Source organism: Delphinapterus leucas, chromosome 13 (assembly GCF_059928025.1).
Source record: "Delphinapterus leucas isolate spDelLeu-1000000601 "Yukka" chromosome 13, BTC_Dleu_Yukka2, whole genome shotgun sequence".
In the NCBI taxonomy this organism is placed as follows: Eukaryota; Metazoa; Chordata; class Mammalia; order Artiodactyla; family Monodontidae; genus Delphinapterus; species Delphinapterus leucas.
Window position 1 is genome coordinate 52,799,058 of NC_143141.1, and position 1,153,433 is coordinate 53,952,490.

General features: G+C 37.8%; 2 protein-coding genes and 2 pseudogenes across 5 annotated transcripts; 3 read left to right on the forward strand and 1 right to left on the reverse strand.

Annotated features, from left to right (window-relative positions):
• The first annotated feature begins 18,983 nt into the window (after positions 1-18,983).
• LOC111174770 (neurexin-1) lies at positions 18,984-104,432 on the forward strand. The gene is made up of 12 exons (XM_089922492.1): positions 18,984-19,115; positions 19,816-20,254; positions 21,698-21,847; positions 33,234-33,617; positions 40,554-40,757; positions 61,459-61,581; positions 70,798-70,923; positions 71,883-72,264; positions 73,490-73,680; positions 77,033-77,356; positions 102,275-102,448; positions 104,401-104,432. Exons 1-12 carry the CDS (start codon positions 18,984-18,986, stop codon positions 104,430-104,432), a joined length of 2,661 nt encoding a protein of 886 aa, XP_089778618.1.
• A 3,834-nt stretch (positions 104,433-108,266) lies between these two features.
• On the forward strand, positions 108,267-654,879 carry LOC149747754 (neurexin-1-beta). Of its 4 annotated transcripts, none has more exons than XM_022573880.3 (7): positions 108,267-216,834; positions 323,090-323,271; positions 470,847-471,018; positions 506,641-506,730; positions 508,105-508,424; positions 622,698-622,776; positions 645,234-654,879. In XM_022573880.3, the coding sequence occupies exons 1-7, from the start codon at positions 216,573-216,575 to the stop codon at positions 645,539-645,541; spliced, it is 1,413 nt and encodes a 470-aa protein (XP_022429588.1). In that variant the 5' UTR covers positions 108,267-216,572; the 3' UTR covers positions 645,542-654,879. The 4 variants fall into 4 exon arrangements, with proteins under 4 accessions (XP_022429588.1, XP_022429587.1, XP_089779319.1 ...); XM_022573879.3 differs by having other exon boundaries at positions 108,316-216,834; positions 622,698-622,785; XM_089923193.1 differs by having other exon boundaries at positions 108,331-108,801; positions 645,234-654,878.
• On the reverse strand, positions 366,964-368,143 carry LOC115803427 (inositol monophosphatase 1 pseudogene; annotated as a pseudogene).
• On the forward strand, positions 553,035-566,308 carry LOC149747755 (cell cycle regulator of non-homologous end joining pseudogene; annotated as a pseudogene).
• Positions 654,880-1,153,433: the final 498,554 nt, after the last annotated feature.

Genomic DNA, 1,153,433 nt, shown 5'->3' on the forward strand with positions numbered 1-1,153,433 from the left:
AATGGGTATACAAAATACCTACCTTGGAGAATTGATGCAGTCGTACTCCTAATGGCTACAATGCATACTGGTTGGCACACACTGGGCATTAATCAGTGGTGGTTATTAATATTATCGTTAACTATGAGATTACCAGTATCACCCTCATAAGAGATGAGCTAAATAAGCCTCTTTTTATGAAAGAACACACTAAAAGGTGTGTTTGAACAAGCAGAAGAGGCCAGACCAAACAAGAAAGATCCTTAAAAGAAAAGAGTACACAGTAAGTATGTTCTTTTGCCCAGAGTGCATTGAAAACAGGCTCTGGCAGCAGAATTTGCCACAGCGTCATATATATCACCTGTCTGGTATTGACCACGCATTGTAGGCATCACAAAGCCCTCACTGTACAGAAAGCCTTGCTGTTTCAGTAAGTTGGGTGTAGAAAGGATATAAAAGTTTATGCAATTTAAAGAAGATATGCAGAGAAAAATTATTTATTTTCCTGGTACTAATCTTGTTCTTAATTTCCCATTCCTGGTGATAGTGGTTTGAGGGCAGGTGGTAGAGAAACTTTCCAATTTTAGATCACTCATTTTCTTCTTGTTTAAAAGTATTTCTTTCAAGTAAATGTTCAGTCAACTCAGATTTTAAATTCTCTATCAGAGTTTTTTTCTCCCTGTTAAGTAAGGGGAAATTTCTCTTTCCATCCCCAGGATCTTGGGGAGGGATTTCTGCTCTGAAGGCTGTACTTGGAATCATCCCTGGACTCCCTGAGGTGTCCCTCCTCAGCCTGGTCTCTAGCCATCCTTTGTGGACTGAGACATGAGTGGCCCTGGCTAGTGGTTAGGGCACTCTGTGGACATACACCCTTCTGGACTTGGGATTTTGTGTTGCCTTTATATCCAAGATTCTCTGCAACCTGCCGGAGTCTTTGAGGTTTCCCTCAGATACCCTCCTCTGCAGTTACCATCTCTACTCTCAGGCCTTGATGGACAGGGCACCTTAACAAAATCAAGGTTTCTCCGAGAGGTCTTCATTTCCCCCAGGGAAGTGTGACACCAGCACTAGTTGTTTCTGAATTCTCCAGTCTTATGTATCTGGGTGTTCGATCTTCTTTAGGTTCGGTTCTGGTGGGGGAGGAGGGTCACTCCATCTGCCTTCTTTTCCCTTTATTTTTTTCTCTTTCTGAGCTCTTCCTGCAAGCATCTAAATGTTTTTTTTCCTTCCTATGTGGTGGGAACTTCCCCTGTAATTTGCTGCTCTGTGGTGGTTCCTGGACACCTCCCCCGCTGTACCGAAATGTTAAAGTGTGCAAATCCTTTTAGACAGGGGTCCCAACCCCGCCGGCCGCGGCCCTGTTAGGAACTGCGCCGCACAGCAGGAGGTGAGTGGCAGGCTAGTGAGTGAAGCTTCATGTGCTGCACCCCGTCGCTCCCCATCGCTCACATTACTGCCTGAACTATCCTCCCGCCCCACCCCCACCCCCTCCCTACCCCCTCCTCCACTCCATAGAAAAATTGTCTTCCATGAAACTGGTCCCTGGTGCCAAACATGTTGGGGACCGCTGCTTTTAGATGTTTACTTTTCCTCTCAAAAATTGTAGCTTTGGGCTTCCCTGCTGGCGCAGTAGTTGAGAGTCCACCTGCCGATGCAGGGGACACGGGTTCGTGCCCCGGTCCGGGAAGATCCCACATGCCCCAGAGCGGCTAGGCCCGTGAGCCATGGCCGCTGAGCCTGCGCGTGCGGAGCCTGTGCTCTGCAACGGGGGAGGCCACAACAGTGAGAGGCCCGCGTACCGCAGGAAAAAAAAAAAAAAGTAGCTTTTACAAACAAAAAATAAATACTTACTTTATGATTTCAGTATGGAATTTAGCAAAACTTAGACTCAAAACTGAGCAGAACTACAGGTTTCTCAGATGTATTCAGCCATAGTTTTAGTGGGTGGGGGAATCAGGAGACAACAAGAAAAGAGAAATTACTTGAAACAAAAATACCCTGGGACAATTAGGAATGAAGATTATGAAGGATAAAATCGCACAGGCTTACCCTCTAACAAATTTTTTCTCCATTGTATCTAAGAATGTAAAAGCCACTTCTTTGTTGGCCTTCTCAAGACTTAATACAATATTCTTCAAACTTACTGACTGAATTTCCTTCCCTGTGTAAACCTAGCCTTCTAAATGGGCATTTATAATTTTACCTTTTTGAAGCAATCAGCTGTTACAGTTGTGCTTCTAATCCTCTAATCATCACTGCGGGAAACATTTTATATTGTGATAATTTAAAACAATATCTCCTTTAGAGGCTTCCTGGTGTCAACTAGATTCTTTAAGAAATAGATCCTTGGATTTATAACTAAAGTTAAAATCAGTAAACATGTAATTTTGCTCCAGTGTAGACATCCTGATTTCAGGTTTAAACTTAGGGCTGCTTCTTGAAGAGAGTCTTCATTTGCAACTGATTTCTTGTAACCTGGTCAAAACCAGTTGAACATTGTAATTCATGAGTGAAGGTCCCAACCACTTCTTTCATCCTCAACTCCCTTACTCCCCATTCCCTTGCTGATGTGTATTAGAATTAAAAGAGTTATCATTACTGCCCTCATTTAGAAGAGTTGCCAGGAAAAGCACTTGCATTATTTTCATGAGATACCCAATAGTTCTTTCCATCGATATTTATTCAACACGTACAGGGAGATTTACAACTGCCTAACACGAAGTATGGTGCTAGAGTACACACCTCTCTCTGATCCAATCACAAAGGTGACCAAGCTACAGGAAACACTTTGATTTTAAAATAAATATGTATCTATGGCCCTTACCATCACTTTGAGTCTTTAATAAGCTTCAGCATCAGATGAACATTGTGAAGGGCATCATATTATAAATTTACCATAAAATAGATGTACAATAATAACAATATAAAGAAAGAATACTTTGAAGCCTCCCACCACTGATCAAGCATGCCTGTTTAGTTGTTCTGTTTCTCCTCCAGTCTGGATGTGTTTTTTTCCTAATCTATCCATATTTTGTGTCTAATTTTTTTATGACCTATGGGTCACACGTACAACACAGCTGCCCAAGCCTCAGGTTGCTTTCTGCAAGTCAATCAGGGACCAGAGCAGAGACTCATGTGAAAAGCTCATTGTGAGAGCTCTTGAATAAATCATATATGAATGAACACACTCACGAATCCACTAAAAGTAAAGTTTTTCCTCAGTGATACATTGGCACGAGGAAGAAGGAGCAGAAGATGATTTGATTTATCGCATTTATAAGAAATTAATTTTAAATGGGATTATAAATCTCAATTAAATGACATATTATTAATAGCCCCGACCTACTTACCAGTGCTATGGAAATGCCCGAGTTTTTTGTGGAATAAAGGCATTTATATTCTACTTCGGTATTTTTCTGCCTCAGTACTCTACTGCCAGCCCACCTCCTAACCCTTCTTCCTCTCTGGAGTAACATTTTCCCAAGAGCCAAGCTTGTTCTGTTTTGCTCTTCAAAGATATTCCTACTTTGATACTGGCTCATTACAGGCCTAAAAAAACATCAATAGGGAATATTCTAATAGGGCCATTAACTTTTGGTTGTTTGTTATTTAATTTAGTAGTAAACTAGATAATCAGAAATCCACATGTATGGACAGCATGAATTGTGACAGTAATTACTTTAGATATGGTCTAAAGGCTTTACTCTGAATCCTTTATTCTTTTGTTTATAATCCTTCACAGTGCTCTAATTTCATCATATAATTATAGTGCTGCTGAGCACAAAGAGATGAAGTTTATGTACTTATTATTTTCCATTTTGATCACACTGGCTGATTAATACAAGAATACTGGCTATACACCTGTAGAAGTCAGTTTACAGTTTACCAGCAGTGACAGAAGCTGGGAGGCTGGATTCTGTTGGCCTTTCAGTGCCTGTGAGCTGTTGAATTAATTTTTATTTATTCATCACTATTTAAAAAAAATCTTGAGTGAGCAATCTAGTTTACACATTTGAACTGTAGATTGATTGCTGAATGTCAGAGATCTATTGTATTCAGTTCTCAAGTCAATATGATTGACTGTCAAGGTGATTTCAATGACAAGTCACTGAAAAGAAATATATATGCCTTAAAATATTGACTAGTTTCTATGAAAGTTCATGCCAGGATCTTTATTTTGTGGGTAATTATTATTATTAAAGTTAATTGCATCGTAGGGTTGAGTGGAGCCCGGAGCTAGATTATTCGGTCTTTGTGAGGCTTGGTTTGTTTCTATAATATTGTTAAGAGCAAGGGCCTTGGACAGACCACTTGGGTTTCAAACTTGTTTCTTTCAGTTTCGAACTGTGTGAGCTCAGTTTCTTCGTCTGTAAAAGGAGGACTCCAATTCTACCAGAGTCACCGTGTTGCGCAGCTCCTCAGACATTGTATTCTAATGAATGTGCCACCTGGAATTCTGGGGCAGGGAGCCTGTTCCTCTATCTCAGCAGGTTGTCCTGAGGATTAAATGAGTAAAGTGCTTAAAATATTGTCTAACTAAGCACTCTATAAGTGTTTGCTATTATTATCCTTTGGGTAAAGGTGGTTTTACTAATGACTTGGACACCTTAAAAATTAATAGTGCATTCTAGTTCTAATTTTAATGATGTCCAATAACTTTTCCCCAAAACTACTTCTAGGTACTGGCACTTGTTCTAATAAATAAGTTTCCAACAGGCTAAATTAGGCTCTTCAATCCTAGAAAAATACTGTATTGCAGTGCTGTACTAGGCTATATTGGAGCCTGAGACAAAAAGAACAGAGTAATACTGATCCCATCCTTATTTTAAAAATTAATATTTTGTTTATCATAGACTTTTTTGCATTAAAAAAATATATATTGCATTGGGACTTCCCTGGTGGCACAGTGGTTGAGAGTCCGCCTGCCGATGCAGGGGACATGGGTTCGTGCCCCAGTCCAGGAGGATCCCACATGCCACGGAGCGGCTGGGCCCGTGAGCCATGGCCGCTGAGCCTGCACGTCCGGATCCTGTGCTCTGCAATGGGAGAGGCCACAGCAGTGAGAGGCCCACGTACTGCAAAAAGAAAACAAAAACAAAAAATATTGCATTGAAATATTATTTGTCTTAATTACTGAATTTTTAGCATTCTGCGTGCCCCCCACCCCTCACTGCCTTATATTTTGCGTCCAAGATGAGTGCCTCACTCACTTCACCCATTTCACCCCAGTTCTGGCCCTGCTATTCTGACTTCATCTGCTGTAATGAAAACAGTGTTCCCAATTTACATGTGGTTGGCGCATCACCATTCTCTTCCTGACTCAAGGAGCAGGCTGTAGTAGCCAAATCTAAATCTAGATCCTGGAAACTGACCCTTAGAATGTCGTTGCTACTAATGCTAAATCTCATTTTTTATTTTCTACTTACAAGGTAACTTAGATAATCTTAGTTTATGGAACCTTTAAATTTCAAAACAAGTTTTATACTCACTTGAAAACATGGTCAGGCAATTTGGTCTTAAGAGCGAAATGAACACAAAATAAGTGTGACACCAAATCAGAGTACCATAGGGCAGCCACGTGAATGGTAATTATCCTAAAATCAAGGGAGAAAGAGAGTGGGGTGGAACCCAAGGGGAATTTTTTTTTTTTTTTTTTTTTTTTTTGCAGTACGCGGACCTCTCACTGCTGTGGCCTCTCCCGTTGCGGAGCACAGGCTCCGGACGCGCAGGCTCAGCGGCCATGGCTCACGGGCCCAGCCGCTCCGCGGCATGTGGGATCTTCCCGGACGGGGCCACGAACCCACGTCCCCTGCATCGGCAGGCGGACTCTCAACCACTGCGCCACCAGGGAAGCCCTCAAGGGGAATTTTTTACCAGTAGTATTAAGAGAACCACAGTTAGTCAAATGAGCCACTTGGTGGAAGAAAAGGCGTAAGGTGTCTCTTTATTTACTGATGATGAGGTTCACCATGCTGGCGAAGTACACAGGGACTTAGCCATTACCCCATGTGTTGATGAGGAGCATGAACTAAAAACCACACACAAGTTTGGAATCAGATAAATGTTGAGTTGGACTCCTGCTTGATCATCTATTAGCTGTGCAATTTGGGCAAGATACTTAAATTCTCTGAGCCTTAATATGCCTACGACACCAGACTGTCATGAGAAATAAGAGTCTATGTAAGTAGCTAAAAACGCATGGGGCCCATAGCAGGGTCTTCATGGGTGATTACTCGTGCTATTATGATTCACATTAATATTATATCAAGCAACATACTAGCTAATCAAGGGATAAGGAGACAGCCAAATGATTAGGCGTGAAGAGGAGTATACATATCCATATAGCCACCTGAGAGCTGGACAGCCTAGCGTCAGATCAGCATCTATGTGCTGATGTGCCCAGCCCTCTTAATTTCTAAATAAAGCAAGAAAATGGTGCCAAACAGGTAAGAATACATGGATCCAGCCAGGCTTCTGGTTGCCCAGGAGTGCCCGGAGCCTTCAGCAAACCAGTAGAGAAAGAGAGAGCCAAGCTGACTCAGAAAATTGCTCTTCCAGAGAGGGAAAGGGGTTGGGACGTGGGCTGGTGCAGTGCAGAAAATAGAGGGAAGGAGCTGATGACAGTATTACTTGGGAGAAGATGACTGCAACAGGCCTCTATTACACACAAGCCTCAGCACATTCTTATAGTAATGATTTGTAGGCTGGTGCTGTTCATCTTAAGTTGCTGAAAGATACTTACGTTCTCATCTTTATTTTCTCAAACTAATGTTTATTTTTAAAAATCCCTTCTTCCATCCTCATTCTGTAGTACAGGTGAGTAAAAAAATTATCTTGTAGTGGATTTGGGACTTTTCAGAGCCCAGATAACATTTCAGGGCATTTTCCTTTTCCGAGTCCTTAGAGAAAACATACCTGGTAACCAGTGCTTATACAATGTCTAGGAACCTGACCGAATCATTTAAAAAATGTAACCGTCTGGATATTTGGTCTAGGATGCTCAGTAAAACAAAAAAATTCAACTATTGGTTATTCCTTCATTGAAATGCATAAACTGAGTATGTCTTTCAGTAACTTATAAACATAGGCTTAGACTGATCTCCATAAGGAAGAAACATGAGAAATTACATGACTTCATTTGCTTTTTCTTATCAACTAATTGAATTTTCCAAGCAACCAAGAAATTTAAGCATATTGTCATCCTCCAAAGCAAGGAGATCCCATTCTCATTTCTCTCCCAGAATTGTGAAGCATTTCCCCCCTTCCATTCATGGGCTAGCTGAGATACCTAGATGCAATATTCATTGAATCCTAGACACCAAAGTCAGTTTTCCTTGGGTTATATGTGAGTTAGGTCTTTGTATTTTTTATTTTAGTGAATTTTTCTTGGCAAAGACCCTGCTCTTCCTGGGAGCTGATTGAGCTTCCGCAGAGCCAATGTGTTTCTCAGTTCTCCAATTTAAATGCTGCCAAAAATTTCCTAATGTGTGCCATGAGAAATTCAGCAGCACATAAAATGCCATTCATTAAATAAACAGTTAACTAAGCAACCCTTGGCAAAAGACACAACCCATCTGACATTTGAAGCACTTGGGACCTTCCAAAGGAAATAATTAAAGAATGCTTTAAGAAGAAATACCCCCTGCTTAGCAGTCATAATTGAAAAATCACAGTTCCCAACCTGGAGTCTGTATACTTTTTAGGGCCTTTAAAATTAGAAATGAAGAACAGTTACGTATGCCTATTATTTCAACAAACCCGGAAAAGGCTACGTATTTACCCACGCTTAGCACAAGCTAAATAAAACAACTATTTGCATAGGCTATAATTCGATCAGCTCCGTGGGATTACAGAAGCTATCTCATTTTTTCATATAGATGGCGTTGATAAATTTAAGAAAATCAAACAATTCCTTAATAAATACTATTTGTTTAGTAGAGGAAATCTCTCAAAGTGTATAGTTCATGGGAGATAAATAGAGTTATGAAATTTGGGAAGTAGTCATGTAAACAAGATTTGAGGGTGATTATTTCACAGAATGCTTCTTTGCTTTTTAGAGAAGTAGTCACTTATTTACTTAGATGACGACAAGTGCTCCCCTCTAATAGTTTAAGATCTTACACATTGAAGACAGTACTAGTAACAATAATGGCTACTCTTTATTTACTCAGTGCCCAAGACCAAGCACATAGTACTGTATGTGCTTAAATAACACTACAAAATGAGTATTAACCTCATTTGATAGAGAGGGAAACTACTTCAGAGAGACTAAGGAACTTGCCCAAGGCAGTGTAACTAATTAAGTAGCAGATCAGAGCTGTTTGAATCTATATCCATATGAATCTATAGCCATATCCATATCCATATCTGTATATCATACAGTGCATTGCCTTCATCAGATAATATTAAAATTACGGAGAGATTTACACAAAATTTATCAGGAACAAGTCTACTTTGCAAAATCTTTTCATCTCAGGTGCTAAAAACAACAGCTTTGGCTGCCTTAAATGTCAGCTTCCTCTGTTTTCTTTGAGGTTTCTCAGGTAGAGGCATGACTGAGAAGTAAAGGCTGGCATCCGTAGCAAGAAAGGGGACTCATACAGCTTGAGTGCTCACCAATTAGATAAGCAGCCCTTGAAATCTCAGGTCCAGGAGGCTTAATTGAGTTCCACAGTTTTTATTGCTGAAGGGAATTTAACTACCATAAAAACAGTCCCATGGAAAGAAAACCAAAAAAATTATATATTCCTGGCTGTGGAGACAGGCATTCAGATTCTGCCTTGTCCACTACTTACTGGCTCCATACTTACTAGTTGTGTGTCTTTGGACAAGTGGCCTTTCTTCTTGAAGGGAGGCACATTAAAGTGGAGCCAGAGGGCACTTTGCTTTCTCCTGCACTGATAGTCATTCACCTGGTCCTCCAAATATCTCTGATGGACTGGTGACCCACTCCTGGTATTTTACTGCAAGAAGTTCTACCAGGACCTTGTAATTATTGGGAAAGAATTGGTGTGCTTAAAACTGCATTCACTGTTTCTTTTTTTTTTCTGATTTTCTCTCTATAGTTGTGTATCTACCCTCCAGCTAACAAATAATGTAATTTTCTGGCATGAGGCCAGATTCACTGATACGTTAAACTCAAAATTATTATAATCACTTATGAATAATAACTTTACAAATAATTATAATAACAGGTATGTAATTCTAAGCAAGGTATAACTTCCTTTTGCTATTCAAGTCTCTTTAAGTGAGTTTGAATAAATAATTTTGCCACCAGCTTTGACTTAGTACATTTTAGAAAGCTAGATCAGAACAACCTCAATAGTTCTGTTGTATATATTTATCTTATCCATGCATAAAACAAGAACCTCTGTATGATACAATGTGTAAACATTATTAGAATAATTAATGTAAATGGTTTGGTAGGAGGGGCATAAGATATATTAGAACATATTATAAAGCTATGATAATTAAATGAAGTAGAACTGGATCAAGAAAAAAAGAAACATCAATAAAACAGAATGGGGGACTGCTCTGGTGGCACAGTGGTTAAGAATCTGCCTGTTAATGCAGGGGACGTGGGTTCGAGCCCTGGTCCAGGCAGATCCCAGGTGCCGCGGAGCAACTAAGCCCCTAAGCCACAACTACTGAGCCTGCGCTCCTAGAGCCTGTGCTCTGCAATAAGAGAAACCACCACAATGAGAAACCATCGCACTGCAACGAAGAGTAGCCCCCTCTCGCCGCAACTAGAGAAAGCCTGTGCACAGCAACGAAGACCCAATGCAGCCAAAAATAAATAAATTAGTTAAAAAAACAAACAAAAAAACAGAATAAGATGCTCAGGAACAGAACCTTGTATAGGTAAGAATTTACCCTCCTACACTGTTGGTGGGAATGTAAATTGGTATGACCATTATGGAGAACAGTATGGAAGTTCCTTAAAAAACTAAAAATAGACTCCCATATGATCCAGCAATCCCACTCTTGGGCATATATCTGGAGAAAACCATAATTCAAAAAGATACATGCACCCCAATGTTCATTGCAGCACTACTTACAATAGCCAAGAGATGAAAGCAACCTAGATGTCCATGAACAGAGGAATGGGTAAAGAAGATGTGGTAGATATATACAATGGAATATTAGTCAGCCATAAAAAGAAGGAAATAATGCCATTTGCAGCGACATGGATGGACCTAGAGATTGTCATGCTGAGTGCAGAAAGTCAGACAAAGAAAGACAAATATATGATATTGCTTATATGTGGAATCTAAAAACGGGGTACAAATGAACTTATCTACAAAATAGAATTACAGATGTAGAAAACAAATGTATAGTTACCAGGGATAAGCAGGGGGAGGGATAAATTGGAAGATTGGGATTGACATATACACAGTACTATATATAAAATAGATAACTAATAAAGACCTACTGTATAGCACAGGGAACTCTCCTCAGTACTCTGTAATGGCCTATATGGGAAAATAATCTAAAAAACAGTGAATATGTGTATATGTATAACTGATTCACTTTGCTGTACACCTGAAACTAACACAACATTGCACATCAACTATACTCCAATAAAAATTTTTTTTAAAAAAGTGATAGTAGATTCAGATGTTGAAACTTTGGCATATCCAAAAGAACATACGCTGGTATACCATGTCATTGTGAATCAGTGGGGAAAGGACAGAGTCTATACAGTAAATGGTATTCATGCATATAGTGAAAATATACTAAATGGTACATTATACATATGGCCACCCCGTCAGAAAAATGTAAAATTAAATGATGGAGGGAGCTTCACTGAGCTCATGAGGCTAGAGATGTAGAAGAACATGAGTTGGTTAATCTAGACATAACATTCAGTGCCATCATTTTGTTACTGTCAGTCAGTTTGAAGATACCATTTTTGGTTGATAGGAAGATAGTTTCCCTTGGGAAAAAAATAGTGGCTACTTTCCCCTCATTGAGACTAACAGATGATTTAAAAGTTTCTGGATAAAGCAGACATGCATTGCCCCTATTAGCAGCATCTGCTGGCTTGGAATAGAAGCTTTAAACCCTAATTTATGGTGTGTTACATTCTGCAAGATCATGAAAGACTGTTGCTGAAAATATCTTCATCATTTAGTTGCAAAATAACAGTAAACATTGCAAGTTTATTGTTTCTAGTTAACTTTTTCAGTGTCTTTCTAAATTCCATTAGTGGGGGAAATAACAGCAGGATGTTTTCCCCTCAGGACTTTTATTTTTATATTTGAGCAGCAGCTTATTGTGAAGCTAACACAGTTTTAAAGTTAGAATTGCCTTTAAATCAGTTACAGCTCCCTTTCCGCCATGTTGCAGAAAAGACAGCTGCTCTTCATTTGTAATTGCTTAAGGGCCTCTGATGATCCTGTGCCTGAGGTAGAGATAGTTCATTGTTCTGTTTATTTAATTTTTTTAGCAGAGGTTTTTGAAAAGAGTCCTGAACAGTGAAGTCCCCAATACTTGTTCATGATCAGAGCTTGATGCCCACTAGCACAGTTCCTTAGCTTATCTCAGCTTCATTTTACTCATGTGCAAAAGAGAATTGACCTAGTTTTCAACCTTTTTTTTTTGAGTCAGCATCTCAAATCTCACATTACTGACAATCATTGTTCATTTTTGCTATATACATATATTTTTTTCCCAAAAGGCATTACTGATTTATTGCGTATTTAACGTGAGAAAAAGAGACATTCTTGTTTAATGGAACTCGAGTTCTTTTGCCACACACCCATATGCCACTGAAAGCTTCATTAAATAGAGCTGTTACCCCAGGGACAATGCAGTCTTTTAGCTCCTACGGTTAACTTGTACAGATGGTACCCAGTGTTGTCTGCCGACTTGAGGCAGTTCACTGATGGTGGAATGAGGGAAGGACAAGCAAGAGGGTTTTTCTTTTCCTTTTTCTTCTTCTTTTTATGAATAAGATGTATTTGGTCATGCTTAATTGGAACTAAGCAAAAAAAAATGTATTTCCCTATATTGCTTAAATGAAATATTTTTTCTCTTTAAATTTCAACTAATTTTTGGTGTCAAATTAAATGTCATATGCCTTTATTGAGAAATGATGTTATTGGTGTCTGTTTTCATGTTCCATAATTAGTTTATTATTATATTATAAAAAATGTATTTTGGTATGGGGAAATTTTCAATTTAGTTGAACATTTTATCTGCACATAATCTCTAAATAGAATTAGATAATGAGACAAAAACCACCAAATCTTCCCCCCCCCAAAAAAAACCCTTCTTATCTTTCAAAATGCCTTATGTAAATCTCCTTAAGATTGAGTTTCCTCAGTGCTATCTTCTTTTTAAAGAGGTATTGAGCTACTTTGTACAGGGCTTGTACATCTCCTACACTTTCCTTCCCATTTCTACCCTTTCTCTGATCCACTCCGAATACATAAGTCCCTGCACCTGGATGCATATCTGCCTCGATGGACATATTCAAATTACATATGAAAACTTCTGTGGTGTGACATTCTCAGAAATTCTAAAATCCTATTAGTCCCTTGATGAGTTAAGTTCAACAAACTTTTTTTTTTTTAACCTTTTTATTATAAGCAAGTTCTGTGCTAGGCTTTCAGTGTAAGAAAGTAACTAGCATAAGAAACTTGATCTTGGGTAGATGATAGGACAATAATGAGTACAACGATTAAAACAATGTGATCATCACGCCCCTTGCCTCTACCCTGCTTTTATAATTATCTCTTCATGGTGGCAGGAACACTAAGGAAAGTCTGTTTAATTTTTTTAAATCTTAATTGTAAAAGACTCTTTTTTTGGTTTTTTCTTTGGCTACTAGCCCTTCCTTTGGAATGTGCGAAGCTTATAAGGGCTAAAATTTGTTTTTAGCCAATACTTTTTTTTTTTTTTTTTTTGCGGTGCGCAGGCCTCTCACTGTTGTGGCCTCTCCCGTTGCGGAGCACAGGCTCCGAACGCGCAGGCTCAGCGGCCATGGCTCACGGGCCTAGCCGCTCCGCGGCATGTGGGATCTTCCCGGACCGGGGCACGAACCCGTGTCCCCTGCATCGGCAGGCGGACTCTCAACCACTGCGCCACCAGGGAAGCCCTAGCCAAGACATTTTTGACCCTAGACATTGAGTAAGACCATTTATATATTTTAGCCAAGAACTTTCTAATTTTTGAAATTATTAAATATTTGTATTTAATATATAAATATATTGTGTTTAATATACATGTGTTTAACGTATATAAATATATACCTGTTTATATTTTGGTGTGTATATGGTATATATACATATGTATTGTCTACTTATCTATCTAGAGATGTACAATCTATTCTAATTTACGTGTATATTTTTTTCTGAACATTAGTGATAGCAGGTTTGACATGTATTACATTTAAACACATTTACATTGGGAAATGTGTAAACTCTGTGTGTGTATGTGTCTGTGTCCACATATAGTTTACACATACATATATAGCAAATATTCAAGAGAAATTAAACTGGTGTATTCTCAGTGGTCCATATTTTATTGGACTGAGCATGTGCACAGGGAAGTGATTAAAATTGCATTTTCTTCAGTACCTTACCTAACAAGTACTTACCTGATTAAATTGAAAGTGTGGGGTTTGAAAAATCATTTCAAAATAATAAATAAGTTAATGTTAGGGATGAAAGTTGTGATGCAGTTTATGTCCTTTTCCCAGCTGCTTCTTATCTAGGTCATGGCAAAACAAATGCCATTACTTCCTACTTGCCTGAGTGGTCCTTATACTGTTCACTTACTGGCTAACTCTTGGTTGTACTTTGAAATGAGCACACTGCTTTAAGTAGATGGTACATGGACAGATCACAGATAGGAAAAAAGAAGAATTAAATTTGGATATTTGAAATATTCTGACTTTTTCTTAATAGAAGAAAAGCATTAAGTGCATTTAAAACAAATAAAAAGTAAAACTAAAACAGTCTCCTTAAATTAATTCTTAAACCTCCTGGACTTTTAGAATATAGTCTGTCCCCCTATCTGTGGGTTCTGCATCCACAGATTCAACCAACCAAGAATGGAAAATACTCAGGGAAAAAAAATACCAGAAAGTTCCAAAAAGCAAAACTTGAATTTGCCATGCACTGGCAACTTTTTGCATAGCATTTACATTGTATCAGGTATTACAAGTAATCTAGAGATGATTTAAAGTATATGGGAGGATGTATGTAAGTTATATGCAAATACTATGCCATTTTATATGAGACTTGAGCACCTGTGGATTTTGATATGGGGTAAAGTGGGAGTGTCCTGCCACAGATACCGAGGAAGGACGGTGCGTCTACATATGTATACATATTTGTATATATAATATCCTAAATGACCTACCTGTTTAAAACGACATTATAGTCCTAGAAACAGAGAAATAAGCCCCTCTGTCTAAACTGGGCTTGAAAAGACGTTTTAATCAATAGTCACATGAAAAAATTCCTCTGCTTAATTGTGATATTTGATTCATTTAGAGAGATTTTAATCAGGACAAATGGAAAGAAAATACTGTTGTTTTTTTTTGAGAACAGTCCATGTAATTTATAACAGGGTCATTCTTTTTGCATGGTGGCAAATAGCTGTTTGATTGTGAATCTCCTACTTAGCAACTGCTATCAAAAACTCAGTGAAATTTCGTGCTGAGACAAAGACAAAGTTTGAAGTTAACGTCATTAGATATTCAAAAGGAGTATTAGACACGGTCATGATGAAAGACATTCAGTGATCTCTGTACACATGTACTGATAAAATAGGATAATGTTACCTATTTCCTAGGTTGCTCGTGAGGAATAAACATATAATACGTTTAAGTATCTTGTAACATAACCTGGCAGAAAGTAAACCCTCCATACATCGGAATTGATTTCTTCTTGAAGTGTTGGGGTGGGTAGTTGTTGTTCGATGACATAAAACCCCTCTCACGAGTGAAAGCGAAACTCGCGGGATCACCAGCTTCCTGTATATATTTTCTGGCTGAGAAACCTCATCTGCAAAGAAAGCCTTCACTGTACTTCAAACTACAATAGGGCTATCAGAATAAAAAAGAAACTTCTAATCCGCTTTGATCTCTTTGATCCTACTGTTTGCAGCTCTATTAATTACTTTAATACACTGACCAATCATCTACCATGTGCCTTGTTAGCTGTTACCCTTGTTACAACATTTAGATTGTACAACTCCATTAAGTCACTGTAAGAATGATAATATTGTTATTCATAATGATAACAGCCACATTAATAAGAGCAACTACTATTTACTTGAGTGCTTACTCTGTGCCAGGTCCTGTTCTTAGCACTTTAACTGAACTATTATTCATTTTTTACAATAACCCTAATGTGGTAGATATTATTATCCCAATTTACAGATAATACTGAGCCTTTTGCAAGGTTGAAGGACTTCCACAAAGTCACAGGATGGCAAGAGGGTGAGCTGGAGTTCTCTCTGAAAGCTGACTTGAGAACCAGATTCTTAGGCCTCACTTGTGATTGCTTCCAAGAATGAAAGAGAAAACCAAGACTCAGATTAAAAGGAGTCATTCATGTTCTCTCAGGGAGGGTCATGTCAGAGTCAAGATCTCTGCAGAGAACTCTGACTCTGACTTCAGTGATTATTTTACCACCCCTCCTACTCTCATAGTTAACATATGAAAAGTCTGATCAATGCCTGTTAATTAATTAAATTAATTCAAGAGCCCCATTAAGGCTTCTAAGCTAAAACATATTGATAACAACAACAACAAAGGTCATGATCTGAGTGGCAGATATCTTCCTACTGAACTGCTTATTTCACACATACCTCCTGTGGAAAGAGATTTATCTATCAGCCACCAGTTCTTCAATACCATCTGTACAAACCTTAGATAGATATAATCCTTGAGGCATGTCTGTGTACCTGATGAGGTGAACATTCTCTTTGCTAATGGAATACGGGTTTCAATACATCTCAGAATAGGGAGCGATATCCTGGCATCAAAACCACAACTGTGAAAAGCCAGATAAAGAGAAGGAACAATAGGCCATCTTTTACCTCTTCCCCAAATCACAGAGATTGAGGGGAAAAAAGCTCAAGGATTTATGGATTTTACATGCCTTTCCTTTTTAGATGTCTGTTTTAGAAATTAAGAAACCGAGACAGAGAGAGGTTAGACAGCCTGACTTAGGTAAAAGCTTTGTGATTAAACTAAGTCTGTATCCAGACTACCAAGCTTCTGTTCTTTAGCCTACTTACTCCCCCTGCCTTTTTAGGACTATTATCAAGATCAAATAAAATACTCAGTGACTGTTTACCTCAGATTTCCAGCCTGGGCATATAAAAACACAAACATACTACTCCTTTTCTTGCCCATTTAAGTGTGAGTGACATTTTGAAAATTCTAACAAATGTTGGAAGAAAGGGAAAAGATCATCATGGCAATGTGTGGAAATTGTATGGCAGCTAAAAGACAACAAACAAAACCCAGCAAATAAATAACAAAAAACCCAAGATGCCTTTTATGATTCTATTCCTTTGGGATTTATGATATAATTTCATGAAGCAGGGAAGTGAAATTCAACATTTTGAATTACTCTTCAAAGAAACGGAAAATCAGTATCCACAAAGAAATATTGATTCCATAAAAAGATCCAAATAGGTGTGCAATAATATCATCAATTGTTAAGATGATAAAGTGTAAGGAGGTTTGTTGAAAGTTGAAACTATTAAATAAATTACAATTTTTAACATAAATAAGAAAAAAGATATATGAATAATTATATATGATTGAAAACCATAGTATCTCAGAAAGAGGCAAAAAAAAAAAGATTTGGAGTGCTTACTGGCTACTCCTTGTTATTATAATTGAACTATATTCAGGTCATATTAAGAGTAAGTCTGACTTTAGAAAAGTAGAGTGATTATGAAATCTGGGTCAGCTGAAGTAGTTGTGTAGCTCTGAGCGCTATCAGCCTGCCTATCCAATATTGCCTTTCTGTCTTCTAGAGTTGCCTTTCAAAGAACAAAATAAGGAAAACAAACACACTGTGCTTCTCCTCAAGATAGTTCTTCTATGAAAATTATTCTACCCCTGGAGAATTTTAAATCAGGTGTTTTTACTCTAAAAGTAGTTTACACCCCATAAAATGAGTTTGAAGGTGATAGGTCAACTTGCCATTTGTACGTAAGTTTCCACACTTTCCTAGAGAAATTAACTAAAAATTATAGCTAGATTATGAGATGGGTCCACAATATTGCATTCTGTTATATTTTAACTATATTTGTAAATATTGTTATTAATAATAGTCTATAATCTGGGAACTAGGTTAAAAAAAAAGTGAAGAAAGAATGTTATTCAACTCTCAGCAAGTATTTATTGGGTGTCCGCTCTGTGCCAGGTACTGATCTTGTTGTAAGGTTTTTGCCTGCATAAAGCACAAATTCTAGTGGAGATTCATACTCCCTTTTTGGGGTGAGGGGGTGGTGCATGGCTCACCCTAAGTATTGTGATCTAGGGAATCCTTACGTTTCTTCTCCATCTCCCTGAACCTCACTGAATCACCAGGGAACCCAATTCACTCATGAGATTATAAATCCCTCACTGAAATTCTCACCTACAATTGCCCTAGCCCTACATGTTTTCAACTTTTTGGTAGCTGATGTGGGACTCATGAGGCAATATATCCTGCCTTATATCTACTTGCTCATGTCAGAAACATCCAATTCCATTGCTGTGGTTCTATTTCATGGTGATGTGTTAGCATTGATCAGCATTACCATCTGCATCATTTGGGTTAGAAAATACTCATTCCTGATCAATATCTATGTCAAAGGAATATCCATATATTAAAATGTAAATCACCAGGAAAAAATGAAAACAAATATGCAGGTTTAGGTAGCTCGAAAATCATGGTGAGAGGTTATAAAACTTGGAAAATCATCCATGAAAAGCATTTTATCCACTACTGAAGATTCCCAAAGAAAGACAATCCTAAATCAACTTTCCCAAGGCTTAATAGCTCTTTCTCTTTTCTAGGAAGTATGTTTAAGAATTAATCTAATTCCTTTTTGTTATTGCTTGAGTTCATTTTCCCTTCTTTTGTTGTCAATAGATGCTTGTTAAATCTTTATACATATTTGTTCAAAGAATAAGGGATATGGTATTCTTTATAATAATCCTTCTTCAAGATAAAGGTAAACTGAAACACCAGGACTAGCATTGAAAAGATGTGATTTATTTAGTTGGCATAAATCATGTAAAAAAACACCAATTAAATGAATGTGCTTAATTTCTAAACATTTTCTCATAATGAATTAATTTAGAACTAATATATCTGTGTCTCCTAGATGATAATAAAGAGATGATGATATTTATTATCATGCAGTTTGATGTAGTTGATGTTTATTAAAATCTTACAATGTGCTTGGCATTGGATTGTTTGCCATGTAGATTTTCTCACATGCATTTTCTTCTGTAATCATTATAACCATCCTGTAAAGTATTATGTCTCTATAAACAAAGCTCAGAGATCATACAGTTATGTAGTGCTAGAGATGGAATTTGAGCTCAGGGAGTCTGATACTGGAGCTTGCACTCTTAATCACTCTAAAAAATAAAGTATCCATTAACAAATCCTATCAGGAAATTAATCAGCCACACTATTGGCTCAATTGGTCATGGGTTTGGAAGAAATAACAGCTGTCTTGACCTGGTTAACTTGATAGCACTAATCAGACACAGGCTTATTTTTTCTGTTATGCAAGTATATTTTTATACATGGATAAACGAATTCAGAAACTGACAGGGTTGGCTGCTGTGAAATTTCGAGTGCCTTCGTAAAAGAATTTAGATAGTTATCTGGACATAGATAACTAATTTATCTTTAAGTCTGTATGACATATCTTTTGGAAATGTGATTATCCATGGTATGGATTTTGTAGAGAAAGGGTATGAATCTCTATGTTGAAATAGCTATGGATTTATTAAGGTGATGTGATAGCAGATGCATGATATTATGAGCCCTGCCAGTGGATTTGTCCAAAGTGCTATTTGGAGTCCCCCAGAAGCCCTAGGACTATTAACAAGCAATGAGAACTACCCAGCCACTTTAGATGAAGTGCCTTTGGAAATGAGGGTACAGGACAAACTTTGTTCCACATTTGTATACATTAAAAGTGAAATGGAACATTAGTAATATAGATTGAATGGATTTAGGATAAACACCAAGTTCCAGAGTTAGCTAACATTATTCAAACAGTTACTAATGCAGGGCAGGGCAAGAGACAGCTTCTGTATCTTAGTCATATTTTATGATTTTTCTGAGAAAATTCAGGATGTTTTTTACCTCAACTTGTGATTATTTTACAAAGTTAATATGCACCATAGATATATAGACCATAGAAGAGATCCTGTATTTTAGGTTACTGGTATACAAAAGTATCTAATTTCAAATATTTTAGTGATGGCAAAACTGAAAAACCTCAGTACTTATATTTAATAAACAAAGCATAATAGCCAACTAACAAAAGCAAATGGTTCTATACATGCTTGGAATAATGAAAGTTCTGTGCAGATTTATTCAAGTTATTTGAGTTAACTACAGGTACTTGTGTGTGTGTGTGTGTACACATTATTTGAATGAAATTAGATTAGAATAGTTATGTTCAATAAATTGATACCTGGATTTTATTTGGCTGAAAAAGCTGTCTTATACATCAAAAGGCACTAAACATTGTATGTCTTTTCATAATCTACTTGGAAATTACATGAACTGATGACAAGTTCGAAACATTAAAATATGGGCCCAGTTTCTCACTGCTGTCCTCTGCCTACAGGTTGTGTATAAAAATAATGATGTAAGGCTGGAATTATCTCGACTTGCCAAGCAAGGAGACCCGAAGATGAAGATTCATGGAGTGGTGGCCTTTAAATGTGAGAATGTTGCAACTTTGGACCCAATCACCTTTGAAACCCCAGAATCTTTCGTCTCTTTGCCTAAATGGAATGCAAAGAAAACAGGCTCCATATCATTTGATTTCCGCACAACAGAGCCAAATGGCCTCATCTTATTTAGTCATGGCAAACCACGGCACCAAAAAGATGCCAAGCACCCACAGATGATAAAGGTTGACTTCTTTGCTATTGAGATGCTGGATGGCCACCTCTACCTCCTCCTAGACATGGGGTCAGGTACAATCAAAATCAAAGCCCTGCAGAAGAAGGTGAATGATGGAGAATGGTATCACGTGGACTTCCAAAGAGACGGACGGTCAGGTAATTTATCATTTTTTATGCTGTTTATCTGCTGGAACACCACTCCTAAGGAATTAAAACCAAGACATATTAAAGAGTTCTTGCATTTCTGTCTTTAGGGTAAAGGAAATTGTTATTATTTCTGTTTCACATCATAAAAGAATCCAAAGGAGCTAATTAATCATCATAGTTGGGCATCAAACCCCAAATGGCTTCTAGAATAGCTTCTTAAATGAACATTAAATGGATAATCAGGTGCCAAATCTTGCAAGAAATTTTATCTTGAATTTGCAAATGACAAAATTCAGTGTTCTTGTGTTTCCAATTATCTCTTGTCTCATTGGATGTTTGGAGGTGCTTGAAGTGGCAAATATAAAATATGAAAAAAATTTCAATGATTCATATATAAAATTCTTAGTTTAATACAGTACATTTTTTTATCCAAGGTGGGTCTATGGTATCAAAAACACTTTAATCAATACAGTACGATTTCAAGGATGCAGGCAAAACCCCGCTGCCTTCCAAATAGCTTCCCTTTCTGGTGAAAGAGGTTTGGAATTCCACCAACAGGAATTCATTTCCCTGGCTTCCTTTCGCTGCACGTTTCTTTTTTCTGGAGTCGTGCATGTGAGGTGGGGGAAGGAGAGGATGTTTGTAGTGAAGGCCTGAAGAAATAACGTTTACTTGCTCTGAAATGTGGAAGTAGATTAGGGGGCTTAGCGAGTTCCCCCAGCCTGTTTCTGCCAGAGTTAGCAGTTAATTTCCTACTTAAGAACCTTCAGACAGAAGACTTTAAAGGAGGATGGGAACATGGACTAATCTTGTGTTTTGAAATATTAACTTATGGATGTTATCACTTGACTTGAAATACATCTAGCATTAGGTCTGTGGGGGCAAAAGTCATCCAGGCAAAGGAAATAGCATTTGTGGAAACCCAGAGAGCGAGAGAGGGAGAGAGAGAGAAGCCATTTGTTTCAGGTCTGTAACTATATATTATGTCTTTTACTTTCTTCACCCTGTGCTTTCATGCTGATTGTCCTTCTCACTTACAAATCAAGTTATCTTCTTATAATTGAAGACGGCTGAATATAAACCTGGCCACTCTCCTCCCCTCACTCCCTTATTTGCTTTTGTACTATACCATTCACTCTGGATTTTCCACTAAATACCAGGGTAAGCTTGGCCTAGGCATTTTTTTTTTTTTTTTTTTGCGGTACGCGGGCCTCTCACTGTTGCGGCCTCTCACTGTTGCGGCCTCTCCCGTTGCGGAGCACAGGCTAGGGACGTGCAGGCTCAGCGGCCATGGCTCATAGGCCCAGCTCCTCTGCAGCATGTGGGATCTTCCCGGACTGGGGCATGAACCTGTGTCCCCTGCATCGGCAGGCAGACTCTCAACCACTGCGCCACCAGGGAAGCCCTGGCCTAGGCATTTTTTAATGGGCCTGGCTTTCTTTCTTTGTAAAGCATGTTGGGAAGGACCCAGTATTCAGTGGATCCTAGACCCAGTGACAGGGGATCAACAGCGATGGGGGCTAGCAGACTATATTTTTGCAAAACTTTCTGGGGGACTTGACGATCAGCCAAATTTGGGAACCACAGATCAGATGACGCCTAGTACTTCTTTCAGATCCAGGAATCTGTAATTGCCATCCTAGTTTAGAAGGGCCATGCTGAAGCCCTGGGGTGAGCTCTCCTCGTACTCCTTTCACAGATTGCTGTGTCACTTGTTTATTTCTGGCTTCTCTGCAGCAGAGCAGTTTCCTATTTTACAATTATTCATGCCTTCTTTTCCTGTTTATTGATCAAGAAGATCGTGTTTGCCTTCCTAAAGATATCTTTTTTGCCCACTAAAATAGAAATGAAATGCATGAAAATTGGGAGGGAGCTAGGGGTGAGGGTGGAGAGTTGAAGGACAGTCAGAACCTATTACTCTGATCCCCAAGATATCTTGGAGATTCTGTTTCTGCCTCATCCCTCTCTGGAAACTTGGTCTCCCTACATTCTTTCATTCCCCTAAAGATGTTCAAAAGGAAGATTAGTTACCGTTCTGTGCAATCTGTGCTATGTCGTCATTTTTCTCCAGTATCTTAGATAACTGACAGTAGACTTAAAGACTTTTTTTTTTTTTTTTTGTCTGTTGTACTATACTGATTCCATTAGGAATTGGATTCCTCTTTGTTTTCCTGATTTAAGCTGAGAAGAGTTCATTGATAGGAATACAGAAATATGGCAGTAGAGGGCCTCCCTTTGGCTTCCCCCAGCCTGTTTCTGCCAGAGTTAGCAGTTAATTTACTACTTAAGAACCTTCAGACAGAAGACTTAAAAGGAGGATGGGAACATGGACTAATCTTGTGTTTTGAAATATTAACTTATGGATGTTATCACTTGACTTGAAATACATCTAGAATAAAATTTTGAAAATGACTTTTAAGAATATATATAATTTTAGTCAGACTATAGCAATTTAATTAAGTGGATATCTTTTGGAAGTTCAGAGGGGCAAAAAATACTACACTTAAGATCAATGAGGTATTTTCTAACTATATGAAGAAATACATGGTTAATGTCAAAATTTTAGCAAATGCAAAATGATATAAAAAGGAAAATAAAACCGTTCATTATTCATTTGATAATGATGATTTATACCTGGATATTTCTTGCCAGTCTTAAGTGGTGGTGCAATTAATTAGTTTCCTAAGTTCCTTGGATGACCTATTACAGTAAGGATCAGATAAATACCTTAATCCTCAAGCCGAGGAAAATCTACTTTTGCTGTTTGAACTCTTTAATTCATCCAAATAACCAACAATTTATTAACTGCCCTGTTTATTCCCTCATTGGAAAAGGCCAGAGCAGAAAATACCAACTTTAATTTACAAAGTTCAATGCTGGATGGGAAGAAGAAAGAGATGCCTTAAAAAAGTGTTATTTGCAGTAAGAAAGGAGATAAACAAAATGTGGGATTTTTGTCAGACTCCAATGGAAAGATTTAGTATGCTTGGTTGTGTTTTGATGGTAAAGTACTTTTATTCGATTATGATTTCAGATTAGTGAATTGGAACAAACAGTATAAAAACCAATGCTCATTCATTAAACCAAGTTCTGCCTTTACTAAATTGAAAAAAAAAGAGCTCCTTATGTTGGCCTAGCTCAAGGGAGCTTAATGTAATTTTAATAACTGCAGCTGTTAATATTTTATATATAGTATTTTAATTAAGTTCTGTATTTGCACACTGCATTGGTTTGGTATAAAGTAGCTTTTTAAAGATTGAATGAATAGCTATACTAGCTTTTATTTTACTTAAAGGATATTTCTGAGTTAGGCTTGGTGAAATGCTAAGATTTATAGCTCAGTTAAAACTAAGAAACATAGAATTTCAAGAACTAGTTTCATCCATTTTTCACATCGGTTATATTCAGAGGCTATATGAACATTACTCTTACTATAATGTGGGAAACAATGTTTATATGACAAGAGGGCAATGTGGGCTGATTTCTGACTCATAGACAATGAAGGTCATTATCTGTTGATTTGCCTGGGATCCCCCTTAGCTGAATATTTAAAAACATTTAATGAGCCGTGTTATCTCCATTATTAAAGTAGAGGGAGCCCAGACGTAAGAGTTATTCCTTCTCTTATTGACCATACTAAAGTAAGTAGGACTAAAAGCCATGGTCATTAATTTGATGCTAATAAATTTTGGCTGTCTTATCAGAGACAGTGTTAAAACTGTATTTGGTAGACAGACTGAATTTTTGATATTCCCCAGTTTATAAGGGGAACCCCTGTATGACAGGGACTATATTCTTTATGTTTATATCCCAGTGCTTTCTTAGGCAATAACAGTTGCTCAATACATATTTGGTGTGAGAAAAAATAAAGAATAAAAACATGTGAATGGCTCAGTGCCAACCCACCCCAATATTCTAAAAATAGTAACATCATCATTACTCTTGAAGAATAATAGCACTCTTTTAGTTGTAAATACAACTTTTTGAAGAACTACATCACTTCCTGAAAGCAGTTTAAACAATAAAGGATAATAGGTGCTGTCCTTCTTTTATGAATACAGTTCCATCCTCCAAACCCAGATGTCCAAAAAAAAAAAAATGCGGTGAGGAAGTTAAACAATTGTTAGAGAACTGTGAGAAACCTCGTACAAAAATGACAACCTTTCATGAGAACAGGACTGCTATTCCTGCTTGTTCCTGAGCTCCCTGTATCACTTAGCAAACACGTAGGTAGAAGGAGCATTAATCCTGAGGGAAAGCATTCACTTCTTTCTGAGGGCTGGGATAGGCATGCTACTGAGGAGGATAGTCCCCCAGGATGTCCACCTTTCTGGTTACCTGCCCTTCTGTCCTTTGTTCACTAAAAGGTGGGTACCTGAGCCCTTTGTTTGATAAGAAATATTGTCTTCATCTGAATACTTTTCCAGAGCTTCATTTTCAGCACAATTAATTGTATTGGGTTATATGTCCCTTCTTCCATCCTGTGACTTGGGGAAAGAAAGAAGCACTTTCCCAAACTTCGACTAAGAGTGTTTGGTCTCAGTCTTTACGTGCAGTGTAGTTTCTTCCGTGGCCGGCTTAGTCGATGACTGGGGCCGTGGGAGGCTAAGTGGACTAAGCCACAAGTGGCATTTTCAGATCCTGCACTAAATTGGCAAAGGAGGAACCATACCAAGTGCCAGCCTGATTTTGTGGATCAGAGTGTATGGTTTGAGTGCCACAAAAAGTGGATATGCTCCATAGATGGTATAGCTACTTAACAGAGCCAAACCCCTAAGTTACTGAGTTAATAAATATGATTGAAGGGGCTCATTACTCTGCAAACTTTGCAGGACGTGCAGCTGAACATTTTCTTACCAGCCCCTCCTCCCTTTCCAGGGTTCCCCTTTGCCTCTCTTTTGCTCCCAAACTCAACACAAGACAGCTTACCAGGTATTTAACTAAAGCATGAATTGTGCTAAAATTAGGAGGAGGTTAATGACTGTTTTCTTGGGGCATGGATATTGTTTAAATTTGTGTTAAGCTATTTGGCTGAGTCAAGGGTATCGTCTCAAGTATTTTTACAGCAAACTTACCAGTCTTTTTTTTTTTTTTTTTTGCAAACCATCATTACACATTTAAATCAAAGAGAAAACTCATTATTCTTGTCAAATTCTACTTGTGTACAGCAGGGTATAGCAGATTGTATCAGCAGTTATTCATGGGTAAGCCCACATTTAACAGCTAAGAAGCCGTTGAGATTTGAATTGAAGTCATAGAGTTCCAGTTTAAGAACTAGAAATTACAGAGGGAAAAGCAAAAGGCTCTCTCCCGAGTACATAATTAGAGGTTTATAGTAATCACTGTTTGATGTGAACAGCACTTTCTAGCTATCTATTACCAGCACTGATTTCTGTGTATACCATTCATGAATCTCCACTCTTACGCATTTCTACTTGAATGACCATTAGACGATTTTTCCATTTAGGCCTTGATTTGAATTGGCCCTCTTGATTATAAACATTCCTCCCATGCTTCTACCTAGTAGCCTGTTGCAGACATTTGAAATAACATTAAGTAAATGTATAATGCTTTATTTTGTACCCATGTCCATAAACCATTACCCATCCACGGTAAGACTAAAATACCTTATCAATAATTTATCAATTATTTGACTATGCTAATGACTAGATGGAGTCAATTTTGCATAAAGTTATTTTACATTTTATTAAATTGATTCTTATATTTATTTATTTATTCTGAATGTGTTTTAAAGGAAGATAGTCATCTGTTTCCTTCCCCTCCCGTTTAAAACATTTTCAGTTTTACATATTTTCCTCTAGTTTTTTAACATGTAAGTATATTTTATATAGTCACAATTGAAGTACAAACTTACTTTTTCAGACTATTTGGTTAATATGATGTCATAAACTCTTTTTTACTCAAAAGTACCCAAGTAACAAAAATTATTCTCTGTGAGTTGTGAAAAGAGCATCTAAGAATCAGAGCAGAGCTTTGCACAGGCACCTTAACCAGGCTTGCAGGGTTGTAGGACTCAAATGTATTACCATATACAGTGTCTGTGGAAAAGAAAGTCACAGAGACAAACATTGGCAGTACCCATCTAAGCACTGCCCAAGGGACTTGACTACTTCACCCCTGCTACAGAGATAGAGGCAGGTCATCTTAATTGAGATGGGGGCGGGGGGTGTCAGAACATCCTAGGCTAATATTATTAAAGCTCCCATCATAAATGAATAAATACACATTTGGATTATAAATTGACCTCCCTAAAGAAACATTCCATATCCTGTGACAGTTAATTTCTCATGGAGAATTAATAACTTGGCCTTCTTATTTTATACATTGGTCTTATGGGCTTGGTAAATATCAAACTCTGAGAGGTGGAACCTCTCTCTCTAAATTCACTAAATCTCCTTTCCATGCCCACCCAGCCAAGGGGCAGACCCTGGACTAGGGTGTCAGGTGCATCCTCAAGAAATAGGCATTTAGCTGACCACACCAGCCGCAGTGGCTGGTACTGTGGAGTGCGGCGTGGAAATCTGGGGAATTTCTGCAAAATAGTAGTTTAACTGCTGCAAAACACATCACTTGATTGATATTTACAACTTCCCAGCATTGTCTATGATCATTTTTAAAACTCATAGGTATACATGTATTGCTACGAGTATGTGTGTTTGTACATGTACCTGTGTTTAATTCATGGCGTGTCTGTAACGTATAAATATGTGCTGTTGGTGAAGATGTTCAGGCAGTTCAAAAAGTACACAAGTGAAAAGTTTTCCTTTGCCACACACTCCCCTAACCAATTCACTCCCACCTCCGTAGGTAAAATAATTTGGTGTTGAAAATTTCCCAGATATTTTCCTATGCACCAGCATATCTGTAAATATAATTACACATATAAAATAAATGTAGAGCTTCTTTTTTACATAAACAAGATCACTCTTCACCAATTATTGGGTGACTTAAAAAAATACTGAGAACTTTTTCTATGCCATTCTTTGTAGTGACATCAGATATCCCTAGTTTGAATATATCAATATTAACTTAATCATTCCTCTATTGATGGACATTTAACTTTTTACTTTTGAAAAAATTTCACTGTTCTAAGCTAATTTATAATGAAAGTCTTCATATTATATCTTTATGCATATTGGTCAGAGTTTCTGTAGGATAGATTCTGGGAATTGGAATTGCTGGATTAATTGCATTTTTGATTTTAAAGATAATGACAGGTTATTTTACTAACAGACTGTTTCAGTCTACACTTTTATCTGCAGTATATGAGTTGCCCTTTTCTCCTCTCTCATGGCCTTTATTAAATAATATCAAACTTTTAAATTTTGCTCCAAGATTTATTTTGTCATATATCTGTTTAATTTCTGAAATTCCCAGCTCACAGTAATCCAAGTAAGCAAGAAACACATAGTAATAAGCAGAAAACAGAATATTAAGATTGTTTTTTGTTTTGTTTTCAAGCAAAGTTTATTCAGTCCATGTTATAAACCTAGTGCATGAAATTGTTTTTAAAAAGACCGAGAAAACTTAAAAGAAAGAAAGAGTAAAGAAAAAGAAAGAGTAAGGAAGGAAGAAAACTATCCATTCATAATCTCACTACTCCAAAACTCCCATTATTAATATTTTGTCTTTTTTTTTTTACTATCTATTTATGGGACTTATGTATTTTGCATTTTGCATCATACCCTGCAATCAGTGCTTCATTCTGCTTTTATCACTTATATTATGCCTTTTTACTGAGTTTGGGTTTGTTAATAGAATACTAAATTTGACAAGTAAATTTATAAGTTTGTGGAATCTGATTCTCTTCTGCAATGAGAGGTGAAGCAGAATTGTTTAACTAAAATTATTCTAAGCAGTAATTTCAAAAATTTTTACTCACTGAAGAACTTTAGTGACCATCCAGTCAAGTACTTTATTTTGCATAAGAGCCACATTGAGGCCTAATGAATCTATTATCTGGCTAAGCTCCTCAGCTAGTTAGTTGCAAAGCTAGAACATGAAAATTGGTTTCCTTTGACCAGGCAAAATCATTTCCTATTACAGCACACTATCTTCTACCCCCTCATTTCCCAATCACTTAAACTTTTGCAGTAATTTAAAACTTGAAACCAAATTAACTTATTTTAAATCTCACCTTTTGCTTCACGTTTCTTTTCACTCCATAAACTAATCTTCTGGAAATGGAATAGCCAAGAAAAACTGGATGAGAAAAAGCGTAGAGGCTAACACTTTATAAATACCAGATCAAATCATGAAGCTGATTTCTATTTTTATAACTAAGAACTGTTTTCAACAGTTTTCCCCCTTTTATGTATACTTTTACATAAAATGTGAATTTATATTATTTACGCTTATGAATATTCTTAAATAAATATTACCTTATCTATTTATCACTTTTGTTTTATCTTTTGCACATGCCATGAAAACAACTAGGTTTAAACGTTAAGTTAATGTGATTTCTACATTAAGATGATAAAAGTCCTATGTACACAAATGTATTTGTTTTTAGCTGAAATTTCATTTCTTTAAAAGCAAAATAGCACAGCAAGGTGCTTCAGATTCTTCAATACTGAAGCATGAAACACTGATCCAAGTAAGTTCCCAAATATGACTACCATCTACAAGTTATAATAGCTCAGATATAGCAATGTTTTACATAAAATATTTGTTTAATTTGCCAGAAACTTCACATGTAATTATAGTGGAAGAAGGTAAAATGTGTGAAATAATCAAGCTATTCCAAAGAGAACACATCAATATTTGCAGTTCCTGGAAAAAAGATAGAGGGATAAACCAATAATATACTCAGATTTTTGTTTTCTCTTAAATATTTATTTACATGTAGTCATACCCCAAACTTTGGAAAATGCTTATTTTCTATTGATATATACAGCTGTGGCAACTACTCGTCTTTAATGATCAATGAATAAGGTTTAAATAGTCATTTCATGTTTTCTTGGTAACCACTGCCTTTATAACTCGATTATAATGAAATAGGCACTTGAGAACCTTAATATTGAAATTTCAGTGTCCTATGTAAGTGTTAAATCGATTTAAATGGATTCGGTGATTCTATGATGAGTCCTTTGCTTAGGTGAAAATGTCCTTTGATTTCACGTCAAGAATAAAATCATTAAGGAATTAGGGATTCAAATCCCTTACCAGAAATATTAGTATTTCAGGATATTTGCACATGTGTAGGCTAACATATCAATCTCTATTTGAGTTTGACTAAGTAATAAAATATAAATATTATTTCAAATAAATTTTTACTCTTTGAATCTTCAAAATATAAAAATAATCATTTCTGTTCCCACTCAAGTTCTGCCCTTTCCCTTTCTTGCCATCCCTTTTATAAAGATTTTCTAACATATAAGTGAATTGGCAAAGCATCTAGAGCATATGTGTAGCTGATTTTTGGTCATGGTTGTTCCATTCTATTATGTTCGTTTGCAGAATATTACAGTGAATAATATCTAATACATGCGTTTGCTCGTTGAGACTCCATACCTTGAATCTGGGGCCAAATTAATGAGCTAATTCCTCTTGAAGTTGAAGTTAGGATTATATTTCTTTTGCTTCCTCTCCCACCTTTCATGGCTTCTTCTTCCCATGAGAGCTGTAAAACTGTCTCTCAAAGGGATGAAAAGGAGCTATGAGAAAAACAACCTTATCCTTTATGATAGTACCCTCTCAGTGTTTTTTGAACTATAGGTTACAGCCTGCTAGTTGGTTCTGAAATCAGTTTGGTGGGTCATGTCTAGCATTTGTATTAATAAACTTATCTAATAAGAAAACATTATTGGAGTGCCTCAGAGGTAGTAGAGGTAAATACTTTCCTGTTAAATGGTTATTTCAGTGTGTGTGTGTATGTGTGTGCATGTGTGTGTGTATGTGTGTGTGTGTGCACTGGGCTACATGTAAACCGCATGAAACCTGTGGATTAACTTCAGGTGTTGTGATCAGAAAGCTCTAATCTAATCACAAAGTTATAGTGAATATCTTACCCTGGACACAATGAGCACATTCATAGAGACATATCTGAACTTAGATACTTCGTTCAGAGCAGGCACTAACGCACCATAAATAAAAATTACAAGACCTAGTCACCCCATTCTGTCAGACAAACTCTTAATAGATGAGTATCTGAAACACTTGGCAGCAGATTTGCCCCGAGAGTATAGGCACACTGAATATGGAAACTCCAGAGTGTATTGAGCTCTGCAAACTATGCAGAGGACACAGAGTTGAGTGTTATGCAAGCCACCGGATGCCCTCATCTCAGGAATCCTCCAAGTATCCTTAGTGTCAGAATTATAACACCACAAATAAGGACAAGACAGTTTTTCCAAGTGTTTTCCCCTCCCTGAGCTAAATCAAGCTTGTTCCATGAATAAAAAGGCATATGGGAAAAATTGCATATTTTAAAGATATATCCCCACTCTTGTAAAACTTTGTCATTGTTCACTTGCTCTGTGTCTCCTAGCTGTTGTCTCTGAATATGACGTATTCATTTCTAGGAAGTCTTCTTGAACTAATTGGAAAACAGGAGCTGGCATCTCTCTCTCTTTTATCTTAAAATCCTAAAAGTCGCTGTGTTCATTGCATACAACACTTTGCTTTCCACATTTTTTTTTTTAATGTCCACCTTACCTTTTGTCATTAACACTTAACTCTTTCTCATCATTTTCTAACTTACATTAGCTGCTGCAGAGGTTAGGGATCATCTCAACTCACTTCTTAGGGCATTTTGAACAGTTAAAAATGCGTGTAATGAAATTCTATTTAGAAAAGTGTCATCATTCTCTCTCAAAATTATATATTTAATTTCCCCTAAATGATTTTTAAAATATTTTTCTAAGTGGGATTTTCCGGTTCCTGTATGTTCCTAAATGAATTTTCTTCTAGACACTTGCACAAATGTGAACAGTAAAAACAAGCACTTTGTCATTTTCCCCTTTTGCTGCCTCCTTCCAAAATCCTTATTATACCCCCCTCGTTGGAAGGCCAAAATAGCAATGCCTTTGAGTGTTTCTCCCCTAGGAGCTTTTTCCATTTCTTTCTGTGGAAGTCTAGAGAGACAAATGTCTTCTTAATGACTTGGCCGGCGCAAGGTCTTCGTCAGCGGCTTCCATGCCCTTCTCCCTCACGAAGACAGATCCCATTACACTGCCCATATCGAGGAGCACCCCTCTGCTGGGATTTGGGAGTCTCCTGGGAACAATGCAGGGCCTGGCAGCCCTGTGTGCTTAGATGCACGTTTCACGTTCACCACAGGCCATAGTTCCATTTGGAGTGGGCCTTCGCTAGTTGGCGAAAGAACTAATTTCCTACCCACCCTCTACACACACTACCCTTTCCCTTCCCTTTCTGTCTCTACCTCTGTACCCCATCTTCTGTCTTCAGGCCTCTCCCATTTTGTCTGCACTCTAAATCCCTGAGGCTTCTAATCCACTTTCTCTTGTTAGACTCTGGGTCCCTAGTCTGCTTTATGGTCTAGACCTGAGAAAGAAATCTGGAATAATCTGGAAATGGGTCAATGTGGTGTCCTTTTCGGGTATCATATTTGCATCTTTACAAAGATCTTTCTGAAGATAGAATATTAGTGGAATTTTGAGTAATCTGGTGGTACAGGATGAAAGTTTTGATCAGGAAAATGCCTGCTGTCTTTCTTTTTTTCTTCTGTTAATGGATTCCATAAATATATAATTTTTTCTGTGATCCTCAGATAATCCCATGTGAATGTCTACCTCTTCATCCTATGCTTAAGGCTAGGATTTCCATGTGTTTATAAACTAATAGAGTTATTTTCCCCTCACATTGGAGTGAGGAAGAAAAAACAACTTGTCAATAAGTAACTAGTTTGTTTTTTTAGATAAGTAAGTAACTAGTAACTAGTTTGTTTTTTTAAAAAAATAGTAAACACCCAATTTGACTTGGTTCTTGTGATGAATCATGATAGACAGCATTTATGTAGTGCTTACTACAAACCAGACACTTTACCTGTATTATTTTATTTAACACTCATATGAGGTAGGTCATATTACTATGCCCATATTATGAATGAGTAAACTGAGACCATAGAGGCTAAGCAATAGATTCACACAGCTGAGTGTGATGAAGTCAGGTTTTGACATAGATAATCTGTCAATGTGTTGTGTACAATAAAAACAATGAAGCCAGTTAAGGATGGGGGCACAACACCTTTCATTGGTTTGCAGATGCATACCTGCTTTGAAAATGAACACTAACCAAAGAGAGTCTGACTTTATTCCAGAGAGTGATGTAGAATGCCAATTTCTCCTTCTTTCTTTCTCTTTCCCTCTCCTTCTCCTTCTCCCTCCTGCCTCCCACCCCTCGCTCCCCTCCCACCCTCCCCTCCCTCCCCTCCCCCTCCCCTCCCTCCCCTCCACCCTTCCTTTCTTTCCATCTTAGCTGAACTGTTAGAGTGGTAAGAATGCCATTTTCTCTTCCCTCCCTTACTCCCTCCCTCCCTCCTTTTCCCTTCTCCCTTCCTTCCTTCCTTCCTCCCTTCCTTCCTTCCTTCCTTCCTTCCTTCCTCCCTCCCTCCCTCCCTCCCTCCCTCCCTCCCTCCCTCCCTCCCTCCCTCCCTCCCTCCCTCCTTCCTTCCTTCCTTCCTTCCTTCCTTCCTTCCTTCCTTCCTTCCTTCCTTTTTCCTCTGAACTCTTAGGGGCTGACAAACACTCTTTCTTGTCTGTACACTTTGGTTTTCATTCCCAAAGTGAGATAGAACCATTTAAACGACAGTTTGCCTTATTCTTAAAGTTATTTAATTCCACATATTTCTGTTCATTTCCCTAGGAAGTACACCAAGAATAGAAAGAAAAATAAGAAATGTCTGCCCTCAAGGAGTTCACCCTCAGGCAGATGAAGGAGAGAAGTGTGATATTCAGAACAGGTTGCACGCTGTAAAGACCTGTGTGCTCTCTTGTCTTTGCAACAGGTACCATTTCTGTCAACACTCTGCGCACGCCCTACACTGCTCCTGGAGAGAGTGAGATTCTGGACCTGGATGACGAGTTGTACCTGGGGGGCTTGCCAGAAAATAAGGCCGGCCTCGTCTTCCCCACTGAGGTGTGGACTGCGCTGCTCAACTATGGCTACGTGGGCTGCGTAAGAGATTTGTTCATTGATGGCCAGAGCAAAGATATCCGGCAAATGGCTGAAGTTCAAAGCACTGCTGGAGTGAAGCCGTCCTGCTCCAGGGAGACAGCAAAACCGTGCCTTAGCAACCCTTGCAAAAACAGCGGCATGTGCAGGGATGGGTGGAACAGATATGTCTGCGATTGTTCCGGAACAGGCTATCTTGGCAGGTCCTGCGAGAGAGGTAAGGTTCCAAAATCCAAGCTGCTGACTCCCCTGAGCTGAAAAGCGTATTCAGCGTGGACCTCAAACTTTAAATGACCATTGAAACATAACGTATGCTCTGCGGAAGTAAACTCTCTGCAAGCTGTGCAGCCACACCTGACGTGTGTTACTGATGAGTCCTTAATGATTTTCAAAGGGCCTGATCCTGGGAAGGCACAGCTTTTTAAGTGTATTGCAAGGATAAATAAATAGTTGGGTCTTTTGGATCCTCTAGGGTATGAGCCTAAGATGTATCAAAGACAATCACTGTCTCTCTTGCCCAGTTTTTAATTTCAAGACACTAGAAAGTAAAAAAAGGAATGAATTAGACATCCTTTTGTCATCTAGTGCTAATATCTATGTCAAAAATAGCATTCGAAGCAAGCTAAGCTGTGAGTTGCAGCTTCCCTGACACTATTGCCTGAGCCTGTCATTTCACTTTAGTGGACCTTCTCAAGTTTGAAATTTGAAGAGTAAGGTGACTTTAAACCATCTAAGTTATACCAGCATTTTCAGAAGTGCACCCTAATTTCAAAGGCACTTACCTTTGCCTAAGACCTAACTGACCCAATTGGTAGAGGTTCCTTTACCAATTTGATGTTAAGGCTTAGCATGTCTGTGGAAGCTCTGAACGGGTGCCTCTTTTTCCTTCTCTTGCAGGAGGCAAAGCTACATTTTTTTTTTTTTTTCTTCTCCCATTAGAAGGAGAATAGGGTTAAAGGAAGAGTAAAGTGTGATAGCTGTCACCGCTCATTTGCAGACCAGACAAAAGGAAGAAATAGCAGAACACATATGTCTAAGTATGTTCTTTCATCGACCCAAGAGTTTCAGATAAATGCTTTAGTCGCTATACCCATTGTCACTCATTTTCAACAATGGAACAAAATATCAATATGAAAAAATATTGACGAGTTGTTGCATGTCCTCCCATGCTCCAAATAACATTGCTATCTTAGACATTTAGCCTAAAAGTACCTGCCATTTACTTTTTTTATTCTTTTTAAAGAAGATGTTGGGGGTAGGAGTTTATTAATTTTATTTTTATTTATTTTTGCTGTGTTGGGTCTTCGTTTCTGTGTGAGGGCTTTCTCTAGTTGTGGCAAGCGGGAGCCACTGTTCATCGCGGTGCTCGGGCCTCTCACTATCGCGGCCTCTCTTGTTGTGGAGCACAGGCTCCAGATGCACAGGCTCAGTAGTTGTGGCTCACAGGCCTAGTTGCTCCGCGGCATGTGGGATCCTCCCAGACCAGGGCTTGAACCCGTGTCCCCTGCATTAGCAGGCAGATTCTCAACCACTGTGCCACCAGGGAAGCCCTGCCATTTATTTTTTAAGCCATACACAGTCTTTTTGACCCTGCATTCCTGAAATAGTTTAATTTACTTAAGCTAACACTTACTAGACAAGTATTTCTTTTCCAGAATCTAAAGTTGAAATGTGATTTTGATTCTTTATCTCAATAAGGAGGTTCATCAGCTTAATCAATATAAAAATCAATAATAATGACCTAATAATCTAATAATGATCTTAAATTACCTACCAAAATACTATCACTGTTCTGGGTTGTACAATGAGATAGGTCCATAGATAGATAAATATTTTAATTGCCTAGATTCATTCATTCTCCTAGCACTTAATTGAAATTCCTGTTAATAATCATTAGAGCTTAATTATTTCTGCATAGTTTTGTTTGTAAGGTATATATTCTCTGCACATTTTCTGTTCTAATTTCAGTTTATTTGTTTGTATCGTATAGTTTTTAGAAATTTCCCAAAGGAGGCAACAACAAGAAAGTGACAAAGCTTGCGAGATATATTACAGTTAGGTATAATGTGAGATTAGCAGACCTGTGTGATTTAAGATTGTGTTTTCACTTTTTTTTTTTTTTTTTTTTTTTTTTTGCGGTACGCGGGCCTCTCACTGCTGTGGCCTCTCCCATTGCAGAGCACAGGCTCTGGACGCGCAGGCCCAGCAGCCATGGCTCACGGGCCCAGCCGCCCCGCGGCATGTGGGATCTTCCCGGACCGGGGCACGAACCCGTGTCCCCTACATCGGCAGGGTGTTTTCATTTTAATCACTCAGAGAGCTGTCACTTACTCTGATGCCTCCTGCTTAAGTGAAGCTAGAAAAGGGTATAACTGAACTGTCACACAAATTACAAAGGCCTTCAGTTAAATATGCATGGTGTACCACCCTGTGGCAATATTCTGCTACTACATATGGCAGAAATAAGAATGGAAATTGTAGAGCTTCCTAAACCAGAATGAGGGAGCGAAACTATTTATATATTGCAGTAATTAGAAGGAGGGGTGGCAAGCATATGCAGCTTTGCAAATGAGAATTTAGTAGCAAACTTCATCACTGGGATTCAACATACATTTTTATCTGATAGGTGGCTGGAAATTTCTGCAGATTTCTTTGAATACAGGTTGGTTGTGTACTGAGGAGAGAAAATAGTCATTTTTGTGAGGTTTTTGTTTCTGGACTACCCAGTGTACTGTGAGAAGTCTTTGCTTTTCAGAATTAATTTTCTTGCTCACATGTGGCATCTCCCAAGAACAAGGGTTATGTGGGAAGCTTGTCATGCTCAATACCACAAAATCTGGCTTCTGTCCAGTTCCCAGCTCTGCCCTAGTTCAGTCAACACAAGATCATGTCCAACCTCAGGGTTTCCAATTCAAAAGAGAGAGCTTTGACTGTGGTTCTTCTTCACATATACTCTGATCACATAAGGCTGTTGATCACATAAGAGTTGACTGACAACTCTTGAAATTTAAAAAAAAAAAGAAAAAGGCATTTATAAAGTTTCTATTTTGCTATTATTGAGCAATAAATGTTAATTTATAAAGAAGCATGTTCAAGTCCTTGGACATTGCAGCATGGGGAACGATGTTGCAATCACATAGAAAATCTTCACTCTTCATTAAGTAAGCAGAAGAGTTTATTAAAAAGATCAGAGTGTATGCTGACTTAGGCAGATAAGAAAATAGTATTTTGTTTTATGTGCACTGATCCCATAAAGAAGAGTAGTATAGAAGTCATGTACAATTGAATATAAATTGAATTCAGCACCTTCCCTCCTGCTTTATTTTTTTAAACTGAGAATTTGTGGAGACTTGGTCATATAGAAATACTTCTTGGTTGTATGTATATGGTATCATTGGAGGTCTACTTTATACTTGTTTGTTAAAACTCCAGCAGATGGAGGGACAGATGTCAGAGCAATATAATTTGGCTCCCTGTCTGATTTTCATCGCTGACCACAATATGTGACTGCCTTTCGGCAAAACTGAGCACAGGTGTACACTTTAAACCACAAGAAGGAATAACACAGAAAAGCAAATTTATCAAACTTAACGACAAGGGGGAAGGAGATGGGGGGGACGAAGTTGAAACTTTTTCTCTCCTGCTGGGAAGTACTGTATTAGAATTAGCCTTTTAAAGCACTCTTTTGTGCTCTAAGCGATGTTTACTAATGTTTAAAGGATGCTGCCAAATAGCATAACCTTCAAATGTCAGAATGTTGTTTACCATTTATTTGGCAACTCTAGACTACAACCTTTGCATTTTCCATTTCTTGTCTAATTAAACATTAACTCAGAGGCACTCGAGTTTTATGACTTTACTGTTATTTCATTCCTGCAGTTTTTCAGAGAATGTTAAAGGCCAATGATACTGATTTTTTTTTTTTTTTACTTTGGATTGTATTTCATACAATATTTATGATCCATTGTCAGTCATCTATGTTTCTAAAAGGATGTTCCCTCTACTTAATTTTCAGTCAAATTAAGCTACATTTCATAGAAGAATATGAGATCATTTAAAAAAATGATTGTTGAATAATAGAGACTAGATTTACAGATTAAATAAATAAGAGAAAACTAAAAATATTTTCCCCCTTTTCTCTGTATAACACCAAAGTAACTGAACAATTGATAATGGCTTTTAAATTTTTATTCAAATATTTGTTGCTTTATAGATATGGACAATAATTGGCTATAAATTAGGAAGAGAAATGGTAGAGATCGAATTTCTTTAAGATTATACTAGAAGCATTTTTTTTCTAGTATTCACTACAGCTTTACAATCATGTTTTAATTATTTTTTGAGCAACTCCTACTAGATTTTCTTTAGGGAAACCTTATTGGAAAAATATGATGTAGATATGTGATATGACGTAGAAGCACCATATTTTAAGGGGATCATATTTTATTTTCTCAGTACTTAGGTCAATGCTTAGCCATGAGACCCCTGTTTTGGTAAACAGACCCCTCTCCTAGTCTGTCTTTTGTGGCACAGTTATGGCTTTCAACGTAGACTTTAAGGGATGTTCATCTACCTTACCAAAATTAGATTCACTTACAATAGACAGAATAAATAATCTCATTAGTGAGTATTTATGTATGCGTGATATTCAAATTGAAATATGCTCTTTCATATATCCTCAGTATCAAGTGCAATTGTCAATTCAGTCAATTTTATCGAGGCTCTACTGTTTGCCTGGCGCTTTTTGGTGCACTTGGCTGATGATAGAGCAATGAATAGCAGAGCTCAGCTTCTGCTGTAATGACTGTCACATACTAAAAGGCAAAGACAGATTATACTATACAAACAAATCAGAAATGGTAATTTAAAAAAAGAAATGGTAAGTAGATATAGAATAACTGGAGGGGGAATTAGAAGCAGGATTTGAAGCAGGCGTCTCTGGAGTAACATTTGACCAGAGACCTGAATGCTGAAGGAACAAGCCATATAAAGATCTAGGGGTGAGACCTTTTAAGACAGAAGGTTCCACAAATGCAGATGCTTGAATGAGAGATGAAATCAGTGTGGCTGGAGTTTACTAAACAAGGGAGGACATGCTAAAAGCTGAGGCCAGAGAGATGGGCAGGGGCCGAATCACACACAACCTTATAGGTTAATAAAAGGAATACAGATTTTATTCTAACTGCAGTGGTGGGAATCTGTTGGCGAGGGGTGGGGAGGTGAAGGATGGAGGTGGGGGGGTTGGGTGTGCACAGTTGAATCAATGAAGTGCTATTGAATCTGATCGACTTATTTAAAAGTTTAGCCTGGCTGCTGTGTATAGGGAGAAAGAGTAGAAGTAGGGAGACCATTGAGGGAGCTATCATAGTGGTCTAGGTGAGACAGGAGAGCAGAGTCTAAGGTACTATAGCGGCAAGAACTGACTGATTCAGGAAATGGATTGGAATCAGAGGCTGCAAGACTTGCAGATTTGCGAATAGATTGGATGTGGCAGAGAGGGTAAGAGAGAACGCAGAAAGGTTAAGGTCTGAATAATGGTGTTAAGCCATTTACTGAGATGGAGAACACTGGGGCAGGAACATGTTGAATTTGTTCATTTTTGGTGTGTGTATCTTATTCAGATTGGAGATGTCAAATAGGCAATGGCTGATGGATGTTTGATGGGGCTCAGGAGAGAAGTCAGGACTGTTAATAAGTATTAGGGGGAGTGAGCATGTGAGTTGACCAAGATCCCTTAAGAGGTAGAGAGAAAAGAGAAGGGCCCTAAGGAGGGAGTTCTGGAGCCCTGGGCACTTATCTGTTCTGGATGTGCATTCAGTCCCACGAAGATAACTAATGATTAAAGTCTGTTACAAGCAATACTTGATTTTCCTGACTTTTTGGAAGATAATCTTTCAAAACCACAACTCCAAAATATAGTCTTCATAATAAGCATTGTTTCATCAGTAAAGTTAATTGCTGTAAATAGGCAAGATAATGAGAATTTCCTAGTTTATTTTAATTTCAGGTAGGTTTTCTTTTATTAAATGGTATTCTGCGTTATCAGAACCCATGGGAAAGCAAAATGACTCATACTTGTTTTGCAGGGTTCCACAACCATATGGTGTTTAACATTAAGGGGTGCTATTTCTTAAAACAGTCAGTTTGAGATCAACAGTTTTGCTATTCGCTTCTCTATGTGTTTAATGCAGCATTAAGCAACTTCCCCATTAAAGCAATCCATTTTCCTTTAGTAGCACACACCCACACAAGCTTCTCAGCCCCACCCCCATCCTTACTCACTGTTACCCAGGTACATAGTTATTGACTTTTTGGTGATAGCTTAATTTTTTCGGAACACCGTGGTGGTGCTTACAGATAATGCTTTAAGTTACCCCTTATCTGCAAATGAACTTTCAAATGAAGTTACAGTTTGTGTCTTTGTAAAAATGAATTACCTTGTTAACCATAATGACTCAGAAGAAGCATTACCTGTTGTTTGGTAATATCATTCTTTCTTCCGTTTTCTTCTGTTTTTGAACATCACCTCTGGAAAAGTGTTGGCCTGAATCCTATATTTAAGTCATATTTTTAATGTTTCTTTTTTGATTGTATTAGGGCAGAAATTATGAAAAAGATGATGATAATTTTTCTTAGAATCATGGGCTTTTTGGGTAAGCAAAGGCCTTAGAGATGCTCTAGTAGCACCCTCTCATTTTGCAGGTGAACGATGCAGAGCCAAGTTTAATTTCACGGAGCTGATCAGTGGCCTGACCATATATAAACGTGCATATACAGTTGCTGGTGCTTCAAGCCAGGCTCACGCTATGGCTATACAAAAAAAGACGATGTCTGCTGTTGAGAAGGGATATGCATACATGAACATGGATAATCTGACAGGATGAATGCTATACGTAGAAAGTGCTCTGGGTACAGAAAGGGAAGTGCAGCCACCTCTGCTTCTGGAGTTTAGCATATACTTCACAGAGGAAGTTCTCTTTCCTGTGACTCCTCTTTCTAGTTTAAAAAAAAAATTTGCTCATTTTGGAAGAAGATGAGCTGAGTTTGTGTCTTGTGTTCTATATGGAAACCTTTAATAGGTCATGCTTTTCCTTTTCAAAGTATAAATGCACTAAACTGACCAAGAGCTTTTATATTCATTTCCCATCTATAGAAGCAACGGTTCTGAGCTATGATGGGAGTATGTTTATGAAAATCCAGCTCCCGCTGGTGATGCACACAGAGGCTGAGGATGTATCCTTACGGTTTCGGTCCCAACGCGCATATGGCATTCTCATGGCAACCACCTCCAGAGACTCAGCAGACACCCTCCGCCTGGAGCTGGACGCAGGACGTGTGAAACTGACGGTCAATCTAGGTAACAACTCGCCTTCCCCCATTGAACTAACACTTTTCACTTTTTGTTCAGTTTTGCCTGCAAACATTTATCAAGTAGCCTGTTTGCCATGGAAAGTAAAAACACTTAATGGTCTCATCTCCATTATTTAAATTCATTTAGGTTTGGGGGACATCGTTTTATTGTTCCTATTTCGTTAACATAATTTACTGTTTTGTGATTCCTACCACTGAGGGTTCTTAAAAGGGAAGCCATATGTATTAATGAGGTTAATTGAAAGTATAAATGTTCAGGCCTAACGATGCCTCAAACTGAATTTCCTACTTTTATATTGACTGACACTCTGATTGGTTATAGGTGAAATCCTTTCAGATAAGACAAAAATACACCAACTTTTACTTGGATAACATATGCTATAAAATGTCAAATTTCTACTTAGTGATCTAGATCAACAGTTGCTCTTTCTCTACTCCTTGGGCTTCTCCTTTGAATAATTACCTTTGTGGTATTCCATCTTTTCTGTTTGGAAATACTGTGTGGTGATATTTTGCTATCAAACAGCAATACACAACCCTTCAATGCCCAAAGTCTGCGGCCCTCAGCAAACAGCCATGAGAACACTAAAGACACAGACTCTTCTACAGAAAAATAATGCTTTCCTGCTTAATTGTAGCATTCAGAAAGAGTCACTACAGTAAAACCTCACCAAACTGGATGAAATCTGGGGGAAGACCAGGCTGAATTAAGAAAAAGTCTAAATTGTAAGGAAAAAAAAATTGTAAGCAGTTTTGTTTTCAGTTACATTCAAAAACACAAATTAATAGCTGGAAAAATCTTAAGGAAAGGTCTTACTAGGCTGATGTTAATGGGTGGTTAATAATTATCCATAATTAGCACATTATTTCATGTTAGTTGTGCCATCATTGTATAGTAAATTACTTGAAATCAGTTTTCTTCCCAAACTTGGCCTTTCATAATTTGTTTAATTTTTCTCAGGCGATCTCCACTCGTATCGAAGGAAGGATTACAAATATTCTGCCCAGTACATTTCAGTATTATCATTAACTCCAAATAATAGGAGTATAAATTAATGAGGTTTTACTGTATTTCCTGGAAGTGCTGAGTACACACAATAATGAATAAACAGAGAGAAAAATAAAATTCAAGACTACATAGATTTACAAAAAGAGTAGTAAAATGTGATGAGGTAAGGCATTTGTGAAAACCCCACATACATCTTCAAATTATGTTGGGCAGAGTAGTAGCTCATAAAATATAAAGGTACTTCATTGGTAGTTTATTGCATACAATTGCATCAATTAATATTAGTTAAATTAAGTTCAATAATAAGACTTTTTTTTAAGATTACTAAAGAACACATAGTACTCTTTTACAGTTCTGTTAGAGTTCCCTCTAGTGACAATGATAGGTTACTACAAGTCAATCAAAATTGCCTCATTGCAGTAAAGGGGCTGTTAGCCCTGGGAGGTGGACACGCTCGCTCATGGGAATTTTCCAACAGCAAAGCATTCTGTGGAAAGAGTTGTGTAGGTGCTGATCCTTGGCTGTTTGCAACCACTTTTCTGATGCGGTTGACGACACATGACAAACTCAGCTATATGGAAACAGAATCTAGGTTTGTATTTTTCATGTTCCCCAAAGGCATTAAATACTACAAACAAAACCAACAAATATTTATCTATATATAAAATAAACATAAAACATGCCACATGATCCTTTAAAGATAACCCTTATAATCACAGTCTGTGTTATCCAGATTAGACATTCTGTTAGGGAATCTGATTTTATATAAGGAGAAAGTATAGGAAAAGGAAAATCAATAGCAGTAGTTACCATGACACTTACTACGCAGAGATAACGTTGTTAGCTCCTAACAGAGGGATAGGTGTGTGTGCTCTGAAGAATGACACTACTCCTTAGCCACTAGAGTTTCTAAAGCGAACAGTTGTTTCTTTCTTCCTCCAGTTAATACAAGGCACGGAATCCAGCTAACACCTGGCTCTTACCTTTTTTGCCCAAGCAAATAATAATAATAATAAATATATTAGGGTGAAATGAGAATAATTTCAACTAGCTCTCCATTTGACCATGACAATTCTATAGGATTCTGTTGGCCTTTGTGGGATAATAGATTTTGGAGGTTCAAGATGTCTGAGCCTAGCTGAGCTTGCACTGTACCCCATTGTGACGGAGCACTTTTTAATTATATTGAAAACAATGATTTGTTCTTTCACAGATGGGGAGAAAGCTGCAGCCAGTCTAAGCCAAGCATCTTTGACAGTTAACAATTCTTTATTTCACTTAGATTTGTCACCATGTAGCTTTGTTTGAATTGGCCATTTTTTTAAAAACCTTCTAATTGTTGTTTCCAATGGTGCAGTTTTATAACAATGAATCTGGGTTCTAGATGTAAAGAATAAACAATATGGAGTGGCCATATTTGCATGTGTCTGTCCCCGGAAGGGTGGACTGTGTTTTATTGGATGTCTGCAGCTATTACCTTGAAGGATAAATTTTCATTTTTCATCTATTCTTCCCCATCTAGATTGTATCAGGATTAACTGTAATTCCAGTAAGTGCCTATTCAAAATTTTTAAAATGTTATTCCTCCATTATGATGTAGCTAGTCAAGAAAAAAAAGAGAGCAAGAGAAAGGCGTTTATAAAACTCATGAATTCACTTTTGAAGTATACCAGTCCATCATCTGGATTGTAAAAATTCATTTTGAAATCTGTCCAGCTGAAGACTTTCCTGCTTCAGTTCCTACCTCTAAGTGGGAAAAGAGGTGACAAATATCTTGTAACAGAAGGTGCAAACGTCTCTGTAGACCTTTGGATAAAGCAAATAGCATTTGTATTTTGGCAGATCTTGGACTCCAGTAGTTCTCTTCACAACCAAATTAGGAGAAAATACTGTGGGGTCTTATTTCCTTCACTTTCTGTTTTTATCTCTTAACTCAAATATAGAAAAAAAAAATCTTTTCATATGAAAGTTACTATTAAACCCTTCTAAATTCAACCAAAATTTTACATTGGAAAATGTGTGTTTTTCCAAGTTTTATGTATATACAGAAAATTACTTATCTAAAGAGTTTTTTCTTGTACATTATGACTATTTACATAATGAATTTTTACATCCTAATCATATATCTGCAAAAATAACCCAAACCCTTCAAATCTGTGATATGCATGCCAAATGATGAGTTAGAAAAGATGCATGGACTGAGTTTTTTGATTTGGACTAGAGAACTTGAAAGGATGTAAGGACTGTGATTTTATTTTGAGTTGTAGCATTATCTGAAGTGTAAACTTATTTCTTTACGTAAATATTTAGGTTTTTCTTTTCCAGGTTGTGCTGACCACATTGAGGAATCTCATCTAATATATCAAAGTTGTTAGTTATTTAACTAAAATGGTTCTAACAAGCTTCTAATCTTTCACTGTCATAGTCAGTAAAACATTTTTTTTATACCCTTGGAAAATGCTGAATGTGAGTTGATGGAGTCTACTCCCAAAACCTTTGGCTGCGTTTCCAAATGTCAGTAAGTCATCCTCTGAGGAATAAAGTGACGGTCTCCAACTTACAAAAACAAGAAGCTTTATCTAATTAAATGCATGCTATTTCAAATACCCGTGCTTCTTACAACTCAGATTTGTCTTAAAATATTTTAATATTCATATTAAAGCAGAATAAAAGCCAGTCTTTCCAAACATAGCAATAAAAAGGTAACTGAATCATGATTTATGAAAAAATAAATTATTATACTATCATACAGGCATAAAAATCATCTCAAACAGAATACAGTTCCTGAACTAATCTCTCAGAGCTCTAATACAGGTAGCATTTTTCAAGTATACATCACCTCTTCTCAAACCCCATCTTTACTACACTCTCTGAAAAGGAGCACAGGTTTAGAAGTCCGATACCATGGTCCAGTTTGCTTTCAGCTCTGGAGCATAGATGCAGACAAAGTAGCAACTCACAAAATCTTTTCCCAAAGCCAGATTTGTGACTCAGTGCAGCCGTAGATGTTCTTGATTCTCCCTGGATCTTAGAAAGTCCATGTGAGGAAACTATTTTTCTAGACTTCTGCTATAATTTTATTTATATTAGGCATACAATAAAGCATGGGTTTTTATTTACAAAATATAACTACATAAGCTCTAGTATTTAATGGAAATTAACCCCATCAAATGTGCTTCTGTGTTCTCAGCTCTATCAATGGTTTTTTAAAATACTTGTTTATAGTCTAATTACCCTTGTTAGCTCCTTCTCTCCATTTGGCTTATTATTATAAGACTGATATCAAGCATAGTGTTTTCTCTGGATATTTCACAGAATAATACCTTTGAGGACAAAGGTTTTTGCTGGTTAGTGGATTTTTTCCCTTTTTAAGGAGTGTGTGTTACACTTAAATTACTTGGATTAAACCAATGGTTGTGAGCTTTCAGTGCACACCTCGGACAGGACTGCAAATGCCTTAACTTGACAGCAGTCACTGGAAAGCACATTCAGTGATCAGGTAATGTTTTCATTCCCTTTGCCTTTGTTTTATTTGGGGAATAGTGGGCAGATGTAGCCAGAACTCCAAGTTCCATCTAGAATTCATGTCATTACTCAACTTTGAGGAGAGGGAGGAATTTACATTTCAAATAATGCAAATCTAACTCACAGTGATAAATAAGCAGAGCTGTCCACCTGGACTGCATTTTGTACCCAATAAAAAATATAAATAAAATACTTGTATCTCAGTATAACTTGTAGTTTAGTGAAAGATTGACTTACTCCATTTATCCTCTGTAAGCCATAAGTCTGTCTGAAACTGAAATGTACATTTACTAAATCACAACTTTCAGCCACCACCGTCTAAAAATTATACCATACCTAAGACATCAACTGTGTTTTGAGCTTAATAAAGAATACCTCAATTGATGTCTTTAAGAGAATTTCCACAGGAAGTATACAAACTGTAACATAAAAATTATCTTACATTGAGAATGAATATTAAATTCTAAATTATTTTGAATGGAAATCTTCTCCAGTTTCTCTACACTTACTCAGAATTGCTCAGCTGTTTCCTGTAGTCACTCCATCCTTTCTCATCACCCCTCCACCCTCCCTTCCTCAGTTTACAAGGAGATATTACTTGATACGGAGAAGAAAATATATAAAGCGTCAGACTCTCCAATCTTTGCTGCTGAAGAATAGGTAGTAAGTGAGGAGGGTGGAAGGTCTAGCTGCATTGCATGTATTCAGACCTCTGGGACTAGGAGATGGCAGATACGTTTCTTTTTCAGCCCTTCTTGTGTCAGTAGTTTAGGTGCAGCAATGGAATCTTCCATGCACAGGCCAGGGGGAAGCCTTTTGTTAAGGTCCTTTTGAGAAAGGGCTGATTTGAATTCCAGGGACCATCTCTGTCAGATTGTTTGTTGCCACCTTTCCCCCCCTGCCCCATAGGAAAAGCTGTCAAGAATCTTTAAATGGAAGGAGAGAGGCTGTTTTTATTTAAAAATCAAAAGCTTATTTTTATGTGTGGAAAGGGTACTTTTTAAAAAGAACCGTCTCTGTGAATAGCGGTCATGTCAGTGTCAAAATGTATGCTTTGATCTCTCCGATTACAAATGGAATGTCTCTGCACACAATCCCAGACCAATCTCAGTTCATTGATGTCCATTAGCTTATTTCATTGCTAAAATATGTTTGTTATCTGCGGCTTGGTATTAGATTAGGTCAGTATTTGCAGATTCACAGATGGGAAGGTGAACACAGAGGTGTTATTATATGGCCCTCCATCCTCCTCTGTCCAGGGCAATCAGATTATTCTTGCCTCCCCAGTCAACTCCAATATGGAGAACCATAGTCTACCATCATAAAATCATTTTATATAGGAGTTGCTAAAAGAACCAGCATCTTTTAATGCAGATAAATGTCTTCCCTGGACAGTGAAGGGTATTTCAATAAAGGTAGATGAAAAAGGACTGTCTAGTCACGTCCTTTTGACATAAAGATCAATTATTTGAATTAATGAAAAAAAGACAAATTACAGATGATTCTACAAAAAATAATTATTATAGAAATGTGTACAAATACCAACTAATCATTACCAAGTTATTACCAAAAGAGGCCAAGTCAGACTGAATAGTACTATGTGACTGAGACATGAATTGTTTGCATCAGAAAGTAAGTGTATGAGAGTCTCTTGCCTAGTCCATAGTATTGATTGACTTAAGACTTTTAAAAACTATGAAGAACACAAAAGAAATTTTCTACCCCTTGTGAAATTTTCTCAAATGCATTATTAGTAGGGCCTGTAGTAAGCACTATTAGAAAGGCCATTGGTCTTATTCTGCATTCTCTTTGCCAAAGTATGTAGCCTGAGATAGGGTGACCAAGACAGTCTCAATTTCAAATTTGCTGCCCGGTAATTCCCAGCAGTACATCCAAAGTCATTAGGCTATATATTTCCTTTTTCTTTTTTTTTTAGGCTATATATTTCTATATAATTTTTTTCTGATAATCTGGCATCGTGGTAGTGTATTGCTTGCTTCAATAGTCCCATTTGTTTTTTCTTTCTCTCTTGTTCTAGTAACCTTACAAATTGTTAGTATTATAATCTGAAGGTTTAAATACATTGAAAATTTGAAAACTAAACTTGCTCCTATCAACTATAGGTGAGTCCTAATTGTCATATAAGTAACTACTTTAAAGATGTAGTGGATGCAAGGAGGCTTTTGTGATTTTGTTTTTGTTAGTGTTTTCTTTCCTTTTTTTTTTTTTTTTTTTTTTTGTCTTTTCAAGTCAATGACATAATTATGGAATATCCTGCCTGCCCACAGGAAAGTTTGGGGCCGCCTCTGCATTCATAAAAAGTGGCTTTTAATAAATCCATGTTCTCTGATGTTTACTTTGCTTGTTTATTTGATTATTTGTGTTTCTTTAATCCTTACACATGTCTCTTCTCCTGCCCACCTGCTCTTCCTTCCTACCAAGATTTACTCTTCTTACTTCTCCATTTCCAATGTTGTTTACTCCTGTTCTCATTCCTCTTGTTTTCTTACAAGAATAAAAACTCTCTGGGTTGAAAAAATACATTTTAGTAGGCAGAGCTTCCAACTATTTTTGGCTTCTTACAGAAAATGGTTTATTTAAGACACAGAGACAACAAAATCGGAGATGACATTAATGTGGACAAAGTGTCAAGGGTTGAAGTTCAGCTCCTTTTATTTGTAGTTCATTGTCTAAGGATTGGAGAGAAAGGGAATCTAAGGCCAAGTACTTAACCTCACTTTTGATTTGGAGATAGTGAAGAAATGCTCTCAGTAATATGTTATCGGAAAATGTACTATGATGGATGTCTGGAGTGGATAATAAGATCTTTGTATTATCATTTTATTACCAGAATGAAAAGATCAACTGGATATTAGTTATCACCAATTTTTTTTATGTAGATAAAAATGGAAAGCAATAAAAGATTGCAAAATGTCAACCAGTGGCACTTAAGCCATATTAGATTGCTTTGATCAGGCTGCCACTTGGCAGGCTACTTAAAAAGATATGAGGAAATTGCTGGAGGCTGGCTGTTGTTAACATGGAACAAATATTCAGGTCAGAGCAGCTGCCTGGTGCCTGAAGAGCAGAGAACTGCAAAAAGGAGCCTCTGACTCTGCCTCCACATAACCATCCCTTGATTTGTAGAGTTCTGTCAATCATTGCCTCTCAGTGACTGGTGCTGTCCATCCACCTAGGATAGGAACTGCTCAAGGAATAAAGGAAGATGAATATATACATGCAGAAAAGAGGAGTTTTGTTTGTTTTCTGCTGTTGTCATTTTTTAAAGTTTAAAGTATATATGAAAGAAAGGAAAAAGAGACAGTTTATGAATGAATATTTTTAACAGAAATCTAAAAGAAATTACATATAAAATATAGAGACCATAGACTTCTGATGAAAAGCAAATAGCCAAAACAGGCAAAGGGAACTGGCACATGACGGTGAGTCTTTAAAAAAATATCAAAATTGCAATAAAATTTAAGGAGAGCCCATTTGAATTTTCCATATCTAAAATCTATGAGAATTATAAAGAAGAGTACACATTTAATGACTACATAGATTCTGCAAAATTGTAGTGTGTAGGCTTGATAAGTAGAGGAGTTGGGTCTATTTTAGTGAACAATTAATTGGTTTATTGCTTATATGCAAATATAAAATGCTGAAGTGTTTTAAAAGATTGCTCTTTTGTGTAGGTTAAGAATTCATCTTGAAATCACGCTCAATTATTAATTTATTCAGTGAAGCATTTTCTTATTACTAGTGCAAAAGGGTGTGCTCAAAGTAATACAAAATTCCAGATTGGCATTGGCCAAATTCATCAAATTCTCTTTCATTGTTGAAAGTTAGTATTACAACAATGGCCAAGGTAGAAATTGTCAGAAAAACCTATAAAGTTTCAGAAGAAACATTCTGAATTTGATATCCCCTTGGCTTCTGTGAAAAGGAAATTTTCTTTTATACCACAAAATGTCACAAATTGTGAGACCGCAACCTGTTGGTTGGAGGTTTTCATTGTGTTATTAGAGAGAGCTGGTTTCTAAACATTTGCCATTTCCTTCATAGCTTAGAGTTTCTTTTTGGTTTTGTTTTTTTCTTTGGTAGGGAGGTAGCATTTTAGCATGCTATCATTGATCCAGAAAATCGAAGGTAAAAATATGAATTAGACATTAGACATTCCTAGCCATTATTAAGATTTTTTATTTTTACATTTAGTCAATCTCATTGTAAGATGTATGATTAGAATTTCACTCATTTTAAAGAAAACAATAATTTCTTTTTTGTATTTGGAGCATTTTGTCTTTTTACTGATGTGACTTTAATGATTCAGGTTCATACAGAGTTAATCCTAAAGGATCAGAAAGACTAAAATGTACTCAAGAACTTCTGTTTAAAATAGCCTCTGATCCTTTGGACAGCCTTAATGTTCAATGATGATCTAAGGTGCCATGTCAAATAACTGGTTTTACTAGTGTAGACAAATACAGATTAGAATTTTTTCAAGAATGTTTGCATTCCTAATTTTCCTCAACAGAAAGCCACTAACAATTTACACTTTGTCAATTGCTTACCTGTCAGAGGATATGAAAACAAATGCTATGATTGTGGATCTCAATTCCTCATGTAGTTGCTAGACAGGAATTATGCATCTGCTACCTTCTAAAGTGGATGCATAATTTAAAAGATGCTTTGTCCATTTAACCACAGGTCAGACATGATTAATATAAGCCTTCTAGCTGAGCTTCCATTTAGCTTCCTCTCTTCTCTACTGACTTGGTTCTGCTTGATTATAGCTTCTACATTTTCGTGTCTTCTGTTTACTCATGGTGTCTCCTACCTCATGGTTACTGTTCACTGCCTCTTCCTGTGCATGTCTTTTGACTTTTTGCTGCCCCTTCAGCTGTTGACTCAATGTATGCTATGTATTCAAACTCCCCTAGAAAGAGAATCGGTATATTCATTACATATACCGGTCCCGTTGAGCAGAGATTTCAAATCATGTCACCTCACAAGACACTGACCAGATTTTAGCTTTGGGGGCAGATGCCCACTGATGATCCAGTCAGCTGTCCTCAGAGCAGGACAGTATACTCGCCTCCAAGGCGATGTAGGAGCAGCAGGCTTTCTCCACAAACATCTTTTTTCCAGGCTGTCTGATTTAAAATGTTTTGACTTTAACTGTGAAATACCCTTGAGGATTACAATTTCTTCAACACGTTACTGGCAAACATATGGTACGTAAGTCAAGTGGGCAGGGCTCTTTAAATCAGGAGGGAAATGCATGGGACCATCAAAAAACTTGGAGATTGAAATATTCAGTGTGCTCAGAGCTCTTATCCATTTCTTTCACTTGTTACCAATGGGAGCAAAGAGCAAGATGGATAAGAAGTGTATTATGAAAACAGTTTCCCCAAAGGTAAAGTAAGAAATTCTAAGAGTATTTCAGTTACTATTACTTTTATTGTACTTAATATTGGATTGTTTGTTGTCATTTGTTCTTTGAATGCATCTTTCATACAGTTGTGAGAATTCTTCACCCTCCCACCTTCCCAGGAGATCAGACTAAATATAGGCTTGAAATATTTTATGCATAGTGCTAATGAAATAAATGTGTAACCCGTGTATCTTTAAAAATATAGGGTCATGGTGTGCAAATGTTTTGCAACAGGTTCTTTTACTTCAGCAACATACTGTAAACATTAGGTCCAGTATGTGACTATAACATGCAGTATTTTAAAATCTGATCTATTGCTTATTTCAGATTTTATACTGAAGTGATATAAAGCAGGTCCAGGTCACTGAGCCAGTTGAAGAAAGATAAAATAGGGAGAAAACATTTATGTACAAAAATAAGTTCTATGATGATTCATCAGTGACCTCAGAGCAATCAGATGAAAACTGGTTGGAAGCATCTGTGAGCAACATCTTGAGAAACAAACCAGATTGGAATAACCGTAAATGAAGAGATACTTCTAGATGTGTTGGTATAAGTTATCATCATTGACACTAACCCACTAAAGTGAAAGCCTAACTAACATAATCTCACCATAGCAAGACTGACCAGGAACAAGCACACAGATATAACATTACTTCTAGCAGTTGGTTGACCAACTCCAGGGACCCTCCAAACACTCTCTCCTGAGATTAACCAAATTAATCTTGTGTAAGATTTAATTGCTGAGAGCCATTGCTATAGTTGGGCAAGCACCGTCTTAGAATACCTCCTGTTTAGTAAGGCAAGTCATTCATTTCAGAAGACTTTGATCCAAAAACAACTTTAAACAAAGGAGTAATCCCAATATTTTTCCAGTTACTAAAATAAACAGTCAAATAGAATCATAGCCCTCAAGTTAGTGACTATAAGTAAGCCTGATAAATAAGCTAATTATGATAAAGGAAAAAATTAAGTTAGCACTATTTTTTATTGCCATAATAAAATCCAAAATAAAGAATTTAGTAATCATTATATCAATGCTATGAAAAAAAATTTTATATTATCATTCTAATTTTTACATGATGAATGAATGAATTATCATGTATTATTTGTCCATAGCCTCCTTTGGGCAATCACTGAGGAAAAAAAAGAAAAAAGATCAAAACAAATGAGATGCTACAGTTCAAAAATTCTAAAGACAAACTATCCCTTATCATATGCCTTAGAATGCATTTTCTTAAAAAAAAAAAAAAGTTGGTCGTAATGTTTACAACAAATACTGAAAGCTAGATTTTCAAACACTGATATGACTTACTTGTGAAATGAAAAGAAGGGGACAAATAAACTTAACAAAGCCAGAAACTTACTTTTTTTTTTCTAATATGCTTCTTATTTGGGGAGAAGGTTTTTACAAGAATACCCCCCAAAATATTGAAGGACTCTCATTTAATGATATTCTAATGCCCTTATAGTAACACAAGGGTAAAGCCATTGTTCCTTGAATTTTACAGAACTGTACAGTCTTCTTGATCTTCTCATTAAAATGAATTCTGTAACTATTACAATGTGTTTGGATGAGAAATCATATATTTAATTTAAAAATCTTTGCATTTGTGACTATAATCCATGGCTTTGTTTATGGAATGTCAAATTGAATATTTGTAAATTTCCAAATGCTCAGTATCTGTATACTTTTTCACTTTTTTCATTCAGATAGCTTGGCATTGTGTAGGTATTACATAAGACATGTTTAAGTAAGTGTCAATATAATACTTTTCATGTTACGCCAACGTTGAGTACACTTTCAGTTTAAAATGCTTTATTAAAATCACATTAAGTATTTAGTACTTAATTTTATACTTGCAAGCTATCCTATTATGTGATAAGCATTTCTTGGAAATGACCTTTTTTCCTTAAAATAAAGTCACAGTCCACATTTTTCCTTTCATTATAATAGGTTTGTTTTATTATGCTTCTTCCCAAACCAGTCATTTGAGCTAGATTAGATTTAAAGAAACCTCTTTTGAAACATTCTTTTAGCAATGTTTATATAATTTGTGTTCATTTTTACTGTGTTGTAAATATAATTATATTCTTAAAAGGTAATTATATTTCTTAAAATGTACATTTTTTACATCAAAATGAATTGCATCAGAGATATTTATCCTGATCTGTCATAAATGGGTACAATCAATATCAAAGCTGTATGTAAAGGCTAAATGTTTCTTAGTAGATCATTTGAACCTTGTTTATTCACTTGCCTAGAGCTATGATATGTAGCCAGAAATGAAACAGGAGGTGAGGCAGTTATATATAGTGAATTTTATTTTGTAGATGATGGAAAAGGGTTAGTTTGAGTTAGGAAAATGGCAGAGGAATCTTTGTAGGGTATTTCCAGCAGCTCTCCAAGGTCAGAGCCTCTTTCAGATAAGATCCCTGTTTTCTTATAATTAAATACCCATTAAGCCTTGAATCCTCCAATTCCTAAGCCAACTATTCTCTTTGCATTTGGAAATTACTGACTGCAGGCCTTGGGTAATTTTGCTCTCCTAGGCTCTACACATCATTAAATTAATTTTCAATGGAAGTAAACAATGAAGCTGTCTAAATAATTAGCCAGATAACTGAGATACCCAAGTTCTCCAGTTATTTGACTTATCAGATTTCATGCTGCCAAATATGAAAACAGAGGGATGAAACTTCATTATTGACACTTCTTAGTGAAGATAGGCATTAAAAGTTAATGGAGTTACTTTTCATTAACTATTTGACTTAATTCAATATCAAGAGGTATTTCATCTACCATAAAAAAAAAATCTCACAAAATCTAAACAGATACACCCATTCAATAAGTAATTAGTGAATGGCTTTTAGGTTCAAGGCACTGAACGATAGGACGTAAGGAACGATAGGACATAAGATATTCTCTCTGAGGTTTTAAACCCATTTAGGGGAAGATAACAATAATAATGGCCGTATAATACTGATAATAATATTACCGTTACTATAATTGAGGGTGAACCATGTACCAGGCATTGTTTTAAATAATTAAAATGCCTTAAATTTATATTGTAAAATGTTTCTATTATTAGCTTATTTTACAGATAGGAATACTGAGACACAGAGACCTTATATATTTTACCCAAGGTCACACAGCTAGTAACTCATGGAACTAGGATAAAAACTCAGATAATCTGTGAATCCAGAACATATGCACCAGACCAAGATATACACATTCTAGAAAGATTTAAGTAGCAATCCTATCAAAGCAAATACAATGTAATTAACTAGCATGTGACTATTTCATTTCTCCAGTGGTTTTTAAAAGTTTACAAAATGTCTTTCTTCTGTTACTGTTCATTTTTGAAAAACCCTCATCTCCAAGCTTAATGTCTAACTTTATATTATTTGCTCAAAGTACTTTTTAATTAGGGAGGGATAGTTCTTTTTTTTTTTTTTTTGTCCAGGCCTTGCTGCATGTGGGATCTTAGTTCCCCGACCAGGGATCGAACCCGTGCCCCCTGTAGTGGAAGCGCAGAGTCTTAACCATTGAACCACCAGGGAAGTTCCAGGGAGGGATATTTCTAATATTTTTAGTATAAAAAAATTTGTTTGTTCTTAGGACTCTATACATGTCTCTTTGCCTATACAGTAAAGGCAAATAGCTATTTATAAAAACACTGAATAGTTCCCAAGGGTGTCTCCGTAGCTAAATTGAGGAGAGCTTAAGGAGGGTTAAAGAGGGAGGAGTTAGGTGGCTGGGCTAGTACCTCAATTTCATGGCTGTTAGGGTGATTAGTCAGTCCAAGGTCATGACTGGCACCAGGCCTGGCCAGCAAGACAGCTCTGAGACAGACAGCTTAGCTTCTCTGATACCCCAGAGGCCTTGTCATTAAGGACAGACAGTATGGGGAAGGTGATCCAACCGTTTATCTTACATTGATAAATGAAGTCTTGTCTGCACATTCCTGAATATAGAGCTAACTAAAGGAAACTTTAAAAATAAATAAGCACAAAACTTAGACTCTTAATTAGGGGTGGCTCAAACAGCGTGCAATTTGTGCAGTCACCCAGCAGGGCTCTGTGCTTTGAAGGGCCTGTGCTTGCATTAATGCTCTGCTACCACTGTCCTGAAATGCTTCATTTTGAACAAGGGTCCCATGTCTTCATTTTGCACTGGGCTCACAAACTCTTTAATTGGTCCTTCCCCTAGTAAGGTTAGTGAATATCAAAGAAGAATCTGGAAGTGCCCTTTATATGTTTCTAATTTTAATTGGTAATTAACTCTCTAGCTGATTCATGTGAGAAATAAAAACAAAAGAATTCTGCTCCCAGCCCAGTATCTAAAAATTGAGAAAGATAAAACAGAAACATTTAATGAGGAATTACTCTCCTTAGGTTTTAGTTTGTTTGTTTGTTTGCTTGTTTTTCAAGCAGAGGTCTGGCTGTTTTTTAAAGTAATTATTTTAAAATCAGAAACTAATGGCAAAGTCAAATAGCAGGCTGAAGGTATCATAATTACAACCTGAGGAACACATCCTCCTGTCATTTACGGGCATAAGTGCTCTTGCCGAGAGCCATGGCTCAGGCAAGCAGCAGTGGTGGCTCTTGCTTCTGTTTCTCCTGGCTTTTCTCTCTTCCTATGATTGTCACAATGACAAGGCTTGTTTCCAGCTTCCCACCAGGTCCTGCCTCCCACTGGAGGCTGTAGTCCTCAAAGTCAATTGCCAAATAAAACTTCGTAGTACTCGGAAAAGTTGATATAGATAAGACACCTAATTTTATATATACACACAAATGCCATGCATTTTAATGAAGGCTGCCATTCTAAATTTGTAGAACAGGAAAGGTGATTACATTTTAGAAGTAGAGGAACTTTGCGATTGGTTTATGCCATTTACAGCCTTTTAAAATTGTTTTTAGTTTTTGTTGTTGTTGTTTTACGGTTAAGAAAACTCAGACCAAGAGCAGGAGAAGAATTAGACTAAGTTAGCATAATTAAGCTTATGTTGGATTTAATGGTAACAGTGAATCTAAAACTCAGCTCTCCTGACTCTTAAGCTCTTGATTATTTTTCCATTACTTATTTCTTTAATATTCAACGTAAAGATTCAGGAGAAAAGGGAATTTAAATTGTGTATTTATTTATGTGTATCTTACAGAGACCTGAAAAGTACAAGCTGGCAGCCTGTTTTTAAAAAGTTTTATTGAAACAAAGCCACACACGTTTGTTTACATATAGTCTATGGCTGCTTTTGCACTACAATAGCAATGTTGAGTAATTGCCATGACAACCACGTTCTGCAAAGCCAAATATATTTACTATTGGGTCCATTGCAGAAGTGTTTTGACCCCTATTAGATCTATTAGAATTAGATCTATTACATCTTTTTTTCGAGAAAGCTCCTCGAAAACCTAAGTTGGGGCATTCCCAGTGCTTGTGCGATCAGTGTTTGGTACAAAATAATTTTTAAACTACATTAGTAGGATATGGGTGCCACATAACCCAGAATGAATAAGACTAGTTAAATGGGACAAACAACAGATATAGTATGGACAATTCGATTTCAAAATTTCATAATTCTAAGATGTATGGTGCTGTAATTTCTAATTCAATTGCTGGGTGCTATAGGGAGTTTAATGATCAAAAAACATTGAACAGTTATGTATAAAGGTAGAACCAATTTATATGCATAAGACAATGCCAATCTTTTCTTTTTTAATTTATAGAAGAACTTTGGAAACTTTAGGATCCACTTTCATATGATGCCCATCTTTAGCCCACATAGCTGTGGTTGAAAAGACACAACCTGTTCTTAATAAAATGGAGATAGATCATTTCTAGAAGGCAAACTAAATGGATTCCTACCTGCCTATTATCTATGCAGTTTGCTGGGTTGTGGCTTTGCAGAAGTACCCATTCGAATCCCTATGCTTAAATGGCTTAACTGAGTAAACAGATTAGCTACTCAAATCACTAGATAGTTATAAAATAGAAATTACTTACATCTGATGTTTAAGGCAACGAAAAGGAAGCTAGAACCAACTAGTTTGAACTGTAGTGAGAGATAGGGTACCTGATACAGATGGTTCATTTATGTAGTTAGCATCTTTAAAATATACCAGTAGAGGGAGATAGCTACCTAAAGGGTGCGTAATGAGTCTCAGCTTTGTGGCACTCAAGTCTAAAAGTTTTAAAAATAAAAATATAATTGGTTTGGGTTTGATTTTCCCAAGCTACATCCATCTTTCAACTCTAGGGACAGCTGTCATTTTAGTCTGTTAGACATCTTTGATCACATTGCTTCTTAGATTTCTTAGCTTTGTTTTATTCTGCTCTATTGCTCTTTAATGTTTCTTTCCTCACTTTCAAAAAAAACAATATAAGTACTTCACAGGACATTTGCACACAAGGCTTTCTTCCCAAAAGGATCCAAAGTTACTATTATATACATCTTGAATATGAAATAAATTTGAAATATTCGTGAAATAATAAGAAACAAACAACTATTAAAATAGATTAAAAATACGCTTGCAAACAAACCTGAAATCCATCAACGATGTTATATACATATATATCAACTAACCTCCCATGAAGCTGTCTGTAAAATGGGGGAGTTGGGTTAATTATCACTTCATCCCTTGGAAGCTATTCTTTTCTTCATTAAATAAATTCATTTATTAACTTATGCCCAAATACTTTCAAATAGAATTTAAAGTGATTAGCAAAAATAATTTAAAATAATTAGGGAGAAGAGTCAATATGCAGGGGGTATTTTTAGAGGAAAGAAAAGAATCAAGTTGCTGAAATTAAGCACAAATCCTAAATCTTGGTTTCCTGATGGACAGAAATAAGGAAAGGCAATCTGTTCTGTAACTCACTTGACGTAAGAGGATATGGCCTATAAAATCTTCAAGAGAGAGCTTATAAACTTGGACTTTGTAATAAAGGAGTGTTGAAAATGCATGCTAAAGGGCTGATAATGCAGATAGACTAAAAAGGGTAGCTTTGAATAACTCTGGACCTTTATATGTATAATAAATGATGTCCTAGAAAAACAGTTTTTTTAATTTGTAAGTGAAGAAAATCTGTATTTTTAGATCTGACTTTAAAGAGCAAAGGGTTACTTGGAAATGTTTTTTAAAAGCCCTTGCTGGAGTTTTCTGATAAAGAAACTCATCAGTTTCCTAAAGGGAGAAATGAGCCCCCTAGAGGGTTCTGCAGAATCCAGAGGTTCTGGGTGATGCCTTGGGGGACAAGCTAGCCTGCTTCTTTAACAGCAGAGCAACTTCCCCTTTATGTGATTTTTATATTCTTTATGCGTGATTACAGGTAGAAAAAAATAATTCCAACGTTTTAAAATAATAATAAAACCACTGCCCCAGTTTTGTAGATATTCACTCTATAACACTCACATTAATGCTGGGAGTAAGGTGTTAGTACCAATGAGACATGTTTTGATATCCCAGAAGGAAAAAGAAATCTTAAAAGGAATTCAGATCATTAATGCTTTGAAAGACTATAATTTTGCCATGGGGACAAATGACTCTGAACTCCAAAATTTCAACTGTTAAGCCATCTTCCTTTACCAAATACATATGTTTAAAATGTTTGTGAGAATGTGAGATCTCAAAGGCATTGCAGACATCCTCTAGACCATCTCCTCACTTTGTAAGTCTGACTTCTTGAGACTACAAGAAGCTGCACGTTTTAGCAAATTGCTGATTGTGGGTGGATCTAGTACCAAACTGATCTATATCATGTCTTTAGTACCAGCCATTTCAGTATCTCTGAGTAGAGGTGCAGTGTATTTTTTAGAGGTTTCCTTCCACCATGACTTATGCAGAAGGTGTGTAAGATTTCGTAACATTGTGATTGTGCTGTAGAGCAAGCTGGAAGTCATGACAAAGAGCAACTTTCCTATCCTCTTCATTTAGATGTGAGGAAACTAGGAAGTCACGTTGCTATCTAAAGGCCACATTAGCTGGGAGGCAGTATAATGCAGGGGAAGGTATGCAGGCTTTGAGTAGGTCAGACCTAGGATGGAACACTTTTCTATCACATTTTAGCTGTGTGACCTCGGGACAAGTCGTTTTAGATTTCTAGGCCTTTGGTTTCACATATGCAAAATGATAATGTAAAGGTGAAATAAGTTAATAAATAAAGTGCCTGGTACATAACAAGCATTTACTAGCCTCTAACTTCTTTCTTAGTAGCAAATTAAGGACTAGCAACCACAATTCTTAACTCCCTGTCCAGTGCACTCTCCACGACACTTCATGTTGCATAGATAACATTGTTTTGAACTGAGAATGTTAAGTGCATTAAAAAAAAAAAACAAACCCTGTCTTCCTAAATTAATCTCTTCACATTTTTAGTAATGCAAGGAAGGAGCTTGAAGTTGGCCCACAGAGATTTTCATGAACCAAAGGGTTATTTTTAATTGGGTTTTGTGCCTTTTGTTGTGGGAATTGTTGTTTCATAGATGAAGCATTATGATTTTACTGCAAGATCAAGCCCAGAATGGGGTATAATGATGATATCATCCTTATGCTTCTTCTTCTTGACAAAACAATTTTAAATTAAGAGAATGGGAGTGAAGCTGCTTCAAAAGCACACATTTCTAAGAAAAAAAAGATCTTCCCTATAAAAATAGCTTTAAAATGATATGTTCTCTTTTCAAAGATCAAAACTCAGAATGGCCCTTGCTGCTGGTAGGATGATAAGATTCTGCAGAGTTACTAAACACTTCTTTCTTCACTGTTGAAACTAGAAAGAGTTCCTTTGATCCTGGAACTTGCTTTCAGCAATTGGTCTCAAAGCATTTTTGCAGTTGTTGAACTAACAGGCTTCCTCTAGATATTTAGTGATCAATCTCTCAAAACGGTTCTGTCTAGACTAGTTTTTATTCATGTATCCAGATGCAATTTAACTTCTCTAAAGAAACAAAAAGAGATGATTACTAATTTTAATGATGGTTCTGTTTAAAGATAAGAGGCAGTTCATCCTGCAAAATTTAGCTTATGTTACTGGCTCATTTTAAGCCTCAGAGAAACCCCAACCAAGGAAGACAGAACTTGTATCATCAGTAATATCCTAAGAGAGAAATCAGTGGGCTTGCTGGTTAGCCTGTGGTATTAAAAGCAAACAGTGATCTCCTGTTGGATGGACTACTGAGGTTTCTTCTAGTACTTGGTTCCCTAATTTATTTACTTTTCTCTCTTCTTCTCTTTGGCCTTTTCATACATCCTCCTATGGTCCTTGGACATTGGCTGGTTTGGCTGATAGAATTTGGTGGAAGAAATTATGAACTCCATCCTGATCCTGAGTTAGTTGAAAGTCATATAACTCAACTCAGTGTCATGTCTTTAGTTATTTTAGTATAAATATAGAAATGTCAGTACCTAAAAAACAGGGCAAAGTCTATCACCAAAAAATGTATCATTAAAAATTTTCATGATTTTTTAAATGAATCATAACATCAGATTATTGACAATGCTTATTTTTTAATAAAAAATTTCCAGTTCTTGGGCTTCCCTGGTGGCGCAGTGGTTGAGAGTCTGCCTGCTGATGCAGGGGACACGGGTTCGTGCCCCGGTCTGGGAACATCCCACATGCTGCGGAGCGGCTGGGCCTGTGAGCCATGGCTGCTGGGCCTGCACGTCCGGAGCCTGTGCTCTGCAACAGGAGAGGCCACGGCAGTGGGAGGCCCGCGTACCGAAAAAAAAAAAAAAAATTCCAGTTCTATTGAAAGCTCTTTTTTCCCTTCGTTTTTATGTGGAAGAGAGACATTTGTCTAACTTCGTCATTTCAATAATTTCAAAATACCTCCTGAAATAACCTCTCTGTCCTAAGCCAATTTAAATTCAACTTGCACAGGTTTACATGGGTTCACTTGCGGTTGCTTTCCCAGTAGGTTACACTTCTTGTCCTCTTTCCTTTGGTCCTTAGCTGGGCATCACTTCCCTGTACTGCTACTTAATCTCATTTGTTTTTTCTTCCCTCCCACTCAACACTCGGCCCTTTATTGGCAGTGTTTTTTTCACTTTCTTCACCTCCTAAGAGTCCATTCTTTTTACCTGTACCCACTGTCTGTGCCTCCACCAGACTTAGTTCTCAGACACAACATTCCATACATTTAAGAAGCCGGTAAACATTGGAGGTACATGATGTAAGAGTGAAGAGCAGCCATCACATAGTCTCGTACCCAGAGCTGCCTCCTTGCCAGTCTAATCAGCCAGGTGCCATTGACTGAAAATGGTGAGCTAATGACCTCCCCAAGGTCAGAGGTTTCATGACTGCTAGCCACTTCATTAGCAAGAAAGTGATAAGGCAAAATCAGAGAATTCCTGAGGGAGGGAAAAGTGTGTGCAGATTTAGGAGGCTTCCCAATGCTGTATTGACTGTGCCTATTTATAACAACAGGTGAATTTGTTTGTCTTTGATCAATGTGTAATGTTAAAAGATCCTTCTTAAAGTGTTACAGCTGAATGTCTGTTAACGTGATTTTCCTTGCTTGCTATGACTCTAATGGGCTTGAGAATTGATCCAGCCAGTCTCTCCTCTCTCTGTCTCCTTTTTCTCTCCTCTTTCTCTCTTCTCTCTCCTCCCTCTCCCTCACTTCCCCCTTTCCTCTGTCTCTTTCTCTCACTCTCTGTGAGGTTCGTTTGCTTGACTGATTCTGAGTGTCCATAATGACTGTTTGGCATATTCTACAGGCAAAGGTCCCGAGACCCTTTTTGCCGGCTATAACCTCAATGATAACGAATGGCACACAGTGCGTGTGGTTCGTCGAGGAAAAAGTTTAAAGTTAACGGTGGATGATCAACAGGCCATGACAGGTAAAGCCCCATCACCTTTGCCTTGTTGAAGCTTTAGACTTTCCTGTTTCTTGCAGTTGACTTTGAAAACCAAGTGAACAACTTGAAGCTGATACACACAGTTCATTTCTTATTCCAGTTCTTCCAGCAACAAGTAAATTTAATAAGCAGCATGTTAAGTGTTTTTTATCTCAAATGAGCAACAATTTTTGTCATGTTCTTTTCCATTTAATAATGCAAAAAGAAGTTATATTTTAATTTTATGGCTTGATAAATATCTTAGGGCTTTATAAAATATTGAAATTATTGTTTGGATGCCAATTTCTGTTCAATTTCTTTGTTTCTTATATAGGCAATGAACAGCAGCAAGTTATACTTTTTAGCTTCTGGGTATATTGATAGATATGCTGGCATTCTGTCAGGTGATCTGCTTTTTATTTTAAGCTATAATAGATCATTTTGGGCCATTTAGCTCCGTTGGTTAAATTCTAATGTTGAGAATGTCAAGTTCAATCCCTGATTTGTAGATTCCTGACTGAGGTGAGCCACATAAAGGTGCATCCCGGAGACATAGGCAAACCGAATGAAAGAGGAATTGGTGCACCTTTATTCTCTCTGCTGAAAATAACTTCAAGCACATGACCCGCTGGGATATTAGCTCCTTTTTCTTTTTTAGAGAATATCTCCCTGTTAATTATTTTAGTACAAGGCACAAGACAGTCCTTGTGCAGCAGAGAAGTGTCTGTTCTACATTCAGTCTCAAGGGGGTTTCCATACTCAGAGATCAGGTGATCGTATCAATGTAGAAATACCATGTATGGGATTTTAACTTTTAAGAGAATCATTCCTGAGTTCAAATGAAGCAAACTACCAACTCACAGATCTCTTACCAGCTTGTATTTCATTAGCCCTTTATGGCTTTCCAAAACTTTTTTCTACACGTGGGGGCAACCTTGCTTTGTTTCAGAATTATCTGAAGAGCTTTAAAAGGATCAATTCCTGACCAGACACCACAGAAAGTGTGGGAGGAGCTCATCATTATTATTATTTTTTCTTAAAATCTCTCAGAAGAACTCTAATGCAGCTTTTCCATGGATTGGCATTTAAAAACCACTGCTATGTTATGTCATTTTATTCTCCCAGGAAGGAAATCAACCAGGGAGCCATTAGCATAAGCCTTTATTCAACATCGCCAAACAGGAGAAGTCTCTAAAGAAACTGTGAACTTAGGGAAGGAAGGCAGAATATTTATAGGGCTTTGGCAGGAGTGTTAGTTGAAGTTCAGCTAGTTTTGGTTAAAGGCAGTTCTTGGAAGAAGAATGAATTGTTTCTGTAGATTAGCATCCGCTCTTTGGACAATCTAGGTTTTATCAAAAGGGGTAGAAATTAACAGGGTCTAAGGTCATGTGCAAGAGGTTGGGAAGAAATAAGGACATGTGAGAATCGCAGTAGAACATTCTTCAGTCCCTTAAGTTTGTCTCAAATCTCACACAGCCCTATGAAGTAGATAGGGTATATACATTCTCACTTTATAGATGAGGCAGCTGAGGTTCAAAGAGGTTAAGCGACGTATGTTTCTTTGAAATGCCATTGTTACCAGAACTGAGAGAGCACCTATTAATTTTGTTTATTAACTTTTAAAAATTTGTTTGCTTTTTGACTCATGGTTCATTTATTTATATTTATTAATATCCTAATATATGTATGACTCTATGATGAGTACTTTTCCGGATATAACATGATTTTATGAGGATAATACATACACATATCAAAATCACATGATGACCGATCATGTAGGGTAGCATGTAATGTACTAAACGGTTGAGTAAACAATTCATGTTCTTGGGGTTCAGAAGAGCTTAAAGGTTTCAGGAATAGCTTAAAGCAATAGATAATATCTGAACTAGGCTGTAAAGAAAGGATAATACAGAAGATAAAAGTATCTGGGACAGCATTCCACACAGGGAAGTATGGCTTAGATAGGGCTAGACAGACTTATGTTCAGGGAACAGAGAAGGTTTGTTTTGTTTCATGTAACCATAGGACGGTTGACATGGCTAGAATGGCCTTTGGGGGCCAATAGATCAGTGCTCCGAATGAAGGAATTCATATTACATGGGTTTTCAGGCAGTTGGAAGTTGCTGCATTTAAGCTGGAAAGTAAGCTAAGAGAATAGTTTTTGAGCAGAATGAATCCTGTGCCATGTACTAACTACTTCAGGATGTAAAGTAGTAAAGTCCTGTACTACAGTGAATGAAGAAGGTATAGAAACAAAAGACTGGTGCAACACATTTTTTTAAAGTTTTGTTTAGAAATAATTTCAAATTTACAAAAAATTTCAAAAGTAAAAAAGTACAAAGAACACTGATATACTTTTACTATGGTGAGCGTGTTGTCCTATTTGCTTTGACATTTTCACTCTCTCATTGTTTTCTTAACCAACTGAGGATAAGTTATATACTTAATAGCCCGTCATTCTAAATACTTCAGTGTGCATTTTCTAAAAATAGGGATATCCCTTTACAGAACAGAGAGTCACCAACTTCAGTAAATTTGGCATTGATACAATATTTTTTTAACATCTTTATTGGAATATAATTGCTTTACAGTGGTGTGTTAGTTTCTGCTTTATAGTTTTATCTGTTCTCTCATCCATATTCCCCGTTTGTCAGTTGACCCAATGTTGTCTTTTGTAGCATTTTTGCTTCCATCAGAGCATTCAGTCTAGGGCCAGACATTGCATTTTGTTTTCACGTCTCTTTAGCCCCCTTTAATGGAAAACATTACCTTAGACTTCCTTTGTCTTTGATGACATTGATAAATTAAAAAGATATATAGTCCTCCGACCTTTTATCAATGTAAAGTCACTTTTTGGGCTTATCTGATGTTTCGCCATGATTATATTCACGTTTTGCATTCTTGGATGAAATACATTGTTGATTGTGTGGTCTTCTTACAGTATCCCATCTGGAGGGAAATGATGTCCATGTCCTTGACTCATGATTTTAATGCTTGGTCAGCATGTTGCCCAGTTTCTCCACTGAACAGTATGTTTTTCTCCCTTACAACTAATAAACTGTGGAGAGACATGTTAAGACAATGAAAATATCTGTACTTCATCAAAAACTTGCCCTAGATGTATCATCCACTGAAGATTTTACCTGATCCAGTCTTTAACACAGTAGTTACAAGTGATTATTTTCAAACTCCATCTCTCTTCCCACATTTAGAGTCAGCACTTAGTATTCTACTATATACAAGAGCTATCCCTTCATTCTTTCTTTTTCTTTCTTTCCCTTTCTTCTTTTCTTTTTCTCTTCCTCCTTCTCTCACCATCTTCCTCTTTCCTTCCTTCCTTCCTTCCTTCCTTATTGGTATAGACCCACAAGTTTCTGTATTTTCAAGTAGTTTATAATTACTTCACTTAATTATTTTGGTGCTTAAAATGTCCCTGTTTGGGCCACTATGAATCCCATGAAGTTGGCCTCTAGGATCTTGTGACATGCCTCCACTCCAACATTTTTTTTTAGCACTTCTTCACTTTCTGGATGTACATACATACATATCAATTACACGTTCACATAAAATGCATATACACGTATTTTAGAAAACATGAGTTCACACTAGCACCTCCATATCTACAGCATTGTTTCTTGACTCCCCCGTTCCATGTTTTCATATCCCTTCTTCCAAGGTGGAATCTTGGCTCCCAGTGATGTCATTTTCTCATTTGCCCGATCCAGTTATACATCTACAATAGTTTCAGAATTGCTTTAAATTGCCCACACTACCACGACTACTACGGACTGAAAACAATTCACGAATAGTTTGTGATTCTTCTCAGTCCTTACTGCCTAAGATTTAATGTGTATGGTCAAGTGCTAAGTTGATAAATAACTCTGATTAGTTCCTTTCTTCGTTTTTTCCTTTCCTTTTCCTTCCTTCCTTTCCCTTTACTGTAGTTATAGTAGTCATTTGAAATACAATTAGTTTTATTTCAGCTTCGTTTTTTCCCTCCCATTCTCATGTATTTAATTACAGTCGTGTGTAGAACGTTAGCATGCTTTTAAAATCAGTGCAACACATTGTGAATTAGCAAGTGATGAATAGAGTATGAAAATGATCATTGTAACAGAAATGTTCCCTAAGTGAATTGCCATCTAATTTTCATTAAAATTTAAGATGTATCTTTTCAATCGCATAGATTCCTACCAGACTTCTAAATGAATAGTTATATCCTATATTAGTCAGTTGCTTTCTTCAACCTCCAGTGAATACATCATTCCTTTGTTACTTAAATGGTTGTGCATTTATCTCTCACCAGCAATCATGTTAGGAAGCAGAGTTAACAGATACTTATATGGATGTAGTTGGCTTATCGATATAGGAACAAATAAGTGGTGGATTCAAAGGAGAACTCAGAGAGAATTGATTCTGTTGTGGGATCGTTCCTAAGTTAATGTCACATGTTTCCACTCTTCTGCTCCTGAGCATGCACTGTTTCTTCACGGTGAAGTCACCCATGTCTCCTTGGCTAGTTAATACTGGGGAACTCTGGCACCTAAGACTTCATTAGGAATCCATAGGCCATTGGTAAGGTTTCGCTTATGATCTGAAAGAAAAGGAATTCCCTTTCAAAATTGCCAAATTTGGATGACAAACACATTTGTTTAACAGATTTTTTTTTCCAGGAGGTATTATTAAAATTAGGAGTCTCAGCCCACCAACTCAGGGGTGCAAGAGATGGCACATTTATTAACTGACCTTACATCAATTTAAATCATACCTTAGGCCTTTCTTCTGGGGTTACAGGATATTTAATCAGTCATGTGCCATCACCCCCACTCCCACCCACACCCTGGATCATGCAGAAACTCCTGTTGGCTTCTGTCTTCACTGGTTCTCACCAAAAAAGACAGTTCTCCAAGTTTGTCCTTTAAGCGATAAGAAGCCTGTTGCTCCTGTCCTAGGGGAGGCAAAGGGTCTTTGCTGACTCCTGTCGCTGAAGAGCTGTGGTTCAGTCCACCGAGGTTTACCTCATCAGTTCTCTCTGAAACCCTGAACCTGACCAGAGAGCAGGATGCTGGCACTCAGTACTGCTAAATCCCACCGATGTTCATCTCTGTCTCCTAGTCAGTGGTAACTGCCTCATCTAGTTCAGCCCTCGAATGCATTCTGCTCATTACTTTTTCCTTTCTTGAACACCTTGCAAACTAGGCCTTCAGAAAAGATTAGAAAAGGTGTTGTTTTTCAGAAAGTTGCCTTCCACTTTCTGCCAAGTAAAAGCTTTTGAGGCAAAGTGCTACAAGGGACTTGGCTAGCTTCTTAGAACTGAAGGGAGAACAAAATATAAACCAGCATTTCAGTAAATTAGCCTGCCATTTACTCGTTCTCAAAACTGCCAAGGCCTTAGAGCAGAAATTATATTCTATCCCCTCTCCGTTGTGTAGGAGTTGAAAGTTTTTTCAGTTGTGGAAACCAACTTGCTGTTTCTCAGAGTTCAAAGATGAATGGACATATAAACTGAGTAAACATTGATGATTCACACAAATTATGCATATTCTCCCCCCCACTCCTCCACCACACCTCTTCTGTTCCCCCAGCTCCCAGCATCTTGCTTCTCAGAACTAAAGACAGTGTTTTGTTTTTCACAGTAATTGTCATCAGGGTGATTCATATTTGGGAAATTATGTTTTGCCAAAGATCTCATGAAAGCCAAGAATTCATAAGAATAAAAAGTCAGCCTTGAGTTACATAGCATAAAAAAGGTTTCCAAAGATGCAGTGGAACCTTGCCATTGAGGCTTCCCGTTGGAATGAGACTTTTTCAAACACGCTAGTGGCCACATGAAGCCAGCCATGAATCAGGAAAGCAATAGACATTTCTTATTAAATTTTACAGCAAGTTCAGAAATCACTGAACAAGAAAAAATTGTAAAGGAAAGCGCTGGAAACTCTTCATGCAAAGTCCTACATTTGACTACATCTTTAAATCAGAGTTATATATACTGTTAAGTCAAGTATTTGTTGAATACAGGACAGTACATACTCAGGTCATTCCTGGGAATGTCTGAACCTCACCGAGGCTCATGAGGGTAAGCAGTTGCCAGCAAAGAAGCCCAAGAAGAGAGAGATTCCCCAGAACTCAGATGAGAAAATGTTCTACACACTGTATGGGATCCCTAAGTAGGGAGTCTTTGGGTTTCAACATATCACCTAGTCTGTCTAAAATATCTGGAGTTGTGTGTTCTGTATGTGTGTGTGTATGTTAGTGTGTGTGGCCTTTGTTGAACACTATTCACTGCATATCCAATTACCCAAGCCTGGAAGCTGGGACCAGCATTATTTCCCCCTTCTCCATCATTCTGTACATTATTAATAAATCCTGCAATTATATTGGCGAGACTATCTTATTTTGTCCATTTTTTCTGTTTCTTCTATAAACACCCTACTTCGTATTGTCTGCAATCTGTTATATCCATAACAGAGAGATCAAATACACACACACACACACACACACTCATGTCTTATGTCTGCCTAAAAGCCTTCAGTAGCTCCTAATAGAGTCAGGAGGCACTGTGACATCTGACCCCTGACTCGTCTTCCCATCTCATCTGAGCACTAACCTCACTTACTCATGACTCTCCAGCCACACTCTCTGGGTTTTTCTCACCTGAGAGCCTCTGTTCATCTGTCTCTCCTTCCTGGAATCCACCTCCCCCTTCCTTTTCTCCAGTTCTTAGCATGGCTTTCTCCTTTTAGTTCTTCAAATTTAAATTAAATATCCACTCAGGTACTTGCCCGCATTCCATATTTACCAACCCAGCATGCTGTTCATCAAATTCATGGCATTTTCTGAGTTTTATCATCATATAGTTAATTATTTTCTTATCTGGTTTTGTCTGCCTTACCCCAGTAGGCCATGAATTTTGTGAAAACAGGAGCTAAGTCTGCTTCTGTCAACATTATTTCTTAATTGCCTAATACAGCACCTGCCTTATAGGTATACTACACACTCGGTAACTTTCAATAGCTTTCAGTGAATTAACAAGTGGATCTAAGGCTGGGGAGGGGTGGTCATTTTCTTCTGCAGCAGAAATTTAACCCAACTCAGAGCAAGGCTCAGCATAAAACCTTGCTATCTGTTTTGGTAGAAAGATTTGATTTAGAAATTGAGATTTCTGTGCAAACACACCACCCAGGTGGTTGTTTCTTATTGGAGATTATCATCAATCTGGATGCCCCAGACACTGAGCAGAGGCATTCTGTTAATCTCAAATTCTCCTTTTCCAGTAAATCTCTAGGAAAGATGCTGCATTTTTTTAACGAGTGGAGCCTTAAAAATATTTCTCCTTCATTGTCCTTTATTTTTTCTTAGTCGATATATGTGTTCAATAGTAGAGGTGGCTACATTGCCAACTGAGGATTAAACATGGGAATAAATTATGAGGAAAAAAGGATTTTTGAAAGGCAGCAGTAAATGTTTTATTAGGCAGTGGATGATGGCTTTTAGGTGCTCATTCTCCTTCATGAGCAAACATATGTGCCATTACTGTCAATGCAATTTATATATGCTTATTAAGGAAGGAATAGGCTCTTGAACATGGGCCATAATGATTTTTCTTGTAATTGGGCCATGGTTGCTCCAAAGCTTTTTTACTACTTTTTTATTATGTATGCTCTGCATACATATTCTATTCCTTTGAGAAAAGAAAACAGACAATACGTGTTATTTTTATCACTGAACTTCTTTCTCAGTTCTGCTGAACAAAATGTGCTTCCCTATTTCAGAGCTGCCAAGAACTGGACAATTTGGTGTCATATTTAATTTCAAGTATTAGAAATTTTTTTTCTGGATATTCTCTTACTGTCAGTTGGTTCATTAATGTAGCTTTTAAGAAGAAAACATGACCGTTTCAGGAGCAGGGTGGGTTCACCAAGTTAAGACTCAGATTTTAATATAATGAAAAAGATAAAATAACACAAGGAGATAGAAAAGCCCAAGTAATTCTTTTCAGCTTTGCATAGTCTTCATTTTATTTAGCTTGTTAATTCAGTGTTACTGGTGTCTCTAGTGATTTATATTTGAAAATTATTAAAGGCTAATTTTATTTGCTACCCAAGAGGTAGTTCCACACAGACTAGTATTGAGGTCACTGAACAAAAGAACTGAAGAAGGGGAGAAAAGTGATGTCATATGAGAAACCAGAATTGCTAAGGATTTAACAGTATTTTTGCTTGGGATAGACAAGAAGGAAGTATAGTGGGGAGGAGGGAGGAGAGACAACTGTTTACAGTGCTATTTTCTGTATTAAAGAAAACACACATTTGCAGAGAAGGAATCAGAACAAACTAATAACTGAAAAGAGAACATGCCAAGGGATGACAGGACTGCTGTTGTCAGGATCAAGGACTAGTAAAGAGGTATGGAGATTAAGGAGCATTAAGTACAGCTCAGGGGAGAGTTTTTTATACCAATGAGTTTGTTAACATCAAAATCAAGTATGTGGGCAATTTTTCTTGTGCAACAAAAAGTATGCCTTTTATGATTTAATTACAGGCATTTCCTTTAAAATGCCACCTAGTGTTTTATTGTTTTTTTCTAAAGAAATGGAAATCTGTCAGACTGGTTGAAGGAGGCCCACAAAGGGGGGTGTTCAGTCTTTATCACACCTGGGAAGAAGGTTCAGTGCATCTTCCCAGGGCTGAGACTGGGATTGGCTCTAATTCATATTTTCATTAATATCAGGGATGATGGGATAGGGTAAGCTCAATAAAATTTCCAATTACGCCAAACTGAGTAGTGAAGCTAACACCTGGAAGAACTTGACTGCAATTTAAATGACCTTTTTGAGTTTCTGAAGAAAGTGAATGAGTTTAATTAGACAAGAACAAGATGCAAGGAGCGAATCACTAGCAATAAGAGTACTTTACCGCTGTGCTTTAGAAAGCAAGTTCACATCTTTTTTAATTTTGACTTCAACCTTGCAGGTAGGTACAATGATCACTCTGGAGGTAGGGACGGGACTAAGTAGGCTTTTAATGGGATTGGCAGAGAAATATGGCAGGATGAACAGGGATGGGGTTGAGTTGAAGAGTGAATCACTAAATAAATTGGCAACCAAGCTTCACACTAGGGTGTTTAATAGAAGATTATACTTTGTGGTAATGTGGAATAATTTTACTGGTATTCTTAAAATTGGACATGCCTTGAACTGGTATGTCGTGCTCAATTTAGGTATCCGAATCCTAAGTGCAAGGAAAATGGCAGAGGGCCAGAAGAGATCAACAGGAATTCTTCGTGATTGGGAGACTAGGTCTAGGAAAGATGGAATTATTCAGTATAGAAAAGGGAAGGTGAAAAGTACATATTTAACCTCAAACACATTTTCATGGCTCGTAATTGGAAGGATAGTCAGCAGCTCTTCATTATTTCTGTTGATATAGGAAAATATACAGTTACTTTTTGTTTTTCTTGAAGAACATTCTTTTTTTTTTTTTTAAAGGGCATATGTGTTTGGTTTTTTTTGTGTTTTTTTTTTAAAGAAGATGTTGGGGATAGGAGTTTATTAATTTATTTATTTATTTATTTTTGCTGTGTTGGGTCTTCGTTTCTGTGTGGGGGCTTTCTCTAGTTGTGGCAAGCGGGGGCCTCTCACTATCGCGGCCTCTCTTGTTGTGGAGCCCAGGCTCCAGACGCACAGGGTCAGTAGTTGTGGCTCACGGGCCCAGTTGCTCCGCGGCATGTGGGATCCTCCCAGACCAGGGCTCAAACCCGTGTCCCCTGCATTGGCAGGCAGATTCTCAACCACTGCGCCACCAGAGAAGCCCAAAGAACATTCTTTATAAAGACAGACATCACATCACCATGGAGCTGGGATGTATCACTTTCTACTGGGATGATTTAGGATAGCCATTGCCCCTCGTCCTCCTCCATTCCATCCCTCCCTCCCTCCCTCCCTCCCTTCCTTCCTTTTCCTTTCTCTCTCTTCTTCCTCTTACCCTTTCTCTCTTCCTTTCTTCATTTTTTCCTTCCTTTATTCTTTCTTCTAGTTTTAAAAAATTCTGCAACTTTAGTTAATGAGGATCATTTTTGTTAAGACTAAAATTTGGACAGAGATTAAAACTTGACCTAAGAAAGTTTTATTAAGTAATTCAGCCTCACCATGTAAGGTCATTTCTCATTTTTACTATACATACATAACTGAATATCAAGGAGGTCTGTAGATCCTTGCATTTTAAAATGTGATTTTGCTATGGAAGTCTAAAGTTGAAAGTGCCCTTCAGATGCAGAAAATAATAATACACCATCTTCTCTTTTAGGTCAAATGGCGGGGGATCATACAAGGCTGGAGTTTCATAACATAGAGACTGGCATCATCACGGAACGCCGGTATCTGTCTTCTGTTCCCTCCAACTTCATTGGACACCTGCAGAGCCTGACATTTAATGGAATGGCATACATTGACTTGTGTAAAAATGGCGACATAGATTATTGTGAGCTCAATGCCAGGTTTGGCTTCAGGAACATCATAGCAGACCCTGTCACCTTCAAGACCAAATCGAGCTATGTTGCCTTAGCTACATTGCAAGCCTACACTTCTATGCATCTTTTTTTCCAGTTCAAGACAACATCCCTAGATGGACTAATTCTGTATAACAGTGGGGATGGAAACGACTTTATTGTGGTTGAATTAGTTAAAGGGTAAGTACAGGTCCGTTCAATTACAAACAAGAGCTTTATGAAAATGAACCTCAAGTTCCACAATTATACATTAAACAGAAGGTGGTGGGCAGGGAGGGTGGTTTGCAAATAATGCATTTGTTTAAACCGCTTTTTAGGTATCTTATAAAGTTAATAGGGATTCAGTACAGTTTTTTATATCTACATTTCCATACATAAGGTGCAAATAGCGTCGAGTTCTAATTTATTGTAGGCATTCCATAAGTCTTACTCTTCAAATGTGGATATCTTTACTACGCACATGGTAATTCCACAAAAGAATTTCTACATTTGTTGGCTAAGTTAAATAGCTAAGTTAAATAGCTAATTCATGCAAGCAGATTACTTCAACTCCACAAAATCCCATTTAATCGAGGCTTAATTCTATGTCAGAGTTTCTTGAAGAATTTAGAAAGATTTTTATGACATTTCCTTGAAACTGTGATGAACATTTGGTATCTTTTAATTGATTTAGGTATTTATTCATTCAGTTGGTGAATATCATTGCACATTTACAGTTGGCTAGATAATATGCCACACACTAGTTTACATATATATATATATATATATATATATATATATATATTCCTTGCCACTCCTGTGCACACTTCAGATTCCACCAACCCCAAGGCACACAGATGCACACAACCCGAGGGGATACAGGTGAACACATAAATTTAGCAGAAAAGCACCAAGAAGTTTCCTAATACGATCTTGGGCAAAGGTTCAAGAGATTATTTAGCAAAATTAGGAAAACCTATGAGTCCGGGAGTGGCTACCTGAGCTGGTCTTGAAGGATGAGTGCACATTTCCCATAGAGAAATAGGCATTCAAGATGGCAGGAAACAAGTGCAGGAAGCTGAGAATCGCCAGTTCTGTGTGGTTGGCAGAGGATGGAGAGAGTGGTGGAAATAGGGAATGAGTAGTCACAGATATTTATCTTCCACAGCTATGAAGTGGAGTGTGGACCACAATTTTAAAAATATTTTCACTATTTCCTGTATTGAAGACAATGAATAATCCTCCTTGCTGAAACAGAGCAGTGTTTCTTACCCTCTTGTTAGTTGAGCTTCTACACAACTCACTCTCATGACTTCTAGCAAGGATGCAACCACCTGCAAAAGAGATCTCTGTTTGTAATAAGCAGTTTGACTCCATCAGAAATTCAAAAAGTGATGGCGGTTTTCCACCTTCCCTTTTTTCCCAGGTACTTACATTACGTGTTTGATTTGGGAAATGGTGCTAACCTCATCAAAGGGAGCTCAAATAAACCTCTCAATGACAATCAGTGGCACAACGTGATGATATCAAGGGACACCAGCAACCTCCACACTGTAAAGATTGACACGAAAATCACAACGCAAATCACAGCGGGAGCCAGGAACTTGGACCTTAAGAGTAAGTGCACGGAGTCAGAGCAGCAGGCAGGAACCCACATGGTTTGTGCTCCTGTGGCACAAACTTTGCTTTGGCGGTGGGGGGAGGGGGGCGCGGGGTGTGGGTACCTTTTGCAAAGACTGACCAGAATTTCATCTCCAACATGTAATTAATAATACAACACACAAGCCTCTGCTCCCCCTTTAATGTGGCAGAAACACGTATTTTTAATAGCAGCTCAAAAATGCAATACCTAAGAATGCATGCATGATTAAAATTTAAGGAGTGAGAAGAATATATCTTAGTCTTGATATTATAAAGAAAAGTAGGCGTTTGCAAGTTTCTTTAGTCCCAACAGCTTTTAGTTGATTTGGAGTCAAGGTAACCATATACCTACTGAGTTTCTTCTAGAGCTTATTAGTTTTCTCTTCTTGGTGAGGTTTCCTAGATACTTACAGAGCCTCTCACCAACAGGGGTCTGAGGCTGGCTTATACCCTGTGTCTCCAATGGTGAATCCCTCCCAACACCCACAAACACCAATGGGAATGTTCTTTCACCAGCTTCTAAGGAAGTCTTAACAGACTTTTTCCTTCCTTTTTTTTTTAACATCTTTATTGGAGTATAATTGCTTTACATTTCCTTCCTTATTGATACTTGATTTCTCAAGTGAGCAAGACAAAATACTTAGAAAATCTGTCAATAATGGAAAATAACAGAAGTTTCTATTTGAATGGGTCTTTGTGATTCGCTAAGAGCATGTCCATATATCCATCTCACTTAACACAACAACAAGCATTGGACAAGATGTTATTAGCACTTCTTTGTGAATGTAGGAAATCTGAGCTTTGAATGGCTTGCCCAGGGTTAAAACAACTACTTCAGCAGAGCAAATCATAACCCCAGTTCTGACACATGGCCCCTCCATTGCTCCTTCTGCACTGACTGGGTGCATTCCAAAGCCCTGCAGGGATCATCATGGTCATCATTTTTGCTTGGCAAGAGCTATTCATTTGTACTGATGGGATCTTGCCCTTTGATTTAAATGATAAGTACGTAGGGGAGTTAGGGAACTGGAAAGAGAAAACCCAACAGAATTCTTTCTAGAGAAAAAAAGCTGTGAGTAAGGTGAAAGAAGACAGAAAAGGGTTTCATTTTCTGTAATTGCAGAATATATTTACAATCCCAGTACTATATTTGTCTAACACATAAAATGTGTGGTGATGGCTGTCTCCCTTCTCAGAGTGGCCTCTTGTTAACTTCAAAGAGATCCTGTTTGTACCTACAAATCTAATAGCTTAGTTCACAAAGTAAAATGAAATTCAAAGGAAATGCTGTTTTACAGTCTACACCTCTTTCTTCTCTCTGACTGAAGTGAATGGAGGGCATTTTCTGTCCCTATTTCGTGGGTGCCCCTGTTTTGCACAGCGGACTCAGGTGGTAATTGTCAAGGAAAGGGAGAGATTGTGACAGTCGTGTGCTGGCCATGCCAACCACCAAAGCTAAAGCAAAATGTCCTGTTTGTGTAGGGAGAGACCTCAGTAAGCATAAATGAGCTTCCCTAGAAACCCTGAACACTAGGTGGACCACTAAAATGTCTAGAAAAGAAGCAGTTCCTGCTTGATTGAAGTATGTGACATGCACAGACCTACTCATTGAGGGAACAGAGAAGCAGTGCCAGGCAGTGGGTATCTCATTGGGCAATTAGGGCGCTGTCTCCTGAGAAGTAAATATTTGCCTATTGTTCCTTAAAAAATTGAAGTGAGGGTAATTGGAGGACATGGTATGGGATTCTTTATGGTGGTGGAGGGGACCTTTACAAACCTAAGAAACCCTCAGAGCTGATTTTTGTTAAAACGTTGAGTGTTTCAGGATTTTGAATATAAGAAAGGCTTTATCCATGATAAAAAGCTAAAACTATGAATTGAAAATAGCGTTTTATATAATATTAAGATGCTAAGTATTGAATTCTGACTGAGTGCATTTGTGTTTAAAAAAATAGCACAATTTAAATTTGAGGTACATTTCCAGATGTATAAAGAGATTCTATACTAATGACTATCCCCCTCTACCTTGTGAAGTTCCTTCCTGTTTACAGACTTAACCAGACCATGCCATAAAGTGAGAGCAAGTTCCTAAAATCAAAACTCGGGACTTCCCTGGTGGTCCAGTGGTTAAGACTTCACCTTCCAATGCAGGGGGTGCGTATTTGACCCCTGGTTGGGGAGCTAAGATCCCACATGCCTCACGGCCAAAAAAACCAAAAAACATAAAACAGAAGCAACATTGTAACAAATTCAGTAAGGACTTTAAAAATGGTCCACATCAAAAACAATTTTTTTTAAACTTAAACATTAAAAGTCAAAGCTGTGAACTCATCAATTGGATGTGTGATCCAATGACAACAATAACCCCAAGAAGCCCCCTTGCCATGTGTGTCCCCAACTCGAGGGAGCCTGAGAAGAGAGCATGGTCCTGGGGTGGACATCTCTCAGCTTCCACAAGCACCACCTTTTGGTGTGTGGGTCCAGGGGCCTTGGTCAGATAAGGAGTGTTTACTGAGCGCTGACGCTGTGCTCAGAGTGGAGAGCACAGGTGCGAAGAGGGCGGCAGGCTTCCTGTAACAAGAAGCTTTCTGTCCCAAGGAGAAAACCGACACCGAGGGAACATTGACAGGACAGAGAACAGGATTCCCTGGAGACACATCAGGACATTGAAAAGAATGTGGCGTCACCAGGTAGAATATTAGAGGAAGGATTGTTTCAGAGATACCTGAAGGATGAGTAAGCGCGATGAGGCATTGTTTCTCCTTCCCACCTGGATGCCGGCCCCTGGAATTAGGGGAGCTTAATGAGACAGGAGACCACAGACAGGAACTCTTCACTCTGAATTTAACAGCAGTCTCCTTTGTATGCTAGTCATGTAGGATTCAGCCACTCTCAATGCAGAAACAATGAGAGGTGACCGAATTTGGACAATGGTTTTATTTTATGTATTTTTTGGCCCTTATTGAATTAAAATTACCAGATTTATTCTACACTCTGTGTAAGGTCACTGCCATAATCTTTAGTTCTTCTCAGAGTGAGGTCAATCTATTTAACTACATCAGAGTCCTATGATGGGGTTCTTGAGGTGCAAATTTCCGCAACCGCCTCAGACAGACTGAGGCAGGGATCATTTGAGAATGACTACAGGGAAGGCCAGGTCGTCTGCATTTTTAAAGGGCACTCACTAATCTAGATGCTGAGTTTCAGAGCCCTGAATGAATGCAATGTCTATGTCGAGGCCAAATTTAACTCACTTTCGAATTTCAGTACAAAATTTGGTTTTGCTTTTATGTTAGAACTTTACTTTTGTTTTGTTTTGTTTTACTAGTCCTGGGCCAAAGTGACATTGGTTGCTTCAGGATCCTTGCTTGTATTTCTCATGTTACCATACCGGAAAAAGACGCTAGAGGGCAGCATAAGGCCGCAAAACCTGGCGTATGGGAGGCGGGAGCGGGGGGGAAAAAGCCTCAACAGGCTCCACTGGCGCTGGGAAGTGGACCCTGTTTTCGCCCAACTAAAATTCCACAGTTAGCCTTTAGGATAACGCATGCCTTTGTTTGTGGCTCTGTTTCATTATATAGACAGGAGTTTAGTGTGAAAGTGTGCAAGCTAGGGGCCGCTTATCCCATTCCCCAGCTTGACTCGGAAGAAGGTAGTCAGAAATAGGTAAGAACCTAATCTCTCTGAAACGAGGAATTCCACGCGGGTGACCTTGTTCAAATTGCCTTTCGTGACACTGCCGCGTTCTCAGGGGGTTGTGTGTCTCTTCCCGCTGATACAGTTTTGCTTTCATCTTTATTTCCCAGCTGTTTGCGCTGCATCCCCTCTGGCTTTTATGTACAAGCTGCAGCACGCAGTGGAAAGAGCAGCAGAAATTTGCTCTCTGCAATGATTGCCTAGCACAGTTGTACTTACTTTCATTGTGGGACTTCTGAGTCCTGGCCCCTTTAGAGAGAGAAAGGGTTGGTGTAACTCTTCCTGCTGTTCTTTCTCTTGTTCCTGTATTTGACAAAAGTGTATGTTTGTATGTGTATGTATATGGGAAGGAGCTCATATGCATTGATTCCCTACTAAACACTAAATAGATTTAAATGAGCTTATTTTACTTAATCCTTGAAACTACCCAGGGACTTGAATTGAGGTCAGTCTTGCTAATTCGTTAATCTAGCTCAAGAGCAAAGATGGGGGGAAGGATTGTCTTTGGCCCCCATCTTCCATGGGTCCCCTTCCTTAAGACATTATTAAGTTTATCCTTCAGCAAATTGAGGAAAATTTACTTTGCGAGGGAAAAGTGAAAGATTCCTAGGCGCAGAGAATACAGTGCCCTCAGGTGGCCACTTAGCAAAATTACTTAAAAGTGAATAATTCCTTCATAGGCCACATCTAGGTCAGCCCAGGCAGAGCTTTGACCTTTGTTTTCTCTCTCATACCCCAATTCCTTGGCCCTACGGGTTTTGAGTGAGCTCTCCCTCTGTCCTACCATCTTGTCTCTTCCCTTCTTACCACCATGACTAGTGTGTGCTTGTTAACCTTCCTTGTATCCCTCCTTAAATCTTACCTTGAAAGCAAACACCTGCTGTTGTTTATCCTGCTTCCAAGCCACTAAGAGCTCCCCTAAGCAGAGACAACTGGACTAGGGCTGTCATTTCAAATAGACTCAATCTCTAAGCAGAGATTTGAGGATGAATAGCATTCTTGCTCTTTTCATCTTGATCTCACATCAGCCTCTGTCACTCAGCTACCTACCCTCTCCAGTCCTGAATAGACCACACATCCCACGTTTTTCTACCCTTCAGTGTTTTAGACAAATCATTGCTGCAATAAATCAGCGATCCAGATTCTATTCCAAAACCCTGGTCATGTTTAAATATACCCAAGCTTTATGTACTCAGCCATGTAACATCTGGTAGCCTGCTTGCCTTGCCCAGATAATTTACTCAAATACGAAACTTTCAGAGAAGAGTCTGACTTTGAGCTTAGCCCTAAAGCAGGAGATGGCATTGAACATGTTGTCTGTCCTGTTGGTTAGGCTATCTTTGTTAGATTTTTTTTTCTTTCTTTTTTTTTTTTTCGGTGTGTAAGGGAAAGAGATTTACTCACATTACTTCAGTTAATGGGAGATTATTTTAAGGATCCATTAGGAAGTAAGAGAGACAAGACATCCTTTCAGCTGCTGAACAATGAGACCACACAGAGAGTAAAAACTTTGTTCTAATAGTCATACTGGGATCTCAAGAGCAGCCCTTCTACATGTTCCCTTGGATACAAATGCCCACTGCTCCCTAATTCAGGGCTGCACCACCGACCTCTCTCTGCTCTGTCTACTCCCACTTAGATCATTCTTTCTCTCCTCTCAGAGACCGCTTCCTGGTCTCTCCTACTCTTGGCTTCTGCCTCATGGCTTCTACCTATTGCTTTTGCTCCTGTGTGCGTTTCCACTTCTGTCCACTCTCCTCTTCCTCTCACTTTCAGATTCCCCCAAAAACATGCTCTAACATGGTGAGTGGACTTGTCTAGAACACAACTGCATGGGCTTTTGCCCTGCTACTTGTGGTCAGGCTCACTTCCTCGGACCGAGTAGCTGTAAACCCAGAGGTAGATTTGCACGGCATGAAACAGGAACTTAAAAGATGGTCTCTGGGATGGAGGCTGTGGGCTTGGAAGGCTCTCGTAGCTTCCCAGAAGGAAGCAAGGTGATTTGCTTATTCAGAAGGGCCCTAAGGATCATGGCAGAAGGTGAAGAGAAGGGAATTAAGGGTTTTTTAAGCAGGAGAGTGGAGTTTATGGTGCGCTTGAGAATCATTCCTTTGGCTTCGGTGCAGAGGACGGGCTGAGGAAAGAGACTGCTCTGGAGGCAATTGTCATGGTACAGAACAGAGACAATCGGGCTCTGAGTACATAAAAGTAAGACTTGACATTTTTGTTACTCCGTTTCCCACGTAAGAATTGAAAGACAATTAGAGATACGAAACTATTGTTTTTCTCCTGACGTCTCCATTGAATTCCCAGGCTTTGCAGAAATAAGCCTCAGTCTACTTTGTTTACTATAATGCCTTTGTCACTTTGTTTTAATACTACTCCCTTCTGCCCCCCGCCGTTGGGACATCCTTTCCCTCCCAGGCCCAGCCGCCTCAGACCTGCTGTCTAATGTTTGGCTTGGAAGTTCTTCCTTCTCCTTTCGTATAACCCTTGGACCAGCTTCCACGGCTGCCACAGAGTTCTTCTTTATCCCCTACCAGTGAACTCTGTTTTCTTTCTTTTTTTTTAAATTCCTTCACTCATTGTACTTGTTCTGGAATCTCTTCTACATTGGGTATAGTTTTACTATGCACAGTTTTTTTCAACTCCCACCAATTCTATTATTTAAAATTTCTCTTCCCGCTCTTAGGATCCTGGGAACTTAGAGCTTGGAGGGATCTTGGAGACACTTTGATCTGAGCCTTTCCTTATATACATGAGAGACATGTGCTCAGGAGACTGTGCACAGCCAGCCAGATAGTCAGTGTTCTAGATCTGGCTGGTCTTCTGATGCCCAGTTTAACACTTTTCACAATAGACCAGGGATAGCAAGTTGCATTGCTCAGATTCACCTCAGTTTTCTGCTAGTGACAGCCTGGAACACATGCTGAAAAGAAATGAGGCCTTCTGTGGACTCACTGAAGAAGCCAGTTCGTATGGTCCACCATGAGCTCAAGATGGAACATGGTAGCACATGGGTCACCCGTTAGCTTTCTTTTTTTTTTTTCTGAGGGCCTCTCACTGTCGTGGCCTCTCCCGTTGCGGAGCACAGGCTCCGGACGCGCAGGCTCAGTGGCCATGGTCCACGGGCCCAGCCGCTCCGCGGCATGTGGGATCCTCCCGGACCGGGGCACGAACCCGCGTCCCCTGCATCGGCAGGCGGACTCTCAACCACTGCGCCACCAGGGAAGCCCCCGTTAGCTTTTTATTCTGGTGCAACTTTAAGGACCTCAATCCTTCCCCTTTGCAGTTGCTCTGGGGAAGGTGTTATAGGGACTTAAGTGCTGATGCTTGTTCCTTCTCACCCTCTACCCTGGCTGAGCTCTGACAGCCACAGGGCTTGGCTTGTGTGCTTGGAATATCTGCAAGGATGTCCTCTTCCAGGAGAAATAGCTTCCCTCTCCTCCCACAGGAAAGTGTGGCCTCCTAGAAATCCGAATCCAGCGCTCACATGCCTTTTGGACAAGGTGCCCGTTTCCCATGTCCCAGTGGGACGGTGATGAGATGAGATGAGCTCTTAAAGCTGGTGCCATGTGTGCTGTGGAGAACAGAGTGCCCGCATGTGCTCAGAGCGGGGTCCTTAAGGGCCAGGTGACTGCTCACAAGACCTCAGCCTCATCACCGCTTGTCCCTCTTCAGGGAACGCCAGGAGTGCAGCTGAGCTGTCTTCTTAGAGGCTGAGCTTCTCGGCCAAGAGCTCCCTATGTCAGGGCCATCTGGGAAGGAAAGCTCGGTATCATCTCTCTCACTGAGGAAGGCCTTAAGTCTTCAGTTTTCATGGCTCTCAGACCTCCCTCTTTTTTTCTGAAGGGAGAAAAATACAAAGGTCTTTGGAGTACAAGAAGCATAAACCCATATAGGCTAACTTAAATGAAAAAGGGGGGAGTGGGGCAGAGTAGAGCATTCAAGAAACCCAAGGGCAAGAAAGAGAAAATTTACAGCTGGAGCTCATGAGAGCCGTATCAGGAAAGCTGTCAGCAACAAGCCAGCATCTCGTCCCCTCCTGGTCTCCATGGGGGCTCTGAGCTGCCTTCTCCTGGCTTCCCGGGGAGCCTTCCTTCTCCTCCCTCTCTGCACACTGGCTTTCTCTGCTTTCACCAGTGTTGGCAAACTTGGCCTCCCCAGACCTGGCCTACCACCCCTGACCAATTCAAATACTCAGGAGAGACTGACTTGACTTTAGGAGGCCTAGGGCCAAATTCTTGGGGGAGTAAATTTGATTGGAACACACGTCCTACCTGTGACCAGGGCTGGGGGATAGGAGGCAGGGTCACACTGTAAAAATACGACTGCTCTGGATTTGTTTGAAGAGATATTTGGACGGTCTACTTGGGGTATAAGTGGAGCCATCAAGGGCTCCAAAAGGTGATCTTGAAGCTGCTATGCAAAAATCAAGGGGATGGGTTTGGCTTGCTCTGGAGCAGGGGCTTGGGATTGAGGCTACGGTCATCTAGGTGGCGGGAAACCGGGCATTGCATGGCCCCGATTTGTTCAGATGGCTCAAATCATAAATGCTTGGGTGAACAAAATCATTCTGTGGGTGGAGACAGAGACTGTGTCCATCGGGGGTCAGAGGCGGCACATGGGATTCAAAAGCCAGAAGCAGAAGTCGGAGTCTCACTGGAATTCACAGGGACACAGGAGGAAGGAAACCAGATTTTCATCCTCTGTGGAACTGGAAAGATTCAAACCAGGCCCCTCTAGATCTACAAAGGACAGAGAGGCCCCAGCTGGCATCTGGATAATACTACAATTGATCGTTATAAATCTCAAAAGTAAGTATCACTAGTATATTCAGGCAGTTGTTTCATTGAGTTAGGGTTTCGTAATAATGCAGCTCCAGCCCTCTTACACCGTGACTCAGAGGACAGCTAGCTTCTCCCGCTGACCCTGAACAATTCGTCTAGAGCCATGGGTCAAAATCGGAATAGACTGGAAAATTGGGTAGCCCTAGTACAAAGTCACCCCTACTATTGTAGAGATGCTTCAAAGCCAGTTCTGCTAACTTTACTCATGTAGGAAAGCACATTTTTAATGCCACTGTGCTGCTGCTGGACCATGATTTTCATATACTGGAGGGTACTTCCGATGCTACTTCAGAACCCCATGAGGTCAATCAGGGTTTCTTGTTAATGCCACATTAATGGGGTTTTCTGTGTCTGCTCTTAAAAGGGCCCTTTCTTGGCCTTTGCAATTAATTATTCAGGTTTTTCTTAAGGATTATGCAAGAAGCCATATAGCATTATAATTAAGTTTCAGGCTTGGGGTCAGCCAGACTTGGGTGAAATAGCGTCTCTACCGTTTATTTCTGGGTGTCCTTAGGCAAGGTGCCTCGTATCGTCTTCATCATCCTCTTTTCACGAAGCATTCGCTAGGACACTTACATATATTATCCCCTTGTTTTTCGTGGCTAACTGATGAGGTTGCTGTACTTAGCCCCACGTTACAGATGACGAAGCTAAGGTGAGGCTTAGGAAGGTTAGACATGTCACCTAAACAGTAATGCTAATAAAATCAAACGGTAAGAATAATTACTTTAACCATTTCTGAGGGCTGATCACATCCCATGCACTCTTATAAATATTTTACTCATAAGGTCTCATTTAATTCTCACAACTGTGCACAAGCTCAACCAGTGTATTCTTTAAAGCTCAGGTGTTTATAAGGAGGGTGGACCTGTAAGGCCCACCTGAGTATGACAGGGTTTGGCAATATTTAGGCCACTTTCCCATAACTGCCCTGGCACAGGACAGCCCAGCTGGCATTCCCAGGTTTTTAGAGGTTGGTTATTAGCATTCCTAGCCACGCTGTACTAGGTTCTGTCCCCACCTCCACCCCCCCAACTCCCCGCCCTGCTCCCCCTCAACACAAACACTGTTTGGATCTCCCACCACTGGTTTCACCTTGCAGTTCAGGGACTGTAAAAAGACTTCTTTAAGGTCCTGTACTAATGTACTGTATCTATAACCCAGCAATTCTGTATCCCTCAACCTCAAGAAACAAAGAACAAGTTCTGCAGGAGACCTGAGAGCCTTCCCACCAGGCTTGGGGCTAGAATGTAGTCCTCCTTTATCGGGCAGTAGTGCAAATTTATCCCACCGTAGGACTTACCTCAGAAAATATTCTTGGGCATCTTTCTTTCCAGTTTTGGACCCCTTTGATGATGATGATGTTCTTGATATAACTGAGGGTTTCAAGGACTGAGAACCAGTATTTTATCATCTCCTTTGTAAATTTTGCATCTCAGTATCTGCCTCAGACTCACATTATCATATATCTATTATGTTGGCACTTCAGTCAGAACCTCAATTTTGATGCTGTATTTTACAAGTGTGATCTCTTAATCTTTACAACAATTAGATGAGTGAGACATTAGTGCTTCCATATTACAGATGAGAAAATGGAGACTTAGACTAAGTGAATTGCCCAGAAGTAGAATTTGAACCCAGGTCCATAGAAATATTTCAATACTACTATATATATTTCCCAACGTATTAGAAGGGATTCCTTCTGGATATCTAGAGTGAAAGGTAGTACTTATATTAATTTTAGGGAAAAATGTCATGTAATAAAAGAAATTATTTCCTCCTTTGTATAAAACATAGTTCTTCAAACTTCTGCATTCCTACCTGTGTAATGCTGCAAATGGCACCTCTGGTAATTACAAAATAACTGGGTATTTCTCCTTTCGCTTTCCACTTGCTCTCCCCATCCATATGCCTTGTATGGAACCTATATATTGGTTCTGTTTCCTTAGCCCCTAAAGTCTTCGTCAAACACAACAGCCAACAATTTTAATTGCTGTGTGTCCTTAACATGTATTCTGTAGAACATTTGCATTTATTGATGCTTAAAGCAGGCCCAGGCAAATATAGTCCTTGGTTGGAAGATTGGAGATTGGCCTGTCAATCCATCATCAGCTTGTTCCAGTAGGTTACTTGCTAGTCCATTCAACTGCTAAGCCCTCCATTTTCCTAGCCTTTAGGGAAAGTTCCCCACACCTTCTCGACCCACTTTTTGATTACTGCTGTTAACTATTTGCGTTTCTCCTTAAGAATAATTTAAGTATTGGAAGAACAAAGTATTTGGAGACATGCCCTAGGGAATTTTATATACTATTCCAGTGGGATTTGATGACCTGATTGAGACTCTTCCATCCTTTAAGCACAGAAGCAATTTGTTCTTTGAAAAAAATACAGAAGAGTTCAGGTACTTAAGAAAAATGTGAGTTTTATTTGACTCTCTCAAGCTCATCATATTTTAAGAAGCTTTTTGGCAATGTCTGTAAAGCTTTTTTTGTGCACTTTGTATCACTTTGTCCTTTCAGGCTCTCCAGAAAACCCTGGTGGCTTTCCCCTCTTTTCTTCTGTACATCTAAGTGGAGAGCAGGTGACATTTTTGACCTGCATTAAACAGGCCATTATGATGGAGAAGAGCTGTTCTTTTATACTTACTCTGTACACCACTAGATCTTCCCCACCCAAAATAAATGTACATTTATTTTGAAATAGGAAAAGAAAATTTCTTTGAAATAAGAAAAGTAATTTTGAAAAAGAAAGCCAAGTTGTTATACTGAGCTCCTCAAAATTTCAGGGAAGATAACAGGTTTGAATAGGTCCTCTTACAGGTCCCCTAGTTATAAGTCTCTATTAATTTACAGAACAGTCATTTCTAAACGCCTCTACCCATTCTATTCCTGTCACTGAGAAGGTTTTTAGTAAAACTAGGAGGCAGTGTAGCACAGTGGGAAAAGAGGTCACCTGGAACTGGAGGCTGGGGTGCCAGTGGTATTCTCCTGGGACTGGTTGCATTACCTTGGGCAGGTCACTTACCTTTCCAGAAGGGTAATTTGCTCACCTGTCAGGTAGGGATAATAACAACTTCCTGCCTATTGTGAAGAGTTGGTATGAGAATCAAATGGTACGAGAGATGGCAAATCACCATGCAAACTGAGGTGCTGTGCACGTGTCCGGTGGAACAGTATTTGTGAGATAGGGAAGCTCTGCAGACCGTATGCAATCCCAGAGAACAACACCCAGAGAGTGGAAAACAAAACGTGAAATGGTGACAGGATGGATGCTGCTAAAGTATGTCTACAGTATCTAAACTGGCTGTCACTTGGGTGGGGAAAATGGAAAAGTAATGAAAATATTTGAACCCTGTTTTTACCAAAAGGTAAATTTACCAAGCATGAGACAAAGTTAGCTTGGCATGAACTGATATGCCCGAACTCGCACCCCAACTGCCACAGTGTCACTGACCTAGTGTGGTTAGAAAGAAGATGGATTACCACACACCCCTCCATAGCAATTTCACTTTATTATTTCCCACCAGCTTTGCCTTACAGTCTGTTGGCCAAACACACAACATCTGTCTTCATACTAAGTTTTACAGTCATACTTTTCAAATATTCTCCTTCTTTGGGCAATTTTATTTCAAAAATATCAGCTAGAAACAGAAATTTCAGAATGTTGAAAGCATTTTCTGTCCTGTCCGTAACTATAATGTCAATATCAACTCTTAAAGCCTTACTACAGGGAAACATTAAAGTCTGAACTCCAGTTTTCTTGGTGCCCGCCCACCTGTTCACACACAGGTATTAGGCTGGGTTACAGATGAATGCAGGTGTCTTACTTATCTCTCTGTGGGAGGCAACTGAAAAGTGGCTTCCATATCTAAAAATCAAATTTGGAAGTCATGAGAGTTCTACCGACTCATTGGAATTTAGATACCTAACTTTTATGACTATAGAAGCAAATTGGCTTTATTTTCATGAGATTACTCAGTGAGCATGCAGATACGTCCCGCATCATCCTGGGAATCTGTGTTATTTGGCTTGGACTCTGTGAACATTTATTACCATTACTTTTCTCCGCTGGCCAAGTTACTCCAAAACATTCCTGTATTTTGTAGCAGTGGAGCTGTACAAATTGGCCACTCACCACCTGGATTATACAGTGTGTAAACTAGTGCAGATTAAGTGAAAATTATCATGGATTCAGGAGACCTGGGCTTGGAATCGGACCCTGCCATTTTTCTGGTGTTGTAGCACTGAACCATAGTGTCTTTGTCTGGGACACGTGTCCATGATAACCTTTATTCTTTCTGTAGCTCATCGGGTGAAAACCAAGTGACAATACCTATGTGCAAGTGCTCAGTAAAGTTTAGGGCACTACACCAATGTCAGTTATTGGTATAATGATAAAGTCAGAGCTGTCTTTTCTGGTTTTGACCATGGCAAAGCTTGCACTGATCATGAAGGACTCAAAGCAGTGATGAGGCTCTCTCTCACTCGGTCCGGGCTCTGTACATTTAAATTCAGTTGTCTCAGTGATTTTTGTGAAATTCAATGCCTTTGTAGTGAAAACAATATACAAACTGTTGGATATGGGAGCCTGCTGTGGAATCAGGGATACCTGTGGCTGGCAAGGACCTGAGAGCTAGAAGCAGGAGACCAGAGGGAATCTAATCCAGGAATCCTGGAGTGGCAGTCCACAGGCTAGATGGAGAGAGACATCTGCAAACCCACAGGAAGTGCACATAGGGATTAACAGATGTACCAGGGCAAAGCATCAGGGGTCCACGCAGTTAGCTTGGCTCTGTTCTATGACCACAAACAATAAATCCCCACCTCTCTGTAATGATAACAGTGTAACAAAGTAGGAGCATCTGGAGAAATAGTGTAAAGTGTCCATAGTGGGGAGTGTGCCTAGGGAGGCCACATGAGTTAGGTCATACTTGTATATGGGGCAACACACAGAATGACAGAGTGGCCAGAGATAGAATGAGGTAGAGGTACAGGATAGGCTGAAATGTGATTTCCCACAAAGATTTTGGCATTTATTTTAACTGCTGAAGAGACTCATGAATAGGTTCTCATCACCACACGTTGATACCCTAAACTATTTCTGTACCTCTATCTTTATCTGTCTCTCTCTGCAAATGAATTCAACGCATGTTGGTTAAAATTGTTCCTGAATTACACTGTCGGAATGGAAAAAAATGTCACTGCATTGAACCCTCTTAATGAGCTGGGTGGCTTCAAGAAAGCGGTCAGTAGAAGAAAAATTCCCCACAGTTAACTTCATTCATTATTTCTCAGGTATAGGGAACCAGGGAACCTTCACTATGTCCTTATTGTTCGAATGATTATTTATTGAATGAAAACTGCTAATTCATCCATTCATTCAATGAGTCAACAAATAATTAGTGAGTACTAAGTAAAAATGAGACTAAAAAGGTGCTTCGCTTATGATACTTTCTTCAAGGAATTTATAAAATAGTGGGAAGGCAAGATATCCACACAGAGAACTGGGAAGGAAATGCTAATTGTCAGAAAAGAGGTTCAAAATATTACGGGGATTCAAAGATCATACTTGCATATGACTGAGAAAACACATTAACAAGGTGGAATTTGAGTTGAGACCCCGAAATTGCATCAGTCTTTGAAATGGAACATTGGAAGGGGAAAGACACTCATGATGGAAGTAATGTACTGTGAAGAGTGATGGAACAGTAACCGTGCAGTATTGGAGAAATGGTGAAAAATACAGTTTGACTAAAGATTAAAATATAGGTAGAGGATTGATGTTAGCCTAATTCTCTCCCTGGCAAAAACTGTTGGGGAGACATTGTTCAAAGTTTAGAAAAAGTTACTGAGGGAGGATATCTCAAAATCTTGACCACCCTGAGCCTCACACGTTATTTAGAAACCAGCGGGATGTATTAAAGAAATCAAAACACAGTATGGGGACGATGGATATGGTATTAATGAGGAGGTTGGATAGAGGCAGGGACACCAGGTAATGGGTTACTGCATAAAAGGTGTACGTGGGGAAGGGAAGATAACTGGAAAAGGAAAGGAAAATGGAGGCATAGACATCAGAAGTATTGGCCAAGTTGAGTCATCCACATCAAAGTTCTCAGCAATAATTTGAATGTAAGGTATAAGAAATAGAATGGAGTTAAAAAATGATATTGAAATTAATTTCAGTTTGGGTAATAGGGAGACTAGAAATGTGATTGCTATAAAACAGGGAAGTCTAGAAGTAATTTCCCAGTGCGGAGAGGCGGGAAAGATGATGGTTTGTTTTTAGGCTGAACTTAGAAAACCAGGATGGGACTAAAGATAAGGATTTGCAGGTATTTCCTAGAAGTAAGAACAGGTTATTCTAGGATTAAACCCTTTAGGCACCAAGGAAGACTGAGGTGTAGAGAATTTAAACAATATCTAATAAATCAAACTGATGACCACTGAATTTCTAAAATTAACCTGATTTTTCATAGAGATCTATGGAGGGCACAGGTCTAGCGTTTCAGAGCAAAACATCCGCCTGAATTGCCAACTTTGACTTCAATAATGACTACTTGGTGTGCCCTGAACTTAGATGTGGTTTTGGATAGTGTTTGTTGTTCAATCCAAACTGTTCATTGTTATGAATGTATTCATTTATCTACTCTTAGGTTCAAATGTGTTAGAGAAATATTAACAATTTCCCATGCTTTTGCTTCTAGTAATTTAACATCACTTATTTAAGCAATCACAGGAAATAGTAACGTTGGCTTTCTACCCAGAAAAAACATGAAGTAAATAAGTTTGTGCTTGTTCTCCAGGGACTAGAGATGATTTTTTTTCTTCTATCTAACAGGGCACACCTGTTATAAAAAGAGGATTACATTTAATTTGCCTCCCAAAGAAAGCTTGCATTAACTTATATGGTCAAGATCCAACCTGCCGATGTTCATTTGTGGATGTGTGACAAAAGATTAAAATTAAAGATAAAGATACAAATCGAGGCGGAGGCAGAGTTTGATTGTTCTCTGATGTAAGGAAGGGCATCTTTCCTGCAGAATAACTCTGAGAAACTAGCCCAGCCTGATTGTACTTTTTCTACCAGCCAGTCACAACAAGAATTGAGAGGAGTGTTAGCGAAGTCTCCCAATTTGCTGTCCAAAGTCAAATCCTCTGAGCAGAGCCTCCAGAATTGTACTTTCTCCAGTCTGGCCAGTAGGAAAGTCAGACAGTGTGTATTGCTCCAGCTTTTTTTTTTTTTTTTTTTTTTCAAATGCCACTTATAAGAGACTGTGGGAGCCTCCTTAAGTTTCCCTAGAGTTTTAGCTATCCAAATCTACAAAGCAGTTGTCCTTTTTATGTATGCTCTTTTTAATTAAAATGAAACTGAGATGTTTAAGAGGCACTAAAAATTACATATGGATAAACAGGAAAGCTGAGTCAAAGAACTAATTATACCTTGATGCTGGCATTCTGCTGCTGTAGAGTTCAGAGTCCTTGCTCTAACTGCCTCATGCTCCCTGTTTTAAGAGGAGAGAAAACCTCCTACACCACTTCATTTTTCTGCTTTTGGTTGATGGCTCCCAAGCCAGGCCTTCCAGCCCCAGCATCCCTAAGCCCCCAGTTCATATCATCCCTGCAGGACACTCCTACTCAAATTACATGTTAAATGCAGTTTCATCTCTTCTCTCCAAATTATTACTGTTTCAAATTCCCTCATCTCCTAGCCTGCATGGCTTTTATTTTTGGACTTCTCATTGCCTTTAAAAAAAAAACCAAAAAACAGTAGTCACAAATTCTATCATGTTACTCAAGGCTTTCCTTTGACTTTTTTTATCCAACATTATTTACCATGGCCCCTTTGATAATTCTTCTTTTCCAGCCCATTCTGGCCTTTCGTGCTCTTTTTTGAATGCTGTATTAATTTTGTCTTCTTGGTACATTTGTGCTGTTCCCCATGTTTGGCACCTTCATTTATGTCATTACAAAGTAATGTATCCTATACCTTCTTTTGGTCTAAACTCGTTCATGATACTTCAGCTTACAACTGATGTCCATAAAATCCTTTTATTTCTCTGATTTTATAAGGCGCATTTAGCCTGAACCTTACAACCTGTCCCTCGGGCTTCACAGAATTCTTGTGTCAGTCTGTTTATATCAAAATAGAGGATACGTATCAAGCGATTGTTCCATTTATGTTACCAGATTCAATGCTGCTGGGATTCAAACTGAGTATGTCAAAGAAAGCTCTCGAGCTGCTTATTGTATAGTGCAGGGCACACTTCAAGTACACAAATGCGTCTAAAGTAAGTCAAAGAAAATAAGACTTGTATGTTTGACATCTTGTCGCTCTAATTATACTAGAAACACGGGGACAACCTGTACTTCTCATTCTTTTGTAGCCAATTATAACTAAGAAGCTTGTGTGCTGTTCCCTACTCATTACTGCCCAACTACTGGGAAATGGATACTTGTGATATCATCTCAGATCATTCCACAGATGACATTCTTGAGAGGGGGGCCGTTACACACACACACACACACACACACACATTCCACACTAGTGACAAAGATAAGGGTTTCTTGATTTTTTTTTTAAAAGCCCACTCCCCAAATGTTTGAGATTATCTGGCTCTGTACATGTTCTTTGCACCTTCTTCTGCCACAGCTCCATCATTTCCTTGTCAGTTGCATACATGGCTTACTTAAATAATATGAATAAAAATCAACCACTCATAGCTTGAAGGAAGGGTACCAGCATGGCTTCAAGTCCATAGGAAACTGACTATTACTGGATGTCCATCCTGGCTCTCGTTCATACACTGGGTCATTAAAAAGCCTAGCTTCCTTGCCATGCACAGGATTTTGCCTGCAAGATCCCATTAGTGCTAATGGGTCATTTTCCTTCCATCACCCCACGGATGAAAAGGAGAAGGTGCATCTTTGATGAAGTGCTAATGTTACACAGGGCTCAGGCCACTTAAAGGTTTCCTTTGTTCTCTTCCTATGGCAATCCTGTGGGAGACTTAAGACCACTCTCTGCTATATGAAGAGTTTATAAAGACGGTATTAAGTTGTGGTGCTAAGTGCAGCTTCAGTAATGAAAATAAGAATGAGTCCCCTGCTTATAAAGCCAAACTCATCCACCTTGGTACGTCTGAGGCTTATATCCTGCATGGCTTGAATCAATATTTTCTGCTCTTTAACAACACAAGGGAAAGATTACTACTTTTCCTCAATAAGCTTTAAAAACTTATTTGGGCAAGTAAGTGTGCTGATAGGAAAAAAAGTAGGAAGGAGCAGGAAATGGGGAAAGGAAGTAAGTGCATTTTAGGATTAGCTCTCTCCCTATGTGCTGCCTTACCATTCTTCTTTCTTTTCTGATTCTTATCTACTGTGACTTCAATCCGTCAGTTGACTGACAATATTTATTGATTGCCCACTGTGCTTGTAGTCCAGTACTAGGCACTGTGGGAGAATCTAAGACAAAGACACAATCTCTATCCTCCAGGAGGTTACAGTCAGAAAGAGGAAGATTGGTTGTCAAATATATAGCATCCCATACATAACTTTGAGTACTAAGTTCTACATCTGAAAAACCCGAATCAGTGACAAGAATTCTTAATTCAACTCCCACTGTTCTCTAATACTACATTCATTAGGCCCAGAGGAAAGCTGAAATTTCCTAACAAATTTAGTTCAGCAAATGAATGCAGGGAGCACTTCCTTGCATTGATATTTGATATGTAATAGCATAAAGTTCAGCCCACAATCTCAGATGAGCAAGAAAGGTCACTTTCTCTACTTTTCTATAACTCACCTTGGTTTCTGTTTTGAGCTCTGATTCTTTGAGTTAGTGAAACTGTAATCTCAGGCAATTTCAGTTCCCTTATTTCCTTGGGATTATGTCTAGATGATTTGGAGGTGGGGGGCTTCCATTGTACCAGTGTCTGGGGAGGTAGAGAGATTGCACAGGAGTTGGTCTCAAATATTCTATATTAATTGCTTAGGTGCCCACTGAATTGCTACCCAGCATCTTCTTTCTTGTGTGCATGACCTCCTCAGGCCAGGCTTTTTCTGCTTGCTCCTGTTCTGCTCTGGGAATTGTTCCATTGCTGCCACACCACAAGGGGATATGAAAAGTTCTGTCAGGCTAAGAAAGCTCCCAGCATGTCTGAATCTACTATGCATCTATTTCGTCTCAAGGATATCACTGCTGCCTCTGGGTTCTCTTGAGGAAATGCACACAGATCAATATTACTTTCCTCAACCTACATGAGGTTTTGGCATCCACCAGGGCTCAGACCTCAAGTCAGATCACTATGTCCTCTATTGGGCAACGACTATATTCAAACTTCTTCTCCTCCAACTTTCTCTCCTGCTTGCCCACATGAGGGGCAGGAAAGCTTTACTATTCTCATGTAATTGCCTGTATATTCTGTCTGTTTCACTCCTCTAAGAGTCTTGAATTTTAAGGATCAAATACATAAAGATAACTTTATATCTTTGGTCTCTGAGGCAAATAAAACACAATCACTTGAAATTTAAGTGAGAGAAAAGACAGGAGAGAAAGGAAATATGGAAGGGAAAAATCAAATGTTTCAAAAATAGTATCCTATTTCAGATCAAAAACATGCTTTCCTTTAATATTAAGAATGATGGTTAATAGTCAATAGATGTTTCCTTTTATTTAAAAGGTGAGGGAAGTAAGCATATCCAGTACCTTCAATACAAACTATGCAGGATCAGTGGCATCCTAGTGTAATACTTAGAGCTTTAGTTAGTAGGTCAGGGACCTAAGTTCTCAGTTTTGTTTTTTGTTGTTTTGTTTTGTTTCTTTTTTTGCGGTATGCGGGCCTCTCACTGTTGTGGCCTCTCCCGTTGCGGAGCACAGGCTCTGGATGCGCAGGCTCAGCGGCCGTGGCTCACGGGCCCAGCCGCTCCGCAGCGTGTGGGATCTTCCCGGACCGGGGCACAAACCCGTGTCCCCTGCATCGGCAGGTGGACTCTCAACCACTGCGCCACCAGGAAGCCCAGTTCTCAGTTTTTATGGCTAAATGACTTTAAGCAAGCTTAGTTTTCTCATCAGTACAATCAGGGGTGTTCTGTGTGTTGCTTGATTTTTACCCTACTTACCAGGTTAGCCTATTACTGTTTTATGGATGGTGGCAGAAGACACAAGCTTTCTGGGTCAGACACCTAGCACTTTATTACTCATGACTTAACAAACAGTGTGAGCATCAGCATGTGTATCAGTTCTCCTTCCTCCCAAGTCCCATGAAAACAATACAAAGGGGCCCAGAGAACATTAGGAATATAGGAGTTTTGTGTTACAGTGGGAGAAGGTATCAGGTAACATGAAAGTTAAATAAAATGGTTAACGTGAGAGAGAAAATCCAAATGACAATGCAAAGTCAGAGAAGTAAGTAGCTAAATAGAATATGTTACCAGGACTTGTAAACAGGAGTAGTATATTATGGAAATTTGGGGTCACCCTCCTTACGTTCTGCGTTGATTGTTTACTAGAGTCAGTTAATTACATCTACTCAGTGCTATACAGATATGATGAATAATCTTTAATAGAAAAGAAACAGAATCAAACTTGGATTGCAGTCTCTTTTTTTAAGTAGTTGTCCATAAAGTTGGGAAATCTTAAACGTAGAGACATGAAGATGACAAGCAGAGCAAAGTGTCCCACTAGAAACTGTAATAAAATTGGGAAAAATTAATTGATAACTTGTCAATAGATCCCAGAACAGCATAAAGAATTCAGAGTGGTATGCCTTTACCTAAAAGATGAAATACTTGAAAAGGAATGGAATATTCAGGTATATATAGTCTACTATGGGAGTGAGTTAGTGAATAAGTTAGGTGCAAGCAAGGATAATAGGTTTAAGCATACTAGAAAAGGCAATTTTAGACATTAGACATTTAGAATTCGTTGAGCTTCTAGTTAACAGAAAGGCCTAGAACTCTCTAAGCAGAATGTAGATTTGATAATAACACCTGCTAACATCTACTACATATTTTTATTCTGATAGATTCTTTCCATTACTTTATCTCATTTAATCCTCACACAACCCTATGGAGTAGGTTTTATTGCTCCCATTTTAGAAATGAGATTACTAATGATCAGAGAAACTAAAAAAAAAAAAAAAGCTCAAAGCCATAGAATCGGTAAATAACTGGACTTGGATTTTATTGGGTTGGCCAAAAAATTCTTTTGGGTTCTTCCATAACATCTTATGGAAAAACGTGAACGAACTTTTTGGCCAACCCAATAATTCAGGGACCACTTCATGGTACATGTTCCTTCCATTTGGCCACACTGTATCGAACTCACTTAAGTTCTCTGTGGAAATAGCTTCTAGAAATTTCTTCTAGTGCTGATGTATTATTCAAACACCTCTATTGTTTTGTACTTTTTTTTTTACACCTTTATTGGAGTATAATTGCTTTACAATGGTGTGTTAGTTTCTGCTTTCTAACAAAGTTAATCAGTTATACATATACATATGTTCCCATATCTCTTCCCTCTCGTGTCTCCCTCCCTCCCACCCTCCCTATCCCACCCCTCCAGGCGGTCACAAAGCACCGAGCTGATATCCCTTTGCTATGCGGCTGCTTCCCACTAGCTATCTGCCTTACGTTTGTTAGTGTATATATGTCCATGCCTCTCTCTCGCTTTGTCACAGCTTACCCTTCCCCCTCCCCATATCCTCAAGTCCATTCTCCAGTAGGTCTGTGTCTTTATTCCTGTCTTACCCCTAGGTTCTTCATGACATTTTTTTTTCTTAAATTCCACATATATGTGTTAGCATATGGTATTTGTCTTTCTCTTTCTGACTTACTTCACTCTGTATGACAGACTCTAGGTCTATCCACCTCATTACAAATAGCTCAATATCCTTTCTTTTTATGGCTGAGTAATATTCCATTGCACATCTTCTTTATCCATTCATCCGATGATGGGCACTTATGTTGTTTCCATCTCCGGGCTATTGTAAATAGAGCTGCAATGAACATTTTGGTACATGACTCTTTTTGAATTTTGGTTTTCTCAGGGTATATGCCCAGTAGTGGGATTGCTGGGTCATATGGTAGTTCTATTTGTAGTTTTTTAAGGAACCTCCATACTGTTCTCCATAGTGGCTGAACCAATTCACATTCCCACCAGCAGTGCAAGAGTGTTCCCTTTTCTCCACACCCTCTCCAGCATTTACTGTTTCTAGATTTTTTGATGATGGCCATTCTGACTGGTGTGAGATGATATCTCATTGTAGTTTTGATTTGCATTTCTCTAATGATTAATGATGTTGAGCATTCTTTCATGTGTTTGTTGGCAGTCTGTATATCTTTTTTGGAGAAATGTCTATTTAGGTTTTCTGCCCGTTTTTGGATTGGGTTGTTTGTTTTTTTGTTATTGAGCTGCATGAGCTGCTTGTAAATTTTGGAAATTAATCCTTTGTCAGTTGCTTCATTTGCAAATATTTTCTCCCATTCTGAGGGTTGTCTTTTGGTCTTGTTTATGGTTTCCTTTGTTGTGCAAAAGCTTTGAAGTTTCATTAGGTCCCATTTGTTTATTTTTGTTTTTATTTCCATTTCTCTAGGAGGTGGGTCAGAAAGGATCTTGCTGTGATTTATGTCATAGAGTGTTCTGCCTATGTTTTCCTCTAAGAGTTTGATAGTTTCTGGCCTTACATTTAGGTCTTTAATCCATTTTGAGCTTATTTTTGTGTATGGTGTTAGGGAGTGATCTAATCTCATACTGTTACATGTACCTGTCCAGTTTTCCCAGCACCACTTATTGAAGAGGCTGTCCTTTCTCCACTGTACATTCCTGCCTCCTTTATCAAAGATAAGGTGACCATATGTGCATGGGTTTATCTCTGGGCTTTCTATCCTGTTCCACTGATCTTTCTGTTTTTGTGCCAGTACCATACTATCTTGATTACTGTAGCTTTGTAGTATAGTCTGAAGTCAGGGAGCCTGATCCCTCCAGCCTCGTTTTTCGTTCTCAAGATTGCTTTGGCTATTCGGGGTCTTTTGTGCTTCCATACTAATTGTGAAAGTTTTTGTTCTAGTTCTGTGAAAAATGCCAGTGGTAGTTTGATAGGGATTGCATTGAATCTGTAGATTGCTTTAGGTAGTAGAGTCATTTTCACAATGTTGATTCTTCCAATCCAAGAACATGGTATATCTCTCCATCTATTTGTATCATCTTTAATTTCTTTATCAGTGTCTTATAATTTTCTGCATACAGGTCTTTTGTCTCCTTAGGTAGGTTTATTCCTAGATATTTTATTCATTTTGTTGCAATGGTAAATGGGAGTGTTTTCTTGATTTCACTTTCAGATTTTTCATCATTAGTGTAGAGGAATGCCAGAGATTTCTGTGCATTAATTTTGTATCCTGCTACTTTACCACATTCATTGATTAGCTCTAGTAGTTTCCTGGTAGCATCTTTAGGATTCTCTATGTATAGTATCATATCATCTGCAAACAGTGACAGCTTTACTTCTTCTTTTCCGATTTGGATTCCTTTTATTTCCTTTTCTTCTCTGATTGCTGTGGCTAAAACTTCCAAAACTATGATGAATAAGAGTGGTGAGAGTGGGCAACCTTGTCTTGTTCCTGATCTTAGTGGAAATGCTTTCAGTTTTTCACCATTGAGGATGATGTTGGCTGTAGGTTTGTCATATATGGCCTTTATTATGTTGAGGAAAGTTCCCTCTATGCCTACTTTCTGCAGGGTTTTTTTCATAAATGGGTGTTGAATTTTGTTGAAAGCTTTCTCTGCATCTATTGAGATGATCATATGGTTTTTCTCCTTCAATTCATGAATATGGTGTATCACGTTGATAGATTTGCGTATATTGAAGAATCCTTGCATTCCGGGAAGAAACCCCACTTGATTATGGTGTATCATCCTTTTAATGTGCTGTTGGATTCTGTTTGCTAGTATTTTGTGGAGGATTTTTGCATCTATGTTCATCAGTGATATTGGCCTGTAGTTTTCTTTCTTTGTGACATCCTTGTCTGGTTTTGGTATCAGGGTGATGGTGGCCTCGTAGAATGAGTTTGGGAGTGTTCCTCCCTCTGCTATATTTTGGAAGAGTTTGAGAAGGATAGGTGTTAGCTCTTCTCTAAATGTTTCATAGAATTTGCCTGTGAAGCCATCTGGTCCTGGGCTTTTGTTTTTTGGAAGATTTTTAATCACAGTTTCAATTTCAGTGCTTGTGATTTGTCTGTTCATATTTTCTATTTCTTCCTGATTCAGTCTTGGCAGGTTGTGCATTTCTAAGAATTTGTCCATTTCTTCCAGGTTGTCTATTTTATTGGCATAGAGTTGCTTGTAGTAATCTCTCATGATCTTTTGTATTTCTGCAGTGTCAGTTGTTACTTCTCCTTTTTTCATTTCTAATTCTATTGATTTGAGTCTTCTCCCTTTTTTTCTTGATGAGTCTGGCTAATGGTTTATCAATTTTCTTTATCTTCTCAAAGAACCAGCTTTTAGTTTTACTGATCTTTGTTATCGTTTCCTTCATTTCTTTTTCATTTATTTCTGATCTGATTTTTATGATTTCTTTCCTTCTGCTAGCTTTGGGGTTTTTTTGTTCTTCTTTCTCTAATTGCTTTAGGTGCAAGGTTAGGTTGTTTATTCGAGATGTTTCCTGTTTCTTAAGGTAGGCCTGTAAAGCTATAAACTTCCCTCTTAGAACTGCTTTTGCTGCATCCCATAGATTTTGGGTCGTCGTGTCTCCATTGTCATTTGTTTCTAGGTATTTTTTTATTTCCTTTTTGATTTCTTCAGTGATCACTTCGTTATTAAGTAGTGTATTGTTTAGCCTCCATGTGTTTGTATTTTTTACAGATCTTTCCTGTAATTGATATCTAGTCTCATAGCGTTGTGGTCGGAAAAGATACTTGATACAATTTCAATTTTCTTAAATTTACCAAGGCTTGATATGTGACCCAAGATATGATCTATCCTGGAGAATGTTCCATGAGCACTTGAGAAAAATATGTATTCTGTGTTTTTGGATGGAATGTCCTATAAATATCAATTAAGTCCATCTTGTTTAATGTATCATTTAAAGCTTGTGTTTCCTTATTTATTTTCATTTTGGATGATCTGTCCATTGGTGAAAGTGGGGTGTTAAAGTCCCCTACTATGAATGTGTTACTGTCGATTTCCCCTTTTATGGCTGTTAGTATTTGCCTTATGTATTGAGGTGCTCCTATGTTGGGTGCATAAATGTTTACAATTGTTATACCTTCTTCTTGGATCGATCCATTGATCATTATGTAGTGTCCTTCTTTGTCTCTTCTAATAGTCTTTATTTTAAAGTCTATTTTGTCTGATATGAGAATTGCTACTCCAGCTTTCTTTTGGTTTCCATTTGCATGAAATAACTTTTTCCATCTCCTCACTTTCAGTCTGTATGTGTCTCTAGGTCTGAAGTGGGTCTCTTGTAGACAGCAAATATATGGGTCTTGTTTTTGTATCCATTCAGCCAATCTGTGTCTTTTGGTGGGAGCATTTAGTCCATTTACATTTAAGGTAATTATCGATATGTATGTTCATATTCCCATTTTCTTAATTGTTTTGGGTTCGTTATTGTAGGTCTTTTACTTCTCTTGTGTTTCTTGCCTAGAGAAGTTCCTTTAGCAGTTGTTGTAAAGCTGGTTTGGTGGTGCTGAACTCTCTCAGCTTTTGCTTGTCTAAAGGTTTTAATTTCTCCATCAAATCTGAATGAGATCCTTGCTGGGTAGAGTAATTTTGGTTGCAGGTTTTTCTCCTTCATCACTTCAAATATGTCCTGCCAGTCCCTTCTGGCTAGCAGAGTTTCTGCTGAAAGTTCCGCTGTTAACCTTATGGGGATTCCCTTGTGTGTTATTTTCCCCTTGCTGCTTTTAATATGTTTTCTTTGTATTTAATTTTTGACAGTTTGATTAATATGTGTCTTGGCGTGTTTCTCCTTGGATTTATCCTGTATGGGACTCTCTGTGCTTCCTGGACTTGATTAACTATTTCCTTTCCCATATTAGGGAAGTTTTCAACTATAATCTCTTCAAATATTTTCTCAGTCCCTTTCTTTTTCTCTTCTTCTTCTGGAACCCCTATAATTCAAATGTTGGTGCGTTTGATGTTGTCCCAGAGGTCTCTGAGACTGTCCTCAGTTCTTTTCATTCTTTTTTCTTTATTCTGCTCTGCAGTAGTTATTTCCACTATTTTATCTTCCAGGTCACTTATCTGTTCTTCTGCCTCAGTTATTCTGCTATTGATCCCATCTAGAGTATTTTTAATTTCATTTATTGTGTTGTTCATCGTTGTTTGTTTCATCTTTCGTTCTTCTAGGTCCTTGTTAAATGTTTCTTGCATTTTGTCTATTATATTTCCAAGATTTTGGATCATTTTTACTATCATTATTCTGAATTCTTTTTCAGGTAGACTGCCTATTTCCTCTTCATTTGTTAGGTCTGGTGGGTTTTTATCTTGCTCCTTCATCTGCTGTGTGTTTTTCTGTCTTCTCATTTTGCTTATCTTACTGTGTTTGGGGTCTCCTTTTTGCAGGCTGCAGGTTCGTAGTTCCCGTTGTTTTTGGCGTCTCTCCCCAGTGGCTAAGGTTGGTTCAGTGGGTTGTGTAGGCTTCCTGGTAGAGGGGACTAGTGCCTGTGTTCTGGTGGATGAGGCTGGATCTTGTCTTTCTGGTGGGCAGGTCCACGTCTGGTGGTGTGTTTTGGGGTGTCTGTGGACTTATTATGATTTTAGGCAGCCTCTCTGCTAATGGGTGGGGTTGTGTTCCTGTCTTGCTAGTTGTTTGGCATAGGATGTCCAGCACTGTAGCTTGCTGGTCGTTGAGTGAAGCTGGGTGCTGGTGTTGAGATGGAGATCTCTGGGAGATTTTCGCTGTTTGATAGTATGTGGAGCTGGGAGGTCTCTTGTGGACCAGTGTCCTGAAGTTGGCTCTCCCTCCTCAGAGGCACAGCACTGACTCCTGGCTGCAGCACCAAGAGCCTTTCATCCACACGGCTCAGAATAAAAGGGAGAAAAAGTAGAAAGAAAGAATTAGTAGAAGTAGAAAGAAAGAAAAGAAAGAAAGAAAGAAAGGAGGGAGGGAGGGAGGAAGGAAGGAAGGAGGGAAGGAAGGAAAAAAGAGATAAAGTAAAATAAAATAAAGTTAAAATATAATAAAGTTATTAGAATAAAAAATAATTATTAAGAGAAAAAAAGAAAAAAAAATTTAAAACAACAAATAAATGGATGGATAGAACCCTAGGACAAATGGTGGAAGCAAAGCTGTACAGACAAAATCTCACACAGAAGCATACACATACACACTCACAGAAAGAGGAAAAGGGGAAAAAAAATCATAAATCTTGCTCTCAAAGTCCACCTCCTCAATTTGGGATGATTCGTTGTCCAAAGGAGGGAAGGAAGGAAAGAAAGAAAGAAAGAAAGAAAGAAAGAAAGAAAGAAAGAAAGAAAGAAAGAAAGAAGATAAAGTAAAATAAAGTTATTAAAATAAAAAATAATTATTAAGAAAAATTTAAAAAAAAAAACCGTACGGATAGAACCCTAGGACAAATGGCGGAAGCAAAGCTATACAGACAAAATCTCACACAGAGGCATACACATACACACTCACAAAAAGAGGAAAAGGGGAAAAACTCATAAATCTTGCTCTCAAAGTCCACCTCCTTAATTTGGGATGATTCGTTGTCCATTCATGTATTCCACAGATGCAGGGTACATCAAGTTGATTGTGGAGCTTTAATCCGCTGCTTCTGAGGCTGCTGAGAGAGATTTCCGTTTCTCTTCTTTGTTCTCACAGCTCCCAGGGGCTCAGCTTTGGATTTGGCCCCGCCTCTGCGTGTAGGTCGCCGGAGGGCATCTGTTCTTAGCTCAGACAAGACGGCGTTAAAGGAGCCGCTGATTCGGGCTCTCTGGCTCACTCAGGCCGGGGGAGAGAAGGGCATGGAGTGCGGGGGGAGCCTGCGGCGGCAGAGGCCAGCGTGACGTTGCACCAGCCTGAGGCGCACCGTGCGTTCTCCCGGGGAAGTTGTCCCTGGATCACGGGACCCAGGCAGTGGCAGACCACACAGGCTCCCCGGAAGGGGGGTGTGGATAGTGACCTGTGCTCGCACACAGGCTTCTTGGTGGCGGCAGCAGCAGCCTTAGCGTCTCATGCCCGTCTTTGGGGTCCGCGCTTTTAGCCGCGGCTCGCGCCCGTCTCTGGAGCTCCTTTAAGCAGTGCTCTTAATCCCCTCTCCTCACGCACCAGGAAACAAAGAGGGAATAAAAAGTCTCTTGCCTCTTCGGCAGGTCCAGACTTTTCCCCGGACTCCCTCCCGGCTAGCCGTGGCGCACTAGCCCCCTGCAGGCTGTGTTCACGCCGCCAGCCCCAGTCCTCTCCCGGCGCTCCGACCGAGGCCCGAGCCTTAGCTCCCAGCCACGCCCGCCCCGGCGGGTGAGCAGACAAGCCTCTCGGGCTGGTGAGTGCCGGTCAGCACCGATCCTCTGTGTGGAAATCTCTCCGCTTTGCCCTCCGCACCCCTGTTGCTACGCTATTCTCCGCGGCACCGAAGCTTTCCCCCTCCGCCACCCGCTGTCTCCGCCCGCGAAGGAACTTCCTAGTGTGTGGAAAGCTTTCCTCCTTCACAGCGCCCTCCCAGTGGTGTAGTTCCCGTCCCTATTCTTTTGTCTCTGTTTTTTCTTTTGCCCTACCCAGGTACGTGGGGGGTTTCTTGCCTTTTGGAAGGTTTGAGGTCTTCTGCCACAGTTTAGTAGGTGTTCTGTAGGAGTTGTTCCACGTGTAGATGTATTTCTGGTGTATCTGTGGGGAGGAAGGTGATCTCCGCGTCTTACTCTTCCGCCATCTTCCCCTGTTTTGTACTTTTAAGAAAATCTATAGTTATAAATTTACTTTTTAAAATTAATTTAATGAAAAATAAACCTATTTTTTTGTGTGTTCTACTGTTGTTTAAAGTCAATGTTAAGTTACTTTTGTGACCAAAATTTTTGTCTTCCCACAGGTGACTTGTATATAGGAGGAGTGGCCAAGGAAACGTATAAATCCTTGCCGAAACTCGTCCATGCCAAGGAGGGCTTTCAAGGCTGCCTGGCATCAGTTGATCTAAATGGACGGCTTCCAGACCTCATCTCAGATGCTCTTTTCTGCAATGGACAGATTGAGAGAGGCTGTGAAGGTACTAGATCTTTGTTATCACACTCAAAATAATTCTAATTCCACCTATAAATGAGAGCAGCAAAATTCTCTGGCAGGCAAAATTTTCATTTCTGACAATTGACCAAACCCCCAGTTACGGCTTAAAAGTCCTTATTCATGTTTTAAACTTTTCATCCCATAAATCTTAAATTTTCTGGACTGTTGGCAAACCTAGACTAATGCCTGATATAAAATGGGAGCTATGGATCTCGTTATTTTCTGCTTCTTTGCATTCTTTAGTTCACCTAATTAGTGTGCTAATCACTTCTGCAGTGCTTTCGTTATAGCATTAAATAGATACTCCACTTGGACTAGAGAAACATATTTACTCCAGCAAACGTTAATCAATTTGAGCCTGCCTTTTGACATCTACATTCAATAGGATACAACAAGAGAATAACATTCAGATACCCATTCTCAAGTCACGGTTTGGTTTGTTTCTACCTGGCAGCAAGAGTGTCTCCCACATATTATCCGTTTGTTTTAGCAAAAATTGGTTTCTTCTGTTACCCAAAGCTAATATTCCATACTTCAGAAATGTGCTCAAGTATCTTTCTGTACTTTCGTGTTCTCTATCAGACTAAGATCTGTAGGAGTACTTTTTGATTGCTACTTTCATTTTAGATAATTTTCACTTCAACACCTCAGGTTATTTGAGCCAATTCTCCCTCCATAAATGCAATTTAATCACATTATCCTGAATTTTGTAGCTGTGAATGTGTTGCTGCTTCTCTTTTCATGTTGAATACAGTTTGGGCCATTTTGAAAATTTTAGATTCATAAGGAAATTTCATATGGGGGAAGCAAAGAAAGATGTGAATTCCTGTCTCCCAGGAGATTATGAATCATGTCTTCTCAGCCAAAATAATGCTATTAGATTTAGCAATTACCTAAGTACATATAAATTTTTTATTTGGAAATACATTTTTTTCTCTCTATAACATATGTTTCCCTGAAAAGTCAGGTGAAATTCAAATTGTGTTTTAATCACGCCAGAGGATAAGATTATTTAATGGAAATCTTTGTTGAGTTCATTTTTAATGTTTTGCTGTATTTATTTACTTTGTTTCAAATTTTGGTATAAATGCCCTTTTGTGAAACAAAGGGAAACTATGTGTTTTCTCCTTTTACCAATTTAGCAAAGGAAACAAAATTGTTAAGTGAATAAATTCTCTCTAGTGGATGGAGACAAAAATGTGGGACATAACTTTGATTCTTGGAGGTGATCTAATAAGTGAGAATATATGGGGTTTTTTTTAAAGGTACTACAAAATCTTCCGAAAACATTTTTCAAACATAGGCCTTTCGGGCTTCCCTGGTGGCACAGTGGTTGAGAGTCCGCCTGCCAATGCAGGGGACGCGGGTTCGTGCCCCGGACCGGGAGGATCCCACATGCCGCGGAGCGGCTGGGCCCGTGAGCCATGGCCGCTGAGCCTGCGCGTCCCGAGCCTGTGCTCCGCAACGGGAGAGGCCACAACAGTGAGAGGCCCGCGTATCGCAAAAAAAAAAAAAAAAAAAAAATAGGCCTTTCTACAAGTTGCTCGGTAAATTCTCACCTACAAGAAATGGTGGGAGCAGACAGACACATTCACAGCTAAACGCTCGCAAGATAGAAAACCAAACCCACACACATGACCTCCCACCACTGGCACATAATGTGAGTGGGTGAGTGGAAGGGAAAACTAATAAGAAATGTACTGAGAAAGTGTATTTACAGAAATAAAATTTGGTGTTATTTTCCATCATAACCTAATAAGCAATTTGGTTGAGGTGATTGTACATCTTCTTGGGTAATTTTAAACTATGGTTTGAACATCTGAAATCATTCAGTAGATTATGACATTAGCTCCTTCCTTACCTTATCTAGTTTGCTTTAATATCTGAGCTTTAATAATTCTCACCCTCTTTTACTCCCTTTTCCTTTATTTTTAGAATGTTGCCATGCTCCTGCCTTTCTGCCTTGACACTTCCCTGATTTTTTTCATTCCAATGTCAAGGTTAACAATTTTTAATGTATGATTATTTCTGTCCTCTGTGGTTCCTAGGAATAATCTCAGATGTACCTGTCAGAGGTGTAATTGATGAGATACACGTATTTTTAGGATTGGTGGTAAACTTCTAGATACTCAATACATTATTTCTCTAAAGATTGTTCTCATGGGATTTTGAGCTCAAACCACATTGGAGTCACTTAACTTCCATATTAATAGAAATAGTTTAAATTTGACATCACTAAATGATATCTTGTCAAGATTTTCCACCATTTCTACCCAAGACCCACAAATCTCTAAAGTTCTTTCATGTAAAAAGTCATTGGCCTTCTCTCAATAATCACTTGCTGCCTTTCATTTCTGACTTATTTCAGTGAGTAATAGCTGATTTTATTTACACACCACGTTAGCTAGCAGAGGGAACTTACCTTGTCCTTTTCCCTTTACATTAATGTTTCTCAACTTGAGCAAGTATTGGAATCACCTGGAAAATTGTTAAAACCCATGTTACTTGACACCAACCCAAGGTTTCTGATTCAGTAGGTCTAGGATGGGGCTCTAGAATTTACATTTCTAGCAAGTTCCTAAATGATGCTGCTGCTTTTGGTCTGACACCAGACTTTGAAAATTCCTACCTGGAAAGGCATTGACCTGCTTACTTAAGAGAAAATAGAGACTGGCAATCCACCAATAATCAGGCTCAGTTAAGCTCAATACTGAGTCAAGATAACTTCCATACATGAAGTCAGTGAAACAGTTTTTAATTTAGGCACTTGCATAGACTCATAACATTCAACACTGGAATTGCACTATAAGCTACAGAAATACTTCACTATTAAAGCTACCATCGATTAAGCACTGGTAGCAGTAAGTTTACATATGCAATTTCATTTCCCAAAACTCTATCAATTAGGTATTACTGTTTTGTTTTTTTTTTTTAGAAGAGTAAATTGAGCCTTAGAGGTGTAAGGTGACCTTCCTAAGGTCACACAGCACGTAAGTGGATGATGGAAGCTTTGAACCCAATTTTGCCTTACTTGAAATCCCAGGCATCTAAGCACTTTCCTATATTGTTTCTTTGGTTTCCAGACATTGTAGTTTTACCTTCACTTTCCTTTCCTTTGCAAACATCCTTATTATTATTTTTTTATTTTTCGGTACGCGGGCCTCTCACTGTTGTGGCCTCTCCCGTTGCGGAGCACAGGCTCCGGACGCACAGGCTCAGCGGCCATGGCTCACGGGCCCAGCCACTCCGCAGCATGTGGGATCTTCCTGGACCGGGGCACGAACCCGTGTTCCCTGCATCGGCAGGCGGACTCTCAACCACTGCGCCACCAGGGAAGCTCCCATATCCTTATTTTTAACCACTTAATACAAATATCCTTGTGGCTTGCTCCCAGTTTTATTCACTGATAAAATAAAAAGGACATTATATAACTAAAAAGGAAGTATAAATTCAGGGTTTTGTCTTGTGAAAATGACTGTCAATGTTTAAATATTTTTCAAGAAGGTGAGTACTTTAAAAAATGTGACTTGTCAGGCATAGGCATGCATTCACTTGTAATACCTGAATATATAAAGACTGTTGTGATAATGGAAAACATAATAAAGCATGTCTTTATGCTCACATAAAGGCTTGGCAGCTACTCTGAGTGGCTGCTCTACAATATGGGCAGGCAGGTTATTTTTTAGAATTGCAATTTTACCATTTTTAGAGTTAAGCATTATTTTGCAATTGTATTTCTGATAATTTTTGCAAAAAGAAAAACAAAAACATGGCTCTTCATCAGTTCTTGCTCCTGCTCTTTCCTTCTGCTGGGCAAGTCAGGAGAATAGTATCCTTTGATAACACAGCCCGTGACCCAGGCTGGGCTTGTACCAGAGGAAGGACTGTGCTAAGGAATATTGCTTTGAGTTTTTTTTTTAAAACAAATATTAATTATTTTCAGTCTTTAATGCCATGGAATAAAGATCATTGGACCACTTACCTCTCACAGATTGGAAGAAAAACAAAAACTGAGCAATTTAGTGTCTCTTAGCTCTTTGATGCAATAGGTGAGAAAAACTATTATATCCATTCAGGTCTCCCAGGCCTGGGAGATTTTTATTATTATTAAAAACGACTATTATTTTTGTTATTATTACTACACTGATTATTATTATTACTATTATTATTATTATTATATAATTAGTAGTTACAGTATTATGATTTCTGAATTTGTAAAAATTCATATTGAATGTTTAGGCTATATTCAATAACTTCTTATGAAGAATACCGTGACTAAGAAATTTATAATAAAATTATGGTTGTAAGGAGGATGTTTATAATTGATGTTTATAGGAACATCAATTTGTACAAAATCTAATCACAGATAATTCTCATGTATTCACTAGAGCAGTTACCTCAAAGGCTCTCAGTGTTAATAGCATCTAATTAGCCTGGTGTCTATTTTTGTATTTTCATAAAACCTAAGATTGTGTTTACTAGAAAATATCTTCAGTTTATACTCTAAAGGTATTGAGGAGATGGTGTTCCCTTCCCACCTAAGATAACCCTTATTAGTGAGGTTCTACTGTAATAAATATTCGCAGGGCAGTATTTAAGAGTTGAAGACAGTTATAGAGGAAGAGAAAATATAGATGTAACTCTGAGATCTGTAAGAAATCTGTACCCAGTCTGGTAAAAGCAAAGATAAATACTCCACGTTGCAATCTTGTAAAGGAATTTTCTTTATGGGGAATTATACTGCAATTTGTTTCTTCCATCCTTTACTTTTTCTTTCATCTACCAAATGGTGTATACATTTTGATAGTTTGGTGTCACTGTAAGGTCCAACTGTTGACAGAGAGTGGCTGGCATTACAGTTTTAAGCCTTAACTACAATAGCAAGATAAAAGACCTAGAGGGAAAAAAATAGAAAGGGATAATTGGTCTTCTAATGACCATCGTCTACACTGTATCTGCATGTGACAAATCTTCAACTAAGCAATGCAGTCACTTTGTGTCATCGGCTCAGTTAACCATAATATAAATACATATATAGTGAAATTCTAATCAATTATTGCTTTCTTGGTTTTGGCTTCTCTTAAGATTTATGGCTGTTAATTATTAATTTGTTTGCTCTACATAGCATTTCTCTCCCCCTTTACAGCAGCATGCTTTTTTGAATCTGAATGTTCTTCTATGTTTGCCCCATTTCAGTATTGCTTACTAACATTTAATATATTTTGCTTTTTTTTTTTTAATTTTGCTGACAAAGTTGCATTGATGAAAGCTGACTTGCAAGGTAGATAGCCCTGTGTGTATAAAACAAGACTGAAACCCCGTAATACACAGTGGAAACCTCAAAATAACATTTTTACATTTTTGCAGTAACTGTTATTTGAAGTTTTCATTTTTCCCCTTCTTGAATGTTGTGCAAGAAACTTCATTTTGTAGCATAGTTTGCATAAAGGCTTTCAGTCTTGAATGTTTGTATAGTGATTACCTTTAGTGCTTTGATCATCCTTTTTTAGTTCTTTGTTTTTCAGTGTTCTAGTTATGATTCTTTAGAAATAGACTAGCATTCTTTTTACTTGTATGTTACATGGGGGCATGTCATTTATACAGAGTTTTTAGTTTTATGTTTAATTGCATGAAATTGTTAAAGCATGTGGATTGATACTTGCCAACATACCTATCCAAAACACCCAGCAATCATAACTTTATTCATAGTTTGTGCAGGAAAACTTCTAGAAACTTATAGGACATTTTTGTATAACTCTCTTCAGTGGTTCCTTTTTTTTTTTTTTTTTTTTTTTTTTGCTAATCTGTATCTCAGTTTCATGAAGTTATAATCTCCATCTCTCATGGTGTCTCTACCCATTGGTCAGAAGTTAAGGAGATCCATGCGTTTTTCTAAAGTCCAAACAGTGAGAGAGAATTATTGATGAAGGAATGAGATCACCTGCTACCATGATCATACGAGAAGCTATGTGCTTGCTTTTACTATTTGCTGGTCTAGTTTACTATTATAATGTATTTTGTCCTGTATTTGAAACTTGAGAAACCTTTATATTACAGCTTCTCTGTTCCTAATTCAGGTGTGTGAACTAGAACTTTCCAAACTAGTTTGGTCATGTACTTTGAGGTGTTGGCAACTACTAAATGTGACCTAGCTCATGTGTGAAACACTTTTAGATTTTTTTTAAAGAACCCAAATTGCTTTTGGATTGTTTTCAGGGCCCAGCACAACCTGCCAGGAGGACTCATGTTCCAACCAAGGCGTGTGCTTGCAGCAGTGGGACGGCTTCAGCTGTGACTGTAGCATGACTTCCTTCAGCGGACCACTCTGCAATGACCGTAAGTCCCCCTCTGAGTGTAGACTGATGCTCGTCGTTGCTTCCAGTTACTGTTTGATATCCCGGGTCTAAAGCTGGGAGTCTTTATATTATCCATGAATAAGTTGAACTGTCATAACCAGGAGGAGCATTTGGTTCCACAGAAAGGTCATGTTTGAAATACTAAAGTATCAATCAAGGATGCCATTAGCCAAAATCTGTGATGATGGTGATTCTTTGGTCTTCAACTCTTTGTTGGAATTTTTTAAATTGCTAACGGTCACCTTGTCGAAAATAATTTTTTCATTTCCTATATGTGACACCCCTCCCCTAGTTTTTGAAAGAGGCTCCATGTTGCTTTTTATTAAGTAATATTTCATTTCATAAGATTATATCTTGAGGGCTGGAATTTTAGTGAATTGACAGGTTCATTATGTTTCTCTCTCTACATCTTTTCAAGCCCATACTGCCTTTTACATTAAAAAACAGTATGTTTAAACTTTGTCCTTCAACTACTCTCCCTTATGTTTGTGTTTGTGTTTTTTCCCCTTTAGTCTCACAGTATAAGCATGACAAGGGACATCCCTGGCAATGCCGTGGTTAAGACTTCACCGTCCAGTGCAGGGGGTGTAGGTCAGGGAGCTAAGATCCCACATGCCTTGTGGCCAAAAACAAACAAACAAACAAACAAACATAAAACAGAAGCAATATTGAACAAATTCAATAAAGACTTTAAAAGTGGTCCACATCAAAAAAATAAAAAAATTACATTAAAAAAATAAGCATGACAAAGAAACACGACATTCACATTATATTATGGAATATTTGTGAGTGCCTAATTTATGTGATAGCAGTGTGGATTTTGAGACCATATTAACTGGTATGTGGGATGAAGTTCTGTTTCTTAACTTTCAAATAGATACTGCTTTACAACACTTCATCAAAATGATAATACAAGGGTTTCCTACAAAACTTTGCATTCCACTCTCTTGAGAAAATATATCTGACAGAGCCTTCTGTTTGTAAAATATAGTCCATGCTTATGTTGTAAATGCTACAACATTGAAGAAAAAGCTCTCGGATGGTGGGATAGCAGATGAGATGATTGAAGGTTTGGGCTTCCAGGCAAAGGCTGAGCTTGAGTGTGGATTTAAAGAAAGACTAGAGCTTGTTCATTTTGACCTTTATCTATTTGAGACTCTGTTCATGTCAGTAGATATGTGTATCATAAGGTTGAAGATGGGGTCAAACCAGAACGTGTTATTGAACTGAGTTGTTGCAGCCTAGCAATATAGTACAATTTCCTAGCTATCTTCAGGTTTCCTCTCCAAAATATTGAATATAGGAAGAACAAGCAACTAATACAAAGTAAATAGTACTTGGAAGAGACATGTAAAGATCATACCACCACAGAAGAAGAAATATTTAGTCTTCATCCTACCAGTGAGCTCTTCCATTACAAGAATTACAAGAAACTTGAAGCCACAAACACATATTCAAACCATCACACATTTGCAAACACTGTATTTCTGCAAATCAAATCATTCTTACAAACATTAAACCACATTTAGAGTTATGTAAGTAACCTTATGTAAAGAGTCAATAAATACTTATATGTACATAAAGAAAAGCAAATCAAAGAAACTATATATCCTTTTAATAAAGATATGTAAATAGAATAGTAACGTCCTGCAGTTGCTCCTGCCCCAGAGAAAATAACATCAACTTATTTTCAAGGACAAACAGAAGACTGATAATTTGTTATGATTTTATTATGACAATTTTAAAATCCTGAGTATGATCCTGACAGATGTAGCTGAGAGAGCTTTTGTTTTGCATGAAACTGGTTTTCATTTTGCTAAACAACTTTCTCTGCCAAACTTTGTGCTTAGTCTAGTTTCCATGTTTTACAAAACAGTTGTCATTTGGTTGTGTCAGATTGTGTATCCTCTTATAGCAGTTAAGTACAAAGAATATAATTTTCTCTAGACAGTTCCTAAAGGAACATCAAGGTCCTGCCTTAAGTATCATGCTGTCTTCAAATCATTTTTACAGAAAATTATTTGAATGCTGCTCTTGGGTGATAGTAGTGGTGATGACAATGATAAGGCTATTTGTTATTTTCTTGTAAATAAGGTAACTGTCATTCAATAAATATGTCTCCTGATATGCCTCTAGCACAGATCAGCATTAAAATTACTTTGGAGGGCTCTCAGAATACATGCATTTTGATTAAGTCATTATCTCTTTGTGGGTTTTCTGGAAATGTGAAATAGTTTTCTTGGCTTGTACACTGGTGTTTTGGTGGTGAGGATATGTACGTACAAATCAGTATTTAAAAGCAAATCTTATTTTCATATCAACTCTAATTTGTAGAAGGTACAATAGTGACAGTTACCTTGAAGACATGCAATTGATATGGCAATAAAAGTAGCATGCCACATTTTCTTCACTTTTTAAATTGATCAAAACAAACCTTATCTCTACATCTCACTGTTCTTCTGTAAGTTGCGCAAATAAAATTAGTGTGATTCCTGGGATTTTAACAAGATCCTTTTCTGTATAGAGGTTGACTTTTTTTTTAATGAAGCCATTTAGGACATTTTGTTTCTTAATGAAATTTTCTTCTCCACGCTTAGATATTTATCCATAAATTCTGTGGCTGCAGCTGTCAACTGCATAGAAAACGAAAAAAGGAAGATAGAAACAAAGCTTTTTTTAAAGAAAGGGAAAGAACACACCACATTGTAAATGAGATCTTCCCACCCCCACCCCTGCCCCCTACAGACCTTCTAAAAGTCATCTCTCTGATAATTTTCACAGAGTTAGAGTAACTAGAAAATTTTATTTATATTAGCCTGGAGACATAATTAATGGGAAGATAGGGATAAGTTTTCTCCTGTAAGTGTAATCCTGGATAAATCATACTAATTAATGAAGTTAAAGGAATCTTTCAAAAAGAAGAGGTACTTAGGCAAAGTGATGCCAAAGGCTACTTTTAAAGAAAAGTGTTTGTGAAACCCTTTCTTCCCTGGCAAGTTGCCATCTAAATGACCTACTCATTGACAAAAATAATTGCTCTGTGTGTGTGTGTGCGCGCGCGTGCGTGCGTGTGTGTGTAACTCCTTAATTCTTCCATATCTGTACCATATTTTAGGTCCCCAATATAATTTTTCTGGCTCATTGTAGCAATATCTTGGTTGAGTTTCCCCCCTCTTATCCCTCTCTCATCCAATCCATCCTATGCCTCCTTACCAGTTTTGTTCTTTCTTCCTGTTCTCCCTAGTTTAAATATCACAAGCTCTTGTGGTATTCTCCTAATGGGAGACAATGCTTTCTCTCCTCTGACCTCTGTAGAACTTTGTTTATGCTATTTTATCAGCCATCACTTTCTACCTTATAGTTACTTGTGTTTGGTCTTATCTCCCAGGAACAATAATCCTTTTTGCGGGGGGAGGGGTTCATAAGCCCAATGTTTTGTACCTTATGTTGCATATAACTGTTGATAATACTAACCCATTAAATCAGTGTTGACTAGATGCATGAATCTTGCATAAGGATTTCTAGGACATGCTCAGTGGTCAACAATACTCTCCAAATTCATCAGTTTGGAGTTCATGAACCTCCATGGTCTGACCCTAGCTTTTGTTTTCATTCTTATCTATTGTAGAACTTTGTCAATATGGCATGCTACCGCCAGTTAACTTATGGTGTCTGAGCAACATTACACTTTCCCAATTTCCTCACCATTGCTTATGCTAATTTCTCCTCCTGGGGAATGCACTCCTTCCACCTAGAATGCATTCCTTTCACTATATCTGCTTGAAGAAATGTAATTTCATTTTTCAGTCATTACCTAAACTGCTTCATCCCATGGAAACTTCCCTGGCCCTCTGAGCTGGGCCTACTTTCCCTCTTCTGGAATCTTAGAGCAACTGTTTTTGCACTTAGCAGTTAGAGTTGTGAACTTTCTCTTGGATGTAACTACTTACTGAGTGCATGCTGTGTGCCAGGTCTGTGTTAAGAGTTGATATTCATTGCATTAAATCTACATATCACCTGTTCATGCTTGTGCACGCACACCATCATCAGACCATTGTGCTACAATAATCCTTTTTTGCATCTACCCTGTGGTCCAGAATAGAATGTAACCATACTAGCTAATTTAATGTCAGGTTGGGGAAGATGAATATGGCTATGATCGTATGGAAAATAGTGAACATAATAACACTGTCACATTACATTAGTGTGGAAACGTTGGGTGCCAAATTACAGTTCAGCTTCAATGGTGTCTGTTACCATAAGGGATTAATACATCAGAGTGCTGTTATTTTGGTGCTAGGAGGGTGAGGGCATTGCCATTAAAAGACTATTTTCAGAATTCTAAACTTTGCCGAAAGAAAATCTTTGTGATAAGAATTCATCATATCTTTTGTATGAGAATTAGTATTGTTCATTGAAACAAGGATGAAATACATTTGACTGTGACTTGTTACCATGGCATTTTAAAGTATCTTCAGCTTTTTTTGTCACCTTCTTTTGTTGTTTGAAAAGAGAATCCAATACCCAGTGTTTGAGCATCAATATCAGAACTACTGGAAATGAATCATAACGTACATAAAAATAACTTGAATCAAAGTAACATTGTTTCTCTCCGATGTAGATCTGCCAGTAGTATTAAGCTGTGAGCTGATTTGCTACTGATGCCATTTATGGCTGGATAAAATTTAGCAATTAGCTATGTCCACAACCAGATCCTCATTGTGAGTATGATGAATCTTATCAACCTTAAATCATTCAAGCATTTCTAAATGGCGGCCCTGAAGTTGTTGAAAGCAGTTCATAAGTAATATTTACTAATAATGCTTTAGAAAAACCAATGCATAAAAAGAAGCATTAGTCTCTTTTCATATTGCAGTTGGGCAAATGACAGTTTTAAGCTGTATCTATATAAGAAAATTTAAGTGGGAAGGAAAGTCCCCGAACAGTGGAGTGTAGAGTATTGCTGTATTTGAATTACTCAGATTAGTCCCGTATATTTTTCAGCAGCTGAATGATCCATGATTCTAAGTAGCCTTTTGCTCTGTGTAACTGGTATCAATTTGGCCCCAGAAGTCAAGAAAGAAGGCCCAATCGATTTTTTTTTTTTTTTTACCCCTGCTAGTACTCTCTAGTTTTTCTGGCTTGCTGAAAAATCTGACTTTGTGGACCTTGATTTTGCTCTTACATCGGTGCTCTTCACTGTAGGCCTTATAAATGTAAATACGAAAGTAGCCTTTGATGTGGTAATACTGTCACATCCCACAAGAACGCAGCTAGACCAGGGCTCCCTGGAGAGAAGTTTTCACCAGTCACCTTTGTTAACTGTCCTTAAGGGGTTACAGTGGTTCACAAGGTGCTATTTCAGAGAGCTTTAGGACCCTAGTCTCTGTCTGAATAATTTTTTTTCACGTGAGTGCATTTTGCTTAGGCTTCTGACTTTGCTGTTCAGCGGCGCGACACAGCGGGTGCAGAATCCAGGCTGCGGTGGGAGACTGCCTGAATCTGAGGTGCTCATTTTTGAAACTTGAGGCCTTTGGGTTTACTCTTACGTTTTAAATGGATTTTACTTCCCCAGAAATGATGCACTGAAAGCCCTTGTAAACAAACTGAAGATTTATCATGGTGAATTCTCAGAATCCTGCATATACTAAATAAGTATAAATAATAAATAGTTTAATCAAGAAGATAATATGAAGAGTAAAATGTTAGGTAATTGTCCAACTTTATGGAATCTGATTATCCTGGGTAATTTTTAAAAGAAGGAGTGTAAGATTAAAAAGAATAAGTTTAGTTTTTGTGAGATAGATATTTGATTTTTAAAAAAGAATAAAATTGCAGTTGAATTTGGAAGGAAGTGGCTGGATCAGGCATAAGTTGTTTATACAGTTTGTTGCTGTGCATATACCTAACTAGTGCATAAGAAGGACTACAGAATAATTTTACGTAGATCACACCAACATATTTTAATGTGAATCCCATACTTAATAGGTGTTATATGCATGTTGTTTATATATTATAAACCTTATCTTTTCAGTCTTCACAAATATTATTTTCAATTTTCAAGTGAGGATATTGAGGCAGGAGCAGTTTAATAACTTCTTTGGGCTGAAATGACTGGTAATTGGCACAGAAAGAATTTGAATGTAAGTTAGACGAACTTCAAGCCCGTATTCTTACTTGCACCCACAGTTCTTCCCAGAAAGGGATAGAACAGAGAGGTTAGTAATGACTGATGTTTAACATTGTGGACTTCTTTTCCATCCTCATCTGACCCTTGATTCTTATATTTAATTGTAGGCATTGTGTTGCATGAAACATGCTCTTCCCCTTAACTGCTCAGTTCTGCTTCCAAAGATGAGTTAACAATTCATAGCTGTTTAAAGCGTACTGTCATTAACTTTCAGTTCTTTCATAAAAAGTCACTGATTATGAAAATAGAGATGGGAATTTTCTGTGTTGTTTCTATGACAGCCTGGGTTTCTCAAAAATAATAATTTAATATTTGATAATGAAGTCAGGCAAAATACTTCCCAAGATTCTTTTACTTGAATCAGATGCACAATGTATATTACGGGAAATGAGGAACAAAGATTCAGAATTGTGCTGACCACCGAATCGGCGCCAAGTGTTTGATTATGTTGATTACATCCCAGTTTTCTCTTTATGCAGTGTTGAGGCAGAAAGGGAAAAAAAAATGAAGTCAGAGGTTAGCAGTGTGGCCTTTAAAGGGTTTTGGAAGATTCACAGGGATAACACAAGAGAATACATGAAGCCCAAGTCATGAAAAGTGCCTACAGGATTAGTAGTAAAGACCAACTGTCCCTTGTATTTGTAGGGAAGGGAAAGAAAGCTCAGGGGAAATGTGCAGAGCCCAGAAAAAAAGGTCATGATAAAAATAATGCTTTGCTTGCATTAACGAATAATTCTAGTAGTAAGGAAAAAAGTATTACTGTGAAGAAAATGCACCTTGCCCAGCAATCCTTTTTCCTTCCCTGAACAAAGCATTCTGTGTCTTTAATGAGATTTACTGTAGCAATTAAAACGTTTAGGAATCTTTTATGGGGAGGAATTATGGTATCCTCTGTAGCTCAGTGCTATTATACATTGTTACTTCTCTGGTAGCACTCTACAGCAGCATAAAGTACAAGGATGCTTGTTAGCTCTGGGTATTGTGGAGTGTATGATTTTAATGACCCTAATGATCTAAATTCACATCTCTCAGAAATGGCCTGTGGAGCCTGAGGCTTAATCTCCCCAGGATTTGGTGAGACAGGAAGGTACAAAGGCGTTTCTTAACTTGAAATGATTTCAGAATGAAACAAGTCATAAAAGGATGAGCTGATATAGAAGGATGTTAAAAAAAAAATGGGTCGTGAACAAGGAGGCGGCTGTGTTTGACGGAGACTGGAAACTGTGTTTGTGTAGGTGTGAATGCTTCTTATAAATATATAACATATGACCCTTTAGGGAGAGAAACAGATGGAATACGTAGCGGGAAATAAAGAATACATTTTGCTTGGTTTCTTCGCTCAGATGGAACAGGATGTATTTTAATATTTGGCATCTCCTGTTGGGAAGCTTTCAGGGCCTCATCTGGATTCCAGCAGCTCAGGACAATGCTGACATTGGGAATAGTGCTGGGTAAAAGCAGGCCTTTGAATATGATTGCAAAACTTCTCCGGGTCGTGACTTGATGCATAAATATTTCAGCCACGTTTCATGTCGAATCCTTGATGGTCACTTGAACGCCCAACATGAGGGAACCCAGAACCAAGGATCCGGATTCATGCAATCATCACACCCTCAGAGTAAGGCTGTGTTCTGAAACTGTGGGGTTCATCTTCCATGACATCAATCACAAATCTGCTCTCCTAGGTCCTATGCAAGGCAAGTGCTCCATTTTACTAAACTACAAACAGAAAAGTGTCAGAGAAATATCATTTCCTCTCAGCTGCAGGAGACATCACAGAAGTAATTAAACTGGATTTTGGTTATGTCAGGTACATTCCTTTCATTGACAGTGACAATAATTCTGTAAATCAGAGCTTGGAAGCATTTTTAGTGCTGTTGAAGTGTGAAAGATAAAAACCTAAGGTTCTTAAAATTAAATCTCATGAAACTAAAATTGACGTATGGAGTACAGTGTAAGAGGCTGCTTCCTGGGTTGAGAAGGCAGCCTCCCTTCTGGAGTTCAGTGCCTACAAGGTATGTAATGATGATGATGACGACACTTTTTTTTTTTTTCTTTAAACACTGAGTCCCTGAAAGCTATATTGGTGCAAAATCAAATGGAGTACGTGTTCAGTACAAGCTATCGTTTATGGTTTTAAGGTCACTTGGAAAATCCTCTCCCCGTAACCCCGATATCTCCTTTTCTAACGTTGCCAGTAGGTTTTGTTGGCATTCATTTCCCTAGCATTCCTGTATTCTTTCACTCAACATTTAAGGTTGTCCACAACCTTGCTCGACAAACACAACTGTACACTGTGCCTCATATGCTCAGGCATCAACTCTTTGATGCTGACATGTATAGAGAGACATGGGTGTGGTCACTGAATGCTCTCTACATGTTCACCTCTGCTGAACAAGCCCCTCATTCGATTGTCTTCCTCCTCCCTGACTTCCACTCTTCCTAAGAAAATTCATCCCGTAGAGGTGACCCAGCTCAGATCAAGTTCATCCAGAGTAGGACAGTCTTCAGTTAGTGATTTATCAGCTTCTGAGTCTCCAGTTACTGTCTAACCTGTGTCTTTTTATGTGTGTATGGCTTTAATTCCCAGCTGTATTTTACATCCCATTCTTCTATTTTCGGTATTATTTCTCACAGTAAATGTTCTGCAATACTTGAAGATCGATGTCTTGAAGCCTCCACTAGTTACCTAATTTTTTAAACACTTTATTTTTTAGAGAAGTTTTAGGTTCACAGCAAATTAAGAGGAAAGTACAGAGATTTCCCGTATGCCCCCCATCCCCACACATGCGTTGCTTTCCTCATTACCAACAGCCCTCAGCAGAGTGGTACATTGGTTACAATTAATGGACCTACACTGACACATCATAACCACCTAAAGTCCATAATTTACAAGGTAACTGATGTGTGTGCCCATCCCTAAAGTTCTCTAACATATATGTATATGCATATTATATGATATCTGACAGGGATAGTGTATTATGTTTTATCATATTACTGTAAATACATTTTTCATGATCTTTATTCCTAATAGTAAAGACCCATGTGGAAGTAGAGTCTTACATAGCTAGAAAGAAAGTGCTTTGAGTAAAGATGTGTGTGTTTCTCTGGGGGTGTGTGGTTAAGTTTGTGTGTCTGTGCAAGTGCACATACCATGGGAGATGGATTTAAAAACATCACTTTCTATTTTCTTCAAATTCCGCTGATGTCCTGCTTTGTATATTATCACATTAAATCTAACAAATTCTGAGACCTTTAGTTGTTTCAAAGTAACTATTTTTTGTTCAGTTTTCTTTTTTCTCATTAATTGGCTGATACCTGTAGGAATAATGACATTATTATGAAATGCTACACTGCTTGTTTGATCTTTTCTAGCTAAGCTTTACAATTTTGCAATGTTGGGATGTTTTTCTAGCAATAACATAAGTCTCTGGGGGGAAAATGATACTATTTCTCCTATAATAGCATAGCACTGATTTAGTTAGCTCACCAGTGTCCTTGAAGAATCCTCTAAATGTTGCCTTTGCAACAGCTCTGGAAGAGCCAAGTGCCATATGATGTTATATAGGTGGAATTCAAAATATTCTTGTTTTTTTCCTTTCCATATTAAATATGATGAAGATATCATTTGTGTATACAAGTGTACCAAGTGCAAGAGGCACACTTGGCCTTATTGCTCTGGTTCAGTATTTTAGGAGAATTTGCCTAATGTCAGCTTAATAGGATCATGAACATTTTCTACCTCTCAGTCAGGACGTAGAACCACAATCAGTGTGCCAGGTCCATAATGACAGCCTCAGAAATAGAACTTGCTTGGTTGTTGGAGAGGTTGAGAAAGGGTATAAAAAAGAAATTCCAAGTATACTAGAATTTGTCTACCTAAATCAAAGAGAAGGTTGTAAAATGAACAGGCTGGGCTAAATCAGTGGTTCCCAAAATGTGGTTCTTGGACCAACATTGTCAACGTGACCTGTGAATTTGTTAGAAATGAATATTCCTACATTCCAGACCTCCTGAATTAGACACTGTTAGGTGGGACCATATGAAATCTGTATTTTAAGAGCCTCCAGATAATTCTGATAGACCCCAAAATTTGAGAACTGTCAGACCAGATGACCTCTAGACTCATCTTGTTAGTTCTATGCTTTCCATATAACAAAAACTTTATTTAATGGAACAAAGGAAGTTTGCCTGAAGAATTCTTACAAGTAAAACACCATGACTAGAGGTGGCTTAAGTACAGTCTTGGCTATTTCCTTCATGGTAATTGAAAACAACTAACAAATTTTCATTTTGATAATTAGCCTCTTCAGTAGGCTGGCAGTCTTAAAAATGTTTGAAAAGTTCCCACTCACACTACTCGTGCTGTGAAAAATCTAGTTCAAGGCAAAATTTTCCCTGCAGTATAAGGAAATTGGCTAAATCCAACTACACATCCTTGTGTTCATATTTTTTGGGATTCTTCAGAAGAATACTCTGATAATTGGTTTGGCTGGACCATAAAATATTATTCTTACATGCAAACACATTTTAACCTAAAAGGAAGTTGAGTCAATAAACCACTGTCAAAAATGCCATTCGTATGAGATAGCGTGCTCTTCACATGGCATCTTTTTCCACTGCCTAAAATGTTCCACATCTATACCTACCCTTTCCACTTTCTAAATAAATGTGATCCCATTTCAATTCCCTAGATAGGATTTCCCTTCTCATAAAGAAATATCGCATATCTAGTAAGATCTTCATTTTTCCTTATTTATCTTTACTCACAAAGAATGATTCATGTGTGGATCATTTAGTCAGGATCCCAGTATATGACCCTGAACAAGTCACTTGAGTTTGTGAGCCTCAATTTCCCCATTAGAAAATTAGAGATTTGGTTTGCCTGGTCTTTAAGGTCCCTAGAGCTGCAAGGGTTTGTGATTCATTCTTACTATATTCTTTCTTTTCTTTTCCCCAACCCTCAGACCTATTTTTACTCATGTTTAAGGATCTTCTAGGATGCAGCCTATAGCTCAGTCACACAACACTAATCTTAAGCTGTATTTTAGCCAAAGACCTTTCCTGCCAAGTCCTGTAAAAAAAGGAAGAACTTGGGAAAAGAAATCCAATTAATGGTATGTCTTCCTCTTTGAGAAAGGAAACTTTGAATTAATCCTGAAACACAAGGCAAAGACATCCGCTCTTTGTTTCGTTCATGTTTGTGTAGCTGTTTATTTATAGCTCCTTTTAGATACCTATTTACATCAAATTTGTTTTAAGTTGAAAGTTTTACTGATGCAGGAATCATGCCTGTGTACTTGCTTAGCTAAATGCTGTATGTAATTATTACTAGTACTTAAATACTTTTTAGTGATTAAAAAAACTATAATTAAGGGTGTATAGTTGTTGATATGATCAGGATACAGCTACTAATTGAACATTTACTATGTGCTGGGTTTTTCATATTAAATTTTTTTACTCTCCTACCATTCTCTCATAATAAGAATTATGACATCTATGTTACAAAAGTTGTATCTAAGGTAAAGAAGTATTCCCCTGTTCACATGTTAATAAGAATAAGAATTCAGGCTTATCTCGCTTAAAATTCTATGGTCTGCCATCGAGAGATGGTATCATGTAATCTCTTAGTATTGAATAAAGTAGTCAAATTGAGAAGATTCACATGCTTTCTTTACTTCCATTTCAAATGTTTCAGAACACACACAAAATGAATAAATGTATGCAAATCTCCTCAATGTAAGAAATTGTAAAAATGAGGAAGAACTGATGCAGAGCAAGTTTAATCCTATTTTCTCAGCTAAATCACTCATCTTCAGGCCTGTATCCTATACTGATACATATTAATGCATGTGACCAGCACACCTAATGAGACTTTACAAGGACTTGCAGCTTCAAAGAGAAAATCTTTGTATACCTTCAGTGAATGAGCAGATTTTAAAAATGATGCTTATGGGGGCTTCCCTGGTAGCGCAGTGGTTGGGAGTCCACCTGCTGATGTGGGGGACACAGGTTCGTGCCCCGGTCTGGGAGGATCCCACATGCCGCGGAGCGGCTGGGCCCGTGAGCCATGGCCGCTGGGCCTGCGCGTCCGGAGCCTGTGCTCCGCAACGGGAGAGGCCACAGCAGTGAGAGGCCCGCGTACCGCAAAAAAAAAAAAAAAAAATGATGCTTATGAAGTAGGATATAGAACATCCTGAATAACCCAGGAAATTATGTTTTCTCTATTTAAGATAGAGAAAACATTTGGGATGTTGTTAAAAGCATTCATGAAAATGATAAGCATGTGGTTTTTCCTAGTTAGCAGGTTTCTGGTCTATAGTTTTAGTGTGTGAGGAGGAAAAGGATCATATTCAACAGTGGAGCTAACCTTTCATGAAGTTGCCTCTTCCACTTGCAATTTCTATACTTCTGAACAGATCATTTCCTTTTGCTGGAAACTACTATGATTTAGTTTTAGTGAATTCCATCTCTCCAGCTGATACTTGAACTGTGTAGGAGACTTTAATACCTCTGCTTCTGGCCTGAAACACTGCCCGTGGGAAATGAGAAACAGTGTGAAAGCATCGTTCCACCTTCCAAGGGTCACTTGTACAGAAACAGAGGGCCTTGGGCTTAGAGAGTCTGTAGGTTAGGAACATATTTGCATGGTAAATTATCTGAATCTGAGACTATTATTAATTATGCACTTACTATGTACAAAACACTGTGAGATATATGGAAAGTGAACTGATTGGAGCCATACCCCCAAAGGAGTTTTCATCTTGGAAGAATGACTCCCAAGACCCAGGGCAATAGGGAATATTGTCCGTTTTGTTTCATGACCTATCGTAAGTACTTACAACAATGCTTGGTGCTTAGTACCTACTCAATAAATATTTATGCAATAAATAAAATACATTGTTAATAAGATAACTAGTAATTTAAGTACTCATTGTATGGTGCAAACAATTGCCATTTGTGAACTCAGAGGAGAGGGCAAGCATAGTAGTGGGCTGGCTGAGTAGAAGTGAGGTGGACCTCAATTGGGTAGAGAGAAACAGGGAAGGCATTCCATACAAGGGACATAATATGAGGAAAGGAGAATCTATAGATAAAATATTCAGAGATCCAAACACATCTTTGGAGTATCACTATAACATCAAGTACACTGCTAGGCTCTGTGTATACAGAAATGAACAAAAGGAGGCTGTGGGTACAGTGGAAAGATTACAGACTTTGGAGACAAATAGACCCAGAATTGCATTCTGACTGCACATGGTACCTGTGTGGCCATCATCATTGATTAGTGTATCTGAGACTTGGCTTCTTCATCTGTAAAATGAGGCCATGATAACAGATATGCAGGGTTGTGTTGAGAGTTACAGGTAATACATAGTAAGATACTTACTGTACCCCAAACTGGTCAGAATTGGTATCTGTTGCAATGCTGCCCTTACCTTTGCTTTCAAGGAGCTCATAGACAAGAGGAAATGACTGGCATGTATACAGATCATTACTACTTTGCTCCTTCTAGTGACCCCTGTAATGTGAATGTTGGTGTGTTTAATGTTGTCCCAGAGCTTCTCTTAGACTGTCCTCGTTTCTTTTCATTCTTTTTTACTTATTCTGTTCCACAGCAATGATTTCCATCAAGCTGTCTTCCAGCTCATGTATTTGTGCTTCTACATCATTTATTCCGCTATTGATTTCTTCTAGTGTATTTTTCATTTCAGTTATTGTATTTTTCATCTCTGTTTGTTCTTTAAATCTTCTAGCTCTTCATTAAACATTTCTTGTATCTTCCAGTCTGTACCTCCATTCGTTTTCTGAGATCTTGGATCATCTTTACTGTCATTATTCTGAATTCTTTTTCAGGCAGATTGCCTATCTCCACTTCACTTAGTTGTTCTTCTGGGGTTTTATGTTGTTCCTTCTTCTGGAACATATTTCTCTGCTGTCTCATTTTGTCTAACTTTCTGTGTTTGTAGGCTCCATGCTGCAAGACTGTAGTTCTTCTTGCTTCTGGTGTCTGCTCCCTGCTGGGTGAGGTTGGTCCAGGGGCTTGTGCTGGCTTCCTGGCAGGAGGGACTGGTGCCTGCCCACTGGTGGGTGGAGTTGGGTCTTGTCCCTCTGGTGGGCAGGGCCATGTCAAGGTGCATGTCTAGAGGTGACTTTGGGCCCAGGACCACTTTAGGCAGCCTATCAGTTGATGGGTGGGGCTGTGGTCCCACCCTGTTAGTTGTTTGGCCTGAGGTGTCCCAGCACTGGAGCCTGCAGGCTGTTGGGTGGGGCCAGATCTTGGTGCCAAAATGTCAACCTCCAGGAGAGCTCACACTGAGGAATATTCCCTGGGAATACTCCTTGCCCTCATAGTGGGCCACAGCCAACCCCCACTTCCCCAGGAGACCCTTCTAAGACCCGCAGGTAGGTCTGGCCCAGGCTCTTATAGAGTCATTGCTTTGCCCTGGGTCCCAGCACGTGAAACCTTGTGTGCACCCTCCAAGAGTAGAGTCTCTTTTTCACCCAGTCCTGTGGAGCTCCTGCACTCAAGCCCCACTGGCCTTCAAACCAAATGCTCTGGGTGTGCCTCCTCCCAATGCCAGACCCCTAGGCTGGGGAGCCCAATGTGGGGCTCAGAGCTCTCACTCCTGTGGGAGAACCTTTGTGATATAATCATTTTCCAGTTTGTGGGTCACCCACCTTGCGGGTATGAGATCTGATTATTTCACAGATGTGTTCCTCCTGTCATCTCATTGTGGCTTCTTCTTTGTCTTTGAATATAGAATATCTTTTTTGATACATTCCAGTCTTTTTTGTCAATGGTTGTTCAGCAGTTAGTTGTGATTTTGGTGTTTTTGTGAGAGGAGGGGAGCTCAAGTTCTACTCTGCCATCTTGTCTCCCTTCAATACTTTGCTTTTCAAAGTGTGGTCTGAGGACCAAAAGCCCCTGCAAGATGCATACTCCACCTACTGAATCAGAATCTGCATTTAACAAGATCCCAGGTGATTCATGTGTACATTAAAGTGTGAAAAGCACTGCTCTAATAGAGGTATGTAACTAGGGCAGAGCAAGGAATGACTAAGTAGACTTAAGAAAATGAGGAGAGACTTCTCTTAGAAAATGAAATCTAGAGGAATTCAGACAGAAATATTATAAATGCGTGGAGTAACTTGTTTAGTAAATCAATTCCTGATTTGAAAAATTTGGTATAGATTCACCTTCTTGACACCACTATTTTTACATCACCTTGACTTTTGGTAACCTCCAGTGCTTTTCGCAAGTGAAATGTGTGCCATGGCAACAGTTTTATCCAAGTGAGGCTAATCCTTGCTTCTTGCTTCAATGCATTAGAAGGAATAAACTCTAAAATCTAGGATTTACTGTGAACCTGTCCATAAGAGGTCTGAGTCCACAAGCCGTCTCCCAAGAAACTCAGAATGCAGACATTTCATTGGATAGTCTAGTTTAATCACAAAGGTCTTAGCAGACATTACTTCTTTCTGGGCCAGTAAATGGGATAATGTAAGAGTTAGTCATCTGATGCTCAGGAAAAAATGAATAGCCAACTTCCCCTAGGCTGTCCCTGAAGGCCCCTCTGGTTTAACACTCATTTTCTTTTTACTGTTAGAATTGCTTCCATTTTATGTGGAGCCACGTGGTTCTGTTCGTTGAGTTGGCAGGTGGCTCCAATCCTATAATTATGATCTTGATTGTCGGCTGCCAAAGCGCAAAAAACTGTAGTAATCCACTGAGGTGGTCTTTAGTGAATTGTTGCATATGCTTTTTAGTATATCACTGCACATTAATCTCACAGTAGCAATAAAACTATTAGGGTAGTAAAAGATAATACGTTTTCATTTTCATAAAGTGTCATAAAATTCAATTAACTACACTTTCCCAAATTGCAGTTCATTCTGGGAAGCCCTGGGTTTCCTAATCTGAAATTACATGTTCCGTTCACTTTTTCTAGTGACCTCCATTAATGCTTTAATCATTACACCTACTGCAACATTATCATCTCTGGCATCCCTTTGTCTCCTTATCTTTCTATAAATTTTCTCCTGCTTTTCTACTTACAGCCTTGTAGAGGCACTTCCAATACAGTTTTATTTATTTATTTTCCTATTGCCTTAATTGGAGGGAGAATGGGAGAATGAACAGCATAAGTAATCCCCACAAATTTAGGCATTATAATTACACAGAATGGAGGATGTTCTTTGGTGCTATCCCCACAAGTAATGAAGAAAAAGCAGAGGGGTTTTATTTATTAGACTGCAAGAGAGTCTGACCAACCACCACTTTGCTAATCTATAAAAGTGAACATTCCTCCCATATTTTTAGATTGTTCACCTTCTTCTCAAAAGTAGTTTAATAGCACAGACTAGAGAAAGGTCTCCTGGTATTCAGATTTTATCACTTTCACTGACTAAAGTGCAGTACATTTGCTAGTATAATTACACCCTAGTTGTCACAATAAATGAACACGATATATTTTATGATACACTTTACTTGCTTATTATCATGTTTGTTCACACACCTCTCAGACTTAATAACCCATGGGGGGCTTCTACCAACATTGGTGAATGGAAATTAGTGAAGTTCTCTCTTTCATTTGTGGCGAGATTTTTATTTCAGTTGTACAAAAGCCATACACAGGATAGATAGTAGATTTAGAGAATTTGTGAAATATCTGTAACTCTGCAATATTCCCTGCTCACTGTGTGACTTTTCTAAATTTCACTACTAATCTCCCAGAACCCACAAAAGTGAATATTAGTTAAATGCATTTTTAATGGAGACCAACTGATGTTCCTTATTATTTTATAAAACAAAATCAAAGAAAATCCTGAATGTCAATAGAACTCTCTTTTGAGATATATATTTATATATGAGTTCAGATTGACCTTTCGCAGGGCAAGGTTGCTCTCTACATTTATGGTAGGATCATAAAAAATATCAAAATATCCATTTGGTTTAAATAATTTGGAGTCAAAATATACGAACCCAGCCCTATTAGCATGGATATTTGAAAGATTGTCCATCCTGCTTGTTGCAGGACCATTACAGATCTTATCATAGACATCTAAAACGTAGTCTAACAGTAATGAGATCTTTTTCTTTAAGGAGAGGATAAAGGAATCGCATGCCCTGAATCATGTGGTACTGCATTAACTTTTATAAATGTGCAGGGCATTTTTCCTCAAATCAGACAGGGCACCGTCATGTAGGCTTGGCCATAAAGTGAGTAATTAGGTTCCAGCTTTTGGGCAAGTTTAAAACATTGCTGAATGGTTATAAAGACAACACATACTTGTAGAACCATTGAAAATATAGAACAAATAAAAGGCAAAACAAAACCACCTGTATTTCTACAATTAGGCTTCTTCCCTTTTAAAGGAAGCTTTCAATTCAACATCCAGGAAGTGTTTACTTAGTATTTTCTATGGATTTAGCATTGTGTTAACTATTGAAAGATAAAACAAAAGGAAAGAAAGAAGTTAAATTTACTCTGTAGAGATCAGACAGAATTGTGACATAACAATGACATAGCATTGGGACAGTAGCCACTATGTAGTATTGTATAGTTTCTATATTGCAGGATCTAGGAGGCACCGTCCACCTCATAGTCATTGATCACTGAATATTTGAACCATTATTTCAACGGATAGTTTGGCAGCTCTATGTCTTGGTGAAGCTGTGCCTTCTTTTTTTCAGTTCACACAAAGTTACCATATGTGCTGCAGTGAGAAATGCAAGATGGTGTCTAATCAAGAGCAAAATGATCTGATACAATATCAATCCCAGTGGCCTTACAAATGAGAAATAACTTAAACTAGGCCTTGAAATTCATCTAAGATTTTCTTACATCAATTTAAAAGAATTAGGAAGTCGAGGATGTCAGTGCCGGCTTCCCAGATCTATCTTCTGGGGAACCAATGGGGAGGAGTGGTGGGCAAAGAGTAAAGACTTTCCCTACTTCTGGGTGGCCTTCTCTTGAGGAAATCTCCTCTTGCCAATCTCAAGGTAGAAGAATTGCCACAGGTGTCCTCACCCTGGTATAAGCCCATTTTCCCTGCCACACCATTGGCTTATTTGGTATGAAAGTCCTTTCATATGTCATTGCTTGGGGTTGACAGTTGTCCCCATCCACCTACACTGAAGTGATTCTCTCCCATTTTTACAAAGATAAGTGAACAGAAGTCATGGTTCTTCCCCTCATGGAGCTTAAAATCTAGTTGGAATATCAGACACTGATCAAATACCGCCCTCCCCAAAATTATAAAATTTTAACTCAAATAAGTGCTGAAAAGGAGAATGGTTCACACATTGAGAGGATAACAGAGGTAGGCCTCAGATATCAGAGTTTAGAATTTTGTTTACTTGCCTTTTGAGATTGGACACAGCCTCATTATAAGCTGTTTTCCTTTGACTGCAATCATTCATTCTTTCCGTGCTCCAAGAGTGAAATGGACAGAAGCTATCAGTACATTTGTTAGGTATATCCACAGAGATTCACTGACTTCCTCCAGTTGAAAAACTGTATATCTTTGCAACTGCCTTCCTTTCAACTCTTGCCTGATTTTGAGCAAAAAATACGGAATTTATTTTCCCTGGAAATACTCTTTATCTCCCCTGGTATAGTAGATTGTTTTGGTTATTTGAAGTACTAAAGGCCGCCCAGGATTTTTCTAGAGCAGTATATGAATGAATCCCTTTACAGAAACTAAAAGGAAGAGAACTTCGTGGGGTAAATAGTAGTTGATGTCCACAAAGAACTGTGTTTCTGTCGTGGTAGCAGAAACAAGTTATGGGTATAATGTGTACTACATGCCAGCTGTTTTGGTGGTATATTTAAAAGTGTGAGACTAGGGTGAGGCAAGTGAGGCATTCACTAGGGTGTAACATTTAAGGGGGCACTAAACACTCAGTAATTAGTGCAATATTTGAAACAATCAAAATTAATGCAAAAAATCCGTGATGAACAAAATATCAAAATTTTAAATCAAGAAAGCATCAGGGGCTTCCCTGGTGGCGCAGTGGTTGAGAGTCCGCCTGCCGATGCAGGGGACACGGGTTCGTGCCCCGGTCCGGGAAGATCCCACGTGCCGCGGAGCGGCTGGGCCCGTGAGCCACGGCCGCTGAGCCTGCGCCTCCGGAGCCTGTGCTCCACAACGGGAGAGGCCACAACAGTGAGATTTCCTTTTGTCTCAGACTCTACTATAGCTCAGCACACCAGTGTTACTGATCCTGTCTTTTTTTAAAATGTTGACATTTTGTCCATCATGGACATATTTTGATGTTTAAAATATTAATTTTGATTTTTAAATATTGCTTGGTCACCGAGGTTTTGGTCCCGCCCCTTAAATATTGCTCCTGAGGCAAGTGCTTTCACTCCAGTCCTGGCAAATATCCACTTTGAAATAAAGGGCAATTGGCGGCACATAATCAGAGCAGAGACAGAGTTGCAACTTCAACTTGGCTCTGTTCGTTATTAATCCACAAGTCCCAGGACTTCTTCCGCAGGGCTGTAAATCAAAAACAAATAAATAATACTGAGTATATGACATCATTATGGGTGCTGTGGGTGCCGTAATTTGCTGAGGAGACCCAGCTTCTAACAGGCTAATCACAACCGAGGAGTTAATTGCATCCCCTTGCATTTCAGGAAATTAAAGTCAGGCAACTGTGTTCCACACTGTTTTCTATGAGAGCTTGTTCCTTTTATGTATACTTATTTTTCATGTGACAGAAAATGGATACCCCACGGCTAAAATTAAATGCCATTTACTACACTCTAAGTTGGCTAAGGCCAAAGATTTTTGTCAGAGAAAAAGAAAAGATTAATTGCCCATCTTTGATTGTGTTGTCATTGGATAGAAATTTATAAACACAATTAAAATCACAAAAGCAGTGGAGAAGGAGGTGGTGAAAAACCCTTGCTGAGCATGTCGTGGATAGTGGTGTAGTTTTCTCCTCAAATGCAGTCCATCCATAGTACCAAAACTTCAAGTTGACTTCTGTATTTAATTCTGTATTTTATGCCCCAGGCACATTTTTGTACTTAAACACTTAAGTAATAAAATTGTTTTAAAATTTCTACATGACAAACTTAAGAAATTGAAAACATCGCACAGATAACTGAGGACAGATTTTATAAAGGGCATATGGAAAATCCAGAGGATTTGTACAAGTTTAGTCTATGAACATAAAATAAGTCTATGTGTAACTATTTTGACAGTGAAGTAGTCGCAATTTTGAAGACTTTCTTTAAATTCTATAATAAAACAAAGAGTGACATCAATCATTCATTGGTCATTCTCAATGATCTGTATCAGCCTCCTTCTACAGAAGAAAAAGTTGAGGTTGAGATTTTTCAAATGCTTAACCCAAGATCACATAGTGATTTAGAGACACATCTCAAACTAGGGCCCCTGGAATTCTCTTTCTCAGGCCAGTTCCCTTTTCACTCTGTAACGTGACATCATTTAGTCACGAAACAATGTTCCACCGCTTGTGCTAACGAACAAACTATAAATAAACAATGGCTGTGAATTTTCCTCACACAAATCCACAAATGACATAGTCCTTGCCCCACACTTTCTATACCACTGAAGGCCATACTTGAAAACAAAGCTAGAAGCCAGTAGAAGAAGACTCTCATATTTCCACCATCTCCACTTTCTTCTTCGTCTTATACTTCATGATTATTTTTTACTGTCTTACCTTGCCTATCTACTCAAGGACTCAGTCTTTCAGTTTATTTCCCTCTCTTGCCTTGAACCTTCAACATTATATATTAAATTATACTAATCCTAAAAACAAATAAGCCCCTAACCCTTCCTCTTGACCTGACATCTATTCTGTGCCCCTTTTCTTGGCTCTCCTTCATGGCCAAGCTCTGTGAAAGTTTTTAATGATAAATGCAACATGACATTCACTATTCAGCCCACTCCATTCTGGCTTCCCCGGCAGAACTCAGCCAAAACTGTTCATTCTAAGAGCACCAATAGCCTTCCCATTGTTAAATACATTAAATGTTTTTTCAGTTATCATCTTACTCAATCTCTCTTTGGCATTTTATGACTCCTTCCTCCTAGAAGCATTGTGTACCCATGACGCTACACATACCTGGTTGTCCTTCTCCCTCTATGACTCCTCCTATCCAGGTATCTTCTAGTTCTGCTGCTCTACCTACCTCCTAATTGCTGAAGATACTCAATTCTTGATTTCAGGGTTCTTCTCATTTAATATCCCACTATCACTATCTAAGTAATCTCATCTATTCCCATGTCCTTAAATACTATCTTTATGCCCATGACTCTCAGATTTCTACCTTCAGCCCAGACCCCTTATATTGAGATGTTGGCATAAAAAATTGTATTTAACATTACTGTTTGGATATCTCACAGGTGTCTCTAACTTCACATCTTAAATTTAACTCTTGGTACTTCCCTCCCATTTTAGTAAATAATGCCTCAATTTGTCTGGTGAGATAATCCATATAACTTGAAACTTCAACCATAGGTATATATTTGAGAAAAAGTTTCAAACAATGAAAAATTTAAGTATATTTGTGGCATCACATTTGTCTTTTATTACAAGTACTTATTTAACCCATGGGTCTCATAATATTTCTGGTTTATAGACCTTAGAAATAATAGAAATGAAAGGCAACACATAGGTCCTACTATGTGCTAGGCACTGTACTAATATTTGACAGGTAGCAGTGTCATTTTCATTTTACAGATGATAAAACTGAGGCACAGAAAGATCAAGTAACTTTCCCAGGATCATAGAGTTATTAAGTAGCAGAGATGAGATTTGAACTCATGCAGTCTGGTTCTAGTGTCCTTGCTCATAAAAACTATGCTGTACTGCCTTAAAATGGTGGCAGTGATGGATATATGTAACTTTAAGCCAGTGTGTTGAAGACTGAGAAGAGAGACTCAACTAGAAGAAATTAGCAGTGGATTCTGATCCAGCTTTGTAAACATTGAACAATGCTTAGAAAGAGCTGATGTTTTATTATATCCTCTTATGATTCTTCCCAAGTTTTTTGACAACACAGACTTGAGTAGTAGGTATAATTGTCTTATGGGCAGGAAACCACCAAATCAGATGCTGATGGATGATTATTTTCCACGTAAGTTTTCAGAAATTCACAGTAAAATTTTCATTATTTTGACATTCTAAGACCAAAATAATATGGAACTGTTTTGTCTTTATATGAGGTCTTTCCCGTTTCTTCCACATTACAACTACATTTACAATAATTGATTTTTGAAATACAAAAGCCCAGAACAGGTTGTGCAGACAGTTTGTTGTTTCCGTGGAGTGGGAGTCTTGGACAAAATACACAACCCCATTCCTTTCCCATTAGACTCTTGGGAAACACCTAATGTTTTTCTGTCTTTCCCACTGACTGCTGGAAAGAACAAATGCCAGTTATCCCAATTAAACTGAGAATGGTGAATTTCATGTTACACTAAAATAAACTACATTGAATGTTTCATATGATTGGAGAGCTTATAAATTGTTCTTTTTTTTTTTTTTTTTTTGCGGTACGTGGGCCTCTCACTGTTGTGGCCTCTCCCGTTGCGGAGCACAGGCTCCGGACGCGCAGGCTCAGCGGCCATGGCTCACGGGCCCAGCCGCTCCGCGGCATGTGGGATCTTCCCGAACCGGGGCACGAACCCGTGTCCCCTGCATCGGCAGGCGGACTGTCAACCACTACGCCACCAAGGAAGCCCAAATTGTTCATTTTTAAGGGATATAAGAAATACAACTCTATCCATTTATTCTAAGTCCTTTTAAAATAAGCTAATTAGGGGAAAGAAGGAAGAATAAATGGAAACAGAAGTGAAAAGAGGGCTAATATTCCATTTACCACAAAGTAGATAATTAAGTAGCTAACCTATAAATTAAGGACCATTGAGACAGATGGCAACATTTTTATGAAACTATATTTTCTGAATTATGAGGATTGTCATGCTTTAAATTTCTTGGGTTTCTTAAGTGATATATAATCTTCCATGATGTTCTGATGAAAAACCAAATTCAAGAATTATGTAGAAGTAAAGGTACACATCTAGAAAAATCAGAAGATCTAGAAATTCAATGATCTCTGTTTGGATTGTGTAGAAACTAAGTGAATATGCCTTTAAAAATAATTTAGTAAACAAGAGAGCGTACCCTTGATGAAGAGTCGGGGTGAAATGGAATTATGTTATGTCTGCTGTAGATTAATTTTTCCCTCTATACCATAATGGATGGACTTTAAATTTCTTACATCAGTCAAAAACAAATGAAAAATTGTGTTTGAACAGTTATAAAAGCATTATACAAGCTTATATGTAAAGACCATGGTAGGTTGAAAGTTATGTACATGTGCTTTCTTAAATCAAAAATATCAGTCCAAAGCAAAAAATAACTATTTTTAAAGGAAATATGAAATTTGTGTGTGTGATAATCCCAAACCACATTGGAGGGAGGGGGCATTACTGAAAAAGGAGAACTGAAGGGCAATGAGTCTTTTTGTTCAAATGTCACCTTCTCAGTTAAGCCTTTTTCCTGGCTATCCTGTATCAAATTGCACACAACTCACCAGACACTCCTTAACCCTGTTTCCAGCCTTAATTTCCCCTTTAAACGTAATCAACATCTATCAAGCTACCTATTTTAGTATTTATCTTATTTATTGACTCTCTTCACTCCATGAGGGCAGTAACATAATGCTTTGTTTGCATTTGTATTTCTAAACAGACAAACAAAAAAGCAAACTATAGTCAGATGAGTCATCAGGTTTGAAACCTTCAGTGGTTACACATGCCCTCAGCATCCCATCTCCAATCTTAAGTGCAGCTCTGAGAATCTCTTTGGATATTCTGCCCTGTGTCATCTGGAGCCTTGACTCTGCTTCCACCACTCTCGCCTTCCCCTTTCTAGTCACTATATCCTCATGCTCATCATATGTCATCCTCATCTCTGCCTTGTTGCCATTGCTTATATGAACATCCTTGCCTGAAATGCTCTGCTATTTCCCTTCCAACCAATAAAATTATGATCATGCTTGAAGATGAATTGAAATTTTGCTTCCTCCATAAATCTTTCCTCAACTTCTGTAGTTAATAATCCAGAGAGAGCTTTGAAATCTCTAGACACAGATTCAAATCTAAGCTCTGCTAATTTACTAGCTATGAGACCTTTCATAAGGTGCCTAATCTTAGAGTTTTAATCTTCAAATTTATGGTAATGATTTTCATCTATAATATTATGGTGAATCTATTATGGAAAAGATCTAGCACATGATGAGCTTTCAGTAATAATATTATTATATTTATAATATTCTGTAATCTGTAAATAGGTACTATACAATGATATAAGATGATTATAATTACGATTATGATTATAGCCGTAGTTATATAGAATTTACTGAGAGTCAGGCTTTCCCAACTGCTTTATATATCAGGTTCTCTGCCTCTGTAAGAGCTGTTGTATCACTTATAACTCCATATTTAACATGCACTCTTGTGTTCATATATTCTTCCATTTTGTTGAGTGTAGTTTTCCCCAAGTGTATCTTGGAGCTCCTTAAAGCAATGACCATGTCTTATATTTCTTTATGTTCCAGAACTTAGCACATTGCTGGCTACCCAATGCTTACTATCTGTGACACCCTCTAAAGGATATGGCTCTGTATTCCTTGCATATTTAGGTTGTATCATTAAATACAGAGACAGCCCGAAAGATTCAGAGACGTACATCTACCCATCATACTGCCCAGCAGTCTACCTAGAACTACAGTCTGTTGCTTATTTCCAAGCTGCAACTCCTGATGCTGGAGTTATTTTCTTCAACATGCCTGATCTTAGTCTTTTAGCAGGGCAACAGAGCCACCAATCTTACCAACATAATTATGTTTTTTAAAGCTAGCCATCAGAACCCAGAGTGACCCCTGCAGACTGTGAGGTACTATTTTATGTTTAGGTGTAGCCCTTCAATAACAGCCTACTTTGAGTACCTCTGGTAGTTTTCCATAATGACAAGGGAAGTCAAGGTCTGTAGCCAAATGGTCAATATGCAAATGACAACAAAATGCATCGTGGCCATAGCAGAGGCCGTTGGGATATCTATTTCAGAAAATATTTTCTATATTTGTCCTTAAAGCTGTCTTTCCTTCTTCTGAATTTAGTGGAAGTTTAGAGCATATGAAGCATCAACACCCCCAGGGATAGGAATTACCCATGTTCTAATTATTGATAAAATATTTAGTAACTTTTTTATTCCCTACTGAATCTTAGCACCAGTTGTTTTTGAATATGCATTAGTGAATCTTTTTTCCTCCTGTGGTGTGAGTAACAAAGTATGTATACATAGAGCTGATTCACTTTGTTGTATAACAGCAGCTAACACAATATTGTAAAGCAATTATACTTCAATAAAGATGTTAAAACAAAAATGCATCTGTTAAAACAATGTACAGCCTCAGTGAAGTATAGCACCTGCCCAGATACACTCATCATGTGAGAAAAATTGTACTTGCCAGACTGTGCTGATCATTTCCGAGTTGACACAGTGAAGTGACATCTGTGCTTAAGCAGTAACCTGCCATTTACTGTCAGCATTTTTGAGTCAACTCAGAAAAAGTCCACTCTCCCCAATTCCAGCAGACTCAGAAGGTCTTCCCTGGGCCTATTCCTGGACAAGCTGGAAGCAAAGATTCATTTTTTGACATTTTGCTGTGGCTGTCCCTAGTGAATTAAGTAAATCTGACTTCTAGCTTTCTTCATTCAGGACTGTATATCCACAAGCAAATCAAGCAAAGTGAGGTACAAAATGCCAGGGCTCTTCTATACTCAGTTAACTTCTAGCCACGCCCTGGGAAGAAGGAAAGAGAATCCATGTTCTTGTATAGTAGGATATTAGAGAGCCAGGTGGAAGGACAAGGAGGTTATTTTTGGTGTTTCCGTCTGTAGATCTTAGAAGATGCCACTGTCCGTCTGGTTTGCTATAATGACTGACATTCTGGGATCCTCCTGCTTGATTGCATTGTTGATACCTAGAAAGACTCTTCTTCTCTTTAATTGTAGTAACTTTTTATTTGATGATTGCTATGGTATGAACATCCCCAAATGAATTTTAATGGGTTTTGGCAGCTTCCATTCCAGGGGTTGCAAAGCATTTCACTCAAGCTTTATCCATTGCTTTTTGGTGACCAAAATTTTATTAGTAGACAAGATACCAGTGAATTAGAAAATTTCTCTTTTCATTTTTTCAGAAGGAAAATAGGCATCTAAGCTGCCTTTATCATTAAGTAAAGTAATTAGGAATCTACTAGCATATTTTCAAGATCAAAGAAGATTTTGCCTTCAGTTTTTCTTTTTTTACCCCCTTCCCCACAGTTCCACCCCGCCAAACACATAGTCTAGATCCACAGACACGCTGTATGCAGAACCAAATGCTACAGCTACCATGTGTTTACTGACATAAAAACTATTCTCACAGAGGGCAAGGCCATTTTATTAAACGTAAGAGATAAGACTTCAAATAAGAATAACCCTGAGACTTGCATTAGAAGCATCCTCATGGGAGAAAGGTAGTTCTAGGTTGCTGATGGTAGGGGCAGGTAGAGGGGAGACAGGATTGGTGCAGAGAGGACCATTGGGCACAAAAGGTTGCTTGGGACCTTTTAGATGCATCCAGTACATTAAAATCCTGATTTAAGCCCATCTAGTATGTATTTATATGTTTTTTCCATGTCTTTAACAAAGAATAGTTCACTTAACTAGGCTTTTCTGTAATAATTAGTTTTGTGGAAGTGAAACAGGGCTTAAATATTCATAGAAGAGCCTGGAAGTTGGCACCCATGTGTGGTTTTCCCAGAATGGCTTTGGAGAATGAAAGTCTGCTTCTAGCCATACAGTGTTGAGAAGTTTTTTACCATGGAGATCCTAACTTCAGTGAATAGTTTGTCTGGTAGAGAGGGTAGGGACTGGATACTGTAGAAGGTAATTATGATTGTTATTAAGAGACAGATTACTTTGGGAGATAGAATAATCTGGTATAGGTATTCTTCATCCTAGTTTTGAGATACCCTTGGGTGTCTCCAGACATCGCAAAGGAGATCACAAGACTCCCCAAGCAAAATTAATTTTACTCTGTCCTACTTTTAAAAATATATAATGTGCAGCACTATTAAAAGAAACAGAATCCCTTGTAATCAAAATATGATGGAGATAGCTGAAAGGTGGAAAGAACACCAGGCTATGTAGAAAACATTGATTCCATGCTTGGCTCTGCTACCCATCTCTCTGTTCAGAAAATTTTCACTTTCAAATGAAGCTACTATCTGCCTTGAAACCCATCTAGGATATAATAAAAATAAAATGAGATTTTAGTTTGAAAATGTCTTAGAACTGAAAGATTTCACATCACTGTAAAATTATTTTTAAATCAGTAAATTCTGGTAAACACTTCTACATTTAACAGACAGTGGAGTTTTTCAGTAGGGAAAAACAACGAACTAAGAGGAAAAAAACAGGTTCTAATCTAAACTTCTTTCTCAAATATTTATTTCGTTTATTTTTAATCTTGGATAAGTCAGTAGTGTTTTCTGGGTTTATGTTCTTTATCTGTAAAATGAGGGAGCTTGACTACATGAGTTTTAGGTTTACTTATACTTCTAAAATTCTGTAATTCTAGCAATAAAAACTGATCCTTAGAGCAGAAATTAAAGTCCTTGGTGAATTGAAAAATGCCAGCTTTCAACATTCCTTCCATTTATTTATATACCTTCAGAGTTTAGATAATGTTTTCACCTACATACACGCTTTCATTTGTTCATCATAAATGAGGCAGACAGAGCAGGAATTATCCCCATTTTACAGGTGACTTGTTAAGTGGCTTGTATTAATGCACAGCTGGTGAGTGGCAGATGTGGCACTTGAGCCCACTTCTATATCTAATATCCAAAACTCTTTCTCAAACAGCAACTATGGTCTTTGCTGTCCATGAAATGCCTAGTATTTCAGACTGTTTCCATTTTGTACAATATATCCCTGTAAACACAAGTATCTTACTATGTGATTTGCATTTTGAAATAGATGCTTACATCTCTAAAGTATGGTTTGGTACACCATGATTTTCATTGAGTTTTGACAGCAGATAATTTAATCTTGGTAAATACAATACTGTACCCTGACAGTGATATAAATATGTGGGCAAGCTGGGTTAGCAAATTTCTCAGCACTTTATATGCTGTTTCTGTTTCTGGAAAAACAAGTCTGAACTGCAGGGGGGGAAAAATATGGTCTTATGGAAATGGCTATGAGAAAGTTCTATTTAGAACTATTCAGTGCAGTCTAAGATAGACAGTAGAATTGCTGTTAGTAACATTAATTCTGTTTCACAGTTCCGAGATTCATGAATTGAACAAAGAAACTAAAAACTTCTCTGATTGACTCTAAATATATCCCATTTTATAGTTAAGAATAGACTCTTAAAGATGACCTGCCCATTTCACTTTGTTTCTTTCTCTCAAGCCTGGAATTATACATTTGTTCATCTTCATGAAGTCTTGTGAAGAAAGAAGCAGGACTGTGGGAAAGCAGGAACTGGCTTAGATGCCAGAAACAAGGAGTAAGCAGGAGGTGTAGTTATGTTTCATATGAAATGCAGAACCTAAGTGAAACATAAATATTGCTGGCAAAATGAAAGAGCAGCTTGTTCAGTTGCTACTTCAATTAGCAGGGGTTTCGTGGCCAAGAAGAAAAAGGAAAAGCTGTACCATCTGCTTTTATTTCTGAAGTTGCCTCAGTATTGGGTGACTGACCTCTGCAACCTGTTCATCATTTGCATACAAAATGTTCTTTACATTTACCACCCTCCCTCCCTCTTATCTCTCCCTCCCTCCCCTCCCTCCCTTCTCTCTCTCTCCCTTCCTTCCTTCATTTCTTTCTTTCTTTCTTTTTCTTTCTTTCTTTCTTCTTTTCTTTCTTTCTTATGCTGATTTCTGGGTCATTGGAGTGATAACTTTCAATACATTTTTGCTGCATATGACACCCTTGGAAGAAATCAGAACAGAATTCATCCTCCCCTCCTGCTAGCTACCTATCTTTACCCCTCATCCAACATGTATTAGTGTATTCAGTCAGCAAGCAGATATTAGGTATCTGTAATGGGTTCAATGCTGAGAAAATATATAGAATAATATATAGAATAATATTTCTTCCACCAAACCTTCAAGGACATGTTATGTCTTTGTTAAGTAATAATTCTAATGAAATGTTAGGTAATCAAAGTAATAAAAACACATGGCATAGCTGAATACAGAATAAAGGTGCAATATAAATGTATATGTATATATTAAAGGCACACTCAGACATTTAAAGTTCAGTAAATATTTGTTGACGATTGACTCAGATTCGGCAGGTAATAGAAGATGAAAATAAAGGTAGCCTAAGCAGTAATGGATTTTTTTATCCCTTAATAAAAAGTCTAGAAATAAGACTATAGTAGGACTGGTTAATTCAACAGTTAAAATAAGTCATCAGAGACCAGGAGGCTTTCAATCCTTCCATCTGATGGCTTGAGTGTGATAACTGTATGTGCTTTCATTGTTGCAAGTTGGTTAAACCTGTTCTAGGCAAAGAAGGGTGTTCCCTCCCACATATCAATTTTTATTAAAAAGGAAATCCTTTCTCTGAAGGTCCTCTTTATCTTTCAGCTCACTGGTGTTTTGGACTGAATATTTGTGTTGCCTCCCCCACCCCTCCGCCCAACTCATATGTTGAAGCCCTAACCCCCAATGTGATGATATTTGGAGATGGGGCCTTTTGGAGGTAATTAGGGTTAGATGAGGTATGTGGGTGGGGCCCTCAGGATAGGATTAGTTCCTTATAAAAAGAGGAAGAGACCAGAGCCCTTTCTCTATCATGTGAGGATACTGCAAGAAGACAGCCAATTGCAAGCCAGGAAGGTCCTCACCAAGAACTGAACCACGCTATTACCCTGATGTTAGACTTCCAAACCTTCAGAACTGTGAGAAATTAGTGTCCATTATTTAAGCCACCCAGTGTATGATATTTTGTTATAGCAGCCTGAGCAGACTAAGCCACTTCTCTTGACTAATTTAGACCAATCATGACTAAGCTATTGGTAGAGGTGGGTGTATCTTGCCTGAGTACATGGATAAAATGGAGGTTCTACGGGTCAGAAACAAAGGGACCGTATAGCTGTTGGAGAGACAACTATCAAAACCTGCTTCAGACAGCTTTGCAGGTATTATGGCCTCTGTTGCAACTATTCAACTTTGTTATTGTAGCATGAAAGCAGTCATACATAATATGTAAATGAATGAGTTTAGGTGTGTTTCAATAACACTTTATTATGGACAATGAAATTTGAATTTCATAATATTTTCACATGCCATGAGTTATTAATCTTATTTTGATTTCAATATAAAATATCCTGAAATGTAATAAACATTCTCAGCTCTTATGCCACATAAAAACAGTCAGCAGGCTAGACATGGCCGGTGGGTTGTAGACTGATGATCCCTCATCTTAAGTAATGCTCAATTTCAGGGAATGGAGTGATGGAAAATATCAAATAAGAATGATCAATTAAAGAGCTAGAAGAAGAACCAAGGGAGTATACAGAAAAAGGTTGGATTGAGTGATTGTCAAGTCACTGGTCAGAGAAGTGATTGAGGTAGAACCTAGAATGTCAGGGGAAATGAGGAAACAAAGCATAATAATTATGACAGCTTAAGTATGATTAGTGGAGGAGAAAGAATTACCTGTTTATTAAGTGGAATAATCAGTAGATAGACAAAGATTGAAGTTACAAAAAGATAAAGGAGATAATTAAAGAAAAATAGACCAGAGGAGGTAAGAGGGGATATTATTTATGTCACAGCTACAGGGTATGATCCTTGGAAGAATGCAGGCATCGTTGTTGACAGGAAGCGTGGAGGATGGAAAAATAGAGAGAAATTGATGTGTGGTGGTAGTGATGTGTGCATCGGCAGTGCTATCATCACGTGTACTTGGGTTCCTTTGTGAATGAGGCATAGAGTATTTTCTGAGCATATAGGAGAAGGAGTAGGAGTAAGAGCCTTGAATATGGAGATAACTTAGGATAGGGGCTGTCGTTAATGCATGAGTTTTAAATAAGAAGAATCAAAGGGTGTCTGAATGACGACAAGGTCCTATTAGGAATTAGACACCCTGACTTGTGGTAGTTGATACAGTCTCAGAGATTTTGAGATGTTCTTAGCTATGTTAAGAAAACAAACTGGGAAGCAGAGAAAGTAAGATTAGGAATAAACATACCTGATATGGAGAAATAGACAGGTTCCTTCTTCAGCATTTTCCCTTTCACAGTCACCTAGAAATTGTTTGGGCATGGTATAGAGCTGTGTTGTTTAATATTGTAACTTCTAACCACATGTAGCTATTTATTTGTTTGTTTAAATTTACTTAAATTAAATTTTAATTTTTAAAAAACAGTTAGTTGTACTAGCTGCATTTCAAGTGCTTAGGAGTCATCTGTGGCTCCTGACTATTGTGTTAGACTGTTCAGATAAAGAACATTTCTATCATTTTCAGCAGAAAATTCCATTGGACAGTGCTGGTATAGGGAATGGTTTTCTGTCTTTTTTTTTTTTTTCACCTGTCCAGAGATCACTGAGATTACAAACAGATAATCAAAATTTGCATGTAGGTCCCCAGCCCAGGAACCTGAGAACATTGGAAAAAAAATGGTTGCAAGACAATCCCATGGCTCACCCTAGGTTAAGCTCTCCATCATGACTGATAGGCAAACTGACAAAAATAGAATTCAACTGAGTGACAATAAAGGATTTAAAATCCAAGGCACTGAAGAGAACAATGGGGGCAACTGTATTCATTCTGTTTCTTTTTTCTCCCACTCTCAAATTTTCACTTAATGGCTGAGTCACGTAGGTTAAATGTGTGTGACAAGAGGGTATTCTGTTGTGTGTGAACATAAAGGGCACATGCTGAAATGCAGAACATTAATATGTAAATCAATGCAATTTTCCATAATAGGTATATAATGGAAGTGCTTAAGAGATAACAAATGCAGGAGGTATTCAGATCAGTTTTTAGTTTTATAGCCCTTCACCTGATCACCGTGCCCTCTTGTCTTATTCCATTATGACCACCGCATGGATGGGACATGTATGAGGCCATGATCTCAGAAACTGGGTTGGCTCCTTTGGGAGAACCAGTAGTCGATTGCCTCAGTCATTCATTATGTAGTGCTTACACACAAAATTTTGGATATTGCACTAACTGCTCTTCAGTAGAAAATTTTTTTTTAATTATTACTATTTTTAGAAAGGTACTGTGAGTTATTCTTGATCTATTTCTCCTGGATCTATTTTTATTTTCTTCAAAAATTTTTTTCAAGAGTATTAACATTTTTCTCCTGAATAAAAATGATTTCTGTAATTTGGAGAAACTGTGTACATGCACACCTCGTTTTACTGCACTTTGCTTTATTGCACTTTACAGATACTGCATTTTTTGCAAATTGAATGTTTGTGGCAATCCTGCATTAAGCAAGTCCATTGGCACCATTTTTCCAACAGCATTTGCTTACTTCATGTCTCTATGTCACATTTTGGTAATTTTCTCAATATTTCAAACTTCTTTGTTATTATTACATTTGTTACGGTGACCTGTGGTCAGTGACCTTTGGTGTCACTATTGTAATTGGTTGGGGAAACCAAAAACCACACCCATATAAAAGGGTCAACTTAACCCATGAATGTGGTGTTCGGACTGCTCCACCAACCGGTCTTTTTCCCATCTCTCTCCCTCTCCTTGGGCCACCCTATTCTCTGAGACAAAACAGTATCAAAATTAGACGAGTTAATAATCCTACAATGACCTCTAAATGTTTCAGGGAAGGGAAGAGCCACACATCTCTCACTTTAAATCAAAAGTTAGAAATGATTAAGCTTAGTGAGAAAGGCATGTCAAAAGCTCAGATAGGCCAGAATCCAGGCCTCTTGCACCAAACAATTAGCCAAGTTGCGAATGAAAAGAAACATTCATGAAAGAAATTAAAAATCCTACTCCAGTGAAAACACAAATGACAAGAAAGCAAAACAGCCTTATTGCTGATATGGAGAAAGTTTTAGTGGTCTGGATAGAAGATCAAATCATCCACCTGGTCACCCAAGCACTCTGATGGAGATGTACAATGAGATTCATGTTGTTTTCATGCCTCCTAACACAACATGCATTCTGCAGCCCATGGATTAAGGAATGATTTTGACTTTCAAGTCTTATTACATAAGAAATACATATCATAAGGCTATAGTTGCCACAGATAGTGATTCCTCTGATGCATCTGGGCAAAGTCAATTGAAAACCTTCTGGAAAGGATTCACCATTCTAGATGCCATTAAGAATATTTGTGATTCATGGGAAGAGGTCAAAATATCGACATTAACAAGAATTTGGGAGAAGTTGATTCCGATTCCAATCCTCATGGATGACTTTGAGGGGTTCAGGACTTCAGTGGAAGAAGCAGATGTGGCAGAAATAGCACAAGAACTAGAAGTGGAGCCTGAAGATGTGACTGAATTGCTTCAATCCCCTGATAAAACTCTAATGGATGAGAAGTTTCTTCTATGTATGATCAAAGGAAGTGGTTTCTTGAGATGGAGTCTACCCTGGAAGATGCTGTGAAGATTGTTGAAATGGTGACAAAGGATTTAGAATATAAGATAGACTTAGATGATAAAGCAGTGGCAAAGTTTGAGAGGATTGACTCCGATTTTGAAAAAAGTTCTACTGTGGGTGAAATGTTGTCAAACAGCATTGCCTGCTACAGAGAAATCATCGGTGAAAGAGAGTCAGTCAATGCTGCAAACTTCATTATTGTCTTATTTTAAGAAATTGTCACAGCCACCCCGGCCTTCAGCAGCCATCACCCTGATCGGTCAGTAGCCACGAACATCGAGGCAAGACCCTACACCAGCAAAAAGACTAGGACTCAGTGAAGGCTCAGCTTATGGTTAGCATTTTTTAGCAATAAAGTATTTTTAAATTAAGGTATGTACATTTTTTTAGACATAATGCTGTTGCACTTGCACACTTGATAGACTACAGTATAGTAAACTTATATACACTGGGAAACAAACAAAAAAATTGTGTAACTTGCTTTGTTGTGATATTTGCTTTATTTTAGTGATCTGGAATGAAACCCCCAATATCTCCAAGGTGTGCCTGTATACACTGACAAGCTCTCAGGTGACTAACTGTCAAAGAGTTGTGAAAAATGATCCTATTATTATTTTACATTCTAAATATAACATTAAATAAGGAACTTTAAACTTATTTCTGAAAAAAGATGCATGGCAGAAATATTGTTCTTCCATGGAAAAATTACATAAAATAAGTAAAGACAAAGGTCTTAGAATGCAGACATAGATTTTATTTAATACATATAGATTTATTTACTTACCCAGAGCTACATATTGTTTAGACAAGCAATATACTCTGTTTATGAACATAAATATATAAATTAGGTACTTACAAGCTCTGTGATGTTGGACAAATTGCTAAATTTCCCAGAACCTCTTTTTTCTCTTCTTTTCAAATGGATTTAATAACACTATCTTTCTCACTGGATTTTTCTTCACATTAAATGAGACCATGACTGTCAGCCTCTCAGCATAGGGATAAATGTGCTAAAGCAAGGTTTACCATTGTTTTCTTGTTTTTTAAAGCCCCAGAGCTAATAAATGTTCAGCGATTCAAATCTGTATCAAACTGTCAGCAAAGCCAATCTTCTTCCCCACTCCACGGTTAGAAAACTGCCCTTCTAATCATGTGCCAAGACACCACTCAGCTCAGGGATCTGGGCAGTGTACATGCAGCAGTCTTACAGAAACATCTAATTGTATATCAAAGTAGTTCACAAAATAGAGCCATTTAAATGTGTTTACAAAAATTCTTAAAACCTCAGTTTTGGGCTTCCCTGGTGGCGCAGTGGTTGAGAGTTCGCCTGCCGATTCAGGGGACACGGGTTCGTACCCCGGTCTGGGAAGATTCCCACATGCCGCGGAGCGGCTGGGCCCATGAGCCATGGCCGCTGAGCCTGCACGTCCGGAGCCTGTGCTCCACAACGGGAGAGGCCACAGCAGTGAGAGGCCCACGAACCGCAAAAAACAAACAAACAAAAAAAAACCCCTCAGTTTTAAAAGTTCTTCTCAATGAAAATGTATCCCTTATTTTACTCTTAGTTCTAATTTGCCTCTGCCTTCGTTGTTCCTCTTACTAGAGCTTCTCTTGAATGACAATGATCTAAAGAGTTTGGGACTGAGTTTTTAGGGAAAGGAAGCAGCAGAATTTTGCCTGTAAAGAAGAGGGAAGTGAAACAGTGAGTCTGGCCTTAGAGTATCCATTTCAGATTCTTTTGTCCTGCAAAGAGACTACTTGTCCTTCTATCCATTTTTCAAACTTAATATTCTGAATTTCAAATTCTAAACCTAAGACCTCTCTCTGAAGACAGGTATTTTTCTCATGACAAAAAATATCAAGAAAATGGGAATTAATAGGACATGAAGTTTTTCTTATATATTTGAAGATCCTACTCTTAGCCCTTGAGATTATGTCAACAGAACCAAAGGAAATACAGTTACTGACGGAAGCAAGGGCAGGGAGCAGTTTGAGTTCTGCCAGATTGATCTGTATCGAAGAGTTATCATTCTGAATTTGCTATAGAACATTATGACCTCCCATTTGGTTTTTATAACATCAGCACAACTTGTTAAGGAAAAATTTCTAAAGGTAGTGATTAACCCACCAATGTCATACCTCTGTTGACATCTCCCTAAAAGATAACCTGCAGTTATAGAAATCTACAATGAAAACTAGCCTAATGGTTCATATGTGCTCTAACTATATGATCAGAACAAAAAAAATCTCGGCATCTCTGCTATTTCCAGATATGACAAGAAAGGTGAGAGGTATTAATCAGTTGTCAAATGTTTTTTGGGTTTTTTTTTTTCCAAAATATCTATTGCATGGCTTCCCTCCCCAAATTAGACTATAACATAATTGCATACCAATAATTTATCCTAAAGAAACATTCACTAACTTCATTTTAGTTATTATTGTGCAGCTTTATATATTTATAAAATGATGGCCTCTAATTTGGACGTTGGCCTATAAATTCCTGAGAGCACTAGTTTATTATTAAAGTTATTTTACTGTTATTATAAATAATGAATTTGGATGATGTCTTTAATTTAGTTTATTAGGCAAGAGGGCTTGTAATTTGGATTCCCCCTCTTAGTTTGTGAGACTTCCCTGTAAAATTAATATCCCTCCTATAGTAAAGGATGGGGGAACCAAGACATAGCAAATTTGGCAGTAAACATACTGTCTTCATATGTTAAGACCAAAACATCCAAATGTCCCTTTCCCCCTTACCTGTACATTAAATGCTATCACTGTACAACACAATTTTAAACTTTCAAATCTTGAAGGAAAGGCTGTGAATTTAGAGAAAGACTGCATGAGGCAAAGAGAATGTATATTTTGTCAGTTATGGTGGTGGTATGGGAAATAGACTCCATTTGAAATGTATCATACCATAAAAACACCTTGAGGTTTGGGTGAATGCTGTTCTTTGGCATGGGTCAGGGACTGAATTTGCAGTAGAATTTTTCAGGGCTGAATGCAACAAAAATAACTGCTTCCCTCAGGGAAAATGAGAGGGAAAATTTTACAAGACTGACCTCTAAAGAATTGGTACATTAGATGTGGAAATTGTCCTGGTGGAACTCACTTATGCTTCTGAGATTTCTCTCCATTCTCAAATAAATATCATTGTGCACTGGGAGGTGTGAATATGGAAAACAAGATGACACAACATGTTGCTGTAGAATTGTGCAAAGTATGTGGTGTGCTTCTTAAAATTCGTTTATGAAATAAATCAAGAATTAGATTAACTGTAAGGAGGATTTTTGATACATTAAGTGAATTTTTAAAAAGTTTGTCTTCCTGTGAAAATGAATAGTAGGACACTAATGTTTTTAATTGATAAAAGCCATCTATGCCATTTGGCTTTATTAGCAGAACTAGATCATTCACCTAGACAGTCTCTTGTAGTTGCAGTAACTAAAAAACCCTATTGGTGAGGCTTCCCTGGTGGCGTAGTGGTTGAGAGTCCGCCTGCCGATGCAGGGGACACGAGTTTGTGCCCCAGTCCGGGAAGATCCCACATGCCACGGAGCGGCTGGGCCCGTGAGCCATGGCCGCTGAGCCTGTGCGTCCGGAACCTGTGCTCCGCAACAGGAGAGGCCACAACAGTGAGAGGCCCGCGTACCGCAAAAAAATAAAAACACTATTGGTGGCATCCGCAGCCCTTTAAGCTTTAGCAGTTGGAGTTCTATCCCAGAAAGTTAGCCTCATAAACTTCTCTAATGAGAAAAGTAAAACTTGGAATTTCCACAAAACAGTTTAGAAAATCATAAAAGACAGGATGGGTTTACCAGGAAGCGCATGACTCATATCCTTCCAGTAATATCATTTTATTTCAGGCACCACAAAAGCTGTAAGTACAAATAGTTACCTACTGAAAGGATTTTAAAATGTCTCTGCAACCAGTATCACTGAGAGATGCGGAAGGTGGGATGTGATAAGGATGTCCACAATTTTGCATGCCCAGTGAGCCTCCTTTATTGTAGTCTACATTTTCTGTTTTTGAAAAATAGGACTAAAGTCGTGTTCACGGGACTCTAGGAAAGAATGGCGCTTCTTGGAAAAGTGAGCGGGTTTGTCAGTGGTGCCCCTGTCAGGGGTGACCTGTGACAAGCACATCTCTTCATCTCAGAGGCATCATGCTTCTTTGGAAATCCTTAGATCAAACTCACAAGAAGAAAGAGGTGTTAAATGTATCACAGGGAGCCAGCCAAAGCATTTTAACAAAGAAAAACAAGGCTAGAACAGAAAGTGTTTAGGATTCAACATCACACTCTTAATCTTAATTTTACAAAGATGAAGCCGTACACGTCCATGGCCTCATTCTGGCCTTTAATACCAAAAGTGTTTTCTACCTCTCCCATACCTAACTTTACCTGCCTCCAAAGCCTTCCAAAGAAAGGGGGTGGACGTTAAGTAATAACTTACAGATTATAAAGCCCACAGCTAGACAGTAGCTGTTAAGACAGGAAGTTTGGTGGGTAGAATGGATGTTAATAATTTAAACAAGCCATAAGATGAAACTTCTCAGATATCCAGACATGTAGGTTAAACGAAGGCAAGACATTGATTGGAATGTAACAGAAAGGAGTTTGTTCCAGTATAAAGTCTTAGCTTCCCAGTTGTTATGAGCAACTACTGGCATATAATAGAAGCAATTGTGTTTTACTGTTGCATCTTAAGATCTTGACAGAATATTTTAAAACTAATTATTTCTATCACAAAAGAGCTCAGGAGACAGTGGCATGCTCATTGAAGTTTGGCATTTTTTATTTTTCTAGCAAAATGCATGATATGGCCTGAAGTGGTGGTATAAATTACAGCCTGTTTCTCAGCAAGACTTTTCTTATTACTGAGACCTGGTATCTTGTTTCTAAATAGTTAGGAAACTTTAAATCAAAGTGGGAAGATTTCCCACTTGTTACTAAAAAGACTGAAGAGCGTTAGTGAATTAATAGAAGAGATTCTTCTTTTTTTTAAATATAAATACATTATACAGTAGGAAAAAACTTGCCTTTACTGGTATTAATCTGTCAGCAACCAGTTCATACAAGGGCAGAAAATTAGAATCAGAGCAAAGAAGTAGCCTCTGATACAAGCCAATGAGGCAGGTTTTCAGTACAAATATGAATCCAGGTCTTAAATCCATTAGAAATGGGTACAGTATTCTTGTATTCTCCACAAAGCTTAGCCTGGAATTGGGCATTATAAAAAGTGCTAATAGAAGCCATCTGATTAATTAAATCAAGTAGTGCTTATGCTGTTGTGTATGAAGAAAACTTTCTTTAGTATCACAGATGATGCCAGCTGGCCTAGCTGGGGCTTTGTCATCGACTGTTGGGGGGCTACTGTTGGAAAGACCCTTGCCCTCGCTTGTTATACTCTTTCTCTAAACCCCTGTGCTCAGGCAGCCTAACTCCTCCACTGGAATGGGGCAAACTGGATCTCACCCCAGGGCCTTTGCACCTGCTTTTCCCTATGCCAGACACCAGAGTGATCACCCAGCTCCCAGAATGACTGGCTTGCTCTCATCTTCAGATCTCTGCCTAGATGTCACCTCTTCAGAGAGTTCTTTCCTCACTCTTGGCTATCTTTCTTTAAATGATGCTTTCTTTTCCTTAATAACATTGACTCTGTTGCCACTATCTGATGCCTTACTATGTGTCTCCCTATCACCACTAACCACCTCCAACACAAGAATGTAAGCTCTCAAGGGCAGGGACTCTGCCTTGTTCATTACTATAGCTTCAGCTCCTAATAGACATACTAGGTGCTCAATAAAGATTTTTGATTAATGAATTCATGATGAGAAAATTTTCCATATTCTATTTCTGATTTCATTTCCAGAACAATGGAGCAGGTACCATGTTCTCTCTCTCTTCATTTCTAGTAGTTGAGCTTGTTAAGGTGACTTGCCTTCCAGTTGCTAAAGGTAGAGGAAGGTAGTCCATTGAGGACACAAAGCCAGACGGCACTGATGGGTAATCTGACAGAGTAGCACTAGCACTTATTGCTGAGGGAGAGTCAGTGAGGTGGAGCATGTTCAACCAAAAGAAATGAGAGTTGATAGGAGAAGATTTGATCAACCCCAATTATTTGAGAACTCCCAATATGTTCGGAAATACATTTTTCATGCTGGGGAATATATCCACATCGCTGCTTTCAAGGGCTTACTTCTGGATATAAGAGTAAGATAAGTCACGTGAAAGAACACAGATTCAATGACAAAAGTGAAGACAGAATTCCAGGAAGGAGAGAGAGCTTGAGCAAATATAGGAAGGCGGGAGAGGAATATGTTTCACTGAGGAGTGGATAAGTAATTCTGAGTTGTCGAGGATTCAAAGCAGAAAACTGTGGGATGATGGACTGTAAATATTAGTTTATGCCAGATTGTGGTGAAATTTGAAGGCGAGGCTTTAGATTTTGTAGTTTGACTAGTGAGGCCCATGTTTTCAATAGGAATATGCTAGGTTTAAAGTGACATTTAAGGACGATCAGTATAACATCAGTGTTCAGGCTAAAGCAAACTTGCATATAGAACTGAGAGTGGTCAGGAAGTCTGGGGAAATTTTTGCACATATTTCATGTCTAAAGATAGCTCTGTGTAACCACCTGGTGTATGTCTTCTATTAGCTGATCTGCCTCTCAGCTTTTGCTGTGTTACTTAACTATATTTATGGTCCTGGTTTGCTGTGGTCAAACCGACAATTCTGAGAAACAGCACATCACTAATCAAACCTTCATCTGCACTTAGATAAGTAATTGTGTTAGACTGATTAGCAGTTGTGAAATATCCTGCAGTGCTTGTGTGTTTTGAATACAAAATCTAGACTAGACCAACGTTACAGCCAACGCTGCAAACAAAATTGGATTAGCCAGACTAAAATGGTAACTTCAATTGAGAAATGAGTCATTGTGAGATTTCTTGCTTGAACTTGCCAGTTCAAAGTCCAGATATGATACTTGCTTCCATATGTACTAAAATATTTCTAATAATGCCAGTTCTAAAGAAGACCAGTTTTATTTTTGTTTAACTTCATGGTTTGTCTTTCTCTGGAAAAATATTCAGCTCATCGGCAATACATGTTCCCTTATTAAATGGTTTACCTTTGTTTTAACTCTAGGCTATAGTTTGAATTCATGGCGATACAAATTGGTATTTTGGGAAGAAATTATGTCAATTATCATGTTACACTTTGTGCAGTTAGCATCTCTAACATTCCAGAACCACATATTTGAACTGTACAATTTTTTAAAAGTTGGATATCACTAAATAATGTATTGTCGTATAAATTACACGTTTTCTTTTATAGCTGACAAGTTAAATGTGATGTCTCTCACTATCATTCATTTAAAGTCAAACATCCTAGCCCAGGTAAGCTCCTTGAGAATGTGGGTCAGAGATAGTTCATTATGTGAGGAATTTGTAACTTTGAGAGCATACATGAAGGAGAGTTAAATGAGGAGCTCAAATTGGAGAAGTACAGAGAATATAGCCATATAGTGACTCTAAAGAGTTTGATTACTTATTTTTTTTAATCAATGGTCACAGACTAATAAGCTGGCCGCACCAAATCATTTGTGGTTTGCTTGAATTGCCTATTTCATTAAAGGAAAAAAATGGGAAAATAGGATAAAGCTACAGTGCTGATCTCTTCATGATGAATTATGCATCTTGTATGGCTGACGAGTTTGTCACTTTTTAACTTGCAACATTCACTTGTTTAGCTACAAAATCCACTGAATCACTCTGTTTAGGAGTCCAAATATGCTAGTGCACACGGGTGATGTCATCCTGGAAATAATCAACATAGTTCAGTGGTTTTGAAGATAAATTGAAACTTGCTAATTATATTCATTTTGTGAAAACTCAGATTAAAAAGACAGCCATATGCAAATTAGATACATGCAGCCCAACTGAATTATATTGTTTCATGTCTGCTTTCTAAATAATAGACAAGGTAACTATTCAGAATGATTTTTTTGAATCTTCTGACAAGCATGATGTATGGTGTTCCTAAGATATGTTCTTTGCTTAATAGGCAAAAGAAAGGCTTTACTTTCTCACTGATCTAATATTGCATGAATTTATATTACAGTGTAGCTCCACTTAGAATGTGAAGGGGGAGGGGAAAATAGATGAAAATTATATCTTACCGAAATGTACAACAGGTTTGAAAATTGCTATGTTAGCATGCAAAATAGAAAACCACAATTAATTGCTTTTCTTACTACAGACACCATAATGAACTTTGTAGAAATGTGACATAGTACAACCTCACTGTAAAAGCCCTTTGACATTATGAACACCCAGGGGATGGGGGAGGGGGACAGACTTTTCTGCATTTGACATAAATCAGACTCTTGCCCCATCTAGCAATAAGAGATCAGTTGCAATATTTCTAAATAAGGATGTGTTAGACTAGAAGGATAGAGCTATGCAGAAAAAAAAAAAAAACACCTCATCTGTTTTGGCTAGGGTGACCAGACACATCTGCTTGCTTGGAAAAGTCCAAATTTATTCCTGCTGTACTAGTGCTAATTATGAATCCTTCTACCTTTAACCATCATAAGAGTTCCTTTTTGTGTGATAAATTATGATTACAACTAATAATGATTCACCATAGCAAACAGGGAACAAACTTACATGGTTGAGCCTTCTTACTACTCCTTTACCTTGATTCATTAGTGCAGGCACAAGGAAATTATGGGTGACCAGAAAGGTATGTGGGTTGCATAGGATTTTCTTTATCACACAGTGTTAAATCATATGATCCTTGGGGTACTCTTAAGTGAGATATTTCAAATGGTCAGCTTAATACTGAAAATAAATGAAGTAAGGTATCATGAGTACAGGTGGCTCATCTACATTTGTTTCTCCATTCACCAAAGTCAGAGAAATGCAAACACTCCAGCAATAGTCCACAAAATCCAAAATAACTTTTGCTTGCAACAGAAACCACTCATGATTTTTGTTTTTGTCTTTGTTGTACTTTTCATGGATACCTTCTATACTCTTTGCAATGTTAATTTTCTTTATCTGTTTCCGTTCCCTCCTCTAGCTCTGTTATTTTTGTAGAAGGATGAGAATTCTCTGTGTTATGTTTGGTCTCTTTTATTCCTTCCCCAAATCCTCTCTATCTCTGCTCTCTTGCTTTCTCTAATATGGTTCCCATTACACACGTAAGGCGGGCCTGATCACTTGTTCTGTCTCACCAGTGTGTTCAGATTTATTTGGTGCAATGTAGGAGTGTTAACTGAGATATAGAGGAGAGCTATTTCAGTGTTATTTGCACCAAATAAATTTGTGGCTTCAAAAAGTGCATTACCTTAACTACGAAATTTATAAAGTGTTCTCATAAGAGCATGTATTAGGAGGAGATACAAATAGATGCTTCCTGTAGTTTTTGTGGCTGAGCGTTATTTTCTTAACTTTTGTATTTTATAAGGAATAAGATTTAAGTATTTTCCAATTTATTCCAACTATTGTATCTATGCAAAGTTGTTTCATTTTCAATGTCTCCTCCCTCCCTCCCTCCCTCCTTCCTTCCTTCCTTATTTTCCCTGAAAACACATTGAGAAATAAAGAAAATTGGATAAAAATGTAATGGAATACCCAGAATAATAGTAGGATACTACGAGTCAATAGCAGTTACTTGGATAATAATGGCACTTGTACTATTAGCATAAAACACTTTTAATACTGAGCCAAGATGAATCCGATGAGATTTCAGGTTAGTGTCCAACTGATGCAGAGATGAGTTACTGGGTGTGAAAGTTTAGCTAAGCAGCCAAACTATCACATATTATGTCTGTGAATAGATATTCCAGGCCCCAAACCCATTACTGAGTATGCCTTCTGAAAGATGTATCTGTGTTCCTGCATCTCTTTCATATATACTATTTGTTCAAGCCTGGGATTCACTACCTTGATACTGGGATGATTTATACCTCTATTTCAAAACTGGAAGGAATTTCTTGATCAAGTGGTGACATCTGATTTCTAGGTCAGACTCAGATCATTGGGTTCATTCATTTGATGACAGCCTTGCAAATCATGGCCCCCTCATTAATTGTATATTTTACCTTTACTTATAGACTTGACTTGGAAATTTTCAAAGGAGAATCAAAAGACTTTTGCAACAAAAATGATGAAAATATGATTAAAGTTATAAAAATAAAAATATTAAAATATAACAAAATATTTGTCAGTTGATTATGATAAAAATATGATAAACTATTCATGTCTTTATACATGTTCATAGGTGTATTCACAGCAGATTAATGGACGTGCTGCATACATTGTAACTCCTTTGTGATTATAGCATCCTAGATATTAAAAATATATATATGAATCTTGGCCTGTATTTGAGAATAATTTCTCTATCACAGTGTAAAAGTTGATAATGGAGTAAAAATATTATTGATTGCCCTTGACCATTTGGATAAATTTGTTCTATGGGGTGAATTACAAAGAGAGTTTACCTGTACAAAGATATAACTTCCTTAAAATTCACTTTTTAGTGACAGTTATAAAGTCAAGGAGAAAAGAACTAAAAGATGATCAAGCTAATCAGAATGCACTGGGCTTCCTGGGAAGGCCCTAATCAAACTATCAGCTTTTTACCAACTACCTGTCAAATGCAAAGAACAGCTCCCTTTCTCAGGTGTCTTATTAATGTCAGTCAATCAATGAACATCTTTCTTCGGAGGTCTGACGACCGATAAATGTGCAATACCATTACACATAAAATAGAACATCTGCGTATTGAGAAAGGCAACAGAGGGGGGAGAATACGCGTTGAGGAATGAGTCTGAACCAAATTCATTCTGGATGATCCTTCATGGGCAGGTATACTTCAGAGTTGCCCATTCAAGGCTCAATGGTGACCCCTGTTTACTTTAAAGGTATAAGAAGAGGCTTTCCTTCAGTGGTGCAAACAGAGACCCTCTCCCTTCTTCACATTCCATCAACTACTGGTTTCATCTCCTAAATAACTCTAGAATACAAGAGGAAAAATCCATTTTTTTCCCTTCTCCAGATTTTATGGTGCTTCAGGTCATCATCAAGATGACCTCTCAAGTAGACTCCTGGAACCAGTAATCTTTCTAAAATGTCACTTCATTTTCCTGCTTACAACTGCCCAGTCCCCAGTCCCCATGTAGCCTTCAGGATGGTCCTTCTCTACTTGACCCTCAAGGCCATCATCTAACATTTTTCCCTCACCAGCCCTATCTGTGCCTCATCCCCTCTTCATACTTCACACTTGTCTTTACAGCTCTGAACTCCTTGTAGTTCTTGGATAAGCACTCTTTGGACTTTGCACATGTTATTTCCTCAACATGTTTCTTCATTTCTTTAATCTTTACTCTCTTTCCAGGCCTAAATTCAGAAGCTGCTGCTTTAAGAAAGCCTTGCCTGCCTGCTCCCTGCCATGCAAGTTATGTGCCCCTCCCATATGCTTCCAAAGTATTTTTACACTTATTTAGATTATGATTGCTAGGTTGCGTTCTGATCCATCAGCCTCTGTGTAAGCATGGAGTTTGTCTTCTGAACTAAGTATGGTCCCTATTACCAAGCAGAATGCCAGTTCTTGGGAGAAAGCAGAATGGCAGTCCTTAGGACCAAGCTGAACACGAGGGTTCTAGACATTGTCAAAAATCATGGGTGGCTACTTTCTCTAGACCAGGACAATTTTGCCGTCTATCAATATTAACAGAGAAGCAGAAGTTTTAGTTTAACGATAAACACAGTGATGAGTCGAAAAGGTTTTCTACTGCCCCTTTTATCCTCTACTCAATAGAATATTATGCAGTATTCAGATATTTCCACATCTAGTTCAGTATTCTGTTTGTGAAATCTCTTTTGTTTCAAATGTCCAAGCAGATCAAAAGCATATGGCCCTTATTTTTTGTTTTTTTTAAGTTCTTCTTTTTGGAGGTGGGGAGGAAGACAGATACAGAGGGAACAGCCCACAGCTGGGCATCTGCTTGTAGGGAAGAATGGTTCTGGCCCTTGTTGTAACGTTACTAGAGGCAGAAATGAAATTCAATCACCATCTCTTTCCTCATTTTATTTTATTTATTTATTTATTTTTGGCTGCATTGGGTCTTCATTGCTGCGCACGGACTTTCTCTAGTTGCAGCGAGCGGGGACTACTCTTTGTTGCTGTGCATAGACTTCTCATTGCGGTGGCTTCTCTTGTTGCAGAGCACAGGCTCTAGGCATGCGGGCTCAGTAGTTGTGGCACTTGGGCTCAGTAGTTGTGGCTCACGGGCTCTAGAGCACAGGCTCAGTAGTCGTGGTGCAAGGGCTTGGTTGCTCCGTGGCATGTGGGATCTTCCCAAACCCGTGTCCCCTGCATTGGCAGGCGGATTCTCAACCACTGTGCCACCAGGGAAGTCCCTCTTTCCTCATTTAAGGTGGGTTCAGTGGGCAGGTCCCTCTCTGAATTTTAAACATAATAGTAAAAAGCAAGCCGTTGCTTTTTTTTTTTATTAAGATTGTGAAATGAAACTGCTTAAGCATTACAGATTCAATTCATTACAAAAATGCCAATTGTAGCTTTCTGAGAAAGATGCACACATATCTTAATAATGAAAGGTTATAATGTTTATTTCCATTTTTCTCATAAAAGAGAAGGAAGATAAAAATCATTAACTCTATAGTGAATGAAAGAGGGCATGAATCTGAAAAGGGATCTTTGGGGAGGGCACCTGGGAGAAATAGTGGGAACTCAATTAATCTAAACAGGTGTGGAGGCCAGCTTCACATTAGTGCTCTCCAGCCTTCTTCTTCTTGCAACCTGTTCTTCCCAACTTTTCCCTCCCCTGTCTTCCCTCTGTCTCCCTCCCTGTTAAATTTCATTTTCTCAGTGAGGCCTGCTCTGATGACTCTATTAAAACTTAAAGTCACTTCCACAACTTCCAAGTCTCCCACTATCTTTACTGGTTTATTTTTTTTCCATAGGACAGAAGGCCATCTGTTTTACCACATAGCTTATTTATTCTGTTTATTGCTTATCTCCCTTCCTTAGAATATAAGGACAGGCAGTGTTGCCCATATTGTTTACTATGGCATCCCTAGTGCCTAGGACACGGCTGCCATAGAGTAGACACTAAACAGATTCTTGTTGAATGAATAAATAAACCTTACTTGTAGTTGGTCTACAGTTTTCTGGTTTGTATCTGTCCCATCTGAAGCCTTTCAGTTCTCTATCTATTCTATTTTTCTTTTATTCTCATCTCAGAAATAAATATTTCAGCCAATATTTCTATATTACTTCTCCCCCTGCTTTTCAATTTCTCAATTTTTCGAGTATCCCTGATCTGTGAAAGAAATAAAAGGAGGAAAAGACATACACAGATAAATATAGAGATAGAGATAAAGAAATTAAGATACCTTCAATCTTCAACTTAAAAGTTTTACATTAATCACAGCTCTGAATGTGTTGTTTGCACGTCATTTTGGATTTTGAAGTATCCCTATAGTAGTTTAACGCACACGCATGTACATGATTGTACACACACCACAGACACACAGACCGATAGACATACACATGGTTACACAGTAGGCTCCACTTTCCCCAAAAATCTGAGCTCAGAGAAATCAGAAGCAGCTTTTGGTATTAAGCAACCTGATAAGCTCCCTAAGGAAGATTGTTTAAAACATGTCCATATTCTTCACATTGAATAGATTTGGTTATTTCTAATCAATAACATTGACACTGAATAGATTTGGTTATTTCTAATTAGCATTCATTCTAAGTTTAATTTTTTTCATACTGTTGGATAACTACTAACAATTGCTCATAAAAGTAGGAATAGGGAATTTGAAAGTCATTCACAGTGACAAAACTAACAAACTCCTACAGATTTTGTCCATTTTCCTTTACGTTTTTGGGTAATTAGACATATCACATTGTGAGGGACCATGTCCTGAGACCTTCTTGAATTAATGCCAAATGTACAGTCTAACTATAAGTGATAAAACATTGGTCCTGCATCAATATTTATGATTATTTATGATGTTATTTAGCTAATTACAGTTAGAGAGACCTTTATGTTTTTTACCCAGTAGCTTATTTCATGTTTGCATTTTTTCAATCTTGTGATTAAAACAGATATAAATGGCAGATGAGACATCCCTCTGTTTAACACGCCACATGCCTCTAGTGAGACTGTAGCCTAACACGCTATAGATCTGAAGATTCAGTTCACATCATTATCCACGCTTCATCAGAACATCCACAGAACCTGTGCAGTGCACGCTAGGCATGTTGGAACAAATGGTATCTTCATCACAGCTTCTGGTAGTCACATTATGCAACAGCTTGTTTCAACCAATCCATAATGTACTTTGTCAAACAAGTGAGGTGAGAATGCAGTGACTAAATTCCATGTAAGCCATGAAAAAACATACCTTCTACTGTAACCTCTGGGTTCTTGTTGCTAAAGTTCAAAGAACAAAGAAATGAGTTCTGTGAATGGGAAAATGGATTAATCTGTGGAGTTAAAAATAACTCTTAATTGATTTAATGTGAACTTTGTATTCTGATTTTATACAAAGACCTCCAGTTAATAATAATTGTTTTCTCTTTCATTCTTAAGAAATAAGAAAATCCATCACATACCCTGCTTCTAGGAAGCTGTCGCTTTCTGTCATTCCGTGTTTTGTGTCATTGTCTTTTACTTCTTCATGGAGAACCATATTTCATGCATCTGCTCCACTTTTAGTTATAAAGTGTCAAGGGAGTGGTGGGAAAGGTTAATGGTATCTGTGAGATTTAATAACATTTTTTATTGTAAATCATTTCTGGTATGTATAAGAATGGTTTCCAGAGTTAATAGGCTTCACATGAACTTTGCTGAAGTCCAGCATCAGCTGTCTTCACAATCTTTACATTGTATTGATATACCTGGTGTTATTACACTCACATTATATGTGAATTTTATGTATATTACATATGCACTTTAAAAATAATATTTATGGAAATTCAAAGCACAATTATTCATTTATTTATTCATTTGTTTTGCTGAATACATACTGTGCTGGCCTTTGTGAGCGAAAAATGAGTGTGTGAATAGTCCCTGCCTCCAGATGTTTACTTGGGAATATACAACATATGACAAGAGTTTGTTGATATATATACATGCATCATACCTGTGCAGTTGACATCCTGCACACTTCTGAGGGGCAAATAGGTACAAAATTAACTCATAATAGATGGTAGGTACGGCAGGTGTCACATGTGTGTTTTATAAAATAAGAACAATAGGGATTCAGAAAAGTAGGAGAGTACACAGGCCAGAGAGCAGAGAAAGCTTTGAGGAGGAAGTGAATTTCAGCCAGACCTTCAAGTTCTATTAGCTGTTGTCAGGAAAGAAAGTAATTTGGAGAGAAACCCTAGCTTTTCCTTTGTTCCATCCTCAGTGTCTAGCAGAGGCCTTAAAAATTGCTTAGTAAATCAGAGAATAGGATTGTGGAACTTCTGTATCCTTGCCTGAATGCAGGGCAGGAGGAGGGATAGAGAGAAGGGAGGTAGCAGGTCAGGGACTGAGGGGAAGGGCATAGAACAAAGAGAGCAGTGTGGCAAGAGTAGAGGGTTCCTGTAGGGAATGTCAAGATGAGGTTGGACAGGTGTTTGAAGGCAGAATGGAGGGAGACTTGGAGACTCTGGACTCTGTCCTGTTCCTAATGAAGGAGCAATGAATATTAAAAATACCCTTAACCGAAGAGTAACATGATAAAACTTTGAAAAAAGATATGTCCACTTATAAGTAATTGCCTGATTATATCTGTCAGATAACATATAATTTCATCTCATAGCAAATTTAATCATTTGCATATGTTGACAAAGCACTCTACATTCTCTTGCTTGAAACTATTGCAGTGAACTTAACATTGTGTCATCTGGGAAGCTAAAATCTGGAAAATCAAATATGTTGGTGGTAGCAGAGCTAAAATCAAAAAGGAGGTTTCTTATTCTAAGTCTTTAACAACTGTACAATTATCTACTATTTAGAAGGTTTAAACTGGTCCAGATGATGCTGTCACAATGAAAGAAGAGGATGCTTAAGTTTATCTCTTTAGTCTTGTAGTTTTGGGAATGGAAAGCCTACTTATAATCAAGAGCTGCAAATGGCCACTTTCTCTTACCCTACAGCACCACCCAAGAACACAGCTAGAGAAGCAGGCTTTGTTTGCAGGAAAGGCTTAGCCATCAGGAGCCAAACAGAAACAGAGAATCTATTTTATTTTATTTTTGTTATCATTGGCTTATGAAGTCATATGAGTAAAGGAGGATGAACAGGTTTGGTCAGAAAATCTATAAGGCCTTGAAACTCTAAGGAGAATGGTGTTTGGTGAGTTGCTTCTCTCCCGAGGGGCGCAAGCTCCATCTGTGAGATCAAAAGACAGATTTTTACAACATTTGGTGGGGAGGGTTAAGCATTTGGAGACCACATGGAGATTATATAGGAGAAAAATCAAGGGGAAAGCTGCGTTTTGGGCTTTGGCATGCACCAGACTCGAGCAGGTCCATAAAGAACGCCCCGCCAAAGATAAACCAGAATGCCACTCCAAAAACTCCATATGTCAAAATTGTCTTTAGTGTTCTCAGTTTTTGTGTCAGCAGTTTCAATTTAGTCTTCTCATTCTATTTATATCGTTCTGAAAAGGTACAATCAGATTAAGAATATGTAAATTATATACATAGAGAGAGAGAGATGGGGGGTGAGACACTTGAATTGGCATAAAGCATTCCCACCCATTAGCTCTAGCTATTGGGAAGGGAGGGCGCAAAAGAAAGTGCAATATGAACTGTAACTTATTTTCCAACACACATATGCACGTGCATGCACATACACACGCACGCACAAAATCTATGTTAGTCCAAAATGTTTGGGGGCCTTGGGCTTTGGAGTCTGTTGAAGAATATATTTTTCACGGCTGTTGCATACTCTCTAATCTCAACAAACACTTAAAGAGCGCCAACTAAGCAAGGGGAAGTAGCCCAGAGTAATTAAAGCCAGCTGAGAGCCAGACTGTTCTGCAGAGCCCCAGCTGTCTGGTGGAGGCTGTGCGACCTTTGGGCAAACACCTGCTTCCTCAGCTGCATTTCCATCACTGGTAAAATGAAGATGGAAACAGTGCCTATAGTTGTGGTGAGCACTAAATGAGATAACACATCTTGTGCACATGGTAAATGCTCAATAAATATTCTTTATTACTGTGATTATGTGCCAGGCATAACCTCAACCAGACTCTCATTGCTGCTTGGAAATTCTTGTATTAATCTGTTGTGGACTCTAATTTGTATTCCTCACAGCGGCCCCTAAAACTATTTCACCCAATTTATCGCCTTATTCTCACCAGACTTTCTCACTCTAGATAGTGAGATCTTGGAGGGCTGGGATTACAGCTTATTTATTCTTATATTTCCCAGATTGACATATAGATGGTACACACTGAAAACACTTACTGAATGAATATGTGAAGGACAGCAAGTCTTTACTGAGTCCACTGTCTTTATTTAGCATATAATCTAATTGGCTCGGAAAGACAAACATAAAAAGAATAATATCATGCAAATAAGAATACAATGAAGCACAAGCTTTGTACAGAGAATAAAGACTATGGTGTTGAAGAGAGGAATGATAGCAGAGAGGCTGAAAACAGTGAGTTGAGCCAGAAGTTTATTTGTGTCTTGAAGGTTGTGTAGTTTACATATGCAGAGGGGATAATGCTATCATTTCCTGTGAGAAGTCATTGTACATTTCTGAGCAGAAAAGTGGCGGGTTGATGACAGAAATGTTCAGAGGGGACTAGTCTATAAAACCTTTAAAGATATCTTGGGACAAAGAAAAAATGTTACACATGTTTTTAAAAGTAAATCTTTTAACTTTACAGAGACGAGGAAGATTATAGAAACAATATAGGTTTTCCCATCATTTGTCAGATTAGAAGACTGAGACCATAGGAATTTAAAAAATGGGGAATTTACTAATTCTTAAAAGATGTGTAATGAATAACATCCATAGGCTTATCATAGTGTCTGCAGGAAATAGCCTCCCTTTTCATTCCCTGTGACCCAGAGGTGGTGGGTAAAGCTGTAGGCACCGGAGTCAGTGTTCTAAGTTCTCAAGCCTGTGAGTTGAGGTCTTCCTGTTTTCCAGAATGATCAATCAACGTACAAATTGAACTTCATAAATTCACCGTGAAAAAGGAATACTGCATGGGTTAAAGTTGTATTTGAAGGTTGGACTTATAGCCTGGTTGGTAGACTAGCCCCCAAATAGATCACTCCTTTTAGCCAATGGTTTCAGAGGTACATGGAACAGAATTAGTCATCAGATAAGAAGAACCAGAGGAAAAATATTGTGCAATCACTCTCTCTGCATTAAACAGAAATGCTGAACTCAGAGTCATTAATTATGCATGTGGACCTACCTGATCCCTGTATGTCATTAGTTTATAATGAATGTAAGTCTCCTTTCCTGGCTCTTCACTCAGATCCTACTGACATCTGGCTAGACATGGCCATGAAGATCCCTCTTGACTGCAGAGTCAAACAGTAAAATATATGCAAAGATAGAGTTTCTCACTGAAAAGTGGATGTCATTAAAGCAGGGTGGGATTTGGGTGCTGTCAACAAAATGCCCAAGAGATAAGGAACAATATTTTGGAAAAGACAATCAAAACCATTTTTGTTTAACATTGCCTTTGAATTTTCACAAAAGATCCATATAGGCTTTAAAAGTATGTCTTTTTTCCTAAGGGTTAACTTTTTCGTCTTTGTTTCTTCCTTTTTAATAGATCGAATTTACGACTGTGTCTTCTCCTGAAAGTTCCATCATGTTTTATGGTGGTTTTCCCATCCTCTCTCCTCCCAATAGATGTGAAACCATTATTTAAAGACTTACTGCCAGAGGTGTCAAGAGTTTATAGAAAGCAGAAAAGATTGGGAAAACATGATGTGAAATCAAAATTAGGGATTGAAAAGGTATCAGAGGAGGAGAACTAACATGAAAAATTATACGCTCTGGAGCAAGACTCCAGAACTCACATTCTGATTCCACTAAATACCAGCTGCATAATCCTGGGCAAGTGATTTACCAATCTGTGCCTCAGTTTCCTCATCTGTGAAATAGTGATAATTACATTACCTGCCATGAAGGGTTTTGTGAGGATTAAATTAACAATACAGCTAATACAGCTAGGGCACCTTGAAAAATGACTGACAAATGGGAAGTATGTATTAAGAGTTAGCTATTACTGTTTTTCCTATAATTAGTATTTATTTAGAGTACAATATTTTTATCATGCAAATCTGATAATTCCTCAGGAAATTTAAGCACTGAGTTCGAGTCATGTGAGTCAGGAGTCAACCTGAGCCCAACCAAACCTAGGTCTTCTGGTTTCCAATTCTATTTGCAGATAGGGAATAGAAAATTTGCTCTGGTGAAAACCAGATTTGTTTCAGTTCCCAAACTGAGTTCTGACCAACACGTAGATTACTTTCACACAATGGAAAGGAACTTTTGTTTATTTTCTTTGCAACCTTTTCTCTATGCTCAGGAAATCCCAGTGTCCCTAGAAGTTTGTGTTGCCTTTAAGGCATTTTTTTTTTTTTTTTTTTTTTTTTTGCGGTACGGGGCCTCTCACTGTTGTGGCCTCTCACTGTTGTGGCCTCTCCCGTTGGGGAGCACAGGCTCTGGACGCGCAGGCTCAGCGGCCATGGCTCACGGGCCCAGCCACTCCGCGGCATGTGGGATCCTCCCGGACCGGGGCACGAACCCGCGTCCCCTGCATCGGCAGGCGGACTCTCAACCACTGCGCCACCAGGGAAGCCCGCCTTTAAGGCATTTTCGTTTTCTTTCCAATTCTTGGAGTTTGTCAGTGTGTAAGCCAAATATAGCATTTGAGCTGAAGGGAGAGCATTGTTTGCAATAGCATTGTCTTTTCTATATTGTCCCTAATTCCCTCCTCTAAAAGGTCTTTGCTTCCTGTGTTCAGCAAGCACACACATTGAGCCTGCATCTCCATTCAACATCGACAAAGAAACTTTTCTGTGTCGAGGGATATCTATCTGGAAATGTACAAGTGGAAAGATCCCTAAGATCTTACTTTAAATGGAAGCTAGAAGAAACTGTGTATCTTGTAGTTCAGGCCTGATACAGTGTCTATGTAAAAGATTTGTGAAGGGTGGAAGGAAAGAAAATATCACATACATCCTGTCCTCTTTTTAAAGTTTCCCTTCTTAGTGTAGTAAGCTGGGGAAGAGGTAGTTTTTCTGGACCAGAACATTTGTCCAGAGTATCTGGAAACAAAGCTTTTGGCAAGAGAAAAGAGTGCCAATATGAAGAGCCTAACAGAGAAGCTCCCCTGTGCCTGTGTGCTTGTGTTGGGTTCTGTTCAGTGAAGTGAACAGATTGGAACCCCCGGTACTCTCTTAGCTCAAGGTCTTCGTCCTCTACTCAGAAGCTTCCCTCCAGTTGAACAGGCAGTCAAAATTCCTACACTTCTAAGGTCCCCTCCTCAGACCCTCTCAGATCTTCAATATCCAACTTTAGTGCCTGGGAACATATTATTTTTTTTCGTGTTTCCGATGGAGAGCTCAGAAAAGAAATTATACAAATTCTGAAATCCACACTTTTAGGGATTTTTACTGTTCTACAAGGAAGTAACCCGTGGACACTACTTGTGTAGCTAGAGCCTACATTTTAGGTAGAAAATAAGCTAAAGAAGATTGGACAGCCTCAAGAGGATACCTGAATCCTGAAATCTCTCCCACATCAAACCTAAAACTCTTCACTCCTTAAAGTACATGAAGTTCCACTCATGAGCCTTTCACTTAGGTATATGAATTCTCCTGAAAATTCGGAGGATCCCCACAAGGAGGTTACAAAAGACTGTTAGAGTCCACACCGCTTACTGTGCACTGGTTTAGTCAGATGGCTTCACTCACCTGCCATTAGGGTACTCAATAATAGGAGAGGTAAGAGTAGTTTTATAGCAAAAGCTGGTTATACAGGGACTATCCTGGCTGAACTACTGGTATTAAAGTCATTTAACCTGTTGTACAGAGCACAGCTATGGTATAAAACAGCTAAAGGAAGAAGGCAGAGCGAATGTGCGCATGTTAAGGGCTGGGGGGACATGTGGGACATGGGAGGATGTAAAAAGGGAATGGATTCCTTTCTCCCACCTGCCCACTCATCTTCCAAGTTTGGTTCACTTTAAAATTGTGCCTAGATAATTCTGGCCCCGTTTGTTGCCAGTACAATGGTCTAGTTCCGACAACTAAGAGCATCTTATGGATTGGGGAGATTATATCTTTAGTGAAAGCTAAAGCTTATTAGCTTTTTCAAAAATCTGATTGGACTGGAGTTGACTTTCTAAACTCTCTTCTAATTATATAATTGGCATTTTAAAGTTCTATCAACACAGGTAATAAGAGCAAATATAAAGTATGCATGTATCATTGCCAATATAAGAAGTATCTTAAAATTTGTACTAAAAAGCTATAAAAAATTTGAAGTAATGTTATACAATATTATGTTTAGAAAAGTCATTTTATTCTAGTCTCTTTTAAGGCTCATGAAAATGAATTATCCGTTGCCACAGTTTTCTTTCCAATTTCATTTTTACAAGTAGTTGTCAATAGACAGTTAAAATAAGGCCAAGCCAAAAATACTCTTCTATAAATGCTTACTAGATATCAACTGGTGTATATAACCAGAGAGAATTTATAGCCTAAACAGACCAGAGTGGAAGTTTCTTAAACTTGAGTGTGTATAACAATTACCTGGGGAGATTGTTAAAATGCAGATTCTGATTCAGTAGTCTGGGGTGAAATCCCAGGTTCTGTATCTCTGACAAGCTCCCAGGTGACCAGATGCTGCTGGTCTGCAGGCACAGGGCTAGAAAGCCAGGCAGCAGTGATTACAAAGTTAACAAGAAATCATCTTAATCTCCTTTACCCCTGTATCCATCTCTCTGTTCATCAACCTGGAGTGACCTCTTTAAGCATATACGATATTCTTTGAAATAAGAAGAATTTGAGCAATAGACATGGGTATCAAAGATAACTGCAGTGAGTCCTTGGAAACCAGATGATGTTACAGGAATTTGAACGTCTGCTTGCCTTAGCAACAGTGCCTGGGAGGTCCAGCCTGGAGCACCTTCTGATGACTCTAAGGGAAGTTAGTTTAACTGTTAATGGCAGTGTCCTTCCCACCCTCATCCTTACATTCATACTCATATATTGCTTAGTGCTGTAGCATTTAAAGTGCTTTTTCTCCTGTGTAATCTCATTTTTGCAACAGCCCTCTGCAATAAATGGATGAATAATAGTAATAATAATTTGCATTATTATTATTATTTGCATTTTACAGATGAGGATCTGAGCAACATCACATAATGATATAGAGGAGCCAGGGCTGTAGGCCTAGTTCTCCTAATGGGCTCTCGGATTCTTTATACGTAACCCAATCCTACCCCCCACTCTCACTCCCGATCTTATGTAAAATATATGTAAAAAGAAAATAGATAACAATTATGTATGTAAAAAGAAATAGATAACAATAACACACACATTCCTTTCACTAAAGTGACTTGCTTGTTAAAAAACGCAAAGCCCTCCTTTCTGTGGCTGGTCGGAGACCGATGTGCTCTCTGGAAGATACCACTTCCAAGATATCCCAGCAGGGGGCACTGTGGCATCGGAATTCAGCTTTGCTTGCTGTCAATGGTTCCAAGGTGGTTTTTTGTTTTTTTGTGGGTTTTTTCCCCATTCTATTCATTCCCCCCCCCACCGCCCCTTGCGTTTTCACTAGATCCTTATTCACACTTATTAGACTGGCAGCTGATATTCATCCCTGGAAAGAGTTTATCATACTTTATCATTTAAGCACAGGGGGTATGGTTGTGTGTGTGTGTGTGTGTGTGTGTGTGTGTGTGTGTGTATGAAAACTATGGAATAATTTATGGCTGATACAGCAAATATCAACTCTCTCACAAAAATAGTTTCTCTTGTATCTTTCCTTTTTTAAATTTAATGGGGGTAGTGAATTTGTGAGATAAATGAAGGCTCTGTAACTTTGATCCCTTGGTGCCTATAGCAGATGCAGGTTGTGCTTACTTTTCTTCTGCTACAGATTAATTTTATTTTCCAAACAGGCCAATAGATAAAAGAAGATAAGCAATGCTTGTCTGAGTTCCTCAGGGTTATTATTTTCCTCAGATCCAATCAGAATAAAAGGCTGCTGTCCTAGGCAGGTCCAAAGATGAGCAGCTAGCTTCTCGTGTCAAACCTTCAGTTCGCTCCATGGGGATGCTTCCAACTCCCTCATCCCCAGGCCAGAAGGGAAAGAGAAGTCCCCTTTGGAAGCACAGAAGCTGAGCTGAGGCCTCCCAGAAGGAAAAAGGCTGTGGCAGCTTTTCATAGCTTTCCCCAGCTTTGAATGTAGCAACAAGATGTTGAAATATCAGGGAGGGATTTTGGAAAAAATCACCCTGGTTGTGTTCTGAGTCACTTTTAAATGAGATTTTTTCTTTTGTTTATTTGTAAGGAAATAAAATGCCCCTTATAGGCTCTCCTGAGAACTTGCCCACCTCACAATGGTATCAGTATGGAATTGCCCCATCATCCTCTGTGCCTTGGCCTTTTGTCTGCCAATAGATACAACCAATTAAAGATTTGTCAGGTCAGGGCTCAGCTGCCTTCGGTCTAGTCTAGTATCTGGTGTCTCATTGGGATACCACAAGTCACGCTATGGAAGGAGTGGAATAATCAAACTTTGTGAACTGGAAGGAATCATAGAGATTTTTGTTTTCTAAGGCAGTCAGCTCCTCCCACCCCCGCCGCCCCCATGAGGAAGCCACGTCCCCAGTTGTCACATCATTTGCCAAAGGGCAAATATCTAGTTTCCAGGCAGAGGCCAGAACCTCCTTTTCTGACTCTCCTGCAATCGATTTTACTCTTCAGCAGTGATTTTTCAAACCACTGTCAATATAAATATTTGATTCAAACATATACATTAAGAATACTTTTACTAGCAGGACTTTCCATCTAAAAAAATAGATTTAAAAAATGAGTCCCGGGCTTCCCTGGTGGCACAGTGGTTGAGAGTCCGCCTGCCGATGCAGGGGACACGGGTTCATGTCCCGGTCCAGGAGGATCCCGCATGCCGCGGGGCGGCTGGGCCTGTGAGCCATGGCCGCTGAGCCTGCGCGTCCGGAGCCTGTGCTCCGCAACGGGAGAGGCCACAACAGTGAGAGGCCCGCGTACCGCAAAAAAAAAAAAAAAAAAAAAAAGAGTCCCATTTTAACAGCATAAAACTCATCAATGTAAGCATCTTACCAAAGTTAAGTTGAAAGACGAACTTCAAAGGCTAAGCAAAATGCTTGGTATCACATGTGAGGACAGTCTAGTAACAAGGCCAGAGATACTCAAATTTGGGAAAAAACTCAAGTTTGAGATATTACATTGGTTAGTTCACTTTTCTCGGGATTGGGAAAGGACTGCAGTATTTCAGTATTTCAGTCTTGGAGGAAGCATCTCTCAGCGCAATTCACGAGACTTACTGTCCTGAAATTTTGTTTTGAAGTGATTATGCAGTACTACAACTGAATAATCAATTCTGGACCTATCATCTACATACTACTGAAGTATATTCATATCTTCAGTTTCTACCCAATCTTATAAAATATACTCTCCTTCCCTTCGTAAAACAGTCTCCTTTGTTTGCCCAAAACACACTTTTTATAAGTTTCAGCATTCAGAATTCTAGCATTTTAAAAAACTTAATTGATTTTAATTTATTAAGTTTTTAAAAAACTTAATTTAATTTAAAATTAGGACAGAACCTTATTTGTCCACACTAATATGGGGGGGAATATATTTTTCCTTTACCGTTTTTTTTTTTTTATATTTATTTATTTTTTAAATTTTGCTGTGTTGGGTCTTCGTTTCTGTGCGAGGGCTTTCTCTAGTTGCGGCGAGCAGGGGCCACTCTTCGTCGCGGTGCGCAGGTCTCTCACTATTGCGGCCTCCAGACGCGCAGGCTCAGTAGTAGTGGCTCACAGGCCCAGTTGCTCCGCGGCATGTGGGATCTCCCCAGACCAGGGCTCAAAGCCGTGTCCCCTGCATTGGCAGGCAGATTCTCAACCACTGCGCCACCAGGGAAGCCCCCTTTACCCTTTTAAGGTCTCAACTGGGACCCCTGTAACTAAAGTGATTAACAAGTGAAAAGCATGCAAATTTATTTAATACAGGTTTTATATGACGTGGGAGCCTTCATAAGGAAATGAAGACCTGAAGAAATGGTTAAACCTTAGTGTTTTTAAGTTAGGTCTGGTGAACAGTGGAAAGTCATGGGAAGGTACGATAGGATAAAGAGCGTGAGCTAAGTGTAGTAAACCAGGGAAATTTAGCAAGGTCTGTTCCTTCAGATTCCTCTGTGTCCCTGGTCTTTGGAAAATAGGATGCTCCTTTCCTCTGGGTTTAGGGAGGGTGCCTCTCACATAAGGGTTTTATGACCTACTTCAGAAGAAGTCAGAAAGTCCTTCCTACACATGTCACTTCTCAAATTCCTTCAGCTTAAGCTATTCAGTATGCCAAGTGTATATTCAGTGTCATATTTTGGGGTTATTGTGTTTTGAACTCCATCATTGACAAGGTTGTTCATTTATACCAACGAAGTCCAATGGAAGCTTCTTAATGCAACTTTACCTGGAAACTCTCTGGTCTAGCTAGGGTGTTCTTGTGGTTTTGCTAATGAGAATCTTATCTTGTTCTCCAGGCATTGATGCCTTTTGGTCTTAGTTATTTATTTAAGTTTTATCAGTTTTGCTTCTCACATGTCCATTATAACAAGAAATCTAAGGATTTCAAAAATACTTTATTATGTTTATTTATTATGTATTACCAATTATTAATTATATATTATTAATTGTGTATTATTTATTATGTCCCCACTTTATTATGTTTATATAAGTAATTGGGTTTCTGAGCACCCGCCAACATACAGCACCCGCCAACGTACAGCACCCTTTTACCTTCCAAGGTTCTTAACGAGTTGACAGTTTAAAGGGGGTGGGGAAGGGTGGGTGAAAAACAAATAGCCTGCTATGTATCTCGTTTCTGTAACATGGAAAAGCTCATACATGCTGGGAATATAGGAAATATGTCAATGTAGAGGAAAGTCACACTGCAGCCTTCATTTGTGAGTCTCCTGTCATGTTGATGTTCTACACCAGCAAGTAACAGTAGCTGCATGCAAAGTATTCAGACAGGCCAAGACATCAAGCGCTGGGGGAGCCAAGTACAGTTGCCCATTCAACTCATGTTCTTTCTTGAGGTGCAGTTGGGCCACAAGCTGTGTTCTACAAGTGTGGATCATACTGTTCTCCTCACATTTGGCACTTTGCTCATGTCTCCATGACCTAGCATCTGCAATTCTTTCTCTGTCCGTCAGGCAACACTCACCTTTTAATTTCAACTGACCTATTCTTTACTATATGTATTTATTAAAAATGAAATGTTTTCCAATGATAGTATTTTTATTAGGATTATTACTACTTTTACAAGTGTTCTGGTTACACAGTTGTGTAGATTTGGGGTAGTATAATTTTTTGCCGAATACAGCATTTTGCAAGAACACATACACTGATGAAGACCAATCTGAAGAACGTCACTAAGTTGTGAGAGCCACCTGAACCTGCTATCTGAGCCCTGGTTAGGCAAACCTAGCTGCCTGGCATGCAAGTGAGGGACCATGGGCAAGATGCACCCGTGGAGCAGAGCCCTCGAAGGAATAGAGGGACCTGAGGTCCCACTAGAAGTCCTCTCAAGAGGAATAAGCATGGGACTGAGTGGAGCTTGCCTAATTATTTTTGCCAAATTTCCCAGTCAAAGGCAGAGAGACAAACTAAGAAGAAAAAATTAAAATCCTTCACCATGGACTAGAGAAGATGTATTCCCCTGTAACATAGTGGAAAACATTACTAGAAAATTGTGAAAATGTTGAGCAAGTCATGGAAAAATAAAATAAAAGGCAAATAACCCATTCTTCCTTGAGAGGCAGTTATGCTCAATAATTGAAAATATTTCTTTCCAGACCTTTTCCTATGTCAACCTGGTTTTATGGAACATGTAGGAGTAGGCTTTCTGTCTGTCTCTCCTTGAATTCACATATACTAGTCATTTAAAAAAATGACTCAGGTCCTCTAAGAATGCGACCCTTTAAAATCTGGTGAAAAACATAAAAACAGAAAGAGAGAGAGAGTAGAATAATCAACCTTATTCTCTGTTTGAGTTGTGCTTTTTTAAAATCCATTATGGCCTCCAATCAGTCCTGCAAATACTCATGCACATATTCACCCAGGCACGTTATAATTTATTCCAGCTGGGTAGAAAAGAAAGTTTATTTTGTGTATGTGCTTGTACACCTGCTCTCCCACCCCTACCATCAGTAAGAGAAAAGGCTGGCTGAAGGGCAGGGCGTCTCTCTGCCCCACCATTAGGCTGATAATTGAACAGCGTATCCCCTTTACACTTCTAAGCCTGATATAGTGGAAGTCTAGAAATGAGAATAGAAAACACATGGGGAAGCCACCTATTTAGGAAACAAGTACATTTCCAAACCAGTTGAACATAAGTAAATCCTGCCCAAAGGCAGTTCCCATTATTCCCAGTGACCACAGTCTTGCAAATGGAAATGTCTCTTGGATTTCTCTATACAGGGAGACAACTGTAGGCATGTTAATTGTCCTTCCCAGTTTAATCCACTATAATAAATTGTTTACATTTTCACAGGCATATGTATGTGTGAGGTCTTGTATGCATCCTATATGAGATGCATGCACATATGTTTTCCATGGTTTATTTTTTTTCTCATTGACTAACATAATAAGTCCCTTGGCTGTATTTTCATTTTTCTCCTTTTTTTAAAAATTTAAATAGAACTCCAATGCTCGCATAACATTGCATTCAAATTGTACATACTCTTTAGTTACCTGACTTTACCAGTTGTACTTTCTCAAGAGAAAATAATAAGAATGCTAAGATAATAAGTACAATAGCCAGTAAGCTTTAGCACAGGCTGAAATTTTAAAATTCTGTGGTGCATGAATCTATGAAAACAGTGATCTTAGTGGAGACAAAATAATGCAGGTTTGCTGAACAGTTCTATGTGTGCTGAGAGTTATTGGGAAAACTAGCCAAGAAATCAATCCCATTTAATAGGAGAAAAACACCCAAAGAGTCTATAGAACTGAGAAATTCCAGAGCCTCTTAATTCATAGTCACCTTTGCTTGTGTGTAAAGCAGTGTTTAAATTAAGATGATGATCATGATTTTTTCAGCATTCTTCTCTTTCTGTGTTAAACAATTCAGAATATCCTCCCCTTACTTGCAGAGTTATGATCTCTTGTTTTGAACATTGCAGGGTTTTATTTTGTTTTGCAATTTTATTCTATTTGTTGATCGATTAATTGATTGCAATTAGAATGAGACTTTTTTTGGCACCATTTTATACATAAACATTTCTGTTACTATAGAGGAATATGAAACTGAGTCAATGACACCAGTAAAACTCCTAAAGGAGTTTTAAAAGCTAAAAAATAAATTTATTCTGCCTTCGCCACTCTAAATACAGTTGGTTTTCTTTTGAGTCTACCCTACCCTTTTTACTGACAATAGCCAGAAAGCAACTGTGAATGAAGGGTTCTCTAGATCAATTTTTTTTTTTAATTTTGGCTGCACTGGGTCTTCATTGCTGTGCGCAGGCTTTCTCTAGTTGCGGCGAGTGGGGGCTACTCTTCATTGCTGTGCGCAGGCTTCTCACTGTGGTGGCTTCTCTTGTTGCGGAGCACGGGCTCTAGGCATGTGGGGTTCAGTAGTTGTGGCTCACGGGCTCTAGAGTGCAGGCTCTGTAGTTGTGGCACACGGCCTTAGTTGCTCCATGGCATGTGGGATCTTCCCGGACCAGGGCTCAAACCTGTGTCCCCTGCACTGGCAGGCGGATTCCCAACCACTGCGCCACCAGGGAAGTCCCTAGATCAATTCTTAAATCAAAAATCATTGAAAAGCTCAGATTAGGAGCATTAGGAGCTTGTGTCTTGGTCAGGAAATGGCCAGTGAACCTCTCTGTAAGCTTTAGTGTCCTCATCTGTACCGTGGATGCAATAACAGGACCTACTGCTCAGGGTCGCTGCTGGTATTTGGTCAGGGTATGCAAGCCACTTGCCAGAGTCCATGGCCCATAGGAAGAAGGCAATAAATCTCATTGTCCTTGTCGTTCTTTGCTTACACTTCATCACGGCGACCAGAGAACCTTAGAAGACTGGTCTCTTCACTGTCGTGAAGGTTGGTACATCAGCGTTACATGTTTCTGTCCTAAAGCATACAAGACAGATGGCAGAGGGGCGGTGTCACTGATTGTCACTCTGATAGTTTATCCCCTCTGGCTCATTTTCTCATGTCATTTGAGGTGTTGGCTACAAAATACAGCAACCAAAGCTTCCCCATGGTTGCTGTCACAGGGCCACAATAATACAAAAAGTAGAGAGAGCCAGACCAGTCATCAGGGTTTGCGGTGGGGCCCTGGCACAGCATCTCCTGAAGTCCTGTGTCTGCTTCCAGGAGGAGATCAGCACTGGAACTTGCTATTCCTCAAAGAGAATCAAGGTAGTAAGTTCAGTGTCTTCCCTTTTCCCCTCCAGAACATGCCTCAAGCTCACAAGAAGGCACAACACCCAACAACTTTGACCTGAAGTTTTAAGGAGCCTAAAATACACCTTTTCCATGTAAAATTGTTCAGAAACCTGTCCTGGAAAATATGAAGAATAATTAAACATAGGCTCATTGCTGTTTTGCTTGATAGAGTACCTTACGGTTTCTGAGTTTTAATACTTGTGGCTCTGGAGTGTTTGAGTCCATGGACGCCATGTGGACTGAGAGCTCTGTGTCCCTCTCTGGTTGCACGTATCTCCCCCAGCCCTGCCCTGTGATCATGCCTCTCTCCCTTTTTTTTTTTTTCCCCTGTACGCGGGCCTCTCACTGCTGTGGCCCCTCCCGCCGCGGAGCACAGGCTCCGGACGCGCAGGCTAAGCGGCCATGGCTCACGGACCCAGCCGCTCCGCGGCATGTGGGATCCTCCCAGACCGGGGCACGAACCCACGTCCCCTGCATCGGCAGGCGGACTCTCAACCACTGCGCCACCAGGGAAGCCCGATCATGCCTCTCTTGCACACTACATTAGGAAGCACTAGAGCAACACAAGCAGAGTTGTTAACGTTGAACAGAAGTTCTCAGTCATTTTTTAACCACAGTCCTCATGACCCATTCCATTCTAAACACACAGAACTCTTGACAACAATGAAACATCACTATACAGAAAATTCAAACAGGATGGGGTGTGCGTATCATTTGCTTTGTAAACAGGAGTGTAGATGATTCATATTTGTCTGCTATGGGTAGATGTTCTAAAGTCTAGCCTTAAAGCAATTATGGGTCACCAATAGCTTTGATTCAAATACGCATCATTACACAGAGTAGGATAAGAATCGTTAATGAGTTAAATTGACAAAAATGAAGTTTAAATAAACAGAAATTTGTAATTTAAAGCAAGAATAATGGTACTTGAAAACCTCCTCCTCTGCTCTCAGTGCCCAAGATGCTTTGATAAAAGAGTATCTCCCTCCTCAATTTTGGCAGTTCTGGCTGTCTGCATGTGTTCACGTCCCAGGTGCTCTTTGCATTACTCCCAGGTGTTGTGCAGCAGCCAGATTTCTCATTAGGATATTGAATTAGAATTCTCAGTAAACTCTATTAAGTACTAATTTTAGTTTATGAAGACTAAGTTTTAGTAATTCAGTAACTAATAGGTTACTAGTAAGGACACCATAGACACAGGTAAATGGCCACCTGCATTCTTAATCCCTAAGGACCTCACATATTTGGATTAATTTAGCCTTTAGGGTCAGCAGGGGTGTCCTTGAGGCTTGCTAGTGGCAAGTGAGCTCTACACTGAAAATTACCAATGTAGACTAGACCTAGCGATCAGAAAGACAAGGGTTCAAGGTCCTCTTTAACAGCTGTCTGATGTAGGACAAGTTACCTAATTACTCTCAGTTTCTTATCTCTAAAATAGGAATTCTTAGATCTCATGGAGCTGTCACAAGGAATTTAAATAATATAATACCTCTACAGCGTTTATCACATTGCCTGGTATAAGTTGTTCTATAAACATTAGCTATTGTGATTCACTTTGTTGTCTTCCAGAGGTTTCAATGGAGTAGGATAGGAGTACCTTGGAAGTGAGAGTTGCATATTCAATTGAAGTGAATGAAATCAGACTGTATTTTAAGACTAGCATATAAAGACCCTGTTTTGTTTTTGTCTAGAGCTGATATATATGTTGGGAGCCACTGCCATATAAGAAGTGGCTAGATGCCTTGTCATACATTTCAGGTTATTGAAAAGGATTTGAATTTCGTCTTAAGTGTGAGGGGAAGCCATTGATCATTTTTCGATCATGGGAATGGCTATTATTTTTCAGTACAGAACTCTGGCTTCAGTGTAGACAATAGATTTTAGAGTAGCATGGGAAAAAGGAAACCTGTTAGGATGCCCTACTGGATGTCCACACAGGAGATAGTGGTGTAATATTCGTCTGAACACAAGAAGTGGTCAAATTCCAGATTCATTTTGAAGGCTGAGCAGACAGCACTTGCTGACAGATAAGATGTGGGGAGAGAAAGCAGGAATAAATATATTCTTTAATTTTGACCTGCTAAACTGTGAAAATGGTGGTGTCACTAGGGGAAACCCAGGTTGAGAATGGAAAAATGAAAAAGAGCTTTTTCTTTTGTGGGGGAGGAGTGGGGTAGAGAAGAGGTTTTTGTTATTATTGTTGCTGTTGTTTGGTGGTTTTTTTAGGCTTTGGTTTTGAGACATAAAATCAGAAATGTGGTTTTGACATGCATAGTAGACATCCAAGTAGAGAAATCAATCAGGATTTCCAGAAAGAGTTGGGGCTGGAGACTCAAATGTGTGATACTCACATCTAGATTGATTAAAGTCCCAGGACCAGATGAAATTACTCAGAAAAGGAGTTTAGATGGAGAAGAGGTTTGAAAGCTGAGCCTTCTGATACTTGGAGGTCATAAAGAACAGAATCTAGCGAAGGAGACAGAACAAGTGGCCAGCAAGGTGGGAAAAGCAGAACTAGCGTGTGACATCTGGGAAGCCAAGAAAATAAAGTGTTTCGAGGGAGAAAATAATCTACTATGTCAAATACTTTATTTGTGGAGGTAGAGAAACAGTTCTCAAAATACAAATCCTAGGAAATGGCAACACAGACGACAAAATGGCTTCTCTCTTGAGGTGACACCTGTTGATTTGAAAATGTCTTAGGGCTGTTTGCTACCTGTGCTTTGTGTAGCATAATTTTCTTCCTTCTTTTCTTCTTTCCCTGGGAATTGCATGGGTCAGCGGCAAGTGAGCAGTAATTTTGTCAGATTCCCATGTATAAAGTCAGGAAGAAGTAGATTAAGCCTATTTTTCAAATCCTCTTATTCCTACTTAAAAAAAATGTCTTCATATAACAAACCACAGAGAATAAACTACTAGGAAGAATGAAGTTTCTATGAAAAAATTGAGGAATAATATTTTTTTATCCCAGATTTTCACAAAATCCAAAAGAAGAAATGATTTACTTTGGAATAGCTTAATTTTACTCATCATTTTTTTGGTAAATCCCTTCTACACATTTTTCAAAGCCAAGGTATCTTTACTCCCTTAAATGAACAGGCAAATTTCTGTTTTGCCTGTTTTGAAAATGACACACTATCCTCTAATCCATCTTCCTGGAATATTTCGTGGAACTGCTACCTGAAATGCCACAAAGCTCCAATTCTAACAAGAAGATAAATTAAATGACTGAAAGGCTAGGTATCGTTAGGAATGCAACTTTGTCTAAAGAGGTTGCTCAGTTCCAAGACTAAATGGCAGTAAGGAGGAAAGATGGAAGTAATATGTAGTCTTGGAAACTAAGGATTTTAAGGGTTTTAAAGGAGGAAACAATCCAGTATGTAGATACTTTATCTTGTTAGAGAAACAGCCTACAAATTATAAACCCTGGAAAATGATAACATCCAGACAACAAAATGGCTTCTCTCTTGAGATGACACCTGTTGAATGGAAAATATCTTGAGTTTATTTGTGCCCTGTGGTTTGTCTATCATAGTTCTCTCCTTATTTCTTCTTTCCCAGGAATGTTGCCATGTCTTTCAGCTTTTAAAGAAATAAGATTTTAAGTAACATTTGCTGATTTTTAAATATTGATCACTTTGCTTTTAATACATTGCTTGGGCCAAACCACTAAATTTGTAGTCCTGATCTAACTATAGGGGCTACCTATTTGAAATCTCTTCTCTACTCTTTGTTTTCACATGCTTATTCATTTACAGAACACAGATTTATCAAGCAACAACTAGACCGATGTAAAGAATATGACTCTTATTATTAACTTTTACTTTATCTTCCATTACTTTATCTCAGTTCTCTCTTTTTCTCTAATGATCACATTATTCTGGTCTAAGCATATATCTCAAAAAATTAGTACTGTCTTATAATATTTACTATTTAGGTGTCTTTTTTTAAAAAAAAAATCTTTTTACCTTGTTGCAATCTAGCTGACCTTCTTATGATTTAGATGAATTGACATTTCCATTTCTCTTCCGTGATCCTATTACCTAGCAATTTTTTAGAGGCAGTGTTGGCAAAACACTAGTAGAGTGAAAAGCATCCTGTGATGGAATTCTGTAATCTAATCTCAGTCCGCCCTCTCTTTATCAGGTAATGATGATGGGGGTGGCTGTGGGGATTGGAAAGAGAGCAGAGCAGTCATATAAAAAGCTTATTTAAGGGCTTCCCTGGTGGCACAGTGGTTGAGAGTCCGCCTGCCGATGCAGGGGACACGGGTTCGTGCCCCGGTCCAGTAGGATCCCACATGCCGCAGAGCGGCTGCTCCCGTGAGCCATGGCTGCTGAGCCTGTGCGTCCGGAGCCTGTGCTCCGCAACGGGAGAGGCCACAACAGTGAGAGGCCCGCATACTGCAAAAAAAAAAAAAAAAGCTTACTTAAGAATGTATTTGCATTTAAATTTCTCCTTTAGGGTACTTTTGTTAGTTCTAGTATTATTAAATAGGTTTGGTTTGATAATTTATCACTAGTTATTGTATAAATAATATGTGTGATCAAGTCATCTTAGAAATGCATGATTGGCTCTGTCAGTGATGAGCAGATAATCATTCAAAAAAGAGACACCTCAGTGATTAGCATAGATGACAACTATTTGATAAATTGATAGCCAGGTTTCATAACCTGCCTCATTAAGTAGCAGCAAAAATTAATCTGCAGAGATGTTTACAAGTGAAAAGAAGTTAATTGCTCATAAGACTTTTTAAAATTATCAGAAATATATGTTATTAAATGAGACAGTCCCCTTGTATATCCCTCTCTGAATTGTACAGAAGCATGAAACAAAGAAAAGAAAAGTTGCAATCGAGGAAATTACTTTCAATTGTTTCTCATTCCTCCCTAAGCCATTTGTTGCTGCCTGGGCATCTTACTTCTCATTCTTCTGTGTAAATTAGAAGCTTAGTAACCAGCAGAGAGTTTCAGATCTGGGATTAAGATTCATTGATCCATTTGGTAAAAGCCAGCCTGTGTTATTAGTTCACTGGAACTTAAACTAGAATAGGAACCCTTGCCAGAAAGTCCCATTCTAACGAAGACCAACGTTGCCCCTGTATTTCTAAACCTTTAATGTCATGTATTGGATTTTTTTTAAATAAATGATGGAATTGCTAATAAGTGTATTTAAAGGAGGTTGTTATTATATTTTAAATGAAATATAAATTTGAAACAGTAGGATTCTCTTCTCAAGTGAATTGTTTTTAAAGCAGCATAATTAGATTTAGTCATAACTAAACTCACTAAGATGATAGTCCTATCCCAATAAGGTTTCGTTCTGTAAGCTTTATTGTTGTCTTCCTTCCCACTCCGTATTAATGCTTAGTCAACCCAAGGACCTTCTCCTGCGTTCCAGCTTTTACCTGTCTCATAAATTACTTTTATCTTTCTGTTAACTCTTCCTACTCTTTTCTTTCTGCACACTTGTGAGCCTCTCTAAATACATTTAAGTCAGTTTTCCCGGTATTGACTCATCCTGCCACACACCAAAAGCCTTTTTTTTTTTTAAATTGGAGTATAATTGCTTTACAATGTTGTGTTAGTTTCTGCTGTACAACAAAGTGAATCAGCTATATGTATACATATATCCCCTCCCTCTTGAGCCTCTGTCTCACTGCCCCCCCCATCCCACCCCTCTGGGTTATCACAGAGCACCAAGCTGAGCTCCCTCTGCTATACGGCAGCTTCCCACTAGCTGTCTGTTTTACACGTGGTTGTGTGTATATGTCAGTGCTACTCTCTCAATTCATTCCACCCTCCCCTTCCGCCCTTGTGTCCACAAGTCCATTCTCAATGACTGCATCTCTTTTCCTGCCCTGCATATAGGTTCATCAATACCATTTTTCTAGATTCCAAACATATGTGTTAGTAATACGGTATTTGTCTTTCTCTGTCTGACTTACTTCACTTTGTATGACAGTCTCTAGGTCCATCAGCATCTCCACCAATGACCTAATTCTGCTCCTCTGGCTCTCTGAGCTCTACAGGAAGGCCAAAATTCACCAAGTTATTCTGGAAGTTAAAGGTGACATGTTTTCAAAGACTGTGAAAATCAGCCCAGAGTGTGTTAGGGTAAATGACATCAACTCTGTGCTTCATCAGCTTATTCTTAAAACTGCTGGTCCTCTGGGTAGTTAAATACTAATGTGGCTTATCAAGGACACTTGTCACCAACCTTTGAGTTCTAATACAGTAAGCACAGCATTTCATTTTTTATTAAATCAGCATATGAGCTGAACCATGCTGTGTAAACCAGTCACTCTCAAGAGTAAGAAAAAATGTTTCTAAATTCACAAAGAGGTCTTCTCTCAAATCTGCTGAGTAGATTTAAAAAGTTAAAAGAAGAATGAACAAAGAAACCTTTTTTGTTAATGAAATTAAACAAAGAGTAGGAAGAAAGTCTGAGAGGACTTAATTATCCTTATGACAATTCCCCATATTTCCTGTGTACCCCATTTTCCTCTAGGTGAAATCCTTTTAAATAACCAAACCCAAAACTTATTAACTTACAAGGGATTTTTATAATAAATACAGGAAAACCCATGCTCCTTATCTCTGCCTTGGTTTGGCCATTTTTAAGGAAAGATGCATACTCACAACATAATTTGATAGTCTAAGAGATTGCTTCAAGATGGCGGCGTAGAAGGACGTGCTCTCACTCCCTCTTGTGAGAGCACCGGAATCACAACTAATTGCTGAACAGTCATTGACAGGAAGACACTGGAACTCACCAAAAAAGATACTCCACATCCAAAGACAAAGGAGAAGCCACAATGAGATGGTAGGAGGGACACAATCACAATAAAATCAATTCCCATAACTGCTGGGTGGTGACTCACAAACTGGAGAACAGTTATACCACAGAAGTCCATCCATTGTAGTGAAGGTTCTGAGCCCCACGTCAGGCTTCCCAACCTGGGGGTCCAGCAATGGAAGGAGGATTCCTAGAGAATCAGACTTTGAAGGCTAGTGGGATTTGATTGCAGGACTTCGACAGGTCTGGGGGAAACAGAGACTCCACTCCTGGAGGGCACACACAAAGTAGGGTGCACATGAAGACCCAGGGGGGAGGAGCAGTGACCCCATAGGAGACTGAACCAGACCTATCTGCTAGTGTTGGAGGGTCTCCTATAGAGGTGGAGGGTGGCTGGGTCTCACCGTGAGGACAAGGACACTGGCAGCATAAGTTCTAGGAAGTACTCCTTGGCATGAGCCCTCCCAGAGTCCACCATTAGCCCCACCAAAGAGTCGGGGAGGCTCCAGTGTTGGGTAACCACAGGCCAAACAACAAACAGGGAGGGAACCCAGCCCCACCCATCAGCAGACAAGCAGATTAAAGTTTTGCTGAACTCTGCACACCAGAGCAACAGCCAGCTCTACTCACCACCATTCCCTCCCATCAGAAAACTTGCACAAGTCTCTTAGATAGCCTCATCCACCAGAGGGCAGACAGCAGAAGCAAGAAGAACTACAGTCCTGCAGCCTCTGGAACAAAAACCACATTCACAGAAAGATAGACAAGATGAAAAGGCAGAGGGCTATGTACCAGATGAATGAACAAGATAAAACCCCAGAAAAACAACTAAATGAAGTGGAGATAGAAAACCTTCCAGAAAAAGAATTCAGAATAATGATAGGGAAGATGATCCAGGACCTTGGGAAAAAAATGCAGGCAAAGATTGAGAAGATGCAAGAAATGTTTAACAAAGACCTAGAAGAATTAAAGAACCAAACAGAGATGAACAATACAATAACTGAAATGAAAACTACACTAGAAGGAATCAATAGCAGAATAACTGAGGCAGAAGAACAGATAAGTGACCTGGAAGACAGAATGGTGGAATTCACTGCCATGGAACAGAATAAAGAAAAAAGAATGAAAAGAAATGAAGACAGCCTAAGAGACCTCTGGGACAACATTAAATGCAACAACATTCGCATTACAGGGGTCACAGAAGGAGAAGAGAGAGAGAAAGGACCCGAGAAAATATTTGAAGAGATTATAGTCGAAAACTTCCCTAACATGGGAAAGGAAATAGCCACCCAAGTCCAGGACGTGCAGAGAGTCCCATACTCTGCTTTAATTTTTGCCAGTTTGATTCCTATGTGTCTCGGCATGTTTCTCCTTGGGTCTCCTTGGGTTTATATTCCATGGAGACACAAAAGACCCCAAATAGCCAAAGCAGTCTTGAGGGAAAAAAAAGGAACTGGAGGAATCAGACTCCCTGTCTTCAGACTATACTACAAAGCTACAGTAATCAAGAAAATATGGTAGTGGCACAAAAACAGAAATATAGATCAATGGAACAGGATAGAAAGCCCAGAGATAAACCCACACACCTATGGTCAACTAATCTATGACAAAGGAAGCAAGGATATACAGTGGAGAAAAGACAGTCTCTTCAATAAGTGGTGATGGGAAAACTGGACAGCTACATGTAAAAGAATGAATTTAGAACACTCCCTAACACCATACACAAAAATAAACTCAAAATGGATTAGAGACCTAAATGTAAGACCAGACACTATAAAACTCTTAGAGGAAAACATAGGAGGAACACTCTTCGACATAAATCACAGCAAGATCTTTTTTGATGCACCTCCTAGAGAAATGGAAATAAAAACAAAAATAAACAAATGGGAACTAATGAAACTTCAAAGCTTTTGCACAGCAAAGGAAACTATAAACAAGTCGAAAAGACAACCCTCAGAATGGGAGAAAATATTTACAAACAAATCCAATGGGCGAAGGATTAATCTCCAAAATATATAAACAGCTCATGCAGCTCAATATTAAAAAAACAAACAACCCAATCCAAAATTGGGCAGAAGACCTAAATAGACATTTCTCCAAAGAAGACATACAGATGGCCAAGAATCACATGAAAAGCTGCCCAACATCACTAATTGTCAGAGAAATACAAATCAGAACTACAATGAGGTATCACCTCACACCTGTTAGAATGGGCATCATCAGAAAATCTACAAACAACAAATGCTGGAGAGGGTGTGGAGAAAAGGGAACCATCTTGCACTGTTGGTGGGAATGTAAATTGATACAGCCACTATGGAGAACAGTATGGAGGTTGCTTAAAAAACTAAAAATAGAATTACCTTATGACCCAGCAATCCCACTACTGGGCATATACCCAGAGAAAACCGTAATTCAAAAAGACACATGCACCCCAGTGTTCATTGCAGCACTATTTACAATAGCCAGATCATGGAAGCAACCTAAATGCCCATCAACAGACGACTGGATAAAGAAGAAGTGGTACATATATACAATGGAATATTACTCAGCCATAAAAAGGAACGAAATGGGGTCATTTGTAGAGACATAGATGAATCTAGAGACTGTCATACAGACTGAAGTAAGTCAGAAAGAGAAAAATAAATATTGTATATCAATGCATATATGTGGAACCTAGAAATATGGTACAGTTAAACCAGTTTGCGGGGTAGAAATTGAGACACAGAAGTAGAGAACAAATGTGTGGACACCAAGGGGGGAAAGTGGCAGGGCATGGTGGTGGTGGTGGGATAAATTGGGACATTGGGATTGACATATATACACTAACGTGTATAAAATGGATAACTAATAAGAACCTGCTGTATAAAAGAATAAATAAAATTAAAAAAAATAATTTGGTAGTCTATACATCAAACTGCCATTTAGGAACAAAAAAGTTCAAAGATGTCAACTAGTTAGTTGTAAGTGGTAGACATTTGATTGACAAACATGGTATAAATGATTCTAAAGATGAGTTTAACTTAGCAATCTAGAATTTTAACTTGTCAATTTAACCTTTTCAAGAAAAGAAACGAGATACCATAATATCACCAACTATAATCAGAAATTCAGTATTTAAAATTCCATTTGAATATGAGGTCCTGCCTTGGGGTTTGGGTTATTTCAACAATTTTTTCAACAATATTCATGGAGCATCTGCTAAGTGCCAGTTATTCTCCTAAGCACAGGAATATGTTGGCAAAGAAGGTAGAGAAGTCATCTACTTAGTGAAATTTAAGGAGGGAGTTGGATGTTGACAACAAATTAGCAGTTTATTAGTTTGAAATTGTGAAAGATGCTTTAAAAGAAAGTGAAGGGAATTATAGGGGAGCCCAACTTAGTAAAGTTAAGCCATGAATCTCTGAGAAGGTTATATTGAATCTGAAATTTGAATAACAATTGGAAATAGCTAAGAGAAGAAGGGGAAGAGAAAGGGTCAGTATTACAAATTTGTACCCTTGGGTGCAATCAAGAGGTTTACTTAATGGATCAGTGATGTGTTCAGATATTACTGATACCAGGAAATCCAACTTTATTGGTTATGTGAATAAATAGTTTGTACTCTGGTGGACCTTGTCTCAGAACTTGTTTCCCAACTCACTCTCTCTAACTGTAACCATCTAGGAATTATCATTGGACTAAATGGTGTTCATATTTTATTCAATATTTTAGGAATACAGTTAATGAAGAGCGCTGTCACTAGATGTAAATCTATTCATGCATATGCCTAAATCTGTCTGTGTATCACCAGGATGTCTGGTCACTTCATTCAAAGCTTTGATAGTCCTTATTTTTTGCCTTATGACACGGAATCACTGATTTGAAGCATGTCTCTCTCATTAAGTTGGTTAGATACTGTGCTGCTTTTAGACAGACTCTTAAAGTTGCCATGATGTGTTTTCTTTGTTTAATGTGGTGACCACATAAGCAACTAGACTATCTATAAACTTCTCAGGAGTAGCAACCATTCTTTTCTTGCTGTTGTAACTGGAAAGTCTGTCATAGACTCTTCAGTGAGTGGGAGACATTCCATAAAAGGGTGTCAGATAAATATGTGAATAAAAGAGGGATTGCAAGGCGTCTGAAAAATGGTAAGAGAACAATGTCCTGCTGTTTCCAGACTATCAGGATTAGTTTCAATGAATATCCTGAATTTCGATGTAATTGAATGGAATTGAAGGAGCATAAAATTATAATTCCAAAGCAATGGCACTCCTCAGAGAATGCCCTTCTGTCAGAAGCCAGATATCAGAGTTGCTGCCAACTCCCTAATGGGGAGCATTTCTGGAAGATGTTTTCCCTGTCAGGATACAGAAAAACCAAACCCTGGTTTGTATATAGGGCAATAAAGTACAGCATTTGGATGTGCTCCAAGTGGCTATGACAGAACCAATATACACATACACCAGGTTCTGAGCGTTGACAGAGCTGAGGCAGGTCCTCCACAGAATGATGACCTCTAGAAGGTCATCAAAGAGATTGAAGATAAGGCCATGTTTGATGGTGATTGTAAGCAAATCACAAATACAGATACATTATATTTAACATATGGGTAGGTTGATACCAGTCCTGTGCAACTTAAAGGCAATTCTAGTACATTTTTTCTTCATAATCAGTCTATTTTACTTCACTGTGTTATGAATGGTCTAATTGAAAATCATGTCCAAAAAAAAGTAGTCTTCCCATCTGTCACGGCTGGTTCTTCTCCAAAATGGTTTACTCAGCATGGACCTTTAAATCTGTAGGGGGTGAAAGCAAAAGGCTGCAAGAAGACAAAACTACAGACTGTTCTTATATTTAGCTCCTTTAAGATCAACTGAAAATTTTCATTGTGGTTAATTATCTAATCACATTAGGTTTCACTTTTTCAGGACTTGTGCTGCATTACCCAGGCCCCTAGTGGATTTGATATTTATTGTCCACAGTGAGTGTTTTGCAAAATGTTATAAAATAAAGGTATTCATTTCTTAATTCAGAGCCTCCTGGGAGTTCATAATGGCACTGATCATTTTAAAAGTAATCGAGTGTTTAAAAATATCTTGAAAATTAACAGGACCTGTTTTGTTTTTTTTTAATGCCATTAAGAGCAATCACAGATTCCCTGAAGAGAGGCTTCATAGGACCATGCACTTCAGCTGTCAACTATTTCTTCATGCTGTTCCTGTAATTTTAGCCTTTAGCACAAGTAACTGAATTGAGCTGAACTTGGCATTCATTTCTCCTACCTTAACAGAAGTTTTCTATTTAGGTATGAGTAAATAGAAAATGCAAAGGTTAAAAAAAGTACATATTTTTAAAGGGCAGCATGTTCCTACATTGTTAAGGAGACACAATGAAACTGACTGCCATTAGGTCTCTTCACCTTCTTTCTAAATGGCTGGGGCCTGAGGACACTGGGAATACTGCCCCTGTGAGAGAAAAAGTTCAATTGATACCAATTAATTAGAAGTGAATTTTCTTTTTTCACATAAAATTGTTTTACTATCTCTTTTAAGGTTACTTTTTTTTCCTCCCTGAAATCCACTCTAAATGTTACAAATAGGATATATTTTAAAATATATGAGGAATATCAAGCAGATTGCCTTAGCTCCGAATAAAGGAATCTTTCCCCCATTCCTGCACTGTCTCATTTTCCTTCCTTACATAAAGTCTATTGCTTTATTAACAATACTGGAAAAGTTATTCATGGATAAAGGGAGTATTACCTGGTAAATGTGAAGAATCTTTGGATGAATCAGACCCTGTCTGATTGGGTTGGCAACTTGAGGCACCTGTAACTGTCCCCTTTACAAGGAGTCAAGGAATCTTAACTCTAGAAGGGACTTCAGGCATTTTCTCTACCAGATCATTGAGGCTCAGTTTTTTCAACTATAAATTAAAGGTCATGATATCTCTCACAAGAGGAATAGACTAATTGTGCATGTAAAGCATTCAGTTCGTGCCCAGCCCCTGGGAGGCATAACACTAAGTGGAAGCAGATGGAGAAACTAGAGTTAAGAGGTAGACACCGTGTTCAAGGCCGCCACTAGATCCCATAGTTCTCCTGCCTTGCCCAGGATTCCTCCCTCTACCTGAGCCCACCCCTGCTTGGGGATACATGCCTGACTCAGTGGGAAAGAGTAATTGTCATCCCATTTCCACTGCAACTTGGAATCATAAATACTTGAAGTTACAAGAGCGTTACTAAAACCCCCTCTAGTAGCCATCCAGTGCAGGGGTAGCTCCCTGACAGTTTGTCACTACCTTCTGCTTGAATGCCTCAGCTTGGGGGCTTTTAAAAAACTGTTTGATATACTAGCTATCTTAATCTTATTCAGCTGTAATCTTACCATGACTTTTGCCCTTTCATCCTAGGTTTGCTGAAAAGAGAGAATAGCTCACTCTCTCTTCTATAAAACTCATTATTTGAAAAAATAAATAAATATATGTATGTGTCTAACGTACTATGATCCATCAGCTTTCTTGGCAGCCGGATTCCATGACTGGCTTGCACTGAGATCACCATTAATTGACATTTCTAAGGTCTTTTGCAGCTGTATTACCATTAAGCCAAAGCTTCAATATTTTTCATTTATATAGTTTATGTTTTAAACCTTCAGTGCAGAAATTTCTAAATTTATCTCTGACAAATGATATTTTGTTTACAATGATCAGTCTGGTCGGTATTTTTAATTTTTTTAAGTGAATTTTGATGATGAGGGATTTTTTAAAATGACATTTTCATTAAAGGAGTCATGATTAAATAGAAATTGGGAAGAACTGAAAGATTTTATGTAGAGATGTATCTATCTCTAGGAATTAGTATAATTATAGATATATACATTTATATATCTATAAAGATATATATGTATATTTAGATACAAATTTTAGTGATGAAATATAACCACTATTGTTATTTGATATATTTTACACCACCTTTTCTTAATGCATGTTTTGAGAAAGTTTTGTTTACATAATTTTAATAATAAATAATTTCACTTTTTGCTTGGCAGCTGTCTGAAATTTAATTATCTTAAAATTACTTTTCACTTTGGGGGTCATTTTGTAAATTTATGAGGCATGCCTTCTGTTAATTTTATCAAAGCCATCGATAAAACTGTTGAACAGTATAGTATGGGAGATGTATGATAATACTGGTTATGGGTATTCTGAGTGAGGCAGGGGAAAAACGGCAAATCTTATGCAGTGTGAGAAAGAGCTTGGAAAGTTTCCTAGAAAGGGAATAAGCTGTGGTAGAAATCAAAGTCGTAATGTACAGCTCAGAAAAGGAAATACGAAAATGGCATCTTGCCACTGCTGGTTTACCCACTGACAGCGCTGGTTTGAGGTGTAAGCCACACGCCACCAACATTCCTGGGTAGCATGAATGCCTGAGTTTCATTAGCTTAATGTAGAAATCACTAAGACGTCTGAAATCTGTTGCTTTCAAATGCTTTCTGGCAGTGCTAAATTAAGGAAGTCGTTTGAGTACGTTAACTATGCTGTAGTCTACAGAATATTTGATTTATTAGGCTCTGACATGAGAAGATTGAATACTGCCGAAGAGAAGTAAATTGTTAACTGTGTGTACAAGTATAGTGTGCATGCTCTAAACTGCCCAAAACAATGCAAATGTTGCTTTACTCGTGCATGCAGTGATGTGCACTTTCCTTCTTATCTTCAAAATCTGACAAAGGTCAGTTGTCTAGGCAAGTGCAACATGCAGAAGTAGGCTCAAGTTGAATTGGCTTTTACAACAAAACTCTCAGAAGGATAGACTAACTGCCATTTCTCAGTCAGTCTTTTTGTGGTACTTTCCCAGTAGTGGAAAACTGTGTCAGAAGATATAATCAGCTAGAATCATAGTGACATGAACTATTGGAGGTGAAAGGATCCGTAAGAGATCATTCTGCCCAAGACTTTTAATTCTACAGTTTAGGAAAGAAGCACTGTAAGAGATTTATCCAATGTGTAAAATAGGTTATTTTCAAGTAGTACCAGAACCCGTTTTCTTCCCTCTCTTAACCCAGTTTTCTTTTGTCAGGATTATTTCCTCTGATAGAGGAACATAACATTATTATGGAAGGTGTGGCCAATGTACAATGGAAAGTGATGCTTAAAATCTCATTTGTTTGGGGTCTAAGGGATCTCAGCCCATTTGGATGATAATGGATTCCTTTTTCAGTGTTAGCAGCTGTTCTCTTTCTTGTTTCTTCTGCTGTTATAATTATTATTATTATTACTCACCTTGTGCTAGCTGGTGGTGGTGAATTTGGATGGGAAACAGGCAGGTGATCCCTGGGTTCCAAGTGCCTTCCTGAGTATCTTCTAGTACAGTTCAAGACTGAATGATCAGAGCATACCACATTCCGTCCTGGTTATTTCGTCCCTGCTGAAATTCTTGCAATATTGTACTAAAGAGACTTAACAATAAGTCTCTTTGACTTATTGTAAGTCTCTTTGAATCTTTGTGATTCAAAGTTTTAGGCAAATCCAAATTCATACTGTTAAATGATAAACTGAGGCATATTAAAATTTTTAAGAGTTTCTTTGAGCAAAAATATATTCAAATTTTGCAGTGCCAAACCAGAAGTGGTTAGGAGCCATGGAAAAGGTTTGTGTACAGAAAGTGCAGAAGCACAAAAAGGAAATAATTTGATTGGCTATAGCTTAAAGCCTAGTCGACTGTGATTGGCTGTCCTTAGGTTTCAACTTCTTAACCTTGAGGCATTTACAGATGTAGGTTTGGGTTTGCTTAAGGAGGCTGCTATAGCGTTAGAGCCACCTGAGTATAATGACCTCCTTGTTTAATTAATTTAAAAATATTCATTCCACAACTTGATTGACCCTGAACGAATCACATGAAAAGGAAAATGAATAGTACCTACCCTCAGGTTGCTTATGACCAAGAACATACAAGACAATGGAAATAATTCTAAGGAAAAGTAAGCAAATGCAAATGAGTAAGTTAAATACTGTGGGGTTAAATCTGGAAAGATCCTGAGTAAGATGAAAAGTATACTGAGACTAAGGCAACTTCAGACCTCTTCCTAAGGGAAGGTTAACCCTAAGTTAGCCTTTGGGGCATTACCAAGGAAAGCCATGACCTTCCATTAGAATAAAGATCCAGAGTCATCTGACTTCCACAGTAAGTCCACCCTCCCACTGCCTAGTCCCTTCCCAATCCAGACTTGGATCAGAGTGTCTGCCTGTGGGGAGTTGGAGATGGATGCCTGTGTAGCTGATCTTTTGCTTCCGTGTTAGACTTTGATGATAAATCATTACCTTGGGAGAAATGATGCCCGTCCAGGAGGAAAAGCTTCCTGGCCATCGGCTATTTCAGATCTGGCATGCTGCATGCACTTAATAAACATCAAAGAAAAATAAGTGATAAAGCCCAAGAGAAAAGTTTTCTTCTTGTTTCCCTGTCCTTTTGGAGAAGGGCAGTCTAGTTTTGGCCTTATCATTTTTCCAGTATATACTGGTGTACCTTTCCCCTCACATGTCCCAGGGTAATTCACAGCTAAATGGAATCTATAAAATTCTTGATAGATTTTCAAAGACTGTCGATACTTAACTGCTATTTGCTATTTTTCACTTGATAATATCGTAAGAAAATGAATCTCCTTTCAAAATTAAAATCATGATTAATTTTTAAAGGCAAATCAACACAATGGAAGTAACAGAGTAATGAGAAATTAATTTAGCAAGAAGATATTGCGTGCCTACTCTGTACCAGGCTTTGTGTACTAGTGATAAAGGTTCCTGATCTTCATTGAAATATGAGTTATAGGACTTTCTTTTATAACCCTCTTCTTAACTAATTCTCTTAGTTCTGGTCAGAGATTGAACCACTCTCTACTCTGCCCGTACTGAAAGTCAAGCCAATCTTCCCAGACATTAACCTCAAATAAATCCCAACTGTCCTCTTTTGTAAGTGTGAGAATCAGCTCCCTATGTCACCTTCCCAGACTCTAACGTTTACCATATAGAAATATATGCAATTCTGGGCTCTGCAGAATCTGCTTTTCAGAATCTACCTCAGATCCAGTGGTCAGAAGACTAAATAACTTCTCTGTCTTGCCTTTAATAGTCCTTGCTGTGATACATAGGATCCTGCACTAGCTCAAAGGCCCATCTAAAGTCATTCCTACAGAACACATCTATGGCTCCAGACCTTGGAATCTCTGCACCTCCTCCTGGCAAAGGTCCCTTTGATCAATTGGCTGACACTGGAACATATTTACTAGTTGACTGGTAAGGCCAAGGAGGTTGGTTCTACCATTAGGTTAAGCTTGTCTCTTTCACCTTGCATTTAAAATTAGTATCTCGAGCTAGTTTCTCTTGATGGGCATTACTCTCTTGGATGCCATTCTATATTATTCTACCTCGTTTCCACAGCCAAAAGCAGATTTTCCTCCTGTTTAAAAGCTTGAGTCCCCTTTAGACCTCTCACTAAATTCCAATTTCTACTTTCAGTTTCCTTGCAAAACTAACAAGACTGGCATGCTCTCAGCCCAGTGAATGATCCCATTCTTCCCCCAGGTACTCTTTGGTAATTTATTCTTCAAGAGTTCCCTCCTCCCTCTCATCTTGCAACCCATTCCTTCAAACACAGCATAGAAGGTAACCACCGAGAATATTGTCACAATGATAGAACACAACTACCCTAGTAAATTAACCATATCAGTCCACCAGTGCAAAGAGGACAAATTTCTTCTCATGTAAATAAATGAGACCTTGTCTTATTCTGTAGGGTTTTTTTTTTTAATATTCATATTGTCTCTCCTCAACTTGAACTTTTTGAAGCTAGAAATGTTCTATTAATTCTTTCAACTTTGGATGGACATGTCTGATGTTCCAGACATTATACTAGATGCTGGTAATACAGAGTAAAAACCTATCCATGAAGAGTTCTCTATCCGATAGCTTAAATAAGATACAAATAAATAATCAAAACGTAGAATATTACTGCCATAAGAGAGGAAGTACAAGATCTGATTGTGGCCCCCATGAGAGAATGGTTGATTCTGGCTGTATTCTTTAGAGGACCTAATGTAATACCTTATGCTTATTAGGCTTGCAAGAAATAGTTATTGGTGATGATAATATGTCATAAGTAGAAATTCACAGAAGAGAGGAGGTAGTAAATAGTCTTTCTTAGAATTGAGATAGATGTCAAGCTTTGTAATGGTGAGAATGCTACTCGGTAATGGGTGGCTTTTATTATTAATACTAGCAATCACTTATTATAGTTATAAATTGCTACCATTTACTGAGTGCACATTATATACTGGGTACCATGCTATGTATTTTGCACATGGCACATTATTTAATCTTGACACAATCCCTAGTGCTTGGGTGTTTTTCCCTCCTTATGGATGAGAAAACAGAGGCTTATTAGTCAGACAGTAAATGGCTGAGCCAGAAATAAAACACTCTCTGTCTTCCAAATTTCTCCATTTAACCACTCTATATTTTTATCAATATAAAGATTGCAGCCAAATATGTGGAAACGTTTCCAAAACAACTACTTATTTGAAACAATTTTACCAATGCCTTAGGACTATTCTGACAGCTGGGATAGTCATGATGTGTTATTCAGTATTAGCAAAATTAAAATAGAATCTCTTAGGGGGGAAAACATATATCTATATATCTATCTATGTAGATAGATATATATCTATCTAGATAGATAGATAGATAGAGATATATTTAGAATCATTTCCCAGCAATGTGTAATATTGAATACTTGAGTAAATTTGCATCCAGTATCCAAACTTCTCCAGGCCTTACCAATTGTATAATGGTAAAGTGACAAACTGTAAAACCAGTGTTTAAATTCAAAACAGTACTTTAGTTCTTCATGAAGAGTTTAAAAAACATTTCTTGGAAGTACTTTCAGGGGCATTTCATCAGTCATTTTAAATAAAGATCTTCTTCCTATTGGATATTATCCTAGTCATTTACATTTTTTTCATTTATTATTTTTGTAAATCTGTGATCAGGGCTGTTATAATAAAACCTGTAACTACTTATAACTGTTCACTGGGAACATAAGCTTACTCTCAAAGAATTAGGCTATAAACAAGGATTAGTGTCACTAAACACAATATGGTAGAATTGAGTGTTTAAAATGAGTTACAGATGTTTTAGAGACTTACAATAAAGCATGTATTTAATAAAGAATTAAGCAAATCCGGTATCCTGTTATTATTTAGTTACACTGTGAAGATTCCTTCCTTTTCTACACTCGCCTAATTTTTTTCCAAATTGCACATTAATATTAGATTGCTTTGGTATGTACTGCCTTAATCAGAAAAGCATATGAACTAAAGCCAGCTGTGGGACTGCAGAGCATCTCAAAGATGCTATAAAGGGGACATAAACAAGACATTAAACCTCTCATTCTCTCTCTGTTTTTTATTGCCTAGCTCAGTGGTCTGTTTTATAGCCATGGTGCTCTGCCTTGCAGTCAATATTCTACCTGCAAGCTAGTCTGATTCTCGGGGAGGTAGAAAATCTTTGACTGTGGAGTTATACACAATAGAGTCTGTTTCTTTGTTATTTTCCCCTGTCAGTCTCTCTGACATTCATTTTCCATCCTCTTTTGTCCAGCCCTTCTCTGCAAACATTCCTAAGGAAGTATATGTGTGTCAGAGATAGAAAAATATATGTGGGTCAGGGAGAGAAAGTGAGTACATTGACTCCTTAGGGGTTTGCCCTGGGGTTTCCCCCAATGTGTGAAACAAAGGGTCACTTTTGAAAGTCATCCTGACAATCTGATGCCTGTCCATCTCTCTTCTCCCCTTCCTCTAAACTATGCCTTTCTCTCTCTTTCTTCTCAATAGTCATTTTTCTTCTTTTCATTTCTCTCCTCTCTTCAAACACATTACAGTGTGGACATTTCTTCTTTTAACAAACACTTACTGAATGTCTGCTGTGTGCCAGATACTCTGTTGGAACTACACCAATAAATAAGGCAGAGTCATGTCTGGAAAATATAGGAAAATGTACATTAAGCAAATGATCCCACAAATTTTTGTAAAGTCACATGAGAAGAAAGTCCTGGAAGCAATATGTGTGTGAAGTAAGGGAGCCTTATCAGAACACAATAGTCTAACTGGGTCAGGAAAGGTTTTCCTCCTAAGGTTACCTGATCTGATCTTGAATTCCCTTCACAAATTTCAAGTTCACAATCACTTTTCAGAATAAACAGCTTTATTTTGTTCACAAAATTAGGAATCAGCCATCTACTTTTATTGCTATATCTTTCTCCCTCTTTCTGTTCCTATATTATTAATAGCCCTAAATTATTATGTTCAATGGTTACCAGCATCTACCTCCAGCAGACTCTTTCTCTTGGAATTACTAGGTGCCCACATGTGAAAATCACCCCAAAAGAAGAAAAGCCAGTTCCTAGGCCAGGCCTCCGTTCTTTAGATTCTTTAGGTAGCAGCTGTATTGACAAGTGAATATTTACATGGCCAATCTAGCTTACCAATACTGAAGACCTATATTTCATGCTTCTCTTTTCCTTTGTGCCTACATCGTCTAGCCTGTTTTAGTTGACTCTTGAGATCAAGATTCCACGACTCTTGGCAGCTGCCTAGAGTCATAGAGCTAAATGATAGTCATTGAACTTGAACAATTAAAAAGAAAAGTCCTGATTACTGCTGACTCTTTCTTCTCCCTATACCCTACAGAGCTGCGATCTCCTTCTTTCCCACTTTCCATCACCTTTGTCTGGAATTAACACAAATGTTCAGTTTCAACCACTTTATTCGTTCCTCATGAATTGACCCTTCTAAAACGTGTGTGACTTCTCTGGGATATTTTTCACATCATTTCTTCACTTACACATCTCATAAATGTGTAATGATGGTCAAATATGTGAGCAAGTGTCAGAACGCAAACTGGACTGGTCAGACCAGGCAGTTTGGGGGTGGGGATTGAGATCTCAATTTAATGTCTGCCGTTACCTCATTCTATCTTTTGATGGATTAGGAAACTGTCTTGTGTGTCACATGATGGTACTTTGGAGATGAACAAGTCCCAACTTTTCATTTTAAGGATGTTAAAACTGAAGCCCAGAGAGGTTGTGTGACTTGTTGAGAGTCACATAGAGAACCAGTTCATCTTTCTCAGACTTATGCACCTTATTGGTAAGTTGAGAAGATTGAAATTGTTATTGGGTCATCCTTCAACTCTAAAAATCTATGATTCTGAATTCTACAGCAAACTCTCCAGATCCCAAGGGAACAAAGTACTGCCGAATGGCATGCTCAGTCATCAGCCATGTAGAATTATTTCTATGTCTACTATTCGTCTTTTAGTGAATGTTTCCCTTGCAAAGGACTGCATTACTTTTATTAATTGAATTAATTGAATTTTTATGAGCTAAATCTCTTAGCTCATCCCTTCCTGAACAACAAAGAATAGAAAAAGTTCCTTGTCTCCAAAATCAAGTTGTTCTAAAAACCACAGCATCAGAACTCAGTAAACCTGCACTTCACCAATGTTTGTATAAATCCACCAGCAGAACCTGAGTAGCTTAAGTATATTGTAAAGTTGAAGGGATCTTTGTTGGGAGGTTTGTTGTAATTTCCCTACATTTTTTTCCCAATCCTACTTCAAATTTTGGTGGAGCAACTCTTAGAACTGCTGCCAGTAGAGCACGAAGGAGACAATTCTGCTCACAATCTAAACCATTAAAGTAACAAGTTTTCATCAAAACTGATTCCCTCTCTTTCAGACTTACATAGTAGGAAATATTCTTATACTCTCTATATGCCTTTTAGAAGCCTCAGATAGAGTTTGTAAAATGTATTTTCTCCACCTATTAAAAAAATAATAAAAATGATCATCTTCTTCACCATTTACTTTATATTCTTCCCCTCAGCAATATAGAGGAGTTATATATATCCAAATATTTAATTAATATTGAATTGCAGAGTGTAGTTTTTTCCTAATATAACACCATCTCTAAAAATTTAATCTTTTTCTTTTTTTTGCTTTTTGCATCTTATTTTGTTAACCTTAGATAATGTCTAATATTATTGTACTTAGATTGTCTTTTAAACTAAATTTTTCTTTAGTCATTTGGTTTTTCCCACAGGACTTTGAAGGTAAAGGCTTGCTACAGCCAGAACCTCTGGTCTTTACATAATAGAAGAAGTTCTGATTGAGTCAGAGGCTACCTGGAGGAATTTTTGTCCTCTAGAACTAAGTCTGTGTAATTCTACTTTCAGAGCTTGTTGGTTAGTTTGTTTATTATTATCTGTAAAGTGTTTGTATTTATTTTTTACTTCAAGCCTGAAATGGTTTCCTTTTTTTTTTTTAAACATCTTTATTGGAGTATAATTGCTTTACAATGGTGTGTTAGTTTCTGTTTTATAACAAAGTGAATCAGCTATACATATACATATATCCCCATATCTCCTCCCTCTTGTGTCTCCCTCCCACCCCAGCTACATGTAAAAGAATGAAGTTAGAACACTCCCTAACACCATACACAAAAATAAACTCAAAATGGATTAAAGACCTATATGTAAGGCCAGACACTGTTAAACTCTTAGAGGAAAACATAGGCAGAACACTCCATGACATAAATCACAGCAAGATCCTTTTTGACCCACCTCCTAGAGAAATGGAAATAAAAACAAAAATAAACAAATGGGACCTAATGAAACTTAAAAGCTTTTGCACAGCAAAGGAAACGATAAACAAGACGAAAAGACAGCCCTCAGAATGGGAGAAAATATTTGCAAATGAAGCAACTGACAAAGGATTAATCTCCAAAATTTACAAGCAGTTCATGCAGCTCAATATCTGAAGTCATTTCCTTTTAAAAAACTATTTAAGGGCTTCCCTGGTGGCACAGTGGTTGCGAGTCCGCCTGCCGATGCAGGGGACGCGGGTTCGTGCCCCGGTCTGGGAAGATCCCACATGCCGCGGAGCGGCTAGGCCGGTGAGCCATGGCTGCTGGGCCTGCGCGTCCGGAGCCTGTGCTCCGCGGTGGGAGAGGCCACAGCGGTGAGAGGCCCGCGTACCGCAAAAGAAAAAGAAACTATTTAAATTTTTTTCATTTGCACTCCTAGATCAACCATCCCTCTTATACCCTGTTTTATTTTTTTCTGACTTTTTATTGTGATGAAAAATTTTATTATGTGACATTATAATTTATCTGTCTTGGCTCTTCCTTACACTTAAGCTCTGTAGTTTTCAGCATCCCTTGTTTATTGCTATAGTTGTTCAATTTACAAAATTTTCAGTAAACAAGCTTACTTTCACATTCAGTGAGATTTAAAAAGATACTCTTGTTTCTTAACATTTTTTCCTATACTCTAGAATCAGTTGATGTGCTATCTAACCTAAAAGGATAGCATATAATTTAGTGATTAAGAGCTTTGGAATTAGACTAGCATTCAAATTCCAACTCAGAGACATACTAGCTGTATAACCTTTGGCAAGTTACACTTTAAACTCTCTCAAAGAGTCAGTTTTGCATCTATAAAATCGTGGTAATAATAGCTAGTTATTAAAATCAAATTTAATTCAAAGATAAAATAAAATAATATTGGAAAGTATTTAGCTGGTATTTGGCACAGAGTAAGAGTTGGGTAATGATTTTGGTTGTTTTTATTATTAACCAGTAAGCTAAGCCTAGTAGGAATAATTGTCATTAACTATGCCAATTATTCACGAACTAGCATGCAGTTTCCACTTAATAGCAGTGATGTTAAACTGATGTATATTAAAATATGTTCAGAGTGGCATCTGATATATATTGGGTGCAAGTGTATATATGGAAACTTATCTATAGTTACTTCCACTGAAGTATAAACAAGTTTTCGTACCCACAAAATTGCACTTATTTTTAGGGCACTGGTGTCAACAGCCACCTCTTCAAAGAAATTATTTCTTTTGATCCATTTAGTAGCTTGATCCCAGCTGCATAAAAATAGACTTGCAGTATTTCATTTTTCTACAGACTGCTGATGGCTGCATTCCATAACTTAAGAAATCTGTCAAGAGGAAGCCTCTGAAACTCAAAAGCTTTTACAGAAACTTGTTGCATTCGCTAGCATTCAAGCTGGAATTATTTGCAATTCACAAAATATGGATTTTAAAAACATTGCGTCAATATATTGAATATGACTCTTGACTCTACATTAGATATTGACTGTTACAATTTTCATATCATAAAGGTTACCATGCAATCAGTAATTACATAGTTTTAGGATGATTTTACTATTTTCTCTTTGGTCAAATGGGGTCAATCACTCAAATAAAGAGAATATGCCCAGGAATACTATGTGTATGTGGGTGTTGCAGTGGATAATAGCAGCCTCAGCAAAAACTCTTAGTTACAATAGTGAATGCCTTGACCATTTCGCAAAAATTCTTCAACTCTCACACTCATGTCTATGAGTTTATTTATACGAGTTGGAAGTTCTGTGTGAGATTTTGGTGCGTTATTATTACTATTTAACTTTAATCACAGGACATATCAATCACAATAAAGAGAACAGGTAGGTAAAGATAATCCAAATGAATCTACCACCCAGTTCTAACATTTATCTAAGAGATTAATACTGTTTTATCTGTAACTTCAACCCCTTCCATTTCTATCCTCTGACTGGATTGTTTTGAAACAAATCCAGGACATTGCCTCATTCACCTGCAGATACTTTAATATGAATTTTTAAAACATATGGAAAAAAACCAAGCAGAAAAACTATGACCACAGTAACTTTGGTGCTATTTTGATAAGGACATTATAGCCATGACCTAGAAATGTCTTGAGTACTGTTCTTCTGGGACTCCCTACTCTCCCAGGATTCTCAGAGAACGACACAAAATGTGTGCCTAAATTCCTTCCATGCAGAACTCTCTAGAAAATGTAATTAAAGCACCCAACATGAACTTGAAGCCAAAGTGAAATCTCCCTCACAAATCTGAATCTTTATCACTGTCATTCTCAGATCTTTCTGAAAGTGAGAATATGGGGGCTGGGGAAGGAATGAGTTTACTTAGCCATCTACTGCTAGGAGTAGAAGAGGAATATCAACAATGTCCAGCCTGATCTTAGAGCCTTCCTCTACCTAAATCTGAGGCCAAAAAACAAAAACCAAAAAAACACCTGTGGCCTAAGCTAACTCCTCCATAGGGTCTGCTGTGACTCACCAGGACCCAGGTACAGGAGTGTCGATCATAAAGGAGAATGTATATTCACAAGTCTCACTACCCAAGAGTATACACTCATGCTTGTTAAGGTATTAAAACATAAAGTAGAGAATCGATAGAAATTCGGTTAATTGGATCAGTGTGGTACAGTCATTCCCCAAATGTGTTTTAGGCAACATTGGTGTTGTGGGATGCTAAAAGGTGTCTTTAAAAGGGGTGGGTCTTGGAGCCTGAAATGTGTTAATTTGCAGTGGGGATCACGAAGAAGCAGATGTGGTAGGGGATGTTTTTGAAATGTATTTAGCTGTCGGTCTTTTATCTTCACTGAGCATCTGTTAGGATTAGTGTCCCTCTTAACAGTCTTTGGGGAATGTTGATGTAGAAAATCAATATCGGAATGGGGAAAGAGACTGAATTTTTCATTTTGTCCCTTTACTAGGTTTAAATTATTTGTGTGATTGTTGCTACATTGTTGAAGTTTGGGCTGTGAGTATACATTGCAAGGAAGTGGTTTTGGAACTTTTAAATCAAATAAATCTGACAATAATTTTTCTGACACTTGAAATGGAAAAACTTTATATTCTAAGTCATCCTTCCTCTACTCATTTTATAAATCTGAGGGTAGTCCATTCTTTGTTTCTGACTTAACCTGTGGAAAAAATGCCAGATTTTTCATATAAAATAAGAATGTATAATGTTTCTCTTTTGGAAATTTCAGGTGCTTTATTTATGTGAGCCCCATTACTATGAAATTTGGAAATATAACTATCTAGAGTTGGGTGTAAATGGCCAAGTTCATGCCCTTTGCTCTGTTGCATTTCAGATGGGAAACTTCTGGAAAAGTCATTAACCCCTGATCTTCCCAGTTAGACAGTAAAATACTATGATCCTCCCAGCAAAAAAAAAAAAGAAGAAAAGAAAAGAAGAAAAAGGCAGAATATGCGCCAGAGATAGTCTAGTCATAGATTAATCAGGTCACAAGTGGGGCATTGTTTTCAGTTTTTGGTTACATATTTATTAAAGAATATTGACACACTGAAATGTGTTTCTTCCAGCTCTAAATGTCTGTGAGTCTAGAATAGCAACTTTGAGGCTGTTCTGATCAGAGAAGCATAGATTCTAGGGAATATAACTGTTATTTTCAAATATTTGAAAGGCATTCTGAGTAAGCAAAAAATGGCTTTTTTTTGTGGCTGTGAAAGGCAGTACTTGGACCTTTGTGAGAAAATATAGAAAGGAAAGTGTACAGAGATATGAATCCCTTTCTAATAATTAGAGCTTTGAACACTGCTAACATGAGAGGTGGTAAGTTGTTAGCTCTCTGAAGATCCCAGGTAGAGGTTGCATGCTCTCCACCAGAAATGTTACCTAAGAGTAGTATTGACTGGAAGTTTGGGTTTCATGACCTTCAACTCTATTCTTCTTCAGTTTCTACAAACATTTTATAAATTACAGTTCTAGCAGTAACTATCCCAAATACATTGAGGAACATTTTGAGAGTCTGATAAAATTATGGATCCTGTCTCCACAAAAATGCACAGATGCACACAAAAAATGTGCACATAATTTTGAAGATTCTTGGTCCCCTTGAGGCTTATTTATACATCCCAGGAAAAGAATCTGATCTTTAATTTAATTAACTTTGCAATTCTGAGTAATCACTTAACCCATGCAGGCCACAGAATCCTCATAATTAATGTGTAGTGATGAGAGATCTTTAACGTAGATAGATCTTTCCATTCTTATACACACACGCACACACACACACACACACTTATGTATATTTGATGTTCTGTTCGAAGGCAGTTGTTGAGTATAAGACCCATCCTCAGGTAGGACAAAATGGAAATGGAAAGCAGGGGTCTTCTCACAATTTGAAAAATTGAATCCTAGCGAATAGAGGCAATAAAGCCTCATTTCCCTGTTGGTTTAGACATAAACATGTTCTCAAGTTTTGATTTCCAGTTTTAATTTTTGTCTATTTGTAACAATAAAACAAGAGCACAGAAGGTCTGTGTGGGAGTTAGACCTGAGTGAAAGATGAGGAATGCCTTTTGCAGTACAAGACAATTGGAAGGCATCAGTGACTGGGTGAGTCCATCTTACAGCTCATTAGCACTGCCCTTAATTGGCAGAGATCATTGCTGAGTTTATCCATATGAAGTAATTATACATACATACATACATATGCAAACATACATGTGCATATAGAAATGGAAATGATTTCCTTTAAATCGATTTTAGGAGGAGAAATAGAGACCAGCATTTCCTTACTATTATAATATAGGTTTGTTTTATGCTAGCCCTTCAAAATGTGGTCTATCTTCAATTCACACAAGACTGTCTTTTTTTTTTATTTTTTTATTAAAGTGTAGTTGAATTACAGTGTTCTGTTAATTCCTGCTGTACAGCAAAGTGATTCAGTTATACATATATATACATTCTTTTTCATATTCTTTTCCATTATAGTTTATCACAGGAAGACTGTCTTTAGTAATTTCAAAAATACCATAGGGGATAATTCTCAGTGTAGAGCAAAGGAATTAAGTAGAAAAAATTAAGTAGAAACTTCATTAGCTCTTTCGAATTCCAGTCCATCAAAGTAAAGAAGTTTTTTGAATAACCTCCTGTTCTGTCCCTCCCAACCATAAACTCGTCCCCCCCACCCCACCCCCGCCCCCGTCCCTCCTCCTTCACCTTTCTCTTTTTCCTTCTTATCATATCTTATTTATGGTGCATTGTAGGAAGTGCCTAGTGCTATAGAAAAAAATTTAAAAGGAGATACAAAGAACCATCTGGGCAAGACATCAACCCTTAGGGCATTTACTATCTAGTGGCTGACAGAGGACACACTGAGCAAATCAGCATTTCTTTGTTTCTCATAAACACATATGGACATGTCAGAAAGCATTATCTTAACAGCAGTACCAGACATTTACAAGCACCTGCTCTGTGCAAGACCTTAGGCTAGCAAATATTTGTGACACTAGTGTTGTCCAGTCTTTTGTTACGAATGCAGATTCCTGAGCACATCCTCAGAAATTCAGTAAGTCCAGGGTGAAGTACAACTTTAAATCGTGGTTTCACACGAAAGTGCTGTGAGTTATTGGCAGACTGCATTTTGAAAGGAACACCTGCTAATGAAATGCAGAACCAGAAAATCATGAGACATTGGCCCTACCCTCATGCGGCTGCAGTCTAGCTGTAGAGATAGTCTGTACACACAGAGAGGAAAAACTTTATGGTGGCTAAGCTCATGATAAAATCATGGCTGAAATCGTGGAAGAGGTAGAAATTGAGGAGAGTCTTCAATAACTAGAATAAATAAATACCTTTTATCAAGAGATATGTTTATCTTTGCCTGTTAACCATGGCTATTATTCATTTTATACCTTTCTTTTGGTCTTTTATCTGCATTCTCTAATTTGCTCAGTTCGTATGACCTCCTCTGTGTTGTGATTTTATGATCCTCCCCTACCTCTCCTCCTCTCTGACACTGGGAGACTAAGACCATGATTGGTCTGTGTACTTTTAGGAAACATCAGAGCTCACAGAGATGAGTAGGAAGGAATGCTGGTCACCACTTCTAATAGCAACCCGTGGGAGTTGTGGTTCAGTGGTTGTTTCAGTATCACCTCCTATAGAAATGCCAGTTTGCTTCAGATATGTGAATGTTTGAGACCATAGGGAATGTTGTGGAGGGGAATTATAGTCAGAAATCATACAGAACTTCAAAAACTGGCTACTGTTTCAGATGAAGAGTACCTAAGGTAGCTGTGCATCAATTCTACCAGAATACAGAAGACAGGTAACATCATGCTATTTAAATTTATTTAAGCCTATGTATTTGGAATTGTAGAATTTGTTTAACCTCCTGTAACATCTGCCCAGGTGATTTCTAATTGAGCACAGATAAAACCCTTTATGCTTATTATCAAATAGAGTGCACATAATAAACTTAGCCAGAAGTGGATAATTTGGTTGGTACAGTCTAATTGCAACAGAGTCCAATGGAAAATACATAGAATATACATAATATACAGTAAGTTATTGTATGCATTTGTTTGGTTTATTTCACATCTGCCCTTTTACTCTGTGTCTGCTGTTGCTATGATTAGTTCACCACCCACCTTTTTCTCAGATCATTTTGACCTTGCCCTTCTATACTCTCCAAAGAGGTCTCTCCTCTTCCCTTGTTTTAGACTATTTATTTTTAGGCTTCCAAACTGGTGGCCATACATTCTCAGTTTCTTAGTGTTAGAATTATTTTATTTGCCTTACATGTGTTATGGTACTTCTCTCCTGCACCCCTTCCTGAAGAGCATGGAATACATTTCCCTGGTGCTAAGGACATATGATTGAAGATATATAAAATAATAAATATGTCTACTTTCCTGTGGATAGTTGCTTAGCTCCTCAAGAAGGTACTTGGGGATGAGTTACTTTCCCAGCCAGGGTAACAGCCATATACATCAGAGGGTAGCCTTTGTGCTTCTCCTCGACAGCTCTTGCATAAGAACCTACTTTCAGTTTCCTTGGCTGACAATTAGACCTAAAGCTCTCTTTATTATTTCTCACAAGTGCCATTATTTTTTTATCTGACGACATGTCCACAGGCAAGATCCCAGGACAGGAGAATAAATCAGAAATTACTTTGTGGAAATGCACATTAGTTCCAAATCCCCTTCTAGTTTCTAGAAGGTTCTTTCTGGAACCTTCAGTTCACATACGTTAGTGCTCAAATCTGCTTCTTTATTAATACATTTCCACCTATCGGCTCTTCCTCTAGCTGCAAAGCCAATAAAGCATACCTATGGCTTTTCTGAGCATCTGGTCATTCTTCTTTTTGTCAATGTATCTTTTAAAACAGGGAAGCCAGCATGTCAAGCAATACTCTGTATGTGTCTTACGTAAAGTGCAGAAAAATGAACTGCATACTACAATTCAATTCAGGCAATTTTTCTAACAGTTGCATCAAACTGTTGTCTATGATTACATTTTTGTCCAGTGAAAATCTCGTGGTACTTTTTTACACTAAAAACTACAGAATCCGTTCTCCCTCATCCTGTGCTTATGCTATTGATTTTCTCAAACCTACATGCAAGACCTTACATTTATGCATGTTAATTTTTCCTACTTTGAAGCATATGGTAGTCTGATGAAGAGGATGCCCTGCCAGTTGAAAATGTGTGTTATGAGCTCTACAATAACTTAAACAATCTTCACTCCTCTGTGGACCTTCTGGATTCTTCCTAGATAAGTTTTATTTGCATTTGCATAAATAACATGTACACAGAAGTAAGAACAAAATCCAGCTTTAAATTCTTATCTGGGACTTTGAGGACTGTAGGAAGAACGACAAAGACATTGTTTGGTAGGCGATATAACTGTCAATCTTATGCCACAGTGGTTTTCTGGCTGCCCAAGTCAACAACTTGTTGCTTCCATGCATTTAATCATGGTGTGGTGACCAAGAGTTAGGGCAATTGAAACTCTTTAGTCAGACAGGTAATTGCACGTGTACATCAAAGTTAATAGTGGCCTTCCAGAATGATAGAATATTAAATGCAAGGGATTGTTTGGATCAATATTTGTTTCTTAAAAACTTTATAAACGGCATCTGCCCAATAGGTGGTAAGCACCTGGTCGATAAGCGTGTCTGAATTGTGCACAGTGCTGCTTTGAAACCCTTTGAGTATGAAACTATATTAACTGACGTAAGAATACTTATTCAGCTCCAATTCAGTCCCATTGACAGGGCAGTTTCTAAAAGTCACAAGGGACATATCATCCTTTCATGGACTTCAGGAGAGGATTGGGATCAGCCCAGTTCAAGATAAGGAGGCAATAACCTCAAAGACTCCTTTCCTCAACTAGAACCAAGTCCCCAAATGTTTATTTCCGGATGAGCTCTGGGCCTGGTACACATCCTGCTGTAGAGTAGGTACTCAATGAATGTTTGTTAGATAAATAAATTATTTGATACTTTAATGAATAACTGGACAAATAAGTGTCTATCAGCTGTGCCTACTCACACTTAGGTATATATCCCAGGAAGATGAGTTTATTATAATAAGCCCACTTCAGAGATCCACCTGATTGAGAGTGTGTCTTTGGCAGGTTCTAATTCCTTATCTCTAGAAAATAGAATGTTCTCTTCCTTTTCCCTGGCATGCTTAGGGAGGACAAAGAGAGAACACTTCCCTTCAGTGCCATAACATTCTTTACTCAAAGGCATTTTCTTCCTGTTCAAGGGCCTTGGATAGCTTTATTTCCCAATTATTATCTTTAATAGGCACCTGTATTAAAGCAACTGCCTTAACTTTCTAAAATGCATGTGGTTCTGGAGGAGCCCAAAGCATATCCTGACTCATTAAAATCACAGTTCTGGACAATATGTTTGTTACTGACTGTCCTTAAGGATAAATGTCTCCCCCAGAGCCCAAGATTGCTAACTTCCTCACCTAAGTAATCATCCTTCCCAGAAATTAGTTATATATTAGGTATGTATTTACCTTCCCCAAACTGATAGCCTGACTTACATTGATTAAACAGAAGATTGTTTACGTTTCAAATTTAATAAGAAGCTCAGAGGTAGGTGATGCAAGTCTAGTGTAACTCCAGTAGGAAAATGTCAAATATTTAGACTCCTTCTATCCTCTTGCTTCTCCATCCTTAGAGTATGATTTTGACCTCATGGTCTCAGAGTGGGCATCTTCCATACACAGTGATTCTGCATTTTGGACAAGAGGAACAAGGTTTTGTGGCAGAAAGCCTGAAGGGCTTTGTAGAAAACCTTTTCCAAGGACTTCCATTTACATTTCCTCAAAATTAACTGGGTCGCAAGGGTACTCTGACTGTAGGGGAGTTTGGGAAGGCAAGTATTTTTAGTGGGGCATATTGCCCTTCTATGTACTTCATCCCTCCCTACCCCAAAAAACAATTTGTTCAATTTGCCGGGAAGAAGGCAAAGTAGATATCGAGTACAAATTAGAAGTATCCGCTACAACTGCCTTTCTAGGTTGATAGCTTGATCCATTATCTAAGGACTGGGCTGCCCCTAAAAAACTACAGTGACTAAAGTCACCGATTTTTAACATGAATATTGGTATTCCTATATAGTTACCACCCAGTAAGTCATGGGAAACTATTGGATTCTTTAGAGCCAGATCTGTGTCTCATTACAAATCATATAATTTTTATGCTATTTTTTTTTTTTAATCTGGGGAATTGTAACCTATTTTCCATTCTTGACCTGTTAGCAATCCAAGTCTTGATTTTTTTTCTTTAATTCCCAGTTCTGGAAACCCAGTGGATTCAAACTTCATTTACCCAGCTAACCTGTTTTTAATCGTTCTATTACTGGATTGAGGAATTTAAACTGGATGAAAATAATATCATTCATTGCTCCAAATTCTACTTATCTCAGCCATACTGAACAACTTCACACTTCTTCCAAAACTGTTTGATTTTAACAGTCAAATTTTATTCTGCTGGGTTATAGATCTGTACTCTTCTAATTTGGTTTCTGTGTATAGTTCCTTATTCCCTTTAATTTTCACAATACAGTAGATTATTCCACCAAAATTAGAAAACACTACTCCAGTTTTATATAAAACAAGAAATATGTATATTTGCTCTTAATGTCTCTGTAGGCTATTGAGTTCAAAAATGCCTTAGCATCACTATTTTGACAAAGTCGAAAAAAAAAGGACAATTAAAACAAAAGCTAGAGCTAACCACTAACCAACCACTATACCTCAGGTGTCTGTTAACAGTATGAGGTATAGGATTCTAGGCAAACCGGATAACTGAGGAATAAGTTGAAATAAATTATAAGGTTTTGTCACAACGCTTCTATTTAGCTATGGGGGCTTTTTGTTCTTAATTATCTGACATAACAGTCTTCTGCATAGAAAATGTGCAACTTCCTTAAACGTGACTCATATCAGCAGTAAACCTTTAAAAAAAAATGGGCTGTGAAAACAGGCTCATGATTTTCCTTCCCCCTATTTTATACATATAACTATTATTTGCCTTTATTATTTAAGAGTATGCTTTACTCCTTCTTGAATGTAAATACATTTTAAATTGATCAAGATTTTCACATGATATTCCAGAGCACAGTTTTATGCTACAGATTTTCTCAAATCTGAATGTAATACTGACTGATGGCAGTGGTTAATATTGTTGTGAACCTAAAAAGGAAAGCAAACATTTCAGCAAAGCTGAAATTTACATAGTTGTCAATTTTCTAATACTAGCAAATGTGAGCTGCTTCAAAATAAAAATCACCTATATTTTGCCTAAAGAAAGAAAAGAAAAAAGCCTCACATTTCAGTTCGAAGTCATCCTTGTTAAGCTAATTATCTTTAGCTGTGTAGCCGTTTAGTTTATTTATTTTTTATTTTTTTTATGCTGTGTGAAGGGTTGCTCAAGGCTGTAAACATAAATGAGGGCTTTTTTATACCTCTTCTATTGATTGGTTGAGAGGGTTTGTGTTTGGGGGTTCTCTTGCAGTTCCTCTAGAGACTATATTTATGTAAATTGAAAAAAATTACTATTACTTGAAAAAATAACCAAAACTGTGATTTAACAGTACAAAAGAGGGTACTGTCTAATCCCTCAAGTAGGAAATTGCTTTTCTTCATGATCCATTGCTTTCATACTGTTTCTGGCTCCTACTGCTGAAGGAGAAAAGACCCACCTTTACTCTCCTTTTACTGTGTCTGTTTTCTGGCCTCTGAAGTAAATAATATGCTTATGTGGCAGTAAGTAATCATTGAAATGAGTAAATTTCAATAATAATAGTAAAATGCATGACTGATAAGATCTTCAAGTCTCAGTTGGACAACCGTGATTATACCAAAGCAGGAGATAATTTATATGGGAACCTGAAATGAGAAATTAAGAATGTGACATAGTGTAGCAATGAGGATGTGACTTCTTTGTGGCTCGTCTACATGCTACCGTAAATGTTAGATGGAACGAGATATCACATGATCCCAAACTGATGATTTTCTGAAGTAGGTAGGTGTTTCTGCATGATGCTTTGAATTTTTTCTTTGCCAAATGACAAATCAAAATGTTGCCAATAAGAAAGGATACTGATTGTGTTTGTAGCTGCTCTTCCATTGGCCAGTAAAGTATTCAGTTCTCATCAGAATTTAAGTTGCTGTTTGCTATGCTAGGAGGTAGCATTATTTTAAAGCAAACCACTGTGAATTGGACTAACACACTTCCATTGTCAATATTTGGCTAAATTTCATTAATGAGTGACATTTTACATAGCACAGAAAATTGCACACTATTATATATCTCCATTCTTAAAGATTAGAACAGCAAATCTGGTTTTAATTATTTAAGGATAATGGTAGATGAGACCATTTGGGTATAAAACATTCCCTTAAGTCTAGAAATGTTTCTTGTATCTCTTTGATTAGGTGCTTAAAGCAATCTGAGGGTAAACTATTTCATTTGAAAATAATATAAAGGCAATTATCAGGTATGCATTTAAAAAATCATCAGATGTGCTTTGTTTTAATACCTATCACATGTTAAATATTGACGACCACACCATTTTCATTATGCCTAATGAAAACTTCATTAGGAAGACATTAGTAGATTAATTCCACTTGCTGGGTGGTTTATTTTATTTAGAATGCAATAAGGTAAGTTCATTAGTTTGCAGACATAATGTTTTCTCCTGTACCTCAACGCAACTAGGAACAATTCCACAGAGGTCTACAGATCTTCTAACACCTGTCAAGATAAACATACAGGTCTCTGGGGGAATCATCACAGCAATAGGACAGAGAAAACCTGAGGAAAGTAATTCTTTCATGAGAGAAAAAGACAGTTGAAAAAAAACTGATTGATAATTTTTGGAAATGCCTCTCAGAGGTCATATCTTTTTATACGAGTATCAAAAAATATATTCTATCTTTTAAACAAATGTTTTGGAGCATATACTACACATTTTGAAATAAAGATAAATACTCTAAGAGATTTGAACTATATGGAATGATTCAATTTGCATTGAGCCACTGGAAGTTTTTCCAAAACCTATAGCTAAGTCTCTCATCCATCCCAGAACAGGTATATTAGATTATAAGTTCTGCTACAGTTATATTATTTGAATGGTTATAGTTAAAATGGTGCCAGTATTTCCATTATAAAACCCTATTTTCAAGGATTTATAAGTTGGCTATAAATGTTTGCTCTGCAGTTCAACTTGGCAGCAAGCATCTTTGCTTGGTGGTGTTTTATTTTCCTTTTACATAGTATGGGAAAGAAAGACATCTGTTTATAACATGAGTAGGAAAATATGACAATGAATTCCCTTATTCTTCATAACCAGTTGTTTAGCATTCGAATCAAAGTTCAGCTTAAATTTGTTATATATTTTAGGCAATGAAAGAGCTAACCAAAAGCCTGCAAGGATAAATTGAGAGGGGAGGGTGGTTTTCTTTTGTTTGTTGGTTTGGGTTATTTTAAATTCCTAAACATGGATATAGATTTAACCATTTATCCTGACACTTCATTCATACAGCACAAAAATAATATAAATATACTATTACATACCCCGGGCATTTTTTTTTTTTTTTTTTTAGGTATTTGTGATAGTCTATACTTGAGAAACTGGAGGAGTTCAGAAATTTTTCCAGCAATTTGGTAGAGGAATGAATGGGATAGTAAGAGACCTAGGTAGCAGAAAAGATCATTTTTACAGAGGGAATTGCATGGGCAGTGGCAAAAGAAGTGAAAAAATGCAGTGTATTTAGGGAAGAGAAGTTCATGTTGCTGGAGCCTAGGATGTTTGTGGGGTAAGTGGCAGAAGTTGAGGTAAAGATAAGACGGGAGAGGCAGGATCGAGACAAATTTCGAACGGCTTAGTATGCCATGGTAAAGAAATGGTTAATATGCCTTTTACTTACCTGGAAAAGGGATCTTTGTAGTGGGATAGTCACACTAACTTTACTACAGTACTAACTTCAAAATATCACTCTGACAAAATGTGTAACCTAATATATTTGTCCTGAATTGGATGGGGATTAAATTATAGATCCCAGATAAACCTATTTAGAGATTCAGTTCAAATTGCATGATTAAATTCCTTTCAGTGAATTCAAATGGCAACATATGCTACAGAACATATATCCATAAAGATAGATTGAATTGGTTTATATGCTGTAAGTGCTCCGGCATTCAGGAAATTGAACTCATGGTATGGGCGTGACGTCTGGTTCTGGATTTGAATATCTGTATTTACTAGGGAATTTGCAAATTATATCTCAGTTTTTATATCACCCTAACTTGCCTTATAGCTGTCCTTCCAACTCTAGTTCCACTTTCAATGATTCCCATTTTGCTTTCTTCTTCAGTGGCGTGTGTATATGATAGACTGTGCTGGTGAATGCAGGTGACAGATCCCAGGTTGTCAGTTTTTGTCACTGATCTTTCCTGTGCCTGATGCTGGTCAGACTGAAGACCTGATATGCCAGGACCTGAAAGGGACTTTTTTTTTCTTTTTTTAAATGGTTCCTGGCTATTTGGATGGCCAGTATTAGGTTTTATATGGAAACAAGCATCCTCACCTGCATAAGGCCACGTGGCTGATACGTTAGTAAAGTCAGATTTGAACCCTAATGCGGTGCCTTCAGTCCTGTAGGAGCTCAGTCCTGCCTCTAGCCACTGGCCAGGCTAACTGAAGAAGAGCACACATTCAAAAGATGAGAAGGAAAAGAAAATAGCTTTTTCTAAGTAGAATAAAAGGAATTTATAGTTTCATGTTGTGAAATGAGAACATATAGGTTTATATGCTGGACATCTTGAAGTCTTTAAAGAATGCTTTAAAGAAGAGATCTGAGAACAGCACTGCTGTCTATGTTTAGAATACACAGCCAAAGAGGCGAGGTCATTGGTAAGGAGTTTAATTAGAAAGCCCTCCCTGTGTTGGTTAATAAAACCCGTGTTAAAGACGTTGACATTCAGGCAGAGCGGTGGTTCTGAAAATCTAGTTCCTCTAGGCCAGCAGTATGAGCATTACCTGGGAACTTGTTAAAAAAAAAGCAAATTATCAGGCCCCTCTACAAACCATGGGAATCAAAAGCAAAGCAGTCTATGATTTAAGAAGCTGTTCTAGTGATTCTCGGGCACGGTAAAGTTTGAGGATTTAGAGTAACAGAGAATTGGAGAGGTGGCCGAACTTGACTGAGTGGGAAGAGTCTGAAATAGGGCTAAATTAAAAATCACATTACAGCTCATTATCTGTATGTCTTTAGCAGCTATCTAAAATATGTACCTGTGAGTAAATGACAATAACTTATATTTAGTGCTTAATATATTTTACACAGTGTTATAATCATTTTACAGATGAGAAAATGGGGGCAAGGGTCACATGAATAATAACTATGGCCTCAGATTCAAACTCACAGTCCGACACTCGAACTGCATGTTTTCCCTCTACACTATGAACTCATTCACATCAAATGGCATGAACCTAGGAAAGAGTTTGTCAGCAACACAAGTACGTCTAAATAACTATACAAACAATATAAGATGCTAGTGACCAAAAGATAGCATATGATTGGGTGGTACCAAAGCAATGCCCACAACACTTCAAGATGCAGTTAATAATGAAATTTCTATGACCCAGCCTTGGTGCTTAGGCAACAAATTTTATGTAGGATGTCATAAATGAACTTTTTATTAAAAGGGGCAAGAGAAGAGATAGAATAAAACAGGGGTTCGCTGTTAGGAACCGGGCCGCACAGCAGGAGGTGAGTGGCAGGCGAGCTAGTGAAGCTTCACCTGTATTTACAGCCGCCCCCATCGCTCACATTACCGCCTGAGCTCCGCCTCCTGTCAGATCAGCAGCAGCATTAGATTCTCATAGGAGCGCGAACCCTGCTGTGAACTGCGCATGCGAGGGATCTAGGTTGCGTTCTCCTTATGAGAATCTAATGCCTGATGATCTGAGGTGGAGCTGAGGCAATGATGCTAGCGATGGGGAGCGGCTGCAAATACAGATAATCATTAGCAGAGAGGTTTGACTGCACAGAGACCGTAATAAGTCAGTTGCTTGCAAACTCATATCAAAACCCTATCAGTGAGTGGCAACTGACAATTGAGCTGCATCTTACAGAATAGACTGGACATATGCAACACACTTTGGGTGTCACTGTCTCACGTCACCCCCAGATGGGACTATCGAGTTGCAGGAAAACAACCTCAGGGCTCCCACTGGTTCTGCACTGTGGTGAGTTGTATAATTATTTCATTATATGTTACAATGTAATAATAATAGAAATAAAGTGCACAATAAATGTAATGCACTTGAATCATCCCAAAACCATCCCTCCACCCCACCGTCCGTGGAGAAATTGTCTTCCATAAAACCGGTCCCTGGTGCCAAAAAGGTTGGGGACCACTGGCATAAAATACTTCAGTCCTAAACACAACTAACTGTGACTGAATAAATCTATTCGTATTTCGGAAATCAAACTGCAAGCTTTAATTTCTTTTGAGTGAATTGGGCATCATGTTGGCTCATGTTGGGTTCCCGCTACTCTCTCTCAGTGTGGAGGTTCTAGGTAATAGGTACATTGACTGAATTTCCCAGTCTACATCTGTGACTGGACTATGGGTGGTAGGAGATAAAAGTTCACTTCCAGTTAAGTAAACACTTCATAAATAAATCTGACTTTTTGGTAACATTATTACTTCTGTGGGCCTCAAGTTTATCACCTGAAGAGATTGTACTACAAAATCTCCAGGAATGCTTTTAGCCCTGGCATCTTTTCTTTCTTTTCTTTTCTTTCTTTTCCTCCCTCCCCCCCTCCTCCATTTCTTCCTCCCCACTCCTTTCCTTCCTCCCTTTCTTTCTTTCTTTCCTTCTTTCTTTTTCTTTTTCTTTCTTTCTCTCTCTTCCTTCCTTCCTTCCTTTCCTTCTTTCTCTTTTTCTTCCTTCCTTTTTCCTTTCTTTCTTTTTCTTCCTTTCTTCCTTCTTTCCTTCCTTTCTTTCTTTTCTTTATCTTTCTTTCTTTCTCTTCCTTCATTCCTTTCTTTCCTTCTTTCTTTTTCTTCCTTCCTTCTTTCCTTCCTTTCTTTCCTTTCTTTTTCTTTCTTTCTTTCTTTCTTTCTCCTTCCTTCCTTCCTTCCTCCCCTCCCTTCTTCCCTCACTTCCTTCCTTCCTTTCTTTCAGTGTCCTTACTCTTCTGATCTATTCTGATCTTTTCTCAGAACACCTTTAGGGACCTGCAGTAACCCAGAAAGTTAACAGGATCAGAGGTTTGTCTTTGCAACTTCACAGACAGCATCCTCTCCTGAGCCTCTCTGTCTTTACTCTCTCTCAATCCCAACTCAGAAATGCAGGTAGATGGATATGTGGGGTCTCTTTGCCTTTTCTTGTGCTGACATCAGTAGAAATGCAAAATGCATGACTGACACTCTGCTCGTTTTTAATTTTTAAAAGATTGGTACTGCCTGTAGGTTTTAATATACTTCCTCTCTGCCATTTTATTGTCTACTTTTCTATTTTAAAAGCTTAATACTGAGCTGTAACAATTTCCAATTAAGTTTTAAGAAAAACACGAAAAGGTTGAAAGTGTCTGCCTGACAACCATTTTGTTTCTTGAGACAGAAGGGTGATTTTAGGAATACGAAAAAATAGTTTGAAATAACCTGTGCTTTTCCATTTCTGTGTACACTCCCCCTTCTACACACTCTTTTTCTCTTTCTCTTTCCATTCCCTTGCTTTTGTCCCCTCAGCTTTCAAGCCCATCTCCCATTTCTTGCATGGTTGTCTGATGCAGGCTGCCTGCCTTCTCGTTCATTATTAATCACCAGCTATGAATGCATCTAGAATAACTCCCTGTGCGCAGCTGTTAGATTCTCTTGGTGGAGCTCGGTACCCACAGTGGTCAGAGGCAGGGGAGGGTCAACCACTCTTGCAAGTGTTTCCACAGCTCCTAGTGGGTTTAAGATGCAGACCAACTTCTGCTACAGAAACAGACACTTATTAATAAGTAGGAACAAAATCTTACAGCATGTTCTGGAAGCTTGATGAAGTTCCAGCTCTTGGTTCTTTTAGGTACCCCAAAATGTCTTGCAAATAGGTTTTCTTAAAGCAAATATGGCAATATTTCAGTGGCAGCATCCAGATCATCATCTGTCAGAATTAGGTGATTAAGGTTTGTTAGGGATCCATGGTAGCACCCACTTCATATGGTTTTGTGATGATTAAATGAGCTCTCAGAGCTGTGCCAGGTATGAATGTATTAGTTCTTATTATTACTAATATTATGACACCATTCCCTGTAGTAAAGGGTGAAAGGCCTTATAGATTCATATACTCTATCCAAATAGAAGCAAAGCATGTTTACAAAAAGTTTGGCCAGTCCACATACCTTGAACGTTAACGATTTCACCAAAGAGAACCCACCCCTAACCTCCATTAACCAACTGACAAGCCATTTATGTCACCGATGATAATCTGTTTCCAACATACATTATAATTAATGAACAAAGCCACATCATGATTGGAGATGATGGTAACTCAGGACTTCCAAAAGTCACCTCTGACTTCTGTAATTCTGGCTGAGCTGTTGGAGCATACATTCCTGATGAAAGCAACCAACCTCCTGAGACACAGAACCGTACTAACACACATTTATATCGCATTGTCCATGCTGCAGTATTTAAGAGTAAATTACAAGCAGCCGAGCACCATGTCTCCTCCAGCCAGTTTTTTACTCACCTGAGAACAATTTGTCCGTGCTGCCCCAGTTTCCTTTATTTTATTTTATTGTTAATAAATTTATTTATTTATTTATTTCTGGCTGCATTGGGTCTTCGTTGCTACGCCTGGGCCTTTCTCAAGTTGCAGCTAGTGGGTGCTACTCTTTGTTGCGGTGCGGGGTCTCATTGCGGTGGCTTCTCTTGTTGCGGAGCACAGGCTCTCGGTGCACGGGCTTCAGGAGTTGTGGCTCACGGGCTCTAGAGCGCAGGCTCAGTAGTGGTGGTGCATGGGCTTCGTTGCTCCGCGACATGTGGGATCTACCGGGACTAGGGATCGAACCCGTGTCCCCTGAATTGGCAGGCGGATTCTTAACCATGTGCCACCAGGGAAGTCCCCTCAGTTTCCTTAGATAATACACTTCCAGCCAAAGAACTGACCAGCTGAAGAGACATGAAGAGTAAGTGCAAGCTTTATTTGCTTCATACAGATTAGGCATGAGTCTGCTCACAGGACTTTTCTCCACTCTCTAGACAGAGAATTTGCTCCTTGTTCCACCATAATAGCCATTTATAACAAATATTGCAGCATCCGTATCACAGAATCCACCCAAGAAACTCCTAGGTACTGCAAAGGTGCCTTAGACATCTGCCTGAAAACACGACAGCTAGGGCTTCCCTAGCTGTCTAATGAATTAAAATCTACTAATGAATTAAAATCCACATGCTAGAAAATAACAAAATGAGGAGGAAGTGGCCTGGGGATAAGGACGGGAACAGACCACAGTGGAAAGTGCAGGATTTGCGTTCTGTTGGTCTTTGAGCAGTTGTGGGAGGGAGACAAGGTGTATTTAAGTAGATAAAAGCGCCTTCTCTAGCATGCCTAAGCTGTCTCAATTAGGGAACTACTGAAGTATTAAATTTTTAGTAGAATAACATAAACTTTTGCCAAGGATGTGAGGTGTTGGATTGCTACAAATTTGGTTTGGTGGCCCTTGGTCACTGGTAACATAGTGACCATCAGAGTCCCAGGGTTGACTCTCTGAATGAACTAGGAAGCAATATGTAAGTCTAAATGACCACGTTGGTGAGTGGCTGATTTGTATCAAATCCTTCTAGAACTACTTTTTCAGGACATGACTTTGTATTTGTTGATATAAAGGATTTTATAGACAGGAGCCTGTGAGAAGTAGTACCTAGTCAGAGTTGTTTTCCTTTGTCTTTAAGTAGGAATAAAAACAAAAAATGTCCAGCCACTAGTCACGTCATAGTTTTTATCATCTTTTAGAAACCAGGGAACTGTTTTAATCACAGTTCCAAATCCCGTGTGCTAGCCTCCAGTGACTGTGGTCCTCCTTGCTAAGTCCACTTGCCGTGCTAGACTTTTACTCTTAGTTGTGTGTTGGCTTTGCTGGTCTTTTTCCAGGACACGTGGCTTTCAGTTAAATATTCTTCATTTCGGGGCTTCCCTGGTGGCGCAGTGGTTGAGGGTCCGCCTGCCGATGCAGGGGATGTGGGTTCGCGCCCCGGTCCGGGAAAATCCCACATGCCGCGGAGCGGCTGGGCCCCTGAGCCATGGCCACTGAGCCTGCTCATCCGGAGCCTGTGCTCCGCAACGGGAGAGGCCACAACAGTGAGAGGCCAGCGTACCGCAAAAAAAAAATATATATATATATATATATATATATATTCTTCATTTCACCGGTAGAATATAATGTCCCCTCTTCTTTGGGGGCACTAGATTTAAATTTCCTGATGTTATTTTCCTTATGAAACATGGTAAGAGAAAGGCAGAACTCCACCCTTATAAGACATCATCATAGCTGGGCTTCTATAGAGATCTTGGGGGTTCTTAAAGATTCCTAAAATGTTTGACCAAAACACAAGCAATCTCATTCATCTTGTTTCTCTCTTCTGCTGTCCTCTTTCTCACCTGTCTCATTTTTTCCTTTTTTTTCACTTTCTGTCTTTTCCTCAGCTGCCAAATTCACTCATTCTTTTTCTTCCTTGTGTATTTTGATTCCCTGCACTTCTACTGCCTTATGTGAGATATGATACTGTAGTGGGAACGAGGGCTCTTTGTTATGAGTAATCTGTGTAATTAACAGATCATCAAAACTGATGCTTGAGTAGATGGTGTCAAGCCATATTTAGCAGATTGGGTTTGAACACCTGGCAGAACAAGTTTGGTCCAATAAAAAGAGCGGAACTCTTTCCCTTTTAAGAGCTCTCAAGACACTGGTTACATCTGAACCATAGGGGTAGGGGAAGGGTGCCGTTTGCCGTTGTAATTCCGACGGAGGGATCACCTGGCAGAGGAGGGAGCGTTGCTTTTTTAGGTGTTCCCCGCATCGCCGTACACGTGTCCCTTTGACGTGCGGAGAATGCTTGAGAGAGGCAAAGCAGGGCGATTTCTGTGGGAAGCTAGACCAGCCTCCCTCGTTACATAGGCTCGTCCTCTGCATTGCATCCGAGCTTCAGTGATTTGCTGTTTGGAGACTGCAGATTTGCATAGAGCCCCTCGCTTCGCCAGCGTGTGTGGTTCTTCTTTTCTTTTCTTTTCTTTTTTTCTTTTTCCTTTTCTTCCCCCCCCCTCCTTTGTGTGCTTCTGCTTTTCCCCAGCTCTCTTTCCCCCGTTCGATCCCCGCTTCCTTCATAAGGGTGGCACTCTTCCCTCTGAACCCCTCGCCGGGCCTAAGTGTCAGGAGGCGGCAGACGCGGAGATTGCCTCGGGAGCAGGCGATGCGCGCCGCTGCTCCGCGCGCTGCCCGGGGGAGGCTGGCGCGAGCGGGCGAGCCGGCCCGGGCTGAATGGAGGGACGGGGCGCCTCGAGTCCATGGGGTCTGCTTCTCCGTTGAAAGGAGGTTGGGCCGGCGAAGTGGCCTCCCCAGTCCCCCCACACAATGCTAAATGGATTTACCTAGTGGATTCGCGGTGGATGGCTGTCATGTAGAAGTGAGGACCCTCCGGGAGGAGCTTTAAACCATTTCCCCGCTCCCCACCCCCCCGGCACGCACTCTCGCCCGAAACTCTTTGGGAGTATCTCTCGAGAACCTGGAGCCCCGGAAATCTGGGAGCAGCCGCCCGCTCCGTGCTTGCTCTTCCCCGGGGCTGCCTTTTCGGACAAGCCCCCATCAGCTGCATTCACCTCGGCTATGTTTCGGATTCTTTGGGGTGCAAGGCACGGCGGACTCCAGGACCCCGAGAAGACTGTCCGAACGAGGGAGAGGATGGGTGCCCTGACGCGGTGAGGCGGCCAGCCCCGCAGCCCACCCTGAGCCGCCCGCTGCTCCCCGGCGCCCTCTCCCCTCACCGCGCCCCAAACTTTGCCTCCCGCGGCGGCTGCCCCTCGGCGGGAGCCCAGCCATGTACCAGAGGATGCTCCGGTGCGGCGCCGAGCTGGGCTCGCCCGGGGGCGGCGGCGGCGGCGGCAGTGGCGGCGGCGGCGCAGGGGGGCGCCTCGCCCTGCTCTGGATAGTCCCGCTCACCCTCAGCGGCCTCCTAGGAATGGCATGGGGGGCGTCCAGTTTGGGAGCGCACCACATCCACCATTTCCATGGCAGCAGCAAGCATCATTCAGTGCCTATTGCAATCTACAGGTCACCGGCATCCTTGCGAGGTGGACACGGTGGGTCTGCGATGCCAAGTTCTCGCGGGTTTTACTCCCTCGCGCCCCCCTTTCGACCCTGCGCTCGCTTCACGGCCCTTAGGGCTCGGAGAAATGGGAGCGCGAGAAAGGGATGTGCATTTGGGTGTGTTGGGTGGGAGCCACTTATCTCTTTGAAGACAATAGAAAGGGGCTGGAGGAAGGCGTCGCGGGTGTTTGCGGTGAGGGGTGGGAGGGGCGTTCCTTGTCAGGGTGCTGGGAGTGAGACGTGGGCACCTATTAAAAGACCATCCTGGGCCCCGCGGGAAGGGGGCGTTTCTAGCGAGAAGGTCACTCGGCGTGGCCGAATGGGGAGCCGGGCTCAGCCCAGGGACCTGAGCTCCTGAGAGAGGAGGGCTCTGCTGAACCTTTTGTCTGTGCTCTGTGTGCTGCCCCACCTCCTGCCCATTTTCCCTGGTCTGGGGGAGGGAGAGGTTCCAGCCCGCACGTTCCTCCAAGGCAGTGCTCAGACTGCAGTGACGGTGAAGTGGCAGGTCCCGGGACTCACGAAACTGGAGGCTAATTCCATTTTCCCCCACCTCTTCCCTTAATTGGAGAAAGTAGGAGGGTGCTGGAGGCACCCTCTCTAGTGCCTGCCAACTCCTACCCAGTTTAGAGGGGACCTCTGAACACCATCCCCTTTCCCTCATCCCACCCACTTACTTCTTTTTGGATCATATCTGAAGGCTGCTGGGATAAGGGAAGTCCTGCTTCCTCCTTCCTCAGAGTATAGTGCTCCCCAAGGAGGGCAGGTGGGGCAATGCTGGCTGGTCTAAGCCAGGAGGTCTGCCTGAAGGAGAAGTTAAAGCAGAGAGAAGCTGTTCTCCTCACCGGGAATTCCTTTGTAAAGAGCAGAGTGTGGAGACAAGCCTTGGTTGGCAGGTTTCTTCTCCAGAATGACCAGCAGTGTAAGGCCAGGTTCCTGGCATCTTCAGATAAATGCCTATTTCAGATTCCCTGAATTGCCAATAAATAAAACATCAACTGTTTTTTGTGAGTCTTCCCCCACTCCCAATTCTTCTTCTTCCCCAGTGTAAAATCTGCTTTAAAAAGCAGGGTGAAAGTTACGGACACTCTGTTTTTTACATCTCTTTCCCCCTCTTTTGCTTGTAGGGCCCCTTTCCCTTTCAGACTTGGTTCCTCTCCGGATCCGTCGCCCGTCTCCCTAGGAAATTCCTCTCCCCCGCCCAGCAGCTGCTAGTTATACGGGGATGGCCCCCTTCCCCAGGGACTGGCTTCCTACCTGGGGACAGTTCTGGTTAAATGTGAGAGGTTAGAACCTGACCCAACTGAAGAGAACAGATCCCCTGGGCACCTCCTTTGGGAGTGGCCCAGGCACACCTCACAGTGGGCCCAGGAATCCCTTCCTTTCCTTCTCCCAGTTCCCTCTCAAGGACCGTCTCCAGTTAAGCGTGCCTAGGCTGGAGACATGAGTGAAGCCTCCAAAGGGGGCTTTTATGGAAAAAGTGACAGAAAGGATAGATCCCTCAGAAACAGCAAGGAGTTGCTGTTGCTCTCCCCACTCGCTCACAGTATTCTGGGAGCTTATTGCTCCCTTTCCCGGGTGCAGTTCTCACCCCACTGCCTGGCCTTTTTGCAAATTATGTGAGTTCTGGGGGAGGGAGGCGAGCCCGGACACATGAGGGGCAGACAGAGCGTGGGTGCGGTGAGCCAGATGGGGGTATGCAAGGGGGTTGGGCGCTTAATTATACCAGTGGGAAGCACTTGGCTAATCTCATATGCATATTAACTTCTCCTTTTCTGTGGCTCTGCCTATCTCCCGAGGGATATGGCTGAAAAGGGAGAGTGCCTGGGGGACGTGGGGAGAGGAGAAGACCAAGGGAACCCTGCCGCAGAGAGGACACCTGTCCTCTCACCTCTGTAGCTTCTACCCCAGTCAGGCCCTCGTCTGCTGGTCTCTACAAACATTTCCTTCCCTCCAGAATATAGTGATTGTCTCCGTACATGAATGAAGAAGCAGGCATATCTGTCGCTGGGAAAGAGAAAGGATAGATGGATAGTGGAGGAAAGGGTATGTGAGCAGCGGTTGTGATTATTCTTTTGGGTCAGAAAACTTTCTCTTCCCTTTGAAGGTTCCATAGTATGGTCGTGTTTGTTACTTTTTGAAACTCTCCCCACCCTGCTCACACACACTTTTGGAGGAAGCTTTCTGATTCTTTCTCCCTGCTTTTTTTTTTTTTTTTTTTTTTTAATCAGAGTAGCAAACTTACCTGTCAGTAGCCAGCCTCCGCCGAATAAAAGCCGGTGTGAATTTTTCACACTTCATCTCTTGCCTCCCTTGAAAATAGGGAAAAAACTCTGGCTAGAGAACAACCCAAGAACATTAAAGATGAAATAAGCCTCTGAGGGTGGGGGATGGAGAGATGGGAGTGAGGTGGGGATGCAGAGAGGCTGAGAGCGGGACAGGCAGGGTGATGGCTTAAAAGAAACCTAATAAGAAAGGTGACGGTGAATTTGTTGGGTCAATAAACTCCTTGAATATTCAGCTAATTAGACAAAGGGCCCACAAGGAAATAGTCTTTGAGCCTAATAGATGAGGGTGAAGGGAAAACACAAAGGTGAGTGACAACATGATAAATTCCTGGCTGAAAATCAAGGCAGGTGTAAATGAGGTTTGGTTAAAAATGTGAGACTATGGCAAATATACATATGTAGATGAACACACGAGCTACCCTGTTTGCTTATAGTAGGATTCCTTGGAGTCATAAGACATTTTTCTCATAATAGGGAAAGAATATATGTGCTTGAATGTGTAAAAGAAAAATCATGTGTGGTGTATTTTATGGAACAAAATTTAGCTTATCCTCTATGTTTTGAAAACTGCTGGGTTGACTATCCAGGTCCATTCTTCTTCATTTTCTCATCATGCCATGCTTCATTTGCACTATTATGAGGTGTCACTTACAAGGATTGCAGGGTGCTGAAAGCACTCATGGCTACCCTGAGCATCTTTGTGCAAGCTGACCCAGTTGCAGAGATTATGATGAGGATTTTTTTTTAAATGCATATGAGAAGCAGGTTTTGAGATCACTGCAGGATCCCATTTTATTTTGCATGTACTTAAAAATCTAAAGGTTGAAAATACCTCTATAGAAAAATTGAATTTTCCTAGTCAAGTAAATGGAGAACTGTGTGACTGTAAATGATAAAAAGCAAGCCTGCTTGTAATTAAGACTGCTACTTAAAGCCAGCAAGAGTTCAGAATAAAGCAGTGTGTTCAGTTGGTATTGCTTTAGAGATGTGCCATATGTGCCAAACATAGAATGATGTCAGTGCAATGCTCAGGTTTCCATCTCTGCTCCTGGCTTTCCTAAGTACCTCTGCATACTTTCAAGAATTAGCTTAGAGCCTCTCAATAATTTCAGGACATAGAGGAAGGAGAAAACCATCATAGGAATGAGCACACCAGTGCCAGCCGTTCTCCTCCCACAAATTTGAGCTCCAGAAATTATACTGCCTTGATTAGCTTTTACTATTAAAGGGCAAAGGGGCTTTCCCAGAAGGAAATGTTAACAGATTTTAAAAGTGTGGTTTATAATTGAGGTAGCCCAATGCCGTTCTATGAGGAGAATAATTGTATCTTAAATTTATAATGTTTCTCTTTCTGAGGCACTTTCACACACATACTAAACTTCTAAAAGGAGTGGGGGCTTTTGGAGGGAATTTGAATATCCTTTTTCTTGTAGGGTGAGGCACACCTCAGAGGCACCAAACAATGGAACCAAATCTCTGGTCGGAGTCAAAGAGGAATTACTTATGGAATCAACTCTGCATGGCCCTTAGCCCAGAGCAATTCCATGAGCTCAGAGGTTTTGAAACATGAACTGAGAGGGTCCTCCATGTGCTTTAATGGTTGATCCCTTGGAGTAGAAATCATTACAAGGACCAGGGCCTCACATTTTGCTTGCAGTGTGTATTAACAATAGTGAATCCTGTGAGAGAGGCTGATGGCATCTGCCTGGTGTCCCATGGATCACTTCATTGATTCTGAGGAGGTTTTTGTTTTTCTTTTGTTTTTCTCACAAGCAGGAGGTTGCTGTTTGATAGAGTGATCCCTTTGCTCTTTTGTCTAGCATCCAAGAGAGTTAGCAACACCTTTCAAAATATACTTGACTTTACTGTGTTGAAGAAAAATTTAGCTTTTCTGGTAATTAATTTATATGTGTTACCCAGAACATTTTTGGCTATGAATATTCTGCTGAAGTAGATATTCCTACCACACACTTCTTCCTTACTTCGGCTTATTGGACAAAAATGTGCATCACTGCAATGATTTTTTTTTTAATTAATTAATTTATTTTTATTTTTGGCTGTGTTGGGTCTTCGTTGCTGCGCACAGGCTTTCCCTAGTTGCGGTGAGCGGGGGCTACTCTTCCTTGCGGTGTGCGGGCTTCTCAGTGTTGTGGCTTCTCTTGTTGCGGAGCATGGGCTCTAGGCATGCGGGCTCAGTAGTTGTGGCTCGCAGGCTGTAGAGCACAGGCTCAGCAGTTGTGGCGCACGGGCTTTGTTGCTCCGTGGCATGTGACATCTTCCAGGGCCAGGGATCAAACCCGTGTCCCCTGCATTGGCCGGCGGATTCTTAACCACTGCGCCACCAGGGAAGTCTCAGAAAGAGTTAATCTTTAAACAAACAAACAGACAAAACCTGCCCTTTGAAAAAAAGTTATTCTGTAGTATGTGATATACATGGATGAACTCTGAGGACATCATGCTGAGTGAAATGAGCCAGTCACAGAAAGACAGATACTGCATGATTCCACTTATATGAGGTACCTAGAGTCATCAAATTCATAGAATTAGAGGGTGGAATGGTGGTTGCCAGGGACTGGAGAAAAGAAGAAATGGGGAGTTGCTAATCAACAGGCATAAAGTGTCAATGATACCAGATGAGTAAGTTCTACAGACCTGCTGTACAACATTGTGACTAAAATCAACAATACTGTATTGTACACTTAAAATTTTGCTAAGAGGGTAGATCTCATGTTAGGTGTTCTGACCATGATAAAATACAATTTTAAAAAATGAGAAGAGATTTCAGAGAGAGGACACATCTAGTGGGAAAAAAACAGATCTTGAAATCAGGAGACCTGAGTTCTAGTTCTGATTCAACCAGCAATTAACTGTGTGACGTCTGGAATTCAGTTACAGCTTTGAACATCAGTTCTCTCCTAGCTCTAAGGTGTGAGGAGCACAGTCCTCTCATTTTAGAGATTTGAAAGCAGAGCACTAAGTAATGTGAGTGAACTGGACTCCTAGAGTCACAGCAAATTAGTAGCAGAGTTGGAAGTAGAGCTCATATCTTCTAACCCATCTTCCTCCTTGTTTAGAATACTCTTCCTGGAAGCCTGTGCTCCAGCAGTGAGGAGGGGCTACACTAGTTTATCCACAGTTTTTTCTGAACTCTGTATAACCCAAGGCAGTTCTTTTTAGGTGATTAACTAGGATTAGAACCTTGGTCTTTGAGAAGAGAATATAGCAAGACTAAGTTCCTGTAGAGAAAACCGTCTTTGCACAGTCAGGCAGTGCCTCATTTACACTCCATTGTGTGCCTCTTTTTAATAAAAAACACAATTATTTTTTGAGGGGTTAAGGACCTTAATAGTAATGTTGAGCATGACTTTTTATATTGTTTTGTCATTCATATGCTTGTTTTTTTTTTTTTAATTGGACAAGATCCTTTCCAACTTTGAGTTCTAAGATTCCTTTGGCAATAAGGATCTCTTAAAATCCTTATACTCTTGTCTTTTCCCAGAGCTTTATTGATTCTAAACATACTGTAATTGGAGATGTTTTTGCAAAGATTTTATATAGGTCCCTTAAGCCATCCATTTGTCCTCATCGTTAGGTAGAGGTGGCTTTCTTAGGTGCACAGGAACCATGGTATGGGGGTCAGGCTCAGGGTACTTGCCTGGTATTTGCTTTTCAGCTGAGGTCCTAAGGAATGTCTCTTTGAAAAGCACCTGCTTCCTGTAACTTGTTCTTTTTGCCTAGTCCTTTTTGGGCTGTGTAGGGTGAAGAGTATTTCTCCACACAGAAATTGGTAATACCTTTTAAAATATTCCATTCTCTCACAAAATGCAAGAGTGTTTTCAGTGTTGATCATATAACAATGAATCCCCTCAAGCTTTTGACAGAGCTTAGCAAAAACAGCTATATTTTGAGAATATATTTCCACAGAGCCCTCGTGTAGAGTGTCTCACTTAATCATCATCGTAACTCTGGCCGGGCTTATGATCACCATTTTGCTGACAAGGGAACAGATTTAGAGAGGCGATGATTCTGCCAGGGTCACTTAATTAATAAGTAGCTGCAGTACTTTTGCTTTCTCACTCCAGTATGTTAAGAGGCAGGGTTTTGAAAGGAATACTCCATTCGAATTCAGAAAACCTAAATTCTCTCCCACTGTCATCACTTTCCAATTCACTACTCCAAAAAAAACAACAAAAAAATTGTTTGTTCGTTAAGAATAAGATTAGCCAAAAAAAGGTAGCTAACCCATATATTTATTAAGAATTTCAGGTGAACATGGATATGAAATGTACGTCTCCATTCTAGTGGAAGAAATTTGAGTTAATATTGCATTATGATATTTAACTGAAAAGTAGCAGTAAGGTGGGGATGGATTAAAAAATGAGGGTCATTATCAAATTCAACTTAAAGCATCAAACTCAGGCAGTGGTAAATAATGTAATTAGTCAAAAATAATTATAATAAAGTACTTTATGACTAAAAAATGATGATTCCTGGACAGACTTCCTCTCAATCACCAAGTGTACAAGCCACTAAGAAGAACCTGCTGTGTCTATTGTATGAACTTAATATCTATGGGGTCTGTGAATTGGAACTGAGGTAGAAAGGTGTTTCTCCAGTTTGCAGTCAGAATACTTGGTTATGTACATATTAGGTTTTACATGAAGCTTCTATGAATCTCGTAGACATTTTCATTGTGAAATTCAAAATATTAGACTCTTTTGGCTATAGGATCTCCAGTTTAAATGTATTATGTAATGTGACCCACAGCTTTTAAAAGCAAGGTTACGCTCTTTATTCTATATTCATGTACATATTTGGTGATTTTTTTTTCCCGTGTAACTAAATTGATGAAAAAACATGATATATCTATGAAAATGATCAGTGAGAAAGAAACAGAACTTTCAAGTAAATGGTAAGGGAGTGATTTTTAATGTGCAGTGGAATACAAGGCAGAGACATTTATTGACTTGGACATCACTTCTGCACAGTTGTTTTGATTATCTGAGTTGCCATTGGACTAACATTGGTACATGTAATTATTTATATGGTTCAGCCTGTCTTGGCTATTAGTTACCATCTGGTCATCATGACTGCAGGACTCAAAGCTGCTAAAGAAAGAGAAGTGGTATTTTTGATGCTTCTTAAAGCTGAGATGATTTCGGATTCTGAAATCTCTAATTTTACATTAAGATTGAATTATCTAGGGCTTCCCTGGTGGTGCAGTGGTTGAGACCCTGCCTGCCAATGCAGGGTACACGGGTTCATGCCCCGGTCCGGGAAGATCCCACATGCCGTGGAGCGGCTGGGCCCGTGAGCCATGGCCGCTGAGCCTGCGCGTCCGGAGCTTGTGCTCCGCAACGGGAGAGGCCACAACAGTGAGAGGCCCGCGTACCGCCAAAAAAAAAAAAAAAAAAAGATTGAATTATCTAAAGTGTGGATAGTTCCACAGCATAAAGCACATTGCTATGAGTGACTGTGATGCTGTTCTAAAAAAAATACATTTAGGGCAAATATGGAAGCTCACTGTTGTGGTACTCATATACTATGCAATTAACACTTTGGGCAAAGCAGCAGGACGTTTTAAAGAGGTGGTTTTCCTGATGAGCTTCTCTTTCAAATTTTTCAAGATAAATGCTCTAGTTCATATCTACGTCATTTTATATGTAGTTATACTTTTCAATTATCAGTTATATAACACGCTAGTACAGAGAAATAATACTGAAGCATGATTAGTTTAAATACCTCTGGGAATTGTTGCCTGGAAGGTATGTTATAGAAATTAAACTTTATTTTGCAGAATATTATTTAGTAGTCTACTTATTTTATATTTCATATTGGTTTCTGAAAATCTTGCCGTTTTAGACTATTTGAGCCTATATTCTCATTGTAAATTGATTATTCTCTACATTACGTCTTTCCAAAGTTGAAATAACAAAACAGTTCTCAACACCCTAAGCTACACTTCCTTGAAGACCTCACTTAATATTTCCGAAATTGCAGTGTGCTGTATCAGTCACTTTTCATGTCTACCGTCAAAGTGTTAACATATGCTGGAATAAGATTAATAATAAATGAGTCTCTGTCAGCAAAGTGGTTAATTGGACATGTTGTTGTATATGCAAATAATATATTTGGTTTCCCCACTCATTCTTTTCCTTGGGACTTGTCCTAAATGAGATAATAGAGTTGCTGATGCTTCTATTGACAATTTTTCATACAGTTATCAAAAGTAGAACACTGCTGATGAGTTTCTGATAAATATCTTTATACAAAAGCCTTGTGCTTTAGTAGATAAACAAGGTATTGATTATCTGGGTGCCTTTTTTTTTTTTTTTTTTTTTGCGGTACGCGGGCCTCTCACTGTTGTGGCCTCTCCCGTTGCGGAGCCCAGGCTCCGGACACGCAGGCTCAGCAGCTATGGCTCATGGGCCTAGCCGCTCCGCGGCATGTGGGATCTTCCCGGACCAGGGCACGAACCCGCATCCCCTGCATCGGCAGGTGGACTCTCAACCATTGCGCCACCAGAGAAACGCTCTGGGTGCCTTTTTAATGACTAAAATATATAACAACAGTCTATTTGTACTTGCCAGTAATAAAATGTTTGCCTCAGTAATCTTATTTTTAAACGTAACACTTCTTGTCTTTTTCTTTTTAATACAATAAATAAAAGTTTTAATTATCGTTACCCAAGAAATTAGTTTAACTCTTGGCTTATAGCAAGGAAGTGACTTAAATATTGCAGGGGTATTTCACTATCTCAATTCTCCCCAGTGAAAAGGCTGTGCAGAGAAAGAACTAGGGCTGTGTAAAGTGGTAGCAAATGGCCAATTACATCACTTATTTATTCAAAAATCACTCAGTGCTTATTATACATCAGGTGCTATTTTAAGCCCTTAACAAAATATCAGCTCATTTAATTCTCACAACTCTGTGAGATAGGTAATATTACTTTCCCTTCTACACTTAAGGAGAGTAGGGCACAGCAAGGTTAAGAGATGACAAAGTTACAAAACTAAAGTTGTGGGGCCTGGATTTAAACTGGAGCAGGCTCGCTCTGCAGTCCATGCTCTTAACGCCTACAGTGTGCTGCCAACAGACATAATTTATCCTGACTGAGCATTGTGTTTTCTCCTCTAGCTTTTATCACCAGTGGTACATAAGGGACCAACCGTGGATGACTGTCTGAATTTACTTTAATTTACAAGTCATTTCGCTGAAGGTTTAGTGCCTCATCCTCATCTTCCAATTTGTTTTTAAGCATCCTGCTTCTTTTTTTTTTTTAATATTTATTTATTTGTCTGCGCAGGGTCTTAGTTGGCGCATGCAGGATCTTTGTTGCAGGGTGAGGGACCTTTGTTGTGGCATGCAGGATCTAGTTTCCTGACCAGGGATCAAACCCGGGCCCCCTGCATTGGGAGCGCAGTCTTAACCACTGGACCACCGGGGAAGTCCCAGCAGGGGGATGTATTCTATTTTATTTATTTATTTTTGGCTGCATTGGGTCTTCGTTGCTGTGCGCAGGCTTTCTCTAATTGCGGTGAGCGGGGGCTACTCTTCGTTGCGGTGCGTGGGCTTCTCATTGCTGCAGAGCACAAAGCGGGCTTCAGTAGTTGTGGCTCATGGGTCCCAGAGTGCAGGCTCAGTAGTTGTGGGCCATGGGCTTAGTTGCTCCGCGGCATGTGGGATCTTCCTGGACCAGGGCTCGAACCCGTGTCCCCTGCATTGGCAGGCGAATTCTTAACCACTGTGCCACCAGGGAAGTCCCTAAGCATCCTGCTTCTTAACTACACAGGGCATCAAGTGGCCTCTCTATGCCTCCCTTCCTTGTTACTTTATTTGGTTTGATGGATTTATTAATCTCGATATCCACCACCACATCGAGAGTAAAGGAATGATTGATTTAAGATCCTTATTAATGTTTATTAACTTTTTTCACTCTAGTTGGCAGATACATTCCCCACCAAACTGATAGATCTGCTGTGATAATAGACTAATTTGCAAGTGCAGCCCTGATTTACAATTAAAAGGAAACAATTGTAGTGTATCTGATTATGTGATTATATTCTCATGAGATGAAAGGAGTCCCTCTGTAAATAGTTAAATAAAATTGTATAGTTCCAGAGGCAGGGTATAGAGAAAATACTTACAGAAAACTACTTTAAGTATTTATCCTCATTTTAATTATGGTTTCTTAATATGAAACCTTTAAAATTTAAAAAGTCAAACTGTGTTGGTTGCGTGGTATTATATATGAGTACATAAAGAATTTAAGCATTTTTTCCACTCATTTCTATTCAGACTGTAAGGTAAAGCATCATTCAAAAAGGATGGTAAATGCTTTGGAGTTTGAATCTCTTAGCTACATTTTTCTTAAACATTCTTTTGTTTCTCCAATTTAATATCAGAATTTTCATTCCAGTTTATTTACTGGCATTACATTCATTCCACTTATACTAACACCACAGGGATTCTAGGAATTCCCGAGTGAGGTAAAGGATTACTCTTTTAGATGCCTTTGTATACACCAACTAACTGACTTTGGGCAAGTTTCTAAACTTCTCTGATCCTCCGTTTCTTCAAGAGTAAAATAGGACCTGTGATATCTACTCTGTAGGGTTGTTGAAAGGTCCAGATACTTTATGTAATCATCTGGCACAGGACCTGATGAATGGCTGCTACTCTTCAAGTAATGGATTAACCTCCCTCCAACAGTGGGTCCTCTCTGCTCCGGACTCAATTAAGGAAAAAATCCAGGAAGGACTGAGGTTGGTTATGAAAGCAACTATCCTCAGAATCTTTAAAACAGATTGTCCTCTTATCTTGCTAGATTGATTTGGTGGATTCTTTAAGTGAAGGCAAGGGGTTGAAGTTGAGATCCTTTCCTGGTGTTTGGGTAATCCAAAAACAGATGACACAGATATTAACAAGAGGATATAATGCAGAAAACCAATAATTTTTATGCCCCTTGTCCATGTGGGAGTTAAACCAGGAAACCTGCATCAGGGCTTTACTGCCAAGGCTATTGATGCAGCTCAGTGTTGGACTTTGTTCCGTACTGTTATCATTTAGAAAATTCTTTTAAAATTTAGATTAGGGCTCATTAAGATAGGATAGGGAGAACAGGGCTTTGATGAGGAGGAGAGACTTAGGAAAAAATGATTCCAGCTTTTTTTTGGCCCAATCAGCCTCTGAAAATGTCAGCAAACACAAAGCCATCTTTACCTGGCTGTACAGCAAAAAGAGGTTTAGGTAAGAGAAACAGTATTTCCTGGCCCAGGATCAGTATGTCAGTTCTTTTACTGTGGCCACTCTGATGCTTATGCTGTAGCCAAATGCTAAGAGTCTAGCATTTAAACAGAACATAAGCATCTCAGAATACTAAATCAAATAAAATTGGTCAGCAACTGTGATTTAATCACCTGCTTTTAAAATATAGCTAGCCTATTTCTTAAAATAAGTGTTTAACAGGAACTTACTATCCATGCTTGATTTTTCCCCCCTCTTTCTAAAAAGTAGGAAAGCATTCTTAACAAGAGCAAAAAACACCGCCTTCACTCCACTTGTGCTATTTTTTTAAACAATGAAATGACTGCAAATTTAGTTTTTCTTAGTCATCCCAGACAATTGGGTCTGACCACCAAATGAATGGCTCTGTGTGTGTGTGTGTGTGTGTGTGTGTGTTCTTAGACGTGCACCTATCAAACAATATCAATATTATATTTTTTTCCAGCCTTGGGGAAAAACAGTATAGAAGAGACCTGAATCTTAGTTTAGCTGTAAAACACAATGCTGTGCTCACTGGACACCGGTTTGGAGCTGCCAGAGAGGAGCATGTTCTTGAGTAACGGACAGACACACATAGAGACCAAAAGCCCCCCAAGAGCAGGGCAGTGCTCCATCCTTTGTTTGCCTTTAAGATGCCCTGATATCCTCGCTGTTAAAAGTCTTGCTTCTGCCAAGAGAAAATGATAAAGGAGGGAGATGTAGGGAGCTTTCTGTTTTGACGTAATTTCTTTCATTCAGCCTCTTCATTCACCATATGCAGATATTTAGGTTATTACCAAAATGTGGGTGTTTACACACCCTCTGCTGGCAAGTCACTCTTCCAGTGAGTGCCAGGACTGCAGAGACCAATCACTCAACAAGTGCTTATCGAGTGCCTGCTACTTGATAAGGGTACAGGGTCTGCAAGAGGCGTCAAAGCTATTCTGCTGTCTCAGCGTTTAAAACTCAACCTGCTTGCCTGTGTTCTTACAACACTTCAAGGAGGTCTTCCAAGTGTCTTAGAGTAGCCAGCAGGAGAGGTGAGAGCCATCTCTTCTTCATTCCACCACTGCTTTACAAACATACCAGAGGCTCCATCGACCCGTCAGATGGACTAGACCAGTACAGATCTTCCTTTATTGCAGATTTCTATAGGAAACCGACCTATTGGTATTTGGGGAGATGTTTGATTGCATTTCCACTTCCACATTTGTAGAGCTCTTAATGTTAAAAAATTGTTTCTCGTGGCTTAATCTCACATGATATCCACAATATGCCTGTAAATTAGGCATGGCAGGTTTTGCCCCATTTTGCAGGTGGGGAAACAGAGTGGCTTGCTCACTTCAAGTTACCTGACTTAGTCACATGTTTATAAATGGCAGAACTGGGACTTAAATACAGCACACCGGTTCTCAGAGTCCGGTACTGTTTCTGCCACGCAAATAGGTGAGCACAAGTAAGGAGATGAGTAGCCTAAGGATTCTGCAGGGATTCTGGGAAAGAGCCACTAAAAGGACCCAGTCTCTGCAGACCTATTGGAATCATACGAAAAGATAAAAGAGACCAAGGCCCTATAAGATAGAATAAAATAAAAGCAGAGGTTGTTCGGTGAGATGGTCGTGATTAGATATCGACTATTAAATACATTTTGTTAGTGTGATGGTTTAATTTTCTTGTTGCTTATTAGGGTTTGTCTTTAGAAAAGAAATGAGGATTCCAGGTTGGAGGACAAACTCATTGGCTTTGATCATTGCTGAGATAACTCAAAACATATCCTGCAAAAACATTCAGGCTTAATACATCTTTTTTAAACTAATGCTGTAATGTTTTTTAGATGAACAGTGACAAGAGGCTGTATATAATTAAAATACCCAATTACTTGTAGGAAATTATTTAAGGGCACTTGGAAAGTTGAGATATTCTGTCAAGAACTTAATAATTACAGCATTTGATTCTTCACAAGGTTGACAAAGAAACTTACAAAGAGTCTCACTTTGGAAATATATTTTGCTTATAATAGTATGAAAAATGATGCCCAGCTGGCAAGATGGTCAGTATTCCCCCTGAAGCAGAGACCCCTCCAACAAGGTGAAAGGGAATGCTTCCAGGTGTTATCAATTAATTTAGAGATTATGCTGAGATATATTTGAAGTATGTGTTTGTAGTGCACAACAGTAAATACTCACAGATACGGAAATGTTTCTAGAATGATGCATAGAAGGCCTCCTTTATGCAGAAGCAATGATATGTTCACACTGTTAGTTGGAACTGACTTTATAGCTAGCTACAGTCAGCAGGGCATGATTTTTGAGCTATATAAATAGCCCTAAATATCTAAATGATTCTCCTATTGCCTGTGATTTCCACCATAAGAGATTCATTCTGCAGTGTCTTGATAACTTTTATTAACATTTGTTGTATGTTGAAAGAGCATGAAATTTAGAGCCATGGTCCACCAGTTGCTGGCTGAGTGATCCCTCTAAAACGGGATAAAAATGACAATCCCTGTCCTTATTGAACCATATTATGTGAGGAATAAATGACATAATGCTTGTGAAGTGCTATATAAATTATATTTAGGAAGAATAAAAACATTTTAATAATAAATGTAACCCAGTTACTTAGGAAATAGTCATACACAAAGCTGATGTAAGCTGATGGTTCTTAAAATTCAAACTGATCACTGGACTTCCCTTGTGGCCCAGTGGTTAAGAATCCGCCTGCCAATGCAGGGGACACGGGTTCGAGCCCTGGTCTGGGAAGATCCCACATGCCATGGAGCAACTAAGCCCATGCACCACAACTACTGAACCTGTGCTCTAGAGCCTGCAAGCCACAACTACTGAGCCCACGGGCCACAACTACTGAAGCCCGCGTGCCTAGAGCCCATGCTCTGCAACAAGAGAAGCCACTGCGATGAGAAACCTGCACACCGCAACGAAGAGTAGCCCCAGCTCGCCATAACTAGAGAAAGCCCGCGTGTAGCAGCGAAGACCCAATGCAGCCCCCCCCCCAAAAAAAAGTAACGATGAAGTAAAGACTGTATGGAATAAGTTTAAAAATATTCTAAAAAATAAAAGATTTAAACTGATCAGAATCACCTAGGGAGCTTATTGAAACTACAGATGCCTGGGTTGTACTCCTAGAGATTCTGTTCTGTAAATTTGGGGTAAGACTCAAGATTTGCATTTCTAAATACTAACTTTAAGAGACTGTAATGTAAATGGTTCTTGGCCAACTCTTTGGGGAATAAAACTTTGTACCATTATCAAGCAATATCTTCAATTGCTGGCTTTTACCTACCTCTTTCTAAGCCCCCAACACATATTGTCTGATGAACAAGTAGAAAATGATGGCTTTACATCCAGAGGATGCAGGAAATCACTAGAATGCAGGGAGAAAGATGTGGAAAGGTATCTCAAACCTGGCATCATCATGTTAGTGATCAATTGCTCTGATAAAATAATAGCAACGACACCAAGTTGTTAAGTCTATTGTCTTTCTTCTAGGAAAGACTGTTACACATATAAATATTCATATAGGAAGAAGACTGCAAGCAGACTCCCATTAAAGGCTCACAGCTATTGTTTCAGTGGAATGGGGTGTACCTACATTCAGCCATCTCTGTTTTTGCAGCGGAGTTATACTTTTGAGGGTTATCTGCATGTCTATATAAGTAGAGACATGCACACACACACACACACAATTTAAAAATCTGTCTGCAACCTCCTTTTGTCCTTCCATTTACACATTCTTTCATCCTCTATTCCCAGTATCCTTAGAAAGGATTTAGTCTATAATGCAAACTAAGGTGTCATTTCTTTTTTTTTCCCCTCTAGTAAAAAGAAGTCTTTTAATGGTTAACAGTTTTTTTCCTTTGACCAAGAAAGCTTTGATGCAGGTGTTATTTCAGCACACATTTCATCATATCCTATGATAATGTTTTAGATTTTGTAATGTCTTTTCCAAGTTTCATGTCCTTTAAGGGTTGTGATGTTTTAATGTTAAATCTTTTATGAACTTACTCTTTCTTGGTCTTCTTCCTAAATCATCTATATCTTTCTGAAAAATGACATTATTATTGGGTTATAATTCTTCATTCTTTTTGACTTCATGTGGATGACAAGTATATTTCTAGAACCAGACACTTGGAGTAGGAAGAGGGATTTTAGGATTAACTAATTCCTATCCCTGATTTTACAAATGTAGACTCTGAGATTAAATACTCAGCTGTACGTTTCTTCCCCTGTTCTGTACTACTTTTCTCTCAGCTTCTTCCCCTGTTCTGTACTACTTTTCTCTCAGCTTTATTCATGACTTACCCAAACTCAGAGTAATCTAACCATATCCAAGCCATTCTTTGTGAAGAATTTTAAATAGAGCAACTCCCATGGCAGAAAACAAGCTCTGAGAAACTGAACAAGTTTTCCATTTATTGTTTGAGAATACCTTTTATTTTTGAGCCACTTTATTTATTAAAATTTACTTGAACTGAGAGTAACCATAACTTCTGTGTGCACCATTAAACTGACAGTTTAAAACTCTTTCTCGCTTAATTTATATTACTATGGAGATTTTTTTAATGGAGAGAAAATACATTGGGGGTTGGGTGAGGTAGGAAAAAGGAGGTATTGGGAGGAAGGACTTTCTACTGTGAATATCCTTGGGGATGCAAGGTTAAAGCAAGAGGACATGGCCTTGTTTTAATATTCCATCGTTGTTAATGAAAGAAGGAAAAGAAGAGGCTACCTGTGACTTTAAATTCTTTCTGTTAAACTCTTAAGACATTTAGAGATAATTCATATTTTAAATAACATTTTATTACTGATTATCAGTATTACTGTACAAGAGTTGGAAAACACAAAGAATAAAATTACAGCATTCATAATCATAATATCTAGAGATAAGCACTATTTAAACGTCGTGGTTGGGGGCTTCCCTGGTGGCGCAGTGGTTGAGAGTCCGCCTGCCGATGCAGGGGACACGGGTTCGTGCCCCGGTCCGGGAAGATCCCACATGCCGCGGAGCAGCTGGGCCCGTGAGCCATGGCCGCTCAGCCTGTGCTCCACAACGGGAGAGGCCACAACAGTGAGAGGCCCGCATACCGCAAAAAAAAAAAAAAAAAACTTCATTTTTTTTTTAGTACTTATCTTTATATATTTAAACATTAAAAAAATGAAGGCTACTGCACTTACTGTTTTGCAGCCCCTTTTAAAATATAAAAATATATGGAGAACATCTTTTCTTGAAATGAATTTTCTTCTAAATACAACTTTTTAGTCACTGCATTGTTTTCTAACTGGACCATACTTATTTCACTAATCCTTTTTGTTGTTGGACATTTAAGATTATTTCCATTCAAAATTTTTATAAACACTGGTTTTATAAATGATACTTGAATATAAATATTTGTGTACAAAGTGTGGAAATTCTAAGTTGGAAGGTATAGTTATTTTGGGGGTTTTGGTGTTCATTGCCAAAATGAATTCTACCCCCAATCTCCCATTGTATCCCTTTACATTACCTCCTGTGCTGTCCCCACTTCCTGGCACACTGGCCAGCCCAAGCTATAATTACCACTTTCAGTTTTGGTCATTTTATAGGCAAAAATATTTACTTCATTGTTTTAACTGTTTTATACTTTTCGATTTCTACTGTGTCTGAACATCTTCACATGTGAATTTGCCAATTATACTTCACCAAATTGCCTATTCATTATCTATTCTAGTCTGTCTAGTGAGGTGTTCCTTTTCTTCACATTGATTTGTAAGATTTCTTTATAAATGTTGTTAATCCTCTACTGTATTTATTGTACATGTGGCTAACTTTTTCCTCAAGTTAATTACTTGCCTTTTAATTTTGTTTATGGTGCTGTTAATGTATAGGGTTCTATTATTTTCCTGTAGTCAAATCTATTGGCATTTTTCTCTATTGTTAATTCCATTTTTAGTCTCCTTTTAATCCTCCACTCCCTTGGAGATGATTCTGCATGTTGGGACATTTTTTTATATTTCCACAGGCAGGAGATATTGAGCCAGCATCTATTCAGATAACTGTGAAAGAAATGACAAGAGACAAGGTGTGTTAGAAGGTTGACCAAGCAAGCAGTTAGGGGTCAAGAGTGAAGTGTAGGAAGCTATTAACAGCATAGTGAGGTCTTGGAGTTTAAGAGTGCGATGGGGGTACCAGAATTAGTAGAAACAGATTAGAGTGTTTCCAATTCTTAAAAACACTGCAGCCAAGAGAGAGAACTAAATATTATTAAGTCTTTCATCTCCTCTGTTGCTAGCCATGGTGCTGAGCTCTTTATATGTATTTGCTTCACAATGACCTCTCCTTCAAGATGTTCTCTGTTGTATGAATTTTGTTGACGGCTTCATTTTTATAAGCAAGAACCCTAAGAGGAAAATCAGAACACACATGTACTAATTCTGCTTTGTAAGATTAAGAAGCATGCTGAAGTTCTTTTTTTGAATTTTTGTTATAGAGTTTTTCCTTTAAAATTTTTTTTAGGAATAACTTAAATACAATAAAATGTATGCATTTTCAGTGCACACCTCGATGGAGGAATTTTTTTTTACCTATTTATATTCCTCATCCAGGTCAAGAGACAGAACATTTCTATCAGCATAGGATGTGGTTCTCAGTGGAGAACTTACCCACCCCACCCCACCCCAAGCCACTATTCTGACTCCTGTCATAGAGGATTTTGTTTGTCCTGAACTTTATATAAATGGAATCATAAAGAAGGTTCTCTTCTGTGTCTGGTTTCTTTGTGTCAGCACAGTATTTTTGAAATTTACCCATGTTGTTATATGTATCACTAGTTGTTCTCTTTTATTTCTGTAGAGTATTCCATTGTATGGATATACTGCAGTTTGTTTATTGGTTCTCGCAGAGATGAACATTATGGTTTGTTTCCAGTTTGGGACTGCTTTGACTATGATTGTTCTTATATCAGTGTGGACACAGGCATTTATTTCTGTTTGCGTGTATACTGAAACTGGGAAGCCTGGGACATACGGTAGACATTTTTTTGTTAGACACTGTACCAGTTTTCCAAGGTAGTCATATGATTTTACCATCCCACTAACAGTATATGAAAGTTCCAGTTGTTTCCACATCCTTATGTATGCTTAGTAGTGTTAACCTTTCTAATTTTATACATACTGTTTGGTGTGGTCAGAATTTTATTATGGATGTTGTGGCTGGTCCCAACAAAATGAAAAGCAGTATAAATGGTTACAGGCTGAAAAGTTCCTTAACAAAGACAAGCCTAAGAATTCTAGGCAATATGCTTTTAAAGCATTTTTAAAGATAGGATCAACTTTATATAATTAGAGAAGGTAACAAACTAAAGAGTTAATGGACACAAAACAACAAGTTAAATAATTCTAAGTAGTATTTGAAGATGAAATTCCATGTGAAAACTTCAGTTTTAGTAATGTCTCAGGTCCTCTCTCATAACCTCCTGGCCTCCTTTGGTTATTCTCTTTCTCTTCCATTTTGTGCCCGAGTCTGCAGCTGCCAGCCTGCAATTTCATTTAATAGTGAAGTGTTATTTTAAGAAGTTAAAATACTTATAAAAAATTGCTTTCTAATTTTATATGTGCTAAGTCTCTTGCTGTCTTTAGATACAGCAAGTACCATATAATAATCTCAATAAACATCTGAGGAGGAAAATTATTTTTAAAGTTGAGGGAAACTCTACCCTTTAAGGTAATTACTGCTAAAATTGTTTCATAGTTTTAGTTGAAATTGCTTGTTAATAATTGCTGGAATTTATTCAATACATCTTTTAGCACAGTATACACAATACATTAATTGATGTGTTAAACATTAAAATTGGAGTGTGAACATAAAAACATATTTCTAAAATATGAAAAATCAGTCCACCAAATGAAAAAAAATTTACATGTGAGTTTGCGTTGATGAAAACTGATAAACATTATACAAATGTAATGAGAAGTGTAGAGTACTCACTGTGCATTTCTTTTTGAAAATACATTCAAACAATAGAACATCGTTAGAAACTTTCTCTGGTAAATATATCTCTTCCACATTTTTTTAAATTTTATTTTGAAATTATTTTATGTATTGGAATCTATAGATTAGAAAACTGTAAAGAAGGAAAAGTAATGTATTGAAATCATAATCTTTTAACATGTTCACAAGTCATCAGATTAATTTTAAAATAAAGATAAACACATAAAATATTAGTGTAGCAATGGTGTGCATTTTATAATGTTAATTTTTTTTTTTATTTTAAAGAAGATGTTGGGGGTAGGAGTTTATTAATTTATTTGTTTTTGGCTGTGTTGGGTCTTCGTTTCTGTGCGAGGGCTTTCTCTAGTTGTGGCGAGCGGGGGCCTCTCTTCATCGCGGTGTGCGGACCTCTCACTGTCGCGGCCTCTTGTTGCGGAGCACAGGCTCCAGACGCGCAGGCTCAGTAGTTGTGGCTCATGGGCCTAGCTGCTCCGCGGCATGTGGGATCCTCCCAGACCAGGTCTCGAACCCGTGTCCCCTGCATCGGCAGGCGGACTCTCAACCACTGCCCCACCAGGGAAGCCCCTATACTGTTAATTTGTATGTGATTTTTATCTCTGCATTGAAGAGGAATCTCAAAAATATTTTTAAAATCAAAACCAAGCTTCTTCTGATTCTAAATTCCAGATAATTATTTGAATAATACTGTTAATAATAGTGCAAGCAGATCGATACACTGCTATTAAGATGTGCTTGTAAGGGCTTCCCTGGTGGCGCAGTGGTTGAGAGTCTGCCTGCCGATGCAGGGGATACGGGTTCGTGCCCCGGTCCAGGAAGATCCCACATGCCGCAGAGCGGCTGGGCCCGTGAGCCATGGCCGCTGAGCCTATGCGTCCGGAGCCTGTGCTCCGCAACAGGAGAGGCCACAGCAGTCAGAGGCCCGCGTACTGCAAAAAAAAAAAAAAACGAAAACAAAAACGATGTGCTTGTAAGCTTAAGGCAGTGGACTTGGAGTTAGGCAAACCCAGAATTGGAATCCCAGCTCTGCTTGGTGGTGTGACTTTGGACGTTTCCTCATCCATAGAATGGGAGTCATATTAACTCATCCTCTTAAGATATTTGAATGATCCTGTAAAGTTCTTATCACTAGAGCATCAGCAAATTTTAGTTCCAGTCCTCTTTAGAGAGGTTAGGAAAACTGCTTTTCTTTATTCTTCAGTGGGACCTGGCGAAGGACATTGCAAACTTCTTCCCTGTCTCTATTCACATTCTTCTTTCCAGTGATCACCAATCCATAGGACCTCTCCTCTAAAAACCACAGGTTTGGTGGCTTCATATCAGCACCATCTCTGTCTTTTCAGCACAGGGTACAGTCTACATCCTTACTTTGTTATGAGTCATTCTTCCCTTGGCATCTGTTTCACTCAACTACACTATTTTCTTTTCATTCTGATTGTTCCATCCTCTCCTTCTCTCTCAGTTTCTTCCTCTCTGTGCTACCAAGGTACAGAAATTCTATTGTAAGTCCTCTCCCCTCTGTCTACCTTCTCTTTTTTTGGTGATCTCATCAACCATTCTCCTTTGTTTCCCCAGGCCCAACTGTTCTGTTGGATTTTTAAACCCATTCTGGACTTTTTCCACCTGAATTTCTGGGCAGCACATCAAAGTCCAAAAATAAAAGTGAACACACCACCACTAGAAACTTTTCCTGCAGAGTCAAATGGAGGTTTTTCAGGGTCTAAAGCTAATATAATTCAAGGAGTGCCCGTTAAGGAGAAGCATGCCAACTGTTAAATAAAAATGACCACAGCCCCTCCATTGCCACCTGGTGTGAGGGGGAGCATGACCAAGGAAAAGCTGGAGCAGAAAGATACAGAAGCTTAAGCAATCAAGATAGAAATGACTTTTGCAAATTTTACAAAAAGTTATGGCTGTGTGAACACACTACTAGGGTTCTGAAAGAAGTCCTACAGATAAGTGATCCAGAAGCTTAAGATTCATTAGCTTGAAGTAAATTGAGTCCATCTTCCTGGCCTTTCTAAATCTTAAACGGCACCCCCAATTTTTTCGGCCACTAAGGTGCAAAACCTTTCATTTAAATTAATTTCTCCTTCTCTTTGGCTCTGCTTGTTATCAGTTGCCTGATTGCCCATTTTGCTTTCTTAGTATTCCACTCCGACTGCTACCAGTAGGTCAGGGCCCAAAACCTTTTGTGGGGACCATTTCAATAGCTTTCTCACTAGTCTTCCTACTTCTAGTATTGTCAGGCATACACCCTGCTTGAAGTTTAATCTCACTAAAGTATTGCTTTCACCCCACCCCTACCAAAGTAAGTTCAAGTACTTCAGAGTCCCAAGTCTTCCATTCAAAACCTCTCCCTCCTTGGCCCCAGCCTCCTATTTTCCCATAGTTTTTCAACTCTTTCCGTAACTATCCATCTGATATGTACCTTATAAGCTACACCGAATTACTTTGAGTTTCTAGAACATCTCGTTATTTCTGGCAGTATGTACTCACCGTACTTGGAGTTGGATGATACTACTTGTTAGATCCCCTTTTATTATGAGGAAGGAGTGTTCTCTACAACTTGTTATTTCCCAATTGACTTGCTTGTAGTATATGTTCACTAAATGTTTGCTTAATGAACAAGTACAGACAGGCATATTTTACAAAAGGATTTAGAGGGAGCTGGATCAAATATTGATTTTAAAAGCTGAATTTTTTTAAAACCATGATGCTTTTTATCGAACCACTAATAAGGTCAGAATATTGACAGTGGTGTAAATAAAATATGAGACATGAGGCTGTGAAGAAAGTTTTTCATAGATGGTACATCTCTTCATTTCCTGAAACTCACATTATTCAGTCCTCATCTTCCATTTGGTTCTCCCTCAAACATTACAGGGACCTGTTTGCATTCTTTTATTCAGAAATATGTATTGCGTGCCTGGTAGGTGGCAGGCACCATCTCTGTTCTTTAGTGGCTCTAGTTTCATAGGGAGAGGTAGACTTTGAAATTGAAACACTATAAAAGCAGTTGTTCTCAAAGTGTGGTCCTCAGACCAGCAGCATCAGCATCACCGGGGGACTTGTTAGATGCAGATTCTTGTGTCCCACCCAGACCTAATAAATCAGGAACTCTGAGGTTGGAGCCCAGCAACCTCTAGTTAATAAGCCTTCCAGGAGATTCTGCTGTTTGATAAAGTTTGGGAACTACTGTTACAGTGTATTTCTTGAGCAATAGCAGGTATTGGACAACTGTAGAGGGTACAGTGACCCTACAGGGATTTGTTAATCGGGTGGAAGAAGATTTCTGATGAAGTTTTATGGAGGATAAGACCTATGAGCTGAATCTTGGAAGAATATTGTTTAATAGTTTGTTTTATGCTTGCATTTTACTAAATTCTAATAGAGCCTATCATATTACTAAATCATTTTGACTTTCCAAAATCACAGTTAATAATGAAAAATAAAACCAAAGTTAGTTTATAGTCGGGAGAGAAATCATCATTTTAGAATGTGCTTTAAAATGTTAGTGGGCTGATTAATACAGAATGGCTTACAGATAAAATACTGGTGTCAAGGAATAGACTGTCCTCAGGGTTAATATTATCCTTTGGCTCCATGAGGTTAGTTTTTAAATTGTAGCTTTAGAATCCCATTTTTCAAGAATTACTATTTTTTTATAATTTGGGATGAATGACTTTAAATAAAAATAAAAGTGAGAAAAATAAAATAGCATTGACTTACAAGTAAATCTTTGGCAAAGGCAAGGAATGAATCTATATCTAAATTCATATCCTGCCTCTACTCATCCTTATTAGTTGTCAAATCTAGTGATAGATTAGAGAGCTTTGCATACTTACAGGGTAGCATAATTCTAAAAGAATTATCACCTGAAAAACTCCTTGTCTAAGAAATCGCTGTTGTCAATTCCTTGCTTAGGAAGTGTGTGCATACTGAAAAGGGTATCTCCTAGTGTTCAAATACATTAAAACCACATTACCATAAAAACTTAATGCGTAAATGAACAGAATTGTTCTTGATGGACCAAGTTATTAAATCCAACTCCCTTGTTTATACCCTGTCCCAGAATACCACCAATTAAGGAGTATTTGGAGTGTTTGGTTTTTTTTTTCTTTTTAAGTAATTGTTTTGAGACTCTTCTCCTTCTGCTGAGTTGAGCTGATAAAGGGGCAGTGACGCTTAGTGTTCCTTGGGTAAGCTTCTTGTTAGACCTTGTCTTCAGGTACCCCTTCTTGATGTAATGCCTGGGCAAGAAGTCAGTGCTCAGCCTCTAGAACGAACCCAATTCTGCCTTGAAGAGCATGTCAATCAATCAAAAAGTATGTAGAGGAATAAAATAACTTATAATTTAATACATAACTTAGACCTGGCTCTTTTTGACTGTACCATTGTTTTAGCTCTGTGGCCATGAGTGGGTCACTTTACCAAGCTAAGCACCTGTTGTAATTTGGCTAATTTTCATATGTAAAATGGAGATGATAATACTTACATATTATAGTTGATGTAAAATTTAAATGAGGTAATGCTTTAAAATAATTTAATGTAATACCTGGCATGTGTTTTCATAGATACTATCCACTTTTAGTTAATTATTATTTATTACTATTCAATTGTGGAGTAGAATAATATATTATTCTTATTGTGGAATGGAAGGCAGTATTAGAGTTACTGAAAAGTTTTCAGTAAAAAAGTTTTTTTAAAAAAAAATTATTTATTATTTATTTATTTATTTTTGGCTGCCTTTGGTCTACGTTGCTGCATGAGCTTTCTCTAGTTGTGGCGAGAGGGGGCTACTCTTCCTTGCAGTGCTCAGGCTTCTCATTGCAGTGGCTTCTCCTGTTGCGGTGCACAGGCTTCAGTAGTTGCAGCACGCGGGCTCAGTAGTTGTGGCTCACGGGCTCTAGAGTGCAGGCTCAGTAGTTGTGGCGCATGGGCTTAGTTGCTCCGCGGCATGTGGGATCTGCCCAGACCAGGGCTCAAACCTGTGTCCCCTGCATTGGCAGGTGGATTCTTAACCACTGTGCCACCAGGGAAGCCCTGAAAAGTAAGGTTAATTACTGCTAATCTCTGATTTTCCCCAGTTTAAAGCAAAGTCAAACAAGAAGCCCCACGCCTCTCCCATTTGCTGTCTTTTAAAAGATAGCCAGTGTTCAATCCCTCCCATTTCTTGAAAAGTAATAGTACTTGAAAAACAAAATAGTTTTGATTTTGTAACTTTATGTCTCCCTTTTTCTCACCCTCAATTTATAAATCTATGCACTGTATAAACTGTTTAAATTTCAAAGGTTTAAGCTGTGTCACTGGTCTGTAGGATGGAAAAGGTGAATCTTCTATATCTTAGAATATGAACTTCAGTTTATTTCTCTCAGTGAACGAATCTCAGTTCACTTCTTTTCTTAATGGGAAGTACTGAATTCAGTAACGTAATCCCTGTTAGTTTTGTGGTTTCTTCGATTTAGGAATACTGACAGGAAATCACTAAGTGTTGAACTAGTGACAGTGTGATCTTAGGTGTCACTGGATACTTTGAGTGTCTCTTTGATGTAGAGACATGCATTTCAGCTACATATTTTCTTTCGTGTTCTGGTTTGCCTGCCTACTACACGCTCTCTGTCTCTGAACTGTACGTGGCTGGAGGCCAAAGAATGCGCTTGTTCCAGTGATACTGCCTAATGTTAATGTTTACATGGTTACTGGCTTTTGGACTTTGCTTTAGAGGGTGATGATTTTCTCCTTGCTTCCCCGGCTTTCCAGTTGTTAATAATCAACCCTGAATGCCTGATTCTTTCAGGATGGCAAGGACTTAATTTGCCACCGCAGGTTTTCCTATACAACTTGAGGGCTGCAGTAATTTGGCATGACAGAAGGTGTGGACTGCCAGCAAATTATCGGAGGATAGAAGAATACAAACCGTTGCTATTTGAGTCAGGTGGCATGCAATGCACATTCCTTTAGTTCAATGAATAAAACAGACAGACTTCTGGGTGTTTGTAGTTCATTTCATATCATCATCCGAGCAGTTACTGGGATCAGCCGTTAAACTCCCCTTCATGTCGTACAGCCATAGCCCTTGCTTATCTTCACGTGCTCGAGCCTGATTCCATATTCTGTGTCTACAGCCAGGAATGGAATACCTTCCTTCCTCCTCTCTGACTTTTTAGCTCCTGTCCATTCATCCATTCCCTTAATCCTAGCTCTTTCCTTACTTCCTCTTAGAAGCCTTCCCTTGATACTCCTGATCATGCTTATTTGTTTCTCATTTGAACTTCTGTTACTTAATGTCATTGCCAAGTCATTTGGCATTTTATTTTACTGTTTTCCATATTTTGTCTAATCTCTCCAAATGCAGACCTTTTAAAGTATAACATCCTTATTGTAATGTGCCATGTTTCTTTTCTATTCCTTTACCCAGCAAATCCATCCCTACCTCCAGGCTAACCTAATGCTAATCACATACTAGACGTTATTCTCAGGTATAAGACTCAATGAATACTTTTTTAAATTGTTGATTTTTTCATATGACTAAATAAGAGTAAATTATTTTAAATGTCATCATGCAAGACCTTCCCGTTAGAACCGTTAGTCACTTGAAGACTTTAGAATGCTGTGGAAGTTTTTTGCTTGTAAATCTTTAAGTCATCCATCAATTTGGGATGGTCGTGGTTACAGGAGAAGCTTACAAGGGGTGAGGTTGGGGATGTGGTAGAGGAGGTTGGAAAGCTCAATCTTCCCAGGAAAGTGTTAGATTTTGATTATACTGTCTGTTATCTGAATACCTCCTGTTTCTATAGTGCTTTGTGCTCTGCATAGGAGAGGGCTGGGTCTTGCCAAAGTGACTGTGTTGTATTTCTAACAGGAAAGATTGCAACTTGTGTTAAAACTGGAAGAGGCAAGGAGAGAGAGGTTACTGGGTAGTGAATTTAGTGCTTGGGGGACAGAGGGAGTAAGTATGAGGGGAGGTTAGTGGTTGACCCAGGAGGCATCAATAGGAATGGCTAGAAGCAGCTTCTCTGACTGCATCTAAGTTTCTAGGCCTGGGCTGGGGATGGAGGTGTTCTTGCATTTCTAAGGTGCTATTCTCTTCTCACACTCGGCCCTGATACTGGATCCTTCATGCAGGTGCTTCCATACACGCTAATGAATGCCTGGAAATGGGGTGAACGATATTGATACACTTCATTTTGTAAATAAGTATTATTGTTCGTGTTACCTTCTCATAAAATAGTTCAGTAAGCTTGATAAAAGTAGTTGGGGTGGAGACAAGGGTAAGTAACAGAGAGGAGGGCCTTCCTTTTGCATCGGAACAAATGATTTTGCTGCTGGTTGAGTCTTTCAAGGGATTCCTCTCTTTACGGTAACAGAATTCAGACATCTTAGAGATAAAGGAGTTTGAGATCCGTGTATCTCAGTGCAGCCACTGAACAATATTGGACACTCAAAAATGAATGTCGTCTAAGCCACTGTAACTTTCGGCTGCATTTTATGAAACATAGTATTTCTGATTTTGTTTTCATTTTGCATAATGCAACTGCAATATATAATTAATGATGAAGAAATGCTATAAAACTGAACCACAAACTAAAATAATTAAACAAACAGACATTTTCAACTCTCAGTTGGTGTTAACTAGAGTCGTTATTATTCCCCTGACACTGTGAAAGTGTATGACTCAGAGAACATCCCCAATTGAACCTACAGTTTTGCCATGTTTCTTTAAAATGTGATTTTTGAAAAAAAAAAAAAAGGACACATTTGAAGCATTTTCTAATGTATACGAATGCATGTGTTAACTTCCCCAGTGAACGCTTACTGTTCACACTCCCCACATTGGGGTCTAGAGACCCCCATTGCTACATGCACTTATCAAAACTTATTAATTTTTTCCAATCTGGTGAATGAGCAATGTTTCCCATTGTGATTTAATTTGAATTTCCCTCCTTAGTAATGAAGTTGTTCATGTTTCTTGGCTATTTGTGGTTCTTCTTCTGTGAAGTATCTGTTCAAATTTTTGGTGCATTTTCTTTCCGTTAGATTGTTTGTCATATCCTCATTGATTCTTAGGAATTCATTATATTCTCTAGGTATATTCTCCTAGTCTGTGGTTTGAGTTTTCACTCATTTTCTTATTTTCTTTTTTTTTTGGTGGGGGGAAGGGATTGTTTATTTTAATGTAGTCAAAATAATCACTATTTCCCTTTATAGTTTGCAGCTTGATGTCTTGTTTAGGAAATACTTTTCTACCCTGAAGTCATTAAATGTAAAACATGCATATTTAAGGTTACAATATCCAGAATTAATGAATATCCTCCTCCCAAATAATAAAAACTTTTAGATGCTTTAATTTCCATCATGATCTCCTTGATCATGGTGGCTTTGAGTTTTTGTTTTATTAGCTCTATAAATTAGATACTGTTTATATTTTTATAGAGTATTTCTTTAGATTTGCCCAGATGTTTACCATTTTCTTTCCTTTTCCATTTCCATTTTAGACCTTTCTTCTGGGATCATTTTCCTTTTTTTCTGATGTACATTCTTTAGAAGTTTCTTTAGTGAGGATCTTTTGGAAATTACGTCTCTCATTTTTATTTCTTTGAAAATGTCTTATTTTCACCTCATTCTGAAAGGTTATTTCATTGGGCATAACAATTGTGATAGAACAGCTGTTGTCTCATACTTTGAGGATGTTATCCCATTGGATAACTCCATGGCTCTGGCTTCCATTGTAAGTTTTGAGAAATCAGTTGTAAATCTACCATTTATTTCTAGCTACTCTTTCATTTCTCCTGACTGTTTTAAAGATCTTCTCTTTTCTTGCGTGTTCTGTTCTTTCACAACCATGTGTCTCTCTAGGTAAGGGTGATATTTTTGTTCTTTATTTTGGGGGTTTGGGGGGGTTTTTTTTGTTTTTTTTTTTTCCGGTACGCGGGCCTCTCACTGGCCTCTCCCGTTGCGGAGCACAGGCTCCAGACGCGCAGGCTCAGTGGCCATGGCTCACGGGCCCAGCCTCTCCGCGGCATGTGGGATCCTCCTGGACCGGGGCACGAACCTGTGTCCCCTGCCTTGGCAGGCAGACTCTCAACCACTGCGCCACCAGGGAAGCCCATATCCATAATTTTAAAATGTACACCTGGAAGGGTTTCTATGAAAATTGAGTTCACTGTATGGGTAGGAAATGGAATTCCAATATACTATTTTAAAATGTTATTTTATCTCCTGAAGACAGTTATTTTTCTTTTTTATGTTTTTTTCTAATCACATTTTGGGGGAAATGGATTAATTGAGGTTTGATGATATATAAGAATAAAACTTACTTGGAATAACTCCTATAGTAGATGTAGGACTCCACAGAACTCCCTTCAATTCACCTAAGCCTTTCTAATTGATATTTCAGCATTTGTTGCTCTATTTTATTGTCTATATCGGGATATGTATCTGTTACATATTAATCTTATTTACTACATCATTTATCTCCAGCATATTTGTTCTTACCTGTACCTGTGGAATGATAACTTTTAGGAGTGGGTTTCATATTTTATCATGTGACATCAATTGTAAAATTTGCTGTTTTTATTCCTTAGATTATGGAAAATGTTATCCTAAGGAGATCCTCACAGATTGCTTAATCCAACTTAATGTGTTATTTTTCGGCTGTACCAATTAAATTTGGCAAGATCTTCCTCGCCTGTCTTCCACACTCCTGTTCATTCTCATTGTTTGGTGTTTGGGCTACCCTGTTAAGCCCTTGAGATTCTCATTTTCAATTCCCCTGCATTTTCTTGGCTTCCCACCAATTCCCAAAGCTCAAGTCAGTGGGTAGGATTTTTAGTGGAGCAGCAGGTGATAGATAACAAGATTTCTGTTGGAGTAGAAATGTCCTACGACTTCACCAGATCCCCACTGCATTTTCTCTCTTCATTTAACCTCACCGAATCCTCTTCCTCAAGTATTTCTAGTGAGTGTAGAAAATAACCTCATTCCTGACTGTATAACCCTAAAGCCTCTAACTAAATAAGAGCTCAAGACCATGATGTTCAGAAGGAAACCCTAGAAAAAGGCCCTGTTCTTCCATTCTAAGCAGTATCTCTTCCCTTATGCTTTCCAAATTATTACCAATTCCTCCACCTCATATCATTTCCTGCTTTCACATTTGTAATGTCAGTGTTTTTCCTGGATCTCTGGCCTCTCATCCTCCTGATCGAATGCCTGAAATTCTTTAAACTTTGTCCTTTTACTCTACTGTTTGTCTTCCTGTACTTCCAAGATTGAACTCTGAATACAAGTTCCAAAGAAGCATTCCTTTGGTGGTTAGTCTCCGTAGTACGCTTGATATTATCTTTTAAAAATGCCTCTTTTAGTAAACTGGCCTTTGTGGTCTAGCCTAGGAACCTAAACACCATTTTTAACATAATTTTATGGGAGACGTAATACAGAGCTTGGCACAACTGGCTTATAAATGGAATCTTGACATATGACCCATCAGTAAGCTGGGCACTGGCTGTACAGGAGAGAATTTTGATCACCGTGTGGGCTGGGAGGGAAATGCCTTCTGTTAACCAGCAGCGCCCAGATTTGAACACTGCACATTTGTTTTGTGTAATCTTCCATCTAACTGTGAGCAAAGAGCATGATTGAAGTGCTGCTAATTATGTCTCATGTTTATAGATTCCATTTTAGTAGAGCAGACTGCTGTGTTCCATCGTTCTATCTTAATTCTAAATATGATTTCCATTGTCTCCTCTCTTTAGTGACCCAGCAGCAGAGCAGTGAAGTAATTTTACCTTGCAGTTCAGTAACTTTTAATTGCGCGTTCAGTTTCACTTGATTCTGAGAAAAATGGAGTTGCTGCCTGTGCAGTTTTAGTTGCCAGGACCTCAGTTGTTATGCACTAAAACGCTAAAACGGGAAAGGAGCTCATGTATTCTTTAGAGAGAGAAAGCACAAAGGAGACACCACTGTGTTTTATTGTGGTTGTTATGGCTTTGTGGTTGTGTGTGTGTTTAAAGGAATCAGAGCATTATCTATAAAACTATACACCAAATATATATTATTATATAATGTTATTTATATTCTTTTTTTCAAGCAGATTCCAAGCATAGAAGTTACTGCATAATCTGAATTTTTAAAGTGTTTCCAAATGGGGATAAACATGGCATTTTAGGTTGGGAAAGAACTTTGAGATCACCTAGTCCAACACCCTTATTTTAAATATGAGAAAAATGAGGCTCAGAGGGATTCTGGAATTGCTTCAAGCCTCCCAGGACTCTGGCTAGGACCCATGTGAGCATTCTTGTCAGTATTGGTTTGTTTTCTCTAATTCTTGGCATTAGTCTTCATGACCCTTGTGGAGAAAATACAGTCTTCAGAACCTTTTATTCTAACTCTCTTATGGTTATAGAGAAACTATCCTATGTTTTCACTGGCACTTCAACACTCCTAAACCACTCTTTTTCTCTGAACACAATGGCATGCTGAAACAATAGATTCAGAACATCATTGATTTCAATGCACATATAACTATATGGAATGAATTTTTTTCTCTGACTGAGGAACTAGAACTCTTCTGACCTTATGAGGGATGAAAAATGAGAAGGCGGCACCTGCTCACTGTAGTTGTGGTGAATTGCTTTTGATTGAACTGAGGAGGAAAGGGAAAGGAGGGGTGAAGTATTTTCTAGAAGTTTTTCAGAGAGTTATTTTTTGTTTTGTTTTCATTTTTAAAGTGACAGGACCCTCTCCTTTTATTTATTTATTTTCTTCCTAACAAAACTGTGCTGAGCCCGTACAGGAAATAGATGAAAGTGAAGTTTATCTTTCTGAAACAGGAAAAATGTCTGCAGAAACTAGTGTTTCTTAGCATTCTTTAGTATTCAGGTGAAGACTAGTTTCTACCATCAAAGACTGAAGTCTCTGGATAAGAACTCTTCTATATCCAGAATGTACCTATTCTGAAACTTTCATCTTGAGCATGAAAATGCACATTTTTTTTTCTCTTCAGGGCTTCCAGATACGCAAGTTATCCACGTAAACAACTGTGTAGGAATTATTTTGGTCAATAATTATATTGATTAAACTACCTTATATACCGTTGGATTGACAAAGCCCCTATGTTCTGTGCTTATGTGCTCGTGTATAAAACATTCAGAATAGAGCTCCACATGACAGCTGCCAGGCAAAGTCTCTTTGCTGTGCTTTCACCTGCCAAGTGGAAGGTGAAAATCACTGAAGTGTGAGACATATCTCTTCAGTATCCTCAGTTACCTTTTCTTCATCCTTTCTCTCCCCTGAAGACATTACATATCCCTGCAGACATGATGTCTTCCACAAAAGGAAGGATCTGATACCAGTCATTTGCACTTTAGTTTAATTGGCCTGGCTACTCTTATACTGAGATGCTGTTCATGACCTCAACTAAGTAGTGGCATACATCTGTGTGAGAGCTTTGTGTCTGCTTAAGTGTATAATTCCTGCAGTGCATTTTGATGCCTGCTTAGATTTCCTCTGCTCAGACCTAACCCATCGCCACATGAAGGGACTAAAGCTTGCTGGCACCCACAGAGCAGATTATCAAGCAAATGCCCTCAGGACCCACAGCTTCCAAGGTAAGAGGACTGTTTGAAGGCGTATTTGGCCTGGCTTTCCTCCTATTTTTGTGGTTCCTGATTGCCAAAAAAATCATGAGCATCCTAACGGTATAAATAAATACTCATCCCAGGAGTATCAGTGGCATTGAGGAACCAAGTTATAATGGTATAGTTGTTAGAGCTTAGGGTGGGAACTAGGGAAGTGGGAGTGAGCGGAATAGAGGGCAAAAAGAGCCAAATATGGTTATTCACCATCCTGGCCTTGATTAAAGACACTGATGCAATAATTCTTGGTATGTTGGAATTTATACTACATTCTCATAGCTCAGCCCAAGCTCACTTTGTCAGAAAAAAATATCATTCACTAGAAATCCCACTTTCTTCCGAACTTATTTTTTGTAACATTTATTACTTTATATAATGTTATCTTATACTTTTATTTATCTCTTGATATATATGACCAGTGTCCTCGGCTATCAATGTTTAAATCTTTTCTGCCTAAGGCATTGTCTTAGTCAGTTAGGGCTTCTGTAATACAAATTCTATAGACCTGGTGGCTTAAATCACAAACATTTGTTTCTCACAGTTCTGGAGGCTGGGAAGTCCACAATCAAGGTGCCAGCAAATTTGATGTCTGGTGAGAACCATCTTACGGGTTGCAGGGTGCTGACCTCTCATTGTGCTCTCACATGGTAGAAAGAGGGAAGGGGAGCTCTCTGATGTCCCTTTCATGAGGGACTAATCTCATTCACGAGGGCTCCACCCTCACAACCTAATTATCTCCTAAAGGCCCCACCTCCTAATACCATCACTTTGGGGGTTAGAATTTCAACTTATGAATTTAGGGCGAACACAAACATTCAGTCCATTGCAGGCAGTGACTCTCAGGGGAGCCCGGAGAACTCCATCAGACTTCTCTGGCATGCTTTCACTGCACAATAAAGTTTGAGAATCACTGTCAAAATCTAAAAATGCTTTAGCCAAGTGGTAGAGGGTGGTTTATTTTTTCATCATTTTGTTTGTTTATTTGTTTTTAGTTCATGATGAACAAGGTAGCTGAAACTGTAATAGATTTATTTGGCTCACCTTATGGGTGAATATGATACAGTCATTTTCTAGTGACTGTATGAGAGGAAGTGAAAGGAGGTCAGTGTTCTAAGTTCTCTTCTGAGAAAATTCAGAAGATATCTCCTACGCCATACCTCAGTTTCATCTTGTGTGCAGGGTGGGAGCCAGTTATGGGAATTTTGGTTGTATACACATAAGAATAACCTGCATTGTCAGAGGGGAAAATATCAAATGCATTGGAAATGTAAAAGCACTGTCAAGATCACTGTCAGAAATAGCTAGATTCAGAATTTAGATCATGCTTCTGTGTCCATGCATAAAAACTGCAAAATTTTCCAAGATTAAAAAAACAAAAACAGAGGCTTCCCTGGTGGCGCAGTGGTTGAGAGTCCGCCTGCCAATGCAGGGGACACGGGTTTGTGCCCCGGTCCGGGAAGATCCCACATGACACGGAGTGGCTGGGCCCGTGAGCCATGGCCACTGAGCCTGCGCGTCCGGAGCCTGTGCTCCGCAACGGGAGAGGCCACAACAGTGAGAGGCCCGCGTACCGCAAAAAAACAAAAACAAAACAGAGAACAAAGAGCCATCTCGTAGACATACCACTATTTTGCCCATGTCAGCTGTGCCTGCACCATCCTCTTTTCCATTTTTTCCCCCTCTATACTGTGACTGCCCTCCAACCCTGCATATCTTTGTTCAGCTTCTAATAGCACACCCCCTTGCTCGAGGTAAAATCTGAGATCATGCATCTGTGAATATCCATGGTCCTCCTGTGATCTAGGAATAAAGGAGAAATCTCAGAATTTGGTTGGACTGGCACAGGGTAAACTTATTAAGAGCCTTGTCCAGGGAAAAATTGCCAAGCAAATGAAATTGCATCAGTGGATGAATTGGGTCAAACTCAGATAAAAGTGAATTTATGTAGTGATTAATACTAATAAAGAATTAATGCATCAGCATCTATTAATTAAGGCCATGATGACATTTAACTATATTCTGTTCTTTTTGCCTTCCCTTCTGCTCACTCCCATTCCCTAACTACCCCCAGCCTCTCACAGTTAAACCAATGTGACTTGATTCCTCAATAGTTTTCCTTCTCCAAGTGCCTAAGTATTTATTATTATTTATATTTGTGTTTATTTATGTTTATTTATATATTTAGGATGCTCCTGAGTTTTTTGGCAATAAGGAGCCATAGATATAGGTGGAAGGCCAATTCAAATACACCAAGCAGTTTCCCTGCCCTGGAATTCAAATAATAGTGAAAGAAATATAAATTTTTTAAAAGAATGCAGCTGTCGTCCACTTTTTATATAACGTAATTGTTTATTATTTGTTGTAATTCAAGTTACAAAGAACAGTGGTTGCACATCATTTAAAGACCATAATGACATAGCAGTAAAGATAACTCTAGGGTCCTCTTGAGTTGATGGATTCCACAGGACAATGTGGGTTGTTATGTGCAAATAATGGGTAACAGTCCCATGTGAGTCATCTTTGTCACCAGAAGGTGTTTAGGTATCAGTCTGTATAGACAATGATTTTGGTTACTATAGCATTTTAGATATTCTGCTTTCTATTTGGCTTCTTTACTATGTGAAATATAACCAAACATACATAAAAATGAACTGAACATAAATGTATGAAGTAAATCATCACAAAATAAACACCTGTGCGAACATCACATGTGTGGATCAAGCCAGACCCCAGAAGCTGTCCTCCGGCCCCAGATCAGTCATTTCCCACCTCCTCATCATGAAGTTAACCACTCTTTTCACTGCTCTCCCTAAAGTTTATAGTTTTACAGATAATTAAAACTTACATAAATGGATCATACAGTATATATTCTTTCTGCCTCTCCTCTTTTATGCTATTTTGCATTTGCGAGATTCATACATATTCTTGTATATAAGTAGAGTTCATTTTTTAAAATTACTGTATAGTATTTTCTTTTCTAAATATGAGAAAATGTATTTATCTAATTTCTTATGGATGGACATTTGTGTTTTCTCCGGTTTGGTCTCTGAAGATCCATGCTCGTTTCTCTTGGTGCACATTTGCACACATTTCTATTTAGTATAAGGCAGGAGTGGAATGTGGAATATTGAACCACAGGGTATGTATTTCTGCAACTTTAGTAGATGATGTCAAACTATCTCCCACAGTGGCTATACAGATTTACATTCCCACAATATTTTGTCTACACTCGGCATTGTCAGTCTTTTCAATGTTGAGTTCGTTTGGTGGTTGTTTATAGATTTTCTGCATTTCCATTTGACTTTTGTAGTATGACTCTCCTTTTCCAAAAGAGTTTCCATTTGTATCTTGGGGCACAGATATAAACACACTTATTCACTGCTTCAGGGCCTGGGAATAAATAACATTGGAGATATATGTTTTTATATTTCAAGACATAGAGGCAAATGTTCCTCTGGCAACTACTCTTTATTTCTATAGATTCGAAGACACGACACTGTAATCCATATCGTGTAAGCATTTGGATGTTTTTGCATTGCAAATGTTTTCACATTCCAAATTATAATTTGTTTGGCACTTCTTTCTATAATGAAAAATATTTTCGAAAATTCAAAAGTAAATTTTGTGCACTGAGAAGAAATTTCCTCTTATTTTATTTTCTTCACCATCGCTGTCTTTTTCTCTCAAATTTTTAATTCTTCATAAGCGACACTGTGAATGACATCATAAACTCTGGCTACCTCCAGTGTGGTGATGAGGGGAGGGCACACCTGGTCAGTTGGTATGATCCATCCAGGCTCAGATTGTCAGTGGAGGACTTCTTCATTCTTGGCCTCATGGGGGTTGAAGAGCCCTCCGGGAACTAAAACTTACACTCCATAAATAGATTCCTGTCTGCTACAGTGCCTATATCTAAATATTCAAATCAACATTCTTAGCTTGTAAATAGAGACTCTCCAAAATTACCTTTTGGTAAGTCCTTATGTGGAAGCGTTTGATCTTCCATAATGCATGTGGGGTCTTTTTTAGATAACTTGTTAAATGGAGCATGATGGAACTACACTGTGATTTGATTAAGCCATCTTTGAAATTAGTTTTGTTTTAAAGAATAGATGAGATAACCCTGACACTTTTGTAAGCATGTGTTATATAAATGTCCTGTTTAATAGAGGGGTAAACAGCATTACTCTCCTTAGCTTATTTTTCCCATGAAAGGCACCATGACATCCAAATGTAGTTTATAGATTAAATTTGGATGTGTTTTCTAATAATTCGAAAAGTATCACATTGATTAATCTTTGTTGCAGGTTTAATTTTTGAAGTAATATTCAAATTGATGGATCATTCTGTAGGGAGAGTCACTTGAGGACAGAGTATGCTGTATTCTTGTACAGTTGCCTGAGGAGGACTCTATTTTAGCGGCCTGGAATCCAAATAGAAACGAAATATCATTTCAGGGAATACAGGATGCAGCGCTCAAATTGGGCAGCCTTGGACACAAAGGATCATTGCTTCTTTCAGAGCCTCATTCTGAGTGCAATATATTGAGTGGCAGTTGGTTATTTTTTCTCCTTTTCCAGCATTGCAATTTTAGTTTTCTCTGAATATGTGCTGGGAGTTAAAGAGCCTAGAAATCCGTTCTCCCCACTGCAGGGCAAACCGTTCCAAGTGGGCAGTTAGGTTATCCAAGAAGTGAAGGCAGGGGGCAGTAACAGTCTTGGTCAAGATCATCCATGGGCAGGCTGGTGAGCTGGACTGTTGCCTCGACGCAGCCCAGCACTAACAGGAAAGGCCCTGTCTCCTTTCTCCAGCACTGCATCTCCTCCCTGCCCCTGAGACCCTAGCATGGAGCCAGAGGCATCGAAACTATATTTCAGCTACAGTTAGCATGGAATAAATACTTGTGGGCTGACCTTGAAATCTAATATATCATTTCGATTAAATAATAAATATTTATTAAAACATTATTCTGCTTAAGGCTGAGAGCACTAGGCAGTTTTCTGTGCACTAGGAGTTTTCACGGTACTTAGGAGGTACGACAGTTTTGAAAATAACTATAGTAGATGGCAAGAAAAATGCCATGAAAGAGGCTTGATGAGCCATGACTCAGGTGGCCTGGAATGTGGACAGCACCTTATCAATCATTCACCACCACAGTCAAAATTTCACAACCAGTTGAAGAAATTCTTAATTCCTTGTTGGATTTAGCCAGACCATGGGTGAGGAGGAGGGAAAAATAACCCTCACCATTGAGACCGGCTGATTTTTAGGCCCTCAGACGTCAAAGCACGTGGAGACATCAGCACATCGGGACATCTTGTTAAAATGCAGAATCTCTCTGTCGGTCTGGAGTGGGGCCTGAGATTCTGCATTCCTCCAAGCTCCCAGGCGATGCTGATGCTGCTACCAGTCCTGGAACCACACTTTGAATAGCAAGGAACTAGATCATATGAGAAGCAAAGCAACAACAACCAAAAAACAAAGCAAACACTGTCCCCAAACAACTAAATAACTAGCAACCAGAAACTCTTTAGCCTCCCTGACGAAAGGTGACAAAAGAGGTTGAGTCCTGATCCTGTATGGTAGTAAATCAATCTGCTGCCTTTTGACTTGACTGATATCTTATTCCAAGCTTTTAATACTTGAAGGCAACTGAGGAAGGCTTAGTTTCGTGCTTTGCTAAAACAGGGTATCGGAAGAGAAGGTAAAATTCCTTTCCAGAGCTATATCTAAGACTGGAGGTTAAGGGTAAATCTTAAGCTATTTTCAGAACATTCAGGAGTAATAATCTAAAGACAAACCAGGATTTCTTCTCAGGTTTGAAAAACAGGAGGCTTCAGTGAGAGTAAAAAATTTATTTCTCCATCAAATTTAATAGCATGATGGCTAGATACGGAATTGCCATTTATATCCTAAGTACATCAGAGGACATGTTATGCAGAGTTTGCGGGCCTGAGAAAAATGTACCATTATCATTACAGTTAAATTTGATAAATATTTATAAATAAAACTAAGGGAGAGATTATTTTTCTCTCTTTTACCTTCCATGTTTCTACCTCCATTAATTCTTATGGCCTAAAACACAAGGCTATGGACATGGAAACTGCAGTATATAAAAACAGTGTATTTAGTAAATCTCTCATTATCGCAGACTGCACTAAATGAGAGATGATTCCCACTGCTCTGTAAATAGGATTCTTTAAACTATGATCTGAGAACATATCAACAGGAACTGCAGCCAGAGAGGTCATGGTAAGTGGGAGCTGACATCTGTAGAGCGATGTTATTTCTGTGAGGGTGAAGGTCTGTGCTTCACACTGCCTTTCAAAAAATAGAAGAATCCATTTCAATATAAAGCCTTCTTCTACATAATAATAACAATAATAGTTGTAATAACTACAAAGTTTCATTGAATACTTTCTACCTTCTTGCTGCTATGCTCAATATTTTACATGTCACTGAATTTAAGCCTCATGATAACTCTGTGAATTTACATGTATTTCACATAAGCCTCACAATAACTATGAGTGAGGTACCTACATTTTCTCCACTTTATAGATGAGGGAACTGGGGCCTAGAGAGGTTAAATAACTTGTTCTAGGACATAGCTGATCAGATGCACCCTTATTGATCCTTAATCCTGCTCTGCCAAGGAGTGAAATCTACTCACAGAGCTCAGGCCTGACTTTATCCGCAGCTGTAGCCAGTAGATCTCGAAAATTAGGAACTTTGCATTAAAGGGCCAAAGAGAGCTCTTAAGTGTACGCACAGGCTTCAGGGTTCTAATCTGTTCTTTTCTCGGAGAAGCAGTAGACAGGGTTATATCCTGCAGGGTAGACCCACCCATACGTTAATGACAGATGGATTAAACCTAAAAAAACAGGGACTGTAGTTGGGATAGATGCTAGCTTAAGTAAAAACCCTTCTTCTTAAAGATGGTGAATCTTTTGCCAAATTATTATTCAGCAAGCACAAGTATTTATTAAGTTCTTGCTATAGGCCTAGTGTTGTGCTAGAACTCACAAAATGCTATCTTGCAAAGGCAAATGGTTTGGGGATTTCTTCCTCTATTAGTGCACATATGTCATCCAGCACTGACAACATGACAAACTTTATTTTATTTAGATGGAGCCCTCAGGCTCTTAGCCCTGAAAAGAAGCTCATTCCAAGAATCAGACGTGGTTTTACCCATGAGTCTCTTTGCAGGAACCTGTTTGGAAGGGGAAAGATAGGGAAGGCTTTGAGTTACTCTCCCCAGGATATCAGGTCAGCAGTGTAGTGTGATCTTGGAGGGGACTTTTGAGGAAGGGCTAATTTGAGCAAGTGCAATTAGTAATTGTTTTCAGAGAGGCAGCTGGCAAGGCTCCCATAGTGGCGTCAAAGGGAACAAGAAAAATTAGGCTAGACGATGCAGGCTGGGAGTGTGTCGCCTCTCTGCCTTTCCTGGGTGACAATTTGGCCTGATTTTGTGCGTAACTAAAAAAGTGTCACCGTGGGGTCTGCCAGAGGAAATGAGGCCAGAATTTCATATATGCGAAGATGAATTTGTCACAGATGGAGATTTATCACATGTAGGAGGAAAGACTTTTTTTCCCCCTCACAAATTGCATTGGGGTTACATTCTAAAACATCTCCCAGACACACTGAAGGGACGAAGGATGTCCAAACGCTGATGTTACAGATGAAGAAGACTGCGGCCTTCACAGTTTAGTGGCAGAGTTGGCCCTGGGAGCCAGAACTGCTGACTGTCCACCGATTTAGAGAGAAAAGTCTGTGGCTCAGTAAAAAGCTGTATCGTACAGTTTCAAAGATGTTGATGTTTGAGTAGTTTTCAATATGGACTCATAAGAATATCTTGTTTTACATGCTGTTTTTTTGTTTGTTTGTTTTTTTGTACACGGGCCTCTTACTGTTGTGGCCTCTCCCGTTGCGGAGCACAGGCTCCAGACGCGCAGGCTCAGTGACCATGGCTCAGGGGCCCAGCCTCTCCGTGGCATGTGGGATCTTCCCGGACCGGGGCACGAACCCGTGTCCCCTGCATTGGCAGGCGGACTCTCAACCACTGCGCCACCAGGGAAGCCCTGTATTTTTATTGAGTTCCGAATAATAACTGATTGTAATTAGTACAACCAAATTGTAGTCAACAGTCTTCATTTTAAAAAAAAGCATCAAATAATAAATCTGTAGATGGGAAAGAACCTTGGATCATCTGATTAAGCTAATGATTTTCTTATCAGAGAGATCCCTTTATATATTCAGAGAAAGGATATGAAGAAGCATTGGAAGTCATCAGTCATTTCAATGGATCATGGTTTAAAGTCATAATGGAGGCATTTGTAAGTAAAACAGGAATCATGAAATTAGTTGTATGGTGGCGTCTTTACATAAACACATTTTCAGTATATTGAGCCTGATCACCAATTATAAAGAAAAATGAAATTGTTTAGAGTCTAAACTGGGTTTGAGACAAAGACTCAGACTTTTACGAATATTCAGAATGAGCAATTAAATCTATTGCCGGTTCATGTGCAACCTTTCTATGTTCTACTCAGGTGACCAGGAGTAATGCCAATTAGGGCCTGTTGTTAAATAGGCTCTCTCCACTTAGTCACTAATTAAGTTGCCTTTCAGGCTTTAGAGATGTTCACAACTAGAGGATGCCCCCAATCAAAAAGGTTCTTCTTGATCTTTGCCTGATCTGACATCTTTAAGCTTTCAAAACATATAAGAATGAGAAACTAGAAACCAAATAAAAGTAAGAAAATAAATGCACCAATTAGAGTAGACAGTACCTCAGTTTTTTTCATATATATATTTCTAATATATGGCATCAGTATTGTTATGTATTTTTCAGGAAGCTAAAGAACTGATTATTAAAAAGACATACAATAACACGTGTAACAACAAAAAGCCACTTCAGCCCTTAATTCTTTCTTCAGTTTAGTACTCCATCTAAGCCAGCGCTTCTGCATTTTGATTGTACTAAAAAATCTCAGTATTAAAAGTTAGAAACCCAGTCTCTTTCCATTTTAACTGAAGTGTAGGAGGAGGGGCACAAAGAGTGCATCAGTTTTGAACTTGAGCTAATATAATCATTGGCTTCATTTGTATTAAAAAATGTAAATATTTCTTTGAAATCTGACTTGGCCTTTGAAAGAGAAAAGTACTTACTTAGAAATCTGCATTGACAGAACAAATCCTTCTTGCAAAGTAGAAACCAATGTTGTTGGCTTGAGTAGATCTCAAGTCAGCTGTGAAATTCATAATCTTTTATCCATAAAATAACTTCTCCTCTGAATGACAAAATTATTTTTGAGCTGGGTGTTTGCCAAGTCTAAAGACAAAAGGCTCTGTGTGCACACCTGAGCGCCAGCTTCAGGCTGGCTTTTAAAGAGACAGTTGTTTTCTTAGGGGTCACAGGTGCTACCATTCTGAAATAATCAGTGTGAATATTGCTTTAATCAGTCAGATGTCATCTGTTTTATTAGCAAAAGTTCAATAGCATAGCAATTTAAAGAACAGCCTCAGACTATGAATTCAGTCATGTTTGGCTCTTAATTTGTACCAAGGAATTTTTTTTAAAGGTGTCCCACTTTCAGTCCTTTACAGTCTCAATAGATGAATCTAGTTATTCAGTGATTAATTTAATTATCTTGTAAGACAAGTCTAGAGGCTTCTTTTTGTTTGGTATTAGGTTTGAGGATTAAAATACCAATCATTCTTAACTAGTCAACAAGTCTTAGGTTGTCAGCGCTTTTCTCCTGTCTCATTTTAAATAAACAACCATGAGGCAACAGGTGGGGGCCAATTCATCCAAGAAAAATCAAGGTAGGGCCAATTTGACCATGAAAGAAGGAAAAGTTATTTCTAAAAGCCCATTCTTGCACAGAGGGACAGGAAATTGGTAGATAGTCTCTCCCTTCTTTGCAACTCACAAGGAAAGGATCACTGGGGACTCCAGTTTGGGGGAAAACTCTTTGTCTCTTGTTTCTTGTAACAAAACAGTTCAGATTTTGCAAAGCATGAACTTTGGTAATAGTATTGAGAAAAACAAGCCGCAAGTAGAACTTTTCATAAATGTGTGACCCATGCTTATTGGCCGTATGGTCAGGCCACTCAAGATGGCTCTTCCCTTGCTCTCCGTACATCCCCTGCCAGACCAGTGCCTGCTTCACCGGCACTCTACTCACATGACTGACCTTCCTACATACTTGCCCCAGGCCCCAGCTGGTGATTGTTCTTATCAAAGGGGCAGTGAGGGGCGTGCCTCTCAACTGGTTTCCCTGGTAACTAATGAGCCTACCTGACATCAGTTCGCCTATAACTGGTAACCTTCCCTTCCCCCCGGGAGCCAGAGCGAAGACTGCCGCACTGTGCGGCACGCTGTCCGCTGCACGCTGTCCGCTGCACGCACACAATGGGGTGTCGCTTCAGGACCTTGCTTCAGACGTGTAAGCTCCCCCCATCCATGAAACCACTGATGTTTCTGTTACTGACTCCGGGCTCTTTCTTCCGTCTTAAAGCTGGGCAAGTGCAGGCCTTGTAGGCCTGTGGGGTGCAGCCCAACTTTGGCATATCAACTTGTTATTTGAAATGAATCTGTCTGGTAACAAAGGAGGTTTTTGGCATTGGTTACTTGATATTAAGATTTAAAATATTATGAATCAGTTGGTCTGAAATTGTGACTTGAATCCTAAGTTTAACAAATAACATTTTTCTTACCTCTGGTATGTGTTCATTGTTGAATTTTAAATCTAGCTATTGGATTATCGCTGGAATTACAGGAACAGGATAAAATTAGGGTTACAAAATTTGGTTGCTATTTGATTTTTAGGGCCTTGGATATTTGATAGACATTTATACATTGAGTTTTTAAAGATTTGCCAATCATATCTGTTTTAACTTTCCTTCTGGGTTAAACCTTACTGGAAGAACATTATTTAAAAGTTGATGTCTCTGTGACTTACTTCAGTTTGTTAAAAAGAATCAATCCTTTGAGTCTTTAAAATCATAATTAAAACAGTTTTGTTTTGGCTGGTGGTAATGTGGATAAAATTTAATTGTACTGAGTTAAACTCTAAATACAATTGGATCAACAAATAGCTTTATATTAATGGGGGATGAATATGTATTTAGCATGCACTGAACATTCGTAAGTACTTCACATTTCATAAAGCTCACTTAGAACCCATTCTTCAGAACACAACACATTGATAATAAAGGGAGAGAAATTTAGAGAGGTACAGAAAACAGACTTTAATAAGATCTGCTTCTATGGCTCTGTAAAATTGCTTTCCTCTGGGGTTCAAGTAGAAAGGAGGGGCATTTTTGTTTCTATCTTAACCAGCTGCAAAGAGCGGAGAAGTCCCTGAACACCAATGCTGAAAGTGGCTTTGGTTGGCTCCTGGGGACTTTTGACTCATTGCATAAAGAGGAGTATCTACTACATAGATCTATAGTTTATTGCTACTACTACTTTATGTTTTCCTAGATCTTTGGAATATTTTACTTAAAGCTGAAAATCTTTTTAAAATTTTTACTAGAAAATCTTTAGCCCTTTCAGCCTTTGTAGTTTATTTAATAAATGACATTGTCCTTGATCCCTATTTTATTCTATTGGAAATTTACTTACTATGCAGAGTTCTGGGTACATTTTGGGTTTGTCTTTCCAGGGTTTGGTTGACAATTTATTTCAGTGTAACACCAGGTCAGAAAAAGGATTCTGTGTAAGACAGACAACAGGGGAACACATTTTTTTCAGTTTCCGTGATCCTGATGAAGGTAACCAGCCTTCTCAATATGCGTATCATTTCTGCTGCATCCTAGTAGATCTATGCCTGTAATCTTGCATGTCAAGACTTTCGGCTAATTGGGATGAGTTATGTATGTTTACATTACTGTTAGGATCCATAAAATGCTGTTTTATCTGACTCTGTATAGACAAAGACTTCCTATTATTACAATTCCTAATGAATTTGTTTGCAACACAGAACTCTGCTGAGGTTTGCATGGGAGTATCCCATTTTGCAGTTACAGAGAGAAGGTCGAAAACTTCCAATTAATAATTATGCTGGATATACTTCACTAGTATATTTCATAGGATAGTAAGTATTGCAATGTAAGCGGTATTATTTTTTACCTAAATATATAAAAAAAGAATCTAGAGGTGAGTAGATCTTGGTTTCGTGAGTTTAAATAACGAAGTCAAGGTGTGTTCCAGTAAACTTCGGCTTAGTCACAAAAACGCTAATTTTTGTGGCACAGTCTACTTATCAAAAGCTTTCATTACTTATGCTGAAATACACATGAGAAGTTTACAGAGAACAGTTACAAGCAAGAGTGTTTAAGGCTTGATATTAAAGTGCTGTTGTTCAGAGGGATAACCAGTTGTGGAAGTACATAGGTATGATAGACACGTCATCATTAATGCATGATAATGACTTAAGAATATAGAAATTATAAATAGAATGCTGAAGAAGAGAAATGTGGCCACCCTGAAATGTGACTAGTAAACCTTTCATGAGTTTCAATTAATGGGTCAATTCAATACCAGCCAAACTCTCTTGGTATTGAGAAAACTAATAGGCATAGTTTTGCAAGAAACTCATTATTCTAAGTAACAATCTTCCTTCCGCAAGTTATACACTGTAATGTACATATGCAGTTCATGGGTGGGTATGTGAAAATTTAAGTGTGGAATGAACATAAAGACTGCTGATTAATGATGCAGATGGCTGTGAACAAATTGGACATGCTTTGGGTGATATATGCTTAGAGGGAAAAATGTGGACTCCACATTTTAAAATGTGTTTACTCCAGTGAGATCCAAAGCAGATCAGTTTATAGCAATGCACTTCCAGACTTTTTGACCCATTAGGCAGTATTCTAGACAAGCTGAATCCAGAAATTGGGCTCTAGTTCAGTAAAATTTATTTTTCAACTATTAAATGAATATGATGTATGTATGTATTTTTGTATAGATGGATAGATAGGTGATAGGTAGATAGATGAATGATCTGGCAGACTGTAACAAGTAAGCAAATTCAGATTTATTTCTCTGATTTGCAACAAATATTCTGAACTATTACATCTCCCCCTCCTTCCCTTTTAAAATGAAATTTAAAACAATGTAGGGATACTTCTAAACATCTTAAGGACTATAATCTTCACTAAAAGATAGTGTTCTCTTTGAAAGTGGCATAATGAAAGACACATTTAGCCATGTGCTGGGTGCTCATGTGAGAAACAAAGTATTCCATTAATCTGGGAGACTATTTATTAAAACACACCACATTTCTATAAGAGCTTCAAGTTGATGTTGGCACAACTTCCAGGTTTACAAATGACAACTGCAATGCATTTTCCAAATTGGAAAATGGAGAATAGAAGTCACCTTAATAGAATTGGTCTTAGTAAGTGTCAGTCAAGACATTTGACTTTTGGCCTGGTGGATTCTATAATCTATAACTGTCAAGAAAGATGATTGACAAAATTGTGTCTTGACTCTACAATTATCATTTGCTCCCTTTATGTATTAATTGGTTAAATTCTTCGTTATTTCAGGAATATAGAGAGTCCTATAGCTTTTGGTTCATTTCTGAAACTTTATCTATGGCAAAGTAGCTATTCATTATTGAAACATTGAAAAACCTGAATCTCTGCAAAAAGAATCCTTACGGGTTCATTTCTTGATATTTGGGAGACAGAAGAAAAATATCTCAAAGAGCTGGGCTCTGTTCTTTGTCACGTAAATGTCAGATACCATTTTGGGGGGCAAAGAAAAATTTTAAAATCTCATTACGTTTGTTAGTATTCCCTTTTCTCCTTTCCACTGAAAACAGTTTTCTGGCATTAATCATACTCAAAAGGCCTATTAAGGGAAAGACACAAAAGAGACCTTTGGAAAATCTTGTACTTGAAGGAGGCTGGATTTTGAATTCCTTGAAGGGGGAAGAGTGTCTCCTTCATGTTTATAACTCTTCCACTATCACCAATCACTTTGTCCCTGGCACTTGATAAGCACAATGCTAACAGAATACAAAATAAACAGGTAATGTACATGCCTCACGTTGATTCTTTGCGCTGTATATCTGCGCCTTTTTTCAAGTCTCTGGTGCTTCTATAATGATGGATCAGGTCTTACTCAGCAATAGCTGATATGCCAGGGTCACTGCAGAGGTACTAGGGACTGGCTACGTGAAAGGCAGCAGAGTGCAGAATGTTCTAGAGAAACCTCCTGACCATATAAAGCAGGGGTCCCCATCCCCCAGGCTGCGGGCCGCTACCCATCTGCTACCGGTCTGCGGCCTGTTAGGAACCGGTCCCTGCTGCTCCCCATTGCTTGCATTACCGCCTGAACCACCACCCCTCCCCTCACCCCACCCACCACCCTCCCTGTTCTGTGGAAAAAGTGTCTTCCACAAAACCGGTCCCTGGTGCCGAAAAGGTTGGGGACCGCTGATACAAAGTGATCATTTCTCCCTTGGAGAAGAGGAAAATCAGCGATTGCATTAACAAATCCATCCATGTTGAGATTTCTAAATATAATTAAACAGTTTTAAACAAATGGATCACTTCTTAATTTATTAAACAGATATGAATTTAATATTTGGTAAATGTATATAGTATTATGCTAAATGGAGTGAGCAAGCATATGGAATCCAAACTACCTGGAATTAGACCCTGGATCTACCACTTACTTGACCTCTCTGTCTGAATTCTACACCTGTAAATAATGATAGGTTACTTTTTAGATTATTGCATTATTTAGTGAGTTACTATATTAAAAGCACCTGGAGTACTGCCTGGTCCATAGTAAGTGCTACAGTGTGCTTACGATTTTTGTTTGGGTTCTGCTGCAGGAGAAAGAGGCCTACATTAAAAATGGCTTAAACAAAATCAAAGTTTATTTACCTCTCATATAAGAGTCAGAGCAATAAATCTGAGTACGGTGGCTCTTCTCTGCAGAATTTTCAGGGTTTTGTCTTTTGGTTCCAGTAACTTTAAGGGGTTGTCCTCTTCTGCTTGGTCCAGGGTGGATATTCTTATAGGAAGGGAAGGAGAAGGCCAGATTTACCTTTACAGGCAGAACTTGGAAGTTACCCTCGTCACTCTACTCAATTATTGGCCAGAACTTAGCCACACTAACTAAAACTAAGTGGCTGCACTTAGTTTCAGGGGAGACTGGAAAATCCCTTCTTTATATTGCATGATAATGTGCCCAGCTCCAGGTTCTATTACCTGTACGAGGGAAGCAGAGGAGAAAGTTTATTAGAAGGACAATTCCCAGTCTCTGACACAGATAAACTCACATAGAGTCAGCACAGAGATGGTTTTTCTACCCAGAGCTGGTGGATTGTAGTGTTGATTTTCCATAGTACACTCAAATACATGGGAGAAAAGTACTTCTGCTTTTTTTTCAGACATATGAACGAAGTACAACTCATTGTTTATAGCTAAGTTATTTCTGGCATCATTCAGATCAGAATGATCTTACCCAGTTTATTTAAGCCAGGCTTCAATCTTAAAATGACATTTTTTAAACTCTAAAACCAGCAGTTTCTTTGTTAATATTGTTAACTTTCCTGATTTCTCTTTAGCTTAAAATATCCATTAAAGCTCTTCATTCTTTAAAGAATAATTACTCTGATTTTCATTTTTTTCTGTTGTTCTATCCCCAATGCTTTCTGAATTAATTTTGTTTCTTGCCTTCTTCCCTGGTATCGTCTTTCATATTCCGGGTTAGATAATATGTAAACTTCCCAAATGGCCATTTGGAAGGCTCTAACAGTCATTACGGTGATGGGAGTTGGATCCTGGGTCTTCTTTAATCACCTTCGTATTTCTTCAAATCCATTATTCGACTCTGTCTTCCCTAAGTACAATTTTGGAAGCCTTAGATTTGTTCATAAAGGCTTAATGGATTATAGATTGTTTATTAGCCTAAGGAAATAGGTTTTATTTAAAACATAGCCATTTCAAAAGGATTGGAGCGAAGATCAGCAAGTTGTTTGGACTCTTTTTTATTGCTTTATATCGATGTACAGGTTAATCACATTTCTTCCTTCAATATTTTAAAAATAGAGAACAAGTTCAAATAATAACTTGTTTTTTAAAATGGAGCTTTTTATTCATACTAGCTAATCAGTGATTTATTTATTAAAATTGTGATAGAATAATGATGGGCTACTAAGTGGCGACTAAGTGGTGGAAAAAACACATGCAGACTTACTTATTATTATCCAAGAGGATGAACTATTCCAGTTCTTCAGGAAAAACAAGTATTTTTCAAATAATAAATTTAGAAGCCAGATTTATTTTAAACATTGGGCAATGACCAGGGTTTGAAACCATCTTTAGTATTACTTTATTAGGTAAATGAGAACTGTAAAAATCTGCTAGAGAGGACTGGGTGCAGAAAAGGAATAAATGTACTCCTAATACATCATCATTAGAGCCAGTGTTTAGCAGATAACAGATTTCTAGCTGATGTAGAAATTCAACCCTCCTGCCATATATAGCTTTCCTACTTTAGAAACATATTGGAAAGGAAGAGAGGATGTAATTGTATAAAGCCAGAAGTGTGAAATCTTTCATACATGAAAAGAAATCCATAAATAAGCCATTTCCTGAAAGTGTCTACATGATTACCTAGCCCAGTTCCCCAAAGTGCTAGCTCGGGGTCAGATCAATTTTGATCATAATAAAAGGATGGTGTTTTCTCCTGAATTATGCCAATATCTTTTGAAAATTTTATATCCACAGAAGACAGGATCATTACATTTGAAAAGTGGACAGGCTACCCATAGTGAGCATGTATTATCTGAAATAAATGTTATTTCAAAAGGGAAGTTTGAGTGTCCTGGGGTTAGCAGCAGAGAAACCACTTAATCATAAACATCAGTTTTTTGTTTGTTTTATTTATTTTTTTACCTTCACATATATTTTATTCAACAAGAATAGCAATATAGTGGGAGGCATATATAACTTTTGGTTTAATTTATAAACTTGTCTTATAAAAAAAATTTTTTTTTAATTTTTTATTTTTTTAACATCTGTATTGGAGTATTAATTGCTTTACATTGTTCTGTTAGTTTCTGTTGTGTAACAAAGTAAATCAGCTATACATATACATATATCCCCATATCTCCTCCCTCTTGCATCTCCGTCTCACCCTCCCTGTCCCACCCCTCTAGATGGTCACAAAGCACCGAGCTGATCTCCCTGTGCTATGGCGGCTGCTTCCCACTAGCTATCTGTTTTACATTTGGTAGTGTATGTGTGTCCATGCCGCTCTCTCACTTCGTCCCATCTTACCCTTCCCCCTCCCCGTGTCCTCAAGTCCATTCTCTACGTCTGTGTCTTTATTCCTGTCCTGCCCTTAGGTTCTTCAGAACCATTTTATTTTATTTTATTTTATTTTTTTTTGCGGTACGCGGGCCTCTCACTGTTGTGGCCTCTCCCGTTGCGGAGCACAGGCTCTGGACGCGCAGGCTCAGCGGCCATGGCTCACGGGCCCAGCCGCTCCACAGCATGTGGGATCTTCCCGGACCAGGGCACGAACCTGTGTCCGCTGCATCGGGAGGCGGACTCTCAACCACTGTGCCACCAGGGAAGCCCAGAACCATTTTTTTTTTAGATTCCATATATATGTGTTAGCATACGGTATTTGTTTTTCTCTTTCTGACTTACTTCACTCTGTATGACAGACTCTAGGTCCATCCACCTCACTACAGATAACTCAGTTTCATTTCTTTTTATGGCTGAGTAATATTCCATTGTATATATGTGCCACATCTTCTTTATCCATTCATCTGTCGATGGACACTTAGGTTGCTTCCATGTCCTGGCTATTGGAAATAGAGCTGCAGTGAACATTGTGGTACATGACTCTTTTTGAATTATGGTTTTCTCAGGGTATATGCCCAGTAGTGGGATTGCTGGGTCATATGGTAGTTCTATTTGTAGTTTTTTAAGGAACCTCCATACTGTTCTCCATAGTGGCTGTATCAATTTACATTCCCACCAACAAAAAAATCAGTTTTAAGAGTCTTTTAAGAGGCAAGGAGTATATCAACAGACAACTAAGCTACATGTATTTTCCAAAGATTACTTGTAGCATAAGGCATTGTAAATAGATTATGTAAAAATTATTAAAATGCTATACTTAGCAAAAATTTAGAAGCCAAGGTCTGAGGAGCCCTTCAAGGTACTTGCTTGTTGAGAGTAGAACCTCTGTCTTAGGGAGAAAAGAAGTGGTGGATGAAATACCTTTTTTAGGTTCTGTGGACATTTTACCTTGGTGGTTTAGCTTGGTCTGAAAAGAACTCCATAAATTTAGAAAGGTACTGCAAAAATCTATCAGGAATATTGATTACTAGCCTGGGTTTCCACATAATTTTTAGGTTTTCATACTGGTGATTTCCCTGGGATTCCCTAAGAAATGTTCAAGGAAAAGGCATCAAACTGAAGCATTAGTAGGGTAGTGTTAGCCTGTAGATAATGTTGCTTAGAATAAGAAAGTCAAGAAGAGAGTATGATAAGTGTCCAGATATTTAATTATATTCATATTCCATTCTTTCCTCCTTGAAAAATCTGTGCCTTAAAAAATTAATTTTCAGTGGTAAAGACATTGGGCTCCAGAAGGAAAAAGATCAAAGAAGACCTTGATACAGTCTTCATTTTAGTTCCTTGGCACTTTAGCACATATGGCAACTTCACCATTGAATTGTCATTTTAAAATCACCTCTTTCTATTAATTCTAATAATAGTATAAAATTAGGCTTATTAGGAAAGGCTAAAGAACTGAGATGTGCTAATCAAGAAGAGGGGAGAGTATGGAGGAAATTACCTTTTAGCCACATTGAACTATTGAATCCCTGAATGTGCCAAGTGTCTAGTTTTGGTTTCCTCTAACCTTTTGCCCAGGTCACCAATTTTGCATTGAACTCCTACTCATCCTTCAAGACCCACTTGCAATTGTTTTCTTTTGGGGAGGTTTTCCTCAATACAGAACGTAAAAATTAACCCACACCCCCTTGCCTGATTCAATAGTTTATCCCTTTAGAGTTTATCCCTTTAGAGTTTAAGTTATTCTATTATAGTATGTCTAGCTATCCCAGGAATTAATCATATCTTAGTTAAATTACCACCAGGTGTTTCTCTTGATTTTTGACATTTGAGGCACCTATTGTGAGGTGTCACGGTAGAGTGGAAAGAAAATGCAAAGTTTGAAATAAGACACACCTAGGTGTAAACTTGGATCCTTCACATATTTACATTGTACAAATTACTTATAATTTTGGTGAGCTTTAGTTCTCATGCCTGTAAAATAGAGACAATGAAATATATTTTATAGAGTAATTCTGTGAATTAAAAGATAAAATTGTAGGTATCCAGTGAACACTAGTTCTAATCTGTATTCATAGCCAAACTGACAACTCAGATCTTTTCCATGGGCCTTCAGCATCAAAGACCTTAAGCACAACCTTTGTGGCAATTGCATGAAGTCAGTAACTTTTAAAGCACTTTCTTCCTTCGCTTACTCTCACAAGCTTCCCTTGTGTAGAAAGCTAGATGGATGACTGACAAAGGCTTGGAATACTTTATGAATATGGTAGTTCTATAATTAAATGTAATCAATCTATAATTCATTTAAAATGATTGCATATCAAATAAGCATTCCATTCATCTTTATAGAGTCACAGTGAGTCTTTCCTACATAGTCTGCCTAGAAATGCTGTGCCCACTGAGGACATTCACCTAGTCGCAGCATCTAGACTGATGGCTTTTCTAAAGCAATCATTCTGTGTTTTGCATGTGCTGGTAATTAAGACAGATTTAAGGTGCTGCTCTATTCAAGAGACTTCCAGGGAAATTATTTTGATAAACTAGTGAAGCTATTTACAAGTAAGTGGTGGTTTGTCCTCTCTCCCAGTTGTCTTTCAGTGCAATAAAAATTTAGGATTTGCTCAGGTATTTGTGAAGTGGTCTGCATTGCGGTTATGTGAGGAATTCCCTTATGCCTGCTGACTTGCACACTCTTTACAGAGTATTTCTTCATACATATTGAAATTTCAAGTTATTTTTGTCCGTTTGCCTTTTGAAGTAAGTCAGTCTGCAAATCTCCCAAAAGATTGTTTGGAATTTAGTAAATTAAGCAATGACAAAATAAAACAAAATTCAGAACCTACATTTGTGAAAGATTGGACAGGATTGAATTCAACAATATTGGAGTGCAAGTTCAAATTTATTTTATTGCTCATTTTTTTCTGTTCAATGCATTTGCATTAGTAAGCAGATTTTTTTTCCCAAAATGGTAATATTAGACAACCATTTACTATTCCTCATTATTTTGTGATTTGTTCCACTTAATATTAGGTACAGAAAATATAGAAGCAATATTGACTAATATTCTCTGTTATGAAAACACTTAGAGTCACTTTCGTAGGAGTAGGGATGGATTTTTACTGGCCTATCCAAACTCTGTTGCTCCTTATAATCAAAGCATGAATTTAGAAGATGACCATGTGAGTTAATGGTGTGATTTGTCATGTTGATCCAAAGTTTAGCAGAAATCATGAGATTCAAACTTAACATTAATTCACACCATATGCTGTCGTACCCAGTGGAGGGTAGGGTGAAGTTTAGGGCCGGGGAAGCAGGAACAGGAGCACAGAATGTGGAATGTGAGAAATATGCATGATTTACCTTTTCTAGGCATATGCACAGGCAGAGTAATTTTAATAGTTAATATATTTTGTCCAGTATAAATTCTTACAAGTCCAAAGTCAGGGCTGGACCAAGCAGTAACTCCTAGGAAACCATTCTTCTTCCCTCTTTCTTTGGAGTTCCTTTATCCTCTCCTCCATCAATTGCTAGGGATAACGTTTTACCTGCAAAAACTTGAGGTCTAAACCTCCCCGGGAGAATTTGTATATTAGTACAGGGACTCTTTGAAAATGAAAGAGATTCACTATCCCATTGTCTTCCTTTCACTGATCAGTGCTGTTGCTCCTTTGGTCAAGAGGTCCTAATGTATGTTACTCGTCAAACCACAGAGATCAGACTGCCCAGACATGGCAGGAAATGCCTCACCCTTTTGGTTTAGCTCAAGCACTTTTCCTGTAGGAAGTTCCCCTGAACTCAGCCTCCTTCCCACCCCGGGCTGCAGCAGGTGTCCCTCCTGGATGCTTTGTTGTGTTTTCCGTTTAGTTATCTTTCTCCTTCACCATGAGCTTCATGAAGACAAGGACAGTATCTTATCCAACTTACCTTCGGTTCTTAGTACATAGTGAATCTTATTTAATTTACATATGAATGAATGACTATTTGCTATCTCTTAGTTTCTTTTATTTTTTTATAACAGAATATGTAACATTGCAAGAGAAATCTGTAAAATGCTTCAGTTGTAACTCCTTTCAGATATTGTAAATACATACACTTGTTATTGTTGTTTACCTAAATGTAGTGGAAACACTGAGCATTTCCTAGAAAATAAGGATTAGAGATAAGTCACATTTGCTCTACAGATATCTAGCTGGTAATTTAGACTGTCTTATCGCTCTCTAAGGTGTTGTAAATGAATCCTTTTGCTCTTATGTTACTCCATAAAATGACACATTCAATGGAAGAAGCAAAAAAGTCATGAAACTCATTTTGGAAAACCTTTTCAGAGGGTCCAAAGAAATGTTATCTTTTAGGAAGTTACCTGGGACAATACACTTACTACAAAGGTACTGATGGTACTCAAAGCAGTTTTAGAATTTTCTGCTCTAGCCATCAGAGCCTAGTTATTAAATGCATAGGAAATAAATCACATTTCTATGGACACAGATTTTTTTTCAGATTACTAAGAAGAGATCCACTTAGGTTACTGTGAGAAGTGGGAATGTCAGAAAATACAGGAAGCCTTCCTAGTAGCTACATAGCCAGACATTATAAAGAACTAGAACATGGTCATACTACTTGAAATATCATAGCGAATCTAGTGAACTGGTCATTTTACCATCTCCCTCTACCCCTGAGAGGGCACTTTTCCAATGGTTCATCTTCCTGTCCCTCTGATTTTTGAGGGTATATTTCTCTTTCGAATGATCCTACTTATTCCTGGTGACTTCTCATTTCCTGTGTCTCCTTCCTCCGTTTTTCCTTTACTTATACCATTGCCTCCTGTTTCCCCAAGAGAAATTCTACTTGGATTCAGCACAGAGATTTCAAACAGGTGGGATTCCTCCATGGAGAGCTCCATGCTGCTTCATAGATCCCTGCCTCCCTTGTTTCTTCCCTCTGGAGGGCTGGCTGCCTTGGCCTGTGGTATGGTGTGTGTGTGCCTCTCATGGACAGGGTTGCCATCTTATCAGCAAGGAATCTTTATGGCCACTTCCCTCAGGAAAGTCTGTGAACATGGAAGGCACTTTGGGTTGAGGACTATTTCCAGTATGATTTTGTTTACAGCTGCGGAAGCATATTGATCAGAACTGGTCAGAGTAGTGGAGAAGAGATATGACTCCAGAAGTCCAGAGTAAGCAGCCAGATGTCAAGTAGAAGCGGAGACAAAGTTGGACCATGAGGCAGGCTTAAGGATGGGAGGAGTTGGGTAGAAAAGGGAGAAAATCTTTCAGAAGCCCAGAAAGCCAGAAATATTTGGGACCTAATGAGTGTAGCAGAAAGATTTAGGATATGCACACGTGGGGGCGCAGATAATGGATGTACATGTATGTCTTCAGCTGGTTTTCATTCCTTTAAGTTGCATTAGGCTCACTTTATATTGAACCAGCTCAATTCCTTCCACAGATGTTTATCAAGGCCCCCTTCTATTCCAGGCGATGTGCTTCTCTTTTTTATTCGCTGGCTCTAGTTCTGGATGATTTAAGGTTAAAAATACGAATCAAATCCAAGTTTAATGGATCAAAATTTGGCATCATTGAGACTATTTAAAAAGTAATCATAGGGAGGGTGGGAGGGAGGGAGACGCAAGAGGGAAGAGATATGGGAACATATGTATATGTATAACTGATTCACTTTGTTATAAAGCAGAAACTAACACACTGTTGTAAAGCAATTATACCCCAATAAAGATGTTAGAAAAAAAGGAGTCAGGAAAACAAAAAAGTAATCAAAAGAGAGGTTCTGAAGGCCACTTCGAAGGTGCACTCCAAATACGTTCTGAGCCCTGGCAGCCTCTTTGCAACAAATTTCAAAGCGTTTCCTTGGAAGCGAACAACACTCACTTTGATCTGTAAGCTCTGGTACTGTTTGTGGAGAAAAAAGATCTGTCATATTACTTTTAAAGCTTCACATTGCTTAAGTCAGTCCTGAACTTTTTAAAGGTACCATTCTGAGACCTTGATCCTTGGTTAGCCCACCCAGAATTCTTGGGTGCTTTCCTCAAGTGGGGGCAGCAGGCATGCCTGTGAGGCAGTGATCAGTTCTGACCTCAGGTAAAGAGGCTGACATGGAACCCTCCTTTAAATTGCTAATAATACATTTCAGAACCTGTTAAAGGATGAAAATGACTGATAATGCTGTAAGTTAGGGGTTGGCAAACTTTTTCTGTAAAGGGCACAGGTAGTAAAGGTTTTCAGCTTGTGGGCCATGGGTCTCTAACAACTACTCTGCAATTGTAGTGCAAAGACAGCCTTAGACAATGTATAAGTGAATGGGTGTGGCTGTGTTCCAATATAACTTTATTTATGGACACTGAAATTTCACTTTTATATAGTTTTCATGTCTCACAAAATATTCTTCTTTGGCTTCTTTTCAATCATTTTCAAATGTAAAAAACATTCTTCATTCACTGATAATACAAAAAAGGAGATGGGGGTGGGGTGGGATTTGGCCCATGACCTTAGTTAGCTGATCCTTGATTGAAATGAGGAAACCGGTATTTAGGTATTTCAGGTTGAAAGGTGGTATGCCATAGGGTAGCTGCAGAGTTGGGGTAGCTTCCAGGAGCCATGCTGTGGGTGAGTTATCTGCAGCCCTGGTGTAAAGCATTTAAAAGAGTACCGTTAAGGTTTAATAAGCTGGCTATGTAGCAGTAATGCTGTGCATTAGAACCTTCCATGGCTGCTGGGAAAATGCTTACTCAAGGCTCTGCAGTCCTTGTAAATACCAACTGTTTTCGGAGGCCCCTTTGTTTAGATGAAACAGGGTGCTAGAATTTATTGCTTCTGTGACTTAAAGTTCCTGGACACACCAAGTATACTTGCTTTTTTCAAATAAAAGTCAGGATTTATTTAGAGACTTTGCCCTTATGGAAGAAATATCAAAACAATATGTCTGAGAGAGCAGGATACTCATCTCTTGGAAATCCGCCAGGCCTCCGGCATGGTAAAATTACCTCTGGCTGGTAGTGGGGACATTCCCATGTGACTCATAGGAGGATGGCCTTTCTGGGGGTTCCTGACTTCCAGAGATGAATGCTTCTCTAGAAGTGGGTTTATGGGTTGCAAAGGCAGTGTTGAACATCTGTCCACCTTGGTTTTTCTCCTCGGCAAAGTATGGCCTATTTAATAAATAGTTCCCAGGAGTGGGAAAGCACATGAGGCAATGTTTCCTAACATCAGATTTTCCCCCCTTAATTCGGAGCCTTATCTTTTTCTTTAAACTTTGGTGGTTCAGCTCCAGGAACAAAAAATGAAAAATCCCTTTCCCTCCTACGGTAAGCATACACTGGCATGATTACACTGGAGGGTTTCTGTCTGCTATCTTTCTAGAAATAGAAATATGCTGGTATCACGTGGCTATATCACATCCACATTCGACTGGTAATAGTACCTCAGCTGCAGGCAAATGGGCCCTGAGATAAAATGCAGTCCTGGAAAGGGCACCTGTGCCAGTCTCATCTGAAGAAAGCGCTCATTATTCCGACTGTCAACCGCACACAGCAGAGTGCCTTCTAAACCGCTGCATTCATTTCTTGGCCCCCGCTCTTTGTACAGAGGAGATCTGACTTTGCCAGTGTTATTTCTTTCAAACCTCCTTCCATTCCACTGTTGGTCTAAACCAGCCCTCCTAGCTCCAAACAGTCCAAAGCAGTAGATTATCAGGCAGCCACAGCCTCCTTCGTTCCTTGCTCCTGCACAGTCCCTTCAGCAAGATCCCCTTGCCCGGCTGGCTAGAGGACCCAGGAAACTAGGGCTATCTTCTTAGCTGCCCGCCGACATTGTTTTCTCAGCTTATTAATCAGAAAGGAGGCTCAAATAGGACAATTTTAATGACTACAATAAAACACAGGCCTGGTGTTATGCCTGTCTCTTATATCAAGGAACCACCTATATCTTTGATAGAGGATATTTGGAGGGAAGTGTGACACTTAAAAATCCTTATTTTCTTGCTCTCTTGTTACACACAAAACAACTCCTGCAAAGCAAACGCAACTGAATAAATTGCATTTATTTAGCAGTTGGTGAAAAAGAGCTTCTTCTAATTGGGATAAAGTACTGGGTAAATGAAATAATAAATGCCACATGAACTTTTTCCTTTGAGGCGAAAGAAGTACTAATTTGTCATGAATTACCTTGCACAAGTAAGTTTCACCTGTTGATTTTTCCTTTCTTGTTTCTAAATGTGAACTTTGAAAGTTTGTGCTTTTCAATATGTGTTTAGTAGAGAAAATGCCTGGTACTGTTTATTCAGAACACATCTGAAAGCCATTTTCTCACTATTGTACTTAATTATCTTCCTTAATTGTCTTCCAAAACTATCTTCCAGTTTCATTTAAAAGATTAATTTCTAATTGTTTCTTAGCATGTAAGTGCTAACAATAACTGGGTTGGCTCAGGAAGCATCACTACCATTTGAGGTTTAGAATTCTGAATATTGTCTTTTTTCTTGTAAAAAATTAATGAGTTTGCCAAAATTTAGCTGATTATGGAATGTACAGGTATCACATATTTCCTTCCTCTGCCCTGAATTCATGTGTCTTGATCCTATTTGAAATTAACAGCAGTGAAATGCTGTATGTTTTATAGATAAGTAATTTATATACACAGCTATTTATAAATTATATAAATGTGTTTGTAATGCATATATTTGCAACATGTATTTTAATTTAATGTCTTGATTAATTAAGCCTACCCTGAAAATTCATAGCTAATATTAAATTGCATTTAGAATTATAGTGAAATGACACTTTAAGTAGCAGGAAAGAAGCCAAATTATATAGAGTTTTGGCAAACACATCAAACAGTTCCTGGTTTCTAATGAGACATCTCTTCTCTCACTCTTCACTTACATCACACATTCATATAAAAGGACAGTGAATAAGTGTGGAGAATAATATTGGAGGGGGAGAGGGAAACATCACTAGCACAAAATGCATATTTGCCCTAGAGGAGAACGTCTCCATTATGGGGGAAATTAAGTTTCCCAGCTTCAAACATCATGGTTGCTTTGTGAAAAGGCATTTCTAACAATCATCTCTTTTAATAAATAATAATCTAATGTGTAAAACTTCAACTTATTTGATGATTAATCCTTGGTTTTTTAATCTCAACCTTAGGGCTCCGCTGAGTTATACATTCATCTGTATAATTACCACTTAGCAGTTGGTTCCATTTAAGTGTTAGTCTCCTCCAATTCAGCATTTCCAAAGCCAAACGTGCTTTCTGTCCAGACCTGTTTTACCTTCTGCATTCCCTGTTCCACTGTATTGACAGTCACTACTGGATCACCAAAGTCAGAAATCTCATCTTTCTTACTTCTTTCCCTCATAGCTCTCAATTGCTGTATCTTGTCCGTGGTCTTTCCCTAGTATTTCTTCATCTGACTCTTCCTTTCCATTCCAACGTTAACTGTTTTAGTTCAGGGATCTGTCTCTTCTCACTAGGATTCGTACAATCACCTCCCTAAAAGGTATTCTTTCTCCAGTTTTGTGCCCCGGTAAATCATCCTTATGTACTTATTCCAGAGTTTCTTCCCTTGGCATTATTGATCTTTGGGGCTGGGTAATTCTTTGTTCTAGAGGACTGATTTGTGCATTGTATGATGTTTAACAGCATTGCTGGCCTCTACCCTCTAGATGCCAGTAGCACTTCTCTCCCAGGTGTGACAACCAAAAGTGTTTCCAGACATTGTCAAATGTTCCCTGGGAGCAAATTCACCCCCCACTTGGCAACCACTGCTTTAGCCCCATTATTAAATACAACTCCTAGTAAAGAGGTATTTAGTAAATGTTTGACGAAGAGTTATTCATATGATGCAAAATAATTACATACTATTCAAACATCCAGGAAAAAGATTTCTTTGAGTTTTTGTTTGGATTAGACATTAAGTAAAGCGTTAAAGATGTATTCAAGTTGTGCACCAGTAATATACTTTCATTTCAGTTACCTCCTTCTTTGTTGTGTCTATACCTGCTCTCTACCAGTTTAAGGTCCTTTCCGCAACAGTAGAGTACCTTACCTCCCAAATTCAAATTATAAGATTCTTATAAATTGACGTGTCAGGAAATGACAGTCTAGAAATCTTCCTAGGTTATCAAAGGAAAAAATTTAATACATTTCAAAAATATTTGTGAATACCATTTCTTAAATGAAGAAAGCAAGCTGTAACATATGGGAACTTGAATCTTCTTATCAGCAACTAACCCTTGTTTTCATTTGTTTAAGATGTTGTTTTATCTAACATGTGGTAGACTGTGAGAATGATAAAATATGGAAATAGAAACCAGACCATTCCATTATAATCCATTTGTACCCTAATAAAGACTACATCCTACAGTCAGATGGTAGAAAACAAACTTATCTTGAGAGACATGCTATATTAGTCATCTTCCCTCTGTTGCTGTTCCCATCTTAGGGAAATAAGACTTACTAATATTCAGACAGTATGAGCTCTGGGCAGTGTTAAGAAGAAAACAGTCCTTCAATACTGGTTAACATCTTTAAAAAAGTTATATAAACACCCTTTTGGAAGATAAAAAATCTCTACCCATTTGTAGTTACCTTCCCCCCTAGAATTTTTCATGCTTTCCAATGCTAAGGGCATATTAAAAATCATAGTGAAAGATTAAAAGTTTATCATTTGGGGCTGAAGAAAGAGAAGACATGGATTAATTTTCAAATCAGGAAATTATAGGAAGAGATATTAAATTTGAGACATAAGTGCACAAAACATGTAGGTGCTGAATTTGAACAGTTTAGCACAGTCACCTGGATTTTTTTTGTTTGTTTTATTGTTCTTTTTTTTTTTTTTTTTTTTTTGCGGTACGCGGGCCTCTCACTGTTGTGGCCTCTCCCGTTGCGGAGCACAGGCTCCGGACGCGCAGGCTCAGCGGCCATGGCTCACGGGCTCCGCAGCATGTGGGATCCTCTTGGACCGGGGCACGAACCCATGTCCCCTGCATCAGCAGGCGGACTCTCAACTACTGCGCCACCAGGGAAGCCCTTATTACTTGTTCTTTAAAAAGTACTGAGCCTCAAGCTCAATGAAATGATGCAGTTAAGTAACTTACAAATCTGTATCTATTGCTGATCATGACGTTTAGATTATTATAACTTGAAAAGTACTTTCAATAAAACAGGGAGTTCTATTTATCAGTCCTGAGCACTTGAATGCCAAAATCAACATGTCTGTATTGGATGGGGAGGAGGAGGAGGATGATAAATGAAGAAGAAGTAGAAGCAGTAGTAGCAACAGCAGTGGGATTATTACAAAATGCCATGCTGTTTCTTAGAGGCTAAAAATAATTTCCCGATTATCAAGAAAATAAATTTCAAATTAATTTTATGACAATACTTCATATGTATTTATAGGAGCCCTTTGAAGTATTTTTCAATTATACAGCAATCACTTTTCCTCACAATTTTTTAATGTTCTTACCCGGAAAACAATGAGATGTAAGAGATTTGTCTAGTTTTTTTGGTTTGGTTGTTTGATATTTTTATCAGTTTGTCTCCTACTCCATTGAGTAACATTCATGGCAAGTCCATTTACTAGGTTTCTTCTTTTTTTTTTTTTTTCTTTGCGGTACGCGGGCCTCTAACTGCTGTGGCCTCTCCCGTTGCGGAGCCCAGGCTCCGGACGCGCAGGCTCAGTGGCCATGGCTCACCGGCCCAGCCGCTCCACGGCATGTGGGATCTTCCCGGACCAGGGCACGAACCTGTGTCCCCTGCATCGGCAGGCAGACTCTCAACCACTGCGCCACCAGGGAAGCCCTACTAGGTTTCTTAACTAGCTCACTGGTTAACTGCCTTACCTAAATCTGCTTCTTGAGATATATCTTTTCTTAGGAATCTTTTGGTTAAATTTTTCTCTGTTGCTTTCCATAACAGTTGCAAGTTGAGAATATTTCGTTCTCTCATGCTGTTTTTCAAGTTTTGTTGTCAATTTTATAGGATATCAAATTGACTATGTGTTGAAAAGTGAGCTGTGGGGGTAATTTGAAACTCTTTTTATATGGGTCTTAGTGTAAGTGAAGGACTTAAACATATATAATGCTCTAGCAAGTGGCATGTGAGTAAAACAAACTCCAAATTTATAGAAACATTTCATAAGGTGGAATTTCATGAAATTATTTCTGAAAGATTTTTTTTTTGCCTTCTGAAACATATTACTACCTGCTTTCTTTTTAAGCAAAATTAAAATATACAGGTTTCACTTGGTTTGAAAATATCAACTAGTACATAACAACAATCTCCTGCCTCACCCCACAGATTTTCCTATTTTAAGTAGATAAGGGCAGCTGGAGGCTAGAATTGGGTTGGTGAGTTAAAATGGAGTGAAGAGAAAGCATTTACTAACTACAATGTATTCTCCTAGGTGCTAGGGATATGATGGAGAAAAAGTAAATGTAGTCTTTGCTCTTATGGAGTTTAGAGCCATTGTGGGAGACAGCCATTATTAAAAGAACCCAAAATATGTAGTAGTTTTGAAGCCATTATAAGTGTCGTAGGAGAAGAACGCATAAGCAGCTGCTGTAAAATCACATAGTAGGAGACTCGTCTAGTGTGGGAGGCCAGCAAAGGCTTCCATAGAGGAGCATCATTTGAAGTGCGATCTGCTGGGTGAGTGGGAGTTCGTCAGCCGAAGAGGGGAGAAGTGCCAGGTAAAAGATTTCCAGCTGATGGTACAGCACAGGCACAAGCCTTGAGGCATGGGGAGAAATGACGCGTTTAAGGAACTGAAATGTTAGCCTTCATCCATGACTGTTGACTTGAGAAGCCTCAAAGGCAACACTCTCTCGATTTTGCGTATGCAGTGAAAACTAGGCACCATAGCAACCCATAGCATTTTGTTTGTATGGAGAGGAGTGAATGAAGGAAACTCTTCTCTCAAAAAACTTTGCTCTGGTTAGGAGAAGTAGAACAAAGAGACAGAAATAGAGACAGAGAGACAGAGAGAGAGTTTAAGACATTTGCCTAGAGTTCTCTAAATCTAGCCTTGAGAATAATAAGCCTGGAGTTTCTAATGAGAATGACCTGGTTAATAGTGACCACTGGTGATGTCTGTTGAGATGCAGAAGGTATTGAGACAGAAAATATAGATATTACAAGGGACAGCATATATTAAATCAAACACTCTGATTCCAGATTCAAATATGTGGCGTTATGTGTAGTAGAAAAGGAAAAACTTAGATAAGCTAAGAAAAATAATCTCAGACGTACAGGACACCTGATATCCTTCCATTTAAAGAGTAACTAACAAATCATCAAGTAAAGAGATGTCAGTGCATTCTTCAGTCTTTACAAAAGGCATCCAATGTTAAGCTTCTTTGTTCAAATTGGACCCTTAAAATTCTGCACCAGAAAAGGAAGTTATTGGGCTTCCCTGGTGGTGCAGTGGTTAAGAATCCACCTGCTAGTTCAGGGGACACGGGTTCAAGCCCTGGTCCAGGATGATCCCACATGCCACAGAGCACCTAAGCCCGTGAGCCACAACTACTGAAGCCCGTGCGCCTAGAGCCCATGCTCCGCAACAAGAGAAGCCACCGCAATGAGAAGCCCGCGCACCGCAATGGAAGCGTAGCCCCTGCTCACCGCAACTAGTGAAAAGCCCATGCACAGCAACGAAGACCCAACGCAATCGAAAATAAATAAATAAATAAATTTATTTTTAAAAAAAAGTTATTGATTCCTTTTTGGCATGGCATTTTGTATTTTAAACAAGACCAATATTTAAGATTACCAGCAGAGTAACTCTTAAGGGCTCTTGTTCATTCCTTAAGCATTTCTGGAAAAATAATTGACTTAAATGCATCTTGAGGGATGGTAGCTTTTTATTCTGTTGAAGGAAAAGTATTTTCAGAGCATCCTCTCATAACTAATAACTTTAAAAGAAGCTAAGACTGCTTATGGAATAGGCAAAACAAAAACAACAGTAATAACTAACATTACGGTCTGTGGAGCAATTTCACGTTTATTATCTCATCTGACAATTCTTTCCTCTTTTTCATCCATTCCATCCTTACTGTGTGCCAGGCAGCCCTGGAGCCTGTGACTCTTTTTTGGACAACATATAATATGTGAAGGTGGCATACACTGCTTGTCTTTTCCTTCACAGAGCTTACAGTCTCAAAAATATAAGGAAGTATGTGAGTTTTATCTTATTACCCCCATGTTACAGATAAGTTATCCATGACTCAAAGAGTTTAAACAAGCATTTGTAGTAAAAGAGGTCTATTTGGCTTAAGTTAAGCCAAAGAAGATGTTGATTTGGTTACTCTTTGACTTCAAAGTGAGATTAGGGTTGATAATGTTGTTAACTGGTAAATTCCCCTGATACTCAAAACATGTGTCTCTCTGCCTCACTTTACTCAAAATTATTTTATTGCTCCAATTAGTCATCAAACTGTGGAAGAAATGTTAAGTTGGATTTTGTTTGGAACTGATTCATGTTTTCAAAGAATCCATCTGATTTCACGTTATGAAAGGAGATAATGTAAAAATAGAAAGTCAACAATATGACCAAAATTATATCATTTATGCCACACTTCAAATTATGTCTTAGTTTGAGGCTGTGATGCATGCCTTAAAAATACTCTATGTTGCTGTCTGAGTGATCTGCCTAAAATTAAATATAAGTGTTTCTCTCCTTGGCTTAAAAATGTTTAGTGGATCCCCGTCACTCAAATGCTAAATTTCACAATCCTTAACATGGCATATAAAGCGCTTTATGCTACAGGACCTGCCTATCTTTCCAGTCACATCTTCTGTTTCCCGCTTCTCACTTAATGCTCTAAAACTGTTGGTATATAACACAGATGCAGAAGACCATAAAAGTAAAAAAAGTAATAACTGTAAAACATTTTGATTAAATATATCAATGCCTCATACCTCAGGATGAAATAGAGCTCTGCTTTAGGTAAATCATTCTATGATAGGAATCAATTTCTCAATAGTCATAAATATTTTTCTTTAGGCCAAACAGTTTAAAGCTCTGTCTTTTTTGATATGTTTATTTTAAAGATGTTTGGGAAAAAATTGGGGTATTCTTCTGCTAATAGAAATTACTTTTGCTTTATGTTTTTGGGCCCTGAAACTTGTAGATCATGGTGTAAGTTTAGTTTCTAAAAGAGTTTATACCACCTAATTAATTTAAGATTGGATCTCATTTTTTGAGCCTTATTTACCTGAATTCCTGGGTTAATTGGAAACAGTTTGTCTTCAAGCTTTTGGTTTGTGGAAGGGGACCTCTTCACTTTCTTCCTTAGGGCAGGGACCAGGAGCGCATTTCTGTCATTAATAGTAACGGTAACTAATATTTACACGATGTTTATCAATTCATTAGATACTTTCCTAGGTATTTTTTCATTTGGTCCTCAACAGCCCCACAAAAATATTAAATGACTTCACTAACTATGGTTATAAAAATATAGGGCTTAAATCTGAATAGAGGGTCACCAAGGCTCTCAGCACATTCATGTTACCGCAAGGGACAGAACAAGATTTTAATGTTGTTTTTGTTTTACAATTATGGATTTTTAATACAAAATAATAAAAATGCAATTTGCTTGCGTCCCCACTCAACATGGCCCCCCAAATAAACATTTTTAACCCTTAACTTATGCTTGTTCAAAATGGGTTCCAAGCCTCCAGTACTTAAAAACAGACAAAACCAAAAAACAACCAAAACAAACAATAGAACACTGTCTTGCATCAATCATATTCTTCCCTGAGGAAAAGCTCTGTAAAAGCATCCTATGTCCACTTCAGACTTGGAAGAATATTGAGTTAGAAATCCCCAGCTACTAATTAATGGGCCTCAGAGAGTTTGAATTATAGTCTGTGATTTAATATTAACAAGGTAGTCTCCACTTATTAACTACCTACTGTATTTGTCTTAGATTATCCTTAGAGTGTTCTTCAGAGGAGGTATTTGTTATCCCTGTTTTACAGATGAGGAAACTGAGGTTCCAACAGGTTAAATGCAGCTTGAGGTTACGGGGCTCATAAATGGCAGAGCTGGGATTTCAGTTAGAGCCTGCTGGACTCCAAAGGCTGACGTTTGTCATGATCCATACCACATGGCCATGTGGTTGTGTGCTCCTGACAAATGGTAGCATCAGAAAATCTCAGGAGATTTACACCTTGAAAGCTTATTGATTTAAAGTAATCTCATTAATAATTTTGCAAAGTAATAATGTATTTTGTAATGTGAATAATTGACTTCTGACATATCTGCTTTGTAAGCTTAGCTTTTTCGTAGAGTACTTTTTCTTAATGGGAAGGAAACCTGAATTAAAATTCCGAGATAAATTAACATTTAAAGTTAAAAGTAAGTGGCTTAGTGTACTGCCATATTATTTTAAAATTAATCTCTTTTGAGATAATGTTTTCAAGCTATCTTCACTCTAACTTTTCTGTTTTATATTCTGATTTATGAATCACTTAATATTGTATTATCTTTACTAATTTGAAAATGGTTCTTGGTACTTTGTCAACAATGACAGCTACAAAGCAAATATTTTATCTTTCAAAGTAGTCTATAAACAAGTACTATTTAGGGCTTTGTGACAGCCTTTAATAAAACAGCAGGACACATTTTCAGTTTCATTTACTTAAAAAGCTTCATCAGGGTTGTTTCATTTGTCATTCATGTAAATATTTTAATTAATGAATCATCTTATTAATAACTTACCCAACCAAGGATAATTAATTCTTTATGGTCACCATGATCCTGGGAGATCATGGGAGAGAACAAGAAGAGTTAACTGAGTGGAAAAGAAGGTCACGTGGATGTAACACTTGTGGTACTTTATTCTCCAGTTTTGTATATTCCTTTACTCCTATAAAAAATATCTTGCTAGGGACTTCCCTGGTGGTACAGTGGTTAGGAATCCGCCTGCCAATGCAGGTGACACTGGTTCGAACCCTGGTCTTGGAAGATCCCACAGGCCGTGGAGCAACTAAGCCCGTGTGCCAGAGCTGCTGAGCCTGCGCTCTAGAGCCTGTGAGCCACAACTACTGAGCCCGTGTGCCACAACTACTGACGCCCGCACACCTAGAGCCCGTGCTCCTCAACAAGAGAAGCCACCGCAATGAGAAGCCCACACATCACACCAAAGACCCAACACAGCCAAAAATAAATAAGCAAAATAAATTTATAAACAAAAAACTATATCTTGCTAGCATATTCTGCTGAGGGCTCATTATTATCAAGGTATATATTATATTAATACATTTTATAACTTTTAAACTATTAGTGTTTAGATTGGATCTATTTTCCTATTAAATGTAAAATGTTGACACCCATATTATTATAACTTTGATAACCATTATCTTAGTGTAGTTTCATAGATCATTGTGTAATTTGACAAGCAACTGATGGGTAATTTGATGGCTAAGGTACAAGCAGTCACACCAACACCATTATTTCTATTTTGGACAGGTCAGCAATTTGAAGGGTGGTCCCCAGGGAATAGGAACACGTTAGCTGATAGCCTCTGACAAATGATTCTGCAGATATCAGGCTGTTCCTTTGAACACATATTCTTTTAAATCTTGAAGTGCAAAATAAGGGTAGAGAAACTTGAACTTGGTAAGAAGGATGAGTGAATGGTTTGTGGCATAACTGGATATGCATGACATTTTTAATCTTAGGAATTATTATTTCTAGTGTATCTTGTTTGTAGCTAAAACAGTACTTCTGTGTTCTTTGAATGATTGGTCAGGTGAGCCATCATTAAGTTCTTCTGTATTTTAAATAATTTCTTACTAGAATTATCCCCAGAAGGCTTGGTACTGTTGCTGTCTCAACCGGTATGCAGTATTTCACTGCACTCTCATTGGATGTCACCCTATATTGTACTATTTTGAGCACAGAATGGCCTTTTGCTCAATAAGGTCACATTTTCATCTTTCAGTTTTGATGCTTTTGTAGAATTTTTCTGACGTGGTAAAATAAATGCCATCATACTTCAGTAAGATGCTTACTCTTCAATGTAAATATAAACCCCTGTAAAGAGCTTTTATTCAAAACATGTAATGGTCCTGAGTGACCCTTTGTGCCCAATTTAAGTTGTTTCTCTCAGATTATAAGTGCCACACTGAGGCTTTTTTTTAACGGGAGATGCAGTACTTGGTCTATATGGGGACAAAATGGGAGATTAGGTTTGACCTAAATACACTACCATGTGTAAAATTGATAGCTAGTGGGAACCTGCTGTATAGCACAGGGAGCTCAGTTTGGTGCTCTGTGACGATCTAGATGGGTGGGATGGGGGGTTGGGTGGGAGGGAGGCTCAAGAGGTAGGGGATATAGTTATACATATAGCCGATTCACTTCATTGTACAGCAGAAACTACCACAACATTGTAAAGCAATTTTACTCCAATAAAAAAAAAAAGATTTCAATACTATTTGAGCACATGGCAGATTCCTTAGAATAACCAGTGCCCTAAGAATAGTGGTAATTTAATTGCCACCCAGAACACTGGTAATTTAACTGCCACCCAGAACCATTGTTTCTCTTTTTTCCCTAACACTGTGCTAAGCACATATTTCTGATAATGGTTGATTGTATAGAAGGATGTGAAGTAAGTTGAAGGTTGCATTAAGACATAAAGAAAAATAAGGTTGGAGGCCTTCCTTGTAGTCCCCACCGCAGAATCCATATTTGGGAGCTGTGTAAGTAGACACAATGACACAGTGGTCTTAACGGCACTTCGTGCTTTACTGGGTGTGCTACAAAATCAGTTCAGCTCTGATCTGTCCTGAGGACATCCTTCTAAACTAAAGTATATTTATTAATTTCTCCTTGGAGTTTAGTGCTCAAAACAAATATGACCTAGACACTACATTTTATAAGTTCCTGGCTTAAAAAAAAAAAGAAAAGAAAACAATAAAGATAGATCAGACCCTTTGTGGGCTTCTGTTAGCTAAACAATATGGGCTTCCCACATTCTTAAGAAAACCAGCAAGCAGCAGAGTACTAGTCTTTCACTCGAGACTTTTTTTCCAGTCAAGGAAAAGTAAAAATTCTTAATAGCAGGCCCTGTTCTCACGTTACTCCTTGGCTCTATGTATCTTTGAATACAGTGTTAGTTTATTTGTTTTTAACAGTTGTGTGGTCTTCATAAGGTGGAGGGTTGTCTATGAGGGTATGGAAACTAACTTGCAAATACATACCACCTCCTTAAAATCAAAGGAGACATCAAGGAGCCTTTTACTTCCTGCTTCTTTTGAGTGTCTTCCCTTCTGTTGTTGAGGAAGCACTGCTTGAATACATAGGGCATTTTCCTTTAAATATTTCCTTTTTTCAGTTTAGCCTTCTGATTTTAAACTGGCTGAATTTAAATTGCAGAATTGTGCTTTCTTGCAAGGTAGTAATGGCTATAATATGATTATTACTGCCATCATGAAACAGTGATTGAGGGTTTCAGTTCATTTTGCAGTACACAGGACACGTTAAACAAACCTGGCCTTTGACACTACTGTTATACAGCAAATTAATTTCTAATATTTAATACTTTCCTTAGATAACTGGGCACCCAAAATCCAGGAAGGTAGGATTAGCCAGTTTTCTTTTAAATTTGAAGGAGGTATATTTGGAGCAAACAAGGGTTCCATAATTTACCTAAAATGCAAGGGTGAATTTTACCATGATGGGGAAGTGATCAGACATGTAAATGAATCACAAGGGACTCAATGAATAAATAATTAATTGGCATAATAAAGGGTTAATATGTTATGGAATGACAAAGTTTGGGTGAGGAACCCAATCCTTTGAATAAAGGTCAAGGTGGGGGACGATTATGTTCTCCATGATGTTGTAAGGGGACCACTAGCCATATTGCATAGATTTCTTTTTCTGCCTGACACTTTGGATATTGAAAAAGAAAAGGTTTTTAAAAATACTGCATTTGGATTTCAATGTGAATATCTGTCTTTAATATTTTTAGAAATCTAATGCATGTGCTGAATAAAGCAAGTTACATTAATATTTGACAAATCAAATCTTTGTAGAAGTTAGTCTGTAAATCTTTACTGATTTTCATAGAATTTTTATAAGCTATAGCTTCTTGCTGCAGTAATCATCCTTCTAGTTAATAACACAAGGCTTAGGCAAGTAGACTGGGCTTACTTCGTGGCTGTTCATTTATTTTCCACTCAAGCATTTTTCTTCAACCGTCACTTTGACATCTAAATTTGGTAGTTCATCCTTAATAGACAACGTTGTTGTCCGGCAACTCCGCTTCCAATTATTTAGGACCTCTAAAGGAATAGAACAAATGGAGTGATGATATTCTTGGTGTTTAAAGAATCAGTTTTTATTCAGCCTGTTTAGCGGAAGCCATGGTCAATACCTTGTCATTCAAAACATAACGGAAAGCTTCTAAGCTATTTGGCATCAATTTTGTGACACAGGGCTTCCCTGGTGGCACAGTGGTTGAGAGTCTGCCTGCCGATGCAGGGGACACGGGTTCGTGCCCTGGTCTGGGAAGAGCCCACATGCCGCGGAGCGGCTGGGCCCGTGAGCCATGGCCGCTGAGCCTGCGCGTCCGGAGCCTGTGCTCCGCAACGGGAGAGGCCACAACAGTGAGGGGCCCGAGTACAGCAAAAAAAAAAAAAAAAAAAAAATTTTGTAACACATGTTGTACTTCTATCCTGAGTTAAGCATACAAAGAGACAATCTGTTGGACTGAAGCCTGTTTTAAAATTTTGACTTCGTTCACTTTTAAGGAGTTAGATTTTTCTTCAACCCTCACTCTTGACATCTAAATTTGGTTGTTCATCATAAAAGATAACATTGTTCTCTGGTAGCTTCACTCCAGTCGGGTAGGACCTCTAAAGGAACAGAGCAAATGAGTTGTTACTCTTGGTGTTTAAGGAATCAGTGTTTATTTTGTTCAGTCTCTTTTTCAAAAACTATGATCAATCCCTTTATTGGAGAAATATCACCTTTAGGCTCTGTCTATTGATTTCCTCTTTTGGAGAGAGGAAGAATTAACTGTTAAAGGGGATTTATTTGATTTCTATCTTAGTTTCATTTGGTCTTTTTTTTTTCCCCCATTTTCTTCTAGCCCATTTTTATTCTCTTTGTCTCTTCTTCTAGCTCTTGTTTCAGAGAATCCATATTTTCTTGTGATGTCATAGAGACTTGAGTGCCATCGTTTTTATGTAAATTGTGGAGGTGTTTTTTCTTCATTTACCATTTTTTTTGGTCACATCAATTTACTGCTTTTTTTTACCTCTGATTTTCCAAAGGGGGTTTCTCTTTTCAAGGTCAAGTTTTATTGAATGATAGCATGGGGGAGATACAGGGGTGGTAAACTAGGGGAGCAGTTAGCTTCATTTTCATGTATTGTCTCTTTATCCTTAGTCTTCACTCCCAGTCACAGGTATTAAACAGGCTGATGTCACATGCCTTATCATGGTCCATATCATTTACTTCTCCTCAGCCCACCAAAGTGAACAGCTAGAGTTTTTTCTTAACTTTCTTTTCCCCTACCACATAACTAAATCTGTAATCTGTTTGATGCAAAAGAACATGCCTGTATGTTTCCTGATTCAGATATGTCTAGTGGCCCAGTAACTCTCCTGCATCGTGTCCTCACAGTCAGCTCTATTCCCTTCCAAGCACTTTGGCCCCTGAGGTTGTGCAATTTACCTTTGAGGGACTCAGACCACACTGTCCATTACCTACACAACTGCTCTACTCCAGTGGCTTTGTCCTTTACCTAGGGCCAATTTTCAGTGCAGTTGGAAGCACTTCTTTATAGGTTTGCTGTTTCCTAGTTTTATTGAGACATAATTTTCATCCTTCTTGTCTTAAAAAAAAATTTATTGAGAGGAAAAAAATGGGGGAAAAGTACAACTATTCTACCATCTTTCACCAGAACATCCAACTTTTAAATTATTTTTTGCAATGCCAAATATTCATTTAAATAGTTGCAAAAAATTAAAATAAATACAACACATATGAATGGGTCTCTCCATTGATCTATAAATTTGTTGAGACCTCACTGTGCCAAAAAATATAGCTTGAGTTGTATGTTTACAAGACAGGGACCTAAAAAACCTTGTTAAAATGTATCACTTGCTCTCGTTGTGTTTCAGCTTGTCCTAAAATATTTAACACCTTGATGGTTTAGACATAAAGCATCATTTAGAGTAAGATTGAAGAAAGCAGAGTAGAATTTTATGGAAATTGCCACCCCTAAAATATCCTCTAGTTACACTGCACCAATAAACATAGTAGCCATTTTGAGTGCCCATTTGAATATTAAGGGTGAAAGAGAGGAATAAGATGATTATCACCAGCTTTTGCCTCCACTAAATCTTGTTTATGTCCTCAGTGGTGAGGCAGATTTCCTTATAAACAGAGTATATGGTAGTCTGTCATCCTTAAGTTTAATTGTGATACTTTTCATTATTGACAACTGGATATAATTACTAGATTTCACAGGCGTTTTAAAAGGCAATTTAAATCAGGTAGCCAAACAGTTAATTGCAAAATATTGGTATTATTTGTGTTTTGTTTAATTGTTTTCCAGTAGTTTTCATACTGCTTTCTTATATTACTTATGTGTAACCCTTTTTGCTATTCAGAATTGTTTCCATGTGCACTATCTCACTGTAAGTATGCAATTATATATATATATGTGTGTGTGTGCATATATATATATATAAAATTCACATGCATATACACAAATGACCTGAGTGTTTGAAAGAATTATTTTAAAATCTATATACATATTTATATATAAATATATAATTTGCTTGTCTGTTACAATTTTATGGTGTCAATAAACTGTCTATAACGAGAAAATCTATTTTAGAGTTCAGAGTTTTAATAATTCTGAATTATGGTGAACTGAGGTATACCTTTTACTTTTGCTGGGAAAAGGATTAATCAGGAATTTACTTGGTAAAGATCTCAGATTTTAAATATTTTTGAATAGTTCAGAAGAATCCAAATATAAACAGTAATACTACTAAGTGTAAGCAAATTCTCATACCAGTCAAAGAGTATTTTCTAGAAATAGACTCTTCTAGAAATACTTAGTATTTCTAAGTCTAGTTAGTGATTGTATGTACCTAGAATTATTGAAGTTTCATATGCTTACAAATTTAATAGTCTGTAATTCACAGTTGCTTTCCCCCCACTTGTGCTGCAATTACTGGTAGGTTAGTCCAATCAATGCAAAATAAGGAGCTGATGGTGACCACCAAACATTTATTCCCTAGTCTCTTTTCACCACACCCACCTGAAATCTGTGTGACACCTGGGATTCTCCCACGTGGTTCCTGAGCATCTTATTTGTATCTTGAAATGCAAGCTTGCTTTGATGTTGTAGGGGAGGAAAAAGTTTTCCTCAGTCCTTTTAGGGTGCCTGGTAGGATCTGAAAATTAAACTGACAACGACAGATTAACAAGAGAAAAACATCAAATTTTACTGAATTTTTACATGAATATGGGAGCATTCACAAAAGAATGAAGACCCAAAGAAGTGACCTGAGAAGGAAGCTCTTATGACTTTTAGACAAAGAAACAATAAATTTGGGAAGAATTGACAAGACAATGGAGTTTGGTTTGGAGGTAGTGAATGGTGAAAAATTGACTAGGAAGTTAAGGGTAAGTTTCAGAAGGTTTGTTCGTAAGATTTCTCAGCCCCAAATTCCCCTTCTCTGGCGATGAGAATATCTTCCTTCCCCCTGGTACAGGGAGGGTACCTTTCACGTGGGAGTTTTATAACTTGTTTCAGGGAAGAAGGACAAAGAGGGGAGGCCACAGTGACCTTTCTGTCACTTCTGCCATTTTCTCAAACTCCTTCAGTTTAAGATATTCAATATACCAAGGTGCCATATTTGGGGTACGGCGTCCTGAACCCCATCAACATAAATGGGGGAAGTTCTATACAAGACTTGAGTAAGAAACAGGAGATCATCATGCAGGCTGGACTTTTTTTTTTTCAAGTTTCACATCTTGTATGTCCAAAGAACAAAATTTGCAATCTGCGTCTGTAGGGAAAAAAAAAAAACAGTGGGAGTGAGATTTAAGGGACAATAGAATTTTTCCCAAATTGGACCTTTCCCACTGCTTAAGGTTTAATGTTAAACTCTACTTTGGCTCTGGTTCCCATCTGCTAGAGTTATTTTTCAAAACATATTAATTCAAATTTACCATTTTAAAAGTGCTGTAATTCAGATCTCATTAGAAAACTTAAGAATTGTTTGGCAAAACATCAGGCATTTGGCAGGTGGAGAAGTAGTGCCTTTCTTTATAAAAAAAAATATGTGCAGGATTTTCCCTTGTTATAAAATTAATGTAAGTCTGTATATTTATAACATACATATATATAGGAAATAGAGCAAAGTTAAAAGAAAATTAAAATCACCAATAATTCCATTGGCTAGACATAATTATTATTATTAGTTTGGTGTATGCCTTTTTAGTGTTTTTAAAATGATTATATGTGAACATACAGACATAATGACATAATTAATACAAAGTTGGGAGATAGAGTACATACCACTTTACCTGCTTTTATACTTAATGTGAGTGGGCATTTTTTTTGGTTTAATATTTTTTAAAGGGATTTCAAAATAAAAAACTACAACTTGAATTAAACGGCTAGACAGAATTTTACACTGAAATATACTCTGGTAGCTCCTGCCAGGCTAGTGTTAAGAACACTGACCTCTGGAGAAGTCACCCTCTGCCCCATGAAGAGCTCTCAAGGATGTCTTCATTGCCTTCATTCACTAAAACACTCTGGGTTGAAAACAGTCCAACTTCCTGGAACCAACAACTGAATCAAATGAATGATGGTCAGGAAAGGGCATTTATACAAGGACTTTCAAACATTTGTATTGTAATAAATCTAAAGTCCTTGTTAAGGTTTAAATCTTAACCTCCTCCTCCCTGGTATAATCACTAAATGTTGTATTTTGCCTCTGTAGTCAGGCAAATAGATTTACTTCAAAGGAAAAGTCTATGGTAATTTGTCATCCTTATTTCAGTTTAATTGTAATCTCTTCCATTATTGGCAGCTGGATATAATTACCATATTCCATATCTCTTTTAAAAATAGAAGTAAATATTGTTGATGGAAACTAAGTGAAAACAATAATATATTACTGTTAAAACAAAAAGTAAACAACTGATTTGCATATCTGTATTGCTAGACACAGGGAGTGAGCTATGGCAGCCATGACTTTATTCTTGGTCAAGCATCGTGTTCATTAGATGGTGCTGACAAGGAAAACAGTGAAAGTTTCATTGGAAAAATAAGTGCTGGACACAGTGAAAGATGAGAAAAGAAGGAACATGATCCTGCTAACGATAAAGAAGTGAAAATATGAGTTAATTTAGAGAGATTGAGAAAGAAAGATGACAGTGAGTAGAACAGAGGAAGCATGGAGGATAGCGCGAGTGAATATTCAATGACTTCTTGAAAGGAGAGGAGAAAATTCAGAATACTAAATCGAGTTAGAGGGCGAGGTGATGTAGAACTTCCTTCTTTACAGCATTTTAGGAGCAATTAAAACTAACAGAAGGTTTATTTAGAGTATGTATGGTGAATAGCAGATTCAAACAACTCATCATACTAAGTTATCCAGAGCCGGCCCTGTGACCCAGCACATGTTTTCCTTTTTGTACAGAAAAATACAAATATTTTGCTGGATATCTGGCAGAAATAGTACAGCAAAAGGAAAACAAAGGAGTATATAGTATTCCACACCTTCCATGACTCTTACAGAAATAACAAGTTGCCTTTTCAACCAAGAGGTCATGTGACCCACATCTGGTAGCCTCTTCGTTCATTGAAATAAAATTGCCTACTATATGCTAACTCCAAAACAAATGTTAGTTTCTTTCCTTATTGCACAACGTTACTTATGATCTTAGGCAAGGCCCTTCCCCTCTTAGCCTGGTTCCTTATGTGTAAACTGAGGAGTCCAGAATAGATGATCTTTACTAGCTTCTCCAAATCTAGAATGCCACAATACCAAATTAAGCGACTTTTACCTGATAATCAGAAACTGTAAGAACTTAAATAGCCTGCTCGATGTTATTCACCTGCTCCAGTGTCACAGTTTAAAATCCAGGCACGAAGCATCATTTCCTTAACATAAATATGCAACAGCGTTTACAACTTGAAGGCACAAAGCAAGCATTGATTATGCATCTATGCTATGTCAGGTATTTTGCCAGATGCTAGGTAGCCTAGATAAAGAATCCTGATGACATAGTTCCTATCCCCAAGGAGCTCTGGGGCTTAATTGGGAGGTAAGGAAAAGATAACACGAACCAACTGGAAGATGAAGAGCTCACAGACAATATTTCATTAGAAGTGCTAAAGGTGTGCAGCAGACATTGTCTGGGTGTTGTGGACTATGCGGATTCAGAGTAGGAAGGAATCACCTCCTGGGATCCTTGGAACTTAGGCTAATGATCCTTAAGTGAAGGGATTGACTCCTTGAGTCTGTGAGCTCAATTATATTCCACTGCCATGGGCTATATATACCCTGAACTCCCCAGCTGTTTTGTAAAGTATCGTGTTAATGTTGAAGACAGATACAGAAGGACCAATCCTCCCCATTGGTAAATTCAACAGTGCTCTTCAGGTCACTGTAAGGTAGACGACTAAGCCGAAGGAAGATAATAAGAAAGCTTATATTTGTGTCCTTAAGGAATTAGTGAGGTTTTTGCTTGTGAAAATTAAGACCAATGCAGTTTTCAGCTGTAGTTGTCTGATTCTTTCCTATTCAAACTCAACTCATCTTTCAAAATGCCAGTTCTGGTGGTAGTTTTTATCACTTTGACCTCTGGATCTCTGTCTCTTTAGAATTCACATTATTCAGTGTCTATTACATGAAGAGGCTATTGCTAAACAGATTTTGAGAGTCATAAAATGCTTTTAAAATTTAAGTATTATGTATATGACTGTTAACTCCTAATTTGGCTCACCCTGGATATGGCCCTTATATATCCAGTGTGTAAGCTTTTCTTGTATTCCCCTGTAATGCCTCATATGCTTTGGGTATTAGATAAATATTTCTTGATTAGTTGTTATTAATCAAGCAGCAGATTGTATCAGTGCTCTAGCAATTCAGATAGGAAAACAAACGGACACCTGTTAGTGTCCCCAGAAAACATAAGGACCTTCATTCTTCCGAAGAAATTAAAGGGTAGATATATTCTTATTGCTTTTTACTTTCATTTTTGGTATTATTCAATTGAATTACAGTTCATTTGAAAATTGAGGCATTATTGTAATGAATGCTTCCTTTTTACTTTGAAGATATAGGTACACTGCAAATATTCTTCTGAGTATTATAGTTTCTTTCTCAAGGACACATACTAGTGTATTTAACACTTAGAGTATCTCTGAAAAAGAATATGAATACAGTGTACTTTTCTTCAAAATTCAGAAACAGAAAAGGAAATTGGTTTGCAGTGGGCCAAAGACAGACACAGAGTCAGAGACAGGACTAACTTGTACTTAAACCTCTTCTCCTTGTACCTTTCCGGTCTGTTTTATTCATTTGCTTCTCTATTTAAACAAATAAACAACTTTTTTTTTTTTGCTTTTTTCAGACAACCTCATAGAGTACATTAGCCTCTGAAAAACAGAATAGCAATGGACCTGTATAAAGGATTGCTCTGGGAGTTCTTTTAAGAGAGCGATCATAAGGTGTGCACAAAGCAAATAATTAATCCCCTAGGTAGCTATGCTATCTGTATGCAGAGATTAACATGAGTGTTGCATCAGTATTCTAAAATGAGGAAGGAAAGGGGGGCTTCCCTGGTGACGTAGTGGTTGAGAGTCCGCCTGCCAATGCAGGGGACACGGGTTCGTGCCCCGGTCCGGGAGGATCCCGCATGCCACGGAGCGGGCTGGGCCCGTATGTCCAGAGCCTGTGCTCTGCAACGGGAGAGGCCGCAACAGTGAGAGGCCCACGTACCGCAAAAATAAATAAATAAATAAAATGAGGAAGAAAAGTAATTTTTCTGTGCTCATTTATCCAAGTAATTTTGACACAGGCAAATGGAACTATGCATTCCTCATGTTTTTTTCTTAAATTCCAAGCATAGCTTTTCATGTCTATCAACTGTAAACCATCCATCCTCTATCACAATGGATTCACTAATGACAGGGAAGAGTCTATTAGGTAAAGCAGTAATGAGGAAAGACAAAACGATGGGAAAGTAGGCAGGGTCAGAGGTCACCTTGACCAATATTATTCGCAACTAACTTGCTTTCCACCTTTACTGCCACCCTACTCTTACTACGCTTCTCAAACCAAACACCACCTTGGGTCTTCCAAAAATTTTTTTCTTTTATTCTCGGTGATCTCAGTCTCATAGCCTCAAATTTGATTTTGTTTCTTTTCCACTTAATTTTGTGGTAATTTTAGGAGTTTATTTCTATCTCATTTAGTTATATTGAACTAACACTGTCCACTCCAGGAGGGTTCTTTGAAAACATGTGGAGTCATTGAGTTCAAAATTGGTCCTCAGAATTCTATGTGACCATTTTCATAGCTTGCCTGTCTTGAGCATTTGAAGAAAGTAAGAGTAAGCAATCTAAAGCAAAGAAATTATTTCTAAATGTGGAAATAATGTTAGCTGCCAAGACCCCTGGGGAAAATGTTTTTTTTTTTAAGTGTGAATGAGTGTGGTGAGAAGTTATCTGATGGAAATATGACTTTATCTGGCCTTGTGTCCTACTACCACCTCTGTTTATAAGATGAAAACTTGAACCTTTTATGGGAAAATAATATTCCACATTTCATTAGAAAATTTCAATAGCACCTTGATATTTGGATGCACTGCTGTGAAATCACCTTTGAATGTTTTCTAGCTATTTTGACTGTGGCAGTGGCCCTTCCTTTTAGAATAATGGGTGCCTGGAGAATTGTGCTATTTCTTATTTTGGGTTTTTATGTTTCTTCTTCTTTGCTTATTGCTATTGGAAGGAGTTTCCCACAATGAATCAGAAACAGGGAGTTTTGTGCGTTCTGTCTAGGAACTAATAACTTGTGATATGATAGAACTACCCACAACTTTCTAGTGCTGTGATTTAATCATAGTAGTGCTTTTGATTGAGGAGATTGGCAAGTGTAGTCACTGAGTCTCCTCTTCATGGTAAGCCTTTAGACTAGTTTCTTCCAATGTTGTTCCTATAATATACATAGAGAGGTTTAATCTCACAAGGAAGCTATCTACTGTTTTCTGATTTTCTGAACTTACTAGGATGAGTTAGCAACAAGTTACTTGTTTCTAGTAATTTTAAATCAGATCAGAGAACACTTTATTTTTCAGTATTTGTTTTCGTTCCCCAAGTCTTTTCTACAAGGAGCAAATATACTCCCAATATAAGAGGACCTAGAATTGGTGAGTTGGTCTTTCCCTAGCATAAATTCCCTAGGGATGAAGGAGAAGTTTCTATACTTCTTTATATGACAGCATTAAACCCATACATATTGAATGCATTACAAAAAAAAAAAAAACTGAGTTGAAAGTTTCACTGTTTTGTAGGAGCTTTATTCCATGGATAGTTGAATTTTCTTTTCAGGCAATTTTTGGTATACCATCGGTCTGGAAATTTAGTTTTCTCTAAAAACATTTATAAATATAATAAATGCTCTGGTTAGTATATCTCATCAGTTGCCATAATTCTTTTTTTCTTGTTTTCTTGAGAAGGCCTGGGACCCTGACTTAATTTCACAAATAGTTGGACAGACTTTTGCTGGTCCTGGTGATGGTATTATTGCAAAGAAAATAGATGTGTGCTCTTAGATGAGAGTGGTGCATGGATTTGTTCGCGCTTCTTGTCTCCAAAAGACAAAAAGCAAAAGACAAATGCCTAAGAGGATAACTCCGCTGAAATGCATCCTCAGTGTTCATCTAGTCATGTGCACAGACCATTCAAAAATCTGTTTAGAAAATTGAAATATATCTATTCTCTAATATTCTGGGTTAGTTTCTCCATTTCACTGTACCACTCGGAAATCATCCTTTTGCTGGAGAACGTGACAGTCTCCTTCTCATTGACCTGCTTGCATTGACTTATTGATGGGTTTTTCCTCTCTCTCTTGTTTACCTCTTACTACTAATGGGAATGCCTTATATTTCTTTTTTGTTTCTCCCCCTGTCTGACCGTAATTTACCTTTTTTTTTTTTTTTCCCAAAATGATTGCCTTGTTATTTACCTGTTTGGGGATCTGGCTTTGAAAATACTTTATATCTTAGGAGCGAGTGGCTAGTTTCCTTGGACATGAAATGTTAATGAACCTCTAGAGAGATTGCTCTAGTGACTGCTCTACAATGTTATCTATTCTCTTTGTCTTTGCGTATATATGTGCACATTCTATCGTGGCTGATTTTCGTTTCTCCCTTCTTGTTTTTTTTAATCACTAGGGATTTTATCATCCCTTTTTTAAAAAAATGCACGCACACACATACGTATAAACTCAAATCTTGTTGATGAAAAACTGGATTAAATATACACCTTCCTCTTCCATACTGTCCTTATGTCACAAATCTGTTATTTGCTACAGTTGTCCCACTGCATAAGGTTGTAGTACTCATTTCCCATACCAGCCATTTTAGTGCATTAGAAGAAATACAGCAGATTGAAAGCTTCACTCAACAGACTAGGTTCATTAAATTTTAAGGACCCTAATAATACTGAACCTGAGAAAGATGAAAGCAGTAACAGTCCATTGATTTCACAGGATGTCACTTGCTGAATGGTCTTCAAACCAAGAGAGCAACCTTTAGACCAATCCAGGTCTTTGCTGGTCCTGAGTCAAATATCTAATCAATAGAGTGATGCAAAGTTAAGTCTGAGGTTGTAGTCCTCATCGTAAACAAGCTGTGCTGTTGAACTAGGTAGGAAGACTGGTGGCAGGGACAGCTTGGAGAACTCTGGAAGGATGCATTCTCTGACTTAATTCAATGTTACTGCTGTGATTTTTCTCTTCATTTCTTTTCCTGCTTTCTCAATAGCCAAATCATTTAAAATTTCCCTCACCTGTTTTGTCTCCTTTGTCTTCATTTCTGTACTTTTCACAATTTCTGCAGTATACAAATATTAATCACAAACTATAATTAAACCTTTTGCACATAAGCTATGAATGTTACTGATCAGAATTGTCCATATGTGTTGAAGAATTAACAGTTATCTGTATATAGTGATTTGTTTCATTTGGAGCCCTTGAATAGGTGAATAGTGGAGGTTGCCCCAGATTCACTCATTCAACATTTGTTCAGTGTACACATGGTGCCACATTACAGTAAGTGTAATATTTTTATCGCTTTAATGTGGGACAGTTGTGTGAAGGTCAGATTTTTCAAATCTGAGAAATAAATTACTAAAGGTATCCCTCTGTGTTCTTCCTGCTTACTGATTTTATGACCTAGGTCAGGTTATTTGTTGTGTTTTTCTTTTCCCTTGGTAAAAGTGAGCATCACCTTGCCTCTTAGCCTCCAACAGGTGCTTGAAAAAATAAGGCAACATGGTAGATGAAATTCAGCATATGTGTAGGGTACTGTCATATAACTCAGAAGAAAACATGGTTTTCTACCCTCTGGTGTAAAAGCTTTAATGGCATTTCAAGTGGTACTGTTAATTTACCAGGGAATGAACACTGTGATGATTTAACTGGCTATCTATAAAGGACTTTAAATTCTTTACCAAAACGCATGAACACAGACAAACAGACAAACAACTGGCTATGGTCTTGTTGAACATGGGCAGGATTACCTAGTGTAAGAATTAGTAAGATTTTGACTAGTGAGTTGATGCCTGGTCTTTCTCAACTAGAAACGTGGGGGAAAAATGATACCAGTGCAGTTACACTTGTAGAGAATATGCTTTCACTTTTCCTTGTATTTTCACAACTTAAATTGACTGTTGGAATAAGATAATGAATCCCTTTCTGTATCTGAGTCATATTTATGACAGTCGAACCCACCAAGGCTCATAATCATTCCTGCTTGGAATGATTCTGCTCTTGTAAGTAGGAATTATCTTAACATGTATTCACAAAACAAATCTGCCAGGGTGGTTTTTGCTTAATAACATTTAACCCAACCTTTTTAGTAGTAACTGTGGTAATTATAGATTTTAGACTGAGAAGACCTCAGTAATTACATAACTAGGTTTTAATAAATCTGGGGCTCATTTTAGACTGTCATTTCTGTAGGTTTTATATTGTATTGATTTTGGATGAAATTGCTAGACCAGTCATGTGGAGAATGATTTCAGGAAATAAAAACGTTAACGGCTAATAAGGCTTAGCCAGTACTCTGTTTATTTATTTATTTTTTGGGCAGTATTTATGTCTTAATTTTCTAAAATCATAGGATTACTACATGAAATAAAATATTCTCTACTGTATCATTTCACAATAATAAAATATAGCAAACATTCTGTACAATTATTGTTTAAAGTCAAAATAAAAAAGGAGCGGGGACACATAGTTTTTGAGGGCAGGAGCTCTCTGTGTCCCCCTTTGCCTGGCAAAGCAATAAAGCTATTCTTCTTCAAAAAAATAAATAAATAAGGAGCAGAGTATCCACCCAAAGAAATCATTGCATGCTATCTGCTACAGGGCCTCACTGGTAACGTGCCTTTTTATGTCATGCTTATGTTAGGTGGGCAATTCAGTGTATGCTGGGTTCAAGTTTAAGGATAGTGCCAGCTTTAGTGGAGTGATATTTTAAACCCAGAGAATAGAGTTGGAAATGACCATAGAGGTTACCTGGAACAACCCCCTTATCTTCAGAAGAGGAAAATGAGGATTATTGAATAGTTTCAATAACTTTGACAAAGTCACAGAGCAACAAGTTTGTCATTTTCCTGATTCAAGGTTGAGTGCTTCCCAATTACATGATGGCTTTTTAGATATGTTCATTTACAATCTTATTTTCACTCATTTTAATACAGAACAGCTAGAATTTACTAATGAATTCATAGTGCAGACATTCCTCTGGTGAGAGAAATGAAGGATCCAGTTTATATAAAGATATCATATTTTACATGTATTTATATCGTTAACATCTTTTCAGAATTAATGAAATCTGTTTGAGACTGAACTTGCTGCATCGCTTTTTGTTTGTTTTAAAATTGAACACATGCATCCCTTTTAGACAGCAATGTAAGGAGCATTACTATTCTGTGAGTTTATGTATGTCTTTCAACTTGAGTCTGTGGGGGTGTCTGGACTTAAGCAGGTTTCCTCCATTTTCAGCCGGCACTTATTGTGTGTTAATTTCACATTCCATTCACATTCCAAGCAAGCTTGCTGCTTTCACAGCCGTCATAGAGGGGATTTCATTTTTGCCTCTTTCAGTTTAACTCCAGGAAGAATTAACCTCTCTGGGCTTACCTTGGAGGCTTTCCTTGTTACGTAAATTTGTTAAGCAAAGTCTGGGGAAATCATTAAATATTTTGATCTTGTGCGTATGACTTCATTTGCAGGGCCAGATTTGGTCTAGAGTAATATATATGTAACTCCCCTGGATATGTGTGGAAAGTCTGTGGAAAGAGCTTCAGAATGGGGGTGGATTCTAAACTATAAATGCTTACAGTTTTGCGAATTAGAAGAAAGAGTTTATAGTTTAATTAGCTGTCTGGTTGTCTCCACCATGGCTTGAAATCAATCTGGGGTCGGTGGGGTGGGGGTGGGGGGAATTGGGAAGACTCAGTAAAACACCATCAAATCTTTTCTGAGCCTTTTTCTTTTTTTTTAATTGGAAAGAAGGAAGGTTGTATAAAATTCATTAACCACATATTCCCACTTGGATCCCCAATTTAACCTGCCTGAATTGAATCTGTACCTTGGAGCAGCCATAGAGGAAAATAGGAAGAGACTGGTCTCCCGAGGATCCTCAACGTCTAAGTTTTATAAGTCACAGTTTTGTCTGGCTGAAATCTGTGCTTCAAATATAAGGGATTAGCTGCTGCAGTTTAGTTCTTTGTGCATCTTAGACTAGCACTGCTCTGATATTGCCTTTCTTTTCAGGAATTTCATTTCCACAAGTTAGGTCTGTGACTGATCTTATTTCAACTGTGCAGAACTTCTTTCCCAGAAAAAGCTTGAACTTCTTTTGCCACTGGTGTTTGCTCTGCATGAAATTGGTTGACTAGGAATTTTTTTTTTTCCCCCTGTGTCCCTTGCATTCCTCTCCCCCAGGGAGCATAATTGTATTCCACAGAACATTAGGATCCAATATGAGTTGAATCTTCCTCTTGAACCAAACACTAATGTTTCCTCTGTCTCACTAAAGGGATGCCATGTACACTTGTTCAAGACGTAGACTTGTGAAGGTGTTCTCATTTACACTGTTACCTCCGTGGAGTTGCATATTTAATATGATAATGTTCTAGGAAAGAGCAAGCAAATGGCTTGTTCTGACAAAATCGGTATGCTATAACAATTTTCCAGCCGTTGAAAGTAAGGGGTTTCGAGGAAGATTGCTTTTTTCTGATTTGCCTAAGGACGTCATAAGGACTAAAAGTAACCATGCCCACTGTGTTCTAGGAGACAGAGGGTCACTAGGTCAAAGAGTACCGAATGTCTAACTAGAATTGTTCTTTAGGGAAAGGCTTTTACGTGTTTTGTCCTGAGGGTCAACAGAGTTAATGGTACAGAGCATACTTTCTGATAGTAGTGGATTCCATCACTGCTTCTCTTCTTCCACTATTTAAAGGTGAAAAAAGATGCAGAAAACTCAGCTTCATCTATAGATGCAGGAATTTGAGCCTAAGTGTAGCCAATATTGTCACACTTGACCCTATTATTGCTCATCTATATGGTATAACTCGTAAACCAACACATCCTAACTTAGTAAAGTGCTCTGCATGCAGGAAACAGTTAATGAAACTTTGATGAGCAGAGGAAGCAAATCAACGAGGCACAAGAAGTTAACCAAGCAATTATATGCAGAGAACCAAGCAGCAATCAAGCAAAAGACATGCTGGGACAATATTGTATAGCTAAACCTTTTCCATAAAAACAATTTCTTAAAATTATTGGAAGAAAGGGAACACTGCAAATGTTTAGATGATAAATATAATCAATTCTGGTGGGTTCCATGGAAAGGTCTTGTTGAGAGCTAAGTATTACTACATCTGGAGACTGTTTTAAAGATGATGAAGAGATACAGGTTAGCTGTGTCTTGCAAAACTTGTTTTAAGAAAGAACAGTGGTTTTCATTAGAATATCCTTTTTAACTTATTTGCTTGATGCATTAGCAGGATACTGAAAAATGTCATCCATGTATACTTCAGTGGGCTAAGTGTTACAGGGCTGTAAAGATGATATAATATTCTCCTATGGAAGAAGATGACTAAATTCAAACATATAAAATTTATTATATTCTCCACTTATCCTATTCCTTCTTTGATGCTTCCTGTCTCAGTGAATAAATGGCACAGCATCTGTACCCTTTGCAGGTCAGAAACCTAGAAGAGAACTTTAATTTCTTCCCCCTCCCCTCTCCACATCCAGTTAATCATCAAAAGTCCTTACAACATTACCTCCTTTATGCTTCTCACATCTGTCTACTTCTTTTCAAGGTCCTTACATTTTATTCTTCTTTTTGTGAGATAACTTTCTGCTGGGCCTCCTTACCTCACCTCCTTCCCATCCATCCCATTTTCCACATAGAAGCCTCAATAATCTTGCTAAGATTCAAACCTGTTCATGTCATCTCCCCAGTGAAAATCTTCCAGGTGAATTCCCTTTTGCTCTACTGTAAGCCCCATCCTCTTCGGCATGAGTCTCTTTGGCATGGTGAAGATTATCTTGGGAGAGAGTGATCAGAAGATAGTAAAAAGATGATAACTGATTCCCCTAGGCTGAGTGACCAGGCTACTTGTGGAAGGGACATTGCTGTTTAATGCATCTCCCTACACACTTATTCCAGCAGGCTCTCACCTCTTCATGGGCACAGCTTATTTGATCAGCTTACCCTAGGAAGTTAGAGTGGAAGTTGTCATTTCTGATTCTGAATCCATTTCAGACATCTCACTCATGGGTGAGACAGTGTGAGTTTTATGATTTCATGTCATTAGTGGGATTGAAAGGGAAATTGGCTATGCTATTTTGGGAATCTACACCTCAAAATGTGTTATATAGTACGTGGAGGATAAATGCTATTTGCCAGATAGATAAGAACATGGTAAATGAACATGGAAATGTGTTGGTTACAAATATCAAAATGGAGGATAATAGTAAATGATTGAGCCTTTCTTGATATAAGAATTTTCACATTGCTTGAAAAACCATCTTGTGGGGAAAAAAAAGTTTTACTTTTCTATTCTTTAAAATGCCCCTTTATATTTATTTTAGATGTTTATTTTCATAAAAATAAATGAAATCCCAGCTTGAGAAATTTTATTTAGAGTCTGCTTATTTTAGTTTTGAAAGAGTACAAATTTGAGTAGCACCAAGAGATTTATTTTAGGCCATTCTTGATGGGGGAAGGGTTATTCTTTGGTCTTTCACTTGTTCTGCTTTGTTATTTTAATTAATCTGTCCCCAGTATGTTATTGGTTAATCTAAAAGTTCACCTTCTCTGATCAGTGAACATGGCATTTTATTTTCTTTATATATATATATATATATATATATATACAGACACACACGTATATACACACACGTGTGTGTGTCTGTATATATATATGTATAATATACACAGTCTTTATTTAAGTTTTAAGTATATGCTCATTAAAGTTGAGAAAAAAGAAGTGTGTAAATGTATATGATTACATGAAACATACAAATGTATACTCCAAAATAGCATATGATAAATGTATGTCAACAGAAAACTAAGACTTCTTCTTTTATTTCAAAGTTAACATTTGAAGAGAAAATAAATCAGCTACTAGATTTTTTAATAATATTTTTTCTCAGTACTCTCAATTTATAGCCTTTTGATGGTATTTTCTAAATTATAGTTCTTTTCAAGACACTGAGAAAAGTTGCTGATATTAGATTTTGATACATTATGCTTCTCTGTGTTTCCAACTTCCTATTAATAAGTCCTTTGTTATACACGTAATGCAAACATATTTGATTCTAAAACATCAAATGAAAATAAAGCTATCATCAAAATAGTTTTGGATGTTATGTGTTTGGTTTACCACATCAAATGTAGCTATATATCTGTGAAGTATCTAGTGGTATTCTAGGCTCTGAGGTAAATACAAGGAATCATGAAAACTAGTTCTTACCCTCAAGATAGAATATTAGAAACAAACAATATAAAACTAATTCAAAACGAAAGAAGTAGAATTTGCTCTGTATTTATAATTACATATATATATATATATATTTTGCTGTGACTCTTAAGAAACGGAGATAGAATGATCATTGCTTTGCTATAGAAATCTCTTATAATTCACTCTAGGTAAATGTTCCTCAGAATGTTGCTGTAAAATATTATTTAGCATTTGAATTAATGTATAAAAATACCTCGAAAGAACATTTCTCCAAATTTCTTTATTACTAAGCTTCCCTGATAATACTTTGTTTACTTCCTGTGGAGAAGCAGAGATTTTTCTCTGAGAGCGAGGAAGTGAAATTCAGATGAAGAAACAATTTTCTATTTTTATTTTGACTGGGTTACTATTGCTTTTTCTGAGGTTGGCTAGCTTAGATGGCGGAATAATATGATAAATACGAATAATGGGTCATGGATATCAAAGAAGAATTGCACCAGAGAAGTTAAACTGGCAAGGAAGAATTTATTGAAGACTTTTGTAATAAGGGAGAGAGAGTGAAGTCAACTCCAGTGAAACAAAAGGCTGGAGACTCTTTAAGCTCTGGAGTGAGCTAGTGGGAAACTACTGGAGGACATTGGGGGCGGGAGAGGGAGGTTATTCACAGTGATTAGGTCCTGGTGTTTGGTAATTGGTGCTTATCCAAGTTTGGATTCTACCCTCCCACAGAGACTGGGACAGAGGGACACTGTCTTTCCTGATGATTACATTTCAAAGAGATGGCTCCCAGGCTCTTGAGAAAGACATTCCTGAGTTATAAAACTATCAAGAAGCTGGAAGAAGTTTAACATCTAAAAGGGGCAGAGAAAAAATTCACAATTACAAATTTCCTAAAGTAAATGCTCTATAGTCAAGCAGAGGGGTCAGTGTGGGTCAATTAATTTCACTTTGTTTCAGGGTCACAGACAACATTCTTTATCATGTTTTGCAAATATGTGCCATTTTAATTTTGTAAGGGAGAAAAGAATTTGGGAATTGGGTAGATCCAGGAAAACATATGACCCCCCCACCCCCCACCCCCCCACCCCCCCCCCCCCCGCCAAAGAATCTGCCAGGGTGAGTAATATTGGCTGACTGTTAAAAGGGTAGTGGGTATTACTAGCCTTCTATGGAAGGTTTTGATAAGAAAAGATTCACATTGCTTTGTGTGACCATAGACAAATCACTTTACATCTGTGAACACCACTTTCTTTTAAATTTGTAAAATAGAGTTAATTATAGTTTCCCTATCAAATGTACTTGACTCATGGGTATAAAAAAATACTTGGAAATGTTTTGTCATTTTGTCTTAAAGGCTATATAAATACTCTTTGCTCTAAAAATGAGACCACCATAATACACAGGTATGAGCAAAATGTAAGGTGTGGGTTTTTTTCCTTTCTTTCTTTCTTCCCCCTCCTCACATAGTATTTACAGTTCACTGGTACAGTTCTCAACCCGCAGCTTCCGTCTCTAGGTCTAAGACAGCTGGCTCAGCTTTTGGTCATCACTCAGCAAAAAGAGAGAGAGACATAAACGGTAAAGTGCAGGTGCATTTCAGGGCTGGAACTGGAGGAATCACACATCATTTTTGCCCATGTATCATTGGCCAGAATTTAGTCATATGGCCCTATCAAACTGCAAAGGAGAAACGGAAATGCCTAGTTTATACACAGCTTAGCTGTATGCCCAGCTTCGAGTTCTCTTAGTACTAAAGAAGTCGAAATGAATAGTGGTGAACATGAGCAGTCTTCGCCACAGAGATAAATGGAGAGAATGATCAAGACAACAGAAACTTCTTAAAGGAGAAAATTAAGTAGTCCCAAATAACTCAAGACAATGTAATGGGTTATTAGAATAACAGAATTTAGTCAAATTGACAGCTAGTTCCTTCTCAGAAAACAAAACCTTCCCTTTTTCTTCGGGCTTTTTTTTTTAAATGCCTCCTAGGATCTGATATGCATAATTGCATTGATAGCATCTAAACAATAGTTACAAAATTATCTTGCATTAAAAGCCCATGTAGTCAACCAACTATTATTTTAATGCTAAATATGTTTAATGGGTAACCTTGTTTGGTACATGGGCTGTGAACCTAGTAGCATCATTTGTCTCAGTAGATCATTGAATTTTCAGAAAGCTCTCTCTATTATGTTTAATTCTTGCAAATTGCTTGCCAATTTAATATGAGCTGCATCTAAACAGTAAGTAATTGCTTATGATAATGAGTGCAAACTAATTTGCTAGAATATGTTAATATTCACAAAGCACTTTTATACTGCTTGTTCCAAAAATACTGCTCTCTTGGTTAAATGCAGCTTTTAGATGGCATTATTGTTACACATCTGACTAAAATCATCACTTCAGTAGCATCTACCCAAAAGTCATATGACAGTCACTTCAATATACCAAAGAAGGAACAGAAAGTCATGTCATCCTTTGATTAATGATTTAGAATATTCGAGGAAAAAATAATCGCACTGTTAATAATTAATTCTAATTAGTGATTAATAGTAGTAAGCAGACTATACTGAATTAGAAATGGCCTCTTTTCCCCACAAGAGTCATTAAATTTAATTTAAAGGACTTTAAAGACAGATGGCATGGCAGTCTTCATTTGAATACAATAATCAATTGAAAATAAATTAAAATTTTAAGGATTTTATGGGTTATAAACATCCTTATGTTTAAGGATGAATATGGGTGTTTTTGAGTTTGAAGCCTACTTTATCCCTTAATAGTGCCCTACCCTCTTTGTCTTATAGGTCTTTCTCAACCTTTTTCAGGGATGCTGTTTGAAGACTCTAGAGCTCAAAGACTTATATTTCAAACCTGAGGGTCTTTTGAGCTTGGGGACCTGAGCATTCAAGGATCTGAGGTGCAGATTGGAACCACCTTGTAATTTTAGTCTAGGAAGACTAATATAAAAGAAGAAAAATTTGGCACTTCCCTGCCCTGGGGCTGATTTGGCACTTTAATCCACCCTCTAATGTTTCAGTCATTTCAACTTCAAAAATTACTCTCACACATAGTTGTATCATGAGTGGTGAAATAGAAGGATCTCTGTAGAGAACCTTTTTTTTTTTTTGCTTCTCCATCACTTTCAAATTTTATTTACTTTGTTGAATTCCATTGGCTAAATATCTTCATGAGTTATAAAACTTCCATCTTTGGATTTTAAATCGTTCAAATACCAAAAATTGCTTATCAAAGTAAGTTGTCTAATTTCCCAATTTTTTGCTTCTTGTCACTTTTATTTTGAAAATAGGTGGATTGATACCTCTCAGAACTGGCTGATATTTATTCTTGTCATCTTCATAAGCTGTTTCAAAGATTCTGAGATGAAGAATGAATAAACAAACCAAATTTTATATGCGTTATTTTAATTTAGGTCGCTGTAACTTAGTTTTTCTACTAAGCATAGACTAATACTTAAGAAATGAGAAATAGTTTCATTCTTGATAAAGATGGAATGAAAAGATTCATGATAAATAGCAGATAACACCAAGATACTTCTTACTAAATATAATTTATCTCTTATGACAGTAATATCACATTTTTATACATTTGTGAAGTTATGTGACTCTTTGTTAAAGGAAATTTGCATTTCATAGAATTATGAGTATTCCAAACTACTAGAACTGATCTAATCTCTTTTAACACTGACCTTGAACAGTCCTAATTTCCACTATATTATTTGTACTCTGTATTTATCTAGAGATTTAGTTCAGGAGACAAAGAGATAGGAAATAATAGTGCCTAAAAATGCATCTTTTTAAAAAAAGGTAATGTCATTAATATAAGTGGATCTGCTCCTCTTTCTGGAACCTGTTTTGTGCTTCTGTGACTTTTCTCATGAAAATCCAGCCCACAGAAATACATTTGCTCTTATTTTTCCAGAACCATATTAAATTTTATCTTCTCTGAAAATAATTTGGGGGTATTTCAGGAGACCAAATGAATTCTCCAGTTTGGCTGTTATAGAGGGTTGGTTTGTATGGAGGATGTCCAAAGTTAGTTTGGTTTTAGTTTGTAAAATAAATTTAAATTAGGGAGGGGCAGGAAGGTATGGAATCAGTAAGGATGAGTATTTATTACATTTAAGATTGAAGGTGATGCAATCTGAACAATGACTGTAAGAATGGAAATACAAAAGAAAAATTCAAGAAATCACACCTGATTGAATGGGTAGTTGTAGCTGGATTCTAGAGCTATAACGTATACCTTTGTGTCATTTCCAGCGTCTAGCATGGTGCTTTCTACATAGCAAATGCTTAATTATTTTTTGTATGGATGTTTTTATTCTTGAATTATACTGTTCTATTGCTTTTGCATTCTCTTTCTCCACAGCATCCTTCTGCTATTGCCTCAGCATTGTGTTTTGTTTGTTTTTGTCAAAAATTCCAACTCCTTATTTTGAGCTAGAGTCTTTCCCTACCACCTCACTAAACCATCTGGCTAAGCAACTCCTAAAATAATCTCACATAGGTTTTTTTTCATGTTACATACATTAAAAGAGATATGAATTTTTCCTCCATAATGCCCACTATTCCCTCTCTTTTGACTTATCTTTTTCATCACAACTACAGTGTATACTAATTACTACACATGCAAACATCACATTGCATCTAGCTGTCATGTCTCCTTAGTCCCCTCCAGTTTGGGACTATTCCTCAGTCTTTTTCTGTTTTTATTAACCTTGACTTTTTAAAAGAACGCTGCCAGTTATTTTGTAGAATGTCCCTCAGTTGGAGTTCCTTAGATGTTTTCTTATGATTCAGGCTATGCATTTTTGGCAAAATAATATAGAAATGATGCTGTGCCCTTCTCAGTACATCATATTTGGAGGACCCGAATTCCATGTCTCCTTACTGGTGGTATTAATCTTGATCACTTGGTTACGATGCTATCTCTTGGGTTTTTCTGATGATTAATAAATTCTTAAAGCCTAAGGACTAGCAGGTTATATCCATGTCTTCCCTGTAAAATATGGAGAACTTTGGGCTATGTTATTCGAGAAAATTGTGGGATTTGATACTGACTCAAAAACAGTTATCAGTACCTGGTTGAAGAGTCTCATGACTGTTCATCACAGTTGTGCCTTACACAGACATATAATGAAATTGGAGAATGGTAATTTAGGCAAACTATCCTCTTATCTGAGTTTCTGTATTTGACTAGTAAAATTATTCGGATTACGTAGAAATGGATATAGGCATGGAATTTGTTGTACTCATCTGAGAATCAGGAACCTTTAGTTATTTATCATTGTATCACTAGTCCTGACTTAGTTCAAGCATAAACCAATGCTCTTATTAATGATTAATAAATTAATAAATTAATAAAAGCACCTAAGTCTGATGAGGATAATAAGAATTAAAGCAAAACCCCTTTCTTCAGGAAACATACTTCTAAAGATGGAAATTTCAATAAAAGACAACTCTGACAGTTTATATAATATTTTGCAAGTTAAAAACAAGTTCTGTAGATGATAAAGGGAGGGAATTCACCTTGGCTGGAATGATAGTGGGAAGCAGGACTGAAAAGAAAACCAGGTGCAGCAGAGAAGCATAAATTGGCAAAAGTAAAGTCACTTCCGGACAAGAATGTGTATTCCACCACGTGTGCAGGCCTAGGTGATAGAGTTAGAGCTTAGTTTGAAATGACTTCTGAATCAGAAACTTGTATTCTATCCAGTTTTGGTCCAAAATTTACAAGTAAATAGTTCTAATTGGGGCCTAGTCAGTTGGAAAATGACTTAAATATAGCAGATAGACAGGGAGATGGTAAATGAGAGGAACTAAGATTAGAAAACAAACAAAGGCAAAACTTCTAGTTTTAGCCTAAAATTAATTTGAATTTTATTGTTTATCTGGTGGCCTCAGAATAGTTCAAAATAACCACGTGCAGTTTTTTTAAACAAATTTTTTTATTTAATTAATTTTTGGCTGTGCTGGGTCTTCGTTGCTACGCGCGGGCTTTCTCTAGTTGCAGCAAGCGGGGGCTACTCTTCATTGCGGTGCGCTGGCTTCTCATCGTGGAGGCTTCTCTTGTTGCAGAGCACTGGCTCTAGGCGCGCCAGCTTCAGTAGTTGTGGCACGCAGGCTCAGTAGTTGTGGCTCGGGGGCTCTAGAGCACAGGCTCAGTCGTTGTGGCGCATGGGCTTAGTAGCTCTGCAGCATGTGGGATCTTCCCAGACCAGGGCTCGAACCCATGTCCCCTGCATTGGCAGGCGGATTCTTAACCACTGCACCACCAGGGAAGCCCCCACATGCAGTTTTGTGTTCAGGATTGAATTCCACTACTAAAGGCAGGAAATGGTGTCACTGCCAAAAAGTTATAAGGCCTTTGTGATGTGGAATAAAAGTGATTATGGTATTAATAATCAAAATTTGGCTTCTGCATCTCTGTTCAGCAATTTGGAAGCCTCTGAACAAGCTGAAGACTGAGATGGCTTCTGAGGCAGGGTGCTTGCAGAAAAGCTTTGCAAAAGCCCCACCCCTCTGAAAGATTCAGGCTAGACTCTGAAAATGTCAGAATGTGAACGAATCATTTCTGCTAAGTGCCATTTCAGAAACTTTGAGTCTCCCGAAACCAGACCAAGGAAACATCATTAGAAAAACCACTAGAGATGATTGAAATGAGACCTTGATTTGTGAATTTTAGCTTATTTTTCTAAACAAGAAGCAGTCATTTGATCTTAGCTCTTCATTGTACAGTGGAAAATCACTAGGAATAGGGTTGGGTGCAGCCCCCAACCATCTGTGTGACATTGAGGAACCACTTGATTCTTCTGGGCCTCCATTTTGTCATTTTTAAAAGGAAAGTTTCCCTTAGTGTTCTCCAAGAGCATTTCAGCATTAAGTCTATGTTTATGTCAGTTGTTTTTAACTTGAGAACTTTTTTTTTTTCTTTTGCGGTACGCGGGCCTCTCAGTGTTGTGGCCTCTCCTGCATCGGCAGGCGGACTTTCAACCACTGTGCCACCAGGGAAGCCCTTAAGAACTTTTTTACACCATAATTCTAGTAAATTCTCGACAAAAACCGTTTTAACAATTAAGTTATGAAAAAAGTAAATTAAAGGCCATCACTAGGCAATTGCAACCCTTACTTACTAGATACTAATTTAAAGAATTTATTAGGAACTTACACAGCTTATATGTTCTTTAAAATAAGATTTTTCATAAAGTACCAGAAGGTATGATTTCTTATCTCTCCATCCCTGCTGCCTATAGCCCTAATGCAAATTGATTACTGAATTACTTGCCGGAGACTTTTTAATAAAATTCACTTACTGCTTGAGGGAGTCTAGTTTCAGAAGGGAAGACATAAGCATTTGATGTTCTTGGGGTTATTGGTTGTGGGATTGCTTTGCTTGGTTTTATTTTTAACTCTAGATCATTTGGCTATATTGATGAATTATTTTCTAATCTGATTGGCAGAAGGTCTACCATTTACTTGTTTTTCTTCTCAGCCAGATAACTTAGATTCCAAGAGCTTTTTTAAAGGTTCCAAGACTTTGAATTTGATCTTGGAACAAGCTTGTCTCACTGGGCAGCTCAAACTATTGAACTCAATTCTTCCTGGAGGGAGTATTTTCTAACTAACATGTTTAGAGAGGGAAATAATGAGTAGTTTTTCAAAGAAAGTATATTGCAAAGAAACCACTAAGTGAAGTATTACTTCTTGCATAGATTTACTAAGATATTATTCACTGAAAATTATCTCAAAATATTTAAACACTTATATGACTTTGATCTGAAAAGATAACATAGATATAATTGTTCTTGCTTATCATTTTTTCTGTTCTTTTTTTTTTTTTTTTTTGCGGTACGCGGGCCTCTCACCGCTGTGGCCTCTCCCGTTGTGGAGCACAGGCTCCGGACGCGCAGGCTCAGCGGCCATGGCTCACGGGCCCAGCCGCTCCGCGGCATGTGGGATCTTCCCGGACCGGGGCACGAACCCGTGTCCCCTGCATCGGCAGGCGGACTCTCAACCACTGCGCCCCCAGGGAAGCCCTCTGTTCTTTTTATGTTACCATTAATCAGTGCCTTTAAAATCGTCATCTTTTCAAAGATTTTTTTAAAAAATCCAAAATAGATGGTGACACGGCTGAATACCATTTATCTGATGCCTCTCATAAACCCATCTTGCCATGGTATTTATCATCTTTAATCCACAGATCCTACCTGTTTGGGAAAAAGGGTTGTGTGTTTCCAGTTTTATATTCCTAGTTCCTTTCACATATTAGACAACCAGGAGATAGGTCAACTTAGGAATGTTTCTTATTTCAATTAATTTCCTTATAAGACAGAAAAAGAGAATGACTTATCCAAATGACTACAATTGACATCAGTGATTAATTACATAAAATCTCAACTTTGTACAATACCAGTGGACATCATTCTTTTCTCATTTATGTGAATACTGCCTTTTTGACAGTCTGTGCAGCTATTTGTGACATCCCTGAACAAATGTCTAGAGTATGGAAACAGTAGGTCAGCCATGAATCTACTTGAGAATTACTTTGTTTATTAAAGAAGAGCACACTTGTTTCCCGAAGATTGAATACTTTTTTCCATGTAGCATATTCTTTCCATAAATGTCAAAATATGGAAATGTCAAATACCAAAATGAAAAATATACATGATACATTTATACATATATTATTCCTGCCAAGATCTCTGGAATATAGAATTTTTATTACAGAAAATATAGAGTATAGAAAAATTCATAATATTTATTTAAAAAGGCTTTTATTAGAGAAAAGTTTTGGGCCAATAGGCAAAGGGAAAATTTCCCTACTTTGTCATTGAAGTGCACGGTTACTATTGAAATTATCTTTAAGAGAAATGATTGCTAATTTTATAGGAATCATGATAGTTTTTTTGCTATTCCATTTTCTTGAGTTTTATCTTGATTAGCATTTCTTGGTGAATAAGCACACACCATTTTTCCTTTTAAAATGCTATATTGACTGGACCAGAGGTAAATCTCATATGGGCTGGCTTAGTGGAGATGACTCCTCTGCTTTCATGATTCCCAGGTCTACTGTGGAGTCTGAGTGGTTCAGACTTGTTTGATCCCATTGAAAGTTTTGGAGATATTAGTTTTTAATGCCTAGTGAGTCCTCATGGACCCTGAGAGTCTTACTTCTGATTCACACAGGGTTCAAGAATCTGTGAAAAAACTTGAACCAAGTCATGATGAGGTGTTTTGTTTTTTTTTTTTTGCGGTACGCGGGCCTCTCATTGTTGCGGCCTCTCCCGTTGCGGAGCACAGGCTCCGGACGCGCAGGCCCAGTGGCCATGGCTCACGGGCCCAGCCGTTCTGCGGCATGTGGGATCTTCCCGGACCGGGGCACGAACCCGTGTCCCCTGCATCGGCAGGCGGACTCTCAACCACTGCGCCACCAGGGAAGCCTGCTCCTTCTATCTTGAATGTCATCATGAGCTACTTACTTTCTTAAGGCTTTCATTCTTTGGGAATTACCTAAACTCTTCTTGACTTTCTTTTCTTTGGTCTGATCCAGTCTGTGGAGCCAGTATCTAATCCATTTCAGTGACAGGCCATGTTTCTTTTATTTCTCAAAGATGTATGGGTAAAAACTCTCTTTCTCCAAGATGTATGGGTAAAAACCTTGTCTTATTTTCTAGTCTCTTTAGCTAGGTGTAATGCTCTTGTCATTTCTACCAAGTTTGCATCGTCCATCAGGAGTCGCAAGTTGTGATATACAGTCTTTATTTTCCTTTCTTTCCTAGCATTTTTTCACCCTTAGATCTGTAGCATCGAGGGCTCTCTTATCCTCAATATAAGTAATTGGTGTTATTACTTTTAGATTTCGAGTTGATTACATATTATAGGTAGGAACTCCTATTACTCTGATTCCATTGATCTCTCCTAATATAATGCCACCTTTCCTGAATTTTTATTGCTCTTATATGAAATTTTAGGAATTAAGAATCTATAGCGCTCACGAAATAATTCTTTGTGATCTTACAAAGAATTTACAGCAACGTAGATAGACAATGAACTCTTAGTGCTTTAGAATACAAGTAAGAGTGTTCAGATTTATTAGTTTATTTGTTTTACTAGTTTTAGACCTAAAACTTTTTTTCATACAGGGTGGCCTTCTTATTGTTTTTGCTTTTTGTGAACTTTACTAAGAAGAATGCCTCCATATAGGTAGAAATTATTCAGGAAATTGAAATTTAGCAACTGCCTCTTGACAAGGTTGTAGGAGAAATAAAAGTTCCCCTTGTTTATAAATATTTTACTTTAAATTTCCATCTGACTGCCTGGCACAGTTTCAGTGGAAAAAAGTGTTATATCCCTGTTGCATTTAATAGAATCATAATGGCCTAAATATTTCATGTTGGCTACATGATGACACTGGAAGAATTATAGGCTTTCAGAAAAGGACCTTTTATTCATATACTTATGTTGTGAGTTAGAAGCTAATCTGTTTGGAAGTGAATTATATTATTGTTTCATGTACCAAGGATTCGGAGCAACCAATAATCAAGCAGACCTGTACATGCTGATTGTTTTTTGTTTTCAAAAAGGTTCAACCCATTTGAGGGAATAGATTAGCTTTTGCAGAAACAAGTATGGCTTAAGTAGACAGCTTTAGGGAAAAGATGGTAGGCAAGAAAAAGAATGAGGGGAGCGAGCCCTTTATGTAAATAGATATTAAGTAAAAATCTAAAAATACGTTTATTATAACATCACAGGCAGTTCAAACATTAGAAGTAAGAGCCCATGTATAATATTTACGGACATTTACTGCAGTGTAAAGAATGTTGACACTGCTAAATTTGCATCTGATGAAGCCAGCTTTGTTAATGAGTTTGGAGGAAGTAATATAGACTTGATGCACAACTTAAATGTAAAGACTGCTGAAAACCACTTTAAGTTTGAGTCATCCATACATTTAGTGATATGTTGGATGTCAAGATTAATTTGCAATAAATCCATTAATAGTCATGTCACTGATGTGTTAGTGCTTGCCATATAGAAACATGCATAAATAATAAAGCTGCCACATTCCTCCACATTCCTTTCCATGCTGATAAAATGCTTGGACCTGTGATTAAGATGTACTGTTGCTGCACATTGAATTCACTTATATAATAAAGTAAAACATGTTTCCATAAAAATAAAATTTAAAGAATGAAGCTAGATGACAGATCATCTTGTGTAGACTTACCCCTTTATTTAACAAAGTGAATTTTTTGTATCATGTTATAAATCTTACCATACTAGATGTTTTATGGCAACAAACTAATAATCTTTTTCTCATGAAAGCTCCCACGTGATGCAATTTAATATCCTTCCCGGGCTTCCCTGGTGGCGCAGTTAAGAATCCGCCTGCCAGTGCAGGGCACAAGGGTTCCAGCCCTGGTCCGGGAAGTTCCCACACGCCGCGGAGCAATGAAGCTCATGTGCCACAACTACTGAGCCTGCGCTCTAGAACCCACGAGCCACAACTACGGACGCCCGCGTGCCTAGAGCCCATACTCCGCAGCAAGAGAAGCCACCGCAATGAGAAGCCCATGCACCGCAAAGAAGAGTAGCCACCGCTCGCCGCAACAGGAGAAAGCACGCACACAGCAAGGAAGAGCCAAGGCAGCCAAAAATAAATTAATTAAAAAAAAATCCTTCCCAATGTCAACTATTAGTGAATGTAAATAATAATAGAATGGGTTTATGTGACAAAAGTGCTAATCCAAGGAATGAAATACTGAAAAGATTAATAAAAATCGGGATGTAGGAAAGCCATTTCTTAAAAGGCATTTGGTTTGAACACAACTTTGAAATGAATCAAAATTTTCTAAAGGCTCTTATATTAAAACAACAATGTTGCAATGTTATTTTATGTTGTTAACACACACATACACACATCATCCATTCTCTTTAAAATGTTTTAGGTTGGCCAAAAAGTTCGTTTTTCCGTAGTATAGCTCCAAATTTATGTATGTGTACTTAGATATAACATACATGCAAAAAGTATATAAATTATAAGAATACAGCTAGATAAATTTTCACAACATGAGCACAGCCATATAACTCCCACCCAGATTAAAAAGAGTGTGTTACCAGTATCCAGAAGCCCCCCACTATGTTCCCTCCCAGGCATTATTCCTTCCTCTTGGAAAATAACTTGAGGGTGGGAGGGAGGAATGGGGAGTGACTGCCTAACAGGTACTGCTTGAAGTTCTGGAACTAGAGAGAGGTAGTGGTTACCCAAATTTGTGAACGTATTGCATGCCACTGAATTGTACACTTTAAAATGGTTAAAATGATAATTTTTATGTTATGGGTATTTTCCCACAATTAAAAAAATAATGACCAAAATAAACACTATGCTGACTTCTAACAGCACAGATCAACTTTGCCTGCTGAATTTTATATAAGTGGAATCATAATCTTTGTTTTTAAATTTATTTTATTGAAGTGTAGTTGATTTACAATGTTGTGTTAATTTCTTCTGTACAGCAAAGTGACTCAGTTATATATACATGTGCATTCTTTTCCATATTTTCCATTATGGTTTATCACACAATATTGAATATAGTTACTGTGCTATATAGTAGGACCCTGTTGCTAATTGTAATGACACATTTGAAGAAAGAATAACAAATTATAGTTTCCCCTTGTTAAAAAAATTTTTTATTTATTTATTTTTTAACATCTTTATTGGAGTATAATTGCTTTACATTGTTGTGTTAGTTTCTGCTGTAAAACAAAGTGAATCAGCTATACATATACATATATCCCTGTATCTCCTCCCTCTTGCGTCTCCCTCCCACCCTCCCTATCCCACCCCTCTAGGTGGTCACAAAGCACCGAGCTGATCTCCCTGCGCTATGCAGCAGCTTCCCACTAGCTATCTGTTTACATTTGGTAGTGTATATATGTCCATGCCACTCTGTCACTTCTTCCCACCTTACCCTTCCCCCTCCCCATGTCCTCAAGTCCATTCTCCACGTCTGTGTCTTTATTCCTGTCCTGCCCCTAGGTTCTTCAGAACCATTTTTATTTTTTTTAGATTCCATATATATGTGTTAGCATACAGTATTTGTTTTTCTCTTTCTGACTTACTTCACTCTGTATGACAGACTCCAGGTCCATCCACCTCACTACAAATAACTCAGTTTCATTTCTTTCTATGGCTGAGTAATATTCCATTGTATATATGTGCCACATCTTCTTTATCCATTCATCTGTCGATGGACACTTACATTGCTTCCATGTCCTGGCTATTGTAAACAGTGCTGCAGTAAACATTGTGGTACATGTCTCTTTTTGAATTATGGTTTTCTCAGGGTATATGCCCAGTAGTGGGATTGCTGGGTCATATAGTAGTTCTATTTTTAGTTTTTTAAGCAACCTCCAAACTGTTCTCCATAGTGGCTGTATTAATTTACATTCCCACCAACAGTGCAACAGGGTTCCCTTTTCTCCCCAGCATTTATTGTTTGTAGATTTTTTGATGATGGCCTTTCTGACCTGTGTGAGGTGATACCTCACTGTAGTTTTGATTTGCATTTCTCTAATGATTAGTGATGTTGAGCATCCTTTCATGTGTTTGTTGGCAATCTGTATATCTTCTTTGGAGAAATGCCTCTTTAGGTCTTCTGCCCATTTTTGGATTGGGTTGTTTGTTTTTTGGTTATTGAGCTACATGAGCTGCTTGTATATTTTGGAGATTAATCCTTTGTCCGTTGCTTCCTTTGCAAATATTTTCCCCCATTCTGAGGGTTGTCTTTTCATTTTGTTTATGGTTTCCTTTGCTGTGCAAAAGCTTTTAAGATTCATTAGGTCCCATTTGTTTATTTTTGTTTTTATTTCCATTTCCCTAGGAGGTGGGTCAAAAAGGATCTTGCTGTGATTTATGTCATGGAGTGTTCTGCCTATGCTTTCCTCTAAGAGTTTTACAGTGTCTGGCCTTACATTTAGGTCTTTAATCCATTTTGAGTTTATTTTTGTGTATGGTGTTAGGGAGTGTTCTAATTTCATTCTTTTACATGTAGCTGTCCAGTTTTCCCAGCACCACTTACTGAAGAGGCTGTCTTTTCTCTATTGTATATTTTTGGCTCCTTTATCAAAGATTAGATGACCCTGTGTGTGTGGGTTCATCTCTGGGCTCTCTATCCTGTTCCATAGATCTATATTTCTGTTTCTGTGCCAGTACCATATTGTCTTGATTACTGTAGCTTTGTAGTATAGTCTGAAGTCAGGGAGCCTGATTCCTCCAGTTCTGTTTTTCTTTCTCAAGATAGCTTTGGGTATTTGGTTTCTTTTGTGTTTCCATACAGATTGTGAAATTTTTTGTTCTAGTTCTGTGAAAAGTACCATTGGTGGTTTGATAGGGATTGCATTGAACCTGTAGATTGCTTTGGGTAGTATAGTCATTTTCCCAATGTTGATTCTTCCAATCCAGGAACACGGTATATCTCTCCATCTATTTGTATCATCTTTAATTTCTTTCATCAGTGTCTTAAACTTTTCTGCATACAGGTCTTTTGTCTCCTTAGGTAGGTTTACTCCTAGATAGTTTATTCTTTTTGTTGCAGTGGTAAATGGGAGTGTTTCCTTAATTTCTCTTTCAGAGTTTTCATCATTAATGTATAGGAATGCAAGAGATTTCTGTGCATTAATTTTGTGTCCTGCTACTTTACCAGATTCATTGATTAGCTCTAGTAGTTTTCTGGTAGCATCTTTAGGATTCTCTATGTATAGTATCATGTCATCTGCAAACAGTGACAGTTTTACTTGTTCTTTTCCAATTTGGATTCCTTTTATTTCTTTTTCTTCTCTGATTGCTGTGGCTAAAACTTTCAAAACTATGTTGAATAGTAGTGATGAGAGTGGGCAACCTTGTCTTGTCCCTGATCTTAGTGGAAATGGTTTCTGTTTTTCACCATTGAGAATGATGTTGGCTGTGGGTGTGTCGTATATGGCCTTTATTATGTTGAGGAAAGTTCCCTCCATGCCTACTTTCTGGAGAGTTTTTATCATAAATGGGTGTTAAATTTTGTTGAAAGCTTTTTCTGCATCTATTGAGATGATCATATGTTTTTTCTTCTTCACTTTGTTAAAATGGTGTATCATATCGATTGATTTGCATATACTGAAGAATCCCTGCCTTTCTGGGATAAACCCCACTTGATCATGGTGTATGATCCTTTTAATGTGCTGTTGGATTCTGTTTGCTAGTATTTTGTTGAGGATTTTTGCATCTATGTTCATCAGTGATATTGGCCTGTAGTTTTCTTTCTTTGTGACATCTTTATCTGGTTTTGGTATCAGGGTGATGGTGGCCTCGTAGAATGAGTTTGGGAGTGTTCCTCCCTCTGCTATATTTTGGAAGAGTTTGAGGAGAATAGGTGTTAGCTCTTCTCTAAATGTTTGATAGAATTTTCCTCTGAAGCCATCTGGTCTTGGCCTTTTGTTTGTTGTAAGATTTTTAATCACAGTTTCAATTTCAGTTCTTGTGATTGGTCTGTTTATATTTTCTGTTTCTTCCTGGTTCAGTCTCAGAAGGTTGTGGAAATCACAATCTTTTTTTTTTTTTTCCAACATCATGTTAGTGAGAATCAAGGGCATTGTTGAATGTAGTTGTAGTTCATTCATCTTCATTGCTATAGAGTATTCCATTGTATAAATATACCATTGTTTATCCATTCTACCACTGATAGATATTTGGGTTGTTTTCTATTTTGGACTATTAAAAATAATACCGCTATGAAAAAAAATGAAAAATAAAATGTATTGGGCACTTACCATATGCCAGGAATTAGTCTGAGGTGTTACTGTGTATGTTTCATTTAATCCTGACAGTATTAATATCCCCAAGGATATGAAACCCAAGGGTTAGAATAAATAGCACAATAGTCAGTGTCATGTAACTACAAAATGATACAGTTGGAATTTGAACCCTGGTCTGTCTGAGTCCAGAGCTCACATTCTTAATTATTTAGCTATTCTGCTGCAGTAAGTACATCATGTTCTTTTTTCAGAATGATGCACGTTAAATGAAGTAGATTTTGACACTTTAGTCATCTGATCTACTACATTTTATTGTGGGAGTATTCTCATATTGTTAAGGTCACCAAAATAGAGTATATTGTAATTTTCTATCTCGATGGAAGGAGGGCTTTAAGAACATAGATTTTTAGAGTTTGATGCAAAATGATTTTTTTTTTAAAGCCAAGATGCTTACAGAGGTAGGTTAAGAGAGCTGTGTTGAGAGCTGGACATCTGATTCTCTCGCTTATTACAGAATTTTGCTGATGTGTACAATACAATGCTCTATTGTGCACACAACAAAAAAAGAAGACAGATTGATTTTCAGATATATCTGAAGAAAAAGGACACTAGGAATAATTGCATTGTTTGGCACATGGTGTTATGCTTGTTTTTGCCTGGTTTTGGCAAAACCTGCAGAATAAAGTCATTGTAAGGCAGACAGAGTAGGTACTGGCATGCTAGTTGCCAAGTCTTAACACTTATTGGAAAGGTTGAAATAGAGGTGAAATCAAATCTCGAGTAACAGTATTTGTATTGTGACATTTATCTTACTGAAAATATAAACCTCTAAATTATTATCCTCAGCAACAGGAAACTTGCATAGTTCCACAAGTTTGGGAAGTGTACCCTAAACTAAATGTTAATCAACATATATTAAATGTTCTGTCATTTCACATTTACATGTTATTTTTTTTTAATTTTTTTAAAAGCATTGTGAGGTGAAAGGACAGTATATGATCATGAGGTGCAAATGTCACTTTATGGTTATGAGACATTCGAATATAACAGTTGGCCTTGATAAATTCAGACTGACATACCCAATTAACTTTTTCTTGACTGTCTTGTTATGATAACAGAGACATTTATGTAATAAAAAAAAATACAGGAGTTGAATCTGGATACTGGATTTCCTATCAGCTCTTCCAAGTTTGCAACTTTAGTTAACACGTTAATCCTTCTGACTAAGTTTCCTGAAATGTGATGTGGGAGTAATGCTTGCCCTACTTTCCATACAGAAGGAAATGTTAAAAATTATCATGTAATGTATGATATTGTTGCCTTACAACAACTACCTTACTCTGGTGATTCTGGAAAACATCTGAGTTCTTAGATTTGTTTTATATTGTTAAGGAGCATCTCTACTTGAATATTTTTCTTAATTCACATGAAATATATAGTCATTAGAGGACAAAGTTAATTAAAAGGAGAAAAATAAAATCAATCAAATACTAACACTCAGAGGTCACCACCACAACCTCCTTTTAAAGAAATCTTTACTTTTATATGTTCTTGTCCTATTTTTTATCAATGTAGGCTTTTCTGAAACATTCTATACTTAATTATTTGCAAAAATTACCAAGAGGAAGATTTACCAAATAGTGCTTGCTTGTTAATATTGTGGTGAACAAGCTTCTGATATTGTAGAACATAAATGGTTGTAGAAGGCTCTGGCATTTCTGATACACAAATATGTATATTCTGAATTTTCTTGCACACTGATTAGTACCTTTCAAATATAACTTACCTATTCTCTCATGAGAGAGAGAAACTGCTTTCATGCATTAGTATTCAAGAAAATGACTAACCTCTCTACCACTGCATTTTTAAGAAGATTCTGTTTTATCACTTTTATATCAATATTATCTTGACATGTTTCTTTGATCAAGTCTACAAACCAAGGCCTATTTAACCAGTCAGGCACATTAAGCATATTGCAGAGTTCTTTGGAGTTTCTCAAGGGCCTATGGAAATGTCTCAGAGAGAATAAAAAAAATGCTTGGCCCCAAAATATAGAAAGAGAGAAGAAATTATATCATCAGCTATTTAACTAAATGTACATGAATGTGACATTGCCAACATCATTTACTTGGTAAATTTGGTTCATAGAAATTTAATGTGTAAATATCTTGAAAACATACTGCTGTACACTCAACTTTTACTTATAACCCTTACTCTTGGTAGAAGCTATATTTCTGTACACACAAGATGCTTTGTGGCCTAAATTTTAATATTTCGTTTTATTGCTTTCCTTACCATGTTGGCACATAGTAGGTACACAATAAATATGTATTGGCATCCTTTGTTATTGGAAGGCTACACTCCTATGAATTGTACCTTAAGGCCTGTTCCTGAGATAACTAAATAAATATTTCTCTGGTCCCCGTTTATGGAGGAAGATTCATTCTCCTTTATATATATCTTTGCACGTCTCTTCCAAATATTCTTACTCAAAGAATTAATCTTATTGCATTAAATCAGGTAGATGCCAGTGGTGCAATGAAATAGGACTTTAACACATTGGATGCTTAGGAAATTTGTTTGAAACAAAACTCTTTTTAGAGCAAGATAGATAATTTACTGACATCACCATCATAAAGTAAAATTTGAACATTTACCAAATGAGGCTATGATGTTATTCTTATTGCTGTAAGACTAGCATTTGCTTTGGGAAAAAAATGGGTCTTTTTATGGAGCTGGATAGTTTGACAACTAGTAGATGTTGCCTGTTAAACAAGACCTGACTTCTATAGATGGGATCTATTATCTGTATTTTCTTGACATGACTGTTGGGTCTTATGGCTGTTCATCCATTAGTTACGATCTGTCATATGTGAATGGGCCCTGTCCCCATAAAAGTTGATTCATAGCATACTTCTTGCACTTTCCTTCCCTGTGCTGTATGACCCTGTCACATCTACATGCAGCTCTCGTTTCAAAAACAAGTTGATATATGTTTCTGCTCCTTTTGAAGCATCCAAAGTCAATGTTTCCTACTAAACATTTTTTTTTTTGGGGGGGTACGCGGGCCTCTCACTGTTGTGGCCTCTCCCGTTGCGGAGCACAGGCTCCAGACGGCGCAGGCTCAGCGGCCATGGCTCACGGGGCCAGCGCTCCGCGGCATGTGGGATCTTCCCGGACCGGGGCACGAACCTGTGTCCCCTGCATCGGCAGGCGGACTCTCAACCACTGTGCCACCACGGAAGTCCTAAACTATTTTTTTAAACTGGAAGAAATAAATAAAGCCCCATTACATTGCATGCTTGTCCAACTCAGTGGAAAAAGCAGTAATCTCCCGTTTGTTCTGAAACACCTGCTGGTTGATTTAATGAGTGTATTAAAAATGGAGCTGCCTTGATATTTCTTTTTTAAAAAAACTCTGTTCTCTTTCTTGAGCATGTTTGATTAAAATCTTTTATTTGCTTCGCCATAGGTTTTTGTTTTTGTTCTTGTTATTTTATTTATTTATGACTCCCATGGTGTAACTTTAATACTTTACTGATATGTCAACATAACAAACATAGGAAAGTGTGCCCTTGATGTATTTGGACTAATTGGTTTTGGTTTTTGTTTTCCAGCTGGGACAACGTATATCTTTAGCAAAGGTGGTGGACAAATCACGTATAAGTGGCCTCCTAATGACCGGCCAAGTACACGAGCAGACAGACTGGCCATAGGGTTTAGCACTGTTCAGAAAGAAGCTGTATTGGTGCGAGTGGACAGTTCTTCTGGCCTGGGAGACTACCTAGAGCTGCATATAGTAAGTACTTCTAAAATAAGATTCAGCTTTTAGCTTTTACTGTTAGCTTTTTGTAAATAATGTATAATTCTGCTTTTTGAACGTTTCCCCCAGCAAAAAATATACAGAAAATATAAATATACTCTAGAGGTAATAAGACCTTATAGCTATTACTATTGTTAAAAATGTTCTTGACAATAGATTTTTTTTCTTTTTAAGTGTGAATTCCTCTCAATTCTCTGTTCACAAACAATTATTCTTGGTGTGTTTTTAGTGACTTTAGGCAGTCTTGCCAAATTAATAAAAAACATTGTGGTCCAGTAGATACTATTCCATCTGGCTGGAAGCAGTAGGTTGTAATAGCAGATCTGACAGCAGATCTGGATCCATTGTCCTTATTTCTTTTCTCACCTGAGAAAAGAATTGTCTAAAGTCACATGCAATGAACAGGAGAAAAGGAATCTTTAAAGGTATTTGGGGATATGAAAGAAAGAGACAAAAAGATTACTTCTATGCCATCTTATACTCATTTTGTAACATACACGTCAAGAAAATACAATGGACTCTTGCCATTTATATCCTGGGACCATGCCTTTTTCTCTAAGTTCTAAGCCTCCCACAAGAATTTAGTTAGCTTTTAGTGAATGTCAAATAATAATTCATGAATGAAAAGCTTTCTTTACCTTTTAAAGTTGTCATAACTGACTATAGCTTGGGGACTCTTCCTTATATCTCTGCTTTCAAAGAGTTACTAATTTGTGTGGTTGCAATTCTTTAACTTCTCATTTACTCACAATATTTGCAAAGAATCATACAGTCTTTCATTGTCAAGAGATATTAATATTTTATTGATATATCAAAATAACAACCATAGGAAAGTGTCATATATTCAAAAAACTCTAAAGGGTTCTTATCATCATAGTTCTTGGTCTAAGCTCCCTGTCTTCTGGAGGGTCCAGAAGCGTATCAACCTCTTCATCTGCCTTTCTATTCTTGAGGTATAGTTTATCTCTTCTGCCTTATGTGATCGTATAAGTTTGTTTTGTTTTGCTTTTGTTTATCCTTGCAAGTTCTCCCTTTACCTGCACCCATGCCTCAGAAGACCTTTGATTAGGTCAACATGTTCTTTCCTGTTAGGAACTGGCCTTCAGGCTGTCATTGTAAAATGTAGGAAAACCACCAAACACCAAAATACATTATCACAAACTTGCAGGGTCTTAATTCTCAAAGTTTTATTCATTTATTTTCTTAATCTTAGTTTTCTGTTAGGTTTCTAGAATTTCCAATAAACTCAGTAAGGTTACAACTGACCACAAGAGCTGAATTCATTGCTAATCTTGGAAAACAAAAACAAAACATATGGTCACCTTATCTTTGATAAAGGAGGCAGGAATGTACAGTGGAGAAAGGACAGCCTCTTCAATAAGTGGTGCTGGGAAAACTGGACAGCTACATGTAAAAGTATGAGATTAGATCACTCCCTAACACCATACACAAAAATAAGCTCAAAATGGATTAAAGACCTAAATGTAAGGCCAGAAACTATCAAACTCTTAGAGGAAAACATAGGCAGACACTCTATGACATAAATCACAGCAAGATCCTTTTTGACCCACCTCCTAGAGAAATGGAAATAAAAACAAAAATAAACAAATGGGACCTAATGAAACTTAAAAGCTTTTGCACAGCAAAGGAAACAATAAACAAGACCAAAAGACAACCCTCAGAATGGGAGAAAATATTTGCAAATGAAGCAACTGACAAAGGATTCATCTCCAAAATTTATAAGCAGCTTATGCAGCTGAATAACAAAGAAACAAACAACCCAATCCAAAAATGGGCAGAAGACCTAAATAGACATTTCTCCAAAGAAGATATACAGACTGCCAACAAACACATGAAAGAGTGCTCAACATCATTAATCATTAGAGTAATGCAAATCAAAACTACAATGAGATATCATCTCATACCAGTCAGAATGGCCATCATCAAAAAACCTAGAAACAATAAATGCTGGAGAGGGTGTGGAGAAAAGGGAACCCTGTTGCACTGTTGGTGGGAATGTAAATTGATACACAGCTACTATGGAGAACAGTATGGAGGTTCCTTAAAAAACTAACAATAGAACTACCATATGACCCAGCAATCCCACTACTGGGCATATACCCTGAGAAAACCATAATTCAAAAAGAGTCATGTGCCAAAATGTTCATTGCAGCTCTATTTACAGTAGCCCGGAGATGGAAACAACCTAAGTGCCCATCATCAGATGAATGGATGAAGAAGATGTGGCACATATATATATACAATGGGATATTACTCAGCCACAAAAAGAAACAAAATTGAGCTATTTGTAATGAGGTGGATAGACCTAGAGTCTGTCATACAGAGTGAAGTAAGTCAGAAAGAGAAAGACAAATACCGTATGCTAACACATATATATGGAATTTAAGAAAAAAAAATGTCATGAAGAACCTAGGGGTAAGACAGGAATAAAGACACAGACCTACTAGAGAATGGACTTGAGGATATGGGGAGGGGGAAGGGTAAGCTGTGACAAAGCGAGAGAGAGGCATGGACATATATACACTACCAAATGTAAGGTAGATAGCTAGTTGGAAGCAGCCACATAGCACAGGGAGATCAGCTCTGTGCCTTGTGACCGCCTGGAGGGGTGGGATAGGGAGGGTGGGAGGGAGGGAGACGCAAGAGGGAAGAGATATGGGAACATATGTATATGTATAACTGATTCACTGTGTTATAAAGCAGAAACTAACACACCATTGTAAAGCAATTATACTCCAATAATAATAAAAAAAAACCCCAAAATACCTCAGCACAGCCATTACTGAACCATCATAAATTTTCCATTCAAAATGCAGTTTTAAAAATGGGAAACATTGAAAAGTAATTTTAGCTGCCTTTTGGCAAATATCTAACCATCAGAATTGAAGGCATCTGGATTTTTATGGCATCATAAATAAGTGATCAGCTGAGATAACTAATGCAGTAAGGAATCTTGCTGTTTGGAGTAATATCAACTTTCCATTCTGATTTAGGAGCCTTGGTACTTCAAAAAATAAATAAATAAGAAAACAAGAGCTTTTCCTCCTGAAAGAAATTACTTATTGATCCATAACCAATTACACATTTACTCTGAGAAAAGGTTCTATAATGATCACTTGCAAATCATAAGGGTCCATGTTACTGAATTACTCAAACCACTGTTTGTTTTATGGTCAAAGTGTTTTAGTCTACAGGAATGGGTATTTCCTTCCAATTCTGATCAACTGTGCCTTAGAGTCCTTGTATGTTTAAAGGAACTTGTCCCTAAAATCCCAGCCCAGTACCTTCCAAAGCTTCTTTACTGGCCAGAGATTCTGATAGATGCCCTGTGAGGCCCTCCTTCTTTCTGATTCTCCTCTTGGTCTTGGCTGGCCATTCACTTTGGATTCAGTTTTTGTTTCTAACACCCTTCCTCTTGGATTGGCTGACTTCAAACTCTTCCTTAATCCTAGCCTGTCCTTGACTAGGAAATTGAAGATGGGTGTTGGTTCCCTGGGCTTACCAAACACCATTTGTAGTCAGCCCTACTAACTCCTATATCAACTACTAGGACCCAAATCTGGCCAACTAAAACTTTCCATTTCCCCCCTTTTTCTTTCATTGCCCACAAGCAGTGATCAGCCATTACTGACTCAGCAAATTGCTTACATGAAGGTAAGCCACTTTTTTCCATGTTTCCACATTGCAAACAAAAGTAAGCCAGTGGTTTTCTTTTTACTTCTAAAGTTGACCTTTAACTCTTTCCCATAATGCTGGGTACATGGAAGAGGAAGAGGAGGAGGAGTTAGATATTAAAAAAGGGAAGAGAGAGAGCTTGAGAAAGAGAGAGAGAGAGAGGGAGAGAGAAAGGGATGGAGGGAGGGAATAAGGAAGTAAAGGGACGGAAAATGAAGTGGGTGGGGACCCAAGCTGATACCGTGGCTGAAGTGGCAGAAGTATTCTTAATAATGATTCTTAGATTTGGGACTGTTCAAAGGCTATTTTATCAAATGGTTTACATACCTTTGAGTATATCCTGGTTTTCCCCAAATCATTTCTTCTGCTTCTTTCAGAATTGGAAATATAAGAGGAAAACAACAATTGTAGAAGGATTAGTACTACTGTCTGATTTTAGTTTTTAAATATAACTGACTTAAAAATTAACCTGATGATATCAGAGATATGTTTAATCTGTAAAAGTTAGAAATTTTGGTTATCTATTAAACTTCCAAGAAAATTTCTATAAACCTTCAAGGTCAGCCAAGTATAAACTATGCTCTGATCTTATTTAAAAGCTATATTTATATCCTTAATTAATGGAATTAACCAATAAGCTGGAAAGTCAGTTGCACACATTAAAAGGTGCTCCAGTCTTGCTGAATTGTGTAATGCCACTTTAGTTTGATAACTTTCTGATTGGCATATAATTTCAGTGAGGATGTGAATATTTGACATTATTATCCTATTTTTTCAAATGATCATGTTTGATTTTACTTAAAAATATAATCGTATTTAAATTTTGATTAGCTATACTCTTAAAAATATAATAACTTGGAATAAAATGATTTTTTACTTAAGTGGCCTAGTCTTTACAGATGGATTTTTTGCTATGTTAATATTAATGCTACCACTATTAACCTCAAAGCCATATGATATTGCTATTGAAATGTACAAGGTTTTAGAAGGGGCTGAAGGGAAGATTAAGACATGAAGTGAGGGGCAATTAATTAACGCAGTGCCTAGAATACAAGTGCTCAGAAATGTTTTCTGAAATAATAAAAGAATTCATGAATTATATATTGAAAATATTGTGGCTTGGGTTGAGTATAGACTCTCAGATTTTCAGTAGTCAAAGTGAAGTCATAAATGCAGTTTAGTTTCTACATAACTCCGAAGAAAGTCATCCAACTTCTTGTTTACGATATAGAAAAAGTGTAGCACTCTGTACGTACTGGCTGTATTATTGAAAAGTTACGTATTTTTGTTGATGTTGTTTTCTGAATCTTTAGCTAAGAATTGATTATGGTAGTTGGTTGTTTAAAGAAAGTCTATGGTGAGAACTTTTGCTGGATGAGTGATTATCTCTCCTTAGTAATTGCTTCATTTATTGTAACTCACTTTTATCTTGAATTGTTCTCTAGTCATTTCAGACCTGTCCATTTTTTCAAATAGTGGTAAACTTTCTGATGGCATAGAACAAAATTTATAATAATGATGACTAATGAGAAAAATAATATAATGTAGAAATGTGGCTTTTCATCATTTATGTCAGTACATGCTGGAAGCCTGTCCAGAAATATTTTCTGAGCAACTAATATGGCCCAAGCCTATGTTCAAGTTTCCGTGGATACAAAAATAAATGAGCTCACCACTTAGTACTTATCTCAATAAATATTAGTTAGATAAAAGAATGAAAGAGCCAGCTGGGACCCTGGTTACCAGGTAGGTTAGATTATTTATAGTAAACATACTTTGTCCCAACTTGACTAGTGTTTCTTGGTTATTTCTCCATCTTCATTATTTCTCCGTTTCTTCCCTTTGCAGTTTTAACTTTCTTATCTGCATAGTATTTGTGAGAATGTAGACAAATGATAGGTTTTTAAGATAGAGAATTTAAAAAGTGCTTCCCTGGTGGCACAGTGGTTAAGAATCCGCCTGCCAATGCAGGGGACGTGGGTTCAAGCCATGGTCCTGGAAGATCCCACATGCTGCGGAGCAACTAAGCCCGTGCACAATAGCTACTGAGCCTGTGCTCTAGAGCCCATGAGCCACAACTGCTGAAGCTCGCGCACCTAGAGCCCATGCTCCACAACAAGAAAGGCCACTGCAGTGAGAAGCCCGTGCCCCACAACGAAGAGCAGCACCCACTCGCCTCAACTAGAGAAAGCCTGCGTGCAGCAACGAAGACCCAACGCCGCCAAAAAAAAAAAAAAAAGAATATAAAAAAGAGACTTGTGAACTGTAAAGGGGTCTATTATACACATTTAAATTAGTAACGATTATTTAATCAATATTGAATAAAGTAATCTCTTAGAGGCAATAAGCAAAAAAATTAAATTCAAGTGTTTCATAATTCATGAGATACATCTAGAAATTTTACCAGTGTCGTCACTCTAGAGGAAACATCATCTCTCATAAATCAGTCTGGTAACATTAATTGGAGATTACTTAACTCTTCTGACTTAGAAGAAAGCGCTGCAAATGTGTGCCCACTCACTGCCATGAATATTAACATGTGCATTGGTTCTGACCAGAGGAAATGTGTGGAGCATGGAGGAGAGGATGAGTGGAGACTGTTCTTTGAAATTCTTTCATCTTCAGAGCATGAAAGAGCATTGCAAATTCGATTAGTGAATTGTTGTATATATTTGCCCTAAGTGTTTCTTCTTTGTAATTTCCTGGGCCGGAAGCCTTATTTTTGAAACCAAGCTCTTAATTGATTTTGATTTAGAAATACACCTTTTGATCACCGATTTTAGTGTAGACTAGAAGCATAGTGTATTTATAGTAAATATTACATGTCTCAAAATAGCTTATCGGTATTTTTGACATGTCAGATCTTTCTCATCATCTTATCTTATGCTTTATGAAGATTAAGTTTAAAAAATCTTTTAAAAGTCAATACTTATATATTGGTGCATGTCTATATCAACAAGATAAAACCCAATTATTCCCTCACAGGTTTTTCTAGAATTTCAGCTGCTTCATCTGAAACATTCTTTTTAACCAACAGATTCACCTATTTTAAGAATTTAACTTTGCCATGTAGTATTTAAATTAAAGCCTGTAAATCATACACAGTAGATACTTTATTTGGTTTTGTTTTCCTGGTTCTTATGTGAGTTAGAGTTAGAGAACATCTGGCCTATTTGACTAGAATTTTAAAAGAAAGACTAAAATAAAGTCTTTTTACCATGTGCTGTAAAATTTTTGCCCAAGCTTCTAAGGTATGAAAGATGAATGTTATCTTTGAAGAAAATGGGAGAAATGATGGTCATATTTCAGTATGCTTAAGTGCTGTCCAGATATCTTGAAACAGTCCTATTTTGGGATGGATGGGGTCAAGTGAATTAAAATAAATTCCTCCCTTCATCCTTTCCCCTTAGAAGTTAATTCTGTATCTCATTTTCTAATGAAAATTAGTATCTCATTTTCTAAGCTGGTTGTCACCTTTGAGCATAAGTAAATCTCTCTGAATTTGGTTTTAGATTTCTAGGATTATTTCCTCCTCTGAAATTCTACTGCTGTGAAATTTAATAAAAAGAACCAAAACAGCTGTTTCTACCTGCACCTCCTTATTTCATGTACTTATGACTTAGATGCTTAAACAGCTGCCACACCTTCTCAGTTATCTTCCTGTCTCTATTCTGAATACTTTCCGATCCATTTTATGTACTTATGTCAGGTTAATTTGCTAAAATGCCTCTTTGATTATTCCTCTATTATTCCTCTTTTAAAACACACTGATAGTACCAAATAGTCTAACCTCAGTAGTGTGTCTTTGCTTTAGGCTATGTTTTGTCAATTTTGTTTAGCTAATCCATTAAAGAGGACTGAGAAATTTTATTTCAATTCTGAATGTTAATGGTCAGATACAAAATATTGCCTTCTCATTTGTGAAATTATATTGTGTTAACAGATAATAATCAAACCCATATAGAAGTAATAACAATAAAACCAAAACAAAATTTTAAAATAAAAACACACTTATGCTTCCCAAGTATGTACAGGTAAAGGCACATTCTGTGACTAAGAGTTAATGTCCTGAACATTCTAATCTTAATTTCCCTTTTCAGTCCATATTTCCACAATTCTATTCTTATCTTTCCATGCCAGTGAAATTTATTACTCCATTTTTTAAAAAAATGAACTTCTTATTGTCATTTCTCTGTTTCTGAATCTGTGCAGAAGGTTTCTTCTCATTCTCTCTCACTCTCTAGATTCTGCTCAGCCATCATCTTCTCTATTCAAATGTTGGGTGTTTTCAGGGTTGGGCCTGGGATCTTGTAGCGCTCTGAGCTAGCAGAAAGAAGTCTAGAGCTCAGGAATCTCTTTGGAAAAGCTGCTAAAACAATGGCCAGGACATTATCTAGGTAGAGAAAATCTTGGACATAGATTCTCCTCCAATCTATGATCACTGCTCTTCTTGACCTACCGTTTTGTGTTGGAACCCAAGCTATATTAACAGAATGGTTTCAAATCCATTCTAAGTTAGCCAGTGATGAGTTGCCCTTTTCTTATGACAAGATGCCAAAACAGGAAAATTGGTGAATCCTTTCTGGCTACTGAGCACACCTCCATTTCTTCTGTAGCTACTATTTTTCAAAAGCATACCTTCAAGAAATATTCCTTTGGCCCATTCAACACATCATTATTGATCACCTATAATGCAGTTTGTAATGTATTAGCTACCTATTTCTGTGTAACAAATTTCCCCACAATTTAGCAACTTAAAACAGCCAACATTTATTATCTTATATAGGCTCAGAAATCCAGGAGCAGCTGAGCTAGGGTATTAAGAGATTCCCAGGAGCAGTCATGGTTAAGATCTCCCATGCTCAGAATATATCTGATACCTGATACGTTCATTCTTATGATCAAGACGTCTACATGTCTTAGGAAGAAATGATGAGCAGCAATGAAAGCATACAGTGGCTTTAAGGTTAAGGATGCTGGCTTTTGCAGAAGTCTAAACACAATATAGATGGATGGAAAAAGAGTAATGACATTGCTTGAGGGTTAAGAACTAGTTTGGGGGATGCATACTGAATAAGGAGTCATTTTTACGCTCCTTTTATTGAACCAGATAAACCCCACTGAAAGCCATAAACAAAATGCATGAGAGTAGTAGTTAAAAAATGCAAACAGCATAGAGAATATGTCAGTCAAAGACCAGGAAACGAGATGGAAGTGACACTGTGGCATTGCAGTCCTATGAAAGCTGGTGTTGCGCGACTTCAGACACAGGCAGTTCGTTTCAACAAAAGGAAGGAAATGACCTAGGTGAATATACTCAGGGACACTCAAGTTAACCCTAGGCATAAATAAGCCACATTTTAAATCAGGAGCAAAGAAGTAGAGATGATTTTTACTGGGCCTGAGAAAATTCTTCTGAAGAAAACAAGCATTTTCAGAGCTGTGAAATGCACAGGTGTTATTTTTAGGAGGTTACTTTAGGAGGTAGTACGCTAGACCTGGGGACGCTTAGGTCACAAGACAGGAAACTGTTTAACCTCTCTGTCAACAAAGCACAGCCCTGGAAGAACCTACTTCTCAGGTTTCTGAGGAGACACTTTAATGGTGGTGTTCACCTATCAAGAGAAACACTTCCTCCTGAAACTACCCCTTAGGGCCTTGCTGCCCAACAAAGAGTGGAAATACAAGACTGACAGGCCAAGAAACTCTTTGGTGAAAGATCAAAATTTAATTGATTATTCAGGCTTTTTGGTCTATGAAAAAAAAGTTAATATTCCTGAAATTCTCTTCTGCATTTTAGCCAGCAAATGCAGACTGCTTACTCCCAGACACTCCCCGACTTCCCCTCTCATCACCGACCAGCATTGCCAAAGGCATCTCCACCTGGATGTCTCACAGGCAAAACTGAATTCGTTGTCTTCCAGCTACCTGCCCATCTACACAATTACAGATGAAAACTTTGACATCTTTCCCATACTTGCTCTTATGAAGTAATCTGTTTCTCACTAAATTCCAGAAATGTCTTTCAATCAGTACTGCCCAATAGACATATAATATGAGCCATGTATGTAACTTTAAGTTCTCTAGTAGTCACATTAAAAAGGAAAAAAACCCTCAGATGAAACTAACTTTTAATATATTTTATGTAACTCACTATATCCAAAGTATTATGTTAACATATAATCAATATACATTTTACTATGTTTTATATTATTATTTCATGCTAAATTTTGATACCTAATGTGTGTTTTACACTTACAGTGCCTCTCAATTCAGAATCTAAATTTGCATCAGAAATACTGTATATTTCATAAAACTTCCCACTGGAAGCATAGATTCACATAGCTGAATTATCGTAAACATACTTAAAAGTTTTCCATAATTGAATCAACTATCAGTTTTAAATTTATATCTAAATTACAATTAAATACATTTTGAAATTCAGTTCTTCAGTTCCATTAGCCACATTTCAAGTGCTTAACAGAGCTTTAGAATTTATCTGCTTTAGACGGCTTCCCTGGTGGCGCAGTGGTTGGGGGTGCGCCTGCCAATGCAGGGGACACGGGTTTGTGCCCCGGTCCGGGAGGATCTCACATGCCGCGGAGTGGCCGGGCCCGTGAGCCATGGCCACTGAGCCTGCGCGTCCGGAGCCTGTGCTCCGCAACGGGAGAGGCCACAACAGTGAGAGGCCCGCGTACCTCAAAAAGAGAAAAGAAAAACAAAAACAAAAAAAACCACATAGAATTTATCTGCTTTCTTTGACTCCCATTATTCTTGCCTTAAGTGAATGTCCTTTTCTTGAACTGTTGCACAGACTTCAAACTGATCTCTCTGCTCACAAGGTTCTTCTCCTTTCTCATTCAACCCTGCACTGCCACCAGAACGATTGTTGTAAAGTAAGAACTTGGTTATTTCAACCTCTGGTTCTAAATGTTTCATGGCAGTGGGTCTCTCAACCTCTTTTAGTTCAGGACATATCTGACTGATAATATTCAGCCAGCTCTATCAGTAATTGTGCTCACTTAGAGGCAAAAACAACTCCTAAGTGAACAAAAGCAGGGAGAGTGCGGCACAGAGCCTGAGACTCAACCCATCACTCCTCCCCTTCCCTCTCTGCTCTGCAAGACTGTGTCTCAACTCCTCACTTGCCCCCAAGACTGTTCAGGGATGGGCATGAACTCCCCGTTCAGACTATCAATTTGAAGTCCCTCCATAATATTCATTAGCCATTTTTTCCCAAAGTTTATTTACAGTATGGGGAGAAACTGACTTTCAGTTTTTCAAAATTGTATGCATAGACACTTAGTAATTTACTTCTCCTGGATAAAGCAAAGTCAATTGTCTGGAAAAGAATCGGCCCCAAAACCCTGTATCACTTTCTCATAGTCCTTGTACTTTCTTCTGTTTTTGGTGGCAATTTTGTGAACCAGGCAAAATTTGGGGTTCAGATTAAAGTGTTTAAGTTACGATGGCAGATCCTTTATTTAAGATGAAAAATGTGATGCTGAGCTGCAGTGTCAGGGCGGCGACTTCCATCTATTTTGTGCACCTTTGTATTCCCGGAGTCCAGCTAGAGCCTGGAATTTAGCAAATGAGCAATAAATATTTGTTGAAATAATCTTTTGGTTCTAGAAGCTCTGCCAATTTAAACTGCCTGTGTGCATTCTGAAAATGTTCAGGAGCAATAAATAGCTCAGTGCTGCTCCGATCAAGGGCATGGTCTCCTTTAGGAGAAGTTGGTTTATATTTAACTTGTTAAGTGTGAGTTAGAGATGCAAATCTGAGCTAACTGCTAGCATGTCTCAAATTCATTATGTTGCCTCTTTATAGTTTGGTATCTCGAGGCAAGATTCTGGTGCACCATGTCTTCATTCTTTTGGAGAACCACTAGCCTACGGTGCAAATAGTTCAAAAGCCAAGAACTCCTTAGCTGGACCTGCAATTAATGCAAAATCTGGGCTTCATTTCCGGCTCTATCTCCAGCTGTTCCCCACTCCAACTCAGACATAATCTCATTTTAATATACGTATTTAACAAACCTTTTTTTTAACATCTTTATTGGAGTATAATTGCTTTACAATGGTGTGTTAGTTTCTGCTGTATAACAAAGTGAATCAGCTATACATATACATATATCCCCATATCTCCTCCCTCTTGCGTCTCCCTCCCACCCTCCCTATCCCACCCCTCTAGGTGGTCACAAAGCACTGAACTGATCTCCCTGTGCTATGTGGCTGCTTCCCACTATCTATTTTACATTTGGCAGTATATGTATGTCCATGCCACTCTCTCACTTCGTCCCAGCTTCCCCTTCCCCGTGTCCTCAAGTCCATTCTCTATGTCTGCGTCTTTATTCCTGCCCTGCCCCCAAGGTTCTTCAGAACGACTTTTTTTTTTTTTTTTTTAGATTCCATATATATGTGTTAGCATACAGTATTTGTTTTTCTCTTTCTGACTTAACTTCACTCTGTATGATAGACTTTTTTAAAGCACATTTCAAGGCACTTGCAATACAGTCAACTGAGGCGTGGCTTTTGACCTCAAGTATCTTAGAATTTAATGGATAACTTTTATTCTTATGACATATTAGTCACAGAATGTAGGCATAGGCTGATATTCCAAACCTTCCTGCTGTAGAAACACAAAGGTTTTAAGTGTGACATTTATAAAAGCAATCAATAATCTCATGACTGTTCTAATTTTACATTTGTTATCCATTTAATACTCATAAAAACCCTACAGTAAAAAATATTATCCTTATTTAGTTAATGAGGAAAGGAGGCACAGGTCACACAGCTAGTAAGCAAAACCAGGATTTGAACTCAGGCAGTCTGACTCCTAAGTCGATGTGCTTAACCTCTGGGCCTTATGTGTGTGGTGCAGGTAAAGGTATAGGGGGCAATCCCTCTTCTGGTTACACCCCACAACTCTGCCTGTGGTCTGTTTAATGCAGCTCTGAAAAGTCAAACAACCTCAGCTTTTAGCATAGCATACATCACTTGAATTACTGAACTTTCCAGACACCAGCTATGTAAACTATTTTCTCTAGTTAAATAAGCACATAGAAAGTTATCTGGTTGACTAGTTGCCGCAAACACATTTGTATTTAGCTAGTTAGCTTTTGTAATTAGTTTGATTTGTAAATTGGGGGTGTACATAATTTTAAAGGCAGAGAACGATTTTCAAAAAATATTTGTACCAATAATGAAATGACAGTCAGCAAAGATAGACCTCCAAAGTGCCTCTGTTCATGCTCATTTCTTTCTTTGAAATATTCCTATTTCCTCTCACTCCTGCTTGCCTTCCTCTCTTTTCTAGTCTGGTGAGTTTCTATTCATCTTTAACGCCTGGATCATATATTTCATAAATTTGTGAAGCCTTCCTTGGCCCCCTAGGGAATAACTAATCATGTGCTTCTTGGTACCAACATAGCACTTTGTTCTATTTATTTATGGCTGAGTTGGGTCTTCGTCACTCTGCACGGGCTTTCTCTAGTTGCGGCAAGCCGGGGGAGGGTGTGTGGCGGGGGCTACTCTTTGTTGTGGTGCGCGAGCTTCTCGTTGTGGTGCCTTCTCTTGTTGCTCAACACAGGCTCTAGATGCGTGGGCTTCAGTAGTTGCAGCATGTGGGCTCAGTAGTTGTGCCTCGTGGGCTCTAGAGGGCAGCCTCAGTAGTTGTGGCACATGGGCTTAGTTGCTCTGCGGGATCTTCATGGACCAGGGCTCGAACCCGTATCCCCTGCATTGGCAGGCGGATTCTTAACCGCTGCGCCACCAGGGAAATCTTAGCACTTTGTTCTTAATTGTATTATATTACTTACCATAGTCATGGTTATTTCCTTAAGTGTCCTTTCAGCACATTAAATTGTGAACTCATCAAGGTCAGTTACCATGTACTATGTATCTTTACATCTCTGTATTTTCAGACAGTAGCACAGTGCTCATGAATACCTAGTAATAATATTTATTGATGAAGGAATGCAGGCATGAGTGACAGCCTTCCTTTTTGGCTTGTGGCCTCCCTTCCCCTCTTGCTGGTAAATTTCCACTGTGGTACAGGAACTCACATGAGGAGTGCTCTCCTTGGAGACCAGTATGAGGTAGACTCCCAAAGGTATTGGTGAAAGCATGTGACACTCTCCTGGGCTCCCCTTTTACAACCTACAGAGGCTTGCACACCCAAGGCAGAGGCCAGAGTGCTGGGGCCTATCATGAAATGGACTCATTATCCACATGGTATACTTCTCAGGGAAGGAAGACTTCTCTCATATTAGACCATTGATCAGCCCCACTTCCAGGCTCAAATATTCCAAACAAGTAGTCAGTTCTCTGAGATTCAGTATGCTTCTTATCTGCTGTCTGTATAATTTTGGGTACTTATATAAAAACATCTGTGATATATTTCCCTGCATTCTGACTTGATGAGAGATGATTAATCCAATTGGAGAGTGAATAAAAAAACAAACAAAAACCTCCTGTGGTAATCAATCCTAATTGATTAGGGTTGTGGAAGGTAATTAACCTCTACTACCCTGGCAATTTGACCACCTTTTTTTTTTTCCTTCTTCTTCTCCTACTGTGACACTTGTTAAAATGATGGAGGTGAAATTGATTCTCCATTTATTAAAATAGTTTTTAAAAATATTTTAATTAATATATATTAAATGTTCAAAGTTCTAACAGTTAATTATCTTAAGCAGGGTTAAACTCTCCCTTTGAAATCAGGCTTCCTCTGTTTGTTGGCTTAGTAAGAATAATAGCTAAACAATTTTATTTAGCATGTACTGAATGCTTACTGTGGACCAAACACTAAACGCTTTGCATAAAAATTATATTTCATTTAATATTCACAATAACCCATTGAGGTTTGAATTATTATCTCAATTTTACAGATGAGCAAATTGCATTTTTAAATAGTTGACCCAAATCACATAGCTAGGAAGTAACTGTTCTGAGTGCAAAGCCCCATTTTTCTGTTGTGCAAAGGAAAATTTCCGGCTAGCCCAGCTACTTTTTCAAATGATCATACAATCCAAATTACCAATTCTAAATTAGTGAGTCTTTACTCTGTATTACACTATGACATTCCTTAAGCTTGGGCACAAGCTAGAACTTCTCTGTCCCTCAACGCAATGCACTAAATAATAATAGAGTGCCATGACATAGCACATGATATTTGTTTTAAAATTCTTTTAATGGGTGGAATTATAGGTATAATTGTTATTTTTTGAGTTGTGCCTAAATGTGGGACTAAACTAATGTCACAGGAGTATCAGTGGTATGTGTAGATGAATATAAAAATAACCTGCGATGCTCTGGAAACTGGCTGGAGAGAAAACTTTCATCCTTTCCTCAGGTTCTAAAGCCAATGCATAAAACCTAGACAGCTCGACCTACTTTTTTTTTTTTTTTTAACCAAAAGGCAGGATAGAGTCTCATGTAAATGCCGGGGGGGGGTGGGGAGGCGGGGAGGGAATTCGTCTATTGCTTGTGTCTCTTGCCAATTGGATATCTTCCCGACAGAAGTGTTCAAAGGAAAAGTATGTCATCCTGTTCATTATTGTTAATTAGTAGTAAAGGCAAGGCTTTGGGAGCTCCGTATCCCACAGGGCATCAGCAGAGAAATGGGGTTGAAATTTTAGCAGTTATATGTGAAGTAAGGTCAGACAGCCTGCCATGTAGGCTTCAGAACCGAGTTCATTTGATCTTTAAAAGAGAGGCATTGCAGAGAAATTTCACATGCAGAAAGAAAAAATTGTAAATTCTAGCTCTCCCACCAATGCCTAATTCACAGCCAGTGGTTAGTTGGTTATTTGTAACTGGCTATTGTGAAGGGTGTTGGATAAATGAAGTGGTTAGGGGTGCTTTTTGGTATTTGAAATTGCAACAGATATTGTTCATTATTATGTGAGGAACATACTGCAGCCATCAGCTTCATGATTAACTAGCTTTTCAATGAACTTTCTCTTCAGTAAACTGTATTTGTTATTTAACTGCTCTCTTTACTGGCTTTTTTTTGTTTTTTGTTTTTGGTTCTTCTAACTGTCTAGACATAAACTGGATTCAATAGATTAGTGATGCATAGAACTGGGTCTGCAAGGCCGATAATATTTTATGACAGGCTGTTCAGAGGGAGTTGAATTTTATCTGTTGTTCTATCTCTATTTACTTTCCGGAAAAAGACCATATTTTTAATAAATTTTATTTTCTTAGATCATAAAAGTACTTATTGAAAAATTTAAATGCAATGATGAGAATAAAAAGTAAAAGCTGCCTATAATATGACCAACCTTTTTACTGTGGTGCCTAAATTCTAATCTTTACTTTTATGCATATACATATATATTTCTTTTCCTTTATATATATGTGTAAATAGTTGTATATGCTGACACACTTGAACATTCTTTAAAAAGACAAAATGTTTTTATGTTTTTATATGATACATACTATTCTGCAACTTGATTATTCTTATTTAATATATTTTGGGCATCCTGCCACTTTAGAGCATATAATCTCATATTTGCCTCATAGGATCCTACTGCATATATGTACTAAAATTTAGCAAACCATTCCCTAAAGACAGATATTTTGTTTAATTGTTTCAGAATCTTTAGTATTACAAACCAGTAAAAAAATTTTAATCTTATAAAAATAATGTTTCACATATATTAATATATATTTTTAGGAAGATACATTCCTACAAGCAGAACAATTATATTTATTGCAGTAGTTGTCCTTCAGGAAAATTGTACTGTTGAACACTCCCACCGTCAAATATATATGGATGTCACAAACTGGGGCATTTTAATGTAAAGACAAACTGGCCTCATTATTTCTTAAGACATTGAGCTCTGTAGAATGATTTTCCTTTCTGGCCTCTTTGATTTGAGTGTGTTTACATTTTAATAATAACACTGGTTTAAAGGTGGTACCAAACCCCCATTAGCTTCGGTCACAGGTTTTCTCATATTCTTACAGCATTCATAGAATAACAATAGGCTGAGGAAGTGGGATAAGGAGTTCATGAATCATGTGACTCATTTTAGGAAAGAAACAGCTATACAGTTTTCTGGGATGAGCCAGGCAGGCAAGAGGTTAATGTCCCAGTGGAAGGCACTACTCGTTTCAGAGTCTGCCTTGTATTGTTCACCTTCTACACATTCCATAATTCTTAACTTTGCCCCCAGTCACTACTTATTTTGATCATGCAGTCCCCAGGAATTGTGCAACCGCAGTGGAACGTGACAGGCTTTTCAATGTATTAATATTGTCAACATTATTGTGGTTAATCTTAATATAACAAACAGAGTAACAACAGATGTGTTCTGCTATTAAGCATTTAGTAAGACATAGATGTCTTAGCTCTTGATAGCCCATTTCAGCGACAGAGTTCTCCAGCCCAGAGAGCAGATCCATCAAGGGACTGGCTCACATGTTGTGTGGCATTTGATAACAGCTTAGATTGAATTGAAAGGAAGTAAGATGTTCAGAAGGGAAAAAAGATGTAGCTATTTAAGTTTTTCACATTCTACATGTGATTTTTGTTTTCTACTTTAGTCTTATTGCATCCATTGTGAGCGAAATCACAGCTGCTAGAACCACATGTAAAATTTGAGAACCTTTTGGTTAGCTTGCCAGTTTTTTCTTAGTAATGCATGCATATAATTTAAACATGTGAAATATAACCAAAACAATAGTTTGTCTTTGAACTTTTTAAATTGCTTCCAAAGTGCTACCGCCTTGAGTTTTACTAATGAAAGGTAAAATTAAAATATGTAACTATGGAGTTTAATAGGCACTAAGAATATTTGATAATGCCGTGGCTGTCTATATCATATTCACTAACATATTTAATAGCGGAACAGATGCATCTTGCTGTGGTAACACATGGTACCAAGCAGCAGGGAGTCCCACTTGACAAGTCAGTTTTTATTTTATTTATTTATCCCCAAACCTTCTCTAATAAGCTGAGATTTCAGTGTGTTTTGATTTGTTAGGCAGCAAGCAGACAGGAGGGGTTCTTTTCTCTGCTGTTTGTTTCCAACAGGTTGTTTGGCTTCAAGATACAAAGCCTGTGAGACTCTAAAATCAAGTAACTGGGCAAGATTTGGATAAGACACTCAACACACATAACTACATAATAAAATACATGTACCCAATACAAAATGGGTAGGGTATCATCTTCAAGGAAGCTCTGTAATGTTTCATGTTATAGCTTCAAATTAATAAGAAAATTCTAGCAACCAGCCTCTCAGTAAGTATTAGTTATGTGGGGAGCAGGTTATTTAAGTGTGATGGTTTGTGTGTATGTCTTCTAGCTGCCTTACTTAACTAGCAATAACACTGTCAGCTGAGATGCCCAAGGGAAATTGGGGTTGTTTGGTGTTCCAAGATTTGCTCTCTGAGGATCAATTCTTTGGAGCTTTCTGTGAGCTATTTTACAATCCTTTAATTGCTGTGTCTGGAAAAAAACACCTGATATACATTCTAAAGCTAAAATAAGATGGCGGTCTAGCTAATGTATTTTGAGATTCACAGAAAGATGTGAAATTCATAATGGTCCATTTGAAATGGTCTTTACCAAAGATCCTATCCAGCTGTATTGAAAATTGAAAAAGTGTTGAAATTGAATACATCTTATTGAACTTTAAGGATTTCTGTTGTGTTTTGTGTGGTGACGGAATTATACTAACCTGGATCTGAATTGTGAAAAAGCTTGGTTCAGATCATATGGAATGTTCTAATACAGTCATCAATTATCTGGACAAGACAAAGCAATTGTAGTTTGAGCTGTTCTGCACTTTTTTCTGACCATCTCCTTTAACAGCGTTTGCATAATTGTCAACTAGGATCTGTTGAAGCATTCACAGTGTTAGTCTTTTCTTGGCTCCGTGGCTATTATGCACAATCTATCTTTGCCTTGACAGTCCACACTAATTCAGTGAATTCGGAGAAGTCCTTTAGGTTTACACAACTGGAAGTACTAATTTCTTCCCACTGCAGGAGTGAAGTGCTTCCCCCACTTCAAATTTCACTCTGTTGTTATGGTGAACCTCAAGAAGCCATGGCTGGGGAGTTGGGAAAGCTGATTATGCTTTTTGTTACTGTGACTTGTAATTCACTGTAAGCCTGTCTGTAACAAAATATTCCTAAATAGGTAGTCGCTTCAACATCTGTTTTCTGGCCAATAGGACTGAAGAGCTATATCTTTAAGGTAGGATAATAGGATAAGAGATTTGCGAACTCTTAATATAACCTTGTTTTTCTATTTCACATATACTAAGGATATAGGTGCCTCAATAATTATTTTACACTTGATTTGGTTGTTGAGAATAAGGAGTTAATGTACACCTAAACTCATAGGGCTTTTTCATCAGCTAGACTTGATGACAAATTATTTTTGGTAAGATGCTCGTATTCTGACTATCTAAGAGTTCTTATTTCCAAACCCAGAGGGACAGTCTTATGTACTAGTCAGAATGTTATTCCTCCCTCAATTGGTACATAGGAAGATGATATTTGAAATAGTGAAAACTGTGTGGATAGCATACAGCTATAGCATAGTCACAAAACAAATCATCATCTTTAAGAAGTTCTAGAGTTATTTAGATGGCAAGAGAGCTAGATGTAGCTATCTGTTTTCTGCTATATCTGATGGAGAGACGGATCTAAGCCTGTTTGAATATAAGGAAAACAGGTCACCCTTATTTAAAATCCAAATGAATCTTTGATATATGATAACTATTCACTTGGAGAAATAAAACCTGTAGTTACTGGAGTTTAGTGTATTTAGAACATCACAATGAAGCTGATACCTAAATTCATTGGCAATGGGGAAGAAAAAAGTTAAAGCCTGTTGGTATGTCCTTTTTTTTTTAAATTGAAGTATAGTTAATTACAATGTTGTGTTAGTTTTGAGTGTACAGCAAAATGATTCAGTTGCATATATATACATATATATATGTACACACACGTATATATTCTTTTTCAGATTCTTTTGCATTATAGGTTATTGCAAGATATCAGGCATAGTTCCCTGTGCTATACAGTGGGTACTTGTTGTTTACCTATTTTATATATAGTAGTGTGTGTATGTTAACCCCAAACTCCTAATTTATCTCCACTCCCATCTCCTTTGGTAACCATAGTTTTTTTTTTTTCTTCTATGTCTTGGTATGTCCCTCCTTAAAGCTATTTCAAAAACATGCAATAAAATTGAATATTTTTGGAAAGGGTACCTTTACCTTCCTTGTTTTGCATATAGAAAACAGGAATCTCTAGGCTTTTAAATCAAGGCTAAAATGTTACTAGATATAAAATTGACATTTTCAGACCCCTGATAAGTTTCAGGACCTGGAAAGGTAGTTCACTTGTATTCTAACCCCTAGTCAACAACTAAAGATACCCTAAGTTTTAGAAAGTAAATGGATCATACTGTTTATAAGCTATGGCTTGCTGAGGGTTTAGATTCTGTCTCAGTCTCCAAGGTAAACAAACGCCCTTCTATCCAAAACTTTGGGAGTGGAGGAGGCTATAAATTGTAGTTGGATATGAAGCATGCTGAAGGACTTTGGGATCTGAGAGAAAAAGAGAACCTAAGGAGAATGCAATCAAGTCTCTAGAGTAATGTGATGGGTATTATTCTATTCTGAGAGAATCATCACGTTTTATAGAGATGATGGGGTTCATACCAGGAACAGGTAGATCTCTCCAGATGGATGTTTAGAGCTAATAGACATCCAATCCCCACTGGAGATAGGAAGTTTTCATTTGTTCATGAATCATACATTGAGAACCTTAAAGTGCACAGAACCTTGTTAGTTTCCTGGAATATAATGTGGTTAAGATATTGCACGTGCTTCAGTAAAATTGAGGAATAGTAAAGACAGACATTTAAAGAAATAATTTTAAAATAATGTAATAAAGACCATAATAGAAGCACATAAACTTACAATAGTAGTGTGAAAGAAAGAATCGTGAATTTTGCTTTGGCACCTTAGGGACATCTTTGCAGAGGAGGTACTGTCAGGCATGTGTGAGTGAGGAGTTGGCCAAACATACAAGAGTAAACAAAGGGACCATCAGAAATAACGTAAACTAAGGTTAAATATGGCATAGGATGTCTTATTAATTGTATGCCCTAGAAAGTAGCCCAGAGTAGGCCTCACAAAGTGTTTTCTGAGTGAATGGTTAAATGGGAGGCATCTTATCTGGTTTTTCAATAACAATAACTTAGACTGAAAGAAAAGGATCCGAAAGATTTGAACAGGTGTGCAACTGATGGTATATTACAAAGAGACTTAAGGTAACATCCTAAAGCTTTACTATAAGTGACTTTCAGGACCACCCTCTGCATTGTAAAAATTACTTTCAACCAGGCATTCTGGTGACAAACGTGTTGCACAGACCCACACAGTATGTGGTGTTCCATGCCATCCCAGAACACGTTCTTTGGGTCCCTGTTATTATTAGTTCTGTCCTTCTCTTTAGGCATTTCTGAAAGATGATCCAAATTGAGAGTTGAGCCCCTATTTACAGAAGGTTTTTGTATAATTACATACTTAGAGTTTTAAAGTAAGTAATTACAGATCCAGCCAGATAAATGAAGTTCCTGTGATGTTAGGGATTTTTCCAGGCTTTGTTTTTTTCCAGTCACTTGGCTGCTCAGCTAATTCAGTGGGCACTGATACAGCAATAACAATGGTATGGGATCATGCTTAATATTTTCCCAATGTGATATGCACATTGAACATACTCTTCAAAGGTGATTTTTAAACATGTGATTGAGAATAAATTTACTATTTTTTAAACAGTCTTTGCTATTCTTAACATTACCCCAAATTTTCCTGAAAAGTATATTTACTGTGGTACTCATAATCGAGGATTGGGAGAAAAATTATGGAGAATATCAATAGTATTAGGAGGCCCTGCTTATTATGCTATATCTGTTTCGCTACAATAGCCCTTCTGATCCCTTTCTATTACCATATTAATCTTCACTAGTATCTGACCTAGGTATTTTATCAGGATTGTCAAGAACATGACAAGGTCATTGCTTTTGACCCTTCAAGACATTACTAAGAAGCTGTTTTTAGCTACATCTTTTGGAGGCTGCCAACACATAAAATAGATTCTGTCATAGATATTTCTTTACTTTCTAAAAATAATAATGATATTTCACAATACATTCTGTGTAATTAAGACCTCGTGATTATTCTGGACCTGAATTCTTGGCTTTGAGGACAGCAGGTGCATGTTTGGCACCCCTCAAATCTGAAATTCACTTTCTGAAATGAAGTTAACATGATGCCACTGATCATTAAAACCTGACTTGACCTTGCCACTCTACAACATATGCAGAAAATTAATGTGGTAGTTCTGCTGTTCCCAGAGCCTGTGGCTTCCTGAGCTCAGTAAAGCACTCTGAATTTTTAAAATTTTTAATGGCTTGGAAACAGAGAGCTAAAAACAAGAAAATGTCTTTTGGCATGTCTTAGTGTCTGTGCATTTACATTTTTTAAAATGTGGATCTATATGTTCATTTGGTATCATGAGGATAAAAAGTGACTCAAAGAGATGAATAATTCTGTTTTCTAATTCTAGTTTGTAAATAGTTAAGATATAGGGCTTGAAACCTGTGACTACAACCTCCTCATACAAATTCAAAATCAAAATTTTTAAATTGGACCAGTCTTCCCATACCATGTTGCTATTTCAAAGTAGGGCATCCAGTTCAGATATATTATAATGTTCATAAGCATCAAAACAGTAAAAGTCTAGGCACAAGTTATGAACTTATTTTGCTGTAAAATATTTTTTAAAGACTTTTCTGACATCATCTCTCTGTTTCTACTCCCTCTGTTTTTTTGTACTTAGAAGCATAGTTTCTTTAAACATCTAACCAATTTAATCTGAGGTTTAGCCACACACATTTGTGCAATTGACTTCTATTTTCAGTAACTTATTGATAAATGTTTTATTCTCTAAAGAGTTACCTAATATGATTAAAATGCTCAAATTACAAATTTGGACAGATTTCCTGTCTAATGTACCTGATATTGTAACTTCTTTTAACCGTCCTACTTCTAGAACTCCTGTTCCCAATAAAGAATTGTTTGTTGCGCTTGCTTTTAGCACCTAAACCACCTGAGTATTAACTGGGGAACCCGAAGAACTATGCTAATTATGTGCTTGCTAAAATTTTCATTGGAGAATTCACTTTGCATAAGGCCTTATGGTTGGCCAAGCTATAGGATACATGCGGTTGCACTGAAGAATAGGCAAAAATAATTGCCTGTTAAATTAAACTATTAATAATAATCCCTTAATTCAGGTGGTCTTGATTTTCCACTATTATTATTAATATGATGATCTCATATTTTATATATTGTTTTATAGTTCAAAGCATTTTACGCATAATGTTTAAAACAACGCCAGAAGATAACAGAAAGCAGTTTTTGTGTCTATTTCATGAATAGGAAAGTGGACCTAGAGCGTATAAATGACGTGATTAGTAAGAGGATGAACAATGGTGAAAATTCAGGTCTTCTGATTTCAGTTCAATTAATTTTCTACCATACTTTAATTTGTAAATGTTTTTCCCCAGTACTCTTTGATTGAGATCATCTTAGGTACAGGGAACTGTAATATTCGCACTTGATAGGGGTCATGTTAATATGAATGGAATTCATTTGTTGATCTTGAAGAAGCACATTGACCCCATAGCATATGATCTGTATTTATAACTAGTCTCTATTTTAAAATGTACCTCAAGGGTATAATAAAGGCATAGTATTCTTTGCTTTCAGAAATCCTTATAATAACCTTTTCCTTTTAATACAAGACTAGAAAGAAGCCAGCATATTCAATCAGATAGGGAAATGGGAGTAGGACTGGGTGGGAGGTAGAATATAAAGGAACAATAATGCCATTGTAAGAAAAAGTAAAGGAAATGCTCATCAGAAAAAAATAATTCCAACAGTTGGGAGAATATAGAAAGGTAATTGCATAAATGAAGTATTATCTGAAATGAATTTTGTGAGGGTTACAGCCACCTATCTCATTTCTGTGATAGGTAGAATTCAGGTAATGCTCTGGTTGCAAATCAGTGACCTGGGTATATTAAAGTGAGCTGAGTCCTAGCTATGCAGCATATTTCATTTCACCTTGCATCAGTTTATAAAATCAGGTTAATAATACTTCCCTATCTACCTCACAGAATTATTCTGCAGATCAAATGAAATAGAGGATGTGGATGTACTTTGGAACATTACAAGCATCACAGTGCAACATAAAGCTATATGGCTCCCCCAAATCATGCAAGAAAGCAGTTTCATTATCTTAGAGCCAGACTTTGTATGAAATCTGGGGAGATATGCTTAAGAAAGTCTTAAGAACAATCAGAAGAGTTAAGCTTCTATATTTAAAAGCTGGAAGTGCCTAGAATAAAGACTGAATTCAAATTACCTTAAAAATACTATTTTATAAGTAGGTAATGGAGTTTTTTTCTACACCTGCCATGATTCCTACTGATATTAGTCATGTTAATGATGACATCAGTCTTTTCCTAGGCAAATATGATCCAAATTATTTGATAAGCTACCCTTTGAATACTGAAAGTATGGAAAATAAAGTTGCCGTTTGGATTAGAAAAAGCTGAAAAGATTTAGTCTTAGCAATTTGCTGATGTATCTCTTATGCAAGCCACTTGAGAAAGATAGGCATGTGTGCTAATGTCCCATTTAGGGGCAATAATGCTATGTTCAAGAATGGTCATACTCATAGTGAGAGATTCCCTAGTTCTTCCTAAAGGGTCTTATCCTTGCCCTGGCATGATGAAAATTATCCAGTACCCTTAATGAAAATACAGAACATGTCATTATGCAGTTTGTAAGTGAGATGAGTATTGGAGTCATGGCTAATATGTGAGTATCCCAAGCTGGGATGAAGTGTCAAATCCAAAACATCACGTTGACAGCTATAAAAATGAAGGCCTGCATTTGAGTATAACACAAAGTAAGCAGCAAACAAATAAACTTACACCTTAGTAATCAGCATAAAGTTAATATAGGTCAGTAGTGTTATGAGCCTATCAAGTAAACTAATCAATTTCAGGATGCATTAAATTTTTAAAAGGTGAATTCCCCTTATCTATACTGATCATTCTGCTGGAGTTTTGTGCACTGTTCTGTTTGTCACATTTTCCAAATGGAATATCTTCAGAGGCTAACAGGAGAAAATAAAAAACCGTGAAGCCAGGTTAAATTGTAGAATCTTCAAAGAACTTAGAAGCAATCAGGATTCTTGGTTATAAGCCCCAAAGGAGAGAACTTGAACAAGTAGGTGACAGCTCGAGGAGACATTATAATTAATTTACTTGGAGAAATATCTAACGGTTGCAGGGGTTTAGAGGTGGAATTGAGTGCCTCAAGAGGTAGTGAGTACCACAAGTCCCCCTGGAGGGGAGTCTGGACAGAAGTAAAGCATTAGCTAGCTACTGGACAGAAGAACCTCTAAATCCTATTATATTTTCTCAGTATTCTATTGAATAGATATATTGATTATAGCAGAAATGAACAAGCTAAAGGTGATATACAAATTTAGAAATATGGAGAATGAGATGTGCCATTGTTGTTCTACAAATTGTATATTCACCATAATTTTTCTTCCCTGTCCTTTCTTATATTCTTCAAGTCATATAGCTTTTACTCATTCATTCAAGACATTCATTTAACAAGATGTAAATGTTGCTTAACAGAATGTTGAGTGAATGCAATGTGTAAAGTATTAATCATGTGCAAGCTCCACAAAGGAGAGAGAGACAGACAGAGAGAGACAGACAGACAGACAGAATGAAAAAACATATAATCTGACAATTAATTTTACAGTTACAGTTAATTTTAAAGTTAAGCATTTTTTCCCACCACAGTATTGGAGAGTGTCCTGTTACAGACCAGGTCAAAAGTCAGGCACCTTTCCTAGTATACTTGGCCTCTGTTACTCAAACTAAGGTTCTTGGTCTCTCAAGAGTGTGCAACACTGTCCTCATGTCAAATGACAACAATCAGCGCCTGTCAGCCATTGTATTGATGTTGATTTCTATTAACCATCATAAAGACAAAACATCTCTTAGGGGAATTAGCAACTGGGAAATCATTTCAAAGACAGTATCTTTATTATAACTTTAATCGATGTTTCTCAAACTAGAGTCAGCAGGAACATTCTTGGAGTTTGCACCTTCTCACTATTGAGAGCTACTATTACCATAAAGACTTGCAGCTGGTCCCTACGTGACCCTTGCAGAGATAGCAATTCACATTTGGCTTCTGTTTGCCCCTGGAAATTTATATCATGCAAGCAGACTGAAAGGTTAAAGGGTGGTGTCAACAAAGGCATTTCATTCTGCCCCCACTTCTTTTCCAGATTATCTATTTCCAGATTATCTAGCTTATTTTTGTTTCCTAAGAATACTCGTCTTCCTTTGCTTCTTCCTTTTAAATAAGAGAATTATAGATACCCAGCATCACCATCAACTTTTTTCCAATTTTGATACTAGAAATGTATATTTGCCATTTATTCAAGTAATAGTTACTTTTTGAGAACCTTTAAGTTTGGCACCTTCTTAGGGGTATAAAACAGAGAACACAATAGACCAAAAATCCATGCCTTCACAAGAATCATGTTGTCGGCTCACACCCAGGCCTTCAAAATAAGCCATTTAGCTAAAGGGGAATAGTAATGCAATGAGTGAAATAATCTTTGGGATAAAAGTTCTGATATGATCTTTTCTAGGCAAACTCATTTATTTCTTTGCAAATTCAAAATATATTTTGATCGCTAGTTTGAAACTGCTGTTCTATTGATTTTCTACTTCTGAGAGTTTCTGTGACATTTATAATGAAGTTAATAGTATGAGTTAAAACTTTAAAAAGTATAGATTACTCATAAACTTTAGTTTTTTTTAAATCACATTTTTTTGGTTCTGGGAAAATGTGCTCAGTGCTCAGTGAATCCCAAGCTTGTAAATTAGATCCAAGGGGACAGTTTCAGGGACAGGAATATAGAGTAGATTCAGTTTACTAATAAGCAGAATTTTTAGTGTAGCTCCTAAGGCCTTCATACTGCTTTGCTTCCATGAATGAGCAAAAAGGATATGTAGGATTTAGAAGCAGTGCAATTACAGCATTTTCTTGAAATTGTCAAACATCACGTTTATTAAATCTGCAGAAAACAAGTTACCTGTGCTTCTTTTCTCTTTCCTTCTTCTTGATGAGGTAAAATTATTATGCATCAAAATAAGTCTGGTTGACTAACTAAGAGATAGTTGGTATTTAGAACTCAAAGTGATAAATGCTAGGTATATAATTGATAGTTCAGAAATTTGCCAATAGATAAATATACTGTACTGATGTTTTGAGTTATTTCTAGACTTGAATATTTATTATGCTGTCATTTTTCAAGTGATAATATTTACCCAAGCAATTATAATTTTCTGTTTGGTTAGAAGAAGGATATTAGAGAGCTGAAGGGTGATATTAACAGCATCATTAATACAGCATTATAATTATTAGTAAACAGAGCATTAATAAAGCTATAATACAGTACTGTAATTATGCATTAATACATCATTAATAAATGCACACAGTGGTCGCACAGTTCATTGTTACAGAGTTAAGTACAACTAATATTGAAATCTATGATATTTCTCATCTTACTCTTTTTTTTTTTTTTGTGGTACACGGGCCTCTCACTGTTGTGGCCTCTCCCGTTGTGGAGCACAGGCTCCGGACACGCAGGCTCAGCGGCCATGGCTCACGGACCCAGCCGCTCCGCGGCATGTGGGATCCTCCCGGACCAGGGCACGAACCCGTGTCCCCTGCATCGGCAGGCGGACTCCCAACCACTGCGCCACCAGGGAAGCCCCTTACTCATTTTTATTGGAACAGGCATAAACAATTTGAAAACACTAAATCACATCTGTTATTTGGTTAATAATAAGACTAAATCAAATCCCTGTTAAATTTTCCATGTTTTTACTGAGTAACATACATACTTCAGTGGTTAAGAATGTAGACACTGGGTTCTGATAGAACTGAATAGAAATCCCCAAAAACAATGACTTTGATTTATTTAAGTACCTAAGTCTTGGTCCTGACAGACAGATACTGGCTGAAGGCAGACCCAGCCCTGGTTCCTCATATGTTTCCTGTCTCCTGGTGGATACTGTCTGCCTGGAACAGCTGCTTCACTAGGGCTGTGGCTCCTCTCTGCTTTCAGAATTGGGCTGACAGAGCACTGAGGTTTTCTCAGAAAATCTCAGCAGAGAGGCCCTGCTTTGAAGATGAGAGATGAGACGAGTGTTTCCCTGTCCTGCCAGACCTACAGGAAAGCACAGTCTCTGAATGTCAAGACTCATGGATCTTCTTATGTTAGGTGTCACTGACCTACAAGGCACTCTGACACACTGCCTTAATTTTTTGGCCCACAAAATGGGTCACAGGGATCTTGGAGGATAGAATGTGTCTGGTTGGGGTTTGGGAATAAACAGGACCTACAGGAGAACCTCAATATTTCTATACATCAGATTCTCCTGCCACCCCTTTTTTTTGAGAGTTGAACTGGAAACAGGCAAGCACCAGGCACAGAAATACACCTTTCATCCTGCTTTCTCAGTGGGGTTTGATCTCATGGGATACTGTCTTGCTAGACTGGCCCTGGTGGCTGGTCATGGCACCAGTCAGCACTGGGTGGAACTTATAGATACCAGTATACTAGATCTAGATGGCCAAAACTGTTATGAATATCATTACATAACGTTAAAGAATAAATTTGAATTATGGTCCTGATAGTTTCTCTCTTTTTAATCTTGGGTTACTTAGTTTCTAAACCTCAGTCTTCTCATTTGTAAAGCGAGGACTCTAATAATGGGTCTGCCTCACTGGGTTAGACTGAAATGAAATGAAATGAAATAAGGCCTGTGAAGGGCCTAGCATAATGCTCGATGCACCATAAGTACTGAATAAATGGTAGCTATTATCATTTTACATTAATGACTATTGAATTAGACTCTTTGGCATTTGTTGGTATGTCAGATTCTTAGTGCTCATAGAAACCACTAAGGTCCAGGTCAACTCCCTTCCTCAACCTGAAATAAAAGAAACACTAACTTTGCTAGATTTTTTTGCTGAAAATACATAGCTTTGTGAGAGAGCTTGAGAATTCCAGTGGTGAAGGCTATAAAGATACTTATTGGTTGCTCTTTTAATACTTCACAATATTGTAATCTTGTTTCTGTTTGGGTTGTGGGCATGAATTGTCATATTTTTGACTTAAAGCTTGGGCCAGAATAATTTAGGATGAAGAAATAAGTGGTGTGCAATAAAGTAAAATGTCACGTTTGCTGCAAATCTGAAATGGACATTATACGTATTTAGTCTTTATGTTAAATGGGGTTGGTGTGAGAAACCTAACGCCTTTTTATAGCTTATTAAAATAGACAAAAATGCCCAAATGTTTTAACGTCAAACGTATTAACACAGGAATGTTAACCATATTTTGAGAGATCTCTTAGCTCGATATTTTAAAAATATGGGTTAAAGCCACAAAAATTTGTGTTGCCATCAAGTGCAGTTGAATGTGTGATGAGCTTATTCTTGTTGTCCTTCAACTTATCTCAGGCCAAAGCTGAGGACGGTAGGTGTTCAGGACCTCCACATGCTAAGTTAGAGGGCTTCTGGGAGGTGAGGTGGGCCACAAGCCCTCCATACTTTTGAGAGGAGCCAGAACATTTTATTAGATTGGAACACATATTGGAAGAAATTAAACCATTAAGATGTGTTTCTTGAGTTTAGATCTTTAATAATCAGGATACGTTTGTGGAGACAACTGGTATGCTTGAAAGAACATAGATAGCCTTTGAAGTAATACTTTATTCAAATTCAAGTTACCTCATATACTAGCTATGGCACCTTAAGCAAGTCATCTAATCTGCAACCCTCTGTTTCCTTATTGCTAAAATTGCAACAATAATGCCAAATTCCTTTAAGAATATTAAGGGAAATAATATAAATTAAGCTACCGTAATGGAGTATAATACATATCTGCAAATAGAAGATTTTTTTCCCCAGTGTGCGTAAGGGATTATTCAAAAGGTGAGCTGGAGAGAGATTATTTTAAAAAGTTCATTTGGTGACAAAGTAGGGAAATATGAAAAGTATTTCAACAGCGATCTAATGGTACTTTTCTTCTTATACTCTTAATAGATTCTTATATCTCTTCTAACCTGAGAAGATTTTTTTATTTTTTATGTTAGGCAGATAAAACGTGGCGATTAGTTTTAGTGAACACAATCTTACTGCTCCTAAAATTTAGCGCTCTACATTGATGAATCTTGTTTACTTTATGTCATTAAATTCATGGTGAATTTCATCATCTAAAATACTTTTCTGAATTTATTCTGAGTTTGTATTTTCTCTGGGAAAAGGGTGCTAGGAGAGAAGCTATTTTTAACCTAATGTATACTTAGGATATAGGTTTCAATATTGCCAAATGGCTCTAAAGTGGGCAGTACCCAGGTTCACGGAGATAGATATAGATACCAAGTTCATTGGATTCATAATATATAAAACATTATATATTAAATACACATATATAAATTATGTATTATATATGTTACAGATATTATACATTAATTCATGTTGTTAACATTTTAACAAGTGACAAGTTTTTAAACATGATGTGAAAATTAGATCAAGGCTAAACAAATACAACCTTGCAGACGTTATTTCAGATGCTTAGCCTAAGAGCGCATAATGTCTAGGCTTATTGGGAGACCCAGGTAATTTTATACCTGCTGTGTGAGGTGTGATTATTTTAGAGGATGTTGTATACTGGTACTCAGGTTTAAGTAGATGATATGGCCACCAAGGAGGGAAAAGAACTAGGCTGTCGAAAGGAATATAATAAGGAGAAATGGATTGAAATTAAATCAGGATGATTTCAGCTGACTAGAAAGAAAAAATGTCCTCTGAGATCTTATTATCTTCTGACATACTCTCACGTGGGAAATAGTGAAAATGCCAAAAGTGGATAATTTTAAATTGGCCTGACCACCTAATGAAGACTTTTAACTGCGAGGACCTGCCCTAAAACTGGTTTTCAAAGTCCTAGCTAGAAAAAATTAATGTGTATGTGTCTGTGTGTGTAAATTTATTATTTTGTATATATACTTACATGAATTCACACGTATAATTTTTGCAGAGGAAAATTTTGCAAATAAGGAAGTTTTCTAGAAATTCCTTTGGGTGATAGGGGTTGACATTTTGTTTGCTTTTAAAAAGCTTTATTGAAATATAATTCACGTATCATGTAGTTCACTCATTCAAAGTATGTAGTTCAGTGTTTTTTAGTACACTCACAGAGCTGTGCAACTATCACCGACATTGAATTTAAAACATTTTTCTACTCCTCAGAAGAAACCCCTCTCCCTCCCTCTCCCAAGCCCTAAGCTACCACTACTTTCTGACCCCATTCCTTTGCATATGCTGACATTTCCTATAAATAGAATCACACAATATGTGGTCCTTTAGGAATGGCTTCTTTCATTTAGCATAATGTTTACAGGGTTCATCCATGTAAAAATGTAGCATGGATAACTTCATTCTTTTCAACACTAAGTAATATTACATTGTATGGATATACCACATTTTGTCTATCAGTTAAATGGACATGTGGATTGATTTATTTTTTGGCTATCATGAATAATGCTCCTATGAACATTTACATACAAGTTTTTGTATGGATAGTGATTAGCTTATGTGTGTGTGTGTGTGTGTGTAATTTTACAGTATATATTCTCTACATTGTGATTTGGGGATCTCTGAAAGAATTGAAATGAACTACAATGTATATTTAAAATTAAAAAATACTTAATATCAGAGCCAGTGTTTTTGTGTAGTTTTCTACTGATCATTAATATCTAACAGTTGATGTAAGAGTGAATTATCTGTTGGGGTTACAGGAAAGGGGAAGATATTTTAATATCAAACCTTTATGCATTACATCACTTTCCATTTTTATGGCACTTTCACCCATATTCTAGGGCACATATGATCATCTCCATTTTTCAGATAATAAAAGTAATATGCAAAGCTGCTCACAAGTGTCCAAAGTCACATGATGTATTAAGGACAGAATTTCCATGAAATACAGTTATTTGATGTTTAGTTCGATATATCTGGGTTTTGTCTCTTACATGTGTGCAACTTGGCTGAGATACTTAATCTTTCCAAGCATCATTTTCCTTGTCTTTCCATGGTATTGATAATAATTACCTCACATATAAGATTATTATTGGGTGAAAATGGAACAGTTCATGTACAACTTTGTAAATTTTACATGCATAATAAGTGTACAATAGAGATTCGTGGTTGCAGTAACAGTAGCACCAGAAGTAATAGTAGTAATAATAATAACTGAGATTAAAACTCTGATTTTATGATAACTAATTCAGAATTTTTTGGTACACAAGACTACATTTATGTAATTGGCTTGCCATTTGGCTATTTTTGGCCACCTTGTGTGTATAATTTCACACGTTCTCTTTGCCCAAATATAGCCCAAATGCCAAGATTTATTCACATACATGAAATCACACACATCCATATACAAATTGAGTGGCCCAAAATAAGTACCCAACCAAATGGTAAGTCATATCCAGAAAGGTTTATACACACACACACACACACACAACTGAAATACCAATTCATGTAACACTTCTCATTTTTAAGGCACCTTTTAAAGGTTGATGTTCTCACTGCACCCAGGGAGCAGCACATTAGTCAGTGGCCTAATGTCTCTGAGCTCATGGAAATAAACAACTTGGAAAGCTTGAAGGACCAACAGAGCCAAAATCTACACTTGAATTAGAAGGTCGTCTTTTGTATCTGTTAGCCCTTTTCTTATATTTCTTACACACACACACACACACACACACACAAATACATGTATACATATATATTTCTTATATTTTTAAATTTTAAATGAATGCTTTCTTTGTTAAAGGAAATTTGAAAAAAAAATTAAAAGGAGAAGATAGCCATGGACAACAACATCACTCAAAACCAGGCTATTTATTTTCTTTCAAACTTTAATTGCAGATAATTGGCTTATACCAACTCTACAATTTTGAATGCTGCTTTTAAAAATTAACTTGATAGTAGCAGCATTTTATGTTATTTTGGTCCTTATTAGCATAAGATTAAAGGCTGGTTGTTGGGAGTTGTTCTCCCATGGTGGATTTCTCATATGTAGGTTTAGGTTCTCTTTAGTGACCTTTGGGTTGAAAGCTTCATAACCCATGATTAGAAATTTGAAAAGTTGTGAAAAGAATATTTTGTGAAACATTTCACATAGTATTATGTTGAAATTTCTTAGATTCAGGATGTATTTTTTCCTAAGCACCGTGGAGTTAAGAATTATTTTTCTCCAGGAAAACTGATCCAATCACTGCTGCTAGGAGTAAGAAAGCCTAATTTCATGTGCTGAAGCTATTGAATTGAACAACTTTCAGCTCTAAGGGGAAAAAAAAAGAAGAAAAAGAAAAGAACTATAGATTTTTGTAGGTATTTCTTTGAAATACTATTTTGAAAGTATAACGTACATAGTTACACAAATAATAGAACATATATCTACACTTGTCCTCCATCCACATGGCTGAGACGTATAAAGTTAATCTTCTCATCCTAAGAATACAGACTTCCACAACATTTTGATATCTTTTGTGGATTAAAAACAGGATCTCCATGATGTCTAGGGTAGAATTATATGCATGATTACACCTCTGTGCCAATAGATAGTATCCAAAGAGCAGGGCAAAAATTAACCTACTGTCTAGAATAACCCCTGGAAAAATCCATATATAGCAATTCAAAAGGTAAGAGGGTTCAAGGGGAAAAGGAAAAGATAAATGGCAAAGTTAAGATTTGAACTCCCTACTGTCTTTACTCAAACTTGTTGCTCTTAATCACTATAGTAGACTATAACTACAGCTCATTCCTCAAAACTATGCATACCATAAATTATATGTAAAAAAATGTGCAAAAACAAACACGAATATGTTCTCATACTTCCTTGTCTATCCTGGAATGACATGTGTGCTTAATAGGAACTGCATACAATCCAATTTGAAAATCCATATGATACCTTTCTGATAAAGGAGAATGAAAAGTAATTTATAATAGTAGTTATAAAATAATACATATATTTTAGTACGTTAATACTCGGGGATAACACAAGAGAAAACTCATTTAATTAGTCATTTGCTTGCACCTATACACAGAATCACTGTGAATGTGACAGCCACAAATACAGTCTAATAAGATATGTTAAATAATCAACTCAGTTACCATGTGTGGCGTTGCAGTCAATGCTCTGATTTTCTGATATAACGAACAAATCTCGTTAAGTTCAGAAAAACATAAAACAATAATAACAACCAAAGTTTGTTTTTCTTGATTAATACCATAGATGAATTCCTGGAAAATTCATTTTATATAAAACCCATGCAAAAAACCGTTTATATGTGAAACAGACTTAAGTTCTAGACTCAGATCATTATAAATCAATTTTTTTTTTACCTACATGAATATCCAGAGAAACAGTCAAAATTTATATAGGGTGTAGGACACTTTTTTTGTGGGGCAGGACCTTAATAGGCATTGGCGTAGGTCTACTAGGGTACCTGATTCTACCTATTGAATTTGAATATAACCCCCTCATAATGTAACTTTACAAACGCAGTCTAACATTTTCAACAATGCCTTCTAGGGACTGATACCACCTTCAGTGAAGTCCACTTATATATCCTGTACCATAAAGTTTTTGTTCACTATTGTAACCTAGCACCTGGCCCTGTGTCTGGCACATAGTAGCAGTTTAATAAATAGTTCTTTAGTGAATGAACACAAGGGTGTTCATTTTACTTACACGCCTTTTTTCATCTTCTCTTAGATAATGACCACAAATTTGCATTTTCAACCCTGACCTCTCTTCTGAGCTCCACAAAACAAAAAAAACAAAAAAAGAAATAGTTAAAAACGCAATTTCAACATTAGACTTATACTATAAAGAGGAAAATTTATTTGTCTACAAGTACCTTAACCCTTCAAACATAGACCTTGGTACAAAAATAGCGTTTAGTAATAATAGAAGACATGTTCAAGAACATGAAGATCCATGTCAAAAACTGTAGAACTGATTTGATTGTTGGTTTTTCAGAGTTGGTGTTTCCTACACTAAATTGTTAAGAAAAAGTTAGGCCACTTTAACTTGCTGTTGTTACCTTTGTAAAACTCAAGGAAAGTAGCTATTCCTCTTTGACTTGAGTCTAAGAATACCGAGTGTTCAATCTTTGACCCTAAGAACTCAATTATTACTTTAATTCAGTTATCAGAAGCCCTGACAATAGGTTTGTTAGCTCCTCACCTGCACTGCGACCTTGTTTCTTCAGGCTCGTCATCGTTTTTCCGTCCATCGTGCCCTCTCAGGCTACGGGAGATCTTTCTGCCATTTCCTGGGCTGCCCTCTCTGGGACCTTCAATTCCTTCTCCCAGTGACATCCAGCAATTCTTAATCTCCAGGCCTGCATTCTGTTTACTCTACCAACCCCATCCCAGATTGTTGACTGTTGCCATAGGATTAAAAAAAGGGAAAGAAACAAAAAACACGGTAATTGGTTCCACTTAAAATTCATACTTTTCCACATTCTAATGTCACTTGCTACCAAAGACTTTGCATTTAGTTTTACTATCGAGGTTGAAGCTATTTCGTCTGTCTTCCCTAATCTTTTCCCATATCTACCTGTTAATACATGCACTTGGAGTATTTTAAAAATATTCTTTACATTCATCCATAAGCTCCTCTTAAGACTGTTTTTTATCCTAGAAACATATTAATGAAGCCAAACATGTGAGACAGGATAACAAAGGCACCAGTGGTCCCAGAAAAGAGACTCAAGTGAAATAGCCTACTTTCCCTTCCTACCTGTCACTTGTATTTCTCATCAGTGTGTTCAATGCTAAATTATTTTGTAATTCTTCCTGTAGTCATTCATTTGTAATGAATCTTCCCTTCCTTTCATTTACCATAACCCTTTGTTTATTTTGTGTGTACCATCTACCATAGTACACCAAGTGCAGTGCCTGTGTGTGAGCAACTCTCTTTTCCCCTTTAACTTATGCCGTCTTCGAGACTGAAAAATAAGAGGCATGGTGCCTTGCACAGAGGAACTATTCAATGATTATTTATTGAATAAGAGTAGACTTGTTGGTCTTAGAAATCATGGGTGGGAGAAAATACAATTTAAAAAAATTAAATATAGGTAGCAAAGAAGAAAACTACAAAGCAATGAACTGAAAACAGTGTGATGTCATGCCTGTGAGTCAGCCACCCTGGAGCAGATCCTCCAGCTGCATTCAAGCTGACTCCGGCCACAGTCCAACTCTCCACTGCACTCTGCTGAGACTCTGAGCCAGAACTGCTCAGTTAAGCTCTTCTTGAATTACTGGCCAACAGAAACAGTGTGGATTATACGTTTTATTATAGGTTTAAGCCACTTAGTTTTCTGTTTATTTTACAACAATAGATAACTAATATACCCGTTTTTCCTAATGAATCTGGTTCAGTGAGATGTGGAGTATCTTCTGTAAATGCAGAAGAAATAACTTGTGAGAGAAAGCACTCAGTGAATAATTTTAGATTAGTAGTACCTAATGCATTATGGTCCCTAGAGCTACATGGATTTAAAGCTTCACTGGAGCCTTGACCTTTAGGGACACTTGAGGTGATAGTTACACGTAAGCACTCATGTATGACATCTTTCACTGAATCCTAACAATATTATTGCCCCTATTATTTGTTTGCAGACATTGTCATTAACCACCTTAGATACCAGTTTAATGGATTGACGTAGAGCCCTAGTGTCACCATTGTTTAGTGCTTCTCAGGGGATGCTATTGTGTAGCCCAGGTGGAGAATCACTGAACTACTTTCTGATGATTATATTTTATGCTTCCCATTATATTCTTGCCTAGCAGTGAGCATGCTGTTCACCTCTTTGCATAGCACTTGGCACAGTGCCTTGGGTGGAGTAGGAAGCCAATAGCTATTTGTTTACTGATCTTCTGCCGCAAAATACACCTTGAAAACAATACTTGAGAGGACATTAAATATCAGTCTCAGAAATTAGTCAGTGAGCGTTAGCAATAGGAAAAAACCAGAGAAGACCTAGTTAAAAAGGAGGACCAGGGGAAAGAAGGGAGGTCTTTTCAAAGGTAAATACTATACCTTCACTTTTTAGGTGATGCATTCTTATTTAGTGTAGACTGATAGAAAGAAAAAAAGGAAAAAGAAAAAAAAAGAAAACAGCAAGGATGACGAGAAAGAAGAGAGGAGGGGGGCAAGACACTGCTAACCTAATACAAGTTTCATGGTCTCCAGAAAGTTCTTCGGAATGGTTTAAATTTTGTTCTTACTTTTGAAAACCATAGTTCAGTGCACCAAGATTCTATTTCATTCATTGTGTCTGGGTTGTATTTACTTCTTATAGAAATGGTCTAGAGGAAACCAAATGATAGTGTTCCAGATTGCTATAAAACCTTTGATATATTGGACGTTTTCGACATTAATGTTAGCTAGTGGGAGAAAAAAGCTCTGAGATTTTTAGAAGGGTTATACCGATGAGAGCCTGTTCAGCTTTCTCTCAGTAAATTGTGTGTAGCTATCTCCAGGCTTGTCACAATGCTTGCCAAAACATTGCTCACTTTATGTTATAGTTAGAAAAATTCAGATTCACAATTATGGTGTTCTCTTCCATGTTTTAGGTCAAGACTAGTCTCTCTGAAAAAATATTAATAGCTTCGAAGACTTTATTTCATTGTAGAAATATTAATGAGGCATATTCATTGTGATCCCAGACAGTAGATAAAACAGTTAAAGCAGCAGAAATGACGCTGGGTTTACAAGCAATTATTATAGCTAAGATTAAGAGTTCATCTAGATTTCCAAGAAATAAGTCGAGTAGGCAGCAAATGATATGATATACATTTATGGGCTGTTAAGTATTGCAGAGAGCTGCCAGTAGGTATTGTTTATTGATGTGTATTTCGATTGCTAAATCAAAATATTTATAACAATAGGTAATGAGTAGATTTTCATTTATAAACTATAGAGTAATAAAAAATGAAAAATAAAGGGATTATTAGCTGAGTCCAGCGGTATTGTATAACTGCCTCTTAATGGGTTCTCCCCTCATCTACTTTCTCATTGCAGACATTGTGAATCATAATAGAAGGCTGTGGGCATGTTAGAAAAATTTGTCCAGAAACAGTAATAAAATTACAGTATTCTAATGACTGATTTTCTGGGATGAATTTTCCACTTTTGTTTTATGAGATTGCCCAGACAAAGAGAATAAATTGCATTTAGTGCAGCCTCTCAGGGAGAAATATGTCTCTTTTTTAGGAAAAGAGAAGTGGACCGTCTTGTATCATTCGGTTGGTTAATGTACTTGTTCCTATACCTCAAAGTGATATCATAAATTATAAAAATGTGATTGCATGCTCTTTTGCCACTCTTGGAAAGAATTCATGGACAAATCCTTCATTGAAATAGCATTAAGACTTTGGCTTGCAGTAAAATATTTAAATAAAGACACGAATATACTCATCATTCACTTGTTAATGTCAGAGAGATAATGATTGTAAGAGAGAGAGAGAAAGACAGAGAGAGAGATCTCACTTAGGCACACGTGTACTTCCTTATATTTGTTTTATTTCCTTATGTAAACCATAAGCCTTTAACATTCTTAAATGCAAATTTCTTTTTCTTTTTGGTTTTCAAAAAGAATATATTTCTCTGAGAGGCGGTGACTAAATTGAAGCAAGCCTGATTTCAAAATATGATTTCTAAAATACTAGTTTTTTAAAAAGTCTTTACAGAAATCTTGGGACTGAAGTCATTCTAATGAAATCTGGAGCCAGTGATAGATATGTGAACCTTTGGATTTAATCTCTCCAAACATATTTCTGACTAGAAGCAATTTTGTTTCATCCAACTAATGTGAAATCAAATTGTCCTATAAATATATATTTTGGTGAGAAATGGTATACCTCAACGACAGGTGCTAATTGGAGGCTGTATGAACCATTTCCAAAGTTGCACAGAAAAGAGTGATCGTTCCATCCAGTCAGGTCCTCAGCTCTGCGCCTTCATGATGCTTCATTGTGACAACACAGCAGTCATTCCATCCGTGGGCAACCACTGGGGAGTACTGGCCAGTTTGTGTACCACTGTGGCTCTGGAGACAAAGGCAAGTCTTTTGTCTTTGGAGATATACCTATACTCTAAAATTCACGGAATGTATATATTGATAAGCAATCACCTACCCAAGAGGGTTCTTCAGAAGAAAGGAATCATGCAGTGTAGCTAGGTAAAATTTTCAAAACACGTGAGACCATGTAAAATTTGAACCTTGAGATCTCACATGAAGCAAATATTTTAGCATGATTTATACTAAGGGATAATCCAGAGTGGGTTTGTTTGTTTGTTGGTTTGTTTTTTGGAAAGTACAAAGGAGTCTTTGGGAAGATGTGTGATGCAGTAGGGAGAGCACTGGAATGAGACATTACAGCAGTGTTTCTCTCCTGTGTGTGATCCTGGCAAGCTTTATGACCTTGGACAAGTCACTTTACCCCTGGGGCCTCATCCTATAGAATGTGTGGACTGGATTAAATGGTCTCAGTGATCCATTCTTTTCCTAACAATCTAAGGCTTCATGTGAATGAGCATGCCAGCTACTAGATTCTTTATTCCTTTGAGCCTTCATAATAACCTCAGGAAACCTAAAGCTACAGTATTTCTATTTGGTGATGCAATACCCCATGGATGATCTGAGGGCTTGGTGTTTATGTAAACCATGTTCCATGATGATGCAGGTGAATAGTGGCATAGGGAGAGTAGAAAATTTGCCATAAAATGAAGAAGAAATTGTTGTAAAACTTGTAGTGCAGCTGGATAAAAACTATGAAAAGACAAGCAGTTTAGCTTAATAACCAATCAAGATTTCTTTTTCTATTGAAAAGATTACAAATATATATGTGGAAAGGTCAACTTTTTGCATTTTTTATTGTTTCTATAAAATGGATATAAATAACAAAGGATCTATGAATCTGTGTTCTTTCCTTGATACATTTTTTTAAAATGAAGTTGAGTTTTAGATACTTTAACTTGAAATGCTAAAAAGCAAAGTGTAGTTTTGTGACTAGACTTTCAAGAAGGCATTTAAAATACCTTCATTTTCTTATGTTGTAGCCCACAAGCTAATGAGGGGTTTGGTAGGTGTTGAGCAGCTGTGATAGCAGCATGTCTCTTTATTTATTGATGAAAATCCCACTGGAGAATTGTCTGGAATAGAAAAATAGCTCAAACCATGTCTGTGCTGAATGGGAGAAAATATACAAAGGGGGAAAAAAGCTTACAAGAGAGAATAGGAGACTGCTGATCACTGGTATCATCTTTAGAAAGAAGTCATCAAGGATGAAAATGTGAGATTTGGAGATTAATGAAAAAGTAAAACTTTTTAAAACAAAATATAAGAAAAAAATAATAATCCAATGAGAGGGGAAATGTTGCATTAATTCAGTGTCTTTAACATAGACATAAAAAATATCATTACGTTCTAAGTGAATTAAAAGATGACTCTGATTCATCCATTTTTTTGTGCTGGAAGCTGCCCTACAGAATATCTATGCCAACTTCTTCATTTTTGGATGTGGTAACCAAGTCCCTAAGAAACTGCTTGATTAAGAGTCCACGATCAATTGCTAAATTAATGTGCAGATAAGAATATGTCCCCAGACGCCCAGACAGAACTCCAGGTTCCCAGTCAAGTGTCTAGCCCCTTTCCTAGATGACAAAATAGGATGGAAAGGGTTTACACTCAGACAGCAAGCATTGGTTATTTGATCTCAAGGACTTTTTCTCTTTGAAATCATGTTCATTAAGTGCAGTAAAATTTTCTGAGAGAAAGTCTACCAGGAAAATTCTGTGCATGTTACTCCACCTCTTGATAAAGCATTTTAAAGTATAAAAGTTGGACATTAAAGAACAGTATTAAATTTATTAGTTGAGGGAATGTAGATACACTTTTTGTATATATGGAATATGTTTATGTACATTTAACTGTATATCTGCCTGTACACTGTGTATTTTCTTGTCTTACCTCTACGTTGATTGCGCCAATATTAACTGTTGATTGATTATGAGGGTGGTGCATGGTAGAAATAAACCATAGAAAATTATTTGATATGGAGCATCTCAAAGTGTGACTAACATTAGATGATCATGCAAACTTTACTAAAATTTAAAAGATGTAAACATACGTTCTTTGCCGTACCACTTTTGGTGGTGTTAGGAAATCTCTCTGAAATTCTAAGAAGTAACAATGTCTTACCACTATAGAACAATGGCATCTTAAGGCATTTCTCAGCTGTAGAAATTGGGACGCTTTTCGACTTCAGGGAGTGATTCTACCACAAACACAGATACGGTAAGAAATGGCACCCAAGGAGTTGATGCCATCAGTAGCACTGATGCTATATCCTGCCTTTACATTCCTTTCTACTGGCTCTAGAATAAGAATAGAAACTATATTAATATTATATTTTAAATCATTAATATTATAAGTTGCTTTAACAGTAATAGAAAGTTGGATTATTGTACAATTCCATTATCAGGTAATATTTCTGTCCTTTAAAACAGTCACTCAGGCACAGTTATTGCCGGTTTCTCAGTCTACACAACAAAATAAGAAGCAATCATGGAAATGCCTGGCAGGGAGGGGAGAGGGGAGTAAGAATCAAAAATAATGGGGCTTCCCTGGTGGCGCAGTGGTTGGGAGTCCGCCTGCCAATGCAGGGGACGCGGGTTCGTGCCCTGGTCTGGGAGGATCCCACATGCCGCGAAGCGGCTGGGCCGGTGGGCCATGGCCACTGGGCCTGCGCGTCCAGAGCCTGTGCTCCGCAGCGGGAGAGGCCACAGCAGTGAGAGGCCCGCGTATCGCAAAAAATAATAATAATAATAATAAAATAAATAAATAATGCCAGGGCAAAAATCTGTCTTTGTAAGATTACCTTTTACTTGTTATGTATAAAATGGTAAATATTTTAAAGAGCCTATTTCTCCTCACTGTCTAAACAGAGCTGTAGTATTAAGAGGAAATTTAAAAAGTGATATTACAAATATGCAGTGTAATAGACCATTAGTTTATAAAATGGAAGTGGCTGTTGCAGTTTAGCACAGAATGCAAATCACTATTGAAACACTGCAGTTTGTTATATTATGAGCAGTCAGAGATCATGCATAATGCAGTGGGAAAAAAGAGAGCAGCCTGATCACACACCATCATTTTAACCTGATTCTGTGCCCATGAAGAATTGATATTTGAAATGATCTCTGGTGAGGTTTGGCCGGATGCAAGTAGCTTCTGCAGGGGAATATGTTTGGTTCTCATTTTGCATCTTCTGCATATTTATAGAATACGGAATAAGAATGATTTTAATTATGCATGGGTTGAACTTCAGTCCAGGATATGTTTGAGGTCTTAACTGTTCAGGTGACAGTAGACTTCCACAGATTATCCAGTTGCTCTGTCAATGGACACAAAAAATGGTTCTGTGTAAACTCTTCATCTGCAGGGCCAATATTAACTTGACACTTTTTTTTTTTTACGTTTTAGTTAAAATTTTATTCATGATCATATTCTTAATCACAACATATTTAATTGCAAAACAACCTGTCTTAGAATAATACAGTATGAGATGCATTTGACCAACCGTACAAATACAGTAATTATAATACTCAAATCTTAGGTTCATAGATATTTAATGTATTACATGTGCATGACAATTAAAAAAAAAATCCTGTCTTGAAAACTTTATAGAAGCGCTTCTCCTTTCATCAAATATAAGGCTCACATGAGCCTATAACAAAACTTAATACTGTTCATGTGTCAAAGGACAAGGCTAAGCAATAAGTTATTCTTTTAAAAATATCTATGAACCAGAACAATTTTCTGTTTGAGTTTGAGAAGCCAAAGACTATTAAGGAATATTTTAAGGCTGAATAGAATCAACAAAGGTAAATAAGGAGACTGGGAAGAAAGAAATAGTTCAGTATTAACAATGCACTATATCTGCCAGGTTCCTGTGCTCAGCCAGATCATCTTGAAAACATGAATTCTGAGTTTAGTAAAGTGTCATACAGTATCTAGTTACATCAGATACCTGATGAAAGTGCTTTTCTGAAACTGTTTCTTCTCTTTTATATATGGACTTTAAAGAAATCCAAACAAATACTGCAATGCAGTGTTTTGAAAAACATATAAACTGCAGAAATGCCCACAATAACAAATGATATCAGGAGGTACAGTAATTGAAATGTATCAGGACATATAGGTACAGTTAATTGAAATGGCATGGTAATGTGAAATGTTAAAAGGAATGGTAATGTGAAATATAAAAAGGATGACTACATAATTTCTACTTCCAAACCTGAAGTAAAATTACAGAATGATGAACTCATTACTTTATGTAGCAACTAGGAATTGCTACCTTTAAAATATTAATTCTTTCAATGCTTATTTTTGGATTGCCTACTATTTAACAGGTACCATGTGTGGTGCTACACTGATTAATAAAACAAGGTTCTCTGCAAAGAAAGAAACCTTTGTCTAGGAAGTACTCATTATATACTTCTTACAAATTTAGTTAAGTATGGCTTTTGGAACTAAAGAAAAAAATTTTCCAAAAAGTTAACTTTCTAATTAAGAATGCATACGCACATAAATAGTTAAGTCAAGATTTCAGAGGCTCATAAATACTTAGAAACTCTAAATTGCTAATTGACTATTTCAGTTGATGTGATACCTGTCTCATCAACTGGCCTGCATATTTTTCCCAAAGTACATTCTTAACACGCAAAAATTTTTAAAACAATGAAACAAACATTTCAGCCATTCTTGCATACCTACTCTTAGTAAAATACAGAACAAGTTGCAATTTTTAATCGGGACATCGAAGACAATTTAAACCAATCATATGATTCAAGTGAAACAGATGTCCTGAATTTTGTAACACCATCAGTAAACCTGGAGAGATGCAACTGTGATTGAATGTGTGAAGCTGTTAGAATTAATCCTCATCATCTCTTTGAAGAGGTATTATCTGAATTTCTTTGGCTATCCTTTCCCCTAATGTCTTATTGTTTGAAGCAATTATTCTTCGTGACATTAAATCAAATGGTCCACCTGTTACATCCAAGAGTACTCCACCAGCTTCAGTCACAATAACACCAGCACCTGCTACATCCCAGCAGTGAATTCCCATTTCATAATATGCATCTGCAACTCCAGCTGCCACAAGGCACATATTAAGAGCTGCTGTTCCAACACCTCGGATCCCATGGATGGGAAGGCAAAGAAGCCTTTCCATATTAGAAAGAATAGTTCTCACAGTCTCTGGTGTTCTGGAAGAGCCCAACTCTGTCACCAAGAGTGATTTGGTAACATCTTCTTGGCGTGAAACCTGTAGTTTTTGACCATTACAAAAGGCACCTTTTCCTTTCCGGCCAGCATACATCTTATCCTCCATGCAACTGTATACAATTCCAAATTCCATCTTTTTATTAACAACAAAGCCAATTGAAACAGCTACAAAAGGAAATCCATGTACAAAGTTAGTTGTTCCATCAATAGGGTCAATGATCCACGTAGGGCTGTCAGTTAAAATACTTTTTTCCCCAGCTGCCACAGATTCCTCACCAATGAAACTGTGAGATGGATACTTTTCCTTTATGGAAGAGATAAACATTTTTTCAACTTTTTGGTCAGTAGCAGTTACCAAATCAACTGGAGAACTTTTGATCATAATATTCATTTCATTTTTTAGGGCTTCACGAGCCATCTCTCCAGCTTGTCTTGCTAGAGTTACTGCATAATCCATGCATTCCTGCCAAGGATCAGCCATCTTCTCGGGGCGAAGGGCTTGAGGCTCGCTAGGATACCAGCCGCATCCAACGCTGGCCTCTTCCGGAGAGCTTAACTTGACACTTGTATGCTTTCTAAAGATGGCCTCAAATTGATCATAAAGTCAAGTTTTGTAGCTTTCATTCTGTCATTTAAAGTTGTTTTCAGGAAGTGTAAAAACGGGTAAAGTTAGTTGTTGTTCCTTAATGAACAGAGAGGCGAAAATAGATCATAATCAAACCTCTCTAAATTGCACTAGGTCATGGGTGTCCCTTTGGATCGCCATCACTAAATGAACCTCTAATTCATCTTGAATTCTTGTAGACATTTCTTAGAAAAGCCCATTGCCATGGAAATCACATAATTAAATTGTCCAAATCGAGTAAAGTACAACTCAGAGAGGTTAAGGAACTTATCTAATGTCGTAGGGCAGCGATGATACTCAGATTCAAGTCTTCTAACTTCCAAATATTCTCTTTCAAAGGAAAATGTCACATCTTTAGAATGCTAGTCCACGTATAAACTGTGGCACTTAATGTTATTTGTAAATTTGAAAGATGGAAGAGTAGAGATGTTGAAATAAGTTCTTGAATTTTTAATAAAATTTAGGGAAAATTTGTAGACCACCTTTGGCATAAGGGTAGCTAGAAATTATATATCTGTATTCCCTTGTTTGTATATGACATTTAGCCCTTAGGGTAAGCTCATAATATGGTAAAGTGATGCTTAAAGCCTCAAGAAAATGTCCATACATGATACCTGGACTCTTTTCATCAGTTGCAGGAAAACTAGTGAACTACTGCAGCTTTCGAGCTAAGCTATGGCTGATTAACGCAGACATGGACAAGTTTGAAAATGGGAACCTTGAGACCAAAAAATTCAGGTGTGGACTAGCTTAAATTAGTTCACATTTTGATGAATTTCTGTAACATCCACTCTAGCACTGCATAATTGGAGCCAGACTGCCTGGGTCCAAGTGCAGTTCCCCCATATTCCGATGGTGTGACCAGGATAGCCAGTTAAATAGGTGAAGTCACTTATCTCATAGGGTTGTTGTTAGGACAAAAGGAATTAAAGTACATAACAGATAGTAATCACTGGGTAAGTATTAGCTGTTACTAATAGTAGTAGTGGTGGTACTATCACTATGAATAGTGCAGGATCCACATTTGTTTTCTTGAAGTAGTTGATACAATCACTTTCAAATTGCCCAACTTTTTTTTCCAAATTAGAAGGTAATATGTCCTTTTTTAAAAAATAAATTTATTTATTTATTTATTTTTGGCTTTCTCTCGTTGCGGCGAGTGGGGGCTACTCTTCATTGCAGTGCACGGGCTTCTCATTGCAGAGGCTTCTCTTGTTGCAGCGCACGGGCTCTAGGCGTGCGGGCTTCAGTAGTTGTGTCTCGTGGGCTCTAGAGCGCAGGCTCAGAAGTTATGGCACACAGGCTTCGTTGCTCCGTGGCATGTGGGATCTTCCCGGACCGGGGCACGAACCCATGTCCCCTGCATTGGCAGGCGGATTCTTAACCACTGCGCCACCAGGGAAGCCCCGATAATATGTCCTTGAGATACATTTGTGGTCACAAAATGATAATGGATATAAAATATTAAAAGAAAATTATGTCAGTAATTGATCCCATTATTCTATGAGTACCTTATTATTAATTGAAAAATTTTATAATAGATACCTTTGAAGTACTAATCCTAGTGCTTAATATATGAAAGGTAAGTTTCCAGTTTAAAAGAAAATTAGATATTAGTGACACCATAAATTGCAAGCTTTATTCAGGGCAATAGAAGCAGATGCACTGATTGAACACTTTTTAAAAAATTTTTTTCTTATTTATTTATTTTTAATTTATTTATTTTTGGCTGCGTTGGGTCCTTGTTTCTGCACGCAGGCTTTCTCCAGTTGCAACGAGCTGGGGCTACTCTTCGCTGCAGTGTGTGGGCCTCTCATTGCAGTGGCCTCTCTTGTCGCGGAGCATGGGCTCTAGGCGTGTGGGCTTCAGTAGTTGTGGCCCTTCGGCTCTAGAGTGCAGGCCCAGCAGCCATGGCGCGCTGGGCCCAGCTGCTCTGTGGCGTGTGGGATCCTCCCAGACCGGGGCTCGAACCCATGCCCCCCATCTTGGCAGGCAGATTCCCAACCACTACGCCACCAGGGAAGCCCTGAACAGTTTTTATATGTTGCCAGTGGTGGCAGAAGAGGGAAAAGTCTACCCGAGGCTATATATAATATTGATCAGTAATATGCTACAGTTTATGATATCACTAAAAATTGCTAAGAATCAAGATGTAGGAAGAAATGGTAAATAGCTGAGCAGTTGTACAGCAGCTTTAATAAGTAAAGGAAAAAGAAATCATAAGATATGAGTTGAGCAATACTGGAGCATGCACAAACTCTAAATACTTTATTAAAAGCTGAATTTGATATATTTAGAGAAACTAAGAAGTCTTTTATTTTTGTGGTTTTTGTTTTGAAGTAATTTGTTTAATCAGTGTTATGTAGCCACTATTCTGTTGCTGGTGAAGATAGGAAGAAACTTCAAAAATTGAATTATGTTTATGAAAATGAATAAAGCAAACATGTTAACTAATTAAATTAAGTACAACTGGATAAAAAGAAGAAAATAATATTACTGTACAAGAACATTGACTCTGTAGCAAAAGGAAAATTCTGTCCTTTATATAAGAATAGTGATCTTGTAAGTCAGACTGTGTTCAAGTTCCTTTTAAAAGCATTTCAAAAGTAATGTTCCAAACAATAGCTCAGAATGCCCCTTTTTAAATACTTATTTTTACTACACAATATGTATATACTATTCCAAATGTTTTTTATGTATGTGTGCATTTATATGCATCGTTTTATAAAATAATATTATATAAACTATTTTTTAACCTTCTATGACGATTACTAATGGCTCACGAATATATTCCCACACCATTAAATTGTGTACTATTATCATCATTCTAAATTGCTATATAGTATTTTATTGAATGGATATTCACTAATTTACTTAATCAAAATATTTTCAGAATGTATCTGAAAGACAAATGTTGTAATCACAGCAACGTTACATTAAAATCTATAGTCAGCCTTTAAAAAAATACATTTCCTGTTTCAAAGACAATGAACCATAAAATGCTAACTATTATCTATACCATATTTCTTATTACACTGAATAATCTAACCTAGTCTAATGTGTAAATGAATTAAATTAAGTGCTGAAACTGAGTAAAATATTTATAACTCTTTCTAGGTTATAGATACAAATTTTGCAGCTACAAATTGAGCCACTAAATAGAACGTATGACAGTTTTATATCTTAGAAACCAAGTTCTATTTTGGATAAAATTCTATATCAGAATGTTATTTTTTCAAACTTTATGGAAGTACGTTCTTTCTTTCTATACATCTTTGTACAGCATATAAAGAAACTGTTCTTTATATTTTAGGTAGATATTTTTAGCCTATGTTTTAATTTTAACGATATTATATATTTGAAAAAAGTAAACATCAATTTGTTTAAAAAGTTAATACACTGTGGTACAACCATATCATTGACTTCTATGCAAAAAAAAAGGAACAAACTATTGATACATGCAACAACTTAGACTGATTTCAAAGGAACTATGCTGAGTGAAAAAAGTCCATCTCAAATATTTACAGACTGGATGATTCCATTTATATGACATTCTTGAAATGACACCAATATAAAGAAGAGATCAGTGGTTTGGCAGGGGTTAGGGCTGGAATGGGGCAAGAGGGTCATGTGGCTATAAGGAGGTAGCAAGAAGGAGCCTTATGGTGATAGAGTAGTTCTGATCTTGATTGCATCATAGTTACATGTATCTACACATGTCAGAATTGCATAGAGCTATACACACACACACATACATACAAGCACAAGTCTTTTAAACCTGGTGACATTGGAATAAACCCTGTGGATTGTACTAATGCCAGTTTTCTCATTTTGATATTGTACTGTTGTTATGCAGGATATTGTCACTGGAAGAAACTGGGGTCCTCCTGGTACATTTTTGCAACTTTCTGTGAATTTATACATGAATAGAAAAATTAAAGTGAGTTACGGAAACATTTAAAAAAATTTTTTTGAATTGTTAAGAGAGTTTAATGTTAGGGCCTAGCGTGGTTTGAAAGAAGAGAGACTAAATCAATAGAAAATGACATTGTTCTTTTTTAAGTCATATTCTGCTACCAATAGTGCCTTAGTTAATATGGGAACTGCCTGTTAGTCCAACTTTGAGCTTTTTTTTCAGATAATTGCCTATACACTTGAGCCTTGAAATAGCCATACATATTTTAGGCAAAATTATCTTTTAAATTAGAATGTATCCATAAAGAAATTTTTATGCGTCCCTGAGAAAAGTATATAAACTATTCAGTGTAGCATTCTTAATTCATTTACGTATTATAATTGCATCTCTGCCTTAAGAAAAAAAGGTCTAGAAAAAAGCTATTAGTAGTCTATTAATCTCTTTTAAGGATAAGTGATATTTAATTACAAAACTTTCTATAATAATTGGAAATAACTTGCAATATTCACCATTTTTATTATCTTACTTTGGTCTCTCCGTAGTCCTATGGGTTGAACAAAATGAGGATTTATTCTTTCCATTTAAAAAAATTAGTAACCTGAAGTTACTATGGCATTGGATTAGAACTCACTTCTAATTTTTACAAGACCCTTTTTCTACTAATCTGTTCCTACTTCATTTAAGATTATTGTACTTTGTATCCCTTCATTTTGTGAAGTTTAGAGAGGTCAGTCAGTACACATCATCTAGGCATCTTTCATGTATAGTGTGAAGAGAATGTTGAGACTCAACCAAATTCTTGTCCAAAATCTACTGACAAATTAATTCTTTAACTTTGAATGATTTCAGTACTCTGTGAGTTCAGTTCCCTCATATATAAAATGAACACAGGAGTATGCTTAAACTTCTGTGCTGGTCTAATACTTTGTCAAATATATGTTCCCTTCCTACTATGCTGAGTTATAATCCTCTTAAAAGTTTTGAGATGGCTCATTCTAGATGGCTTCTCCAATTGATCGTTTGCCACCAAGCTGTACTTAATTCTATGCTGGGTAAAAAACTTTCATTTTAATTTGATTTCACCACTGCTTCTTAAGAAAAAAGGTATTTGCATTTGGATGTCAAAAACAAAATAAAAAGTGCTATTAATTTAGTAGCAGTCTTTTAACTTTTTCTCTACTAATCCTTAAGAAAAGAAATGAGCTCTCCGTGGAGATGCTGGCCATTTTATTTTAAGTGCTAATTAGAATATATCTACATATTGACCTTGGTGTGCCAAGACTTCAGCCTTTTTCCTTTTATCCAAATTGAGTTTGTGAACATATGGTCAAGACTTCCATGCTGACAGCTATTTTTCAGAATGTGTAATGTTTATGGTCCCTGGGTTTTAGGTGCAGTGTTTATTGCTTTTGTCGTCTCATTTTAAAACAGACTCAGCAGATGATTTTATGATTTTATTGCCTATGACTTTATGTTGTAGGGTGTGTAAGACGTTACTTACCTTTAGAAATATCTCTTTCCATTTTGTTCATTATTTTGCAACATTTTAACATTGAAGTACAGTTGATTTACAATGTTGTGTTAGTTTCAGGTAGACAGCGGTGATTTAGATTCTTTTCCATTTTATGTTATTACAAGATACTGAATATAATCCCCTCTGCTATACAGTAGGTCCTTGTTGTTTATTTATTTTATATATAGTAATGTGTATCTGTTAGTCCCAAACTCCTAATTTGTCCTCCCCTTTCCCCTTTTCTAACCATAAGTTTTGTCTCTGTCTGAGTCTATTTCTGTTTTGTAAGTAAGTTTATTTCTATCATTTTTTCAGATTTCAAATATAAGTGATATCATATGGTATTTGTGTTTCTCTGTCTGACTTAGTATTTTGCAAATTTTTTTAAGGTCAAGGACCACACCTGATTTGTCTTTATACACGCAGCACTAATCAAAATAACTGGTAATTTAGTAGACAAACAGTTGCAGAAGACATACATTTTAAATATGTTCTTGATATAAATAATATTTTTAAAAATTTGATTTGAATCATTCTGTAATTTTCTAGAGATTTTGTTTATTCACAGGCAGAAAATACAGATTGAGATATTGCTTATATCTTCTTAATAAAATATATGGATATTATATATCTATTAACTCTAGTGGCTCAGTCAAAGTTCAGAAGAAATACTCTCTGTCCTTTCAGCCTTTGAGCAACGTATGCATGATGGAGGCAAAGGAAATTTTTCTGAGCTTCTTAGTGAGATTACAAGGAATATAGCCAAATCAATCAATAATCCCTTAGTTTTTAAACTGTTTGAGACATTTGGAGATGAAAACGTTATAGGAGAATCTACGCATCTGCCAAGGCGGAGTAATACACAAATTGTCCCTGTCCTCCTTGGGACTGAACCATCACAAACAGAAGACCCTGAAGGCATAACTTCTAAAAGAGCACAATGAATTCATATTTGAAATCCTGAACATAATATTTCTTCCAAGTACTTGTTAAGAGGTCATATCCTTTAGAATTACATCTCTTTGGCAATTTACAAGCATTAGGGAGCCCTTCTTGAAATATTGGCATTAAGACTTAGATTTAGTCACTAATTTGCTAAGGGGGTAGCAAAGTGAAAGATTTCCTTGTTTGTTTTGAATAGAATAATATCTGTAGGAAGAGGTAATATTAGTATTAGACATAATTTTCTTTATGAGAGTTATGACCGTATGAGCCATATTTTTTGTTTTGTTCATTCAGGTAGCACAATCAGACAGTGAAAAAGTCAGATTTTATAGCAGAGAGTTTCAATATATTTTACTTGGATAATAGGTATTTCCATCAATTGTACTGGTATTCCTTAGGTTTACAAATGAACATTTAACTGCTGTAAATATTTGTGTCTGAACTAAGTTATTTTAACATTTGAAATTTGAATCTATACAGAAGTGCTGAAGTGATTGGATAGTAGGACAGGGCAGTTAACGGCAGAAAAGTGATACATAGGTAATGGGACTGTCAAAGCTCTTCTGGAAAGGAACACAGATTGAGTAAAGCAATTCCAAGTCAAAGTACTTTGGAGTTTGAGTGATCATTTTGGTCACATGGTGATATGAATTCATGTTAGCATAATAAAAGCTAGCTGTTGTAAGAAACAACTCAAAATTTCAATGGCTTTACATAATAAAGATTTATTTTTGACTCACATCATAATCAACCATAGTTCAATGTCAGGGGTGGAAGCTTTACTCTATGTAGTAATTAAAGGACCCAGGCTTCTTCTATGTTGTGGCTCCACTATCCTTTAAGGCCTCTGAATCCTCCACTGCATCCTGATCTTCTGCATCCAGATGTTAGATAAGGCAAGAAAGAGAACTCAGACAAGGTACACTTGCTCTTAGGCATCTTGGGCTGGAATTGTCACACATTATTTCCACTCATATTATTGGAGAGGAATAGCGATATGGCCCCACTTACATACAAAGGGAAATGTGATCTGACAGTGTTCCCATGAAGAAGAAAACATAGCATTGTCTCTGCCCAGCATTCAAGAAATGCAATAGAAACATAATTATAGCAGTTCTAGTAACTAAACCGAGGAGGTAGAGCTCCAGAGTCCATGCCCTTAAATACCATTCTATTCTGGCTCTCCTTATGGAGAAGAAATGAGTTGTTAGTGACATAAAATATATGCCATAAACAGCTGACAGTAAGAGAACAGATGCTTTTAATTTATATCTTACTATTTTTCTGCATGTATTTCTAAGAGATTTCTGGACAAAGCAACTCCATGGATGGACCAGCTGATAAGGCCACTCCCCTCCAATACATTTCCTTTTGACTTGACCTGCAACCTTTCACAACATTCTTTCTCCTCCAAGGCCACACTATCTGGGCAGGCCTGAGATAAACACGAGGAATAGTAGCATGTGATAAAGGGGAGAGGCAACCTGCAAAGGGATAAAGTTCATGGCTTTTAGGACCAGCCTGCTTTGATACAAGTCCTGGCTCAGCCGCTTACTAGGTACAAGACCTTGGCTAATTACTTGATCTCTGTATGCCTTAGTTCCGTTGTTTATAAAATGTAGGAGATATATATAAATACACAACACAGTCACACACACACACATATATGATGGTTAGGAGAATTAAATGAGTTAATATAATACTTGTAAAAAATTAAGACAAATATCAGGCATATTTTAAGTGCTGTATAAGTGTTAAATTGAAGGAAGGAAGGGAGGGAGGAAGGAAGGAAGAGAGGGAAGGAGGGAGGGAGAGACACTGAATGTTCTGGGGATCCAAATGGAAGGAGAAAGTTTTTAAGATGCTGAATTTTGAAATGTTTTCTGATTTAAATGGAAGTCACCATGCTGATAGTAGAGTGGGTCCCCCTTAAATTTCTTAGTGATATTATTTGCCGAAGATCAATTTTATTGGATATATATGTGGGGACGGGGGAGAGAGAGAAACATACATATATATGTTTCATTTGCCCCTGCTTTATTCTCTGTTCTTTTATTTTTCACGGGGTAAATAATCGTTCTTCTGAAAATATTTTTACGTGTTAGATGACATTTTTTAAAGTAAATCAGTATTAGATATATAAATTTTTGTCAGTGATTAATAGAGAGTAGACCCAATGAACTATGGATCCTTAGTGCTTTTTTTTTTTTTTTGGCCTGAAAGTAGCTGTTTCTATTACGTAGAGTCCTTAAAATTATTATTTTAAAAATGAGTAATCTAATTATAATATTTTATATATGCTTTTTGGAAATAACTTTAATTTGAGAAAGTGATGAGATAAAGATTGGGATAAAACTATATTTAAGTTTTTAACATTTGTTTGATGATGAATTAAAGAGCCTGTGTGGAATATTAGCTAAGGTACATTTAAAAGGTAATTATTATCCAAAGAAGCTTCCTGTACCATTTTAGTTAAGAATTAATTCTTATGACCCAGTTATAAAATGTTGTACATAGAAACATATCGAGTATAAGTGCGGACGCAAACTTAATTACATCAGTGTGAATGTACTTGCTATAATTTTTATCTAAAGAGTTAGACTCTGTTGTTCCAATAGCACTTGCTTAAAGCACAGCCAGTGTCTGCCTACAGCAGCTCTCCACCATGACACTTCTGATGGAAACCATGGTTTGGAAAGTTTGTAAATGCAAACCCACCTTTAGTCTAAATCCATCAAGCCAATTCCTTTAAACAAAAGTTTCTCAACCTGGGCTCTGTTGCCGCGTTGGGCCAAACACTGTCATAGGGGTAGCCTTATATATTATAAGATGCTTAGCAGCATCTCTGGTATTTATGCACTAGATGCCAATAGCAGCCCCTAGTGTGACAAAAATGTTTCTAGATATCACCAAATATCCCCTTGGGGGTCAAAATTACCTCAGGTTATAAAACACTGCCTAAAAATATTGGAACAACAAAAAAATCCCACACGTTTTCATATACTAATTTTTTCAAAATGTAGAAAAATAGTTTCAGTCGTCTTTTTCTCAAATGAAATTTTTCAGTAAATACATTGTTTCAATGAAATAGACATCTACTTTTTCAAGAAACAACATCACAAAAAACCTCCAACACTCACAAATGACTGTCTCTTTGGCAGGAGAAGAGTTCAGGTTTTGCTGATTTTTATTATGGTTATTGGTAGCGAATTGACAGCTGCTAAATATGAACCCTCTGTAGAATAAACCTTTGAAATTAACTTCTAAGCCTCAGTTGCCAATTTTTATTCTATTGTGTTATTTTAGGAGCAGATGCTCCTGACACATTTTCATTGTTGCTCTAACAGAAAAAAATGTTGGATAGTTTTATCCCTTTTCTTTTTTTCCCTGCTCACATCTGAAGTCACATTTCAGGAGATCCTTAGTTCTAAATATCTTCTAGGGTTGGTTGAAAAATAAGTCACAGCACATTGCTGGTGATCTGAATCTTTAAAGCCTATACTTACCTGTGGATTTAGACTGAGTATCATTCTCTCTGTGGTATGTATACGTTGTTAGAACCACATTTTAATGCCCCTTGCCATAACAGCCTTATAATAAGATTATCTAGATGTTGTACATCTAATGGCTCTTGCATGGGTTCTAATTAATAGATTTCTTTAATGAATTTTAATCCAAAGTGAATTATGTGATGGCACTACTCCTGGGATCTACTCCCAAAACCAATCTACTACCAATAACTATGAAATGTAGAGTGTTATACTTCTTACTTGGAAGAACTTTCTTTTTGTACCTACTGATTCTATATAATAAAGATACAGATTTTTATGAGGTATCTCTGTGATAACATTCATGGTTGTGACTTTCCACAATGAACGGAGGATGCTAACAGTCAGCTAGAAAATGGGGTGAGCAGACTTCGAGAGGATGGGAGCCGCTCAAAACGGGAACAACACAAATCCAAGAGCAGTGGATACCAATATAAGGGCAAATTTACCTGGATGAATTGGGATTTATGGCTCCAGAGAATAGGGAGTAAAACTTAAGAGAGAATCCCAATACACAAAGAGCAATGGGCTATGAAAGACAGAGAGAAAAAGACAAATTCCAGGAGAACTACGAGAAAGGAAATGGAACCAGAACATGAAAAGTAACAAAATGTGGAAGCCAGTCATCTTTACTGATACTCAGACACTAATCCAGGATTTTTTTTTTTTTTTTTTTGGCGGTACGCGGGCCTCTCACTGTTGCGGCCTCTCCCATTGCGGAGGACAGGCTCCGGACGCGCAGGCTCAGCGGCCATGGCTCACGGGCCCAGGCGCTCCGCGGCATGTGGGATCTTCCCGGACCGGGGCGCGAACCCACGTCCCCTGCATCGGCAGGCGGACTCTCAACCACTGTGCCACCAGGGAAGCCCTAATCTAGGATTTTAAACTTCATTCTTTTCCAATCAATGATATCTTTTTTGAATCTAGACGATCAAGGAAAAAGTCTTAGAAAATAAAACTTAGCTCATAGAAATAGGAAAGACTGGAGGAGAGGAAAAAGACCTAACATTTGTTGAGAGTCTGCCATGTTCTAGGTCCTGTGCTAAACTCTTAAGAGTGACTTTTTTTTAGTCAAAGAATAGCTATGTGGTTTTTAAAACTCTTTAAAAAAAAAGGGGGGGGGGAGGGGGGTGTTAATTTTTAGGAAATAGTAATCCATGGAGAATATTTCAAAGTAATTGGGAATGAGAAAGCATGTTTTCTTTTTGTTTTTCCTTTCCTTTGCAGCTCTCAAAAGATGAAAATCTTGCCATTTTTATTTTTTAAAACTTGCCTTTTTAAATTTAGAAAATTAATAATACACTCACTCCTGGGATTATGAAGAATTTGGAGAATTTTTGATACTGTCTTTCTCTGAGGTTACCAAATCAGACCTGTCCTTGACCTTTCCTGTAGTTGAAAATGAAGTTCTCACCACAATTTATTTTTTCATTTTCCATCATAACCTAGTGGAGTCATCAAGTTCATGGGGTGGCCGTTCCTAGTACTGTGGGCTGAGGACAATAGGGAAATAGATATATTGATGAAATTACCTTACTGAGGAATTTTTCCTATTTTTTGTTCTTCAGATAAGCAAAGGTGTAAAACTCATCAGCAGAGTAATGCCAGGAAATAAATATTTATGTATCCATGTGAGAAGGTAAAAAAGTTTAGGCCTCACTTATGGATGGTCACTATTTCTCTGATCCAGCTTTCTGCTACTGAAAAGGCAAGCCATTGAATTATTTTACCAGTGGGGCAAATGAGGCCTAGAGAGGGTAAGTATTTGCCTATGTAATGAGACCAATATGAAGCTGAATGAGCTTCGGCAACTATACATCTGTTCCCTCTTAAGAGAATGCATGTTCTATTTTTAAAAAAAAAAAAAAAAAAAGAGCTGATTCGCTATCCATGGTTCTGAACCAGTGGAAAGACCGTGTTCATATATTCGCAAGAGTTTATTGAGTACCTGTAGTATTCCAGGCAAGGAGTAAGGGACAAAACAATATTTTTTCTTTGCCTCAGAGGAACTGAAAGCCTAGTGTTTCAAAATTTGATTTGTTAGTCAACTGCAATACAGAGCACTTAAAAACAAACAAACGAAAAAAGCAAACTTAGGTCCATGTTTTCTCTTTCTTTTCTTTAGTAGTTAGTATCATGCGTTTATGTTATATACATGTAGAAAGGAAGAGAAATTTGTTTCTTCTCCTCAGCTCTTTGAGTACTTAGAGCTCTTTTCACTGTTAAAGGAGAAAGCTTTTTTAAAGTAAATTATTTTAATTATAAATACTAAATACTCCTTAAAGAAAATTTGGAATATATACAAGAATGAAAGAAAGCCCCTAATGAGTTTACCCACAAACACAAATATTATAAATAATACTACTTTGAACATCTGTGAGTAGAAAACATTTTTCTGTTTAAGATAATTGCTCTAGGACATATTCTTCCATATGATTACAATGACTGGATCAATGATTACTGGTAGTTACAAGACTTTTTAAAAGGGAGTATATGCATTTGCAGGAATCCCAGCAAGATGTGGGTATCTGCTTCGAAGGCTCTCACCAGAATTTGGCTATTATCATATAAAAATTGAACTTTGATAATAATTGCTTGAAAATGAAAATAATAAAAACTGTTGATTACACACAAATAATGGGATACAGTACTTAATTTTAGAATCATGGTGTTGAAAAGCAAAATGATCATCCGTAGGTAGTGTAAGAAAGGGGAAGGGGGAAGCAATAGGTTGCTTGGGTCTGCCTAGATGTCTACCTCTAGGTTAAGTGCCCTTAAGCAGGAGCTGCTTTTTATTTTTCATTATCCATTCTTTTCTTCCTTAAGAGTTCTTGTGGAAACTGTAAAGAGTGTTCCAATATACAGCATGTAAAAGGGACAACCATTTAAAAATGTAATCTATAGTTAAGGGACTGCTGTTATTGGGGTCGTAGATTGGTAATGTGTTATAATGAGGTACTCTGTAATAAGCTTTACTGAATTCACAGAAGCTCCTGTTCTCCTGATTAATACCTTTGTGCGTGTTACCATAGAATCAATATCACATTCAGAAAATAGCAGCTAACCCTAGAGGAAGGAAGGGGAAGAAATGATCTCCCAAGTTCAGTGAGTCTAATTTGCTTGTTTGCATGTAATAGTCATAAAATCATCCCCCATTTTTGATGAAAAACTCACCTCAGGGCATAAGGACAAAAGGATAACAGGTAATTAAAATTAATGAAACAAAAGCAGTAATTATGTACGCAGTTGATCAACAAATCACTTCAGGTGGTTCCCGAATTTATTTATCTTCTTTCTCTGTGGCTAGTGCGCTGATGTGACTAGACAGGTTAGGAATCTTTACCTACTCACATCTACTGCCTTCTCCCTGGGAGATGTGTTGAATTAGAGAATGGTTCCACCTTTTTGTGAAGAATGCAGTTTGATATTACTGAAATATTTTCTGAGGTATTTCCTATTAATTCCTAAAGCCACTGTTCTCCAGTGAATGACTTTTCTGGCTAGGCTAACAATAAGGTTGGTTCCTTTGAACTGAGAGGCCTGGGAATACAGTCTTCAGTATTTTCTTTGTTTTCATTATGAACATAAAATGTTCTCAAATATTCTTCCTTATTTCTCTACAAAGAGCACATTCTCTGAAATGAAATCAGGGAGAAATTTATACATGGCTTCCTCCTTGGATCTTCCATAATTCCAAGAACTACTGCCTGATCCCAGCTACTGATGTTACCTCTGTCTTCTGAAGCTACAAGCTAACATGGTTCTTAAAGCCATTTTCATGGAAGACCTCCAAAGTAAATCATTGCTGAATCTTGCAGTAATACTTTATGGCATACTTTTTATAGCAAGGATACAATGAGATGTTTTACCTTATAGAAATCTACAGATAGCTTTTTTTCCTTTTGTCCCACTTCTAGCCAGTGAACCAGCAAAAGGGTTTACTGTTGCAGTGGGCCATTTATAATCCAAATTCCATAGCAGACTTCGGATGTATTTCCTTTGATCCCTATTTGGTGTTATATAAGTTCCCAAAAGAGAGTAGAATGTTCTTTCCAACCTCATGTAACTTCTGTTTTGTGGGCAACATGTCTCAAATTATATGCAGTATTGTAGAACAAAAGTAGCATGAAATCATTGGCAAGGAGTTACTTTTAATGAAGATGGCATTTATCATGGACTGTCCTCCCTACAGCCTGTGAGACACCAAGGAAAAATTCTAAGCCTACCCAAATTTAAAGTTATCCTAGGCAGAACATCGGATAGGCCAGATTGAACAGGCTGTGTTGAAGAGGTTTTTTCATTCAGTGCCATCCAGCCAATCTGTTCCTGGCATCATCAAAGATACTCAAGATAGCTGGCCAAGTTGTTCTTAGAATTGAAGCTCATATAGTTGATATTAGAATGTAACTTAGCTCACTTAATTTTTCTCAGAACTTTAAACTCAAAATATTCCTTCTCTTACCCTCATCTGAAATACATTAGGGATCAGAGATTGTTTAAATTGAAGGGACTATATGTATCTTCTAGCCAAGCCCCCAATTTTACGTACGTAAAAGGTGAGCCGTGGAGAGATTATGAGACTTTTCTAAAATTCAAGGTAGGCTAGGAACAAATCAGTGAAGACTTTCTCTTGAGGCTTGTACTCTGTTTCTCTGCTCCATGCTGTCTCATTTCCTTCCTTTCTTTTTTCCAACAGGCATTTATTTAATGCTGGTGTGGGTGTGTGGGGAGGTGTGGGTATGTGTGAGAGAGAGATAGAGAGAGGTGGAGAGAGAGAGAGATTCTTATTATCTTATGTTTAAGGTCATTATATTTCCAGGCCATTATATGCTATCATTACAGGATATCTCTATAACATAAAATACATGTGTTCAGTTAAGTTTTGGGCTAGATAGGGGTTTTTGATGGAGATGATTTTGCTCCCAGGGGATGTTCGGCAATGTCTGGAAATATTTTTAGTTGTCACAGTTGGGTTGGGGGATGCTGCTGGCACATCAAGCATAGAGGCCAGGCATGCTGCTTAACAACCTAAAATTCATACGACAGCCCCCACACCAGAGAATTATCTATATCAAAATGTCAGTAGTGGGCTTCCCTGGTGGCGCAGTGGTTGAGAGTCCGCCTGCCGATGCAGGGGACACGGGTTCGTGCCCCGGTCCGGGAAGATCCCACATGCCGCGGAGTGGCTGGGCTCCGTGAGCCATGGCCGCTGAGCCTGTGCCGCTGAGCCTGTGCGTCTGGAGCCTGTGCTCTGCAACAGGAAAGGCCACAGAAGTGAGAGGCCCGTGTACCGCTAAAAAAAAAAAAAAAAAAAAATTGTCAGTAGTGAAGAGGTTGAGAAGCTCTGATCCAAAATACAGAACTGTTGGAAATCTTTCTAATTTGCCTAATAGGTGGTACACTTGTAAATTTTTGAATTTTCTTGACCACAGAAGCATTTGGTCTGTAAATTTGGTCCAGAGCCAAAACATATATGTCACCACAATGCATTTGGCCCAAGAAGATATATCAAAGATTTTGTTTGTTTGTTTTAACAACTTATGATGTGGAAGAAGAAAACCTTTTTATCTTTTATTCATGGCCTGAGGAGGTCAGTGATTATCTTAGTTCTGGCTGCCATAACAAAATACCATAGACTAGGTGGCTTAAACAATTGTTATTTTCTCACAGTTCTTGAAGCTACAAGTCTTAAGATCAAGGTGTTTGTATGGTCAGTTTCTGGTGAGAGCTCTTTTCCTTACAGGTGACCACCTTCTTACTCATTCCTCACATGGCAGGGAAAGAGATAGAGACAGAGACTGAGAGACAGAGTGGGAGCATGTGAGTGTCAAGCTCTCTGGTCTTTTCTTGTAAGGACACTAATCCCATCATGAAAGCCCTGATCTCAGGTGGCCTCGGCCTGTGGCAGCTTGAAGTAGATTTCAGTTCCCTGGTCAGAGATTGAAGTCAGGCCGCGGCAGTGAGAGCGCTGAATCCTAGCCACTAGATGACCAGTGGCCAGTGACAAGGCCCTGGCCTGTCGGCTTTGTATTGTAGAAATGAATTTCCACAAAGAGACGGAAAGTAGTGAAACAAGTAAAGTGTTTATTAGGAAAAAGAGTATGTGTGAATAGACACACATGGGCGGACTCAGAGAGAGAGTCGCACCTTTGTGGTAGTTTGAATCACTTATATGGGGTGTTTCTTCCGTGTTTCCTTTGATCAGTCATCTTGCTTTGCCTGGTTCTGAGTCCATATTTGGTTTATCTCAAGGTCCTCCCATGTGTGTGCGCGCATCTCTCAGCCAAGATGGATTCTAGCAAAGAGGCCTATGGGTAGGTTGACATCACCTACTATGGGGCGGCACCCCCTCCCTTTTTGACTCCCAAGGAACCTTTCTCCGCATGTGTAGTCAGGAAGGTCTCTTTGACCTTGAGAATGAGAAATATGTGGTCTCTTTATCTCTTATCTGGACAGGACTCAACTCCTCTCTGCCCCTGCCATTACTGTTATCTTAAAGTGTCCACCAGAGGCAAAGTCCAGCTATTTACCCTGTTCCTGTTGTTATTTCTATCTGGAAGTGTAAACAGGAGGCTGGCCGTAAATGTCTAACCTGGAGCCCATCTATCTCCTGCCTCAGCCCCACCCTACTGACCTCATCTAAACCTAATTATCCCCCAAATGGCCCCACCTCCAAATACCATTACGTTGGAGGTTAGGGATTCAACATATGAATCTGGGGGAGGGACAAGTCAGCCCATAGCATTCATACCAGTAATGATGCTAAAAGTTACAGCTTTCACCTCCTTGTTTCCCCTGAGGAAAGACTCAGTTCTAAGTACCTAGTACAGTGCTCAGTGGACCAGGGATTCAGTAAATGCTTATTGACTGACTCCCTGCCTAAGAATATTCATGAGCAACTTGAATGACCTCTCTCTAGGAGGAAAAAATGTGCAGAATTGTCTGAAGCCCGTAATTTGAGAAGAAAATCAGAGGTAAAGTGAAGGGAAGCTGAGAAAGGACACCTTGTCAATGGAAAGATTTGTGTGTTTTCTGCCTTCAGTTTTTTTTTTTTTTCCTCTCTCCTTAGTACTGTGTAAATTCTGAGTTGAGTGCTAAATGGTCTTGTTCTCAAATATATGAAATTAAGCCATTTTCTTGTTATAAATGAAGACATATATATGTTTATATATGTATTTTTGGCATGGGTGTGTATCCACATATATTCTTTCATCTATAATGACTAACTAAAACAAACTAAAAGTGGCAAAGTCCTAATGCTTGGATATTTGCATAATGCATCCTTCTTATGGCCGTGAATTTTATCGAAAGCATAGGGGAGAATTTCCATGGGGTGATGGTTTTCTTCTGTTAAACAGATTCCACCTGTTATTCGCAAAGCTAGGAGCACTAGAGGTATACTAACTGTACCTTACGTGGTGTGTAATTAGGAATATCCTCAATTATCGAAGCTACGGGGGGAAACAGCAATTAAAAACAAAATGAAAATATGTACTTTTCCATGGAAGAGGCTGAAAAATTGGAAATCAAAAGGATATTTTCAAAAGTAACCTGTTGATGGGAATTCCCTGACAGTCCAGTGGTTAGGCCTCTGGGCTTTCACTGTCAAGCGCCCAGGTTCAATCCCTGGTCGAGGGGAACTAAGATCCTGCAAGCCGTGCAGTACGGCCAAAAAAAAAAAAAAAAAAAAAGTAACCTGTTCCTGCAGTGTCCTATCCAGCTGCAAATAATTAATCACTAGCGTACTTGAGAGACAAAGGGAATATGAAGTGTCACAAGCAAAGGAAAACCACGTCTCTTCTTCACGCAAATATAATCTACCAGCACTGGTAGTTCTAGAGTGCGTGTTTGTAGTAATGACCTTATGGTTTGTAGAGATTTAATGGTTGTTACCTATAATTCCTGTAGAATTATTGAGTCAGGAAGCATTGTGCTTTTGATTTGGAGCATCATGGTGTCTTGTTTCAGGAGGGTTCTGTATCAGGATGGGTGATGGACAGTCTTGCTGTGGATTTTGGGTTTTGGCTGCTGAGAAGCAGTGTAGTAGAACAGACACTGGAGCAGGAAGCCCACCCCGAGATGTTAGCCCTGGGCTCTGTCATTCATTGTTATGTAGCTCAGTGAGTCACTGATCTTTGAGCTTCAATTTCATGAAATATAATCTGAGGATAATAATCCATAGCCTACCTACATCACAGGCTTGTTGAGAAGTCCATGTTGGATAGTATATGTGAAAAAACAGGCAAACGATAGCATGTTACATCTGAGCTAACTATAGCATTATTATTTTAATGGTTATTATTATGATTTTTAAATGATTATTATTTTAATGACTACTAAATTAGTAGTTCTGTTTTTCTTCTCGATTTTTAAATATTTGGGCATTTTCTCTTCAGAGTTAAACTGGATAATCACAACAGCAAATATCTGTCATGTGCTTAAAAGTACCAGAGGTTTGTTTTTTCTTTCCCTAAGAGTTTGACATATATTAACTTATTTAACCCTCCCAACAACACTATAAAGGAGGTAAAACTGTTCTTATCCATATTATAGAGATGTTAAGACGATAATGAATGAAACACAGATAATAAGTCATAGAGCTAGGATTTAAAGCTGAATTCTTTTTCTTAAGCACTGTGCTCTGTGATGACAATAAGATATGAATGTCATATGTATAGTGGCAGGTGAATCAGAATTTAAAGCACAGCATGCCACCCATGTCCTTACTTGGTTTTTAATAGCAATTCTGAAGTCATCTCTGTAGTAGTAATAATAATAATAATAATAATAAACATGTTGAATAAGATGCCAATGCTTTACATGGATCTTTTATCCTTTGCAATAGATCTTGTGTAAGTACTCATTGTTATTGTTCTTATTTTAAATTGAGGAAACTGGGGCTCAAAGAGGGAAATAACTAGACCAGACTCACATAGTAGTTAATGGTTGAACTGGGTCTGATAGAGACTGTCTGGCTCTAGAACCTTTATTCCTAATCGCTACATTATGTTGCCTCTTTAAAAAAGTTTTTTAACACCTTGTCACATTCCTTCTGCTTGTATAATACTAAACAGGTTTTCTGAGGCAACAAAGTTGTATTCTAATCACAATGGCCAATTTAGGGCAAAACTCTATCTTATGTATGAATTGTTGATATAAATCAATTGTGGTTTTTGTTTATTTTCACGTAAGAGGATTGATCTGTTCTTCTAGGGAGGACTTGTGGTAGTATCCATCACCTGAAGAAAGACAGTGAGTGCGTATGCACGTTAATCTGACAGATGGTCAGAGTTTAGAGCTCAGATCTAACTTTTGCATTGCCCATAATAAATAAACCATATTGGAAGGTTTGAGTGTGCAGAGGGAACACAGGGAATTGATTTAGGACAACCTGCTAAATGACCTTATTTTACATTAATATATTGACCAAATTTTAAAAGTCATGCCCTTCATAAAATGGCCTAAGGATGTGTATATGAAAATTAAAGTATTAATGCAGACACATAAAACATAAGGCAGCAGCAGTGTAAAACACACAGCAGGGAAGTCCTTCGGGGTATGCTAACATAAAAATGGACTCGTTATGCGTGTAGGTACACACTAAGTCCTAATGACTTTCCAATAATTTGCATGCTAAATGATTATCACAAAAATACTCATTATGTCATTGGTTCAGGGTTTTAAACTGGGTCTTTGTGGGCTCAAGGTCATTGCCTTATTCTAAAGCCAGTTTCGGCTACTGTATTCAATCTGCAACGGCCTGGTCGGAATCTTAGATACAATTATGTCCCCATTATTTGGCTGATTGACTGAAAAGCTACACTTTCCTCATTCCAGCTATGCATTACCATGGAAAAGGCCTAGTATGTTTTGAACTAAAAGCAATGACAGTTAATTGGAATGAAATCTTTCCATTATCAGGCTTGGTGAAAGTTTCTTAGTGACTTGCCCATTGTGTTTATTTGTATTTATTTGTTTATACTCCATCTTGTCTGAGATGAGTTTGATATGTTCCCTTATGAGTTGTTGCTGCTGAATTCTGAATTCAGAATCAATATTCTGAGGTAGTGATGATCAAGGTAGCACAGGTACATTCCCAAGTGTCTGTCTTGATTAGTTCTCTCATGGACTAGGAAATAAAATTCTACTGACAAGGACATGACTGTCGGGTAATGGGGAATTGTAGATTGTTGTGTGTGTGTTTTTGCAAACCCTGCCTGTGAAGAAGGTAAGTAATTCCTTTAGAATTGAAGGCTAAAATGAATGAGTTATGGGGAAATGGGGTTTTCTGAGAGCCAGATGTCCACAGACAACCCAGTCCAGAACCGACAGTTTTAGTGGCTATGTTTCTACTTTAGTTTTGTTTTCGTGTTTGTTTGTATGTCTGTGTTTTTGGTTTTGGAGGTGGATCAGGCCAGATAGGGCAAAGGAGTAAATATCTCTGTTCTAGAAACTGGTTCATCTCCATCTTTCACACACTGACTTCAGGACTTTTGCCCAGTCCCAGACTCCAAGAAGAAAATCAGGCTGGGGAGTCCTTCAAGAACCTCTGTGTATCTTTGTTGGGCTCACCCATTTGTTTGCATGTAACTTCCTTTGTTTTTGCTTTTATTTTCTACTTAAAATCAGTACTAAAAATTAGACTAGGAGAATAATGAGAGTCCAAATATACCTGGATATTTTAAAATTAGGGAATTACAGTAACCCAATATCACCAAACTATTACTAATAATTATTCTTAATAAGATTTTTATAAATTTATTTATTTTATTTATTCTTGGCTGCATTGGGTCTTCGTTGCTGCACATGGGCTTTCTCTAGTTGTGGCGAGTGGGGGCTACTCTTTGTTGCGGTGCGCAGGCTTCTCATTGCGGTGGTTTCTCTTGTTGTGGAGCACAGGCTCTAGGCGTGTGGGCTTCAGTAGTTGTGGCACTTGGGCTCATTAATTGTGGTTTGCAGGCTCTAGAGCACAGGCTCAGTAGTTTTGGCGCATGGGCTTAGTTGCTCCGCGGCATGTGGGATCTTCCTGGACCAGGGCTCGAACCCGTGTCCCCTGCAGTGGCAGGCGGATTCTTAACCACTGCACCACCAAGGAAGCCCTGTTTTTAATAAGTTTAAAATATTTCATAAGGCATTATTGCCTCGTCTATAATAAGCTCAAGAAAAATTCTTTCAGTCCTGTGGGAGCAATCTCATCCTCTAGTATTGATAAAGAAATACTGAGCTCTTTTCTGGTAGTTGCATAGACATTTGTATGAGAGTGGATTGAGCAGAGAAAGCCATGCCTATTCATCTGCTTTTAATAACTTTCTGCGGGCTCCTCTTCGGAACAACCCTGTGTGCCTTTAAGGTTTTATTCTCAGACAAGCAAAATGGGTTTTCAGGCAGTCAGAGCCCAGAAAGATAAATCTAGAGTCAGAAGGGTATATCACTTATTTATTTCCTGTCTCTCAGGTGGGTGTGTCAGAAACCTGACCAAGATAACTACCAAGATAACCAGTAAACCCAAGAATGAGGGTGCTATGACTATTCATTTGATCATGCTTCCAATATGGAATCATCCCTTATTGGAGACTCTAAGTTATTGAATTTATTCTTCGTGCTGTCTATCTAGACTTGATTTTTGCATTCCCTGTTCTTTTTTGCCTGATCTTGGAAAATTATCTCCTTGCTTCCAGTCTGTTTTTCAGAATCACCCTCAAACACCTAATGAATGGTATCAAAGTGACCCAGCTGAGTGATAATTTAACCTCTCTCTAACCATGATCAGAAACCTTTGCTGATCACCATGTTTCCATATATTTATAATACCTACAATATATAATACCTATAAATATATAATATATTTATATTATAATATAACAGTTTTTTTTTCAAGCTGTGGGTTGTATCCCATTAAACATGTATTTAGAGGGTCCTACTAGTTTCCTAAACAAACACGCAAATGAAGTAGACTACAATAAATATAAAATAGAATAGAAAAATATGAGTACATAGTGAGGTTAGTTATTTTTTCTTGAAACTTTTCATCCAATTTTAATATCATTCATATACATATAAATGTTTAGTGTGTATATATATGTATAATATATATACATGTGAAGAATGTGCATGTATATAAACATATACATATAAATGTACTAGATTATCAAGTAAAATGTATTTCTTTCTATGGGTCATGTTAAAAACACTTGGGCTTCTTTATTGTAGGATAAAGTCCAAGTACTCCGTCTGATCCTAAGACTATCATGATCCACTCCTTTACCTCTCCAACACCACTTACCTAGTTTAGATCCTATCTCCCAGCCGTATCAAACTGTTCAACACACAATATGAAGGGTTTTTTTTTTTTTACCTCTTTGATTTTACTTACGCTGTCCCCTCTGCTATGAATTTCATTCTCTTCCTTCATATAGTTCATCCATGTAATTTCTATTTAACATTTTTTTGCTTAGCTCAGATACAAACCCCCTCAAGAAGCTTCCCTGAAATTCCCATTTCCCAGTGTGGAGCAATGTGCCCCTTTCTTGATTTCATGAGCCCCTTGTCACAACTAAAATATAGCACAGTGATTAAGAGAGTGGGCTCCTTGGAGCCAAATTGCCTTGTTTCTTGAATTCTGACTCTTTTACTGCTATCTGTGTGACTTTCAGCAAGGTACTTACATTTTATGTGTGTCTCAGTTTCCTAATTTGTAAAATTAAAATAATAATAGTATCAACCCCACAGAATGGTTGATTAAATGAATTAATGTATGATAGGTACACAGCCTAGAGAACTTGATCAACAAATATAAACTAGTATTATAGTGGTATGTTTGCTTCTGCCTCTAATGAACATTCTCCATGTGAAAATTCTTTTTCTGTTTAAAGGTACCTCTGGCAAGCAGTATTTCTGTCTCCTCTTATCTGGATGCCTTAAGGTCGTGAACTTTTTATGTTGAGGTGGAAAGGAAAGGGCACAAAATTCTTTTTAATCATCAGTCACCAATGAGATGAAGTTGTGGAAAGAGAAGAAAATCACCCCCAAGTGCCTTAAATTACAGGGCAAGAGTCTTGGATGAATCCAGCTGCTGAAGAAGCACCTTCTGGGGCTGCATTTACGTAATTTCAGGTCTTGTCTACCACCCAATCCAGAGGCACTTTGTAAAGTGTAAGTTTGGCCTCTAGCCTTCCAATTTCTACTATACATTGATAAACCTTCCAGCAAACAATCTTATTTAGGGCCCAGGGTCAGAAAACTCTGGCAATCATAAAAATGTTCCAATTGATTCACCATCGATATGTACATGAGGGTGAAAACAAAAGACAATGTAAGTTGGAAAAAAAAAATCAAAGTTCCATTAATTCGATCCCCTCCCCAATAAATGCACTTTCTAATAGCTTCTCTCACTCAAGTTTCTACTCTCCTCTACATCGATGCAACCTTAAATGTACCCTAATTGTTTTTTTAAAGGCCAAATTGTGTTGCTATCTAATTTTCAGGCGAGATAAAGTGTAAAGCTGCCTTTAGTTGGGTATATTCCCAGCCTGGGGGTTTTAATTCCCCATAAGTAGTGTAGTAGGTAGATAATTGATTGCTAAGATTTGCTACTGTGCCAATTGAGGTGGGTTTTAAAGCTATAATTATTAATTTTCCAGTTTTCAGGATTTGTGATGCATGGTTTTAATGTTGTCCTTGTCCCTCTCAACCCATCATGAACATCCCTGGGCCACTGCCTGCCATCACTAGACTGTACATGGTCTGGAGGCAGAGACACATCCTTCTTATTAAAAGGAAGATTCAATTTGCACCCAAGACATTGCCCCAATACAATCAGATGAATTGAAAAAAACTTTGGAAAAACAAAAACACTAAGATAAAAGCAGTGTTCTCTGGCATGTTCATTTCAGGGGAATTACTCATGGATTTTGGTATTTGAGAGATTTCTAGAATACAGTCCTCCAGTGGAGAAGATAAACTGGATTCATACTTACCTTTCCCTGAGAGTGGATCAGGTGTATAATCCTGGCCATGGCCCAGAGGCAGATGTGCCAAGACTAGTCAATAAATAAATGTAACCCACTTGGCCATATATTAGTATCACCTGGGGAGTTTTTATAAACTCATAGTGCCCAAACTGCGCTCCAGACCAACTAACTCAATCTTTGAAGGAGTGAAACCCAGGCATCAGAATTTGTTAAAAATCCCTAGTTAATTCCAGTATGTAGTAAAGTTTGAGAACCATTATTCTAAGAAAACTTTAATAGATAAGCGTTATGAATCCAATGATTTATAAATTAGTTCTCTGATAATACTTTCATTTTTCTTTATGAATTAGGGAAAAGTGACAATCAGAAGATCATTTTTATCCCCATTCCTTCCTAGGAAAAGGCATTTTTCAGTTCCCATTGGTTATCAATCTAGTGCTGGCTGCCAGTAGTACCAGATGTCAATATTTTAAAAATATTCTAGGGCTTCCCTGGTGGCGCAGTGGTTGAGGGTCCGCCTGCCGATGCAGGGGACACGGGTTCGTGCCCCAGTCCAGGAAGATCCCACATGCCACGGAGCGGCTGGGCCCGTGAGCCATGGCCGCTGAGCCTGCGCGTCCGGAGCCTGTGCTCCGCAACGGGAGAGGCCACAACAGTGAGAGGCCCACGTACCACCAAAAAAAACCTTATAATATCAAAACGTGTTGTAAAATTAACAGGCATGGATGGAAGCAGGACAAGATGAAATGGCCTTCACTTTTCGCCTTCATGCTGAAAGAGACGATTTCCTCCAAGGAAGGATAATTAAGTCCCTGAGAAAGTGTTCTTTGATCTTTTTCCCTAGAGATATACTAAAATAAGAGGGATGCTCTTTTTGTCAGACAATAATATTATAATACATGGTGGGGAGAGGCAGGGGATGATGCAGTTTTGTTTTAGTTCATCATCAGTGTTCTTATACTTCTTAGTCATTAGTACTCAATGTTGAGATTTCCAGGAATTGGGCCACCACCCACTTTTTGATCTTTGATGGTCAGCCTCAGAACTGTCATGGTGCTGGGGGGGTATGTCATTTAGCTTGCTGATGTGTTACAATGAGTGTATACTGAGGCACAAGGTCTAGTGGAAGTCAACTTGTCCACCATCTTGGACCTATTTGGTTCTAATCAGTTTATGTCGTGTCCTTGGGCTATGTCATTCTTTTAAAGGTTGTGCCCTGCCCTCTTCCCTCCTGTTTCAATTTGACTGTAGCTTTTACAAAACTTCACTGCACTGCCACCAACAAATATTTTCTACATCACCAGGAATGCTTAGACATGTCATCCTAGTTGTAGTTAGCCTCTGAAAATATATTTTTTTTAGATTCTAACAATCTACGATTCAAAATTCTTGAGGAGAATTTTCAGCCCAGACCGCATCCAAAATGTTTCCTGATATTATGTATCAGTTGCTTCATGGGCATTCAATAAATGGCTATCATTTAATAAATAGCATCTATTCAATAAACAGGTTGTAGCTCTGTATTAGTTTTCTATTGCTGCTACATAATAGGTTACCACAAAGTTGCAGCCTAAAATAACATCCATTTATTAGTTCACTTTTCTGTAGGTCAGAAGTCTTGCTTCTCTGCTTAGCATCTCATAAGGCTAAAATTAAGGTGTCAACTGGACTAGGCTCTTACCTGGAGATTCTGGGGATGAAACTGCTTCAAAGTTCCTTCTGATTGTTAGCAGAATTCAATTCCTTGTGGCTGTAGGACTAAGGTCCAAATTTCCTTACTGGTCATCAGCTAGGGGGTCATTCTTAGCTCTTAGAGGCAGCTTTGCCATCCTTGCAGTTGGCACCCTGTCTTCAGTGCATGCCGCATTTTCCTCATGCTTTGCATCTCTCTGACTTCTCCTCCTGCCTGATTCCAAAGCCACCCCTATATTTTAGGTATTTGTTAGAGTAGCACCCCAATTCTGGTACCAAAATCTGTGTGCTTTTTCTATTGCTACATAATTGATTACTGCAAATGTACTGGCTTAAAATGATACCTCTTTATTATTTCACAGTTGTGTGAGTTAGAAGTCGAGGCAGGCTTACCTGGGTTCTCTGCTCAGAGCCTCACAAGGCTGAACTCAAACCGTCAGCTAGGCTGCGCTCTTACCTAGAGGCTCTGGGGGAAAAACCCTTTTCCAAATTCATTCAGGTTGTTGGTAGAACAGAGTTCCTTGAATCTGTAGTTCTGAAGTCCCTGTTTCCTTATTGGTTGTCAGCAGGGGGCTGCTCTTTCCTTCTAGAGGTCATCCACATTCCTTCTCACGGGGCCCCCTCCATTTCCAAAGCAGTAAAGGTGTGCTGAGACCTTTCCATGCTTGCATCTTTCTGACTTTTACTTCTGTTTTTATATCCGAAAAAAATCCTTACTTTTAAAGGGTTAGATTGGGCCCACCCAGCTAAAACCTTTTTGCATATGTATATATATCATAGATGTGATATATCAGCACGTTCAAAGGTTCCACCCACACCCAAAGGGAATAGGATTGTACAAAGGCAAGGGTCATTGCAAGTCATGCTTAGAATCTGCGGAACTACAGCACCTCTAGGAAATATGCAAGGCATAAAGTTGTGTGTGACTCTAGCTGACCTAAGAATGTGTGTAATATGGTAAGATGATATGGGCAAAGTGTGAAGGTGGCTGTAACGTATGGGTTAAGTAGTAATAACAGTGTCTACTTAGTGAAATCCTTTAAAATCACTTCTAAAAGCATTGCCCAATTTGTCCTTCACAGAAGCCCCGTGAGGTAGAGTTCATTAGTCTCATTTTACAGAGGAGGAAACAGGCTCAGAGACCTTAAGTGAATTGATGAAGGTCTCCAAAATACTGTCAGAACTGAGGCTTGAATCCAGATATATTTGATTTCAAAATGCTTAAACACTGCATGCTGTTACTTCTGGTACCTTCTGTACACAGTTTGTGCCCCTCATGAGGACCACTATGTGGACCACCCCATACTTTTTCCATCTTCAACTCCATGTTCCTCCACGTGAAGCCCAGTTAGCCACTGAGGTCTTCAGCATCCTCAGGGAGACAAGGAGAACCAGCGGGGTCCTTTCTTCTTCACTTCTTAGGTTCTCTCACCCCTAGCGTAGACTGCCCCAGCAGGCCTCCTGTCTCCAGAGACCTTCATCTGAGGAACAGGCATCTCTCTCTCTCTGTGTGTGTATCCCTAAGCCACAGAGGTGTGTATACAGCTCAGTGACAAGTTCTGCTTCACTCCTATGACAGTAAGGACAGCAACTGGCCATGACGTGGCAGTGTCCCCACAGGCAGCTGCTATGAGAGTTTCCTTTGAAGTCTCTTTTATTTAACTTGGCTATTTGGTGGGGAACACAGAACAAGACCTCTGTGTTCCCTGTCAGGAATACTGTCTCCTTCACGACTCTCAAATCATCTTATATGGATTAGAAAGTATATTGGGGAGGGGAGGTTGGAGTGGGTGGAGAGGCTCCCTGACAGGGAATCTGACCCCATCTTATTTAGAATATAAAGTATTTATTTGTTCTTGGTCCTCATAGTTATTCTCAAGCTGCCAAGGCAAAGGCAGCAAGAGAAGAACCATTTGATAAGGTGATACTTCCGTTCAGTGCTGGTTTCATAGTATTTTCTCAATAAATGAACATTGAAGATGGTTGTCAAGGACTGCAGTGTCATTTTAAGTAACTATTGAAAAAAGTACAGCTTCTCACTTTTCTGCTGGTCTTGTTTGCCTTCTTATCACCACCAACTTTCATTCCAAATTTCTTTCATCTTATGCAAAAGAAAAAATATCCTGACCACAGAAGGAATTCCTCCAAGTTCTGTCAGTCAAGCTAAATCATTTTAACCCGGAGAACAGAACGTGCCTTTGCCGCTCCTGTACAGTTTCGTTCTGTCATTGTGCCAGCTGGCTCTCATTTATTTAAATTCTTAACTAGAATCTATTTAAATATGTCTAATTTATTATAAGTAATTCAATACATGTCGAGGTAATTAAGTGATATGACAATATTGGTCATAATGGAATTAATCTTAACACAGTATAAATAAAAAATTAATAAACATGTGAAGTTGGTCTGTTGTGGATTTCAAAACTGAAATACAATGTAAATCAGTATGCATTAACAGAGGGCAAGGAAAACCATGAGACTGGAGAGGACAGATTTGCTTTCAGAAAGCAAACTTTCAGACTCTATGAACTTGGCTCCAAGTGGTAGTGACAGTCGGACTAAGTGTGTATGTTGTCTCCACGTTGTCATCTTGCTTATGAACTTCGTTCAGCCCTGAAAATCTAGATGTTGTCCTGTATTTGTGTAGTGTTAGTGATTCCTAAGTTAATAACATCAATAGTAGACTGAAAAGTGTATATGGTTGGCTCACGTTAAGGGGGAGCAAATACTTACTGGACTTCTTTACATTTAGAAAATGACCAATTGCTATTTATATATATATATATTTTGTGTGTGTGTGTGTGTTTGTGTGTGTGGTACGCGGGCCTCTCACTGTTGTGGCCTCTCCCATTGCGGAGCACAGGCTCCTGACGCGCAGGCTCAGCGGCCATGGCTCACGGGCCCAGCTGCTCCGCGGCACGTGGGATCCTCCCGGACCGGGGCACGAACCCGTGTCCCCTGCATCAGCAGGCAGACTCTCAACCACTGCGCCACCAGGGAAGCCCTATATATGGTTTTGATCAGACCTGTTATATATGGGAGAACTTTGGAGGAATGTTTACCAAAAAAAGCAAAAGGCAAGTGTCAATTATCAACTGCAAAGGAATGTATACGATATTTCTTTAGCTAAGACTTAAAGCAGATTGTGACACTAAGGCAGATGCAAGTTGGCTGACCAGGCTCAAAAATTAAAACATGTTACCAAAAACAAGCGTAGAGCCCAGATAACTTCAGATTATCAGGTCGCTCTATCTGTTTCTCCCCTTGACTTGCTGCTTGTAGAAGCCACTTGGTTTGAGTGGGGGGACTCACTTGTTACTCATGGGTAATTTAATAGAAGGAAGGTTATGTGGTTCAAGTCTTGATCAGACCTGATTGTTAACACTAGGTGACTAAGGGGAAGTTGTTTTCAACTGTGTAGTTTTGAAGACCTGCTATGCTAAAAAGAAATATACGGAAATTATGCAAACTCCCAAAGTACTTGGGGTACTAAATTCTGTATGATTGAATATATATATGGTTGAAGTCATTTTTGTTGCTCAGTATTTGAAATAAAAATGTCTAATTTTTAACTCAAATTAATATTTAAGCTAATTGACAAAGGTTTTAGATTTCAGTCTTAGAATTATATCCCCAGAGCTGCTGAGGAAATAAAAAAGAAATACAAATATGAAGAAGGATGTTGCCTACAAATAGTAAATGCAGCTATAATTTCTTATGTAATTGGCAGGTTGGCATTTTTAAAGAAAGGAAAGAGATTATGTATTTTTTTAAAGTCTTTATTTAAAACAAGAATACTGTTTTACAAAAGAATTTATGTTGAAAGTGAGAAATTTGTAATAATGCTGTAAAGTGTATTTTTCCAAATGCCTGATTAAGGCTCACAGATACCACAGGGTTAAGCAGAATAGTATTAATTACTACTTGAAAATGACTTTGTGAAATAGCAAAATGTCTATGTTCCATTGTGTGTATATGAAATATACATATGAAATCAGCTTTAGTAGTTCTTATGGGGTTGATATTGGTGCCCTTTTCATTATTTCATACTTTTATGGTCTTATCTTAATCTTCTGGTTCTATTTAAGCCACAAAGTTTATTTCATAGAGCAATGTTGCTATTGATTTTCTTTTCTATTTCTTTCTTAGAGTAATTCTGCCGAAGTTGCTGTGTAAACATCACAGGAACTAGAAGCAATCACTCTGTTTTAAGATGAAGTTTTACCCTGACAGTGTTTATAAGCAGAGTTTTACATTCAGAAGATTGCAAACTTTATACAAGATTTTTGAAGATCTTCAACAAATTTATTTTCCTGGTTTGAGATAGCTTGCCAAAGAAAGCAGTTTTACTTGATGCAAGTGCCAGTAATGTTTTCTCCTTAACACCATATGAAACACTGCGTAGTTCTTAAGTAGTTTATTGCCATGAGTGATAGGTCCGTTCCATGAAACCAAAACGTAAAAAACAGTTTGAATGGATGAGGAGCAGTTTACATACAATTCTGGTCAAGTTACCCACTTGTTACTAAGTTGTATTAAAAAGTTGATATCAGGCTTCCCTGGTGGCGCAGTGGTTGAGAGTCCGCCTGCCGATGCAGGGGACGCGGGTTCGTGCCCCGGTCCCGGAGGATCCCACATGCCATGGAGCGGCTGGGCCCGTGAGCCATGGCCGCTGTGCCTGCGCGTCCGGAGCCTGTGCTCCGCAGTGGGAGAGGCCACAGTGGTTAGAGGCCCGCGTACCGCAAAAAAAAAAAAAAAAGTTGACCTCTTTAATACTGGCTAACAGCTGGTAACTTTCAAATCAAGTGGCCAAAGTCAATGTTTCACTTGTTTTCAAGACAATCCTTTATTGCACTGACTTCAAACTTTTTTTTTTCCTTCTAAACTCTTGTGCATCATGGACTCAATCAGCAGAGTGATTTGCATAAGGAAGTTCCCAAAACCTTTCCTTCCTTCCTTCATTCATTCAACACATTTTACTGAGCAACTTCTATGTGCCTGACACTAAACAAAGGCAAAAAATAAGCAAGGTTCCTCTTTTGAGGAGCTCACTGTCTAGTAGGAAGATAAACAGACATTATAGTGATTATTCTCGAACACATTGCTGACTGTCAAGGCAGATAAATCAAAAATTTACTGGATATTCCAGATGCTATAACACTTTACTTACCATAGAAGCAGGCTTCACCAAGAAGGAACTGGTCTGGGTCTGAAAGGAAAAGTAGTTTTTCTGTCAAAACCCTCTATTCTGCCTTTGTTGTTAAGGAATCATCTTAAACAAGAGCATGGATGCACCTCACCTCAGGGGACTATGCAGCAATAGTCAGCCGGACATTCTCAGCGTTTTTAACCCATGGCTTGAATCTGTCCATCGAATCCAGTCCCTGAAAATACCAGGCTCCTCCTAGGAGACGCATCCATTAGTTTGGAGCCAAATGATTTTAATTCTAGTCCAAATTTTGCCACTAATTTATTGTTACCTCAGTTTCCTTATAAGCTCATAACTGGAATTTAGTTCATAATTCTTGCTCTACGCAATTTATAGGACCATTTTAAAGATGAAATAAGATAATAGGTGCAAATATTTTTTTGTAAAGTAACATGCATTTTACAGATGGGCGGTGGGCGGTGGTGACATTCTCTGTAAAGTACCACTGAAGTACTACAGAAAGTCCTGGCAGTTATGACAGATTATGACAGATTATGTTTCTAGAATAGGTATATGTATTGAAATGAGGCATGTCAAATCTAGTTGTTCCCCAGAAATGCTATTAATAGGGATTACATTTCCAACCAGTAGCCTAATGCTCAAAATTATAGACATCATAACACATGCCATCTGTAATCAAATATTACGTCAATTTTTCATGTTACACTAGGCCACTATTCAATGAAAAGCTTTCTCCAAAAAATAGTGTATATAATTTTAATTTTTAAAAGTCCAGGAAATAATCTCACACTGTTAAGTGGACTCTATAAAATCCTTATCTTCTCAGAAATGCCTGATTTAATTTGTTGCAACAAATGAACAACACCAAAAAGATCACAAATCTGAACTAGAGTTCTTTGGATACTGTTTGGCAGGCATCACTGAGAGCAGTTTGGGAAGTCCTTTTGCCCACTTGAGTGTTTTTAAGCAATTCTGAAGGATATATTTAGGGTGTATTTACCTGCTCACCTATTCTCTCTCTCACTTTTTTTTTTTTTTTGATAATTTTATTTATTTATTTTTTGGCTGCGTTGAGTCTTCGTTGCCGCACATGGACTTTCTCTAGCTGTGGCTAGCGGGTGCTACTCTTCGTTGTGGTGTGCAGGCCTCTCATTGCGGCGGCTTCTCTTGTTGCAGAGCACAGGCTGTAGGTGCGCGGGCTTCAGTAGTTGTGGCTCACGGGCTCTAGAGCGCAGGCTCAGTAGTTGTGTTGCACGGGCTTAGTTGCTCCGCAGCATGTGGGATCTTCCCGGAACAGGGCTCGAACCCGTGTCCCCTGCAGTGGCAGATGGACTCTCAACCACTGTGCAACCAGGGAAGTCCTGCTCACCTATTCTTAATGTAAAATTTTGTGTAACAAATTGCTGATCTTTCTTTCTGTAATGAAGTTTCTTGGTTTTTTCTTTAGTTGTCATCTTAACAGTACTAGCAGCTGTATCTAACCTGATACAAGAAAAAGCACAAACCCTTGATCACACTCAATTTTGTATTCTTTGATCCCTCATGATACCAAAAAGCCATAAAGGTTTGGCTTGAATTGTAGACAGATCCACAGGTTATTTATTGTTGAGCTTGATGCAGAATTTCACAAGTCACAAATCCTGCATGTTATCTTACCTATCAGATTATCATGATTGTGGAAACAATGCTTTGTAAACATTTAGAATATTTGGCTATAAAGTAATGAGGACACACTTTTCACAAGCACACCAAGTCTTAGACATTGAGGATATTTCTCTTACACAGCATAATCATGTCATGCAAAGTAATTTTGGAGCTATCTCCAGTATCAGTGACCAGCCACAAAGTTAAAAGTCCTCATTATTTTATAACTACGGATCACCCTTTTTCCTCCCAAGATGAGTTCCCTAGTTTTTTGTCTCTTTTGCATCTCCCCTTTGTAGGCTTTCTCACACAGGCAGAGAGGACCCCAGTGAAGGACGGGGCTGCATCTTTGAATGGCTTCTTCCAGCATTAATTGCTTAAAGCTGCTTACTACTCAGCATACATTTTACGCATTTGACTTAAAATATCCGTACTAGCAGTTTATGCCTTAATAACATAAATCAATTTTGAACCATTAGCTGTATTTTTTACTGTACCCATTGTTTATTGTACTGAGAGACAATAAACAAAAGTTGAACTTTTGAAACAGGTCCCTATTTTGAGAAGAGTTTTGGGTTTTTTTGGAGGGGGGCAACAAATACTTTGAAATTTTCCAATGATAGAATGGCAATTTGGCACAGTTTATAATCCTCCAAATAGTCAAGATCTGAAGATTGTTATCTGGGTGAAATTCCATTCTAAGCAATATGCTCTGGAACTTCAAAATTATTTACCAAAGATTGAAAACAGAATGTTTGTCTTTGTTGGTTTTGAGGCTACTTTTGAGCATCTGTCGGTTATATCATTGTGAAATTCTGTAAACACATCAAGAAGCCACTGATCAGTTCCTTGACTGTGATCTTATCAAGGCTGGCCCTCTTGCTGTTTCAGCAGAAGTATATAGCATATTGTTTTAACTTCTAAAAATTGAAAAAGAGACTTTCATTTCTGGAACCAGCATTTTCTATCTCTCTGATCAACATTGTCTGCTGTTCATTTTCTGCTTGAGTGAACTTAAAGGAAGGCGGTTACCTTGCATGTGATGAATGGTAGGTGATCTTTGGCTATCCCCATCTTGGACAGTTTTTGTCTTATGCTGACAAGAAATCTTCTCTATCTCTATGGACTCCTAATAATACTTCATAGAATCATTTGTTTCCTTACAAAATGCCAAAAAAGTCTATCCTTTAATAAACAGTGTAACCAATAAGTGATGGAGAAGGAATTATTAACCTTTTCCACTGTAAGGAAACGTGGATCTCCAGCAATTAGTTTTGCCCTTATTACAAACTGTATTCCACCGGTGATGCCATAAATACCTTCATGTAACAAAACATAGCTGTGTCAGAAACAAATCAGTGGCTTAACTGTCAGCTTCTTGGTTTCTCAAGAGAAGGTCTTTGTTCCCTTCACAAGGAACTTCAATTTTTAATTACATTCATCAGTTTAGACACTTCAAAGTAAACCATTTGCTTTTTCGGAAAAATCAGACTCAGGACATTTAACATTGGAATAATAATGTCGAGAACCCTTTCTTTTCTCTTCCAATTGCACTAGGTATCGCCCTGTTCCAACATAATTTAATTTCTTCTGGTGTTTTCTGAAGTAAATGCATGTAAGAAAATGCACTGTCTGTGAATGTCAGCAAATGGTGATGAATGGCTTAACTAGGAAATGTGTTACGCTTAAATGGATTAAATCTGGGAAATATTTAGCTGTGCACTTTGTACTGCATTCACATCCTGCTGGGCTGAAGAATGGTGCCCAGAAATGTACAAAGACAAATGTACCAGTGATGCAGATGCTCGTTAGGTTTTCTGTTTCTGAAGGCTCTCTCTCCAGCAGCTTCATTTCTTTTCCTGTAATTCCCCTCCCCGGTTATCTCACCCCGTACTAGCAAGGGTTTATCTATCCACTCTCTGCAGATTACTCCAAAGCTTATATTTCCAGCTCTAACTCAACCAGGAAAAGATCCCCACAACATCTCACACTTAGCATGTCAGGAAGATCTTCCCACCGTACAATTCCTTCTCTACACCTGTTGGCAAGAGAGCGTTTTCCCCAGGAATTCAAGGTGACACTGTAAAACATACCTTGGAGTTTTTCTCACCGCAGCCTTACCAAGGTTGGCTGACTCTTTGCATTGTCTCCTCCAGCATCTGTTCTTTCCTTTCCATTCTTACTGCCTTCATTTCAGCTGCTGAGTTCACTCTTCTGCCATGCTACTGACAGGTTCCCTGCTTCTCCCTCCCCATGTCCAAATCCATCCTGTACACACCTTGAAACAAATGTTTTTTAAAACACAGCTCTAAGCATTAATTCAATAACTATTTGAGTGCTTATTATGTAAAAGTTCAATAATGTTGAATTGATTACATTCTACCCTCAAGGATCATATTGTCTTTACTATTATATATCAGATATATATATATATAATATATATAGCATATCATATATAGTATATTATGTATCATATATAATATGTATAATACATATGTAATTCTATATGTAAATATTATGAAAACCTTTGCTTATCTGTTTTTCTGTTATGTCTTTACCATGCTATTTTCTCTGCCTGAATGACTGGTTCAAAGCTTAACTTCAAGACACAGATACAATGCCAACTCCTCTTGGAGGAAAATCCATGTGGAGATTTTCTCAACTTGATTTTATTTAGGAATGCTTGCATGTTTCATCACCACTGCTAAATGTCAGTATTCTCTGAGTCAGAACCTATATCATATCCACCCCCATGACCATCCACACTGCCTGACAGAAGGCATTGTAATGCACTGGTCAAGCAACCAGGCTTTAATCCCTACCCTGCTCTGAACAGCTATGTGTCCTTGACTGGGCTACTTAATACCTACTGGTTAAGATTGTTATGAGGCTTAGCAGAGATAATACACATGAAGTACTTAGTACAGCCCCTGGAACATAATAGCACTCAATGTAAGTGTTAGTTGTTACTCTTCTCTTAGTACATGCGTGACACTTAAGAGACAACCAAAAAGATATTTTCCTGCAGCAGTTTTGTGGCTTGTGAATTGCACGTGCTCTGACATGTGAGAAGGAGTTTAAACCAGTAGCAGTACTATGTGCCCTCAGGGCTCACTTCTGACTGGCTTGGCAGAGACCTTTTAGGAAATAGGTGAGATTTGATATTTATCTTATATATTCTTATACTTTCTTGTCAAAGAAGGAACTAGAGAAGAATTAGAAAATGTGACTTAAAGCTTTACATTTTATTGATTTATTTTTATTTTGCTAGATTTTATTTGGTTTTCTGATTTCCTCCTTGTTTTTGTAACAGCTATTTTATCATAAACTTATATTAATGCTCTATAGTTACAAAACATATCCACATTCATGCACATATTGCAGTGACACATAGGGATAGAAGGGTAGGAGGCATTGGTTTTTTTTTTACAGGTGAAAAAAATAAAATAAGAGACGTCAAGATCAATGATTACCCAAAGTCATTCAACCATTAAATGGCAAAACCTGAGCTAAAACCCAGGCACTTTGGTGCTGACCCCTTTGCCATTTCTCATATACTACATTACCTGCCACCCTGTTTATTTAACAAGGACCTCTAGGAAGAAATATCCCTTGGAGTGACTACCCAGCAAGAGATCCCTTTATCTGGTGTTCCCAAGGTATATTCACACCCAATTTGACTTCATTACATGACTTTTCATTTTTTAATTTTAACTTTAAAAATCACATCTAATATTTTTTTGTGTTTCCAAAAGCAGTATGTGTTTATTGCAGGAATTTTATGGAACACAAATAAATACAAAGAACAAAATGAAAATCAGCCCTAATCTCACTATCCAGAAAGAGATAAATGATAAAACATTTTCATATATAATTCCAGATATATTTACTTGCGTACGTATTAATTTGAAAATGTTCTCTTTAAAACAATAGAGGTATGTTACACACACCGTCTCATGGCACATGCTTCTCGGTCTTCTGTGAAAACTTTTGTCCTCATTTTTATTAGTTGCATATACTTCCAGTATATGAATATGCCATACTTATTTAATCCATCCCATATCTGTAAACAGAGGGGTTTCAGCTTTTCCGTTGTAAGGAAAGAAGATGGCTAACGTCTTTTTAGGTAAAATATTCTACGTACGCATTATTTTTTTATTAAGATAAATTCCAGGAGGTAAAAAACAAACAAACGTGAATAGAGAGACTGTCAGATCTTAAGGTTTTAGATGTGAAGTGTTCATTGTTCTGCAAAAGAGTCATTTCATTTTATACCTACCAATCTGTACTCCTAGAAGCAGTATATGAGAGAAACCCTTTGAATGTCAACATGTATAAATTTATCAACATTTTAATTAAGAGACTAAAGCCCATCCTTCCTTCCTTCTTTCTTTTTTTCTTTTCTTACTAGTCCATAGATAGTAGGTTCTTTTATTGGAGGTGAGGGAGCTGTATATGTGTGTATGAGGGCCTCAAACAAACAGTAAATGAGTACATTCCCCAGTAATTTCTTGTTGGACATTGCCCACACTATTTTGCAGACCTGGGAATGCTGAAGGGATTTTCCTTGAAAATTTCATTTACTACCAAAATAACCATGGAATATATTTTTTAAATTACATTTTCAATTGGATAGTACTTAATTTCTTGTTCCCATAAGAAACTTCTGTCACTTTCATTGAATTGTTTGCGGGGAAGGGTCTGAAACGTTACTGTCTTTTTGACTGTACATTTTAGTGTGCACTAACTGTTAATGAATATGAGGACTTTTGGGCTGTAATTGTCAGAAAGGCAGCCCGTACCATTCAAACGAAGAGGAAGGTTTACTGGCTCCCAGAATGGAAGGAAGTCTTGAATAACCAAGCTGGGATAAGAAGAGTGTTAAGGTCCAGCTCCAGGGATTCAGGCACTGTCAGGAATCAATCTGGTTTTCCTCTCTGCCTCTCTTAGGCTGTCAGTTTCATTCTATCTCACTGCTGACTGCATTTTTCCTTGTGGTAGAAAATGTGGATTTTGATAGCTCTCTAGCTTTGTTGCCTTAATCTTTAGCCCTTGTGGGGCATTTACCTGAGGATTTTGGAGAGATACCTGAAGGTCAAATATCTCTGGATAGGTTGTGGGCATAGATATTTGGCTCCAGATTCAAAAAGCTAATGGAGTACCTACCCCTGGACCAATCAGATGTGTTTAGGCAGCTACAGTACTATGATTGGCCCAATTTGGGTCCATTTTGGATCTATCAACTCTGGCCAGGGAGGTATGATCACAGAAGAATGTGGCAGTCCCTAAAGGATCCATATTGGTGAAATATAGGCCCCACTGGAAATGAGAGGTAGTTTTAGTAATCCCAGAACCTAGAGGTGGTGCTGAGTAGAAATAAAAGAACAAAAATAGATCTCTGACACACGATGCCTGAATGACTTTTTTCCCCCTACAATACCTAGTATCTCTCTGTGCTTCAGCAATTTTACAGACGTACGAAAGGACATATAAATCCAGGTAGGAGCATTTTGCAGTAGCATATTTTTGCTTCTTCGGGAAAACGTTGAAACTAACATAATATGGGATTATCAATAAGTAAGAGCTTTGCACAAACTAGTGAGCTTTCTTTCATATAGAAAATGGATAGAATTAAATATCCAAGATAGAAATTTTAGCACCTTATAGCTGCGTCCTTCACTAGTTCTAATGATGTCTAAACGTAGACCGAACAGCAAGAATGTGCACTATTTTTTCCTAGAATGTGGGCTGTGTTTTTCTTTATAAAATTCAGTGTCCATTGCAAGTGCTGTTTAAACCTTCTTAATAGGAATTAATTAATACAGCTTATGCTTGAAGACTGTGTGTCACTACCCACGCATTGCTATGCTTGTCCGATTGACTCTAGGTCAACTCACTGAATTGTAGTTTGAGCAAAGCTCAGATCTTCTCAAAGTGATCAAGCATGATTCCTTTAAAGGTAATTTAATCGACTTAGAGGAGAATTATCAATGTTCTCCAGGAATAGTGGAATAATTCATCAACAGAAGAAAATATTAATAAAAAGAGCATTAGTTTTAGAACCAATTTAGACCTAATGGATGGTTTGAGTTGGAAATTCTACTTCCATTTGGCATCAGTATTTCTACAGATAAGCACATGGCTTGGTGAAAGTGGAAATTTGAATGGTGTGGCTAATAGACTGGGAGACCTTGCAAGAAACAATAAAAAGAACTGGGTCCAGGGACCTAAGTCTTTTCTTGAGGCAAGACTACTGATTTTTTCAAGCAAACTTGTCACCAAAGATATATGCTCAGAATCAAATTAATGTTCAACATTTTGGAATGTTTACTGTGTGCTTTTCACTAAGCTAAGATAGGTAAAAATGAAGAAGTCTCTATGTGCAAATACCTAGTGGTTTAGTGCAAAAGCTAGCTGGGTAAGGAGAAAGTTAGAGTGCAATACAGTAAGCTTTATCAAAGAGGTATAAACAGTGTGCTGTGGGATCCAAGGAGTACTAGGATGAATTCTGCAGAGGGTACCGGGTATGGCTTTCCTCATGTGGTCCCATTGACACTGCATCACGACAATCAGAAAATAATTCTGTGTGAGGAAGGGCAGGCAGAATAAAGGTTGTAACATATGCAAGGGTGGGAGTCCTTGAATGGTTTTCTATCCAAAACTATTCAGGAAGTATAAATTTTAGTGTGACCAGAGTAATGTCTAAATAGGTCAGTGCCATCCAGGAGAACTTTGTGAAATATTCTGTCTCTGTACTTTTCAACATGGCAGCCACTAATCAGAATGGCTGTTGAACACTGGAAATGTGGACTAGCATGACTGGGGAACCGAATTTTTAATTTAATCTAGCTTAATTTAAATATATGGGACTAGTGGCTAACACATTGGACAGAGCAGATACAGACCAAGTCTTCAGGCCTAGGTAATTATGGAAGATAGGGAAGAAGGCTTGGGGTCATGGTGAGAAGTCTGTGTTTTGTTTTGTTTTGTTTTGTTTTGTTAATTTATTTATTTTCAGCTGCATTGGGTCTTCATTGCTGCGCGTGGGCTTTTCTTTAGTTGTGGCGAGCAGGGGCCACAGTTTGTTGCAGTGCGCATGCTTCTTATTGCGGTGGCTTCTGTTGCGGAGCACGGGTGCAAGGGCTTCAGTAGTTGTGGCACACGGGCTCAGTAGTTGTGGCTCGTGGGCTCTAGAGTGCAGGCTCAGTAATTGTGGCGCGTGGGCTTAGTTGCTCCACGGCATGTGGCATCTTCCCGGACCAGGGATCCAACCCATGTCTCCTGCATTAGCAGGTGGATTCTTAACCACTGCGCCACCACAGAAGTCCTGAGAAGTCTGTGATTGAATAATGTGGTGCCTGACTCATTTATTTGGATGACAGCTCTGGCACCAGTGTGAAGAAAATGGATTATAGGGAGAAAGGATGGTGGCAAGCTGAGAGATAAGATGGGCCTGACAAGGGCATTGGCAGTGAGTCTGAAAGACGATGGGGACACATTTCTTAAGTATAATCAGTTAAAATTAGGTTACCAGCATCTATGGTAAATGAAGAGAATTTGTTGTAAAGGACTCGTGTGTCTTTAAGTTGAGAAACTTAATTAATGCCAATACTTAATAGAAAAAGATATGAAAGAGGAAGAGTTGCTTTTGTGGAAGAAAGAGTGAATTCAGTGTTTCAAATATTTAGTTAGGAGTGATAGATATTAGATCCTTGGAGTCTGTTAAATTTTAGAAAAAGAAAGATGAAAATTCAAAGAAGTTGAATCATTTAAAATAAGATGAAAATGTCTTTGGACCAAGACATACATAACCATCCTAAAGCCTTTGTTAAATTGCTTTCTTTCTCTTTTCCTTCTGATTAAGATATTATTTTATACCCAAGGAATCTTTAATGAATGAAACAAGTTTATGCATAGATTAGTGAGATGAAGAGAGGCCTGGGGAGTACAAGAACCATCTAGTACTGCCGTTTTTTTGGTTTGTTTGTTTTGTTTTTTTTCTGGAAGCCTTGACAAAGTGAGAAAATTTGACTATTTTCTTAAATCTGTACAACCATTGTAGATAAGGATCTTCTGTATCATTTGCTCCTCTATATATACAAACATCCATTTTAATTTTCCACCTATATAAGCTGATTCTCTGAGTTATTTCCCCAAGTAGAGACGACTAGTTCTGTGGATTACATCTCTCCTTCTTCACCAGCAGTTTCTTGGTGGTAACCATTAAACAAAATGTCCACCCTTCATCTTTGTGGATCAGTTAGCCCCTGAACTCTCACTTCATTCCTTTTCCAAGCAGGTGGCTCCAGTGGATGTAAAATGGGTTTCATAAAATGAGTGACGCCTATTGATGTTCATGACATCAATTTCTCTAGCAATCGCTCGTTAAAGTTACATTTTACAAACAATAAACCACTTCTTCTGTGGCAGTGACTTTCCTCCTTTCTGCTCTGCTATTTCAGGCAAAAGCTGTGCATTGCTTAAAGACTTCTATTTTCACTACTTAACGTGGTGCCCTTAAGGAAAACATACTGTTAACATGAGCTTGGAAAACAGGCTTTCAACCCAGAGATGATTGTACACACTGTATATTAACCCTCCTTTGGCATGTTCATACAGAAAGAAAGATAGATGTTGTCAGTATGAACTTTCTGTGGGTCAGTGATCTCTGTGGACCTAGGTTCTGTCATATTCCTCAGGACTGGGGTGAATTAACAGATAACAGTTAGAGAGCAGGCTTTAAAATGGCAGATATTCGATCATACCAAATGACAAACTTTGCTACTGAGAATCTTATTGAACTTTGTGTCTTTCTGTCCTTTGACAGTGTGTACATTAGCATCAGGGACATTTTATGATTGCAATTCCACATCAGGTGAGAAAGAGAAAGAGAGGAACGTACCAAGTTTGGAACCTTTCCAGAAAGCCGACTGGCCCTTTGGATAAGCAGATGCATACCTAGTACTGGACATGTGTGCAGGAAAAGAGAAACAACTAAACTCAACCAAATGGTGATGAGAGCAATTTATGTATAGGAGAAGCTGGACTTTACTTTCTCATCCTTCATGCATTTGTGTAATAGTACTAAGAAGAGCTAACATTCTTTGAGCAATGTAGCAAGGGCTGTGCTTGAATAAAAAAACTGCCTCCTTAAATCAACTGCATGAAGTAGATGCCAGTATTAACCTTGGCTTTTTTAATGAGGAAACTGACACACATGAGGTTGTGACTTACTAGGTCACATAGTCAATAAATGGTGGCGCTGTCTCTGGGGCACAGGTCGCTATTACCTTAACAATCTAAGTGTCTAGTTTCCAAATTACTTTTACAGCTTTTTAAAAAAATATTAGTTTAGTATGCACAGGTATCAGATTCTCATCCATATTACTTTTGTTCTTTAAGCATGCATCTGCTTCTATAAATATATTAGTAAAATGAATGTGAGAATGGAGGCATCTGAAATTCAGCAAGCACCATTCTCCCAAATTCTGAGATGGGAGAATCTGTAGAAAGAACACTACAGTTGGAAATAGTTTTAACTTTCAAATGTCCCACTTCAACCCAGTATCCATTTCATCCAGACTCAGTTTGTAAGTGAGGATTTCTTTTATAGAAGGTAAGCAGCACATGTACATCCGCCTAACGATAAAGCCTGAAATCTTTCAGTGCTTTCAAACACACCATGGGATCTCCAGCTAAAGCTTTTATACTTGCTTTATCTAAAAGAAGAAATCCTGTGGTTAAAGATTCTTTGATGGTAGAAACTTGTTTTAACAATGGTAAAGCCAAGACTAATTGAATGACTTTTCCCTTATTTTGTAAGTGGGTTAGAGAATGAATGCAGTCATATAGGAAGTTTTCGACAGTAAGAATAACAAGTAGAGTGGATGAATCCTGAATTTTGTATGACTAGGATGGTGTTGATAACGTAGGTTAGAATTTTATTTTGCCATATGTAATTTCATAATACAACCACATCATTGACCATATTAACAGCTCAAAAAATCACCTCTTTGCCACATATATCATCTGTTGTTCAGTTGCCCTGTTTAGCTCTCTTTTACACCAGGTTTGCAGGTATCCAGAAATAGGCCCTATATATAGAGTTAACTAAAATGTTTTATTTTCAAGTATTGTTATTTGGATTTTCAGTTATCCAGAAATCTTAAGAAATGTTATCTGATGCTTCTACTTTGCCAGTTCTGTACCTGGTGGAAGAGGGGATCAACTATTCATAAAAGGATTTGATTAATCCTTTTGTATTCAGTGTTTAATTATTCATTTATTTGTTCAACAAACATTCATTTATAATATTGTTTGCAAAGCCATGTGGGTAGGTGCTATAGATACAAATAAGGCATGTGGCTTGTCCACTATGTGTTTGCAGTCAACTTTTCCTGGGAGTCTGTTAAGGCACTTCCTTGAAAGAATGCATCATCACTCTAGTTTCCTCTTAGCTTTGTGCAATTATTGCAATCTTGATAAATCGAAATTTGGATAACTGCAGTGCTTGCTGAAACTCTGACCTCCTCAAGATCCCAGATGTGAGAGGGTTTTTTTTTATCATTCATGTGAAATATCTAGTAAGTATTTATAGAGTACCCACTCACAGTACCCAGAGCATCTGTGCTGAATGTCATAGGGGAAACAAAATGAGATAGAACTAACAAAATTTTGCCTAGCACATTCTTTATGTAGGAACTAAACATATTTTAAAAGTTCACATTATAAAGTAGTATAAGTGAAATGAATGGTAGAGTATATAAGTGCTAAATACATTCAAATGAGAAATAAATTCAAAGGTTAGGAAAGGGCTGTCCAGAAGACTGACTTAAGTACAGAGATAGAGTTTCAATGGATGAAAAGCACAAGGAGAAGAATTTCAGGTGAGGTAAGGTTTTGGAACACGCATCAGCAAAAGAGGGTTATTCAAAGAGAACTTGGTTTGTATATAGTGGCATTTATATATATATACACACACACACACACACACACATATATACATGTATATACTTATATGTATGTGTATAATATATATATCTTTTATCTAAAAGTTTTGTTTATTTAAACTATTTTTAACCTAAATATAAAAGCAATAGAAGTAAAAATCAAGATATAATCAGCTACTTTTGTTTGACACCCTGTTACTCTTGGGATTTAGGCCCATATAAATAGCAAAATTAGATGTTTTTTCCTCACATCCTTTCATTCACTGATATATTCATTCACTCATTCTAAAATGTGTCCAGCCCTGTGCTGTGTGTTTGACATTAGGATAGCCCTGAATAGTAAAATACCTCACCAAAGGAAAACATTGGCATGCCAGGTGGTATTTGTCTGTAGGGTGATGGGAAAGCCACATGGTTAAGCTGAGGGATTTATTGACTGATTTGTACAAATGTTGTTTTAGCTCTTGGAGCTACTGCCCCCTCCACTCCATGCATTCAAACCAATTTAAAATTTGCATGAGTCTTTCTACAATGGTGATTTGAGTTCAGTGTATCTCTATTTTTTTTCAATATATTCTAGTTTACACTTCCACACACTTTTTCCAAGAGACATTAGAGATAAATTTGCCTTTTACCACTAACTCATTCTGTTTGTTTAAGTTAAATATATATTACTCTCTGGATAAAGATATATTACTAAAGAGATCCTAAAGATATATTACTCTAAATATCCTTAGGAAAAATCAAATGAAATTACTTTGTCTAAATCTGATACGCTAAGTAATTCTAAAGTGTAACTTTAGAAGGAAACCATTCTATGTTTAATCTTCAAATGTCTGCACATCTTGACAACTCAGAGAAAATAAAATTGTATTTTTGCCGATTATGACATTTTTGGAGAAAGGTTCTCGTGATAAGATATTGGCAGAAAAATGTGGCTCCTATGGAGTATTAGATGAGATCTCAGTGGAGAAAAGAAAGGCAAGGAAAGGAAGGGTGAGGAGTATAAGGGATGACAAAGAATCTCTTATCAGGGATTCATGATGCAGAGAAATGAGATAAGGCAAAGTACACATGAGAAAAATAATTAATGATGAAAAAGACATTGAATACACAATGAGGAATCGGAAAGCTTTATTACAATACCAATCAGAAAAGGAATAATACTTCTCTCCCACAAGTAGGCATTGGCCTGCTCAATATTTTAAGCTTTAATTGAGAGTCTCATTGTTCATTGACCACATCTCTTCTCATTTATTTTCACAGCAATCTTGGGTAGCAGAAAAATAATCATTTAGAAAACTATAATGGGACAAGTGACTTACTGTCTTAAGTATTTAGCATACTGTATATAACTCAATAAATGTAAGTGTTCCCAATTAATTTTTATTTTACAAGAAGATACTCCCTGCGTTAACTTGATTGTGTAAACTGTTCCCTACCTTTTTTTTTCCCCTTTATTTCTTGTCCTGCCACACATCTCTGCTGTCTGCAACACTTCTTTTTTTTTTTTTTCAAGCGACATCAGGACATAACGCTGTTACAGAATTTGAAAGCTGAACCTCTGGCTAGTTGAAAGGACCTCTGATTTAAACCAGATTTCTGACTTGTAATATTAAATTAAAAACTGTCAGAAAGGAAGATTTTTTTAAAATGGTAATGGGACCAGAGCCAGCTCTGTATTTCAAAGTTCTTTCAGTAAACAGTAGGACACTTTTCTCTCTTTGATTTTATTTCCTGAATCGAATTCTTTCCTCCAAATGACTGAAAAGCCTTTTATATGTTTATTGGTAGGAACACAGTATTTACTCCTTCCCCCCGCTTTCCAATGTAATATTGCTGCATTTTGTAACTGGAAAATTGTTCCTTTTGTTACTGAAAGCTTATTCAGAGTAATTAAAATCAAGGTTCTCTCCAGTCCCCCAAATGTTTACTTAAAAATAAGGTCAGGGGCTTCCCTGGTGGCACAGTGGTTGAGAGTCCGCTTGCCGATGCAGGGGACATGGGTTCGTGCCCCGGTCTGGGAAGATCCCACATGACACGGAGCGGCTAGGCCCGTGAGCCATGGCCGCTGAGCCTGTGCCTCCGGAGCCTGTGCTCCGCAACGGGAGAGGCCACAACAGTGAGAGGCCCGCGTACCACACACACATACACACGCACACAAAAAAGGCAGATTTCAGACACCTTGATAATAGAGAGAATTCAGTAGAGGTGGCGGCAGGGTCTCATCAAAATTATGCGATCAAAAATATGTTTTGATCAACTACAGTTCCCTTCTTGATGGATGAATACAACCTGATTCAAAAAGAATATCATTCAGTGTTTTGTTTTTTTTAAACTCTAGTGTGGGTTTAAGACATTGTGCCTCTTTCCCTTTGGTATTTGCATTTTAAGACTGAAATCCAAAAGGTGAAAAAACAAAATACTAAGTTTCAGAAGAGTGTGTGGGAAGCATTTTGCAGTGTGGGAGGTCAGTGAAGTCTTACCAAAAGAGGAAGGTGTTGTATGGCTAACTCTACTGGTAGAAGCTATCAAACTCTATGTATAACCGTAAAATAATATACAACTTCAATTGTATAATAATGATATCACTATGTATACCATCAATATACTATATACATATTAGATATATAATAATAGGAGCTATACATGCATAGCTGATGAATTTTCCATATCAAAAACTATTCCATTTAGCAAGCTCTCTGTCTTTTGCAGGCTAGTTATCTTTCTGACATGAATTTTAACTGCAAATTGAGTAAGGGAATTTTTTTTTAAATTGTAGGCACCCCTTTTTATCTTCAAATTTTAGTTAAATTTGAAGGGTTTTTTTAATAGATTAATTTATTTATTTGTTTTTGTCTGCGTTGGCTCTTCGTTGCTGTGCGCGGGCTTTCTCTAGTTGCAGTGAGCGGGAGCTACTCTGTTGCGGGGCGCGGGCTTCTCATTATGGTGGCTTCTCTTTGTTGCTGAGCACGGGGTCTAGGTGCGTGGGCTTCAGTAGTTGTCGTTCAGGGGCCCTAGAGTGCAGGCTCAGTAGTTGTGGCGCACGGTCTTAGTTGCTCCGTGGCACGTGGGATCTTCCCGGACCAGGGATCAAACCTGTGTCCCCTGCACTGGCAGGCAGACTCTCAACCACTGCGCCACCAGGGAAGCCCCATTAAATTGAGTTTTAATGTAAGAATTCAAAAGCTAGAATAATGTGGAAGAATGCTAACATAGTAAGGCTTTTATAAATTCAGTGAATCTCATCTTGGTGCCTATCCTTTCTAGCATCTCCCTAGGCACCTCCTTCGTGGTTCCTACCTAGAATTCTATTAATGACATCAGTAATGACATTGTAAAGGATTAGAATCCAGGTGTTATTAGTGTATATAGTTATTTGGGGAAGGGGAATAACCAACCTTTATGTTAGATCAGCTGTCTCTAACTGTCATCCAGAAAACACTAGCTTGGGTAAATGTAATCTACTTTCTAAGAACAAGTGTTCTTTGATAAAATGAGCTCTGGGAAAAAAAGTCCCACTTGTGGAGGGCAGTAATGTACTTGGCCATATAGAATTCTGAGAAATACCGTTAAAAACCATACTGGCTAAACTTTGATTAGCAGATATGCCATCTAATTTACTTGCCCAGAGAAATACTTTATTTCTCTGTTAACCTGACCTAGAACACGTTTTCCTGTTATAATAATCTAGGATCTGTTTCACCTCAACGGCATATTCCATTTGGTATTTGCATTAAGAAATCTCATCCAAAAGATTATGGTACAGTGGAATCTAATTTAACTAAAATGCTTGGGGAAAGATGCTATTTTATTTAATTAAAGATTGGAAGGAACCACTTAAAAATATTTGCATTGTTGGAAATTATATACAATTAAATCTTTCTGTTTGGTACTTATTGTTCTAGCAAATATTGTCACATTGTTTTTGAGGATTTAGGGCACTGTAAAACTTTGGAATTCCGTTCTGCACTGATAACTATTGCATAGATGTTAAGCTGTAAGAAAATAGAATATATGTTTAATATATAAATATGTTGGAATATATTCCTAATGAACTTTTCATTTTATTTTTTAATACAAGTAAAAGTTAGGAAAAAATCAATTAATGAAGTTTTGGTCATTTGTGTTTTGGCCAATTGAAGTTTTCTTTATTGTCCTTGCATAGGCTTTCTGATTTAATCCTAAGGCACTGTTGAATGCACTAAGTTACCTTTGAAAATCTCATTTTTGCGATAGACTGACCAAGCATTGGATGAGTATAGAAAAAAAAAAAAAAACCTGATTGGAAAATTTTCTTTACTTAAGGAAATTGACATAATGTAGTGATGTACTTCACAGTACAAGAGATAATATGTCTGAAACCTTGTCTCAAACTGTCTTACAATATTTTTTTTCCTAAGTTGTTTTAGCAGTTTGAAATATCAGCATAGGAATGTATAGTTACTATTGTGATTAGTACTTTTGGGGTTAATTATGATGTTTATAGTTGCCATTTTAATATTCTTCCCTCTCCTCTTACACACACATAAAGAAATAGCTTTTCAGTTACCTAATGCTTATTGACTATCAATTTCACCAATTGTTTTTCCATGACACTATTTTATCATTCCTCCAACTTTCCAAAAAGTGTTTACCAATTCTGGGAAGGTGTTACATTTAGTTCCGTGAAGCTATTTTGTAGTCCCCTAGACTATTGACAGAATTCCATTATGAGCATGTTAAGTAAGACCTCACCTATCCTTAGCACCATAGATAACGTACCAGGGGTTAAACAGAAATTCCCCTGAGCTGTCAAATACATACAAAAAATTCACCTGCTCTCTAGTCATAGAAAAAGCCTTCAATCCCTCATATATTGGGTATTTAATTTTAGCCCATCCATAACTCCAAAGTATTTTATTATCCTGTTTCTTATCCAATATATGTTAGAGGAAATAGCAAATGAAAGAGGTGAATGGGAGCAGCCCACATTCAGGCTTTTTGGCTGCAATAGTAAGTAATAGCTAAGAGCCTAAGTAGCTAAAGGGAAAGAAACTGTTCTTTCTTTTCTCCCAAGAAAGCAGATTCAAGGACTTTAAAAAATTATGGCTCTCCTAGAGTAGATCTTGTCCTGGAGGGGGAAAAATGGTATGAAAGACATTTCTGGATCAATTGACAAAATGGAGATATAGATGGTAGATTAGATCAAATAATGTATTGCATTGTCTTGATTACTGTGATTGTGAGAGAGAATATCCTTATTAGGAAATACACTGAATGATTTAGAGGGAAAGTGCCATGATATATATAATTTATTATCAATGGTTAAGAGAAACTAATTGTGTGTGTGTGGAGAGAGAGAGAGGGAGAGAGAGAAAGAGATAGAAAGATAGAGCAGAATAGAGAAAAAGAGAGACCAAGTAAACAAATAAGGGGAAATGTTAATAATATATGAATCTGGGTGAAGTAGATAACGGGGATTCCTTGCGATGTTTTTTTTGTTTGTTTTTGCATCTTTTCAATAAGTTTGAAATTATTTCCAGATAAATTTTCTTTTTAATCATGATTTATTGCACAGCACATACTCAAAGTATGTTCTTTTATACTTTTTTATTCCCTTACCGAATATCATATATTCGTAATGACAGTATTAAATTATCAAGTAAATATTCCGCATCCCATACTTAAGAAAGCAATGTCTATGTAATTAATTTCAATGATATTTCTTTAACGAATAGTTAAAATATCATTCGAGGAGAAAACCTTCAACCCCCAGACATCTTGGCTATAGATATATGTCCTATCACACTGTATACAGTGTTACATGAACTTTTCAGTTGCAGAGTTGAACCAAAAGTAAGTACAGTCAGCCCTCCATTATCCATAGCTTCTGCATGTGTGGATTCAACCAACTATGAATAGAAAATATTTCCAAAAAAATTCCAGAAATTTCCAAAAAAAAACAAAACTTGAGTTTGCCATGAGCTTAGGGCTACTTACATAGCATTTACATTGTATTTAGTATTATACGTAACCTAGAGATGATGTAAAGTATATGGAGGATGTGCATAGATTTTATGCAAGCACTATGCCATTTTATATAAGGAAATGGAGCATCCTCAGATTTTCGTACCTTGGGATGGGGGTGGTTCTGGAACCAATCCCCTGCAGACACTGAGGGACAACTGTATACAAGTCTTCTAACATTTTTAAAAACTATTTTTCTAAGGACAGAAGTCATCAATGGTACAATCGGATATTCTGTCTTTTTATTTTCTATCTTACAGCCCTATTAATTTTTACTGCCCCAGTTTAATGAGTAATTTGCATGTTTTACATAAGTATGTATATATTGTGTATGTATACACACTCACACACACATACATACATATATAATTATTCCATACTCTAAATCAAAGGTTATAATTTGATGGAGTTGGCTTCTTCCTTATCCATATAGTTCAAATGTGCCTGATTTCCTCCTCTTTGTGAAACATGAGATGGAATGAAATGGGGATGATCTTAAAGACGGTGCTCATATACTCCCTGTAGGTGGCAGTGTCTACCAGAGCTTTTGTGTGGGACTCTTCCCCCTGGCTTTCTGGCTTCTCTTTCAGACTGCTGTCTGGGGCAGTCAGGAAAACTCACATGGGCCATGAATATTGACATTCATGATGAAATGAAGGAGCAAAGATAGAGAGACAGCAGAGAGCAAAGATAGAGAGACAGCAGAGAGGGGCAAGACTTAGGTAGGGCTTGAAACTAAAGGGAAAAGAACAACAAATGTGAAGAGAGTTTACTGGTTGATTAAGTGTCCCCTCATTGCTACTAAGTTAAAAAGAGCAGAAAGGAAGAGTATTTTGCAGATCCCAAAACTCTCTCTTCATCAACCTCCAAAATCCATATGGCTATAATTAGAAAAATAATTCTGCTACAATTGCCCTGAAGGGGAAATGATAGGGAATAATTGATTTCTCACTGAAGGAATGAAGATTATATCAGTAGCTTTCAGAGGCCAAAGTTTTGCTTTGGAAATCTCTCCTAAGGATGAAAATGGAAGATGAGAAAAAAAGTATAGCCATAGTTTTAAAGAACGTTAAAATATTTTTGTAGGATTCTATTGCAGTCTTGTTAGAATTAGTATGGATTCTGTAGAGCTTTGAAATGATTTGAAGGTTATCAGTAAATCCATTAAAAAATCACTAAGCATGTACTCTGAGCAAAACACCGTGGACCCTAAAGTGTAAGCATTGATGGTCATCAATAAAGACACTGTAGTCTAGATAAGAAGCTGAGACATGATAACTCAATCATTATTTGATAATAAAATAGAATGATGTAAGAGAAATCACATGTGAGTGCTATATGAAGAAGGTGGACAGCAGTTGCTGTTCAAGTCCTGAGAAGAAGAAACTACTAGTCTGGAATCTAGGGTTCTAGGAGGAACTTGGCCCTGAAGGATGAAAAGCATTGAGATTGACAAAGAGAAGGGTTTAAGGTATTTGAGCTTGGGTGGACATGGGGTTGGAGCCTGGCAACCGTCCTGAAAGCTTTAGAAAACAGGAAGTAGATCAGTCTAATGAGAGCTGGTGGCCTGTGTCTAGGAGGAGTGGGAAAATGGTTGAAACAGCAGGATAGAGCCAAACTGTTACATATCTGACTTACAACTTTGGATGGATTGTGTAGAGTCATTTAAAGTTATTTTTGCAATAGAGTGAGATGATGAGTGGGAGCTTTTTAAAGGAAGACTAATCTAGCTGCAGAGCATTTGCACATTTGCTGCTGTCTCTGTCCTTAGGTAATAAATGGATTTCTAAAAGTTACATAGCCTCTCCCTTGTTTGGTATCTGGGTTGATTTTAATTATACTTAAATCAACCCATAATAAATTAGTGTCTTTCAGCCAAGAGTGTCTCTGAATTCCCTTGAGAGCATGATCCATTGCTCATGGAGTGTCCTCATATAGCTAAAGAGTTCTTTCATATTATTTAAACTAAATTCTCCCCACTGTGCTTAAGTACATTGCATTCTGAACTGTACCCACTAATGAGATGAATTGGTCAATGTTGCTTTTACCCATGACCCTTTACATGTTCGTAGATAATTCTCCTCTTACTTCTTCCCATGATGGATTAATATTTTCACTCTTTCCTTCCTCCCTCCGTCCCTCCCACCCCCCGCCTTGCTATCTGTCTGCCTATCTAGCTAGCTAGCTACCTATCTATATTTATCTCTTTTTCTTAGTTTCTTCTCTTCCCTGCTCATATTCTTTGGTTTAGTCCTCAACCTAACATTGGATGATATTAATCATTATCAGGCCTATGAAGAAGAAAACAAAATACACTTGTCATATTTCTTTTTCTTATTTTCTTCATGGACTCTATCACAAGGATGGGATGATAGTTGAGAGCAGCAAACAGTCTTAGTTAACATTTCCAGTGACCTGCTACTTTATTCTTGTGCTTGGGCTTAATTTTATGTTCATTCTCACCTTCTTGATTTTGTTCAGTCATCCCTGGTCATACCTTAATGCCTTAATGCCTTTTAAATCCAATCCATCCTGAGTTTTTTCTGAAGTTTTCAGTATTTCTAAGTTTTTTAAAATGCTTGTGTCACTAAAAGGTATGTATTAACTGGCCTGATAAGATTTCTAACAGAAAGGAGTTTTACAGTCTTAATAAAGTTACTTAAAATTCTTTTTTTCTTAAGCACAATCACCTTTCATGGTCTACTTTAAATACTCCCTTCTCTAGGAAACCCGCTATAATCTTCCTATCCCATGCTGACCATGCTCTTCTCTGAAACTTATAGTTAATTTGGTCACTGTCATAGAGTGTAATCTTACTTGTTGTTTAGACCATAATTCATTTTAGATAGGTCCAGTGCTGTATGTTTAACTCTTCCAAAGTACCTATATACTGCACTGTTAGTGTAGAGAAAGGACTGTTCTATCTGTGCTTTATATATGTAAACCATAGACGGAGGTGAAATTATATATTTGGCAGAGAAGACCATTCTATAATATTTTTCAGATAGTTAACCAGAATCAGATGTTGCAAATGTTTTGCCTGCTTATATAGTGGCTGATTGCACATTTAAAGCATTTTAAATTAGTTGTCAACATTTAAAAATCAGAATGTTTCACATAAACATCAGGATCTCTACCATGTAAAAGACAAGAAAAAAATTCAGAATATCTTGACAAAGTGGTCTACATTCTTGTGGGAGAATAATCAAGTGAAAGTGAGTAGCTGCTACTGCTTTTAGACAGGGAAGACTGTCTTCTGTCTGCAATAGCCCCGTTTCTCCCCATTTCTATTTTAAAATGCTGCCTGGCCCCTCTGGTGCTTGACTTTACGAATGCTGTCCTAAATGCTTGGATGAATATGGAATTCCTTGGACCATCTCAGAATCCCTTTAAGATGTTCAAGAACCCCTACTAACATCCTGAACTTGGTACTTCCCTGATGATCAGATTTTAAAGAATGGCATGGTCAGCTTCTGGAAAATGCAGATTTCTTGATCACATGCTGAGGTTTCTGATTCAGCAGTTCTGGGGAATCTGCCTTTTTCAAAAACACAAGTGATGGTGATGCGTACGTTATTTGGATCACATTTAGTGAAAACTTCTTGTACCTTTTGGTCTCTGAAGTCAGACATACCTGTTCCTTCACTGATAGAAATCATTTCCATTTTAGTAATAATGATTCTAAAGTACACAGCCCTAGGGGTGGACGGATAATCTCTTGTGCTATATTTTTTATCTACATCCTTATTATTAGACATTTACTTCGTGTCTGATATTTTGCCATGATAAATAATGCTTGCATGGATATCCTTGGAGTTCATTTAGAAAGAAAACTAAAAACTCTGCACTAACCAGTTTTATTTAGGAGAGTATCAGTAATGTATCAGTTTTCATTTTTTTCAAATGTAATTTTGACTTAAACTAAATATACTTATATATCTTAACACTTTCAGCTACTGCTCCCATTCTCTATCATTAAAAAAAATGTTAAACTGGGAAAATATTATATTTTCTCCATGATGATTCTTTTCTGTTGATTTGGGAAAGGGTCTTTCAAAATGTTTCCTTAGTCTATATAAAATAATCTATCACTGGTCAAATAAGGTGAAATTTAAAATTTCCAATTGCATCTGCAATTCCACAACTGTCACCACTTGCTATTTTCAGTAGGTCATTACTAGTGATTTCTTCTCTTTCTATTATTAGTAAGCTATTAATTTATCTGCTTGGAAATATGAAAAAACTAGAACTGTTCAACTGTCTGCCATACCTTTGCCTTACCTTTACCTAGCGAAAATAACTTGATTCTGTCTACTTAATCTCCTTGTGGGAAAGTCCTGAATATTTTGGATTAATGATATGACTGTCATTGTCCTACAGTGAATAACATTATTTCAGGTTCACGTGATGACCTATGAGTAACGCTATTTCTCCTCCCCTGACTTTGAGGATTGTATACATTTGCAAAATGGACTCTGTACCTTTTATCTTCAGTTCTCAACTCTCATCTGATTTCTTTGGCCTGCATTTCCAAGAATCATCCCAAATGAGAAGTCAGACTTTTATGGATCACATTCTGTGTTATTAAGCACATGTATCATTTTGTTTTTATGACAAACTAATGGGACCATTGTTCTTATTCTTCGGAAGGTGGTTCTTTGGGGACCTTTTGAGTATGGAGAAGAATGGAACAAGAAAATAAGACGGCTTCAAGCCTAATAATGAGAAGGCAGCACAGTTCACGAGATGATCATTGTTAAATATTTCATTACACTTGAAGAAACAGTTTGAGGAACTGCCAACCTTATTTTAATTCTGACCCACAATTAAATTCTATTCAAAGTTAAAACCAATTTAGAAAGAGGAATAAGTAAAAGGTGTGAGGAGGGGAATGAAACAAGGGGGTTTCAGCTTTAGATAGCAAACAGAGGGCAGTGAGAGGTGAAATTAACCTTCTAATTCTATTGTCATAGATTTTCCTGAATTCTTTGTGTTATTTCATCTCTTTCTAACCACAACACCATGAAGGAATTAGTATTAACGTGTTACAAATGGTTCACTGAATTACTTTTCCTTTCCTGCCCTCACCACCAAAGGTTCCTCTAAAGAGGTGGAGAAGCTCTCTTTTTGGTTTGCGTTGTTTCACTATAGAGAGAAATTTTAAATCTTGGAAACCAGAGTGACTGAGTTGTATCCTCATCCACCCCCCACCCCAACTCATCAAAAATTGAGAGATTCCTTAATGTAGTACTGTTTCCAAAGCCTGTATACTTATTTAAATTGTTTAAAAATTTAACTAATTTGCATGAAAATGAGTGGGTTTTTCTTTGTTTTCAAAGCTGCATCGATATTTTTTATGACAACTTTTTGTTGAAAGAGATGGTTTAGTTTGGTTTAGAATTTTACAAGTTCAACCAAGTAATTCAAAATAGCATGAAAAAGGAAAATATCTCATTCTTTCTCAGAGGAGAAATTATTTTGTTTTAGAAAATAACTGTAAACAGAGGACAATAAAACAGAGTTTTTCCTTTTTTTAAAGTCGCTTGGCAAGTGTTCTTTTATAAACAGCCTACCATCTCTTCTACTCTCAATCAAAATCAAATCTACTTTTCTCCTCAGCTAATGACTTTATGAGTGGCAGGCAGGCTGTTTTGACACAGGGAATGATTAAGAAGAGATAAATTGACTAATTGAGGTCTGTCTGTGTTCTTGGTAGAGTACTAGTTAATAATGACGTGGAATTTTATCCTGGCTCTAGATTTAGAAAGAAATTAAAGTTATTATATATCTTCTTAATTTTGATTGACAGACGCAGTTTGGGAAATCTAGTCACAGTCAAGTGGAACAATTCCTGACTAAATCGAGAAGGGTTTGTTTGTAATTTCAGTGCAAGTCCATGACAGCCCAATGACTTGGTCTGTCTATTAGTAAACTTTCTGGAGATCGGTCATCAATACTGGCCTTAATTTCCAAATAATAGTAGCTCAAGTTTGAAAACTAACATGTTCACAAATATTCACCAATCACCCACTGAAAATATGTGCTTGGTGAGCACCATAAAATTCATTGGTTTGCATGAGTTTAGGTTTGGTTGGGTTTGATAAACACATTCTGGCCCAAGTGAAGAAAATTCACTTGGTTTGTCTCCTACCTTTCAAAGTTATCAAAGCAAAACCTTCAAGTGACAGTGTAGTAAGTACTTTCTGTTTGGTTCTTTGGTGTATATCATTGTTAGCACAAATTAGAAATGTCTTGATATTTGAAATTCCGATAAGCAAAGTTAAAAGAGATTATTTATTTTAGTTTTGAAAGGTTATTCTTCATTTTTCTTCAAACTTAAGATGGGGTCATTTATCCATTCCCAAATGTGTATAAATGGGTAGCTACATATTTATTCTATTAGATTTCTCCTTTCGGTAGCTGGAACCATAACAAATAAAATATTATTTTGTATTTATTCAATCTTCCAGATAATGCATTTTGGGCAGTAAAAATAATATCAGCTTGATGTTCACTTTGCACACAGAATTTCATGGCTGTCGTGCCTGATTAGGACAAAAGCATTTCTTTCCATTTGCCTCAAATCTCCAGCAAAATGCTGTAAGCAACCTGTGGTACATCAAGGGTTCCTTTGCACCCTTTTCTAAGGAAGAGGCTGGGCATCAAATGTCTGTTAGAGTGTGGTGCCTTACCAAGCAATAAATAAATAATTGGGGCCTTTTGAGTTATTGTAAGCTATGATATTAGAAACAAAAGTATTTTAACAATAGTAAATGAAGTAAGAAGTTAAGATGTATCATAAGAACCCATCATGTTCTATTCCTAAGCTAGGTCTCCTGTCAAGACAAAATGAAATGTGAATTTAGATCACCTTCAGGATTTCTTGAAAAACCACTTTGAATCAACTTGTTCCTTGACTTGGGAACTTCACCTACCTCGTTCTGAACAATTTGTTCTTCTCAGGAAATTTTATTTCTTCTCTTCATGCAATCCAGCCCTTCTCAACTTAATTTCTGGAGAAAAATGTGGTGTCTTTATTATAGCTGCATAACACCTTCCATAATTAAATAAGTGATTTTATGAGGGAAGAACTTAATTAAGAGATGAACTTTCTGTTTTTTCCTTTGACTCTTCCTAACAGGGAGATATTGTTAGAGAAAATTGTTCAGTGTTTTGGAGATGAGAAGAGAAGAAAAATCTATTATTTTGAAAACTGGCAAGTAGAAAAAGTAGGGCAATTCCCTGGGTGGCATTTGTGAACCTTTTTCTTCTCATTGATATTTTTGACATCTACATAAAATACAAGACAATGGAATTGGCCAAGATTAAATGTAGGTTTTGCATTATCCATATTATGTCTCAATGTTCTTACAAGAATACTTTTTTTTTCCCTCAGTAGAATTATTTGACTGCAAACCAATTAGTGAGTACATAAATATCCTTCTCTCCTACATGAAAGTTTAAAACACTACAACCAAGATAATCATAGCCTTCACTTTGATCAGACATCAGTAGGCAGCTTGTTTATACTCTATAGTTTGTAAGAAAAGAATCAATACTTGTTTTTCTGCTGCAGTGTTTGGATATGGGTTTCCTCCTAAAATGTTTCTTCTTTCCTCCTCTACCTTATTACTATGGCTGAAAGCTCTTATAATGACCTGTAAAAAACTGTTTCTTACTAGCTGTTTCTTTTTTATTTTATCACTTTACCTGGTATTTAGTAGAGTACTTCAATAAATATTTATTCAACAAATGAATCAGTACATCCACTTCTCACCAAGATTTCAGCCTAATCTTAAATAATAGTAAGCATGTTGCCTTGAAGCTGCTAATGACAGCTCTGGGATTGCAGAGAGAAGCTGTGTAAGAAAGGGCACATTATATTACCGCATGTAATCCTTTTTGCTTTCTTGTCTGAAACGCTCCAGTGAACTAACAGGAATTGTTGGGCAGGTTGGGGGAGCGGCGGGGAGGAGAAAGAAGTAGCATATGGGTGAAGTGCCGTCTGCTCAGATTTTTAAAAATAGATTAGATATCCACCTCTTCCAGTAATTAGGGCAATTACCTGCCAGGTATATATCAGCTGTGTTATTTCAGGGTTTTCTAATGCCATTGGGGTCTTTCATCAATGATGATAATCACAAAATGGGCAACCCAAGACTGAGTTTGTGGGTATGAAAAGGGTAAAATTGACTTCACTGACTAACATTTGCAGCTAGGAGATTTAAGAGGAAAATGTGTGTGTGATGGGAGGAGGAGGACACGAAAAAGCAGTGACTTCCGAGGCTTTGCTGTCAGTGCCTTGCTTTGGGGATGAGGCTGGGAATCTACCTAAATCTGCTGTTTGGCTTCTGTCATCTGCTCTTTAGATGCCCAGATTGGTAATGAACACTTATCTTGTATTTTATCAAATTGCTTCTTGAGGCATAGGGAGGGTTTTCTTAATAGAGCTTTGCTGGTGGTTTTCACTCCAAGCCATGGAACCCATTCCATGACAAGGAACTGACTTTATAAGGAAATTTCAGTTTTTAACCACCTGGGGTCTTTCTTGAATCGGTTCTGCAGAGTATCTTTAATGATGGCCATGTATTTCTGTTAGAAATGTGGTGAGGGAAGATCTCTTATCTTCCCTTGATAGTCTGGTTCTTCTGATTACTTTTGATTAGTATTGGTAACTATATCTCAAAACTCTTTATTGCTTTTCAAAAAATTCATAGTTCGAAATTAACATCAGAATGAGCAAGTGATTTTCTTTAGTTATATTCCTTGATTGGTTGACTTAATAGTCTTGGACTACCTTGAAGTTCTTTGCCTTGAGGGTGTGAGGTTTCCATATCTAGAGGTTCATCTTCTCAGGACATACAAGAATATGTTTGTCCCTTTGAATCAGACTGTATGTTTAGTTACCTTTAACTAACCAGGCACGAGGAGGCCTCAGCTGTACCTGTTCCTAATTAACTTTTATTAAGTGTTCTGCTTCATTGGAGGTTTCCAAATTAAAGAGAAGTTCAAGACATAAGCAAAGAAATGTAGTCTAGTCTTCGCTTTGCCAGGTAGAGGTGTGATTTGGGAAAATAATTCCTCAAGACTTCAATTTCCTTATCTGTAATAAGAATAAAAGCAAATGTTAGTTCAGTCAATAACTAAGACCCTTCCTGCTCTAGGAGTCTGTGACTTCTTAAGCATTTATATGTTTATAAGAGCCTTTCTCCCGCCTGGCCACGAACAGAGGTTTTCCTTCTCCCTTGTCCATGGCTTTAATATAGCTTTCTTTTCCAGGGCACCAACTAGTTTATTAACTTTTTTCTGGAATTGTCACTCTGGATCAGAATTAAAAAATGGTTAGGAATTCAACATATCCTTGTGTAGCTAGAGAAGAGTCCATCTGGCACCATGCTGGGTGGTGATTGTGGGTGTGGTGTTGCTGTGGCGTATCTATTCCACCGAAGTTATTAACACAGTTATTGCCCCTGGAGAATTTCAGTTGTTCCGATCTGACAAACTTTCTCACTTTAATGTCTCTTTAGACTTCCTCTGCAATCCAGATTGCACACTTGTCAGTGGCTTCCATACAGTAGATGGTACTGAGGCCATTTCCCAGCCCGTGTGTAGCCCAGGAAGAAAGGCTTCCTGTGAACCCAGCCCTGCCCTGATCCAGCATCTTGCCTCAGACACTTCCCCCACATCTTCAAGGACTGCATTCCATGTACCTGCCAATGCAAGCCCAAGCCAGCTACGTGGGGATTTATCTCCAGCTTCTCAAAACCACATTCTCTACTGCCTGCATCTGACACCTGACCACTGGGTGCTGGTCTTAGATCAGTGCTTACATTCTTTGTCCTAATTGGCAATATCCTCACTACCTCCCTTGTAATTCCTCCTCCCGGCTCCTTAAGATATCAACTTCCAAATGAAGTACAGTGTTACACACACAACAGATGTCATCAGCTAGATAGGAATGGGCTCCTTTTTATCCCATCAAGTGTTGCTTTGGGAATAAAAGGCAGACATCTTTTATGGCTTAATTACACAGATTTCAGCAGGGTAGAGAGAAGGAGGAGACAAGGTAAAAGAGCCCACAAAGCTAGATGTTTCGAACTTACATGGAGCACTTTTCTGACTGTATCTCTGTCTCGCTGGATCTGTAAACACTAGGCCTTTTCATCACTTTTTACTTCTAGGAAGCTATTCTGAGAAAGTCAAGGTCTCCAAGGAATACAAACACAGCTGAGAGCTGAAGCAGTATATGACCAAGGAGTCTTTTTTTGTTTCTGCAGTTCACAGCAAAATAAGAGATAAGAGTTTGGGACGTGAGCTAGCTCATAAAGAATTATATGAAGTGGCATAACTGTACACACCTGACACTCTTCATGGGTGCTTTAATTTACAGTAGGGTTCCATAGTTTTTTTTAATTGCTGTAATGTGTATTTTGAAATTATGATGTTCCTACTGCCTTTGGCTCTATACAATTAGCACACTTTTTCGAGAGCAAAATAAGGTTTTGGTCAAATGTATTTCAATTCCCGTGTAAACAGCATGTGGCACCTGGAAGCCGTTTTGGAATTACAAATGGGAACAGGTACTTCTGTATCACCGTGTATATCACAATTCTACACAGACACACACACACACACAAACACACATGCCCAAAGCCACAACACAAAGAACTTTTTTTTTTTTTTTGCGGTAGGCGGGCCTCTCACTGTTTTGGCCTCTCCCGTTGCGGAGCACAGGTTCCGGACGCGCAGGCTCAGCGGCCATGGCTCACGGGCCCAGCTGCTCCGCGGCATGTGGGATCCTCCCGGACCGGGGCACGAACCCGTGTCCCCTGCATCGGCAGGCGGACTCTCAACCACTGCGCCACCAGGGAAACCCACAAAGAACTTTTTGTTCATACCTGTTCAGTAGACCTGTTGGGACCATCTAGTGTATTTATGTCTTTAACCACTATTGACTTGTCCTGACAATAGAACAACCAATATCTACCTGCCCTTTGTTAGATGTCTGTCCTTTTTTTTCCCTTTTCTCCTGGATATAGCCAAGGACATATGACTGGAAATCAGTAAGTGCAGGTTTCTGATTCCTGACAGGAAAGGCTTTACTCTTTTTGGCCTTTAACAGCCCATTTAGCCTCTCCAGCCTTTACCCATCAGCAAAATGTAAATAGCTGAATTAATGCGAATAAAGGCCTTTGAAGATGAAAACTGTTTTGCACTATAAGTGGCAACACAGCCTTTCTTCCATTATTGAAGAAACATTTATTGAGCTTAGTGTCAGAGCACTTTAGAGATCTACAGGGCAAGGTCCTTATCCTCAAAGGGAGATGCTCCCATCTTGCTGACCCCCAGACCTAAATCAGGAGGTTGTAACTAGTTCAACATTGGGTTTAGTTAGTGATTATATGACTGAGCTTTGTTATATATTGAAGATATAAACTTAGCAAAGAAAACCCTCATTATCCACGATAATAAACTCAAACAATAAAGTTTGTCTGTCACTGGTATTCAAACGGACACCTTGAATCCTTGAAACATTAGCCTCTCAGGATGCTCCACGACAAAGGTGTTAATGATTAATTAAGTTGGGAAAGGGCTGCCTAAATACTGTACCATTCTCTTGAAGGTGAATAGTGGACCTGTTTACAGCTTTACAACCCAAGCAGAGAAACACATTTTTGAAAATCTTAGATCTAAGTCTATCCCACTGAACATTTGCTTCCAAATAATCTGAGAATTCTGCCAGATTAAAATGGGTTTCAGAGATGCCCAACTGATGCCTGAAGATGATTTCAAGAAGGAATAAGCTTCTCTTACTATGGTATCAATTAGAGACATATTTAAGTTAAATAAATTGGGTAATGTTTTTGCAGAAATATTTCTGATCACTGTGGTGTTAAATACTGTTAGGGATTCTATCTGGAAAAGAATTAGCCAGGATCCCAAGTCCCTGAATTTTCAACTGACTACCTTCAGCTGCCGCCACTCCTTCTCCGTCACCACGTGCAGGATACTTAAGGCAGGGCATCCAAAGACTTCAGCAGATTATCAGTGGACTTAATACTTTTTGAGGTTCATAATGCTGATTAGCATATAAATGGTTCATCATGAAAATAATAAAGAAAGCTGAAATTTATTCCACCTAGTACTTCCCAGACTTGTTCAACTCCAAAGTACTCTATTGTTTCTGTTTTTGTTTGCTTTGGTATATTTTTCTTTTGCATTGAGGCAGCCTACAGAGCATATGATTATCTCACAGCATTCCTTGCAGCACAGTTTGGGAACTACTTAAGTAAAGGCTATTCCCCTAGTCAAGGTTTTAACCCAAATCTTTTGCTCTTCTCTGACTTGAGGAGCTGGATCAGTTCTCCGAGCTCTGAAAAACAGTCATGGGGACTGCAGGTTCTGTTTTTATGGGCTGCTTGTTGGTTCTTGCTTGGCCATGTGAGGAGCAGAAGCCTCAGGAAGAACATTTTTGCTTCTCCTAGAAGCTCCACACCTTGCTGTTTGTCTTTTTTTTTTTTAATTATTGTTTTGCATTACTTTTGTTTATTGAAGTATTGTTGCAGTACAATATTATATAAGTTACAGGTGTACAATATAGTGATTCACAATTTTTAAAGGTTATACTCCATTTATGGTTATTATAAAATATTGGTTATATTCCCTGTGTTGTACAATATATCCTTATAGCTTATTTTATACCTAGTAGTTTGTACCTCTTACTCCCCTACCCCTAAATTGCCCCTGCCCCCTTCCCTTTCCCCACTGGTGATGCTAGTTTGTTCTCTGTATCTGTAAGTCTGCTTTTTTGTTATATTCCCTAGTTTGTTGTGTTTCCTGCTGTTTTCCTTTGACCATCTCCAGAGCATCTCCTTTTGTGGATGGAGCAAAAGAATTTTGGAAAGTTTTGAGCTCTCTTCATAGGTAACAATGACTGAGTCATTAAGAATATCTTCCAGATGGGAAAGAAAGAAATCTTTATTCTGGGCATGTCAGAGCAAGCCTGGGAGGACATCAGTGGGAAGAATGGACAGGACTGTGTGTGACCTCAGGAAAACTTAATTAATATTGCTAAATCTCAGTTTCCTAATCTTTAGAATGGGAATAGTAACCTGCTTAGAGAGTTGGTATGAAAAAATAAATGAGACAACCTTCATGCTTATCATAGTGTCTGGCATTTGTTGCTCGGAATATTAACTTTATATGGAAAATATAAATCATATCTAGTTTCACTTAACTTTCAAGTATAAGTCACTTTGTGTCTTGAGGTCATTTCAGGTGAAAAATCTAAAACTTAGCATGTAGACTTTCTCTCTAGCATTAAAATGAATATTTTTATTATTTCTTATTTGAACCATTTATGGAGTGTCCAAAGTGACTAAACACCCAGGTAACTATAGCATATAATCCAAACATGGCCCCAAATAGACCCTGTATTCTTTTTCTGCATGGCAAGCTTATAAATACTGTCTTTTATTTTTTAAACAACTAGATTGGCCCATCAACTTGGCTTTCATGTTCCATTCCATGTCTCTGTACTTCAGAATTGCTAATTTTGTTTCTACATTACAATACATGGAATGTGGTTTAGCACACTGCTCAAGCAAAGTGAAATTTTTCTTTAACTTGTTAGTCCTCCACCCTTTCTGGGTGTCTGACAATTATTTTATTTTAATACAAAATTCCTATATAAATTTGAATTTGATTTTCTACAGTTCTATTTTCTATGTGGGAGAAAAACTACCGTTTCAATTATATTCCAGTGGCCATTTGCCAAGGCAGTAGACTTCTCAGCACCCTGCTTCACTAAATTATGCCCAATTTTAGTGAGAGAACGTATGTGAAATAGAACTGTATCCAATTATTCAATTTAAGCAGAGGTAATGGCAGCTTTGAACAAAGAGAGCTGATTTCCCTTCCCTCTAGTTTTGCCTCAGTTTAATTCAAGGAAAAAATGCTTTATTGTTCAAATAAATGTTGTAAAACTGAGGTATTCAAATAGATTGATTTCCCTTTTTTGTTTGACTTTCTGTAGCATCAGCTAAGAGATCAGCAAAATCATGGGATTTCCTTTGAGTTTTACCACCTTGAGGATTAATTTGCTTCAGTTTAGTTTGCTGCTCATGATAAGTTAATTTATATACTGTGTTTATTAAGAGTGTTTGGATTTAAGCAATCCATGTTAACCTGGGGCACTCTTTTTGAGCATCAGATATGTATTCAGAGAGCAGAATGAGATTAATTTTACTCTGTGGCATCCATTTTATTTTCCTAACAGGCAAATCATCCATGCCTTCTGGGAACTCCATCAATGTAAATATTTATTTTTTAAACCCTGCCTACCATTGCGAAAGGTAGTGAGATGGTCAAGCTTCTTCTCACATTTCCTGATGTTATTGTATTAGTTAGGATACTTTTTTTTAATATAAATTTATTTTATTTTTTATTTATTTTTGGCTGCGTTGGGTCTTTGTTGCTGTGCGTGGGCTTTCTCTAGTTGCGGTGAGTGGGGGCTACTCGTCATTGCAGTGCACGGGCTTCTCATTGCGGTGGCTTCTCTTGTTGCAAAGCACAGGCTCTAGGCACGTGGGCTTCAGTAGTTGAGGCACGGGGGCTCAGTAGTTGTGGCTCGTGGGCTGTAGAGCACAGGCTCAGTAGTTGTGGCTGGCGGGCTTAGTTGCTCTGCGGCATGTGGGATCTTCCCGGAGCAGGGCTCGAACCTGTGTCCCCTGCATTGGCAGGCAGATTCTTAACCACTGTGCCACCAGGGAAGTCCCAAGTTAGGATACTTTTGAATTCAACAGGAGAAAGTTTAATTCTATCTGGCTAAAGCACTGGAGCATATTGTTGTATTGGCTAATGGACTCAAGAAAAGGTGAATCTGGAGATGAATGATGTCATCAGGAATCATTGTCTTTCTCCTTCTCTTTTTTCTGTATTTTCATGACCTGCCCTAGTATCACCAAGCTCACATTTTCTCAGATACTCAATTATAGTTCCTACCATGTATGTGCCAGGCGATGTTGAGCAACACAGTCATCCCAGTCTTTCAGCAGTTGTACATATGGAATAGTGATGAAGGAAGATATCTGTGATGAAAGTATCGGAGAAGTCACAGAAAAGAATGAAAGTAACGGGGGAGTACAGTTAAGAGAAGTTCTTTTTACTAAGCTCATTTCTGCTCGATGCTCCTTGGCAAGTGTTTAAAAGCCCCTCGCCATCAGGCCAAACTTAAAATGGCTCTTTTCTCCGATGACCCTTTTTCTTTTGCTTCTTATTGTATCTGACCTTTATCACACCTAGAAGAAAATGTGAGAGAGTATTTTGCTATTATTTAAGACTTAGGGGCTATTTCTGATAGGTTCAAAAATAAGAGTAGCACAAAGACTTTCATATTTTATTTCCTTCATCATCAGACTACAGCATAGTTATAAGAGTTCCTGGTCTTTGCTATCTTCCAGTTCTTGTATTCCCTATATTGAGAGATAAGTGATAAGAAGTACAGTATGGTATCTAGAAACAAAGACATATTAAAACAATAACCTATTGCCAGTTGTCTGCAGAACCCTGATAATGATATGAAAGAAGCTGAGAAGATACTGGTAAATCTTAGAAAATCCAACTCTGAGTAATTCCAATAGCTGGGCAGAATTATATCTGAAATCAAAATATTTTTCACAATCCTGTTCCAAGTGACAAAAATATCCCATACCTTTTCAAGCAGGATTTTAAAAAATTTGAGGTCATTTATGACTTAGTAATTCTTTGAGCTTTATTCTTTTTTTAAAAAAATGAGAGCAGTGTTTGGTACAAAGGTGAAATGACTATTAAACAATTTTTTTTTTTTTTTTTTACTTTACCTTGCCCTTTTAAGATTCCCCCATGCCTTAGTTCAGATTTAGTTATTGTCATATGTTCAGTTAATAGGCTGTAATTCACATTATCTTCCCAGTGGATGGAGGAACCGAGAGTGACTGGGGAACTGCAAAGCAGAGCTATTAAATTTATATTTACTGCTAATCATTTCAACTCCTGGAAGACAGCCTAATTGCAAACACAAAGAGAATGCTCATGAGAATCATGGTCATATAACTTGCCCAGTGACTTTCAGTAAGACACATGGTTTTCGAAAGCTCTTGGCTTATTGAGAGAGTAAATATTATTGCAGCTTGAGTTTCCCTGTGCTGTTTCCAACTCAGGATTTATTAAATATAATTTAATGAAATATATAATTTAAAGAGATGAGGCAAACTGTGATTAGCAGCTTCGCATCCTGTCTTTTTGGGATGGGCAGCAATGCATAAGTTCCTTAAAAGACCAAAAACTAATCTAGGGCTTTTTCTATGCATAGTTTCCATTAATGTTAATGGCTTTTTCTGGGCATAGTTTCTATTAATGATAATGAGATGCCCTCTTGAAGAAAAGAGAAGGAAAAAAGAAAAGAAAACTGATCTCCATTTGCTTCAAGTATTTTCTGATGTAGGCTGAGAATGAATGTTTAGTAATAAAATATACTGACGACAAAGACAGGGAGTTTTTCACCTCCTATTTTTGTTTTCATTATGTCTTAGCCTTTTAAAAGTCATATTTTCTGGAAATCTACAGAAAATACAACTGTATCGGGTGGATTAGCAGTTCCAATTGTTTATTCAACCAAAGATCTCCCACATTTAGTGTATTACAAAACCATGTTTCTTTTATCTGCAGAATTGCACCTGTAGTTACTACTTAAACAGAACATATTTTAAAGTGATGGAGCAATATTTAACTATGAAGGAAGGTGAATTAAAGTCAGGGGAAGAAAAGACAGGAAAGGTGTTTTTCTTGACATTTAGTCAAGGTCAATCAAACATCTGCAGAGCAAGAGCAATGTTGTAATATGTGCTGTATGCTCAATATGTCAATTTTTGTATGAAAATTGTGTGCTGAAAAGGGCATGTGTTTAAAATCCTGCCTGGTGGCACCCTTTTAATAGTCAGTCTAGGGGCTGAAATGGATGGGATACATTCTTATTCCTAAGACTGTAATTTTCCTTTCTTATCTATTGTTCTTTTTCTTTGTTCTGTTCCTATGGTCTCTAGAATAAAACAGCATATTTCCTAATGCAGTAAACAGGCCACTCATAAGCCCCTCATAAAGCTACCTTTTGTTCAAAAGTCTTAGGCTATACCACAGAAAAGTACAGCAAAATGATAAATCGTTTGAACTTCTTCAAATGGTCACTTCTAACAAATATCCAGGTTCTCTCATATTCCCCTGGTATGAGTGTGGACATATGTGTATGTGTGTTAAACTCCGTGGGCATTTTTCATCTTCTTTAATTTTCTTTATCGCTAATTTCCATCCCATCTGCAACTTGGTATTCATGTCCCTAGATCAGCGTACAAATGAGAATTTCATTAACCTTAAAGCTTAACTGTAACCAAAAATATTAATATTAAAGCCAGAATTGTAGTTAATATGTTTTCTGGAAAAAGACATGATTTTTCCTTGCTCTCTTGTCCCTGGGTTGTCCCAGTTTCATCTGTCTTTTCAGTTTCTAGCTCAGAAAAAATTTCTTGAAAGAGCACTAGCTAGATCCCTGTTATCCTCCAGGATTTCATATCCTGTCAGCCCCTCTTTCTGGTGCAAGGCCAAAAGTCTAATCTTATATGCTTAAAGACACACAGGAGAGAAAACTCTGAAAATATACATCTGTTCTACTAAGAGATTTTGAGTGAAAAAAGAAGATAATGTAGATTTTATTCAAGTGTGCTAATTCTACATTCGAATACTACTACTGAAATTTAGGACTGCTGAGACTCAACACCATGATTTGATGGTTAATGTTGCTGCCACGTTTTCAATAAATCAACCATTGATTATAGGACTATTTCAGTCACTGGTACTGTGCTGAGTGTTCAGAAGAGTACAAAGGGATAGAGACAGTTCCAAAATAGGAATGTGTGTATTTATACACACACACTCATACACATAGCAACAGTGAAGGAGTTCTAAATATTGCTAAAGACAATAAATGCTTGATTAATAAATATATGAGGTTACGAATCAACGATTGCATAAACTCAAAGGGGCTAAAGAACTTCTGGATGGTTAGGTCACAGCAAGAGATTATGAAGGGGTCTTTGAGGAGGTTCTTAAAGACCAAAATTGTGGTAGTGGGAGGGAAAGATATATTTTAAACATTTTAAGTTAAATTTGGTATGTATTTACCCAGGAAACAATTTTAAATAATAATGTGTATGATTCCACTTGTAAGACATTCTAGAAAAGGCAAAACTGCAGGGAGAAAAATCTGATGAATGATTATCAGGGTGTTGGAGGAGGGGGTTCACCACAACAGGGCACAATGGAACTTTTGGGCTGGTGGGTTTGTTTCCTATCTAGGTTGCCACGGTGGTTATGTAACTGTATACATTTGTCACAACTCACCATAAGGTACACTTTACAAAAGGCAAATCTTCCTGTATGGAAATTATATCTGAATAATCCTGATTTTTAAAGACAGTAACGTTCTGAAATTCATTCTTTGTTGTGCTAGGCAGTATGGACCTGAGAAAGAATGCCTGCCTTAAAGGAACCTGTAAGCTAATTTGTGAAGTTAATTAAAATTAATGTGCACGGACATTGGAGTAAAGGGAAAGAGCAATAAATTGAGATTTAGGCAGGCCGGATTCTGTTGCTCCTCTGTTGGGTAAATCATTTAACCTGTGGTCACTTGTCTTTTCATCCAGTTAGGTAATAAGATTGACCAGTAGATGGATTCTGAGATCACTTTCAGTTCTAAAGATTTATGGTCTATTATTTTGGTCTGGTTCCACGTGTTAACAATGAGAAGAAGTGGGCTTTCTTGAGAAGTCACCTATAATCTATATTGAAATATCATAAGTTGTATGAAAAATGATACTCAGAGTTCCAGACAATAGAAGCACAAAGTAACTTTGAAATTCAACCCTTATGTTTCAGTTGCCTAAGACAAGTTCTGACCACCAGGAGTGTAGAATTTAGCTGGGGAAATAGCACATCCAGTAGTTCTGTTAAGGTCAACAGTGGCCATCAGTGTCAATCCTTAGTCCATCCTCGTGGTCTATCAGCAGCATTTTACATGTTTGACAGTTTCCTCCTCTGCAAAACACTTGTTCTCGTGGTTTCTAGAACCACACACTTTTCTGTGATTGCTTCTTCACAGTCTCTCTGCTGCCTCCTCATCGCCCTGATCTTTAATTAGTGGAGACAGACCCCTGAGGCTCAGTCATGGGCCTCTTCTCTTTTCTATTTATACTCACTTCCCTGAAAACCCCATTCTCTCCCATGACTTTAAACAACATCTCTATGTGATACTTCCAGATTTTATCTCCAGATTCTACCCTCACACCCCCCATTTACTATCCAAACTTATACAGACTTCAGTTGTCCAAAATAAATTTGATATTCCTCTCAAAAATGTACCCCTTCTGGAATATTATTCATCTTGAAGGATGGCAATCCATACTTCCTGTTGCTTTTTCCAAAAACCTTGAAGTCATCCTGAGTTCTTCCTTTATCCCACACATCACATCCAATCAGCAAATCTTGTTGGCCCTACCTTACTATGATTTGATTGTAATTAAAATGTAGTCAGGATTTAACCACTGCTCACTATTTCAGTAGCCTGGTAGTTGTTCTCTGTACTTCAGTTTATTCCCAAAGAAACTGAGAATGATCTTTTAAAACTTTAAATCAGATTATGTGAATTGCCTGCTTAAAATCCCCCGTATCACCACTACCCATATCACCCGGAGTAAAATCCAAAATTACTCCACTGACCTATAGGTTCCTATATAATCTTGTGATTCCTTCCCAACACCCACCCACATACACACAGATGCATACTTATTTCTTTTTTTTTTTTTTGCGGTACGTGGGCCTCTCACTGTTGTGGCCTCTCCCGTTGCGGAGCGCAGGCTCCGGACGCGGAGGCTCAGCAGCCATGGCTCACGGTCCCAGCCGCTCAGCGGCATGTGGGATCTTCCCGGACTGGGGCACGAACCCGTGTCCCCTGCATTGGCAGGCGGACTCTCAACCACTGCACCACCAGGGAAACCCCATGCTTATTTCTTAATTATTTATTCCACCCACACTGGCCTCCTCAAACATATCATGCTTGCTTTCCCCTGGGAGCCTTTGTACGTGGTGTTTCCTTTGCCCAGAACGCTTTTCTCACAGACATTCACATGGTTCTTTATCTAACCCCCTTTGATCGTTATAAGGTCACCTTTTTAGTTGCAGTCTTCTTTTGCCACTATGTTTTTCAGTGCCACCCACTCGCACGCCCTCTTCTCACCATATCACATACTATATATGTCATGCATTTATCTAAGTTACTTTTTGTTTTCCCATTCTAGAACACAAGCAGAGGTTTTTGTCTGTTTTTTTCTGGGGTTTTTTTTGTCTGTTTTTTTTTTTTTTTTTTTTGTCTGTTTTTTCTTAGAAAAAAAAGCCTGATTTCTCAAGAACATGTGTTAATGGAGGCTATCTCTGGGAACTAGAAATGAATCTTTGCCCTAACAAGTACAGTGGAACACCCTCAGAACAAGCAGTCTTCTGCTAGTGGTTTTTATGTATACTCCCTCCATTTGAGCAGATCTTGTCAGATGACATTAAAATGTCTTCACAACAGCTAAACACGGGGAACAAAACCCCATGTTATGTGAAAATAGCAAGTGAGGAAGGAATTACAGTTCACAAGGGTGATAGCTTTAGCGTAGGACACTGGAAAGAGAACTTCTTGCCAGTCGGCTTGAGATAATTAGCATAGTCAAGTATCAAGCATTGCTTCAGACCTCATTAATATAACTCCTCAGGGAGGGATTTACTTGGAAAAATTAACTTTTCCTCTCTGAGAGCACTGAAAAGACCTCCTCCAGCCTCTGGTGAGGATCTGAGCTTCTCCATTATCACATCAGGTAACAGAAGAGAAAGTCCTTTGATTCATCATCACATTCAGATAAGTGAAGAAGGAAGCTTCTCAACAAGTGCGAATAGATTTTGGTAAACAAATGGGATTTTTGTTTTTTGAAGGGAGATTGACACAGCAAGTGTATCTGCTCTATCTACTGAAGCTTGGCTGTCCAGACTTGAAGGGCTGCCTTCAGTTGTGTTCAGCATATATTATCACCAAGCAGAGTATTCATGAAAATTCAATGACTATACTATTTCCTCTCCAAAGATTTTTGAGGAGATTCTCCCAAAGAAAATTGCCTTTGTGGACTTTATCGAATAGGCATTTCTGCATTCCTGTTGCATGTTGTTTCATATTGCACTATAAGTAACACATAGCTTTATTGACCTTTGGCAATCTTTAGGAAAGCCCTAGTATTTGTGGTTTACTTTAGATTTACTTTAAGTACATCAGTGGCTCAGTCTCACCTAGCCTCAATAATAAAACACTAGGACGTTTCCTTCCTTCCCAATCAAAAGAACCGTAGTCTATGTGCCTCCATTTTGCACCTTACTTTATACTCTCCTGGATAAGAAGCTTTATTGTGAGAAGCTCAATGTAGTGTTTAAGATAATTTGAAACAAAACAGAGAAGATTTAATTCCAAGTTCTTCCACTGGCTAGCCATATGATCTTTGCTAAATTCTCTGTGACTTAGTTTCCTCATCTGTAAAATGGGGATTATTATACTACCTATTTAGAGTTATTGGGAGAATTAAATACGTATAGGGTTTCAAACAGTGTCTGTCATACTGTAAGTGCTTAATAAATGTTAACTCCTATTATTATTAACACACTCTAAGTTCAAGTATCAGCAATCAATCAAAGTCACACTTAGTCAGTGGATCTTATGAAATGATCAGTAGCTTACCCGAAACTCTCATAAAGGGCTTCCATGGTGGCGCAGTGGTTGAGAGTCCACCTGCCGATGCAGGGGACACGGGTTTGTGCCCCAGTCCGGGAGGATCCCACATGCCGCGGAGCGGCTGGGCCCGTGAGGCATGGCCGCTGAGCCTGCGCGTCCGGAGCCTGTGCTCCACAACGGGAGAGGCCACAACAGTGAGAGGCCCGCGTACCGCAAAAACAAACAAACAAACAAACAAAACTCTCATAAAGTGTTTTAATGGAAATAAAGGTTTTGTAGCATCAGTAATTACTACAGTGAGGATAGAATAAGTAAAAGGTTTTGTTTAGCAATATGTAGAAGGACTGGTTTTTCATAACTTACACCTGTGTTATAACAAATTCCAGAGGACGATATTTAAGGAAAATAGAGAATATGTATTATTATCCAATCAATAAATTCAATGATTTTATTAATTTACCTACCTTTAAGGAAATAGACTTTCATGTTTTAAACAGCAACCAAAGACCATGGAATTGGATATCTGTACTTCCATGTCGTGTTGTGGATAGCATGTACCTCCGTTACATAGCCTGTTTAAAAAAGTAATTATTTTTTTAAGGTTATGAGGATGAATTTAAATTAATATGTTTATCCCCTAAAACTAAACTATAAACACCACTGTGATTAAAGTTTGCTAATATCTGGTTCCTAGGCCTATTTTCTACCTTTAGCCATAGGTGTGTGCATATCTACTGGATGTGTGTGTGTGTGTGTGTGTGTGTGTGTGTGTATGTATTTGAGTCCTTGACCATTTTCCAGAGTGTCTTATTCATATTTTATGAAGATGTATATAGAAATGCATATATTTTAACCTTGAGATTTTATTGATATTTTTCTCTACCTCATATGTATTTTGTTTGAAAGCACTCTACAAATCAGAACACACTGAGGTTACATTTAAGTGAGAAACAGAGAAAGTGAGAAACATTTTAAATATAATATTAAATTGTCTTTTTGTATATTCTTTATTATTGGTTTCTTTTTTTTTTTTTTTTTTTGCGGTACGCGGGCCTCTCACTGTTGTGGCCTCTCCCGCTGCGGAGCACAGGCTCCGGACGCGCAGGCTCAGCGGCCATGCCTCACGGGCCCAGCCGCTCCGCGGCATGTGAGATCTCCCCGGACCGGGGCACGAACCCGTGTCCCCTGCATCGGCAGGCGGACTCTCAACCACTGCGCCACCAGGGAACCCCCCTATTATTGGCTTCTTGATCAATAGTAGAGCAGGACTCTGTTAACAGATGCTCCAAGGAGAACATATGATGCAGACCAGAAGAACTAATTGGGTGCTTGTGTTAAAAGTATAACAGGTTCCTTCTTTCACTGAACCCAAAATATTTTTCTAAAAAGCTCATGAAAGTGCCTTTTTGTAATATTTATAAGAATTGTATATTTTTAATCATTCTTGAATGCCAGTGGAAATGCTCAAAAGAGCAAAACAAATATAAAAATGACTCCAGTAAATATAGGAAAATGACACTGAAACAGATTGGTTTGGTGGCAGTTGCAAGGACTGATATGTAAAAAGAAGGCTTTCTATATACATCCTTATATATTAGTTTCTTTTTTCTTATTAGCTGAATTAGGATTTTGAGACAAAATCTCTTGAGCTAGGATTACACTCTTTTACTACATTTTGCACTCAACCTGGAAGAGACACTTTCTCCATTTTACATTCAAATGATAGATTTTTTTAAAAATGAAGCTACTCTTTCAACCTTTCTCTGTTTATGGTAAGGTTTTGCATCTCCCTAATCCCTGCCACATGACAAAGAAAGCTCAGATAAAAGACAAGGGGAAACTTGCAATTTCTTTGGGGATTTTTCAGGAGGATTTACATCCACACTTAATTGTCACTTCTGCTAAAGTTCTCAAATAAAAGAAGGCCCTAAGGTGTTTACCTTAGGGAATACATTTAGCAGGGAAAGTACCCCATAAAAAATCAATGGATTTTGAGTTTTTATTCTTTTATTTAGAAAAAAAGATTTTTAACAGACCCAGTCTTCCAAAAATTAAAAACAAAAAGAAGCAGGTAGTGTTTAGAATTCTGACAAAGCATAACCTAGAGATAAAATCATGCAGTGGTTACTTCTGGCTAAAGTTCTCATATGCTAATTTTCAAATTAATATGTGGGAAAATTCTAACTTGGATCAGGTGAGCAGCGTGAAGCTCTTAGTGTCACAGAGACATAAGGTATGTCTTCTAAGCCTACTGGCAAATATAAATCTAAAGCTTATCAGAAGGTCTGCAAGACCAGCTAAAAAATGACAGGTTGGCATACAGGTATTATGCTTATTAAAATGCACAATCTTTTACCAGACAAGAATGAACCTGGCTTTAAATAGGGTAATGCAGACTCATGTGCAAAGAAATCCTTCCTACTGGTGAATTAAGATGTATTCCAGACTGATGTTCAAATAAAGACTTGACTGATGTCTGTGTTAGATTACATCATGGTCCATTTTACAGCCAATGGAAGCAAAATGTGACTGTCTGACTGATTCAGTAACCACTCACACCATAGGGATCCCAGATTTCTTGAGACCAGTAGCTCAGCAGTTCACTACTATGGTTTCTAAAAAGAGTTATGGAGTCTGCTTTTGAATTTAAAGAAAACAAAATCAAACACAGAACCGCATTCTATTTTTGTTGAGCTACTTTTAAAAGCTAGAGAAAAGAAAAGTTTAATTTAGGAGAGATACCCTGTTATTACAGTTTTTCTCCAGCTGAAAAATTCACCAATTAGAGTGGAATAGTCAAATTGCTATTCCAATTTTTGTTTAAAAAATACTTAATATGCCCAGTCTATTTCTCTCCTACAAGGGAGAAAAGAAATCCTCCATCTAATTTACATTCATATTATTAAAAGATTTCTTTAACAGATTAATCCTAGGCATCAAGCTTCTCTATACATTATATTTTTCTACTCAAGATGTGGTCTGCAGACTGGCAGTATCAGCATAACCTGGGAGATTTTGAGAAATTTACAGTCCCAGGACCCACCCCACATCTACTGAATCACAATCTCCTATTTAACAAGATCCCATATGACTCACAAGCACATTAAAGTCTGAGAATTCCTCCCCTACAATCTTCTTTTTCAGGTTCTCATTTAAGGACACGTTCTGTTCAAATAACATAAAGACCTTGCTTTTGCATTTTCTTGTAAATACCTTTACCTTCAGTTTCATTTGCTAAACGACAGTCACTCTTTTGGAAGGTGGCTGGTCCAATGCAGTTTCTACAATAGAAGAAAGAACACCTAGGTCTTTATTTAATTTCTTTCCAGCATAGACTTATAACAAATATCTTGCCAATACCGTAGAGTCTAGACAATACCGTAAAAAAGTAATTACATTAAATTTTGTAGCAACAGAGGCCATAGACCAATTCTAATATTTTTCACAATGGGACTACTGGCAAGGGTATCTTACATTTTTGTCAAGTTCTTGTCAAAATTTACAGGTGAGAAAAAAATTTTTTTTTCCTGACAGCCTGGGGCTTTACGATTTGGCTCAGTGTATCAGTGAGAAGTACTCATTGAAACTCTTCTGGTGGCTGTGTGAAGACAATCACACTAGCCTATTGCTTATAATACTATCTAAAGCATATTGTCCTTTTTTGAGTCACATAGCAAGAAATAATTTTTGGAGGAAGGTATAATCATTTAATACTTGCTCCTCTAATCCATCTTCACTTTGGTATTTGTTTATTCTGTAGTATATGCTTTATTAAAAGTGTATTTTCAAACACTGCCTCCTATCATTCAGACCCAAATGTATGCTGCACACAAATGCCTGTTTTACTTATTCACAGTTTATGCCTGTATTAAAATTATGGATTGCAGGGCTTCCCTGGTGGCGCAATGGTTGAGAGTCCGCTTGCCGATGCAGGGGACACGGGTTCGTGCCCCGTTCCGGGAAGATCCCACATGCCGTGGAGCGGCTGGGCCCGTGACCCATGGCTGCTGAGCCTGCGCGTCCGGAGCCTGTGCTCCGCAACGGGAGAGGCCATAACAGTGAGAGGCCCGCGTACCGCAAAAAATAAATTAAAAAAAAAAATTATGGATTGCAGAACAGGATGGAAAATATTCCTCTTGGCTCTTTATTGTCCACTGCCCTTATCTCGGGGTTAAAGGATTTTCATGGTGACCCCTAATAATTTTATAATTCAAAAGTTGCTGTCATTTTGCACAACACTTTAGGGATTTTGCTGACGGAAAGGAACTACATAAATCTAACAGGTGTTTATTATTTTCTCGTCTTCAATTTTCAGTGTGAAGGCAGCAGGATATGGGCTGAAAATGTTTCAAGGTATATCTGCTTTCAGTTCTTATTTTCTTGTCCAAACAGATTCTGATAAAAACAATCACAACCGAATGTTTTGAAAATGTCTACTTCTGCCTTTATTTCCAAGGCTTTTCATGCACACATACATTAAATACACATACACACACATGCACAAGCAATTTTCTTTTGTTTTTGTGACTTTCATATTTTTTCAGAAAATATGAAAATGGTTAACTTCTGTTGGCATCCCAGCCCCTTCTCTCCTTCCCATTAGATACCAGAAAGATGCAGGAATTTTTAAGTTCTTTTTAGTCTGGAGAGAACAGCACCAAGTTAGACATATTGAATAAAAACTAACTTTAATCAATGGCACTAGGTACAGCCCTGTATTTGAGAACAGGCTGTCACGCTCATCCCACGAAATGATTTAAATTGTTTTTAACTCGATTTGCCTGAAAATATTTAGAAATGTCAGTGTCAAGGTTGGTTGGAGGAGGAGGATTTTGCCTGTTCCTCAGAAGAGGAGGTATAGGGAATAAGCAGAGGTTTTCCTTGCTTTATTGCACCCCACATCTGTAGATATTCAAGTGCCCCACTTTGAGATATGCAAAGCAATTTTGGTAACTTACTGTGAGAATCCCTTTGAATGTCCTTTTTCAGTAGTGATCTGACCCCATCCCCATCTCCAGATAGCTTGGGAAATGCTTTCCAGGTCTAATCTTTGACTTTCCTATTTGAATCTGTGATTTCTTTTCATTACACGTCTTTTCATTTTCCACCTTCTTCCCCAAATACAGACAGAGGTTTTAATTGATAATTTCTTGTGTTTTTCACTGCTGACTCAACATTTTAGGTTGTATCTCTAATTACCCCTGTGAGGTTCAGATAATAACTTCAACTTCAGTGAGTTTTCCCAGCTTCCCAAAGTCATCTGTTAGAGCCTGAAATAACATGTCATAAATCTTTCTGATAAACTCCAATTGCTATAGTCAAGCCAGTGGAAGATCAACAAAAATTGTGTAGCTTTTTGCAGTACCCCAGCAAGAGGTGCAAGCAATTATTCCTTCAGCCTGTAATGTGTTTGCCTTGTATTAAACATTGTTAGTCCCAGTAGAAAAGAGAGATTGAACCTTAGAGGAATTTCAAGTTATGCCTTCAGGCACATTTGAAAAGGTTCAAAAATCAATTAGGCAAGAAATCTAACTACTAGTATTAAAAAGATAGCAAATATAATTACTTAGACCCAAGATTGACCGTGTGAAAATTATTTCTTCTTAATAAGCCTTCTTAATAAGACTGCTTATAAATTGAATATAAATATGCATATGTATATAATTCTGATGTAACAAAGACTGTTGCCTCCATTCGTACTGGACATATGCTAGTAGTTCTGAAGAAATATTCAATAAAAACAAATGAGGCATAAAACTGTCATAGATGCAAAATTTTCAGGAGCATGTCTGATTTCTCCCGCCTGGTTTGCTCTTCCTGTTGCATTTGCCTACCTAATTTCTCCTTTTTCTTCAAGGCAGGTCGTGTAGGTTAACCTAGGCTGTGCAGTCAGACAGGCTTGGATTCGTATCTTACTTATACCCCACATTAGTTGTGAGAGTTTGAGAAAGTTATTGGCCATCGTGAGTCTCAGGTCATAAACACAATGGAGATAATAACGGTACTTCCTTTTCTGGGTAGTTGTGGGGATTAAAGGAGAAAGTGCACATAAACTGCTTCAAGTATGACAGGATGAGAGTTAGTGCTCGAGGAATATTGATTCCTGTTGGTGTTATCTCAGCTTAGGTAAACTACTGGGCATCCTCAGAAATGTGCCGCCCCCCCCCGCCCCCCGCCCGTGGTCCTACTGTGTTGTTGTTTTTTTTTAGTAGACTTTATTTTTTAGATCGGTTTTAGGTTCACAGCAGAATTAAATGGAAGGTACAGAGACTTCCCATATACCCTGTGCCCCTCACATGTGTAACCTCCCTCATCATCAACATCGCCCACTATCGTGGTACGTTTTTTACAATCAATGAACCTATATTGACAATTGTTATCACTCAAACTCCATACTTTACATTGGATTGACTCTTGGTGTTGTACATTCTATGGGTTTTGACAAATGTATAATGCCATATATCCACTGTTATTGTATCACACAGAATAGTCTCACTGCCTTAAAAATCCTCTGTGCTCTTCCTGTTTATCCTCCCCTACCCCCGGCTTCTGGCAATGACCAGTCCTTTTACTGTCTCCATAGATTTGTCTTCTCCAGAATGTCATAGAGTTGGAATCATCCAGTATGCAGTCTTTTCAGGTTGGCTTCCATCACTCAGTAATATGCATTTAAATTTCCTTCGTGTCCTTTCAGAGCTTGATAGCTCCATTCTTTTTAGCGTTAAATAATATTCCATTGTCTGGATGTACCACGGTTTATCCATTCACCTAATGAAGAACATCTTGGTTTCTTCCAAGTTTTGGCAACTGTGAATAAAGCGGCTGTAAATATCCATGTGCAGGTTTTTGTGTGGACATAAATTTTCAGCCTTTTTGTTTAAATACCAAGGAGTGCAGTTCCTGGATTGTGTGGTAAGAATAGGTTTAGTTTTGTGATAAGCTGCCAAACTGTCTACCAAAATAGCTGTACCATTTTGCATTCCCACCAGTAATGAATGAGAGTTCCTGTTGCTCCACATCCTTGCCAGGTTTTGATGTTGTCAGTGTTTTGAGTTTTGGCCATTCTAACAGAGGTATGGTGGTATCTCATTGTTTCAATTTGCAGTACCTTAATGACACATGGTTGGAAGCTCCTTTTTATGTGCGTATTCACCAGCTGTAAATCTAGTTTGGTGAGGTGTGTATTCGGCTCTTTGGCCTACTTTTCAATTTGGTAGTTTGTTTTCATATTGATGGGTTTTAAGAGTTTATTTTAGATAAAAATCAGATAGGTCTTTTGCAAACATTTTCTCTTAAGTCTGTTATGTGTTTTGTTTTTTTTTTACATCCCTAGAGTTCAGTTTGCGTATGCCTCACATTGATATATCAATATGTATGTATATGGACCTTATCTTCAAAAATGGGAAACAGATTCTGAATTTGCTTTGTATCCTTGATAGACTTGTATAGTCCCCTGCATGGATCGAGATACTCAATGATTAATTGACCAAGGGAATAATTAATGTCCAATGGAAGTCATTTCAGTGTAATAACACCCCAAATTAAGGAGTTCTGTAGAGGGACCCAAGACCAGTGGTATCAGGCAGGGCCTGATACAAATTATATGATCTTCCTGCTTCATTTTCCAACATATTAAGATGGATTGTCAATGAGCATTAAGGACCAAGAGAGTCACAAAAAGATTCTCCTACAATTGGACTTCAACTTTCCAAAGGCTTTTCAGAGGTAAGGCACTTACAGTTAGATCACTTGTATAGGGAGAGGTGGGGTCATTGGATTGTAGAACAGATGCCTTAGAACGAGGCAGGTTATAGCTAATCCTTTTTTGGTACAGATTTCAAAACTTTCATGAACAGAAAATACTGTAGCAATAGTGAAAAGCAGACAGTAATTCATTCAAAAATATTTTTAGTGTATCCCATGTGCTGAGGCATTGTGTGGCAGCCAAAGATCAATTTGACATATATGTACTCAAAAACTTTAAAGTCCTGTAGAGCAGAGTTATATGTACAAATAATTATCGTGCATGGTAAATAGTTATGTGCAGTGAGGATGTGTAAAGTCAGGAGAGGAAGCAATTAATTATGGCTGGAGCAGAGAGTGGGCCATTGACTCATCTAACAGATATTTGTTAAGCACCTACCGGAGTTCAAGTTTCATGCAGGATAATGAGCTGCAAGGATGAGTTGTAAAGATTCAGTACCTTCAAGATCCTCACAGTGCAAGAATCAGGTCCAAGGGTAGTGAAGGCTTCAGGAAAGTATATAAGGAAAAACCTTCTGGAAGAGGTAATATTTGGACTTGACATCAAAGGGTGGTAGGATTTAGACTTTTGGAGACGTAAGAGATGTGAGGGGAAGCACATTCCAGATATTGGCAACAGAAATAGGAAAGGCACCTGACTGTCTCACATTTCAAAAGACAAAGAATCTAATTTCTGATTTCTTTTGATGATTATTTTATATCCAGGAATGTATTGTTAACATACTAATTGATTATATTTATTGAGAACTTACTTTGACCTAGACATTATTTTAAACATTTTACTTTTATAAAAAGATCTCATGTAATCCTTATTAAATCTCTGAGGCAGATATGATTTTTATTCCCAATTTTACTAAAGGAAGCAATGGCTTGTCTCACATGGGATTGGGACACACCTGCAGGCACATTTGACACTTGAGTTCTACACTGCGTGTCAAAGCCACGACAAAGCTCTCAGGATCCTGTCTCCACAAAAGGGTTCAAAACTCAAAATATTTTAAAAAGGTATTTCAACATATGTCTGTAAAACCAAATATGATGAGAGAGAGAGATTGCTCTGAGCCAGTAAATATAGACTCATTAAGATTAAAGTCTAAATAAGCAGTCTTGTGAAATGTGGGGTTTTTATTTTCTGGAGAATGGTGGACCAGGAAGGCATCTGCTTAGGTGAGAGGATATAATGACAGGGGAAGAGAGAAAACTGGGAGTTTTTTACTCCTATTTAGAGTTTATCTTCTCTATCAAGCAGAATGATACACTAGAAAGGGTAATATGGATCTGAGGAAGTTTAAGCCCAAGATAAATAAGAGAGTTTGTGTTTTCAGACAGCAGAGCTGGAAGGGAGTATTCTGGATGAAGAAAAAGGTTTGAGTAAAACCAACACAGCTGGAAGATCTGGAGGGGTGGTTAAAACCCTATAATTGCATTTTCAAATCCACAAGAATTAAATACAGAGATCTTGCTAATGAACAGTGTGTGGAGGCCTGAGAATTTTCGTTTACTGAAAGCAACTAGTGAGCGTGACTATTAAAAAACCCGGACAGTGCTGATGGGAGAATAATGCCTTAATTAAGGAAGATAGCACACTGTTTAGTACCCATCTTATGTGTTGCATTTAAGCTAATGTGTTGTATTAAGGTCCTTTAGAACCTAAGTTTATTGACAAGCTGGGTATCTGAAGGATGAATGGTTAGAAAAATTTCTCTTAATGATTGATAGTTAAAGAATGGAAAATGACTCTCCAGGAGAAGACTTGAGCTGAGGGTGGAAGGAAAAGGACTGGATAACTGTTTGCAAAAAGGCGAAGGGTTGTCATATGGGAAAAGTGTACAGGTTACCCTATATTGATCCATACTGCAGACACATTAAAGAGAAGTAACTTTCGGTTCAAAAGGATTTTCAAAAACGAATAGGCTGCCTTGAGAAGTAGTAACATTACTGGCAGGTTTCAAATGCCTTTTGTCAGAGATATTTTAGAACAGTTTCCTGCATCGGGAGAGAGTTTGGGCCTAAGACCTCTTTCCTATTCTAAGATTTTTGTTATTTTCTTTTTCAGTATTTTAAGAATCTTTGGCAAAAGTCCTCATTTCTTTCACCAGTTGTATCCTGGTGCATCATGGTGTAATCTAAAATAATGGACCAGGAGAAATCCTATGAATTTCCTGTGTTTATGGTCTCCAAAATAAATAGCTGTTTGTGACTTAAAGTTTTAAATAACCTGAGAAAATAAATGGAAATAAAGCATTATACCTAACGGGAGTCAATTCAGAGGTCTAAGTTTTGGGAAGGAAATGAGAGGCAGACAGTGCTGACAATTTTATCTTTTAGAGTCCTGATATTTTAAAAGAAAACTCAGTTTACAGGCATTCTCTTAAACTACCAATAGGAGAACAATAGACCATTTTTATGACTAGTAAAGTGAATGAGTCAATACATAGATGTTATCAATTTTCTCTTTTTGTGTTCATTTATTGGGAGAACTTGAATGTTGCCTACTTTTTAATCGATATATATGGTGCATGTTCACCATATATCATCCATAATCAGTGCATTTTGGTGGTCTGTGCTAATGTCTATACAGTTATTTGTTAGGAAAATGTGTTGACATAGTTCAGCTCTTATAGCATAGATTGGACATTCTGATGTTTTAAGCTAAATGATGAGTCAACAATGCAGTAAAAATAAAATGAAATGCTAAGATAGAATTTTAATTTAGAAAATAAATTTATAAATCTGTCTTGAAAATATTTTCATAATTTCTTTTTACAGCATTCTTTGGGTATAAAATAAATTGTAAGAGCAAAGTTTGAGATAACTGAGAGCGCTAATTAAAACAGGAAATCATATTATCATTATTTCAAAGGACTATGGAATCATTTAATTTTGACTAGGAAAGCTAATCAGAAGCTTCGTGTCACCAAACCAATTGTGCTGGGTTCACATTTGTTGCATCTTGGTCCAAACTTAAATGCTTCCCACATCTCTTACTTATCTATCATTACGTTTCATTGTTGAATCTGTGAGTTAATTATAGATCGTTACTGGTTAGTTAATTGGAGTGCAACCCAGAGCCAATATCAAATATTCTTCTTTCTTTCTTTCTTTCTTTTTTGTTTTTGACATCAAAATATGCTCTTTGCTTAAAGAAAAAGTGTTTTTGTTATTTTTCTGTTCATTTTTCAGCGCAGCACGGGTCCTATCTTTATGACTTCTTGAATGAAGCATTATCTTAGATCTGGCATTCTTGGGCAGCATCTTGCATAAAATTAGCTCAGATTAAAAATGCTATCATTAAAAACTAGATCCACACAGGCTTAGGGAGAAAGAGAAGATGGCAATGATTGAGAGGGCTTTTTCAAACAACTAAGATAAAAATTTAACAATTTGAAGAATTTTGATTTATAAGTGAAACTTTGAAATATTTATGGAAGGAGAGGATTAAAAGGGTCTGTGACATGGTCATTATGTTTTTAAGAGAGACATTAAATGAATTAGAAAAAGAAACAAGATGAATATTAACATTTTCTAATCATGACCTCAAAACTTAACTAAGAAAGTTGAAAAATTATAATTAAAAATATTTCTAATGGGTCAATTCATATTTCAAATTTCAGCAACTCTACCTGTTAAATTATGTTTATTATTGTGATATAAGAAATAGCTAATGATGTTTTATTTCATTTCTTATGAAACCATTTAAAGGCTTCTTATAATGGTACTATACATTGTTTTTTTGATACAGTAAACCTGGTTACAGAATTTAGATCCATATTTGCTTGATTACTGATTGTGACACACAGACTTGATCTGCTGGAAAGTTATTAATATTTCTTTTTAAATATTAGGCTTATCACTACTGGGAAACTACAGTGAAATCTCTCATTTCCTTTCCAATGGAGTCACAAATTTTATTTAGCAAAAAACTCCATGACTGTCTCTGTTAGGATGATGATACATTCTATTGGGTTTGATTGGAAGTTTGAGCACATCTTTCCAAAATGACAGCTAATACTAAAAATGATTTAAATAAATCTGCTAGTTGGGAAGAAAAACAGATACTAGGTAAAATCAGGGATACAGACAAGGAGGGAGAGAGGAAAGACACTGGCCATTTCTCTAGTTGCTCCTCCATTACAGAGTCTCTGAGCATCTGGTGATACCCAGAAGTATAATAAAACCTAAAGGGTATTGTGCATCCATTTCTGTTCCCAGAGCTCCTGAAGTATGAGAAAAGCTGCTCTGACCCTAGTGCAGGTGAAGATTTAGCCTACTAGTAATTCTGAACACCTGGATTCTTTTAATACCCATGAAAGAAAAGTTGCTGGGTTCTGCCTACCTTCATCTTGGCAGGTTTGTCCGTGCTCAAAGCCTCATAAGATGATAAGGATTTTGAGGCCCCAGGGCACTCTCATGTGGCCTTTTCTACTTCCAGGGGATCTTGAAAGGTGTGCAGAGGGAAGCAGCATGCTGTGACTAAAAAGCATTAGTCTGGAATGAAATAGGCTGGTTTGAATGTGACTAGATGATGTTTTAGCTCTGTGATTTCAGAGAAGTCACACACTTGCTTTGAGTTTCAAATATCCTCTACATGATGATTATAAGGTTGACAAATAGAGTTACTGTGAGGATTAAAGGAGTGAAGGTTTCAAAAGTAATTGCTGTATTGCTTGGTATATACAATAGTAAGGATGCTAGCATCTCTCTGATTCCAGGAGGCTTACTAATATCACATCTAAGCTGCAATCTCCTTTGAGCACCTTGGACCCCTTCTGAAGAAGCATGGTAGTTAAATATGGTTAAGCACACAAAATCTGAAACCAGATTGCTTGAGACCAAATCACAGCTCTGATGCTTATTAGGCATCTATTTCGGGGCAAGTTATTAAACCTTTTGAGGCTCAGCTTCCTCATCAAATAAATGGAAATAACAACATATATTCTAATATAGTATTTCTTATAAACTGCTTAAGAGTTCCTGCAACATAGCAAGTATCCAGGAAGGGTAGCTTTTAACATCATCAGTATCACCATCGTCATCAATTCATCATCGTGCATCCACTGCCAAATACAGCCTTTCTTAAGTTTCCACTCATTTGGAAAGCTTGGGCACTAATATTACAAAAGAGTGAATAAGTTGGATATGGTATCCATTTGGCCTTAGAAGATATTTGTGATTAATTTCTCAAGGGATTTTTATCTTCTCAATGAGTTTTGATTTATGTTCATTTTGAAGGAGGGGACCTGTTTGGCAAGGGAAGTATATAAGTTGGGTATGAGATCATAGCATATGAATCTCGCAGTGATTTTTAATAATGAAAGATTTATCACAGATAACCCCAAGTCCACTGGAGAATACTGTTAATCAAATGAGACATGCCTTCCTATATGGCACTGGCTTTTCAACTATTGTCAGGGCAGACCTTTAAGTGGGTGTGTTTTGTACTTCAGTGGGTATCCACTCTTCAGTTCTTGCTTCATAAAAGGGCATTTTTCACAGACAAGCATTGTCCTTTTGCTCATCAGAGTCCATGACCAGCTCCACCCTAAAGTTCTCAAGGTTCTTTTTCACCCCCAATATAGGGGATCAGTTATTTGAGGATGGGGGAAACAAGGAAAGAGATAACTAGACAGAAGGAACAACAAAGGTCCTGAGATGGGACAGAATGTGCTACATTCATGGAAATGGAAGTCCAGTGTGACAGAGCAGTGAGAAAAAGAGAGAGAGAGAACATGTGTTCTTTTGATAAGTGGCTAATAACTTGACTTTGCTCCCAATACTTATCTCTCACTCTGGCTTTACTTTGTCATCAGAATCCACAAGTCTCTTCAAAATACCCTCTGGCTCTTCCAGGGGAACCATGAAAAGAGATGATCTCAAGGAACCCCCAGTGATTACTGCTCTGGAGAAGTTAGCAATGAATATTTACCTCAAGTTCAAAATGCTCATAAATTATTTGGATTTAAACACTTAGTGTGTTTTTGGCTTCAAATTTCTGGGGCAAATTGCAGGAAAAATTTATCTTCTGACTTCATTTATTCAAAAATTTTCCAGAAAAATAATGAGATGAAAATTTCTCTTCTTATTTAAAGTGACTTGTTTATTACCTGGAAACCTGCATTTTAGGGACTCAAACATTGAACTTTGTTGATTTTTCTCTTCCAGAGCAGGGAAGGTAAAAGGGTCAAAGGTGAAAACTTTTCTTTCTTCAACTAATTTGTAGAGGGTACTTGAAAAACAAGTCAAATGATTTCAAACAGTATTTTTAAGGGGAAAAGTGTACAGAAAACTCTTGCTACATCTTGAGATAAAAGAGCTCTCTAGAGAAATGAGTTAACAAGACATTCTACCCCACAAAGAAACTAAACATGTTACATTAGCTTTGAAATATAAGCACAGAATGATGAATCATTTTTTGACATTGTAGAAGCAAATGACTCTTAGAAAATGTAGCGTGTCCCTGTTGCTTCAGAAAGTCTTTATATATTACATTTCATAAAGCACATTGTTGAATGAAACTTAGGAACAAACAATTAGATGAATGTCAAGATATATACTGTTAGGTTCTACATATATATACATCAACAATTTTCCATTCTTAGATTGCAAGATTTTTAAAATGTGATTAGCTATCTATTTTCCAATTGCTTTATGTCTGCAAATGATATATTTTACTTTTTTATGTCTAATTCAATAATCTAGTTTTATCTCCTAGATAAATTTTCTGGATAATCCCTACATATGTTCGTACATAATTTACATATCTCTGTCACTTCAAAGAGTCCATATATTTATACCTGAATCTGCATTTCTACATAAAAGTATCTGTCTTTATACATACATATTTTCCCTCCTCAGGGCCTGTGTACATACTGTGTCCTTTGCCTGGAAAACTCTTACTCTCATTGTTGACTTCTTCACATCTTCAGCTCCTCAAAGAGGCTTTCCTGAATCATTCAATGCCTCTCATAACACCCTGCCCTTTTACTTCTTGACACTTAGCATACTTTATATGCTAATATAAATTTTAATGTATAAAGAAATAATGAGACTTAGAGCTTCATAATGGCAGTGGCGCTGTTTTGTTAACCACTATCTATCCAGAATTTGACAGAATGTCAGGAATATAGTATGAAATCCATCTGTATTTGATGAGTGAATGAGTGGATAAATAAATAAATGTGAAGATTAAACTCGTGTTATGATATTTCCAAAATCTGAGTATCATTTATGCAAGAAAATCATATAATTTAGGAAAATGAATGTATGTAAACACAACCTACATACATTTTAAAAGTTCTAAGTCCTGGAAAGAGTGGTAGTGTTTTCATGAAATGGACTGTACCTAATAAATACTTGCTAGATGTTTCTTGACCATTACTTTATTTTCGTGGCAGTATTATTATTTTATTAAGACGAAGAAAGATCATAATCATCAGGAGCTTCAACCTTAAAGAGTCTGTATTCTCTTCTGAAAACTCTTTTGTGCCAAAGTTACACACATAAACATAGATTTATTTTTGATGGCTTCAGAAATCATTACTTACCACACTGGGGATAATAGAGCCTTGCTGATTCTATAGAAAATAGTCTTTGGTGAATGCATTTCTCTGCCCATATGCACCCATTTGCTTTTTCTAAGGATGTAAACAGGTCGTCCTGGACTAGCAGTCAATAAAAACAAAAAGGAGAAAGGTAGCACTGTCAGCTTTTCTCTTGGAATGCGTTTCAAGTTAGGGCTCCGCTTGAGGCTTGTGAAACCCAAGATAGCATTTTTTAGAAGTCAGTTCATCAAACACACCTGAAAATATTACCTATTATTTTTCACAATTTACAAACACAACTTTAAAAAATGATATCCCGGGCTTCCCTGGTGGCGCAGTGGTTGAGAGTCCACCTGCCGATGCAGGGGACACAGGTTCGTGCCCCGGTCCGGGAAGATCCCACATGCCGCGGAGCGGCTGGGCCCGTGAGCCACGGCCACTGAGCCTGCATGTCTGGAGCCTGTGCTCTGCAACGGGAGAGGCCACAACAGTGAGAGGCCTGCGTACAGCAAAAAAAAAAAAAAAAAAAAATCCCTTCCAAACTAACCTTTTCATTTCACGTATAGCTTATAAGCATTCACCGAGTCATTAGAAATAACTGCACTTATCTCTTAATATATTTTTGTTTCTTAAAGGTGTGTTTAATACAAAGGCTAATTTTGTTTTACTTACAACCTAGCTACTAAGGTAACATTTACCATGTAGAGGACTAAATTCACCATCCAAAGATGTTTTGTCTCTTGTCTGAAAAATGGTGTGCTCCGTGCTATAGAATAGAGTCAGACTGCAATTACATAGTCAGCTCCCCTTGAAAATGATGGTTCTGTGATACAACAGGTAAATGAAATATACAAATAATCCCAAACCTCTTTTATAGGGAAACCATTTTACATAGAAATGCCAACAGCTACTGGAATTGATAGAGCTGAATATCCTATCCCTGTCGGGTCCCTGGTGGAGGTAATAATAAACAGTGTAACTGGCCCAAAGATAAGGAATCAGAGAAAAGCAGGGAAGCAAATGTTATGGTTTTAATCAGCACCGGAAACCCAGTGTTTATTGCACATAGTTTTCTGAATGACCAAGAAATCTGATCAAAGCTAGTTTAATACCCACAAGGATTTTAAAGGCAGTAATAATAAAACAAATCAAAAAACATTAAAAAAAAAAAAAAGCCATATGTGACCAGCCCTCTGAACTTTTGACACGGCTTAACTTAAGCCAGTGTCGCCTTAGATCTCCATACAGCAACCCCAGGGGTTTGTCATGATGCCAGACCACTGGGCTAAATATTCAACCAGAGGTCTTACCTGTGAAAAATTAAGAACCTGAGATAGGTCACCAGCCAAATCAAAATCTGTTTGATTTTTGCTTTTTGATTATTCAGAGGAAAAAAAGCTTAATGATAGGACACATTCTTCATATATAAGGACACATTTAAAGATGAGTATTTCTGTTTTATGATGGTTGCTATTTCAGTGAATGGAAATGCAGAATTAATGATCTTAATGAGCTGACTCTGATTCCCAAAAGGATAAATTAGTTTCATTTTGTTCTACAGTTGTATGGCTTCATGCAGAGATATGCTATTTGAACCATGGGAAAGTACTGTGAAAAAGGCTTGATTACATTTCTGAACCCACAACCACATTGGAAAACTTCATAATGGTTCAAGACTGTCTTTTAAAATACAACAGATAATCCAGTATTGGCTCAACTGGTAAAACAAACAAAATAGAGATAGTCTCAAAATAGCAACATTAGGGTGATTGCCCCTTTCAAAGACACACCCGCCAGTCATTTAGTGGGCTAGTTTCATTCCAACATTACTCTGATTCTTGATTTAATTTCATCTAAGGATAGAGAATGTGAGGAAATGGAGGCATTTAAGAGTCGGTGTTATCACCAGAACTCAGGGTCTATCTGTCCTCAAGAGAAGAACTCATTGACCCTTATTCTCACCACCACCATCAAGTCCTACAAATGTAGCAAGACAAGGGTTCTTTCCCATAAAGCCAAGTCTCTCCATCCCCCCAGAGAGGAGGGTTATAATTTCTCTGGGGAAAAACACGTATGGTTTACAAAAGGCCTCCTAGGTTACTCTGAATCATCGACCTAGTGGGATATCCCCTTTCCCCTCATAAACTGAAGAATTTCTGATTTAAATATATAATACAATCCTAGATCTCAGCTACTGTATAAATTTTGAAAAAAAAATCTAAGACTCAAATTCAAACTTAGGTGCTTTTGATTTATTTGAAAAAAACTAGTCCTTCCCTCCTCCCTCCCTCCATCCCTCCCTCTCTCTCTCTCTTTCTTTGTTCTTCTGTACTAACTGCTTAACCATCCATTTAACTTTTTGTAGAACCATAGTATCATTGGCATGGCAGGGGTCGTAGAGGGTTGTCTAATCAAGCAGACTCTGCTTCAGTACAAACAGTGGCTGGACAGTTTATCCCATAGGTGAGCATGAGTAGATTTTAGAACGTTCCCTCTTAAGTCAAACGGTAGACCGATGCTCTGACTTTGGTCAATTTTCAGCTCTTCTGACCTTTAGCTTCTTTATTTGCAAAATAGATATGCTACTTCATAAATTGTTGTGAAGATCAATGAGGTATTATGTGTTCTAACTAAAGTGTAATGGCTATATAATTCAAGCATTATTTTAATTAACTTCCGTCAAACTACTATGAAGTAAAACATTGTTTTCCAAATGTAAGAATAACAGTAATAGGAGTAAGAGCCCGGCCCTGGCCTTGTCGCCGACGCAATCGTGGACTGCGAGTCAGAGGATGAAGAGGACTTGGACAATGACACAGTAGAAGGACGTGCTCTCACTCCCTCTTGCAAGAGCACCAGAATCACAACTAACTGCTGAACAAGCATTGACAGGAAGACACTGGAACTCACCAAAAGCGATACCCCACATCCAAAGACAAAGGAGAAGCCACAATGAGATGGTAGGAGGGGCGCAATCACAATAAAATCAAATCCCATAACTGCTGGGTGGGTGACTCACAAACTGGAGAACACTTATACCACAGAAGTCCACCCACTAGAGTGAAGATTCTGAGCCCTGTGTCAGACTTCCCAATCTGGGGGTCCGGCAATGGGAGGAGGAATTCCTATATTATCAGACTTTGAAGGCTAGCGGGATTTGATTGCAGGACTTCAACAGGACTAGGGGAGGCAGAGACTCCATTCTTGGAGGGCACACACAAAGTAGTGTGCACATCGGGACCAAGGGGAAGGAGCAGTGACCCCATAGGAGACTGAACCAGACCTACCTGCTAGTGTTGGAGGGTCTCCTGCGGGGGTTGGGGGGGGTGGCTGTGTCTCACCGTGGGAAAAAGGACACTGACAGCAGAAGTTCTGGGAAGTACTCCTTGGCGTGAGCCCTCCCAGAGTCCACCATTAGCCCCAGCAAAGAGCCTGGGTAGGCTCCAGTGTTGGGTTGCCTCAGGGCAAACAACCAACAGGGAAGGAACCCATCCCCACCCATCAGCAGACAAGTGGATTAAAGTTTTACTGAGCTTTGCCCACAAGAGCAACAGCCAGCTCTACCCACCATGAGTCCCTCCCATAGAGAAACTTGCACAAGCCTCTTAGACAGCCTCATCCACCAGAGGGCAGATAGCAGAAGCAAGAACTACAACCTGCAGCCTCTGGAACAAACACCACATTCACAGAAAGGTAGACAAGATGAAAAGGCAGAGGGCTATGTACCAGATGAAGGAACAAGATAAAACCCCAGGAAAACAACTAAATAAAGTGGAGATAGTTAACTTTCTACAAAAAGAATTCAGAATAAGGATGGTGAAGATGATCCAGGGTCTCAGAAAAAGAATGGAGGCAAAGATCGAGAAGATGTAAGAAATGTTTAACAAAGACCTAGAAGAACTAAAGAACAAACAAACAGAGGTGAACAATACAATAACTGAAATTTAAACTACACTAGAAGGAATCAACAGCAGAATAACTGAGGCAGAAGGACAGATAAGTGACCTGGAAGACAGAATGGTGGAATTCACTGCTGTGGAACAGAATAAAGAAAAAAGAATGAAAAGAAATGAAGACAGCCTAAGAGACCTCTGGGATGACATTAAATGCAACAACATTCCCATTATAGGGGTCCCAGAAGGAGAAGAGAGAGAAAGGACCTGAGAAAATATTTAAAGAGATTATAGTTAAAAACTGCCTTAACATGGGAAAGGAAATAGCCACCCAAGTCCAGGAAGCGCAGAGAGTCCCGTACAGGATAAACCCTAGGAGAAACATGCTGAGACACATAGTAATCAAATTGGCAAAAATTAAAGACAAAGAAAAATTATTGAAAGCAGCAAGGGAAAAATGACAAATAATATACAAGGGAACTCCCATAAGGTTAACAGCTGATTTCTCAGCAGAAACTCTACAAGCCAGAGGGAGTGGCATGATATACTTAAAGTGATGAAAGGGAGGAACCTACAACCAGGATTATCCTACCTGTCAAGGATCTCATTCAGATTCTATGGAGAAATCAAAAGCTTTACAGACAAGCAAAAGCTAAGAGAATTCAGCACCACCAAACCAGCTCTACAACAAATGCTAAAGGAACTTCTCTAAGTGGGAAACACAAGAGAGGAAAAGGACCTACGAAAACAAACCCAAAACAATTAAGAAAATGGTCATAGGAGCATACATATCGATAATTACCTTAAACGTGAATAGATTAAATGCTCCAACCAAAAGACACAGGCTTGCTGAATGGATACAAAAACAAAACTCATATATATTGCTGTCTACAAGAGACCCACTTCAGACCTAGGGACACATACAGACTGAAGGTGAGGGGGTGGAAAAAGATATTCCATGCAAATGGAAATCAAAAGAAAGCTGGAGTAGCAATACTCATATCAGATAAAATAGACTTTAAAATAAAGAATGTTACAAGAGACAAGGAAGAACACTGCATAATAATCAAGGGATCAATCCAAGAAGAAGATATAACAATTCTAAATATACATGCACCCAACATAGGAGCACCTCAATACATAAGGCAACTGCTACAGCTATAAAAGAGGAAATCGACAATAACACAATAATAGTGGGGAGTTTAACACCTCACTTACACCAATGGACGGATTATCCAAACAGCAAATTAATAGGGAAACACAAGCTTTAAATGATGTAATAGACCAGGTAGTTTTAATTGATATTTATACGACATTCCATCCAAAAACAGCAGATTACCCTTTCTTCTCAAGGGTGCACGGAACATTCTCCAGGATAGATCGTATCTTGGGTCACAAATCAAGCCTCAGTAAATTTAAGAAAATTGAAATCATATCAAGCATCTTTTCTGACCACAACGCTATGAGATTAGAAACCAATTACAGGGAAAGAAACGTAAAAAACACAAACACATGGAAGCTAAACAATTCATTGCTATATACCAACAGATCACTGAAGAAATCAAAGAGGAAATCAAAAAATGCCTAGAGACAACTGACAATGAAAACAGGAGGATCCAAAACCTATGGGATGCAGCAAAAGCAGTTCTAAGAGGGAAGTTAATAGCAATACAACCCTACCTCAAGAAACAAGAAAAATCTCAAATAAACAATCTAGTCTTACACCTAAAGGAACTAGCGAAAGAAAAACAAACAAAACCCAAAGTTAGTAGAAGGAAAGAAATAAACATCAGAGCAGAAATAAATAGAAACAAAGAAAACAATAGTAAAGATCAATAAAACTAAAAGCTGGTTCTTTGAGAAGATAAACAAAATTGATAAACCATTAGCCAGAATCATCAAGAGAAAGTAGGAGAGGACTCAAATCAATAAAATTAGAAATGACAAAGGAGAAGTTACAACAGACACCACAGAAATACAGAGCATCCTAAGAGACTTCCACAAGCAACTCTATGCCAATAAAATGGACAAGCTGGAAGAAATGGACAAATTCTTAGAAAGGTATAACCTTCCAAGACTGAACCAGGAAGAAATAGAAAATATAAACAGACAAATCACAAGTAATAACATTGAACCTGTGATTAAAAATCTTTCAACAAACAAAAGTCCATGACCAGATGGCTTCACAGATGAATTCTATCAAACATTTAGAGAAGAGCTAACACCCATCCTCCTCAAACTCTTCCAAAAAATTGCAGAGGAATGAACACTCCCAAACTTATTCTACGAGGCCACCATCACCCTGATACCAAAACCAGACAAAGATACTACAAAAAAGGAAAATTACAGACCAATATCACTGGTGAATATAGATGCAAAAATCCTCAACAGGGCTTCCCTGGTGGCGCAGTGGTTGAGGGTCCGCCTGCCGATACAGGGGATGCGGGTTCATGCCCCAGTCTGGGAGGATCCCACATGCCGCGGAGCGGCTGGGCCCGTGATCCATGGCTGCTGGGCCTGTGCGTCCAGAGCCTGTGCTCCACAACAGTGAGAGGCCCGTGTACCCAAAAAAAAAAAAAAAAAAAAAAAAATCCTCAACAAAATACTAGCAAACAGAATCCAACAAATTAAAAGGATCATACACTGTGATCAAGTGGGATTTATCCCAGGGATGCAAGGATTCTTCAGTATATGCAAATCAATCAATGTGATACACCATATTAACAAATTGAAGAATAAAAACCATATGATAATCTCAATAGATGCAGAAAAAGCTTTTGACTAAATTCAACACCAATTTATGACAAAAGCTCTCCAGAAAGTGGGTATAGAGGGAACCTACCTCAACTTAATAAAGGACATATAGTACAAACCCACAGCAGACATCATTCTCAATGGTGAAAAACTGAAAACATTTCCTCTAAGATCAAGAACAAGACAAGGATGTCCACTCTCACCACGATCATTCAAAATCGTTTTGGAAGTCCTAGCTACGGCAATCAGAGAAGAAAAGGAAATAAAAGGAATACAAATTGGAAAAGAAGAAGTAAAACTGTCACTGTTTGCAGATGACATGATACTATACATAGAGAACCCTAAAGATGCCACCAGAAAACTACTAGAGCTAATCAATGAATTTGGTAAAGTAGCAGGATATAAAATTAGTGCACAGAAATCTCTTGCATTCCTATACACTAATGATGAAAAATCTGAAAGAGAAATTAAGGAAACACTCATATTTACCATTGCAACAAAAAGAATAAAGTACCTAGGAATAAACCTACCTAGGGAGACAAAAGACCTGTATGCAGAAAACAATAAGACACTGATGAAAGAAATTAAAGATGATACCAACAGATGGAGAGATATACCATGTTCTTGGATTGGAAGAATCAATATTGTGAAAATGACTATACTACCCAAAGCAAGCTACAGATTCAGAGCAATCCCTATCAAATTACCAATGGCATTTTTTACCGAAGTAGAACAAAAAAGCTTAAAATTTGTATGGAGACACAAAAGACCCCGAATAGCCAAAGAAGTCTTGAGGGAAAAAAACGGAGCTGGAGGAATCAGACTCCCTGTCCTCAGACTATACTACAAACCTACAGTAATGGTACTGACCCAAAAACAGAAATATAGATCAATGGAACAGTATAGAAAGCCCAGAGATAAACCCACACACCTATGGTCAACTAATCTATGACAGAGGAGGCAAGGATATACAATGGAGAAAAGACAGTCTTTTCAATAAGTGGTGCTGGGAGAACTGGACAGCTACGTGTAAAAGAATGAAATTAGAACACCCCCTAACACTATACACAAAAATAAACTCAAAATGGATTAGAGACCTAAGTGTAAGAGCGGACACTGTAAAACTCTTAGAGGAAAATCTAGGCGAACACTCTTTGACATAAATCACAGCAAGATCTTTTTTTGATCCACCCCCAAAGTAATGGACATAAAAACAAAAATAAACAAATGGGTCCTAATGAAACTTCAAAGCTTTTGCACAGCAAAGGAAACCATAAACAAGACAACCCTCAGAATGGGAGAAAATATTTCCATACGAATCAACAGACAAAGGATTAATCTCCAAAACATATAAAGAGCTCATGCAGCTGAATATTAAAAAAACAAACAACCCTGTCCAAAAATGGGCAGAAGACCTAAATAGCCATTTCTCTAAAGAAGACATACAGATGGCCAAGAAGCGCATGAAAAGGTGCTCAACATCACTAATTATTAGAGAAATGCAAATCAAAACTTCAAGGAGGTATCACCTCACGCCAGTTAGAATGGGCATCATCAGAAAATCTACAAACAACAAATGCTGGAGAGAGTGTGGAGAAAGGGAACCCTCTTGCATTGTTGGTGGGAATGTAAATTGATACAGCCACTATGGAGAACAGTTTGGAAGTTCCTTGAAAAACTAAAACTAGAATTACCTTATGACCCAGCAATCCCACTACTGGGCATATACCCAGAGAAAACCATAATTCAAAAAGACACATGTACCCCAATGTTCATTGCAGCACTATTTACAATAGCCAGGTCACGGAAGCAACCTAAATGCCTATCGAGAGATGAATGGATAAAGAAGAAGTGGTACATATATACAATGGAATATTACTCAGCCATAAAAAGGAATGAAATGGGGTCATTTGTAGAGACGTAGATGAATCTAGAGACTGTCATACAGAGTGAAGTAAGTCAGAAAGAGAAAAACAAATATCGTATATTTACACATATATGTGGAACCTAGAAAAATGGTACAGATGAACCGGTTTGCAGGGCAGAAATCGAGACACAGATGTAGAGAACAAATGTATGGACACCAAGGGGGGAAAGCAGCAGGGGTGGTGGTAGTGTTGTGATGAATTGGGAGATTGGGATTGACATATATATACTAATATGTATTAAATGGATAACTAATAAGAACCTGCTGTATTAAAAATAAATAAAATAAAATTCAAAAAAACAATAATAGAGCTCACAGGTGCTGAGTGGCCATTAAGTGTGCTAAGAACTTTATATGCATTATCTCATCAAAAGAAAATTGCAGCATGATGAAAACATTCTGGATTTAAATAGTGGTGATGGGGGCTTCCCTGGTTGAGAATCTGCCTGCCAATGGAGGGGACACGGGTTCGAGCCCTGGTCTGGGAAGATCCGACATGCCACGGAGCAACTGGCCCCGTGAGCCATAACTACTGAGCCTGTGCGTCTGGAGCCCCCGCTCGCCGCAAGTAGAGAAAGCCGTCGCACAGAAACAAAGACCCAACACAGCCAAAAATAAATAAACAAACAAACAAATAAATTTATATAAATAAATAAATAGTGGTGATGGTTGCAGAACCTCATGAATGTTCTAAAACCACTGAAGTGTATACTTTAAAAGGGCAAATTTTATGATAGGTGAATTAGATTTCAACTAAAAAAAGAATGTGTATGTGAAACAGTTTTGGAAAATTACAAATGTAGAGGTAGTCCACAAAGTGCTGTGAAGGATATAATATGGAATAAGTCAGTCTTGTTTCTTACTCTCAAGCTCTTTATAATATGGTTGAGGAGTTAAAACAGGTACATAAGAACTAACACCTAAAACCAGGTGTGAGGGAGGACCGTTGTGAGCTTACAAAGTTTTATTAGACAGTCTGAGGACCAAGAGATGAGTGATGTACCCAGCCTCCAGGAGAGTGATGTCATTGTCAGGATATAGTTTCATGGAATCAAAGGAGCTATATAGCATTCCCAAGAATGGGGATATAATAAAAAAGGTATACTATCCTTAATGAAGATTTGATGAGAAAATGAAAATACTATTTTCTTAGAATGTATGACCCTAGACAAGATGTTTCTAAGGTGGTATCGCCCTAGATCTCAGCCACTTCTAGTTCCTTATTGTGTGGTGCTATGAAATGTAATCAGTTAAAAAGAAAGGTGTACTTTTCAGTAGCTCTACTCTTAACTCCATTCTCTGAGCATGCCTTGGTTTCAAGATCTTCTGGAACATGGACACAGTTGAAGACATTCTTTTTTACAAAGTCCCTCCAACTTGGTGAGGTTCCAGTACTGATATTTATCAGCTATATGAGTCGGGGCACATTATTTAAACTCTCTGAGCAGTTGGGAAAAGTAGCACTTAACTTTTAGGTCAGCTGGGAGTTTCAGGTAGATACTTGGTATGTTTTTCAGTTCCTGGTACCTGGTGAGCCCTCTGGTATGTAGGGCCTAGAAAGAGAGACGGGGGACAGAGAGAACATATCTTCTATGTCCCTGGCTATCTTTGGGATCCACTGGCTGTATTACAGCCGTCCAAACGCTAGCCACACAGTCGGAGGCTCCCTGAGAACTTTTGGAACCCTCCCCAACAGTGCTGCTGCCAATCCCTTAACTCTTTTGTGGGCGTGAATATTTGCATGCATGATTTATCTTCTCAATTTGACTGAAAACTTCCTGAAGGGCAGAGAACACACTTTACATGTTTGTATTGTCTACACACTTAGCAAATGCAGAATTCATATTATTCAACTTTTATTTATTAGCTGAATGAATAAAAAGGTATAAATCGGTAGGGAAAGTGGAAGACGGGAGCGGTAACCTCTTGTTTTTGAAATGGTGTGAGGTTTCTTTTGGGGGGAAAGGTTGCGTTTCCAGCTCAGTGCTTAAAATAACTGGACCCAAACTACTTCTTGACATTATGGCCCATCTAGATTGGTAAACACAATCTCTACCAGCCAGTAGGACCCCTAAGTCATTCATTTGGAAATGTTTTGGGGTTAAATTCACAATGATCTGAATCAGTGTGTTCTGAGGTGAGAGAACAGGCGGCTCTCTGACTCTGGTGCTCTGCAGTGTCACTTACTCCCGGCAATAGTGACTATAGGCCCCAGAGTCCCCTTCAGCCTTAAAACCTCTGTTTCTTGGTGAGGGTTAGTCTCTGGAAGGGCAAAACATAACACTCAGCCTGACTCCGACTTCAGCTGACAATGTAGACTTGGACCATGAGAGTTGTTCTGTACTCGGCAATGAGCGCGAGCATTGAGTGCATTTGAAGACATCGTCAAGTTTTCTCTAAAGGGGGGCCCTGGAGTATAGAACTGTATCATGTTGCACAAAAGAAGCTTATAGACCATAAACAAGCCTCCTTGCTAATCTACATGCCATCCTGGGTGGCACACTTGTTCACTTGCTTAGTGATACTCTAAGAGTATGATAAATAAATGAACAACAAAAAAAGAAGACAATTTTTCACTTTTTACTGTTTTCCTGGACATAGTTGAGCCAAACGCTTCTTCATAACAACCCCAGAGTAGGGGAAAAGAAGCAGTGGACATATGTGCATGCCGTACACAAGCTAAAGCTTTATATATGTGTATTCTGTTTTATCTGTTTCGAATGCATATAGATTGAAATATATCCGCATCTATAACACACAAACATCCTACTTGAAGTATGCCCAAGATACTGAGTATACCATTAAATCTTGATCTTTGTTAAAAGAAATATTTTTCCAATGAATATGTGATTGCAGGTGGAATTAAGAGATGCATTAACTATGGTGTCACTTGCTAAAACTTTCAAGTTCCTTTCCGGTGTCGTCTTTCATTTTTCCTTTTAACTTGGTCTAATAATATAATCCTTATTCTGAAATGAGCTTTTGTGAAAAAATCAGTAATTACCTTTGTCACTATTTATTTAATGAATCCATGGAAAGACTTCATTAAATTATAAATGCCTCGTTACTGATATTCTCATAATAGATTTTTGAAATTATGGTGTGAGCCAGTTATCTATTTCAAGGAAGACACAAAGTTGAAAAATCAGTACATGTCCAGTGAAATTACTGCTGGTTTTGCTAATGCAATGTCATGAGAATTTGCCAGGGACAGTCACATTTAATCCCAGAGAATAAGAATTTGAAATGAATTCTTTTAAATTGTAATTATCTATTGGCAAGAAAGTTTAGCAGGTTTTGTTTATATAATTGAAATGACTTGCTATCCTGTCAATATGGGAGGGATGTGTTTTGAGAATATTTACAGTTTCTGAATGGATTTATAAATATTGGTCCTTTAAACATGCTTGATATTAATATTTTATAGTTTATATGCCTTTTTTAATTTATTTGTTTTTAGGGAAAAAAATTGGCCCATTGGCTATTATTTATGCTTAAGTTGTTTTTCAAGGACTTGATGCAGCCTGGGGTGGGGTAAATAATGTCTGAGTTAGGGTACAGTCTATTGTCTGAGCCTACTTTGGTGGTATTCAGTTCTGGTCTAGCTGACTCTGGAGTTTGAATCCATGAGATGTTAAAGATGTTGGAAGTTGAAGAATCAACATATGCAGGGAAAGATGGGCATCATTTAAAAGTCAGAAGCTTTCCAAGTATCAGCAATTCTCACTGTTTCTTAATAGTTTGTTTTACTGTGTTGCAAGAAATGAAGCCCTGAGAAATCTGGGCATTTCTTTACCCTAGAAAATAAGCATTTTACATTTCATATTGCAGAAACATTTCCGGATAAGGTAAAAGACTCTTTTTCAGAGTTTGGTGCATTTTGTATCTTTAGCATTGTAATGCGTCTATTCACAGAACTTGAATCTCCTTACTGATTAGAACTCTGCTGAAAATAGCCTACTATAGCCTTCCTATCAGAACAAGTAGGAAACTTGAAGAATTTCTTTCCATCTGTCCTGGGATAAGATGCATGACTGTAATAGAAGAGACAGTGAAACAATCAGCTCTAGAGTAACAAATATCTCCATGTACTTGTTACGGCGAAAGAGCTGATTCCTAGGTTGCAACAGGAATTTAAACCTGTTCTGTCAAATATTTCTTCCTGACCCCAGTAAAGTCTAGGAAATGTCTCAACACTACCTTGGTCATTTTTAGATAATAAAAAAAATCATCTGTTCGTGTTTAGACATAAGTAATTTCAGCTTACTCCTTTGTAATAATAAATACAACTTCAGTTACCCCTGCTTGGGCTGCCTTAGAGCTGCCACTTGCACTGGGTGAGGGAGCAGCGTTGTTTATCCTCTTGTTTACACGATGTTTACTCTTCTTCTCCTTGACTCCTCCAGGGATGAAGCAGGAGAAGAGGAGATAAGGGGCAGAAATGATCTTACTTGGCTAATACAATAGTAACTGTCTAGCTGTGCTTAGCCCATGCTTAAGATTGACACTGAGGGGCACTCTTGGGGGGCATTTTGGTGGGCTTTTTTTGGTTCTCTTAACCACATCCTTCAGATGGTCATTTAGGATTTCCGCCTCAGTCCCTGGGCACCCATCACTGCAACTCCAGGTTCTTTCTCTTGAGTTGTCTTAACTACTCACCACCTCCCTCCCCAGGGGACCTCTTGGGTAGAATACAACATAATTCAGTGCTGGCTCTCTAACCCACGGCCCATGTATAATGCTCACATGTTCCTTCTAACAAACTAATGTACAGGTGAGCCCTGGTGCAGTAATAACCTCTTGCTCTGCCATCAGAGCATCAGCCAGTCTCAGTCTCTCCCCTTGAAGGTTTGTCAGGCAAGCGTCAAATCCCAGGCAAGGGCAACTGGGGTTGCTGAGTACCCCAACAACTGCCCCAAGTTCCAGGAGACAAGTATCAAACTTTCTGAGATGTTCCATTAAAGTCCCTTTCCTGTGCACCCCTAAGATAAGGGAAAAGTAACCTTCTACCTTGGCGGTACGTGCAAATCACATCACATTCAAAAATCCTCTTCTAATTATCAATCGCTTCTTGGTCTTTCTTGCCTCTTTAATAAGGGCTGCAAATAGGTTATTAATTCAGGGTCTCAAAGCAGTTTTCAGTGCTCTTCTTTGCAAGTCTGGCTTAGGCAATCTTGTACCTCATTTTGTAAAATGGAAGTAGAAATCTGTGTTTGTTTGTTTGTTTGCTTTTTACTTATTGGTATCTCAGGATTGCAGCTGAAACTGAGACAAAAAGAGTCCATTTTAGCATCCTATTATGTCCACATATCAGTTGCTTACTATCCTCTATAAAATTATTTTAAGCACGCATTGATTGATACAATCTGCAAAGCATAATAAGAGGCTCCGTGGTGCTAACCAGAAAGATGAAACAGGTAACAAAGAACAACCAGATTTACCAAATCTGCTAACTGCAGCTAGAGGATGACCCAATATTACTAAAATTCAGCCTAGTGTAATGAGTGGGAACTCAACCTCTGGAGCCCGACTGGCTGGGTTTGAATCACAGCTTTTCTGTTTCTAGCTGCATGACCTTAGCCAAGTTACTTAGTCACTCTGCTTCAGTTTCCTCATATGTCAAATGCAGATAAAATAGTACCTCTTCCCTGGGGCTGTTAGGAGAAATACCAGAGTTAGTATTTGTAAAGTGCTTAGAACGCTATAGAAGTGTTGTTTAAATAAAGATAATAAACCTCTTAAATAAGATTCTTAAAAAATTTCCTGTGGAGTTATATCACATATGTGTTAAAATATAAATATGCCATGTTAAATATTTTACTGAAAATGAGCAAATTGGAATTCTACCAAAGTGAAAAAATAATGAGTGCTTGCACCAAAGACCTGTGCTAAAAAGATGTCTAAAAATGTCTTTATAGGCCCTTGGATAAGAGGTTAGTGTTTATTGGAATCCTGTTGTTTAGTTGTCATCTGAATCAATCTACCAAAAACCGAAATGCCTTACAATGGCATATATTTAAAAATAAGGATCTTGAGAAATATGGTAGAAAATAAAAATAAGCCCAGGGGAAAACAGTATAGCAGGGGTCTATGCAGCTTGTAAAATTTCCCTACTCACTTTGACTCTGAGTTTCCTAATAACCAGTCAGAAAGGAAATGTGATTTCAAGTCATATTGTTCATCAAGCCCAAAACAAATCAAAACACAAAAAAATAAAAACCATACTAACCTGTTATAAGAAAGAGATCTTTTATGGGCACTAAGAACCAGGAAGAAGAAATATAGAAGGGGACAGTGACAAGATCAGTGTCCCAAACAACATCTTCAAATACTTCCCTTCAATTAATGCAGTGTTATACAAGATTTCTTTCTTTTACAATAACCCTCAGTGTAAACTCATGCCATGCTCTTGCTGCTTAGTTCAATGATGAGAATCCAGCAAGAGGTCAAGAGGATGTGGTCCAAATCTTCTGGTTTCTGAGATTCTGATTTTAAATTTCTGCAGGAATGGATGGACTATATGTCCTTTATATCCCTCTTCCCCCCATGTCGTTCCTCTCAACTGAGGTTTGATAAAAGGTGAGCTGCAGACAGTTTGAGGTTATGTACTCTGACAAGGGCCCACAGTGCAAGTATTCTGTGCTACTGATTAAGGGCAAAGCCACATGCTTTAAACACCAGCTGAACTTATGGTAGAGTTGGCAGCCCTGCTGTTAGAGAAGGCTTCTCAAAGCCAGAGGGCATAAGCACATGTTTCTCTTTGCTGCCTTGTATTATGAAATTATAACGTTAACAGCCACAAGCTTTGCACTTAGAATGTTGCTTTGCATAATTCAGAGAGGTAGTTACTTTTAGATACCCGTATCTTAACTCCGTCTTAGCTTAGGTGTAAACGAAGAATGAGGGAACTGAATTCTAACTCTAGCACGCCTCTATTTAGTTATATGACCTTGAACAACTCATTGCACCTTCCTGTGTCGTAGTTTCATTATCTGCAAAATGAGGAAAGTTCCGTGAATTTCAGATTCTTAGCATCTGATGTTTTCGTGTGTGAATAATGATTGTGCTCATTAAATGCCTGTCTGTGTGCCCATACCCTGTAGAGGGATTTTCTATATTGTGAGCTTCTGTCCACTTTGTATTTAGAAATAGACTTCATTGCTCCGATTTCACCAGTTATTAAAAGGGAGAATTTCAAGCCTCATTTTTCTTGTGAAACGGAAGGCGTGGATTAAAGGAGCTATGTTAAAGAACATGAAAGTATGTCCTTTAGCACAGGCAGCTGTGTGCCTTGTCTGTGGCAGCCTCTGGGAAGAAGGCAGCTCAATTCTCTTGAAAGCGTGTCTTTTGGAATATCAATTATCCATGAAAGAGAAGCTTCGTATTTATCCAAATGTCAAGAACCTTGCCGGAGCTTTTCAGCAGTAAAATCGGAGGAAAGCAGCTGTTGTTCTGAAGCGTGTTTTTGAGCAATACCCTGTATGTAGTTCTTATTAAATGATGATGAATCAGCACAACTTCATATAACTCTTTTTACTCCCCTCCTCCCTTCCAGCATCAAGGAAAAATCGGAGTTAAATTTAATGTTGGGACAGATGACATCGCCATCGAAGAGTCCAATGCAATCATTAACGATGGGAAATACCATGTAGTCCGTTTCACGAGGAGTGGTGGCAATGCCACGTTACAGGTGGACAGCTGGCCAGTGATTGAGCGCTACCCTGCAGGTAAGCCAGTGAATGTGTATCGGGGGAAGATTTTATGAAAAACAAACTGGAAAACGAAGCATTGTTTTCGTCCGTTTCACCCAATTTTGGGTTTTCGGAGAAACCGTCAAGTATTTATCAGATTTTAGAGTCATGTGAATGTAATGCTGTCCTAAACTGTTCTTGATACAGTGTACAAATGGCATTTTATAGGAGAACTCGAAGGCACACGTTATCGTTTGCAAAATTCGGGACATCAGTGAAACCAGAAAAATGCACACATAAAAGGCACAACATGTCAAAGCTCTTTGTTAACTGGATTCTTGCATTTGAACAAAGGAAAGGCTTTGTCAAAAGTAACAAAGTTAAAATTTAAACCTGAGAGAGGGAATATCACACCATTTTTCTCTGAAAGAAAATAGGAGGACAGTTCCTTTGATGGTGGTACATAGCTGAAACTCATGAAAGCTGCAGGAGGACCATGGGACAAACAGAGAAATAGTAAAGGAACTATATATAGTACCATAAAACAGCAGTTATAAGAACATGTAAGTAAATGAAATTTGTTTTCACTGTCATATAACCATGGGGTTTCGCAAAGGTTCTGTGACACTAGTAGTATTAGTCATTTCAAGTCTATAAAATGTATGCCAAGCTATTATTGATAAAATAAAAATTATCCTGTTCATCATTAATGAGTTCTGTCAGTACTGTTATTGAAACAAAGGCAGTAGATTAGAAACTTAAACCAGTGTTACTTGTGATTGCATATATTCTCAATTTTTAAAATCCTATTTTAAAGTAAAATCCAAATTAAAAGTCCAAAGGTATTTTACTGAAATTATTATCCTTTCCATATTTTAGTACAAAAGAGGTTACTAAAAACATCAGTCTCATTTATCTGTGTATAGAAAGATAAAGAAAAATTAGTATAAAGAAAGATTATAAAAAGAAATTTTTATTTTGCACAATAAAAATGATTACCAAAATTTATATATAAATTTCTCTATTACAGTATTTGTTTCTTGAAAGAAATATTTCAAGGAAGTAACTAGCTTACTAAATAAAGATCAATTTTTTTAGTACTACTTATGCACAATTATGGAATGAAATGTCTGTGATACCCTTTTGGACCTTTTATAATTCACAGCATCTACATCTTCAAGCCACATTTCAAACCTCTTCTATAAATCTGGTGCTTTACAAGTATTTGCTGAATTAAATGTAATAAAAAAAATACCCTGCTCTATGACAAAATTCAGAAGCAAGCACGTTGATAATATGCCCAGTGCCTTTTATAATACTGGCAAATGGTAGACACTCAATAAATATTTGCTGAATTGATGTCCTTGGAATTATCCCGGTTTTAAACTACAATTACAAGAATGCACACCTTCTGTTACCAACTTTAATAAGACTAAGGAATGGAAGATCTGGAAAGAAAGTAACTTAAATATGTATACAGTGCTGCATAGCCCCTGCTAATCCCTTATTGCATGTACTGAATCCTAGTAGAAATGTAATTTTTATGATAAATGCAGCCTTAGTGAAACAACAGAAACGTAAACTGGTGAATTTCCTAAAATCCAAATTAATCAATACCTATTTACTGAGAGGAAGTCATTGCACTGGACACCACTGAAGATATAAAGTAGGATGAGATCTAGACTCTGCTCCTGGGGTGTCGTCATCCGTGAACGGTGAACCCGACCATGTAAAGTGATAAATCCTGTTACTATTACAGTGTGGCAGTTGCCTCTTGAAGCCTAGCTTTGTTTCACCAGTTAATTCTTTAAAATTATCTTAGTTGAGTAACTTTTCACTCTTATACTTCCAAACTAGTATCTTTAAGTGCCCTATTCTAGAGAATGTTAATGGTGACTTATGAGAGGAGAGAGGAAGTCCCACTCTCAAGTTAGTTTGGGAAATTCTGGGTTAACTAAGTTAAAAATATCTATCCTTGTATTTTGTTATATTAATACCATAATGAATCTCTAGAAGAGAAATATAGTATGCATTTCCCAAGCATAGATAATCAGAACCTCGTTTTCTAATGCAGTAATGCGCTTGGATAAATATTTTGTTTTTAAAATTTTCTATACTTCACTATTTTAATATATTTTATCTGACTAACAACCCTTTACCTGTGCACATACCAGATACTATATTCTAGGCATACTCCAAAAAAGACATGATCCCTGTCTTTTTGTGGTATGCTAATGTCCAATTTGAACGTCAGTAGCTGAGATTGGAGCAGTGTTAATTAACTAAGTCAACACACATTTCTATATTTTTTTCTAGACTAATAGTTGTTTAACACATATGATGTCTTATGTACCAATTAAATGGATGCTCAGTATACGAAACAATATAAAATATATTTAAAAATCAGAAGCTGGCAAAATCATGATAATTAAGGAACGACTCTTCAGCAATACTCAATTTAGATGCCACCTTTTATATTTAGTCAGAGATTCTAAGTGTCCTTTCACCAAAAAGTATTTTCAATGTTATTAATAAATCAAAAGTGAGCAAAGTTGCAGTTATTCTGAAGGATACAAGCAAGGGTAAAACACAGAATCTGCCCTTGAGAAAATTAGAACAGCTGTGAGGGATTTTGATATATACATATAAAACGTTAACGATCAATGTGTAAAGAACTCAGGGGAGTCACCATGGTTGTCATCAAGCATTTTATTATTCATCTGCTCTGTGAGCATTTCAGCATGATGTTGAGGTAGGAAATAAGCCATGAAAATTTCAAATACCTTTTTCTCTCAGAGCTTCATCTGCTACGATGCCATGAAGACTGAATACAAATTTACAAGTATGCGTCATCTAGATTAAAGTTTTTAGAACAAAGTGATCTTATGTATGAGCTCAATAGAAATGTCTAGCATATCTCTTTTATATTGGTTTGTGGTATGACTATTTTTATTTTAAAAGTTTTTTGTTTTTTTTTTGGTTATTATTCATTAGAAAAACAGATGGACTAATGCTTTTACCACTAAATCCTGTAATCAGGAAAGTGGAAACCAACAGACTATATTTGGTTCCTTTTTAAGTGCCTGCACTGCAAAATATAGGTAATAGGGATGGAAATTAGTAATTAAGTATAGCACTTAACCTTCCATTGTAGGACTTTGTGGTAAGTGCTTTTATATGAAGCAATTCATCTGGTAGCAACACTATACCTTTAATGAAAATTACCTAAACCATTGACCAGTGGTATTAGCCTGTAATTGTCTGGAAGGCTTTCATAGAGAAACTAATTAGTAGAGGTAGATTTTATGCTCTTCTGGAGTGTATGAAATATTCTCATAACTCAACAGTTCACATGTTAGAATAAATATTGAATTTTCTGAATAGCAGACCCAGTTTTCATTATTTTCTGTGCATGGAGCAAAGTATAGAAATAATATTTCGCAAACCATTTAAAGTCGAGAAAGCCATTTCTTGGTGCTTATCAGTTAAAGCTCTAGAATATAATGCATCATGAATCCCTGATTTGCTCCTAATTACAGTTACAGAAAATTACAAAATTTTCTTTCTCAACAAACATAGACTTCGTCTTCTCATGATGTTAATCCACAAAACCTAACATTATTTTACTAGCCCAGACTAAAGATTTCTCCAGATAAACCACAGTTACCTTCGAAGATAAACCATTGACTTCATTTGTCTACCACAGAATGCCAAAAAGATGTTATTTATTCTGTACAGGGTCAAATATTCATTTTATTCCTGTCAAGTTAATACATCAAATCAACAAATATATACTATATTAAGGGAACTTCCTAGGCTTACCATCTTGTTACAGAGATACGTAAAAAATGTTCAAGATTAAAAATATACTATGTGGGAAAATACAAGTGTTATCATATCATATTCAGCTAATTTCTGAATAAGAAAAATAAAAAGGGAAAATTGGTTCCAAGGAAGACAAGCCATTTTGGAGTGAGTAGTCTAGCAAGACTACAAAAAATATAGGAAATTTGATTTGGGTCTTGAAAGGCTAGATTACATTTTAATGGGATTAGCAGGAAGAGGTAGAGACAGAAAATAATTAGGAAGCTTTAAAAAGCCCAGGTATCAAAAGATAAAGGCCTAAGATAAGGTGTGAGGGTGTGAGAAAATAAAGAGGTTGAATACAGAATACATTAGAAGACCTAGTGAACAACTGAGTAAAAGGAGAGTCATTTCTACTTTTTAGTTCCCCTCTCTCTCTCTCTCAATGTAACCATTGATTATTCAATGCTTTGATGCTGCAGTGGGGCCACTAGACTGCATTAAGTAACAATGAAATGGAAACCTGTGATAGGAATAAGTAGGGAAGTCAGAGATATAGTTGCTGTTTACTAAGAGTTTAGTCTATCTGGGAGGCAAAGAAGGATTTTGAAAACCTACCAATGTCACATAAAACGGATTAGCTTCAAAGTTAGTAGTACAGGGTTTAGTTGCTATTAGAGTTTAAAGAAAAGAGAAAATGGCGATCTGGAGTGTTGTAACGAAGCAGATAGCTTAGGGATGGAAGATTTGAAAGAAAGAGGAATAACTCAAGGAAAAACTTCATGGAGAGGGTGTAAATGCTTTTTGCATGACCATTCAATTTGGCTCAAAGATCTTATGGGTATTATCTGTAAATCTTGACTTTGTTTTCACCTTCAAAGGCTTCAAATATTTCAGGGCTCAGGGAAAGTCATATTGATGATTTCCCTTTAAATTCTACACACTTAGTTTAGATTAATTGATTGATTTTTAGTTCAAGTCATTAATTATGTTCAAGTCATTAATTATTATGTATTTAAGCCACTCCATCATTGAAAGTTTCCTATATGGTACTAAAGTATCCATTGGTTTGAGGATTTTTATATTTTTATTTCTTTTTAACTGAATTTTTACTATGTGGATGGTATAATTGAGAAAATCTACCTCATTTATAATCATAGAATTTGAAGGAGGGAAGGAACTTCAAAGATCGTCTCTACCAGCTTCTTCATTTTTCAGACAATAAAATGGAATCTTGGGGCTTCCCTGGTGGCACAGTGGTTGAGAGTCCGCCTGCCGATGCAGGGGACACGGGCTCATGCCCCGGTCTGGGAAGATCCCACATGCCGCGGAGCGGCTGGGCCCGTGAGCCATGGCCACTGAGCCTGTGCGTCCGGAGGCTGTGCTCCGCAATGGGAGAGGCCACGATGGTGAGAGGCCCGTGTACCACGAAAAAAAAAAAAAAAAAAAGGGATCTTGGAGAGGCTAATGGATTTGATCAGGATCACTATGCTAGTTAGTGGCAGTGCCAAAACTACACTTGGAAACTCCTATCTACTGGCTCTGTGTGCTTTTCTTTATACTGTCTAGGAGACAAAAAACAAACAGAAGAGAGATCATTAGATGTATCCTTCAACATAGCAAGGTATATTCTTCATAACTAAACATTATGATTTACATGGTCAGGCGTAACTGTCTATATTAGTCCATGTCACAGCCTACTGCTTCTACTGACCCACACAGACACACATACACACGAAACTATCGTATGAGTGTTAAAAAATAGTAACACGTGGAATAAAAATAAGTTTCTTACAAAAACCATAGTTTTTGTTATCACTAAATTTTTGAATAGTATTACTTATTAGTAGGCACTGATTATTTTTTAACCTCACTTTAAAAACTTTATTAGCAAATTAAGGAAACCATTATGAATCATACTGTTTTACTGTTCCTGCAGCAGTCAAACTTTAGGTTGACATGATTTCAAACTTTATATATTTACTAATTTATATTTATTTCTCAGTGACATCACTTGAAACTTAGTTGATTTCAGTAGCTAGAAGAGGAATGGTTGGTTCTTTAGACAATTCAAGTATAAGAATTCTTAAGTATTATTCGGGAGAAAAACTGTATCTTAATAGAAGACTTGCCCCTGTCTTGGTTAAATGTAGAGATATGGGAAGAGTGTGACTGAATTTTGTTTCCCTCCTACAGAGTAAGGCAGTGAAAATCTAACTCACTTATGGAAACTGATAAACCATATAGAAGATGTGAGTCATTCTTTAAATACACTATAAGTTTGGGGTAGGCTCCAACAGAAGACATGATTATCAGGACTTGGCACATAATAAATAATTAAGAAATAATTGTTGAATAAATCCCATTTCCTCATTTAACTTCAATGTCAAAGCATTGTCTTTTGCTCTTTTTTTTTTTTTTCTTTTTGCGGTACGCGGGCCTCTCACTGTTGTGGCCTCTCCTGTTGCGGAGCACAGGTTCCAGACGCGCAGGCTCGGCGGCCACGGCTCACGGGCCCAGCCGCTCCGCGGCATGTGGGATCCTCCCGGACCGGGGCACGAACCCGTGTCCCCTGCATCGGCAGGCGGACTCTCAACCACTGCGCCACCAGGGAAGCCCTTGCTCATGTTTTTTAGCCAAAACATACATAGGTGCATGGATAAATATTTATGTGAATATATAAATGTTTGGCTTTCTATTTGATATAGTTAACTGTTTACTAATCCAAATTATCCAAAGTAAAGCTTCATACTGTGAGAAATCTGAAACTTCAAATGCTATAGCTTTATTAGAATTAGTGACTAAAACTCTGACTTTTTCCGTTTTAATTATCTTCTTTCACAGTGTTCAGTTTTTCTGAGACTTTGGGGGCTTTTCTTAATGATGAAGCATAGTGAACTTTTTATTGAGCAGTATATTAAATACATCTACCTAAAATGCTTAGCTTCAGAGAAATTGTATCCAAGGAGATGGAAAGAAATGATATATTCTCAGACTTCTCACTTGTTCTAATATACTCTCAGTGACCTGCATTTTTTTCTTTTTTAATATCAAAGCGTGCTTACAGTTATTGTGACACAACCATATTAGGATTTTTAATTTTCTGATAAAAGAAAGAGAAAGGTTCTCTCATGGTTTGATGGGCGTCATTTAGACTACACAGTCTGGCAAACATAGATAATACAAACATATATAAATGGCAGCCCTTCTTCATGGTTTCCAGAAGATTCCCCCTTTATCTTGTTCCCCGTCATTGTTTCCAAATTACAATTTGTTTAGAGATTTAAATTTGTATCATAATAAAGGGAGGTGTTGATTTCACTCCAGAAAAATACTTGGGTTAAACAGAGAATGGCATCATCATAAATTTTAAGTGAGGGTAACCGAAAACGTTGACTGAGGAATTGGGTTCAAGGACTCTTCTTCAAAAGTACTGATCATCAGGATAATGAATCTACCTACTAGTTAAAAACAATGAATCACTTATGTCAGATACAAAAAAAAAATAGTTGCCACTATTAGTGAAAATTTAGTTTTTAGGAGTTGAGATAGAAATAGGTTTTCAGAAATAGGTAAAGGCTAAAAGTCAGAGAAATTACATTTTTAAGGATATTAGGCTTTCAGGAAACTTGCAGGTGTTTGGTTGATTTTGTAGAGATTTATAGTTTTGTGACAGTGCTTTTATAATTTGATTATTATCCGAAAGTATCTTTATGGTAACATAGTTTATAATTACCTGAGTTCAATGGGAGATCAGCCATGTTCCCAACTTAATGATGGGCCCTTCTTTTAATTTTTTCTCAAACACTCTGATTCCTATTTTATCAAGAGGTTTTATTAAATTGCCCAGGAATATTTATATATTTTTATGATAAATACTGATAATAACTAGTATTTTTATGTGTGATTAAACAGTTTTTTAAAAATTCTACTATTTGCTTTTTTTCCTCTCAACTGTTACTGTGAGCATTTGAGTACCACCTATGAGTAAGGCTCGTACTTTTCATACTATTTCCCTTTGTCTGCTGTCTACCCACTTTTCTTATCTTGTTAGCTCAGGAATTAGTTGGTAATAAATGTCATTTTTTTCCTAGTAAACAATGACAGTTTGTTCAAGAGGTAGCAGAATAGCAAAAAGGTAAAAATTTCATACACTAATGTTGAAGTTCTATATGAAGTACAAAAATTAGGTAACTATCTGTAGTTTTAGATTAATCTAGATCAATTTTTCTTAACTTCCTTTGAATCTCTGCCTCTATAAGAATCTGATAAATAGGGCATCTTATCTTTAGAAAAATACACAGATATCTGCATGCATACTCAGTGATGCATATGATTTTTAGGGGTTGTGCCTCAACATCCTTATGGACCATTAACCTCTGAATTAGAATGCAGAACCTTTGCTCTGAGTGATCTTAAGGAGGTCTAGAATTCAGAGGAAAAAATAAAGTCTATTTAATGAACATATGAGGAGGAACTTCCTCCTACCCAAATGAAGCAAGCTTCCAATGAAATGTAACTGCCCTTTATTAACCTTCTAATAATAATAACCTTCTAACCACTGGTGTTGCCCTGGATGTAGCCTCTGCTAGTTCAGATAAAATTCTTTTTCTTTAACAGAACAAGCCCAACTTTTGTACTTCCAATTTAGAAAAATTGTTCTCTCAAATATGATTACAAGAATGTCATAATCCTTCCAATAAATGGATTTTGACCACTGATACTGTGCTTGCTATAATTCTAACGTTGGTGCATTGCATAATAAATATCCTTAAAGTCAAAGTGCGTGATTTGAGGGGTCTCATTTGGATAGATCTATTGGTAAGTCATCTGAGGATTATGAAGTGTGATGGTGAAATAACAGTGTCCAATGCAGTCAAGACAAAAATGACTATTAATCTGACACCTTTGGAAAGGATTACTTTTTATTATTATGAGGGCAAGGTAATAAAGCCCTTTGCATGTATAGAGGAAACTTTAGAACTCATGGAGAAGGATAGTTTATCTCTTTTTCTCTCTGTACTAGATAATTTTTCACCTTTTTTGCCCCATCACATTCTTAATCTTAGTAATAGTTTATTCTCTTATATATGTACTTAATTCATTCCAAGAGAACACTGACAAGCCACTCCTTCCTTTCCATGAAAATTAGATCCTTAACATAAAAAATGTTACAACTAATTAAGTTAGGAAAATATATATTCACGGTTCTGTATTATGAATGAACTACCTCAAATGTGACAAACAAAGGCATTTTTGGCACTATCCAAAGTTGTCAATTTAAAAAAATAAAAATCCATCTAGGGCAAGGATTGGCAAACTTTTACTGTAAAAAGCCAGGTAGTAAATATCTGGCTTTTGCGGGCCACATGATCTTTGTCACAATTACTCAGCTTCACCACTATAGGTCAAAAGCAGCAATAGATAATAAGTAAATGAATGGGTGTGGTTATGTTCCAATAAATCTTTATAAAAGTAGATAGAGGGACACATTTGACCTGTCGGCCACAGTTTATTGACCCCTGATATAAAGGCATGACAGAAGGACACAGAAACCAATCTGAAAGAGCTCCTACTAGCCAGAAGGAGCTATTTGAGCAACAAAATATAGTATTGGATTATAACCCAAATAGTGAAATAACTATCTGTGAGCACATACTGATATTAAGTGATTGAATAGACAGATAGATAGATATGTGCGGGAGTGGGCACCGCTCTTTCTTACAGAAGAACTCCAGTACCAAATGTAGAAGGGTGATGGAAGTCGAAATTCAACATTAGAACTTCAAAGTAATAATCGTTGAAGGCAAGATTCACCAATAGATGCTAAAATTTATGGGTAGAAGTTTGAGTAGAGGCTAGTAATTTATGTAATCTAAAAGTGTCTCCTGCAAGGGGAAAATAGAAACTTTCCACAGAGAAACTCAGCAGATCACCTTAGCTACGTGGTTGAGTTAAACATCATGAGTAATAAGAAATATGGACCTCATGCACCTCCTGATATGATGTGCTGAGAGAGGCACTTTATTTCTCTGGTATTCTTTGTATTCTCAATTAAAATTCGTGACCTCAGTCTAATCATGACAAATACGATGTGGGAATCTGGACTGGATCCTGGAACACAAAAAGGACATTAGTTAAAAACTGGTAAAACCTAATAAAGTCTTTACATTAGTTAATAGTGTACTAACAACATCAATTTCTTAGTTTTGGTAATTGTCCAGTGGTTATTTAAGATGTTAACAGTAGGTTAGGCTAGATGTAAGTTATGTAGAACTCTCATTACTATCTTTTACAACTTTTCTTTAACTTAATATTTTTTAATAAAAAATTTTTTAATGATTTTCATTTAAAAATACCTTTTCTTCAATTCTGTGTATTATAACATTACTCCAGAAAAAAAGATTTTAAACCACAAAACTTCATGTCTTTGTAAAACTAAGTTAGATATAATTGTTGTGACTAAATTGTATATTAACATGTTCATGTGGTTATTAGGAAAGTACATTTATTCCTAAGGGATATTAACCTAATTTCTGTAATAATCCAAAGTTGTAACCTAATCTAATATTTTAGTTTTTAATTAAGACAGAATGATATAATAAATGTGAAAACCTTTTGAAGTATGAAGCTTTTAAATAGGCCATATATTAAAATTTAAATTATGATGAATATTTTGTGTCAGATTTAGCCCCATGGGTTGACTATTTCTCAAAGAAAGACTTTCATCTTAAACATTTAAAAGTCTGTTTTGGTTTTAGCCTTATGAGTTTTACTGCATTAGAAAGCATCTAAGGTTCCAACCCCCATCCTGGAAATTTGAGACTAACTTTCCTCATGTTAAGTATTATTGAAGAAATTTGTCATCTTGAGCATATTATCTATACTGGTGGCCTGAACATTTAAAATGACTGTTTAGAACCCAAAAAAGAAGATACCTAACATAAGTCTGTCTAGATATTACCATATGTATTTCCAATGAAGCAATGAAGTATTTTAGCTAGATACGTGAGATATAAAACTGGACAGAGTAGAAGGACATTTAGCTTCATTTTTCTACGCAGTGTCAACTAATTGGTAGCACGCCATAATAGTTTTTCAGGGTCACATTTGCTGGAGCATTTTAGAAGTCCACGTGGAGTCTTCAGTTCTCTCATTTATTATTTTTATTGCTCAGTTCGGCAGAGGAGTTGGATGAGTGTGTATTTTCTGGTTAGAGGAGAAACAAATAGAAACGTTTTAAAATGCAAAGGTTTGCTTTGCAGAAAAGAGGGGCGGGATGGTGGCGATCACAGTAAGAAACAGACCTGAGGATAATTAGATGAGACTTGTGCTTTATGGAAGTGAAGTTCAAATAGAAGATTAAATCCATCACATTGACTCAATAAGGAAAATGGTGTCGCTCAAGGATTGGGGTGAAGAGGTAAAGAGAACTCACCCCAAATCCCAGGTGTTCACAGAGCTTATTTCGATTCCTGGCTTTGGTAGGATCTAGAATCAGCAACAGTGAGTTAGGCATTCTATGCTGGGCACTCCATACTGGCACTGTGGTGGTTTTTCTACATACATTTTCTCATTAACACTCACAAAATCTTATAAGGCAGCTTGTAGTATCTCCTTGGGATAGATGACTAAACACAGAGAAATTAGGTTACTTGCCAAGGTCACACACCCCAAAGCTCACTCCAGTGCTCTGAAGTATTATGCAATGCTGTCTACACTATTTATTCTCAGTCTCGGAAAGAAAAAAAAAATCAGAAAAATTTCTTCCTGGTTCCCACCAGATTGCTGCTTTGTTGTGCTGAGGTCCTGATACCAATGGTTATTCTTTCTTCTGCTCAGAACTTGAAAGAACATTCAAGTGTCCCTTGGGAATTTTCCCTTGGGATTCTGTCCTCCTCCTCTTCTGGTTATTCTTTTTTTTCCTGGGTATTGTTTACCTAAATACAGAAGGGAGTGCCAAATCCAACTTGTATACCCCTCTTAAACACTAAAATTGTGATAGGAAATATAGGCTACACATCAAATGACCAAACTTTAGACTTAGGCTATAGACTTACCACAAGATTAAAGGTGGGATAGTGTGGAGGTTAAGAGAGAAAATTCAGGAGTCAGACTCTCTGGGTTCAAATCTTAGTTACAATACTTCATAGATAATGTGACCTCTGGCTCAGTTCTCTAACCTCTTTTTGTACTTCAGTTTCCTGATCTGTAAAATGGGTTAATGTTAGTACTTACTTCTTAGGGTAGTTTGCACTTTCAATGAGTTATTAGTTTCAAAATACTTAGTAGTTAATAAAAACGTGGTAAGTAGTGAGTACTCAGTAAGTGTTAGCCTCACTCTAATGATCAAAGTAGTTTAGTTTTGAAATTCTGTAATTACAATAGGTACTAATATCCCCATATTAATGTGCATTTCCTTCTGAGAACAAATTTATCCTGTCTTGGCTACCAGACTTGGCTTCACACACATGGAGGTAAGTCTTTCCGGAAACCTCAGACGTGTAATTGCCCCATCCCCTCGTGCCCTCCAAACCCACCCTGAGCCAAAACACTACAGAGACATCACTGAGGAAGGGCTGGGTTCAATGTAAATGAGTGGCACAGAAAATCTTTTCTGGTTAAATTTAGAGAAATGAGTACTGTGTGGTAGTCAGGGAAGATTTCACAGAGGTTGGGAATGTGGATCAGGTATTGGAGATCCTTTGAATTTTAATACGTGAGAATTAGGGAATCCACGCTAGCTGATGGGCAGGCCACTGCATATAGTCACACAGTTACTACTGGTGAGTTAACTATAGGCACTCACCAATATCCCATCAGAGGGGATGAGTGGAAGCTGGAATCCAATCTGTGCATGGGTCGGCAAGCCATGTGTCCTGACACAGAGGATGTCCCCTAAAGAATGAGCTCTCTTTTCCTTCATACCAAGCACCTTACCTTTTGTCTGGGCTCTAACCATCAGGGAAGTCTCCATCTTCAGTTCCCCACAATGGTGCCCTATAATTAGGAGACCGTGAACACTATTCATACGGGCGCAGTTCTGAGAGAGAAAAGAAACACTATTAATAGTTACTTCTGCATAACAGACACATACCAACACTGCCCTAGGCAATCCAGAACATTCGTCACTTTACCTATGAGACTGCCAGATAGATTTGAGACTATTGCTTGTCTCTTACCAGGAGAAACTAGAATCAATCTGTTAGTCATTATGCTAGCTGGCTGGGTTTATTCCTGTTCAGGTGGCGAAGCTGAAGATATTAAGTAAATTAATAAAATTAAATATTATTATATAAATAATAATTCTGAAATAAATAATTCTGGTTAAAAATAACTTTAACCAGATATGAAATTATTACCTTTCTTCCTACTGAAAATACCTTAAAATATCAACACATTCTCAGTCATTCATAAATCTATGCTTAATATCTTCTTTTGCTTAATCAAGTTTCACGTATCATAAATTATGTTTATTTTGGGTTCAAAATAGTTTTTTTTCACTTTTTGCCTAAAGATATTTTTCTCAAATATTTATTTCATGCTGAATTAGAAAGCATTGAAAAAAGGTAAGTGACTAGAAATTTTTTTAAAAGCATCAGAAATGGATAAAATTCTTTAAAGTGCTAACAGTAGACGAAGTCTTAGACCTATCCATTTCTTTAACACATTTTACATTAAGGAGCTAATGGAGGCCAAAAGCCTCCGTTACTCCTGTGATCCATCAATGAGCATGTGTTAAGACACACTTTATGGTTGTCCCATGGTGGGCTAAACCGGTGGGGAACAGAGAAGCAAAAAATATTGTCTTTACCCTACAAGAATTTGAAGTATAATTTGGGAGGAAAGATAAATCATTAGAGAAGCATGAATTGTATGGGAAATGCAAGATTATATAGCATAAAAGGTAAATATGAGAGCTGGAAGAGATATGAAGTAGATAGGAGAATACACACGTTTAGTGCTTAAAAGAAGTAACATCTGAGTCTGGTCTAGAATGGACATATGTTGGTGATAGGGCCATTCCATACAGGAGAGAGAATGGACCCAAGAACATAGGTGGTTAAAGATTCCAAAATAGCACAAAAATTGGTCTTGCTCTTTGTGATGGGGTATTTATGATAACTTCATAACGATCCTACTAACTAAAGCTGAGGGAGTAATTAAGGAAGGGCAATCAGAACCACTTCCTTCCAGAATTTGTGGGTTTCTAAGGGATATCTATACTATGACAAAAGAATGCTTTTGGGGGCAGTTTCAACATGGACCTAGGGTTAGGGACATCCCATAGGTTTCCAGCTTGAGTTCCCCTGGGTTCTCAGGAGAATTTGAGCACGTTTCTGAATCTATGATGATAAAGTGAAATTAGTAGTGTCCACCTGGACAAGACTGGTAACTGGTGCTAATGGTATATTCCTGTTAAATTTTAATATATTCTGAGCAAATAGGTAGTGATGAGCACAACTGTTTCATTTTTACAAAGATTTATATTCCTGATTGCAATTGAATTCTTACTCTATAACTGAATCATATCTCCCCAAACCATCTTACTCTCTGACATTCCTAGCATGTTATTAATAACGTAATTCACCTTATTACCCCATATATCAAAATCTTTCTAGTTATCCCATCAAAGCACTAAATCCAATGGTAGCCACTAGTTTCCAGTAATTCCTCCTTCGATGATTCCCCAGGTTCCGTCATTTTCTATCTGCACTTGCATTGTTTTAGTTATGTAAGACCTTTATCACAATTTTCCTATTATCAGCTATAGACTATCTATGTTCTTCATTATGTTAACCCATTAGGTGTACAGCCTAGATGCTTATCTCCCTAAAATTGCTTTTATTATATATCTTCCTGCTTCTCAATTCTTCAGTGGCTCCCCAAAATGGACTATAGAAGGAGTGGAATTTGTGAGGATGGAGAGAGCTGTATAGTAGAATCAAATGCCTTTCTCTCAGGTCTGATATTTTTCATTTTGGAATCTTATTTTTTATATTTTTGTTTCTACACATATAGACATTTTTTGGAAATCTGATTTTCCTGATTTACATTTTTCTAAGTAGCTTTCATAATGTTACCAATTTCTTGCCCTTGCAATAGGAATCCAAGGATTATAGGTATTTGTTTATTTTCTTTTGCTGTATTTGTAATTTCAGTTTCATACTTTGAACTTTCCTGTTATTTGTGTTGAATACACCTAAAAGCCATTTACTAGAAAAACTAAGTTTAATGATTGAATGCAATTAGAGTATTTCAATGTATAGCCAAACCAAAACAAGAAGGTCTGTTGTATTTTCCCATAATGTGTGATGATGTTCTCTCTTTACTTTTTCATTTCCTTTTAAAAGGAAACAACATGAACAATAGTAGTTTTATGAGATAATTTACTTAAACTCTTAATAAGCCATGGTACCTTTCCTACTCTCTTCTAATTCTGTGGCGCTCAAGAGGCCAACATGTCAAGGTTATCAAAACCATCCTTAATAGGTTGGGAATTAGACCAGACTCTAGCTATAAAGTCTTTTTCATTTCTACAGGTCTGTGATTCTGTGTAATCTATAAAAACAAAAGTAGCCATCATAGAGTTAACACCAACTATGTACCAGAACCTGGGGGCTTAACACAAATTACATCTCATTCTTTTTTTTTTTTTTTTTTTTTTTTTTGCGGTACGCGGGCCTCTCACCACTGTGGCCGCTCCCATTGCGGAGCACAGGCTCCGGACGCACAGGCTCAGTGGCCATGGTTCACGGGCTTAGCCGCTCCACGGCACATGGGATCTTCCCAGACTGGGGCACGAACCCGTGTCCCCTGCATCAGCAGACGGACTCTCAGCCACTGTGCCACCAGGGAAGCCCTACATCTCATTCTTAAAAATAATCTCATAATTTATCCCCATTTGACAGATGTGATGACGCTTGGAAAGTTTAAGTAATATGTCTTTGAGTTGAGTGTATTACTGAGAGTTGAACCTGGGGTTTTTCTAACTTCCATAAACTCAGACAGACTTGATCATATCTTTCCATAAATGTTAATAGCCTTATAGATTAAATATTTAGAAAATCAAGATTTCACAAATTTCAAACTGGAAACTTCTTCTCTTGGGGCTATTAAAAGGAAACTTTTCTTTTTTGGTGAGAAATATGTCAGCTACATGTGCTATAATTTTCACCCAAGTTATCGTGACAATGTAAAGTGTTTAAAAAGCTGTGTATTCTTGATAGTATTCTATGTTGTGACCCTTACTTTGTCGTAAGATAAAATGTCTTAGTCATCAAATGCAAAAATATGGCAACCTAAAATCTTTTTTGTTTTAAGACTAGTCAAATAAAGTATCTCTGTTTGTACGTGTCATTAGTGACAGGCCTGGGACCCTCTACCCACGCTTTTTCAGCTCAGAGGTTTGTTTAGTGTGCTACACTGCCAGCTAAAAGAAAAGAAAAGCATGGCTTGCATATACCTCTTTCGGCATAAACTTTATTAAATACCAAGTTATTATAGCATAGGCCTTCTTTTCCTTCATGTTTGTCTATTTTTTGATTGAAATATTAAGCATATAATGTATTTACATATGTCTAAGAGCTTATATGTGATGTTTCTCCTCAGAATGCCCAAGGACTTCCTAAAAAAGATTAGCAGTCCTATGACTTTTTTGACTCCCCATTTTCCTCTCCAAACGAAAATCGTTGTATGTCCCTACACACAGTTAGCAGACAATCATTGTGTCACATTTCATGAAGAGAATTGACTTCTTATATAAACTTATTATGGAATTTCTTCTGTTTTCCTAATGTATTGATTAGAAAAACAATCACTGTTGTGGGTACCTATTTTCACCTGCAAGAAGCAGCATTAGAAGGAAATGTAGGATGGAATCAGTGAGTCTGGATCATGGAGGAGAGGCTGGGAGCATGAGATAGGACTGATAAGGAGTCCAGGGTGGAGAGATTCGGTATGGTAATGTGAAGGACAAGGGATAGTGGAAGAAACAAGTGTCTTAGAGGGTACAGTTCCTTAATTGATTTAGTAATTCATTCAAAAACATTCCTTTAAGATCTCCCATGTGCCTGGCCCTCTGCAGGGAATACAGTGGTGATCAGAAACAGACACAATCCTTGTTCTCATGAGCTTACAGTCTATCGGCAGAAACACATTATTTCAAATAACCCCTCCACTTAAAAGTGTGGAAAATAAACTAGAGGGAGCCAGAATGAGTGTCTGGAGCTAAAGTAGGAGATGATACAGCAGTCCAGACGGTGCTTGGACTATATTATAGCATGGAGAGTGGAGATGGAAAGACACTGGCGTTGAGGTTGAAGGCTTGGCTCCTCTTAAGGATGCAGGTCCCAGGAACGTTAGAAGAGAGCAGAAGTCGAGGACACTGACAAAGCTTCTCCACTCCCTTCTACCAAGCATCTTCCCAAGTAAAAAGCAGGCCGAAAGGTATACTGAAGTCTGGCTCTACAGGTAGGAGTGGTAAAGCTGTGTCCAATTTCTCAGGAAATAGAAGGGACCTTGAGATGACTGCATGCATATAGAGGTCAAGCCTTTCTGTTTTAGCACAGAAAGGTTGGTACAGTTATCCACTTGCCAGGCCTTTCACTGTCCCTGGGCACTTTCAGTGGAGGATGTCACGCTATGGCAGGACTGTTTCACAGAGGCTTGGAATTGGCATCATTCTTCAGCGATAAGCCCCAAAAGAGAATGAGAACAGAACAAGACACCCATCCAGCTCTGAGCAGATGATAAATATTTCAAGTTAACAGCGAAAATTGCTCTTCTTCGTTGTTGTTGGCATGACTATTTAGCAAGTCCCAAAAAACTAATTAACGTCTTGCAGAATAATTTTTGTGTTTATTTTAAAAGACTCCTCAGGCAGTTTCTAAGAATAGAAATTTGTATGAATAATATGGGCTCTGTCCTCTGGGACTTAAGATTTGTTTTTAGAGTTTTGGAAGTGGGCACAATAAACATTTTGTGATCTCACAATACTTGGTAAATTGAAGAAAACCAGTATATTTCAATAAAAGAATCTCACCTAGTTTAACCATTAACATTAGTAGAGATTTACCTTATGTAGTTTTTTTTTTTTGGCACGGGAACTTTTAAAATAAATTAGAACTCTAACACGAACACGAAATTTTTTTTAAATGGATTAAAATAATTTAAATTGGTTTTATGTATTTACTGACATCGAAAGATCCCCACACTCTGTCAAGTTGTTTTTCTTTTTGAACATCTTTATTGGAGTATAATTGCTTTACAATGTGTGTTAGTTTCTGCTTTATAATAAAGTGAATCAGCTATACATATACATATATCCCCATATCTCCTCCCTCTTGCAAAATTTTTAATAGTACTGCAATGATCTGTGTTAATGAAGCTATAGGGGGCCACAAACTAAAGAAAATGATAATATCACATAATTTTTATTAATTTGAGAAATTTCATTTAATGATATGAAAGGTTAAATAGCTCCTTTTGTAAAAATTGTTCTATAGACATAATGGAAGAATGCCTAAATATATATATTTCATACTAAAATCAGTTTTATCGTTATCTTTTAACTTAAATAGTACAAAATCTAAATTGGTAGAGTTCATTTTGTAACCGGGCTTAACTATCAGAACTGTGGTGCAGGTGATTTGCAGCAAATCCAGAAAAGGACAAAATATATTATTTAACCAAAATTAAAATGGATATGAGTTTGACACTAATGTAGTACTTTATTAAAATGCAAATCCAAAGTACTCATTTCTAGACTTTTTGGCAATTAGTGGCAAAATACAATCACATCTGCTTAACATCAAAAGTCTGTGAATAAGCCAGCAATATATGATTTTAAATAGTTTTAAATTATCTCTATATCAATTTGCCAGGGCCACCATAACAAAATACCACAGACTAGGGGGCTTACACAGCAGAAATTTATTTTCTCACAGTTCTGGAGAAGAGAAGTCCGAAGTCACCGTGTCAGCAGGGTTAATTTCTTCTGAAGCCTGCCTCCTCGGGCTGCAGATAGCTGCCTTCTCTCTGAGTTTTCCCATGGTCTTTTCTCTCTGTGTGCATGCCCCTGGTGCCTTTTTGTGTGTCTTCTTCTTATAAGGACACCAGCTAGATTGAATTATGGCCTATTATAAAGGAGTCATTTTAACTTAATCATAACTTTAAAAGCCCTATCTCTGAATACAGGCATATTCTGAGGCACTGGGGGTTAGGGCTTCAACATATGAATTTGGGGGGGGGGACACAAGTCAGCTCATAACAGTCTGGAAGTGTTTGAAGGGTTCTTGTGTGGAGGATGCCAACAAACCGTTTATTTTCACTGAAGTCACTGCAAGTTGCCAGTTGGATTTCAAAGACTTCAGGAAAAAATTTAAATGAAGTGTTAATTAGGCCAGAGTTGTGTGGCCCAATTTGTTTAGCCCTGTCCTTGAAAATGACACTATCTAACTATAGATGTGCTGGATTATAAAATGACAGAGAAGAACATGTGAGGGGATCAATTCCAAATGTCCTAACTAATGGCGCATCAGCTTAAACTTTGTTGGACATTTTTATACTTTGCTCTTCTCTCCGTTCTGTTCGGTATTTAGGGATCCACTAGAAATCACAGATGGCTGAAGTTTAAAGGGAAGTACTGCTGGCAGTGGAGAAATTCATGGTCTTATTCTGAGTGATACAATGAAACTACTGTACCTACTGCATCCTGTAGGGTGTCTGGATTTCAATTGGTGATCTCCACTCAGGCTCAGAGTTACACTTGGGCCACTACCTGGCAGGTTTTCAAGTTTGTTCTTGTCAGATTTTACTGGATGGGAAGTCTCATGAGGATGTTTCCTGAACCAGAAATATCTCCCAAAGTACAGTTCCCCAGATCACAGGTGCTTGAGATACCCGAGAAGAGATTTTACTTAGATAAATATTGGACAACACGGTTTGCAAAGAGCAGCCATTGATTTGAAGAAGTCCTTTAGATTCCCTCTTAAAATTGTCCTCTCATCTCTTTAGAGCTAAGCATTTAAAATGAAGAGGAGACAAACCTCTACTCTTTTCAAACGTCATAATGTACTCCCTCCCTCCCTCCCATCCTCTTACCTACTTTTTATAAAATTGAAATCTCCTAAAATCTAACCTCTGCCTGCCTTTCTCCTCTTGAAATGGCTGTCAGAGCAGTGACATGCTTCAGTGGGTGGATAGAAAGAAGCCAGAGGAATGTCTACATGGTGAGAGGGGTGTGTGTCTGTACAGCTGAAAGAAGAAAGAAGACAAGCTTAGAACATTAAACATATCAGAAAAATGTAATGGCTTAATTATAAAGGTCTCTGTAGATGACGACCAAAAATCTTCATAAATTTCCCAAACTATGAGATAGTTTAAAAAAAGAACAGGAAAAAAAAATCCCTACCAAGTCAAAGATTTCATACTCTTTAAAGATATTTTCAGTGTTAGAAACATTGATGATATTTTGTTTTTAATGGCTCTAAAATTAAATCCATCATAAAAACCCACAGACAGAATGTTTTAACAAGATGGCCTAATGCATGTCTTCTTGATCCTACCTTAAACTTGGGGCCGTCAGTCCTTAGCACTGGAGGTCGTCTTGCGGGCCTTACAGTCCACTGACCTCGTTTTACAGGTAATAGGACTGACTTGCTTTAGGCCACACGGCGTCGGCTTCTGTTTACAGTTTCTGTGGCCCTTCCTTGTCACAAGCATTATGGGGGGAAAAGAAGAGTTTAAGACATTCTAGTTGAAGTGCATCTCTTAGAATCATTAAAATACAGATTAAAATATCATTTTGAAAATAAAGTTTTCTTATTCCAGGAGCGGCTTTGTCACCATGCTGCTGCACTGAACAGATAGTGGTCCCCTAAATTCTATTTTCCCTCTGGGCAGGTGCCTTTGGCTTTTTCTTTTTGTGTGCCCACCTCAAGTTAATGACCTCCTTTCAGTTGTTCCCACTGGTTTATGCGTAGCCATGCATAAACCTCTGAGAATGAAGCTGACATTGCTTAGGAGAAAATGCAGTGATTTTGACAAAGCACCTATAGGGTTCAGGACATCACTTATAATAAATCAGCTCCCTGGCTATATTTTGTCCTAGGAAAGAAAAATAGATTTATTTTCTACTCTTTTTCACACCACCTCAACTACTTTCCTATGCTCATATGGTTGAGAAACAATTTCTGTGATCTCTGTATTTCTAAATATATCATATTAGGCACATTTTACCAGATAACAGATAATGACACAATCATAATATAATGGCTTATATTTACTGGATGCTTACTCTGTGCCAGGCACTGTGCTAAGAGACTTACGTATATGATGTCACTTATTCTTACAAATACTCATCTCACAGATGAGAAAACTGATGCTCAGAGGTGTTATGCTCCTGGCCCAATGTTACCCAGCTAGTTAATAGTAAACCCAGGATTTGAACCCAGGAATTAAAGCCCAGTATCTTAACCACCAAGGGTTCTCGTTCCACAATGAATCTGACCACATGAGTACTTTCTTCTAAGAAATAATTGCTGACAGCCAAAACAAAATTTTACTGGAAGAAAGTTATTTTAGGATTTCTAGTTCAAATCCATAGTGTTTCATTTGTCTACAAAAGAAAAAGCTGGTGGTTTTATGTAAGAGGTTTTACATTTTATGAAACTGAAGAGGCTGGCCTTGACTCAACAGCTGTATCTCAGCCTATCCTTTGCACTTCCAGGGTATTTAATCATAAATAATTTGTGTGCAGTTGACAAACCCTATCTTTCTAATTGAAAAAAACCTTCCTGCCTTCCAATTACAAGTAGAGGAGAGAGATTGAAGTCCACTGAAAATGAGGTTAGAATGCAGTAGTAATCAGACTTACTTTTCTTCACTGGAGGATAAGGAACTTTCTCAGTACCATTTACGGGCTATATCAGACCATGTAGGAGACATTTACTTATTTCCTCTTTCATAGACCAGTCTAAATGTTAAGAGGAATACACTGAAAGTCAAAGTTGGTATGAGGAGGTAGAAAATCCAGCTGTACCACATATTTCTCTGACTTTCAGAAATCAAGAACTGGGAAAAGAAGCCTTAGAATATGTATAAGTTCCTATTACGGAGAATAAGCCTAAATGTTGACTTAGAAAGGGCTTAAGATTCTCATATCTGGGAAAATGGCAAAATGCCATTTGTAAGGTACTGTGGGTCTGTTCTTACATTTCATTTTTCTTAGTCTCACAACTGAGTGATATCCATCAGTGGCCCTGTCTGTTTTTGTAGCTGTTAAACCATTCTTCTGTGTTAAATGCTACACGGCTACCACAAAAGAACTCTTTAGTATGCGTGATAACAGAATATGACCTCTAATTTATCAGAGTACGTTCTGTATTTTCTTATCTGCTTGTCCCTGTTCCTTTTCATTTCTCGCTGCTGGTTTTTGATATGATACTTCAGTGTTCTTTGCATTAGGAACCCAACAGCCTAGAAGGCTTAGGGAAGAACCTGTAAATATTACCTACAGGCAGTGACACCCAAAGTTCACAAGATTACCTTTATTTCTAATTCTTCTGATGGAACAATATCCAAAATAAAATTTTTGAATGTAAGTAGCTAATAGGAGCACATGCTCTTAGAAATCTTTGTATAAAGGCACACTAGATCTCTTAATGTAGTTCCACATAACAGAGGGACATGAAGGGAGAAATTTCTTAAGCCAGTTAGAAATGCACTTAGCTTCTAATTTCTTCCCCAAAGCGCTGTTGAACTCTGCAGTAGACGTGGCTTTCCATGCCCAGCATCACAGCAGTCTCATGTGAAGATATTGTTTAACTGGATACAAAGGCCTGCTGTTTCACAGAAGGAGCTGGGGTGGCTTCTGAAGCATAAGTCACGAATATAGCATTACCCTACTTGAGTCCTCTTTCTAGCTGTATAAGTGGGCTGACTGACAGGGCACTTGGGTGTGCCACCCTCTCTTGCTATAACATTCAATTAAGACACTACATTTAATTTGTAGAAAATGGCTTCTTTTTTTGTTTAAGAAATGGTGGGAGCAAAATTGGAATACCTATAAATACAGTATCAATAATATTAAATTAAAATTTGAAAAAGATCACTCATGACCCCTCCATCCTAACACAAATATTTTCATTTTAGCATATTGCCCTCAAATTCTTGCCAACGAGCATAGTATTTTTTTTAATAATTTTTGAATTTTATTTTATTTATTTTTTTATACAGCAGGCTCTTATTAGTCATCAATTTTATACACATCAGCGTATACATGTCAATCCCAATCACCCAATTCATCCCACCACAAACCCCACACCCCGCGGCATTACCCCCTTGGTGTCCATACGTTTGTCCTCTATATCTGTGTCTCAACTTCTGCCCTGTAAACTGGTTCATGTGTACCATTTTTCTAGGTTCCACATACATGTGTTAATATACGATATTTGTTTTTATCTTTCTGACTTACTTCACTCTGTATGACAGTTTCTAGATCCACCCACGTCTCAACAAAAGAATCAATTTTGTCCCTTTTTCTGGCTGAGTAATATTCCATTGTATATATGTACCACAACTTCTTTATCTGTTCATCTGTCGTTGGGCATTTAGGTTGCTTCCATGACCTGGCTATTGTAAATAGTGCTGCAGTGAACATTGGGGTGCATGTGTCTTTTGGAATTATGGTTTTCTCTGGGTATATGCCCAGTAGTGGGATTGCTGGGTCATATCGTAATTCTATTTTTAGTTTTTTAAGGAACCTCCAAACTGTTCTCCATAGTGGCTGTATCAATTTACATTCCCACCAACAGTGCAAGAGGGTTCCCTTTTCTCCACACCCTCTCCAGCATTTGTTGTTTGTAGATTTGTAGAATGATGCCCATTCTAATTGGTGTGAGATGATACGTCATTGTAGTTTTGATTTGCATTTCTCTAATGATTAGTGATGTTGAGCAGCTTTTCATGTGCTTCTTGGCCATCTGTATGTCTTCATTGGAGAAATGGCTATTTAGGTCTTCTGCCTATTTTTGGATTGGGTTGTTTGTTTCTTTAGTATTGAGCTGCATGAGCTGTTTATATATTTTGGAGATTAATCCTTTGTCCGTTGATTCGTTTGCAAATATTTTCTCCCATTCAGAGGGTTGTCTATTCGTCTTGTTTATGGTTTCCTTTGCTGTGCAAACGCTTTGAAGTTTCATTAGGTCCCATTTGTTTATTTTTGTTTTTATTTCCATTACTCTAGGAGGTGGATCAAAAAAGATCTTGCTGTGATTTGTGTCAAAGAGTGTTCTTCCTATGTTTTCCTCTAACAGTTTTATAGTGTCTGGTCTTACATTAAGGTCTCAAATCCATTTTGAGTTTATTTTTGTGTTTGGTGTTAGGGAGTGTTCTAACTTCATTCTTTTACATGTAGCTGTCCAGTTTTCCCATCACCACTTATTGAAGAGGCTGTCTTTCTCCATTGTATATTCTTGCCTCCTTATCAAAGATAAGGTGATCATATGTGCATGGGTTTATCTCTAGGCTTTCTATCTTGTTCCATTGATCTCTGTTTCTGTTGTTGTGCCAGTACCATATTGTCTTGATTACTGTAGCTTTGTAGTATAGTCTGAAGTCAGGGAGTCTGATTCCTCCAGCTCCGTTTTTTTCCCTCAAGACTGCTTTGGCTATTCGGGGTTTTTTGTGTCTCCATACAAATTTTAAGGTTTTTTTGTTCTACTTCTGTAAAAAACGCCATTGGTAATTTGATAGGGATTGCATTGAATCTGTAGCTTGCTTTGGGTAGTATAGTCATTTTCACAATATTGATTCTTCCAATCCAAGAACATGGTATATCTCTCCATCTGTTGGTATCATCTTTAATTTCTTTCATCAGTGTCTTATTGTTTTCTGCATACAGGTCTTTTGTCTCCCTATGTAGGTTTATTCCTAGGTATTTTATTCTTTTTGTTGCAATGGTAAATATGAGTGTTTCCTTAATTTCTCTTTCAGATGTTTCATCATTCGTGTATAGGAATGCAAGAGATTTCTGTGCCTTTATTGTGTATCCTGCAACTTCACCAAATTCACTGATTAGCTCCAGTATTCTGGTGGCATTTTTTGGATTCTCTATGTATAGTATCATGTCATCTGCAAACAGTGACAGTTTTACTTCTTCTTTTCAAATTTGTATTCCTTTTATTTATTTTTCTTCTCTGATTGCCGTGGCTAGGACTTACAAAACTATGTTGAATAGCAGTGGTGAGAGTAGACATCCTTGTCTTGTTCCTTATCTTAGAGGAAATGCTTTCAGTTTTTCACCATTGAGAATGATGTTTGCTGTGGGGTTGTCGTATATGGCATTTATTAGGTTGAGGTAGGTTCCCTGTATGCCCACTTTCTGGAGAGTTTTTATCATAATTGGGTGTTGAATTTTGTCAGAACTTTTTTCTGCATCTATTAAGATGATCATATGTTTTTTATTCTTCAGTTTGTTAATATGGTGTATCACATTGTTTGATTTGCTTATATTGAAGAATCCTTGCATCCCTGGGATAAATCCCTTCATCATAGTGTATGATCGTTTTAATGTGTTGTTGAATTCTGTTTGCTAGTATTTTGTTGAGGATTTTTGCATCTATATTCATCAGTCATATTGGTCGGTAATTTTTTTTTTTTTTTGTAGTATCTTTGTCTGGTTTTGGTATCAGGGTGATGGTGGTCTCATAGAATGAGTTTGGGAGTGTTCCTTCCTCTGCAACTTTTTGGAAGAGTTTGAGGAGGATGGGTGTTAGCTCTTCTCTAAATGTTTGATAGAATTCACCTGTGAAGCCATCTTGTCTTGGAGTTCTGTTTGTTGGAAGATTTTGAATCACAGTTTCAATTTCATTACTTTTGATTGGTCTGTTCATATTTTCTATTTCTTCCTGGTTCAGTCTTGGAAGGTTATACCTTTCTAAGAATTTGTCCATTTCTTCCAGGTTGTCCATTTATTGGCATACAGTTGATTGTAGTAGTCTCATAGGATGTTTTGTATTTCTGCGGTGTCTGTTGTAACTACTCCTTTTTTATTTCTAAATTTAGGGATTTGAGTCCTCTTCCTCCTTTTCTTGATGAGTCTGTCTAATGGTTTATTAATTTTGTTTATCTTCTCAAAGAATCAGCTTTTAGTTTTATTGATCTTTGCTATTGTTTTCTTTGTGTCTATTTCATTTATTTCTTCTCTGATCTTTATGATTTCTTTCCTTCTGCTAACTTTGGGTTTTGTTTGTTCTTCTTTCTCTAGTTCCTCTAGGTGTAAAGTTAGATTGTTTATTTGAGATTTTTCTTGTTTCTTGAGATAGGCTTGTATAGCTATAAACGTCCCTCTTAGAACTGCTTTTGCTGCATCCCATAGGTTTTGGATCGTTGTGTTTTCATTGTCATTTTTCTCTAGGTATTTTGTGATTTCCTCTTTGATTTCTTCAGTGATCTCCTGGTTATTTAGTAACGTATCGTTTAGCCTCAATGTGTTTGTGTTTTTTACGTTTTTTTCCCTGTAATTGATTTCTAATCTCATAGCGTTGTGGTCAGAAAAGATGCTTGATATGATTTCAGTTTTCTTAAATTTACTGAGGCTTGATTTGTGACCCAAGATGTGATCTATCCTGGGGAATGTTCCATGCACCTTTGAGAAGAAAGTGTAATCTGCTGTTTTGGGGTGGAATTTCCTATAAATATCAATGAAATCTATCTGGTCTATTGTGTCATTTAAAGCCTCTGTCTCCGTATTTATTTTCATTTTGGATGATCTGTCCATTGGTGTAACTGAGGTGTTAAAGCCCCCCAATATTATTTTGTTACTGTCGATTTCCTCTTTTATAGCTGTTAGCAGTTGCCTTATGTATTGAGTTTCTCCTATATTGGGTGCATATATATTTAGAATTGTTATATCTTCTTGGATTGATCCCTTGATCATTATGTACTCCCCTTCCTTGTCTGTTGTAACATTCTTTATTTTAATGTCTATTTTATCTGATATGAGTATTGCTACTCCAGCTTTCTTTTGATTTCCATTTGCATGGGATATCTTTTTCCATCCCCTCATTTTCAATCTGTATGTGTCCCTAGGTCTGAAGTGGGCCTCTTGTAGACAGCAATATATATGAGTTTTGTTTTTGTATCCATTCAGCAAGCCTGTGTCTTTTGGTTGGAGCATTTAATCCATTCACGTTTAAGGTAATTATTGATATGTATGTTCCTATGACCATTTTCTTAATTGTTTTGGGTTTGTTTTTGTAGGTCCTTTTCTTCTCTTGTGTTTCCCACTTAGAGAAGTTCCTTTAGCATTTGTTGTAGAGCTGGTTTGGTGGTGCTGAATTCTCTTAGCTTTTGTTTGTCTGTAAAGCTTTTGATTTCTCCATCGACTCTGAATGAGATCCTTGCTGGGTAGAGTAATCTTAGTTGTAGGTTCTTCTCTTTCATCACTTTAAGTATATCATGCCACTCCCTTCTGCCTTGTAGAGCTTCTGCTGAGAAATCAGCTGTTAACCTTATGGGAGCTCCCTTGTATGTTATTTGTCATTTTTCTCTTGCTGCTTTCAATAATTTCTCTTTGTCTTTAATTTTTGCCAATTTGATTAGTATGTGTCTTGGCATGTTTCTCCTAGGGTTTATCCTGTATGGGACTCTCTGCGCTTCCTTGACTTGGGTGGCTATTTTCTTTCCCATGTTAAGGCAGTTTTTAACTATAATCTCTTCAAATATTTTCTCTGGTCCTTTCTCTCTCTCTTCTCCCTCTGAGACCCCTATAATGCGAATGTTGTTGCGTTTAATGTTGTCCCAGAGGTCTCTTAGGCTGTCTTCATTTCTTTTCATTCTTTTTTCTTCTTTCTGTTCCACGGCAGTGAATTCCACCATTCTGTCTTCCAGGTCACTTATCCGTTCTTCTGCCTCAGCTATTCTGCTATTGATTCCTTCTCGTGTAGTTTTCATTGCAGTTATTGTGTTGTTCATCTCTGTTTGTTTGTTCTTTAATTCTTCTAGGTCTTTCTTAAGCATTTCTTGCATCTTCTCCATCTTTGCCTCCATTCTTTTTCCAAGGTCCTAGATCATCTTCACTATCATTATTCTGAATCCTTTTTCTGGAAGATTGCCTATCTCCACTTCATTAGTTGTTTTTCTGGGGTTTTATCTTGTTCCTTCATCTGGTACGTAGCCCTCTGCCTTTTCATCTTGTCTATCTTTCTGTGAATATGGTTTTTATTCCAGAGGCTGCGGGATTGTAGTTCTTCTTGCCTCTGCTGTCTGCCCTCTGGTTGACAACTCTCTTCTGAGTGCCAAAGTTCCAACCCACAGTGGCCAGCAGTTTCTTCAGCTTGGGAATCCCCACTGGATCGTCAGCAGAACCATCAAACTTGACAGTCCAGTGGTTAAGACTCCACGCTTCCACTAAAGGGGGTGCAGGTTCGATACCTGGTGTGGGAACTAAGATCCCACTTGTTTTTCGTTGGAGGGTCTCCTGCAGAGGTGGGGGGTGGCCTTGGCTCACCGTGGGGACAAGCACATTGGCAGCAGAGTTCTGGGAAGTACTCCTTGGCGTGAGCCCTCCCAGAGTCTGCCATTAGCCCCACCAAAGAGATAGCATAGTATTTTATTCAATAGTTTTAACATTGTGTGTATTACAAGTTTCACTTTGCATGGCATATGTATTTTAACCATTTTTATTTGTATTTGCAATTAGTTTGAGTCAAAATATATTCTTTTAGAGAATATATTTACTTAAAAAATAGAGGTAGGAGTGTAGAGCTTTATGAAATTAAAGAGAATAATCAATTATCAACTTTTGGGGTGTTAATATCCACATTACAACACATTTTTATCTGGTTTTTATTTCAATAAAACTTAGACTGCTTGTGATCTAGGTAAAATTCTTTGGGTTCTATCATACCTTCTTTGTCTGTTCTAATCCAATGCCCTGTCTGAACTTCTGTGGCAGCTACAATTCAAGCAGTGGTTAATTGTATACGTATGCATAGTTATCTATTATCTTGAGCTTCCATTTAACTTTCCTCATTTTGGCCCTTGACTCCCCAGCCAAAATCTAAGCCCTTTAATAATAGCCTCTATGTGATGTATTGATGTATACCTGAAACAGTACTTTGAGTACACAGTGCTTATGTGTTGACTTCATTGAGTCAGATTGCTTTCCTAATGTATAGCTAAGCTGTACTAAAGAAACAAAGGATTTGACTATTGGAACTAGAGAAGGAAGGTGAAGTCTTTTGGGTACATGAGATATGTCTAGGAAGAGTAGACATGGATGCATGCCTTGGGCTATCAATGAGTGGCATGAGAGCAGAGATAAGAGGTGGGCAAGGAAGAATAAAAGGCAATATGAAGTCCAAGCAAAATTCACTTTGTGTATTTTCAAATATATATATAGGTATGTATATAAAACAGTGAACAGATGGACCACATATAGTCCTTACTTGCAAGGAACCCATAATCTAGAATCAGTTACATGAAACCATTTCACCACAATTACAGTTACTGCTACTAAGTGTTACAAGGATGCATAATGGAAGGCTCTAGGTTAATTTGGTGGAGGGATCCAGAAAATGCTTTCCTGAGAATCATATAAGCTAGTATCAAAAGAAGAAATAAGTTGGCCAGACTCAGATGTCTGTGTCTGTGTGCATGTTGGGATGGGTGGGAGTGTTGAGGTGTACACAGAAATGCAGGAAATTTGCAAAGCAAGGTGAATGGCACCTTCGAAGAGGATTAGCTTGGTTGTAGAATTTGAAAGAAGTCCACAGCAACTAGAATTTAAAGAGTTAGAAACAAATGGTTCAAGATGAAACTGGCGAAGTAGGTAGGAGCCAAATGTTTGTTATGTACATATCTTAATGATACAGCAAATCATGTAATACATAGAACAAATATTTTCATTAGAGCAGCTATATTTTTTTCACAACTTTGCCCCTTGAGGAGTGTCAGTAGTGTTCAAAATCTTATTTGGAGCCTTGCCATCTAAATTAGATATTACTGTATTGTATGGTTTGTACAACAACTACTCGTACAGCATGTAGTTGGAAATAATGTGATAATGCTGCTTTTAAAACTAGAGTCATTTTGCAAAACTTTGTTAAACTTTTACTTTGCTTCATGGGCCTAGGCATATCCAAATGCCATGTTCTCATTTAAAAACAAAAAGTCTAAAAACAGACTCCTAATCTTCTCTGGAAGTATGTACAGCATTTAAGAACCTTTTGTGTTTCCTTTCCCAGCCTTAAAAAAGAGGAAACAGGAAACCTTCAGAAGAAGCGAGTATCTTTGTTTTCACTTTCAGATTATTCTGAACAAATGTTGGGTTCATAAAGTTGCTTTTCCTTATTGTTTTCCAAGTATATTACTATGTCTTATCAAAACTGCCACTTTTATTTCTGAAGAGAAATTACACATCAGGGGAGATCTGTGAAAATGAGAGGAGAAAAATGTGTGTTAGCGAAGTTCATATAGCTTGTCTCTACTGACCAATAGTCATAAAAATATGATTACAATTTTATTTCCCTTTGTATTCTGAGTACCACCATGAAATTTAACTCCAATTCAAGGATTTGAGTTTTATTACTCCTTGCTGCTTACCTTGATTCTTTGAAATTACTCTTGTTTCCTTGAAGTCTACTGATTTATAAAAAATTAATATACTGTAGTGTGACCAAATATTATCGGTTAGGTGGGAAAGTAAAACTATCCTGAATTCAATCAAAATTGAGGGTGCTACACTTTTAAGTATGAATTATCAGATTTTCCATCTTATTCTCCACCTGTGGAACCTTGTTCGAAATATCCATTATGTACAGTACCTTATACCCAAATGGCCACACCAATTAGAGGTAGAACCTATCAATTGGTAGTAGTGTTACTAGATGGTGCCTGCTTCTTGTCAAAAATACTGAATCTTGAAACTGATATAATGTTATATATCAATTATATTTAATTTTTTAAAAATTTATTAATTAAAAAAATTACTGAATCCTTCAACAATTCAAAGAAAAGTAAACCAAATTTTACATACCGTTTTATTGTTTGAAAATTACTTCAGCAGAGACGTGTATGTTGCTGGTGACACTTTCAGTGGCGGTAACAACAATTTTAACCCACGTAAAATTAACTGGAGGGAAAAGAAAGTAAATCAAAAGAAAAACCTCATTCCACTTTTATTGGGGTAAAGGAAGTATGCAACTAAATTATTATCCTTTATTCAGTGAGAAGCTCTGGCTTTATAAACCTAATTCATGTATTCAGTAGATTATTGTAGTTGATTTGCATGCTTTTTAAAAAGTTGAAACTCTACTTGGACACTTTTTATAATTCCAAAATGAGTTGGTCTTTGACAAGTGGGTCATTACTGCTTTATCCTTACCTCTGATTTAGGATACTTGAAGTTGAAAATAGTTTCTCGCCTTTCATTTGCTTTCAATTTTCAGGTACACTTCCCTTGTTTTTAACCTCTTCTATCTGTATAAGCCTGCAACATTTGACTGTCCAAAGAAAATCCATGTAGTGTTTCTACATCCCAGCATGCTTGGTATCAGATCCCAACACTTTCCAAAGAAAAGCAAGGGTCATCAGAAATTATATTTATCTTTGACCTTTCCGGATCAAATGGGTTGTTTTATGTCCTTTATATTGCATGTAAAGTTTTAGAAGCGTATCAAAGTAAGGACAGGATTATATAGAATGAATACAATCATGCTGAGTTACTGGATATGTTATAAATAACATATCACCATGAATTTGTAAAGGAATGAAATGCTTTTAGGGCATTTTCTTAAAATAATGTACTTCATTTATGCCCTTCCATGTGCAGCTTGTTAATGAAAATCATGAAGTAGAGGCAAAATGTGGGCTTATTCCTGGTGAACTTAAACAATCGGAGCTATTTTGTACCCAATACTAAGAGGGGTTTGGGAATCATCTGTTTGGAAGACATTGTCACTCTATTTAGGTGTGCCTTTGTTTGTTGATAATGTACTTATATACAATTTTTTTTTTAATTAATTTATTTATTTTTGGTTGTGTTGGGTCTTCGTTGCTGTGTGCAGGCTTCCTCTAGTTGTGGCGAGCAGGGGCTATTCTTCGTTGCAGTGTGTGGGCTTCTCATTGTGGTGGCTCCTCTTGTTGCAGAGCACAGGCTCTAGGCACTTGGGCTTCAGTAGTTGTGGCACGCAGGGTCAGTAGTTGTGGCTCGTGGTCTCTAGAGCTCAGGTTCAGTAGTTGTGGCGCCCGGCCTTAGTTGCTCCGTGGCGTGTGCGATCTTCCCGGACCAGGGCTCGAGCCCATGTCACCTGCATTGGCAGGCGGATTCTTAACCACTGCGCCACCAGGGAAGCCCCTATATACAATTTTGTCACAAGAAAAGTCATTAGTTTTATATTCTAGTAGAAAAACAAAGGATTTGGAGAATAAAGTCAACATATAGTGAAGTAAGCGCCATCTGATTTCCTATCCATTATGCCAACTAAGAATAAAGTCTGTCCTTGGATTTCAAAATCAAATATTTCAATTAAAAAAATACTCTCAACTAGAAGACGTCTGAAATCTATGGGTTATGGGATTGTATGAGCCCATTTGTGTGGGTACCTGTCTTAAAAATTAGTGTGTCTTTTTATACCTATCTCTGCTGCCCACTCTATTTTTTTCTTCTTGTTGTTGTTAGATCACCTCTTTGTTATTCATTGGGAATGCAGTGTAGGTTCTCTTTTTAGCTGAGTCTCATCAAGAATCTTCAGAAACTATTGTTGATTTAAATCGTACCATATCGATCATGTTAATTGTTCTGTGAGTGCCAGTTAAAGGTATGAGGGCAAATCGTATGTCTGTATGCATGTGGGTGTATATGTATTCTTGCGTTTTTATGTACTCTTCTCAAAATCATTCAAAAGGCTTCCATTTCCTCCAGCTGTATTATTTAAGACTTTTCTCTCTACTTTCCCTACTAATAATAACTATGTTTATCTACTTTGTGGCACAGGGCAGTTATTATAAAAACAATAATGAACTGATTGTACGGATGTTCAAATCAGTGATAATCATTAAAGACATAAAATTATAATTGAAATATTTGATGTTTCCTTTGGAAAGTACAAAGGGAGGCTTAGCTACATGTGATCTATCCTCTGGCACAAGTATTTGCTTTCCTGTGAATGTTGTTAGCCTGTGGAGATGAGATAATGGTGCCACAGAAGCTATCAGAATTTCAAACAAGATTTCCTTTGCTACTTCATTCTACAGATATTTCATAGGAGGTTCTATGACAGATATTGTGCAAACGCTGGAATACAACAATAAACACTACACATAATACCTGACCTCATGGAATTTCAGAGTTCAGAGAGAAAATATTAATTGAACATGCAATTACAGGGTCAGTGCTTGTTTCAAAAGAGCATGTATCAGGTGTCAGGAAAGCATATATTCAGGTGTCCTAATTTAACTTGGGGACATCAGGGAACACCTCCTGAGGAAATAATGTTCCTGCCAAGAAGACTCCATTAATGAGTCATGTTTGGCTAAGGAAAGGTGAGGATGGGATGGGATGGGAGTGAGGAAAATCTTGCAAGTAGAGGAGAGAACAAGTGCAAAAGTCCAGAGGTAAAAGGAGGGCTTTAGAAGAATTGAAAGAATTCTCATGAGGATGGAAAGAGGAGAGCAAGACAGTGACAGCCATGAGATGGGGCAGGGGAGGTGGGAAGAGACCAGATCATGGAAGTCATCGTAAGCCTCATCAGGTGGTCGAGATTTTATCCTGAAGGCAATGGGAGGGTTATAATAGACAAGCGGCCTGATAGGGTGTTGGCTGACCTGTGGAGAATGGGTGGGATTGCTGTGGAGAGGATGCAGAGATGTCTGTTATTATATTGTAGTAGTAATTGGGCAAGAGGTGATTTGCAGCCTAGATTTGGGCGGTGTCTGAGGATATAGATCATTTCTGACGATGGGAACACTCTAGCATGAAAAACAGCACAAGGAGCCACATAATTATAAAGTTGTCAGGAAAGGTATAATAGTGTAAATTGGTATGAGTGTTGCTCTACAAACAAGTCCATAGAGCAAAGGGTATGTGTTTTTGAAAGTATTTAATTTGCTTATCAAATTATGTACATAAACATGTTCATTACATAAATCACATATAAGCCAAAATACATATTCATCAAGAATCATGCTGCCATAAGACAAGTAATATTAAATTTTAGTATATTTTTCCAAATATATTGATATATGTATACAAGCACACAAAAGAGAACGTAAAATGTACACACTTCTTGAAAACAAAGATAGGCTTGGAATTTATGCTATTTTATCCTTTTAAAAAAAGTATCAATATACCAAAAGTATGTTCCCATAGGATAAAATACTATAACATTTTAATAATTTCATAATACAGAGAGATAGATATCAATGTTTTTATTAAACTATATATTTGGCTCCACTTTGGTATTTACATTTTCAATTAAATACTAATGTATGGAATATTTTCAGTCATAAAAAACTTCAAAGGACAAATTGATAAGGTCTAAATGATAGTTCTTTTCTCTTTCTCTAAAAGTGTGTGACTAATATGGTGGATTTATTGTGGTAAGTATAGTGTATAAATAAAACTAGCCTAAGAAAACATTTATTAATTATTCTAAATCTGAGAAAAATGTATCTTTTATCTTCCCTAGTAAAATGCTCCAGTCTTTTCTTGTGGGCAGAACTACCTACCATTCACCATTTCTTTCACCATTTCTTTCACCTCTGAGTCCTCACGTGAGCTATTACCAAAATGTCTTAGTTCAAAATTCCACATTAGTTAATTTTCGTAGAATAGAAAAGCTTCTGGCAATATACACGATTGAGTGCTGAGATGGCAGTCTAGATTCTTCCTAAGTGCTTCATAGATCAAGAAAACAGTCATCTATTTGCAAGCATTATTCAAGGTCAATGTAAACTATGTTTTTATCAGATAATTTTTTTATTCAAAGAATCAAGGCTCCCACTTAGTTTAGAGCTATGAATAGGGACCACTGTTGTGGCTTGTATTTGTTCCTGAAGTTATCATGCCTTCTTTAGAATAGTTTAATAAAAAGCAAATATTTGAGCACATAATTTTTTTCAAATGTCATACGCCTCAATCTGTCAAGTTTTAAATGAAACTGAAGGACACTCAAAGTCACTTTTGTCAAAGCCTTTTCCTATCATAACATATTTGATGATGCAAGATGTATTCCCTTGTGATGTCCAAGTGGTTGATAAACCAATTTGTGTGGAATATACAAGAACTATTCAGACTTTGTGGTTTCCTTAAATGAGATGAATAAGAATTTCTCTTTTCTGAATAGGACATAAAGTATGCTAGGCCTATTTTAGATGCTTCAGTGTGCCGAAGATGGTATTAAGTTTGGTGTTCATAAATTACTAATCTGGAATAAGAAGAGATTGAATGTATTTTGAAAACTTAAACCTGTTTCACCTGAACATGTTTAACTAGTTAATAAGAAACATCAAAAAGACAAAACCCTGAGATCAATGTTCATTTTTTTGTAAAGCTATTATTTGCTGTTTAAATTGGTTGTTCGGGTCTGTCTATAACATAAGTTTTAATAACCTAGCTCAAATGCAGATTTCTAATTTTCAATTAACATAGGAATAATTTTGTTTGCTAAAATAAAATAAATGAATGAATGACAAGTCTGAAACATGAAATGTTCTAGGTAGAACTTTTTAAAATTCCAAATTTCAAAAAAATCATGGGGCAACTGTATAGCTCAAGCTTTAAGTATTAACTTTTAACCTTTGACCTTACAGATTTTAACCAATGAAATGTCTCTTTAAACTTTAAAGGAAACAATGATAACGAGCGCCTGGCGATTGCTAGACAGCGAATTCCATATCGACTTGGTCGAGTAGTTGATGAATGGCTACTCGACAAAGGTAAAAAACATTGATTAAAACTTCAAATAAAAAAATAATTTGAACATAACCAAGTAGTACTTCATTGTAACACTAATAAACATAAAAAATAAATTTTCCGTAAAACTAAATTAAAAACAAATTTAAAACAGTAAAATGTAGATAGTAATATTTGCATTCCTTGTATAATAATTTCTATACATTTTTAGACGTACCAGCTGTTTAATAATCTTACCCTGTTAACTTAAGGTTAAAGGGACTGTTAAATATAATCCACTAACTCAATCTATGAAGGTACTCACAGCAAGCATTAACCCAAAATGATAAATCATTTATAGATTATATTACATGTTCCAGCCTCTAAATTATTAACTAAAATATATGTAGTTCTGATATCTTCATTATGGTCCTGAAAAAAACAACAACAAAAAAACTCTTGGTTTAAACTCTAGGCATCTTAAATAGTGGGCAATATGGATTGCCAGTCAAAATGAAGTCCCTTTAACGTTTGCAAACTTCTAAGAGCATTTGGGAACAAGCCCTAATTAAAACTGAACTTAAAGTTGTGTGCATGCTTTTTATGAACAGAGAGCAATCTGCTAAAACTGGATACTCAATTTGATGATATTGGTACTGTTGTGCTGAGGATTGCTGTTTGATGGAAATGTGCCATAATTTCTCCATTGGTTTGTGTATCATTGCTGAAGCTGCTTTTTACATCTGAAGCTATATTTTTTTTCATTTTGTTTTGTTTTAATAGACTTGCTGAAAGCCAATCAGAAAAATCTTTTTGGATTTTTTTTGTCTCTGACACGCTCAGTGTAAACTATGTGTTTCTTTTCAGTGTATTTGCCGGAAAACAGAATAATTCAAATAACAATGGACTATTGCCTTCAAAAAATACACATTTCTAAAGAAGAGCATATAGATACCTGTGGCCATTATGTGAATTACGAAATTTTTACCATAAATTTAAATTCAGATTTCAGCTGCTATAGATGAGTTTCTACCAGTGGTAATTTTAGAATGACAAATACTTGAAATATTAAATATCTCATTTTTAATTAAACAATTTAGACTTAAGAGACCAACAGCATAAGGTCTTGAGGTAAAAGGGGAAAGGAATCCCCTAAAAATTAATTTGTAATACATATCTTTGATTGGTCTTTTAGCAAAAGCACTACATTTATAATAATTTGAGAATTTACAAGTATTTGCCAATGATTATGCATCTCATGGACACCTCATTTATAAGCAATGAATTATGAGTCAAATGCCTCTCTTATAGTTTATTGCTCTCATTATCCACCCCATGAAAGATCTGTTTTATCATCCTTTGTAGAATGTAGAGTTCACAATCAACATTTTTGCATGTATGTAATATTATTTTTACAGGGCGTCAGCTCACAATCTTCAATAGCCAAGCAACCATAATAATTGGCGGGAAAGAGCAGGGCCAGCCCTTCCAGGGTCAGCTCTCTGGGCTTTACTACAATGGCTTGAAAGTTCTGAATATGGCAGCCGAAAATGATGCCAACATCGCCATAGTGGGAAATGTGAGACTGGTTGGTGAAGTGCCTTCCTCTATGACAACTGAGTCGACAGCCACTGCCATGCAGTCAGAGATGTCCACGTCAATTATGGAGACCACCACGACCCTGGCTACTAGCACAGCCAGAAGAGGAAAGCCCCCTACAAAAGAACCCATTAGCCAGGTGAGTACACAGATTTCATTTCTTCATTCTGGATCTGTGATTATGAAAGTGGACTTTTCTGCATATGTGTCTTTTCTAGAATGGGATTATTTCTGATCTCAAGCATTATGGCTTTTTTAAGACTTGCTTAATATAATGAATTCAGTTTGAGGATGAAATGTGTATATGCTGTTGGTTTGTGGTTTGTGAACTTTTATTGATATATACTGCTTTGTGAAGGTTTGTGTGTGGTTAGTTGATGGTCTTGATTCAGTAACCTTGGTCTAGCCCAAGCTGAGGGGATTGTCTACTAATTACACAGGTCTTTCACTTTTTAAGTTAAATGAACGAGTCAAATAGTGAGGTATCTGAAAGGCCTTGTTCAAGCTCAGCACTTCATCAAAATAAAATAAAAGCAAATTTGAACATCTTAAAAAAGAAATTGCCTATAGCACTTCTATTGTATTTTGAAGTCTGAAAATTTTGAATTGGTAGGCATGTGGCTCTCACCATGAACGATAAGTCCACTATTTTACTGTTTATGGGAAAAACACACTGTTAGTTTATCTGAGGACAAAGACCCAAAATATGGTACTTAAAAACTGTCTTGGGGGCTTCCCTGGTGGCGCAGTGGTTGAGAGTCCGCCTGTCGACGCAGGGGACACGGGTTCATGCCCCGGTCCGGGAAGATCCCACATATACTGCGGAGCGGCTGGGCCCGTGAGCCATGGCCGCTGAGCCTGTGCATCTGGAGCCTGTGCATCTGGAGCCTGTGTTCCGCAACGGGAGAGGCCACAACAGTGAGAGGCCCGCCTACTGCAAAAAAAAAAAACAAAAAAAAAACTGTCTTGGGCCAACATATTTCATACGTTATATAGCTAAGTGCCCTCACCCATATTTCACTTCAATGAGCTTATTTTTCAATCTTATGTCTAAAATTTTTGAAAAACAATTTTTAAATGTCACACTTGTACAAGTAGGAAGTATATTTATTCCATCAAGATATACTTACTGATTGCCTACTATGTGTCAGGCACTGGCTTAAGTATTGGCATTACATCAATGAAGAAGAGAAAAAAAAAACACCTGCCTCAGAGCTTACATTTCATAAAGGCTTTTAGAATGCTGTTGAAATTCTATTAAATTCTATTAGATCTCTGTTGACATTTATAGCCTTTGTACATATTCTGTTGTTAATGCTTTCAGAATTGTGTGTTCTTCTTGGCCCAGACTTGATTGTTTGCTTTTGTTTTGTTTTTGGTAGTTAGTGAACGTCTCTAGTAGGTGCCATATAAAGCTTTCCAAAGATAAGATTCTTACTTTTCTAGAAAACCACGTACTAAAGAAGCAAGAATGACACCAATTATTTTTTAAATTGCTTTTATTTCAAATGTTTGAAATAGATCATGTGTCACATTTAGAAAGAGAGTAAAAGAAGATGAATTCTGTTCAGATCAGCACCCTATCTACTAATTAACATATGTTTACCAGAGAAAGAAGAAAATAGATTCTGATTTTTACTTTGAGTAGGAAGGAGTGGGAGGAACAGAATAGAGAAAGAGAAAATGTCCTAGAAGAAGAGAGATGACCAAAAAGTTGTAAAGTCTGTAAATTTATAAATGTAGTATTTCATATTATACACCTATATGCATCACTTTTTTCTTTCTTCTCTCTCCTTTTTTAAAATTTGCATTTGGCCACAAAGTAAAATGGGCTGTCTCACAGGGTGTTCATCAATATGTATTTACCGATCACACTACATGTGCCATACACTGTTCTAGGCACTGGGGATACATTAGGAACACCAAACAAAAAGCCCCTCCCTTATGAAATAGACATTTTAGTAAGAATGTGTGCTTAGAGTAAAATCATTTTGTTGATTTTCTGTGTCTTGTTTGGGTTTATAAGATTGTTAATAATTGCACTTAGCCTCTTGGATAAAGATTGTGTCTTTAGACAGATTTATGCATGCCCAACAGCTCTGTTTGATATTCTTTTCTGATACTTCACTAATGATTTGTTATTGTGTTTATTGGTTTACGGTTTATTTAACGATAAGCAGGTTATTAAGGCAAATCTGATATAGGAAAATGAAACACAGAGCTATGATAGACTATTTCCTTTATGTAAAATAATTCATAAGAGGACATTCTAGGACATTCGGAAATAGAAATGTTCTTGTGAATAAAATTTGAAATGATCAGATTTTTTTCTTAGTAGTCTTGTTTCATCGTTAATGAAATCACAGCTGCTTAAGTTACTAGGTAAACCAGATGTATCCCAAAATAAGGAAAGAATTATCAGCCTTACTTTTATGTTTTTTATCAATTAGTACTCGCTATGTATTAAGAACTTGTTTTTTAAGTAAACATTTGTAAAATAGCTATTTCGTTTGCAAGTTAAACACCTAGAAATGAAGAAATTAAAAATTTATGCATTTTATAATATTAACTAATGTGAAAGGAAAACAGTTAACTGCCCATTAATTGCCAATGAAAAGAGTCTCTTTTATTGTAAGCTATAACATGTTTAAAGATAGCAGTGGTTTATGGAAGTAAATGATCTAATTAATTAATAATTACTTGGTTCACTTGAGGAAGTATTGACTTAAATAAAAGATTACTAGGTCCATTAAAAAATACATATTTTAAATCTTTAGATTTTTAACAGACCAATAACAGCAATTAAATAGTTTGGATTAATATACTACAAATATTCAACAACAGTGTTTTAAAGTTGTACTAAAAGTTTTTAAAATTCTCTCTTGGGGCTTCCCTGGTGGCGTAGTGGTTGAGAGTCTGCCTGCCGATGCAGGGGACACGGGTTCGTGCCCCGGTCCGGGAAGATCCCACATGCGGCAGAGTGGCTAGGCCCGTGAGCCATGGCTGCTGAGCCTGCGCGTCCGGAGCCTGTGCTCAGCAACGGGAGAGGCCATAACAGTGAGAGGCCTGCGTACAGCAAAAAAAAAAAAATTCTCTCTTAAAAGGATATGTTTGTGATTACAGGTAATAAGATGTGAATGTATGGGGGAAAAACTACTAGGGAAGAAAGCAAATTATTTATTTTTGAGTAACAGAATAATTTGTTGTAAATTTACTTCACAGTTGATTTTTATCTTGCCCTCCAGCTACAAAGAGATTACTGATATATGTAGAATTTAAATGTTTGTTAGAATTGTCAAAGTCTTGACATTTAAATATGCAAGTGATTTGTAATGCTAATTCTAAGACTGTAACCTTTGACCTGCCTACTTTCATCAACCGCCTTACCAAATTGTGTACCAGGGAGGGTCATTTTATTTTTCAAAAGCCACACTGGACTGTTTTCTCAATCAAGGTATATTTTCCTCAGCAATAGCTACAATGGCAATGTACTTTAGGGTGATTGCATGTTTTCGAACTATGGAAACAGATTTTTGGTCAAGCAGAATTAAATTGGATTCATTTCAGACAGATGAGATGAGGTTTGTTCAGCCATCCTGCAGGGCAAGTAGTAGGGGAGAATTTTCAGTTTTCACAGAGTCAGAGAATATAAAAGAGTATTCACAAAATGTCATCCCATAAGATCCTGTTTACATTCCTACTTAGAAGTAAATATGCTTTAAAAAGAAAAAAAAAGGTTTTCTTCTCTGAATGATGATCAATTTTAAGACTGATGTTTACTTTAGGAAGATATGATCTATGTCATGAAATAATGAGTACATTTACCAACCTTTCTGATTAAATGACTTTAAAAAATGTGAATATAAAAATATTAATAGTACTTTTTATATGGATTATATAAAGTTGGTAAAAATTTGTTTTACTTATGATATCTACTATCTAAATGTTTCCATAAGACCCACTCATCCTAAAAAAGAGAAACTTTCTATAAGGCTAATCTCAGAAAGTGAATATTTGCAGATAATTAACAGTATTAAGTTCTTCAGGATGCTGAGAGCTTCTTGGGATTTTTGATGGCTGAGTGTTCCCTCCTCTTCTGAATAATCTGCCAATGTCTTACAATGTATTTGTAGATTTACTTAAATGAGTAAAAGTACGCCAACATGCAAAGGGCAATATTCATTCCCTTTGGTTGCCAGTTTGTAAAGAAAGGAAATTATTCCTTTTCAGATCAAGATTGTGAAATTTCTTTTGGTCTATGCTTTGTATCACATTTTGTGATATTGTGGTTCTTTCCTTCAAGAATATTTTACAAGTTATTTACATACCGTAGACAATATGGATCCATAGTAATGCCTTTTGCCTAGAGGAGGTATGGTAGAATAGAAAGATCACAGCGAATCAGGAGACCCGTTTCCAATTTCAACACAACCACCTACCTTTTTTGTGTAACTTGGACAGGTGGGTTAACCTCGCTGCACTTTGGCCTTGCGCTCTCTCTAAAATAAGTGGGTTTAGGAATCTCTTGAATTGTACTCAGCTCTAAAATTTCACTGACTCTAGTGATGATACTCTTAATTAGGTCTTCTGATGCTTATTTAATAAAGCATAGATTTCACCCTTGACTTTTACACAGTGTGGCATGCATCTCAGTTGGCCTGTATAGTCCTCTTGTGCACCTGGTGTACCGATGTAATTATTAATAGTATCCTTTTCTGACTCTCAAAAGCATCCCATTTTCGTCTGTAAATTATATTCCATTCTACTTTTACAGCATATATAAAATCTATCTTTGCAAGAAAATCATACTTCATAAGAATAATAAATAGAGAAGCCCTGTCCTTTCATTCAGAGCAGAAGCTGATTCTGGTATCCTTACTTGGTTTCAAGAATCCATAGCCTTTTTCATCTTCTTTTCATCTCATTTCAAAAATCTTTTCATCTCATTTCAAAAGTCTTGAGAAGGGTGCTTCCCTGGTGGACGCAGTGGTTGAGAGTCCGCCTGCCGATGCAGGGGACACGGGTTCGTGCCGCGGTCCGGGAAGATCCCACATGCCGCGGAGCGGCTGGGCCCGTGAGCCATGGCCGCTGAGCCTGCACGTCCGGAGCCTGTGCTCCGCAACAGGAGAGGCCACAACAGTGAGAGACCCGCGTACCAAAAAAAAAAAAAAAAAATCTTGAGAAGGGAGACAGAATAAGGCTTTGAGAGATTTTGACTGGAGGGACTATAGTTTGCAACTCTTAGTAAGAAATTAAATTGTAGACTGGAGCAGAATCAGTAAATATAAATGAAATGTATTGGAACAATCTAGTTAGGCTTTTTTCAGAGTGGAGGTAGCAAACCTACTCAAGAAAAGGAACTATTGAGGACTTAAAACATTGGTAGGTGGTCAGGACCTGTATCTTCATTTCCTACTGAAGTCATTGGCATTTGATTCCTATGGAATGTTCCAAAAAGAATCCCAATTAGGATTCAAGCAAAAAAAGAGTGTTTGAATGTGTCACACACTGCTGTTGCTTCCTGGTGGCTTTGGAGATACTCATAAAAAATTAATACTATTTGTTTGAAAAATGTAAGCAGAGTGCACACATATTTCCATGAAAAATATCTAAAACTAACAAATAACATATTGTAACTTCAAAGAACAAAATTTTATTTTTTTATTAAAAGTATTAATTAACCTTAGCTGTGGCTTCATTATTAAAAAATAACTGCATTACTTATAATTATGTGTGTTCCTGATAACTACTCTGCATTTTAAAGTACTAGTGACATGAGTAATTAGTTTTATTTTCCCTAGTCCAATCATTCTGCTCAATTCACTTAAACTAATGTACATTTCTACTGCAAATTTTAGTGCATACTGAAAAGAAAAACACTTGGGTGTAGATTTGAAAATATATACAAAGGCATATTCTTATGAAACTAAGAAGAATGGTGCTGGCTAAGAAAAGTGCAGCTCATTGTAATTTTAAATGTAGGTAAGCACTTCAGTTTAGAAGGTGTTTTTCCCCTCGTTGTGGGTAAGCAAAAGTTCTAGGATATATACATTTTAGAGTTTATTTTAAGAATTATTGTGTTCAGTGCATATTCTTTAGGGTCTGGAGGTTTCACTGGATGAAAAGGTGCTCTCTTGGTGGATGCAACCTTGGTTTTGAGACATCTTTGGACAAGGCTAGTTCTAGACAAAAATAGCCATCCATCCACCCATCCATCCATTTATTCACTTAACATATGTTTGCTGAGCACTTACTATATACCAGGCAATGTTCTAGTCACCGGAAATACAGCATTGAATAAAATTAGATTTTTCTGTACAAAGCTCACATTCTAGTTAGGGGAGATGGACAATAAACCTTAAAACAGCATACATGGGATGTCAAGTGCTATAGGAATAAAGCAGAGAGGAGAGGGGATGCTTGTGCGTTGGGGCTGCGGGGGAAACATAAGACGGGAATCTTTTCTGAATAGATATGGAAAGGTTATTAGTGATATGGCATCAATTATAAAAGAACATTGGGGGGGGGAACTCTGCATGCCCTGCCCTGTGTGGTCCTAAGGACACAAGACACTAACTAATAAGTCTTGTTAATTAAATCAGAAGAGTAATCAAATTCTAGGGATGTATGTGAATGAGGAAGAAATGAAGACTCAGAAAGTACAGCTTGGTATTATTCTTGTTATTTTACACATGAGAAAAATTGAGGCAGAGAGAAACTAAATAACTTCCCCAAGGCTATGCAGCCAGCTTCTTTTCAGAGTACGTTGGGGTGATCTGGTCCTCTGCCCTTAAATCGACATAGAATCTCATCACTTCCTGCCTTCTCATATTCTGAACTAGCTCAAACTTCTCATATTCTAAACTAGCTCAAATGATCTCCACCCAGGTGTCAGGCTGCTCTTTCAAAAATGCAAATATGGGCCTTAATACATCCAGGTATTTAGGACAAAGAGCAGATTCCTTGGATGATTGTCAGGGTCCATTCTTCACAGCTGGCCTCCTATCTGCTTCACTAGAAGTTTTATCTCCACTCCTCCACACTCTTTTCTCCTGATCCTGTTGAACTACTAACAGAAACCTCTAGAGGTCATGCTGTTTCACACCTCTCTGTCCTCTGCCTGGAAAGCCCTTTCCTTTTTTACACCTACCTATTTCCCTCCTTCATACTCCTGCCAATCTCTCTCAGTCTGATTCTGCCTTCTGAGAGCTGACAGTCTGAAGAAGCACCACTGGCAAGGGCTGTTCGGAGGCAGTATTGCACAGGGGTCAAGGGCAAGACTCCAGGGGCCTGAATGCCTACTTAAATCTCAGCCTTGGGCTTCCCTGGTGGCGCACTGGTTGAGAGTCCGCCTGCTGATGCAAGGGATGCGGGTTCGTGCCCTGGTCCGGGAAGATCCCACATGCCGCGGAGCGGCTGGGTCCGTTAGCCATGGCCACTGAGCCTGCGCGTCCGGAGCCTGTGCTCTGCAACGGGAGAGGCCACAACAGTGAGAGGCCTGCGTACCGCAAAAAAAAAAAAAAAAAAAAATCTCAGCCTTACTTTCCCTACATACTGGCTATGTGCCCTAGGCAAGTTAGCCTCTCAATACCTCTGTTTCCCATCTATAAAATGGGGATGCTGATTTCATAAGCTTATTGTGAGGATTAAATGAGTCAGTATAGTATGTGAACTATATACAATTACTGCTATTTGACAATTTGTATTACCAAAAAAAAAGAAAATTTCTTATGGTTCACCCTAAAATACAGAGAAGTAAAAAAAAGTCTGACCCATGTAACCATTATACAAATGATAGTTACGTTTGAAAAGTTACATTCCTCAAGTACACTGTATAAATTAAAGCATCTTTCTTACCTTTAAAGATATTTTCTCTGCCCTTGAAAACAGCTCTGAATTGATGTTTCTAAATCAGAACTCAAATGGTGTGGTATGTACTGTGCTGAATTCTCTGTTGAATGTGTTTTCCACAAGGAGGCAGCACCGTTCCCCTAGAACAAGGATGTGGGAAGGGGTGGGAGGCAGGAAATGATTCAGGGGGAGAGTTGTCACTGGCATTTAGTGGGAGAGGACCGTGGACCCTAAATATACTGCATAATGAAGAACTCTCTGCTATCCACTGTTAGTGGGTAGTGAAGAACTCTCCGCTATTTTACTCACCTCCACCCACCATCACCACCATCATCACCACCAACAACACAATCTCAAAACACTGTTGACGGAGCAGCCCAGAAATTTCGCATACCTGTTTCCCAGCTGTTCTCAGACAGAAGCTCATTCATAGTATGACACTGAATAGTGCAAATATGACTTCTATCACTATCCTCAATAACGTGTCTTGATTAAGGAGCTTAAAAGTCACGATATACTCCTTTTTCAACTTGGAAATGAAAAACTTCAGGTACTTCCAGCTGTGAGTTAGACCAAGTTGGGTTTATGATTCTTGATACAATTTCTTTTGATATCATTTTTATTACCATGGGGGAAATAGAATGACTGAAAACTCTGTATCTAATTAATATGTGGCAGTAATTTCAGTGAGCATTTTCTCAGAAAGAACTGGTGAGGTTGGCTCCCTTTCTGATATTTCAAGTCTCAGTTGTAGGACAAAGGAATATCTTTTTATTATTAACAATGCTTTTTCTTCTTTCATGATATATATTAAACAGTAAGTATTGTTCAATAAACTAGTATCAAGATTAAATTTAGATCTCTATGATTTTTTTTTATTGAAGTAGAGTTGATTTACAATGTTGTGTTAGTTTCATGTGTACAGAAAAGTGACTACATATATGTATATATATGTATGTAGGTAGGTATATATATATATGCTTTTTCAGATTTTTTTCCATTATAGGTTATTACAAGATATTGAATATAGTTCCCTGTGCTATACAGTAGGTCCTTGTTGTTTATTTGTTTATCTATTTTATATATAGTGTGTGTATCTGTTAATTCTCAACTTCTAATTTATGCTTCCCCCTCCGTTTCCCCTTTGGTAACCATAATTTTGTTTTCTATGTCTGTGAGGCTATTTCTGTTTTGTATATAAGTCCATTTGTATCCTTTTTTAAATAGATTCCACACATAAGTGATATCATATGATATTTGTCTTTCTCTGTCTGACTTACATCACTTAGTATGATAATCCCTAGGTCCACCCATGTTGTTGCAGATGGCATTATTTCATTCTTTTTCATGACTGAGTCATATTCCATTGTATATATGTATACCACATTTTCTTTGTCCATTCATCTGTCAGTGGACATTTAGGTTGCTTCCATGTCTTGGCTATTATAAATAGTGCCACTATGAACATTGGGGTGCATGTGTCTTTTCAAATTAGAGTTTTCATGTTTTCCTGATAGAAGTGGGATTGCTGGATCATATGGTAACTCTACTTTTAGTTTTTAAAGGAACCTCCATACTGTTTTCCGTAGTAGCTGCACCAATTTACATTCCCACCAACAGTATAAGAGGGTTCCCTTTTCTCCACACCCGCTCCAGGATTTGTTATTTGTAGATTTTTTAATGATGTACTTTCTGACCAGTGTGAGGTGATACCTCATTGTAGTTTTGATTTGCATTTCTCTAATAATTAGCCATGTTGAGCATCTTTTCATGTGCCTGTTGGCCATCTGTATGTCTTCTTTGGAGAAATGTTTATTTAGGCCTTCTGCCTGGTTTTTGATTGTTTTTTTAATATGGAGCTGTATGAGCTGTTTGTATATTTCGGAAATTAATCCCTTGTTGGTCACATCATTTGCAAATGTCTTCTCCCATTCTGTAGGTTGTCTTTTCCTTTTGTTTATGGTTTCCTTTGCTGTGCAAAAGCTCTTAAGTTTAATTAGGTCCCATTTGTTTTCTTTTGCTTTTATTTCCATTACTCTAGGATATGGATCCCAAAACGTATTGATGTGATTTATGTCATAGAGTGTTCTGCCTATGTTTTCCTCTAAGAGTTTTAAGTCTGGCCTTACATTTAGGTCTCTAATCCATTTTGAGTTTATTTTTGTGTATGGTGTTAGGAAGTGTTCTAATTTCATTCTTTTACCTGTAGCTGTCCAGTTTTCCCAGCACCACTTATTGAAGAGATTCTCCTTCCTCCATTGAATATTCTTGCCTCCTTTGTCGTAGATTACTTGACCATAAGTGCATGGGTTAATTTCTGGGCTTTCTATCCTGTTCCATTGATCTATGTGTCTCTTTTTCTGCCAGTACCATACTGTTTTGATGACTCTAGCATTGTAATACAGTCTGAAGTCAGGGTGTGTGATTCCTCCAGCTCCATTCTTCTTTCTCAAGATTGTTTTGGCTATTTGAGGTCTTTTGTGTTTCCATACAAATTTAAATTTTTTTGCTCTAGTTCTGTGAAAAAATGCCATGGGTGATTTGGTAGGGACAGCACTGAATCTGTAGATTGCCTTCGGTAGTAGATGATTTCTTAAATTTTTATTATTTAGTGCCTATATTAGGTTTTCTTATCAGTTAGCATCACTGAAAAGTTCCCCAACAAGAAAAATATATTAACATCGTTAGGCTGGAACCTCAAGAGGAGATCTAGTTAATTCATCTGCCCCTGTACAGCACTAACCAAACAGTTTTCACTGTCTTCTCATCATCACTGTTCTCTTTATGTAGGCTCTCAAGCAGACAAATAACACCAGTGTTAACCAATAGTTTCTCCGTTAGCATAGTAAATGATAATTAAAACAAATGAAAACATAGCAGTGTATATTTGTTTTTATTAACTTACTTATTTTCAGCCATGATGTATGTTACCTATAAATCTGCAATACTTTTATTTAAAATTATGAATTAGCAAATATCTTTTGTGTACCTAACATATAAAATGCACTTTGCAAGGTATTAAATTCCTGAGGATGAGTGTGAGGTACCTAGAGATACAGAGTTGTACGACAAGAACCAACCATTTCTCAGATATGTAGAGACTCCATACATGAAATATAAAGTGCCCTAAATCAACAATAGTAAAGCTTTTGTACATCACAGATGTGCAGTCTGTTATTAACAGCATCACTGGCACAATGGAAACTCTGAAACAAATTGAAAGGACGGAAGATATTTTAGTCTTTTTTTAATAGCAAGTGATTTGAAGCAACACCCTTTTATTACTTAACATGTCCTGAGTGTTGGCAATGTGCTAGACACTACTCTGAGTCTGAAATTACCCACATTCTGTGGAAAACTTTTTCTAAAATAAATGTTATCATCTGTCTATAGGTTTGATAGGGTAGCTGGTGGTGCAGGCCCCTTTTGTCCTCTTTTAAGATTTTCCTAGTCAAGAGGGATGTGGAGGCTCCCCTGAAAGGCATGTGGGGGAGCCGAATCACCTCTGTCCCTCCATGGAATAAATACTGTGCTATTGAGGAAGCCTGGATACTGTTGGTTATGTGTGTGAACTCAGTGTTGGACTATTGTATGGAGTAAAACATGAGCCAGTAATAAAGGGAACTTTAAAATCATGTTTATCGTGCTGACAGATTCTTTATATCAGCTAAATTTACATGAGCAAACATCTTAGTATAGCATCTGGCACAAAGTAGGTGGTCATTGTTTCCTTCCTTAGCATCCTCGTTTCCATTCTGCTACCACTCTTCTTCCTTCTCTCTGTTTGCTCCTTTTTTCCTTTCTTCCTTCCGTGTGTGCCAGACCCTGTTCTAGGCATTACAGATTCAAAGAAGATGACGCAAGTCTCAAATAAGAGAAATGGGCCTGAATTTGATCAACACCATCCAAGGACTATGTAACAAATATATTCAACTATAGATTCCCTGAGATACTGGCAGGTAACCACATGAGGAATCTCTATCTGCTGTACCATGTTAAGCCAGCTCTTACGAGATCTTCACTAAATGTAACCCAGCATGAAAAATTCAGCAGCAAAACTTTGGACGTGGAACTCTTGAGGGAAGCTTATTTTCATATATTCTATACCTCTTAGCTTACCTCTACGGTAACTATCCCTGAATGTGTATCAAAAGATTGTGTGTACAGCTAGATTACAGTGTAAGTGCTTGTGTCCACAGGTCCAAAGAGAGTATCAGTTTCTTTCAAAAGAAACTAGAAAATATTCACATTCCACTGAAGGGAGTTTCTCTTGTTCTAATGCCCATATTTCAGAAGTAAAAAGGATTCGTCAAGATTCTTTCACATTTTGTGGTGAATTTCCTGTATCTGACCTTTCCCTGCACAGCATCAACTGGCCATTAGTAATAATTCTAGACAGAGTCAACATGGTAATCCATAACAACAGATGGAAAATAAGACATCACAAGGCAGCCAAATGACCCACTTATTCTGTTATGAACTGATGGCTTTCTACTATCCAAAGTAAGCATTTTCATTATAGTTTTAGATAGAGGTTTAATTATATTTATGACTGAAGTTGTCTGTGGTTTATTTAATTGCCTCATTGTCTTATATACTCTTGTCATTGTGACTTTGCATTCCACATTATTTGGAAACTTGATTCAGAAAAGGGAAAAAAAAAAAAGAGCATGTTACTTAAAGTACCCAATCTGAAATTTACCATTGGTACGCTAGCAGTAGTAAACAAAATACAACCTCCCATTTTCAGTCTTTGCAGTGTTACTCCCTCTGCCAGCAATGTTCCTGTTTCCTCCTTTTTTCCTGTGCTGCAACTGTACCTGTGATCTTACTCACAGTAATTGACTCTACCTTTGTAAAGTTCTAAAGCTTTGCTAATGTTAATGGTATGAGATGATTTTAGACCTTGCATTTCACTTGAAGCTTTCCGGAACAACCCTAAGCAGGATGCATTTCTTGTTTTCATAGCACTTTGGAAAAATAGATAAATATATATTCAGATAAGTAGACGTACAGATAGTTATTTATCTATCAGAGCCTTTAACTTTTATTTCATTTTCCTTTTTGACAAGCACCTGAAAGTCAAAACCTATGCCCTATTCACCTGTGCAGGCTCAGCACCTAAGGTGCTTGGTGCAAAATGGACACTTAGTAAATAGTTTTTGCATAAATAAATTATGAACACCCAAAGTGCATATCCCAACGCTGAGATAAATACGGAGTGCTGCCTAGTGGTGAATTTTCCTGGACTGATCAATAGTTGCAGAGAATAAAGATGGTGCATGTAAGAAGGGAACAACAGAATTATTCCTTCATATGCAGGGTAAATACACAGTTTTAAAACAAAGGGTGATGTCGTTTTTAAGTATATGCAGTCTCACTTAATAGAAAGGCATGAATAGGATATACAGGAAGCAAATTCTCATTTCAGTTTGTGTTACCAACATTCACTTAAGTTCAGGAAGGATATTCCAGTAGTTGTCCCTAAGGTGGAAAAGACAAGGGTACAAAGCAGTATAATTTTGACTGACAGGTTACAGATTAGTGGGTGTAACATGCTTTTCCAGAGGTTGAATACCGTCTCATCAGTTTGGGGTTATGGTGGTTTACCTAGGTGGGGAAGGGGCAGTGTTGATGGTCCCCCCTTTGGAGGAATATTTTATCCCTGGCATAGTTTAGAATTGCTGATGCACTGTAAAACAAAAAAAGCAGGCTGACTTGTAGTAAGATTTAGTATTGCTTTTAAACTGTCTACAGCAAAGCACCCCCTGTTGTCTGCCCCAGAAGCTGACCTCCCCACAGTCAGATTGTTAACAGTCACTTCAGAATTGCGTGTAGTATTTGGACCATTTTGAAGAGGCAGGAACTCACATTTTCAAACCATTTTTCCGATTTTTTTGTATCTCCAGCTAATTTTGACAAGCTGAATAAACAGGTAAAAATAGGAAACCAACGAGGAAGCCTCGTACTGTGAGACCCATTGCAGACCCACTTTTGCACCAGAGACTCGACAAGGCTTCAAGAAAAGCTGGGCATAGGCTTGATATTTAGACATTGACTATTGCTGGAAAACAGAACTGGGGAAAGTGTATAATGTTCTGGAAAGATAGTCACTGCTGAATTTAAGCGTGTAAAAACTGATATTTTCACTGGCAATTTCAAACGAGAACTGAGTACGAAGAACTAGAGAATTAAACGAAGAGATTAGAGGGACATGCTGGCATAACACTAATTGGACACAAAGACTTAAATGAAGTTTGGGGAGTGGAGTGAATTCCTGATGATAGACAAATCTAGACAAAGCCTAGGAAATTTCAAAGGAATTTATTCTTGCTGTGTGGGTTATTTGAAAAATACAATATATTTAAATGGGTGGTACCTCAAATTGCAAGTAATAACATTAATTATAACCTGCTCTTTTACCCTAGTTCTGAGGCTAATAACAGGATGCTGGCAAAATTTACTTTTATGCTTTGCTGAATGTATGCAAAACAAGTGGGAATCATTGTTAAATTATTTTCATTAAGATATCTCATGCACATGAAAACAAATCAATATGATTTAGAAGATGATATATGTGTAAAGAGTAGCAACCCCCATCCAACCCCTCACCACCCCTAGTCTTACTTCCCCGAGATGATATCTTTTCACAATTCTTTTGGTAATTATTTCCATATCTCTAAATAATATGCTTACACTTCCAACTTTTTATCCCTTTTATATAATATTTATGAAATCTCCAGAAAGAAAACTGAAGATTAGTTCCTGGCCTTAATCCCTTCATTTTCCTTTTCTTCTTTTCCTCTGAATTTTGTTCATATATTAGTTATTTTTGTCACTTTAAATAGTATATTTATATCTCTATTTCTCATTCCATTAATATACAACAGTATCTCTTGAGTATCCGCATTAGTAAGGTAAATATATTGTACACCTACCTGTTCCTCTAGCTTCCCTACATCTCACCATCTCATTATATTTCCAGAGATTTTAACATACTGTTTGGCAACCACAACTACACCTTCCATATTTTATCTATGAGGGCTATAAAGTGGAAAAGCAATAAAGCAAATTGAGATTATCATTACTATGTAAATATTGTCCAATGCCCATTTCACTTATGTGTTAAGATTACGTTCATTTTCTTATGGGTCCAATATTATATTACCTGGACTGCTCAAAGGAGAATTTCCTCAGGGTCAGGTTCAAATGGATTCCTTTCCATCCTATCAGTTGCTTATAATCAGGACATTCTGTTTTGCTTCATATTTCAATTATACCTGTCTTCCATAATTTTTTTTCCAGAAGTTCCTCAACATCTTTTTTCCTTACATTTCTTCCTTTACTTTTATTGGATCATCACTTTAAATTCCCAATCACTCTTTGAGTTCTATCAAATCTTTCCTTTCGCCCCCCAGAGATCTCCTATCTGTGCTTTCCGTTCTTCAGCACCAGTGTTACTGCTTGCTCTTGAGTGTGACAGGAGACCCTATTCATGTTGAGAGTGGTCAGAGCTTGTAGGGTGGTCGACTTTTCCTTGGAAATGGCAGACATGGAGCAGACATCCTAATGCCAGAATGAAGAGAAATTCATAGTAAGAGCCTTGCCTTTCCTTGGACAATTTCTTGGTTTTAAGAGAAAAATGACCTGGATTTTCATTTGTTGGTTTGTTTTTGCTTTGGGGTTAAAAAGCTACTGTTATATTTTAGGTGGTTATATTAATTATCTATCTCTGTGTAACAAGTTATCTCAAAATTTAGTAGCTTAAACTAACAGACATTTATTCTCTCACAGGGTTTTTGGTTAGGTGAATCTGGGTGAAGCTTACCTGGGGGCCTTGGGCTCACAGTCTCTCATGAAGCTGGAGTGAAGGCTGTTGACCTAAGCCTGCAGTCTCATTTAAAGGTTTGACTGGAGGGTGGGAATTCACTTTCCAGTTCACTTACATGGCTGTGGGCAGGCCTTATTCTCTCACATGTGGGCAGAGGGCTGCTTCATGAATGCTGGCAGCTCACTTCCCCCAGGGCAAGTGATCTTAGAGAGGAAGGAGGGTTGGAGGTAGAGTCTGGGGCTTACTTAGGATGGGAGCCACAGACTTTTCATAACCTAATCTTAGAAGTGACATTCCATCATGACTGCGGTTAGTCTAGCCCCTCCATACCCAAGGGGCGGAAATAACACAAGGGCGTCAATGCTAGGAGCTGAGCGTCTCTGGAGACCTAGAGCCTCTCACAATGTCAAAGAGTAGGGGATGCCAACTGATATGACTTTTGTGTATATTTTCTGCTGGTCTCCTTCCAGATCATCTCCAGATTGGCTGTCACTGACTTTATCCCCTGTACCTCAACGCATTGTATTGCAAGCTGTGCATTTTTCTGCTTATCTCACTCATCAACTCTTTTTCAGCCACTTCTAGTCTTCTACTCATGTTTGGAAATCTCTTTATTTTGTTGACTGCATACTTTTTCTCTTCACTGGTAGGCTTTACATACTGTATTTGTTCTTCTAGCTTTTGTTTTAGTGGGGCCTCAGGAGGGAGAGACACAAAAGCATCAGTATTCTCCCCCATCTTGAACTGGGCATTGAGATTGCTACTGTGATGAGAGGAAATTAAATGTGTTGGTACTGCGTTTAGTCCCTATGCAGAAAAGAATGCCCTTTGCTTTTCACATTCAAAACACAGATTAGAAGTCTTCTCTATATCCACAATTAACTGAGTTTTCAAATTTTAACAAAACCTGAAATATGAAGAGAACAACATAACGTTCTTTATAATTTCTGAGTTCTGAGCTTCCTACTCTTTCCCCTTACTAACTTAACCTTCTGAAGCAGTTCCTGCTTGCTTGAGTATTTATGGTATTGCATTTCTACAACCTTTTAATCTTCCCAGTTTGACAAAATTTAGCAATAATCATTTGGACTCAGAGCAATTGCAAAACTTCTAAATGGCTCTGTGGTTGACAAGGCCTGAGTTCTTCGGCATTATTTTATTGTCATTCATTTTTGATGGTTGGAAGGAGATGATGTGGTAAGCCAGCAAAATAGCCTTCATTCTCTCTAATATCTTATCTTCAGTGGAATCTTAGAAATGGTCTTATATTTCTGACCTCATAATGCACTGTTCATCAATGAAGAAAAGCCAGAATGATAAGCCAGGTGTAGTTTTGTCTTGGTGTCCAATTTCAATTTGTTCCAGAGAGTCAGGAACAGAAATATTAGAGAGAGATTAGAGGGGTGTTAGAAAGAAAGAGAGGAGGATTTTTGTTATTCCTACATTCCAGGTTTTTTTTTACTTTGACTTCAAAAGACATTTTCCAGTTAATTCCAATGGCAATTAGAGCAAAATTACTGCTTGCTTTGCTAAAAAGAAACTCAGAAACTAACACAAATACAAAGCAAAGGAGAGAAATATTTTACATTCAAACCTAACCATACATGACATTTAATAGCCGTGTGTAGTTATCACCTATTTTTTATCATTTCAAAGTTAACTGTTCCTCACTACTTAAAGAAAAGTATTCTATTTATTTAATTAAATTGATTAAAATAAATTTTGTTTTACCCTTCTTTTAAAGTCCCCCACTTACTTTGTGTATCAATTAGTTTTTGCTATGTTGCAAACTGCCCCAAAACTTTGTCACTAGAAACATTTATTTAGCTCAAGATTCTGTGATTCTGCAATTTGGACTGAGCTCAGCTAGGTGGTTTTTCTAACCTTAGCCAGGCTTGGCTGATCTCAACGGGTCTATTCATATGTTGATGATCCACACTACCGGGTTGGCTAGGGACTGGTTGATCTAAGATGGATCACTTGGGACAGTTTATCTATATTCCACATGTGTCTTACGCTCCAGAAAGCCAGCTCAATCATATAGTTCCATGAGTGAGAGTGGAACTGTGCAAAATCTCTTGAGCCCAGGCTCAGAACTTGCATAACACTGCTTCTGCTTCATTGATAAAGCAAATCAAGAGGTCAGCCCAGATTCAAGGAGAGGAATTATAAGAAATGTGGCCATGTTTGTAATTGATCACAACTTAAGAAATGTGACCTGTATTAATGTTTATGTTCCAGCCCACCAAATGATAAAATCATGTTGTCACATACATTTTTTAATAGCTAAAAAGTCAAATGAAGACAAATATGTATACAGAGTTGTCAAAATCTGAAAAATTTGGATTAACATTTCTAGTACTGTATATTTCAGTTCTACCCACTCTCCTGTGAAGACGGTCTCCTAGTGTGTTAGGTGCTGTTATCCATTCCTTCCTGGGCACATGCAGTATTGGAACAGTTCATTTGTTCAGCTGACAGCAGGTGCTATTTAAGTCCTGTAGTTAGCCTTCTCCCCTTTCCTCCTTAGAGGTATTCATCAGCAAACTTTGATGGTCAAAAATCACATTATTCAAAGATCACTCTAGTACAAAGTACATGAATGTATTTTGAGATACAGAGTATAGATATGGATATAGGTATAAATATAAAGATATAGGTATAGATATGCTTTTCATGTTCTTGATTAAATAAGCATGCCATTGTCACTGTTTCTATATCTCCTTTACACATAAACCCACATACCTCCATATTTTCCTCAATTTTATATATTACATTATTTTTCTCTAAGCATATGCTTTGTGGTTGTCATAATTTTCCTTTTTTTACTAATTTTTTTCTTTCAAGCCATTAGGCTAAAAAGATGTCAAAACTTAAACTAAGGTCATTGTTTTTCCCCTCTTAGGATAAGCATATTATCTGAATTGCAATATGTCTCCAGAATTTTGCTTTTAATTCACCTTGACATTCCTATAAAATCTTAAACGTCTGACAGAAATTAATAGCATGTTTTGTTTCTCAGTCTAAACCCGTTTTTAAAGAAATGGAACACTCCCTTTCTAGTAAATAGGTAGAGAGAGTGAAACTCTATGTGGGAAGGAAAAGCCAGATAGTTGGAATTAGAAAATATGCATTATGGACTGAATGTTTATGTTCCCTCAAACTTCGTATGTTGAAACCCTATCCCCAAAGTGATGGCATTAGAAAATGGGGCCTTTGAGAGGTAATTAGGATTAGATGAAGTCATGAGGGTAGAGCTCCCATGAGTGAGATTAGTGCCCATATAGGAGAGAGTTTGCTCCCTCTCTGCTCTCCTCTGTGTGAGGACACTCTAAGAAGTCAGCAATCTGAAACACAGAAGGAGGTTCTCACCAGAACTCAACCTTGCTGGCACTCTGATCTCAGACTTCTAGCCTCCAGAACTCTAAGGAACAAATGTCTGTTGTTTATAAGCCACCCAAGGTATGGTATCAATACTTTGTTATAGCAGCCTGAACTGAATAAAACAATATGGTACCTTGATTCAAGTGGTATAACTCTTAGAAGAGCAGAAACACCGATACTCAAATGCAGATACCAGGGGAAAATCTCACAAAGCTAAAAAAAGATGTGCTTTGGAAATTATCCAAACTTCTGATTTAACTTCCCCATATGTAGCCTCTCTTATGGCAAATAATCAAGTTATGTTGGCTTTTCTTTCTTCCTGAGATGTGCAGTCAATAAAATTTTCTCATTTTTGTATCACATACCCTCATTGTTGTGTGATGAAATGGAGAATGAAATATAAAAAAGGGATATGACTTCAACTCTATTTAAGACAAATAGAACCAAGCTTTTATTTTCAACTTAAAATAGTAAATTGAAATTTTGAATTACATTCTAATGCAGGCCAGTTGTTTCTACTAAAATCTACTTATTAGTTAGACTATGTATAAATTATCCATGTAGACTTTAGGAACAGTACTCAAATCAACACAGAAAATGCATTTTCAGAAAGGAAAGGGAATGTGATAGAAATAATTAAGGCATAGTTCTATATTAGTATGAGCAATACACATAACCACATTCAAACATCAGCATTATTTCATCCATTTACTAAATAAATATGTGTGAAACATGTAGTATAGGAAAGGCACTATTCTAGGTAGTGTGGAAACAGAAATAAAAACAATGGGTTAAAAACTCTGCCCACATGATCCTTGAATTTTAGTGAGTGGAGAAAAATATGAGGAAATTGCATAAGCAAAGTATATCATCTATTAGAGAATGGTAAATGCTGCAGAGAAGAATATTAGGAAAGGAAACTAGGTAGTAACTTCATAAAAAACAACCATGTGAAAGGCCTTCTTTGACAGGCTTAATTACCATCAAATATTCATTTAAAATGCCAATATTATATGATATTACCACTGAATCACTCATTTCCAATTGTGAATGCCTCAACCATGACTTCATAAAACCTTCCTTGTAGCTCCACACAGTGTCTATGCCACCTTGAATTCATTTTTTGGCCCACACTCCTTTGTTAATAGGAATAAAAACACAAACTATTTCCCCAGGAAACAGTATGTGCACAGCACAGTCTGCATGCAATTTGATTATTTTAGAGCTCTTCCAAACTTTATCCACAGAATCCAGTTAAAAAAGTCTGAAGTCACTTTAAAGTTAAATTTGCTAAAGTTGTGCACTACTATAGTAACAGATGCCTTTACATGAAAGCAAAAATATGTCAGATTGGAAAGAACTCAGCCTTTCTGTAAAGATGATTATAAGAAGATTTCAGTAAAAATTTGTGATTTCCATTTTATATTAGTCTGCTGTAGCTGCTATAACAAAACAACACAGACTGAGTTGCTTAAACAACAGACATTTATTTTCCCATGTTTTTGGATGTTGGGAAGTCCAAAATCAAGGTGCCAGCTGATTTGGTTTCTGGTGAGAGGTCTCTTCCTGGCTTATAGATGGCTGCCTTTTCACTGTCTTCGCATGGTCTTTCCTAGGGGCATGCATCTGGAGAAAGAGAGAGATCTCTTTGTCTTCCCCTTCTTATAAAGCCACTAATCTTGTTGGATTAGGGTTCCACCCTTATGACTTCATTTAATCTTAATTACCTTCTAAAGGCTCTATCACCAAATGCAGCCACATTGGGGGTTAGGGTTTTAACATATGGAGTTTGAGTGGACACAATTCAGACCATAGCATACCCTGAACTTGAAACAGACTTGAGCTCTCAAGTTGGAATTGTAGTGTACATCACCAAAAATCTACAAATCCAATCTCAATGACCTAACCATACTTCTTTTGTAAAATTCTCTAAAATTGAATGTCCTTTCCTTTCCTCCCACCATCAGACTATTACTCTACTTTGAATGTTGACAAGACAGTAGCCCAACAAGTCTTGTCTCCAGTCCTAAGCACTGCCACCTAATTAATTCTAGCAGTATCACAGTAAAGTTTCAGGTCAAATTTCCCATCCTCCAGGACAGCCAAAGAAAATCTTAACTGTTCTAATTTATGTAGGGAATGGGCAAGAGCATATTTATTACTAACGAGCAAAGGTGTTTTTTCTCTCTGGCACATATCATCAAGACTTTCAGCATATGTAGAAATTCATACTCTTCCTAACAGTAATGGCTGGATAGCTGCAATGAAACGGTATATGTATCATATTGTATTACTCTCCAAGAGGAATCTTCAAATTGAATGGTAGATATTGTCTCTTACTGTCTCTTTTTTAAGCCCCATATTGAATTCTTTTTAACACACTTCATCTGTTACAATGGATGATATATTCACTCTTTTTATGATTGGGTAGGGGGCAATTGTGTCTTTCATTTTATTAGAATTAGTACATTCCTAAGGCAGGCCAGAGACATTCATTAGGAACTAGCAAGATCAGAAGACATGTTCTGCAATCAAAATGCCTCTTCTGTAAGTGGTGAGTTAAGGGCTGGGAATTAGATTTATCTTTCAATACTTCTCACTAAAAGGGTTGAACTTCTAAACAACCCCAAAGTGATGTAGACATGGAGAGTATTTTGAGACACATTTCTAGCACTTAACAGCACTTGATCATTTTATATGATGCATTTGGATGAGACAAATTGCATTGCTCTTCCTTGTGCATTAATATTTTCTAAGTACACAATTTGGTATATGGAGAGCAAGCAATTAGCCTCAGACAACAGGAGAATTGGCAAAATGATACTTGTTCACTCTTTCCATCCTCATTGAGTTAAAAGATTTCTAAATTCTGTATTTTCTGGGTGCCTAGGTGACTGTACTTTAAACTGAAAAAATAACTAAAAATCTGGCTAAGGAAATTAAGTTTTACTAATTTATTCTGATAAATTCTGAATTATAATTGAGATGGATATGGGTAAGAGAAAGGAAAACATTCTACTAGGAATAATCAGAGTAATTTAGATAAATAGTCATTTGAGAGATCCTTTTGGATTCCTTTTGTAACTTATTGTGCTTGATTTAAAAATATACTAAATTCTTTTAAAATACATCAAGATTAACAGTGTAATAACATAACCTGAGTTTGAGCAAAAGATTTCATCCTAGCATATTGGTTTTCTTACACAGATTAATTAAACTTTCCACATTAGTCATACAGATGAGTGTTAATACCTGCCTAAGAGTCACTCAGATATTAGATTTATGTAACTTTACATTTGTTTAGTAAAAAAGATATGCTTTACACATTGGTCTGTAAGCGACATCCTAAAGAGTTCTTTAGAAAACAGTCTCACTGTAGGTAATATTTTAAAATTATGAGCCAGAAACTCCTTTCTCTCCTTCCCCACCACTCATGTGTAAAGTATTAAATGTGTGATCAGTTTCCTAGAAACATATACAAGACTTCAGGTCCATAGAGTTTCTAATGTTAGTACAGGGTTTTGAGATTTAAAATCTCAAAAGACCCTTAGTAGGTGGTCTCTAAGTAACTGTTGAAATATCAATACTTGATAAAAATTCTCAATGATAATCCTTAATAAAGCATTGAGACATGGCATAACTAGTTACTGCTAACTAATAAAATATATGCAACTTCTTATTCTAAGCTATCTATATACACGGCCAAACCAATATCTAAGCTACACTTTACAGCATATCTCAAGTTTTTTGTTATCTGTGAATGTTTCCCATCAAAGTAAAAAAAAAAAAAAAATTGTACCAAAGTTTAAAAACCAGGCATGAAGACTTTATTCATGACTATTGCAATGTGGGAGAAAGACTGCATTCAGCTCCACTGGGTCAAAGAGCTGGAGGATTTTTAAGGGCTGAGGTGGAGGATTATAGGTCACCTGTGTTTGCTACTTGGCCTTACTCAAAGGGAAAGTAAACTTTCTTCTTCTTCATGACAGGAGACAATTTTATAACTTGGAGGAGGATGCCCACCTAAGCTAGGTCCTATCCTCCCACAGAGACTGGGAGGTGGGGATGCTATCTTTCTTGATAATTACCTTTCAAAGGGATGGATCCCAGGTCCTTGAGAAAGATATTCCCTAGGTCGTAAAACTGGCAAGAGGCTTTTAAGGAGATTTATATACCTTTAAAAAAGGGCAGGGCTTCCCTGGTGGCGCAGTGGTTGAGAGTCCGCCTGCCGATGCATGGGACACGGGTTCGTGCCCTGGTCTGGGAAGATCCCACATGCCGCGGAGCGGCTTGGCCCTTGAGCCACGGCTGCTGAGCCTGCGTGTCCGGAGCCTGTGCTCCGCAATGGGAGAGGCCACAACAGTGAGAGGCCTGCATACCAGAAAAAAGGGCAGAGAAAGAATTTGTAATTATGTTTTTCAAAAGTAAATGCTTTAAGAAAAGGGAAGTTGGGGCCTATAGTACTCAAGCTGAGGGAAACTTTAAGAGTGTCTTGGTCATTCTTTAAGTATTCCAAGAAAAGAGACCCTCTTTCTCCTACAGCCCTTTTTGTCTTTCCCACTCACTCGACACAGTTACCCAGACTTGTTAAATGCTAGGTTGCATGTGTGTCTTTGGAGTATTTGTGGCATGGTGCCAAGTACTTTATATGCATTTTCTCATTTAAATCCTCAGTAATATTTTGAAGGAGATATTTGTATAGGCTCCATTCAGAAGAAGACTGTCTGACTTATTAAGGGTAAGGCTAAGAAATTCCCTCAAGTCACATAGGTAATGAGTGGCGGATCCTGTATTGAATCTCTGCAAACTACATGCAGAACTCAGAGTGCTCTACTGCTATCTTAGTCAGCTCAGACTGCTGTAACAAAGTACCATAGTCTAGGTGGCTGAAACAATGGGAGTTTATTTCTCATAGTTCTGGAGGTTAAGAAGTCCAAGATCAAGGTGCTGGAAAATGGGTTTCACTCTGATGCCTCTTTGCTTGACTTACGCAGCCATCTTTTCACTGTGTGCTCTCAATCTCTTTCCTTTGTGTGTATGTATGGAGACAAAGAGCTCTCTTCATTGTCCTCTTATTACAAAGTCGCCAATCCTAATGCATTAGGGCCCACCCTCCTTTAACCTTAATTAACCCCTGAAGAGCCTGTCTTCACATACAGTCATGTTGGGGTTAGGGCTTTGAAAGGAAAAACTCTGTTCTTTTTGCTTGCAGTACTCGTGGCCACCAAACGTGTGGATTTTTCCCCCCACACCAAACAATTATCTGACACCAGCTGGATGTCCTACAATTCAGTTCAGTTCTTACATTATCTACCTAGATTTAAGGTCAGATCCCACAAATTAAGGACTCAGAACAAGACTGTTCCTACTTCAGACATCAGTCACAAATTCCGGATTGTCATCTGTACTTCTGACCAACCAGCTATAAATTGCGGTTCCTACAACCTCTTCCTTGAATTCAATAATTTGCTAGAATGGCTCATAGAACTCACGGAAACACTTAAATTTGCCAGTTTACTGTATAGTAAAGGAAATAATAAAGGATACCAAAGAATAAGCAGATGAAGAGATACCTAGATTGAGGTCCAGAAGAGATCACAAGGATCTGTCCTTGTGATCCAAAGAGCTTTTAACTCCCTGTGAACAACTGGTAAACTTTTTTTTTTAACATCTTTATTGGAGTATAATTGCTTGGTAAACATTTTATATGATTATGATCAAGGACAGAGTAAGAGAAATTAGAGATAGAAAGGCAAAGGAACTTGTATACTTGCCAACAGTTTTCTTTTCTCCACAGCCTCCCTTAACTTTTGCATTCACCTTATGGTCTCAGTACTTACTGTTCTCAGGGCAATGTACAAATCACTATGGTTATAAACACAAAGATCTTGAAAACAGAGTCTCAGCCCACAGAAAACCAATACAACATAATAGGAAGGAGAAGTTATTTACCACTGCAGCAATCAGGGAAAGCTCCATGGAGGAGGTGGGTTTCGTGATAGTTCTTAATGTAGAGGAGGATTCTGATAGGTATGCACATGGCAAGATACCTTGGGAGGTAAGTATAGTTTGAGTAAGGGTGTTAAATTAAGGTAGAAATGTCCCTTATTTAGGGGACAGAGATTAGAATACACAGAGACAGTAGGATAGGGTAGGGACTCAGCCTTTATTCCTAGAACAGGGAGAATCGATGAAGGGAGTAAGTAGAGGAATGCCACGATCTGATTTATAATTTAAGATGACTTTGGATGCTATGTGGAAAATAGATTTAAGTGAGGCAAGAATGGGAGAGAGAATGTCAAAGTCTGTTGAGTAGCACCTGAAAATCATGAAATCAGCTACTTACTGTGAGTTGTTCTCAAACTGTCTTGTTTTTCATGCTCCATCATTTGGGTGATATGTTGCCAGGGCCATAATCTTAAAAGGAAGTGAAAGAATTCACTTCCCAGGGTAAAAATAATAACACATTTAATGAGTCACAAGGAGAAGGAGTGTGTCCCTTGTTAAGCTTCAGCTTTTCAATTTTTTATTCCAAGTATTCAGTTTTAATGTTTTCAACAAAAGAGTGTTCTTTGTAATTCTCCTAACAGTTCAGAACTTATTTAGGGTGTCATTAAACCCTTTGAGAGACAGAAGCATGCTCTGTGTTTTGTAATTGATGAAATGTTCCCCCTAAATAGATCTCACATTGCTGAATCTGATGACATGAATAATAAAAATAACCATGGGAAGGAAGTGACCATTTTAAGCAGGATGCAGGGAAGAGATATTTATTTGGTGTCGAAAAGTAGAGCACATTTTCATGATTAACTAGGCTCTCCAGACCACTGCAGTAAGCCTCCTGACATTAAAATTGGAGGACATTTCAGGGTCAAATTTGAGAAAGAAAAAGTCTCTGTTTTAAACACAGAAAGTCTGGTGTTTCAGATAGCATGTGCCTCAAAAATTGAAGAGACGTTGAAGTTCAAATTGAGTGGATTTCGTCTATTGTAGGCAGACAGTGGACTTGAGGTGGTGGAGAGGCGAGTTTACTGCATTAATAAATGGCAGTCATTAATTCCCGCTGCTTGCCCCATGTATTTTTAAGTATTTTATGCACTCAGTATGCCATGTCTGCAAGTCATAGGCCTGGATGCTGAAAGCAAAGAAATTGACACCTGCCACAGAACCAGGGAGAAGACGCCAGTAGTAATTTCTACGAATTCCTTATAAAATGTTCACAGTTGGGTTTAGCCTAAAGTCGCTCACTTGCATATTTGCAAAATTAGTTTGGGACTGAGAGTTCACATGGTGTTACCTGCAGAACAGACGTATATTCTCCTCCTAGCTTATCCATTAACTAGCTGGTAGGTAACCTTTACCAAGCTGCTTAACCTGATAAAGCACCCATAAAATAGGAAAATTATTACCTAGTTTGTAAGATGATTATAAAAAGTACAATGGATGATGCATGTGACATTCCTGGCATTTACAGATGCTTAAGAAGCTAACATTATTTTCAGAAAAATGTTTTAAATACATAATGTTTTGAAACATAGACAAATCTCCCTCCTACTTGACATTGTCTTGTATCCCATTTTTACACACTCTGCTCCTTGCTTACTCTCCCCGTCCCAACTTCATTATCTTTAGCCACTTTCCAGAAGCCCATGGCTTCCATTGTCTGTGTCAGCTTTGTTCCATATGACGTTGCACGTCTAATTTCCCCACCCACCTAAATTTAAGCTCCTCTCCATTTCAACTCCTCTGACTCCTTATCCCCACTTCCAGGTCTCTGTATCAGCCAGTCTTCTTACCTTAAGACCTCGTATCTCTACCCACTCATGTTTGCACTGCTCCCCGCACCTTGTTCACAAACCATCTGCTTATGAGACTGTGGTAAGATACTGCCTGTATGTGTCTGTTGTAAAACTAGTTAAAACGAACATCCTAGTTATAGTGTGTCAGTAAGGTCATCTTGGAGAAAGAACATATTTCTTTTGTGCCTTGTCCACTCCTCCCTACGTCACTCATTGCCCCCAACTCCCCAAATTATAAACCTCTTCAAGACCTGACCTGTCTGTTCTCAGCCACTGTGAACCTCTTCTTGGTGTCCAGTGCAATGTTTGCAAATTTATAGTCTGAGTGAATGTTATTATCATACCATCTTAAAACTACTGTGAATCTATGTCAGCGAGTCTAAAATCCTCATTTTATAGTTGAGAAACCTAAAGAATTAAACAACTTACCATGGTGACAAAACTGGTTGCAGAAATGGGACTAGAACTGGTTCTCTGCATTCAGTGTTTAATTCTTTAGCTAGAACTGTAATTGATAAGAAGCCTTATCTTACCCACTTTAAAGGAAACTGTTAGTATTATTCTATAGGTTAGACTATGTATTGTAATTTTCTTGCAAAAGTAAGGTGTTAAGAAATATATTTAGGCAAAGTAGGGCATGAGGCTAACGGAAATTCTTATTTCTCTTTAGTTTAACCTTAGGTTACTTCTGAATGTAAGATATTTTAGCAAAACACACAAGACAAAACCCAGTGTTTTGCGTTGACAGTGTTTTGATATTGTCCTTAATATTTCTAGATGGCATCTATAAACTTATATATGCCATATAAAGTTTGTTATTTTAAAAATTATGTATGAGAGGACAACTTTACTTTTCTAAAAATTATATGTGACACTCACTGAACAATATGCAAGATAGTCGTTCATCCCATCTGCCCCACCATGATTTGGTACTTGATTACTTAAATTTCCTTGGATAAGATCCAAGGGAGACTGCCCATTTAAACAAGTTTTTCCCTTAAGTGAGTGGTGCTACAGCAGTTATCCCACTGAACTACTTTTTAAAAGGTTAATCCATTAGCTTTGCCTCTGCCTCCCTCATTTTTTTTTTAATGTGATGCTGGTTAAACATCCATGAAGCCTGTATTGTTAACCTTTTATTCAAAGTAAGTAAAAACCAGTCCCAGATTTTTATTGCAAACTTGTCATTGATCACCAGGTTGAACACATTTATAGGAGAAAACATGTTGAGTTTTCACAGAAAAAAATTGACACTAGCCCCTTTAATGTTCTTGGGTTCATTTTTAGTTGGATTTAGTGCCAAGGCAACTATAAGCTCATCAATGTCCCTTTATAACTTATATCACATGTTTTGAAATGGTATCAAAAAATATAAGTGATGAAGGCATTAAGACTTTCAGATATAATAATTCTTAATCAAAATCTCATTTGGAGAAGCAACACCCAAACTTACTAAGCCAGGTTAAGTCTGTGACTTCTTTTCAAAAAGGACAAGAGAAACTCTTGGCAGTGATTTGTGCTCTTATGGATTCTAGTATATTACGTAGACTGACATGCATATGTACCTATATCAAGCAAGCCCTAGCACCTGCTACAAATCACTATCTTCAGTGTATCCTTGTTTCTTCCCTGGCTATCATTGTAGAAGGACACAGTCCCTTGGAAGACAATATAGTTATGTAGTGCTACTTGATTTCAACAAGATTTGGGACTATTCATAGAAACTGAACCCCAGCATTAGCTAAGGATAGAATTTGGTTGCCATAGAAGCTTTATTTCTACCTACTGTATAAGAGATTCTGACAACCAATAAATTTACAGGTCACTGAATAAAAATCTAATGTTTTCATTCCTTGACATTTCAGCAACTATTCATCATAGATTTCAGAAAAACAGTAAAATGAAAATGTGTAGGGTACAGCTAAATATAACACATCTCTTGTTTTTAAAAATAAAGAATTCAAAATTATTTTGTACTATCTTGATTATGTTCCAAAGTTCTGGGCAAGGAACCATACATTTTATTCTGTTATCTGTAATTGTTCGGCAGTGATCCTATTACATTTCAGATTTGTATCCCAGTTCTAAAATCTTGTACACATCCTTTAACTTTTTTTCACAAGAACTTTGAATTGGTGCTAAGTGTAAACCTCTGTTTTTCTAAATGATTTATACCTTTTATTTATATTATGTTGGGAAGGGCAAGATTCTTGTGTTAATTGTGATAGAAAATCTAGTAGCATGCTATGTATCAAATCATTAACTGCAAGAATTAATATGCTTTCTGAATTAGAAAGCAATAAGAGGCCACTTTTTTTCATTTTCTAAGAGTCAGTACCCAGGATTGGAATAATTAGAAAAGTTATTTATCATTTTTTATTACCTGCCAACATTTGTTTTGTAGCCATGGTGTCTGAATTATCTCTTATGTAGGGTCATAAAGTAGAAGACTCTTAAATAGATGATTTAGCAAAATACATGTTCAAGATGACTGCATATTATATTTTTAAAAGTCTTTCAAAATGTTTTGATTATTTAACACATTTTAGGAATTCTAAAGTCTAGGAAGACAGCAGTAAAGAATTCTCTTGGTTTTAACTAACATCCTTGGCTCCTTTAATTATATTTCTTTTAGTGAAATAAAGGCTAACATTTGAGTCTTTAATAATTTGTTTCTTAAAAAATTACTTCTTACAATATTTCTAAACTAGAAGCATTTAGGAACTATGTGATATATTAGAGATATAAAAAAAACAAAAAACAAACAAAAAGATTCTTTCCTTGTCTAAGAGAATCGCAATATGCTTACTGCCTGCTTTGCTTACCCTAGATTTTGTGACTTGAGTCTGTGCATATTTCAAAGCAAAATACCTTTCCATCCTGCTATACTGGCCATATCCAGCTTGCCCAGATCTTACACAGAAAACATAATCAAGTTTCATAGATATACTCCATAGACATCTTAGAGAATGAACACTCCAAAGCAGCTTGGTCCTTAAATTAGAAAAAACAACCTATGCTTCAAAACTCCAGAAGATATCTCAGATTAGCACTAGTTGTGCAGTGTTAAGACCTAAGTAGGGCTTCCCTGGTGACACAGTGGTTAAGAATCCGCCTGCCAACGCAGGGGACACGGGTTGATCCCTGGTCTGGGAAGATCCCACATGCCCCGAAGCAACTAAGCCCGTGCACCGCAACTACTGAGCCTTCACTCTAGAACCTGCATGCCACAACTGCTGAGCCCACGTACCACAACTACTGAAGCCCGCGCACCTAGAGCCCACGCTCCGCAACAAGAGAAGCCACCGCAATGAGAAGTCCATGCACAGCAACAAAGAGTAGCCCCGCTCGCTGCAACTAGAGAAAGCCTGTGCACAGCAATGAAGACCCAACACAGCCAAAAATAAATAAATAAAATAAGTAAATTTATTAAAAAAAAAAAAAAAGACTTAAGTAGATGACAGTGTATTTCTTATGCGTGTTCAGCCCTTTGCAAAAGTTTGGTAGAGCTACCAGGCATCATCAGTTGAAGTCAGTATCTCCTAATAGTTAGGAAAAGGCTTACATTGGTAAAGTGCTACGTACTTTAACCTCCTACCTAATGATTAAATGAAAATTTTAATTTAGTATATTTTAAAATTGCTGACTTAACGTGGCAGCGTAAGAAAAATGCTTTCTTGAGATCAAGTTGAATGTATTTTTTTTTTTTCCTTCTGGAAGAACTGAGAAATGTTATTTATAGTTATTCAAGTGGAAACAGGAAGGATTGGGGCAGGCAGGAGAGATTTGGGTAGATATTTAATGATCTTTCTATTGTAGTTGTGTATCTATATGTATACATATATTTAAATATATTTTATACATATATATGTAATATAACATAAATAGAGGAAAAAAGAGAACTTTATTTATTTATTTTAAATTTGGAAGGCTAAAGCAGGAATTAAATGCTCTCCTCCCATCCATGACTGGTTCATCCTGAATTTGTTAAAATCCGTTAGAACTACCACTGACGAGTAAAATAGGGCATTCTGACTGTTTCAAATTTATATGGAATTATCAAGTAAATAATATGATTGCATATAAATTTCCATTACTGGCTCATATATGAATTAATTCCTTAGAGTATTAACCTGCAAAAGCATACTCTGAGAATAACCCTTGCTGGGAAAAATGTCCAGGTGGGTGCAGTGTTTACAAATGGATAATTATGTTTGGAAACATTTGCATTTTCACATCAAGAATGTGCCGTAAGTACACTTCCAGTCTGCAGTTATGAATTTTAGGATTAAAAAAATGAAACTGCAGAAGACACTTGAGCATTATGGTGTTAAAACAGTTTAATTAGGATGAATATAACAGTAAACAATAAAACCATTTAAGAAAAGGACAAACATGTATTTATAAATGCTTCTTATAAGGAATGATACACAGTCATTCTCTGATTATAAAATATATATGACACATTGTTTATCTTTTGTTTATAAATCAAAATTGTAATTTGGTGCCCCAGCTACTTGAGTTTTGAGTACGAAATGCCCATTTTGCAGCGCACAGTTAACAAATATACACACATATGCTGAAAATGATAAACGTGGCCTTCAATAATCTACCACGTGCTCTGAAACTACCTTGTTATAATCAATCAAGACCTATCTCTTAAGGACTAAGGATTCAAAAGAGGATTCAAGAGAAGCACAGAAAAGATGTATACCTGTCCTCAAACAGCTTCCAAACTTGTTAGCGAGGTCAGTCTAAAATCAAAATAAGAAAATCAAAATAAGTGCTCAACTGAGGAAATGACTATAAAGACAGCTAGGGATGAATAAAGGTAAATCTCTCCGTTGCACAGAGGGATAGGGTGAGTAATTGAATCTTACACACTGGGGATGATGAAAGCACAGATGAGGTAATGTTTTGGAAGGGTTTTGCAAAGCAGAGGGAGTGATTAGGAAATATGAAGCTAAGTGTGCTTGCTGCCTGACCTTGTGCCTATTCCCTCATCTATATTTACCTACTGAGTATTTTCCAGTAATATTTTCCCTATATTCTCAATCCTGCCAACTCATTCTTTTCCTGATTTTTAAAAAAGTTCTCTTCATCTCCACTGAGGCTCAGGATGCTGTGATCAATATAAATGACTATTTCCTGTGCCCGTCCCTCTTGTTAGATTGCCTTAACATCTTCAGCCTATTCCACATAGATAGGAAGTAAAATGTTGGTGAAGCAGTCAACTTCAGTCTACTACGGTAGAATAGGACATGGTAGAATAGGATATACCAGAATTGTTCAAGAAAGAAATTGTTCCTCCAAGATGCTTGTAAATAACCAGCAGCCTTGAGCTATAAAAACATACTTTTTATATCAAATCAGCAGTCTGAATTTTAGGATCAGATACCTTACAACCTTAAAAAAAGTTTACATATATCTTTATCTTCTTTTTCCCCAAAAATGTAAGACTCAGAAGGAAAAAAAAAAAAAGGTATGACAATAACGCAAAACAGGAAGATATGGCAAGTAATAAAATGTTGGAAGTCATAGCATTTTGTCATGAAGTCATAGTTGGAACAGGTCCATTACTGCCTTCACATTTATTTTCATGACCCCTTTCAATGAATCGTCTGGTTTCCCCCCATTTTACCAGAGGTTCCTGCTTGCTCTTGGAGCAGCAGAAAAGCATCTGGTTAGTAATCCGACAGGCATTGAAATCTATTTCCCTGAATACATATCTCATTAATGTCAAGACAAAGAAAAATAAACCATCCCCATAAAAGATCATCTGGAAAAAGGCCAGCCTTTTATGCCAGAGTCACTTTATGGGAATGACATTGTGACTAGTATGTTAATGAGGAAATGTTATTTTATTGTTTTAGGTTCTCCAGGACTCAAAACCTTTAGAGAAGTGCATTCACTTTTTCAGCCCACAGGGGGCCCTTTGATGCATTCCTACTGCAGAGAAAGCATCCAAGTTACAATCTTTTAAAATTGTATTAAACTGTAGAGAGTCAATTATCTATCACATTTAAATTGACATCTTCCTGTATTAAAATACCATAGCATCCTGATTTGGAATCTAAAAGAGTCACACTAATTAAACAACATTCTGGAAAGAGTTCCTGAGAATTAATGTGACCTGTCCCTAAATGGAAACTCAATGATATAAGGAGTAAACCCGCTGCTCTTAGAAAATCTTTGATGTTTTAGAAGAATTTTACCCACCAAAAAACTAGCGTCTTTCGTTTGTCACTTGTTCACTATATATTTAAATATGTGCGTCCTGACCATACAGGTCTTTATGAATTGATGAGTCATCAGAAGATATCTGGGTTTGGGTAATGTAAAGAGGAAAAAAAATCCTGTGTCTTTGTTGCTCAAATCTTTACCCAGGAAAGGGCTCTACTGAAAAGTTTCCTTCTTATCGAGTAAAGCAAAATTCATTGAGCTATTCTTGAGGATGCTCTGGGCGATGATTTGCTCTTTTGCTATTACACTTTAATTGGAAAGCAAAATCACCATTGTTGAGATTTGCAAAAGCATACTTCTCCCAAACACAGGGCTCATTCCCATCTTTTAGGTTTTTATTTGGTTGTAGCTTTTATTATTTAACATTGATTTTCCCTGGTTATGTCGCAGTGCTATTTTCATGGAGACAACGGGGCAGTTTGTGGTTAATTTTGCTTTTTCATTTCAAAAATATTTTGACAATGCATCACTTGGGGGCTTTTACTGCACATTCAAAAGAAGTCTCTGTTGTGGCAGAGGACATGGAGTGGACATATTATAAAACATAAGTAATAATAACGCTTCCCGTTCACATCACATCTATCATCCAGAGGGGCCCAAAGTGCTCCACACACGGCAGGGAAGGATTGTTATACAGCAGGCCTGAAAGTTCACACAATTGTACTGCATAAAATGCCAATCAAATGTCAGTTTCCAGTATTATGCCTAAAATTCTGGGAGCTGAGACATATCCTCTATCTCTAAAGCTGGAAGAAAAAAAAAAAATGTCGACACTTGGTGAGGTGGAAGGTTAGACAGGCCTTGTTAATCTCATTCATTCATTCCAGGCAACCCTCTCTTCATTGCAAAGTGGTTTGGAATGATCAAACTTTGCTTCTGTGCCTGGAGATAAACTTCCTTGATTTAGTCTATATATATAGCCTCACCTCATTACCCTACTTCACCCCTAGCGCTGGCAATGAAATGTAAGCCAACCACTCTACTTGACCTTCTTCTGTCACTTCAAGATTAGTTGACTGGAACTCCAAGGCCCCTCAGGTGGTAGGAAAAGGCATCTGGCCTTCTTTTTTTTTTTGCGGTACGCGGGCCTCTCACTGTTGTGGCCTCTCCCGTTGCGGAGCACAGGCTCCAGATGCGCAGGCTCAGCGGCCATGGCTCACGGGCCCAGCCGCTCCGCGGCATGTGGGATCTTCCCGGACCGGGACACGAACCCGTGTCCCCTGCATCAGCGGGCAGGCTCTCAACCACTGCGCCACCAGGGAAGCCCTGGCCTTCTTTGAGTAATATTGGACCCCTTGGCCTTTACTTAAGGCTCATATTTTTCCACCTGATCCCTGTGATTGGTGTCCCATCTTTCTGAGCTTTGCCTCCCTGGTTGCCTTGGTCTCTTGAGTTGCATTAGTCTCCACATTCGTGTTAGGCCATGAGTCTCCTGAAAATAGATATAAGCCTCACGTTTTCTCCATGCTCAGTGAAACTCCAAGAAGGGAAAGGGAACTAAATTTCATTGCACAATTACATTTTCACTTGAAAACTTTCAACTTCCATTTAGCCAATGTGTATTTACTGTTTGCCTGTATTGTGCCAAATACTGTTTGAAATATTGTCTGCTTGGAGATTTCAGTCTAAGTCTTAGAAAATCCTGCCAGAGAGGTAGTGTTATTCCATCTCACAGAAGAGGAAGCAGAGTCTCAGATTAAGTCTGCGGTTTCATAGATAGAACTTCCTGGGATCAAAAGACATGCTTTGGACAAGCAGTGTGCTTTTGGCCATATGAATCTGTGATTCTCTTTTTGTGTCTCTCACTTGCTGCCTTCTCTATGATTTTTAATAGATTAAAATAATAAATGAAGCCTACAAATCCTTCCTTATCTTTCGTTAATTGTTACTGATGCATGGAACCTTATCATTAAGAAGAACCTTTCATAAATATTATATAGATTGGAGAATAGAGGCCACACACACAGAGTCAGGCATGCTCCTATCTAGCTGAGGTCTTTTTCCTTTAGCAGCAATCCCTGTTTACCTTTCCAGAAGAGGGGAGGCTTTGACCATTTATTATTTCTTAAGTTATTGACCATTTTTTCCTCCTTACTCTGTCCACAGTCTCCTGCCTGCCTACCTAAAGTGAGATGAGGTCAGAGGAGTTCTCACTACGTGATTGCAAAACTCCCACATGGAAGATAACGCAGACCTTTTTCCCTTCTAGCATTCTTTCCTCACTTTCCATATATCATTAAAGGAAAAGGGAGCAACTCTGATCAGAAAATGTGCAGGTGGATCCTCCCCTTTTGCTAGGACAGTTACACACATTGTACAATCTAGGTACACTTGGAAGCTACAAGGTATACTCAAATAATTGCATTTTTTAAATAGTTGTGGACAAGCAAGAACCTTTTATTCTCCCTACACAGCCAAAGCCCAGAAGAAATAAACAGAGAAGCGCTGATAATTGTTTCTCTGATGTCAATTTAAGGTCAGATACAACAAAATCTCTTTAACATGATGTAGAACATATCACTGAAAAAGCATTAGATGAGAAAGACAGTCACTGGATAAATTGCAAAACAAGAGACAGGAGTCTTGACTGCACTGGCTGTGATATCGTTACTAAAATAAAGAAGTCTGGCCAATTTTTAATATTTCAGTTAAGATGAGGGCTATTACGTTGGGTTATTTCTTGTTTTTTAATAGGACTTTATGCTAGATTCTTGCCTAGAAAGATTATGAGGAAGCAATAGACAATAGTGGTTAAGAATCCAGTCCCTAGAATCAAGTGGCTGAAGTTCACAGACAAGCTTCACTGGTGCTTATTAAGCATGTGGCATTGGGCAAGTTACTTAACAACTGTGCTTCGAACGCCATACTTTTGAGATTTTTAAGAAGGCTTCATCATGTAAGCATGATCGATCATTAACTCCATTTCTAGCCCCTCTCCTTCTCTTGGAATGGGCTGAAAATTCCAACCTTCTCATATCGACTTAGTCTTCGTGGTGACCGAATCCCATCCAGGAGTCCACTAAGATTCATCAAAGCAAAAGACACTGCTGTCACCCAGGAAATTCCAAGGGATATAGGAGGTCTGTGCCAGGAACCAGGAGCAAAGACCAGCAGGCTTTACTGCTTATTAACCGTGTGACATTGAGCAAGTAATTTAACATCCCTGCCCTTCATCTGTGAACGGATAGTAAGTGAAAATAAAGTTGATGAGATTTAACTCGTAGCTTCTTGTTAAGAAAAAGTCCGAAGTTCTCAACTAGAGAGGTGTTGCCTCAGAGGACATTTGGCAATGACTGGAGATATTTTTGATTGTCACGACTTGTGCGTATGTTGGGAGGTGTGGGGTGTGGGTGTTGTTACTGACATCTAATAGGTAGAGGTCAAGGATTCAGCTAAACATCCTACAGTACACAGGACAGCCTTCCACAGCAAATAATCACTCAACCCAAAATGTCAATTGTGCCAAGGTTGAGAAATCCTGGATTAAATGATGTGACATACATAAAGTCCTCAGAACTCATAGAAAACACCTAGTAAGTGTTAGCCATTGTCATTATTCATTATAAAGCTCAGTTGCCTTGGAGACTATTATTCCTCAAAAAGAATTTTTGGGTTTTTACTTTGATAAATAAACGGCATCTTCGTATTAAATCTGATTGCCCCCACCAACACTTCAACTCCATCTATGTTCTGCTGTAACCCCCATCTCACCATTTTCATGTCTTGTTGTTTTGGTTTTTTTTCTGCACACACACTCTTTAAACTAGACACATGTTTATGCTGCCCTAATTACTAGAATTTCAGTACTTTACTTCTGCCATACCTGGATCAGTCTCCTGCTAGCTTATCCACATAGCTTCTCCTCTTTAAATTCCTGCTCAAGACTTAGTTCCACATTCAGTTTATCTACCTGGTTTTAGCATTCCACCATTCTACCACTCTCCATCTCCTTCACTGTCAGGCATTCATTGAAACTAGCACACAAGTGATGTAATTTCTGCTTCATGTGGGTTTGCTTTATCTCACAATTAAGGAAGGAAGAAATATCTTTCATTTATTCTGTGCCTGCGTGTATATAAATTTTCATGTATATAAAATTAGAATAGAAACAAGTTAAAAAACAAAATTAGGACATACTAAATATCCACCTACCTCCAATTTCTTATGATTCTTTGCCTGCTTCTTTGACTATATTTCTCTATCTTTCGAATAAAGGTTGCTACCCTATTTAAAGGAAAGAAATCTTGAAACTGTCGTTGTTTTGAATTCACACACCTTCCAAATAAGGCTGAGCCTACATCTAGAGCTCCCCATGCTTTCTAGAGGCTGGTAATGTATCAATAATAGAGGCTGGCTCTCAGTAATGAGGCAAGAATTTATTTTTATAAAATTATGTAAATACAAGTCAAGTTACCTGCTGGCTCCATTTTTTCCTAGGTAGGCATTACCTGTGATTATAAACATACAGTTGAGTACACACTTAAGTAATACTGTAATTCCACGGCTGACTTAATGTTTGTTCTCAGTTTATCTCAATTTCTCTTCCAAAGTCAATACATAATCCTTTGGGTATCCATGTGACCCTCGCTGTTACTCACTGAACATATTTACTCCTGTGTGTCTGCCAATCTGAATTAATTGGTCATTAAAACAGTTCCTTGTGCAATTTTCAGCAAAGCTCCTAACCTTCCAAAATAAAAAAAGTTTGAAAGACTGAGTTAGGTTTACCATCTTTTCACGTGGAAATGATTTTGAAATCCTTTGCTAGAGAAAGGCTTTAGGGTTTCTTTCGGTAGTGACTTCATACAGTGACTCTCAGGAAATATATATTGTGTGTGCTTTTGAGAATTTATTGTGTGCTGGCCTGGTCCATGGAGACATCATTCCCTTGAGTAGCTGGGCCTGGTAACCAAAAACACTGTGTAGCAGGACCAGAGACAAACTGGATTTTAGAGTACCTCATGCTCTGGTCTGCTACTGCGCCTCAGTCTCTGCCCTCCGGAGACAAGAACCATGCAGATAGGGTCTGTGGGATTCTGACACTGTCAGCAGACTGGTCAGAAAAAGGAGCTAGCAGGAAGTTCTCATAGAGCTAGCCTCCCGGTCCATGGCTCTAGAAGGCTGGTTGCAGATTTTTGTCTGCTTATCATTTTCATCAGATCTGACTTGGATTTTAAAAATAGATATAGCTGTAATATCAGGTCCCATGGAAGCCTGTTGAATTCATCAGGAATAAAGAGAAACATTCAAAAGAAATCTTTGGTTTATGGTAGCCAGTATTTCCAAGATGGGACAGAATTTAGCTCGGCCATCCCAGCTAACCTCAGTAAGTACAGGACACCTGAATGTACAGATGAATGTTTGTCTTGCCTATGGAAGTCCACTTCATCCAAATATCGTTTGGTGTTCTCCTTTTGTAAATGTAAATAATTGTTTTTGCTAATGGTTTATTTTGTTTTGGACAAAATCGATTTGGGAAATTAAGCCTGTTTTTCAATTAGAAATAAACAAATTGCACAAAGTAGTTGTATTGCCTAGTGTATCCCTAGAATGACTGATTCACGTAAAGAAGGTGCAAAAATACACTTAATCCCATTACAAATTAGAATAATGATCCACAAACCCAGATTATGCCTCAGAGCTCCTGATGTCTTAGAAAGAATAATGATTTGGAGAATAAAAATTTGAGCCATTGGGCTTCCCTGGTGGCGCAGTGGTTGAGAGTCTGCCTGCTGATGCAGGGGACACGGTGTTCGTGCCCCGGCCCTGGAAGATCCCACATGCCGCAGAGCGGCTAGGCCCGTGAGCCATGGCCGCTGAGCCCGCACGTCTGGAGCCTGTGTTGCGCAACTGGAGAGGCCACAACAGTGAGAGGCCCGTGTACCGCAAAAGAAAAAAACAAAACAATTTGAGCCATAATTCTAGATTGATTACAGTAGTTATGCAAATGTAATTATAATTTTCTGCGCAGAAAAACATATTTAAATAGAAAGCACAGCAATGATCTTATTCAGAAGCTACTCTAGTGAATACTTTTACTGTAAAGAAGAGTTTGGTATATTTTAATAATTGTCGGGCAACCATTATGATTGTATTACTGTACTGTGTAATTTTCTTGAATTGGATATGTCTCTCTCTTTGTACGATTTTAATTACCAAAAGTAATGACAAACCTTAGTAAATATGCTAATTGTACACAATAGCAGTTTTCTCCATGCAGGCATAAAATTCTTGAAAGAGTTTTTGCATCTCTAAAGGAAGAATGTGCAGGGAACTCAACTCATACCAAAGCCACTGAGGACAGCTTATATCTGCTCTGAGGTTCATTAAAACGTGGGGTGTCCTCCTCACAGCAAATAAATTTCAAACAAGTTATTTTTTATGCTTTGAGGCTCTAGTTACCTTGACTCTAGCTCTTGTATGATTTACTGAATGAGAGAGTTGGAGAATTTGAACTTGAGCCTAGTCTGATAATGACTTTAAATTAACAATCTGAAGACTTCTCCATTATGTTAGTAATAAAAACTGACTTCCTTTTGGAACTGGTTGGATGACTCTGAGATCTGTGTATGAAAAAAGGTTGTTCAATATGGAGATAGATGTGGCAGGGGATCTGGAGGGCCAGGGGTCAGAGAGCCTTGCTACAAACTAACTCTATATTTGATACGAGTCTTCTCGTTTAAAAAGAAGAGAGAGAGGGATTGTTCAATGATTTCTGTAATGCCCTCCATCTCTAATGTTCTTTGAATCCAATCCTAGAGATTCTTCTTGATTTGGTGTCTTTAGTGTGAACCTTCTGTGCTCACTGACAATAGAGATTCTGTCAAAGCCACCAAAGTTCCACTAATGACAAGAGGTCATCAAGAACTATAGTAGCTCTCCTGGCCATGGTGACTTTCCTGAGCTCGTGAAAAGTCTGCACATGAGGTAGAGCCAAAGCTGAACATATTTGGCTATTTCCATAAATATTACTTAAATATTGCAATAATCTAAGGAGACTTTCAGCTAAACTCTTAGTGAATAATTGAACTTTTTGGAAAAAGTAGTAGCATAGGATTATTGATTAAGGCCATGTTGAGCTTTCTGACTCACAGTGATTTGCTAGCTTGCACAGGGGTTTTACATCATTAATTTATTATGAAAAAAATCATCTGGCAATAAACCAGTGGACACAGTTTGCGTATTATTAGACCAATGACAGTTTGCTTCATCAACCAACTAGCTATAGATATGTGAAGATTGGGGAAAGAGCCGTAACATTGAACCCAAAGACACTCTGCAAGGACTTAAAGTTTAGGTTTGAGTGAGTGAGATGGTCCCCACCTGACTTAAGGTCACGGCTTACACAGCAGCACATAGTTGAACAGAGGAGAGACAGCTGTAAAAGAGTCTTCTCTTTCTGATGTGCTGAAATGGTGAGACATCAGCAGTACAATTTGTTTTCTTTTAATATTTTCAAAAAATGAAAGATATGGGTGTTAAAAAAATAACAGGATATTAAAAAACTTCTCTAATGACAAAAATAAACACAGATCTACAGAAAAAAAATAGAAACTCTTCTACTCACTTGAAAACTTTATAATTAAAATTGATAACACCCTCCCCCAACCAAACACATACACCCTCAGTGACATTATGCTCTGATAATGTAGAGTAATCTGGTTGTTTCAGATAGGAAAAGTGTTGAGTAATCTTATATTTTTTATATAATTAGCAGACCAGAAAGGTAAACTCTAATCCTGAAGTTACCTTTCCCCTCCAATGACTGTTGCCTAACAGATATGTCATCCTATTCCAAGTCACTTAGAAAACCTCGTGATTGGTCAATGCTATTTTTTTTTTAATTGGGGTATAGTTGCTTTATAATGTGTTACTTCCGGCTGTACAGCAAAGTGAATCAGCTACATGTATACATATATCCCCTCTTTTTTGGATTTCTTTCCTGTTTAGGTAACCACAGAGCATTGAGTAGAGTTCCCTGTGCTATACAGCAGGTTCTCATTAGTTATCTATTTTATACATAGCAATGTATATATGTCAATCCCACCCTGCCAATTCATCCCACTCACCCTTTATCCCCTTGGTGTCCATACGTTTGTTCTCTACGTCTCTGTTTCTATTTCTGCTTTGCAAATAGGTTCATCTGAACCATTTTTCTAAATTCCACATATATGCATTAATATACAATATTTATTTTTCTCTTTCTGACTTACTTCACTCTGTATGACAGTCTCTAGGTCCATCCAACATCTCTATAAATGACCCAGTTTTGTTCCTTTTTGTGGCTGAGTAATATTCCATTGTATATATGTGCCACATCTTCTTTATCCATTTATCTGTCAGTGGACGTTTAGGTTGCTTCCATGCCCTGGCTACTGTAAATACTGCTGCAATGAACATTGGGGTGCATGTGTCTTTTTGAATTATGGTTTTCTCTGGGTATATGCCCAGTAGTGGGATTGCTGGGTCATACAGTAGTTCTATTTTTAGTTTTTTAAGGAAACTTCATACTGTTCTCCATGGTGGCTGTATTAAGTTACATTCCCACTAACAGTGCAAGAGGGTTCCCTTTTCTCCACATCCTCTCCAGCATTTATTGTTTGTAGACTTTTTGATGATGGCCATTGAGGTGACACTTCATTGTAGTTTTGATTTGCATTTCTCTGATACTTAGTGATGTTGAGCATCTTTTCATGTGCCTCTTGGCTATCTGTATGTCTTCTCTGGAGAAATGTCTTTTTAGATCTTCTGCCCAGTTTTTTGATTGTATTGTTTGTTTCTTTGATATTCAGTTGCATGAGCTGTTTATATATTTGGGAGATTAATCCCTTGTCAGTGGCTTCGTTTGCAAATATTTTCTCCCATTCTGAGGGTTGTCTTTTCATCTTGTTTATGGTTTCCTTTGCTGTGCAAAAGCTTATAAGTTTAATTACGTCCCATTTGTTTATTTTTGTTCTTATTTCCATTACTCAAGGAGGTGGATCAAAAAAGATCTTGCTGTGATTTATGTCAAAGAGTGTCCTTCCTATGTTTTCCTCTAAGAGTTTGATAGTGTCTGGCCTTACATTTAGGTCTTCAATCCATTTTAAGTTTATTTTTGTGTATGGTGTTAGGGAATGTTCTAATTTCATTCTTTTACATGTAGCTGTCCAGTTTTCCCAGCACCACTTATTGAAAAGACTGTCTTTTTTCCATTGTATATTCTTGCCTCCTCTGTCGTAGATTAGGTGACCACAGATGCATGGGTTTATCTCTGGACTTTCTATCCTGTTCCATTGATCTATATTTCTGTTTTTGTGCCAGTACCATATTGTCTTGATTACTGTGGCTTTGTAGTGTAGTCTGAAGTCAGGGTGCCTGATTCCTCCAGCTCCATATACCCATTTATGATAAAAACTCTCCAGAAAGTGGGCATAGAGGGAACCTACCTCAACATAATAAAGGCCATATATGACAGATCCACAGCAAACATCATTCTCAATGGTGAAGACTGAAAGCGTTTCCTCTAAATCACGAGCAAGACAAGGATGTCCACTCTTGCCACTATTATTCAACACAGTTTTGGAAATTCTAGCCACAACAATCAGAGAAGAAAAAGAAATAAAAGGAAAACAAATTGGAAAAGAAGACATAAAACTGTCACTGTCTGCATATGACATGATACTATACATAGAGAATCCTAAAGGTGCCACCAGAAAAGTACTAGAGCTAATCAATGAATTTGGTGAAGTTGCAGGTTACAAAATTAATGCACAGAAATCCCTTGCATTCCTATACACTAATGATGAAATATCTGAAAGAGAAATTAAGGAAACACTCCCATTTACCACTGCAACAAAAAGAATAAAATACCTACGAATAAACCTACCTAGGGAGACAAAAGACCTGTATGCAGAAAACTATAAGACACTGATGAAAGAAATTAAAGATGATACCAACCGCTGGAGAGATATACCATGTTCTTGGATTGGAAGAATCAGTATTGTGAAAATGACTCTGCTACCCAAAGCAATCTACAGATTCAATGCAATCCCTGTCAAATTACCAATAGCATTTTGTACAGAACTAGAACAAAAAATCTTAAAATTTGTATGGAGGCACAAAAGACCCCCAATAGCCAAAGCAGTCTTGAGGGGGATAAACGGAGCTGGAGGAATCAGACTCCCTGACTTCAGACTATACTACAAAGCTACAGTAATCAAGACAATATGGTACTGGCACAAAAACAGAAACATAGATCAATGGAACAAGATAGAAAGCCCAGAGATAAACCCACGCACCTATGGTCAACTAATCTATGACAAAGGAGGCAAGGATATACAATGGAGAAAAGACAGTCTCTGCAATAAATGGTGCTGGGAAAACTGGACAGCTACATGTAAAAGAATGAAATTAGAACATTCCCTAACACTATACACAAAAATAATCTTAAAATGGATTGAAGACCTAAATGTAAGGCCAGACACTATCAAACTCTTAGAGGAAAACATAGGAAGGCCACTCTTTGACATAAATCACAGCAAGATCTTTTTTGACCCACCTCCTTGAGTAATGGAAATAAAAACAAAAATAAACAAATGGGACGTAATTAAACTTATAAGCTTTTGCACAGCAAAGGAAACCATAAACAAGACGAAAAGACAACCCTCAGAATGGGAGAAAATATTTCCATACGAAGCTACTGACAAGGGATTAACCTCCCAAATATTTAAACAGCTCATGCAGCTCAGTATTAAAAAAAAAAAAACCCAATCCAAAAATGGGCAGAAGACCTAAATAGACATTACTCCAAAGAAGACATACAGATGGCCAAGAGGCACATGAAATGCTGCTCAACATCACTAATTATCAGAGAAATACAAATCAAAACTACAATGAGGTACCACCTCACACCCGTTAGAATGGGCGTCATCAGAAAATCTACAAACAACAAATGCTGGAGAGGGTGTTGCATTGTTGGTGGGAATGTAAATTGATAGAGCCACTATGGAGAACAGTATGGAGGTTCCTTAAAAAACTAAAAATAAAATTACCATATGGTCCAGCAATCCCACTACTGGGCATATACCCAGAGAAAACCATAATTCAAAAAGACACATGCACCCCAATGTTCATTGCAGCACTATTTACAATAGCCACGTCATGGAAGCTACCAAAATGCCCATCGACAGATGAATGGATAAAGAAGATGTGTTACATCTATACAATGCAGTATTACTCAGCCATAAAAAGGAATGAAATTGGGTCATTTGTTGAGACGTGGATAGATCTAGAGACTGTCATACAGAGTGAAGTAAGTCAGAAAGAGAAAAACAAATATCGTATGTTAACACATATATGTGGAACCTAGAAAAATGGTACAGATGAACCAGTTTGCACGGCAGAAATTGAGACGCAGATGTAGAGAACAAACGTATGGACCCCAAGGGGGGAAAGTGGCGGGGGGGGTGAGGGTGGACGTGTGATGAATTGGGCGATTGGGATTGACATGTATACACTGATGTGTATAAAATTGATGACTAATAAGAACCTGCTGTATAAGAAAATAAAATAATTAAAAAATAGAGTAGAGTTTTATGTACAAATAACATTGAAATGAGATTACTAGATTACATTTGTACATTTTTAGTAATGCAACGAATATGCTCTATGAGCAAAAAATGTCTGAGATTAGGTACTTGAAGTACCTAATTATGGAACAGGGCATTTTATCCATTGCTTGAAAGGTGGGCATACCAACAAGTTGAGATGAGGGAAAGAGCAACTAGGAGGTCAAGGGAGAGAATTCATACAAAGGTTCAGGGAATGACAAAGAATAGGGTTAGGGTGGTGTGTGGAGTGTGTACAGGGAGATATATAACAAAATCTGGGAAAGCACATGGTGGGCAGATGATAGAGAACCTGCTAAGGGGTTTAGACTTGTTCTGCAGGCATTAGAGAGCCATTGATTTTTTTTCAAGACAGGGAATGGAATTATTACAAGCTGCGCTTCAGGAAAACAACTCAACCAGCTGGTTGTAAAATGATCTAAGGGAGGGACTGGAAGCCAAGCAACCACTGAAGAGACAATTGCAGTAATTCAAGAAAGAAGTAATGAGAATCAGAACTAGTGGCAGTGGGAATGGGTTGTAGGCAAGGGGGACGTTGCTGAATCAGCAGGACTTGTCCACTGATTGAAAGAGGGTTGAGGAGGGGGCCGGTGTGGCCACAGTGAGCGCGGGGCGGGGCGCTCCGACCTCCCTACAAGCGCCCAGAATCAGACTCCTGGACCTGACCCGGAAGCCAAGAAGGGGGCGCGGGCCCGGAAGCAGGAAACCGTGCTGGGTGAGCGCCGGGCACGCGGGCGGCGCTGTCGCCGGAATTAAAGCTGGACTCCCATTCAGGACAAACAGACCTGTAATTCCTGGTGTGATGAGAGAGTGGGATTTGCTGTCCTGAAGTCATTAAGCTTGGGCCCTGGTTCCTCTTCATGAGAGACTAGGGAGGTGGAAGACTTAGAATCTGAGAATAAAAGAAGGGTGCCTTCCGCATGGATGACATCCCAGGTGGCTGAAAAGAGGACGGTGCAGGTGAAGACCCCCAAAAGGAGGAGAAGAGCCACGGCGCCAGTGGCTGCAGCAAGACTTCCTGCCGTGAGGACTGTGTACTGCATGAATGAAGCTGAAATCCTGGACGTTGCTCTGGGGATCCTGATTGAGGGCGGAAAACAGGAAAAGCCATTGGAACAGCTGCCTCTGGCAGGCGCTGATAAGCCAGAGCACTTCCCAGCCAGCTCAGCGCCACCGTCCCGGAGGCCCGCCCGGAGCAGAAGTGGGGACAGCGAGGACAGCGAGGACGAGGACTGTGGGGAAGACGGCCCTCCTCCGGGGCCTGCGGCTTCTGACGCGGCCTGCAGCAGAGGCCTCGGGGGAGGACCAGGATGCGCTCAAATCTGTCAGAGAGATTTTTCAGCTAAGGGACAAACTTCCAGGACTTTCTGCCCAGAGTGGCTGAAGGAAGCTGGGTTTCCCTCTTGGCCTGAACGCTGCCCTCAGACTGTCACGGCTTCTGCTCCCAGCTTTGCGCCTCTCTGGTCTGCGCAGATTCACCTTGGGAAGTGAGGAATCAGAATGAGCTCCCGTTAGAGATCCTCCCTGCACTGTGCTCCCTCCTCGCTCAGAGGGTCTGGGATCCCCACAGTCTGTTGTGTTCTGTTACCTGGTTCCAGGGAGATGAGGTTGTGGTGGTCAACTTACTGGAACCAAAGAGTCAACTTAATAATTTTTAAAGAAAAACAAGTACGGCTGCTAAAAACACTGTAATTCCTACTGTTTGGCCTCCCTAAGGAGGACGCCTATTTTAAAAATAGCTTCCATCACGAGGCAGTCAATCAGTCTGTGAGCCCTTGCTCGTCCAGCGCTGAACCAGACATCGTGCCACAGTGCTGGGCTCTGTCTAGGAGCCTGAGGCTCAGTGTACAGATTGGGAAGCCTCCTGACCAATCAGACAGGCCTCCTCCCCCCGAGCTGCCACCTTTCTTCCACTTGGTGGCCTCGGCCTTGGTCCCTGGACAGTCGGAAAGCAAGAGTGGGACAGGAACCCAAAGGAGACACCAAGGACAAGGCATCACACTAGAGTCTGTGTTTCTGCTTCTGTATTCAGTGTGGCTTTTGACAGGCATAGGATGAGGCAATCACGTGCTGTACAGGTTTTCAATATATAGGTGCTGAAAAATACACAAAATTCCCCAGTGGGGGAAAAAAAAAAAGAAAGTGAGGGTTGAGAATGAAGAGGGTGGCTATCCAAGTGAAAGGGTGCAGACAGAGGAAGTTCCACAGGCTTAAGTACTTATTGAAGATCCGTTACATATAAGAACAATGTTAGTCATCGATGACGAAAGAGACAACTAAGGTATGATTTCAGCTTTACTTAACATGTATTTATTGTGTTATTTCAATAGCACAAGGTTAGTGGTTAGCTAATACTTTCAAGAAGTTCTCTGCAGTGCAAAACAGATTCCAATAAAACCAACAAGTCAAAGTGTGATGAAAATAATAGCCTTGGCAGTAAGTTTTTCTCAGGTGACGAATTAGAGGAAAAGCATTCGAAGCAGGGGCTTCAGCATGAGCAAAGGTCTATAGTTGTGAACATGCACAGTGTTTTAGAGAATTTGGTGCAGACACAGGGTAATTAGAATGCAGGGAATAGTAGAAGACGAGGATGGGAGTAATTTAGAGTAGATGTTTAGAGAATATTGGATACGCCACAAAAGAGGTTAGACTATAATTCTCTGGGTCATGGGATGCTCTGGAAGAGTGTGGTTTTGTTGTTTGTTTTGTTTTTAGCAGTAACGTGAAATTGTTTGCATTTTTGAAAGATAATACTGGTGAAGAGTGGACGGTCGATTCAACAGTATGAAATCTGAAGCCATTGGATACCAGTGAGTAGATTCTCACAATTATCCAGGTAGACAATGCTGTTCATGGCCTGAAGAAAAACAGTGGGCTGGTAAAAAGGGGGAAAAAATTTAGAGCTATTTCAGAGGTGAAGCACGTTTGCATCCTCTCAAGTATTAGGAATCAAAATCTAACACTTGTATAAAAGTCTATCTCTTCTTTAAAGATAATCGCTTTTTCTGCTCCCCACAGTATATCATATTTTTGTTCTGCATAGCATTCGGTTATATTAACATTATGGTTCCTTCCGGCCAGTTTCCTACTATCTTTTCACAGTGGGTATTTACATTATGAGGATTATTTTGTCTGGCACTTGATAAGAACATGATCTATCGATTGATAATTCCTTTATTGTATTCTTTGCAGCAGGAATACTAAATAAATTTAAAATATTCAATAATGAACTAAGAAAAAAGATAGTTTTATGAAGCATTTATCATTCCGTTGGTTACTGTGGATTATTACTGGCTGCAGGGTGACAGCCTGCCCCACTGTTTTCTACACTGTGGTGCCCTCATGATGCCATGTTTAAACAATGAGCTTTTCAAGCTGTGGATCTGTGGAATGCTGAAAATGTTTCCAGCGCTTTAGCAATGAGATGGGCAATAAGCTTTTACCTCCCTCTGTCTTTCCTGCAGAATTCTAAATTATTTTAATTTGCACTTTAGATGCATATAGTAAGAAATGAATATGAATAATCTGTGATGATGTTTGGGAGACAGAATGTACCTAATATTCTCTGCCCGGACCATAATTCAGAGTGTCAAATTACCTACATTATTATTACAAACTAGTGTGTGTTAATTCACCTATCTTCAAGTTGTTGATTTGAGAGGCAAAGGAAGCGGGGAAGAGAGAGTAAAGAGATGGCTTTGAAAAACTGTGCATTTTCAGAGGAAGAATATAAATAAGCAATTCAAGATTGAATACAGAAACCCCACTTTTGTGAGCCATAAAATTTTGATATGCCAAGTAGCCTAAATTGGGAATACTGAAAAGACTCAAGAAAACTACAGCAACCACTAAACACAAAAATAATTTGCCTCCCCCCAAAAATGTCTCATACAAATTGACACCAGAGAGTGCCACATTTTTTAAAATATATGTCCTTGTGAGTTTTGAAAGACTAAGAAATGGATTGCAGAATGACAGACGCTTATTATGGAGTACAATAAATATTTTATTATAACTGAAAGAGTCATGAAACACAAGTCTTTCCTCAGGTTCAAGGGTTTATATAAAATGCCTATCTGACCCTGTCACTGCCCTGCTTCAAAGGTTTAAGGTGCCTGAGTTCCTTAAAATGAACTACAAGGTTCTTTCTGATCTAACCCCTGCCTATCTCTTCATCTTCTTTTATCTCTACCGTCTCACCAGTGTAAACTTTGTACTCCAGCAATAATCTACTTGCCCTTCCTTCATCCAATTCACCATGCCTTTTCCTGGCCCTCTAGATTTCTTCTCATAGTGCAAATCAATCCTTATTGCATTGTGTTTAAATTGTACATTTCTAGCTCTCCAACTAGATTTCGTCAAGAAATATTTCTGGGCTTCCCTGGTGGCACAGTGGTTGAGAGTCCGCCTGCCGATGCGGGGGACACGGGTTCGTGCCCCGGTCTGGGGAGATCCCACATGCCGCGGAGCGGCTGGGCCCGTGAGCCATGGCCGCTGAGCCTGCGCGTCCGGACCCTGTGCTCCGCAACGGGAGAGGCCACAGCAGTGAGAGGCCCGCGTACCGCAAAAAAAAAAAAAAAAAAAGAAAGAAATATTTCTAAATGAGAGGGGGCATCTGTTAAGCCAAGGGGAACCAAAATGTTCCATCCTTGATATTCTATCTGAAATAACATAAAAGTGTATACTGTTCGTTATGTCTAGAAATACCTTGTGGAATTGCTCATCATTTCTGACCCATAGCCCCCCGGGGATTATTGGAAATATTATCTGTTTCAGATGTAATCCTCAAAGATCACTATGTTATGGTTTGTAAGTTTTAAAACAAGGTTGTAAAAAATTAATAAACAATTTTAAAGTTTACAATAGACTTCAGGAAAATTGAGTTAAACATGTGAATCAAAAAGACACATCAGTGTTCAAGGATGGCCTATGTGCCCATTTATATTGAACATTTTGCAAATTATTTTTTTGGATAACTGCTTTGCAGCTTCAAGGAGGTTGCCAACAGATTTTATCAACTTTCAAATAAGGATGAATGGATATTACAGGGATTGAGAATAAATATTACATCGACAAGATTAGACACTCATTTCCTCACACTGGCAAAATGTAATAGAGACATCACAAATTTAAGAAATAAAATGGCTTTCTGAAGTAGCAGAAATTCGTGGTTGGCATTATGAATATAGATGCTTAACAGGAGTAAGGAAATGTACAAATTGCCTTTTGTGATGTTGTTCCAAAGTTGAAAGCAAACGAGCTGCATGATCTTAACAAGCTATATCTTCCCCCCATGCATCTGTGCTCTCAGGCATAGCTTAAAACAGTCGCACTAGAATTAGGGTCAGAAGATATGTAGCCTGCATGCCACCTCTGCCACTATCCCCTCTTGTGCCCATAGCAGACAGTGATGGATAATTAATTGGAATACTCTCTTCCACTGAGCCTCAGAACCCTACTCAACAATTTAGAAAACCACTGCTCTTATACAGGAGTTGACTATGAGAAAAACTAACTTGTTTTCCAGTTCTCAAATTCCGTGAATCCCTCAGTCTAAACTCTAAATCATAAGCAAGCTCCTCCTTTGGAATGGGCAATATGAGATAGCTTCTGATATGATAAAGAACTTGAGGCTTTTTTAATGTTTACCTAGATTCCTTTGAGCTTTCCAGACTTTCTGCAATATCACTGTCTGGTATTTGTTCTGCCTTTGTAACTTTTCCCCGGAACTTCATTTTCATTTATTATTCATCTCTTCCCTGACCCCAAGCCTGTGAGGTCAGTAGAGCACAGAGTTAAGCTAACTCATCTGTGTCATCTTTAGTCCTACAACCAGCAATAAGCCAAGCCCAAACCAGTACACGAATACCTCGACTCCCAGTCTGTTTCTCTGGAATGGCAAAGCGGAGCAAACAGATGAGGGAAGGAGGATGGAAACTCCTCAGAAAACCAGTACCATTCAGGGTAAGCCTTGTCAGCAAAGCCCACTAAACTTTCACATTACACAACAAATGTTTCAGTCTCCCATTCCCACTCTCAAAAAGGCTGTTGAGTTCATACTCTTTTGCTAAAAATTCTGAACTGGGAAGCGAAGCTAGGAAAACGAACATCACTGACATCCTAATACTCTTGCCATTCACGAAGGCCAAAAGCTAAAGTCAGGCCAGGAGGACAAGTGTAGACCAGAGTTAGAGCGTTCTCAGTGTAATTAACAAAGACAGACTTAGCAATGTCTTCGACCAGACAAACCTGTCCAGCCTGGAACTAACACTGGACTCACGATGCTCTCTCAAGTATCAGAAAAATATACCAGGACACTGAAAAAATTGAAACTTTTCCACATCTTACTGTTCTTTTCTCTGAATTTTACATGGAGGTGTATGTATTGGTTTTCTATTAATGCATAACAAATGCAAAAAAACTTACAGGCTTAAAACAGTACGCATTTATTATCTCATGGGTTCTGTGGGTCAGGAGTCAAGGCATGGCTAACTGGGCTCTCTGCTCAGGCTATCAGAAGATTGCAGTCACAGTGTTTGGCTTGCCTGTATTCCTTTCTAGAATCTTAGCAGCATCTTCCCAGCTTAAACAGTTGCGAGAACTCAGTTCTGTGTGGTTGTAAGACTGAGGCTCTCAGCTCCTAGAGGCCACCTGCAGTTCCCTGCCATGTGACCCTTCCATAAGCAGTTCACATCATAGGAGCTTGCTTCTTCAAGGCCAGTCCCCTAAGACTCCAGTCCTCTAAGACTCAGTCTTTATAACCTAATCTGGGGTGTGACACATTTGCTGTTTTATATTAGCTAGAAACCGGTCATGGGACCTGCCTACATTCAAGGGGAGGGGATTACAAAAAGCCTTGGATACCAGGAGGCAGAAATTGTCAGAGATCTCTCTCAGGCCTGTCTGCAACAGTATGTGTGTACTAAAAAGGAAAAAAAAAAGTTATATGTTAGTACTTAAGAACTTAGTTTGTGCCAATTTCTTATTTTCATCTAGTAGCTTACTTAATTTTCACCACTATCTAATGAGTGAATATTACTATTATTGTCTTCATTTTATAGAAGAAGAAACTGAGGCAGAGTTCAAGTGACTTGTCCAAAGCACACAATTGGTCAGAGGTAAAATAGGAACGTGAATGCAGATAATCTGGCTGCAGAGCCCATCTATTTTTTTTTCTCTCAAATAGCATTTTTATTTTTTTCTCCATTTTATAATTTTTTCTAACATTTTTATTGGAGTAAAATTGCTTTACAATGGTGTGTTAGTTTCTGCTGTATAACAAAGTGAATCAGCTATATGTATACATATATCCCCATATCCCCTCCCACTTGCGTCTCCCTCCCACCCTCCCTATCCCACCCCTCTAGCTGGTCACGAAGCACCGAGCTGATCTCCCCGTGCTATGTGGCTGCTTCCCACTAGCTATCTATTTTACATTTGGTAGTGCATATATGTCCATGCCACTCTCTCACTTCGTCCCAGCTTACCTCTCCCCCTCCCTGTGACCTCAAGTCAATTCTCTACGTCTGCATCTTTATTCCTGTCCTGCCCCTAGGTTCTTCAGAACCTTTTTTTTTTAGATTCCATATATATGTGTTAGCATATGATATTTGTTTTTCTCTTTCTGACTTACTTCACTCTGTATGACAGAATCCAGGTCCATCCACCTCACTGCAAATAACTCAATTTCATTTCTTTTTATGGTTGAGTGATATTCCATTGTATATATGCATCACATCTTCTTTATCTATTCATCTGTCGATGGACACTTAGGGTGCTTCCATGTCCTGGCTATTGTAAATAGAGCTGCAATGAACATTGTGGTACATGTCTCTTTTTGAATTACGATTTTCTCAGGGTGTATGCCCAGTAGTGGGATTGCTGGGTCATATGGTAGTTCTATTTGTAGTTTTTTAAGGAACCTCCATACTGTTCTCCATAGTGGCTGTATCAATTTACATTCCCACCAGCAGTGCAATAGGGTTCCCTTTTCTCCACACCGTCTCCAGCATTTATTGTTTGTAGATATTTTTATGACGGCCATTCTGACGAGTGTGAGGTGATAACTCATTGTAGTTTTCATTTGCATTTCTCTAACGATTAGTGATGTTGAGCATCCTTTCATGTGTTTGTTGGCAATCTGTTTATCTTCTTTGGAGGAATGTCTGTTTAGGTCTTCTGCCCATTTTTGGATTGGGTTTTTTTTTTTTTTTTAATATTGAGGTGCGTGAGCTGCTTGTAAATTTAGCAGATTAATCCTTTGTCAGATGCTTCATTTGAAAATATTTTCTCCCACTCTGAGGGTTGTCTTTTCATCTTGCTTATGGTTTCCTTTGCTGTGCAAAAGCTTTGAAGTTTCATTAGGTCCCATTTGTTTATTTTTGTTTTTATTTCCATTTCTCTAGGAGGTGGGTCAAAAAGGATCTTGCTGTGATTTATGGCATAGAGTGTACTGCCTAGGTGCTCCTCTAGGAGTTTTATAGTGTCTGGCCTTATATTTAGGTCTTTAATCCATTTTGAGTTTATTTTTGTGTATAGTCTTAGGGAGTGTTCTAATTTCATTCTTTTACATGTAGCTGTGCATTTCTCCCAGTATCGCTTATTGAAGAGGCTGTCTTCCTCCATTGTATACTCTTGCCTCCTTTGTCAAAGATAAGGTGACCATATGTGCATGGGTTTGTCTCTGGGCTTTCTATCCTGTTCTGTTGATCTATATTTCTGTTTTTGTGCCAGTACCATACTGTCTTGATTCAGACTTGTAGTATAGTCTGAAGTCAGGGAGCCTGCTTCCTCCAGCTCTGTTTTTCTTTCTCAAGATTGCTTTGGCTATTCGGGGTCTTTTGTGTTTCCATACAAATTGTGAAATTTTTTGTTCTAGTTCTACGGAAAATGCCATTGATAGTTTGATAGGGATTGCATTGAATCTGTAGATTGCTTTGGGTAGTATAGTCATTTTCACAATGTTGATTCCTCCAATGCAAGAATATGGTATATCTGTCCATCTGTTTGTATCGTCTTTAATTTCTTTCATCACTGCCTTATAGTTTTCTGCATACAGGTCTTTTGTCTCCTTAGGTAGTTTTATTCCTAGGTATTTTATTCTCTTTGTTGCAGTGGTAAATGGGAGTGTTTCCTTAATTTATCTTTCACATTTTTCATCATTAGTGTATAGGAATGCAAGAGATTTCTGTGCATTAATTTTGTATCCTGCTACTTTACCAACTTCATTGATTAGCTCTAGTAGTTTTCTGGAAGCATCTTTAGGATTCTCTATGTATAGTATCATGTCATCTGCAAACAGTGACAGCTTTACTTCTTCTTTTCTGATTTGGATTCCTTTTATTTCTTTTTCTTCTCTGGTTGCTGGGGCTAAAACTTCAAAAACTATGTTGAATAATAGTGGTGAGAGTGGACAACCTTGTCTTGTTCCTGATCTTAGAGGAAATGGTTTCAGTTTTTCACCATTGAGAACGATGTTGGCTGTGGGTTTGTCATATATGGCCTTTATTATGTTGAGATAAGTTCCCTCTATACCTACTTTCTGGAGGGTTTTTATCGTAAATGGGTGGTGAACTTTGTCGAAAGCTTTTTCTGCATCTATTGAGATGATCATTTGTTTTTTCTCCTTCAATTTGTTAATATGGTGTATCATATTGATTGATTTGTGTATATTGAAGAATTCTTGCATCCCTGGGATAAACCCCACTTGATCATGGTGTATGATCCTTTTAATGTGTTGTTGGATTCTGTTTGCTGGTATTTTGTTGAGGATTTTTGCATCTATATTCATCCGTGATATTGGCCTGTAGTTTTCTTTTTTTGTGACATCTTTGTCTGGTTTTGGTATCAGGGTGATGCTGGCCTCGTAGAATGAGTTTCGGAGTGTCCCTCCCTCTTTTGTATTTTGGAAGAGTTTGAGAAGGATAGGTGTTAGCTCTTCTTTAAATGTCTGATAGAATTCGCCTGTGAAGCCATCTTGTCCTGGGCTTTTGTTTGTTGGAAGATTTTTAATCACAGTTTCAATTTCAGTGCTTGCGATAGGTCTGTTTATATTTTCTGTTTCTTCCTGGTTCAGTCTCAGAAGGTTGTGCTTTTCTAAGAAGTTGTCCATTTCTTCCAGGTTGTCCATTTTATTGGCATATAGTTGCTTGTAGTAATCTCTCATGATCCTTTGTATTTCTTCAGTGTCAGTTGATACTTTGCCTTTTTTCATTTTTAATTCTGTTGACTTGAGTCTTCTCCCTTTTTTTCTTGATGAGCCTGGCTAATGATTTATCAATTTTGTTTATCTTCTCAAAGAACCAGCTTTTAGATTTATTAATCTTTGCTATTGTTTCCTTCATTTCTTTTTCATTTATTTCTGATCTGATGTTTATGATTTCTTTCTTTCTGCTACCTTTGGGGTTTTTTTTCTTCTTCTTTCTCTGATTGCTTTAGGTGTAAGGTTAGATTGTTTATTTGAGATGTTTCTTGTTTCTTGAGTTAGGATTGTATTGCTATAAACTTCCGTCTTAGAACTGCTTTTGCTGCATCCCATAGGTTTTGGGTCATCGTGTTTTCATTGTCATTTGTTTCTAGGTATTTTTTTGTTTCCTCTTTGATTTCTTCAGTGATCTCTTGGTTATTTCATAGTGTATTGTTTAGCCTCCATGTGTTTGTGTTTTTTACAGCCTTTTTCCTGTAATTCATATCTAGTCTCATAGCATTGTGGTCAGAAAAGATACTTTATACGAGTTCAATTTTTTTAAATTTACCAAGGTTTGATTTTTGACCCAAGATATGATTTATCCTGGAGAATATTTCATGAGCACTTGAGAAGAAAGTGTATTCTGTTGTTTTTGGATGGAATGTCCTATAAATATCAATTAAGTCCATCTTGTTTAATGTGTCATTTGAAGCTGTGTTTCCTTATTTATTTTCATTTTGGATGATATGTCTATTGGTGAAAGTGGGGTGTTAATGTCCCCTACTATGATTGTGTTACTCTCGATTTCCCCTTTTATGGCTGTTAGCATTTGCCTTATTTATTGAGGTGCTCCTATGTTGGGTGCATAAATATTTACAATTGTTATATATCTTCTTCTTGCCTTGATCCTTTGATCATTATGTAGTGACCTTTTTTGCCTATTATAATAGTCTTTATTTTAAAGTCTATTTTGTCTGATATAAGAATTGCTACTCCTGCATTGTTTTGATTTCCATTTTCATGGAATATCTTTTTCTATTCCCTCACTTTCAGTCTGTATGTGTCCCTAGGACTGAAGTGGGTCTCTTGTAGACAGCATATATACGGGTCTTGTTTTTGTATCCATTCAGCCAGTCTATGTCTTTTGGTTGTAGCATTTAATCCATTTACATTTAAGGTAATTATCAATATGTATGTTCCTGTTACCATTCTCTTAATTGTTTTGGGTTTGTTATTGTAGGTCTTTTACTTCTCTTGTGTTTCCTGCCTAGAGAAGTTCCTTTAGCATTTGTTGTAAAGCTGGTGTGGTGGTGCTGAATTCTCTTAGCTTTTGCTTGTCTGTTAAGGTTTTAATTTCTCCGTCGAATCTGAATGAGATCCTTGCTGGGTAGAGTAATCTTGGTTGTAGGTTTTTCCCTTTCATCACTTTAAATATGTCCTGCCACTCTCTTCTGGCTTGCAGTTTCTGCTGAAAGATCAGCTGTTAACCTTATGGGGATTCCCTTGTATGTTATTTGTTGTTTTTCCCTTGGTGCTTTTAATATTTTTTCTTTGTATTTAATTTTTGATAGTTTGATTACTATGTGTCTTGGCATGTTTCTCCTTGGATTTATCTTGTATGGGACTGTCTGCACTTCCTGGACTTGATTAACTATTTCCTTTCCCTTATTAGGGAAGTTTTCCACTGTAATCTCTTCAGATATTTTCTCAGAACTTTTCTTTTTCTCTTCTTCTGGGACCCGTATAATTCGAACGTTGGTGCGTTTAACGTTTCCCCAGAAGGCTCTGAGACTGTCCTCAATTCTTTTCATTCTTTTTTCTTTATTCTACTCTGCAGTAGTTATTTCCACTATTTTATCTTCCAGGTCACTTTTCCGTTCTTCTGCCTCAGTTATTCTGCTATTGATTCCTTCTAGAGAATTTTTAATTTCATTTATTGCATTGTTCATCATTGTTTGCTCTTTAGTTCTTCTAGGTCCTTGTTAAACGTTTCTTGTATTTTCTCCATTCTATTTCTAAGGTTTTGGATATCTTTACTATCATAACTCTGAATTATTTTTCAGGTAGACTGCCTATTTCCTCTTCATTTGTTTGTTCTGGTGGGTTTTTACCTTGCTCCTTAATGTGCTGCATATTTCTCTGTCTTCTCATTTTGCTTAACTTACTGAGATTAGGGTCTCCTTTTTGCAGGCTGCAGGTTCATAGTTCCCGTTGTTTTTGGTGTCTGCCCACAGTGGGTATGGTTGGTTCAGTGGGTTGTGTAGGCTTCCTGGTGGAGGGGACTGGTGCCTGTGTTCTGGTGGGTGGGGCTGGATCTTATCTTTCTGGTGGGCAGGGCTGCATCCAGTGGTTTGTTTTGGAGTGTCTTTGAATTTAGTATGATTTTAGGCAGCCTCTCTGCTAATGGATGGGGTTTTGTTCCTGTCTTGCTAGTTGTTTGGAATGGGGCATCTATCCCTGAAGCTTGCTGGCCGTTGGGTGGAGCTGGGTCTTAGCGTTGAGATGGAGATCTTTGGGAGAGCTCTCGCCGATTGTATTATGTGGGGCCGGGAGGTCTCTGGTGGTCCAGTGTCCTGAACTTTGCTCTCCCCCCTCAGTGGCTCAGGCCTGACACCCGGCCAGAGCACCAAGACCCTGTCAGCCACACGCTTCAGAAGAAAAGGGAGAAATAAAGAAGGAAAATAATTAAAATTAAATAATTAAAATTTAAAAATTTAAAAAATTATTAAAATTAAATAGTAATTTTAAAAAAGAGAACAACCAAACCAATAAAGAAATCTACCAATGATTACAAGAGCTAAAAGCTATTCTAAGATAAACATAAAAATCAGAAACAAGTCAATCGCAGACAGTAAACCCCAAGTCTACAGTTGCTCCCAAATTCCACCCCCTCAATTTTGGTTGATTCATTGTCTTTTCAGGTATTCCACGGATGCTGGGTATCTCAAGTTGATTGTGGGGATTTAATCCTCTGCTCCTAAGGCTGCTGGGAGATATTTCCCTTTCTCTTCTTTGTTTGCACAGCTCCTGGGGTCCAGCTTTGGTGTTGCCCCCACCTCTGTGTGTAGGTCACCTGAGGGCATCTGTTCCGCCCAGACCAGATGGGTTTAAAGCAGCACTGATTAGGGGGCTCTGGCTCACTCATGCCAGAGGGAGGGAGGGGTACAGTAGTTATAATTGGAATGCCGGGTGAGCCTGTGATGGCAGAGGCCAGAATGACTTTGCAACAGCCTGAGGCGTGCCGTGTTTTCTCCCAGGGAAGTTGTCCCTGGATCACGCGACCCTGCCAGTGGCGGGCTGCAAAGGCTCCCGGGAGGGGAGGTGTGGATGGTGACCTGTGTTTGCACACAGGCTTCTTGGTGGCTGCAGCAGCAGCGTTAGCATTTCATGCCCATCTCTGGTGTCCAAGCTGATAGCCACGGCTCACGCCCGTCTCTGGAGCTCTTTTAGGCGGTGCTCTGCCTTCTCTGGGCAGACAGGGAAGGAATCCCCTCTCCACGCGCACCCCACAACAGTGGTCTCTTGCCTCTGAGGCAGGTCCATACTTTTCCCCAGACTCCCTGCTGGCTAACTGTGGCACACTAACCCCCTTCAGGCTGTGTTCACGCAGCCAACCCCAGTCCTCTCCCTGGGATCTGACCTCATCCAATGGCCCAAGCCTCAGCTCCCAGCCCCCGCCCGCCCCGGCAGGTGAGCAGACAAGCCTCTCAAGCTGGTGAGTGCTGGTTGGCACCAGTCCTCTGTGCGGGAATCTCTCCACTTTGCTCTCTGCACCCTTGTTGCTGTGCTCTCCTCCGTGGCTCTGAAGCTTCCCCCTCCTCCCGCCCACCCCCCATCTCCACCAGTGAAGGGGCTTCCTAGTGTGTGGAAACTTTTCCTCCTTCACAGCTCCCTCCCAGAGGTGCAGGTCCCATCCCTGTTCTTTTGTCTCTATTTTTCCTTTTGTCTTTTGCCCTACCCAGGTACATGGGGAGTTTCCCGCCTTTTGGGAAGTCTGAGGTCTTCTGCCAGCGTTCAGTAAGTGTTCTGTAGGAGCTGTTCCACATGTAGATGTACTTCTGATGTATTTGTGGGGAGGAAGTTGATGTCCACGTCTTATTCCTCCGCCATCTTGAAATTCCCCCCCCCCGTCTTCTTAACACATTATACATCGCTCTGTGATGATAGCTAACTCTTTTATAGCACCCTCTAAGTGCTTTAGGTATTTTAATTCATTTCAGCCTCCAGTGATTGCACAGGTTTAATATGCATCCTATTTATCCCCTTTAATTTTGACAAGCTGAAAGAGACCATAAAATTTAAACTTGAATATGATTGCTTTCCATGGAAGTCGTAATACATACTATTTATTGACTGGTCGTTTTGCTAAACAATCCATAAATATTATTTCATTTATCCTATAACCTCTCTGGGAGGTAGATATTATGATCCACATTTTGTGATGCGGACACTGAAATTAGAGACATTAAATAGCCATGATTTCTTGGGCTGGGGCTCAAAACCAGTTCTCTTCGAGTCGGAAGCCCAGCTTACCATAACTGTGGTCTGCGATTTATAAGGCACTGCCAAGCTTGTACATCTTCTCTTTCAGCAAAATGTGCTGACTTGTTGGATTTGTTTTGTTGTGGGAAGAAAATAAAAATTTTATATCTTTTTTTATCTTATCTGAAATCGAGCTTCTGTTGTCTGACTTTCACTATTGAACAACTCCTGGTTGACCAAGAAAGCAAATGTGGGAACTTCATTCTGTGGCTGTCTGTCACACATTCTGCCAGAGCTCGTCTGTAACTCCAGAATGTCTTCCTTGCCCATGTTGTGCTCAGACTTCTGAGCTGATTTCCAGTCATTTTTACAGTGAACAGTCTGTAGGGTCAGGAAAGGCAGATCCTTCCCCCCTAAGTGTGCCTTTCATCACATTGATATCCTGTGATTGGGAGAAATGCTTCTAGACTGTAGAATATCATCTAGAGCTATTTTCTTATTCTCTGTTATTTAGGAATATGGTGGTACAGAGTGGCTTCATAGAAATCTCTCTAAATTATGTTGACTGCCTTATTTTATCCCTTACCTTTCCTCCTGAACACCTGTCATTGATTCCATTCAGAATTCCACAGAGGTAGACACTGATTTAATTAAAGCTGTGGAGTAAGTAGCAGATTGTTTGCTAGGTTAAATTAGTAAAATGGTATTGCGTCAAAAGCTAGCATGATGTTTGCTTTCATTGATACTATTACTTAGATATTTGAATCATCTCTAGTTAGACAATTTTCATTACACAGATGTTTAATGGAGACTGAGACTTTGTTTTATTCTTTCCCAACTAGATTATAAATCCTGTCTTCCCTTGGAAAGAAACACAGTATAGATTCAAATGAGCTGCCAAATTGATTTTTGTGTTTGTCCTGCTTTAGCCCTGACCGGTTCTGTAGCTTGTATTTTTAGTGGGGATTTTCTGTGCACATTGGTTCCTCATATCAGGCTAGAAGCAGCTTATCACTATGGAGAAACCTTACAGCCCAGGTACGGGAAAGCTGTTAGCAATTATTCAGGAGAAGTTCACTGCTAGCATAACATGATGTAGAGGTACTCAGAGGGCCTCTATTTAAATCTGTCGCTTGCTTTGTCATTAAAAGCCAAAAAGTCTTCTTTAATGGCTTCATTGCATTACATATAGAGTTGGATTTCTGTTAAAAATTCAAACTCGCCTTAGGGTGGAGGTAAGAAATAGCTCTTTAAGCCATAGTCAGTCATTTACATTTTAGTGTAAATTAATCTCAGACTCTTTCTCCAGAGGAGGTTTTGGAAGTTAAAGAATGTGTAGATGGTATATGTTCAAATTTGTGCCTGTGTGTGTGTGCATGTGTGTTCTATTAGGTATGTGTGTGTGGGTAGGGAAACTAGGAAGGGCTGTGTATAGCACACGGAGGCAGGAACTCTGAGACCAAACTTTACTTTCTTAGCAGTTTATTAGAACTTGACATGGATATATTTGATTATGGTATTGCTTCACTTCCTGATCAATTATCTGAGTCCTTATCTAGTATAGGAAGTATTACTTCCTGATTCATTTCCTCATTATTTATCACACAATAAAGAATCTGATATTATATAGAAACTACCTTATAGTTTTTAATTCTCCAATCTTTACATTTATTCAAAAATCATTTTTTGAGCAAAGCATAGTATTAAGGAATACACAGATACATAAGACTTGGTTCTTCTTCCAGTTTAGTACCTGACATGTCTAAATAACAACAATTTGTAAAGACACATGTTCCACAGAGAGGCAGAAATTAAGTTCTATGCCAGTGTAAAGAAGAGAGATGCGGTTTGTATGGTCAGGTCAGGGGATGGGCATATTGATAAGGGAAGTCATTTTGGAGATATTAAATTTAATGTCCATATTCTAAATTGTTAGGACTTATTTGTAGGAGAGTAGTCTTTAATCCCTCCCTCCGAACTAGTTTACCTTTAGTTTAGACATAATTCTAAAATAACATGATTATCTAATATCTTGCCACTCAAAATGTGTTTCAAGGATTGGCAGCATGGGTATTACCTGGGAGCTGGTGAGAAATGCAGAATTTTAGTTTCTGTTTCAGAACTACTGAACCAGAATCTGCATTTTAAGAAGACCCCGGAGTGAACTGTAGCACATTAAAGTTCCATAAGCACTGGCCTAATACCCCAGCACAGAGTAGTTTCCCAGAGCTTTGGCACGTTGGGAGTGTCTTGCTTTATTGGTTAGGAGTTGATGGAAACAGGTAGGCTGACTACAATGAGAGTAGTAAATAAAAGCCAACTAATGTATACATCATGCCAATGAGAAAGGCCCAAGAAAATTTATAAACAGCTGACTCAAAATGGGAAAAAAAAAAAAAAAAAAGGCAGCTAGGTCACTTCATGTGTAGGTAAGAATCCCTAAGAGTCTCACTGTGTCACAGCACCATAGAATAATTACTATTCATAATAGTGAAACCCATGTCATTATAAAAAAGGTTAAATTACATTCAGCGTCCTTTGATTAAGAAGGCAGGGGAGTGAATAATGTGTTTTAGAATGGTGTTCAGCACAGGTTTGTTCATTTTACTTTTTAATTGTTACTTAAAGAGGTATGCTTCAATTCACCCATGCTTTGGGTATCAAAAAACTGGGTTTCCAAAAAAAATGTTTTTGGGAAAAAAAGTTTGATATTGCAAAAAAAAAGCAACCCAGTACACATTGTGGGAAATGATTTGCAGAGAATCCATTACACATATTTTACAATTTAAAAAACGTGGGTGTGTATATAAAAATTGCATGTGGTAAAGTTCTTCCTCCTTTTACACAGTGTCGGGTTCACTGATCATAAAATATTTGGTTAAACTCAGAGCCACCATTTATAAAACAGCATGTGAATATAGTTTTCTGGAGTTGTATTGGACCCTGGCTTGGGGAGGGACATACCATCATCTTTTCAGAGTTAAGGGCAGCTAAAGGTTTTAGTCCTTCCCTGCTTTTACTTATTTGCTTGACCTGTGTGGTTTGCACTTTGGGCAGAAGCATGCAGACTGCAGTGTCCTGTTGCCCCTGAAATTTCTGCTTGATGGCTAAACATCACAGCATTTCTGTTTATAGAGGTCATCCCACTCTGCTGACCAGGCGGTCTTTTTTGCAAAAGCAATGCAGCAGCAGTTTATAAAATCCCTGAAGTGGTGGTAATTTGGGCCAGCCCAAGATTTGAAATAGGCAAAGGTTGTTTTCACTGTCCTTACTTTAGGCTTCCTTTACCTGTTTTCCCTCCCTAAGTGACGTTTCCTCTGCAAGCCCATGACCCAGCTTCCTAAGATTCCCAGGCACACAGTGTCCTCAGGCTCTCCCCAGTCTACAGAGATGAACCCTAGGAACAGACTGCAAAATAAGGATGGGCCATGTACACTTTTGAGAGACTTGAAAATCATATACCCTTGGGAATAAAAGTAATTTGGGACAATTCTGTCTAATTATGTGGTACTTTGGGGAAGCATAGAGCTTTATGTTAAAAGGAAATAATAAGCTTCTCAAAAGCAAAGACTGTGTTAGGTAAAAGATGAATAAAGAGCCCTGCCTTGCACTAGTAGGTACTCAGAAATATTTGTGTAGCTGAAGAATTAATGTCCTGTTAAAGATATTTTAGAAATCAGGCAACTTATGGGTGAGGTACTTCTCTTTAGAAGGTCTTTTTCTCCATCTGTGAATTCATCTATAGTCGGTTGCCTTATGCTTTGCTTATACACAATCACAAGCTAGTTGAATGATGGCATTTTAGCTAATAATACTATAAAATCACTTCTTCCAACAACCTATGTCAAAATATTCTGATTAAATAATTCCCTTCTTATGAATACATACCGCTTAAATTTTCTCAGTGGTCAATAGCCACACGTCAGCGAGTCTGTTTTATGAGCTATAATAATAAATTTTAGTAATTGCTTCCGAGAGTTATACACCTTCATCTCTAAGTAGAAGGCATGAATTTCCATTTCCAACTGTCCACCCACCATGTTGACCCACTGACATTTCAAATGTACTGTGTTCATAAAAGAATTCAGCATCTTGCTCTCAAATCTTTTTCTCTTTATGGGTTTTCTCTATTTTGTTAAAACACTTTTATCCTCTTGGTAACGCAAGCAAGATAGACAGGTAAATATATATTTAAAAAAATAAAAATACAACGTAAGTGTCGTAATCAAAGAGTGAGTAAAACTTGCAGGACCACCATGAATCATCATTGATACCATGAATTCAAAGTATTCCATTCTGTATTAGTTTCCTGTTGCTGCTGTAACGAATTACCACATGGTGGCTTAAGACAACATAGATTTATTATCTTACCATTCTAGAAGTGAGATGTCTAAAATGGGTTGCATTTAGGCTGCATTTCCTTCTGGAGGCTCTAGCAGAGAAGCTGTTGCCTTGCTTTCTGCAGTTTCTGGAAGCCACCTGCATTCCTTGTTTCACAGCCCCTTCTTTGCATCACTCTGACCTCTGCTTTCCTCATCACATCACCTCCGACCTCGACTATCCTTCTTTCACTTATTAAGACATTTATGATTACCTTGAGCCCACCCAAATAATCCAGGATAATCTCTTCAACTCAAGATTCTTAATTTAATCACATCTGCAAAGTCTTTTTTGCCAAGTAATGTAACATATTTACAAATTCCAGGGATTAAGAAGTGGACATCTTTAGGTGGCCATTGTTTAGTTTACCATTTACTATAAATCCCCAGTCTGTCTTTCCACTTAATCTTCCCCTCAGTTCAGGTGAAGAGAACAATTTATTGGTCCACCATGCTTTCTTTCTCCATGTCTTTACTCATGCTGTTCTTGCTTACAGGAAAATATCCTTTCACTTTCTGTACATGTCCAAACACTTCCCATTTTTCCAAGCAAAGGAAGTTATATCTACTTCTAAGATTCCTCCCTGATCCCCCTTTGTAAGAAGTAATTTCTTCCTCCTCTGAAATTCCATAATACTTACCTCTACTTTTTATGACTCATACACAAATGATTTTAGTACAAGGTGAAAAACAATATGTCTTCTTTCCTTCTAGACTGTGAGGTCCTTAAGGTCATATTCTGCATCTCGTTTATCCTTGTACATCATGCTCACCTCCGTCCCACCTCCAGCTCCCTGCACAGGTCATTGCCCACTGTGGATGCCCAGTAAATATTTTTTGAAAGGTTTAATGAGTTTCTAGAAATCAGTCCATAATTTTGGCAGAGTCATGAGACCCGAGGGGCATGCACTCAGGCTCCCTAAATATTTTTTTTACTCTCCAGCATGGTGCTGTCCATACTTGAAATATAGGTTGTTTTCTTTCTTTTTTTTTTCAGGTATATTGATTGTTGAAAATATTACAAAAAGTACTAGGCTTTTCTGCTTTTTAAGATATATGATTACATTTAAAAGATTTTATTTTCTCTCAGAAGACAAACTTAGGACTCAGAAAAGGGGAAATAAAGTTTCAACACTCTTATAATTACAAATGACAGTGTTATTGAAATGCAGTAATTCAATTTTTAAAAAGTCAAGGAAAGTGGTTTTCTTTTATTTAAGCTCTCATTTCCCTTAGTTATTCCTGCATATCTAATTGGCAGAAATTAAAAGTTATCTTTCTCTCATTTTTATCCTCTACTGAGATCTTAAAAATGAGTTTCACGTCTTGACTTTACTGATTTGACAGATGTTACCCCCCTCTTCAATCACTGTAAGAAATGTGTATCCTTAGCTATAAGAAATCCAAAGGTACGAAGGAGATTGGAAAGAAAGATCATTTTCTCTCCTTTCTCCAGGTGTTTTCACGTTACCCAGGAGTGTTCAGTCATTGCTTTGAGTTGGGTGAAATTATGAGAACTACACTTAAATATGTCAATACTTCATTCTCTTGCAGCATTGGATGTGAGGCATTGGTGTGACAGAATCCTGTTTTTCAAACTTCGGTGATTTTTCCTTGGTGCTATGGGCAGAGTGAAAGAAAACTGCTAACCGGTTTATTAACGTCTAGGAATTCGCTCTCCTCTTTTGCCGTACACGAAGCAGAGTACTTGGTAGTTTGCCATATCATCAAATAATTGTTTCGAATGAGAGTGAGTGAGCATGGCTGACCCAGGGAGTCATGTTAATGGTTGTGAGGTTGCCTCTGGGCCATAGGATGACTACATTCTATCTTTGGTTTCTTGAAGCAGTTCCCTTAGCTATGATGATTTTACATGGTGTCCCCGTAGTAGGTTGTGACCACATGACCTCTGAGGTGTTTGTGTTTTCCCCCCAACTCTCACCATTGTAGTTTCAGTAACCTTCAAAAGTAAAGTGTCAAATTATAGGTAACTCAGTGGTAACAAAGTACAAAATAACCCCATCTGGACAGAACAACTCAGTCAAGGTAGTATTGTCCAAAATGAGTACTAAGTAAATGTCTCCTACCTACTTAGTAAAAACATGCCGAAAATGGATTCTAAAATAGATTTTGTGCAGTACATTTTGCATAATCTGGTAGTATGCTAGGTGCCATGTTGTCTGTGGGTTGAAGCTCTTCCTCTGGTGCTTTACAAGAACATTCCCAGACTTAAGCAGACTGTTTTTGTCTTTTTATTGGTCATACTGCTTTAAACATACCAGTAGACAAGGCAGAAACTTCCTGCTTATACTCCACACCCTATTCTGCTTAATAAAATTAAATAAAATAAAATTTTGAACTGTCGGATTCCAAAATAAGAAAACATGCCATAGAGGCACCGGCTCCTCTGCTGGAGTCATCATCACACTGGAAAGAAAGTCTGGGCTCCAACCGTGTGCCTCCATAGGCAATAATGAGGAGAACTCCCATACTCTCCTTCCTTACTGCTTCCTGAGGGACTCCTCTTGTGAGAGGAAGGGAAGGCGCCCCAGTGTGATTCTGGAGAAGCAGTGGTTTACTGCACATACTTCATTACCCAGCTTCTGTGTGTCCCTGACGATAGTTCTCTCTGGGTTCAGGGCAGGAAAATTAGATAAGGCCATCTGATGGGCCTGTGACTTTCAAAGGTTGACACGAGGCAGCAAATATCACAGCCAGTTCTTCTAAGACTCCTTCAAGATAAGCCAATGTATCATTCACTTGAGTTAAGGAGGTAAAGTTAGATATCAAAGACGTTTAGGGACAAAATTCAGAATCTTTGGGATTTTTATCTGCTACAAGTCATCACCCATTTTTTTCCTCTTTATTTTTTTTTGTGGTACGCGGGCCTCTCACTGTTGTGGACTCTCCTGTTGTGGAGCACAGGCTCCGGATGCGCAGGCTCAGCGGCCATGGCTCACGGGCCCAGCCGCTCCGCGGCATGTGGGATCTTCCCGGACCGGGGCACGAACCCGTGTCCCCTGCATCGGCAGGCAGACTCTCAACCACTGCGCCACCAGGGAAGCCCTCCTGCTTATTTTTTTAAAAGTTCTCCAAATCTATTTATTTTAGACTTTTTTCCTGCATGTTTTTACTAAGTAGATAGGAGACCTTTACTTAGTACTTATTTATGACAACACTACCTTGATTGAGTTGTTCTGTCCAGACTGGGGTTTATTTTGTACTTTGTTACCACTGAGTTATCTACAAGCCAATAGAGAGAATTAGGAACCAAATCTCAACTGTTAAGTTAATAAATGTGTACAGTTTTGAAGCTTGCTACTTGTGCTAACATTCCTGACAACATGGATTCTTTCATTCAATATCCAGTGCCTTCTGTGAATCAGGAATTAGGAATGATATGGTGAATAAGATTATCACTGACAGCAAGAACCCAATAGCTAGTAAAATCATCCTCCATTTATTCCTCCCTCCTCCTTACCCCCCAAATTAACCCACCAGTAAGCCCCACAACACTGACTTCAAAATAGTCCCTTCTACTCATCTCTACCACCACCACCCTGGGGCAAATCTCTGTCATCTCCTGCCTACACGGCAAAACCTCTTAACTCATTTCTCTGCTTCTCATCTGCTCTTCAACCCCCAACATTCTTCATTGATCATACAGGAGGATCTTTTAAATATGTATGTAAACCTATGTCATTATTCAGACTTCCGGTGGTTTCCCATCACGCTTAGAATAAAGTCTCAGTTCCCCACCTAGACTGCAAAGCTCCCATGACTCTCTCCTGCCTTCTTTCTTCCTCACTGACCATTCTTGGGTCAAACTATCTGTCTTTCATCCCTCAAACACTTTTCAACCTTAGGGCCTTGGCATAGTTGTTCCCTAGAACGTTTACACTCTCCCCAAAGATAGTCACAAATTGGCTTCTTTTGGTTGTTCAAGTCCAAGAGCCTTTCCACAAACACCCAATATAAAGGGCCCTCCCTTTTACTCTCTTGTATCACCCTTTCAAGTTTGTGTTGTTGTTTATTTATTGCTTCTTTGGTTGCATGCTTGGAAGAGAAGAGCAGTCCCTGAAATCTGGGAACTGGCTTAATCCACACAGTGAGGCCTGAATATCATTAGAAGCTGTCCTGGAGCTCACAGAAAGATCATGGTTTTTGCCTGTTGGACAGAAAGTATCTCACAGAATACCACCATGAGGCAGGTCACTCTGAGACCATAAGCAAGCAGAGCAAAACAAAGCCACATTATTATTTTATTTAAAAACAGTTAAAATCAAGGTCACTGTACAACCTACAAAATGTCAAACCATCTTTTGGTTAAAATGAGTGACTACCGCTTATCTACCAATCACAGGTCTATCCTGACTCTAGTCTGCTCTTGCTATAGATAAGATTTATTGAGATACCTAGTCAATTGTAGAATTACCTCTACTTCCTGATAGCATCCAATCCAGAACAAAGCCATGCTTTCTTAACCTTGCCCCAAGTTGACTAATACAAGCCCAAACTCTTAATAAGTATTTTCTAACACCCTCTTACTGAGATGCTTCATGGTTCCCTATGATGTGTGTTCTGTCTTGCTATAAAAATTAATAAACCCAGCTTGTTCAACTGAAGGCATGTTCCTAGTGATCTCTGGCTGGAGGGCATTGACAGTGGTGCATTGGTTGGCTATTGGTTTTCTGACTTTCTGACTAGAAGATGGACTAGAGCAGGGCCTTGTCTTGTTCACTGCTGTATCCAGAGTCTTAAATAGGTTTGCAATTTAGTAGACCCAGCACATATTTGTTGAATGAATTGATCTTTTTTATATGGAGATTTAATAAGCCTTAGAGCATTGATTTTCACATACAGATCCTTGGCCCAAAGACCCCAAGGTTCCACTTGGTGGACTGCAACCTGAACCAGAAATGTACATCCTTTATTTGCTTTTCATAGGCTGATGGCACACAAGCCATTGAACTTAGATTCTCACAATACAATTAAGGGCTACCTATGAGATTATTAAGAATTAAACAACCTTAGCATTTATAAGCTAAAAATAGCTTACAATTACACTTACTCAAAATTCAAACTGAATAATCTAGAGTCGGGCTGCCACATTTTGCTGGGCAATGTTTCCAAGCTCCCGCTGCACACGCATGTGAATGGGTAGTAGGAGTTCCTACCTGACTTGTGTTGTGTGTTGTTTTCATCTGGTAACAGTTTTGCTTTTTAAATTAATCTGTTATGAGTTTAGTTTCAACATTTACAATTTAGTTTATTTGAGTTTCTTGGTTAACTCTGTTGAATGACACATAATTGCATCAACTAACATTTGTCAGTAAGAATTTCAGACATTTGTTTTACAGTTCAAATATTAATCATCAGGGCTTCCCTGGTGGCACAGTGGTTGGGAGTCTGCCTGCCGATGCAGGGGACACGGGTTCGTGCCCCGGTGCGGGAAGATCCCACATGCTGCGGAGCCGCTGGGCCCGTGAGCCACGGCCGCTGAGCCTGCGCGTCCGGAGGCTGTGCTCCGCAACGGGAGAGGCTGCAGCGGTGAGAGGCCCGCGTACCACAAAAAAAAAAATAAAAAATTTAAAAAAATTTTTAAAAAATATTAATCATCCATAAACCTCCCCCCATCCCTGGCTTCCCAAATTTACTTGTACAGTGACACTTCAGTCCATTGTAAGTGTTCACAGGTAGGATAGGCAGGATTTGGGGCTCCTTTTCTACCTATGTGGGTCACAAGCAAAATCAGTTTAAGACGAAATACCTAAGAGAACTGTGTTTACTGAGCCACTGAGCCTTGAGGCCTTATGCTTTGTGATTCAGCCATGAGTTTACAAAATGTAGACTTCCTCTGAAAGCAGAAGACAACTAGACTAGCATACCTGCTGTCCTATGAATCATGACAATCGAAAACCCAATTCAGATAAGTGACCTCACTTTTCACTTCCCAATCTAGCAGCTATTTTGTTTATCTACCCAGATTTTAGCAGGGAAGAGCCTTTTTTTTAGTATATACTCCCTTTATGACAGAATAGTCAAAACAGTTATCTGCTTACCAATGCAAAGGCAGGCACTAAGTCTCTTTCTGTGGGTTTTCACAGATTAGAAGATAAAAGAACCATTTTGTAAGAGTCAAAGAAATTATTTATTATGTAATAAAGCCTTTAATTTAGGAGGACTGTTTCATTCTTTAATATATATTTTGCCAACCATCCCACTCTGCAAGGATTCAGCAGGGATAATTGTAGAAATGTTTCATTTCTGAGTACTATGTGGGTGTCTCTCAAAGGATCTGATTTTGAAGTAGAATAAATAAAAATACTAATGATATTTGTTGCTTTTTTTCCCATTCATAGAGGTATGAAACTAGCTTTTAATTAATTCAAACTGCCATTTCCTTCCATGTTATTAGCTTTCAAATGTTTTATAATTATGAAACTACAACTAAATACACAAATTAATTGGACCTTGAAATATTGTCTATCTGATGCACCAGGGCAATTTTTATGGGGAAAAAGTGTAATAATGACATCCCTAGAATTGGAGAATTCTAGCTTCTCATCTCATATTTCTCTTCCAAAATTCACAGGTGCTTCCTAAGGGGGGAAAAAGAACCCTTTGTCTCATCTGTAATAATTTCAGATACAATTAGCTTCTCCTTCTACTTAAGTAGAATGTTGACATAATGGGCTCAAAATTTGATGAACTGTACAAATGCTACTACAGTAAATAGTTTAAAGGCCATTAAAGGAACCATAAGACATCATGAATTTTAATCAATCAGTAGGTCATTTAATCACATATTATATATCGATGCTATACTATGGTTCTAGGCAGGCCTACCATGCTGTAAATGATGCCTAAGATTTGTGAGACATGGTCTTCTCCATCAGGAAGCTTTCAATTAGAGAAACAAGGATAGCACATAGGTGTACTGAAGATAATAATAACATACCAAAAAATAATAATGAATGTAGTTTCTAAATATTATAGAAACTTTACAGCAGTGATTCTCAAAACCTTGGGGCATGAGTGGAGGAGGGGAGATCTCTGAGACCTTTTCAGTGAAGTCAAAACTATTTTCATAATAATACTAAGATTTTATTTGCCTTTTTATTCTCATTTTTTCCACAAGAGTACAGGGGAGTTTTTCAGAGACTAAATGACATGTAATTTTGCAACAGATTGAATGCAGAAACAGATATTAGCACCAAAATGTCTTGTATTAAACTGAATATTTAAAATATTTGCAAAAATGTAAAGCAATGCTGTGCTCTTTCTTCAAAAATTTTTGTTTTTAAAAATAGCTATTTTGGGCTTCCCTGGTGGCTCGGTGGTTGAGAGTCCGCCTGCTGATGCAGGGGACGTGGGTTCGTGCCCCGGTCCGGGAAGATCCCACATGCCGCGGAGCGGCTGGGCCCATGAGCCATGGCCGCTGAGCCTGCGTGTCCGGAGCCTGTGCTCCACAACGGGAGAGGCCACAACAGTGAGAGGCCCGCGTACCACAAAAACAAAAACAAAAACAAAAAAAGCTATTTTTTAAATGTATGTTTTATGTTAACATATAATAGATTTACTCTTGTTATTTTTAAATGAATTAATAAATATTTAACAGTTTTTAAATTTCTAATAGAGTATATATCCATAGATACAATCTCTATAAACAAAAGATGTTTGGAGTCTTTAGTCATTTTTAAGAGTGAAACGTTCCTTGAAACTAAAAAATTTAAGAGTTGCTGTTTTAGAGAAATGAAAGATTACTAATGATACACATATATGTCCTGCCTCTTCTGAGGTTCTAGACAATTTATCACCACACTAAAATCCAAGTAGCAGGTTATTAAGTAAACATCTTTTCAAACTTCACATAGTTTGTGATACTAGATCTTTTTCTTCTTTCATAATGCATTTTCTTCAGTGACTGGGCTTTTGATTTTCCCACACATCAAGCACATATCCTTGGGTCATGCCATGGGGTGATTCTGTACCATAATTTCTTACATACTGATATGTCCCAATCAGATGTGAAGTATGTTTTAAGTAACGTTAATAATTATGGTTTAACTTCCAAAATGAGTGAATAATTAAGTTTTTTGTTTGTCTTAAATAATCAGCAGAGTAGATTCAAGATTGTCTATGATAACATCTCTCTAACGCACTCACATCCCCATATGCCTTCTTAGGTGAAAGAGAAAGGATGAGTTTGTAGCCAGCTTGCTGGGAATGTGCCTGGGAGTGTGTCATGCTTGTGAACTCCATTCATCATGCTTGTCACAGTTGAAATGAAGTTGAGAATCTCTAAGGCAACTAATGTAGCATTTATGGAAATGACTAAACTCAGAGCACACTAATGACTTAATTGTTTTTGATTGATTGAACTGGAGGTCACATACAAATGACAACTGAAAAAAAGCCTAGCCTTTTCCAAAGAGTACCGCAAAATCTAGCACATTGCAAAATGAAACGTAGCATCTTGCCAAGGCTTTGCATGAATCTATACCTAATTTGAAAATTTCTAAGTATGCATTTACATGGCCAAAGTTTTTGACCTTTATTTAATATAGAACACTAATTGCTTCCACAGTGAGTGAGCCTGTGTCAAAAATAAATTATGTAGAACCGTAGAACTGAAACATTGTGTGCACTTAGCAGCAACTTTTTCATGTTAATAGTTCGTGATTATTACTATTTATTGACCATTGAATATGTGCCAGTTTTTCTGCTAAGTGTTATATATTATCTCATTTATACCTTATGGGAAATTTCAAAAGGTATGTGTTGCCATTATTCTCATTTTATGGATGAAGAAGCTGGGATTTAGAAAGTTTATGCTAACCAGCTGAACTAAGCCCCAAGCTTAGGTCATGAAACCAGATCTGTCTGATCTCACTGCCTGTGCTCTTACCACTGAATTACCCTCTCCCCTGTGGTCACATAGTACATGCATTTGATTAGCAAAAGTGATTCAGTTCCTTTATTTCACAGACAAGGACACATCAGCATAGGCAGATTAAATGTTTATACAAAGTCACAAAATAAGAAACAAAATCTGTATCCCTTCATTTTGTTCCTTTCATGGACATCTGGAACTCAGTACAGGGTATGCACGTAGAAGTTATCTTTTGTCCCTGAAGTTTCAGAATGTTTACTATGTAATGTAATTTCTGTGGCATTTAAATTTTTTTTAATTAATTAATTTATTTATTTTTGGCTGTGTTGGGTCTTCGTTTCTGTGTGTGGGCTTTCTCTAGTTGCGACGAGCAGGGGCCACTCTTCATCGCGGTGCATGGGCCTCTCACTGTCGTGGCCTCTCTTGTTGCGGAGCACAGGCTCCAGATGTGCAGGCTCAGTAGTTGTGGCTCACGGGCCTAGTTGCTCCGCAGCATGTGGGATCTTCCCAGACCAGGGCTCGAACCCGTGTCCCCTGCATTGGCAGGCAGATTCTCAACCACTGTGCCACCAGGGAAGCCTTGTGGCATTTATAATATACTGTGTTAGAGAGAGAGAAAGGGAGAGGAAGAAAGAGAGAGAGATAGAATGTAGGTGTGTATATGTGTGGTCTTGGAGAAGGATCCTGCCATATATATATATATATATATTTTTTTTTTTTTTTTGTATTACCCATAGTTCTTCATACCTAGTTAGGCCATAATATGTATTAGTTGAGTGACTGAGTGAGTGAATGGTCCACTATGATACTTTCCTGAGTGTAAATTATAGAAAGTACACCACCAGGTAGGAGGGAAAGCAGCCCCCTCCATCTGCCACCAATTTCAATAAGAATCCTCTGATATTATTTGTTTTGCATATGGAATTATTTTTAAGTATTCTTTTGGAACAAATGTTTCTGTTGCCAGCAGTTTTTGCTTGTTTGTTTGCCTGTTTGTTTTTTAATCACCAGTCTAGTTTATACTGTTTAAAAGCTCATTTTCTCAATTTGGTTAATTAACAAAATTCAGCAGGCTCTCATGAGTTTATTAGAATGAGGGTAAAATGTGATTCAAAATATGTGAGTACTGGCCCTGCTTTTTCCACTTCCTAACCATGATTCTGTGCTTTAGATTCCTTATCTTCCAAATTTTAAATGTGATATACTTGTTCTGTCTGCATTTCTTACCAGGTTTTGGTAAGGATAAAATGAGAGTGTGTATGTCAAAGTGTGTCAAAATGCATAAAGTGATATATAATATAAGAATAATTATTGATTATATATTATTAAATAATTCAGTGTCAGTGATTATTTTTAAATTTTCATTCTCTCTACAGTGGGGCTATGTACATGCTATAGTCTCCACAGGTAGACTTATAATCCTGTTCACTAGTCCTAACATTTTACTCATAAAAGGTGCTTCTTTTTGAACTGGAAAGACACATTTTCTGACTCTGGTGTACCCAGAAGTTGTTATCTAAAAATTCAAAAAATTAATTCCCAACAAGTCACAGAACTGTGCCACCAAGACCTGAAAGTAGATCAGTAAAAATATAAAAATATAGAACTACAGGGCTTCCCTGGTGGCGCAGTGGTTGAGAGTCCACCTGCCGCTGCAGGGGACACGGGTTTGTGCCCCGGTCTGGGAGGATCCCACATGCCATGAAGCGGCTGGGCCCGTGAGCCATGGCCGCTGAGCCTGGGCGTCCGGAGCCTGTGCTCCGCAATGGGAGAGGCCACAACAGTGAGAGGCCCGCTTACCGTTAAAAAAAAAAAAATATATATATATATATAGAGAGAGAGAGAGAGAGAGAGAGAGCTACAAAATATACAAATGTAAAAAAATACATAAATATTACAAAACAGACCTACAAAAATACAAATGTTCCTAGGACTAGGTGGCCTATAATAGAGTTGATGAAAGAAGGCATTTTACCCAGAGATACAGCAAGAGGCTTGGGTGTGCAGCACGTTGACACATTCATTTATTCATTCGTTCATTCCTCATTCACTTAACAAACATTTATTGAATGTCTACTATATGCCAGGCCCTGTGCCGGAGGCTCTAAGGATGAAGTGGACAGGGGTCCAACTTTACAGTTCCTAATAATCCAGGAAGAAGAAAAAGAAAGATACAAACAACTACAACAAACAGAATTTTTTAAGTGCTAAAAATGGTATTATTACAAATTACTATGGGAACATGATGGAAATCATGACTAACTCTGCCTAGGGACTTTGAGAAGCCTGCAAGGAAGGGTAGCACTTGAGCTTGATATAAAACAATGTGTAGGAGTTTACCAGAGTTTTTTTTTAAATGCAAAAAGGGCATCTCCAGATAGAAAAGACAACATGTTCACACCAGTGAAGATGTAATAGAACATAGCATGCTGGAGACAATGTGAAAATTAGAACAAGTCTTTGAAAAGTGCTTTGGCAGATTGTTTCAAGATCTATAAAAACACTTATGTTGTTAGACCAGTAATCCCACTTTGGGGAATTTATCTTATGAAAAAAAAAAAATTCAGAGGAAGAAAAGTGTTATTTACAATAGCATAAATACAAAATAGAAATGAATGCATTATCCAAAAAAATTCAAAATAATTATGTGAATTATAGCACACCAGTTTGTCTATTGTATTGCCATTAGAATGATAATAATGATGTTCTAGGTCAAGATGGAAAATGTATATGCTATTTTATTAAATTATAAAACTATATCTTTATTATTGTAGCTATTTTTTAATTAATTGTTATTGGAGTATAGTTGATTTACAGTGTTGTGTTAGTTTCTGCCGTACAGCAAAATGAATCAGTTGTGCATATATCTACTCTTTTTTACATTCTTTTCCCATATAGGTCATTACAGAGTATTGAGTAGAGTTCCCTGTGCTATACAGTAGGTTCTTATTAGTTATCTCTTTTACATATAGTAACGTGTATATGTCAATGCCAATCTCCCAATTTATCTGGCATCTCCCCCTTGGTAACCATAAGTTTGTTTTCTACATTTGTGACTCTGTTTCTGTTTTATAGATAAGTTTATTTGTACCAATTTTTTAGATTCCACATACAAGCAATATCATATGACATTTGTCTTTCTGTGTCTGACTTACTTCACTCAGTATGACAATCTCTAGGTCCATCCCTGTCACTGTAAATGGCATTATTTCGATCTTTTTTATGGCTAATATTCCATTGTATATATGTACCACATCTTCTTTTCCATTCATCTGTCAGTGGACATTTAGGTTGCTTCCATGTCCTGGCTATCGTAAAGGGTGCTGCAGTAAACATTGGGGTGCATGTATCTTTTCAAATTATGGTTTTCTCTGGATGTATGCCCAGGAGTGGGAGTGCTGGGCCATATGTTAGCTCTATGTTTAGTTTTTTAAGGAAATTCCATACTGTTCTCCATAGTGGCTGTATAAGTTTACATTCCCACCAACAGTACAAGAGGGTTCCCTTTTCTCCACACCCTCTCCAGCATTTATTGTGTGTAGATGTTTTTGATGATGGCCATTCTGACTGGTGTGAGGTGATACCTCATTGTAGTTTTGATTTGCATTTCTCTAATAATTAGTGATGTTGAGCATCTTTTCATGTGCCTCTTGGCCATCTGTATGTCTTCTTTGGAGAAATGTCTATTTAGATCTTCTGCCCATTTTTTTGATTTGGTTGTTTTTTGGATATTGAGCTTCATGAACTGTTTGTATATTTTGGAGATTAGTCCCTTGTCGGTCTCTTCATTTGCAAATATTTTCTCCCATTCTGTGAGTTGTCTTTTTGTTTTGTTTATGGTTTTCTTTGCTGTATTATTGCAACTATTTAAAATTATGTGTGTGTACAGATAAGAAATAGAAAAGAATGTGAAATGAAAATCAAAACACTAACAACAGCATCAACAGCAACAGAAAGGTTTCTGAAGGTAGTGGGATTGTGACTGAATTTTTTTCATAGATATACTTTGTTGTGGTGATCATATTTACTAATTCAACTAATGCGTATTGACCATTTCTTATGTGCTATAAGCATTGCTTGGTCCTCCAGTTGAAAAAGTAAAGGAGCTTATCATTTATATAATAAATTCTAAATTTTTAAAGAAAAGCACTTTTACACTTTCAGGCCTTTCCTAAAATAACTCTACCATCTTTCTAGATCCAAATTGAATGCAATCTGTTGCAGGAAATCTATTCATAATCTATTCATCCCATCATTTCTAAGCTCTCTCTAGATTTTCCAGCCTTCTATCCCCCACAATGAAAGGTATCATGCTGTAGGAGTTCAGTTGGGTAACCCAATTGAATTGGATTATCCAGTCCAAGGCTGGTGTCACGGTGGGAAGTGGCTGGATGCAGGAAGGGGGCATCCATAGATGTGTCTCTCACACTGAGGCCCATAACAACCTGCATCAGAATCCCCAGGAGTAGAGGTTAAGTATGCGGTTTTTCACCGTCATCCCTAGAAATTATAATTAAGTCCACCAGGGTGGGGTCATAAAATTGCATTTTTAACAAACACTCAGATTCTTTGGCATCTTAAGTTTGGGAAAGAATTGCTATAAATATTAAGTCTACATGAAATAAGTGCTTCTGCCAGCTGCAGTTTGCTCGTGGGACTTTACAGTATATTTGTATGAGTGAAAACTTGCAACTCCTTTTCACGGATTTTCCTATAATGTTATATTTAGTCCACGATGAGCTTTGTTTCCAACTTAGGTTTCACGATTTTGTTAATGGAAAACATTTACTCCTGATAAGTAAAAATGTGGATTCTTTCTGTGCGCATGCTTGTGTGCGTGCATAGGATTGTGAAGTCATGTGTAACTGTCAGTGTAGGTATCTTTTCAAAGTCATTCTTCTTGCTTAAAATATTGTGTGGTCCATTATCAGTCCGGGAGGTGGGGAAGTGGAGCGGAAGGGGACTCACATTTTATAATGTCTGACAAACTGTACTCAGTGAAAAACAAGTTTCTCACAAGGTCTATTAATGCACCTCAGCTACATGTAATGTTTTGCACTGTTTTTTTCCTTTTGTTCTTTTCTTTCTTGCCTCTCTCTCTCCTTTCCCTCTTTCCTTCTAACAGACTGGACCATGGACTATGGCTTTTGTTGATTAATGCTTTTCATTAATCAGCCACCAAAACTATTTTTGATCACTGGTGTCTGGTAAAAGGCATTGTCCTACTCACAACATCCTGAAAGAATCGGTTCCTTATTAAACTTGTCCCTTGAGTCTTGAGTTTGGATCAGTGTGAAGAGTTAGTCATCCTTATGTTGAAATAAAATAAATGTATAGTATGCCAAAAAGCTCAGAATTTTTTTAAAAATGAGTTAAGGACTGGCAGTAGACATCCTTTCAGCACCATTTTTACCCTTTGGTCTTAAACTGCCCAACCTAGAAGCCAGCTGGGAGAAAACAGTGACCGGAGGATTTCTGTACACTGCACTGTCCCTTCATCTTCATGTGTCATTGTTGTGCATGAAATAGATTTGGTATGTCTTTCTGGGTGGTTTTATTCTCTTAAACCATTAAAGAAGCTTTGATGTGATGTTAGTGGGTTCTGATCTCACTAACCTAAAGGAAAGCTTGCCTTCTCTAGACTTCTAGAGAGCTATCCTAAGAAAACCCTTCTTAGTACAAATGAATTCTTAGGACATGCAAAAAGGACCCTGCCTGGATATCTGCATATTCATGGTTTCTAATGGCAGCAGTGAGATAGGGACCAATTCAGCCAAGTGTCATTTCTATCTGTGGCTATAAAAGGGTCACCCCTTTTATAGTAGCAAATACTACTATTTGCACATTTCTTCTATGCACATTAATTTTCCTTGCTCAAAAATATTTTCAACTAAAATATCCTTTATGTTGTAAAATCCAGTTTGGGAATCTATCCCTTCATGGATGACTCTAAAGCACCTGCATTTTTCTTTTTTACTGTGCCACTGGTCTCTGTTCCAATTCTCTCTTGGTGAACACTATTCCTACCACTCTTTAAATTTTATTCCCTAAAAAACAAGCTTCCCATTTCCATTCATGAGAAATCCTGTTGACATGACTCTTCATGAAAAGGAATTCTGAACTTGAAACTCTACGGTGATCTTGAGGTTCTTATATTATGGAGAGGGGATGCCTATCAACAATGTAGATTTTGGGGATCTATCCAAGTAAGGGAATCAGTCTCCAGGGAAGGGCCCAGGAATCTGAATATTTAACTTGTTCCTTCTTGGTTCTTATGCATACTAAACTTTGAGCACAGAGAGTCTAGAGCAAGCACTAGGAGTGGTATTGATTTGGAAAGAACATTTGATATGTAGTCAATAGACTTTTAATTGCTAACTTCATGGATATAGGTGATATTTAATCCCTCTGAGTATCAATTTCTTTTATTTTCAACATTAGTTTAATACATTTTAGAATACAATGTTATGGAAAAGATTATATAAGGCAGTGGGGTTTTTGCTTGTGTTTTCACTTTGCAAAAAGCATGCATAACTAGAGAAAAAATCGGTGTAAAAAAACAAAACCCCGGGCTTCCCTGGTGACGCAGTGGTTGAGAGTCCGCCTGCCGATGCAGGGGACACGGGTTCGTGCCCTGGTCCGGGAAGATCCCACATATCGTGGAGCGGCAGGGCCCGTGAGCCATGGCCGCTGAGCCTGCGCGTCAGGAGCCATGGCCGCTGAGCCTGCGCGTCCGGAGCCTGTGCTCCGCAACGGGAGAGGCCACAACACTGAGAGGCCCACGTACCGAAAAAAAATAAATAAACCCACAAGAATAAGGTTGCAGAAAACCGACACCATAAGATTTAGAATATGAGAAATTCTACTCATTTAGACATTAATTCACTTCCTGCCTCTAACCTGTACTTGCAAATATTAAATTAGTAGTTAACAGGAGTGTAGTGGCACTCCATGGTGTCAAACTAGGGCTGCCATTGTAGGGGGAAAAAAATAAAATAAAATTTAAAACTAAGGTAATCCACTATGATTTTCTACCATTTCTGTTTGTTCTCTTAAAAAAGGAAAATTGTCCAGAATATTTCCTATTCTATATTCTCTCACAACTAGAGCTTACTTCCTGACATATGTCTTTTAAAAGTCACTCATGCATCCTACTTCGCATTCATCATCACTGTGGTGAAAGTACAGACAAGAGAATTTGCATTTAAAACAGTTTTCAGCCACCACTCATATTCTTGTGAAAGGAGGAGACTCAAAGCTGCTTCTTTTGTGTTTCATAGCCTATCAATGCCCAGTGGAGGATCATACTCTCTTTCCTGGGTAGCAAAAGCTTTCCATGCCTTAATCCAGCATCAGTGTGGGAGGGAGGAGGCTTTGGAGCCATCTACTGTCTCTTATTTGACATCAACGTTTCCCCTTCCTCTAAGTTTTACTCTGGTTGATAATTATGGTGATTTTTAAAATCTTGAAACTTGCCAATATCATGTTGATCCATTGACTGGAATGGGACAGAATCACACTGTAACTTAATTTAAGCCAAGTTATTTAACCTCTCTGCCTCAAAATCCTTCATCCATAAAATGAAGGAGTTGGTCTATGCAAGCCATACGAGCTCTCGGAGTTGTAAAAACCCTTCTGGTTTTAAGAGAACTGTGACATGGAATATGCTCCCACACCACAGAGTACGTGGTAATATCTAGATCTGTGGCTCTTTTCTCTGATCTCTCTCTCTCTCTCTCTGTCTCTCTCTCTCTCTCTTTCTCTCTTTCTCTTTCTCTGTCTCTCTCCTGCTTTCCTGCAATATTTCCCTGTTACAGAGAGCATTAATGTGGCTTGAAGCTGCTCCAATGTCACAGTGTTCCAGGTGGCTCTGTATCTCAGCCCTGTTGCACTGACGCACAGGCTTGGCCAAGTGTGGAAATTGGCATGACAGGAGTCACAGAGGGAAAGTGCCTGAAGCTGGTTCTGAGAACTCTGTTCCTAAAAACTTAATATATGGATAGAAAGACAGGGTGGGGTCCTGGAGACAAGAATCACTAACCTCCTTGCTAGTGGGATATGGTGACACTCTGCAAGCTGTGGTGGGGTGTGGGGAGGGGTCCAAAATGGGATTTATTCACTTGCTTGTTTACAAGTCTAACTTTGTGGACTCTAAAGTAGCCTAAGAAGTATAATTTGAGGGTCACAAAAGCCTCATGTAGTCCCTCAAAGAGCCCTCCTGTGATCCCTGTAAATATTACTTTTTCTGGCCACATCTTCAAAAATTCAAATATGAAAAGGAATAAGAACCTCAAGCCTTTTATATTGTTAATTTCAATGAGATTCATTTCTCAGACCCTTTGTTTAAATATAAACCTCCATGGAGAATGGATTACTTGACCTATTAACAGCATTCGAGCAAGTTGATGCCAATGTGTTTTCTGACACACTTTTTACCACAGGCTTCCAGATCACCACACTTTGCTTTTCCTCCTAGCCTCATCCTCATTTGCTGTTTCTTCCTCTTCTCCATGACTTCTTAACTTTGGAGTGACCCACAGCCTTGGGCCTTGGCTATCCTCTTCTCTCCGTCTAAACTTCCTTCCCTGCCACATCACAATACATACAGAATACTTTTTCTTTTTTAACCTGTTAAGGTAGAAAAGCCCAGTGTTTAGAGCGTGGTTTCTCAGTCTCAGTACTATGGACATCTAGGGCCAGATAACTCGTTGATGTAGGAGCTGTCCTGTACATTTTAAGATGATTAGCAGCGTCCTTGGCTACTACCCACTAGATGCTAGGAACACTTCCCCCAGTTGTGACAACGATAAATGTTCCCATACATTGTCAAATGTTCCCTTGGGGACAAAATCACCCCCCCCATAAACCATGATTTAGAATAATTGGGGGTAAAACAAAAAATTCTTTAATAATGCATATTATAAGCCTTTCACTAAATTTGGCCAATTCTTTTTTTAAAGTTTATATCTCTTAAAGTTATAAGAATCTGAATAACAACAACAAAATAGTTAAAAATAGAATCTCTAAGCCAGGTTCTGGTTTGGGGATAAAATAAGCTTGTGCCAGGTAGGAACCAGAAGAAAATGGAGTTCATCTTGTCCTTAACCCTATACCATTATTGGTTAAAAAAAAAAAAAAAAATGCACATCATCTTGCTTTTAAAGCAGCAGTAAACAATATCCTAAATTAAGATTCGAGTTTAGCTCTGCCATTTCTTGCCAGTTGCATCCTTCTGAGAAAACTAAGTTTTGAAAGAGTTAATTCACCCAAGTTCAGGTAACTAGTCAAATCCTTTATTTCTCAGTCCTCCACATTCCTACCTCTAAGAATCAGAGATGGTTCAGGTGAATTGTCGCTAGAAGTTGTAAAGCTCTTTAACACACGTAAGTTTGCACTGTTATCTGCATTCAGAGATGACAGAACCGAAAGTTAATATGGGATGTGGAGGTCTTCAGCTAAGACTGCCAGAGCCTATACTGAGCAGCTCTCTTCTTGCCCACATGTACTCAGTGTTCTTTGCATGAAAAAAAACAGGCCACCCTTCCCTCTGTCTGTCCTCCTTTCCCCTCAACAGTTTTGCTTAAAGCATCTACCAATCACGTCCTTTTAACCATAAATGAACATTTACATTTACATTATTTAATAATTTTAAATTAGAAGAGGAATACATAGACTTGATTTGAAAAATGTCCAAAATGGTACCTATTAAAACTAGGCTATGGTCCCACCTTTGAACTCAGCTCCCCTCCTCAGATTTAACCACTATTAACTGATACTTTATGTCCTTACAGAAATTTCCTTTGCATATGCAGCTATGTATTTGTGTGTGTAAATGCGTGTGTGTGTATAGCCTTTAAACAATATTAAATTTGTACCTTTAATTTTTGTTTACATAACAATATATCTTAGAGACCTCTTCATATACGCATGTTTGAATTTACCACATTCTATATTACAGCTACAAAGTATCCGGACTGTAAAACTGTAATTTATCTCATCAGTTCATTATTGATGAGTAGGTGGTTTCCAGTTTTTGGCTATTACAATAGTTCAATACATAGGTTTAATGTCAATGTTTCATGATTGTTGTTTTCTTTTTGATAAATGCTCTGAGCCTTAATCTTTTCTTTTAAAAGAATAAAGTTTGGTTGTTGAGGGTCATATTATTGAATAAATAGGCCAAATGGAGAGAATGGGCACAAAACAATATATATTGTAAAGAACTTAAGAAATGCTTTATTATTTCCTTAGAGTCAACATTGAATAAAGGAGAGAGGAAAGAAATTTGCAAAACAAAAACTTGACAGAGTCCATTCTTTCCAGGATGGATTTAAGAAATAGTTGCCAAGACAAAATGAGCTTTGGGATCTCAGCATTCTAAACCTCAGTGGCAATTTACTTCTTTATGGCATACCTATCACGACTTATTCTCAGATTTTTTTCTTAGTAGTATTGAGTGACTCTAAACTGGGTTAGAATTAGTCCTTGAAAATGCCATGGAGATAATGAAAACTGGGCCATAAAGAACAATAGAGGTTCCCCAGGTCCTCTTTGTGATATAAAGGTTATTCCCGAAGATCGTTCAATGTTTCTTTTAAGCTTTTTAAAAAGTATCTCCATGATACTGCCATTTGAAACACACCATAGTCTCACAACTTAAAACCTTCCTTGTCAGACAGGATACAATCATCTCAGTTACCTTGAACTGTGCAACATGTCTTCTATTACAGAATGATCAATAAATGCAGATGTATTGGGGATATATTTCCATATGGTATTCCAGATGTGGAGCCTTTGCTTACGAAAGGATTACTTTAAATTTTAGAGGAAAGGCAAAAAATAAGTACATATTTCCAACACTGGATAACTCATTTATTTTTCTGGCTTTGGGAAGCAGGATGTGTACATCCTTTGGTGCTTGTTTGTTTGTATTTTTATTTTTTGTTGTTTTATTTTGTTTGTATTTTTTAACATCTTTATTGGAGTATAATTGCTTTACAATGGTGTGTTGCTTTTTGCTTTATAACAAAGTGAATCAGCTATACATATACATATATCCCCATATCTCCTCCCTCTTGCGTCTCCCTCCCACCCTCCGTAGCCCACCCCTCTAGGTGGTCACAAAGCACTGAGCTGATCTCCCTGAGCTATGTGGCTGCTTCCCACTAGCTATCTGTTTTACATTTGGTAGTATATATAAGTCCATGCCACTCTCTCACTTCATCCCAGTTTACCCTTCCCCCTCCCCGTGTCCTCAAGTCCATTCTCTACGTCTGCATCTTTATTCCTGTCCTGTCCCTAGGTTCTTCAGAACCTTTTTTTTTTTTTAGATTCCATATATATGTGTTAGCATACGGTATTTGTTTTTCTCTTTCTGACTTCTTTCACTCTGTATGACAGACTCTAGGTCCATCCACCTCACCACAAATAACTCAATTTCATTTCTTTTTATGGCTGAGTAATATTCCATTGTATATATGTGCCACATCTTCTTTATCCATTCATCCGATGATGGACACTTAGGTTGCTTCCGTCTCCTGGCTATTGTAAATAGAGCTACAATGAACATGGTGGTACATGACTCTTTTTGAATTATGGTTTTCTCAGGGTATATGCCCAGTAGTGGGATTGCTGGGTCATATGGTAGTTCTGTTTTTAATTTTGTTTTTTGTGGTACACGGGCCTCTCACTGTTGTGGCCTCTCCCGTTGCGGAGCACAGGCTCCGGATGCACAGGCTCAGCGGCCATGGCTCACGGGCCCAGCCGCTCCGTGGCATGTGGGATCTTCCCAGACCGGGGCACAAACCCGTGTCCCCTGCATCGGCAGGCGGACTCTCAACCACTGTGCCACCAGGGAAGGCCTGTTTTTAGTTTTTTAAGGAACCTCCCTACTGTTCTCCACAGTAGCTGTATCAATTTACATTCCCACCAACAGTGCAAGAGGGTTCCCTTTTCTCCACACCCTCTCCAGCATTTATTGTTTGTAGATTTTTTGATGATGGCCATTCTGACTGGTGTGAGGTGATACCTCATTGTAGTTTTGATTTGCATTTCTCTATGATTAGTGGTGTTGAGCATCATTTCATGTGTTTGTTGGCAATCTGTGTATCTTCTTTAGAGAAATGTCTATTTTGGTCATCTGCCCATTTTTGGATTGGATTGTTTGTTTTTTTTGATATTGAGCTGCATGAGCTGCTTGTAAATTTTGGAGATTAATCCTTTGTCAGTTGCTTCGTTTACAAATATTTTCTCCCATTCTGAGGGTTGTCTTTTCCTCTTGTTTATGGTTTCCTCTGCTGTGCAAAAACTTTGAAGTTTCATTAGGTCCCATTTGTTTATTTTTGTTTTTATTTCCATTTCTCTAGGAGGTGGGTCAAAAAGGATCTTGCTGTGATTTATGTCATAGAGTGTTCTGCCTATGTTTTCCTCTAAGAGTTTTATAGTGTCTGGCCTTAACCTTTAGGTCTTTAATCCATTTTGAGTTTATTTTTGTGTATGGTGTCAGGGAGTGTTCTAATTTCACTCTTTCACATGTAGCTGTCCAGTTTTCCCAGCACCACTTATTGAAGAGGCTGTCTTTTCTCCATTGTATATTCTTGCCTCCTTTATCAAAAATAAGGTGACCTTGTTTGTCTTTTTAACGATCGATAACATGGCATATTTATTGGGACTTAAATTGTCTTTAAAGAGAAACAGCTCTAATTGGCAAAAAAAAAAAGCATAGTAATGTATTTCTTAATGTTGCATAATTGCCTATACAAAATTATCCCATAACAATACTCATCATAAACGGGGCATTCAAAAAATGCCATTCATTAACTTGAAAATAAAATTACAATTACAAAGCTTTGAGCCGATTCTGTTAGGAGGGTTGCATGCTAATTGCACAGTTTAAGGCTTCTAATGTAATATTAGGTGAAAAGGTGATAGTCATCTGAAGGGAAGCACATAAGAAGAGTTGAAGGGTTGGGATGTTAAAAAGTAGTTTCCTTTCTGCTGAGCTGTCACATTGAATTACAAAGGAATACAGAGAAAAATTCCTGTGCATGAAAATAGGTCTTTATTTGGGTCCGGGTTTAGGGGAATGTCCGTTTCCCTATGCAGTCACAGTGGGGGAGCAAATTTGACAGCAGAGACTGCCAAGACTTTCTGAGCTGGGCACGGGCTGGTCTGTCTACCAACAGCCTCGTCAACTGCAGACGGAACTGCAGCATCCCTTCCTGCAGTAGTGCATCAGCCATTGGCTCATTGGTGACACGTGACTGATAGAGCCTTTTCTGTGTGTTTCCTCGCCCATCTGTGTGCAGGGCACTGATAGGCCAGGCTGATGCGCAAGCAATTTATCATCTTGATCTCCCACTGAGTCAGGGAGCTCTCCTGTCACCAGTATTGATTTCAGAGGATGGACTAAATTTCCTAGGATTTCCATTAAGAATTAAGAAAAAAGCTCTAAGCACGCAGGGTAGCCAGACAGACATGGATATGAGATGGCACTGTGAAAACTCGCAGGTAGCTTCTTCTATCACAGCCGGTGCTCAGCACAGCTTAGAACTGCAGCATGCAGGGTTTAAGATACCAGGAGCCTAAGAACAGTAATAATGAAAATAAGAATAAACTCTTTTGGATAAACTAATTTTAAGATTTATATTAAAATGTTTCTTCTTGGAGATTGCATGTCAAATTTATGCACGCTCTGTATGAAACGTGGAAAGGTTGTTTTAAATTTTTAAATGTCCTTAAACCCTGAGCATGGTTGCTTCTACTTTTGTTTGTTGCGTGAGCTTCAGATGTTTATGAGCATGCTTGTGGCAGAAACAACCAAAAATTGTGTGGGGGGGTGTTTATATATATGTATTAAGTTGATTCGAGTAAAAGCATGAATAAAAGCTGCTTTCAAGACTTGCCAGACTGCTTTATTATTGTTAGTGACTTGGTGATTATTTTGCCTAAATATGCTTAGATTCTGACCATGCATGCTTTTGTGGCAGAGTGGGTTTTCGTTGAGAATTCGTAAAGGTGTAATGTGTGAATTAAATGTATGTTTTGTGCCACAGAAAATGTATTAGTGATTGTTAAACCTGATTAATTAATGGAAATATTTCATGATGGTAAGATTTGAGTAACACTTATTTACACTAATTCTGCTTACTGAAAAAAAATGCATGTCTGGGATTACTGAACGTTTTTATATTTTTGAAATATAAATTTTGATTATTTCAGAGACGGTAAGATTTCAGTTTTTAAAAATGCATCCGAGGTGAGAGAATTAGAAACATTTTTTTTGATTTTAGCCTAAGAGAGGATTCTAAAAGTGCAGTTTGCGTATTCGAGACATCATGTGCATGTTAATGAGTGTGAATTCTTCGGATAATTCTTTGATAGTCTCCTAGCTATCCTTATTCTCCTGAAGAGAAGAAAAGCCTTGGCATTCAAGTATTTCCTAGGCCCATGGGAATTAGAGCCGGCAAAAGCAAGAGTATGGCCAGATGGGATTGGCATGCTCGACTGGGAGAGGAAACAATAGGCGGGGGCGGAGCAGATGGAGAACAGAAGGGATTGAGTCGCAGAAAAGGGGAGGGGGGAGGGGAGGAGTAGGCTTAATAGTGAAGTAAGCCTGGCCCCTCTTTTCAAGGGAACTTCTGATTGCATCTTCCTTTAAGTATGAGATAGAATGTCATTTCTGTTGTGACAACTATTTTTTCATTGAATTAGGTAACCCCTGCTTCACAGATTAGGAAAGAAATCCCATGAACAGAAGGTACTTTACCAGGTTATAAATGGTGTGCTATTTGTTGTTTGTAACCTTTTTCTCTTTGCCATATTCAGGAAAAGTATTCAATAGGAGCAGAATTCAAATTAAGCTGTCATATTATTTGAGTCATTGGTATCTAAATATAAATATGGCAATAACTACTAAACTTATTTATCGGACTTTAACGATTCAAGCATCAATAGGGCTTGCTGACTCTTTCCCTAAGTAAGCTTTGAATTATGAAAACATTAGGAGCTCATGCTGACTAATCTCCTGATTTTTCTCTTCTGGCTTATAAATAGATGTTCATTTCTAGAATAACTTTAAATGTTTTATTTAAGTATTTGTTGACTTTATCCTGAAGGCTGGGGGCTTGACCAATGCCCAGTTCAAATTCTGCAATGACATTAATCAAGCCTTCTGTCACCCAAGGGCGCAGTCTTTGCCCAGAAGGGTCACAGGACTGAAAAAGAATGAAAAATCAATTTACTTCTGAATTCTGTGATTTCAATGATTATTTCAAAATCCTAAGGTGAACCCAGACACAATTTCCAGTCCTAAGTACAACTGAATTTTACCAAAATCATGCTGCCAAAATGTGCCAATGAAACACAAATTTTAAAAGTTTAAGTACACATCTCTTACTCTGTGGGTCACCCACAGCTCTCTTAATCATTTGGTTGGTGGACCTTGTGTATGGAGAGAATTTCCATTTTCCAAAGGAAATTTAGCCGTGTTGCATGTCTCTTTTGACTGCCTCTTGAACCTTGGCTTGACAAGGAATTATGACATAGATAAAGGGAATGAAAACCTTTACCTTTGGGCTTCCGTGGTGGCGCGGTGGTTGAGAGTCCGCCTGCCGATGCAGGGGACACGGGTTCGTGCCCTGGTCCGGGAAGATTCCACATGCCGCAGAGCGGCTAGGCCTGTGAGCCATGGCCGCTGAGCCTGCGCGTCCGGAGCCTGTGCTCCGCAACGGGAGAGGGCAAAACAGTGAGAGGCCCGCGTACTGCAAAATAAAATAAAATAAAATAAAACCTTTACCTTTAATATCCTAAGATACATTTAGGATAATTTATTCAAATCATTTATATTGATTTTCCCAGAGTTAACGAATGAGACCAATTTCGTATACTTTCTCCAGTCCTTTTCTTCCAATGCCCTGTTCTTAGAAATTAAAGAGTCCACTAAGCAACAAAATTCTCCTCACTTGGCAAATTCCCTCTAACGTTTTTAGAAAGAAATAGTGCCTACAGACAGATCTTCGGACAGATATTTATATTTTGGAGGGTTGACTGGTGTTTATTAAGCAAGATAACCCAGTGTTAAAGAATAAATATTTTCACTCACTTTACACAATCAAGTTGCCTGATAGGTTGAGTGCCGCGTTCTCCTTCTGTAGAATGAAACTAGAAGAGCCCTGAAGTGGTATTAAATGTCTGGTCACAGTAGCATTTGGGGGTCAACTGCCAAGGAAATTTCTCACCAAGACATTAACCAGGAAATGCTTACATGTTTACGAAGTAATTAGTGATGTAGCATTGCATATTAAGGATATTTTGGGTAGTTATGATGAAATGTTACTGTCTGTGTGCGTTCCATATGCTCCTTTAATTTACAAAATGTGCTCATTCCACAGCATCTGGGTGCATTTATAAACTACAAGTGCAGTCAATTAACAATATGATGGATGCAGTAGGCAGATTGCTAATTGATGGGAAAAGCCCTTTTAGCTTATACTTTGTAGTTTTCAAATGGGAAAATAAAGCATGTAGCCAAGAACTTTCAGTCTTTGTCTATGTTAAATTCAGATGTTTCAAGAACTAAGCTTACACTCTGCCCATTTGGAAAATAACCCATTTGAAACAAGATTTTGCCATGTCAAAATTAGTGCTCTTAATTCCGGTGTTATAAGCACTAGCAAGATATAGGTGAACAGAGTTAGTGGATATTTAATTATACTTAGACCAAGTGGTGCCTTTTATTAATGCAGTCTTCTTTTTCACTTCCCATTTCCTCTACTGCCAGTACTTTATTCCTCTGCTGCTTTACCTGTCTATGGACTCAGATGCCATTTGTTCCAGACCTCTATTACTAAACAGAAACAATAAACTATATATAAATTCAGCAGAATATAATGACACCAAGTTCTGCTTATACATTTTTGTGTATATTTAGGCTTTGAATATCATTGATTTCTATTAAGGTTACTATATTGACTCAGCAAGATTGATTTTATTTTCTGCTATCTTATTTACATTTACTTGATAGCTGATACTTGAATCTCCTGAAGGCTCCCTTCCCTCATTACTCTAGCACAGAGAATGGAGCCAAGCACAATATATCGAGTAGATAGGCAATTTCCAGTATACAGAATAACTGGGGAGAATCACAGACAGATATAAACCCATGGGTATCTCTAGTGTCTCACAGAAAATTAAGACAGCATATAAGTCTAAACGAAATAATAACCATGAAAAAGTAAAAATATATGAGAGAGACTTTCTAGTTTTGTGTCATAAATTATGTGTGATTATCACTACACACTTTCATTTTCCCCTCAAATTTTCACCCTCATTTGAATTCACTTGATTATGCATTGGAAACTATCTGAGAACTATTTCCCCCCAAAAAATCAATTATACATTTTTGTTTTCATTGTTGTGAAAAAAAAAAAAAAAAAAAAATATATATATATATATATATATATATATGGGGGGGAGAGAGAGAGAGAGAGAGAGAGGGAGACTGCAGATTAAGCCACAATTTAATTGTTTTCCTGATAGCAGAAAAGGCTCAAAAAAGTTTTACTATTTTCCCACAACTAAATGGAATGTCTTTTACTATAAAGGCTTCAGGCTTCATTACCTTAGGTATTGCTTAGTTTAAAAGAGAAAAACTTCATATAATGATGGGAATGACTTGAATATTATTTAGGGGACCAAAAGAAATCAGTCTCTGAAAGACATCAGTCCTGGAGTCTGTATGCTCTCATGTTTGTTTCCTCGTCTTTTTTATTTAAACATGACAGGTTTGGTAGGGCCACAATCTTGACTGTAAGCATATTTCACACCAAAAATATAATTACGTAACCTCACAGCCTAGATTTACTAGTAAATTCATAGATGGTATGGGGGTTTAGTGGTGTGGGCAAATACCTTCATCTGTCCGACCTCTTCACATTTTTCAAATTAAAAACTCTACTACAGCTTCAAAGACAATGCCATCCCAATCAATCTTCCATTGAAATGAATTTTCTTATAATTAAAAACTATGTATTATATATACAAAATATAGATTACATATATAAATACTATGTATGTATAATAATGTATGTATATGACTAAGACTACCTTTATGACTTCAGAACACTCTACTTTACTGTCAAATCAAAAAGTTTGCATAGGGCTTCCCTGGTGGCGCAGCGGTTGAGAGTCCGCCTGCCGATGCAGGGGACACAGGTTCGTGCCCTGGTCCGGGAAGATCCCACATGCCGCGGAGCGGCTGGGCCCGTGAGCCATGGCCGCTGAGCCTGCACGTCCGGAGCCTGTGCTCCGCAATGGAAGAGGCCACAACAGTGAGAGGCCCGCGTACTGCCAAAAAAAAAGAGTTTCAATAGAATTTTAATTTTTTTTTTTGAAGCTCCTTGGTTTGGAGTTGCATAGATATAGCCCCAGGCATCAATTCTCAATGACCCATGTGTGAACTATCTATATAATGGATTATCTTGCATGACCAGATGTGTCCTCTAGACCACAACTTCCCATGGGCTGAAAAATCATTGTGTTCCATCATGTGCCATGACTCCTCTCAATTAGCACGGTTAGAGTTGAGTGAATCACCTATCCATTGGGTTTGTAGTAGGACTACAATATTTTTAGAGTTGAACGTGGTATGTGTATGAATATGTGTGTCTGCATAAAACACTGCTAAATATTTAGCTGCTACATAATAGGTTACATAGAAAAACTAGAAATTTCAGGGTAATAGCTACTCTTGGGTTTGCCAAGAGTTTTCTTAAGCCTTCAAGAAGTATACCATCTCTTTCCAGAATGTTGAAAATTATAATATATAAGCACGTATCTCAGTGTTTTTTTGGTACATTTATTTAATAGTTAAGATCTGTTAAAATATCTACTGATTGATAGATCAGTAGATGCTTGATGTCATGGGTGACTCAAAGGAAAATAAGACACTTGCTGCCTTAAAAGTCCAGCTGAGGAGAAAGGACAAACACATATAAAACTAGAGGGGTATTGAAGGCTGAATAATTTCACCCTATAGTCTCAATTAATGAACACGTTTTTGCTGAGCATCTATTACACACTTCATGGTAGCTTAGAGAAAGGAGAGTTCAATAAGGGCTAAGTAGATGCTCTGATGTTTTTCTGCTGTATGTTCTCTGAATTTGTTTGAGCAGCCCTAGTTATCCAGTCATAAAATAAAAGGTAACACAAAATCAGGTCAAATCAGGTGGGCTACACATCCTGTAACACCAATACCAACCTCTGAAGTGGTGTTTAGGGCACTGAGGGTATTGGAATATGAAGCAAGATCCCAAGTAGCTTGTCTCAAAATCAGTCAATGTGGTTGCTTCCTGTTCTACATGTTCTCAGGACAACATATTGATTTCTTAAACCAGTTTTCATGCTTTATGAATGATAAAAGTAATACAAAATGTGTACAACTGTTTTTAGTTAAAAATCACCTGCATATTTAGTTTGTATTTGTTTTCTTTATTTGTTAAAATTAGCTATTGTTGCTAAACGTTTTCCCTTAAAAAGTAAGAAATTATTTTCTTTTTATTGATGGGATGACTTGAAATATTGGGTCACTTTTCCAATAGTAAATAAGACACTTTGGAGTAAGTATAACTATCTCAGGCCACTAGGGTATAAATAAGTGTATTTGTAAATTACTCCAGCAATAATTTTCAGTATGCCTGATTCTACTTCTTTCTGTATCTTTGATTCTATTTTCTTTTTGAAGGGCACCCATCAAAAAGAAAATAGAACATGGCAGGATATAGGCAGAAAGCAAAGGTCTGGCCTGAAGTGGAACAATTCTGAATAAGTGATAATTATGTAAATAGTCTACTCATGTTACTGAAATACTATTGTTTCCTCAGTAAGTAGTTTAAAATATAGTGAATAATTATGGGAAACTTCATGAACCATTCATTAGAATTGATTGAAATAATACCTAGGTATAAAATATCAAACTGAATAGTTTTTGATTATTTTTCAAAATCTCAAGCTAGAGACAGTAAGCTCAGGTCACTGTATAGTGGCATCCATGCAACAAGGTTTTCTGAGATTCCTGACTTTCTAGTTTTCCAAACAGCCAGTGAGATTTCAGTTGCAACAGATGTTGTCATTTTAAACAGAAGACTACTGATGCAATAACAAAATAAATACTGACTTTAACCTCTCTCTCTCTTTGTACCTAGCAATTCCCTAAATGATGCATCAACTCTTTTAATTCTTTAGGAAGAGGTATGAGGGTTTAAAATGATGAGATGAAGTAGAAACGTATATTCTTGGTTTATTTGGAAGTCTACCATGTAAGATCATTTCTAAAGATGCCATTCAAATGAGGATAATACATGTTTTATATCTGTAAATATTACAACAGTCGGGAATTCATAGGTTACTTTTTATGGTTGTAGTTATTTTTTTTCCTTTATGAACATATCTGTATCTGTTTTAAAAGAAAATTATTTTATAAATACCAGTTTTCCCAACTTATATGTAATACATAGGATTTGATCAGATCAGTATGATTCTTTTATTTTTTAAATAAATGTTTTAATTTGAAATAATTTAAATATATAGAAATGTTACAAACATATTAAAGAGAGTTCACTCTCATCCAGCTTCCCCTAATGTTAACATCTTATATAAGCATTGTACTTCTGTCAAATTTAAGAAATTAACATTCAGTATGCCCTTTGAGAAATGATTTGCTTTAAGAATTTTTGTGTCATAGATGCCACTGAGTGACATCAAACTATTTCTGGAAAATTTCAGCATCACTTGGTTTGATTCCCACAAATACCTAAGAGAATTCTCCCCACTGGGCTACCCCAAATTTCTACTAAGAAACATTCAGTCAAGTATTTTAGGAGGACAAACAATTGTTTTTTTCTTCCCACCCTTATCAATGTGGGTTTTATTTTGAAGTTGGTCACAGACTCTCTCTTCCTTTCTCTGTTTCCTTGGGAAATTTTACCATTCTCAGCATAGAAAACTCTCCTAAATTTTAGACTTGTCCTTACAACTGCCCCAATTCACCTCAAATTCAAAATGTCCCATTGTGTATAGGTTATTTTTTGGAGTTTATATAATTTTAAAACATTTTATTTTAATAGATTTATATAAAGACATTACAGTAGAGAACGTTTTACTGCTACTGGTATGGTGAAAACCAACTACTTAAATTTCTGCTACTTGACTTCCCCATTTGTAAGGTGAGGGGTTTGCAGCTCTAATACTTTATGATTTTAGCATATGAATAAATGTGAATTTCCTTTAAAAGAAAAAGTTTTTAAAGAAAAGTGGTCTTAAAACATAGACTGCTTTTCATTTTGTTGAGTCGTCTCCCCTGACTTTTTAGGTGAACCTGCATCTGAGATTTTCGTATGAAATTTTCATTTTGAAACTAGTGGAAGAATAATTCCAGTCATGGCTAGCATTAATTGGAGGGAAGTCTCCTTTTCCTTCCATAGTGAAGAATACAGAGACTTATTAGCATTCTATGGGCAAGGCTGGTAAATTTCACATAATTAACAGTTTGGAATCCCAAAAACTAACAATAGGAAATGCTACAGAAGGAATAACATCTTTTCATTTTGACATCATCTTGACAAATGAGGGAAAATCTGCAGTGTCTGCATCACAAAAACAAGCAAAATTCTGTGGAAACAAGGGAAAAGTGGCCCCATACTCCCTGTTTTCTCCTTGTGTTCCAAAACCTTCACCTTTGCTAACAGACCCTGAAATTATTTCAAATCTATTTTTCATACAGTGAATACCAAAAGAGCTAAATTATTCATTGTAAGTGAAAATATTTATTACCATGTGTCAAGAAACTCTGATTCCCTTTCTGGTGTTCCTTATAAGAACCCTGTGGTGTAAAATTATGTGCTGAATCTACTAAATAATTACCCACGTGAATGCTGTACCTACCATGTGTATTTTTAGGCTCTGTATGGATAAATATTTCATAAAGTGCTGCATACTCTGGACTAAAAGTCCTTCATCCCTGAATCAGTTTCAAATTCTTCTCTAAGAAACAAGGTACAATGAGACTTCTAATGAAAGTGGTAAGGAAAGAGGTAACATAAGCAATCAACAGCACAGTCTGAGAAAAATTCTCATCACCAATAAAGATTTATGAAAAATAAATTTAATCACTGCCAAATGAGATCCTCAGAGAACAAGACTTTGTAAGCATTTTTCTATAAATGTGAAAAAGAAACTGGGTCTGTCTACATTGAGAACAAAAGGTTAGATGTGTAGGACAAATTATTTTTATGAACGTTCATAATTTAGCTGTAAAAACTAATATAGCTTGTGAGTGTCTATAGTAATTTGAAATATTTAGCAGGGAAATATTCAGAGACACAAGGAAATGAAAGTAGAACTTTGTCATTTACAGTTTTAAGACAATACATGGAAGGTGCAGTGATTGCATTTTTAATTTTTTTTTCTTCTATTTCTTATCAGCATCTAAACCTAGACAGGATTTGGTGAATGCTCTGGGAAACCAGCATTTTGGAGTACAAATTGATATGTACAGTAGAGGCTTAGCTTTTAATGTAATCTTATAATGATAGATTTGACTTCCAGAACACAGTTAGCTTGAAACACTTCAACTTTAAAGCATCACCCGGACCCCACAAAGCTTAAGATGCATTGTGGCACTGTGGCACTAGGGAGAGCAAAGAGGGGCAAAGTGTTAGGTGATAGCCTCACACTTCTCACCAGCTCTTTTCATTATGGCCACATGAAGTAAAGGCCTGGATTCTGTTACAGCAGCTTTGACACGTTTACCACCCTTAGTGTCTTTCTTGGCTCATTACCTATTAATGTATTTTACTCTTTTATTGGTTGTGTCGACTGAAAAGAAAAGGCACAACGTGATAACTGTGAGTTTCGGTTTTATTTGGGGGCTTACTGAAGGCCTGTAGCCTGGAGACGGCCTCTCAGATAGCTATGAGAAATTACTCCAAAGAGGTAGGCAAGGAAGCCAGTATATGTGTGAGTTTGGCGAAGGGGTATATGCAATCAAGCATACATCTCAGTAGAAGGTTGCTGTAGTCATGAGGAATTGATATCTCAGTTCATGGTTTTCATGATTTTCTAATTATGGGAAGATGCAAGAATCTGGATTCATGAAATTTTCTCCTGAAAATATATAAATATCTGAAGGCCTGTTCTGCCAGTTTTCCCAGAGCACAGAGTGCCTCATTCCTGATCTCTGCCCTAAATTATTTTCCAGGTGTACCACAGGTCAGCGACTTCAGTGGCTAATGACTCAATTCTTGTAGAACCAGGTAGTGAGTGACATTCCTTAGTTGGCAAGAGTAGTTCTACCATTTTAAATTTATGGTAACTGGTAGAATTAACTCTGGGAGAAGTATGCATGGGTTCTAAAAGGATTGCATCAGGTAACTCACCGTTCTTTGCCTTTTTAAATTAAAGTGACTGAGAAACTGCCTCTATGTGTTTTACCTTGTATTGTTTGGTGAAAGCTGTGCAAGGACAGGAAAATCCTCTACTAGGCTCTTTTCTGTTCTGTGTCTTAAGCTTTGCTGTTTAAGAGGAGTGTAGTCTTTGCTGCCACAAGAGAGCTAAATCCTAAAGATACAGTTTAGTTGGCTAGTCCTGGCGCAGAGGTGATTTGATGGATTGACTGACTTTGACTTGAACATTTTATAATGCTTCTTTTCTTTCAAATCCCTTTCTAGAATTTTGAAACTCAAGACCTGTTTTATATCTCACTGGGTGAGACATTAGTCCTACTTTTCTAAGTCTGAAGTACCTCTATCATTGGTCTCATCTGTAAAATGGACTGAGGTCCCCCACCACTCTCCAAACATAGGTGAGGGAAGCGTTTTCTTACCTTTTCTCTTTCCTTCTGCTCACTCTTTTCTTTATAGTTGCCTGCTTTCTTTGCCTCTTTTCTACTTTACCTCTAACAGAAGTCTGCTACAGGCATCTATTTTGCTTTCTTTTGCCCCACTGGTGAAACTTAAGAATCAAACTTTGACCAACATATAGGTACAAAATTGCTAAGACACTAGCCATGATTTTTAGACCTCAGGGAGGTCAGGAGAGTCCACTGGATTCTATGACATTGAAAGGAAATATATTGAGCACAACCTAATTCTTAGATGAATAGGATTCTACAGGGTTTTAGGAATAGAAAGTAAGATTACTCATCATAGGAGAAGTTAATTGAACAGAAACTGTAGAGTCCTCAGAATATAAATGTTAGGAATTCAATTTTTAGTAACTCTCTGACACTTCCTTTAGAATTGTGTTTGTTTTGTTTTATTTGTATTTTGTTTTAATTTTCTCTTTTAAATCAAAGGCATGTTGTTGAAATTTTTAGTTATTTGGTATCTTAATCCGTAGGGTTCAGTATTCAAGGGTAAATAACAGAAGGGCTGGCAAAAATGGTGTCACTAGTAACAACCTGTCACATAACAATTTCCTCACTTCGAATCATGGAGAAATAGTCAATATCCTAACTACCTTTAAACCACTAATTGTTTTAGGTAAAAATTATCACATTTAGCTGAAAAGTGGATTGTTTGGAACCAATAAATTTCACTTCATTGATAAAGCATCAGGCCCTGTATATTGGCATTTATCTTTGACAGTCAACAAGCCATTTCATGAAATCAAAGATTATTATATTTATGTATGTATGCATGTATTAGGTACTTATATATATATTTTTTAATTTTGGAAATAATTATAGATTCACAGATAGTTGCAAAGAAAGATATGGGAGGTCCCCTGTACCCTTTATCCAACTTCCCCCCATGTTAACATCTTATATAACTATAGTTCAATATCAAAACCAGCATGTAAATCATAGAGCTTATTCAGATTTTGCCAGTTATACATGCATTTATTGTGTGTGTCTGTGTGTGTCTGTGTAGTTCTATGCAATTTTATCACATGTATAGCTTCTTATAATCACCACCAAAATCAAGAGGCTTATCTGTAACACAAGATTCTCTTGTGTTACCCTTGATTATTATATTTTAAAGGGACCTGAGGGGTCATCTACTCTAACCTACTTATATTGGAATGGGGAGTGATTTGCCACAGGTCAATGGGTTAGATAATGATTGAGCTCCTAGTCAAATTTCAGAATGCTATGTCGTATCCTAGACCAGTTTCAGGCATCCCATCTTACATTCTCAATTTTATAAAGCAGACTGTTGTTCTACAAGTTTGAAGATAAGAGAACTAAAGCAAACACAAGTTTCAAAGTAAATGTGTTCATCACAATTCTAGATTTTTTTAAAAATCTGATATTCTATTACTGGTTGCATAATGGGTTAAAGGAACATTAACCGTCAATGTAAGCATTAGATTGATATTTCAGACAAAGCATGTATATGTTGGAAGTAGTCTGTGTTGCTTCATAGGGACTCAACGTGTTGTAAGAGAGAGAAGGTAGGTAGTAAAGGATCCCAGAGATTTAGCTACAAATTGTGTAATTCATACTCTCCACACAAAGAATTGAATGTCTTCTCCCTTCCATTCACACACAAATGCCCCAGATAATTTAACAATTCTTTTCCCTTTCCAGTTTACCCTTTAATTTCATTACCTCTTATAAAACTATTGTGGTGAGGTTTAGGGGGGGATTTGGGAATTAGGGGTCACAGGATGTGATTTGACCCACACACCTGTTCCATATCCACTTTGGAACCATTTTAGATGCTACTCACTTTGGGAATGAATCTGGTTATAGAGGAGTAGGATAGAAATTATTTGGAAAGAGTGTAGGACCAAAGACTTTTCTACTATATCAGCATCATAGAAATTAGAGATGTAAAAGACCCATTAGCTGATTTGCCCTATTTCCATGGAAATTGCTGCGAACGTTTTTCAGAGACCTAATGTATTTTTGTTTAAAATAAATGGGAACTCAGTGTAGATTCTTGTTAGAGCTTGAAACTGCTGATGGTTGTGTTTTCTGGGTTGTTTTTCTTTTTAGATCTACTTGACAGTTTGCATAGCTAATTATTGTGTTCTCATTTGTTTAATGCTAGCACTGCTGTAGGCTTTTTAGAATGGGAGAGCACTACTCTAGTTTTAAAGTATATCAACTAGCTGTTAAATCAAGGAGTATAAGGGACAGAGAGAATGATTGTGTGTGTGTGTGTGTGTGTGTGTGTTTGTGTGTGTGTGTGTTTTGGAAGATGAGTCAAAGTTAAAGCAGCAAAGTGAATTTTAAAACTGCCAGGCTTTGGTAGCTAATAACAGTTTTGTGAAGGTTTTGTCAGTAACTGAATGCAGGACATTGCAGGGTCCCTTGTCTCATTTCATGTAGGGCACTTTGTATCATCATGGATCATTTGCAGCAAATGATCTAAAGAACATATACTCTTAGAAAACTAAAGAACATATACTCTTAGAAATCATATATATATATATTTTTTTGCTGGTGAATGAATTTTTTTATTATTGGCTTAATTTTCATAGTGCAAATTTAGATGGAAAAAGCCTTGAAATTTGAAGAGAATTTGTTAAGAATTATTTCTTATATCAAATAGATAAGTTTAAAACTTTCCAATTTTAGTGTTCTGTAGGTTCCATTTATGGGAGGAAAGTGTTTTTGTCAAGAATCACTGCTTTTATTGGCAATGAGTCATGAGTTCCTTGTGAGGGTTTTGGAATTTAGAAGCATCAACTGAACCATTTAAGAGCAATTAAGATAGTGATGGTTCAAATGAGATAAAATTGCTTCCTTTGTATGTCTTTGTGTTGGTGGTGGTGGTGGTGTCGCTTTCTGGGAGTAGGGGCATTTGATTTAATGACTAGAATTACACATTTTAATCTTCTTTCCTGCATTATAGGATGGGACCTTTTTAAAAAGATCCTCCACATTTCATTAGACTGAAAGTTTGCTTTAACTGACCATCCCTAAATAATTATGCTTCTTTAAGGATACATCTATTTTGAATGAGGAACTTAATTTGAAATTCAGTAGAAAAATTTTATAGCTATTTCATATTGGGAGTACAACTCTTTGTTTGTAACAATGGCAAAAATGATTATTGTTGAATTTATGTATACAGCTTCCCTTAGAGCAGCCAAACTGGTGAGATTGGCTAGCTGAGAGTAGATAATGAATGACTAGGTCTCCACATTTGCATAGATAGATAGAGAGATAGATAGATAGGTAGAATTTTGTAGTTTTTGATTGCTATAAGCAACAGAGACAGTTATTTTTAAACCTTTCAAGACACGATGAATGGCAAACATTGTGTGCCTAGTAATTTGAACCTCCACATATGAACTCGGTTGAATGCTTGAGAGCTAAGATGAAACTCATCCACATTCTTGCAAGCCATTGCCATGGCAACATACTTAAAATTTCCAAGGTCTGTCTCCCTCGAGTTTGCACCTGCAGTTACCTTATTGTGAAACAAAAAGAAGGCTTTCCAACTTGAAAATGCTTTGGAATGGTAGGGAGTATGTTTTGAAATAAAGTGAAGTTTAAAAGTTGAAAACCAAAATAGAACATTCAGGGAGAAAGTACATTTGCGTTCTTCATGCGATATTTAGTTTTTTTCCCCTCCTACTTCACAGTATTATTCTAGGCAAGGGCAAATGTGGATAGTCAACCTATTGTGGTTATTAGGATGTTGGGTTTTGCCCACTTTAACAACAAATGTGCTGCCTCCCAGTAGACTAGAGGTAACACACGTGTGTGTCTTATGTAATAACGAAGGTGAGAAGAGCTAAGATTTATTTAGTGTTTATTATGCACCAGGTTGACGAAAAATTAATCGGTCAAAAATGATTTAAAAAGAAATGGAAATTTGTATTTGAGCCAAATTTGAGGATTATAACCCGGCAAGAGCATCTCAGAAAGCTCTGAGAACTGTCCCATTGGTTAGAAGTCAAGGCACCGTTATATAAGTTTTTTTTCTTTTTTTTTTGCGGTACGTGGGCCTCTCACTGTTGTGGCCTCTCCCGTTGCGGAACACAGGCTCCGGACGCGCAGGTTCAGCGGCCATGGCTCACGGGCCCAGCCGCCCTGCGGCACGTGGAATCCTCCCGGACCGGGGCACGAACCCATGTCCCCTGCATCGGCAGGCGGGCTCTCAACCACTGCACCACCAGGGAAGCCCTATATAAGTTTTTTGAGACAGGGCTGTACATCAAATGTTGTATTAATGACAGTTTACATAATTCAGATCTACGCGTCGTCGTGGTGGGTCATGTGACCCCTTAGAAGATCAAGAAGGAGTGCCATCTTTTAAGGAGTTGTCGTGTTGATGCTAGGAGAATGTTGCTGGTTATGGTTGAGCAGGTATTTTTGCTCACGTGGGAGGTTTGGTCGATGGATAATGAAGATACACAAAGCACAGTGTGGAGACAGAGGAGGCCAAAGGGCAGAGATTTTTTGTTTAAATTTCTCTTGTCTTGCCATAAAAATATAACTTTTATTTCACAACCGGGAATAGTGCTAAGTAGTTCATTGATCATGATTATCTTAATTCTTACAACTACACTGCCAAGATTGGTACTGCATCCTTCCCATTTTATAAATGAGAGGTTAAGTAGGTCACCCAAGTTCTAATAACTCCAGATTTAAACTTGGGTCTAAGTCTAATATCCATGCACAGAGTCACAGGGGAGCATTGCTAGCATGCTAGCATGCTAGCATGAGTACTAGCATTCCTGAGTTTCTCAAGTGAAAAGCTCGTCGTGGGAAACCAGAAAAGGGGCTACCAGATCTCTCTCTGCTCAGGATACACTGAGTGAACCACTCACTCTGCATAAATGTAGTTGAACCCTTGCATGTCCGCATCAGGTTCTACCTTCAAGTACAAGCCAACAACCCCACTCCATCTTTTCAGGAAGCAAGGGGGGTCAAAGACAATAAGGCAGCCACTTTCCTTACTACATTGCTCATCTCCCTCCCTGCAAACTCAGAAGAGCACCAAGGAAGCTTGGCTTCTATTTGACTAAATGTTAGAGAATAGAGATTCAGGTATTTGGAGTCTAGTTCCAGTAGAGTTTCTTGGAATTAATGAAGAAAAGCCTATTTGAGAATTATCATAGTAAAAATATTACTGGGTGCTAACTTACCAATAAATGCACTACCTTCATAAGGAACTTGGCATTTTGAGGAAACTAACAAGTCTTGTGTATTTTAAGCCATGAGCCTGGACTCTGAAGCACCTGGGCTTTCTTGTTTGAGAGCCTCTGTGACCCTGTTTCTAAGATAGTTAGAGAACATTGGTTATCTGATTATCTAGATTTCCAGCTCAAAGCAGATATGAAGGAGCAAGTTTGAAAACAGAAACGGGCCTCTATAAAGCCTGACAGTGACAGACAAAAGAGAAAAACTAATAAGAGTACACATCAACTAAAAAGTGGAAGAGTAGTTTGAGGACTTACGGAGCAGGACAGGGATACTGTTCTCTTTGGCATCTGAGGTCACTGCTATGTTGCAGGTAGCACTGATGCTCATAACAGCGTTACCAAACCATCAAGAGAAGCTTGTCTTTCTGTTTACGTGATGACACTTTAATGATTCCAAAAGTTCTCATAATGACAAGTGACATTTTTGGTGAATAGAAGGCTTAATTCTTGTTCTTAATCAGCAGGCATTCCAGTAATGAGGATGAAGAGAAGGTTAAGAGATTGCAGAGGTGTGTAAGGGAGGAAAAGGGCTCATCCAGGTGGAGAGGCATGATAGCAACTTCGAGGAAACATGTCAGAATTGAGAGGAACTGATTGTAAATGCAAGGCGGAAGAGAGAAGAGCTATCCAAAAGAGGACATGGCTAATTACTCGAAGATCTCAGGGAAGAGTTTAGACACAGATGCCATCTGATGAAGTGTGCACAAAAAGGCAGACTCTCTCATGAGGCTCCCAGCCGCAGTAGAAGGCACTTAGCAGAATTCTCCTTCAGCATCTGAATATGCATTCTTCAGGTGGTCCTTAGTGGGCTTTGCAGGAGCTACTCAGTGCTCACCAGTCTGGCAGCTCCAGATGATGTCAGAAGGCCACATTCCCTGGTATTTTTCAAAGGTCTTGCTTAAAGTTTTCAATTAAATCTAGGGAAGAATTGAAAAAGGCAAATCATGTTTGAGAAACTTGGGAAAAGTGACAAATTAATCCTGCCTCTATTTTCGTCTTCACTACACCCAAATATGAAACTGAAGGAGTTGGATGCCAACTGGATGGAGGGCCAGGAGACCACAATCTATTCCTGAGCTGGACACTGTCGGTGCAGTGATATGATACTGCACTCCTGACTGTGCCGACTTAGGGTTTCCGTCTCTTTACTAGAAGGGAACTGGAACAAATAATTCAAGTCTCCAAACTCTGAAAACAGTAGGATTTGATAAATGCTTGGTTACATCATGCAGCTAGAGAGAAGAGAAGAGAAGCCCCTTGGCTTTTCAATACACTGGTAGTTATGATGTTTTTTGAGGTGTTTTAAAAAGAGCTCCCACTTCAAATATGTAATTTACTCTGTTTATAGGATGTTTAAACATGGAAGTGTGAATTTAAGCCAGGAAATTATACTTCCTTTGTGAAGGGAATGTCTGTGTCTGAAGATCACAGAAATCCAGGGCTAGGATAAACTTCTCTTCCCATGTTGCAAGGAGAGCAAAGTGACAATGTGTACAGAGCCAGCTGTGCCTACATAGTAAATACTCTCGACAACGTCTTCTAAGTGCCAGCCATTGTGCTAGACATTGTGCCTATCTAGCCCTAGAGAATTTCATCCTTATAAAAATTCAAAATAGGTGTAAATAACTTCATTTTTACGTAGGAAGAAACCTAAAGAAGCTAGATAATTTGCCCAACATCAACAGCTAATAAGTGGCAGAGCTGGGATTTCAGCCCAGTCTATCTAGCTCTAATACCCATGCTCCTTCTATGCTCAGGGGTATAGAGAGGATTTTCTGCTTATAGATGGCCTCCATTTGTCATACACCTTAAGTTCTCCAAGCAATTCAAGGGAGGGAAGTCTGGTGCCATATTATATTCCTCTTCTGTATAACCCCTTGTTAATCAAAAGTATTCAATAAATGATTGTGAATAGATGAATGAATTAATGAATGAGTGAATGCATGGAAGAATCAATCAAAAGATACAAATTTCGTGAGTGCATTCTGTCCTGCACTTAAGTCTTAGTCTGAATTTGATGGCTGGTCTCAGCCAGCCCTTATCTTCATGCAATTTATTTCAGGAAGAAGATAAAAGTTTCATCCTGCAGTTAGATTTTGAAGGAAAACATTATAAAAGCATAGTTTCCTTATAATCCAATGAAAGTATTTACAAGGTAAGACTATGGCAATAGAGTTCAGGGGAAACTGGAAGAGTTGGGGGTATATTATACAGGAAAAAAAAAAACCAGCATGGCAGTCAACTATTTTTTTTTTTTTCTCGGTCCTTTCTCTAAGGCAGGCTATATCTTATTGCTTTCTCAACGGACAGGGATGCTTCATAAAAGCAGGCAGACCAACTTATTGCAAGACATTTTTACCCTCTCCTTCCTTCTAACTTTTAGTCGTTCTCTCTTTGCAGTTAAAGATAATGTCACTTTTTGCTATTTCTCTACCATAAATTTCCAGCCATGAGGTATAATGTAAAAACCAGTTACAAAGTTTCATTGTCACTTCTAGAGATGTTAGAAGGCAGATAAAATCTTTGAAAAAGTGTGATTTTTGCCACAATTCTCATCTCCCACTCTTAGGAGTTATACTCCTGGAAAATAATCAATACTTGCTCACTCTTATTTGGAGATTTAAAGAGCTGTTATAAATGAGCAATTGTGGCAAACGTACACCTAGGTGTAGTGAACTTAGAGAGGATGAACATCAGGAATAAGATTATTTGAAATGATTCTACCAATGCAAGTGTTGTGTGTAATATATCTTCTATTTTTTAAGTCAAGAGGAATCCTTCATTCAACTTTATTAATTCAATTTTCACAATCATACTTATCTTCATCAAGTGCTTTTATTGAAATTATAGATACTTAAAGAAGATAAGCCAGGTTTTAGAGCATGATAGCATTTTTTTTCTATCTTTATTGACATATAATTGACAAATTTAAATTGTTTAAGGTTGATGTTTTGATACACATATACATTGTGAAATAATCACCACAATCAATGGTGATGACATTTTAAATCAACTCTGTTGAACTGTGATAGATGTGATAGATGTTCGAGGGCTATAAAACGCAGACATAAATTCTGTCCCACAGAAATACATGAAATAAAACATACACCTACGCAGTTCCCAAACTTTTAGATTTAAATATAATTTGGAAAGGCGCACACCTCTATTGTTCTAATGCACTAAGAAAATATTGCTCAGTGTCTTACGAGAGTTAATTCGCGTATTATTAATCCATATAGGGAACACGACCATGGGCTATGTTTTGTTATAACTACAGATACAACCACTATAATAAGAAGCATTGTGCGGCATGGATCACACTTAGAGTCAGCCTCCTCTTCTTCTCCCCTCAGCTCCCCTCCCTACTGCTCCTTCTCCTTCTCTCTGTCTGTTTCGCTGTCTGTCTGCCTGTCTCTCTCTCCTTTAATTAGCAGTGTTTGCTACGTGATCTCTTTTTTCTTATTTTCTGTTCATTTAAATGCTCTAGATATAATAGGGCATGATTTAGAGTAAACTCTGGAGGCGGGCATAAAATAAATCAAGTTGTCACAATCTTCCAAGTCCCAGGAAAGTGAATAAGGAGGAGAATTTTGAGAGAACTCCAGTAACCCTGCATCTGTGCAGTAACTCTCCCGGAGCGCTGACATGGAGAAGAGGGAATCACAGTGCCAGATGTGGATTGGTGCTGCCCATCTTGTAGGTTACCAGTGAGACTGAAACATGGGCGCTCAATAAGCAATGCCGAAGTGAATCATATTCTGATGTAAAAGAGATCTTCCCAAGAATAGCAACATTTATGTGAGGGGCCAATTGAAGTGAGAGATACAGATCCTATTCAACTGAGGGGACAAGAGGATTTCAAGACATAAAAATGAAATATATTCAGTTGGGTGGATTTTTGGCTGCCCTCTTTAAGCACTGCCCAGAAGTGTTCTTCATATTGTCATGTGAGGAGCAAAACTAATTCTGTATTAGTTGTAATAATAACATATAAACATTGCTGCGTGAGGACTTTCATATTTACAGAGGGCTTTCGCACATATCAAAAGGGATCCCCGGGGACTTCCCTGGTGGCACAGTGGTTGGGAATCCGCCTGCCAATGCAGGGGACACGGGTTCGATTCCTGGTCCGGGAAGATCCCACATGACACGGAGCAACTAGGCCCGTGCGCCACAACTGCTGAGCCTGCGCTCTGGAGCCCGCGAGCCACAGCTGCTGAGCCCATGTGCCACGGCTGCTGAAACCCGCGGGCCTAGAGCCCATGCTCCGCAACAAGAGAGGCCACTGCAATGAGAAGCGTGCGCACTGCAATGAAGAGTAGCCCCGGCTCTCCACAACTAAAGAAAGCCCACATGCAGGAATGAAGACCCAACGCAGCCAAAAATAAAAAATAATTAATTAATGAACTAAAAAGACTTTAAAAAAAACATTAATTAAAATAGAATGGATCCCCATAATATCCCTATGAGATAGAGAAGTTATTTTGTCATATACAAATGATTATATATATGCATTTAGTCACATATATAGTATATATATACATGCATAGTATATATATTTGCCTATATAGTATATCTATTCTTATGTACTGTCGAGAACACAGAAATCATTTCAAGATGATACATATTACTTATGAGATCCAGATTGAGACTTGATATATATTTTCCATTATTGATAAGCATGTAGCAAATTAAACTGAAGTGGTTCAACAGTACAACATTCCAAATATGTATTAAGGAACCAAAGTACTCAACATAAGGAATGAAATAGTCAGATGTGAAAGCTTGGAGTTCCAGTTTAACTATAACCAGCAAGGATTGGATCTCTTAGTGCATGAACAAAATAACATTATGACATTTAAGCGAGATCACATTTACTCTCAATCACTCCTTGATAGAAACACTCACAGCGGTGCTGCTCAGATATTGGCAAGATACTGGTATAGAACCTTGCATATATTCAACAAATGGGTCCAAGAAAAAAATCAGGAAACCAGCTGTCTGTCAACTTCATCAACATCATTTCCAACCACATCCCTAATTCTTGTTGTCCCAGACTGCAAGCATTGTGTGGGATGGAAGTTCTCACATATCTCCAAGTTGAAGCTCTATCAAGGGGACATTGGTCATGGTCCTGCCCAGTAGAAAAGAAGTGTTCTGGATAACTTAGCTGCCTGTGGCTCCTTCTGATCAATGAATGGATGTCTAGACTGTACCTAGAGAAACAACAGTATTATTAATTAATGGTCACCTCCACTTACTTATCCCCAAGATGTATTAAGATAATTTGACAAAACCCTAATGATGGTTGTGTGAGAGAGACAAAGCTAAATATCTCATTAGCACTTACGTTGTGAAAACAGAAGTTAATAAGAGAGACCTTGGAAGTTTTCATCAGTGGATTAATGAGAAGAGAGACAAAAGAGTTCATTGAGTTAATTTTGTAGCCAGTGTGACCTGCACTGTTCTAAGTCAAGGGGAAAAATAGGAAAAGATTCAATAATCTACATTTTCTTTCTGTCCCCAAGAATTTAGTTATGCATTTATGTGCGGAGATAAGAGACAAGATGTTTAAGGTCTTAAAAAAAAATAAGTTAAGAAAAGATTACCACACATAAATAAAGAACTTTCTGGGTTTACTTCATTTCAAAGTAACTGCAGTTCTGTCAATGTTTGAATTTTTGTAACTGGAGTAAAAAATTAAACTCCAGCATTCGTTTTGTTCCATTTTTAGTGCAACTTAATGTGCTGCCATATCAAGTGGTACAACAGCTGTCTGTGGATATGTCTCCTGATATCTGTGTGTGTTTTCTTCATGATAATTTTAGTGGTTACTTATATAAAAGCCAGTACTCTCCTTTGCCACCTTTTAACTTATTTTAAATCTATTTAATTGTGTATCTTTATAATCACATGAAATCCTTTAAAGAACAAAATGGTTTGGGATGGATGGATGGATGAATGGGAGGATGGCTGGGTGAGTGATGGATGGATGGATAGAAGTCACCCGGGATGAGAGACAATCACAGTCTATTGGAGGTCGGGATAATCTCAGCTTTGCCATTAATTAGCAGTATAATTGTGGTCAAGCAAAAACACTTAAATTTCTAGCTTCAGTTTCCTGATATGTAAAATAAAGACCTTAGACTAATGATCACTAGTGTCTGGCTCAGTACAAGAAGATATATGACTGCTTGACTAAAACATGATTCCATTTACTAACATGTTAGATGCCAACCATGAAAGCTTGGATTTTGGAAACATGTTGTTGAAACTATCCATCGTTGGCATTTTACAGTTATAAAATGTTTTGGCCTCATTACCAATAAGGATTTTCAGTTCAACCTGTGTGACTAATTAGTCCATTCAGTCACAATAGTTAGACTAAAGATTCATATTGACACAGCTAGAAGCCTAGATTTGCATTGTGAACATCTGTCAGTATTTATTTAATTTGGAAATGGCCAAACCCATTTCAGAAAGGGCTTTGTTCAAAAACAAAACAGAGAGGGAACACATTCAATCACATGCATATTCTAGTTTCCCTTGCAGCATCTCCACATCACTACCAGCATTCTTTGGAGGTCTTACACTCCCAAGTTCTAATTCATGAGAATCCAAGAGAATAGATATTCCAAATCCTCCCTGAAAATTTAAACTTCACTTTAGCTTTTTCTTTGGCCAGCTCTCCTATTTGCTTTGGCTAAAAATGGAAATGCGATATGAGCATAGAGGTCATTAGTAGCTCAAAGAAAGATAAGAATTTATGTTTTTTAAAAAATATAAATTTAATTTCAAGCTTCCTGACACCAGGTTTTTATTTTGCAGGTTTACTCTTTTGCATAACTTTGCAAAAATATGTGTTTGTTTCATTAAGCAGGAATTCAGTTCATTTCTTCCTCTCATAATTTCCTTTCTCTGTGGCATTATTTCCATATCCCTATCTTCCCCTTAGAGTTTTTTCCTGTTAGGATGACCACTATCAAATGCATATGAAAATGCATGTTAGAATGAGTAAGATATTTATGACCTCTTTACATGGTGAGTTTTTCTATCCAACTCACTTGCACTGTTCTGAAACCATTGCATACATTTTAAACAGTTAGGAAAATTCTGAAGAAAACTGAATGGCTTTCAAGTCTGTCTTTTTCCAAGCAGACAGCTGATTTCTGGTCACTTTTTGTAATAACCTAAGGCATCAATTGAGGGGAAAAAAAACATTAAAGAAATGTGAAAGCTGGTCGTTTTCAGGGATATTTCAGTTTTGCCCTAAATATTCACGAATGCCAATGTTCAGACGTTCAAATCGGGTAAATGAGTGTACAAATGGGTATTTTTTTTGAGCAGGCGCTTAACTGTAACACTCAGAATAATAGCGCCTCCTCCTGCATTCCGCGCAAGTGTGTCGTTGGCGGGTATTTAATGAAGTGGTAGACGTGGGAGCACTGTTAAACTTCAATCAAAATAAGCTATTAGAATTGATTTTGTTATTTGTATTGAGTGATTTGTTCTTCTGCTTTAGAATAGAATGGGCACAATAAGTTATTCGCAGGTAGGAATCACGATCTGTGCCTTGTCAGGTAGTGACCGTATTTTGTGCCCACCAGAAAATGCTATGGATAGATGAGTGACTGATTCGTTGGTGACTAATTGATCTTCGTATTCTTTGTTACTCATGTGCTGGAGCTAAAATTCATCCTTCATGTATTGGATCTCAGTTTATTATTTTTATTTTTATTAGATTAGTGAGCATGGGACTGATATCTTTATGTGGCATCTGCTACTCAGAGAAACAAATGACAAATAAGAACCAAAAGCTTCACTGAGACAATGGAAACTACCATGGAATCTATGCAAAGAATAGGATTAAATAAAATTACCAATTTGACGTATTTGTTTAGTGATTTGATTTGATCAAATTGACCCACTGTTGGGGAATTCTATATATGTATTACAATTGGGTTATTTTTTTGCAGTTCTTCCTTTTGGTGAAAATTGTGACTTCCCCACCTCCTAGAAGCTTCTTGCCCCATAAGTTATCAGTGCAATGGTTCAGACCTAGCTTGAGGAATTTGTGTCGCTAATTGTGAATCCTGGTATTTTTCTTTTTTCAAGAAAACACATCTAGCAATAAATCTGATAAGGAAGACTATCAGATTCAGTGCTGTGAAAGGCAGACAGCAATGTTCTCTCTCTTCCAGAGCAGCTTCACGTAGACAAAAGTATCAGAACAAGTGTCCATCAATTAGCCAAACATATCACATGTCAGCTAGCACCACACTCAGTCCATCAGTTATCTCAATCAGCTCAGTATAAATGTCCATCATAGCAGTGAGAGATTAGGCTAAATACTGTTACACGAGTGAGCACCATTGCTTGAGACAATTTTTTTTTTTTTTTTTTGCCGTACGCGGGCCTCTCACTGTTGTGGCCTCTCCCGTTGCGGAGCACAGGCTCCGGACGCGCAGGCTCAGCGGCCATGGCTCATGGACCCAGCCGCTCTGCGGCATGTGGGATCTTCCTGGACCAGGGCACGAACCCGTGTCCCCTGCATCGGCAGGCGGACTCTCAACCACTGCGCCACCAGGGAAGCCAGAGACAATTTTTTTTTTTTTTTTTACATTGTATTTGGATGTATAGCTGGATAGACTGTCGCAGTTTAGAAACAAAGTTTCAATCGAAATTTTAGAGAAAATCAAGAATTTCTTTGTGGGCATCAAATTCATAATGGACATCCTTTTGCCCAGTTGGAATATGTTCTTTTTCTCACAAAGCAGATTTTTGCTGGTAGAGTTTTCTTGTGGGTCTTTTCATCAGAATTTACCGGTCTTCAGCAAAGCTGTTTACCATGAGGAATAAGGTCTAGGAATGCTAGTCTTAGCAAGGATATAATATTACAGACTAAGTTTATCCATCCTCTCATCCTGTCTTTTTAGCACACAGATATGCAATTGTGCTATATTCAAAAAAGTGAATATGCAGCAAATTCTACCATTAAAGGTGGTGGTGGGGAAAAAGGCTCTCTGTAGAGCAAAAATACAAAGAACAAAAATACATCAGTGTTTCTCTATTTTCTAACCCACCAAGTGGCCTCTGCCTAATAACCCTGGACATTAAAAAAAAAAACTGGTCTAACTTCTTACTGTACGTTAAGGACATCCTTTCTCCCCCATTCTGATTAAATTTTCCTACCCTATACAGGTTGGTGTTTATCCATATGACATGTGAGTTAAGTTTCAGTGCCTTTATTTCCTGAATTGTGTGCAAATCATTTTTTTCCCCTAAGGGTAAGGAGACCTAAGTAGTTTCAGTAGACATTCTGAACAAGAACAGACGTTTGCCATGAAAATGTCCACACCACTCTGAATTAGGGAAGATTAGCATGCACTTTGACCTGTGAGTGGTTGAATGCACAGTTAGGGACCCTCATCTAAATGGACGGTTATGTAAAGCTAATGCTTTTGCTCCATCACTATTCTGTCTCCTTCAGAAGGTTGTCTCTTTTCTGAAAAAGGTTGTAAACATCAGAGAAAAGTATACTGAAGAACAGAATTGATTAATGTGACATATTTGAGTTTCTTCAACAGCATGTCATAGGGAGGCAGTTCCAAACACGGTGAATTAAATTTAAATTACACAGCTTTGGCTAGAAAATTGTTTGGTTAATTTAGCCTCTGAAATGAATCCAATAATAAACTAGATTTTAATTTCTGAGAGAAAAATATGAAAACAATGTGTATTCATTTTATCAGGAAAAGTGCATTAAAAACTAAAATATAGTTGTACAATAGGGTCGAATTTGCACAGTGATATTTTTCCTACTGTAAAAGGCTATAGGAGGTACTGTCTATTGTATGACATCTTTTGTTATTTTAGGTACTGTGTTTTGTGAAAGATGACACTGAGAACATTCTCTAACACTTTCTGTTTGCTGTGGAATTGTTTGGAAAGGCTGTTGAATTTAAATATTAGGTCAACTTTTAAAACAAAATTTAACTTTGCAGCCTAAATAACTTAGTCTGCATGAAACACTACACTGAGCTACACATTTCTAGTCCATGAATTTCTTTTAGGAAGCAACCTTTATTATTTATATTCGATGTTTGACTTCTCATTCAGAATTTGAACCTAGGCAGCAAAAGATGGAAACTTAGTTCAACAAAGTACCAGTAGAGCTACTGTATTTTGATATAAAAGCTAACATGAGATCTAAAGTTAAGAATAATTCACATGTACAACTTCCAGTTTAATGTCTAAAATTGTATTATTTATAAATATAGTGCAAAAATATTAAATTGGTGTTCCATTCGTGAAACAACAATAATGTTGGTAATGTCACAACTTTTATAAATATTTAAAAGGTGGTCCTATTCTAGGTACTTTTCATGTATTAAGTTAATCTTTACAACAACAGTGACTATGCTCTCCATTTTTTTCAGATGAGAAAAACAAGGTACAGAACAGTTTTTAAGCTTTTAGAGCAGAGTTTCTCAACTTCTGCACTATTGTCGTTTGGGTCAGATCATTCTTCGTTGTGGGAAGGCTGCCACATACGTTTTAGGATTTTTTAGCAGCATCCGTGGTGTCCACTCTTTAGACGCCAATAGTAGCTCACCCACTCCCACCTCAACCCAGCCGAGACAACTAAAATGTCTCCAGACATTGCCAGATGTCTTCCCAGGTGGAGGAGGGGAGAGGGGGCAACATCACTGCCAGGGTGAGAAGAACTAGATTAAAGAACTTACCCACATCCTCCTCCCCCCCTCCACCAAGAACAAAAATTCCTCAAGGAAAATGAAAAATTCTCTTGGAACCATGAAATTAATTTTTAAAAATATGCACTGTGGTTTTCAAAAAAAGGTAGCTTTCCACATGAAGTTGGCTTTTAAAAAACAGATTATCAGCTCTGGGGCGAATTGGAACAATTGACATGCCAGACCTCATAATCCAATAACTTGTTACTATCAAGTCAGTTTGGATGTTATCCTGCAAGATGTGCTCGTGCCAGAAGGAGGATGGATTCTTGCCTTTTAAAGCTCACTGTACTGAACGATACCTACGTGACTATCACACCAATTGCTAGTGGCTATCACTGGCATTAACAGTTACAATTCCAGGAAAACTGGTATTTGAACTTCTTTCAAAATGACAGCAGCAAAATAAATTAATTCAGTCTCCCAACTGTGTTAGAGGAATTAAGAGCAGAATAACATGAAACCATCTCAAAATACTATTAAATGCTTGCATTTATTTAAAGTTATATTTTGAAGCACTAGCATCTGGACAGATTCTTTATTCTTGATTAATTAAAGACCTTGTACTTGAAATATTTTTGAGCCTAATTTTGCCACAAATGTGCATCATCCCTTGTCTCCACTTTTCAAAATAGCACAATTCTCTTAACATTTATATATTTATACTTTACCCTCTGACTATTAGACACTCCCTTAATAAAAGTATATCATATATCTGATTTTTCTTTAATTTAAGGCCTTTATTATTGTAATTCTACTTTTAAATAAGGACTTCATCCGTGTTGCAGTTCTGAGTATCATCTAGACAATTATAATCTCCTTAATCCTTAGCCGATGTAATGAGATATTTTCCTTCTTGTACCTTGAATTCTCTCTGTATTACCTTAGCATTAGCCAAATCTGGTGCAAACCTTCACAGTTTCCATGCAATGTCTGTGCTGAGTTTATTGCTGCTTATAAGCGGCAGTAAAGAACAACCTTTGATGCTTGTAAACGTGTTGATTATGTGACTAACTGCTAGGTTTTACACACTCTGCTTTTTATTACAGTGATGGTTATCTTCTTTGCTGTAAGTGCAGTGAAGCAACTAGAATGTCAGAAAGGAAACTGTCACCTCTATCCTATTTGCTGTAAAATATCATCCCCCCAATACACGCTTCATTTATTCTAAAACCTTAATGATGGAAAGGACAATGGGGAAACAATACCTGCTATCTGAATATGACAAAGATGAGAACTTCGTAATGAGTGTGAAAGCTCAACACAAATTTTAAAAAGTACCCTCAGTGGATTATATTTGCTTCCCTTTTTGCATCAGTGAAAGATATTCTCTGTTTAATCTGTGTTTCCTAATAAAGACAAGCTATATCTCAAAGATACATCAAATTCTACCTGGTCATGAATATAAAAGGTTATATAGTTGTTCTGCTTTTAGGAAGCCAAGCACAAGTACTGATGCAAACCTTGTAGCACTCCAGGGCGGTAATAAATTTCAAATCATCTGTTTCTGCCAGGCTGTTTCAAACCTCTGTCTGCTCCTGTGTGCAGCTTCCCTGGGCAGTTAAATGGATGGGTATGTACAAGTTGGCTACCACCATTTCCATATCCTCATGTAAAATAAGCTAGAATCAAGTTTTCACAAATATGCCAATTCTTCTATGAGGGATCTAAACTAAGTTGAAGAATGTAAGCTCTGTGTCCTCGGGAAGGGAAATAATTGAATTTGGTTTCTCGATCTGTCAGGTAAACACAAGTGGTGTTTTACTAGTCCACGAGACAAGATGAAAAGATCTGTTAGGTCCCTTTAAATTAATCTACCGAATGTGTTTCCTTTACAGACCACAGATGACATCCTTGTGGCCTCAGCGGAGTGTCCCAGCGATGACGAGGACATTGACCCCTGTGAGCCGAGCTCAGGTGGGTTAGGTTAGTCGACTTTTTTTCTTACTTTCTTTACTTTACTGTGAATCTTTGTTGCATGCTATAGTCCCTAGAAGATCTTTGCATTTTTGTCTAGAAGTCCACCCTATGAAAAAATGCCTCATTGTGAGATAAGAGCTCTTAGTTTTTGTGTGTGTGTGTGTGTGGTACGCGGGCCTCTCACTGCTGTGGCCTCTCCCGTTGCGGAGCACAGGCTCCGGACGCGCAGGCTCAGCAGTCGTGGCTCACGGGCCCAGCCGCTCCGTGGCATGTGGGATCTTCCCGGACCGGGGCACGAACCCGCGTCCCCTGCATCGACAGGCGGACTCTCAACCACTGCGCTACCAGGGAAGCCCAAGAGCTCTCACTTTTTACGTGGGTACATTTCCCCACATTTATTAAAAAAATGATTTTTAAAACAAAACCCACAAAGATTATGTATTCCAGAAAAAGCAGTGGGGGACAGCACACAAGGCTGGTACCTTACTGCTCACATTCCATTAGTTCATGATATAATTTTCAGTATAACCATATATGGGGATCTTTCTTGGGTCACCCATAATAAAATTATAAAGTTTAAAAATTGCATTGCATTTTGGAAAATTCTTTGACCTTTCTACTCACAAAAAGTCCCCACTACTCACTCTGCCAGCAAATTATCTTAAGTGATAAATTTCTGAATTTCAGAAGTGAGAGTATTATGGCAATAGTAAAACAAACAGCAGGTACAGTCAGTCCTTGATGCATTTAATAGAGAAATGTTTGAGTCTTCCAGTGTCTCCCTAAAATTCAAGTTGATGTGTTTTAACTGTAGGTGATGCATAGTTTCTCCTCCTTCTTTGTGATATGGTGTGACTAACACATCAGTACTGCTTTCCTGCAGCCCTGTACCATCAAGCAGTGGCTGTGGACCCTGAAAATGAATGGATCAGAGCCTGGGTTTGATTCCAAATATTCGTAATACCAAGGATTAGGGTCATTTCCATTAGTTTCCTTTGTAAGCAGTGTTTCTTAAAATTCAGTAATTGTCTTGTTTAGGTTAACAAAACCATTGAGGTAGATATGGACTAACCACTATTGGATAACTCATGACCTCTGTAGATGTCACCTATAACCACAGGAGAACTTCATGTCACGGTAAAATAACTAATCTGGGATTCTTGTGAAGAATATCATTCTAATCTACTTGTTCTGATATTTGGATAAAAAATGGTTCAGGATGTGTATCTTACATCTCCTTTTGAATATCACTTCCACCCCTGTCCCCCCACTGATTATAGCTACGTACTCTCAGCACTTAGAGCAGCTGCTCAGTGCCAGTGAGGAGCAGAAGCTCAGCTGTCATCTCTCAGCAGGAGAAGGTTTGGGAGGTCCATTCTGGTTGTCTTCTCGTGTTTCTTTCTCTCACCTCCACCCCACACATCAAAATTCTCAGCCTCCAGACCCATCTTTCATACACAGTTATTAGAAGAGGATCTGATATAATCTGATGATCATGCATTCAATTCCTCCAGTTTCTTGATCTCTACACCATTCCCTTTTGGTTGTCTAGACAGATGTGGTCCCTTCATGATACCATCCTGGACCACTTTGTCAAAATCCTGCTTTTGTTTTCATTGGTATTCTCATTCTCTCTGTGTTAGTCAAAAAGGAAAAAAAAAAAAAAAGTTACTGCTTTTTTGTCCATGACATCAGTCCATCTATTTGCCTTCTCCCTCCCTCAAATTTCTCCTTTCCCCATTTCTCCTATTCTCACATGCCCAACCATGACTGTCTCTTTCGTAGCTTCTCTAAGATCTTCCAGCATGGGCCATTCATAAGTGGAGTCTGGCGTTTGTTATACATTGATATGTGTGTGTGTCTATATTTGTATTTATATTTGCTTTTGTTTTCCCAGTTAGCATGAGAACAGTTGATACTTTTTCCGTTTTTTCCACTCTATTAACACAATGCTGAAAACAATATAGGTTCTTACTAATTATAGTACTGGCTGGTTTTCCTCTGGGCTGAATCCTTCTTTTGCTGTTTGAGTGGAGGCTATCGTCCTCTTTATATAGAGTCCTCACTTTGAGTACCTAGTAACTCCAGTGTAAGAAGTCTAATTGCACTTAAAATTGTCACTTTTTTTTCCTTCTTGAGCACAGTTAAATGATCCAGTTCTTCTAGCCATTGCTTCTAGGTCTTACTAACCATTCCTTATAGACTAGTTTACTGTCTCTCCCTTTCTCTGGGGACGCCAGCCCTAAGCACAGGATGGTGTGGGTGGGGAAAGAGGAGAGAAAGAAAGAGAAAGATTACTTTTTTTTTTTTTTTTTTTTTACCATTTTGACATCCTCCTCTCTCTATTCACCTGGCTTTGTTAAATATTATAACACCATGGAAAGTGAGGAGCAGCTTGTTAATAACCACACTCCAGATATCCTTTCTGCTTCCTCTCTTTACTAATTTATCACTTATCTGAAAGAATCGTGTTAACTTTTCTATTTGTTACTTGTTTATTAACATATAGCTTGCATCCCCGCCACGCAAGAAGAACAGCTCCGTGAAGCAGGAACTCGGTTTGCGTTGTTCCACACAAGACTTGTTGCATGAATTTTAATTTTGTTCCACAGCCCCAAAGTCTGCTGTCTGATATACAAGACACAGCAGCTACTGACCCCATCTGATGACAGCTACAACACTCTTGTACCAAGGCTAGTTTAACTCCTCATCCTCAGTGTTTCTTTCCTTACTCTCTAGTTCTCAATTTGTCAATTCCTCTTAAGGCTTAAACTTCAGATTCTGTTGCTTTAATGGCATCTTCCACTGTAGGCTTTTCTTGTGATCTTACCTCCCCTAGATGGTATCTTGATAGTGTAGTCCATGAATGGTTTCCCTTTCTATATTACATTCTGTAAGCGTGATCTCTTTTCTACATTGGATTTTTCTATCCAATCCCTTATAATTTTTTTTCATGCCCAACTTTAATAATTCATGCAGTGTTGCTCTTTCGGCATAATTGGCTCTGTGTGACAACTTCCTGTGAAATTCTTAGTTCATATGATTTTTTTTTTTCCTATTTTCCAACTGTTTTTTTTTGCAGTTGAGGAGTCGTTTTTGTTATCCTCTTATAATCTGAATATTGTTTTCTGCTAGGATAGCCCTCCTCTAGGTCTTTGTTTCTTAATGTAGTATGTACTTGTTCTCTTAAATAGCTTTCTTCATACTTACTTTGTGTCTTGAACACAAATATAAAATAACATGATCAAAAATTGCAGTCGCTATTAGACTTTGGATACTGTTAGATATATCTCGATAAAAATCATGGTGGATATCAGCAGGTTGTATTTTGGAAAACTGACTTTTTAGGAAAGTAATATATTGGGTTAAATATTTAGAACAGGATATGCCTACTATACACTTTTGCTACTTCTTAAGCAAGTGAAAGCAGATATTTTTGTGAAGAGATGCATAATTACTTTTACAGGTAGATTGCCCAAATCTTCTGTGTATTTCACACTAATGTCTCTCAGTCTCCCTGAATATTCACATATGAAGTTTCTCTAATCACCGTGACCCAAAACTCTTCCAAAAATGATTTCTTCTTCTCTGAAAATGTGCTATGCTTATCACTTAGGTGCTTTCCTAAGGCTATTAATGAATCAAACAGGAAAAATCTGGCATCTTCTTGAACACAAGTAGATTAATACCTTTTATGAAGTGCTTGATAAATTTGAATTGCCATTTAATTCCACCCAGATCTCTTAACGAAGAGGGACATTATATATTTGGTGGATTGTCAGTTTCACCACTGACTGAATAGTGTTGAGAACTATTGTGCACCCACTGCTCTGTTAAACTCTGGGAGAAAAAAATAGGAACTGCACCTTCAGTCCCATTTTACAAAAGGACATCTTTCATTCTACCCCAGACGCTTTTTCAGCTATTCTTTATGAGGAACAGGCTCTTTATCTTTGACATTAAAATATCACCTGTTTTTCACGTGGTTACAAGAATTAAAACTAATATACGTAAGACGTCTACCGCAATGCCTGGCATAAAGTAGAGCATAAATGGTGGCTTTTCTTTTTCCTAATTCGGTTATATAAAAAAGAATATTTTTCCCTTTTACATAATGCTGTTACTTTTCCCGGCTGAACATCGGTGGGCAACCGATGCAACCACTCAGGCCTCCTGATGGGGACTGTACATGTTGGAACTAGATCAGGAACAACCCCCCGGGTGGGAACACACGGAACTCAATTATACTTGATTCCAGCCACACTGTCCTGTGTGGTTAGCATCAGATGATAATTTCACATTGGTATAAACAGTGTTTTAGAATATGAGAGGGTGGCTGTTCAATTCAGGAGGTCTAATTGAACCCCAACTCTTAGTCGACAGGTGGAAATCAGAAGCAGCCATTGGTAACTAGGTCACAGGCCAACCTTGCTCTAAAACGCCTGGTTTCAGCTGCCTGGACGTGTGACAAAGTGGATGACTTTTCCTTCACACTTGTTCTCAGAAACACTTGCTCCTTCTGTGCTTTTCCCTCAGCCTAGAGACATGGTTGTTAGATTAAATGAATTAATGTATGGAAAGCATGTTATAGAACAAGGCCTTGCTCATAATAAGTGCTACATGAGTGTTTGCTGTTATTACTATGTGTATTATATAAATATACATATTTTCCAAGACTCCTTTTTTCACAGGAACATATAAGTTTTTGTAAGACAGACTGCTTTGATTTATTAATCAATTGACAAAATGGCAACACTACAAACCACTGAAGTTCCACAATGACCCTTAATCATGTCAGTACATCTTGATTTTGAGGCCTTCTTCTAAATAGATCCTTTTCTCAAAACTCCTGAAGAAATTTGGAAAGGTGTTTTGTATGTTGATATCTGAGACCTAAATGGAGATGATGACCCTCTTTGGTGTGGGAACTTCTGATGAAAAACTAGTTTGTCATTTGTTACAAAGAGGACAGGATCAGCTCCTTGTTTCCTGGGAGCCCTATTTAGGAAGGACAGTTTCCTCTTAGATGTATAATGCTTGGAATAATATGTCTGTTCTCTTTGTGTATGTGTGTGGGCAGGTGGTAGCTAATAGGATATTGGGCCACTCTCAAATCAGTTAAACCTTTGGCAAAGGAGAAAAAGAAAAGCTCTATTAAATAATTTAAAAACTGGTGTAATTATAGGAGAAGGAAAGGAATGTCATTTGGGGGGCAAGCTCTTAAACATTAGTTGAACCAATGGGGATGAGGTCATCGGTACAGCCCCTCAAAAAATACTGTTAGTTGCCTGTCAGTTGATCAGGGTTCAGGTTACATGAGTAAAGATAGATCACAATAACAACTACTATTTAGTGAAGACCTGTTCTGTGTTCATCATTGTTCTCAGTACTTTGTAAACATTATTCTATTTCATTATTTGGCCAAACTGAAATATTTTCATAGCTAAGGAGATTCAGAGAGATTAAGTTACTTTTTGTAATAAGAGAGAGAGAATATGCTCTCTAGTTTAGGAAAAGTGGGGTTTTAATTTCTTGGAATGCAGAAGGTTGTTCTTTTAGAATTCAGGCACCTCACAAATATAAGATTAATTTTTTAAATGTTCATTTAAATAATTTCCATGGCTGGCATAAATTTAAATTTGATGGCGAAAGGTCCTTTACATGTATTACTATTCATTAGGCTAAATTTGCTGCCATTACTCTGCAATTTCATGTGGTTTTCCAGTGTGCTATTTTGAGAAAAGATCAAAGGATTTCTATTGAACTGATCCCATTAACCACATTAGGAATAAAGATATGTATATTGGACTAGGTGCTTTTTTTTATTAAATAATCACAGTCACTTAAAGGAATATATTACTTATTAGATCATATTTTTAGAGCCTGATTAGAAGATAATTTTGTGCTACATTTAAATTGGGGGTACTTATTATGTAATTATTCAAAAGCGTGTTTAATTAGCCTGTAATAGCCAACACATCGCTGTTAACATGGGGAGTTTTGAGGTGCAGCCAACAAAACAGCAGTAATGAGTGCTCCATTTCTGGAAACACCTAGAGCATCTCCTGAGCAGGGTCAGACCAGAGTCAGTGGCGAGGGCCTAGCTAATCATGTAATCATGTAGGTGCAGGACAGGGCATCTGCAGTTTGGGCTCTGATGGGCTAGGTGGCTTTCAGTGTGTGACATGCTGGTGGAAGAACTGCTTTTTTCCATATTAATTCTCCAGACAACTGGAATAAAAATGAAATGCTGTATGGTTAAAATGGAAGAAAGACATTAGACATCATTTGTACTTTTTCCCGTTTTTCTGAGAACAATAATGTCAAAACAAAAATTACATTGGACAACATTAAACAGACAAGGGAGATCTATTCAAGAGGATTGCAGTAGAAGGAGCCCAAAATTCAATCCGAGCTCAATTCACTGTGAAAAACAAAACAAACCAAAACTGGAAAGTTTTTAAGAGCTGGGATAGAGGGATCATAGACCTTAGACCTTCTGTGTTGGCTGATTGGCTTCACCCAAAGGAAGAATAAACCCTTTCCTTCAAATATCTTCAAGACTGAAGGTAGCTTTATGAATTGGAGTAACACGTACCCACTCAAGGTAGGCTCCTATTTTCCCCACAGAAATTGGAAGATGGGGAGCTGTCTTCCTTGAAGGTTATATTTCAAAGCGAGGGCTCCTAAGTCCTTGAGAAAAATAGTCCTGGGTTATAACACGGAAACGAAGCTTTAAAAATATTTACACGTCAAAGGTAGAGAAGGAATTTGGATTTACCAGTTTTCTAAAGTAAATGCTCTAAGGAAAGGGAGGCCAGGGCCCTAGAGGCAGGAAGAAGCCTGTCTAAAGTTTGCCCAAGCCTAAGGTCTTGGTCAGTGAAGGCAATTCCACCTTTTCAGGCAACTGATTTCCTTTACCAAAATTAGTTCCTACCAGGAGATCAGTAGAAAACAAAATAACAAACAAAAGATGGTTTCCGTTTGTTTTCAGAACACAGCCATTTTTCCTTAACGTGAACTGTTTTCACCTTTCTATGATTTGATAATTTTTGTTTAACAATATAATGGAGTGAATCATTGTCCCACACTGGAAAAACTTCAAGAGCACTGTGTGAGAATTGTGATATGCAACAGGGAATGAGTATTAGTTATGATTGTAACTTTGGAGTCAGATAGAACTAGTTCGAGTTGCAGCTCTTCCTGGTCTTGGGGAAGTGTCTTAGCATCCTTGAGGCTCAGTAGCCTGTGCCAGTGAACCCATTATCCTAACTTGTAGTGAGGCCCCTCACAAGGCAGACAGATTTCCAGATCTGGGTGGAAAATAGGTACAGTCCCTTTTGCTGTTAGAGACAGCGGGCTCTATTCACACATGTAAACTAACTGTGCTTGGCCACTTACAGTAATTACTTAGCAAATAAGTGAGTTTGCTGAGTTAGATTAAGCATTTACCTGAAAGTCCACAGGGGCTTCCTTGGTAGTCCAGTGGTTAAGACTCCGCCCTTCCACTTCAGGGGGCATGGGTTAGATCCCTGGTCGGGGAACTAAGATCCCACATGCCACACGGTACGGTCAAAAAAAATTAAAAAAGAAAAGAAAGTTTGCAAAAAGTGCATGACTGCTAATGCAGAACCGTCCTACAGTAAGTAACAGAAAAAATCTACTCAGTCATGTGCATAGCATAAATTTCTAGGCAGCCTACATATATCCAGCCTTAAAACACTAATAACCTTTCACAAGTCCTTATTAGAAAATGCTAAAATACCATAAGAGCCTTTCTAAAGCGTGACGTGTCCTGTTGAGCTTTGGAAGGAGACAATGAGATACACTGCCGTGCTTTGAAGTATTCACCAACCTTGAAGGAAGAAATGCGGCATAGCTTTAGAAAAATAAAGGGTAAGTCTACTTCTTATGGAAACATGAAATGCAGGAAGAGTGAAACCATGTTTTCTTGTAATTTGTGTCCAGTATCTGCGCTGATAATGAAATCGGTTTCCTATGGAGTTTTCTTGGCATTTATTAGTTACATTTCCTCAGATGGTATCAGAGGTAAAGCAGCATATTCTGAATACTACACTACAGGGCATGCTGCCCCCGTGAAGAGCCAGTACACTTTCTTTGTTGGTTCACGTGCTTCAGAGACCAGCAAATGCTACAATAGGCTTTAGTCTGCAGGTCTCATCTCATGTCATCTGACTTGTTGGTCAGATCACTTTCATCATTAGTAGCTCCTTACCCACCCTCAGTATTACAAGAAGCCTGGCATTGGTAATAAGAAAGACAAGAGTACTTTATGAAATTACCAGGTTAAAAAAAAGGGTGTATTAAAGATGCCAGTAGAGCCAGAAGCCATCAATTAAATTTAAAAAATTAGTAGAAAGAGAAGGAGCAATGTCACCACCTCTCTGAGCATACTAAAATCTTACATTTCATTGACCAGACTTTGGAAAGCAGACCGAGTTCACATCCCAGTTCAGCCACTTGCTGTGTCATCAAAAGCAAAACATTGAACCTCTGTGTACTTGACCTTTTACATCTGCAAAATGACATGAATGATGTTAAATACTCATGATGTTGTTATGCTGAAAGAGACAATCCATGTAAAGCCCTTAGTGTTGAGTCTGCCACCTAGAAACTTTGATAGTATGACTTAGCTTTTATTAGTAGTACCAGCAGATTAACTGAGGAGTCAACCATATTATAAATGGAAATAAACCTATGGCCACAGGCAAGAAGGGGAAATGTTAGTAATTGGCACTTTAGCATCTACAACAGAAAGCTTTTTAAACTCTTTCTGAATTCTAGCAGCATCAAACTTTTCTCAGTAGCCACTGTGAAACTAGTAAGACAAGAGCAGTGCTTCAGTTGGATGAATGTAGGTTGCTAGGATGGGAAGAGGGCACATGTCATCTGCTATTCTTAGTTTTGGAGGAAAACAATGCAGGTCGCTGCCCCACAGAGCTTTTGAGAGAAGGAATGATTCGCTTTCCTGCGTGCTATTATAATCGGCTTGCTCTGCCTCCTAAAATATTCGGAACACTCTGGGCTGCATGACTTAACCAGGCAGAGCCGCCACACACACACCCTCCCCCAATGATGGATGGCTTTTCTTCCGTATTTCCCAATTCTAGGCTGGACATGCCTCCTTCTAATGGGCTCAGTGGGGAAGCTGTCTCATCTTTCACCTGAGCTATTGCACTTTCACCAAAAAGAATGTGACTTTCCCCAACAAAAGAAAACTGAGACAGCAATAGCTTCACGACAGGAATACAAAGATGATCGCCCAAAGTGAGGAGACCCAGTTTCAAATCAGGAAAACCGCATGCTGCCCTGTTACCCAGAATGACCTGCACTTACATAAACACTATATAGAAACTCTGGGCAAGAGGCAGTGCCCCTAGGACCCAGCATACAGCTCTGCTACAGAGACTCTACTGTGGATTTCATCCAGAGTAGAACATGGAATTCCAGATCAGGGAAGGAAGGAGGCCAAGAAGAAATGACCTAACAATTTTAGAAAGAAAACCTCATCAAAAGAGTTGTTATTTCCATGATAATAAGCCCTTCTGTCAGGTATTACCAAAGAGTGGTCTTAGATGATTGATTTCTTAATACCTAAAAACATAAAATCTCATAATAAAATTCTGAAAGAAGGAGAAATTTGATTCACTCCAACCACGGGAGCCAGAGAGCACAGATCCATAAAGATAGAATGTTTCACAGATAAACAGAAACAAGCTCCACATGTAGCTTAACAATTAATGGCCTGAAACCACAGGCCTCATAGTATACATGGTTGCTTTGCCACCTGAATTGACAGGGCCTCCATTCATGAAAGGGGAGTCCCTGAGTACAGAGATCCCCTCGGAGATAACGTCTGTGGTGGTCACATGGTGTGCTGTGGGTATCGCAGAGTTGTCTCATTGTTGGGAAGGCTGCCGATTCAATACCTTTTGTGTGGAAGACACAGGAAATATAACTGGACCCTCGTGGGTTTTTTTGGTTTTTTTTTGTTTTGTGTTTTTTTTTTTTTTTGCGGTACGCGGGCCTCTCACTGCTGTGGCTCCAGACGCGCAGGCCCAGCGGCCATGGCCCACGGGCCCAGCCGCTCCGCGGCATGTGGGATCTTCCCAGACCGGGGCACGAACCCGTATCCCCTGCATCGGCAGGCAGACTCTCAACCACTGTGCCACCAGGGAAGCCCCCCTCGTTTTTTACATAGCACTTTATCCTTCTCAGGGCACTGGCACATTTATCCACCTGGTGGGATCCTCACAGTGACTCTGGGAGATAAATAATGTATCATCATTATGTCTCTGATGAAAGAATGTGAGCAGAGGATAATGAATTGCTAAGGGTCACTCAGTAAGTTAGGGGCAGTGCCTGGACTAGAGTCTAAAAAAATTCTTTTTTACCACTTTGCTATGCTTTCCTAAGATTCTGTGGGAATGCAAACTCCTTTTACTGGAAAGGACAGCTAGATGGCCGGAGGTGTGGTGGAATGTGGCTGGAGGAGGTGGAAATGGACAGCTGCTTAGAAGAGAGGCCTAAAGGGTTCAGTTCCACAGGGAAGGGAACATTTGGGAATACTAACACATTGTTTTACAGTCATAAGTGCCAACACGTTGAATGTATGAAACTGTAGTAGCCACAGACACACCTGAGTTTGAATTCTGGCTATGCCACTTGGGAAGCATACATAGCATAACCTCTTTGAGACTCAGTTTCCTTTCCCGTAAAGTCATGATAACAACTACAGAGTTGTTATGAGGAAAAAATTAAATAATGTGTGTAAAGTGCACAGCCCAGAGCCTACCATATAATAATAATTCAATAAAGGTAACAGTTGCTAACTAAATAAAATAAGAAAAAATGTTCAGCCTTGCAGTGAGTCAGAAGGCATAGTAGCCGTGTTGAGCATCAGAGGACAGTTAAGTCACATGAAATTATATCTACTAAGGGTAAATCCGTGTACCATTTGGGAGGAAGTGAACAAAGGGGGTTTTAATAATGCAATACATTTAAGTACGTTAATCCCAAGGTATTATGAGATCTTCCCTGGAGCTCTGCAGAAGCCTGATTTTACCTATAAATTATGAGAAAATAAAGGTGACTGTAGCAACTTCTGGCAGAGAGTTGGAAGGAACGCAGCAATATTCACATGCGCACATGTATGTACACACACTCACATACACACACTCCTCATTACTCCAGCTATAATCATAGTGGCACCTTTGTCTTCCTATAAACCAGGTTCCCCTCAAATTTCTGGTTCCAGTCTTGAGGATTCCTTGGAATGAATCCCCTGGTTTGTGTAAAGAGCGACTGTTCAACTTTCTATATGTAAAAAAGTAAAATACATCTTAAGAAAAGTGACCTCTGGGTGTATGTATTTCTGGGTGTTTTAGTCAATGACCTCCCAGAAAAAGAAGCTATTTTGCTATCAAAGAGTTTAGTTGAGTAGAAATCAATAACGGAGAGTATCATCTCCATTTCAAAATATAGCTCCTCTAGCGTTTTCTGAAATGTGGTACATTTTGACGAAAAGCGCATGTAGAATCTCCACACTCCCCAGCTTTGAAACTGACTTTCTCAATTATTGCCTATATGGCCTTTCTTCTACTTGACAGTTATGGAAAGTTTGACCTGACTGATGAGGCCCTTTTCAACTTTCTCACTCTAATAGCAACAGGAATAAAAAATACCCTAGAAACTTCCGCAACTGCTCTGCTGAATTTGAGGAAAGAGCTCCAAATTAGCTCTCAACTATTTGTAGTGCTGTGGGTATCAGATAAGGTCAATATAAGTAAGGCACCCGAACAAATCAAACTGAAGACTGCTAACTTGGTGGACTTTAAATAACTTAGTGCTTAGTCACTGGAATTAAGCAGCCTATACTTGGAGGCATAGGGAAAGTAAATGCAGATACAATACTTGCATTGATGCACACTGATCCCAATTCACTTAAGCAGAGAGGTGCTTTCTGGCTTAATTAAATAAATACCATCTTTACTTCTTTTATTGAAGATGTTATAGGAGGTGAGAGTTAGGAAAGTATTGAGGTAAAAGTATTTTATAAAGATGTATGTAATTACCATCAATGTTTTACCCACTTGTTTATTACCTTTACTCAAAACTTTGAAATCAAAGATCTCTGACATTTTCTTAATGGCTATATCCACCCCAGTCTACTCCTGAAAATTTATGAACTTATAAAAATCTCTTCCTCTAATCAGTCAGAAAACATACATTTTGCAGCTCATGTGTTGAGCCTTCATTAGATGTTTGGAGGTGAGGGAATTGGTGGAAAAGAGAAACAGAGTCACAGGACACTATCAAAGGACTAGCAGCCTAGTCTGGAAGAGAAGAAACAGCCCAAGAGAAATGAGACATGTAAGTAAGATTTCACAATAGTATAGGATCCATACTAAAATGGTTGATGTAATATGTGGTTGAGAGAAGATTGGGATAAAGATGGATTTTCTCCAGATTCTCCCATATGTCTTCTTGATTCTGTTCTTGCCAGCTTGAAGCCATCCTATCTCATATCTTCCTTCTTGAGAAATCCTTGATGGCTTTCCAGGGTTCACACTGGAAGGCGTGGATCCTTCTCCTCCTTTAAGGCTCATTCCAAATAACTTCTACTGAGACTGCCCTTTGCTGATGACCTGTGTAAAGCCTCTCCCTCATTATTTTCTTAGCATCCAATTTTTGTGTCTTCTTGTGTTATTGAATTTTTTAAATTTAAAATTGTCCTGTTTGTTTTCTTATGTTTTCTGTTTTATTTCAAATATACTGAAAGTTCTAAGAAGGTGGAACCCATGGCTGTCTTATGTATGTTGTTATGAACACCTTATGTGGTACCTGGTAAATTGTTGTTACTCAATACATATTTGTTGAAATTTTTAAATTAATTTTTTCTACTTGATTTTCTTTTTTCCTTTTTTCCCATCTCCATTCATTAACCAATGATAACAGCTTGGCATGCATCTTTCACCATGTTCCCAGGAATATATATAAATATAGGGTCGTTTTTCTCTCTTGCCATAGAAAAATAGAAGCACACTCTATGAATTAAATTTGGTTTTCTACTTTCTAATGTATTATGGACATCTTTTAGGTCAACAGAATTTTCTGTAATTCCTATTTTTAACTCTGTTAAAATTCTAGGCTGTAAGTGTGCCATAATTAAGGGTGTCCAATAAATTTTGCAATTATGGCTGAATAATTTATTCAACCATAACCCTGTTAACGAGCATTTAAGTTGTCCTTTTTTCTTTTCTCCTCGAAATGTGATAACAGGCATCCTGTATTTATATATCTGCATGCTGGTGTATTTAATTCTTTAGACTATATTCTCAAACTGAGATTGCTTGATTAAAATATGTGTGTACTTTTAAACTTTACTATTGTAAATTTCAAACATATAATAAATTAGAAGGCATTGTATAATGAACTCACATCCACCCACCAGCCATCTGCAATTTAATCCTTTTAAATTTTGATAGATGTTACTAGATTACTTTCTGAAAATTTTTGAGGAATTCATATTCTCACCAGCACAACTGTCTGTTTCCCAAGCAGATGTTCTAACCAAATTGTCACTATTTCTTTAATTCTACTTTATTCCTCCAATATTGTTGGCTAAAAAAAAAAAACCCTCCTTATTTTATTTTGACTTCCATTCTAGTGAAATTGAGCATCTTGTCCTACATTTATCACCCATGTAGATCTTCTATCCTCCACTTGCTTGTCTCTATTTTTGTCTATTTTTCTAGTGGGTTTTTGCCTTTTTCTATAGCAATTGATACATGCTTTGTAGATTTTATAGGTGTTAACTCTTGGTTTGTTGTATGTACTACAGATATTTCTCCCCTCCTTTCTCTTCTGCATTTTCACTCTGTTAGTGACACCTTTTTCCACGTAAAATTGTTATTATTTATGGAGTCAAATGTGATTATCTTTTGATATACGGCTTCATTCCATGGTCTATGATCTATGTAAGTTTCAGGTCCACCTTCAAATTTCTTCTCACTTTCCCCCAAAACTCAGTATGCTGCCACCACTCTGGCATTCGTTTAGTTCCTGAAAAGCAAACTCCTTTCTTCCTCAAGGTCATTCCACATGTGGTTCCTACTGATTAGAAGATTCTTCTGCCCACTTTTCACTGGCCTACTCTCCACTGATTTTCCACATCTCAGCATAAATGTTACCATCTCAGAAAGGTCTATCTGACTCCCAGTCTAAATCAGAAAGCTCTGTTCTACTCCTGCACGGTACTTATCATTTTCCTTCATTACACATGTTCCGGTTATTGCTTTAAGCCTAACTGTGTGATTTTTGTTGTATGTCCCTTTCCCTCATTATATTTCAGGGTCCATGAGGGCAGACGTCAAGTGTGTTTGGTTAACTCCTCTACCCCCAGGACCTAGTATAGTCCCTGGAACATAACTATAGCTCACCATTAATTGATTGACAGCAGGAGTGAATATTCTGAGCGAAAACATCACAAAAGATGGAGCATTTAAGCTAAGTCTTGAGAAATAAGTAGTATTCAGCCAGGCTAGAAAAAAAAGGGCATATGAGTCAGGCATGAAGGTAGAACTTTTATTGGTGTATGGGAACTGGGAGATGGCAATAAAATTATGACTGTCACTTTCTTTGAGAGAAATGGAAGACAAACTTGAGTAGGTAGCTGCGGCCAGACCATGAAGAGCTGTGAGGACAGTAGTCACATTGGTACTTTAGTAAACACCATGACAATTTCACGGATTCTAGTAAGACCTTATGGGCACAATGACCATGTAAAAAGTCCGTGAAGCTTGTAGATGACTAAGCTGTGGACACAGAGCCATGATCTTATGGCTTCCCTCAGAGATGAGGGAGAATGTGTTCTTCTGTCTATTTATTTTCAGTGTCATCAATGTCACGCATGATGTGATTGTCCATTGCCTTTTCTGTTCCGTGTGGTGCCATCTGAGGTAGCAGCTGTCCTAGTTGGTACTCCCTGTCCTCCAGGCACACTATGAATTTTTCTGTGTTTTGCACCCCTCCTCATGCAACGCCTAGATATCTGGTGAAGAAAATGATCCTCTCAATCCCACAGCGGTGGCCCCTGCATTTCCCTTCATACACGTGACTTGGTGGCTTTAAAAGTAGCAGAGGAAAATGTTAGTCTTGGCAGCCAGGCAGGTAGTAAAGGCTTATTGATTTCCAAGTTCTATCTGAATCTCCTTTCTGAATCTCCAATTGATTGGGTAGGGGTTGAGATGTATCAGGCATGACCTCCTTCAAGCCATTTGTTTGACCTGCAGTAGCAAACATCAAAATGTGCAGGGCATGGGTGGAGCTGGTGAGCAGGGAAGGATTTGAAACATTTGGCATTCAGTCATTCATCACCTCTCGGAAAACCACAGTGTGAGTTGAAATGAATGCATATCATATAAATCATTGCCTACCTGCTTTCCTGCAACTGTGGTACTTAAACGTGCATTCTTATGAGTGATTACATCATAATTGTTTCTTTTGGCCTATGTTGTATTGAAACACAAAAATGAAAATAATAATAATTTTCTTTTTTGGTGATGGGGAAAATAATTGTGCTAATCTCAATTCACAAATACCACAGGAGCCTACAATTCCAATTTTCTTTTCACAGTATTAGTAAAACTGGGTACTGGAAAAGTCAAATCTTCCCTTATGAATCTGAAACCATTTTCAAGGCTAGCTTAGAATTATAATAACTTCCACATCTATTAAGACACAGTGCAGAACTATGGTCTAATGGGATCATTTTAGGCAATTCTTTTTCTTCATTGGGGTGGAGACAAATTTTAAATTGATTACTTTTAATCTACGATAAAACCAGAAAGACTGGTCAAAGACTTTTAAGTGAGAAGAAAAATTCAGTAAATGCATCTTTCCAATAATTTTTTAAAAGGGTTATTGTAAGGCAGGTGGTCTAATAATTTTAGGATAGCAGAATGATATATGTTGAGCATAATGTTTTATGACCCTTTATCTACCCCTCCTGGTCTGAAATATATAGCTCAAGTTCCATTTTTTTTTATCATTGGTATATTTTATTCTTTATTATTTCTTAATATTGGTAATCCCTTACACTTCTTTTTTTTCTTAAAGCTTAAAGGCTGAATTTTCCTTGTTTTCAGTATATAGTGAAACTCTTGCATCGTCCTTGATGTGACAGGGTCATGGCTGATGATGTACCTAAACACTAACAGTCTATATTGAAGAAATAAAACCAGCAATACAAATGTCCTGGAAACAACATTCTCACCCTGCAAAGCTAAGTTTGGAAACAACATAAATATAATAAGATTACAGTGAAAGAATAGCTCATCCAAGTATACAAAATAGTTTCATAAAAGTGACAATTTGAGCGATAAAAAGAACATCTGATGACATGGTTATTGCCTTGGTAAACTCGTCATCGGAAATACAAGGTCCCACCGCTCACCAAACCCTCATTTTATGTAACAGGAATTAGGATTTTAAGCATCGTTTCACGTGTAAAACATTATGTAAAAACATAAATCAAGAGCAGGTTTGCTTTTTAATAACAATATTTGATTACTATGTTTCTAATCTCAGAATGGAAAGAAAGAATAACTAAAGGATGTCAGATGCTTTCCATTGCACAGTGCTCTTTGGAAAAAGTCATTAATATTCAAAAATTTACCTTTCAAAAATGCAGAGTTATTTTAGAACTTCAGTTGTGAATCATCTTGCTGAGTCAATGAGGGCTTTATTCTCCCATGTGCACAGACTGTGGTTATGACCAGACACAATCAAACAGTGGCAAACTGGTAACTAGAGGCTCCAGTGCAAAGCTGAACGGCCTAATGTGCTCACCTTCCCTGCTTCATAATCAAAGTTTTCTGAAATTGGTAATAAAACATTTGATAAAGCATAGAATTTTATTCTTAAACAAATTTAGAAAGTTAAATTTTAAAATAAAGCAAACCAATATATAAAGCACCAAGGCTGTGTTCTAATGAAATAATCACATTGACACTTGTTTTGTTTTTTTTTTTGCGGTACGCGGGCCTCTCACTGTTGTGGCCTCTCCCGTTTCGGGAGCACAGGCTCCGGACGTGCAGGCTCAGCGGCCATAGCTCACAGGCCCAGCCGCTCCGTGGCATGTGGGATCTTCCAGGACCGGGGCACGAACCCGTGTCCCCTGCATCGGCAGGCAGACTCTCAACCACTGCGCCACCAGGGAAGCCCGCCATGGGGACAGTTTTAAAGTGTGATGTGAAATCAGGAACTTGGCAATAAGTTTTGTCCCTCATTGAACATCCGGCTGAGTAATGTACCAACTCGAAGAGGCAGAGTCCTGACCCCCGCTGGCCTGGCCTTCTTCCTTTACTGAGTGGGGAGGGACACACCAACTGTGCTCTCCGAGGGCCACCTAGAGGAATACCAAGAGCTGGGGGAGGGATGCAGAGAAGAGGTAGGGAGGGGGAAGAAGTAGGAGAAAGAATAGGCAGGAGCATGGAGTGGGTGACCAAGGGCCAAAGGAGCTGGTAAGAAGTAAGACTTGGCACGTGGTCCTCTCCACTGTGTTGTATAGCCAGTTGTGTCTCTTAAACATGTTTGTTCTATGGTATTTCTTAACTGGATCTATATTAGTTCCTATTTGGGGAAATCATGTTCTTTTCACAGATACAGTGCCAAGGCCTATCAAAAATAAAGAAGGAACGTACATCAGGACGATTTCTTTTTCTGTGGTGGTAGTTTTAAAATAACTATTCAGCAAGTTTAAGGATAAGTTAAAATTTTAAATATTTCACTTTTTAACTTTTTTGTGCAGAGCAACAAATGGGTTTATTATTCTTTTTATGTGACAAGGCCCTGGAATGTGTCTTTTACCCTTACTGTGCATTCTTTACAATGAATTATTACCTGATATGAGTAAACTGGTTTAGGGTATCATGTGGAGATATGTTAATAACTGTCCTAGTACCTGAGAGACTATTCCTTTCTAAGTAATCAGAGAAATAATTTGACAGTGACAAACAAGAAAATTCTTAGAGCTAGCTTATAATATTCTTGATAAATCTGGGCCAAAGCAGGCCATATGGAAAATTAGAGACCATCAGATCTTGCCAGATATTTGAGAGAGAGAGGAGAGAGAGAGAGAGAATTAAAATAAATTTTTATCTGTCCTTAAGATAACACTATCTGTACACAAGTCCCAGAAATATTTCCATAGCCATTTGGCTGAGAAGTGCCTTATATGAAAGAGGTTATAACCCTTGTGACAGCCTTTTGTCCTCACCACTATTATCAGCAGCTTTTGAGTCATTTAGGCAAAAATCAAAGGCCTTCATATTGCCATTAAGGTGTGCACGTGCACTTTCCCCACATGTGGTAGACCTACCACTACCATTCTTTCTCTCTGAGGGGTATGTGATGACTGGCATCCTTCAGTAAAATGAAGATAGAATTACATGGGAAATTTTTGATTAAGTAAAATAATCTATTATTACAGTGTTCACATAAACTATGTGTAATTCATGATGATATTATTTATTCTATGAATCATTAAAATAGGGTATGTAGGCCTAAACCGTTAGGATATTTCATCTACTCTACTTTTTTTCTTTTCTTTTTGCTAGCCAGCTAGCCTGAAGTGAAAGTGTGGGTGGAGCTGAATACTTGGCCATTTCCAGTTACACCGATAACATGTAAATGCCTTGGCTTATTCTTTGCCCATCGTCAGTCGGTCCTACTGAAGTTTTCCATTGATCTGGGCTCCTTGTACCTCTGAGCCCCATGTGATGAATAGGCTACATTAGCTTAGCTTTACTTACAAATCACTTAAGCTTTGACTCTTCAGAGACTTACTGCTAACTTATACCTGTTCCGTTCTTTCGGCGCCTCTCTTGTATTCTCTTTTACCTGTTTTTTCAAGTGTCCTCACCACTGCTACAACAAAGAAATGGAGACGGAGTGAAAGTAACATCTAGTTAATTTGTTTTTTAGCACTGCTGAGAAAAAAGCACTTGTAGACTTTTAAAAATTATTTAGAAGGTCTTGATTTAGTTTACTAGGAAGTGTAAAGAGAATGCAAAATACTCAAATCCATGAGATATCAGAATTGCTTATGGAGGTTTCTGATTAAATTCCTTTCTTCATATTGTCATGAATGGTGAAGAGATGACTGTATTTTTTAATAAAAAATATTAACCAAATTATATAAGAAGGCATTTAGCCTTTTTAGCCATTTATGCTATTATCTACATTTAAATTACTATGAAATTCCTCAGAGGTTTTTCAGTGATCATCAAAATAAACCATTAATGACAATCAGTATGGGAACCACATTTATAATTCATGAAAATAATTACATTTCTCTAGCCTTTTATTGCACATCTGGGAGAGATGTCCCATTAACCCTTAAGTGTATAAATACTTCTGATCTTAGCACAGAAGTTAAGAAAATTATCACTTAGCTTTCAGATTGGAAGCATAAACAGAAAAAAAAATTGTTAAATAATCAGTTAGATATGGAAGCAACTGCATATTCCAAATAGACCTAAAATAATATCTGTGGTGGTTATTAATTTTTAATGTGAATTGGGGGAAAAAAGGGATAAAATGTTTCATCATTGGGTTTGTGGAGGGTTCTTTTGGTAGGCTAGTTTTATGATATTTAGAATCTTTGTTTATATATGGGTTACAGAGATGTTTCAGGCCTGCATGCGAAGCAACCTTTTGGCTGGAGTCGCAAAAAAGACAAGTATTTTCCTTAAACATTTGAGGCATTTCTCAAATGGCTCTATGGCAAAATGGAAGCGTTTGAGGCTTTGCTCTGGTCTTTGTAATCTCATTCTGGTTTTACCACCAGTTTGGCTTTGGTGCACTCCTTCTACAGTTGTGAAAACGTATCAGAACTATCTGAGCTGAAAAAAATAAAATTAGAATTCTTTGGTAAGATGGTCCATTTACAATACCAATTCCTAAATGGAAAAAAGAGGCCATATATATTCTTAGTTTAGAAAATGTAAACCCTGCATTGCATTAAAACTCTCAAGTCTGACTATCATGAGCTATACGATTAGGATTTTTTCTCCATTCTCCCCGTTCTTTTCTGACAGACAAAGTGAGGTGATTATGAAAATGTGTTTAAAATGAAAGCATTCCATCGGGTGTGGGGAAATGATTTAGGTAATATTTAAATAAAACCCCTTTTCCAGCTCTTGAGAGACCATGGTAAAAGAATGTTCCACAAAATGAGCAAGTACAAAGTTGTCATTTAGTGAAAGTTGGCAGCTGAGCTAATTGGCAGACTTTGGCAAAGGTGACTGCATTTGAGAGAGAGAGTGCTGCTTTTGGTTTGTCACATAGTGACAGAGTTCCTGCAGTAGGTTCTGTTCTTCTTGAGAGGAAATTAATTTCCTGTAATCAAATGCTGTGGATTATAGTCTTTGTCTCCTTCTGCCTCAGCCACAGAAGCAACTCCAAGGCTTTTTTATTCAACAACGTTACATGAGCTTTTGTAAAACAAGCAGGGATATACATTCAGCATACAGGGGTTTTACCTGCTACATTTTGTAGCTCCAGAACAAATGGCTGCTTTGAGACTGAGAGCTATTCCTTTGTAAGTGACTATATTTGTAAGGCTTTATTTGGGGAATGAAAGTGACGGCAAGAAAGCCACATTTAGGCAGATGAAATCTTGGTGATGTTTGAAAATCGAATTACAAAGCAGCATAGTGCTATATGGTAGGAAAATGATTCCCAGTAACTAATAGGAACTTTTGTAGAAATATTAAAAAAAAGGGACTTCCCTGGTGGTCCAATGGTTAAGACTGTGCACTCCCAATGCAGGGGGCACGTGTTCAACCCCTGCTCAGGGAACTAAGATCCCACATGCCGTATAGCACGACCAAAAAGGAAAAAGGCCTCTTGCTTAGCCACCCGGAGCACCGTTGAAGAGTTTAAGGGTTAGTGGGTATAAAAAAGAAATCCCCCCTCCCTATCAGAGGGGGGGGGAATATATATATATATATATATATATATATATATATATATATATATATATAAAATTACTAGTGATAGTGAAATAAAAGTACCATTTTAGCTTTTTTGAACTGTTCAGTTTCTGGTGTGTGTATATATATACACACACACACCTTCCACATATACACACTATTTATGCAATCTTGAGATTATTTAAGTTCATTATGCATAATTTACATAGAATAACATTTTGAAAGTTATAGCATTTTTAATTCATTACATCTGAAAAGTTATCTTTTTTCTGTAAGACAAGGGAGAGGATGGAGATTCAGAGAAAGAGAGAAAACACAATCAATCCTTAGAGAAAAATGACCTGTGATCAGAGATGGGATAGAATCTTTTCTCTCTACAGCTCCTTTTCTTTTAAATTCTTTTAAATAATAATAAATGTATTACGTAGAGGAAGAGAGCCGCTCCCCCCTCCTGCTATCTATAAACTAAATCCCAGGACTTTTCTCCCCATCTGTGGTCAGTTTCAGTGCCCGGCTAGGCCTTGGAGAAAATAGTAATGCCCCCTGTGATCCATTTCTTATACCCAAGGAAGAACTTTATACTTTGGAAAGATTGAATGAGGGTTTGTCAGTTAAATAAAAGTGGGGCAGCCAGTCCTTTATTTATGATCATCTACTAGGCACTGAATTTTGACTCAAAAGCAGTCTAGATGGTCTTTAAAGTATTTTAAAATATTTTCTTACTTTCTCCTCTCAAATTTAGTTTCGGTGATCACTCAACCACTGCCAGTGAATGAATAACATACACACATACTGATATGAACAAATAAACCTTCAACCGAAAAGAAAATTAGTTGTTTCCGTTTGTAAAATTGTGACTAAAATAACATTTAAAAGTAGGCAATTAGACTATTAAAAGTGCCTGGATTATCTTTTTGTTCAACACTGTATTCACTGCAGTAGGAGGCACTACAATTTCTGAAGTAATCCTAAATTTAGCTATCTTGTTTCAGTCTAGAGTGAACCGTAAGCGTTTTGTATCAGTATCAATTTGATTCTTAAAATGATAATCTCTAATATTATAGGGTAGAGTCATTATGATGTTATGATTTTATTCTCCATGTTGGGTTTACTGTTTTTCACCTAACACATCAACATGGCCCTTTAGAACTACATGGAGCTTATTTGGAGCTACACTTACAAGAACCTGTTAACAAAATCGATCTGTGAAAAAGAAAAGATGGCAACAGATCTCTGTCGCAGTGCCTTGATTCACAGTCCCTCGTTTTAGTGACCAAGAGGAATAGGAATTGCTACATTTAGCAACAGTATCCTTTTTCTAGAGCAGTCGATGCTATTCCATTAGGCCTGGAAATAGACGGTAAATGTAGCTCTCTGGCATTCAGGAAACTCCATAATCACTTGGTGTTTTTTTTCCCACCCTCTTTCCTATAGCCAACCCAACCCGGGCAGGCGGGAGAGAGCCATACCCAGGCTCAGCAGAAGTGATTCGGGAGTCCAGCAGCACCACGGGCATGGTTGTGGGGATCGTAGCCGCTGCCGCCCTGTGTATCCTCATCCTCCTCTACGCCATGTACAAATACAGAAACCGGGATGAAGGCTCATACCACGTGGATGAGAGTCGAAACTACATCAGTAACTCAGCACAGTCCAATGGGGCTGTAGTAAAGGAGAAACAACCCAGCAGTGCGAAAAGCGCCAACAAAAACAAGAAAAACAAGGATAAAGAGTATTACGTCTGATCCCAAGATCTGAAAAGGACCCTTGTATAGAAATAGTCTTCATTTTATCTGAGACATAATATAAACTTATTTACTTTCCTTTTTATGAAGCACATAAAAAAGAAGACAGGGAATGCAATCAGGAAGGAAAGACTGTTTTTAAAAAATAAAAACAAGTATCTCATGCTCTTGTTTCTCCAAAAAAGAAAAAAAAAAAAAGCAGAGGTCAATAAATTCCCTAACATCCACAGTGTTTTAATTTACTCTGCCTGTCTTTATGTTGCTGGAACATTTCTAAAAGACAGTGGTGATCGCACGCATTCATAAAGCAAAGGAGTATTACAACATCGGGAGGCACAACACAAAAACAACACAAAACACAACACAGAAAAAGAAGCTACCTGTGATCCCGGATTTAGCCAAAGTGCTAGCGCTTTCCCGAGAAGTCAATTAGTCTGATTGCCAGAGAAGACTGTCATTTTGAGTGACTCGACCTGCAAACCTTTTCAGAGTTCGTCACCTGGCACAACCGGAGCAGTGGCTGGAACTTGCACTTGAAACAAAGTGCTGGCTTTTTTGAAGACTTGTGTAGGAACACATTCAAAAAGCCCCCTTCTGGTTGTGAGGGCAAAAAAACAAAGTATGGAGGCCTTATTTTCAACAATGTGAAAGATAAGGCACATTTTCACACTAAAATTTCAAAACAGAAAGAAAAAAACGAGGGTATAGATGCAATCATTGGGAAATTTTCATGCACGCTTAATATGTTATTACATGTGTTTATATAAAATCCATCTCTGTGTGCTTTCTGGACTGTGATAAGTGACGTTTTATAGCCTGTTGTATAGAAAATGCAAAATATATCTCTGCTCTTCAGCCATTTTTGGTAAATTCAATGTTATAAGTGTTGCTAACTATAGGGAGTTTTATGACATCAGATCAACAATTATTTCAGGGTTTTCTTTTTTTGCCACCATTATAAATTGCCACAATTACTTACTTTTTTTAAAAAAAATTACAATGTAGTGTTTATTCTAAGGAAGATATGTATGAATGTATATAAAAAGACTCAGCTACTTTTTTTTCCTTACATGTACAGCCTTCATTCTGTTGCAGTTAAGTTTTAGTATTTGTATGAAAGGTGTGATTTAGAAGGTAAACTATATACATATAATCTTCTTTGCTCCCCCAAATACATTTCCCACATTCCTCATTCACGATCACAAATCTGCACACGCACGCATACCCACACACACGCACACACACGCACACACAAATCCAGAGGAATCCATCAGATGGGATGGAAGACCCAGACGTACATGTAATAGCAAATATTTACTGACAAGTTGAAAAGCAGAAAGGAAGATCATTGTGCCAACATATTGATGACAAATGGGGTGATTTGCTTCATTGAGATCATGCTCCCAGGAAACCTCCAGATTTTAGTCCCTAATGAAATGGAACCTTTCCTTATCAAATAGACTATCGATGGTATATTGCTGCATGAATATGAACCATTAGGTGGGCAGGTATGGAAGCAAAATTGGTTGATCTACACCTTAACCCTGGCTGCTGCAAATGAAAACCTTTTGTCCAATAAAATTATATATATATATATATATATATATATATATATATAGTCTCTGAACCTGATGTGCATGATAAACATTTTTGGAAAGTAAACACTTTCTCAACTAAGAAAGTATTTTCAGTAATTTTTGATTCTGTACTACTACCCATTTAAGAAAATCATTATTTGTTGATTATATACTATAATTTAACTTTTCTGGTTTTACATGTATATCATTAAATGTAGTTTTAGTTTGACACACATTAAGTAGTAGAAATGTATAGATTATTCACTTGTTTTTGCATATTGTTTCAATGATGTTCATAGCAATAAATTACTAGTATGAGAAGGAAATGCAATATTAGATTGGAAGGTGATGCCTCAGTAAAAATTGGTCACATTACTTTAACATCTCCTAAAAGAATGATATTAGATTTCATGGAAGAGAAGAATACTTTTACAATTAGCTTTAATCAGAAACGGCAAAAAATGCAAAACATCTTCTGTGATACTTCAGTTGATGAAAAAAGCCAAGACGTGGCCTGGATTTCAGACATACAGCACCTTAGATATATGTATAATTCATAGCAAATCACCACCATCTATGGTTGCCAAGTAATTGCTATATATGAAAAGTCTTAAAGGGTTTTCATGACCCAGAAAGTAGAGGTATAAAACTAAGATTTATTATCCATTACTTGTGTTTCAGATTTTCTTCTTTTTTAATTTGCCAGGTTAAAGGATTCATAAGTAGTTGTTGTTTTCCTCTCATCCAGTCTTACTCAGGGAAAGCCAGTGAAATAGAAGGTAAATATAAAACCACTCATTTACATCTTGAGGTTTAAAAAAAAATGGTTGCTTTTCCATTTGATCTACTGAACTTGAACTAGTTTCCATCTGGGAAGATTCTAAATTGTGATAGAAAATAACTTAAATAATGGTATTTTTAAGCAGTATATCTCTGAAGCATGTTGTTTGGAATTGATTTCAGTGTTTCTTTCCAGCATAAATTTTAAACTTTCGTGCAATATTGTCGGTAAAAATATTTCTAATGTTATTGGCCTACACAAAATCTAGCATTTTTTTTTTCTTTTTTTCTTCTTTCTTTCTTTGTAAATGGGGAAAGAAAAGAGAGGAACATGAGCTAGGGAGAGAAAAGATATGAATAAAATCCCAAGTATCTTCATACCAAATGTATCAGGGTTCCATGCACAGTTGGCAGTTAATAGAGGATTTAACACTACCTGGCATAAATTTGATTACATCTCTAGACTGTAACTTTTCTGATTGAATATGCTTCTTTTTTATCCATGTAATGTGTTGCCTTTAAAAAAAAATACTACAGTAATGTGTGAGGTGGTCAATCCCTAAGATATCAAAGAAAGGCCACATGACCCTACCCTTCTAGTGCTTTGTGTGATTGGGTACCTAAGGGTTTTGTTTTGTTTTGTTTTTCTGTTGCAAGGCCAACTTATCCATTATTGGAAATGCTAAGCAAGTGGAATTTACTGTTTTGTTAATAAAATATTTCTTAATACAACTGTGGATTTATTGATTTTTTAAAAGTAATTGCAACACCCTTTGGGGACAAAGTGGCACCATAAGGAAGACTGCATTTGAAAGGAAAACCCATCCTTAGACAAGCAGAGGAAGAATACCAACTCTGTTTTCTGGATTTTAGTATTCATTAAGCACCTCTACATTGATACACTTAAAGATACAGCCACTAAATGTACTTTTGTTTACATCTGTTCATCTTACTATGTGTGAAACCACGAACTCATACATGAACATGCTGATTTCATAAATATGGTTTTCTCTATAAAAAGCAATGTAATTCAGGTTAAGTAAATTTGTGATTAAATTTACCTAGTTGTGATTTCTCATTTCTAGGCTCCTATAGCTTCTACTCATTGTTTCTAATTCTCTTTGTGCAAAACAGAATGTACCCCATATTCCACATGACAACCATTCCAATATTGTTATCCCCCTTCCATATTTGCCTGGGTTTTCTCTTCTTCAATCTTAACTTTCTGGTTTCCCTTGGTCATTACTTAAGTTATATGGATGCTAAAGTTCTCATAATCTTAATACCCTTCTTTTGAACCTCTGTTCTTCTCAAAATGTGATACAAAAATGACCATAGTGTTTTTAAGACCAAATTATAATGGGTTTATCTCCTTCCTTGATTTGAAGTTTATTCTCTATAATACTAACACTTAAGGTTTCATTTTTTAAAGAAAAATCTTGTAATACTTATTTCAATTATAATGAATTTGCGATCAACTACCATCATCAGATTTCTTTCCATGACAAGTTTCCTTTAACTTGTACTTATGAAATTGGTTATTTGATTTAAATGCAGGACTCTATATCTATCCATGAGAAATTCATTGTATTGTATTGATTGTATTCTGTTCAATTGTAGTAAGTACTAGCCAGCTGAGATAAATTGTTACCTTGCATCTCTCATATGGTCTTCTGACACGAAATCATTGACAAATTTTAGACACATTTAGGGAAAATATGTTCACTAGGAAAGATACTAGGCATGCCTCAAGAGACCGCCTTCTAAACAATGCTTCTTAACTGGGTGGGGCGTGGGTGTGGGGAAGATGAGGTACCGTCTGGACAGTGTTGATTGACATGATGGTGGGAAATGCTACAGGTGTGTACAAGGTTGAGCTTAGGGGTGCTGCTAAACAACTTATAGTGGGCAGGAAAGCCTCCCCCAAACAAACAATTATCTTGTCCAAAATGTTAACATTGCCAAAGTTGAAAGGCATAATACATATCAACTAGTTAGGATAATACCTATCAACTTGCCAATCATCTTTAAGTGGAGATTCACTCAGTGTATCTTGTCTATTGGAAGATCATGAGAAACTTAAGTCTTCTTGCAACCAGGATACAGAATAATTTCCTCCTAATGTGTTGGTCAATCTATTGAGAAAGGGAATTAGTTTAATGCCTAATGCTGTTTATTAATGATTACACCTTCTTTTAAAAATTAGCCACAAACATCTATTTTTTACAATTGTTCCGATTTTAATTTCAAGCTCATCACTGTAGAATTTAAAACATCCTTTGAGTATTACTTTTAAAATTAGGGCAAAACTTGACTCCTCCATTCTTCTAGCGTCACTTCTTGTTTTCTAAAATTGTCAAAATAACTAGTATAATTTCTGTGATCACATTAAAATTCTCTGGACTGTATTTGGCCTTGATGTGGACAAACTTTTGAAGATGGGATCTATAAATCATTCACTCCATCTACCTCAGGCATCAATTCTCACTGGTACCCTATTCCTTGGACTCTGATTTTACTATACTGAAGTACAGTATTGTTACTCATTATTAAGTCCTACACAGCTGATTTTTATCCAGTACTGGGCGAAATCACCTTTTCGTTGAGCGCCAAACGTAGAAGTTGCCTGTGTTTAAGGACCATGTTGTAATGAAAACCCATATCTTTATTTTTCTCTGAACATGTAATAAGTATGTAAGAATTAAGACTAAGTGCAAATCAGATTTCTAATGTCCATCTCATGTTCATTCCAGGCTTATGCTTATTGAGCAAACAGAACTAAATCATTCACATTATTTACATTTTTATTTCTTGTTATGTTTAAACAAATAGCACCTATAGCTGAAATTCTGTTTATAGGAAATGTCCTCATCCTACATATATTACTAACATGGTACAAATGACTAGCAATGGCCTTTGTAGTAGTCGGCAAGGACTGCATTACAAACCCGAGAATAAACACACACACACACAAATTTGATATTTTGTCATTATGAAAATGTGGAATGATTCACCTATCCTGACTTTTAAAACACTTTTATAACAAGAGAAATGGTAGTCTATGCAAAAATATTAGTGAAAAAATTCAGTAAGGAACAGAGAGTAAAATACATTCTTGCCCTGGACCCCCTCAAGGGTGCATGTGATTCCAGTGAATGTGAAGAGGGCAATACCAATAACTAATATGACTTTTTGGTCTCTTGGTGATTATTAGCTGTTGGAGAAACTCTTGCTCAAACTAACCAATGAATAAATAGCCCAGGACCATTTTAGTTGGTTCTAATTTGGCACAAATTGTAAAAACGATTCCCCCAAATATGGTTGGAATCACACAGTTCAGACTGGCAACGGCATTACAATAATAAGGTTCTAGAGGATGTGGATGGGATTGCCTGCTGCATTGAAAATAAACAGAAATAATAGTATCAATAAAGCCAAATGTTGGTTTTGGAAAGGATTCATCAAGTAGAACTTATGGAATGGTCAAGGTAAAAGAAAAATTTTTTAAATATTAGGAATTTTTATTAAATGAGGCAGAATTATAAATACTACAGAGATAAAAAGACGTTATGAGGATATTAGTAGCTTTGTCCATTTCACCTAAGTTTTAAAATCTAATAAGCAGACTTGTGATAATTTAAACTGAGGACAATTGTAGCCATCTAAGTAAAGGTAATAAACAGACAATTGGATGAATATGTTTGAACTCAAGATTATCTGAGCTAGAAATTGAAATCTAAGAGCTATTGCTACACCTGGGGTGTCTAAAGCCATATAAGTGGGTGCCATTACCCAAGATACAAAGAAAAGCAAAGGGACTTAATAGGAATAAGATCTACAGACCTCAAGTATTTATAGGTTATGGGTGAGAAGCTTGCCATGCAGGTATGAGGAATGCCAGGAGAACACAGTGACATTAAAACAAAAGAGAATGGAAGATGAGGAATATTTTATTTTGTTAGGTGTTAAAAGTAAAACAATCTCTGGTGATTGAAACGTGCCCGGAATTACTGATTTTGTTTTAGCAAACCTGTAAGAGAAAAAACTAATTTACAGGTTCAAGAGAGAAAGGAATAGTTCAGATAATGAGGCCTGGATCTAGCTGCTCAACACCGGGATTCTCAACCCTGATAGCTCTTTAAAATCACCTGGTGGGGGAAGGAATCAAGATGGTGGACGAGGAAGACGCTGCGTTCACCTCCTCCCAGGAGCACGCCAAAATTACAACTACTTGCAGAGCTACTGTCTCTGAGAACAACCTCAGGACCAGCAGAAAAGATTTTCCACCACTAAAGATATAAAGAAATCACCAGGAGACAGGTAAGAGGGGGCAGAGACTCAGTCTCCTCAGATGCACATCCCCAGGTCGGGGCCCACAAGCGGGAGGGAGTCGGGGAGGGACATCACAACCGCAGAGGCCCTCCCGGAGGGGCCAGCGGACGGACGAGCCTCATGCCGGGATCCCCAGTCAGCTCCTGCACCGGAAGACAAGGCCCTAGAAAGTCAAGCTTTGAAAACCAGCGAGGCTTATGTTTAGGGGAGCCCGAAAGCTATAGAAAATAGAGACTTCACTTTATTTCTTTCTTATTTATCTATTTTGGCTGCGTTGGGTCTTCGTTGCTGCACACGGGCTTTCTCTAGCTGCGGCGAGCGGGGGCTACTCTTCGTTGTGGTGCGCGGGCTTCTCATTGCGGTGGCTTCTCTCGTGGAGCACGGGCTCTGGGCGCACGGGCTTAGTTGCTCCGCGGCATGTGGGTTCTTCCCAGACCAGGGCTTTGAACCCTTGTCCCCTACATTGGCAGGCGGATTCTTAAGCACTGCGCCACAAGGGAAGCCCTTATTTTATTTATTTATTTATTTTTGGCTGTGTTGGTTCTTTGTTGCTGCGCCCGGGCTTTCTCTAGTTGCCGCGAGTAGGGGCTACTCGTCGTTGTGGTGCGCGGGCTTCTCTTGTTGCAGAGCACGGGCTCTAGGTGCGTGGGCTTCAGTAGGTGCGGCCAAGACGTCACTTTCAAAGGGCATTCATAACATTTCACATTCTCCAAGTCCCAGCACAGTGGCAGTAGTTTGAAAGATATCTGGGAGGATGTGGAGAAAAGGAAACCGTTGTGCACTGTTGGTGGGAATGTGAATTGATGCAGCCACTATGGAGAATAGTTTGGAGTTTCCTTAAAAAAATTAAAAACAGATGGGAATTCACTGGTTAGGACTGCGAGCTTCCACTGCAGGGGACACGGTGTGGCCAAAAAAAAAAAAAAGACATTGCCCCATAAAGCTTATGGCAGTAAAAAAAGAGGGGAGCTAAAAAAAATTTTTAAATAGAGTTGCTGGATGATCCAGCAATTTCATCTCTGGTATTTACCTGAAGAAAACAAAAACACTAATTCAAGTAACCTAAGTGACACACCCACACATACACACACGAATATTACTCAGCCATAAAAAAAATCTTGCTATTTGTGACAACATACATAGATCTAGAGGGTTCTATGCTAAGTTAAATACCACATTGTCTCAATTATATGTAGCATCTAAAAAACAAAATAAACATACTCATAGATACCAAAAACAAACCTGAAATGGCCAGAAGGGAGTGCGATGGGGGGAATGGGAGAAATAAGTGAAGGGGATTAAGAGAGACAAACCTCTAGTGATATGATAAATAAGTCACAGGGATTAATTAACATATGGCAAAAAGAATATGGTTAATAATCTGATAACTTTGGGGACAGATGGTTACTAGACTTACTGTGGTGATCATTTTCATAATGTATGCAAATGTCAAATCATTATGTTATACACCTGAAACTAACATAGCATTGTACTTCAGCTATCCTTCAATAAAAATAAAGTTCACCTGGTCAACTTTAAAGACCAATAATGACCAAATGTCAAATCATTATGTTATACACCTGAAACTAACATAGCATTGTAGTTCAGCTATAGTTCAATAAAAATAAAGTTCACCTGCTCAACTTTAAAGACCAATAATAACCAGACCTTACCCTGGGGGCTTAAATAGAGCCCAGAGATTTTCTAATCAGTTAATTTACTGATTAATTATTATATACATTTATTAATTTATAAAACTTGCTAGGTGGTTCTAATGGACACCAACAGTTAAGATGGATCACAGAAGATACCTCTTGGAATAATCTGTCCATGGAATAATCTGTCCATGTGTCCTTAAGCTATAAACAGAGTTCTCTTTGGCTTATCCTGATAAAAATCAGAGAACTCCAGTTGCATATTATGTATACGACCAACCATAGCTTAAAATAATATTAGTAAAAGTATAATGCATACACCTGATAATGTCAGTCATAAGCAATAATTTGTTGACAGTATAGAATCCTTTTCCTGCTCCATCGCCAGAGTTGTGGTTAATGTGTCTGGATGTCTTTGCTTCTAATTTGGACAGTCTTTTTAAAAAATTTATTCCATATACATATTTCTCATCACCCCCACTACAACGTGAGTTTCTTGAGGGCAACAATTAAGTTTTACACCTCTCTTTTAAGCACCACAGAACGTAGTTAAATGTGGAAACTCAGAAGATATTTAACAAATATGCGACTAACTGGTGTTTTCATGAATCCTTTACAACTTCTTTTTGATGGGACTTCACAAAAGGAAAGAAGTAGCCTTCATGATCAAGTTCAAAAATAATACCACTGGGCTTCCCTGGTGGCGCAGTGGTTGACAGTCTGTCTGCCGATGCAGGGGACACGGGTTCGTGCCCCGGTCAGGGAGGGTCCCGCGTGCCGCGGAGCGGCTGGGCCCCTGAGCCATGGCCGCTGGGCCTGCGCATCCGGAGCCTGTGCCCCGCGGCGGGAGAGGCCGCGGCGGTGAGAGGCCCGCGTACTGCAAAAATAATAATAAAAAAATAATAATAATTGCCACTAATTGCCAAAAAATTCTCATCTTCTATTCTCTTAGAGACTTTATGTAGATTTATTTTGCCCCCTCACCTCCTCCCTATTCCTAAAATATAATAATACCACAATAGTAACAGAAGCAGTAGCGAAAGTGTATCCTCTTAATTCAGCTTTGGCTTAAAACAGAACAGATGGTGAAACTTTTATAAAGCAGGCCATACTTGAGAAGCAATAAATGGAACTGTGTGGCTGCAGTTGCTTCATACTTGTAAGAGCTAATGCACACTGGGTAGTTAAATTCACAGAGTGGAAACGTTGGAATGGGCATTTGTAGTCCCTAAACAGTATGTGTGTGTGTGTTGGGGAAAAAATTGAGGACGCCTTAAGAAATGGTTGAAGAACACAGCAGTGCATTTAGAAGAAATAAAAAGACATCAAACCACCTTCGCCCTGGGAAAAAAAAACACTTTTTTTTCCCCCCTGAGGCAGAAGGAATGACTATGGTAAAAAGAAAAACATAACCAGAGACAGATCTTCGTAAATTGCCTAGTCTTACAAACTCACCACAAAGAGCACTTTTTCTGGCATTTTGTCTTGAGAAATGAGGCTTGAGAGAGCGATAGCTGTGGCCAACTTTCCAATCCCTATTTTTTTTTTTTGCTTTTTCTTTATTCTGTTTTATGTTTCTCTCACTCCAGCCATAATTAGTGAAATGTAAAAAACCTTGTCTCATAACCTGGAAACCTCCAGAAATCTGCTGATTATGCAGTTTCCCACTTGAGCTAAGCCAAGACCCTGTCTGAGTTTCATCTGGAAATTTTCTGCCCTTTGCCACCCAAATCATTTATTTATTTGATTTGATCCCTTTGATTTATTAAAAATGTTGCCACAGGTCTTAGGGATTCTTGGCAGGGATACAAAACGTGGATGCCATAATTAAATCTGGCACAAGGATGGGGCAAAGAATCAGATAAAAGGGAATAATCCTTTCTTAGAAAAGGCCTGCAAAGAGAGAAAATTGTGTATCTTGTGATGTCTTCAATAATAGAAAGCCGTGTCCACATAATTTCACAAACATTGCTGGAACCTGCTTTGGCTCAAGCCCTGCTAAAGCAGAAATTGTTTCATTGGAATCTAATAAACCAAAACCACAAAGAGTAACATGACTTAAGTTGTCTGCATCCAGGTGAGAGTGTCAGAATGTCACCTGTGATGGTGAGTGCAGGGCTAAAGTAAAGGGTAACCTCAGACAGTGTGTTCACCGATCTCTCTCTCTTGCCGTTAGAGTGCCCAGTGAACATGTTTAAGGGTGGGGAGAGCATACAGTGGGTTATACTCTGGCTCATCTATTAAGGGTTTACTTCCACAGTCTGACTAATAAGAAAATGTGTTCTCTTTGCCTTTTCATCTCCTTACAGTTCTCTCCTTTCTCCCGTTACCAATTTCCCTTTTGCCCTTTTTATCTCAGTCCCTCACCTCATTTGAGGTGGCTACCTCAAATCTCTACCCTAAGTGGCTGAAGAATGGACTAGGGCTTCCATTTCTTTTTCACGACCTGCTTCAAGACTTGACTGATGCATTATTAAGGCAGAAATGGTTGAAACAGAATTGCAAGTAGATGCAGCTAATAACACATTCATTCATTAATTCAACAAATATTTATTAAGAGGCCATTATGCACCAGACCCTTTTCAGGCACTGGGTGCAGAGAGGTGAACAGGGCAGAATCATTCCTCTCCTTGTGCAACTTTCATTCTAGAAAGCAAGAGACTTCTTAAATGATCCTTTCATCCTACTAGATCCTTTGACTCATACAAGGAATGGGTCAAAGACTGAAATGAGGTCGAGAAAATAAGCCCAGCTCTGCTAGGAAGAATGCTGGCAAGCTTTGAGCTGTGTTTCCTACTGAAACACTACAGGATGTAGCTAGCTACACGTTATAATTCCTCCCCCTCCCGCCCTTCTCTTTTCCATAGTGAAGATTATGTTACTCTTCGGAAACCTTTGCCTTTTAATCTGTTCATTTCTTTCACAGTGAGAAATGCAGGTCATTATCTACTTTGAAAAGAAAAAGTCCTTTTCCCCATGGGGTTTCCTGATTGACTTGTTGAGTGCTGAGAATTCATCCTTGGTTCGATATCTCTCCTTTTAGTGATTGAGGGAAATCTCTGATGACAATACTACACTCCTGGGGGTAACACCTTAAATCAACACAGAACCCTGCCATCCTCTGCTAGTTGAGATCAGCTCCAGTGATTTTGAAGAGGAGGGGAAAACAGAAGCTTCAAAACAACTTGCTTCTTCATGTGCTTAGTGATTCTTAAGTAATCACAGTTCTGTCCTCATACCCAGCTGATCAGGCTTGCCCTGCCCTTTCTGCCGGCTGTGTGGATTCAGGCAAGCCATCCACTCCACTGCTGAGATTATCACGCACTGTGGGCATAGCAATGTTCTGAACTAACCAAGCAGCAGCAGATACAGAGAGTCTCTTTGGAAGCCTAGTGTCAGCAGTCAGGGTTCATACACTGCTCGATGGGCTATCAGAGTAATACCAGCATCCAGGGCTTGCCTGCCTCTGTGCTAGGGGACATTTTTCTCATGGGCAGACAGACGGGGAAGAAGTGACCAAACTTCAAGCTAAGCATCACATACCTGTGCAAATGCATGCTTGGCGTGTTTATTATTTTTAAAGGCTGCATACATGACAACAAAGAAAGAAGAAAATAGAGTGTTCACTAAAATATGGTATAGTGTGGTACATGGCAGGAAGGAGGGAATCAACATGGAAGAATGGCAAACACCCCACCCTAAATGTGGCTGGAAGTCTCAGTGAATAAAACTTCTTGGTAACATAGACCACAGGGTTCAGTCCTTTACTAAAACAGTGGACACACACTTGTTCCTAGCTCTAGGTCTCTTTCATGGTTGCATTACAAATCATTAAGATGTTCATGTTCTCATATACTTTATTATCATTATTGTTGGCTGGAATCATTTTATTGTACATAATGAATTTCTTAGTAATCTTTTATAAACTTAGTTTTTTCCTAATTTCACTACAGTCAATCATTTCAGACAGATTTTTTCTTTATATTGAATTATCTCATTAAAATTAATGCATAAGAACAGAAATGCTCAATCTAAAAGTATAGAAATGATCACAGTTCTTGATATGTCTTATCATTCTATTTTTTAATTTATGTAAATTGATAATGTCACAAACAGTGAATGAGTGGACACACAATGATCTTGCCATCACTGAGTACTAAATATATGAAACTTAGAATGCTGTATCTCATAACTTCCTTTATAATGTGTTTCTAAGTTGCTAGGGTGAATAAAATTTTCTACTGTGCAATTTCTCCTTGATGAGGTCACCTCGGTTTTTTTGTTTTTGTTTTTTTTGTCTGCATTGAGTCTTCATTGATGTGCGTGGGCTTTCTCTAGTTGCGGCGAGCGGGAGCTACTCTTTGTTGCTGTGCACGGGCTTCTCATTGTGGTGGCTTCTCGTTGCGGAGCATGGGCTCTAGGCGTGTGGGCTTAAGTAGTTGTGGCTCTCGGGCTCTAGAGCGCAGGCTCAGTAGTTGTGGTGCACGGGCTTAGTTGCTCCGTGGCATATGGGATTTTCCCAGACCAGGGCTCGAACCCACGTCCCCTGCATTAGCAGAGGGATTCTTAACCACTACGCCACCAGGGAAGTCCCGAGGTCACCTCGTTTTAACTGTTGCCATCATTTTCTTAAAAAAGCCTAATATGGTCCATCTTTTGAAAGTGTGAGGTACTTAGCCAGGATCACTTAAGAAGGTATTACGCTATATTTAAAGCTGAATCAATTTGAAATATGACTACTGTAAACATTTACAGCTAGTTGATTGACATCTATGTGCCTGTGTGGTTCTGTAATTTAAAAAGAAAATTCCACAGAATACATTTATTCAAATGTTTTGAGACTGACCTAAAACAGAGAAATAATAGAAGAGGTCCAGAAAGACACCTAGGAATTATGAGCCAGGTTTTATAAGAAACTAATTTCTCAGTGACTGTGAGAGTTTTGGGGCATAATGCATGTTAAAACTATGGTTTATTAATATGTTGGTTGTAATAGACATCCAGGAAACATTATTTGACTTAAATTGAACTGCAACAAAGATTATTAATTAAAATAAGCAGTGCTAAGTGAATTACTAGGGATTCTGAGACCTTAGTCAATTCTGTCAATTAGTTAAAAAGTATGAATTTTAATATAGATAATGAAAATATATTGTTATGAAGAGAAATCTTTCTAAGGCTAATGGATGTACTATGCATAATATATGTAGAGAGACATGGAAGGTCTCATTCTCTTTTATTAGATGTATCATGATGATACAAGATACAAGATAGTTTTAGACCCTATATTTTTTCCTGGGAGTATCCAAAGCACAGGAGCCTCTGTCCCCATGGGGTTGGGGTGTGTTACACTCCTGGAATGTGGATGTGTTCACCAACCTGGAAGCTCTCCAAACACCAAACTGTTGGGATTTTTTTTTTTTTTTGCGGTACGCGGGCCTCTCACTGTTATGGCCTCTCCCGTTGCGGAGCACAGGCTTCGGACGCCCAGGCTCAGCGGCCATGGCTCACGGGCCCAGCCGCTCCGCGGCATGTGGGATCTTCCCGGACCAGGGCACAGGAGGACTCACAACCACTGCACCACCAGGGAAGCCCAACTGTTGGGATTTTTATGGTGGCTTCATCACATAAGCCTGATCAAACATGAAATCTATTTTCAGCCCTATTCCCTTCTCAAGAGAACGAGGGGTAGAGCTGAAAAGCTTCTAATCATGGCTTAGTCTTTCTGGTGACCAGCCTTCATCCAGGAGCCAACCAGCCCCCCCCCCCCACCAAGAGTCACCTCATAAGGACAAAAGATACTCCTTTCACCCAGAAAATTACAAGGGTTTCAGGAGCCCTGTGTCAGGAACCTGGGTCAAAGACCAAATATTAGAGCAAAAGATGCTCCTCGTTCTCTTATTACTTAGGAGATTACAAGAGTTTCAAGAACTCTGTGCCAGGAATTGAGGGTATACATACATACATACATACATACACACACACACACACAATCTTACAGATTCTGTCCACCAAGATCTACTCTAGTCCTGGAGATGACACCTAAACACAGAAAAAAGTAAATAAAAATGTTAGAGTGGATATAATAAAATATTAGAAGTGAATATTGAAAACAACTGCTTAAATTAATCCTAAGCATTAAAAAAAGGAAATAAAAGCAACAAATCTGAAGGTTTTGTTTTACTTTCCACCACTCAACATATGCAAAGAACATGTTTCTCTGATGAGAATTTTCAAGGCCTTTTAGGATTGCAAAGAAATAAAGCTACAGAAAATAAAGCAGTGCATTAGCCACTAAAATTTAGCAGGGTGAATAAAACTTTATTGTTCATTTTTTTCCTAGTTAAACTTTATAGATTTCTTAGATATCAGCACACAGAGCGTCTGAAATTTTTACTTCCTGAAGCAATAGCAAACTGATTTTTAAATTATCCAATAGATCTTAGCAGAGAAAAAAGTGGACTGGAAATTGTTTCTTGATTAGAAATATTTCACGGAGAGGAAAAAAAAACCTGAGCTAATTACAGTGGCATTAAACTAGGAATCAAGCTAGAATTTTTCTTCTCTAATTTACCTCTTGCATTTATTCAGCTAAGAGATAGTTGTTCCTTCCGCTAATGATTACTTCATCATCATAGGGAAATATTGAATATACTATTGTTAGCACTTATTGATTTGGAAGATCCCTTTATCATTCGTTAATTCTTGGGCTGAATGGGGTGTTTAGCATGAAGAAATAGATAGACAAAAAAGTAAACAGAGACACCAAACTACAAACAGTCTTTTGGTAAGCATTCCTGTAAGTAAATATTTCATAGTTTGCAGTCTTCTACCCCACACTTAGCTCTGTCTTTCATTCTTCCTCTAATCTTTGGGGATACTAATGCATCTTTCTTGGGCTAGCACGTGGAAATGTGAATGAACATCTCTTCTCTAGCAGCTCTACCCCCCACCCCCGACCCCACCTCAACAAAAGTAGTAATACAAGAGTAGTAGAACACATGAGTGTCTGTTCTAATTCTAACCAGTCTATAGATGTTTAATATTTATATGGTACTCAAGGGGAAATTATTTTCCTGGACTTCCCCAGAACGGTCTGTTTAACCTAATGAAAACCATTGTCAATAACTGCAGTGTACAAAACAGAAAGCTGAAAAATTATAGTCATTCAAGATAGCTGATACTATCTTACAATCCGAAGGTTGAAAAGGTCTGTCTATTCCACCCCCACTATATTTCTAGTATCTAACTCTTCCATTGTGCTGTCTGCATTATTGCTTTAGTTTAGTGTCTCATTATTTCTTGATTGTTTTCTGTAAAAGTCTCTTAAGAAATGGTCTCATTTACCATAACACTCCCACGTTTTATACCACCTTTTCCAATTCTACTTTGGTGATTTTTCTAAAATGAACATTATGTCTTACCCCTGCTTACAAATCATTTATTTCCAGTAACATGTCCTATTAGAAATCTCTAAAGACCCATCTGGTTAATAAGAAAAACAAAATAAAATCTTGAAGTGCTTAAAAATCTTATAAATGCATAGATGAAAGGAAAGAAAATAACTCAGAAAATCTTCCAAAACCAAATCAATGAGAAAGCATGACTCTAGATATTTAAGAAAGCACAGAAGCACACCCTGGGGTCCATCTTCTAATCCCTGGTGACCCAGATCTTTAGACTGTCAGATTAAGGGGCTGCACAGGCAACAGGAAACCCAGTCTAGGTCCTGAGCAAAGTGAGATGTCAGATCAGACAATCCCACATACAGTCATGATGTCCCCTCACTTACTATGGGAACAGTGGTAGTGGAAAAAAAAAAGAACATTAAAACTAAACAACCAGCACCAGACAAAATCAAAACCAAACAAAACTTGTACCCCATAGGGATATGGAAAGAAACAGTTATCATGACTTTGCCTATGGTTGAAAGAAAATAAAATGTCTTTAACACAAACCAGCTCTGACAAGGATATGGGATGTTATGGTATGTTATTCACAAAACTTGTATAGTCAAAACATCCCCCAATTTAATTTATAGTTATCTCAGGTCAGTAGTGCCATGGTCCTTGGAAGAATCAATGCCAATCCTCTTTATAAGAACACATTAAAAATTCACTTCTGAAAGAACTTCCATAGGTAAAGTTTTAGAAAGAAACAATTACTCAGAAAAAAAAAAAGGAGGAAACAATAAATGAAAATCAGAGGAAAAGAAAACCATTAAACTCAGACATATAAAGACTTCAGATTCTCAAATTACCAATATATACAGTACTATATATAAAAGGGTAACCAACAAGGACCTACTGTATAGCACAGGGAACTATACTCAATATCTTGTAATAACCTATAATGGAAGAGAATGTAAGAAAAGTATATATACACATATATATATTTATATATGTATCTGTATGTACATATATGTATAACTGGATCACTTTGTACCTGAAACACAATATTTTAAATCAACTATATTTCAATAAAAATTAAAAAAAAAGAAATACCCTTTTTGTGCAATATAAGTATGATTTTGAGAAAATGCCACTGATGTCAATGGTATTAAAGGACCACATACTGAATTTACTCTTCAATAAACTAAAAATGTTTCTTTAAGTTTTTAGAGATATAAAACATTCAGGTATTTAATCCATTTTGAGTTAATTTTCGTGTTTGGCAAAAGAGAGTGGTCCAGTTTCATCCTTTTGCATGTGGCTGTCCAGTTTTCCCAACAATGTTTATTGAAGAAATTGTCCTTTCTTCATGGTATATTCTTGGCTCCTTTGTTGTAAATTAATTGACCATGTATGCATGGGTTTATTTCTGGGCTCTCTATTCTTTTCCATTGATCTATGTATCTGTTTTTGTGCCAGTACCATAACGTTTTGATTACTATAGCTTCGTTTTATATTTTTAAATTAGGAATTGTGACGCTCCCAGCTTTCTTTTCTCTCAATATTGCTTTGGCTATTTGGAATCTTTTATGGTTCCATACAAATTTTAGGATTGTTTGTTCTAGTTCTGTAAAAAAAGAAAATGCCATTGGAATTTGGATAGAGATTGCATTAAATCTGTAGATTTCTTTGGGTAGTATGGACATTTTAACAATATTCTTCCATCCATGAGCACAAAGTATCTTTCCATTTAGTTGTATCTTCAGTTTCTTTCATCAGTGTCTTACAGTTTTCAGTGTTTAGGTCTTTAATTTCCTTGGTTAAACTTATTCCTAGATATTTTGTTCTTATTAAAATGTAGTTAATTGTCGATGGGATTGTCATCCTAATTTATCTTTCTGATAGTTTGTCATTAGTGTATAGAAACACAACTGATTTTTGTATATTGATGTTGTATCCAGCAACTTTACTGAATCTGTAAATTCACCTATCCTCCTGAATAATTTAAATGATCTTTAGATTACTAAACAGAATGTAATACAATGTAAATGCTATGTTACTAGTTGCTGGTGTGTGGAAAATTCAAGTTATGCTTTCTGGAACTTTCTGGAATTTTTTTTTCCAAATATTCTTGATCCACAGTTGGTTGAATCCCTAGATACATAACCTGGGAATATGGAACTCACAGATATGAAGGGCCGACTGTAGGTTTCTTGTATATAGGTATGTAATAATACATATGTGTTTTAGGAAATTGAGTAAGGATTTGAGGTTAAAGTGTAATGTGTAATGACATAAAATTTCACACGTCCAATAATGGAAAACAGCCTCCTGATAAACTTTCTGCCCAAAATGTCTAACTTGCTGAAATGAATTTCTGACCTTAAACTGAGATATACTGCAGTATGTATGACATATTTTGTAGTAATTTTTATAGTTGTTTCTGTTTTCTCACGACTTTGAATTCACACTCTTTAGCTGGACTCACAAGCCTTTATATTCTGCTGGATGTTCATGCCTGTCTCTTTCTGCCTCAACACCAATGATCTTGCCATGCCCTTTTATGCCTCCGTGCATTTGTGCATGACAGTCTCTCTGCCTGGAATACTTTCCTCATTCATAACTCAGCTCAAACATTATTTTTGCATGGAAGCTGCTCTCTGGCTTCCCCAGCTTTTATGCTCCCATGGTATTCTTTGAGTCATATATCATAGAACACAAAAGAATATTCAAATTAGCTGTTTCTCTATTTCCTACACTAGTCTATAGGCTTCTTGACTGAGAGGATTGTCTTTCATGAGGTGATGATAGTAGGTTTTAAATAAATGTTTACCAATAAGCAAATAAATTAATCCATAAAGGTAAAAAATACAGATCATTATGGGTTCAGGTTTTAAGGAAAAGATTCAAGGAGAAAATGGACCTCAAAGATATAAACATTAAGAGAAGAAAGTAGCAGGGAATTCCCTGGTGGTCCAGTGGTTAGGACTCAGCACTTTCACTGCTGTAGCCCAGGTTCAATCCCTACTTGGGGAACTAAGATCCTACAAGCTGCAAGGAGTGGCCAAATTAAAAAAAAAAAAAAAAGAGAGAGAGAGAAGAAAGTAGCATAAGTAAAACCTCAAAAACAGGACAAAAATGATATGAGATTGGAGAACAGGAAGTAGAAATTTTACAAGGGGAATACGGGAAGAAAAAATTGTGAAGCAAAAATGATTGAGAATTGAAAAATCCCACATTTCTCCTTAGATTATTTGACCCAGAGTTGCATAAATCTTCAATACCCAACTCCTACTGTTAGTTGTATGCTCTGATGTCTTTACACAAAAAAGTTTGGAGAGATGCATGAGATTCTTTTTGATGCTCTGTATACAAATCAGTTATCAAAGAGTTTTTTAGAATTAACTTTTCTGGCTCTTCTCCCACTCAAAGTCAACTCTTTTTTTTTTGAATTTTATTTATGTTTTTATATAGCAGGTTCTTATTAGTTATCTATTTTATACATATTAGTGTATATATGTCAATCCCAATCTCCCAATTCATCCCACCACCACCCACCACCCACCACTTTCCCCCCTTGGTGTCCATACATTTGTTCTCTACATCTGTGTCTCTATTTCTGCCCTGCAAGCTGGTTCATCTGTACCATTTTTCTGGGTTCCTCATATTCAAAGTCAACTCTTAATGCACTAGCTTAAGATGAACTCTGTCTTATATTGCTATAGTTGATTGATTAAACAAACAAGCAATAAATCCCTGCCCTATTGTACTTTTGGGGTTATTTTCCTGAAGAGACTCATATTGACTTAGAAAATCTTGTGAAACAGAGCTGTCTAAACAAACTTTCTGTGATGATGGAGACATTTTATCTGTGCCACCCAATATAGCAGTCACTATCCACGCAGGGCTACTGAGCATTTGAAATGTGTCTGGTGGTACTGAGCAATTGAATTTTTATCCTATTGAAGTTTAATTAATTTATATTTCAATAGCTATTTGTAGCTACTGTTTACTATCTTGGGCAGTACAGTTCTGGAATATTTGTGAGAAGCCTAAAGTTGCAACCATTACCCCTACCTCCTCAAACAGTCCACCTCCCTTTCCGGTACTTTCTCCAGGACAGCTGGTTAGGCAAATAGATGCAGAAGCTGTACTGCTTAACTCCTAATTTGCTAGAGAATCTCCAATGGCAGTCTTTAATAGGAATTAAGAGCAAGCTAGGCCATGAAGATATCCTCATTCCTGAGTGGCCATTTTGGCTCATGAATGGCCAAAAAAATCTCTGTATAATCAGCCTATCAAGAAAAATTGTAATTAGAAACTTATTTATTTGCTTCTTGGGGAACGCTGGGTCCCTTTGACCATATTAACACAATCAGTGCTAAAATGCAATGGGAAATTGACTCTGGCATGCACGTCACTCTTTCTGTACCCATGAGATTTTCAACAGAAGTCAAAGTAGCATTCTGGATTAGTGTTAAGTATGTTTCTTGTGATCAGACTGTCCTAAATAATACATGAGCCTACATGTACAGAAACATTTCATGTCAGCTGCTACTGAGAGAGCATTCCTAACTACCTCTGGTAATTCCTTCCAGCCCTCCGCAGGGCCACTTAGACAGGTTGTTAAGTTTGCTCAGGAGGACTTTAACCGAATTTAGAGAGGGAGTCTCTCCAAGCATTAGATGCGTGGTTTTATCTTTTGGAAATGGGGTTCTAATGCAAAGAGCTAGGATGCGGTCTGTAAATTTGCATTTGAATAAGCACTCTGATGAGCCTGATACAGTTGTTTCTCCACCATGTTTGAGAAAAGTAGAATTGGACCATAGGACTCATGTGAGGAGCAGAACATGGACCACAGACACACAGCAGGGTGATGTGTGTTAATGAGGCAATAAGGCTTTAAGACACTATTTCAAACAGTTTTTCCAAAGAACATATGTCTACAGAGATGCCCTGTGCATATTTAATAGTTGGGGGATGGGGCATAATAACATGCAGTCTAGAAGAGAAGGCATTCAGAGAGAAAGTGTTCAGGAAACTGGAATAGTCCATAGCATGGCAGCAGGCTTAGCAAATGAATAATTCTTGTTGAGACACAAACCCTTTTCCCTCAGCAAGACACCCTGATCACCTAGTGGTTAACAAATTATAACCTTCACATTCTGTTTCTCTTTCCTTCTTAATAAGGTGGAGGGGAAAGCAAGCCCTGACCTGAATCGAAATTCCTGGCCACCCTGTGGTCGGAAGCATGTGCCTTGTTTCGAAAGCTCAGTGCTCTGAGTTGAGGTAAGCGGCTCGGAACAAAGTGATTTTCAGCTGTTTATGTTTTTTTTCACCATGGCGAGGCCTTATTATGTGTGGATTTCTTGGTGGCACGTTTGGGGGAACATCCCTGAGAATCTGTCCAAGTGAAAGCAGCTTGCCTTCCAGTGGTGTAGCCAGTAATAGCAGTGAGCCTTACAAAGAGTACTTCACATCTTTAAGAATAAAAATGAAGAGCTGTTCCATCTTGCCCTTCTTTCAGAGAAAGGCTTGGTGTGACTCTGTTCATCTTATGCTGAAATGGTCCACATTGGCTTCCTAAATAGGAAAATAATTATATTGCCAAAAATACTAAAAGGTTGCTTTTATTTGGTTTGAAAAGGCCAGTGTCTGACAAATATACTAAAAGTATCACCTATTAAACTCCTAGAAATATACATAATGTTTCAGGAAATGAAATCCCAATTCTCCAGCGGGACTCTCTTGGGTCAACTTCTCCCCGCCACCCTACTCGCCTCTCTCCTCCTTTGCCTTGTTTGGAAAATGATCTTCAAAGGGGAAGGAAGAGTGATCATATTTAGATTCTATGTCAGACACTATCTTAAAAAAAAAAAAAAAAAAAAGGGGGGACTTCCCTGGTGGCGCAGTTGTTGAGCGTCCGCCTGCCGATGCAGGGGACACGGGTTCGTGCCCCGGTCCGGGAAGATCCCACGTGCCGCGGAGCGGCTGGGCCCGTGAGCCATGGCCGCTGAGCCTGCGCGTCCGGAGCCAGTGCTCCGCAACGGGAGCCTGCGAGAGGCCCGCGTACCGCAAAAAAAAAAAAAAAGATTGTGAGATAGCTCATCATATCCCCATTTTATAGGGCAGCAAACCAAGGTTTAGAGCAGCTGCTTAACTTGCACACAATAAAACAAATAGCACATGGCAGGATGCATTCAAATCCAGGTGTGTGAGACTTCAAGTCACTCATCTGTCATGCCTCGATCTGCCTGATCTTATTTCAAAAGCGAACTCATACTTATCTTTTTATTTTTGAAATATCATTGCTGAAAAATAAAACTTCCTCTCTCTTGTGCCTACCTAGATTCTCGCAACAGCCCTTCCTCTGGTCTTCCTGCTGTGAATGTCCTTCCACTACAATTATACCTGCGATGGCTGCCTCATTTTCCTTGTTAGAATGCTAACTTGCCATTTCCCATACAGAGGCACTGTATCACTCATCATTCCCACCAGCCATGTACCAGAGTCTCTATTTCCATGTAATGTCATCAACAGAGTATGTTGGACTTTTACCAATAGAATAGGTGAGAAATGGGGAAACTATACACTTGTAATGAACTCATTAGCTACTTTCTGAACAATTATTTCTTGAATACTTACCATGTATAAGGCTCTGCTTTAGGAGATACATGATGTACTTTTATTTTTATTGAGGTGGTTATTGAATTAAAGAAGGAGCTGGCAGTCCTGAAAAAAAGAATGGTAGTAGAATCTGAACTATGAAATGACATTTCTGAAATCTATTTCTTTAAATGCAGACGTCCGAACAGTAAAAATCTGGAAGACGAGCACTGGACTAACAGAAAGTCTCTTTAACAGACTAATGCCAAATTCAAGTAGAATGTATCTTAGTCACAGATTTACATCCACAGTGCTTTATTTTTTCTTATTGTTTTATTTCATGAACTACTAGTTTTGATTTTGAGGTAACAGTGCAACAGCACAGCTAAGAAATTTTCCTTTGCAGTTTTGACGAGGCATATTCAAGCAGGTACTGCGGGAGACTCCATAAGAATGCCATGTATTGGCATTATTACACTTAGAAAGACGTGTCTGCAGCTGCTGTGAAACGTTTAGGTTGATTTTCATGCAGGATAATCCTTTAGTGAATGAGATAAAAATGCCCCAAGTAGTGAGGTAAAGCCGTTGTTGGTGAGGAAATACTGCCATCCTGACTCTGGAGTCATACATGTGAAATATAGATCTTTCCCTGATTTGTTGGTGCCCTCTTGATTGCTTGTAACCTGCTCAGTCTAGTTGGAAATTCTCTTGTGCACCACTAAGAATAATTTTCAAATTTTGTCAACAAACCAAAAGTTCTTTTCCTATTGCGCTGGGCAAACAGCAAAAGAGAGGATTCAATGGTAATGGCATATTATATCAAGCATATATTTTTTACTTCAGAAATTGTTAATAAAAGACAACGTCATCTCTACTTTTCCTACTAGAGTGTCTCTATAACTCAATGAGCAGTTTATAAACTTAAACTAAGTATAGTGAAGCCTGCCCTTTAACCTCTTAAGGTTCTCTTCTAGATCCTTTTCTCTTCTTAGTTTACTTTTATTCTTACTAAATAATCTCATTCATTGTCACAGCTTTAATGAGCATATGTATGCCGAAGACTTAAATGAGTATATCCAACCTAAACCTGTCGTACCTCTGTGAATCCAACTGCCTATTAAGTATCTTGGTTTGAACATCCTTTTGACACCTCATCACAATATGTATAGAATTGGACGTGTCACCTCTCTTAACCTGTCCCCTTCCTCCACATTCACAAGCAAAATTCTGCTCTACTCTTCATGACCTCTATCAGTGAACGCTAACACCATCCACTGACTTTCTCAAGCCAGAAGTCAGAACTACCTACTTTCTCTTTCCCTCATTTCTCTTATCCAGTCAATCATCAAGTCCTGTTGATTCTTTTTGCTGAATAAATTCTAGGAGCAATCTGCTTTTCTCTATCCCAGTGCAACTATGTTCACCCAGAACATTCTCTTCTCCCCACTGGATTAAATGAGACCTCTCATCACAGGTCTCATTTGTCCCCTCTAATCCAGTCCCCAAAGTGCAACGGGTGGTCTTCAAAAATGCAAATGTGTTCATAACACGCTGTTCACTCCCAGCTTAAAACTTCTCACTGCCTTGCTACTACTCCTGATAAAGAGAAAACTTTTAACCCTGTGTTACAAGCTGTGTTATGTTCCAACATCTGCTAATTTTTCATCCTTCACCATTTGTCTCTTATTCTCTCCACTCCTGACAGGCTTGACTTCCAAAGCAACACTCCTATTTTTTAACCTCTAGGCTGTCCCAATTACCTGGAATATTCCTATTTTTCCTTCATATTTTAGTTCTTGAATATCACATCTCTTGGGTGTGAGTTGAGGGTGAGAAGCAGATGCACTGGGAATGTTAGCCATCAGTGCATGTGTGGGTCTTATAATCCTGGACCTGCTTACTCCAGATCTCCTGTATACCATCACAGAATAAACTGCTGTGGGGCATACCTGACTCTATATGATGGTAAATTAGATAATATCTAGACCAGGACTGGCAACTCAGAAGACCCATTGGTATGTAAGGGTCAGACAATCAGTCTTTATCAGGATCTAGTGGTATGACAGGGACTGTTAATCAAAAGTAGAAATGTTATTTGCTTGGCCCCCAAACCCTAAAAACCTGCATCATGACTGTCCTATCTGAGATTTCTATACATTTCATATAGCATCTTGATATTCCACAGACCCTTCTAGTCTTGTGGGCCAAGGGGCAGAGCTTCTGACTCTAGAGCCTAGACAGTTTTGTGAGCCATTTCTTTCTCTGGATCCCATTTTAAGATGGAAACTTAAGTTATCTGGTAAATTATTTAGAGTGGCAACTCCCAAATGAGGTATATATTGCCTCCAATGTTTTAAGTTCTATGAGGCAAATAAAATCAGTGCATTTATAGGGAATAACAGGAATATTATAGATTAGATAATGTGGTCAGGGGTGGTCTCTCTAAGGAGTTCACTTTCTTTAAAAAATTTTTAATTTATTTTTTTATACAGCAGGTTCTTATTAGTCATCAATTTTATACACATCAGTGTATACATGTCAATCCCAATCGCCCAATTCAGCACACCACCATCCCCCCCACCGCGGTTTTCCCCCCTTGGTGTCCATACGTTTATTCTCTACATCTGTGTCTCAATTTCTGCTCTGCAAACCGGTTCATCGGTACCATTTTTCTAGGTTCCACATATATGCGTTAATATGCGATATTTGTTTTTCTCTTTCTGACTTACTTCACTCTGTATGACAGTCCCTAGATCCATCCACGTCTCTACAAATGACCCAGTTTCATTCCTTTTTATGGCTAAGTAATATTCCATTGTATGTACGTACCACATCTTTATCTATTCGTCTGTCGATGGGCATTTAGGTTGCTTCCATAACCTGGCTATTGTAAACAGTGCTGCAATGAACATTGGGGTGCGTGTGTCTTTTTGAATTATGGTTTTCTCTGGGTATATGGCCAGTCATGGGATTGCTGGGTCATATGGTAATTCTATTTTTAGTTTTTTAAGGAACCTTCTAAGGAGTTCACTTTTAAGCTAAGATAGGAGAATGAAAAGGGAGTAGCCAAGAGTTAGGGCCCTGGGCAGGCCACCCCAAAATATGCCTTAATGGCATATTGATTATTTTGAATTAAAGTTACTTAAGGAATGGCTGATGCGATGTAAAATAGTTAGCTAGTGGGAAGCAGCCGCATAGCACAGGGAGATCAGCTCGGTGCTTTGTGACCACCTAGAGGGGTGGGATAGGGAGGGTGGGAGGGAGGCTCCAGAGGGGGGAGATACGGGGATGTATGTATATGTATAGCTGATTCACTTTGTTATAAAGCAGAAACTAGCACACCATTATAAAGCAATTATACTCCAATAAAGATGTTAAAAAAATAAATAAAATAAAACCTCAAAAAAAAAGGCTGATGCAAGAGGGTCTTTTTGCCCCTCCTCTCTCTCTCTGAAAGCAGGAAATAAACCTCCCATTTGAAAGCTGCCCTCGCTGTACCCAGAAGTAGAAAGACATCCTTATCACCAGAGGCAGGGAATTCAGGACCAAGAAGTTTATATAAATAAACCTTGTTACTTCTTTACTAGTTTACTCCCCAAGCCCAAACTTTCCCGAAATTCCTTACTAATTAAGGACTCAAACCTAAATTTCTTTGTCCTGTCAGTTGCTCTCAAATTTATTGTTTCTTTGTCTAAAATGTATAAAAGCTGCCTGCTTTGGCCACTTCTTAGGTACCATTGCTATGAGACCTCCATGGACACAAATGAAAAGTTATTGCTTTTTCTCCTGTTAATATGTATTGTGTCAATTTTATTATTAATCCAGCCACAAGAATGCGAGAGGGGTAGAGAGGGGAATTTCCCTCTCCCCAGCACAAGTGAACAGCAGAAGCATATCCATGAAGAGAGAACAGATGTGAGAAAGAGGGTGGTGTGACTGGAGCGTGGTGGACAGAGGGCAGGTGGCATCCAAAGTTTGGAGATGAAATCAGGGATCTGATTATTTAAGACACTATAGCCATCCATAGATATGGATCTGAATTTTATTCTAAGGTTCTAGAGGCAATTGGAGTCACTTACAAGAGTCAGAAACATGTTAGAAGGCAAAGGAACATAGTAACAATGGAGTTTCACATTGGCAAGCCTGGACTGAATTAGGGAACTTTTTCAAGTTCCCTGAGAAATTATATGTAGTTCTTTGCAAAGTGGATGAAGTTTCAATGTATATCAATGAAAGGAATTTTAAAATGCCTAAAGGGTAGACTAAAGTAGTTCTAGATTCTGGATAATTAAGAAAGCTAACTGCGGATTTCTCCAGTTTATAGTCAATATTTTTTCTGAGAAGCCTTAAATTTTTCATTCAGAGAGGTGTTTTCAAAATTATCTAGCTAAACTTTTCATGATATAGGTGCAAAAACTGAGGCCCAAGGGGTGTGGAAATCAGTTGAATTTCACACGGGGAAGGACAGAGACCAATATCCTCCTGTACAGTGCCGGGGGGGGGGGGGGGTGGGGAGCGCAGTGGGGAGGGAGAGGGGTGTGGTAGGCAGAAACACGGAAGGAGACGATGATGAACCAGGAAACACTTGGAGTATATCAAGTATATCGAGTGTATCTAAATTCAGTAAAAACATTCAACAGACCATTGAGAGAAAGTTTAAGTAGTGCCAAGTCAATTGGGAACATGGGAAACGTGGAATGTTGAAAACAAATGGACTCAAATATGGCATAAAAACAACAGGAAATTAGATTAGATCTCTTAGCAAGGCCAGAGGCTTCAGAAAGGGAAAGAAAGTGATTTTTCATAGCCCTGCTTATTTCCCCAGGGGCTAATATGTGGCTGTATATTTAAGGATGCTTTCATTAGATTTCAGTACTTCTGATTTAATAAATTTAGTACACCCTGGGATTTTCCAGGAGGAAAGAAGTTGATATCACGTACATTAAATGAAACTGTGTAGAAGAGAGAGTATGTGTCAAATCTATCCCTTTTCTTATTTCCCAAGTTTGTTGACATAAGGAGTCATAGGACACAATAGCGCTAGGGTCAAACCACCATTATCTATTTGTAAAGTGTTAGAGCACTTACCACCTTATGGGAGTTCCCTAGGTTGCTTGTCAAGTGAAATTTCAAGAATTCCCTTATGAAGGATTAAAAAAGCCAAGTCCAAGATATGAGTTCCCTGTTGAAATGTAATTCATATGGGTGCCTCTGGTTAAACAAGTTGCTGTTAAATATTGCTCTAGTGGCCACCATTTAAGAACTCACATATTTGGAAAACTCCACCACCCTTTTAAAATTTTATTTTTAGAGAAAATATGTACTTGGAAACATTAAACCCATATGATTATTTTAGATTTTTAGCAGAAAACTAAATAAAAGATAGGGACACATTTTTAGAAGCACAGTCTTAGAAAAATCAATATTTTTCAGCACAGTGCAATTTTCAAAATACCTCACATTGATTATGTCATTAATTATATGTGATAAATAAGGCTGGTTCTTCTTAAAGTAAGAGAATTAGAGGGTTTTGCAAATTTAGTTTGTTACTTAGAAAAATTGGGTCCTTCACTCTTCAGTTCAACGGTCAATAGACCCATGATCAAGTCTTGACTCTATCACTTGAGTATCTCACTTAGCTTCTTCTGATTTTCAGATTCTTCATTTGTAAAATCACTCCAATAATTCCCAGAGCTCTGTAGGATTGTTATGAAAACTAATGAGTAGCTTAAACAAGGGCAAGACAGTAGTATGTTATTTATTTTTGTATCGCCAGTCCCTGAATTGCTCCATGAAACAGTCTGTAATTAATATATTTCCAAAGAAGTTGATAAACTAAAACATGATAAATTATAAATTAACAGCTCATTGTTAATCAGGTAACCTTTTTTTCCACCATCATTGCTTGCTTTGAAGCTTTGTCCCACATACTGCCTATCTTTCCTATAACAGTCAATATATTCTATTTATAGTAGACAGTATAGTCTAAAATATTTTTTTCTTTAGAATACCAGGCTTTAGAAATGGCACTCTTATTAAACAACATGGTAACTAAAGAGTGATGAAACTAAAAAAAAGATCTTTAAAGAATATGAAATCCAGAGATGGGAGATACGTATTCATACGTTTACAGCCTCATTCAAGGCCCGTAATGGTGCTGATTGTTGGCACTTTTTTTTTTTTCTGGGCAGGTTTGCAATAGGAGGTACATCATATATACTTATACTATGTCTGATCTGATTCAATGTCCTCATTTTACTATGGAGGATTAGTTGACAGGATTGACACAGGATCAAAAATAGACCCAGATACTAAGAATGTTACTTTTATCTATGTATTTTAAAATAAATATCTACTATCATCTTGTAAGTAAAACTCTGTTTAAATTTGATTTTGCCCCCATTTTGTCTGTATTTTCACAGTGCTCCTTTAAGAAACCACGTGATTAAATGATCTTATATGAGATAGGGATGACAGTGGGTAAATTCATGTGGAGAAAACAGATCCAGATGAAATATTTCTCACTAGAATTAAACAGTAAACAGGTGTAAGGTGTTAATTAACACCTAGCATTTAGATAACAACTGAGTACAAACTGAGAAAACATAATCAGAGACCATGAACATATCTTGAGGTGATCAAGAAAGAGGAAAGCAAGGGCTTCTCTGGTGGCGCAGTGGTTGAGAGTCCGCCTGCCAATGCAGGGGACATGGGTTCGTGCCCCGGTCCGGGAAGATCCCACGTGCCGCGGAGCAGCTGGGCCCGTGAGCCACGGCCGCTGAGCCTACATGTCCGGAGCCTGTGCTCCGCAACGGGAGAGGCCACAACGGTGAGAGGCCTGCGTACCGCAAAAGAAAAAACAAAAACAAAAAAGAAAGAGGAAAGCAAGATAAACCAGAAAAAGAATCTGTTAATAGTACAAATTTAGTAATAAGGGATCATTTGTATTCAGTATAAAATATGGACTACTGGCATCTATTTAAGTGATTTCCATCATTTATTCCCAACTTACACGGCTTATTCAAAATTACGCAACCACTCCTTACCTTTGGCAGATGCTAACCAAATTAAAGGTATATGAACTGGTAAGAACTAAATTCCTAAGACGACTGATTCTGCAGACTTAGCATTTTCTTGAGACGATCCTCCTAGAATATTCTTGTGGACTTCCTTCGAAACAAGAAATGTGAGTTTACATTTAGAGCCCATTTTATTTTTAGAAAAAAAATTCAGATCTAAATAATTCATCTATTTTTTAATAGAAACACAAATTGAAGTACCATTCTAGGCCAAATAAATGACGCCAAACTTTTTAAGGATGAATTTAACCAATACACGCAGCAAAATATTCCAGTGCAGTTCTTTAAAATGGATGCTAATTCACAAGCCTAGGTGCTATGGTAATCAATCATTACAGTTGTATTCAATGTAATTTATTGTGTAACTCCTATCTTGTTTTATGGAAATAGATGAGCTCTTAATTAGTGTAAAGAAGTCAGAGAATTTTCTCAGGAGAGCTTTTAAGAAGCATGTTTTAGGGGATTTGGAGTAAGACTTTAAAGTCAGTTATGGCTACGAATCCAATAAAAAGCTGTAGGCGTTTATGTTCTCATTTTGTTTCCTCTTGGTAGTTCAGAGAGACATCAGTCTGTTGCTCTTTGTTACATTTAAATTTAGGGTCCATTTCTTAAAAATGGCACGGGAGCCGTATATTCCCTTATATAATGTTCCTATAGATAACACCAACGTCATATCAAGTAGAAAGCACACAGTACATGCAAATTGTTATAAGTGGGGAGCCATTCAATCTAAAGAAAAATTGTTGCAATTGAAAGCCCCTGTAACTTATTTGCATCCGTTTCTCTCTCTTAGGGTTCTGGTTCTTAGCTCTTGGGGAGAGGTAAGCAGGAAATCTGTTGACTTTTAGAATAATTCCAGGAAACTATGCCAGCACCAGATCCAAACAGGTGTGGGGTCTCACGTATAGTTGGGTAGGTTGTTCATTAAGGACTCTTGTTCAAAGAGTGACTACTTCCCCTGAGTCTGGACTGACTGACTGTCTTGAAGCTCAACCGTGGTGGCCCCAGGTGACGGAAGATCATTCCGAATGGAAAAGTGCCACAGAGTGTGTGGGCAGACAGTAAGGGGAGTAAAGGCACAAACTGAAGGAGGTAGATAAGACTTGCAGCCCAGAAGTCTGTTAAGCCTCATTAAGTCTCAGCCTACCAGACACGTCGGTGGCTGTGTTAAATTTGTGTTGCCTGGGGAATAAAATAAATGAAATTTATAAAGTTCAGAGCCAAAAGTTTCTAGGCTCAGTCCTGACGCTTCTGATTTATTTTCTCAAACAACACTGACTTTGGAGTTCAGACAGCTCTGTGCCAATGAAACACTTCGAGATGGCTTTAAACTTGTACTTAAAAAGTCATCTTTGTCAGCTCTGTGACCTGGCACCAAAATTGCTTCAAGTGAAGCAAGTTCCCGCTCCAGCTCCTTCCACAGCCCCACTGTGGAAGGAAATTCAAATCAAGCATGAACACACTGCTCTTTTCTTTTTTTTCCTTTTCAACCCCAATTAAATTGTATTTTCACACTATGGGGCAGTGTGCAGGACAAGTTATTTACATGGATCTTAGAAGGATAGAGGGTAGAGTGTCACTGTCACATTTTAGGTCGCAGCGGTAAAAGGCCTTTTTTATTTTTCTTAAATAAAAAGCTTGAAAGAAAGTTAAATGTAAAAAGTCTGGCAAAGCAGCAGAGCCTTCAAAAGCAGGCTTGTGAACATTAAGGTTTCCATAGCAACATTATCTTGTCCAAAGAGTTTATTTCTTCTGAATTTATCTACCATAGGATATTACTATTTATTTTGACCTATAGACCCAAAGTGATACTTATTACATGCACAACGAAATTATAATTTGAAAGGCTCTGATCTCTTAGTATTATTTCTTACAGCCTATTTTAGAGTATTGCTATTTGCCTCTGTTACATATCCAGCAGTATGGTATGGATCTTACTGTACAAAACCTGCATATTAAATAGTTTGGGTAAATATACTTTTGATAGACAAGATGAGATAATAAATAAAATGAGTTCTAAATATACTCCCCCATTTCTTCAGCTATTTTAAACTACTCAACTTCAGCTTGGAGCATTTGGGTGAAACGTAACACTTTCTTGCCTGGGATATATGCCTTTCATTTTGCAGAGATTTTTGAGGTGAGAACCAAAAGATTTCACTTCATCGGAAACTTATGAAAACATTTTCTGCCAGCTTTGATGTGGTGTCTTTTGCTGATGACTCTTGGCACTGTACATACCATCTCGGTCCATGAACAAACATTGAGTACCTGTGAGCCAAGTGACTCCCTAGGTGCTCCTGAATTTAAAAAAAAAAAAAAAAAAGAATCAGGAGAGGCTTTGACCTCAGTTAGTGAACCACCTTGTTGGAGAGATAAGATATCTATGGATGAATCTGACTAAGAACAACAGAGAAGCAAAAAGTCAAGACTGTAAACAAACACAGCTCCTGTTGATTATTTACTATATGTCACATACTGTCCTGTGAGTTTAATGTTCACTCTGTCTATGATGATGATGGTGATTTGCATTTTAGAGAAGAGGAAATAAACTTTCCAAGGTCACATAGAGTGGCAAAGATAGGATTTGAATGTGTCACCATAAAACTCCTACTTGTAATTCTCTCCCAGTGATACAGCTGTTCAAAAGTGAGTGCTATCCTTCTGAACCAAAGACAGCAAAGAAGATATTACAGATGGTCCAGGGCAAAGACTTGGAGGGTGCCTTAGATGTCCTCACCTAGAAAGGACAAGAAGAATTCTGACAGCTGGGAAGGAAGAGGAAATTTTGCATAAAGACATGGAGACAGAATGCCACAAATCCCGCACAGAAAATCCAAATGCAAATGTAGATTGGGATCAGACGGGGAAGGGCCAAGGTTTCTAACCCAAGCAATTTGAAGCATAATCTGTAGACCCTGATATGTGGGCAACATTCTTAGCTTGTTGAAGTGGTGCTAGAAACACAGTTCTAAGAAGGCAACAGAACACAGAATGAGAGTAGAGATGCTAGAGGCAGGAGGACATGAGGGACAAGAAAAGGTCAGGAACAGAGAGGGACAGATGTGAAAATCTGTCACATCCAAAGAGTTCATGTAGAAGTAAATACAGCAAAACTCCACCAAAATGCTTCTACCTATGTCTCATTTAATGATCTGTCTGTAAGTAATTTAATAAAACTAATAGAATTTTATTGACTGGGTTGAATGAAGGAGAGGGGTAGATAGGAGGCTATTCTTAAAAATGGTGTAAATCAGAAAGTGTTGCCCAAAAACATGCATTAATTTCAATAATGTAGATGAAATTAAACAAATCCATGCCTAACCAGGTCCTCGGGGGCCCTTGTTTTAGTGACTAGATAAGGCAAGTTTTGTAAATGGCATGTTAATTGTAAATAGCTACGTCTCTAATGCAGTAGTACGTGAAAATGTCTTACTTTCCTATGACCCCTAAGTTTTACTTAACTCACCTTCACTGTGAAGAGATGCTAATGAATTCAAGTGAACTTTAGCCAAGCTCTACTTCACATCATATTATGCCATTTAATAATCAGCAAGCTTTACATTTTTTACATGTGTGATGGAAGCAAGGTCTGAATTACTCCCAACGGCAATGTCTGATGAAACTATTTTAAGAGAGTTCAGGAGCTCATTCAAGTTCTCAAAGAGGCTCCTTGTTTAAATTGTGAAGAGGCTTACCTGGAGATCACTATGACTAAGACTTAGTTTCTGTTAAAGACAGTACATATTTTACATGACTGAAACAGGTTAATCTTAATGAGATGGAAACTGGATCCACCTTTTCAAAAGGGGAAAGCACTAGTGTAGGCATCACAGGCAACAGTATTGTTGGCATTTTCACAGGAATTTGAAAGAGTAGAAGACTTACTTTTGCATCAGACCAACTGGCTAATAGAAATGCTTGGTTACATTGTGTCAGTAACCACAAATAGCAGAAGAATAGCCTGAAAGAGATTTGGTAGATTATTGTGCTCATAGAGGTAATGTGTGAATGATCTTGAACTTCTTTTGTTGGAAGGGGTGTTGGTATAAGGAGGCTTCCCAATGAAGAAAAATAAACAGACAGCTATTATCATTTAAAGAAGAAAGCTGCCAGCAAAGGAATAATGTCATTTCCTAGAAATGGCAAGGGTAATTTGCTACTAATCGAAAAGAAGAAATTACATTTAAAGCATCTATTATTTGTCTTTTTTTTAAATTTATTTATTTTATATATTTATTTTTGGCTGCGTTGGGTCTTCGTTGCTGTGTGCTGGCTTTCTCTAGTTGTGGCGAGTGGGGGGCTACTCTTCGTTGCGGTGCACAGGCTTCTCATCACAGTGGCTTCTCTTGTTGCGGAGCACGGGCTCTAGGCGTGCAGGCTTCAGTAGTTGTGGCTCACGGGCTCTAGAGCGCAGGCTCAGTAGTTGTGGTGCAGGGGCTTAGTTGCTCCCCGGCATGTGGGATCTTCCCAGACCAGGGCTTGAACCCGTGTCCCCTGCATTGGCAGGCGGATTCTTAACCACTGCGCCATCAGGGAAGTCCTTATTTGTCTTTAAAACTAAAAAACCTCTTCTTGTGAGTTCTGACATTCTTTCAGAAGCCCCTTTGCCTTATCCAGAAGGCTACTTAGTTGTATGATTATCACATTGTTGGGTTCTGCAGAGAGGCATAAAAAGCTAAAAAGTGAGCTTGTCAACCCTATGAGCCAGGATTAAAATGTGTTTTAATTTTCAGCTACACTAGTTAGACTGAGTGCCTTGGAGGGAAAGGGAGATTGCTTTGACAGGTTCAGAAATGTTGCTTCAACTGAGGGAGTTATATGCCTCAAAGAAAGCCGGGTGCCTTATACAACAGTAAACCCTGTGAACTCAGGCAGGATTCTTGTTATGTCAGTTGAAGTGCTGATACTTATTCTACTTGCTATACCAGTAAAGAATGTGCTGTAAGTAACAGAAAACCCTACTTATGGTGGCTTAAATAAATAAAAACTCTAGTTCTTTTCCTATAACAAATGCAGGAATAAGTGTTCCAGGGCTGGTATAGCTGCTCTTTATAGCTTTCTGCTCTGGCATCCTTAGTTTGTGGATTTCATCTTCATGATCACAAGATGGCTGCTGAATCTCTAGGCATTGCATCTTTGCTCCTGGCAGGAGGAAGGAGAGGAGTAAATTGGCAAAGGGAGGGTTAAGTCTCTCTGTTGTGAAAATCTTGCCTGGAAGTCCAGAAGACTTCCACTTGCATCTAATTAGACAGAACGGGATCACCTGGGAATTTCTAGTTACAAGACGTCAGGAAAGTGGGATTTTGTTTTTAAATTTAGATTTCTACTTTCTTTAGGGTTGGATTGCCACATTACAAAATGAGAGTCCTGTTGGTAAGGAAGGAAAGAGAGGGGATATTTGGTATCTAGAACATGTTCATTGTTACTGCATCATCCCAGTTTATTACTTTCAGTTTGGCTGAATTGTTACTCATTTCTCCTGCTTATCTTCAGAGTCCAGTCATTATTCTGATTTCAAACAAACAAAAAAAAAGATGAGAGATACTTATTCCCAACATGCTTAATAAAAAGAAACACAAGAATAATGACTGAAACTTATAAAGAAAGGCAGATTCGAATTTTTTTTTCTTTCTTTTTTTTTTAAGAAACCTCCATACTGTTCTCCATAGTGGCTGTATCAATTTACATTCCTACCAACACTGCAAGAGGGTTCCCTTTTCTCCACACCCTCTCCAGCATTTCCTGTGGTAGATTTTCTGAAGATGCCCATTCTAACTGGTGTGAGGTGCTACCTCATTGTAGTTTTGATTTGCATTTCTCTAATAATTAGTGATGTTGAGCAGCTTTTCATGTGCTTCTTGGCCATCTGTATGTCTTCTTTGGAGAAATGGCTATTTAGGTCTTCTGCCCATTTTTGGACCGGATTGTTTGTTTTTTTAATATTGAGCGGCATGAGCTGTTTATATATTTTGGAGATTACTCCTTTGTCCGTTGATTCGTTTGCAAATATTTTCTCCCATTCTGAGGGTTGCCTTTTCGTCTTGTTTATGGTTTCCTTTGCTGTGCAAAAGCTTTGAAGTTTCATTAGGTCCCATTTGTTTATTTTTGTTTTTATTTCCATTACTCTAGGAGGTGGATCAAAAAAGATCTTGCTATGATTTTTGTCAAAGAGTGCTCTTCCTATGTTTTCCTCTAAGAGTTTTATAGTGTCTGGTCTTACATTTAGGTCTCGAATCCATTTTGAGTTTATTTTTGTGTATGGTGTTAGGGAGTGTTCTACTTTCATTCTTTTACATGTAGCTGTCCAGTTTTCCCAGCACCACTTGTTGAAGACACTGTCTTTTCTCCATTGTATATCCTTGCCTCCTTTGTCATAGATTAGTTGACCGTAGGTGCGTGGGTTTATCTCTGGGCTTTCTACCTTGTTCCATTAATCTATGTTTCTGTTTTTGTGCCAGTACCATATTGTCTTGATTACTGTAGCTTTGTAGTATAGTCTGAAGTCAGGGAGTCTTTGATTCCTCCAGCTCCGTTTTTTCCCCTCAAGAATGCTTTGGCTATTTGGGGTCTTTTGTGTCTCCATACAAATTTTAAGATTTTTTGTTCTAGTTCCTTAAAAAATGCCAGTGGTAATTTGATAGGGATTGCATTGAATCTGTAGATTGCATTAGGTAGTATAGTCATTTTCACATTATTGATTCTTCCAATCCAAGAACATGGTATATCTCTCCATCTGTTGGTATCATCTTTAATTTCTTTCATCAGTGTCTTATAGTTTTCTGCATACAGGTCTTTTGTCTCCCTAGGTAGGTTTATTCCTAGGTATTTTATTCTTTTTGTTGCAGTGGTAAAAGGGAGTGTTTTCTTAATTCCTCTTTCAGATATTTCATCACTAGTGTATAGGAATGCAAGAGGTTTCTGTGCATTAATTTTGTATCCTGCAACTTTACCACATTCACTGATTAGCTCTAGTAGTTTTCTGGTGGCATCTATAGGATTCTTTATGTATAGTATCATGTCATCTGCAAACAGTGACAGCTTTACTTCTTCTTTTCAAATTTGTATTCCTTTTATTTCTTTTTCTTATCTGATTGCCGTGGCTAGGACTTCCAAAACTATTTTGAATAATAGTGGTGAGAGTGGACATCCTTCTCTTGTTCCTGATCTTAGTGGAAATGCTTTCAGTTTTTCACCATTGAGAATTATGTTTGCTGTGGGTTTGTAGTATATGGCCTTTATTATGTTGAGGTAGTTTCCCGCTCTGCCCACTTTCTGGAGAGTTTTTATCATAAATGGCTGTTGAATTTTGTCAAAATCTTTTCCTGCATCTATAGAGATGATCATATGATTTTTATTTTTCTATTTGTTTATATGGAATATCACATTGCTTGATTTATGTATCTTGAAGAATCCTTGCATCCCTGGGATAAATCCCACTTGATCATGGTGTATAATCCTTTTAATGTGTTGTTGGATTCTGTTTGCTAGTATTTTGTTGAGGATTTTTACATCTATATTTGTGAGTGATATTGGTCTGTAATTTTCTTTTTTTGTAGTATCTTTGTTTGGTTTTGGTATCAGGGTGATGGTGGCCTCATAGAATGAGTTTGGGAGTGTTCCTTCCTCCACAGTTTTTTGGAAGAGTTTGAGAAGGGTGGGTGTTAGCTGTTCTCTAAATGTTTGATAGACTTCACCTGTGAAGCCATCTGGTCCTGGACTTTTGTTTGTTGGAAGACTTTTAATCACAGTTTCAAGTTCATTACTTGTCATTGGTCTGTTCATATTTTCTGTTTCTTCCTGGTTCAGTCTTGGAAGGTTGTGCATTTCTAAGAATTTGTCCATTTTATTGGCATAGAGTTGCTTGTAGTAGTCTCTTAGGATGCCTTGTATTTCTGTGGTGTCTGTTGTAACTTCTCCTTTTTCATTTCTAATTTTATTGATTTGAGTCCTCTCCCTGTTTTTCTTGATGAGTCTGGCTAATGGTTTATCAATTTTGTTTATCTTCTCAAAGAACCAGCTTTTAGTTTTATTAATCTTTACTGTTGTTTCTATTTCATTTATTTCTGCTCTGATCTTTATGATTTCTTTCCTTCTGCTAACTTTGGGTTTTGTTTGTTCTTCTTTCTCTAGATCCTTTAGGTGTAAGGTTATATTTTTATTTGAGATTTTTCTTGTTGTTTGAGGTAGGCTTGTATAGCTATAAACTTCCCTCTTAGAGTTGCTTTTGCTGCATCCAATAGGTTTTGGATCATCGTGTTTTCATTGTCATTTGTCTCTAGGTATTTATTTCCTGTTTGATTTCTTGAGTGATCTCTTGGTTATTTAGTAATGTATTGTTTAGCCTCCATGTGTTTGTGTTTTTTATGTTTTTTTCCCTGTAATTGTTTTCTAATCTCATAGCGTTGTGATCAGAAAAGATGCTTGATATGATTTCAATTTTCTTAAATTTAATGAGGCTTGATTTGTGACCCAAGTTGTGATCTAACCTGGAGAATGTTCCATGCACACTTAGGACGAAAGTGTAATTTGCTGTTTTTGGATGGAATGTCCTGTAAATATCAATTAAATCTATCTGGTCTATTGTGTCATTTAAACCTTCTGTTTCCTTATTTATTTTCATTTTGGGTGATCTGTCCATTGGTGTAAGTGAGGTGTTAAAGTTCCCCACTATTATTGTGTTACTGTCGATTTTCTCTTTTATAGCTGTTAGCAGTTGCCTTGTGTATTGAGGTGGTCCTATATTGGGTGCATATATATTTAGAATTGTTATATCTTCTTCTTGGATTGATCCCTTGATTATTATGTAGTGTCCTTCCTTGTCTCTTGTAACATTCTTTATTTTAAAGTCTATTTTATCTGATATGAGTATTGCTACTCCAGCTTTCTTTTGATTTCCATTTGCATGGAATATCTTTTTCCATCCCTTCACTGTCAGTCTGTATGTGTCCCTAGGTCTGAAGTGGGTCTCTTGTAGACAGCATATAGATGGGTCTTGTTTTTGTATCTATTCAGCAAGCCTATGTCTTTGCGTTGGAGCATTTAATCCATTCACGTTTAAGGTAATTATCGATATGTATGTTCCTATGACCATTTTCTTAATTGTTCTGGATTTGCTTTTGTAGGTCCTTTTCTTCTCTTGTGTTTCCCACTTAGAGAAGTTCCTTTGGCATTTGTTGTAGAGCTGGTTTGGTGGTGCTGAATTCTCTTAGCTTTTGCTTGTCTGCAAAGCTTTTGATATCTCCATCGAATCTGAATGAGATCCTTGCGAGTAGAGTAATCTTGGTTGTAGGTTCTTCCCTTTCATCACTTTAAATAGATCATGCCACTCCCTTCTGGCTTGTATAATTTCTGCTGAGAAATCAGCTGCTAACCTTATGGAAGTTCCCTTGTATGTTATTTCTCGTTTTTCCCTTGCTGCTTTCAATAATTTTTCTTTGTCTTTAATTTTTGCCAGTTTGATTACTATGTGTCTCAGTGTGTTTCTCTTTGGGTTTATCCTGTATGGGACTCTCTGCCCTTCCTGGACTTGAGTGGCTATTTCCTTTCCCATGTTAGGGACACTTTTGACTATAATCTCTTCAGATATTTTCTCGGGTCCTTTCTCTCTCTCTTCTCCTTCTGGGACCCCTATAATGTGAATGTTGTTGCATTTAATGTTGTCCCAGAGGTCTCTTAGGCTGTCTTCATTTCTTTTCATTCTTTTTTCTTTATTCTGTTCAGCAGCAGTGAATTCCACCATTCTGTGTTCCAGGTCACTTATCCATTCTTCTGCCTCAGTTATTTTGCTGTTGATTCCTTCTGGTGTAGTTTTCATTTCAGTTATTGTATTGTTCATCTCTGTTTGTTTGTCCTTTAATTCTTCTAGATCTTTGTTAAACATTTCTTGCATCTTCTCAGTCTTTGCCTCCATTATTTTTCCAAGGTCCTTGATCATCTTCACTATCATTTTTCTGAATTCTTTTTCTGGAAGGTTGCCTATCTCCACTTCATTTAGTTGTTTTTCTGGGGGTTTATCTTGTTCCTTCATCTGGTACATAGCTCTCTGCCTTTTCATCTTGTCCATCTTTCTGTGAATGTGGTTTTTGTTCCACAGGCTGCAGGATTATAGCTCTTCTTGCTTCTGCCCTCTGGTGGATGAGGCTATCTAAGAGGCTTGTGTAAGTTTCCTGATGGGAGGGAGTGGTGGTGGGTAGAGTTGGCTGTTGCTCTGGTGGGAAGAGCTCAGTAAAACTTTAATCTGCTTGACTGCTGATGGGTGGGCCTGGGTCCCCTCCCTGTTGGTTGTTTGGCCTGAGGCAACCCAACACTGGAACCTACCTGGGCTGTTTGGTGGGGCTAATAGATTAGAGTTTTCTAATAAGAGATCTTTCGAAAAGATTTTGTGTAAAAGTAGCTTTCCCGTGGATACAAGGTTTTATAGAGCTAAAATGTGGGCAGAATCTTTGGTGAAACATGAAAAATGATTAAGCTCACAGGTAACAAAAACACAGAACTACTCTAATATTTTTAGCCAAAAGCAAAAGGTGAGAGTCACTGACCTAAAGACAAGGATTACTTGGAAGGCTAAAGAAGAGTGATGAGTATAGAGCTATAGAAATGAAGTGAAATGCTGGGGAAGAAGTATTATTTTCTGTAGAGCCCTGCCCTAAGGATGAATAATAAAAAGAATAGAAAAAATTCATTAAATATGAAGGCATTTCAATACATGTAAAAATATACATCGTAAGTCTAAAGTGGAAAATATTTTTATATTTTGATAGGGATTTGTGAAATTACTTCACAAATTGGAATGTACTTTACTTGTAATAGCAAGCAATCATAAGCTTCTATGAAAAATGTACTGGTCCTCGCTTCAGACCTTTAATGGGAAATGCATAGTGTCAGCAGATTTTGAAATTAAAAATGAAAAAATCTTGATTTGAAAATTCTACAAGCATGATTCTGTTATCCAGTCTGGGTTTGAACCTTCAAGCCCTAATTGAGGTTTCCTGGATACTTTTCCACACCTGGAAATTACCCCTAAGGTTATTTAGAGATGATCTGAGGACAAGAGTAAAGGCCAGGGGGTCCTGAATATGTGCTTTATTGTTTCTTCCTCTTTCCCCCTCTGGATATATACACAATAAAAAAGAGGTAGGAAGGAGAAGGGTAAGAACAAGTGATCTTTTCCAAGGCATTTATCTGGCTTTGTGAGTTTGATGATGGTAAGGGGTTAGAGAGATCATGACCAAACCCTCCACTGCGTCTTTTGAGCACTGCATTAAACACAGGCCACGTTTGATTTTGTTCCAAGATGACCATTTTGTCACTAAAAAACAGGAAGAGAAAAGAAAAGAAAAAGGAAGACTAATGGAAAGTGTATCCACCAGCCTTCTGCCACCGAAACTACAGATCAATTTCAGGGATACATTTGTCTTTAAACACATTGTATTGCCACCAAACATAAGCTAGTACTGAATTGCCAGTCCAGGGGAGGTTTGCTTATGATTGCATTGGCTGGCTGCTTGGAAAAGACAGCTCATGTGCAGGCATCTAAAACAGTAAAATCTACTTACTCTTAGACACATTCAGTTTTTAGACCCTTGACTGACTCCCATCACCAGAGGGGGGAAAAATCGAAGAGCATTATCTGCTCATTTGAATTTAAGAAATAAGGCAGGTAAAGTCTTTTTCTTCTTTTTATCAAGTAGACAAGTACTCTCAAAAAGAAGAGAAGTGGAGTCTGCAAAAGGCTCCAATACTATAATCTGTACTAAATTACAGATGATTGGTGTCTTAGAAACCAGTGTGATTGAAATTGTACATGCAAGCTAACCCACAGGATAACATAATATCTTTTTACTGTCCTGTAAAACTATATATCAATTTCCCCTAAAATTAGTGACATTCACTAAAGGGTAAAGGGCCATATTTTGACATTAATAAGGAATCACAGAGTTTTAATGGCAAAGCAAGGTAATAAAATTAGTTCTTAGCTATAATGGGCATTAAAAAACTGATATAATTTATGATTAGGTCAAAAGTGCTAGGTGTTAGGCTCACAGCAGGTTGGAAGAAGCACCTGAAAAATATTCCTCCCCAGAAGGAATTTTTTTTAATAGTCCAGGAAATTCAAGGAGGTGATGTTAACTAGATAGTAGCTAGAATTTTTTTCATTACTAGGAAAAAAAGACTGTATTTTTACCTATGTTTTTTTATAGTTTATGTATCTTTATTCTTTATAGAACAATTATTGACTGATAAATCTATTTAGCTTGCTAATAAAATTTTCAAAACTAATTTGATTGTGTTGCTTTATTAGAATAGTTGGAGTGTAGGTTTAAGATGGCTGGCAGAATACTTGTCGGTCTTTCTTCCGCTTGAGAACCAAAACAATAATAAATCTGTAAAGTAAATATCATCCAAAAACAATGGGTCAGTAACAATGATGACAGAACAACGAATTTCAGTAGATGAGAGCTTTTAACAAATATCTCAAATGTGGAAATTGAATGAAAACCTGTGGAATAGTGACATAAGGCAACAGAATCTGTAGTTTAGATTATGCATGGAGAAAGTAAGCAGATAAGAGAGCTAATCTCCCCTCTAGTGCCCAAACCTCAGAGAGTCCAGAACTCAGAGATAGAATATATAACAGACCCAGAGTGAAAAGTGGGACTGAAAACTTAGTATGAAGATTTATCCCAACTTTCCTTTCAACCTTAACACATTTCAGGAAAGCAGTCAAGAATGTATTTATTCCCGGTGCAGGGTGGGGCATGCAGGGAATGAAGAGTTCTTCTGAAAATAAACTGAAAAGAATGTCTGGGGACTTTTATTCTATCTATGTGAATGTCTGCACTCAATAATAAAGGCTCTCTATTTCAGCATGGAGTATGAAGTAGGGGAAGGACCATATAAAGTCTTTCTTTGTCTGCTCACACCAAAGTACCTTGAAGTCCAAGTCAGTCTTTCTATTTAATCACTCTAAAATACAAACAGATAACCCAACAACATAAAGTGTTTGAGGACAGCCTGCAGAATGAAAGAAAAGATTAGAATAAACAAAACACTAACTCAAAGGAATAGATATATCAGATAACAAAAAGAAATTAAAGAAACAAAATTCCTTTTGTTACTGTCAGAGATATTTGAGAACATATGACATCTATAAGAAAAGAATAGTTAGTATAAAAATTATAATCTAAAAATAAAAAAGAGCCTAAAACTATGATTACTGAAATTCAATTCACAAAAAGGGATCAAATGTAATGACACAAAGGCTAACGTTTTAGAAATATTCCAGAGAGCATAGAGATGGGAAATATAAGAATAAAGGTAAGAGACATAGAGAATCATTCTTATTGTCAAACATCTTTCAAATCGGAACTTCACAAAGAGAAATCATAGAAACTGCAAAGAGGAAATTATTAAAGACACAAAATAATATCTCCCAGAATTAAAGAGAGATAAAAATATTTAGGTGAAAGAACTCATTGAATACTAAGATTGAGATAAGAAAGACCAGTGTCTAAGAAGCAATGAGGATATTTTATAAATACCTGGGGAAAGAAATGACCCTAAAAGCTTCCAAGAAGAAAAAGGCAAACAAATAAACAAAATACTAGGTTGCCAACTGAGGGGAAAAAATCAGACTGACATCAGACTTTTCATCACCAAAATAAATGCTTAAAGATGAGCATGCATGGCCTTTACATATTCTGAGGAAAATTAATTTTGATCAAGCAGTCTGTATTTAGTCAGTCATCTCATCAACGGCATTTGGGAGAAAATAAAATAATTTCTAGCTGTATAAGTACCTTTCATTTTTACATCCAGTGAACCTTTCCTGAGGGTGTTTCTTGAAGATAGACTCCAACAAAATGAAAGTGAAAAAAATAGGAAGATATGGGATATAAGAAATGGTAAGACTAATTCAGGATCTTTATAACAGGAAATATCAACTGTGCACAATACAAAAGGAAATCAGTGGTTGCTAAGAAGTAGATCTTCAAAATGAAGACTAGACAAAAGGCTGAAAGATATTATAGATGGCTTATATTTCTTCTTACCCAAAGAAGTAAAGGCTATGAGTTATTTCAAGAAATACCAAACAAAATGTACAAGAAAATAATTTTCCCAACGTAAAGCAAATTCAGGCATGACATGATTTTCAGCACTTGATAGAGTATAATAAAGGAGATTCTATTTAATATTTTACTTTGACTAACAGGTTACAACATTGAGCCCATAGAAAAAGAGTGATAATCATAGACTTCTGGGCTTTCCAATAAGCAATATTTACATAGTCATAATAACGTAAACACTGTTTTTGTTCTTTCAACTTTTACAATCAAAGTTTAGACAGCTCTCAGATGATTTCATTGTTGTTGCAGAATATAATGTAAATGTTTCTACCAGATGTCTAAATAAAGATTAATTTTCTAGTATCAGCGGTGGAGGTTAGAGCATGAATTTTTACACAGACTCAGACCCACTGAGTATGATAAGAACAAAAGCAAGCTTTAATGCCATCCCTCTTTCCTCACAGGCCACAGTGAGGAAGAGAAAAGGAGGATTACCAAAGACAAACGTTAAGATTTATAGTTTCTCACCACTCCAAGCAGAGTAATTCTCAAGCTGAAAGCAGGGAAAGAGTGGGCTTTTTTCAGATGGCCATAAGTAATTAAAAATCTGGTTCCTTTTCATTCCGGAGGAATTCCATCAGCAATGCAGTCACTGCAGCAACAGTTGGCCAAGGCTTTGAACTGTTGCCTCAAGCTATCTTGAAGGAAGTGTCCTTCGTTGGATGGAATAGGCAGCCTAAAGTAATGAGGATGGTCAGTTGCTTATATGCTAATCAGCCATAAGTGGTGGTCAAAAAAAGAGGGGTGGAGTTACATTTGGGTCTCATGCAGCCACAAACTACTTAACGTTTCCAAAGCATGTCACTAAAAGCTATTCCCATGCTTACAGTTGGAGCACTGGCATTTGCATCCAGATTGTGCTTCTTTCTAAGGCTTCCGGACCTTAGGAGAATGCTTAATGACCACAGAAGGAAAGCCTTGTAAAGTACCTTTTCCTCCCTTGTTGGGCCCTAAATTCTGTAAAAGAGAATTATCCCAAGGAGCCCTACCAACATATCTTTATAACATAAAAATAAAGGCATAGATAATGGAAGTTAGAATGTGTAGGTGGGGCAGACAGTTGAGACGGAGAGAATGTAGCAGTCTTATAAAAATGGCATTCAAGAAAAACTTATCAAACATCAGTGGAACACAAAAGAGGTTTGTATATTATTTTGAGTTACATACATAATTAATGCACAAACTAAAAATACTGATTTAACTGTTAGACTTAGGAACTGGGTATATAGGTGGAGGTGGTTTCAGTGCACGTGCACTAAAACATCTATACCAGTGGCAACTCAAGAGCTAATGTCAACATTAACTAATTAATTATATGTCTTATAAGCACACTAGAGATGGGAGGACATTCACCAGAAGAAGTACAAGTACCAGTTGACTTGAGGAGTAGGACTAGAGATGGGAGTGGTGGACAGGGGTCTGTTGCTTTTCATTTTAAGCACATTTGTGTTATCTTATTTTTCATCATGAGGAAGCATCACTTTAATAAAAACTAGGCATATATTTAGAAAAGGACAAAACTAATTGGACTAGTTGTTTGATTAAAATGACTAAACAGTAGTATTTGTTTAAGTATTTATTTCCTGAAGCTAATATACTATCTGCCTCATTTTCTTCTTTTCCTATCTTATTCCCAAGTCTACTCCTGTTCACCTCCCTTGTTCTACTCACAACATACTCAACAATTCTTTGTGCTACTTCACACTAAGCATATAATAATCACTAAAATCCCTGCTGAATCAATCTTGCATTTAATATACTATTTTTATGTACTTTACACTGCACAGGGTGATTGATAGATTAGCTCAGTCATTACTGCGATTTTTGGATAAGAAGACTGATATTCCTTGTCAAATTTATTTCAAGGGAGAGTCTGAACAGTAAGTTATTGTATCAATGGTAAGATCATAGTAAAAGGAAATATTTTTTTGAGGGGAAAGAATAGATACTTGTAACCAGAAAATGAGTGATTCAGCAAAAGCAATTACTTTCCTATGAAGCCTCAAAAGACAAAGAAGGACTATTTTCAGAAAATAAAGAATAACCTTGAAATTTGTCAATAAAGTTCTCATGTTCCTGGCTTGCCTGCATAAAACTATCATTTTACTTTTGCCTTTTGCTTTTTTTGGTACATAGTGGACGTGTCAAAGAATTTTTATTAATACCCCACCTTTTCACTGATGACAGATCTCTATAACATCTTTTCATTTATTTAATATTGCTCCCTGTACGTTGCCGCTTCTGGTCTTTGGTGAATTAAGCTTTCTTTATTATATGTTAGGTCTTAGATCTTCCAGTTCTTCTCTACCTTCTTCCAAGTCATCATGCTTCTGCAAAGAGCCCAAAGTTCTAGTCACTAAGGTGGTGGCTAGCATCCTTGAGTAGAGATGACAAAATGATGGCTCTTTCACTCAACTCGGCTTATGCACTTCCCCAGATTCACTTGGCCCCATCAACCTCTCTGGCCTTGGTCACTTCCCTGGCTTCCCAACCTGTAACTACACAGGCCATTCCCATGCTTGCAAAGCCTGGCCACCATCTCTGACCTTATCACAGCTTCTAATACCTCTAGTTGTCTTCTAGTGACAAGGGCCAGGTTTCAGCAAAGTCTCCAATGCAGTCTCTGCAGTGGGAACCAAAGCAATGCTCTGGTCCAATCAGTCAAGTCCAAGAATGCTTTGGCTTTCTCAGCAGCTGCCTGGAGAAGCCGAATAAAACAACCTGGAAGTTCAGGAGAGGTAATGCCCTACAAGTGAAATTTGACCAAAGAAAGGTAGTATTTAGGAGGCAGCGGTCAGATAAATTGAGGGACCGAGTAACCAGGTTTGTTTCCTTGTAAAGCTGTGTCAACTTGGTAACACATTCCCTTGTGTTTGCTTTCCTTTCTTCCCTGCATCATTGCCTTTATCCCTTACTCTTGGGGGAGTACACTCAATTCCCTGGGATTGTGTTCCTCTAATAAAATATTTACATGCAAACTTTATTTTAGGCTCTGCTTTCTAGAAACCTGGGCAATGCCTTTGGCACCTGTATCTGGAAAACAGACCCTCAGGATAGGAATTTGCAGTTGGATTGCCCACCAGTGGAAGGTAATAGAGTCCCCACCTCTGATGGAAAGTGAAGTGGTAATAACCTACTACATACACAATTATTAAAGTTTTCACTTATGGTTAGCTGGATTGAGGTGTTGGTGAAAGATGGAGCATTGAGAGAGCAAGTGTTTAATGCACTTGACTGATGGATAATTATATGACTGTGGTTGGGATGTCTGGTTTTAACATTATTGGAGGACATATGAAAGCATTCTTTGAAAGCCAAAGGTCTCGAATGCAGCTCTGAGAAAGGTTCTTATTCCCTGATGTACAGGGCATTCTCCACTAGAAATGAGATTTAGAGTTTGAACACGATGGTGGCAGAGCTGCAACATGAAGTTGAATGCACAGCTTCTCATTTGGAAAGAATGGAACCCTGAAATATGTGATCAGATCCTCAGTTTATAAACCTGAGAGTCTTCAACCTTCAAATTCCGCTGAAACCTTCTGGCTCATAGAAACACCCAGTTTCCCCTTGCTAGAAAAGAACAGTTTCCCTATATCTGAATACTATGCAATGCCCCACCCGAAAGAAAGGTGATACTTGTTTTCTTTAAGACTTACCCCCATTATCCCTCCTTGCCTCCAGGCCAGTAAAAAACACTGTTCTTGGAATAAAGAGCACACCCACAAAAGGAATTGTACGTAAACGTACTGCTAGGAACTGAGGAAATATGTATGGGAATGTATTTTGAAGGTGTTAACCGAGGGAGATGGAATACAAGGCTGAATAGGGGAGATCTCATTGAAACTGGGGCACTCACTCACACTAACGGTTCAACATTCTGGCAGGTATACCCGAAGCTAGTCATAGTAGTTCGCTCTGATGGTTCCTTGACGATTGGATATAACAGTGACCTATGATCAATTAGGTGGAGGTTTCAGAATACTCAGCATAGTATTGAGAGAAGGGTTAGACAGAGAGTTGGTGATGCCAGGATGTTAGAATGGATTTAAATAGTAAGTGTAACTGAGAAGCTGCCGCCTGCCTATGTTCCCAGGAAGGACCCCAGAGACACTGCTTTCACTATGGCAGTAAAGATGCGTTTTGAGAAGCACTTTGGCGGCTATCTCTGTAGGAAGATACTGCCATGGAACTTGGAATCCAGATATTAATGGGTAAATAGCATTTTGGGCCAGGTGGCAGCATGTAACTATCCGAGACAAAGTAAATGCAATTGCTGAAATGGACAACAAAGCCAGATTAGCAATAAGGATGCCTCAGTTCATAGAGATTTAGAGCAATGGCTCTTAGCTAGCTGTGGTATGCTTAATTTGTATAATAATAAAACAAATGAAATTTCGCTAGAATACCAGCTGGCATCAACCGTCAAGATGGAGAAATCATAGGTCCTCACTAGGCTTCCAGGTTTCTGAGTTTATTGGGGTAGCTCATTGATTGATGGGGAGGCCAAGTGCTCTTGAGGAGGACCCGCAAAGACACTGTAAGTGTATACAGTAAATAGTCCTACGATCTTTCTCCAAGCAGACTTACAGTTTCTAGGGTAACTGTGCTTTGCTGACAGCTTTCCAGGATTTCTAAGATGTGGATCTGACATGGTACTGACACCAGTGAACAAAAAAATGCTATTAAGATTCTCTGAGTAAAGTGGAAGTTTACAGAGGCCAAATAAATGAAATTTTGTCCAAATTTCTTAATAGTTGGTCCAATGGGCATGTAAGTTCATTGTGTGATCATTTTCCTGAGCCTCAAATATTTAATTGTGATGATAGCAGCTGGAAAACACTCCACGTTGATTCTCTGACCTGCGGATAAGTGCCACTATGGTTGGAAGGGAAAAGAGAAGTTTCTGAAACTGCCCCCTCCCCCAGGTGACATAGTAAATTAGAAGAAATACTATATCTAGAGAGGAATTGCAGGGATTAACCTCAAAATCAAACACTAGAAAGCGATAGGGGTGGTGGCTCCAATCACAGCCCCCTTTAATTCACCTGTTTGATTTCTACCAAAACCTGCTTGGTTGAGGTGTATGTCAATGGACTATCACAGTTTATCCACATGACAGATCCACTTGCAGTTGCTACAAGGTTTGAAGTAGTGTTAAGTGGATGTACCTACAGGTAGAGGTTAAAAGTGTGTGGATCTTTGTGCTTTTATCCACAAGAAAGCATCTACTGCAGATAAGGTTCTCAACAATCAGGTGCCAGCATGAGCTATCTGTGGTTGTCAACCAACCTGTTCTCAGCCACAATGTTGCTTGTGTTGTAGGTACATGAACAGAGAGATACGATTACAAGTTACACATAGGCTCGACCACAGGGATTTCATTCCACCAAGACTGGCTGATGCAACTGTCACCACTACTAAATGTTCAACTTGTCATTTTCCAGGTCCAGCTCTAAGCCTGAAAAATGTCACCATCCTCAGTGATACCAGGCAACCTCCTTGTGATGGATTCATTCCATTGGACCTTGGAGGTGGTAGACATTCTTCCTAACCAAGATCAATACAGTCACTCAAGGACTTATAGAATGCCTGAGCTATCAACATGGCGACCCACATAACATTGTCTCAGACAAAAAGCACCTATTTTAATGCAAAGAGGCTTGAAATGGAGTTACAAATACGGGATTCAATGGCCTTACGTTGCCAAGAAGCAGTCATAAGTGGAATGGCATTTTGAAGGTTCAGTTAATTTATCAGTTCAAGGAAAACACCTTGTAGCTGTCCTGTGGGTTGCGGTACATTCACTGAACCGATGGCTGGTACATGGTGTTATGTCCTCAGCAGTAGAAGCCCAGGAACAAAAGAAAGGGAGTATGATTGCGCCTTTACACCATCAGTGTCAGTGAGCCTCTTGTAGAATTTGTTTTCTATCTCTGCAAAATTAGTCTCTGCCAAGTTGGAATCCTGGTTTCCAATGTTTCCACCAGCAGATAACAGAAAAGTTTTCCACTTAATTGGAACCACTATTGCCATCTGGCCACCACCAGTGGACCAGCAGGAAAATAAAAGAACTACTGTTCTGAGTTAAAAAATAATCCGGGCTTCCCTGGTGGCGCAGTGGTTGAGAGTCCGCCTGGCGATGCGGGGGACGCGGGTTCGTGCCCCGGTCCGGGAAGTTCCCACATGCCGCGGAGCGGCTGGGCCCGTGAGCCATGGCCGCTGAGCCTGCGCATTGGGAGCCTGTGCTCCACGACGGGAGAGGCCACAGCAGTGAGAGGCCTGCGTACCGCAAAAAAATATATAAATAAATTTTTAAAAATTGCCGTACTAAGCTGGGGTTGATATTGCACAATTAAGGCGGAGGAGTATATCTGGAAACATGGATTTACTGGGATGTCTTTTGGTTTTCAGTGTCCACTGATACCTGCAAACGGACAGTAACAGCAACCACAGGTCCCCGAATAGTAAGGTAAGTAAGGGCTTATACCCCTTGGGGATAAAGGGCTGGGTCATTCCACCAGGAAAGTAACCAAGGCTAGTCAAAGTCTTGGTTAAGAAAAATCCCAAGTTGATAGTAGAAGAGGGAGATGATAAGTACCAATTATTATTCCAGAACCAGCTGCAACATCAGGGGAGGTAGTTTGTTTTGCTCATCCTCCTTCAGTCTCTTTAGGCTATTGCAACTGTTCACTCTTCCAAGACCTGGATTTGTACCACCCCTCTTAGAGTGGAAGTGAAGGCATCATATGCTTAAACAAAAGAGGATGTAAGCAGATCTGGGCAGTGCCAGAAACGAATTCTGCCGGATCCAATCTATGCACCTCTGCTGACGTAATCAGTGCTATTTAGCCCCTAGACCTTAGTCATTTGTCCTTTTTTTCAGATGAAGTAGCCCAATTCAAAATGCTCTTACAGCGTTCATGCCATGGCCATTGCTGTTGTTGGCTCATCTTCAGATATTACCAGCTGACTCAGTTTCTCCCTGAGACGAGAGCTGAGCCTTAGTGCAACTTTCAAGTGTTAGCTGTCATGGGAGCCATTTAGCCTCTCCAGTGCCCAATTTCAACCTGACTGGACCTGCTGGAACTCTCATTTCCCAGGGGCTACCTGGAAGGGCCAAGTAGAATGCCCAGAAGTGCAGAGAAATTAAAGCATTGTGGTCTGACCCTTGATCAATGAGGAACAGAACTCATGAAGGAGCTGTCGGTTTAAAATGCTTCCGCTTTCTCTCCTTTGGACAGATTCTCCTAAGAAGGGGTAGCTTCACATGGCCACTCCTTGCTACTACCATGAGTTTTCTTATAAAACTGTGGCCAGCTCTTTAATGCAACATGTGTTTTCTTGTCATTTTTCCTTCTTTCATGTCCTTTTTTCCACTTACTTTTGTCCTGGGAGCCCACCTCTCAATAAAGCATTAGTATATGAGCCCTGTTCCAGGTGCTGTTTTCTAGAATAACAGGGATGAGCCAACTTCTATAGGAAAGACATTGAAGTCATTACAATAAAAATATTTGAAACAGAAAAAACAAATAAGCCCCCCAACCCAAGTGACTTGATATGTGTAAAGAGCTTAATGGAGAAGAGTTTGAGTAATATTTTGGAAGAGGAATAAAGTTTAGCATTCTTTTCTTTCTTATTTTTTAAAATTTATTTTATTTTATTTTTGGCTGCGTTGAGTCTTTGTTGCTGCGCGTGGGCTTTTCTTTGGTTGCGGTGAGTGGGCGCTACTCTTCATTGTGGTGCGGTGGCTTCTCTTGTTGCGGAGCACGGGCTCTAGGCCCGTGGGCTTCAGTAGTTGTGGCTCGCAGGCTGTAGAGCGCAGGCTCAGTAGTTGTGGCGCACAGGCTTAGTTGCTCCGCGGCATGTGGGATCTTCCCGGACCAGGGCTCGAACCCGTGTCCCCTGCATTGGCAGGTGGATTCTTCACCGCCTCGCCACCAGGGAAGCCCGTATTTTCTCCTTCTGCCTTTCTCTGAGACATCACATTGTGGTAAGGCTTGGAAAGTTGCATTTGAGAGCTGGTAAGATTTGTTCAATTCTTGGGTAGACAGCAGAGTATGAACAGCAAACAGGAAGCAGAGACTTTCAAAATATGCATTCTATACTGTCCTCTTTAAGAAAAAGATATAAAGGGGAACTTGAGGTTTTATACTTTCTAGTCTAGACTATAGAAATTTAAACCAGTATTCTGTTTAAACCAAAAGGGCTGAAACTCTGTGTATTTCTCAAGATTTTCCTGAACTTTCTCCCTAAACCAGCTATTATTTGAGTCTTATCCACCTCAGCAAATGTTAACTCTGTCCTTCCTGGTGCTCGGTATTATCCTTGACACTTTTCCTAGTCTCAGAGCCTATATTCAAGCTATCAGTAAATCCTATACACTTCATCTTCATTTTCTATTTAAAATCCAATCAATTGAAATCAATTTCAATATGGTTCAACACTTTCCAATGGTTTTATGTCTCCCTTAGAGTAAAATTCAAAATATTTTTGTTTTGGTTTATGCACTAATATATCTTCTATACATGTAACAATTCCTGGTTGATATTATGAACTTAATAAATGTTTTGTGAATGAATTGATATATGTTAAGCCTGCTTTCTAATCTCTAGAGATAAACAAGGAAAGTTATTTGAAAGTTGAAATATGAATTCATGGATATTCGGAGTAATGTTTCTACCACTGGAAGATTTAAGAATGTTCTAATTTCAGAAATTTTAACTAGTTGACCGTGACATGAACTTGGTAGAGACTAAGATGAGAAAGACAATTTTTCTTTCAAAACTAAAATCTATGTTTTAATCTGGTTTTAGGCATGATCAGATTGACCCATTGGCTGAACATTTCCAACACCCCCAACTAGCAAAATTTTCTTAGTGACCAAATTGTCTCTCTGTTTAATGCCAGAAAATGATGACACTTTGTGGCTAACGTGATAATAAAAATCTTAAGAAACAACTATTATTAGCCTCACTAAGAGAAATTGTGAAAGAACACCTCCATCTCCAAGTGATACAGACAAATTTAGTGACCTAAAAGGAAGATGTGACCAAAAACGAAAGAAAAGAAAAAGTAATGGAACACCAATAAAAGTAGACTACCTTGACATTTAGATAAGAGCAGTAAAAATTACCAAATGTCTGTGAAATGTTTCCCCTATATTTAAAAATCATTTTTGTTGTGATACGTAGCTATGCTGTCATTTAAGATTCAAGAATGATTATATAGTATGTGTGATGTTGTATACTGTTATATTTTTTAAAAAATTATGCCATTTAAAAATGTTCCCCTTATCAGTCCAAAAAATTGAGATTGTAGGCATCTTTGAATTTAGGATTCTGTGCAAACTGCTTCGGCAGAACAAGGAATGACAAACCCCGGTTTGGGGGGTAGAAGACTGGCTCCTCACCCTGGCTCTGCGTCATCCAGCTGTGGGATGATGGCATATCCTTTTGTTGCCTAAACCTTAAATGAGGGATGTGGGTTAGGTCATCTGCAAGGTTTCTCCCAGCTCTGGTAGGCTTTATTGATGATATGAAATTTCTAACAGTTTTAAGTTTAACCCCACTGCCATTTCAAACTGTCCTTTCCCCAAGTGCATATGATCCTCCCCTTAAAACTGCTTCTAGGGGCTTCCCTGGTGGCGCAGTGGTTGAGAGTCCGCCTGCCGATGCAGGGAACACGGTTCGTGCCCCGGTCCGGGAAGATCCCACATGCCACAGAGCGGCTGGGCCTGTCAGCCATGGCCGCTGAGCTGCGCGTCCGGAGCCTGTGCTCCCCAGCGGGAGAGGCCACAACAGTGAGAGGCCCACGTACCACCAAAAAAAAAAAAAAAAAAAAAAACTGCTTCTAACTTCCAAGCAACCCCATTTTTTTGTAGCCTTACAGCTTGCCAGAGGTAAAAACTTGCTGTCATTTTTGACTCTTCTGTTATTATCATTTAACTTACTACAAAGTTTGACTGCTTCTTTTTTGGAAATACCTCTTAGATTAACCACTTTTTATGTTCTGAAATCTATGATTTCACCTATGCGTTCCTCACCTCCTGGCTATATTACTGCAACAGTTGCCTGGCTGGTTTCACAGTCTCTAATGCTCTGCTCTATTCATCCCATATGTCACTTTCAAAAGAATCTTCCTGTACCAGTGCTTTCATCCCACTCACCAGCTTTAGAATCTACCCTGGTTACTCTTTATTCCCTGCTGTTTTCCAATACATATTTACCCTCCAGGTGGCTGTGTCTTCTCAATGTGTTTTTCTCTCCCATGCCCTTCCACCTTCCCAAAACGCCACACTTGCCAAGTTCAGTTGGGCTTATTCCATCATTAATGCTTTTTCTTTCTCTTATTCTTAAAACTAGCTTTTGCTCTGATTATAAGTTACCTATTTCATTGTACCACATTTGAAGATACATAAAGTATAAAGAAGAAAATAAAAGTCAACCATAGTCTAACATTCAAAGGTAGCCATGGAAGGCAAGATCTTTTCCTTTGTACATTTTCGTATTTGTATATGTAATAACAGCAACAAAATGACACTGATAAGCACTCCTTATAAGCCAGGTATTTTGTTTAGCAGTTTCAATGGATTATCTCACTTAATAAAACTCTGTGATGTAGATACATTTATTTTCATTATTTCCAGATAAACTAAATACTGGGGTTCAATGACTTGTCCAAATTCACCAATTAAATTTTGACCCGCTGTTTCTGGAGTCTGAGTATTTTACCACCATGCAATTCTGCCTACCAAAATCTTTTTTAAGATTTTTAAAAATTTTATTTGAAGTATAGTCAATTTACAATGTTGTGTTAATTTCTTCTGTACAGCAAAGTGACTCAGTTATGCGTATGTATATATATTCTTTTTTATATTCATTTCCATTATGGTTTGTCACAGAATATTTAATATAGTCCCCTGTGCTATACAGCATGACCTTGTTGTTTATGCATCCTGTATATAATAGTTTGCCTCTGCTAATCCCAAACTCCCATTCCTTCCCTCCCCTACCTCCCCTCCCCCTGACAACCACAAGTATGTTCTCTATATGAGTCTGTTTTTGTTTCATAGATATGTTGATTTGTATCGTATCTTAGATTCCACATATAAGTGATATCATATGGTATTTGTTTTTCTCTTTCTGACGTACTTAGTATGATAATCTCTAGGTCCAACTCTGTTGCTGCAAATGGCATTATTTCATTCTTTTTGATGGCTAAGTAATATTCCAGTGTGTGTGTGTGTGTGTGTGTGTGTGTGTGTGTGTGTGTGTGTGTGTGTGTACTACATCTTCTTTATCCATTCATCTGTCGATGGACATTTAGGTTGTTTCCATGTCTTGGCTATTGTCAACAGTGCTGCTATTAACATAGGGGTGCATGTATCTTTTCAAATTATAGTTTTGTCTGGGTATATGCCCAGGAGTGGGATTGCTGGATCATATGGCAACTCTATTTTTAGTTTTTTGAGGAACCTCCATAGTGTTTTCCATAATGGCTGCACCAATTTACATTCCCACCAACAGTGTGAGAGGGTTCCCTTGTCTCCACATCCTCTCCAACATTTGTTATTTGTAGACTTTTTAATGATAGCCATTCTGACTGGTGAGAGGTGGTACCTCACTGTAGTTTTGATTTGCATTTCTCTAATAATTAGCAATGCTGAGCATCTTTTCATGTGCCTATTCTGCCTACCAAATTCTTATATAAAGTAAGCATATTTGTTTATCAAATTATTTAAGCTTCATTTGCATATTCCTGTACTGAGATAACACAGTTATCCTCATGTTTTAGAGAAAGATAAATATACCTTTCTTCTATGGAAAATCGAAAAAGGCTTAGTCATTTGCTAGATCCATTTCTGTAATACTATGGCTAAAAAAGTAATTACAAACATATAGGCTTCAAAAGGTGGACTGCCTTGTACTCATATTTAAAATTATTTTCCTAAACTGTAACTGAAGTTTTGGGGGGAATTTTACTGTAAATTTAAAATAGTAATTTCATAGAACTGGTAGAGAAAATAATTTGGCAACCTGAAGCAAAAGGCAAATCATTATAAAATCAGAGTATCTGAAATCATGTACTATGTGAGTTGATAAAGCTGAAGGATAGGTCTCCTACGATGATAAGTGAATAGTAAGTTATTGTATGATACCTATATATATAGTTTAAGTATTCGTGAACTCCAGTATGTCATAATAGTTGATAAAAAAAGAATTCTAATTTTAGCATAGTTCCAGCACAAAATAACGTCAGATGTAGAAAATGTTCTTTTTTTAAGGTGTAAATCTTTCAGAGTGAAGCCACATCATTCTGTTTACTATAGTTGTATGTATTAATCAGGGCTCCCAAAGATTGAACCAATAGGATGTATGTATATATAGGGAAAAAGAAAAAGATTTATTTTAAGGAATTGGCTATGTGATTGTGGGGCCTGGCATGTCAGAATTCTGCAGGGCATGCCAGCAGGCTAGAGACCCAGGGAAGACTCGATGTTGCAGGTCAAGTCTAAAGTGACTCTGGAGGCAGAATCCTCTCTTCCTTGAGGGACCTCTCAGTCTGTTGTTCCTAAAGCCATCAACTGATTAGATGGGGCCCACCCACATTATGAAACATATTCTACTTTATTCAAAAAATACTGATTTAAATATTAATCACACCTTAAAAATACCTTCACAGCAACATTTAGACTGGTGCTTGATAAAAAGTGGGTACCTTGGATACCATCAAGTTGACATATAAAATTATCATATTAAGCAACAGATTCATTGAAATTTATCAAATAAATTTAAAAGCTCCATTTTTAAATGCACTTACCTGCAATTATTTGTGATAAAAGAATAATCATAAACAAACCAAGCCTAAGTTGTGTTTGGGCATGCTGTAGACTGCATCAAAATTTTCACATTCAAGGAAATAACCTTACAATTTTTCAGACTGAGCAAAATTCTGAGGAGTCAGATAGGATTAGGGAAGTTTATAATGGCAAACAACCAGACTGTCCATGGAAATGAGTTCCTAAGTGAACTTAAGGAAAGCTAATGCTTTAGCAATCTTACATGTAATGAAAAGTTGCTGTGATTGTTTTTAACAAGTGAGTTCTATTAACGTAAGTCCCTGGTGATTCTCCAAGAAGAAAGCTTTTCTATAAGTGAAAAAAATTCATATTTATAGGGAAAATTTTGACCTGCTGGCTCACAGCTCACTTGCTTTATCAGTATCATTTGTTAATGACCTCCCATCCTGTGTGCAAAGGAAGGAAGGAAATATAAAATCAAGTCACTTTTTTCATGAGAAACTTCAGTGTGCATGTGAGTCATTTGAGGCACTTGGTACAAGCGTAATCGAGTAGGCACTATGCCAGAGATTTTGGTGTAGGTCTGGGGTGTACCCCAGGAATTTTCATTTTGAAAAGAGGCTTCAAGATGGTATTGAAGCATGTGATATTCAGGTAACACTTTGACTAATACTGGTGACATATGTAAGTATAGATTATGCTCCTTTCCCGCTCTAATCTCTGTTCTAAGATTATTTATTTATTTAAAATTTTTTTTATTTTATCCTAACAGCTACTTCCAGTTTTCCTAGAAAAACTGGTATAATTTAGACAGAGGGACTACGATTGTTCCCTTACTTCATTGCTATTTTCTAAAAATTAAAGTCTTACAAGATTGAAGCCAAGGTTCTCTTTGATAACAGGGCTATTCTTCACACTTGGAACTCTTGAAACAGTCTCATTTTTATTCTAAGGCACACATTAAAAAAAAAATCTGGACATTGCTAAAATCAGTGTGAATCTTATCATAGATGAAGCTTTGTAATAATTACTGTGGCCAAATGGCCTTAACTGCCATGGTCTGTGCATGTGTAAACTTGGACATAACTCTTTAGTTTGTCATTATTTCAATTGCATTTGTTTAATTTTTAGTATAGATATGTTGAGTTTTGTTGCTATTTAAAATGTCTTCCCCAATTTTTGTTATGTGATTTGGCATTGAAACAAAATTTACTATATTCACAGAAATGCACATAAACAAAATGATGTTGTATAAACTTACTAGTCAGCAAAATAAAGTCCTTGTCTTTAGAGGAATGACAACAATTCCATATTTTCTTGCAAAGCAACAATCAAGTGCTTTAGAGCAGTACTTTTTCACATTTATTATACGTAAGATTCACCGGGGAAGCTCATGAAAATACAGATTCTGCTTCAGTAAGTTTGGGTTGGGGCCTGAGATTACAAATTCCTCACAAGCTACCAAATGCTGTCCATGCCGCTGGGCCATGAACCACAGTATGAGGGCATCAGGTTACTCAAAGAGGATAGATATAAGTAGAGGAAGCTGTGTTACACTTTTTAAAGATACATGTAAAAGAATTATCTGTCATTTATTACTCCACATTTTGGTAACACCTTAGCCATTTCTTATATAAATATGATAAATTGATAATAAATACAACATTTTTTTCTCTTCTAGATATATATGAGTGATTGCTACATGAAAAAAAACCTCAAGTCTAAATTAATTTTTCAAGTTTAAAAACTTTCTGTTAAGGAATTGTTAAATTGGGAATGTATATACTCCAAAGAATTGGGTGTCAAAGAGGTGTTTGTCTACCTTATTTACAGTACTAACATTATCCATGATAACTAAAACAAGAAAGCAACCCACGTATCTACTGATGGATGAATAAATAAGAAAAATGTGGTATATACATACAGGGGAATATTATTCAGCCTCAAAAAGGAAGGAAATTCTGATACATGCTACAGTATGGATGAACCTTGAGGACATTGTGCTGAATGAAATAAGCCTGTCACAAAAAGACGAATATTCTATGATTCCACTCATAGGGGGTATTTAGAATTGTTAAAATCATAGAGGCAGAAAGTAGAATGGTGGCTGCCAGGGGCTAGGGACAGGGAGGAATGGGGGTTTATTGTTTAATGGCTATAGAGGTTCGGTTTTACAAGATGAAAAGAATTCTAGGAACGGATGGTGGTGATGGTTGCACAGCAATGTGAATGTTCTTAGCATTACTGAACTGTACACTTAAAAATGCTTAAGATAGTAAATTTTATGGCCCTTTTAAAACAAATTGAAAAGAATGTATTAGAGATTTTGTTGTCTGATTTCTCATTTAAGGCAGAGCCTATACCTGCGTGACTGATAAGTTTCTCAAATGCGCATCTCAGGCATCCTTGAAAAATTGTGAGGTCTAGCTGCCATTTCTTATTTAGATTATTTTCCCCCATATCCATAGTGTAGCTGCTCTTAACCACTTTGGGGTCTGCTAAAATCCTTTGTCTAGTACCTATGGACAGAGTCATTCTTTTAATTCTTGATATGGCATATCTGTTGGCTGTTTCATAGGGAAGTGGTCCTATCCTAAGGGAACATCTAAGTTGTCTCAATTTAGCCCTTGGTACTAAACAATTTAACCATTTCCAGTTTGTCCCTGTGCATGTGATAAGACAGACTTGCTGCTAAAGAATTTCATAGATATGAGTCCTACTGCTATGGAATTCACTGTGAAATCATATTGTGGGAAGAAAAACTACTACTTTCAAAGGTAACTGAGAATACCTCTTAAGTCTAAAATAATCTTTCTTTAGAGACCTACCTTATTGGGTGTGTTAATTTGTGGAAGTGAAGTTCTTTTCTTCAAGAGTTGGAAAGCTTTCCTAGACCCCGTCCCTACATCCCCATGTCCCTACACACACACACACACACACACACACACACACACACACAGAAAAAAAAAACTCACAAGGGAAACAATCTTAAATGCAGAAAAGCCATAGCTCAGGATACAGAGCAACAGCAATGGAGTAGCTCAATCATCATAGTGTCACTTTACATCTTTGATAGCTTTGTGATTCCACCCATCCTTACTTTGCTTTTCTTTCTGCTTCTTCCTTCTGCTCCTAACTTCCCATAACTATTGTTTAAGGATCATGGATATCTCTTCATTCATGAGTCTTCTTGAAAAGAGAGCTAATTGATGAGCGTGTTTCTATTCATCAGAGAATCCCTGTTGTGCAAAACTGTCCCTTCATGCCACACCCTAGCATGCTGGCCAGGCTATAAATATTTGCATATGTAACCAGTCACCCATTCCTAGTCCAACTAGTTGTGTCAAAAGTGGTGGTGTCGCTAGGTTTGAAATGCACATGAGAAATGCACACAAAAGGGTCTATGGGCGTGGTAGATGCTCTGATGCTACTCAGGGGTTCATCGTAACAGGCGGACATCTGTCCTGGTCTGTTGAAATACATATTGCTGAGACCCAGTGTGGTTTGGGTTAACTGAGTTTTAAATGGATTGCAGTGAGCTGCTAACACTGGAGACTCACTCTTTATAACAAATTCAAACACTCAAAATATTTGTCCTTTAGGACTGTATTCAACTAGATTTCCACACAAAATTTCATTCTTCCCCAAAAAGTTTATATGAAAAGTATCTCCATCCCTGCAAACATGTTAAGATTTATTTTGCTATTAAGAATTTCTAGGGAATTCAAACTAGAATTCCATTCAATTATTTATAAATATGTTGGTGTTTGATAGAATATTTGGGGTGATAATGCACTGAGACAAAGCATTGTCAGGGAAATGATCAGGATTTCAAAGTTTATGTAAATAGACAGACTGCACCACTAGGATGTTCTAAATAGTACAATCCTTACAGCTCCTGACTGAGCAAATGCTTCCAGTAAAGCAAAGGGTCAAACGGTATTGACTTAAAATAGAGCAGGGACAATTTTGGTAGTTACTTATAACAGTGAAGAGAGGATGGGGAAAGAAAGAAGACAGATAGGAAATTCTATTGAAAGAAATACTAATGCCCTCTATCCAACACAGGGAATCATCTCCTAGACCATAATAAATGTAAAAGGCTTATGTGCTTGCAGAGGTCTGGCAGAGCCATTGTTACACCAGTATCAGGTGTAGTCACTCAAAAAAGAAAATCCCTATAGCACATAAGAAGGTCAATATTGGGGTCACATCTGGGAGAGTCCCTTTTCTTCAGTTCTGAAAGTTTATATTCGCTGCAGGAAAAAAGAAAACCCCAATTAAGGGAAGGTACAAAAGTCTCTAACAGCAAAGTTACAATAGCTAAAGAAAAGTCTTTAACTATGGGAATAATCAAAACTTTAGCGTGCTTTCTCAATGCATGTTCCTTAAATGAACATATATAGTCATATTTGAAGAGGACGCCAGCTAACAAGAAGTACAGTTTTCCCGTATTCCCTATCCTCCCCTACCATCTATACCAAATTACCATTGTTTGCCTCTCAAGCCTACTTACTCCACGATCTTTACACACCTGCTGCAATGCCCTGCCCTTGACAGAAGAAATAAATAAAAGTTTCAGGGAGACAGAATGTTACAATAATTTTTCAATTAAGTGGCAGACATCTCAAGATCCATGATAATTGAAAGCTAAGATAGGCTCATAGCAAGTTATTTTCAATTGCATTCTTTGTAAGGGTACTAAAAGGCAGTTTGGTAATCATACATATGCCCATAATATAATGAAATATATCATTGAACATGTCCTTCTCATGTTAAAAGAATGGACATTGAGAGTCACATGAGAACTTAATTCAACCCATAGAATTATTCAAATAAACCCAGAGTTTGACCCAAGACATGATTCATTTTCATGCCAGTGAGCTGTACAGATTTCCTTGTAGGTGTAAAGTTACAGAATGTAAGAAAATATAGCCTCAAGCTTTCTCCTGGTATTTTAGTTTTTTAAATTCCTATTTTGAAATCAGTGGGATAAACTGCTTTTCATTCTCCAAGTCGTTTATAGTTTTAATCTGGGATGACAGTCTGTTGTTCAAGAGCAGTAACCATTTAATTCAGTCTGATTGTTTCATACACAAATGTACTGTATATACAGATTTAATAGCTGGTTAGACACTGTCAGCCCTATGTGAGAATATTTGTAATAATTCACCCCAGTTTCATATGAAACATCTTTGGACCTGTCAGCATTATGTTCACAATACTTAGCTCCATGAAAATATAGTCACGTTATTTGTAGACAAATGTCGCATGCATGATTGACTAAATTGACCCCAAAATTGACTGCACAACGTTCATTATTTAGGAAAAAATGTCAAATCCAATCCAATTCTGACTTTTCTGAAAGGGTGAGTACACAAGACTGCTTAACAGTCTGACTTTCTGAAAGTTTTTCCAAGACCCTTGATGGAACATGTATTATCAAGTAAGTAAGTCATTGTAGATAAATAAGAAGCACCCCAATACTCTAGTTAAGTTGTATTGCATGTATTTACATTTTATCTTTTCTTAATTTATATATTCAAGTGAACAGCCTTCATTATTACTAAATATTTAAGGCACTTTGATGCTGAAAAGGCAGACGTTGTATATTTAGTCATTGGGGAGTTGAGGAAGACCAACATTTGAAAGTTTCTGAAAGAAAAACTTTCTTCCTTTTTATTGTTTTTTAACATCATTTCAGTGAGGGTGTCCTGCAGTGATTAAAGACCTATAGGAAGCATGCACACATATACACACACACACACACAGAAAGGTTTTCACCTAAGCTTTCACCCCTGTTTTTACTAAATAATAAGATAATATTTCACAGATTTAACCTTGTTTTTGACTTTATACCTTAGAAAAAAATGATGGAGGCCAAATAATATAAATGGAAAGAATTGACTCCAAATATTTGTCCACCTGTGTTTAATGAAATATTTGTATATAATATATAATTTTTTATTATACACAAGTGGGCAAATATTTAAAGTCAGTTTTATGTATGTGTATGCATATATATACATATATATATGTATATATATATATACATATGTGTATATATATATAGAGAGAGAGAGAGAGAGAGAATTCTATAAAAGAGAGAGAGACCAGGAGAGAGAGTATTCTATAAAAAACGTATAGTATATATAGATTTATATATTTCCAACACGTGAATCTTTCCTATAATATAGCAAAATCTTTTTTTTCAGGTATAACTTTTCAGTATTCATTGACTTGATAAAGACTTTATAAAGGGCAAGAGAGTAAGAATGAAATGATTCTGGATTTAGCAGGTTGGGAGGAAGGTTATTTTTTCATCAGAGTTTAAAGAACTAAGAAATTCACAACCATGAAAAAAAACAAAGTTGTTGGAGGAGGTCCTAAAGAGGACGTGACCACTGGTTGACCCTCAAGCTGGACTCAGGCAGTCAGAGGCTCTTCACCCCTCCCCGTCCTTGGAATGTACATTCTGCCCACCATTCCCACAGTGGAAGCCATTTTCAAGGATGCAGCCTTGAGAGAGTAATGTGTTACCGGAACTGAGTGAACCCAGTTAAGGCCTCTCTATAAAATGCTATGATTGTGGTGGACAGGTACAGAGATCTACTTGTGATGTGCAAGACAAGCCTCCTATGAAAGTACCCTTGCTTATTAAACCTGCCACCTACCAGTCTGGAGTGTCCTGCCTCTTTTTTCGGTCTCTCCTTGCCCTCTGTATATGGAGGCCAGTTTGCAAACCAACGTTAGTGGATGCTTGTAATCAAATTGCCCAACTTGATTATAATTATATGTTAGGAAAATTTCTAAAATTTCCTCTATAAGAACTACTGCATTAAAACTCAGTGCCTAGGCAGTGACAAGCACATAAAAAAGTCTTTATCCTTATTGACTGTTATTAAAAATATTAATAACTATTTCTGTGATAGAAAATGAGCCATTGGGGCAGACCAACTGACATTTAAATGCAGATTCTGTCACGTTGCACAAACATGGAAAGGCTACTTAACATTTCTGATCCCCAGCTTTCTGTTATGTAAAACAAGGTTAAGAATGAATACCTTCCATGGCTGTTCTGAGGTGCTAATCAGATCACACATAGCTCAGTAAGTACCTAGTATCTTGCACGTGTTCAATAATTTCATTGTTGTTTTAATGGAAGGAAATTAAATTGAATTGTGAGGAGTATCAGGCTACAGATATGACTTTGGAAGGTCCTATCAAAGGAAAATTCTCTTGTTTTTTTGTTTAAAAAGGTCTTCTCTCCTGCTATTTTTGTTGTTATAGTTGAACAAATATGTTGTGGTTGCCAGAAACACCCTGTAACCAAGAGTATTTCTATAAATCATGGGTTAATTCATCACATTATAACTGGCTAGCATCTTTTAAAGTTAGAAGGGTACACTTTGAAGGTGCCAAGCCAAGAAATTGAGAGAAGCAGCAGAAGACATGGGTACAAAAGACAGCTTTGCCCATTGAGTTGAGAATAGCACAGCATATGAGATGATTAAAGAAATCCATACCTTCTTTGAGCATATTGAATTAATGTTCTGTTTTTATTAAACACAGGGTTATAGGTTTTGATTTTTATCTTGTTTAGGAAAGCTAGTGACGATTGCTTTACATTTTCTATTGTTTCATAATATTTAGTGTACTTACATATAGATATGAATATGGTTATAGACATAGATATACAATTTGACTTTCCTAACACCTCCTGAAGTAAGTAGTGTTGGCAGTATGATACCATTATACATGTGAGAAAACAAAAATGAAGGCATGCATTGATTTATTCTGGTTTATGTTGAAGGCCTGATTGGTTCATGTTTACCATTTGAATATCACCATTTTAGTTCCTAACACAAATAGGCTTGTAATTAATGACTCAAAAACTAACATTATGATTACTTTTTTCTTTCTCCTACTGAACAAGAGAGCAATATTTTTTATTGTGGGAGTATTAGCATCAATTTGAGGAAAATATATTAAAAATTAGATGCTCAGTATATATTAAATATGAATGTTCTCTTAGCAAGGCAGGATTGGTATGATTAGTCCCTTAATGCAGTCTAAGATTTTTTTCATATGTATCCTCAGCTATAATACTACCATAGGAACAATGAGTAAGACACACCTACACACACACACACACACACACACACACACACACACGAAGAAGCACAGAAGAATGCTTTGTGAGTCCATGGAAGACAACTTCTGAGAAATTCCAGAAATACTTCTGGTGTGCAGACTGAAAAGGGCTCTGGTTCTGCATTAAGGGGCTGGCACAGAATATAAAAACAAAGGTTTAAATTCTAAGGAAATAAACCAGAATATGGAAGAAAAACCTTGAAGCACAAAGGTATTGCTGTAGCATTATTTATAATTATAAAGCTTTTGAAAGCAACCCAAATGTCTAAATACTGAATAATAAAAATAGGCTATGGAATGTTACATCGCTGTCCAAATGATGTTTAAGAAGAGTTTGTAATAACACAGAAACATAGTTTTGATTTAAAGTAAAATGAAACACAGGAGACAATTGAAGAGATAGAGTATGATAGGAATGTTTTTGAAAAAAGCATGTACCTAACTGCAAAAAAATATTTAGAGAAAAGAAGCAAAATGTTAGCATATATTCTATGTGCATGATGGGACCGAGTAATAATCTTTCTTTTTCCTGCATTTCTATATTTCTCAAATTTTTTATAATGGAAAAAACAGAATGTATTCTCTTTTAAGCTGCCAATCTACTTTTTACATGTAAAAGCAGTCACGGACTTTGTCTCAACGAGGAAAGCAGAAATATACTAGTCATTTCAAAAGCAAGACTTTACGTGGCGAGTTGGTTGCAGGGTTTGGGTGTTAGAGGCTGGAATCAAATGCCTCTCCTGCGAGAAGTATTATTGCTGAATTGATCCTGACCGGAACTGTAAGTCAATAGAAAGGAAAGGTTAGCTTTCCCATCCTCCACCTACTAATCGCTTCTTGTTGCCCCCTACTGGCAGAACCTAGGAAGCTACTGGCAACTGAGAAATGCAGCTTGCATGGTCCCAGTCAGAGTGAAGCAGGGTATAAAAGGGTAGATTTGGAACAAAAAGACAATAACTTTAAAACAAACACAGGGGCTTCCCTGGTGGCGCAGTGGTTGAGAGTCCGCCTGCAGATGCAGGGTTCACGGGTTCGTGCCCCGGTTCGGGAGGATCCCACGTACCGCGGAGCGGCTGGGCCTGTGAGCCATGGCCGCTGAACAAACCCACAGGCTTTTTCTATGTAAATAATTAGAATAATGTATAAAATGCATTGCTCAAGACTAAAATCTTAGAGTAACAGTATTGAGACATGGAAACCGTTATTAATGACTTATATTAATTTGATTACCAAAGCCAAAATGCTTCTTAATGGGATGAATTGAGTACAAATAAGTGATGTTAAACTTTTAACATGTATCATTTGTTTTTATTAAAGTGATTCAGCCATCACCATTCTACTCCAATAGATATTTTATTAAGGAAACTAATTTAAATGTACATGATAAATGAACTGTGTTGAAAATTCTATTTTTCTTCCATTCTAACCTCCTGATCCTAATTAACTTCTCCACTACTGTTCCCATAGAAACCAACAATGCATTCAATAAGATGCAAAGGTAGTAATGTACAGGCAGAAGCATTCTACAAGTACAGTAACAACATTTATTTTAAATCATGGGACAAATTAGTACTTGCAATTAGATTAGAAGTAATCTACTTCAAAATTCAAAATGAAAAATGCACTCTAATGGTAAACAAAGATGATAAGCTTTCCCTGAACAACTGTTTTCTCTATTTCAATGTAAAATAAGCATAATGCCCAGGAAATTAAGGTTCATATTTTTATGTGGTACTTCTTTTGGTTTTCTTGATTTTTCTTTAATCATGCCATATCCTGTCCCCTTACCCCACACATATTTTCTCATGAATAAATAAAAAACAAAGCAACAAAATGTATAAAACAATGTAAAAGCCAAGCTCCTTTGCATGAAAGACCTGTCCCATTCTGCCCCCTTTTTTCACTCTAGATTCGCAAGCTAATTACAGCTGACCCTTGAACAACATAGGTTTGAACTGCACAGGTCCAGTTATACACAGAATTTTTCCAATAAATATGTATTACAGTACTACACAACCCAATGTTGATTGAATTGGTGGGTATGGAACTAGGGATATGGAGGGCCGACTGTAAAGTTATATGCAGATTTTTGACTATTGGGGGTTGGTGCCCCTAACTTCTGCGTTGTTCAGCAGTCAAGTGTATTCACAAAACTATACATTTGAGGCAGAGACCAAGGCACATTTCTCCTAGAGTTGGCCCTTACCCGATTAAACAAACTCCAGTTGGGTTTGACTCTACAAGTTAGAGCATGAATCGAATGCTGAGTGCAATAGCTGCTATAATCATGACTGTGTTTCAGTTAGAATGCCCTGGTAACATTCCAATTTAGCCATTCTGGATGTGATGACATTAGCATGCCTCCATTCCTTCTGAGGTTTGTTGCAAGTAGCTTATTACCAATAATAGTTGACAAAGCAAACAAAGGCAAACAATAATTATAAATGTTTTATTAAAAAAAATAAGAGTCAAGTCTGTTCATGGTTATTTCTATATACTTTAACTCTCCATCCTTGTATTTTGATGTGGTTTTATAAATGCACAAAAGTGTATTAAGAGCTATGGTTTCAGAAACTTTGATTACAATACTTTTATGTTTCCAGTGCATTTTGGAGGAAAAATTGTCAGAACAATTGTGATAATCCGTGCTTACCCTTTTTCTTTCATCTTTCCTGTCCTGCTCCACTATGCAAAAAACAAAAACAAAAAAACTTACTCTTAAGTTAGTCTTTACCAATACACCGGTAAAATGGTAAAGCACTTTCATATCAAATTTGTACCATTGGCTTTTCATTTCTCAAATGGATTTGGTGGTATTTAATTGATTTACTGAACAGGTGGTTATTTCAGGATCTTCTTATATTGTGAATATAGGTAGATAGAGATAGATGGATAGATAATTATAATATAAATAATTAGGTCAACCATTTCTGACTTGTGATATATTCTGGTGTATATTAAGATTAGATTATGGTGTTTACATTATTTTTAACAATATGACCTCTTTCCTGTCTCTAAATTCTAGCCAAACATGTGAGGGGAATTTAAGACCTACACGGATCTAGCACATTATCTAAGTTATATACTGTGCTGCTATTTTCCTTTTATTTTTTTTTAATTGATACAGAGGACAGCTAGCCTTCATTGCAATATGCACACTAATGAACTTTGAAGTATACGGATTTCACAGTTACTCAAGCCCAGTTAGCCTCAGTGCCATGCCATTTCTCTTCAGCTGTCTTAAAGCATGTGACTTTGAACTTCTTCCTTATCTAAAGCTGCATCAAGAATTTTAAGCTTGAAATTCCCTTCTCTGACCACAAATCCTTGTTGTCCATTGTATTACTCTTTGCCAGTTCTTAGTTTCCCTCCTCTGTAGGAGATTAATGCTTCCCTGCCCAGTTAAACTTGGGAGTGAACATATGATATGCATGAGCTAATGAAATCCCAGTGAGAATGATGTATGCCACTTCTGAACAGAAGCTTTAAGAACAAGCGGGTACCTTTAAGTTCACTTTTCTCTTTGTTACATTTAAAAGCAGAGTTGCAGGTTTGGGCTCTTTTGTCAGCTTGGGTCCTAGAGTACCAACAGTGACAATTTGAACCGATCATCCATCTAACTTGTAATGAAGAGAAAGCATGAACATGATATAAATCCTTGTTGCTTTAAGTCTGTGGTCAGCAAGCTAAGGTCTGGAACATAGCCATGCTCATTTGTTTATGTATTGACTGTGGTGCCATTTGTTTATGTATCGACTTGACTATGGTGCCATTTGTGCCACAATGGCAGAGTTGCGTAGTTGTGACAGACACTGTGACTCATGAAGCCTGAAATATTTACCATCTGGCCCTTACAGAAAAAGTTTCGGACCTAGCTTTAAGTCACTGAGCTTTCAGGGAGATTTGTTACTGCAACTTAAATTAGGCCATCATTTCATTTGGTAACTCCTCTCTTTGTATTTGGTCAGAGCCTAAGAAATGGGCATAAATCACGATATTATTTGTTTACAGGAGTGTATGATGGAGGAGGTGACCTTGAAGTAGAGAACGACCTGATTCTAGAGGAGAAACAAAGTGAGCAACGCGCAGAGTCCAAGGGGCAGAGGCAGCTCAGTCACATCTCAGGCAAAATCAACATGAGTAGTGGCAAGACAACCCGTCTCAGGCAGCGTGGGCTGCCATAACAAGTACCATAGACTGGGTGGCTTAAACAACAGATATTTATCTCTCATAGTTCTGAAGTCAGGGAGTTTGAGACCAGGGTGCCAGCATGGTGGCGTTCTGGTGAAAACCCTCCTCCTGACTTGCAGACGGCTGCCTTCTCACTGTGTCCTCTCCAGGTGGGGGATGGGGAAAAAGACAGCTCTACTCTCTTCCTCTTTTTATAAGGACTCTAATCCCATGATGGGGGCCTTACCTCCCTGATGTCCTCTAAACCTAATGACCTCCTAAAGGCCCTACCTCCAAATACTACCAAATACTACACTGGAGTGTTAGGGCTTCAAAACATAAATTTTGGGGGAGCACAAACATTCGGTCCACATTACAGCTCAATGCTAGACCACCCAGATGGTGGCCCAGATTAAAGAGTTAGGATGATGGGCAGTTGTCATACGTGAGATCATACAGAAGCCCTTTGCTAGACTAATAACTAGGGCAACGTTCTGGTCTTCAGGATGAAGACAGGCACGTACAGGGCAAAATAACCTGAAATATGTGGGCAGCATTCTGAGCACTTTTCAGCATTTCAGAGGCAATCTGTTAAGAGTAAGAGACAGGACCTAAAACAGGTAACCATCTCTAAAGATTGAGTAGATGGGTGTGGCAGTGGAAGAAGATACGTATTTGCAGACAATTGTGGAGAGGAGGAGAAAAGGGATGGAGGACAGACAGGCAATTGTAGCTAATTCTATGGACATTGACTCCTGCTGACAAAGAGGAAAAGCACAAGGGCACCACAAGAGGATCTGGCTGGGCAATTTAATTCTCAGTAACTCTAGATGAGGGAGGACAAGGGCTGTGGAGGATGGTGATTTATGACTCCTCTTGTTAAGATTGGTGCATAAAAATGGACAGCACTGAGAATGGGAGGAGCAGCAGACTCAGCTGTGATAATTTGGCGGAAGGTGGAGTAAATATATCTTCTTCCTATTTTATACTAAACTGTACCTTTGCCTTTATCATCTTTAGTCATTTCATCTTTTCGTATTCTCACAGGCTATCCGTCCCTTTTCTCGTTTAGTTTGTTCCTTAAGCAACCTAAATTCTATGTTCAGTGATTTCACGTATCTTTTCTTTGTTTGACCTCAAACTCCTTTTAGTCATCTGCTCACAAATTCTTCTGCAACCACAAACTGTTTTAGATCCCTAAGCTCTCCTTTCCTGGCTTCTTAGCTTCACTTGAGAAACTCACTAAACATTGACGATCAGTTCCACCACAAATGCGTTCTCCCTAAACTTGGCAGGATCCAAAATGAAACGCGGCAATTCTTATTCTTCTCTCATTGATTCCCAATTATAATTCCTGCATTATAATTCCAACAGCTGTTCCACACTATCTTCAAGCCCCGGTTTCAACCCATTTATTCATTCAGTAAATAATATTTTTAGCCTTTACTATATGTCAGGCTCTCTGCTAGCTGTTAGAGAAACAACAGTGAATGAGACAGGCGTGCCTTCATGGAGTTAGTGAGTGAGACAAACAAAAGCCAAGCAACTAAGATGTACCGTGATTAGGGCAATAATAGAGAGAGGACAGGTATGCAGTAGACTTGTATCACAATTCATCCCATATCCTAAGTTTTGCTTTATCAAATTAAAAACTAGAAAAGTGCTTTCCTTGCCTCTCAGCAGTCCAGAGTTTATGCCTGTGACCAGGGTCTACCAACCAGATCTACCAACATGTTGATTCAGAAAAGACTGATTTGATAAAGAAAGCTAAATGGAACTTAATGTGGCAAGGGTGGGAGAGAGGCAGCCACCCATTCAATTAGCAATGACAGAGGACTAAATGGTGGCAATTCAAGGAGTCCAGGGTTAATGGTTTTTGTTATACCAGCAGTAACAAAGATAGGGCTTCCTCAGAAGAAACTCAGACATTTCTTTTCCTGGTGGTACAGCCCCCAGGCCGGATTCTCTTAGTCCTCTGCTCTGGTACATTGTCTGCTGCTTAATATTCTTTAATACAGTTCTTTTGTGCTTAAGCCATCTAATATTTCTTTGGGTAATACCTAAAACTTTAACAGATATAAGAATGTTTGGGACTATATAGGAGGGACACATAACTTGGGTGAGAGTAGACTGTACAATATTGCCTAGAAAAATCAACATTCGCATTGAGACCCAAAGGATACACAGGGTTGATTCAAATAAAGCAAGAGGGGAACAAGTTTCCGGGAAGAGGATATAGTTGAGAAGTGAGGGAACATATCATATGGATAGAATTCAGTATGACCAAAGGAATACAATGAGGGTGATGAGGTAGGGCATGTTGGCAGTGATAAAAAATGAAGCCATAGGAATAAACAAGGAACATACGAGTCTGATCATTAAAGCCAGGTGAGAGTTTGAACTATACTCTAAAAGCAGTGGGGAGCTTCTGAAATATTTTAGGTGGATAGGGAAATAATCAGATATGTACTTTAGGAAGATCGCTTCTGAAATATTTTACGTGGATAGGGAAATAATCAGATATGTACTTTAGGAAGATCGCTTCTGAAATATTTTAGGTGGATAGGGGAATAATCAGAGATGTACTTTAGGAAGATCACTTCTGAAATATTTTAGGTGGATAGGGGAATTATCAGATATGTACTTTAGGAAGATCGCTTCTGAAATATTTTAGGTGGATAGGGAAATAATCAGATATGTACTTTAGGAAGATCACTGTGGCTTCAGTCGGGAAACTGTATTGGAGTGGGACAAGGCAGGAAGACCGCAGTGGTTTGGGTCAGAATTTCTGGTGGCCTGAGTAGGAGAGGAGCAGGAGAGAAAGGAAGAGAAGAGACTTATTTGGGAAAATGCTTTACAACTTAATTCATAGAAATGACTAAAGTCATTTAAAATGTGCTTCCTTAATTTTTCTCTTTTCCACTTCAAGGTTTATTCATTTGTTTTCAAATATTTATTGGTTTTTTTCATTTGTTTTGTCTTGTTTGTAATGTGCTAGAGACTATTCCAGGTGTCAGGAACATAATCAGTGACTGAGTAAAATGAAGCATCTGTTCTCATGGAGAACAGAGGCAGCAAACCATAAACAAATAAATACTGAGGAGGATGGTTTCAGTGAGTGGTATGTGCCCTATTAATCAAAGCAGGAAGATGTGACAAAAAGTGACCTGAATAGAAGCTCCATCACATTGGAAGGTCAGAGAAAGCCTCTTCAGGGGTGCCACATTTGAGCTGAGACTTGAGTTGCGGGAATTTGCTGGCCATTAGGAGGTGCTGGGAATGAGCATTCCAGGTAGAGAGACAAGCCAGGGAAAATGCAAAGGGGGGAATGACCTAGGCTGGGTGAAGAATCTTAAGAAAGCTAGTGTGGTTGGAGCAAGGGGAGAGTGGAGAGAGAAGGAAGAGTGGTTGGAGAGACGAACGTTGGACAATTTATGGAAGATCCGGAGAGGGCATTAGGAATTTTGATTCTAAGTATGATGCTGCTGCATTTTCATCCTTCTTCTTTTTAGCTTGTTCTTCAGAGAGAACAATGTACCGTCATCCCTCAGTACCCTTGGGGAATTGATTCCAAGACACCCCCCCCCACACCACACATACCAAAACCTGCAGGTGCTCAAGTCTTTTCTATAAGATGACGTAGTATAGTCCGCCCTCTGTATCAGTAGGATCTGGGAGGGCTGGCTGTATTACCGGAACCCTACTAGAATTTTTTACAAATTGCCCTATCATACTTCCAGCCTTTTCCTATTAAATGCCAAACATATTCAAGTTATTTATTCCACAAATATTTACTGAACATCTACCTACTGTGTTAGACACTATGTGTACCTATTAAAAAAAAAAAAAGCCATTGCCGCCTCTTACTGGGCAATTCCCTTGACAGAAAATTCCATCTCGTACCTTCTGTTCCTTTCCACACAAGTAATAATACTGATCTTCACCCATCAGCTTCTACTAATCAGCCCTGCGGTCTTTACACCATTGCCTCACCTTATTGCATAAGCTACTCCAGGAAAGTTCATCCGTTAAGACCTACTTGCCAAATCCCAGGGCCTCTCCTTTGTCTCATCCCACTGACTCTTCTATGCATTTGCTTCTTTGATTATCTAGTGCTAAAAATCTCCTTTCTTAGTTTCTAAGTCCCTGAATACTCGCCGTTCACCTCCTCTCTGACTGTATGTTATCAGTCTCATTCACTGCCTTCTTTTTTCATTATCCCTTGGAAATGTAGGCATTTCAGAATTTTCAGTCCTTGAGCTGTGTCTCTTATTTTATACATTTTTTTCTTTGAAAATTGAGTTGAGTATATTATCTTAGGCTACCACTTCAGAAAAGGATTCACTGTTTATTTTCATTGGAATATTTTATCAGATCATTGAATTCAGTCTTTGAAGTGAAACATATCTTTCCTACCCCTAAACCCCCTAAATCCTGTAATCCTCCTTTATTTCCTGATCTCATTTTGTTCTTACTGCAACTCTTTTTTTTGGAGGTTCACTCTTTCCTGTCTAAACAATTGCCATGGCTCTCAGTCTCATTTTCCTTTCCCCCAGTTTTTTTTTCTGCATGCCATAGGCAAAATTAAATTTCCTGAAAGACAGATGCTATTCTGTCATTCCCCAGGCTAAATACACAATGTACAAATATGGTATTTAAGGTTCTTCTTGATCCCATTACACCTTACTGTTCTAATTTTACCTCCGGTATTCTTCTTTAGACTTCCTCTGCTCCTATCGATCTCAATTTCTCATTATTATTAAACGTTACACTTCCCCATCTCCAATACTATCCAATACTGAGATACTTCTTCTTATTTTTCTCCCTTATTTTGTCTTATTGAGAACCTCACTGATTTTGCAAAGACTGTTTCAAATATTTCCCCCCTTTGAAAAGTAAAAACTATTCTAAGCAATAAATAATGCCCCATTCCCCTACAATGAAAATCCAGAATTCATTTGCTCAACAAATATTTTTGCGCTCCAACTACTGCCAGACATTGTTTAAGGTACTGGAGATGCAGCCGTGACTAAGACAGAGCTCCTCCTCTCAGGACCTTGCATTTAAGAGCGTGTGGAGGGTGGCGACAGATAATAAATTAATATGAAAAGGGATATAAATATAACAACTAGTGTAACTGCTAGAGAGAAAAGTAAAGCAGAGTAAAGGTACAGAGAGTGCCAGAAGCTGCCTTTGTAGATAAAGAAGTCAGGAAAAACTGTCCTGAGGAGTTGATATTTGGGAGAGGAGAGTTGAGTGAAGTGAATAAGTAAACCATATCTGATGATTAACTTCATGCGTCAGTTGGCAGGGCTAAGGGATGCCCAGAGAGCCGGTAAAACATTATTTCTGGGTGTGTCTGGGAGAGTGTCTTCAGGAGAAAATAACATTTGAATCAGTAGACATCATAAAGAAGACCACCCTCACCAAAGTGGGTAGACATCATCCAGTCCTTTGAGGGCCTGAATAGAACAAAAAAGATAGAGGAAGGTTGAATTCACTCTCTTTGCTTGAGCTGAGACATCCGTCTTCTGGATCCAGCTATCTGGAGGAGGAATCTTCTAGGAAGAGGGAACAGAAACTGCAAATGCTGAGTATACATGGTGGACAGGTGGGAAAACATGGAGACGAGCGAGGCTGGGGCACAGTGAGTGAGGGAGAGAGCACAGGAAGTAATGTAGGACAGGCAAAGAGGACCCAGACCATTGAGAGCCTTGGAGGCCATGGGGAGAATGTGCGGGAGGCCACTGGAGGGTTTTGAGCAAAGGACTGACGTGATCGGACTTACATTCTAAGAGGGTCATTCTGGCTGCTGTGTATGCGAGATTGTGGGTGGCCAAGAATGGAAATAGTGAGACATGTTAAAAGGTTATTACAGTAATCCACCAAGAGATAATGGTGGTCTAATATCATGGTGGAATCACCAAGTACCTATTATATATAACACTTAGAACACTGGACTTTGCATTTTGGGTATTCGTCTGCAAGGATGTCACCACATCCTGAGCAGGGACTACACTTGTCCACTTTCGTATTTTCTAGAGTGCCTGGCACTGGACTTTACACACAGATTGATAGGATGAGCTGCATTTATCATCCTCTCTCTGTAATGCACACTCTTCGAGAACTTTATTTAGACTTTACTCCGTTTTTTCTTTTAAAGGATGCATAATGCCAGTTTCTTCAAACTTTTCTCCTGGGTCTTAATTTACTATCTTTTAGTTGTCTTTGTGTCCCTTCTCTGAAATGTAGTATAGCTGGCTTCCTTTTAAATTATTAAGTAAAAGTCTCCAGTAATGATATAGTCTTGGGTACACACATGTGAAATCCCTTTATAAACAAATTCTCTGGGCTTTCATATTATTTGGGGGAGGATTTTACTGAAATGAATATTCTATTAAAAATTAAGTGTATAGACTCTGGATCTGAAAGCAAAATGGCTTGCAACTCCAATGTTAAAGAATTATCTGGTGAAAAGAGTGCTTAAAATCTAAAATGGGCAAGTTTTTTTTTCAAAATATGGATGATATTAGGGAATTGCTTTATTTTGGTGTGCTGGATTTGGAAGTAAAGAGAAGGAGCCTTGATAATAGTGGGCCATGAAAACCTTAACCTCATACCACCTCCCTTCTTTATTTTTCTATTTACAAGGCAAAAACTACAGTGGATTTAAGAATGAGGGTAAAATTCATCATAAGGAAATCATAAGGCAGTGTGGTATTAGATCATCTACCTCTCTCTCTACTTGAGATCCACCTTAGAAGTGTCTGGTCCAGAGGGGAGGCCTTGTGATCCAGCAGCAAATCTGGCTCATATATAAAATGTTACCTGACTTCTGACAGGGAGACAACGTTGGGCCTGATTGCACGTGATTAGCTGTGGGTGAACTGTGACAATTCATTTTAATTTGTCTAAGTTTCAGTTTTCCTTTTTTAGGGAGAAGGAGACAGTAATATACCTATATTACAGGATTGTGGGGAGGATTAAAAGAGATAGCTATAAAGTGCTTGTATGAATATCTGGAAAATACAGAGCACGACAGATACGAACCCTTGCCTCTACATGGCTTTTCTTAGCTGTCATGCCGATATTCTTCATTATCCAACTTAGATCCATTCTTAGCCCAGAAGGCTGACTCTCAGAGACTGCATCATCTGAACTCCCTTGACAACTGGCTTTTCGATGGGTTCATCTAGCAGTCCAGCAGGAGCTGGGACCATGGGAGAGCGGAGGAGGGAGGGTTTCCCCCCTCCCTCTCTGCTTTCATCCTGAGCTCCTGGCAGTGGCTGGGCTCCTCCTTATTTATTGCTTTGCTCATGGTTCCTCCTCTGTGTCTCCAGCCCTCACTGGCTCTACTAATACTACTCCCACTCCCTGTAGCTAGTGACTGGGTGATAACACCCCTCATTGGTCCCCTAAACCCTGTCTATACCTCTGAAAGTAGTCACTGTAATAGTTCTTTGCCCTTGAACCATCAGAGTGGAATTCTGTTTCCTGCTGTGGATTTAGACTGACACCTTTCACATTCTTCCTTTCAGCCAAAGCTGGTTTCATTAAACTTAGGAAAGATTTGGGACCTATGGAGCAGGATTTACATTAATTCAGCAAATATTTGCTACTGTCTAGGCAACAGGGATATTAAATAATCAAGACACAGCCCCTGCTCTCAAAGAGTCAGCAGTCTCCTGGAGGTATGAGTGTTGCAGTGGGTGGGAGGCAAAGGCAATATTTACACAGGTAAATATTTAAGTGCCAAGAGCATAATAATGTCTAAATATACAGGACATTGTAGATAAATAAAGTTGAGAGCCAACACTCCCACAAAGAGACTCTTGATTTTGAGGGCGAGTAGAAATCCTTCAGATGGGGATGGTAAGGTATATTTTTTTCAGGCAAGAAAACAAACAGCATATGCAAAGGCTTAGAGTTACAAAATTGCTTGGTGCATTTGATGAACCTTTTGAAATAATGAGGGTTTGGAATAATTAAGATATGGGCAGAAGGCATGGGGGCGGGGCATGGTAACAGTAAGCATTATTGAAGCAGTAGGAGATGCGGACGGAGAAGCAGTCGGGGACTACATCATAGAGGTTTTATATGACACTCCAGGGAGTTTGGACTCTATCCTAATAGGTAAATGCTAAGCCACTGATTCCTTTTGAGCAATTGGGTTATTCAGTCCAATCTGTAGTATTAGAAAAGGAACGCGGAAAGGATGTGGATGATGGAGGGGACAAGATTGCAGATTGGGAGACAAGGTAGACTTGCTATGGCCCAGAAAGGAGAGGATAAGAGACTGGGAAAATTCAGTGAAGCGGGGAGAAAAAGAAAAGGAGACTTATTCTAGAAACTTTGATAAGTGGTATGGATGAGATTTAGTGACAATCATAGGGGAGCGCAGACAAAGACACCTAGGGTGGCACTGAATTTCTGACTTGTGGTGGATCTGGGCACCACTGGCTATTAGTGTTGGTGTTGAGGAGAGTTAGTTTATTCCATTTGAATATGTTGAGATGGAATATTTGTGGCAGAGGCAGCTCCAGGTTTTGTGGGAATTGAAGCTAATACAATTTCAGAAACCTCTTTAAGAAAAAGAATTCAAAAGGTTAATACTAATTCTGCTAATGTGTGACCATCAGTCATTGGAAAAACATCTGTACTATATGTGATGAGAAAGTGAGAATAGGGCAGATGAGGTAGTTGAGAATACAGTTTTGCATGAAACCAACTCAAATTGGGGTACATTCTAAAAAATTAAACCAAAAAAATGCCCTGAAATCTTTAAAATGTCAGTATCATGAAGTACAAAGAAAGACGCAGAAACTGTTCCAGGTTAGGGAAAGTAAATGGATATAACACTGAATGTAGCACATAATCCTGGCTTTTCTTTTAGCATAAAGGATGTTATTGTGTATGAAAGAGAATGGTCTTTATATTAAGAAAGTAAATAGTGATGTATGTAGGATTAGAAGAGCATCATGTCTGAAACTTCCCCTCAAATGTTTCAGGAGAGAGGGAAAGAGAGAGAGAAAGAAGGATAAAACAAATGTAATAAATGTTAACATTTGTGTAGTCTGGGTAAAGGGTACCTGGGAACTCACTGTATTATTTTTGCAACTTTTCTATAATTCTGGAATTATGTCAAAATAAGAATACTGTTTTTAAGAAGAATAAGGTTTTGGAGGCAGACAATCTTGATTTGAATCCTAGTCGTGCCACTTTGTAGCTTTATGTTTTGGTGCAAATTGTATAACTTCTGTCTTATTTGCTTTAGATATAAGCTAGAAATAATAGGTTATTATGAGAATTAACTAAAATGAAAAGATGTAATATTTGTAAATTGCTTGGCAAGATTCCTAGACAAAAATTTCAATAAATGATTACTATTATTATTTATAAACAGTGATTTCCATTCCAGACAGTTGCAAGGGAAACAATGCCTTCAAAATATAACCAATTTTTAGAATATCTGTTAGGGAAAAAAGATAGAAATGGTTGAGATGTGGAAGACAAAATGGGTGGTGTTGGTGTAGTATAGGCATTGAAATAGGGCCCGCAGTCAATCAAAGTTCAGTTTTGGGAGTGGGGAGGACAGAAGGTTGAAGGGAGAGAAAAAAATAGGTGATGGGTAGGCGGCTGAGTACAACCTGATGATTCTAGGCATGAGAGGCTTGGATGGTGTATCTGGGCTTTAGATTTCCATGATTGTTGTAAAGTTGTATGGGCCCAAAATTGGCAGAAGGTCCAAGATGATTTTCTAGTGGGGTTTGGGAAGACCCTGGTTTGCAAGATTAGAACAGTAAATACCCTTCTGACAGAATTTCTATAAATTCTTCCCCAGATGTCCAACAAATATGTCTGTGTTGAATCTCTGTAGCTCTATTTTGGGAAGTCAGAGCAGCTGTGTGTTGAGCAAATTTTGTACAGGGATAGAACATAAGCCCAGTTTGATAGATAAAATTTGCTTTGCTATATTGTTATAATTTAAACTTATATTATTAAATTTCTATATTCTCTTTTTCTAAGAATCACCTATTGAATATTTTCTTAGTCTGTTCATTCAGACTGTAAGATGGGTGGCTTATAAACAATGAAAGTTTAGGGGCTGAAAAATCCATGATCATGGTGCTGGAGGATTTAGTATCTGGTGAGAGCCAGCTCCCTAGATGACTATTTTTTTCCACTGTAAACTGGTGGAAGAGACAAGGGAGTTCTCTCCAGTCTCTTTATAAGGGCACTAATGCCATTCATGAGGGCTCCACCCTCATGATCTAATCACCTCCAAAGGCCTCACTTCATAATATCATCACCTTGGGCATTAGGTTTCAACATATGAATTTTGTGGACACACAAACATTTAGACCATAGCAATTATTATGATCATATTCTTTTCTCCTTTATATTTCTAGAATCTTTCATAATGCCTTTGAGGCATTCAGTAGAGGTATGGTGTTGATTATCAATAAAAGTTTGTTGAATAAATGATTCAATGGGTAAGTGTGTTAATGAAGACGTAGGAGTAGTTTTATCACGAAGAGATTTTATTTTTAGTGTTATTTGTTATTGCATTTTACCTGTAAGTCCTTATATTTATGAACTTGATTGTTTCAAGGTTTGGTTTGCAACCTTTAGATGGAGGGGAGAAATAACATGTTAGTCTTGATTTTATAAGCATGTAATGTGAAGCAAGTCTGCAGAAAGCTGTTACAGTTTTCTTTTTTTTTTTAAACAGCATAGGCCCTGTGTTAAGAACAGAGTAATAGCGTTATTACTGGGTGTAGGACATAAAAAACGACATTAAAATCCATCTTCATAATGCTCATTCTTTTCCCTCCTCTGAGTGATTTTAAAAATTAATTTGATTACAGAACTGTTCTATAGGGTTAACCAAGAATGATTCTGTCTATTAAAAATAGCAAAGGTATAAATAAACGAAATTAAAATGGCTCCTACCCAGAAATTGTGCTTATAGATCTGCAGGATATTGACTCGGCAGTATTACGCCACCTCACTCTGTGAGTGTGGTTTCTTAGAATAATGCTATGGAGTGTGTACCTATTGTTCTAATTAAAACCCATGGTCATTCATCTATCTAATTGCAACAATGCCCTCCAGGATACTTCTACTCGAAATGTACCATTCTTCTTTGGCCTGAACAAGTGACTTTAAAACCACCTGGCTTCTTGACAACACCTGAAGTGAAAAATTTAGTGACTGTGATATCTCACTAGAAACAGCATTATAGAATGAAAAATTTAAGAGGACAGGCAAAGAAGTGAGATTTTCTATCAGGTTTCTGGAGGTATAGCTTATAAGTTTTCGGCATTAGCTGTCATAATATCTAATTTTTTCCACAAATTAATAGAAGTCATCTGTTAATAAGTAACGACTTTCTGAAATACACTAAAACCCCTGAGTTCCCAGGCTAAGAGAAAAATGAAGCTTTAAAGAGACAGACACTGTTATTGGCTATGCTTTGTTACAGATTTAACCCTGAAAGCTGGGAAACTGTATCTAGGAGCACTCAGGGCTGGTACCCAGGCAACACAAAGATGAATTTACCCCATACTAGAAATATCCAATGTTATCGTGAAATAACTTTACAGCGTCCTATGGATAAGTATATAAATGCTCTTTTCTTTTAGAATATATTGTGTCATTAGTTTGATTGATTTAGGTTGTATGTGAGGGTAGGTTGAAATAGGTGGAACGTACTTTTTGATGTGAACAGTAAGACATCATCATCATTATTATCAGAATCACGAGAGCTATGATTTATTTCATTATTAACTATGTACCAGATACTACCTAAGTGATTTACACATATTAACTCATTTAATCCTCAGAACTATTATATTGAAGAGATGCTATTTTTATCCCATTTTGAACACCTAAAACTGAGGTATAGAGAGGTAAAGCAACTACATCAATGTCATGTATTCAGGGAGTGACAGAGCTGGATTTAAACAAAGGTTTCTGTCTTCATAGTTCAAATTATATATTATATACATACATGCTACTGGCCGTTTCAATGTTTGAATTTATACATTTGGCAATGAGCTCTCTAGTTTCATTTCCATTTTTATCTCACAGAATGAATATAAGACATTTGGGCTAAATATGTAATATATCCCATTAGGCAATGATATTATTCGTTTGTTTGTTTTGCATTACGCGGGCCTCTCACTGTTGTGGCCTCTCTCGTCGCGGAGCACAGGCTCCGGACGCTCAGGCTCAGCGGCCATGGCTCACGGGCCCAGCCGCTCCGCGGCATGTGGGATCTTCCCAGGCCGGGGCACGAACCCATGTCCCCTGCATCAGCAGGCAGACTCTCAACCACTGCGCCACCGGGAAGCCCGGCAATGGTATTATTAACGTGTCTCAAGTAAGTGGTGGCTCTTGAAAACTGGAACAACCACCCACGTACTTAGTTGTAACCGCAGAATGTTTCACGCACAACACTTATTTGCTCAAAACCTTGCCTCACTTACATCAGTCAATCCAGAGACTTCACATATCCCCCTCCTAATATCCCCCTTCTAACAACCTCTGAGTCTAACCCCTAAACAACAGAATCCATGCTTTTATTTACTCCTACTGAGACTCCATTTCAGAATTGTCTTTGTGGTATTTTTCCTTGCTGAAGAAAGTCAATAAAACTCCCATTGGTTATGTATTAACAGGTTTCTTTACTTAAGGAGGGAGCGAATGTTCCAGTTTGGAGATTCAACAAGATTCAGCTGAGACCCCTCAACTCAGTCTGCTTAAGCACTTATCTTTCAAGGCCATTTGCACCTGGCAAGCTCAAGTTTTCTGGTAGTCAGTGGCGAGTCACATGTTCTGTCTGAGCTCTGATTTTGTAGAAGACAAAAAGTTTCTAGAACACTGAGTTTATTTTATTTGGTGAAAATTAGATTTTACCCATTGCAGTCCTTATTTACCTAAAGAGACTTGTCTTTGTGGTAGGCAAGCTCTACATTGGCCATAGTGATCCTATGATACCTTCTGGTATTTGTGGAGTCCCATTCCATGGAATGTGGGCTGGGCATGGTGGCTTGATTCTAATCAACACAATATGGAAAAGTAATAAGATGTTACTTCCAAAAATAGGTTATAAAAAAATTGTTACTTATTGGGTGGGGAGAGAAGAAGAGAGAGAGGAGAGACAGGTCTCTCACTTAATTCACAGTGAAGCCAGGTGCTGTGTTTTGACCTGGCCTGTGGGGAGGCACAGGTGGCAAGGATCTGGTGCCTCCAGCCAATAGCCTGTGAGGGCTTAAATGTTGAGTGAGCTTGGAAGTGGGTCCTTCCCCATTTGAGCTTTGAGATGGCTGCAGCTTCAGCAGAAAACTCCACTGCAACCTTGTGAAAGAACCTGAATGAGAGGCTAAGCTATATCTGGATTTCTGACTCACAAAAACTGTAAGATAATGTTTGTTGTTTTAAGCTGCTGGTTTTGGGGGTGGGTGGGTAACTTGTTATGCATTAATAGATAAATTATACAGCCCTTGTACCTGAAAGTGGAGTGCCACATATAAAACTCTAAATTGTGGAAGTGGTTTGGGAACTGGGTAATGGGCTTTGAAAAGAGGGTTAGTGAAAGGTCAAACTACCTTGAGCTCATTTTAGTAGAAATATGTATTTTGAAGATACCACCAGTGAGGTTTCAAAGGGAGATGGGAAACACGCTATTGGAAAGTATAGGAGGTGGGGTCGGGGAGTCCTTGTTTTAGCAGTGGGAAGCTTGACAACTCTATGGCCTGCAGGGACATGGAAAGTAGAAAATATGCCTTATGAACTGGGTGATCTAGCTACAGAGACTTCCAAGCAACGTGCTGAAGGTGCCGCCTGGTTTCTTTTTGCTGCTGTAATAAAATGGGACAGAGAGAATTGAGGGAAGGGATGTTAAAGGGAGCCAGGCGTTGATGTTTTTGAAAATTCTCAACCTCTTCCAAAAGGCAGGTGATACTAAAATTATGAAATGTGTTCTGAGCATAAATTGAATCCAAGATGCTGTCCAGAAAACATAGTTTAGAGATAGGACCAAGGGTGTGATTCTAAAATCTTTTGTTAAGAGCCCCATCTGATTAAAGGAGGTGCCCTAGAGTACTGTTCCATCATGCAAAAGGCCCTACGGAGAGATTATGTGTGTGCCTCACAGGTTCTCTCAATAAAAAACTAAAACAAGACAGCACCGGGCTTCCCAGGTGGCGCAGTGGTTGGGAGTCCGCCTGCCAATGTAGGGGACGCGGGTTCGTGCCCCGGTCCGGGAGGATCCCACATGCCGCGGAGCTGCTGGGCCCGTGAGCCACGGCCGCTGGGCCTGCGCGTCCGGAGCCTGTGCTCCGCGGTGGGAGAGGCCACGACGGTGAGAGGCCCGCGTACCGCAAAAAAAACCCCAAAAAAACCCAGCCCCCAAGCAACTCTTATCTTGAAGACGTTTATGAATATAACTTTTGTCTAATGGAGCGAACCTCGATGAGATTCACAGATGGCTCAAAAAATTTTTGAATGAATTATATCAACAGAACCACTGCTGGCTTAGACTGAGAGCAACAGACACAGTACAAATAAAAAGAAAGAGTTGGGGCCCTACATTTTATGCCCAAATTTCTTACCACACTCTCCATAGAGTTGGAGACACAACAGGACTAGGAACCAATATCAGGCCTCTTCTTTCTGGTTCACTTATTTTCTTTCCAGTTTATTATAAATTATTAACCTACCCGCAGGGAATTTGCCTTCCTCAAGGAAGTCTTGTTGTGGTAAATGACACCTACACCCCAGTAGAGTATTATTGTTATGTGAACATCAAACCTTTGCTTGTTTCCCTCACTGTAACCTATCCTGAGTCTGCAGTGTAATTGTCAGAGACTTAAGAAATCCAAGATCCCTGAGCCCTTTTTGGACAATGTCTCATTGAGATGTGTGCCCAGGAACTTACAAAGTGAAACCACTATAGATTGTTCTGAAGAATTACTCACGGGGTATACTGACAGACTTCTATGCACATCACCTGGGTGATAAGTTTCTACAATGAGGATCGTACCACTGGAAAGAATGATCATTAATCTTAAGTTTTAAATCATACTTTCACAACTTCAATGCTCAAAAGGCAAGTCTAAACTATTTGGCCTCAGTGATAATAGAAAATCTAGTAGCTTTAGACTTTCTTTTAACCTGTACCATTCCCAACAGTTTGTGCTGCATTTGGATAAATACACTCCTCTGAACCGGAGGAGTTGGCCACTTGACTCTCCAAGGTAGATGCTGATACTTTTTGGTCATCTTTCTTATCCTGAGTTCAGTAATTTCTGCACATGGCTTTGAAGCATTCTACCAAATCCAACCATCATTCTTCTTTTCTACTTTGTGTACATCTCCCGTCTTAAATACTGTTGTGTAGCCACTGTCATATCAGATGATCCGACAACTCATCCTTTAACAAAAGAAGCAAAAGATCATACCCTTGTTTGACTCTTAAACTAAGATGATGACATCAGATTATCACAATGCTGTAGATCTGAAATGAGGCTGCTTTTTTGGTCAACCCTTTGGACTAGCCAGAAGATGGCCCAAAGCTAGTGTGACTTAGAACTAGAACCACCACCACCCCCCTTAATCAGCTATGAAATGAGAACCACAGAATATCATATGACTTACATATGACTTGCAGTTTTACTCAGAACCTCTCACCTAGTTGTGTTAAGTCCTTGTTTTAAGAAATCAACCAACTCAAAGACTCACTCCTTCTTATATCCCAACCTAAGGATTTCTGTCCAATCCATAAGCAATAAAAAGTTGTGCATTCACTTCCTGTGATGAAATGTCAATTCACAGTTAATTCCTTACATTCTGTCTTGCTGAAATGAATAAACCCGATTTGCTTATATCATAACAGATTATTTAAGAAGGTTTCCCACCCTGTGTCACTAGAAATATCTAAAGTTAACTTACTTTCTTACTTTGTCATTGTCTAAATTATGCTTTTTAAAGTTTTTATGCATCACTGATTGTCATTAGATAGTATTGTAATTTTTCTTGGCATTTTGTTTATAAAGAAGCTTGGAAGGAGTGATGACATCAAGGATTGTGAATAAACATACCTTGACATTTAAAAATTTAAAAATAAAAACTTTCGGGCTTCCCTGGTGGTGCAGTGGTTGAGAGTCCGCCTGCCGATGCAGGGGACGTGGGTTCGTGCCCTGGTCTGGGAAGATCCCACATGCCACGGAGCGGCTGAGCCCGTGACCCATGGCCACTGAGCCTGCGCGTCCGGAGCCTGTGCTCCACAATGGGAGAGTCCACAACAGTGAGAGGCAAAAAATAAAAACTTTCTTTAAAACTTCTATCTTTAATTTATTTTTAATTCTGTCACTAGTGCTAAATAGTTACTTGCAGTAATTTTCCCCCTAATCCAGAATATTTTAAGATTGTATAGATAAGACCTATGTTTGTAATAGATTCACCTATGGTATAGTTCAAGGATCTAACCTCTGATATTGAATAAATGCCACTGTACCACATAATCTTTTTTTTTTAAACATCTTTATTGGAGTATAATTGCTTTATAATGGTGTGTTAGTTTCTGTTTTATAACAAAGTGAATCAGTTTTACATATACATATGTCCCCATATCTCTTTCTTCTTGCATCTCCCGCCCTCCCCATCCCACCCCTCTAGGTGGTCACAAAGCACCGAGCTGATCTCCCTGTGCTATGCGGCTGCTTCCCACTATACCACATAATCTTAAATGTGATTTAACCTTTCAAAATTTGAGTGCCTGGTGTGGGTCTAGCACTTCTCTATATCTGGTGAGTGGTTTAAGAGAAATGTAGGTAGCTTTTCCTTCAAGATTACCATCTTGTTAAGAATACAAAACAAAGACATGAGAAACAGTGACACGTTTTGGATTTTCATTTGCCCAGAGCGTGTTCAAGGTGGAAGAGCTATTTAAGCACGTGATGATGACTCACCAAAATCGAACCATAACAACACCAGTAGAGTTCGTTCTTCTGATATTCACCTTTTCATGACTAGTTTGATTATATCTGATTTGGAGGTGTAAGGAGTATACAAAACTGGTGAAATTTTCAGTTTTTAAATAATAACAAAATGATTATGCTTCTTTTATGAAAGTTTAACTTGATTCCTTTCAAAGCATTGATCTTCCATTTTATAAATTCTGTTCTCCCTGGATAGCCTCTTGCTTCTTTAAGTGTACTGGCATACCATCGGATCAGAAATCCTTGCTATATAGAATCCCAGGCCTCCATTTCAGATTCATTTTTCATCTCTTGCTAATACTAATTCCCTGCTTACTTCCTGCTGGGGATGTTCCTTGACAATATGGTGGTGTTAAAAAAAAAAAAAGGTATTAACATTCTAATATAGGTGTAGATGTAAGCATTTAAGAATCCTTTCACATAAGCGCTTTGGGAAGGTAATGAACAAAGAGCTAGAAAAAAATAATAATTGTGAGGAAAGTTAAATATACTGTCTAATTAGGTCACTTTGTATTCTACTTTAAGTTCAGATAGACCAGAGAACATTTGTATGATGAATTAATGCTGTCCTGTCAAATGCATACCAAACCCCCAGGGAAGCCTGATTATGTCGCCTGAGAGCATATGCTAAGAGGCCAATTGCCCCCTTTCTCTGGTTATGATCATCATTAATGATAATGGACATTCTGTTCTGGGACTGAGGTAAGGGCATACTCTGTTATTGACCGTTGATGCTATTGAAAATAATAGACATTTATATGGGAGAATTTAGGAGCATCTTGGGGAAGGTGGCTAGGGAAGGTCAATTCAGCATAACAGAAATAGCACCCCTCCATTCAAAGGCATTTGGCTGGACCTTGAGTCAGAGGAGGGAAGATGTGTTTGACAGATGTGACATCTCCCACTTCCATATTATTCAGTTGTGTGCTTTCAGTATACTCTCTTTCCATGGAAATTAGTTTTTTGTGTTCATTCATCTGTCCTAGCTAGAAAGGTGAGGTGAATAACAGTTTTGCAAAGTCTTCAATTGCGAGGAAATATAGGGAACAAGCTGGAGAATTAGAAACACTTTGTCTTGCATGGTGTGTTCAGTTTTGCCTGACAAGGTGTCTTATGGCTCCAGAAGACCCAGAGCTGAGCGGTGTCAGATGATAGCTGGAAGAATGTTTACACAGTCACTGAGCTGAGGAGAAAAACAAATGAATGTTGTAGCTGGACAGAGAACTGAAATCAGAGACATAGGGAAAAAGGCCCACAATTCAAACTGAAAGGGAGAAGAAAAGGCATAAGTGGAGAGAGATTATCAGGATCAATAGCACAAATGACTGAGAAAATGGAAAGACGAGTGAGGGATGGAACAGGTAAGATTAGACAGTTTGTGCTCCAAGCATCCAGTAGGTCATTTCTATGAAGTTTTTTAAAAAATTAATTATTTTTTATTTTTGGCTGTGTTGGGTCTTCGTTTCTGTGCGAGGGCTTTCTCTAGTTGTGGCAAACGGGGGCCACTCTTCATCGTGGTGTGCGGGCCTCTCACTATCGCAGCCTCTCTTGTTGCGGAGCACAGGCTCCAGACGCGCAGGCTTAGTAGTTGTGGCTCACGGGCCCAGTTGCTCCGCGGCATGTGGGATCTTCCCAGACCAGGGCTCGAACCCGTGTCCCCTACATTGGCAGGCAGACCCTCAACCACTGTGCCACCAGGGAAGCCCCTCTATGAAGCTTTTAGGACATAAAATTTGATGGGTGTGTGAGTGAAGGAGACCCCCCGCCAAATAAGAGTGGCGGAAACAGGTTAGAACTGTATTTCTCTTTTAAATAGAAGTCTGGGTTTGCACTCCAAAGCTTATATGGTATAGTATGGTGTTGGGGCATAGGATTCTTCTTGTGTCTTGTGTTCTCCCTGGTGATATGATCATGTCCTCTGTGTTCCTAGCAGAGGAAGACATAAAGATAAAGGGCACATGCAATATTTCTTAAGGAAAAGTTTATTAAAATGTTTAAAAGTTTATTAAACATTTCTGCTTATCTCCCATTGGCCAGACCATAGTCATATATGCCCATGCCTAGCAAAAAATGGCTCTGAGAAATGTACTCTTATTCTGGGAAACTGAGTGTCAAGTTAAAATGGGAGAGAGAGTTTTCTTTTAGTGAAGAATAAAGTGAGAATAGATATTACAAAGTAATTAACTCTGATACAGAGTTAAACTGAACGCACTATAACCATATCACCTGGCAAGTTGCCCACTGACTCATAGCCTACCCAGGCAGTGGCAAGTGGAATGCTTCAGTTATTTGGCATTCTTTCTATCTTTGAGAAGGAGTTGGAAATCAGAGTTCAAATGAGGATGAGAGAATTCAAGGCAAAATCAGGGAGCTCTTGATATCATAGTAAAGTTCTGTCTTTTTGGTAAACTAGCTTCTAATGGTCAAGCATTCAGGAGACTCTTAACTGCTCTGAAACGTTCTAGGACTTTAAATTATTGGGACTAGCCCTCTATTTCAATCTGTATGCAACAAAGATCACAGTGGGAGAGAACTTGTACCCATCTCTCATGTGGTATTCACATGTGTACAGATCCATCTGAGAAACTTGGTTTTCCCTGAGGAGATTGAATCCGAGTAAAAGAAAATGAGGCCTTTAAGAGAATATCATCATGAGTTAAAGAATCTGGAAAAATGGACTAGCTTTAACAGCAGAGCTTAGAAAAATGGTTCCAAATAGAGTGTGAGACATGTCAGACCAACTCCTTCCTTCCCACCTGCAGTGTGCCAGTGCTTGCTGGTGAAGAATGAGTGGGCTTTGGTGTAAGGGGAAGATCTCTGCACTAGGGCTCACTTTTTTAAGCTCCCCTGACAGCACTGGCCATATGAAGTGCAGGGTGCTTGCTCTCTGTAAAGGGAGACGGGAACTGAAAATTAACAATGTGGAGAAGGTCAAAGCCCTGCCAGTGAAATGAGCAAAAATCCATTAGAAATGAGATCTCGAGTGATAAGAGCAGTGGAAATCAGAGTGGAAGGGCTATGGATGTAACAGGTTTGAGAATCACAATCATTCCTCGCAACCCTAGATTCCAAGAAGGAGAATTTGGGAATGAGATGCCAGGAAAATTCCAGACTTCTGAATTATTGGCCTGGATTCAAAGCTTTGATGATTGCACAGTGTTCTCAATGTGACAAATTTATCTTCATTGGTGTGACACAACAAAAAATAATACAGATGGAAACAAGAATGGGGAAAAGAGTGATATTCCAGAATTCAGGTGTGTACAGAGTCAGGATCTGGGTGGGAAGCAAGAGCGTATGAGTATTTTAGACTAAACTATTTTGATGCCTCGACTAGAAGTTTAAATTGCACACTAGGACAGTCTTCTCTGCCAATGCCATCCTGGTTTCCTGTTCAGTATACTGCAGTATTCACTGATGAAGAAAGTAGAAAGGCTATGAAATGCTCAAAATACAGCTCAAACCTAAATTCTTATAGAACACAAACCATGCATGCATGTTTTACTGGGATCACAGAGTGGAAGTTCCTTAGTCAGATACATACTGAGGATTAGGCATATTTGAATATGGAGGATTAGTGGGTTGGTCACACAGAAATTTCATGAAAAAAAGACAAATGAATGGATCTCAAAATATGCAGTGGATCATAAGAAGAAGTTTCCTGTGTTTATGAGGAAAAAGATGGATAAGAAATGTGATTGATAAGAAATGACAAGCACTGTCTGACCTCTCTTATTTCACTTAGCATAATGCCCTTGAAGTCCATCCATGTAGTCAAAAATGGCCAGATTCCATTCCTTTTAATGGCTGAATAATATTCCATTATATATAATGGAATAAATATATATACATATATTTATAATAAATATACCATAATTTCTATATCTGTTCATTCATCAATGGACACTTAGGTTGTTTCCATCTTGGCTGTTGTAAATAGTGCTGCAATGAACATGGTGCATATACACTTTTGAGTTAATGTTTTCATTTTCTTTGGATAAATACCCAGAAGTGGAATTGCTTCTTTTCTTTGAATAAATACCCAGAAGTGGAATTGCTTCTGGAATATGGTAGTTTATTTTTAATTTTTTGAGGAACCTCCATACTGTGTTCCATAGTGGCTGCACCCATTTACATTCCCACAGTGTACAGGGTTCCCTTTTGTCCACATCCTCACCAACATTTGTTATTTGTAGTTGTTTGTGATGGCCATTCTAAAAGGTGTGAGGTGATTTCTCATTGTGGCTTTGATTTGCATTTCCCTGATGCTGACTGATGTTGAGCATCTTTTCGTGTACCTATTGGTCATCTGTATGTCTTCTTTGAAAAAAAAGGTCTATTCAGATATTCTGCCCATTTTTTAATCAGACTGTTTTTTCATTGTTGAGTTGTAGGAGTTCTTTATATATTTTGGATATTAGCCCCTTATCATATAAATTAATTTGCAAATATTTTCTCCCATTCAGTAGGTTGCCTTTTCATTTTGTTGATGGTTTCTTTTGCTGTTCAGAAGCTTTTCAGTTTGATGTAGTCCCGCTTTATTTTTGCTTTTGTTGCCTTTGCTTCTGGTGTCAGATTCAAAAAATCATCACCAAGATCTATGCCAAGGAGTTACCATCTTTTTTTTCTTCTAGTAGTTTTAAGGTTTCGGGTTTTACATTGAAGTCATTAATCCATTTTGAGTTAATTTTTGTGTATGGTATAAGATAGTGGTCCAGTTTCATTCTTTTCCATGTGGCCATCCAATTTTTCCAAAACTGTTTAATGAAGACATTATCATGTCCTCATTGTATATTCTTGGCACCTTAGTCATACATGGGTTTATTTCTAAGCTCTCTATTCTGTTCTGTTGATCTATGTTCCTGTTTTTATGCCAATACCATACTGTTTAAATTACTATAGTTTGTAATATGGCTTGAAATTGGGGAATGTGATGCTCCCAGCTTTGTTCTTTCTCAAATTTGCTTTTGGTATTTAGGGTTTCTTGTGGTTTCATACAAATTTTACGATTGTTTGTTCCAGTTCTATGAAAAACGCCATTGGTATTTTGATAGGGATTGATTTGAATCTGTAGATGGCTTTGGGAAGTATAGACATTTTTTAAAAATTAACTTTTCTAATTTGTAAGCACCGAATATCTTTCCATTTATTTGTTTATTCAGTTTCTTTCATCAGTGTCCTACAGTTTGCAATATGCAGGTCTTTAATCTCCTTGGTTAAATTTATTCCTAGATATTTTATTGTTTTTGATGTAGTTGTAAATGGAATTGTATTCTTTATTTCTCTTTATGATAGTTCATTATTAGTGTATAGAAGCACAATAGATTTTTTTAATATTGATTTTTCTGGGCTTCCCTGGTGGCGCAGTGGTTGAGAGTCTGCCTGCCAATGCAGGGGACACGGGTTCGAGCCCTGGTCTGAGACGATCCCACATGCCGCAGAGCAACTAGGCCCATGAGCCACAACTACTGAGCCTGCGCATCTGGAGCCTGTGCTCCGCAATAAGAGAGGCCGCGATAGTGAGAGGCCCGTGCACCGCGATGAAGAGTGGCCCCCGCTTGCCACAACTAGAGAAAGCCCTCTCACAGAAACGAAGACCCAACACAGCCAAAAATAAATAAATAAATAAATAAATAAATAAAAAGCCAAGCATTTGAAGCCCTTTAAAAAAAATATTGATTTTTCTATCCTGAAACTTTACTGAATTCATTTATTCTAATGGTTTTTTTGATACAGTCTTTATGTTTTCCTATATACAATACCATGTCATCTGCAAATACTGGCAGTTTTACCTCTTCCTTTCCAATTTGAATGTCTTTTATTTCTTTTCCTTGCCTATTTGCTCTGGCTAGGACTTCCAATACTATGTTAAACAAAAGTGACAAGAGTGGGCATCCTTTTTTTGTTCCTAATCTTGGAGGAAAAGCTTTCATCTTTTCACCATTGAGTGGGTTTGTCATATATGGCCTTCATTTTGTTGACCTAAGTTTCTTCTATACCCACTTTCTAGAGAGTTTTTAGCATAAATGAACACCGAATTTTGTCAAATGTTTTTTCTGCATCTGTTGAGATGAACATATGATTTTTATCCTTAATTTTGATAATGTGGTATATCACATTGACTAACTGTGGATGTTGAACTATCCTTGCATCCCTAGAATAAATCTAACTTGCTCATGGTGTCTGATCATTTCAGTGTATTGTTGAATTCAGTTTGCTCATATTTTGCTCATATTTTCTTGAGGAATCTTACATCTATATTAGGGATATTGGCCTGCAATTTTCTTGTGGCATCTTTGTCTGGTTTTGGTATCAGGGTAAGTCTGGCCTCATAATATGAATTTGGAAGAGTTCCCTCTTCTGTTTTTTGGAAGAGTTTGAAAAAGATTGGTATTAATTCTTTGAATGTTTGGTAGAACTCACCAGTGAAGCCATCTTGTCCTGGGAGGGTTTTCATGACTGATTCAATATCCTAACTAGTAATCAGTTTGTTCAGATTTTCTATTTCTTTATGATTTAGTCTTGGTAGGTTGTATGTTCGTAGAAATTTATCCATTTCTTCTGGGTTGTCCAGTTTGTTGGTGTATAATTGTTCAGAGTAGTCTCTTATGGTCCTTTGTATTTCCATGGTGTCACTTTTAATATCTCCTCTTTCATTTCTGATTTTATTCGAGTACTCCCTTTTTTCTTGGTGAGTCTAGCTAGAGGTTTGTCAGTTTTGTTTATCTCTTCAAAGAACCAGCTCTGTTTCATTGATCTTCTCTATTGTCCCTTTAGTCTCTACTTCATATATTTCTGCTCTAATCATTGTTATTTCTTTCCTCTACTAACTTACTAACTTTGGGCTTTGTCTTTTTTTTTTTTCTAGTTCCTTGAGATATGAAGTTTGATGATTTGAAACTTTTCTTATTTCTTGAGGTTGGCATTTATTGCTATGAACGTCCCTCTAAGAACTGCTTTTGTTGCAACCCATAAATCTGATATGTTACATTCCTTTTTAATTTTTCTCAAGGTATTTTTATTACCTTTTATTTCTTCTGATCCATTGGTTGTTCAGTAGCATTTTGTTTAATTTCCACATATCTGTGAATTTTCCACTTTTCTTTGTGTAATTTCTAGTTTCATGCCATTGTGGTCCAAAAAGATGCTTGATATGATTTCACCCCTTTTAAATTTATTAAGACGTGTTGTGCCCTAACATATGATATGTCTTGGAAAATGTTCCATGTGCACTTGAGAATAATGTTTATTCTATTGCATTTGGATTGAATTCTCTATAAATATCTGTTGAGTTCATCTGATCTAATGTGTTGTTTAAGACCAAGGTTTTCTTATTGATTTTTCTGTCTGCATAATCTGTTCATTGGTGTCAGTGGGGTATTAAAGTTCCCTATTACTATTTTCTTTGAATTTTATTTATTTTTATATACAGCAGATTCTTATTAGTTATCCATTTTATACAAATTAGTGTCTATACGTCAATCCCAATCTTCCAATTCTTCACACCACCCCACCCCCGTTCCACTTTCCCCCTTGGTGTCCATACGTTTGTTCTCTGCATCTGTGTCTCTATTTCTGCCGTGCAAACTGGTTCATCTGTACTATTTTTCTAGGTTGCATGTATATGCGTTAATATACAATATTTGTTTTTCTCTCTCTGACATACTTCACTCTGTATGACAGACTCTAGGTCCATCCATGTCTCTACAAATGACTCATTTTCGTTCCGTTATATGGCTGAGTAATATTTCATTGTATATATGTACCACATCTTCTTTATCCATTCATCTGTCAGTGACACTTAGGTTGCTTCCATGACCTGGCTATTGTAAATAGTGCTGCAGTGAACATTAGGGTGCATGTGTCTTTGTGAATTATGGTTTTCTCTGGGTATATGCCCAGTAGTGGGACTGCTGGATCATATGGTAATTCTATTTTTAGTTTTTTAAGGAACCTCCGTACTGTTCTCCATAGTGGCTGTATCAATTTACATTCCCACCAACAGTGCAAGAGGGTTCCCTTTTCTCCACACCCTCTCCATCATTTGTTTTTTGTTTTTTGCTTTAATATTCACCTACATTTTATTCTGGCACTTTCATTATTTCATTAATTTTTTTTACATTTTTTTTTTTACATCTTTATTGGGCTATAATTGCTTTACAATGGTGTGTTAGTTTCTGCTTTATAACAAAGTGAATCAGTTATACATATACACATATGTTCCCATATCTCTTCCCTCTTGCGCCTCCCTCCCTCCCACCCTCCCTATCCCACCCCTCTAGGTGGTCACAAAGCACCGAGCTGATCTCCCTGTGCTATGCGGCTGCTTCCCACTTGCTATCTATTTTACGTTTGGTAGTGTATATATGTCCATGCCACTCTCTCGCTTTGTCACAGCTTACCCGTCCCCCTCCCCACATCCTCAAGTCCATTCTCTAGTAGGTCTGTGTCTTTATTCCTGTCTTACCCCTAGGTTCTTCATGACTTTTTTTTTTTTTTTTTTTACTTAAATTCCATATATATGTGTTAGCATACGGTATTTGTCTTTCTCTTTCTGACTTACTTCACTCTGTATGACAGACTCTAGGTCCATCCACCTCATTACAAATAGCTCAATTTCGTTTCTTTTTCTGGTTGAGTAACATTCCATTGTATATATGTGCCACATCTTCTTTATCCATTCATCCGATGATGGACACTTAGGTTGTTTCCGTCTCTGGGCTATTGTAAATAGAGCTGCAATGAACATTTTGGTACATGACTCTTTTTGAATTATGGTTTTCTCAGGGTATATGCCCAGTAGTGGGATTGCTGGGTCATATGGTAGTTCTATTTGTAGTTTTTTAAGGACCCTCCATACTGTTCTCCATAGTGGCTGTATCAATTTACATTCCCACCAACAGTGCAAGAGGGTTCCCTTTTCTCCACACCCTCTCCATCATTTGTTGTTTGTAGATTTTCTGATGATGCCCATTCTAATTGGTGTCAGGTGATACCTCATTGTAGTTTTGATTTGCATTTCTCTAATAATTAGTGATGTTGAGCAGTTTTTCATGTGCTTCTTGGCCAACTGTATGTCTTCTTTGGAGAAATGTCTATTCCGGTCTTCTGCCATTTTTGGATTGGGTTGTTCATTTTTTTAATATTGAGCTGCATGAGCTGTTTATATATTTTGGAGATTAATCCTTTGTCCATTGATTCATACGCAAATATTTTCTCCCATTCTGAGGGTCGTCTTTTCATCTTGTTTGTACTTTCCTTTGCTTTGCAAAAGGTTTGAAGTTTCATTAGGTCTGATTTGTTTATTTTTGTTTTTATTTCCATTACTCTAGGAGGTGGATCAAAAAAGATCTTGCTGTCATTTATGTCAAAGAGTGTTCTTGTGTTATCCTCTAAGAGTTTTATAGTGTCCGGTCTTATATTTAGATCTGTAATCAATTTTGAGTTTATTTTTGTGTGTGGTATTAGGGAGTGTTCTAATTTCATTCTTGTACATGTAGCTGTCCAGTTTTCTCAGCACCACTTATTGAATAGACTGTCTTTTCTCCATTGTATTTCCTTGCCTCCTTTGTCATAGATTAGTTGACCATAAGTGTGTGGGTTTATCTCTGGGCTTTCTATCCTGTTCCATTGATCTGTATTTCTGTTTTTGTGCCAGTACCATATTGTCTTGATTTCTGTAGCTTTGTAGTATAGTCTGAAGTCAGGGAGTCTGATTCCTCCAGCTCCATTTTTTTCCCTCCAGACTGCTTTGGGTATTCGGGGTCTTTTGTGTCTCCATACAAATTTTCAGATTTTTTGTTTTAATTCTCTAAAAAATGCACTGGTAATTTGATAGGGATTGCATTCAATCTGTAGATTGCTTTGGGTAGTGTAGTCATTTTCACGATGTTTATTCTTCCAGTCCAAGAACATGGTATATCTCTCCATCTGCTTCTGTCATCTTTAATTTCTTTCATCAGTGTCTTATAGTTTTCTGCATACAGGTCTTTTGTCTCCCTAGGTATGTTTATTCCTAGGTATTTTATTCTTTTTGTTGCAGTGGTAAATGGGAGTGTTTCCTTATTTTGTCCTTCAGATTTTTCATCATTAGTGTATAGGAATGCAAGAGATTTCTGTGCATTAATTTTGTATCCTGCAGCTTTACCAAATTCACTGATTAGCTCTAGTAGTTTTCTGGTGGCATCTTTAGGATTCTCTATGTATAGTACGATGTCATCTGCAAACAGTGACAGTTTTACTTCTTTTCGAATTTGTATGCCTTTTATTTCTTTTTCTCCTCTAATTGCCATGGCTAGAACTTGCAAAACTATGTTGAATAATAGTGGCGAGAGTCGATATCCTTGTCTTGTTCCTGATCTTAGAGGAAATGCTTTCAGTTTTTCACCATTGAGAATGATGTTGCCTGTGGGTTTGTTGTATATAGCCTTTATTATGTTGAGGCAGGTTCCCTCTATGCCCACCTTCTGGAGAGTTTTTATCATAAATGGGTGTGGAATTTTGTCAAAAGCTTTTTCTGCATCTATTGAGATGATCATACGGTTTTTCTTCAACTTGTTAATATGGTGTATCACATTGATTAATTTGAGTATATTTAAGAATCCTTGCATCCCTGGGATAAATCTCACTTGATCATGGTGTATGATCCTTTTAATGTGTTGTTGGATTCTGTTTGCTAGTATTTTGTTGAGGATTTTTGCATCTATATTCATCAGTGATATTGGTCTGTAATTTTCTTTTTTTGTAATATCTCTGTCTGGTTTTGGTATCAGGGTGATATTGGGCTCATAGAATGAGTTTGGGAGTGTTCCTTCCTCTGCAATTTTTTGGAAGAGTTTGAAAAGGATGGGTGTTAGCTCTTTAAATGTTTGATAGAATTCCCCTATGAAACCATCTTGTCCTGGACTTTTGTTTGTTAGAAGATGTTTAATCACAGTTTCAATTTCATTACTTGTGATTGGTCTGTTCATATTTTCTATTCTTCCTGGTTCAGTCTTGGAAGGTTATACCTCTCTAAGAGTTTGTCCATTTCTTCCAGGTTGTCCATTTTATTCGCATAGAGTTGCTTGTAGTAGTCTCTTAGGATGCTTTGTATTTCTGCAGTGTCTGTTGTAACTTCCCCTTTCTCATTTTTAATTTACTGATTTGAGTCCTCTCCTTCTTTTCCTTGATGGGTCTGGCTAACAGTTTATCAATTTTGTTTACCTTCTCAAAGAACAAGCTTTTATTGATGTTTGCTACTGTTTTCTTTGTTTCTATTTCATTTATTTCTGCTCTGATCTTTATGATTTCTTTCCTTTTACTAACTTCGGGTTTTGTTTGTTCTTCTTTCTCTAGTTCCTTTAGGTGTAAGGTTAGATTGCTTATTTGAGATTTTTCTTGTTTCTTGAGGTAGGCTTGTGTTGCTATAAACTTCCCTCTTAGAATTGCTTTTGCTGCATCCCATAGGTTTTGGATTGTTGTGTTTTCATTGTCATTTGTTTCTAGGTATTTTTTGATTTCCTCTTTGATTTCTTCAGTGATCTCTTGGTTATTTAGTAACGTATTGTTTATCCTCCATGTGTTTGTTTTTTATGTTTTGTTCCCTGTAATTGGTTTCTAATCTCATAGTGTTGTGGTCAGAGAAGGTGCTTGATATGATTTCAGTTTTCTTAGTGTTATTGAAGCTTGATTTGTGACCCAAGATGTGATTTATCCTGGAGAATGTTCCATGCACCCTTGAGAAGAAAGTGTAATCTGCTGTTTTTGGATGGAATGTCCTATAAATATCAATTAAATCTATCTGGTCTATTGTGTCATTTAAACCTTCTGTTTCCTTATTTATTTTCATTTTGGGTGATCTGTCCACTGGTGTGAGGTGTTAAACTCCCCTGCTATTACTGTGTTACTGTCGATTTCCTCTTTTATAGCTGTTAGCAGTTGCCTTATGCATTGAGGTGCTCCTATGTTGGGTGCGTATATATTTATAATTGTTATATCTTCTTCTTGGGTTGATCCCTTGATCATTATGTAGTGTCCTTCCTCACCTCTTATAACATTCTTTATTTTAAAGTCTATTTTATCTGCTATGAGTATTGCTACTCCAGCTTTCTTTTGATTTCCATTTACATGGAATATCTTTTTCAGTTCCCTCACTTTCAGTCTGTATCTGTCCCTAGGTCTTAAGTGGGTTTCTTGTAGACAGCATATATATGGGTCTTGTTTTTGTATCCCTTCAGTAAGCCTGTGTCTTTTCGTTGGAGCATTTAATCCATTCACGTTTAAGGTAATTATTGATATGTATGTTCCTATGACCATTTTCTTAATTGTTATGAATTTGTTCTTGTAGGCCCCTTTCTTCTCTTGTATTTACCACTTAGAGATGTTCCTTTAGCATTTGTTCTAGAGCTGGTTTGGTGCTGCTGAATTCTCTTAGCTTTTGCTTGTCTGTAAAGCCTTTGATTCCTCTGTTTAATCTGAATGAGATCCTTGCTGGGTAGGATTATCTTGGTTGTAGGTTCTTCCCTTTCATCACTTTAAATAGATCATGCCACTCCCTTCTGGCTTGTAGAGTTTCTGCTGAGAAATCAGCTATTAACCTTATGGGAGTTCCCTTGTATGTTATTTCTCGTTTTTCCCTTGCTGTGTTCAATAATTTTTCTTTGTCTTTAATTTTTGCCAGTGTGATTACTATGTGTCTTGGCATGTTTCTCCTTGGGTTTATCCTATATGGGACTCTCTGTGCTTCCTGGAGTTGGGTGGACTTGGGTGGCTATTTCCTTTCCCATGTTAGGGACATTTTCGACTATAATCTCTTCAAATATTTTCTCGGGTCCTATCTCTCTTCTCCTTCTGTGACCCCTGTAATGCAAATGTTGTTGTGCTTAATGTTGTCCCAGAGGTCCCTTAGGCTGTCTTCATTTCTTTTCATTCTTTTTTCTTTGCTCTGTTCCATAGCAGTGAATTCTACCATTCTGTCTTCCAGGTCACTGATCCGTTCTTCTGCCTCAGTTATTCTGCTATTGATTCCTTCTAATGTAGTGTTCATTTCAGTTATAGTATTGTTCATCTCTGTTTATTCTTTAATTCTTCTAGGTGTTTGTTAAACATTTCTTGCATCTTCTCGATCTTTGCCTCTATTTTTTTTCTGAGGTCCTGGATCATCATCACTATCATTATTCTGAATTCCTTTTCTTGAAGGTTGCCTATCTCCACTTCATTTAGTTGTTTTTCTGGGGTTTTATCTTGTTTCTTCATCTGGTACATAGCCCTCTGCGTTTTCAGCTTGTTTGTCTTTCTGTGAATGTGGTTTTTGTTCTCAGGCTGCAGGATTGTAGTTTTTCTTGCTTCTGCTGTTGCCCTCTGGTGCTATCTAAGAGGCTTGTGCAAGTTTCCTGGTGGGAGGGAGTGATGGTGGGTAGAGCTGGGTGTTGCTCTGGTGGGCAGAGCTCAGTAAAACTTTAGTCTACTTGTCTGCTGATGGGTGGGGCTGGGTTCCCTCCTTGTTGGTTGTTTGGCCTGAGGCAACCCAACACTGGAGGCTACCCAGCTGTTTGGTGGGGCTAATGGTGGACTCTGGGATGGCTCAAGCCAAGGAGTACTTCCCAGAACTTCTGCTGCCAGTGTCCTTGTCCTCATGGTGAGCCACAGCCACCCCCCACCTCTGCAGGAGACCCTCCAACACTAGCAAGTAAGTCTGGTTCTGTCTACTGTGGGGTCACTGCTCCTTCTCCTTGTCCCGATGTGTACACTACTTTGTGTGTGTCCTCCAGGAGTGGTGTCTCTGTTTCCCCCAGTCCTATCGAAGTCCTGCAATCAATTCCCACTAGGCTTCAAAGTCTGATTCTCTCGGAATTCCTCCTCCCGTTGCCGGACCCCCAGGTTGGGAAGCCTGACGTGGGGCTCAGAACCTTCACTCCAGTGGGTGGACTTCTGTGGTGTAAGTGTTCTCCGGTTTGTGAATCATCCACCCACTAGTTATGGGAATTGATTGTATTGTGATTGCCCCTTCCTACCGTCTCATTGTGGCTTCTCCTTTGTCTTTGAATGTGGGGGGTCTTTTTTGTGAGTTCCAGGGTCTTCCTGTCGATGATTGTTCAGCAGTTAGTTGTGATTCCAGTGCTTCTGCAAGAGGGAGTGAACGCATGTCCTTCTACTCCACCATCTTGAACCAATCTCCCCCCCATTACTATTGTATTGCTGTCTTTTTGTCTCTTTAGGTCTGTTACTGTTTGCTTTATATATTTAGCTGCTTCTATGTTGGGTGCATAAATATTTACAAATGTTATATCTTCTTGTTGGATTGATCCCTTTATTATGTAATGCCTTGCTTTTTCTCCTGTTGCAGACTTTGTTTTAAAGTCTGTTTTATCTAAGTATATCTGCTCCAGCTATCTTTTGGTTTCCATTTGTGTGGAATCTATTTTTCATAAAAAGATTAATTAAGTTCAAAGTAATGAATAATAAAGATGCTAAATGACAGGACAGGAGTGGATAAACACAGTGAAAACTTCAACAAAGAGATTGGAAATATAAGAAAGTACCAAATAAAAAAGTCAGAGTCAAAAAATACCGGAACTGAATTGAAAAATATACTGGAGGGATTGACAACAGAGGAGAGGAAGAAGAATCAGTCAACTCAAAGACAAAGCAGTGGAACTCAACCAATCAGAGTAACAAAATGAAACAGGAATTTTAAAAAGTGAAGATAGCTTAAGGGACTTATGCAATGACATCAAACTGGCTAACATTTGTATCATGGGGCTCCCAGAAGGAGATTTTTTTTTCTCATTTTCATTTCAATAATTATATATATTTTTATTTTTCGAAGCTTTATTTCTAGGGTTCTAATGTACTTGTTCATTACCTGACATGTTCCACTGCATGCTTACTGATTTGTTTGATTGCGTCTTAGCAGGTTCATACATATCTGGTCTAGGCTATTTGACATTTCTAATATGCAGTCCTTGGAGGACTACATATACTGCTTTTTTTTCCGGCTGACTTTTATTCACAGTGGTGGCTTTTTTCTCATGTACTTGTTTGTCTATAACTCTAAGCTCATTGTCTTATTTTCATTGCAGTCTGATGGGCACATATTAGGAAACATTTCCCTTTACAACAATTCTTCTCAAACTATAATATGCATAAAAATCACCCAAGTAACTTATTAAAATACAGTTCATAATTCAACAGTTTTGGGTTGGGGTCTGAGAGCCTGGGTTTCTACTCTGCTCCCAGATGATAATATTGCTGTTTGTCCATAGAACACATTTTGAATAGCATGGGCCTAGAAGAATTGCTCAAGTTTCTGCTGGTGGTCAGAAACTTCTACCCAGAAACTGGGGTCACATCAACCTCCAACACCCTTGACTTGAAAGAGTACTGGAAGTTGCCCTACCACACAATTAGCTCAAAGCTCAATATCCTGATAGCATTAAGGTTGCTGGTATTTGCTCTCTGGGACATCCTGCATCTCCTACCTGCAAATCTGTCCCTAGCTCCATGCCCCTCTCACACTATTGAATGTTTTTTAAGAGGGCATATTAGGAGTTACTCCTGTTAGACCAGTGATACCACAAAATATGTCCCCTACTCAATACATGGTGTCTTGCTGCAGGTAGGTCCCTAGAGTACCCAGTTAGTTATAATGCCAGAAACAAAAGTTTTATTTACTTTTTAAAAACTTAAAAAAAAATAGTTTGTAACAGAACACTAGCTACGTGTTGTCATGAAAGTCAGTGGAGATAATAGAGTTGGAAGAGCACTGATAATAATAAAGGGTTATAGAAATATAAAAATATAAATTGATATGTTTCTTGATTATCTGTGATTCTCTGCAATGGACAAAGTATGCAGTGCTGTCATAAGGCAAAATGGTGCTTGATCATTTTATCTCATTTATCATATTTGAACTGAGACATTTACTTTGGATCTTTGTTTCTCTTATCAACTTTGCTTGTATTTAAGCTATTATTACAGTGACCTCAACTTATCTTACCATAAATTTTTTTCCAACAGTTTTTCACCATTTCATAGAAATAGAGCTCATACTACTAGTAGGATGCAAATCCAGACAGGCTGGATTGTGTTTTGTAATGAAATATGGCCATAGCACTGAGTTGGGATAATTTATATTTGGCAGTACCTCCAGTTCAAAAATTCCTACATGTGCCTGCTTTAAAGAATTTGTTAACTGATAACACTTCCCACTAGCCTGGGGCAAAGCAAGGTCATATTCAATTATAGAACAGGTAAGTTAAGGTGTTCACAATTCAAACTGGTAGCTCACCAAAGCTTCAAAGTAATATTCCAGATATAAGAGCTTGTTTTTAGCAGCTAACTAGCAGACCTTATAATGCATGCCAGGTGTGGTACCCTCTGCTCTCCAATCTACCCAGTCATTAAACCTTTGCTGAGAGCACATTTCTCTCCACTAGAATTTTCCTGGGGGCTCTATCCAGGTGCATGAAATAGTTAGGAGGACCACACATACATTTGCATTAAAATTAGATTCTGATTTGCATATCATTTACATACACCTACACAGACTGTGCCATCTATTCTTGTTTTTTTTTTTTTTTTGTGGTACGCGGGCCTCTCACTGCTGCAGCCTCTCCCGTTGCGGAGCACAGGCTCTGGACGCGCAGGCCCAGTGGCCATGGCTCACGGGCCCAGCTGCTCCATGGCATGTGGGATCATCCCGGACCGGGGCACGAACCCGCATCCCCTACATCGGCAGGCGGACTCTCAACTACTGCGCCATCATGGAAGCCCCGCCATCTATTCTTAGGTAGCTTTTTGCAAACATTATTTATTGTTACCATTAAGGTTGACACTCCTTGAATTTTCTTCTTTACTTTCATCCTCACCCAGTCTCTGACCCCAGATCTTGACATCGAAGAAATACACAAAGATGGTGCTGATATAGAGAGAACACAAAAGCTTTCTGCTTGGTTGTGGTGTGAAGAACACAAACAAGACATATTTCAAGGAATCTTTCATCTTTAGATCCAAATTATACATTGCTTTTTCTTTTTCAAGAGCAAGAGGTAGAATTGAGATTTTTTTATTTTTATTTTTTAATTTTTAAATTTTTTTGCGGTATGTGGGCTTCTCACTGTTGTGGCCTCTCCCGTTGCGGAGCACAGGTTCTGGATGCGCAGGCTCAGCGGCCATAGCTCACGGGCCCAGCCGCTCCACAGCATGCGGGATTCTCCTGGACCGGGGCATGAACCTGTGTCCCCTGCATCGGCAGGTGGACTCTCAACCACTGCGCCACCAGGGAAGCCCCAAGATTTATTTTTGATGGAGAGAAAAAGGTGCAAGAATGTTAGTATTTTAAGTATATAAACTTAAAACACTTGGTGGAGTGATTCATTTATTTAACAAATAATTATTGAGTACTAATGTTCAAGGGCTTTACTAGGTATTGGGCATTCAGCAGTGAATAAAACAATAAAAAAAGAAACCTGTTCTCATAGGGTTTACATTCTAGTTGTTAAGAATTGGATTGGGAGAGAAATGGATTTATTGGTAGATAAACCAATAAATGAGTAATAAAATATGTTTACAATTGTCATCAATTCTAGAGATAAAAATAAGGTAGGGAAGGGGGCATAAGGAATGCAGGATTTCAGAATAAGGAGCCTACAATTTCAAATAGGGTGGTAAGAGAAGATATCTTGGAGAACTTTTTATTTCAGTAAAGACCTAAAGGAGCTAGGAAAGAAAGCCATGCTGGCATCCAAGGGAACACTAGTGTCTTTAGGAATTACCTGAAAACCTTACTAAAATGCAAATTCCTGGGCTTATACCTCTTAGTCATCTAAGTTTTATTAAGTACCCCAAGAGATTCCAGTGCAAAAGGTTCTCATGCAACAAAATTAAAAGGAAGGTGTAGGCATTTCCCATATGTCCCCTGCCTCCACACATGTACAGCTTTCCTCATTTTGAACATCCCACACCACAGTGGTACATTTGTTACAACTGATGAACCTACATTGACACGTCATTATCACCCAAGGTCCATAGTTTACATTGCAGTTCACTCTTGCTGTTGTATACTCTATGGGTTTGGACAAATTTATTTTTCTTATTATTTTTCTAGATTTATTCACATATAATTGGCATATGACATTGTGTGGGTTTAAGATGTGCAATGTGATGATTTGATGAACATATGTATTACAAAATAATTATCACAATAAGGTTAGTTAACACATGCATCAGCCCACTAAATTATGGTGTTTTTTTTTTTTTGTGGTGCAAACATTTAAGATTTACTATCTTGGCAACTTTCAAGTATATAGTACAGTATTGGTAACTATAGTCACCATGCTGAAGCTTAAATCCCTAGAACTTACTCATCTTATAACAGGAAGTTTGTACCCTTTGACCAACATCTCCCCATTTCCCCTACCCACTGGTAAAACCACTTGTTGTATTGGTCTCAGCATATCGATTGCTAGCCTGAGGCACTCGCCTTGGCCCATACTACTTGTGGAGAGCCCCACAGACATCTCCCCAACCAGAGTCAAAGTTGTGGCTGAATCACCTCTTGTGGTTATTATTATTGCAGAAATCACCTCAGCAACAACCATCATGGAACTGAAGAACAGTATTTATTACTCACATGTCCTGGAGAATATACAGCACACCAAACGGCCCCACGATGAAGTTGCAAATAGAGAGAGAGGGAGGAAGTATGAACCTGGGACTCTGTCTTTATTAGAGTCTGAGAATGAGGTGTCTAGCGTTTCATGAGTTCACTCTTTATCGGTGAATTAAAAACATAAGAGCAGGAATTAGGGCACAGAAAAGGAAAATGGAGTCACCCAAGCAGTCTGCTATCTATTATACATTACCCAGGGCTTTCTAAAAGGTTAACCTTAGAGAAACTTCATGGAAGGGAGTAGCCTGCTTTCTCAAAACGACATTCCTTAGTCTTGAACTGCACCAGGTTTTCACAGTATCCTACCTGGATCCCAAAGCTCCCAAAAAAGCACACTTGTTCATGGAAGGATGACAAATTATTTTTGTTGAGAAAGAATATAAATGGGGGTCACATTACTTGGCCATCTTTCTGATCTGGACAAGTTTATAATGACATATATCCAGTACTGTAGTATCATAAAGAATTTTTTATGGCCCTAAAAATCACTTGATCTCTGGTTATTCATCCGTCCCAGCCCCCTAGCAACTACTCATCCTTTTATTATATCCATAGTTTTATTTTTCCTGGAATATCATATAGTTAGAATCATACAGGATGTAATCTTTTGAGATAGGCTTCTTTCACTTAGCAATTTGCATTTAAGTTTCCTCCAAGTTTTTTCCTGGCTTGATATCTCTTTTTTTTTTTTTTAGTGCTGAATAACATTTTATTGATTAGATATGTCATGGTTTATTTATCAATTTACCTCTATGGAAGGACATCTTGGTTGTTTCCAAGATTTGCAATTATGAATAAAGCTACTATAAACATCCATGTTCAGGTTTTGTGTCGATAGAAATTTTCACCTCCTTTGGGTAAATACAAAGGAGCATGACTGCTAGATCTTATTGTAAAAGTATGTTATGTTTACTTTTGTAAAAAACCACCAAACTCACTTCCAAAGTGGCTGTACCATTTGCATTCCCAATAGCAGTGAATGAGAGCTCCTGTGTACCACATCCTCACCAGCATTTGGTTTGTCAGGGTTTTGGATTTTGACCATTCTAATAGTTGTGTAGTGGTATTGCATTGTTATTTTAATATGATGTGGAGCATCTTTTCCTGCATGCTTATTTGCCATTTGTATATTTTCTTTGAGGTAGCTGTTAAGCTCTTTGACCCATTTTTAAATTGGGTTGTTTATCTATTGTTGAGTTTAAAGTGTTCTTTAAAATTTTTTTTAACAGTCCTTTATCAAATGTCTTTTGCAAATATTTTCTTCCAGTCTAAGGCTTCTCTTCTTATACTTGTGACATTTTCTTTCACAGAGCAGAAGTTTTTAATTTTAATGAAGTCCAGCTTAATTATTTCTTTCATGGATTGTGACTTTGGTGTTATATCTAAAAAGCCTTTGTCATACCTAAGGTCACCTAGGTTTTCTCCTGTGTTGTCTTCTAGTTTTATAGCTTGAGGTTTTACATTTTAGTCTGTGATTCATTTTGATTTGATTTTAGTCAAGCGTGTAAGGTCTGTGTCCATGTTCATTTCGTTGGTTTTTTTTCCAACAAACATCATTTGTTGAAAAGACTATCTTTGTTCAATCATATTGCCTTTGTTTCTTTGCCAAAGATCAGTTGACTCTATTTACATGGGTCTGTTTCTGGGCTTTATTTTGTTCCATTGATCTATTAGTCTATTCTTTCTACAATACCAGACTCTTTTGGTTACTGTGGCTGTATAGTGACTCTGACTTTAAGTCAGGCAGCATCAGTCTTCCAACTTTATTCTTCCCATTCAATATTGAGTTGACTATGCTGGGTCTTTTGCCTCTCTATATAAACTTTAGAATCAATTTGTCAATATCCATAGAATAATTTGCTGGGATTTTGATTGGAATTGCATTGAGTCTATAAACAAATTGGGAACAAACTGACATCTTGACAATATTGAGCCTTCCTATGTATGAACACAGGATATCTCTCTACTTACTTAGTTCTCCTTTGATATTTCATATAAATATTGTATGTATTTCGCTAGATTTATACCTAAGTATTTCATTTTTTAGGTACGAATATAAATGGTGATGTGTTTTTAATTTCAAATTTCATTTGTTCATTGCTGGTGTATTTGAAAATAACTGACTTTTGTATACTAGCCATATATAATGAAACCTTGCTATAATCGCTTTTTTTTTGCGGTACGTGGGCCTCTCACTGTTGTGGCCTCTCCCATTGTGGAGCACAGGCTCTGGACGCGCAGGCTCAGTGGCCATGGCTCACGGGCCCAGCCGCTCCGCGGCATGTGGGATCTTCCTGGACCGGGGCACGAACCCGTGTCCCCTGCATCGGCAGGTGGACTCTCAACCACTGCGCCACCAGGGAGGCCTTATAATCGCTTATTTGATGCAGGAGGTTTTTTGATTCTTTAATATTTTCTACATAAATGATCATTTCATTAGTCAGTTTGCAGTTTTATTTCTTCCTTTTCAGTGTGTATATCTTTTATTTCCTTTTCTTGGCTTATTGCATTAGCTACCATTTTCAATACAATGTTGACAAGAAGTAGTGAAAGGAGACACCCTTGCCTTGTTCTTTTTATCATACTGGATGAGCTTCTGGTTTCTCACCATTAAGGTTGATACTAGCTGTAGGTTTTTGTAGATGTTCATTATCAAGTTGAGGAAATTCCCCTCTCTACCTAGTTTGTTGAGAGTTTTTTAAATGATTGGTGTTGGATATTGTCAAATGCTTTTTCTGCATCTATTGATAATATCATGTGATTTTTCTTTTTTAGCCTGTTGATGTGATCAGTTACATTAATTGACTTAAATTTTTTTTATTGAAGTATAATTGATTTATAATGTTTTAGGTATAAAAAAATCAAATCAGTTAGATAGAATATATATATATAATTTTTCAGATTCTTTTCCATTATAGGTTATTACAAGATACTGAATATAGTTCCCTGTGCTATATAGTAGGTCCTTGTTGCTTATTTATTTTATATATAGTACTGTGTATCTGTTAATCCCAAATTCCAAATTTATTCCTCCTGTCCTTTTCCCTTTGGTAACCATAAGTTTGTTTTCTATGCCTATTTTGTAAATAAGTTCATTTGTATCCTTTTTTTTTTTAGATTACATATATAAGTGATATCATATGATATGTTTCTTTGACTTAGTCTCATAATCTCTAGGTCCAACCATGTTGCTGAAAATGGCATTATTTCATTATGTTTCATGGCTGAGTAATATTCCATCGTGTATGTATACCACATCTTCTTTATCCATTCCTCTGTTGGTGGACAGATAGGTTGCTTCCATGTCTTGGCTATTGTAAATAGTGCTGCCCTGAACATTGGGGTGCATGTATCTTTTGGAATTAGAGTTTTTGTCTTTTCTGGATATACATCCAGGAGTGGGATTGCTGGATCATATGGTAGCTATATTTTTAGTTTTTCAAGAAATTTTCATACTGTTTCCATAGTGGTTGTACCAATTTACATTCCCACCAATAGTGTAGGAGGGTTCCTTTTCTCCATACCCTCTCCAGCACTTATTGCATGTAGACTTTTTTTTTTTGCGGTACGTGAGCCTCTCACTGTTGGGGCCTCTCCCGTTGTGGAGCACAGGCTCCAGACACGCAGGCTCAGCAGCCATGGCCCACGGGCCCAGCCGCTCCGCGGCATGTGGGATCTTCCTGGACCGGGGGAAGAACCCGTGTCCCCTGCATCAGCAGGTGGACTCTCAACCACTGTGCTACCAGGGAAGCCCCTTGCTTGTAGACTTTTTGATGATGTCCATTCTGACTGGTGTGAGGTGATAATGCATTGTAGTTTTGATTTGCATTTTTCTGATAATTAGTGATGTTGAGCATTTTTCATGTGCTTTTTGGCCATCTGTATGTCTTCTTTGGAGAAATGTTTATTTAGATCTTCTGGCCATTTTTTCATTGAGGTGTTTTTGTTGTTGTTTGTTTGTTTCTTTTTTGACATAGAGCTGCATGAGCTGTTGTATATTTTGGAGATTAATCTTTTGTCAGTTATTCATTTGCATATATTTTCTCCCATTCTATATGAGTTGCCTTTTCAGTTTGTTTATGGTTTCTTTCACTGTGCAGCAGCTTTTAAGTTTAATTAGGTCTATTTCTATATTTTTGTTTTTCTTAACGTTACTGTAGGAGATGGATCCAAAAAAATACTGCTGCAATTTATTTTTTTTAAAACCATAGAAACAGGAACTTTATTCTCTAATGTGCATTACACAGTCAAGGGAATGGTTTCTCTTTCAGGCATCTGACTCTCATCAAAAGAAAATCCATCCTAGTTGCATCCATGTTGCTGCAAATGGCATTGTTTTGTTCTTTTTTATGGCTGAGTAGTATTCCATTGTAGGTATGAACCACATGTTCTTTACCCATTCATCTATTGATGGACATTTAGGTTGTTTCCATGTTCTTTATTTTTTAAATGATTTGTAAGTGACGTTTAATTTTCTTTTTTTCTTTTAAATCTTTACTGGAGTGTAATTGCTTTACAATGGTGTGTTAGTTTCTGCTTTATAACAATGTGAATCAGTTATACATATACATATGTTCCCATATCTCTTCCCTCTTGCGTCTCCCTCCCTCCCACCCTCCCTATCCCACCCCTCTAGGTGATCACAGAGCACTGAGCTGATCTCCCTGTGCTATGCAGCTGCTTCCCACTAGCTATCTATTTTACATTTGGTAGTGTATATATGTCCATGCCACTCTCTCACTTTGTCACAGCTTACCCGTCCCCCTCCCATATCCTCAAGTCCATTCTCTAGTAGGTCTGTGTCTTTATTCCCATCTTGCCCCTAGGTCCTTCATGACCATTTTCTTTTCTTAGATTCCATATATATGTGTTAGCATACAGTATTTGTTTCTCTCTTTCTGACTTACTTCACTCTGTATGACAGACTCTAGGTCCATCCACCTCACTACAAACAACTCAATTTCATTTCTTTTTATGGCTGAGTAATATTCCATTGTATATATGTGCCACATCTTCTTTATCCATTCATCTGTCGATGGACACTTAGGTTGCTTCCATGTCCTGGATTGTAAATAGTGCTGCAATGAAAATTTTGGTACATGACTCTTTTTGAATTATGGTTTTCTCAGGGTATATGCCCAGTAGTGGGATTCCTGGGTTGTATGGCAGTTCTATTTTGAGTTTTTTAAGGAACCTCCATACGGTTCTCCATAGTGGCTGTATCAATTTACATTCCCACCAACAGTGCAAGAGTGTTCCCTTTTCTCCACACCCTCTCCAGCAGTTATTGCTTGTAGATATTTTGATGATGGCCATTCTGACTGGTGTGAGATGATATCTCATTGTAGTTTTGATTTGCATTTCTTTAATGATTAATGATGTTGAGCATTCTCTCATGTGTTTCCTGGCAATCTGTATATATTCTTTGGAGAAACGTCTATTTAGGTCTTCTGCCCATTTTTTCATTGGGTTGTTTGTTTTTTTGATATTGAGCCGCATGAGCTGCTTGTAAATTTTGGAAATTAATCCTTTGTCAATTGCTCCATTTGCAAATATTTTCTCCCATTCTGAGGGTTGTCTTTTGGTCTTGTTTATGGTTTCCTTTGCTGTGCAAAAGCTTTGAAGTTTCATTAGGTCCCATTTGTTTATTTTTGTTTTTATTTCCATTTCTCTAGGAGGTGGGTCAAAAAGGAACTTGCTGTGATTTATGTCATAGAGTGTTCTGCCTATGTTTTCCTCTAAGAGTTTGATAGTGTCTGGCCTTACATTTAGGTCTTTAATCCACTTTGAGTTTATTTTTGTGTATGGTGTTATGGAGTGTTGTAATTTCATACTTTTACATGTAGCTGTCCAGTTTTCCCAGCACCACTTCTTGAAAAGGCTTTCTTTTCCCCACTGTATATTCTTGCCACCTTGATCAAAGATGAGGTGACCATATGTGCGTGGGTTTATCTCTGGGCTTTCTATCCTGTTCCATTGATCTTTATTTCTGTTTTTGTGCCAGTACTATACTGTATTGATTACTGTAGCTTTGTAGTATAGTCTAAAGTCAGGGAACCTGATTCCTCCAGCTCCGTTTTTCTTTCACAAGATTGCTTTGGCTATTTGGGGTGTTTTTTGCTTCCATACAAACTGTGAAATATTTTGTTCTAATTCTGTGAAAAATGCCAGTGGTAGTTTGATAGGGATTGCATTGAATCTGTAGATTGCTTTGATAGTAGAGTCATTTTCACAATAGTGATTCTTCCAATCCAAGAACATGGTATAACTCTCCATCTGTTGGTATCATCTTTAGTTCTTTTCATCAGTGTCTTACAATTTCCTGCATACAGGTTTTTTGTCTCCTTAGGTAGGTTTATCCCTAGATATTTTATTCTTTTTGTTGCATTGGTAAATGGGAGTATTTTCTTAATTTCAATTTCATATTTTTCATCATTAGTGTATAGGAATGCTAGAGATTTCTGTGCATTAATTTTGTATCCTGCTACTTTACCAAATTCATTGATTAGCTGTAGTAGTTTTCAGGTAGTATATTTAGGATTCTCTATGTATAGTATCATGTCATCTGCAAACAATGACAGCTTTACTTCTTCTTTTCCAATTTGGATTCCTTTTCTTTCTTGTTCTTCTCTGATTGCTGTGACTAAGACTTCCAAAACTATGTTGAATAATAGTGGTGAGAGTGGGCAACCTTGTCTTGTTTCTGATCTTAGAGGAATTGGTTTCAGTTTTTCACCATTGAGGATGATGTTGGCTGTTGGTTTGTCATATATGCTCTTTATTATGTTGAGAAAAGTTCCCTCTATGCCTACTTTCTGCAGAATTTTTATCATAAATGGGTGTTGAATTTTGTCGAAAGCTTTCTCTGCATCTATTGAGATCACATGGTTTTTCTCCTTCAGTTTGTTAATATGGTGTATCACATTGATTGATTTGTGTATATTGAAGCATCCTTGCATTCCTGGGATGAACCCCACTTGATCATGGTGTATGATCCTTTTAATGTGCTGTTGGATTCTGTTTGCTAGTATTTTGTGGAGGATTTTTGCATCTATTTTCATCAGTGATACTGGCCTGTAGTTTTCTTTCTTTGTGACATCTTTGTCTGGTTTTGGTATCAGGGTGATGGTGGCCTCGTAGAATGAGTTTGGGAGTGATCCTCTGTCTGCTATATTTTGGAAGAGTTTGAGATGGATAGGTGTTAGCTCTTCTCTAAATGTTTGATAGAATTCGCCTGTGAAGCCATCTGGTCCTGGGGTTTTTTTTGTTGGAAAATTTTTAATCACAGTTTCAGTGCTTGTGATTGGTCTGTTCATATTTTCTATTTCTTTCTGGTTCAGTCTCGGAAGGTTGTGCATTTCTAAGAATTTGTCCATTTCTTCCAGATTGTCCATTTAATTGGCATATATTTGCTTGTATTAATGTCTCATGATCCTTTTTATTTCTGCAGTGTCTGTTGTAACGTCTTGTTCATTTCTGATTTTATTGATTTGAGTCTTCTACCTCTTTTTTTTGATGAGTCTGGCTAATGGTTTATCAATTTTGTTTATCTTCTCAAAGAACCAACTTTTAGTTTTATTGATCTTTGCTATCATTTCCTTCATTTCTTTTTCATTTATTTCTGGTCTGATGTTTATGATTTCTTTCCTTCTGCTAACTTTGGGGTTTTTTGTTCTTCTTTCTCTAATTGCTTTAGGTGTAAGGTTAGGTTGTTTATTTGAGATGTTTCTTGTTTCTTAAGGTAGGATTGTATTGCTATAAACTTCCCTCTTAGAACTTCTTTTGCTGCATTAGGTGGGTTTTTGGTCATCGTGTTTTCATTATTATTTGTTTCTAGGTATTTTTTGATTTTCTCTTTGATTTCTTCAGTGATCTGTTGGTTGTAAAGTAGTGTATTGTTTAGCCTCCATGTGTTTGTATTTTTTACAGATTTTTTCCTGTAATTTATACCTAGTCTTATAGCATTGTGGTTGGAAAAGATACTTGATACGATTTCAGTTTTCTTAAATTCACCAAGGCTTGATTTGTGACCCAAGATATGACCTGTCCTGGAGAATGTTCCATGAGCACTTGAGAAGAAAGTGTATTTCTTTCAAAGCACAAAGGAAGTGTTTTTGAATGGAATGTCCTATAAATATCAATTAAGTCCATCTTGTTTAATGTATCATTTAAAGCTTGTGTTTCCTTATTTATTTTCATTTTGGATGATCTGTCCATTGGTGAAAGTGTGGTGCTAAAGTCCCCTACTATGATTTTGTTACTGTTGATTTCCCCTTTTATGGCTGTTAGTATTTGCCTTATGTATTGCGGTGGTCCTATGTTGGGTGCATAAATATGTACAATTTTTACACCTTCTTCTTGGATTGATCCCTTGATCATTATGTAGTGTCCTTCTTTGTCTATTGTAATAGCCTTTGTTTTAAAGTCTGTTTTGTCTGATATGAGAATTACTACTGCAGCTTTCTTTTGATTTCCATTTGCATGGAATATCTTTTTCCATTCCCTCACTTTCAGTCTGTGTGTGTCCCTAGGTCTGAAGTGGGACTCTTGTAGAGAGCATATATACGGGTCTTGTTTTTGTATCCATTCAGCCAGTCTATGTCTTTTAGTTGGAGCATTTAATCCATTTACATCTAGGGTAATTAATGATATGTATGTTCCAATTACCATTTTGTTAATTGTTTTGGGTTTGCTTTTATAGGTCCTTTTCTTCTCTTGTGTTTGCTGCTTAGAGAAGTTCCTTTAGCATTTGTTGTAAAGCTGGTTTGGTGGTGCTGAATTCTCTTAGCTTTTTCTTTTTTTGTAAAGGATTTAGTTTCTCCATCAAATCTGAATGTTGCTGGGTAGAGTAATCTTGGTTGTAGGTTTTTTCCCTTCATCAGTTTAAATATGTCCTGCCACTCCCTTCTGCCTTGCAGAGTTTGTTTGTTTTTCCCTTGCTGCCTTTAAAATTTTTTCTTTGTATGTAATTTTTGATAGTTTGATTAATATGTGTCTTCTCGTGTTTCTCCTTGGATTTATCCTGTATGAGACACTCTGTGCTTCCTGGGCCTGATTGACTATTTCCTTTCCCATAATAGGGAAGTTTTCAACTATAATCTCTTCAAATGTTTTCTCAGTGCCTTTCTTTTTCTCTTCTTCCTCTGGAACCCCTATAATTCGAATGTTGGTGCATTTAGTGTTGTCCCAGAGGTCTCTGAGACTGTCCTCAATTCTTTCCATTTTTTTTCTTTATTCTGCTCTGCAGTAGTTATTTCCACTATTTTATCTTCCAGGTCACTTATCCGTTCTTCTGCCTTGTTATTCTGCTATTGATCCCTTCTAGAGAATTTTTAATGTCATTTATTGTGTTGTTCATCACTCTTTGGTTGGCCTTTAGTTCTTCTAGGTCCTTGTTAAATGTTTCTTGTATTTTCTCCATTCTATTTCCAAGATTTTGGATCATCTTTACTATCATTATTGTGAATTCTTTTTCAGATAGACTGCCTATTTCTTATTCATTTGTTAGGTCTGGTGGGTTTTTACCTTGCTCCTTCATCTGCTGTGTGTTTCTCTGTCTTCTCATTTTGCTTATCTTACTGTGTTTGTGGTCTCCTTTTCGCAGGCTGCATGTTCGTAGTTCCCGTTGTTTTTGGTGTCTGCCCCCAGTGTCTAAGTTTGGTTAAGTGGTTTGTGTAGGCTTCCTGGTGGAGGGGTCTAGTGCCTGTGTTCTGGTGGATGAGGCTGGACCTTGTCTTTCTGGTGGGCAGGTCCACATCTTGTGGTGTGTTTCGGGGTGTCTGTGGACTTATTATGATTTTAGGCAGCCTCTCTGCTAGTGATGGGGTTGTGTTCCTGTCTTGCTAGTTGTTTGGCATAGGGTGTCCAGCACTGGAGCTTGCTGGTCATTGAATGGAGCTGGGTCTTGGTGTTGAGATGGAGATCTCTGGGAGATTTTCACCGTTTGATATTAAATGGAGCTGGGAGGTCTCTTGTGGACCAGTGTCCTGAAGTTGGCTCTCCCACCTCAGAGGCACAGCCCTGATGCCTGGCTGGAGCACCAAGAGCCTGTCATCCATACGGCTGAGAATAAAAGGGAGGAAATAAAGAGAGAGAGAGAGGGAGAGAAAGAGAGAAAGAAAGAAAGAAAGAAGATAAAATAAAGTTATTAAAAGAAAAAGAAAAAATAATTTAAAAAAGATTTTTTAAGTAATTAAAAAATAAAAAAAGGAAAGAAAGAAAGAAGAGAGCAACCAAACCAAAAAACAAATCCACTAATGATAACAAGCACTAAAAACTATACTAAAAAAAATTAAAGGGCTTCCCTGGTGGCACAGTGGTTGAGAGTCCGCCTGCCGATGCAGGGGACATGGGTTCGTGCCCTGGTTCGGTAAGATCCTACGTGCCGTGGAGCAGCTGGACCCATGAGCCATGGCCGCTGAGCCTGCACGTCTGGAACCTGTGCTCCGCAATGGGAGAGGCCGCAAAAGTACAAGGCCTGCTTACGGCAAAAAAAACCCAAAAACAAACAAACAAAAAAAACAAACGGACAGTCAGAACCTTAGGATAAATGGTAAAAGCAAAGCTATTGAGACAAAATGACACACAGAAGTATACACATACGCACTCACAAAATATGGAAAAGGGAAAAAATATATATATATCGTTGCTCCTGAAGTCCACCTCCTCAATTTGGGATGATTTGTTGTCTATTCAGGTATTCCACAGCTTCAGGGTATCAAGTTGATTGTGGAGATTTAATCTGCTGCTCCTGAGGCTGCTGGGAGAAATTGCCCTTTCTCTCTTTGTTCGCACAGCTCCTGGGGTTCAGCTTTGGATTTGGACCCGCCTCTGCGTGTAGGTCGCCTGAGGGCGTCTGTTCTTCAGACAGGACGGGGTTAAAGGAGCAGCTGCTTAGGGAGCTCTGGCTCACTCAGGCCAGGGGACGAAGGGGTGCGGAATGCAGGGTGAGCCTGCGCAGAGGCCCGTGTGACGTTGCACTAGCCTGAGGCCCGCCGTGTGTTGTCTCGTGGAAGTTGTCCCTGGATCATGCGACCCTGGCAGTGGCGGGCTGCACAGGCTCCCGGGAGGGGAGGTGTGGATAGTGACTTGTGCTCGCACACAGGCTTCTTGGTGTCGGCAGCAGCAGCCTTAGCATCTTATGCCCGTCTCTGGGGTGCGCGCTGATAGCCATGGCTTGCGCCCGTCTCTGGAGCTCCTTTAAGCAGTGCTCTTAATCCCCTCTCCTCACGCACCAGGAAACAGAGGCAGGAAAAAGTCTCTTGCCTCTTTAGCGGCTTCAGACTTTTTCCTGGACTCCCTCCCAGCTACCTGTGGCCCACCAGGCCCCTTTAGGCTTTGTTCACGCAGCCAACCCCAGTCCTCTCTCTGGGATCTGACCTCTGAAGCCCGACTGGAGCCTCAGCTCCCAGCCCCCGCCCACCCCGGCGGGTGAGCAGAGAAGCCTCTCGGGCTGGTGAGTGCCGGTTGGCACCGATCTTCCGTGCGGGAATCTCTCCGCTTTGCCCTCCGCACCCCTGTTGCTGCGCTCTCCTCTGAGGCTACGAAGCTCCTCCCATCCGCCACCCGCAGTCTCCGCCCTCAAAGGGGCTTCCTAGTGTGTTGAAACCTTTCCTCCTTCACAGCTCCCTCCCACTGGTGCAGGTCCCGTCCCTATTCTTTTGTCTCTGTTCTTTCTTTTTTCTTTTGCCCTACCCAGGTACGTGGGGACTTTCTTACCTTTTGGGAGGTCTGAGGTCTTCTGCCAGCGTTCAGTAGGTGTTCTGTAGGAGTTGTTCTACATGTAGATGTATTTCTGATGTATTTGTGGGGAGGAAGGTGGTCTCCACATTTTACTCTTGCACCATCTTGAAGCTCCTCCCCCTAAGCAGCCTTTAATAAAGTGGCTTTAAAACTTTACTGATGCTGACCCACACTCAAAATATTAATTTTTACTTCTCAACCAGGTACACACGTGTACAGTTTTGGAAGAATATTCATGAATAAAAATTTACATTAAAGCACACACAGTGTGATCTAATATTTTCTATCCTGTTCTGTTCTAAGCAATTTCATTTTTAAACAGTGCTGGTTGCAACACTAAATATATTTCGTAACTCATTAATGGATATTAACTTGATAAAAGTATTTGAATTTAAGATAAATGTGGTAATGGGAAAATATATATGGCAGTTTCCTTCTATGTGTATATTTGTGATTTTATTAAGCAGTCATTTCCTTGGAATATGTGGAACATTTCACAAATGATTACAAATAATTCTAATCCTTTCCTTTGACAAGTCACCTGAGACATGCAAAATTTGTTACCTGGAATTAATTAAGAACCTGTTTGAGTGTTTATCAAGTCTTACAAATTATTTTTGTGGTATATTCTTTTTCTTCATAGTTATTTTCTTAGAACTAGCACACTGCCTTGTGTTAGGTGTATGTTGAATAAACGGATGGATGAATGAATGAATAAACTCCACTTTGCCACGTTTTGTTGGGTAAATTTGCCTTTTAAGGAAAGTAGGACTGGGTTAAACAGAGAGTCTTTGAGGTGGGATAGAACATGTGAGCAAAGACATGGAGATAGGAAGGGGAATCTACCATATACCCACAGAGTGGTGAGGTGGGTCCCAAGACTGAAATCAGAGTTAGAAAGTAAGTGGTGAAGTAGAACATAATAAACATGATATTTGGGGTGGGAGGAAAATAAGGCAATGGTGAGGAAGATAAATAGAGCAAGAGAAGAGAGAGAAAATTAAATCTAGATATGTTGCCCATTGAAAAATGCTTCATTTTGATCTTCCCACATTTAAAAGTCCAGCCTGCCTAGAGGCATTTGATGGCCATGTGATGAAGCTGCCCCATCCTCATAATGGGGTTAGTAAGCCATTATTATCAGGGCTGGTAGAGTAACATCCACTGATGTGGAAAAGATTCAGAGAATATGGGTTTCTTGTCTTTACGACCAGTACTTAGACATCCTTTAATCATCTTATCCAAAACAGGTAAAACCCAAATAATGTCAGAACCTTCTTTGTTTCTTTTATAGCACTTAATCAAAATTTATGTTTTGCTTCTTGATTTTTTTCCTGTCACTCCTTTGGGTGATAGGCTCCATGAGATCAAAAACTGTCTTTCATGTTCGCTATAATATCCTCAGGAATAAGTACAATGCTTAGCATATAAATAGTAGTTTTGCAATATTAAAGAAATAAATGAACGAATGAAATGGACACACACAGTAGAGCTGGGAGGCTAAGCATACATAGGATTGCACGTAAGCCTTTTGTGTTCAGTTGGAAAGCAAACCTTGTCCCACTGAGCAAACACAACAGAAATTTTCATAAGTGATTAAAGCAAGCCAGAACACAAACTATTGTAGCATTCACTGAATGTCTTAAGGGGCTGCCAGCAAATCCATTAGAAAACCTGTTTATAGAGCATTATAATTCTGACATAAAAAAGAAGAAAAAGTTGCTTCAGGATGAATTGTTTCTTATAAAATATCTGGAAAGTGAATTTTCTCATTTAACAACTTTATAGCAATTTTAAAATATTTTATAAATTCAACATGTGCTATACATGTCCATGTTTCTTTTTCTTCCATATTTCTACTTCCAGTAAAGAACTTTGCATTGTTTTATATAAAAGTCCATTTTCATGAGCCTAATTTGATGAAATAACCTCCTTGCTATTTAATATGGTAATTAATATTAGAAAATTGCAAAAGAGAGGTAAAAAAAGAATTCATTGCAGTAAAGTATATTATATTTGAATCCCAGCTGTGTGATTTTATGCAAGTTATTATCCTCTCTGAATTTTAGTCTCAACTTCTGATAAATGGAAGTAATAAAGCAATTTGCTAGCATCCTCATGAAGATGAACAGATACATAGGATGCTGGGCATAAACTATGATACCAGTCTATGGGAGCTTGTATAAAAATAATCTTACATTTTAATTTAGTTTTCAATTAGAAAGCAAGAAATAGTGGGGAAGAGGGACAGGGAGTTAACATTTTTGACTCTAGTAACAAGCATGTTGTTGAGGTTATTTCATTTAATTCTTCAATTTTTTTTTCCTTCTGGGAAATCTGTTAGACTTCATTTCCTCATTCTATCTTCTGTGTCACTCAACATCCATATCTATTAATCTTTTTAAAAAATATTTTTAAATCTCTTCATCTTATGTGCTCTAGTCTACTTTTTTGTTTTGTTTTGAATCTACCTCTGGGTCACAAATTAGCTCTTCAGCCGTTATTAATCAGCTTCTAATTCTTCCATGAGTTTCAAACTTCAATTACTGTATCAATTATTTCTAAATTTGCCTTATATGTATTTAGGCCCTTCTTTTAGAACCAGTCATTTAAAACATATTCATTTTATAACCTTTTAGAAAAGTTGTTCTCTCATTCATACTTACTAGTATGTTTTAATTTTCCTCTTACGTTTGTCTGCTTGTTTTTTGGTTAGCTGCTTCTGTTTATGCTTTGTAATGTTTGAGGTCAAATCTGCTTTCATCCAAGTTTTTTCCTGAAGAAATCTCATGTGGCTTGGAGTGTGGGAATGGCCCTCTATATGCAGTTGTGTTTATGTTTGTCATGTGTCTGAGGGATATTTTTATACTAGTTTCTTGGATTTGTGTTTTTGATACCAAGAGATGGGTATAAACTTGAAGTTTAAAAATTTTCCAAGGTATGAGCCATTTTTTTTTCTCATGGGAGACTTTTTATTAAAACTTAGATTCCAGGAAGCTGTAAATACTTTGCTGTTTCCTTCTCCTGGTGGGTGGATCCCTTGTACCCTAAGAGTGCTGCCTTAAAAGGATTAACAAGACCAAAGCCCCACCTCCCATCCTTGTGTTAACACTCTAACGCTGTCCTATTATAACACCCCACCAGCAAACATCACATATACCCACTTAAATAAGGTATAAAGGACTTCTATTTATTCAACAAATGGCTGTCGATTACCTTTTTTTGTGTAAGGCATTATAAATTCTCCTATTTCTTTTCTCTGTGCTGACCCCCCGCACAGGTGCACACACTGATAAAATGGCAGTATAAACGCTGTCAGATACCTAAAATTTTTGAGATTAATTAACTCAGAAATCTAGAAATTTTAAAATCTCAATTTTTATAAAAAATCGTGCTAGTGTCAAGAATCCTATTTTGAATCAAAATGACTTGACTTGTAGCCATTATAGAAAATACTTTTATTATTCAAGATATGATGGTTTTTAAAGCAAAAAGTATTCTTAAAAAACAATAGTTGAGGGCTTCCCTGGTGGCACAGTGGTTGAGAGTCCACCTGACGATGATGGGGACATGGGTTCGTTCCCCGGTCCGGGAAGATCCCACATGCCGTGGAGCGGCTAGGCCCGTGAGCCATGGCCGCTGAGCCTGCGCGTCCGGAGCCTGTTCTCCGCAACGGGAGAGGCCACAACAGTGAGACGCCTGCGTACGGCAAAAAAACAAAAAAAACTAGAGCAATATTTGAGTATCCAACTTGTTTTTTATTCTTTTTTCTAATTTCACCCATTTTTTTCTAGCCCCTCATATCAGTACTTGAATTGTGAATTGTAGGATTGTAACCCTAAATGCTTAATCAAAATTAAAGGGCAGTCTTTGCTCTTGTCCTACAAAACAACTTTCTTTTAGGGGAACCTTTATATGTAAGAACATTTTTTTCCAGTTGGAGGGCGATTTTGGTGTGCATGCATCTCAAAGAGTAAAAGCCATTGTTTAGAGAACACACATTTTGAAAATAAATGATAGTTGTACAAATTAGAGATCTCAGACTTTAGCTGTATTACTGTTAATTTCTGAAGAAACAGTTGGGATCCTTTGTGTTATTTGCTTATATTTAGCTATAAATTGCAGCGATGAATTCTTTGTTCCTATAAGCAAAGGCTTCTCTCATGATTGAAGTCATCAAACAATTTCAACATGTCTGTATTTCCCTAAATCTTACCGGACACTGGGGAATTTAACACAGCGTATATATTTACATATGCTAATAACCATAATCAAAATAGAAACTCTGGCTTAAAGGAACATTTAACTAGAAGAGAAGCACAATGCACAAACTTGAAAATTAGAAATTAACAGGAGTTTGAACTTAACTATTACAGATTGAGTTAAGCAAAGAGTGAAAGTCTGGTCTGCAGGTAGTGAATAAGGAAAATGAAAACCAAGAATTTCTTTCTTACTCAGGTCCACATTCACATCAAAAATTTCCAGAGTTTTGATATCAAAATGAATGTCTTTCCATTGAAATAATGAAAACAATGTGCAATTGAAATGCTGTTATAAATAATCACTAATATTAACCTGCTGTCAGAGTTTGTATAAATATAATTGGTATAGTCATTTCAGAGAGTCCTTGGCAGTACTTAGTGAAACTAAGTAGGTGTATTTCCTAGAACCCTAAAATTCCATGCCTGGGTATTCATACTTCAGAGAAACTCTCACATAGGAGTACAAAGAAACATAAAGAATATTTATCATCAAGATTGGAAGCCAACCTGGTAGCCATTTAGGGAAAAGGATAAATAAAATGTGGTAGATACCTACCTAAGATGGAATACTATATAGAAGTAAGAAAAAATTAACAAGATTTACTTATAGCAACACAGGTGAGTGTTTAAAACATACTGTTATATGTAAGAAAGTAAGAAACAGAGTGATATATATCAGAAGTAAAAATGAAATTTAAAACAACACATAAATCAATGCCATATCTTATTTATACACATATATACAAATAAACATTTGAAACTTGTAGATAAATACACTGCAGGGTAAAAACTCATGTTAAGATGGAAACAAGCTTTGGAAAGGGAGGAGAAGAGAAAATGGTATAAAGAAATAGAAATGCAATAAGTAGCTAACCAGGTGTTTTGAAAAGACTGAAAACAGTGTATAATAAACTGAGACAAATACAAAAATTCTGTACAACATATTAACAAATAGGTTAGGATATGGAGAAGAATGAGGAGACATTCAGTGTATACCATTCATCAAAAATATGGGATTCTATTTTCATTCCTACGATGATCATCAAGTAGATGTGCAACAAATAAGGTAAAAGCAAATGCTAATGTATATAATACTTATTTTTGGTTTTTCTGTGTGTTATTCTAAATTTTATGCAAAAATTATTTCTGTATTCCTGGAAGTGATGAGGGGGGAACCAATCTGAAACACTCTTTTCAAAGGAAAGCAAGACTTTAGTGAGAAACTGAGCCCATTAAAAAGTCAATTGTATTTTATACCAAGAACAAAAGGAGCAACAAAGAGATTTTCCTAAACTTTGAGAAATACTACTTTTTACCATAAAAATAAATTAAAGAAAATCTATATACTTAATGGTAGATCCTCAGCAAAAGCTTGCAGATATACTGCTCTGTGATGATCACCTTGTCTCTGGAGAACATCAAGATACAAGTGACTGGAGGTGCTTTAAGTTCATGAGTGCTACTCCAAGTGAACTGAAAGTCCTAGTTGCTCAAAGTTGTCTTTTTAATCATCGATTTCCTGGTTCTTAGTTCTTAAACTCTTGATGATTTTTCATAAAAACAGTATTTTTTCCTCCTGGGATCAGAAGCTTTAAATTGATTAGGATGCTTAATTTAAATGTCTGATCTTTGAAACAAAGACCAGAACAACAACAGAGTAGAGTCTTAGGATAAAGTTTCAAAATCAGAAAATCTCAATCATTGTCATCTTCAAAGAGAAAAAAAAAAAAAATGAAAGTAAAGAAAAAAGGCAAAGGTAGAGAGAACATGAATTAAAAGCTTCTAGGTTGCTTTAGAAATGTCGAGTGATTTTTTTCACTTTAATTTGAGGCCAAATTATTTCAAGGAGCTTCGTTAGAAATTATCTTAGAAGGGCTTCCCTGGTGGCGCAGTGGTTGAGAGTCTGTCTGCTGATACAGGGGACACGGGTTCGTGCCCCGGTCCGGGAAGATCCCACATGCCGCGAAGCGGCTAGGCCCGTGAGCCATGGCTGCTGAGCCTGCGCGTCCGGAGCCTGTGCTCCACAACAGGAGAGGCCACAACAGTGAGAGGCCCGCGTACTGCAAAAAAAAAAAAAAAAAAAAATGTATCTGAAGTCTTTGTATTAGGCAAATAATTTGGTCAAAATAAAATTTCTTTAAAAAAAAAAAAAGAAATTATCTTAGAAAACAAAGGGAATATAGAGTAAACATGGTGAACAAATCTGTTACTCCTTTGGCCAAACTGGAATTAGAAACAGAAGTATCAAGATTTTCTTCAGTTTGGAATTTGGAAAGCATTCAATGTCTTCTTTGGTCATTTTATTTAGAACACTTCTATTTTGGATATACATTAATTTTAAAATTTAATGAGCTGAGGTCACATTGGTTACAGGAAAACAGTTAATTCAAAGATACATTAAAGGAGAGGACTCTCTTTAAAATCATTCTCCCTGTGCTGCATCAGTCCTGGCAAGACAACCACTATCTCCTGTGCAAGGAATACCGACATCAAAATGCCTAAAACCAGTCACCCTTTAAATAGTATATAATTGAATTCATTATCCACCTTCCTCCCAGAGGCAATCAGGACTTTTAGTCCTTCAAAACCACAGTCCCTTCTGGACTTTGAAAGCACAGGATTCAATGTTCACCCTTCGTTACCTAGACACTCAACTCCATAAGTTTTGTACAGCCTTCTACTCTGACATGATCATACATTCAAGCTTGATGCTCCAAATTCTTTCTCCATAATGCAGGCTCTCTCATTAATAAAGCCCTTTGTTTCTTCCTCTTCTTCTTTTAAGGTTCAGTTTAACTTCTTGCTTGAATTAAAATTTAACTCTTCTTTGAAGGCGCTACTTGCCCTTGTAGTATTTCGAACAGTGGCTGTATTTTCTCTCACCCCATGTGCCACTGGACATAGAGGTTGAGTAGATAACCTGCTTGCTCTTCACAACTCCTTTCAGACAGTTTTTCTTCCTACTTCCCATATATGCCAGTTCCACTGGAATGCGTATAATCAGATAATAACCAGCACTAACATTTACTGCAATCTGCTGCTGTCCTTTTGGGGAGTGCTCCTACTCTTTCTGTTGAAGCTTTTACTACCCGCTTAATCCTCTTCCATCACAAAATGATCTCTCCCATATCCTGGGTCTCCTTACCTCCAGTTATCTTCTAACCCATATCAGCTACCCATTTTTTTGAAGTTTATTTTATTTTTATTGAAGTATAGTTGATGCACAGTAATATTAAAATAATATTAATATTATAGTTGATGTACAGTAATATAAATGGGTATATATCAGCTACCCATTTCTATGATCCAACCATAGATATCATCATTTGCAAGAGCTACATTCTTTAAAATCTCAATTTCAAGCATTGCACAGACCACCATGTTTACAGCTCATTCCTCCATTTTTGATCCTACACCGTGAGCTCCAATCCATTGACAGTCCCACTTTAGCTCTTTGTTTTATTCATTTCCTCACATTCTTCCATGACTGGCTTTGTTTTAATAGGCCAATCAGAGGCATCACCCTCAGTTTAGTTTCCCCTTTGTCTTTTCAGTCCTACCAACTTGGCAAGACCTCAACACTAAGTTATATTTAACTTGCCTCCTGCCTACTACCTATAATAGGGTTGGAGAAAACCAAATATCCAGTTTGACTGATCTCACTTTAAATTCACAACTACAACCTCAAGTGGGTCATCAGGGTTGTCTAGGAATCCTCTATTTCCCAAGTAAATTGATTCTTTCACTTCCTGAGACAAATGTTTCATATCTTCTCGTTCTTCAGAGTTATAAAATTTACCCTCCATTCTGAGCTGATGTCCTTGACTCATATTTTACTACTAAAAGGCAAAGAATAAGGAAGGAATGCTTACCTAGGTCCAGCATTAAAACTCCCTACCTGTATCTGAACCCGTATACCCTGCCTTACTCCTGTTAGAATGAATGACTCTTCATTATCCTATCTGATGTCCATTTCTCCATTTGTGCAGTGAATGACATTTCCTCTGACCTAGTCAAGAACATTGTTCCTGCAGTTGTTCCTTTTCCCTCCTGAAGAATTGATTGTTCCCTTCCTACTTGATTATTCTTATCAGTCTTTTATTTAAAAAATTATCTTGCTCCCATATCTCTATTTGGATACCCCGTTTTTCTGCTCCATTTTAGAGAAAATGTCCTCAAAAATCTCGGTTATATTCACTGTCTCTGTTTTCTCTCCTTTCTTTCTTTCTTGAACTTACTCCAGTAAGTTTTTCTTCCCACTAATTCACTAAATCTTCTGTCACCAATAAACTTCACATCGCCAATTCTACTGACTTATTTATAATCTTCATTTTATTTGATTGCATAATAGCAAAGACCATGCTTGATCATTCCTTCTTGAATACTTTCTTTAGCCTCTAAGACAATATGTCCCCCCTCCCCCGCACTCTGACTGTTCCTTCCCAGTCTCCTTGGGTAAATCTGCTCATCTTTATAACCTCTCAATATCACAGATCCCCAAGTCTCAATGATCAGATTTTTCTTTCTCTTGTGTTCATCTAGTCTAGTTGTTTTCAATATCATCTTGAGCCCCAGTCTTTCCAATGATATTCAGACTCATTCAATCTCTACACCTGAATTGATAACAGACATCTCAAATTCAATCTACCAAAACCTCGAGTCTTTTACTCTGCTTTTCTCAGAATTATCCCCATTTTAGTAAAAGGAAATTCTGTCTACCCAGTAGCTCAAGGCCAAAAAACTTAAGAATTATCTTTGATTCTTCTCCTTCTTTCTCAATTCCTCCTCTCTTCTCACAATCCCAGTTCAGTTTGGTGGCCAAACGTGTCTGTTCTTTGAAATATAGCTAGGATCCCATTACTTTTCATGCCTCTCCTGATACCAAGATATTATTTCAAATGAACTACTGCAATAGCTTTCTAACTGGTCCCTGCCCTTTCATTTTTGTTCCCTTACAATCTAATCTCTCCAAAGAAAACAGAGCAGTTCTTTAAAAAATGCAATAATAATCAAGTGACTCCTCTGTTCAAAAATTTCCAAAACTTTTCCAGCTCCTCCAGAATAAATTGCAAACTCCTTAGCCTCAAGGTCATATATGATTTATTTATCCAGACTCCAATTTCTCTTCTCTTAACCTTATTCCTAACACTCACCCCTGAGCTCACTGTACCAGCCATACTAGCTTCCTTTCCATTCATTACACAGTGAGCCACGTTTCTGTCTCAGGTCTTTGCATCTCTTGGGGACCCTTCCTCTGACCTACAAGCTCCTCCTTATCTACATGACTTACTACCTCGTTTTATTTTGGTCTCTATTCTAAAGTTGCCTCTTTGGTGAGGTCTTTTTCAACCACCTTATCTAAAAGAAGACACTCTTTCGTCTATCCCTTTATCTTCCTTTAACTTTTCGTTATAGCACTCAACTCCACTGACTTATTTATTTTTATCACGGGTCTCTTCCAATTAAAATATAATCATATGAACATGACTCTGGTCTGTTTTATTCACTGTTACCGCTTATTATCTAGAAAATGACCTGTTGTATAAAAGGAGCTCAATAAATATTTATTATGTGAATGAGTGAATAAATCCAGGAATATCATTTGCCAGTTCACAAGATAAGACCACCAATGATTGTTTTTAAAAGAGCGTTTTTATTACATCTTATGGTGGCAATAAATAACAATTATTTTGAAGTCTTATTCAGTATTTTTTAGTAAGCCTTTTTAAAAATGAAAGCACATCATGCTCATGAACTTTCAGGTATAGAAAATGAGACATTGAGAAGCCAAACAGAGAAGGGAAAGGGAACCTTGTAGTCAGTCATTAAGTTAGAAGATTTCATAAAGACTACTTGAAAGGGGCACTGCTAATATACATTTGGAAGAAGCCACAGATATCTCCCATAAAATCCTTAGGATATATGTAAAGGGGTTGGGGGAGTAAATATAAAGGATGTCTGTGTTATCTGAGATTTTATTTTTGCCTTTTTTTTAATTAAAGTGTAGTTGGCTTACAATGTTGTGTTAGTTTCTGGTATATAGCAAAGTGATTCAGTTATGTAAATATATACACATATACACATATATATTCTTTTTCAATGTTATCTGAGATTTTTACCTTGTACAATTCATGGCTGAAGTTTCAGTGATTAAGGAAGTGATGATTTCCTTATGAACATTTAACTCTTTATAATTCTAAGTATTCTGTACATTTGGCCAAATCTCATACCTTTACTCTGAGCCATCAAACCCTTTCACTGTGACTCAGTGTATTCCCAGTCATGACACAAAAAACATTAGTAAAAACTACTCCATTCCATTCATGACTCAGTTTGAAGCCCCGCCACTTTCACACCACCATCTTCATTCAATCCATTGATATTAATTACATCCTTTACCACCCCCTCCATTTCTTTAAATTATTCTTACCTGCTTTAGCTATAATGGTCTGAGTACCAGAGCTCCCTTTCAAATACCATCTCCTGTCTCCTTGTCATTCTTGTCTTTCAGTTCTTTTTTGGAAAAACAGCAACATTAGGTAAAGACAGCTCTTCATTTGCTCATTACCTGCAGTTGAGAAGCTGGATTTAATGGAAAATATACATTCACATGGACATTATATTTATAACCACCAACTTCAAATGGGCTTTTGGAAATGTCTTTGCTGGTCTTCTTGATTGGGTATTTTCTTATTTCATTCATTTCTGTTCTCTATTTCCTTCCTTCTATTTCCTTTAGATTTTATTTGCTATACCTTTTCTGTATCCTTGTGATGGCTTCTTGATTTTTAGCATTTCTTCATTTTTAATATATACTTTTAAGGCTATAAACACTTCCCATGCGTTTAACTGTTTCTCACATATTTCCATATGCTATATTTTGAGGACCATTTTAGCCAAATATTTTCTAATTTTTGTGATTTCTTTTTTCTATCAACTTTTTGAAAGGAGATTCATATTTAGAACATTTAAGGTTTTTTTTCTAGTTATTTTTATTAGTTTTTAAATTAATTCCACTGTGTTCAGAGAACATACTGTATATGATTTTTGAGATTTAATGAGACTTCCTTTAAGGCCAGCCATGTAAGGAATTTTTAAATATATTTTGTTTCGACATGAAATGATTATAGACTCTGTAGTTATTTGGTGTCATGTTATATGTGTGTCACTTACCTCAAATTTATTCATTATATTATTCAAATATTCTGTGTTTTTTATCTGTTGATTCTATTAGCTACTAAAAGCGTTGTTACAACCTCGGGCAGTGATTTGTATTTTTTCTCCTGTTGTCCTCCTGTTATATATTGTGAAGCTCTGTAACTGGAAGCATATAAATTTAGAATTGTTGTATCCTCCAGTAGACTTTTTTTTTATCATTATGAAATAGTCTTTTCTCTGGTAGTTCTTCTTGCTTTAAATTCTATTTTATCTGATATTAATACAGCTACATAGCCAAAACAGCTTCCTTCTTATTGTTTCTCTGAGAGAGAGGTTTTTTCAACCTTTTGCTTTCAACCATTTTGTATCCTAAGAGGTAAGATGCATGTATTGTAGTTGTTATAGCAGGTGCTGTATATGCTCCATCCATGTTCCCTTGGATCACTCTACCATTTCTGTGCATGCCAGCCTATCTTCCAACAGCCAGCACTTGCATCTTTTTTTGAGGGCTACCCTTAGGCTGCAACACCTGCTTTGTCCATAGACAAAGGTGTCAGGAAGTACCTGAGAGTTAACACTCCCCAGAGGCTGTCTTTAGCCAATGACTGACAGGTGTGGGAGTATGAATACTTCAGCTCCCTTGACCTTTGGCAAGGTTATGCATTTTGCACTGCATTCTAGGATTTCCTCACTGGATTAAGCACCAATCATGTCCTTTTGTAGCTGGCTTAATACCATCCACTTCAAAGGCTGCCTTGCCTTCCCTGTATCACATCTTCCTCTCCTATTCATGTTCCCTGCATCTTCCAATAAACTACTTGCAATTGATTCCTCAGCACAGGTTCTGCTTCTGCAGAACTCCAAAGTATGATGGAGGGACTTTTTAAAAACCTAGTTTGATAATCATTGTCTATTAATTCAACTATTTAGTTATTTTACATTTAATACAATTGCTGTAATAAGGACTTACATCTACCATCAACTATCTGATGTCTATTTATGCCACTAGTTCTGGGCTTTTTTTTGCCTTTTTTTTATTTTAAGGGTTTTTAAACGTTCTACCTCTCCCGCATTAGTTCCTTAGTTTTGCTGTGTTTAATAATTTTTCATTATTACAACATGCATTTTGACATATTAACATCTGATTATAAATTAGTACTTTTACCATTTCCTATAGCTGGCATTTTATTGAGAACTTTAGTTATTTAATGCTCAGAGTAACCCAATGAACACCAAGCTCTGTAACTGCAGCCTTGATTATAGAGATGAAAAGAAAGGGAATAACCCTGGCAAAAGTGGGAAGTTAGCAATGTCTGTCATCATTACACTCATATCATATGGCCTTTTTCTTTTGATTGCTCAAAAGTGATCAGTACCATCTAAACATTCATCTATTTAAAATTTTCCATTTATAAGAGTAATAACCTCGTAATTATAACCCTGTTGCAGAGATAGTACATCAGGTTTTCAGAATTTGATGACATTAAATTATTGAAACATAAAACTAACTCCCTTTGCTCATTTTCCACACTTATCAGAAGTCTTTTCTTTATATCTTAGATTTTCATGTAAATTTGTTACAGGAGTAAATGCATTGATTAGGCTGATGCAAATGTATGTCACACTTGGGACTTCCCTGGTGGCGCAGTGATTAAGAATCCGCCTACCAATGCAGGGGACACGGGTTTGAGCCCTGGTCCAGGAAGATCCCACATGCTGTGGAGCAACTAAACCCGTGCACCACAACTACTAAGCCTGCACTCTAGAGCCCGCGAGCCACAACTACTGAGCCCATGTGCCACAACTACTGAAGCCTGAGCGCCTAGAGCCCATGCTCCACAAAAAGAAAAGCCACCGCAATGAGAAGCTCACACACCGCAATGAAGAGTAGCCCCCACTTGCCGCAACTAGAGAAAGCCTGCACGCAGCAACGAAGACCCATTGCAGCCATAAATAAATAAAAAATTTTAAAAAAGTGTTAAAAGAAATTGTAAAAATAGTATGCCCCACTAGATAATACATAAATAATATATAAAATCCATTTTCTCATTGGCAATGGTCTCAGATCTTTCCTTGTCACTAAGATGTGAATTACTTATGGTGGCTTAAAATGTTGTTTACATTGCAGGCACTCATATCAAATAGAGGCAAAGATTTAGGTTAAGAGAAGAAAGTTCTTGCCAGTGACCTTTCAGAAGCCAGTAAGAAATGGTGAATTGGGGCAATGAAAAGGACTTGAGATCATATCACCTGGTCACATTCTCTACCACTATGTAAGATTCATTTTGATGATTTGAGAGAAAGGTAATTGAACTTGGAGTGATCCAGAATTGGATTCTCTTCTGTTACTAACCAAATGTGGATCATGTGGATCATGGGAGATATTGCAATTGTTATACTCTTGAGCTATTTTTAGGAGCAAACTTTATCATATATGTGAAAGGGTTTTAAGCAAACTAGGCTTTAAAAGACCATGTTGCTGCTTATTCTTTTTTTTTAAATTGAAGTGTAGTTGATTTACAATGTTTCAGGTGTACAGTAAACTGATTCTGTTATATATATATATATTTTTTTTTCAGATCCTTTTCCATTGTAGGTTATTATAAGACATTGAATATACTTCCCTGTGCTATACAGTAGATACTTGTGGCTTATCTCTTTTATATATAATAGTATGTATATGTTAATCCCAAACTCCTAATTTATCCCTCCCTCCCTTCCCCTTTGGTAAACATGTTTGTTTTCTATGTCCACGAGTCTACTTCTGTTTTATAAATAAGTACATTTGTATCATTTTTTTTAGATTCCACATATAAGTGGTATCATATAACATTTGTCTTTCTCTGTCTGACTTCATCTAGTATGATAACATCTAGGTCCATCCATGTTGCTGCAAATGGCATTATTTCATTTTGTTGATGGCTGAGTAGTATTCCATTGTGTATATATACCACATTTTCATATTCAGTACTTGTGATTGGTCTGTTCATATTTTCTATTTCTTCCTGGTTCAGTCTTGGAAGGTTGTACTTCTAAGATTTCTAAGAAGAACTTGTCCATTTCTTCCAGGTTGTCTATTTTTTTGGCATATAGTTGCTTAGAGTAGTCTCTTATGATACTCTGTATTTCTGTGGTGTCTGCTGTAACGTCTCCTTTTTCATTTATTGATTTGAATCTTCTCCCTTTTTTTCTTGATGAGTCTGCCTAAAGGTTTTCAATTTTGTTTATCTTTTCTAAAAACCATCTTTTAGTTTTGTTGGTCTTTGCTATTGTTTTCTTCACCTCTATTTCACTGATTTCTGTTCTGATCTTTGATTTCTTTCCTTCTGCTAACTTTGGGTTTTGTTTGTTCTTCTTTCTCTAATTCCTTTAGGTGTGAGTTTAGGTTGTTTACTTGTGATTTTTCTTGTTTCCTAAGGGAAGATTCTATTGCTATAAACTTCCCTCTCAGAACTGCTTTTGTCACGTCCCATAGGTTTTGGATTGTAGTGCTTTCATTGTCATTTTTCTCTAGGTAAGTTTTGATCTTCTCTGACTTCTTCAGTGATCCATTGGTTGTTTTGTTGCATATGGTTTAAGTCTCCACGTGTTTGTGTTTTTTACAGTTTTTTTTCCCTGTAATCGATTTCTAATCTCATAACACTGTGGTCAGAAAAGATGCTTGATATGATTTTAATTTTCTTAAATTTACTGAGGCTCACTTTGTGGCCCAGTATGTGATCAATCCTGGAGGAAGTTCCATGTGCACTGGAGAAGAATGTGTGTTTGGCTGCTTTTGGATGGAATGCTCTATAAATATCAATTAAGTCCACCTGGTCTACTGTGTCATTTAAGGCCTGAGTTTCCTTATTGATCTTCTGTCTGGATGATCTGTCCATTGATGAAAATGGGGTGTTGAAGTCCCCCACTATTATTGTGTTACCGTCAATTTTTCCTTTTATGGCTGTAAGTATTTACCTTATATATTGGGGTGCTCCTACGTTGGGTGCATATATATTTACAATTGTTATATCTTCTTGGTTTGATCCCTTGATCATTATGTAGTGTCGTTCTTTGTCTCTTATAGCAGTCTTTATCTTAAAGTTCATTTTTGTCTGATAAGAGTATTGCTATTGCAGCTTTCTTTTGATTTTCATTTGCATGGAATACCTTTTTGAATCCCCTCACTTTCAGTCTGTATGTGTCCCTAGATCTGAAGTGGGTCTCTTGTATACAGCATATGTATGGGTCTTGTTTGTGTATCTGTTCAGTCAGTCTGTATCTTTTGGTTGAAACATTTAATCCATTTACATTTAAGATAATTATCGATATGTATGTTGCTATTGCCATTTTCTTAATTGTTTTGGATTTGTTTTTGTAGGTCTTTTTTCTTCCCTTCCTCTTTTGTTCTTTTCTCTTGTAATATGATAACTAACTTTAGTGTTGTGTTTCAATTCCTTTTTCTTTTTGTGTATATCTATTGCAGATTTTTGGTTTGTGGTTACCATGAGGTTTTTTTTTTTCTTTTGCTGTATGTTGTGGCCTCTACTGTTGTGGAGCACAGGCTCCGGACGCACAGGCTCAGCGGCCATGGCTCACAGGCCTAGCCGCTCCACGGCATGTGGGATCTTCCCGGACCGGGGCACGAACCCGTGTCCCCTGCGTCGGCAGGTGGACTCCCAACCACTGCGCCACCAGGGAAGCCCGACCATGAGGTTTTGATATAGCCGTCTATATATGAACAAGATTGTTGTAAGTTGCTGGTCTTTTAATTTCAAATGACTTTCCGATATCCTGCATTTGTGCTCTCTTCACAGTTGCTGGGTTTTGGTATCATATTGTGTGCAGATGATTTCCTACCTTTACTTCATGTTTGCCTTTACTGGTAAGCTTTTCCATTTGTACTTTTCTTGTTTGTAGTGGTGGCTTTTCTTTTTCTCTTAGAGAAGCTCCTTTATTTGCTGATAATTTTTGATGAGGTTTGTCTTGCAGAACTTTTTGAAGAGTTTCTCTATATTGTGAGATAATGTGTTGTAGGATTTTTTTTTTTGTCTTTGTTTAGTTTTAGAATCAGAGAAGTCCAGATCTCATATGGTGTTCCCTCTTCTATTTTATGAAAGAGGTTGTGTAGAACTGGTGTTAATACTTTAAATGTTTGGCAGAAGTTACCAGTAAATTCTGGGCCTGGAGTTTTCTTTTTCAGAAGATTTTAAACTACAAACTCAATCCCTTTAACAGTTACAATACTGTTTGTTATGTATTTCATGTGTGAGTTTTGGAATTTGTGGCTTTTGATGAATTAGTTGGTCTATTCTTTGTTGTTGAATTTACATGCAAAGACTTGATGGTAGTATTCCCTATTAACTGTCTAATGTCTGCAGGACCTGTATTGGTATCCCATCTTTCATTTCTGATGCTGATAATTTTTGTCTTCCTTTTTCTTCATCATATTGCTATAGATTTATCAATTTTATTGATATTTTCAAATAACCAGCTTTTGAGTCCATTGATTTTCTTTGTTTATTGAGCTTTGCTCTTATCTTTATTTTCTTTCTTCTGCCTGCTTTAGGTATGTTTTGCTGTTCTTTTAAACATAGGATCTTATATACTGATTTAAGACTTCCTTTCTAGTATAAGAATTTTATGTATACTTTTTTCCCTAGCATTGCTTTAGCTGCAGCCCACAAATTTGATAAGTTGTATATTCATTTTTATTTGGTTCAAAGTAAATCATCACTTCCCTTGAAACTTCCTTGACCCATGGGTTATTTAAAAGTGTGTAGTTTAGTTTTCATATTTTTGTGTATTTCCCTTTTATCTTTGTATTTTTATTTCCAATCTAAATCAACTATGGCCAGAGAAAATACTTTGTATGATTTAAATTATAGATTTAGTAAGACTGTTTTTTGACCAAGATTATTATCTATCTTGGTAATTTTTCTATCCTCACTTAAAAAGAATGTATATTCTGCCTTTGTACAGAATGTTATATAAATATCAGTCAGACCCAATTGATTCATAGTACTGTTCAGTTCTTCTGTGCCTTTACTGATTTTTTCCTACTATTTTTCTTGATTACTGGGAGAGGAATATCGAAATCTTCAACAATCATGAATTTATCATTCCTCCTTTCAGTTCTGTCAGTTTTTATAGCATGTATTTTGAAACTGATGTTGTTTGCATACACGTTTAAAAATTTGTCTCTTTTGTGAATTGACTTTTATCATGATATTATGTCCATTTTTATCCCTGGTCATTTTCTTTGCTCTGAAGTCTACTTATCTAACTTTCATATAGTCACTATGTGAAAGTTTTCCTTTTGGTCATTTTAAAATTGATTATGACAATCTCTATATTTAATTGATATTCCAAATTATATTTAATATAATTGTCAGCATATTTCAAAGTCTTCCATTTTTAATTTGTTTTTTGTTTAATCTCTTTTCAGTTCTTTTGTTTCCTCCCTTTCTGCCTTCTTTTTATTTATTTGGATACATTTTAATATTCAATTTTAGATTGCATCTAGAATTTTTGTTTTTTTACTGTTTCTCTTTGTATTTTTAGTGTTTTATTCTAGAAATTGCAACATATTAAATTTTCAGTCTGTTTGACCAATATTTTGTCATTTAATGTGCAACGTAGAAAACTTCTACTTTTTATGTCCCTTAACTATCCTTCTTCTATATTGTAGTTATCTTTTATATCCTGAAAATCTTATTAGACAATGTTATACATGTTGCTTTTAACCAGCAAACACATTTTGTAAAACATAAAATAAGAATATTCAACTCTGTTTAGCACGTTAGCTGTTTCTTCTGTTCCTCCTTCATTCTTGATGTTCCCAGTTTCCTTCTGCTATCATTCACTTCTATTTGAAAAATTACCTTTAGCAATTCTTTTAGAGAGTATGCTGAAAGTGAATTCTCTAAGTTTCTTTCATCTGAGAATGTCTTTATTTTACTTTTATCTCTGGAAATATTTTTGCTGGATATGGAATTCTTGGTTGATAGTTCTTTTCTTTTAACACTTCAAAAATACTGTACCTTTTCCTTTTGTCTGTACAGTTTCTTATAAGAAATCCAAAGCCATTTGAATCATTGTTCCCCTCTAGATAATATGTCATTTTAAGAAAAAATTGCCTTCATGATTTTTTTTTCTTTGTCTTTAGTTTTCAGCAGTTTTATTATGTGTTTGTGTATGGATTACTTTGAGTTTATCCATTTTGGGACTCACTCTACTTAAGTCAGTAGGTTCACGTCTTTCACTGAATTGTGAAGTTTTCACTCATTATTTCCTCACTTTTTTTTCTGCACTGCACATTTTTTCTTTCTATCTTAGACTACAATGATATGGATAGTAGGCTGTTACTGTTTCACAGGATCATTCTTTTTGATTGGTTTCCTTTCAGTTGTTCTGAATGAATAATTTTTATTGACCTATCTTCTAGTTCACAAACTCTTTCCTCTACGTCTCAATTTTTGCTATTGAAATTGACCATTAAAAAAATTCAGTATTTGTTTTTTGCAGTTCTTAAAATTCTCTTTGATTCTTCTTTATAGTTTCTTTCTTTGCTGAGATTTCTACATTTTTTTGTTTGAAGAGCATTCACTCTAAAATATTGAAGCATATCTGTAATAGCTACTTTAAATTCTTCAGATAATTCCAACATCTGTGTATTCTTAGTGTTGCCATGTATTATTTGTTTGCCAAGTAATTTTAAGTTGTCTCCTGAACATTTTGACTATTGTTTTATGAAACTCTAGGTCTTATTTAAATCCTACAGGGAATGTTAACTTTAAATTTATTTTTACCTTTCAGCAGGCACTTGACCTATTTAGGTTCAGGCCACAGATTTTGACTATTCTTTTGTGTGGTGTGGTTTCAATGTCAGTTCTACTTTCAAAGGTTTTGCAATGTTCAGTATATCTGTTCCATGAGTGGACCACTCAGTGGCTAGTCTGGGACCTGGGTGGTGATCTGTCCCATTGTTCAGTTCTCAAAGACTATGGAGTGCTTTTAAGATCTGATCCATGCATGTTCAGCTTGGGAGTATGGCTGAAAATTTATAAACAGTGCTATGGAGTCACTTTCATGAATCTCTTTTTCTTCCTCCTCATACTTTTTGATTCTTTGAGCCTCCTCTTTTCTGTGCTCCAGCTAGAAAGCTGGAAGTTTATTTACCCTCATATGCCACACATTTCCCATGGTTGTCTCTGCGCCTGAGACAGAGATACTGCCTCCAAAAGGCAATGGAGTTTTGTCCCATTCTCTTTGGAAAACAGCTTTTCCTATAAAGGAAGGTCATGCTTGCTCAGAATTTTAGCCTCCATAGGCTCCTGTTTCTGCCACTGTTGGTGCCACCATTGCCAGATTGGTTTGGGGCTGGAGTGTGAGAATGGAGAAAAAGAAATGAAAAATGGAGGTGTTTCAGTCATTTGTTTTGACCATTAGGAGGTACTTTGTTTGAGCCAGAAGTAGAGAACTTCTGGAGCTCTTTCTGTCTTCTTGGGGTGTGTTCAGTTGAGATCATGGATATTAAAGAAAAAAAAAGATACACTAACCAATGGTTTGGTAGTACTTCAAATTCTAATCTTCTTCCCATTGTACTATTATTTAATTCCACATATCTTAAATAGCTGTTCTGTGCATTCTGTCCAGTTTTCATAACTGTATTTTGAGGGAGAGACAGGATGAAATTGTGCTTACTTCTTCTTACCCAGAAACAAAGTCTCATGGAAAAAAAAATTTTAAGGTAGGTGTTTAAGTGCTGTTGGTATCTTATTTTTATATACCTTATAACCATTTTTAAAGGAGCTGTTGGAAGAAAAGGCAGGAAGGATTTCTTTAAAAAAATTTTTTTTATTTGTGGAGTTTACAAATAAAACTTTTTTTTAACATCTTTATTAGTATTGATCAGTTTTTCTCTGCTGCTCTGAATTCTTTCATGCTGTAAAATCAGCAAAAATAAATTGATTATTTGAGGGGTAATCATGCGAATACTTGGCTTCTTTTTAGATTTAGCTCATCACTCTAACTAAAAAGCCCAGCATTATCTACTACTCTCATGTGTTTAAAATTATTCCTATCAAAATGGGTTAGAGATAGTCACAGAAACTTCAAGATGCATGTCAACAGAAGAACATTTAACTCTTTAGAGCCTATGTTCAGTTTAATGTTAAAATCTTCGTCTATTTTATGATGACAATTAGCCCAGTGCATGCCACAAAACAAATATTTAAAACATATTTGCTCAAATTTTTGAAAGAGTAAACCAGTGCATTCAATTCGTAAAGCACACATTAAATGTTTTTTGTGCACAAGACACTATGATGAATGGAAATAAAAAGATGACCAAGATATGCCTCTGACAACCAGAAACTCTCAGTGGGAAAGCCAGATGTGCAAAAAACTTACTATAGGGAAGAATGAAACAAATGAAAAAGAGATATGTCAGGAAACTTTATCAGAAGGAAAAATAAAATATGAGGAGATATAAAAATATTTTTGTTAAATCAAATGAAAATACCACACACAATCTTTCTGATTAAAGTCAGTGTAATCCATGGGAAGAACACTTAACTGGAGTCAGGAAACATGGATTCCTTTCTCTAGTTCTGCTATTATCTGTGTCTCTGATCTTACAGTCCATCGACTATCTCGATTGTCTTCACCATATCTTAAAAACAAGGGACTTAGCTAATGCTTATGGTCACTCATAGCACAAAATTTATTTTATTATTTTATGTAAAAATTCTCTATCAAGAATTAATACTGTTATTTTGTAACTTTCACTTCAGATTTTTTTTTAAGATAATATAAAAAATCACAAGTAGAGTTAGATCTTCCAACGCCTCCGTCTCTAATAGTAGTTACTTTTTTTTTCAGAAACTTGCTACTTAATTTTACTGTGGTAATCACTTCACAATACATAGGTATATCAGGTCATCACATTGTACACCTTAAATTTACACAATGTGTTTTGTCAATTATACCTCAATAGAACTGGGGGATAAAAAAGAAACTCTGCTTTAGCCAGCTCTCAGAGCTGGTACTTTCTGTTCTTTGCTACTTTCCTTTCATTGACTTTCTTTGAATTTCCTGAGAATATTGTATGGTTTATGTCTCTGAGATCTTTCTCATTCTTTTCCATTCACCTGGGATACTCTCTCCAGGGACATGTCCACACCAATCTTGTGTCTAATTAGCTCCTCTTTGAATAAGGAAGGTATATTATCTTCTCCAAAACATTTTCCTGATGTCCCTATCTTTATCTTATGAGATGCCAAGGATATCTCTACTAAGTAGTTACTACTTTGAAGTTGGTTTATATATTTTTGGTCCAGTTTTTAATGTTTTGACTACCTGTTTTGTGTCCACATTGTTTTTATATTTTATATAACATTTCATTATACTGTGAATGTCTTTCAGTAGCTTGATTTTTGGAGGAACGGAACTTAATCTTTTCACTTAAATGTATGTATTAGAGATTTATTCTTGTAGATAACTATAATCAAAATAATTTATTGAATAGTAATATATTATAAGAATATCATACTATACCTGTCCACCACCTTTGGATTTTCACCCCCCTCCCCAGTATTTTTTATTAGAAATCATGCATATATCCTTCCTTGGGCCCATATGACGGATTGTCAAATACATATCTAGAACTAAAATTGGTGGATCCTAGTATAAGTATATTTTGAAGTTCATTAAACATTGGTAAACTGCTTTCCAAAGTGATTTTATTGTCAGTGTTTGAGAATTCTGATTTCTCCACATACTCTCTGATTCTTGTTATCTGACTTTTATAATTTTGGGGGTGTGAAATACTATATTATATCCTAGAGTTTTGGGGTAAACATCTTTCATAATGCTGGGCAAATCCTCTACTATTCTGGTTTGCTAAGAATTAGTTGTTATTTGATAGGTTTTTGGTTGTTTGTATAGTTCATAATAATGTTTCTGTCATAATTTTGTTGACCTATATTAGATTGTTATGCCAGTGAGAAATAGGGTGCCATGGTTTGCTTTGGACAGTATTTGTACCCACTTTCCCAGTCTAATTAATAGCACCCCGTTTCACCCACAGGAGTGTCTTAATTTGAATGATAATATAATCAAAATAAAAATTTTTTATCAAAAAATTTTTGAAACTACTGATACGATCATGGTTTTTTTATCTTCCATTAATGTGCTTAAACAGATTATATTATTAAATACTCTGAAATTAAACAATTCTTATATTTCTGAAATAATCCTTACTGTGTTTAAGGACATATCAGACATTGTTAGATTTAGATTGCTAATATGTTATTTAGAATTTTTGCATTTATATTCATCAGTGAGGTTTATTTCTAAAATTCTTGTCTAGGACCTAAATTTCGGAGGTCTCATTAAAAAAAAATAAGAGTTTTGCTTCTCTGTTTTCAGAGAAGTTTTGAAGTTAGGGTTTCTGTTGTTTTCTAAATTGAAGGTATAATTTATCAATACATTTTAATAATGGTAATAACCAAGAGCATAAAAAAGATTGTAGATATTTTACTTACCTTTGCTGAACCTCAGTTTCCTTAATGGTGATACTAACCACATCTGCTTTATATGTTTCCTATGAGGACCAAATTACATAACATGAAAAGCACACATTTGGTTTAAATGTTAATTAAAATTTAAAAATTTAGAATGGTAACAGATTGTTGAGGATTTTGACTGAATGGCTATAAGATAATGACATTAAAGCATAGGAGTTTGGACATAACCAATCAGCGGAAATAATCCAGAAACTAAGATGGACGACAGAAACGCTGTTGTTTAACCAGTGTTCAACCAGCCTCTCGCATCCAGAGGCTTTTATGAAAGGGCACTGGTGTAGGTTTTATGTTTATATCCAGGCGTGAGTTTGTATGCCCAAAGTCAATTTAACTATAATTCGGATTGATTTTAGATACAGCACTGTTTATTCTAGTCATAGGCCTTTCTATATTATACTTGCCAGAGGCAAAAAACTTTGGGATGTTGGATTTCATGTCAAGCCAAATGATTTTAATTTGTTAACATTTTGAAGCAGCAAAAACAAAATGCTGACTGAGAAACAAAATGCCCCCAGCAGATATAACAACTCCATTAAATAAATTTTATATGGTCACCCAGGATGCATCTGGACCATCTTATCCTCTCTCCAATTGCTATGTGCTGAGAAAGTACAAACGGAGATAGTTTCCTAAACAGAAATGTATCATGGTATCTAAGTCACACATTATGTTCAAAAAACTATTGGGAATTTAGAGATAGCTATTGTCAATAGCCCTAGATTCCAAGTCAAGAGAATCTGTAGTCTTCTGCCTCTGTCAAATTTGGCAACTTTACTCTGTCTGCCTTATTTTACAAATATGTGAAAGTGTCCATGTATATCAGACAACTACTTTTCTTCATAAGATTACTATGGAGATCAAATATCAGTGTCTCTGTTGTACAACAAAGGGATTAAAGTATTGTATTAGTTAAGATATTAATTACAAAGACTCTGACAGATAAGCCTCAAATTTTCAGTGGCTTAATTCAAGAAATTTTTAAAGTTTTTATCTTGCTGGAGTGACTGTTCTTCAAATTAAGACACTTGTGTGAGTGAAAGGGAATGCTATTAATTAGACTGGGAAAGTGGGCACAGAGACTGTCCACAGCAAATCTGGGCACCGTGTTTCTCACTCTCATAACAGTCTAATACAGGTATTTCTGGTCAGGTGGCTTTTTTTCCAGTAGTGAACAAGAGGCTAAGTTCCTTTTAGATTTTGGCTGTGTCATCTTCCACCTATGGATTACAAAACCATTCTAATGGCAGTCATATGCTAGTAAACGATGTCTCCAAAGAAGAAGAAGAAGAAAAAAAAGCCAGCCCTAATGTGTAGCATTTGCTGATTGCTTTGGTGTAAATATTCTCATGATGGTAAATTTCAAACTGCCAACAATTTAACAACTGGCTCAAAAACATCATTGGATATTTAAGAGTGGGCTTTTGTGGGCTGTAGAATCCAGCTCCAGAGTGTAACTGACAAGGTGTCTTCTTCATTCCACTCAGCTGGTATGGAAAGAAAGCATAGAAAATTATGTGTGGGAGATTTTTTATGGGCCAGACCTTGAACGTGAGCTTATTATAATCACTTGCAATCCTCTGGTTAGAATTCAGTCACATGCAATGACCGTGACTGTGGTCTGCGTACCCAGGAGGATGCAGAACTGGGTCACATAAACAGCAAGCCTGCCTCTGCCACAGCTAGATGATCTCCAGGACTACTTCTTGTTGTTAAATACTATAAAAACAGGACTATGAACCTCCAGTTTTCTGTCCCCTAATAATGCAAACACTTGATCTTATATGTACTTGGGGTGGCGGGGGGAGGATTGAGTGATCATCTGTAATTGAAAATACAGAATGTGAACTGAACATGTTGCTGTGTAGTAATTTTAGAAATAGTTGTCTTTAATTATGGCTTGATAGAATTACCCTATGTGTATTATCCATAAAAGAGCTATTTAATAGTTTCTATTAAATATTGAAACACTGTCTTCAAATCTAGAAATCAAGATGTGTTCGAAGTGCATTTTTAACTTTGAAATTTGTTCACATCTAGTGTCTCCTACTTGAATCACTTTGTGGTAAGGATTGAATTGACATTATCTGAAGTAAAAAAAAAAACAAAAAAGTTTCACTGGTAGCTCTACTAAAGTACTAAAGTGGCAGTAGTGAGCAAGGTGAGTAAAATAAAGCTACCTCTCATTCTGATAAAGTTTCCGTGTGTCAGTTTCAAAAATGAACTCGTTAATTTTGTAGCTAGATCTCCACTGATTTTGTCTTAGGATATGAGAGTGTGTATAATAAATTACATAAAACTCCTCTTTTGTTCAACTTGAATTTTAATCAATATTGATCAAACTCCTTTGAGTGTGGAAGTACGTATTGAATTGATGGAAGTAAGACAATTCAATATCAAATCCAACCATAATGGTATCATTATACTTTCTCCCAAACTCATTTTCAGGACATACTTTTTCTCATACAGTGAAATTCATTTGGATTTTTTTTTCTGATAACTGGTTAATTTGGTAGACAGTGTTCTGAAATGAAAATGTTAAAGTACAAAGAAGGTATTTTCAGGTTATAGGTCGGCCTGAAATTTGTCCCTTGCACAGCTTGTACAATATTTAACACATGAGTCTACATTCCATGAAGCCATTTACTTCCTTAATGTTTATGATCTATGTGGTGTAGAAACCAGTTTCCAGCAATAGGGAATACTGTGTAACAATCACTAACCTAAAACCAAAATGTCTGAGCTTGAAGCCTGACTGCCACTTAGTAGCTCTGTAATTTGGAGCAAGTCATTTTAATTTTTCTGTGACTCAGTCTCTCTTCTGTGAAATGGAGGCTGTAAAATTTGAGTCTGTGCTTCAAAGCTTTGTTATGAGAATTAAATGAGTCAACATATAAAAAATACTTTAGAATAATAGTACATGGTGGGTGTTTTACAAACATTATTAGTATAATTGTATTTATTATTTCTTGATGAGATTATAGTCAATTTTATATTTTCTTCAAAGTGTCTCTATTTTCTTTATTTTTTTCTAAAGTAAACATTTGCCCAGTTAGAAACAAGCAAAACCAAATGTTTTGATAATACTCTTTCATCTGAGGAGTTGAGATGATTTTGCTAATTTTAATCCCCAAGAGGTAAGCCACATTTAATCTAAATAATTAGTGTCATATAGTATAATGATTTTTCAAAGTTGAAATTTTGTGATAATAAAAAGTCAACAACTGCAAAATTAATTCCTGAATTAAGTACTAAGAAAAGTTTATAATTGACCCTTTTTACACCTTCAAGGGAAGTCACATGAACTGTTTTTTTCTGTATTTTTACCTTTCTTCTGTTCAAGAATTTCCTTTGTCCTGTGAATTTTAAGGTACTTTTACAAGAAAGCAATTTTTAGTTATTATTAAAGCAAATACTCTATTGGGTATTAGTTGGGTTTAGCTTTGTTTTTAGAAAGAATTTAAAATTTTGAATCTGTCACTGTGACCTATCACTTTCTTGTTATTCAGTTCCCTGGGGTCTCAACTGTAAACAACGCTGAAGTCTAAAAAATATAGGCACAAAGTAATTTGTTTTCTTTATGTGGGAAAACTCAACCTTGAGGGACACAAAGGCTTTTGATGCCTCTTGTATTTCTCTCAGATGTGATTGTCCGTAGCATATCATAGCCTTGCTTAGAAGCCTGAGTTTCTGGCCTCATTCTGCGAGCTATATATGTGTAATTTTTTTCTGTAAGAAAATGATCATTTAAAATCATAGTTTGAGAATTTTTAGTTCTTTATTTTTCACTTAGATTTAATATTAGTGTCTGATTGATACTGTTACTGACCACTTTTACATTTACATGCTATGTCTTAGAAAAATATAAATTTTAGTCTGGTGTCTGCCATTCATTAGCTGTATAAGCTTAGTTATGTCTAACTGCTCCAGTAAACTAGAATGTTATAGTTAGATGGGCTTGTTCCCTTCTTTCTGTAACAATCTATAGCTTATGAAATGTAACAACTCCCAGGATCCTTTTTGAAATGAGATAATCAAACCCCATGGCCTAGAATGTGGCCAGTGAGACTACAGACCAAGAAATCAAGTCTATGGAATTGGCAGCAAACATTGAACAGATGAAGTGCTATAGCAATATTAGATCAAAGCCAGAAGGATAGTGTCCTTGCTTATAGAAGTGTCCTGGGAACAGATAACGCATATGACAATATTTTGGAAATTCTAGAGTAGCATGCTGATGGAAGGTGATAGCATTGTTGTTGCATGACAGTATTATGGAGCATGGTAGGGCTGAGAGGAACTTAGCAACTTGCTAAGAGAGGCAGTTCATGTTTTGGTTAAGAACATGAGCTCTAGAGCTAGACTGCTTGGGGTTGGACTCCTGGAACCACCATTTACTAGCCAGATGATCTGGGCAAGTTACTTCATATTCCTGTGATACAGGTTCCCCACTTCTATAAATACTACTTTCTTCATAAGGGTTGTTGTGAGGATTAAATATTACGTATATAAGGTAATTTAAAAGGTTCCCTGAGGCACTGTAATTACTTTGTAATAGTTGTTGCTATTATTTTTATCAAGTCAAACTCCAGATTATTACAATTGGAAAATTTGGAATTGCAATGTTTTTCCCTATAGTCACTGAATAATTATTAATTTTAATAATAAGGATATTAAACCTTCATAGTTGCATTTGCAGCAAAATTTTCTGTCATCCAGTGATTTGCTTTTTAACTTAAAAACTTTATGTAGTCAAAATTATTGCTCTTTTCTAAAGGAATGTTTAAAGATGAAAAGAAAAAGCCCTTAAAATCACACCAACAGAATTTCATCTTTGTGTATTTCCTCCTTTCACATAAAATCTTTTATATTTCTCTTTAATCTTCATAATCATCACCTGCAGGGGCATCAACGTATTGTTTCATGTTGACATTGAATCTTGTAATTGATTTCTTTCTTTGCTTTGATCTCTGTTAAAATCAGAGGTGAAGTGTGTGGCCCAACTTTGGCACATATGCACAATACTTCTTTTAGAACTAAATTTGTGTAACTGATTAGTCATTACTGTATTTTTGTGATCTTATGTTGTAATTCTTTCACTCCTATAATTAATGCTGCAATAAACTCACTTCATAGTTTTCTTCTTCAATGAATCCTCTTAAAATAATAATAAAGCCCAATAATGAAACTGATAAGCAAGAAGCTGCTCTGTGTAAAGCAGGAATAGAATCCCAAACTCCCCACACACACACCCTTTCATCCTTTCTCTGGCATCTTTGGCAGAGGCCCAGATTCTGGAAACACTATTAAACCTAAACCCTTTATAGTTCACTTCCATATGTTCTAAATGTGTTCCTGGTTCAAATAAGACCATCAGAGACTTCAGTACTCTTGTCATTGTTTGGTCCCCTGGTAGAATTGTTTCACTGAGCTACACTTTAGAATACGACTCTGGATTTGCAGTATTTGCTCTAAGTGTACTAAAGGACTTTTCAAGTTCATTAAGGAGAATCACTTTTAGGAGGCTCCATGGGAGAAATTTTTCTCAAACTTTAATACTGGCAGGGAAAAATGAACTTTATTCTATCCATCGGTGTTTTATATTAGGGACACTGAATCTTGTTTTCTCTCTTCCCTTTGGTCTGTGCTTAGAGTTGAATTTGTGACCCAGCTCTAACCATTATACACAATACTTCTTTGTATAGTAGATTTATAGAAACTTTCTTATACTACTCTAGTTTTTTACTTCGTCTTGATTTCTTCATCTCTCTTGGAAACAACATATATGATTACTTACTGGTTTAAGTTCCCTGTAGTGAAATTACTGTGTGTGTGTGTGTGTGTGTGTGTGTGTGTATAAATGTTCTTGTAACCTTTTATATTGACTGTAGCCTTTGATTTGATAGAAGAATTTCCACCTTGCCTCACAGCTAACTTTATTACTAATTGTTCATGAATTAATTTCATAAAAATGAACCTAACACATCCAAGATGAACAATGCCTACCTCATGACCGTTGTGAACATTAAACAAGAGGATTTATGTGCAGTATGTCTAATATCTCTTGGTAAATACTACAGATGCATTAATAAGTATTAGCCATTAGAGTATTTTCTAGCCAGCCACATTACTGGTGCCTTTAGTTTCCATGTAATAAAACAGATTAAAGGTTACATTTGCAGCAAATGCCTCAGCAATAGAAAACTTATTTTTCTTTACTAATTTTGTCACCAATGTCCTAGAGCCCTTGGGCAAGTAATAGTTTCCTGTGGTGCACACTTTAGCCAGCTGGATTTATTCACACAAACCTTCCTCTGCCTATGCTGTAATTGTCCTTGTAAAATGGTCAAGAGCTATGGTTGAAAAAAATTAATGGCCATTAACCAAAACACAACAGGTTCTCAAATACATAAGCTTTGTAGGGCTTTGCTGCAGGTAATGAATGAAATTACTACACTGTTTATTTTCAACCAATAATTAGTTTTCAATTGTAAAAGGAGTTACTGCCAGGGCTTTTATTTATTGGGTTGACTTCATTCCACTTGAGGATAATGTAATGTTTACATGGAGTACCTGTGGTTTACTGTGAGGATTACTTTTGCACTCACATAGCTCTAAATGGTAAAGTAACACAGGTAGAGGCTATTAACATGTGCAGCCAAACTAACTGTCCACAAATGCAAAAGCAGTTTTAATTTTTTTAGTAACAGATTGAGCAATAAAGATGCGTCATCATTGTCTGAAACTGTGTTCTCCACCGTATGTGAAATAATTCTATTCCGGTTTTATTTGTAAGAAAGAGAAAAGAAATGAAAAGAGCCCACTTGTTATTCATCCCAACTTTAGAAAATGAATGTGTCTTTGGCTCACTATACTTTAGTTTTTAATTCCCTATTTGACAGTAAACCTATTTCCATAACACAGTGTCTATATTTCATGTTTTATTTGAAACATGTGCTCTTTTTTCAAGATAACAGCATTTAGCTGTTTTTGTTTATAGAGCTTTGTGTCATAGCATTGTTTGTCTCTTAGTAAAAAATCACTGTTAAAAGAGGATTTTTAGGATTGTTCCATTCTTGTGAAATGGTTATGCCCTTTGCCCATTATTTTTGAAGAAAGTCCAACTGAAAAGTAAGGATAGAGTCAATACATTTTTTTACAAATCTAGTTTATATGTGTACTCCTCAGACCAACCTCCAAAAAAAAAAACCCACCAACTTACCTCTAATGCTTTTGACTGGAGGTCATCCATTTTCTTTTCATCTCACTGAAAGTTTCAATTTGATCTCATGAAATTATAAAAATAACCCAGACATATTAATCATAAGAATGTCAGTACATATCAGACAAAATAGGCTTTAAAACAAAGACTGTAACAAGAGACAAAGAGTACATTACATTATGATCAAGGGATCAGTCCAAAAAGAAGATACAGCAATTATAAATATATGTGCACCCAACATAGGAGCACTTAAACACATAAAGCAAATATTAATGGACGTAAAGGGAGAAATTGACAGTAACACAATAATAGTAGGGAATGTTAACACCCCACTTAACATCAAAGGACTGATCATTCAGACAGAAAAGTAGCAAGAAAGTCCTGGCTTTAAAAGATACATTAGACCAAAGGGACTTCATAGATATATATATCTACATCTATATACCTATGTGTATAGATCTAGATAATATTCCATCCAAAAGCTGCAGAATATACATTCTCTTCAAGTGCACATGGAAATTCTCCAGGATAGATGATATGCTAGATCACAAAACAAGTCTCAGTAAATTAAAAAAAAAAAAAAACTGAAATCAAATCAAGTGTCTTTTCCAACCACAACATAAGATTAGAAATGAACTACAAGACAAAAAAAATGCAAAAAAACCCAAACAAACAAACAAACAAAAAAACCACATGGAGCTAAATAATATGCTACAAAATGACTAATGGATCATGGAAGAAATCAAGTACCTGGAGACAGATGATATGGAGCATTTTTCCTATGCTTACTGGTCAATTTATATTTACTTTTCTGAAACATTTATTCAAGTTTCATGGCCATTTGATAATCCAGTTGTTTTCCTTATGTTATTGATTGATAGGAGTTCATTGTACATTCTGAATACACTGTAAATCTGTTGTAAAGTACAAATTTTGAAAATATTTTTTCCAGGCCTTTGATCTGACTTATTAACAGCAGCTTTTGATGAACGGAAGTTCTTAACTTTGATAAAACTCAATCCTTCCCTTATTATTTTTTGATTAGTGCTTTTTGTGTCCAAGACATTTTTGCATACTGTAGAATATGAAGTTATTCTTTCATGATTCACTCTAGATGCTTTTATATTTTTAACTTTTCTGTGTAGGTCTATGAATCATCTCAGATAAATTATTGTGGTAAATGTGAGTTTGGGGTTAAGACTCTTTTTCGTCTTCCAGACTCTTACCCTGCACTATTTGCTGAAATGACTTTCTTTCTCCATTTAGTTGTACTGATACCTTTGTTGACAACCCGTTGACCATATATGTACTAATCTATTTCTGGATTTCCTATTTTATTCCATTGATCTGTACATCTATTGTTATGTCAGTACCACACAGTCTTGATTAATGCAGCTTTGTAGTACATCTTGAAAATAGGTATGCATGTCCTCCAATTTTGTTAATCTTTTTCAGAATATTTAGGCTATTCTAGGTTCCATTTCCACATATATTTTAGATTCAGTTTACCAATTTCTGTAAAAAGATAACTGGAATTTTTATTGTATTGCATTCAATATACAAGTCAAATAGGGGAGAATTGAACATAATATTATCTTCAAATTAATGAATATTGAATATCTTTCTAGTTATTCTGGGTTTTAAAATGCTCTCCAAGTAATGTTTTGTTTTCAGTGTAGGAATCTTGCACTTCTTATGTGAATGTTTTTCTAAGTATCTTACAGGTGTACAAATATAAATGGTATTATTTCATTTTCCAATCGGTTGCTGCTGGTCATAAAAATACAGTTGATTTTTGTGTATTAACCTTGTATCCTTTCATCTTGCTAAGTTAACTTACTAATTCTACTAGTTTTAAAATAGATTCCTTAGAATTTCTATGTAAACAGTATGTTGCTTCTAAAAAAAGGCAGTTTGCATCTTAATTAGCTGTCTATAAACTTTCTGCCTTTTCGCCTTGTCTTATTGTACTTGCTGAAACTTCCAGTACAATGTTGATTAGAACTTGTAAGAACACATCTTTGCCTTGTGGAAAGCATTCAGTATTTTACCATGAAGTGAGATGTTAGTTGTGGGGTTTTCATAGATATCCTTTTTTATCAGATTAAGGATGTTTCCTTCCATTTCTAATTTACTGAGAATTTTTTTAAAAATCAAATAGATGAATAAACTTTTTCAAATGCTTTTTCTGTATATATCATGATTTTTGTCTTTTATTCTGTTACTGTGGTAAATTACATTGATGGAATTTCAAATATTGAAACAGCCTGGTATACCTGAAGTAAACTCCTCTTGGTCATGATGTATTACCTTTTCTTTATATGTTGTTGGGTTGGAGTTGTGAATATTGTTTTAAGATATTTACATCTACAGTCTGGAGAAATGTTCGGTTTGCAATTTTCTTATATTTGTATATTTTTTTTAGTATCAAGGATATGCTGGATTCATAGTGTAATATTCCCTCCTCTTACATTCTGAATTTGTATAAGATTTTTATCTCTTCCTTAACTGTTTGATAGCATTACCAATAAAGGTAAATTTATATTTTGCTCTGCATAGTAACTTTTCATTAATGAGTTTCTTACGTTCATTTAATGATTTTTCTCCCTGTGACCTCTAATAGAAATTATCAGGATAATTCAGTTGGCAAATTATAATGTATTTAATTATAATTAAGATATCTACTGTGGCTGTCTTCAACTCTTGTTTATTTTTCTATTGCCATTTAATCTTTCACGTAATTTTCTGAACCTTCCATATGTAAATTTCTTCATGGTAAGGGTCTGTGTTCTATGCCTTGTATTATTCAGAATTCCTATGCTTATGGCATTTTGAGCACTTTGCAAATCCTTACTCATTTGATCTTCTGTCAAACCTCTAAAGAAAAATGTCCTTTATTTGTCTTTAGTTAATTCATTCAAATGTCAAGGGAGTCCCCTTAGTTTCGGTATTATTAAATTTGCTGATTAGCAAATCTCTGTTCTTCATTAAAATAGATTTTATCTCAATGCAGTTCTCATTCTACAATAAACATTTAAAATATCATCAGCTTCCTTAGGTAGATACTTCTGCAAATTCACAATTCTTAAACTTAATTTTTGTCATTCATTAATTGTTGTAGAAGTAAATGATTGAAAGAAAAAAAGAACCATCCCTGTCAATCAGCCCTTTTATTCCTCACTGGATGACTTAGAGAAAATTATACTTAAGATAATAAAATATATAAAACATAAATAACATATAAAATATAAATAAATAAAATATACTTAAGATGGTGAAATGTGATATAAATATTAAAAATGGACTTTGAAGAAATAAAAATTACGGAATGAAAATATAAAGTTTTTAAATTGTGAACTCAAATATATGTAAATGCCAGTTGGAAAAACAAAATTCCATTCCCTTACTTGGAACAATTCAGAAATGGTCATGTAGCCCAATTCGAACCAATGAGATGCTAGAAGATATTTGCAAAAGTTTGGTAGAATCATTTGTACTGTTAAGGGATAGCTTTCAGGGAGCATGTACAGCTATCCTTATAGATATAAAGAAGACAACATGTAAACCTTCCTTTTCCTCACAGCTACTTTAAGACCATTAAGTGAAACAGTTTTACACTGAAATGACTGCTGTGGTTAGCAGAGGGGAGTGATAACTAAAGCCTGGGCTCTCGATGATATTATTGAATCTCTCAATCAGCTAATCCTAAAAACTGCCCTATCTTTGGATATTATTATTTGGGTCAATTAATTACATTGCTGTTTAATTTAGATCGTTCTTGCAGATAAAAATATTCCCAATGTTATGACTTCATAATCCAGAAAATATAAAAAAATACATTGTGTGTATGTGTGTGTGTGTAGTTTTTTAGATTGAGGGGGTTTCACTTTTCTAAGTGACAACACTTAGGCAGCAATGGCGTGGAAACCACTAGAAAATGTACATGACATAGGGATAGAATTTAGAGAAGTATGGAAGATTTTTAAAGACCGAACAAACTGTGGTTTGGGTATTATATTTAGGGAGGAAGCCAGACTGAAAAAGATCAAGGAGAAAGCTGTCTCAGAGGAAGTGGGTAGATAATATCAGACTCATTTCAATACGGATATGAGTTGCAGATTAATTATCTTAAGTGCAAACTTTATAATTCTTTTTCTTATAAAATTTCCTATGTGGCCAAATCCAAAGGAAAAAAATATTAATTACTAAGTGGATGTGGTATTATATCAATAATTGCTATTTACCTAAGTAGGACATACATAGTTGAGCACAGTTTAAGTGATCAATAATTGTTATTTGGTTCTTTTTTTTTTTTAACATCTTTATTGGAGTATAATTGCTTTATAATGCTGTCTTAGTTTCTGCTTTATAACAAAGTGAATCAGCTGTACGTACATATATATCCCCATATCCCCTCCCTCTTGCATCTCCCTCCCACCCTCCGTATCCCACCCCTCTAGGTGAACACAAACCACCGAGCTGATCTCCCTGTGCTATGCAGCTGCTTCCCACTAGCTATTTTACATTTGGTAGTGTATATATGTCCATGTCACTCTCTCACTTCATCCCAGTTTACCTTTTCCCCTCCCCGTGTCCTTCCCCCTCCCCATGTCCCCCAAGTCGACTGTCTAGTAGGTCTGCGTCTTTATTCCCGTCTTGCCCCTAGGTTCTTCATGACCATTAAAAAAAATTTTTTTAGATTACATATATATGTGTTAGCATATGGTATTTGTTTTTCTCTTTCTGACTTACATCACCCTGTATGACAGACTCTACGTCCATCCACCTCACTACAAATAACTCAATTTTGTTTCTTTTTATGGCTGAGTAGTATTCCATTGTATATATGTGCCACATCTTCTTTATCCATTCATCTGTCAATGGACACTTAAGTTGCTTCCATGTCCTGGCAATTGGAAATAGAACTGCAATGAACATTGTGGTACATGACTCTTTTGAATTATGGTTTTCTCAGGGTATATGCCTACCTGGGATTGCTGGGTCGTGTGGTAGTTCTATTTTTAGTTTTTTAAGGATCCTCCATACTGTTCTCCGTAGTGGCTGTATCAATTTACATTCCCACCAACAGTGCAACAGGGTTCCCTTTTCTCCACACCTTCTCCAGCATTTATTGTTTGTAGATTTTTTGATGATGTTCTGACTGGTGTGAGGTGATACCTCATTGTACTTTTGATTTGCATTTCTCTAATGATTAGTGATGTTGAGCACTGTTTCATGTGTTTGTTGGCAATCTGTATATTGTCTTTGGAGAAATGTCTATTTAGGTCTTCTGCCCATTTTTGGATTAGGTTGTTTGTTTTTATGATATTGAGCTGCATGAGCTGCTTGTAAATTTTGGAGATTAATGCTCTGTCAGTTGCTTCACTTGCAAATATTTTCTCCCATTCTGAGGGTTGTCTTTTCATCTTGCTTATGGTTTCCTTTGCTGTGCAAAAGCTTTTAAGTTTCATTAGATCCCACTTGTTTATTTTTGTTTTTATTTCCATTTCTCTAGGAGGTGGGTCAAAAAGGATCTTGCTGTGATTTATGTTATGGAGTGTTCTGCCTGTGTTTTCCTCTAAGTGTTTGATAGTGTCTAGCCTTACATTTAGGTCTTTAATCCATTTTGAGTTTATTTTTGTGTATAGTGTTAAGGAGTGTTTTAATTTCATTCTTTTACGTGTAGCTGTCCAGTTTTCCCAGCACCACTTATTGAAGAGACTGTCTTTTCTTCATTGTATATCTTTGCCTCCTTTGTCATAGATTAGCTGACCATAGGTGCGTGGGTTTATCTCTGTGCTTTCTGTCTTGTTCCATTGAGCTATGTTTCTGTTTTTGTGCCAGTACCATACTGTCTTGATTACTGTAGCTTTGTAGTATAGTCTGAAGTCAGGGAACCTGATTCCTCCAGCTCCGCTTTTCTTTCTCAAGATTGCTTTGGCTATTCGGGGTCTTTTTTGCTTCCATACAAATTGTGAAATATTTTGTTCTAATTCTGTGAAAAATGGCAGTGGTAGTTTGATAGGGATTGCATTGAATCTGTAGATTGCTTTGATAGTAGAGTCATTTTCACAATATTGATTCTTCTAATCCAAGAACATGATATAACTCTCCATGTGTTGGTATCATCCTTAATTGCTTTCATCAGTGTCTTAAAAATTTCTGCATACAGGTCTTTTGTCTCCTTAGGTAGGTTTATTCCTAGATATTTTATTCTTTATCTTGCAATGGTAAATGGGAGTGTTTTCTTAATTTCACTTTCAGATTTTTCATCATTAGTGTATAGGAATGCTAGAGATTTCTGTGCATTAATTTTGTATCCTGCTACTTTACCAAATTCATTGATTAACTCTAGTAGTTTTCAGGTAGTATCTATAGGATTCCCTATGTATAGTATCATGTCATCTACAAACAATGACAGCTTTACTTCTTCTTTTCCAATTTGGATTCCTTTTATTTCTTTTTCTTCTCTGATTGCTGTGGCTAAAACTTCCAAAACTATGTTGAATAAGAGTGGTGAGAGTGGGCAACCTTGTCTTGTTCCTGATCTTAGTGGAAATGCTTTCAGTTTTCCACCATTGAGGACGATGTTGGCTGTGGGTTTGTCATATATGGCCTTTATTATGTTGAGGAAAGTTCCCTCTATGCCTACTTTCTGCAGGGTTTTTATCATAAATGGGTGTTGAGTTTTGTCAAAAGCTTTTTGTGCATCTATTGAGATGATCATTTGGTTTTTCTCCTTCAATTTGTTAATATGGTGTATCACATTGAGTGATTTGTGTATATTGAAGCATCCTTGCATTCCTGGGATAAACCCCACCTGATCGTGGTGTATGATCCTTTTAATGTGCTGTTGGATTCTGTTTGCTAGTATTTTGTGGAGGATTTTTGCATCTATGTTTATCAGTGATAATTGCCCTATAGTTTTCTTTTTTGTCACATCTTTGTCTTGTGTTGGTATCAGGGTGATGTTGGCCTCATAGAATGTGTTTGGGGGTGTTCCTCCCTCTGGTATATTTTGGAAGAGTTTGAGAAAGGTAGGTGTTTGCTCTTTTCTAATTGTTTGATAGAATTTACCTGTGAAGCCATCTGATCCTGGGCTTTTGTTTATTGGAAGACTTTTAATCAGAGTTTCAATTTCAGTGATTGTGATTTGTCTGTTTACATTTTCTATTTCTTCCTGGTTCAGTCTCGGAGGGTTGTGCTTTTCTAAGAATTTGTTCATTGCTTCCAAGTTGTCAATTTTATTGGCATATAGTTGCTTGTAGTAATCTCTCATGATCCTTTGTATTTCTGCAGTGTAAGTTGTTTCTTGTCCTTTTTCATTTCTAATTCTGTTGATTTGAGTCTTGTCCCTTTTTTTCTTGATGAGTGCAGCTAAAGGTTTATCAATTTTGTTTATCTTCTCAAAGAACCAGCTTTTAGTTTTATTGATCTTTACTATAGTTTCCTTCATTTCTTTTTCATTTATTTCTGATCTGATCTTTATGATTTCTTTCCTTCTGCTCACTTTGGGGTTTTTTGGTTCTTCTTTCTCTAATTGCTTTAGGTGTATGGTTAGGTTGTTTATTTGAGATGTTTCTTGTTTATTGAGGTAGAATTTATTGCTATAAACCTCCCTCTTAGAACTGCTTTTGCTGCATCCCATAGGTTTTGGGCCATCATGTTTTCATTGTCATTTGTTTCTAGGTAGTTTTTGATTTCCTCTTTGATTTCTTCAGTGATCTCTTGGTTATTTAGTAGTGTATTGTTTAGCCTCCCTGTGTTTGTAATTTTTACAGATTTTTTCCTGTAATTGATACCTTGTCTCCTAGCGTTGTGGTTTGAAAAGATAATTGATGCCATTTCAGTTTTCTTAAATTTACCAAGGCTTAATCTGTTACGCAAGATATGATCTATCCTGGAGAATGTTCCATGAGCACTTGAGAATAATACGTATTCTGTTGTTTTGGGATGGAATGTCCTATAAATATCAATTAACTCCATCTTGTTTAATGTATCATTTAAAGCTTGTGTTTCCTTATTTATTTTCATTTTGGATGATCTGTCCATTGGTGAAAGTGGGCTGTTAATGTCCCCTACTGTGATTATGTTACTCTTGATTTCCCCTTTTATGGCTGTTAGCATTTGCCTTATGTACTGAGTGTTCCTATATATGGGTGCATAAATATTTACAGTTGTTAAATCTTCTTCTTGGATTGATCCCTTGATCATTATGTAGTGTCCTTCTTTGTCTCTTCTAATAGAATTTATTTTAAAGTCTACTTTGTCTAATATGCGAATTGCTACTCCAGCTTTCTTCTGATTTCCATTTGCATGGAATATCTTTTTCCATCCCCTCACTTTCAGTCTGTATGTGTCCCTAGGTCTGAAGTGGGACTGTAGACAGCATATGTATGGGCCTTGTTTTTGTATCCATTTAGCCAGTCTATGTGTTTTGTTTGGAGCATTTAATCCATTTACATTTGAGGTTGCTATCAATATGTATGTTCCTATTACCACTTTCTTAATTGTTTTGTGTTTGTTATTGTAGGTCTCTTCCTTCTCTTGTGTTTCTTGCCTAGAGAAGTTCCTTTAGCATTTGTTATAAAGCTTGTTTGGTGGTGCTGAATTTTCTTAGCTTTTTTTTTCTGTAAATGTTTTAATTTCTCTGTCAAATCTGAATGAGATCCTTGCTGGGTAGAGTTATCTTGGTTGTAGGTTTTTCCCTTTCATCACTTTAAATATGTCCTGCCATTCCCTTCTGGCTTGCAGAGTTTCTGCTGAGATCAGCTGTTAACCTTATGGGGGTTCCTTGGATGTTATTTGTTGTTTTTCCCTTGCTGCTTTTAGTATTTTTTCTTTGTATTTAATTTTTGATAGTTTGATTAATATGTGTCTTGGCGTGTTTCTCCTTGGATTTATCCTGTATGGGAATCTCTGCGTTTCCTGTACTTGACTATTTCCTTTCCCATATTAGGGAAGTTTTCAACTATAATCTCTTCAAATATCTTCTCAGTCCCTTTCTTTTTTTCTTCTTCTTGGACCCCTATAATTCGAATGTTGGTGTGTTTAATGTTGTCCCAGAGGTCTCTGAGTTTGTCCTCAATTCTTTTCATTGTTTTTTCCTCTGCACTGTGGTAGTTATTTCTACTATTTTGTCTTCCAGGTCACTTATGCATTCTTTTGCCTCAGTTATTCTGCTATTGATTCTTTCTAGAGAATTTTTAATTTCATTGATTGTGTTGTTCATCATTGTTTGCTTGCTCTTTAGTTTTTCTAAGTCCTTGTTAAACATTTCTTGTATTTTCTCCATACTATTTCCAAGTTGTGGATCATCTTTACTATCATTACTCTGGATTCTTTTTCCGGTAGGCTTCCTATTTCCTCTTCACTTGTTTGGTCTGGTGGGTTTTTACCTTGCTTCTTCATCTGCTGTGTATTTCTCTGTCTTCTCATTTTGCCTAACTTACTGTGTTTGGCATCCCCTATTCGCAGGCTGCAGGTTTGTAGTTCCCGTTGTTTTTGTTGTCTGTCCCCAGTGGCTAAGGTTGGTTCAGTGGGTTGTGTAGGCTTCCTGATGGAGGGGATGGGTGCCTGTGTTCTCGTGGTTGTGGCTGGATCTTGCCTTTCTGGTGGGCAGGACTGTGTCTGGTGTTCTGTTTTGGGAGTCTGTGACCTTTTCATGATTTTAGGCAGCCTCTGTGCTAATGGGTGGGGTTGTTTTCCTGTCTTTGTAGTTGTTTGGCATAGGGTGTCCAGCCCTGTAGCTTGCTGGTCGTTGAGTGGAGCTGGCTCTTAGTGTTGAGGTGGAGATCTCTGGGAGAGCTTTTGCCATTTGATATTACATGGAGTCGGGAGGTCTCTGGTTCATCAATGTCTTGAACTCAGCTCTCCCACCTCATAGGCTTATGCCTGACCCCTGGCCAGAGCACTGAGACCCTGTCAGCCACACACCTCAGAAGAAAAGGGAGAAAAAAAAAGAAAGAAAAAAGTAAAATAAAATTATTAAAATTAAAAAGTAATAAAAGAAAAGAAAAAAATGAAAGAAGAGAGCAACCAAACCTAAGACGAATCCACCAGTGATAACAAGCACTAAAAACCATCCAAAAAAAAGAAATAAAAATGGACAGACAGAAGTGTAGGACAAATGGTAAAAGCAAAGCTATACAGACAAAATCACCCAAAGAAGCATACACATACACACTCACAAAAAGAGAGAGAAAAAATATATATATATAAAAACCAAAAAAAAAGAGACCAACTAAATCAGTAAACAAAGCTACCAGTATTAATAAGCGCTAAATACTAAACTAAGGTGAACTTAAAACCAGAAACAAATTAGATGCAGAAAGCAAACCCCAAGTCTACAGTTGTTCCCAAAGTCCACCGCCTCAATTTTAGGATGATTCGTGGTCTATTCAGGCATTCCACAGATGCAGGGAACATCAAGTTGATTGTGGAGATTTAATCCACTGCTCCTGTGGCTGCTGGGAGAAATTTCCCTTTCTCTTCTTTGTTCGCACAGCTCCTGGGGCTCAGCTTTGGATTTGGCCCTGCCTCTGCATGTAGGTAGCCTGAGGGCATCTTTTCCCCACCCAGACAGGATGAGGTTAAAGGAGCAGCTGATTAGGGGGCTCTGGTTCACTTAGGCCAGGAGGAGGGAGGGGTAAGGAATGCGGGGCGAGCCTGCGGTGGCAGAGGCCAGTGTGACGTTGCAACAGCCTGAGGCACACCATGTGTTTTCCCAGGGAAGTTGTCCCTGGATCATCGGACCCTGGCCATGGCGGGCTGCACAGGCTCCCAGGAGGGGAGGGGAGGACAGTTACCTGTGCTTGCACACAGGCTTTTTGGTGGCTGCAGCAGTATCCTTAGTGTCTCATGCCCATCTCTGGTGTCTGTGCAGATAGCCATGGCTCGTGCCTGTCTCTGGAGCTTGTTTAGGCGGTGCTCTGAATCCCCTCTCCTCACACACCCCCCAAACAATGGTCTCTTGCCTCTTAGGCAGTTACAAGCTTTTTCCGGACTCCCTCCCTGCTAGCCGTGGTGCACTAACCCCGTTCAGGCTGTGTTCAAACAGCCAACCCCAGTCCTCTCCCTGGAATCTGACCAGGGAGCAGACAAGCCTCTCGGGCTGGTGAGTGCCGGTCGGCACCAATCCACTGTGTGGGAATCTCTCCGCTTTGCCCCCTGCACCCCTGTTGCTCTACTCTCTTCCATGGTTTTGAAGCTTCCTCCTGACCATCCGCTGTCTCCACCAGTGGAGGGGCTTCCTAGTGTGTGGAAACCTTTCCTCCTTCACAGCTCCCTCCCACTGGTGCAGGTCTCATCCCTATTCTTTTGTCTCTGTTTATTCTTTTTTCTTTTGCCCTACCCAGGTACGTGGGGAGTTTCTTGCCTTTGGGGAGGTCTGAGGTCTTCTGCCAGTGTTCAGTAGGTGTTCTGTAGGAGTTGTTCCACGTGTAGATGTATTTCTGATGTATTTGTGGGGAGAAAGGTGATCTCCACGTCTTACTCCTCTGCCATCTTGAAGGTTCCCTGGTTCTTATTTTTATCTTTTTTTCTTGAGTGTCATGTGGCTCTGGATGTTGTATAATTTTGATGAACACGAAAATCAGATCTTAACAAGTTTGACCACAAGGAAAGCCTTTCATTTACCTTCCTGTGATAAGTATTTGGGAGGTAAACAGAAATTTACATATGTATGTATTATATGTGTATATATATCTTTATATATTACATGTATATATATACATATATGTAATATATATACATAAATTTATGTGTGTATATACATATATTTAATTATAGTTCGTCTATTTAATCAACCTTTAAAATATTAAGAATTTTCAATAATGAAAGCATTAAGTTACCAAGGCCTGCTAGGATTTGAAGAAAAGTATCTGGGATATATCCTACATACTTAATGTCTACTGTATCTAATCCACAGTAGCTAATGTATTTTCAGTGTATTATAACTGCATTTCTCAAGTGTGATATCCATAACCATACTCAACTCTGTTCTTTTCCGTAATGGCATTTTCCTTTGTCTCATTTTTTCTTAGTATTTATTGCAATGATAAAGCTTGGAAAGAATTTTAAGTGGCCATTCCCATTACTGTTTTTTCTTTAAGGCTATAGGATTTCTTATTTTTTCAAAAGAGGAGAATCATGGGAATGGATTTTCAAGTTACTGAAACCTGGGCATATAATTGGTACAAAATTTATACCCATTGTTTGTTTTCCAGGAATGTTATGACACAGACGGGCCATCTTGTTTGTCACAATAAGTCAAGACATTTCCACTTCTGTTTCTTTCCATTGTTTCCCCTCAGTTAGTAGAGTCTAGACTGTAGAAGCTTGGCAAACTCTGTTTCTGCTACCAATTTCACCTGTCATCTGTCACCTCTCTGTGTGTGCTTGAACGAAATTAATGGAGAAGAGAAAGTGGTACAGTTTAGGCCACCTTATCCTAATCTTTCCAGTGTTTATCACTGCAGGTAAAAGACAGCCTGCAGGCTTTTATTTACTAGATTTTTAAGGTAAATGTTATTTGATGAATTTTCATAAATATCCAATTTATAAAAAATACTTTCCTACTTCAGAAATAAATGGAACGGTAATGACAATAACCCACCACCAAATATAAAATGGGGTCAAAGCTGACAGCTTAATATATAATAAAACAGAATTTGTGTTTCCTGGGTCAGGAAAACAGAGTGCAGAGAGAATTCAACTACATTTTAAAAATACTTCACTGCAAATGTGCCTTCAAATCTGTGCCAGTTGTTCTTGGATCATCAGTGTTGTTCTGCAGTTATTTTCCTAAAAGAAGGAAAAGAGCTTGTTTGTGGAAAAGGAGTATTAGCAGATTCAATTAATTAGGGAGATGTCGAGTGGGTATAAATGGTTAAATATTACAATGTGTGATTAGGATTTTTGTATCATTATTTTGTACCTGTTTATTTCACTGTTTTAGGCTCTGCAGCTGTCAAAAAAATGTATCATGCCTCAGAGAGGACCTGTGAAAGATACTTCAGGGAATCGACACTGGGCTAGAATAAGGATGTGTGGACTCAGTTTCTTCTCTCCCACACTGTCCTTAACCTCTGTGATTCCACAGTGCTTAGTGTCCAAATGAGATTAACAACCTTGAGATGCAGAGAGACTTTACAGAAGTTCTTCGAGACCTATGATAGAAGACATAAAAACAAGTCAGGATTATAGCTCTGTGATATAGAGTTGGTAGGATGTTATGTAAGTAGAAGGAAGTTATGAGCCTTAAAGCTAATTTAATATTTACCCATAGTTTACGACATAATTGCAAAACTCCTGCTGCAACTGAGAATAAGAACTACTAGGTAGAGATTATCTTCCCCTTTTCCAGGCTGCTCCCCAACTGGAACTTGAAGTAAAGGAGACCAGAAAGATTTCAGTGCCTATGAGATAAATAAACAATATACAAATACAATTCGATAAAAGACTAGGCTCTGTGGCGGGCATAAAGTGATGGAGGTTGATACCCACACTGGATCAATAGAAAGCTCCAAAGATCAAGGGTACCTACCCTAGTAAAATGTGGCACTAGCTGGCGTATACTCAGTGTTCAACATTTAACAAAAACTAAGAAGAAGCATCAAAGTTCATATATGATGACAGTAACATAATGGTGATAACACAGCTCTCTAAATGCACCATGTGAACCTCTAAGCCCTTTTGTTTTACTTCTTATTTGGTTTTCATAACTCTGTGATGTAGGTATTAACTGTATCCTTCTTTAAAAATGGGGAAACTGAGGTATAGCAAAGTTAAATAATTTACCCATGACCACACTGCTAGCAAGTGGTAGAGTCAGCCTTTGAATGCCACTGCCTGTTTCCCTGTCCCCAAGATGGCATGCTGCCTCAGATGACCCCACTTCCACACACATGCTCCTGTTCTCACGCCACAGAGGAATGGACAGACAGAACATAAAACCCTGCTTACAGGCTGTAGCTCAGAGAGCAAAGCAAAGAGGTCTCTGAAGGGAATAACAGAAATGTCTCCCACAGAACATGACAGCCAACACAAGCCTGGACAGAGCTGTGAAGCATGAGCAAAATGAAGAAAACTGGCATGAAATTGTGCAGAGATGTGACCAGAGAGGAAATAAGGAAAGGGGTAGGGAGGAAGAAGTGGAGAGGGGTTATTTGTTAGGATTAGTTTCAGCTGCAATCAAAAGAAACTCCAAGCTTAAACAAGGTATTTAATAATTATTTCTTTCTCACATTAGAGGAGTCTCTAGATAGATGTTCAGTGTTTTTTTAGGGCTGCTAACAGTATAATCGGAGATCCTGGTTTCAACATGTAGTTACAACTCCAAAATGGCCATTCAAGTTCCAGGCTTGTATCCGCATTTTAGGAGTTAGGAAAAGGGAAGGAGTAAAGGGGGCATATTCCACCTCTTAAAGGATGCTTCACATAAGTTAAAGACATTTCTAATTACTTTTGGATGGCCAGAACATAACCTCATAGCCATACCTAACTCCAAAGGAGGCTAGAAAAGTAACCTTCAGTCCAGCAGCCATATGCCTAAAATTGGGCTTTTATTACTTAGGGAGAATATTGGGAGACAGCTGGTAGTTTCTACATGGGAAGAAAGGGAAAAAAAAAACATAGTATCTACAATCTAGGAAAAGAACACAATTTGGAACAACACACGCCCAAGACATTCAAGATATTGCTCCACAAGTGCTCCATGATATTGAACAAGTTAGTAAAAATATTAGTTTACTAAAATGAGATACTCACTTCAGAATGAAATTACAGAAGAAATTGCAGAGCTAAGGAAGTCAAACTAATAGATAAACTGGCAAGAAATAATGGACTAGATAGATCTGCAAAAGCATTAATAGCATTTAAGAAAGATTTCAGATAATCACAAAAATGTTGAGGAAAATAATAAATAAATAAATTGGAGAGAATATAACAGATATGAAAGAAGCAGTAAATATCCAACATGAGGATAGCTTGTGTCTCTGGAATAGAAAGTCCAACGGATAGAACAAATAGTACCTTAAAATATAAGATTCCCCTAAAACGAAACAAGTTGAGAATGTAATATTGAAAAGATGTCATCTAATACAGGAAAAAAATGGTACGAAATAACTGGCACTAATGTACATTCTCATTATCATGAATGAATCTTTCAGTCCTCTAGGGAGTATTGAAAGAAAAAAAAACAGGGATTAAGTTGGCTTCAGATGAATCCACCACATCATTCAGTGACAGAATATAATGAGAAGTATCTAGTTAGCTTATGGAAAATAAAGTGTGATCCAAAAAAGAGTATACTTAACCAGAGAAATAGTTCAAATACAAAGTCAATAGAGAAACATCCTTAAACATAAAAGAACCCAGGAAATATAGCACCAATGCTCTTTTCTCAAAACATCAAGAAAAGGAATCCAACCCATTAAAAGATGAAAATTTTAAAGTGAGAAATGGAAAGCTGGTAGCAATAGTCAGCATTGAATGTATTTAAACATTAAAACTGAAGAACCATGAGAACTATGGTTATAGAATAGAATCTAAATATTAAACTTCAGGGCTTCCCTGGTGGCGCAGTGGTTGAGAGTCCGCCTGCCGATGCAGGGGACACGGGTTCATGCCCTGGTCTGGGGAGATCCCACATGCCGCGGAGCGGCTGGGCCCGTGAGCCATGGCCGCTGGGCCTGCACGTCCAGAGCCTGTGCTCCGCAACGGGAGAGGCCACAACAGTGAGAGGCCCACGTACAGCAAAAAAAAGTAAATAAAATAAAAATAAAAAAATAAATATTAAACTTCAGATAATATAAAATCAATAGTATAACTCATAAAACATGGGAAGCAAAACAAAAGTATGAATTATATCATCAGAGCAAGGACTATATTGAGACCGCTAAATTTGAAACATATATCAAAAAAAGACTTTATCTTTGTAATGATTTTAATAATCTCTCTAATCTTTATGGTACTTTGAAAAATAGTAGCTATCATGGTAAAGGAACATTTATCCCATGTTAAGCAATGTGTTGAGTTTCACTTTATTTTCCCATTATTTCCTTAAAATTTAATAATTTTAGTCAGAAATAGCATTCTCTTGCCCTAAATATATATCTATACTTATATATCTATACCTATGTATATATTTATTTGCAAAGAAAGTTACCTAGAAAGTTGATTATTTAATAATTTTTATGGGTGATAGGATTTGGGGTAATATTTTCTTCTTGGTACAATATGTTAAACATTGCTCCAATTATTATTTGTATGAATCACTTAAGGCAACAAATCATTATTTTTTAAAAGAAATAGGATGGTCAATGAAGGCCTCCCTGATATGGAAGACATTTAAGAAAATTTCTGAAGGAAGTCAGGAAGCAAAATCACAGATGCCCAGGGAGGAATATACTGGACATATTTGAGAGATTTCTAGAAAGCTGCTGTGATACAGTAGATTCAACCAAGTACAGAGCAGTAGAAACTGAGATTATGCGGTGTTTTGTAAATCCTCATAAGGTCATGGGCTTTTATTCTGAGTGATATGGGAATCATGTGGAGATTTTTTTAACACAGGAATTGTATGGTCTGGCTTACATGTTTTAAAGGTTTTCTAGATTTCTTTGTAGAGGATATACTGTAGAATGACGAGAATGCTAGGAATGAGGCAAGACAGGAGGTTAATGAATAATCCAGGTGAAAGATATTGCAACTTGAATCACAAGGGTAGAGGTGGAAGAGAAGATAAATGGTTAGATTCTGGATGTATTCTTTTTTTTTTTTTTTTGCGGTACGCGGGCCTCTCACTGTTGTGGCCTCTCCCGTTGCGGAGCACAGGCTCAGAAAGCGCAGGCTCAGCGGCCATGGATCATGGGCCCAGCCGCTCCGCGGCACGTGGGATCTTCCCAGACCGGGGCACGAACCCGTGTCCCCTGCATCGGCAGGCGGACCCTCAACCACTGCGCCACCAGGGAAGCGCCTGGATGTATTCTTAAGGGAGCTCTAATGTGAAGTGCCAATGGGTTGGGTCTTAAATGTGAGAGAAAATGGATAAAATAACAGCAAGAATTTTGGCTGAAGTAACTAAAAGAATGCTACTGCCATTTACTCAGATAGGGAAGCTAGAAGATGGAACAATATAAATTGTTGAACATTATAAATTCAGTTTTAGAACATATAAGTTTGAAATTTCTCTTTGATATCTAAGTGGGGAGGTTGAATAGCTAATTAGATATAGGAGGATGTAACTTCTGGAAGAGTTCTGGGTTAAAGCTGAACATTTCCAAATCATCAGTATAGTAATGGTATTTAAATCCAAGAGATTGAATGAAACAATCAAGTGTGTCAATAGAGAAGAGGTTCAAGGAGCAGCCCAGGTGTAGTACAGAGAGTATAGCATTAGCAAAACAGACTTAAGGTGGAGGCCTAAAGTGAGGTGTTAGAGGAATCTAGAGAGTGGTTTCCTAGACATCAAATTATCAAAGAATTTTATGATGGGGGAAGTAAGCAACTGTGTCAGGTGGTGTAAAGAAATTCAGAAAAATGGGGACAGAGAATTGGACATTGAATATAGCAATTTGGAGATGATGAGTGACTTCTACATGAAATGATTTGATAGAATAATGGGAAATAAAGCCTGCTTGGAATGTGCATGCAAGAGAAAAGAGAATGTAATTCTGAAGTACATATATTTTAAATTAGGTCTTTGGTTATTTCCCTCCATTTTCTCACTTCTGTCTTAGATTCCTACTTTGCGGATAATTTATCTTTCCTATTATATATTCTACTTTTAAATTTTATCTATTTACTTGGAATTTTACTCAATTTTATTGTCTAACACTTCTGTTGAGAATTTCATCTACCCTGTCATGGCATTTTGTTTGTTTCCAAAGCTCCGTATATTTCACTATTTTAAAAAATATAACCTTATTAATCATTACAGTATCTTACCTTTTAGGAGATATTTTGTCTTATCTTTCATTCCCTCCATGGTCTATATCTCTTCAAGTTGCTTTTTTCCTTTTTTCTGTGATTTGGTTCCTGTTTTTTTCATGTCAAAGTCTTTTCCCATGTGTTAGGTAAATAAATATGCTCATATTTTAGGGCCCTAAAAATTTTATTATAAGTTACTTGCCTGAGAGTGGGGTCAACTGAGGATTTTGCTGTAGGATGATCTGGCTGTACAGTTTTGTGTGGGCATCCTGCATATCTTTAGGTCTTTTTTCTAGAGCTAGTTAGATTTCTCACACACACACACACAATCTTTCATATTCCTGCTTGAAGTTTGAAAAATATTGTCAGAATTCTGGGACAAAATTTGAGAAAGGAAACAAATTTCATTTAGTATGTAAATTTAGTTTAACTTAATTTCCCTGTTTTCACAATGATACAGCAAACCACAGTTGTGCTTGGTGTATTTCTGTCCAGGGATTATCTTTGGAGATCTATATTATCTTTTTTAAAATAATTTTTTTATTATTGAGGTGAAAATTCACATAACATAAAATTAACCATTTTAAAGTGAACAATTTGGTGGTGTTTAGCACATTTGCAATATTGTGTAATTGCTATCTCTGTATAACAAAACATTTTCATCACCCCCAAAGAAAAGCCAGTACCAATGAAGCATTTCCCCCTCCCTCTAGCCTGTAGCAACCACTGATCTGCTTCTGTCTCTATGGATGTGGCTATTCTGAATATTTTCTAGAAATGGAATCATACAATAAGTAACTTTTTAAAAATTAATTTTTATTTAAGTATAGTTGATTTACAATATTAGTTTCAGGTGTACAGCATAATGTTTCAGTATTTTTATAGATTATACTCCATTAAATGTTCTTGCAAGTAATGGCTATAATTTCCTGTGCTATAAAATATATTTTTGTCACATCTATTTTATAAATAGTAGTTTGTATCTCTTAATCTCATATCCCTAATTTTCCCCTCCTCCTTTCCCCCTCCCCTCTGGTAACCACTAGTTTATTATCTATATCTGTGAGTCTATTTCCTATTTCTGTTGTGCTATATACATTCCTTTGCATTATTTTTTAGATTCTACATATAAGTGATATCACACCGCAGTTGTCTTTGAATTATTTTACTAAGCATAATATTCCCTAGGTCCATCCACATTGTTGCAAATGGTAGAATTTTTTTCTTTTTTACAGCATATATATACCATATCTTCTTTATACATTCATCAGTTGATGGACACTTGGGTTGCTTCCATATTTGGTTATTGTAAATAGTGCTGCTAGGAATATTGGGGTGGTTGTATATTTTCAAATTAGTGTTTTTGTATTTCCTGGGTATACACCCAGGAGTGGAATTGCTGGATTATTTGATAGTTCTATTATTAATTTTTTGAGGAATCTCCATAATGTTTTCCGTAGTGGCCCCAGCAATTTACATTCTCACCAACACTGTACATTGGTTTCCTTTTCTCCACATACTCTCCAGCATTTGTTATTTTGTTCTTTTTGATGATAGCCATTCTGACAGGTGTGAGGTGATAACTCATTGTTTTGATTTGCCTTTCTCTAATAATTAGTGATGTTGAGCCTCTTTTCATGTGCCTGTTAGCCTTCTTCAGAAAAATGTCCATTCAGGTTTTCTGTCCATTTTTTCACTGGGTAATTGCTTTTTTTGATATTGAGTTGTATGAGCTGTTTATATATATTGGATGGACAAATTTCTAGAGATGTACAACCTGCCAAGACTGAATCAATAAGAAACAGGCAATTTGAACACATAGATCACTAATAGTGAAATTGAATTTGTAGTTTAAAAAACTCCCAGCAGACAAAAGTCCAGGACCAGACAGCTTCATAGGGGAATGCTACCAAAAATATAAAAAAGAACTAGTACCTATCCTTCTCAAACTATTCCAAAAAATTTGAAGAAGAAGGAAAGCTCCCAAATTTGTTCTATGAGACCACCATTACCTTGATACCAAAACCAGACAAAGACACCACAAAAAAAAAGAAAATTACAGACTAATAGCTTTGACAAATATAGACCCAAAAATCCTAAACAAAATATTCACAAACTGAATCCAGCAATATGTAAAAAGAATGATACACCATAATCAAGTTGTATTTATTACAGGGATGCAAGGATGGTTCAACATTTGCAAATCAATCAATGTGATATACCACATTAACAAATGGATAAAAATCACAAGGTCATCTCAATAGAGGCAGAAAAAGATTTTGACAAAGCTCAACATCCATTCATAATAAAAACTCTCATCAAAGTGGGTATAGAAGGAACATATCTCAATATAATAAAGACCATTTATGACAATCACACAGCTAACACTATACTCAATGGTGAAAAGCTGAAAGCTCTTCTTTTAAATTCATGAACAAGACAAGGATGACAACTCTTGCCACTTCTATTTAATATAGTACTGGAAGTCCTAGCCACAGCAATCAGACAAGAAAAAGAAATAAAAGGCATCCAAATTGATAAGGAAGAAGTAAAACTATCACAATTTGCAGATGACATGATACTTTATATAGAAAATTCTAAATTCTTCACCCCAAAACTATTAAAACTAATAAATGAATACAGCAAAGTGGCAGGATACAATATTAATATACAGAAATCTGTTGATTTTCTGTACACTAATAATGAACTATCAGAAAGAGAAAGTTTAAAAAAAAAATCCCATTTAAAATTGCATCCAAAAGAATAAAGTACCAGGAATAAACTTAACCAAGGCAGTGAAAGACCTGTACTCTGAAAACTATAAAACACCGATGAAGGAAATTGAAGATCATACAAAGAAATGGAAAGATATCCCATGCTCTTGGATTGGAGGAATTAATATTGTTAAAATAGCCATACTACCCAAATAAATCTACATATTTAATGCAATACCTATCAAAATACCCATGACATTTTTCACAGAACTAGAACAAATAATCCTCAAATTCACATGCAAGTACCAAAGATCCTGAATTGCAAAAGCAATCTTGAGAAAGAAAAGCAAAGCTGGAAGTATCTCATGCTCAGACTTCAAACTATGCTATGGTATCAAAACAGCATGGTACGGGCACAGAAACAGACACATAAATCAATGGGACAGAATAGAAATCCCAGAAATAAACCCACACACCTATGGTCAATTAATCTATGATAAAGGAGGTAGGAATATGGAAAAGACAGTCTTTTCAATAAGTGGTGCTGGGAAAACTGGACATCTCTTTATAAAACAATAAGATTAGAACATTTCCTCACACCATATAGAAAAAGAAACTCAAAATAGATTAAAGACATAAACGTAAGACCTGAAACCATAAAACTCTAGAAGAGAACATACATAGAACACTCTTTGACATAAATCAGAGCAGTATTTTTTTGGATCTGTCTCCTAAGGCATAAAAATAAAAGCAAAAGTAAACAAATGCTTAATTAAACGCCTTTGCACAGCAAAGGAAACTATCAACAAAACCAAAAGACAGCTGACAGAATGGGAGAAAATATTTGCAGATAATAAGTGACTTTTTGTGCCTGGGTTTTTTCACTTAGCATAATGTTTTCAAGGTTCATCCATGTTGTACCATTATCAATACTTCATCTGTTTTTATGGCTGAATAATATTCCAATGTGTGTATATACCAAAATTTGTTTACTCATTTATCTGTTGACAGGCATTTGGTTGTTTCTACCATTCATCTATTGTGAATAACATTAATATATTATTCCACTTAGTATAATACCCTCTAAGTCCATCCATGTTATGGCAAGTGGTACAACTTCATTCTTTTTATGGCTGAGTAATATTCCATACCATATCTTCTTCATACATTCATCTATCAATGAACATTTAGGTTGCTTCCATATTTTGACAGTTGGAAATAATGCTGCAATGAGCATAGGATTTGAATAAGAGTTTTTCTTTCTTTTTGAATAAGTGTTTTTGTTTTCTTCTAGTAAATACCCAGAAGTACAATTGGTGGATCATATGATAGTTCTATTTTTAATTTTTTGAAAAATCTCCGTAGTGGTTGCACCAATTTGCATTTCCACCAGCAGTGCACATGGATGCCTTTTTTCCCATATCCTTGCTAACACTTGTTATTTGTTATGTTTTTGATGCTAGCATATTCTGAGATGATATCTCATTATAGTTTTTATTTCCATTTCCTTGATGATTAATGATGTTGAGCATCTTTTCATGTATCTGTTGTTTGGAAAAATGTCTATTCAGGCCATCTGCCCATTTTTAATCAATTGTTTGTTTTTTCATGAGTTCTGTGGTTTCTTTATATAATTCAGATATTAACCACTTATTAGATATATCATTTGCAAATGTTTTCTCCCTATCAATAGGTTGCCTTTTTGTTTTGTTGATGGTTTCCTTCACTGTACAGAAGCTTTTGAGTTTGATGTAGTCCCATATGTTTATTTTTGCTTTTGTCTCCCTTGCCTGGGCTGAGAGATCAAAAAAATCATTCCAAGGTTGATGTCGAAGAGCATACCACCTGAGTTTTTTTTTCATGAGTTTTATTGTTTCAGGTTTTCCATTTAAGTATTTAATCCATTTTGAGTGGGTTTTTTTTCTGTACATGGTATAAGAAAAAGGTTCAAATTCATTTGTTTGCATGTAGCTGTCCAGCTTTCTCAACACAATTTATTAAAGCTGTTGTCTTTTCCCAATTGTATATTCTTGACTAATTTGTTGAAGATTAATTGACCATGTAAGGGTGGGTTTATTTCTGGGCTCTCCATTCTGTTCCCTTGATCTATGTGTCTTTTTTTGTGCCAGTACCATACTGTTTTGATTACTGTAGCTATGTAATATAGTTTGGCCTAGGAGTGTGATACCTCCAGCTTTGTTTTCCTTTCTCAAGATTACTTCGACTATTTGGGGTCTTTCTAGTTACATACAATTTTAAGATTATATGTTGAAAAACACCATTGTTATTTTGATAGAGATTGTATTGAATGTGTAGACTGCATTGAGTAGTATGGACATTGTAGCAATATTTGTTCCTCCAATTCATGAGTACAGTATATCTTTCCGTTTGTGTCATCTTCAAGTTTTTTCATCAATGTGTGATAGTTTTCAGAGTACAAGTCTTTTACCTTCTTGGTTAGATTTATTCCTAGGTATTTTATTCATTTTGATACAATTTTCTTCATTTGTCTTTCTCATAGATTGTTATTAGTGTTTAGAAATGCTATGTATTTCTGTATATTAATTTTTTACCCTACAAATTTGCTAAAATCATTTATTCTAATAGTTTTTTTTTAAATGAAGTCTATAGGGTTTCTATGTATAGTATCAAGTCATCTGCAAACAGTGGCAGTTGTACTTCTGCCTTTCCCATTTGGATTTTTTTGTTTCTTTTCCTTATATGATTGCTCTAGCTAGGAATTCCAATACTAAGTTAAATAAAAGTAACAAGAGTGGGCATCCTTATCTTGTTCCTCATCTTAGAGGAAATGCAATCATATCATTGAGTATGATGTTGGCTATGGGTTTATCATATATAGCCTTTATTATGTTGAGGTATATTCCCCCATGCCCACTTTATTGAGAATTTTTATCATGAATCATTGTTGAATTTTGTCAAAATCTTTTTTCTGCATCTATTGAGATGATAATATGGTTTTTATTCTGCAATTTGTTAGTGTGGTGTATCACATTGCTTGATTTGCCGATATTGAAACATTCTTTCATGCTGGAATAAATATCACTTGATCACGGTATATGATCCTTTTAATGTATTGTTAAATTTGGTTTGCTAAAATTTTGTTGAGGATATTTAAATCTGTGTTCATCAGAGATACTGGTCTGTAGTCTTTTTTATAGTTTCAGTGTCTGGTTTGGTTATCAGGGTGATGCTGACCACATAGAATGAGTTTGGAAATATTCCTTCCTCTTCAATTTTCTGGAATAGTTTGAGAAGGATAGTTATTAAGTCTTCTTTGAAATGTTTGGTAGAACTCACCTGTGAACACATGTAGTTGTAGACTTTTGTGTGTCAGGAACTTTTTAAAATTATTTATTTAGTTTCATTACTAGTAACTGGTCTATGCAGATTTTTTATTCCTTCATGAGTCAGTCTTGGAAGATGGTATATTTCTAGGAATTTGTCCATTTTTTCTAGGTAATCCAATTTGTTGGCATATAATTTTTTGTAGTAATCTCTTACAATATTGATATCTATTGTATTGGTTGTAACTTCTCTTTCAGTTCTGATTTTATTTGGGTGCTCTCTTTCTCTCTGTTTCTTTTTTGTTGTTGTTGTTTCTTAATGAGCCTGGCTAAAGGTTTATTGATTTTGTTTATTCTTTCAACAACTATCTCTTAGTTTCATTGATCTTTTCTATTTTTTTAATCTTTATTTCATTTATTTCCACTGTGATCGTTAATATTTCCTTCCCTCTACTAACTTTGAGTTTGTTTGTTGCTCTCATTCTAGTTCCTTAGGTGTAAGTTTAGATTGTTCATTTGAGATTTTTCTTGTTTCCTGAGTTAGGCCTGTATTGCTATAAATTTCCATCTTAGAAATGTCTTTGTCATGTCCCGTTATCTTGGAATGTTGTATTTCCATTTTCATTTGTCCATGGTATTTTTTTTTTTTTTTTTTTTTTGCCATACACGGGCCTCTCACTGTTGTGGCCTCTGCGCAGGATCAGCAGCTATGGCTCATGGGCCCAGCTGCTCCGCGGCATGTGGGATCTTCCCGGACTGGGGCACAAACCCACGTCCCTTGCATCAGCAGGCGGACTCTCAACCACTGTGCCACCAGGGAAGCCCTGTCCATGGTATTTTAAAATTTTCTCTTTGATTTCCTCAATGATCCTTTGGCTTTAGTAGTATGTTGTTTAGACTCCACATGTTTGTGGGTTTTTTTGTAGTTGATTTCTAGTCTCATACCATTGTGGTTAGAAAAGATGCTTGGTATGATTTTGTTCTTATTAAGTTTTTTGAGCTTGTTTTGTGGCCTAGCACATGATTTATCCTGGAGAATGTCCCATGTGCGCTTGAAAAGAATATTATTCTGCTGGTTTTGGATGAAGTGTTCTGTACAGATCTATTAAATCCAAGTGATCGAACATATCATTTAAGGCTAGTGCTTCTTATTTGTTTTCTGTCTGGATGATCTGTCCATTTACCTCAGTGGGGTGTTAATGTCTCCTACTATTATTGCATTACTGTCAATTTCTCCCTTTGTTTGTCAATATTTGGTTTATGTATTTATGTGCTCCAATGTTGGGTGCATATATATTTACAAGTGTTATATCTTCTTTTTGGATTGATCCCTTTATCATTATGTAATGTTCTTCTTTGTTTTTTGTTATCTTTGTTTTAAAGTCTGTTTTATCTGATATAAGTATTACTACCCCAGCTTTCTTTTTGTTTCAATTTGCATGGAATATTCTTTCCATCCCTTCATTTTCAGCCTGTGTGTGTCTTTAGATATGAAGTGAGTCTTTTGAGGAAGCATATAGATGGATTTTTTTTAAATCTGTTTTTCCACCCTGTGCCTTTTGATTGTGGCCTTAGCCCATTTATATATGCATTAAAGTAATAATTGATAGGCATGTAGTCTTTGCCATTTTGTTAATTGTTTTTTGTTCATTTTTGTTTTTCTTCTTTATTCCTTTCTTCTTCTCTTGCTCTCTTCCCTCATGGTTTGATGAATTTTTCAATGTTTGTTTTTCTTTTTTATTTTTCATGTATCAATTATCAGTTTTTTCATTTGTATTTACTGTGAGATTCTTATATAACAACCTATGTGTATAGAAGTCTGTTTTAAGCTAATTGTCACTTAAGTTTGAGCATGTTCTAAAAACACTACATTTTTATCTCCCCCAAATATGTGTTTGACATCATCTTTTACATCTTTTTATTTTGTGTATCCCTTAACTGATTATGTAGATGTATATGATTTTACTAGCTTTGTCTTTTAATCTTCATACTAGATATAAAGGTGCTTGATCCACTCACTACTTTTACCATGTTTTTCCCTTTACTGTTGAGACCTTTTCTTTCACAATTTTCATATTTCTAGTTATGGGCTTTTCTGTTTTGTTTAAGGGAGTCCCTATAACATTTTTTGTAATGTCACTTTAGTAGTGATGAACACCTTTACTTGTTTCTTATCTAGGAAACTCTCTCTCCTTCAGTTCTGAATGATAAACTTGCTGGATAGTGTATTGGTTGAAAGTATTTTCCCTTCAGTTCTTTAAATATACTGTTTTACTCCCTTCTGATGTCTAAAATTTCTGCTGAAAATTCAGCTGATAGTCTTGTGGGGGCGCCTCTATATGTAACTAGTTGTTTTTCCCTTGCTGCTTTTAAGATTCTCTCTCTTTTGGGATTCCCTGGTGGCACAGTGGTTGAGAGTGCACCTGCCGATGCAGGGGACACGGGTTCGTGCCCCGGTCCAGGAAGATCCCACATGCCACAGAGCGGCTAGACCCGTGAGCCATGGCCACTGAACCTGTGCGTCTGGAGCCTGTGCTCCGCAACAGGAGAGGCCACGACAGTGAGAGGCCCACGTACAGCAAAAAAAAAAAAAAAAAGATTCTCTCTCTTTTTAAAAATATTTTTATTGGAGTATAGTTGATTTACAATGTTGTGTTAGTTTCAGGTGTACAAAAAAAGTGAATCTGTTATGCATATGTCCACTCTTTTTCTGACTCTTTTCCTATATAGGCCATTACAGAGTATTGAGTAGTGTTCCCTGTGCTGTACAGTAGGTCTTTATTAGTTATCTATTTTATGTATAGTAGTGTGTATATGTCAATCCCAATCATCCAATTTATCCCTCCCCCCTTACTCCCTGGTAACCATAAGTTTATTTTCTACATCTGTAACTCTATTTCTATTCTGTAGATAAGTTCATTTGTACACTTTTTTTTAGATTCCACATATAAGCAATGTCATATGATTTTTGTCTTTCTCTGTCTGACTTCACTCAGTATGACAATCTCTAGGTCCATTCATGGTGCTGCAAATGGCATTATTTTGTTATTTTTAATGGCTGAGTAATATTCCATTGTGTATATGTACCACATCCCAATGAAAAATGGGTGGAAGATGTAAATAGACATTTCTCTAAAGAAGATATACAGATGGCCAAAAATCACATGAAAAGATGCTCAACATCACTAATTATTAGAGAAATAAAGATCAAAACTACAATGAGTTATCACCTCATACTGGTCAGATTGGCTGTCATTAAAAAGTCTACAAACGATAAGTGCTGGAGCGGGTGTGCAGAAAAGGGAACCCTCCTACACTGTTGGTGGGAATGTAAACTGGTACAGCCACTATGGAGAACAGTATGGAGGTTCCTTAATAAACTAAAAATACAGCTACCATATGATCCAGCAATCCTACTCCTGGGCATATATCCAGAGAAAACCATAATTCAAAAAGTTGCATACACCCCAATATTCATTGCAGCACTATTTACAATAGCCAGGACATGGAAGCAGCCTAAATTCCCATCAACAGAGGAAAGGATAAAGATTCTCTCTTTATCTTTAACTTTTAACATTTTAATTATAATGTGTCTTGGTGTAGGTCTCCTTGAGTTATCTTGTTTGATACTCTCTGTACTTTCTGGACTTGGATGTCTGTTTCCTTTGCCTGGTTAATAAGTTTTCAGTCATTATTTCTTCAAATAGGTTTTCTAATCTTTTCTCTCTCTCTTGTCCTTCTGGAACTCCCTGTAATGAGAATTTTAGTATGCTTGATGTTTTTCCAGAGGTCCATAAACCAGCAGTCCCCAACCCCTGGGCTGTGGACTGGTATTGGTCCGTGGCCTGTTAGGAACCAGGCCACACAGCAGGAGGTGAGCAGCAGGCAAGCAAGTGAAGTTTCATTTGCCTCTCCCCATTGCTTGCATTACTGTCTGAACCACCACTCGCACTACTTCCGGAACCATCATGCACATTACCACCTGAACAATCCCCCCATTGCTCTCATTACCACTGGAACAATCCTCACCCCCGTCCGTGGAAAAACTGTCTTCCACAGAACTTCTCCCTGCTGCCAGAAAAGTTGGGGACCGCTGCCATAAACTATCCTCATTTTTTTGTTTTCGTTTCTTTTTTGTTCTTTGCTATTTTGGGGTGATTTCCACTAGCTTGTCTTCCAGATAGGTGATCCTTTTTTCTGCATCATCTAATCTATGTTGGTTTCCTCTAGTGTTTTTTATTTCATTATTTTATTCTTAAGCCCTGATTGATTCTTTTTTATGTTTTCCATCTTTTTGTTGAAGTTTTCACTGTGTTCTTCCAATCTTCTCCTGAATTCACTGAGTATCTTTATAACCACTAATTTGAACCTCCTCTCTGGGAGATTGCTTATCTCTGTTTCATTTAGTTCTTTTCCTGAATTTTTCTCTTGTCCCTTCACTTGGAACATATTCCTTTGTTTCCTTATTTTGCCTAACTCTGCTTTTGTTTCTATGTATGTAGTAGATCAGGTATGTCTCCCAGTCTTGAAGGAGTGGCTTTGTGTAGAAGGTGTCCTGTGGGACCCAGTAGTGTTGTCTCCCTGGCCAGGTGCTCAGGGGTATCCCTAGTGTTGGCTGTGTATGTCTTCATGTTTTGATTGGGTCATGATTGCTGTGGGCATGCTAGTGTTCAGGGCTGGCCTGGTTCAACTTTTGTGGGCCCTCTGCTGTGCAGGCCAGACCCCAGGGTAGGAGTTGCTTTGAGGAGATGCCAGTGCTGGCAGAGGATGTTGTCTGCTGGGTCTGGCAAGGCAGGGGACCACTTTGGAGATGCTCTGGGGCCAGCTGTGGGAGTCTGCTGGGACTGGCAGGGTGGAGTGGTGCTTTGGATGGGCTTTGGTGCCAGCCAAGGGTGCCTACTGGGTCTGGAAAAAAAGGGGAACCACTTTGGAGGAGCATCAGCTGTACTGGGTCCACAGGTAAACCTGGGGCTGGGTGAGTGGTGCTATTAGGTTAGAGGGGGAGAGTCAGAAATGACTCTTGCTAGTGCTGTACCAGTTAGGTAGAGTGTAAGCCATAAACAGACAAAACAAAACAATCAAACCAAAAAAATCTGGTGCCCACTAGCCCCCTTTCTGTACCCAGAGAAAGTTCCAAGGGATCCCTGCCCCTTAGGCACACACTCTAAAATAAGTCAGTGAATTTCTTTCATATATGCCCCAGGTTTTTTTCAGGCTGCTGTCTCTGCACTGGGACTCAGAGTGAGTGAGTTTTTGCATGAGTCCTTTAAGAGCAAAGTCTCATTTTCCTACAAAACTCTGGCTCTCCTGGTTTTCAAAGCCAGATGTTATGGGGTTTCATCTTCCCAGAGCAGCTCTCCTGGGCTGGGGAGACTGATTTAGGTTTTGGAGCTGTTGGTCCTCAGGGGGAGCCTTTGAAGCTATGATATCCTTCCCAGGTGTAGGTCACCATGCCAAGGTGGGTCCTAGCCAGACTGCATCTCTATGCCTCCTATATTTTAAGGAACATTTTTCCTTTTTTTTCTTTAGTTGTGGAAAAGCTTTTCTGCTGGTCTTCAGGTCATTCTCAGAGATAGTTTCTCTATATGTAGTTGTAATTTTGGTGACTGCCTGGGAGGAGGCAAGCCCAGGATCTTCCTACTCTGCCATCTCATCCCAACCCCTAAATTTCATTCTTGAGTTAAAGTTTCAAATGTAAACCACATTACCTATCCCTCTGGAATCAGTATTTTTTTAACTTTTTATTTTATATTCAAGTATAGCTGATTAACAATGTTGTGTTAGTTTCAGGTGTACAACAAAGTGACTCAGTTGTACATATACATATATCTATTCTTTTTCAAATTCTTTTCCCAGTTAGGTTGTTACAGAATATTAAGCAGAGTTCCCTGTGCTATACAGTTGGTGCTTGTTGGTTATCCATTTAAAATATAGCAGTGTGTACATGTCAGTATTGCTGACATCAGCTGGAAACAAAGAGAGAGCCTCAAGAATATACAGACCCTCAGTGCAAAGTTGCAATTTTCTTCCCCTATTGAAAACCCTCATGAAGCATTTTTTCTTATTAATTGGGCAGTGTATTGCATTTTGTTTACATGAAAGAAACCCTTCTAATAGATGTTGTGTTGTGCAGAACTTCCTATTATCACCAAGGAAAACTCTCAACACAATGGTGAAAGCTTACTAGAAGTCAAACAGATGAGTTTGGCTCCACTGTTGAACTTCTGTGATTCTTCTTGAAAGAGGGCCAGAGTACTTACATTACTTTGGAAGCCCCACTTGAAGCTGGAGATGATTTTCAAAGAAAAGATCATAGTTACACTTAAATATTAGTGATACCAGATCTTGCATCAAAATAAAATTGAAAAAAATTATTTTTACTTTTGTAGACAAATACACAAATATACATATGTATCTAATTTTCCTAACATATCTGAGATATACATAGAAGGAATACCTAAAGAAATACATAAATATGACAGAAGACATTGTCCTAGGTGATTTTTTTATTTTTCTATTTTTATGTTCTTCCAAATGTTCTACAATTAACATACATATATTAATGTGTTTGTATGTATATATTAAATCAAAGCTTCAAAAATCTTTCCCACAGCTTGCCACATAAGAATATACATTACTGACTGTTAACAAATTCATAGTAATTTTTGCTGTGATGAAACACAGAAGTTGGCAGTAATTCAACTAAAATTTATTGAGTATATATTATGTGCAAGGCACTGTGCTATGAACTGTGGCAGATACAGAGGGAAGTAAGACATGATTCTTGTCCTCAAGAAAATAGTTCATCACTGAATTTAGTATATGGAATAACTAAGGTAATAAAAGAGAGATTCTATGAACTATGGCAGTGTTTTTGAAAATTGCCAATGCATGAGAATCACCTGGGGAAATTATTAAAGATGCAGATTTCTTATCCCTTCCCTGGTAGTCCTATGATTAAGAATTTCCATTTTAGTAACACTTCAAGGTGATGCTTCAAAGAACACTGAAATAAATGATAATGAAATGAGCATTGATTTAAGAGACACGTATTTGCCCTGTCTCTTTGTTTCTGCCTGTTACTAGAACATGTTTGGGCAACTTGTTTAAACTCACATCTTCAAACTCCATATATATAAATTGAGACAACCATTCTTACATATATATAAATTGAGACAATCATTCTTACATTATAGGGATATTATAGGTAATATAAATAATATTCCTAAGTTATCCAGACCAGTCTACACAGTAGTTGCTCTCAGGTATATGGTATGGAAGTTTTTATCAATTCGAAGGCAGCGCTACTGTTGGAGAGAGGAAAGAAATTCTGAATCAAATGAAGCAGAAGAAGCAATCAGAGAAGCTTTATGCAGAAATGGAAATTGGACTGGGTCTTGAACGTTGAGAAACACTTTTTTTTTGGCGGTATGCGGGCCTCTCACTGCCGTGGCCTCTCCCGCCGCAGAGCACAGGCTCCGGACGCGCAGGCCCAGCGGCCATGACCCACGGGCCCAGCCGCTCCACGGCACGTGGGATCCTCCCGGACCAAGGCACGAAACCGCATCTCCTGCATCGGCAGACGGACTATCAATCACTGTGCCACCAGGGAAGCCCTTGAGAAATACTTTGATAAACTAAGAAAAGGGAGACATATTATCTAGTCAGCAAAAACATGGTGGTGAGAAAACTAGGCGTGGTTTGAGAGCTCTGAGCTATGGACATGACTGGAGCAGAGAAAGCTTGGATTGACATGGAAGACAAATGTGAAAACTTGCCTTGTGGGCAGGTCATAAAGCATCTTGACAACCCACCTAATGATCTTTAAAGTACTCTTAAAATAGTGGTAAGTTTAACTCTTGAACAAGGGAGTGATTAGGGAAGATAGGGTTTTAACACGATGATTTGCTGCTCATGTAGAAGTTTTGTTGAGGAGATGAGAGGATAGGGTTAGGGAGACCAGTTCGCAGGCTATGGTGGTAATTCAAATCAACAGTTATGAGTGTCTGAACTCAGGCAGTGAAGAGGAAATGGAAAAAAAAATAGAGACACATGAAGGGCATATCTGAAAAGGATAGCTAGAACTTAGAGACAGAAGAGATGTGAAAATTGAAGAATAAGCAATTTAAAGTTGACCAAGAAGTTTTGAGGTTGAATGAATGGAAAGACTGTGATATCATTTTAAAAACTCAGAACAGAGTAAGAGAAATAATCTGAGAAAAAAATATGAAGATTTGAGTTTTGGGCATGTTAGGTGGAGGTGTTGGCAGAATAATCCAGTGGCAACATCCAACAGAAATGTAGCAGTGCAGGGGTGAGGTTACAGATGAAGAATCGGAGGAGAAAAAGAATCAAAGGTCATTCTCTTGATGGCAAGAAGGTGAAGACACGGGAGGGGATATAATTTTTCCAAGCATCATCATATTAATGCCAATGGGTTAATAGGCCTGTGTGCCAGGCATTGTTCTAAGCACTTGTTATACTTTACATCATTTATGTTTACAACAACCTTGAGAGGAAGGCATTCTTATTGTCACCATTTTATAAACTGTGGGCCAGATTGAGAGTTAGTACTTTCCAAAGGTCATACTTCTCTCTACATGGCAGAGTCGGGATTTGAACTCAGGCAAACTTGCTCTAAATTATGTGTTCTTAACCTTGATACTCTGCTGTTCTCAAGAGAAAGTATAGTGGGAAAGAGATAAGTCCAAAGCTAGAACCTTTAGGGATACCCCTGTTAAAGTCAGTGGAGACTCACATACCCCAGCATCAGACTGAAAACAAAGCAGGACAACAAGGCAATCAAGATACAAAGGGAGGAAGGAGAAGGGAAAAGAAACAGCCAGTTAGTAATGAAAAACACTACATAAAGGACAGAAGATGGACTTAATTTTTTTTTCTTACAATGGAAGGGAAAGATTTCTGCTGATTAAAAAAATCTTTTGATCAAACAGAATATGATTTTAAGCTAGGTACTACCTTTCATTTTCTGCCTACTTTTTAAACTAGCCATATTGAAGGTCATTTGTAACACTTAAGGAAAAGCATGCTAGGATGTGGAAGGGCAGCAAAACTAAATCCGTGAGAAATCTGCACTCTGGCTGGATATACTGGATGTTGCAATCTACTTGGCTCTCTCTTCCCACCTGGTCTCTCCCCATGACTTCCCATCATTTTCTACATCTCTGTCTTTTCAAAGTTTGTTTTGTGTTGTTTTCAATTTCTGCATCATGCACACCTCCACAATTTCTCTTTAATGTCTTCACCTGGTTCATATATCGTGGGTTTAATCATTAACACAAACTTAGCACAAAGGAAGACTATTTCAAAACCTCATGAGGCTAACCTTCAAAATGTCCATATTATATAATACATATGTAGACATTATTATTATCCTCAGTTTTATTTCTTTGCCAAGTGTTTTTTTAGGCAGTAGTTTGTATCTATACTGATTCCACACGTCCATTGAGACTCACATGTGCGATGAATTTGACTCCTTGCTGGAAATTTAATCTAAACATGTTGAACCCCTCCATTCTGCCCTAATGAGCTCAAACCAACTTCTGGCTCTGGAGCAGTTTTTGTGTCCAAGCACAAAGTATGTGAGAAACTATATGTAGCTGGCTCATCAGAGCAATCTAAGATCAGTCTTGCTGAAGGTGCTGTATTAATCTTGGCACTTCAGTCTTCCATATAGTTTTGTGGTTCTTGTAGTTTCCCTGTGCAAACCAGGTGTTAGCTAAGGGCTCCTGACTCCTTGTAGATATAAGTGAACTAATTTACCTACAGTTCTGCAGTTGGCAATAGAACACAGTTATTCCCATGGTAGATTAAAGATCCCTAGTGCTTATTTTCTCTGGTTACATCCATTTCCAGCTTCCATGTGTTTTCATCCTTTCTTGGTTCTACTCTGCCTCCACCCAAATTTAAAACTTGACCCTTTACGGGATTTGATTGAAAACTCACGTCTACACTCCATGAGAATAATTTTGCTGAAGGTTTATAGGAGTTGTGGAAAGAATTTTTAACTGAGTCCTGCACATTGTTCCCCCTCCTTCCTTATGTAAGTCCTTCTCTCAATTTATTTTAGTTTTTTCCTTCTCGTTTTTTTTCGTCTTAGGTAGAATTGGATTCACTCCTTTCTCTAAAATCTTGGCCATTATTGATGCCTTTAGCCTCTGAGCTTTTCTCCTAAGAACATATCACTGCTGGTCTTTCAAGTAAATACAGTATTCTCCTTGGAACGCTTATGTGAATAAAATTTTCTCCATTTTGTTACACTCATGAGACCTGAGTGTAACAAAATTCACAATTTTTTTTACAATCACACACATGATCTCCTCGTGTTCTCTACGTTGCCTTTCAAGTGGGCTTCCCTTTATTTCTCTGCTTTGCCTTAATAGCAAGTTGCTCTAGATCTTTACCAGGGTGGTCTGTTGACTAACAGTATTACCATTCTGCCTGTGCTATTTGGAAACTCACCTGTCCTCAAGCCTTCATTTGGTCATTAATCCCTGAGCACCCCTCTCTCAAATGGTTCACTCCTTTCCTTGATTCCATTTTCTGATACCTGGTGTTTGTATCACCTTCTGGATCTTCACCTTTCCCAGTTTCATTCATCTTACTTCATTCAGCTTCCTCAGTCTAAGTTCTGACACCATGAAAATGTTCAATAAATATTTTTAATCAATGATGAATCCACAAGACTCTCCCTGCCTCAGAAATCCCATGCATGGTCTGGTTACTGCAGAGTGGGTTTCTCCTATTCTCCTATGCTAAGGTGTCTGGAGGTATGTTTTAATGCCATGGCCCAGAACACATACATTACAGTTAGGCTCTGATGACATGAAATGCAATTTTGAAACAAAATCCAAAGAAAATGAGAACTAGTTTAAACCTAGGTAGCTTGTTTGTTATTGTTTTTCTTTTTTTTTAAACCAAGGATTTCTTGTCATTGTGCCTTAAATAGAGCAACCAAGAAAGCTGTGAGTACCTAGTTCTATGAATAAGAATATAATTATTTTAAGCTGGTTTTATGTTTCTTCTCAAGAGTGACCTGCTATAACCTGATAATTCAACTATTTATTTACCCTGAGGAAATGTTTGCAAATATGCACCAGGAAACACATACAAGAATGGTCATAGAATTAGAATTAGTGACAAAGAACTGAAAAGAGCTCAAGTATTCATGTTCAGACGAATCAATAAATAACTTGTGTTCTTATGCAACAGAATACTATACAGCAGTGAAAATGAAGGGACTACAGATGCATTCATCTACATAGATGAAGTATTTTGTTAAGTGAAGGAGCAAGTTCCAGAGGATCTATAAAATATGGCAATGTTTTTATTGATAATAACGCTCTAGAACAATTGAAAGCAAAGTAGTGTTTAGGCAGTTAATTTTATTTTTCCCTAGTGACTTAGCCAGGAAGAGTGAGAATTTCTCCAATTATGAGGAAGAAGAGATAGAATTGAAGTAAGTCAACATTTTGACTTGTAAGTCTTCTTGATAGTGAATTATTCTCTTCAAAATCTGGGAAATTAAAGCATTGATTCTTCATGGGGTAAATTGGAAAAAGAACTGTCATCCAAGAAGAAGAGAACACTGGAGAACTACATGGCTAATTATGATCTGGTAACTTCTCTTGGAAGTTTTTTCTAACTGCATAAGGCTGAAAACTCACTGAACTCTGGACACAGTAGGGGAGAATGAGTGATCTGCAAAAATAGGAGATTTAAGGAAGAAAAGTATACTTAAAATATGATGGAGGGAAAAGAACCAGAAATGTCCTCCTAAGGCTGGAAACAAAAGCACTAACAATCAAAGGAATGCAAACCAATACTAGTTAACACATTGATTGAATTGGCAAATATTACATTAGACTATACATTTTAATACTGTGTATCCATCTACATCGTTAGAAGAGTGTTAAACTGATACACATCTCTAGGAAAATATTTGAGTTTGTAACAATGATATTAAAAACATTCATATCCTACCATTAGTAATTCTAATTTTTAATCATAGATGTAATTCTGAGGTTGTTTATTACATTATTATCAATGATGTGAAAAATTAGGAAAAGCATGATTGTCTGATAATAGTATATGGTAACAGTTATGATATATCTGGATTATAAAATATTATCTATCATCTTTTAAAATTTCTGAAAAATATTGAAAGCACACAAACATGTTACTGATATAACTAGAAATTGATACTATAAATAAGAAATTGAACTATAATCTTGGCATGATGTCAACTGTATAAATATATAGGAACATAATCAGGAAAAGAGTTTTCCTGCAGGTATTGATATTATTGGTAAATTTCATCTTATTTATATTGTCAAGGTTTTCTAACTTATCTGAAGTAAGTAGTTAAAAAAATATTCTTAAGTAATAAGAAACCAACAAACTTTAAAAAATGATGTGTGGAAGCCTTACAAAATTTTCCTTTCAACTGTTTCAGCTAAGCCTTCACTGTGGCGGAAAGAATACACTCTAAGCACCAGGAGATGTAATTTCGCCACTAACTAACCACCTTTGTTAGAAAATCTCTTTGAGCCTATTTCTTTTGTCTTTAAAGTGTCCAGCCTATCTCAGAGGGTTTTTCTGAGGATCAAATGGAATAATGTATTTGTAATTTCTTTAAAAGTACAAAGTGCTATATTAAGGCTGTTGAGATATATCATTCCCTTCCCAAAAAGTGATTGGAAAATCATAGGCAGCTTTTCTCCCTACACTTGTCAGAAAAATCACACATTGTACTTTGGTAAAGAGTAGAAGTGTGATTCACATATCTTATCTGGAATGAAATGAACATTAGTCATTCAAATGGGCAAAGTGGACCGAGAATCCAGAGAGCCAAATATAAAATTTCTTTAATTCTCCAGAATCAAACAGGTAAGCTAAATGCTGTTACTTGACTTAGTATTCCAGGATGGAAGTCCAGTAGGGAGGTGTGTAACCCAGGTTGAAATGTGACATCTGAAAGAAGAGACAATGGAGGGGAACAAGAAAACACTAAGAATGCTTAAAACTTGGGCCATACTAACGTGATGAAATAAACACCTCGGCTCTTGACTTAGTTTTAACTTTTTTTAATGGCACCTTAAAAATAATGATTTGGTTGGAATATCATGGGTGGAGTAGAAAAGTGTTATTACTAGAAAGAGGGCCTTGTGAAATTTTGAGGTTTGTATTATTGTGACAGATAGAAGGAAGCAAAAGTCTAAACGTAGAAGACCTGGTTTGTGGCACTGGCTCTGGCTTTTAGTGACTGACTGACTTTGGGCAAATCTACTTCTCTGCGCCTGGATTCCCTTACTTTGAAATGGGTAACAAATAATAATTTCCCAGACAAATTTAAGGGTTTTTAAATTTTTTTTTAATTTTTTAAATTTATGGCTGTGTTGGGTCTTCGTTTCTGTGCCAGGGCTTTCTCTAGTTGCAGCAAGCGGGGGCCACTCTTCATCGCGGTACGCGGGGCTCTCACTATTGCGGCCTCTCTTGTTGTGGAGCACAGGCTCCAGACGCGCAGGCTCAGTAATTGTGGCTCACGGGGCTAGTTGCTCCGCGGCATGTGGAATCTTCCCAGACCAGGGGTCGAACCTGTGTCCCCTGCATTGGCAGGCAGACTCTCAACCACTGTGCCAGCAGGGAAGCCCTAAGCGTTTTTATAAGTATCAAATATACAAAGTGAAATTAGTTTCAAATAATTAGTCTGTAATGAGTTCTACACATGTAAAGTATTATTGAGAAAATAGATATACTTTTAAAAATATATATACTTTTTAAAAATAGTTATACCTTTTTAATACTTTTTTGGAATACTGTTTGTGAATTAAATTTTATAGAGGCAATACAATTTTAAATGCATTAGGAGGATATGCTATATAGAGGCATCTTATGGGAAATCATTTTGTGAAACTAATAACTACCCAACTTTTCATATACTAGATTCCTTTAAAGTCAGGCATATTCAAAGTTACAAAATATGAAACATTTTGTACCATAACAGCAATACAAATTAGTAGTTTTAAGAATTTTACCTTAGAAAATGAGAACCTTTTCCACTTAGTTTTTGACTTCTCACACTTTGTCCAAGATAGTCAAAATCATTCATCTGGTTTAGATTTTATCATATTTTGTGAATAATAAGGTGACAAGCATTTAGGATATTCCACAGGGACAAAGCGAAAGATAGTGGGAAATACCAAGTTAATAGAACCCTTTAACCATGTAACAATCATCTTGTGTGTTTCGTTTGCTGAAGTTTATTTTGGGAAGTTTTAGAGTGTGTGCCCCGTGTTTCTCATATGGTCTACTAGGTTCAATGAAGTAGATATTTAATAAACATTAATTTTAATATTCTCAGTAGTTAAATTGTTATTGTGAAATTGCATAATTACTCAACATCCCATTTCATTCCTCGAAGAAGAGTTCATTCTGTCCCTAGATAGTTTTCTCTTGTATATTTTATTAATCAAAAATGTAACAGTCAAAAACCTAATTTGTTTTTGTTTTCCAATACGTAAATCAGAAAAGTGAAATTTAACTATTTTTCCGGTAGCCTTCTTTGTGGCTGTGCTTGCAAATGGTGAGCTTCTGTAAGATCATTCTGTGAAGTTGCTCTCTGGTCCCAACCTCTAAGCTTGGCTCTCAGATTCCTCACACATTTCTGAGCTGCTGGTTGGAAGTTAAGATGACATATATACATTTCCATGAAATAAATTACTGGGTAGACTAGATATGTTCTAATGTATATGATATATCCCACATGAAAAATAAATGCTTATACTCTGCTGAGATCTGTCTGGATGCAAAATGAGCACGAAAGAAACTCACACCCACTCCCATGATCAAGATTTTTTTTTTTAAGTGTTCAGGAAGCACAGATTGTGCTATTTTTGAAACTAAAGTATTGCATACAGTACTATTTATTTTCACACAATTTGGATGACCTAGCAAAAATCACTGAAACCTTTGGGTTAGGTGTTTTTTGCTTGATTTCTGCACAGGCTATTATGGGCTTGAATAATTTTCAGAAGTGAAAATTTTCACATTTCCTGAAACTGAATCTTATGAACACTCAGGAAATTCTTTTGACCTCTGTTTTTTTTTCTTTTTTTTTTTTCCATTCCTTTGACATACTGATGTTTGTGTTATAGGTAACAATCAGTAGTCTAAAAGTAAATCTAGCTGTGTGTTTACAGCAAATTTTCATTGAGGAAGAGGAGAGTAAATACCTAAGAGGCTATATAATATTGGGATACAAAAGCAAATATAATGAATAGCATTTTGTGGCAGGCTTTGCTCATGCTTGGTTCTCAGTGAATGTTGAGCTAAAATAGTTTCTGCCGAAAAATAGTCAACTATTAGAGACTGACAGAAAAAAAGAGAAACTGTTGGAAGCAAATCACATGTATGGAAGAGCTGGTCAAGAAGCACAGGTAAAGGTTATAAGATAAACACATCAACATGATAGTAATGAAAATGGGACGTCCCAGGGATCCTTAGGTGAAGAAAGTTTGAGAACAAGTGTAGTAGATGGTTATTCAAGGTCTATTTGTTTTCTGTTTGTTGGTTGGTTCAGAGGGTGGGTTTTGAAGTATAAGAAGGAAGAAGTTTCTCAGAACTGCTTTCCTTTTTTTGACTTTTTAATATACAAAATGTTTTTTGTATATCCGCAAGCACGTATACATACATATATGCATAAAGATTGATTTTTCCTTTAGGGAACAGGCAAAGTACAAAAAACTGCCCTGAGTATCTGAGCTGTTAGCATATAAAATGGATATTCCACCAAGTGCTTCTTTCACAAGGCTCCACTGATCTGAATGAACTAGCTGACTGGAGTTTCTCACCTCTCCTGTCTGGTCCATTGATTTCAGCCTGGATGTATTGATCCCAGACTTTCTAGGTGGTTCACAAACAGCTCAGGTTAAATTAACTTGAGGACAATGTTTGAAAATGCAGAATTACTCTCACTGTTTGATGCCTGTTATTAAGCATTGTTTCCAGAAGATCAATCTTTTAATTACATTGTGCCTCCCTACTGGCGGCTCTCAGTAACATGAAGTGTGATTGGAAAAATAAAGAGAAGGAAAAAAAAAAAAAATCCCTTCTAGCACATTGCCTCTGCAAAAGTGACATCTCCAGGATATTGAATAGAGTCTGGTCGTTATCAGTTTATCTAAGGTTGATCCTAAAATCTCTATCAAACATTCACCTCGTGAATTCACATTTGGTAGGAAGAACATATACTACTTATACGCTCTCATCTATTGTGTGTTTGTTGTGCAATGGGAATTGTGTTAAGCGTGCTAAGTGTTATATACTATGCGGTTCGCTCTGTCATCCTTTCCTGTTTTATTTTATTTTCCTTCTTGTTTTATTGAGACATAATTGACATACAGCACTGTATAAATTTAAGGTATACAGCAGAATGATTTGACTTATACATCCTTCCCTATTTTAGAAGTGAGGAAACTAAGGCTCAGTGATATTGGGTACTTTGTCTATGGCCTTATAACAATAAGTGGCAGAGTTATGTTAAATTTAGTTCTGTCCTACTTCAAAGGTAATGATATTAACTCCTATGCTATTTTTTATATAAAATATTTTTCTTTAAAAAGCTTAATGCACTGCCGTATTTTTCACCTTTTGTAGTTTGTCTCTATTTCGGGGAGGTAGAAAGGGGCAGGAATCATCCTTAGCACTTTGCAGATGAAAAAAACAGAAGCATAGAAAAATTGAGTGCCTTTTCCAAAGTACATAAGAGAGGAAAAGAATTAAATGTATATGTCTCCTCATCGTGAATGTCTTTTTATTTATGAGATATTATATTAAAGATGCTGCAAATTCTTTGCAAATCTCTCCATCGTAAGGTGGAGTCTAATTCCCGTCTCCTTCGATCTGGGTGACTTACTTGACCAATCTAATGCAGCAAAAGTAGTGTTCTCATATTTCTGAGGCTTTGTAAAAAGCTAGAAGCTTCTGCCCAGCCTTAGTCCAATCACTCTGGGGGAAACCAGCTGCTTTGTAGGAAGTTACTCTGAGACCACCATTCTGTGAAGAAGCCAAAGTTAACGACTTGGGGAGGCCAAAAGGACAGGATAAAAGAACCTGGCCAGAATCAGCTATTGTAATCATCTCATCCCAGGTACCAGACAAGTGAAAGAAGAAGTTGTTTTAGCCTCAGGGGCTGCAATGTGGAGAAGAATCAAGGAACCCAAACCACAGCCAGGAGCAAAACCCCAGAGATATATTACCTCAGGAGAGCTGTCCCAGACATATCCAGCCATTTGTGCCATTCTATTTAGGTCCCAGTGAGCACAAAGAGAGTGCACAGTGGACAAGTTGCTCCAAGGAATGCTAGAATGTAACGGTGCCCTGCAATCTATCAGGTTTAGTTTATCTACCCCACAGTTGAGGTGCTTTATTATGGGCTTTAAAGGTTTAGCTCGTGACGTATAATAGTAGCCACAGATTTCCAGCAAGGTATTATCTTGAGACTTTGAGGTTCTATGTCCCCAAGCAGATTTGAAAGTCAATTATAGGCTTTTGGTTTCCTGTGAAATTAAATAAGGGACACTGATTCCTAGGGTATTTTAACTTCTCATCAGACTCTCCTTTTATGATTTGGACTTGTCTGAATGTGGGGACCTTAAAAAAATCATAAAATTCATGTGAGATGATGAACTTAGATATATTTTGAGAAGAGACATATGAATGCATGAATATGAATGAAGTTCTGATGATGGGATGTATATATTACACATTGCTCTATCTACAAGGAAGTTTTAATACTCTAAGTACAAATAGTGTGGTTTGCGGTGCATTTACTCTGCATAACCCTGACCCTGCTCCCTTTGAATTGTATTGTTACTTTTTAGGAATTACTTAGGCTATTCAGATATTATGGTGGGGAGGGGTGCACTTCCATCTAAGAGAGTCTGGGAGGTAACCCTCTTCCTAATTGCAAGTGTGAACAGATATTCCAGGCAAGCTTGATTTCATACTTCTAAGTATCTGTCATCAACGCACAGACCTATGAGATCACCCACAGGGTAATATCCAGCCGCAGAAGCTCCAAAATATATTTATCTCTCGTCCATTAAATTCCTAACCTTTGAAATGTCTAGGACCTATATTTTTCTCAGATTGGAGAAAGGGCTAAAGAGTAGCTCCATGTTATACAAAAGGAAAGAAGAAAGACATGATACATTTTCACCTTTGTTATCTCTTTATGCTGATTCCAGTTCCACTCAAATATAAGCTGGGATGAAATAGCACGTTATAAAAAGCAGTAATGTCACTGGAAGCAGAAAAATAGACAATGCAGAATTTTTCAGGACATTCCTTTGGAGACTTTGACCTATATGAAATCAAATTCTAGCTTCTCTTTTTTCTTTCTGAGGAGTTTGGGTAGCAACTTTTGGTTTACTTTTGTTACCTATTATCCTCCCAAAATGCCTGCTAGCCATTTATCAAAAATCTACCTGGCTTTAGCTGAAGTGAGAACAATACTTGAAGGATTTTGAAATACTGAATCTATATTAGGCCTCTGAAAAGTTGCTGGCAAGTACCATAGACAAATGTTCCTAAGAATATTTTAGGTTAGCTAACTTTTCAAAGTTGCCTGATAGATCCCATATCAATTCACTCTAGTGTTCCTAAGGATTCACAAGTGTATCGAGCGCTGAGAGTGGGAAATATGTGGCCAAGTAGAGTGATGGAAGGAAAGATGCTTACTTGCTAAATATTAGCTTCATATTATAATCATTTCAATCAGAAGTTGAAAACGAACTGGCCTGTCACACAACACCACACAGCTAAATAAACATTTTCATTCTCTACCCCACAAGTCAGGAACAACATTTAAGAATACTCAGGCTAAACAGGACCTTAAAGAATCTTCAAACCAACTGGTTCTTTAAATATAGGCTATTTATTTGTCTCAGAGGATGTCCATAAGGGTAAGCTAGTCCAAAACACCTGTTGCTCAAAATGTTCATTTAGGACGTTTTTCAAATTCTGATTTAAATGTACATTCAAGAGCTCAGAAATAAGCATATATAACGTAGCCACAGTTACTGATGTAAGCAGACATCACTATTTTAAAGAGGTTTTCCTTTTGAATGGGTGATGGAAAATATTTATAGGTAGAATAATTGGTCATTGGGATCTGATTTGAAAACAACTGGATTATCACCAGGCAGTACTATAATTAAGTTTTCTGGTTGAGTTAAAAGCCGGTCTGTTTCTCTTGTCCTGAGAACAGTGACCAAAATCTCTAACATGTCCTATAATGCCTTGTAAGATCTGAGACATGTCCTTCTTTCCCTCCTCCATTTCTAAGACTTTAACCTTCTTTCTCTGTACCTGCACCCCCAACCTTATTTTAGTCCTTGTGATGCTTCATTCACTATACTGAAACAGCCAGTTCCATATTGTTTCAGCCTCAGTTAAGTTAAATTTGTCATGTTAAATTTCACTGTTCCCATATAATATTTATTGATTCTTTGCCTCTTATCTTTTGTCACCCTCCCCCCTGCTATTTATATTAAAATATAGGAGCAAGATAAACACTGTATTACAGAAATATAGGTCATGATAATATTCTAGATTAAGTGATATCAACATTGTTATGTGGTAAACTCAGTCTTCAGGGAAGCTCATAAAAAGATGTTGTGGAATTATCTTTTCTGTACAGTTTAGGTCAGAGAATGAGTTATTTGAAGTTACATAAAGTATTTTTCTGCATGGCAAGGTGACCCACTGGGACAAATCATACACAGTATAGGTATGATAATTCCCAATACTCAGTCTGTCATTAATCAGTTAGCTAGTTGTAAAGTGGAGGCAGATCACTGTGTGATACACATGCTATTTTAAAAAACTTTATTTATTTTATTTTTGGCTGCGTTGCGTCTTCGTTGCTGCGCGTGGGTTTTTCTCTAGCTGCGGCGAGCTGGGGCTACTCTTTGTTGCGGCGCGCTGGCCTCTCATTGCAGTGGCTTATCTTGTTGCAGAGCGTGGGCTGTAGGCGCGTGGGCTTCAGTAGTTGTGGCACGTGGACTCCGTAGTTGTGCCTTGCGTGCTGTAGAGTGCAGGCTCAGTAGTTGTGGTGCACGGGCTTAGTTGCTCCGCGGCATGTGGGATCTTCCCAGACCAGGGCTCGAACCTGTGTCCCCTGCATTGGCAGGTGGATTCTTCACCACTGTGCCACCAGGGAAGCCTCACATGCTATTTTTGATATGGGAACCCCTACTGTTACAGAAGATAATTTTAAGACATACAGAAACGAATGTTTACAATTCGAATGGTTAGACACTTATGAGAAATTACTGGAATTTCATTGATGGGAGTGATATAAAATTATTTTATGAATAAATTTAAGTTAGAGAGTGAGTCGATTTAAAGGAAAAAGCAAACAATATAGCAAGTGGCAATAGATATGGCAAAAGTGTAAAAATGGGTTGTGGATAACTGAAATATTAATCTTTTCATCTTTGTCTTTGTCCCAAGTACAAGGGAATACACCTTTTCACCTTGGTCATTGCCAATCTTTGCTCAACCAGCTTAAATGTCCACTGTCAGTCCAAAACTGAGCTATTTCTTTTAACTTTCTTGGTAACCAGACATCTAAAATTATTTTATGTTTGGACATATCATGTTTATCCTTGAATCCAGATTGACATTTTTATCTTTGAATGTGGTTGGATTCGTCCCCTTCTTCCAAGTGAGAAATCACGCAAGAAGTGGTGGATTAGTCAATCTGTCAATCTCAGACCTTCTGAGACAGAAGGGTCTCTTACATAAAATTTAAAATTTGTATACGTAGACCAAAGGAGAGTGTGTGTGTGTGTGTGTGTGTGTGTGTGTGTGTGTGTGTGTGTGTGTTGAGAAAGACATTGATGATAACAATAGCTAATATTTATTGAGATTCTGGTACAAAAGGTGGGGAAATAAGGAAGTGGGACAGAGGATGGATAAGGAGTAGGTAAGCAGTGGCTGGAGGTATATACTAGAAGCTAAAAACAGGCTAGAGAATCAGGCCAGTCAGAAGAGAGTTCCAGTGAATGGTAATTGTCTGGACTCATGTTTGAGACCAAGGTTCTGTGCTCAAGACAACTTTTTGTATGTCCCAGTGCACCCTAGTATAGGGACTGTGTTTACTTAAAATGAGTGCTCTAGGTAAAAAAGCCTGGAATTTAAGTGAGTGACAGTCCTGTGGACTCTCTCACAGGATATCTCTACCCTAAACCCTCTCTATCCTTGTGGTTGGCTCCTGAAGTCTGCTACTCGGAGCTGCCCTTTTTATAGACTCCTCCATCTGGACTTGTCATTCACATCCGTCTATCTCAATGTCCTCAAGTCATATTGTTTGGTCTCACTTGCTTTCATAGGGCCAAACTTTTTGCACTTTCCTTCAGCTCACTCCATATCATCCTTCTAGTCCTATTAATGGCCATTGTTTCTAAAGAAAATGCCAAACTTCTTATATGGCTACAGTAATCAAGATTGTGTAGCATTGGCTAAGGGTTAGACACGGGGATCAGTGCAACGAACTAGATAACCCACAAATAGATTCATACAAACACACACAAGCGGTTTTTGACAAAAATGCACATGTAATTCAATGGAGGAAAAATACCATTTTCAAGAAATGATATTGGAGCAATTAGACATCTATAATCAAAAACAATGAACCTTGACCTGAGTCCCACACCTTATACAAAAATTAACTCAGAATGGGTCACGGACATAACTGTATAGCTTTATGTTGTATATTTATCAGAAAATCTTTGTGATCAAAAAGTAGGCAGAAATTCTTAGAGTTCTACCACAAACATGTTCCATAAAAGGAAAAATTGATAAATCAGATTTCATCAAAATTTAAAAGTTTTGCTCTGTAAAAGACCCTGTTAGAAAAATGAAAAGGCAAGATACAGAGTGGGAAAATGTACTTGTAAACCTCATACCCCAAAAAGGACTAGTATCTAGAATATATAGAGTCAACAGTAGATGAATAGTCTAATTGGAATATGGGCAAAACAAATGAAGAGACATTTCACTGAAGAGAAAATACAGATGGCAAATAAGCACATGAATAGATGTGCAACATCATTAGCCATTAGGGAAATGCAAATTAAAACCACAATGCGCTATCACCAATATCTATCAAAATGACTAAAATAAAAATATGGGAACATGTGTATATGTATAACTGATTCACTTTGTTATACAGCAGAAACTAACACACCATTGTAAAGCAATTATACGCCAATAAAGATGTAAAAAAAAAAATGACAACATTAAATGCTGGTGAGGATGCAAAGAAACTGTATCGCTTACACATTGCTGGTGGGAATGTAGAATGGCAGAGCCATTCTGGAAAAGATTGGCATTTTCTCTGAAAGTAAACAGGCACCTACTATATGACACAGCAATTGCACTCCTGAACAGTTATTCCAGAAATACAAAAACTTAGGCTCACACAAAAACCTATACATACATTTTTATGGCAGTTTTACTGACAGTAACCACTGACTGGAAACTACCCAGATGTCCTTCAGTAGGTGACTAAATGATCGTAGCACCTCCATACCATGGAATACTACTTGACAACAAAAGGAACATACTATTAATATACCCAACAATCCATAGAATTATGCAGAATTAAAAATAATCCCCAAAGATTCCTATATGATTCAATTTACATAATATTCTTGAAATGACAAAATTATAGAAACAGATTAGGGATATGGGAAGGAAAAGGGAAGTTGGTGTGGTTATAAAAGGGTAACAGGAGGAAGTATTGTGGTGATAGAAACGTACTGCCAGTATTCTGGTTGAGGTATTGTACTATGGGAGTTACGCTGGGAGATGTTACCACTGGGAGAAATTGAATAAAATATACACAGGACCTCTTTGTATTATTTCTTATAATTACATGTGAATCCATAATTATCTCAAAAAAATTTTAATCATCTAGATACAGTGTAGAATATTGTTCTAGGAAAGCGGGACTGTAGTAAGACGAGGTGATGAACTAACAGAGGGAAGGGATGGATGTGGTTTGAGCTAAATCAGTGGCAATGGTATTTGTGAGGACTGTATCAGTTTGAAACATAGGAGGTGGTAAGAAATCAATAGTACTTCCTGAATATTTGGATGTGGGAGTAAAGGAAAAGAAGGTGTTACGGACGAAGTCTAAATTTGGGGTTCGGATAGTTGGCTGGATAGTGTTGATATTCACTGAAATGGTTAATTTAAGAACAGAAGTAGGTACATGGCAAAGGGAGGAGGAGAAGCCAAGCAAAAAAGGATATGGCCAGAGAGAGTATGAAGACGATGGTGCTACAGTCTCTGCTATTTCAGGAAGGAGGATGGTCCATCATGTTTCTCGCAAACTATCTGTAACTGATGCTGATATCCACTGAGCTTTGTTTGTTTTCATTACAAGCTGTATTACCTAAACAGTCGATGTTTGCAATGGGTGTGAAAACTTTATGCATCTTATTGTTTCAAAGATCTAATTTTATTTGACATGAACTAACGAGAGCTATGAATTGTATTTTACGGAAAGAATCAGGTTTTGATGTGATCATCATCCTCACTTTACCGATTTTGCTAATATGAATTTTATATATTATGCTTTCATTAGGCACACATAATATTAATTTGACCGTTTGGAAAACGTATATGTATGTTTCATTCCTGGCACACCAGGGGCAATCATACACACTACCCACACCTCCCCCCCCCGCCACCCAACAGTTCATCTTCTAAGCATGTCTCTTGCTGTAGGGGAGGAATTCCACCTTACACCATCAGATCTTGGCTAACTGCCCTCAAACTCATGCAACAGAACACCTAGTGCCTAAATATTCTAGTTCATTTCATTAGTGTGCAGTGCGAGAAGGAGTGAGTGTCTGGAAATTGAAGCTCTCTCCGAAAGGCATAATTTTCCATTAATTTCAGATGAGAGCTTACTGGCTCTCAACTAAAATATGCTGCTGTGTTCTTTAAACCTAGAGAAAAATAAGGGTAAGACTTTAAACTGGGGGAGTTAGTAGAGATTATCCAGGCAACTAACCTATTCTTGGATCAAAGTCATATATACTCTGAAGTTTTTTAAAAATATGAAATTACATCATTTGTAAAGCAGAGAGCTAAACATTACTGCTTGTATTTCACATTGTATTTTCTCCCTCTGCTGGCCAAGTGCTACAGCAACATCGAAATAAGAAGAAAGATGTTTTCCTCTGCATTGTGTAATTAATTACACGCTAAAACTTGAAATACAGAGAGAAAGTGTCATAAAATATGTTGTATATTTTCCTCTGGGTTCCCTCAAGCATTCTCTACACTCTCCCCTAAAAGAGAAACAAACCCAAAACACTCTGCCCTCAGGAAAGATTTATATTAGTAATGCCTACCTTGGTGTAATATGAAGCCAGTAGGCCCCCTGGAAGAGTTGATTCAATTTCACAAACATTTATTGGGTCTACATGTGGCAGGTGCCCTACTAGTTGCTGGGAACACAAAAATGAATAAAGCATTGTCCTACTCTATCCCTCAGGAACTCAAAGTCTAGCAGGGAAGGGAGATCCATACACAGTTAAAATTCAACATAAATGCTGCAAGACAGAATTGTATAGAGTCAGGAAATTACAGATGAAGAAGGAATTTGTACCTTAAGAGTCATGGAAAGCTACAGGGAAAACAAAAAACAGGTCTGAAGCTTAAAGGATTTTGCCACATGCATTCCACTCAGGAGGGTCCTTTGGGATAATGAAACAGCACGGGCAGAGGTACAGCGGGTGAAATCTTCCTTTTGGTGTAATGATGACTAGGGTGTGGCAGAGAGTTAGGGTTTGTAGGTCAAATGGCTGGAACAGAGGCCAGAAAGTTAGGTTTGGATCAGAAATTTCGGACCCAAGATAGATATTCTAAGGAGTTGAAACCCTGCCTTATAGCAAATAAGAGACCACCCTTATTTTTAAGCAAGCACTTAACATGATTATCTTAGTATATTTGCATTTGTGGCTTGATTTTGTTTATTATGAAGGAATTTACAGCATCATTAAGGAGGAGGGGAAGAGCTTTTATGACAGGCTGTTTCCTGTACCACTACTAATCATAACAGGTTGGAAGCTGGGGTCCTGGAAGCTGGGGTCCGGTAGCATTTAAGGCTGAGATTCAGATCTTGGCTGCTTTCCTCTCCATTTATTTACATTCAATCTTTTGATGACTTAAGGAAAGAAATTCATGTCAATTTGACAGCAGGAGTGAGGGAGTTGGAAGGCATAATATCTCACAGTAACTCCATAAATACCTAATGTACAAGTAAATATTTTCTTTTTAAAAATGAAAGTATGTTATTTCTAATTTTCTGAAGGACAGTTTCAGATTGGTTGATGTGTAAGTAACATGATTTGCTTTGGATTGCAAGATTCAATTTGCTTCAGAAGTTGCACTTTTTTTTCTGTGTTGTATTAAAAAAAGTAAATCTGCAACATGCAGATGGAAATGAAGGCAAAGCATCTAAGCTGCTGCTAAATTAATGTTCTATCTCTGAACATTGACTCAATGTCACTGAGGGTCCTGGGGAAGTTGTTTCTTTCTTTTTTTTTTTTTTTTTTTCTTTTTTCCCTGTAGCAAGACCATGTCACATTTCCAAAATGTGAAGGTATTTATTTAGTGGCTCTGCTCTACTCTGTTTTCCTCTTTTGCTTCCATCTTTCCCTCCCTTCCTCCTTTCTTTCCTTTCCCCCTCTTTTCCATAGCTAACTGGCTATGATTCCATGGTTAAATTAGTATTATTAAGAGGATCAAAACATCTGTGAAGAAACGTCTCCTAGATAGGCCTTCAGAGAATATAAGGTGATGCATTGGAGGAAAAGGTTTGCCTCCTTTTCCAGAACCAGGTTTGGGCTCAAGAAAGTCACGTGACTATCCTTGGTCTCAATGATCTCACCCATGAAGAGAAGGGTTAGATGATCACTGAAGTCTCCCCCATTTCTAAAATTCTGTGTTTTTGACATCCAAGCAGAATGACCAAGCTTAGCCCTAAGAGATTACCTCATTCTGTGTCCCCAGGTCCCAGACTGGGGAAGTTCTACAGGTCTTCATCAGACAATGGCATGGCATGTGAGCTCCTCTCAAACTTTCCTAGAGCCCAGGCAGGAGTACCAACAGAGGCCAGCAAAACGTAAGTCCGAATATTTAAAAGTTACAAAGCAGATGTTTAAATAAAACAGATCTTATACTGCTACCTCAATAACAACAACAGAAAAGCTTCAAAATCACAAGGTATTTAAAAAGGAGTAAAGTTATGCTTATTCGAATGCCTATAATTTGGCATTAAAATATTAAAAGTGATGAACTTAATTACCATTGGGACATGTCTGGGTGTTTTGGGATGGCAACGCTTGGGTGAGTTAAAAAAAATTAATAAATTAGTACATCTTTATTTTAGTAAACTTATTTATCTTTAATTTCAACAAAATGATTGATTTTGTTGTTAAAATCAGGATTTTCACATAATTTATGTTCTAATAACACTAGTAATACAAAGGATAAAAAATAAGATGTATTCAACACGTATAAAGTTTAAATATGTTTACAGCAGTAGTGTAAAGTAAAAGTAAAAGATTGAAAAAGTAAAATTGTTTTCAGGGTTTTGAGGGTTTCTTCTTCTATGGTATTAAAAATTTTTATTAAAATAGTTGTTATAAGCAATTTTAATCAAATTATATCAGTAAGAATGGGATTTTTTCTTTAACTTTTTGAAGTAGCAATTAAACCTTATTCACTTTTAAATACAAATAACGAGATTTTCAATTCTAGTGTTCAGTGCTCATGTAATTGACAATGGAAGAAATCAGTATTAGGCTTATGCTTGTTACTTCTATCCCACATATATACATATTTGAGTATATGATTTATTTCATATTGAGAAATGGTTCTCAGCCTCCCTTGTAACTGTTAGGAATAGTACTCTACTACAAGAATATTCAGAACCACCAGTTGGAAAACCCCAAAATGATGCAAGAAAAAGGATGCTTGGCAATGCTGGGAAATAGTACTTGGTTAAGCAAAAAATCTATTACATTTGTGCAATCTGAGAGGAGGTACTTAAGAGGTTAATTCGTTTGAGTTTTCTTCTTAACCTAAGCACTTCTACACTCCAAGTAGGCAGCAGCATGACCCATAAACCTTTATGGCATTTGGATGAGTTGCCTTTTTTTTTTTTCCTGAACAGTGTTAGTTATAAGAATTAATGTTTGGAATTATAGATTGTGCTATGCCAGATTTGAGCACCAAGTTCTAAGTGATATATGGCCCTATGTATCTTTAGCACATTTTTGTGAGCATGTATTTACAATATGTAGGTCCTCTAAAGCATAGGGCCCAAGTCACCAGAGCCTGTAACCAGATCTAAGGGTGGGACTACCAGCATGGTACAGGGGAATCTTGTATATTAAGTGTTTATATTCCCATCAGTGTCAGTCACATTCTCCTCTACTCTCTAGCATCAACACTTATCTTCTGAGTGCATGAGATTTTTGAAATCACTTCCTGAGTTGAAAAATTCTGGCATGGTCCTCTCTCCTTGTGTCTTTGGTTGAGTGAGAAAAACAAATCGGGGCAAAGAGGGAGGTTGCTGTGTAAAGTACTTAATGCTACAGGGTAAGGGGTTTTATTAACATGGTGTAGCTATTTTTATTTATGTTTTATAATTTATTAAAATACAAATTTTTAAAATTAATGCTTGTATGAGTTAGAATGAATTTCAAAGAAATTTGTTGTTGGAGAATGGGCCATTTTATAACAGTGAGTCTTCCCTGACACTGAAAACAGTCAGAGAAGATATATGACAAGGTACATCTTTGATATTAAATGATAGAAAGCCATTAAAAAAATGATTAAAAGGTTAGAGAACACTAACATTGAGAAGAAGTAATATTCAGAGCAATTAATATACCTGATATGGCAAGTCAGTCAGAGGAGAAAAACCTCCAAAATTGAGTGGGGAACCGAATTTTGGATGAAACGGAACATTTTTTATCCATATCAGCCAGAGGAAACATGTTATTATACTTACTATGGCAGAAACTGCCATACTTAGGAGTTAGTTTCTGCTGTGTTTTGTAGCTGAAGTTTGAACCAGTAACTGACAGTGCCAAGATTATTAAAAACAAGTTAGAACTGGAAGAGATTTAAAGATATACAGTATAGTTTCTCTGGTTTACACTTTAAGCACTTCTACTCTAACAGGGTTGAATTCATTATAATTTAGTTTATTTGATTGAGATGCATTATTTTTATAAATTTTGTTCCAACTGGTAATTTAGATTCAGAAACCTAGGTATTTTACTTATGCTTTTATGTTAATAAATAGATTCATTTTTATAAACTAAATATTTGAACTTCAAATTTGTGTAATCTTGAAACCTAATGCATCTGGTGACGGTTGTCCTGTCTTTTACTCTTTGTTTTAAAGTAACTGGTATTTGTTCTCCCCCAGCAGCAGTAAAATCTCAGAGCACAGAAAATACTCTGCAGCTGAGATGTGAAAAGTTAGTTAAGAATTACTCTCAGTTCTTAAATGTAAGAAGTGGCAGCAAGTATGTTTATGAGGAAATTGAGAAGGCAAATTTTTTTTATATTTTAATTTTATTGGAGTATAGTTGATTTACAATGTTGTGTTAGTTTCAGGTGAACAGCAACGTGATTCAGTTATACATATACACATATTCATTCTTTTTTTAGATTCTTTTCTCATATAGGTTATCACAGAATATTGAGTAGGGTTCCCTGTGCTACACAGTAGGTCCTTGTTGGTTATCTATCTTATATACAGTAGTGTGTGTATGTTCATCCCAAGCTCCTAATTTATCCCTCCCCCCACATTTCCCCTTTGGTAACCATGTTTGTTTTCGATATCTGTAAGTCTGTTTTGTAAATAACTTCATTTGTATATTTTTTAAAAAAAATATTAGATTCCACATATGAATGATATCATATGATGTTTGTATTTGTCTGACTTACTTAGTATGATCATCTCTAGGTCCATCCATGTTGCTGCAATTGGCATTATTTCATTCTTTTTTATGGCTGAGTAATATTCCATTGTATATATGTACCACATCTTTATCCACTCATCTGTCGATGGACATTTAGGTTGCTTCCATGTCTTGGCTATTGTAAATGGTGCTGCAGTGAACATTGGGGTGCACGTATTTTTTTCGAATTATGGTTTTCTCTGGATATATGCCCAGGGGTCGGATTGCTGGATCATATGGTAGTTCTATGTTTAGGTTTTTAAGGAAACTGCATGCTGTTCTCCGTAGTGGTTGTACCAATTTACATCCCCACCAACAGTGTAGGAGGGTTCCCTTTTCTCCACACCCTCTCCAGCATTTATTGTTTGTAGACTTTTTGATGATGGCCATTCTGACCAGTATGAAGTGATACTTCATTGTAGTTTTGATTTGCATTTCTCTGATAATTAGTGATGTTGAGCATCTTTTCATGTGCTCTTTGGCCATTTGTATGTCTTCTTTAGACCTATTTAGACCTTCTGCCCATTTTTTATTGGGTTGTTTGTTTTTTTGACATGGAGCTGCATGAGCTGTTTGTATATTTTAGAGATTAATCCCTTGTCAGTTGCTTCATTTGCAAATATTTTCTCCCGTTCTGTGGGTTGTCTTTTCATTTTGTTTATGGTTTCCTTTGCTGTGGAGAAGCTTTTAAGTTTAATTGGGTTCCATTTGTTTATTTTTGTTTTAATTTTCATTACTCTAGGAGGTGGATCAAAAAAGATATTGCTGCGATTTATGTCAAGGGGTGTTTGGCCTGTGTTTTCCTCTAAGAGTTTATAATGTCTGGCCTTAAATTTAGGTCTTTGATTCGTTTCAAGTTTATTTTTGTGTACGGTGTGAGAGAGTGTTCTAATTTCATTCTTTTACATGTAACTGTTCAGTTTTCCTAGCACCACTTATTGAAGAGACTGTCTTTTCTCCATTGTATATTCTTGAAAAGGGAAATTTTGTAAAACTCTAGAGCTGGTTGAGGTTTTAGCAGAGATGACTGATATCCCAAATAATCAAAGAGAAGAAAAAGATGATAAACAATATCTCAGAATATTATTTATCAAGAATCCAGTGACAGTTTGATAGACAAATATTAGGCACCAAAATTTTATGAGGCAAGGTTGGCTTAGGTCTAAACCTCAGGAAGGGTCTCATTACCTTTGCCCTTGTGTGGAGTGAAGCAGGGAGTGAACCTGGCTTTATTTTCAGGGTAAACTCCTCCTCATCAGCCTAAGACCTGTATGCATGGCTAAAGGGCATAACAAATGCTTGAGTATTTAACGTGAGACTATTTTCTTCTAAACCTCACCAATCCCGTTCTTTGCCTATTCTTTTTAGTCTCTGTATACCATTACCATTAGTCCAATTACCAAGCTTGTCCCAAAACTCTAGAGTTATTCTGTTTACTTCCTTTTCCTCACACTCCACAACCAAGCAATTCTTCTGGTAGTTGGTAAAAGCTCCCCCAATCCACCCTTCTCTCTTTACCTTCCCTGCTTCTGCCTTAATTCAGGTCCTTTCACTCATTCATTAGACAGCATTTATTGAGGACCTACTCTGTGGCAAGCATCATATTAGGTACTGGGCATGCAAAGATGCATGAATCACAGCCCCTGCACTTGTCAGTCCAAAAATCTCCAGCTCACTTATTTAGAACAAAATATAAAAGGATACAGATGAAATGAAGGAAAGGAGGAAGCTTATGTTATTAGTGAGATGGCTGTTGATTTCCCAAAGGCTTATGGAGATGGTGTCCTAATTAGTTTATTTCTGCAGTATCTTACCTCAGGATATTCTCCAGAGTGCAACTGTAGTGCCTCTCTAAGATGCACGTCTCCTCGTGGCAGTCTCTTCAGTGGGTCCCTACACCTAAAGGACAAAGCACAAGTTACTAAGCAAGATGACATAAAGCTCTCCCATGTCTTGTCAAGGGTTCCTTCTCTATCCTTAACTCCTGCCCCCACTAGTCTACACCTTCAGTCTTATACCTTCTGCTTTAATAATATGCAGTTTGTCACCTTTTCCACGTCTCCACACTTTCGTACACGTTGTTTCCCCTCTTTGTCCATTTCTTGTCCCTTTCTACAGACCTTTTGTGACCCAACTTGCAACCCTCCTTCTGTCTTTTCCCACATGCTGAGAACGGTGAAACCCCCTTACTCAAATACTTGTCTCATCCAGGGCAATTCGGAACATTTCACATGCCTCACTCACCCATTTGGCACATTTCTTCATTCATTCTTTAAAACCTTTCCAGGACTTGGGGCAACACCAAGAACATAACAGACACTTTATGCAAGTATGTGGCTGCAATAATACATGAATGAAGAAATTTTAGAACATTTGGAAATTTTAAATGTCTCCTATACAATATTTGCTTCTGATTTAGAAAGAAGGGTAATTCTTTACATGTAATATTTTTGTTGAAAAGCTATTATTTATGGCAATATTATTTGTTAATCATGTTTTTTTAGCTTACCTATAATTTTGATTTCTGACATTTTGTGTTGCCTATAAACTGTTGGCAGGTATATCCATTATAATGAGCTAAATTGAAATAGAAGCATAAAGCTAGTACGCAATTTAGATATTAGGATATTAATGCAAACTCATTCTGAGCTATACCACAGGAAAGTCTCAAACAATATTGTGGATAATGTAAGAATGCCAAACAAGGCATTCTTTCTGAGTGAAGAAAACCAAAATAATTGTGAAACTGCCCAGAAGGAAAAGGCTGGGCTGATGCCCACATTAGTTGCCGCCTTTAAACTCTTCATAAGTAACGAGAAGAGGACATGTGTTGGAAGTGTACTTCCAACCTACTTAGTTATGTTTCTGATAAAAGTAAAAATCCTAGACTTGATGCAAAACAAACTGGAGCACTGTGACATAGGAACTAGATGCAGATCATTGAGACAGGACTAGTCAGGGTCCAGTCATGTGGTAGAAGCCACACCAATGATTTAAAAAGATTCTAAGATAGAAAATTTAATATCCAAAAGAATTAACTTGGCATAAAATTGCTAACTAAGAAACAGATGAGAAACAAAACAAAAACCCTCTAAATTATCAGGAAACAGGTATCAGCACTGGAGAATAAAGGGATGACCTTAGAATAGTACAAAGCCTAAAAATTTAGAAGAGCATCCTCATGGGACTGAGACCCGGACCTCTTGGCAATCACCTGCTGCTATGGAAAAACTGCTGTTGGTGGGATAAAGAAGTATTTCTGGGGTGACAGTGACATGAACTACAAGCAAACAGGAAGTAAACAAGGAATAACTAAGTCCTTTCTCTCTACTGCAGCCTTGCAGATTCCCTCCATTGTCCCCTTTTGGCTGAGCCTGATGGGAAGCCAGATGTCAAAGCAAAACTATGTTTGCAGAGTCCTGGTCCAGCATCAGGAAGCTGCATTTAGAAATGTGGGTTTGGAGCTGAAGAGTAATAGCCTAATACCTGACATGACAGTCACTGGTGGGAGGACAGACAGGGTTCGGAAAGAATACATGTTAACATAACTCACAGTCTTGGAGTGTGGCTAAGTGGGGCCCCTCTCTTTCTGCCCAGTGGCTGCCCTCACTAATCTGCAGTGAACAGCATGTCCCTGCCCTCTGCAGCCCAGGCTGGGTCTGAGGATTGGATCCAGATTCACTTTACCTTACTGATAGCTAGCTCTCTGGAACATGTTGGCCTAACACATACCGTGCACTTCTTATATTTCTGAGACAAAGAAATAATCCTGGCTTTGCAGAGGTGCCAGAGAAGTGACTTTACGAACCAAGTCAATCCTGACTTGCTGTAAATTCAAAACTTGTAGAACACTAAATGAATAACAACAACAACAACAAAAAAGAAAAGTTAACATAATAAGTTAATCACTATCGAATGTGTTCCTGTCTTGCAAAAATATTAATATTAACGATGATCATCATCTTCTCCTAGGGATAGGAAAGGGGGACATACACACATAAGTCCCCAAAGAAAAACTGAACACTCTATGCTGCCAAACCAGTTAATGGATAGATAATTTACAGATAGAAAAGAATGGAAGGCTTTTAAACCCCATCTCCACAGTGTCACTTAAAAAAAAAATCACTGTACTTCTCCACCTTTGTGTATTTCTTGTTATTTGAGGTTAAGAATCACCTAGCTAAGAATCAAATTGAGGGCTTCTCTGGTGGCGCAGTGGTTGAGAGTCCCCCTGCCGATGCAGGGGACACGGGTTCGTGCCCCGGTCCGGGAAGATCCCACATGCCGCGGAGCGGCTGGGCCCGTGAGCCATGGCCGCTGAGCCTGCGCATCCGGAGCCTGTGCTCCGCAACAGGAGAGGCCACAACAGTGAGAGGCCCGCGTACCGCAAGAAAAAAAAAAAAAAAAAAAAAAAAAGAATCAAATCGATACCTGCCTTACAAGCCAACTTGGAGTACTGCTAATGCTTCTACAAGCCTCCTTGAAGCTAGTTAAAACTGACAGGTAGTCATGAAAATTCGTACAAGCTCACTGTCATTGAGACAGGAAGAAAGGAAATAAACCAGGTACAGCAAATAAAGCAAAGCAAATAAACCAGATAAATGATACCATACTAATGCTTAGAGATCTACAGTTAAAGCCATTTAAAGGTTTTTACTCTCTGATCACAACTTACCCTTCCAGTTTCATCTCAACGGCATGCTTCCAAGGACCTCTATAAGCCAGCACACTGGATGACTCACTGTGTTAAGGTTAAAATGTTCTTCCTATTCCCTATGCCCTGAAAGTCTCCCCAGCCTTCCTCCTTCCTACCTGGTGAAATCCTTTGGAAACTTTATCAATACTCCCTTTGAATCAACTTCTTTATGAAGTTCAATATTGTTTTCTTTCATTTCCTCCCTTGTTCTTTAATAAGATCTATGTAGCATTTACATCATAGTAATTAGAGTCATTATATTTCTCATACCTAAGATGTCATTGATAATAATTTGTCCCATTACTTTCTAAACCAGAAAGAAAGAGAAATGGCTCACATTAAACTCTGGGGCCATCAATTTTATGAAGCATCTCGACTTCAGAGGTGATAGAGTATAAATGAAAGGTGTGTTTTAGAATTAACGAAATGAGGTAGTTGTGTATAGGACTGTCTTTCTTGCTACATTGCTGAATTCTGAGCTCCATGAGAGCAGGACATGTGACTTAATATTGTGTCCCTAATGTCAAGGTTACTGTTTGACACATAACATATTCTTCAGTAAATGCTTGCTAAATGTGCCCAAAAAATAAAGATGCAAAATGAAACTGTATCATTAGCAACGTTTAGTCCAGACTTTGTTCTATGATCACAACTGATGATATGTAGGATACAAATAAGGGATACAGAATTATAAGATACAAACTTTCTTTTGGCAAAACTTCATGACTTTTATCTAGGGCTAGTTGTATTCAATATTTGCAGGATGACTAGGCATTTGTCTATGTGCTTTAATTTTAATACACATGGGAAGGCACTGCTCCTGAATGAACCATTTGTTGCCTGAAAATCCTACCTTCAGGTAATCCTTCCCTTATAACAAAATGTACAGTTTCCTGAGGGGGGATCTCATTAAGCTTTATCGGACAGCATCATTATGTTAGTTCACTTGGTCCCTCTTCAACAGCAACAAATAATAACCAATTTAAAAATAGTTCTGACAAAATAGGGTCCTTCAAGTTTATTTTAGCACTGACCAAGAAAGATTTGGAAAAGAGATTTTAGAGTTAAGGACTACAGGAGGACAGAGGGTTAGCCATTCAAGAGGCAGAAGTGAACGCTGGCAGGAACAAAAGACATGGCCCAAGTGAGAAGCTCTGCTCGAATGCAATGTTATCTTTCTCGGAAACAATGCTTTTATTTCTATTCCATTCTATAGGCCTTTTCTTTATTTATGTTACTTGCTTCTATTCAATATTCCTGCCATTTACAACATTTATTTATCTTATTTCAATGCGTGTTGCACTGTGATGTTCATTTAGACCTTTTCTTTTCAATGCCTCTCCTCCCTTCCCCTCTGCATCACCATTCCTCAAGCTTCTGTATGTTTTCTTTCCCTTCATATTAGTTTCCTAGATCAAGAACTCTATTTGGGAATGAAGTGCATATCCATCCCAGAATGCACATATCCCTGGAATTTTTCAGCTTTTCCTCAGCCCTGAGCCCTGTTATTCTTGTTCCCGGGGTCAGCTTGAGCTCCACTCGTTCTAATTTAAGTGATGCAGGGCACAACCTCTCAAGTCAAACTCTGTCCTCTATAAAATGTGGGTTTATTTTTTCTTTTTCCCAACATATCTGTGGTTTTTATTTTTATTTTTTCTCCTTTAGTCTTTACAGATATGACTGAGTAATTGGACTCAATACGCCCTTCCATGTCATATAATTGGCTTGAAATATCATTTCTGCACCTGTGTGTTTTGTTTCTCCTCTCCATATCTAAAGCGCTTAAATAAAAAATACCCCGTTGTTTATCTCTGGCAGCCCTATATAGCAGCCCGAACCTCTCTACTTAGGGAAAAGAGACCTGACAGATGCCTCACATGTGGCCAGGGGAACACACCTGTCTGTATCACCAATAATAATACCTTGTGTTATATGACACTTTGAATTTTTCTAAATGCCTTTATTTCTATTTTTCATTTTCACCTCTTTCTTAGTTGAAATTTATGACATTTCTAGTGCCTTTTTAGTCATTGATTTTTGTCTTTTCTAGCAGTCATTTCATTTCTGAGTAGCATTCATATAGTTTTTATCACTATAATTCTGCATAATCAAACCAGTAATTTTGAGAATTTTTTTTTATTCTGAACTATATTTCTTTCAAAACATACTCCATTACTCCACCTCTAAAATTCTGTTTAATCTTTGGAAGCTGAATTACTGCCAACATGTCTTTCAGAGTTATCCCCGGTAATTTTATAATCATAGTTCCCCCAACGTGATCACTAGGTAAAATGCTCTGACTTCTCTCCTTGAATCCTTCTCTTGACAAGGCACCATCATCATTCAGATAATTGTTAAGTTCTTTCTCTGCTGTCTTCCTCTCAGAGACTGCTTCTGTTCACCTCTCCTCACCCAAGTCTGACATTTCTCTCATACAATGTTTGGGAATCAACAGCTCTCAGGCTAATTCTGGGAAGCCTTTTGAACATTCCTTCTTTTCTTTCCTTTTCTGTGCCCCTCAATTTCTCCCTTACTCAGAGTTAATAATTCACTTTCTGTGGTAGGTAGAATTTTAGCATGGCCTCAAAGACCCCCAGTAGCTGGTGTGCTTGCCCTGTACACGTTTCTGCTCTTCAGTGTGATAGACCTGTGACTATGATGGGATAGGGTAGAAGACTCTGGGCAGCCTCCAGAAGATGAGAATGACCCCCAGCTGACAGTTAGCAAGGAAACCGGACCTCAGTCCCACAAGTGCAAGGTACTGACTTTGCCAACAACCACTTGAGCTAGAAAAAGGAATCTGAACTCTAGATGAGAACCCAGTCTGGCTCCCACCTTGATTTCAGCCTTGTGAGACCCTGGGCAGGACACTCAGCTCTGTCATGACCAGATTTCTGACCTAAAGAAAAGGCTAAGATATTGATAGTTTGTTACACAACAATAGGAAAAAAAAAAAAAAGGTATGTTCTTTCTGTCTTCTTCATTTGCTGACCATCTCTCCTTGTGACTGGAATTCCCACTTGTCCAAAGTACAATTTCTTAGAGACAAAATACCTCAAATCCTACCAAAGTTTGACCTCTCCTTTGGGCCTGTCTGCGTTTCTCCACTCTGATCCTTACTCTTGATTTTACTTAAGTCTATTCCTCTTCACCTCCAGGAATGTTTTTGCTTTGTTTTTTGTGATTTCCAAAGTGATAGACTTAATCTATTCCATTTATTTGCTTCCTCATAGGTAACATTCCTTTGGCTCACTGCTCATTAGTAATCAGGGTTGAATTCAACAGCAAGCCTGCTGTAATGCATACTTTCTGACGCTCCAGTGAAACAGATTGATTCATTTATTCACGCATTCACCGACTTTTTCATTCAACAGTTAGAATGTCGACCTAAGACACAGACTTCAGTTCTAGAAACCTCATTTTATGGTGGAGATAATGTGGTTGTAGAATCAAATAATACAGTAAATAGAACTTTAAAAGTTATGTAAGTTTAAGCCATTACTCTTTGGAATAAGATATTAATATACACACACACAAAGAACATAGTTTAAGGCATTTATAGGACAAATTAGCAAATCAGTTTAAGAGAAATTTTGAAAAAGAATATGAATCAGTGCATATTTTATCCCTCAATGTATCAACTGGTGTTTTGCTTTTCTTTGAAGCAGTCGTTCACTGCAACTATTATATAAACAACGTGTCAGGTATTTGGGAATGGCTAGTAAGGGGGAGCCAGGATTGAAAGGACACAATCTTCCCTCTAAAAACATACCCTCTATTTTCTGCATAATGACTACATCGCCTGTCCTCGTGTGTGATTTTATAGAGCACCAGGCCTTACGCAGGTGGACACATATTTTATACATGTACAACAGTCCAGGCACAGACCATGAGCTGAGAATTAGCATGGCAGCAGCAGTCATTGTGCATTTTCTGCCAACAACACAATTTGACCTGCAGCACCGGTGTAGGCAGAGGGTGTGTACATTACCATAGCCCAAGGATATGCAGTTAAACAAGAAGTTAGCAGAATGGGTATCAGTGAATCGGGGTGAGAAACTGCAGCCGGAGCAGAAAACAAATACATTTCATACGAAGAGTGAATTTTCCATGGAAATGAGAAAAGAGAATTCCTAAGAGAACTTATTTTCCTTGTCTATTTATTTCTGCCCTGTAGGAAGATGATAATGGGAAATATTTTAATAACATTGTAGGCTTTAACAAAGGCAGTGCTATTTTTGAATGATAATTTTTTTTAGAATCATAAACATAATCCACATCTCACTTTCAGGATATGTGCATCATCCTGAAATCAGTCTGAACACGATATTTAAATGTCTTTGAGCTCAGGGTGTGCAGCAAGAAAGCAGTAGCGCAAGGTGCAGACGTTTGTGCCCTGTGGTGTAAACTGACTCATCTGACATCTGTGAGAACGTGTGAAATCACTAGACAAGAAAAGGTCATTTTGTGCAGCACATGTATCCTAGGTAACAGTTTTTATCTAAATCTTCTTTCCTTAATTGTTCCGCGTTGCTAATTCCTTCTTCCCCTTCCAACCTAGTATGTTACCAGTGAAACTGTTGCATGAACAGTTTCTTTTAGGCAATCCTAAAGTCTGAAAGTATATTTCAAATATTGGTATAATAAAAATCCGTGATAAATGTTTAAAGAGTACTAGTTGATGAATCATTCGATACAACCAAGTTTCAGTATCAAAAAAATTTTTACAACCTCCTGAAATTGGATGCAATTAGGATCTGCCCCATTAAAATTTAAGGCACTGTTGTTAGACTCTGCACAGTTGTCCTTCTTTTAAAGTAGATCTCAGTCTGTTTACTCAGTGAAGCTGGTTATTATCTTCTCATAAGTAAACAGACTAAAAATCTCCACAGAGATGCAATCAGAATGGGAGCTGAAAAGTCCTAACCCTGTTAAAATAGCTGCAATGTAAAAAAGCAGAACATTAAATGGAATAACTTCACAGAGAAAAGCTAATGATTGAACTGGGAATGACATGCCTTATCAATTTTGATTTATATAGTATCAATTTTTAGTGTATATGTTCTTTAATTTAGTTGTACTTGGTATTAAAAGTGACCTTAGATTTCATGTTTTACCCAACACTTTAAAATATTCTCATGCATAATCGTGTATACACACATGTCCACATTCACATAATAATGCTGGACACATATAAATCTCTGATTATACACTCCTCAGGAAATTTCATCCGTCTTCCTATTCAACTGACATATAATTGAATGATTTCCAAATGTACTTCTCTAGACCAAAACTTTTGTTGAATCTCCAAACTTGGCTATCTTGCATCCTATTAAATATTTGCAGCTAAGTGCCCCACAAATACCTGAAAACACATCAAGCCCCATAACAAGTTCATGGCACCCTCAAGTCAACCTGTCTTCTGGTATACTTCAGTCAGTGAATGCTACCATCAACAACAGTGTTTCTCAGGACAGAAATTTAAGAGTATCTTAGAAACACTCACTATCAAAACCTCCATGCCTATCAGTCACCAAATTCTGACAATTTTCCCTCTGAGTTCTTCTCAAATACATCCTTCCCATCCTTATTTTGAATTCCTTAATTTCAAGCTCTCTCCATGTTTTGACAGACTATTTCCATAGATTCCTTACAAACCTTCCTCCTTCTAGGCCAGGTTTCATTCAGATACTCTCCATGAAGTATGCTCTCATTAAAAGAAAATCTTATGTGTCAAAAAAAAAGAGTAATGAATCTTTAATATCTACACAATAAAATTTAGACTCATTAGGATGGCATATATACTTTTTTCTTCATAATTTCTCTGTAATTCCATGTTCAACTTCAGCTCCCAGCATTCCCTACATAGTAGGGAACACAGTAAGGAGCCACGAATAAGGAGTCACAGCCACTAAGCAACAACAACATCTAGAAAGGACAAACTAAAAATAATTGGCAAAATAGTAGATGTAAACCCAACTATATAAAATTAAATAAAAATGCAAAAAAAAACCCTCCAATTATAAAGCAAAGAATGTAAGTCTGGATGAAAAAGGAAGACTTGATTATAAGTCATCTATAAGACACATATTAAATATAAAGATGCAGAACATTTCAAAGGAAGGGATAGAAAAATGATATGTCAGGCAACCAGCAAAAGAATTTGCATAGCATGGCCATACTAATATACCTCAGCATTAGTATCTCCATACTAATATTAGATGAAATCTCAGCACAGAGTATTTCCAAAGATAAAGGGAGACATTTCATGATAAAAGGGCAATTAGGAAGACATAATAATCTTAAATGTGCATGCAACTAATAAGCGAGCTCCAAAATACATGAAGTGACAACAGACAAAACTAAAGAGAGAAAAAGACAAACTAACAGTGATATTTGCATATTTTAATACTCTTCTGTTAATAATGATTAGAAAATTTGACCAAAAATAGGAAAAGATCTATCTAGAAGATCTATTTAGAAGATCTAAGTAACACTATAAACTAACTTCATATAATTGACATTTGCACACAGCTTAAAAAAAATAGGAGTAAAAATTTTTTTAACTGTCCATGGAATATTTTCTAAGATCATATGCTTGATCATAAACAAGTCTCAATATATTTCAAAAGAATGAATCTACAGAGTGTGTTCTCTGACCGTGATATAATTAAATAGATATCAATTAGTCCTATAAAATTACCACATATTTGAAAATTAAACAGTACACTTTTGAATAATCCAAAGAAGTGTCAAGGGAAACTTAAAAATATTTAAAACTCAATAACAAAATAACGTATCCAAATATGTGGGGATGCTGCTAAAGAAGTGTTTTGAAGGACGTTTAGAAATTTAAATGCCTATAGAGAGAAAGAAAAGGGAAGGAGGGAGGGGGGGAGGAAAGTTCACAATTTAAGTTTCCACCTTAAAAAGTGTTTTAGTCTACTCCGGCTGCCCTAACAAAATACCATAGGAAGGGGCGCTTAAGCAGCAGAAATTTATTTTCTCACAGTTCTAGAGGGAAGAAGTCCAAGGTCATGGTGCCCTCATGGTTAGTTTCTCTTGAGAGCTCTCTTCCCGGCTTATAGATGGCCACCTTCTCTCTGTCCTCATGTAGCTGGAATAGATAGAACAAGCTCTCTCCTGTCTCTTCTTATACAGGCACTAATCTCATCTCGAGGGCTCCACCCTCATGACCTTATCTAAACCCCCATCTCCAAATACCATCACATTGGAAAAGAGGGATTCATGTATGAATTTAGGAGAACACAGTTCAGTTCATAGCAAGTTAGTGTTTCATGTTTCAAAATTTACAGGTTTTAAAGAGAAGATAACTTTCAGAAACTTGCATAGTTTACAAATATTAACGAATCCCTACCCAATACTATGCTTACTAATTTCAACCTAAAGTCAACCTTGAATAACCCAGTCCCCTAACACTGTAAGTACCCTGACTACTTCTCCCCTTTTAAGACCCCACTCAGACTCTGTGAAGATGGTGTTCTCCCATGTTCAGTAAATTTACTGAACTCAGCTTTGTAAAATCAACTTGTTGCCTTGGTGGTCTTTGAAGGGAAATTCTCACATTAAATAAATTTATAACAGATATAATAATAAAAATAAAAGAGAAATCTCTTGCCTAAAGATTAATTAAATGCATAACCTCATTACACCTTGATTGGTACTCTGATTGCCATGCTTAATTAAAGAGTTGGGGGGGCATAAAGCCCAAATATGTATATGTGTATATACACACACACACACACACACACACACACACACACACACACACACACACACACACACACACACAGTTGATCTGCCTACTGTCACAGAAATGAATGGTTATTAATTTTATTTGAAAAAATTCTCAGTCCCTGAAGTTCATAAAAGTATAATCATTCACAGAAGTTTTCCAAGGACTTCTTAAGGTAGTTAAGATGGTCCCAACTATACTTATGGGATATCTTAACATAGACTGTAATGGACTCTAGTGTCGATGAGTCTTTAAAATGGACTAACTCTGTTCTGGCTCCAGAGCTGTGTTCCTAAGAAGCCTACAGAGAGCTCTTTTGAGCTTTCTCAGCACATTATAATCATTATCAAGTTAATTTGTGTGACACCCCAGTGAGAGAAGTAAATACTGCTACCCTTCTTTAACAAATGAGGAAAGTGAGACATAACAGAGGTCAAGTTTCATTTCTAATCTGCTGTACGAATTAAAAGTCTTTTTCTATGCCTCATCCCCAGCCATCTTAAGAGTAGATAGATTCTTGCTCTTGTAATATCGTCATTTGTTCCAAATCACTAGTGTCTAAACACAGAAGAGAGGTTCATAATGTTTAGAACATCAGTTCATCAGTGGGAATAATCCCATTAATGGGATTTTAATAGGTTTTATCTGTAGAGATCAGTACAAACCCTAGTTTGCTATTTCAGCATGAAATATAAACAAACTGCTCAGTACACATAATGGCTCCAGTAGTAGCAAAACAGTTCATCATCTAGGAAAACAAAAGGTCCCTCCATTAAAATACTCCAACAGTTGCCAGTTAGACTTTATAAGAATACCAGCTTCTAATTACAACTTCACACCATAAAAAAAAAAAAAATTTCCCTCATTTCCTTTTTTCCATTCTTGTAACAAAACAGCAATCATAGAAATTAGGTTGGCATGGAGAATATCCAGACAAGAACTTGATATTGCTCTGATCAACCATATTTATCTGATAAACCAATATTGCTCTGATAAACCAACATCAAAATAAAATATTTTGTGCATTTTACACACATCTCATTTACTATTTATAACAATCCAAATCAAAATAGAGAAGATATTATTCTCCCTATATACAAACAAGGATACTAAAACACAAAGCGCTGATGCTACTTTCCTGAAACAAGTAAGTGATAGTAGGGTAAGAACCCATACCTTTGACTTTAAGTCAGTGTCTCCAACACATTACTGCATCTTGTGGTGTCTAGCCTATTCTTTCCAGAGTCCAACGGCCACAATTCTCAGTAAAACTTGTCTTGGTAACAACAAGGCTACGATCACTATAATATCAGTAGGATACGTTAGCTTAAAAGCAAAACTTTCAAAAAACTATTGCCACATTAAAGAAATGTCTTATATATAAATAAATGTCAAATTGAAAGTTTTAGGTCACTTAATACCCTCTAGATGTACTTAATGGTACCATAATGGCCTATTTCTAAAGGTATAATTTTGATGCCTAGGAATAGATTTTTTTCTTCTGGATTCTAAACAGATTTCCAGAAAGGTTATATAATTCTCTTTAAAACGTTCACATGATTTTATATTCTAAGATATATTTCTATGTTTCAATTTTAGCAAAATGGGTCATCCTTATTAATATCTGAAGCAAGATATTACCAGTTTCTTTATTGCACTCCTTTAAAATACATTTTAGTTATATTCTATTATCATAAACTCTTAGTAATAGTAGAGGAATTCATGATATCACATCTCTAAAGTACATCTGAACAAGCTCTTCTTCATCAGACAAAACGATTTTGAGTAATGAATGGGGTACACTTTTCAAAGGTACTCAATTTTGAGAAATTTTTCATAACTAAGGTACAAAGCAATTAAAAGCATATCATTTAGTAAGTGGTATATTTGAATTATTAAACATGCCTCTTACCTGAAGTCTCCTGGAGTGTGTTCCACATATAAGTAACGCTGAGGAATTAAGTTTAGGTACAGGAAAATAAAGTTTAGAGATTAAATATATGACCAGAATATTTTTAAATGTAACAGGGAAAAGAAAATATTCTAACAATGAGGAAAATAGATGGCTTTTTACCTTAGCTAAAAGGTTAATAAATAAAAGCTCATAAGAACAGATTAGCAAAGAATGCATTGCCCATTGAAGGAAACCTCAGATGGGGATAAGAACAAAATAGTTAAAATTTATTGAATATACTGATCTTTGTGCTTAGAATTTTACATAAACCATCTCATTTAATCCTGACGCAAATTCTGTGAGGTAGACAGTATTACTAAGATCCATTTTATATGTGAGAAAATACAATGGAGTTTGTATTAGTCTGCTAGGGCTGCCATAACAAAGCATCATAGGCTGGGTGGCTTAAACAACAGAAATTTATCATTTCACATTTCTGGAGGCTAGAAGTCCATAATCAAGGTGTCAGAATTGGTGTTCCTCACTCATTTTTGGTAGCTGACAACAGATAATTTTTTTTTTAACAGAAAACATGATTTTTCTGTAGAAAAATTCTAAGTGACTGTACTAGAAAATGGAAGGCATGCTTTGGCCTTTGATTAAAATCTTCATGCGTAAAATTTACACACTAATAGTGAATCAGAACAAAGCCAATAGCCTAACCCAATGGCAAAACCCCGTTACATTAGTTTATCTGAGATTGTTGCTTTCTTTCCATTCCCTCCTACCCTCCCTCCTTTCCTTTCTTTATTTTCCTTTCTTTCCTCTTAAACATTTTTCTTTGTCTCCTTTTTAGTTTGGTATATGTACTGGGAAGATTAGCATATGACAATCCATCTAAGGAGATTTACACAAATTATTCATTCTACCTTAAGACAAATGTAGTGATTTTTGATACAATTTTGTACCTTTTATTCTGCTTTAAATAAGGAAAGCCCAGCGACGTTAATTGGAAGAAGGACCATAATATATTAACACCCCTGTATTCTTTTAAGAAGGAAAAGTGGTGATGGTAATATGGCAGGAGCTGAGAAGGTCAGGCTTGATCAGGTTTTCTATGTGATCTCCAGAAGAGTGGTTTCAGTAGATTGATGCTGCTAGTATAACTCTTGGGTAGGACTTGACAGGACGAGGGCCTGAAGAGATGGGAAGATCTCAGATCATGGAGGATCCTGAATGGCATGTGGAAGAGTTTGAATTCTATATAAGATGGGAACCAGGAAAAGTTTAACATGGGGAAGAAATAATATCAAATTTCAATTTCAGAAAAGTTCCCTTTGGTAAGAATATGAAGAATACATTGGAGAGATAGTAGCCTATTTAAGAAAAAATTACTTCAGACTAGGTAATGGGAAAATAATGACCTAGTAAGACAACAGTGGTAAGAAGGAAGAGAAAATGGTAGAATTGGGAATTAAGTATTCTTCCTGCTTTCTGCAGCACCTTACACAGTATCTGCCAATAAATGCCCTTGAATAAATGCAGTAAAATGTCTAGGATTTGGATAAGATGCTGGGGGGCGGGGGAAAGGTAGTAAAGAGTTTCAAATAGGGCTGTCTTTAATCTAACCTCTTTTCCCGAACAAGATTTGGGTTTCAGCATCGCATTCATGAAGCTGTATGGACGTTTCCCACAAATACCATTTGCTAAAGTGCAGATGAGCAATTATCTTTTTGTTCTTACTTTAACCCAGTTATATAAAGAATTTGACAGCTCAGGCAAGAAATATTAAGACCAAAAATCTAGCATGAGATTACATAGTCTGTCTCCTTTTGCTCATCCCAAATCATAGATGTGACCTGGTAAAATTAAACCATCAATGCCTGATCTGAAACAGGTGTTCTTAACGGGGTGTCTTCCATCTCTGCCAACTAGACCACAAGTTTTAGTTTCTCCTGGAACCTGGAAAATAGACTGTGCCTTTGTCCTGTGCTTCTTTGCTCTATTTTTTCTTATCCTTTTCTTTATTTTAAAATCATATATTGATCTAATAGGAGGAAGTACAGCTTTAATTTTGTTATTGACTACCTAAATGGACCTTGCTGCTTGTTTAGTTCCTGTTTAACTGAAAAGGAAAGCTTCATTCAACACTATCTCTACCATCACAGCAATGATAATGTGACCACTGCACACTGCTTTATGTTTTCATTATTTTCTCTGCACATAAATAAGGTGTCAAGAGTTTTAATACTTCACGAACAATATTCTGTAAATTATAGTAATATACTGTACTTCTTTGACCTTTTCAATATTGTGTGATTTGGTTGGCTGACCTCTCTATTTATAGCTCTGCTGAGTAGAGGGGAAGGAATGGATATCCTGCCGCTAATGAAAATATCGTATATTGAAAGAGTCAAATGATGATACTGTCTTGGTACAGATGACTGTATTTCACAAGATACACAGCATTAGGCATTGTAATTGTGATAAGTCATTCTCTTGACAAAAGGTATAATGAGATTAGAAAACTGCCAAAATTAATTCATTTACTGACAGGGTTTGTACCCAGGCTAAGAAGAGTGTGAATTTTTAAACAAAATCTCCTTAGAACCTGAACTTTGAAGTCACATTCCTTTTATTTCTCTACAGATACTTAAGATGGCATGTTTGGTACTTAACATTAGTTAAGAATGGTTAAGAGTGATGATGGAGAATTTTCTTTTACAGCCTTAAAGAACAATGATCAAATTACATTTTCTCTTTCATTTGGAATTTTTGGCACAGTTTTGCCTTTGGGGAATAAGGAATGCATTCTTTAGGCTTCATAGTAAATGGTTTTTAATGATAGAGATAATATAAAATATTTGAAGAGAATTATTCATATTATTGTCTTTTGGCTCTATGCATATGCCGACTTGTGTTATACTGCTTGCCGAAAAAATATTTAGGGCATTTCTAACTTTCACGAGCTATTCATTAAGCAAATCAGTATTGTTGCTATGCAACTTCTCTTGGACTATGCCTTTACCTTACAGGAAAGGGGAGGGATACATAAGCCAATTTTATCACAACAGAGAGAGTTTCTTCTTTGTCAATTTGTGTAACTACTTTGCCATCATTTAAAAGTAACTTTTGCCTTGAGAACATGTGGAAGAGAAGTTGAGCTCTCTTGCAGTCCTTGTTAATTTGTCATGATATAGTAATGCATGCAGGAGCAATCCTAATTAACGTGATGACTTGGCTTATTTCACAGGCATCTGAACTCTGCCCCCAAGACATCAGTGCATCATCTATAGTCCAAGCTTTGAGAAACACGGCCCTGCACACCTCATTCTGTTCTCAGTAGTTTTTTTTCTTCTTCTTCTTCCTTTTTTCTTTTCTATGCATTGTAAATGAAGAGCTTTCACTTCAAGGAGACCTGCAACCTCCCCATCTGAAAAGCAGTAGAGATCTGCTCTGCTGTTCATTTTCAATTAGTGTCTTGGATTTACTCATTTGAACAGCTTTTGGGAAGCCATTATGTGTTAAAGGATTTTAGACAGGTTAGGTGTGATTTATAACATAAGGTGGAATTAGACAGGTTTGGTTTGATTAAACAGCACATCTGTTGGGGTGGTGGTGGAAAGATTCATGAAGTAAAATCAAGTCAAAGAGAGAAAAATGAAACGGCTGTGTGTAGCATGAAAGAGGATATATGTGATTGGAGATACTTAATCATATATGCGACTCTGTCGACCCGATTTCCTAATGTATGCTCAGATATTTCCCGAACTTTGTCTCATTTTATCCTCACAATGATTCTCCAAGATAATCCTGCTATTCCCATCCACAGAAGAGGAAACTGAGCTTCTTTTTTTTTTTTTTCCTTTCTTTTATTAACATCTTTACTGGAGTATAATTGCTTTACAATGGTGTGTTAGTTTCTGCTTTATAACAAAGTGAATAAGCTATACATATACATATATCCCCATATCTCCGCCCTCTTGCATCTCCCTCCCACCCTCCCTATCCCACCCCTCTAGGTGGTTACAAAGCACCGAACTGATCTCCATGTGTTATGCGGCAGCTTCCCACTAGCTATCTGTTTTACATTTGGTAGTGTATATATGTCCATGCTACTATCTCACTTTGTCCCAGCTTACCCTTCCCCCTCCCCGTGTCCTCAAGTCCATTCTCTACGTCTGCATCTTTCTTCCTTTCCTGCCCCTAGGTTCTTCAGAACCATTTTTTTTTTTTTTAGATTCCATATATATGTGTTAGCATACAGTATTTGTTTTCCTCTTTCTGACTTGCTTCACTCTGTATGACAGACTCTAGGTCCATTACCTCACTACAAATAACTCAATTTCATTTCTTTTATGGCTGAGTAATATTCCATTGTATATATGTGCTACATCTTTATCCATTCATCTGTTGATGGACACTTAGGTTGCTTCCATGTCCTGGTTATTGTAAATAGAGCTGCAGTGAACATTGTGGTACATGTCTCCTTTGGAATTATGGTTTTCTCAGGGTATATGCCCAGTAGTGGGATTGCTGGGTCATATGGTAGTTCTATTTTTAGGTTTTTAAGGAACCTCCATACTGTTCTCCATAGTAGCTGTATCAGTTTACATTCCCACCAACAGTGCAAGAGGGTTCCCTTTTCTCCACATCCTCTCCAGCATTTATTGTTTGTAGATTTTTTGATGATGTTCTGACTGGTGTGAGGTGATACCTCATTGTTGTTTTGATTTGCATTTCTCTAATGATTAGTGATGTTGAGAATCCTTTCATGTTTCTGTTGACAATCTGTATATCTTCTTTGGAGAAATGTCTATTTAGGTCTTCTGCCCATTTTTGGATTCGGTTGTTTGTTTTTTTGGTTGGTTGTTTTTTTGATATTGAGCTGCATGAGCTGCTTGTAAATTTTGGAGATTAATCCTTTGTCAGTTGCTTCACTTGCAAATGTTTTCTCCCATTCTGAGGGTTGTCTTTTGGTCTTGTTTATGGTTTCCTTTGCTGTGCAAAAGCTTCTAAGTTTCATTAGGTAACACTTGTTTATTTTCGTATTTATTTCAATTTCTCTAGCAGGTGGGTCAAAAAGGATCTTGCTGTGATTTATGTCATAGAGTGTTCTGCCTACGTTTTCCTCTGTTTTATAAGTGTCTGGCCTTACATTTAGGTCTTTAATCAATTTCAAGTTTATTTTTGTGTATGGCGTTAGGCAGTGTTCTAATTTCATTCTTTTATATGTACCTGTCCAGTTTTCCCAGCACCACTTATTGAAGAGGCTGTCTTTTCTCCATAGTATATTCTTGCCTCCTTTATCAAAAATAAGGTGACCATATGTGTGTGGGTTTATCTCTGGGCTTTCTGTCCTGTTCAGTTGATCTATATTTCTGTTTTTGTGCCAGTACCATACTTTTTTTTGAATTTTATTTATTTTTTTATACAGCAGGTTCTTATTAGTCATGAATTATATACACATCACTGTATACATGTCAATCTCAATCGCCCAATTCAGCACACCACCACCACCACCACCCCGCCGCCTTGCCCGCTTGGTGTCCATATGTTTGTTCTCTACATCTGTGTCTCAATTTCTGCCCTGCAAATTGGTTCATCTGCACCGTTTTTCTAGGTTCCACATATATGTGTTAATATACGATATTTGTTTTTCTCTTTCTGACTTACTTCACTCTGTATGACAATCTCTAGATGCATCCACGTCTCAACAAAGGACCCAATTTCGTTCCTTTTTATAGCTGAGTAATATTCCATTCTTTATATGTACCATTTCTTCTTTATCCATTCGTCTGTCGATAGGCATTTAGGTTGCTTCCATGACCCAGCTATTGTAAATAGTGCTGCAGTGAACATTGGGGTGCATGTGTCTTTTTGAATTATGGTTTTCTCTGGGTATATGCCCAGTACTGGGATTCCTGGATCATATGGTAATTGTATTTTTAGTTTTTTAAGGAACCTCCATACTGTTCTCCATATTGGCTGTATCAATTTGCGTTCCCACCAATAGTGCAAGAGGGTTCCGTTTTCTCCACACCCTCTCCAGCATTTGTTGTTTCTAGATTTTCTGATGATGCCCATTCTAACAGATGTGAGGTGATACCTCATTGTAGTTTTGATTTGCATTTCTCTAATAATTAGTGATGTTGAACAGCTTTTCATGTGCTTCTTGGCCATCTGTATGTCTTCTTTGGAGAAATGGCTATATAGGTCTTCTGCCCATTTTTGGACAGGGTTGTTTGTTTTTTTAATATTGAGCTGCATGAGCTGTTCATATGTTTTGGAGATTAATCCTTTGTCCATTGATTCGTATGCAAATATTTTCTCCCATTCTGGGGGTTGTCTTGTTTTTTTAATATTGAGCTGCATGAGCTGTTCATACGTTTTGGAGATTAATCCTTTGTCCGTTGATTCATATGCAAATATTTTCTCCCATTCTGGGGGTTGTCTTGTTTATGTCTTGTCTTGTTTATGTGGGTTTATCTCTGGGCTTTCTATCCTGTTCCATTGAAATATGTCTCTGTTTTTGTGCCAGTACCATATTGTCTTGATTACTGTAGCTTTATAGTATAGTCTGAAGTCAGGGAGTCTGATTCCTCCAGCTCCGTTTTTTTCCCTCAACACTGCTTTGGCTATTCAGGGTCTTTTGTGTCTCCTTACAAATTTTAAGATTTTTTGTTCTAGTTCTGTAAAAAATGCCATTGGTAATTTGATGGGGATTGCATTGAATCTGTAGATTGCTTTGGGTAGTATAGTCATTTTCACAATATTGATCTTCCAATCCAAGAACATGGTATATCTCTCCATTTGTTGGTATCATCTTTAATTCCTTTCATCAGTGTCTTATGGTTTTCTGCATACAGGTCTTCTGTCTCCCTAGGTAGGTTTATTCCCAGGTATTTTATTCTTTTTGTTGCAATGGTAAATGGGAGTGTTTTCTTAATTTCTCTTTCAGATTTTTCATGATTAGTGTATAGGAATGCAGGAGATTTCTGTGCATTAATTTTGTATCCTGCTACTTTACCAAATTCATTGATTAGCTCTAGTAGTTTTCTGGTGGCATTTTTAGGATTCTCTATATATAGTATCATGTCATCTGCAAACAGTGACAGTTTTACTTCTTCTTTTCCAATTTGTATTCCTTTTATATCTTTTTCTTCTCTGATTGCTGTGGCTAGGACTTCCAAAACTATGGTGAATAATGTGGTGAGAGTGGACATCCTTCTCTTGTTACTAATCTTAGAGGAAATGCTTTCAGTTTTTCTCTATAGGTGAATGATGTTTGCTGTGGGTTTGTTGTGTATGGCCTTTATTCTGTTGAGGTAGGTTCCCTCTGTGCCCACTTTCTGGAGAGTTTTTATCATAAATGGGTGTCAAATTTTGTCAAAAGCTTTTTCTGCATCTATTGAGATGATCATATGGTTTTTCTTCTTCAGTTTGTTAATATGCTATAATCACATTGATTGATTTGCATATATTGAAGAATCCTTGCATCCCTGGGGTAAATCTCACTTGATCATGGTGTATGATCCTTTTAATGTGTTGTTGGATTCTGTTTGCTAGTATTCTGTGGAGGATTTTTGCATCTGTATTCATCAGTGATATTGGTCTGTAATTTTCTTCTTTTGTAGTATCTTTGTCGGATTTTGGTATCAGGGTGATGGTGGCCTCAAAGAATGAGTTTGGGAGTGTTCCTCCCTCTGCAATTTTCTGGAACAGTTTGAGAAAGATGGGTGTTACCTCTTCTCTAAATGTTTGATAGAATGCACCTGTGAAGACATCTGGTCCTGGATTTTTGTTTGTTAGAAGATTTTTAAACACAGTTTTAATTTCATTACTTGTGATTGGTCTGTTCATATTTTCTATTTCTTCCTGGTTCAGTCTTGGAAGGTTATACCTTTCTAAGAATTTGTCCATTTATTCCAGGTTGTCCATTTTATTGGCATAGAACTGTTGTAGTAGTCTCTTAGGATGCTTTGTATTTCTGCGGTGTCTGGTGTAACTTCTCCTTTTTCATTTCTAAGTTTATTGATTTGAGTCCTCTCCCTCTTTTTCTTGATGAGTCTGTCTAATGGTTTATCAATTTTGTTTATCTTCTCAAAGAATCAGCTTTTAGTTTTATTGATCTTTGCTATTTTCTTTGTTTCTATTTCATTTATTTTTGCTCTGATCTTTATGATTTCTTCCCTTCTGCGAACTTTGGGTTTTGTTTGTTCTTCTTTCTCTAGTTCTTTTAGGTGTAAGGTTAGATTGTTTATTTGAGATTTTTCTTGTTTCTTGAGGTAGTCTTGTATAGCTATAAACTTCCCTCTTAGAACTGCTTTTGCTGCATCCCATAGGTTTTGGATCGTAGTGTTTTTATTGTAAGTTGTCTCTAGGTTTTTTTTTACTTCCTCTTTGACTTCTTCAATGATCTCTTGGTTATTTAGTAATGTATTGTTTAGCCTCCATGTGTTTGTGTTTTTTACATTGTTTCCCTGTAATTCATTTCTAATCTCGTAGTGTTATGGTCAGAAAAGACGCTTGATATGATTTCAATTTTCTAAAATTTACTGAGGCTTGATTTGTGACCCAAGATGTGATGTATCCTGGAGAATGTTCCATGCGCACTTGAGAAGAAAGTGTAATCTGCTGTATTTGGATGGAATGTCCTATAAGTATCATTTAAATCTATCTGGTCTATTGTGTCATTTAAAGCTTCTGTTTCCTTATTTACTTTCATTTTAGATGATGTGTCCATTGGTGTAAATGAGGTGTTAGTCCCCCACTATTATTGTGTTACTGTCGATTTCCTCTTTTATAACTGTTAGCAGTTGCCTTATGCATTGAGGTGCTCCTATGTTAGATGCATATATGTTTATAATTGTTATATCTTCTTCTTTGATTGATCGATTGATCATTATATAGTGTCCTTCCTTGTCTCTTGTAACATTCTTCATTTTAAATTCTCTTTTATATGGTATGAGTATAGCTACTCCAGCTTTCTTTTGATTTCCATTTGCATGGACTATCTTTTTCCATCCCTTCACTTTGTCTGAATGTGTCCCTAAATCTGAAGTGGGTCTCTTGTAGAGAGCCTATAGATGGGTCTTGTTTTTGTATACAGTCAGCAAGCCTGTGTCTTTTGCTTGGAGCATTTAATCCATTCACGTTTAAGGTAATTATCGATATGTATGTTCCTATGACCATTTTCTTAATTGTTTTGGGTTTGTTTTTATAGGTCCTTTTCTTCTCTTGTGTTTCCCACTTAGAGAAGTTCCTTTAGCATTTGTTGTAGAGCTGATTTGGTGGTGCTGAATTCGCTTAGCTTTTGCTTGTCTGTAAAGCTTTTGATTTCTCCATCAAATCTGAATGAGATCCTTGCTGGGTAGAGTAATCTTGGTTGTAGGTTCTTCCCTTTCATCACTTTAAGTATATCATGCCACTCCCTTCTGGCTTGTAGAGTTTCTGCTGAGAAATCAGCTGTTAACCTTATGGGAGTTCCCTTGTATGTTATTTGTCTCTTTTTCCTTGCTGCTTTCAATAATTTTTCTTTGTCTTTAATTTTTGCCAATTTGATTACTATGTGTCTCGGCATGTTTCTCTTTGGTTTTATCCTGTGTGGGACTCTCTGCACTTCCAGGACTTGGGTGGCTATCTCCTTTCCCATGTTAGGGGATTTTTTGAGTATAAGCTCTTCAAATATTTTCTCAGGTCCTTTCTCTCTCTCTTCTCCTTCTGGGACCCCTATAATGCGAACGTTGTTGCTTTTAATGTTGTCCCAGAGGTCTCTTAGGCTGTCTTCATTTCTTTTCATTCATTTTTCTTTATTCTGTTCTGTAGCAAAGAATTCCACCATCTGTCTTTCTGGTCACTTATCTGTTCTTCTGCCTCAGTTATTCTGCTATTGATTCCTTCTGGTGTAGTTTTCATTTCGGTTTTTGTATTGTTTATCTCTGTTTTTTTGTTCTTTAATTCTTGTAGGTCTTTGTTAAACATCTCTTGCATCTTCTCGATCTTTGCCTCCATTCTTTTTCCAAGGTCCTGGATCATCTTCACTATCACTATTCTGAATTCTTTTTCTGGAAGGTTGCCTATCTCCACTTCATTTAGTTGTTTTTCTGGGGTTTTATCTTGTTTCTTCATCTGGCACATAGCCCTCTGCCTTTTCATCTTTTGTCTATCTTTCCGTGAATGTGGCTTTTGTTTCACAGGCTGTAGGACTGTAGTTCTTGCTTCTGCTGTCTGCCCTCTCTCAACAGCTTATTTGAAGATGCAGGCTAATTTTTTGTAGACTGTCCCTCAGTTTGAGTTTGTGTATTATTTCCTTTTTTCAGCTTTGGTTTTAAAGATTCAGCAGATGCAAGAAACTGAGTTCTCATCGTGAGTCTCTGCTCTGCCATTTTCTGTACTGTCTTGAATGCTGTAGCTTTGTCGTATACTCTGAAGTCCAGGAGCCTGATTTCTACAGCTCCGTTTTTGTTTCTCAAGATTGCTTTGGCTATTTGGGGTCTTTCGTGTTTCCATACAAATTGTGAAATTTTTTGTTCTAGTTCTGTGAAAATGCCACTGGTAGTTTGATAGGGATTGCAAAGGATCTGTAGATTGCTTTGCATAGTGTAGTCATTTTCACAATGTTGATTCTTCCAATCCAAGAACTTGGTATATCTGTCCATCTGTTTGGATCATCTTTAATTTCCTTCGTCAGTGTCTTATAGTTTTTTGCATACAGGACTTTTGTCTCCTTAGGTAGGTTTATTCCAAGGTATTTGATTCTTTTTGTTGCAGTGGTAAATGGGAGTGTTTCTTTCATTTCTCTCTCATATTTTTCATCATTAGTGTATAGGAATGTGGATGATTTCTGTGCATTAATTTTGTATCCTGCTACTTTAACAAATTCATTGATTAGCTCTAGTAGTTTCCTGGTAGCATGTTTAGGATCCTCTATGTATACTTTCAGGTCATCTGCAAACAGTGACAGCTTTACTTCTTCTTTTGCAATTTAGATTCCTTTTATTTCTTTTTCTTCTCTGATATTGTGGCTAAAACTTCCAAAACTATGTTCAATAATAGTGGTGAGAGTGGACAACCTTGTCTTGTTCTGATCTTAGTGGAAACAGTTTCAGGTTTTCACCATTGAGAATGATGTTGGCTGTGGGTTTGTCATATATGGCCTTTATTATGTTGAGGTAAGTTCCCTCTATGCCTACTTTCTGGAGGGTTTTTATCATAAATGGGTGTTGAATTTTGTCAAAATATTTTCCTGCATCTATTGAGATGATCATATGGTTTTTCCCCTTCAATTTTTTTTTTTTTTTTTGCTGGACGCAGGCCTCTCACTGTTGTGGCCTCTCCCGTTGTGGAGTACAGGCTCTGGATGCACAGGCTCAGCAGCCATGGTCACAGGCCTAGTCACTCCGCGGCATGTGGGATTTTCCTAGACCGGGGCACGAACCCGTGTCCCCTGCATCGGCAGGCAGACTCTCAACCAGTGCACCACCAGGGAAGCCCTCTCCTTCAATTTGGTATGGTTTATCACATTGAATAATTTGCCTGTATTGAAGAATCCTTACATTCCTGGGATACACCACACTTGATCATGTTGTATGACCCTTTAATGTGCCATTGGATTCTGTTTGCTAGTATTTTGTGGAGGATTTTTGCATCTATGTTCATCAGTGATATTGGCCTGTAGTTTTCTTATTTTGTGACATCTTTGTCTGGTTTTGGTATCAGGGTGATGGTGGCCTCATAGAATGATATTCCCTCTGCTATATTTTGGAAGATTTTGAGAAGGATAGGTGTTAGCTCTTTTCTAAATGTTTGATAGAATTCTCCTGTGAAGCCATCTGGTCCTGGGCTTTTGTTTGTTGGAAGATTTTTAATCACAGTCTCAATTTCAGTGCTTGTGATTAGTCTGTTTATATTTTCTGTTTCTTCCTGGTTCAGTCTCGGAAGGTTGTGCTTTTCTAAGAATTTGTCCATTTCTTCCAGGTTGTCCATTGTACTGGTATATATTTGCTTGTAGTAATCTCTCATGTATTTCTGCAGTGTCAATTGTTACTTCTCCTTTTTCATTTCTAATTCTATTGATTTGAGTCTTCTCCCTTTTTTCTTGATGAGTCTGCCTAATGGTTTATCAATTTTGTTTATCTTCTCAAAGAAGCAGCTTTTAGTTTTATTGATCTTTGCTATTGTTTCCTTCATTTCTTTTTCATTTTTTTCTGATCTGATCTTTATGATTTACTTCCTTCTGCTAACTTTGGTTTTTTTTCTTCTTCTTTCTCGAATTGTTTTAGGTGTAAGGTTTATTTTTTTTCTTCTTCTTTCTCGAATTGCTTTAGATGTCAGGTTTATTTGAGATGTTTCTTGTTTCTTGAGGTAGGCTTGTATTGCTATAAACTTCCCTCTTAGAACTGCTTTTGCATCCCATAGGTTTTTGGGCTGTCGTGTTTTCATTGTCATTTGTTTCTAGGTATTTTTTGATTTCCTCTTTGATTTCTTCAGTGAGCTCTTGGTTATTTAGTAGTGTATTGTTTAGCCTCTATGTGTTTGTATTTCTTCCTGAGTTTTCCTGTAACTGATATCTAATTTTATAGTGTTGTGGTCGGAAAAGATACTTGCTATGATTTCAGTTTTCTTAAATTTACCGAGGCTTGTTTTGTGACCCAAGATATGATCTATCCTGGAGAATGTTCCATGAGCACTTGAGAAGAAAGTTTATTCTGTTGTTTTTGGATGGAATGTCCTATAAATATCAATGAAGTCCACCTTTTTTAATGTGTCATTTAAAGCTTGTGTTTGCTTATTTATTTTCATTTTGGATGATCTGTCCATTGGTGAAAGTGTGGTGTTGAAGTCCCCTACTATGATTGTGTTACTGTTGATTTCCCCTTTTATGGCTGTTAGCATTTGCCTTATGTATTGAGGTGCTCCTATGTTGGGTGCATAAACATTTACAATTTTTATATCTTCTTGTTGGATTGATCCGTTGATCATTAGGTAGTGTCCTCCTTTGTCTCTTATAATAGTCTTTATTTTAACGTCTATTTTGTCTGATATGAGAATTGCTACTCCAGCTTTCTTTTGATTTCCATTTTCATGGTATACCTTTTTCCATCCCTTCACTTTCAGTCTGCATGTGTCCCTACGTCTGAAGTGGGTCTCTTGTAGACAGCATATATACGAGTCTTGTTTTTGCATCCATTCAGCCAGTCTACGTCTTTTGGTTGGAGCATTTAATCCATTTACATATAAGGTAGTTATCAATATGTACGTTCCTATTACCATTTTCTTAACTGTTTGGAGTTTGTTATTGTAGGTCTTTTCTTTCTTGTGTGTTTCCTGCCTAGCGAAGTTCCTTTAGCATTTGCTCTAAAGCTGGTTTTGTGGTGCTGAATTCTCTTAGCTTTTTCTTGTCTGTAAAGGTTTTAATTTCTCCGTCAAATCTGAATGAGATGCTTGCTGGGTAGAGTAATCTTGGTTGCATGCTTTTCCCTTTCCTCACTTTATATATGTCCTGCCACTCCCTTCTGACTTGCAGAGTTTCTGCTAAAAGATCAGCTGTTAACCTTATGGGGATTCTCTTGTATGTTATTTGTTGCTTTTCCCTTGCTGCTTTTAATATTTTTTGTTTGTATTTAATTTTTGATAGTTTGATTAATATGTGTCTTGGTGTGTTTCTCTGTGGATTTATCTTGTATGGGACTCTCTGTGCTTCCTGGACTTGATTGAGTCTTTCCTTTCCCATATCAGGGAAGTATTCCACCATAATCTCCTCAGATATTTTCTCAGTCCCTTTCATTTTCTCTTCTTCTTCTGGGACCCATAAAATCTGTATGTTAGTGCATTTAATGCTGTCCCAGAGGTCTCTGAGACTGTCCTCAATTCTTTTCATTCTTTTTCTTTGTTCTGCTCTGCGGTAGTTATATTAACTATTTTATCTTCCAGGTCACTTATCCGTTCTTCTCCCTCAGTTATTCTGCTATTGATTTCTTCTAGAGAATTTTTAGTTTCATATATTGTGTTGTTCATCATTGTTTCTTTGCTCTTTAGTTCTTCTAAGTCCTTGTTTAACATTTCTTGTATTTTCTCCATTCTATTTACAAGATTTTGATCATCTTTACTATCATTACTCTGAATTCTTTTTCAGGTAGACTGCCTATTTCCTCTTCATTTGTTTGGTCTGGTGGGTTTTTACCTTGCTCCTTCATCTGCTGTGTGTTTCTCTGTCTTCTCATTTTGCCTGACTTACTGTGTTGGGGTCTCATTTTCACAGGCTGCAAGTTCGTAGTTTCTGTTGTTTTTGGTGTCTGTCCCCAGTGGCTGTGGTTGGTTCAGTGGGTTGCGTAGGCTTCCTGGTGGCAGGGACTGGTGCCTGTGTTCTGGTGGATGAAGCTGGATCTTGTTTCTCTGGTGGGCAGGACCGAGTCCAGTGGTGTGTTTTGGGATGTCTGTGACCTTGTGATTTTAGGCAGGCTCTTTGCTAATGGGTGGGGTTGTGTTCTTGTCTTGCTAGTTGTTTGGCATAGTGTGTCCAGCACTGTAGCTTGCTGGTCATTGAGTAGGTCTTAGCATTGAGATGGAGCTCTCTGGGAGAGCTTTTGCCATTTGATATTACATGAAGTCGGGAGGTCTCTGGTGGACCAATGTCCTGAACTGGGCTCTCCCACCTCAGAGGCACAGGCCTGTTACCTGACCGGAGCACTCTTACCCTGTCAGTCACACAGCTTTTCGGAAGTCTGAGGTCTGCCAGTGTTCAGTAGGTGTTCTGTAAGAGTTGTTCCACATGTAGATGTATTTCTGATGTATTTGTGGGGAGGAAGGTAATCTCCATGTCTTACTCCTCCACCATCTTGAAGGTCTTATTTTGTTGTGCTTGGCAGACACTGTGGGTTTAGAAATAGAAGGTTCGTGGCAACCCTGACTGGAGCAAGTCTATGAAACTGAGGTTCTAAGAAGTTAAATGACTTACTCAAGGACAAACAGCTAGGTTGAGACAGAGCCATGAATCAAACCCAGATTATTGTTGTTTTCTTCTTATTTCTGAAGTCCATGCTCTTTGTATTTCTCTATAGTGTTCTTCCAAGTTGTTAGTCTGTTTCTCTCAGGCTGCTCACACATGGCAGTGTCTCAGGTCTTACCTGAAATGCTGAAGACCTTTCAATCTGCCCCAGTCCAGAGAAACCAGTAAGAATTCCTGCTTATAGCATAGGTTGTCTGGAACCTGATGACAGACTTTTGGGTAATAAATCAGTCAAGATCTACCTCTTCACCACCTAATATCCAGGTGTCCCTTCCTTTAACTAGTCATCACAGGTAGACACCCACCTGACAAATCCTTATTAATGTTCATATGTATTATTTATCCTTTGCCTTGCTCCGGAAATGATTTCACTTGGGTTATCCACTGAATGCTATCAGATAAGGGTTCATTTAGTTATCCCTCTTAGAAATACTAATACTTTCGTTTAGATACAAAAGAATTTTGGTCCTTACTAGTTACCTAATTAAAATAATATACCAGTATAGATTTGCATAAACTGTGAGGAAGAAAAGACTGATATTTTTAGTCAATAAAGCATTCCTGACAGTATATAGGCAGCTAATTACCTTGCCTGTCCTCATAACTGGTTTTGCACAATTAACAAAGACAGTGAATTTTCATTTATCATCAAGTGCAGGTCCCAGATTAGAAGGACAACTGGACTAATCCAGATTAGCTGATCCTTTTATCTCAACTGCCAACATGGTCCTCTATTGTTGGTTATGAGAGGAAACTCACAATCCCTCTAAGAGAATTTACTGACTATCAAAACGATATCCAAGGAAGATCGATATCTTCCTTCCTTCTTCAAGGAAGATGCTCATGTTCAAAAAGGCCTTGTCAGGGCTTCCCTGGTGGTGCAGTGGTTAGGAATATGCCTGCCAATGCAGGGGAGATGGGTTTGAGCCCTGGTCCCAGCAGATTCCACATGTCATGGAGCAACTAAGCCTGTGTGCCACAACTACTGAGCCTGAGAGCCGCAACTTCTAAAGCCCATGCACCTGGAGCCTGTGCTCTGCAACAAGAGAAGCCACCACAATGAGAGGCTCACGCACCGCAATGAAGAGTAGCCCCTGCTCACTGCAACTAGAGAAAACCCACACACATCAATGAAGACCCAATGCAGCCAGAAATAAATAAAATGAAATAAATTAATTTTAAAAAAAGGTCTTGTCAAATTAGCTTTGGATATCCAACTTCAAAACATTTTTCAAAGGAAAACAAATAGTATAATTACCATATTTGCTTCAAGTATGCAGCTTCTAAAATTGAGAGAGAAAGTAAACATGATTATGCTTTGTTTATTTTATTTCTCTACTGTCATTGATTCCTACACACACCTAGGACATTATTCAGATTTTTGGTTTCTCAAGAATTTCACAGAATTAAATATTGTTTAAGGTAAGTAGGCTATTAACCAAAGATGATAAAGTTGGTTTAGTGTTATATGAATAGATTCCACTCTGCTACAACAATATTTGACCTGTGTGTTGTCGAATCAAGTTACAGTAAGTAACAGCGAAGTGCAGCAAAATCATTGCCTTTATTATCTTTACATTAACACATAGAACAGTTATTTTTCAAATGATCATTTGTAAAATTTTAGCAACATGTGTTGGTGCTATTTTAATTCTACATGGGGAAAGTGACTGAGAAGGATGCATGCTTCTTGTCTTTAGGTGTAAGTTGGTTTGGAGAGAAAAAAATAACAAGACTAAGACAATGTTTGTTCTAAAGGCAGGGTCCTGGGAGGCTGGGCAGGTTATTGAAACATTGTGATGTCCACTTGGCTAAAGCATTAAAGAAAATCTACCAGATCTGAGTTCCCATACTTTCTGCCAGGTGTTTCTCTTGGAGGATATTCATCAGCTAGGAGCCCCAAACACTGAATTATTCAGTAGAAACTCAGGCAGCTCTTGCTTCCCTGGTGAGCATATAGAGCATTGTATCTCCCTTTGTCTGTCTTTGGGCTTCCTTGATTATGGGCTCTGTTTAAAGAAAACAGCCCTACGCATTTGACTTCTGCTGGAACTTGGTGGAGAGATAACATATAACATGGTTTTGTTTTGTTTTAACTGATTCGGCACCCTTAGTGGTGCCCACTAGCCACACTAAGGGTAAGTATCAGTCAGTAGTAGCTTTATGGTAACCGACGCCTGTCAGGATCTGTAACTTCGCCACAGAAAAAATCTCTCTGGGTTGAAATTTTATATGCAAAATCTCAGTCTTAAGGGAGAGAGGAAGAGTAGAGGGATAAAAATGTATTCAGGAATTTTACAGGAACTCTGTATGTGCAAGATGATTCCAGCCACATACTTCTCCAAAGCCACTCAAGACAACTTTATGGTCATAACCTTTTATTTTAACTTAGGGAATTCATAAGAGAGGAACTCAGTATTCTTGTATATCAGGATATATCTGATATACAAGAAATAACTATTGTGAATAAGGAGAGTTTAAGAAGTGAAATTTCAATTATTTTATCAATTTCTTTATTTTATCCCAGATTCTCCCTTCTCAGGGTCAACAGCTAGCAAATTTATAGATCAGTCGACAGTATTTTTGTGTTAAATAGTTTGATGCATGCTTAGGTACCTAGGTTTTACTCTTTCCCTTAAAAAGTTTATATTCTATCTAGAGTGATAAATTACAAAATATAGAAAAAAATACCCCAAAGTTGATAATATGCTATAAATCACTTTTTCCCCCAGTTCTGACTTTACTGTTTCCTCTTGAGATCTCAAAGTTCTACTCCATTTCTTCCTCCAGTTTCTTCACAAACTACCTCGCTCACTTCTCTGATTCCAGGGACTCAAATGTTGACAAGTCTTAGAAAAGACAAACAGTGCCATTTTAAGCAAATAAAATTATTAATAACAAGCCCCCATAGGAGTGTCTAGCATATAATACATTCTCCTTAAATGGCACATATGTATGTTTGTATTATTATTCTATCATTTTTATTACCAAAAAACCCCGAAACAAAACCAAAAGGAAATCCTTGAGTTAGCATTGTTCAGGACTAGAGTGCGTGAATGTTTTGTTAATCAATGATGAAACCAAAAGAATTGGGCATCTGCTCTGGGCGGAAGTGCCCTAGTCATTCAGGGTTTATATAGTCTTAATTATGGTATGTCTACCCAAAGGCTCAGTCTCTATTTCCTACACCAGTGCTGGCCAGGACAAGAATAACAGTAGAACTCCATTCTCAAAGGATTGTCTAGAATTTGTCTAGAATCCATTACTTCAGTCCCCATTCTGGACATTTAAGAGGGTATGGACCACTCACATAATCACCCAAGCACAACTTTCCTGTCTCCTACACTGGCATATCCCTTCTCTTTACTGCTGAGCACTTGGTATCCTCATTAGGAATGAAGGTCTACCACTGACCCCTAATTGGAATCTTGCCTAGTTCTTGCCAGCACCCTTTCTCTCTCCCATTTTCCTGCTCTCCCTGGGTTTTTTCCTCCAAATACTAGAGACATCTCCAAATATATTGCCACCTACTTCACATTCCATATTATCTTTAAGCTGATAACTGTCTTGATTCCTCTGTAAAAAGGGACCTCCTGAGTATCATCTCAGGTCTGAGTAAGCTATAGTTGGCCATGCCTGTTTAGACATTGAAAAGCAAGTTGTTTTCCACTCTGCATGGCAATTGGTCCTGTAAATGGGTGGGAAATTTTAGCCCTGGTTCAAGCTTTGTCCCCTTCCCTAACAGCCAGGAACCAGTCTTAGAATTTCCTTTATTATTGGGCAGAGACAGATCCCTGTTTTGTGGAATTTGAAGCTTGTAAAATGTGGGAGTGTTACCAAATTAAGTTGCATGGACCCTACTCAGGCCCTAGCCCGACCAGCCAAGGCTCTCTGCCTCGGTGGGGAGGGTTCCTTTTTCTGTTCGGGTTCGAGTAGGGGATAACAGAACTGAAGCTGAGATTGACACAGCACAAGCACTATTCAGTGGCCAAAGAATGGAGAAGTGGGAACTAAGTTCACAGATCAACTTCTCACCCACATGGTGAGAATGATTTAATGTTAAAGAGTAAAGACAAAGAAAGGAGGAATGAGGCTAATGATGGGGAGGCATATGTATTAGTCTACTGGAGAAGGGGCAGGGCTTTGTCAAGGAAGTGGGGTGCCAACACTTTTCATCCTTTTTTGGTCCTTAATGTCTGGTTATGGCTGCTGGTAGGTGTGTCATTTAATAAGCTAATGTAGTAAAATCAGCGTCTAATGGGACTCAGGGTCTATTGGAGGTCAGATTCTTCGCCATCTTGGTTCTAGCTGGTTCCATCTGTTTTTTGTCTGTTTGTAGCTTCCTTTCTTATCTCTGGACCCTTTAACTTAAAGAGTTACGTCAACTCCTGCTAAAGGTGGGGGCATTGGCAGGTTTTGCGCAAAGACCTGAAGCAGCTCTGGCAACAGGAGGGAACTTTTTTTAGAACAAGAACACACAATTATAATTGCAAAATCTAGTTTAGGGCCTTAGGAGAGCCCCATGAAAGTGAGGGCCTCAACCTGAAGTTTAAGCTTCATTAGCTTCATGGTAAGTATGTTTGTGCCCCTGGGAATTAAGGGGGCAATTAACGACACCACATATTTCTATCCTAGAAAAGTGTAATGAACAAAAATATAGTTTATTCAGCTAAAATAATTTTTTAAGTTTTTACTTGGAAATAATTATAGGCTTACAAAAAAGTTGCAAAAATAGTACATATAGTTAGTTTCTGTATGTGCTTCACCCAGCTTCCTCTGTTAGTATTTTACATAGCATGATACATTATCCAAACTATGTTAACACTGGTACACTATTATTAACTAAAATAACGACTTTATTATTCAGTTTTCACCAGTTCTTCTCACTAAAGTCCTTTATCTGTTCCAGGAGCCAATCCAGGATAGCACAGTACATTTCATTGTGATGTCTTCTTAGTCTCTCCCAACCTATGACATTTTCAGTCTTTCCTTGTCTTTCATGACCTTTGAAGAGTACTAGGCAATTGTTTTATAGAATGTTTCTTGATTTAGGTTTTTCTAATATTTTCTAATTATTGGTTGGAGGATTTGCATTTTTAGCAAGAATATCACGTAAGTGATATGCCCTTCTTAATGCATCATATCAAGAAGTACATGATGTTGATTTGTCTTACTACTTGGTGATGTTAACACTGACATCTTGGTTAGGATACTGTCTTCTGAGTTTCTCCATGGTAAATTTACTATTTTTTCCCCTTTAATATTAATAAAACCTGCAAATATTCCACTTTTTTTCAAACTTTTGCCCACTAATTTTAGCATCTATCTGGATTATTTTATTAGAAGTGCTCTGGAGTTCGAATGGTGGTTTGCTATTTTCCTCATTTCTTCTGCATTTATTAATTAGAATTCTTCTATAAGACACCAATAATTACTGGAGGCAAGATCCACCACTTATTTATTTGTTCAATTACTTATTACACTATGGACTCATGGATATTTATTTTACTCTATGGGTTATAATCTAGCATTATTATTTATTTTGTTGCTCAGATTACTGCAGCTTTGGCCATTGGGAGCTCTTTCAGTTTGGCTCCTCTGTCAAAAGCAATTTTGAAATAATTTCTCTCTCGTGTTTTTCAAGCACTTTGAAGACACTGACTCCACAATCAAATTTCTTAAACTCTGTGTTCCCGCCTACTGAATGATCTTACACAGAATGGTTACTCTCATACCTGAGCACTGTTTCAATCCTTCTAGCCCCTTGTGTCTTCCTCTATGCTTCCTGCAGTCCTGCTTTGTACTGTACTTGACTCTTCATCACAAAACCCCAAGGATAGTCGCTGATGGTGGCCTTGGAAGGTGCGAAGAATAGAGGAGACTAGGCTGGCCAGGCATTCTCTTTTCTGCCAGACAAAGGGGAAAGAGTAACTAATTGTTATCCAGCCCATATGCACATACCAGAACTACTAATAAGTTCTTAACACACTTTATTTTCTTCACCTCTCATCACTTGCCTTATTGCCTATTTTAGAAATGAAGAAACTGAATTTAAGTGACTTGTCCAAACTAGCACTGCTAGTAAGTACTCTACATGATGATATGTCTCAAAGAGTTGGGCCGAGACTACTTTAGCTCATGTGGGTTGTAAAGAATGACTATACTGGAAACAGAAACTAGGGAAGGAGAATTACAGATGGACAACTTCATAAAAATAGGGAATGATTTTAAAGAGACTGCCCCAATATCTGAAATTTTAACATCAAAAAAATTATTTTTCTAGTAACCGGTTTTGTGAGATACACTTTTAAGCATAAAAGCACAGAGTGAATAAATAGATTCCAAAAAGTCAAGAAGACCAATCCTTAAAACTGTCTTTAGAGGGAGAACTCCATGTGCTTTCAATTCTAAGCAGGACTGAAAATGTGACAGATTTTGATTAAGATGAGTTTTGATGTTTTGTCAGGGAGAGAGCGAGCTCAGGACTTTTTGGGTTGGGGATATCTAATGCTTCCTTGCAACAATGATGAAAACAAAGCCCTTGATTTTTGAGATCGCTCACTCCAAATTTTACGAAATGACAGATCACCTAGTAATCCATTTCTTTCGAAGGACATAATTACAATTGTTCTATCCTTAATTACTTTAATCATGATTTATTTGAATATGTTGTGAACATACAGTGATTTATGCTTATTTATCATAATGGTATTTGAGGCAAGCCTAAAATATATATATATATATATATATATATATATACACATCTAAAAAAAAATATATATATATATACACACATAATGTATGTTTACATTTTGTAGAGTAAAATATTCAGATGTGTTTTATGCATAAATGATTTTGAGACCATTGCTTGTATTTCATTCCCTTTCAAAACTCGTCCTATGCATATTACTTGTAAAGAGTGGATGGTGTTGACACTTTTCCATAGGCTATCAAGTTGGGAAGGTTGAAAATGGTAAAGTTTCCTTAGGGGACTATCAAAGTTCAGAGAAAAATATTACAGAAATGAAGAAGAAAAATGATGTGCAATGATACTCTCTTACATAAAATTCACAGGAGAGATGTCTGAGATGCAGTGTACCACATCATAAGGTGTATATGTGTGATGCCTATATGTGTGGGAATTCTGTTATAGGTTCTGAAATGAAGGGAAATAATCCCTGTCTTCTTTGGCTCCCTAGAATGCTGCATAGAAATATAATATAATATATAATATAATATATAATCTCCATAGAAATATATCACTTTCCAAAGTCTACAGCCAGATTTCAGAAGAGTGTTAATTAAGTTGGATTAGGTCCGTGAGGGATTTATGTAAGAAAAGCATTTAAATGCATCTTAAGGAATAAGATAAAGACTTGGACACTTTGAAATGATTGTGTGGAAGTGAAGAGCAGGTAAGATTTTCAGGCAGGAAAAACAACTTAAAGTGGGAAAACATGAGACATATATAAGGAGTAGAGGGCAGTATAATGAGAAGTAAGGTCAGAAAAGTAGTATCTAATTAGAACACCAAACTAAGAAATTTGCATTTTATTCTACAAGCAGAAAAAAGTCATTGAGATTTTTTTTTTGAATAGTGGAATGACATGATCAGAAGTATACCATAAAAATGTGAATTTGACACTAAGATAGATTGGAGAGAGAAGACATTGTAAGGAGGGAGAACAGTTAGGAAGTTAGTCTATGTAAGAGGTAATAAATATTTTAAATATTAGTTAGGGGAATGGGCAAGATGTATGAGAACAGTACCACTAAGTTAAAATCTGCAGGGACAAATTATTTGTGAGTTAGTAAGTTGTGGTTGTTTTTATATTTTTTATTTTTTAATTTAAAGAAACTAGTAAAGTTATTTTTTTTTCACAGTGACAGGAAAAATTGAACCTATCAAACAAGCTGTCAAAGAATCTAAAAGCCTTTCATGCAGTTTTTACAGATAATTTAAAATATATTTAACAACCATATTTTACAAATGGATAAAAATCAATTGCTCATTAAAAGGACACTAAAATTGACTTGAATATCCAACCCATATTGATATTTTTTATTCTGAATCTCTCATATGTGATACTTATTCTTTATCTTATTCATTTGCTATTTTAGCATGTATTTAGATGTAAAGGTTTACTCAAATGTTAATTATATCACTGACTTAATTTAACTTTTGTATTTGTTTATCATATATCTACAATTATATTGTAAGATAATATTTTCAAGAGGAAAGAAACAATCTTTATACTTTTAATTTCCCCATGGCACCCGAAAGAGTTGGTTAACTATAGTAGGTAAGTTAACATGTGCTTATTGTGATAGACTGGGCCAAAGATTGGGTTAATATTGAAGAGCAAGGAACTTCTTTTTTCAGTGTAGTAGGTGTAACAGCAGCAATTATATCAGATATTTTTCTTTGAAATTGTGCCAAACTTCGAGTGTTGATGTTTGCAAAAAATGCAGTTTTATTTCCAAAGAAATCTTTATTCTCTTTTTTGAAATAGAATTCATGAGAGAAACTTGAGATGTGTGTTTTCATTTTTGAGTATAATTATGTGGGTCAAGAGTGATGACTCATGACAAGTCAAATGGAAGTCTAACATTTTAAAACTCCTTACAATAAAAGTGAGTTTTCTAAGAGTTCTGCAGGAGGAATGTTAGCTATCAGGATCAAACTTCTTAATGTTAGGAAGGTAAAACAGGTAAAAGCATATGCATATAAAAAGCATATGCAAGCACATTCCTACTAAACTCTATTGCCGTATGTATCTACATTCCTTAAAAAAAAAATATATATATATATATATAGGACAGTAGAAATTTACATATATATATAAAATTTTCTACTGTCCTATCTCCTTGTGGCTCTGGAGATGCAAAAAAACAGAATAACACAGATCTTATGTTTTAGATGGGAGGACTTTATTAAACCACTTGGTTTGAAATAGCTACAAGATAAACCTCCTTGGGTACAAGCAATGGTCTCAAAATCATTTTTCCATAAAAATGCATATATATCCATTCCTTAGGAGAAGGCAATTCAATGTCACTGTTCCCTCTCCCCATAAAAAACATTCATTGAATAGCACCAACACAGGCATCTGCCCCCCAAGTTAGTTTGCAGTTAACTGTCATCGCTCTGACCTCCAAGACATTGCAGGAAATGTTCTTGGCTTCTGTTTACATATTAAACAAACTAAATAAATATTAAGCACAGCATAAGAAAAACTATTCCCTTACAAACCTGGAACAAAAGAAGCTTGTATTCCACAGATTTACCATATAAAAAAAAATTGTACGAGATGCTGTTGGATTTATGTATACAAGTCACTGTTGCTCTTTCCAAAGAGCTTCCAAAGTAGCAGAGAGAAAGAATGTATGTAAACCACTGTGATATAAAGCAGAACCTGCTGATATCACTTCATGTGATTAGAAGGGATAATAAATGCTATAACATTTCAAAGAAGGAAGGCATCAATTCCAGTTGGGCTTATCAAACAAGAGTCCTTAGGAAAAGTAGGAGCTGAGCTGAGCAAAAAAACCTGGTAGGATTTAGAAAGTTAAATATTAGGAGATTGGGAACTACAGGTTCCCAATATTTCAAGGCTAATTCACAAATATGAAATAATCTGATCAAACCTTGAGTTTTGAAGGAGCTAGACCTACTGTGCTGCATTCCAAGCAGTCACGGATTTAGATTTTAAATAATTTCTTTGGGCCTCAACTACAACTGGTGCCACACTCCAAAATTCAATTTTGACCTCCTTGATTACCAGCCTCACTTCCTGATTCTCGCGTGCATCCTTGGCTTGCCGCACCAGCTTGATGCCCTATTTATTTAGTCCCCTCCTTTGACCCTGGATCCTGTTTCTAATGACTTTTCACCTTATAATACTTATCGTTGAATTACTTCTCCTTCTCACGGTCCTATTGCCTTTTGTCAAACTCATAAACATGTTGGAATGGCGTATATTTTATTTAAGTAATGCTCAATTGATTACTTTGTTGAGAAGAGAAAAAGTTGTGTAGTTGGGTAGTGAGGAAACAAGATTGAAAAATTAAGGAAAAACAGTAGAGGAGACCAAACCATATGGATTTCATTCGATAGGTCATGATTACCCCAATTTTATGTCATGCTTTCCTACAACCTATACTATATTTTTACTCATTTTTCCTTTAAATTGACTCACTTAAACATTTTTGTGTTCATCCTAAGCAACATTAGTCACATAATCATTGTTTAAGTAAAATTTTTATTCCCATTATGATAAATACATGACTATTTAAATTATTTTTCCATTTTTAACCAATGTTATGTGTTTTATTCTTTGGTAAATACAGTTATAATTAATGGGCAGCTATTAAAGCTTTAGCCAGATAATTTTAGCAAGATTAACCTTATGGTGTTATACAGGATGATTGGAGTTGGGAAAATAGAAGATTAAGGTAAACATATAGTTATGAGTTAATAAAGACCTGTATTAGAGTTTTCACTCTAATACAGAGAGAATAAAAAGAGGTGTGATAGGGAATCAGTAGGTCTTACTGGTAAGTTGAAGTGGCTGGCAAGTTTAAAGGGTTAAAATAATGCCAAATCTTGAGTCTTAATGCCTTGAAAAATGATGGTACAATCAATAAAAATGGGATTATCTGAAGAAAGCACTGGTTTGTGAGAAAAGATGATTAGTTTAGTTTTGGAGTTATTAAACAAAGGATCTGGTAGACAGAATGTTGGAAGTTAGGGACTAGGGTTCCTGACTGATGTTTACCTGGGTGTCAGTTGCCTGGTGATGCTGGTTGTAACCATGGGAATGGCTGAGGTCTCTGAGGGGGAGTATGGAGAAAGAAAACAGCAGATGATCGAAGAGGGAGCCTTGAAGGGAGGCTTTTATTTATTGTGCAGAAGGAAGAACAAGAGGCAGCAATGGCGACAGTGAAGTAATGATCCACCATGTAAGGGAAGAATCAGTGTAGTGTGTTTCTGTGCACATTGAGGAAGAATATAGTATCTATAAATGGATACTATTTAGTTATATTTAGTCATGGCTAAAAATAATATTATTTTGTGAAAATGTTCAGAATGCTTTTGAACAAATTGAGCATCAGGAAGGGAAAGAAAGAGATCTTGTCAGAATGTTCAGACTTGATCAAACACAGAATCTAGAAGAGTTGGTAACAGGCAGTTGGTGATAAGGATATCTGAGAGCAAGTAGCCTGATGAAGGGACTGTGGTTCAGGTAGAGAATAATGCTGAGTGGGACAGGGAAGAGTTTGGCTTCAGTCGGGGAGGACACAGGATAATGGGACTGTAATCAAGGTCGGCCACTATCTTGGGGGGAGTAGATAGAGATTCAGTTACCAATGTTAGTGAACAAGATTGAGGCTTGGTCAAAGGAACAGGCTGAGTTCCAGCTCTTAAAACTGAAAAATGAGGAAAAGACTATCAGCAAGTTTGACTTAAGACTGGCCACCTGGGATCCTGAAATAGGACTTTTTTTTCCACTAAAGAAATTTCCCAGAACCTAGAATGGGATTTAGAAGACAGCTAAGAATCACATGTCACATGACTTTATGTGGGGCGAGGGGCGGTGCGTGGGGCATGCTGCATAAACCGGAGGCCCCTCTGGAAATTCATTATTTAATCCTCATTACAGCTTGAAGGTGTATAGTTAGTATCAAAACCAGAATTAGAAATTGCATTTTGAAATTCTTTTTACAGGGTTTTCATGAGCATAGTGAGGTCAAGGAAAATAAGGAAGACCATTCATTAATGATGGTAACTCCTGTTGATGATCTCGGGAGAGTAGATTCATGGGAACCCAGACAGGAAACTTCACAGAAGTTCAGAGAAATGAGGGTGTAAGGGTCCCCCCCATGGGGACTAAACATGCTAATACATTAATGGATAGTGAATAAGCATATCTAGAATGTTCTTGCAACCCACATAAAAAGGGGTTTTGGGTAATGCCAGTACGGTTTATTTAAAGTTTAAAATAGCACCGACAGAATCATTTCCAGAAAAAACACTAACTTGAACATATCCTCCCCTTCCAGGGACTCTTTGGATCTGAGTGGCCAATCTATGGTATTTTTCTGTGAGGTGTCACTGTTGTTCCATTACTAGTGTCCGTGCATAGTGTATTAATCAAGGGGCCAGAAGATAAACTGACGAAACTTAAACAGTTTCTCTGGACTTTGTTGTTTAGTGAAAGTTCTTTTCCTTCCAGGAAGAGCGTTGCCCTCCCAATCACTAGAACAAGAGCTGTGCCGTAGTGTTTTGTCTTCTTGCCTTGAGTTAATTACAGAACAAGGGGGAAGTATGCTGCCTTTTGGAGTCCCTCCCTGAGTCTTATGTAAGGTAATGTAATAAAGGAGCACATTGTACTTTTTGGACTCCTCTCTTATAAAGAACCGTGTAATGGAAAGGTCTTCAAGTCCTCCAAGATCTAGCTTGTCCTTAGTGACCCCAGAGCCCATCTGTAGAGGCCAGGCTAAACCCCCTGCTTCTAGAATACCAGCGTTCCTATCCTGATCTTTCACCAGGAATTTTGATCACAAATTACGTATGCTAACCTGCTTAGTTCCCTCAACTCTTCTAGTTTCCACCTGTGTCACGCAACTGCTAAAAACCCATTATTGGCAAGAGGAGTTGGTGTAAAAGTTACAATTTCCTAACACCTCTAATTCTTGCACCCCTAATTAGCCACCAACTGAGCTACTTAAAAATGGCGCAAGGTGAGTTTGGACCAATTTTATGTAGAACACAAAATACAGGTATGAACTCATGTATGTTTTCTAATATAACTGGGAACAAAGAATGACAGGCAGTAAATTACTTATCTTGCCACTTCGGTGCCCTTGTGGTTGTATAGGAACTAGACTACTAACATCACTTAAAATATCGTGAATTTTGACCATGAAAACAAACTGCTTTTGAATTCTCCCATCACTGGGATACTGGTTCTGCCTTGGTGTTGAGTCAGTTAAAGACACACAGTGACAAGGAGATTTGATAGAGTGCCAAAGCCATGCTGAATTTATTTCTTTTAATTGTACTCCATATTCCCCTTTTATGAGTATACCCATATAAAATGGTACATAATATTTAATGAATACAGGACTATAAGATCTTTTGGATTTAAATTCTAAGTATGCACATGAATGGAGTTCAATAAAATTATTTTATTGGTGCAAAAGAATGCACTCACAGATGCTTCCCTACTTTTTTGCAGTTTAATTTTTTGAACACAGAATCTGCTAAGGGAACAGAGTAATTAATGTTGCCTGTCTCACAAGCAAAGTCTACTTGCCAAATTTACAGCTAAAAATGCAGCTCCAATCAGTCTTACTGTGCCTTAACATCATGTCTTTCATCCCTGTCTCATTCTTTTGTTAATTAAATATTTGTTATTTTCTGCCTCGCCATTCAAAGCGCTCACAAAACTTCGCTAGTACAAAATTCAAAGGCTTTGTACTATTTTTATATTGAAAAAGAATCAATTTAGTTTAGTAAGAGATTATGTGCAGAGAGTAATAGTCTAATCAGAGACCTGAAGGTTTTGAAATATTGTTATATTTCTGTTTCAAGTTATTCCTCTTATCAATCTTTTTTTTCCACTTTAAACTGTGATCAGAGTAGAGAATGCCTTTAGAAGTGGCTTAAATGACAGGAGATGATCGCTGAGAAATGCAAAGGTTGATAAACAGCGTTTGTGCAGATGGATTAACTACGAAGTAAAAGTCCATTAATGCAGTTTAATAATACATATTCAATTATGACTCACCTGGGCCAGACCATCTAGTCATTAAATGACGAGAGCAGCATGTGTATTTGCTCCTTTAACAGACAGCACACATACCCTCTTCAACTGCTCTATTCAAACAATACCACGTGGTCATGTGTCAAAGCTTGTTTTTAAGTCCCTCTCCTCCTCCTTATTTACTTTGGGGTCCAGGCTACCCAATCTTGTCTGACCTTCAACTTTTTGTTCTAAGAGCTCTTGCCTGAACTTAAAATTTTAATTTATTTGACCCACCGAAGCCCATTTTCAGTGCTGTGAATCAAGATTTCATTTTTAAATAGAATATCTCCTGAAGATAGAGAAGTAAAATAGATATAAATGCTCCTTGAAACCAGAAGATGTAGTCCTTTGAATGTTTTGTGAGAAAAAAACCCATTTCATTTATCATTTGCATTTAGCTAAAAGCATTTTGCTTAAACGCCTGAAAGTATCTAGGGTGAAATAAGTATGCAAATCTTCTCAGAAACACTAGTAATATAAAACTAGCAATGAAATGAATTCTCCTCTAGCTGTTTGATCCGTTGGGTCAGTTGAGCACACTCAGTGTAGTACGTAGAGGTATAGCCATCATGCTTCATCTGACAAGTGATGTATTCAACAAAGAGAACTGGCGCGTGAGCTTAGAGGTGGGTATGACCTTGCATGGTCTGGCAGCTGGATCAGACCTTCACTCTAAGTGTTGTATAGTCATGAGTTGCATCACAGGCGTCTCTCTAAGAGGTACTAATGCAGAGGAGAAGTTGACACCTAGTGAATTTCTTTGTCTATTGCTTTGAATTTCCGCAAGCTTATTACTTAGTAGAATACCCTTTCTTTGTTCTGTTTTTGGTGGAGGAAGGATGAAAAGTACTCCTTTCTGTAACTTAATAATTGTAGGGAATGGAGACATAGCATCTGCTTCTACCTTGGGCCTTTGTGAAAAACACTGTGTGTGCCATTCCTTTTACTATTCAAAACCAATTTAGGTATTTCTTCCTGACTCTTCCATTCCTTTATTACTCATTACTTCCTCCCTACATTTGTTTAGTGTCTGGTATTTTTGCTCTTTTCCTTTGTGGTGTGCCTGTTCCTTGGCCCCAAAGACAGATTTGGTGTCCCTGGGTTTACACTTGAACTCTCTGCTGAATGAATTTTATACTTGCCTTTTGCCTCAAGCAATTCAACATTCCTGCCCCAAGAGCTAACCCCTCTTTAAAACTGCTTAGCTAGAACTCCAACTGAGACATTCCAGCCTTCCTTTAATGTAGGGGTCGGCAAACTATAGCCTTTGGTCCAAAAGTGGGCCACAGCCTGTTACTGTAAATAAAGATTTTATTGGAACATAGCCATGCCCGTCCGTTTACATGTTGTCTCTGCCTAATATTATACTATAATGGCAGAACTGAGTAGTGGCAACAGACCAAATGGTCCATAAAACTTCTTTACAAAAAAAGCGTGCCAACCCCCGTTCTATAGAGTTTGGACAGGAAGGCAAAGAACTGAATTTTTTCCCCCTCAGTCCAGGTAGTTGTGTCATGTTTCCTCTTGTATATTGGAGGCCATTCCCAGGCCAGAAATGAACTCTAATTTTTCTTAAAATAATTATTAGATAATGCATATAGTTCTCTAGGTCATAATTGTATTCCCCTTGTCTGGTACTTACATATATTGTGCTGCTTTTTTTTCTGAGAGAAATATTAGTTATTATTTTTAGCATCAAGTATAAGAATTCCCCAGGGCAGTGGTTCCTAGGTCACCTGGGGTACTTTTTGAAACTCTTGTTTCTGGTGTCTCCCCACCGCCACCCCCAAGCCCCACTCTCGCACTACCCCCGCCCTATCTCCCACCAAAGGATCTGAAGGATCTGGAGTAGGACCTGAGTCTTTGTTTTTTTGTTCTGTTTTGTTTTGATCTTTTTAAAATTTATTTTTACTGAAGTATAGGTGAATTACAAGTTTACGTAATTACTGCTGTACAGCAAAGTGATTCAGGTATACATATATACATTCTTTTTTTTTTTTTTTTTTTTTTTGTGGTACGCGGGCCTCTCACTGCTGTGGCCTCTCCCGTTGCTGAGCACAGGCTCCGGACGCGCAGGCTCAGCAGCCATGGCTCGCGGGTCCAGCCGCACCACGGCATGTGGGATCTTCCCGGACCGGGGCACGAACCTGTGTCCCCTGCATCGGCAGGTGGACTCTCAACCACTGCGCCACCAGGGAAGCCCCATATATACATTCTTTTTTCATACTCTTTTCCATTATGGTTTATCACAGGATACTGAATATAGTTCCCTGTGCTCTACAGTAGGACCTTGTTTATCCATTGTATATATACCAGTTTGCATCTGCTAATCCCAAACTCCCAATCCAACCCTTTCCCAGCCCCCTCCCCCTTGGCAAACACCAGTCTATTTTCCTTGTCCCTGATTCTGTTTCACAGATAGGTTCATTTGTGTTATATTTCAGACTCCACATATAAGTGATATCATATGTAATTTGTCTTGCTCTTTCTGACTTACTTCACTTAGTATGATAATCTCTAGTTGTATCCATGTTGCTGCAAATGGCGTTATTTCATTGTTTTTATGGTTGGGTAGTATTCTATTGTATATGTGTACCACATCTTCTTTACGTACTCATCTGTCGATGGACATTTAGGTTGTTTCCATGTCTTGGCTATCGTGAATAGTGCTGCTATGAACATAGGGGCATGTTTCTTTTTGAATTATAGTTTTGTCTGGATATATGCCCAGGAGTGGGATTGCTGGATCATATGGTAGTTCTATTTTCAGTTTTCTGGGGAATCTCCATACTGTTTTCCATAGTGGCTGCACCAAATTACATTCCCACCAACAGTGTAGAAGGGCTCCCTTTTCTCCACATCCTCTCCAGCATTTGTTATTTGTAGACGTTTTAATGATGGCCGTTGTGACCAGTGTGAGGTGGTATGTCATTATAGTTTTGATTTTCATTTCTCTAATAATTAGCGATGTTGAGTATCTTTTCCTGTGCCTATTGGCATCTGTATTACTTCTTTGGAGAGATGTCTCTTTAGGTCTTCTGCTCATTTTTCGATTGGGCTGTTTGTTTTTTGTTGTCGAGTTGTATGACGTGTTAGTATATTTTGGAAATTAAGCCCTTATCAGTCGCATCGTTTGCAAATATTTTCTCCCATTCTCTAGGTTGTCTTTTCATTTGTTTATTGTTTCCTTTGCTGTGTAAAAGCTTATAAGTTTGATTAGGTCCCGTTTGCTTATTTTTGTTTTAATTTCTATTGCCTTGGGAGACCCACCTAAGAAAACATTTGTATGATTTATGTCAGAGAATGTTTTGCCTATGTTTTCTTCTAGGAGTTTTATGGTGTCATGCCTTATGTTTAAGTCTTTAAGCCACTTTGAGTTTATTTTTGTGTATGGTGAGAAGGTGTGTTCTAACTTCATTGATTTACATGTGTCTGTCCAACTTTCCCAGCACCACTTGCTGAAGAGACTGTCTTTTTCCCATTGTATCAATATACTCGCCTCCTTTGTCTAAGATTAATTGTAGTGTGTGGGTTTACTTCTGGGCTGTCTATTCTGTTCCATTGATTCATATGTCTTTTTTTTTTTGCACCAATACAACAATATTTTGATTACTTTAGCTTTGTAGTATTGTCTGAAGTCTGGGATGGTTATGCCTCCTGTTTTGTGCTTTTTCTTCAGGATTGCTTTGGCAATTCTGGGTCTCTTATGGTTCCTTATGAATTTTAGGATTATTTGTTCTACTTCTGTGAAAAAGGTCATGGGTAATTCGATAGGGATCACATTAAATCTGTAGATTGCTTTGGGTTGTGTGGCCATTTTAACAATGTTAAGTCTTCCAATCCAAGAGCATGGGATATCTTTCCATTTCTTTGAAACATCTTCAGTTTCCTTTATTAATGTTTTATAGTTCTCAGCGTATAAGTCTTTCACCTCCTTCGTTAGGTTTATTCCTAAGTATATTATTTTTGGAATTGCAATTTTAAAAGATTTTTTTTTTAACATTCCCTTTCTGATATTTCATTGTTGGTGAAAAGAAAGGCAACTGATTTCTGTATGTTAACCTTGTATCCTGCTACCTTGCTGAATTCATTTATCAGTTCTAGCAGTTTCTGTGTGGAGTCTGTAGGGTTTTCTATATATAGTATCATCTGCATATGATGACAGTTTTACCTCTTCCCTTACAATTTGGATACCTCGTATTTCTTTTTCTTGTCTGATTGCTGTGGCTAGAACTTCCAATACTATGTTGAAGAGAAGTGGTAAAAGTGGGCATCCTTGTCTTGTTCTAGATTTTAGTGGGAAGGTTTTCACCTTTTCACCATTTAGTATTATATTAGCTGTGGGTTTGTCATATATAGCTTTTACTATTTTGAAATATGTTCCCTCTATACCAACTTCGGTAAGAGTTTTTATCATGAATGGATATTGAATTTTGTCAAATGCTTTTTCTAAATCTATTGAGATGATCATATGGTTTGGTCTTTTCTTTTGTTTATGTGGTGTATCACATTGATTGATTTGCATATGTTGAGCCATCCTTGTGAATAAATCCCACTTGGTCACGGTGTATGATTTTTTTGTTTTTTTCTAATTAAGTTGTTGGGTTTTTATTTCACACACACACACTGTATTTTATTTTTACAAGAGATAAATAAACTGACACCAAGCATTGTAAATGGATGACCACAACAAAAGCAACAATGATTGCAATTAACAAACATGAAACACACTCATACTATATCATAATATTGACATTCACTCCAGTAATCCTCCACTGTAACAGCTCCTTTACTTTGCAGTGAAAATTGGTTTGTATATTTTTTGCCTCTGAGTCCTTGTGGGATTTTTTTTTTTCCAAACAGAAAGTCACAAAAATTATAATCATCCTCATCAGTTCACTCAGTCCCATGTAATTAATATTTTTTTATCTTGATCTTTTGTTAGCACTTTTATGAATTCATCAGTTTTCCATTAGAGTTCTGAAAATGATTATTCACTCAGTGCAGCAGTATAGTCAGTTACCAGAAACCTGTACTTGTCAGAGTCTTTTCCTTGAATTCCTTGAAGATGAAACTCTTTTATAGGAACATTTTTGCAAAAGCATCAGACTACACTCAGAACTGTCCGTAAATGACAAAAGACTTAAAAATGAACACCGTTAGAGATTTGATGAAAGTTCATAATAATGCAATTGACAAGGAAATTCAGTTATTTCTGAGATATACATTTTAAAGAAATGACTTCAGACTATACTACAAAGCTACAGTAATCAAAACAGTATGGTACTGGCACAAAAACAGAAACATAGATCAATGAAACAGGATAGAAAGCCCAGAGATAAACCCACGCACATATGGTCACCTTATCTTTGATAAAGGAGGCAGGAATGTACAGTGGAGAAAGGACAGCCTCTTCAATAAGTGGTGCTGGGAAAACTGGACAGGTACATTTAAAAGTATGAGATTAGATCATTCCCTAACACCATACACAAAAATAAGCTCAAAATGGATTAAAGACCTAAATGTAAGGCCGGAAACTATCAAACTCTTAGAGGAAAACATAGGCAGAACACTCTATGACATAAATCACAGCAAGACCCCTTTTGACCCACCTCCAAAGAAATGGAAATAAAACCAAAAATAAACAAATGGGACTTAATGAACTTGAAAGCTTTTGCACAGCAAAGGAAACCATAAACAAGACCAAAAGACAACCCTCAGAATGGGAGAAAATATTTGCAAATGAAGCAACTGACATAGGATTAATCTCCAAAATTTATAAGCAGCTCATGCAGCTCAATAACAAAAAACCAAACAACCCAATCCAAAAATGGGCAGAAGACCTAAATAGACATTTCTACAAAGAAGATATACAGATTGCCAACAAACACATGAAAGAATGCTCAACATCACTAATCATTAGAGAAATGCAAATCAAAACTACGATGAGATATCATCTCACACCAGTCAGAATGGCCATCATCAAAAAATCTAGAAATAATAAATGCTGGAGAGGGTGTGAAGAAAAGGGAACCCTGTTGCGCTGTTGGTGGGAATGTAAATTGATACAGCCACTGTGGAGAAAAGTATGGAGGTTCCTTAAAAAACTACAAATAGAACTACCATATGACCCAGCAATCCCACTACTGGGCATATACCCTGAGAAAACCATAATTCAAAAAGAGTCATGTATCAAAATGTTCATTGCCACTCTATTTACAATAGCCTGGAGATGGAAACAACCTAAGTGTCCATCATCAGATGAATGGATAAAGAAGATGTGGCACATATATACAGTGGAATATTAGCCATAAAAAGAAACGAAATTGAGCTATTTGTAATGAGGTGGATAGACCTAGAGTCTGTCATACAGAGTGAAGTAAGTCAGAAAGAGAGAGACAAATAACGTATGCTAACAAATATATATGGAATTTAAGAAAAAAAATGTCATGAAGAACCTAGGGGTAAGACAAGAATAAAGACACAGACCTACTAGAAAATGGACTTGACGATATGGGGAGGGGGAAGGGTAAGCTGTGACAAAGCGAGAGAGAGGCATGGACATATATACACTACCAAACGTAAGGTAGATAGCTAGGGGGAAGCAGCCGCATAGCACAGGGAGATCAGCTAGCTGCTTTGTGACCGCCTGGAGGGGTGGGATAGGGAGGGTGGGAGGGAGGGAGACGCAAAAGGGAAGAGATACGGGAATATATATATATATATATATATATATATATATATATAACTGATTCATTTTGTTGTAAAGCAGAAACTAACACACCATTGTAAAGCAATTATACTCCAATAAAGATGTTAAAAAAATTAAAAATAAGTAATAACTAGCATTATGACTTATAACATTATACCAGAGCATATAACATTTTTGGAAATTTCATGTAATGTCTGAAACATTTATATTAACATGTTTCCATACAAATAACCCAAAGAAAGTTTAGTATTCGTTGGTTGTTTTGTTTATTTGTTTGTTTTATTATACTGCAGGTTCTAATTAGTCATCAATTTTATACACATCAGTGTATACATGTCAATCCCAATTGCCCAATTCAGCACACCACCATCCCCACTCCACCGTGGTTTTCACCCCTTGGTGTCCATACGTTTGTTCTCTACATATGTGTCTCAACTTCTGCCCTGCAAACCAGTTCATCGGTACCATTTTTCTAGGTTCCACATACATGCATTAATATACGATATTTGTTTTTCTCCTTCTGACTTGCTTCACTCTGTATGACAGTCTCTAGATGCATCCACGTCTCTACAAATGACTCAATTTCGTTCATTGTTATGGCTGAGTAATATTCCATTGTATATATGTACCCCTTCTTCTTTATCCATTAGTCTGTCGATGGGCATTTAGGTTGCTTCCATGACCTGGTTATTGTAAATAGTGCTGCAGTGAACATTGGGGTGCATGTGTCTTTTTGAATTATGGTTTTCTCTGGGTATATGCCGAGTAATGGGATTGCTGGATCATATGGTATAACTCTATTTTTAGTTTTTTTAGGAACCTCCATACTGTTCTCCATAGTGACGGTATCAATTTACATTCCCACCAACAGTGCAAGAGGGTTCCCATTTCACCACACCCTCTCCAGCATTTGTTGTTTGTAGATTTTCTGATGATGCCCATTCTAACTGGTGTGAGGTGATACCTCATTGTAGTTTTGATTTGCATTTCTCTAATAATTAGTGATGTTGAGCAGCTTTTCATGTGCTTCTTGGCCATCTATATGTGTTCTTTGGAGAAATGTCTATTTAGGTCTTCTGCCCATTTTTGGATTGGGTTGTTTGTTTCTTTAGTATTGAGCTGCATGAGCTGTTTATATATTTTGGAGATTAATCCTTTGTCCATTTGCAAATATGTTCTCACATTCTGAGGGTTGTCTTTTCGTCTTGTTTATGGTTTCATTTGCTGTGTAAAAGTTTTTAAGTTTCATTAGGTCCCATTTGTTTATTTTTGTTTTTATTTCCATTACTCTAGGAGGTGGATCAAAAAAGATCTTGCTGTGATTTATGTCAAAGAATGTTCTTCCTATGCTTTACTCTAAGAGTTTTATACTGTCTGGTCTTACATTTAGGTCTCTAATCCATTTTGAGTTTATTTTTGTGTATGGTGTTAGGGAGTGTTCTAATTTCATTCCTTTACATGGATCTGTCCAGTTTTCCCAGCACCACTTATTGAAGAGACTGTCTTTTCTTCATTGTATATCTTTGCCTCCTTTGTCATAGATTAGCTGACCATAGGTGCGTGGGTTTATCTCTGTGCTTTCTGTCTTGTTCCATTGAGCTATGTTTCTGTTTTTGTGCCAGTACCATACTGTCTTGATTACTGTAGCTTTGTAGTATAGTCTGAAGTCAGGAAGCCTAATTCCTCCAGCTGCGTTTTTTTTCCCTCAAGACTGATTTGGCTATTTGGGGTCTTTTGTATCTCCATACAAATTTTAAGATGGGTTGTTCTAGTTCCGTAAAAAATGCCATTGGTAATTTGATACGGATTGCATTGAATCTGCAGATTGTTTTGGGTGGTATAGTCATTTTCACAATATTGATTCTTCCAATCCAGGAACATGGTATATCTCTGCATCTGTTGGTATCATCTTTAATTTCTTTCATCAGTGTCTTATAGTTTTCTGCATACAGGTCTCTTGTCTCCCTAGGTACTTTTATTCCTAGGTATTTTATTCTTTTTGTTGCAGTGGTAAATATGAGTGTTTCCTTAATTTCTCTTTCAGATTTTTCATCATTAGTGTATAGGAATGCAAGAGAATTCTGTGCATTAATTTTGTATCCTGCAACTTTTCCAAATTCATTGATTAGCTCTAGTAGTCTTCTGGTGGCATCTTTAGGATTCTCTATGTGTAGTATCATGTCATCTGCAAACAGTGACAGTTTTACTTCTTCTTTTTCAATTTGTATTCCTTTTGTTTCTTTTTCTTCTCTGATTGCCGTGGCTAGGACTTCCAAAACTATGTTGAATAATAGTGGTGACAGTGGATATCCTTGTTTCGTTCCTGATCTTATAGGAAATGCTTTCAGTTACTCACCATTGAGAACAATGTTGGCTGTGGGTTTGTTGTATATGGCCTTTATTATGTTGAGGTAGGTTCCCTCTATACCCACTTTCTGGAGAGTTTTTATCATAAATGGGTGTTGAATTTTCTCAAAAGCTTTTTCTGCATCTATTGAGATGAACGTATGGTTTTTATTCTTCCGTTTGTTAATATGGTGTATCACATTGATTGATTTGCGTATATTGAAGAATCCTTGCAACCCTGGGATAAATCCCACTTGGTCATGGTGTATGATCCTTTTAATGTGTTGTTGAATTCTGTTTGCTAGTATTTTGTTGAGGATTTTTGTATCTATATTCATCAGTGATATTGGTCTGTAATTTTCTTTTTTTATAGTATTTTTGTCTGTTTTTGGTATCAGGGTGATGGTGGCCTCATAGAATGAGTTTGGGAGTGTTCCTTCCTCTGCAGATTTTTGGAAGAGTTTGAGAAGGATGGGTGTTAGCTCTTCTCTAAATGTTTGATAGAATTCACCTGTGAAGCCTTCTGATCCTGGACTTCTGTTTGTTGGAATATTTTTAATCACAGTTTCAATTTCATTACTTGTGATTGGTCTGTTCATATTTTCTGTTTCTTCCTGGTTCAGTCTTGTAAGGTTATACCTTTCTAAGAATTTGTCCATTTCTACCAGGTTGTCCATTTTATTGGCCTAGAGTTGCTTGTAGTAGTCTCTTAGGATGCTTTGAATTTCTACGGTGTCTGTTGTAGCTTCTCCTTTTTCGTTTCTAATTTTATTGATTTGAGTCCTCTCCCTCTTTTTCTTGATGAGTCTGGCTAATGGTTTATCAATTTTGTTTATCTTCTCAAAGAACCAGCTTTTAGTTTTATTGAACTTTGCTATTGTTTCTATTTCATATATTTCTGCTCTGATCTTTATGATTTCTTTCTTTCTGCTAACTGTGTTTTTATTTTGTTTGTTTTGTTTTTTTTTTTGCGGTACGCGGGGCTGTCACTGTTGTGGCCTCTCCCATTGCGGAGCACAGGCTCCGGACGTGCAGGCTCAGTGGCCATGGCTCACGGGCCCAGCTGCTCTGCGGCATGTGGGATCTTCCCGGACCGGGGCACGAACCCGCGTCCCCTGCACCAGCAGGCGGACTCTCAACCACTGCGCCACCAGGGAGGCCCCAACTGTGGATTTCTTTTGTTCTTCTTTCTCTAGTTCCTTTAGTGTAAGGTTACATTTTTATTTGAGATTTTTCTTGTTATTTGAGGTAGGCTTGTATAGCTATAAACTTCCCTCTTAGAACTGCTTTTGCTGCATCCTATAAGTTTTGGATCGTCATGTTTTCATTGTCATTTGTCTCTAGGTATTTTTTTGTTTCCTCTTTGATTTCTTCAGTGATCTCTTGGTTATTTAGTAATGTATTGTTTAGCCTTTACATTTTTGTGTTTTTTACGTTTTTTTTCCTGTAATTGATTCCTAATCTCATAGCATTGTGGTCAGAAAAGATGCTTGATATGATTTCAATTTTCTTAAATTTACTGAGGCTTGATTTGTGACCCAACATGTGATCTCCTGGACAATGTTCAATGCACACTTGAGAAGAAAGTGTAATCTGCTGTTTTTGGAAGGAATGTCCTCTAAACATCAGTTAAATCTATCTGGTCTATTGTGTCTTTTAAAGTTTCTGTTTCCTTATTTATTTTCATGTTGGATGATCTGTCCATTGGTGTAAGTGAGGTGTTAAAGTCCCCCACTGTTATTGTGTTACTGTCAGTATCCTCGATTATAGCTGTTAGCAGTTGCCTTATGTATTGAGGTGCTCCTATGTTGCGTGCATATATATTTATAATTGTTATACCTTCTTCTTGATCTGTTGACCATTATGTAGTGTCCTTCCTTGTCTCTTGTAACAGTCTTTATTTTAAAGTCTATTTTATCTGATATGAGTATAGCTACTACAGCTTTCTTTTGATTTCCTTTTGCATGGAATATCTTTTTCCATCCCCTCACTTTCAGTCTGTATGTGTCCCTAGGTCTGAAGTGGGTCTCTTGTAGACAGCATATATATGGGTCTTGTTTTTGTATCCATCCACGAAGCCTGTGTCTTTTGGTTGGAGCATTTAATCCATTCACGTTTAAGGTGATTATCAATATGTATTTTCCTATGACCATTTTCTTAATTGTTTTGGGTTTGTTTTTGTAGGTCCTTTTCTTCTCTTGTGTTTCCCACTTAGAGAAGTTCCTTTAGCATTTGTTGTAGAGCTAGTTTGGTGGTGCTAAATTCTCTTAGCTTTTGCTTGTCTGTAAAGCTTTTGATTTCTCCATCGAATCTGAATGAGATCCTTTCTGGGTAGAGTAATCTTGGTTGTAGGTTCTTCCCTTTCATCACTTTAAGTATATCATGCCACTCCCTTCTGGCTTATGGGATTTCTGCTGAGAAATCAGCTGTTAACCTTATGGGAGTTCCCTTGTATGCTATTTGTCGTTTTTCCCTTGCTGCTTTCAATAATTTTTCTTTGTCTTTAATTTTTGCCAGTTTGATTACTGTGTGTCTAGGCGTGTTTCTCCTTGGGTTTATCCTGTATGGGACTCGATGTGCTTCCTGGACTTGGGTGCGTATTTCCTTTCCCATGTTAGGGAAGTTTTCTACTATAATCTCTTCAAATATTTTCTCGGGTCCTTTCTATCTCTCTTCTCCTTCTGGGACCCCTGTAATGCAAATGTTGGTGTGTTTAATGTTTTCCCAGAGGTCTCTTAGGCTGTCTTCATTTCTGTTCATTCTTTTTTCTTTAGTCTGTTCAGCAGCAGTGAATTCCACCATTCTGTCTTCCTGGTCACTTATCCGTTCTGCCGCAGTTATTCTGCTGTTGATTCCTTCTAGTGTAGTTTTCATTTCAGTTATTGTATTGTTCATCTCTGTTTGTTTGTTCTTTAATTCTTGTAGGTCTTTGTTAAACATTTCTTGCATCTTCTAGATCTTTGCCTCCATTCTTTATCGAGGTCCTGGGTCATCTTCCCTATCATTATTCTGAATTCTTTTTCTTGAAGGTTGCCTATCTCCACTTCATTTAGTTGTTTTTCTGAGGTTTTACCTTGTTCCTTCATCTGGTATATAGCCCTCTGCCTTTTTATCTTGTCCATCTTTCTGTGAATGTGGTTTTTGTTCCACAGGCTGCAGGATTGTAGCTCTTCTTGCTTCTGCTCTCTGCCCTCTGATGGTTGAGGCTATCTAATATGCTTGATGGGAGGGACTGGTGGTGGGTAGAGCTGACTGTTGCTCTGGTGGGCAGAGCTCAGTAAAACTTTAATCCACTTGACTGTTGATGGGTGGGCTGAGTTCCCTTCCTGTTGCTTGTTTGGCCTGAGGCAACCCAACACTGGAGCCTCCCTGAGGTCTTTGGTGGGGTTCATGACAGACTCTGGGAGGGCTCACACCAAGGAGTACTTCCCAGAACTTCTGCTACCAGTGTCCTTGTCCCCAAGGTGAGCCACAGCCACCCCCTGCCTCTGCAGGAGACCCTCCAACACTAGCAGGTAGGTCTGGTTCCGTCTCCCCTGGGGTCACTGCTCCTTCCTCTGGGTCCTGATGTGCACACTGCTTTGTGTGTGCCCTCCAGTAGTGGTGTCTCTGTTTCCCCCAGTCCTATCGAAATCCTGCAACCAATTCCCACTAGGCTTCAAAGTCTGACTCTGTCGGAATTCCTCCTCCCATTGCCGGACCCCCAGGTTGGAAAGCCTGACATGGGGCTCAGAACCTTCACTTCAGTTGGTGGACTTCTGTGGTATAAGTGTTCTCCAGTCTGTGAGTCACCCACCCACCAGTTATGGGATTTGAGTTTACTGTGATTGTGCCCCTCCTACCATCTCATTGTGGCTTCTCCTTTGTCTTTGGATGTGGGGTATCTTTTTTGGTGAGTTCCAGTGTCTTCCTGTCAATGATTGTCCAGCAGCTAGTTGTGATTCTGGTGTTCTCGCAAGAGGGAGTGAGAGCACGTCCTTATAGTCCGCCATCTTGGTTCCTCCTCCTACACTCATGGTGTATGATTTTTATGTATTGTTGGATTCAGTTTGCTAATGTTTTGTTGATAATTTTGGCATCTATATTCATTAAAGATATTAGCCTGTAATTTTTTTTGGTGGTTTCTTTGTCTGGTTTTGGTATCAGGGTGTTGGTGGCTTCATAGAATGTCTTTGGGAGTGTTCCCTCCTCTTCAACTTTTTGGAAGAATTTGAGAAGGATTGGTATATGTTCTTCTTTGTATGTTTGGTAGAATTCGGCTGTGAAGCCATCTGGTGTTGGACGTTTGTTTGTAGGGAGAATTGAAATCACAGATTCTATTTCAGTTCTTCAGTTCTTGCGATCAGTCTTTTCAAATGATCTATTTCTTCTGGATTCAGTTTTGGTGGGCTGTTATGTTTTTAGAAACTTGTCCATTTCTTCTAGGTTGTCAAATTTGTTGGCATATAATTATTCATAGTATTCCCTTATGGTTTTTTGTATTTCTGCCGTATCAGTTGTTATGCCTCTTTTTCATTTCTTGTTGTTGTTTTTTTGTGTGTGTGTGTGTGTTCTTTCTCTTTTCTTCTTGGTGAGCCTGGCCAGAGGTTTGTCAGTCTTGTTTATCAAAGATCCAGCTCTTGCTTTTATTGACTTTTTCTATTATTTTTTTCCTCTATTTTATTTATTTCCTCTCTTTATTTCCTTCCTTCTTCTGACTTTAGGTTTTGTTTAGTTCTCTTTTTCTAATTCTTTTAAGTGATAGGTTAGGTTGTTTATTTGAGATTTTTCTTATTTTTTGAGTAAAGCTTGTATTGCTATGAATTTCCCTCTAATAACTGCTTTTGCATCCCATAGATTTTGTATGGTTGTGTTTTCATTGTCATTTATCTCAAGGTATTTTTAAATTTCCTCTTTGATTTCATCATTGACCCATTGGTTTTTCAGTAGCATGTTGTTTAGTCTCCATGTAATTTTTTTTTTTTTAAATCATTTCTTTTTCTGTGGTTAATTTCTAGTTTCATGCTGTTGTGGTCAGAAAAGATGCTTGAGATAATATCTGTACTCTTGAAATCACTAAGCTTTGTTTTGTGCCCTTGTATATGGGCAATCCTAGAGAATGTTCCATGTGCACTTGAAAAGAATGTGTATTCTGTTTTTTTTGGATATAGTGTCCTCAAAATATCAATTAAGTCTAACTGTTCTATTGTATCATTTAGTATCTCTGTTGCCTTATTGCTTCTCTGTCTGGAAGATCTACTGATGTGAGTGGGGTGTTAATGTCTCCTACTATTATTGTATGCCTGTCAGTTTCTCCCTTTATGTTCATTAGTATTTCTTTTATGTATTTGGGTGCTCCTCTATTAGGTGCATATATGTTTATGAATGTAAAATCCTCTTCTTATATTGATCCTTTTATCATTAATTTTGTCCTTCTATAGCTTTCTTTATGACCTTTGTTTTAAAGTTTATTTTGCCTGATGTGAGTATTGAGACACCTGCTTTCTTGTCATTTCTGTTTGCATGAAATATCTTTTTCCATCCCTTCACTTTCAGTCTATGTGTATCCTTTGCCCTAAAGTGGGTCTCTTTTAGGCAGCATATCATAGGCTCTTATTTTTTTAATCCAATCTGCCACTCTGTCTTTTAATTAGAGCATTTAGTCCATTTACATTTAAGGTAATTATTGATAGATATATATTTGTTGCCATGTTAAACCTTGTCTTCCCATTGATTTTATATTCCTTCTTTGTTCCTTTTACTTTTTGTTTTTCCTTTAGTGGCTTGGCTATTTTCTTTTCTATCAATATTATACTTATTTTCTTTCTGGTTTTTGTGAATCTATTGTATGTTTTTGATTTGTGGTTACTCTGTTTTTCAAGTATGTTAACCCCTTCCTATAAGTACTTGCCTTAGACTTTTAGTCATATAGGCCCAAACACATTCTAGGAAAAAAAAATCTACATTTTCTTACTCTCCTCCCCCTCATTTTATGATTTTGATGTCCTCTTTTACATCTTCATGTTCATCCTTTTTCTGTTCATTGTGGTTATCATCACCTTCTCCAAAATTTTTTTGATTTTTTAAAAAAATCTGTGTACTGGCTTATTTAAGTGACTTATTTTCCAATTGTGATTTTGTCCTTCCTATAGATTCTTACTTCTTTTCTATTTAGAGAAGACCTTTCAATATTTCCTTTAGGATAGGTTTAGTATTGCTGTATTCTTTTAGTTTTTGCTGTTCTGAGAAATTCTTTATCTCTTCTTCTTTTTTAAATGATGATCTTGCTGGGTAGAGTATCCTAGTTTGCAGATTTTTCCCTTTCAGGACTTTGAATATATCTTGCCACTCCCTTCTGGCCTGCAACATTTCTTTAGAGAAATCAGCTGATAGCCTTATGGGGGTTCCCTTGTAATTAACCCTTTGTTTTTCTCTTGCTGCCTTTAGAATCCTCTCTTTAACTTTTGCCATTTTTATTATATCTTGGTGTAGGTCTGTTTGGAACCCTCTGTGCTTCCTGTACCTAGATATCTGTTTCCTTCTTTAGGTTTGGGAAGTTTTCAGCCATAATTTCTTCAAATACATCTTTTGATCTCCTTTTTTCTTTCTTCCCCTTCTGGAATCTATTATATGTAGGTTGGCACGCTTTATATTATCCAATAGGTCTCTTATATATTGCTTTTTTTCTTGGCTTTCTGTCTGCTGTCCTGATTGAGTGATTTCCATTATTCTATCTTCCAGGTTACTTATTCATTCTTCATTGCCTTTAGCTCAGCTTTCATTTCTGTAAATGAGTTTTCTAATTTTTCTTGGTTCCTCTTTATAGTTTCTAGCTCCTTTTTTACAGTACTCTGCATTTCTGTTGATAGCCTTTCTTAATTCCTTCAGTATTTTCATTATCTCCTTTTTGAAATCAGTGTCTATTAGACGTAAGAGATGTGCTTTATTGCTTGTTCTTTCAGGGGAATGCTCTTGGTCTTTTAACTTGCAGTGGTTCCTCTGATTCTCCATTTTAATTATATTCTCTTACTCTGTGAGTTTAGGAGAAACAGTTATCTACTGTGGTCTTGGAGGATTATTTATCTGTGGTGTCATCCCTGTGTAGGTTTAATATATTTGGTGTGAAGTCCATTTTTAGTATGGGTGCCTGTCACCTCTTTCCTCAGTGTGTGCTGGTTGTTATCCCTTTGATAGATTAGGGGGTGTGCAGATGTGGTGGCTGGTGCCTGGTCTTGGGGTCCTTTGTGGCTCAGATGTGCCCCATGACACATATGGGAGTGGAGGTGGATGTCAACCACTCCTGGAGTTTGAGTGGGAGGCGGCAGGGGCCTGTAACCACTCCTGGGGTCTGGGCTGCTTCCAGTTGAGGCTGGTGGCGGTTGAGGCCTGTGTAGGCAGTGACCTGCCCTCTGTGAGCACACACACAGGGGAAAAGGTTACAGACTGGGTCCTGACCCTACCCGTGTGCATACCCCCAAACAACAGCTACTGGCCTCTAAGGAGGCCCAGGCTTCCTCCACATACACCCTGAGCCATGGTCACACTGGATTCCAGCCCCGCCCCCCCACCCCCGCTCAGTCTCTGTCTCCACACAGCCAACCCCAGTCCTCTCCCCAGTTGATCTCTGAAGCCCGAGTTCCAGCACCCAGCCCCCACCTGCACCAGTGGACGCAGGTGTCAGGCTGAGTGCAGGCCAGGGCACTGACTGTGCAGTTCTCCCTCTGCTCTGGCTGCTGCAACCTGAATGGTGCCTTCTCCTCTAAGGCTCTGAAACTCCCCTTCTGTCCCGGCTGATCTCCCTGCTGGTGAGGGAGCTTCCCAGGGTGCATGAACTTTTCCTGTTTCACAGCTCCCTCCGAGGGGTGCAAGTCCTGACCCGAATCCTTTCTCGCTTTTTTTCTTTTCGCTTTTTTCCTACCCAGTTACGTGATTTTCTTGCCCTTTCAGCAGTCTGAGGTCTTCTGCCACCGTTTGTTAGATATTCTGTGAGAATCATTCCACACGTAGATGTATTTTTGTTGTATTTGTGGGAGAGAGTGAGCTTCACATCCTGCTACTCTGCCATCTTGATCATTACAATTGTGCTTCTGACTTATTTTTACTTAATCATTGAGAAAGTATTCATCAGGTTAATAAGAAGTAGGATAATCTTTCTACTCAACTGACTTATAGCAATTTGAATGCAAAAGGCATTCTTTTATCAGGAACTTTTACAGAAAACTCATATTTCTTCTTTCTCTTAAGACAGAAGACAACCAGGGCCTGTTTCCCAAATGACAACAATTGATTGGGGCTGAGTAGCTCTGCCCCCTTGAGCTGGGCCTGTGCTGGCCAATACTCATAACACATATGCATATCCACCTATCATTTTGGCCCCTGCCAGTACTCCTGTGGAAATCTGAGTGTGGGATGGTCTCTGCTCTAGTTTTCAGAACTTGCTGAACATGTACAGAGCCACAGGTCCCAGGACTCTTGTTCTAAATAGATATTTTAGAGCACTCCTAGGCCTTCTATCCATTTTACTTTATTAATGCCAATTTTGGCCTCTTGGGATAACAAATAAAGTTGATGTGTAGCTTCCAATCAAACCAAAGTGTTTATGAAGAAGATGCTTAACAAAGCCAGAGCTCTGAAATATTACACTTGACTGTGAAAGTCTTTTGTTCTAATGAGCCAAAGAAGAAATACGAAGCATTAAAGCCAAACCAGCAAAGGTGTGTTTTATTAGCTGGACAAAGTAGAAAATGGGAAACAGTGAACATGAGTGTTTATGGCTGCAGAAATTTTAGAAAGCCTAGAAAGAAAAAGAGAGCAGATGTGTTGCCTGAGGCACCCCAAAATAACTCTTATTGTTCTTCTGGGTAAGAAAGATATTATTCAGGGAATCTCTAGAGTTTTTCTGATCCTTGCTCAGTGAGAACGGCTCTGTGGTCCAAAATGGGCACTGACTGCTTCACTTGGTGGCCTTTTATTATTCCTCTCTTGCCAGCTCTTCCATGTGGTTCTTATTACTCAGCCCTAAGTAGCAGTGTGTGTGTATGTGTGTGTGTGCATGCACGTGCGCGCACAGGAGAGGGGTGGAGGTGGAGTGTAGCGAACTCTGGGGTGGAGGTGGGGTGCAGTGAACTCTTTTGCCTGCACTGGGGAGGCAAGCTGACAAAGGCCAGAGGATCAGAGTCAAGAAGAGCTTTGCGGGCATCAGGGAGAAAGAAAAAAAAGCAAGAGAAAGTGTTTCTGACTCAGTTTCAATAATCAATGTCCATGTTCTTTAATTGGCAGTGAGGTCAAGTCTCTGTCTCTCTGTCACACACATGCACCTAAACACACGTGCACACACACATACTTTTCTTACAACAAAACGGATCTAAATATCAAATAGAAGAAAAAGTAAAAACCCTCAGTGGTTAGTAGAAATTTAATGTTTTATGCTTGAAATCAGAAGTGAGCGAAAAGAATATTCAGGGTGTATATTTTAATCAACACTTTGTCAATTTTTCATGTTAAAGATTTCTCCCTTGTTCATTAAATAATGCTAATATATTGTTGCTATGTCACGATATATATTCCACACCCAATATGGAGGAACCCATCCCATGATTCTCAAAGGGCAGGAATTTGTCTTTCTTTTATCTTACCAATGTTTATTTATCTGCTTCTGCTTACATGTATATTCCTAGTACCTGCAGATTGATCTAAGTCTTTGAAACTTCTTGCATTATCTTATAATTACCCTAGGCAAACATGTATATTTCATGCTGCATAAGTATCTTAGAATAATGAATGGAATAATGTGTGATAAAATCTGTTATGAAATATGAATAAAATAATTAGATCTAGATAAGACTTAAATGAAAATTTGCTCATATTCATTCCACTTCTAGGTCTTTAAAAATGCTTCCCCATACCTAAACATATAGAATAGAAATGACCAAACTGAGGGTGATAATTGAGTAAAAGAGTTCTTGTGAAGGCAGAAAGGGGTGGAATCCAAGACAAATGTAAAGGAGTTTAATGAAAGATAAGAAAACCCTTCTAATTGGAAGGAAGTTAGAGAGAATGGTTATCCATACAAGTAAGTTAATAGACCCAATGGTCATTCAATTGCCTCTATTTCTTTTTTTCCTAATGATTTAAGAAGCAAGCTAAGGAGGCTTTAGGAGTTCGAAGAGAAAAGATGTGAAATAATGATTTCAAGGAGTGAGCACTAGGGGATTTCTGGGCAGAGTTGAAGGCCAATTTGAAATTAGTGGTTATGATTATAAAAGGTTAGACCGATTAGCAATTTTACCACCTTGAATGTGGACTGCAGGCACCAACTAGGTTGATAATAGGTTTAATCAGATTTAGGAATTCATTTGTAAGGCTATCTCTTTTAATTACTGTTTCCATATGAAGTTGTTTATTGCCTGAAAATTTAATTTCATGAAAACTCAGCACCATAATGTTTGTAGGAAGGTGGAAATAAGACTAAGCCCAGATGCAGGCTAGTGTGATTATGTTCACAGAGGTCATTGCTTTTGAACATGAGGATAACTCTTTCACTTAAAAAGAAGGTGGGTCCTAGTCACAGATTTTCCATATTCTATCACCATGTGTACAGTGTATCTCTCACTCGGTTCAAAAATAATAGAAAATATACATATCCATTTTTGATGATTTTCCACGGGAGTGACCAGAAATAATAAAATTAAGGTGACAAAAATTCAAAGATGAAGTGAAGGATGTCATTATTCCAGGGTATGGCAAGTCGTGGGGTCTCCAAACAGAAGAAAAAAAAAGTAAGTTAAAGAGTAGACAATAAGTGGGAATTCCCTGGCTGTCCAGTGGTTAGGACTCTGCACTTCCACTGGTCCCTGGTCAGGGAACCAAGATCCCGCAAGCTGCATGGCATGGCTAAAAAAAAAAAAAAAAAAAAAAAAGAGTAAACAATAAGTGATTATTACTCACCTCTTCATGTGTATTTATGCCACCACTTAAGAATGTTTCATCACTTTTTCATCCCATCAACAGTGTCAACAAAGCTTGATATCTCCACAGAGGAAATCTTGAGTCAAGTAGACACTGAGCATGGGAAGGACAGTGTTTCATTTTTGGTGCTGCTTGATGAGTTTATTGAAACCAAGAGTTGTTTTCCTACTACCCTATACCAAACAGACACCGCATAACCTCCACATAGTTAAAGGCAAAGGAGGGCCATGGGGGAGGCCTAGTTAATATTCCCTATACAGGTAGATTACACAATTGTCTGGAGTTAAGAGATTATGCCATAGTTTGAATTTTTTAAAAATTTATTGGAATATAGTAGATTTACAATGTTGTGTTAGTTTCAGGTGTACAGGAAAGTGATTCAGTTATACATGTACATATATTCATTCTTTTCTAGATTCTTTTCTCATATAGGTTATCACAGAATACTGATTATAGAGTTCCCAGTGCTATACAGTAGGTCCTTGTTGGTTGTTTATCTTATATAGTGTGTGTGTGTTCATCCCAGGCTTCTGATTAATCCCTCTCCACCCATGTTTCCTGTTTGGTAACCATAAATTAGTTTTTAATATCTGTTTCAGAAATAAGTTCATTTGTTTCTTTTCTTTTAAAAAAAATTGATTCCACATATGAGTGATATCATATGATATTTGTCTTTGTTGGACTTACTTCACTTAGTATGATAATCTCTAGGTCCACCCATGTTGCTGCAAATGGCATTTCATTCTTTTTTATGGCTGAGTAATATTCTATTGTATATATGTACCACATCTTCTTTATCCATTCGTCTATCAAAGCACATTTAGGTTGCTTCCATGTCTTGGCTATTGTAAATAGTGCTGCGATGAACATAGCGGTGTATGTATGCTTCCGAACTATGGTTTTTCTGCAGATATATGCCCAGGAGTGGGATTGCTGGATCATATTTTTAGTTTTTGAAGGAACCTCCATACTGTTCTCCATAGTACCTATACCATTTACATTCCTACCAACAGTATAGGAGGGTTCCCTTTTCTCCACACCCTCTCCAGCATTTACAGTTTGCAGACTTTTTGATGAAGTCCATTCTGAGCAGTGTGAGGTGATACCTCATTGGGGTTTTGATTTTGATCGGGTTGTTTGTTTTTTTGATATTGAGCTGCATGCATTGTTTGTATATTTTGAAGATTAATCCCTTGTTGACTGCTTCATTTGCAAATTTTTTCTCCCATTCTGTGGGTTGTCTTTTCATTTTGTTTATGGTTTCCTTTGCTGTGCAGAAGCTTTTAAGTTTAATTAGGTCCCATTTTTTATTTTTATTTTCATTACTTTAGGAGGTGGATCAAAAAAGATATTGCTGTGATTTATGTTAAAGAGTGTTCTACCTATGTTTTGCTCTAGGAGTTTTATAGTGTTCCATCTTAAATTTAGGTCTTTGACCCATTTCAAGTTTATTTTTGTGTATGATGTTAGAGAGTGTTGTAATTTCATTGTTTTACATGTAGCTGTCCAGTTTTCCCAGTGCCACTTATTGAAGAGACTGTCTTTTCTCCATTGTACATTCTTGCCTCCTTTGTCATACGTTAATTTACCATAGGTGCGTGAGTTTATTTCTGGGATTTCTATCCTGTTCCATTGATCTATATTTCTGTTTTTCTGCTAGTACTATACTGTTTTGATGACTGTAGCTCTGTAGTACGGTCTGAAGTCAGTGAGCTTGATTCATCTGGCTCCATTTTTCCTTCTCAAGATTGCTTTGGCTATTTGAGGTCTTTTGTGTCTCCATACAAATACTAAGATTTTTTTGTTCTAGTTCTGTGAAAAATGTGATTGGTAATTTGATAGGGGTTGCACTGAATCTGTAGATTGCCTTGGGTAGTACAGTCACTTTCACAATATTGGTTCTTCCAATCTACGAACATGGTATATCTTCCATCTGTTTATGTCATCTCCAATTTCTTTCATTAGTGTCTTATAGTTTTCAGAGTAGAGATCTTATGTCTCATTAGGTAAGTTTATTCCTGGGTATTTTATTCTTCTTGATGTGATTGTAAAAGGGATCATTTCCTTAATTTCTCTTTCTAATCTTTTGTTGTTAGTATATAGGAATGCAAGAGATTTCTGTGTATTAATTTTGTATTCTGCAACTTTACCAAATTTATTGTTGAGCTCTAGTAGTTTTCTGGCAGTATCTTTAGAATTTTCTATGTATAGTATGTCATCTGCAAACAGTGATGGTTTTACTTCTTCTTTTCCAATTTGGATTACTTTTATTTCTTCTTCTTCTCTGATTGCTGTGGCTAGGACTTCTAAAACTCTGTTGAATGATAGTGGCAAAATTGGACATCCTTGCCTAGTTCTTGATCTTAGAGGGGATGCTTTCAGCTTTTCACTGTTGAGAATGCTGTTAGCTGTGGGTTTGTTATATATGACCTTTATTATATTGAGGTAAATTCCCTCTATTCCTGTCTGGACAGCTTTTATCATAAATGGATGTTGAATTTTTTCAAAAGCTTTTTCTGTATCTGTTTAGATGATCATATGGCTTTTTTTCTTCAGTTTGTTACTATGGTGTATCACATTGATTGATTTGTGGATATTGAAGAATCCTTGCACCCCTGGGATAAATCCCACTTGATCATGGTGTATCATCCTTTTAATGTATTGTTGGATTCGGATTGCTAGTGTTTTCTTGCGGATTTTTATGTCTAGTTTCATCACTGATTTTGGCTTGTAATTTTCTTTTTTGTGTGATATCCTTGTCTGCTTTTGGTATCAGGGTGATGGTAGCCTCATAGAATGAGTTTGGAAGTGTTCCTTCTTCTGCAACTTCTTGGAATAGTTTCGGAAGGATAGATGTTAAATCTTCCCTAAATGTTTGATAGAGTTCACCTGTGAAGCCATCTGGTCCTAGACTTTTGTTTGTTAGAAGTTTTTTAAATCACAGTTTCACTTTCAGTGCTTGTGATTGGTCTGTTCATATTTTCTGTTTCCTCCTGGTTCAATCTGGGGAGATTGTACCTTTCTAAGAATTTGTCCATTTCTTCTAGGTTGTCCATTTTATTAGCATAGAGTTGCTTGTAGTAGTCTCTTAGGATGCTTTGTATTTCTGCAGTGTCTGTTGTAACTTCTCCTTTTTCACTTCTAATTTTATTGATTTGAGTCCTCTCTCTCTTTTTCTTGATGAGTCTGGCTAAAGGTTTTCAATTTTGTTTATCTTTTCAAAGAACGAGCTTTTAGTTTCATTGATCTTTGCTATTGTTTTCTTTGTTTCTATCTCATTTATTTCTGCTACGATCTTTATGATTTCTTTCCTCCTACTAAGTTTGGGTTTTGTTTGTTCCTCTTTCTCTAGTTGCTTTAGGTGTAAGGTTAGGTTATTTATTTGTGATTTTTCCTGTTTCTTGAGGTAAGATTGTATTGCTGTAAATGCCTCTCTTAGAACTTCTTTTGATGTGTCCCAAAGGTTTTGGATTGTCATGCTTTCATTTTCATTTGTCTCTAGGTATTTTTAAATTTTCTCTTTGATTTCTTCAGTGATCCATTTGTTGTTTAGTAACATATTATTTAGCCTCCATGTGTTTGTGTTTTTTTTACAGTTTTTTTCTTGTAATTGATTTCTAACCCCATAACCTTGTGGCCAGAAAAGATGCTTGATGTGATTTAAACTTTCTTAAATTTTTTTTTTTTTTTTTTTTGCAGTCCGCAGGCCTCTCACTGCCGTGGCCTCTGCCGCTGCGGAGCACAGGCTCCAGACGTGCAAGCTCAGTGGCCATGGCTCACGGGCCCAGCCGCTCTGTGGCATGTGGGATCTTCCCGGACCAGGGCACGAACCCATGTCCCCTGCATTGGCAGGCGGACTCTCAACCACTGCGCCACCAGGGAAGCTCTCCAGCTTTCTTTTGATTTCCATTTACATGGAATACCTTTTTCCATCCCCTCACTTTCAGTCTGTATGTGTCCCTAGGTCTGAAGTGAGTCTCTTGTAGACTGCACATAAATGGGTCTTGTTTTTCTGTCCATTCAGCCAGTCTATGTCTTTTGGTTGGAGCATTTATTCAATTTACATTTAAGTTAATTATCCACATGAATGTTCTAATTGCCATTTTGTTGATTGTTTTGGATTTTTAAAAATTTAATTAATTAATTTTTGGCTGCATTGGGTCTTCGTTGCTGCACGCGGGCTTTCTCTAGTTGCGGTGAGCGGGGGCTACTCTTTGTTGCGGTGCGCGGGCTTCTCATTGCAGTGACTTCTCTTTGTTGCAGAACATGGGCTCTAGGCACTCTGGCTCAGTAGTTGTGGCTCGGGGGCTCTAGAGCTCAGGCTCAGTAGTTTTGGTGCATGGGCTTAGTTGCTCTGTGCCATGTGTGATCTTCCTAGACCAGGGCTCAAACCCTTGTGCCCTGCATTGGCTGGTGGATTCTTAACCACCGCACCACCAGGGAAGTCCCTTGGATTTAATTTTGAAGGTCTTTTTTCTTCCCTTCCTCTTTGTTCTCTTCTCTTGTGATTTGATGTCTATCTTTAGTGATGTGATTGCTTTTTCGTTTTTGTGTCTGTATCTATTATAGATTTTTGGTTTGTGGTTCCCATGAGGTTTTGCTATACAGTAAGCCCCCTACATACCAACGAGGTCCATTCTGAGAGCACATTCATAAATCCAACTTGTTCGTAAGTCCAAGAAAGTTAGCCTAGGTATCCAATGAACACAACTAGCTATATAGTACTGTACTGTAATAGGTTTATAATACTTTTCACACAGATAGTACATAAAAAACAAACACACAAAAAATTTTTAATCTTGCAGTACAGTACCTTGAAAAGTTCAGTAGTACAGTACAACAGCTGGCATACAGGGGCTGGCACTGAGTGAACAGGCAAGAAGAGTTACTGACTGGAAGAGGGAGAGGAGGTGGGAGATGGTAGAGCTGAAGGATTATCAGCAATAGGAGACGGTGGGCAAGTTGCAATTTCACTCATGCCTGACATTGATGGCACAGGTTCTGGTTCCTTGCTGGCTTCAATTCTTTCTACCCTCTTGAAAAAACGAACCAGTGATGTCTGGATAGTAGCCCTTTTTTTCTTGTCATAGATGACATGGTAGCACTGGATTGCTTTATGAATGGCTGCTGCAACCTTTGTGTACGATCTATGTTCGGGTCCTGTGCCTCTAAACTAAGAGTGCCTCCTTAAATAATGAAAATCCCCTTGCCATTTCCTGTGTCATGAATCACTTTCCATCAGGTCTTCATTAGTAAGCTCCTCATGTTGCACAGCAAGGAGTTCAATGAAGTTGTCCTCTTCCAGATCTAGCTACAGCTTCTTGCTGAGGGTCACGTGATTGGATACGCAAACGCATGTTCTCATCTTTCAAAGTTCACAACTTGAAGGTTCATATGTAGGCAACTTACTCTATCAGTTTATATATGTACAAGATTGTTTTAACTTGCTGATCTCTTAATTTCAAATGAATTTCCAGTATCCTGCATTTGTATTCTCCTCTTCTCATGGTTGCTGGTTGTGATATCATATTTGTGTGTGGATGATTTCCTACCTTTACTTTATGTTTGACTTTACCTGTGAGCTTCCCCATTCGTAGTTTTCTTGATTCCGCTTGTGGCCTCTTTTCTGCCAAGAGAAGTTCCTTTAGGATTTGTTGTAAGGCTGGTTTGGTGGTGCTAAATTCTCTTAGCTTTTCCTTGCCTTTAAACTGTTGACTTCCCTGTCACATCTGAATGAGAGCCTTGCTGGGTAGAGTATTCTCGGTTGTAGGTTTTTCCCTTTCATCACTTTAAATATATCATGCCACTCCCTTCTGGCCAGTAGAGCTTCTGCTGAGAAATCAGGTGATAACCTTATGGGGGTTCCCTTGTTTGTTGTTTATTGCTCTTCCCTTGTTGCTTTTAATGTTTTTTGTCTTTAATTTTTGTCAGTTTGATTAATATGTGTCTTGGCATGTTCCTCCTTGGGTTTATCCTGTATGGCGCTCTCTGAGCTTCCTGGACTTGAATGTTTCCTTTCTCATGTTAGGGCAGTTTTTGCCTGTAATCTCTTCAAATATTTTCTCAGGCCCTTTCTGTCTTTCTTGTCCTTCTGGGACCCCTACAGTGTGAACGTTGGTGCATTTAATGTTGTCCCAGATATCTCTGAGACTGTCCTCATGTCTTTTCATTTTTTTTCTTTATTCTGTTCCATGGCAGTGATTTCCACCAATCTGTCTTCCAGCTCACTTATTGGTTCTTCTGCCTCAGTTATTCTGCTATTGATTCCTTCTAGTGTGTTTTTCATTCCAGTTATTGCATCATTTATCTCTGTTCTTTAAATCTTCTAACTCTTTATTAAACAACTCTTGTAACTTCTGGTCTGTGCCTCCATTCTTTTTCTGAGGTCTTGGATCATCTTTACTATCATTACTCTAAATTCTTTTCCAGGTAGATTGTCTATCTTCTCTTCATTTAGTTGTTCTTGTGGGTTTTTATCTTTTTCCTTCGTCTGAAACATATTTTTCTGCCATCTCATTTTGTCTAAATTTCTGTGTTTGTGGACTCCTTTCCTCTGGCTGGAGGGTCGTAACTCCTTTTGCTTCTGGTGTCTGCTCTTTGGTGTGTGGGGTTGGTCCTGAGGCTTGTGGATGCTTCCTGGTGAGAGGGACTGGTGCCTGCCCATTGGTGGGTGGAGCTGGGTCTTATTCCTCTAGTGGGCAGGACGTGTCAAAGGGTGTGTTTTGAGGTGGCTGTGAGCTCAGTATGGCTTTAGTTACCCTGTCTGCTGATGTCTGGGTCTGTGTTCCCCTCCTGCTGGTTGTTTGGCCTGAGGCATTCCAGCACTGGAGCCTGGTGCCTGTAGGGCCAGGTCCTGATGGCAAAATGGTGACCTCTGGGAACGCTCACACCAATCAACATTCTCTGGGGCCTCTGTCACCAGTGTTGTTGCCCCACCCCCACTCTGGTGAGCCACAGCTGCCTCCCACCTCCCCAGGAGACCCTCCAAGACTCATAGGTAAGTCCAGTAACTCCTATGGAGTTACAACTTTGTGCTGGGTCCTAGTGTACATGAACCCTTTGCACACCTTCCAAGAATGGAGTCTCTGTTTCTCCCAGTACTGTGGAGCTGCCTGCACTCAGGCCCTGCTGGCCTTCAGAGCCAAATGCTTTGGGGATTCCTCTTCCTGATGCCAGACCCTCAGGCTGGGGAGCCTGATGTGGGGCTCTGGATTCTCACTCTTGTGGGAGAACCTCTGCGATATACTTATTTTCTAGTTTCTGGGTTGCCCACCCAGTGGGTATGGGATTTATGTTGCAAAAGTGCCCCTCCTGCTGTATCATTGTGGCTTCTTTGTCTTTGAATGTCAAATGTATTTTTTTGGTGGGTTCCAGTCTCTTTTATCGATGGTTGTTCAGGAGTTGTGATTTGGGTGTTTTTGTGAGGCAGTGAGCTCAAGTCCTTCTATTCTGCCCTCTTGTCCGGCATTGAGGGGCTGCTTTTAGTTTGGATGCTTGCTGCCTCTTTCCTCAGTGTGTGCTGGCCATTATCCCATTGATATGGGGTGTGCAGTTACAGTGGCCCTTGCGCGCTCCTGGGACAGCAGGGGCAGAGCCTGGTGCCTGCTCAGGGGTCTCCTATGGGCAGCTCCTCTCTATGCACTCCTGGGACAACGGGGACAGGGCCTCCACCTGCTTGTGGGTTTCACAGCGGTGGCCAGTACTGCCTTTGGAGCCCATGATGGTGGTGGTGACTCGCGCCCACCCCTGGAGCTCCTGTAGGCAGTGTCCTATTGCCTGGGAGCACTCACAGGGAAAGAAGCTCTTATGGCAATCCTGCCTCTCTCCTCGTGTGCCCCCCCACCCCCAGTAATGGTGCCTTGCCTCTCAGGTGGGCCCAGACTTCTTCTGAGTACACCCTCAGTTGCCACAGCCCAGCCTCTTCAGGCTTTCTCCACAGAGCCAACCCTGGTCTTTTCTGTGTGTCGGACCTCTGAAGGCTGAGCTTCAGCACTCAGCCCCCACCTGCACCAAAAGACGAGTGTCTCAGGTTGGGGGGCACAGGGCAGTCGACCTGTGCAGGTTACTCTCCATTTTGCCTTCCCCAACCCGTTGCTGTGCTCTCCTCCTAGGTTCCAAAGCTCCCCCTCCATCCAGTCTGATCTCCCTGCTGGTGAGACTTCCTTGGGTTCAGGAATCTTTCCTCCTTCATAGCTCCCTCCCTAGGGTGCAGGCCCCATCCCAATGCCTTCTTTTTCTTTTTCCTTTTGTACTGCCTAGTCACGTGGAGGTTTTCTTGTCTTTTCAGGAGTCTGAGGTCTTCTGCGACGTTCAGTAGCTGTTCTGTGCTAATCGTCCCACTTGTAGATGTATTTTTAATGTTTTTATGGGATAAGGTGAGCTCCACGTCCCACTTCTCTGCCATCTTGATCCCAACTCACCCATAGGGTGAATATTAATACATTATTAAAATGGTATATGGGGACTTCTGGTGGCGCAGTGGTTAAGAATCCGCCTGCCAATGCAGGAGACCCGGGTTCGATCCGGAAAGATCCCACATGCCACGGAGCAACTAAGCCCGTGCGCCACAACTACTGAGCTTGTGCTCTAGAGCCTGCGAGCCACAACTACGGAAGCCCACGTGCCTAGAGCCTGTGCTCCACAACAGTAGAAGCCACTGCAATAAGAAGTCTGCGCACTGCGACAAAGAGTAGCCCTGCTCACCGCAACTAGACAAAGCCTGTGCACAGCAACAAAGACCCACCATAGCCAAAAATAAATAAATAAATTTATATATATAAAAAAAAAGGTGTCTGTATAACCACTACAGGGACATTTTGGTATGGCCTCTCTCTCTGTAAATACTAAAGGCAAATAGTGTGCCTTGTTAATTTTCTAAGTTTCTCCAGACTTTAATCCCACAGGGGAGGGTCCTTTAGCAGGAAGAGGTATAGTGGGTCTCTTCCTTAATTTTAGGCTTGTATTAGTCTGCTTAGGCTCTGATAACAAAATACCACAGACTGTGTGGCTTAAACAACAGAAATTTATTTTCTGACCGTTCTGGAGGTTGGAAAGTCTAAGATCAAGGTCTGTTGGGGTTAGCTTTCTGGCGAAAGCTCTATTTCTGACTTGCAGATGGCTTCTTCCTCACTGTGCCCTCACATGGCCTTTCTCTGAGTATACTCAGGAAGAGAAAGCTGAAGCTCACTGGTGCCTCTTCTTACAAGGACTCTAATCCTATGGATCAGGGTCCCACTCTTGTGACCTCATTTAACCTTGATTACCTACTTACTGGCTCTAACTCCAAATATAGACGCATTGTGGGTTAGGCCTTCAACACATGAATTTTAGGGGGGATACAATTCAGCCCATAGCAAGGTTTATGCAGTGCTGTATGGTACCAGAGTAAATGAATGCTTCACTGATCGTGGTCTATTCATCAGTGAGCCCTTCATAAAACCGGGCTGGCAGTATAAGCTCATTACACTCAAATTATCAAGTGAGAGGGAATAGTTTAGTGTACACAAGGGGTAGGTAAGCTATAGGGCAGCTTGCTTGCTTTTCCACCTCTTATAGTGTGGATGGGGTTCAGGGTGGGCTGCCACAGAATGTATCACTTAGGCATGTGGATTATTTCAAGCTGAAGACAATCAAGGCCCAACAGATTCAATAAGAGCTTTGTAACTCTTCCTTAACTGCCTAAAAGAATTTAGATATCAGGCTTATACCAGGAAGAGAGCTATTACCAGAGATAACTTTTTAAACCAGAAAGACTTATCTGTGTGGCATGGCATGCATTTTTTTTTTTAACCAAACATTTGCTTTTCCCATATACCCATGAGTTGTCTTACTCCCTTTGAAGTCCCAGACCCCGATCCCCTTCTCCTTAGCCCAGGATGGCATATAGGACTCAGTTGTCTTGGCTATAAAAGAGCCTCATATCTTTGGAATTCCCATATATATGAAATAAAATTTGTTTTTCTTTTGTTTATGTCTTATGTCAGTTTAATTATTAGACAAGCCAAAGAACATAGAAAGAAGGGAAACGTTTCCCTCTCCTACCATATGTATCATCACGTGTGTGTGTGTATATCTGGATTCAACTTGCTAAAGTTTTGTTTTGAGTTTTGTATTTAGGCCCATGAGGTACATTGATCTTTAGTTTTCTTTGGTTTTGTTGTTAAGGTCATCTGTCTCATAGAATGAACTGAGATGTAGTCTCTGCTCTTCAATTTTCTGGAAGAGTTTGTGTTGTAATAGTATTATTTTTTCCTTAAATATTTGGTAGAAACTATTCATGAAACCACCTGGTCTTTGAGTTATCTTGAGGGAAGATTTTAAATTACAAATTCAATTCTTTTGGTAGATACAGAGCTATCGAGTTTATCTGTTTCTTCTTGAGTGAGCTTTAGTAGTTTGTGTGCAAGGAATTTTTCCATTTCATCTAAATTGTTGAATTAACTGGCACAAAACTGTTCACAAAATTTCCTTTTTATATTTCAATACTGTAGAATCTGTAGTGATTTCCCTCTCTCAGTCCTGATATTGGTAATTTGTGTTTTTCCTCTTTTTTTCTTGTTACTATGGCTGAGGTTTACCAATTTAATCTGCTCTGATTTTAATTATTTCCTTTCTCTGCTAACTTTGGATATACTTTACTCTTTTCTTCTATTTTCTTTAGGTGGAAACTAAAGTCATCTTAATTAACTGCCACTCTGTCCTTCCAAATTATCAGGCCAAATATTTAAACCCTCCTTGGCACTCCTTTTAAAATTTTTCTCATGCCTTTTGTCTACCACACCAGGAAATTCTGTTGTCTACATTTATAACATAATCCAGTACTTCTCACCCATTTCCAATGCTATAGTCCTGGTCCAATTCACTGTTATCACTTGCCTGGATTACTGCAAAAGTTGCTAATTTATTTCCCTGCTTCTATCCTTGCCCCCTCTATAATCTATTCTAAGTATGCAGTCAAAGTGATTCTTTTAAAAAGTAATTCAGATCATGTCAAACATCTAAAAACCTTCCAATGGCCTCTTACTTTCCTCAAGCCAAAGTCTTCACTATGACCTACAAAGCCCTGGATGATGTGGCTCTCTGTTAACTCTCTGACCTGATCACTTATAGGACCCCTATCTCTTTTTTAAAATTTATTTTTACTTCCCCCCCCAGCTTTATTGAGATATAATTGACATATAACATTGTGTAAGTTTAAGGTGTACATGTTGACTTGATAGATCTATATATTGCAAGATGATTACCACCATACCATTAGAATTCCTAGCTCTTAATCTGCCTTAGACAGGCTAATGTTCACACTGTTCTTCAGACACAGCAGGCATATTCCCTCTGCATATGTCCTTTGCACTACTTCCTCTGACTACAAAAAATCTTTCCCCAAATATGCATGCGGCAATACTTCTTTCTTTCATGTCTTTGCTCAGTTGATCTTTTTCAATTATATTTTTAAGTTAAAATATATAGTCCCCTCCCTTACATACAACTTTTTGCCTTTGTAAGTCCTCCTTAACCATGCCTAGTTCTGTTTTCTTCCATATAACTTACTGCCTACTACATACTACATCTCTCTTGTTTTTGTTTTTTTTGTCTTATTTCCCCTCTAGAATGTTAGCCCCATGTGGGTAGGTTGTCTTTTCTGTTTTCTATATTTCTACATTTCTAATATATTGCCAGTGCCCTAAATAAGTTCCAAAACATCCTTGTTAATTAATTAAAACTTTTAAATGTCTGTGCAGTATTCCGTATCGTGAATAAAGCTCTTCTCCCAGCTTCAGTGGCTTTGCCTGAGCTGCTGACACCTAGGACTCTTCTGTGAACTGCCTTTGGGGTTCTGATTCTGCTTTGCCTACATGGAAGAAACAGCTGGAAGTAACCTTAGCCAATGCAGATATGGGAATATGAAAGCCCAGTTCTCTGCCTCAGGTCAGGACAAACTTTGAGGCATAATTCATACTGCAGAGTCCCCGTGTCATCAGGCTGACGTGTCCATAGTGAACTTTGTCTAATTCTGCAAGTCCTCCTTGGATTCTTCCTATTCCCTATTCTTCTTCCCCTCTTCTCTCCGTAGTTCTTAGGGCACTTTCTTAAAAAGTCACTTACACATGAATTCTTACTTCAGAGGGTGCTTCTGAAGCCTGACCCAAGATAGGCTATCTACGTGGAATATATTTCTAGAGTAATTGTTGGGTAAGGTCGAAGTATACATTTTAAAAGTTCTTGACCCAACATTAATTTCTGTTGAAAGCTCAGCCTCGAGTAGAGGAAATAAAAGGAATTATATGATGTCTATTTTACTTGGTTCACAAAAGTATAATGAATGTGCTATCTAATAACTGAATAGTACCGAAACCCAATAGCTTCAAAACTTTCAGAAAAATAAGATTTCCTGAGTCCATAGAATTTTTCTGTATATGTTTCTCTAATTTCTCATTCAATACCTAATGTTTTAACAATAACATACACACATTTTCTGGTTTTTGTTTATGGGGACCTTTGCATCTTAATTATGGAAATGAAGTATAATACATACGGGTATACTTAGGTAAAAGATAAGTTTAACCTTATGATGGTCTAGGCCTAAGAGAGGGGTAAAATCAGTATTATTGGGAATGTGACTCTTGTCCCTTCAAGTATCTGGAGGGGACCCTAGCCAACAGATGAATAGAGAAGAAACATTTATTCTTAGGCTATCATGCAACCTTTTTTCTTAATAAGGTGCTTACAACATTTTTTATAACTGACTTCTTTACACACCCCATCTGAGAATACAGCTGAACAGCTGTTAAATGGAGCAAACAAGAAAACCTTAGCTGCATTAATGAGAATGTTTTATTTTTAAAAAGGGTTGCAGAATTACTCTTGTACTTACTTTCCAAAACCGACTCTACTTACTGTTCACTATGTATTAAGGAAAACTATTTGTCTACAATTAAAGTAAGAAGCCTTTTCTCTTTGTTCATTCTTCAAATATCTGTTTGTTCTTCAGAGAGAACTACAGCCTTAAAAGCTCAGAATCCATAAAATATTTCTGTGTAATCTTCTTTGAGTAGAACTGTTCAGTCAATATAATAAGGCAACTGAGAAATATTTAACTAAAACTACCAAAATATTCAGCCATATATTTAAAAATTCTATTAACTCAACCCATTAAATTTCTAGTGCTTTAAATTAATTTACCCAAAGCTATAATACATTAAGCAAATGTCTAATGGTATTTGCATCTATACCAATTCAACAATGCATGTTTGGTTTTCTTCTCAATCTGTCTCTTTTTCTCTTTGCCGTTAACTATGTGACCTTGGGCAGTTACTTAATCTCTTTGTTCCTCAGCTTCCTTAGCTTTGCAGTGGGAAAAATAACAGTACAATTGCTGTGAGTACTTTACTCTCTTTCAGGACTTATATTGATCAAACTTTCAACTTCAATCTCTAAATTACTTACAGTGGGTCAGATTATCTCTACACAGACCTTGGAAGCCAATGGCCAAGAAAGAAAAAGACAGAAAGAGAGAGAACAGCACGTTCACACTTCCTCTGGAAACTCCTAAAAGAATCTTACTATTTTGAGATCTCTTATAATGTCCCACTCACGCTCAGAGTCTTCAGTGGCTCCCTATTTCCTGTAAGTACAAACTTACAGCCTGATATTTAAGGATTTTATTGTTCTCCACTTATATTTCAGCCCTACTTACCATCACTTCCCTGTGCTTCATCCCAATGGACTACTTACCGTATTCTGAATTTTTCCAACTTTACACAGACTTTCTGGAATGTTCTTCTTGAGCCTCTTTGACTGTTAAAATCATACTCACATTTCAAAATGTATCCTAGATTCTCTCCTCATAGAGGCAGAAAGATTTTTTCCAGCACTTACACACATCCACATTCATTTCCCATCCTCCTTCCCCTGGCAAACACAAATGAATGGGTTAGGACCTCTTTATCAGTTGAACTTCACAGCAGTTTTGTGCCTCTATCATGGTGGCTATTTGTGCCTATAACTTGTGGCAAACTGTGACTATATCTTTGCCAATATAGTCATTTATATTCTTGTCTTCTCTATTCAGTTGAAAAATTTTTGAATCAGAAATGATGCTTACTCTGTTTCCTTGGAAATGCCTACCACAGTGCCTTGTTATAAGACCATAATATATATTAGGCAATAACAATGACGTGAGCAGGGCTTCCCTGGTGGCGCAGTGATTGGGAGTCCACCTGCCGACGCAGGGGACACTGGTTCGTGGTCCGGTCCGGGAAGATCCCACATGCCGCGGAGCGGCTGGGCCCGTGAGCCATGGCCGCTGAGCCTGCGCGTCCGGAGCCTGTGCTCCGCAACGGGAGAGGCCACAACAGTGAGAGGCCCGCGTACCGCAAAAAAAAAAAAAAAAGAATGAAGTGAGCAGTTCTCCTCCTCCCTGGGCAATTCAGTGTAACACTGCACATCCACCCTTCCTCAGTAACCTACCAGCTTTGTAAACGTAAAACTCAGTCTGAATCCTCCTGCCCCTCCCTCTCTGCTTGTGTACGCAGCACCGAGAGCCTATTTGCAGTATAAACCGCCAGAAGGGGAGAAAGACTTCGATTACAGTTGTCGCTTTTTCTCTCTGTTGACCTCCACAGGATTTGTTTCTTTTTTGAGGCATTCTCCCAGTAGTCACATACCCAGCTAATGTTTACACTTATAATTATTCATGTCATTAGCAAATTTATTTCACCTTTCATTAGAATACAATAAATGTTATACTAAAATAGAACAACAAGACCAATAATACATCACATACAATCTACTCAATCTGATAATGAGCAGAGGGGATGTAACTTCAAAGGGAAAAAGACAACTGAAGTTAAGACAGTTCTGCCAGGTTATCATGTTGCCTTTAGTAATTTGTTTGAAGAGAATGAGTGCTGGCTCTGCTGTTGATGCTATAGAAAATGAAATGAGAACTAATCCGGGGAGGATGTCACAGTGCTGGAGAAAGAAGAAACCAGGAGGTAATTGACATTTTTTTCAAAGGGGCCTCAGATTAACTATGCCCACAGGGAGTTTGTGGAATTGTAACTGGGGCTTAACAGTAACAGTGACATTTCTTTGAAAAGAAGATTTCATCATCCTTGCTATCTGGAATTCAGGAGCTGTATGCTTCTGGACTCTAAAAACTATGGCCCTTCAAGGGAGAAATAACTCTATTATTTTTTGACATACTCATTAAGTCTTTCCGCAACGTAAAAAGGTGACTTTATTTGTTCATCCATTCTAGATACATTTAAAGAGAGTCTACTGTATGCCTGGCTCTCTTCTAGGGGTTGGGGGACACAACAATAAATAAGATAGATAAAATAGATAAAACTCCTTGCTTGCATGAACTTTCTTCCCAATGATAGGAAACATAAATACAAACACAAATAAACAATACAAGTGAAGTATGCAATATGTTAGATAATGATGAATACTGTGCCGGAATAAAAAAGTAAGGATGGGTTTCAGAGAGAGTGTGACAGTTAAGCAGATACCCGAAGAAGGGTTCAGAAGAAACATCATTTTATAACTGGGAGAAAAGAATTCCATGCAGAAGCAGTGTAGAGGATGTGAGGAGTGAGTGTGATTGGTTTTTAAAAGGAAAAACAGAAGCCATTCTGACTGGAAAAGGATGAGTAGCGAGCAAGGGTAGTAGAGATGAAGCCTGATCATGGAAGGTCTTGTAGGTCATTGCTGGGACACTGGCCTTCGTCTGACTGGTACGGGAAGTAAAGAAAAATTTGAGTAGACGAGTGGCATGATAGGATTTATATTTTAACAGAATCACCATCTGTTTTGTTGAAAATAGACAGCAGGAGGGCAAGGGAAGAAACAACAAGACTAATTAGAAGGTTATTGCAGTGATCCAGGCAAGAGAGGCAGAGGCTTGCACCAGCTTTGTAGTAATGGAAGGGGTGAGAAGTGGTTGGAATCAGGATTTGTTGACGGATCTGACAGGCAGATATAAAAAAGAATTCAAGGGTGGTTTCACATTTTTAGTTTGACAATTAGTAGTGTTGGTAAACAGAGTTTCTGTTTACTGGGACAAGGAACACAGGCAGATATGAGAGTAAAATAGGTTTGAGGGGAAAGAATTGCCTAAGTTAGGAATGTTTGGGGTTTGAACAGGAGATTGCAGATAGATCAGCTTCCAGAAAGCATGGTGAGTGTGAAAGGAAACAGTGGTAAATACGGTTGGACAGGTAGCCTGGGACTATATTGTGTGCAGGCGGTGGGGCCATGTTGGTACTGGGCAAGGTTCTTGGGAGTCCTTCACAGTTTCCTAAAAGCAGGGCTGATTTTCTTCAATATGAGAGTTCCACAGGTGGCTTATCTCTTCAAACCTCCAAGGTCACACTTCAAACTCCAGCTGGATTGTCATGTCCCCTGTTAGAAGACCTCTGGGGTCGCATTACTGTCTGCATTGCAGGAGCCTTTGGGCTATTCTTCCATGAAGCTTGGAGGTGGAAAGGAGGGTGGCTTCCCAGCTTTCTCTTCACTCTTTTTGCTCAGAGCGAAGTTTCAGTGTTGATCGCTGCAGTGAGACAGCTAAGCGGCAAAACCAAAACAGAACAAAGCCCAAATAAAGTCAAAAACAGCTTACCAAAAGCTCTTCTAGGGATACTCTCTGCTCTTTAGTTTTGACTTCCTTCTGAGATAACTGGAAGTGAACTGCTGAGACAGTTCACTTTGTTTACTGTCCCCCAGTCTCCACATTGACTTGAGATGTTTGGCTGTAACTCCTTGATGTACTGCCATTTTTATTAATATTGAAAATACCAATAATCCAACTGAGTAAACTGTTTTCCCAAGTATCAGGAGTGTGTGACAAGACCTTGAAGCCAGTGCCACATACCACCTGGCTAACTGGAGAAGTCAGGTTTCAGGGTCAGAAGCCCCTCCCCGAGTTAAACCAGCTGCTTAGATAACGCGGATAGGATTTGGATACAACCTCTTTATTGTTTTAGGCCATCGCACTGTCCAGACTCATGGAGTGTTCCTTTAAATGCACTGGCAGCTAGTTGAAGTTTAACCACAAGTGAGTGGCAATTTGTGAGTTCTGAAAACTCATCCAGGTAGGTGGAGTAGTGTAAGGCTTGCTGCTTTCAAAAGCAATTAAATGTACCAAAACTTAAAGACAAGGCAATGAAAGGTAACAGTCTTAGACCTGAAGTACCACTATTGTTGGGGGAAAATATTGTTTACTTTTACTTTTCATTCTGAGTCTATCTCTGCTACTGACTTAACGTGTGACCTTAGTCCAGGCAATTCACCTCACTCTGTCTCATCATCTTTTGAGCTAGAATAATAGCATCAATTTTCCTTTCAACGCATGTTAGGATGAATGGAGGCTTATTATAAAGAACACTTAGTTTCTGAAGCACTGCTTACATGAATATGTTCATGAATATCTTTGAAGAAACATTCTGAATTATAAGCATTTGGATTTGGCCTTGGAGGAACCTCTTAGGTTGCCTGTAGTTCAGTAGCTGAATCTGACTTAACCACATCACCTAGGCTTTTTTTGTTTGTTCGTTCACTTTTGTTGTTAAAGCTGTGGCAAATAATCATGTGGTGAATAACCATGCTCGCTGAAAGAAAGAGTACAGGACCAAATCCTAAGAGAGGATCCAGGTTTCATTCAGTTGCAAACCATTCCTTTTCAAACCCCTAGTATTGGAGAGATCCAATGTGTTCTCCCCATTTTTCTCAGTAGAGAAGTCTGCATTTCCTCCCATTATCAGCCTATGCCTTTCCTGAAATAATAACAGCTATATGAAATAGCAATAACTATGGTTTAATGAGCACTTACTAGGCACCAGTGATGTGATGTATTAAATTTAAAAAATATATATATATATATATATTTTTACCATTGTAGAGCTGAGGAAATTGAGGAACAAAGAGATTGTGCCTCAATTACTCAACCTCAAAGAGATTGAGTAATCTGCTCAAGGTCACAGAGCTAGTAAATGGCAGAGATAAAAAAAAAGTATAGAGAGAGGGAGGAGAGAGGATACAAAATTGTTTAGCGCAGAGATGTTTAATGAATGCTTGCCCCTTTCTCTCTCTCCTACCCTCATCCCTGTCCACACACGTGTGAATTAATTTAGTAGTTACTACTTATTAATTCATCCATCTATTCATCTATTTATTTTTGGCCAGCATCTTCTGAGATCAACCGTATGACCAGGACTGTGCTCAGCCCATTAGACTTTATTTCATTGACTCTTCATCACAGTTCTTTAGAAGAATCCTATATCTGTCTCCATTTTATGGATGGAGAAATAGGCTTGGTGATGTTAAGTACATCTTTCAAGGTCATAAAGCTAGCAAGTTGTGGCATCTCACTGTTATCATTTTATATTTGTGGAGGACAATTAGTGCTCTTATTTCATTCCCAGAGTACTGTCAAATTTGTTATAATGGACTGAAATCACACAGGTTGCAAATTCTACATGGGACAGAATCATGTCATGCACACCTGCAACATTTCACGTGTGCCTAGGGTAGATGCACAGAAAATTCTTACTAATTGAGTGTGCAGAGTAAATATTATCTTTATCACATAATTGAGGACATCAACTTTATAAAATGTTTAAATAATTTCCTTAACATCTAGAAGGTTAATATAATGTACCATTCAAACCATGACATTTCTAAAAGTGAAAAGTTGTTCCTATTCGTGTAGGGACACTACCCCAACCTGAGACTGTGTGGGTTAACCTAGCTGTACTGTTAACCTGTTAACATTACACAACTAATTGGTTGTGTGATGTTAACTGAAGAGTTTTCAGAGCCTAAACATTTTATACAGGAAGAAATAGTGGAAAATGTTATTTCAACACCTTACCATTCCTTTCTCAGTAGTACAAAATCTTTTACTTTTTCTCCTGGCAGAATCAGGAATGGAGAGTGTTAAGTTCTTCTTAGAAACTTCTCAAATCTTTATAACTTAACATTTAGTAACAACTGATGCAAATATACCAGCCAAATAATTTCCACAGGTTTAAATTAAAGAGTGAATGGAAATCTGCAGCCTAAGTATCTAAAACATCAAGCATTCGAAAAATGGATCTTGCCTTTATATAAACCATTTCAATTTCTAAGCCTTCATTTTTATATTCTGTACACACACCCTATACACCATATATATCTGTAGGGAATAAAAATCTGAGTGTGCAAATTAAGTGGCTACAAATTAAGTAAAGATGGAATCACTTGTAAACTTAATACTCAGTTCTTCTTTAAAATATAGACGCATTGAAAAAGAGGCAAAACAAGGGTCACCCAGCACACACGGGGTCAGTTTTCACTTCGAAGAAACAGGAAAGCAAGAGATTGTGCAAAAATTTCCCTGAGCATCTGTTATACCAAAATGATTTTATAGCTTGTAGAAAACTAATGTAATTGGGGCTTAACAGCAACTAATGACTGGTAAGGGCTCCATTCGATAACAAATGTTCCTGGTATTCTTGCTTTAGAAACGACTGCAGGCATTAGCTTATTCAGGAATTAGGCCCCGACTAGGTAAGCACTGAAAGCTCAGTCACAGTTATTTTCATGTAGCTGCAGGAAAATCCAGTAAATCTAAAAAATTCGGGAGGCGGTGCGTGGAGGCCAGCACACTGAACGTCTAGTGAATTTAAGCTACATAATTTGAGATGAATGGTATCCAATGGAAACCGGAAAAGACTGTAGCACTCAGAACGAGGCATCTAGCTGACCTGAGCAAGAAGTACCCCTGTTTGTACTTTGTGTTCGATAGCTCAGTTGCATTTAGGGAACGAAAGTCCTTCTGTGAGTGCTCAACCAGATTTTGTGCACAGGACGCTTCTTAGAGGTGTCGTACCACTGAACCTCCAAACACACACAACCCTCCACACGTGTGCTCACACACACATGCCCATATGCACATGTACACATACGTGCACCTTGCATGTCTTGTTAACGTTTCTCCATTAACAGATCTTGGCAGTAATTTCAGAGACAGGAAAATATTTGAACGTGGGGACTTTATTTACGGTCGGTTGTAATGTTACCCATGCTTTCCTGTCTTGGTATATAGTATATAGTATATAGGTTAGCAGTGGGGGGGCTGATGATGCTCAATGGTTGTGTAATAGATGCAAAGTTTCCACCTTTCAGATTCCGCTCCTACAAAACAGTGGCATTTTCTTCATGAACTTTGTGAGAAAATGAGCTAAAAATAAGATACCCCTTTCGAAGAACTGGTCAGTGAATGTGATCCGAAAGCATTTGATATTGCACGACTCCACGGGACATGGCCCAGTTCAAATGCTTAACACCTGAGGTGAGACTTGCCTTCTGCATTCAGAAACTGGCCCGGGTGTTTTCATTCCAAGTCTTCAGAGAAACCCTTTCCCAAAAATCTCATTTGAAAGGGATATTACTGCCTACACCATGAAGATACGAAAGTGCCTTTATCCAACAGCTGCATGGGAGACTTACCTTATCCATGACCTTTTTTTCTCAAGCTCAGACTGAAATAGATAACAGCCACTAGACTGTAGGATGAAACAAGGAGCTTTCGTGGTTCATGGTTGGCATTTCGAAATGCTCCATCCCTTAATCCCCAAGCCAACCCCCTCCCCAACAAAAACACCACCACCAGCAAAAACTCCACCTGTTACGTAAACAACTTGCTTTGTTTCACCAGAAGATGGTCAAATCCATTGATTTTCATTCACTGAATGTCCAGCATATGCAGGACTGAATCAACAACAGGCAGACTAAGCCAGTGATTAAGGTATAAACAGTTCAGAGATACCAGAAAAACAATAAGAAATATTTTTGAAAATACTAATATCTTAGATTTCAAAAGAAATTATCACAGGAAATTTCAAACGTGTTTTTGATTTTTCTTATATTTATTTTACAGCTTAGTATTTTTTTTTAAGTATCAGAGACTTTGTTCCATAAATTTCTCAGGGTTTAGGGGCTCTTAATTTCTTAATATGATCCTCTTAAACATCACAGTGAACTCTGTAGGTCCTTCTTTGCAATTACACACAAATATCGAATCTAACACAACTGTCTACTCTCAGCTCTGTATCCTCTGCTTCAATCCATTGCCTCATGAGTCTCTGCCTTGCTACTCCGTTATCGCCTCCATCCTTGACTGACCCCATAGACCTATCATACTTCCTTCACAGGCTTTATCACACTACATATGCTTAAGTCAATGTGATTCTTCTCTGCAAGGTTCCCCCTTAACATCATATTTAAAAATTCCAAAAGTTATTCCCTATTTAAAAAAATCTAACTGACTGATCAGATAAAGCACAACTTTGCTGTATCCAGTTTGGCCATGAGATGGTCAGAGCTATTTGAAACCCATCCTAATTATGAATAACTAAATAAAGTACACAGTATAAGTGATAGGTATTATAATATGTGCATCAACAGTGTGGTATGGGAGCCCAGAGAAAGAAGCATCTATCAGTGATGACTCTTGATGTAAGAACAGAAATTGACTCTGGCTTGATTTAGGGGGAAAAGTATTGGAAAGAGAGTAAGAGAAGGTGAAGGGGCTGGGAAACTGGGCTTGAGAACTGGGCAGGAATCAAGCAAGCAAAGACCATATGCTGCGGAGCAAAATCCGCTCTGCTGACCATTGCACTCCTTAGGGTCAATCTGTGAACTTAGATTTTTGCATCAGTCACTCAATCAAACTGCTGGGAACTGGATCAATTTTAGACCACATACTTGTCCTTGGGTTTTAGGGGGTGGAGACAAGAAGAATTTGGCTTGCTAACTTCAAGTTTTACAAGGAGCCGCCAACAGTGAGAAGTGGACATTGGGAGTCCCTCTCACTAAAATACTGTGCACAATGCTGAATTCCCCAAAGGGAGAGCAAGCTGATAACAGAAAGGGTGGTGGGTTGGACGGTGATCAGCTAAAAAATTAACAAATGTCTGCTTACAGAATCTAAGTCAGGCTTCTTTGTTAGAGAAGTGTGTTCCTGAAGAAGTATCATTTAAACTGAAAGACAAGTCAGAGTTTGCAAACTGAAGGAAATGAAGAATTAAAAAAAAAAAAATTGAAGTATAGTTGATTTACAACGTTGTATTAGTTTCTGGTGTACAGCAAAGTCATTCAGTTTTTTAAAAGAAAACCATGTATATACATACATACATGTATACGTGTGTGTGTGCATATATATATACATACTTTTCATATTCTTTTCCATTATGGTTTATTACAAGGTATTGAATATAGTTCCCTGTGCTATAGAGTTATTGTTTATTTTATATATAGTAGCTTATATCTGCTAATCCCAAACTCCTAATTTATCCATCCCCATGCCTTTCCCTTTTGGTAACCAGAAGTTTGTTTTCTATGTCTGTGAGTCTGTTTCTATTTTGTAAATAAGTTCATTTGTGTTATATTTTAGATTCCACATAGAAGTGATATCATATGGTATTTGTCTTTCTCTGACTTTCTTCATTTCGTCTGATAATGTCTAGGTCCATCCATGTTGCTGCAAATGGCATTATTGGAAATGAAGTATATTTTAAGTGGAAAACATACTATATGTGCAGAGACATAGAAAGCCCAGCACTTTCAATAATAGGAATATATTTGCTATGACAAGATTTTCTCCTGTATTTTAGCTTATGGAACAGCTGAAGGAGATGAAATTGGAGAAATAAGTTAAATCGCAGAGATAGAATTTTAAATGTATTATTTTGGCAATGTGAAGTCCACAAAGGGTTCAAACAAGGGCTTGCCAAGATCAGATTTGTGCTATAGAAAGATTACTTGGGCCTCAGTGAAGAGGATGAATTTTGGTGATTCTCTCAAATTTCATCTTGTTTCTTTAGGCTGTGGGAGAGATGTTAAAAATGACAACTTCATGTCCTTTTTACAGTTTATATTAACCCTCTGAATTCTTTGTTTCACTTACAAACTCACCGTTCTGATGTGCAAACCTTTTGATCTTAACATTCAAAAGACCTTCCTTAGAATCAGATGTCTTGAGTGTTACGTTTGTTTTCTATTGCTGCTGTATACAGCATCTCACACTTAGTGGTTTAAAACAATACAGATTTATTATCTCATCCTTCTGTAGGTTAGAGATCTGACGGGAATCTTACTGCGCTAAAATCAAAGTGTAGGCTGAAGATCTTACTGCGTTTCTTCCTGAGATTCTAGGGGAAAACCAATTGCTCCCTTGCCTTTTCTAGCACATAGAGACTGCCTGCATCCTGTAGCTCATGGGCCACCTCTCCATCTTCAAAGCCAGCAATGTCTGGTTGAGTTCTCACATTGCATCACTCTGACTCTGCTTCTGTCATTGCGTTTCTTCCTCTCTCTTTTCCACTTTTAAGGACCCTTTTGATTACATTGGGTCTATCCGATAATCTATTTTTGGCATCAGCTAATATGCAGCTTTAATACCATCTGCAACCTTAATTCCCTCTTGCCATGTTAAAATAACATATTCAGAGGTTCTGGGGCTTAGGATGTGGGTATCTGTCAGGCCACAATTAACATTTGCTGAATAGCCTTGCAACCAAAGTCTCAGAGTTGCCATGATACGATCATAGAACTCCGACTCTGCTTTCCCCGTGTTGAAGCATTCAGGTTGTGTTATGTCCACGATGCTGGATGTAAATTCTTCTACTCCCAGGTCTGTTTCCCTCCTTCTATATCACAGTTGTTCACAATCCTCACTGCCTAGCTCTCTTGAGGAGGTGCAGAATACGGACATAAAGTCCTTCATAATTACAAATGATCCACTGATTGCTTACAAAAGGGCTTCTTTTATAAGAGTATTCTCATTCAGTTCTGACACCAAAGCTTTGAACTAGCTTTTAATCTCCCTCCTCTTTTGCCATTTTTCAGATGAGACAACAAATGTTCAGAGAAACTAAGGGTGGAGCTCATAAAGTTGGCACTAGAACTCAAGCCCAGGCCTCCTGCCTGCACACTGGCGTTATCTGCCACATTCCCCACCATAACAGCTTCTCTGTGGGATGTGCCGCTGGGCTCACATATTAACATCGCTTCCACACAGAATTCCTACGATTCATGAAGGGGACTCGTTATTTCCTATCCACAACCACCGAACCCCATCTGAGCTTCTCCCGCCATTGGTAATTCTCTCTGTACTGCCAGAGCGCGCCCACTGGCCTTGTTCCCCCCCACCCCCATATCGGCTTCTGCAGTTGAGCAGGCTTATTCTGGCTCCAGCCGTGGTCTTTTCTGCTCCAGATGGGAGGGAGGAAGAGACAGATGAAGGGAGGGGAAGCGGCCCCTCTCACAGATGCGGAAAGCTTTAGTGCCCTTCTCTCACGGATACCTGCAGTTCTGCTTTTGTTAGAAATCACCACCAGCCCGGCAATATTAACCCGCAAACTACAGTCACAATCAGACCACACTCTTATTTCCTGGGATTCTGAGAGGCTTCAGAAAGTTACAAATATAACGCTTTACAGACTGAACTGGACGCCCAGGGAGAAACCCCCGGCGATTAGCAATAGGAGCTTGTGCTGATCAGATACAAATCTTTCAAAGAGTTCAGAGCATGTGCTCTCAGGGGTTTACTGTGTATCCCCTACCCATCCTGAAATTGCTCTGATAGCACAGAAGACATCAGACACAACTAAGTCCTTCTTAATGATCCCACTTGAAAATGATATTTGTCAAGTATTTTAAAGGTTTCAGATTCCTTTAGCTTACCTGACTTTACTCAATTCTCTCAGCATTCTGTGAAGTAGGCAAGGCAATTGCAAGTATCCCTTTTCATAGATGAAGATGTCGAGGCCCATCTTTGCAGAGCTAGTGAGTGGCGGAATCAAGATTAGGATTCAGGATCCAGGTTCCGATTCAACTCGTATTTCCCTAGGCCATATTGTTCTCGTCACTAGCTGCTCACTTTCTCTCTTTTACTGCCTTTTCCCCCTCATTGGAAGGTGGCTTGAGGGAACTAAAGTGACAACAGATGCCAAATCAGAGAGCTGTCTTTTAAAATATAGTTTTCAATGACAACATAGTTACCTAAAGTATATTTGCATTAGCCTGGGGCACTGTTCTCAATAAAAAATTTTCCCTTTCCAATTACTGGTATAATCAAATAAATATGTATTGCTGGCCAACTCTGTCACAGCCCTGTGCTAAGTGCTAGAAGAGACGACAAAAGAGAAAGGGTCAGAGGTAAGGTTACTGTTGTCATGGAACTTATTCCACTCATTCCACCCTTTGTGCACTTAGACTCATTCCAATCCATGGAATGTTAAAGAACCATTAATTTTTTTAAGGAAACTCATGCTGAGTATAACTGCACAAAGAGTGGAATGAGGAGAAATAGAGTTTGAACTGAGCGTGAAGAAATTAAGTAAGGGGAACGGGGAATACAGGCTTTGTTTTAGTTTGTTTTGTTATTTGTGTTAAGCTGGGGGACACCCTTAATAAAGATCTAGAAGAGGAAAAAGGTCTGCTAACAGCCATCACGAGGTTCTGGCAGCTTTCTGATTTTTGAGAAGCCTCATCCTTAGATCCATCTTTTTGCCTTTGGAAAGATGATGAGGCCTCAGCCTACATCCTTGCAAAAACTTTGCCACTGAACTCTTGCCAGCAGTCAGAGTCTGAAACCCTTCAGTTTCAAATGTGAGTCCAAATGACCACAACCATCTACCAGTGTTTTCTAGGATGCTCACCACACCCCTGTCCTCATACCCACACATTCTTGAAGGGAAGAAGGCTGTTTTTATATAACACAATGGCCCAGTACTTTCCCAGAGAACAGAAACATGTATTTTATTTATTTTTAAAAAATTTATTTATTTTTGGCTGTGTTGGACCTTCATTGCTGTGCGTGGGCTTTCTCTAGTTGTGGTGAGCAGAGGCTACTCTTCGTTGCAGTGCATGGGCTTCTCATTGCGGTGGCTTCTCTTGTTGCGGAGCACAGGCTCTAGGTGCGCGGGCTTCAGTAGTTGTGGCGCACAGGCTTAGTTGCTCCACGGCATGTGGGATCTTCTGGGACCAGGGCTCGAACCCGTGCCCCCTGCATTGCGGATTCTTAACCACTGTGTCACCAGGGCAGTCCCGTGTATTTTACATATCAGCTTTGGTATATACATCTCATATAAAAATTCCCAGTGCACTCAAACTATGGTAGAGACTTATAATATGTGTCTACATCTACTTTTCTTCTTCCAGACACGTGGGAAGATTCTCCCTTCCTGAAATTGGATAGTGTTGTTCTGGCCAATGGCTTAGGCAGGAGTAACATGAGCGACATATGTCACTTTTAGATCAGAGCATTTAATTCTGACATAAGATCCTCACAACTGGCAAAATCCATCTGAACTCCCAGGATGAGGCGGCCATGGAGCTGAACTCCCTACTTAGGTGTGACTGACAGATACTGTGAATGAGAAATTAACCTTTGTTGCTTATATCACTGAAAATGTTGGTGTTGATGTATTCTGCAGCATAACCTAGCCAATTCTGAATGCCTTAATTTAAATTTTTTTGAAAGAATAGGTGGAGTAAATTCAGTCTACTTCAACCCAGTGTCTGATTCTCAGCAGTTCCTCTTTATTTTCCTTAAGGTCCTTGACTTCTATGTTCAGCCTACTCATGATGGGTTTGTATTGTTTCCGGGCCCCTCTCCGGCTTGGTAGCCATTTTTCTGAAATGTTTCTTGAGAATTATCTTGTCAAAGAATTTGGACCAAGCCCCGGGAAGCCCAGTGGTAAAGCAGAGGATCTAGATACACAGACCTCTGTGTGTTGCCCATCGATGGCACACTGTTCCATGTGTCTATATCAGAGGGTCTGATCTCTCCTTCTGCCTGCTTTTAGGAAGTACTAGGTACCCTCTACCCCAAAATATAAAACCTTGCTTGGTTAGAATACTGCTAGGAGGAAGTTAGCCAAGATACAAATCCAACTTGTCTAAATGGGCCAACAATATGTAGGCTGAAGAATGGTAAACTTTAAACTTTTAATGTTTTTTCTTCCTACTTCTTCAAGGTGTACTTCCTTTCCCTCTCCCTAAAGTTCGAGCTGCTCTTGCTTGTTAGACACCATCTTCATTATTAGAGTATACTTCGTTGCCGTAGCAAATCTGTTTTTACTCTCACATTTTATTGCACTTACAGCTACTACAGGCAAAAGAGGAGGAGGCAGGCGGATCATGATTTTATTTTCTCTCAAGTGGCCAGGCTTCCTCCTGGTCTGAGAAACTTTTAACTCCCCCACAAAGGGTGCAGTCTTACAGCCAGGAATAGCAAAGGTGGTGCACCGCAGGGGAAGACAGGCTGTGGTTCTCTAGCCTGGGACCAGAACAGGGCACAGTGCTTTCCTGTGGATTACATCGTTCTTCTATTCACTCTTTCCTTTCAGGCTTCAGCATTTGTACTAAAAGAAAACAAAAAAGTAGGCAGGCCCTCTATCAGTGATGAAGATCAAAGAGGAAGCAGAAGTCAGAAAGTTTTACCGAAATGCCTTTCTAAGGTCCCTTAGTACAGGGTCTCAAGGTGACCCTGAACCCCCAAATTATACTTATGATGATAGTAACATCTTACACGTGCAAAGTACCTTTGATCTTTCAGTGCATTTTTACATGTACTGCCTAATTTTTCTTTTTCTGTTGTTAAACAGTAGCCCTTAATGAAGACTGCTCCGTGAACGATATTTTATACTGATGTCTTAATTCATCCATTTTGTCACTTTTTCAGCAAATACTTTCATATCTCCTACTGAGTTACTATTTGTACTGAAGAGACGGCATCTTAAACTATCTAATCCTGCCGCTACTTTACTTTATGTGCATAAATCTTATCCCAGCAGACAGGACTTGCTATTTGAGAATGCGCTCTTAGACAGCTTCTGTGGCTCACATGGGGACCACTCCAGTGTGAGGCACTCTGTAAACTTCACAGGCTGATGGAGAGTCAGGGTTTCGTCCAGTACTATGACTTATGGATTTGACACTTAGAACTTTAATTCTCTGTCTGTCACAGGCCAATGACTTTTGCTATTTGTATATTAAAAAGTGCAATTAAGGTTTCCGTTCTTGGCATGATATTAAACATCATCAAACTTTATAAATACTTCTTAAATATTTTTGCAGGAGGAAAAATCTGTGACTTTCAACTGTAATTTTTAAATGTTCAATATGTATAGACAAGCTGCTGTATTTTATATAAATGAATGTATTCATAGAACAAACTTTAAATTTCAGAAAACAACACAGATTGTAGGAGTTTAAATTCCTGTTCATATTCCAGTAGCAATGAGTAATGTGTCCATTTTAGGAACGGTGGCAAACGACTGAGGAGGAGTACGTTTCTACACTTGCTGGAGATTGCTATTTTGTGGAGAAGCATTTGTGGTCTGGTGACTCAAGACAGGGAGGTAGGTAGCTACCCATTCTGTATTCTAAATTCGGCTTCCAGTGCTCCATCTGTGCTGGGCTCATGCTGAGGCCTTGTCTAGGTAACACTACCCTCTACTGGGTGGAACCAGAACTCCTCAATCCTTTAATCCAGGGCAACGTGTTGTAGCTTTTAAACCCTAAGACAGACGTTAGGGATGGTTTTAACAGATGAGGAAACTGACATCCAGAAGGCATAATGGTCAAGGCTGTGACTCTTGACAGTTTATATCAGAGACCAGTCGAAGAACTGTGCTTTCTTGACTCTTGGATGGCTAATTTTCCCCAAAATTGCAGAGTAGGATGGAGGCTCTGAATAGCACACACAACAAAAAACGTACATGTATTACTTGCAGCTCTAGGAGTATCTGTTAAGTAACCAAATGTCTATTGCTGCATGAAGTACCTGTGCTATTTAAATCTAGGTCAGGTGAAAAATTCAAGATTTATCATAGACCTTTACATTATTTGTAAAACCACTCGAATACACTGCTTTTTTTTTTTTTCTTTTTTAAATGTTTCACCATTTGCTGCTTCAGTAAGAATGTGTCTTCAGATGGAACTTTGTCCTAAGGGCCTATGGAACGTTGTTAATGGGCACATTTTCAGAGCAGGGTTTCTCCAATCGGAGAACCTTAATTGGTATCCTTACTACTTCTCCTACATTTTCATGCAGCATTATGTGTTCAGCTCGACCTGCATAAAATGGACCAGATGAATAGACGGAGGAGGCAGCCGTCCATGTGGGAAAGAAGGGATTTGACAGGCCAAAATATCATGTGATGTAAATTATAGTAACACCTCACCTCTTAATAATTCAAATGTCGATCAATCTCACCTCTTTAGCACACAATTAAGAACCTAGAAGTAGGCAATAAGGACAGCAGAAACTGGTGTTGCCTAGACCTCAATCCCGTTAAGAGTGGCCCCCGTGACCTCACTTAGTGTGTATATTCTCTTTTTTAAAATTAATTAATTAATTAGGCTGCGTTGGGTCTTCGTTGCTGTGCGTGGGCTTTCTCTAGTTGTGGTGAGCAGGGCCTACTCTTTGTTAGGGTGTGCAGGCTTCTCATGCAGCGGCTTCTCTTGTTGCAGAGCACGGGCTCTAGGCACACGGGCTTCAGTAGTTGTGGCATGCAGGCTCAGTAGTTGTGGCTTGTGGGCTCTAGAGCTCAGGCTCAGTAGTTGTGGCACATGGGCTTAGTTGCTCTGCGGCATGTGGGATCTTCCCGGACCAGGACTTGAACCCATGTCCCCTGCATTGGCAGGCGGAATCTTAACCACTGCACCACCAGGGAAGTCCTATATTCTCTTATTTCACGTAAATCCTTTAAAATAGGTCCAAAGTACATGAAGACAGCAAATTATGGGGTAGGGGCAGGAGTGGTAGTGGAACGAGCTGTTACAGGCACGTATACACATAGGAGTACAAAGTAATAGCTGGTGGCATGACAGAAAGCAGGAGACAAAAGGAAAAGATTCAACTAAAGTATTGTGATCTCAAGATCACTAACAACCCTTTGCAAAGGGACCAAAATTCACACTCACCTCAGGAGAGTCCAAGAGTTAATTTTATAATAGTGACCTAGAATGGTAAAAAAGAAAAAAAAAGGTTAAATAGTGTTCTATTTAATCCCATTTAGAGTAAAAAAAACCAGTTTCACAGTCACCATTTATTTAGATTTCTATTCAAAAATAGTTAGAATGAATAGGAACTTCATTAATTTGTCATAAGCTGTTCAGAAAATTCAACTATCTAGAAGAAGCCATAAGATTAAGAGAACTTGATGAATTTTATTGGCTCTTTGGAATTCCTGTATTAAAATATAAAGTTGCTTTATTCAAGTCATCTAACGAAAGTATATCGAATGCCTCGTCTACTCTGTGCCAGGCAATGTTCTAATCACTAAAGATGGTACATGCATCCAAACAGACTTAAATTCTGGTCCTCACTGAGGACAAATGGAGGAAGGCATTCAATAAGCAAAATAAATACATAAATGTATACAGAATATGAGATGTAAACAACTATTTGAGGAAATAGAAAATGGGGACACCAAGCACTGGTGAGTCTGAGGAGAAGTTGCAAGTTTAAATAAGCAAGTGAGGAGAGGTTTCCCTGAGAAGTGGTTGGGGGGTGAGGAAGCAAGCCACGTACGTGTCCACGGGAAGACTCTGGTTCCCTTACACACTTACCCTGATTACCCGTAATGCCTCCATAATCTCAACTGTAAACTCCATGCTCTGACCACTCTCTCTCTAATTTTCAGATCTTTCCTTCTGCTCCCTGACTCCAGTAGTCCTTGGATCTGACGTTGATCCTACCCCCATTTCACTGGCTCTCAGCCTTCTCAAGCCCTTACTTCCCTTTAAATCCCATGGTCAACCATTATTACCACTCCCTAGCACTTCCCTAAATTCTCTTGGCCCCTCTTGCTTCGCTGTACTCATTTAGTAAAACCTCAGCCGTGGGGAAATCCAAATTGTCCTCTACTCTGTGCCTATAACCTATCACTTTAACTTAAAGGCTGCAGATCTCAACCAGGCTCTTAATGCTGCCCAGAAATCATACTGCAGAATTCTAGTCCATTTCCTCCTCCAGAATCCCAGATGTATATTCCAACTCCCTTTCCTGTTTCATTTTAACTCCAGCTCACTCTCAGCTTTATGACCTTGCTTCCTATTTCACAAAGAAAAAAGAACCCATTAGGAGACAACTTTCACAGGTTCCCACCACCATACCCACCCAGCTAGCAGCATCAGAGCTGCCTTCTGCCCTGTTGTGGTAGATGCAGTGCCTGTGTTGCTAAGGACACCTCCGTTGGGCACCCCATCTAATCCTTTTTTGTCTGTCCAAGGACACTCCAGCAACCTTGTCCTGCATCATCATTTTTTCCTCTCTACTGAATCCTTCTCATTAGCTTGCTTACGAAGAAGCCTGCTCTGGAGTCTGTGTCTCTTTCCAGCTACCAATTCATTTGTTTGCTTTATTACAGCAAAATTTCTCAAAAGAGTTGCCTATACTTAGTATATCTGATTCCTCTTCTACCCATTCTTTTTTTTGAAATGACTCCAGTCAGGTTTTTCCAACTTTCTAGCCTCGCAAAACTACTTTCTCAAGCTCCCTGACAATCTCTAGTACTTTGCTGTATCTAGTGATTACTTTTCATAAAGATTGACCCACCTGTACCATTTGATTTAGTTTTCATCATCTGTGAATGCTTCTTTTTATTGCCTGTCACCTATTAGGTCCTAAAGGGATTTTGATGGGAATGCACTGGAGTCTGGAACCCTGAATCTGTGGGGGCATTATAAATAAACGTAAGATTTATATAGCACTTCACATTATCAAAACAAACAAGCTATAGAGCATCTATCTGAATATTTACAATAATCCCAGGAGAAAGGCATTTTTCAGATGAGAACTATTAACAAGGAAGACGTGACAAAGACAGGATTACATACATTTATATAGCTTCTCAGAGGCAGAAGCAAGCCTGTATTGGACAGTGGCTACTGGATGGTGGGAGCTGAGTAGAGGTGGGTAGTTCTGCAGGCTGAAGAGGGAATCTTGCCAAAGAAAGGAAAGAACATCAAAATAAATAAATAAAGGATGGAAGAGGCTAATTTTGTCCTATTTGTCATTTTACACCCGTACTATTTTAATGTATGAGACATACTACTAGAAAAGTTTAAAGTAATAAGGAAGAATCCTGAAGTTGGTTTTAGGAATAAAATAAAAAGCCACTGGGCTCTACCCTAAATTTCGATTGTTGTTCTCCTTGCATAAAGAGTATTGATTTAAAAAAAAAAAAGTGTGAGGACTGTTATGGGTTGAATGTTTGTGCTCCCTCCAAATTCACATTTGAAATCCTAATCCCCCATGTGATCTTATTAGAAGGTGGCCCTGTGGGAGGTGATAAGGTCATAAGGGTAGAGACCTCCTATAGGGGATTAGTGTCCCCAGAGAGCATTCTCACCCTTTCCACTATGTGAGGTTGCAAAGCGAAAACAGCTGTCTGTGACCCAGAAGGGGGCTCTTACTGGAACCCAACCATGTTGGCACTCTGATCTTGGACTTCAAGCCTTCAGAAGTGTGAGAAACAAATTTCTGTTGTGTGTAAGCCACCAAGTCCATGGCTCTTTGTTACAGCAGCCTGAAATGACCAAGATGAGGATATTACAATTTAGTGCCTTAGTCCAGACTAAGATTAAAAAAAAAAAAAATATATATATATATATATATGATAGAATGAATGGCTTAAACAACAGAAATTTATTTCTCATAGTTCTGGAGGCTGGGGATTCCAAGATATAAAGGCCCTGGCATATTCAGTGTCTCTTGAGAGCCTGCTTCCTGGTTCATAGACAACTGTCTTCTAACTGGCTGGGTCCTCATGTGGTCCAAGGGGAAGGGAACTCTCTGTGATCTCTTTTATAAGGGCACTAATCACATTCATGAGGGGTCCACCCTCATGACCTCACAAAGACCCCGCCTCCAAATACCATCACATTGGGGATTAAGTTTCAACATATGTATCTTGGGAGAACACAAACATTCAGTCTACAGCAGTGCCCAATATTTTTCACCCTGAGTCTCTAATATTGTAAGAGAATCCGGAACTCTTCTAGAGTTGGTCTTAGGACACAAGCAAATCTAGGCAATACATAAGAGACTAAAAAAAAAAAAAAAATGTTTGCATGTCATCCATCTCCAGCCCTGACCATCTGTCTCGCACACGTGCACATGTGCACACACATATTGATACAGAAGTAACCCACTGCTCTTGTACGGAAACAGTTATAGTTCAAGCTGGTAAAACATTCTGCTGAGCACCTTCTACACAGATTAAACCTTTGTCTTCCTAGAGGAGAACACTTAGATGAACTAAATAATAAAGTGATCCCATTCTTGTCATTTACTTCCACATATATAAGGATAAAAAGGCCATCCTTGCATGAAACTGTAATGCTGACTACCTTTCTTTCTCTGCTCACTTTAAATCCAATCACTTAGAGCAATCCATCAGCATTCAAATACACAGAAGACTGCAGTTTCATAAATTGAGACAACACAATTCAGTGCCTTGACACTGCATTTGCTATCAATTATGGTAGTCATAATCTCAAGTATTAGAGGCAGACTGGCATATTAACCTAAATACTGTTGAAGGGACTGTGCTGCTTTCACAAAGTTATTTTTTATTTTGTGCACTGTACTTCATTAAGCCTAGACAGAGAATCAGTGATGTGGGTGCTGTACACACTCTGGCCTCTGCCTCTTGCCCAGTATTTTATTTTATTTTTTTAACACCTTTATTGGAGTATAATTGCTTTACAATGGTGTGTTAGTTTCTGCTGTATAACAAAGCGAATCAGTTACACATATACATATATCCCCATATCTCCTCCCTCTTGTGTCTGCCTCCCTCCCATCCTCCCTATCCCACCCCTGTAGGTGGTCACAAAGCACCGAGCTGATCTCCCTGTGCTATGCGGCTTCTTCCCACTAGCTATCAGTTTTACGTTTGGTAGCGTATATATGTCCATGCCACTCTCTCACTTTGTCCTAGCTTACCCTTCCCCCTCCCCGTGTCCTCAAGTCCATTCTCTAGTAGGTCTGTGTCTTTATTCCCGTCTTGCCCCTAGGTTCTTCATGACCTTTTTCTTTTCGATTCCATATATATGTGTTAGCATATGGTATTTGTTTTTCTCTTTCTGACTTACTTCACTCTGTATGACAGACTCTAGGTCCATCCACCTCACTACAAATAACTCAATTTGGTTTCTTTTTATGGCTGAGTCATATTCCATTGTATATATGTGCCACATCTTCTTTATCCATTCATCTGTCGATGGACACTTAGGTTGCTTCCATGTCCTGGCTGCTGTAAATAGAGCTACAATGAACACTGTGGTACATGACTCTTTTTGCATTATGGTTTTCTCAGGGTATATGCCCAGCAGTGGGATTGCTGGGTCGTATGGTAGTTCTATTTTTCGTTTTTTAAGGAACCTCCATAGTTTGCCCACTATTTTAAATCCTACTTTATCAATCCCTTATATGATCTTGATATATTTTAGGTCTCTTTTTGTTTTGTGTTCAAAGACTTATTTAAATAGAGTTGTACCACCTATCACATGTAGCAGTGTGACTGAGAGAAAACTCATGGGTGTCTTAAAAGTTATTTCTCTAAGCCTAAGTCTCTTCATATATAAAATGATAACAATACTCACCTCAATGGATTATTATGAGAACTAGACAGAATAATATGAGCCACTGAACACTGTTCTCTCCTTCCCTCACCTGGGGTTACCCCAAAAGTGTCCGTGTAAGAATCAAGAATGTGTTTCAGTTATAAATGAATTTTTCCTTGTTACCCCTCTCCTTTTTTTTTTTTTAACAGAGGTAATTTTAATGGAAAAGGAACTAATAAAAGAAGACAAATGACCTACAGTCCCATCACTCATTATATACCCATAGTCACTCACTCAGCAAATATTTATTAAGCAATCTATTATGTGCCAGGCATGGTTCTAGATTTTGAAACTAGAGCACTAAATGAATTAGACAAAAATTCTTGCCCTCAGGAACAGCTTTCATTTTTTTTTCTCCTTTACATTTCTCTTCTGTATACACACATATGATATGTGGTTGCAATAACCATAGTCATAGTTTTTATTCTGCTTCTTTCATTTATGATTAGATTCTTCTAACTTTCCATGTTGCTAAACTCTATAATTTTAATGTCAAAATAATATTCCTTGGAGTTGATACACAATAATTTAATTGCCCAGTCCCCTAATGTTGGAAATTTAGCCCCAGCACCCATCCCCAGGTGCAGTGAGCATCCATGTATATATACCTTTTTCTACTGATTTCCTTTATATAACTACATCATGGTGAGATTACTGTGTCAGAGTATACGAGCACTATTAGTCAGATCATTTTAGGTAAAAGAAAAAAATCCAACTCATTATTCTCTGGTGGATTCTATCTACATATTTTGAAGGCAGTATACAATTTAGGACTCAAAGGTGTGAAACATACATGGAATGGTACATACAGGAATTCAAACTACATTCAGTTAGGAGAGGAAGAAACAGACAGATTTTAGCTATATAGCTGGTAAAAACAAAAAAGATGAGATCTCCAAAGAGGAAGGTGTGTGGCCCAGTGTGGCAAAAGGTAATCAGAACGGGCAGAGTGGGTTGAGGTTATGCAAAGGTCACAATTGTGGAGTGGATAAATTTGAACATGATCTAATAAATGGTGGAGAATCATTGTCATTACTTCAGCAAGAGAACAGCACAAAGAAAGGAGTGTTATATAATCTGTAAAAGCAATATTGTCTTGCTCTAGGGAAGCTGAGGAACCTAGATACATTTCATTTTACTGAGCTTTTACATTTGCTATTAAACCCAAATGCTTCCTCTCACCGTGTTTCAGACCATGAGGAATGTAAAAACACCTAAAGCAGGATCAAGCCCAATGTGCTGAGGGAGGATATCCTAAATGGAACATGCTTGATCAGCACAGCAGGCTTGACCCTCCTATGAGGAAGACGCAGAACCAATAATCCCCAGAAAGGGAGTGGCAGCTCTGTATGATGGAAAAGTTCTTCCAGCTCCTGGGCTATCCAAACACAGTCCCTCCTTTCCAGGTAATTAGGCTTCTACTCAGTAATGAGGCAGCATTTATAATCTGCTGACATGTCAGCCTGAAAGCCAGAGAGTACAGATGAGGAAATTTTGCTTTTTGTGTATCTTTTCCTTGTTTTCCAATCAAAGGTTATTGAAATTGACAAACTGTGCAGTCGCTGAAGAGTACGCCCTGTTCCCTCTGGAGGACTTGGGTGTGGTAGTGATTAGATACCATTTAGGCCATTTGTTTCCAATTAATTAGAGGGGAAAAACAGACTCTAGGTTGAAAATGTTTTGAGGACAGGACTTCTTCACTTTATACTTGTTTTCCTCCTACCTAACTGTAGAACAGTGCCTGGATTGGTGCCTGCCACATAGTACCTGCTCAACAAGTTTGACTAGTAAATGAATGAACCATATATACTAGTTGCTCGTTAATATTTGGTAGTTGCCTATTTGCTCAGTTTACAAGTTTTCTGTACCTGTATCTTTGTGACTAAAACTTAGTAAGGGAGAAAACTGATTTTTCACTCCATTACCGTGAAAGGAGCTTGAGAGAAGAGCAAAGGAAAGGAGAAGAAAGCACAGACTTCACCATAGGGAAATGTGCCAGATGGGCCTTTATTACTTTTAGTTATTGAAAGGCCTCCTGTCAGTTTTAAGAACATTTTTCAAAGCTATAAACTATCATAAAGAGATAAGTGAAGATGTCATTGTTCTGTCCAAGGCTCCATTATCAAAGGCTAGTGTAGTAAGTAGCACATAGGACCCATCCGTGCATATTTGATGAATAAATGATTGAATGAAGGGAATATGGTTCTTCCTCCAGGAATTTCATAGTGAGGGTAGGAGACAGAACCCCACAAGAGAATTGTGGAACCTTAGAAATCTTCTATAGCCTATGACTCCATTAGTGGTCAATTCTCATGAATGTTCAATCAGCCATGAACCCAAATACAGAGCCATTTTCCAGAACAAATGCTTCAGTGTCCATAAGGACACCTTGAGAAACTCTGTGCTTAATTTCTAACTCTGTATCTACCTCTATGCAGGTACTGGCAGAGTGGGAGAGATTTGAAAACAAAAAACAAATAGGAGATCAGATATTACTCTCTAGTTGGAGAAAAAATACATATGCAATGAAGTAATGAGAGAATAAGAACATAAATGCAAAAATTCCCCAACTGAAACCTTTTGTTCTTAGATGGTTGTCCTGAAACACATGATCAGAGCTTGGAAATAAGCATCAAATTGGTGGGATATAAAGCTAGTTATAGTCTTAGAAGCTCTCGTTTTGCAAAATTATCTTGCAAGTATAGCTCACTACTGATGATATCCTAGGTACCCAAACCAGATGGCATAAGATTTGCTACCTTAAATGCACAGCCCACATGCCCACTGAATTGTGTAAGGGGCTAACCGGGAATGTTAGATAACAACCCAAGCAGCATAAACAACCTTGAAGTCAAAGAAAACTATACGAAAATATATAGCTTTCTAAAGATTTTAAATGTTTAAAGCCCCTTAAGAAATAAAACACATGCAAAATAAATATAAGAAATGTTAAATTGGCACTGGATTAACATACTATAATGCAGCAGTACCAAACGAATCCCTTGGTAGCTGAATAATTAAGAGCCAGGGGAGGATTTATAATCTAGGGCAACTAATACACAGGGCTGTAAGTGCTGGTCTAGCACTAAGAATTCAGCACAACTGTGTTGATGTCTTCCTGTGGAGGCTTATGTATTTTTCTGCTTTATTTTAGGACAGGAGAGTACACAGAGAGGTGAATCAGAGATCTATATTTATAATTCTATTTCTGTTTGATACCACAGTTTGCATTAAACAATATCAAACATTAAAAAAGGTAATTTGCATTTCTCATTCTTAATGTTCAACAATTTTAAAAAATGTTTGCAAGATATCACTCCAGGTTCAGCGTATCTTCCCTCACCAATTAGTTACTGCATTCATTCATTCATTCATTCAACAGACATTTGTTGAGTTCCTACTAAGTGCAAAAAAATGCTGCGCTAGGCTTTGAACATGTGGAATGACTGAGAGATTACCCATCCTGGCTGAAGTTCACAGTCTTTGGAAAGTCATTTAGTTATGAGTAGTGATGCGGGAAAATATTAGTATGTTCAAGTAAGGGCAAATCCTTTGGTGTGGTTGGTGTGGATACAGCATGAAGGAAATGTAGAAAATTAAACTGGAAAAGTAACTCATTCTCCTGTTAATAGAAGATCAATGGATAAATAAATTTGAGTTTTGCAGTGGGGTGTGTGAGAAATGATCAGGTTACAGTTTTAAATGATGACCTTGAAAACTATAGCGAGGACAGCTTAGAAGAGAAAGGCACTGAAGACAGAGAGAAAATTAGGGAAAAATTGGAAATCTTCCAAGGATACTGAGTGTTTTGGATTAAGCCTGCAAAAGTGGGAACAGAGAAAAGAAAAGAATTCAAGAGGCATTTCTGAGGCAGAATTGACAGTCTTAGCAATTTACTGTGTAATTAGTAATCAGATGTGTATGAATTATGACTAAAGATATGAGTTGATGAGATTATAAATAAAAACATAAAGTGAGGGGAAAAAAAAGCCAAGGCTGAACTTAGAGAAAGCTCCAATATTTAACAGACCAAGAAGAGAAAAAGGAGCCACAGGAGAATCTAGGAAAGAACCATGATTGATTCTGTGCTTTATTACAGGTAAACGCAATTTTCTTTCCATCATATTTACATCTTTCTTAGTACTTATTAATGCTGGCTTGCTATCAGATCTTTCTTTTTCTGTTGTGCCATATGTATATCTTCTGGAAATCAACTTCTAATTTAATACCAGTTTTTCTTGATATGTGCCATCCAGGCTTGATCTGGGATTTGGGAAATCTTAGTTCAAGAAATCTTAGTTCAAGGTATGTGACCCTGGACATTTTCCTGAATATCTCTGCAGCTTAGTTCCCTAGCTGTAAAATTAATGATTGGTCTAAATGACTTTTACTATCCATTTTTATCTCTGGGATCTTAGCCATCCAGTGGTATACTGATTAGCAACCATCACTAGGTTTGTCCCAATCTGTGTGGAGACAGATTAATGGGCAATCGTCCACTGGAAAATGAAAAGCAGCTCCAAGACTCTTACAACTCTGGAGGACTATGGTGTGGACCTTAGAAATACTGATTCTTACACTATTTCTGGGGAACAGTCTGTGGCTTTTGCTGTGGTAGTCATTTCTTCTCACATGATCCTGAAAGTAGACATAAATTGCTTTGCCATGTCTGCTATTTTCCTATTTTTATGACTTTGGGGGGAAACAACGGACTAACTTAGGCTTCCTGCATATTCTTAAAAATTTGTGATAAAGCTCAGAGCTGCAACACTCCCCCAATTTCTTAATCATGACTTGTTATTTCAAAAGAGCTTGCATTTTGCGAAGATATTACACAATGCTGATATTCCTTGAAAGGGAAAGAATTTGGTCCACCTACGTCTGACAGACTGGTTTGTCAAAGAACACAGAGAATGTCCTTTGCCTACCTTCCCAGTCACCTAGGTCATCTCTAAAGGCCCCTTCAAGCTGATGACACACCAGAGAAAGGCACATTTAAAAAAATTCCTAGAAGGGCTGTTGTAGTAAAGAGGGCTTTTAATGATGTTTTGACATTTCTGGGATGAATGCTTTGGTAGAACAAACTGAGAAAATGCTCAGGAAAGGATATGGGAAGCTTTAGCTACTCGTATGTGAACTGCCAGTAACTTTTTTCTGTTAATACAATTACGCATAATATAAGGAAAATAACAGATTTAATACATTTTAAAATATAACACAGTTTTTACTGTATGGTCATCTCCAATTTTTGAGGTCCTAAACTGAGTATATAAACCTGGACCTAGGGAGTATCTTTTCCATTAAAAATGGTTGCAATGGACTAAATAAATGGACACTGACATTTTAAAATATATATATTAGAATTGGATTACCAAGTGAAAAGGAGATTTTTTTCCCCCTGGAGATTTTTAAAAGTAGAATGAATACTCATCTTTCCAGAATTATTTGGGTATCCTCTTACCTGAAGACTAGCAGAACTATTTGACCTCCAGCAATTTATTCCAACATTCTAAGTTTACGATTGCTTATTACTCTATTGTTATTTCATTTAACGGTAGGCTTTAAATGTCCCTTAAACACATTCCTTAGATGTAAAGGTTTTTGTTTGAGGCCTTGGAGTAGAGAGTGAAATATAGAGTCTTCTGCAATATGAAGCAGTGTTGCTGAAGCATGGGAGCACAGTGGTGTCATTAGGGAGAGCTACTGCCCTAGAAGTTTGCTCTCCTTGTGCCTAAATTGATAAATGGTAATCATCCTTGGCTAATCTCCAGTGTAATGGAAACCTATTTGTAGTGATTACACCCTGGAAGAACTTAGTGCTCGCTGGGGGTGAGGGGGAGGGAGTTTGCATGCTTGCATCATGAGTACTCACCCATATATGTGCATACACACACATACCCCTTAAACCCCAAATAATAATAAATTAATCAGTTGCAGGGTCCAATTGCTTATAGCTAAATTTAGTAGAGAATTCTGGGGATGCGGTGGCTTCCTATCTGAGAATGCCTTGTCTTTTCCTCTCAGACAGCACTTCTCCAGCCAATTCTAGATGTAGCCCTTGGCAGATAGTACCCATTGCAGGCTCCTGCTGTCCGTGTTCCATGCTTGGCTGCCAGAGTACCAGGAGGTGTGGCTTAAACAACATGCACTCTTGACCAAAGGGGCATTCCCTGGCATCCAAATCTCCCCATCTCTTGCTGCAGCATCTGAGAGAAAGCCATGACTTAATATCTCCAAACAGTTTCAGTCATGGTGGACACTGCTTGACATGAGCTAGCTGCCTTGAGAGAGAGAGGTGATTATCTTGGCTGGAATTAAGTAGCTACAGGTATTAACACCTGCTGCACAGTTAATGGCTGTCTTCGTGACTGCTGTTTACTCTCTTCTTGAAACAGGTCACTTGGTGCTTGAGTCAACAGAAACAAGGTCTTTGCCCTTAATTTGCCTTCCATAATAGGCAAGCAAAATAAAAGCCCAAGAGAATGAACACACGACCCCCTTGGCTTGCCCATTTAGAGAAGAGATGTACATGAAAATTTGGAGCTAACCTTATAAAAAATTCGTATTTCGAAAACCAGAATGCAGTTTAAATTTTCAAAGGTGAAGCATTACTAACATTTTAAAGTTTGGTATTCTGAAATAGAATAGCCATGGCCTTTCATTTCTCATCGTTGCTGCTGCCATTGTTTGGTTTTTACTTGTGATTAAGTTGATATGAAAGCTTCTAATAACAAGTATTTTGCTGTGGAATGCCATGTGTCTCCATAAATATTGGCTGAACAAAGGCAATCTAGTTGTTGCTCACCAATTTACTGAACATAACCGCAAAACCCAAATCTTCTTGGCTTGCATTTTTTAGAGCCTAGCTCAGGATTCCCAGCTTCTGAGAATTCTTCCTCTTTAACATTACTTACTGTACATTCCCATAGTACTTTCTTATTTCCTCAATTTCCTTTATTGCTGCTTAACCTGTGGTCCATAGACCATCAGCATCAACATCAGCTGGGATGATTAGAAATGCAAACTCTTGGTACCATCCCCAACCTATTGGATCTGAATCTCTATATTTTTTAAAAACCCCAGAAATTTATATCTGCGTCACCTTTTTGAAATAATGACATTACACACTTCCATTTCACAGTGCAATTAACTGTATATATGTCTGGCTTCTCTAGGGAATGAAAAACTCCTTGAAATCAGGCCTTTGTTCATTTGGAGCTACCAGTCTGCTTGCCTGCCCCTCACTTCTCTACCCCTCCAACTCCTTGCCCTGGGCAGTGGTCCGGATCTTGCCCAAATTCATCAAATATCCCTGTACTACCTTTATTCCTCACAGTTTAAAAGTCCAGGTTTTTGTCTTATTTCTAAAATCAAGTCTCCACTTCCTTTCTCAGTTTGGTAACTGGATATTTGCATTTTACTCCTGGACCTAATTCTCTCCTGAAAATAAATGTGCCCAGTGTTCTGGTCCTCCTGAAAAGGGGGTACTGCTTTATGCTTTGATTACAAACTGCTGGAGGGCAGGAGCCGGTCTCATTCCATTCTCTTTTCACAGTGTGAAAACATAGCACATAACAGTACCAAAAGATCCTTGATCAATGATTTTTCACAAGCTATACCTTCAATTAGATGCAGCTGCTTTAGAAACGGTGTTACCTATTTTAGGCCTCTGGCGTTCACTAAGTAATTGTTCCGATGCATGAAATTGGTCCTACCAACTTGAAAGAGTGAATACCTCTCCCAAGCAAGTCTAATTTAGCCAGGTATGTGTAACTCGCCCAACAGATTTAGCTCCTTATGTTGCTATTGAATTTAGACTCATTATTGGCAGAACTGGAAATTCCCAGTCCTGCACAAACTGATGTTTGAAGCTCTTTGGTGGCATGTTTTCTCATTATTTTGCAAAGGACTTTTCTTTGCCACCCTTCCTGGCCCTATCTTCACTCTGTTTACAAATGGAAATGGTAAAACAAACGAAGGGTAGAAGAAGCATTACCAACTTTTGCTTGTTAGCAGTAACATATTTACACTTTTAAGGATTTCTAGCTGCTTGTTTTAAAGCACGTGCTGGTGATCTACTCTGGATTGAGTGGCCCTGTGCAGAAAATGGTCTTCTCTGTTTCAATACAAGTGATCCGACTGTGCCTCTAGCTTGGACCACTGGAGGAAGAGGGGTGAAAGTGAGAGTAGATGTATATGTATACCTACAGAAGGAAAGTAAGAGCAGCTGGAGGGAGAGATCAAGCACGATAATGAGAGCACGCAAGTAAGCAGGGAGATGAGAAATGCACAAGCCATTGCGGAAACATTGGTGTGAATCCTGGCTCTGTTACCTACTAGCTGTGGGAACCAGGGTATTTTTTTTTTTTTAATTCCCTGCATTAAAAACAATTTTACCTAACATATTGGAACGTCAGGTTTCCCATCTATAAAATGGAAATCACATTCCTAATTCTATTCATAGTCACCCTATACCTGTGCAGACTGTGCTCTGTACAAGGAACCTGCTGAGGGGTGACTGTGGCCCTGCACTCACCAGGACACGCAGCCAGGAACAAGACTTTCTCTGCCCTGAGGAAAAGACACTTTTTCCTCATGATCACAAAGGTACCATATAGGCTAGCTCACACGGTGGCCTTACTCATGTGATTTCTTATGAGGGTTAAAAAAGACGGAATGTAGAGTTATGAAAGAATGCTTGGCACTCACTAAATATTTTGCCAGTTTTCTGGTCCTTGTTTTGCCTTTCTCTGAATAAAACTTCTACTCTCCATATCTGACCTTCTCACCCAAGAACCAACGCTGTCTACTATTCATGGGCTCACATCTTCCCAGCTCTGCCCCCAGGGAGTTAATCTCTCCCCTCAGTTTCAATGTGAAAAACCTCTGGAAAGGCATCTGACAGACCTGTCCAGAGGTACTGGTCCAGAATGGTGGCACGTTCTTATTATTGGTCCTCACTGTAACCATGTGAGCAGCAGGGAGGGGTACAGAGTTCAAAGGAGGGCACTTGTCTTTTTTCCCCCAGAAGATGAGTGGTATGAAGAGATAAAAATCAGTATTTTCACCACAATTCTTATAAATATTGAGCACTTGCTGTATGCTGAGACTCCTGATAATGCCAACGAAATACACAGAGACCAAAGAGGTAAAATTTGTTTGAAAAGACAGAATACACATGACTTGAGAACCACTACATCCAGATGATTCAGCCAATACAAAATAAAAATTATAGTACTAATGAGCGTTGCTCTTGATGGAGATCACTTCTTCTGTCTGGGTCCCACTTTTCTTATCTGAAAAATGGGGGTACTGACTAGGGGCCAGCGTTTCGTGGTCAGGGAGGACAAGTATGCATCTTCTAAGGTGGAGAAAAGACCTTAATTCTCCACTCCTCTGATACTCATGTTGACTTGTTTCAGTGCATGGGTGTTCCCCCCCCCCGCCCCCACTGTTTTACTGTTTTGTTGAATTCATATGCGTAAAATGAAAAATGCTGACTTATACTGTTGTTAAGTATATGTCAGAAACAGAAGTTACCTGAAAACATTTGAGGTAACTACTAATTGCATTCATTTGCTAATTAGCACTCTTTGTCACTATAACACCAGATTGGATTTTCCACTGGAAAACAGAAATAAAACAAAAATCAAGAAAGTAGAATGCTAGTTGCTATGAGGCTATCAGGAACAAAGACACATGAATAGTGTGGATATCATGCTAGTATTCGAAGGAGGGGAGGCCGGTGAGGAAACAAACCAACCTATGTCCAAAGTAATAGCAGTTACTGCTTTTTTAGTTTAACAGTGCTGATTCGACTACAGCTCCACATGGAACTAATAGCTCCTTAGAAACCAACTGGTACCTGAATGAAGGTGGTAGAGCGAGCCAAGGAGTGGGCTGAGTAAGGAATGTGATTACTTTGGAGGTTCTAATCATGAGGACAGAGGAAAACCAAGTTGTTTAACCAATGGGCTAAATATGGTTGTGCTAAAATGGAAAGCACATGTTTAAAAGTTATCAGACAGTAAGGTATCGTTCAAAGCTCTATAGGATTTGCCTTGGAATTTAGTGTCACAAGCTGACATAGTTCCATGAAATGCACTACAATAATCACACCAGTTAGAGGTTGGTAAATTCCGATGGGGTAAACTTGCTCGTTATCCTTCCACTGCCGTGTAATCAGTAAGGAGAGGTGAAACATACAGACAGTATATCTGGCTTTTTGCTTTTGTAGGAAGGAGTGTCACCTACAACAGATGTTCAGAGACCTTCTGTTATTTATCACAATGTCGTTTCTGCTTGTTGTTTAGTGTTTCAATCATCTAATTTCTTTTATTCCGTTTATTTTATTCTCTTCTCCAATTACAGAACAGGGCACCGAGTTTGCTGATTTTTTTCATTTCTTGTCATGACTGCTAAGTAGACCATCAAACAGTTTGGTGCACTGGTGATACAGAGTGGGGATAGGGGGTTCGGCACTCTTGTGGTCTCACGTTCCAGAGGGTCAGAGACAGAATCACTATAAGACTGTGAAGCCTGCCCTGTAAGAAGGTATTACAGAGAATATTTGAAGGTTATTGGAAAAGGAAGGGGGGGGGGGGCAGAGAGAGGCAGGGAAGGAGGAAAGAAGAAAGCACCAGGATTGAAGAATAAGAACCTGATAATGGGAATTAAGGCCATGAGGGTGGAACCCCTGTGGGATCTATGAGGAACATGCCTCTCCGGAGCAGACATATCTGCAGTGACATGACATGATGCACATCTTAGATATCACAGATCTTGGGCACCACAGGGTCCAGTCTAGCACTCTGAGGACCTAAACAAGCTTTAGCAACAAACTCTGTTCCTTAATAACTGAAATGTCTTTGCTTCTGAGTGTAGCTGGCATGATACATCAAAGGGCATAATTCATTTCAATGACTTGTCAGAACAGCTTCCTTACCAGGGCATTGCTTGAGATTCTTTTCTCGACACTCGAGTTAGCCCGCTTTTATTCAGGAACTGGCCTAGTACGTGAGGCTTATTCTGGGGAAGGGTGTTCTGAAGCTGCCGAACTGACCCCCTGTAGTCTTAGCTCTGTCACCAGAAAGGCGGAGCGTGTTCAGCACAGTCCCTGCGCTGGCCTTGCTGTTTATCACTCCTTGCACATGCGGGTGCCCTTAACAATAGGCCTTCCTGTCCCACTAAAGGCAGAACACATGTAATGCTGAGCACCTGAAAATATATTATTTCTATTCACTGAACCAATTATGCAGTATTAAAAGGTAAATAACAACAATAAGTAAATGCAGACTTGAAATTATATTCTTAAGCTTTACATTCATAGGTGATTTCTCTTTCTCTTTCCAGCCATATTGGCCTACTTCCTTGCACAAACCTCTAACTTCAGCCAAACTGGCATATCTATTTTTGTTTCTTCCCATCCCATAATTTGTGCCTGTCAACTACTCACTCAGACTCATTTCTCCACTTCCTCTACTGCCAATGTACGTTCTGACAGTCCTTCTAGACTCAGCTAAAATCTCACCTTCCCCCCAAGAGTGTATTTGAACCTTCCTTTTGGTTTTGAGAACATCTTGTTTATGCAGTTTGTCAAGTTAGACATGGGTTGCCTTCTTCTTTTCCTCCCATTGTTACGCTAAAGTTCTCTTTTACTTTTTTGCTATAATATACATTTTCACTAGTTTCTATTTTTTCTCTGATACCTTTAGAAAAGCTTTTTGAGGGCGTATATCTTCTTTCAAATTTATATATATTCCAGTAATGCCAAGCTGGGTCAAAACATCAATCAATCTTGTTAACAGTATATTTTTATTATTTGAATTTGAGCTGATGTCTTATACTTTGATAGAGTAGTTCTGGTCAAGCAAAACGGATGATCATCGATTATCGCCATGGTTTCTACAATGTCTGAATAATACATTACTTTAATAATTCCAGGGAAGACAATTTTTTTCCATAATAATTCTTTTACATTATATGGGATATGTATTGTCTAAATCATACTTGCATATTATATGCACTACAGAGTTCCAATTCCAGGTAAGACAGAATTAACCCAAGATGAAGTTAACAGTTTCACTCCATTGAACTCAGCTATAAAGCCTGAACAAAATTCATGACCCAGCTCTCTGAGAACTCTGAAAAGTAAACAGCCAACAGGTGGATCAGAGAAGGATACCAGAATTTGAAGCACCCCTGAATCAGCAGTGATTTTCCCTTCTTATTTTTTCCATGCCCTCAGTCTGAAATCAATGCAGTCTAAACCGAGAGGTGAGCACTGTAGTGCAGAGGGTGATAGAGCCAGGAGAAGCTCGGATGAAGGGGTGTGAAAGGAAACTCCTAAAGCTCAGAGAGAGTAGAGCAAATCCCTCGACCTTCTCCCTTTTCCCTCTGTTCTTTCACTTGCCACTCACCAGTAAGTGCCATGGTGCAGATGTCAGTGGCAGTGACAGTGGCTGGCGGTGAATTCTGCAAGAGCTGAAGCTCTAAGGGTAGGAAACATTTATCTCCTTTTAGTGAAGCTGTGGCTCCAAGAGGTTGGAGCCAAACCCAACTGCCTTCCCGCGCATTGGCCCCAGATGTGGTACAATCATAAAAGTAGGTGGTTTCTGGCTGAACAACCACAAAGGGGAGCTTAGATACTAGGAATGTAATGGAAAGGAAGGAGGAAGTGAGACCATAAAGTTGTCTGTGAATCCCTAGGTTCAATCCTCAAACTGTACTTACGTGAACCTGATCCTAATTAGCATACCAAAACCTGGAGAGCTGAGCTCATGTGTATACCTTTGCCCAGCTCCCAGACCAACCTCTAAGTAGTGCACACGTGGTAAGGACCTGAACAAAGCTGCAAAAGCACTGAAACCGAACTGACATTGGAACCACTGGCCAGAGAAGCCTAAAGCTAAAATACAGGCAAACCTCATTTTATTGCACTACATGCATATTGCTGTGCTTCACAGATACTGTGTTTTTTACAAATTGAAGGTTTGTGGCAGTCCTGCATCAAGCAGTTCTACTGGCACCATTTCTCCAAGAGCATTTGCTCACTTCACGGTCTCTGTCACATTTTGGTAATTCTCGCATTATTTATTCAGACTTTTTGTATTATTATATTTGTTATGGTGGACTCTGATCAGCAGTCTTTGATGTTAATACTGTAATTGTTTTGGGGGACCATGAACCACGCCAATATAAGACTGTGAACTTAATCGATAAATACTGTGTTCTGACTGTGCCACCAACTGGCCGCTCCTGTCTCTCTTCCTCTCCCTGGGCCTCCCTATTCCCTGAGACACAACGATACTGAAATCAGGCCAATTAATAAAGCTACAGTGGCCTCTAAGTGTTCAGGTGAAAGGAAGAGTCGCTCATCTCTCATTTTAAATCAAAAGCTAGAAATGAAAAAATAAAAATAAAAAAGCTAGAAATGATTAAGCTTAGTGAGGAGGGTCTGTTGAAAGCCAGATAGGCCAAGAGCTAAGCCTTCTGTGCCAAATAGCCAAGCTGTGAATGAAAAGTTCTTGAAGGATATTTAAAATGCTACTCCAGTGAACACACAAATGGTAAGTGAAACAGCTGTATCACTGATATGGAGAAAATCTAGTGGTCTGGGTAGAAGATCTAACCAGCCACAACATTCTCTTAAACCAAAACCTAATCTACAGCAAGGCCCTAACTCCCCTCAACTCTATGAAGGCTGAGAGAGGTGAGGAAGCTGCAGCAGAAATGTTTGAAGCTAGCAGAGGTTGCTTCATGAGGTTTAAGAAAAGAAGCTGTCTCCGTATCATAAAAGTGCAAGGTGAAGCAGCAAGTGGCGATGTAGAAGCTGCAGCAAGTTATCCAGAAGATCTAGCTGAGATAATTAATGAAGGTGGCTACACTAAGCAACAGATTTTCACTGCACACAGAACAGCCTTATATTGGAAGTAGTTGCCATTTAGGACTTTCATAGCTAGAGAGAAGTCAATGCCTGGCTTTGAAACGTCAAACGAGAGGCTGACTTTATTAGGTGCTAACGCAGCTGGTGACATTAAGTCGAAGCCAGTGCTCATGTACCATTCCAAAAGTCCTAGGGCACTTAAGAATTAGGCTAAATCTACCCTGCTCGCGCTCTATCAGTGGAACAAAAGAGATGTGCTGGATGACAGCACATCTGTTTACAACATGGTTTACTATTTTAAACCCACTGCTGAGACCTAGTGCTCAGAAAAAGAGACTCCTTTCAAAATATTACTGTTCGTTGACAATGCAAACTGGTCATCCAAGAGGTCTGATGCAGATATACAAGATTAATGTTGTTTTTTATGCAGCCCACGGATCAAGGAGTAATTTCAACTTTCTTTTTAAAAAATTTTTTGAAGTATAGCTGATTTACAATTCTGTTCGTTTCAAGTATACAGAAAAGTGATTCTTATATAGGTATATATACATATATATAGTCTTTTTCAGATTCTTTTCCATTAAAGGTTATTATAAGATATTGAATATAGTTCCTTGTGAGATACAATAGGTCCTTGTTGTTTATTTTATATATAGTAATTCGTATCTGCTCATCTCATACTCCTAATTTATCCCTCCCCCACCCTTTCCCCTTTGGTAACCGTAAGATTGTTTTCCGTGTCTGTGTGTCTGTTTCTGTTCTGTATATAAGTTCATTTGTATCATTTTTTTAGATTCCACAAATAAGTGATATCATATTTGTCTTTCTGTCTGACTTACTTCACTTAGTATGATAATCCCTAGGTCCATCCATGTTGCTGCAAATGGCGAAATTTCATTCTTTTTCTATGGCTGAGTAATATTCCATTGTATATACAGATATACACATATCTTCTTTATCCATTCATCTGTCGATGGACATTTAGGTTGCTTCCATGTCTTGGCTATTGTAAACTGCACTGCAATGAACACTGGGGTGCATGTATCCTTTCAACTCATGGTTTTCTACAGATATATGCCCAGGAGTGGGATTGCTGGATCCTACGGTAGCTCTATTTTTAGTTTTTTTAAGAAACCTCCATACTGTTTTCCATAGTGGCTATACCGATTTACATTCCCACCAACAGTGTAGGAGGGTTCACTTCTCTCCACACCCTCTCCAGAATTTATTGTTTGTAGACTTTTTGATACTGGCCATTCTGACCAGTGTGAGGTGATGTCTCATTGTGGTTTTGATTTGCATTTGTTTAATAATTAGCAATGTTCAGCATCTTTTCATGTGCCTCTTGGCCATCTGTATGTCTTCCTTGGAGAAATGTCTATTTAGGTCTTCTGCCCATTTTTTTGATTGGACTTGTATATATATATATAGAGAGAGAGCTGTATGAGCTGTTTATATATTTTGGAAATTAAGCCTTTGTTGGTCACATCATTTGACCTAAGAAAACATTGCTATGATTTATGTCAGAGAATGTTTTGCCCTGTTCTCTTCTAGGAGTTTTATGGGATCATGTCTTATATTTAAGTCTTTAGGCCATTTTTGAGTTTATTTTTGTGTATGGTGTGAGGGTGTGTTCTAACTTCATTGATTTGCATGCAGCTCTCCAGCTTTCCCACTACCACTTACTGAAGAAACTGCATTTTCTCCATTGTATATTCTTGCCTCCTTTTTCACAGATTAATTTACTGTAGTTGTGTGCATTTATTTCTGGGCCCTCTATTCTGTTCCATTGTTCCATAGATCTGTTTTTGTGCCAATACCATGCTGTTTTGATTACTGTAGCTTTGTAGTACTGGCTGAAGTCTGGGAGGGTTATGCCTCCAGCTTTGTTCTTTTTCCTCAGAATTGCTTTGGCAAGTCTGGGTCTTTGGTTGTTTCATATAAATTTTAGGATTATTCTAGTTCCATGAAAAATGTCATAGGTAATTTGATAGGAATTGTAGTAAATCTGTAGATTGCTTTGGATAGTATGGCCATTTTAACAATATTAATTCTTCCAATCCAAGACCACATCAGGTTAATTTGAGATAATAGTGGATAGTAAAATGTGATGGTATCAGCCTATGACCTGGATTACCTGCATATTATAATAAATATGACCTAAATGCTTGAACTGCTACTAGATGTTTTTTTCCTCCAGTAACAAGGTACCAAGATGCATACAGAGGTAAGACTGAGAAGAGTTTTCAATGTCAACTGTAGGATAAACTTTCTATACAGAGGTAAGACTGAGAAGAGTTTTCAATGTCAACTGTAGGATAAACTTTCTCTGTAACCATCACCATGTTTTAGAATATTTTAGAAGTTTGAGAGTATGGATTATATAGAGGCACTGCTCTCCATTACCGATTTATACTGAAAATACCTAAAATACTTAAATATTATGTAAAAGTTTGTTTTTAATTTATCTTGAAGAGGTGCCCATTGGAATAATAGGGATGTATAATAAAAGAAATTCTAGAAGGAGGTGCTCACGGTGCCTTTTGAGAACGTTTGTTCCCATCTCCATGCTGGGTTGCTCCATCTATTCCATTCTCAACAAAATAAAACCACCCAGACATCTTTTAAATAAGTCTGTTTCTGGAAATTTGATATTGCCTTGCAGTCAGCCTACTTTTAAATATTCACTAATCTGTATTTTTCTGTGTAAGGTAAAGTTTTATCAAATGCCCTTATTTAATTTGCTTCCCTTTTATACTGTTTTGTAAACTGAATGGTAGGCTATAGAGACAGATTATCACTTGCCAGAAGATAAAGCATAGGAGTAAAATCACAGTATTATTTAGTGACTTGTGGTCCGTAAAAAGCAGCATGAGGGCAGTGGCTCTTGTGCACATGAAATTATGTAAATTATCTAAAATAGTTTTAAAAACCTCATCAGTATTTTGAATATTATCAAACATTTTCCTAAGTGCAATCAAAATCCACAAAACAGAGAGAACTAATTATTTTACTTTTTGCCAGGAAAAAGAAACCCCACACAATTAAAAAAAAAATCTGTTTTCTTGATTGAATAATGCACTATATTTGAACCATTTTCTGTTTACAAATGAATGTCTCAGTTAATGGATCTTCTGCATTAGAGTGTGTGTATAGGACTGAGTGAGTGGATTTCAGTGTGTGTGTAAATAAATATAGATACACATATGGTGGTAGATCAAATAAAAATTATTTTCAGTAAAGAAAAAATAATTATATGACTCATGAATGAGGGTCCTGTTTACACTTCTGTCTTGAAGGATTAGGATTTGTTAGCTCACAAATAACTCTGAGTTTATTAAAAGTGTCAATTAAATGCTGCCTAGGCCTGAATCCATGATGTGAAGTATGAATCACATCTATGAAATGTAAAAATTAAATTCATTTGATTACTAATATACTTATTATAATTCAGCATTCCTACTTTTATAAGTCTTGGGCTTGGTGAAAAATATAAACAGGCCATATTTAATGATCATTAATTGTGTACAGTGTGTGGATATATGTATACATAGATATGCACATAAATGCATTTATTTATAATAACAAAGTAAATTTATTTATAATAACAAAGTAAAAGTATTCTATCACAAGAAACGTATAATAAAACTGCCTGAAAAATCATCTCTATTTTTGAGGGATTCAAGTATTTCCCAAGGGTAGATTTGAGAAGATATACTTTGATACTAATATCTGTAATACATGCTCATAATTTGCTTGATTTCATTTTGCAAAGTTTTTTGTGTTTTTCCATAGACTATTACAAAACTCTGATGCACATTCAAAAATGTGTGAAATACATCATAGAATCCTTCACTTTATAGTACTATAATGTGGAGAAAAAATGGTTGTTAAAGCTTAGGTTCACTCTTGGGATTGAAATGCTATAGCTGAAAATCCAGAAGTGGTGACGTTCTTAAATAACGAATGTTATTTATTGAGTTTTGAATATCCTCTGGTAGAAAGAAGTTGTTAACTGGGCACTCATCAAGCCTTCAATATATGTAACTTTGTTGTTACTGTTGTCAATAACAGAAGTTAATCATAGGCACTAAGGAGAACTGAAATATGTATCTGCAATCAGGGGTTCAGACTCAGTGAACCAAGCAAGAGATCTTACAGATATAAACAGAAGTCTCCTTTTTCTATGTGGTAAAACAGATTTCTCTGGCATTCTGAAATGACGGACCATTTTAAAAAGTACCCTGAAATGATCCAGATGTACATCTCCTGGGGAATTGTTTGATCTATGGTTCCATCAGTAGGTTACTTGTCAGGAGGGTCACCAAGTATTGCCTCCCATACTTGTAGTCAAGCCTAAGCCAAATCTGTATCAGGAAAAGCAGCCAAACTACTTGGTAGATTTGAAAGACAATGGGGAGACTTCCCTGCAGGCAAACACTTTCTCCAGAGCTATCAAAGTTTTCAGAATTATACACTAGAATTAGAATATTTTGAGTACTACAGAGTCCCATGAGTACTACAGAGTCCCACAAAATACACGTAAAATATCCCCAGAAACGTTAATGCCACAAACCACCAATAGTGAAAATTTCAGAGAAATCTTTGTGTTTCTCAACTGCCATTTTCTTCTTTTTCTTTTTTACAGCTTTATTATTGTGGTATACCTGACATACAATAATCTTCACATATTAAAATGTTCAATTTGATAAGTTTTGAAAAGCCATAACTATAATCAAGACAGTGAACAGATCTGTTGTTCCCTGAAGTTTCTCACCTTTCTGTGGTCCCTGGGTCCTATCCCTCCCTGTCACCCTTCTAGGCAACCATTGCTCCGCTTTCTGTCACTGTAGAGTAGTTTGCATTGTCTAGAGTTTTATATAATTGGAATCATAAATTATGTAATCTTTCATGTCTGGCTTCTTTTGCTCAATATAATTATTTTGAGAGATTCATCCATGTGGTTGAATGTATCAATATTTCAGGCCTTTTTGTTGATTAATAGTATTCCATTGTATAAATATACCACAGTTTGGCCATACAAGTATTCCAGGGTTTTGGCTATTACCAATAAGTCAGATATGAACATTTGCGTTCAGGTCTTTATGTGGACATCTGCTTTATTTTCTTTTGCGTAAATACCAAGGAGTAGAATGCCTTTTTCATTTGGTGAGTGTGCAAGAAACTGCCAAGTTATTTTCTAAAATGTTTCTACCATTTTACATAAACACCAGTATTCGAGGGTTTTAGTTCCTCGATATCCTCACCAACACTTGGTATAAACAGACTACTGAATCTTTAACCATTCAGCAAGCATGGGAAAGCGCTGTGTTTTCATTTGCTTTTTTCTAATGACTTATGATACTGAGAATCTTTTTCTGTGCTTATTGGCCATCATCTCTGGTGAACAAGCTGTTCAAATAGTTTACCCATTTGTTAATTGGGTTTTTAAAATTATTATTACTGGTTTTGAGATTTTTTTTAATATTCTACATTGAAGTCCTTTATCAGTTATGTTTTTCAAATGTTATTAAATCTGTGTGTATGAAATGTGGTTGGCCGAGGGCTCCCAATACAAATTCAATAGCTGAAAACTTTTACTAAAAACTGGTCTCTCTTTTGCAAGTAACCAAGGATAAAAAGGATTTTAGAGTAAAGCTTTTTTCTATAGTGTGGTGACTATGGGCAGTTTCGCCCCCTGAACTGAAGATGACTCTGTGGCTGCATCCTAGCTGTGTGATCTTTAATACTAGTAGCTACCTCATGGTGGTGTTGTAGGGGCTCCGTGTACCTGCGCATGCAGTGAATGCTCAATACCTAGCTACTGCTGTTCACTAAGCTCATTATCCTTATTCACCCACTTCTCCCTAGATCCTATCTGTTATAAGACCTCATTTAGCGTGGCCACCCTCTCAGGCTGATGTCTTAGCCTTAGAGGAATGCACTTCAGAGGCCACAGGCTGTCAGAAGGAGGAAATTATGTTCTTGCGGTTTGAGTTTCAAAGAAACCATATGAATTAGGTGGAAATCTCTGGCCAGATAGTGCCAAGAGAAGCTGCTCATCAAGATCAGGCTATCTGGGCATAGAAGAAGGAAGGGTACACCATAGTTACAGTTTGTCTTCCATCAAGGCAGTTAATTTAAATTCATCAATTTGCTATCAAAGCCTGATCCTGACACTAAATTTAGTTTAACTTAAGGATCTCTGAATGAAAGTGTGTCATTCAGAGTTGAAAAAGAGTACATTCATAGGGGCCTTAACTTTTATCTTTAACTTTTAAAGATAACTTTATCTGTTTATCTTAAAACAGAAACTCTCCCCAAATACCTGCTGACTGATTCTTTTTCTCAAGAGAAGATTCCAAATTGGCCAATGGATGGTTTATGGAAGCAAGACTTTCAGGAACTTCACTCTCAGAGAACGTGATGATTCACCTTGGTTTGAGATCAAATAATAATAATGATTCTGAAATACTTCCCCGCCCATAAAAAAGAAAAAAAAAAAGGAGTAAGTGTGAGATGAGGATAATGGATTTGAGGTGAGTTAGGCCTGGTGCCATATGGATGGATATGGGAAGACACGAGTTTGACATTTGGGAAAACAGCAGGAAACACTTTTAATAGTCAAATGAGCTTTGTGTTGGCATCAGGAAATACTTAGAAGTATGTCATCCCTATAGACAGTGAGTTGGGTGAGGGCTGAAGACCGTGGCCATTTTATTCAGCATTTTCTTTCCAGTGCCTACCTCACTGTTTATTATATAAGAAAAACTCCATAACGATATAAAATGTGTATTTTCAGATGGCTCAGTTTCATCCTTCCCTCTCCACAAAGCAAAATTCAGCTTACTAAATTTAAGTTTTCCTTCTCTTCCAAAATCTTAACAACAGATTAGGTGAGGTATGATTTTTGGGAAAGTTTCATTTGCCCTGGAACAAATACAACACGCTTTCCTCTCCTGCACTAAACATTGCCAGGGCTGAGGCCTCTGCAATGACTTCAGGAAGCCACCTGTTCACGTGTATCATCAGGGCTGTAACTGTTTATTTAGATACCTAATCAGCACGCTCTAGACCAGGATGAGGACACTGAAGCTTTGAGAATCTTCTTGACTTTTCTTTACTCTTTTAATTCCACTCCTTTTACTCCTTGAAGGCCACTTACTTAGAGCAACAGAGGCTCACATGTAGACATGGCGACTTAGTTGGGAAGGGGCCAAAGCTGGTAGTGAGCTGTTCCTATCCAGGCCAGAATAGCTGTCATGGGCAGATTATAAAAGGGACTGTGAAATAAAATTCATATTTTATGGCAAGACAAGAAAAATGGAAACATTAAAAAAAGTTTTCTCTGCCCTTTGGCCTCCTCTCTCCCTGCTACTGTGGTTTGTGTATCCGCATTGTGCATCGACCAAGCCTCCCCATCAGCAAAAATACTTGCTCAACAATGAAGAGCAACATTCTCCTAGCATCGATAAGACAACTCTTTAAAAGATAACATTCCTTCTTGACCTTGTAAGGGGTTGCTTAGATCTGGATTGTGTAAATTGTCAATAATATGTCCTTTAATGTACAGCCCTCTGTCTCAAAAAGTTTACGTAACTGTGCCTTCTAACAGGTGGAACAGTTCTCAGAGCTTTCTGAGATGCTCTTCCTGTGTTATAATCCTCAAATTTGGCTCAAATAAAATTTTCCATTTCTTTCTTAGATCGACTGATTAATTTTTCGTCGACATATGCTTGGTACAGCTGGCAGGATATCAGAGACACCAGCCAGAGGACACCTGGAGTCTATCCGAAACTGGCGCTTGGTACCAGCGTGGGCCCACTGAGCCTCACCGGCTTCACGGTACTCCTTTGGTGTTCCCATGAGCTCTTCTGATATTTGGATCTCATTGTTTGGGTGATGATCCTAAAAATTCTATTTGATTGTTTGGGTGATGATCCTAAAAATTCTATTTGAGCTGGTTTTCACGTAATACTTGGGAGTCTTAAGGGGCACCAGTGCATTTCCTAGGCAGGACCTAGGGGTTCTGGGCAGAGGCCCAGGGACACATAGGTGGCTGGGTTTATGTTAAATTTGCCTTAAATCAAAAAAAATGAGCTGATGTATGGTCTGAACAAAACTTTTGCTAGTGAAACGAGAGACTGAATTATTCAGCTCTGAAGAATCAAGGGCCATTTTGCTCCTTCTGGCCACAAGGTATCCTCAGGCGACTGAGGACCCTGCGGAAGTGTCTGAGAATCAATCCTCATGACATGCAGTGGTCCTATAGGGGAGACCCACCACGACCATTAAGTAAGTACCGCTCAAACCTGAAGGCACGAACAGAAGCTGATACTCTAGCACTTTGGGCACCTCTGATGGTTCTAGGTTCCCGTAGGGAGAAACCAAGCCATGTAAAAGAAGTCGAACCAACCCAAGGGTAACTCCTTGGGGTGCCAGACTCAGAAGCAGCACACATGCGATCCACCACACTGTCCTCAGAAAGTCGTTCCGATCATATCTCATATTTGAATTCAGCTATGAAATTGATACTGGGAAATTGTGCCTCAAAGGCCAAACAGCTCCCGTGCAAACAAGTCACCTATGGAAATACAGGCTGGGTTTTTGTATGCTTACAAGCACTTAATTGGGAACTAAAGAAAATTGGGCCCTGAAATGGCCAAGGTGGGGCTCTTTTGACATTCCCAAATAATTTTTTTGAGTGTGTAGTTAAAGCCGGTGGTCTTCTGGATCTGTGCCTGCAGGGCCTACTGGAAATAACAGTGGTGGTTTTCTCTTTTCTAACATTAGTATAGCGGCGAAAAGTATATGTAGGGCTATCTTCATGGATCTTTTGAATTTGAGAAACGTGTAAATTGTTAAAATTTTAGACAGCTCACATCTTAAACTAACATACCTATTTTAATTGGTATGTGGCGGCCCCAAAAGGCTTCAAAAAGCCCAAAATAGCCTTATTGAAGGATTTGTGGTAGAAGGCTGATGAAAGAGTAATGATATTAAAAGGTACCTAAAACCTTAACTACTGCTCCCCTCTATCTTTGAGTAGTCATTGTAATAATCTTCTGAATTGCTTTTCCACTCTAAAGAGACTATTAAGTGGTTACCTTTAGAAAAGGGACCACGTGAGGCTGTAGGCAAGACTCTTCAGATCAAAGGCCTAACTGAGGGCTGTACTAAAGAGTTTCTTAAGTCCAGGGAGGATCCTCAAAAGTATGTGTAAATGGATTACCAAAATGGAAGGCCACCGGTCTGACTAAACTGACTATATAGCCAGTATCTGGAGCCTGATAGGAATGTTTTTTTGGTGGGGGCCCTCTCCTCTAAGCTAAAGGAGGGAAAGTAAAATATTCCATTATAGGTGAATGGGTGTGTCTGTCAGTCCTTTGATACACTGAGGTGGCCACCCAATTCTTTGAGGAAAAAACCAACTCTCCTCGTTTTTACAAATCTAGTATTTTACAGGACCAGAGGTGCAGCTCCAGAAATAATCCAAAGCCCACCAATCCTTTTACTACTCCCCAAACTTCCCCTACTTATTTTAAGAGGCTTGTAAGTATTGAGGAAAAGATTTTTTTCTGGCCTTAAGGGAACAGAGTCATCCTAGGAGAAACTTGCTTTTCTCCTCCTATGCCTTTGAGATGCAAATGTTCTACCTGGTCTTCTCTAGGAACCCTTATCTCCACTATCTTTTTAAAATACAAATTTCAGGAAATGGGGTAGGGAATTTGGAACTTGATTTGGCAGAGACAAATAGAAATCTTAAGTGTCTTTTCCATAAATATTTGTAAAAAGGGTTTAGCCATCTAGACAGGTGACCTTCATTTGTTCCATCTGCCAGAAACCCGACTTGAATCCAATCTCTTTTGTAACTGATGGGTTTTATATTGTTGTACTTGACTCATGGCTGAAACCTGCGGATGGGAACTATGAGGTCTCTGTGTTTGTACAGATCTCTATGTGTGTTGCAGATGTGTGGTACTGCCAAAATTAATCTGTAAAAGAGCTCTAGTTAATTGGCTTGAAGGAAATTAAGTGCTCATATAAATACTTAAATACAAAAGAAGCTGGCCAAAATGAACTTCAGGTTCACATGATCTGGGAAATATTCAGGACTGAATTAATATCTGGTATTAAAGTTAGCTTAAGCTTGTTGGTTTGATTAATATAGACATGTCTTTAGAGTTATCAGCATTAAGTATAATACTTCTATTGTACCTAGGTTTACTAGAAATCAAAGAAGACCTTACTATTCCTTGTTATAAAGTCTGTCAGCAAAAAACCCCAATATGACAAAACTTTTAAGTAAATAAAATAGAGGTAAATGATCTAAGAGCTTTTAGGTAAACTCTTTGGAATATTTGTGTTTTGGGAAAATCTGCTTTAAGGATAGTATCTCTCTAGATTCTGGTAACTTGAAACTAAGTTAAACTACAAGAATTCATTCACTATCCAGGTCATTTCAACTAGGACAAAATACGGGAGCATTAATTTCTGGGCAGGTCTAAGTTTACCTACTTTTGTCTTATGAGAAACTAAAGATGTTTGGGTTCATTAGACATATCTTGTACCACACTGAGGAAAGAAATGCTATGAGAAGGTGTACATCTCTAGAGGTTATGAAATACATTCATAGGTGCCAGCCAAGAAATGCTGGTATGACCGTTTAAGGTTTTAAGGTTAAGACTTATAAGGCGAAACACTTGAGTATGCAAGGAAAGTAGGGTGTGTATTTTCCTTAAAAAAAAAAAAAAAAGTATGAGTAATGGAAATGCATTTCGTTAAGAAAAAAAGTGATTTTTCTCTTAGAGCTGGTTGTTTCTGAATGGAAAGGGAAGTGAGGGACAGATTAATAAGGATACAGAAAGTTATGGAAGATGTGTGGAGGAAGAACACAGAGTTTTGCTGAATTTAGTTTTCTCTCTAAGGAGACAAAGTTTTCTTAAAATACTGAACTTTTGTGTGAGACTGTGTGAGGGTCTTTGCCTTGAAGTGATCTGTATTTGTCATCAAGGTCCTTTATTGTCATTTGATTAAGCGAATGGGTATTGTTTCACAGTGACTTGTGATTCTATTTGATCAAGTGTTCTAAAACTTCTTGATATTTTTGATAAACTTCCCAAAGATCGAATTCTAAATGAAGTTCACTTGACCTCTAGCTAACTCTGAGGTTTTACAAAGGGTCCTTGAACCCTCGAACTATTTGTTTTCTCTACATCTCAGAGAGAAGAATATTAAACTCATTAGGCTTATTTGGTATGTTAAGAAGCATTAAGTGGTGATAAAACTTCTTAGATTCTATCCTGTGGGTATACATTATTAATGTACACATTCGAGAAATTATATGAACTCCTAGACTCTGGTATGTCATGGTAAATGGTATCAGTCATAATTTTAGTAATTACCTCAAATGTTTTATGTCACAGCAGCAACCAAGTTTCTTTTCAACTGCATTGTAATCAGCCTTTAACCTTGACTTTTTAAGTCTCTTGTCATTTACAGACAGTTATCATTGTACTCTGATCCTCTCTGCAAAATGCTTCATCTTCAAGAAGATTCATAGCAAGGACTTTTTGACAAGTACAGGTTTCTGACAACTTTCAGGTCATACCACTGAACTGGGTAAGGAATTAAAGAATTCTAATGGAAAACCCGATGGCTTCATAAAACTGTTAACAGAAGATTAAGATCAAGGATTAGTCACATAGGACTGAGCAAACGTTATGAAGATGGTTATAATTTTTGGGTTTTGTCTGAAATGTTATTGGTTTTTAATCTGTGTTTTCTAGATATAAGGAAACCTTTAATATACTTCTGTAAGTAAAATTTAAACATTTACCTTTTCCCTCTACCTGACCCCTCCAGAATTTGGAAACTCTTAGGTTCCCAGCAGCTTTCTCAGGTATATAAGGAAGGCCACCTCCTAACAGATGCAGGAATCTCAAGGTATTTTGGGGACCTCGAGAAGAGAAGTATTCACCCCAATCCATCCCCCAAATCTACAGATACCAAAGGCACAATCTATGACACACTTGGTACATTTTTCCTAGCCTTGAGGCTTTAAAGTTTAATCTGAGATTCTTTATGGAAAGTTCCAGCACAGCCAATTTAAAGAGTCTCAATTAACCAGACTGATTTTGCCAACAAATTAGTCTTAATTTGGCTATATTTGGTAGAAATGCAGGTACTTTTAGAGAGAAAAAGATTATGTTTCAGTGAATATTAAGTCCTAGTTTTGTTCATTGAGGTCTGTATTTAGATGCAATTCCCAGATAACTTTTTGTAAAGTTCAAAAGTTTGTTTCTGAAATTTATGGCAGCAATCTAATTTTGGATGAAAATCAGGTGTGCCAAGACCTGCAACCAGGAGATTATTCATACTGGAAAAGATATCAGATAAAGAACTGTTTATGGCCACATTGGAAGGGACCTTACCAGGCCTCTCCTGAATGAACTACAACTCCTGTTTCTGACTTCAACTAAGACCAGTATACTACCAGACCAGGACAAGAAGAAGACAACAGCTGAAGTAGACAGCTGACCCAAGATTCTACTTTGACAATCGCTCACATTTTTTGCTTATGAGCTAAATGTATTTCTTAGGCTCAATCATATGAAAGTTTCAAAAATAAATCAGTCTAATTGCTGGGTTTGTGGCCTATGTCTAGTACTCCCAGGTTGCCTTGGTGGAGTTCTCCTCTCCAAGACTCTAAGTGAGGGTCCTCAGAAATTGTATTAAAGAAAGAAGCTTTACATCATGCAAGCTAATGTTACCACCAATATCACTAAATGAGACCCTGGCCAATTAATGATGTCTGTTTTGAACCTGGCCATAAATACTCCTTTCCATTAGATATTGAATATTGCATAGCTCCTAACTGGACCTAATGGATTTATGGAACAAGTTTATGACCCTAGTTCTCCCCAGGTTGGTTACGAAGATAGATATCGATTTCTCTTGGGCTCAAGGTCACCAAGGGGTAGCCCTGGAAACAGCCCCTGTCAGTCTGTGACGGTAATCTGCAACGTGAGCACTCTGGCACCTATCAGTTTTCCAGTGGTAAGACCACTTGGCCACACTATTTGAAGTGTCAAATTTCTTCTCTGAACAATCCTCTTCCAAGTTTAGGGGAAATAATAGGAAAATGATGTTGTTGCTCCTACTACCAATTTAAATTACAGTTTGTAGAACTTATAAGGAGATAGGCTTTTGACTTTCACACTGTATTTCGCCTGCTCACACTAAGATGATGATGTCTAAATGACCTGAAATTAAAGATCACATCTACAGTTTGTTATAAAATAATGGGCATACATAATGCACATGCAAGGAAAACTGGCTTAAGTCCCTTATTGGATAACCTAGACTCGGCTGTCAATCCTTGCTGAACATTCTGCTAGTATAACCCCGACAAAAAGAGAGAACCGGGCTATTGGGCCCCAGCATCGAGAGACATGATGGACCCTAGAGCAGGCAAGCAGCCGCTTTGACTTTAAGGGGCCAAATATTTGATCACCTAGTGCTTCCTATTGAAAGATTAATGATTAACAGGGGGACACTGTGAAATGAAATCCCTACTTTATGGCAAGACAAGAAATACTTAAAATTTTCTCTGCCCTTTGGCCTCCTCTCTCCCCCCTACTATGCATTGTATATCCGCATTGACCAAACGTCCCCCATCAGCAAACATACCTGCTCAACCATAAAGAGCAACATTCTCCTAGCATCAACAAGACAGACAGCTCCTTAAAAGATAGCATTCCTTCTTGACTTTGTAAGGGGCCACTTAGATCTGAAGTATGTAAACTGTTAATAGTACGTCACTTAATGTATAGCCTCCTGTCTCAAAAAGCTTGTATTACTGTACCTTGACTTCTAACGGGCAGAACAGTTACCAGAGCTTTCTGAGATGCTCTTCCTGGGTTATAATCTTCAAATTGGCCTCAAATAAAATTTTCCATTTCTTTCTTACATCAACTAATTTTTTGTTGACAGGACCCATACCTTCCAGGTAATTGTATCTATTTTTATAGCCATAGGCTCAGGTGCTCTGAGCTTATGTGAGCTCTGTTAATAACCTAAATGCTTTAATCTACACCATGGCTTTGTATTATATTCAGTGTGATAGTAACAGAGAGAGGGAAGAAAGGGCACTAACATATATATCCAGTACCTACTATGTGCAAGGCACAGCGTTAGGTACTCTAAATAGATTTTTAAAAAGATTAATCTACCCAGAAGCTCTACGAAAAAGTTAAATGAGGAGTCCACAATCATATGGCAAATCAACTGGTAGACCCAGAATTCATATTCAGGTCTATCTGAATCTTTTGTCTCCATGACACTGTCACTATTTATTAGATAACATCTAATAAATGCCAGGAGAGAGAGTACAAGGCATTCATAACTGTCAGTTATAAATATGTCTCTTAACTGTTATTTATAAATCAATTAGGTCTATTTTTTTTCTAACTCAAGTGCCATTTTTAAGGCACTGGAGAGTACACAGTTTGAAAAATTCTACCATGTTTTTAACATATCACAATTATTAATTTTATAACTTTTTAAATCCTGGGATTTATAAAAATCATTTTTCTTAAACCTTGATATATTTATACTAAATTCTTCGCCATACTGGGTGGTGTAATTTATGAGTTTCAGGGCACATTTTGACATACTTTATCTGTACAAATGTCCTCTGGATATAGATAGGTAAGCAGATCGTTTTACACATCCAATTAAAATGATATACTTCTCTCTTCCTGGGTATATTTAATGTAATTTTATATGTAACATGCATCTTCAAAGTCTCTCTGAAATTCACTTGTGCATTTAAATTTCCTATAGGGTGAGTCTGATAGAAGCAAGCCATAAGTAATATTTTGAAGCCAATTTACCGATAGAAGAATTCTGTGACTGTGGAAAAATGATTATATTTTGTGCAGTGTAACAAACAAAAATGTAACTGAGCTGTCCTCTGACCAGCAGATTTGAAGTTCATCTCACTTTGTGAGAAGAAAATTTAGCTTTCTTCAGAATGCTGTCTGTGGATATTTTTCTCATACTTATAAACTAACATTTTGAAGTGCAAAAACTAGAATGGACGGCTATGGACTGAATTGTATTTCCCCCTCCCCCAATTCGTATGTTGAAGCCCTAATGTGACTATATTTGGAGCTAAGGCCAACAAGTAATTAAGGTTAAATAAGATAATAAGGGTGGGATCCTGATCCAATAGGATTATTGTCCTTAGGAAAAGAGCCAGCAAAGAGCACTGTCTCTCTCCACCATGTGAGGTCTCAGTGAGGAGGCTGCCATCTATAAGCCTGTAAGAGAGTTCTCACCAGAAGCCAATTACGCTGGTACCCTCATCTCAGACTTCCAGCCTCCAGAACTATGCACAAATAAATTTTTGTTGTTTAAGCCACTAGTCTGTGGTATTTGGTTATGACAGCCTGGGCAGACTAAGACAAGGACTTTAAAAACATCTGTCTCCAAAACTTTTGTACCAACAGCAATCCAGTTTGGTTTCAGGTGAAAAAGAAATCACAGAGATGATAGATGGGTAGATTGATTGATCTATATATATCAATGGATCAATCAACAGATAGATGATCACATTTCATTAAGGGCTCAGATGAGAGCTTTAGTGACTTTGGAAATTTCTGAATGTCATGATATCAAATGTGAACCTATCCCAAGTTATTGATCAAGATACAAGCTCAGAAGTTACTCTCAAGTATTTGATGGAGAAGGTACCAACAGCTCACATTCTCCATAGAGGCCATGACGTCAAATGAAAATAGTGTTTTCAGGAATTTAATGACCTATCGAATTGGCAAAGGCCCTGAGGTACAACCACAGACCTTTTAAAAGGGGTTACTTAAACTGCCAGTGGTGCCTAACCTGAAAGTCACTATTGTTTTTAGAATTTGTAAACATACGAAAAGTAAAAAAGTACCTGTTTTTGTGCTGCAGAGTGAAAGGGCAGAAGTCACAGGAAATGATGGCTGTGGTGTGCAGGACTGACAATATTGCTGAAAACAGGTTGAGTATGCAGGAGATAAGAGATTCTTTGTAATCAACTTCCCGGATCCTATAAAAAATAATATCAATGTTATGTCAATATATATGATGGGTCCCAATAATGAAACTACATATATTGGACAAAGAGGAAAGTTAATAATCACCGGTCTTGGGCCTCAACTTATTTACCAACAATCTATATTAAATCGTTCCACTGGAAAGCTTCTTAAATGATAATAACAGGGTGCAGTATCCCCAAGGATGGGAGAAGTTTTTACAACTCTAAGTTGGTTGATATATTCATGTAATTATCAAATATTGGTGACTGTGCATTTGATGTATAGTATATGACAATGTGAGCGTATTATTTCTTTTTTCTTTAGGCAGTTCTGAAAACAACCCATAAACAGCTTCCCCCAAGTCTCCTCTTTATTATCATCCATCATGCTTAGCTACTTTAATTTGACATTAGCTACGTCTTGATGCCAAGGAGTGCATGGATAATTCCACACTGACATTGCTAATTTCTAGAATGTAACCACAATGTTTGACATGATGCAGTTAGGTAGTAATCAAAAGCATATTTTCTGTGCTCCCTCATAAAACCTCAGTGGATATAGGGTTTTTTGTATGTGATTATTTTTAGCCCATCAAAGGTGGGAAAAGATAAGTGAATTCTCTAAAAAAACAAACAAAAGCACACAAGTTAGAAAAATTTGGCAACACTCTCATTCATCAACAGGTATGAAGTGCCTATATGTGCCAGCAACTGGGTTTTCCATATTCAGTTCAATTTATAAGAACTGCACACCTGATCCACTACAGACACTGTTTGTGAATATTATCTAAAATAAACCTGCTCAAAATTCAACTAACCCCACATCCCTTGCTTATTCGCTCCCTCTCTCTCTCAGTATAAAAGACAGAATGATGGAATAATCAGAAGAACCGCACACCTTTAGATCATTTCTGGCTTATAGTGGAAAAAACGATGGCTTAGGGACTGTATATATAGCCTGTCACTCGCCAGGTGCATGATCTCTGACAAGTCACTTAACTTCTGATAATAACGAAACAATACCCTGCTTAAGTAATTCACAGGCTGCTTTGAGAGTCATATGTGATAACATGTAAATATGCTTTGAAAGCTATCAAATGCTTAATAAATGTTGAATATCCTTATTTGGAAAAGTATTAAAATGAATATCAAGTTTGTATAAATGTGTCTGTATATGTCACAGATGGTTATAAATAAATATGTATAGCATATATATAATACAAATATGGCAATTTCCAATTTCTTTTACTCAAAGGGATTTTAACATTCTTAAATTTCTACCAATTTGAGGTTTTCAATAAATACAGAGTTGTGATGAATCATGTTTCTACTTAATTAAAGGTTAACAGGTAGTTCTTCTGTATTACTATAATTATCTTATATAGCATGAAGTATTATCAATAAGTTGTATGAATCTTCTTTCTCTAAATTAATAGAGTAAAATAGATGTGTATCTGCATTAAGGAATTCACAACGTGAGCAGAGAAAATGGGAGTATATGAAAACTGTTCATTGTATTAAAGTGTGTGTGCTGAAGGCCAATATTTCTGCAGAAATTCAGGAAAGGAATCATTCAATACGGGTGGGAGTAACTGAGAAATCTTCATTAAGAAGATGTGAGGAGTTGGGATTTAATGCACAGAGTGTGGGGACAGAGCAGGTTAAGGAAAACAAGAAGACTCTGGAAGGTCAGTGTAAAAGTGTTATGACTGATGCTTTGAAAGGAGAAGAAAGGATCAAACCAAGTTCCCATAAGATTTAATAGGGACAGGGGATTAAGAGGTAAAACCCATTATGTGTAAATTAAATAAGCTATAAGGATCTATTGTACAGCACAGGAATATAGCCAATATTTTACAGTAACTGTAAATGGAGTATAACATTTAAAAATTGAGTCACTATGTTGTACACATGAAACATATAATATTATAAGTCAGTCAACTATACCTCAAAATTAAAAAAATAGATTTAATAGAGGCAGTACTACCCAACTACTGGTTTTCCTTCCCACTGGCCTCTTTGCTCTTAGTCAAACTCACAAAATATACCCCACTTCAGGGCCTCTTGACATGTTTCTTCAGCTTGGAAAAATTTTCTCCTAGTAATTTCCATGCCTTTCTTCCTTATTATGTTCACACCTTGGCACTTTATCTAACAGGCCTTCTCTGACAACCCTATCTAAAATTAGCACCACCCACAGCATTAATCACCATGTGATATTATAACATACTCCTATTTGTCCTATTTCTCAATCAGTAGATGGACTCTATGACAGCAGACAACTGGCCTGCTTAATTTACTGTGATGAGAGGGAAGCTTGGAGATGGTAGACAGTAGACAGGTGGAAACGTGGAACTGAAAGTTGGGAATGAAGCCAGGACTAGGATGTAAGTAAAGAAGTCATTTGCATAGGAGAAAGTAGTGAAACTATGAAAGGTAAGGTATCTGAAAGAATTATAGGTTGTTGAGAGCCGTTCCAACTTTCTGAACCTTCATTCATTCCATGACGGATTGAATAGTTATTTGATGATAAATAGTCCTAAAGGTTCTTGGAGTCATCATTCTGAACATCAATTCCAATCACCAATGCTCTAGGTAAAATAAGTACAGGAGAAAGAGTTTAGTGTGTACTGAGCCCAGGATATAGTAGGTTGCTCTTGTTCACCAAATACTAAACGAGGGGAGAGCAGCCAAGATGGGAGAGTAGAAAGACCCTGAGCTCACCTCCTCTCAGAGGCACAACAAAATCACAGCTACCCGCAGAACAACCACCAATGAAAAAGATGGAACCTATAAGAAAAGACCTTCTACAACTAAAGACATAAAGAAGAAAAGAGGGGTGGTCTTTCAGTGTAAGAGTGAAGAGACTTCACTCTCAAAGGGCACACAAAAAATCTCACATGCACTGGGACCCAGGGCAAAAGGGCCCAGGGATAGGAGCCTGGGCCAGACCTACCTGCTGGTCTTGGAGGGTCTCCTGGAAAGGTGGGGAGTGGCTGGGGCTCACCATGGGGACACAGACACTGGTGGCAGCAATATTTGGAAACATTTTACTCCATGAACACTGCTGTTGGTGGCTGCCATCTTGACTCATTAGCTCCAAGACCTGGCCACACCCAACAGCCTATAGGCACTAGTGCTGGGATGTCTCAGGCCAAACAACTAACTGGTCAGGGACAGAGCCCCACGCATCTGCAGACAAGCTACCTAAAGACTTCCTCAACCCACAGCCACATCTAGACAGCCTCTAAGATGGCCTGGCCCAGCTACACCAACCAGTGGGTGGACACCGGCCCTTCCCTCCAGGTAGCCTTCACAAGCCTCTAGACCAGCCTCACCCACCAGGGGGCAAACACTGGATACAAGAAACTACAATGTGCAGCCTGGGGACCTAGCCCACCACAGCAGGCTAGACCCTACCCTGGGGCCAGCTGGGCACTGGCCTTATCCACTAGCAGGCCAACGCAAGCTTCGGGACACACCGGACCCCATACTCAACTATGGCAGGAACAATACACCCCTGCCCACCCCCCTGCCCACCCCAAAAAAAAAATGTGAAAGAAACTCCAGAATCCTTGGACTCCAGGAACCAGCTCTGCCTGCCAGTAATCAGGCACTAACCTCAGGACCTGGCTTCACCTGACAGTGGGCAAGCAACAGCCCTGGAGTCTTCAGGGCCCTGACTCTGTCCACTAGTGAGCCAGCACTAGCCCCAGGGCCCCCTAGGGTTCCACAGCCAGTGACCAGGTCCCATTAAACGGCAGCCAGCCACATCCACACAAGGCAGGGCCTGCCAACCAACTGGGCTAGGGACCAACCAAGCCTACCAGACTGCCTACATAGCCCGCCAAAACAGGAGAACACACACAGCCCTCTTAGGGGGAACCCCTAGAGACAAGAGGGGAGTGTGCTACTGGGACAAACAGGACATCACCTACAGAAGGCCATTTCCCCAAGGTTGAAAATCATAACTAACCTACCACATACATAAAAATACAAATAGCAACTTCAACAAAATTAGGTGGCAGAGGATTATGTTCCAGATGAAGGAACAAAATAAAACCTCAGAAGAAGAAATAGTGACGTGGAGGTAGGTAATCTATCTGAGAAAGAGTTCAGAGTAATAATCATAAAGATAATCAAAGAACTCAGAAGAAGAACAGACGCACAGAGCAAAAGGTGAGAAGTTTTTAACAAAGAGCTGGAAAATATGAAGAACACCCAAACGGAGATGAAGAATACAATAACTGAAGTGAAAAAAGGAATCAATAGTAGATTAAATGATACAGAGGAACGGATCAGTGAGCTGAAAGAGTAGCGGAAATCACTGCCACTGAACAAAAAAAAAAGAATGAAAAGAAATGATGACAGATTAAGAGAAGTCTGGGACAACATCGAGTGCACTAATAGTCACGTTACAGGAATTGCAGAAGGAGAACAGAGAGAGAAATGGCCTGAGAACACAGCTGAAAACATAATAGCTGGAAACTTTCCTAACCTGGGAAAGGAAACAGTCCCCCAAGTCTGGGAAGCCCAGAAAGTCCTATACAGGGTTAACCCAAACAGGAACACACAAGACATATTATAATTAAAATGACAAAAACTAAATATAAAGAGAGAATATTAAAAGCAGCAAGGGAAAAGCAACAAATAACATACAAAAGAACTCCTATAAGCCTATCAGCTGATTTTTCAGCAGAAACTCTTCAGGTCAGAAGGGAGTGGTATGACATATTTAAAATGATGAAAGGAAAAAACCTACAACCAAGAATAATCTACCCAGCAAGGCTCTTATTCAGATTTGATGGAGAAATCAAAAGCTTTACAGACAAGAAAAAAGCTGAAATAGTTCAGCACCACCAAACCTGCTTTACAACAATTGTTAAAGACACTTCTCTGAAGAAAAGGCCACAACTAGAAACAAAAAAAATATGAAATGAAAAAGCTCACCGGTAAAGGCAAATGTATGGTAAAGATAGGAAATCATCCACACACAAAGGTAGTAGGGAGGTTAAAAGACAAAAGCAGTAAAGTCATCCATATCCACAACAAGCTGTTAAGGGACATGACACACACAAAAATTAGATGTAAAACATGATATCAAAAACAGTAATCGTGAGGGAAGGAGAGAATAAATGGAGTCTTTTTAAAATGCGTTTGAGGGCTTCCCTGGTGGCGCAGCGGTTGAGAGTCCGCCTGCCGATGCAGGGGACACGGGTTCGTGCCCCGGTCCGGGAAGATCCCACATGCCGCAGAGCAGCTGGGCCCGTGAGCCACGGCCGCTGAGCCTGCGTGTCCGGAGCCTGTGCTCCGCAGTGGGAGAGGCCACAACAGTGAGAGGCCCGTGTACAGCAAAAAAAAAAAATAATAAAATGCATTTGAAATTAAGAGATCAGAAACATAAAACAATCATGTATATATATGATCTGCTATACAAAAACCACATGGTAACCATAGATATACACACAAAACAGAAAAAGGCATCCAAACGTAACACTAAAGATAGTCATCAAACTACAAAAGAAAAGAACAAAAGAAAGGGAAAAAAAAACTACAAATTTAAAACAATTAACAAAATGGCAATAAAAACATACATATTGATAACTACCTTAAATGTAACCTGACTAAATGCTTCAATCAAAATACAGAGTGGCTGAATGGATAAAAAAAAAAATTACGTATATATATGCTGCCTGCAAGAGACTCACTTCAGATCTAGAGACCATACAGGCTGAAAGTGAGGGGATGGAAAAAGGTATTCCATGCAAATGGAAACCAAAAGAAAACCAGAGTAGCAACACCTAGACAAAATAGACTTTAAAATAAAGACTGTTATAACAAACAAGACGGATGCTACATAATGATCAAGGGATCAATCCAAGAAGAAGATACAACAATTGTAACTATACATGCCCCCAGCATAGGGGCACGTCAATATATAAGGCAAATGTTAACAGCCATAAAAGGGGAAATCTATCATAACACAACAATAGTAGGGGAATTTAATACTCCACTTACATCAGTGGACGGATCATCCAGACAGAATATCGATAGGGGTAAACTGGGCTTAAATAACACATCAGACCAAATGAACTTAATTAACATTTATAGAGCATTCCACCTGAAGGCAACAGAATACACATTCTTTTCAAGTGCACATGGAACATTCTTCAGGCTAGAACACATGCTAGGCCACAAAACAAGCCTCAGTAAATTTAAGAAAACTGAAATCTTATCAAGCACCTTTTCCAACCATAATACTGCGAGGCTAAAAAATCAACAAGAAAAAAATTGTAAAAAAAACCCAAACACATGGAGGCTAAACAATATGCTACTAAACAATTAAGGATCACTGAAGAAATTAAAGAGGATACAAAAAACTATATACAGACAAATGAAAATGAAAACACGAAGATCCAAAACCTGTGGGACACAGCAAAAGCAGTTCTAAGAGGGAAGTTAATAGCAATACAAGCTTACCTCAGAAAACAAGAAAAATCTCAAAGAACCTAACCTTACACCTAAAGCAAACAGAGAAAGAACAAAACCCAAAGTTAGTAGAAGGAAAGAAATCATAAAGATCATAAAATAAATAAACAAAATAGAGACTAAAAAAATAGAAAAGAGCAGTAAAACAAAAAGCTAGGTTTTTAAAAAATAACCAAAATTGATAAAATCTTAGCCAGACTCACCAAGTAGAAAGGGAAAGGGCCCAAATCAATAAAATGAGAAATGAAAAGGAGACATTACAACTGACACGCAGAATACAAAGGACCATAAGAGACAACTACGAACAACTATATGCCAATAAAATGGACAACCTAGAAGAAATGGACAATTCTTAGAAAAGTACATGATGCCAAGACTGAACCAGGAAGAAACAGAAAATGTGAAAAGACTAATTACCAGTACAGAAATTGAATCAGTAATTTAAAAACTCGAACGAAGGTTCAGGACCAAATGGCTTCACAGGTGAATTCTACCAAACATTTAGAGAAGAGTTAAATACCTATCCTTCTGAAACTATTCCAAAAAACTGCAGAGGAAGGAACACTTCTGAACTCATTCTATGAGACCAGCATCACTCCTATACCAAAACCAGACAAAGATATCACAAAAAAAGGAAAATTACAGCCAATATTACTGATGAATATAGATGCAGAAATCCTCAATAAAATACTAGCAAACCGAGTCCAACAGTTACATTAAAAGGACTGTACACCATGATCAAGTGGGATTTATTGCAGGGATGCAAGGATTTTTCAATATACACAAATCAATCAATGTGATACACCACGTTAATAAACTGAAGAGTAAAACCATATGATAACCTCAACAAATGCAGGAAAAGGTTTTGATAAAATTCAAAACCCAATCATGATTTAAACTCTCCAGAAAGCAGGCACAGAGGGAACATTATAAAGGCCATACATGACAAACCCATAGCTAACATCATACTCAATGGTGAAAAGCTGAAAGCATTTCCTCTAGGATCAGGAAGAGAAGGATGTCCACTTTTGCTACTTTTATTCAATATTGTTTTGGAAGTCCTAGCCAAAGCAATCAAAGAAGAAAAATAAAAGGAATCCAAATTGAAAAGGCAGTAAAACTGTCACTTTTGGCAGATGGCATGATACTATACACAGAAAATCCTAAACATGCTACTAGAAAACTACTAGAGCTCAGCAATGACTTTGGTAGTTTCAGGATACAGAATTAATATGCAGAAGTCTGCTGCATTTCTATACAGTAACAATGAAAGATCAAAAAGAGAAAAGAAGGAGACAATCCCATTTACCACTGCAACAAAAAGAGTAAAATACCTACGAATAAACCTACCTAAGGAAGCAAAAGACCTGTACTCTGAAAACTATGACACTTATGAAAGAAACGGAAGGTGACATAAAAAAATAGAAAGATACAGTGTGTTCTTGGATTGGAAGAATCAATAGTGTTAAAATGACCATACTACCCAAGGCAATATACAGATTCAATGAAATCTCTATCAAAATACCAATGACGTTTTTCATATAACTAGAACAAATAATTTTAAAATTTGTATGGAAGTACCAGAGACCTAAGAGCCAAAAAATCTTGAAAAAGATGAACAGAGCTGGAAGAATTATGCTCCCTGCCTTCAGACTATACTACAAAGCTACAGGCATCAAAACAGTATGGTACTGGCACAAAAAAAGACACATAGATCAACAGAACACGATAGAGAGCCCAGAAATAAGCCCACGCACTTATGGTCAATTAATCTACAACAAAGGAGGCAAGAATATGCAATAGAGAAAGGACAGTTTTTTCAATAAGTCATGCTGGGAAGACTGGAAAGCTGCATGTAAAAGAATAAAATTAGAATATTCTCTAACAGTATATACAAAAATAAACTCAAATGGATTAAAGACCTAAATGCAAGACTAGATACTATAAAACTCCTAGAGGAAAACCCAAGCAGAACACTCTTTGACACAGATCGCAGCAGTATTTTTTTGGAGCTGTCTCCTAAGGTAAAGGAAACAAAAGCAAAAACAAACGGAACCTAATTAAACTTAAAAGCTTTTTCACAGCAAAGCAAACCATCACCAAAATGAAAAGACAAACTACTGAGTGAGAAAAAAAATTTGCAAATGATATTACCGATAAGGGATCTAACATATATAAACAGGTTGTACAACTCAACATCAAAAAAAAAAAAAACAACACAATTAAAAAATGGGCAGAAGAACTGAATAGACATTTTTCCAAAGAGGAAATGAAGATGGCCAACAGGCACATGAAAAGATGCTCACCATTGCTAATCATCAAAGAATTGCAAATCAAAACCAAAATGAGGTATCACCTCACACCCGTCAGAATGGCTACCATCAAAAAGAACACAAATAACAAATACTGGCAAGGATACGGAGAAAAGGGAACCCTCCTACATTGCTGATAGGAATGTAAGTTGGTGAACCCACTGTGGAAGTCAGTATGGAGGTTTCTCAAAAAACTAAAAATAGAACTGCCATATGACCAGCAATTCCACTTCTCCATATATACCTGAAGAAAACAAAAGCACTAATTTGAAAAGATACATGCACCCCAATGTTCATAGCAGCATTTTTACAATTGCCAAGATATGGAAGCAACTTAAGTGCCCATCAACATATGAAAGGATAAAGAAGATGTGATACACACACACACACACACACACACACACACAGTGGAATGCAATACTACTCACGCATAAAAAAATGAAATTTTTGCATCTGCAGCAACATGAATGGACTTGGAGGGCATTATGCTAAGTGAAATAAGCCAGACAAAGACAGACAAGTACTGTATGATATCACATATGTGCAATCTAAATACAACAAACTAGTGAATATAACTAAAAAAAAAAGATTGCTCACAGATACATAGAACTAGTGGTTACCAGTGGAGAGGGGAGGGGCAAATAGGGATGGGAGAGTGGGAAGTACACAGTATGGTGTAAGATAGGCTCAAGGATATATTGTACAACACAGGGTATATAGTCAATATTTTGTAATAACTGTAAACAGAAAGTATCCTTTAAAAATTGAATAAAATTTAACAAAAAAACCCCTAAATAGCATATGTTTATTTTCACATGATTTACCTTTTTTCTTAAAAGTATGATTTAAAAGAAGTCTAGGTATTTGAGATTGAAAAAAATTCCATTATCTAGTTAAAGTTATGCTATAATGAAGATGAATAGAGAAGATATTTTAGATTAAATCCTGAATATTCCTTGGGTTTTATAGAAGCAAAACAGGGTAGACTCTTTGGGCACTAACCATAACAGCCTGAACTTGGAACAATCAGAGAGAGAAAACCTGAACAAAGTAAGTTGTTGGCAGGTCACACTTAATAACCTACTATTTAAATGCTTAAAACGGTTAGACTCAACCCTCACCATGGCCAGTATCCCCTGCCACTCTGCTGTGAGTTTGTGCTGCTTGTCCAGATGTCATTCTTAAACACTTAAACACATATTCCCAAAACCAAGTTACTTGGACCATATGGTTGATCCAGAACTACTAATTTATTTACTTAATTTTTTTTTTTATATGTGTATGGTGGAGGCGGCTGTTATACCGACTGACTAAAAAGGAGGGACAGATGGTAAAGCCAGATGAAATACCAAGGTTAAAATATTCATGACCACGATTCCTCATGAGATTGAACACAAATCCAGACAGGATCTCCTACTAGATATTCTGAAGTTGGAGACTTTTCACCATTCCTTCTAAAACTATATTTATCAGGTTATCTCCATGTTTTCCTATTCATGATCCTTTCACTCCAAGCAGACTGGTTTCCTTACTGCCTGCTAATCATCCCTTATATAGCCCTGCCTTTATATTTTTGCTCATGCCACCAACTTTGCTTGTGATGCCATCCTTAATGTTTTTGCTGATCCAAATCTGACCATCATCCAAGACCAAGATCTGGCTGTCGATCAACTGAATACTTCCTGACCATCCTGGCCTGTTACCAATCTTTCCCTCTCGTAGATACTATAGTGTTCACTGTCTATACATGCCATTTAGTAATTGTATCATCTCTTTTATAAAGTTAATTTTTTTATCCCCAGGTTTCTCTTTGCAAAAAGTTGTGTGCTTTTGTGCTCTTTTATACCTTCTGGTACCCACTATATGCCTAGTTCTTCATCTTACACACAGCTGGTATTCTACAAATATTTGATTGATGGAAAACACAGGTAGTAGTATTTTATTTCTAATGAAAACAAATTCATGTTTTAAGGGAATGTAATGATTTTTTTCTTAAACAAAGCACCATAATGTCAACATTGTTAACCATGGCCCTAGGGGCTGCAGTTTTGTACTGTATTATTTTTCTGTTTAAAAATTAATAATCTTGTACCATAGCCACTGCCTTTTAAAATTTACTGGCATTGATTAGGGTCCACTCTGGACTGTGAAGGATAGCTTTGATTTGGGGCTTGGTGTTACAGTAGCAGTTGACTGGAGAAACAAAGTGAAGGTTTGTCAATGGGTCAAAACACTGAGAATATTAATAATACATTCAGATTGTAATTTTCATCTTCAGAACAAAAATGAGGACATTAACAAAGACCATAGGGACCTCAAAACTGATACACATTCATTTAACAAAGAAGGCATTTTCTGAGACATAGACTTGTACTGCAAGAATTCACAATCAGTGCTCCGGTATATTGGCTCTGAAGTATATTTAGTATACATACTAAAGTATATTTGTTATACTTACTCCATATAAGTTTCAGGGGAATTTGTCAGACAACTGTTTACCTGCTTTTCTTTGCAGTCCTTTTTTCTCCTAGTCCTATTTTTTGGATCTTTTACCCCAACCCATCAGTGCCCTCTGGGGCCAGCACCCTCTCCTTACAAATGACTGAGTTTCCTCTTTTCTCCATGCCTAACTCCACACACTAAGTGCAGCCACTCTTTCCAACAGTTGGCAGTTTGATCTTTTCCAGCATAGGGCTACCTCAGCCAGCAGCTATATTCATAGACTATATGATGCAAAATACAATAGTATTTATTTTCTATAATCCAAAGGCTACTCAATAATCTCTTTTTGAATTGTGCAGTAAGAGGAGAGAATTTTTGGAGATTCCCAGATCTTTCTTTTATGCCACCATCTAGTATTTTTTGGAAATAAAGATATACCTGATCATAAATTAAGGATAAAAGCATTTTTAACATATTTTCCCTTGACTAATGATAAGCAAACTCAGGATTCATCATTGTATTCATCATCACCAAAGGACTCAGACTCTAATACTCTAATAATGTCATTTTAAAACAAGAGTGCCTGAGCTATTGACCCAAACGACACTAGATTTTCTGTTACATTAACTGACTGCATGCGAAATGCATTCAAATTCTCTACAAATTAGTTTTAAAGATTAAAATTTTCTCTGTACCAATACCTTTTAAAAAGTCCAATACTGAGGGGAGAAGTCAGGGTGGTGAGGGAGTAAGAGGATGTGGAGTTCATCTCTTCCCACAAATGCATCAAGAATACATCTACAAATGGAACAATTCTCACAGAGCACCTGCTGAACACTAGCAGAGGACCTTGTACACCTAAAAGGACAAGAAAGATCCCTGCATAACCAGGTAGGACGAAAGAAAGAAGAAGGGAAAAGGAAGGTGAGAGGAAGAGGGAAGAGACCTATGCCCCTGGGGGGGAGCTGAAGGAGAGGAGAGGTTCCCACATCCAGGGAAGCCCTCTCACCAGTGGGGAGAGAAATTGGGACAGAAGGGGCGCTTCGGGGGCTACTGGATGAGAGTGCAGCAACTGGTCTGTGGCAGGCAGGACAAAGTGGGACCTACACAGATGGTCCGTGCCACAGGCCTGCACCCCCCAGCCTGAGAGGTGTGTACACCTATGTGGACAGGGAGGGGCTGGGTGCTGGAATATGGAGTTTGGAGAGCAGACCCAGGGAAAGGATTGCTGTTGGATTCCAGCAGACAGCCTGAAAGGACGAGACTGAGGAAATCTGCAACCAGGAATGCTTGTGGAGGAAACCCAGACAGCTACAGAAGCAAAGCACCATGGTTGAGTGATGTGCAAAGGGCAGGGCCACCATTGCAGCCTCTCTTCTGATGCATCGGCCCCTGCCTCCCCGGGCACTAGGAAGGACTCCCACCAGGGTGGGTGCTCTTGCAACCCTGGCGGCAGCTGCCTCTTCCTCTGTGCCCCATCCCTGCTGGGGTGGGTTCTCTTGTGCCCCCAGCTACCGCCTTCTCCGTGCCCCCTCCTTGCTGGGGTGGACTTGTGTGCTCTAGGAGTAGACCTCTGTGGGTGGCCCACAGACAGAACTGGGGCTGAAACCACAGCTGAGCCCCAGGGACTGTGCAACTAAAGAAAAAAAGCTGAAATCTCTCCCCACAACTGCACAAACCACAGACTGACACCCGCGAGACCAGCGTTGTAAACTCAGCACCTGAAGAACATCTGAACAGACGAGTACTCCTGCAGCCAAGATGGGTCTAGCTTTAGCAGTTGTAGACTTTGTGGGCATGTACCTGTGGGGGTTGGGTCAGGCTAGAGTCTGAGCTGCCCCCACAGCACCCACAGTGGGTCCAGATCCATGATTACTGCAATCCTGGGACCTGAATTCAGTGGATCTATGCTGGTGGCCTGGTGAAAACGTCTGAGAGACACCAGGGCCAACTGCCAGCATACTCATGGTTAAGGTGGGGCCGAAAGCAGTGCCAACAACAGTGTAATCGGAGAGCTTGCACAATGGGTGAAAGGTGACACAACAGAGCACACCCACAGGTGAATAGCTCCAGAGGAGGAATACTCAGTGGCTTCTCTCCCAGTGGGAGTGCTTCAATCCCACCTAGCTAACACCGCAGATCAGAACACAGCTACTAAACAGATCTGGGGGCCTCTACTCCAACAACTAGGGAGCAGATCCCACCCCTGACAGTGCAGTGACAACCACAGTGCAAAGGGGAGGCTCTGTTCAATATTCAGTGCAGGTTCTGGTCACCACAACATCAGTCACACCTCCTATCAAGAGGATAATGGCCATGATACACGGAGGAAAGAGGTGGCAGACATCTATACTATAAAAACAGCCCTCACACCAAAAAATATTAAACCCACGCAGGCTACACAAGGATGTTTGCACGTAAAAATAGCCCTCCAAGACAGTCTGAGGGTCTGGCACTGGAAGGAGAAAACCCCAGAGCATTTAGTCTTCAAGGCCAGTGGGACTTGAGTGCCAGGGGCTCCACAGGACTGGGGGAAACAGAGACTCCACTCTTGGAGGGCACACACAAGGTCTCACATGCATGGGACCCAGCACAAAGCAGTACCTCCATAGGAACCTAGACTAGACCTACCTAGGGGTCTTGGAGGGTCTCCTGGGGAGGTGAAGGTCGATTCTAGCTCACTGTGGGGGCAATGACACTGGTAGCAGATGCCCCAGGGAATACTGATTGGAGTGAGCTCTCCCAGAGGTCCACATTTCAGCACCAAGACCCAACCCCACCCAACAACGTACAGGCTCCAGTGCTGGAAAGCCTCAGGCCAAACAACCAACAAGACAGAAAACACAGTCCCACCCATCAGAAGACAGGCTGCCTAAAGTCATACTGAGCTCACAGCCACCTTAAAACACTCCCCTTGACATGGCCCTGCCCAACAGAGGGACAAGACCCAGCTCCACAAACCAGAGGACAGGCACCAGTCCCTCCCACCAGGAAGCCTACAGAAACACCAGGATCAATCTCACCCACCAGGGAGTGGACACCAGAAGCAAAAGACTATGATCCTGTAGCCTGTGGAAAGGAGACCACAAACACAGAAAATTAGACAAAATGAGATGACAGAGAAGTATGCTGCAGATGAAAGAACAAGAAAAAACCCCACAAGAACAACTAAATAAAGAGGAGATAGGCAATCTACCTGGAAAAGAATTCAAGGTAATGATAGTAAAGATGATTCAAAATCTTGGAAAAAGAATGGAGGCACAGACTGAGAAGATACAAGAAATGTTTAAGAAAGAGATAGATAGAAGATTTAAAGAACAAACAGAGATGAACAAGGCAATAACTGAAATGAAAAATACACTAGAAAGAATCAATAGCAGAGTGAGCGAGAAGACGGAGTGGAGGAAACCACTGCCACGGAACAGAATAAAGAAAAAAGAATGAAAAGAAATGAGGACAGTCTCAGAAACCTCTGGGACAACATGAAATACACCAACATTCACATATAGGGGTCCCAAGAGAAGAAGAGAGAGGGAAAGGGCTTGAGAAAATATTTGAAGAGATTATAGCCCAAAACTCCCTAACATGGGAAAGGAGCCAGTCACCCAAGTCCAGGAAGCACAGAGAGTCCCACATGGGCTAAACACAATGAGAAACATGCCGAGACACATATTAATCAAACTGACAGAAAGTAAATACAAAGAAAAATATTGAAAGCAACAAATAACATACAAGGGACTCTCCATAAGGTTATCAGCTGATTTTTCAGCAGAAAGTCTGCAGACCAAAAGAGGGCAGCATGATATATTTAAACTGATGAAAGGGGAAAACTTACAACCAAGAATAGTCTACCCAGCAAGGCTCTCATTCAAATTTGACAGAGAAATCAAAAGCTTTACAGAAAAGCAAAAGGTAAGAGAATTTGGCCCCACCAAACCAGCCTTACAACAAATGCTAAAGGAACATCTCTAGGAAGGGGAAAAAAAAGAGGTTACAACTAGAAACAAGAAAATCACAAATGGGAAAGCTCACTGGTAAAGGCAAACATAAAAGTTGTAGTAGGAAATCACCCCCACACAACTATATCAAAATCAGCAACCATGAGAAGAGGAGAGTACAAATGCAGGAAATGGGAATTGCATGTGAAATTAAGAGACCAGAAACTTAAAACAAATATATATATATATATATATATATATATATATATATATATATAGACTGCTGTATGAAAACATCATGGGAAATGCAAACCAAAAAACTGCGATACACACAAAAGAAAAAACAACCCAAACACAACACTAAAGGTTGTCATCAAACCACAAGAAAAAAAGAAAGAAAGAGGAAAGGAAGAGAAAAGACGTAAAGAAACAAACCCAAAACAATTAAGAAAATGGCAACATACATATTGATAATCACCTTTAAGGTAAATGGATTAAATGTTCCAACCAAAAGACACAGACTGGCTGAATGGATTCAAAAACAAGACCCATATATGTATGCTGTCTAAAAGAGACCAACTTCAGACCTAGGGACACATATGGACTGAAAGTGAGAGGATGGAAAAGGTATTCCATGCAAATGGAAATCAAAAGAAAGCTGGAGTAGCAATACTCATATTAGACAAAATAGACTTTAAAATAAAGACAGTTACAAGAGACAAGGAAGGACACTATGTAATAATTCAGGGATCAATCCAAGAAGAAGATATGACAAATGTAAATATAAACGTATCCAATGTAGGAGCATCTTAATATATAAGGCAAAAGCTAACAGCCATAAATGGGGAAATTGGCAGTAACACGATAATAGTGGGGGACTTTAACAACCCACATACACCAATGGACAGATCATCCAGACAGAAAATTAACAAGGAAACACAAGCCTTAAATGACACAGCAGACCAGATAGACTTAATTGATATTTATATGACATTCCATCTGAAAGCAACAGAACACACTTTCTTTTCAAGTGCACATGGAACAGTCTCCAGGATAGATCATATCTTGGGCCACAAATCAAGCATTGGCAACTTTAACAAAATTGAAATCATATCAGTCATCTTTTCAGACCGCAATGCTATGAGATTAAAAATCAATTACAGAAAAAAAAACTGTAAAAATCACAAACATATGGAGGCTAAACAATATATTACGAAACAACCAAAGGATCACTGAAGAAATCAAAGAGGAGATCAAAAAATACCTAGAGACAAATGACAACAAAAACATGATGATACAAAACCTATGGGACATGGCAAAAGCAGTTCTAAGCAGGAAGTTTATAGCAATAAAATCTTACTTCAGGAAACAAGAAAAATCTCAAACAACCTAACCTTACACCTAAAGCAACTAGAGAAAGAAGAACAACCTAAATCCAAAGTTAGCAGAAAAAATCATAAAGAACAGAGCAGAAACAAATGAAACAGAGATGAAGAAAACAATAGAAAAGATCAATGAAACTAAAAGCTGGTTCTTTGAAAAGATAAACAAAATTGATAAACCTTAACCAGATTCATCAAGAAAAAAAGGGAGACAACTCAAATCAATAAAATTAGAAATGAAAAAGGAGAAGTTACAACGAACACCACAGAAATACAAAGAATCGTAAGGGACTACTACAAGCAACTATATGCTAATAAAATGGACAACCTTGAAGAAATGGACAAATTCTTGGAAGGGTACAACCTTCCAAGACTGAGGGAGAAATAGAAAATATGAAAGGACCAATCACAAGTACTGAAATTGAAACTGTGATTTAAAAAGTCCCAACAAACAAAAGTCCAGGACCAGATGGCTTCACAGGTGAATTCTATCAAGCATTTGAGAAGAGTTAACACCTATCTTTTTGAAACTCTTCCCCAAAATTGCAGAGTAAGGAACATTCCCAAGCTCATTCTATGAGGCCATCATCACCTTGATACCAAAACCAGACGAAGATACCACCAAAAAAAAAAAAAAAATTACAGGCCAATATCACTGATGAACATAGTCGCAAAAATCCTCAACAAAATACTAACAATCAGAATCCAACAACACATTAAAAGGATCATGCACCATGATCAGGTGGGATTTATCCCAGGGACGCAAGGATTCTTCAATATCTTCAAATCAATTAGTGTGATACACCACATTAACAAACTGAAGAATAAAAACCATATGATCATTTCAATAGATGCAAAAAAGCTTTTGACAAAATTCAAACTCAGGTATGATGAAAACTCTCCAGAAAGAGGGCATACCTCAACATAATAAAGGCCACATATGAGAAACACACAGCAAACATCATTCTCAACAGTGAAAAGCTGAAAGCATTTCCTCTAAGATCAGGCTCAAGACAAGGATGTCGATTGTTGCCACTTTTATTCAACGTAGTTTTGGAAGTCCTAGCCACAGTAATCAGAGAAGAAAAAGAAATAAAAGGAATCCAAATTGGAAAAGGAGAATTAAAACTGTCACTGTTAAAAAAAAAAAGCAAAAAAACCCCCATAAAAACTGTCACTGTTTGCAGATGACATGATACTACACATAGAAAATGCTACCAGAAAACTACTAGCGCTCATCAATGAATTCGGTAAAGTTTCAGGATACAAAATTAATACACAGAAATCTCTTGTATTCCTATACACTAACAACGAAAGATCAGAAAGAGAAATTAAGGAAACAATCCCATTTACCATCACATCAAAAGAATAAAATGCCTAGGAATAAACCTACCTAAGGAGGCAAAAGATCTGTACTCAGAAAACTATAAGGTACTGATGAAATAAGTCAAAGATGACACAAACAGATGGAGAGGTATTCCATGTTCTTGGATTGGAAGAATCAATATTGTCAAAATGACTGTACTACCCAAAGCAATCTACAGATTCAGTGCAACCCCTATCAAATTAGCAGTAGCATTTTTCACAGAATTAGAACGAAAAATTTTACAATATGTATGGAAAGACAAAATAACGAAAACAATCTTGCAAAAGGAAAAAAAAAACAAATGGAGCTGGAGGAATCAGGCTCCCTAACTTCAGACTATACTACAAAGCTACAGTCACCAAAACACTATGGTACTGGCACAAACACAGAAATATAGATCAATGGAACAGGACAGAAAGTCCAGAGATAAACCCACATACCTATGGTCACCTAATCTATGACAAAGGAGAGGCAAGAATATACAATGGAGAAAAGACAGTCTCTTCAATAAGTGGTGCTGGGAAAACTGGACAGCTATACATAAAAGAATGAAATTAGAACATTCTCTAACACCACACACAAAAATTAACTCAAAATGGATTAAAGATATACATGTAAGGCCTGAGACTATAAAACTCTTAGAGGAAAACACAGGCAGAAACCTCTCTGACATAAATTGTAGCAATATCTTTTCTAACCCACCTCCTAGAGTAATGAAAATAAAAACAAAAATAAACAAATGGGACCTAAGTAAACTTAAAAGCTTTTGCACAGCAAAGGTAACCACAAACAAACTGAAAAGACAATCCACCGAATGTGAGAAAATATTTGCAAACAAAGTGATCAACAAGGGATTAATCTCCAATATATATAAACAGCTCATGCAGCTCAATATCAAAAAAAAAAACAAACCCAATCAGTAAATGGCTGGAAGATCTAAACAGACATTTCTCCAAAGGAGACATACAGATGGCCAAGAGGCACATGCCAAGATGCTTAACACCACTAATCATTAGAGAAATGCAAATCAAAACCATAATGAGGTATCACCTCACACTGGTCAGAATGTCCAGCATCAAAGAATCTATAAACTATAAATGCTGGAGAGGGTGTGAAGAAAAGGGAACCCTCCTACACTGTTGGTGGGAATGTAAATTGGTATGACCATTATGCAGAACAGTATGGAGGTTCCTTAAAAAACCAAAAACTGAGCTACCATGTGATCCAGCAATCCCACTCCTGGGCATATATCCTGAGAAAACCATAAATCGAAAAGATACATGCACTCCAATGTTCACTGCAGCACTATTCACAATAGCCAGGACATAGAAGCAACCTAAGTGTCCATCGACAGAGGAATGGATAAGAGGATGTGGTACATACATACAATGGAATATTACTCAGCCATAATAAGAATGAAATAATGCCATTTGTAACAACATGGACGAACCTGGAGATTATCATACTAAGTGAAGTAAGTCAGACAGAGAAAGACAAATATCGTATGATATCACTTATATGTGGAATCTAAAAAATGGTACAAATGAACTTATTTACAAAACAGAAATAGAATCACAGATATAGAAAACACACTTATGGTTACCAGTAGGGAAAGGGAGGGTGGGATAAATTGGGAGGTTGGGATTGACATATACACACTAGTATATATAAAATAAGATAACTAAGAAGGACCTACTGTATAGCACAGAGAACTCTCTCTACTCAATACTCTGTAATGACCTATATGGGAAAAGAATCTAAAAGTGATTGTATATATGTGTATGTATAACTGATTCACTTTGCTGTACACCAGAAACTATCACAATATTGTAAATCAACTACACTCCAATAAAATTTTTTTTAAAAATTAAAAAAACCCAATATCTTTCTTCCGAGCCCTGTTAACTGTGGAGGCTATGAAAATTCCATCTCTAGAACCCAGTGCATCTCTTTACTACATACCTGAAAATCCACTGCTGCTGGTAATAGTTTTAATATATATTTTTAAATATATGTTTTCTGTGACATTGATAGCTCTTTGCTTGAACTGCAATGGAAACTGGTTGACTAATTCTATTTCCTTTTTTTCTACCCCTACTACTTCTCTATTTATCCCACTAGTTAAGAAAAAGGAGGTGAGAAATTGTCAGAATAAGTAGTCCACATGCCAGAAACATCAGACAAAAGGGTATGGCATTTGAGATGACTTGGTGGGATGCAAATGCTAGAGATATTGGAATACTTATTTCCATGCTTTACAGTTTTTAGAGAAGGGCCATATCTTCCCAGTGGATTTGGCAGAACATTTCCACCAAGGGATGCAATCTGTTGGAAATCCTTTTTTTCAACAAGATTCTCTGGTTCTGTCTTGGTCACCACCCCAGCAAAATTTGCAGATATTTTTTCAGTGGCTGTCTAGCCCCACTCCAAGTATAATGAAGTAGTCATTCATTCAGTAAGCTAAAGAATCAGAAACATTTTTGGTAAGGTTGGCAATACACACTACTGTCCATCTTTTACTACTATATTGAGATGTTTTCTGTGCATCCCTCTACAGCAATCATTGAAAACATGCTATTTTCTTCTGCACACTATAGAAAGATTTCACAATTAAGCATTATAGCTTATTGTCCCTGGAAAATAATTTATTGAAGAACAAAGAATTAAAACCTGTGACTACCTAATTTTTTACGTTTGTTACAACAATTAATGGGCATAAGATCATCATATAAAATAAGATGTTTACTGAATGTTTATATGTTTCTTTAAAATATAAATAAGCCTATATTCAGTAAACATTCATCCATAGTTGCCACTGCATACAGTCTAGCATTTATTTCTTGTTGCTTTTAAGACTACCACAAATAAACCTTTACCCTTAGAATTTTTTCAAATACAAAATGTACTATTAGTCTTCAACTGTACAGACCTGATGCAAATAATATATCTTAGATATAGTATTAGTTTGAAAACAAAACAGAAAAAAATACATATGAACAACAAAAATATCTCTGCATATATTTTAAAAAATTATCTGTGGTACATGATTAAACTCTATGTAGATTGACCAAAACCTTAATAATGGTCATGAGTCAGAACCTTATCAATCTTCTAGAGTGGTTCTGACTGAAAGCCAGCAGAGCAAATTCAATCAAGATTGAGAAGGATGTAGTGGAAATGAAAGAGGGAACAGTCTGGTATTGAGGTAGAAGCTTATCACCGATTTAGGATAGTCCTGCTTTTTTTTTCTTCTTAAATTTACAATTTCCTATTTTCTGATATAATTTTCTAAAATTACAATTTTCTATATTTTCTCCAGGGCATGAGTATTAAATGAAATTGTTATTTAAAATATGTGAAACTCAATGACAATAGCAAATCTCAAGAGTTAAACATCAAACAAAAGGAGTGATTAACAGTACCTCTATGCCAAGAGGAATAAGTAGAGTCATCAAGCTGGCCTCTATATAGTTATGACATCTTGCACCTGTACTTACATGCCCTTTAAAAAATTTACTTGGAAATGTAATATAGGCACTCACAGAAAAGGAATAAAACATATATTCACAGAAGAGATTCACAAGACAAGTCAAATTCTCCCTTTTTTGACTACCATTCCTTCCTCTTTCTCCACTTTTAACCATGTTTGCTCTTAATTCTTATTATTAGTGCTTCTTGATTTATCACCTCTAGACACTCTATAGATTCTCATCTATAAAATGTGATGAGTTATGCACACTTACCCTACCACCCTCTCTCCACTTCTCTCTTCAACTCACCTTACTTTGAATTCTTCTCATGTTAACACTTATCAGTGTAATATTCAATAATATTCTTAATCCTTTATTTTTGGGTCCACTACCTTTACTCTCTATCAGCTGGATTCCCATATTGTAAGATGAGAAACATTAGCCTACCCACATCTCTATACCCGCTCTTCCTTACCTCCTGACTCTGTTATCTATGTCATCATTTAATATTGCCAAGTTTTATAATATATATTCTCCTCTGTAAATATATCAAAGTCTTCTGTGTGTCTAGTTTTATTCTAAACCTTGAATACCACTGACTAGAATGTATGATATGATTGTGTAGGAATGATCAATTGTACAACCAACTTGTATGACTGTATCTGTAGGAAAAGTAATATAATCTTATTGTCACTAAATCTGTGCCACTTGAAGAATGTTCCAAGCATCAAAGTCCAACGGTTTATCTTACTCAATGCTCCAAAAAAAATTGCTCAAAATAGTTGAAAATTGTAGTTTGTTTTTTGCAAAACCATGATTTTACCACATTGCACTTTTTGCAAAGTTTTTAATTGCCTTTCTTTCTTATTTTTGGTAGAAGAGATATTAAGAGCTTCCACTTTTCCAATAATTAGAATTTACTATATTCTTGAAGACATTCTTCATTCTCATGTAAATCAATACTTTCTGGTTTTTCTGAAAAACTATAATTCTGGGGGTCCACTGAACCCCTAAGTTACTTCTGTTTGTTAAATCCCGTGTCTTTCTTGGATTTTTGTTTAATTTTGCTGCAATAATTTAATTTTTCTTTTTGTTCTTAAAAATAGGTACATGGGAGATGAACTTTTTTAGATTTTGCAGATTTTAAAATATGTTTTTGTCTTAAATTTATTGATAGTTTGGTTGGGGGCACAAAGTAATTTCTGGGTTCTAAATCATTTTCACTCAGAATTCCTAGTAGCATAATTATGTTAATAAAAAGACTGATTTAACTCAGATTCGTATCTTTTCACTGGCAACATATGTGCTCAATGCAAGCCTTTTAACGCCATCTCTGTATCTTTGATACTTGTACCAATCTATCCAGGTGTGAGTCTTCTTCCTCTCTACATACACAATTTGTGACTAAGACGAAAGTCTCTCAGGCAAGACTATGTTCTAGAGCTGGGTGTGCCACTAAATGGTGGGACCTCCTGTAAGTTAAAAACTGAACCATATTTCACTTTATTCAGTTTTAAAATGATAACCGTTTAACTCTTAGGTTAATAATAAACATATCATAGAATTGTTGGAAAAATTTAAACAGCACATTTAAAGAACTCAGAAAACATTAACTATTATTTCATTTTCCTCAGCACTCAGCAGATCCTTTCAATCTGAATGCATTCTGGGCCTTACCTTAGCTCATTTTTTTCTCTGATAATTTCTTCCCGTCTATTAACATAGCTTTCCCTTCCTGGACCTCCTATTAAGTAGATATTGTTCTTTCAGGATTGATTTTCCACACCTTTCATTATTTTTTTCAAGCTGCGTGTTTCGTTCTTTATCTTGGTATATTTTCTTAATCATGATTACTAGAACAGTGATTTTGCTTGTTTTGTCTTGAAGCAAGTATTTTCCATTTTCAAGAAACTTTTCTTGTTATCTGGTAAGATACAAGATGACAGCCTGTTCTTGTTTATTTGAATCCAATTTGCTTAAAATTTAATTTATATTAATTTAAATTGGTGGATACTAATTAGAATTCTTAAAATGTCCCTTTCTTTTCCATGAATTAAATGTTTTCACTCCTATTTTTAGTTGCTCCACTTGTTCATCTTGGTCCTTTGTCTTATTTGTTTTTTTGGTTTTATTTTTATCAAATGTCAGGTGTTTGCTGGTTGTGTATTAATATTTATGGATAAGAACGATATTGATTGATATATCGATATATAAATGGTTCTGGTTTTCTCTCCATTTAGTGAGTCCATTCCTCCCATACTCTTTTCCCCTAAATAGAAGGAATTACTATGGGCTCCACGTAACAGGGTCTACTGAGGTGCAGGTTTCCCTTTGGGATGACCAATGGAGGTGTAGAGAGAGGCATACTCTGTCCCCCCATATTAATAGAGTGAAAAGTTTATTTTGGAAATGGAGGATTAGCATATTTCCCACTTGATCCCTCTACCTTTCCTTTTTCTCCTTCATCCCACCACATCTCTGCCTGGAGTTGCCTCCAACTCTGCTTTGCTTTTCTCTCATCGTCACCATACACACTAGGGTTTTTAGCTTTCCCCAGAATTTACCTGGTTTTAACCTGGACATCAAGCATCCTGCTGAGATCTCCACATGCGGGTAATGGTGACAGAGCCACCACGAGTGTTTTAATTCCAGAGCTATTTGAAATCTTGATTCAGAATATAAAGATGTTATTCAGTCTACTTTCTGCTGGCTTCAGGGCAAAAGGGCAGGTTTGTGGCACAGGTCAGATACAGATCAATGCTTTATGGCGTTCTTCCTTTGGCCAACCCAGAGCCAGTTTGCATACCATCTTCCTGTCCGTTTGCCCCAAGCCCCATATTTAGATGGCCCTGGATCACTCTCTGGTATATGGAGCTTTTCCTGAGGACTCCCATTGGAGTGGCCTCTGCATATAAGGGGTGCCTCCAGATTGATTTCTCTTTTTGCAGTTTCAGATTCAGTTGCCACAATGGTGATCAGTGGAGTTGAGGAATTCGCCCCTATAATTTTTCTCCCTCTCATGCCCATGCTGCTCCAGTTTGCAGGACTGGGCTATTGCTTAGTGTTACCTTGACCCTGAAACACATTCATGTCTGCCTGTTAGCTCCCTGTGGACAACTCTCCTGAACAGAAGCCACTGCCCATGTGGTTTCCGGCCAAAATGTTCCCGCAACCCGTTCCCATCACTATCCTTTGTCAATATCCTTTGGGGATCCTGGGCCCTTCCATTCACTGCCAAAACCACCTATCAACTTGGATTTGGTGCCTGGACATCATGGAAGGAATGTTATTATTGGTTTACCACCCAGATCTGCTCCAATTCAACCCTCCCCCTCCTTCCGCCACCATTGTACTGCTCCGTAAGTCCTGGGATATGATACATACCTCCATCAGACCCCACTGTTATTCAGTACTTCTGTTATACCAGATTTATTTTCTAAAAATATTCAATGGTAAGGAAATTTAGTTTTTCTCCTTTGGGCTCAGAAATTTCCAAGAAAGTGATACTCAGTTCTGATCATGAAACTGATTCCTCAAAGAAAAGCTCACTCCTGATCTGTGCATTTCTAAAAAGAGAACTGTGTTGTGGAGAGCAGATCTCCAGCCCAGCTAGTCTTATTGTAGAAAACATTTCCTATGGAAAAGTCAAACAGAAGAACAGAAGAACATTAGGGCCAGAAGTGGCCTTAATAATCACCCAATCCAAACTTCTCATTTTATAAGCTGAGGCCAGAGGTGTTAAGTGGCTGATTTAAGGACTCTTAGTTTCTTAGTGACACAGCCAATACTAGAACCCAAGTCTTCTGCCTGACAGAATATAATTATATTTATAAACTTACATTACAGGTATATAATTCCTATTTCTAACAAAAGTTATAAGCATGAGAATAGCTAACATTCTTTGCTCACTTACTATAGGCCTGAGCCTGTGCTAAGCAGTACATATCCATTAACTCATTCAATCTTTATAATAACCCTGTGAAGCAGGTAGCATTATCGTTTCTGCTTTACAGACAAGGACACTGGCCGTTCGTTTGCTGTGATGATTATGAACAGCCACCAAGATCAAAGCCTAACTCAGAATGCAGGCCGCGTTTCTGTTATCACACAGGGAGAAGGGAGGACTAAAAAACAATCATACAGCTTGAAATTTATATTGTATTCTCATTTTTGTTTGTCATGACAACTCACTGGGCTGTCAGGCCATGAGCTGAAAATGAAGCTGAAAAACTGCATTTGTTATCACATAACAAATTACTTCTCTTCCCGGATTTATCTGGATTCGATGGACAGAAGACCTAGCTTACTACTTAATATTGCTAAACCAGGGCATCCAGGTTTTCAAATTTCTATTCATTTTTCTGCTTATCTTCCTATCTATGGGTCCCTAAGACCTCCTTCTCAGGCTCCCCTCCCAGGACTCTTAGGTCAGAAGAAGGTTGACAGTGAGGAATGAGGAAGAATCCCAATTTTGTGGATGAGCACAGTTATTACCTGGAGTCTCGGGACTAGTGAATGTCAGCCGTCTTGTCTCAGCGGCCTGGGGAACAAAAGGCTAAATGCAGTCATTCCAAAGGAATCTGCAGATTGTCTGGACCACCTCCCTTGCCATCCACGATTAACCTTCTCTTCATTGGGATGCTTTTTATCTGGCTTGACTGTGTTTCTCCTTCAAACTGGAAGTCTGAGCATTTCGTGGGGAGAAGACACAGGAGAGGGGATGTGCCTTGGTTGTGGGTGTTTTTTTAACAAGTTCTCTAAAAACCTTAAATAAGACCTTTTAAAAAAATCTCTGTGAATTACCTTCTTTTTTGCTTTAAAACGCAAACAGAATGCTCAATGATCCACCCTAGTTCATGAGATACACCCCTTAGGGTACAGAAGAGTGATTTTGTTTTAGGCACCTAACCTAAACAGAGTATCTTATTTCTGTAAAAAAAAACTTCTCTTACTGTAGCTAAAAGTATGCAAATACATGGAAAATATACATTAGACACATTAACACGAAGATAACAATTATTAGCGCATATATATATATATATAATAAATATGTTCCTATGTAAAAAGTCTTAGAGTAAGCTGTCTTTTACTTTTCTTCCAAGAACACCAGGAAATTGCCATTTTGAAAGTCAATTCCAAACATCTTCAAAATGTAAACCATGGGGAAAAAGCAAGAAGCTTTAAACAAAGACCCAAGTCTAGTGAAGAGCCTGAAAGAAGACCTCTCCTTCGGTATGGAATTCTAAAATGTTTCTGCGGGATCCTAAACATGGTAGGGAACCACCTGTCAGGGACCCACATTCACTTATTCAAATCAAGGAATCATACATCTAGCTGTACCGTTTGCACATACATTTAATGCCCTCTTGGCATTCAAATGAAAGATACTGAGGACACTGCCTGTGTCCACAGTATGGTGGGCTCAAATCTGCAAAGTAGAAAATATGCTATTGCAAAGTCAACATATGGTTCCCCCATAATATAGATCTGCCTAAACACTGCAGAGAGCATATGGTGAGAGAATTTTGTTGACACAGTGGTAGAGTCAGGGACAAGAAGCTAGCTGACTTGGGGCTGACTGCCTTTCCATTTTCTACTACAGAAGGAAGTCAAGAAAGAATTTTGTCTTAAACACACATGCACACTAACTGAAAAATAAAAACAGTGTTTCTTTTCAGTTGCAGAATGATATACTTATTTCTCCTGGAAATGTCAGAGAGAAATAAGAAGTATGTATGGCTCCTGCTAAGAGATGGCCTTATAGAAATTTTCTTCTCATAAATTATTCAACTTGGTGTAGTAAACACTCTTTGGGGATAACTTTTGAGTTCAAAAACCATCTGCTTTTCTCCAGTGATTGAACTCTGAGCCACAGTTTGGTTCTCCACCCACCATGGTTAAATTTAAACTATGTGATCCTGAATCCCCTGGCCAGAGCTGATTACCCTGGCGGAGACAATCAAATTCTCTCTCCCAGAAATTGAGAATTGGGATTGAACAAGAGCAGGTCATTCATTTGTGAGCTTCACTGGCACCAAATATAGAACCTTGGAATGTGTGGGTGGTCAGGATTCTCTGCAAAAATAAAGGAGAGAGAGAAACAAATGAGTCTTTCTTCTAACTGAAAGACTGTTGTTTTTTCGGGGCCGCAACTTGTGGGATCTTCGTTCCCCAACCAGGGATTGAACCTGTGCTATGTGCAGTGAAAGCATGGAGTCCTAACCACTGGACTGCCAGGGAATTCCCTAACTGAAAGACTCAATACTCATAGTGTATTGAGATCCTATAAGGGCATGAATTATAAATACCAAGATGAAGGGGAGAGAAGGGTAAAGTTGGAAGACGTTGTGGATTGTCTTTTAATCCTCCCCCTCCTCCACTAATTATTTTTATTATATACTGCTAATTTCTTCAGCTAAATGCTTTTCTTCAAACAGAGTCTCATCAGGGAAAAATTTCTTCTTAAATTTCTCTTTGTACCTCTCTCCAGCCCCACCCAGCACAGTCCTGGGATTCACAGGAAGTCAACCTATGTTTATTATTGATTTAAAAAACACTTTTCAGAATAATTTTCCGTAATTCCAAGTGAGGTGATTTCCACTTTTCCCTCCAGCTCCACTTCCTCCACTGTCATTTTTCCCCCAGGTGGGGAGTTAGGGAACTGCAAAAACCAATGAACAGAAGGCAGATTCCTTGTATAGAAAGAGTGCCTGCCCTCATAGGGAATGTGCCACTGGAACTTATTGCTGAATGGTTGGCCATTCTGGGGAAAGTCCCTTGCAGTCATATGATTCAGTCATCCTCGAAAGGCGATGGCTGATAAGTCATTTTTTACAAAACCAAGAGCAGCTGTTTTAAGATTTGCAGAGCGAATTTATGCAATGTAACAATGCAGTCATCTGCAGTTTATTTCTGTAATGAAAAGATAGTCTCCCAAAGCCAGGCTTCTTTGTAAAAATGAATGTTTCTACGCGTTCTTTTTCTGAAAGAAGGAGTTACACCACAATTTAAGCGGAGAAATTGCAGAACAGATTCATCTTCTTAGTGGGAGAGAGACCTCAGATAAAATTCAGAGAATTTAGTGAGAGCAGCAGAACAAAGAAGATATAATACGAGCGACAATGATTTCAGCTTTCCTTCTAATGTGAAAAGACAGCTGAATTGAGGCACTTGGGCCACCCACTGCTGGAAGAAAATGCTTGAATCCTCAGTACCTTTGATTCACTGGTTTGTGGAGGTGAGAATGTAGCTCTCACAGCATGTACTGGAGAAGTAAGTTTAATTTTGTCTGTTCATCTTTTCCTACCCTTTGCCTACAGAATATTTCTAATGGAAGTCTCTGCTGAGGTAGCAGCCTAATATCTACACGGAAACATTATTTAGAAGCTTTTGTGGGGGTGTTGGGCCTTATCCATCCCTTTGAGAATGAGATGCATTTTAGAGTTTTTGTTGGGCTTATTTGCTGCTGCCGCTGTTGCTTGTTCTGTATCTCTGACAGCAGTGGATTAGAGTGGCGTTCCTTCCTAAGATAATTTCAGAAACAATGAAAACACTATGACGTGGCTCTTGGGTAACTTCAAACTGTAACTCCTTACCCATTTGTTCACTCTTTTCTCACTCCAACGAATGGTGCAAAATACTTTAAAGTAAAGGATTATACTTTCAAACAAATGATTACATTTCTTTGTCTTACAAGTATATCCCTTGCCTCAGAAAAGTATTTTGCCACAAAATGTATTATCTACCTAAGAATCAGGGAAATACATATAATCAGCTCTTCTAGACACGATCAATGGATGAAATTCAAGACTACACCTTAGTTTTTTGCCTTCAACCTTAACTTCTCCTAACTACCAGTTACTCCTCAGCATTTTATAAGAACATCAGTTTTGTCTGTCCCTTCAATTATTGCTTCTAGGCAGCTTCTTTATCTTGGCAGCAACTTACTTCACACAGAGCCAGCGCCTGGTATTTCTTTTAAGATGAAAACCACTCTTCACCCAGGAGGAGGATGGTAGGGGTAGGACACCTTTACACAGGAGGAGGGTTCAGTTTTCAATAGGTGTCATAAAGTCAGGAGAAGGCTGGTAGCTGACATTCCCCAGGGAGCAAGGCCCCAAACCAAGTCATTAATGGTTGGACATGGCCTAATGCACTTCCTTCGTATAAATGATACACTGAACCATGAACCAACCTGTGGCACTGGGATTGCAATAAACATTTCCTGAGAAATAATGCCCTAAAATGAAAACTACATTAGTAGTATATGGATATACCCAGTGAGGAAGCCTTGATTATTTTCCTTCTCTCCATCACTACTGCTTCTCTCAGTCCGGGTTTGAATATCTGCAGTGGCTTCCTTGATGTTCACCTAGTCCCAGGATCCCTTTCTGTCCTCCGCCTTACTGTTGCCAGCATAAACTGCTACAAAGCATATTTGATCGTGTCTATCTCCATTGATTAAAAACACGGATTATCTCTTTCTCGAGCATGTTCATAAAACCAGGGTGAGGCCCTACAGATCATAGGAGTTCAAAAACCCGTCCCAGTCTGTCCCCAAAGTGCAAAATCCTTGACTACTTTCCCCATACAGGCAATAGCAAGATATCCAAAAGTCCGGTTTTCCTTCTTCCAAGGATATCTGCCTTTCCTCCCCTTGACAGGGATCCTTATATGTACCTTGAGTGTTGTAGGAAAGCACCACCGGATCGGTCCAATGTCATTACACTGAATGCAGTGAATGGATGACAGAGGAGCAGTGGTTTTCGGGGAAAACAATCTTCCCTCTACCCTTCTGAGTTCTAAGCTGAGACCCCCATAATAAAAGACAGATTAACAAGAGAAAAACAAACAGAGGGGTATTAACATGTATACCTCATGTATGTAAATATATACGGGAGATATGTGGGGAAAATTGTGTAACTCCCAAGGTGGCTTCAAATTCAGGCTTAAATACCATCCTAATAGGGAAAAGATAGGGTAATGTAGGCCTCTTAGGGGAGTGTAAATAGCCTTTAGAAAAGATAAATTGGCCCTTAGAATAACAGACGGGAGATATGATAGCTTGTGACAAAGTTCATCTGGGTGTGGTGTCAGCTTCTAGTCTCCTCTTTTGTGGTGAGAGTCAATCTTCCCTGGTTGATGAAACTCTCTGGGAGGGGATTTATGATAATAGAGTTCCTTTTGCAGGATCTGTCTTTAGGCAGATAGGAGGAGTTCAGAGAAAGTTCCTCTCCACATTAGTTGTTTTTTAGGTCCCTAAGTTCAAAATAACCAATATGCCCAAGGAACATGTTTTGGGGTGGCATTATTCTGCTACCCTTCACTCACTTGACAATTTGTGTCCCAAGCCAAGAAATGGACTGAATCCCATCTTCCATAGCAGTTATCTGTTACGAAGCAGTGCGATCATCTGGGGAGGGATATTATGGGGAGGGATACTTACTCCCCAGTGATTTGCTTAATGGACAGGCGCCAGCTGAGCGGGCTGGAGACATCTGAATTAAACTCTTTAGATCTCCTTGGCCTCATGGGGAGGACACGGCAACGATAATCAGTTACTGCAGACAAGTGCTGCTGCACCAAAGTGGCTCAGGAATGGTAAGTTTTTCTGGCAGAAGAGGGAGGGAGTTAAGTTTCTTCTGCAGGAGATTTGGACTACATGATGGGGCACTCCCCCAATAGGTAAGGTTGACCTTATCATTTTGGTCCAAGAGTCAGTAACGAAGGCAGGTTCTTTATCTCTTGCAGCTATCACCAGTTCTGGCGCCAAGCCCTTTTGTAACAGTAATGGGCGGAACAATTATTTCTCAACAACAGGATCAATCATAGGCCCTCAAGAAAGTACTACAGATCTATAAATGCATTTATTATCATGCACATTAATTCTTAAATGCAAATCAGCCCTGTGAATGCTGGGAAGACTGAGTCCAATGTCTACCACATCACAGAAATGTAATCACCAAGCCCAGTGATAAGCCTCTCTCAGAGTGGAACTACTCTTTTCTCCCAAAAAGATTAAGACCGTTTTCCTCATTCATTTCCCTTTCTAAGTATGGCAAACATCAGTGATTCCAAGGTGGTATCTAGTCCCCACCTATTCTTTAACATGAGAGGGCAGTATCCATTGCCAAAGAAAACAACAAAAGACAAACAAAAGCAGTAAAAACGTAATGATAACAACAGAAGCACAGCACTTAATAACTTGTAAGAGCTTGCCTCAACCTACATCTTGACCTTTAACGCTTGTCAATGCTACAGTTGAATTCTACTCTTCAATTATAGCATTATCTGCAATTTCACAAAGCACCCTATTGTGAGAATTGCTCCAGTTGCTACCTAGAATGTCCTCTCTCGTTCCAAGCCCACCTGGTGACATCTCACTCATTTTTCAGGAGCCTGTTAAAGAATACTTTCACCCTTGACTCAAATCCCAGCCTTGCCTGAGGTCCTGGCAGATCTGAACACTCTCTATTTTTTGCTACTTCTGCACTGCCTCTATTAATGCACTTTTGTTGTGTTGTACCTAATTAGCTACATGTCTGTAAATTCTCTGTGATATGGACTTTTCAGGGCAAGGAATTATCTAATTCATTTCTCTGTGTCTGTTATCAAGACAGTGCCTGGAAAATAATGGATCTCTAAAGAGAAATGTTTATTCAATCAAATAACTCTCATTGATTCAAAATGGTTAAAATGGGATGGGGAAACATTCAGAATAATTGATATTCTAATTAACTTAGTAACCTGCATACCATAAAATTGATTACAGTGTTTGTCCAATTGCATATAATTATTTACCTATAAGGTTTAAAGTATCTGTAATATAACTTTATATTTTATTGATATTAAGCATGTACTGTGGACGTTGGGTGAGCACCATATCTTCCAGGCCATATCTGGGGATAAAATGAAACCCTGACGCTGTTGGCTGGGGCCTATATGACAGTTATTTATACCAAATGCCATGAGGATTAAGTCTCCTAAGAGCACTGTCTCTATCATCTCCTCTTGTTTCTAGCCCCTCAGCTGCTGATACCCTGTATTCTATGTATTGTTCGTAGGACCACGTGTTCCCCACTCATCACTTTTCCTTGGGAAGGAAAGCTTGGCACATACAACGCCACTCCCCATGCCCCCAACACATTTTCTCTCCTTTGGGGAAGAGAAGTATACTGTTTGCGGAAAGAGTTTGGCAGAGGGAAGTGGGACTGTATGGCTCAGCCCCTGTCAAATCATCTCTGAGGCTGCTTTCTGGTCTGTTCTCTGAAACGCAGCAAGTGGACTGCCCTGCAGGGGTGTCCTGCAGTGGACCAGTACAGCCAGGGGCTGCCTGGGTAAGTCTGCCTAACTGATCAGTTAAAATCTCAGTAAGGCCCTCTGGCTACACCTAGAAATCTTGTCTTCCATTCCATGTTTGGTTCATAATAAAGGGTTTTGTTTATTGGTTTGTTTTTTAAATCTTTGCTTCTTGTGTCTGTCTTTCAACTGGCTTTGAATTCTGGAGAGGGAAAAAGATTGTAATTCATTCACCCTTCCCTCTAAAACCTGAACAATTATTCCACAGAGCTCATAGTGAAGTCACTTATCTTTGGTTTCTATTGACTATTTTTTCACTCTAAATCCATGTCACAAGAGAATGATGGACTCTGTGCCCTGCCTCTTGACTGAACCTGGAGTATTGCCTTGAGGTAAACTTTGTCATCTGGAGTCCCTCTCCCTCAAGAGATACCTGGTCATTTGCAAATGGAACACAAAGTTTTACTTGTCGATTCTCTACACACGCCCAAGTCTACCTGAACCCTCTGGTCAGCTGCCCAGTACTAAGTTTGCATTCCTACAAGAAAAAAAAAAAAAATCAACAGAATCTGTCGAAATTCTTTAAAATTCTGAATATATGAACATGTTTGATTGAAGCAAGTAACTGATTCATTTTATGTTGTGCAAAAGGGTTAGTCCATTATTATTAACGATGATTATAAAACAATGTACAGAGTATGAAAATGCTGAGCAGCTTATAAATAGAGAGGACAGTTATTGTTCATCGTCCCCTCCAGACGTGGACCCTCTTAGCCAAATAAAACAGTCATTGCTGAGTCTGATATGCATGTTCCAGTCTTGAAAAAACACTTCTTAAGGTTAGAGCACCCTTTTGTATAAATTTTTATAGACTGGATAGCCTAACTTAAATAATGTTATCCTCCACCCATGGCCATGGGGTGCCTTAAATAGTCCTTAAAGCATAGCTTCCTTTTCTTGTATGAAAGAGCCCTTCCCTAAAATGCAGGGCTAGATTATAGTTCCAGCTAATATGTTCATCTCAGTCTCACGTACCTCATCTCCCTGTATCTACATGAGTGACTTCTACATGGCTAGCTTCTCACATGTCTTTTTAAACGCAGCTCTTTCTCTCTTGTTTGATTATGGAGACACGATGATCAGGAAGGCGGTTTTACCAGAATGCAGTTACTGTCATTTCCCAAACACGGAAGACTCCACTGAACATTTGGTGGTAGACAGAAACTGTTTGTGCACTTCCAGGGGGAAAAGTAAAGCCCTTTCATTCTTTCAACTGTGTCTCCCTTCAGTTGTCTTGGTGATTTCTTTGCTCATCTGTCATCACAGGTGGTCCTTACTCTTCACCTGTTTCCTCTTCCTCCATTATTTATTGAGTGACTTGTGATGATATAAACACAAGACAGGCTTCAGTGGTCATGGATAACTATAGGATGAGGGTGATGAAAAACTTTCCTGTTAGAAATTCCACTTCAGTGAGTTAATTTACAGGAGGACAGTGAGGCAGTGGGTGACTTTTGATCATGCTACATTACTTCCTAGGCCTTTGGTGGTTGATTATCATTTGCTTTACGATGAGAAGGTATCTATGTTGGAGGAAAACATAAGCATTAAGGACAACCATTCCGGGTATCCTTTGGAGTTAATTTCAAGGTTTTCAATATAACATCCACTCAATGTTCTTTACGTTTGTGAAGACAGCCCTCCACCTTCCAGCTAGTGTTCTCCCATGAGAGCAAATTCTAAAATAGCATGTCACTCTTTATTCACAATGACTGCCCAGTGCCCTTCAGCCTCTGCCATAAAACTTGGCAGTTACACTCAGCATACTTCTCTCACACATTCTGCTGGGAAAGCCTTCCTCAGTTTGGCATTGCTTTCTCACCCCTTTGCTTTGGCGGTGAATATGAAAAAGCATTCATTATGCAGATTTTCAAACCGTAATCTGGCCCTGCGTTCGTCATCTGAGCTGCCTCTATTTCACAGTAATGTCACATGAACCCTATTTAGCATATTTATCTGGTTTTTAAGTTTTTAAATTTTGGTGGGTTTTAGTAGCAATGGAGTTGACAAAACGTGATGGTTTAGGAGTTCTCTATCCAGATGCCGTTTTCTTCCAGATTTGGAATATTTTCTCGAGGAACGATAGAGAAATGTTTTAGTAAGGTTGCCTGTGAATGTCCTTGACTAGTCTCTTGCTGCCATAATCAATCTGAACTATCTTTATATATAATTCATTTGTTCTTCCATCTTACAGTGCATTCAACACTGCTTCTATTTCCACATGTGTGAAGGTCATTTCTTTGGTCCACAAAACATCCCTTTCTTAATAGTACTGTTTGTTGGCACATATCAATTTGCTTGAGATTGACTCATGTGTTGGGGGCTAGGCTAGATTCTTGCTTTGCTCTTGCCTGTGCATAAAAGCCCAATCCCAGATAAAGTCCTTCTGCTTTGAGGTGTGCAAAACATGGAGCACACTGAGGAAAAAATAAGGATTAACATAGGAGTACTGCACCAGGATTAGTATGTCAGGGTGCTAGTTGGAGCTTCTAACTAGTACTATGACCTTAGCCAACCACTTCACCTCTCCTCTGAGACCAGCATTCTCCTGTATAAAATAAGGATATTGGACTATGTGATTTCAAATACTTATTCTCATTCTAGTGTTCTAAGTTTCTAAGTGGTGTTATTGCTGGTGTGGCAAAAAAAAAAAAAAAAAAAAAGTTACAAATCAAAACTACCTTTGCAGAATAGTGAAATTCTTTCATATGCTGACTGCTTTTCTATCATATAGATTACATTATCACATGGCTCATAAGAATATATACAACAGTGCTGTCTCTAACACTCCAACAAAACCAAGCTCTAACATATTTCAATGTTATCTCAGCACTTTTTGCATATTTTTTCACATGGAGCTTTTCCACATTAGCTGCTTACGATCTTGTGTAGGAAAATATCAGATTACCTCATTTAAGCCAAAGGGATGGGGGGAAGAGGGAAATTCTTAATACAGCTATTCTTTCAAGCAGGTAAATTATTTCAGACATTCTAGCTTTTACAAAAGTTCTACAGGTCAGAGTCCCCTTTTTTTCTTTTCAAGCAGTAATTTTGTAAAGGCTTACAATATGTTAGTGGTTATTATACTAAACTCCAGAAATGTAAGTTATGCTATGGAAATTTCTAGTAATGTGTGGCATTATATCTGAGGACATCTTCAGACATCTCCAATTTTTCCATCAGATAGAATCAGGTATAAAATCAGTTGGGGATAATGAGAAGGGGAGGAAATCGTAAGACTGGAATAGGAAAAGAAGGGAATAAGTAGAAAGTTCCCACTCTCACACCCTCCCCACCCCTCCACCGCAAAAAAAAATCTACCTCAAGGGGTCTTGCAAATCATAAAGGAAGCGGAGAATACAACAGAACCTCAGAAATTTTCCTCCTGCTTCCCTAAAGAAGCTGATGATATGTCTGGAAACATGATGGGACACAGAAAGCAAAGCCATAAAAGCAAAAAATTCATTAACATCTGGATAAAGGACTAGACTTGGAAAAATGTCCCCCAATACATATGACACGTGCAATGAACCAAGACAGGTCTGTAGGTTCGCAGTTTGAACTGGAAGAGAGAGGGCACCCAAAAGGTTTCTGGTGAGCCGGGTCAGTAAACGGAAAAACGTGGAGTTGCCATATCAATGGGTTAACATGTATTAAATGTCACTGAAAACCTAGTTTTCTGGATATTTAATTTCATTTTAATAAAAAAATATTTGATAGATTCTCTTTCAACTCCCGTGGCTCTGACTGTATTTTTCCTATAAAATTTTAAATTCATGGTCGGGAATGGAAACATTTTATATGGCAAGTAACAATAATACATGTGTGTTTTTCCTGAGTTTTCTGCTTTGTTGGTTGTGGCCTTTGGGGGGAGGAAGGTGTGTCATTTGATCCACTGGAAAATCCCAAGAAATGGGATTATATTTTCCTTTTCTCAGTTGAAGAAACCTACAACCACTTAAGGTTAAGTGACTCGTCTATGACTTGTCACAAAGCCAAGAAGTGGCAGAGATGGGACCAACACCGTAGTTCCCAGCTTCTCAAACCTTCACCAGGTACCTATGTTCCTTCCATCAACATTCTAAAATTAAAAAAAATAATAATTTCTCCACTTCAAATTCAGAATAATCAAAACAGCTTTGCCCCTTAATTCTTCTTTGGAACCTCTTTACAATGTCTTTTAAAATCACCTGTAAGCTGTGGTATGATGAAAAGCACAATGACCTTTTATTTGAAGTACTGAATCTAAATCACACTTACTCCACTAAGTCCTGCGAGCGCTTGGATACCTCATTTAAGACTCTAAGTTTTAGCTGATCTGTAGAATGACAATCAAAATATCATCCCTCTGAGATTAAGGGGGATTAAATTAAGTAATCTATTCAAAAACACTTTGTAAACCATAGATTGTCACTCATAATTTACCATGTATGCTGAAGTTATTCTTTTTCAGAAAATGTCAGTGGCTTCCTGCTGCTTATAACATTCAGCCTCTTATGCAAGGCCTTCAAAGTCCTCTTTGACATTCATTATCAATCTTTTCTTCTGCTAATAATAATAGCTAACATATACTGAGTAATTATTCTGTGCCAGGGATACACTGAACATTTATTTTCTCATGTAAACCTCATAGCAAGCTTGTGATAACAGCATCATTATTATCCCAATTTTGTAGCTATTTATTGGTATTTGGAACGCTGAAGAAACTTGCCCGACATCCACACAGAGAGAAAGGAAGGGAGTCAAATCCTGGCTGATTCCAAAGTAAACTCAGCCACCATGTATTACTGCTTCTAAATACAGCATTTTTCACCTGACCATAATCATACTCCATTCTGCAACAACTACCTTACGACACTATGAAAAAGCCTGGTAGAGAAACTCACATAGGTGCTGGACAATTACAGATGAACGTATAATCTGGGTAGACAGTGACCAAGAATGCAGTCTCTGAAATCATATGACCTCAGTTCAAACCAGATCTACCACAGATCAGTATCATGATCCTGAGAAAGTTATTCTGCCGGTTCTTTATCCTTAAAATTCGATAATAATAAAACTGACCTCAGGGTGTTGCTATGAGAAGTAAATGAGGAAATACAGACTCGGCTCTTAGCATGATGTCTGGCACACAGATAACACTATACCAGCGTTAGACGTTTTGTTATCATTATTACTCCATCCCAAGTCATGTCCACCACAGTTCTGTATGCATGTACTTCACACCACAGAATTACCGGCCTTTCTGCCTCATTCACTAGTTGATTGGCCTAATTATTCAGACCTCGACCAAAACGTTGCTTTGTTAATGAATCTATCTTTGATGTGCCTGCCATGTCCCCATTCTCTTGCACCCACTCAATCAAGCCCTATTATACTCATAGTTCACTCTAATGTCTCCTTAAAACATATTATCATAATTGTAGCTAAATAATGAATTAGACTATCAGTCTTAAAATTTCTGTACCTCTCACTAGAAAGTGCCCATGAGGGAAGAGGCTATTGTCCATTGTTGGATCTTACACACAGTAAAGTGCTTGATAAAAACCTACTGGATGAATGAATAATGAATGAATGACTCTCATATTCCTTTATTTTATCCCTTTAATTTACGTACTGTCTCACGGTTTCAAAATCCATTTTCTTTGTCTTTTTCCCTATGAATTGTTCTATTCGTATCGCGAATTTTCAAACTTCCTGGCCAACCCTAATTGACTAAAAATATTTATAGGAATTTCCCGTCGTTAAATCTGTGCCAATGACAAGTAAATTGCCAGTTTCTTCGTCCTTAAATATTAGATTTCTGAAATACGAGCAGATTAACTCAGCTAAGAAAACAAGAAATAGAACTCTTTTCATGTTTTCCACACTGCTTTTAAACTGCATTTTGAATGTGTTTCTTGAAATTTGCATAATATTCACGAATATCCTTTCATTTGAATACCACAGTAATGACAACTTAAGATACATTGTTTGTTGTTTATTCAAGATAGACTTCAGTTATCAAAGTAGATCTTTATGTGTGCACCCTGTTCCATATTTGCTATGGACTCAATTAGTAACACGATCATGTGTGCTGATGCTATTTTGGAATTATGACTTGAAATGTACCATGGTAACTTCTGTAGTCTTAAGGAGCAATGCTTTATTTTTTTTATATCCTTTTATATAGGAAGTCTTTTTAAAACTTGAAATCTCAAGCATATGACACACTCGATTTATCAATGTTTATGCTATTTATATCTTAATAGATCAAGACTTCAAAACATTGTGGAAATAAGGTTGGCTGAGTGCCAATTCTAACCAAAGGTGAACTTTAATCCCTGGAAAAAACTCCCTTTTCCTATGAGCTGATAACACAGAGAAGCTATGTCTTAATTGTGCTCTGATATACTAAAAAAATTCTTTTAAGATTTTATTTCATAGTGAATATATTTGATTCTATTCATCATTTAATTTCACCATATTAGTGATGCCACTGACAGAAGTAAACACTACCTCTAGAGCATTATGAAGTTACAAGCTCAGAAAAAGGCAGTTCCAGCTCTACCCCTTACTAGATGGATAAAGTCAAGTGTACATATAACTTCTTGAATCCTTCTCAATCTGCAAAATGGGGATAATGGTAGTTCATGCCTTACAGAGCTTCTATGAAGATTTAATGATACAGTGCCTAGAAGAGTTTATCACAGATCCTGGCATGTAGGAAACACTCAATAAATATTAATCATCATTCTTTTTACTATTATTATTATATCATTCATGGGTGGATATCTGTGTCATTCACATGGGCACTTGCCATTAATTCTCTTTACATGTATAAGTTTATGCTTCTCTAGATACCATGGACCTAACCTTATGCCTTACACACAGTAAATGATCAGTTGATTGAAAGTCGATGTGTTGGTTTACCTCTGTCTGCATTATTCACTTGCCTTCCAGAACTGTCAATTGAGTACCTTTTTCCATGTGACATTGTGCTGGACACTGGAGAAACAGAGGTGTCCAGTGCAACTTCGTGGATGGCTTTTTAGTTCTAAATTTATCCAAAAACCCAGTGTTTTTAAAGCCATGGTTAAAGCCAAACTCTAGAGAAACAGAAAAAATAGCTCTGTGTAATATTATACTTAAAGCATTTATGCCAAATAAGGCATTCTCAAGTTAATTATCTAAACTAATGTAGTCACAGTTGAATAACTTTGGAAAAAATTAGGGCAACAAAGCATTGACAAGGTGTGTGTGTGTGTGCATGTGTATTTCTTGAATAAGAGCATCTAACACAGGTTACTTTCTTTGAATTTTAAAATGGAATTAAAAAACCAAAACATATTGAGCCCAAATTTCAAGATGGAAACAATTATTTTTTTTATATACTTATGGTATCTTAAACAGTTGATCTAGATGATTCTGCCACAATCAAGTTCATGGTACTGAAGATGTCCTAAAATTTGGCACACTGCTCAATTTAGTTTAATTTTTGAATGGGCATTCATGGGAGAAGAAGAAGGGCACTTTATTAATTTAAGAATCAAAAGAGTGGTCTTAGCGGTTTCTCTTTACCACAATAGGTTCCCAAACAGATATCCTCAAAGAAAAGTACTTCTATTACAGATAGGAGTGACAAGGATGAGGCTGATGACGTAGGCCGTGGTCATACGGTAAAGGACCTGAGTACCATGCTAAGGAAACTGAAAGCAATGTGGGTTTGGGCAGGGTCAAATCTGCATTTTGAAATCACTTCGGTGTCTAGGATAATGGATAAGAGTGGGAAGAAATCAGAGATGGGAGGAATAATTTGGAAGTCAGAACAGGAGCTGCAACAGCCAGAACTAGAGGTATAGAAGCTCTAATGGGGAAGGGGTATAAGAAACTACAGGACCTATTTTTAGTTACCTTTGCAAGATGAGAAAAAGGGGTCGAATCCTTCTATGATCTTGTATATTTCTATCATACACGAGGCTTACATACATTTGGCTGAGCTTTATATAATTAATAAAGTCTCAGCATAAAAAGCAAAAACAACAACAAAAAAAGAAGACATCAAAGAACCTCACCAAATAATGAGGGAAAAGAATTCTGGGAAATCAACACACTCTACCAGGATCTGGGGGTCAGGGAGGGGATACACACACACACACACACACACACACACACACACACACAACATACATATATATTTATACATATATATATGCCAAAAGAATATAGTACATTCAAAAGTTTTCTAGCCTAAGTGATTTAAAGGACTATGAGAGAGCAATTTAAAAGGTAGCAGACTCAGATTCAGTAAAAAGTGATGAATTTCACTTGGCTAATCAGTGGTGAAATGTTTTATAATTTACTATTATTATTTACAAATAGAGCTGAGAAGCATAGAAGTAGATCTTCTAAATAGTGGTTGAATGGTTATTGGAAAGGCAGGAACAGATAAAGAATAAAGCAAATATTTGTTGTCAGAAAGGCTCATCATGTTGATTTGTTTGGGCAGTTCTATAATAATAGTATTACTACTAATAACATGATTATTTATAATTACTTCAAAATACCATCAACTTGCAAAGGTGGACAGTATTGATTGATCCCTTGAGCTACTGGCAAACTCTTCGTTTTCTGGTTTGACTGACACTTCTGAGACCATGTATCTTTCCTCAAGCAATGACGGAAAAGAGATGGAAAATAACTGAACTGTGTTTTCTTTGAAAGCATGCAGAAAGAAAGCTTAATTTGGGGAAAGAATAAAGAGAAGCTTATCATCAGGCTACTTTTTCAGAATGGCCAAATCCTGAAAAAGTATGATAGCAAAGAAAATGCAAGATATGTTGCTGTATGCTCAGGAAAAAGAGGACTGATGCCCTAATATTATCCATTCTATAGCAAGCTGACTGACTATAAAATGAGTTTTCACTTTATTTAAATGGAAGTGAATGCCTCATTTTGACTTACTGCATTTAATTTATCACACACAAATAGCCCCTTAAATTTATTACATAACATCTGCAAAGAACACATCTGTAAAGGATCCATCTAGGCTTACTAGTGTAAGGAATAATCTCTTTAAGTCTTTCCTCTTTTACAGCACTTCACATTGCTCAGTAAGTTTCGGCCGTTTGAATTTACCATGTGCACGTGCCTCAAAAGTGATAAGCCAGACAATGCACGCGTACACCTTAGGGGCAAAAAAAGTGATGCGAAAAGGTTAGACTAAGTAAAAAAGAAAAGAAAAGAAAAACACAGCCAACTAAAAAACAGGTTAAGAAAAATGTGAAAATCAGGGAGTCATGCAAAATAACTTTCCATATAAAGTATTAAAACATTCCCGGCATATACAATGTACTGAAAATTGAACTAAACTGGTTTGAACAACGGTTCAAAAATTTAGTCCAGGTTTTACTAGTGACTCAAAATATGACCTTGTACGTGCCATGCAACTCAGTCTGTTCATCTATCTAAAAAGTGCAAACGTTCTTGGAAGCAGGGAATAAACCACATAAAATCATCAGGTATTAAAATGCATTTGGGAGGCCTTTGCAGGGCAAGAGTTCTGAATTTCTACATGTAATACAAAATCCAAAAAGAAAAAAATAAGGTTTCTTCTGCTGGTCTAGTACAGTAATCTAAGTGTTCATCTCCCAGCTAAGTACCCAGATTATCTTTCTATAGCTATCTGATGTTCATTATCTGAAGACATTTTCTCATTTTTTGATAAAATTTATTTTTATCAACTACCATACAGTTTGAATTTCTGTATCCTCTGCAATCTCAACACCAAAGCAATATTATTTCCAACTAGTCATAAACTGAGGAAAGCAAAAGAGATGAGTGGGAGATGAGAAAGGGGCTTTGCTGTGGAATTTATTATCTTAAATGCCAGTGGTTTAGTTCCCAGACAGCTTGACTATGATGTGATTTATCATATTGAGTGCCATGAGGACTATAAAGATTTTACTAACTTCAGGGAGGTAAGGCAGAAAGCAATAACTACAATAACCACTAAAACATAAACTCAAATAGTATCAGGGATCTCTGAATGCCAGGGAAAGAAATGCGGTGGACGTATCAGTACTATAAGGAATAATCTTGGGGATTTTTACACTGTATCTACTGCACATCAAAAGGGAGCAGAGCTTACCTTCATCAATAGCTTCCAATGCTGCTCAAAGTTCAAATACTAGAATTCTAAATGTGTGGAAAGAAGAATAAAGAACTTTTCAGCTACATACTCTCTGACATCATAATTACTTCCATTGGCATTATACTAGTTACGATACAGGTTCTTTTCTTGTAATGAAGGCGAAAATAGAAGTTTGTATATCCCTCACATAGCAGTCCAAAATAAATGGTCTAGGGCTTGTATACTGGTTTTATTGTATCAAGGACCAAGGCCCTTTATTTATTGTTGCTAAATTATCCTAATTTTATACCTGCCAATCTTAGATAACTTCTCTTAAGCTCCTGATAAGCCATTCACGTTCAGTCAACCAGAGGGAAAAGGTAGTGAAAAAGGGAAGGAGCAGGCATGATGCTTCTTTTAAAGGTACACCCAGAAGTTATGAATACTTTGACTCAGAACCCACTGGCCAGGGCACAAGAGATGCAAGAGAGGTTGGGAATTGTCTTTACAGCTGTGCAGCCATATGCCTAACTGAAAGTCTGTTCCTATAGAAGGGTAGAATGGCTATCTAAGGGGCAACTATCAGTCTTTGCCACAGTCCACTGCTTATCTCCCCCCTGAAAGTTCAAGTCCCTTTTCCCACACATCAAACCACAACATAAGGAGCCACACCAAGACTTGACGGAGAGGACTGCACATCACTCGGAGATGGACTTTGAAACGGATGCAACTTTGGAATTGTCTCCCTTATAACAATTCCTCCTGACATGGCTCATCGTGTTCACGATATTAAAATATAAAAGGAAAAGACGTTTATCCACCCCTACATCAATATAAAATGGTGGAATAAATAGCACAAATGCATTTAAAACTCTCTTTTGGGAAGAAGCATTGGAAATTCATACTACTCACTGAACTATAGCAACCATCAAATCCCACTGGGCAAGAGTGGTGAAAAATCTGTTTTGTCACTGAATTAAGTTCCTTGGTTAATGCATATGGTAACTCATTACAATGACCCTGGATACTGTCGCTGTAGATCCTTGGTTTTGTCCTTTGGGAGATTTTCCTTGTCCTTATCCTTCATAATCAAAACAACGGAGAAGACATTCTTTTTAGAAGCTGGATATTTTGTGCAGCCCACATTCTGATGGCACAGATTTGAGGCCAGAGTCTTGCTGTAAGGTTAGAAAAATGACAAGCTTTTGTTAGGTAGCTCGTATTTCTTTGGAAATACGATTTCTTACAAAAATTTAGTGGGCTTCTCTAGTCAATTCTGTCTGCATGTAATCATAAACAAAAATCTCATCAAAAGATTTCTTATTCTTAAATACCCTGGTCTTTAACTTACTGGCCTCTTTTTCTCTACCTTTAATGGACTAAGAGCCCCACATCCTAACCTGATTTTTGCCCCTGAGCTCACTTTCACTGCCTGGCTGAAAACTCTTAATAGGAATTGCTTGGGAGGGACTTGAGGTTATAGTCTGATCTACTATGAAGGGTGCCTCTTCAGAGACACCTGTTCTAACTAGGCTACATTGCAATATCACTGGTAGAACTTAAAAAACAAATCAACAAAAAGAAGCTAACACAGAGTGATATTCTAAGGCTTTCCAACCAAATCTACTATAGTTATAAGCTCTAGTTGCAGGAATGCTTTCCAAGGTATCTCAAACAAGCCTGCAATGAAATACGTGTCTGCATAACAAACGTCTACCACTGGGCAGCTTGCCTTTCCTTCCTGACTTCCAAAATCACAAAACAGAGAGCCACATACTTTGGATTGCTTTTTTTTTTTTTTTTTAAACGTTAGCATTGCTCTTCTAGGTACCATTTGTATTATACAAATTCGTAAATGTTAGTTAGCAACAAGGGGAATTAAAGAATAGAGATATTTAAATCTTTCTCAATAACTGTCCAGACATCCAAAGTGAATATAGAGAAAGCAGAAGAAAGGAAGTAAAAATAGGAAGAGACATGTATCACACAGAAAATAACCTAAAATAATAGAGGAGGTCAACTAAGTCAAAAGTTGTTTCTTATAAATGACTAATAATATTGACAAAACTGTGGTAAAATTAAGTAAAATAAAGAAGGGAGATGACTAAATAGCAGAATTTACTATTTAGACAGTAGATGTTTGCACACATTAAGAGGGAATAAGAACATGGTATGAAAAATGTCATTCTGGTAAGTTTTAAACTCAAATACAATGATCATATTCTCAGAAAAATTAACATCGATATTAATTCAAAAAACAGAAAATTTCATAGACCTAAACCATTAAAGAAACTGAATTAGCCAAATATATAGGCACACAGAAAAGTTAAGGCATAGGCAGATTCTCCAGAGAGTTGTGTCAAATATTTAAGAAAAGATCAAAATCTCTACAATCTCTTCTAGTGAATTAAGAGGGAACACTAACTACTCAAGTCGTATAATGAAGCCGGCATTACCTTTTGCTACCAAACCTGACAAGATCACTTTGCAAATAAAAACATTCCGATTTCACTTGTGAACACAGATGAAAGTAACTCTAAAGATACTAGCAGGATATGAGAGGTATGATAATTTATGACCAAGTTGAGTTTATCCCAGGAGTGACAAATGATTTAACATTAGGACATTAACAAATTCAGAATCTATATAAGCAAAAAATTAAAGGTCTGGTGGAAAGGGAACAGTTTTGCTTCATGACAGAGAATCGTAGCCTCTCTTCCAATTCTGAGACCTTTGTCCATTTTTTAATCAAGTTTTGTTTTTTTTTTTAACTACTGAACAACTGCTATTGTTCTAGGAGTTCCTTATTATTATATATTAATAGATTAATATATTTTAATATATTTATAAATATGTGTATATTTATAAATATATTAAAATATATTAATCTACTTTTGGATATTAACCTATTATGGGATATACTGGTTACAAAAATTTTCTCCCATTCTCCCAGAATAGGCTCCCTCTCATTCTGTTATTTTCTTTGCCACACAGAAGTTTTTTAGTTTGATGTAGTCCCACTTGTCTATTTTTGCTTTTGTGGCTTGTGCTTTAGATGTCATATACAAGAAATCTTGCCAATAACAACATTAGAGAGCTTTTCTCTATGTTTTCTTGTAAGAGTTTTGTAGTTTCAGGTCTTATGTTTAAGCAATCCATGTTGAGTTGATTTTTGTGATGGTGTAAGATAAGGGTCCAAGTTCATTCTTTTGCACACAGATATCGAATTTTCCCAACTCTATTTGTTAAAGACTGTCCTTTCCCTATTGTGTAGTCTTATCAAAGAGCATTTGACTGGGGTTTGTTTCTGGGTTCTCTATTATTTTCCATTGGTTAATGTGTCTATTTTATGCCAGTTCTATATGTTTTTGTTACTGATCCCCAGTGGATCTGTGACCCCTCGGTGGGTCTTTTGCTTGGAGTCGCAAATGCCAATCGAATGAAACCAGGTTCGGTATAGCAGAGCAGAAACTTTATTCATGGATCAAGGAATGGAGAAGGGAGAGCTTTGCTCTAAAAATACCTTCTCTCCAAAGGGAGGGGAGCAAGAGAATTTTGAGGGGTTGGAGGCAAACATGTCATCAGGGCTCTAGGAAAGAGGCGAGACTTCTAGGGGCAGCTGGGGGCATGGGCAGTCTTTGACATTTCTTTGCATTGGGCATGAATGAATTGTGTGTAGTGGATTACAAATCCCCCCACCTTGGGTGGAGATCTTAGCATGCCAATAAAGCAAAGGTAACTTTTGGACACCTCCAGGTCTCACCTGCACAGGTACATTCTTGTGGTCAAGTCAGAGCCAGTTCAGGGTGACTGACCACTGCATACTTTTTAAAGCACAGCTGCAAAACATCTCTGTCAAATACTGAGTGCTTCTGAAACAAACACAGAAATAAATCAAGGCAAGGATCCCTTTAGCTCTCGGGGCAGGTATGGGTGACATTTTGATTACTGTAACTTTGTAATCTGTTTTGCAGTCAGGAAGTATGAGGCCTCCAGCTTTGTTCTTCTTTTTCAAGATTATTTTGGATATTCAACGTCCTTTATGTTTCTCTATAAATTTTAGGATCAATTTTTCTATTTCTGCAAAAAACGCCACTGGGATTTTGATAGAGTTTGAGTTGAATCCATAGATCAGTTTGAGTAGTATGGACATTTTTAACAGTATTAAAACCTCTCAATCCATGAACACAGGACGTATTTCCATGTGTCTGTGTCTTCCTTAATTTATTTCGGCGATGTTTTGTAGTTTTCAGTGTACAACTCTTTTGTCTCCTTCGTTTATTCATTTTGATGTGATTGTAAATGAGACTGTTTTGTTAATTACATTTTCAGATTATTCCTTGATAGAGTCTTCAAGTTTTCTAAATGAGAAAACCTGGAATGGCACCAAACCACCCCACTCTGTTGTTCTCAGTGGCCCCCAGGCACCTCGAGTATGCAGGATACCATTAGTGCTCTGAGAGAGGAACGACAGAAACTGTCCCTTGGAAGCCCCCTGAAAAGATGGAATGTTGGACTTAGGTGCCAACTCTTTCCCTCTCCAGGGAGAAACAAGGGTTTTCTTATTCTATGCTGAGTAGTAGGGGGAAAAGGGGGTACTATGGCTACTGAGCGAATGCTAGTCCAAACCATCACCTTTTTTCTTAGTAGCCCCCAACCTGGCACCCTTTCCTGTCAGTGCTTAGATTCAGGCCAAACAGAAGCCAATCCCTTGGGCAGCCTTTCTGCCACCCCACAGGTCAAAATGTTGGATGTATGTTTCAGTTTTCTTTTTCCCTCCCAAGGAAGAAGCCAGGAGCTGGAATTTTCCTTCAGATCACCATGCTTTAATGTGGCTGGTTTCATGCTCACCTGGGGGGGAAGAGCCTCTTGACATGTTTTCTGATTTCTCACAAGGGAATTGGTTTATGTATTGTTGAGTCAGAGTTTCTGTAGGCAGCAGGAGGGTATAGGGCTTCCTATTCCACCATTTTGCTGAAGACATCCCCTGGAAGTAACCCATCACAAGAATTTAACCCAAACTACTTACATCCCTGGAAATATTTTCATCAAAAACTTTGCAGGTAGTGATGGTTCCTCAAAGATCTTCATTAAATATGTCCATTTGTCCAGCACAGAAAACAATGGCTGGACAAAAGAATCCTTGTTACAATTCAAAAGGACATTATGCTTATCTACTACATTGGTGAAATGCTGATTGAATCTGGTGAGAAAGAGGTAACAAACACCTTAGATGCCTTTGTAAGAAGTGTATAACCGAATGACACATAAAGGCCGTAAAAACTCAGGGATCTGATGCTTTAGTAACATTTCTATGTATCCAGTGGTCTAGAGTAGAGTTCAGCAAACATATTCTATAGAGAGCCGGATAGTAAATATTTTAGGCTTTCTGGTTCATATGGGCTGTGTCACAACGACTCAACTTTGCTGCTGTAATATACAGTCAACCATAGACAGTAGGTAAATAAATGAGTGAGACTGTGTTCTAATAAATCTTTATTTACAAAAACAGGTGGCAATCTGGACTGTGTCTCAGTTTGCTGACTCCGAGTCTATGGCATGGCAAGAAAACACTGCAGAGCAGAAGACCTCTCACTATAAATTGCACCCATCCTTTTCCTTATTTATGTTTGGTATAATTGACCTCTCAAAGACTTAGAGGAGTGCTTATATTCCACAACAAATGCATTTCTAAAGTTTTTTTTCCTATTTTTTGAAAGATTAACTGAATTTTTCTTTATTGATTTATTGTCTCTAATACAGAAGTCTCCTCTTAACATAGTCAATACAGATCATTCTCCTTTTGTGCTTTTGGTTTTCCCTACCTTATTTTCTTATCTATGACAACTCCACCTTAATCTAACTTTTTGTGTCTTACTTACTAGACTGATTTCATTGAGGACACACAGCATATGCAGTCTCAAATTGTCTTTTGTTTCTTCTAGTAGCTCCTTTTCTCCAGGATGCTTATCCTTTACAACTTCTCTTATTTTTCTATTATAAAATCTTCCACATGCTCCACGTTGTTGCTGTTTTTCTTTTCTCTTTACTCCTTATAGAATAAAAATATCTATATGGATGCAGGTACTAGTTGAAACTTCAGGGTGAATGCATTTTCTCTGGTTCTTATAACCAGTCACCTGAGTGCATCAGTAACCACAGCTTTAGATCTTAAATTCAAGGTCAAGTTGGTGTGCACAGGCTTTTGTCAAGTCGACATTGTCCAGACAGCCTTTACCTAGTGCGGCTTTGCTGGAATGTGATGAGATGTTCACTTGTTCCCATTTCCTGTTTCTCAGAGTGTCGTGAGGGAAATTTATTCCTGGTTAGTTGGAAATAGTTTGAAATTCTTATTTTTCAAAAGTAATTCATAAACACTGTAAGTTTCACAATTCAATGCTCCATATACTTTTTGTGAATCAATCACAAAGTCGCAGCAGGCAACAGTCATATGTGACCTCTAGAAGCTGGTGGCTCCAGAATGGATATAAAAAGTAGGATACTGATAAGACAGAGATGGGGTCTGGTAGGTGAGCTCTGGCTGTCTCAAAAGGCAGCTTCTGTAAAGTACTGGATTATTGCTAGATCTTCTTTTCATCTGCAAAAGGCTCTGATGTAGTAGTAATTAACCATGTTTATATGAGGAAACCATCTAATACATTCCTTCAGTCTGAGAGTACTTCTATTTCATAAGCATGAGTCTCCTGGGAAGCCTTTCTCAATTTGGTTTGTCTGCAACGTAACTAGGGAGCTGTTTCTATATGAACAATGAACAATGTAGCATTGCTCTAAATGAACTATACTCAAGAAATGTTAACTGCTTGCCTTTGGCATATCATTTATATATGATATCCTTTGTTGTCAACACTATTTGGATTTCCCAATTATTTTCTGTGTGTTTTTGATCTTTTCATGGGAACATCCCCCAACTTCGATAAGGGATTCTCAAATTTAAACATTTGGAGATTAATTTGTTTCCTGATCTCTGCCTTGGGAATACCTTGGGATATAGTAAAAATGAGATGGAACCTAGAAGCCAGTATTTTTAGCAAGTCCCCAAAATGTTTGAGACAGGAGGGCAGAGGTCTACACTTGGAAACACTATATTAATTTGATGGTATTTTGACGCTTCTGGGGAAGTGTTCTTGCTTCAAGATCTTGGGTTGTCAGGTAGCACAGCTTGAGTATAGACAGGTATGAGAACCTCCTACCTTGCAGCCAGAAAGTGAGTTATGCCAGGCATTTTAGCTGTAGGCAGGGCTGTCAAAAGATAAGAAGTGGTAATTATTATATCCTCAGTCTGAAATAGTCTTTATCTGCTACTGAGTAGCTCTTATGAAGAGGTAGAATTGTCACCATTTTTTGAAAATAACAAAAAGAAAATGTTCCCTGTTTGACTTTTAGTGCTGAACTTTTCATGGATCCTTAGAGCCAAAGGGCAAGTGTATTAGTGCTGGGTGGTACTTTCCTTCACAAAGTGTAGTCTGAGAAACAGAAAAATGGGAGATAATGATAAGCAGTGATCCCTGAATGAAATCTCATTCTACTGCCATATGCCTGTAAGGTATGCTGCTCTAGAAAATTAAGTCTCTTTTTGTATTTATTAATATTTTCAATTCATACCCAGTCAGAGCACCAAGTTTCACATATTTATTACTTCCTATGTTAAATGATATTTTCTTTAATTTTTTGCCTTAAACTACTTATATATGAAACAAGTTTCAGAGCTAATATTCAAGAAATAACTATAATTTCTGGCTTAAGTAACATTCAATAAAGTTTGTTTAGATTCCACCAGAGCATCTGTTCACAATTTTCTGGAATTCTAGAGCATCAAGACTACTCTCCTGGGATTCTACTCAATTAAAATGGGCCTTGTAAGGTAAACTCATCTCTGAAGGATAAGTCTCATATATTTTGTCTGTAGTTCACCACAGAATCTTATGCACTGCTTTGGAAAAGTTTGCTCAACTAATAATGGTTACCTAAGTCCTAATTACACTACTTCAAATAATCACTGTAACTTGACTACACTTTATTCATTTAGAAAAATGTTACAGCTTTTATCACATAGATCCCATTCTATCTTTTACCACAGTTATTTATGTCCCCAGGTTTTTCTTCCCTACTAAATACTGAGGTCATGTATTCTCTCAATATTCTTATATTTTTCCTGCACTTACACAGTCTTTTGCATATGGTAGATGCTCAAGATATATTAAATGACTTGACTGTTTATTTCTGTATTGACCTTAGTTTTATAATGATGATTCACGTTTTAAAGATTTTTATAGAAAACTCCATTATCATCATTATAAATTTTCTCTTAAAGGAAGATTAACGGTATTTTGATTAACCAGAATTCCTCTTATAAGTGGGAGCTAAGCCTGCCATATCTAGCTACAAATATTTAAAGAACTAGATAATACTTGTAACTAGATTTCCAATTAAAACCAAAGTATACCTGAGATACATGAGAATATTTATGAGAGGAAATGAGGTCAGATTATTTTAGTTTATTGGTAAATTAAATTCTAATTGATGAAAGGATCAAGAATTAGAAGTAATACCTTTTTTCAAAAATCCGTTTTACAGTTTACATCTTACATGGCATATCTAGTCATATCTATTGTTTATCTGAAAATAACACTTTAAGTTTACTATCCATTTATATGATGGGTTATAAAACAGATCAATATATCATCTTCCATAAACACTTATTAACAGCTTGATACTGGCACAGTGATGTACAATATTATATACAAAAACGTGTCCATGCACCAGCTAAGGTCCCATAGATTTGACCAGGAGATGAATGATCTCAAAATACCATGTGCCTGCTAAGTCTGTCTTTGCTTAGGGTGGCAGATCTCATTTTGAGATTTGTGCTTTTCTATGGTGCCTTTCAGACCTTCCCTAGGTAAGCCAGCTTGCTACCACTGCTCTCTGTATGCAGTGTGGTTCTGCCCTGTTTGTAACTGTGCTGTGGCAGGCACTTAATAAAGCACCCCTCCTGCTGCCTTTAAGCCTATCAGCCAGCAGTTGTTTAGGTATTCTGCTATCATCCATCTCCCCATATATCCCACCTAGAAGAGTTACGCTTCAATATGCTTTGCTTCAAAGTGGATAGACTGGCTTCCCTCCAGGATCTCACTGTCAGTGATCCCGCCTCACCATTTAATTAAATAGAACTTCCCAAAAAAGCTTCTCTGGAAACCATTTATAGAGTCCCAAGCCACATGAGCTCTTGCCACTCTGTACACAGCTACAGATCCACAGACTTTCAGTTTCATTCAGAGTTTTGGGCAGTGAGCTAGAAATCTCTCTCCCTGCTGATAAGAAGACACCATGATAAACCTGACTCCTCTGCCTGAACAATTCCTATATGTTTACTGAACATCAGTTTGTGTCAGACACGTGCTATGTTTGCAATACTCACACAAACATAATTAAGGTCTATGCCTCAAGGACCACATCTTCTTGTAATTAGGGTAAAATATAATAAATGCTGTAATAAATATTTGTAAAACACATTTTGAAAGTACAGAGGATGGATCTCTGCCTAACAGATAGAATAGGAAGAAAAGTAAAGCAAAGATGAAACAGAAATTTAGGAGGTAGACGGTGTAAAAGAAAGTATTGACAAAATGGCCCATTCCCACCAAGACTGGGAAGTAAATGCTAAGAAAGGATATGTGTACCTGATAAAAATTCAGTAGAGATGATCAATAAAGAAGCATGGTTTAGATCTTCCAGACCATGATTTATCTCAATTTATCCGTAGCAGAAGAGCCTAATCCTGTAAATTTACCCATTAATGAAAATGTCCAAAGAGAGTAACTGATTTCCCTAGTGTACACAACTAGTTAGTAACATCTTTAGGTCTAGAATGCAGATTTCCTGACTGAAATGGGGTTACAAAAAAGAAGGGGGCACATCCTAGTGTTAAGAGTGTTTTGAAATGTATATGTTCCCCTCTCAGCCTCTGTGGAGATCTTTTTAATACACAACACGTAAAAATCAGGATTTAGAATTACGTGATTTCTCACATACCAACACTGGGAATACCAAGTATTTGTGATGACTAAGTTTTCCAATTATAGTGAGTTGAGAAAAGTAATAACATTAATTCCTTCCTTAGTCATAAAGACCATTACACAGACCAAATTAAAGCCCATCTCAAAATTCGAATAGCGCCTATTAAGTTTTTTATATAAACTAAGCAAATAGTTTAAAATATCGTATCAGTGGGGGATAGTTTTAACCTTAACTTATTTTAACTTCTCTGTGGTCTCTGACACTGTTCATTACACATGTCTTAGATTTTCAAAATTGTTATTTATGTTGATATTTTAGATTCCATTCTACTACTCTCTCCTGGTTTTTTCTTACCTTCTGTTTGTGCCTTCTCACTCATCATTTAGGGTTCTCTTTTCTCTTTCCTTTCCTTAAATTTTGGTGTTCGTCTGGTCTCCATCCTTAGCTTCCCCCCCTCTTTTTTTTTTTATTTTCGAGGGATTTTTACCTAGATGAATAGCTTCTCCAAGAGTTATTTTTCATTGGACCACTTTGCCAACGCTAGAAAGCATCCAACTGCTATTTCTACTTGAATACCCAGAGGGGCCTTAAATCAAAGATGCTTAAAACCCGACATTATCTTCCTCCTCAAACCTGCTCCTTCTCCTGCATCCCTTGTCTTTTGAAACAGCATCACCACTGGCCCCACTGTCCAAGTCAGAAACCTGGAAGTCATCCTAGACACCTCCCACCTACTGACCCCCTAGTCACCAAGTGCTGTAAATTCTACCTTTTCCTTATTTTCTACACCTACTGCCACTTTTTTTACTCACGCCCTCATCTCTTCTTGTCTGGATAATTGTTGCTGCCAGTAACTTGTCTTTCTTCCCTCTGCCTTATTCCCTCCGCACTCCATACCCCTCTAAGCATCTGGAGAAACCTTTCTAACACATGAATGCGATTAAAATGCTTCAATACCCCCTGGATGCTGTCAATCTAAAATTCAAATACGTAAACTTAGTTGCATGGGCCTTCAACGTTTATCTCTCACCTACTCTCCTTGCACAACGTCATGTGCATCCCTAATCCCATACGCATCACCTGCTTTAAGATCTCTAAACATATCAAGCTACCTCCTGCCACCACCACTTGCATTTGCTGTCCCTTCTCAGATGTTTCTCTCTCCACCTGTGATGCCCTTCACTTCCTTGCTCAGTCATGTATCTTCCACTGATCCTTCAAATCCTGGCTCAAGTGACATCTTCCCTGGGAAACAGTCCATTATTTGGGAGCCCCGCTCCTGCTTCCCAGCAGCACCTGGTGCTTTATCTCCACCACAGCGTGTATGGCTTCTTCCCTATTGTCTGTGGACTGTAAACTCCCTGAGGTCAGGAATTGGCCTTACTTAGTTGTGTATGCTCAGCTCATAGTACAGAGCCTAGAATACAGACGACTAAAGATATCTAAGCAAGCATGACAGAAGAAGCCGAAAAAGAATTCGAAAAATGGATTTATTTTAGATCCCTCTCGGACGTTCAAGCAGAAATAAAATGTGAGATTGACCCTGAAGTGGAAAAAGTTGGCAAGTGATAGATCTGAACCACTGTTGATCATGGAGACAATGTGTATGAAAAGGGCAAATGCTTATACCTAGCCCTGCAGATACACTGTGACTCCAGATAATTAGAGAGTCCTTTGAGGAATAAAATATTTATTTTAATTTAAATGAGTAGAAATTTCTGTTTAGAGCAGTTCGATAAGAGTTTTAGTCTCTCCTGTATATCAGACCCTGTGCTCTTCCCTGGAGATACAAAGATGAACAAGGTGCTTACTGTCTAGGGAGATCAAGATGGTGGAGTAGAAAGACATGGAGTTCACCTCCTCCAACAAATACATCAAAAATACATCTACACCTGGAACAATTCTCAGAGAATACCAACTGAAAGTGGGCAGAAAAATCTCATACAACTAAAGCTCCAAGGAAGATACCCACGTAACTGGGTAGGACTAAAGAAAAGAAAAAAAAAAGGGAATTGGGACATGACCTGTTCCCCTAGGAGGGAAAAGTGAAAGAGGAAAGGTTCCTTCACCTTGGAACCTCCTTCACTGGCTGGGAGGTCTGCCGGGACAGAAAGGGAGGTGCAGGGGCCTGGAATCTGCTGGAGAGGAGTTTGCACAGGCTGGCTTGCTGCAAAGCAGGATACAAAGGGACCAGTGCTGAGGGCTTCTTGTCATCACCGTCCCAGCCCTAGATGCGCACTTGCTGGTGTGCACGGGGGTTGGGTGCTGAAACTTGGGCTTCAGCAAATAGACACAGTGAGATGGCTTGATTTGGCTGCTGAGACACAGCCTGAAGGGCCTGGTGTATAGTCCAGGCCGCAACTGGGGTACGCATGGGACAGAGCGTGGATCCACCACAGGAGCACTGTTATCAAAGTAAAGGGTGGAGTGTGGGTGCGTCCGCCATAGAAGCCTCATTGTCAGTGTGCTCACAGCATGGCGCAGCTTCTGTGGGCTTTGGGGGCTCATGTTTTGTGAGCGTACACACATCGAAGATAGGTGGGGCTGACACACGATCTGATTATCAGCACTCTTACAGCAGAGATGAATCTGATCTTGCGGGTGTGCACGCTGGGTGGCAGGCGGCATCACAGAGTTGCACTTCCTGGTGGAGAGCTCCTGGGGAGGAACACGCAGCAACTCCCTTCCCAGAGGGAGCACTTCAGTCCTGCGCTCCCCACATTACAGCTTAGAACCAGATCTGGGGGCTTCTACTCCAACGAGTGGGGAGAAGGCGCTGCCCCCAACAGGGCTATGACAGCCACAGAGCAAAGAGAAAGCCCTGCCCAACATCGAGTGCAGTCTCTGGTCACCACACTACCAAACACACGTCCTATCAAGGGGACATTGGCCAGCACACTCTAGGAAAAACGTGGCAGGTGTCCACACCAAATACTGCCCTTTGCACCAAAAATATTGGACTCAGTCTACACAGGGATGCTCCCACATAAAAATAGCCTTTCAAGACCACAGTAGATAACTGTTTCTCCTAAATTTATAGTCAGAGAAATACAAGTAAAATTAAAAAGCAGAGGAACTACTCCCAATTAAAAGAACAAGAGATATCCCATGAGAGAACAAGCAATGAAACAGACCTTGCCAGTCTACCAGACCCTGAGTTCAAAAAGGTGGTAATAAAAATGATGAACGAATTAACAAAGACTATTGATAGAAAAGGCAGCAAGAGAAAAACAAAGAGTCAGTTACAAGGGAACCCCATAAGGCTATCAACTGATTCCTCTACAGAAATGCTGCAGGCCAGAATGGAGTGGCAAAATATATTCAAAGTCCTGAAAGGGAAAAACCTCAATCGAGGATATTCTATCTGGCAAGATTATCATTTAGGATAGAAGGAGAGAGAAAGAATTTCTCAGAACAGCAAAAACTAAAAGAATACAGCAATACTAAACCTATCCCAAAAGAAATGTTGAAATGTCTTCTCTAAATAGAAAAGAAGCAAGAATATACAGGTAAAGGAATATAACAATAGGAAAGGCAAATATATATATAAGGATTGAATATCACTGAAATAAGCCAGTATATAGATTAAAATACAATCAAAAAATTTTGCAAAAGTGATTATAACTATGATGAACAGCAAAAGGATAGAAATAAAGATGTAAAATAGGACATCAAAACCACAAATGTGGGGGAGGGGAGTAGAAAATGTAGATCTTTTACATGTGTCTGAACTTACATGACTATCAGTCTAAAACAAGGAGATGTACTTATGGGTTAATATTGAAAACAAGGGTAACCACAAATTAAAAACATACAACAGACTCACAAAAAAACCAATAACAAAAGAGCTCAAGCATAATACAAAAGTAAACCATCAAACCATAAAAGGAAAAACAAAAAGAAGAAAGGAACAAAGAACAAATACAAAATCAACTGAAATACAAGGTTTAAAATGGCAATAAACACATACTTATCAATAATTACCTTAAATGTCAATGGACTAAATGCTCCAATCAAAAGACACAGAGCGACAGGCTGGAAAATAAAACAAGAACCTACAATATGCTGCCTACAAAAGACGAACTTTAGGGTGAAAGACACGCATAGATTGCAAGTGAGAGGATGGAAAAAGATATTTCATGCAAAATGAAATGACAAGAGAGCAGGGGTAGGAATACTTATATCAGAAAAAATAGACTTTAAAACAAGGGCCATAAAGAAGGACAAAGGAGGACACTGTATCAGATCAATACAAGAGGATATTACACTTGTCAACATATATACACCCAATGTAGAAGGAACTAAATACATAAAACAAATACTAATAGACATAAAGGGAGAAATTGACAGGAAGACAATAATAGGAGAATTTAACACCCCACTGACATCAATAGATCTTTCAGACCAAAAATCAATAAGGCAACAGACCCTAAATGACACAATAGAACAGTGAGACTTAATTGATATCTACAGGACACTACATCCAAAAAACCAGAATACACATTATTTTCAAACTTGCATGGAACATTCTCTAGGATAGATAACACACTAGGGTACGAAATAAGCCTTAACAATTATAATAATTAAAAATTATAATAATCTTGGGCACAAAATAAGCCTCAAAAATTATAATAATTTTAATTATAATCATTAAAAATTATTTCAAGCATCTTCTTCGATCACAATAGCAAGAAACTAGAAATTAGCCACAGGAAAAAAAAATGAGAAAAAAATGATTACATGGAGACTAAACAACATGCTACTAAAAAAAAACAAACAAAAGACCAAAAACAAAACAAAACAAAAAACAATGGGTCAATGGTGAAATCTATGAGGAAATTTAAAAATACCTCAAGATAAATGACAATGAAAACACAACCATACAAAATCTATGGGATGAAGCAAAAGCAGTCCTAAGAGGGAAGTTCACAGCTATACAGGTCTTCCTCAAAAAACAAGAAAAATTTCAAATAAACAACCTAACCTACCACCTAAAAAATTAGAAAGAGAAGAAACAACAAAACCTAAAGGCAGTAGAAGGAAGGAAATAATGAAAATCAGAGAGGAAATAAATACAGATTAAAAAATAGAAAAAAAATCAATAAAACCAAGAGCTGGTTTTTTGAAAGGATAAACAAAATTGACAAACCTCTGGCCAGGCTCATCAAGAAGAAAAGGGAGAGGACCCAAGTAACAAAATAAAACATGAAAGAGGAGAAATAACAACCGATACTGCAGAAATTTTTTAAAAATCATAAGAAATTAATATGAACGGTTAGACGCTGACAAAATAGACAACCTAGAAGAAATGGATAAGTTTCTAGAAACGTATGGCCCACCAAAACTGAATCAAGAAGAAACAGATAATTTGAACAGACCAACCATTAGAAGTGAAATAGAATTTGAAATTTCAAAAAACAAAAACCAAATCTCCCTGCAAACAAAACCCAGAACCAGATGACTTTGCTGGGGAATTCTATCAAACATACAAAGAAAAACTCCTACCTATCCTTCTCAGATTCTTCCAAAAGATTGAAGAGGAGTCCTAAAGTCATTCTATGAAGCCACCATCACTCTGATACCAAAACCAGACAAACACACAACCAAAAAAACAATTACAGGCCGATATCTTTGATGAATATAAATGTAAAAATCCTTCATAAAATATTATCAAACAGAATCCAACAACACATAAAAACCATCGTACACCATGATCAAGTTGGATTCTTCCTAGGGTCTCAAGGCTGGTTCAACGTACCCAAATTAATCAATGTGATAACACATCAACAACAACAAAAAGACAAAAACCACATGATCATCCCAATGGATGCAGAAAAAACATCTGATAAAATTTAACATCCATTCATGATAGAAAAAAAGAAAAAACCTCTCACCAAAATGGATATAAAAGGAGCATATCTCAGCATAATAAAAGATATTTATGGCAAAGCCACAGCCAACATATTATTAATCGGTGAAAAGCTGAAAGCCTTTCTGCTAAATTCTCGAACAAGACAAGGATGCCCAATCTCACTACTTCTTTTCAAAATAGTACTGGAAGTCCTAGTCACAGCAGTCAGACAAGGGAATAAAAAAGGTATCCAAATCAGAAGGGAAGAGGTAAAATTGTCATTGTATGCAGACATGATACTCTATACAGAAAACCCTAAAGACTCCACACAAGAACTATCAGAACTAAAAAGTGAATTCACCAAGGTAGCAGGATACAAGACTAACATACAGAAATTGGTTGCACATCTTTATGCCAACAATGAAATGTCAGAAAGAGAAAGTAAAATAAAACAAAACAATTTTTAATTGCGTCAAAAAAAATTACCTAGGAATATGCCTGACCAAGAATGTGAAAGACTTATACACTGAGAAATATAAAACATTGATAAAGAAAATTGAAGATGATACAAAGAAATGGAAAAACACCCCATACTCACGGATTAGAAAAATTAATATAGTTAAAATGGCCATACTACCAAAAGCAATCTACAGATTTAATGAGATCTCTATTGAATTACTCATGACATTTTTCACAAAACTAGAACGAATAACCATAAAATTTATATAGAACCATGAAAGACCCAGGCTTGCCAAAGCAATTCTGAAGAAAAAGAACAAAGCAGGAGGAATAACCCTCCCAGACTTCAGACAATACCACAAGGCTACAGTAATCAAAACAGCATAGTACTGGCACAAAAACAGACCAATAGATCAATATGAAACAGAATAGAGAACCTAGAAATAAACCCATACACACATCTATGGACAATTAATCTTTGACAAATGGGGCAAGAATATACAATGGAGAAAAGACAATCTCCTCAGCAAGTGGTGTTGGAAAAGCTGGGCAGCCACATGTAAATCAATAAATTTAGAACACTGCCTCACACCATACACAAAAATAAACTCAAAATGGCTTAAAGACTTATATATAAGGCATGACACCATAAAACCCCTAGAAGAGAACATAGGCAAAACATTCTTGGATATAAACCATAGTAATATCTTCTTAGATCAGTCTCCCAAGGCAAAAGAAATAAAAACAAAAATAAACAAATAGGACCCAATCGAACTTACAAGCTTTTGCATAGCAAAGGAAACCATAATCAAGATGAAAAGACAACCTATTGACTGGGAGAAAATATTTGCAAGTGATGAGACCGAAAAGGGCTTAATTTCCAAAATATACAAACAGCTTATACAACTCAATATCAAAAAAACAAACAATCCAATCAAAAAACGGGTAGAATGCTTAAAAAGTCATTTCTTCAAAGACATACAGATGGCCAAGAGGCACATGAAAAGATGCTAAACATCGTTAATTATTAGAGAAGTGCAAATCAAAACTACAATGAGGTATCAACTCACACTGGTCAGAATGACCATCATCAAAAGTCTACAAATAATATATGCTAGAGAGGGTGTGAAGAAAAGGGAAGTCTCCTACACTGTTGGTGGGAATGTAAATTGGTGCAGCCATTGTGAAAAACAGTCTAGAGGTTCCTTAAAAAACTGAAAGAATTACCGTATGATCCAGCCATCCCATTCCTGGGCATATACTCAGAAAAGATGAAATCTCTAATTTGAAAAGATACACGCACCCCAATGTTCACAGCAGCATTATTTACAATAGCCAAGACATGGAAACAACCTAAATGTCCATCGACAGATGAATGGATGAAGAAGATGTGGTATATATACACAGTGGAATACTACTCAGCCATTAAAAAGAACAAAATATTGCCACTTGCAGCAACATAGATTGACCTACTAAGTGAAGTAAATCAGGCAGAGAAAGAAAAATATTACATGATATCACTTACATGTGGAATCTTAAAAAAAAAAAGATACAAATGAACTTATTTACAAAACAGACTCACAGACATAGAAAACAAATGTATTGTTACCAAAGGAGAAAGGGGAGAGGGAGGGATAAATTAGAAATATGGGTTTAACAGATATACATCACTGTATATAAAATAAGTATTTACTGTATGGCACATGGCACTATATTCAATATCTTGTAATAACCTATAATGGGACAGAATCTGAAGCTGTACACCTGAAACTAACACAATACTGTAAATCAAGTATAATTAGTTTTTTTAAAAAAGATGCTTACTGTCTAGTGGAAAGAAAGACACTTGTACACTGCACGGGAAAAGGTGGTATGATGGGTACCAGCAGAATGGTATATCCAAGCATGACATAGAGAAGAAAAATAAGGCAATGTTTGTTTAGAGGGGAAAGAGAATAGCTGGAAAAGTATTGCTGAGAAAACCTCCTAGAAGAGAGGACACCTCCAATGACTACTGAAATATAATTAGGGATTTACCAGTTAAGGAAGGGAAAAAGCAAAAGGAACAGCAAGAGGAAAGACTCTAAAGCACATAGCTGTACGATGTATACAGGAAATAAATTCTTTAGTAATATTAGAGTATAACTTAGTATGATGGATATGGCTGCTGTTTCCTTTTCAGAGTCTCTAGAGGCTTAGGAGGGGTTATACCATGGAAAACTGGTGTGCCATGCTGAGAAATTTGAACTTAACATCTAATCACCAGGTGGCCTTGAGAGAATTATACCAGGGGAAATGGCAAAGTCGTATATGCAACTCAGAATGAACCACTATGGGTAGAATGAGATGGATGTGCTAAAGCTAGGAGGAAGAAGCAGAACAAAACGGGGGAAGAGAGACCTCCTAAAAGGCTTGAGGCTGGATACAAATAAAAAGAGTGGAAAAGCTGCTTTCCAAAAATATTTAGGAAGTAAACCAGCAAAAAATCAGCCACTAGAATTTCTCATTTGAATTTATTTCAACATCACATCTTTAGCTAAGAGATTTCTGTTGTGTCTGGAGAAATTTTAACTTAGTAAAATAAAATAAAAGGATACTAAACCTTCACTAGTAAGCATGGGGATCATTCTGCTCTGGGATTAGGACTTAGGCCTCAAGAAAAATGCACCATGTACATCAGCATGCAGTGTTCACGGCACATTGCAGCCATATGGTGAGTTCACGCAGAATTGACACTCCTCTGGGCCCTTAATTAGATGCACCTGACATGGCTTTTAGTTTTTTAAGTGAGGAAAGGTGCCTCCCAATAAGTGGCTCCCAGGAAGCAGTACAGGAAGGCACTCTGGTGCTACGTCAAGTACAATGTATACTCTGCTAATTCAATCCGGCAATTTACGTCCACACTGATTTAATGAGAAGTGCAAATTATTTTTAAAAGTTGAATATATAATATATCAAATATGAATATATTAATATATGCTTGTTGAATATATATTTAATTATTGACCAAGCTAACAGGGAAATAGTAGCAAAGTTTTTATGTCTCATGACATTTTAAGTATCTTTAATCACAAAATTAGAAATTTTTATAATTATATTTCCTTTCCATACCTACATTTGATTTCCTTGTGTATAATTTTTAATAAACGTTTACTTTAGAATTTTTAGGATTTACATAAAGATACATAAATACATAGTACAGAGAGTTCCCATGGATCCATAATCCAATTTCCCTGATGTTAATATCTTATACTAACCATGATATATTTGTGAAAATCAAGAAATTAACATTGGTGTATTACTCCTAACTAAACTACAGATTTATTCAGATTTCACCAGATTCTCCACAAATGTCCTTTTTCTGTTCCTGGATACAATTCAAGATACCACACTGGATTTAATCATTATGTCTCCGTTACTCTATGGCAGTTTCTCAGTCTTTCCTGAGGTCATTTTTCATGACTTTGACTGTTTTGAGAGTACTCTCTGATGTTTCTCTCAAGATCAGACGGGGGTTGTGGGTTTGGGAAGGAAGGGCATAGGGATGAAGTGCCCTTCTCTGTCATCCTCTTAGGGAATATGTGACAACCACATGACTCATCACTGAGAATGTTAAACACGATGGCTTAAGGTGGAGTCTGCCATGATTCTCCATTGTCAAGTAACTATTTTTCCTTCCTATACTCTGTTCTTTGGAAAAGTCACCAAGTGCAGCCCATATCCAAGATATGGGAAGTTATGCTTCATGTCCTGGAGGAGGAAACACCTACATAAATTATTTGGAATTCTTCTTAAAGGGAGGGGTGTCCCTTCTCCCCCACTTATTTATTTATTTAGACATTTATGTCAGTATGCACTCATGGATATTTATTTTATACGTTACGTTATAAACTATGTTATTTTTTTGCTCAAACCGTTTCACCTTTGTCCATTGGGGACTCTTTCAGACTGTCCCCTGTTCCTTTTGGCATGCCCACATCATTTTGCTTTTTGAACACTTCATGACTTTCTGGCCCTACAAGATGCTCCAAGCTCACCTCGTATGATATCTTCCCCTGCCTTAGAATTAGCCGTTTCTCCAAGGAGTCTTGGGTCCTTGTGTTAGAGAATGATATTAAGCAATGAAGACCTGAACTACAATGCTTTTTGAGAACACTTTGTCTTTCCATCGCTTATCTTGTATTCTAAGAGCAAACCACAAAGGTCATCCTGTCCTGCCATTCTTGTCCAAAGAGCAGTTGTGACTTGGACAGTTTTTTAAAAATACAAACTCCCGGTCTCAATGTTGGGAACTGTGCCTCAGTAAGCCTGTGGTGTGGGTACTGGCCTGGTTGTGCTGGTGCTGCTGTGTATTCAGGTATTGATAATTTTGTTATGAAAAATAGTTTAGGGAGTACTGTATATGTAATTAACTCCCTTCATTTTATAGTGGAACCAAATGAGGGCTAGAGAATGAAGTACATGCCCAAAGAAGCACAGCAAAGGAAGTTATGCCTTCACCCCAGTACATCAGATCCTTTCCATGCTTACATCCTCAGTGTGTCTTTACTCATACCTTTCAAATCAGTGAGTCTCAACCATGGTTTTTGCTGAGGGAGCTTTAAAAATCCCTATGCCCAGAACCCAGTCTTAGAAATTCTGATTTAAATGGTCCTGAGTGATACTTAGCAACTAGGTTTTTCTTAAAGTCTTAGAGATGATATAATGACCAGCCAGTGTTGAGAATGACTACTTTAAATGAAAAAACTCAATTCTGTTAGGGCCCCGGTACTACAGATTATGTTTTTCTGTGACATTTGTGAGTAATATTTTATTTGTACTGAATAACATCCCAGGTTCATCAATTTGACAAACATGTCAAGCATTTACTTTGTGTTTGGTGCAGTGATAGACTCTCCCTGGAGGGAGAGATTAAGAACATGAATCAATTATAGTCTTTTGCTCCAAGAGCTTAAGCTGTGATGGGGGGGGCATTAGTATGGATACAAATAAGTAGAATAACAAGTAGGTGAGTTCCAAGAGGAGCATAAAGTGCCAGGAAGGAAATGGGGGTTCAAAGGAATAAGGAAATGGTGCCTTCCTTCTGAGACTTTATTATCCTCCATGGATGGCCCCTGCCAAAGCTACAGCTTTTCAAGGAAGCCAGAAGTCATTATTTTGTGTGGGAAGTCCATTAGTATCATATCATGCTTTTGCTAACATGGTTATCGCCGAGGTCTTGATTAAGCTCCCTCATGCAGGATGCTAAGCAAACCATGTTAACAATGAATCCAGCTGTAAGAAAAGTTATGTTATTTTTAGGCATCTAGACTGAAAATTGCTTTGTACCATCACTGGGCAATGCTTCTATTACTGTTTTTACTGCTGGTAAATTAGATTGCGTGTTGTAGGAATTATGCATAACTGCACTCTTTTTAATATTTGCTACTGTAATCGTTTCTGTAATTATGATACAGAACCTACTGCTGCAAGCTGTTCCTGCGGATGGCTATTTCACTGAGTCCTAAAGATGGTATCTGCTGAAAATTCTATCTGCAAAGGCCCGGCTGGCAAGCGCCTCCCTGGTGATATGAGGCAGATAAGCTTTATCAGATGCTGTTAATGAGCTTGATTTACGACGTTGGTGGTTCAGTATGACAAGTTATTTTGGGTTTTAGACACTCACATTCCAGCCTTTGGTATGTCCTCCCTCATCCCTTGGGAAAAGAAAGAAACCTGCTAGAATTCGAAAGCAACAAGCATTGTAAAGTCATACTGTTCACAGACCACATTTTCTTATAAAAACTACCTCCTACGTGCAATAAAACTACCTCCTACGTGCAATGTCAAGTCGTGTAAATCCCTATCAAGAACAAGGTTCATGAAGCTGTTAATTGAATAATAACGACTAATTATTAATCAAGAAATGCCTTCCATGTTAGCTCTGGGAGTCGCCTAAAACTGCACAATTCATGGATCTGTTACCTGTTTTCACAAAGTGAGGTGATGCCCCAACGCCCGCTGCTTACTTGGTTTAGCTTGTGGCTCATCACCAGTTCCTATTCTTCCTGATCCATACTGTTGCCAGAAAAGGCGTACGTACACAGCGTGTAAGCACATCACAGGGAAAAAAGAACCCAATCTAGCTTTACATATAAATAAAGGAAGCAGTGGTCCACAGCAGTGTGATCTGTGGGGTCTCCAGGAAAATTTCCTCTTCCCCCAGGCTGTCCTCCAAACATCAGCCCAAGTATCATGGTGTCTGGAAGTCTGCCCTGTGAGCTCTGGAAATAATTCTGCTCTCTCCATGCACTTGTTGGGAAGTTCAAATATTATGGGAGATTAATACGTTAAGTTGTCACCAGTTTATGTAATTCTTTGGCCCTGAATGAATTATGTCAACTTGGCCGAAGTCAAATGGGCTGCCTCCAAGCTGTGGTGAGCTCTTCTACAGTGAAGTGTCAGAGCAAGAGGCTAGAGGGTGTTAGCAGGCATGCGTTCAGGTCTTGGATTGGTATTAGACCATTAAATGTGTACATTTTTCTTCCAGCTCTGAGTTTTCATTGTTGCAAAAGGCAGGGAATCTCTCTGGACCTTCTGCCTTCCCTACAAAATAGACTACCAGGATTTCTTCCTTCTCTTCAAGCTTCGCAATTCAACCCTTATTGCATAAGAGGATAGAGTAGGCTAATATGTGGGAGAGGACACCAGGACAGGAGAAAAGAGAAGGATCTCTGAAGAAATGTTTCATCACTGTCATAAAGGAGATGCTCGCATGATTTTTATTTGCTGAGTAGTAATTCACCTGGGGTCATCAGAACATGGTTGGCTGTAGAATTCTCTGAGTTCAAAAGACATTTTCCCTGTCACTTGTATGATAAGTCTGGTGGGTGGTGTGCCAATTGTCTCTGCCAACATCTAAAAGTCCTTTAGATGAGACAGAAACAGCATAGGCACAAGGCAGTCACCTCCTGACCAGTCCTATTGAAGTCTGATAAACTTTTGAAACTCTTATCCACGCTTCTTGCTACCTCTTTTTTTCTCTCTAATCCCTCTTTCATCATAATTTGAATAGTGAACTACAACCAAGCTTCTGATCTTTTCTTCACCTAATTTCTGTTTTTCTTTCCTCTATGTTCTTTTCCATATCTCTTTGTATACAGCTCTCTGGTTAAGAAGTAGAATACGGTACCAAAGTGAAAGGGCACAGCATTTTTTTTCTTGGTAACTATTAAGCATAAAGTTCAAATGAAAAGATAATTAAGGAAAATTATTTTTTAAATGGGATGCCGTTTCCACCATTCTCCCGCTAGAACACCTTGCTTTCTTTTTATGTTTCTCCACACATACAGATTCTTCATTCAGCTTTGTAAAATACTGATGAGAGTATTGACCCAACTAAAAGCAGAGATAATTGGAGGAATTCATTTGAACATTCACCTTCTAATAGGTGAATAGCTCATTTGTGGGCACCCTATTTATTAAGAAGAGCAGCATTCTTCTAGCCCTCCTGATTTTGTAACACCAGTAAGTTTTACTCTCTGTCTAACCATACTAAAATTAAAAATGTTTCATGAGTTAGATCACTTTAACAATGACATCATTCGAACACTGTCACCTAGGTAATGGAATAATTACCATAGCAACAGAGCCTTTATCTTTCAGTAGCTATAAAATTTTGACAGATGGGAGAGACTGATTGAAGATTTAAAGCAGGACATAAATGTAACACATCTTAGTGGCCCAAGTCATAGTGATATCTTACAAATTGATATCTTTTTATAAAGATTAAATTGAATGTGAAGTATATATATTGCTATTTATTTCCAAAGTTAATTTCACTCTTGACCGAAGTGATATTCTATTCTTTGAAAAATTGAGATCAGATTATTAAATGCAGGGACAGTAATAGTAGAATGTTAAAAAAAATTATAAAATTTTAAGAGTAGTAAAAGGAAGACTGCTACAGAATAACTGTTCTTATAAAACTGACCAATTAAACATCTGTAGTTCTTGTAGCTATAACCTGTCTCCGATGGAAAATTCTGTTAAAATTTATTCTCCTTCATTTCTGACTTTACAATTAGAAGTTTTGACTTAAGTGTTGAGCATGTTTGTGTCTGTGAATTTGTGTGTTTGTGTGTGTCTATATGTTTACCTTTCCTTCATAGTTAAACAAGGTGAACTCACTGTGCATTTTTTATTATTTATTTTATTTATTTATTTTTTTTTGTGGTACGCAGGCCTCTCACTGTTGTGGCCTCTCCCATTGCGGAGCACAGGCTCCGGACGCGCAGGCTCAGCGGCCATGGCTCACGGGCCCAGCCGCTCCGCGGCATGTGGGATCTTCCCGGACCGGGGCACGAACCCGTGTCCCCTGCATCGGCAGGCGGACTCTCAACCACTGCGCCACCAGGGAAGCCCTCACTGTGCATTTTTTAGATGACACATTGTTATCACGTAGATGGTTTGAATCTGTCACCTAATTAAAGCGGAGCAGAACAAAAAGCCATTTACGTATTTCTTCTTCCTCCACCAAAAAAAAATAAAACAAAGGGTGGATAATAAACTTAGTTTCTCATTCTTGATTTACTCATCTCTGCAGAATTATTATTTAGTAGAAGTGGGCCTAGTAAATTGTCTTTTATTGGACCCTGTCCAGGCTTCAAAAAATACCAGTTTTGATGGCCAAAGAAATACAGGGCATTAAGGCAGAGATCTGAACAAAAAGAGAATGCTTATTTAATAATAATGTGTTCCTTGGCATTTCCAGGGACTGAGGAGTACGTTTAATAATAAAAGCATTTAGACAATTAAAATAATCATTTATTAATAAATAACATGTATATATACATTTTCATGTGTTCATCTACCAAAGAACTGATTTTCACAATATCCAATCCAGGCCTTGAAAAAAATCAGCTTTGGTATGTAATAATAATTTGATAATATTTATAAATAGCACTCACTCCTTTTAAGATTTTTTTTGTCACCTCTAGCTTACTGAAATTTACGTGACAACATGAAGGTTGGTTACTTTATCAAGATTTGTCATGATTTAAACCCAAGCAGAGAGACAAGACTAAATTACATACTTATTCTTAAACAGAAAATAATGACACAAGATCTATTCCACCAGTCACTGCCAAAATCTACCATGTGCCTTTATTTTTGGCCCTTACAACTGAGAGCAGACACCATGCAAATCCATTATAATGGAATTGTTTTGTGGAATAATGTGATATTGTGTGTGCGTGTGTGTGTGTGTGTGTGTGTGTGTGTCAGATTTTTACTTCTCTGGCAATCTTTACAAATTTTATTATAACTTCTTTATCTGTTCAGGCAAAGAAATTAAGGTTCATTTTATTCATAGAGGACAGAGCTCTCCCAAAAGAAGTCATGAGCAGATTGTAAAAATTAGTCAGACCTCAAGAGGTTACCAGTGAAATTAAAGAGTGTTTCACTCCATACTGACCTTGATGCAGGGCTATCAAGAGGACAAAGCATGAGCTTTAAAGTAAGAGAAACATATTTTAATATTTGAACCACAACTTACTAGCTATAAGACCCTGTTCTTTCAGCCTACAGTTTCTCATTATAAAAATTAGAAGAATAACACCTACTTCTTAGGATTGTTTGAAAATTTACAATGGATATAAGTACCTAGGAGAGTGCCTAGCAAAATCTTCAGTAAATATTGACTTCCTTCACTTTTATCTTTCTAATTTTACAATCCCTTGGTTCTAGCTATAATTAGTGTTAGAACTGAGGTGACTTAAAGGAGGAAATGATCAATTTAAACCCAGGCTGGAATACACATCTCCAGGGTAGAGGGAAACAATGGAGGGCCAGTGAGCTAATACAGGATGGCAGCCCCTGAGATATGCAAATGAAATTCCCCCTAAGCTTATTTCGTAGGTCAGTAGTGAAGATAAAAATTAGTTTCTTCTTGGTTTCAGGAAACCCTTCCTAAAGAAGTTATGGAAGATTAAAAACAATTTCCTAGTTGAAGCTGCTGTGGATAAAGCTTTGGCAGAGCCATCGCAAGTCCGGCTACTTGGTTCACAAAAAACTATTGTGCCTGCAGATACTTAAAACACATTAGGTTCAAAATGCAGTCAAACGATTCTAGACAACTGAGAATATGTCAGTAGCATGAACTGTGCATGAAGGCCTGACTGATCAGTCCCTTGAGGAAATGAGATCATGATCAGAAGGAATACATTTTTCTCAAAACTAGAAAAGCTAGTGTATATTAATTTTATTTGAAAAGTGTAGATGGCTACTCAACTCCACCTTGGACATTATTTTGATGAATTTTAAAAAGGAATAAAAATCTCTAACATGATATTACATAACCAGTTTGCTTGTAAATGAGTTAACTTAGTGTCTGGGATGGTTAGTTTAGGGCAGAGATTGTAAGGTGGTAGCTCATCGGCCATGTCTTGTGTGGAGACACCAGTTTGATAGCACCAGATGCATCTGAGGGAAGAGTGAGGGGTAAAAAATTGGTTAAGGGTCAGTTTAAGGAGGAATTAATGTTTTGTACTTCTTCCCTAACCATCACAGCAAGATGGAAATCCTTCTACTGTATCAGAAAACGTGTTTGCTCTCTGCAGACCCTAATTTGGAGAGGCTCAGATCATGGAGCATCAGAGAAAAATGAGCCAAACAAAGGTGTCATGTTGAATTCATGGGGATGATGGGAAAGTCTCCACATGACACAATATTAAAGTGGGATCCTTTCTACCCTAAACCTGACAGAAAAGAAGCAACATGGGTGAGATCCACAAGTACCAAGAGTCAAATCAAGTTAAAACACAACAGAAACAGAAACAAAATAATAAACCTCTGGATAAGGTGAAAAAACACAGGACTCTGGCCAGAATCTAAGCTATAGGCAATGTTTTCTTCCTTCATTCCTTTATTTCCTTTATGAATAATTTACTTAAGAGGTAAAGGAGTAGGTAATGTGATCCTAAAGTAAGATCCTAGCTCAGTTTTGTCTATGAGACTTTGGATGCTTAGAGCAAGTCCTACATCTAACAGCCAGGTGCTGGATCATCTAAGCAAGACTTGGAAAGGAAGTGGATAGAAAACTAGTTTGTCCTCCTTAGCTCAACTCTCACCCTGAGGATATGTAAGAGATATGAAATGCCAAGAAGGAGTTGTATTTTCAGAGAAAATTTCTTCATAGTATTTCTCCTGTGGGAAAAGGAAGGGGCCTGCTTAATAATCACCTTAAGATTGGTGAAAGGAGCTCCGGGAAAACTCCTTAGAGAATCTAGACTATCTTTGCTGGACTTTTCAGGAAGTAGACACTGGTGCCAGAACCATGTGTGTTTCTGAATAGCAAAATAGAGAATTGCACTAGAAAGTAAACAGATGCATGTCCTTAGATGATGAGTCCAAGGGGCATGTTATCAGGACCAGATGAGGACCCCACAGTGGGAACAGGCCTGGCGGTCCTTTTAAAATCCTACTCCAGACCTGCTTGATGATGAGACCCAGAAGGAGGTTTTGGATTGCCAGAAATGCAGGGTTTGTTAGAGGAAGTAAAAGTAACTGCTAGAAGAAGATGCACTGCAGCATTACAGTATATGTAAGGGCGGGTTCCACGTGAGGGGACTAACTGAGAAACCCAAAATGTGCCCCATGTAATTGCTTTATGACTATACCCTATTGATGTCTGCTCTTTCAAAATAATTGTACCGTTTATTATGAATGGTTAGATAACCTCCAGCTCTCTTTCATCTACAAGTAGGCCTATAATCAGTCCCCTATCCAGGCAAAAGACTGGAGGATTATTATCCTAAAAAATATAATTACTTCAGGGATACTGCTTATAGATTTTTGATCCCTCAATGAAATCCCAGAATCCCTGTAGGATCACTCTCCACTAAATTTCTCTGGTCAAAATCCTTGTTATGCCCACAGTTTCCAATCAAAGTTTCAGTGCTTTGGTTGGAGCATTCTTAGATACAAAGGACAGGCAGGAATCATAGGACATATAGGGGATCATTAGCAAAGTAAAAGACAGAGGAAAAACAAGCAAAGTGAAAAAAATGCAAGCAATGGTGTAGAAAAATTTTAAAAAGAAGTACAATTTATATCACCAGAGATAAGAGAAGATATTTTACACATGAAACAAAAGCAGGACGATGGACAATTAGAGAAAAAGAAATAGCTTGTGGGAATTAAAATATATGATGGAAACCATTTAATAGATTGCTTAAATGATAAGGTTGAGCAGATTTTCAAGAAATTACAACAAATATACGAAGAGATGAACAATAGCAAAAAGAGAGAGAGAGGGAGAGAAGTATCAAAATTAGAGGATTATTCCTGGAGATTCAATATCCAACTGAAAAATAATATTTTCTGAAAGAGAAGAAGTGGAGAAAATTATAAAATTAATAAATCAAAATATTTCTTAGAATTGAGGAGTCTGAGTTTCTAGATTGAAAGGGTTCTCCAAGGTTCTAGCATCACTGTAACCATAGAACCAGCTCGAAACTGGCCTTATCCTCTTTCTAACACGATATTGAGTTGTCTTTCAGACACAACAGAAAACCACAAGTCATGCAGCCAAAGCAAGTGCAAAGGAGAAAATTCTGACCTAAAACAACACCTAAAACCAAAGTTTCTCTCCCCTACAGAGCCAAAGAACCTGAACCTGAATGCCAGAACCCTTTCAGAAGTGAAGAGTCCATTGTCCAGGAAGATCTGTTGCTGAAGCCCTCTTTACCATACCTTATCAAAAATGGCCAAGGTCCAATTGAAACCTGCCCGCCAGTGCTTCCAACACCAACCCTCCTCCCCTAACTCATAAAAGTTTGATCCAACCCCTGATGAGGGAGACAGATTTGAGCCATTTCATTTCCCCTGTCTTCTTGCTGGTCAACCTTGCAATAAAGCCTTTTCTTTTCTCAAAAGCCATGGTATTGGTTTCTACATGCTTCCAGCAGCAAGCCCTTTGCTGGGTAATGTCATGAACATAAATAAGTAAATAACACAAATATAATCCCCACTGAGAAATATCTTGCTATTTCAGAATTCTAATAAAGAAAAGACTCTAAAATATTCTAGGGGGTGGGGAACACGTTATATAGGAAAAGAATTAAGATTTACTGTGGCTTCAGAATTCTCAGTGGTCACATGTGAAACCAGAAGTAATAGAATAAAGCCTTCAAAAATCTGACTGAAAGTTATTTCCAACTCAGAATTCTATGCTTAATTAATCTATCAACCAAGTATAAGATACAATAAAGATATTTTCTCACTTGTGAGGTATTAATATTTTATCTCCCTCGCATCCTAGAAGTGATGTTCAAGAAATTAAAGTGAAAAAATAAAAAGAATAAAACAAGAAGAGAACAATACAGGACCCAGGAACCAGGATCCCTATTGCAGAACAATGGGGAAAGGAAGAAGACCCAGGTTGCCAGCTGTGCACTTGACCAAGAAAGCAATCAAACAAGAGAGGAACAGGAGGATGGAAGACTCTAGAAGACATGATCCAAAAGAAAAAAAAAATTAATTAAATAATTTTAAATAAATAAATTACATTCAAATAAATTTTAAATAAATTTTACCTCGCCTTAACTGACAACTTTTTTGAGAGGATAGGAGACGTGATATGAGTAAACGGCACTGGGAAGTTTGTATAGATTAACTATAAAAGTTAAAAATTGATAACTGAAGAAGTATCAATATAAGCTTATTATTTATTTTATTTCAGAGATGGTTCTCAGGTTCTTGAAAAAGGCATGCCTAGGTTGTAGAGGATCTAAAAGGGGCAAAGAATTTATAGCTGCAACTTTCTAAATAACTGCTCTAAGAAAAGGAAGGTCAGGGGCCAATGATCAATAATAAATCTTTCTAAACTATAGTCAAACTAAGGCTGCCTTAGTTGCTGCAAATAGAAAGAGGGAGGCTTCCTTAATTACTTCTGAGGCCAATATGACTTTGAAACTAAAACAGAGAAGAGCAGTACTAACTAAAAAAGAAAATTACAGGCCAATATCACTCATGAATATTGATGCAAAACTCCTAAACAAAATAGTAGCTACTGTATCTAGGAATACATTTTAAACTATGTTGGTTTTATCCTGGGAATGAAGAATTGAATTTAGATTTAAATATCTATTAATGTAATTTGCTATATAAACAGATTAAAGAAGATACACATGGTTATCTCTACAGTTGCCAACAAAGGCATTTAGTGGAATTCAACACCAATTCACAAAGAAAAAGAAAAACTGAAGTTAGGAAACTACTGAGAAAACTTTTCTTTTCATAATAAAGGATATTTACAAATCCTATAGCAAAATCCAAATAATAATGTAAACGTTGGAAGCATCAGCATTCCTCTTATTAGCAAGCGTAAGACAAGGACACTTGCAGTTACCACTTCTATTTAATGTACTAGGTGTTCTTACTATCACAGTAAAAAAAAAAAAAAAAGAACAGAATGAGACAATTAAGAGTTATGTGGTCTAAAAAAAGTAGAAACAAAGGTTCCATTATTTGCAGATGATGTTACGATCGCCGACCTAGACAAACCCAAGAGAATCTACAGGCAAATGATCAGAATTAATGAGAAGTCAACCAGGTATATAAGGTCTATATAAAAAAATAAACTGCATTTCTGTATACCAGCAACAACGGTAAATGTAATTTAAAAAATATATATCTATCATTGGTAGCTGCACCAAATATAAAAAAAATTCTAAGAGTAAGTATAAATAAAGATGCTCATGATTTTTACGGAGAAAATTGTAAGGCGTTATTGAAACACATTAAAAATGACCTACATACCTGAGGTTCATTAATAGCTTCAATATCACAGACATAGCAATTCTCATTAAAATAATCTACATGTTCAATAAAATCCCCAAGAAATCCTGACAGGGATTTTAATGAAACTGAACAAGCTGATTATAAAATGAATATGGAAAAACAAAAAGTCAAGGATAATAAGATATTCCTGAAGAACAGAATAAGAGGATTCATTTTATAGTAAATCTTATTTTAAACCTATTTTAATGAAGATTGAGAATACTGGTATAAAAGTAGATTAATAAACAAGTAGAAAGCCCAGAACCATACTCACACATACGTGGAAACTGGATACGTGGAAACTGGATATATGAAATAAGTGGTATTACAGGTCAATGGGGAAAGGATTCTGGAAATTGTTCTAGGACAATATATAGAGGTAAAATAAAATATGATCCTTATTTCATACAATACCCAGAATCAGTTTAAAGTGATTGCATAACTTAAATGTGAATCTTAGAATACAATGTAAGGGAATATCTCTGTGATTTGAGGATTGGGAAGAATTTCTTAACCAAAACACATAAAACACAAAACATAAATAAAAGTGGTAAGTATGATTATGTTCATTATTCTGTCCACCAAAACAAACCATTTAGCGATTGAAAACAAAATCAGCAATTAGAGGGAGATATTTGCAAAACTTAATTATCAAATGACTAGAATTCAGAATATATAAAGTGCTCCTCCAAATCAATGAGAAAAAGATTAAAAAAACAATTTAAAGATAGGTAAAAAAAAAAAAGATGAGTACTAGCAACTGACAGAGGAGGAAACACGTGTGGTCAGTAATTATACAAAAAGATGACAATTTAACTCATATTCATGGAAATTAAAACCAAAATGAGGGCTTCCCTGGTGGCGCAGTGGTTGGGAGTCCGCCTGCCGATGCAGGGGACGCAGGTTCATGCCCTGGTCCGGGAGGATCCCACGTGCCGTGGAGCGGCTGGGTCCGTGAGCCAGGGCCACTGGGCCTGCACGTCCGGAGCCTGTGCTCCGCGGCAGGAGAGGCCGCAGAGGTGAGATGCCCGCGTACGGCAAAAAAAAAAACCAAAATGAAATATTATTTTACAAATTTCAGTGCAGGAAGTTTTAATGTCTCACAATAGCAATTATCAGTGAGAATGTGGAGCCACAGGAACTCTCACACAGTTCTGATAAGAGTGTAAACTAGTAGACCCATTTTGAAAAGCTCCACAAATCTGCATGAAGTTAAAGATGTATGTACTTTACAACCCAGCACATCTTCCCTGAAGACCCTAGGAATCTGTTGCACATGAGCGCAAGGAGAAAGCACAAGAATTTTTATCGCAGCACTGTTTGTAACTGCAAAAAAAATCTGAAACAACCTAAATAAATATCCACTAGCAGAAGCTGTGGATAAATTTTGTATGTTTGGAATACTATACAATAGTAAAAATAATGAATCATATCTCACAAACATTTCTTCATGAAAAGAAGAAAATTAAATACCACATTGGTGCTTTTGGGAGAAAAAAAGCTCAAAGCATATAAAATATATTTAGGGACTACAAAGTTATATCCAAAAATATATAAACAAAAGCACATGAAAGACAACCAAGGACAGTTGTTACTCATAGGAAAGAGGCACGGTATGCAAAATGGAAAAAAGTCCACATTGTGCAGCTCTGAGGAAGTCTTGTCCAGGCTGATGAGAGCCGTAGAAAGGATTGCCTATTTACAGGAATCCAGTATTGGGCATAAATGGCCCAACTATAGTACCTGTGCCATACTCAGACACGCATCAGAAGGAGCCCTGGGAGAGCACTGACTACAAAAGCCATTGTGGGAAAAAGTGGTGAAATTTAAGGCTGGCAAATTAGAGAACAGTACTGTATTCATGTTCATTCCCTGATTTTGATTTTTCTGTAGTTATACCAGAACCTGTACTTGTTCTTAACAATCACACACTGGAGTATTTAGGAGCTGCACCATAATCTCAAATAATTCAGACAAAAAGTAATATATATATTACGTAAGTTCAATATAGGTTACTTCTTATTAGTGGTGGTGTTGCTGTTTACTGGTCGTAATTAGATGAAACAATTTAGTCCCAAAGGACAATATTAATGATAAGAAATAACGACATACAATAAAGAGGGAAAAGATAACGTAGTAGCTTCAAAAAAACTCAGGGGACCGAGGTGGCGGGAGAAAAAAAAAACCAAAAAAAACCCCTCAGAGTGAATTTTCACTAAGGACTACTCTGGGTACATTGTCTAAACTAAAAGTTTAGAAGTGATTTGCTGGACATCCTGGGCAGGACTGAGCTTCCTTGCCACAGGCAAAAGAAAACAGAAATTCACGTGGGGCTGAGTCCCAGGTCAGAAACCCGGCACAGAGAGATTAGGCTTAAAGAAACACTTTGTTGTCCTGTATCCCTGACAGAAGAGAAGCACTTCAAAGGCAAGCTGAGGCCAGAACAGCTGATTGCAGCAGCTTTGTTCAGTTACACGTTAAGTACAAGCCAAAGTAAGGATAATCCTTGTGTCCTGGGCTAATTTTATACAGCATGGTTACCCCTATCAGGTGCTCCTGGTAATAAACCAGCCAAGAACACTCAAGCATATGGTGGGGTTGGGGGAGCATGACCTTTACCAAACACCATTTGTAAATCAATGTGAAGAGTAACGTTAACCCTCCAGAATGTGGTGGTTTCTAGTATTTGGCTAATTGACTACCTAAATCCTCCACATTTGTGGGATGTTTCAGCTATACGTAGACACAGCCTCTGAAGTGCACTACACTTTTATCTGTGCTCAATGCATATTAAAGCACAACAGGCACTGGGTATCTTCTCACCTACAACCACAGTAGCTTTAGGTCTCGAGAGCTACCTTGCAATGATTTGAGAAACCATGGCTCAACAGCTGACAAATTCAACAAAATCTAAGTGGCTTATATAAAAATGTACAGATGCTTTCTTAGTGATGCAGTTTATAAAAATGTGCCTAGCTGTTGTTTAAAGTATACATTTAAGAAACAAAACCTCAGGATTGAAAGCTACCGTAATGTTGAAGCCCATGTAGTAGCTCTTAATCAAACAGCACGCATAGCTTAAGATCTTTGTTACTTCTTAAATTTATTCAAAGTATCAGAAACATTTTTTCTCCTTGTAATCACAGAGATTTTTTTTTTATATGTGAGAGTATTTTATGTTAGCACTTGAAAAATTAACTTTCAATATACCTTTCAGCTCCCTGTGGGTCATTTTTTCATAGGAAACAGGTTTTTAATGCAATGAATACCAAGAAATAGATTAATTTGTCCCTGTTGAAATAAATTTATTTCCATGTTTCTATCTCACTAGTATAGTCATTTCATGTGAATAAAAAGAAAATCCCAAATGTTACTCCCACCTTCACAGCAAACGCTGAATGAATTAGAGGCACTGATGTATGAACAAAACTCTTTGGTACAGCACATTGTACTTAGATAATGATCAATCGAAGTTAAATTTAGAACCCAGAAATAAACTCACTCCTATATGGTCAATTAATTTATGACAAAGGAGCTAAGAATATAAAATGGGGAAAGAATAATCTCTTCAACAAGTGGTGCTGTGAAGACTAGATAGCCATAAGCGAAAGAATGGAACTGGATTCCTATCCTACGACATACACAAAAACTGGCTCAAAATGAATTCAAGACTTGAATGTACACCCTGAAAATATAAAACTTCTAGAAGAAAACGCGGAGGGTAAGCTCCTCAACCTCAGTCTTGGCGATAATTTTTTTGATTTGACACCAAAAGGTAATAAAAACAAAAATAAACAAGTTGAACTACGTCAAACTACAAAGCTTCTGCACAGCAAATAAAACCATCGACAAAATGAAAAGGCAACCTATGGACTGGGAGAAAATATTTCCCATTACATATCTGATAAGGGGTTAACATCCAAAATATAGGGAGACCTCATACAACTCAATAACAACAATAAAACCAAACAATCTAATTAAAAAATGGATAGAGGATCTGGACAGGCATTTTTCCAAAGACATACAAATGTCCAACAGGTACATGAAAAGGTGCTCAACATTAGTAATCATCAGGAAATGCAAATCAAAACTACAATGTAATATCATCTCACACTTTTTAGAATGCCTATAACAAAGAGATAAGGGATAACAAGTGTTGGTGAGGATGAAGAGGAAAGGGAACTATTGTGTGCTGTTGGTAAGAACGTACGTTGGTATAGCCATTACGGAAAACAGTATGGAGTTTCCTCAAAAATTAAAAAAGAAGAACTACCATATGATTCAGCAATCCCACTTTTAGGTACATATCGAAAGAAAATACAAACAAGGTCCCAAAGAGATATCTGCGCTCCCGTGTTTATTGCAGCATTTTTCATAACAGTCAAGATATGGAAACAGCCTAGGTGTCTATCAATGCAAGAATGGATAAAGAAGATGTTATATATATATATATATATACATATAATGGAATAGTACTCAGCCATGAGAAAAAATTTATTCCTGCTGTTTGTGACAACATGAATGGACCTTAAGGGCATTATGCTAAGTGAAATAAGTCAGATAGAAAAAGACAAATACTCCATGATATCACTTATATGTAGAATCCTAAAAGGCCCAACTGAGAGGAACAGAGATTAGAATGGTAGTTACAAGGGGCTGGGGACTAGGGGAAAAGGGGAGATATTAGCTAAAGAGTTCAAACTTCCAGCTATAAGATGAGTAAGTTCTGGGGATCTAATATTCAGCATGGTGGCTAGTTATCAATACGGTATTATATACTTGAAAGCTGCTAGAAGAGTAGGTCTTAAATGTTCTCATCACAAAAGTGAAGTGGTAATTATGCAAAGTGACACAGGTGATAGTTAATGCTATGGTGGTAATCATTTTGTAATATATAAGTGTGTTGTAAACCTTAAACTTACACAATATTACATGTCAATTATATCTCAATAAAGCTGGAAAAAAGAAAAAATAAATTTTGTGCATTGGGTGATATTTTTGTAATGTAGAGAATAATGATAGTAATTTTTGAAATTTTTTTAACAGAAAGTTTTTAAAAAGCAGTAACTTTTTATTTAAAATGATCATGGATGGGTGAACCACAGTAATATATCACTCAGCAATACACATACATTAAAAAATTACAGTATTTTATTACAGATTGAGACAGTTCTCTCTTCCAAACAGATTACAGTCTATTAAAATTAAAATCTGGATTGCTTATTGTCAGGATCCCAATACATGTTAGTCAAACTAAAATAACTAATAATAAGAAAAAGGACCATTTGGGCATCTAGAATTGGGTCTATTATAAAGTTAATTACTTCTCATGTATTAGAAAATCTGAACTGGAAAAACACAGGCCACTTCATAATATAGACCTATAACATAATGCAAAAGAGAAGTAACAAAAGAAGAAAGAAGAGTCAGCAGCTCGATGATGAATTTTACATCCTCAAAGAATCTTTGCATTTCCAAGTGTGAGATTCCCTCATCCCTAAGTATTTATATTTTAGAATAACATACCTAGTAAGCTAATGTTTTCTTTTTCAGTTACTTTCATAATTATAATCACATTTCATGCTCACTAAAGTGCGGTTAGAGTCTTAAGGCAAATTTAAGATCCATGATGAAGTGATAAGACTACAATGCCATGATGGAAGGGAAACTTTGGCACCATTACTTAATTATTTTTTAGGTTATTTTTTTACCATTATCCAAATGAATGGAACAGTTACAGGCAATGAGAGCAAAAGTAAAACCTTGAAATTAACTTAATCAAGCAGGCCATTTTATACTGTTGATGTTTATTTGCTTGAGCTCCTTGGGATCAGGCACAAAAGACTTAAATAGAACCATTTCTAGGAAGGAGAAAAGAGGGTTTGATTGTGACAGATTCAGGAAGCATGACTGGCCCTTGGCCAGTAAGAAAGGATCTTCCTCTTCTTTCAACTCTTTATCTCTTACTTTTCTTACAATGCCCATTACTCTCTGATATAATTGGGATCTGATCTTATATGTTAGACTGTAAGTTTTTGATGGCAAGAACAGAATCTTTGCCATCTTGGTACCCTCATAGTACCTAGAACAGGGCCTTGTGAAAAAAGGCAGTAACAACTGTCGAGTGAAACTCTTTATAGAACGTGATAAACTGACCCCCAATTCTCTCAGACTCCATTCTGCCACACAGGCTGTATGAATGGAAGAGGTCACATCAAGCTTTAGTCCTCCAGGGTCTGTACTGTGTCCGTTCCCTGAGAGAAGCCCTTTCACAGTCAACTGCCAGGTCTGTGGAAATATCTCAAAGATTTTCACATATCTGAGATGCACAAGTGCCACGGACTGAAAATAAATCCAGGTAACAAAATTGGAGATAATGATAGGGAGATGCTTGATGTGAGAAATATCATAGCTCAAGTAGGAAAAAAAGATTAATGAAGGGATAAGCTCAGTGTGTTAGTAAATGGCAGAGAGGTGAAAAAATCCTCCCAGTGTTATGATAATATGGGCTGTGAGCTTACCCTTGAATCTTCAGAAAAGAGGACTGGAGTTCAATGGTTTACAAGATATTTTTTGGGAAAAGAAAAAAAGCTGTCAGTATAATTCCTTGGAATAGAACATAACTTATTAAGAGGTAAAGCAGTGAGATATCAAGAAAGAAATGGGGTGGACAGCAGACATATTTCCTTTGAAAGAGTGAAGGATGGTACAAAGTGCTATTTATAAAACGTTGTTTTTTCACACAAACAGGCATCACCACATATGAAGAAAAATGGCATTTAGTCATGATAACTCATCCCCTAAAAATGTAAATTGTAGAACTGCCATTTGGAAGTTCTGGTTCCAAAATATGCACTTGTGTTACTTCCCGTTACACTTTGATCTTCTACTAAAGGTCAGACGTTCTTCATGTACACTGAAGGCATAATAGGAAAGAGGGACACTATTTCCTTGCATAAACCTGCTTTTTCCCACTGGACTGACAGAAGATTGTGTACCTATACACCTCTTTTTCCTACTGCTGTGCCTTTGGCCGTAGTATTCCCCACAACTGGAACGTCCCCTTCTCTCTTGCCTTCAATTTTTCATCATTGCAAATCATACCTTCTCCTTGCAATCTTTTTATCTTTAAATTAATTTTGCTTGAATTCATTCCTCATATCACTGCTGTTCATCAGTGAAGTTTAAGTTATCATTTCATCGTCTCCTTACAATGGATCTCAAGCTCTTTAAGGTAAATGGGCTGTGCGTTCTAACTCGTGTGCACATGGGGATTACAATGTCCTTAGCTGTCCTGCTGAAGAACTGAAAAACAGGTTATTTCTAACAGTTCACCGCTAAGAGTATACTTATGAGACTTGATTTTCAGGAAGCCACCTCCTAGCCGTAACTTTTTGCATACATAGCAGTCAGCCAAGATTGATGGTTGCTTAATAGAGAGACTGTGGACCTTCGGATTTGGTGAAGCGAGAGGTCAGAGCCACTGCTACCAACAGTCACTGGTAGATTCACCAGGCACAGAGGCAAGTGGGTAGCACAGAATCCTGGGTCTGCTTCTCCCCAGCATTGACTGTTTACATCATGCACACAGGTAAATTAAACCCTTGAGGAAAAAGCAAAAATGAATATATGCTCTTAAGATGTTTTTATCTAAATAGAAAATCCAGTGTACACATATACACATATACACACATCCAAACAATGTAAGTATCAGCAAGTTGCTTAATTTCTGTAAGCCAGTCTGTAAAATGGAGAGATCCCAGTAATCAGCTCATTTGGTTAATTTTAGCATGCAACAAACAAATCTAAAGTAATGTTTTTAGTAATGTGTGTGGTGATTATAAGTACTTAATAAAATAGCTGTTGTTTTTATTATTATTATTGGTGTTGTTCTTATCATTGACGTGTACTGTCATTACTATTGTTGTGAATATCAGTAATTTGGACTTTCTGTAGATACATCTATAAACTTCTCTAAATACCAAGTATTGGTGGGGCCATATTATCGAAATTAAGTACTGAAAAGAGCTGATTATTGGCCTTTAAGCAGTTTCGTTATTAGTTAGTTATTAGTTATTTATGTCAGATATGAACAAATTCAATTACACTAGTTATGATGGATATTGTTCTGGTTATGTGGAGATAAATGAAGATTAACCAAATGAGAGAAGCAAAAGCTATTTATTCAGAGTTTGCCACAGCGAAGAAGTTGGCCGCCATCACTTGTGTTTTGGCAGAGACTCAAAGGCAGGCACAGGCATGGGAAAGCTTTATAATGATAAAGTGGGAAGGCTTCAGGTGTGCCCTGATTGGAGGCCGCTGGAATGGGGAAGCTGTAGGTGCATTAACGTGAAGTAGGGCATCCCACATGATTGGTTAGGGTACATTATCTGGCTTTCTCTGGTTGGTCCTAAGTCTAAAGTGGGGACAAATATTTGGGAAGTTGTCAAGTCATAGCCCCTTGGGGCTGATTGTTACAGGGGCTATAGTCTGGCTTCCTGGATTGCTGCTAGAGATAGTAATCTGACTTCCTACAAATGTGATTTATAGCAAGCCGTCTTCCTAGACTGCTTATTGTAAATAGGTTGGTTCACTGTACAGGTTGCTGCAAGTTGTGGGTCAGAGTTCTGCTTTTATATACAGTCTGGTCATCGTACGTTCGCATATTCAGTCTTTCAGTTAGAAGCACAGGGGCTGGAGCTGGAGTACACACCTTACTAAATGTGTGGCCTCGGGCAAGCTGCTAAATCTCTGTATGCCTCAGTCTCCCCACTTATCAAATGGAAGTAGAATAGTCATTAGTTTATAGGATGATTGTGATAATTAAATGAGTTAACATAGGTAAATCACTTAAAACAGTGCCCAGCACGTAATAAGTATTAGAATTTTTCCTTATTATATGCTCAATAGAAGAGTATCTATTGGATGTGATTCATAGGATATTACATTCCTTCAACTGCCTTTTAAATTACAATAATTCCAACATTTTGTACCAATACAAATTCTACTTTTACCTAAGCTACTGTATTATCTCTAGGAAATTCCCACTAAACAGCAAATATATTTCCTTGGAAGCTATGCTGACTCTCAATTCTTCACTATTTTTTGGCCAGGTGATTTTGCAGTGCCCTTCAGCAGGGGGAGTATATTTCGCTACCTCATCCATAGTAAACTTGGTCATGCAACTTGCTTTTGCTAAAGAAATACTTGTGGACACTATGTGAGCAGAAGCCTTAAATGTATTTGCACAATTTGGCTTGATCTCATGTGTTCCTCTGACTGTCATGAGAAATGCATGTTCCATAAAACCACTGCCCCTTTAGCTTGAGCCCCAGAAAGAGTTCAATGAAGCAGATCTAAACCCGATCAGAGCCTAGAGCCAAGTCCAGCCTACCCTGAAGCAGAGCACCTTAACTGTTCATCAAATCTGTTAGAAAAATAAACGCTTATTGTTATAAGACAATGGGTTTCAGAGAGTAGTTTGTTACACACCATTATCACAACAGCAACAAGCTAGTGGAGAAGAAGAATAGGTTAAATCTTTCACTCACAATTTTGTCATTACTGGATAAAATGAGCTGTTCATCTCTTTAATGAGGGGAATCTGGACAAGCTGAGAGAGAGAATAATAATGTTTTGATAAGGCAGAAGTGATTTGGAAAGTTAGGGGAGCACTGCCAGAGTGAAATTTTGCTAACTGGGGATGGTAGAGGATTGAGACATTTGAAGATACTAGATTCTTAGAGGAGTTATATTGAGAGCGAGATTAAGTGGAAGCAGACAAGGGGACGGAGTGAATGTTTATTTTACTTTATTGTTTTGAATAGGATAAATGAAAGAGTTAATTTGCCTCCCCAAGGTAAATACTTCCTAATGGCAGGGAGAAACCTATACTCAGAAATAAAATTTATGACTAATAATAGTCAGAAAAAATACACTTTTGAAAAAAATCTCAATTTCATGCAAGAAACTCAACCAGTTGAATCATGCTGGCTGTTAGCATTTCATATTTATGAGTGCACAAAAGCACGGTCTTTCGAAATACTGTATGTACAATATCTGAACTGCTTTTGCAGTTCCAGCATCAGGTTAAAATTTAATTCTATGCAACTCCTGATGATTTTGTTTAGAATATCAGCCTTTGCAGTGAATTCAGTCAGCATAATGCAGCAAAGCTCTTATGTTTTTGTGAGTTGCATGTAGGTAAAGCTTCTGAGTGAAACACTGCAGACAGAAACACTATTTTCCTGGCAATGCAGAACCACTGCCATATGCTCCAAACCAGGCAAGGTGTGCAGTATTATGCATAATTATCTTTATTCATCAGAAATCCCTGGATTTCAGGTGGTGGTCACATTTACCCAGGGGGTGGGCTTGGCTGTACTCCTACCAATCGTAATGCAGTATGTTTCTTTTAACCACTGTTTATTTTATTTGGCAAAGCAATAAGCTCTGTGTATTTACTGTCAGCATACTGTAGGGCTTAGAATCAAATCTGCATTGTTCTAAATAATTACTCTTTGACTTACTTCAGGAACAAAGGGACATTAATGAAATTGAGAAAATGATAAAAGAAAATGGAAAAAGGATTAGTCACACTTACCAATATTCTGCCCAACACCAACACTGGGTTTATAAAATGTTTTAATTTTTGATGATTTTAAAGGTAGAAAACTATCCCAACTTGTTTTGAATGTGTTTAATAACAATCACAGTTGAGCATATTTTTATAAGTTTACTGGACGTTTAAAATTTATTTTAAGTGAACTCATTGGTCATATTTGTTTTCATTTATGAAGTGTATCCTTTTCTTATTGATTTCTAGAAGTTATTTTCCTTTGGGAGAAAATTAATAAGGAAGGAAAAGAGAAAGGAAAAAAATACCAAGAACGCACTTTTCAAACACAGTATCTTACAATGAGCTGGTATGTAAAATCATTCCAGTTTGGAAATGTGTTTGGATTGTGTGTTATGTGGAAACATGGTGCTAGGTGCTACAGGGCAGGAGTAGGAAGAAAACTCAGAGAACTAAGGAACTCAGCAAGAAAGGTGAGAATTTGTTCCTTGCCTTAAAAGGGCTGGACCTCAGGAACAAGACGCCTGAGAATTTGTTATTTTCTTGAGTAACTGTTTTAGTAATCTGATATATTCCTTTAAAAAAGAATGAATTTTTCTTGTGCTAGACTGTATTATTGTTCAAATTCCCTGCCTCTCTCTGGGGTGGTGGATCCTTCCGATTGACGGCAGGCTTGACCCTGTGGCCTGCACATTTCCACTCTGAAATATTTAAGACACTTCTAGAAGCCTGGGTCTCAAGGTGACAGTATGGCAGAGTACAGCCATGCTGACCCATGATGGACATATGACCTGAAAGAAAAATAAACCTTTTTGGGATTTGGAGGAGTGGGGGGATTTGTTACAACAACATACCTTGATCTAAGCTAAGGGTTTATTTCCCATTCAGATTATATGGAGCAATGAATATAGTTGCTTCTTTTATGGGGGGAATTCTGAAAGATAACATTCAATAGTATGGTATTCCTAGATTATTGAGAGCCCTTAAAGCTAGTTTAAATAATTTTGAATTTATCTTGTAAGCAATGGAGAGCAGGAGGGTTTATAAACAAAGACAGTGTGTCTTCCATTTGGAGCCAGAGTTGATTAGGAGTGATAGGGTAAGCAGCTGTGAGAGAACACTTATTACAATCTTACTTGAGAAAGCTGATTTAGGATGGTGGCAACAGAAAGAAAAAAGGAGCAAGAGCAGGTAGAAAAACAAAAACAGAGTATTATTCATTCTCACTTGGTTTTATGCATTGGATAGAAGTTTAAGCTTAATAAAGATTCTGAAAATTTCCCAAACTGGATATTTCAGACACAATGTCTACCATCTGGGGTGTTTCTTTGAAAACATCTGGATAGTGATTAAATATCATGGCTTCCAAGTAAATGTCTAGCATAGTATATACACAATCTTGGAGCAGAATTTCAATCAAAACAGAATAAAATGAACAATTCCCAGGAATGCTTAGGGTTATGAAATTAAATAACTATAAATCTCACATTTTTCACTTTAACCCAAATGTGGTATTATATATGTATTCATAATAATATCTAACAAGTCATGCTTTTTTTTTTTGATGTGTGTGTGTCTGTGTTTGTTAGAAATTTGATTCAATGCTTTGAGTTGGGAACAGAGGGTCAGGCTTTAGAACTTGTATCCTGCTTGTGATCTCTAACTTCTTTCCTTCCCTCCCTCCCTTCTCCTCTTCCTCCCTCCCTTCCTCTTTTTCTTCCTTCCTTCCACAACTGTTAGCTGACAACCCACCATGTGCCATATACAACACAGGCATCAGGGATACAGCAGTGAACAGAACAGAGTATCTGCCCTCTTGCAGCTTCCACTGTTGTGAGGAAGAAAAAAATACACACACAAATATGTAACATAATGGCACATAGTTAGTCCAAAAAAGAAAAATAAAGCTAAAAAGTATGAGTGAAGTACCATTTTAGAGGGGATACTGAGGGAATTTCTCTTTGTATGTCATTTGAGCAGAGACTTAAATGAGATAAGGAAATAAGTCAAGCAAATATATGAGGGCAAATTGGCTCAAGCAGAAGTAACAGCAGTGCAAAGGCCCTGAGGTCAGAGTGCATTTCACATGGTGGAAGAATCAAGGAAGTCATTGTAGCTGAAGAAGAGTAAATGGGCGTGCAATTGGAGGAGGCGCAAACAGAGAGAAACAGTGGCTGAGATCATGAAACAACTTGTAAGATGCGGCAGGGGCCTGGATTTTTTTTTTTTTTTACATCTTTATTGGAGTATAATTGCTTTACAATGGTGTGTTAGTTTCTGCTTTATAACAAAGTGAATCAGTTATACGTATACATATGTTCCCATACCTCTTCCCTCTTGCGTCTCCCTCCCTCCCACCCTCCCTATCCCACCCCTCTAGGTGGTCACAAAGTGCCGAGCTGATCTCCCTGCGCTACGTGGCTGCTTCCCACTAGCTATCTATTTTACGTTTGGTAGTGTATATATGTCCATGCCTCTCTCTCGCTTTGTCACAGCTTACCCTTCCCCCTCCCCATATCCTCAAGTCCATTCTCTAGTAGGTCTGTGTCTTTATTCCTGTCTTACCCCTAGGTTCTTCATGATATTTTTTTTCTTAGATTCCATATATATGTGTTAGCATACGGTATTTGTCTTTCTCTTTCTGACTTACTTCACTCTGTATGACAGACTCTAGGTCCATCCACCTCACTACAAATAACTCAATTTCGTTTCTTTTTATGGCTGAGTAATATTCCATTGTATATATGTGCCACATCTTCTTTATCCATTCATCTGATGATGGACACTTAGGTTGTTTCCATGTCCTGGCTATTGTAAATAGTGCTGCAATGAACATTGGGGTGCATGTGTCTTTTTGAATTATGGTTTTCTCAGGGTATATGCCCAGTAGTGGGATTGCTGGGTCATATGGTAGTTCTATTTGTAGTTTTTTAAGGAACCTCCATACTGTTCTCCACAGTGGCTGTATCAATTTACATTCCCACCAACAGTGCAAGAGGGGTTCCCTTTTCTCCACACCCTCTCCAGCATTTATTGTTTCTAGATTTTTTGATGATGGCCATTCTGACCAGTGTGAGATGATATCTCATTGTAGTTTTGATTTGCATTTCTCTAATGATTAATGATGTTGAGCATTCTTTCATGTGTTTGTTGGCAATCTGTATATCTTCTTTGGAGAAATGTCTATTTAGGTCTTCTGCCCATTTTTGGATTGGGTTGCTTGTTTTTTTGTTATTGAGCTGCATGAGCTGCTTGTAAATTTTGGAGATTAATCCTTTGTCAGTTGCTTCATTTGCAAATATTTTCTCCCATTCTGAGGGTTGTCTTTTGGTCTTCTTTATGGTTTCCTTTGCTGTGCAAAAGCTTTGAAGTTTCATTAGGTCCCATTTGTTTATTTTTGTTTTTATTTCCATTTCTCTAGGAGGTGGGTCAAAAAGGATCTTGCTGTGATTTATGTCATAGAGTGTTCTGAAGGGCCTGGATTTTCTTCTAAGTGTGATGGGAAACTGATAAATGGTTCTGCGCAGGGGAATAACACCTGACTCATGTTTCAAAATGCTAGATGTGTGGTACTGGAGCCAGGTGCCTATGTATGAATTCCTAGCCCTAGGACATTGGTCAAGTTACTTAATTGCTCTGGGTCTGTTTCTCCACGTGCAGAAGGGGGTTAATTATCATAATTATATAGGAATGTTGTGAAGATTTTACAAAAGGTGATTCAGGTAAAGCTATTAGCACGATACCTCATACATACTAAATGCTCAATAAAGCGTCTTTAAAGTTGCGTAAGCCTCACTACTGTTAAGTAAGCCTACTAAAAGCCTCACGAGGGAAGAAGACAACTGTGTCAGAATATGCAGTGATAGAAAGTATGGAGAAGACTAAGAAACTGATGGATTATATGATAGAAAATAATTTAATTGTTGAAATAATAATTTCAATAATGGGTGAGAGCAATGGCCAAATTAAAAAATTGCTTTTTTTGCATCTGATTTTACATGTATTACTTTTGCTTATCTTTTTTCTATAAGCTATAATAGTGCAAAAACTAAGTGGAGTAATATGTGATCTTTGACATAAGTTATATAACACATTTAGTAGTCTTGTCTAATTTACTGCAGAAGTGTTAAGAACAGGAATATGTGTGAAGCAATTAACCAAAAACATGTGATTACTTGGCCTCACGTGGTCCTGAAGTTACAGTACTGAATGCTATTTTAGTTAGATCTGTTTCTCATACTTTATTTGTTAAACTTTTTATCAAAATTAATTTGATAATATATAGTCACTGTCAGTGAATTATGAAAATGGCATTTTCTTTATAGCCACAGTTGATAAAGACATTTCTATTAATTGCATTTTTAGTTCAGACTCTAACATTTATTTTATGTTTAAAACTATAGATCAGCCAAGAGTAATAAATTTAGAGAATGCATACTACCACTGAATAATTTAGTAGGCTGAAAGCCTTACTTCATTTTCCTATGAAGGCCAGTTATTAAAAAATGGAATTCCTTTTTAGCTATGTTGTGCATTATTACAATATTGCCTGGAGCCAAGTTGGGTGGTTAGGTTGTCCAGATGAGTTTTATACAAAATTAAAATGCAGGTAGTTTCAAGTCAGCCCATATGCTTTTAAATATTTGCGTTTGGTGACTTGAATTCCGGGCTGGAGGTGGGTGGGGAGGTGGGAGGAGGGTGTAGCTCAGAGGAGGAGAGTAACATGAAAGCCCATTAGCTAAGATTAGCTTGTAACAGGCTGAAAGAGGTTTTCATACCTCAAGTCATCGGGCCATCCCATCACGTAGCCATTTTAGATGACCATTTGAAATGTCAGAGGAGCGTGATCTCAGCCAGAGAACACTGTTAATGACTTATAGAGGCACCGGCTCCAAACGGAAACCACATGAACGGTGCCTAATATTTAGCCAGAGTATGTCAGCATGTCGATCAATGAAGGTGTCTTTCATTACAGTATTATTATAATTATTTTTCAGCATTTATATTATTAAGCATATCAAAGGAGGGTCCTATTTACTATTTCCTTTATGAGATTTACACATTAGGAAAAAAGAAATTTCAAGTCTAACAATATATGTATGTACCTAGACTCACTCTATCTGTGAATGTACATTCTTTTACCAGGTCTTCTTTTTCAAGCCAAAAGTAAGTGAAACAACTCATAGTAGTAGTAGTAGTAGGATTCAAATCTTACTCATTCTAATATCTGAAAGATATCTTCTGTTGAAATCTGCCTAATTTAGTTTAATTAAAAGTACTAGAGATGAGGGATTGAAAGCCAACATTCGCTAGACTAATAGGATCACTATCTATCTATCCATCAAGAGAAATATGTATATTTGATATATATTTATCTATATATAGGAAGAAGATAGAAAACTATTTTTATGTATTTTTGAAAATCAAATATCATTTTTCCTTCAGCTTTGAGGTATAATTTATGAATAAAATTGTAAGATATTTAAAGTGTACATTGTGATGATTTGATATACCTATAAATTGTGAAAGGATTCATCCCACCTTGTTAATTGGAAAACTTTAATTAGAAATTTCTATTTATGTAACAAGATTATGTACAATAGAGATGACTTGTTTTAGGAATCTTGTTGCAAAATAACAATGACGCCATTGAGATGCTTCAGAATTTAGCGAAAAGAATCCTGGAATGGAGAGACAGAAAGGGAATCTTTCCATTTTCAGAAGAAGCTGCTTTCCTCCTTTTGAGTAAGCTTATAGGTTGAATTCTCTAGAAATCAAAGAGCTGTACATATATCATTTCAGGGTACCATGGATATCCTTGAACTCTTTATCCACCATTAAAATATTCCTTACTGGAAAAATATAAGACACTGATAAAAGAAATTGAAGACAACACAAACAGATGAAATATATACCAGGTACTTGGATTGGAAGAATCAATATTGTTAAAATGACCATACTACGCAAGGCAATCTAAAGAGTCAATGAAATCCCTATCAAAATACCAATAGCATTTTTCACAGAACTAGAACAAATAATTTTATAATTTGTATGAAAACACAAAAGACCCCGAATAGCCAAAAAAGAAAATCTTGAGAAAGAATAACAGAGCTGAAGGAATCAGGCTTCCTGACTTGAGACTATTCTACAAAGCTACAGTCATCAAAACAGTATTGTACTGGCACAAAAACAGACACATAAATCAATGGAACAGGCTAGAAATGCCGAAATAAACCCATGCACTTATACTCAATTAATCTATGATAAAGGAGGCAAGGATATACAATGGAGAAAAGATAGTCTATTCAGTAAGTGTTGCTGGAAAAACTGGACAGCTACATGTAAAAGAATGAAATTAGAACATTCTCTAATACCATATACATAAATATACTCAAAATGGATTAAACACCTAAATGTATGACTGGATACTATAAAACTCCTAAAGGAAAACACAGGCAGAACACTCTTTGACATAAATCAAAGGAATATTTTTTTGGATCCATCTCCTGAATGAAACAAAAGCAAAAATAAACAATTGGAACCTAATCAAACGTAAAAGCTTTTGCACCGCAAAGGAAACTACTGACAAAACAAAAAGACAACCTACTGAATGGGAGAAAATATTTGCAAATGATATGACTGATAAAGGATTAATATCCAACATATATAAACAGCTCATAAAAGTTAACATCAAAAAAACAAACAACCCAATTATAAAGGGGCAAAAGACCCGAACAGACATTTTTCCAAGGAGGAAATGCAGATGGCCAACAGGCACATGAAAAGATGCTCAACATCGCTAATTATCAGGGAAATTCAAATCAAAACCACAATGAGATATCACCTCACACCAGTCAGAATGGCTATCATGTAACAAAATGTTAGCAACAATGGGGAGAAAAGTGAACCCTATACACTGTTGGTGAGAATGTAAGTTGGTGCAGCCACTATGGAAAACAGTATGGAGGTTCCTCAAAAAACTAAAAATAGAACTACCATATGACCCAGCAACTTCACTCCTGGGTATATATCCAAAAAACAAAAACACTAATTTGAAAAGATACATGTACCCCAATGTTCACTGCAGCATTGTTTACAATTGCCAAGACATGGAAACAACCTAAGTGTCCATCAACACATGAATGGATGAAGAAGCTGTGGTATATATACACAATGGAATACTACTCAGCCACAAAAAAGGATGACTTTTTGCCATTTGCAGCAATATGGATGGACTTGGCATTAAGCTAAGTGAAATTTCAAGTCAGAAAAAGATAAGTACTGTATGATATCACTTATATGCGGAATCTAAAAAATTCAACAAACTAGTGAATATAACATAGAAGAATCAGACTCACAGATACAGAGAACAAACTAGTCGTTACCAGTTGTGAGGGTGCAGAGGGGCAACAGAGGCTTGGGGGAGGGGGAGGTACAAAATATTGGGTGTAAGATAGGCTCAAGGATGTATTGTACAACAAGAAGAATAGAGTCAATATTTTGTAATAACTGTAAATGGAAAGTAACCTTTAAAAGCTATATAAAAATAAAAAATTTAAAAGATAAAAGATCCATTAGAATGGAAATCTAACAGAAATATAACACACTTTGTCATTTTCATATGGGTATAAAAATTACTCTGCCTATGAGGATGCAATAATATTGCAAAAACTTAAATTGAAGAGAACTATGAATGTTAAAATGAAGACACCGTAATACAATAAGTGGGACCTAGACCAACAGGTTTTATAAAAAACTGTACACTAGCAAGTCTTTATTGATTCCTTTATGTGCTGTGTGAGGCGCAGGAGGCTTAGTGTAACGAGTATCGATCATCATATCTGAACTTTGAATATTCTTTGAGAATCCTTCGTGGGCAACAATAAAATAAATCTGTGTGTCACTTTTGTTGGGTGAACTTTGCTAGTTTTTCACTTGAGGCTGTGCCACTGAATTGCAGGTATGTTTGCGAGATAATTTACAATGACTGATTTAGCAAGACTGATGTCCAACACCAAATCTATTAAAACTGTGATTGCCTCTGCATGCAGCAAAACATATTATCTCACACTAAGATGAGGTTCATTTGAAATTAACCCACTATTTTATCATTAATATATGTCTCATCTTAGGCCACAGCTTTCCATATTAAAGCACTAAAACCATTCCTGAAAACACTGTATAAAACTTTAAAAGCACACCTATACACCAAACCAAAGATAAAATAAAAAAACCACAAAAGTTATTTGATCCTCAATGTCTTAACTTTATTATGTTTGCTTCTCCATCCCCTTCCCCAACTGAATTCCTGTAAGCCATCAACTTTAGCTTTTACTTTTTGTTGATGTTTTCAGTAGCTGATGTCAACCCAATGAGTTTTTTACCATTTATAGTTATGCTTTTCTCTATAGCAATGCTGCTAAATGGACCTGCTAAATTCTTTAATTCAAAGAAATGCATATTCAAGTACTACACTCCCTTCACGGATTGAATGCTGAGAATATGTGACTTAAGTAGAAAATATTAGTCATCAATCTGATTTTATAGTTAGTTTGAGACATAGGACAGGAAATCCATTGTTTGAATGCCTTCTTTGAATTGACCTAGAATTTAAGAAATATATGCTCAGTATTTCAAATGTTACAATCAACAATAAGAAATGGACACAGAATTAAAAATGAAATGAAAAAAATAATAAACATCTTATGAGATCCTTGCTTAAAAATGTTTCTCCATAATGTAAAAAACAATCTCTTGCTTCATGACTTTCTACCTCTTTACTAAATGTCTCCTTGTTAAAATCTCACACTGTGAGCTTCCCTGGTGGCACAGTGGTTGAGAGTCCACCTGCTGATGCGGGGGACACGGATTCGTGCCCCGGTCCGGGAGGATCCCACATGCCGCGGGGCGGCTGGGCCCGTGAGCCATGGCCGATGGGCCTGCGCATCCGAAGCCTGTGCTCCACAGCCAGAGAGGCCGCAGCGGTGAGAGACCCACGTACCGCAAAAAAAAAAAAAAAAAAAAATCTCACACTGATATCTTAAAGAAATTGACAGTGTTAACCACATCAATTAGTATTTTTGGATCTCGGTTTTAATTGGTTAGAAAACTAACTTCTGGAACATAGCCTTCTGATATTTAACAATTATTTTCAGTGCTATTACAACTCTTCTTTTATGTCCTAAACCTTTTATGTGAGTAGAGAAATGTACAGTTCTTATCTTGAGGTGCTCACAGTTACAAAATTGAGCAAATATCCTATTAATTATTAGTGGAGTTGGAACAAACTTAAGAAAACCTATTTTAAGCAAAGATAAACTTATATAAAATGTGTAAAAAAGGTTAGGTATTTGTAGTACGATGGATTTTCATTAAAATATGATGGTTTCTTACATGTACGTAAAGGATGACTCGACATGCAAAAATTTCAAAACTAATGACAAAAAATGAAGTACAATATCTACCCATTCACTTATAAACATATCTATAACCACATGCTTGCTTTTCAAGTCAGGGAGCTTAATTACAAATTATATGTGTGGTCAGGAAGTACTAAAGTTATGCAACTTAAAAAAATTACTATGAAAGTTTTTAAACATACACAATAATAGAATAGTATAACTAACCCCTATATACTGTAACTCAGATTCAACAGTTGTCAAGATGTTTCCATATGTGCTTTGTCTTTTTCTTCTTTTGTTCTTTGCTAAAGTATTTTAAAGTACATTTCAGACTTCATACATTTTACCCATACATTCTTCAATAGGCATCTATGAGGCTATTTTCTTACATAACCACAATGCTGTTGTCAAACATAAAAAAAAGTAATTTCCTGATATCAATATGCAATTCATGCCCATACTTATACAATATATTTTTTTTAAAAAGCAGTATCTTTTATAATTGGTTTGTTCCAATTGGGATGAAAACAATGTTCACAATTTACTTTTGAGTGTCATGCCTCTCAAGACTTTTTAATCAAAAGTTGATGCCTCCCTCCTTTTTTTCCCCTTCATGTTATTAACTTTTCACAGAAGAGGAATCAATTCTCCTACTGAGTGTCTGTGATTTAGATTTGTCAGTTAACTTCCTTTTGCTGCGGTTTGTTTCCCTATTCTTTGTATTTCCTACAAATAGAAGTAAATGATAGTCTTGATTAGGTTCAAGTTTACTTTTTTGGGGGGGATCCAAGAAATCTTCAAAAATGGTGCTATGTACTTCACGTTGTCTCATATAAAGAGAAAAGCAGTATCTGTTTGTTCCACTTTCAGTAATGTTAAGACTGATTAGAAGATTTCGATGGATCTAGATTTATATGCTAGACTGAGCCCACCATTATGAAGTTCACTAACAATTTTTCATCATATCTTTTTATCCACTGATAATGACTGCCTGAATCTAATTATTTCATGAGAGGTTGAAGAATGGTATTTTCTAGTTCTATTATTCTTTCCACACAAAGCCTTATTATTCTTTGTATATGCATATATATGAAGTCCCTCTTTAGCTAAGGCTATTCGGTTACTGAGAAATACAATTTATAAAGGAAAGACAGCATAAATGAATATTTAAAATATTTAAACCTTTCCTTGTCAATTTTCTAATTAAGGGGCTGATCTTCTAGTTGCTTCCAATTGTATCCTTGGTCGTTGTGTTTTCTATTTTGTCTTCTCCATCCCCTTTTGTAACATTATGAATGCATGGATTTTTATATACTCAATCTTTTACAATCAATCGCATTCATTATTCTTTTTCTTGTGCAAATTGTCTCAAATTTGGCCAAGAGATTTCCTCTAGGTTCACTTCTGTATCCCTTTGACATAATCCACTTATCTTTGACAGTTTTCTTGCTTTCTGTTACAACTAGATATTCCAAGGTCATCTCGTATATTTTTCACCCCAGATATGGAATCATTCATTACCCAAAGGAGCTCTGATTTCTTATGGTATTTAAAGACCACAATCTGGGCACTAGATGTACTCACTGCTGTTGAGCAGTCATTACTTTTTTGATGAGAAAAAAACTCAAAGAGTTCATACTTACATTTCCAATTCAAATTTAATATTGCAGTACTTTCATTCAACATTTTGATTTTACAACTGTGTCTTTTTTCTCAAGCTGAATTTGTTACTTAACAGCAAAATTACTTATTTTCATTAATCTATAACATAGTTTCAAAATAATAATATTAATGTGATCACTCTCAATTAGACTACTGTTAAAATCCAAGATTTCTTTGTAGTTCTATTTGTCCTTAGAGTATTTTCCCCTAACTCCATATAGAGAAAATAATGTATTCTATAATTTGCTTTTAAAAAGTCGTATCTCTGTGTGCTTTACTACAATTAAGTTCTTTTTTCTTTTGATTTGTTTTTAATTTTTAGGTATTGCTTCTTGTTTTTTATTTTGTGTTTAAAACACTTAGGAATGCAAAACCATATAACAAGTTTTTTAAAAAAAAAACCTTACTTCTTTATATGTCCCTCTACCCTATTTCTTCCTACTCTTTATAAGTAACCATTTTTATTAATTTTTGGTTTATACTTTTAGTGTTTCTTTTTACAAAACTATGCTTATATATGTATCTGTATATAACTTCCTTCTTTCACCAAAGGGAGTATATTTCATATACTATTCTATGCCTTGTTTTTCTTTTTTAAAAAAATAAATTTATTTATTTATTTTTATTTTTGGCTGCGTTGGGTCTTCGTTGCTGCGTGCAGGCTTTCTCTAGTTGTGGCGAGCAAGACTGCTCTTCATTGCAGTGTGCGGGCTTCTCATTGCCGTGGCTTCTCTTATTGCAGAGCACAGGCTCTAGGCCTGTGGGCTTCAGTAGCTGTGGCACGCAGGCTCAGCAGTTGTGGCTCGTGGGCTCTAGAGCGCAGGCTCAGTAGTTGTGGCGTCCAGGCTTAGCTGCTCTGTGGCTTGTGGGATCTTCCCAGACCAGGGCTCGAACCCGTGTCCCCTGCATTGGCAGGCGGGTTCTAAACCACTGTGCCATCAGGGAAGTCCCTGCCTTGCTTTTCTTAATTAACAATATTTAATGAAGACCACTCCATATCTATACATAGAAATCTTCATTCTTATATGATGTTGCATAGTATTTCAATGTGCTGAGGTGTAATAATTTGTTCAGTCATTGTCTATTTCTTGCACATTTGAGTCATTTCCAATCTTCCACTATCATGTATAGTGCCAGAATAAAACACTTGAACACAAGTCTTTTCATACGTTTCCCATTGTAAACTGGTGTAGATACTTAGACATGGGATGGCTATGTCAAAAAGTAAAGGCATGAATTATAAATATTGCCGAACTCCCCTCAATAGAAGATGTTTTATATTCAAGGAACAATGTTTTGACAGTGTAATGCACACTGCATGATAAGCAGTGAACTGAATGACACGTAGGGACTTAATCAAGCTTCCTTCTGTGGAACTTTTTGTTACTTTTGTTGTAGTATTAGAATTGTGCCATTTTCGTATGGTCTGGGTTTTCTGCTAACTGGTTTCCTGTTGGGTCCAATAGGCAGATTTTAATTCTGAAGTAATTTTCCAGAGACTTGGTTTGAACGGCATTTGGTTGTTTAAAAAGTTGATGTCCAACAATTAGTCTTATTTATTTAGTGGTCAATTCAAGTCTCTATTTTCCAGCTTCCATTCAGAGGACTGGCAAGCAAAAGCTCTTCCTATTACTTCCAAAGGTTTTATTGTGGATCGGATGTGATGGATCGTTTTGCCCTCTCTCTTGTTTCTAAGGCATTAAACAAAGATTGATACTGAATTCCTATTCCCTGAAATAAAACTGTTTAGTTTTTCATCACTCTAAGAATCAAAGATTTTATGAATGGCTCTAAGCAAAGATATTAATTTCCCTCCTAGCTTCCTTTTAATTCTAACTTTCAATTTCCCCAGTATCTCTCACTGCAAAAAAACATATTCTGAGTCTGACATATTAGAAGCACAGATAGATCATTTTGGGGATGCATTTCTTGAGAAGCTTTGGAAGGGAAAATACTTTTACAGAAACCAAGAGGAAGACACCCTAGTCAATTAAACCTGATCTCATTCTGCATCAGAGGGCTTTATTTTTACTTTGTTTCCTAATATCTCTTTCTGTTGTACCCGTTACAAAGGAGAAATGAGAAGCAATTAACGATTGTCCTTCTCTCTCTATAACACCCTTATCTTGTGGCAGGCATGTTTCTTGAGGAGAAAGACAAAAATCACCGTTTATTTTCAGATAATAAGACAAAAGCCTTAAGTCCTTTTTATGCTCACAACTTCATTAGTGACAGGCAGTAAACCTGAACAGAGAGGAATACACAGGAAGATGGTGGTAAGCAAAACTGCCAGGAATACAGGATGAGTTTTGACTCCATCTCTATTTAAAGACAAAAATCAATAAGTTTACCATGTCTTTCAAAATTATCTTTGTCATAAGTTTGATATTAAGGATTAGTCCTAGAAAGAAGAAACTGATAATTACGGCATGAAGAATAATAATGTATATCTTTCTTCACTAATAAACATGGTATTCAAGAAGACTAGAGCACATTTATTTCTTATCCACTTGTAGTTGTGTTTTATATAACATTTCTTTTTAAAAAAATTGATCATGTGCCCTTTTGAAGAGTGGCTGAAAGACTCAGTGATGTAAGCCTCTGTTAAGCAACAGGGCAGTGTTTATGTTTCATTAAATGAAGTAATAATACTGACTATCTATCAAGGAAAAAACTAACCGCCAATGATTAATATTGAACAGAACATTTAACAACACACAATATTATGTATGAAAAGGCAATCTGATAACATGAAAACTACTTAAATACTAGGAAGAAGTTAACTTTTGAAAAGATTCATTGGTCATTTATAGGAGTGTGTCCTTTTGTATTCCAGCTTGGCCATTTTACACCTTGCATGTAGAATCCCTGCACACATGAATGCTTTTGTAAATGTTTTATTAATAATGCATGTATTTTATTTCACTGCTTAAATTGATGAGACCATTAAATGTGCCTTAAATAAACACTAAACGCCTTAAGCAGTTATGCAACATCTGCCATTTTTCTTTCTGATCAGCGAACAACTGCACACGTACCAAAACTATCTTCCCCAAAAGCAACTTCCTAAGGTTTTGGATGTTCCCCTCTTCCCCCACTTCCAACTATATTAGTCAGTTGACCTTGGCACTAGCACAGTTGGCAAATAAGAAAACAGTCAGCTGTTCGTGTGTTAAAGCATCTTGCAACACAAAGAGACCTGTCACCAAATTAAACTACCTAACAGTTTTCACTACTTCCTTGAATAATTAGTACCCTGACTGAAGAAAGATTGATCTTTGGGATGAGATTTGAGACAAGTCTAAGTCATAAATGCATCCTGCGCTTTATTCAGTCACAAAGGAAGTCCTTTTGCAACATAGTTTCTGTAAATATTTCTCAGTCCACCGCCAAGAAAGCCACCTCTAAACTGAGTTTTACAAACAGAAGTACCAAGGTATGTCTCATATGTGTGAGGACTGTCAAGTGTTTAGATCACCTCGATCGTATTTTACTCATATATTTGCATTTGTAATACAAGGAACCCACGTCTAAGGTGAGAGAATGTTTATGAGAATCATTTCGTGAACTGGAAAGCAGTATATAAAAGTTAGTTAATATGCAACTAAGTATTTTTTTATTATTTAACTTAAAAAAAACCCTTCTAAATATTGAGCTTTATCCTGGTACACCACGTGAAGTTACTTGGAAAAGTTTAACCCTTTTTAGGTTTGCTTCTAATCACTGATCAGCAGAACAGAGGAGCATTGAGTCTAGAGCTAATTTGTCCCCACTGCTGAGGACTCGACCTGATACCCTGAATATTAGCAGGTTTCTCCACTGTGGTTGTAAATATGAACTATTCCCAGCCCTGTGAAAACTAGGAATTGTTTCGTCACTCCTCTATAGGAGTTCCTTCCCCAGCTTTGGGTAATTCCTCACAGACGTGTTCTGTCAGGATGCCAGGACACACACAAGGGGATCTCTGCCTACCTCCAGAGCCCTTCGCTGTGCTGCTTTCTCTTCTGCAGTCCTCTGCCCTGGGAATTCTACCTCTTTGTCCTCCCTGAATACTCAACTATTTTCTTAACCCAGGGAGACCACCAGGCGCTGTTTGGATTCCCCCTTCCTGCTTTGCAACCTGGCAACTCTCTGCAGGCAATAAAAACTGGGCGATTGCAGGGCTCATCTCAATTTTTTCCCTTCTTTCAAAGATCACTCTCCTGTACAGCCTATATGCAATGTCTGAAAAGCACTGTTTCATAAATGTTATCTATTTTTTTTCAAATTCGTTTAAGATGGTAGGGTAATCCCTGTTACTCCATTATGGCCAGCAGCAAAATGCCAGTTTCCTGTTAATGTTGTATTATAGCTACAAATATTTCCCTAGATAGTCAAATTTATCGATCAAAATAAATATTACGGTTTCTCCTTTGATGTCAGAGATAGAAATCAGCTCTTTCTGTAAAATTACATAAATATTCTCCACCATTTTTGCTAGGCTTCCATAAGTCCGTTTTAAAATTTTAAACCACTAAAAATCTTGTTGTAAAGTATGAGGTAGAATGAGATTTTTATATATTTTTTTGTGGTTACCTAGTTATTCTTAAACGATTTCTGAATAATTCATTCTTTTCTGTTAAATAATGTCATTTTTATCATTTATTTCCTACAAGGACTTTTAGATCTCTTTCAAGATCAACAATGTTGATTCATTAATGCATCTGTGTATTCTGACATTATATGCAGTATTTATGATCACAGAATTATACTTTTAAGAGTTCTTGTCTGTAACGTTTTTTGTTTTGGGTAAGATTTCCCAAGTAACTTTTACATTTATTCTGTTTCATGAATTTTAGATAGCCATTTTCCTTTACTGATCAACCATTATTATATATTTGGCATCAGATAAATACTAGTTTTGCAAAAATAAGTTCAGGAGTTTTCATTCTTTTTCTGTTCACTTTAACTCTTAAGGTGATTAAGATTTGGAGTTCTTTGGTAGGTTTAATGAACTAGTCTGCAAAATTATCTGGGACCATCATGTTGAGGAAATGAAAAAGATGAGAACATAGGCTTTTCTGTTTTTTTATTCTTAGAATATTTGCAATATCTTCCAAGGTTATGATAATTTTTGTTTTTCTACCCCTTCTTGAGTTAATTTTGGCAATTTGTACCTTTATAGAAATTAACTTATTCACATTTTAAATGTAAAATTATAAAATTGTAAAAATATTTCTCATATATTTAAAAGAAAAGCTGTAATATCCCCCCTCTCTTTCTAAATTAAATTTTTTTCTGTTGTGTGTGTGTGTCTGGAACTAGGTAGTGGATCATCTATTTTTATTAGTTTTCTCAATGTATTTTGAGTTGAATTTTTTTTTTTTGCGGTACGCAGGCCTCTCACCGCTGTGGCCCCTCCCGCCGCGGAGCACAGGCTCCGGACGCGCAGGCTCGGCGGCCCTGGCTCACGGGCCCAGCCACTCCGCGGCACGTGGGATCCTCCCGGACCGGGGCACGAACCCGCGTCCCCCGCATGGGCAGGCGGATTCCCAACCACTGCGCCACCAGGGAAGCCCCTTGAGTTGAATTTTTAAAACAACCTTATTCTTTTTTCTGTTTTTGATGACATTTATTACTCCTCTACTTGTACTGGAATATGAGAATTTATCATTTTACTCATAAATTTGGATTTGAGGGTTTTTTCTTCTGCTTTTTCCCTTTTGCAAACTATCTTTTTCTCGTGCTCCCTTCCTTTCTTTTTACGTTTTTCTTGCTTTTATATACTTTTCCACGCAATGAATAAGCAGATGGTACCAGACCCGTCCTCCCATCATAAACTAGACAAAGCAAATCAAACATCTGTTTTCAGACACTGGACAGCAGGACTAAGTGCTGGGAGGAAAAGGAGGCAAGTGAGGTGAGCCCTATGATAGCCCCAGTTTACTGTACTGGAGAGACTTTCTACATCACACCAGAGATGGAGAACCCGAGCAGAGCATGAGAGACTAGCTGAGTTCAGGAGAGAGAGGTCAAAGCTTGGGCAAGCTGAGGCAGCCAAAATCTGAGGGGCAGAGATAAAGGAGCTATACAAAAAAAGAGCTCCACAGCAATCCTCTGGAGTAAATAAACAGACCAGTTGGTTATTCATTAATTTGATTATTTTCCTCAATGAATAGCTCTTGGATTTATCAGTACCACCAATTTCTATTTTCCTATTAATCTTTTTATTTTGTTTTTATCAGTTACTTTCTCTACCCTCCTTAAATTTATTATATTATTCTATTTTCAATATCTAGGAGACAACATTACTTCATTTATTTTCAGAAATAATACAAATAATTTGGATTGTCAGATCTGATGTCCACAGATCAAAATTCTTGCTCTGGATCAAACTTTACTAATAATTTCAATGCTACAAGTGAAACTGAGCAGGACCCTGCAAGGCCCTCCCAGGTACAAAAGCCCCTCCTCCAAGTCCCCTGCCTGTTTTGAGAAAAGCTGAAGTCTCCCAGGCCTCCCCTGAGTCACAAAAGAGCAGATTCAAGCAGTTAATGATTGGGACAATAGAGTCACAGAATTTTTAGTTCCTCCCTAAAGGACATAAATGACAGTATCTGCTCAGTACTGAGTTGTTTTATAGATACTACAATTGCCAGAAGAGGAGAAAAGCTGTGTGATGACCAGCCTCCAGTCATGACATAAGCTGATCCATCTTGAGCAGTACTGAATCTATGGCACGCACAATTCTAAGAACTGGCCTCAAGACAATGGGATTAACACTATTGCTCATAATAATCTGTATCTTTGGGGACATCAAAATAATTGTGCCTTGTTCTCCCTGTATATGAAAGCAGGCCACTGAAGTTCTCAGCAAAGAGATGCTACAGACCCATGATGGCATCTTCCACTCAAAGACCTCGACGCCCTTTCTCAGCCTAAAGCGGCTGCAGAAGATGTACCTTGGTCCCTAATCCCACAGGAATGGAATGATGTCTGACAGTGGGGATTTGTAAGCAGCCCCTGAAAGCTAGCAGAAAATAGACTTCACCAAGCTATATTTTAATTTAACCTTCACACCAGGTGCCCCCAAGATTCACTAAGTTTCAGCCCAAGCACACCTCTCAAATCTTTTGATCACACAATGCCTCATGTAACCTGTTGATTCTTGTCTTAAAGAAGTAGGAATGAAGACTAAGTAGTTAACAGAAGACTAGATCTTCTCCCCAGCCTTCCCTTCAGTAATCCTGCAAGTAAACTATGTGAACAAGATAGCATCTAGAGAAAGATCACGAGGAGTCAGAAAGTTTGTATTCAATGGAAAATGATGAAGCACCTGACCCCCTACCTTAATGACTGAGATTATTTCCCCTTTTGCCCTTTAAAAAATTTCGTGGCCAAGAAGAATCTTGGGAGTTGGTCCTGGGGCACGAATCCATCTTCTCCCCAGGTTGCAACCTTTCCTTTTCCAACCAACACTTGTCTCTCAAGTACTGGCTTGCGAGCTGCGAGCAGCCGAACCTGAGTTTGGTAACACAAGGGCTCCAAAGGGCTCAAAGTAGATACAGTCTGGGACATTAAGGGTGTTTTCTCAGACACTTTCTTCCCATGTCAAACATGTACTTTCTGGTCCAGAATAATAGATGAGGTTCCTAAATAGACTTCACAAGTTTTGTCACATATCAGGAGGAACATTTAATTTAGGTAAAATCTCTGTTTTATACCCAAAGAGTTGTGTAGCTTATATGCCATTTTCCAGTGAGCCATGCCTCACATTTCTATAGATTTTGACTTTGTTTACTCTAACCCTTTAGCTAGTGATACTCTTCTAAGGGAATTCTGTAGATAAGGTTTTTCCTCCTAGCGAATAATATTAGTCCATTTACCCAGAAGTCTAGGAGACAAGAGATTAACCAGATCATCTGCTTTTTTCCTCCCTCTGGGAATGTCCCTGCACTAGAAGGAGTGAATGAATCACAAGCCAGATGCTTTAGTTCTTTCCTCTCCATGCTCTATCTCATTTAGCAATGAAATAATTCAGCAGTATTACTTTTTCTCTAAGGAATACATTAGCCATAAATACTATATATGCTCATATTATAATATTTAATAATTAAAAATATATTAATACAATTAATAATTACAAGTTATCACTATTCTAGTTTCTAAATATTGTGTTAAATAATAGTTTGGACTTTTCAAGTCAAGAGTTGTTAAAATGTACTTTTAATTTTATTTCCAATGTAACTTTATCATATTGTTAATAGAGAATATAGACTATACATTTTTACATTACAGATTTTACTGAGGATTCTTTGTAACTTTGTGAGCAAGTTTTATAAGTAATTTCTGGGTGTTCTTTTAACGAGGTATTCTCTGTAAGATATAGAACTTAATATATATGTGATATTAACTATTAGAATAAGATTCAGATTCTCTACTTCTATGTTATCAGTTTTCAACTCTGGCTACACACTGCAGTCTCCTGGGAAGCTTTTATAAACCAACAATGCCTGGATCACACCTTAAACCAACTGGAACCAAATCTGTGTACGTGGCGCCAGGTATCTGCACGTTTAGAGCTCCCTGAGTGATGCTGGTATAGTGAGGTACAATCACTGTTCCACATCCTTTTTTGTGTTAGGTTATCTTTTATTTCTTTCTAAAAACAGAGGAAAGTATGTTAAAATCTCCCACTAATTTTGTTACATTTTTTTCTTCTCTGTCATGTATTTTTCCTTCAATATTTTACAGTTATATGATTTAACAGTTATATGTTTATTGCAGAGAAATCATTCATGTAGACTTTTTTTTTGATGTGGACCAATTTTAAAGTCTTTATTGAATTTGTTGAAATATTGCTTCTGTTTTATGTTTTTGTTTTTTGGCCCCAAGGCATGTGGGATCTTAGCTCCCTGACCAGGGATTGAACCTGCACCCCCTGCATTGGAAGGGTCTTAACCACTGGACCGCCAGGGAAGTCTCCGTGTAGACTTTTAATTGATCTAATACTTTATTTTTAATCATACATTTTACTTTGAGAGAGAAAAATCAAAGCCTCCGTGCTTTTAATTGCATGTGTATACTTTATATTTCTTCATTTTTTAAACTTCCTGAATTATGCTTCTTTATGTGTACTTCCTGTAAATAATATTTAGATGGATTTATTTTTTTAAATCCTATTTGCTCATCTTTTCTCTTCTTATAGGTGAGTTTTCCAACTCATACTGATTATTCTATCAGATATGCTCTTTTTTTTTTTTTTTACTACCTCAATTATTCTGCTTTATGTTTTTTATTCTTATGTTGGCCTTGCTGTTTCAGTAGTTTTAGATCTCTAGGAGTTTGTATTCTATAGCTATCTATTTCATACTCTAGTGATTTGGAAAGGTAAATTCTAATAATGAAGAGGGTAATTATTAAGTTTTAAAATGTACATACCATTTCTGGTAATGGTAGACCATGTAATTTAGCTCAAACTGTCTATAGAAAACACCTAGAAAAGCTGGACCAAATTTTAAAAAATAAAATGAAGAATTGGGATCACTAGCAAGGCAGTGAAGATTTGCGGCATTTGAGACCTCTTATCCCCCTGGAGCACCTACTGATCCTAGAAGATGCAGCTGAGATGCTGAGAAGAATAGTTTCAACAGATGTGAGGCTCTAGGGGGACAAAAATTAAAGTGCGGTTGTCACCAAGAAGGGAAGGTGCTGACAGGCTATACATCAGGCATAAATATAAAGAAATAGGCTGGCTCTTTTGGGAACCGGGGACCAGCTTTATTTCAATAATAGTAATGGCTTGTGGAATTTTAATTCTCACTACATTTTAAATTCCACAAAAGATGATGATGATTTTATATATTTAATGTTCTTTTAGAATTATCCAAATTTACCCTTATTGCTTTGCATTCATTCTTGCACCTCCAAGTTTCCACCCGGATAATTTTTCTTCTGCCTGGAGTAAAGTTTCTTTGTTACAAATTTGCTTGTGGTTAATTCTCAAAATTTTAACGTGTCTGAAAATGTGTCTTTTTTCACCATCATTTTTATAGGGTACATTTGCTGGGCATAGACCTCTAGCCTGGTAGCTATTTTCTATCGGCTACTTTGCGATACAATCTTATCAACTGCCTTCCAATGTTACTTTAGAGATATCAGCTGATAGGCTTTTTTTCTTTCTTTCTTTCTACATATTATGACCTTTTTTCCTGGCCTCCTTACGATTTTTCCTTCTACTTTGGCTTTTGGCAGTTTTACTGTGCTCCTCTTAAGTATTCCTTTCTTCATATTTATTTCGTTTGGGGTTCGTAATGCTTCTTGACTCATGTCTTTTACAAGAAAATAAACAGCTGTTTTTTATTCAAATATTGGTCTTCCCATTCTTTCTGTCCTCTTTCTGGGGATTCTACTTACATGTATGTTAGACCTTTTCACCATGACCTACACGTCTCTTACGATTTTCTCTGTATTTTTAATTTGTGTTATGTGCGTGTTTTCACACTTTATTCTGGCTATTTCTAATCGTGTGTTTAATATTTCATATGAAAGTTTTGGAGGTATGCTGTGGCTTAGTATGATGTTATTGTTTTGCAGAGAGGAATGCTATTTGCTTCTGGATGACATCTAGAAGTTCTAGAAACGCAAGATCAGCCTCATGCAACCAAGAACTGAAATGAATTAACATTTGAACCAGGAGATATGGTTTCAAACCCTTGCTTTTAATGTCAGCACCACACTGCCTTCCCTTTAAGGGTTTGTTTCAGAATGTGGTTTTCATTGGTGGGGGACTCTCTGAATCCTTAAGTATCTGAGAATTTCTTTTGTTCTTTTCATATGAAACAATAACTTGTTTCTATATCAAATTCTTGGGTCACTACTTTTGTTTATCCAACCCTATATAGGTGATCATATATTAATGAAATGTTAGGAAATGGAAGTCCTAGGACAGCACAATGTCTTTTGTCTTTCTAAGTCAACTTAAAAAGGAAGCCTGACTGGATGTTTGTGGTAATCTCTCTCTCTTTTTTTTAACTTCATAACTACTTTCCAATCCATAGATATGTCTGAGTATTGCTTTTTATAAAATTTGTTTCTCATAAAGAGCAAGTCATTTCTTTCTTTCCTTTGATTCAGAGTTCTACCAGGTACAGACATTTTCCTTCATTCTTTGAATATAGCTCGTATTTCATTTATATCTTTTTTTTTTTTTTTTGTGGTACGCGGGCCTCTCACTGCTGTGGCCTCTCCCGTTGCGGAGCACAGGCTCCGGACGTGCAGGCTCAGCGGCCATGGCTCACGGGCCCAGCCACTCCATGGCATGTGGGATCTTCCCAGACCGGGGCACGAACCCGCGTCCCCCGCATCGGCAGGCGGACTCTCAACCACTGTGCCACCAGGGAAGCCCCCATTTATATCATTTAATCTCTATTTATCTAGGCACACTAATTACTCACTGGTGGCATTTCTATTTTCTGGCCTCCATACTGACCATCATTCTTTCACTACTTTCAATAATTCAAACTTTAACTGGCATCCTGGGAGACTATCCCCAGCTTCATACTGTGAAATACACTTCCTGAAGTGGTAATTCTGCGATCTAACACTACTATTGTAAATATTAATATTATACACTTGAATCAAAGCATTCCATTACATTTTAAAATAAATCCATTACTGGGTTTCCCTGGTGGTGCAGTGGTTAAGAATCCGCCTGCCAATGCAGGAGACACGGGTTTGATCCCTGGTCCGGGAAGATCCCACATGCCACAGAGCAATTAAGCCCGTGCGCCACAACTACTGAGCCTGCGCTCTAGAGCCCACAAGCCATAACTGCTGAAGCTCGCGTGCCCAGAGCCCGTGCTCTGCAACAAGAGAAGCCACTGCAATGAGAAGCCCCGGCACCGTAACAAAGAGTAACCCCTGCTCACCGCAACTAAAGAAAGCCCATGCACATCAAGGAAAACCCAACGCAGCCAAAAATAAATAAATAAATAAATTTATTAAAAATAATAATAAATAAAATAAAATAAATCCATTACTACACAATGGTTTACAAAAAATGTAAGTTACCTATCCCAGCTCTACACTCCTCAGTCTTAATGCTGCTCCCACAAAGCACACATTTTAATAGTTTCTGCTTCAGTTCTTTTTATAAGTTTCCTCTGTGTATTCAAATAATACACTAAAATCTCTGCTTCATGGTTAGAATCTCTTGATTTCATTCTTTGTAAGAGGAAGCTATTAATGCGCTTGCTCTTTCTTTGCCCATCTCCCCCATCCCTTTACCTTCTAAATTCTGCTATCTGTATTATTAGTCAATGATATTAATATTTATATTCTTCTACATAACCATAATTAAATCTTCTGTGCTTTTTCCATACATTGATGCTAAAAGTTAAAAATCACTAAGCAACATCAAATTAGTATCAGTTTGGGAGGTTCACTGCAGAACCAATGAAACTACCGTAATCACATTTCCCTTCTCATAAGCTTTTAGTTTTTTTAAGTACCCTCTCAATTTCTTCTACCTAGTACCTGTATTACATCTTTAAATTATTCCAATATCTCAAGCATTCTATTGAATCGTGCATGGAATATATATTGTTGTTACAGCTATCTCCCTGTCTAAAACTTTGAGGATTCTTTTCCAGTCTGTACTGGTTGCTCTCTAGGACCACAGCTGTCTGCCACTTTGGGAAGTCTCCACTCTGTGCTCCTAAAGTTAATGCACTATTTCATGGTTCCTAAATCTTTATCTTATTTTTCTACTGAGGGAAATCTTCAAGAAATTTCTTAATATAGACTATATGGAAAGTAAATTTCCTGAGTCATTTTATGTCAAAAATGCCTTTATTCTTCCTTCCCACTTGACTGAGAGTTTGACTATATATCAAGTTGCAATATAAATACACAGATAAGAACTATTTCAAGTGACTTTACAACACAGAATCTGTACTATTCTTGTGGGATAATTTCTATGTTTACATTATTAGTAATACTTATATACTAAATTTTATTACGCAGTCCAATTAGTAGTAGTTATAGTGATATTGTGAACCACTGTAACTACTATACTATACTTTACTATATAGTGAACTACTATTCACTATAGTGAATCTTTAAATCTATTTTATGTATAGAAAAATCCAAGTTAGAAATCACAGTACTGCTTTTAGCACCCAAAAATTGAGTGTAAAAGAAAACAGACCTAAGGATAAAATCAAAGAACTTAAATACAAATACTGTAATGTTACATATGAATTGGAACTATCAGTATGGACCCTTGATTATTTTGTCTTTTATGTTCTAGCTCTGTCCACTGGAAAAGCCTGGAATCAATGACAACCCATTAGCAATGAGTAACCTGGCACCCAGGGCTCCTTGGAAGACTAGCTGATTCCAGGTCTAGAGCTGTAAATATATAGGATTAGGCTGAGATATCTTGTACCAGAAAGCAAGAAAGTTTCCAAGAATAATAGGTTAATGCAAAAGAAAAAAGAAAAAGAAAAAAAAAAAAAGAAAGAGACAAACTCAGAAGCCCCCTTTGCTCAAAGGAAAAGCAATTTGAACACCAACAACCTGATGAATACAACTGATGAAAACACACTGAATATATAAAATTCTATGAGTTCAAAAAAGTGCCTCATTGGACATCACTGGAAGTAACTAAGGCAATAACTCTGAAAACTGGCCATTTAAGATGAAGGACATTATTCTGCCTTTCCTGTGTTCAATATATTTCAAGACAATCAAATATCTCTAGTTGATGAAAAAAAGTTCTTTGCTGAAGAATGCCAGCTAGAAATGTAGAAGGACTGACAAAATAGGAAATCTTGTTTTGCAGCTCCTAATGAAATAAATAATGGATTCAGGCAATGATCATAAAGTAATGAAAACAGTAGATTAAAAGTTATGAGATGTTTCATAATGATAGGGTTGGATTGCCAGGACTTGAATCCACTGATTAGCCTTAGCAACACTAAAGATGGAACAAGCAATCATTGTGGTCCTGAAATGTGATGCAACATGACACACAGCATTACCTATAAAGTGCTTTTGCAAAACAAAGAAACAAAATAAAGATGCGGAACCTCAATCTAATCAAGATTCACAGCTAACTTCCATTTATAGGAGATAAATTAGAAGTTAGTTTAATGACACTGAAAAGAAAAAGTGAATAAACAAATTCAGAATGTGGAATATTCTTTAGGACCACTAACCTGCTTTTGCAAAACTTCAATAACATGAGGGGAGGAAAGGGAGAAGTAAGTGGACTGCAGAGAAATAAAAGAGACTCAAGAGAGGGCTTCCCTAGTGGGGCAGTGGTTAACAATCCATCCGCCTGCCAATGCAGGGGACACGGGTTGAGCCCTGGTCTGGGAAGATCCCACATGCCATGAAGCAACTAAGCCCATGAGCCACAACTACTGAGCCTGCATGCCACAACTACTGAAGCCCACGCACCTACAGCCCATGCTCCGCAACAAGAGAGGCCACCACAATGAGAAGCCCGTGCACTGCAACGAAGAGTAGCCCTTGCTCACCGCAACTAGAGGAAGCCCGTGCGCAGCAACGAAGCCCCAGTGCAGCCAAAAATAAATAAATAAAATAAATTTATTTAAAAAAAAAAAGACTCAAGAGATATAAAGAACAGATGCAATGGGTGAACCAAGTATAATAATCATGGAGATCATCAGGAAATTTGATTATACAAAGAATATTAAGTGACACTTAAAAAGAATTATTTATTTTGTCAGGTGTGATAATGACAGTTTGGTTTTGTTAGAAAATGCATACATTTAAAACAATATGTACTGATAGAGGTAAAAGTGAAATGACCTGCCATCACTGATTTACTTTAATACTGCTCAGCAGAGGAAAAAAAATGTAAAAAAGAGATAGATGAAGCAAATATTAAAAGATCTTGATAGGTATGTAAAGTTTCAGTGTGCTTCCTTTAAAAAGGTTTACTAAAATTTTTTTATAATAAATGTTTTAAAAATAGACGTTCTTTTTTGTGATTTTTTTCTGTGCTTTCTAAATATTGAAGTTTAATATTCAATTTTATCCTGTACCATGTCTAAACTTTAATATTTAACATTTAAATCTAAATCCATTTGGGTTTTGTGTTTGTGTGTGAAAGGGCATGAGTAATGTTAGATGAAAATCAAAATTCATCAATTGGATTCAATTCAACCAATACTTATTAAGCATCTAATCTTTGCCAGGTATTTGGGATATGAAGATGGATATGATACAGTAGAAATGATATCAGTTTGCACCCAGTAAATAGAAGTGAATGATTAACTTCTGTCAGGAAGGAATGAGAAACAGCTTCATACAGAATTTATAATTTGAGCTGGGGCTTTAAGAATGAGTAAGAGCTTATCAGGAGGTGAGAGGAAGATTTCTCATAGAGGCAACACAAGGGTAAAGACACAGATTTGTGGAACTAAATCTTAAGGTTTGGGCAACTACTATCGACTCTGCTGTAAGATAAATGCAAGAAACGAAAGAGATAAAATAAAATAATGGTGTAGGCAATGGCCCTGCTTCTCATATTCAGAAGCTGGGCCACACTTTGCAAGAAAGGAAGTAACTGGAAGGACTAAAAGAGGGGAATGATTATTCTTTAACAGTGGGGGAGGCAGGGAAAACAGTGCTAGGCGACTGAAATAACCTCGAAAGGAACTAACCTGGGCAAATCAGTGACGGTTATAGGAATGAAGAAAATGGAATGGACTTAACAGGTATTTAACAACTGATTAGAGGAGAAATGTGAGAGAATGATTTTACAACCACACTTTTGGAGTTATCTTTAGATCACGTTCCCTGGGAATACCCTAGACTTGATTTTTGCATGGAAGTGCATTCTTTATAATCATTTGCCATCTAAAGAGACCAGCAGTTTTCTATACCAGCAAGCATATAAAAACTGTGAAATGAAATTCATATTTTATGGCAAGACAAGAAAAATTTAAACATAAAAAAATTATTCTCTGCCGTTTGGCCTCCTCTCTCCCCCAGACTGTGCTTTGTGTATCTGCGTTATGCATCGACCAAACCTCCCCCATCAGCAAAAATATGCTCAACCATAAAGAGCGACGGTCTCCTAGCATCAACAAGACAAATCCCTAAAACATTCCTTCTTGATCTTGTAACGGGCTACGATGACACAGATCTGGATTGTGTAAACTGTCAACAGTACATCATTTAATGTACAGCTCTCTATCTCAAAAAACTTATATAACTGTGCCTTGACTTCTAACGGGTGGAACAGTTCTCAGAGTTTTCTGAGATGCTCTTCCTGGGTTATAATCCTCAAATTTGACTCAAATAAAAATTTCCATTTCTTTCTTAGACCAACAGATTAATTTTTCGTCCACAAAACTGACCATGGAACAGAAAAGAAGGACTAAAATGAGACCCACAAAAATTCAGTCACTTGTTTTGTGAAAATATTCCACTACAGTACATTGGTGAGATTATGTTTTTTTATCAAAAATTGATGCTTGGTCAATTCGATATCCATATGTTTCAAGCAGGACACACACACACACACACACAAACCAACACACACACAAAAGCACCAACCATACATAAAGGAAAAATTGATACCTGGACCTCATTAAAACTGAAACCATTGTTAATCAAGAAACATAAGGGAGTGAAAAGGTAAGTAAAAAAGTAGAAAATATTTCTAACACAAATAATAGAAGATGAACTCATTCAGAATATAGAAAGAACAATAAAGCAATGACAACAGACAACCATATAAAAAAATGTACAAAAGGTATGGACAGCCAATTTCATCCAAAAAGTGAAGGATATACAAGTGTTCAAAAAGCACATGGAGGGCTCCCCTGGTGGCGCAGTGGTTGAGAGTCCACCTGCCGATGCAGGGGACACGGGTTCGTGCCCCGGTCCGGGAAGATCCCACATGACGCAGAGCGGCTGGGCCCGTGAGCCATGGCCGCTGAGCCTGCGCGTCCCGAGCCTGTGCTCTGCAACGGGAGAGGCCACAGCAGTGAGAGGCCCGCGTACCGCAAGAAAGAAAAAAAAAAAGCACATGGAAAGGTGTTTTTGTAAATGAGCAGGAGCCTATGGGGCCTTCCTGGGACAGACCCCTTCCCCCCAGGTCCTCTGCTTTGGTTCCTTTCTGAAGTACCTGGATAATAGTATCTGAAGCACATTTCCTGAGTTGTTTTACAGATGCTAAAACCCCACCAAATGGAAGAAGGTAACTTCTTGATGACCATGAGCACAACCTACTGGAGCCTGAGGATTGATAATGTTAACCCCTGTGTCGTCGCCCTGTTACTTTACCATCAACCAATCAGAGAATTGTGCCACCAAGCGATCACACCCTACAACCCCCCTCCGTCACCTTGTTTTTAAAATTGCTTGGCTGAAAGCCATGGGGGAGTTCAGGTGTTTTGAGTACTAGCTGCCCTGAACTCCCTGCTTGGCTCCCTGCAATAAACACAGCACTTTCCTTCACCACAACCAGGTGTCAGTAGATTGGCTTTACTATAAACAGGCAAGCGGACCCACGTGTGATTCGTTAACATTTTAACACATCACTCATCTTAATAAATTCAGGTTAATGCTATAGAAAGAAACCACTACACAAGCACTAGAATGATAAATATGAAAACAGACAGACACAAAAACAAGCTGCTAACATCAAGCATTGGTAAGGATTTGGAGGACAGAATCCTCACACACAGCTGGAGGACGCGCAAATTCGAGCAACCATTTTTGAAAACCATTTGTTAATATCCACTAAAACTTAAAGCATTCATACCCTGTGACCTAGGAATTTCACTCCTAAATGTTTACTTAAAAAATAAGCATGCATATGTTCACAAAAAGGATACTGAGGAATACTGTTAAAGCCAAAATTTGGAAATGAAAATGAGCTCAATAGAATGGATAAATTGTGACAACAGAGTACTACATAGTAATGAGGGAAAATAAACACTTTCATGGAGCATGGATAAATCTCATGAATATAATTCTGAGTGGAAGAAGCTAGAACAAAAGAACGCATTCTGCATGATTCTATTTATATAGACTCTATGGCAAGAGATAGCAAGATATCAGTTACCTTTGTGAAGGCAGTGATTAGAAGGGGCACAACTGGGGCTTTTAGGATACTGAAAATATTACGTTTCCTAATGTGTGCTGGTCTGTTCACTTCGTGAATTTTTATCAAGATGTATACACATAACTTGTACACTATTTCTTATGTATACCTACTTCATTAAAAAGTTTATTTATAAACTAATTGGAGTTATTTTAGCTCAGAATCGTATCATAAAAATCAACAGATTATTTGAGAAAAATTGAATCCACCCATGAAATGAGCTATATACAGTTTACTAACCAACTCACTCACTAACCAAGTGCTTCTTGTGTTGGATGATGATATATTCATAATTAATAATGTAAGCATACTTGTCCATATACTGACTTGTAGACAATATGTAATAAATATTATCCATCTTTTAAAGTCCATTTCAATTAGTACTTTTTCTATGAATGCTTCTTAGCTCTTCCAATCGCTTAAATCACTCTCCTTTTTAAGTTTCGCCAGCATTTATCAATTGTGTCAATAACTGCAAAACTTAATATAGGCTGTCTCACCGTATTCCCTAGATATATTCATATAGGCTGGTTTTATCTCCCAGACTACACCTTCCTGAGTGGGGGAAAAACCCTTCGCACACATCGCGATCATGTACTTGGTGTATACACTAAAATACTTAGCAAATCATAGTGTAAGATGTTTTAGACGCAATGTCATTGACAGCATGATTTACTCTTAACAAAATTATATCAAATGCTATCTAAGCACACAGAAACAAACACTCACAGGACTCTCACAGGCAAATCTGCAAATCCATGATTCTCCCTGTTTTTGAGGGAGGAGTCACTGTGAGTCCTGGTTGCCTCTCACTATACAAGTCACAATCAAATAGCTGTTTCACTTACCGGGTAGCCAAGGCAAGGATCCAAAACACAGGCCTGCCTAATCAGAAGTGATGCAAAGAAGCAAGGACAGAGGAGAATCCTTTCCATCACTGGCAGTGAGAATGTTTCCAGCGGTAGTGGTGGGGTCACCGGGAAGAGACCCACACTTGTGCAGAGACTAACCTACTTCCATTTTCTGCACCACAGTCCATCAGTCTATGCCCACTGCTGTGCTTCCTTAACAGAAACTAAGGCAGACGCCACACAAGGAAAACTGCAGAACCAGCCAAAGCCAGAACAGGCTAAGGTAGCAACAGTCATCCGCCCTGAACCGGTTCCAGCCTGACCACGACGCTAGCGCCTGCGCAGATGAGGCCCAAAGCGTCTGAAAGTTGCCTTTGCCTCATTACCACGCTAAGAACTCCACCCATTTAGTTCCGTGGCGGAGGGGGCCCAAAGCACTGCGCATGCTCCAGCTCTTCCTCGATGTTACTGCCCCGTTCCGTTCCCAGAGTTCCGATGGCGCAACCACCTCTTACCTCTTTAAAGTTTCTGGCTTCCCTCCCCTTAGGGAGGAGGAGTCTTTAGAGCATGAGCCCTTCATTCCCTATTGCTTGATCAACAATTAAGTTTCTGCTCTGCTTTGCCGAACCTGGTCTTCATTTAATTGTCTCGAGTGGCACCTGGCAAGAAAAGGACCCAATTGGGGTCCCTGTGATCCGAGAGGGTCGGTAACCGTGGCAGTGAAGAAGGCTCCCGCACATGATTTTGGCTATGATTTGTACAACTTAGTGCTTGAATCCAGATCTTTTATTGCTCAAGCTTCCTAGGGAATCTGTGACCCAGTCTACGTATCCTTTCAACCGTTCCTCAAATCTTTTTTTTTTTGGCTGTAAATAAAAACTCTTAGGGATATATTTGTGTGTATGTATTATGTGTGCACACTTGTATCCGTACACTTACATATATACCCACACATCCAAAAACAAACGTGCATGTGTGTGAATATACTGTGCCACACAGTTTAGATTTTTATCCACTAAAAAGTGGAGAATATAAATGGTTTTTACTTCTTTAACCATTTATACAAAGCAGTTCTTGTTCTGCTCTTTTCTAAACAGACTTCATTGCTTTCTGTTTGCTTACATGTTTTAATAAAATTGTTAGTAGTTCATTGTAGAAATTGAGTCATTTTCAGAAAGACTTTTTGCCATACCAAGAATGTATAAATACGTGCCTATAATTTTTTTAACAATTTAAAATTTTTATTTTTTAAGATTTTACTCATTTCCCTACATGGTGTATGGTGTGAGAAAAAATAACTAGTTTTTTCCTAACTGATCAGCCAGTTGCTTGACACTAGTTATTGAATAATTTTTCTATTTATAATTGATTTGAATTGCCATCTTTATGAAGTATTAAATTTATATGGGTATCTAGACTTCTTTATGGATATTTTCCTCAGTTTTATTAGTCTATAAGTTTATTCGTGTGCTAATTTTTCTGTTTAATTATTGCAACTTTATAATCTGATTTATTTCAGATTGAGCAGATGGTATCTTGTTTTCATTGAAATAAGCCCCTTTGTATCTGATTTGTATCCATTTCCTCATTCTAGTGTTTTTTTAAATTCATCTCCTTTTTTTCAATTATATTTGTAAGAGGTTTATCTACAATATTGTTCTACCTAAAGAACCAGTTCTTAAATTTATTCATCAGTTGTACAGCTTTTCTATATACTAATTCAGGGTTTATTTGAATATATTTTTATTTTAAAAACTAATATCTATTTCAACCAATTCTATTTACTCTCAGCTCTTTGGGGATGGTTCTAGTTTGTCGAACCTCCAATATGTTATTTTCTGACTCTTTTCTTTGATTTATGCTAATTCCATCTCATAAATTGTCTTCCCCAAAATTCAACTCATCAAATTCCTGAGTCCTTCATGGCCCATTCTACATGTCACAGGGAAGCCATCCTTCCCTTCTTAGGCTGAATACATTTAGGACAATCATTTGCCCTTAATCATATAATATTACTTCTTAATCTGGACTTTTTTGTATGTATCTAGCTTCTTCTCTCCTGGTAAACTGAATTTACTGGAAGTAGGAACCAACTTCCAAAACAATTTAGCACAGTAGTCAACAAAGAATTTTTAAAATGAACCACTGACAAGCATATATTAACCTTCTACTTTATCTATCTATTCCAGGAATTCTCCTTGAATACAATAGAGGGTTGATATAGGTTTAACCTATGTGGGGCCTGTCGTGATGCTGCATTCATTAAGAAATTCCCACCTCAACTCAAAGACAGGGCTGATGCATTCCTAGACTTCAAGAGAAACTTGCCATGGCATCCTTATTACTGAAGGGGAAATAACTATAAAACTCTTAATTTTTTTGTGATTCTGCTTTATGTCAGCCTTACAGTTAATAAAACATCTATTTTTTTCTTTTTTCTAAAACATTTAATTTTCCTAATGTTTTCCAATGAGAAATGAAAGTATTTGGTGGATACAATTAGTTGTTACCACTCTATGTAAGAATAGTTTATTTTCAAAATGTGTGTAATTTATCTGTAATCAACAAAAAGTCATAAGCGTTAAAGAAAATAACCTAATATACAAAGGTGTCATTTAACTACAATGCCATTAAGTCAGACAGACTTGTAGGTGTTTAAAACACAGAGTTACCTGGTAGGTAATGTCTGCATGGAAATGCTTCGAGAATAATAAAGAAGGCCCTTCAGCAATGCAAACATGGAAAACAAGATGCTAACTCTGAATTCCAAGGCTTTTGCCTGAGTATACAGATTTTGTATTCTTGAATGAAGTATCTTCATTGTTTGCTTCTTCTTCATGGGATGTTAAACATTCAGAACAATTTATGAAGCCATAAACCTGCAAGATTTCTTTTCCAGCTTAAGCTAAATCAAGATAATCTTTATTTTTATTTGTCTAGTCCACACCACTAAAATGAGTTTCTCATTGACTGAAGTGACCATAGTTATTCTCTCTGGGGTACCATTTTAATGATCCTTTTCATTTTATATCCTACTTTACTGTTTTGCTAAAATCAATATTTGAGGCTTCATCAAATTGAAAACTAAGTCTGAAATGCACTTGCTACTGTTCAAAATGCAAATGACTATTTGGTGTTTTTACTTCTAAAATAAGTAAACATGTCAGGGATATTTTGTATGTATATGTTTAGTTTGAAATTTTCTACTCAGCAGGTTCCTTTATACTTCTGTAGATGTCTTTAATATGAACATAAATTAGAAAATATATTTCTTGATTTAGCTTGCTACAATTATTTTTGCAAAAAGTAAAAAACAAAATTAGAAAACAGTCAATACGGATGATATATAAATTATATTTCTTACAGAGTCATGCACATCTCCTGAATTTATTCACAGCTTCCCTGCCATCCATATGAATTTGAACAAGGAATCTTAAGAATACAAGGTGAAAATCTGCCTTATTTGTCACCACACAGCTTGGTTCTGTCATTTTCCACATTAATAGGATTTTGTGACTGAGTGACCTTGTTAATACAGCAATATGTTTTCTGCCATATCATCAGTAACAACCTCTGCAGGAAAAACTAGCATTAAACAAAAAATCACAGTTGATTTCACTCCATTTTTTTTCTCTTTCTTTAGCAAAAGCAAACAACTTCCATTATATCCTAATGCAACAACCATAACAACAACAGAAAGCTACTTTGAGTGGTGAACATACATGTTGAAATAGAGGGCCAAAAACCTGCTGTCCCACAGCACAATCAGATGGAGAGATCCGGATCTTTGGCAAAATGTTTTTTTTTTAAGCGGCAATAATATGGGAAAAATATTTTCTACCAGACATAGAAAAGCGCAAGAAAAATGGAATTCGGAGTCCTCTAAAAGACCTCTAAAGATTACTACCAAAAGAATGAGTTGTATTAAGATGGCTAAAAGTCATTTTGTTTCCTCTTCAAATCCTACACTATCACATCAGTCAATTCTGGCTCCATGTTTTACCGTAAAAGAGGTTGTCTCTTAACCAAACTGTGCTAAAGCAGAAAAGAACACACTTTACTAAAGGGAGACCAAGAATCTCAGTAATTTGGCCTCATGGACAGCTAGGAACATTTGCTCTTGAAAGATATAGTAAATAATCTTTACTGGGAATATGCAATATGTAATTTCAATATGCATATGCAATTAGCAATATGCTAATCTCTCATTTTCCCATTCTCCATCAGTCTTCGCCATCAGATCCCTATGCTCTCTGGAAACTACAAATATATTTTCCTCTCACTACCACTCTTTTAGGTAATTCATTACTTTTCAAGACCCTTATTCATTTCTCCATTCCAAAGGTTCTTTATCTTCACTAGCAACCTTAAATCAACCTCATCTCCAATTCCCACTCTGTTCACACAGCCTCATCTTTTGGGCCACCCTTTCTTTGCCACCCCGACTTTGTTGACCCTCATCTGGCTTTTCCGTTTAAGCTTCCACAGTTTCCTTTGTCCTCATAACAATTGCTCCAACATGCCAGAAAGGGTGTACTCAAGGGAACAGCAAAATCTGAATGTATTGGTATTTGCCTAAAACAGAATGATGGACCAGATATCAGTTTGGTAAAAGCTTTCACAATTTGTTTCATAAGACTTGGGCTTAATTTTTTTTTTTTTGCTCCTTTGAGCTTGGCCTCAAGTGTCTCAGTATAATGACCACGAGGCTAACTTAGACCACTTCTACTTCGTGAGACCATGCTGTATTAGTCTGTTAGGGCTCCCATAACAAAAATGCCACAAGCTAGATAGTTTAAACAACAGAAATTTATTCCCTCACAGTTCTGGATGACAGAAATCTAAAGCTTATGTGCCATATTCCAGGCCTTTCTCCTTGGCCCATCTTCTCCTTGTGTCAGTTCACATTTTCTTTCTGTGTATGTCTTCAGTGTGACTGTATTTGGAGAAAGGCCCTATAAGAAGGTAATTAAGGTTAAATGAGGTCATAAGGGTGAGATCTTAATATGATAGGATTTAGAAGAAGAGGAACAGAGAAATATCTGTTTTTCTCTACATGAACACAGAAGAAAAGCCACATGAGAACACAGTGAGAATATGGCCATCTACAAGCCAGCAAGAGAGGTCTCACCAGACACCTACCCTGATGGCACCTTGGTCTTGAACTTCTAGACTACAGAATTGTGAGGAAATAAATTTCTGTTGTTTAAGCCACTCAGTCTCTGGTATTGTATTTCAGCAGGCCAAGCAGACTAGTAGAGTGTCCAAATTTTTATAAGGAAACTGGTTATATTGGATTAGGTAGGGTTCACTTTAATGACCTCATTTGAACTGTAAAGATCCTGTCACCAAATAATGTCACTTTCTCAGGTAATGAGGGTTAGGCTTCTAACATATCTTTTTTTGGGGTGGGGGGGTAAAATTCAACTCATAATAGACACCAAGTCTGAAGCATACCTCTTGCTCATTAAGGAGCCTTCAAATTGGAAAGTCTAACTTCTTAAATTGCTATGTAAGACTACTAAAAATATACTCACAGTAATTGACCTTAATTGTATGAAAAGACACCAGCAAAGCCTAATGAGTAGAATTATTTGTAAAACTGTATTAGTTATACTAGTACATGACACACTTCTTCTGACTTTATGGAAAATGTCAACATTTCCACAGTCAGGTGATAAATACCATCTTAACCTCCAACATAGAAGCTGATGAATAAGTATTAGTGGAATGAATGACTGAATCTCATGGGTAACGGGAAGGTCCATCTCCATGGACAGGAGATGAACTCAAACCTGACCTCACGCTGCCAGTGTAGCACCTGGTAGTTTCTGCTGAAAGAACCTTGGAGTTTTCTCCTCCATTTAACCCCAAAACAAAGGACTGTGACTCTCATCTTTTCCATTCAAATAGTGCACCAATCCTGACTTTTGCCAATTCTTTATGATATACACAATTTCTCTTGAGCCATATTAAGTGCACAAATTATCTCTTAAGCACATAGAACATGGATTCTCACAGCAAGCTCACATAGAACATGGATTCTCAATATCATCCCAAGGGAGTAAACCTGAGTGGGAGGTAAAAAAAAAAAAAAAAAAAAGAAACTTACTCTTTTTATGTATAAAACACAGAAGTACATATCATACAAAAACAGATAAACTATATCTATGGCACTAAAATTTTATAGGGAGGTGGAAGTGATAGGGAAAAAATGCCTAAAAAGGCAACAAAAAAAAGGCTTCAGGAGGTGATAATAAAAAAAAAAGGGTTAATAAACATTGACATATCCCCTAGCCATGGATCTTTTTTTTTTTTTTTTTCCGGTACGCGGGCCTCTCACTGTTGTGGCCTCTCCCATTGCGGAGCACAGACGCGCAGGCTCAGTGGCCATGGCTCACGGGCCCTGCCGCTCCGCGGCATGTGGGATCTTCCCGGACCGGGGCACGAACCCGTGTCCCCTGCATCGGCAGGCAGACTCTCAACCACTGCGCCACCAGGGAAGCCCCATGGCTCTTTTTAAACATCAAACATTACACTCCAACCCCCAAACACCTGCCCCCTCCCTTTTACCCCCTTACATAGCCTGTGCCCTGTTCTGGTCCCTTCTTCCACACTTGTTTTACTTTATTAAAGATGAACGCTATGAAGTAATTCAACATTGGATGACTTTAAATAGAAGCTCCCTTAGTGTATTTAAATGTTTGTTTATTAATAATTGATAATAGATGGTAGGATAAACTGGAGGACAGGTAAACATATCTGAAGTTTTAGGACACACCTTCAATGGAAGAGGAGTTTAAGAAGAAAATGTTGCAGTTCTATTTCAATACAGTATAAGGAAAATGAAGAAAGACTGTGTTTTTATGAGAAGGTATTTCATATGATTTCTATAAGTTAATTTCCTGAGCTCATAGTGTTTTATTGTACATAGTAAAACAATGTTGTAAATATTATTTTAATTACTTCAGTGAAAGTTTTGATATATCTGTGGAAAAGCCAATCCATACAGATAGGGCAAGGGCACTGAAAGCCTTCATTAAGACTATTACAAAACCCCACAAACAAACACGCTTCATAACTGCCATTCATGCCTAAGAAGCAAGTGAAATAAACCCACTTCCAAGCAGACAGTATCAATGTTTATAGATTTCAATAGAAGTGCCCAAATTCGAGTAAGGTCATGTCCTTTATTTAACTGTTTCTTTTTTCCTGAAAAGAAACAAAGAATGGCTTTGATGACTTTTTAAACATAGCATTTGCTTAGGTTTTTTACTAGTTTTTTTTTCCCCCCATAAAAGAATTAGTTTCTGACTTCTTACAAATAAGACTTAAGAATCAACCCATTTAGTCTCTATCTTAATTAATCCTAAGAAGGGGGGACTTCTTTAGTTCTTCTTTTTAAAAAGGTGGCTTTTTAAGTCCAAATGAGTCATCATGAGCCACTCTGTCAGCTGTCACTTGGTCCAGGAATGAGCAGCAGGTGAGGTTCTTTAAAGCGCAGATGCTGTGGAGAGTTGCATCCGTCTTCCCAGGCACCTCTAATCCTGCCTGGTCCACTGACTGAGTTCTTTTGATTGGTAATTGAGAGAATAAATCTTTGAAGGACTTACATGAATGCAAATATATATATATATAAAGAGTTCAGTAATAAAATACCTACCAAAGAATTTTATGCAGTCTCCTTTTAAGTCTTGGGCATTTAATTAATTTTGCTAGACCAAGATAATGAAATCGGGATTCAGTTATAGAGCTTTTGTTTTTATTCTTGTTCTTGTTTTTGTTTTTCTGATGTTAGGCAATTTCAAGTTTTTTATTTTCTGTCCCAAACTAGGAGTTATTTGTATTAGGGTAGGGACTGGGTGGCGGAGGAGTCACATCACAGACTTAAATATAAGTCACATCTACGTAAGTGGAAAGCTACGGGGAGAATTCAAAGGGATTAGTCTGGAAAGCATAAAGTCTAATAGGGAAATGTTAATAATATTGGGGTTGTTTAACCTGGAGAAAAAACAAGACTAATTATCGACTTCTTCAAAATATTGCTTTCATTAAAACACTCTCTTATTTAGAATCATAAACAGCTCCTAGAAGAGGACCTAAGAGGAGCTCCCAGAGGTTAAGAAGCAGGATTTAAGCAGACACTCAAATCCTACTAAATCAGGCTATGAACTTCTCTGAATTTATTTCTCATGTTTTCCTTACAGGACGCCCACCAACCTTCCAAGAAATGGTTTTATTCAATAATCCCCATTATCCTCAAGGGGGGCCATATAATATCAAAATTAATATTACTAACAATGTTAAAAATAATAACCATGATTTATTGAGCATCCACTGTGTGCCAGCGACTGTTCTAAGCACTTCACACTTTGCAATTATTAATTCTCATTCTCAAAATAGTACTACAAAGTAACCAGAGCGATGCTCAGTTTATATTTTTGGAAACCAAGGCTCAAGAGAAGTTCGATGCATTGCCTAAGATCATAAGGTATAAATAGCAGAAATCAAAATCAGATCTAAATTCAAAGTCTGTGTTTTGTCCACTCCCCTGTACTCCCTGCCTAAGTGACTGCATGATGGAAAAATACTGTTACGTACAAAGATGTTAACAGTAAATGATTTACAATAATAATGAATGTGATATTATATGAAGGTATAAGTATATATGAATTATAAAATAAAACTATGGTATATGTGCATGGAATAAAATAAATGCATAAGTAATGTGGAAAATGCGTATTACTGCGTTACACTTAAAAACCCACATGATGGGCTCCCCTGGTGGCGCAGTGGTTGAGAGTCTGCCTGCCAATGCAGGGGACGCGGGTTCGTGCCCCGGTCCGGAAAGATCCCATATGCTGCGGAGCGGCTGGGCCCGTGAGCCATGGCGCACGTCCGGAGCCTGTGCTCCGCAACGGGAGAGGACACAACAGTGTGAGGCCCGCGTACCGAAAAACAAACAAACAAACAAAACCACATGATACAGATATTGAAATCATGTTTTAAAAATGCCCAGATAAGTCTGGAATCAACTACACTAGAACATCGATAATGGCTGGGAAGGGATGGCAGGATTAGAGGTAATTTTTGTTGTTCTTTCTATCTTAAATAAATTGATGTTTTCTTTAATAAGAATGTATTGTTCTTATCATAATTATTTAATAAATATTCTTAGGTAGCATATGATCTCTTATGTTAGGAATAAATAAAATTGCATTTTGGAACTTTGTCCATGCTGCTTTCCTCCCCTCCATGACCTCTCCTGTTTGTCCAGCTTCTGTTCAGCTACTCTGCCTCGATGCCTACCACGAATCTCATTCTCTCCAAGATCTTTTTCCTGGCTCCCTCTTCCCACTGTACTTTTTTGCCTGGACCATACCTGTGGCCTTTCTAGAGCCTGGAATTGTTACTTTTCTGTTTATTGCAACATGTTTTATTTCCTATGGTATAATTCAGTGTCTTAAGAACCTTGACAAATGTACCAATGGTTTAATTAATGGAAGCTTTAACACTCTTCTTCCTAGGAGAGCAACCAGGTTGTCTCTATCTCGACTAAGCCAAAAATAAGAGAATTAGGCCTAGCATTGACATGAGGAGGAGATTTAGGAAATATTTACTGCTATTAAAAGATGTTATATGCTGGAGTAAGTGACCAAGTGGCATTTTAGACCGACCACACTGGAGAGTGTTAATAATAATTTGGCTTGATGGACATTGTCTTTGGTGAAGGCCATAATGACACTAAATTGTATCTAAAGAGTCATTTTCCATTTCAAGAATTATTTGATATTCCACTCCTTTAAACAAACAGAAAGGTTTGGTTTTTCACCCTCTGCAACAAAAATGCAATTGACAATAATTTCTAAGCCACAATATTTTCCTAAATTAATATGAGACTGTATAAAGAGAACCCTCCCAGGAGAGATGATTTTGCTTTTTGTAGGTACCTTTGAGGATCAACAGATTACCCGAAAACTTATGAACATGAGACCTTTTAAAATAATGTAGCTCTAAAATGTTATTTCCTTTCATTTGCTTCTCTTTGAGAAAATAGAATCTTAGCTTTTCAGCCCCATCCATATATCAAAAGATGCTTGAAAACGGATACTCTGTTTTATCTATCTCAGTGTCTGGCTAGAAATTGGAATTGTGCTTGTTAACATAGCAAACACTAAATAAATATCACTGAATATATGAATGAAGAAGTGTTTATCTTCTATTGGCCAATGCGGGCAAATCTAGGGCCTCAGCATATACTGGAAGTTTAGAAGCTTTTCTTCTAGGAACAGAAAGTGTTGGCAGATTCACACGGTTTCTTGCAAGATCTATCAGGTAATTTCATTGTTCCTTCTCTGTGAGGACCTGCAGAAACTAATATATATGTCCGCATACTCATTGGTCAATTTCATGAACTGTCAGTCTCATTGAGCTCTAAGATTCTTAAAACTGAGGACCAAGGCTTCCCTGGTGGTGCAGTGGTTAAGAAATCGCCTGCCAATGCAGGGGACACGGGTTAAAGCCCTGGTCTGGGAAGATCCCACATGCTGCGGAACAACTAAGCCCATGCGCCACAACTACTGAGCCTGTGCTCTAGAGCCCGTGAGCCATAACTACTGAGCCCGCACGCCACAATTACTGAAGCCCACATGCCTAGAGCCCGTGCTCTGCAACAAGAGAAGCCACCGCAATGAGAAGTCCATGCACAGCAGCTAAGAGTAGCCCCTACTCGCCGCAACTAGAGAAAGCTTGCATGCAGCAACAAAGACCCAACACAGTCCAAAATAAAATAAATAAAAATAAATTAATTAAAAAAACAACAACAACTGAGGACCAGTTCTGTTCCCTTAACTTGACTGAGAACGAGGAAAGATCATTCACTGAAGTATCTGCAGGGAAGACTGGCAAGTGTAGAAAAAGTCTCTTAATTAAAATTATTTCGTTTAAATGCTCTAGCAGTTCAAGGGTATGAAATAGAGTCTCTAAATTGTGTGGCACAGTGCCCACTGGATTAAGTTGAGAGAACTTCTCACAATATGATTTCGCTTACTGTACTTTGTCATTCCCAGAGAAAGACTGATTTTTCAATTCCAGGAAAAATATTTTCCAAACAAAAAATGAAAACAACCAATTAATACGTTTCAGATTTAGAGAGAGAGAAGATCAGGATGAGACAGAGGGTGATCTTACATTTACCATCCAAATGTGGATACGTTTGTTTTAAAAAGTTCTAAGTAGGACTGAATGGGAAAACAGGTATAGGTAGGGACTTTCCTGGGAGAACCCATGTGTGGTCACCACATCAGACACCACTCTTGGCTCCTTGTGTGACCTGAGGAAAGTTATTGTCAGCTGTGTATTTCACTTCACCAAGGGAAATTAATTTATGTCTTCAGTAACACTTGAATTGAATGCCTACTCTGTTCAGCATCATGTGTGCTGTCAAGGTGAAAATAAAAACATTTTAAGCTCAGGATTTTAATTTCAGAAAGATTTCCATCAACTAATTGAGTAAATAAGAGCACAGTAGAACCTTGTCGTTCCTAGATTTAATATTCAGGTTTCAACAGTTACTAGGTGTTCAAAGTTTATAACATAGAGCAATTTGTAAGTTTGCAGAGGCATGGGTTTGAATTATGATGCACAAGATTCTGGGATCTCTATGGAGAGTAGGGTTGGAAGGAGACTATTTTAGCTAGGAAGTTAGCCAAGCAGACTGCTCATCAAGTCGGCATCTGCAATTCAGTGGGGATTTGATTTGTCCACTATTTCTTACCTGGTAAACAACTCATAAGGGAAATAGCAAGGCATGTTAGTGTTTGTGAGTTCAGAGATTTAGGGTCTCATGACAATTCGTTTCAGAATATCAAGGATCAACTATGTATAATTTATCTGCCTCCCTTCCCCTACCCTCTGTTAAAGCTCCTTTTTGGCTCATTCAATAAAGCGTATTGATTCATTTATTTATTCCAAACATTAAGGTATTTTCATGATCAAACATCTCCTGTTAAAGGTAATACCTTAATGAAGATTAACGCATCATAAAAATTTCTAATCCTGACTGCCAGTTAAGAGGTTAGATTCTTAGAAGCAGAGGTTAGGAGGAGACAGATGGATAAAGTAGCAAATGGATTAGGAGAACTGGATTCATTTTACCTGTCACAGTCTGGCCCACGGTAAAGTGAAAATAAGGAATACCGAGTATTCATGTCTATAATTATTTCAGATTGAGCAACGGGAAATTCCATATACCTTTAGCACCTGGGTTTATTGTTGCTAAGATGAGATCAACATTTTCTTATTACATGAGAACTATGAAATACTTCTGCCAGGTCATGTAGGATCTCTTCAGTATAAATGAGCAGAAACATATACCTTTCTCTTCTGAATTTCTCTCATACAACACCCTACCCAAATTTCTGCCTAGTTACTTAATGAAAAAAACCTACTATGTGTCAGGAACTATGTTTGTTTACTGTTGACTCCTTCACAGAATCCACCAGAGAAGCCTGTTGATCAAGCAAAGCTAAATTTATTGGATGTTCCTGCAGCAAGGGAGAACACCACATTGATAGTCTTTTAGTGTCTCAAAGGAGAAGTTAGGGAGAGATCTTTATAGGGTTTTGGAGATTGGATTCCAATGATTTAAGGTGGGAAGATCGTTAGAATTGGGCAAAATGCATAACAATAGTTTAAAATTGGTGAACAGATAAATTTAAGTTTCTTGATGAGAACACGGTTGTCTGATAAGTGAGTTATTTGCCCCAGTGAGAAGAATGTTGGCCAATAAGAGAACTGTTTGCCCAGATGAACAAACTGGTTGCCTGAATAAATTAGTTTGCCAGAATTGCCTGAAACAAACAGCAAACTTTGTATTTGTTCACAGTCTTATCTTTACAGTTAAGTCTTACTGACACAGGTGGGCTCACTTCTAGTTTTGTGCTCATAAAGTTGAATAGGACATATTCCTGATCTCAAGGAACGTACTGTCTATCGTGCGTGACAAGACATGTAAGTGAATAATTTTGGTTGGAGAGGAAGGAGCACATATAACATATGACAGAGACATATTAAAAGGACATAGTTGTTGATTGATATGGGCAGTGAGGAAGGGGAAATCTAGACTGTTGCACTTCTTACTTGGGTGTTTTGGCAAATACTGGCAACACTGAAAAGGATAGAAAATATGGGTAAAAATAGGTAGAGGAGAAAGATAAAGAACAATATCCATTCCAGACAGGTTGACGTTGAGATGCCTTCGGATAGTCAAGTAGAGATGATAAGTAGGTAGTTGGCTATATGGGTCAGTGTTTGGGGAAGAGACCTGCAGCATGGCATTAAATGCAAATATCATCCAGTTTTAGCTGGTAGTAGAACCGATGGACCTAGATAAGATCAACTATGGAATGTGCAGAGTAGAATGAAGAACAAGGATTAAACCCTAGATAATTTCAGGATTTAAGAGACAAGCAGAAGAAGAAAATTCAGCCAAAGAGATTAACAAGGATAACTCAGGAATCAAAATAAAGAATTGCAAACAACAGGAAGCGTCAAAAGTATCAAATACTGCAGAGTAGTTCCTAAGACATAGGCTAGAAGTAACTACCTGATAAATGAAGTGTTAAGAATAACTTGTGTACTAATAATTTCAGTGGAGTGAAAAGAACACAAGCCTAAAATACAGGTTTCTCTATCACTTTTCTAGTTGAACTCCTCAGTATAAACTCCCTACTGTTTTAGAACACTATACTAATAAAACTGTTTTCCTTTCTCTCAGTAATTTCCATGGTAATTCATCTCTATCCCCTCTCAGAGTCACCAACTGCAGTACCTCAGTGTAATGGGCATTTGTTACTCTTTTTGTCTAACTGAATTCCTTCCTATGTTTGGGGAATCTCTGTCTTACGAGAACGTGGTGAGAAGCAGGTCTCACCTCCCATTACAGAAGAGGAAAATGTCAGATATTCTCCCTTCCATCTTCCCTTGCAGCTCAGACATGATCAGTGATCTACATTTCATCAATCAGATACACCAACACCAGACTTTGACCCAGGAGCTAATGATGCCAAGAATCAGGAACCTTGTAGGAGTCAGTCTGTGGAAGCAGGCATGCTTACAGCCAGATCGAGTTCCTGGCGAAACAGCTGGGACCATTGAAAAGTTGACTGCTTCGTGGCAGCAGCAGTAGCTGGAGTGGTTTCCTTGACATTTCTGAGTTAACCTTGTCGATCTTTCTGTCTAAATTTCCTTCTGCTTGTCTCTTAAATCCTGAAGTTATTTAGGATTTAATCCTTGTTTTTCTTCTTACTCTTCACATTCTGTAATTAATCACATCTGTGTTCACGGGTTCTACTACTGGCTAAAGCTGAATGATATTTGCATTTAATGTCTTGCCTTAGGTCTCTCTCCCAAACACTGACCCATATAGCCAACTACCTACTTATCATCTCTACTTGATTATCCCAAGGCATTTCAACATCAACCTGTCTAGAACGGACACTGTTCCTTATCTTTCTCCTCCACCTATTTTGTGTGTGTGTGTGTGTTGTGCTGGCTCTGTAGTAATAAAAGCCACAACTGACACTTACTGAGAGCTAACCATGTGCCAGGTACTGTCTTAAGAGTTTTCTTTGACTAGGGTGCAGAACTAGTCATTCTCTATCTCAGCACTGTACACATTTTGGGTTGGATAATTCTTTGTTTTGTGTTTGTGGGTCGGGGCGGGAGGGAGTTTGTCCTGTGTATTGTAAGACATTCAGCAGCATCCCTGGCCTCTACCCACTAAATGCCAGTAGTACCCTACTAGCAATACAAGGTAGACAATAAAAAATGTCTTTCTAGACATTCACCGGCTCGAGGGTGAAATAGTCTTCCATTTAGAATCACCACATTCAATCATTCAATATTCACAACCACCCCAAGATGTGAGCACCAAGCTACGTTCTCCAGACCTCCAGAAGATTCAATTCGATCTTCTTTTAATAAATCTAGTGGTGGGGTCTAAATCAGTTTGTGTCCAAATCTGCTAGTCCTGGTTTCTGTTGTTGGCTAACGTAAACCCACCTGGTGGAATTTCTCACTCCTCTTAATTCTGTTCTCACTGGACTATCAAAACATTTGCTGCATTCTCTTGGACAGCAAATCCCTGGCTCTTACATAATCAGAGCCCTGATGTTAATGAGATATTCCTGCATGAGCGTCAGTAGCTTGGTAGAGAGGAGTGGTTTACTCTGTTTCTCCAACCAGTAAGGCCATTTCCAAGCTTAATTAGCTTTATTCGCTGACATAGGGCCAGCGCCTCTGCAGCCCTCATTAAAGTATTGTCAGTAAAATGGAAGGCACTACTGTCCCCCCCCTTTTTTTTTTTTGCGGTACGCGGGCCTCTCACTGTTGTGGCCTCTCCCGTTGCAGAGCACAGGCTCCAGATGCACAGGCTCAGCGGCCATGGCTCACGGGCCCAGCCGCTCCGCGGCATGTGGGATCTTCCCAGACCGGGGCACGAACCCGCGTCCCCTGCATCGGCAGGTAGACTCTCAACCACTGCGCCACCAGGGAAGCCCTACCCCTTTTAATGAGGCAACTTCATACACTATTTTCTAAACAGTAGGTCAGAGGAAATCTCTTTTTCTCCTTAAATTTGTGGATGGCCCGTAATTGCATAGTTCGCTCATCCCTTGAGATCTCCCCTGGAGAGCCTACTTTGTTCTTTGAAACACTCACTTTCTCCCAGGGCATCGCCTTGGTAAGTACCTACTCACCTCTCAGAATTCTCTTGGTAAGTTATGAAGTCAGGCCTACTGCCTGTTCAGAAGCAGCAGGCTGAACAAGAGACCATCACTTTACAATACACTGTGCCTAAACATTTTCCAAGCGCTTTTATTTTATTAGAGCGGCAGGGCAGCGTGATTAGTTAAACACATGGGTTTATAATCAAACTGATGGGGCTTCCCTGGTGGCGCAGTGGTTGAGAATCTGCCTGCCAATGCAGGGGACACGGGTTCGAGCCCTGGTCTGGGAAGATCCCACATGCCGCGGAGCAACTGGGCCCGTGAGCCACAATTACTGAGCCTGTGCGTCTGGAGCCTGTGCTCCGCAACAAGAGAGGCCGCGATAGTGAGAGGCCCGCGCACCGCGATGAAGAGTGGCCCCCGCTTGCCACAACTAGAGAAAGCCCTTGCACAGAAACGAAGACCCAACACAGCCATAAATAAATAAACAAATATAATCAAACTGATGAGTTCCCACCCTGGCTCAGCTGCCTGCTTGGCCTCGGAGAGTTTGCCTAGCGTCTTGGAGTCTCAGCCACCTCATTCATGAAACAGAGGTAATCATATAAATGTCACTGTGAGAATGAAATGAGATGAGGAAATGGTATTCAGTTAGCAAATGGTAATCATTATTATTATTGTTACTTAATTGTGTCCTTTTTCTCTACCTTACAGATGTTTGTTGGTCATTTCTTTTCTCCTTATACGTGCCTACATATAATCTTCCACAAATTCTCCAAATGCTGGCTCCTGGGACTACCCAGTCTGTGATATCAACTGTGTATGCATTGTTGTCTGAGCCTTGGGCTTTACTTTTCTGCTGTCCTCACAATTTGCAGAGAGCATCCACAAGCATCATCTCATTTGATCTTTGACCTATGCCATTCCACAAGGAAGGCAGCTATTATAGAACATGAAACCACAATGTAGAGAGGACTTGAGCAGGAATCTCCTCAAGGCCTGTTGACATCTGTTTGAGCGCTCTCTCCCATGCCTCACAGACCATGACAATATCACACTTGTCTCATATGTTTTTCATAAACATATCTTTTTCATTATGTGTTAAGTGAGGGGGCTGCACTAGAGGATCACTCAGTGCTTATGCCACTTCTCACCATCTATGAGCTCACACGAGTGAGCAGAGAACACGCGGACAATTAGTAAAGGATGTCATCGTGAAGCCAGATGAAAGAAAAGTCAGGACCAGATGTAGCTAAATGTCAAAAGCCTTCAAGGACACTTTGCCATGCTGCTGGCCTGACTCTTTGACACTACCCTTTATAATAATCAGTGACACCTATTCTGCCTTCGCTCCTGTTCAGCGTAGAATCACCACTCTGTCTCAGCTTTCAGTATTGCTGCCACATAACTACCTTCTCTTATCTGACCCAAGACAACACTTCATTTCCAATTCCAGCCATCTGTGTTTAACTCCCCTCTGTCTACTCTGTAGGATATTTTGTTTCTGGTTGTTACAACTCTGGACTGGCTCCCTATCCTTACCTGCCCTCTGAACTCCAGGAAACAGGAAAACCCTAAAACCTATTCGCTAATTTCTGAGAACTATAAGAGTTGGCCTCTCTGTTTTCCTAGCATCTGGAAACTCACCTAATGGGACTTTGAATCTGAATTTTATTTATCAGGACTTCCTGGTGTGAATTCAACTGTGTAAACCCAGAGTCTTAGTGTAGAAGTATCCTAGGCAATCACTTCTTTGACAGGACTATGGCTATCACCAATTTTGAAAAGCTACAGAGATACAAGCTTCCCACCTGAGGGAAAATAGTTCTTCCCTTTATTAAATCTTTAGATTTGTTGCATCCTCTGATTAGAAAGAGTGGCACGTGTAAAAGAAAATTCCTTTGCTAGAAGTGGGTGAGGAACCCTACATACAAACAATGAAAACAGTAAACAAAAGATCATTATCCCTTTAGGGGGACCCAAGAACCACGGACCAGAGAATACAACTGTAAGAATTTTGTAAAATTTCTAGAACCTTTGTAACTTTCCTGGTAATGCTATTTTTGCTATTACCATCTGTTTCCCCATAGTGATTAGCACTAAACTCCTTAAAATAAAAAGGGTCTGTGTGCTTATCTCCAGGACAGTAAGAAAGAAGAAAGCAGAAATATAGCTTCATATTCTGCAGGCAGGCTTGCAAGAGAAAGGTCCAGAAAGGTAGAGGGGCGTAAGCAATATTTAAAGGAGATAAAGGTGGGATGAAACCCACTTCCTTGAAACCTATAAAAGGCTGGGGGGGGCTTCCCTGGTGGCACAGTGGTTGAGAATCTGCCTGCCAATGCAGGGGACACGGGTTCGAGCCCTGGTCTGGGAAGATCCCACATGCTGCGGAGCAACTAGGCACGTGAGCCACAACTACTGAGCCTGCACGTCTGGAGCCTGTGCTCCGCAACAAGAGAGGCCGCGACAGTGAGAGGCCCGCGCACCGTGATGAAGAGTGGCCCCCCGCTTGCCGCAACTAGAGAAAGCCCTTGCACAGAAACGGAGACCCAACACAGCCAAAAATAAATAAATAAATAAATAAATTTAAGAGAAAAAAAAGGGTGGGGGGTGAAGTGGAATCAATTTGGGCCTAAGATGGGGCTTGAGACTAGATAGAAAAAAGTCCTTTATGAGGTTTCCCCAAAATCTGTTTCAGAAATTTACCCTAAGGTGAGCAATTGAGTAGCAGAAATATACTTGAAGATGAGAGTTAGGGGCTATCCTTTCTGATATCTCTTGATATGAGAGGAAATAAGTACCTTTTTATTTAGGACAGCTTGAGTGAGAATCTTATTCCTGCAAGGCAGTAATAATTTGTGGGAATACGCCAGGTTTGGTGTCAGGAGACTTCGATTCAATTCTGAATCTGTCTTTCACTGGTAACATTAATTTGGTGAATTCATTCTCTTTGGACCTCAGTTTCCACATATATTAATTCATGGACTAGGACTGAACAACAGTTAAGGTTAAGTGACAGTAGCAGAAGAAGCAGAACTATCTTTATTCACAAACTACTTGATTGTCTATGTTGAAATCCTGTGGAATATATATTTCAAAAGCTACTAGAATATAAGCAAATTTAGCAATGTTGCAAAATATAAGATCAATATACAAAAATCAATTTTATTCACTGTATGTTAGCAATAAATAATTGGAAGTTAAAAATGAAAAACATCATTTACAATGACACTGAAAGTATGAAATACTTAGAATAATCCTGATCAAAGATCTATAAATTTTTTATACTGAAAACTACAAAATGTTGCTGAGAAAAATTAAAGAAGACTTAAATAAATGGAAAGACCATGGATTAAAAGACTCACTGTTGTTACTAGGTCAATTCTCCCCAATTGATCTATAGATTCAACACGATCTCAGTCGAAATTCCAGAAGAATTTTTTTTTTAGCAGAAATTGACAAACTGATTCTAAAATTTATATGAAAATGCAAAGAATCTATTACAATCAAAATGTCTTTGAAAAAGACATAGGGAGAAAGAGTAAAAGTGAAAAATGAGATGGATACAGATGACACAAATGCATAAATGTAATACCAGACATTTTCAGAGGGTAGCATTACTCTCTAATACTATTCTAAGGCAGCTATTAAATTTTCTAATGCTGGGCCCCAATTAGGCCATTTAATTTGGGGTTCATGCTCTGTGGCCTGATGAAATTTAGTAAGTGGTCAGACCCAGTCCATGGTCCAGGGTTTCTCCTGCTCTGCAGTAGAATCTGATTGGAGATGGATAGTATCTTCTTGAATTTAGTAACTGAGTAGGGCTGAGAGCAGTTTGTATCCCTCTTTAAGGAGACAGTACTGAATGGCAGATGAGATTAAATTTTCTTTATATATATAAAAGAAATGTCTTTGAAAAACAATGAAGTTAGAAGTCTTACACATCCTGAATTCAAGACTTATTATAGGGCTATAATAAATCAAAAGAGCGAGGTAATGGTAGCAACATAGACAAACAGATTAAGAAAACAGAATACAATGGACAAATACACTCATAAATATATGTTCAATTGATTTTTGACAATTGAATTCAGTAGAGCCTTTACAAAAAGTGACAGTTGAAACAATATGATATTCATATGCAAAAGAATCAACTTTGGTCCATACTTATATAAAAAAGTTAAAAATGTATCATAGTCCTTGATGTACAACCTAAAGCTTCTAGAAAAAAAAATATGACAGATTCTCATGAACTTGGGTTAGACAAAAATTCTTACACATAATACCAAAGTATAAGCAATAAAATAAGCTCTTAAATTTGACTTCAGGGGCTTCCCTAGTGGTGCACTGGTTAAGAATCTGCCTTTCCAATGTAGGGGACATGGGTTTGATCCCTGGTCTGGGAAGATCCCACATGCCGCAGAGCAACTAAGCCCGTGTGCCACAACTACTGAAGCCCGCGTGCCCTAGTGCCCATGCTCGGCAACAAGAGAAGTCACCACAATGAGAAGCCCTCGCACCGCAACGAAGAGTAGCCCCTGCTCACCGCAACTAGAGAAAGCCCGCGCGCAGCAACGAAGACCCAATGCAGCCAAAAATAAATAAAAGAATTAATTAATTAAAAAAACAAACAAAGTGTGGCACTGCCATTGTGTAGCTATGTGACTTGAGAAAGTTACACTGTGCTCAGTTTCCTCATTTGTAAAATGGGGTAATAATATTACCACATACGATCATTGTTTTATTGAAATAAGTTGTATTTGCAGAGTACTTAGACCTGCACTAGCATATAGTAAACACTATATAAGTTTTTGTTAAGTAAACAAAATACTGTAGAAAAATCTATTCCAGCTAAAATGTGTGGTGATGGGGCTGATAAAAAGCAAGGCTATCCAGGGAGAATGACTAAGGTGATAAGACTGAAAAAAGCGGGAGACTTATTTGAAAGTCCCTATGATAAGAATCAGATATTTGGTTATCTTTTCTCCTCTCTGACCCTTGTCAGGAGATGGTTGGGTTTATTTTCTAGAAAAATGGAACCAGACGGGCTCTGGAGGCAAATATGTTAGGCTTAAAATGGGCAAGGATGATCAGTTGGATTGAAACAAGGGGATGAAGTGAAAGCTCACTGTATAATGACTGTGTAGACCCTTCCCCCACTGCTCCAAAAAAACTTCCAGGAAACCAAGCTTACACAATGTAGGTAAGAGAGAAGGGAATCCTTCCCCAGAGAAACTGAACCACACAAAGGATAAAATATTTGGGCACATCTAGTGATAAACCAGTGACCATAAAACTTTCTTACAAGTGATGTCCACCAAGAACAAGTCCACCATCCACACAGAGCTTCCAAACCATGTTTTGGTGTTCCTACCTTAAATAGGAATGGATAGACAAAAATCACCAGGCATTTGAGGAAAGCCTTCACTGTGAAGGAGAGATCAAAACAAACAGATAAAAAGAAAATAGAGATGATTCAGGAAACAGAACAAACCTTTTAAAATATCACATTCACATAACAAGAACAGGATACTATAAACAGGAATAATTGGGACGGTGGGGGCAGAGCTCTTTGAATTTAAAAGCTTTATTTTAGTATTATTTTTGTTTTGCGGTATGTGGGCCTCTCACTGTTGTGGCCTCTCCTGTTGCGGAGCTCAGGCTCCGGACGCGCAGGCTCAGCGGCCATGGCCATGGCTCAGCGGCCATGCTGCTCCGTGGCATGTGGGATCCTCCCGGACGGGGGCACAAACCCGTGTCCCCTGCATTGGCAGGAGGACTCTCAACCACTGTGCCACCAGGGAAGCCCCTAAAAGCTTTATTTTTGTCTTAGGTCAGCTACCTTGGAAGTGTAATCAAATGGGACCTTACAGGGCTTTCCTGGGTCAGATCCCCACCATGTCCTCCACCTGCCTCTTGTCTATAGAAAACTTTAGCCTTCCAGGCCTTCCCCGAATTCCAAAGAATAAATTTAATCAGAGAGGTGAGAAAATGCACAAAGGAAGGAAAACAGTCAAGCAAGACAAAATAATAATAGTTTAGCCATCAAATAAAGTCAAGGACATTTAGCTCCTCCTCAAGGGCTATAGATAATATTCTGAGCCATGTCCTTTGAGCTGTTTTGCAGATACTGAACCCGCACCAGGTGGAAGAAGTTAACTGGATGCTGCCCACAAGCACGTAGACCCCAGATCAGCTGGAATCAGAAGGTTGATGATTTTGACTCCCGATTACCTGATTACTTCACCACCAAACAATCAAAAGAACGTCCACGAGATGATCACGTACCTCACAACACACCTCCATCACCCTATCTTTAGGAACCATTCCCTGAAAGCCATCGGGAGATTGGGCCTTTTGAGCACTAGCTGCCCTGGACTCCTTGCTTGGTGCCCTGCAATAAACGTGCGCTTTCCTTCACCACAACCCAGTGTCAGTAGATTGGCTTTACTGCGGGGAGGCAATCGGACCTAAGTTTGGTTTGGTAACAGAAGTAGAGCCTGAGATGGGGATTCTTGTTCCAGTGATAGACTGAGGGAGAGTTTTTGGGAGAGAGGAGAGAACCAGGAGAGGTCAGGGCAAGAAACTTACACAAGAATCTGGTCTCAACTGGAAACTTCCTTCAGTCTAGGTGACAGTGAAAAATGTAGACTACACACTACCCTACCCACTCAATCCCATTTAAACAAGCATCGAGCCTGTTTACTCTCATGACTGTCAGTTACTGTCTGAGTTCTGAGCCCTGCATAGCCACTCAGAAGAGGCAGCTCCTGGTGAGCCAGGACAGCTCTCTAGAGAATGGGATGCTATGAGTTATCAGTCCACACCCCCAGCAACTAGGGGATGGCAGCGTGGGCTGGTAAAGAGCATACTACCCAAATGCAACTTTCTCATTCATTTTCCCCATATAGAGAGTCTAATTTTATCCTTCCCTAGTAACTCTTAATAGTCTAACTTCCTTCAAACACACTATGCAAATCATGTTTTTTGAAATGATCTAAGTTATTTAGGCAATTTTGACTTTAGCTTTTGAAAAACTTAAACAAATAACAGCAAGACTGGCTTGCAATAAACCTCCAACAAATATATGGCAACTCTGAGGCTGACACCTGGCATCAGCCTCCTTTCACTTCTATTTTTATAGTTTGGATTATATAACTGAGGAAGTTTCACTTAAATCTTCTTCCACTTTCATTGTATTAATAGAAGTTCTAGAAAAAATGGTGAAAGGAGAATTATCAAAGAAATGATATGAGAAAAATTTCCACAGTGAAAGGCATATAACTCCAGATTAAAAATGCCCACTGAGTGTCCAGTGAAATGAATGAAAAACGACCCACACAAAGGCACATCATGAAATCTTAAAATACTGGGGATAAAGAAAAGGTTCTAAAGTTTTGGGACAGAAATCTAGGGCTATTTTTATAAGCCTTTTGGCACTATTTTACTTTTTTAAACTACAAGTCATAACAGTAATAACACAATATACAGGTTCCTGAGAGACCTTACATTCCACAAAACTGATCACTAAAAATAACAGGGCTCATGAAGAAAAATATGGTTGGGGAAGACAGCTCAAAAATTAGGCAGATTTGTTCATCGAAGCACCAAAATAAAACCTCAGTAAAATTCTAATAACACCCACACATATTTTAAAAGTTAGTGTGGGGAAATAGGACAGCAGGGTGTGAAATTAGCAAAATGTCCAACTAAAAGCTATATCCAGAGTGTCTACTCAAAAAGTAGTAGGCCAGGCCAAGCCATGGCAGAGATGATGTGATGACGTATCTTTAAATCTTTTTATTATGTAATACATAAGGGTACAGAATTTTGGTGAAAAAAAGACTCTCATAAGATTTTAGTCCAATGCCCCAGTCTGGCGAGCACTTGGTGTCGTAAAAGTGTAGAAGCAGGTCCACTGAGTGACACCAGGTGACATTACACACACTCATTTAGAACAGGGGATCCTAATTCCCTTCCTCTTTATATGTCTAAAACCATTTCTTTTAAATGAGAGTCTATGTTAAGTGAATATAGAAATAGTAAGAGGACAGAAGCCTGGGTTTGAGCCCAAGCTTTGCCACCAACTAGCTATGTTCTCATTCTCTAGACAGTGTTCCTCAACCAGGGGTAATTGCCACCCCCAACACACCTAGGGGATTTTTTATGGTTACAGCTGGTGGGGCGGGAGGAAGTGGGTAGGGGGAGATGGAGGGGTACTACTGCTACTTAGTGGGAAAACAGCAGGGATCCCACAGTACAAGGGACAGCCCCTCCCAACAAAGAATCATCCCCCTAACCCCCTGCAAAGTATCAGGACTGCAGAAGTTGAAAAACTCTGTGCCAGGATAATAGAACGCTGTCCTTATTTCCATAACCAGACCCCAGATCCAGGAGAAGGGCTAGAAATCACAGGGAAGCTCTTCCTTAAAGTTGAAGTCTTTCACAAGTGGGTTGGGATGTCTGATAACAGCAAGCTTTCTTCCCCTGGAAATTTTCAAACACAAGCTGAATGATGACACTGCTGGGCTCTTTGGAGGCCACCTCCACCTTGGAAGCGTTTAAAGTAAAATACTTAGGGTTCCTTCCAACACGGAACCCTTAGGAAAGACAGACAAGATGAGAAGCCCTGAAAGGTGAATCGAGTAACATGCAATAAAGTTCTGATAGAACTCACAGATCCACTAGCACATAAATACTAGAAGACACTGTCCCCAGGTAAAAACATAGATGTCCATAGGATTGTGAGATTGTTTTCGTTTTTCCTTGGGACAGCATGATTCCTACCCCCATCTTATATCAACTGTGCACAGTCCTCACTCCAGTACAAAATATTTTTTTCACTCAGGGTCTTTAATTAAATAAGTTTAGAAAGTATAGAAATTGGAAAAAAGGAATAAAACAAAAAGGACAGGGGAATATAATTTTTTTTAAGTTCCTTTGATTAAGACTGTAAATGGTGACTACAGCCCTCTCCTGGGAAATACTGAAACAGAAAGGGGCAAAGATAACTTTCATGGGGCTTCCCTGGTGGCGCAGTGGTTGAGAGTCCGCCTGCCGATGCAGGGGACACAGGTTCGTGCCCCGGTCCGGGAAGATCCCGCATGCCGGAGAGCAGCTGGGCCCGTGAGCCATGGCCAATGAGCCTGCGCGTCCGGAGCCTGTGCTCCACAATGGGACAGGCCACAACAGTGAGAGGCCCGTGTACCGCAAAAAAAAAAAAAAAAAAAAAGATAACTTTCATGGTTCAGATCAGGGGTTCAATCTTACCAGCGGCTTTGATGTTTTTTTAGTTTTTTCTTAGATGTGAAAGATCTCTTGGGAAGGGAGCAAGACCAAAAATGGGGAGCAGATATTAACCGGTAGCATTTAAGATTTTAAGCTGAGTAATCCTGTGTCTTAGGGGTATTGGGGCATATTTAAGATTGCCAATTTTATGGTCTTAATAAGTGTTAGCTCATGTTTATTTCATTATGGATTTAAAAAAATATTTTGATACTTTCCAATGTTCTGGCTTGGACACATGCTTAAGCTATTAGTATAGAATATTGCTGTGTGTGTGTGTGTGTGTGTGTGTGTGTGTGTGTGTGTGTGTGTTTGTCTGTGTCTGTGTTGCCTGACAGTGGTTATCAAGAAATGATTCCATGTCCCTCAGTGAAGTTAGCTGTGCTAACAGATACCACCTGCTCGGTTCAGGGACAGCTTTTCCTGATACTTAATGACAACTTCTTTTCATTTAACATTTTTAATGAAAAATAATGTAGGAGTTAAAATTGGGAGAAGAGTACATTTGTACCATAATTGGCTTCAAACCTACCAATTAAACATCATGTGAATTAAAGTTTTATGTGTTTTTAATTGTCCTTTTAATAAGTGACGAGTACAGCTTGTCTGTTAACTATACAATAAATTATTTAACTATTGGATTTAGTCCTGAATTTCATAGATTTTAATTACCTGGAGAGGAAGCAGAGAGATGACAAAGGAGGACCCTCAGGAAAGTATGATCAAGAGGAGGCTATGGGGGCTTCCCTGGTGGCGCAGTGGTTGGGGGTCCACTTGCTGATGCAGGGGACACGGGTTCGTGCCCTGGTCTGGGAAGATCCCACATGCCGCGGCGCGGCTGGGCCCGTGAGCCGTGGCCGCTGAGCCTGCGTGTCCGGAGCCTGTGCTCCGCAACAGGAGAGGCCACAACAGTGAGAGGCCCGTGTACCACAAAAAAAAAAAAAAAAAAAAAAGAGGAGGCTATGTCTGTCCTTCTCCTCAGTGAGAGAAGACATCTAATCACACGATGGTACTTGTGTAATTATAAAGTAATTAAAGTTGTGATTAGGACTGACCACAGAATGGACATTAACAAGTCTCTCTAAAAAATAACTCAAGTTTCAGGCCATAGGTTGTAGGCTGCTGTACTGAAATAGGATCCAGTTGTGTACCAGTTCAAAATATTGCCTTAGCAATGGTTCAAATTTGACTGAAAATAAGAAAGTAGGTTGCCTAGTTTTCATATTGCTAAATAAAATCCCTCTTTGGAATGCATCCCAAGCCTGCTGGTGATTTGCAAAGTGCAGACGAAATAACAAGAGGACGTTAACCAGCTTCCTCCCAAGACCTGAGAAGCACAAAGACAATTTGTTATTATTCATCCATCCAACCTACCTCCCATTTACTGAGCATCTCTTAATTTGAGGCACTGAGCCAGGCACTGGCTACACATGGTTGTGAGTAAGATGTTACCTTGGCTGGTTGAAGGTGGAGGCCACAGCTACAATTAGTTCTACCCTAAGCAAATGCTCACCTCACATTCACTTCACTCAAAGGGCATCTTCTCAGGACTCACTCTGGAAGAAAAACTAAAGGAGAATATGGTTCTTGTAAGTTGTATCCAAGCACCCTTTATTTTTAAATCCTAGGTGTTATTTTTGATGTGACATTCATTTCACTGTGCTTGGAAAGAAGACGTTGTCATTCTTTAGACAAGCCTGTCAGCTGCAGCTTTATTATGAAACCACAGTGAATCCCATATACACTATCATTAAAGCGTACTGTGAAATGATTTAGCGGCAGGTTTTGAAAGACAAGGGGAACACACTGGCAGAAAAGGAGTGATGATGATGTGTGACTTGGTGATCCCCGAACTGTTAAACTAGATAATAAGACTACTACAGTCCCCTTGATAAACTCAATTCCCTGAGTCTCCTGCTGGCTGCATTCGTTATATCAGCTGGGGACATTGCTTTAATGACACCTGCAAGGCTTAATACTCTGTAGATTAGAAACCACGCCGTACCTATGGGACTGTCCACACCTCACCAGAATAGACAGAGCTTTCAGAAATCAGGAGAGATGTCAACTGGGCCTGGTGCTGAGGAGGGGCACAGAAACACCAACAGAGGCCCATCTCCCATCATCATTTCTCATTTTCCCATCTGCCTCTCAGCATTGGAATAATTGATTAGAGATAGAAGAAATCTGGGGCAGCTGCTGAAAGAAAAATCAGGCCTTGCTTAATAAGGCTGATGGGCTCCTGGTTGAAAGAAGTAGCCCCAGTAGAATTAATAGCTCAAGTCTTGTTTACTAGTCCTTTTACTGCAATGAGTCCTATCATCATCTATTGTTTCTATACTACTGTGCCCTTTCTGCTCTGGTATTTGATATTTCTCTGAATGAGTTGACCTCCGTGCTCTGGCTTTTTTTCTTCCATTTAGCCTTCTTAAATAGGCTTGGTCTCTCATTTCATCTGGATCTGATTTTCCCCCATATATTTATACACATTTCTTTCTGAATTTTTAAAAAGCACTTATCCGTCATCTGCCTACCACACTGTTTCCTTTCTTCCTTTTACTTCCATAGAGTTTCAACAAGACATATTAGTGACGGTGTCTAGTATTGTGCTTGGCCGTATTTAGAGTCACTCTCTGGAAGCTTCTTCCTTCCTCCCCTACCCCTAGCCTATATTAGTGGGTCTTCTCTCTCCAGACGAGAGTTGACAATGGTCCATGCCCTGTGGGCCAAATCTGGCCCACCACCCCTTGTTATAAATGAAGTGTTACTGGCACACAGTCATGCCCATTTGCTTATGCTTTGTCTACGGCTGCTTCCGTGCTATGACCGAGTTGCATGCTTATATCAGGGATCGTAGGGCCCTCAGAAAAAGTTTGTGGACCTCTGCTCTAGACAAAGTCTTTTTAGAAGTTCCATTCCTTTCTGCATTTGGCTGCTCTTCTTAGTCAGGCAAAGATCACAAGGTTAGGAAACTCAGTCAGAAATAATACCAAACTAAAGATGCCAGTAGGTTTCATTTAACTTTATAGAAGGATGGTCTCCATTCTCAGATAATTAAAGTCCCTATTATCTCCCAAATGTAACAATACATTTTTTTCTGCCTTTACCATATCCTAAAATTAAAAGTTGCTTTTCTATTCATTTATTAAACCAAGCTCAAGTGCCCCCATTTCCATTAGAACTTTCTGATTGCTTCTGATTGTTTAGAACATTTCCCCCCTTTTAAGACACAGCCTTCTGCATCGCACCAGCTCACCTGTCTCTGCTTCCCTTCTCCTGACTGCCTCATCCATTAGCCTTCCTGCCTCTTGTGATTTATGGTTTAGCAATATAGTTTTTTATTGCTTGAGAATGACTTTGTAGGTTTCTTTTCACTCTGAGTGCATTTTCCAATGAAACACACATAGTGCTTCACCTAAGATGGATTCTGGAAAATAAAAATGTCTCCATCTCCTTCCATGAATGAATATCCTATTCTAGTCTTTTCTAGTATCCCTGAGATTTCTATATTGCCCATTGGTTCTGAAATAGCATCTCCAATAGATGAAAATGAAGAGATAATATAGACTGGGGAACTACATAGTATTTTGTTTACTCGAAATAGTTTACAAAATTTAAAAATTGTAAGCATTTGATTAAAATCTGTATTCCCAGTTTCTCTTGAAAAATCAGAAAATCTAGCACCACCAAAATTTCCAAGTCACTTCGACCAGCTGGAGCTCCACAACCCTGCCGCCTTTGAAGAGTCATGTGCTTTCTGATCTCCAGTTCACCATAGTTCTCACACTCCTCTTAGCCTGTGCTGGGCCAGCTTCATCACTGTGTTGCCTACTCATTCCCCACAGGCATTTAATTTGTGATTCCTGATCTAAACCAAATATCCAAGGGACATGAACATTTGACTGAAGAGCTACACACAGGTGTTAACAGTAATAGCTTAATATAACTGGAAATGGAGGTAATATAATGGAGGAAATGGCAAATGCATGGAATTATATTCCAAATATATCATTTTACAGCCTGTATTGCTAAAATACTAACAAAGAAAAAAAAACAAACAAACTAACCTTGGAGCTTTGATAGTCTGTGGGTAACCAAGACCAAGCTAAGCCCTAGATTAGGTAAGTACATAGTGAAGTGGGTGTTATGGCCTGAATTGTTTTCCCTCAAAATTCATATGCTGAAACCCTATGCCCCAGTATCTCAGAATGTGACTGTGTTTGGAGACAGGGCCTTTAAAGAGGTGATTAAGTTAAATGAGGCTGTTAGAAAGGGCCCTAATCCAATCTGACTGGCGACTTGTAAGAGAAGAAAATCTGGACACACAAAAGGACACCAGGGGCATGCGTACACTGGGGGACTACCACACGAAGAGGCAGCAAGAGGGTGACTGTCTGCAAACCAAGGAGAGAAACCTCAAAAGAAACCAAACATGCCAACATCTTGATCCAGAACTGCGAGAAAATACATTTCTGTTGTTTATGCCATTTGATCTGTGGTATTTTGTTACGGCAGCCCTAGCAAATAAATACAGTGGGGCGCCTACAATAGTCTCCTCCTTGGCCTTATACAATATTTTTCTCTCACTCTCCTATAACTGAAAAGTCCCATGGTCACTTGTCTTCTCTCACACTCATGGAAGACATTCTCACAGCCTATGATACATTCCCCTCTCCACACTGTTCACCAAAGCAGGCCTACCTGCACATTTTTGCAAGGTCATGATTGTCAAGATGCCACAGTTACCCAATATGATTTATCTCTGGGAGACAGAGAATGGAGACTGAGGGAATGTAACAAGCAGTTATTGATTCTTGCAAGTTTAACCCAGAAATACACAGCAAAACAAGATCCATCAATTATTTCATTGCTACTTCTGAGTTACTTTTTCTGTTGATGCTCCTAAAATATCACGTATCTTTAAATTTGTAATACTTTCTTGTCCAGAAGAACCAATTGTTGATGACCCCTTTCTTAGCAATCATAACTCTACCTTTTATTTAATTAGTTTTTGTCAATATTTATTGATTAAAATAATTTAAATATTTATTAGAAGTTTTACATTTTAATTTACTCACAGTTGCCAATATTTTCCTTAAACATTTGTGCTTCCGCGTCTTGTTTCAGAAAAACTTACTATGGCTGATTCTGTTGGGGGCCTCCAATATCCATTCTACCTTTCTGCCTTAGTAACAGAATTCCAGTATTTAGCCGGACATATTGCCACTCAGCTATTCCCAGTCCTTTTAAAAAAATTTTTTAATATATTTTTATTGGCATATAACTGCTTCACAATACTGCACTAGCCTCTGTCCCACAGCAAAGTGAATCAGCCATATGCATACATACATCCCCATATCCCCTTCCTCTTGAGTTTCCCTCCCACCCTCCCTATCCCACCACTCTAGTTCATCGCAAAGCTCCGAGCTGATCTCCCTGTGCTACGCGGCTGCTTCCCACTAGCTATTTTACATTTGGTAGTGTATATATGTCAATGCTACTCTCACTTCGCCCAGCTTCCCCCTCCCTTCTGTGTCCTCAAGTCCATTCTATATGTCTACGTCTTTATTCCTGCCCTGCCACTGGGTTCATCAGTACATTTTTTTTTTTTTTAGATTCCATATATATGCGTTAGCATACAGTATTTTTCTCTTTCTGACTTACTTCACTCTGTATGACAGACTCTAGGTCCGTCTACCTCACTACAGATAACTCAGTTTCGTTTCATTTTATGGCTGAATAATATTCCATTGTATATATGTGCCACATCTTCTTTATCTATTCATCTGTTGATGGACACTTAGGTTGCTTCCATGTCCCGGCTATTGTAAATAGAGCTGCGATAAACATTTTGGTACATGACTCTTTTTGACTTATGGTTTTCTCATGGTATATGCCCAGTAGTGAGATTGCTGGGTCATATGGTAGTTCTATTTTTAGTTTTTTAAGGAACCTCCATACTGTTCTCCATAGTGGCTGTATCAACTTACATTCCCACCAATAGTGCAAGAAGGTTCCCTTTTCCCCACACCCTCTCCAGCATTTATTGTTTGTAGAGTTTTTGATGACGCCACCCATTTTTTAATTGGATTGTTTGTTTTTTTGATATTGAGCTCTATGAGTTGTTTGTATATTTTGGAGATTAATCCTTTGTCCATTGTTTCATTTGCAAATATTTTCTCCCATCCTGAGGGTTGCCTTTTGGTCTTGTTTATGGTTTCCTTTGCTGTGCAAAAGCTTTTAAGTATAATTAGGTCCCATTTGTTTATTTTTGTTTTTATTTTCATTACTCTAGGAGGTGGGTCAAAAAGATCTTGCTGTGGTTTAGTTCAAGGAGTGCTTTTCCTATGTTTTCCTCTAAGAGTTTTATAGTATCTGGTCTTACATTTAGGTCTTTAATCCATTTGGATTTATTTTTGTGTATGGTGTTAGGTAGTGTTCTAATTTCATTCTTTTGCATGTAGCTGTTCAGTTTTCCCAGCACCACTTATTGAAGAGGCTGTCTTTTCTCCATTGTATATTCTTGCCTCCTTTGTCATAAATTAGGTGGCCGTATGTGCTTGGGTTTACCTCTGGGTTTTCTATTCTGTACCATTGATCTATATTTGTTTTTTGTGCCAGTACCATACGGTCTTGATTCCTGTATCTTTGTAGTATAGTTTGAAGTCAGGAAGCCTGATTCCTCCAGCTCAGTTTTTCTTTCTCAAGATTGCTTTGGCTATTTGGGATCTTTTGTGTTTCCACACGAACTGTAAAATTTTTTGTTCTGATTCTGTGAAGAATGCCATTGGTAATTTGATAGGGATTGCAATGAATCTGTAGCTTGCTTTGGGTAATATAGTCATTTTCACATTACTGATTGTTCCAATCAAAGAACATGGTATATTTCTCCATCTGTTTATGTGATCTTTGATTTCTTTCATCAGTGTTTTCTAGTTTTCTGAGTACAAGTCTTTCACCTCCTTAGGTAGATTTCATCCTAGGTATTTTATTCTTTTTGTTGCAATGTTAAATGGGATTGTTTCCTTAATTTCTCTTTCTGATTTTTTGTTATTAGTGTATAGGAATGCCAGAGATATCTGTGCATTAATTTTGTATCCTGCAACCTTACCAAATTCATTGATTAGTTCTGGTAGTTTTCTGGCAGCATCTTTAGGATTTTCTACATAGAGTATCACGTCATATGCAAACAGTGACAGTTTTACTTCTTCTTTTCCAATTTGTATTCCTTTTATTTCTTTTTCTTCTCTGATTGCCATGGCTAGAATTTCCAAAACTATGTTGAATAAGAGTGGCGAGAGTGGACATCCTTGTCTTGTTCCTGATTAGTGGAAATGGTTTCATTTTTTCACCATTGAGAATGATGTTGGCTGTGGGTTTGTCATATATGGCCTTTATTATGTTAAGGTAACTTCCCTCTATGCCTACTTTCTGGAGAGTTTTTATCATAAATGGCTGTTGAATCTTGTCGAAACCTTTTTCTGCATCTACTGGGATGATCATATGGTTTTTATTCCTTAATTTGTTATTGTGGTGTATCACATTAATTGATTTGCATATATTGAAGAATCCTTGCATCCATGGGATATATGTCACCTGATCATGGTGTATGATCCTTTTAATATGTTGTTGGATTCTGTTTGCTAGTATTTTGTTGAGGATTTTTGCATATATTTTCATCAGTGATATTGCTCTATAATTTTCTTTTTTGTGGTATCTTTTTCTGGTTTTGGTATCAGGGTAATGGTGACCTCATAGAATGAATTTGGGAGTGTTCTTCCCTCTGCAATTTTTTGGAAGGTTTTGAGAAGGATCAGTGTTAGCTCTTCGCCAAATGTTTGATAGAATTCACCTGTGAAGCCATCTGATCCAGGACTTTTGCTTGTTGGAAGATTTTTAATTACAGTTTCTATTTCATTACTTGTGATAGGTCTGTTTATATTTTCTAATTCCTCCTGGTTCAGTCTTGGAAAATGTACCTTTTCCAAGAATTTGTCCATTTCTTCATGGTTGTCCATTTTATTGGCTTAGAGTTGTTTGTAGTAGTCTCTTATAATCCTTTGTATTTCTGCAGTGTCAGTTGTGATTTCTCCTTTTTCATTTCTAATTTATTGATTTGCATCCTCTCCCTTTTTTTCTTGATGAGTCTGGTTAAAGGTTTATCAATTTTATTTATCTTCTCAAAGCACCAGCTTTTAGTTTTATTGATCTTTGCTACTGTTTTCTTCATTCCAATTTCATTTATTTCTGCTCTGAACTTTATGATTTCTTTTCTTCTACTGCCTTTGGGTTTTCTTTGTTATTCTTTCTCTAGTTGCTTTAGGTGTAGCGTTAGATTGTTTGAGTTATTTCTTGTTTCTTGAGGTGAGATGAATTGCTATAAACTTCCCTCTTAGAACTCCTTTTGCTGCTTCCCATAGGTTTTGGATCATCGTGTTTTTGTCGTCATTTGTTTCTATGTATTTTTTAAATTTCTTCTTTTATTTCTTCAGTGATCTCTTGGTTACTTAGTAGTGCACTGTTTCGCCTCCATATATCTGTGTTTTTCACAGTTTTTTTTTTCCTGTAATCGATTTCCAATCTCATAGCATTGTGGTCAGAAAAGATACTTGATACAATTTCAATTTTCTTAAATTTACCAATGCTTGATTTGTGACCCAAGATGTGATCTATCCTGAGAATGTTCCAGGCGCACTTGAGAAGAGAGTGTATTCTGCCACTTTCAGGTGGAATGTTCTATAAAAATCCATTAAATCTATCTGGTCTATTGTGTAATTTAAAGCTTGTGTTTCCTTATTTGTTTTCTCTTTGGATGATCTGTCCATTGGTGTAAGTGGGGAAGTCCCCTACTATTATTGTGTTACTGTCGATTTCCCCTTTCATGATTGTTAGCATCTGCCTTATGTATTGAGGTGCTCCTATGCTGGGTGTATAAACATTTATAATTGTTATATCGTCTTCTTGGATTGATCCGTTGATCATTATGTAGTGTTCTTCCTTATCTCTTATAACTGTCTTTATTTTAAAGTCTATTTTATCTGATATAAGCATTGCTATTCAGCTTTCTTTTGATTTCCATTTGCATGGAATATCTTTTTCCATGCCTTCACTTTCAATCTATCTGTATACCTAGGTCTGAAGTAGACAGCATATATATGGGTCTTGTTTTTGTATCCATTCAACCAGTCTGTGTCTTTTGGTTGGGGCATTTAATCCATTTAAGTTTAAGGTTATTACTGATATGTTTGCTCCTATTACCATTTTCTTAATTGTTCTGGGTTTGCTTTTGTGGGTCTTTTCCTTCTCTGTGTTTCCCACCTAGAGAAGTTCCTTTAGCATTTGTTGTAAAGCTGGTTTGGTGGTGCTGAATTCTCTTAGCTTTTGCTTGTTTGAAAAGCTGTTTATTTCCCCATTGAATCTGAATGATATCTTTGCTGGGTAGAGTAATCTTGGTTTTTCTCTTTCATCACTTTAAGTATATCCTGATACTCCCTTCTGGACTGCAGAGTTTCTGCTGAAAACTCAGCTGATAACCTTATGGGGTTTCCTTTGTATGTTATTTTTTGTTTTTCCCTTGCTGCTTTTAATATTTTTTTGTTTGTACTTAATTTTTGATAGTTTGATTAATATGTGTCTCGGCACATTTCTCTTTGGGTTTATCCTCTATGGGACTCTTTGCACTTCCTGGACTTGATTGACTATTTCCTTTCCAATGTTAGGGAAGTTTTTGATTATAATCTCTTCAAATATTTTCTCAGACCCTTTCTTTTTCTCTTCTTCTTCTGGGACCCCTATAATTCGAATGTTGTTGCGTTTAGTGTTGTCCCAGATGACTCTGAGATTGTCTTCACTTCTTTTCATTCTTTTTTCTTTATTCAGCTCCTTGACGGTTATTTCCACTATTTTATCTTCCAGGTCACTTCTCCATTCTTCTGCCTCAGTTATTCTGTTATTGATTCCTTCTAGTGTATTTTTTTCATTTAAGTTATTGTGTTGTTCATCTCTGTTTGTTGGTTCTTTAGTTCTAGATCTTTGTTAAACAGTTCTTGTATTTTCTCAATCTATGCTTCCATTCTATTTCCAAGATTCTGGATCATCTTTACTATCATTACTCTGAATTCTTTTTCAGATAGATTGCTTATTTGCTCTTCATTTATTTGGTCTTGTAGGTTTTTACCTTGCTCCTTCATCTGTGACTTTTTTTGCCATCTCATATATATATATATATTTTTTTCATGAGTGGGATTGTGTTCCTGTCTTACTAGTTGTTTGGCCTGAGGCTTCCAACACTGAAGTTTGTAGGCTGTTGGGTAGAGCTGGGCCTTGGTGCTGAGATAAGCACCTCTGGGAGACCTCACTCTGAGGAATATTCCCTGGGGTCTGAGTTTCTCTTTTAGTTCAGTGGTTTGGATTCAGAAATCCCATCGCAGGAGCTTTGTCCTGAGCCCCAGCTCATGAACCAAGATCCTGCTAGCCATGTGGGGTGGCAAAAAAAAAAAAAAAAAAGGAGAAAGGGAAGAACAATAGCAAAGCAAAGAATAAAGTTAGACTAGGAAACTAATAGATATGTTAGAAAGAATATAAAAATATAGATGAAACAACAACCAGAAGGTAAAACAGAACCACAATAGTAAAAAAGAGGGGGAAAAAAATGTGGAAAAGACCTTGGCTGTGGAGGGCAGGGCCTAAGCAAGGGTGGGGTTTGGGCAGTGGGTGAGGCCTATGCTTAGGACCCACAGGGCTGGAAAAGGCCCTGGGGGGTGTGAGGGTGGGGCTTAGGCTCAATGGAACAGAAGGGGCCTAGGTGTGCCTCCTGCCTCTGGTCTCAGAGGGGGGCAGTCCCCACCTGGGAGCCCAGCATGCTTCCTGGGCTCAAGTGTGTGGGGCAAACGCCCCCTGCTCCTCTCCCACTCCTCTGGTCCTGGAAGGCCCCTGCTGCCTGCCTCTCCTGCTCACCCTCAACCTCCTTCCTATGTCCCCAGGACCCACGTGTCCTGGAGGGGGCTTTGGAGGGTGGGAGACCCAACCTGGGAGCTCAGCAGGCTTCCTGGGCTTGAGTGGGCCAGGGATATGCTAGCTGTGCTCCCCCCGATCTGAGCCCCCAAGGGTTCCTCCAAGCGTGGGAACCCCTCCCCCCCAGGCACCCCTCAGGGGTGCCAGTCCTGTCTGGCCTCCACTTCTCCTCGCCCCTCAGTCACCCCCTGTCCTACCAGTTCGCCTGGTGGTTCCTCCTGTCACCTTAGGTGTAGAGGTCCCCCATCAGCGTCCTGCAGGTGCCCTAGTTGTGGGGAGATGTGAACTCCATGTCTTCCCACACTGCCATCTTGACTCCTATACCCTTTAACTTACTCCTGACTCAGAAAAACTGACCTGGACTTTCCTCTCCAGATTCACTCATTCTTCTGCTAACATGTGAAGGTGACTATGGCTTGTTCAACAAGGGCCTCTTTTAGCAGGGACAAGGGAGGTTGCTGGATAAATCTTCATGGTATGTAGTCTGCACAGTTGGAAACAAATAGTCAACTTGGCCTTTCAGCTTATAGAAATCAGAACACAATCTTCCCAGCCACATATGTTTTTGCACTGTTGCAATAACATCACATGCTTCTTTGCACGGTTGGGTGATAATCCCAAAAGAGAACCAGCTTCTTGGAGACAGAGATTAATTTTTTTCCTTTATATGTCTCATTGACTATGTTACTGGGACTTGACATTCTATTAGACGTTCATTAGTATTGTTGATGGTTTTGCCCTGGTTAAAAGGCAGTTCCCCTTGGAATACCTTATCTAACCTTTTATATTAATTAACATTATCCAACATGACAGTTAACTAAAGACAGTTTGGAGTTTACACAGAGAAGTTTCTTTTAGAAGAAGGCATACCCAATGGGGTGGCAGATGGGAGAGATCTGACTGGTTATCCGGGGAACAGCAGAAGGGAGGAAATCAGGCCCAAGTTGGAAAATGCCACTAATAAGGAAAATGGGAAGGAAATCAGCAATATTATCATACTGCTGAAGGAGGGCTCTGTATGGAAAAATCTAACTGGGGGTCTCACGTGGGTAGAGACAGACATTGGTTTTCTAGGGTTTTGTCTATTTAAGAACATCCTCAGATCTAATTTTTCTGCCACCTGACCAGAATCAGTTCTATTATTTACAGTTTTCTTGTTTAAAATAAATGTAATCTATAAACATCTGAACTTGCATAAAAGTTACAAAAAGGTATATTATTCACTTTGTGAAATAAGTATTTGTCTTTGCAAGATTTACAATAGGTCTCCTCTAAAATATACACTCATCTGTTACAATTTCAGATGCATCTCCATGTGATTACAAGATTTTCCAAAACCACAAATGTGACTTAAACAAACCCTAAGTGCAAAATATATAATGCCACTTGTAAGTATGTATATATTTTAAGTATGTTAACATACACAAACTCCAAACAACATATAAGTGTACACACTCACACATGTACGCTTACACACGTGCACAAATTCATGCCAACCGCTTCTCTTTAGGTTTTAATTAAAGTGCCAATCCCAAAGATTATTGATTTTCAGGAATAGGCACTGAAAAAAGAAATAAAAGGGCCAGTGGCATTTTGACAGATGACAGTGTGACAGGGATGCATGGCCCAAGTTTTACTAGAATAAATCATCTTCATGCTAGTATTTACCCTTGACTCCATTTCCCTACCAAATTGGTTCTGGGAGGAATGCTTGCTTAGGCAGAGGTCAGATGCAAGGAATAGAGACCCATCATCTCCAAAATCTTCCTTGATCCTAAGTAAAGCAATAAGAACCAAAGACTTATCCATCACTAATAATTAAACATTTAACGAACTGGCTCAAAGTCTTAGTTTTCCTTTCTAGCTCTTGTCCTCACTATGGACACCCAAGCCAAGGGAGTATGTTAAACCAATGAGAACAGATCACATCTGGGGGAAAAGACAAAGGAGATGCATCCTTCAAAAAGCACATTTCATTTTTAGATTTCAATTCTTCTTCCACCGCCAGTGTTGTTACACAGAGTCTGCCATTGCTGCTGGCTAGGACCTTGCCTCACATCTCCAATCCTCTCTTTGAGGGAAGATTCACCCTCTGATGAAACCAGCCACAATTTAGAAACCTTCATTTCCTGGGCAGAGCCTTCCAGCCACACTAAATTCATCTGGGTGAAGGAAACTTAAGTGATTTGGAGGATTTTGTACATGATATTCCCCTAAATGTATAACCCAGACTAAAGAGATTTATTTGGACGGAATGAGAAATGACCTTAAACTCTGTCTTTCACTTGCATCAAACCCCAAACAAAGTTGCCAAGTTTACAAATGTTTATCCATTATTTTCCTCCTTTCTCCTCACTTGGTGGGTATACCCACCTCTACCTTCTCATTGGTGATGAAGCAAATAATTCAGCAATTTTAAGAGATATGGATTAGAGTTTTTCCCCCTTACCATTTTGCTGATTAGGAAGCACAGACTGCCCATGAATTTCAGATAGGCATCCAAACTTTTATTGGAACCAAGTAGCAACATTTGAATTTCACCCACACTAATTGTAATGAATCTCATGTTTTGTACATTCAGTACCATGTAACATGACAGTGCACACATTTATTGAATAGAACCATCCTCATTCACTTCCCCCATATGTATAAATACTAATGTTATCTTAGTAACTGTTGACAGTTAAATCTTCTTGCTCCTTTGCCTGTACATTGCAAATAATAAGATTTTGAAATCTTCTAAGACAAGTAGAATTTTTGACTCTTACCATTAAAAAAAAACAAACAGACACTAGATAGACTTGTTCTCAATAAACAACCCTCACAATCTTCCAATGAATATATGCCAACCTAAACAGCTGGCATCAGCCTCCTCTCATTTCTATTTTTTTTTTTTTTTTTTTTTTGCGGTACGCGGGCTCTCACTGTTGTGGCCTCTCCCGCTGCGGAGCACAGGCTCCGGATGCGCAGGCTCAGAGGCCATGGCTCACGGGCCCAGCCGCTCCGTGGCATGTGGGATCTTCCCGGACCGGGGCACGAACCCATGTCCCCTGCATCGGCAGGCGGACTCTCAACCACTGCGCCACCAGGGAAGCCCTCATTTCTATTTTTATAATTATGAGTTAGGTAACAGGAATTTTTGTGTAAATACTCAAACTCAGTGGAAACCGTAGATATTCTGGACTGTTCCTCTCATGCTTCCATTTAAGATTTACTTTCATCAAATGTGAAATGTTATTATCAGCATCACCATTATCTAATGGTATAAATGACTCAAGATGTCTTGCATTGCATCCAGATCTAAAGATAAAGAAATAAATCATGGAATAATTATTATGCTGACTCTTAAAATAGTCTTGCGGCTCCTCCTAAACTCTTTTAGATTAAATTAACTTGAAACCAATACTTGAAGAAAATGGATATTGACAACATAAGGTATTATGATCCTCATAGCATCAGTATAGTTCAATAGATATATATTACCAATGACCACAGGATGATATGAAATCAAGCTGTGCACGAAGCCACAAATGGGCTTATAGAAGAACATGAAGCTGATCCTTGACTTGAGAACTCCTTGCTTTCTGAGATTTTCCCAGTATCAGTTCATATTTCTAAGGATTCCTGCTATGCAGTTCTATTTCTCTGCTTTGTAAGTGCCATAGTCACAGTGACACGCCAAAACGTCAGGCAGAATATCGATTCATCACTAGGAAAAAATATCACTAATACTTGTGATTTTGATATGAAGAACTTGCTCATGAAGTCATGTCTATTCACTTTAATGTGACATTTTTTGTGCTGTTCAACATGTGATGATGCTTCAAGTTGGCTTCTAGCTGTCTGTCCAAAGGATGATATTGTATTCATTCAGGTTGTTTATCCCCAGGACACTCATTCCTCCAAGGGGCCAAGTCAGATCTGCAGAATGTGCTCTCATGCTTCTACTTACTACAACGGGTCAATTTGCTGCAAAGTCCCTCAGAGCCCTAAACAAGGTAAGGCAGTGTTAAAAACAATTCTCCAAAGGGCTGCACTTGGGAAAAATTGTAGAAACTGTTGTTTCTACTTAATACTTTCATTTCCCTTTAGTTTTTCCCCCCACTGTCCTAATACCAAGTATCAGTCTGGCATTGAACAGGCTTCCAACTACTTTTTAACAAGGGTTTCGTTTGAGGCAATGGTTTCCAAACTTGTCTGTTCAGTGGAATCACCTAGAGAGCTTTTAAAAAAAAATGCAGATTTCCAACCTCAGAGATTCTGATTCAGTAAGATTCAACTGTGGGAAGTTTTATCCCTCCCTTCTTATTATGAGAACTTGGTAATCCAAAAATTTGTCAAGATCCAAGGAAAGGAATCCCTAATTGTAACCATCTTGTAGGAAACCCTAATTGTAGAGTCTTGTGATAAAAAATCATTTTATAATATTTATAACAGTGTATTTAATATCATGCCTCATCCATGACCTGACCAATGATATCTGGATATTCAGAATTTTTCCAGATCCCTTTTCTAGCTTTTCTATTTGTGAATCTTTGCAGTAGAGCTTCTTATATGAGGAAGGCCATTTGCAAGGATATTGAGAGCAACTGCTCTCATTTAAGATTTCTTGTGTTTAAAAATGTTGATTTTGCCACTTGCTACCTCTTTAAGCCTCAATTAAAATGAAACAGCAATATCTACCCAAAGGATTGTTGAGAGAATTAATTGACATAATAAGTGTGCCACAATGTCTGATACATAGGAAGCACTCCATACATGTAGGTTATTGTAACAATTGTAGTTTAACGACATTGGAATCTTAAATTTTAGATTTTTTTTTTTTTTTTTTTTTGCGGTATGCGGGCCTCTCACTGCTGTGGCCTCTCCCGTTGCGGAGCTCAGGCTCCGGACGCGCAGGCTCAACGGCCATGGCTCATGGGCCCAGCCGCTCCGCGGCACGTGGGATCTTCCCGGACCGGGGCACGAACCCATGTCCCCTGCATCGGCAGGCGGACTCTCAACCACTGCGCCACCAGGGAAGCCCTAAACTTTAGATTTTACTTTCTGTAATTCTTCACTGCCTCTGATTATTGGAGTGTAGAAAAGGTATTTCCCAAGCAGGGAAAACCAGGAGGAGTATTCCGAGAACAGAGAGGAAATAACGAATGGTGGAATATAAATAAGTATTGTAGAGAGGGGGAAAACGTTCCTAATGGAAGAAAAAACGAGCCAAGTTGAGATTATTTAAAGTGTACAGAAGAAAATGAAGAGTATAATCCCCAGCACTTCACCATTCACCCCATTCCTGGACAGGTTAGGTTCATTGGGGTTTTGACACTTGAATTTCTCATAATGTCAGCCACCTGGTGTCCAAGGCTTCTGCTGTTTTTACACTTCTCGACAAACCCCTGCAATTTTACCATTGTTCTTCTTTTTATAAATGGAACAAGAGTGCAATTATGAAATACGTCAGTCACTTCTCTGATACAAGTATCTTAATTTCTTATTCTGGACTATAATGTTCTAATTTTCTCCTCATCTGATCTCTTGAATTATAGCATAAAATACATTTGGGGCCATCGTATTCAGAATACCTTCTCACATTTATTATCTAAGATTCTCTTTGCATTTCTAAAGCTTCCTTTATCTGTTTTACCATCTTCTTGTAATCTACCTACTGTTCAGTTCTTAATTTAAAAAAGTTGCTCTTGTGAGGTTGAATGGCTGCTTTTGAAAGCAGTAAATAAGATTCTTTTCAGATTTCATACTTATCTTGATGAGTGCTTACTTAGTAGATGATTCAAGAATTGAGGAAGTTAACGAGCTACTTTAGTTTCAGGGGAAACTGTCTGGGAGGGGGAAAGAGAGAAGACGCTGATGTGATACGGTCTTGTGAGTTTTTCTCCTTCAGTTATTTTCATTAAAAATGATAATTGCATGAAAACAAGATTTTTTTTCCCTTGAGGGCACACCTGCTCTTTCTGTGACACGACTTAAAGAGTGTCTTTTTGTGTGTGACATCTGTTATTTCCAGAGGAGTCTGGGATAATGCTTCTTACAGATAAAAAAAAAAGTCAGAGAGACAATAATTTTTCTAAGCTAAGGAAAAAAAAAGATAATCCTAAAATCTTTATTTAGTTGCTTTGTTCAAAGATATTTCATTCATTCATGGAGGGGATACTTTTCTAAGAAAATGGCTACTAGGTCAAATGAAATCAGTTATTGTTTCCACCAATGTAAATATAAAAGTGGTATGATCAGGACTCAGAGAGTTCAGAGAGGAGATTGCCTAAGATGACCAGAATTTTTGTCTATATAAATAGTTGAAGGTACATGACTTTTCATATGTTGTTTTTTCCTGTTTAATGGATAGAATATTAAAATACTTCCGTTGATATCTGCTATATGTTGAGAACTAAAAACCTCCTTCTCCAGTTTTTAACTTCATTTTAAAGACAACTATATTGTTTAAATAAAAGGAAAACATAACCTGGCTTGCAAAACAGCATCTCCACATTGTCACTAAGTAATTGTTCCAGTTGTGTGGGGATCAAAGTTCATTTTGGTTTCTTCTGGCTGGAAATAGGAATCTTATTTATTTCTTTTCCTTGATCCACTTTTTCTTTTCTTTTATTTCTTTAAACAAAATGTGGGGGAGGGGAGGAGCTCATTTTCTATAGTCTCCATCAGTTCTAGGATTTGAGGGTGCTATCCACCATTTCTATTTACTTGCTAACTTCTACACATAACTGTAGGTTCAGAAGTAGATCGTACAAGAAAATAAAGAGGAAAAGAAAACCAAGATTCATTACTTTTATACATGGTGGGGTAAAAGAGAAAAGGAAAATTACTAGATAACCTAGGGTCTATAATTACCTAACTATGTCATTTATCTGAGCCAGTGTTTCAGTTAGAGAAGTCAATTATAATATACATTTTGGATGTATATTATGGCCTGAGTCTCTTTTATGGGCATCTAGAATTTTGGCAGTTCACTCAACTCAGGGATTATCAATATTATTTACTCCAAAAATATCTGATGCTGTACCAGGCACTGTATCAATATATCCATGCATGGATATCATTCAGTATTTTATACTTCACACAAATCATCTGATTCAACTCTTTGTTTGGTAGGGATTAGGAAGAAGGAGATTATTTGGACTAGGTAATTAATTCACAGTAACATTTTATACAATGATTTAGTATATCAAAAGAGCCATGGTGTATGTTTTTCAAAATATGTAAATGATTTGGTGCATTCTGATAGTCCTTTAGTGCTTTTGACCATTTAAAATAAATTTTACTTCCTATGAGAAAAATAGGGTTATATTATTTCCTGCTTTTCCCTACTAAAGCTTGTTTTATGGTAGGTATGATATAATTTGAAGGTTGTAGGAAGGACTGCCATTTTTAAATTCCCCCCTCTTTGCCCCAAGAGTTCCCATAATATCTCAAATTTCACTTTTAGAGATTAATTTCTTTTAGTCTGGAAGGCTTTTGTGCTACAAGAGTTTTCTATTAAAATGCAAGTGCCCCTGGGAGAGGAAACATCGTAACCAGTAATGAACAACCTGAGGCTTCATGTAGCTTTAAGCTATGGCCAAGATCTAATTCTGCATAAAAATGATTTAAAAGTTGACTCCCTGTTACTGTTTTTCAAATATACTCAGATATTAACATTTTAATGCATAGAAAGAAGTATAATTTTCCCATTTACATTTTTTCTAGTCAATAAAGTAAGTAAAATAAATTGTCAGGATACACATTTTAAGATTAGATCAAAGAGCATGCAGGGAGCGGCAAGCATGGCAAACGAACCTGCGTGTGGCACCATAGAGGACCCGGAGAGCGAGTGGAACCCTCACGGTGTGTGAGGTGGCTGTGGTGAGAAGCAAGCCACCCAGGTGGTGCCACACTTCAGAGCACGTCATTTCCCACTTAATCTACCACTGATGAGCACTTAGAAAAAAAAAAACCCACAACTAATCACCCAGCCATTATCACACCTCAAAAAGTTAAGAGCTAAACATACACACCTGTCCAAGGATTTGGAGAAGCTGAGAGAAGATCCAGGGAAAATTAGAGCAAGTTGCGGGCCCAGCTGCTGCTTCATGCGAACAAGTTTGTGGGATCTTGGTTCCCAGGCTAGAGGTCGGGCCTGAGCACCTGTGGTGGGAGCTCCAAGTCCAAAGCACTGAACTAACAAAGAACCTCAGACTCCAGGGATTATTAATCGGAGTGAGGTCTCCCAGAGGGCCTCATCTCAGCACCAAGACCTGGGTCTATCCAACTGCCTGCAAACTCCAGTGCTGGATGCCTCAGGCTAAACCACCAGTAAGACAGGAATACAGACCCACCCATCAAAAAACAAACAAACAAAAATCCAAAAAAACAAAAAAATATGTTACAGATGAAGGGGCAAGGTAAAAACGTACAAAACCAGATAAATGAACACAAAATAGGCAACCTACCTAAAAAAGAATTCAGAGTAATGATAGTAGAGATGATCCAAAATCTCAGAAACAGAATGGAGAAAATACAAGAAACATTTCACAAGGACCTAGAAGAACTAAAAAGCAAAAAAACAGGGATGAACGACACAATAAATGAAATTAAAAATACTCTAGAGGGCATCAATAGCAGAATAACTGAGGCAGAAGAACAGAAAAGTGACCAGGAAGATAAAATAGTAGAAATAACTGCAAGGGAGCAGAATAAAGAAAAAAGAATGCAAAGAATTCTGGACAGTCTCAGAGACTTCTGGAACAATATTAAACGCAACAACATTCAAATTACAGGGGTACGAGAAGAAGAAGAGAAAAAGAAAGGGTTTGTGAAAATATTTGAAGAGATTATAGTCAAAAACTGCCCTAACATGGGAAAGGAAATAGTCAATCGAGGCCAGGAAGCACAGAGTCCCATAAGGATAAACCCAAAGAGAAACATGCCGAGACACATATTAATCAAACTATCGAAAATTAAATACAAAGAAAAAATATTAAAAGCAGCAAGGGAAAAGCAACAAATAACATACAAGGGAACCCCCATAAAGTTAACAGCTGATCTTTGAGCGGAAACTCTGCAAGCCAGAAAGGAGTGGCAGGACATATTTAAAGTGATGAAAGGGAAAAACCTACAACCAAGATTACTCTACCCAGCAAGGATATCATTCAGATTTGATGGAGAAATTAAAACCTTTACAGACAAGCAAAAGTTAAGAGAATTCAGCACCACCAAACCAGCTTTACAACAAATGTTAAAGGAACTTCTCTAGGCAGGAAACACAAGAGAAGGAAATGACCTACAAAAATAAACCCAAAACAATTAAGAAAACGGTAATAGAAACATAGATAACGATAATTACCTTAAATGTAAATGGATTAAATGCTCCAAGCAAAAGACATAGATTGGCTGAATGGATGCAAAAACAAGACCCGTATACATGCTGTCTACAAGAGACCCACTTCAGACTTAGGAACACATACAGACTGAAAGTGAGGGGATGGAAAAAGATATTCCATGCAAATGGAAATCAAAAGAAAGCTGGAGTAGCAATTCTCATATCAGACAAAACAGACTTGAAAATAAAGACTATTACAAGAGACAAAGAAGGACACTACATAATGATCAAGGGATCGATCCAAGAAGAAGATATAACAACTGTAAATATTTATGTACCCAACATAGGAGCACCTCAGTACATAAGGCAAATGCTAACAGCCATAAAAGTGGAAATCGACAGTAACACAATCATAGTAGGGGACTCTAACACCTCACTTTCACTAATGGACAGATCATCCAAGATGAAAATAAATAAGGAAAGACAAGCTTTAAATGATACATTAAACAAGATGTACTTAATTGATATTTATAGGACATTCTAACCCAAAACAACAGAATACACTTACTTCTCAAGTGCTCATGGAACAGTCTCCAGGATAGATCATATCGTGGGTCACAAATCAAGCCTTGGTAATTTTAAGAAAATTGAAATTGTATCAAGTATCTTTACCGACCACAATGCTATGAGACTAGATATTAATTACAGGAAAAAATCTGTAAGACATACAAACACAGGGAGGCTAAACAACACACTACTTAATAACCAAGAGATCACTGAATAAATTAAAGAGGAAATCAAAAAATACCTAGAAACAAATGACAATGAAAACACGACGACCCAAAACCTATGGGATGCAGCAAAAGCAGTTCTAAGAGGGGCGTTTATAGTAATATAATCCTATGTTAAGCAACAGGAAACACCTCAAATAAACAACTTAACCTTACACCTAAAGCAATTAGAGAAAGAAGAACAAAAACTCCCCAAACTGAGCAGAAGGAAAGAAATCATAAAGATCAGATCAGAAATAAATGAAAAAGAAATGAAGGAAACAATAGCAAAGATCAATGAAACTAAAAGCTGGTTCTATGAGAAGATAAACAAATTTGATAAACCATTAGCCAGATATTTCAAGAAAAAAAGGGAGATGACTCAAATCAATAGAATTAGAAATGAAAAAGGAGAAGTAACAACTGACACTGCAAAAGTACAAAAGATCATGAGAGATTACTACAGGCAACTATATGCCAATAAAATGGACAACCTGGAAGAAATGGACAAATTCTTAGAAATGCACAACCTTCTGAGACTGAAAAAATGGAAAATATGAACAGACCAATCACAAGCACTGAAACTTAAACTGTGATTAAAAATCTTCCAACAAACAAAAGCTCAGGACCAGAGGGCTTCACAGGTGAATTCTATCAAACATTTAGAGAAGAGCTAACACCTATCCTTCTCAAACTCTTCCAAAATATAGCAGAGGGAGGAACACTCCCAAACTCATTCTACAAGGCCACCATCATCCTGATACCAAAACCAGACAAAGATGTCACAAAGAAAGAAAACTACAGGCCAATATCACTGATGAACATAGATGCAAAAATCCTCAACAAAATACTAGCAAACAGAATCCAACAGCACATTAAAAGGATCATACACCATGATCAAGTGGGGTTTATTCCAGGAATGCAAGGATTCTTCAATATACGCAAATCAATTGATGTGATACACCATATTAACAAACCGAAAGAGAAAAACCATATGATCATCTCAATAGATGCAGAGAAAGCTTTCAACAAAATTCAACACCCGTTTATGATAAAAACCCTCCAGAAAGCAGGCATAGAGGGAACTTTCCTCAACATAATAAAGGCCATATATGACAAACCCACAGCCAACATCGTCCTCAATGGGGAGAAACTGAAACCATTTCCACTAAGATCAGGAACAAGACAAGGTTGCCCACTCTCACCACTCTTATTCAACATAGTTTTGGAAGTCTTAGCCACAGCAATCAGAGAAGAAAAAGAAATACAAGGAATCCTAATCAGAAAAGAAGAAGTAAAGCTGTCACTGTTTGCAGATGACATGATACTATACATAGAGAATCCTAAAGATGCTACCAGAAAACTACTAGAGCTAATCAATGAATTTGGTAAAGTAGCAGGATACAAAATTAATGCACAGAAATCTCTTGTATTCCTATACACTAGTGATGAAAAATCTGAAAGAGAAATTAAGAAAACACTCCCATTTACCACTGCAACAAAAAGAATAAAATATCTAGGAATAAACCTACCTAAGGAGACAAAAGACCTCTATGCAGAAAACTATGACACTGATGAAAGAAATTAAAGATGACACCAACAGATGGAGAGATATACCATGTTCTTGGATTGGAAGAATCAACACTGTGAAAATGACTCTACTACCCAAAGCAATCTACAGATTCAATGCAATCCCTATCAAACTACCACTGGCATTTTTACAGAATGAGAACAAAACATTTCACAATTTGTATGGAAACACAAAAGACCCCGAATAGCCAAAGCAATCCTGAGAAAGAAAAACGGAGCTGGAGGAATCAGGCTACCTGACTTCAGACTATACTACAAAGCTACAGTAATCAAGACAGTATGGTACCATACGACCCAGCAATCCCACTACTGGGCATATACCCTGAGCAAACCATAATTCAAAAAGTGTCATATACCAAAATGTTCACTGCAGCTCTATTTACAATAGCCAGGACATGGAGGCAACCTAAGTGTCCATCAACAGATGAATGCATAAAGAAGATGTGGCAGATATATACAATGGAATAGTACTCAGCCATAACACGGAATGAAGCTGAGTTATTTGTAGTGAGGTGGATGGACCTAGAGACTGTCATACAGAGTGAAGTAAGTCAGAAAGAGAAAAACAAATATCGTATGCTAAGACATATATATGAAATCTAAAAAAAAAAAAAAAAATGGTCATGAAGAGCCTAGGGGCAAGATGGGAATAAAGATGCAGACCTACTAGAGAATGGACTTGAGATACAGGGAGGAGGAAGGGTAAGCTGGGACAAAGTGAGAGAGTGGCATGTATATATATACACTACCATATGTAAAATAGATAGCTAGTGGGAAGCAGCCACATAGCACAGGGAGATCAGCTCAGTGCTTTGTGACCACCTAGAGGGGTGGGATAGGGAGGGTGGGAAGGAGGGAGACGCCAGAGGGAAGAGATATGGGGGCATATGTACATGTATATCTGATTCACTTTGTTATAAAGCAGAAACTAACACACCATTATAAAGTAATTATACTCCAATAAAGATGTTAAAAAAAAAAAGAAAAACGGAGCTGGAAGAATCAGGCTCCCTGATTTGAGACTATACTACAAAGCTACAGTAATCAAGACAGTATGGTACTGGTACAAAAAGAGAAATATAGATCAATGGAACAGAATAGACAGCCCAGAGATAAACCCATGCACCTATGTTCACCTTATCTTTGATAAAGGAGGCAAGAGTATACAGTGGAGAAAAATAGCCTCTTCAGTAAGTAGTGCTGGGAAAACTGGACAGCTACATATAACAGAATGAAATTAGAACACTCCCTAACACCATACACAAAAATAAACTCAAAATGGATTAAAGACCTAAATGTAAGGCCAGACACTATTAAACTCTTAGAGGAAAACATAGGCAGAACAGTCTATGACATAAATCACAGCAAGATCCTTTTTGACCCACGTCCTACAGAAATGGCAATAAAGGCAAAAATAAGCAAATGGGACTTAATGAAACTTCAAAGTTTTTGTACAGCAAAGGAAACTGTAAACAAGATGAAAAGACAACCCTCAGAATGGGAGAAAATATTTGCAAATGAAGCCACTGACAAAGGATTCATCTCCAAAATATACAAGCAGTTCATGCAGCTAAATATCAAAGAAAGAAAAAACCCAATCCATAAATGGGCAGAAGACCTAAATAGACATTTCTCCAAAGAAGACCTACAGATGGCCAAGAGATACATGAAAGGATGCTCAACATCACTAATCATTAGAGAAATGCAAATCAAAACTACAATGAGGTATCTCCTCACACCAGTCAAGAATGGCCATCATGAAAAATCCACAAACAATAAATGGTGGAGAGGGTGTGGAGAAAAGGGAACCCTCTTGCACTTTTGGTGGGAAAGTAAATTGATACAGCCACTATGGAGAACAGTATGGAGGTTCCTTAAAAAACTACAAATAGAACTACCATATGACCCAGCAATCCCACTACTGGGCATATACCCTGAGAAAACCATAATTCAAAAAGACACATGCTCCCCAATGTTCATTGCAGCACTATTTACAATAGCCAGGAGATGGAAACAACCTAAGTGTCCATCATCAGATGAATGGATAAAGAAGATGTGGCACATATATATATACAATGGAATATTACTCAGCCATAAAAAGAAACGAAATTGAGTTATTTGTAGTGAGGTGGATGGACCTAGAGCCTGTCATACAGAGTGAAGTAAGTCAGAAAGAGAAAGACAAATACCGTATGCTAACACATATATATGGAATCTAAGAAAAAAAAATGTCATGAAGAACCTAGCGGTGAGACAGGAATAAAGACACAGACCTACTAGAGAATGGACTTGAGGACACAGGGAGGGGGAAGGGTAAGCTGGGATGAAGTGAGAGAGTAGCACTGACATATATACGGTACCAAATGTAAAATAGATAGCTAGTGGGAAGCAGCCGCATAGCACAGGGAAATCAGCTAGGTGCTTTGTGACCACCTAGAGGGGTGGGATATGGAGGGTGGGAGGGAGACGCAAGAGGAAGGTGATATGGGGATATATGTATGCATGTAGCTGATTCACTTTGTTATACAGTAGAAACTAACACAACATTCTAAAGCAATTATACTCCAATAAAGATGTTAAGGAAAGAAACGATTAAATCAAAATGAAGCGTGGGTCAAAAAAAGTTCTCTACATTGTCAAATCTGATTTTAAAAGTATGAATTTGAGTTATCCTTTGATATGGAATCTTTATGCCTTTCTTGAGATTTTATTGACAAAAAAATAAGTTATATATATATAAAAGAAAGTTACTGGTATATTAGTTCAATTTAATAATAGTTCATTATGAAAGGCTAATGTTGAAAACAACCATTTGTTTTTAAAAATATCACATTTTATGTGGTTGAAGAACATTTTTCAAATCTGAATTTGAATTTATAAATATGCTGAACAATTAGAATTATACTCAGCAAATTCAGTTCAACTTAAAGAACAACAAAAAAAGGCTTGCTTCACAACAGATGGAAAATAAGAAAATCTAAGCTATTGTAAAAGAGTCCTGAGACATAAAAAGCAGATGGACTGGGCCTGATGAAACTGGGTAGACCATAGCATACAGCATGAGCAGATGAAAATCATCATGAAGATAATCACAGACACAGGGGAATATTAAATACAAAGTGAACACATGAAATAAAACAAAACAGAACAAAACAAAACAAAATGGATTCCTGGAGCAATGCATCAGAGCTATTTATTAAAGAACTATATTAAAATATCTGTGCTAGTTGGTCTCTCTCTCTCTACACACACACACACACACACACACACACACACACACACACACACACACACTATGGCCTGCAGAAGAATCTTATCCCAGGCTAAAATCCAAAAAGTGAAGAAACTATGCTGTCTGGGGAGGGCTCAGTGTTAATCTGAGGGCTTACATAAAATTCCTGTGAGAGTGAGAAAAGACTGAGAAGAGAGAAGAAAAAAGAGGTAGCGAAAGGCAGCTCTACTGAGGAGAAAAACGTACTAAATTTCTTTGCTACTAGAATAAATCTCTTCTTATTTGGCAATGGGGAGATCTAAAACTGAAGAAACTCCATGACTGTGCAGCTAAAAAGTAGCCTGTTAGTTGAAACAAAATGTCTACACACCCAGAACCTAATTGAGCCCTTTCATTCAGGTAGGAGTCAGTGGAAGAAAAGAATGGAAGAGCTTCAGGGAAACCCCATGCCACCTGACTCCATTAATCCAGTTCATGCATTAACATGAACAAACCAACAAGGACCACCACTCATTTGAGAAAAACCAACACCATGAAATAATAAGAACAAAGTGAACACATAGAAAGGCTGATCCTGGAAGAAACAGAGATAATTGCGATGTCAATGGAAGACTTTAGAAACAATTCTATGGATCCTCAGTGAAATTAGAGAAGGTAATATATAAATAATATAAATTCAGCATGCTATGACAAAATAACAGAAAACAAGAAAAAGCAATTAAATATAAACGTGTATTTATAACTGAACCAACTCATTAGAATGATCACTGTTGAAGACAAAATGCGTGATCCAGAAGCAAACATGAGTCGAACAGAGAAGAGACAAAACATGAGAGAAAAATGCAGAAACTAGGAGTGCGTATTCAAGATGTAAGTAATGTTTCTTATAGAAGATCCAGATTGAGGGAACAGAGGCAATGATGATAAAGAAATTATGAAAGGAACAATAGACCAAAATATCCTGAAATTGAGGTTAGGGATAAGATCTCAATTTTAAAAGGTCCACTAGACCTTCAGCAAGATAAATAAGAGTGTACATGTATATTTTAATACACACACACAAAGACACACACAGCGTCACCAAGAAAATCCTAAAAGGAAGTCATCAGAAAAGACAAAAGTCTTACTCAGGGCTTAAAGAATGGATGTGATGTAGGTAGGTAAAGAATAGAAAGAAGAGAGAAGTGGATGAAGATGGGGGTGAAGAGGGGCAGAGACAATAAGAATGAGGACTCAGATGCTGATATTCTTCCATTACCAAATTTTAAATTTAAAATATTTAAGGAAATGGTAATCTAGGCAAGTCAGTTAAATATCCCAAGTGTTCTTTTTTTTTTTAGTAATTTGTTTATTTATTTATTTATTTATTTTTTGCTGTGTTGGGTCTTTGTTTCTGTGCGAGGGCTTTCTCTAGTTGTGGCAAGCAAGGGCCACTCTTCATCGAGGTGCGCAGGCCTCTCACTGTTGAGGCCTCTCTTGTTGCGGAGCACAGGCTCCAGACGCGCAGGCTCAGTAGTTGTGGCTCACGGGCCTAGTTGCTCCGCGGCATGTGGGATCCTCCCAGACCAGGGCTCGAACCCGTGTCCCCTGCATTAGCAGGCAGATGCTCAACCACTGCACCACCAGGGAAGCCTCCAAGTGTTCTTAATGACTAGTCCTTGCTCACTTGAAATGGGAAAGAAATGAGTTCATATCTTTTTTATTTTCTGACCTTATCACATACTCAGCAAACTTTTATTTTTGGATGGACAAAGCCAGTTTTGAAAAATACATGAAAGGCCACTTTGGGGATTGGAGTTCTAATGTTGGCCCAGTATGTTCATCTTGTTTTGAATCATAGTATAATGAATAATTCTGGTGGTAATGACTGAACCTCCGTATTTATAGAAAACTGACATTTCTTGAACATGAAATTGTTCCTGTTTCTATGTAAATGAAGCTCTGCATTTAGGTGCAATGGCTTCTGTTCATTTTGCTTGCTCTGTCTTATTTAAATCAATTTTCACCCTATACCATCATCATTTTCACCCTATACCACCCTCACCCTCCAAACTGCCATACATTCTCTTTAGGGTCTTTGTTCCTGCCCGAAGAATGTTTTCCTTCCCTTATGTCTCTCACCCAATGTGCTTATTTTGTACTTACTGGATTATACAATTATAAATATCTTATAATCATATAAACTTGGTATATCAAACTAAAATAAAGTGAGATATATGTATGTATTTTATCTTTCTCCTCTCCTACTCATACACAACATATGCATTTGGAACATTTCCCTTCTTGACATGGGTCTTGCCAGTGTTTTCTGCTTCTGGCAGAATATAAAAATCTGACAGGGAACAGGCCACCTCTCCTTTTAGGGTAATTTCTGTCTGAATCAGTACGGGCTGCCATATCAAAGTACCATAGACTGTGTGGCTTTAACAACAGAAATTTGTTTTCTCCCAGTTCTGGAGGCTAGGAAGTCCAAGATCAAGGTGAGGGCAGATAAGGTTTCTGGTGAAAGTTCTCTTCTTGGCTTGTAGATGGCTGCTTTCTTACTGTGTATTAACATGGACTTTCTTGGTGCATGCACGTGCATGCTGGCTGCTTCTTAGTTCAGCAATCCTATGGGATTAGGACCCCACCCGTAGGACCTCATTTAACCTTAATTACCTTCTAAAAGCCCTGTCTCCAAATACACTCACATTGAAGATTAGGGCTTGAATATATGAATTTGGGGGGAAAACAGTTCAGTCCATGGCAATTTCTTTCTATGGAACAAAGTGCTGTGCCTCACAAATATGGGGATTTTTCAAGTAAGTTTTGAACATTTTGATTTTATACAGAATCAGATATCTCTGGAAGGAAGAGGCCAATTCAATTCAAATCCCCATTTTTTTCTCTGAAGATTCCCAAAACTCCTGTCTGAGATTATTTTATTTTCTTATTCTAATTATTTTGTTAGTATTTTGATTATATCTGCCATTTTGTGACTGTAGTTCCGAGCCACATTTTACCTGTACTCTCTTATTGAGACGTTAATCATGTCCTGTCTTATGACTGTTGTACTGCGCCGTGAACTGCTTTTTAATCTCTTATTCTGATTATTTTTTTCATATGTTTCTTTCTTTTCAATAGGGTTCTAAGCCACTTGTAGACAACACGGCATCCGATACTGCCACATAATTCCCTTATATATTTTCCAGATATAGTAATGTTTGGCATGAAGGTGTTTTCTTTCTTCCTTTTCTTTCTTTTTGCTTGCTTTAATCCACATGCACCTAATTAATGCTCATATACCCAATTAAAAGAAAATTAAGTGAAAAGATTTGAGAGAAAATAGAGGTGGCAATAATTTTTAAGATACTTGTTATCTTTAAAGGACTAATAAGTGAGAAGAAAAATATAATTCATTCTTATAATCTCCTAGTACAGTGTTTTGCAAATTGGTATTTTGTGGAACACTTCATGGGCAGGGTTTCCTGAAGCAAATGCTTAGAATGGAGTTTAGCATTCAGGGTACTTATTAAGAACCAATATCTGTGAATAGAAGTGGAAGCATCAGAATGGGCAGAGGAAGAAGGTGCATTGCGATTCACATCCAACAAAGCCTCAATTTACACTGGAGGAGGTCTGCAGTTAACACAGCCCATCAGGGTTGTCCTGCATTTGCCTGAATCAGCCAGGCCTTTATATCTCTGCTTCTTTCCCTCACTGCATAGGGGCTGCACTTTAAGGAGAAATCTTTGGAATAAGTAGCATTTTGCGGCTGAGGCAAACCCTGAAGGAGTTGATAGCTGGGGCAAGAAGTTCTTTCTTGAAAGGACATCTGGGCAGCACATCCCCGTGTCTCTCACCGTCTACCCCTTGATGCGGCTCAGATCCACTCCACATTTGTTCAGGAAGAAGCTCCTCCGGTACTCGAGTGGGAAGTACTCAGTCTGGGTGAAACTTTGAAGAGGAAAGTTCGTGGGGCATACTGCAGCCCCCACCACTGTAGACGCTCTCAAAACCACTGTATACATTCTCAAGACTACAAGGGATGCTCATTTTTCCTTCTTCTACTAACTGTTGTAAACCTCCTCACCTTCAGCCACCATGTCTTCTAAGCTTCAGACATCATTCCAATTCTCTATCAGGAAAGCAGCTTCTGGATGGTATAGCATGTGGTTCTACCAGTGACTCTCATGTTCGTAGGTCCATTCCCACATTTACTTTGTTGTAAGGAGTCCTGTGATCTGACACAATGTTATGTGGGATTCCATGTGGGTCGATCAAACACCCCATAAGCCACTGGCCAAGTGGTGCTGACTTATGCTACAGTCAGAAAAGTGAAACTGTATCTGGAATATGTGTCTATTACTGTTGGAACAAACCTCTGGACCTTATAAGAGGAAAGTGTTTTAATATATCCTACTTGCCATTGAGTGGCTGTTTGGTCTTCTTGAGGAATTTGCCACATCAGGGGCCCAGCGTTTACCTCTGTTTCTGGCAGGTAGACAATCAAAAGCAGTTGTGGCCAAATCAGGCTTCGTTAATAGAAGACCATACTGTTAGGCCTATGGTTAACCTCCATCTCTCCAACAATGACCACTCCATTCATATACTTATTGTGCCAAACTTGGGGTGGCCAGTGGCCGAGGCTGACTGATAACTGATCAAGTCATTCTGTCTACTTGGTTGTTTAATGCTTCTTCCCTGTAGGACAGTCTCTTGTTGGTGTTAACACATCACACAAAGATCCCACTTTGTGTTCTATCCCATATGTTCTTCCACATACCTCTAGCTCAGGCCTCATTCCCAAATTCCAATTTGTCTTCTTTCAAGCTTCCTGGCCAGACTTTTTATGACTGCCATTGAGTTCTTATATATTCTAACCTTACGCCACTTTTCTTTCTATATAGTTTGAGACCCTGGTGTCCCACTCTACCCTTTGAGATTATTTCCCCTTTTTTAAGGCCAATCCTAAATGAGGCTGCTGTGCAGCTGCCATTCCTTTTTGGCTTGCAGTCATATACCAAGCTGACACATCTAAAAACCAAACTTAGGTTTTTTCTTCCTGATCTTAAGGAAGCTCTCATATGACCACAGGTGTGAGCTGAGGAAGGAGTTTTGGAGCACCATTGGGAGTGACACGGGAGACTGGATTACCAGTTTGCTTGTGCCCCACAAAGCAAAATGACAAAAGTGCATCATCCCAGATTTACCAAATACCACTCCGTCTCATAATGGAAATCTGGGCCTGCTGCACCATGAGACTTGATGGATCTGGCAGAACCCTGCTCATGGTGGGAAGCCCCAGATGCATGTTTGTTTAGTGTCTCATAACTTGCCTTTTACTCATATCAGATGTTCCAAACACACCTTACCACTAGACAACTAAACATGTTACTGATGTAGCAGGCCTCTGAATTTTCATAGGGTTTACCTCCTATCTTCCGGAGCTCATGTGTCTTACCAAAGCCTCCAGTGTACTAGCTGCTTCTTGGTCATCTGGCTCAATTACCACAGTCGAGTGATATCCACCACTCATACATTTCCCAGCCTACGTTCTGACCATGGAGTAACAGACTTGCGTTGGTTGAACATTTTACCTCCTCTAGGACTCAGCCACTGTGACCATTAAATCCTAGAACTGGTCCTCAACTTTCCCTTCTCTCCCACTTCAGAAGATGAAAGCATCTTCATAAGCTACCAAGGAGTCCCTCTGACTTTCAAAACTGGCTTTCAATTTCCTGGTGACAAATCACAGCTTTTTGTTTTCATTTTTGCAGTACCAGTGGTGCTTAGCAACAGTTACCCCTTCCCATCATCCACATAGATACTATTTCCTCTGGAATTCTCAAACATCTGATGCATCACACCAGCCATTGCATTCCTTTCTCTCTGTACAACATCCCAATTCACCACCAGTGAGAATTTGAACAATTCTACTGCCATCTGGTGCCAGGAGCCCTCTGTGATTACTACCTGTAATGGGGTCTCTGTTGCCTGCTGGGCAGTAAGTTATCTAGCTCCCAAATCCCATCTTATTGCCTGGTTTCTCAGACCACCCCTGGTAACAAATTCACAAGCTATTTATTGGGATTAGCCCTGTGAGAAAGAAAAGACTAGAAGCAGGATTAAGCAGAAAAGTGAAACTGCTATGTAGGCCAAACAACACCTCATTCAACCCCATGGGGAACACTGGAGTATGTATAGTTAGTCAAAGCTATCTTACATTTGGGCAAAATGGCTAGGTCTTTACACTCCCACATCAACATGCAATTGAATGTGGGCCAACCTCCCTTCTGACCACTGGGAAGGGAAAACCACTGGGTAAGGCTCTCTGTGACTGAGGCAAAGCATAAAGGAGCTGACAGCTGGGGCAGAAAGTCATTCCTTAAAGAGGTATCTGGACAGCACTTCTCAGAGTCCACTACAATTGCTCTGCAGGATGTTATAGGACTGATGGAAAACAGTGCTGCACTCTCAAATCATAATTGCTCACTAAAGAAATTTAAACAGATTCCTTTATTGCAGAACTTCTCAGAGCCTTTATAAGGCTAATATGCAATGTGATTCCCTAGACAGAAACAAAAAAGATTTCCAAGATGCTTTTATTCAGTTTATACTAGTTGGAAAAAACAGTGATCTATCGTGATAGTGGTTTTTTTTTTTTAACAATGATAGAGTCCCAAGTGAACTCCTATTCCTGGGAAAACATATTCACAAGTAAATATATCAGGAATGCACTGCTTTCCAACAACACAAAGAATGGTTTCAGAGTTATAGAGAAAAGCAAGTTCTTGATGTAGCTATCCCTCTTACGATGGCTTTCAAGGCGTGATTTTTCTACTAATTAGCAATTTCAGTTGAGTCTTTTAAAAGTTGTCTACTTCTAAAGGGCTCACCAGTCATGTTCACCCAATGGATTGGTACTGTCTCTGAAGAAATGGCTTGAGAGGTGAGTCCTGCTATGTTTTGGGGAAGTCATCAAAATTATTCGAAAGGGGAAAGAGGATGTAACCAATGTCCTATCTTGACTACCGCAAGTTCAGCATTTCTCTGCTCAAAGAGGTTCCCTGTGATGTTATATTTTAAGTGCTCAGAAGATCTTTCGGTTACGCCTTTGTCTCTGATTGTGGAAGAAGAAAGAAGTCTTTTGCTCTTCTTATGAAAAATATTTAGGACAAAAAACCCCCCAAAGTCCATTTTTGTTTTCTTTCACTAAAGCAGTCAAAAATATTTACAATGGAAGTTGAAAATAATTGAGTGGGTCTGAATTCATGTCCCTGTTTATGGAATCATCTGCACATAGCAGCATATAGTTTAAACTCCTCTGGTTCTTCTGAGAGGAAATGCTAAGACAGTTCACAGTGGATTCTTACCTATTGCTTACACTAAAGCATTATACCTTAGAAACAATAGTGTTCTGAACTGGGAATAAGGTGGGCATTGATACAACTTTACTTCCTGATGCCTCTGATTTGATCCTGTACAATTTACATAAGGAACTCTCTGAGCTTCAATTTTCCTCATGAGTAGAATGGAGATTATTTATAAGAATTAGTTCTTTGTGAGAACTGGAGACATTGTATGTATTAAATCTAGTTTCCTACCCAGAAACCAGTATGATTCAGTACATGGTGGTAGTTATTATTGCTGTCAGTATAAACATTGAGGTTACTATTCCCCTTCCTTTTTCCTGAAATTTCTATTTGATTTTAAAATCAGCCAATTAAGTAGATAGTGACTACCTAAGTCTACTGGCTTCATTATGTATATTTAAATAATGTAAAATGTTACAATGACAAACACTATTTCCTTTGGCAAAGATCTATCTGTTGCATTTTGCTGAAATGACAAATAGCTCTTGCATATAAGACGTCAGTGAAGCTCTTAAACAAACTGCCCTTCTGTAATTACAAAGAGAACACCGTCCCTAATACTGCAAGTATTTTTTTAAATTATTTGTAATGGAAACAGTGTAATAGGAGCTCTTATGGTGCCTTCCACCAGTGCTAATTAAATTATATGGTGAATACATGTGCAATTGATTTAAATGTCTTAGATCCTTTTCAGCATTGTTATGAATAAATTCACATATGCTTACAGATCCTAATGTGGTACTTTATTCCATTATCCTGAGTGGTTTGCCTTCTATGTCTGTGATGAAAGACATACAAGGGAAAATGTGTGTCTGTCAAATGCCCATTGCAATGAGAAAGCAATTATCCCAGGAAATGCTATAACAAGGGTTACTAGCTTCTGAGACTATGAATTTTATAGTCTCATCTGTCCCTGTTTCTTCTGAACATGGGATAGCTACTCAGACATAGGAGAGAAGAAGGCAGGGAGAAATTGGGTTTAGGAGAGGTCTCAGAAGATTGATGTGTCCAGAGACATCCATATAAATGATTTCCAATGTAAGCGTGCAGATCTCACTGGTCTTGACAATGTTTTGGCTTTATTACAACATGAGAAGAATTTTGAAGTATGTTTTTCTTAATGTTATTAAAAAAAACTGTGATTTTTGTCTTTCTGACTTTGGAAGGAAGGGCGTTAAAATGGTCTTTCCTTTATGAAATGAGAATGAGAATAGGTTGTGGTTTTCTGTTTTATTTTGTATTAGTGTTCTTACTTGGTCAAGCAAAGCACTTGACAACTCTTTATCAGTTACCCAGGTTGATGGAGATGTTAAAGGTCTCAATAAATAAATAAATAAATAAAGTGAGAACTACTGATCTACAGAACTATATAACACTTGGTCCTGGCTCTGGTTCCTTCCTTCCCCCAGGAGTTCATTCTTCTAAATCCCTTAGGAGTAAAATCTAAGACAAACCAACATTGATTCACCATCACTGTTACTATATCATTTAAGAAATATTTTATTTAACTTACTATGTAGGTGCTATGGAAGCTATATCTAAGTAAGATATAAATGTGAACTAGGTGAACTTGCTTCCCCAGTCCGTTCACTAGGAATCAGTAGTCATGTTATTTTAAGGTCTCTGGACTTGAGATCCTCATAAGGAAAAAGAAACTCCATCTTGCCAGATTACTTCCTGAGAAATTAATGGTAGTTCTAATGAAGATAATTAACATTTACGTGGGACTCTAAAGTTTATAAAATATTGCTATCTCATTTAATATATAAAATAATCTTTTGAGGTGGATTTGACTACCCTACCGTTCAAAGGAGTAATTAAAATCCCCAAACAGAAAAAAACTTTAAAAACCTGAAACCATCTAGCTAGTAAGTGACTTAAACCTAGATTTTCTACCCAAGTTCAAGTACTCTTCTCTATAGCACAGCTATGTCGATCGACCAGTGGAAAATTTCTCCTATGCCCCGGATGTGGGTTAAAAGAGGATGATTCATTTCCCTTTTCCCCTCAAAGGTGATACGCTTTAGAAACTAGAATGTAAGACCCACTTATCTAGTCCCAGCTTGAATTGTCCTTCATGTTCGCCCATGTTTCCCTGTCCTTTCCTAACAGCCTCTGTGCCCTGGGTTCTCCCAGTTTTCCTACAGAAAACTGCTGCTGCCTCAGATTTCTTCCGTGTTCCTGGTGTCTGAGTTGCCCCTGGAGATGGCACAGCCAGGGGGCTCCTGCCACCTCTACTGTACCATTAACACTAGAGGGCAGCATAGCAGAGTCCCACTGAGCATTTAAGTGAAGACCATTGGGTACCAAGGCTCTTCATGGAATGCATCTGTCAAGCCTTTGGAGTTACTGGGAAGCAAGGCTGCTAACTCCACCCAGCATCACAAGCCTAGCTGTTTCGTCATGTTCTTCCTCTGGCTCAAGTGAGCTTAGTTCCCTCAAGGCTATGCAAGGCAAAGTGGGGGACATTGCATCCAACTAGATGACAAGATCCATGGCCCCCATTCCCTCTTCTGCTTTTCATATATGTGAACACATACACAAATTGATTCAAAGAACCACCCTGAGCATTCCAAAGCTTCCTGCGAAAACATGCAAAATAAAATACTGACCTTGGATTTTATTCTTAAAAGAAGATTAACACCAGGCCAACTCAAATGTGCAGGACTTCAAAAGACTCTGGGAAGCTGATGATTTAAAGTGTCATTTTCAATGTCTTTTTTTTTTTTTTTTTTAAAGGGCCGGGGCTTGGATGTTTCCTCAGGCAGGTTTTTGCATTTTTGCAGTCCTAAGCAGCTCAAAATTGAATTAGAGCAGATTTTTGCAAACCATCATGAGGAACATGTATTTACCAGTTTTAAAAGCTTCCTGGAAGATTTAAGAGGGCAGGAGTACTTCAGTCACAATCCATTAACCCTATCTATCATCCACTGAAAATGTCTAAGTGGGAAAACATTTTCAATCTCTGCTAATGTGCTTAGAACTGATATAGCGTGTCATACTTAATTTCCACACTGCATTATGGAGTTGTGTTCTGGATTTGTGCATCCAAAGGTGGCAGAGCTCACAAATTCAGGATCTCATTCCTGCACAGCCAGACGGCACGACTAAGGCTGAGGTTTCCATCGTTTAACGGAGCAGAAATCAGAGCCATGCGAATTGGTTCCTTAGTCCCCTGCTCGGTACACTGTACAGCCTCCCTAACCCAGAAAATGTGGCTTTGAACATAAAATGTCATGAGTCTGATTTATAAATATTTCTTCAGCTCTGAAGCCTATTTTTGCGTGTGTTATTTTGGATCTTTTGTCTGTTTTCCCTATTGATTTTGCACAATGTTTACTGAACATCTATTTAGATGTGACTGGGTACCAGTTGGCACCGTAAGTAACATTTACTGAAAATTTACTATGTTTTAGACACCGTCCTAAATAGCTTATGGGCATTGTTTCATTAACTACTTGCAACTGCTCTATGACTTAAGCGAGGAAGGTATGATTATCATATCAAGTTCATAAGTAAGGGAACTAAGACTCAGAGTTTAAGTAATTTGCCCAAAGACATACAGTGATTAAATGTGATTCAAACCCAGTCCTGTCTGACTCCGAAGCCTAGCTCCTATTCTATAAAACATGAGAAGCGCCGGAGCATAGGCCTGAGGAATAAACACACGTAAACACCTATTATGTAGATTAGCATAATGTCAATCATTTCATACCAAAGTATATGAAAGCAGAAAAGTCAGGTCAAGCCCTAAGGCAAATCCAGGAGGAAAATACTAAAAAGGGGTGAGTCCAGTATCTGGGTTGAAAGTAAAGAAAGTAATTGGGGGGCCAGGACGTCTGCAGGGGAAAGTAGAGCAAGAATGTGCAGGGAAGACCATAAGGGAAGCAGGGATGAGGCAAAGAGACAGGGCAAAAACAGGGGCTAGGATTCAGACGAGCCATGGAGCAACAAAGGGTCAGACCCTTCATCAGGGTGGGACCCGTGCAAGTCACGCATCAGTCCTTTGCTGAATCCAGGATGTTTGGCAACTCTCCTGTGAAGGCTCATGCCAGTTATCAAGGGTGAGGTGGACCAAGTGAAAGCATCTCACAGGAATGGAGGTCAAAGAGTGCTAAAAACCGCAGGAAATAGAGAAGGCCTGCCACCGAAAAGATTCCAACTTGGGCGGGAAATTATAGACAGGGTTGCCCTGCACAACTTCGTGGGGGGGAGGGGCTGGGCACTCTTGTGCAGGGCTCAAGCTGTGTGGCCCTAACCACCCGCTGAAATGCCTGAGCCTTTCCTTACTTCCACTCCCAACTGGCTTCAGGCAAAATCCTTCACACCCTCCTCTGAGATCTCAAAGGACTGGGCATATATCTCTGTGTGGTACTGATTATGTTACAGTAAGGGTGGGTCTTATCCACGAGCTGTGAGTGTTCTGAGGGCATGTCCATTGGATTAAAATTATTTTTAAAAACCTAGTAACTCTGCCTTTAACAAACACACTCAATGGTCTTCCCCTTAGTGACATTTTTCAAACCCTTCGTGGCTACTTTTGTTTTGCCTTTGTTCCTGGTATTTCCTATGTGAGACCTATTGAGGGAAATGAATGAGTAGGTGAGCAGGGCAAGTGATGGGAGAGAAGGAAAGGTACAAATATTGTAGCTTGGGCGCCCAAGAGCCTACACCAACTGGAGGTGGCTTAGCACCTACATGTGTATGGATTGCCTCTCTATAGGTTGTGCTAAAAAGAACCAACTCAACTCAGTTTACCTGCTTAGAGCCCTCTGGAAGCATGACTGCCCCTTTGGCTCTCTGGGGGAAAAGACCCGTCCTTATTTGGAACAACCTTGTGTCCTTGGGTCTTCACCCCCTGATCCACAGAAGGTCTGTGCTGAAGTGGCCAGGCTTCACAGGAAGTAATGGTAGGGGAAGCCGCTCTCGCTGGTAGCTCAGGGGAGAGCGTGCTTCAGCGGCCCTATTGTGCAGGCAGGTTGGGAAGATTACCCACTATTCCTCTGTGTGTCCCTTTGTTTTTTTGTTTCTTTTCCATGTATCTCTGTGCTTAATCATCCTTCCTGAGCCTGCCTTCTCAGTCTGATTTTAATCACACATGAGAAGGGATAATGCAGCTCATTTGCTAGACTCACTGATGCTCAAGTAGATTATTAGTTCCGTGTCTTGAAATTACTATGCTCACTGAGGTCAGCCAAGAATATAATCTTTGCTTGCAGAGAAAGAGGTGAGTCCTAAACAATGACATTCCAAGAGCTGTTCTTTATGTAAAGAGTAAATGTACTGATTGTCTGGTCCAGACATGGTTTAAAAAAGTAAAATAAAATAACAAAAACAAAAACAAGCATTTTCTGTTCCTCTGGGAGGAAAGTGAGAGGAGATGACATGAATCAGAGGAGGCAAACTTTGTGCGGGGTTGTGACGTTCACCTCTTACTTGTGCTGCTTCCTCAGCATGGACTTCTCTCATTCCCTCATTCCTCATCTGCCCCATACTGGGGAGGAATACAGTTTTGTGGCTGAGTTCTGGAATCACAGAAACCTGAGCTTGAATGCCAGCTCCTCCATGTATATGCTACTTAAGTTTTCAAAGGCTCAAAATTTCCTTATGTAGGATGTAAGTAGTTCCTGAAGTTACTGCCCGACACATTACAGAGTATTCAACAAACATTAGAAATTACAGGTCTAAGATGTCAAAGGCAAACTCAATCTTATCCCCCATTGAGTACTTTCTTTACAGAACTGCCATGTGTTAGAGTCTTTACCAGAGTACGTAGGGATGGAATAAGACCCTCAGATATTTTATTTTTCCCATTCTCGCAGTTAGAAAAAATGGATTGAATTATTTCAAAAATTAACAGTTAGAAGCTTTCACATAAATATCCTGATAGCTAGCTTCTTTTGAAAATTCAGAAGCCCTGGCAGTACTGGCCATCACCTTTTCCACATAGTAACAGTTCCCTCTAGCTCAGTAGGTGCTGCCCTCCTGAGATAAGAATGCTCTCCAGTGTGACACAGACTCCATCAATCTCTAATGTCTCCCAGAGAACAAGACATTAAACATTAAACATTAAATGGTCAAAGTTATTTTTTATTCTTAATTTGCTGGGAATTTTTATCATGAGTGAATTTACTCAAATGTTTTTCTGCTTCTATTAGACAATTATTGGATTTTTTTCTCCTCTATTCTTTTAGTGTAGTTCATTACTTTGAATGATTTACAAAGGTTGAAATTCTTGTATTGCTTAATAGATCATGACATATTAGTCTATAAGACTTAAGTATCTTCAAATATATTGAAATATTAAAAAAAAATTTAAAAAAAATATGTGCTCTTTAATTGTTGGGTTTAGTATTCTGTAAATGTTAATTAGGCCTACTGGGTTGATTGTGTTATTCAGAACCTCTATATCCCTGTGTATTCTTTTATCAAATTTGTCTGACAATTACTGAGAATAAAATATTAAAATCTCCAACTATGATTATAGATTTACCTATTTATTTCTTTAGTTCTGTCAATTTTTTTTTTTTTTTTTTTTTGCGGTATGTGGGCCTTTCACTGTTGTGGCCTCTCCCGTTGCGGAGCACAGGCTCTGGACGCACAGGCTCAGCGGCCATGGCTCACGGGCCCAGCCACTCCGCAGCATGTGGGATCTTCCCAGACCGGGGCACGAACCCATGTCCCCTGCATCGGCAGGCGGACTCTCAACCACTGTGCCACCAGGGAAGCCCTAGTTCTGTCAATTTTTGCTTTATAAATTTTGAAGCTCTGCTTTTAGTTATATACAAGTTTAGAATTATGATGTCATTCCACTGAAGTAATTCCTTTATTATTATGAAATGACTAAATTTATGTGAAACATACTTTTTCTTTCTTAGGCTGTTAACATGGTATATCATTTCCTAAACTTTCTCTTTCAAACCATCTGTGTCTTAGCATTTAAAGTGTTTCTCTTTTATGTTTGGTCCTTGCTATTTTATCTAGTCTGACAATATCTAACTTTAATTGGAGTGTTTAGTTTATTATATTTGTGTACCAATTTGCTATTGTTTTTTATTCATCCCATATGTTTTAAGATTTTTATGATTTTCCCCCTCTTATCCTGTTATCTTTAGGTTAATTAAATATCTTTTGCATTCCATTGTATTCCCTGTATTGTTTTTTATCTACTGTATAACATTTTTATTATTTTTTAGTAGCTGTATCACAGTCTATATAGAATCAATATTAAGTCATTTCATATTTTACTGTTTTCAATTCACCTTCACATTTGACAAATGTAAGAACCTTATGATACTATAATTCCATTAGCACTCACTCCCAGCCTTTTTTGCTACTACTGCATATATTTTACTTCTATTATTTGTACTCCTTCAGTTTGAAGAAGGTAAGCGCAAGAAAAAAATTTTCTTTGAAAGCTCAACTTGAATCACTGGATGTATCATGTGATAACAATTTTGGGGGGAAAATCTATCAAAAGACACAAGGCAAAACAAATTCAAGTTCAAAAGAGAAATAGGACACACACCCGTGTGCACACACATATACACATATATATTTTCTACTTCCCAGCTGTAACAACGTAAATAAATAAGTGCATTTGGAGAACTAGAACAGACATACAGATTCCCAGCAGCAAAGATGATCCCCTCTCATCTTCCTCAAATCCCACAAACTGCTTGTTTGGAGAAGGGGGGTGGGGGAGCAACAACACTTCCATTATCTGTTAGGCTCAATTAAGACAACAGCTGTGTTCCAAAATAAACAAGAGAAGAGGCTATTTTGCATTAGAA

Coding starts and splice junctions, on each gene's coding strand:
- LOC111174770 (XM_089922492.1), top strand. CDS start 18,984: ATGCATGATATTATGAGCCCTGCCAGTGGATTTGTCCAAAGTGCTATT. Junction 21,848..33,233: donor CACAGATCAGATGACGCCTA/GTACTTCTTTCA, acceptor TCTTTGCAACAG/GTACCATTTCTGTCAACACT. Junction 73,681..77,032: donor CAGGAACTTGGACCTTAAGA/GTAAGTGCACGG, acceptor TTGTTTTACTAG/TCCTGGGCCAAAGTGACATT.
- LOC149747754 (XM_022573879.3), top strand. CDS start 216,573: ATGTACCAGAGGATGCTCCGGTGCGGCGCCGAGCTGGGCTCGCCCGGG. Junction 323,272..470,846: donor ACTACCTAGAGCTGCATATA/GTAAGTACTTCT, acceptor CCTCCCTTCCAG/CATCAAGGAAAAATCGGAGT. Junction 508,425..622,697: donor CAAAAGAACCCATTAGCCAG/GTGAGTACACAG, acceptor TTTCCTTTACAG/ACCACAGATGACATCCTTGT.